The sequence below is a fragment of the Lycorma delicatula genome, chromosome 12 (genome assembly GCF_047948215.1).
Source record: "Lycorma delicatula isolate Av1 chromosome 12, ASM4794821v1, whole genome shotgun sequence".
Taxonomy (NCBI): Eukaryota; Metazoa; Arthropoda; class Insecta; order Hemiptera; family Fulgoridae; genus Lycorma; species Lycorma delicatula.
Window position 1 is genome coordinate 50,904,310 of NC_134466.1, and position 1,150,350 is coordinate 52,054,659.

General features: G+C 31.9%; 6 protein-coding genes across 11 annotated transcripts; all 6 read left to right on the top strand.

Moving 5' to 3' along the window:
- Positions 1-401: 401 nt before the first annotated feature.
- 5-HT2B (5-hydroxytryptamine receptor 2B) lies at positions 402-672,410 on the top strand. Its single transcript, XM_075379373.1, has 7 exons — positions 402-470; positions 209,627-209,856; positions 489,140-489,372; positions 511,362-511,566; positions 600,048-600,324; positions 645,258-645,816; positions 670,781-672,410. Exons 2-7 carry the CDS (start codon positions 209,661-209,663, stop codon positions 671,657-671,659), a joined length of 2,349 nt encoding a protein of 782 aa, XP_075235488.1. The 5' UTR covers positions 402-470; positions 209,627-209,660; the 3' UTR covers positions 671,660-672,410.
- Positions 672,411-1,016,664: 344,254 nt separating this feature from the next.
- On the top strand, positions 1,016,665-1,051,653 carry LOC142332760 (cytochrome P450 4c3-like). The gene is made up of 4 exons (XM_075379374.1): positions 1,016,665-1,016,846; positions 1,030,066-1,030,345; positions 1,049,334-1,049,486; positions 1,051,588-1,051,653. The coding sequence occupies exons 1-4, from the start codon at positions 1,016,665-1,016,667 to the stop codon at positions 1,051,651-1,051,653; spliced, it is 681 nt and encodes a 226-aa protein (XP_075235489.1).
- LOC142333172 (cytochrome P450 4C1-like) lies at positions 1,049,441-1,064,799 on the top strand. The gene is made up of 5 exons (XM_075380116.1): positions 1,049,441-1,049,486; positions 1,053,435-1,053,612; positions 1,057,961-1,058,130; positions 1,060,837-1,061,023; positions 1,064,474-1,064,799. Exons 2-5 carry the CDS (start codon positions 1,053,450-1,053,452, stop codon positions 1,064,797-1,064,799), a joined length of 846 nt encoding a protein of 281 aa, XP_075236231.1. The 5' UTR covers positions 1,049,441-1,049,486; positions 1,053,435-1,053,449.
- A 5,380-nt stretch (positions 1,064,800-1,070,179) lies between these two features.
- On the top strand, positions 1,070,180-1,090,741 carry LOC142333183 (uncharacterized). 3 transcript variants are annotated; one of them, XM_075380139.1, is made up of 5 exons: positions 1,070,180-1,070,282; positions 1,073,011-1,073,257; positions 1,080,435-1,080,710; positions 1,085,619-1,085,956; positions 1,090,451-1,090,741. In XM_075380139.1, exons 2-5 carry the CDS (start codon positions 1,073,081-1,073,083, stop codon positions 1,090,506-1,090,508), a joined length of 849 nt encoding a protein of 282 aa, XP_075236254.1. In that variant the 5' UTR covers positions 1,070,180-1,070,282; positions 1,073,011-1,073,080; the 3' UTR covers positions 1,090,509-1,090,741. The 3 variants fall into 3 exon arrangements, with proteins under 3 accessions (XP_075236254.1, XP_075236253.1, XP_075236255.1); XM_075380138.1 differs by having other exon boundaries at positions 1,070,197-1,070,354; XM_075380140.1 differs by lacking the exons at positions 1,070,180-1,070,282; positions 1,073,011-1,073,257 and adding an exon at positions 1,072,862-1,072,976.
- A 16,031-nt stretch (positions 1,090,742-1,106,772) lies between these two features.
- LOC142333200 (uncharacterized) lies at positions 1,106,773-1,118,610 on the top strand. Of its 4 annotated transcripts, none has more exons than XM_075380173.1 (5): positions 1,106,773-1,106,866; positions 1,108,472-1,108,625; positions 1,109,163-1,109,432; positions 1,113,862-1,114,199; positions 1,118,340-1,118,610. In XM_075380173.1, exons 2-5 carry the CDS (start codon positions 1,108,557-1,108,559, stop codon positions 1,118,395-1,118,397), a joined length of 735 nt encoding a protein of 244 aa, XP_075236288.1. In that variant the 5' UTR covers positions 1,106,773-1,106,866; positions 1,108,472-1,108,556; the 3' UTR covers positions 1,118,398-1,118,610. The 4 variants fall into 4 exon arrangements, with proteins under 4 accessions (XP_075236288.1, XP_075236289.1, XP_075236287.1 ...); XM_075380172.1 differs by lacking the exon at positions 1,106,773-1,106,866 and adding an exon at positions 1,106,912-1,107,097; XM_075380174.1 differs by lacking the exon at positions 1,108,472-1,108,625 and having other exon boundaries at positions 1,106,779-1,106,866.
- An 878-nt stretch (positions 1,118,611-1,119,488) lies between these two features.
- Positions 1,119,489-1,130,966, top strand: LOC142333202 (uncharacterized). The gene is made up of 4 exons (XM_075380178.1): positions 1,119,489-1,119,647; positions 1,122,838-1,123,113; positions 1,129,373-1,129,710; positions 1,130,694-1,130,966. The coding sequence occupies exons 1-4, from the start codon at positions 1,119,633-1,119,635 to the stop codon at positions 1,130,749-1,130,751; spliced, it is 687 nt and encodes a 228-aa protein (XP_075236293.1). The 5' UTR covers positions 1,119,489-1,119,632; the 3' UTR covers positions 1,130,752-1,130,966.
- Positions 1,130,967-1,150,350: the final 19,384 nt, after the last annotated feature.

The window sequence follows — 1,150,350 nt, forward strand, 5'->3', positions numbered from 1 at the left end:
TCTTCTAGCGTTATCAATAAATAAAATCTATGCTTTATAATAGGGAAACTTCAACAAAGTTATAAGAGAATTTTTTTTTAATATTAAAGTTTTAAGGAAAATTAAATTCAATAATAGATAGAAAAATTAAATTAATAAATTAATTATTAAATATAGATTTTAATAAAATATTAAACTGATAAATTACAGACTACCCACGTACTTCATTTTAAACCAATGTTTATTTTTATTTAATGCGATGTGAGCATGAATACATGAATATATTTGTGTAATAACAATAATATCTGTATATGTTAGTCAATTATGTTTACTATTTGCTATTTAGCATTCGTTAATAATAAATATATTATCTGTGGTTTAACACCCATGTTATTATTATAACACGCAGTAGTATTAACTAACATAACGAGTCGTAAATAAGTGTACGTGTCGGTAGAAATCTTCGACTTCAGTTTTCTCACTTCTTTATGGTAGAATTTTTATTTATATTCATACATTTTAAGATTAAATCTAATAATAATTTTATATAATAAGTATAAATATAAGAAAAAAATATGATGTGGACACCATATGAATTCCTTGTACGCCTATTAAATAACATATACACATTTTTAAAAATGAAAAGTACATAAAATTTTATTTCATTTATAACTTCTGATATTTATCCATTTTTTAAAATATTTTTATTATTGAATTAGTATTTATCGTACAAATTTTTTTACAATCAGAAGTTAATAATTATTAATAAATCAATATATTTAAATTAAAAACGAAAAAAGTTAAAAAAAGGGGATGAAGTCGGATTTAAACCAATGTGTTATCCCTTTGTAAGATCCAGATATTTCATTAATTAAACTTTTATTTGGCTATAACTCTGGAACCGATGAAAATACGTGCCGCTTATGATATATCGTTGAAAAGCTCTCAATGATGGCTTATTAATGCAATTAAGAAAAAGTCTAAAATCCAAAAAAATTAGATTTTGGGCTTTTTTTGGACACTTTTGTTTCAGTTAATTGCAATCAAAAGGGGCGGTGTTCAATTAGATGTTATAACAGTCCTAAATCCAAACTTTCAACATCCAACAACTAATTGTTTTTGAGTTATACGAGATACATACGTACAGACGTTACACCGAAACTAGTGAAGATGGATTCAGAGATTGTAAAAATGAATATTTCCGTTGAAATCTGTAAAACGAAATTTTTCACGATCATAGTATTTCTTTTATTTCATACAAGGAAGTAAAAAGTTAATTTAATCTTGAATTAATATTTATTAAAAAATTAAAATATATTATTTATTTAGTCACAAATAATAATAAAAAAAAATCATAAATAAAATACTGTTTTATAATATTGCTGTTGTTTTAACATGTAATTTTATCAATAACTATATAAAAAAAAACTGGAAAAGTCATGATTACCAAAATACGATTTAAGTATAAAAATCCCCAAATCTTGAATAATATATTTTTTGATTTTAGTAAAATTTAAACTTATTATCTTAGAAAAACGACGAAAGCATAAATAAAAATTTGAACATAATAATACTACAACAAATGAACACCCATACCCATACATAAAAATTCGACATTCTACAGAGTGGTACACGAAATGTTTGAACATTTGGTTTTATTAAAAAATATTTATTTGAATCACAACACATTTATTATTTATTTATTTTAACTTATTTTTATTTATTTATTTATTTATTTTAACTTTTATTTTTATTTATTTTTAACACATTTATTTATTTATTTTATTTACTTAAAGATTTACAAAAATTAAAGATTTAGTTATTGATCGGTATAAATTCCTTGCTAGCTAAGCCTACTGATTTGAAATCTTTGAATAAAAAATGAGTATTATTCAACATGACTCTTTTTCTAGAATTACATTTTCAATGAACTGTATATGATATGTTTATATTCGTATTTTATCAATATCTATAGAAAATATAAATCTGTTCAGTATATAATTGTATCTCAACTTGTATAGTGTTATGTTTTATAAAAATAGACGTAAACAGACAAGGTAATTTTTTATAAAAAAAAATCAAAATAAATAGAATTGTAGAAACGAGATTATTTTATTAAAACAAAGTAAAGTACAGGGAAACGAAAAGAGAAAGATTTTTAGAAGAGAATAAAAGGGAAGAGAGACTGTGTAAAAAGAGGACCTGTTAAATTACAAGAGTAATGGAGAATGTGACGTCATCAAAGAACTTTTTGAAAGCTCTTTTTACTTGGAAACCATTTGAGTGAAGCTTACTAACACATTACTGCTAGTACTTCTTTCATATAATCTTTTCTTTTTGATTTCTTATTTTATTTTTATACTCTTTCTTAACATAACATTAATGGCTTAATACATTTTATCTAAAAAAAATAATAATAAACAAAACTTAAACGTAGAGTTTAGCGTTTTCTACCACAAATTTTTCTTACTTCTTCCTTCCACAATAATAGTTTTCATTAAAAAAAAGGATGAAAACTGTCTAAAAGCTCTTAAATTCTCACTAAAACAAGAGAAAAGGGTAAATTAAGAAAAGAAAAACCCTCAAAATTCTAAAATAAAATTAATAACATCTTAGTATGGCTATTTCCGTAGTCCTTAATAGCACCTGGTAAATCAACTAAACATTTATCTCATATCAAGAACTTATCTTTTTGATCCAAATTGTTATTTTTGGATCGACGTACTTTAAAACCAAATCCAATTTCATTCAAGTTTCATTCAATTAGCTATAAAATTCTTTGCTGAAGACATTCGGGTCCAGCAGATGGCTGGATCAGGACGTTCTGATGACTCATTGAGGATCCTCGAGGTTTGTGAGGTGGGCGCGCGATTCACGGGAGGTATGCGTAGGGTGCATAATCGGATCTAGACTAGGTGATAGTGAAAGGAAGGGTAGCCCTCTTGGGGAGTGTTACCATGGCAACCGGGAGGGATGTCGTGATGTCTCAATGATCCAAGAAGGACCCCGTCGGGAGATCAGCATCAAGCTGCACTAAGGGGGGCTAGTCTTCAGCCACGTCACTTGAGACCGACCGAAGTAACGTCTTCTAGGTGGTTACCGGTTGATCTAAAGTGGTTAAAAAAAGAAGAAAAAAAATTAGCTATAAAATACATCTTATTTCGTATATTCTTAATTTTTAACTGTTTCGTATATTCCAATCTTTGTGTACTTTTATAATTTCTATACTCAACAGAAGTGAATTCATCAATCTAAATTTTTAATAAACTATCAATCAGTCTTTTATTTTGCCGTCTAGCGCTATAGCATTAGAAGGAAACGTATTGTAATCGGCCAAGTTTGAGCATATGCGGTTTTCACCGGATCTTCCAAGTTTTGACATCTAAGAAACCCAAAAAACCGGTTGGAAATTTTCTGGATGTTCGTGTGTATTTTCGGTGTCACACTCTAAATCACCTTATATCTCTAGAACTACCGAGCCGATTTTGATCAAACTTGATCAGATTACTTCTATATATGGGGCATTGATTTCATTAAATTTTCAACCTAAAAGGTCAAGGGGGTGAGGCTGTAGAGCAAGGTAACCCTCCGTATCACGAGATTCCCCCTTATTAAGGTCTTATTTTGCCGTCACATTTATTAACAATTAAAAAATAATATTTCCAAAAAAGGTTTTTTGTCAAATTACACCCACTCTAAATATAGTAATGGCTAAGTGGGTATAATTCACCATTAGTACCCCATCTCACCACAAGGAGCGCTAGTGTATCACTGACGTACATCTCCTGTATTTGTCTGATCTGTTGAAACGTCCCAGGTGAGCGGTAGAATTAAATAAATGAATAATATTTAAAGTGTAAAAAACTGATGTGGACACCACATGATTTCCTTGTATATTGTTAGCAGCTCCATCAATATAAAAATGAGCTTCGTCTGAAAACAAAGTGTTGAACAGAACACCATATTTCCGTTCCAACCACTGTGCAAACTCCAATCTTTTTTGCTTCTTAGGTTTTGTTGAATTTTGCAGGACAGTCAATTTGTATTGAAACAGCTTGAGATCAGTGCGTAATATTCTTTATACAGTACGACGAGATATTTCCATTCCTATGATACTTCCATAAGCTCACCTTGTAGACTTTCCCGGACTACGTTGCATATCAACTTGAATTACTTCTATATATCTTTGTGTTTTTATTTTGATCTTACCATACGCTGTAGGTGTTTTCATTTTAAGATGAATATTAATTGTTTTAAAAGATGGTTTTCTTTGTAATTAATTCTTAATTGTGAATTTTTAACATCTAGTTTTTTGTTTTAAAAGACATAAATCGTATTCGGGCGATGATAACGCCGAAGCGTTTTTCGCCCAGGAAAAAAAATCGATATTTTCCGGTGAACGAACGGGAACTGCTTTAAGTCGTTTCTGTTCTTTTATGCTGTCTTTTTACTCAAATTTACAGGATAAACGGAGAATTGTGTTAAAATGAGCTCGAAATTTTCGGTGAGTTATTGTAACATTTTTTAATTTAGCATAAAGAAGCATAACTTTAGCACGCTGTGAATTAGACAAACGTTCGTGAGCGGCCATAGCTCAACAACAACTGTTGTGTAGCGGAATCAGAAGGGAGTACAAAGACCAGGCGACATCTAACAGTACTTTCAAGAAATAGGGATTATGCTTGCGCAATATGAAACACCAGATAAAAGATATTTATTTATTATCGAATTTATAATTGTGTTAACTTATCGTATAATTTTTGGAAATTGGAAGTATTAGAAATAATAGAAGTTTTTCCAGAACAATTACGTTTTTTTTATATTAAATTAAATCTCAAAATTTCCATTTTATCATAAAATTTGTTATTTGAAATTTGAATTAAAATGTTGACTAATTTTATTTTATATCAAGTAAATTTTTTAGAAGTTGTTAGAGAGAAACAAAAAAATTTCAAGATTATATTTATATGCCTTTTTCTCTTATTTTTTGTTATAACATCTATTCTCTAACCTTCTCTTGAAATATTCCGTTGGTTTTAATTATAACTTTTTTCTGCACCATCAAATTTTGAAGTCCTACATACCTTGTTTTACAGCGCTTTGTCAAAGTTTTTATCTATTGTCACACAATTAAAATATTTAAAAAATATATCATTATAATTACTAAATTTGTTTTTGATATTATCAAAAATTCTTTATGCGTAAAAGCTCCTCTCATTTACTCCAATTTGCCTTTGATATCGTCTTTATTTCATCTCTTTGTAGTTCTACTAATTAACAAAATTCTTTAACCTCTTTGTTTATAATATTTATTTTATATTAATATTTATCTTCATTTATGTAAACCTTTGTTTTATTCTTATTTATTATAAAATTAAATTTATTTTCTAACAACGAATTTGAACCGGTATCACGTCAAACTAATTTATAATTTTAGTTTAAAAAAAATGATATATCAAGGAATCTTAACATTTTTATTTATTTTTTGATTTGGATTGTTATTCTAGTCTAAGAAAGTGATTTTAAATAATCACAAATGATTTTTTTTATATAAATAAAAAAAAAACACAAACAAATATATACACGTGTATATATATTACACATGTGTATAAGAAAAAGCAAATTACTATTTATTGTACTTAACTTATTTTTTTTATTTTTATTTAAAAACATAATTGAATTTGAATATACAAAGTGTCCCACGAAGGAACGGTGAAACTTTCAGGAAAATTTCTATAGAAAATAATGAAAAATGTTCACATAAACATACGTCTGGAAAAGCTTTGTTTTCGAGTTACGGTTAGCGAAAGATTTCGTCCGGAATGGAGTTCTAATAAAAAGAAGCCCTACTGTAATTTTTGGAAACTAAATCAAGGAGTAAATTTGATGGTTTTTTTTTTTTATATAATTTGAGCTGGGAAATAGGATAAATACGTCCTAGAACTGTAACTCCATTAATTTTTAAGATATCCGACATAAAACACAAACTTTTGTGTAGAAAAACAAGTTAATTTTTAGGTTTGTAGTACAATGGTTTTGTTAAATGACTAATAAATGCGGAAGATTTAGTATCAAAACGCGTACAAAATTTAATTCTGAGAAAACTAAAGTAAATACCAGACATGTTTTTAAAGTAATTACCGTTTTGAAATCTGCCGCTGCTACGCTGCGGTCGGAATTCCACACATGCGAATTATGTACCCGCATCTATTAGCAAGCTACAGATGCCATTACGGAAATATTCAACTGTATTTACGTTTGTTTGTAAGTATTTAAAATGCCTCCGCTGATCGAGAATCCCGCCTACTGTGAAATACGTGGTGCGATTCGTTTTCTTAGTGCTAAAGGCGTGAAAGCGGTTGAAATTCATCGTTAGATTAGTGAAGTGTATGGAGAAAAATTTATCAGCGATGGAATGGTACGAAAATGAGTTAGAACTTTTAAATATGTCCGCCAGAACATGAGGAAAGAAAAATGGACAATCTTCCGTTATTACTGAAGATTTGGTGCAGAAAGTTGACGAAAAAGTGAGAAAGAACAGACGCTTTACGATTCTTCGGTATCAGAAGATTATCTTCAAGTTTCAAGAAGTGTTGTCTATGAAATTGTGACCGAACGCTTTAATTATCGACGATGAAGGTGTCAAAAGCGACCGTGTTGCGGTGGTTATTAAGTCAGGCGGTAGATTTCTATTCAAAAGTGGTTGCACGATACGACAAGTGCCTTAATATTGGTGGCAATAATGTAGAAAAGTAGATTAAAGTACAGGCTTTCATGTAAAAATTAAATTGTTTAGAATAGTGTACTTGTTTTTTTTTTTAATTTCAAAACGGTATTTACTTTAAAAACATGCCTCGTACAACCAATAGAACGTAAATAAAAACTTTTAAAAAACGGTTGTTTATTGAAGCAAAACAGATGAAAAATAGACAGAAAATAGTATTATTCTTTCTGTATCTAATAAATATTATTCTTAATATAACAAAACAAGAAAATAAAATAAAAGAAATGATTAATTGTAACAGATTAACAAACCTCAGTTTCAGTAACTGTTCGAAATTCCCTCCTTTGCAATGTACACAGGACTCTGCCCGACGTAAAATATTTCCGGTGGCTTTTCGTATCATCTCAGGATCGTACCGTGTAAATTCAGTAGCATTTCATATTTTAATGAGTAACTCTTCTTTAGTATTAACTTTTTGTTGATATATATATATGGTTTTCTATTTTTCGGCCGATTTTCATCTATAGGCCGAATTACAGGACTGGACTTTGCGGCCACCTGCAGATACGAAATTCTTAACGATTATGGAAATGGATTAATACCGCCTTTAGAGCTGGCGATGTGGCGGCCACGGTCAAAGTTATTTGCAGGTGTAACGGAGACCTTTCGTCGTCCACATGCCCCCCGCGATGGCAAGCATGTAGTTAAGGTGCCCATGTTCGGAGCATGGGAGCCCTGAAAGCTTTGGTGTGTAAGGGCCTGGAGTCAGTGCAGAGACTGCGCATCCGCTCTCTGCCAGGACATATGCCGGTTCCACCGGAGTACCGGAACGGACCTCCAGGGTTGGTAGCCCTGGAGTGGGGGTGTACCCCGGCGGCTAGCCTTACTACAGCAGGGATGAACTGTTCATGCAAACTGAACAACCAAACGTGGCAGAGGGTTCACGCAAATACCCTCGTTTAGAACCGGCCGTTTCGCCTGAGGAAAAACGGAGAAAGAGCGCGGAAGGCGCTCGTAAAATTGAAGTTGAGGCTAGGAAAAGCTTGCAAAAAGCTTTCTTCAAAAGCAACGTTCCAAAGCCAAAATACTTAGTTGTTACAAAAGAAGACGGTAATTTATCGAAGGTGAGTCCATTCCTCATCGCTTGAGAAATAACAAAATGTGCTGGAGGCCCTGTTAAGGAAATTAGGAAAACTTTCACAGGACTTCATGTAGAGACTGTAAATGATATACAGTCACAGAAGATCCTAGGTTTTAAAAAAATTGGAGAACTAACTGTACGTGTTGATCCCCACGGCAAGCTCAACACCTCAAGGGGTGTTGTGGTCTGTCGGGATCTTCTTAACTGTACGGAGCAGGAAATTGTAGAAGAATTAGCGCCCCAAGGAGTATTAGAATGTCGGAGGTTGAACATGAAAAGGAATGCGGAAGTCTTACCTTCAGCATCCCATGTTCTTACATTTAACCGGCCTACTTTGCCGGAGAAGATAAGAGCGGGCATACATCGGTTGGATGTGCGGGCATTTGTCCCGCAACCAATGCGATGCTTTAAATGCCAACGCTTTGGACACACTGCTGTTAGGTGTGAGAGGCCGCAAATATGCGTGTGCGGTGATGAATTTCATGAAGGAGAGTCGTGTAAGGAGCCTCCTACCTGTATAAACTGCAGAGGACAGCATTCCTGTAGATCCAGGAACTGTCCTGTTTACAAAGACGAAGTAGCTGTGCAGGAAGTAAAAACCCTGCAAAAAGTCAGCTACTTTGAAGCAAAAAAAATCGTAAACGCCCGCAAAGCTAGAGCAACAACAACCTATGCTCAGGCTGCGGCTGCTGTTCCTGCTCCTGCTCCAGTTGCTGTTGATGAGAGTGCAATCATCAACAAACTCGCACCTACCTTGGCTGGCTTAATTGAGAGAATAATTGAAAACAAAATGAAGCCTCTCAGCACTAAAGAACCTGTTAAGCCAAGAATAATTATACAGCCTCCTGAAGACACATCTCCAAAGCAGAAAGTCGCTCCAATACATAAGAAATCAGACACTAAACCTGAAATTCAAGTCCATCTTAGTGAGATTTTAGTCGATGAAAAGAAAGTGACAGCTACAGAGTCTGTTATGGAGGCTCCCAAGCCTCCTGTAACTGAAGTGGCCTCTAAGCCTCAGAGGCCACAAACAATTTCACAGGGGGGACGAGTGTCCCCCCCCTCCACAGGCGGTGACCGGTGCGACCCCCGTGTCTGGGGTCGGTCAAGTTGCCGCCCCACAATCGGCGCCTGTAACCGCTGCCGATCCATGCCCGTCGTCGTCGACGGCTTCGGTGGTCTCCGATACGGAGACCGGAAGCTTTACAGGTGACCTCCAGATACATGAATGGGGCATTCGTGGCAACCTGCCTATATTGCTCAGCAACTATATGAATGACCGTACTTTCCAAGTACGAGTCAGTAGCGAATATTCATCTGTAAGAAATTTGGAAAATGGCGTACCACAAGGTTCGCCGTTGAGCGGTACCTTGTTTACAATCGCCATTAATAAATTGATATTAGTCATTCCAGCAGAAATCAGCAAAAGCGTCTATGTTGATTATCTGGCAATTGTGTATGCCAGCAACAAGACTGCTATGGTGAGGTACAAATTGCAACGAGCGATCAATGCTCTAAATGAAGTTGCAAAGAATAACGGATTCCAATTCTCACCAGAAAAAACGTGCTGTGTATACTTTTGTAGGAAGAGAATTCCTCATCAAAGTCCTGCGTTGACAATTGATGATAATCCAATACAATATAAAGACAATGTAAGATATTTAGGATTAGTATTGGATAAATCCTTTACATGGGGATTACATATACAGGACTTGAGTGATAGATGCAAAAGAGCCCTAAACATTATAAAATGTTTATCGAACTTAAATTGGGGCTCAGACAAAGAGACATTATTGAGATTGTATAAAGCATTGGTTCAATCTAAACTAGACTACAGATGTATCGTATATTCATCCGCTAGAAAGTCGCATTTAAAAAAGTTAGACGTAGTTCATAATAGCGGAATAAGATATGCAACAGGCGCTTTCCGCACAAGTCCGGCGGCTAGTCTGATGTCTGAAGCCGGAATAATGCCACTACATTATAGAAGAGAGATCCTCTTGTTAAGATATGCAGCAAATGTATGGGCTTTCCCTGCTCATATAAATAATAAATTGTTTACGAATCATCCCATGGCTGCATTATACGAATGTCGTGCTACCTATTCCAGACCAGCCGGAATTAGGTACCACGAATTAAGAAGAAAATATAAAATTGCTATACCAGAGACTCTAGCAATTTCTACTAGAGAAATACCGCCATGGCTCTTGCCAGCGGTTAATACAAGTTTGGATCTGTCTCAAGGAGAAATAAAAAAGAAACCAGCAGTGATCATCCAGCAGGAATTTTTGGCAACCGTCAGTAGTTACGAAGAACATATTATAATTTATACTGACGGTTCTAAAACCGAACATGGTGTTGGATGCTCAATATATGTAAATGAAGAAGCCCACTTTTGGAAACTGCCAGATGTGGCCAGTGTCTACACGGCAGAACTCACTGCAATTCGGCAGGCTCTTCGCTACACTGAACACTATTGCGAAGAGAGAGTGCTAATATGTTCCGATTCATTAAGTGCACTTGTCGCAATTCGGAACAAGAACATTAAGGATGTCCTAATTGCAAACATCCTGTCCATTTTATACGTTCTAAAAAAACGAGGACAGCGATGCGTATTTGTATGGACTCCGGGGCATGCTGGTATTACAGGTAATGAAATCGCAGACGAAGCTGCCAGAAAGGAAACAGTCTGCGATGATTTGGATGCATTTCCTGTAAGAGTGGCAGATGTTAAAAACCGTCTAACAAACATAGTAAGAAACAAGTGGAACGCTGAATGGAGGAGTTTAAATACAAAATTAAACTCAGTAAAAACTTCTCCTTATAAATGGAAAAGCGACTTTAAGTTGACTCGCCGTGAACAAGTAGCGGTGACCAGACTTAGAATCGGTCACACGCGATTAACAAATTTGTATATGTTAACCGGCGAAGTGAGACCAATGTGCGGTGTTTGTAATAAAACAATCACAATCAAGCATCTAGTAGAAGAGTGTACTATATATGAGGACCTCAGAAAGAGGTTCCGTCTTACAAATAATATTAGTGCTGATCTGGATAATGGAAATGAAGAAAATATAGTTGCATGTCTACACGCCAGTGGACTTCTTAAAAGTCTATAAAATGAAAGTTTAAAGCTGTGGTAAAAGATACTCTAAGCGGTAGTATATATATATATATATATATATATATATATATATATATATATATATAAGAAAGAAAGAAATGGTATTGATAAGTTTAATTTTAATTTCATGGTCTTTTGAGAACCTTATCTCAAATTTTAATATCGGGGCCCTTTACACCCCGTAAGTGTTTGTGATTGTCCTTGTCTTTTATGTCTTAAATGTTTTGTGTAGTTTGTGCTTTTAAATAAAATGTAAGGGCCCTTTACACGCTTACATATGACGATCCAGATGGTGATAGTAATTTCTTTTAAAGATTGTGACGAGGGCTAATGACCTTAGCAGTCGATGCCCGTAAAATTCCATATAAAAAAAAAAAAAAAAAAATAATAATAATAATACTGGTTCCAGTACGTAGGATATTGATTGTCTGCTACAATCATTGAGGGGTATACAGCGTTGAAATGTACAATAGGTATGCATAATAGCGAATGGAGAGAGGGTTTAAGTGTTAAAGGGGTAACATAAGGGAGGGAATGAGAAAGGGCGCGTTAGAGAGATTCATGGTGTAAATGGCATTAATAGTCAGATAACAAGTTCATTGGAGAAGGGATAGATTAGGTAACAAATAGAAATAGGATTGAGGATTAAATTGATAGAAGGCGATAGGATTTGATACCCACTAAATCTGTTGGAAGTTAGCAAGTAATTCTAGGATACGTTTGTAGTATGTACAAAGTAGGAATGGGGGAAATTATAATTCTGTTTCTGTCTAATTCTCTCTCTTTTCATCAGTCGTCTGGTCATCTACTACTTTTGTTTCACTAAGTATTGACAATGAAAATAGTCACCCCCCATACATACACACACTTACACACACACACACACACACACACACACACACACACACACACACACACACACACACACACACACACACACACACACACACACACACACACACACACACACACACACAGACTTAGGCACATGCGCGCGCGTTGAATCATTGTATTATTTTTATTTTCTTATAATAAGTGAATAATTTTCCTAATTGTTTTCATATAACTGAAGAAGCTGAAGTTTGTTCTTAATTTTCCAAGCTGTAACGGGAGAAGTTGTTTTATTAAAATCGAATCTTTGGCTTTAAAAAAAATCAAATTTTTGCTTTAAATATACTAGTTCAATTTAAATTTGAATAAAATAAAATATTTGTCATTTATTTCCATCGTAAAAGGTTCACCGTAAAATGCGTTCGATATAAAATACAACACATTAAGTTACGAACAATTATTTTATGTAATAGATGAAAATTGAAGCTATCTTTGTAAAAAATTTATTAATAAATATATTAAAAATTATTCTAAATTTACAAATTTTAAAACAGTTTTTCCAGTCTGTTATTCTGTATGCATTGACTAGGGTAGAACATTTGATAGCATTTTCAATACTTTGTCCAGTGCAGATATAACCCGGTGGGTATAGGAATGGTCTTTCTGAGACTGTACAAGACTACACTACATTTACACTCATACGTATCATTCTCATGCATCCTCTGAAGTAATAGCTGACGGTGATTCCCGGAGGATAAATAAGAAAAAAAAGATATCATTTCAACCGTTCAAAAAACAAAATTTTCTGTAATATAAATAAAACTATTTTTAACAAAATGATACTGATATCAAAAAGGTAAGACATTACATTTGCAAGTGAAAGAAGTTTCACATGTTTAGGATAATTGGCGCAAAATTACGGCAGTTATCGTGTCCACAAGAAAATGAAATATATATAAATATATATATAAATGTATATATAAACTTTTGAGCGGTGGTTTTGGGGTCTGGGAAGTGTGAAACGTGAAGTTAAATCGAAATATTCCGGAAGTCGAATCATGGTATCCATTACAACAGTTAGCTTTCTTATGAAATCTACCTAAAATATTTTTAAGATAAATTTTAATTATTAATTAAAAAAAAACAGTTTTTAAAAACTTATAATTAAAATTTATCTTAAAAATATTTTAGGTAGAATTCATAAAAAATTTGATTTAAAATTAGGTAGATTAATTTTTAATTAGGCAGATTTCATTTAAAATTAGGGTTCAAGTACAGAGATAGAAGAACATTTGCTAACATTTACAGGAAAACCAAACAGCAACAGTAATAATTGAAGAACATAAGAAAGAAGACGTAATAAGAAAGGGAATCCGACAAGGATGTTCCCTATCCCCGTTACTTTTTAATCTTTACATAGAACTAGCAGTTAATGATGTTAAAGAACAATTAAGATTCGTAGTAACAGTACAAGGTGAAAAGATAAAGATGCTACGATTTGCTGATGATATAGTAATTCTAGCTGAGAGTAAAAAGGATTTAGAAGAAACAATGTACGGCATGGATAAAGTCCTACGCAAGAACTACCGCATGAAAATAAACAAGAACAAAACGAAAGTAATGAAATGTAGTAGAAATAACAAAGATGGACCACTGAATGTGAAAATAGGAGGAGAAAAGATTATGGAGGTAGAAGAATTTTGTTATTTGGGAAGTAGAATTACTAAAGATGGACGAAGCAGGAGCGATATAAAATACCGAATAGCACAGGCGAAACGAGCCTTCAGTCAGAAATATAATAAGTTTACATCAAAAATTAATTTAAACGCCAGGAAAAGATTTTTGAAAGTATATGTTTGGAGTGTCGCTTTATATGGAAGTGAAACTTGGACGATCGGAGTACCTGAGAAGAAAAGCTTTTGAAATGTGGTGCTATAAGAGAATGTTAAATCAGACGGGTGGATAAAGTGAAAAATAAAGAGGTGTTGCGGCAAATAGATGAAGAAAGAAGCATTTGGAAAAATATAGCTAAAAGAAGAGACAGACTTATAGGACACATATTAAGACATCCTGGAAAAGTCGCTTTAATGCTGGAGGGACAGGTAGAAGGAAATAATTTTGTAGGCATGCAACGTTTGGAATATGTAAAACAAATTGTTAGGGATGTAAGATGTAGGGGGTATATCGAAATGAAACGACTAGCAGTAGATAGGGAATCTTGGAGAGCTGCATCAAACCAGTCAAATGACTGAAGACAAAAAAAAAAATTAATTTTTAATCATTTCTATGGTAATTTTGTGTCGGAATGCTGATACAACCACGTTTTATGCCCAAGAAAAAAAATTTTTTTAATTTTTATGTTATCTTTGTGTTCTATATTAATAAAATAAAAGAGCTTTTGCTTCAATGGTTTTTCTTGTTTCAGTATCCATTATCTTGATTTGTTTTGGTTTTACTACTCATTCGTATGATCTACATAACCAGCTATTTGAAAACTTGAAGAATAAACTTATTTTAAATAGATAGCAATTTACATAATTGAAATCTCAGGGATATATAATATTTTTATGATTAAAATACTCGTATTTATCAGCGCGCTATACTCTAAAAAAAAAAAAAACATTTTGCATTCTTCTTCTTTGTAACATCGCTCAGTATAAATTTCAAAAGGAGATATCGTTCCGTTTTTCGATAATATCTTCTTTTTTTTAATAATTTATCTAATCGAGTTTTTTTGTATCAAGCATTTGTCAAACGGTAAAACTATTTTGTGATCGGTGTTTAACACAACTAATATGACTGCTAATGTGCAGCACTTGCTCAATTCTTTTTATGATTTTATCAACCTATGTCACTGACCGAAGGCATCATCTATATGGAAATTTCTAGATTGAAAACGGTTGAACCAGCTTTGTATTTCGCGAACTGATACCGCATCATGTTAATAAATAAACAGAATTCTTTTTTAGCAGCCTGAGTCGAATTCCTCCTTCTTTTTCTAATAAAATTTAAAAATGTATTTCAATTAATATTTTCTTTATTTTCACTCAAGACGAAATAACCTTTTTATTTTTTATTTATTTTTTTGTTAAAGAGGTGGGGAATCCCATTTACGGAAGCCTAAGCGGGCTCGCTAACAGGGGTGCTGCAAGATGTTATTAATATGTTTATGTAAACCTGCGCACTACCGACTAAACCACCATCCCTGACTACTACCCTTCCTGGAACCGCTAATGAAGCATTCCTTCTAGAAGGGGGGTTACATACCCACTCATACACTTATACGTCATAGTGCAATTGCATCATAATAGGAATAACAACAATATTACACACATCAATCAATCATATTTACACATCAATCACAGCAAATCAACAGCAAACAAGATACATCACCATGTTTGCTGTAACTGATGTGTTTTTGTTGGTATTCCTAACCTTTAAATTGATTAATTGATATAATCATAACCTTTCTATAAATACTCAGTGATATATCACGTTTTAAAGTGTCAGATTTGATTAATATTATTAGAATTAACCAATTCAAAAGCCATCACAGAAAATTCGAATAAACCTTATCTAGAAAGAGATTATTATAATTTTAGATCAAATCAAATTTTTTTTATAATTATAAAATATTGTTAATTATAATATATATATTTTTTCATTAACATACAAATGACAGTTTAGAGTTCTCCTTCACGAGTGAGAGACAGTATATCTTGTTTTTATCCGGCAAATTCTAAAAATTTCGAACTTCGTTCATATTTAATATTTTTTTATTAATTAAAGATTTATGTAAATCTAATATATATAGACCTGTATTTATTAAAAGAATAGATAAACTAACAAAATAGTTAATGTAAAAAAATAAAAAAAACATTTTGCATTCTTCTTCTTTGTAACATCGCTCAGTATACATTTCAAAAGGAGATATCGTTCCGTTTTTCGATAATATCTTCTTTTTTTTAATAATTTATCTATTGTGCATGAATTTCAGTAAAAAAAACTCGAAATCAATAAAAATGAAGCAAAAAAACAGTAATTAGTAGTAGTAATTTTGGTGAGAAATATTTTTTTGTTGAAAATTTGATTGAAGTTTCGGTTTTCGGTAATTAGTGATATCTGGTAATGGAGAAGAATATCGGATGATATGTTTTGTTAATTGACAAATTGTCAATTAACATATCGATGTACGTGAATATAATTGAAACTGAATTTAAATTAAAACTGGAAATTTATTAAAAATAATTTTATATTCAATCTAATTATAACTTTTTATCCAATTACACTAGGCTGAAAAAAAAAAAATAAATTAAATGACTATTATTTCAATATTAAAAAAAAATATTAATATTTTATGTAATAAAATCATCAATTTACTTTCTTATAGTAATAAAATTAGTGTACAGTGGAACCCTCAAATAACCATATCGTTTATAACGAGATGTTCGATGTAACGAGCAACATTCCGGGATTTGTTTGGTTTTCTATCTTATTAATGATAAATTAACTTGCATTTAGAGATGTATCGACGCATCATAAACTTGGTTATTACCAGAATTTTAATTTTTTTAAATACTGTAATTCAAAAACTTAAATAACCAAATAATCTCAACGCAAAGGAAATTCCATTTATACGTAAAGGAGGTAACGTTTTATCTTAGGAACGTTCAGGTCGAGTTTAAAGGGTGAACCGCTTAAAGTTTGAAGGGTGAAGGGAATTTGAAGGATCAAAACCACCCAAATAGGTTCATCGAATTCTATAGCACATTTTAAACGATTTAAGTGAAAATCTGAAGAGGGGCGTGGTTAAAGATTAAATTTTACCTGTCCTAAAGGTAAAATTTACCCCTACTGGTAAATTCAAAGGTCATAATTTTCAGTTTAAAAATACAGTACTGCACCGTAGAATCAGTTAAACAAACAACAGTATTGCGTTTACGTGATCGATCGAATACCCATTAGCCAAATACAGAAGTAATACTGTAGCCGCGTCAGTGAATGCCTTTTCATTTTAGTGTTTCTTTCTAAAAAAAAATTTTAAAAATTAAAAAAAATGTACTCTTCTAATTCCACTCCAAATGACAGTTTTAGACGCTATCATATTTATGACGCGAGCTAGGTGAAACGTAACTATAATTCGAAACAGTTTTAAAAAATCAGTCCACGCCATTATATATTTCGACGGAAGATTACCATGATGAAGACTGCTCTCAGAATGGATTCAAACTTTTAACTCGGCAAAAAATCAGCTTTTCAAGAATACTCAATAGATGACTACTCAGCAGCCGATGATGACGTACATACTACAGAAATTCCGACTGATGAAGACATTATTACGTAGGTAATTCATAATCGTGCAGGTGATAGCGAAGCTGAAACTAAAACCGAAGATGAATCTACTACTCTTCCAGTCGTATCAATGATTGACGCCAAAGATTTTTTAAAAAATTAACGGAATTTAGTGAGACTAATAATGTAAGCGATGAATTTCTGGAGTACTTGAATAAATTACAAAGCTGTTTTGATGATTACAGGTATAAGATTATTAAAGAAACAAAAATAAACGATTATTTAAGGCTAATTAGTTTATATGAGCAATTAAATTTTGATGTATTTTGTTAGAATGAAAAAGAAAAAATTAGAATGATTTTTTAGATTTAATAAATACAGTTTGTACGTAAAAATGTGACATAGAAATTTTTATGTGGTGGTTATTTGTTACTTTCCCCGATGATTTTGGTAAGTTTTACCGCACAGTTATTACCATTTTTTTTTTTTTTTTTGGTAATTCATTGAACGATAACAATTTTGGTTAAAATCAAAACGTATTAGCGTCTAAAAATTGTATTACACCTAAATTTTATTTGTTTGTCTATAATAGCTCTAAATTACTGCTATGTTGTGACGTCAGAGGGTAGCGGTAGAATTAAATAAATGAATAATGTTTAAAGTGTAAAAAAGTAACTCGGTCTACCTGGATCTTGAATTCGATCGCACGGTCGACTTGATATCTGGTGCGTTAAGCCTCGCGGCTACACCAGTCTGCCGACCGAACAAACAAAATTTGTTTTATGCAAGTTGTGAAATTACATTAGTTTAGATAGTGCCGACGGTCACAGCTAGTACCGTCCCACCCAAGCGAATTAAATACGGTATGCTTCAGTTAGATTCATTGATTTGAATAAAAGGAAAAGTAATATATTTAAAAAATTATAGATATTTTAAATTGCGTGGGTAAACCGTGCATCAGAACAACTGTGTTGTCAGCTTTTTTCTTTTTTTTTTTAGATGTTAATATGATGAAAAAAGTTGATATATTTTAAGTCAACTGGAAACAAATAAAAGTTTCAGCGAATTAGATTTTTATTTGAAACAATAAAGATAATATCAAATAAAATTTCAATTGACAAAAAAATAAATGATTGAGGGAAAAAGTTTCTTCCTATTTTAATGAAAAGTAAAACAAGAATTTTTTATATTTTATATGAAGTTTATTAAACCAAATATATTTAATTTTAATCGATCAACTTATATCATTTTCGAGGTAAACATCATAATCTCGTTACTGTAAACCTTCTATATTTTCTTAACGAAAAACTGTTGTGATAAGTGATTATCACAGATCTCTTTTCAAGTCAAATTTATACCGTTAAAGGAGTTCTACAAAGATCGAAACCACTAATAATATAGTCTGATGATGTAATATCAGAGCTATATGATAAATGCACCAAAATTTCCTATCCAAGCTGTTTCAAAGGGTCACCAAAGATATGTCGTGATGGAAGACGAAAGGAAAAAGTGTCATCTTATCAATCAATTCTCGTTTCTTTATCTCGATCTGTTAGTGAACCCTTTCCAGTTATTAACAGTAGAGAATTGAATCAAAATATATAAGCAGCAGTTTATAAAAAAACAATTCCTATCTAATCCAAACGCCCCCCTACACACACACACACACACACGCGCGTGCGTGCGCGCACATCCAACAACCCACATTCACCCACAACACACACACACACACACACACACACACACACACACACACACACACACACAGAGAGAGAGAGAGAGAGAGAGAGAGAGAGAGAGAGAGAGAGAGAGAGAGAGAGAGAGAGAGAGAGAGATTATTTTTCTTGGTTTCAATCCAATTTTTCATAATGCAAAATTCTTGGCCAATTCTTGGCTTTTCATCAGGTGAAGCAGAGTTTCAATTTGCTTTTCCGTACGTTATTATAGTACGATTTTTTCCGTATGTTAACGTCTTATGTAATGAATTTTTTATTGTACATAATGAGGTGAGATGTAGCGGCATCACGACGACGGTAGAAAGCAAAAAAAATGTTAAGCGGGACTCTGCGATGGAGCAAAGTGGGAGTAGGAAGTCTGTCCGCCTTTCCATGGTAGACCAGACCGGAGTCCGTAAATTAACCAAGTCTGGAGTATGAACTGAAAGTCTGAGTTCTCTAAGGGAACTAGACCAAATTTCGTTGTTGCGAACAACATTTTCGGTGATATGTTGTTTTTCAATTTGTCTCGAATCTATGAGACATTTACAAGAAAGTGGTTCAATAAAAGTAGAACTAGGCGCGGGGTTCGTGCTTTCGAGAACTCGATTAGCTAGTTCAGAGGGATACGATGTAGGACATTCAAAATGTCCGGACAAGTCCTACAGCGAAGGCAAAAACTGAGTTTAAAAATCACCGATGAAATGTCTACCGAAGCATTTATATCGGTGGCATCCCAGAGGCCTGGCTTATTACTGTGAGATTTAAAAAGTTAGAGACGACTCCCGATAAAGCCCATCAGAGCCATGACGGTTGGGGGCGGGGGTGGTGACCGGAAGCGTCACAAGGCGGGTGTCTTCACCTACGAGGTTGGGATGTACGTAATGAGCCGTTTCAAATAGGATTCTATCTTTTTCTGTTTTGTTAACGAATGGCAGATGGAATTTCGATGCATTAAATATTTTACTGTTAAATCGTAGCACCCTGAATCGAGTTTTTTTGTATCAAGCATTTGTCAAACGGTAAAACTATTTTGTGATCGGTGTTTAACACAACTAATATGACTGCTAATGTGCAGCACTTGCTCAATTCTTTTTATGATTTCATCAACCTATGTCACTGACCGAAGGCATCATCTATATGGAAATTTCTAGATTGAAAACGGTTGAACCAGCTTTGTATTTCGCGAACTGATACCGCATCATGTTAATAAATAAACAGAATTCTTTTTTAGCAGCCTGAGTCGAATTCCTCCTTCTTTTTCTAATAAAATTTAAAAATGTATTTCAATTAATATTTTCTTTATTTTCACTCAAGACGAAATAACCTATTTATTTTTTATTTATTTTTTTGTTAAAGAGGTGGGGAATCCCATTTACGGAAGCCTAAGCGGGCTCGGTAACAGGGGTGCTGCAAGATGTTATTAATATGTTTATGTAAACCTGCGCACTACCGACTAAACCACCATCCCTGACTACTATCCTTCCTGGAACCGCTAATGAAGCATTCCTTCTAGAAGGGGGGTTACATACCCACTCATACACTTATACGTCATAGTGCAATTGCATCATAATAGGAATAACAACAATATTACACACATCAATCAATCATATTTACACATCAATCACAGCAAATCAACAGCAAACAAGATACATCACCATGTTTGCTGTAACTGATGTGTTTTTGTTGGTATTCCTAACCTTTAAATTGATTAATTGATATAATCATAACCTTTCTATAAATACTCAGTGATATATCACGTTTTAAAGTGTCAGATTTGATTAATATTATTAGAATTAACCAATTCAAAAGCCATCACAGAAAATTCGAATAAACCTTATCTAGAAAGAGAATATTATAATTTTAGATCAAATCAAATTTTTTTTATAATTATAAAATATTGTTAATTATAATATATATATTTTTTCATTAACATAAAAATGACAGTTTAGAGTTCTCCTTCACGAGTGAGAGACAGTATATCTTGTTTTTATCCGGCAAATTCTAAAAATTTCGAACCTCGTTCATATTTAATATTTTTTTATTAATTAAAGATTTATGTAAATCTAATATATATAGACCTGTATTTATTAAAAGAATAGATAAACTAACAAAATAGTTAATGAAAAAAATAAAAAAAATAAAAATTTCATAGTGTAAAATTGAAGTCGGTATTTTACAATTTTAATAATATGAATAATGCTAAAATTTTTTACTGAATTTATTGGATAAAACAACCATGAAAAATATCAAAATATTATTAAGTAAAAAAATAAATAAATTATACGTTATTTACAGATAAATAAATTTTCCAATAGTAAAATGTAATAAAATAGAATTTTTTATCAGGTAAGCGTGAAAAATATTATATATTATGAAGGAGGGTTTATAGGGGGGAGTGGGAGAAACTAGACGCATGCGTTTTAATCTATATTATACGACGCCTGACTAAAGCTTACGCCAGTAGCGAACAAACGTATATTCATACCTGTTGTCATTTTTATTCGCGGCATCATGACTACGTATTCCTTGATAATTCATAAAATATCATTATTTATTATGTAAATATGTATATATAATAATAATATATCGGTATATTCAAGATAATTTTGGAAATAATAACATAAAAACAAGTAAGTTTTATATATAAAATCTTTTAATATTTTATAAAATAAACGAAAAATTGTTAATAACAAAACAAAAAAAAACACAAAAAATTCCTGGAAAATGTTTATTTGAATTACTAACTAGTACGGATGATTGGAAGTCGTATAAACAATAAAAGATGGTTAAAAAAAAGGTATATTTAGTAAGAATTTTTTAAAAATACGACGTTTTATTTAAATATGTAAAATATAATTTAATTCGGTTGTAATATAACGTATTTTTATCATTTTATATTTATACTTTTAGCAATTAAAAAAAAAAAATAATTAAAATTTCAAATTATAATTGCTTTAAAGATTATTAAGAAATTTAGACTCGGAATATAATTAAAGGTTATTTTTTTAGAAAATATTCTGTATATCCATCCTTTGAATTTTAATCGTAATTAAAGGTTAATTGTATGCTACATAATTTTTTATTTATTTATTTTAGTTTTTGAAAAATTAAACTTATAATAATAAATATTTTAAATCGTTTTATGAAAAAAAAACTGTTTACAAGAAATTAATGCTGAGCTAAGTAGCTGAGAGTATAGTATCTCAACATTTCGTGTGTAGGACCCGGGTTTGAATCCCGATCAAGCGTAGAATCTTTTTATACGTTATTAATTTTCAACGTTCTAAAAATGTTAGCTGTTGATGCCCGCTCTTTTATAACGAAAAAATAAAAAACGATTTTTTAAATGGTTCGTTTCTAAAAAGAAAAAAATTACTTTCCTAGCGAAAAAATTTTGATCTAAATTGATAAAAATATATTCATTTATCTTTCCCTGTCCAAATATATATATATATAAATATGTATGTAGTAGGCGAATTTAAAAAATCAGACTTTTACAATGCGTCTGACTAATTGAAAAATTACCGGCTAATTGGAAATTGTAAATATAATCTAATTTTAACCTATGCTCGCTTCACTAGCTGTCAGGGTTAGTGAGCGAAGATAGGGTAGGTTAAGTTAATATATATATATATATATATATATATATATATATATATATATATATAATTATTTATTTATATATCATCATAAAGTTTATATACGAATATACAAGTTCTATATGAAGGTGATAGTAATCATAACTGTACTAATAATGTATATTCTTACCGATAAGTTTAAAGTTAAATAATTTGCTTAATAATAATGGTAAAAGATTAAGAATAATCTTATTTTATTCCGCAAACACTTTTCTATTAATCTATAAATATTTATTTTTTAACCACTAAGTTACTTTTTTTTAATCAATTAATCATTAATTTAACATACTAATACATCTGTATAAAATACGCAATAAAAAGAAAAAAAAAGCTGACCTCCTGGCTGAGTAGGTAGCGCCTCGGCGTTTCGTGTGGAGGTTAAGGATTTGATTCCCGGTCAGGCATGGTATTTTTCCATACGCTACTCATTTTCTACCGGACTAATGACGAGAGCTGTTAATTCCCGCCTCTTTCATAAAAAAATATAATAATTTAAAAATATATTCCCTATTTAATAATTAATTTCTCATTTTCACATAATCATTACCAAATTTGGGGGTATTTTGACAAAAGATTAACTAGTTATCACTCATTTTATTTAGAAATTTATATGTTTAAACGATTAAAAAAAATTTTTAAATAAAAAATAAAAATTTATATTTGTAAATAATAAATATGTGCTGAAATATTTCCTATAAGTATAGACGATGTATATTAATTATGATAAAAAAAATAATTAGTTGGAAATTTTTCTTTCAAACTATTGCTATTATTTCACAATAGGAATTTGTAATATCATTTTTAATATGTAATCATTAAGATATATATATATATATATATATACTACTATCCCGGGGGATATAGCTAGAATTGGTATATTAATGGGGGAAGTATGATCATGTTAAAAATGAGATATCGGGGTTTTTTTTCAAATCTGACCTGTACTTGGTTTCCGAGGGCAATAATGTAGGACATTCAAGATATCCGTATGAGGCCTGCAGCAAAGGCAAAAGCTGAGTTAAAAATCTACTGAGTTAAAATCTAAGCCGAGGTAAAATATCTACCGAGACATTTACATCGGTGGCATTCCAACTGAGGCCTGACTTATTACTGTGAGGTGTAATCAGTTAATGATCTATAAGACGACTCCCGTTAAAGCCCATCATGGGCATTGAACGGGGGGGGGGATGGGGCGACCGGAATCGTCACAAGGTGGGCGTCTTCCCCTACGGGGGCTAGGATGTACTTGGTTTCCGGAAGCGTCAAAAGGCGGGTGTCTTCTACGGGGTTGAAATGTACTTGGTTTCATAACTCTGAATCCCACTGACCGGTTTTATTTAAAATTTTTTAAACAGGTATTTCGAGAAAACAGAACCTATTAAAGTTTTGCAAAGAATTGGAAAAAGGGGTGAAGGTATTTTGGTTGAAATATAAAATCTTTACTGGGGCACTTTTAGAAATAAGTTTTTCTTACAAAAGTTGAAGTTTTTTTTATCGAGATCACAAATTGCCATAAAGTTTATTTAATATTCACCCCCTCCCCAAAAAAATCATTTTATATATTTTATTTTTTTTAGTTGTATCTTGCTTCAGAAAAGGAATTAATGAGAGTCTGTATATCTATATTTACTGCATCTGTATGCCTTCTAACCATTATAAAATTTTATATCCATCCTACATTAATAGTCTGTGGTAACAAACGATGTTGCTAATTTAAAAAAAAAAAAAAAAAATTAATTCATTTTAAATTTAAATCAATCTGACAAGTTACTTATTGTACTTAAAATGTAAAAATCTTAATTTATTTATAGCTGTTACTCTTTAGTATTTCTTGGAAAAAATTAGCCAAAAATTTTCACTCCCTTCCAAGAAAATTACTTTTTATTTTAATTTTATGAATAATTATGGCTAATCTTTAAAAAAAATTGTAAAAAATTGTTCTAAGATTTATTAACATTAATATAGGAATTATTTTCAAAAAAAATAATTTTGCCTGAATGCTTCCTCTTGAGTATGGGAGACTCCAAAATGAAAAGATTTTTTCAGTTTTCAAGAATACAAAACAATATTCCCAGTGCTCAAATTTCATTTACTATTTATCATATTTATTTATTCAGCGTATGACACCAAAACACAACACCAATTACAGTCAAAATTAGAAACAAAGATTTAACAAACTAATATATGCTACTGATTCTGGAGTCGCCATCAGGAAATCTTCAGGATTCCCTTCATAAGCTGTCCTAGGGCAAACTTCTGTGATGTGTCTGACAGTTTGATTTTCACCACACTCACAAAGGGGTGTCGGTGTTTTATCCCAATTATACAGGAAATTGGCGCACAGCAGCTATCATGCTGAGTCCGTATTTATCATAGAATTATAAATAAATATTTTTACAAAAAAAAATTGGAATAAAATATGTTGTGGACGACACATGACTTCCTTGTTTGCGTATTAAATTACATATACACATTTTTTTAAATGAAAAGGACATAAAATTCTATTTCATTAATAACTTCTGATATTTTTTCATTTATATATTTTTTTATTGTTATTATTGGATATTATTTATCGTAAAATATTTTTTTTACAATGAGAGGTTAATAATTGTTAATAAATCAATATATTAAAATTAAAAATAAAAAGTTAAAAAAAGGAGATCGGATTTGAACTGATGTAACTTCCCCTTGTAAGATCAAAATATTCATTAATTAAAATTTTATTTGGCTATAACTTTGGAATCAATGAAAATAATTATAACTTATGAAATATCGTTGAAAATATCTCAAAATGGGTTTATTACTGCAGTTAAAAAAGTCACTTTTTCGACCCTTTTGGTTCAGTCTATTGCAATCAAACGAGGAGGTGCGCAACTAGATGTTACAACAGTCCTAAATCCAAAATTTCAACTTCCTACGGATAATCGGTTTTGAGTTATGCGATATACATACGTCATGCCGAAACTAGTCAAATTGGATTCAGGGATGGTGAAAATGGATATTTCCGTTGAAATCTGAAAACCGAAATTTTTCGCGATCACAATACTTCCTTTACTTCGTACATGGAAGTAAAAATAGTATTCATAATTACGGTTTTTTTTTTTCAATAAAAAGGAATTATTTTATCATAAAGATACAAATAGACCTTAAAGTGATTGATTAGATAAAACAAACATTGCAAATCTGCGCAATTCATTACCGGCTTTTTTTTTCTAATAATACGTAGAAATGTTGGGTTCACCGAGTCGGTCTTTTCATATTTATACTTTCTTGAACGAAGTATTGTGATCGTGAAAAATTTCGGTTTTCAGATTTCAACGGAAATATCCATTTTGACCATCCCTGAATCCATTTTGACTAGTTTCGGTGTGAAGTCTGTGCTTACGTATGTATGTAGGAATGTATCTCGCATAACTCAAAAACGATTAGCCGTAGCAAGTTGAAATTTTGGATTTAAGACTTGTATATCATCTAGTTGTGCACCTCTCCTTATGATTGTAATCGACTGAACCAAAAGTGTCAAAAAAATGCCCAAAACATTTGGATTTTGGATTTTTTCTTAACTGGAGTAATAAGCCTTCATTGAGAGATTTTCAACGATATGTCATAAGTGGTACTTAATTTCATTAGTTCCAGAGTTATAGCCAAATGAAATTTTAATCAATGAAATATTTGGATCCTATAAGGGAAAGGAATTTTTTAATTTAAATGTATTGATTTATTAATAATTGTTAACCCGTGATTGTAAAAAAAATTATAATAAATAATTATTCATTATTAAAAAAAAAAAATCCCACGTTATTAGTGAAATGAAATTTTATGTACTTTAAAAAAAATGTGTATTTATACGTAATTTAATAGGCCTTATTATTATTATTATTTTTATGTAATAGACTTGGTGTGAAACATCTGATTATTTAATATTAATTGAAAATTATAATTTAGAATTATATTATTTTTGAATTTTCGAGTTTAATTTTATTTTGTTATTCCGGAATTTCTGTTTTTATTTTATCAATATTAAAGTTAACTACAGAGTGACTTAGAAATAGACCTTCACAAGAACAATATATATACACTGAGGCTTACACGCCCGATCTTTAATAAAGTGTAAAAAATTCTAATCTTTTTGTTCGTTACTCATTTGATATTGTCGGACAATATTCTCTCTAATTCGGAGTTGATTATCATTTCGTTTATTTGTTTTTTGTTACCAATCAATTCAATTTGTTTACCAATCAATTTATTTAGTCGCTTTTTGCTTTGATATGATTCTTCTGATCTTAATTTGTGTACATCTTCTCTAGTTTTTAAATTTTCTCTTTCTTTATATTCATCATCCTCTCTTAATCTATTTATTCTTTCTTTGGTGTTAACGTTTTTTTCCTCTTTATATTTATTATCTTCTCTTAATTTTTTTATTATTTCTTTGGCTTTTAACATTTTCTTTTTCTTCATATTCATGTTTTTGTCGTTTTTTTAGATATATTTCTTGATGTTATCTTTCTTTATCCTGTATGATTGTTTATTTTTCATTTTTGATTATTCACTAAGTAATCCAATAATAAAAACTGAATATTTTACACCGTAATATTTTATTTTAAGGTCGAAATTAATATTTATAACCAGTATACAGGAGTTCACCAAACGGAATAGTTTAATTAACTTTTATTTATACGACACACTAGAAATTTAAAACTTGATAATCAGCAACTCACGAAGATACCAATAATACTGATCTAGTAATACGAGTACTAAAGGGAATTTTCCTCTATCCTAATATTTCATGTAAGATTGTTAAATTAATAATCGTATAAATATTTGATATTAATAAAAACTAATATTTCACCAATTGTGTAACTGTCCACTTTATTAAAGAATGGAGGATCATATCATACTTTCAAATAAAATAAGTATAAATGAAGTGCTGCAGAAATGTGTGGATGTAATTTAAAAGGCGTACAAGGAAATCATGTGTTATTCAAATCAGATTTTTAATTTAAACATTATAAAAGTTAAAATGGTAATAGCTAATTAAATATATTTAAATTAATAAGAGAAATAATTAAATCAATTTAATTAAATGTTTTTTGCTCAGAATTTTAATTCGATAATTATTTAATTCTTATGAATGTATGTTTTAAATACATATTTAATACTCTAAACGTGTTTATTTAATATAATTCAAACCAAAACATAATTTAAAAAAAGCTAAATCTAAAGGGATTTTAATTTTTTTAATGCATAAGAAAAATCCTTTTTTATTCCCATATTTTTATTGAATAATAATAATAACAAAATGTTGTATTAAATCCATAAGAAAAAACTGCGTTATAATCTGGGTGACAAATCATTATTTAGATTTCGAAAAAAATGGAGAAATTTCCTTTATCCTCTGTACTCTTCAAGAAACTTCCTTCAAATTTAAAACCAAAGCCGATATATTTGTTTGTGTAAAAAAATTTTTAAATTAATATTTTTTTTTGCTGGCGAATATAACTAGAATAACTATATTAAAGGGAAAGTGTGGTGATCATAAATCATAAGTGTGGATTTTTATAAATCTTTACGTTCTAGGGCGAAATAGTTCATCTAGACAAAAAAAAACAAACATATATATGCGTGTGTGTTGAACTGCGTTTGGATATGTCTCAGGATTTATTTTTCTTCAAATTTAGTTAAAATATTTCTAATATGGAGCATTGATCAAATTAATTTTCAAAATTCGTCAATGGGATTAGCGGAAAAATCAATTTCGATTTTCTTATTTTATTAACTCTTAAATTTATTATTACACTTAAGGATTATTTTCTTAAAAATTAATTTTTTACCCGAGTGCTTCCTCTTGAGTATGGAAGCTCCCAAAATGGAAAAGAAAATTTTTTCATTTTTCAAGAACACAAAACAATAGTTTCAACATCCAAATTTCATTAAGTTCTTCACAAGTATAGAAATAATTAACCCCAATCTCTTAAAATTGAAATATATGTTTTTTGTTCTATTTTCCTTCATTTTGAATATCTTTCAACAATTTAAGAAAAAAATTACAATTTAAGAATAAGGTACAATTTAAGTATAAAGTTTATACTTTATACATAGCAAGGGCGTTTCCGTCGCCGTAGACCAACACAAAAAATGCTCCTCCCCAAGCTTCAAAAATACTTTAAAATTAAAAAAAAAAACAGAAAAATAAAAGAACCATGTTACCAGAAAAATCATATATAATTGAATCAAGACAATAATACCAATTCATATTACGCATAATTGTTTTATTGAAAAAAAAATTAATTTTTAAGGAGCTAACGTCAACGAACTTACAAATTAAAATTATTACCTACTATTTTCAGAGATAATTTAAATATATTTTTAAAACAATAAATGAAACTACTAATAAATAGTAAACAATATTACTTTGTAGATTTAAACAATAAAAATATATTTTTTGGGTTGTTTTTTATTTTTTTGCGCTCTATTTTGCCACCGTAGGGAATTGCCTACCTTGCTTATCACCGAGGGCCTGTCCTGTACATAGATGTATCAAGAAATATCTAAAATTTTTTAAAATTATAGACCCCGGACCTAAAAGCAGTAATTTTTTTTGAAAATTATTATTTTTTTTATTTTAACATTATTGAAGGAGATGTTACATTTAGAGAAAAATTTTAGTTAAACAAAGTTGTTAAGTTTAACCTATGAATGAATATTTAAAAAAAAAAAATTTTAATTTATTTCTCACTTCTAGACAATATATACTCTGTTTTTTAGTTTGTTTTTTAGCTCAGCTCTCTTAATTTTTATTGTTAATAGCCAGGAAAAATCATAAAAAACCTTGTAAGATTTTTTTTAACAAACACTTCGTCACTACACATCTTAAAAAAAATTCACCTTTCCTGATAAATTCTAATTAAATCACATTTTCTTGATATAATTCGCCTGTACGTTTTAATTTTTTTTCATAAATATTATTATTTGTTATTTAAATCAAAAGATTTATTTCTCTTAGTTAAATTTTTACTCGATATTATTGACTATGCTTAATAGTAACGCAAGAACAGTATAGAAAAACTGCATTAAATGAAATAGTTGAATCACCCTTAGAAACAATAAAAACATGATATTAACCCTACGTTATAAATTCAAGATAACATTAAAAGCAAAAAAATAAGCTAATCGGAACGACAAGAAACTTCTTTATTTGGAAAAGAAAATCGGCATAGATGTATCATTTCATTTCAAGAAACAGTCAAAATAAGTTACCTTCATTTCCAGTGCACGATTTTTTAAACGAATTTTTAATGCAGAGGTAAAAGGTTTATTTCTAATCCTATAGATTGATTTAAAAGTTAACGGATTATCTATAATGTGGAAGCATAAGCTGGTTATTATATATAGATGTAAAAAACAGCTTACCAAATTCCAGTTTAATTTCCTCGAGCGCTTTCGGCTATTCTGCCATCTTCAGGAGAAATATAATTATGATTAAAATTATAAAACTACCGTAATTGAATTATATGTGTAACAATTGATCGTCATTTTATTATTTGTCAAAAATTAAAGCTTAAGTCAATTGAGAAACTATACAGAAGTAGTCACACAGACATAAACTTTAATTTTTGACGAATTTTAACAAAATGATGATCAATTGTTATATATATAATTCAACCACGGTAGTTTAATAATCTTAATCATAATTATATTCCTCTTGAAGATGACAGAATAGCCGAAAGCGCTCGAGAAAATTAAACTGGAATTTGGTAAGTTGTTTTTTAAAACTATATATAATAGTTATTATAACAAACGGTGCAATGTTCGAAAAAATAAATTTGCATAAGCTGGTTTTCAAAAAATGAGTCGAATCCTTTATAAAACAGTATATTTGTTATTCGTATAAAGATTTGGTAAAATGTAAAATAAGAAAAAGATTTTTCAGTAAGAAAAAAATACAAATTTCGAGAGACTTTCAATGATATTTCATAAGCGGTACTTATTTTCATTGGTTCCAAAGATATAGCCAAATAACATTTTATTTAATTAAATATTTTGATCTTACAAGGGGAAGGTACATCAGTTCAAATCCGACTTTATCTCCTTTTTTTTTAACTTTTTATTTTTAATTTAAATATATTGATTTATTATTGTAAAAAATATTTTACGATAAATAATAATCCAATAATAACAATAAAAAGATATATATATATATATATATATATATATATATATATTTATATAAAAATATCACACACACACACACACACACACACGTCGTTAAAACAGAAAACACCTAGAAAAATTTATACGAAGGTAGAAGATTTTTGGAAGTAGATAAAAAAAATTGTTTATTTGAAACGGTTATTAAATCAGATTACATTTTATCTGCCCAAATTAATTCTTTATTATTTATTATACGTTCAAGTGTACTCTTCAACAAATGGACCTGAATTCTTTTTTTGTCTTCTGGTTGTTAAATATTTACAAAATATTTAAATAAAAAAATATTTTCCATTGATAAACGGATTTAAAGGTATTTTAAATATTTTTTCTTTATTATAATATAGTATAGGATTTCTAAAGCTTATTGATATATAATTTCATCTAAAACTGATATTTCAAACTTATTTGTGCTAAGATATTTTCTTTAAAATCTTATTTACAGAATAAAAAAACATACGTTTCTCCTAACTCTAGGGCCTTATTTAATATTCTGTAGCAGATCATTCGTTTCATTTCTCTGAATTCCATTTCTTATTTATATCAAGATGTAATTTTTGTCGAATTTGTATTTCAAACGTTTTATTTTTGTATTAATAGAATATTTAGATTTATCCATAATTTGAACATAAATATAAACTAAAATTAACCGCTTTAAAAAAAAAATCTTATAACTAAAACGTAAAAATTTATAATTTTCAAACTTTTATTTAAATTTCAACTTTTTGAGATAGGAACTAAATTAATTTATTAATAATTTGTAAATAATTTAATTGGTAATAATTTAAAATTTGGATCCAACTCACAATACATAAAAATTTAGCTTTGAATTTAAAAAACTCTTGCACATTTCCGCGTAAGAAGACCGAATTAAAAATACACCGATCAAAATAAGTCATTTACAGGGCGAAAAAATTTTTACGTGGACTTTTATAAGTGGAAAGGATAAAGGGGCTTATAATAAAGGTAAAAAAATAAATACCTTAACCGGGTTATGAAGGGTTGATTTGGATGGTGAATATTGCGTGCGATTTCCGGCGAAAGTTGACGTCAAAAAAATTTGTGGTTATTTAAGACACAGAAAGGTATATTTTCACTATGTTTCTTCAAAATTAAATTATTTTTGCCGATATGAAAAAGAAAGATTTTTCTCGGAAATTTTGAAGTTATGTTAAAAAGTGATCTCTATAAAAGTTGTAGATTTTTGCATGATGTACAACTTTTGTATTGGAAAATATTTTTTCCAACCCTCCAATCCTTCAAATCCCCTCTCCACCACCACCGCTCACGCATTTATTTTTTTTTGCGTTTATTATAAGCCCCTTTATCATTTCCACTTATAAAAGTACAGGTAACAATTTTTTTTTCTCTAAGTGTAATCTGGTTGTACTACTATTACTTATTCTAATCTAAAATCTTACAAAGAAAACGAATTAAGAACTAAATAAAATGAAATAAAATAAAATAATACGAAAATATAAATAATATTAACAAAATAATTTTAATAGTCTATACCAGGGGTCGGCCACATGCGGCTCTTTGGATGTGAAGCTGCGGCTCTTTAGTTCCATACTCAAATATTATTTATTTTATAAAAAAAAAAAAAAACATTTAAAAATCGTTCTGAATCGATTTTCAAATGAGAGGACTTTAATCGAGAGGATTAGGCACCGATTCTATCGCTTTGCCCCTTGTACTCGCTTTTCATCGCACCCCTCCCCCGTGCCACGCGTCGTCACTGTCGTCAGTCCGTCACAAGCTCTCGAATGACGCCGTCGTCGGTGTTTCTATGTAGGTTTTAATTCGCTTTCGACGCAAGACAATTTGGCGTCTTTGCCAGTGCTTTGGCTGTGACGTATAGTCTGTTGTTTCAAGTAAAAGAGTTAGAAGCAAATTATCTTCTCAAAGTTATGTATGTACATATATAAAATAATAATAAAAAAACCGAAGTAAAGATAGGTAACATAATAAGTATTATATTTTTAAAATACATATTATACATATTTTTTTTCCAAATAAGATACCTAACTACTTTTTTGAAGTCGATAAGAATTGTCAAAAAAGAAACAAAGTACTACTGTTGGATATTACCGCGAAAGTGTTTTTATTAAAATATACATTCAATAAATTACCTATTTTATTATTTATTTTATAGCTTTTATTATTTAAAAATTAGAGTTAAAATAATAATTATAAGTGTAAGCACCTATAAATTGTTATTTAATAAACCTATTTTCGAAAAAAATTGTGACTAAAAACTTTGAAATAAAATTTGGTGGCTCTTAAAAAACTTTGAAATTTTGTAATTTGTAATTTTTGACTCTTCTGACTCAAAAGGTTGCCGACCCCTGGTAACAAGAAGTTAATAATTCCGATACCACCACAATTTCGCATTGATTTTCAGAGTTTACCGCATTACATATCTTCAATTAACCAGTAAACCCTACAATAAAGCATTAAGTTTTAAAACATTCACCACTGCGATTCGCTACGTAAGATCATATGAAAAATACACAACATTTAGATAAAAAACATATGCCCAGTCATCATGATCTTCAAAGTATTCAACCTGAATACGCCAAATAATATCGGCAACAATAGATACCGGAGATAATTAAACGTCAACTTTTCAACTAGCAGCATCTTAACAAACCACACGCTTCTAACTTGCCGCGTTAAAATTATTTCGAGCTTCAAGTGATTGAGCGTAACTCAAAAACGACTCGATAAATCTTCACATGAACAACTTCAGATTACTACAGCAAATATAATATTAATGCATATATTTGTGTATAAAATTTTTATTAATTTACTATTATTAACTATTATTAATAATTTTTATAAAATTTAGTGGAGGTTAGAAAAACAGGCAAAAAATAACAGCTTGCATTACGATGCGCAATCATACTGCCGGCTTAATTGTCTGGAATAACTCGGTTGGTTGTCAACGAATTTTGACGAATGAGGCATCATTTTTTTCAAAATAAAGTGCTTAATAAATTTTATAAAAGTAAAAATTTGATAACACAAATAATTACAAAGATACTGGAGATAAAAAAATTAAGATATCCGCCATTTTGGAATTTTTGAAGGTGATGTTGAATAAGCCACTAATCTTAGATTTTCCAAATTTAATTAAAATAGGTTTACCTGTTCCTGAGAAATATATTTTTAATGAAAATTACAAAATCGTGTCAAGGAGGAAAACAAAAGCAAACTAGGACTTATATCGTAATTTTTTTTTACAATCAGAGGTTAATAATTATTATTAAATCAATATATTTAAATTAAAAAAAAAAAAATGAGATGATGTCTGATTCGAATCGATGTGTTTTCCCCTCCTAAGAGCCAACCATTTCATTAATTAAAATTTCATTTGGCTATAACTCTGGAACCAATAAAAATAATTACCTCTCAATGAGGGCTTATTACTGCAGTTATGAAAAATTCCAAAATCCAAATTATTTTGGAGTTTGGGATTTTTTGAATACTTTTGGTTGTCAATTGCAATAAAAAGGGGAGGTGCAAAACTAGATGTTACAACAGTCCTAAATCCAGAATTTCAACATCCTACGGCTAATCATTTTTGAGTTATACGAGATACATAGGTACGTACAGACGTCAAAATGGATATTTCTGTTGAAATCTGAAAACCGAAATTTTTCGCGATCACAATACTTATAATAATAACAATAATAATCTTTATTCCACAAAATAAACAGTTTATAAATGAAAATAAAATTATTTACAGTTATAAATTCTTAATACATAAGCTTACTAGACATACAACCAAACAATATAAAATAATAAAAGTAAACAATTATCACATAATCTTGTGGAACTAGGTACCCCCTGTAGTAATAACTGTATTGGGGGTTACCATTCATTTATATTTTTAAATGAGCAAAATAATAAACTAAATATTTATTGAATAATGGTAAAGTGTAGATTTCCAAGTGGATTTAAAAAATAATTTCACGATACAAGTCTTGCAGTACTAAAAATTCAGCTAATCACAAGATTACATATATTTTTTTTTTTACATACAGATTAAATAAGTCAGAACCATAAATACAATACAAGAATACAGTAATAAAATTGAAAATGAAATTAATCCTAGATAAAACTTTGAAAGAAAAATAATGATAAAAATAAAAATTTTAGTCATCGATTCTCTCCAGAATCACAGACCAATCAATAAAAAAAAAAACTCTCTACATCTTCAAGTGACAACAACCACTCATAAATTGATAGAAAACCTTTTATAGTCTTCTGTGGATTTTTATACAGTTTAAAGGTGGGAAGAGAAAATGTTATCGATCAAACAATTAACCATCATAAGTATTTTTTTTTATTTCAAGTTTGATATTTCAAGATTTTTTTCGTTTCAAGTTCTCCGAGTCCAAACATATTTTAGTTATAAAATTATAATATATATCAATGCAGATATACGAATATCATTTAAATGAGAATAAATATGTATGTATCTAGTTTTTATGTTACTTCACACCTCATCATGAAATTTAATGTGATTTTTTAAAAATTTTTTAAGACAATTCAGTGAAAAAATAAAAAAATGGATGAGAGAGAAGGAGATATTAAACTGATGATACATATATTGAATTCTTTGACAGTTTTACATGTACGTGTTTTTTACTGTGATAAAAAAAACGATTGTTATAAACGCTACGAAAAACTATTACAGACAATAACGTTACTAAATATATTGCCGTAATGTTTAATTTCGCATGAGTGCACGCTAGGACATAATGGAGGGATTTATTCGTCGGTTTTGCATTCCAAAGTGTAGATCGCTCTTCCTGCTACCATCTCATTCATCTATGGTTGCAGACGTCTATTGTTGTAACCGATGGTGGTCGGTTGAAGTAGATGTTTCCATTGCCAAGCCGCCAACAAGTGGTCTCGCTTCCACTCTTGATTCGACATAATCTAAACGTTATCTATCGTTTTCAGTCCGTCTTATAGTTATTCACCTTTACAATTTATTCTATTTATAAGCTTGGAGTTTCTCAGTGAGACTGCTGATCTATTTCTATACAGCATTGTATCTTTATTAATTTTGTTAGTTTTCGATAAAATTTATCTTTTGTCTTTTTAATACTTTATTTTTAAAAGGAACACGAAGAATCTTTTTTTGGAAAAAGAATATCTGAAAATACAAAAACTGTAAGTAAGGGATCTTTCAAATTGAGCGAAAAAATTGACAGATTGTGGTGATGTTGATTTTTTTTCAACTTACCAAGCATCATTTGTTTTTAGTAGTTTATATGACAAATCATCATCGAACGCTGTACGCCTCAACAACGATTAACGATCATAGAAATTTATTATCGAAATATGGAAACGGTTGTCATCGTGCACTTTGCGATATATATGCTGTCCATAACCGGCCAAACAAAAGCACAATTCATCATTTGGTTAAAAAAATTCGAAAATAATTTTCTCTTTTGAAACACCAATTCACGAAAGAAATGCAAGGAGTTAAGAGAATATTACTGTAAGTACAAGTATTCGTGAAAACCGAAATTCATCGGTTTCATATCGTTAACGTTAGATCTTTCTTCAACAAAAATATGACAAATTTTTGTTCTATACCCATGTAAAATTCAACTAACTGAAAAATTAAAGCCACGGGACCATTTTTCGAATAGACGGTTTGCTGATTGGACTCCAGAGAAGCTTGAAGTGGATCTAAATTTTCATCACAGTCATCTTTCCTGATGATGGTCAATTTTGGCTTGATGGATTTGTTAAAAAGTAAAATTCTCGTATAGATGATTCCAGTAAACAAATGATTCAAAAGGGGCCATTAAATTTAACAAAATAAATAATCACTATTTAGTGTCGCTTATGAGCTGCTGATGTCATTGGGCCATATTTTTCGAAAATGTGCAAGGAGGTAATGTTACAATAAATGGTGAACGCTATGGTGCGTTGGAAAATTTGGAAAATTTTTACTTGAATGGGATATGATTTGAACAGGATGGTGCCACATGCCACACAACTGCTGATACAGTTCAGTTATTGTGTCAAAAGTTTGGTGATTTCATAATTTCACGAAATGGTAACATCAATTGGACACCAATATCGTGTAATCTGACTACCTTAGACTTTTTTCTCTTGGGTTATGTTAAGTCACAAGTCTATAGCAACAAATCACGTACGATTGATGATTTGAAAGCAAATATTCGACGCGTTATTAGTGGAATTCAAGCTGATTTGTGCGAAAGAGACACAGAATATTTTGTAGATAGACTTGGACATGTCAAGCAAAGCCGTTGAGGTTATATGAATGAACATATTGTAATTTTATAAGCTACGAAAAAAAAAATCAAAAACAATTTTTATTTTTATTTATTACGATGTCGTTAACTAATTTTGTACCGTTATATATCTGGCTAAACTTTCACAATCAATTACGATTACAATTTTCTTAAAGTATTTTATTTTATCTTTCTCTCGATTAATTCAGTTTCGTGTAAAACTCAATTTATAAGATTCAGGACGAAGTAAGCAAGATCTACTGCTCAAAGAGCTAATAAAAAAACATGTTTAAATTTTATAAATACCTTAGCAGCCTTTTTTATGAAATCCAGATTTATGAATTATTATAAAATAAAGAGGTCAGGGAACGAACGATCAAAGTCAAAGAATACAAATTTTTAAACGGAGAGTAATTTGAAAATTTCCGATTCTATAAATTTTTTATCACGTAACTTAAACAGTTTACGAATTCTATTCTTTAATCTTCATGTAATTACAAACAAATTCAAGTAATTTCGTTTTGTTTTATATATATCTTTTGCATGATGATTACGCCAAATAGCTTGAAGCTTGTCCGTGCGATATGAAAATGGAATTTTATAGCACATGAAAAATACCATACCTGGCCGAGATTCAAACCCGGGACCTCCGAATGAAATGCCGAAATGCTATCATTCCGCCACCGAGGTCAGTATATTAATATAATTAATAAACTACAATTTATTAAGCTAAACCATTATCATGTGAATAAAACTAAGATTTGATCTTGTTCGAAATTCCCCCCCCCCAAAAAAAAACACTTAATTTTTTAACCAATCGGCCAAAAATCGATGTATTTTTAATATTTAATAAGAATTAGGCGGGAATTTATATGTTTCAAAATAAATAATCAATATTGGTAGTTTTTCGTTTCTCCCCCCTGCAAGTTTTTCACCTGGAGATAACTGAAAATTAAAGAAATATTGATATTAAAAATAACCAGGTTGAAGAAATAACCAAATATAACCATTTATATTTATTTATTTTATAAAACAATCTAACCAAACAACCTACGCTCGCTAACCTTCCTAATTAACAGTAATGTTTTGAATATTTAAATAATAAATTCAATAATTATTGTTGCACTTATTTATTTATTTATTTTTTTGAAAAAGCCATGCCTGACCGGGACTCGAATCCGGGAACTCCGGATGAAATGGCGAGACGCTAACACTCGCGACAAGGAGGCCGGAAATTATTTATTATTTAAATAATCAAAACATGATTATTAATTATTCGAGTTTAGCAAGCGAAGCGAGCGTAGGTTAAGTTTGGTTAGATTAATCAATTTTTAATTAATTCAGTAATTATTACAATTTTCTTTATTTTTATTCTTCTCCCCCAGGCCGGATCCCGCAGTTAAGTATTACACAGCCTAGGGGCGTGTCCTTTACTCTAACAGGAATCCACGTCTCGGCCCGCCGGTTGGATCTCACTTTGCGTCCTCCTCAAACCTCCAGAGTAGGATCCACCAAGTCCGGCTATGCCATTCCTGGGTCCCCACTCCGGAAGCTGAGACTCGGTCTTTATGCCAATGCCTCTAACAGGGACACCCCGAGTGGGGCATTCCCGCCGGGATTCGGTCTTTTTCGCTCGGGGGTGCGAGTTCCCATGCCTCATCGCTACCGCTCACTGGTGCAAGCACGTGCGAACGGCAGCTACGAAGAGGGCTGCCGTTAATAATAAAATTATTTATTATTTAAATAATCAAAACATTACTGTAAATTTGTCGAGTTTAGCGATCGAAGTGAGCGTAGGTTACGTTTGGTTGATTATATTTATAATTATAAGCAATAACGCTTATATCTTTAATATGTCAAATATGTTAATTGGAGAATGAATAAAATGACCGGTATAAAACAAAATATTAGTGTGTTATTTCTCCAACCGGGTTATAGTAATATCAATATTTCCTGCTATTTTTAAACATGCATATTCCCACCTAATTCTTATTGGATATTAAAAATACATCGAATTTTGGCCCATTGGTTAAAAAATGAATTGTTTATTTTTTTGGGAGGGGGCAATTCCGAGAAAGATCCCTAAGATTTCATATTATGAAAGCCAAATAAATTTTGTTTTTTAACAGTGATAAAAAAAAATAATTTTTAATCGAAGTAAGCAGAATATTACCAAATTAAAATTTCAGCCAATGAAAGCAAAAATTCAAAATATTATGTTAAAGTTTTGATCACAACTTTTAATAATCATCGATTATACAAACTGGTGTGTAATATTTATGAAAAAGGGGAATTTCCGTCAGACTTCAAAAAAAGTGTTATAGTAATGATACCAAATAAACCAGGGGCAGATAAATATGAAGAATACAGAAGAATTAGTTTAACTAGTTATGCATCAAAAATCTTAACTAGAATTCTATACAGAAGAATTGAGAGGAGAGTGGAGGAAGTGTTAGGAGAAGACCAATTTGGTTTCAGGAAAAGTATAGGGACAAGGGAAGCAATTTTAGGTCTCAGATTAATAGTAGAAGGAAGATTAAAGAAAAGCAAACCAACATACTTGGCATTTATAGACCCAGAAAAGGCATTCGATAACATAGTTCAAATACAGAGATAGAAGAACAATTGCTAACATTTACAGGAACCAAACAGCAACAGTAACAATTGAAGAACATAAGAAAGAAGCCGTAATAAGAAAGGGAGTCCGACAAGGATGTTCCCTATCTCCGTTACTTTTTAATCTTTACATGGAACTAGCAGTTAATGATGTTAAAGAACAATTTAGATTCGGAGTAACAGTACAAGGTGAAAAGATAAAGATGCTACGATTTGCTATATAGTAATTTTGCTATGATATAGTAATTCTAGCCGAGAGTAAAAAGGATTTAGAAGAAACAATGAACGGCATAGATGAAGTCCTACGCAAGAACTATCGCATGAAAATAAACAAGGACAAAACAAAAGTAATGAAATGTAGTAGAAATAACAAAGATGGACCACTGAATGTGAAAATAGGAGGAGAAAAGATTATGGAGGTAGAAGAATTTTGTTATTTGGAAAGTAGAATTACTAAAGATGGACGAAGCAGGAGCGATATAAAATGCCGAATAGCACAAGCTAAACGAGCCTTTAGTAAGAAATATAATTTGTTTACGTCAAAAATTAATTTAAATGTCAGGAAAAGATTTTTGAAAGTGTATGTTTGGAGTGTCGCTTTATATGGAAGTGAAACTTGGACAATCGGAGTATCTGAGAAGAAAAGATTTGAAGCTTTTGAAATGCGGTGCTATAGGAAAATGTTAAAAATCAGCTGGGTGGATAAAGTGACAAATGAAGAGGTATTGCGGCAAATAGATGAAGAAAGAAGCATTTGGAAAAATATAGTTAAAAGACGAGACAGAATTATAAGCCACATACTAAGGCATCCTGGAATAGTCGCTTTAATATTGGAAGGACAGGTAGAAGGGAAAAATTGTGTAGGCAGGCCACGTTTGGAATATGTAAAACAAATTGTTAGGGATGTAGGATGTAAAGGGTATACTGATATGAAACGACTAGCACTAGATAGGGAATCTTGGAGAACTGCATCAAACCAGTCAAATGACCGAAGACAAAAAAAAAAAAAAAATAATCATCTTCTACATCTAATGCAATATCAACTAATACGGAATTGGCTGTAAAAGAAATCTTACTTCGAAGGATAACAAAATCTCTTCAAATGTTGAATAACACCATATTTTTCTGCTGACATTGGTATTCGATCAGCATAGAAGAAGGCGGTATTAAATTTAGAGCAAGAGATATAGCTGGCCGTATTTTTAAGCCTTTTTTCACTTTTACTTCTTCGATAGTTTTGTAAAAAAAGAACCATTTTACGGTTTTATGTGGTTTCACAACTTTATATTTATCTTCAACTCCAATATTAGTCTAGTATAGTCTCAAATTTCTTTTTAAAAATTTGGTTCAAGAATTCTGACCAGTTATTGAAAATATCTTTCTTGCAGCTAAATAACGGTGATTTGTTTTAGGTATGCGCTAAAACTTGAATGAAAACAGTTGTATAGTCAGTGATTTAGTCATACATTTTATTTATGACGAGATTCATTTGCTGCTTACTAAAGGACTGATCCTTACTTTAATATTCGTAATGATTTCTTCAATATGCTATTTTAATCATAATTATAGGGACATGAAACTTAGGAATATTTTTCATATTTTCATAAAAAAATGTTTAATCACCCTTTTCAACTGTTAGTTTCAATCTATGTTATCTTCGTGTATTATGATTTGTTTTTAAGTTTAGTTATAAACCTTTCTTTTCTTTCTTTTTCTTGTTTAGTCTCCGATAATTACTTTTCAGATAATACTTTAGAGGATGATATGTATGAGTGTATATGAAGTGTAGTGTTGTACAGTCTCAGTTCGACCATTCCTGAGATGTGTGGTTAATTGAAACCCAACCACCAAAGAACACCGGTATCCACGATCTAGCATTCAAATCCGTGTAAAAATAACTCACTTTACTAGGACGTGAACGCTGGAACTCTCGATTTCCAAATCAGCTGATTTGGGAAGACGCGTTCACCACTAGACCAACCCGGTGGGCTTTAGTTATAAACCTGTAAAAGTTAAATCCAACTATAAGTAACTACTAAAATTTTGATTGTACAATTTTAAGATATCGATCGTATCTTGCAATTCTACATTTAATTTGTGATTTTATAGTATGTAATTCTTCAGGTGTAAGATTTAACTTGGACTAGATAAGCTAACTGTTGTTTTTATAATGGCTCCTTCAAAGAGTCAGATACTACTTGCGATACATTAGTCTTCTGCTTCAGGTATTCTTCAAATCTGTCATTCTACATTTAATTGATCAGAGTAATATAGTTTTAAAGGCCCCCTCAATTCATCTCCATCACTTAGGAGTATACTCTATTATTTGTTTCGGTAATATTTCATTCTGGATTCGATAAACATGTTATTTCACATGATAAGTCTTAATTTTTTCGTTTGAATTATACATTTCTTAACTGCCCATTATTTTTTAACCCGCCTAACTTCAATAAGCATAAGATTGAAGGCAGGAATTTATTTCTGTTGCTTGAAATCTGCTTCTATCTTTGGCAGTTAGTGTAAAGTATGGTTTTCATAAATTTTAGCCGAAACGGTCATTGTTTTACACAATTTTAACATATCATATTCTTCCTTAAAATCATCTAACATTTATCATAAAATGGGAAAAGAACATTGGAATGCAAAAGACTGATTTTTTCCCCTGAAATCTGAAAAAAATATTTATCTAAGATTTCCTGTAATAAAAATGATGCTTTTTCATTGTCTGCTAAATCACTTGGTCATCACCATAAATTAAATTTTATATAAAACATTAACACCTTTAATATTATCTAAACTTTTAAGCTTCTTTTCACTCCTTTTTTTGTAAAATAGTTTTTCAACCATTTTTTTCAGAATTAAATTTTTTACAATTTTTAAGTTTTAAAACATTAACATTAAACAAAGTTATTGTACATAAAACATAAAAACAGGTTTTTTTTTACAATTTATTACCCCAGATTTCTGAAAAACTCTGCATATACGGTCCTAGGATCTATTTTATTCGATTTTTCAGATCAAGAACCTTAAGAAATCACTAAATAGGAGGAGAAAAGATTATGGAGGTAGAAGAATTTTGTTATTTGGGAAGTAGAATTACTAAAGATGGACGAAGCAGGAGCGATATAAAATGCCGAATAGCACAAGCTAAACGAGCCTTCAGTAAGAAATATAAGCTGTTTACATCAAAAATTAATTTAAATGTCAGGAAAAGATTTTTGAAAGTGTATGTTTGGAGTGTCGCTTTATATGGAAGTGAAACTTGGACGATCGGAGTATCTGAGAAGAAAAGGTTAGAAGCTTTTGAAATGTGGTGCTATAGGAGAATGTTAAAAATCAGATGGGTGGATAAAGTGACAAATGAGGAGGTATTGCGGCAAATAGATGAAGAAAGAACCATCTGGAAAAATATAGTTAAAAGAAGAGACAGACTTATAGGCCACATACTAAGGCATCCTGGAATAGTCGCTTTAATTTTGGAAGGACAGGTAGAAGGGAAAAATTGTGTAGGCAGGCCACGTTTGGAATATGTAAAACAAATTGTTAGGGATGTAGGATGTAGAGGGTATACTGAAATGAAACGACTAGCACTAGATAGGGAATCTTGGAGAGCTGCATCAAACCAGTCAAGTGACTGAAGACAAAAAAAAAAAAAAAAAAAAAAGAAATCACTAAGTTTGCCTCTTAATTAACACCATAAAAATTTCAGTACGACCTCATTTTACCGGGAGATGAAATCTGAGCGAAATCTTTCACTAGCAGTAACTCGCAAACGAAGCATTTTAGAACATATTTTTATATCAACTTTATTCATTATTTTCACGAGTAGAATAGGTTAGTTATTATAGTCTCGGGAGAACTTATGCATATATTATATATAAAACTATATACAGAGTGTGTTTAAAAGATAAGATCAAACCCTACGAAGTGATCCTACAAAACATACTGAAGAAAAAATGACCAGTGTACACAGGCTCAAAAATGCATATTTTTCTGTCTGTCCACCATTTTATGTTTTTTTTAAGAAAAAAATTATTTTTCAAGAACGGTTGGAGATTTTTTTGGACATTTTTTAATATGAAAAAAAAATCACTTTCGGCACGCCGGAAGGCGGAGGTAAATTTCATCGGTGCAAAGTTGGGAGTAAAAAAGATTTTCACATTAAAGTTAACAAAAACTTCAAATTTACTTAATACGACAATGGTCGCATGTGATAAAAGTTTCAAATGTTTAGCATACAAGACCTATCTTACAATTCCAGCAGTAATGGTTGGTCATATCAAAAATTATTACAGACAAATGTTTTAGGTAATGTTTAGAGGACTAAAGAACACTTTAAACCGATTCGATAATGTGCCTATTAAGGGAGGTGTGATTTTTTTTTTTGTCTTCGAAACCCCATTTTTTCCACCCCTGTCGATATCAAAAAACGTTACTTACATAAGGTACTTACATAAAGGTTACTTACAAAAGACTTTTATTAAAAAAATTGTAGGAACTTTAAACGAATTCTATACTTTAATTAATAAGAAAGTTATAGAAATATTTTGTTTTTTCGAATAAATCCCCCCTTCCTTTACCTCTCCCAAGGTCCGATTTTGGCTGTTAACGAACTCAACCGAGAGTTTGGGACGAGTTATTTTCAAGAAACAATTTGAAAGTGATTGACACAAAATTACGGCAGTTATCATGTCCACAAGAAAGTGAAATATATATAAATGTATATAGTGTATAGTGTATGTATGTAGTATATATATATATATATATATATATATATATACATATAAACTTTTGAGCTGAAGGTGGTTTTGGGGTCTGGGGGATGTGAAACGCGAAGATATGTCGAAATGTCCCAGAATTCGAATCATGGTACCCATTACAATAGGTAGCTTTCTTATAAAATCTACTCACTGACGATACTCTTCGTTGATAAAAATCAAAATGGCGGTCGTTTCAATTTTTCAATTTTAAATATCTTATGAATTATTAGATTTATCAAAATGTGTTGTATTATAAAAATTATGAAGCATCTTTCTGTGAACAAAATGACACCCCAATTGTAAAAATCCGACGACAAAAAACATACCTATTTTGTCCACGAGCTTCCAAAGTTGTACTTTGGTATTACACAATTCTTCAAGGCGTGAGATACTACTTGCACTATCTTACTTTATTGCCAGTTTTATACTGACTCTTTCAAGGCGTAGATATTAATTATAGAACACTATCTTATTCTTTGTTTTATACCTAATCTTTCAAGATACAACTTGTAATATATTAATAAATCTATTATTATTTTTTTTTTTAAATAAAAAAAATCTTTAATAATTATAAAAATTCCAATAGTCATGAAAAAAAAATTTGGTATAAGCCCAAACATCAGTCTATTACTATTTAATCCTCCTTCATGGCAAGCTCTCCTTTTTTTAACCTAGAACATTCTGGATTCAAACATCGATACTTTCGGAAATTACAATCTTCAGAATTAATATCACCCATCAAAAACAATAATAAATGAATCTAATATAATAAACAGAACATATGTAGTAAAGACTTAGTAGCGTACAACTGCGTTTTATGTACAATATTCAGTTGAGAGTAACTAAAAGATATTGATAGGTTCATTGACATCTGTTATTAAAATATTGACATCTGTTTAATAAAAAATTTATAATTTTAACTACAATCATTATGTCCATCTAATAATTTATACAGGTCAGTGTAGTATACAGGAGTGATATACATTTCACATCTTATTTTTGATTTTTTATGGACTGTGATCGTTCTTCTTACACTCAAAATATAATGAAGTAATAATAAAAAAAATTCTTTCGGCACGTCGGAAGGCGGAGGTAGATTTCACCGGTGATAAGTAGGGGATAAAAAAGATTAAAAAGGGGATAAAACGACAAGCCCAATTTTCTTATAATTGCAGCAACATATTGGTTATCCCTTGCCGTAAGGGTTAGTCATATTAAAGATTGTTTTCAGATAAAAGTTTTAGGTAAAGTTTAGAGGACTAACGACCACTTTGAACCGATTTGATACTGTGCCTATTAAGGGAGATATGATTTTTTTTTGTCTTTGAAACCCCATTTTTTCCACCCTCCCTGGGCCAATGGTTGGTGATATCAAGAAGCTTTACTTACATAAGTTTTAGGCCCTTATCCAAAGAATACCAGGAACAAACGAATTCGATGTTTAACTTAATAAGAAAGTTATAGCGATATATTTTTTTATTTTTTTTTTGCTTTGGTCATTCCTTACCGTAACGGTTGATCATGTCAAAAATTGTCACTGACAAAAGTTTTAGGTAATGTTTAGAGGACTAACAACCACATTAAACCGATTCCATACTGTGCCTATTAAGTACTTAATAAAGAAATATTCACTTCATGGCTTTCAAGAATAAATAAATAAACAATAGAAATAAATAAATGATCAATAAAAATTAATAAATAAGAATAAACACTTATAAGTAAGCTCAACAAATGCCAATAGTGAAACGATAGACACATAATGTAGGTAATAACAAGAACAATGTAACAACTAACAATTAACAAAAGAGTAGAGAAGTAAACAAAAATCATAGTAATAATAATATATCGATTATAATAATTGCAATCTGTTATCCAGTATTCCATTGGTCTAGCACGTGGAGACTTTTCATCCTCTGGGTATCCTCGTTGTTATCAAGTAGATTGATTGCTAGGTAGATGACGTGATTTTCTAAACAGTTGGTATTTAATACTGTACTGTTTTACAAGCTCACGAAGTTCTAGTTATTCGTACACCTCAATATTCCGTGTGAACCATAGTGCATACGCTATATTTCTGGTTATCTTGTTTTGGAAACGTTGTATGACGTCCAAGTTACTTATTGGCTTCAATCTGAACACAAATATAGATTGTTTAAAAGAAAACTTTGTATTTAAAAATTTAATTAGACTGTGAGGTGTGAGTTAATAAGCAAATGCAGCTCCCTATATTTCGCGTTCAATTGTTTTGTTTTTCTCCTTCACGTGATATTTCCTGGTCAAATCCCGATCTAGGTGTAATCCAAGGTACAGAACATGCTCTGATTCCAGAGACAAGACACTGTCCAGGTTCATACACGGACAGTCACCTCTTCGAATGTAATTTATTCTGATTAAACTCCATTTCTTTAGCCATGTACAAAATGGCTAAAATTTTAAAACCGAATTAAAAAAAATAATTAAAATCATAAAATTATACTTTTTAAAACACGATTTATATTTTTACCCCAAATTCAAAACAACTAACGGTAATACATACTAATCTTTAATTTGGGAATGATTTCAAAAAGTTTAAATTTAATGAGGACGAAAAAATATATCCTAATTTTTTTCTCCGTTAGTTTCTTTATACATTTTCAAGGGTAACTCTTCATCAAAGGGATGGTTTTCATAATTTTTTCTTCAAAAGAAGTTCGTTAATTATATCTGTTAAAAATAATTTTATAAAAAGGATTTTTTAAACGAAAAATTCCAAAGTTCTCTCAGACTAATAAATTGATTTTTTAAAAAATTGTATTTATAGCTTATTATTGAGTTCTTACACTGAAATAATGATATAATTTTCTGCCATTTTGATACACAAAATATTTTAACATTAAGATTTATCAGTAGGAAAAGTCAGGAAAAAATAATATAAAGAAAAACATGTTTATTTAAATAACACTATTAAAATTCCTTAAACACTGTTAGTGTTAATATTATTCATTATAACTAATACTATGCAAAATAGTACCCGAGAAAATGAACTATTTATTTAGATTAGGATAATGCAATAGATCTGTTTACGTTTTTCTACAGAAGCATAGTCATCATATAAAGAGTGGTACTGTCACTTTTACTTTACGTATACGATGACACTATGTATTAGCCATTACTACATACAACAAATTAAAGTTAATTGCGATAAACCAAAAATTTTTCACGTAAAATTCATTGATTTTTTTAAATATTTATTACTACATTAAAGAAAACACTTAGCTCAGGACCGGTAAAAGTTTACGTTGTTTGTATACAATCCTTCCTTTTTTTTTATTAAGAGGCAGATTTCTCGTATAATGCTTTGCTGGAGACTTTTATTTTCTTACCGATTCAATTCTTTAAAAACACTCAAATATTTTTTGTTTTATTATAACGACTTATTATAACTTTTTTCTATTATAACGACACAGCAACTTTACAATCTATTCAGCAAGATAATTGAACAATAAGTAAATAAGATCTACATTTGAACTAACATTAAGTAGTCGCAGACCCAGTGGCTGGTGACTTAACGATAACAACGAAATGAAGTAGAAGAGCTTTCGATACAGCTAGATAATAAAGTTACCTAATTGAAACGATAAGGCAAACCAAGAATATGGTTCCTCAGCAATCTTGAAAAATCATTGATTCAAACGATCCAAACTTGATCGGGTGCCGATCAAAACGTGTTTGATGTCGTAGGCTGACCAGAGAGATTTCCTGCCAAACGGCTCGCAACTTAAGATCATTGTAAATAAGGCTATTGTTTGTGTACCAAGATATGTTTAGCATTTTCCGCAGTGTTTTTTTTTTTTTTTTGGTAGGGTTCAAGTATGCCAATACTGGTGTTACACGTTGTACCCCAAAATTCAAGCTCGTAAGTCCAAAAAGGCTTCAAAACGGATTTATAAATCAATAATTTACTTTCTGCTGAAATCCGAGATGTCCTCCCAGCCAGAACATATGTTTATACTTCAGATCCAACTGTTTCCGCTTAGAAATGATATCTTTCGCCCAAGTAAGTCGTCGATTAAGATGAAAACCCAAATATTTACAGTCTTGAGATCTCGGAATCGGAATATTGAAGATAAAAACAGGAGGACAGTGTTCCTTACGAAGGGTGAACGTGACGTGCTTTGATTTTGAGTACTGAAATATGAAACAAAAGAATTAAAAGTGAAATAACTTTACAAATAAAACTGGGATAAAAGAATGACAGGAACAAAAAACATATAACTTTTATGCCTTTTTATTTTCAAATAATAATAAATTAAAAACATTGACAGTATATTAATCTTTCAGTATTAAAAAATATTTTTAATCACGTTACATTATTTTTATAAATTTTTTCATACAAGTTTTTCGTTGCCTTTTATTAGTCATCAATTAATTATGATTAATAATCAAAGAAATTGTAATGTGTTTATAATGTTTTCCTATTAAATTAATAATGCTATTTATGAATAGTGCTTTTTACAACATCTAAAAATCGTTATTTTATTTAGTAGTTGTGAATTAAATGAAAATTAAAAAATCCTAAAAGGTGTGAATAAATAACTAAATAAAAACGGTTTTACTTACGTTTTTATAATTTTTATTTCCAATCAAGCATTGTTCTACAGAACAAAAAAAAAGTGTCATAAAAAACTATTATTAAATTTGTGACGAATATGAAACTGTATGAAAATAAATCTATATTCAATCATATAAATAACGTTTTAAATATGAATAAACGAAAAATGACAGTTTATTGAATAAATCATAATATTGAAAAGATATTTATGAGTGAAAGAATTTTCAAACTGTCAATGAAGAAAATCTCTGTTCTATCTTATTTTTATTCTTCCAATAAAGTTTTTGGTGGATATGCTTGACGTGTAACCAATTGATTCTTATGAATAGGAAATCTGGAGTAAATTATTTTTTATATTATCTGTTACAAAAATTTAGTTAAAAATTATTTTCGATCATTTCTTTTTAATATTTTGAATTTATTTAAGAAAAGTTGGCAAAGTGTTGCATGAATTTTCCGGTTACGCCGGTCAAGTCATACGATACCGTACGCAACTTTAATTACATTATATTATTATTTTTATATACAGTAATTATTAATATAGTAATAATTATTATTTTTCTTAAAATAGGACTAAAGATCGCGTTTGGGAAAACGAAAAATTTGATTAATAATCGAATGCCCGAATTTCTTTAGTACAAATAATAAAAAAAAGAGAGAAAGTGGATAATTTCAAATATCTTGAAGAATGGATCAGTTGGAATTGTTTAGATAAAAAAGCGTTAACAGTTAGAGCTAATAAAGTGGAATTAGTTTTCCAGCTAAAGAAAAACACATATAACCAACACAGTCTTTGTCATGGAACTCAAAATTTCGACACTATAAAATCGTGGTAAAGCCGGAAAAACTATATGCGGAAAAATCGATACGACTGCGCAAGAAATGTCTATTAAAAAAATCTAGAAAAAAGGAAAGGAAAATTATAAGAAAAATCTTAGTTCCTAAATTTCAAAATAATTAGGTAAAATTAATTCCAAGTAACAAACTTATTATTAAAATTAAAAAACTGTCAGGCACGGATAAGGAAAATACGAATTGCATTTTACTCCCATTTATTTAGAATGAATGATAATAGATAGACTAAACAAAATTTTGATTTCTTCCAAAGTAAAAATTCTGACGTGTATATCACATGACTTTCTTGTACGCCTATTAAGTAAGTTACATATACACATTTTTTGCTGCACTTCCTTTAAACTTATTTCATTTGAAAGTGAGATACGGACCTCTCCAATTCTTTAATAAATTGGACAGTTACAAAATTGCATTTTGGTGAACACCACATTGCATCACATTTTTTTATGGTGTCCGTATGAGTTTATATATTAATTTTATATAACTATCTGAATTAGACACAACAATGTGTGTAACTGATACATGTGTGTGCAAACTGATACACTTGAGCCTGCGCAAATCTTCATGGTGTGTTACATAGGCGCGCGCAACTTCCGTAACTTGCTGAAAATACACTCTGATAATTTTCTTCTAAAGCGCCAAAAGAAGTATAACTTTAAAAAGAATTCTAAAAGTTTTACCGACTTTTGCAAGAAAATTGGTATTACTTTCGGTCGCATGGTGTGAGAGGATTGTAAATGAATTTTATTTACGTTTTTAGGTATCAGAAGTACAAAAATATCATTCATTAAAATTGAGGAGGCTCCTTTTATATATATATATAAGGCCTATATAAATATAAAACTCACCAGGTTGGTCTACTGGTAAACGCGTCTTCACAAATCAGCTGATTTGGAAGTCGAGAGTTCTAGCATTCAAGTCTTAGTAAAGGCAGTTACTTTTATACGTATTTGAATACAGATCGTGGACACCGGTGTTCTTTGGTGGATGGGTTTCAATTAACCACACATCTCAGGAACAGTTGACTGAGACTGTACACGATTATACTTCATTTACACTCATACATATCCTCATTCATCCTCTGAAGTAATATCTGAAGATAATTCCCGGAGGCTAAACAAGAAAAGAAAGACAGAAAGACCTAAGTACAAAATTTTTGTTTCGAAAATCTCCAAAAATACTAGATCAATTTCTTTGAAATTTAAATATCTGATGTTATTCATTTAAAACTTTGATGAAGTTTGGTTGAGTCGTTCTTTAGTTATGCTCAATTTAAGGTCGACAACAAACAACATTGAGCTTATGTTGACTTTGTGTTGGTGTATTTTTCTTACGCGCTAGTGCTGTGTGTCACAGTGGTGAGTGAGTTGAAACTTAATGCTTTTGTGTAGGGTACTGGTTAATCGAACATATGTAGTGTGTTATACTTTGCGTTTTTGTGTATCAGTGCGTTTTTGATTGCGAGATATTGAGGGCGTCGAAAACGAAGTGTTGTTGTTCTTGTTCCTTTAGTTTTACTACAGTAACGTTAGGAAAATATTTTTATGAATTTTTAAAAAAGTTTTTTCATAAAATAAAAAGAAATATATGTATATATTTTCTTTTTATTATAACGACACAGCGACTTTACAATCTGTTTACAGAACAATAAGTAAATAGGATGTATTTGAATTAAATATTGAGTTACCACTGACCCAGCAGCTTGTGACTTAATGGAATAGAAGGGCACTCCGTACGGCCAGACCATAAAGTCACCTAATTGATGCGATAAATTAAACCAAGAATATTGTTCCTCTTGAAAAATCATTGATCGTATTATCTAACAAATTGACCGCCAAGTAATTCAGGTCTCGATCCAAACGATTTTGATACCGTAGGTTGATTAGTGAGATTTCCTGCCGAACGGTTCGCAACTTAAGGCTATGTATAAGGCTATTACTTATGTACCAGGGTATGTTGAGCATTTTCCGCAGTGATTTTGTTTGGAATCAGTATGGTTCCAAACAAAAACACGATACTGGAGTTGCACGCTGTAAGCCCGTACGTCCATACAGCCTTCAAAACGGATTTATAAATCAATAATTTACTTCCGTTGAAATCCGAGATGTCCTACCAGCCAGTACATGTATTTAAACTTGAGATCCAACTGTTTCCGCTTAGAAATGATATGTTTCACCCAAGAAAGTCGTCGATCAAGATGAAAACCCAAATATTTATAGTCTTGAAATCTCGGAATCGGAACATTGAAGATAGAAACAGGAGGACAGTGTTCCTTACGAAAGGTGAACGTGATGTGCTTTGATTTTGTTTCGTTTATTTTTATTTTCCAACATATAAGCCACGATTCGAGGAGAGTCTTGAATAAAACGAAATGCAGTTGTCAGATTTAAAAAAAAAAGAAGAAAAATACATTAAATTTTATTTCGCTCGTCCATTTTTAAATTTTGTCGTTAGAAAAAATTACAGTATAACATTTAATATTTTATTTTATTTTTTAATTATTTTTCTTTATATATATTTTTAAAAATATAAATACGTTTTTTTCAAATATAAAGGTTTTTTCTTATACAATACAGTCAGCTTTACCCGATAATAAAAGAATGAAGAAAACAGAGAATTATTCATTTACGGAATATTGATTACATCACCACTTTGTTGTCTGCCGCTCAATATCACATGTATAAACGGAAAAAATAAACGTCAAATGTAATTTATTACAAATATATGTACTTAAATACTTTATAAAAATAAGAGTGTAATGTTTTATACAAAGAAATTCTACGGTTATAATTGATTTTTCAAAATTTAACATGAACAGTAACGCTATCTATCGGTCTTGATTTTGTTTTCTATTCAAAATTATTTTGAAATCGTAGGATAAAACACAAACACATATTTTTTACAGTAAAAACTTAAACTTTATCGTGAATACTTAAATAAGATACCTAAATAAGGTACTTTCTAGGAAGAATGTATTTTTATTGTCCATATCGAAAAAGTTGTGGGTGTTCTCTTAACTACAACTTCTCTTGGGACGATCAAATTGATTTCTTCGGCAACAAAATTATACCGAACTTTCTTTTGAAGCATCATAATAAAACATTTAACTTGTCATCATTATTAAATATTTATTACTGCTATTTACGTTCCCGGATAATATTCCTTAAGGATAATATTTATTTCTTGGTGTTAGTACATCTAAAAATGTCAGAATGAGTTTTCAACATACAACAACTATAAGATCATTGATCAACACCCATCGGTATGAATTATGTAGACTTAATATTATAAATTAACTTAATATCTATGAATATGCAACCTTTGCATTAAAATAAAGTACCTTTGCTTAAAAAAGTACTCAATTATTCTTCAAAAGGAAGGTAATAATACTCACTTTTATCAAATCAGACAACACAACTTTTTTTCTTTTCTTTTTCTTGATTAGCCTCCGGGAATTAACGTTCAGGTATTACTTAAGAGCATGATGTATATTAGTGGTCTCAGTTCGACCATTTCTGAGATGTGTGGTTAATTGAAATTCGACCACCAATTAACGCCGTATCTACGATCTAGTATTCAAATCCTTATAAAAATAACTGACTTTACTAGGACTTGAACGGTGGAACTAGAAAACATAACTGTTTTCATGTACCTTAACGCAATACTTTCAGCGTACGATAAATGCATCTTATTGTGCTTCCGTTACAGTTTTCAACAAGAGACAAATATTAAAAAATCTCTTTCGGCACGGTGGAGGTAAATTTCACCAGTGCTAAGTAGGGGATAAAAAATATTTCCACTTTAAAGTTAAGAAAAACCTCAATTTTACCCAATACGACAATGGTTGCATGTGAAATAAGTTACACATGTTTAGCATACGACAAGTTCCATCTTCTTACAATTTCAGCAATATTTTTCTCATCCCTTGCCGTAAGGGTTGGTTATATTATAATATATAAGGGTAGGTTTTTCAGAAAAAAGTTTTAGGTAATATTTAGAGGACTAACGACCACCTTAAACCGATTCGATAGTGTGCCTATTAAGGGAGGTATGATCCTTTTTTGTCTCTAAACCCCCATTTTTTCTCTACCTCCTGGGCCAATGGTTGATGATATCAAAAGAGTTTAGTTAAAAACGTTTTAGGCCCTTATCCGAAGAATAATAGGAACTTTAAACGAACTCGATATTTTACGTAATATGGAAGTTATAGCGATATTTTGTTGTTTTTTTTTTCGAAAAAGTCCCCCATTTCCACCCCCATGGTCCGATTTTGGTCGTTAACGAACTCGAATGAGTTATTTTTAAGGAAAAATTTGAAAGTTATTGGCGGAAAATTACGGCAGTTATCGTATGTACAAGAATGTGATGTGTGTATGTATATATATATATATTTTTTTTTTTTTGTCTTCAGTCATTTGACTGGTTTGATGCAGCTCTCCAAGATTCCCTATCTAGTGCTAGTCGTTTGATTTCAGTATACATCCTACATCCTACATCCCTTACAATTTGATTTACATATTCCAAACGTGGCCTGCCTACACAATTTTTCCCTTCTACCTGTCCTTCCAAAATTAAAGCGACTATTCCAGGATGCCTTAGTATGTGGCCTATAAGTCTGTCTCTTCTTTTAACTATATTTTTCCAAATGCTTCTTTCTTTATCTATTTGCCGCAATACCTCCTCATTTGTCACTTTATCCACCCATCTGATTTTTAACATTCTCCTATAGCACCGCATTTCAAAAGCTTCTAACCTTTTCTTCTCAGATACTCCGATCGTCCAAGTTTCACTTCCATATAAAGCGAAACTCCAAACATACACTTTCAAAAATCTTTTCCTGACATTTAAATTAATTTTTGATGTAAACAAATTATATTTCTTACTGAAGGCTCGTTTAGCTTGTGCTATTTGGCATTTTATATCGCTCCTACTTCGTCCATCTTTAGTAATTCTACTTCCCAAATAACAAAATTCTCCTACCTCCGTAATCTTTTCTCCTCCTATTTTCACATTCAGTGGTCCATCTTTGTTATTTCTACTACATTTCATTACTTTTGTTTTGTTCTTGTTTATTTTCATGCGATAGTTCTTACGTAGGACTTCATCTATGCCGTTCATTGATTCTTCTAAACCCTTTTTATTCTCGGCTAGAATTACTATATCATCAGCAAATCGTAGCATCTTTATCTTTTCACCTTGTACTGTTACTCCGAATCTATATATATATATATATATAAACTTTTGAGCTGACGGTGGTTTTGGAGTCTGGAGGGTGTGAAACGCGAAGATATATCGAAATTTTCCGGAAGTCGAATCATGTTACCCATTAAAAAGGTAGGTTTCTTATGAAATTTACCTAAAAACACAACTGCTGAAAAAAACACTGCTGACAAATATTGCTTTTTTCTGCTTTGTTTCCATTGCGATATTGTATTATACTAGCAAATACTGCGTTTGAATTTTGAAAATCGGGTGATTGTTTGCAGAGGTATAAGAGCACTCCATAGGACCTCCCAAAACAGCGCCTCAGGGGTAACCGTTTGTTAAAAGTTGATGGTGATGATTGGTCTAGCTTCCACGAGAATGGTAATAACCTCATCATTCTAGCCTCACATGCAGTCCGCACGGGAAGCTTATTATTTTTAAACAGACATTTTTAATAAACTGAAATTGTTTTAATTTATTTAGTATTATTATATTTTACGTAAATTTAATTCTATTATTTTTGTAATATTATTCATTTTATTGATTCGAATCATTCATTTCAAAATCAGCTCACACAGTGATAGAAGCGCATAGATCATTAATTCAATTCATTAAAGTTTGTGCTTCTATCAGCAAATCTCTACTACTCCATATGTGTACATATTTTATATTGCCTATGACATTCCCGATAACATTCCAACGTTAACGTTAAACTAGTCAAGAGGCTAAAGCTGCGTCCGGGAAAGTCCTACAACTGTAGATTGTTTCTGAAATACGACTTACACACACAGCTTAATTTAAAATATTTATCAATTTATTTAAATATAATATTTTTTTGTTTATTTAATTCAATGATTCTAACTAAAGGGCGCGCGCATACCGTATTTAATTCGCGCGGGTTTGGCGATACTAGCGACCACGGTCGGAACTAACTAAACTAATGTAATTTCACAACTTACATAGAAAAATTTTCGCGTACTTATGTAGCCGCGGGGCTTAACGCACAGATATCTAGTCGACGGGGCGAGTTCGAGACCCAGCCAGACCGAGTTACTATTTTGAACATTAAATATTATTCATTTACTTAAGTCTACCGCTCACCTGTGACGTCACAACATATCAGTAATTTAGAGCATTTTTTGGCGTGCGTTTGCGATTTTAGAAAACTTTTTTTGCAAATATTGTAATTTTTTAATTATTAACAAATATGCCTAAGAAAAGTATGATCATAATTAGGCGAAATCTCCAGATACTGAAAATCTCCAGATCTTGCTTTACAGTCTCACCTTCTTGACCTTTTAAAGTTGAAACTTTAATTGCTTCAATGCCTCATATATAGAAGTAATCTGACCACGTTTGATCAAAATCGGTCCAATAGTTCTGGAGATATAAGGTGATTTAAGGGTCAATATCGAATACACACACGTATATATGAACATTAACATCCGGAAAATTGCCGTCCGGTTTTTTGGGTTTCTTAGGTGTTAAAAATGCAGATCCGGTGAAAACTGCTTATGCTCAAATTGAATCGATTATAATACTTTCCCTTTTAGAGGTATAGTTCTGCTATAGTACTATATAGACGGGAAAGTAATAGACGAAAGAGAAATTCAATAATTTTCTATAAAATAATATTTCTACTTGTCAACAATTTTTAATGTAAGTATCCGAGCGCTTTCGGAGTCACTTCCCCATCATCAGGGTTTATTTGAAATTATTAATTTAATTTTTTATGTATAATTATAATTAAATTGAAGTTAAAATTGTTACATTCATTCGATCGTCAATTAATAAAATAATTATACGTTAATAAAATTGTAACGTCATGTCCGTTACATATTTACGACTATTAGTCGATAACAGTAGATAATAATTTCAAATCTTACGGACATGACGTTACAATTTTATTAACGTATAACTTATTTTATTAATTGATAATCGACTCTTACGAAAGTAACCATTTTAACTTCAATTTAATTATAAATTTTTTTTTTTTTTTTTTGTCTTCAGTCATTTGACTGGTTTGATGCAGCTCTCCAAGATTCCCTATCTAGTGCTAGTCGTTTCATTTCAGTATACCCTCTACATCCTACATCCCCAACAATTTGTTTTACATACTCCAAACGTGGCCTGCCTACACAATTTTTCCCTTCTACCTGTCCTTCCAATATTAAAGCGACTATTCCAGGATGCCTTAGTATGTGGCCTATAAGTCTGTCTCTTCTTTTAACTATATTTTTCCAAATGCTACTTTCTTCATCTATTTGCCGCAATACCTCTTCTAATTATAAATATACATAAAAAATTATATTCATGAATATTAAATTAATAACTTCAAATAATACCTGATGATGGAGAAGTGATTCGAAAGCGCTCGAATACTTAAATTAAAAATTGTTGTTAAGGAGTAATATTATTTTATATAAAATATATTAATACCAACGGTGCCAAATGCTTAGAAAATTAAATTCAATAATTGCAAATCATTATTTGTATATAATATTTGTTCGTTTATTTAATTCAATGATTCTAACTAAAGTGCGCGCGCATACCGTATTTAATTCGCGCGCGCTTCCCCCCAACATTGGAGACGATTAATCAAATTCACCGGATACACTGATGGTGAAAGATTAATAAAAATATTTTTATAAAAAAATTGAACAAAGGGCAAACCATCTGATCATTTATTTGTGTCGTTACACGTTCACACATGCAGTTAACACTTTCTGTATATCCTTACTGGTCCTTTCATATCATAGAATGCTGAAAATTTGATTCAATTTTTACTATAATTGCGGTGAATTTTATTAATTACTTTCAATGTTGGAAAATAATATATATAATTTGTATATTTAACGTTAATTAGACGACGACTTTAGCGAGCGAAGCGAACGTAGATTATGTTGAGGTTAAATTTAAATTTCCTTTTTTACGATAGTTTTACGTAATCTATTTACCTGAGAGATTGGTATTAGATGATTTTAAAAAAAAATTGTAGTTATCGTTTCACCTCTCACTAGAACTTATTTGTGTTTGTCATGATATACCGGCAAAGGTCCTAATAAGCGAATATTTTTCGGTCTTTCACCGACGTATTTGATATGTGACGACATTCACCGAAGAATATTGACATTTAACAGATATCGATTTTTCACGGTAACACACACACACACACACACACACATATATATATATATATATATATATATATATATATATATATATATATATTTATTTTTGTTTTGTTTAATCTCCAGGACCACCGTTATGTATTGTTTTAGAGGATGAGAATAATCATTTGTAGCGTGTGAAAATGCCATATCTGACCGGGATTCGAATCCGGGACCTCTGGATGAGGTCACGGGTTCGAATCCGGCCCCATATATATATATATATATATATATATATATATATATAAAACATATATATTACATAATATTAAGTTTTAAATTTACCAACTTTATCTTAATACTTTTACAAAGGTTTAAATAAAAATAAAGGTCAAAATATTTTTATTATTATTTATCTTTACTTATATGTAATGTCTGGAGACGGTAAAGATCCCACATACAATAGCTACAGTTTAACCTATGAGTATTGTTCTCTTTTAATTGTTATTTTATCTTTGTTTTGTCTTGTCTCCTTTGTGCAACAGAATCCACTTTGAAAAAAAACGATTATTTGAATGGACTGTACTGTAGTACACGTGTTTGTTTGTGGACATATGTTTTAGTCATATTTACAAATTCTACCACTCATAATACAAAAGTTCAGAATATATGTATATATTGTAAACTGTAAGAACTTACATAAAACGAAAAAGATAAAAAAAAACTAGACAGGACACAGATAGAATACAAAAAGAAGGTGCACGAATTGTTTGTATGTACTATAGTAATAATAGTACGTTGGTTTTTTTTTACTTTATTTTTAAATTTGGTTTTGCCAACGCCCTTATTTCCTTCGTACTCTTTTCAAAGGTAACGTGTAATGGAAAAGATGCGGTCTGTAAAAAAAAGACAAATAGGAACGAGAATCCGACAGAGGAATATATATATATATTTCTGTTGTCGTGACAGTACGTATACGTTTTGGGAAAAAAAAACAAACGTGCGCTCCTGCGCTTGTGTATGGGTTAGCCGGGAAGAATTCAATGTACCGTATATTTTATAAATGAATATACTGGAACCTTTTCGTAGAACATGTTTGTAATTGCAATCTCCCGTTGATTAAGATATGTGGTACATCGCTTTTATACAATAGCATTTTTTGTTTCATTTATTTTTCACAGTTTTATTTAACAGTTATTTATCAACCTTCCCATTTTATTTATTATTGATCACGAATAAAATTTATTGACATATTTTTTTGTATATAATCCTTGTCTCCTGAAACCTTAACAGCAGATATAAATATGAATTCATCGTTTACGTAGTAGTAGTTTATCTCAGTAGTTAAGACTTGAGGCATTCTGTAACTCCAACGTGCAAGTGTAATTATTGGTTTAATCCTAATAAAATGTAACGTAAGCTATCATTTTTTTGCCGCGGCGTCATACCGATGATAAGCAAATGAAAATTTTGTTGAATATTTGTTACTGATAACATAATTTAAAGATCTATTAATCGGTTCAGTGAAAGAAAATATTTCAGTATATGTTATCTTGTTACTTTGTATTGTTCGACACAGTTTTATAGTTCATTTTTATATCAATTTTATTCAGCTTATTGTTATTAATTTTAAATTACCCTTTGTTTTTATGCCAATCGGGTTTCAATTATGAATGATTTTGTCGTGAAACATAAACCGGGAAAGCCCTTAAATAGCTCCGAAAAAACAGCAAGGTTTATACAAAAGTAAAGCATGAAACTGCTGTCAGACATTGCTCGGAAAGCAAGCAGTGAAACAGACGTTAGCAAAAGAACAATTTTTTTATACAATAAAAAAAAAAGAAAAAAAAAAGGTAAACATGTTACTCCTAAAAAGATTCAAAAGCATGTGAAAACAATTGAAAAAAAGTTGGACGAATTTACTACTAAACCCCATATAACAAAAAAAGGTTTATTCGTTTTATTTCAATATCGAGTCATCAGCATATGCTTCTGTGTCGGTGCTGGTGATGACGGGGCAGCCACCTCTTCAGCAGTTGGCAGAGGCTCGAGTGTTGGGCCACCGGGGAGTACATGCGGCCCTGTTCCGAGATTGGCAAACTGGTGGGATGCGTCCACCAAGGGCAGGTGAACGCACCGCATTATCACGGATATAAAGCCGTGGGTCAGTCGGAGGTTTGTTGAGCTGAACTATGGGCTCACGCAATTTCTGACAGGCCATGGGGTCTTCCGCTCTTACCTGTGTGGTAGGAGGAGGGCGAATGACCCCTACTACCCTAACTGCGGCGACCCGGATACCCCAGAACACGTGGTGTTCTGGTGCCCGCAGTGGGATGATTACCGGCAAGCCTGCTTGGCGATTACCGGACCGCTCAACTTCGAGAACATCTTCGCCACCATGTTGTGGAGCCTCAAGAGCTTTATTATTGCAGGGTTCGTGGCGAGGGTTTTTCAGAAGAAGGATCAGAGGAGTCGGGGATGAGGGACAGCCATCGACGAAGCTGCCGTTCGCACGTGATTGCACAAGTGGGCGGTAGCGATGTGGCACGGAGACTCTCGCACCCCCGAGCAAAAAAGACCGTGTCCCGAAGGGGATGACTCAATCGAGGTGTCCCAGTTAGAGACATTGGCATAAAGACCGAGTCCCGGCTGCCGGAGTGGGGACCCAGGGACGGCATAGCCGCGGCTGGTGGGTCTGGGGGTTTGAGGCGGGTGCAAAGTGAGATCTTGTAACGCTGAAGATCACTTGTAACGCTGCCACCGTTGCTGCTACTTCTAGCGCCACGTATATATTACCATTCTTGTTTATTATAGTCAGTTGTATACTGATCATACTTCAGTGCAATATAGAATCGTTCTAGCAATATCATTTTTCTAAAATGCCTTATTCGACCAAGGTAAGGGTTATTTTAGTGAAAACTTATGTGTGTTTTGATTCCTTGTAACAAACCTACATATATATATATATATATATATATATATATATATATATATATATATATATATTTTAAGTCAAATATTCCTGGAAAAATTTCCATATATCAATATCCCAACAAAGAGTTGCATACACATCCTGATCCCCGTAGGGGAAGATACCTGCCTTGTGACGATCCCGGTTGCCACACCACCCCTTTCGTTTCTAGCCCTGATTGGGTTTACCGGAGGTCATCTTTTAGACGATCTAACTTGATAGAACAACACAGTCATCAGTTTGGCCTCTGTCAGGAAGCCACCGATGGAAATCTCTCGGCAGACATTCCATCAGTGTATTTACATAACCTTCTATCGCCTTCGTATTGCTTCTTCCAACCACAAGAACCTACCATAACTTACAACCCTAAATTATAAAATTAACCGATTCCTGGAAGCGCGATCTCCGCGTCTTCCTCTAACAGCAGCGGTTTCACACAAAAGCTCTGTTTATATCCAACTTCAATTAGACTATGCACTCAGATCATTAACTGATTGAGTCTTTAAACACCAAAAATACTATTCTCATTCCGACAAAACTCAAAATTGTCACGTAACAATGACAATTTTGTCTTAAAATTTAATTTACTCAATTTCCTCTTGATTTACTTAAAAATCAAGAAAAAAATTCACAAATTTAATAAGCCTCTAATGAAAACATACCCTATCTCTCTCTGTTCGGGTCTGCTTTTGGGAGCGAGGTCAATACCTACACCCTTCCACATCGTTAGTAGTTGAGGGTTGAACTATCAAATTAATAAATTCATGGAAGCGTGATTCTAGCGCTTTCCTTTAACACCGAAGGTTTCACACAAATCTCTTCTTTCCTATATCTAACTTGAATTAGACTATGCATTGAGATATTTACTTGAAGGAGTCTAAAATACCGAAAATATTATCCTCATACCAACAAAACAAATATTGATCACAACAACGACAAATTTGGCTTACAATTCAATTTATTCAAAATCCTCTTGAGTAGCATACACAGTTTGGTTAAAACGAAATAGCGTAAACCGAGTCAGTTTCAAAAGCGAAACGAAATAGGTAAATCCACTATTAAAAGAAGAATTTCTGCCGGTCCCAAAAAATCTATATTTAAGTTATTACAACAGGGTGATATCTTACAGTAAGATACTTCTTATGATTTAAACTTAAAACCATATCGTGTAATTACCTCGCGATGGGGGAAGAAAAGGGAAAAGGGATGGAAAAGGAGAAAATGGGAAATGGGAAAGGGAATATGGTAAAAAGGAAAATAGGGAAAAGGAAAAGGATAAATTTTGTGAAGTTCCGTAATGTTCATTTTGTTAATGTTTTACAAAACTTTCAATCGTGTTCATTTAATCTATATATATACTCAAATCTAGGAATAGCGAATCAATGTCGGGTCTGCTAGTTGAAAATAAAAATGTGAGCACATACAACAAACAAACCAACCCACCTTACGTTTTTTTTTGGAAAAGATAAACAGAAAATAGTTTTCTAATGAAATTTTTTAATTGTTCATGTACCAGTCAAACACCCAGTTTTGTTAGAACTATACTTAAAAATTATTTTAACAGTTTTCTTTATTAAAATATGACGTATTGATTTTGGCTAAAGTAAAAAGAAATTCAAACAAAATTTTATTCGTAATAAAAAATAAATCAAGGTTTTATCTTATTAAAAATTAAAAAAAAAAAAAAAAACAAATGCCCTATTAGCTTTATCGGAAAATATTTAAATTGTTATTTCTGCTAAGAGAATTATAAAAAGAAAATATTATTTTAATTCAAAATAAAGAAATTTTTAAAAATACCTACATAATTTTTTAAAAATTTCGATACATTAGTTTTATAATTGTCATTTTTAAGCATTAGAAGGCAACGTTTTCATTTTAACATTCCTCTTCCATAATACAGGCAACCAATCAATCTCTCATTCTCCTCCCATAACTACTCTTTCAACTCGGTTCTCCTTAATACTTTATTTTTTCTTTACTATTTTGATAGATACAATAAATGAATTTTAGAATAAAATAAAAAAAGAAAGAATTACGAATCAAATATCATTAATACTTAGTAAAGTTCATGCCAGTTTTTTTTAAAATTATTTTTTATGAATCTCTGTCAAATAGTTATTCATAAAGATATTTTATACATGGATTCACATATTATCACGCATGAACAATCTATAAAAAGCTTTTTTTAAATCAATTTCAGTATATGCTAATAAGCTTTCATAAACAAATACTATGGGAGGATTCGTATGCACGTCTCCCATATGCATACATAAACATAATTCTAACATAAAAAATTGGTTTCTGAATAAAATAATTCAAATAAGTACATAATTTTTTCTCTCTTTTCAATAGACGATTGTACTAATCGACAACGAACATAAAGGACTTGAATTTTCATTCAATTGTCAGTCACGGAGTTGAAAATGTAACTTTCTGAAAAAAAATTATACATATATTTGAAAGCAGAAATGTATTTTTGATTTAAAATATTTGCTTAAACGAGTAAAAGAATGTATAAGTTTTATTTTAATAAAAAAACATTATCAGCAAATAATGAATAATATTTTGTAAATATGTAGTACTTATTTGTACCTAAAAAAAAATATTTTGAACATTATTAAAAAAAAATGCTGGCATAACTTTGCATAAAAACTTTCCCGGTTACGCCAGACAAGTTATGCAATTTACTTTAAATTCTATTTGTTTCCTTATGATAAAATAATTAATTTTTATTGAAAAACTATAATAAAAATTATGACTTGATTTTTAATATTTTCTTTTTATAAAAAATATTATTTCTAATTTTATGATATATAAGGTAAATAAATAAATACAAAAAATAAGATTATTTCTATACTTGTGAAGGACTTAATGAAAATTGTTCAACTTTTATTAAAGTTGAACAACTTTCAGTCCTTCCTCAACCCTACTGTCTTGTCTTATGGAATTATCTTGAGGGATGTTTCTCTAAGATAAGATGTAACGATGAGTTATCGAAATTCTTTGAGATTAGATCGGGAGTCCCTCAGGGCTCTGTACTAGGTCCTGTGTTATATTCCATACTCACAGCGGACCTCAGCCCTGAAAGACTGCATTGTCGCCACATTTGTCGATGACACTGCTATCCTTGCCGTTAACAAAGAACTTGGCCTAGCCTCGCGGGAGCTACAAATGGCATTAGACTTTGCGCATGGCAGACAAATGGAGAATTAAAGTTATCACGATAGATAAAAGCACGTCACATTCGCCATGCGAAAGGGTGACTGTCCCATTGTATACGTGGATGGTGTCTTGATCCCACAAGCAGAGACTGTGCGGTACCTACTTCACCTCAATCGACGTTTGACCTGGAAGCGTCATATAAGAATGAAAAGAAAAAATTAAACGCGATGTGTAGGGAACTGGATTGGTTGCTATGGAGAAAATCACGCCTCACGTTATCCAATACTGATTTACTGGGTTTTTCTACGATCAATATGGTGTAATAGTGTGAAGTTGTGGGGAACAGTATGCATTAGTAACATAGATATTATACAACGCTTCCAAAATAAAGTAACGAATGCAGTTGCATTCTAGTAATTACATCATTCTAGTTTTCTTTAATTATTTTTTATTTCTATTTACATTACTGCCGATAAAGGTGTGGTATGGATTTTGGGTGTATGCATGTTTGTTCAACCGTAGCAGCTCAACGGCTGAACCTACTTAGATATATGACCGCGCTTTGGAATCATTGCTTTACCGGGATCGTCATAGGCTATATAAATATGTGTGTGTATGTATGTTTATATATATATATGTATAATTGTATAATACTATATACAATATTGTCACAGGCACGATCTTTATTTATTCTGTATTAAAGTGTAATGTTAGTCAGCAACTTTTTTTTTCGGCAGTCGTGTTTTCTAATTTTTAATATTTATCTCTTGTTTTTAATGTCTATTTTACAATCCGTTCAACTAGTGAACATTGGGCCTTCCTTGGTCCAATGAGTGAAGATAATATGTACGACGTAAGTAAGATGTAGTCTTAGTGCATTACATTGAGGTGTAGCCTTAATTATTAAATTAAATCTATTATAATTTAATAAGTATTGTATATTTCATGATAGTATATAACTGGCAGACCCGGCAATGCTTTGCTTTGCTAGATTTGAGTGTATATAAATAAATTAGATGAGCACAATTGAAAGGTTGACAAAACATTAAAAAACTGAACATTAGGGAACTTCAAAAAATTTAACCTTTCATTTTATAAAAGTCATGATGTAACTAAATCCAACTGGCAAAACAACAGCACAATCTGTCGGATTTAATTCAAACTATTCTCTAAACACAGTAGTCGGTGGAAAATAACTTTTTAACGAAAAGAGATATGGCTTTAAAATCATCACAATTAATACTGAACATTAAGAAACTTACAAAACATTACGGAATTTCACAAAATTTAACCTTTCATTTTATAAAGTCAGAATATAAAATAATCCAGTTGTTAAAACAGCACTACCTATCGGACTTAATTCAAATTATTTTCTGAACCAGTCGGTTAAAAATACTCCAAACTTTCTTTCTACTGATCAGTTCGAGGATTTCAATTACTTTAAACCTTCCCCGGGCAACGCGGACCATTTTCAAAAATCCGGGCGTAAATCGGTCCAGTAGATTTTTAGTCTATAGCGGACACACATACGAACATTATCTTTTATGTAGAGAAGAAGAAAGCTGTTTGTATATTTGTTTCGTAAATATCTCGACACCGGCGCCACCTAGCAGGTACAGATTTTGCAAAAGTTTTTCTCTTCATGTAACTAATATATATTCCGAATATGAGCTAAATCGGACCATATATACAATTTTTCGAAATATCTCGATCCCCAGCGTCACCTAGCGGGTCCAAACTAATTCAGAAACCTTCGTGGGCGTGCTCAAAACTCACCTAAGTTTCATACTAGACAAACGAAAGACATTTATTTTTATATACGAGATATATTGATAATATACAACGTACAATAATTTTTCAAAGATTACTAGAGATACAGACCGGGCCCTATCAAACACAATTTTTCATGTTAAAAATCATCATATTTGCCCCTTAATTGACGTTCCAAGAATTTAAATATTACTTCATTTTTACGGCAGAAATCAAAGCAAAATTATTTGCAAGTTGTAACTCGATAACAAAGCGTTTTTGAACTCATATTTGTTTTATATTTTTATTTTATTTTTACGGCTAATGCAGCAGTACTAAAGAAAAAGTTCAGTTATCGATTTCAAAAAATCACTTGAAAAAAAAAATTAACCTTAAAGAGACATTTTAGAAAAAGATTTTTAACCAAAAAAACACAAAAGATCCTAACTTTTATATTAAGATAAAAAAAAAACAATTTTTTAACGTTATCCCTAAGCTTAAAATAATCGCTTTTATAAGTGAATTTTATATGTAAGAATATATGTTGGCCTGTTTAAAACTTAATAACTCCGGACTCCGTACATCAAATTTTTTCAAATTGTTAGGAAGTTGACGTTCTCAAGGGCATTTCTTATAGTGAATTTTTTGAAAAAAATAGAAAAAGGGATGGGTGTGTTTTGGGTGGAATAAAATTTAAAAATTTTATTCGAGAATTTTATCAAAAAATATTTCTTACAAAAGTTGAAGCCTTTTTTCCGGATTGCCCATTTTTAAAAAAAAATTATTCATCCCATCCACAAAAAAACTTGATTCTTTTTTCTCTTTTATCTATTTCTTGCTTCAGAAAAGTAGTTAATCGATTTTTATGTGAATAGATAAATTCACTTAAAAATCGATTAATGGGATTTCAAAAGAATACAAAAAAGTTTCCTCCATTCTTTTAGTCTTATCTTATTATTCTTAGTCTGTGTAGGATCCAAAATTTGGTTTTAGATTTTTTTTTTTAATTTAAAAGCTCAATGTATAATACCCATTTCGTATAAATTTAAAAGTATTATTAAAAAGCAAATGTGAATTTTAGTATAAAGTATCTCATTAACCCCAATATTTACAACAAAAAATTGGTAAAAAATTTTCATTCCCTTTCTAAAATCTCACATTAGAATCTACTTAAAATTATAAATATATCTTTTGATTTTTCTACTATTTCTGAACAATTTCTTTTAAACTTAATAAGACTACTATACTACTAGGAGCTACTTTTTTAAGATTTATTTTTCCTAATTCTTTCCCCTGGAGTAAGGAAGCCACCAAAATAAACAAACTTATTTGTAATTTCAAATTGTCAACGGCTAAAGCTTATTTTTGTAAGCATAAAAGTCATAAAAAGCATTTTTTAATGCAGGAGCACAATTAAAAAAAAAATAAAAAATTTATTTCGGGGATTTCGATTTTAATCTATTTAATACTAATTTTAAAGCAAATTAGAGTCATTAAAATAGTGCCCTTTAATTAGAAGCCCTCAATTTTATAAAAACTGGGAAAGTCATGCAATACTTTGCCAGCTTCAAGTAGAACGCGTCTCCGAATTCTTTACGTTATTTAGTGAGACATATCGAGTATACATTGTCTCCGAATGGCCTCGATCGGCACGTGGCACTTACTAACCTTATGGTACTTATGGTATCCCGAGAAGAGCTGTTGTCATCGAATGGCTTCGACGTTTCGTAATTCATAACCTTGTGGTGGCACTGAAAAGGGCCGTGTTTTGCGTTAGCTGTGAGAAGAACTGTTGGATACGGAAGCTGGTCTCCGGCAAAGTCGGGGAGTTGCGGCTCGTCCATTGAAGTCAGGCCGGGCTTTCCCTCAGCGGTTGTTGGGTCCTCACTACAGCGTGCAGTGGAGAATCCCAGAGCCCCGCAGTGTTGGGTCAGCGTCGGTTGTCCTTCGCCGGCGCGGCCGAGACGGTTCTTCCCGAGCGATCCCACGCTGGGCCGGCTACTGCTGCTGAGTCCGCCGGCCAGGGCGATTGAAGCCGACGAGCAGGAGCAGGAAGGCAGCGTCCGCGTCCAGCGGCTCCCTCGGCGGGCCGGCCAGGCCTGTTGCTCTGGCGGCGATGTTGTCATCTGTCGGGAGGTCCCACGTTGAGCCGGCCAGGGAACTTCTTCTGTCTTTTTCCATCTTCTTCTTGTTGATCTTCTCCAGGTGGTAGTCGACGATTAATTGAAAATTCACTCTCGTGCACGTTCTTTTGTTGGAGCCTGTGCGTGGTGGGGCCGCAGCGCCGCTATGGTGGGAGAACTGCGCGGTCATCTGCGCGGCGATAGTGATGCTTGTATCAGCGCGTCCGTATACTGTGCGGCAGCTCACATCTGAGTTGCTATACCGTGTTCGGTTGCCGATATTAAATTAGGAATATATGTGGTAACTACATTAATAAAATCATAAATGAATATTTTTCGGTTGGATATTTAATAAAAACAGAAACAAAAAATATTCAGTTCACAAAGCATCACTACGTGGATGGTAAAAATAGATAAAAATACACAGATAAAATGCTTAGATCAAAAATATTCTATTTTTATTAATCTTCAAGTATGCCAACCATTATAAAATTTCAAAATATTACATACACAAAAAAACACAAACCAATGACACGACATTTCGCTTCAAATGTGAAACTCTAGCAAGTGAAACTACAAAACATAACATACATATTTATATGATCCATACTACTGGACCGATCAATACACACTGATTCAATGGCTTACTAGCCATTGATTTAATAGGAGAAGTGATTGATAAGTACTCTTATCAATCACTTCTCCTATTATTCAGATAAACTGGAAAATTTGATAGCAATTAATACTATAACCATATAGCTAAATAGCCATTCCTTTATAAACCAATAGTTACGTAGTGCTTTTTACCACTTTCATCTTGTGATTCTGTATATATATATATATATATATATATATATATGTAAAAGATATCTGATCAATTTTCCAATAGCTTAAAAAAGCTTTTGGTCTTATAAATTTAACTCTTGCGCTAAATTCATTTCATGACATGCCTCAATGTCAGAAGAACAGTCTAAACCGTTTTAGATAAAAATAAAACATTTTTTTGAAATTTTGAAATTAAAAAATAAATCAATTTCATTACATTACAATAATTTCGTGTTTAGAATATATTCGTAATTCATTTTTTTTGTCTTTAATATTAATTATTATAAAATACTACAAATTTTTACGTTTTTCCAAATGACAAAAAAGGAATTTATTTTTTACTTGTGCTCTTATTTTATAAATAAAAATGCAAGTAAGTAGTTAATTATTTATTTAAATTATGTGAAATAGGTCGAGAGGTCGATTAAACCACCAAAGTGGTGGAAACTAATATCAGTAACCCCGTTATTAGTGCTTCAATCAGTATTCATTTCTGTTCTTGATGCTCATTTATAAATAATTTATCTAAATTTTGCTAATATTGTAGCAGAATTATGTTTATTACAAAGTAATAATGAACAATAAAGATGTAGATAAAAGGTTTATGTTGTATCAGTAAAATTTAACTACTTCAGCATTACTAAGCAGGAATTAATTTTTTTCCGCAAGTAGTGAGTTAATAAATAATAATAAAAAAAAATTATAATAAATAATATTAAAAAAATACGGGAAATATATTTTTATATTTAACTGAGTAATCTTTATGAATTTTAATTTCATTTTAATACAAGTGTTTCAATTAAAATTTTACTAATTTAAAACTAATTTTTCATGAATAAAATAGGTTAATATTTAAATATAATTCATTTTTTACATTATATTTTTCATTACACAATACGAATAATCACAAAAATATATATATGTAAACGTCATGATAACGAAGAAAATTTTTTTATAAAATTATATTTACAGTATTTATAATCGGTTTCTTAGAATAGATATCAAAAGTAAATTTCATGAAAATAATAAAGTTATATAAGGATTTCCTTGAAATACCTTGTGTTTCAAAATGAGTATAGGGGTTTTAAAGTTATTTAATGTTTATTAAGTTTTACGTACACTGATAAATTATACCTGAAATGAAAGAGCAATTCAAACAGTTTTTCCTGCAACTGTTTAACGTGAGCACCATTCATTATTCGGCACATATTCAGCCGATAGGAGAGTTTATCCTATACTTTAATCAGCAAGTCTAGAATAATTGATGCGACATCCCCATCCCGTAGGGGGAAGACACCAGCCTTGTGACGCTTACGGTCGGCACACCACCTCCCCCCGTTCAAAGCCCTGATGGGCATTAACGGGAGTCGTCTTTCGCCCTCTAACTTTTTACATCTCATAGTAATAAGCCAGGCCACGTTGGGATGCCACCGATGTAAATGCCTCGGTAGACAGTAACATCGGTGATTTTTTAATTCAGCTTTTGCCTTCGCTGTAAGCCTCGTCCGGACATCTTGAATGCATTACGTCATTGCCCTCTGAACAAGCTAACCGAGCTCGCGGAAGCACGAATTCCGCGTCTAACTTTTATTGAGCCAATTTCTAGTAAATGTCTCGAAATTCGAGGCAAATTAACAACAACATACCACTAAAAATGTTGTTCACAACAACGAAATTTAGTTCATACCCCTTCTTTCTTTCCTGTTCAACCTCCGGTAATTACCGTTTAGATAATTCTTCAGAGGATGAATGAGGATGATATGTATGAGTGTAAATGAAGTGTAGTTTTGTACATTCTCAGTTCGACCATTCCTGAGATGTATGGTTAATTATTGAAACCCAACCACCAAAGAACACCGGTATCCACGATCTAATATTCAAATCCGTGTAAAAATAACTTGCTTTACTAGGACTTGAACGCTGGAACTCTCGACTTCCAATTCAACTAATTTGGGAAGACGCGTTCACCACTAGAACAACCCGGTGGGTTAGTTCATACCTCTGACTTTAGGTTAATTTACGGAACCCACCGGGTTGGTCTAGTGGTTAACGCGTCTTCCCAAATCAGCTGATTTGGAAGTCGAGAGTTACAGCGTTCAAGTCCTAGTAAAGCCAGATATTTTTACATGGATTTGAATACTAGATCGTGGATACCGGTGTTCTTTGGTGGTTGGGTTTAAATTAACCACACATCTCAGGTACGGTCGAACTGAGAATGTACAAGACTACACTTCATTTACACTCATACATATCATCCTCATTCATCCTCTGAAGAATTATCTAAACGGTAGTTACCGGAGGCTAAATAGGAAAAAGAAAGAAAGGTTAATTTATGGACTCCGGTCTGGTCTAAAAGAGAGAGACGGACAGACCTCCTTCTCCCACTCAGCTCCATCGTAGAGTCCCGCGTGACATTTACTTTCTTCAACCATCGTCGAGATGACGCTACACCTCGCGGCTGCATTGGATCCATGCCCTTAATCGATGCGACATACATACTCAGAGATTGTCTTCAGACATACTCAGCCGTCCTGTACTCTTCCTTTTACAAAAACAGCCATTGGTTTCGAATAGCTTAAACCATCTACGAATGTTATTATCACTCGGGGAATCACAACAAAGTGCATGTTGGTAATTACAGATTCACACTTTGCAAACTGCAAAAACACAGAACGCTTTCTGTTTGGTGGGTCGCCATCTTTGCTACTAGCGCTTTCAAGTGGAAGGTACAGGAAACAGTTTATGAGCTTGCACATAACTAAAACTGTTTAGAGTTGTTCTTTCATTCCACATATAATTAATCAATGTACGTGAAACTTGAGAAATATTACGTAGCTTAAAATACCGATATTCATTTTGAAACACACGTACATTCTAGACATCAACAGTAAATCAAAGCTGGTATAAACACTGATCATGATTAATAAGTAATGAATTAGAAATCATAATAATGTCTACTACTACGAATAAAACCACAACATAAAAAGAATAATAGTAACATAGAGACAAATAACAGTAGAAACATAAATGATCATAAACAAGAAGAGAAGCCTGGTTCTTAGGTTCCTAAGTTCAATACGTATACCTGTTTTAATCGCCTTATATATTCCCCATTGTTTAAGATGTTAGCTGGATAATTTACATGGTCATTAAAATTTACTTTGTACTTAGTTGCAAATCGATCGACTTCCTCTCGAACACGTGGTAACCCTAAGTACTCGTGAATTTTATTATTCCGTATGAACCATGGGGTTGTGTGATGCATTTCAGAAATTTATTCTGGAAACACTGAATAATCGCTATATTATTGGTACTCTCCGTACCCGAGTTGGATTCCGTAAGAAAAAATATTAAGAATTATTAAAAATTCAATGATATCGTTTCATTTAACAGTTATAATAAACTTTATAATTTTGTTAATTTATTATGAAACTAGAACATAATGAGAGAAAAAATTTCTTATTATGATTCTCTCGATTTGCTTTAAATACACATATATTTTTATATTATCATTAAAAGGAGAAAAATTGGGTTATTGAATCATTGGAAGGTGAGGTTTAATTAACATTGTATCGGAAGGAACAAAGAAAAGAGATACACAAATTAAAATAGTAAATGATATGTATACTAGTAAAAGAAATAATAATTAAGAACCAGAGCAATGATGAGAAAGGAATGGAGAAGATACAATTAATATGCCTCGGTTCTACCTAAGGACAGAAAGCAGAACCCATCGGGTTGGTTTAGTGGTGAACGCGTCTTCCCAAATCAGCTGATTTGGAAGTCGACAGTTCCAGCATTCAAGTCCTACTAAAGTCAATTATTTTTACACGAATTTGAATACTAGATCGTGGATACCGGTGTTCTTTGGTGGTTGGGTTTCAATTAACCACACATCTCAAGAATAGTCGAACTGTACAAGATTACACTTCACACTCATATATATCATCCTCTGAAGTAATATCTGAACGGTAATACCCGGAGGCTAAACAGGAAGAAAGAAAAGTAGGATTCCTGTTATTTATATAGTTAATTATTTTATTATTCGTTGTATATGCAGATTTAATTCAAAAGATTTAAATATTTTATTAAATTTTTTGTACGTAACTTACAGTATATTCAGTTTTAGCATATTTGTATCAGTTATTATTATTTGTTAGTTTTATATTATCATTTATATAAATTTTATTTTTTATTTTAATATATAATTTGTTTAAAAGATAATATAAAACTAACAAATAATAATAACGGATACAAATATGCTAAAACTGAATATAATATAAATTACAAAAAAATCAATGAAATATTTAAATCTTTTGAATTAAAAACTACATATATAACGAATAATATAACATTTAACTATATAAATAACAGAGATCCTACTAGAATAATAAAACAACAATAAATTTAATTTAGATAAACAGGGTATCTGCACATACTGTAATTTGCACATAGTATATATGTGCAAATTTGTGATTTGGAATATATCGGGATGACAAAAGCGCTAGGACATAATAATAAAAATAGTTGGTAAGTGGAAATTATTATATAATTAATTTATATCAATAACAACGGGCCTGATTAATAATAAAATAAATATATTATTTATATTACTTTTTCAATCAAATTCAAAAATATTAATTTCTTATAATTTTCCCTGGAATGTTTTTGATAAATGTTTTTGTTAAATTGGATGGATCATCAGAGAGTAAATAAACAAAAAAAAATATTTTTATAAAGAAGAAAAAATAACATATATAAATAAAACGAATATATTACAAAAAACACATATATTATTTCTAACGAATAACCTACATTTGCATGAATGCTTACTGGGATAAAATTGGGTTTTTTCCTGTGAAAAATTTTTTACGGTAGTAGTAAGGGTTGTATAATAACTAGACGTAAGGGATTTCTATGGAAGCAATAAATTCTGATTTTCTGTGCTCATTAGATTAGTATCTTTTCACATCCTGGTCTACATTTGACGTCATCTAAAAACTTTTCTGCAGTAAAGATTTAACTTACCTGCGATCTCATTTTAATGTATGTATACACCCACTCAAACACTCCCTCGGCTACGAGCGTGCCCACGCGCGCGCGCACACAATATTTTTTTTTTTTTTTTTTTACACACAGAGAAGTAGTTAGTTGCTAAGTGTATCGTTCACATAAGATATTGTAAAAATTTATACAAAACTGAAATTTAATTGTTATACATTTTTTATTATTTTACTTCCGATTAAAGATAAATAGATATTTGTATGACAGCTATTCCTAACGAGGCTTTGGGTTCTTTAGAAAGAATACAAAATAATTATTTCTTTTAACCATCGAAGAGGGTTAAATTAAAAAAGAGGGTTGAAGGATGACAATACTTTAAATTCCTGTAAAATTAATATTGGTATATATTTTTCCCTTAAATTTTAGGTAAATGGTAAGAAAGATTTTTCCATACTCATTTCTAAAAGTATTAATACCGATTTATTTAAATTTGTTGAAACCTTTATCTTGAAGTTAAGATTTAACACTGAAATTTATCAGAAACATTTACTCTATAAATATTTAGGGTAATATTTACTCTAACTTTAGAAATGTTCTTTAAAAAAATCCCTGAAAGGCTAAAATAATGGGGTAGAACTACATTTATTAGTCAGTATAATATATTTTTAACTTGTAATCAAAATTTGATAATTAATGCGGTTTTTCAAAAATAATAATATAACAATTTTTAAAACCTTGCTTTATATTTTTTAGTCACACTTAATCAAATTATTATTATACTTTGTATGAGTTTAATTAGTAGGTTAATTTGGATTTCAAAAGATAACATCATATATTGAAATTTCTAATACATTTATAAAATATCAAACAAATTTTCAATTTAACATATTTTTTTTTTTTGAGGTCAGAGGGGACCACTTTAGTTAACTGTGTTTCGTTTTTTCTTTTTCTTTTTCTTTTTCTCTTGATTCCTTCCCAATATTTCTTCATTCTGTCAGATCTTGCTTTTTTGAGTTCTTCTGAACAAACCCTTGTTGTTGTTTTCTTTTCTTTAATTTTAAATTGGGAGGTTGCTTCTTTTAGTATTTTTTTATTGTCAGTTTTGTTTCGTAAATCTTTTATTGTGATTTTTAGTTCTAGTATATCTTGTTTAGTTTCGGTTATCCAGATAGGTGTTTTGGACATTTTCCAGTATTTCTCGACCAGCTTCCCGACGAGCCTATTCGGTTCTGTCTTTATTATGTGTCTAGAGAAGGAGATTCTTTTCTTTCTAAAGTAGTCTAGAGGTGGTTCTACGTCTTTATGTACCTCTTGGTTTGCTATGAGTCTCTATTCTCCCCCATCAGTAAGTCGTCTTTTATTTTTGCATGTTCTTAGAATTCTTCTTTCTATTCTTTGCATCTCTGCCGAGTAGGAAACGTTGGATTTTAGTTTGAAGAGTGTTTCGCTTCCATATGATATTATAGGTCTGATTACAGTTTTGTAATGTCCGAGTTTTTGGTATTTATTGAGATGCATCTTTTATTATATGTTGTTTTGGTAGTATTTTGTGCATAATTGAGCTTTTGTGATCTTTCTTTCCAGTTTACTTTTCCTTTGAGGTCGTGTGTGATATTTTCTCCTAAATATTTAAACCGTTCAACTAGCTCGACTTTATGTCCGTTTATGATTACGTGGTTCAATACCAGGGGATTTATGGCCATTATTCTAGCCTTTTCATATGATATTCTTAGGCCTATTTTTCCTGCTACTTCTTCCAATGAAGTTACTTGGATTCTAGCTTCTGCGATGTTATATGCTAGAAACGCTATGTCATCTGCAAATCCTAGACAGTTTACTTTGATATGATTTACATGTTTCCTTGCTTCAATTGTTACGTGTGGCGGGTCTTTTTTGTACCACTCTCTCATTACATATTCTAGGGCACAGTTGAAGAGCAGTCGGGATAGTCCATCTCCTTGTCTTAAACCTGTTTTGATTAGGATTGGTTCTGATATTTCTCCTCTGAATTTTATTTTGGAGTATTCTTCAGTTAACGTTAGTTCTATCATTTTTACTAGTTTCGGGTGTAATCCTAGATTTCTTTTTCAGCATTGATGGTCTATGAATACAATTAAACATTTACTCTACAAAGTAATGAAATAATGAAGTTTTTGCACAGTGAAAATTTTATTTAATTTATTTAATTAACTATCAAAATTTTTGACAACAATTTTTATGAGTTGTTATAAAAGATCCCTCATTCGATTTTTTTTTTTTCAGACGGCAATCGGATTTGTCATCTGAGACCCCAAAAACCCCGCATAGCAATTTTGCAGATTTTGTAATTTTTTACTCCCGCACATTTAATTTACCCCCGTACGGGAGGATGTTTGCAAAAGTAATGGTGGAATATTGTATTGTCACCCGACCTTAGTAACTGTGCAAAATTTCATCAATCAGCAATGTCAGGAAGTATGTTAAATTAAGGATGCAAGTATGAGGAAAAACATAAAAAAAAAACATTCTGAGTTAAAGAAAAGCAAGTAAAAATACATCTTTTATTTAAACTATATCTTAAAAAGGGAAGGATGATTTTTATAATTTTTATATACCGGGCTAAAGGTATCCAAAAGTAATGGCCTATATATAGAAAATCAGTCGGCGTAATATCTTAAACGTAGGTTCAATTGGCAGGAGATATTTTCAAGATTTGGTCTGTGTACTCTCAAGGTCATCGGAATACGCATGCGTAGGCAAGTCAGCTCACAAAGCAATTGTAGTCAGTACGAGTTAGTCGAGATATAGACCCAACATAAGGTTCAAAGCGTGATTTAGTTAGCGGAATATCAATCAGTTATACGACTTCAACGACTTGTACGAACAGAATAGAATATCGATCCTCCAACATCCAAGTCTATTAGTATGTGGGATTCAACTTTAAGAGAAATTGGAAGCTTGGTTTCAATTTAGTCACAAACTAAAAATCATCCAAAAGTTTCAGTTAGTGATGAAACTGTGTGGATCGTGTACGCGATGCATTCACTCCCAGTCCTGGAAAATCAATTAAGCGAGATAGTTACGAACTGTAAATTCTTCGTTCCACTGTTCACGACATTGTTCATAGGTGGCTCTATTGTGAGCGTACAAGTTACAACTCCATCAGATTAAATCAAATGATCGCCGCTTGCGATATCAGTATACTTCAAAGGTAATACACCGTGTCTAAAACAATCTAATTTTTTTCATACGTTATTTAGTGATGAGGCAACCTTTCATACGTACGGGAAAATTATCATACACAATTGTCAAAATTTGAAGTTCTGAAAACCTCCGTATAGTAATCTAAAATGAAAGGGACACACCGAAAGTCAATTTTAGGTTTAGTCTGTACAAAAATGAAGTTTGAACAGTACACACTACCTCTACGTGCTTGTGAACTTTGTTCCTCAGATTCCTGCAGGTTTCAGTTCCCAACAAGATTGTATTCCACCATACTTTTCTCGGATGTTGGATCAAACGAGGAGGTCCAACTGCGTCGTCACCTTTATCTCCAGATATCACTCCCTTGGATTTTTCATTTGCGGATTTATTAAAAGTTGTGTGTACAAAAGAAAAGTTCGAGATTTAAAACGGAGAATTATTTATTGAAGTATTTTGTTTAATAACACCGCAGATGCTGCTAAGCATCTAGATTATCGTCTAAACATCTTCCGACCTACAAAAGATGCACACATTGAACTTGACTAAACTACATTAATGAGTTGCTATGTTTATTAAAAGAAAATAAAAATTAAATGATATTAACTGGTTCTATTAATATAAGCTATTACTTTTGGATAGCTTTAGCTCGGACATCTTAAATTTTACGAAGAAATTATGATAAAATTAGAATTCGATTTTGACGGTAATAAGAAAAAACAAAAATACTTAGAATCTTTTAATCGTCTCTGAACTGGATTATGGAAGTTAAAACAAGATTTACACATTTTTTGATTCTTGTAAATTTATTTATTTAGCGTATGGCACGAAGACACAACACCAATTACAGTCAAAAATTACAAAAAAAAAAACATCTAAATATTAATATAAGCTATTGATTCTGGAGTCGCCATCAGGAAATCTTCAGGAGTCCCGTCATAAGCTGTTCTAGGGCAAACTTCTGTGATGTGTTTAACAGTTTGATTATTTTAACCACACTCGCAAAGGGGTGTCGCTGTTTTACCCCATTTATACAAGAAATAGGCGCACCTACCGTGCTGAGTTCTTATTCTGTTTAACATTGACCATGTCTTAACGTAGCAAGTTAAAATCTGGCGGCTTTTTATTAATACATGGAATTTGGTTATTCTGCTTTGTGGCCCATTCTTGATGCCAGGCGTCAGTTAGGTTAAATCCTTCCTGCGTGGCAGCAATTGCTGTTTTGATAGGTGGCTTTCTAGATCGAAGGCGACCACGATTGGCATCCTCAATGTCCTCATGTATTGGTAGGTTTCGATTGTCCATAATTCTTGTAAATAAGTTAAAACAAAAACTTAAAGTTGGGCACAGAAAATAACAAAGAAGTTTTGTGAAATTTGTTTCAGTTTATCGTTATACTATTCTTAAAATGGTACAACTAAATGAACCATCGGTATTAAAAATAAAAACAATATAATAACTATTCAATTGTAATATATTTATTTATTTCGAATTTGGCACATATACAAGTTAATATATTGTTATTGATATCGCATCTACTTTAAAAATTCAAAATTAAAAGAAATATTTTTTTTACTCTTTAATATGATATATTTTAAGTTGGTCTATTTCATTAGTTTTTAAAAATTTACTTTTTATTCTCGTAGAAAAATTGTAAAAATATCAAATTTTAATCGATTGATCGATTCAATACATTTAAGATTAATTAAATTAATGAATATGCATAATGTGAGCGGTGTATTAAGAACTGTTAACCATTAAGAGGAATAATTAAAAGATTATAGATTTAAATGAGAGAATTTACTGATATTTGTCAGTAGAACATATATGAATTTAATGGTTCGGTTGGCAACGCTCAATTCATACGGGATTTAATAATTAATTCTGTGAACTTCCCATATAAATATATATATATATATATATATATATATATATATATATATATATATATATATATATATATCTAACTTAATCATAATTGAAGATAACTACATAAATTTATAAACTCAATTAATTTAATAACCTTGAAATTTAATACAATTCAATATAGACAACTCACAAATATACATGAGCACTTGCGTTTACATCTCCTTTCCCAGATTTTCCACATTATCGTACATAATTTCCGGATACTACTGACTTTGTTTAAAATAAATTAAATAATTATTTCATATAACACCTTTCCTTTCCTTTTTTTTTTTTTTGTAAACTCAGTTAAGTACTTTTTGTAGAGGTATCTATTTATTCCAAACGATTTATATAGAATGTGTATATATATAGAATGTTTCTAAAATGGTGAGCTGGCTATATTTTTAGGATTCTACTTGAAAAACTAAAAAAATATTCTTAAGAAAAATGGCAATTTCTCCTTCGTTCTCTTCCTGTCCGCCATTTTGGTAAGCGTCATAGTAATAAAGTTAGAAAAAATCAGGACTTAAATACCTTCGCAAATTAAAAAATGGCAGCCATGTTTATTTTTCAATCCGTTATATCTCTGTAAATATTAGTTATAAAATTTACGTTATTTTCTAAAATATTAAGCCTTTTATTTTGAACAAAATGACATTTTATTTTTTTAAATCGGTTAACAAATAGACGAGTTATGGTAGAAAATTGATGTTGTAATTTTGGTCTGTTTTCATGTCCTCCAGTTTAGGTTAAATTCGATTAAATATTAATTGTTTTTATTTCTTGTTAATTCTAAAATTGTAAATTAATATCAAATTAAGTAATAAAACAATTGATATTAATTTTTCACTTTTGAATAATTTTACACAGCGACTATTACTGTTGATCATGTTAACAATGTAAAAATAAAGCTTCTTTCAAAAGGAATGGTGTTCAAAACTATCAATCTGGAGCGAGAAGAATCCTCATGGTATCTTCCAAAGTAGCTATCAACAAAGATTATTTCTGAACATATGGGCAGGTACTTTTTTTTAATGACTATGTTTTGGGCCCTGTCATTCTACCAAATCGTTTAAATAGAGAAACGATTTTGTAGAATTCAGTTACTCATTTAACTGAAAATCTTACACATTTTTTTGAAAGAACTACCTCTACAATTAAGAGGAAATATATGGATACATCACGATGGAGTTCCAGCACATTTCAGTCAGTTGATGTCAGATTTCCTGCATGAAACTTTTCATGAAAAATGGATAGACCGCGGAAGGCCAATACCCGGTTCTGTCCGATCATTTGACTTAAACCCTCTTGACTTCTACCTGCGGTGCCATTTGAAACATATTATTATTTATTCAACTCAATATTGAGGATCTTCAACAAAGGATCCAAAATGAATATTAAGAAATTAGGAATACTCCCGGAATTTTTGAACGGTTAAGACAATCTCTCAGAAAAAGACTGGAGACTTGTGTATTTTCTAATGGTGGACACTTTGAACATCTCTGATAACTTTTAACAATTAACTGTTTAAGTACACCTAATGTTCTACAATAATTAACGTAAGATTATCACGGGTAGTTGTTTTATTTTTTTAATTATTAGTTCTATCATTGTGAAAAAATTATTACTTTAATACTAATTTAAAATATTATAATTAACAAGAAATAAAACCAATTAATATTTAATCGAATTTAACGTAAAGTGGAGGACATGAAAACAGACACAAAATTACATCAATTTTCTGCCATAACTCGACTATTTATGAACCGATTAAAAAAAAAGTCATTTTGTTCAAAATAAAAGGCTTAATAATTTAGAAAATAACATAAATTTTGATAAAACCAATATTTACGGAGATATAACGGATTGAAAAATAAACACGGCCGCCATGTTTTAATTTGCAAATGTATTTCATTCCTGATTTTTTTGTAATTTTAAAAGTTTATTACCAAGACGCTTATCAAATATTAATATGATTCGTCTATTCGAACAGGTGATATACATTTTTATATAAAAATAACAAAACGGCTGACAGGTGGAGAACGAAGGAGAAATTGCCGTTTTTCCTAAGGATATTTTTTGTTTAGTTTTACAAGTAGAATCCGAAAAAGTATATCCAGCCCACCATTTTAGAAACACCGGTACATATACGTTTGTCAAACATGCTGTCCCGTATGTCGGATAATAATTTATTTTTTATAGTTATAAGCAACCAAATTCACATTTGTATAAAGTAAGATAGAACTCATATTCAAGTCGAGTGTCAAAAATCCTCTTTTTTCACTCAAAAAGGTCTTTTGGGACCACTCAGGTCCATCATCAGTCAATAAGACACCGCTATAGTAAATAAGGCTGTAGTTTATTCACGTAATAATGAAGTATTATTGGATAATCAACTGAAGTATATAAAAAATATAGTTTTGCAGAATTGCTATAATGAATCTTTCATTAATCAATTTTTACAGGTGGTATTTATATAATAAATCTGATAACTAGGACACTACCCTTGTTCCATTGAATCGTTCTAAAAGTCGTAATAGGAAATATATTTTATATAGTTATATAAACCAACACACACATAAAATAGCGAACGTTTATGATAAAGAGAAGTATGCGATCACATATAAACCTGTAAAAAATATTTAGTGGAAGTTCATTAACTATGATAAAACCTGACCACTGAAAATTTAACTTGAGTGACATATATAATATTAACTGCACAGACTGTGACGTCATATATACATAAATATATAGGAAAGACTGATAAATCATTAAAGGTGAGCTTCTCAGAACGTTTAAGAATAATAATAAATCTTTTTCAAATTTGGCGGATCACTTGATCGCGAATGGGTATAAGATTACAAGCTTGGTAAATAATCTTAGTCTATATTGTAACTTTAAAGATAATCTGAAATATTTAAAAAGATATTACATTTATAGATATAGGAATTTCAATTTAGTGAACCACCTGATGATCTATTTAAGTTGGCATTGACATCTACTCGTTGAAATCTGTTTCAACATCTGGTTGATAGTTTTAATTGTTCTTAGCCTTGGTTACCAAATATTGCGTTATTTTATTGATTATAGTCTCCTATGATGATGATGATAGACTCGAGTGGTCCGAAAAGGCCTTTTTGAGTAAAGAAGAGGGACTTTTGACACTCGAATGTGAGTTTTATTACATTATAAATAAGATCTTTCTTTTATTACTGAAATTTGAAGCAAAACATTTATTAGAAAAAGGATTATTTATTCTACATTACCGTTCTGTTAAAATGAACTTTTTTTCATATAAAAATAACAATTTTTTAAAAATAAAATCGAGTGAAAACTTTTTTTTTTGTCTTCAGTCATTTGACTGGTTTGATGCAGCTCTCCAAGATTCCCTATCTAGTGCTAGTCGTTTCATTTCAGTATACCCTCCACATCCTACATCCCTAACAATTTGTTTTACATATTCCAAACGTGGCCTGCCTACACAATTTTTCCCTTCTACCTGTCCTTCCAATATCAAAGCGACTATTCCAGGATGCCTTAGTATGTGGCCTATAAGTCTGTCTCTTCTTTTAACTATATTTTTCCAAATGCTTCTTTCTTCATCTATTTGCCGCAATACCTCTTCATTTGTCACTTTATCCACCCATCTAATTTTTAACATTCTCCTATAGCACCGCATTTCAAAAGCTTCTAACCTTTTCTTCTCAGATACTCCGATCGTCCAAGTTTCACTTCCATATAAAGCGACACTCCAAACATACACTTTCAAAAATCTTTTCCTGACATTTAAATTAATTTAAATGTGAGGAAAATAAAATTTAAAAGTGAAAATAAAAATAAAGAATCGTAAAGTGAAATTTTAGGTTACAATTTTAATAGTTTCTTATCATATCGATGTTTCAGTATTTAATCTGAAAGTAAATAAAATTAAAACGATGTAATGAGAAAGAGATGAAAGAGTAAAATAAAGCAAAAGTGGGAAAATCTTGTTTAGCTACTAAAATTACTCAAGGTGGATTAAGTAATGCAGATTTAAAAAGCAGATTCGTACAAAGTCGGAGATCTTTCATGCAAAAAGATCTGGTAGTGTCATGCATAGTTGTAAGAATTAAAAAGTTAAATATACTTGTGTTATATAGCATTTTATAGTAGTGAAATGCAACCAATAGGAAAGATAGAAAATAATACAAGCTTTAAAACTGAGGTTACAGTAGAATGTTGAAAATTAGATGGTGGTCGATAAAAATCAAACTGAAGAGATCTTAAAATGAAAAAAGGTACGAGAATTTTAAAAAGAGAAGGTTTGTGGTTCATTTATGATTTATTAATTTGTTAATACAGGGATGGGTAAAAAATAAAAGTTCCAAACTGATAAATATTGAAATATATAATCAGATATTTAAGAATATGCGATTTTAAGGTTGAAAGATTAATACCGAAAAAAGAAGGAATAGACTGAGTCACATCAAAGCAGTTAAATAAGTAATGATTAAAAAAAATACTGTTATCAATGAAATGTCTAGTAAAAATTTCCCGAACGAACATTTTTATTATAAATATTATTTCTAAATTATTAACTTATTTCAAACTTATTATCTCTAACTTCTACTTACGCTAAGTTAATATAATTTATTTATCTCGTAAGGCGGTTTAATAGCATATATATTTTTTTTTAAATTATTAAAAAGTTAGTTTTTCCGTCATTTTAGGATTGATATTTATATATTTTATACATTCTAGTAACCGTAACATCTACCCTCCGGGTTGGAGTAATGGTGAACGCATCTTCTTAAATCAGATGATCTGGAAGTTGAGAGTTCCAGCGTTCAAGTCCTAGTAAAGTCAGTTATTTTTACACGGATTTGAATACTAGATCGTGGGTACCAGTGGTCTTTAGTGGTTGGGTTTCAATTAACCACACATCTCAGGAATGGTCGAACTGAGGCTGTACAAGACTTATAATTCATACATAGCACCCTCTGAAGTAACAGTAACGGTATATCTGAATGATAATTCCCGGAAACTAAACAGGAGAAAGAAAAAGTAAATATAACATTAATGCATTTGAACCAACTTGATGGTTTAATACCGTTATTGCTTATCGATTATAAAATTTTTATTTTGGCGGCCATTTTGAGGTGAACTTAACGGCCGACTGCAACCATTCGTGTAGTTATATAAACTTTTAACGATGCTGAAATCAAAATAAAAATCCAAGATAAAAAGTGTTCACACGTATGAATTCAGTATGAATGTATGTACGAACATTCGTTCGTTGAAGAAAAATCAATCTTTCTGTTTATAATATTTTTTTCCTTAGTTGTTACAAATCACCATAAACTACTTGTAGATACTCTTGTGCTATTTCACTGTCTCAAATTTGGCCAGTAAAGATCTCTCTGAACTTTTCGGGAAATTGTTTCAACTCTTTATCTTTAAACTTTAATCTTTAACTTTTACTTATTTTTTTGTTTAATACCAGATTTCGTTAATTAATAAAACATAACTATGAAAAAAAACTGTTTAATGATTTGATAAAAAAGTAACTACTAATAAAATTTGTTAAATTATCTCCCGCTTTTTTTTCTTTTTTTAATAGAAGAAGGTGCTGCTTCTATACATTTCAAATTTAAAATCCTAAATCGTTTTTCATTTTTTAGGATGGGTAGGAGTAAAAAAAGAATTTTAAAAATCGTTTCCAACATACTACTCATATTAATAGTGTTCCAGTGTCGTTTTTATTAAATTACATCTCAGCTAAAATAGCAGTTATTAGTCTTTAGGGAGTCATCCCAATCTTTTGTCCAGGTTTTAACGTGTTTTTTTTTTTGGGCGGGAATAGGAATTAGAAAGATTAACACAGACGGCCGCGTGACACATTTATGAGCCACAATTGACTGGATGTATGGGATATATGAACTGTCATGCTTGAAGTTAATTAGTTATTTCCACGAAGTTTTCTACGAATTAGGAAAATTTTAATCAACTACATATATCGTTCCGATACCGGAGAATCAAGAATATACCTGTTTTTATTAATTTTCATTCATTCATTGATTTATTTATACTTTCATGACGTAAAAAAATTCTTTTTCCTGTTATATGTATTTATTTCCATTATTATTTTGATTTTTACCATTAATTTGAATTATTTTACAATCATGAAAAAAAAATTAGTTTTTCTCTAAATAATTACTTTAGTTCAATTATGAAACATTAAGTATGAAAACATTAAGCCTATAAAAGGAACGTTGATAGGCTGTCGTCTATTCAGCGGCGAATTGCGGTATACAGGAATGTTTCCCGTAATGCTGCTGAAGTGATTTCGGGTATCCTTCCTGTTCTGCTGAGGGCTGAAATGCTGCGGGAGGTGGGATTTTACCTCTCCCAGCTGCTAACCGGGCATGGGAATTTTTAGGGGTACCTGTGCCGGTTTGGTAAACGCGCTACCTCTGCTTGTAGATACTGCGAGTCACAGGACAGATCGGAACACACCATATACCACTGTTGTAGGTGGGACGGTGTTCGACAGAAACTGGGTTTGACCTGGCTTACTCCAGAGAGGACTATGGGTTATACGCTTTCCAGCAGGCAGGCCTGGGGAAATGTGGAGAAGCTAGCTACTAGAATAATGAAGACAAACGACCCGTGACTGTTGGCACCTCGATCGTGTGTAACCGTGCGTGTGTTTAGTTAGGAAGGGCAGCCTCGATCTGGAGAGGACGGTTCGCCGAGGTGGGCCGTTCCAGTTTAAGAAATTAAAATTCAAGTGATTTCTCGCTACTAAAGAAAAATCTGGCGCGTCATCCTGCTGGGAAATCATTTTCAATCAACTTTGTAAAGGTATATCCTCCAAAAGAACCGGTAAATTATTTTTCAAGAAATGAACATATGCATCTTCCTAAGGTTTTCATTGAAAACCAGTGGTCCCAGAATTTTTTTCATATATATTTGACCATACCATACCTTAATGTGAAATATATGTTGGAAACTAGTTTCCACAGAACCATGTTGGTTTTCTTCGTTCTATAAATGACTAATTTTAGAACTGAAGACTCTGTTTCTCGTAAAAGTGGCTTCATCAGTAAATAAAATTGAATTTACCTTATCAATGTTGTCTAAGAGCCAATGATAGAAGTTTAACCACTGGAGGGTAATCTCGTGGCCACAAATGTTAAACCTTCTGCTGGCGGTAAGGATAAGGGTTTTCTTCGTAGGATGCGCCACACTTTGTTTTTTGCCAAACCAGTACGACATGAAATTCGGCTTGTACTAGAGCCAAGGCTACGATGAATCACGCAATGTTCATCATTAACACGATGATTTGCTTGGCGTTCACCAGAAAACGAACACATTCGAAAAGACCCATTCGTTCGTGAACGCTGATACACCAAAGAATTCTTTAGAAAGAATATTTATATGGTACAGAAAGAATAATATGATTTTCTTTCTATTTTTCGTCTGTATGGCTTCAATAAAAACCGATTTTTAAAAGTTTTTATTTACTTTTTGGCTGTGTCTACATTAGTTTTCTCAGAATTTAATTCTTTACAAGTTTTGTTATTAAATCCGCATTTATCAATCGTTTGATAAAGCTATTGTACGGCAAACCTAAAAAAAACTTGTTTTTTGTCACCGAATTTTGTGTTTTAAGTCGGATATCTTAAAAAATTCTATAGTTATAGTTCTGGGATCTATTTTATCGCATTTCCCAGCTCAAATTACATAAGAAACAACCAACTTTACTTCTTAATTTGGATCCTAAATATTACAGTAGGGCTTCTTTTTATTAAAAGAGCTGGAATCCGGACGAAATTTTCGCTAGCCGTAACTCGAAAACAAAGCATTTCCGGACATATCTTTATATATATTTCTTGTGTGCGTGTGTATGTCACTGAACTCCTCCTAAACGGCTGGACCGATTTTGATGAAATTTTGTGTGTGTGTTCAAGGGGATTCGAGAATGGTTTAGATTCACAATTTGGTCCACTGGAAACTGTTTTTTTTTAATTAATTATTTATTTATAAGTAGTTGTTGATTTTGGGATGGCTAAGGTTCACAGCTGGATCTGGTAGGCAGCGCTGCGATCGCGTTTTAGAATTTTTTAAAATTTTTGGCATATCAGTCAGACTCAGTAGTTGGTGCTGGAATCAGATTCTAGGAAATATTTTTATTTTGTTGCTTTTTCTCATATCAGTTGCTTGCGTCGTAGCTTAGTGTTGTTATTACATTAAAATTCGTATTTTTAACGGACTACTGTGTTTAGAGAGTAGTTTGAATTAAATCCGATAGGTAATGCTGTTCTGACAATTGGATTTATTTACATTCTGACTTTTATAAAGTGAAAGGTTAAATTTTATGAAGTTCTGTAATGTTTTGTAAGTTTCTTAATGTTCAGTATTAATTGTAATGATTTTGCAGTCACAACTCTCTTCGTTAAAAAATTATTTTTCACCGAATATTGTGATTAGAGAGTGGTGTGAATTAAATTCGTTAGGTAGTGCTGTTGTTTTGCCATTTGGATTTATTTACATTCTGTGAAAGGTTAAATTTTGTGAAGTTCCTAATGTTCAGTTTTTTAAGGCTTTATGAAACTTTCAACTGTGTTCATTTAATCTGTATGTATACTCAAATCTAGCGATAGCGAAGCATTGCCGAGTCTGCTAGAATTGCGCGCTTATTGAGAATATTTTATTATATTTATTGAAATAAAGTTTTAAAGTGTAATTAAAAAATATACATCATGCAAATTTGTAAGGTGCAGTATTGAAGTGAGTATTTTACATGATTTTTCATGAATTTTAATGATGTATAAACGTGCATTCAATAACAATCAACTTAACCTACAAATTTAAATTGTCAGTTCTCATTTGATTCTATGCAACTTATGAATATTGAACGGCTCTGAAAATAAAAATGTAAGTTCGTATAATAAATTATAACATTTATAAAATTAAAATAAAAGTTACTTATAATAATTATAGTTTAAAGTATATTTTAAAAATTCAAATTATAATTTTTGTAGCCGATTAATTTTTATAAAAAATTTTCTAAAATTGTTTTTAATTTACAATTTTCTAAAAATTTGGTAAAATAGATGTTAAAATAAAGAATGAGAAAAATGATAAAAATTTCTACTGAAATTTTAACTACTTCGCTTTTTTACAGTGCTTTAATTTTTATATTAATTGATTAATTAAGCATGATTATAGAACCTCAAAATTATTAAACAAAAAAAAAAAAAAAAAAATAGGAGGTACTTTTTTAAAATGATCTTAAGTGAAAATTATCAGTAATGTGGATGAACATTTATTAATTACACATTTCGATTTTTTAATTCAATTGTCATCAGACATCTCAATATTTAGTGAAAATAAATATTAACCATACTGCACATAATTAATCGATAAACCCATTAAAATAATACAACAATCTCAAACTTATAATATTCATATTAATGAAATTTAGTTTACATTCCTGCTAATTTTAACTTAAATAAGTTACTTATATTTATGTGTTGTGCATTTATTACAGAACAATGCCACGTCAGGACAACGTCTGTCGGGTCCGCTAGTTTTTATATGAATTTTTTTTCCATTATTTTCACCAATAGAACATGTCCTGAAAGTTTCTAAGTTTCTTCGTGAGACAATCTGTATAATGTACATACTGGTACACACATTTAAAGTGAAAAATTATGGTTTTGTTATTTTTTATACCAAAAAATTTTATCCATTATATTATTTTCTGTTGTAAGAGTGATGTGTACTACCGGATAATAAGCCGGCAAAGGAAATATCATAAGGAAAATATCATCTATGCAATGAAAAGTGAAAAAAAACCTTAGTACAATAGAGTATAAATGAATAAAATTTCAGTGATACCAACATAGATATAGTATTAAAAAAAAAAACTCCTAAAATGAAATTGATTTTTCAATACAACAGTTAAAGAAAAAAAAGTAATAATAGCATTTGTATCACTGTCATATTTTTTATTAATACTATTGTCACATTGACAGTAATACGAATGAAATTGTAAAGCCACCATACTACAGTTCAACGTCATGCTGCGTCAATAGTAACGTTTCTTTTTGTACGATATATTTTTATTTGATAATTTTATTTTTAAATCAGTCTTTTCTTAATGAAAGAATCGTTTTTAGTATTAACAAATTTATTAGAGAAAATTAAACTAATTCAGATATTGCATTGTTACCTGTCAATTTTTCTGAATTACTTCTAGATATTTCTATTTTATTTACCTTAATAATTTGTGTTCAAAAATCTTCAATTAATTTTTTTTTTATATCGGTTATAAATTTGGTTTTCTCAAAGGATATTTGCAAACCAGTTTTTCCTTCTATTTATTTTAGAAACTTTAATTATTTCGTTTCTATTTTTACATTTTCTGAAAAAATCGTAAAATCATCTACAAAGAAAACAAATTGATCCCTAGAATTTAGCCTTTATATTTCAATTTAATATTTTTGTTTATTGGTTTTTTTGTTTTTTTTTCTAATAATAAATTAAATTAAAATAATAATAAATAAAATTATTGCCCTGAGGTAGATAATCCCCACGTCCGGAACACAACATCTATGTTCCACGTCCAGGGCGGCAACAGCTGTACCTTTGTACATCACATATAGCTGGCTAACGGGGTTCCGAGTAAATTCCTCGGTTATGCCTTGTTAAGTTTGACCTGGTTCCAACTTCAGGTCACTAAACGGACTGGATTTTTGGCTACCTGCAGGAAATGGAGTAACAAACGATTTTGGAAATGGATTCATACCACTCTTAGAGCTGGCGATGTGGCGGCCAGGGTCAATGTTATTGCAGGTGTAACGGAGACCCTTCCGTTGTCCACATGCCCCCTGCGATGGCAAGCATGTAGCAATGGTGCCCATGTATGTCGGTGCATGGGAGCTCTGAAAGCTTCGGTGAGTAGGAGCCTGGAGTCAGTGCAGAGACTGCGCATCCGCTCTCTGCCAGGACATATGCCGGTTCCACCGGAGTACCGGATAGGACCTCCAAGGTTAGTAGCCCTGGAGTGGGGGTGTACCCCGGCGGCTAGCCTTGCTACAGAAGGGATCCACTGTTCATGAATATTGAACATTCAAACGTGGCAGAGGGTGCACGTAAACACCCTCGTTTAGAAACCTCCGATTCGCCGCAAGCGAAGAGGAAAAAAAGTAAAGAATCTGATAGTATAAAGAAAGATGCTGATAGGATTAGTAAAGAATTAAAGAAAAGTCTTTTTGGCTATAGCGCACCAAAGCCAAGATTTTTAATTATTACAAGGGAGAATGGAAACTTTCAAAAAGTTAGTCCATTCCTTATCGCAAGAGAAGTTACAAATTGTGCTGGTGGTCCTGTCAAGGATATTTGTAAAACTTTTAATGGATTGCATGTCGAAACCATCAACGACATGCAAAGCCAGAAAGTTTTGGCGTTGAAGAAGATCGGTGAATTTGCGGTTTCTGTCCAACCGCATAGCACACTGAACTCATCCAGAGGAGTTGTTGTTTGTCGCGATCTTCTTAATTGTACAGAAGAAGAAATTGTTCAAGAAATGTCGAGTCAGGGAGTAACTCAATGTCGCAGACTTACTATGAGAAGAAATGGTGAGATTCTTCCTTCGGCCTCGCATGTTTTGACATTTAATAGGCCGAATCTTCCTGAAAAGGTACGAGCTGGCATCCATCGGCTTGATGTACGAGCTTTCATCCCGCAGCCGATGAGATGTTTTAAGTGTCAACGATTCGGACACACAGCCGCAAGATGTGAAGCGCAGGAAATATGTATATGTGGAGAGAAAACACATGAGGGTTACCCATGTAAAGACCCTCCAACCTGCGTTAACTGTAAAGGGCATCACAATTGTCGTTCAAGAAACTGCCCTATATATAAATTAGAAACAGCAATTCAGGAAGTTAAAACGCTTCAGAAGGTAAGCTATCCTGAAGCAAAGAAGATTGTTAATAAGCGTACACCACGACCATCGAGTTCTTATGCAGAAGCAGCGGCTGCCCCTTCCACATCTAAAATTAATGTGGAGCAGTTGCTTAACACGATGGCACCAAGTCTTGCGACGATGATTGAAAGAATCATTGATTCAAAGATTGAGTCGACTCATCAGAGAAAACAAAGTAAAGATGAGAAGGCTCATCCCCGGACTGACGCCGTTGACATGAGAGACACACCAGCGCCGTTTAAAAAACCAGCTAAATCTGCGATTGTAAAGTCACCAACTTGTGTAAGAATTAAAAATCTTGATTTATCTGACAAAAAGAAACAGATCGCTCCGTCGTGTAGTCACAAATCCAAAGAAATTGTGACAAGAAAACCTGAATCTGCGGAAACAGAGGTGCAAGTTATTATAGAAAAAGTACCAGGCGCAGATGAAATAAAACCTGTACCAATAGAGCCTCCCAAAGCACAAAGACCAGCTTCGGTGAGAGCATCTATTTCAGCCGGACCCAGTACTGCAGTAGAGATAGGGTCCGGCTCTTCCGCCGCGGAGACATCATCGCACATTAATTTAGATTCTTTAGCAAAGATGCTAACAGCGCCGGCGAAAGTTTCATCAACTGACGTCAGCCGAAGAACGTCACTGGAAATAGAGGAAGACGATGCCATGTCTGAGGCCTCAGATACGCTGTCATCAGAGGTTGAGGCCGTCAGAAGAATGGAGAAACGTAAAAAAGGATGGCCGAAAGGAAAGCCTAGAAAGTAATTTTATTGGATCAGAAGTTATAAGAAAAGTAAAATTTTGATCATTTTTTGACACATGAAAATGTGAAATTTTGAACCCTTTTTTTTTATTTTTTTTTGAAGTGGGATGGGGCTAATGACCAAAGTAGTCGATGCCCCTAAAAACCTCAAAAAAAAAAATAAATAAAAAAAATAAAATTATTACCATTTTTAATAAATCCATCCTAATACATTTCTAAAAATTTTTTTTTTATTTTTAACAAACAAATAACCAGGTTTAAGCAAAATATTTTCCCATTATTTACATTTTGATTTTATTGACTTTTCAAAGAAAAAAAAAAAACGGTATTACTTTTGGTTACATGTTGGAAGTAGAAAGTTAAAAAGAATTTTCTTTATGTTTTGAGGCATGAGGAGTAGGAATATACCATTCACTTAAATTGGGCTTTTATTATATAAATTTTATACAAAAAAAATAGATAATTATACACAAAAGTTTTATACATAGGTATAAAATTTTGTGGCTCAAAAATCGCCAAAAATGCTACGTGGATCAATTTTATTGAAACTAGATGCTATAGTATTGTTTCTGAAATTTTGGATGTGAAAATTTGATGAAGATTGTTTGAATTATTCCTGAGATACGCTCAATTTAAGTTCGATAACAGTCAATGGAGTGTCGCTTTATATGGAAGTGAAACTTAGACAATCGGAGTATCTGAGAAGAAAAGATTAGAAGCTATTGAAATGCGGTGCTATAGGAGAATGTTAAAAATCAGACGGGTGGATAAAGTGACAAATGAAGAGGTATTGCGGCAAATAGATGAAGAAAGAAGGATTTGGAAAAATATAGTTAAAAGAAGAGACAGATTTATAGGCCACATACTAAGGCATCTTGGAATAGTCGCTTTAATATTGCAGGTAGAAGGAAAAAATTGTGTAGGCAGGCCACGTTTGGAATATGTAAAACAAATTGTTAGGGATGTAGGATGAAGAGGGTATACTGAAATGAAACGACTACCACTAGATAGGGAATCTTGGAGAGCTGCATCAAACCAGTGAAATGACTGAAGACAAAAAAAAAAAAACAGACAACATAACTGCAATTTGAGGTTATGTTGACTGCATAATACGCGGTATTCGTGCTATTACTATTTTTTACACGCGCTTATGCAGTGAGTCATATTGGTGAGCTAATTGAAGATTGATGCTTGTGTGTAAGGTTTACAAGTTAATTGAACAAATGTAGTGCGTTGTAATTTGAAAATATGCGTTTATGACTGTAAAATAGTGAGGGCATTGGAAACGAAAAATCTATCTTGCGCAGAACTGTACTATGATTTTTTAATCTTCTGTCTCATAATTAGATAAAGAAGTAATTTTTTTAGGAAAGATTATCATTTTTTTAAAATACGCCAATATTTTTAACATAAAATACAATAAATTAAATGGAAAAAGTTTGTCCATACCTACAAAATTCTCATGTAAAAATGTTAATTATTTTTAAATAAAAATCTTGCTTTCTTTGCCACACGCCGAAAACTTTATTGGTATTTTATAGGTATTCTTTTCCATTTATTTATTCTATTTTTTTATAGGTATATTTTTTCCAGTTAGCTTCAAAAGTATAAAATACTATCAGGTATCTTTTTTCATTAGCCAGTCGATAAGAATAAAATAAATTACACGTATAATCTATGCAAGTGTCTTTTAAGATAATATTTTCAATTATGATTTCATAATTACTTTTTGATTTTACTACTTTATTTTTTATCTTGTCTGTTGCAAATAGTAAATACATTTTTTTTACTGATTCTTTATTAAAGTTTCAAATAAATGTATGTTTTATTTCAACTGATTCTATTATTATTATTATTGTTGTATATTCTATTATTTATACCCGCCGTAGCAATTTATTTTTCCCTGAATTGCACGCTATCTGCATTTGATTACACTTAGAATTATTTTTAACTCCCTTTGATGTTGTTGGTTATTTGTTATAACAAATACGCCAATTATTTTCACATGCCTAAAACTTCATCTGTATTCTTGACTTCTGATCATATCACAAGACTTGTAAATGATTTGTGGTCAGCTTATTAATTCAGTCGGTTTAATAACTATATTTTTGACAGCATAAAAAGGAAAACGTAAAAATCGAATTTTGAACTAATGTTTTACTTTCCCAGGAAATATAGCTCGAATACGTATATTAAAAAAGAAAGTATGATAACCATGTCAAAAAAGGGATATTGGGTTTTTTTGCAAATCTTTACGTTATAGGATCCATCTAGTTAACTAGATAAAAAAAAAATCTGATGCGGACAACACATGACTTCGTTGTAATCCTATTAAATTACATATACACATTTCTTTAAAATGAAAAATACATACAATTTTATTTCACTAATAACTTAAATATATTCAATATATTTTTTTTTTATTGTTATTATTGAATTATCATTTATTTTAAGACTTTTTTTTACAATCAAATATTAATAATCATTAATAAATCAATATAATTAAATTAAAAAAGGAAATGAAGTCGAATTTGAACCGATGTGCCTTCCCCTTGAAAGATCCAAATATTTTGAAAATTAAAATTTTATTTGGCTGGAACCAATGAAAACAATTATCACTTATAGTATATGGTTGAAATGAGGGCTTATTACTGTAGTTAGGAAAAATTCCAAAATCCAAATATTTTTGTATTTTGGGCTTTTTTGGATACTCTTGTTTCAGTCAATTGCAATAAAAAGAGGAGTGAACAACTAATGTTATAACAGTTCTAAATCCAAAATTTTAACATTCTACGGCTAATCGTTTTTGAGTTATGCTAAATACATACGTACAGACGTCACGTCGAAACTAGTCAAAATGGATTCAGGGATGGTCAAGATGGAAATTTCCATTGAAATATGAAAACCGAAATTTTTCGCAATTACAATACTTCCTTAACTTTGTACAAGGAAGTAAAAAGGAATCAATTTTAATTATTTTATAGGAATCCCTTTAATTGAATGTCGACCATAGTTTCAGGAGGGAAAATAAAAAACAACTAATTCTTCATTATAAATAGAGTACAGAGCACGTTCTGAAATGTATGAATATAAAAAATACTTGTATTAATTGAGGTAAAGAGCGTATGTGTATGTGTGTGTGTGTGTGTGTGTGTGTGTGTGTGTGTGTGTGTGTGTGTGTGTGTTTGTGTGTTTTTAACACTGAAATATATATGAAAATAATCCGATAGAAGCTTAGTAAATTTTATTGAAACCAAATCCCTTTATATCATCACTTTGCAGTCAATATCATCGTGTTAGATTATACGTAATTCTAAAGCTACAGTAAATATAAAAATTTTTAATTTTTTTTTTTAATCGGTAGAAATATATACAAATTTTTTAATAATTTATTGTTTAAATCTGATACATGGAAAAAAATAAATGAAAAGGGAGATAGAGTTAAGGGAATAAACCAATATAATTAGAAGAGAATATATAATCATTATTTATAACAGATAATACATCCATTAATCCGAGCCCATTTTACTTGAATACTAGATGTAAGGAATGTTATATTTACGTTTTTAGTAATTTTTTATTACAATTCTGTTCAAGGATTCTTTTTTATCGATAAAATAAAATAATAGGATAACATAGATAGAAAATTATGAATTGTGTAGTACAATTGGGACAGGAAATCCTGACGTTTTTGATTGGATATTGCGTGCGAGACGAATGGGCTGGAGAAGGAAGATAATGGGCACTTTACTCCTAACCATTTCAGTTACCATGGAGATATGAAGCGCTAAGCATCGAGATTTTGCTGTGGAAATGTTTTTCAAAAACAATAATTATGCATTTAATCATAATTTTATCATTTATACAACAATGATTACATCTTTGAAAAAACAATGACCCTCTGCGTGTGCTCACGTAGAGAAGATTTCGTCGATATTTCGATGCTGGCCGCATCGGTCTACTGCCTTCTAGTAAAATGATTATGTTGTGGATGGAAAATTTCAGAAGAATATAATCATAATTAAAAAGAAAACCATCGGGAAGACCGAGATCGATATGAAAACCGGAAAATATTGAACACATTAAGCAACCGATTGAAGCTAGCTCCCGATCAAACTGCCAGAAAATACTGCATTCTGACTTAAATCTTTATCCTATAGATTGATGGTTGTTCAAGAATTGACCCTTTGTAATCGGAGAGTTTTCGCAGAGTCTATGTTAGAAAAATGATAGAAAACACAGTTATCCTCTTGATTGATGAAGCCCATTTCCACTTGTCGGATGTGTTAATAATCTGGACATATAGTATAGATCCGATACAAATCCAAGAAAGTTTAACGCTTGTTAAAAAGATATTTCTAGAACGTTCAATCTCAGTACTTAGAGATAGCACCTGATAATACCCCAGTTCATTCTATCTTTCAACGTGTGACTTCTTTTTATAGGGTTATTTAAAATCCACCGGAAAACAACGTTCACCACCTAAAGTAAAGTTAATGTTTCTCAACACAAGATGGGCATTGGGATGCACGATGTGAAATGTGATGAGAAGTTTCTTCGACTGAAACCAGCAGTTATACGGACCAAATTGGATGACATTTGCAAACTTTCCGCACTTAATGTTACTATAAATAAAAAAATCCCTTTCGACACACCGGTGATAAGTAGGGGATAAACAAGATTTTCACCTTAAAGTTAAGAAAAACTTCAAATTTACTCAATACGACGATGGTTGCATGTGAAAAAAAGTTTCACATGTTTAGCATACGATAAGCCCATATTTTAAAACTACAAAAAACTTTGGTCATCCCTTGCCGTAAAGGTTAATCATATCAAAAATTGTTTCAAACAAAGGTTTTAGGTAATGTTTAGAGGACTAACGACCACTTTAAACCGATTCGATGCGTGCCTATTAAGGGAGGTATGATTTTGTCTTTGAAATCCTATTTTTTCAACTCGCTGGGCCAATGGTTGGTGATATCAAAAAACTTTACTTATATAAATTTTAGGCTCTTATCCAAAAAATAGTTTGAAGTTTAAACGAATTCGATATTTTACTTAATAAGAAAGTTATAGCGATATTTTGGTTTTTTTTTCGAAAAAGTCCCACGCTCATTTTCACCCCTATGGTCCAATTTTTCCCATTAACAAACTCGAAGGAGATGTTGGGTCGTTATATTTTATGTAACAATTTTAAAGTGATTGGCACAAAATTACGGCAGTTATCTTGTGACGACCACAAGAAAGTAAAATATATATAAAATGTTGAACTGATGGTGGTTTTGGGGGTCTGGAGAATGTGAAACGCAAAGATATGTTGAAATATTCTGGAAGGCAATACCCATTAAAATAGGTAGCTTTCTTAATGAAATCTACCTAAATAGAAAATACTTATTTTAATTTTAAATAAAAAATGCATAATTTTTATATTGGAAAACATCTATCTACAAACAGAATAAATTATTAAAAAGATAAATATATAAGACGATAGGAGGAACCAAACGACAAGCCCAAAAAAACTTGATTCAGCAAATAGAAGAAAGTTCCAAGAAAACTAATTTCCGAGACTATTATAAAATTTTTGGTTAGGTTCTTCAAAGATATGAACCACCCACCCTTATGCTGAGAGGAAAAAAAGGAAATATGGCCCACACCAATAAAGAAAATGCTGAAATTTTGGCAGAAACCTTCAATAGACTCCTCAACTGTGACGACCCCCCAGAGCTTTTTGAGATTGACACTGAAACTCCAGTTAAAACTTCACCAGTAAATATCAACCCGCCAACAATTCAAGAAGTTCTTGCAGCCTTAAATGAAATAAAAAACTACAAAGCAAGCGGAGAAGACCAGCTTTTCGCAGAACTCTGGAAACACTCATCAGTTTATTCAGTCAAAACTTCCCTACATCTATGCCTCGTGAAAATATGGAACGAAGAAAAACTTCCAGAACACTGGACCACAGCCCTCATCCATCCATTACATAAAAAAGGGGATAAAACTAATCCGGAAAACTACAGAGGCATATCTCTCCTGGATTGCACATACAAAATCCTGTCGAGAATCATATACAACCGATGCAAAGACCAACTTGAACTGGAACTTGGGGAATACCAAGGGGGATTTAGGCCATGGAGAGGTTGCCCGGAGCAAATAATATCCCTAAAACTTATGATGGACTTATATAAAAGACGGAAAAAACAACTAATAATCACCTTCGTCGACTTTAAAAGGGCCTATGATTGTATACACCGACCATCCATGCTGAATATTCTGAGAAACCTGGGCCTTCACCCTAAACTCGTAAACATGATAAAATTAACTTTAACCAATACCCAGTCCAGAGTGAAATTCAGAGGTGAACTCTCTCAACCCTTCTACATAAAAACTGGATTGAGGCAAGGAGACGACCTCTCACCACTCCTTTTTAACTGCGCCCTCGAATTTGTCATGAGAAAATGGTATGAAATAAATCCCAAAAATATAAAAATGGGTACTAAGAAAAACTCCATCGCACTAAATTGCCTAGGATTTGCAGATGACCTCGCTCTTTTAGCAAATAATATTCAAGAAGCTAAAACACAAATCATGAGCCTTCAAAACCTAGCACAAAAGATAGGGCTTCATATCTCTTTCGAAAAAACTGAACTAATGGCCATAGATCCTTTGGTAATAGAGCACATTACGGTAAACAATCAGAAAATTAAAATAGTAAAACAATTTAAATATCTAGGGGAAATAATAACTTATAATTTAAATGAAAAAGTGACATGGCAAAACAGGACAAATAAAATGATTAAATCCCAAAAATTAACTTGGTCAACATATAACAAAAAATGCCTTTCTGCTAAAACAAAACTTAAACATTATAAAACTGTAGTACAGCCAGAAGTCACATACGGAAGCGAGACCCTTTTCAAAATCACTCAGAAAAACCGAATTGAAAAAATTCTGAAAATAGAGAGGAGAATTGACAGAACGTGTATCAATAAAAAACACCAAAAAGAAGGCCAATGGTGGATTGTGCCAAATGAGGTGGTGTATCGAGAAATAGAGCCTGTTACTGATATTATGCGGAAAAAAAGAATCTCTTTCTTCGGTCATCTCATAAGGACACCGGAAACAAGACTGTCAAGAAATATCATTGAAAAGCTCTGGTTCCAAAAGCTAGAAGTAGGATGGATCAAAGAAATTAGAGAAGATATGAAAGAATTGGGAATTTCCCTGACTGACATACAGAATAAAACTGGAAAAATTACAAAGCTAAAAGATAAAAGCATTAGATTTAAACAAAAGACAGACAAACGACAAAATACAACGAAGAGGGTGTTTACGGATGAAGAAAAGAAAGCAAGATCTGAACGGATGAAGAAATACTGGGCAGCTCGAAAGAGTAAAATAACACGCTTTTCTCAGAAAAGATCCAAATAAAATTGACTTAAGTGGTCCCATGTTGGCCGTAAAAGCATAATAATAATAATAATAATAATAATAATAATAATAAGACGATAGTTTAATTGCATTATTTAAATTTTACTGTTTGTTAAAAAAAATATTATAAGAAGAAACTCATCGGTTAGAAGTAGTTTTGAAAAATTAAACTGAGAAATTTTTATTCCGTAGGTTGGCAGTATTAACTGAAATTCGTTTATTGGATTTTAAATATTTTAATAATAACAACTATTAAACATTTTAATTTATCAATTATATTTTCTAATACGAAAAATATAGAGATATGCAAAAAGGTTATTGAAGTAAAATGTAAAATATATTATGATCAAATAACCGTTTGTAAACATTTTGCAAAACCTCTGGAAGGTTTAGATTATCGAATATAATAAATTATACTTTTTTTTTGTTGAATTTAATGGCATCAGCTGCTACGGATATTAGCCATGTACCCTCATATATCTAACACGACATGCGTGACCGAAAGGCGATGGAGGTACCTAGCCACAGACAGCAGTAACCACCAACGTATTAATTATTCTTAAGGGCATAGAAACATAATAACTACAAAGTATTTTCAATTATTTACTATTCTTCTTTCATATGTTAACTTATTCTTTTATAACACATTCTAAAAGTTTTAACCGTTTTAATTTTTTAAATTATTATTTTAATTGTAGATGACGCATGTATCGGAAACGCGTTTTTAATATTTAAGTTAAAAATGTAATCATTCTTCCAGATGTTTAAATCTAAACATTAAAATTATAAACATGTTTTAATTTAAAAAGATAGTAATGAAACCGAAAGGAAATCTAAAACTTCAGGAAAAATATTTTGAAACCTTTGTCAATTATCCAGCATCCGAATAAATTACGTATTTTAATAACAGATATGTTATTTTTAGTTTAAATTTGAGGAAGTTGAAAAAAGGATCCCGTCTTCGAAATCATCAAACCGGGACGGAGTGTAAGAGATGCCGGCCTCCGTGGCCCGAGTGGTAGCGTCTCGGCCTTCCGTCCCGGATGTCCCGGATTCGAATCCCGGTCAGATATGGCATTTTCACACACGTTAAAAATCACTTATCTCATCCTCTCAAATAATACCTAATGATGGTTCCGGAGGTTAAAAAAGAGAAAGGAATGTAAGAGTTGATCAAATTAATAAAAATAATAAAAAAAAGGGAGACGACAGCAGTAGCGGAGATGCTCGAATTCGTCCAGGAAAATTTTTTCAAAAAATTGGAAATTTTATTCTATTTTAAAATAATAAAAAATCCCTGAAGACTGAAAATATGCGCTAATTCACCATTTACATATATAAGGAGACAGAGTTAATCAAAACAATTACAAAGGAATTTCATTTTTTCACTACAAAGTTACAAAATTTTATTAAATAGAATTCAACCAATTTTTGAAAAAAAAATAGATGAATAAGGACCTGGGTACTTATTACGCCAAGATAGGCGTTTCGGCATAGTTTTAGCATAGATATTCGCTGTTAGGGTGAGATGGATGTGAGGAGAATTCTGTGATGTAGCTGCGGTGTGGGAGGGTCTAGGCATTGACCACGCTCCCGAAAGGGTACCAGAATAGACAGAAAGATAGGGTATGTTTCCATTAGATGATTATTAAATTTGTGAATCTGTTTCTTGATTTTTAAGTAAATCAAGAGGAATTTGAGTAAATTGAATTGTATCACAAAATCGTCGTTGTTGCGATCAACGCGTCAGGGGTTTATTAAAGCGCAAGCTGAGTTCACTAAGGGAACTAGGACTAAATTTCGTTGTTGCGATCAACATGTTTGGTGGTATGTTGTGTTTATTTTGCCTCGAATTACAAAACATTCACGAAACTGGTTCATAATAAGTAGAACTAGGCGCGGGGTTCGCGTTTCCGCGAGCTCGGTTAGCTAGTTTAGAGGGAGACGATATAGGACAGAGAGTTATTAAATCACCTTTGCAAATGTCTACTGAGGCATTTGCAACGGTGGTATCCCAACGAGGCCAAGCTTATTACTATGAGATGTAAAAAGCCAGAGAGACGACTCCCGTTAAAGCCCAACAGGGCAAGGAACGAGGAGGGTGGTGTGACGACCGGAACGTCACTAGATATCTTCTCCTACGGGATTGGAATGTTGCGATCAACGCTTGTTATTTTGGTATGAGGATAGTATTTCTGGTGTTTTAAAACTCAATCAATTAATGATCTCAGTGCATAGTCTAATTGAAATTAGATATAGGAAGAGTTTTTGTGTGAAACCTTCGGTGTAAGATATGCGCGGGGATCACGCTTCCACGAATCGGTTAATTTTCTAATTTAGAGTTGTAAATTACGGTAGGTTCTCGTAGTTGGAAGAGGCCATACAAAGGCGATAGTAGTAGGTTGTGCAAATACACTGATGGAAATATCTGTCAAGATAAATATATATTTTTTCTTTCCCTACATCTCCGAGCCGGGCATCCAATTAAGTATACTCTTCTCGGGGACGTGTCCTTTCCGGATCTTTTAATTGCCTGCCTCTAATCTCCAGCGTAAGAACCAGGCCCGGCTATGCCGTTCCCAGCTCCCCCGCCGGAGACCGGGTCTCGGTCTTTCCTTTTGCCAGCCTCATACCGACGGCGCAAGAACCGAAGCCGCCAAAGCGTATCCGGGAACCCACATCGCCGGCCGGGTCTCGATCTTTTCATTCATTCACACCTAAAGGACCCCAGGAGTCCCCGCTCCATCACGGGAACCCACACACCAGGGCATGGGAGCCCTCAGGAACGGGGCTATCCGCCTAGCCCTACTATAAACTACAATCCTCAGTATCCCAGTCGTCTTGCCTCATCTTCTTTTATTCTGAGAACTGCTCTTGCAAATATTGCAAAATTATTCCAGTTTCCAGACATAACCAAGAGCCACTCCTAGAGCTGCTCCGGTCGGGTATGCATCAATCCTGCATTTTACGATGCTCCTTCCACCATCTGCACACAAAAATATTGTGGTCTGCATCGTCAACCGCATCGCAGTAACAACTGATTGGTGACTCTCTCCTGCCAAAACTATGCAGGTATTGTTCAAAAGCATCATGTCCCGACATGAGTTGCGTTGTGTGGTAATCTAATTCGCCATGACAGCGATCTAGCCAAGCATCCAGGTCCGGGATAATTCTTCTGTCAAGATATTTACATCGGTGTCATCCTGACAGAGGCCAAACTAATGACTATGTTGTGTTATCAATTTTAAAGGGTATAAAAGACGATCTCCGGTAAAGACCATCGGTGCTAGGAACGAAGAAGGTGGTATGGTGATCGGGAACGTCACAAGATGGGTACCTCCCACAACGGGATCAGCATGTAATTCATTCACAATGTCACGATAGTCGTCGAATTTATGATTTTCTAAAAGATTTTTCACAACACTTTTAAGTGATCTCCAAGCTAAATTTTCTACTCGGCTAATAGTTTTTCGAATTGTCCATTTCTATGAAAGTTCTTATTTGGGGATCTATAAAAATCCCTTCCTTGATTTTAACGTCGCTAACAAGAAAAAATTGTTTGTTCAAATAATGAAATCTAGCATAATTTTTATCTAACCGTTAATTTAGTATTAACGTAACTGAAATATATTTATAAAAATCTTTAAATTTATTTATTTAATAGATTAAATGTTTTATTTTTAATTATAATTACCGCAAACCTTTTCCAAACAAACAGCTCTTGAATCCGTTGAAAGCAATGCATTAATAAATTAGTTACGCTAATAACGGTAAATGTAAACGATAGATTTTAGAAAGCGGTAACATATTTAATTATTTAAATAATTAAAAAAAAGAAAAAAACACAAGAAAACTGATTAAATATTGAATGATTGTCATTTATAAACTTGGTTATAATGTGGTGGATTGTATTAAAAAATATCAGTAAGTATTGTTGTACAATATATACATATATATCGATAAAGGAATACTGATCGATTATGAATTGGTTAACACAAAGCAGTTTTACAGTAATAATACAGTCTACTCAGCGGTATGAATAAAATCAGAACCAATAATAATTCATTCATTGACAGCAGGAAATTAAAATTATTTTTTTTCTGTTTGTTCCATTATATGTATATAATTTCAGAAAGTTAATAATATTTAATATTATATGTATTTTACTGTATTGTAAAATTTATTAGATAATTTTTAAATTACCGTAGAGTTTAAAAATCATCTTCCGATTAATATTAAATGAACAGTACTTGATTATTTACGTTTACAAAAGTAACAAAATGTTAAATAATTAATTGTTAATTATCGAATTTATCGATAAGTTATTAAACTACTTACTAACTGAATGCTGATTTTGAAATAAAAAAACTAAAAATTACTATTTTTATTATTAAAGATGCTTATTTTGATAGTTTTCATGCATATTTCAAGCGTTTTGTATTGCATATCATCCGATCTGTATACATTACACTCGTTTTTGGTCAGTCGTGTAAAAAAAAAAAAAAATAAACGATTCTCCCAAAGTTTTATTTTATCTCTAATAATTTCCTTATATTTTTAAATAAAAATTCTATTATGAGTTTGTTTTTTCTAAGTTTTAAATAATGATTTTTACATTTTGACTGTGGGAATGGTTGAATTGTAGATTTCTATGCAAATGTTTTATAATATTTCAGCAATGTTTTTGCTAGTTTGTAAAATTTATTATTCTTTTTTTTTTTAATAGAATATATAATCCTTTTTTTCTCATATACCTTTTTCTTAAAGGAAAAAAAGATTAATAATGTTTTCTAATGGAATCGATGATAAGCTCTTCATGAAGAAAAAATATAAGAATAATAATCTTCTTAATGTTTTCTTTCAAGTATAAGAAAGTTTTTTCTTTTATAAATATAAAAAATACAATAAAACAAGCAGAACGCTTAATTGCATCATTACACGTGAAAAGTTACTTTAAAAGTACGTACAAACAAATGTAATTTTTATTATATGAAGTTAGAAAATAAAGAAGTTAGTTTATTTTAACTTTAACGGTTAAGTAGTCTAGATAGCCTTTATTTATTATATTTTTATAAATTCACTGTTGTAAACTAAAATTTCCTTATTATTTGTTATATACTAAAAGTTATTGGTTTTTTCCCTTTTTCTTTAACAAAGCATGGAATCTTATGACAATATTGAATAATTATGAATGCGTTATTATTGTGCAGGTCGTAAGTTTAAATATAAGACATATTAAAGAAAATTTATTATTTTTTGTTTAACTTAACAAAAGAAAAGTCAAATTATAAGTTAGTAAGTTATTTTTTTTCTTAATTTAAATTATTACTTGATAAAATACTTTTTTTTAAAAATTAATTCCTGTAATTAATTTAAATATATTTAAAATAAAAAATCGAACAGTTTTTTTGTTTAATTTAATAAAATTTTATTAATTAATTATTTGAAAAGGACGAAATAATTCTCGATTTTTAATGTACATATTTGATCGTTATTATTATTTTATTTTCCTGTTTATATAGCACTATATCAGTAGAAGGGAAACTATTATAATCGGTCCAATTTGGGGATATGCTTTTTTCACCCGATCTTGATGTTTTGACTTCTAAGGAACCCAAAAAAAAAAACCGAAACATAAAACTCGTTTTGAATCAAAATATTTTGGTGATTTATTAATTTTCCTATTATGGCGACATATGTTCCTAAAGCTATAACGGAAAGGCCTGTTGGCCTGTATTATAATTCTTGACACCGTTGACCGATTTTCTTCAAACTTTGTAAGCAGATATTTTACCTTTAAAGAAAATATTAAATTTTTGTAAATATTGGAAAAAGGAGTGGGAGTGTTTTGGTCCAAATGAAATTTCAAATCTTTATTGGGAGTACTTAAGGTAAGATTTTCTTAGAAAAGTTGATGTTATATTATCGATATCATAAATTATAAAAAAAAATTATTAAATATTCACCACTCCCCAAAAAAATTATATATATATATTTAAATATATCTTGTTCCAGAAAAGGATTTAACGGGATTATTTTGCATTTATATTTTCTACTTCAATAGCCCTTGAAACCAATATAAAAATTTATTGCCCATCTCTCTTCAATAGTCTGTGGTAACAAAAAATATTTTTTTAATTTAAAAAAAAATTGATTTAAGTTTATTTTAAATTTAAATCCATCAAGCAAGTTACCCATTGCATTTAAAATGTAAAAATCTTTGATAGCTCTTACTTTTTAATATTTCTTGGAAAAAATGTCACTTGCAAAAAAATTACAACTTTATTTATTTAGAATTACTGCTGAATCTTAGTATTTTTTAAACAATTTAAAAAAATAGTACTTTCCCGTTTAAATAGTGCTGCAGCTCTAGAAAGGAAAGTACTGTAATCGGCCCAATTTGGGCATACGCAGTTTTCATCAGTTTTTGACGCTATGATACCTAAAGAACTCAAAAAACCGGATGGAAATTTTCCGGATGTTAATGTTCGTATGTACGAGTGTTCGTTGTTGGTCTCTAAATTACCTAATATCTCCAGAACTACTGAACCGATTTTGACCAAACTTGGTCAGGTTATTTTTATATATGAAATACCATTAAATTTTCAACTAAAAAGGTCAAGTGGATGAGTTTGTAGAACGATATCACCCTCAGTATTTCGAGATTTTCCTAATTAAGAACATATTTTTCTTGGGAAGATTTGTTAACGATTAAAAAATAACAATATTTACATAAAAAAATTTTTGACAAAATCGTAAATCCGCCCAGAAAAGTCGTCTGCTATGTTGTGACATCACAAGTGAGCGATAGAATTATATAAATGAATAATATTTGAAGTTTAAAAAAGCACCTCGATTTGGCTGGGTTTCGAACTCGATCGTTTGGTCGACTCGGTACCTGGTGCGTTAACTCTCACGTCTACACCAGTCTGCTGACTTTAAAAACGAAATTTGTTCGACGCCGCTAGTACAGCCACAACCGCGCGAAATAACATAGTTAATGTAATACATAGTTAAAAAAAAAATCATTTATTGCTTCATTAATTCTATATGAACATTGATACAAGTAAACAAACACATACACATTCTGATTTTATATACGCGTAATTAACTGTTATAGTCTATATTAATCGTTATATGTTTTAAAATATATAAACAAAATATATTTTACTCTTGATTTAAGAGGTTGGTTGAGAACTAAAATTTAAATTCAAAACATTTGAATAAATTCTATTAATATAATTGATCGGTACTATGAAAAATAATAAAACAAATTATTTACTAATAAAAAAATTTCTACATAAAAATTAAAACAAAACAAGTGTGTGTGTGTGTGCGCGCGCGCGCGTGCGTGCGAGCGCCACGCGTGTTTATATATATGTGTAATATATACACTGATATATTGAATTTCATGAAATTACAGTTAATATACGGCCCTTGATTAAATTAAATGAAATTAATAGAGGATTTATTTTAAGCTTCTATGCATATACCCTCTTTGAACTAAACCCTTAGGTTTATTAAATTGATACAAGCTTTAGATTAATTAGGCAGTCAGAAGTGCAATAGAGAGAGAGAGAGAGAGAGAGAGAGAGAGATTTGCTTTATTCTGTTATAATTAATTGAATAGGAAGTTTTAAGTTAATAAAATATAATTTTAACAAGATATATGCATAGTTTATTATTTGTTTCAGTGATTGAAATAAATTAAGTTAAAAAAAAATCCTATCATTTTTACTCGTGGTTAATAATAATAAAAATCTTTATTAATAAATTATATTCTTTATAAAAAAAATTATGTATATTTAAAAAAAAAAAAATAAAATAGCGCAGTTTGTTGAAATTTCACAGAGCATGTGGGAACAATTCGAAGCCAAGGTCAAAGAGTTTTGAAGCATCCCGAGAAGTGTGTTTATTATCGTGTTGGAAAAACTGTATTTTTGATCAGATGAAAATGATTAGTCTCAATAACACCCTTTAATCTCTCCCGTAATAAATGTAATACTCTTTTTTAATTGGTCCTGTCTTTTTCCAGGTAGTCTATGAGCACCACACCACAAGAATCCCAATAAAACTGTAACCATGACTTTTCCTACTGATGGAACAGTTATCGTTTTCTTTCGCGCTCTTTAACTTACTCTCAGCACTGTTCGGTCTCTGGCGTATAACGGTGAAACCATATTTCATTTACAGTCTAAAACGACGAAGAAACACAGCGCAATCCCGTTTAAATTTCTATAAATATCCTTGAAACTTATTCAATCTAATACTTTTTTAATAGACTGTTAAATGCGCCTCATATAGATTAAACCTTTTTCATATATAAAAATATTTGAGCCAAATTTGAAGAGAATCGGTTTGGTCAATCCTGAGATATTACAACAAAAGCAGTGCGCACACATACAGACGCACATACCATAACATAAAGATTTTTTTTTGGTCTAGATGAGCTAGTCGAACTCTAAAATGAAAAGATTTGTAAAAAAGCGATACAATATTTCCACATCCTTTCGTTCTATGGAACATTGCAATCACAGGAGCAATTGTAATATTCATAAGCGAATCTAACTAATATTTCTACCGATCGTGTCATCATCGAATTTAATCAAAACTGAATCCTTTCCAAAAATTGTACTCTCCGGAGCATTGGGCCAATTAAAAATCTTAATGATTCCCTTAACAATTTAGATTCGGAGTAACAGTACAAGGTGAAAAGATAAAGATGCTACGATTTGCTGATGATATAGTGATTCTAGCCGAGAGTAAAAAGGATTTAGAAGAAACAATGAACGGCATAGATGAAGTCCTACGCAAGAACTATCGCATGAAAATAAACAAGAACAAAACAAAAGTAATGAAATGTAGTAGAAATAACAAAGATGGACCACTGAATGTGAAAATAGGAGGAGAAAAGATTATGGAGATAGAAGAATTTTGTTATTTGGGAAGTAGAATTACTAAAGATGGACGAAGCAGGAGCGATATAAAATGCCGAATAGCACAAGCTAAACGAGCCTTCAGTAAGAAATATAATTTGTTTACATCAAAAATGAATTTAAATGTCAGGAAAAGATTATTGAAAGTGTATGTTTGGAGTGTCGCTTTATATGGAAATGAAACTTGGACGATCGGAGTATCTGAGAAGAAAAGATTAGAAGCTTTTGAAATGCGGTGCTATAGGAGAATGTTAAAAATCAGATGGGTGGATAAAGTGACAAATGAAGAGGTATTGCGGCAAATAGATGAAGAAAGTAGCATTTGGAAAAATATAGTTAAAAGAAGAGACAGACTTATAGGCCACATACTAAGGCATCCTGGAATAGTCGCTTAAATATTGGAAGGACAGGTAGAAGGGAAAAATTGTGTAGGCAGGCCACGTTTGGAGTATGTAAAACAAATTGTTGGGGATGTAGGATGTAGAGGGTATACTGAAATGAAACGACTAGCACTAGATAGGGAATCTTGGAGAGCTGCATCAAATCAGTCAAATGACTGAAGACAAAAAAAAAAAAAAAAATGATTCCCTTAGCTCCATTATCTAACCCATGGGAACTGATATATTACGTTTCAACACGACGCGAGACAATCCAGCCAGTTTTATCGAATGTAAGAGCCCACCACAATTATTAACATCTACTGGAATCATAGCTAGCTGGTGATCTTTTCTCATACATGACTATTTCGCACCAAATTGTTTGTAATGATATTTCTCTTTTATCACATTAAGGATTCAATCAAGTTAATGTGAATTCATCAAATCATAGATTATTAACTGACCTAAAAAGGAGGAGTTTATTAATTCGAACTGTATAAAAATATTTTTTTTTGTATGTTTGTCGTACTTTTGATCAAAAAAGGTCTGATTTTGAAAATTCTTTTTTTAAACGATAGATGATTCGCTTGTGATGATCTCGTTTTATTTCTTAATTATATTAGACCGATGGAAAAATATATTGGGCAAAAAACGATCCCATTTTGTTTCAAGAGAATATATATTTTTTTTATCTTACGAGCAGTCTGTTTTGTAGGCCTGTCCATATTTCAGCTTCGATCGAAAAACAAAAAATAATAAATTAACAATTTTTTAAAAAAAATTGAACCAATTTGGAAAAAAGGTCAATTTTTTGTTCTTTTATTCTGTTTCCTTTTGAAACATTTATGCCGAAAATATTGGTAACAACATATACCGCAGATAAAGAAACAGTTCAACTGACAGCATCATTACAAACAACACTTCTAACTTCCCCCACTCAAAGTTTTTCGACATTTGGCGTAACTCAAGAACGACTCAACCAATCTTCAATGATCTTCAATCATTTGAGATACACTACACATCTAAATTTCAGTAAAATTGATGTAGTAGTATTGGAGGTTTTTAAACCACAAAATTTGATACATAGGCCTACAAATAAATAAATCTATATATATATATATATATATATATATATATATTAGCATCCCCGTTGCGGCTTCGCCCGCGCTATATGGTTACTTATTTCGCGCTCGGTCAATTTATTTTTTTCATTTTATATGTTTTAGTTAAGTAACCTGAGGCAGGTGTAGCCAGAAGCGTCACACATACTGTAACAGAGACGTATTTGTTGGCCACCGTGGCGTACACCGTCGCACCCCCAAAAAAATCAAATTCAAAAAACACCCGAAAATAGGTTTTTGATATTTATTTGAAGAGTATTTGCAAGCTGAAATCTAGTAAATATACCATTTAATATAGTCGGAAGTGAGGAAAATTTACAATCATTGTTCAATATGTTTTACCTTTAGATCGAATTTCAAAAATTCTAGAAATTTTTTTTAGATATCCCCATGAGGATTACACACACCAAAAATCTAATTTTTACCTTCATTTGTTACCGAGAAATTAAAATAGTAAAATAGAGAAATAGTAAATTTTATTGTTACTACATTTTAACCCTTTAAACTTGGAATTTCAATAAAGCTTTCCTTAGGGTGTTTTCACACCATAAGAAGAACATGTATAGAAATTTATCTTCAGTAGTTTTTGCTGGGCGTTGATTATGAATCGCTCACGACGTGTTCTTTTGTATATATAAAGTCTTCAAGTCCTAGTAAAGGCAGTTAGTTTCTTTTTATACGAATTTGAATACTTGATCGTGGATACTGGGGTTATTTGGTAGTTGAGTTTCAATTAACTACACATCTCAGGAATGGTCGACTGAGACTGTACAAGACTACAATTCATTTACCCTCATATATATTCATCTTCATTCATCCTTTGATGTAAAAACCTGAACGGTAATTCCCGGAGGCTAAACAGGAAAAAGAAAAACATATATATATATATATATATATATTCAGAAAGCTATATATATATATATATATATATATATATATATATATATATAGCTAGCCTACGTGGCGCGAATAGTAGCGTCTTGGCCTTTCAAACGGTGGTCACGGGTTCGAATCCCGGTCAGGCATGGCATTTTTACACGCTAAAAAAATTGTCATTCATCTCATTCTCTAAAGTAATATCAAACGACGGTCCCGGAGGTTAAAAAAGAAAAATATATATAAATAGCTGACCCGACATTACTTCGCTATTGCTAGATTTGTGTGTGTGTGTGTGTGTGTGTGTGTGTGTGTGTGTGTGTGTGTGTGTGTGTGTGTGTGTGTGTGTGTGTGTGTGTTGTGTGTATACATAGATTAAGTGAACACAACTGAAAGTTTGGTAAAACATTTTAAAACTGAACAGTACGGAACTTCTGAAAATTTAACCTTTCACTTAATAAAAAAGTCAGAATGTAAATAAATCCAATTGTCAAAACAACTGCACTACCTATCGGATTTAATTAAAACTACTCTCTAAACACAGTAGTCGGTTCAAAATACCCCTAACTTTCTTTCTACTGGTCAGATCGTGGATTTAAATAACTTTAAACCATCTCCGGACAACGCAGACGGTGCAAAAAATCGCGCATAAATTGGTCCAGTAATTTTTTCGTTTATAGTGGACACACATATGAACATTGCCTTATATATATATATAGATTATATAAGGAAACTCCAGTTTAAGTAATTGAATTAAAGTATTTCTCATACCACAAAATGTAATGAAAATTTATTATTACCCCCACACCACTTCAACCATGCGGCCAAAAATAAAACCGTATTTTTGTTCGAAAAGTCAGTAAAAAAAAAAAAAAAACATATTTGTTCCTGTTAAATTAGATTACAGAACTATTTTCTTGTACCTCAGCACAATATTTTTTTTATTTATAAGAAAGGAGTCATTATTTTTAATGAATTACTAAGCCATTTAAAATATATTTTCACCTTTTATGAAAAAATCTATCTTTTATTTAAATATTTATTTAAAAACTGATTTAAAGAAAACTTTAAATATTTTAATGTAAAGAAACCATATTACTCTGTACATGAATTTTCAAGTAATTATTAAAGAAAAAAATTGTAAAATAAAAAAACCTTCATCTCCGTTTAATGTATACATAAATAAGTGCTCATTTAATTTTCATTAACAAACTTGTGAATATTGATTTACTTTATTTAGTTAGCATTTTCCTTCATTTAGTTTAATTGCCATTCTCTTTATTTATATTTAAAATTATCAATACGAACAACGTATTTTTAATTTTACAATTAATTATAAATTTCGTGACAGTTTTCTAATGATAATTTTTTTACGTTACACTGATCTATCTAGGCATATGCTTGGCATGGATTATCATAGCTATTCATGATGACGTAACTACATAATGAGTTATTAAGGAACGATTAGAATAAAATATCGTATATGTAAGACACGTACCCACTTAGGGATAAAAAAAATTTAATTGCAATTTATTAACAAAATAACCATAGAAGATTGAAAGGTAACGGGTGATCGTAAAGTTGCGCAACCCAAATGATAAAATATTTTTTAGAAAGAATTTTTTTTAATTTACAAAATAGTAATTAACATTTACAAAAGTATTACTTAAAAGTTTATAGTAAGTGCTGGAAATATCAACTATGATTTACAATGCATGCATAAACGCGTTTTCTTACATTGTGTGCGACCTTTTTCAGTGTAGCAGCAGTTATATTTGATATATAGTCCTCAATATTTTGTTTAAGTTCATAAATTGTACGCGGGTTGTTGGATTACACATTATCTTTCCAATATCTTTCCACTAATAATAATCGGGAGGACCCTGTGAACTAGGAGGGCATAAACCACGAGAAGTTATCCAGTCGTTGAAGTAATCGTGAAGAAATTGCATACTACTGTTTGCCATGTGTGCCAGTTGTTCCGTCTTGTTGTAGCCAGTAATCACGTTCATCAGCATAGAGTAAAGCTACAAACTGCATGATTATTTCTTGATACCGTTAAACTGTGATGGTCTCCGAAAAAAAAAGCCCGACAATTCTCTGACGGGATACAACACGCCACACTCCAATTTTTTGCGAATGTAATGGCTGTTCGTGGAACCTTATAGGGACATCTTGTTACGAGCCCAGCGTCTTCTATTATTAGCGGTTGTCGGTGGTTACAGGACTATCTCGCGAGAGGCAGTAACTGTGATCGCTGGCATCAAACCAGCGGACATTTCGGCTACAGAGCGTAGCCAGCGGTACATCTCAAAGAAGGTAGGTCTTCTTACTACCGGGCGTATGCGAGAAATTGAAGACCAAGGTTTTGACGCTTGGCAAGTTAGGTGGGCCGACTCTTTCACGGGTCGATATACGCATGGTATTTTTCCACATGTTAGGGATTTGCGAGCTATTAGTTGGGTTTCCCCCAATCGATACATAACTCAATTTCTTTCGGGACATGGTGCCTTTAGGAATAGTTTGGCTAGGTTCAGGTTGGTTGATTCCGGGTTATGCCCGGAATGCGGAGTCGAGGACACAGTGGACCATGTCCTGTATACATGTCCCCGGTACGAAGCTGAACGTACCAGAGTTGGTAGGGAACTTGAGAGAGTGCACTCCTTTTTGGATCTGCGAGTCAACTGGAGGACTCGCAGTGAATGGACAATAGTGGCTAGCTTCCTGAAATCCCTTGCCCAGGGCAGGGCGGCAGAAGGGATTTAGGTTTGAAGCCCGGGTGGATAGGTTCCGTCTGGACAGTTTTGATTGACCGAAGGTAGGCGCTTAGGCAGCGTGCCTCGGTTAGATGTATTGGTGGTATGATATTAAATACGCTGTCGGCGGAGTTGCGGCCGTAGTCGGCGGGCGGGACTATTCTTGCCCGGTGGGTGCGGTCGCGCTCCGACGAGGGCACAAATGAGCTAACGACACTGTCGGCGGGGCCTCTCTGGGTACTGCTTTGGTGGTATGTGGGGGAGTCTTGGCGGCAGTTTGCGAAAGATGGTGAATGTCACGCGGGACTCCGTGATGGCGCTGTGCGGGGGTAGGCGTTAATTCTCCTCTCCCGGGCAGACCGGAGCGGAGTCAGATAGGAACTCATTTAGAGTATTAAGCGGGGTTCTTAAGGGAACTAGGTCTAAATTTCGATGTACAAACTTTAGTGGGAAGTTTATTAAAGAGGTTGTTAGTGCGGATCTGAGACATTCAGAAAGTGGCTCTTTATAGTAGGATCTAGGCGCGGGGTTTTCTTTCCGCGGTTAGGTTTCCTAGCTTAGTTCTTGAGGGCGACGTGGTAGCTGCAGGTGTCCGTTGTCTTCATTTTGAAGGCATAAACACGTAAATCTATCTCGGGGTGAATCTTTACCGCTGTAGATGTCCTTCGGGGCATCTGCATCGGTGGCATCTCTGCGGGGCCTGGACTGAAAGCTGTGTGGCACAATCAGTTTGAGGGCGAGAAGATGTCCTCCGTTAAAGCCACTACTGGCTAGGAACGGAGGGGGTGGTGTAGCGACCGGACACGCTACGAGGTGGGATCTTCTCCCCTCGGGGGGGAATCGAGATGTTCGTGGAACCTTCACGCGGGACTCCGCGATGGAGCTGAGTGGGAGTTGGCGTTCATTCTCCTCTCCCCGGTAGACCGTAATGGAGTCTGTTAGTTTGCACTCATGTTGAGTTAATTTAGCAGGGTTCTTTAAGGGAACTAGGATCAAATTTCGCTGTGGTTAACACTTTTAGTGGGAAAGTTGTTGTAGTGGTTAGTCTGCCTCCAATCCGAGACATTCAAAGAAATTGGCTCATTAATGGTTAGAACTAGGCGCGGGGTCTTCATTCCGCGGTTAGGCTTCTAGCTTAGTTCCTGAAAGCGACGTGGTAGCTGCAGGTGTCCGTTGTCTTCTTCTGAAGGCATAAACTTAAAAACTAACTCGGGGTGAACTTTACCGATTCAGATGTCCCTCGAGGCATCTGCATCGGTGGTATCTCTGGGGGGCCTGAACTGAACGCTGTGGTGTGCAATCAGTTTGAGGGCGAGAAGATGTCCTCCTTTAAAGCCACTACTGGCTAGGAACGGAGGGGGTGGTGTAGCGACCGGACACGCTACGAGGCGGGATCTTCTCCCCTCGTGGGGGAATCCGAGATGCTCGTGAAACACATATGGTTTCTTTGAAGACCATATTATATAATTTTGACTGTTAACATATCCGCTAAGATGAAACCAAGTTTCATCGCTGAAAAAAGCTTGTCTAGAACAGATATGTCATTTCGAATTAAACTTCTAAACCACCGACAATACTGCATTCGTTTCTCTTTATTGGTTCTCGAAGCCGATGACTACGTTAATCCGGTACAGATGTAATTTTAGAATTTTAGTAACCTTATGAACAGTTCCGTAAGATAGCCAAATCTGGTTAGAAATTTACGAAGAGATTTTTTTTGGAGAACAAAGAAGCGTTTCAATTATCGTCTGAAGACTGTCGTCAGTTACCCACCGGGTTGGTCTAGTGATGAACGCGTCTACCCAATTCAGCTGATTTGGAAGTCGAGAGTTCCAGCATTCAAGTCCTAGAAAAGCCAGTTTTTTTATACCGATTTGAATACTAGATCGTGGATACCGGTGTTCTTTGGTGGTTGGGTTTCAATTAACCACACATCTCAGGAATGATCGAACTGAGACTGTACAAGACTACACTTCATTTACACTCATACATATCATCCTCATTCATTCTCTGAAGTATTATCTAAACAGTAGTTACCGGAGGCTAAACAGGAAAAAGAAAGACTGTCGTCAGTTAAAACACTAGGACGGCAGGTACGCTTACGGTCATGTACACTACCTGTATACCGAAAACGATTAAATAAACGATATATAAACGATATAACCAGAAGTTATAGCATCTGGAAAAGCATTTAAAAAATCTTTTTGACACTTCGCGTACGATTTAGATTCGCAGTAACTCACAACAATAAAGACACGTTGTTTCTCCGTAAAAGACATTGCTGCTCGGACTAAACAAACTGCTTGGTACCACGGCCCACTGTTTCCCCGAGGGATAATCTAGCAGTGTTACTACATACTATTCTGTCACACAAAAAATTATCCTAAAGTAATGTCATTTCTATAAAGTAGAAATATTTGGGATGGTCAAAATGGATATTTCTATTGAAATCTGAAAACCGAATTTTTTCGCGATCACAATCCTTCCTTTACTTCATACAAGGAAGTAAAAAAAGTTGATTATTTGTATATGCGATATAGGTAACAAATTTTTTTTAATGAAATTTTCTTTAAAACTTGTTCGAAGAAATCGAAATTGGGTTTTCGCAATATCCAGCTACTTCCTTGACGAATTTTGAAGAAAAAAAATTAATATCAATGCCCCATATATATTTAGTTTGCTTGGCATTTCTCCCGCCACTCCCCCCCCCCACCATTCAGTCGCCCTGAAACATATGACCGAATGTCTGTGCCACAAACGGCTACAGAGCCTCGAAACATATTAGGGACCAGCGTCCTAAATAGCTCCTAGAGCTTACCTAACAGCTTAAGCGGACTAAACGCGGTGCCATACTTCACCGGCTTGAAGGGTCCCATCCGCTCACTTATCATATATTTATTAAAATGGGTAGGCACAGCCCTTCAATTACTAAAAATATATATGGAATCCATAAATTAAGATTTACTTCGTCTGGACAGCAATTCGCTGCCACGCCTAGGTCGCTGAATGCCAGAAAGTACCTGTCCATCATATTAAAGCGGTAGGAGCCATAATTGGCTCTTAGTTTATCATATGTATCTCTAGGTTAGCTTCACACAGTAGTTTGGTAGGAGTGTTTTTCTTTAGGTAAACTACTGATGTCGGTTGAACAAAATAACCGCATCAAGGAACTCCCACATGGTCCGACAATGCGGCTCTCGACAGATTAACTCGCCGCTGTGAGTGGCCAATTTTCCCCTTGACCTCTAAGTTCCAGGGTGGCCCGGTCTTTAGACCCCCCAAGAGCAGCGGAGTCAAACATCAGGTATTCATTTGACTGGACCTCTCCATAGACGCACAGCTTATCAGCTACCAGGCAGAACCGAAACAGATACTGGTTTAAATTAACAAGGTTGGTGAGTACCTGGGCACCCGTTCCTCTTAAAAACGAAGTCGAGGCATATCATCGCCTCAGATCCCGTATAAACATGTACAGGGATCTTCCCTTAGTCGTGGTGTCCCATTCCAACTGCCATGCTTCCATCGCGAGGTTCTGCAGCCTCTCCGCAGACGGAAGAAGGGTAACTGAACGAAATTAAGATCCGGTGCATTGTGATCACCGTTCCGTTCCGGTACTGGACCGGCCCGAAACCACATCCCAAATACCTCGGCCTCCCGGCCTCTTCATAATCTACATATGGCTGCCCGAACTTAAATATGGCTGCGGGCACCCGTTGCCCTTAAATACCCCATGCATAGAAATATTTGAGCCAAATTTGAATTAAATCGGTTAGGTCAAACATGAGGTATAAAGTCAAAAGCAGTGCGGTACATATACTTATACATATACATACATATGCTTTTTTGGTCTAAATGAAATGGTTGGACCATAAGATGTAAAGATTTAACAAAAAAAAAAAACTGAAACCTCTTTTTAGACATGATCACCATACTTCCCCCTTTTTTTCCGTAGGAAGTGGAAAAATTTGCCTGAATCAAACGCCCAGCAGCCTGCACATACTGGGTGTGTGGGGTTCACCACCTATGCGGTGGGACCCACTAAAAACCAATTCCCTCACGCAAGGTGGTGATTGAATTGAATACAGAAATAACATCAGCACCACCCGCGTCACAGGCATATCAATATTTCTCATATCATATAAATATGAGAATATATATAGATACATAGATATATATGAGATATATATCAATATTTATATAACACATTCAGACACTATTTACAATTAATAATATATAGAACTCAGAATTAATAATATATAGAGCTCAGAATATATACACTATAGCTATGCCGGCCTCAGACAACAGGAACGCGGAACAGGAAAGCTTTAATACAACTATTCTAGCTATAATCACCGGGTAGGTAAATAGTGGTTGCATTAGTTCAGATAAGTCGAAGGAAGTATTTATAGTAAGAATTTCAGATAAACTAGTAATCATGTGAACGTTTAAATCGTATGTGTCGATTGAATAAACGACTTCTATCTTATTTATATCTTTTAATCTTTCCAAGTAGAGGTGTTTTAATGTGTAGGCCAAGATAACAGATTTTATTGATTTAAAGATTAGGAGTATCGCCAAGAAAAATTTCAGACCGTTTACTAATGTAATTTGGTTGGTCTTTGTAACGTTAATTTTATTGTGTATTTAAACTATTGTATATTTAAAACCTGAAGAAAAGTTGTCAGATGAATCGGTGGAATTTAGAGAAGCTTGCGGAAGAGAAGGTAAAGAAGATTTTCGAGGAGGACATCGCAAGAGGTCTGAGTAAAAAAGATAAGGTAGAAAATGTAGAAGAAGAATGGGAGAATGTTAAAAAGGAAATTCTTAAATCAGCAGAAGCAAACTTAGGCGGAATAAAGAGAACTGGTAGAAAACCTTGGGTTTCAGACGATATATTGCAGCTGATGGATGAACGTAGAAAATATAAGAATGCTAATGATGAAGAAAGTAAAAGGAACTATCGGCAATTAAGAAATGCTATAAATAGGAAGTGCAAACTGGCGAAAGAAGAGTGGATTAAAGAAAAGTGTTCAGAAGTGGAAAGAGAAATGAACATTTGTAAAATAGACGGATCATACAGAAAAGTTAAGGAAAATTTTGGGGTACATAAATTAAAATCTAATAATCTGTTAAACAAAGATGGTACACCAATATATAATACGAAAGGTAAAGTCGATAGATGGGTGGAATATATTGAAGAGTTATACGGAGGAAATGAATTAGAAAATGGTTTTATAGAGGAAGAAGAGGAAGTTGAGGAGGATGAAATGGGAGAAACAATACTGAGATCTGAATTTAAGAGAGCATTAAAAGATTTAAATGGCAGAAAGGCTCCTGGAATAGACGGAATACCTGTAGAATTACTGCGCAGTGCAGGTGAGGAAGCGATTGATAGATTATACAAACTGGTGTGTAATATTTATGAAAAAGGGGAATTTCCGTCAGACTTCAAAAAAAGTGTTATAGTTATGATACCAAAGAAAGCAGGGGCAGATAAATGTGAAGAATATAGAACAATTAGTTTAACTAGTCATGCATCAAAAATCTTAACTAGAATTTTATACAGAAGAATTGAGAGGAGAGTGGAAGAAGTGTTAGGAGAAGACCAATTTGGTTTCAGGAAAAGTATAGGGACAAGGGAAGCAATTTTAGGCCTCAGATTAATAGTAGAAGGAAGATTAAAGAAAAACAAACCAACATACTTGGCGTTTATAGACCTAGAAAAGGCTTTTGATAACGTAGACTGGAATAAAATGTTCAGCATTTAAAAAAAAATAGGGTTCAAATACAGAGATAGAAGAACAATTGCTAACATGTACAGGAACCAAACAGCAACAATAACAATTGAAGAACATAAGAAAGAAGCCCTAATAAGAAAGGGAGTCCGACAAGGATGTTCCCTATCTCCGTTACTTTTTAATCTTTACCTGGAAGTAGCAGTTAATGATGTTAAAGAACAATTTAGATTCGGAGTAACAGTACAAGGTGAAAAGATAAAGATGCTACGATTTGTTGATGATATAGTAATTCTAGCCGAGAGTAAAAAGGATTTAGAAGAAACAATGAACGGCATAGATGAAGTCCTACGCAAGAACTATCGCATGCAAATAAACAAGAACAAAACAAAAGTAATGAAATGTAGTAGAAATAACAAAGATGGACCACTGAATGTGAAAATAGGAGGAGAAAAGATTATGGAGGTAGAAGAATTTTGTTATTTGGGAAGTAAAATTACTAAAGATGGACGAAGCAGGAGCGATATAAAATGCCGAATAGCACAAGCTAAACGAGCCTTCAGTAAGAAATATAATTTGTTTACATCAAAAATTAATTAAAATCTCAGGAAAAGATTTTTGAAAGTGTATGTTTGGAGTGTCGCTTTATATGGAAGTGAAACTTGGACAGTCGGAGTATCTGAGAAGAAAAGATTAGAAGCTTTTGAAATGCGGTGCTATAGGAGAATGTTAAAAATCAGATGGGTGGATAAAGTGACAAATGAAGAGGTATTGCGGCAAATAGATGAAGAAAGAAGCATTTTGAAAAATATAGTTAAAAGAAGAGACAGACTTATAGGCCACATACTAAGGCATCCTGGAATAGTCGCTTTAATATTGGAAGGGCAGGTAGAAGGGAAAAATTGTGTAGGCAGGCCACGTTTGGAGTATGTAAAACAAATTGTTGGGGATGTAGGATGTAGAGGGTATACTGAAATGAAACGACTAGCATTAGATAGGGAATCTTGGAGAGCTGCATCAAACCAGTCAAATGACTGAAGACAAAAAAAAAAAATTTAAACTAAAACTGTAGCTAATTCATATAAACTAAACTATCTAGGCGAAATTAAGCGAATTTTAAGCAGCAGATAAAACTGAAATTCCATCTGCGTAAATTGTTAAGAAAGGGGATTCGCTATCTCCGGGCATGTTAAAAGTATACAGTTATAAAGTAGCGGAATCGTGATGGCACCTTGAAGTATACTTACTGGAATGAGAACAGTACCTCCTGTAAACTGGGGGTGGTGACAGTGGGGAAATGAGGAATTAAGTAACATAGAGAGAATGGAAAAGACCAAGGCTCATAAAGCTGTAGTACCAAAAAAAAAAAAAAATAAAAATAGACATGTAGCGCCATAATGTACACAAGCTATGTATGTATAAGGAAAAATAATGAAACTGGTATGTGTATACATTTATAATTCTTGTATAATAAAAAAAAAAAATGGAGTAAATAATAAATCGATTCTATTTATAATATCGAATGAGAATTTATTAATGTCTATAGTGTAAATTGTAATAGTATCAAACTAATCGATATTTAAAGTTATGTGGAAAACAGTAGTAAAGCTTGCCTTCTCATAATCTATTAACTAAACGAGTAAAGTAAAATTTAAAGCCTGATGTATTTAATTAAATAATGAAATAAACATTAAAATTATACAATAATTAAATTCGAATAACGGTCTGGTAATGTATTACAATAACAAATAGATTATCACCACGTTTATCCGTATTCCATTCTTATTTGATTGTAAATTAATAATGGATTATATTTAACAGATTTACGTCAATACAATCTTATTATTTATGTTTGATTATCTACAAATTTAATTAAGAATAATAAAATTAGCATTAATAAATATTATATTACATTATCTTATCATAATTTAAATAAAGAAAGAAAAGTAAATATCTGTTTTTAGGTAGATTTCATAAGAAAGCTATCTATTGTAACGGGTACCATGGATTTGACTTCCGGAAAATTTTGACATATCTTCGCGTTTCACATCCCCCAGACCCCAAAACCACCGTTAGATCAAAAGTTTGTATATATATATAAATTTTAATTTCTCGTAGACACAACCGCCGTAATTTTGCGCCAGTGACTTTCAAATTGTTTCCTAAATATAACTCAATCCAAGATCTCCGTCGAGTACGTTAACGGCCTAAATCGGACCATGTGGGTGTAAACGGGGTGGCTTTTTCGAAAAAAAAAACAACAAAATATTGCTATAACGTTCTTATTAAGTAAAATATCGAATTTGTTTAAAGTTCTTACTATTTGTTAGATAAGGGCCTAAAACTTATGTCAGTAATGTTTTTGATATAACCAACCATTGACTCAGGGGGTGAAAAAAAAGGGGTTTCGAAAACAAAAAAAACATACCTAATGATACCGGTTCTTTAGTGGTTGGGTTTCAATTAACCACACATCTCAGGAATGGTCGACCCCTAATACTTAATTTACATTCATATATATCATCCTCATTTATCCTCTGAAGTAATACCTGACGATGGTTCTGGAGGCTAAACAGAAAACGAGAAAGAGAGGGACGACTATAGCAGCTGTACGTCAGTGCTATACTAGAGCTCCTAGTGGTGAGATTGGGTACTAATGACGCACTACACCTACTTAGTCACTAGTTTATTTAAAACATTTTTTGGGGAGATGTGCGATTTTGAAAAAAAAAACTTTTTTGAAATATTATTTTTTTATTGTTTTCAAATGTGCCTAAGAGAAATAAGTCCTTAATTAGGCAAAATCTCGAGTTACTGAGAGTGACTTTGCTCTACAGTCTTACCCCGTTGACCTTTTTAGTTGAAAATTTAATGGCATCAATGCCCCATATATAGAAGTAATCTGCCCAAGTTTGATCAAAATCGGTCAAGTAGTTCTGGAGATATAAGGTGTGAAACACTGAAACACACACACACACACACACACACACACACGCGCGCGCACATGCGAAAATTTCCATCTAGTTTTTATGTTTTGGGGGTTCCTTAGGTGTCAAAACGTCAATATCCGGTGAAAACCGCGTATGCCCGAGAATTTGACCGATTACAATATTTTCCCTTCTAAAGCTATAGCAGCGCTAGACGGGAAAGTAAAAAAAATAAATTACTGAAAATTAAAAAATTATTATTAATTAATTTGAAAGTAGGGTAAATAAACAACAATCTTACCTGCTGCATGTAATATTTGAAAGTGGAAGATAATTAAACACTTAAAAACTAACACGATTTAGTAAAATATCTGATAATTTTTTTTTTTTTTGTCTTCAGTCATTTGACTGGTTTGATGCAGCTCTCCAAGATTCCCTATCTAGTGCTAGTCGTTTCATTTCAGTATACCCTCTACATCCTACATCCCCAACAATTTGTTTTACATACTCCAAACGTGGCCTGCCTATACAATTTTTCCCTTCTACCTGTCCTTCCAATATTAAAGCGACTATTCCAGGATGCCGATAATTTAGTAAAATAAAATATCTGATAAATTAAAAAATAAAATTAATTTTCCAGGATTTATTGTATTTTTTTTTTTTTTATCTCCAGATCCACAGTTAAATATTGCTTCAGAGAATGAGAGATATGAATTATTTGTAGTGTGCTTGAAAATGCTACTATGCCTGACCGGGATTCGAACCCGGGGACCTCCTGGTGAAAGGCCAAGACGCTACCAAACGCGCCACGGAGGCCAACAGGATTTATTATATTAGTTAAATCTACTTTTATTAGTTGAATTTAACTGGCAAATTACAAATGTGCTATTAGTTTTTTTCTTATTTAATACGATTTACATAGTTTTTTAGATTAAAATCTGAATAAAATACTGACTTGCAAACATCATACAAGTATGAAAATCGCTTCTTATTATAAAACAATAATTGTAGTACCTGATTTTTTGTTCTTTTTTTAAAATTTGTTTACAATTTTTATTGTAACCTCATTTAAATAACAAATTACAAATTTTAAATTAAATTTTCTTATAATAGATATTATCAACGTTTTGAAACTTTGTGCAATTAAACTGAAATGTGAGACTACTGGAACGAAATCTACTTGAAGTTGTATTATTCTGAAATGATCCATTGCTATATTAATTTATGAATACCAACCTAAATTATATCCTCTTCAGCACCGAATTATCAGTTTGTGTTAGATAACTATATCAGATACTGATAAACACTGATATGATAGCAACATAGTTAAGTGGAATATTTGTTAATTAAGTAATTATTAATTCTAGGTATAATGAAATAGAAAAAAAATCCCTTTTGGCACCCCGGAAGGCAGAGGTAGATTTCACCGGTGCTAAGTAGGGGATAAAAAGATTTCCACCTTAAAATTAAAAAATTCTTAAAATTGATTCAATACGACAATGGTTGCATGTGAAAAAAATTTATTAGCATACGATAAACCCATCTTCTTACAATTCCAGCAACATTTTAGTCATCCCTTACCGTAAGGGTTGATTATATCAAAAATTGTTTCAGACAAATGTTTTAGGTAATGTTTAGAGGACTAACGACCAATTTAAACCGATTCGATTCTGTGCCTATTAAGGGATGTATGATTCTTTTTTGTCTTCGAAATCCCATTTTTTCAACCCTCTGACCCTAAAACGTAAAGATTTGTTAAAAAAAATACTTGACATGATCACCATACTTTCACTTTAATAGCTATTCTAGATATATTCACCGGGAAAGTAAAAGTGATTAATCTAACAGATAAATATTAAAAATTAAAAACTCGAATCCCAAAAAATATCATTCCACATTAATACAGAACAGATCGTGCGGGTGTATGGAGTAATTGTATATATAATTATTTTTTCAAATATTTTATATTTATTTAAATATATCCTATAATTTTACAACAATCCCGGTAACGTAGGATTCCAACATGGGATCATACAACTAAATCGGTTCAGCCGTTGAGCTGTTACGGTGTAACAAACTTACATACACCCAAAATACACTCCTTTTTCGGTAGTCGTGTAAAGATTTATTTTTAAATTCTGTATTTGAATTAAAATTTATTTTATACAACTTCTTCTTAAAGGTACATAAAATTAATTTCCTTTCCAACTTTATATTCCCCATACAAATTTAATCTTTATAATGCAAAACTGGAATTTTGACCCCCCTCTCTGCAACTTTGTGTTCGCCTGTGGTGAAATGAACTACAATTTGAACCGAATGAAATATAACTTATATTTTTATTAATATTGCAGTCAGACGATTTAAAAAATGAACGTAAACAGTAAGATAATCGATATGGATGAAAGAAACTGAAGAAGAGTTTGGGGAGGGAATTGAAAGAAAACGTGAGCGGATTGGTATTCTATTATAAAATAAATCGTATTATAAACAGCTACACATGTTATATTAATATTATTTAGTAATTAAATAAACAAAATAATTTGAATAAAATAAAGTAATTAATTAAAGATTCATTAAAAAAAAAATATTCCTAATAAATTAGTCTAATCTGTACTTTGAAAAAATAAATATTAACACAGGAGAAAAATAAATATATTAATTATATTTGCAAATACGCTATTTATTCACAATTAAACTGGTATTGTGCAGATTATTCTTTGTTTACATTTCATTAAAACACATCGGTACGTTAAATGATACAAAATAAACAAAATTAACTGATAAATTATAAAATTAAAATGTTAGAAACAAGTTTTAAAAATCATAATGTACTTCGTACAAAAATTAAATAAAACTTAATTTTAAAAGGAAAATTGTATGATTATTCTTTTACGTTATTCGTTTAACTGATTCTACATTCTTCATTCCTTTTTATTCTTCTATTCTTTGCCCTTCTTATTTTCTGATCAACCTTTCACATTCTAAATCCTTGGTGTTTGTTTCGTATTTTATTATATAAAAGGACAACATGTTTTAAAAATAGTCTTTATTTTCTGGCAAATATACCTGGAATATTAAAGTGAAAATATGGTGATCATATCAAAATTGGGATATCAGATTTTTTGGATATCTTTACGTTTTACGATCCAACTAGTTCATCTTTTTTTTTTTTGTCTTCAGTCATTTGACTGGTTTGATGCAGGTCTCCAAGATTCCCTATCTAGTGCTAGTCGTTTCATTTCAGTATACCCTCTACATCCTACATCCCCAACAATTTGTTTTACATACTCCAAACGTGGCCTGCCTACACAATTTTTCCCTTCTACCTGTCCTTCCAATATTAAAGCGACTATTCCAGGATGCCTTAGTATGTGGTCTGTCTCTTCTTTTAACTATATTTTTCCAAATGCTTCTTTCTTCATCTATTTGGCGCAATACCACTTCATTTGTCACTTTATCCACCCATCTGATTTTTAACATTCTCCTATAGCACCGCATTTCAAAAGCTTCTAATCTTTTCTTCTCAGATACTCCGATTGTCCAAGTTTCACTTCCATATAAAGCGACACTACAAACATACACTTTCAAAAATCTTTTCCTGACATTTAAATTAATTTTTGATGTAAACAAATTATATTTCTTACTGAAGGCTCGTTTCGCTTGTGCTATTCGGCATTTTATATGGCTCCTGCTTCGTTCATCTTTAGTAGTTCTACTTCCAAAATAACAAAATTATTCTACCTCCGTAATCTTTTCTCCTCCTATTTTCATATTCAGTGGTCCATCTTTGTTATTTCTACTACATTTCATTACTTTTGTTTTGTTCTTGTTTATTTTCACGCGATAGTTCTTGCGTAGGACTTCATCTATGCCGTTCATTGTTTCTTCTAAATCCCTTTTACTGTCGGCTAGAATTACTATATCATCAGCAAATCTTAGCATCTTTATCTTTTCACCTTGTACTGTTACTCCGAATCTAAATTGTTCTTTAACATCATTAACTGCTAGTTCCATGTAAAGATTAAAAAGTAACGGAGATAGGGAACATCCTTGTCGGACTCCCTTTCTTATTACGGCTTCTTTCTTATGTTCTTCAGTTGTTACTGTTGCTGTTTGGTTCCTGTACATGTTAGCAATTGTTCTTCTATCTCTGTATTTGAACCCTAATTTTTTTTTTAAATGCTGAACATTTTATTCCAGTCTACGTTATCGAAAGCCTTTTCTAGGTCTATAAACGCCAAGTATGTTGGTTTATTATCTTCCTTCTACTATTAATCTGAGGCCTAAAATTGCTTCCCTTGTCCCTATACTTTTCCTGAAACCAAATTGGTCTTCTCCTAACACTTCTTCCACTCTCCTCTCAATTCTTCTGTATAAAATTCTAGTTAAGATTTTTGATGCATGACTAGTTAAACTAATTGTTCTGTATTTTTCACATTTATCTGCCCCTGCTTTCTTTGGTATCATAACTATAACACTTTTTTTGAAGTCTGATGGAAATTCCCCATTTTCATAAATATTACACACCAGTTTGTATAATCTATCAATCGCTTCCTCACCTGGAGTGCGCAGTAATTCTACAGGTATTCCGTCTATTCCAGGAGCCTTTCTGCCATTTAAATCTTTTAATGCTCTCTTAAATTCAGATCTCAGTATTGTTTCTCCCATTTCATCCTCCTCAACTTCCTCTTCTTCCTCTATAACACCCTGAACACACTAGTTCACCTAGACCAAAAAAAAAAACAAGAACAAACCCTATGTATGTACGTATGAACTCTAATTGTGTCGGACTGCTTTTATTCTTATATCTCAGGATTGATAATTTCTTAGGTCGAGACGCTATTTCTAAGAAATTAATTTTTATGTTAAAAATACAAAATGGTGGATATCCGGTAAAGTAAGCGTTCCGGACATATATTTGGTTAAGTCTTTTTTTATTTCGATGTGGGGGACCATCCCTTGGATTTTTGAAACGGTTTTTAAAAACACTTTATATACTCATGTGTGAATATATATATATATATATATATATATATATATATATATATATATATTATATATGTACATAGCGAAACAAATTTTGTGGATTAAAAATTATTTACAGCCAAATAATAGTGTCAAATACGTTGAAGAATGGATCGGTTGGAATTTTTTTTTGATAAAAAAGCGTTAACAGTTAGAGCTAATAAAATGGAATTAGCTTTATAGCTAACGAAAAACACATATAACATGCAGTATTTATCATGGAACTCAAAATTTTGACATCATAAAACTGTTGTAAAGTCGGAAGTACTTTACGCGGCAGAAATCCTAAGACTGTGTTTTTACTAGAAAATTTATAAAAAAAGAAAGAAAATAAGAAAAGTTTTAGGCCCTAAATTTCAAAATAATCAAGTAAATTTAATTCAAAATATAAACTTTATACTAAAATTGAGAAACTGTCAGATACAAATAAGGAAATGACGAATCGCATTTTACTCCCATTTATTTAGAATGAATAACCGTAGATTGACTAAACAATTTTTGATTTCTTCCAAAGTAAAAAAAAAAACTAAAGGAAAATGGTTCCCACAAGCCCAAGAAGATCTTACAGAACTAAAAATAGCTGAAGAAATTATAAGAAAAAAAGAAATTTTAAACAGAATATTAAAAGATGTATATAAAACGTTCTAAGAAGCGTCAAAACGCAAGAAGAACAGAGCTGAAATTTGTGAAGAACGAAGCAATGAGATATCAGAAAGAATTAAGAGATGGGCAGATAAAAGAAACAATCGCAAATAAATAAATGATTTAATGTGTTCCAAGATGAACTATTGGGAGGAAAAAAGTGAAAAAAAATTATTATAATAATAGTATTATTAAAAATTTGTATAGAATAATTATAATAAATTTCTAAATTAATTTCTTATTTGCGGTAAGGGAAATTTCTTATTTCAAACAATAAGGGAAATAAAGCTCGACTGGAGGGATAGAAGATTAATTCTGAATGTGTATAAAATGCAGAAAAAGGGAGATTGAAATCAACGACTTAAAGAAAGAGGCCAAAATAAAAAGGGGGAATCAGGCAAGGTTGCCTACTGTCACTGTTTCTGTTTAATTTGTTTATTGAAAAAGCTACTGTAAAAATGAAAGAAAAAACAAAAGGAATTAGAATTAATGGAAAATGCATACATTGTATCCGCTTTGCAGGTAATATTGTGTTACTGGTGGAATCAGCAAGAGGAATGGAGATTATGTTAGAAACATTATCTAAAGTACTAACAAAACTTAAACTGAAAATTAATAAGAAGACAAAGATTATGATTCTAGGAAGGTACAAAGGTTGATATTAAATTAGACGGTGCGGTTGTAGAGAAGATTGACAATTTTTGTTATTTGGGAAGCACCGTCAATAGCGATAATAAATGTGCCACAGAAGTAAAAAGATGAATAGCGCTGGAAAAACGAGCTTTCCAGGATAAAAAGAATATACTAACTGATAATCGTATGAGTATGCAAATAAGGAGACAGTTCGCTAAAACTTATGTCTGGAGTGTTCTAACTTATGGGTGTGAAACATGGACGCTTGGGAAAGCAGGAAGAAAAAGACTGGAAGTAATGGAAATGTGGATTTGGAGGAGAATAACAAGAACAAACTGGGTGGATAGGAAAAGAAATGATCACGTATTAGCAGAAGTGAGTGAGAGGAGGTCCTTTCTAAATGTTATACGAAATAGAAGAGCGAAATTGATAGGACATGTCATATGACATGACCGGTTCTAGAAATATACAGAGTGATTCACAGAACCGGATGTTTTTCAAATAATCATAAAAAATTGAATATTTACTTTAAAAACGTTTTATTGGTACTGAAACACTTGTTAAATCAAAGCATTTGTTACTTACTCATGAACGAAAAATTATGTCCAGCAAGTGATGTCCATTTTGGCCAATACATTGTTGTAGCCTTTCACGGTAACTGGCCTCAATTCTTTGCAGCATGTCTACATCAATCTGGGTGACGTGATGACGAATTGCGATCTTTAGGTCCTCCAATGTACGCGGTTTATTGCCGTACACACGCGATTTCAGAAACCCCCATAGAAAAAAATCACAACTACTCAAGTCGGGGGACCGAGGGGACCAAGGAATGTCGCCGAATCTGGAAACTATCCGTCCCGGAAACAAGTTACGGAGAACAGCCATCGTTGCCCTCGCTGTGTGCGCTGTAGCTCCATCTGCTGGAATAACACATTTTGAAAATCGATTCCCCGGTTTCGTAACTCAGGGATGAAAAACGTATTCAACATCGCGATGTAACGATCAGCTGTTACAGTTACGGCAGCGTCATTTTCTTAAAAAAAATATGGTCAAATAACACCGACCTTTCCCATTGAACACTAGACAGTCACCTTTGGGCTGTGAAGTGGTCTCTCGTGAAGCTGATGTGGGTTTCTTTCTGCCCAATACCGGCAATTCTGTTTGTTGACGAAGCCATTCAGATAGAAATGGGCTTCGTCACTCATTAACAATAACAAATTTTCATTTTCTTCAAAAATGGTAAGCATTAGTCGACAAAATTGTAATCGCTGGGTGAAATCTTGCTCGTTTAACTGCCGCACGACGGCTATCTTGTAAGGATGGAAATGCAGGTCTGTATGCAGAATTCGTCTTACCGTACTTGTGCTCATTTGAAGCGCTGCTGAATGCCTCTGAATAGAGCGGCGTGGGCTTCTGACAACGGCTTCCCTTACTCGTTCGATGTTCTCCGGAGTGCTAGCAGTTCGTCGGGGACCCGGTGGTTTTTTCTTCAATATTGAACCGCTTGTTTGAAGGTTGTTTACCCGTCGCAATATTGTGTTACGAGAAGGGACACTTGCATTACGGTGGATATTAAACTGACGGCGGAAATCTCGCTGAACAGCAGTTACGGATTCGTCATTTCGCACAAAACTGTCATACGCGTACAGGCGTTGGTCTAGCGTCCACGGCTCCATCTCAACGACTAAAATGTAAATGCTACGAACAAAGGAAATGTCAGACACCAGCCACATGCCCCTCCCACCACGAACGCCCGAGTACAACCCACTTCAAAAACATCCGGTTCCCGTGAATGATCCTGTATTTTAAAGTAAGGCTTTGGGTAAAAAAACCTAGAGGTAGACAGAGAGCAACCATCATCAATAATGTTTACCTTGGTTCATATAACGACTTGACGATAGAAGCGGAGATGAGAGTGGCATGGTTAAATCGACAAGGCCTAGCCTTTAGTGAATGATAATGATTTGCGGTAAAATTTTATATGTTAAAAAAAAAACTTTATCAATCTTTTTTCTTGAAAATTAAATCAAAAAATTGGGTGTAAACCTATATTCGAGGTCGACGTATATTCGAACAAATACGATACCTACATAACATAAAATATCTGAATTTACTTTCACATTCAGTTAATTTTAAAAATGATTATTGATAACTAAATATAAGATTATTTTATAGCAGATAATGTGTAGTGTGTTCAAAAAAAAAATTGTTTTCCTAATGAAGTAGATTTAAAATAAATTTGTTATAGCGTGTAAAAATTATTACAACTACGTGATAAATATTATTTTATTGAAGGACGAGTTTCAACAATGAATTGACGACTGCTTAAAAATAAGTATTAAAAAATTGACTCAAGAGTATAGCTGGTTAAAAAAAAAAAATAATTGTTTTGTGAAATAACACAAGTTTTATTGTTACTCTGTGTAGAAATATTATTTTGCTGAAGTAGAGCTATTAGACAAAATTGACGGCTACCGCTGTGATGTGCTTTTGCTGACTATACTAAATTGTTTATTATTAATGTGACGAAATAACATGGTATGTGACATATAATTGCTGTTTGCGGATTCTATCATCCATCCGACGTGTTAACAGTCAGGGAGCCAATTTCCCCTAACTCTATATCCTACGCTATTCATCGTAATTTCCAACAACATTTCAGTTTAGCGGTATAGCGGTGAAGGGATCTAGGTCGTTTAACGGCAAACCATACTTAATAATCCTTTACTTGTCATTACCTCCTGCCGTTAACCTACCGTTAACTTTCCCATTACTACTATTGTGATACGTGTAGGAAAAATCCTTGTACCGTTTACGTCATCATCATTATATGTATAAATATTTATGTTTTTGTATGATTGTTTAAACGATATCATTTATAAAATTGTAGAATACTCTTTTTTCTTGATTTTTATTAATAATTTATATAAAATAAAAATAAATTAAGCCCTTGAATGTTATCTATGTTCTCCCATTAAACATATATTAACTAATACAAATCGAATTTTTAAAACAAAATTTTATCATATTAATTTTATCTTAACCATGAATCACGAAGTTCGTTAAGGTTTCCCCGGTAAGATTCCGCCGAACTGGACGGCACGGGAAAATCAACGAACTACGTTTACATTTCTAAACATGACCTAACCTAAAAGTGAAATAAAAACGGGGGAAAAATAAAAAAAATATGATGTAAACATTATATTTCAGTTCAATTAGATTCGTAATAAAGAATACTATCAAAAAATACGTCGAATTTTGTTAGACAACTTTCTTTTCTTCCATCTGATAAACCGTAGGACTCGATTATGTTACTTATTCACTTTTTAAAAGTGACTTTACGAATCACGCCGCTAGGTAGCAGTACTTGATAGTACTATATAGCGTACAAAAACTTGATAATGTTCTTGAAATAATAAAATTTAAAAGAAAATATTCTACAGCTTTTATTAATAGTAAATGCTCTTACGTAAATGAAAGTATTGAAGATGAAATATTTTTTTTAATTCCCATCACTTCATTAAAAACATTTAAAGTAATTCATTTTTAACACGAACAGGAGGAAAGAGTTTTAAATGTGGCGACAAAATTTGTTACATAAAATACAAAATAAAGTCGATTGCTAAAATTTTTATTCTACAATTAGAACTATTTAGAACAACAATTAGAATTATTTAGAACTATTTGAACTAATTGATGGAGAAATAAAAATAAAGTTCATTTAATAATAATATAAAAAAATTATATATAAAATATTACAATAAAATAAATATATAAAATAAGATCTGAAACTCTTAGAAATTACTGGCAAAAAAGAAAATCTGAAAAACTACAAATCAGCAAGAAAAGAAAGAACTTGCCAAAAAAATGAACTAAAGTGATCCATTATGGTCTTAAAAGTATAAAAAAAAAAAAAAGTGTTCATACGATAAAAAACGAGGGTTACACTTACAAAGTAATAAGTGCAATATATTACATCAAGGTTTCATGAAGGTCATTATCCTAGTTTTATTAAAAAAGAAAAAAATATGGTGCGAAGTGATATACTACCAACAAAAAAATTGGCCGAGATTTTAAAAAAATGTATATTTGTTTGTTCTAGAAAGGTAATAAATCCATAAGATAACAATCAGCAATTCACAAAAAAATAAAATAATAATCTAACAAAGGCATTTATATCCAAATAAATTACAATAAAATTGTAAACTGTACGGTAAGAAGTTGGCAGATATCATTTCTTTGCCGGCCTCCGTGGCGCGAGTGGTAGCGTCTTAGCTTTTCATCCGGAGGTCCCGGGTTCATATCCCGGTCAGGCATGGTATTTTCACACACGCTACAAATCATTCATCTCATCCTCTGAAGAATGCCTAACGGTGGATGTGGAGTTAAAAAAAAACAAAAAAAAACGATATCATTTCTTTAACTGTTATCTATTCTTTTTTTAAGATATCATATCACAAAAAAAATATATCATTTCTTCCGCTCAAAAAACAAAAATTTCTTTTTTTTTGAGGATTTTGATGTCACGTTTTTAGTGGTGAACGCGTCTTCCCAAATCAACTGATTTGGAAGTCGAGAGTTCCAGCGTTCAAGTCCTAGTAAAGCCAGCTATTTTTACACGGACTTCAATACTAGATCGTGGATACCGGTGTTCTTTGGTAGTTGGGTTTTCAATTCACCACACATCTCAGAAATGGTCGAACTGAGAATGTACAAGACTACACTTCATTCACACTCATACATATCATCCTCATTCATCCTCTGAAGTATTATCTAAACGGAAGTTACCGGAGGCTAAACAGGAAAAAGAAAAAAAGCAAAGGTCACATTGGACTACTTTATTCAACTCTGGTTCATATTTTATTTTTATTTTTTTTCTTGATTGATTAGATCCCGGAGCTAAAATATAGAAAGGTTTTTAAAATTTTGTTTTTCTTATTTTAGCCTTTACTGAAGGGGGAGGGGGCTGTTAGATTTACAGAAAACATTACTGGAGCCAGTTTGTTAAATTTAACGCTCATATGAATATTTAATAAAACAAATATTTCTGAAAATTTATTTCCCAATTTTAAAAAATTAATATATTTTTTTCTTTGTAACTCTTTTAATTTTTATTACTAACTAACAGACCCGACAATGCTTAGCTATTGCTAGATTTAAGTATATATATATACTATATATATATATATATATATATATATATATATATATTATAGATTAAATGAGTACAACTGAAGGTTTAATAAAACATTAAAAAACTGAACATTACGAGACTTTACAAAATTTAACCTTTCACTTTTCCCTTTTAGCCTTTCTCTCTTTTCATTTTCCCGTTTTCCCAATTTCATTTTTACCACATTCCATTTCCCATTCTCCCATTCCCACATATCCCCCTTACTTTTCATTCCGCCATTTCTCTTCCTTTTTCATTTTTATCTTTCCCGTTTCCATTTCCCCGTTTTTCCCTTGTTTCTTTTTTCTATTTTTCCCTTCTTCCCTTTTACCTTTTTTGATTTTCCCTTTTCCGATTTTTCCCTTTCTCCTTTTTTCACCGCGCGTAAATCAGTCCAGTAGTTTTTTAGTCTATAGCAAACACACGTATCGGAAACACTGAAATGAAATCGTAAAATATTTAGTATAGCGTGTGTTGCTTTTACGTCTAACAGATAGCGCTGGTTTTCAAAAAAAGCTGTTTTTACCTATCACAAGTTTGACATCTTAGGTATATAAAAACACATGCGTATTCGAATGCAACGTTGTGTCAATATTTCAAACAATCGGTGAAGAACTTTCGGAGATTTATGATTTTTAACAAACGAGAATTTACATATTTATTTATATAGATAGCTGGTAAGTCGGCGTCTTTACTTTCAGATTTATTAACTTTCATTTTTTTTGAAAAATAATCTTTAATAATTGATTTTGTTTTTAAATATATTTCAATACTGAAATGATTCTTATTTTGTTTTAAATTTATAATAAAATATTTTTTTGGATCTTTTTTAAGTCAAATCTGCTGTACTTTTCTTCAATTTCAGTTGTTAATGTTACTTATATAAATTTCGAAGAATTAAATTTCATTCTGATAATCAAATTTTATTTGTTTACTTGCGACATAACGAACTTATTGTAAGTCAAACCTATAGAACTGTGTTTTTAGATACAATTTTTAGTGTTTCGCAATACTTTTCTCCAAAATTAACATATCTGGATACGATCTGGATCATTTTTATTCAGTTTCTCAGGTGGAAAAGCAATAAATTTATCCTTAGTTAAATCCCTGGAATTTTAATATGGCTTCATTTAACTTTAAAATCAGAAATCAGGTCTAAATTTTTCGCCAATTATAATTCGATAACTAAGCATTTTCCGACCCATATTTACATGAAGGTTTTTCTTTAATTTTACTTGAAGAACTTGCTCTTTCCGTTTCTTTGTGAGATATTCCGTAAATAAAACTTTTTAAAATTTTTTACTTTATTTTTAATCTCAAACAATGGGCGCACGCTTATCGTGCGGTAAAAGAGGCTTATTTGCGGCCTCTTTTCATTAATCGTATTATTTTGAATGTCTGTTTTATGAAGAGTGTGGTTCGTGATGAGTAACAAAATGAACGGAATGCAACCATCAGTAATAAAACTTTGTCCAGTTAATACCACTGCATCATCCTGGAGCTCTTCATGTAGGCAAATAACAGTTTGCGTATTATTTGTTGTTTGCCAATAGGGCACACTAAACTTGCTCATGGATATCTCATGACTCAGACTGACGCACCCGTTTGTGTTCGCTGCGACTACCAAGTAACGGTACACTACATTCTAGTGGATTGTGTCTATTATACAGCATTTTGTTTCGAAAATTTAATTTGTGGATAATATCAGAGATATTTAAGGGAACGCTATGACTATGTTATCGAATATTTTTCGATCTCTTAAGACCGTACATCTGAATTCAAAAATCTGATTATTCATACAATCTTTTTCATCTGTTTATGCCATTTGTCGTATACCAGGTCGTATTTTTGTTTTGTTAAGTTAAATTTTAATTATTATATTTAATTATGGTTTTATTTTGTTTTTATCATAGGACATAGGCATTTTTAATCTATACTGTGTTTATATATATACATATCAGTTTTGTTTAATGTTTAGGTTAATCTTTTAAATTTAATTTTTTATTATATTAATATTGTGTTTGGGCGTTGATGACGACATTCGTTTTGTATCCAGAGAGAAAAAAATTAATTTTAATCTTCTCTTTAGAGGAATTGCGTTTTATTATCACAAAGCAAAAATTGTTATTATTAAAAAAAAAACCTTTGCTTCTATCAAAAAAAACCAAATTGTTGTATTATCTTTCTTAACTTTCTGTTCCTTTTTAGCATTTTGAAATTTCTTTTTCATTCTTATTTTTTGTAGTTCAGCTTATCACGCTCCTTTCATACTTCTTTTTTTTTATTTTTTACTTTTCTTAGATAGTAGTTTTTATTTCAGGAGAAATTCCAGTGTTTATCACTGAAAAAGTAGTTTACATACTTACAAATACTATTCTCTCTAAATTCTTACCCTAAATTTCTGTAGTTATTTCTTTTTAGTAAAAAAATTGTTTTTTTTATGATTCCGAAATATCCCGTATTTCGAAATTACTATTTTTGTTATACACATGCTAAATTAAATCTCAAAGAAAAACTATTACTCCTTCGATTAAAATATCATATGAATCCTAGGGTGCAAAATAGAAGGGTGCAAAAATAAGTCTTGGACCCTTCATATCTATTATAATTCTTGTACAAATTTACTAAGCAGTTGGCTAAAAGAAAAGCTGTGAAATATATCTTTTGCTGTTACTATAATATGGAAAGTGCTTAAGGAATACTCGGCAGACTATTATATCCTTATCATAAAAATCAGAGGAATCGCAAATAAATTCGACAAATCTGTTGCATATTCTAACCAGCCTTCCTTCAGTCATGAGACCTTCTCCACACAGTGAGGCGTTACCTGTTGCAGTTCCGCAGAAACTTGGAGTTTAAAAGAAAATGTTGACGATAAAGAGCGGTAAGATGACTTAGAAAGTAATGAAAGAGAAGATGACCAGATTTCTAAGGAGGGAGAACTGAACCTTAGAAAATAACTCAAGCACAGTGTAATTATGGAATCTGTGAGATTAATTTGTCTTAACTGAAACTGGAGTTAATAAAATATTACGTAGCAAAAATTTCAGCATCAGTTTTCCTTAAAAAAATAATAAAGTGTTCTGTAATGATGTAAATTCTTAATTGGATTTAGTAGGACAGCATTAAAATCTTATGAAATGGATATTTTTTTATAGATTTCTCTAAAAAAGAATTCGAAAGAAGTTCTCTACAATGGAAATGAGAAATCAATCAATTCCTCTTGATTTTACAGCACAAATGAAGGGAGGCGTATGATAAAATGAAGTTTTTACAAAAGTATGAAAAGTATATTCTTGATACATATGTAGAAACGTGAAGATGATTTTTATTAGAACTGCAGCTCAGATATATTAAGAACTGTTGTGTTTAATGAGAATGAAAAGTAGAAACAGCAAAAACTACTACATTAAAAAACAGTGACTGAAGAATGAAGCACTCACAGACGATCAGAAAAATGTTATTATAATACTATATACAAAATTGTCGCCTGCACGCTCTTTAATTATCCTATGTTAAAAAACAATGTTTTTTTTTTTTGGTAGTGTTGTTTTTTTAATTTTTAATATTTATCTCCTGTTTCGTACTTTTCGGGGATCTTTTTCGGATTTCTCCCTCCCACCTAAAAAAACACTTAATTTTTAACCAATCGATGTATTTTTAATATCCAATAAGATTTAGATGGGAATAATCATGATTAAAAATTAAAAAATAAAAATTGGTTGTTTTTCGTTTCTCCCCCACCAATACGTTTGCAAGTTTTTCACTTGGAGATAACTGAAAATAGCAAGAAATATTAATATTAACAATAACAAGGTTAGAGAAATAACTCCATAACCAGATAAAACCATTTATATTTATTATTTTATAATATATTTTTCCTGTTTAGCCTCCGGGAATTACCGTTCAAATATTACTTCAGAGGATGATATGTATGAGCATAAATGAAGTGTAGGCATGCTTCAAAGGATGAAATGAATGATTTTTAGCGTATGTGAAAATGACACGTCTGATCGGGATTCGAACCCAGGACCTCCGGATGAAAAGCCGAAACGCTACCACTCGCGCCACGGAAGCCGGTTCGAGGATTACACTTTTTTTTTCTGTTTCCTGTTTAGCTTCCGGTAATTATTGTTCAGATAATACTTCAGAGGATGAATGAGGATAAATATGTATGAGTGTAAGTGAAGTGTAGTCTTGTACAGTCTTAGTTCGACCATTCCTGAAATGTGTGGTTAATTGAAACCCAACCACCAAAGAACACTGGTATCTACGATTTAACATTCAAATTTGTATAAAAATAACTGACTTTACTAGGACTTGAACTCTCGACTTCCAAATCAACTGTTTTCAGAAGACGCGTTCACCACTAGACCAACCCGGTGGGTTTATAAATATAATCTTTTTTTTTTTTTTTTTTTTTCTCTCTCTCAGCTCCCCTGGGCCGGACCGACTTGTTGGTATTACGCCGCCCAGGGGAGTGTCTTTAAACTCAAATAGGCCTCCCCACCTACCGGCTATATACCGGCAAGGCAGGTCGGCCTACCGGTTAGCTCTTTTTGAGAGTTCTTTATCAATACTGGCCCCTTGGGGACCCAAAAGGGCAATACTAATACACCACGCCAGACCCAGTTCGCCGCGACGCGGTACCGGGTCCCTTCAGTATTCAGTGTGCTCTTGCCTGACTGTTACCCGTGGAGTCCTTGGTGGCTCATCAGTGCCAACACACCGCAGCATGCTGGACCTCACCAGCAAGGCTGTCCACCCAGTCCTATTCTAGCCAACACCTTGTCTTCTCTCATCGGAGTATTTATAATATATATAATATATATATTTATAATATACTCTGGTCTCTTTTCATTACGCATAAATCTTTCGCCTTTTATAAATATAATCTGACCAAACTTAACCTACGCTCGCATCGCTCGCTAACCTTACTAATTAACAGTAATGTTTTGTATATTTTAATAATAAATTATTATTATTATTATTTTTAGTAATTATTGAAATTATCTATTATTTAAATAATCAAAACATTACTGTTAATTAGTAAAGTTAGCGAGCGAAGCGAACGTAGGTTATGTTTGGTTAGATTATATTTATAATTATAAGCAATAATGCTTATAATTTTATTACGTAAAATATGTTAATATGTAGAATGTTTAAAATGACCGGTATAAAACAGCATTTTAGCGTGTTATTGGGTTATTTCTCCAACCTGGTTATTGCTAATATCAATATTTCCTGCTATTTTGAAACATGCATATTCCCACCTAATTTTTATTTAATATTAAAAATACATCGATTTTTAAGACATTGATTAAAAAATTAAGTGTTTTTTTGGGGGGGGGGAATTCCGAAAAAGATTTCTTTTTATATATTGAATAACTGTAATAAAATTAAATTGTTTAATTAAATAGAAAATCGTTTTCAAAATGAAATAAGATCGACCACCAACATAGCTGTTATTACAAAGTGAATTACTAAGGATCTAAATAATTACAGAAGATATAAAATGCTAATACTACAGGCTTCTAATACAATAAATAAATTATAATAAAAAATGTCATATATATTATTTAAAAAAACAATATATTTCAATTATAGTTATCCATTATCTCATCTAACAAAACAAACATAAATAATTTAGTAATATGGTTGTAGGGTTTTTACAAATTATCTACTATTGTACATGTTAATACTGTATATATATATATATATATATATATATATATATATATATATATATATATATATATATATATAAGCTATTTGTAGTGTTGAATCATACATTATAAATTAACTGTTCAATAGAGAGTAGAGTCCATGTGTATAACTATAACAGTAATAGAACAACATTTGCAAGGAAGTTAACACGTATAATTACAGCATTGTTTAACAGTTACCGACCGGCCAACCTGTTTCGTAAATTCTATTCTATAAATCGAGTGAAATCCGTCTATGAATTTATGCATTGGTGTGTAGGGTCGTACAATATAAACAAATGATAATGCAGACTATTTGTCTGGATGTAACTGCAGACTATGTGTCTGAATGAATAAAATTTATTCGACAAGTTTATATACAATTATTGAAAGAGATAAAAGAGAAAGACTAAGCTGGTTGTAAATTTAAGCAAAATAATGTTTATAAAAGTAAATTTAATTACTATAAAATATTGTAGATGATAGAGTCCATTAAAATAAAACCAAAATTTGAAGATGTAGATGTAGTTTGTAAGAAGAATGTTGAGGCTAACAATTTGGTGAAGAACAGAAAGGAATGGAAAAATTGATGAAACTCGTCCAATGACAGGATAAAAGAATAATTAAGAATGTTGGCTTCACCCGGTAGGTATGAGCCACCCTTAAATTTATTGCAGCCAAAAAACAAACTTTAAATAGATTTATCGTTCTATAGGCTGCTTAATAAACAATTATCCTTGACAAATCTCTTTCTTAAATATAACACAGATTTTTTTAAACTATTTATAATAATAATTATTATTTTTAAAATCTATCAATGAATTATAAAATACAAATTGAAATGAGTTTAGAAAACGATTTGTACAGAATATTTCTAAAGGATCTTGCAATCCTACTCTACTAAAGGGGATTTGTATGTGTGTGCGTCCACCCCTTTTTTTTGTTTAACCTCCAAAACCGCCTTTACGTATTGCTACAGAAGATGAGATGAATGATTTGTAGCGTGTGTAAAAATGCCATGTCTGACAAGGATTCGAACCCGGGACCTCCGAGTTCCCCTTAGCTGAGAATATGCTTACATTATCGTACATACTGCCCGTCAAAACATCATATAATTTGTTTTTTTTTAATTCTTTATAAACAATAAGTAAGAAGAAACAACACCAACAAATAAGGGCAAAAAGAAAGAACGTGCTTTTATGACTGAAGGTCAAAAAATCATAAGATTTATTCTGAACTGATTGAACTTAGACGTGTTTGTTAGAGCTCTTTGTTTTCGTATCTTATTGAGTTTCATTTTTTTACGTTTCGCCGTTTATTTGGCTTATTAATTTTTTCGTTCGTTGTTTTTTGTTACTGTTAGTTTCGTTAACTTTTTATGTGTTAATTCGTTCGTCTAAGTAAGTGCCGCATTGGTTAGCTCGCCTCTCGGGCTAATTTTATTATTAGTGAACTTCTTTGCCGTTAGTTTTCGTTTTAATTGACGTTAATTAGTTTTTTGTTTGTGTTTATTGCGTTTTCGTTACTTATTGTATTACTTAAATCTGTTTATTTTTGATTTTAGTATTAGCTGCCTATGGTTGTAAAGGGCTGTTTACTTGGCGACCGCAGCTGATTGATTTATTTACATTGGTTGTTTAAATTCGAACTATAGAATTTACTTGGTCGAATTTTCGGACTTAGAAATATCTTGTTGAATTTACTCAATCTATTTTTATAATTTTGCACCTGCACGGATTTCCTTCGTGCAGATGGATGTGTCTGAGCATCACCAGAAACGAGCCGAAGCCCTGTACTCGGAATTAAGTGACGACGATGATGCCATCAGCGAGTGTGATGTTGATCTTCTCCCTCTCCCTAAGGTTTCTGCCTGCGAGGAGGTGGAGTCTTTACCGGTAGGAAAAACATATAAGAGGCGGTTGCGGCTCTCCCCTACTAATGGAGGAACAAAAAATCCCTCTAGCGGCAGCTAAAGGGATTCCCTCTAGCTGCCGCTAGAGAGATTTTTTGTTGAGATTCTGATGAGTCGACTCCGATGGAGGTGGAAGCAAAGGCGGTCTCTGCAGAAGTGGATCAATTGGCTAGAGTGGTTAAGAGGGAAAAGTGTCTTGCCTTCTTCGATGCGTTAAAGAGATGAGCGACCCGGTCAGCAAGTATACAAACACTAAGACTGAGATAAAAGAAAGCTCATGGAATATGAACGGATTGGCTGGAATGGTGGAAATGTTCCGTGACGTTCTGGAGGGTCAGCCTGCTGCTGTTACGCAAGTATCTGCGAATACTGTTGATATGGTGGAGGAAGCCACCCAAATATATTTTGTAATTTTTGATGTGGCTACGCAGACGGGCAGTGGTGTCCAGCCTTGTATTGAGGTGCGGCAGGCCCTTGATATTGAGATGGAAGATGTGCCCCGATTGAACATCCAGCGGTAGCCCAAGGAGGTATTTACGTCCACTACTGTGATTGAGGATGCCATTGGTATCGACGGTTATTAATGTGATTCGTCTATCCATCCATACTTGAGATATACATTTTTATATAAAAAAAAAATGGCGGACAGTAGGAGAACGAAGGAGAAATTGAATTTTTCCTAACGATATTTTTTGTTTAGTTTTACAAATAGAATCCGAAAAAGTATAACCAGCCTACCATTTTAGAAACACTCTGTATATCCTACCCTACTAAAGGCAATTTGTATGTGTGTCATATCTGTGTGTGCATCCCCCTTAGGTGAGAATATGCATATATGATTGAACATACTGCCCGTCAAAAAATCATACGATTTTTTTTCTTAAATGTTCATAAACAATAAATAACAAGAATAATTATAAAATAAATTAATAAATTTTACTACCGTAATTCATTCATTTAGTATCGTAGCTGATCTTTAAACACAACAATTTTCGATAATAATAAATTGATACTGAAAATACTATCGATTATCCATTTAGAATCAATTTATTTGAGAAATTTTGGATTGTCTAGACTGATAAGTGGAACGGTGATTTTTGTTTATTAAAGAGAAGAGTTCAAAAGTGCAAGCAGATATTTTGTTTTGAAGATATTTAGGTTTCAGAAAGCGCGATGATGATAATCCACCCTAAAACTTATTTCGTAATGAGGAAGGGACAGAACGATGACATACCCTTTTTTCCCTTTTCCTTGATCAATTTTCATCATTAAAAAAAAATACATTTTTACACAAGAGATAATCAATTTTGGACACCTAATAATAGCATTCCGAGACGCCGCCCGCCAGGGAAACCCACCCGGAAAGCCTAGCTGTAGAGTATTATTTCCCTGTAGCTAGTATTTCAATAAGTGATTGAAGGCTCTGAAAATACTAACCTACTGTGGAATAGGACATATAGGAATTTGCAGATAGCTATAAATTGCATCAATCAGATTTGTATGTAAAAATAAAACGCTTTTACAACAATTATATATGTTACCGTGAAAGACCGAAACTAAAGATTGGCAATATTCTACGATGAATGTCACACATAGTAAATACATCGGTGAAATATTATTCATTCGGACCTTCACCGGTATGAATCGATAAACACAGATAAGCTCTGGTAAAGGTCGAAACGATAACTAGAAATTAAAGAAAAAGTCACCTAATAACAATCTCTAAGGTTTACATAGATCTCTAAGGTTTAAAATTGATACCCTCGTAAATAAAGTAAGTTTAAATTTAAGCAAAACATAACCTACGCTCGTCCTCGCTAATTAACGTTAAACATTCAAATTACATATGTTATTCTCCAACACTTATTTTTTTTGTTATTTTATCGGAAAAGGTTATGAAACGATGAAAGTTTTCTTTTTTCTTTTAAAAGGAAAATCCACAGTAGTAAAAAAATCGGGTTTGAGAAAAAACCGAACCAGAGTATAACTACAGTTTCACTCCAGTGTGCGAACTATTTTTGTTACTTGTTTTGAAAGATCATTTTGTATTTTTAAGGGTGAGGTCAATATATTACCAATTAACGAGTTTAGTTTACCAAATTTAATGTACGCTACAACGCAAATCAGCTGATTTTGAAGTCTAGAGTTCCAACATTCAAATCCTGTAAAGGTTTTATACGGTTTTATACTTTTACACGGATTTAAATACTAGATCGCGGAAACCAGTGTTCTTTGGTGTAGTTGGGTTTCAGTTAACAACACATCTCAGAAATATTCGACCTGAGACTGTACAATACATAGACCTGAGGCTTGAGACTGCACCTGGTACAAGACCTGAGACTTCACGTACACTTATACATATCATCCTCATACATCCTCTGAAGTAATACCTGACGGTGGTTCCCAAAAACTAAACAGGGGAAAAAATATATATGCTACAACAAAAATGTATTACCATCCGAGAGAAGATATCGATAAAAAAAAAAACAAAACAAAAAAAACTTGCCTACAACTGAAATCAAGAAAAATGTACCAGTTTATTTATAACCAAAAAAAATTACAATGAAATTATAACCCGCACGATAAGAGTCTCGCAGATATCATTTCTTCCGTTCAGAAACAAAAATTTCTGTAATATAAATAAAACTGCTTTTAACAAAACGATACTGATATTAAAAAAAATCCCTTTCGACACTCCGGAAGGCGGATGTAGATTTTACCGGTGCTAAGTAAGAAATAAAAAAAGATTTCCATCTTAAAATTAAGAAAAACTTCAAATTTACTCAATACGACAATGGTTGCATGTGAAAAAAATTTCACATGTTTAGCATACGACAAACCCATCTTCTTACAATACCAGAAAAAGTTTAATCATCCCTTGTCGTAAGGGTTGGTCATAACAAAAATTGTTCCAAACAAAGGTTTCAGGTAATGTTTAGAGGACTAACAACGACCACTATAAAACAATTCAATACTGTGACTATTAAGTAAGGTATATTTTTTGCCTTCAAAAACCCTCTTTTTCCGCCCTCTAGGCCAATAGTTGGTGATATCAAAAAACTTTACTGACAGAAGTTTTAGGCCCTTAACCAAAAGAATAGTAGAACCTTTAAACAAATAAGATTTTTTAGTTAATAAGAAAGTTATAGCGATATTTTTTATTTCGAAAAAGTCCCCCATTTCCATTCCCATAGTCCGATTTTGGCGGTTAACGAAATCGATCGACATTTTCGGACGAGTTATTTTTAAGGAACAATTTGAAAGTAATTGGCGCAATATTACGGCAGTTATCGTGTCCACAAGAAAGTGAAATGTACATATATATATATATATATAAACTATTGAGCTGACGGTGGTTTTGGGGTCTGGGGAATATGAAACGCGAAGATATGTCAACATTTTCCGGAAATAGAATCACGGTACCAATTACAATAGGTAGCTTTCTTATGAAATCTACTTAAAATATTAGACTGTCCAAAAATGTAATGAAATAAAATATTTTGTAATTTGGTGGGGGGGGGGGGGTTACCCATTTACAACCCCTTAAAATTGGATAATTCATTCGGTTTAAGAAATAGATAATTTACGTAAAAATAAAAATAATTTATTTTTAATTATTAAAGATCTTTTACTGATTGGAATAAAAGTTCATTTAAACATGACCTCGTATATATTATAGAAAACATTGCACCTTTAATTATTAAATATCACCTCATTATTTTCAAATCATTTAAATATAAAGTGATGCGTTGATATTAAAGTGTAAGCTTCCCTATCCTACTCATATTGTTTTGTAATATAATATTAAATTTAAACTCGTTTTTCATATTATAATTTATTATAAGCGTGTCATTTTACACGTGTATTATACTTTTTTATTAATTTTCTTTTTATAAGATAGATATTTTTAATTCTATTTCGTTATATTTAATGAAATGTTTTATCTCTTTAATTTTTAAATAACAAATGTATTAATATTTTTTTATTATTTTAGACCCGAACACTCGTTTATAATTCTATTTTGTAATATGTCTACATTAGTATATAAACAACAAATATATATATATATATATATATATATATATATATACTTTATTATAAGTTTAAATAATTTAGATCAATAATTTAACATTAATTCGTTTAATATCATAATATGATTGAGATAGAACAATATATTCTTAAATAATTGGCTTCAAGAATTAGAAGCGACTGTGGGTTTTAAAAAACTATTTACGTAAGAAAGGAGAAATCCATATAATATTACCATTGAACAGTAAGGAAGTTCCTAAAAATCAAACAAATATTTTTATTTAAAATTTGGGAATTTTGATGGTTAAATATTATTTTTGTATTCATGGATCGACCGACGTAACTGAAAAAATAATGCAATACTTTTCGAACTTTTTTTTGCAATTAATTGCTCTAAATTTTTTAATTTTTATTTTTGAAACCTTTTATGTTGTTATCTCTTATATAAAAGAGAACGTCCTGACCGATTCACTGACTCATAATCAACGTACAACCAAAACTATTATAGGTAGAGACTTGAAATTTTCAGGGTACCTTCGTATCTTGAAGTAGGCGTGCACTAAGAAAGGATTTTGCGACATTTTGATTTTAAGGGGTTCAAATCGATAAAAAACTAAATTTCGTGTTAACAGCGCTATCTGTTGGTCGTAAAAGCAACATACGCTATACTAAATATTTTACGATTCCATTTAAATTTTTCCGATATGTGTGTATGCTATAAATTAAAAAAACTACTAGACCGATTTACGCGCGAGGAAGAAGGGAGAAAGGAAAAAAATGGGAAAAGGGAAATAGGAAAAAATCGAAATAGGTAAAGGGAAAAAGGGGAATATGGAAAAAAAGGGAAAATGGGGAAATGGAAAAACGGGAAAAGTAAATGGAAAGTGAAAAGAGGAAAGAGTAAGGGGTGATGGGGAAGAGGAAGGGGAAAGGGAAGTAAGAAAAAAGAAACGGGAGAAGGAAAGGGAAACGGGTGAAAACGGGAAGGGAGAGCGAAGCGAGCCATGACCCTCTGATCGTGACGGGAAGCGCAAGTAACCATAGAGCCTGGGTGAAGCCGCGATGGGGATGCTAAATTTGGTATAATAATAAATTTTTTATTTATCTTTATTGGACTTTTATATTAAACTATTTTAATTCATTCATAAAATGGATTGGTCTAACTAATATCGTTCAATTTTCTTATCTTCCTTTTTTGTTTTCCTTTATTTAAGTTTTGAGCAACAATTCATTGTTTATCGTATATTCATTCAGTATTTTTCATAAAAATTGTTATTTACCGTTTTATCAGGATTTAATGAAAATCTAAATATAATATTGTCGATTAAATATTTTTTATTTATAAAAAAATTATATATCCTCCTCTATGAATCATGAGACCTTGCCGTTGGTGAGGGGGCTTGAGTGCTCAGGGATACAGAGTAGCTGGACCGAAGGTGCAACCATATCGGAGAGTTATCTGTTGAGAGCCAGACTAAGGAATGATTCCTGAAAGAGGGCAGCAGCTCTTTCAGTAGTTGTTAGGGGCGTGAGTCAGGACGACTTAAACGGCCGTATCAACATCACTCAGTCCTCTGAGTACTGCGCAGCTGAAAGCAATGGAAAACTACAGCTGCTTTTTTTCCAAGAAAATGTGGCTCTCTGCATTTTCACATAGAAATAATGGAGGCGCCTTCCTTGGTAAAATATTCCGGAGGTAAAATAGTCCCCCGTTCGGATCTCCGGGTGGGGACTACTAAGGAAGGGGTCACCAGAAAAGTAAAAAATAACATTCTACGAGTCGAAGCGTGGAATGTTAGAAGCTTAAAAAAGGTTGGTAGGCTAGAGAATTTAAAAAGGGAAATGGATAGGGTAAACGTGGATATAGTAGGAATTAGTGAGGTTCGGTGGGAAGAGGAAGGCGACTTTTGGTCGGGTGACTTTAGAGTAATTAACTCAGCGTCAAATAATGGGCAGGCAGGAGTAGGTTTCGTGATGAACAAGAAAATAGGGAGGAGAGTGGAGTATTTCAAGACGCATAGCGATAGAGTCATTGTAATAAGGATAAATTCAAAACCTAAACCGACAACGATTGTTAACGTCTATATGCCTACAAGCGCCCATGATGATGATGAGGTAGAATGTGTATACGAAGAGATTGATGAAGCAATTAAACACATAAAAGGAGATGAAAATTTAATAATAGTTGGAGATTGGAATGCAAGCATTGGAAAAGGCAAGGAAGGAAATATAGTGGGTGAATACGGGCTGGGCAAAAGGAATGAAAGAGGGGACCGATTTATAGAGTTTTGCACGAAGTATAATTTAGTAATTGCCAACACCCAATTTAAAAATCATAATAGAAGAATATACACTTGGAAAAAGCCAGGCGATACTGCAAGGTATCAGATAGATTATATCATGGTTAAGCAAAGATTTAGAAATCAACTCGCGGACTGCAAAACTTACCCTGGAGCAGACATTGATAGCGACCATAATTTGGTGATAATGAAATGTAGATTGGGGTTTAAAAACCTGAAGAAAAGGTGTCAGATGAATCGGTGGAATTTAGAGAAGCTTGAGGAAGAGGAGGTAAAGCAGATTTTTGAGGAGGACATCGCTAGAGGTCTGACTAAAAAAGATAAGATAGAAAATGTAGAAGAAGAATGGGAGAATGTTAAAAAGGAAATTCTTAAATCAGCAGAAGCGAACTTAGGCGGAATAAAGAGAACTGGTAGAAAACCTTGGGTTTCAGACGATATATTGCAGCTGATGGATGAACGTAGAAAATATAAGAATGCTAGTGATGAAGAAAGTAAAAGGAACTATCGGCAATTAAGAAATGCTATAAACAGGAAGTGCAAACTGGCGAAAGAAGAGTGGATTAAAGAAAAGTGTTCAGAAGTGGAAAGAGAAATGAACATTGGTAAAATAGACGGAGCATACAGGAAAGTTAAGGAAAATTTTGGGGTACATAAATTAAAATCTAATAATGTGTTAAACAAAGATGGTACACCTATATATAATACGAAAGGTAAAGTCGATAGATGGGTGGAATATATTGAAGAGTTATACGGAGGAAATGAATTAGAAAATGGTTTTATAGAGGAAGTTGAGGAGGATGAAATGGGAGAAACAATACTCAGATCTGAATTTAAGAGAGCATTAAAAGATTTAAATGGCAGAAAGGCTCCTGAAATAGACGGAATACCTGTAGAATTACTGTGCAGTGCAGGGGAGGAGGCGATTGATAGATTATACAAACTGGTGTGTAATATTTATGAAAAAGGGGAATTTCCGTCACACTTCAAAAAAAGTGTTATAGTAATGATACCAAAGAAATCAGGGGCAGATAAATGTGAAGAATACAGAACAATTAGTTTAACTAGTCATGCATCAAAAATCTTAACTAGAATTCTATACAGAAGAATTGAGAGGAGAGTGGAGGAAGTGTTAGGGGAAGACCAATTTGGTTTCAGGAAAAGTATAGGGACAAGGGAAGCAATTTTAGGCCTCAGATTAATAGTAGAAGGAAGATTAAAGAAAAACAAACCAACATACTTGGCGTTTATAGACCTAGAAAAGGCATTCGATAACGTAGACTGGAATAAAATGTTCAGCATTTTAAAAAAATTAGGGTTCAAATACAGAGATAGAAGAACAATTGCTAACATGTACAGGAACCAAACAGCAACAGTAGCAATTCAAGAACATAAGAAAGAAGCCATAATAAGAAAGGGAGTCCGACAAGGATGTTCTCTATCTCCGTTACTTTTTAATCTTTACTTGGAACTAGCAGTTAATGATGTTAAAGAACAATTTAGATTCGGAGTAACAGTACAAGGTGAAAAGATAAAGATGCTACGATTTGCTGATGATATAGTAATTCTAGCCGAGAGTAAAAAGGATTTAGAAGAAACAATGAACGGCATAGATGAAGTCCTACGCAAGAACTATCGCATGAAAATAAACAAGAACAAAACAAAAGTAATGAAATGTAGTAGAAATAACAAAGATGGACCACTGAATGTGAAAATAGGAGGAGAAAAGATTATGGAGGTAGAAGAATTTTGTTATTTGGGAAGTAGAATTACTAAAGATGGACGAAGCAGGAGCGATATAAAATGCCGAATAGCACAAGCTAAACGAGCCTTCAGTAAGAAATATAAGTTGTTTACATCAAAAATTAATTTAAATGTCAGGAAAAGATTTTTGAAAGTGTATGTTTGGAGTGTCGCTTTATATGGAAGTGAAACTTGGACAATCGGAGTATCTGAGAAGAAAAGGTTAGAAGCTTTTGAAATGTGGTGCTATAGGAGAATGTTAAAAATCAGATGGGTGGATAAAGTGACAAATGAAGAGGTATTGCGGCAAATAGATGAAGAAAGAAGCATTTGGAAAAATATAGTTAAAAGAAGAGACAGACTTATAGGCCACATACTAAGGCATCCTGGAATAGTCGCTTTAATTTTGGAAGGACAGGTAGAAGGGAAAAATTGTGTAGGCAGGCCACGTTTGGAATATGTAAAACAAATTGTTAGGGATGTAGGATGTAGAGGGTATACTGAAATGAAACGACTAGCACTAGATAGGGAATCTTGGAGAGCTGCATCAAACCAGTCAAATGACTGAAGACAAAAAAAAAAAAAAAAAAAGGTTTGCTATTAAAAAAGCATTGCGAGTGAAGCTACATGTATATTGTGGACGAAGACGTGACGGGGTATGCTAGTATTTATATAACTTTATCAATTAGAATTAATTAATTCATATATTAATAGAACAATAATTATTTCCATTAAATGATAATATAAATATTAATAATCTTTATAAAAATATAAATTTATTATTATTATTAAACGATTAGTTTATGTATTATTCCACTTAAATTCCTAATTTTGAAAAAAATATTGAAAAGTACACACTCAAACATGCAACGGAGAATGAATTTTTTTCAATCATGATAACCATTAAAGTACCAAATAAATATACTGAGGAGATAATTTTCTTTAGTTTTATGACTTTCCCCTATTTGGTTGGGGGTGGGGGGAGGGGAAATAAAATAATTTTATTCGTGTGCGTAAGTGTAAGTATTTATGTAAAAAGATAAAAAAATAATCGAGAGAACTCGTAAAAGAAAGAAAAAAAAAGTAGGATAAACAGAAACACAAGGAAAATAATGAAAAAACGTAAGAGAGGAAAAAATATACAAAGGGATAGGCTGCACGTTAGCGAAAGGGTTAAGAGTAATGCGCGTCACTTGATGGGAACTCCACAAATCAGGCTTACCACTTTGAAGGACTAAACTCTGTCAAAAGTTCAGCTAATAAAGCAACGTCTGACCTGTACTGTACCCAGTAAAACGAACAACATCAACAACGGGCCTCCGCTCACTCTACCTAGTATTTTGTACAGCACACATTGTACATAGTAACCTGTACAACACAACAGAAGAGAAGAGACAACCTAACCTAATCCTTAACGATAGGTTTATCGATTTAGAAGTGTCTGACAAAGAGGAATGACTCTGCATCTACCGAGCCTATATAACAACGAACAAAACTATACATTGATAGATGAGCAAACAACTGAACTAATGATGATAATTCTGATAACGGTTATATGGATAAATAAAGCCTGTATGCGGGTCCTTATTTCCTTTTTATAAAATAGTCTAAAAATATAAGTCGATAAGATAAAATTAATGCTGTAATTTTTTTTTAACCTCCGGGATCACCGTTAGGTGTTGGTTCAGAGGATGAGATGAGTGATTAACGTGTATGAAAATTCCATGCCTGACCGGGATTCGAACCCGGGACCTCCGGATGAAAGGCCGAGAAACTACCACTCGCGCCACGGAGGCAGGGCCAATGGTGTAATTATTAAAATGATTTTATTTAACCTAAATAATGATCTTAAAAAAAAAAACAGATAAATAACCAAAATAAAATTAATTTATTCATATTTACAAAGTATTTAACTTTTCCCGTTTCAGATAATGTTGAATGAATTGTGTTATTAACGAAAACTGGAAAAATATATTTATTAAAAAGAAAGGGAGAAATTTTTAATCCGACAACTCATTAACTTTTTTATTAAAGGTAAATAAATCACAGTCTAACTAAATGCTTGTAACTGGGATAATAAAAATTACCTATAGGGGAGGAGTGTTTCGAACCACGCACTCTCCATATAAAAGACTGATGTACTACCGACTCTTCCATGGAGGTTGGCATTTATCAATATATACATATATTTTTAAAATTTTTCGTAAAAATTATAAAATATTGTAAACGTTGAGAAACATTCAAAAAAAAAAAATTATATTGGGATTATTATAATGTTATTCTTTTCAAAAAATAATTAAAGAATAAAGGCTATAAAAAAATTAAGATTTTTACATTTTAAAAGCAACGGAAAACTTATTGAGATGTAAAAAAATCTAATGTGGACACCATAACCTCCTTTTACGCCTATTAAATTATATATACAATTTTTTTAAAATGAAAAGTACATAAAATATTATTTCATTAACGTTTGATATTTTTTCACATTTTTTTTTATTGTTATTATTGAATTAGTATTTATTGTAAAATTAGTTTGCTATCAGAAGTTAAAAATGATTAATAAATTAATATATTTAAATTTAAAAAAAATTAAAACAACGAGATGAAGTAGGATTTGAAGCAATGTACCTTCCAATTGTAATATTTCATTATTAAAAATTTTATTTGGCTATAACAATGGAATAAATGAAAATAAGTACCACTCATGTATCGTTGAAAATCTTTTAATCAGGGCTTATTACTGCAGTTAAGAAAAAGTCCAAAATTAGGATTTTGGACTTTTTTAGATACTTTTGGTCCAGTCGAATGCAATCAAAAGGGGAGGTGCAAAACTAGGTGTTACAACAGTCCTAAATCCAAAATTTCAACATCCTACGGCTAATCGTTTGTGAGTTATACGACAAATGTACATACGTACAGACGTCACGCCGAAGCTAGTCGAAATGGATTCAGCGATGGTCAAAATGGATATTTCTGTTAAAATCTGAAAACCGAAATTTTTCGCGATTACAATACTTCCTTTATTTCGTACAAGAAAGTAAAAATTACTGTCTATATTGAAAAAAGGAAAGACTAAATCTTAAAATCACCATATAATATTTTGGAGCTATTTCACAGTAGGCACCTAAAACGTCCACACAAACAGAAAGAAAAAAAATCACAAGTGTTCGAAATGACCTCTATTTGGGATAATACATGATACAATACGCCTTTGCATTGACTGGCTTACTCGTTCAAAATTCTCAGGTTGATTCCTCCTTATGACGTTATCTGATTCCGTAATTCTTTGTCGAAGAGTCATCATCATTAATAAAAACCTTTTTGACTGTTCTGGTTTTTTAATAAAATTTATCGTTTTTGGTAATTTGGATTTATTTACACATTTTAAATAGCCATAATTTTGAAAAAAATATTATTAGTTAAGGTTGATTATTTTTCAAACAAGAGATCTTTATCTTAGTTAGTACCAGGCTAAATTTCAACGTAATTAGTCAAACCATTCTGGAGATAATAATTATTTAGTGAAAAAAACAAAATCGCTAGATGGAAAACAAAACATTTCCTGTTCCATGTTTACAGGAACATTTTTCTTTATTTTAATATAAGAAAACCACTGCAGAAGTTTGGCGGCCTATTTTAGAAACACTCTGTATATATATATATATATATGTATATGTTAATTATACGAAGAAAAGCCTCTGACTATAAGATGTATAAAATAACGAGGTATTGATCTGATCTCATATAGAATTGATACGCAGGTGTATAAATGATAAATGTAAAATGTGTGTACTCGTACATCTATATTAGGTGTGTGTGTGTGAGCGCGCGCGCGTTTGTTTGTGCACGAGTATAATTTTAGTGGTTGTAATAATGGTTGAATCGCTGCAGAATGGAATTTCATTGTTTATAAATTCATTACCATTTTCTATACGAACATACAGAAGAGAATATGATATCTTTTACCTCCTGCAGCGCTTCAGTACATACAAAATTAATAATAATTAATTTTAATTAAATTGAAATACTGAATCTACTACATTAATAATGTAATAATAATAATAACCACCGGTTTGGTCTAGTGGTGAACTCGTCATCGCAAATCAGCTGATTTCGAAATCGAGAGTTCTAAGGTTGAAATCCTAGTAAAGCCAGTTTTACGTTTATACGGAATTGAATACAAGATCGTGGATACCGGTGTTCTTTGGTGATTGGGTTTCAATTAACCACACATCTCAGCAATGGTGTACTAGTGAATACACAAGACTAAAACACTTCATTCATACGTATCATCCTCTGAAGTAATACTTTACGGTGGTTCCGGACGCTGAACAGAAAAAGAAAGAAAGATAATAATAATAAATGAATACAAAAAATTTGATAGAAACTCATATGTTCTTATTTAGCCAGTAAACACCCAAACATCTTTAAAACTCTTAAAATAGATTAATAGCCATTAATAATCTTTTGAGATAAGGAAACATATTTTTAAAATGGAAAAATTAAATGATTTTTTATTTTATATAATAAAAAAAAAACTATGCTCTATTTTATAGAATATCTTGTTAGTTGATAATGACGTCAATGATGATGATAAATAAAAAAACTATACTAACGTTATAAACATAAATTAATTCATTATACGAGTGTTGTATAATTTTTATAATTTACTACGAACAAATTATAACAATTTTTACCTAACTGTCGGATACCATTGAAGTTACCAGGGTCATAAGAAAATTCTCGGCCTGACACACAGACGGCGCAAACATGACTGAATAACCATGGTATTTGTTAAGGTCGTTTAAATGGTGTGCTGCAAAGTTTCAAACGCGTGCGTTAAGTTGCTAGTTTTTGGTGATTGAGTAAAGCACTAAGATTTTGATATTTATTGAAAAAACTTACCGGGTTGGCCTAGTGGTGAACGCGTCTTCCCAAATCTGCTGATTTGGAAGTCAAGAGTTCCAGCGTTCAAATTTTACTAAAGTCAGTTATTTTACACAGATTTTAATACAAGACGTGGATACCGATGTTCTTTGGTGGTTGGGTTTCAATTAACCACACATTTAAGGAATGGTCGAACTGAGACTGCACAAGACTCCATTTCATTTACACTCATACATATCATCCTCTGAAGTATTATCTAATAGGTAATTACCGGAGGCTAAACAGGAAAAAGAAAGAAAAAAAGAATGATATTTATTGAAAAAAAAAAAAATGGTTACAGATGTACTTCGAGTTATTATATCGTATTTTGTTTTAAAAGGTATAATCCTGAAGGATATATAAAAAGACTCAGATTCTCCGTTAAAGCATTCTTCCTCCTCGTTTTTGACAATAAGAAAGTGGGCTGCTGAATTTAAACGTAGTTGAACATCCATTAAAGATGATTAACGCTTGGGACACTCAGGAAACCGCTACGACTGACGAAATCGTCACAGAGATAATCCACAACGTCGTATTAAATGATTGTTGACAAAATGTATGCGAGCTTGCTGGCATCGCAAAGTTATTACGATTTACAGATGTTTTGTGTATGAAAAAGCCATTCGAGTGAAAACATCTCAAAAGTGTTTAGGCTTATTTAAACTGATTTCAATGGGTTTCTTCGATGTGTTTTAAGTATATGAAATATGGATTCACCATTACACGCCAGAGACCAAACAGCAGTCCGATCAGCGGGTGGAAGCGTGTGAAAGTGTACCAAAAAAAACAAAAATTGTTACATTATTAGGTAAAGTCATAGCTACCGTTTTTTTTTTTTGTTGAGCTTTTTCTCGTGGCGTGGTGATGATAGAGTATCTGGAAAAAGGCAGGACCATAATTTTCTAGTAATAAAACTTTATTACCGAAACTGAAGATTGCTGTTCAGCTAAACCTACACTACTGGACAAAACGAAGATGCTATTTTACAACAATAATATGCCTACACACGTCTTCGATTGTTTCTTGAACTGGATTGTTCAAATAGGCCGTATTCACCGGATTTGGCTCCCAGAAAGCGTTACTTTTTTTCCCAAACCTGGTTCAATGAACGAAGATTTACTTCAAATGTTGACGCTAAAGTTAATACAATCACTTATTTTGCATAGTTGAAAAAATCGCAATATACTGGCAGTATTAAAAATCTGTAAAGTCCTTGGTTTAATCGTATCGAATTAGTAGGATGAAAAATAAAAAAATAAATTTTTGAAAATCTAGTGTTCTCTTCGTCAAACTGAAAATTTTCCAAATGAGCCTCTTAAAAAGATATCTTACGAAGAAACTTCCGAATATATTCAAATGATGAAGATAAAGAAAAGTTTCATATAAATATAAGTTTGAAAAGGTTATTTTTCGAGTTAAAGATATCTTAAGATATGTTTCTATTTCAGAGATAAATGAAAATATACTAAAATTTTTTAGGTATAAATTTTGAAAATGGTCTAGTGGTGAACGTGTCTTCCCAAATCAGCTATTTTAATGTCGAGAGTTCCAGCGTTCAAGTCCTAGTAAAGACAGTTACTTGTATACGGATTTGAATACTAGATCGTGGATACCGGTGTTCTTTGGTGGTTGGGTTCAATTAACCACACATCTCAGGAATTGTCGAACTGAGACTGTACAGGACTGCACTTCATTTACACTCATATTGATTCATCCTCTGAAGTAATATCTGAACGGTAATTCCCGGAGGCTAAACAGGAAAAAGAAAAAAGGTATAAATTTTGAGCTAAAATTAATTGATTGGTTTTTTAACCCGAAAAAAAGTATGGATTCAAAATACATAATTTCGGTAGATTTCAAGAATACTGTTATAAAATATTGGAATCGAAAAAAATTAATTTTTTAATTTATTTTGATAACTAATCGCGGGAATATTAGGAAGTATCGACAAGAATCATGTAAAAGTTGATGCATTATCATTATCGTTTTTCACTGGTGCTGACATCTATTAAAATTTACAGAATTATTTAAGTACACCTCATAATTACAAGTTTGTAATATAAAGATGCATCCTAAATTACCGTTTAATAAATTTAAATGATCCCAACTATACGAATAGCAAAACTTTTTTAATCTCCGTGGCAGAGTGGTAGCGTCACGGCCTTTCATCCAAGGTGCCGGGTTCGAATCCCGATCAGGCATGGCGTTTTCATACGCTAAAAAATTTCATTTCCATATCCCATGGACAAGATTTAAAGATTATGTGGTGATATCATCAAGCAAAGGAAAATAAACTGTCTAAGATCGTCCACTTTAAATAACAAGAATAGATTTCTTTTTCATCGATATATATATAACTACTTTAGTATTTACTAAATTTTAATACTATTTATAACCCTACATTTTAGTACTACTACAATGAAGGCTAATTTTAAAATGTCTAAATTTAACTATTAATACCTTCAGACTATTTTTGAAGTAATAAATGAATCATTTTCGTTGAATGCCATCAAATACTTAATATATATACATATCCAAACCCACACCCACACACAAAGATAGGTCAACAGTGACGTATTTTAACTTTCTCACAGTTAGATCCCCAAGAAAAACTTTCAAAGACATATTATCATTTAATATTATTTGCTTTAGAATATCATATATATATGCTGAACAGCTTATACAGTAATTATAATCCTTCGATAAAAAAGCTACACAAAAATATAAACAGAAGAAAACAAAAATAAATAAAAGCCATATAAAATATTAAAATAGCTACTAAAAAGGGATTCTAAAACTATACACATTTATTTTAATAAAAATTCTGTTTGTTCAGGAGTAATTGCTTTGTTGCAAAAATTTTTGAAATAGCTGTCATTGTTTTGTAATTGTAATTTGAAGTTTTTTTTACATAAAAATGTTATTTTCGTCCATTTTACTTACAGTGAGCACATCGGTGATAAGGATGAAAAGGAGGCCTATCCTGCATACCGAACGAACAGTTTGGGTATCTTATCAGGACTGGATCGAGAAGCAACTGATTGTCCCATTTCCACTCGATACCTCTGAGAATAACGTCTATGCGACATACTTTCTAACGTCGATCATGCAGGAAGGTGTGTAGCGATTTACTCCCGTTGACCAAAGACAATATCTATACGAGAGAAGTTATAGATCTAATTGGCTCAAAACGGCGTCTCAGATGAAATTATTAGCGATTCAGGAGGCCAGAAGTAAGAAAACTTATAAATAGGGCAAATGACATTACATTTTGTCTGCTATGGCAGAAAAAATGGAGGATTAAATTTAATCAGTATAAATCAAAGGATGTCACATTCGCCATGTGAAAGGGTGACTGTTCCAGTGTGTACTTGGATGGTGTCTTGGTCCTACAAAAAGAGTGTGCAGTACATAGGATTAACCTAAATCGGCGTTTAAAATGGAAGTGTCACGTGAGGATGAAAAGAAAACAACTATAGTTGTTTTAAGTATAGGAAACTGCGTTGGCTGCTACTGAGAAAATCACGCTTCCCGTTATCCAATAAAGTACTGATTTATAAGGTTTTACGACCTATCTAAACTTATGGTGTGGAGTTGTGGGGAACAGCAAGTAATAGTAACATATATATCATACAACGTTTCCAGAACAAAGTAACGAGTGCAATTGCAGAAGGACCATCGTTCTCACTGAGTGATGAAATTTACAAATATCTAGAGCTTCCGATGTTTTCTAAGGTTGTGAACCAGCGCAGTGTTAAGTACCAGCAACGACTTGAAAATCACGTCAACGACTTAACAATCAATCTCTGCGTGATAACAGCAGGGACTTCCAAAGATTGAAACGTCTCCATGTACCTGAATTAAGGGCTACTACGTGAGAGTTTGATAAATAACAACGTCATATCTAGTGATATTAATTATATTTTTTATTTATTAATATTTTTTTTTTGTGGACTATGAAGTGTTGGCAGAAATATTTTTTCTAATGAACTTTAAGATTACTGATAACTATTATTATGATTTACTTACTATGGCAGTTCCTTAAGAACCCCGTATCATGTACTTCTTTTCAAACGACTTACTTAAGATTCCAGTTAAGGAGTCGATTGTAAATATACTGGTTGTTGAACAAAAAAAAAAAAAAAAAATTCTTTTCATTGCACATTAAAATGATATATCACATCCCTAACCTTTCCATTTAAAAATTTAAAAAAATTGTTTTCTCATGAAGCTATCTGGGTGCAAATAGTGTGATGGATCACCGAAAAAAATTTCTCATTTCAAGTTAGGAACGTACAAAATTAAATTTTTTAAGCTTTAACTGTTGAAAATTTATTTAATGGTCTCTATAAGTGGGTTACTTGGATGTATGTAAATATATATACATATACGAGGGCTATTCAAAAAGTAAGGAACATTTCCACCTGACGCCGCCAGGCGCACGCCAATCGCGTATATATTGGTGTGCTCGTGCTCGGCACCTCAGTCAGCGTCCAGCCGTGACAACGGGAACATCTCCGCACTGCCCGTTTTTTTTTTATATACAAATTTGAAATGTGTGCTGCAATCGAAAATCCCGCCAGTTGTGAGGTGAGGTCTGTGATTCGTTTTTTGTTGGCAAAAAACTTAAAACCAATAGAAATTCATCGGGAACTGTGTAAAGTGTACGGGAACAACGTAACAAGTGAAGGTTCTGTCAGGAAGTGGTGCATTTAGTTTAAAAATGGCCGAACAAACGTTCACGATAAAAGAAAAGAGTGGACGTCCAAGCATTGTGACTGACGATCTGGTCTCCAAAGTTGACGAAAAGATTCGTGAAAACCGCCGTTTCACAATAACTGAGCTTTCTCTATGTTTCCCACAAGTTTCACGGACTTTATTGTTTGAAATTGTTTCACAGAAGCTAGGCTATCACACATTTTGTGCAAGATGGGTGCGTCACTGAGTGGTTGAGATCACAGGCGGCAGAATTCTATGACACAGGAATTTCTAAGCTTGTCCACCGCTATATAAGTGCCTGAATTTGTATGGTGATTATGTTGAAAAGTAGTATTTTAGTCCCTCTTTCACATGTATATAATAAAAAGTTTTTCTTGTACTTGGTTTTTTAAAATTCCAAAACGTTCCTTACTTTCTAAATAGCCCTCGTACATTATAGTCGACTTTAGTAATGCGACTTTAATACATTATTTTCAATGGGTTGTTAATAATGAGTATCAAAATTTGAATCTGAAAACAATAAAATATTATTATTTTCCGGTCAAAAATATAGTATAGGGGAAAATATAGTGATCACATCAACAAAGAGGTATAAGAATTTAAAAAAAATTTTTACGTTTTAGGGTTCAATTAATTCATCTACAATAAAAAAAAAAAAAATGTTACTATGTGTGTCGCACTGCTTTTGGTCGTGTATCTCCGGATTGACCGAATTAATTTTCATAAAATATTTATTTATATGGGGCATTGATCATATTAACATTTTTTCAAAATTCGTTAAGGGAGTAGGGTCTTATCGTGAAAACAAATTTCTATTTTCTTCAAAAGCACTTTAGAAAACACCTTACTTTGGAAAATTTGTTACTTACACTATATATATAATCCATTTTTTTAAAAGATAAACTCACATCTCTTAAAACTGAAATATTTGTATTTTTGTTCTTTTGCTCTATCGCCCTTCAGGTAAATATAATTCAAAATTTTGCGAAAATTTGTATTTCATATATAGAGGTATTTCAAATAATAGACCCCGGGCCTAAAATAAAGTAAAAAAATTTACATTGAAAAAGCTGTACAAAGTAAGTGAATGATTTGACTGGCGTATCCCAGAAAGTAATGTTTCTTTTCTTTTTACTTTTGAAGGCGCTATTTTTAAAAGTTGGCTTTACATACATTTTTAAAATTATCTATTTCATAAAAACTTTAAAAGATATTGTTTAAAACTGTTTTCTATTTATTACACGATTGCTGAGCAATGAGTATACTGTATTTAGGGTGTATGAATATATGTTTGTTTGTTTTACCGTAGCAGCTCAACGGCTGAACCGATTTAGATGTATGATCCTGTGTTGGACTCCTTACGTTATCGGGAGTGTCATAGGCTATATAATAAATATATATATATATATATAATATATATATATATATATAATATATATATATATATATATATATATATATATATATATATATATATATATATATATATATATATATATATATATATATACAGTTTCATAATGTTCTTAGGAGTTACAAAAATTCAGTACAAAAAAAGTATTTCCCTTGCCTAAATGAAAGTTGTACGAGGTGATGCAGGGACTCAAACAGTTTTTGTTAAAATCTATAAATGTTCAATATGTGCTCCTCTGTTGACACGGCACACATCAACACGAAAGTCTAGCTCTTGCCAAACTCGTTCAAACATGCCATTTTCGATAGAGTTGATCGCATTGATTATGCGATCTTTTAGCTCAGCGATATCGTGCGGCATCGGTGGAATAAACACCTTATCTTTCACGTAACCCCAGAGAAAGAAATCACATGGCATGAGGTCTGGTGATCTTGGTGGCCACAGCATAATGTGTTGGTCTTCTTCAGACGCACGCTTATTCAGCGCCGAGATAATGTTGTGTTAAGGTACTGTCGAATCCCGTTATTAAAACGGGCAGGACAACCATCTTGCTGAAAAATGAAGTCGTTGAGTAGCTGAGGCATAAGCCATAATTGTAACTTATCCAGGTATATCATGCCGGTTACTGTCGTTTCCATAAAAAAGAACAGCCCATACACTGCCTCACGAGAGATCGCACAAAAAACTACTTTCGGAGAATCCCGAATGTGTTCCACATAAGCGTGTTGGTTTTCAGTTCCCCAAACTTGCACGTTATGACGGCTTACTTTGCCGCTAATATGGAAAGTAGCTTCATTGAAAATTATCTTGTTTACAAAACCTTCATCTAACAACATCTTTTCCTGTAACTGTAAACAAAAATCGAGCCTATGTGTTTTATCTCCATCAGAAAGACGCCGGATTAATTGAAGGTGGTACGGTTTGCATAATAAACGTTTACGGAGAACTCTCCACACTGTTTTTTTTCGGAATTCCTAATTCTCTGCCTGCAGCCCCAGTCGATTTTGACAGGCTGCAAATGAAACTTGCACGCACACGTTCGATATTGACTTCTGAGGTTGATCGACGACTAGTTGATTTTCGTTTATGCAAGCAACCGGTTTCACTGAATTGTTTATACCGTGTACGGATTGAATTGTCACTTGGTGGCTCCTTATGAAATTTCAACCGAAACGCACGTTGCACAGAAATTACTGACTTTGACAAGTGAAATTCTAACATACAAAACGACTTCTCTATTCCCGTGGCAGCCATTTTCTCTACTATCGACGCCTAGCGAGCAAATGGTTTACTAGCTGCCTGGTATATGTGGGAAAAAACTATTTGAAGTACTCAAATTAGTGGAGTTTTGCCGATTGAAGCATAAACAAATTTAATGAATTGAACAAATGAAGCGTGAACTGTAAGCCTTTTTCAGTGTGTTAGCTAGGTTTCAATTGAATGATTCAAATCAATCGAATGAATAATACTACAAACAATATGAAATTAAATTTACGTTAAATAAAATAAAGAAATATAAAATAAAAAATCTATTTAATAATAATGGGCTTCCCTTGGAAACTGCGTGGGAGGCCAGAGTGGGATGTGATGCCAGCACCTCGTACGAGGCTAGACCAATCATCACCATCAACAGGTACCAAACAGGATGCTCCTGGGGCCCTGTTTTTAGAGGTGCAATGGAGCTCTTTAATATAGAATAATTACTATTCACAGCCGCCGGATGCAATTAAATATTTTCGTTGAGGACAAAATTTTCTTATCGATGTAAGTCCTGGTGAGAACTTAATTAGAAAACTTTAAATGCATGCTTCTTCTACACATGAAAAATATATTTAAAAAAAAACTAAAACTGTCTGAAAGTTGATCGGTCACCCATTATTTCATTTAATTAAATACTGCATAACGATTTTAGTATTTTATTTCCATACTTTGTTCTCTTTTTTTTAGTTTGTTTTATTGTCGTTTTTTCGGTTCAATTTTTTAATTTTTTTGTCAGTCGGGTTTTTTAATTATTATAATTGTTTTTATTGTCTTTATCTTTATTCGTATTCTATTAATATATTTATATCTTGTATATTACTAAAAAATTATTTATTTATATATTAATAGTGATAAGCTCAATTACAAATGCTGTTATTTTATTTTTTTGACAAGATGAATTTTATAGGTGAAAAATACCATGCCTAATCGGGATTAGAATCCAGAATCTTTCGACTGATTAATAGAGGTACTACTTCTCTGCCCCGGAAATTATTATTATTACTCTAATAAATAATAATAACAATAATATTAATAATAAAAATAATAATAATAATATTTTAAATATAAATGTTTAATTAAAAAAAAGATACATACAAAGATCGATTATATTGTTATTTAATGAAATAGTCTGAATTTATTTTTTTTGCTCTCTTTTGATTTTGTGTTAGATAGTATTAGAGTTGTATAAGGAATCGCTCTAAGTGCAATATAAACATTAGGCCCTGTTTGCTAACATTATGGAATAAAAAAAACAAAAAAAAGGTATCTGTTTATTGACAGAACAGTTAAGTTTTTCTGATAATACAAAAAAAACCGTAGAAAGGATTAAAATCCTTTTAACGCGCGCGCGCTCACACACACACACTAGGAGTTAACATAATGTATGTGTTAGTATTGGAAAATCACAAAAAATAGTTCTTATAAACTTATCTCTGAATATACTGAGTTTTCCGTTTGCTCTTTGTAAAAATTTATCATTAAAAAAAAATTGATTGACATATTTAATGAAATTTTTATTTATTTAATTATATTCTTTATTAAATAAATGTAATAAAATTTGTATGTTCAAATTTTAAAGCGGCAGCCATATCAAATTTAATATTTCTGTATATATAAGTTTTTTAAATTATATTTCTAAGAGTATAACGTAAAAAAATAATCCAACATTTTATTGCGAATAAAATGACAGTATATTTGTTTAAATATGACTTTAAAGAAACGACTGCAATCAGAAATCATAAAAAAATAATTTATTTCACTTTTTTGTTTCCTTTAAAACGAACGAAATTAATTTCATATGTTTTCATTATGTAAACACAGAATTTTGTTTCACAAAGAAACGGAAACAATTTCTAGACAAGTTCTAAAAGGAAAATAAACAAAGAAAACTTCATATAAACATGGAACCAGAACCGCTTCTTTTTTTAAATTATAATACGCTAAAAATTTCAATCTGATTTCTGCTCTTATTGTGCAATTTTTGAAACTTAAATTAAGGAGTTATTTGCCAACATGAGAAACAGAAAATCAATTCTTTTAAAATAAGTAAAAAAAAAAAAAAAAAAAAATGTGTTAAAATCTCCCTCAATCTCTTTGGAAATTTTTTCTTGGCGGTGTTTGACGTCTAGGCCTTGTTGACACATAAACAAGATCAGATGATGCTAGCGTAATGATGCACTAAGCGTAATTTCTTCAGCAACCAATTACTGATCCAGTTTACATGGCACGATAAATGTCAGATCTAACTACGATAGAGATTTCCTTCTCTCGAAGGTCCTCACCGTTAACATACCTGAATTCTCGGTGATTAAAACTGCCTTTTCCAGGAGATCCCTTCTGGGATTCCTGTTGCTTACACAGAACTCCGGAGACTTAGCAATAAAGTCTTCGAAGATAATCACCATTCTAACCGTTGCCTGCGAGTCTCGACAAACAACTTGTTGGCAAACTCACCTAATATATCCAAGGCGGTGTTAGAATAATGGTAGCTACCGAGGATAACGTTCCCCCTACGTCCATCTCCCATCTCTAGTTGCCCATCTCCCGCCTGCGGAAGAGACTGAAGAGCCTCGCGATGGAAGCATGGCAGCTGGAATGGGACACCACGACTAAGGGAAGATCCCTATACAAGTTTATACGGGATCTGGGGGAATGGTATGCCTCGAGATCGTTTTTATGGTCAAAGGCTGCCCAGGTGCTCACCAACTATGTTAATTTGAACCAATATCTGTTTCTGTTCCGCCTGGCGGCTGATGAGTTGTGCGTCTGCGGGGAGGTCCAGTCAAATAAACACCTGACGTTTGATGCTCTGCTCTTGGGGAAAGGGCAGAGACCGGGCCACTCTGGAACTTAGAGGTGAAGGGGAAAATTGGCCACTCACAAGCGGCGAGTCAATGTGGCGAGAGCCGCATTGTCGGACCGTGTGGGAGTTCCTTGATGCGGTTGCTACGTTCGACCGACATCAGTAGTTTATTTAAGGGAAAGACTCCTACCGCACTGCTGTCGGAAGCTAACCTAAAAATATATGGCTGACTATCAGCCAAGTAAAGATCCAAGCGCTTTAATATGGTGGACAGATACTTGCTGGCATTCGGCGACCTAGGCGTGACAGCGAATTGCTGTCTGCACGAAATAAATTTTAATTTATGGATGTCATATAATTTTCAGTAGTTGACGAGGTGCGGCTACCCATTTTAGTAAATATATGACAAATGAGCGGTTGGGACTTGTAAGCCGGTGGTGTGTGGTACCGCGCTTAGCCCGCTCACGCTGTTAGGTAAGCTCTAGGAGCTATTTAGGACGCCGGTCGCTAAACTGTTTCGAGGCTCAGTAGCCGTTTGTGGCACAGACATTCGGATTTATGCTTTAGGGCGACCAAATGGGTTTGTTGCGGGAGAAATTCCAAGCAAACCAATCCTACGTAAAAAAATATCCCCTACGTCCACCCAGACAAACTCTTCACCCCTTCCATTGTCCACCACCGGTACACCTGTCCCCGGAAGAACAACTGCTACGTCTTAAGGTGAATCAGTAAACCCTCGTGTCACCCCTGACTGCTGCTTTATTTGGCTCGGCGATAACCATAATATCTGCTTCCCTTCCAGCTGCAACTACCCAGCAATCTTCTATTGCAATTAATTTGCAAGACCCTCATTGTGGGGTAATTTCAGGTTTGACGGAGATTAACTTCAGTGACTCTAACTCTTCAATTGCCTTTGAATCACCCTCTATTATCGTCTGATTATCTGTCCCGGCAATTATATCCTTAATATGCACTACAGTCGTCCTGTCTGCCTTGCTTTTAAGACTCACTCTATATTTTCCATCCTATCTTTTAATATTGATTAAATGCTGGCTTCAGCAGTTTTGTCCTCCCCTTTAATTCTTATCTTAACCTTCTCCTTCTCGCTTTTCTTCAAAGACAGAACAAGTAGGCGATTGTTCTTAAAGCCTTCCCTGGGAAAAAACAAATCCTGAAAATTTGAACACAATCAGCAATCGGTTGGTTCTCGTGGGATGACCTGATACCCCATCATAACGCTCCCCCCCCCCCCGAAAGGGAACTACGGCTTCAATCTATGGCACAAAATCTTCCCTGGAATAACATGAATGTATCCTAAAAATTTTAAAGTAATCGGTTGGTTGGTTCTCATTTGATGTTCTGATATCCTTCTCATAGTATTAAAATTAATTCAATAAAAGTCAACCAAATAACCAGTAAATAACAGCTGGTGTAGCAATTATTGCTATATCAATTTTTAGTGTTTTACAACAATTTTATCAGAAATTATTGGAGTCAAATTCTGAGACCTGTTTTATTAATTTTTTTCTTAAATCAAAAACTACATAGAACTAAAAAATTTTCCCGTATAGAATTTTAATATACATTTCTTATACCCATGGAGTTTAAAATCATGGTAACATTTTTTACAACGTGTAACTGGGAAACGAAGCGTTTCCAGACCCATGTTTATAATATTTTTTTAAATTTATTTCCAATTGTAGAAGGTATTTTATTGTGAGACGTTTTTATCTAAAAAAAATTATTCTAATTTTTTTTTCCGTTATGAAAATAAATATTTGACATTAAATATTTTCCCAAAATTTTTAAACAAATTACTGATTTTAGGAAAAATATTAAAGATTAAATTACTCAAAAATAGTTCACTGACTTTTCGTCATAGTATAATGGAAAAAAAAACGCACACGCAAAGAGTGTAAACATATTTAAATAGGTAAAGTTCTTTACATCAGTAAATCGTTACTTTTGTGGGCGTTCAATAAGAAAATGAGTTAGAAGCAATTCAAAATCTCAGATGTTTTAACAAATAAATTAAAGAAAGTGCTACTCTATATATTTAAATATAATAGCTGCAGGGCGTGCCTACGCAGCTAGCCCTGCGGGTAGATTCCCTGGTGGGCGGCGTATCGGAATGCTATTATTAGGTGTCCAAAACTGATTACTTCTTGTTTAAAATTTTTTTTTTGGAGGAAGAATATTGATGAAGGAAACCCGAAAAAAGGGTTCGGCATACTTCAGTTAAGCACCTTCCTCGTTAGAAAATGAGTTTTAGGGTGGATTACATCATAGTATAATGGAAAAAAAAAACACACACACAAAGAGAGTAAACATATTTAAATAGGTAAAGTTCTTTACATCAGTAAATCGTATTACTTTTGTGGGCGTTCAATAAGAAAATGAGTTAGAAGCAATTCAAAATCTCAGATGTTTTAACAAATAAATTAAAGAAAGTGCTACTCTATATATTTAAATATAATAGCTGCAGGGCGTGCCTACGCAGCTAGCCCTGCGGGTAGATTCCCTGGTGGGCGGCGTATCGGAATGCTATTATTAGGTGTCCAAAACTGATTACTTCTTGTTTAAAAATTTTGTTTTGGAAGATGAATATTGATGAAGGAAACCCGAAAAAAGGGTTCGGCATACTTCAGTTAAGCACCTTCCTCGTTAGAAAATGAGTTTTAGGGTGGATTACAATCATCGCGCTTTCTAAAACCAAAATAACTTCAAAACAGAATATCAGCTTTCACTTTTAAACTCTTATCATCAATAAACAAAAATACTGTTCCACTTATCAATCTCGACAATCCAAAATTTCTCGAAAAACAAATTTTTCACTCGTTTATCTGTATGCTCTGGAGAAAATCTCATTTTCACGCCATTCCATGCTTTTAGTTTTGATAACGCAACATACAACTTATCTATGATCAAAAACTTCTCTTCTCAAATCAATACCAATTGGTTCAAAAATTTGACAAGTAACGCAAAACAACATTTTTCACTCATTTATCTCGAAACAAATTACCGTAATATGAAACTAACCTTCCGACAAAATATCACTAAATGGATAATCGATAGTATTTTCAGTATCGATTTATTTTTATCGAAAATGATTGTTTTAAGATCTGATGCGATACTGAATGAATAAATTACGGTTGTAAAATTTATTAATTTATTTTATAATTATTATTACTCTTGTTATTTATTGTTTATAAAAATTTAAGAAAAAAAAAATCACATGATTTTTTGACAGGCAGTATATTGATCAGATAAGCATGTTCTCACCTAAGGGGGACGCACATACAGACAGACACACATACAAATGCCCTTTAGTAGGTAGGATATACAAGTGTTTCTAAAATGGTGGGCTGGTTATACTTTTTCGGATTCTACTTGTAAAACTAAAAAAAAAATTTCTTAGGAATAATCCTAGGAATATCCTAGGATTTAATCTTGGCATTTATCCTTCGTTCTACCACTGTCCGCCATTTTGTTATTTTTATATAAAAATTTATATCTCAAGTTCGGATATACGAATTACATTAATATTTTGTAAGCGTCTTGGTAATAAAGTTTTAAAATTAGCAAAAAATAAGAAAAATACCTTCGCAAATTACAAAATAGCAAATAATAAATTACAAAGTAAATTACACGTTTACTTTTCAATCGGTTATATCTCTGTAAATATTAGTTTTATCAAAATTTATGTTTGCTAAAATATTAAGCCTTTTATTTTGAACAAAATGACATTTTATTATTTTAAATCTGTTAAAAAATAGCCGAGTTATGGCAGAAAATTGATTTAATATTGAGTCAGTTTTCATGTCCACCACTTCACGTTCAATTCGATTAAATATTGATTTTATTTCTTTTAATTCTAGTATTGTAGATTAGTTTCAAATTAAGTAATAATTTTCTCACAATAAGATTTAATAAATAAATAATAATAAAACAATTGATATTAATTTTTGACTTTTAATTTTACTCAGCGACTAATTAGTGTTGATCATGTTAACAATGTAAAAATAAAGCTTCTTTCAACAGGAATGGTTTTCAAAACTATCACAACCAGCGTTTCTGGAGCGACAAGAACCCTCATGGTACCTTCCAAAGTAGGCATCAACAAAGATTTTTCCTAAATATATGAGTATTTAGTGACTATTTTTTGTGGGTCATTCTACCAAATCGTTTAAATGGAGAAAATTATGTTGCTCATTTAACCAAAAATCTTCCATATTTTTTGTAAGATCTACCTCTACAATTAAGAGGAAATTACATCATGATGGAGTTCCAGCACATTTCAGTCAGTCGATATCAGATTTCCTGCATGAAACTTCTCATGAAAAATGGATAGACCGCGGAGGGCCAGTACCCTAGCCTATCCGATCACCTGACTTAAACCGTATTGATTTCTACCTGTGGGGCCATTTGAAACATATTATTATTTATTCAACTCAATATTGAGGATCTTCAACAAAGGATCCAAAATGAATATTAAGAAATTAGGAATACTCCCGGAATTTTTGAACGGTTAAGACAATCTCTCAGAAAAAGACTGGAGACTTGTGTATTTTCTAATGGTGGACACTTTGAACATCTCTGATAACTTTTAACAATTAACTGTTTAAGTACACCTAATGTTCTACAATAATTAACGTAAGATTATTACAGGTAATTGTTTCATTTTTTTAATTATTAGGTCAATTATAGTGAAAAAATTATTACTTAATTTGATACTAATTTACAATACTACAATTAGCAATAAATAAAAAAATTAATATTTCATCGAATTTAACACAAAGTGAAGGACATGAAAAGAGATACAAAATTACATCAATTTTCTGCTATAACTCGGCTATTTTTTAACAGATTTAAAAAAATAAAATGTCATTTTGTTCAAAATAAAAGGCTTAATATTTTAGCCAATAACATAAATTTTGATAAACTAATATTTACCGAGATATAACCGATTGAAAAATAAACATGGCCGCCACTTTGTAATTTGCAAAGGTATTTAAATCCTGATTTTTTGACAATTTTAAAACTTTATTATCAAGACGCTTACAAAATATTAATGTGCTTCGTCTATCCTAACTTGAGATATAAATTTTTATATAAAAATAACTAAATGGCGGACAGTGGGAGAACGAAGAAGAAATAGCATTTTTCCTAAATATAGTTTTTGTTTAATTTTACAAGTAGAATCCGAAAAATCCTGCCCATCATTTTACAAACACTCCGTATATATTAAAAATAATAATAATAATTTTTTGTACTAACTTCCTTTGCCTTTTCCTCTATTTAAGTACAGTAGCAAAAATCTCCGCTTATTAGAAACTTTTTTTGTAAGGATTTATTTAACCTGTTAAGATTATACAGATGTAAATTTATATTTACCATTTCATTTAATGATAAAAAATGAATTATTCGGCTGTTATTGGAGAGTTGTAAACTTCTTGCCACGCATTTAATTGCCTGGCGAAATGCATTAAACCGATTACCGGTTCTCTAACTGATGTTGAAGATTTAAAGATTAAGTAATATTTATTTTCACAAACAAATATTTGAATAAAATGATTAAAAAGTTTGTGCCTGGCACCTTTTCTTACGATTAAATTAGAACTAAGTGTTAAACGTCGTATTATTTAAATTATGAACTGATCGAATAGAATACTGACATGAATGAATACGCTCCGCTATTTAGAACGAATAAATTATTAAAGAATACATGTAAAACAATTCATTATTAACTGAGAAAGAAGAAAATTACTTGGTAACAGGACTCTACAAAAATAAAGAAGTTAAACCCATATAATGTCTCTACAAATGTTTTGGTAGATAATTATCGTTAATGTTATTGATAAATTAAATATATATATTTATATATTACTTTCCCGGCGAATATATTTAGAATAGTTATATTAAAGGAGGAAAGTATGGTGATCATATCAAAAATGAGGATTTTTCAAATCTTTACGTTTTAGGGTCCAACTAGTTTATCTAAACAAAGAAAAAAAAATGTATGTACGTATTGTAACAGGACTAGTAAAACAGATCAGAATGACGGATTTTTTCCAGTTAAAAAAAAGAAAGAAAAAAATAATAATGAAAAGAAGATTCCAGAACGAACTAAATGGAATTCTTTTCTCAAAATAACAAGTAATTTAACAACCAGTTCTTTGTAAGACAGAAAATGGCATCTACTAAAGCTGTTGTTTGACCATAAGGATTACCATAAGGAATAAGAATTTATAGAAAAACGTAAGGGTACAGAAAATGAAAATTATTACGCTTTAACAATTAAAAGGATGAGACGGTTACTGGTTCTACAGACCAGGGGATAAAAATACTATCAGGGATCAGCGGATAACAGTCTTTTTTTTCTTTTTTTTTTTCCCTACTCTCCCCGACCTCCCCGGCGAACCTGCGGAACCATTCCCAGTTCTCATTGTTGTACCCCAACCAGTTTATGAGATTTTCTGGTGTAAGACCATTAATTACTATTTGACCTCTGTTAACGGCCCATCTTGGACATATGAACAACGTATGTTCGGCATCGTCGTTCTCTGGACAATAGATGCACTGCGGGGTGGCTCTCTTCCCGATCCTATACAAATATTGACCGAAAGAGCCGTGCCCCGTCAGTAATTGTGTCATGTAAAAATTGACATCTCCGAGTCTATTGTTATTCCTGGTTTTAATATTAGGGATTAGGCGTCTGGTCCATTCTCCCACTCTGGACCCTGCCCACTCTTCTTGCCATTCTTGTTCTATAATCCCTTCCATCTCTTCTTTCGACATACCGCTGTGTCTGAGGGTTCTGGCTTTTATCTGAAGGTCTATGGGTAGGACCCCGGTCAGTACGCACAGCGCGTAATACGATACCGTACAGTAACTAGCAGCTACACGCAGCAATGCCAGTCTATGGACACTTCTCAACTTCTTTTTATTTCGCTGTATGTTCATTGCCGCCCTCCATATGGGAGCCGCGTACAGTACCGCCGAAGTGATAGCCGCGGTTATCAATCTTCGAATAACCATTTTAGGTGTGCCGTGGTTTTGAAATAATCATCTTAATCCCTTTACAGCAGGAGTAACTCTCCCACAAATCATATCAATATGCTTGCTGAACCTTAAACTTTTGTCCAGAAGTACCCCCAAGTATTTTGTTTCTTTTACTTCATCAATTCTCTGTCCTCTGATATTTAGATTCACACTTCTTAATGGTGTTCTACCCGAGAGGACCAGGCAACAGGATTTATTAGGAGCTATTTCTAATTTGTTATCCTCCATCCATTCATCTATTGTTCTAAGCGCTTGGTTTGCCTTGTTCTCCAGTTCATTAATATCTCTGTCTTCTACTAATATTGCGATATCATCCGCGTATCCTACTATCGATACCCCTTCGGGGTAGTTCAGCCTGAAGATTTTATCATAGAAAACATTCCATAAGGTTGGGCCAAGGACAGATCCCTGCGGCACCCCTCCGAATACCTGAAATCTGGCTTTCCTTTCTAGGGTTTTGACCTCTATGAACCTATTTTGCAGATATTGATCTATCTGATTTACTAAGTATTTACTTATTTGCATGGCTTGAAGCGCCTCAATGATGGCTGTCCAGGGGACCGTACCAAATGCGTTTTTAACATCAAGCATTATGATCATGGGGATTTTTCTAGTCCTCCATGTACCGCTTCTGCAATTTAATGCCCAGTTTTTTACCTTCTCGACTGCGGTCACCGTGGACCGTCCCTTTCTAAATCCGTATTGTTCCGGATGTAGAGATTGTTTTTCCTCTATTTCCTCTCCAAGTCTATTTTCTATTTTCTATTTTCAACCTTTCAACTACTTTTCCCATATTATTTATGAGCGAAATCGGTCTATATGCTGGGTTCTCTTGAATTTGTCCTGCCTTTGGGAGGAAGACTGTTCTTGCTTCCTTCCAGCATTCAGGGAAGCTTCTATTTTGTAGGCCGTAGCTGGCTACATCGACTATTTCCCAAGGTACGATCCTAGCTATTATCTTAATGATGGCCGCTGGGATGCCATCTGGGCCGGGGCTTTTCTTATTTTTTAATTTATTTATAGCTTCCATGACCTCTTTTTGTGTAAATCTTCCTCCCTGGCATTCTATCACCTCTCTATTATATTGCTCCTCCGTTCTGGGGAATAACTTTCTGATCTGCAACGCAGCCGTTTCTTCATGCAGTGTCGGAGCTTGTCTCCCAAGCCGCTTGGTTACTATTTTGAAAGCCTTTCCCCACGGATCAGCATTCAACTCCTCGCATAGTTCTAACCATTTCCTTCTTTTGGCCTGCTTTATGAGGAAGTTAAGCGTCTTTCTCGCTTGCCTATATTGCTCTGTCGCAATGTTACATCCTATTTCCGAACCAACTCTAGCTCGCAACCTCTGGGCCGTCCTCTTGTGTCTTTGCATAATTCTACGCTGTTCCTCTATCTCCCTGGACCACCAGTAGACCATATTATGTTTAATATTATTTCTCCTCGGTATGTTCGCCATCTCTTCTTTAACTATATTTTGGAATATTTCAGGTGTTATCTGAGTACTATTTCTAATTCTATTTGCCGCATTATTAGCCACTCTATATATATCTGTTGATCAGACAGTAGCGGATAACAGTCTGTAGTTCTGCAAGGTCGTGTTCGACGTACTCGTGAAAAAAGCGATAACAGTGTAGTTTCGTAAGCCCGGTTGCGGTGACGGCGATATCACTAAGCGTGTGGTAACAACGAGTAAGAGTACGTCACGGGTAATCCAGTGTAGACAGTGGATGAATGCAGGAAGTTGTTCGGTGAATTGTTGGTAAACAGTAGTGAATGAAAGTGACAGGATTATTCTCAGTCATAAAGTGTAAGGGTAGTTCTATTTTAGAAAGTGGTGAACGCGTCTTCCCAAATCAGCTGATTTGGAAGTTGAGAGTTCCAGCGTTCAAGTCCTAGTAAAGCAAGTTATTTTTACACGGATTTGAATATTAGATCGTAAATACCGGTGTTCTTTGTTGGTTGGGTTTCAATTAACCGTACATCTCAGGAATGGTCAAACTGGAAATGTACAAGACTACATTTCATTTACACTCATACATATCATCCTCTGAAGTATTATCTGAACGATAGTTACCGGAGGATAAACAGGAAAAAGAAAGGGAGTAAAAGTAATAATATTTGCAAAATTGAGTTATATGAACTTTAGACTTTTCTAGTGTTATTTTTTTGTTAATGCAATATTAGGTTCTAGCGGTCGTTATAACAAATTTAGTAAAGTGGTCTGTACTATTGTTTTATTCTTTAACTTTCATTAAATAAATCTTGTCCTTTTTGTATGTTATACGTATTGTAATTATTATTACTTTTCTTATTTACTTAGTTTATATGTCTTTAAGGTAACAAATTATATTTTTAAGAAATTCTTTTATGTGTTACTCTTAATATATTGGTGTAACCGTGAACGCGAAAATATGTATGTGTGTCGCACTGCTTTTGGCCTTATATCTAAGGATTGACCAAACCGATTTTCTTCAAATTTGGGTCAAATATTTATATACATATATGAGTCATTAATCACATTTTCTTTTTTTCAAAATTCGTTTAAAAAGTCGGGGATATCGCGAAAAACCGCATTTCAATTTTCTTCACACGCATTTTAGAGAAAAATTTATTAAAGCAAATTTATTACCTTCAATGCGTAAATAAAAAATCGAAAATAGTTTTTTCAAAAAATCAATCCCCGCCTTCTAAAATCGAAATATTTTTTTTTGTTTTACCCTTCTCACGTCGGTTTAAATATTTACTTGAATATTTTTTGAAAGTTTGTACTTCATATAGAAAGCTATTAAGAAATGTCTGTAGTTATTTTCAAATTATAGGATACCGGAACTAAAATGCAGGCATTTATTTATTAGAAATTTTTTTTATTTTTATTTTAGGCTTTATTGAAGAGTGTGTTAGAAATAGAGAAAACTTTATTTAAGCAAACATTACTTTAACCTACGTATGAATACTTTAGGAATCTTTTTTTTTTATTTTTTCCCCCACCTATAAAAAAATTTGTTCTCCTTTTCGGGCTCTCTTTTAATTTTTATTATTACTTTTTTTAAAAAATTTTTCTTCATCACTTAAAGGGCTATTAAAATTAAAGTAGCTTTGACACCTATAATGTACTCCGAATTCATAAAAGAAAAAAAAAAAATTAATTTTTTTATTTTTCATTATTTTTAACAATTCTCTTTATTTTTTTTTAATATACAAATTTATCTCAAATTTCCTCACCATAGTAAGAAAGTCTCTAGAAATCAAAAACTTATTTATTCGAAATTTGGAAATTCTGATGTTTAAATCTTATTTTGGTAACCACTTTGTGGCAGAGTGGTAGCGTCTCGGCCTTTCATCAGGAGGTTTCTGGGTTCGAATCCCTGTCAGGTATGAGATTTTTCACACGTTACAAAATTCATTTATCATTCACCTAGTAACTGTAAGAGAGCGTAAGCCTGTTGTTGTTATGATCAATAAAAAAAGTCTCCTTAATACTTGGGCTCCAATTTTTTAAAAATTGGGAATTTTTTTTAGCTTTTTCGATTTCAACGTTTATAAAATATTAGTGTTATTAAAAGAACCTTTTTAAGCCAAAATTTTGCATTTTTTAGCCAAAATTTTGGAAGAGTTTACGACTATTTTATTTTATAACATCTTAAAACTTTATACGTTTTTATTTTTTTATATCCTTGTTTTTATTTTTATTTTATTACTTTTTCAAACATTTAAAATTTTTTTACGAACTTATAATATTAGTTTTCGACCGGCGTAGCCGGGAAAGTCATCCAATACTTTGCCAAATTTTTTATCTACATTAAGTTTTTGTTTTTCACCTATCTCTTATTTAATAAATAAACTTTAGTAAAGATCAACTGTTATCCAGAAAAGAAGTCACTAAATTATTCCTTTTAACATTAAAAAAAAAAAATCATAAGTAATTTTATAATAGATGCACTTTTTTAAATCTTACATTATGTAAAAAAAAAAAATAAAAAAAAAATAATATTTACTATTAATATATTTATTAAAATTAAATAAATTTTTAAAATCTTAAACTTAGGATGAAAACTTGGTAAAAGTTAAAAAAAGTATAAGAAAGTTTGCACGAGCGTAAAGTATACTTTGCTATGTTGCACAAGTTTTATTGCCACCTTAGGCAGTCTGTTACTGAAGTGCCTTGATATGGATCATTTTATATGCCTTATATATTACGTCATGTTGGGTTATATTGCGTGTAGTTTATATTTAAAGTGAGTCGATAAAAAATATTAAAATAAAAATTTTTATAAAACAGCTTTTTTTTATTAAAAAAAGAGAAGTTATTAAAAAATGATTATTAATAAAATTTCTAAATATCCATAAAAATATTCTTATTAAGTCAAAATGAGCAAATATTGCTTTACTAAAACATTTTCTACATTTTGTAGGCCTATTACTCGAAAACTATTATTCCTAGAACGATAAAATATAAATTAAAAATATATACACATGCAGAATAAAATGATAATGAAAAATATTTTCAAATACAGAACAACGGAAACCGATCTGCACATAGTAATTAGCTGCTTACTTCCCTAAGGTAGTAGAAATTTTATACCGCTGCCAAATTGATTCTCATATAGTAAAAAATAATAAATACTACTTTTTTTTTTAATATAAAACCATTTTGTAAATTTTTATTTTTTGTATGATGGTAGATTTAATTTTTGTTAAATAAGATTAAAAAATATATAATAATGTTTTTTTAGTTATTCCTTCTCTTCCCCTCGATAATCCCCTATTCTGTCCATTTGGACAGAAGAAAATGAGGAAATGTGAAAACACAACAGAACAGCAAATATGATGTACCGTGAAACAACAAAATCATTATCGTACGAAACACTTAAAATAATTTTATTAAAAAATGAGGAAATTTTTTCCTTTACTACGTACAAGGAAGTAAAAACAACTGTATGTAAGTGCGAATGTATGTATATTTATTTATCACACTGCTTTTGGCCTTATATCTCAGAATTAACCAAATCGATTTTGTTAAAATTTGGCTCAAATGTTTTCATATATGGTGCATCGAATACATTTTTTTAAACGCGAAAAAAAACAATTTCGATTTTTATTAGAAGCACTTAAGAAAAATCTTTTTTGCAAATTTATTATCAACATTGAATGTATAAATAATCCCAAAAAGGTTTTACAAAAAAAAAAAAATCATCCTTTCTTATAACTGAAATATATGTTTTTTCTCTATCATATTCGGTTTTAATATTTTTTTTTATTTTTTAGTATTTCATACATAATATTTAGGCGATCAAAAAATGTCTACCATTTTCCAAAATTATAAACCACGAAAAATGAAAATAGACGTTTTTTTTAATTTTTACTTTTTGTTTTATCCTTTAATGGAAAAGGAATTAGATTTAGAGAAATCTTTACTTACGCAAGTTTATTAAGCTTAATCTATATATTTTTATTTATTATTCTTTTTATTTTTCTGACGTATACGTTGCAATCTGTTCAACTAGTGAACCATAAGCATTATTGTTCATTAATAATCTCATTAGACCATGGGTCTCAAATGAGATGAGAATGATATGTGAGACATGTAAATGAGATGTAGTCTTGTACAGAGTTAGGCCGATCATTCCTCGCAAATCAGCTAATTTGGAAGCCAAGAGTTCCAGCGTTTGAGTCTTAGTACAGGCAATTATTTTTATACAGATTTGAATACCAGATCGTGGATATTGGTGTTCTTTGGGGGTTGGTTTCAATTAACCACACATCTCAGGAATGGTCGAACTGAGACTCTACCAGACTACACTTCACATACACTCATACATATCATTCTCATTCATCCTCTAAAGTAATACCTGACGGTAATTCCAAGAGGCTAAACAGGAAAAAGGAAGGCCGATCAATCCTGAGTTATGTAGTTGATTGAACCCCAACCACCAAAGCACTCTGGCACCATTTTCTAGTATTCAAATCCGTATAAAAACAACTAACTTTTATTAGGACTTGAACCTCAGGACCTTTGACGTCGAAAAGAAGCTTTTAAATAACGAGGAGTAACCTTTAGACTAACCCTGTGGACTAATCCATATATCAATATTTTTAAATTGATTCCTCCCCTCTAAAAATTTTGTTTTATGGCTCAAAATCTTTAATTAAAAAAAAAATAAATAAAATTCTTCATATGTTTAAAAAGGTTTTCTTTGTCACTTTAAGGGCAATTAAAATTTAAATAGTTTCGGCCCCTATATTATACCTCAAACTCAAATTTAGAAGTAATTTTTTTTCCATTACTATCATAGAAGTTAAACTTTATTTTTCAATACTTTAAATAGTTATTTTTTACACAACTGCTAAAAAAAAGGAGTGTTATGTATTTAGGGGTATGTATGTATGTTTTTTCCACTACAGCAGCTTACCGGCTGAACCGATTTAGATTTATGACCCGGCATCGGAATCCTTAAGTTATCGTGAGTGTCATAGGCTATATATATATATATTATATATATGTTTAATAATTTAAAAATTAAAAAAAAAATTATACTAGGTAAAAATACTACTAAATACAAAAATTGTCACCCGGATTGTCTTTAATTATCTTGTATTTGTAATTATCCTATATTAAATATGTTTGTCATCCGCACGCCTAGGCGTCCATTTGAAAATTAAATTAAATTTTCAAAAATTGAGCAGAGGTTTCCGATTTCCACAGATAGGTGGCGAATTTTTTTTCTGGCAATCGTGTTTTTTAATTCTCAACAGATTAAAAATTGTTTAAATTTATTTATTTTTTGTTAAAGATTATTTATTTTTTTTATAAAAAAAAGCACTTAGATTAATATTAGAAGGAAGATTAAAGAAAAACAAACCAACATACTTGGCATTTATAGACTTAGAAAGGCCTAGATAACGTAGACTGAAATAAAATGTTCAACATTTAAAAAAAAAAAATTAGGTTTCAAATACAACGATAAAAGAACAATTGCTAACATTTACAGGAACAGCAGTACTAATTAAAAAACATTAAAAGAAGCCGTAATAAGAAAGGGAGTCCGATAAGGATGGTCCTTATCCCCGTTACTTTTTAATCTTTACACAGAACTAGCAGTTAATGATGTTAAAGAACAATTTAGATCAGGAGTAACAGTACAAGGTGAAAAGATAAAGATGCTACGATTTGCGGACGATATAGTAATTTTAGCTGAGAGTAAAAAGGATTTAGAAAAACCAATGAATGGCATGGATGAAATCCTACACATAAACTACCGCATCAAAATAAACAAGAACAAAAAAAATGTAATGAAATGTAGAAATAACGAAGATGAACCCACTGAATTTAAAAATAGGAGGAGAAAAGATTACGGAGATAGAAGAATTTTTTTATATGGGAAGTAGAATTATTAAAGTTGGACGAAGCAGTAACAATAAAAATGCCGAATAGCACATACGAAACGAGCCTTCAGTCAGAAATATAATTTGTTTAGATCAAAAATTAATTTAAACGTCAGGAAAAGATTTTTGAAAGTATATGTTTGGAGCGTAGCTTTTTATGGAAGTGAAACTTGGACGATCGGAGTACCTGAGAAGGAAAGATTAGAAGCTTTTGAAATGCGGTGCTACAGGAAAACGTTAAAAATCATACGGGTAGATAAAGTGACAAATGAAGAGGTGTTGCGGCAAATAGATGAATTAGTTTAAAGAAGAGACAGGCCACATATTATGGCAACCTGGAATAGTCGCTTTAATATTGGAGGAGCAGGTAGAAAGAAAAAATTGTAGAGGCAGGCAAAGTTTGGAATATGTAAAATAAATTGTTAGGGATGTACGATGTAGGGGGTATACCGAAATTAAACGACTTGCACTAGATAGATTGATTATCTTTAAGAGCTGTATCAAAATTGTCAAATGACAAGACAAAAAAAAAAAAAAATAAAAATTTACTAAATTTTCCCCAAAGAGTATGAGAGCTCGAAATTCAATTTTTTTTCTTTGATATTTGAAAACTTGATGCTTAAATCTTACTTGGATAATCATTATAATTAATAAAAAAGTCCTATTGGTACGGGTTGCTAAAGTCTTACTAATCTTCTATTAGTATTATTTGTCTGGTCTGTTAATCACTTAATTTATTTTTATTTTTTTAATTTCTGGTTAATAGGATTATAATATTTATGATGTATAACTTTCCTAATAAATCTTTTTGTTTGTTAACGTTTTCCGGAATGGAATTAAATTGAATAATTTTCAAATGCAGTTAAAACATGTACATGGGCCTATAAAATTGAGTTTAGTATATACAACAATATACCGGTACTTACAATAGTATATTACATAAAATATACAATTTTAACTTCAGTCTACGAGGTTAAATTCCTTATACATGAAATCTACAGAGACATTATGAAATCCTTTAGGAATCGTGAACATAGTGTTTCTGAAATACATTTCTCTCTGGAGAGATAGAATTAAGGAAGAACAGAATATTAGGGAGAAATAGAAGAGGATGGAGACAGATGAAAAGGGAAAAGGAAGTTACGGCGGGTTAAATCGTAGAAGGTGAATTGGACGGAATTGTCCAATTTTAATACCAAGTAAAATCTGGCTAGAAGTGAAATTCTATTATTATTACTACTACTATTACTATTATTAATACTATTATAACACGTTATTATTATTATTGTTTGGAACAGAAATTGTTTTCACAGTATTATGAACTTCATTGTACAAAGCAAATAATATATGTATCCAAGCCACCCAAGGACGGGGTACGATTTAAATGTAAATCCTTAAACCGCGATAAATTAATACCCATCCACTTACCACCCTAATAAATACCAATAGAAAACCTTATAACCCATGTGCGACATAATTTATTTAAATTAATAAAAATAACATGACGTAAATTGCAATTAATAAATTTTATTATCTGCATAAAAAAATGATAAGTTTTTACTTCTATATATATATATATATGTAAGACTTCTACCTCTTGCTATTGGAAGCTACCCTCGCGAAATAGCTGGCCATCGGTCAAGTAGCCCTATAACATTGTGGACAGCATGCTGGCAATCAGCGACGTAGGAGTAGCAGAAAATTACCGTCCTTGAAGGAATAAATTTTAATTTATTGACAAGTCATATATTTTAGTATGTAGACGAGGTGCGCCTACCCATTTTAGTAATATATGACAAGCGAGTGGTATAGGGCACCACGCTTTTCCGCTCACGCAGTTAGGTAAGCTCTAGGAGCTAATTAGGATATTGGTCGCTAAAGAGTTTTGAGGTACAGCTGAATAATAATCCCTAGGCCCTGATAGTGGCGGCGCAGAATCAGGAATTGGGAACAAAAAATTACAAGAAACGAATCGTGAAAACAAGAAAGGATGATCGTACAGGGCCTTTCCCAATACATTCGACCATGTCATATCGGAATACCCGCAACTGGCAAAATTTGCATACCTGCAAAGGCACCATAGAATTTGTGACTTCGTCCACTAAACCGTTTATAGAGAATTGAGGATTCTTCAAAACGCAGAAAAATGGTAACAGTATAAACCGCAGCCTGGGGTCTCAAACAGTAGATTAACGATTACGTGCGATATACCAGTTCACACCGACCGACAAATAAATGCGAATAGGCCTGACGTTATACTAAAAGATCATGTTGTAAGAACAGCGCTGCTAGTAGATTTTTCGGTACCAAACGACGTGAATATTATACAAAAGAATGCGGAGAAGAAACTGAAGCATCAAAATTTAAAGATGTGGAATATGAAGTCCCAGGTACTTCCGATAATCTTTGGGGGCTTTGTATCCATCCCTATGGATCACCTACAGAAAATTGATGATATAAAAGACATAGTGCTCAATGGCACGACAGAGATCCTGAGAAGAGCGCTGGATTAGGAAAATTCGTTACTAGTATCTGGGGTCCTGCGCACTTATTTAAAGTGCGCATAAGGTCACGGGAAGCTTGAGATGGTTACCAAACGGTGTCACAACGCGAATTGATTACGTGTGTCATTGTAGTATTACTTATGAACCTTGTTATTCTTATTGCTTTTGTTTTATATATATATATATATTATTATTATTTATTTTTCTTTGTGATTATCACTGTGTGTTGATGGGTGAATGTGTTTAATGGCATGCGTGTGTAGAATGATAGATTAATTTGTGGATATTCGGACCCCAGACAGGGAGATGTTAGCGGCTGTCTCCTCAAGCGTGCTAGTTGAGTGTCGGCGGACGACCGAGGGTGGACCTCGCCAACTGGCGTTTACGCCCACCGGACTCGTTCGAGTCCGTAGTGATAATAATAATAATATAAGTCGGCAGTTAATAAAATGGTACACATCTAATAAAAGAGATACTTAACTGATAACGAAGATTAAAATATTTTTACTTTCTTTTACGAAGTATAGGAAGTATTGTGATCGCGAAAAATTTTAGTTTTCCAGATTTCAACGGAAATATCTATTTTGACCATCTCTGAATCCATTTTGAAAAGTTTTGGCGTGTACGTATGTATCTCGCATACTCAAAAACGATTATCCGTAGGATGTTAAAATTTTGGATTTAGGACTGTTGTAATATGTAGTTGTGTACCTCCCCTTTTAATTGCAATCGACTGAACCAAAAGTGTCCAAAAAGAACAAAATCCAAAACCATTTGAATTTTTTACTTTTTCTCAACTGTAGTAACAAGTCCTCGTTGAGAGCTTTTCAACGATATGTCATAAGTGGTATTTATTTTTATTGGTTCTAAAGTTATAGCCAAATTAAATTTTAATTAATGAAATATTTGTATCTTACAAGGGTGATGCACATCGGTTCGAATCAGATTTCATCTTTTTTTTTTTAACTTTTTTTTCTTAATTTAAATATATTAATTTCTTAATTTGATTAAAATTTTTTTTTTTTTAACCTCTGGATCCACCGATAGGTATTCTTTAAAGGATCTGATGAATTATTTGTAACGTGTCTGAAAATGCCATGCCTGACCGGGATTCGAACCCCGGACCTTCGAATGAAAGGCCGAGACGCTACCACTCGCGCCACGGAGGCCGGCTATTAACTTCTGATAGTAAAAAAAAAAACTTTATGATAAATAATTCAATAAAAAATAAATAAATAAATAAAAAAATACGAAGAAATATCACAAGTTATTAATGAAATAAAGTGTTATGAACTTTTCATTAAAAAAAAAAAAAGTGTATATGTAATTTAACAGGCGTACAAGGATGTTATGTAGTGTCCACATCAGATTTTTTAAAAATATTTCTTAGCGGGTGCCATGAACTTTAGTTCATTAAATTCTTTTTGGGGTATTCAGAGCTTTTTATTGAAGGATAAATGAATGAATAAATTAATAATAAAAAAAAGATACTCTTAGTGAAATGAGAATAAAATGCAAGACCCTTACTAGGAATCAGCCCACTATTATTGTAAACTATCATGTATCTAACAAGCTAATCCCCCGGTTCAGATTGTTTTTTATTACAAAAAGAATTAATTTTTATTAACTCATATTTTTTGTTTATCATAAATAAAAATTTAATTAGGAAATTAATTTCTAAATGAAAACTGATGAAAAAATAAACTAATGATTTAGTTTATAAATCAAGTGATCAAGTTTTTTTTTAAATTTAAATATTGTATTACAAAAAAAAAGAAAAGTTCTACAAATTCAGTGACTTGTGGTCTATTTTTCTTGTTGTTATAACAGGAAATATCTAATATACGGTACATGTGTTGGTTCGTTGGTTCTACATCACGTACGAAATCCCTTTGGAATCGTGTTGGATGAACAAATGAAATGGAGTTGTGGAGATGGGGAGGTTTTATTTTGGTTGGCAAAAGCAACAGGTTTCGCAAAAAAAAAATGTTTAGCTAATCGATTAACTTTTCTTTTACATAGGTTACTTGTTTATGTATTATAAACTTGAAATATTTGTGCTTTATAAATATGCTTGAATCAGCAATGAGAGCGAAATTATTTATTTACTACTATTTAAATCATGGAATTTCATTTTTATCTTTAAATATGTTTTTTTCTTATATAATATTTAAGAGTACTTTACTAGACTGATTATATCATTGCTTGAAGATCTTTGCCGAATTATGAGGTGGAATAGTAGTGTCTTGTCTTTCATCTCGGGGTCCCGGGTTCGAGTCCTGGTCCAGTATGCCATTTTTTTATATGCTACAAGATTTAATTTTCTTATTCCATGTATAAGCTTTTTCACATATTTGTGATAAATTAATCAATTATTTCATCAATTAAAAAAGAATAATTTAATAACTTTTTTTTGTCTTCAGTCATTTGACTGGTTTGATGCAGCTCTCCAAGATTCCCTATCTAGTCCTAGTCGCTTCATTTCGGTATAATAATAATAACTTTTATAATAATAATAGTAATAAATAAAAAAATGAAGTTATTATATTATCCCACCTCACCCGATTACTTTTCTAATAACATTCACAATTTCATTTCATTACGTTATATTAAAAAAATAAATAAAATTGAAGAAAAAATGAAGCTTTTATTTGTTACTATTTTTTAATTTAATTGTATTTTAATCCCTTGTAAACGTGAAAACTAATTTTTAATTTTTAGTTAAGTCTGTACCTAATTTGTGGCAGATTGATGTCAATTCTGACTCTGACGCAGGATTTGGTTACAGAGTCTATATACATGACAAAAAGGTGACTCAAATGTAGCAGTTCATATGCTTCGTTACTGTAATATTTCTCTATTTCTGGGTTATCAACAAGTGTCAACTATTCCTGTATTTGCTTAAAATTGAATTGCGGGAAGGAAGTTCGCTAAGTTTTCCCAAAAATGTAGTTACTGTGACTGAATATACATACTGGTTGATTAAAACGTATCTTCAAATTTTAAAATACTTATAAATTATTTATTTACGCTAATTTTTGTCTCAAATTCTTTTTTGTTTCATTTCTTTTGCATGAGAATGTATAAGAACTATTGCCAAGTACTCTCCACAGAATACTGCGACATTCGAATGGAGTTTGGAGTGAATATGCTGACTTGATGAGTAGATCGATGAAATATCTTTAAAAATATCCTCTGGAGTAATGAAGCGGCATTTCATATCAGTGGGTTTGCAAACCGTCACTATTAGGCAGGAAAGGATCCTCTTGTTATATCTGAAAAAAGTGAAAAATCTGTCCAAAGTAACGGTATGGATGGGATGATTTCAAACGGATTCTGGATTCATTCATTTTCTACGTTGCCATGAATGCTTAAAGGAACCTTACTGTGCTGTAAGATGAAATCTGGCCAATTATCAGTGTTTAGGATAATGTTAAAGATTTAATTTTCATGCAAGATGGCACCCCTCCACATTCGGTTTGTGACGTTAATGAAAGTCTGAATGCTCACTTTCCCCGAAGACAGACGGGTCGTCGTGATCAATATGGGTGGTCAGTCAAGAGTCCTGACAACACTCTGTGACTTTTTTTGGGGTTAATTAAAGGAGAAAGAATACTCTACCAAACCAAAGGCTTTAGAAAGTTTTCCATTGCACAAAAGTTCCTGGTGAAATCGGTTGTTGGGATTCCTGGACGGTTAGAGAAGCTACTATCAAAATTTTGTGCCTATATCAAATTTTAAATAGAATTTTATGCTAAACGTATCCATTTCTTGTAAAAAAAAATTGTAATTAATAAAGTATTTGGAAATGGGGAGCAATTTTTCAAACACCTATATATATATATGTAATGTCTCTTTCACTCATTCATACATAGATAGGGGAAACGCTGTACATTATAGAGCTGTAGAAAGTAACGATTTCGCATGCGTAACGATTTGTAAATGTTATATTCGGTTGAGATGTAAGGGCAGTTTGCCGTTATGACTACTATCAGTGCCGATGAGGTAGCTACGTGCTTTCCTAGTAAAACATTACAAAATACGGAAACAGACAAGAACTCCCAATATTTCTAAAAAGGAAATTTGAACACACACCAAATTGATGTACAACTTAGTAGATGATGAGATCGTATGTAAGAGGAAAAGGAAAATTATAATTTTTAATTATGATGGACGAATAGCTTCCTAATTATACATAGTGATTAAGAAGGAAAGTGAAATACTCGTAATTTGTGAATTAATTCTAGAGCTTGAATTAAAAAAAAAGTTCATACAAACATATTTACGAAAAAGTATTTTTATAGTTATGCTAGCAAAACGTTTTGTCCGAATTTCATACCCCTGAAATTTTTGAGGGATTACCTTGATGGTTTCTTATGTTTATTGACATGAAAAATTTAATAAAACAGGTCCCCGAACTGCATTTCCCGTAATTATCATGATATCAAACGAATTCGGTGATGAGAAACATTTTTTAGGTTTTAAGTACAATAAATTTGTTAAATGACGAATAAATGGGTAAATTTTATTATAAAAACCTGTAGATAATTTAATTCTGAGAAATAAATGTAATAAGGTTTATGAAAAAAAATAAATTAACATTTATTATTAACAAAGTAGAACAAAAGTTAACAAGAACTTATGAATTTGTAAATATTAAAAACAGCTGTTTTTAGTACAATAAATTTAGAAATTAGAAAAATTAAAATACGTTTTACTTGCTTAAAAAAAAAATACTCACTTTGGGTTTTACTTTTTAATTTACAATTAATGTTGGAAAATTTCACCACGACATCGATGCACTTTTCAACCCGTTTCTTACATTTTCTGTTCCCAACCTTATAACTTCGCCTTCTTTGATAGATCAGTAAGAATAAAAATGCAAGCGATCAATTCCATTACGTATGTCTACATTCTGCTTGTATACTTTGCATTTCATTAATTATACAGTAATCTAAGAAAGTAAGGTCTGATTTAGATGAATAATTTATCGGCCTTTTACATCCAGTAGAGTTAGCAGTAAAGTTGTCTAAGAATTGTGTTATTTCATTCGTGAAATGTGTGCTTTATCAAGTTGAAAATACATTTCAATTCGTTTCGCCAGACTTACAAACACTGTAAGAAATTCATTGCTAATAACTTATTCCCTGTGACACGTTGTTCTAGTACGAAAGGTCCTATTAATTGGTTTCAATCGTGCTACACCAAACTTTCGCCGAAAATTGTTACAGGAAATTTGATTTAACTACAGTATGTGGGTTCCTCTTCAGACAACCGAAATAAATTCTGTTTGTTGTTTATGCCATTTTCAGGTAAAGTTTTGTCCGAACTGAATACAAACTCAGCATGGTAGGTGCGCCTATTTCCTGTATAAATGGGGTAGAAGTTTGTCCTAGTACAGCTTATGAAGGGACTCCTAAAGATTTCCTGATGGCGACTCCAGAATCAGTAGCTTATATTAGTTTGTTAGATGTTTGTTTGTAATTTTTGACTGTAACTGGTGTTGTATCTTGTATGTCTTGGTGTCAAACGCTAAGTAAATAAATCCATCGAAGAAAATGCAGTCGTCTGGCACGGTCACCAAGCTGTTGGTGTTGAAATTCTTGAACATGTTAAGGACGCGGTTCTTGAGTATGTAATGTTCTCAAAGATGTAGTACAAGGAATATTGAATCGTGTAGCAATTATTCTCGTCGTAGGACTACGCTGTAGCACCTGAAGAATGTATTTTTTCTTTCATCATCATGTACCATTTGGCGTTCAGATGATGCAAAAGCAATGGGAAGTGTAGATCTCACGAAAATTATTAAAAATTTTACAAATACTTAACGGTTTCGTGCTCCTTCTCCAGGATAACTTTACCCCACCGGGTTGGTCTAGTGGTGAACGCGTCTTCCCAAATCAGCTAATTTGGTAAGTCGAGAGTTACAGCGTTCAAGCTTAGTTATTTTTACACGGATTTGAATACTAGATCGTGGATACCGGTGTTCTTTGGTGGTTGGGTTTCAATTAACCACACATCTCAGGAATGGTCGAACTGAGACTGTACAAGACTATACTTCATTTACACTCATACATATCATCCTCTGAAGTATTATCTGAAAGGTAATTTCCGGAAGCTAAACAGTAAAACGAAAGGATAACTTTGCTGGTATATTCCACCCCAGATGGAGGACTTGCATCGATAAAGGCGTACACAAAAATAAATCAGTATTTTCTGCATGAGTGAAGAGATGCGGGGTTATTTAAAACAAATAATTCATTCCACTTTTTTAAATTCAGATTCCAATGCAAAAATGTAGGTGCAGAGCAAAACAAACACAACAATACTAATCTGATTGAAAAATTAATTAAAATACAATCAGTATTATATGAAAAACAGCTAAATAGTGTAGCGTTTATTATTAACACATAACCATAATTTTATGAGAACAATGAGTATTTAAATAAATTTCGAAAAATACAGTTAGTCTTGCCAACCTAATTTTTCAAAGGTCTAAATTTATTGTACTAAAAACAGATGATATTAGTGTTTACAAATTCATAATACTTTTCTGTTTTGTTTATAATAATAAAAGAATTCAACTTTTATTTTTCATAAACTTTATTACATGAATTTTCTAAGAATTAAATTCTCTATATGATAATAAACTTTACACATTTATCAGTCGTTTTATTAGTCATAACAAAGTTACTGAACTTCAATATTAAAAAAAAAAATGTGTTTTTCGTCCAAGAAGTTTTATTTTTAATGTTGAATATCATGAAAACTACGAAAGATACATTTCTGGGACTTATTTTATTCAATTTTTCAGGTCAATAAACATAAGATACCATCAAGGTTATCCCTTAAAAATTTCAGTGTGATCTCATTTCACCGCGGGAAATGAAACCCGATCGAAAAATTTCATCAGTTGTTACTCGAAAACAAAGCAATTTTGGATATATGCTTGTTTGAACTTTTTTCCTTATTTCAATCTCTAGAATCAGTTCAAAAATTATTTTCCATTCCTCCTGAATAATTCTGTATATTTAATTAGCCTAGAAATCACAATGAAGTAATCTGGTTATACTAATTATTTTTTTTTTTTTTAATTTTCTTCACCAATCTTGAAAGATTTCTTAAAACGATTTCTTGATTATCCGTCGTATTCATGTATGAGATTAAAAATAAAATGTTTATAATAATGAAAACCTATATATTTTTAATATATATATATTTTAATATATTTAACAGGGTTAATTTTTTTATTTTTATTTAACGGGCTTATTAAACAATGATCTACTATAAAAAAATTTGGAAAATCATTTTAACCGATATGATAAACAAATACCATAGTCGATTTTATGAAATTAAACTTACGTCAAATCTTCTAGGACGCAAACAGGATTGAGATTTTAGCTACTTTATATGTTTTTATTTATTTTTTAATGTTTAATTTAACGCCTCCTATATATATTCATAAGCGTCTTAAAAGGTTTTCATAAATAAATCCAACATTTGATATAATAATTTTAAAACTAAAAGGTAAAACAATGTTTCATTTAACAAAAGGAAAAGTATTTTCACCCGAAGAAAATGGAAATTGATAATGTAATATGATTATACATGAGAAACTGTTCGAAGAACACTGTAAATGAGAGAATGGTTGTGAGAGAAATGTTTTAAAGGAACCCCTCTTTAGAATCGCATCTCCTCATCCAGCACAGCTAGCAAACCCCGATAACGTGCTAACCGCGTATAAAGATCCAATTTCGAACACGTCTCTCGGTATATATAGAAAGAGAGAGAGAGCAAGTGAGAGAGGAGTAAAGGAGGATGGAAAAGGTTCGAATCCTGGTGGTGGGTTCAGCCGAGTGTAAGGTGATAGAGACAACCAGGGTTTCGTACCCAAACCTTTATCCCAACTAACTCCTTTAATTTTCCGGTCAAATCCGAATTCGTTCTTCTATATCCTTATGAGTTTATATCTTTTTTTATTTTATTTTTTAACTCACATCCTCACACACGCGCGCACTAGCTCATATATATATATATATATATATATATATATATATATATATATATCAAAAATACTCTTCATAAATTTATTTCTTTACTTGAGAGAAAAAAACCAATTAAAACATACAAATACAGTAATTTACGTTATTATTTTTGCTATGAGCAATTATATAAAATTAGAAAGGGCCTACTTAAACTAAAAATATTTTTTTGTAAAACCGTTGGTACTATTTATTTAAAAATATTTTTTTCCCATGGTCCTTTGAGCTAGGTTTATTTTTTGTTATAATAATATTCTTCTCTAGAAAAATTAACGTGTTTGTCGGAGAAGTGATGATAAAGTGGTAGAGTGGTATGAGAAGTGGTAAAGTAATTTTAACTCTAAATGATTCCTCCACGCGGCAGTAATGATGTTTTTTAATTCTAATTAATAATGCATTTTGGCTTGGTGATCCATGGATATAATTAACTTGATAACGGGAACAAGGAATGTAGATATCTACTGGATCCGAATAAAAAAAACTACACCAGATATCAGAATACCAAATGAATTGAATCGAGCAGTTTAAGTAACAAGTATTTAAAAAAGAAAAATCAGATGTGGACACCACATGACTTCCTTATACGCCTATTGAATTACATATACACATTTTTTCTGCACATCATTTAAATTTATTTCATTTGAAAATGAGATACGAACCTCTGGTTCTTTAATAAAGTGGACAGTTACACAATTGCTGAAACTAGAGAACGTGTACACAAATTAAGATCAGAAAAATTATATCAAACTCATTCAAATTATATAAAAAATTATTCAACTCCGACTTAGGTAGAATATTGTCCGACAACATCAGATGAATAAAGAACTAAAAATTAAGAATTTTTTGCAATTTATTAAAGATCGGGCATGTATGCCTCAGTGTATATGTTGTTCTTGTGATGGTCAGTTTTTCAGTCACACTGTATGTAAATGAAATTATACATACATTCCAGAATAATTAAATAAAATTAAACTAGAAAATCCAAAAATAATAAGATTTTAAATTATAATTTTCAATTAATATTAAATAATCAGATGTTTCACCATATCTATTACATATTCAGATATGTAATTTCGCCTTATAATTACATATACTCATTTTTAAAAGCACATAAAATTTTATTTCACTAATAACTTCTGATCTTTTCATTTTTTGTTATTATTGAATTATTAGTTATTGTAAAAATGTTTTTTACAATCACGGATTAATAATAATTAATAAATCAATATATTTAAATTAAAAAAAAAAGTTAAAAAAAGGTAATGAAGTCTGATTTGAGCCGACGTGCCTTCCCTTGTAAGATTCAAATATTTCATTAATTAAAATTTTATTTGGCTGTAACTCTGGAACCAATGAAAATAAGTACAACTTTTGATATATTTTTTAAAAGGTCTTAATGAAGGCTTTATTACTGCAGTTAAGAAAAAGTTCAAAATCCAAATTTTTTTGAATTTTGTGCTTTATTATACACTTTTAGTTCAGTCAATTGCAATCAAACGTGGAGGTACACAACTAGATGTTACACACTCCTAAATCCAAAATTTCAATATCCTACGGCTAATCGTTATTGAGTTATGGGAGATACGTACGTAAGTACGTACAGACGTCACGCCGAAACTAGTCAAAATGGATTCAGGGATGATTAAAATTGATATTTCCATTGAAATCTAAAAACTAAAATTTTTCGCGATTACTATATTTCTTTTTCTTCGTACATGGAAGTAAAAAATCAAATATTATTCTGTCTTTGCGGTAATGGTAATTTATAATTATTAAATTAGAAAGAAGATAAAAGGTAGAACACGTATTTGTGTATAATGTAAAAAAGATGTTTTAACAAAACCTAATTAAATATATAAAAACGTTTAATAAATTTTATTGTTATTGCTTTTAATAAATAATTAATTGTTTTGCTGTATAATTAAAGTAATATTGTTGGAATTAAAAATTTAATAAGAGGAATAAAATGAAATAAATAATTTGAGTGATGTACATATAACAAAGTGAAACAAAATTCCACGAGTAATATAGCATAATGAAAATAACAACAGTAAAACTAAAACTCTATTTTCAGATGTATAATGTCTTTTTGATGCATTTATCTGTATAAATGGCTCCCCCTTTCCATAACCGCAAACTACTTCGTTCTCTCTCTTACTATTCTAGCCCCCTAAGCTACTCATCCGTTCTATTTGACTTCTATCCATCCAATCGATTACGAAACTCGTCGGTTAAATCCATTAAAACACCCACAATTCATTGTCATTAATTCTGCGTTTAGAGGTTGACGTAATAATCTCAGTAATATTTAATGGCGTCCTTCCTACAAACTATATTACTACATTTCGTGTAATATTTAAAAAAAATATAAGTGTTATTAAATTGAATGAAGAAACACCGCTCAAAAACCGTTTACAAATTATTTTATTTAAAATTTTCTTCTTCTTCTTCTTCTTTGATTCCTGAACGAACGTATGGATAGGGTGAGTTCTTGGAGCGAGTACGTTGTTGTGGGTGCTGCTAGAAAACGAGCATTGTGTACGAAATTTTTTCATTGTTTCCGGTCGGTAGCTGCGGCTTTTGCGTCAGCTACATTTAGTCTCTGGTCTTTAAGGTCGTCCTCAATTTGCTTGACCAAATGTTTGTCATGTTTTCTTTAGTGCAGTTCGTTGGATCTACCACTGTGCAGGTCGTTGTCTCTGTAGCAGACTGTGTAGAAGTCTGTATTAATGCATTCGACATACGAGGTGCGACAATAAAGTAATGAGACTGATTTTTCTTTGCAAGATGTGGCAACCCTGCAGCTTGCGTAGGCACACCATCTTTGACCTTGGTTTATAAGCTACTTCTAGTCCAAGCGGCACATTGATGCAACTGCTAAGTCGTGAGTTAAGCTGTAATAAGTGAACACGTGTTTGTGTCTCTCGTCACAGAATGAAACCGCAAAATATTGCGCAACGGTATGCCATTTCTTTTTGCATTAAATCGGGTGAAAACGCGACGACAACTTATGGTAAGCTTCAGAAGGCTTTTGGAGAGGAGGTTATGTCAAGAGCTCAAGTTTTTCAGTGGCATAAAATTTTTAGTGCAGGCAGAACGAATGTTGAAGATGAAGACCGCAGTGGACGACCATCAACCTCACGGACAGATTTCACGGGTGCGTGAAATCGTACGATCTGAAAATGATTTCAGAAGAACTCAACATCAATCGAGACGGTTCGTCTAATATCAACTGAAGATCTTGGTATGAGAAAGATTTGTTTAAAAATCTCACACAACAACAGCGAGAAACACGGAAAAATGTGGCAGCCGATCTGTTACAGCAAACGGAAAACAATCCAGATTTGTTGAGCCGTGTTATCACTGGTGATGAAGGTTGGTTTTTCAATACGATCCAGAGACAAAACGCCAAAGTTCGCAATGGTGCTCAAAGGGATCACCCAGACCAAAAAAAGCTCGCATGTCAAAGTCAAAAGTGAAATGCATGCTTGTGTGCTTCCTCGATTCCAAGGAAATTGTTCCAAGCGGGTGCCTCCTGGACAAAGAGTTTACCAATATTTCTACAAAGAAATTTTAGAAAGACTTCGTAAACGAGTTCTTCGTGTCCGTGCCAACATTGCCGATAATTGGATTCTGCATCACGATAATGCGCCATCCCATACTGCTCTGTCAGTACAGCAATTTTTAACCTCAAAACAAATTTCAGTACTACCACAACCACCTTATTCACCAGATATCGCTCCGTGCGACTTTTTTCTATTTTCAAGAGTCAAAATGGCGGTCAGAGGAAACCATATTCAAACAACACAAGATGTCCAAAAAGCTGTGACGGGTGTCTTGGAGGATATTATAGAAGATGAGTTGCAGAAATGTTACCATCAATGTCAGAAGCGCTGGAATAAGTGTGTGCAATCAGAGGATAACTACTTTGAAGGAAACAACACTAAACATGACTAAAACGGTAAGCAACATTTTTTTTTCACATCAGTCTCATTACTTTATTGTCGCATCTTGTACGTGCCCAAACCACCGCAGCCTGTGCTTTTGTATTTCCAGTTCAATTGTAAGTTGTTCATTACATCTGAGCCTGATTGTGTGATTTCGCAGACGATCACACAGTGATGGATATAGTATTCGTTGTAGGCATCGCATTTGGAACACTTTTAATTTCTTTAGATCTTCTTTCAGTAGTCCAGGTTTCTGATCCATATGGCAAGACTAGTAATATGAGTGTATGGAACAGTCGCATCTTTATGTTCAAGGTTATATTTGGTTTTCTCCATACGCACCAGTTCAATGGTTGGAAGGCAGCAGTTGCCTGGCCAATCCTGTCTCGGATTTCCGTGGATGATGAAATCTTCCTTTCTTGATTAATGACTCAAGGTATTTGAAACTGTCAACCTGTATTCCGGCCAGGTAAACAAACAGCAGATGGTGAGCCATCAGTCGTTAAAACCTTGGTTTTTTCAGCATTTTTTCAGACCGTATGGCTGTGATAGACTTGAAATATCGTACAGGATGACTGTCGCCTCGACATAATCATTCGCAAATATAGAGCTTCTTTCTTTTCCTGTTTAGCCTCCGGTAACTACCGTTTTTAGATAATTCTTCAGAGGATGAATGAGGATGATATGTATGAATGTAAATGAAGTGTAGTCTTGTACATTCTCAGTTCGACCATTTCTGAGATGTGTGGTTAATTGAAACCCAACCACCAAAGAACACCGGTATCCACGATCTAGTATTCAAATCCGTGTAAAAATATCTGGCTTTACTAGGACTTGAACGCTGTAACTCTCGACTTCCAAATCAGCTGATTTGGGAAGACGCGTTAACCACTAGACCAATCCGGTGGGTTCGCAAATATAGAGCTATCATCGGCAAACATTAAGGACTGTCACTTAGCCGTTTTCGACGATGGATACCGTGCCGGCCATTGAAGGCTTTCCGAATAATTGGATAATAACAGTATTAAATAGCAAGGGTGAGATGAAACAGCCTTGCCTTCCACCGGTTTGTACTGGAAATTCATCAGACAGTTCATTACGGATACCTATACGGCTGCTATAGCCGTTGTACGTTTCTGTGAGTAGCTGGATGGTTTTGGTAGGCATAAGTTCAGTCTTGAGTTCCGCCCATAGTGCTGGCCGATGGACGCTATCAAATGCCGCCTTAAAATCTATGAACAAAATGACTGTTCGTTTCCCGCAGCGTATTCGCTCTTCCAACATTTATCTGTGAGTGAAAATCTTACCGCAACAGCCTCTATTTGGGCGAAAGCCGGCCTGTTCTTTTTTAGACAGTTGCTCCCGATGTTTCTGCAGTCCAGTTTGGTTGATTCCTATACTGTTTCCAGTTATCGATAGGAGGCTTGTGTCAAGGTAGTTTTTGCATTTGTGATTGTCACCCTTTTTAGTATCAGTATAACAATCGCTTACTTTTCTATGCTGTCGGAATTTTCTCCGTACTTCATATTAGTTGTAGTAGTGTATGCAATTGACAAAGTTATCGCCACCTGCGTTTAGCGCTTCAGCTGGTATTCCATCAATCCCACACGCTTTCTTGTTTTTGAGTTGTTTTATCACCGTTTTCATTTCATATACTGTTGATATAGTATCAGTGGCTTGGTTTTCCAGCAGTACCAAGGTGTGCGGGTTTCCTAGCGAGACAGGCCGCGGTCTATGGCTGTATAGGTCTTGGAAAAATTCTTTTCATCTGTGTAGCCGTTCCGTAGGAGATCGAACAAAGATTCTATCAGCTTTCTGAATATTCTCATTCAATCTCTTAAATTTTCCACTAAATATTGTGTAGAGGGTCCGGTATTCATGTTTTTGTGCAGATTTTTCCTTTTTGTTTTTATTAAAATTATAGAAATCGCCGAAATTAAGGTGTTTTGTTTCTTTGGACAAATATATATATATATATATATATATATATATATATATATATATATTTTACATATAAGATAACTAAATAATATATATATATATATAAAAGAAAAGGGTATGAATACTTAAGAGTATTAAATTACAACGTCTTTTTTTTAAAACTAAACCATCCCATATTTTTGATTAAAAATTTAGTTGATTTCATAAATCAAAACAAAAATTTATTGAAAAAAATATAATTCAGTGGTTAAATGCTGCCATAATTGCGTAAGGGGAGAAAAACTAAGCTTTGAACATTTCTTCTGGTACATATTAAAAGTGTAACAATAAATAGATTTGTTGTTTAATTTTTGTTTTCATTAATATTCTTTTTATTAATGATAAGGGAAACTGATTTTGATGCCTGTCTGATATAATTCAGTTTTAATGTTTAGCTTTGTTTTTCTTGTATCGTATAAAAATTTCTATTTTCCTAAGAAGAATATTATATAATAATAATAATAATAATCTTTATTTATTAAAATAAACAGATTACAAATGAAAATAGAATTATTTACAGTTATAAATTCTTAATACATAAGCTTACTAGACATACAACCAAACAATATAAAATTTTTATCTGGCCACGGTGTATTTTGGGTGTACTTAGATGTCAGAAGGAGAGCTGAAGAACCCCTTTTTCCTCTCTTGCGGAGAGCTAGATACACCGGAACACGTAGTGTTTGACTGCCGGAGGTGGGCTACTGAACGTCGCAACTGTGAATTTGTGACCGGGCCCCTTACAATCCCCTTCCTTACAAATTTAAGACAATCATAGACTGTATATTATCAGGGGAAAGAGGTTTCTTGCGATAACTGATTTTGTGACACGGATACTCCAGCACAAAGCCAAGGTTGATGGGGTGGCGAGGAGTTGAGGGACAGCCACCTGCGGAGATGCCGTTCGTCTGTGCTTGCATGGATGGGCGTGAGTGATGAGGCACTGGGGACTCTCTCATCCCTTCGCGAAAATGGCTGAGACTCGGTTTGAGTGCCCTGCACAGGGTACTTTCGCTAGAGGCAATGGCATCAAGACCGAGTCCCGGCTTCTGGGGTGGGGTCCAGGAACGACATAGTCGGGCTTGGATACCCCGCCCTAGGGGTTAGAGGCAGGCAATGAAAAGATCTCTAACCGGTGGGCTGACCTGTCGCAGTTGACTTATGACTGGCAGACGGGGAGGCCCGTTTGCGTAGACAACCCCCTGGATTGTACTTTGCTTTGCTGTGAATCCGGCCCAGGGGGTAAGGTGAGAAAAAAAAAAAATAAAATAGAAGTGAAATAATAAAAGTAAACAATTATTATATAATCTTGTGGAACTAGATACCCCCTATAATAATATCTCTACTGGAGGTTACCATCCAATTATTTTCAATGAGTAAAATAATAAACTAATCATTTATTGAATAATGGTCAAGTGTGAATTTGCAAGTGGATTTAAAAAGCAATTACACGATACAAGTCTTGCACTAATAAAATTTTAGCTAGTCAAAAGATTATACAAACATATCTACAGAATAAACTTAAAACCGTAAATACAATACAAGAATAGAGTGAGAAAATTGAAAATGAAATTAATCCTAGATAAAATTGAAAGAAAAAATAATTATAAAAGTAAAAGTAATACAAATAAATAAAAATATGAAACTTTTAGAGTCATCGATTCCACCCAGAATCACAGGTCAATTAATTAATAAAAAAACTTTCCACATCATCAATTGATAACAGCTTATTATAAATTGATAATGAAAACCTTTTAGAGTCTTCTGTGGACTTAAATTCCCTTGGTAAGTGATTAAATATTTTTGGATCTAAGTATGAATAAAAACGTTTAAATAATTCAATTCTTCGTCTAAAAGGAACTACTCTACCCGCTTGTCGCAAAAGCCTCGTATCCAAAATACTATGGATCCTATTCTGTTTACAGCCTTCATAATACGTGATTAATATTCTATAGAAATACATATGACGTAGTGGTAAAATCTTAAGGCCACTGAATAATGGGAAGGATTCATATCATCTACTTTTACCCAATATTATACGTACTACATGCTTCTGAGCAATATGAACAGATCTAAAATATTACAATCTGTCTTAAAATTATGAATTTCGATGAAAAACTAAACGTTTTCAGATACGTTTATAAGAATATTTTTTTTAAATTTCTTAATAAAATCACTTCCGAATACTATACAGTTTATGTTATTTTTATACCAAATATTTTTATTTATTTATCTTTTTAACCAATATTATCAATAAGGAAAACAGGTTACAGTTTTCTTGTAAGAAGGAATTTAAAAATAAATTATTTACGTTGTTGCAACATATCTTCTAGACGTTTAATTAAAATAAACATTATGCAAACATCAATACCAAGAGTGTACATAATAATGCTTCAATGGAAGAGATCAAAGCTAAGACCTTTGAGCTTTGGACAACAAATATATATATATATATATATATATATATATATATATATATATATCTGTGCGCGCGCGTGTATACCTCCCTTTACTAAATGGTGAATGTGGGAACGGTAGGATTAGGCTGCTTGTTAATAACACCGCTTAGTGTTCTCTATCATTGGCTATTGGTTTAGTACTGTATATAATGCAATTTGATAAATTAGGTCTGATATGAGATTTTAAAAGTGGTTTCTTGTGGTAATTGATAAACTATAACAATTTTTGATGTTACGTTTAAAAAATACTTTAAATAATAATGGGAAACCAAAGAAATAGGCGATTTTTAAATATATAATAATATTTTTTCTCATTTATACATCTAAAAATCTAATGTGGGCACCACATGACTTCCTTGTACGCCTATTAAATCACATATACACATTTTTTGCTGCACTTCATTTAAACTTATTTCATTTTAAAGTGAGGTACGGTCGTCCAATTCTTTAATAAAGCGCACAGTTACACAATTGCTAAAATATTAGTTTTTATTAATATCAAATATTTAAACAATTATTAATTCAACAATCTTAACTGAAATTTTAGGTTAGACTAAAAATATCTTTATAACTTTAAATAAATATATGTCTTATATCAATCTAATACTATGTTTTTTAAATTATTATGATGTAACCGTCAACAAAACGAAAACAAAAACGAATGTTGGGAGATGTTTCACCAAATCTGATGTGGACACCACATGACTTCCTTGTTCGCCTATTAAATTACATATATACATTTTTTAACATGAAAAGTATACAAAACTCTATTTAATTAATAACTTCTGATATTTTATTATTATTCAATATTATTTATTGTAAAAAAAAATTACAATCAGAGGTTAATTATTATTGATAAATCAATATATCTAAAATAAAAAAAAATTAAAAAAGAGATGAAATAATCGATGTGAGTCCCCTTTACAAGATCATAACATTTCATTAATTAAAATTTCATTTGAATATAACTCTGGAACCAATGAAAATAAGTACCACTTATATCGTTGAAAAGCTCTCGTTGAGGGCTTTTTACTGCAGTTAAGAAAAAATGAAAAATCCAATTTTTTTAATTTTGGTCTGTTTAGGACAATTTTGGTTCACTCGATTGCAATCAAAAGAGGAGTGCACAACTAGATATTACAAAAGTACTAAATCCAAAATTTCAATATCCTACGGCTAATCATTTTTTAATTATGCGATATACGTACGTACGTATGTTCAGACGTCACGCCGAAACTAGTCAAAATGGATTCAGGATTATCAAAATAGATATTTCTGTTGAAATCTGAAAACCGAAATTTTTCGCAATTACAATACTTCCTTTAATTCGTACAAGGAAGTAAAAATAGGAGTTTAATAAAAATAAAAATAGGCAGTTTATTTTATATTATTTAATTCTACCTTAAAACTGTAAGTTCTATAATTCTATTCACACATTCTTCAATTATGTTTTTATTGATTCTACTTACAGGTTGTGAAACGCCAGACAAAAAAAAAATGCAAGAAAAAAGTTTTTTTTCTATTACTTACACATTTAAATGTGAATTGCCTAAAGCATATTAATCGAAAAGAATCTGAAAAATTTGTCGAATGTTCTTTTGATTAAAATTTGAAATTAAAAAGTAATTATCTCAACCCATCAACTGTTTGTGAGTGTTTAAATATTTTTTTCCCCAATTAAATCTGTAAAATTAGGTTTCTGTCTATCCATTAACGGGCGTGGGTTTCAAAATTTCGCCGCCAGTTGGAGCTATGTCCTTACGCTCATCCGTGCGTATTATGTCTTATGCTCGCTAATATGTACTAATATAGAAATAACATAAGTAAAAATATAAAAATGTAAGTAACAAGAAATAAATATTAAAAATTAAGAAACACAAAAATCAAAAAAAGGTTGCTTTTATATATACACACACATTTGTATAACCTATGACACTGCCGGTAATGTAAGGTTTCCAACCTTAAATACATTTAAACCATACATCTAAATCAGTTCTGTTGTTTAGTTGCTACGGTGAAACAAAAGTACATATATACATACACCTTAAAACAAGAACAATCGTGCACCACGATCGAAGATCATTTATATCGGTATAAATATAATTATTATTATTATAATTTGCTTAATTACATCTTTTTTGTCATCACTTTTGATGTATTGATATAGTTTTATCTAAGAACATGCTTTCACATTAATTTCTAGTAACAGATGTAGCTTTATAAACAGTACATTCGTATGCTACGCAGCGTTTAATAAAATCCATTACTAAGTATGTCAGTTAATTTTGGTACTGGTTTGGTTGCTTCGAGATTTTTTATTATACCTCATTTGAATTTTGAAATCGAAAGACCAGCAGCGAAGATATAATAATTAATCTACATTTCTGAATAATCGTGATTTGTTAGGTGGAGAGTGTATCTGATGTACGTAAAGATTTACCTTCAACCTACTAACAAAAACCCCGTTTGAATTTTGAAAATCGGACGGTTGATTGCAGATATATTCTAAGAGCACCCGATTGCACTATCAAAACAGCGCCCCAGAGGCATCCCGTTTTTTACCAGTTGATGATTATGATTGGTCTTGCCGTACACGAGATGCTCATATACCTCACCACTCTAGCCTCACAAGCAGTCTCCACAGGAAGCCCATTACTATTAAACAATTTTTAAATTTAATTAATATTATTTTTGTAATATTGTTCGTTCGATTGATTCGAATCATTTAGTTCAATCCCAACTTACACAGTGATATTAGCTCACAGTTCACAGTACGTTAAATTTTGTGCTTTAACCGGCAAATCTTCTATGTTACGGTAAAACCCCATATACCGGGAAATCTTAAGTTTTACCGGTAAATTCTAACATTTACCAAGTCACTTGGTAAAAGTTCGAAAAAATCTTGAAAATACATTTATTTTCGACTTTCACCAAATAGTTTTGGTCATTATTGACATTTACCATAGACTGTTGGTAAAAGTTGATAATTCTCTAATGAAATCACTCAAAAGTATGAATTTAAAAATGCTCTTCTCAATTTCGGAATTTCAGTGCACTGCGGGTGAAAAATGAAACAGGTTTTTTTCAAAAGACTACAAAAAACGTTACTTTGCTATGTAATACTAAGACATTTCAAAAACTTTACAAGTAATTAATTCATATACACTAATATTCAGGAATGAATAATTTTCAGCAAACTTCTACAATGGTAAATAGCAATATGTCCTTTGTTATAATTAAATGAATCCTTTCGAGACTACAAATTACAAAAAAAATCTAACTAAAAATAATTCCCATCTCAAGTACTAGATAATAAGTCGTGAGATAAGTGAAGAATAAATATGAAATAATGATTTTGAGAGTAAATCCTTTTCAAAGGATAAAGACTGTAGAATACAATTACCATTAAGAATAATCGATTAACTTCTTTGTGTAAAAATTATTCTTAATAATATTAAATAAAATTCAATCGCATTTTCTTAGCAGCATGTTTTTTTTAATAATGGTGTTTTGTAAAAAGAAAGACGAATTTTACGATAAACAGAAAACTGGAACGCTATATTTAAAAAAAAATTTTTTATATTTTTCCTTAAGTTTTAGAATGATTTGAATGAACAAAATGATTATATTTAATGAAAATCGTTCAGTTGGGATTCAAAACTTTTTTCCGCAGCAAAAATTGAAAATAAATTTGGTTAAAAAACATCCGGGTGTTAGACCCAGACTGTGTATTTAAGAGTTAACTATTAATTGATTATTCTCACGTTTGAAAATGATTAATTTTAATGCAATTTTTGAAAATCCCGAAATTGAGAAGAGCATTTTTAAATTCATGCTCCTATTTAGAAGTGATTTAGTTACAGAATTGTCAACATTTACTAACAGAATATGGTAGTTGTTAACAATGACCAAAACGATTTGGTAAAAGTCCGAATTAAATGTGTTTTCAAGATTTTTTTCGGACTTCTACCAAGTGACTTGGTAAATGTTAGAATTTAACGGTAAAACTTAAGATTAACCGGTATTCGGGGTTTTACCGCAACATATATACATATATATATATTCTATGATACTCTCGGTAATGTAAGGATTCTACCGCGGGGTCATATATTTAAATCGGTTCCGGAAATTCAGCTGCTACGGAGGAACAAACATACATACATCCAAAAAAACATTACACTTCTTTTTTGGTAATCGTGTAAAAATAACACACCTGGTCATTTATCTGCAAAATTTTAATAAAATATTCGATTATAATAATAACGATGTTTTTATTTGTAAACCGTTATTTATTGTAAAAAAATATAAAATTTAATAAAACAAAACGATCCGATTATTTTTAATTTTTTTATAACCTAACCTTACCATTTCTACACCACCGTTCATTATGACGATAATTTCTCGTTATTTCGATAATTTTTACTTAATCTTTTCGTACAAGCGAGAATTTGTGGATTTCTATTGGTTGTTATGACTTACCGTATACGCCGTTTTCTTAACACATCTGAAGACGTTCTGCTAGAACGCAACAAACAGCATTAACATGCGACCTACACTGAATCTCTCCAAACGTCACAAGTATTTAAAATAGAAGATCAATTTTATATTTTAATGAGCACAATTTTTAATTATAATACTTTTTATGGGAAAGAACATTACATAGGCATGAGACTTGTTATTCGTGGATATGTCTGGCATCCAATAACCAAAAAGGTACTTGCTTGGTTAAACCGATCTATTTAAAAAAAAACCTTCCCAGTAAATTATTAAAAATAAAGTTAATAGATTTTTTTTAGAGGCATAATATTTTTCTGGTTTAATCTATATAAATAAAAATGTAAATGTTCGTTTGTTCAAAATCGTAAATCTCCGAAAGTTCTTCACTGACTGCTTTGAAATATCGACACAACGTTAAATTCGAATACGCGCGTTTTTCTATACTTAAGATATCACACCTGCGACAGTTAAAAACATTCTTTTTTTTACAACAGCGATATCTATTGTACGTAAAAGTAACACACGCTATATTAAATATTTTCCGATTCCATTTCAATGTTTCGGATATGCTATAGACTAAAAAACTACTGGACCGATTTACGTGCGGGGAAAAAATGAGAAAGGGAAAAATCGAAAAAGGTAAAAGAGAAAAAGGGAAGAAGGGGAAAATGAGAAAACGAGAATGGAAAGGGGAAAGGATAAAGAAGAAAGGGAAAGCGGTAAAGAGGAAGGGGAAAAGGAAGCAAATGGAAGAGAAACAGGGAAGGAAAGAAAATATGGAGGAGAAGAGGAAATGGGGGAAAATTAATGGGAATATGGTAAAAGTGAAAATGGGAAAAGGAAGGTTAAATTTTATGAAGTTCCGTAATGTTCATTTTGTTAATGTTTTATCAAAATTTCAATTGCGTTCATTTAATCTGTATATATATATATACTCAAATCTAGTAATAGCGAAGAAGCATTGCCGGGTCTGCTAGTTTTTAATAATAATAGTAATTAAAAAGAAAGTTTAACTTTTGGATCTCTGAATAGCTTTCATGTAAATAAGATTAAAATAATTTTCATTAAATTATTTTGAATTATTTATTCTGCAGTTATTTTATTGGTTTACTATCTTCACTTAATTAATTTTATTTTTCATATGTTCATATTTTAGATTATGAAAATGACTTACACCACATGTATTTTTTTGTAACAATTGATTGTGTATTTAGATATCCTGTTCTGATCAAAGTTTTACAACGGTTTCCCCTTGATACATAGGAAAGTTTTTACGTATTCTCCTGGTAGATGGTTTAGGATTAAATCTGTCAAAACATTCCTGCTTTTAAAATGTAATATATAACTGAGTATTATTAGGAAGGTTATGATTATATATATTTTTACCAGGAGAATTCGAATAAACTTTTTTATCAACAAAAACCTAATTTTTGAAAGGTCTAAATTTAATACAATAGAAACAAATGTTATTACAAATTCATAACATTTTTCTTGTTAATTTTTTTATAATAAAAGTTGATTTCTTTTTGTTTTTCATACACTTTATTCCAATAGTTTTTCAGAATTAAATTCTCTACAAGTTTTATATAAAATTTACGTATTTACGTCATTTAACAAAGTTGTTATACTTCAAAACTAAAAAAATATGTTTTTCAGCACCGAATTTTTCTGTTTTCCGATGAATATTATGAAAAACTACTGGAGATGCAGTTTGAGGACATATTTTATTCCATTTTTTAGGCAAAAAGATAAGATAACATCAAGTTACCCATCATATAATGCCTTACAAATTTTGTATAATCTCATTTCATCGTGGGGAACTAAAATCCGGTCGAAATTTTTCACTAGCTGTAATTCGAAACAAAGCGTTTTCGGACATGTTTGTATGAACTTATTTCCTTATTTAAAGCTCTAGAATCAAGGTCCCAAATTATTTCCCTTTCCTGCTGAATCACACTATATAGTAATAAGCATTTTTGTCGTTAGATTTTTACCATTCCGAGCTAGAACTGCAATGTCTAGTTAGAACAGCAACGGTAAAAGAAACCTTTTTTTAGAAAAAAAACCTACCCTGTAGCAATATGGATCTAAACTTATACAAAAGATTGGTAAAATGCTATGATTGGAGTATATTACGGTAATGAAACATGGACACTGAGGAAGAAACGGAAAAAAATAAGATCTAGGCTCTTTAGATGTGGGTCTGCAGGAGGATGAAGATAGAATGGTTGAACACAATAAGTAACGTGGAAGAATTAAGAAAAATAAATGGACATAGTACAATATTGGTGACTATCAGAAGGAGAGAAACCTTGATCAGGCATATATAACTAGGGCAGGAAGAATAATACCGTAATTTAACTTTTCGTTGAAACTGGAGAAAGAAGTGGAAGGAAGAAGCTGAAGTTAATAAATGACATAAAGGATAGTGAAGGTAATTGTTAGACGAAAAGAAAAATACGGGACAAAATCAGATAGACAAAACAGTGGTGCCAGGAACCTACCAACAGGCAGAATATCACATGAAGATGATGAGGACTGTGTATTGATGTATTTTTCATACGCATGAAACACATCAAATTTAACTTGATGGAGAATAGTGCGGGCGTCGAAAACTAAAATTCGGTCTTCTAACGCAGAAATGCGCAAGCGTTTGGTGCTGATTTAAAACAAAATTCTTCATTTTTTGCAAGTTTTAAAAATTCTGGATTTCATTTGTATTTAAACAATGAAAAAATTTCATATTTATTGATGATAGTACTTTTAAATAAAATTATTACAACCATTATTTGAAACTTATAGGTAACAAACTTTCGCACCTAGAAGTCGTCTGGTAGGCCGATGTTGGAATTTTTTTTTCATTTAATGGCATATTTTGTTTTTAATAAGTTTCAAAATTGTTACCTTTCTATTTACTTTCTGTGGACATTATTCATAACAATTTACTTAGAATAAAATTCTCTACAAGTTTTGTTTGAAAACTTTATGATTATTAATCATTTAACAAAGTTATTTTATGCCAATCTAAAATAGTGTGTTTTTTAAACTCCAATCTTTTGTCTTTTAGCACAAACTTCTCGAAAACTATTAAAAATTCAATTTTGGGACCAATTTTTTTCAATTTTTTTGTTATGTTTCATATAAAACCACTAAATTTTGCCCTTAGTTTGGGTTCCAAAAATTAGTGTCTGGCTTAATTTTACCGAAGGGTATTGTTAATTTTTACCAAATTGTGTTGATATTTAATTGTGGAAGAAATCAGGGGGAAATCTTTCACCAGTCGACACTTACTGACGAAGCGTTTCGCAAACATTTGTTTATATGATTTTTCTTTTTATTTTCAGCAGTAGAACATATCCTGAAAGTTTATTACATTTTTCGTGAATCATTCTGTATATATGTAAATGTATACACAAGTTAAAAAAAAGCTAGTAAAGTATTGCATGACGCTCCCGGTTATTAAGGTACTAATGTAGTAGGCGATCTACCGCTGTAGTTGTTAGATAGCGTCACAGAAACGCTATATTAAAATAAATAAATCTATAAATAATCTAACGAAACTTAATCTACGCGCTTTCATCGCTCGTTAACCTTGACTTGCGAGCGTAATTTTGGTTAGATTTATAATTTTATTTACTTATCACCCTCGACGGAACGGAGACGGTATATGCGTACGGGGTAGGGAGTTTTGTGTGCGCGCGTGTGTCTGTTAGAATTTTCCTCAAAACCTACTGGACCGATTTCGATGCGGTTTTTTTCATTACGTAGGTATCACTTCAGAGCAGGTCCTTAGATTAGTTTTACGGTTATAAGACACCAGGGAGCGCTGCAGTAGATGTGTTTCACTAAAACGGTTGGCCGACTTTGATGCGGTTTTGCATTACATCGGTATAATCTCAGAGCAGGATCTTAGATTACTTTTATTTTAAGTCGCCATGGGACAATGCAGTAGATATGTTTCTTCTAAACGGCTTCGTGAGTTTTTAAAAATTTTTAATTTTATCACTTGCTTTCTTATTTCAATATAACGTTTCAATATAACGTTTTAGTGGCGCCAACTAAGAATTATTTACAGCGGTAGATGGCCTACTACATTAATACCATAATTAAATTAAAATCGTTAGAGCCAAAAAACAGAAACACAATATATTTTTTTAGAACTGGGAATAAATTTTAGTAAACATTTTCTAAAAATTAAGGTAAATGTTAACAAATTTAAAATTGTTGTTATTAGGATAATAATTACTATTAACGTTTTTTAGTAGTAATATAGAAGAAAACGATATTACAACAGTATTGGAATATACAAAATAAAACGTAAAAAATGCAATGTAACATACATAGGACAAACGGGAAGAAAATTACAATTAAGATATAAGGAACGTATGAGATCTTTTAAAATTCAAAAACAAGATTCTAATTATGTAACGTAATTAATAAAAAAAGGACATATCCCCAATGAAAATAAAAGATTCACTGAAATTAATTAAAAAAATTGTTAAAGGATGAAGGATGAACATTTTAGAAAATTTAGACATCTTTAAATTAAAAAAAGTAACAATAAAACAATCATAAATGAACAGATCAACAATCAAGCGGATGACCTTTTCAAGAAATTCAGTTTATTGAAAACAGGATATAGATAAATAAAATTAAAAAATAAGCATAACTGTTAATTCGATAACATAGATTCATTCTATTCGATAACGTAGACTGGAATAAAATGTTCAGCATTTAAAAAAAAAATTAGGGTTCAAATACAGAGATAGAGGAACAATTGCTAACATGTACAGGAACCAAACAACAACAGTAACAACTGAAGAACATAAGAAAGAAGCCGTAATAAGAAAGGAAATGGAGTCCGACAAGGATGTTCCCTATCTCCGTTACTTTTTAATCTTTACATGGAACTAGCAGTTAATGATGTTAAAGAACAATTTAGATTCGGAGTAACAGTACAAGGTGAAAAGATAAAGATGCTACGATTTGCTGATGATATAGTAATTCTAGCCGACAGTAAAAAGGATTTAGAAGAAACAATGAACGGCATAGATGAAATCCTACGCAAGAACTATCGCATGAAAATAAACAAGAACAAAACAAAAGTAATGAAATGTAGTAGAAATAACAAAGATGGACCACTGAATGTGAAAATAGGAGGAAAAAAGATTATGGAGGTAGAAGAATTTTGTTATTTGGGAGGTAGAATTACTAAAGATGGACGAAGCAGGAGCGATATAAAATGCCGAATAGCACAAGCTAAACGAGCCTTCAGTAAGAAATATAATTTGTTTACATCAAAAATTAATTTAAATGTCAGGAAAAGATTTTTGAAAATGTATGTTTGGAGTGTGGCTTTATATGGAAGTGAAACTTGGACGATCGGAGTATCTGAGAAGAAGAGATTACAAGCTTTTGAAATGTGGTTCTACAGGAGAATGTTAAAAATCAGATGGGTAGATAAAGTGACAAATGAAGAGGTATTGCGGCAAACAGATGAAGAAAGAAGCATTTGGAAAAATATAGTTAAAAGAAGAGACAGACTTATAGGCCACATACTAAGGCATCCTGGAATAGTCGCTTTAATATTGGAAGGACAGGTAGAAGGGAAAAATTGTGTAGGCAGGCCACGTTTGGAATATGTAAAACAGATTGTTAGCGATGTAGGATGTAGAGGGTATACTGAAATGAAACGACTAGCACTAGATAGGGAATCTTGGAGAGCTGCATCAAACCAGTCAAATGACTGAAGACAAAAAAAACAAATAAACAAGAAGAAGACCAGATAAGGAATGACGTCAAATAAATGGAGGGTCGTTGACTAAATGCTATACAAAAATTAACAGAAATTTAAAAGTACCAGTACAATACGTTTTGATAATGGAATTGTTCCGAAACACGTTAACATATAAGAAAAGAATGAAGCTATGAAAGGTAAACATACTACACATAGAAATTTAACAAATTTTCTTAAGTAAAGTTTTTCTCTTAACTAACCCCCTTCAAGAAAGGCTCAAATAAAAAAAGTTTCCAAAAAATCTTTTCTGCAATTTAGGTCCTGGGTTTAAAATTTAAAAATTGTAGACATTCTTGATAGTTTTTTGCAAAAAAAAAATTTATATATTTTTAAACCGAAGTGGATAGAGCAAAAGAACAAAAAACTACACATTTAAATTTTAAGAGGTCGGCGTTGATTTTTTGAAAAAAACAAATTTTGCATTTTTTAGATTTAATTTACTAAACATTTGTATAAATTAAATTGTATTTACAATACAATTGTATAAATTAAATTTCCATTTACCAACAATTTAAAAAGTGTAAATCCTAGTACTGTTGGAGCTGTGTACTCCATCTTCAGGGATGATATTTTAAATTCAAATCAATAATCGTTTTTAAATTAAACTGTTATGTGTATAATATTCGGTCGTCAAGAATAAAATTAATTCGTACGTCAATAAGACAGTAATATCATGTTTGTAAGATGTTAGCAACTTTTAATAGCATATATATATATATATATATAGTATAATAAAAATAATCGCAAACATCTTTCAAACATAACATTACTGTCTTATTGACGTACGAATAAATTTTATTCTTGACGACCGACTATTATACACATAACAGTTTAATTTAAAAACGATTATTGATTTGAATTTAAAATATCATCCCTGAAGATGGAGTACACAGCTATTTTATTTTAAATACTAAGATATGTATGCATGTACCTACTGAAATTAACATGAAGTGGGGCTACGATTGCAAAATTTTGAAAAGATTGACACCCAAATCCCCTCCACCACCAAATTGGCCCATATTTGACTGATCTGAAAGTACTAGAATTTACACTTTTTAACTGGTTGGTAAGTGGAAATTTAATTTATACATTTACATTTTTTATTTATTCGTTGAATGTAACAAATTTGTTTTTAATAAAGTTTTCTCCTCTGAAGAAAATCGAAATTGAATTTTTAGCGATATTCCTTCACCACTTCAACGAATTTTGAAAAAAAAAGATCAATGCCTCCGTATATAAAAATATTTGAGCTGAGAAATATGTTGAAGAAAGTCCGTTACAAATGCAGTGCGACACATATGTATTTGTATACATACATACATATGATTTTTTGGTCTAGTTGAACTATTTGGACCCTAAAATGTAAAGATTTGTAAAAAAAACTTGAATCAGATTTTTGACACGAACACCATACTTTCGCCTTTAGTAGATCTCTCTTAGATATATTTGCCAGTAAAGTAAATACAATCAAACTTTTAGAGATTACTCTGTGTGGTTTAGTGTTACAATTTTATCCTCACTATAATTGCAGGAGGGAAAATTGTTTGGAGGTGTGCTGATTATTTGGATCTGCTTTTTAACTCATCAGTAGAATCAATCCTTTTGAACAGGATTATCAAATTGTTCGTCTTAAACGTAAGAATTTCACTGGATACACACCATTAAAATTTTAAAGAAAAAACAGACTTAACTGTCATTTTCCATTATTTTTTCAGAATGTATTAATAGGTTTAAATAATAAATATATTAAATTAATTTTTTTTTTATGTTTCAGATTTACATACTCAGTAGTCTACCAAGAAACGAAAATGGCAAAACTATGGGCAGTACTAGCCAGCGTGTTAGTTCTAGGTACTGCAGCCGGAAATATACTGGTGTGTTTAGCCATAGCGTGGGAACGAAGGTTACAAAATGTAACTAATTATTTCTTGATGTCACTGGCAATAACGGATTTAATGGTCGCGATATTAGTTATGCCTGTCGGAATACTTACACTAGTTACTGGTAAGTAATAATTTATTTTATTTCATTTATTTGATTTTCTTTCAACGACCAACGAGAGTGCAGTCTGAAGAGGGAGTTTGCCAGTTCTATGTGATACAAAAGAAAAGGATAGGAACAGAAACCAGCCTTGTCAACCTTTTGAGAAAATTCCAAAAATGTTTTTATACAATAAAATAATTTGGAAATTTACCTTACCATTTCATCATAGTCATGTAACAAAATAAAAAAAATATATATTTATATATAATGAAAAAATTTCAACAGATAGGTACCATAACGATTCTAGGTGATCTGATATTAAACATTTATGACCTGATTTCAAACAAGAAATTTTCCATGATAATTAAAAGAGTAAAGAGTGAAGTGGTTTCCTGTGTCTTTCACAGAGTCGAATACATATTTCCCTATCAATATGCCAAGTGATTCAAAACGCAGTTGATATATAGATCGATAAGTAATACTTCATTTTTTTAAACCCCCCCACGATTAGATTGGAACTCATATTTTATTTTAGTATGCAACTCTTATATTTTTATAAATTATATTTGAGAGATATGACCTTTTTATAAAACGTTAATTTCAGATAATCTCAATACGTGAGCTGAAAATGTGCCACTCGCCGATTGCTGTGTCTAATGTACTAGTCACTGTGTTCTAATCTGTTTATATACAAATGTGTCATGTTATGAGTGAACGGATAATGTCATTTGGTTAGAAACGAACCCCGCAGCGGACAGTTCGATTGACAACAGAAGTAAAATGTCAGCTCACTTAGTACCATAACTGAACAGGCTCTATTTTAGGGTAGATTTTATAAGAAAGCTACCTATTGTAATGGGTACCATGATTCGACTTCCGGAAAATTTCGACGTATCTTCGTGTTTCACATCCCCCAGAACCCAAAACCACCGTCAGTTCAAAACTTTATATATTTCACTTTCTTCTGAACACGATAACTGCCGTTAATTTTGCGCCAATCACTTTCAAATTGATACATAAAATATAACGACCCAAAATCTCGGTTGAGTTTGTTAATGGGCAAAATCGGACCATGGGGGTGGAAATTGGGAGGCTTTTTCAAAAAAAACAAAATATCACTATAACTTTTTTAATCAATAATATATCGAATTTGTTTAAATTTCCTACTATTCTTTGGATAAGGGCCTACAACTTATTTGAGTAAAATTTTTTGGTATCACCAAGGCCCAGGGATGGAAAAAATTGGAAAATCCTTTTATAAAAGTTATACTTTTCTTTTTTCACATTTTTAAAATAAATTTTTATTATCCTGACATCATATCTCTAGAGCTTCCGAGTAAGTACAGTTTGGTAATCAGTCAAATATGGGCCAATTTGGTGGTAGAGGGGATTTGGGTGTCAATCTTTTCAAAATTTTGCAATCATAGCCCCACTTCATGTTAATTTTTGTAGGTACATGCATACATATCTTAGTATTTAAAAAAAAAAAAAATTGCCGCAAATTTACCCCTACCCCAAAAATAAAAAAAAGCTATTTTTTTATTCATTTCATATTTTTTAACCGAATGTTTTTATCGTCTTCCTAGATATAGTAGTAGTGCAAGCAACCCAAACGATCGATGAAGTTAAAAACAAAGCAAACGCTTCATTAGAGACAGTTGGTAGATGGCTCATTGATAGGGTATTGCAGCTTTCGATTGAAAAATGTAAATACATTAAATTCACTGGAAAACGTGTATTGGAGCCAGTAGATATACGAATTGGAGACTATAATATTGAGGAAGTAACAGTATTAAAATATCTCGGAATCATCTTACAGAAAAACTGCAGATTTACTGAGCAGGTACTAAGTGTCTGTCAGAGTGCGGAGAAACTGACTAAATTTGGCCTCATTTTTTTTATTGAAACTACAACCATTAAAATAAAATATAAAAAACAGGGGTATTACCCTGTATATATGCCAACGATTCTTAAATTTCTTTAATAGTACTTAAGTAAATATAATATATTAAGATTGATGGAAAAAATTAAAATTAAAAAAAAAAAAAAGAAGAAATTTCGTTACAAATTAAAAGCCAGCCAGTTAGTACAGTGATAAACATTGTGATTACAGATTACCTGGTTTCGTAATCGATACTTATTTAAAAAAATTAATTAATGCAATTAAATTATATGCTTTTTTAAAAACTTGTTAGGAGATAAAATTAAAACCACATTCGATTTTATATCGTAATTATTAAAGAACGAATTACGTTTTGGATTTGTCCACAAAAATATAAAGTGAAATAATATAAGGTATATGGGGGGGGGGGGGGTAATTAAACTAATTGGTTTGTCTGGCATTTCTCCCACCACCATTCCATTCGGTCGCTCTAAAGCATAATACCGAATGTCCGTACTACAAGCGGCTATTGTTCGTCAAAACGGTTTAGCAACCAATATCGTAATTAGCTCCTAGAGCTTACCTAACTGCGTGAGAGGAGTAAACGTGGTGTCCTAGACCACTCGCTTGCGTGTCCCACCACTCACTTGTCATATATTATTAAAATGGGTAAGCGCACCCCGTCTACACACTAAAATATATTACTTGTCAATAAATTAAAATTTATTCCGTCAAGGACAGCAATTTTCTGCCACTCCTAGGTCGCTGAATGCCAGCAAGTACGTGTCTACCATATTATACCGCTTGGAGCTATATTTGACCGTTGGCCAGCCATTTTTCGATGGTTGTTTCGTACAGCAAATGGTAGGAGTCTTATATCCCTTGAACTACTTATGCCGGTTGAACAAAGCAACGGCATCAAGGAAATCCCACACGGTCCGATAATGCGGCTCACGCCACATTGACTCTCTACTTATGAGTGGCCAATTTTCCCCTTAACCTCCAAGTTCCTGGGTGGCCTGAGTTCTCCCCCCCCCCCCCCAGAGCTGGGCAGTTGAACATCTAATGTTTGTACGACTGGACCTCCCCGCAGACGCACAGCTCATCTGATACCAACTAAAACCGAAATAAATATTGGATTAAATTCGTGTGGTTGGAAAGCGCTTGGACTTCCGTTGCCCTTAAAAATGAACTAGAGGCGAACCATCCACCCAAGTCCTGTAAAAATCTATATAACGACCTAGCCTTAGTCTTGGCGTGCCATTCTTGCTACTGTGCTTGTATGGCGAGGCTGTAAAGCCTCCTCCGCAAGCGGGAGATGGGCAACTGTTCGAAATTTAGAACCGGTGCGAGAGTAATAATTGGTTTGCTTGGCATTTCTGCCGCCACCACCCCATTCGGTTGCCCTAAAGCATAAGACCGAATATCTGTGTCACAAACGGCTACTGAGCCTGGAAACGGTTTAGCGACTACTGTCTTAACAAGCTGCTAGAGCTAACCTAAAAGCGTGAGCGGAATAAGCGTGGTACCATACACCACTCGCTTGCGTATTCCACCGCCCACTTGTCATACATCACTAAAATGGGTAAGCGCACCCCCTTTTTTTTTGTCTCAGTCATTTGACTGGTTTGATGCAGCTCTCCAAGATTCCCTATCTAGTGCTAGTCGTTTCATTTCAGTATACCTTCTACATCCTACATCCCTAACAATTTCTTTTACATATTCCAAACGTGGCCTGCCTACACAATTTTTCCCTTCTACCTGTCCTTCCAGTATTAAAGCGACTATTCCAGGATGCCTTAGTATGTGGCCTATAAGTCTGTATCTTCTTTTAACAATATTTTTCCAAATACTTCTTTCTTCATCTATTTGCCGCAATACCTCTTCATTTGTCACTTTATCCACCCGTCTGATTTTTAACATTCTCCTATAGCACCACATTTCAAAAGCTTCTAATCTTTTCTTCTCAGATACTCCGATTGTCCAAGTTTCACTTCCATATAAAGCGACACTCCAAACATACACTTTCAAAAATCTTTTCCTGACATTTAAATTAATTTTTGATGTAAACAAATTATATTTCTTACTGAAGGCTCATTTAGCTTGTGCTATTCGGCATTTTATATCGCTCCTGCTTCGTCCATCTTTAGTAGTTCTACTTCCCAAATAACAAAATTGTTTTACCTCCATAATCTTTTCTCCTCCTATTTTCACATTCAGCGGTCCATCTTTGTTATTTCTACTACATTTCATTACTTTTGTTTTGTTCTTGTTTATTTTCATGCGATAGTTCTTGCGTAGGACTTCATCTATGCCTTTCATTGTTTCTTTTAAATCCTTTTTACGCTCGGCTAGAATTACTATATCATCAGCAAATCGTAGCATCTTTATCTTTTCACCTTGTACTGTTACTCCGAATCTAAATTGTTCTTTAACATCATTAACTGCTAGTTCCATGTAAAGATTAAAAAGTAACGGAGATTGGGAACATCCTTGTCGGACTCCCTTTCTTATTACGGCTTCTTTCTTATGTTCTTCAATTGTTACTGTTGCTGTTTGGTTCCTGTACATGTTAGCAATTGTTCTTCTATCTCTGTATTTGAACCCTAATTTTTTAAAAATGCTGAACATTTTATTCCAGTCTACGTTATCGAATGCCTTTTCTAGGTCTATAAACGCCAAGTATGTTGGTTTGTTTTTCTTTAATCTTCCTTCTACTGTTAATCTGAGGCCTAAAATTGCTTCCCTTATCCCTATACTTTTCCACCAAGCAAATTGGTCTTCTCCTAACACTTCCTCCACTCTCCTCTCAATTCTTCTGTATAGAATTCTAGTTAAGATTTTTGATGCATGACTAGTTAAACTAATTGTTATGTATTCTTCACATTTATCTGCACCTGCTTTCTTTGGTATCATTACTATAACACTTTTTTTGAAGTCTGACGGAAATTTCTCTTTTTCATAAATATTACACACCAGTTTGTATAATCTATCAATCGCTTCCTCACCTGCACTGCGTAGTAATTCTACAGGTATTCCGTCTGTTCCAGGAGCCTTTCTGCCATTTAAACCTTTTAATGCTCTCTTAAATTCAGATCTCAGTATTGTTTCTCCCACTTCATCCTCCTCAACTTCCTCTTCTTCCTCTATAGCACCATTTTCTAATTCATTTCCTCCGTATAACTCTTCAATATATTCCACCCATCTATCGACTTTACCTTTCGTATTATATATTGGTGTACCATCTTTGTTTAACACATTATTAGATTTTAATTTATGTACCCCAAAATTTTCCTTAACTTTCCTGTATGCTCCGTCTATTTTACAAATGTTCATTTCTCTTTCCACTTCTGAACACTTTACTTTAATCCACTCTTCTTTCGCCAGTTTGCAGTTCCTGTTTATAGCATTTCTTAACTACCGATAGTTCCTTTTACTTTCTTCATCACTATCATTCTTGTATTTTCTACGTTCATCCATCAGCTGCAATATATGGTCTGAAACCCAATGTTTTCTACCAGTTCTCTTTATTCCGCCAAAGTTTGCTTCTGCTGATTTAAGAATTTCCTTTTTAACATTCTCCCATTCTTCTTCTACATTTTCTACCTTATCTTTTTTTCTCAGACCTCTTGCAATGTCCTCCTCAAAAATCTGCTTTACCTCCTCTTCCTCAAGCTTCTCTAAATTCCACCGATTCATCTGACACCTTTTCTTCAGGTTTTTAAACCCCAATCTACATTTCATTATCACCAAATTATGGTCGCTATCAATGTCTGCTCCAGGGTAAGTTTTGCAGTAAACGAGTTGATTTCTAAATCTTTGCTTAACCGTGATATAATCTATCTGATACCTTGCAATACCGCCTGGCTTTTTCCAAGTGTATATTCTTCTATTATGGTTTTTAAGTTGGGTGTTGGCAATTACTAAATTATACTTCGTGCAAAACTCTATAAGTCGGTCCTTTCTTTTATTCCTTTTGCCCAGCCCGTATTCACCCACTATATTTCCTTCCTTGCCTTTTCCAATGCTTGCATTCCAATCTCCAACTATTATTAAATTTTCATCTCCTTTTACGTGTTTAATTGCTTCATCAATCTCTCCGTATACACACTCTACCTCATTATCATCATGGGCGCTTGTAGGCATATAGACGTTAACAATCGTTGTCGGTTTAGGTTTTGATTTTATCCTTATTACAATGATTCTATCGCTATGCGTCTTGAAATACTCCACTCTTCTCCCTATCTTCTTGTTCATCACGAAACCTACTCCTGCCTGCCCATTGTTTGACGCTGAATTAATTACTCTAAAGTCACCTGACCAAAAGTCGCCTTCCTCTTCCCACCGAACCTTACTAATTCCTACTATATCCACATTCACCCTATCCATTTCCCTTTTTAAATTTTCTAGCCTACCAACCTTATTTAAGCTTCTAACATTCCACGCTCCGACTCGTAGAATGTTATTTTTTAATTTTCTGGTGACCCCTTCCTTAGTAGTCCCCACCCGAAGATCCGAACGGGGGACTATTTTACCTCCGGAATATTTTACCAAGGAAGGCGCCTCCATTATTGTATACGTGAAAATGCAGAGAGCCACATTTTCTTGGAAAAAAAAAACAGCTGTAGTTTTCCATTGCTTTCAGCTGCGCAGTACTCAGAGGACTGAGTGATGGTCAACAGATACCTCTCCGATATGGTTGCACCTTCGGTCCAGCTACTCGGTATTCCTGAGCACTCAAGCCCCCTCACCAACGTCAAGGTCTCATGATTCATAAAGGAGGAAGCGCACCCCGTCAACTACTAAAACATATATGACTATCAATAATTAATTTATCTCGTCAAAGACAGAAATTCGCTGTCACGCCTAGGCCGCTGAATCCGGGCTAACTAATATATTAATATTAATATGATAATATATACATCATAAAAGGGGAGGTTTTTTAGCGGTGAAAGCCCCGCACTGCCGTCAGTGCGGGTCTGACGGCGGCTGGAAGAACTTTATCTTCACCGTACAGAAACCAAAAGAAAAAAAAATATATATATAAGGACACACACACACACACAGAGAGAGAGAGAGAGAGAGAGAGAGAGAGAGAGAGAGAGAGAGAGAGAGAGAGAGAGAGAGAGAGGAGAGACACACACACACACACATGTATGTGTTTTAATATAGAGTTCATTTAAATTTAAAGTAAATGTAAACAAAAATGATTTGCTTTCATGGATTATAAGTGTGTTTTTTAAAAATATCATACAGTATGAGACACCTGTTGAATGACGTTTCGAGATAAACGTAATTTTTTATTATTATTAAAAACAAATAAATAAAATGAAGTTTTTCTATAACCTATTATGTATTTATTTAAAAATATTTAAGTAATCTATTTATATGGTGTAATCTAAACCCACGGGGTGTGAAATAAATAGATCACTTTACTGTTAAACCGTTGTTAAATGGTACTTTAGTTATTTGTTTTGTTATTTACTTTCAATTAATTTAAGTGGTAAGTGTTACAAATACAGTTAATGAAAATAAAATTCCAAATAACATTTACAATAAATAGATTAAATTTATTTAGCAAATGAATTCATTTTTTACATAAACTAAATAAGTTTAAACTGTTTATTATTATTTACTAGTTCTCAGTATAAATGATTTGATTAAATTTTTATAATTAAAAAATGTTTATTCATTTATCATGATAAAATTCCTTTTTTTTAACCACTTGAGAGCAACCGGTAACCGCCTAGATGACGTTACTTCGGTCGGTGCCAAGTGACGTGCTGAAGACTAGCCCCCCCCCCCTTAGTGCAGCTTGAAGCTGATCTCCCGACAGGGTCTCTCTTGGATCATTGATACATCACGACATCCCTCCCGGTTGCCATGGTGACTCTCCCCAAGAGGGCTACCCTTCCCTTTCGTATCACCTAGTCTGGGTTCCCAGTACCCCACGCACACACCCCCTGAATCGCGCGCCCACTTCACAAACCTCGAGAATCTTCAGTGCGTCATCAGAACGTCCTGATCCAGCCGTCTGCTGAATCCGAACATGTCCACGATTCGACCCCTGGCGACAGAATCTTTTTCGCCAGTTCTTCCTGAAAATATTTTTTTTTTTTTGCAAATTAGCTTGATTATTTACTACGTTTCTTCATGGTAATGTTAAAAAAAATAAGAATTATTTTAAAATTAATTCATAAGGGAGTGTTACAAAGAAGATTTATAGTTCCGCTACTGTTTTCCATACGCATATGAGATATTCAATAATATATAATATAGCAAACCAACTTTCTGTGATCATACGAACATAAAAATCACCTTGTTTCCGTTATAGTTGAAAAAAATTGACCCTATGTAAGTTACTTTCAGATTCTGAATCATGAAAGTACGGTATTATTTTCGGTCACGTGATGAGAGTGGGTGAGAGATGAAAGTGAATTCTTCATTTAAATTGCGTTTCCTTATATACATATATATATATATATATATATATATAGGCCTATGTACGAATATTTTGTGGCTCAAAAATCTCCAAAATTAATGAATAAATTTCCTTGAAATTTAAATATTCTGTAGAAATCTTCTTTCTTTTTCTGTTTAACCTCCGGGAATTACCGTTCAGGTATTATTTGAGAGGATAAGTGAGGATATGTATGACTGTAAAGAAGTGTAGTCTTGTACAATCTAAGTTCGACCATTTCTGAGATGTGTGGTTAATTGAAACCCAACCACCAAAGAACACCGGTATCTAGTATTCAAATCCATATATAAGTCTTTACTAGGACTTGAACGCTGGAAATCTTGACTTTCAAATCAGCTTATTTTGGAAGACGGGTTCATCAGTAGACCAACTCGGTGGGTTATGCTGTAGAAGTCTATCTGAAGCTGTTCATGTGTAAGTTTTATAAAGATTGGTTGAGTTACGCTCAAAGTCGAATACTTTGAGCGAAAAAAATTCGAAGAAATGATGGAATTACTTTCGGTCAAATGGTGGGATTGGCGAGTGAAATGAATTTTTTACACTTTGAGGTATGAAGAAGAGTAAAAAATAATATTCATGTAAATTGAAGTTTCCTTATATTTATGGAGCGATTCTAAAATGGTGGGCTGGCTGTACTTTTTCGGATTTTACTTGTAAAACTAAACAATATATATCCATAAATAAAATAAATAATATCCATAAATAAAATGTCATAAAATAATATTAGGAAATATGGCGATTTCTCCTTCTTACTTCGACAGTCAGCCATTTTGTTATTTTTATTTAAAAATTTGTACCTCAAGTTCGGATAAACGAATCATATTAATATTTTTGTAAGCGTCTTGTTTTAGTGTTTTAAAATTGTCAAAAATCAGGCCTTAAATACCTTCGCAAATTATAAACTCTCGGCCATGTTTATTTCTCAATCTGTTATATCTCCGTAAATATTAGTTTTATCAAAATTTATGATATTTTCTAAAATATTAAGGTTTTTATTTTGAACAAAATTAGATTTCATTTTTTAAAATCGGTTTATAAATAGCAGAATTATGGCAGAAAATTGAAATTGTAATTTTGTGTCTGTTTTCATATTCTCCATTTTACTTTTAATTCGATTAAATATTATTTTTATTTATTGTTAATTCTACTATTGTAAATTAGTATAAAATTAAGTAATAATTTTTTCACAGACACCATGCCGAAACTAGTCAAAATAGATTCAGGGATGGTCAAAGTGGATATTTCCGTTAAAATTTGAAAAATGATTTTTTGCGATTACAAACTTCCTTTACTTCGTACAAGAAAGTAAAAAAAAAAAAATAAATAAATAGTAGTTTATTATGATAATATTTATAACATCTTATTTAATTTATTTACATATAACACAAATATTTGAAATTATTTTTCAAGTTTGTTTTTATTTGATTATTCATATGAAGGTTTAACCTTCAGTTAGTTGGTAGCAAGTAACACTTCTTGGTGTCGTGTTTTCATATTTTATCTGGACAATTCTGAACGAGTGGTTATCTTCAATTCTAAAGCTTCTCCATTCACTCATGCCTCAAACGATAACTTGACATCGTTTAATGTGTTACTTTTTCAATATTCTATATAAATTAAATAATTTTATATAATCGTTAAATATAATCTTGTACGCCTCTGCGATGTAGAGGTAGTTCGACATAAATGTTTAAACTTTTAACGTAAACGTGTTATTTATTTATTTAATATTATTTACTTAAGATCTCTGTGAACTTTTAACTAACTTAACGTATAAGATTATCAAATTATATCTTAAAAGCTCGTTTTATAAAATACTATGAGTTAGATGAAAAATCTGCTCCTTCTCGGACAAACAAGTTTGACTGTTGCGGTTTCTCTGTGATATTTGAATGAAGAAATAAATTTACCGGTCTTTATTACGTGAGATTATTTTTGGAGTACTGTGTGTGCAGTGAAAATAGTCTAGCGGTCATGTTTTAATACGTAATTCATTTATTATTCACGTTTCAGTCTGGCGTTTATTGTCTAATTATTATTTATGATCCCTTAGTTTTATTTAAGTCGCTAATAACTGTTATAGTTGATGCCATTATAGACATACGATGGAAAAAAAATTTGATCAAAGAAAATGTTACAGCATTTTTGATTATAGATCGAATGAGATGAGAAGTTATACTGTTCAATTTATTAAAAGACTACGTCTAGTAAATTCAATTAAATTACAAATACCGAAATACCTTTAGTAAATAAGGGTTAAAGAAATTAGAGATTTTCATCAACTTGGTTTTCAAGATTTCAAGCACTGTTTGATAATATGTTTAGAAAAATGATTCAATCTTTTTTTGAATCACGAACACAGTGTTGTACAAACATACATAAAAATGTATCAGATTGGGAAACGCTTTACCCTATCTTACTCGACGGTTTAAAAATGAAAGAAACAGAATTGAATAATAAAGCATAACGAACGATAAAATATTTTTCTTGACTCGTGAATTCGCTTTAGCTTATTTTTTTATTCTTTTTTCAACATAGTTATTTTGTATTGTTTATGTTTATTGATGTAACAAAACCAACAAACATTTATAACAAACAAAACCAATTATTTCTTATAAAAGATTTATTTTTCCATTTCTTAATTTACTGTTTGATTTTTTTAGGTCGCGTTATATCTTTGCTGTTGATTTTGAAATTAAAACATGCTTCATAATGGAAAATCAAAATCTATTTTTTATTAAACTGTGTAATATCAATTCATTATTCAAATTTAAAAAAAATAATAAATAAAAAATAAGGGTGAGAAAAAAATTGATTATGAGTTTTTTATTAACTGAGGGGTTCAAGGTCAAGATATCAAGCACAGTTTAATAATATATTTATGAAAATCAATTTTTTTTTATCACGAACACAGTGCAGCAAAAAAATACATAGAGATGTATCAGATTGGAAAACGCTTTACCGTATCTTCGTCAACAGTTTAAAAAATGAAAGAAATATTAGAATATATGAAGAAGTATTGAAACGTGTAAAAAATTTCTTGAAATATTGTTTTATTAATCGTATAGAATGATAAATATTCTTATCTTATTTTCCTTGCGGAATTTATATTTTCTACATTTTACTAGTGATCCACTAAATTTCATAACATATTAGGAATCATTTTTAATTTTTTCGGGGATTATAGCTAGAATAATTATATTAAAGGGGAAAGTATAATGATCATATAAAAAATTGGGTATCGGGTTATTTGGAAATCTTTACGTCTTAGTAACTAGATCATCTACCAAACTAAAAAAAACAAAAAACACATGTGTATGTATGTGTGTCGCAGTAATTTTGGTCTTATATCTCAGGATTGACCAAACCTTTAATTTGACTAAAATATTTCTATATATGGGGAACTGATCATATTAATATTGTTTAAAAATTCATTAAGGAGTAGAGGATATAGCGAAAAAATCATTTTCGATTTTAAAATAGTATTCATTTACAACGCCTCAAATATATTATTATGTCTTTATTATATTATATTCTCATGTATTTTTTTATTTTATATTTAAAAAATTTCTTTTGTTTTATAATTACTTGATTTTTATTATATTTTGTAATATAATATAATACAAAATTTAATTTTTATAACATTTTATTTATTTATTGGTCGCTAATTTAAATAAGCAGTAAAGTTGATAGATGATTCATGATACTAATACATTTTTAAAAGGAAGCAATAAACGTTTAAAATGTTAGTTAAAGTATTGTAACAGGACTAGTACAACGGACCAGGATAACGGATTTCTTCCAATTGAGAAGAAAGAAAAAGAAAATAATAATGAAAAGAGGAATTCAGAAAGAACTAAAAGGGATTCTTTATCAGACTAACAGGTCTGTTGAACAATCTATTCTTTGTAATACTGACAATGGCATCTCCAAAGCTGTTGTTCGACCAGAAGGGTTACCGGATCGGAATAAGAATGTATGTAAAAACATAATGGCGCGGTCGATGAAAATTATTACCTTTAACAATTAAAGGGATGAGGCGGGTACTGGTTCTGCAGGCCAGGAGATTTAAATACTTACATGTACCAGCGGACAAAGTCAGTAGTTCGGCAAGGCCGTGTTCGGTCTATTTGTGATAACAAGCCCGAGATCGACGCGGTTGCGTGGACGGCGAGATCAGTAAGCATGTGAGCAGTAAGCACGTAGTTGATTATCCGCAATTTATATATTATACCGAATCGCTGTATTTCTTCTCAAACATACGGTAAACCCAGATATTCATGGATTTAATTGTTCCTTAAGAACCAAGACGATTCTGTTAAGCTCATCAGTAATTTTTTTTGGAATGGCTGTATAATCTCAACGTTGACGCTACTTGCTGTACCCCAAAGCTGGATCTTCCGGTTTCAGAAACGTCGTATACAATATGTTTTTGTTAGTGAAAACTGTGACCTCATGCTCAGCAATCAGTACATTTCCTTACACTTAATAATATTAGTTTTTTATTTTCTCTTGAACATAGACTTTTCAGTCAGACGAAGATCAAAATGAAGACCAAGGTACACTTTAATCACGTGGATTGAGAACGCCGTCTAAATAAACCGGTGGGCCGTCTTCTTTCCTCACTGAGAATCTCATATGACTCGATTTCATGATTAACCCTAATCTTACATCTTGATAGCCATTCGTTAATTTGATTCAATTCAGTTTGTAGTTTACCTCCTCTGGAGTCATCGTTCATCCGGGCTTGCCTGGATGGGCGACGATGATGAGACACGAAGACTTAGTTACCTTCAAGCTCTCGTCGTCAGGGGGGAGTTTAAGACCGTAGTCCCGGTGGGGGTTCCCCATTAAAGGCGAGACACTTGAAGACCGAATTTCCGGTGGGGATCCCCTTGGGGATTCCTCATTAGAGGCAAGGCACAGGCAGACCGGATTTTCGATGAGGGGAACCTTCCGAGGTCTCCTTATTTGAGGCACGGCATAGAAGACCAAGTCCCGGCTATATGGGTGGGGCCCTGGCAACGGCATAGTCGGGCCCGGGGTTGCCGTCTGGATGGCTTGAGGCGGTGGCACCTCCCAGTGCTGAGTTTATACTTGATTGTGGTCCGGGGGAAAAAATAATGTAATTTACTTGAAGCTAGAGTTGGGACAACATTGACAGTAGGAATAGCTGTGTAATTGGCAAATGAAGCGATAGTGACATAATGCTTAGTCGGAAGGTCCGCTAACTTACCGATCTTTGTTATTATTGACTTTTTTGAAATAGTCTTGGGAAATTATTTTTGTTGTATATACCGAATATTTATAGTATGTCAGAAATATAAATCTGTTATAAACTTAAAAACGCAACTTAAAAAAACAAAAACAATGTGAGTAAATATTTATGTATAAAATTAATATTTTAAAACAAATTTTTCAGTTTAAATTTAATGATTTTAATGAATATCTTACTTTATTTTAAATAATTAAAAAAAGGGATTTTATTTCGATCTATATCTATTTTTTTCTTCATTTTGTTCAGACCCGATTTCCCGAAAAAACCAGTTTCGGTAGTATTCTAATTTTTTAGAAAGTTTTTCCAGTGGTCTTATACGTATTAACTTTTTTTCATGAAATGGATAGAGGTGTTGATGTTTTTCTTATCTTGGAGACAAAGTTTCTACGGTGATCCCGTTATTTGTTTTGTTTACAGAAATTATATAGGAAAAAAATCATCTACATATACATTTCAAGAATATTTACACGCTCTTCAAATTGAAATTTTGATTTCCTCAACCTTATTATTTGATTCTGGGAAGTTACTTAGATAGTCGCTTCTCGAAGATTAGGTATAACCAAGATCTATCTGACTTATTCTTTAAAAATTCCTCAGGAGTGCCGCAGGGCTCGATATGGGAACCGGTTTTATTCCTAGTATACACTGCTGGACTCCGTTGTCAAGGATCTGTTCCAATTACTTCGTATGCGGATGATATGGCGGTCTTAACGGTTGACGATGACCGGATTGTAGCCTTGGAGAAGCTTCAGTCCGCGATTGTTGCAATCAGTACGTGGCTGGAAAAATGGAAGATTAAAGTTAATCCTATGAAATCTACCTACGTTACCTTTACGATTAAGAGAGGAGACTGCCCTCCAGTTTACTCGGATAACGTTGAAATTCCTCATATAACTAGTGAGAAATACCTTGGCTTACATCAAGATCGACTTATGACGTGAAGAGGTCATGTACTGGAGAAGATAAACAGATTGACCAAAAATTCAAGCGAATGTATTGGCTAATGGGTAGGGGTCCTCAGTTGCCTTTCTCTAACAAGGTTCTTCTATATAAGACATTCTTGAAACCGATATGAACGTATGGGATTCAGCTCTGGGGAATTACTAGTGACAGCAACATTAAAGTGATCCAAAGGTAATAGAACAAAATATTGAGGAAAGTGACCCAACCGCCTTCATTCATCAGGAATTCTGAAATAAATGAATGTCTGAGTATTCCGTATGTTTGATATGAGATTCACCGTTTTAATTCTAAATACATGGTTAGGCTAAAGAAACATGTAAATTTTCTTGGTTTGAACATGCAAGATAACGATGATAACATTGGACGATTTAAAAGGGTTCATATAATGTACCTTAGTTATAGTCGTTCTTTTTTTTTTTTTTGGTCTTCAGTCATTTGATTGGTTTGATGCAGCTCTCCAAGATTCCCTATCTAGTGCTAGTCGTTTCAGTTCAGTATACCTCCTACATCCTACATCCCTAACAATTTATTTTACATATTCCAAACGTGGCCTGCCTACACAATTTTTTCCTTCTACCTGTCCTTCCAATATTAAAGCGACTATTCAAAGATGTCTTAGTATGTGGGCTATAAGTCTGTCTCTTCTTTTAACTATATTTTTCCAAATGCTTCTTTCTTCATCTATTTTCCGCAATACCTCTTCATTATCCACCCGTCTGATTTTTAACATTCTCCTATAGCCCACATTTCAAAAGCTTCTAATCTTTTCTTCTCAGATACTCCGATCGTCCATGTTTCACTTCCATATAAAGCGACACTCCAAACATACACTTTCAAAAATCTTTTCCTGTCATTTAAATTAATTTTTGATGTAAACTTATTATATTTCTGACTGAAGGATCGTTTCGCTTGTGCTATTCGGCATTTTATATCGCTCCTGCTTCGTCCATCTTTAGTAATTCTACTTCCAAAATAACAAAATTATTCTACCTCCATAATCTTTTCTCCTATTTTCACATTCAGTGGTCCATCTTTGTTATTTCTAATAGTCGTTCAAGATACACTATTTTCATGTTATTTTTTCCGGTACTATTACTTGTTACTATTTTTGTTTATTATTGTTTTAATGCTATTTAACGCTGCTTTCATTCGTTCGTCTTTATACCTGTGTTTATTTATTTTCTATTTGATAAAAAACATCGCGTGTGAGCTGAATGTGTTAGAAACAAGTGGTTCATAGACTGGATAAGTTATAGGACCCAGTGTTTATGGTTTAATGAATGTTTACTGGACCTTAGTTGTGTTTTTTTAACGATGAACGTTTCTGTTATTAATTTTTTACTGTTTTTTTTTGTGGGGCGATTATCATTGAAAAACCTTTCTCACGTGATGTTTTAACATATTATTTATTTATTGTTTCATCAATAGAAATCGATTGTAAATTTTTGTTCTATAGCAAAAATAATTATTTAAGATGTTTCAGGAAGAAAGGAAAATGAATTAGCTATAACATTTCTTGATAAATTAATAAATTATCTTTACATTTTGTGTATATAAATAATTTTGGTCGCTAATATTATTGTTATGTATATAAATACAGTCTACAAACAATCGTTTGTAAATAATAAATGTGTAAATAACGAGAAGTCGATATTGGACATTATTTTAGTTACAATAAACCTATCATTAGTATAACGGAAAGTAGTCGAATGGAAACAAAAAAAGAAATGATCAGATAAATAAAAGAGAATGAAAGAAAAAATTGTATTTACTTTCATAATTTACAGTAACATATATTTAACAAAATTGTCGATGAAGAAATTTCGTCTAAATAATATTTTTGTAGAACGCAAAGATAATATGAAAAGGAAATACTATTTTAACAATTTAAACATTTACTTTAAATCTTACAAGATTTTGTTACATATGAGGTCTATAAATGGTACACCCAATGAAAAATTACGTCGCTCATCTACCAACAAAGTTTTTGAATAATAAAAATTACTATGAAATACTGAAATAAAATTCAATTTACACTAAAAAAAACTGGCAAAGTATTATATGACTTTCAAGTTTACATAATCAAATCATGTAATAATTATTTTATTGCAAAAGCTTTCCGGTTAAAAAGTTTTATTAACTCAATTGTTAAGAAGCATTACTCTGATGTTTTTAATGAAATATCATCATCTTACTACGAGCCAATTATACAACTTTTATGAAAAATAGATTTTTTATCTATAGAAATTATTTAATGATCTAAATTAGATTTCGTTCTTAATCATAGAAAATTGAATCAAAAATAAAAATAATTATAGAAATATTTCTTTAAATATTAACTAATTACGAAACTAGTTATATTTTTTAATTTATACAAATATTTGTTTAAAATATTGAAAAAAATAAAAAGATAATTTTAAATAAATTCAAATGTGATTTGTTAAGAAGTGGGATGAAGATTTTTTACCAATAATTATTGTAAATCTAGTACACATTCGGCGATAATAAAATATCAGTATTTTCACATTTAAACTGTAATGGAGTGTTTAAATTTTTAATAAATTCAAAAAAAAGATTTTTCGTTGCTATAGACTATAGTAACAGAACGGGGGAAAATCTTTTATATTTATTTTAAGCCCCATTGATGTAGAAAAATTTATGTAAAATTAACTCTTTCTCTTTTAAATAAAATTAAAATTTTTAAATGTTATTTTTGAGAAAATAACTTCATCCCTTTTTCTAATCTCCAAGATTAAACAGCTCCAGATTTTTTTGGTTACCGGAGTCCAGACTTACCGGAGCTTCAAACAGGTCAATGTACGTGCATAAAAATCTACTTATAATAATGGCTTTTTTTGGGTTTAGGGATAATGCTAAAATTTTTTTTTCAATTCTAATATAAAATTTAGGGTAATGTTTTTTGGTAAAAAGAGGTTTTGCTAAAATTCCCCCTTGAAGCACAATTTAAAAAAAAGGAGTGATTAATAAATCTAATAAAAGTATAATTTTCTCTGAAATCTCTTTCCTCGGACCGGCCAAATATGGTCCAAATCCCATATGTTTTCAATTGAAAATAAATCAGTAACGATGAGAGTTATTTGATCGATTACATTTTTTTCTATAGGGATCCCATTTTAATACAAGATATATGTATTATTTTTATCCGACAACGAATTCTACAGGATGAATTCAGTAAAATACGAAACACTATAAGAATACGTTTTTTTCTGTTAAGCCTCCAGTAATTACCGTTCAGATAATACTTCAGAGGATGAATGAGGATGATATGTATGAGTGTAGTCTTGTAGAGTCTCAGTTCGACTCCTGAGATGTGTGGTTAATTGAAATCCAACCACCAAAGAATACCGGTATCCACGATCTAGTATTCAAATCCGTATAAAAGTAATTGCCTTTTCTAGGACTTGAACGCTTGAACTCTCGACTTCCAAATCAGCTGATTTGGGAAGACGCGTTAACCACTAGACCAAACAGGTTGGTTACTTTTAAAAATAACTTGCAAATAAACATTCTTCTTCTTCTTCTTCTTAAAGTGGTATCTCCTTTCAGGAGGTTTGTAATCATTATCGATATTTTGACTTATGAGTAGGCAGCTCGAAACAGTTCAGTGGACGTTGTGTCGAACCATTCCGTCAGTTTGCGCAATCATGAAATTCTGCGACACTCAACGTTACGTCTACCCACATTGTCTTCCCCTACTTGATCAACTGGAACAACTCGAACTTCTCTCCCCTCGTTATGTGATATAAATACTGTAATTTCCCTGTTTGTACTGTAGACGTAATCTCGAATTGTTTATTCATACGTACCTTGATGTTTGACACCTTATCCTTCCAAGATATCCTTAGCATATAGCACCGCATTTCAAAGGCCGCCAACTTTTTCATGTATAGTTTTTTCAGTGTCCATGCCTCCGTTCCATGTAGCAGCACAGGAAACACATACCATTTTACCATTCTAGCCCGCAGATATAATCAGATCTGCCGATCACATAAGAAAGTAAGCGTTTTGAGAAACGCGTTTCTAGCCATTTAATTTCCAGAGTATGGTCCATGCTGTTGGTTATCCAAGTTCTAAGATGTTTGTACTTTGTTGTTCTTTCAATTATCGCATTGTCGATGTATAACTCTGGGCCCGCTATTTGTGATTTAGTTATCACCATGAACTTCGTCTTCTAGAGATTCATTCTAAGGTTGTACTTTATACTAACATCTTTAATCTTTTGAACTGCTCTCTGTAGATCAGTCAAAGTTTCCGTTATGACGACAGTGTCGTCCGCGTACCTCAGATTACTAATTGGCCGACCATTGACTGTAACGACAGCTATATTTTCATTTAGAACCTCCTTGAACATCGCTTTGGATTACAGATTATACAGCATGGGGGACAAAGTATATAAGTGGTTTGCAAAAAAACATTAGCTCAACATAAATATGTTAAGGCATACAGTTGCATGTAAAAAACATTGTTTTATATTGAAATATAAAAGAAACTTCATGTAATAAGAAAATGATCGAATGAAAAAAGTTTTACAGAATGCGTTAAGATTTTATTTTTTTGCATAGAGTCGAAGATGTACGCGGAGTTAATAAAATTATCTTATAATGAAATAAAAATGAAACTATGTTGAAGGAAAATTATCGAATGAAAATTTAAGCTTGACAGAATCTGTTCTGATTTCATTTTTTTTTGCATAAACTTGAAAATGGAACTGTCCATAGAGTTCCATGTAGATAAAGTCATACCTGCTGCTACAGAATCTTTTTGTAAAAAAAAAAAAAATGATCACTAATTTTGAAAACAAATTTCTATTTTGAAAAATCGTGGTTGTATGCATGAAAAGTATTCGATATAAATGTTAAATGAATCATGAAAAATACTTAACGGAATGTGTTTTATATATATATATATATACATATTCATATACTATCTATATTAGTTTCAATAAAATTTAGAAGTACGTGTTAAAATTTGACGAAAATTGGTTGAGTCGTTCCTAAAAAATACTATAATATTATTATTAATATATATATATATATATATATATATTTCTCTTTTGAAAGCAATTCTTTTAATAACCATACTCCTGTGTACTAATAGAAATTAATTTATATTTAATAGATCAACCCTAAGTATAGAACAATAGAAATAAGAAGACTTAACTTATTTCATTACGTAACAGAAGCGCTTTCGCGAATTTGATTCATTGATCAATGAATCATGATGCATCATCAATGATGATGCGAATCAAATTCGCGAAAACGCTTCTGTTATGTAATGAAATAAGGTAAGTCATTCTATTTCAATTGTTCTGTATTTAAGGTTAATCTATATATATATAAAATATTAAACCAACCTCCGTGACTGAGGAGGTAGCACCTCAGCATTTCGTGCGGGAAGTCCCACATTCGAATCCCGATCAGGAATGGCATTTTTTCATACGCTACCGATTTCCACCGGGTTAATAGTAGTTAATGGGGGGAAAACAGATTTTTGAAGAAAATTAGTAGAGTTTAGAGAAGTACATGAGGTTACAGATTACGGTAAGTATAACTTCTTTATATGCGACTGGACAAAATAGCAGCCGTTCAAAGATGATGAAAATTTTGTCCAGTCGCATATAAAAAAGTTATACTTATCGTAATCTGTTACCCCATGTACTTCCCTAAATTCTACTAATTTTTTAGCAAAAAAATTCCTATGGACTGAATTATAATGACCATAGCTGTTAATAATGTTCTCTCATTCATAAAAACAGAAAAAATATGCATCTCTATTAAAACTCCATTTCTTACAAAATAAAGGATGAAAGTATTAGTATAAAAATAAGCTTGAACCGTTTTTAAATATCATCAATGCAGTAAAAAAAAAAATCAATTATTTCGACTAGAGTTTTAGTAGAACACACGTATAAAAAAATTTACACTTTATAGAATTAATTTCAGTAGCCAAGTGTGAATACAATTTAATCAAATATTATTGATGTATATATTAAAAGCAGAATTAAATAATACGACATATTTTAAGGAAATCAATCTTAAAATTAATTTGTAAAATGCTATAGGAGGTGGTTTTGAACAATCAATACAGATAATTTTATTATCTTTTTTCGCCTTAGCAATTCTTTAAGATTTTCTGAATCAAGAACTCCTGAGTTTCTCTCTCTCTTTTTTCATCTAAAATCCTTTTCAGCAATAACTGATTTCTTTTATTAATCGAATAATCCTGGTTTCTCTCATTTCATTCTTCATTGAACTTATTGTACTGTGAAATATATATATAGTACATGGCCTTTGTAATATGACTGTAACATTTTGATAACGGAATTGAATAATAATATTATTTTATTTGTTTACTAAATTGTACAATATTGGGTCCCGCTAAGACATAAGTCTTATCAGCAGATTCCCTTATTAACATAATTTGAATTCAAATTAGTCACACATCATACAGTACAATACAAAAAGTATGATGAAAAATATAGATAATATTTAAAATGTAATCAAATACTTAATTAAGGTGGCGTCAAAAAGAATGACAAAAATAAGTAAAAATTAAAGTAAATACAGATTATTTAAAAAAAAGTAATTCATTAAAAAATTATAAATGTAAATCAATAAATTATTAGCCGACCTCCGTGGCGCGAGTGGTAGCGTCTCGGCCTTTCGCCCGGAGGTCCTGGGTTCGAATCCCAATCAGGCATGGCATTTTTCACACTCGCTAAAAACACTCAACTCATTCTCTGCGGAAAGAATTGCTTGACTGCAGACCCGAAAGTTAAAGAAAAAAAAAAGAAAATAAATAAATAAATGCATATATACATCTAAGTTAGTTGTACTTACAGATTACTGAAAACATTTTATAATTTAAAAAATACTAGCAGACCCGGCAATGCTTCGCTGTTGATATATATATATATATATATATATATATATATATAGAAAGAGAGAGAAAGAGTGGGAGAGAGAGAGTTTATATGAACACAATTGAAAATTTCATAAAAAATTAGTAAAGTTTGTGAAACTTCACAAATTTTACCTTTCACTTATTCTCCTTCCCCTTTTCAACTTCTCCCTTTCACCCTTCTCCTTCACTCCTCTCCCAGTTTCCTTTTTACCCTTTCCCGTTTTCCCCTTTTCTCTTACCACCTTTTCCCCCTTTCCCGTTTTCCATTTTCCCGCGCGTAAATCGGTCCATTAGTTTTTTGGTCTTTAGCGGACACACAAACGAACATGCCTTTTATATATAAAGAATATAAAAGTCTGTTTGTATATTTGTTTGTTTTTTTCGTAAATATCTCGACACCGGTCTCACCTAGCGGGTATAGTTTTTGCAAAATTATTTCTTTTCACGTAACTAATATTCATATTCTGAACAAAATCGGTCCATTAATATATTTTTTCTAAATATCTCAATCCCAGCGCCATCTAGCGGTTTCAATTTTTGCAGAGATAATTCTTTCCATGTAAGTAACATGTATTCTGAATATGAAGCAAATCGGACCATAAATACAATTTTTCGAAATATCTCGACGTCAGTGCCACCTAGCGGATCCAAACTAATTCAGAAACCTTCCTTGGCATGCGTCCAACCATTCCACTAAGTTTCATCGCTATCGGATGAACGGTTTAAGAAAGCATAAGAGACATACAGACAGACAAACATTCATTTTTATATATAAAGATAAACAATAATTAATGAATAGTTCATAATACATGTTCTATATAGTATATAAAAATGAATGTTTGTTTGCCCCGTACACGTTCTTATAATATTCATCCGATTGCGATGAAACTGGTTAGTTATGCGCACGCCCACGAATGTTTCTGGATTAGTTTGGACCGGCTAGGTGGCGTTGGAGTCAAATCAGTTGATTTGGGATCGAGAGTTCCAGCTTTCCAGCGTTCAAGTCCTAATAAAGGCAGTTGCTTATATATGGATTTGAATGCTAGATCGTGGATACTGCAGTCAAGCAATTCTTTCCGCAGAGGATGAGACAAGTGTTTTGTAGCGTGTGTGAAAAATGCCATACCTGACCGGGATTCGAACCCAGGACCTCCGGGTGAAAGGCCGAGACGCTACCACTCGCGCCACCGAGACCGGCTTCCATAGAACTACTAATTACTATCATAAAAAAAGACTTATTAATGTTAAAGGATGGTAGTTAAGAAAAAATATAATTAATTAATAAAATATAATGATTCAATTAAAATCTTTCAATCAACCGATTACTGCGTTATGACAATAAAGTCTACTTGTACGAAATACATATCACTTATAATAAAAACACTTGATGCTGCTTTTATGTGGTCAAAAATTCTTTTTTTTTTTATTTATAGCACTATATTGAATAATTAACAATAATAAGAACAATCTTGACGTTACTTTTCTTATGGTAAACCTTATACCATTTCGAGGGAGATATTCTCACTTGTGTTCTATCCGAATCTGCAATATTAATGACGGCGTTATTACAAGTGTTTAGTACATATTATACACTTATCAGGGATTTCAAAGAATATTTAATAAAATATCACTCATTCTAAAATGAATTTAACAGAATTAAATTAAGTTCGACAAGGAAATTTAATTAATTAGCGAAATTTAAAATTATATAAAAAACGTGAGTCAGTACAAGAAAAATGAATATTTTTCTTAGAACACGGGACATTACTTACTGATGATGACTATTTAGACACCACTTCCGCTATATCTGTATTGTTTATTTTTTCATAGTGTACTCAAAAAAAACACTGTTTCCAAAAAAAAAATAGGCATTGAATAAAATGTGAAATCAAGAAGTATCTAATGCGTAGCCCCTATTAGGTAAAATGGAAATGGATGTGACATCAAGAGTACAAAGGCTACCACGTTTTAGGTTAATAGTAACTGTGGACTTTCTTTTTAGTCCTCTTCTTTGACTTTTAAACATTTTGAAATGGAAATTACAAATACGGCAATAAGACTAATAACAGGAAATCTTACTAAAAAACTTAATAATAATCGGAAAATCGGGTTTGACCGTAGTTACTTCACAAATGCACAAAAAAATGATGAAGTGAAAATAGGTTGATTTAAAACAGTATGTTGTTTCGCAAGTTTAATAACTGTAAGAAAAAAAAAAGAATATTTTTCTATAAGACTATTTATTTAGTGAAAGTTGTTACGGTGCAATAAATGGAGATAGAAGTATACTGTTAACCCATTTTTGATAATTTTAATTTGTAATTTGAGAGGTTCAAATAATTTTAATGATTAAAAATGTTTTTTCTTAAGTTCAAGAGGTGAAAATCTATGGTCATTTCCAATAAATTATTAGTTTCTATGGCGACTATAATAAACATAAAGACATTTATAATAAAATCATTTATAGGACAATCCATTTCCACCACTACTGACACTTAAATTATATAAATTCTGTCAATATTAATCAAACAAAATCTTTTATGTAATAAATAAATAATTACATTTTATTTAATATAAAAAAAATCTGATGTGTACACTACATGACTTCCTTGTACACGTATTAAATTACATTACACATTTAAAAAAATGAAAAGTACATAACATTTTATTTCATTAATAACTTGATATTTTTTTCGTTTTTTTTCTGTTATTATTGAATTATTATTTATTGTAAAACCTTTTATACAATCAGAGATTAATTATTATTAATAAATCAATATATCTAATTTAAAAAAAAAATGGAGATGAAGTCGAATTCGAACCGATGTGCCTACCCCTTGCAAGATTAAAATATTTCATTAATTAAACTTTTATTTGGCTATTACTCTGGAATCAATGAAAACAAGTAATACTTATGATATATAGTTAAAAAGCTGTCAATGAGGAACTGCAGTTAAGAAAAAGTCTAAAATGTAGATTTTTTTTTGGATTTTGGACTTTTTTGGACACTTTTGGAGCAGTATATTGGAATAAAAAGGGAAGGTGTACAACTAGATGTTACAACAATCCTAAATCGAAAATTTCAACATCCTACGGTTAATCGTTTTTGAGTTATGAGAGATACATACGTCAGGCCGAAACTAGTCAAAATGGATTCAGAAATGGTCAAAATGGATATTTCCGTTGAACTCTGATAACCGAAATTTTTCACGATCACAAAACTTTCTTTTCTTCTTACAAGGAAGTAAAGATAAAATATAATTTGAAAAATTCTAACTCAAAAATAATGCTTTAATATACACTTTCAATAAAATGACACATTAAGAAGTATCCAGTAAGGTTTACAATAGTTGAAGACAATTTTCGTGTTGCATAACTTTCAATAATTAATCTTTAAGCCCCAAAAATTTATTTAAAATAAAAAGTTTTTAAGTAAAAAAGACCTAAATTTTCTGCGTCACGTATATTAACATAAAATGTACTCAAATCATAAACCTCTTTTAAATTGTTTATTTATTTATTTTTTTAGTAATTTTATTCATTTAGCATTTTAACATATTTATTTATGATTATTTCATTTATTTATCTTTTTCAAATTACTAATATGGAAGCTAAAAATTTAAATGATATTACGCTACTAAAAAACTGGACCGTTTGTATTTTTTATTTACTAATTATGTAATTTGTAAAGCAACCCTGATCAAGGCTTTACGCGGGTTTTCTTGATAATATACAGGCAAGTGCTAGGTCAGTTCCTTTTTTTATATCCTAGGAGTAGGGTATCTACACATTACTGAGGTAATTTATATAATGTATTATTATGTACCGATCAGAATAAAGTATTTATTTATAGAAGGACTAATACAGATCTGAATCAGGAAATATTTGTATATCAGGAAGCAACGATAAGTTCGGTGGGCGTAGAGAAGAGGGGCGTGAAAGAAGGCTTATATCGATAGGTGTGGAAAATTAAAAGGATATACAAGTTACAAATAAAAAACGGGAAATTTTATAATGCGTAGTGGCAACCATGTATAGTTGGCAGTCCTGCTTTATGTAAAGGGCAACCACTTGGTCATCATAGAGCAGTGAATTGATCTACAGCGTGGCTTTCGAAATAAAAATGTATTTTGCGAAAGTTGGATTGCGTTCTCATCCAATGGAAGGGTTTTAACGGTAGGGACCCGGCGGAAAGATGTGCAAATAAACCTATCTTCCGTCTCGCGTTCCCTTTCAGCCTAGAGTGGGCTGAAATCCTTTGTTTAAGGGGTCGTCCTCTCTTAATGAAAGGACTACGGAGGCGATTATGGGGCCTGCACTTGTTACATTTAATTTAATTTGATTTAAGAAAATGAGTTTCTTTCCAAATTTTAATTTAAGTTAGTCAAGTTCAATGTGTGCAACTTTTGTAACTCGACAGACGTCTAGACAGTAATCTAACTCTTCCTAGGTATTTAGGAGCATCTTAGGAGTTATTAAATCAACAGCTTCGAAAATTTTCTATTTTAAATCTTCGAAACCTCGAACTTTTCTTTGGTACACACAACTTTTAACTAATCCTCAACCATAGACACCGAATTGCTGCCTAGACGAAATAAATTTTATTATGGATGTCATATATATTTTTAATAGTTGACGGGATACGCTTACCCATTTTAGTAAATATATACAAGTGAGCGGTTGGAACACGTAATCCGGTGGTGTATGGCACCGCGCATAGTCCGCTCACGCTGTTAGATAAGCTCTAGGAGCTATGTTAGATATTGGTCGTTAAACTGTTCGAGGCTTAACCGACCGGGTTGGTTTAGTGGTGAATACGTCTTCCCCAATTAGCTGATTTGGAAGTCGAGAGTTCCAGCGTTCAAGTCCTTGTAAAGTCAGTTATTTTTACTCGGATTTGAATACTAGATCGTGGATACCGGTGTTCTTTGGTGGTTGGGATTCAATTAACCACAAATCTCAGGAATGGTCAAACTGAGACTGTACAAGACTACACTTCATTTACACTAACACATCTTCTTCATTCATTCTCTGAAGTATTATCTGAACGGTAATTACCGGAGCCTAAAAAGGAAAAAGAAAGAAACTGTTCAAGGATTAGTTGCCGTTTGTGGCATAGACATTCGGTTTTATGCTTTAGTGTGACCCAATGGATTGGTGGCAGAAGAAATGCCAAGCAAACCAAAATAATCCTCAACCAAAAAGTCCAAAGATGTGATATCTGGAGATTGATATGGCCATGCAGTTGGACATCCTCCTCTGATGTATCACCCGGGGAAAGTTTCATTCAAGAACAAGGTAACATCAGGTAGAGCATCATCTTGTTGGAAACTGAAGCCTGTAGAGTACTCAAACATGTCGAGGTAGGCGTGTACCGTCACTTTGGGTTCCACGAAAAAAAACCAACTTTGATGCCATTTCTGTGCAGCCTTAACAATATATAGGGTTTTGGTGTTTCCCTTTCATTTTCAATTATCATATGGGGGTTTACAGTACCTCAAATTAGTCAATTGTGTCTGTTAACTTTCCTGCACTATGTAAGGTTGCCTCATCAGACTAAATAACAACGTACAAGATAATTCAAATTTTTTTCAACAAGGTACATTACCTCTGCAGCAAACTGTAATTGTAAGCGGTGATCATTTGGTTTAATGTGAGGAAGGAGTTGTAACGTGCATGCTCACAAACGGAGCACCTTATCAACAATGTCGTGAACACTGGAAAGTAAAATGTGTAGTTTGTAACTAACGCGCCTAACTGATTTTCCAGAACTGGAAGTGAATGCATCGCGTACAAAATTCACATTGTCGTCACTTACTAAAACTCTTGGATGATTTTCAAACTCGTGAAACCAAGCTTCCAGTCTTTTTTTAAATTTGTATCTCATTGACAAATAAACTTGGATGTAGGAGATTCAATATTTCTTTCAATTAATATTCGCAGTTGAAAACGCGCAAATGATTGAAACTTCACTAACCAAAGCACGAACTGAACCTTTTGTTGTGAGGTCTACATCTCGACTGATTGAATCTGTTGCATTTGCTAGGAGTGAATATCGTAGTATTTTCAATGAAAGATCATCACATAATAACATTTGCCGGTAGATCAAATAACTTAAAGAAACTGGCAACTTAATTACGTGACTACTGAAGTAGTTACGTTCAGATCGACTATCAGTACCTGACGGTACCATTTAAGGCGTGGAAACAAAGTATTTTCGTAGCCTGAAGATATTCTGAAAAATACTGAGGAAATATTCTGGCAAATATTCTATATTATTACTAGGAGATTGTAAGAGAAAAAGAATAGTGAATTTTATATCGGTGACTGGTATAGTTAATATCAGTTTGTATAAAAAAAAAGTTTTGAAATTTTTTTAATCTAAATTTTTTAAAGAAAAAATCCCTTTCGGCACGTCGGAAGGCGGAGGTAGATTTTACCGGTGCTAAGTAGGGGATAAAAAAAAATTTCCATCTTACAGTTAAGAAAAACTACAAATTTACTCAACACAACAATGGTTGCATGTGAAAAAAAGCTGTACCCCTTGTGGTAACCCCTTGTGGTAAGGGTTGGTCATATCAAAAATTGTTTCAAGAGAAATATTTTACGTAATGTTTTACAGGAATAACTCCCACTTTAAACGGATTCGATATTGTGCCTATTAAGTGAGGTATGATGCTTTTTTGTCTTCATAATCCTTATTTTTCCAACCCCTTGGCCAGTGGCTGGTGATATCAAAAAACTTTACTTGTATAAGTTTTAGGTCCTTTTCCAAAGAATAATAGGAACTTTAAGCAAATTCGATATTTTACTTAATAAGAAAGTTATAGTGATATTTTCTTTTTCGAAAAAGCTCCCCATTTCCACCCCCATGGTCCGATTTTGCCCATTAACGAACTCGGCCGAGATTTTGGGTCGTTATTTTATATTTATCAATTTGAAAGTAATTTATGCAGAATTACGGCTGTTATCGTGTCCACAAGAAAGTGAAACATATGTGTGTGTGTATATATATATAAACGTTTGAACTGTGGTTTTGGGGTCAGGGGGATGTGAAACACGCAAAGATATGTCGAAATTTTCCGGAAGAAGAATCATTGTACTATTACAATCGGTAGGTTTTTTACGAAATTTACCTAAAAATAAACCTAATGTTTATATTGTTTATATTTATAGATCGACTGCGTCGAGTAGAAACTATTTCATTAAAACGTCGGTTTAGCCGTTTTTTATTTACAAGTGTTTACATATAAATGAATATATAACCTATACGTCATTCCAACATATATATTTCTTACAAACATAGTTTGATAATTATTCGATTTGTCCAAAAAAAAGGGTTAACTAAAATATATTCCCGGAATATTATAAAAATTTTGAAAATTAAAAAGGAATTATTACGTATACAATAAACAATCAAAATATATAACAATAGCAAAACGTAAAGCTTGTAATAACATATTACTTATATATATATATATATATATATATATATATACGATTAAAAAGATCGTTTAAATTTATATGATTGATTGTGTGGCAGAGAGACTGCAGAGATAGAAAACATCTGATTTGTGCCTCGTTGTGCCGTTAGAGCGCAGCACCAGCTGCATTCATATAAATTATTTATTATTCTGGGTCATAATTCAAACACGTCATGTACGTATATAACAATAAAGTGATAGGCTATATATAATACGTTACAATAACGTATTCTATAAATAAATAAATCTTCAAAAGTGTTGAAATTCATCAGTGATGTTTACCAGCTTGTAACCAAAAATTTATTACGTAGAGTTAAATAAATTCTTCAGTGAAATATCTATTCGATCGCACACCTCCAAATAATAAGTAATTTTATCAATAATAAATCAAAAAATTTCATACCAGGTAAAAATTGTAAATATTTAAATCACTTATAGATTCTAATAACTAAAATTTGATCGGTTTTATTTATAATTTAATACGTCACTTCATTCTGATTTATTATTTTTTTTTTAATTAAAAAAAAAACTAGAGAAAAGCAAATTTTTTTTGATTACGTTGAATTCGTAAATTACAAAATAAAGTTCTGGTAACTGCAAAAAGAAAATCTGATATGGACACTACATGACTTCTTTTTGTCCACCTATTAAATTACATGTACACTTTTTTTTTCTCAATAAAAATTATAATTACAATCGGCTTTCCTGCAAAGCCATAAGTAAGTTTCCTAACAAAATCACGTGATAAGGGGGTCCTTAAGGAACCCCTAAAATAAGTAATGAACAATAAATAGTTGCAAGTAAACTTGAAGTCCAATATGAAATTTCAAGCTCAGTCATAAATCACAAAACATTAATTTCAGCACCATATAGTCCACAAAACAAAGATTAATAACAAATAAAAAAAGAAAGAAAAAGAAGTAACAAGAAATTAGATACGACACCACTAAACTTGACGGTGTTATATTCCAAACTCTTACGCGGATTGTAACTCGAGTACATGGGCTCGTTTCAACCGTCGGACGTCTCTGCTGTTATCGAGTAGATTAATTACAAAGTGGTTTACATGGTTCTCAAGCCTCTGCAGGTATTTGACACTGTGTTGCTGTGCAATCTCACGAACCGACAGCAGATAATCGTGAATCTCATCATTCCGCGTGAACCATGACGCTTCGGCAATCACCCTCGCTATTCTGTTCTGGAATCGTTGTATAATTTTATCATTACTAGTATTAGCCGTTCCCCACAATTCTACACCGTACGTCCAGATTGGGCGCAGGATAGCTTTATAAATTAAGATCTTGTTGGATAACGTGAGGCTTGAGTTCCTTCGTAGCAGCTAATGAACTTCCTTGTACCTTGCGTTCAGCTGTGTCCTCTTCATAATCATGTGACACTTCTAGGTCAAACACCGATCCAGGTAAAGCTCCAGGTATCGCATGTTTTTAAAATGAAAAGTAGATAAAATTTTATTTCATTAATCACTTCTGATTTTTTTTTTTTTGTTTATTATTGAATTAATATTCATGGTAATTTTTTTTTTTACAATCAGAGGTTAATGATTAGTAATAAATCAATATATTTCAATTAAAAAAAAAAAAAAAAAAAAAAAAAAAAAAAAAAAAAAAAAAAAGGTGAGTGATTCGAACCGATGTGCCTTCCCCTAAGATCACATATTTCATTAATTAAAATACTATTTGGTTATAACTCTAGAACCAATGAAAATAAGTACGACTTATGATATATCGTTGAAAATTTCTCTCGATGATGGCTTATTACTGCAGTTAAGAAATAGTCCAAAATCCAAATTTCATTGAATTTTTGGCCTTTTTTGAACATGTTTGGTTCAGTCGATTGCAATTAAAAGGGGAAGTACACAACTAGATGTTACAACAGTCCTAAATCCAAAATTTCAATATCGACTAATCGTTTTTTGTTATGCAAGATATATACGTACGTACAGACGTCACGCCAAAACTACTGAAAATGGATTCAGGAGAAGTTAAAATGGATATTCCCGTTGAAATCTGAAAACCGAGATTTTTCGCGATTACAGTACTTCTTTTATTTCGAACAAAGAAATAAAAACACGTAAATTTAATTTTTACTCCATTGAAATTTCAAAAATTCCTTTTTTACACCGTAATCAGAACATGTATATAAATATTTTTTGGTAGTGTTCTTGGATGTTAATTATCAATTAAGTAACCCTTAAAGACGTACTTAGTCGCTTTCCCGTCGCGATTTCGCCCGCGCTACATGGTTACCTGTGTTTCACGTCGCGGTCAGAAGCTCGACGGGGGTAGCTCGCTTTGCTCGCTCTTCCCGTCTAATCACAGAGCTCTACACCTTGGACCCCGTTGTGTTCATTAAATTCATGCTCGTAAGAATAATAATGATAAATAAAAATTATAAAAATAACTAATACAAGTTATTAAAATTAACAGTTTCAGAAAGAAATAGAGTTTTTATAGATATATACAAAAAGAGAGAAAAAAAAAAGTGAAAATTAATTTATAGTTATTATGATTACTGATTCACATAAATACACATGAATATTTGTGTTTAGATACACACTCGTTAATTAGATGGAAAAGATTTCAATCACCGACATTTGGTCTATTAACAACTAACAAGACAAGATTAGTGTAAATAAGCTTTAGTAATATATAACGTCTGGCCAAGTACGATGTCTGAAGGGAGGTTTAGGATTGCAAACCGTGTGGAATACCTGTCAATGAGTGTGTACATCTAAACTAGCTAACATACGTCAAATTGAACAGGATAGACAAGGTACTCACAACAACAAGCACAAATTCTCTCTATTGTATCTCTCTTCGGTAACAAGGTTTCCGATGCAACGAAGCCTTAATTAGCCTACATTTCTGACCTACATCGTATATTTGAAATTCATATACAACGTAAAAATTTATTTTATACTTATTTCGAAATCCCTAATTACGGTTTTGAATAACCATTTGTGTATTTACGTATATTGCCAACTATTAAATTAAATGTATTCAGACGGATAATAAAATAAATAAATAGTAATTTAAGATAATACATTTGATTAGACATAATAATTTATTATGCTACAAAAATTTTAATGAGATTAAATTGTAATCAGTTCATAATTTTGTGTTTTTAATAATTAAAATTTAATTTTAAATTGCCTTTTTTTAAATTTGTTTAAGTACAGTGGCTGAATTATAAAACTATAGGAGTTAGGCTTGACATTTTTTACACGTTACAAAATAATTTTATCCTAAACATTGCAAAAAAATAATTGATTGTAATAAGTATATTAATGAACGATAGGAAATTATAACTAAGAAAGTTAATAATTATTAACAAAGAGACTAAATCGTATATATAAAAGTGAATGTTTGTCTCTTATGCCTTCCTAAACCGTTGATCCGATAGCAATGAAACTTTGGGGAATAGTTGGACGCATGCCAGGGAAGGTTTCTGAATTAGTTTGCACCCGCTAGGTGGCGCTGACGTCGACATATTTCGAAAAATTGTATTTATGGTTCGATTTGCCTCATATTCAGAATACATGTTACTTACATGGAAAGAATCATCTCTGCAAAAAATTAACCCGCTAGATGACGCTGGGGTTGAGATAGTTAGAAAAAATATATTAATGGACCGATTTGGTTCATATTCAGAATATGAATAACTGAAAAGAAATAATTTTGCAAAAACTATACCGGCTAGATGCACCGTGTCGAAATATTTACGAAAAAACAAACAGAATTTTTTATTATATATATATATATATATATATATATAAAAGGCATGTTCGTATGTTTGTCTACTAAAGACTAAAAAACTAATGGACCGATTTACGCGCCGGCAAAAGGGAAAGAGTGGAAAATGGAAAACGGGGAAAAGGGGAAAACGGGAAAGGGTAAAAAGGAAAGAGGGATGAGGGTGAAGGGTGAAAGGGAGAAGTTGGAAAGTGAAAAGGGGAAGGAGAATATGTGAAAGGTAAAATTTGTGACGTTTAGTTTTTTAACTTTTTTATCAAATTTTCAATTGTGTTCATTTAAACTCTCTCCCTCTCCCCCTTTATCACTCTCTATCACTCAATCTCTCTCTCTCTCTCTCTCTCTCTCTATATATATATATATATATATATATAAATGAATGTTTATATGTTTTTTTCCCGTGTGCGTTTCTATACCATTTATCAGATTGCGATAAAACTTTGATGAGTTGTGCGCACACCCGCGAAGGTTCCTGGATTAATTTAGACCCACTAGGTGCACTGGGGTCGAGATATTTCGAAAAATTGTATTTACGGTCCGATTTGGCTCAAATTCATAATATATATTAAATTACGTTAAAAGAGAAACTTTGCAAAAACTATAGTCAATAGGTGGCGCCCTCATCGAGATATTTACGAAACATATATATAAAAGGTAATTTTTATATGTGTGTCCGCTGTAGAATAAAAACTTTGGACTGATTTACGCGTGGGATTTTACAAAATGGTCTGCATTATCCAGAAAAAGTTTAAATCAATTGAAGTCCTCCATCTGACCAGTAGAAAGAAAGTTAGGAGTATTTTGAATCGACTACTGTGTTTAGAGAGTAGTTTGTATTAAATCCGATAGGTAGTGCTGTTTTGACAATTGGATTTATTTACAGTTTGACTTTTATAAATTGAAAGGTTAAATTCTGTGAAGTTCCGTAATGTTTAGTTTTTTAATGTTTTATCAAACTTTCAATTGTGTTTATTTAATCTATATATATATATACTCAAATCTAACAATAGCGAAGCATTGCCGGATCTGCTAATAATTTACAAAAATAAATCGCAAAACAGTTTCTTAAAAATTATGTTAAAAATAATATAAGTAATCTAATTTATTTCCTTGTTCTAAATTATTTTAAAGAAAAGTATTTCGTTAAAAAGTGACGTAACATTTTCTCTACTGATGAACGTAGTATGATATGCAATGTTGACATTATAGTTTGTTACTTACCATGAAGGAAACTAATTTTAATGAGATTCAATTGTAATCAGTTCGTACTTTTTTTTTTTAAGTAACTAATTTAAGTTTTAAATTGTCTTTTTACTTCTTCGTATGAAGTAAAGGAAGTATTGTGATCGCGAAAAATTTCGGTATTCAGATTTCAACGGAAATATCCATTTTGACCATCCCTGAATCCATTTTGACTAGTTTTTGCCGATGAAATCAACGCGCAAACGTTCGTCACAGTTAGGCGTTCCAAAAACGACAATGCGTGACCATATAAGATAGGACTAGAAAATATAATCTTTTCATTCAGCCACAATCAATGAAATGAGTGGCAATGACCTTCATAGACGTGTTTATGGATGACAGTAATTGCTTGAAGACTTTCCGGAAGTAAATTATAAAAATAACGTTATGTTTTTAGACGAGTGGGCATTTGTACCAGAAATTTTTTTCTGGGTGAAAGATAATCCTCCGTTTTTGAGAAAATTGATTACTATACACCTCATGTTATGTTTTGGGCTGGAATGACAGCTGAAAATCTCCTTGGTCCATATTTTTTTGATGGTGCAGTTAACCAACACAGTTATCTGAGAATGATCAATGAGTGGTTGCTTCCAGAATTAACAGCAAAAGGGATCGCTGACATCATTACGATTCAGCAAGACGGTGATCCAACGCATTTTGCTTTGAATGTCCACAAATGTATCAATGAAATTTTCCTTGATCAATGAAATCGCTGATCAGACGTGGGAAGGGATCAGACGTGGGTCAGAAGAGTTACCGGCTCCATTGCCTTGGCCATCAAGAGAACTTAACCTCAACCATCACATCTGACAAAGCACTCCGGGGTTTTGTAAAAAAAGAGATCTGAAAATGTAGGTAGGTCAAAAACAAGAAATTTCAAGACGCTGTTTGGTCAGAATTTAAAATGATCGCCCCGGATATGCTATTGGGGATGAACAACTAGACATGGTATACAGTTGGGCTTTGAACATGTTGAAACCCATACAGTCATTTTAGATCCATAGAAGGTAAGCTGCATATATCCTAATAATTTTATAACTACCGTAAAGGGACTTCCCGCCCCTAAATAATTCAAATAAATTAAAAAAATGTCGACCCCCCACCTCTTAAAATAGAAATATATGTTTTATAATATTTTTTTCTTTCTCTCTTCAGTTTAAATACTTTTCAAAAAGTTTCTTGAAAGTTTATACTTCATATATAGAGCTATAAACAAATGACTACAATTTTTTTAAAATTATAAACCCCGGACCCAGAATGCAGAAAAGTGTTTTTTTTTTAAATCTTCTTTTTAGTTATTCAGTCTACTGAAGAAGGTATTAGATTTAGAGAAAACTTTACTTAAGCAAGTTTGTTAAGCGTAACCTATATATATATATATGAATATTTTTAGAAATTTTTTCGTAAAATTTATTCCTTACTTCTAAAAAAATATAAATTCTGTTTTTTTTTTTTTGTTTTTTTGTTTGTTTTTTTGCTCTAACTCTTTTAATTTTTATTATTCAACATTTTTTTTAATCTTAATCACTTAAAGGGATATTAAAATTAGAGTAGCTTTGGTATCTATGTTATATTTCTGATCCGAAATGAGAAGCAATTTTTTAAATTAATTACTTAATAGGCGTAGCCTAAAAATTATGCAATACCTTACCACCTTTTCCCCGTGTAAGAACTAATCTTTTTACAGTTCTTCCATTTTCCAATTACTGAAGCCGTATTAAATAAAATGTTGCTAGTTTTTAATTTTTAGATTTAAAAAAAAAATCTAAATTTACAAAACAGAAAAAAAAAATATTATCTGGTGGTTTAAAACCTTATTTATCAAATAAAAATTTGTTATATAACAGATTAAATTCATTTTGATTTTAGATTTTTATGAAAAAAATTTGATTATACACATTTCTACTCTATAATTATATTTTAGACTTTTTTCTTTGCACTTCAGTTTATATAAATTTTTTTAATATATTTTCCTTACCTTGATTTTTATTTATTAAATATTTTTTCATAACTAATTCGAATAAATGTACCGTTTAAACGAGGTTTGGTTAAATTAAATTATAAATCCAATATTTTTATAGAAACAGAAGTAACAATATAAAACAGTGGAAGAGTTCAAGATTAAATTACTATAACCTAGTCTAACTTCATAAAATAAATTTAATTTTATCGTCAAGTTAGCGACTGAATTTTAAATTAATTGAATTTCCAGTTCAGTATTTTCACTAAATCATAATTTTATATTTAAATCAATAACACGATACAGAGTAACAAAACTAGAATATATATTCTATTACGTTAAAAACGTACGTCTTCCTAAAACAAAATTGGTATAAGTTAAAATATTATTTTATGTACATCATATGGATTACGAAGAGAAAATATGACTGCTGAAGGAGGCGGACACAATTTACCTATTAGGATTAAAGCACAATATCTTTAAAAAAGCGATCAAATAATTTTGAACGATCATTAAAATAAAGTTCAAAAAAGGAAATTTTTAGACTTAAGCACCTGATTTTTCGTAGCATACAAAATAAAATTTAATAACATTAATCCATTAATAAAATTTTATAGATAGTTTTTAAGATTTTCATTGTTTAATATTAGCGTTTTTAAGAAATGTAAAGTAAAAGTAATTATTATTTTTCAGCAGTTTGCTGTTAAAGGATTATATGGGATGTCAATGAAAACAAACGAGAATTCATTGAAATCTTAAAAGCCTTTCACAGCAACGTAAAGTCAATATTTGTTATGCCACCTAACGATAAAAATCACAAAAACTTTACTACAGCATTCCAAACGCGTGTTTATCTAATTTTAAAAGAAAAAAAAACAACATCGTAGGATTTCACCATCGCAAGTCAGCTGATTTCTTTTGATTTTTTTTCTACTGTCATCCAGTGCCCAAGGTGCGAGGAAGACATGATGACGATACGGACGCGGTTGGGATAATATAGTTGAGATAATGCTTCGTGGTGAGCGGAAATGGTCTATAGTCAGCGAGGTAATAGGGATATTATCCGAAAGAAGACCCTAGAAGAAATGGAAGGTGGATGAGAGGTGTTAACGTTAGGGTAAGGAAAACAGCCCCGTTCAGGAGGGGTGGATCCGGCGTCCACCTTCAATGATTGAACGGGGACTCCTGGTCCTTAGGTGGCGGAAAAGAAAGACCGAGATCCGGTCTAGGGCCCCGGTAAGGGACCCTGGATTAGAGGGTCGCTTATTAAAAGACCGAGACCCAGCCACTGGGGGGATGCTGTCGGAACAGCACAGCCGGGTCTGGCATGGCCTCCCAGGGGAGTAGAGGCAACTAGCACCCTCAAGTCTGTGTTATACGGGATCGTGGATCGGGTCTTGAGGGGAAGGGAGAAAAAAGTCAGCTGATTTCGAAGTCGAGAATTCTAAGGTTCAAATCCTATTAATAGCAGTTTTATACGGATTTGAATACTAGATCGTGGATACCGGTATTCTTTGCCGGTTGAGTTTCAATTAACCACACGTCTCAGGAAGAGACTGTACAAGACTACACTTCATTCACATTCATCCTCTGAAGCATTACTTTATGGTGGTTCCGGAATCTAAACTGAAAGAAAAAAGGTCCCCGACGTAACTGTGAAAAGAGCTTACAAAGAGTCTATGAACGAAGAGGAAAAGTCGACCGAAAATATTTTGAAATAAATTTAAAAAGATGTTTTACTATATAATTTGATTTGGTTAATTTGGATTACAATTTCTGATTAATTAAATTAAAAATTCGTTACGAATAATACCTGAAACGTCTATGTAGATAAGATAATTTTTAATTAAAAAAGTTTTCCACTTCAGTAATTTACAAGTAGAAAAAGCTAGCAACAGACTCTTTTGCAAAATAAAAACGATTGATCAAAATCGGTTCATTTAGTGAAGAGGTTAAATACAAGGTATATCAAAAGTATTCGCCTTGGGTCTTAAAAACAAAAATATTTAACCTATTCAGTCTTGTTCTATGACTTGTCCTCTTCAAAGTGATGACCCTTCTGACATATTATACTTATCTTAGAAATGTTTTCATCGTTAGAAGTCACTTTTAGTGAGCACCATATTGTTTGATTTCTTATTGTTTCTTATTTGACTTCAAATCTCTTTCCTTTAAGCGCAAATTTAAATTTAAGAAAGAGCCAAAAAAACGAAGGAATCATATTTTGGTGAGTAAGAAGCCTGCTGAAGTCATTTGATCCCATGTTTTGCCAAGGATCTCTGTTTAAGTTGTAATGCATGAGCTGGAACGTTGACGTAATGAAATCTCCAATCACCATTTCTCCAAAGCTTGTGTTCTCTTGCGTTGTACAGCATATCCTAGACGACGAAGAATAGTTATGTAATAGCCTTTATTGACCGTTGGTCTTTCAGGAGCAATCTCGTGAGGAACCATATTATGATAAAAAAAAACTGTCAGTATGAACTTCACGCGGCCTCGTGATCACCTAGCTTTCCATTTGGATGAAGAACTTTGAGTTTTCCAACGAAATATCTATGTTTTTGTGTCAGAGTTATAGCCACAGATACACGTTTCGTTTCATAGGATCACTATTAGCACATTACCACATATTTAACAAGTAATCGGTTTTCCATTTATGCATAAGTGAAAAGTTTTGGAAAAATTTCCTGCTAAGCACCGCATCCCAGGATTTTCCGTTAAAAAAATTTTACTGACCCATTTGAAATTCCTTCATCATCTTCAGGCTCTCTAATTGTTATTCGACATCATTCACCATCCATCCAAACCTTCAACCGGCAACCGGTAACAACCTACCGGTAACAACGTTACAGGTTGCCACACCTGCCCCTCAGTTCCAAGCTCTGACCTGAGGTCGTCTTAAGACCCTCCAACTGATTACATCTCACAGTCATCGGCCAGGCCTCGGTCGGGATGCCGCCGGTGTAAATACCTCAGCAGACATTTGGATCAGTAAAATACAAATCAAATTTTGCCTTCATATAGGCCTCAAACGGACAGTCTCACATCCAACCTAACATGATTCCCTCAAACTAACTAACAGAGACCGCGGAAGCGCGGACCCCGCGCCTAGTCTAAATTTGACAACACCGTTCGTGACTGCGGATGCCTCAGAAAATCATCACCATTCGTCGAACACGCTAGATTTTTTCGGTACTTTTACTAGTGGAAAGTTTGTTAGAGCTTTCTTCACTTCTAAAAGACATTCGGTCATGGTGAAAACGGCGATACATTCGTATAAAACGCAGAGTTTGATCGCCAAAAGCTATTTAAATCTTCATTATCGTCTCTACTTCCGTGTTACCAAGTTTCTGATAAAATTTAATTGAAATTCTTTGCTTTATCTATTCAGTAATTTTAAACTGCAACAAAAACAAAACGATAAACTAACACCTTTTACTTTCACTGCTACTAAATAGCGACTGGTTGCAATAGCAGCTAAACAATGAATAGTACGCAATCAATACGACTCAAGGTCGCATTCCATGACGGTCTCCCTTTCACTCTACATCTGGTTCTGCAATAAAAAATTAAGTCGGGTATTTTTGATCTCTTCTCTTGCATATTTTTTTTTTTAGAGAAAAAAATATTTTATAAATTTTATTTTATACTTTCCACTGTTTGTCTTCTTCTACAGATTGTACATTTATTAACTAAACTTGATTGTCTTTGTTATATAGCCGACTAACACAGTTCAACTCTTCACAAGATTAAATTTTCATTCTTTTCCTAACATTTTAAGACCTCTTAATTTAGAAATTTATAAGGGTACTTAATTCTGTAATATTAAATTTTCACTTCAAAAATCTTCTTTCTGTTCTTCTTCTTGTCTGTTTCACTACCGTAATGTGCTACTTAAAATAAATATTTTTTAAATACGTATACCTTTCTAATTTTTAAATTTATATTTGATATTATCAGATCTCTTTTTCTACATAAACGTTCTCCTTACTCCTCTCTGCTTTTGATGTTTGCATTACTTCGTGCACACTTTACAACAAAAATCTCCCGTTTCTGGTTCATAGTCACCCTTTCATATTATCCTCCTTTTGTCATATTTTTTTTAGTTTCTTTTTAATCTTATTTATTTTATAGCAGAATAACTCACACCAATAATTCCGTATCATTCAGTATTTGTTATAATTCACATTTTATCTCTAGCAAAAGAAATAATTTCATCAAGACACTTGAAAATTTCTACTTTTTAAAACGTTTCGATGAAAAATACGATATTACTTTCGATCGTATGGTGGGACTGGATGAAATTGATTTTTTTTTACGTTTTCAGGTAAAGGAATACGAAAATACCATTCAAATAATTGAGGTTTCCATATACAGAATGTCCCACGAAAAAAGAGAAAAATTTCAGAAACATAATCTGGAAACCCTTTGTTTTTGAGTAAGGCTAGCGAAATATTTCGCCCAGATATCAGTTCTTCTAATAATAAACTGAATACGTATTGTAAACTTTGGGAGCCAAATTAAAGAGTAAAGTTGATGGTTTCTTATGTAATTCGAGTTGAAAAATAGGATAAAACAGGTTCCAGAACTGTAACATCAGTAGTTTTTTAAATATCCGACGTAAAAACGGGTGTTCAACAGAAAATGAACACAAAGGAAATGATCCTTCCATTCGTAAATGCGGATATACCGAAGTATATTAAAAAAAAATGCAATAAAATCAATGTTTATTAGGTACAGAAAGAATAATATGATTTTCTTTCTATTTTTTGTCTGTTTTGCTTCAATAAAAAACAGATTTTTAAACTTATTTACTTATTATTGGCTGTATTTACATTAATTTTCTTACAAATAAAATTCTCTACAAGTTTTGTTCTGCATTTATTTAACAAACTTGTTTTTCGACACAGAATTTTGTGTTTTATGTCGGATATCTTAAAAACTACTGGAGTTACAGTTCTGGGATTTGTTTTAACCTATTTCCCACCTCAACTTAAACCCCTAACTCTAATCCTTAATTTGGATCCCAAAAAATACAGTAGGAATCCATTTTATTAGAAAAGCTAAAATCCAGGTGAAATATTACGCTAGTCGTAATTCGAAAAAAAATATTACGCTAATCTTTTCCAAATCTTTGTTTATTTTGAACTTTTTTCATTATTTTCACCAATAGAACATGTCCTGAAAGTTTCTACATTTCTTCGTAGACACTATGCATATATATTTAATTATTTATAGACTTATGTATAAATGATTGTGGCTCAAAAATCTACTAGGTCAATTATATTGAATTTTAGATATGCTTAGTTGTGTATTTGATATTGTGCATGTGCAAAGTTAATAAAAATTGATTGAGTCGTTCAGGAGTTACGCTCAATTAAATGTCGAAAAAATTAGATCTGGGCAGTTATAAGCGTTTTTATTAAAGTGCTGCAAGTTGGAGTACGGGAAACAAAATAAAATAACGAAAAATCAGTCTTCTTGCGTAGAACTGCGCAATTTTTTTTTTCTTTTTGAGTGGTTAATTTACTTTTTTCTATAATTTCTGTATCAGTTCTTTCAAGTACAAATTTAAAAGAAATTGGAAGACTACATGTTTATCTCTTTTCCTTGTGATTTAAATCTAACCTTTCTTTAATCTCTACTTTTATAACCGATATGTGATTGTTATACAAATTATATCTTTTCTCTCTCTACATTTATGTCAGAATTTTCTTAAAATTTTATACATTTTATTCCTTTCTCTAGATTATTAAATGCTTTATCTAAATCTACACTTGCTATATAGATTGGTTTATTCTTTTACGGCTACCTTAAGAAATTAATTTGCGGGACGGAATGAGATTCATACTCTATATTCTTTTTGAAATGGAATACAAATTTTCCCCTGTAAAAATATTTAATTAAAGGCACCAAATTGATGATGGACTAGTTTTTTTTTTTGCTTCTTTGACGTGATTATAATTAACTATTGTAAATATAATTAAATTAAATGATTTTTTTTCTTTTTATTTATTAACATTTTAGCATGACAATTTTATCTACCTCTGGATTAAATTACTGATCTTTTTTTTAAAGAATAATTTACCAGTAAACCCAAAATTACCGATGTAAATTGACTGGCCGAGTGTTATAAAAAAAAATTAAAAAAAGCTTACTTCGGTCTCATCGTATATCATCCGGGCTGTCAACTATATAACGTTATCATTAAGTGCGACCAACGTCTTTCTTTTTTATAACCGCGAGGCCATTTAGTTTATACTGCGTAACTCAATTTATTTATTGAAATATAATTATTAAAAATTTTTCTAAGTTTTTAAATTTTATCTATTAAATAAAATAATTTATTCGATATTAAGAATCGGATCCAGAGATGTTTCTTTTAAATTTCAATTGATTTTGATCGAATAGAAAATTGAAATTTTTACAAAATGACATTATCTTTATTGTTAAATATCTTGAAATTATTTTATTGGAACGGAACGGAACGCAAGAATGGCGGGAGTTTCAATATTTCTCCCTATAGATCGCAGAGCCTGGACAATGTCCTTTGCTGGTGAATCTTTCTATTTTCGGGTGGGTTTCATGGATTATTTAGTAGCGGTTATAAATTTTTAATTTTATTTATGGACGGATTTGATCATTTGCGTTCCAATCAATATGGACCAGCGTTAAATTTATTTACTGGGTCTGACCGTGGGAGACTAAGATTTTGAGCCAAGTACTTACGGCGTGATTTCCCTTCAGTCCGTCGGTACTAACACCTTATATGCTAGCAGGAATACGCCTGCTGGGGGCCTAGTTATTTAGAGGGAGCAATACGCCCCCTTCTCCAGAGGGAGTTGCATATGCTGACTGAATTAAATTGTAGTCTTTTCGTGGGACGGTGTATGGTGTTGTCTAGCTTTTTATAGTTTTAACAAAATTTAATTGTGAAAACGGTCACTTTCGCGCGGTTTTCATTTAAAGGTTACGCGATATAAAGGCTCCTAAGCCTGGTTTGTCATTCTTTGACTCCCGTACCGCCTCATCACGGTTGTTCGTCCAATATGGCATGAGGCCGTTTTCTTATACCCTGTGGAGTAAGGTCCTCTCGGCAGCTGTCCTGTCGTGTTCGGACACGGCCGCTCTCCGAACAGTCTGAGAGCCTGCGCCACCTCCACCTGGAATGCGGTGTGTAGTCCTGCATTGTGGCGAAGAGTGACGTTTCTGACGAACCACGGTGCTCCAAATATCAACGCAACGCTATGTTTTGGACGGATTCTAATTTCTTTTGAAGCGTGGAATTCAACAAAGCTCCCCATGTCGGGTAAGCATAAGTTAGAATCGGCAGGACGTATAGCCGAAAAAATGAGCAATTTGGTCGCCAGTGGATATGGGCTGGCACTGTTCAGTACTGGGTATAGTGAGGCCCTGACAGCCTTTGCCCTTTGGGTCACATATTTAACATGTTCTCCTAAGGTAAGCCGTTTATCCAGGACTACTCCCAGGTACTTGATTGTTTTCCTAAAGGGGATTTTCTCTCCTGAGATTTCCAGCTGCCTGGCTGGAGCACGTATCTTGTATGTAAACATCACTGCTACCGATTTTTCACCGTTGATCTTGATTCTCCACATATCGAGCCACGGCTCTACTAGATCCAATTGCCTTTGGAGTCTCTCGATCGCGTAATCTACACATCTCGATTCATAATAATATGTCGTGACATCTGCGTATAGAGCTGTTTTCACTCCTTCCGACAGAGGCATATCGTTGACTTAGGCCGTGTACAAGAACAGCGAAAGCACTGCTCCTTGAGGGACTCCAGCAGCTATTTCTCTGGTAGAGGAGATTGTTCCTCCTATGCGTAAATTATTTTAATGGTATTATTAACAACGATATTTATAACTATAATACTTCTTTGTTCTATTAATTAATTTATGGCTGATTTAATAAAAAAAAATTCCAATGATTTTATTTGATTCTTTCCGACAAATATTGAAACATAACCGAGGATTAGAATACCTGTTTATGATATTACTAATATAACATTATAATTATGTAACGATATGAATAAAATATTTATTTATTAATTATTAGTCTATCTAGATAAAAACATGTATGATAACTCACGAACTAAATTCACTATATACATAATATTAACGGGAGATAATGTTTATGGTAAATACTTTTGTTAACAAAAATAATGAAATTATTTTGTGTTTGGTTGATAGGTTTAAATTAATTAAGATTGCCTCTTTGTTTGTTTAAAAGCTTCATTGAAGCTTAAATTTGAACGTTCTCTCTGTACCCTTTTGTGTTACTCGTCTTGTTTTTGTTACGATTTATTTTGAAAACGCTTAAATTGGTATTTGTCACTTTATACTCAACTATTGTATGACATTTCAAATTGTTATCTAAATTATCAGTTGCTATTGTAACAAAACATAATTGTTGTTACCGGCTTACATAAAAAATAATTCACTGAAAATCTGACCTAATTTTGAATGTAAATACGTTAGAATACTTTATTTTTATGTTTAATTGCCGGAGGTAGCATAAGTTAAATATTTTAACGGATACTTCTTAATCAACCGTTTAATTAATATTAACAATCAGATGTGGGCACCATATGACTTCCATGTACGCCTAATAAATTACATATACCCATTTTTTTTTTTAAATGAAAAGTACATGAAATTTTATTTCATTAATAACTTTTGATATTTTTTCATATTATTTATTTATTTTATTGATATTATGGAATTATTATTTATTGTAATTTTTTTTTTATCAGAGGTTAATAAATATTAATAAATCAAATATTTAAATTAAAAAAAAAAATCAGATTAAGACTGATTCGAACCGATATGCCTTCCTCTTGTAAGATCCAAGTATTTCATTAATAAAAATTCTATTTGTCTATAACTGTGGACCAAATGAAAATAAGTACCACTTATGATATATCGTTGAAATTGTCTCAATGAAGGCTTATTACTGTAGTTAAGAAAAAGTCAAAAATCCAATTTTTTTGGATTTTGGGCTTTTTTGGACACTTTTGGTTCAGTCGATTGCAATGAAAAGGGGAGACGCATAACTAAATATTACAACAGTCCTAAATCCAAAATTTCAACATCCTACGGCAAATCGTTTTTTAATTATACGAGATACATACGTACATACGTACGTTCAGAAGTCACGCCGAAACTAGTCAAAATGGATTTATAGATGGTCATATTTCAATTCTAGAATCACTTTTAGGATTATTTTCCTTTCCTTTTGAATCCCGCGACTATATACATATTTTTTATAACTATGACATTCCTGCTAACATAAGGATTCCAATGCGAGGTCATATATCTAAATCGGTTCAGCGTTGAGCTTGCATATACTCTAAATACATTACACTACTTTTTGGGCAGTCGTGTAAAAAAAAAAAAAAAAAAAAAAAAAAAAACAAAAAAAAACACGAAACTATACAAAGAAATGTAAAACAAAGAATAGTTTTATTATTTTTTAATTTTACTTTTTTTAAAAGTTTATTTTTGAATCAGATACCACTATTCAAGAATAATGTAGCCATTGCTTCGTTTAAATCTGAAATTACAGTAGAAATAGTTTTAAAAGAAAAAGATTTTCTTCTTTTTTATCAAAGTTATCAATTTTAAATCTAGAGATACATACATTTTAGGAAAGATAAAATGTATTTCGTTTAGGTTATGTAATTTTAATTTTGAAAATAAACAAAAATAGAATATATTTTCAAAATCTTTAAATAATCAATGTTCTTTATAAATTGAAAAATTTCTGAATTTTAATTTAAGAAAATAAAAATAAATTATTTTTTTAAATATTTAATATATGTGAATAAATTTTATTATTAAATTATTTATTAACATTCCCATATACCGTTAACCCTTTTCTTACCGTTCTTAGAATGTTAAAAACTCCAATTTATTATTTAAGAATATAAAGCTTTTAAAATTTCCATTTATGAAATAATTGTAAGAAAAATTTCATACAAAAAAATAAAACATAGTATAGAATTTTTAAACAAGTTATTTAAAAAGCAAACGCAGAAAGCGACATTTTAGTTTTGTCTGAAGTTAAAATGTGAAAGGAAAACGATGTAATGAGGAGTTGATAGAATGGGTTGTGGGATAGATGAAGAGAAGAAATGGAATTGAACTAAAAGGGGAAAAGGAAGCATTTAAAAGGAAATGTAAAAGGAAAGTAGATATAAGATTATGATAAAATACATCAATAGAGAAACACTGAATTCAGGTTTTACTTCCGTTAAAATTTTCAATAGAAAAAAATATTCTTATAAATTAAAAAAAAAAAAAACGTAAAAACTGTCATATTCTATTTTTTTATTTATTTATTATTCGGAATTGTTATATTTTTTATTCAATCACATCAAATTTATTACAAGAAACTTCTACGGTTTGAAATCATATTTATTTAAACAAATATAAATAGAATAAAATTAAAAAAAAAAAAAAAAACATTTTCAAGGTATATTAAATCTCGACTTTAAATGTGGAGCAACATTTACTTCGTTGAGTTAATTTATTATAGTTTATAATTATATTTTTTATTTTGCATCGATTTCTTTAAATTGAAATTTATATAATTGAAAGAAATACAGTATTCAAAAAGTGACAATCTTATGGAAAAATGAGTATAAGTTACAATATTTGTTGAAAGCGGTTTCTATTATGCGATTCACAAAATTGAATACGACATTACATGCTCTTAAACACATGTTGTAATGTTTGTTGGGGAATTGCAGCGATACATTTCAATTTAGATCTCCAATTCGGAAGCGGTGTGTGGATGAGTTTTGTAAGCAGCACCCTTAAAGTATTTCTACAAGAAAAAGTCAGGAGGGGATAAATTAGGAGACCGAGGGGTCCACAACACCTTAAAAATTACTTGTTCATGAAGACACTGATTCAAGACAGAAGTAATAATGTTATTGGCCGTATGAGCCTTAGTTCACGTGGCTGAAACCACGTGTACACAAGTATTGTGTTTAAAAATTGTTACATCATCTGTATGTAGCGTTCACTGTTCGTTATGCCATGAAATTAACTGCGTTATAAAGATTCGCCTACGTGAAATTACACATCAAATTGCAGAGGGGACTCGTGCGGCTGATTTGAATTTCCGTACACCAAAGGCATGAATTCTTTCCATTCACGTATTCATAAAGGTGGAACCATGCGTCGTCTTACTAAAATCAATCATCTTCCCCACCAGGCGTTACAGATGACATGAAACGCTGGCAGAAAGTTACACGCTTTCCAGTGACTGCAGGTAACAAATTGTGAAAATCACGAATTCTTTAAGGATATAATTTAATCAATTGCGCAATGCCATTACCGGTAGAGAGACCGGACTGGCTAGATAAGGGTCGCATATACTTCCTGGGATTAACGGAGTATGCAGCACGCACGTCGATTTATTTTTCTGGTGTTAGAAATTTTGGTCGACCACTTCTGGCTGCATCTGCCACATTACCTGTTTCTTAGAACTTGTCATACAGGTGCTTGACGGAGGAATTTTGGTGCATCCACACTACTTTTTTGTGAAGGCGTTCAGTGTCTGGGTATAACTGGGATATCTAATGTACTGGAAGACTTATAACATTCTCTTGTGTAACTCATTTTTCCTCAATTAAACCAGCGACAAAAGAAGGAAAAATTCTCCATAAGGTTGCGTCATTGTTTGAACACATTGTATTATTTTCAATAAATATTTTTTTTGCCATTTTTATTTATTATACTATTTACAATTTACCACTGGTATAATTTATTGGAAAGTCAACAAACACAATTTTCGTATTATGAATTTAACGAATGGAAAATTACATTACAAAAGAGTATTTTGTAATGTAAGGACTAGTAAGGATTCTAGTAAATCCTAATAAGGATTTTGTAATGTATGAAACCACCAATACGTATGTTTGTACGCTTGCCTGTTTTTTTGATATGTCCAGATTTTTTTTTGTGATTACTATACCTTAGGGCTGACCTTTAATATAAATACAGCCCCAAAAAAGATTCAAGAGGAATTACTCACTCCTGCACTTCTTCTGCCACCATCATCTGGATAATCTTAACCAATATCGTGGAAAACGCGTGCCACGATAGTTCTACGTGCACGGTTCTTGCAGTATAGACCTTATGATATCCTCTGGTATAAGTACATCGAATTTTCTCCACCATGCTTCCCTATCCTCTCTCTCTCTTTTCCTGTTTAGCCTCCGGTAACTACCGTTTAGATAATTCTTCAGAGGATGAATGAGGAGGATGATATGTATGAGTGTAAATGAAGTGTGTAGTCTTGTACATTCTCAGTTCGACCATTCCTGAGATGTGTGGTTAATTGAAACCCAACCACCAAAGAACACCGGTATCCACGATCTAGTATTCAAATCCATGTAAAAAACAACTGGCTTTACTAAGACTTGAACGCTGTAACTCTCGACTTTCCAAATCAGCTGATTTGGGAAGACGCGTTAACCACTAGACCAACCCGATGGGTTATGCTTCCCTATCCTGCAGGAACCGATCGCACACGAACATCATGTAATCTGTGGTATCCTTCTTCCTGCAATAATCACACTCCGCGGACATATCAACATCCACGTGAACATATATGTCTTAATGGACCTGTGAAAAGTAAGAAACTGGTTTAGTTCGTATCCCAATTCCGATATTTCCAAACTGAATGGACCGATTTGGATGAAATTTGCCAGGAGGATGATTTCAGTATATTCAGTACTGATGCCATCTAATTTTGTTCAAAATCGGTGGTCAACGGGACGAATAAGGGGCATTATGAGTCCCATATCTCAAACTTTTATTCGGTGCATATAAATTTTTCAACCACATAGGTCTCTAAGATAATTTATGATGGTGTTTGGTCTTATACAATTCTCCACAAAGGGGTAATGAAAAAAACTGATTTTTTCTTTTTCATCGTTTCTGGTCTCAAAGTCACATTCTTTTATTAATTAGATGATTCCATTACATTAGTATTGGTGTTGTATTTGAGCGAGTGTATTCTTTAGTGGTAGGAAAATAAGCCATTTTCTTTTTGCTTTTTTAATCTGTTATCCTTTGCTTCACATATTTAGAATGGATTAAAAGATTCATGAAATTTTGAAATTTCAGATTCATCACATTCATGTCCATCCTAAATTCCGTTCATTGATACCATTTAATTATGATTTAAAAAACAGTCAATGGGTGGGGAAGTACGACCACCATGGCTCTCGTATCTCGTAATTTTATTCAGAGAATTAAATGATCTTTTTTTTACAAAATTTTTCATTTCAATATTTAAATAATTTAATTTTTTTCGTAAGCAGTAGTCTGTCAATAGTAAATCCCTTGGTAACCAACGGAAGCCAGGAAAATTATGCAATTCTTTCTCAGGTTTTAACGTTTACTCATTTAGTTTAAAAACTTTATCGTTATTTCATGATAACTCTACAATTTTTTTAGTTATAAAACTATAACTAAATTTTCTTGATCGTGTACATTCAGTATAAACAATGTTATTTAAGTAGAGATTAAGTAATCATAAAGGCATAGATTAAAATCAAAATAATGTACTTGTTTCAGTTGACAAAGTTTGTTATCTTATGACATGAACTCTACTGCAGTAATCCGGTTCATTGTTATTTCCTATTAATACGTATATATCACACCCGCATGCACATGTACTAAGAGACATATTCAGAATATGTTAAGTAGAGATAACATGGTCTAGTAAACATACATATATACATGTTCTCTCCCTTTTCATTAGAAAGACAATTTTGCTACGTCTTTTAGGACAGGAAGTCTCAAAACTTATACAATCTATAGTAAATGATGATTAAATTATTAGAAGTAGGATTATGCAATTATTATTATATATAACTTTAATATATATATATATATATATATCAATCCATACAGAATAGTAATACAAATTGCTTTGTTCTGAATACGAACCTACCTCCAATGAACTTAAATGATTTTAATAGAACGAAAAACTTGTCTACGAGTAATTACCAGGATTAAAAAATTAACTCCTTTCTACGACTTAGCATCAGACTTTCAGAAGCTGTGATTTCCTTTTTCTCACATAGAGGCTATATTTACTTCACATGGAGAGTTTTTTTATCGGTAATTTTATGATTAGTTTTCTTTATGCAACGATCGTTGTATACGTAAAACGTTTCGTGTACAGTACAACTACAGAAGAGTGAAAAAAAACCGCGTCCATTCACAATTGTAGTAATGTTTCGTGTTATTCAGTATTGTAGGCATGGTAATTATTTTATAGGGAGAATGTTTGGTATAACAGAGTCTCGCATTCGTGAGTGGCGAAAGAAAGAAAATTAATTTCTCGTAAAAAACGAGAAAACATTTTCTCGTTTTGGCGAAATAATTAGAAATAGAAAAAAGCTTCTGTGTAAACGGAGCCTTCATCTTCCCTCTGCGAGTGGTCCAGAACTCTGCAGGTCGCCAGATGATCTGCATCCATAATTTCGTGGCCGCAGAGTTGACATGCTGGAGAGACAGAACCCGTATCCTATGTAGGTTCGAGGCCAGATAGTCTTGTCCGATTTTTAATCTAAATGCAACAACGCTGACTGTTTGAGGGAGGCTATAACTTATAGGGGCCATGTCTGACAAGGCTCTCTCCCATTTCTCCCTTATGTATGTACGTTTAAGATTCTCACTTTCTCTGTGTCACTGTGTGTATGTATGTAGCTTTTTTATAGCAAATTTATTCATTTCCTCCGTAAAATTCGGTAAATTGAAATATCGATACAATATTTCTCTTTCTTATTTTTAATAAATTTCTGAAACTGTTTCTACCTTATTTTTTTTTTACGTTAAAGTATATGCGTGAGTGCATACATGTCTGGTTTTATGACCTGCAAGTGTATGTGAGTGTGTGTGAATAAAATTTCATCTTTTTTGCATTACAGAAATATTAATGATTATTTAAAAATTTTATTTCAATTTGTTCCTTTTTTTCTCCTCCATTTCTTCTTGTTTTACAGTAACAATTTTATCATTTTTTTAAATTTATTAATATTCTTGTTCTTAATTTTATTTCTTTCCGATATCAAAATAATAAAATAATATTTATTTAAATTTTATTTTATTATTATTTTATATATACGCGTACATGGTGGAATTTATCTTTTGAATATTTTTTTGTTTTTTAGCTCAATTATTCCTAGTTTTTCTGAGCTTAGTTGGAAGGGATTTGGCTGGATATTATAGTTAAATCCCCTTTCTTGCTTTAAGTTACTGCAGGATAACTACAACATGTATGTAATTGGATGCTTACCGTCCAAATTATAATGTTTTTTTTTTATCTCTGTGTCCAAAGTTATTTAAATCTATTCATACGGAACGGTTGTATCGACACTATTTAATATTTGTAGATGAACGTTTCCGTTATTCTAATCTAACCTCGATATTAATTGTACATTTAAAATTCTTTTCGATTCTAATTGTTTTTTTCTTTGTTGCCTTCTTACTTTAAATACGTTTAGCTTGTTTTCAATTACAAAATAATTTCGGATATAATGCGAAATTATTTATAAAATTTACTGTACACAGTTTTTGACATGTTTTTCAACAAGAGTTTTTTCTCGACTCATTCAAAATTTCTTTATTTTGTACATTACCTAAACTTTTTTTTTATTTCCTGTCATTACAATTTTCTTTCTAAAGGCTGTTCAAAAGTAGTTTTTCGGTCTCAATTATACACAAACATAAAATCACATATAATTTCATAAAGTTTGTTAGCTACCTTATATAATCTGATACTGTAAGGTTACGATACGTTAGAAACAGTTTATTACATAAGACTGTTTTTACTTCCTTGTACGAAGTAAAGGAAATATTGTGATCGCGAAAAATTTCGGTTTTCATATTTCAACGGAAATATCCATTTTGACTAATTTCGGCGTGACGTCTGTACGTATGTATCTCACATAACTCACAAACAATTAGTCGTAGGATGTTGATAATTTGAATTTAGGACTGTTGTATGATCTAATTGTACATCTCAATTTTTGACTGAAATCGACTGAACCAAAAGTTTCCAGAAAAGCCCAAAATTAAAAAAAAAAAAATTGAATTTTGGACTTTTTCTTAATGTCAGTAATAAGCCATCATTGAGTGCTTTTCAACGATATATCATAAGCGGTACTTATTTTCATTGTTTTCAGAGTTATAGCCAAATAAAATTTTAATTAATGAAATATTTGATCTCAGGGTTGGCATGTTCGAATCAGACTTCATTTTCTTTTTTGTTTTAACTTTTTTTTTTTAAATTTAAATATATTGATTTATTAATAATTATTAATCACTCATTGTAAAAAAAGAAGCTTTACGACGAATAATAGTTCAATAACAAAAAAAATAAAACGTCATTTTTAATGAAATATTATTTTATGTACTTTTCATTAAAAAAAAAAAAAAAATGTGTAAATGTAATTTAATAGGCGTAAAAGGAAGACATATGTTGTCCACATCAGATTTTTTATTTTGTTTTTACTTCTTTACTGTCATGTTCTACATTTTAATAGTGGCAGAAAATAATTATTTAGATGTATTTGACAATAATTATTATATAATGTATAAAATACCGAAAAAGTTTCTTTAAATATTAAAACCAAAGAAAAATAGAGAAACCCCCTCCCCCAAAGAAAACAACATAATTTCAGTTTTATGAGATGGTGATTGATTTTTTTGAAAAATCATTTTTTGGGGATTATTTATATATACAATGTAGTTAACAAATTTGGCAAAGATTTTTCTAAAGCGCTTCTGAAGAAATTCGTAACTGTTTTTTTGCGATATCCCTCACCTCTGAACGAATTTTGAAAAAAAAATAACTAAAATGTTCAATACCCCAATAGAAATATTTGAACCTAAAATATAAAGCCAAAAGTAGCGTGATAGTCATACATATGCACATACATATACTTTTTTTGTGCAAAAACCCATGATTAGTTGGATCCAAAAACGAAAAGATTTTCAAAAACTCGATACAGTAGGTTTGATGTAATTACCATACTTTCCCTTTTAATGTGGGAATCTAAAAAGTGTAAATTAATAATTACAATATTACAGGTTGTAAAAGTGACAGGTCTTTCATAAATATAGTTTGAACACTCTCAGAAAAATAATGCGATTTTAAATGTTGGCAGCACAAAATATAGATTTCTGCATAAAGAAATCTTGACCTTAATCTGAGCTCTCTCTCTCTCTCTCTCATTTTCTGTTAAGCCTCCGGAACCATCGTAAGGTAGTAATTTAGAGGATTAATGTAAATAAAGTGTAGTCTTATACAGTATCAGGTAGACCATTCCTAAAATGTGTGGTTAATTGAAACCCAGCCACCAAAGATTCAAAATATACGGAGGTGTACCACAAGGCTCAGTATTAGGGCCATTATTGTGGATATTAGCTTTCGATGGGGTTCTGGAACTACAGTTGCCTGAGAGGGTGGAGAAGATTGTCTATGCGGACGATCTATCGATCTTGGTGCGTGGAAGAAGTGAAGAGGAAATTCAGGACGACGCAATCGCTCATTGGCTAGGATTAATAACCGGATGAGTGCACGAGGACTAAATCTAGTACCCACGAAATGTAGATACATTGGCGTGACCGGCAAACGAAAAACCCGACCAATAAATTTAGTGGTAAGTGGGGAACTAATTCCTGAAACAAACTCCTTAAAATATTTAGGACTGTTTTTAGATAAAAGTGGAAAATTTACTGACCACATCATCAATAGCTGTAAGAAGGCAGAAAGAACGGTTAAAGCACTTAACACAATACTATCTTCAAAAAGCGCTCCAAGGGCATCTAAGAGAAAGCTAGTAGTATCAACGGTGACCTCCTCTAGTTTATACGAAGCATCAGTGTGGGGGAAAGCCTTACGAGTCCAAAGGAACCTATCACGTGTGAATACCGTGCACAGAAGAGCACTGATAGGAGTAGTTTCTGCCTACCAGAAGGTTTCGTACGAATTCTTGCGTTCTTGCCTCGGTCACGCCAATCTAGTTGCAAGCGAATGAAAGAGTAGACATAGCACAAAGCCTGAGTAAGCAAGCTGCCAGGGCAAGATTGATTACCGAATGGAAGAACAGGTTGAGAACCAGAGGGGTGGCACAGTAGAATAAGAGAAACATACATGATTTAGAAGCGTGGAACGGAAGGAAATTTGGAGATGTTACACATCTTTTGTTTACACAGAACTATTACACAACACAGATTTAAACGATACACGGTAATTTTCAGGATTACCGACATAAAATTGGTAAACGAGAGTCATCGACATGTATGTTTTGTGTGGAACACACAGTTTTCAGATGTCGACATACCAGTGTACACCAGACAACCTGGTGGACTTCATGTTAAGCAGTGAAGATGAAATGGAGGAGAGTAGATGCATACGCTAACGAAGTGCTAATAAGTAAGGATCAAGAGGAGCGGCGTCTGGGCTATTAGCGTAGGGTAGGGAGGACAGTCTCAGAGGCGAGGGCTGGCACACCTAGGTGTGACAGTACTAATGAACCATTGGGGACTCCAGGGAATAGTAGGCTGAACACTAAAAGATAAGACCTGGTGCCGTGTTTGGTAGAATTGTCCGGACACGACGTCAGTAAAGCGCACAAAAGAATCCTCAAAAGAGCTAATCGGTGAGCCGACCTACCATGCCGGATATACAGCCGTTAGGTGGAAAGGCTCATTTGAGTAACAAACAATCCTTCAGGTGGAGTTATTATACCTACCACTTTGGTCCGACAGGGACGAGTAGAGGAGAAAAAAAAAACACCAAAGAACACCGGTATCCACAATCTAGTATTCAAATCCGTATAAAAGTCTTTACTAGGATTTGAACCTTAGAACTCTCGGCTTTGAAATAAGTTGATTAGCGATGACGAGCTCGCCATTAGACCAACCCGGTGGGTTGACCTTAATATTAGCTAACGATATATTTGTTACGGACTTTGTGTTGATTGTTAGTCACATTTTATTTGTTGTACTTATAACTGGATTAAACTTTTTTCAGGCTTTTATTGCACTGTTAGGTGATATCATTGGATACCTCTCTTTCACGTCTTTATTGCTTTATATGATTTACAGTTTCGTTATTTGGAAAACTGATTGTAAATAAAACAGTATAAAAAAAAAGAAATTATATTGTACTATATGAGGAAATTTGATTCATGTATATGTTGCGGAAATAAATTTATTTTCATATAAACCTATTGAGATAAATTTATGCAGTATAAAATTTCCATTAAAATAAGAAAAATATTCCATTGGTAAATATTTATATTATGTATCATCCTTTTTTTTGCATGTTATAAAAATAATAGATGTCCTATTTAATATAAAATGCGCTGGGAAAGAAATCTAGTCAAAATAAACAAGAAAGTAAAATATATTGAAATATAAGAATGGATGCTAGATAATTTTTATTGCATATGCTTTTTTTTTAATATAAAAAAAAGAAATAAAATTTTTTACTGAAACCAAAAACAAGAGGAAAAAGAAAGGATACATAATTTCATGTAAGCAATTTATTTTATATTTGATGTTATATATTTCAATGCCTTACAATATGTTCTATTATTATTATATTATTACAAAACGCAAATGTGTACAAAGGGAAGAATACAATGTTTGTATTCATATTTGCTACACTGTAATAAAAACAGACTTAACGTCTGAATATTTACGATTTTTTTGTCATGATTATTCAACCTATTTTTCACAATACAGATACAGCTTATCTGAAAAGTTTCGAGCATAACATAGAAAGACGAATTTTTTCTGTCATAGTTTTATTTTTCAAAAATTCTCCTTTCAAGTCAATACCCTTTTTCCAGTGATGCTTTAATCTCTTTAACCCTTCCAAATAGTTGCTGGCATCTTTCTCCGCAAAATAAGGCGTTAACGAATGAGATAACCTTCACGTTCCATGAAAATATCTTTCCTCCAAGCGAAACTTTAAGGTTAGGAAAAAGTCGCTTGGGACTAAATTTGGTGACTACGGTGAACGGTCAACCAATTTAAAGTGAAATTTTTGAAGTTCAGCCATAGCGACCGTCGAAGTATGAGCAGGGGCATTGTACTGATGGCAAAGCGCTTTCTTCTTCCTCAAATATGGTAGTTTTTTTTTGCAATTTCTGCCTTCAGCATGTCAAGTAATGATGCGTAATAATCCCTTTATTTTTTTACCTTTTCAAAGATAACTGATAAACAAAATTCCTTTACTATCCCAAAAAAACAGTCGTCATCTTCCCGGCCGATGAAACCGTCTTTGCCTTTTTCGGAGCAGGTTCACCTTTTGCAGTTTGCTGTTTTTTTGTTTTTTTTTTTGTGGGCGAAAAACGCCTGGGCGTTATCATCGCCCGGTAGCTATTAGTAAAAGGGTAAAATAACCCCGAAATAATAAACTATACAAGGCGCAAACGTAATACCAATCATATAATAAAAATTTACTAAAACAAGTTAAGAAGGCAAAATAAAACTCAAAACTAATACTACAGACAAAGTTAAAATATAATAGTTAAAATAATAGATTAAAGAAAGTATATAAAACTTACCTAACTCCGATGGGTTGAGCAAAAATCCCCTCTCCGGACAGTAACATTAAATACATAGAACCAAAAATCAAATTTTTCAATTTGATTTTTAAAGGTTATATGAAATAAACTTTATACTAAACTATAAACTTTATACTTAAGCTTAAACTTACTTTAACTTAAACTTTATACTAAACTATACTAAACTTTATACTTAAACTTTATTATATGAAATAAACTGTCCTTACAGAAAAACATACGTGAGCATATTAAATCTTTTGCAGTAACCCGGTGCTATGAAAAAAGAGAAACACCCTATCACCCTATAACACCCTATAAAAAGAGAAAAATCCCGCTATCGTCGCACAAGATATCACGGATGTTTCCGGGTATATTAAACTGACGACGCAACGCCGCATAACATATGCAGTCCACGAGAATGTCTACTGTTTTGACTGAAAAGGTAGCTTTCTTATGAAATCTACCTAAAAGCAAATGGTTTTGAAGAAATTAAAAATCGAACCTAACGGAATAAATGATTTTTCCAAAATTTTTTATTCCATTACTTAATTTTCTTTTTTAAATAACTTATTTTTAATCTTTAAATGTCTGTTACTCAAAAACTGTTATACTTTAAAACATGAAAATTCGACAAATATTTTCTAGAAATAAATAAAATTTTAATTTTTACTATTATAATTATTATAAATGGTCACTGGGGCGTAATTATGTACGATAAACTAGAAATAAAAGTTTTCTGTTAAACGATAGCTCTGTTCTTCCAGTCTTTTCATTAAAAAGGTTTTTTCAATGACGCAAGTGGAATACATATCTTTTCCCTCAGTCGACAAATGCGTACTAGAGAAATTTTTGTAATATTATAATCCCATTACGTAAAAGGGAAAACTAAAATAAAATAACTAAATAATTGTAAATACGCATCGAAATAAATTTATGGAAATTAAAGTGTTAGGAAACAGAATAGCAAAGAATGTTGAAGGCATCAAAGTAATATATTAAAAGCCAATAAATGTTTTTGAATTTAAAAAATTTAATAATTAGTTATTTTATATATATAATAAATTACATAAATCAATATAATAATTAAACATATACTTATGTGTGTATTATTGTTTCCAATTATGATAAAAATATTAGTATATATACCACGAAATTAGATGTTGCGTTTTATATTATATAATGAGATGTAGGTTGTAAGTCTACGCAAGAGAATATTTTACAACACTGCAACTTATACTACATGAAATATATGTGTATGTGAATTTACAGGAACCACCATTTATCATAATCAGCTTCTGTGACGTCATCAGTCTCGTAACCAAACCAACCGACAACAAAGTACGGTGGAGAAGGTTTTGGAGGTTTGAAGGAAGACTTGTTTCCAACATCTCCTTCGCATTACCCATCATTCATCTCTCCTTTAACCCCTCCCCGCCCTTTATCCTTCATATCCCATCCTATCAAATCCTTATATTCTTGTTTCTTATAACCTAAATTTCCCCATGTACCCTACCCTTTCTTCCTATTTCTAACCGCCTCCCGTTATTGTACACAAACCACCCGTTATTTCTTTGTGAAATCATATCCCCTCTTTATACACCTTTTTATATTTTGACCTTCTTTTTGATCGTTGTTGCTGTAGATACAAGTTCTTTTGTCATAAATTCCTTCTATATATATTTATAATATATATTAAAATAACTATTGAAAATATATATTTATTCGTACGCCCGCGCTTGCACATTATACTAATAAACTCATTATTAAATAAAAGCTTTGACCGAGTGTTCAATTTTTTCAAGAGGAATAATAAATTCTAAATATTTATTAGTTGAAAACATAAATTTTTTTTATCATTTATTAAGCGGTATTAAGTGGTATTAAGTGGTAAAAAGAGAATGGATTTCTCTTTTCATTTATCTTTTCCACCGGGTGGTTATAAACTTATTATAAATTAAAATTTTCTATTTATTGATATATATAATTTAAGCAAAATTAATTACGTTATTTTATTTATGAATAGTTATATTTTCTCATTTAAAAAATTTATACACACTTTTCGAAGAAAAGTACGATAAGCATGATAGGAGTGGAAGGTGAAAATGGATTTCCTTAATTTTCTCAGGTACGAGAAGTATGAAAATACAATTTACTTAAATTTAGGATTCCTTTTTTTTCTTTTTCCTTTACTCCCCTGGGCCGGACATACAATCAAGTAAAGCTCAGCCCAGGAGAGCGTCTTTCAACTCCTTACCTACCAGCAGTATGACCGGCACGGGTGTTCAGCCCCTCCCCCACCATCGGTGGATCCTTTTTATCGCCTGTTTCTAATCTCCGAGAAGAAGTGTACCGGACCCGACTACGTCGTTCCCGGGCTCCTACCCGGAGACCGGGTCTCGGTCTATACTTTTTAATACCTCACGCCTCTAACTACTGAGCAGGGAGAACCGGGCTTGACCAAGCCGTCTCAAGCCCCCAACCCAACAGCCGGGTCTGGGTCTTTTATTTTGCCCCATCCCAGCCTAAGGATCCCGGAGTCCCCGATCGATCATCGTAACCGACACACCTCGGCATGCCGGCCCTCACGATCGAGGCTATGCGCCCTTCCCTAACGCTTCTAGGATTCCGTATATGTATGTATATACACATACAGTATATGTATGTATATACTTATAGACCTATGTATCAATTTTTGTGGCTCAAATATCTTCAAAACCATTTGATCAATTTCATTAAAATATAGATGTGTTGTAATACTGTATCTGAAGTTGAGCATGTGAAAATTTGATAAAGATTTGTTTAGTCGTTCTTGATTTAGGCTCAATTTAAGGTCGAAGAAATTTGAGCGGGGCAAGTTAGAAACGTGGTTCGTTATGATGCTTCAACTTGGAACATTGACGTTTCTTTATCTGCAGTATCTATTGTTAGTAATATTAAACCTAATTAAAAATAATATATTTAAACCACTTTAAATTAACGAAAAATCGGCCTTCTTAAAGTTTTCTAAGAGTTTTTTTTATTTTTTTATTTTGTAATAAAATACTTTACTTAAAAGAAGAACAATTTGAGAATAAAAAAAAAAATAAATAATTTATTAGATTATTTTTTCCGTTCACTTTTGTAACCATAAGTCATTGGAAGTATTTCGGGAAATACCAATGTTTTTCAGGGAAAAGACGTAATCCTGGATGTTCGTATTGTAATATGGATGATGATGTGACCCATATTTTTTTGAGTACCGAAGGTGGGAGAGGTTTCGACCGATTATCGAGGGTCTTGACTTACTGGAAGCAGTCGTTCGATTACGCTGCAGAGCGAGCGCGGGTGGAGAAAATATCAGGAATGTTTTAGGAAAATTCTTTAGAAAAAGTTCTTGGAGGAGTGAATAGTAGTTGGGTGATGGTGAGGGGATAGCCCGTGCATGGAGATGGTGGGGGCCTTCGGGTTACCACCACTGATGAAATGTTTCGGACTTCTCAATCCACCTGCTCCCTAGATTTTCGATACGCACGTTGTTTGGCATCACCTGTTGGTATGATGGTGCGGTAGAGCGGCCGTCTTCTACATCTGTCAGAGTGCGCTGTATGTAAAGAGCAGAGGATATAGATCCTTTCCAGCAGGATGATCAAGTATACATGGGGATGGTCGGAAAGGGACAGCTTGTATTCGGAGGTGGCAGGGGTCCTCTGGTCGCTGTCATTGTTGAGATATGTGAGACTCCTGACCCGGTTTTCAGGTGACCCGTGTGGTGAACAACGCGTCCCCGGTTAATATTATCGGGGCGGTTACTGGGACGTGTTGTTTCATAGGGGGATTTTTTTTTAGTGCATCCAAATCTCTGACGGGAACCTCACACACCCTGTAGTGCAGGCTGTTGGGCGCAGATTTTTCCTCTTCCTGCGAAAAAAGTCATTGGAAGTAATTTTCGTTTTTTAACTAGAATTATCTTATTATCTGGACAAAAGAATTTATTAAAAATACAATTTGAAACTAGTTGATGTATTATCTAACGAACCGCAGGAATCAATACCACAATTAATTCTATTCTTAATATACTGATATACCGGCTGAAATGTAATGCACATTGAATCGTAACGGGAGAAGAGAATGTCACCCAAAGCGACATTCTTCTAGTTTCATTTCCCTACTACTAATATTCCAAAACTAGTTGACTTCCGAAACGTTATTGTGTCAGGAGAACTGATTTCTTTTTCATTATTGTAATGGAAGACAAAACTTAGGAGCATCATTGTAACCCAAAAGAGAAAGAAATAACTGCAGAGCACGGAATTCTGGGCACTAAAGTTAAAAAGAACAAGAAAATTTCAAAATATTATTTTCTGGAAGAAACATTTTCGTAACAATGTTCTGGGATTCTAAATATGTTTACCTGACTGACTGTATGGAAGCTGAATCAACTGTAATTCTGTGCGATACATGGAGACGTTAAAAGACTTAGAAGACGTGTGAGTCATATTCGACATAACTCTATAAACGTAATAACGCTCAGTTACATATATATTGAGGCTCTTGTGAAGTTTAAATTTGAACTTATTCCAAACTTTTCATACCGACTAGATTTGGCATCCTACGATTTTCGCTTTTCTCCGCACTTAAAAATGGATATTAATTACGTTCATTTCACCACGGATGATGTACTTAAGGAAATAATGAGATCGTGGAATACCGCCAACGTTCTTCACACACGGAATGAGCAACTGGTTCAATATTGAGAAAAATGTTTAACTGTAAATGGTGACTACGTAAAAAAATAATCAATTTTTATAGCAAATAAAATGTACTTTTATGCCATAATTGTATATTTGAATATCTCTTTTCATTTGAGAGTTATCAGCGACTGTAAATTTCATTTCATCTACCTCTCGTTTATTACTATGCATGTACATTCAGATGTAAGTTATAGATATGAATTACTAACAGTTATACAAAGATGAAATAAAATGAATACAATCTAACGCTAATATAAATAATGTAATAGGACCACTATAACGGAACAGGATAACGGATATTTTCCAATTAAGAAGAAAGAAATAGAAAATAAGAATACAGATGGAACTAAAAGGGATTCGGATTTTTTTCTTCAAAAGAGTGACCTTCAAAAAAGTTTCAAGGACATATATGTGACCGCAATTCCAATGTAGCATTTTCTGGTATTTTCATAAGTGGGGTCAAAAACAGATCATTCTATTTACAAAAATCGTGTTAAATTTTAAATAAGGTAAATACCAAATTCAAGGTCAAATTCAAAATCACCATGAGATGCCCCCTCCAATTTGAATAACTTCTGTTTAGGTAATTTTTACTTCCTTATACGAAGTAAAGGAAATGGGTGTGATCGCGAAAAATTTCGGTTTTCAGATTTCAACAGAAATATCCTTTTTGATCATCCCTGAATCCAATTTCAAAGTTTCGGTGTGACGTCTTTACGTACGTACGTATATACGTATGTATCTTGCATAACTCAAAAAACGATTAGGATGTTAATATTTGGATTTAGGACTGTTGTAACATCTATTTGTGCACCTCCCATTTTTATTTCAATCGACTGGACCAAAAGTGTCCAAAAAAGCCCAAAATCCAAAACATCTAGATTCTGGACTTTTTCTTAACTGTAGTAATAAGCCCTCATTGAGAACTTTTTAACGATATTTCATAAGTAGTAGTTATTTTCATTTATTCCAGAGTTATAGCCAAATAAAATTTTAATTAATGAAATATTTGGGTCTTACAAGGGGAAGGAAGGTTGACTTTGACTTCTTTTTTTTAACGTTTTTTTTTAAATTTAAATATATTGATTTATTAATAATTATTAACTTCTGATTGTAAAACAAATATATTACAATAAATAATAATTCAATAATAACAATAAAAAAGTATCAGAAGTTATTAATGAAATAAAATTTTATGTATTTAAAAAAATGCGTATATGTAATTTAATAGGCGTACAAGGAAGCCATGTATTACGCGCTGTGCGTACTGACCGGGGTCCTACCCATAGACCTTCAGATAAAAGCCAGAACCCTCAGACACAGCGGTATGTCGAAAGAAGAGATGGAAGGGATTATAGAACAAGAATGGCAAGAAGAGTGGGCAGGGTCCAGAGTGGGAGAATGGACCAGACGCCTAATCACTAATATTAAAACCTGGAATAACAATAGACTCGGAGATGTCAATTTTTACATGACACAGTTACTGTCGGGGCACGGCTCTTTCGGTCAGTATCTGTATAGGATCGGGAAGAGAGCCACCCCGCAGTGTATCTATTGTCCAGAGAACGACGATGCCGAACATACGTTGTTCGTATGTCCAAGATGGGCCGTTAACAGAGGTCAAATAGTAATTAATGGTCTTACACCAGAAAATCTCATAAACCGGTTGGGGTACAACAATGAGAACTGGGAATGGTTCCGCAGGTTCGCCGGGGAGGTCCTGCGGGCCAAAGAGGATGAAGACAGAAGAATGGGAGTATAAACAGTAGGGTAGGGCGGACAGTCACTCCATGGTGGAGTGACTGTCCACCATGGTGGACGCCTTGGTGTGCGGGTACCTGAGAAGGGGGTGAACTCCAGGGGAGTTTGAGTTTGGGTTAAAATAAAAGACCAAATCCCGGTCGGCGGGGTCGTGCCTGCGGGAGCCTAGGCTCTTTGTGGGGTCGGCGCTGTCGATTAGAGGCCAAAGGCGTAAAGACAGAGTCCCGGTTCCCTGCTGAGGCGCTGGGGGACGGCATAGCCGGACCTTGGCTCTAAAGCGGGGGATTAGAAGCAGGCAATGTAAAACAAAAGATCCGAGACCGGGGAGGCCTACCTGCCGTGCCGGACGTACAGCCGGCGGGTGGGGGACGCCTCCTTTGAGAGTAAAAGGACACTCTCCCCGACTGAGTATACTTAATTGGATATCCGGTCGGGGAGAGTAGGGGGAAAAAAAAAGGATTAAATGTATGAATGTGAGTGAAGTATAGTCTTGTACAGTTTCATTTCGACCATGATTGAGATGTGAGGTTAATTGAAATTCAACCACCAAAAAACACCGGTATCCACGATTCAAATCCGTATAAATGTAACTGCCTTTATTAGGACTTCAACGCTGGAACTCTCATCTTCTAAATGAGATGATTTGGGAAGTAAACTGCCTAATATTTGCAAACTATATACTATCCGAAAATCTAACAACTAACGATACTTTCCGGAAATCTAAGAAACACGGTAACACAAATTAATATTTTAAAAGTAATAACTAGTAAAACGGGTTTAAGAATTTCTGTAGAAAAATCTAAATTCATTTCCAATATTAATATAACACCAGGAGTTTTGTTAACAAATATTGGTTACAAAGAAAAGGTTAAAAAATTTTAAATATCTAGGACATACAACCCAAGAAATTGGATTAGAAAAATGCGACATTGATAATAGGGTTTCATAAAATGAAGAAACCGTTTGGTCTAAAATATCTATTAAAAATAATGCAAAAATAACGCATTACAACACTATAATTACAGCAGAATGTTTATAAGTTTGTGAATGACTATAGATTGATTATAAATTAGAATTGTTAAAGAAAATTATAAGGGAAATAACAGCACCACTAAAAACCAATGAAGTCTAAAAAATAAGAAGTAATGATGAAGTATATGAAAAGGTAGAAAAAAGATTGGAAACAATGAGAAAAAAGAATGATTTTCTTTGGGAATTTACACAGAATAAATGACAACAGGTTAACAAAAGCAATTTTTAAATACCTTTTGGAAAAGAAGTTAACAAGCAGAATCCAAGAAATCAAAAAAGATCTAAAAAAAACAACCTAAAAAGGGGATGAAATAACTGAAAAAGATGTGTTTCGTAGGAAAATGTGAAAAATAGAAGAATTCCAAGAAAGATAAAGGAAACTGGAACAAAGTAGTTCGAGAAAAGTAAAAAAAAAAAACGCATAAAAAAAGATGAAAGAACAATAGAAGATAAGGAAACGAACAAAGAAGAAGGAAATGACATTGTTACATAGTACTTAGGCGGCCATAAGGAAAGAAGAAAATAAAAAATCGTTCAAATTTTATTGTGTTTTTTCTTGATCAGTATCTTATTTTACAATTTGATTGGTTTTATTTTAAAATTAAATTACTTTCAAACGAATGATTAAATAAAATTCGTTTTAATTGATATCTTATTGCAATTAAAATAACAATATAAACAGCAAATCTCATTTTACTTAAATTTTTATTCAGAATTTAAATTCTTCTTTTAAATACTTTTTATCTTTTATTTCTTTTTTAATTATTATCTTTTTATCTCTTCCTCGCTCACTCTCTCTCTCTCTCTTTCTATATATATATATATAATTACTAATTAAAAAAAAGCGAACAGAAAAAACCGTGCACTTGCCTTATTCTGGATTTTTTTTTTAAATTCTTGCTAAGGATGTTACTGTCGCTGCTTTATATCTGTTTTATTACTAATTAATTTTTTTTTCGATAGGAACTCTTTTCGATCAATTAAATTTAATTTACGCCTATTACAATTAAAATATTATTTAATTAATAACTTCTGATATTTTTAATATTTAAAAAAATAAAAAATAGTATTTTTTATTATTTAATTTCTTATTTTTATTATTTTTGAAATATTTATTTTTTTAGAATCACAGGTTAATAATTAATTATTAATAAATAAATATATTTAAATTAAAAAAAAGTTTAAAAAAAGGAGATGAAGTCTGATTCGAACCGATGTACCTTCTCCTTGTAAGATCCAAATATTTCATTAATAAAAATTTCATTTGGCTATAACTCTGGAACCAATGAAAGTAAGTACCACATAATATATCATTGAAATGCTCTCAATGAAGGCTTATTACTGCAGTTAAGAAGAAGTCCAAAATTTAGATTGTTTTAGATTTTGGGCTTTTTTGGATACTTTTGGTTCAGTCGATATCAATCAAAGGGGAGGTGCACAACTAGATATTACTACAGTCCTAAATCTAAAATTTTAACATCCTACGGCTAATCGTTTTTGAGGTATGTGAGATACATACGTACGTATAAACGTAACGTTTAACTAGTCAAAATAGATACTTCCGTTGAAATCTGAAAACAGAAATTTTTCCCGATCAATTTCCTTAACTTTTTACAAGAGAGTAAAAAAGAAAAAACGCAAACAAATAAATGATCTAACGTGTTCCAAGGTGAACTACTCGGGGAAAAATAATAAAATCGTTATAAGTTAAAGATTGCTTTGTTGAACTTTGTATGCCTCACAATTATATGAATTCAAAATAAAATGTTTAGTTATAAAAAATGTTTAATATTTGACGGAAAAGAGGAAAAATACCAGTTAAATTTGTTTAAACAATTTTTCTACTGTGTTAAATTTTATTTAACATAAAATATATAAGTCCGACGTTTGAACTTTTTGATGTTGATGTTTTACGTAACTTTATTCATACCGTAATTTACGTAAGAGACGTGCGGAAGAGAAAATGGCCGCATGAAGAGTAAAGTGGAGTGGTCCACCTAAAGTTTAATTTCTTGTGACTCACTTGTCAAAATAGATTATCCTTTTACACCATAAATATTATATACTCGGGTGAGCAACTTAAAATATAACCGCTACAGAATAAACACCGTTTTGTGAAATATAATATTTTACGAATGAAAAAATAAATTAAATTGAATACTGTATTTACATTAGGAAAAATTTACATATTTTTACAAAAGATATTCGAATGAGCGCTCTCCTCAGCAATGTACTGTTGTGCTCGAATATGAAAAATTTTATCATCGAATTTTTTTGTTGAATTGAACTGAAATTCTCCAGTTCGTCGATAGTATGGGGATTTCATTTATAAACTTCAAATAGCCCTGAAGGAAAAACTAGAAGTATTAACTAGTTTGGGGAACGCAGAATCCACACCTCTGTGGTTACAGTTCGTTCTTGTGTAAAATTCGCATAAATGTCGATTCATAAATGTCGACAGTTCGCTTCTTCTTTTTGACAAAAAAAAAACCATTCAACATTAAACATAACGGACAGGTTTAAGAATCATACGAATGATGATTTAAAGCGATGAAGATTGCTGGAAAGTATGATCAGGATAGTATTCATTCCTGTTCGGATGATATTTATTCTTCAAACACTAAATATCTGCGTAAATCGACCGTTTAAAACCAAACTCTCGAAGAACGACTCAAATAGACTCACGATCTTCTTTGATATTATTTACGAGTGGGTTATTGCAGCTCGGTCAGATATCCCGGATTACTTGCTAAAAATTCTTTCAAGAAATTTTCTATTTGCATTTTAAACGCACTAAATGGAAGTGAGGGACGATTATTTGTGGTTGATTTATTACTAAATGATTAAAACTCTTTAGATGACGGAAACTCGAAAACTGATGACAGTAATTAAGGTAAATATCTACTATAATTTCTATTCTTTTAACTGAATATTTACAGGATAGACTGATTTATTGAGTTATGTAAATAACAATTACTATTATACGTTCATCCTGACCCCGTAGGAGAAGACAGCTTCCGCCACCCCCTCCGTTCAGAGCTCTTATGGGCTTTACCGGAGGTCATCTTCGAAACCTCGGCTTTTGACATATTCCAGTCCGCCTCGGCCAGGATACCACGAGTGACATTCCCATCGGTGTACTACTAATTAATGAACTCAAAACAAAACACATCTCACAGAGTCTTAATCAAGACTGAAAATACCTAACCAACAAAGGAATTGAACTACCTATTCGTAGAAGATAAAAGTGAGTTCAGCACACAACACAAAACATAAAAATATTACACGGAACAATAACAAAACAAAACAAAGACAAGAAGAACAACAAAGACGTAATTTATAAAACAAAATATCAACAAAAATAGAATAAAAGAGAAATTCAAACAGAGCTCTAGATCCCCTCAGCAATCCTTTCCTTTGCTAAGTACACTATAAAACTCTCTACTACTGCCCAATTCGGTCCGACTCCTCCAGTTTACACGGAGATGGAACACCGACCCAGTAAGACCATGCTGACACAGATGGTTTCCATACGCATTAACTCGTACTTCGAGGACTCATAAAGAACATGGTGTCGTCCAGTTCTCCACACTGAGGACACATCCCAGAATCTACAATCATCTACGTTGATTTTGCTAATAAAATATTGAAAAAAAACTGTTACGCAAACACTGTTACGCACTGTTACTGTTTTAAAAAAAAAAAAACTGCGCAAGAAGACCAACTTTTCGTTTTCCACGTCGTCACTATTTTTTAGTAGAAACGCACTGATTTTCAGAGTACAACGGATTACATACGTTCGATTAATTAGTAGATCCTACACACTAGCATCAACTTTCAATCCACTCACCACTCTGACTCACTGCATAAACGGGTATGAAAAATACACACTGAAGAGTCAGCATAACCTCAAATTAAGTTATATTGTCTGTTGTCAACCTTAAATTGGTATAACTCAAGAACGACTCAACAAATCTTCATCATATTTTCATATTTACAACTTCTGATACATTACTATAGCAGATCTAAATTTCAATAAAATTGATTTACTAATTTTAAATTAGTGGTATTTTCGAACATCTCATACCTCAAAAGGTAATGAAAATTCATTTTCACCCCCTAATCACAACGCGCGACCGAACGTAATATCGTACTTTTCTTCGAAAAGTCAGAAAAAATGAATTAATCTCATTTTTTAAGTCCGAAAAGACTTGATAGAAACATATATTTCCGGAATGAAAATTCAGTAGTAGCAGAAAAAATTGAAGGTTTTCAAGCCAAAATCAACAAAACCAAAAGTTAAGATCTAATGGTCGAAAAAATAAAGAAACAAAATAATGAAAGAATATTGGCAAAGAATAGCGGATTAAAGTGAATAAAGGTGTAACACAGTCCACAGTGGTCAAATCGAAATAATAAAGTTGACAATTTGTAGGACATTCCCATCATGCGGTTAAAGCCGCTTTCTGGGAAAGTCGTGCACGTTTCTGATGCACGTCTCACACACCACACACAAACAACTTAATTAAAAATAATCATTTTATATAAATATAATATTTTTTTGTTTCTCTAATTCAATGATTGTAACTAAAGAGCGCGCGCATACCGTATTTAATTCGCGCGGGTATGGCGGTAGTAGCGGCAACGGTCGTCATTAACTAATGTAATTTTAAAACTTACAAAGAATAAATTTTGCTTTTGATCGTTGTGGCCGCAAGGCTTAATGCACAAAGTTCCAAATCAATCGGGTGATCGAGTTCGATACCTAGCCAGACGAGTTACTATTTTATACTTTAAATATTATTTAATTTACCACTCATCTGTGACGTCACAACATAGCATAAGACTACACCCGCTGTGAGTCAGTGCTACACTAGCGTTCCTTCTGGTGACAACGGGAACTATTGACGCAATATACTCACTTAGCTACCAGTTTACAGCATTTTTTTGAGGAGGGGGTCATTTTGAAAAAAATTGTTTTTAAAAATTAAAATTTTAAATAAATGTGCCTAAAAAAAAAGGACCTTAATTAGGTGAAATCTCGAAATACTGAAGGTTACCTTGCTTTAGAGTCTCACCCCCTTAACCTTTTAAGTTGAAAATTTAACGGTATCAATGCTCCATATATAGATGTAATCATACCAAGTTTGGTTAAAATTGGTCTACTAATTCTGGAGATAAAAGGTGATTTAAAGGCCAACACTGAAAAAATGTACATACAAACATTATAATCCGAAAAATCTTCATCCGGGTTTTTGATTTTTTGGGTTCCTTAGGTATCAAAACGTCAGGATCCGGTGAAAACCGCATTTGGCCGAATTGGACCGATTATAATACTTTCCCTTCTAAAATTATAACTCTGCTGTAGCGCAAGACGGGAAATTAGAATCTACGGTATAATGTAGTGTATTTAGTTTTGGTGAATCATTTTAATTAATTGTTTATTCGTGAAAAAAAAAACAAGTATTATAAAAAAGTTAAACGGTACTGTAATAGTCAAAAATTATTTGATTATATGTAAATATTCTATGCTTTCAGAAATTTCGACAACGAAATTAATTTTCTTCAAAACTGTTAGGCGTGAATGAAAGAGCACAGAGGAAGGTATAGTGAAGGGGGGAAGGTTAGAGAGGAATGAGAGAAACCGAAATTAAATTCTTTCCCTTCTTTTAAAAATAATAAAATAAGACTAACATAGGTATAATATTACACAAAACAACGTTTAAGAAATTCCTTAAAGAATAAACGTTAAGAATAAGCCATTGTATTTGGTCGTTATTAACTGTTCTCAGTTTATACAAAAACTTAATGAATTTCCATTAAAAAAAAACATAATTAATAAATTAATTTAGATATCTGATATTTTTAACTGACTTCAGAAAACAGGTTATATATTCGACCCGTATATATATATACATTTCTTTTATGTTTGTTGACAGATAACGTTTTTCTATTAATCTAATCAAGATAAATCTTGTTGGAATCGACGCAGCTACTTTTCGCGGTGGTATCATGATATCAGACACAAAAAATCGGTCTGAAAATTAACAAAAAATTTTTTTTAAGGCGTGTAAGTAGGGATAGTAGGAATCCTATATTCTATATGTATGCGTCTCATTTCTGCACAAGATATGTAGCATCATTAATAAAATCATCAAAATTTGTCAATTTTAATTTCTTTACAATTCCCATACCACCAACTCCGTAGGGGGAAGACCTTGTGACGTTACCGGTCGCCACACCATCCCCTTCGTTCAAAGCCCTAAGGGGCTTTACCGGAGGTCGTCTTTAGACCCTCTAACTGATTACATCTCACAGTTATCAACCAGGCCTCGGTCGGAATGCCAACGATGTAAATGTCTCGGCAGACATTTGCATCAGTAAAATACAGATCAAATTTCACCTTCACGTAGGGCTCAAACGGATATCTTCACATCCAACCTAACATGATTCCCTCAAACTAACTGACTGAAACCGTGGAGGCGCGAAACACGCGCTTAGTAAAGATTTGACAACACCATTTGTGACTGTGAATGCCTCAGAAAACGAACGAGTTTAAAGTTAAATCAGTGCTACACTCATACCAATCAAAATTATCTTTTACGCAACATAGAAATTCACACCTACACCCAATTAAGTCGACCAATTTAAGCTACTTAACAAGGGGAACGCAACCTCAATCCAGTCCGTGCAAAGCCGGGGACAAACCCGGAACCCCCACCCATCATGGTGTCTCGCTTGTCATTACCAAGTCACGATCACCACCGCCACCGGCGTAGGGAAGCCACGCCTCCATAGCACAGGTTAATATACCCCGGCAGCGCGACCACCCCCCACTAGCGGAAGCCCCAAAGCGAATCACAAACATTACCAATATAACCGTGGTACGATGCCAATGCGTCTACCTCCAACCCGATGCCTAAGCCACCTCTAGCCACCCGGGATCCTACCACGATCGAGTACCTCGAGTAAACTCCCTCTGTAGATCTACACACCGCAAGGGTGCAAAGAAAACCAGCCACTATAGACCACTCCTCGTGGATCATCCAGTTAATACAGAGATCCAGAAAAGAATCTATTCTCTCAAGTTCCCTAACAGCTCGTGAACGTTCGACAGTCAACTAAACCATCAGAAATTGATATATTAATTATGCCTTAACATAACTCTTCTGCCAATTGTACATTATGCAGCAGGCCATCACAGTTATTGAAGTCTACCGGAATAATATTAACGGAGGGAGTTTTTCCATCTGTTTCAGCTTCTCGGGATTCATCAATAGCTTTAATAATATTATAAACTTTAATAGTTTATGATATCGTTTCAGTCATATTACGATTATATTCAGTAACTAAAATTAATAGTTAGGGATATTGTTACAGCATTTCCACCAATAAATTCGTCTGTTAAATGTATCCTCCTTTCGCAAAGCATTTCCAATCGGCCAGTTGTAATTTCGCCAAAACATAAGTTATTTATTAATCGAAAAACTTAATGTCATCTTTTTGTCTCATGTTTAATGTTAGCTCACAAGATGAAAACTTATACCACAAATTTATTTCTGCTTTACACCAAAGAGGTTGAAAAAAACACCAAATAGAGGCAGCTGCCTTATATTACCAAAAGTACATTAATTCTTCTGAATAACTTATCGTTATTAATCAGACAAAGAAAATTATGATATAATTATTTAAAAAAAAAAAAAATTGGGACAAACATCAAAATGCGCTAAAAGTAAGAAATAATTTCATCCAAATAATTATTTCCTTAAGACACTTTTTTAAACTGGCGCCAAAATACATGATCATACTTATGTGGTACTTGAATGGACCTATATAAAAGGACGTAATAATCACAAACAGAAATGCGATCAGAGTACATAAACATGAATTCTACTGTTTTAATATCGGCTTTGGTTTTTATGTAGCATACAAAAATAGTATTGTAGAAGAAATTTATATTATTTAAAAATTAATTTTGTAGAAGCAGAAGCCGATCCAAAAAGTTTCTAACGAATTAATTAAGCATTGGGACGAAATTATTTTTTACTTTTTAGAGCATTTTGATGTCGGTTCCGTGTTTTTTTAAAAATAATTATTTTTAGTATAATAAAGTTTATGTAATTTAGGGTTATATACAGAATTCAACATTCTAATTAAATAAAAAAAAGAAGTATTGAATCATAACTTACCGTTTAAAGGTCACAAAAATAAATGATCTTCATATTGGTGAATTTTCTCCCCACACTCGCAGATTGATAGTAGGCTGAATATAAAGTTAAAAGAAATATACATATACTAGGGGACCCGACAGACGTTGTCCTGATGTGGCATTGTTCTGTAATAAATGCACAACACATAAATAGAAGTAACTTATTTAAGTTAAAATTAGCAGGAATTTGGAAGAAATTTTATTAATATGACTATTATCAGTTTGTGATGGTTGTATTATTGTAATGGGTTTATTGATTAATTATGTTAATATTTATTTATTGATTAACCATACTACGTTAATATTTATTTTCACTAAATATTGAGATGTATGACGAAAATTGAATTAAAAAATCGAAACGTCGTAAAATTAATAATTAGTGTAATTAATAAATTTTCATCCACGTTACTTCTAATTTTTTCGTAAGATCATTTTAATAAAGTACCTTCTGCATTTTTTTTAATTTAATAATTTTGAAGTTTCATAACCATGTGGTAGCTTAATTAATCAATTAATAAAAAAATTAAAGCACTGTAAAAAAAGCAACGTAATTAAAATTTTAATAGAAATTTTTATCATTTTTCTCATTCTTTGTTTTAACATCTATTTTACCAAATTTTAGATAATTGTAAATTAAAAACCATTTTAGAAAATTTTTATAAAATTAATCAGCTACAAAAATTATAACTTCAATTTTTTAAATATACTTTAAACTATATTTATTTTACTAACTGACATTTTTATTTTCAAAGAGCCGTTCAATACTTCATAAGTTGCATAGAATCAAATGAGAATTTGTAGGTTATGTTGATTGTTATTGAATGCACAATGAATGATGTGTATACATCATTAAAATTCATGAAAAATCATGTAAAATACTCACTTCAATACTGTATCTTACAAATTTGCCCAATGTATATTTTTTAATTATACTTTAAAACGTTATTTCAATAAATAATAATATAATATTCTCAATAAGCGCGCAATTCTAGCACGCTCGGCAATGATTAGCTATTGCTAGATTTGAGTATACATACAGATTAAATGAACACAATTGAAAGTTTCATAAAACCTTAAAAATAACTGAACATTAGGAACTTCACAAAATTTAACCTTTCACAAAATGTCAATAAATCCAAATGGCAAAACAACAGCACTACCTATCGGATTTAATTCACACCACTCTCTAATCACAGTATTCGGTGAAAAATAATTTTTTAACGAAAGGGTTGTGGCTGCAAAATCATTACAATTAATACTGAACATTAAGAAACCTCCAAAAAATTACCGAACTTCATAAAATTTAACCTTTCACTTTATAAAAGTCAGAATGTAAATAAATCCAATTGTCAGAACAGCACTACCTATCAGATTTAATTCAAATTACTCTCTAAACACAGTAGACCGTTAAAAATACGAATTTTAATGTAATAACAACATTAAGCTACGACGCAAGTAACTGATATGCGAAAAAGCAACAAAATAAATAATTTCCTAGAATCCGATCGCAGCACCAACTGGTGCTGCCACCAGTTGTTATACCACCAACCGGTTCTGACTGATGTGCCAAAAATATAAAAAAAAAAAAAAATCTAAAACGCGATCGTAGCGCTGCCTACCGGATCCAATTGTGAACCTTACCAATCCCAAGTTCAACATCAACACATAAATAAATAAATTAATTAAAAAAAAAAAAAACATTTTCTATCGGATCAAATTCTGAATCTAAACCATTCTCGAATCAACTTAATCACACACACACAAAATTTCATCAAAGTCAGTCCAGCCGTTTAGGAGGAGTTCACTTTCATACACACGCACAGAAGATATATGTATATATATATATACACACACACACACACACACAGAGAGTGAGAGAGAGAGAGAGAGAGAGAGAGAGAGAGAGAGAGAGAGAGAGAGAGAGAGAGAGCAAAATAAATAAAACTTGTAGACTTTGATTCTGAGTAAAATTGTATGAATAAGGCCCAGAGAAACTAAATACAAATTTAAATACTTTGATATGTTTTGTTTTTAGTTAACAGAAATATTTAGGTTTGCATTGGGTTTTTGTGGACTTTATTGAAAACATTTTACTCAAAATCAAATTTTTTATTAAGGATTGTTAAAAACGTTTATGTTTTTACTTCCTTGTACGAAGTAAAGGAAGTATTGTGATCGCCAAAAATTTCGGTCCTCAGATATCAACGGAAAAATCCATTTTTTCCATAATTTTTTTTTATAGGGATATAGGAAGAACAGAAGACTTCGCACAGCGACACTTTTTGTTGAAAAGGACTACCATCCGACTACTGGTTCCTTTATATCCCCCCAGTTTGGGATAATTCAATAAATAATATATTTTTTTTTGCTAAGAAAAAAATAAATTTTAAGATAGATTTTTCTATGTTCTAAATTCTCCAGGTGGTCGAAAAGGAATTTTTTAAATTATTTCAACATAGATTACGCTAAGCGTATAATTTCCAATGCTTTAATGTTGAAGAAAGATCAATTTATCTGAGTTTTATTAAAATTTCTATCCATTAATTTTAATGAAATTTTGGGAATAATTTACTAATGCCCGATAAAATTAAGGATTGCAATTGAAAAATAAAACTTGTAAAACAAATTTTGATGACAATTATGTTTGGTATTAATCCAAAAACCGTATTTATATGGTTTTTTTTAAGTACTGGTACCTTTTCAAGTTTTATGTCAAAATGCTTTTTCTGTTTTTATCTTGTCCCACAGCTTCTTTAAGTTTTCAAATTTATTCTTAGCAAAGTTAAGCTTTATTGTAATAGCACAAGTAATATTACGTGTATGTTTGAATGTAGAATAATCCTTCATTAAAGCTAGCTAGGATGTCTTTTACGCTTGCGTCTATGTGTGTTTGTATGTCAGTTTAAATTCGTATTTGCCATGATGAAACTGTATTTAAAACACCTTGCTTTAAGTCAAGAGGAAAAAAGCGTTATCATCTTCACGTATATTTCTCGTTTTCTAAAGCAAAGTAGATTCTCTGTTTGTTTATTTTTTAATGTAATACTTAAATAATTTCAGACTGTATCGTTTTGTTTAAAAAAAAGCAAAACGTTCATTTGAGATGGATTTATTTAAGTTTTAAATTTCTTACATTTATTTTTATATATGAAATATTACTATATTTTTACGTCACATTTTTTTTTAATGTACATTTAAAAACGAAATCCTCTAAAAAAAAGCTTTTTATAAACAAAAATTTTTAGTATTTAATGTAATAATTTTGAATTTGAAGACAGAAATTATTATTACACTTGAAAATTTAACAGATTTTCTTCTGAAAATAAATTTAAAAAAATATTTATAAAGAAATAAAAAATATAATAGTAAATTACTGTTTTAATTAATAATTAATTAATTAATAAAAATTTTATTCATTTTTACTTTCTTGTACGAAGTAAAGGATTGTGATCGCAATGTCTAAGTTGTTAACATTTATTTTTTTTTATTTTTAAAAGTAAATTTTCGAATTGTTTGTTCTTTGTTACGTTTAATTATAGTTATTATTGGTTATACTTTTTTTATTTTTCCTGGTAATTTCCGGTAATCAGCTTTCAGATAATACTTCAGAGGATGAATGAGGGTGATATGTATGAGTGTAAATGAAGTGTAGTCTTTTACAGTCTCAGTTCGACCATTCCTGAGATGTGTGGTTAATTGAAACCCAACCACCGAAGAACACCGATATCCACGAACTAGTATTGAGATTCCAAATATATGCTTACACTCATTTGTGTGGTGGATTGGGTACATACAACTTGAAGTATTATTATTGTTAACATCACACATATTCATAATTTATAATTTTCTTTGTTGTAATTTCTAAGAAATTATAGATACAACCAAGGTTATAAGTCTTGAAGGTTCAAGCCAGCCGTCCCTAACACGGGAAACAGATGCGGATCAACTGCCGCCCGATCCGGGAACAAACGCGTATGGATCTTTGATTTCTGTGGTGGTTCCCGGGTAGGGTTCCTACCTACCATGCATATCTACAGAGCTTTTTCCTATCCACAACCTGGGGATGCGCCTAGAAGAACATATGACCTCCTTTAGAATTTAATTTTTATTACATAAAATACATGTTTAATTAATTTTTTTTTGGAAAACATAGTTAAACTTACAAAACATGCTCTAAATTATAATCGATATTTATCGTTTGATAAGTTTCTATTCCTTTGATTACAAAGGGAAGGGATGGTATAACTTTTATCGAAATCTGAGTAATTGTAAAAAAATAAAATATATAAACAAAATAAGTAAAATCGTGATAAAAATAACAATAATATTATTTGTAAAGATTTTAAAATAGAGATTTTGTTAAAGTGTTCATTATTGTTAAAAAAAAAAAAAAAATATGTGTACGTTATAATAATGGTACGTGAAATAAAATAGATCGAAAATTAATTATAGCGTGACAAACATCATCAATTTTACTGTATGCGATTCTATAGAATATGCAACGTTAATAAATATATAAAATAATCAAAATAAATATTAAAACTTTTTAGAAAGACATGGCAGAGAATACGGGGGAGAGTGAGTACAAATAAAAAAATTAAGAATGGAAAAATCAGTTGATAGGGTGAGTTTCCTGGTAAATAAACATAAAATAAGAAGGCTTAGATTAGTAAAAGAAAACTAAACGATAAGAATGGAAATACATAAAAAAAGGAAGTTAAACAATTTCTAAGGATTTGAAAAAAGAAAGTTAAGCTATTCAATGATTTCTTTTATTTGTACTTTTTAAATGTACTTCAAAAATTTTAATTAAAAATTTCCTCAAATAAATGAAATGTTATTGTGGAAAAAACTAACTTTTTAAAATGTGTACACAAAGTAAAAATTATATTTTAAAATTAATCATCATAAGTGAAAATGTTAATAATAAAATTACCCTTTTAGAATTTAAAATACCAAATTCAAATTTAAAGGGAACTCTAATTCAAACTATTAAATTGTGTAACAATTAACGTATGAATAAATAAAGGACATTTATTTGAATTTAATTTTTTTGCAAGGTCCCGAGTTACTATATCTTCTCGGCATTGAGAAACTGAAGGTGGATTTTCAAAACTAGTTTCTTAAACGATTATAAGATTTTCTCTTATAGTTGTTTCATTTACACTATTATTCTCACTTGCTTTATTTTAACTCCAATTTTTTTAACTTCAATTTTTTTTTTTTCATATTTGGCCTCAAATATTGCATCCTAAATTTAACATACTTCCTGAAATTGCCTATTGATGAAATTTTGCACAGTTTCTAAGATCAGGTGAAAACACAATATTCCACAATTACTTTTGCAAACATCCTCCAATACGGGGTAAATTAAGGATGCGGCTGTAAAAAATTGCAAAATCTCCAAACGGCTATGCGGGATTTTAAATCCAAATTAATCTACTAATTAAACTCATGCAATGTATGATAATAATTTCATTAAAGTATGACTAACAAGTATAAAGCAAATTTCTAAATATCTTTAAAACCTTTTGTAATATTATTTATTTATTTCCCTAATGTATGTAGCATTCTGTTCAACTAGTGAACAGCAAGCAACCTCCAAAGCCCGATGAAATTATTTTGATACATGACATGTAAACGAAATGTAGACTTGTGCAGATTCAGGCCAAGCATTCCTAAGTCGTGTGGTTAGTTGAACCCAAAGTCACCAAAGTGGCGAGGGTTTTTCAGGAGAAGGATCGGGGAGCTCGGGTATAAGGGACAGCTCTCTGCGAAGCTCCCGTTCGCACTGCTTACACGAGTGGGCAGTAACGATGAGACACGGGACTCTCGCACCCCCGAGCGAAAAAGACCGAGTCCCGGCGGGGATGCCCCACTCGTGGTGTCCCGTTAGAGGCACTGGCATAAAGATCGAGCCCGGCTTCCGAAGTGGGGACCCAGGGACGGCATAGTCGGGCCTGGTGGAACCTACTCTGGGAGTTTGAGGCGGGCGCCTCAAAGTGAGATCCGACGGACGGGAGGCTCGTTAGAGTAAAGGACACTACCCCTCTTTTTTTGTCCTGTTTAGCCTCCGGTAATTACCATTCAGATAATACTTCAGAGGATGAATGAGGATGATATGTATGAGTGTAACTGAAGTGTACTCTTGTACAGTCTCAGTTTGACCATTCCAGAGATGTGTGGTTAATTGAAACCCAACCACAAAAGAACACCGGCATCCACGATCTAGTATTCAAATCCGTGTAAAAATTACTGACTTTACTAGGACTTCAACGCAGGAACTCTCGTCTTCCAAATCAGCTGATTTGGGAAGACGCGTTCACTAGACCAACCCGGTGGGTTAAAGGACACTACCCCGCCCTGTGAAATACTTAACTGCAGGACTCGGCTCGGAGAAGAAGAAGAAAATGACAAAAAAACTAACCAAAGTACCCACCGGATTGTTCTAGTGGTAAACGCGTCTTCCCAAATCAGCTGATTTCGAAGTCGAGAGTTTCAGCGTTCAAGTCCTAGTAAAGGAAAATACTTTTTACGGATTTGAATGCTAGATAGGTGTTCTTTGGTGGTTGGGTTTCAATCAACCACACATCTCAGGAACGGTACAAAACTGCGCTTAATTTACACTAATATATATCATCCTCATTTATCCTCTGAAGTAATACCTGAACAGTAATTCCCGAAAGCTGAACAGGAAAAAAAAGAAAGAAACTAACCAAAGTACACCGGTGTCCACTGTTTAGTACTCAAGTACATAAAAAGCAACTAAATGCTACTAGGATTACTCAGAACCTTCAACTTCGAAAATCATCTGTTAAACAACTGATTTAAATCGCGATCTGTAAGTTAATAAATACACCGGTTCAGTTGGCTATGTATTATTTATTTTGTAACATTTTGTTTCTTTAAACTATTATTTAAATATAAAAAAGTTAATTTATAAGAGAATTGTTTAAAAAGAGCTAAAAAGGCAGTTAAAACATAATTTAAAATATTTATCATTTTATTTAAATATATTTTCGTTTAGTTAAATCAATGATTCTAACTAAAGCCGGCGCGCATACCGTATTTAATTCGCGCGGGTTTGGCGCTATTATCGTCGATTGTCGGCACTAACGAGACTAATATAATTTCACAACGTACACACAACAATTTCATTTGTACGGTCTCCAAGCTGGTGTAGCCTAGAGGCTTAACGCACCAGTTGATCGAGTAATCGAGTTCGAGACCCAGCCAGATCGAGTTACTTTGACACTTTAAATATTTATTTAATTCTACCGCTCACTTGTGATGTCATAACAAAGCAGACGACTACAAAGAATTTTTTTTTTGTTGTAATAATTGTTTTTTTTTAATTGCTAACAAATGTACCTAAATAGATATGTCCTTAATTAGGCGAAAGATTGAGATACTCAGAGTGACCTTCCTGTTCAGCCTCACCCCCTTGACCTTTTAAATTGAAAATGTAATGGCATCAATGCCATATGTAGAAGTAATCTGACCAAGTATGATAAAAATCGGTTCAGTAATTCTGTAGATATATAGTGATTTAGAGAACAACATCGAACACACATAGACACATGCATACAAACATAAACATCCCGAAAATTTCCTTCCGGGATCCTTAGGTGTCAAAACGTCAAGATTCGGTGAAAACCGCATATACCCAAATTGAACTGATTACAATACTTTCCGTTCTAGATCTACAGCTTTGTTATAGTGCTATCTAGACGAGAAAATCAGAATAACTTTTATGAAAATAATAGAAAAAAATTCTTTCTCATTTTTGGTCTGGAATATAATATAGGTGACAAAGCTGCTTAAATTTTAATAGCCTTTTAAGTAGTGAAGAAAAAAAAAATTTTTTTTTTTAGTGGTGGAAAATAAATTTTAAGAATTTTTTTTAAAAGAATATTTATATATAGGTTAGGTTAAATTTGTTAGTGTAATTTTTTTTTTTTAATTTTAACATCTTCAATAAAAGTTAAAATAAGGAAAAGAAAATTTCAAAAAGCCTTTCTGAAAATTTAGGTCCGGGGTTTAAAAAATTTAAATCCTAAAGAGGAAAGAAAAGGATAACAGAAAATTGGGGGGCAGACTAAAGTATTGGTAGGAGTCATAGGGGGAGGACCTGCTGAGTTGCCATTCGTCCGTGCTTGCACGAATGGACGGCAATGAGGTGGCACGGAGACGCCTAAACCCGGGTGAAAAAAAAAATTGGAGAAAAGACCGAGTCCGGCAAATGGGGTGGAAGATTAAAATAAGAAAATCCAGAACCGGCGGGCCATACCTGACCTAATCTCGGCAAGCGGGGAGACCCGTTAGAGTCGTAAGAATACGACCCTGTACTGAGTCATGCTTAACTGCAGATCCAGTTTAGAGGTGTAGGGGGAAAACAATGAAAACAAGGTCCGAGGTCTATTTTTTTATAAAATTGTAGACATTTCTTGATGACTATATATATGAAATATAAACTTTCAAAAAATTTTTGAATAATATTTAAACCGAAGGGAGTTATAGCAAAAAAAAAAAAGAATATATATATATATTTTAATTCTAAAGGTGGGGTTTATTTAATTTTTGTTATTATTTACTCGTATATATGCATTATAAATAAACAAAATTTCTTAATTAAGTTTTCTATAAAATGTTTCTGAAGAAACCCGAAATTGGTTTTATTATGTTACCTCCCACCCCATTAACTAATTATGAAATAAACTAATATTTATATAGAAATATTTGGGAAAAAATCTAAGAAAATCGGTTTGGACAATCTTGAGATATAAAGCCAAAAGCAGTCCGTACATACGTACGCACAGTCGCACATATCATACAAATATATGTTTTGTTTTTATCTCGATGAACTAGTTTAACCGTAAAAAGTAAAAATTTGTGAAAAATCCCCGATACCCAATTTTTGACATGATTACCATACTCCCTTTTAATATTTTAGTTATATTCACCGGGAAAGTAAATATTCAAATGGGTAGCATATTAATGCAAGTATTTTTTATAACCACTAAATATGCAAAAACAGTTTTAAGTTACTGCTTTAGGATATTCGCCTTCTTCTTTATTATGACTACGTATGAAAAAATATTATATTTATATTTATGAAAAAATCATTTTTACTATAAAATTATAAAAAAATGTTTTACTAATCTAAGTCAAAATGGAAAATTTAGGTTACATAGTTCCTATTAACTATTTAATCTTCCAACTTGGGCTGGCCTTCATACCTTTTATGAACTTCTTTTTTATATCTACAAGATTTAAATATATATATTTTTAATTAAAATCTTTAGCTTTAAATTTTTTAATTCATAATTGTATTTTTTAGTAGAAATTTTTTTCTGTTATAAGATCATTAACGTAAACTGGCTTTAACATAAAATTCTCTTTAAAATATTTATTTCTATTACTTATGAACGTTCAGTCATTCCAACTTTTTTTCTAATAATAAAATTTTTCCAATAACAGAATTTTTTTTAGACTTATTCCATTTATATAAGACAGCATAAGAATCAGGTCAGTCCGAGATGGAAGTTTAAATACATAAAATAAATTGAAATACGGGTAGTAAATACTGTATTTAAGATTTCATTTCTTTTTTTTTCTCCCTGGATTATTTAAACGATATTATTTCGTACCATTTTTACTTTCCCGTATACCACTATAGCAGAGCTATGGCTATAGAAAAGGAAGTATTGTAATCGGTCCAATTTAGGCATACGAGGTTTTCACCAGACCTTGACGTTTTGATATCTAAGGAACCCCAAAAAACTCGAATGGAAATTTTCCGGATGTTAATATTCGTATGCAAAAGTGTTCGGTGTTGGCTTTTAAATCTTATATCCATAACTCCCGGACAGAGGTTTACCAAACTTGGTCAGATTGCTTCTATATTTGGGGTGTTGATAGCATTAATTTTTCAGCTTAAAAGGTCAAGGTAATGAGACTGTAGAGCAAGGTCACTCTAGTATCTCGAAGTTTCGCCTAATTAAGTTATATTTTTCTTAGGCACATTTAACGATTAAAAATAACAATACTGGAAAAAAATGTTGTGGAAAAAAAAATGCCCTAACTAGTGGCTTAGTCGGCATACTGCGACAATAGTACTCCTTGTAACCATAGTGTAGTACTGAGCGCTAGTGTAGTACTGACGTAAAGCTGTTGTAGTCGCCGCTATGTTGTGACGTTACAGGTGAGCGGTAGAATTAAAAGAATGAATCATATTTAAAGTGTAAAAAATAACTTATCTGCGTGGGTCTCGAACTCGATCGTGTAATTGACTCGGTACCTGATGCATTAAGCCTTACGGCTAGACTTGTTTGCCGACCTTACAAGCAAAACTTTGTTCTAAATAAATTGCAAAATTACATTAGTTTAGTTAGTGCCGACCGTTGCCGTTACTACCGCCACATCCGCGAGAATTAAATACGGTATGCGCGCGCGCTTTAGTTTTTTGTATTTTACCTGTTTGCCTCCGGGAATCATCGTCAGGTATTACTTCAGAGGATATGTATGAGTATAAGTGAAGTATAGTCTTGTACAGTCTCAGGTCGACCATTTCTGAGATGTGTGATTAATTGAAACCCAACTACCATACAACACCGGTATATCCACGATCTAGTATTCAAATCCGTATAAAAGTAACCTTTACTAGGATTTGAACGCTGGTACTTTCGACTTTGAAATCAGGTGATTTACGAAGTCTCGTTCACCACTAGACCAATCTAGTGGTTGTGCACGCTTTAGCTAGAATCATTGAATTAAACCACTGATCTCTATAACCATTGTACGCTTGTGCGATTGTAATCACGATGGTAGGAATGTTTATTTTATTCAAGTTTATCCCTACTCTTACACTTACTTCTGCGCATGCGCCGTTTCAGTTTATTTAGTTCTACTGGTTTTACCACTCATTTAGTGGCGTTAGTTTATGCTTCAAATTTTACCAATTCCGATACATGGGATCCCCTATCCACTTATATAGAGAACAGTGCATTAAGCAAAAAAAAAGATAAATATTTTAAATTAAGTTGTTTTTGTATGTATATTCAGCCGTGCCTCATAAATAACTACCTATGTTGTCAACTTCATTTATTTGTACTTTATTTTTTTAAAAATAAACACAATTATATTCTTTATTTAGCGATTAATATTTTTATATCAATTTTACCCTCAATTTTTGTATTTATATGTCCAAAAATAATCATTAAATTTTAGATTTTATTTAAATATAATTTTTCATATTATTTTTTTGAAATCTTATTTCAATAACTTAAAAAAAATTAAGGTTTTGTAACCAATAAAAGGTTAAATTATAATTTATAATTGCTGTAAAAGAACAATAACATTGTTTTAACATTTTTTAAATCTTTTTATTTATTAATAACCAGTTAGAATGAAAATAGAATAAAATTGATTTGTAAGATATTTTTATTTAACCTTGGTTTATATTATCTCAAAAAATCTTTCGTTAAATTACAAACTATTTCAATTAAAATGCACTTATTCAAATATTTATTGCCTACTACACGAATACTATGAAAAATCAATTCGTAGAAAAAAAAATTAATGAATAAATAAAATTCAGATATTAAGGGAAATATACCAAGCAGTTATTTAGTACATGTTTTCAGCATGTTGTGTGTGTGTGTGTGTGTGTGTGTGTGTGTGTGTGTGTGGGCGCACACACACACACACACACACACACACACAAACAATTTTTTTCCTTTTTGAGAGTGCAAGAAGATATGAAAGATAGCATTAATCCAATTTATCAAAGCGGGGTTGTATAAGTATTAAACATGATCAACAGAAGAGACTAAAAGGGACTATAGCAATAATCTCGCTTTTCTCTTTGATGTAAATTTCCAACAGTTTGCTCATGTACATTAAATATGAAAGACTAGATTAGGCAATAAAAGGAATGGTAGTAGAAGGAGAGAGAAACGTGGAGGAAAGATAATGAATAACTGGGTTATAGTAGCGTAAATTCTATGAATGGAACACTTGCTTCTCGATAGCGTCTTAATTGTAGTTAAAAAAAACTTCTCTTTAAATTTTAAAATGATAAAAAATAAAAGTAATAACAAAAATCATAAGAAGAAAATAAAAATTGCTGTTAAATAATATAATTTGTTTTTATTTATTGAAGTTAAATAAAAATTGTATATGCCTAGAAAAAAAAAAATTTTTACCAAATCAGGATATTAAAGAAAAGTTGTATAAAAAATGTTCTTCAAACCCGGACCGATTTCGGAGATATTATTATTTTGCATACGAAATTCCTAACGTTATCCCAGTATAATTTAAGCTAAAAATTTTTCTTAAATGTATTTTATTTGGGACAATATTTACAGATTACTGTATTTTGTCAGTAAAGTACAGTAGAAAAAAATTCAAGAAAATTATGTGGAAATCATATATGAATTATTAAGTAAAACAATTATACATGTCCTCTTTCTAGACTGTATTATCTCATATTTAGTAAGTAACAGTCTACGGCAGCAACATTTCATTCGTTTTTCGTAATTTTATCAATGTGTAAAGCTGAGCCGTTCTAGCAAGGTGCTTTCTTCTTACAGTAACAGGCTGAAGCCATTTATCGGAGTGAAGGCTACTGATTGCTCAGTTTTCAATAATAATTCGAAGTATAAATGAAAGTTAAAATCATTAGCTACATTACAATGATCGTATTAACCCACCGGGTTGGTCAAGTAGTGAACGCTTCTTCGCAAATCAGCTGATTTCTAAGTCAAGAGTTCCAACGTTCAAATCCTAGTAAAGGCAGTTACTTTTATACGGATTTGAATAACAGATTGTAGATACCCGTGTTCTTTGGTGGTTGGGTTTTAATTAACCACATATCTCAGGAATGGTCGACCTGAGACTGTACAAGACTACTCTTCACTTACACTCATACGTATCATCCTCATTTATTCTCTGAAGTAATACCTGACGGTGACTTTCGGAGGCTACACAGGAAAAAGAATCTAGTACAATGATTGTACTATCTGTTCATTCTTAGAAGGAGATATGAAATAAATAAACTGCGAGTGTGGTAGCGCGGGTATATTCAACACCCTTGTACACGCCGAGCTGTTGTAGCTACCGGATGTTTATATAACAAAAAACATAGTTATTTATCACTGACTTCAAAATAATAGTATAAATTCTTTTATTCCAAACTAGATATTTTTAATTTTTTTTAAATTGTAGTTCTGTGTTTCAGTACTTTTTTTGGTACGCGTGACTGTTTGTATATTCGGTTATTGTGAGATTTGATAGTGTGATTACTCTGTATGTGTGTGTATTCGAATAGTTTATGGCTGATAATTCAGGAACATATTTTAATAAGCACAGAAAAGGGAAACGTTTGCGTAGTGAAGAAAAACGAATAGTTTCAAACGTAATCAATCAACTGCTGGAGAAAAATCCTACGTTGGTTAAAAAGTTAGTAGGACTTATTTCTGACCCACCGGACTGGTCTAATGGTGGACACGTCTTCGCAAATCAGCTGATTTGAAAGTCGAAAGTTCCAGCGTTCAAGTCCTAGTAAAGGCGATTACTTTTATACGGGTCTGAATACTAGATCGTGGATACCGGTGTTCTTTAGCGGTTGGGTTTCAATTAATCACACACAACGGTCGAACTGAGACTGTACAAGACTCAAGACTCATTTACATTCATACATATCAATTTTATTCATCCTCTGAAATAATACCTGAACGGTAATTTCTCGGAGACTAAACAGGAAAAAGATAGAAAAGGACTTAATTCTGAATTAACTGGTGTATCGATTAGTAGTATTAATAGATTACGGACTGAAATAAATAGAAAAGGAAAGGTAGCAGAAACTCTTGTTAAAAATAATAAACGTGGAAAACCTGTGTTAGGAAAATGGGATGAATTTGACATAAATGTAAATAAGATTGACTGTACATAATTCCTTTTTTTGAAATGAAATACCAACCTTAAAAAAATTGCTGGCTGTGATAAACTGTTACACTGTTTACCAAAGACTGGTGGCAATAGTTTATACAAATTACTGTTGTCGATGGTTTTTAAAATTATTAAAAGAAATAATAAGAGTGTACTTGTTGATCAAGAAGAGACATAATTTTGATTGGTATGAGTGTAGCACTGATTTAACTTTAAACTCATTAATTTTCTGAGGAATTCACAGTCACGAACGGTGATGTCAAATCTGTACTAGGTGCGGGGTTTGCGCTTCTGTGGTTTCGGTCAGTTAGTTTGAGGGAATCATGTTAGGTTGGATGAGAAGACGTCCGTTTGATGCATACGTAAAGGCGGAATTTGATATGTATTTTACGATGCAAATGGCTGCCGAGGGATTTACATCGGTAGCATCCCGACCGAGGCCTGGCTGATGATTGTTAGACGTAATCAGTTAGAGGATGTAATCTAAAGACGACCTCCGGTAAAGTCCCTCAGGGCTCGAAACGGAGGGGACGGTGTGGCGACCGGTAACGTCACTAGGTCTTCCCCCTACGGGGTTGGGATAACTGCTATGAAGGGCCAAACGTTAAATAAATGTTCATCAAATCGTAATATTTTTCAAAATTAAATGGATCTCGTATCTTAATATTTTACATATTCTTACGTTATTCTCCGGCATTGTAAAATTTAATAAAAAATTATTTACTAGACACGCATTTAATTTTAAGTTTACCCTTTAATATATATTTGGATTTGAATGAAAAGAGATAAATTAACGTTACAATTTACCTGTATGGAAATTTTATAAGGCTTAAATATTTACTGTAGTATTTCACACAAATTTATTTCATACTATAACCTAGAAAATACCATCAACTCGTTATCACATTTATTTTGAATTTAAAACCATAATAATTACAATATGATTTGTGGATTTTAATATAAATTTATGAAGTAGTGTTTATTTAAAACAAATTTATATAAGCATTAAATATGAAGTAATAACATTATTCTGTATTAATAATAATAACAAAAATAATTTGTATGCTTGTCATTAAATGCACACAGAGGTGGTCGCTTAAATCACCGCGATGTGACAAGTTTTTGAAAGAAATCAATACTCTTTATACTTTGTGATGCGTTCAGTCATTAAAATATTAAAATTTCTGTTCTAAAAATCTTAAAGTAGAACATAAACGGAAAATGAATGCTATATTTCATCAGTATTTACTTATTAAAATAAAGAGAAATGCAATTAACATTATTTATTATTAAATGCACTAACAATAGAAATTGATATTTAATATAAATTTTTAACTGTGACAAAATATAAACAATAAACAGTTATTGCTATATAAAACTTACCTAATTCCGATAGGTTGTGCAAAAGGCTCCCTTCTCGGATAATAAAATTAGAGACATAGAACCAAAAAATCAAAATTGAAAGTAAAGGGAAAAAATTATCAAAAACTCTTCTAGCATAAAAATATATATGATAATATTAAAATTTTTGCAGTAACCTGGTACGATGCAAAAACAGAAACATCCGGTTCAAAATTTCGTTATTATTGTACAAGATACCATGTATGTTTCTGGGTAGATTAAATTTACGACGCAACGCCGCATAACATTTTCAGTCTATGAGAATATAGTGCACAGTCATGGGGCAGTTGCATTGTGTGCATAGGGGTGCGTGTCCTCCCGACATTAGGTACTCGTGTGTGATCCTCGTATGTCCTATCCGTAATTGGCAGAGAACTACTTCCTCACGACGACGTTTTCTACAAGAGGAGTCCCATGGCAACACTGAATCTTTAATCTGTCGGAGTTCATTATCAACGGAGAAAAAAAAAATTAAAACAAGAAAGGAGATGAAATCTGATTCGAACCGATGTGCCTTCCCCTAAGATTCAAATATTTGATTAATTAAACTCTTATTTGGTTAAAACTCTGGAACCAATGAAAATAAGTACCACGTATGATATATCGTTGAAAAGCTCTCAATGAGGGCTTATTATACTGCAGTTAAGAAAAAGTTTGAAATCAAAACATTTGAGATTTTGAGCTTTTTTGGACACTTTTGATTCAGTCGATTGCAATCAAAAGGGAAGATGTATAGATGTTACAACAGTCTTAAATCCAAAATTTAAACACTCTACGGCTAATCTTTTTTGAGTTATACGTGATACATACCTAAGTACAAAAGTCGCACCGAAACTAATTAAAACGGATTCAGGGATGGTCAAAATGGATATTTCCGTTGAAATCTGGAAATCGACATTTTTCGTGATCACAATACTTCCTTTAATTCGTACAAGGAAGTAAAAAGGAGACCAAGGAAGTTAACCTAAAAATTTGGATACGATACAATCCAGCCTGTTTTAGATAACTGATGATGTTTTAGATAACTCTACTCCAAGTTCATCATCTTTTCAGAAGCTTTCCTTTTCTAATAGTGTTTATGAAACTAAAGGTTATAGCTATTTTGATATCAGTGCTAAATTAAGTATCAAACATTTTTGCTAATGGAGGAAGAACATCCTGAAGACCCTGTTTAAGGTCCTTGATTATACTAAATTTTTAGTAATATCTTTAACATCCGTCTACCAAAAATTAACATTTTTATATGTCCAATTTTTTCAGGAACTAATGACCCCAGACTTCAACATTTTTCCTTCTAAGTCACCATACAGCCAAGCCCGGCCTGTATGGTGGGTGATCAAACACTTCCCAAAGTAAACGCTGCAGGTGCTTTTTTGTTACAGCTGCAGTGTGCGGGCGACGATTGTCATGGAGAAAGACAATGCCTGATGACAACATTCCTCTCCGCTTATTCTTATTCACCCACCATACAGCCCGGAATTGGCTCTATCCGATTTTCACCTCTTTGCTCACATTAAACGCTGGCTAGGATGACAACATTTTGGCACAGACATCGAGCTACAGACCAGCGTAGAAACATGTCTGAAAACACAGGCGGCTCCGTTCTATGACGAGGGTATTGGAAAAATGGTACCGCACTAATACAAATGTCTAAATCGGAGTGGCGACTATGTAGAGAAATACCGTAACTATGTAAGTACTTGTTACAAACAAAAAACCTTTTATTCTCACTGTGGTTTTAATTTCATGAAGGATCGGGCCTTGAAAAAAAATAACCCACGTACTCTCACCTTATGATTGGTTAAAAAAAAGAATACGATTGGTTGAAATTTTGTGCCCGATAATGATAAAAATTAAACTCACCTTATGATTGGTTAAAAAACAACGAATACGATTGGTTGGAGTTTTTTGCCCGATAATGATAAGAATTACTCTCACCTTATGATTGGTTAAAAAAAAAAGAATACGATTGGTTGAAATTTTGTGCTCGATAATGATAAAAATTAAACTCACCTTATGATTGGTTAAAAAACAACGAATACGATTGGTTGGAGTTTTTTGCCCGATAATGATAAGAATTACTCCCACCTTATGATTGGTTAAAAAAAAAAAGAATACGATTGGTTGGAGTTTTTTGCCCGATAATGATAAGAATTACTCTCACCTTATGATTGGTTAAAATAAAAAGAATATGATTAATATCATGGGTTGGGATTTCGTGGCTGATAATGATAAGAATTACTCTCACCTTATGATTGGTTAAAAAAAGGAATACAATCGGGTGGAATTTTTCCTGCAGCGTTTTCGTTGGGAAGTGTTTGATCACCCACTATTGATTGATTAATAAATCAATATATTTAAAAAAAAGTTAAAAAATTATACGTATATGAAGTTGGATTCGAACCTATGTGACTACGTTTTCGGATCCAACACGTTATATATAAACTAATATAAAATACTGATACGGACACTGAAAAAAATGTGATACAATGTGGTGTCAACCACAATGTAATTGTGTAACTGCCCACTTTATTAAAGAATTGGAGGATCGTATCTCATTTTCAAATAAAATAAGTTTAAATGAAGTGCAACAAAAAATGGATATATGCAATTTAATAGGTGTACGCTGGAAATCGAGAGTTCCAGCGTTCAAGTCCTAGTAAAGCCAGTTATTTTTACACGGATTTGAATACTAGATCGTGGATACCGGTGTTCTTTGGTAGTTCGGTTTCAATTAACCACACCTAAGGAATGGTCGAACTGAGAATGTACAAGACTACTCTTCATTTACACTCATACATATCATCCTCTGAAGAATTATCTAAACGGTAGTTACCGGAGACTAAACAGGAAAAGAGAGAGGTGTACAAGGAAGTCATGCGGTGTTCACACCAGATTTTTATTATTAATAGCCGGGAAAGACATGCAATAATTTGTCAGCGTTTTTTAATGTAATTAATTCCTTATGTATACTGACATATTTTTAACAATAAAAATTAACTAAAAATTATAATTTTAGATTAATTTTTTTGATCTTTTGGTAGCTCTTAGATATTTTATATAAAACCTCCAGACATTTGAAAGAAACTTTTTTTATTTTCGGTCAACGACATAAAATCAAACACACTGAAATTAAGTTTATTATTTATGATCTGGTTGTCCGATAGCATTTACAGACAAATTTAATTATTTTCTTTACTCTAAGATTTAAAGATTATCATTTTTTTAGAATGTTTGAATCCTTTTCTGCGACTGTAAAAATAGAACCCCATTACTGTATCCGAAAATAAGAACACGTCATCATCATATGATACTATTTTATAGTTTTCAGCACTTATATTAAAGAAGTAATTAACATGTAGTAGAAATAACATGGGAGAAAGATTTAAATATATAATATCTGCTCCTACATTAAAACCGAAATGTTATTCGTATTTATTTTATTTAGAGGAAAAAATACCAGATAAGACTGGATACACGATTTAACCACTTGTTGCTATTCAAATGTACTGTGTGGTTTAAAGCTTTTTACTACTCCAGATTAACAAACAGTATATATGTATCAAATTGATATATACGTTTGAAAATGTAGACTAATAAAACTTCCACTGTAAAATAAAAAAAAAAAACTTTTTTTACCCTTTTATACGTACCTTTTTCGTATAGTTAAAAAAATAAAAATAAAAATAACCCCTTTCTAAAACTGTCTTCTGCAATGTACCAGGAAATCATCATGTAGGTGGCTTCCTTTTGAATATTTTATTTTATTTTTTAAAAATAACTCCATTTTATTTATATAATATTTTCCACTTAAACAATATTTTCCACTCAATAATCTTTAATAGTAATGTTCGATCGTTTTCGAATTATTAATCCATCCTCAGGAACAATGTTGTGTTACACATTATAATTATTTACTGCTCATATCATTAATTATACTAAATTGAATTTTATAAAAATATAAATATAACAATTGTCAAAAGGTAAAATAAAATTAATGTTCTCCATTATATCAGTATGAAGATCTCAATTGTTATCTATAACAATATCGACATGGCGGATAATGTTAACTATATTTTACTTTTGACGATAAATTTTATATTTATATTTTTAGAAAACCCAATTTAGTGTAATTAATGATATGTGAAGTAAATGATTATAATGTATAACATAACTTTGTTCCTGAGGATGGATTAATAATCCGAAAACGCTAGAACATTAATATTAAAGATTGTTGCTAAGTGGAAACTATTATGTAAATAATTTATATATTAATACCAACGGGCCATGCTTAATAAAATTAACTCCATTTTGTTTCAAATATATTTCTCTTTATTTAAATTAAAATTTTATATTCATTATTAGAATAAATGGTTAAACGGTTAACTTTTTGCAAATCAGTTGTTTAACAGGAGATTCTAGAAATCGAAGTTTTTAAGATTCGAATCCTAGTAAATGCTAATTTCTTTATTACGGATTTGAATACTAGACATTGGATGCCGGTGTACTTAAGTGGTTGGAGTTCAATTAACCACACGTCTCAGAAATGATTGGCCTCATTATGGACAACACTACACCTCATTTACTCGTTCATTCACTGATCCGAACTCATTGGGCCGTAGAAGGTTGCTTGTTGTTTATTGGTTGAACTGATTGTAACGTATATAAATTAGGAAAAAAAAATATTAGAATAAAAAAATAAAAATATATTTATAAATTCATGAGAAATAAAATTCTTTTCAATTATTTAAAGAAAAATGAATTATATTATTCTTGAAAATGATAGAGATAAAATTATTTATTTAACTTTTTAATGTGTTTTTCTATCTCTAAGTCAGTTTTTATTTAATTTAAATATTTTATGTTTTATTTATATTTGATTAAGATATTAAACAAATATAAATGAATTAAAAAAAAAATCTGATTTTAACACCACATGACTTCCTAGTACGCCTATTAAATTACATATACACATTTCTTTTAAAATGAAAAGTACAATATTTTTTCATATATATATATTTTTTTTTTTATTGTTGTTGGATTATTATTTATCGTAATTTTTTTTACAATCATAGAGAGGTTAATAATTACTAATAAATCAATATATTTAAATAAAAAAAAAAAAAAAAATTGAGAAAACCCTTTTTAAGTTCCATATATTTTATTAACTAAAATTTTATTTGGCTATAAGTGTTGAACCAATGAAAATAAGTACCACTTATGATATATCGTTGAAAAGCTCTCAATGAGGGCTTATTACTACAGTTATTAGTCCAAAAAAGTCCAAAATCCAAAATTTTTATTTTGGGCTTTTTTTGACGCTTTGGTTGAGTCGATTGCAATCAAAAGGGAAGGTGCACAACTAGTTGTTACAACAGTCCTAAATCCAAAATTTCAACATTCTACGGCAAATCGTTTTTGAATTATGCAACATACATATATATATATATATACATACATATGTACGTACAAGCGTCATGCCGAACTCGTCAAAACGGATCCGGGGATGGTAAAAATGGATATTTTCGTTGAAATTTGAAAACCAAATTTTTTCACAATCACAATATTTCCTTTACTTCGTACAAGGAAGTAAAAACGTATAACATGAAGTCGTCAGTAAAAAATTTAAAAAGTAAAAAATTATTTTTTAATCCAAATATATAAAAAATGAATTAAAAGAAAATATGTTAATAAATTACCAATACAACATTAATTAATAATAATATAATTAGTATGTCTTTTTGGAATACAATTATGTTTTAATTTTTACGTTTTACCATAAGTTTTTTAATTCATTTTTTTAATTATTTCTACAAATACAGATTAAATTAGCCGGCTACGACTCGCTTCACTGACTAATAGAACCCCTTCCCGGTTATCCAGGGGGAGAGTCTTTGGCTAGACGGGAAAGGGTTTGGACTCCTACTGTTCGTTATTCTTATGTTTGCGAAAATAATAATGATAAATAAAAATTAAAGTCTGTCCAAATTATAAAAAAAACTATAAGTGTATTGTAATTTCTTTAGATAACAGTTTGCTCAGCACAGGGCTCGAAACTTTGAGATGCGGATTTCAGAATAGTTGGCTCAGAAATTAAAAAAAATATTAGTTGTGATTGGTTTGCCCGTCCTTCGTACGGGTAATTTTTTTTTTGCTCGGTTCTTAGCGTTACCTGACAAACACAGTAGGAGGTTCCAGTTAAACTTCGTTTTTCTTTTTTTCTGTCAACAACAGGAGGTAGGTACAGCAACCAGTCGCGTCAAAGAAACAGTAACAGTGATAGCGACTGTTTAGTTGAGCCGCTACGCCGTACACCGTTATATTTAAAGTTACATTTCTCGTTAACCGAAAGAGACATCCCAACCCCCAACCCAATGAAAGGTACACAACGACATATTACATGTTTTTGAGTTATGCGAGATATATACGTTCGTACAGACGTCACGCCAAAACTAGTCAAAATGGATTCAGAGATGTTCAAAACTGATATTTCCGTTGAAATCTGAAAATCGCGATCACAATAATCTCTTTACTTTGTACAAGGAAGTAAAAGGGGTCTATAAAATAACTGTTTTAAGATGGGGCAGCAGGTTAGCGCTTTTTTTTTTCTATATGAAATATAGACAATTCGAGGGTCTCTCAGATAAATTATATTAAAACGTTAACAGCTCGAAAGTACTATTTTCTAGAGCTCCGTAGATGAAATAAGTTTTAGGTTTAATGATTAAACGAAGAAGAGTTTAATCTGGAGTAGTTATTAGGAGATACACGATTCCTATTAACATTAATAATTAATTTTAATGCTTTGTTTGGAAGCTTTCATAATTTTATTTATAAAGATAAAACAAAGTGAATTTCTTTAGATTGAGTTGGTATTTTATAATTTTATTTCTGATATATTAAATATTTTAATTGTAAAAAATCATTTGAAACAAAGAGCTTGAATAATAATTCATGGATTTGGATTCATTAACGAGAATAAATTTCAGTATATACATTTAAACGCTTCAGATATACATTCAGAAAGAACTTTACTTTTCTAATAATTGTTTTTTGTTCAATCCCTCGGGATTTTGAAGAGTGGAGTAGATTGTTTTATCACTTCCCAGCATCCATAAAGAATAATCGTTGTGGATGTGAAGATAAGAAATTCTAAATAATTTTGAACGTATTCATTAGCAAAGTTTCGTAACTTAACCGATGCTTTAACTTTGATAATATCAGTATAATTTAATAAGCACGTACAAATTTTATATGTTCTTTCAATGAACATTTCAACTAACATATTTCTTTATCGTGAAAATCCAAATTATTTGCAAATAATAATAAAATATTAATAGTAATTTTCATGTTTTGTAAATACATAAAATTAACATCCCCACGGCGCGGCTTCACCAGCACTATATGATTTCTTGGGTTCGTGGTCATTTTTTATTTTATTTTATGTTTTTTAGTCAAGTAACCGGTGGCAGGTACAGCCAGTCGTTTCGCACATACAGTAACAGTGGCAACGACTGTGTTGGTTGAGCCACCGTGCCATATAAGGTTGCACCCCTTAAAAAATCGAAATTCAAAAAATATCTGAAAATAGATTTTAGGTATTTATTTGAAGAATATTTGTTAGCCTAAATTTAATGAATATCTCCTTTAATTTAGTACGAAACGGGGAAAATTTAGAATCATTATTAAAAATATACCTTTCTTTTATCCTTTCAAGGTCAAATTTTGTAAAATTTATAAATTGGTTTTTACATATTCAGATGAAGATTACGCACATAAAAAAATCAAGTCGATATCTTCATTTGTTACCAAGAAATTAAAAAAATAATAATAAATTTCTTTGCTATTCCATTTTAACCCTTTAAACACGGAATTTAAAAAAATCCTTAATTAATGTGCACTTACACCATAAGAAGAACATGTATACAAATTTTCATAAGTTTATCTTCAGTAGTTTTCGCTGGGCGTTGATGAATCAATCATTCAGTCAGGACAAGTTGCTGTATAGGTACAGATAGATTAAACGGTGCCCTAACACTAATTCTCCGAATTTCTCAATTAATTACTTATAATTTTTCCTTAGGAATTTTAAATCAAAAATTATTTTGCGGGTATATATATATATATATATATATATATATATATATATATATATATATATATATTGGCGTGTGGTATTCCGCCCGGCTCGATCAGGATATTGAGAGGTTATTGACAATTTATAATGTTCATATAATTATAATTTATTGGTTTAAAATGTTAAAATTACAATAATGATAATAATAATTATAAGTGACAATAATAAAACAGATAATGAACACCAATATTAAAATAGTAATTACTACCACAATAATAGGATAATAGTAGTAAAGAATAATTACATAACATAATTAAAACAGTAAGCAAGACATAAAAACAGAGAAAAATACATAACGTAATTAACAAAGAATAAAAATCAAATATTATACATCAAATAGTCATAGCAATGTGAATAGTAAGTAATAAATATAGAATACACATAAGACAAAGTTCAAAATAAATAATCGTTCGGAATTTATCCCAGGTATATAAACAGAGAACAAGTATTCAGACCCATTAACAAAAGAAACCGCATTAAACCTTAACCACTAGTCTAACAAAAAATTAGTTTAACAAACAATTTTATAAAATTCACTTGCAAATCCCTTTTTTTGTCTGTGTTTACAGTTTATTACTTAACTCTACTGCATCATTTCCTTCACTTACACTTATAATTTTACTGTAACTTACCGATAGTACTTTCTTGGTCTACTAAATTATTCATAACTTCACCTTAATCGCATCGAACTGGATGCTCTCCTTACTGGAGTAATGTCTTGCAGATTCACCACTGTGACTCTCAACCATCAACATAACGTGTCACTGGACTGGTTTGCAGAACTTCCCGCCGATCCGAACTCTCCTTGCTAAACTGCCCTTGCGGAACCGACGCTGTAACGCCTCGCAGACTGGTTCGTAGAACTCTCTGCCGAACTCACACAACTCCACACAATTCGCAGCCTCTCCTCGCTGAACTTCTCGAAGAACTGCCCTTGCAGGACCGACGTCGTAACGCCTCACAGACTGGTTTGCGGAACTCCGGCGAACTGATTTTTATCGGAACGGAACGCAAGGATGTCGGAGGGTGCAATACCCTCCTATTTTCCGCAGTATACGGACTTTCGTCCTTTGCTGCTGGGTGATTCTATTTTACTGACGGTTATTAATAGTGGCTGACCTTTATTCGTTTGGTGAAGTTTGGATTGCGTTCCGATCCAATGGATGGTTTGTCGGTAGGGGTCCGGCGGAACGATTTGCTAATAAGCTTATCTTCAGTGACGCGCTCCTTTTTAGCCAAGAATTGGCTGAAATCCTTCGTTTAAGGGGGCGTCCTCTCATAAGGAAAGGACGTCGGAGGCGATTTTTGGACCTACACTTAATTATTTACTTAATTCAATTCAATTTGACTTGGTTTGAATTAAGGAAATGTGGTTGGATGGATTGCTCTGGGGCGTTGCGCCTCAGAGCTATCTCAGTCAGTAGAAGTGTGGTTTACGGTTTACTATTCTGAGCGCGATATACCTCTATTACGTATTAGATGTCTGCCCGCCGTAAGGGCAGGCAGGAGAGATATACATAACGCAGGTTGTTTTTCGTGCGCCCGTGCGCCGGGGTGGTGACAATTTTGAATAAGCCGCCCCCCTATTATACATAAATTTGGACTTGATGCAGGTGCTGGTCTAGCCCTTCAAAATATAATGGTCCTGATTTTTATCTCGTCTTTCAGAGCAATTTATACTGCTAGCCTATTTACCTGTCGGACCGGACCCAAGTCGAAGTGTGAGAAGAGTTGACCGAGGCTTAGTTCTCATAAATTCCAAGCCTGGTCTCTTCTCACCGTACAAAAGGTATTCATTGTGTGTTAAGGGATAGTATAAAAAAAGATAATTGTAAAACGGACCTATTCTTTACAAAAATGGTTCTCCTTCTTGTCCCATTCTGGATTCTTTCCAATTATTACATTTTCTATTACTTTTATAATAATTGGTTCCGCTGCCTCTGCCTTCGTAGACGGAAGGACCTGCTTGGTTTGATTAGTTGCACGAACAAACAGCTACTCCACTAACTCTGCTTCTGAATCAAAATCCGAATTCTTTGGGCTCTGAGCTACCTATCTCCTTTCTCTTTAAACTCTCTTTTTTAGCTTCTCTCTTTCGCGCTCTCTCTCTCTCAGAATGCTCTCCTGCCGTGGCAAGCAACACCAGCAAATGTCCAAAAGTATAAATCTGATGATAAATACATCATTTTGCAGAAAGGATTAAATGGAAACCACGATTTTTTATTAAAAAATAATTTTTTTTTCTAAATTATTATTTTAATACTCTGTATTTTTACGGTAAAAACATCATTTGATGAAAGAGTTCAAATCGGACCAAACGTTTTACTGAAAATTTTGATTCTTTCGCAATTGTACTATAAACATAGCATAAAATTAAGTTATTAATATTTTAAACTAAACGACGGATTTGAAAAATAAAATCTATCAGAACAAAGCCAGGAAAGTTATGCAACCATCAGCTAATTTTTTTTAAATTTTTTATTAAATCCACTAATTACCCTGAATCTAATCTTTTTGAGTGTATTTAGGAGTTTATTCAGTAAGTATCTAACATAGTTCTTTCTTTATACTTATGTACTTTCTATTTTCTTTATATTCTTTTATAAAGAAGCAAGAAGTAATAAAACAGTTCCCTTACTTTATTAAAAGAGTTATATCTTTTCATTTCGTTAGTTTTTTTTTTCTATCAACTAATACTTTTTTCATCATAATTTAAAATCATAAAAAATACTGCTATAAGTTCTAAACTTCTTATTTTATATTCCAATTTACGATATTAAAAAAATTAAATATTTATATATTTATTTTAATATTCCAGTTTATGATATTAAAAAAATTAAATATTTATAAAATTTATGAAAATGGTTTTAATATGTGTCTGGGGGAGGAAATAATATAAGAAATGTGAACAAAACATTTCCCCCCTTTTTGTGATTATAGATTGACATAATAAATTACTTTTAACACACACACACACACACACACACACACACACACACACACACACACACACACACACACACACACACACACACACACACACACACACACACACACACACACACACACACACACACACACACACACACACACACACACACACACACACACACACACACACACACACACACACATACACAGAGAGAGAGAGAGAGAGAGAGAGAGAGAGAGAGAGAGAGAGAGAGAGAGAGAGAGAGAGAGAGAGAGAGAGAGAGAGAGAGAGAGAGAGAGAGAGAGAGAGAGAGAGTGTGTGAGTGAGAGAGAGACCGCTCTTTCATAACAAAAAAATTCTTGAATATATAATACCTATATATATATATATATATATAATACCTATAATAAGTCTTGAAAAAATACTTGAATATATAATATAGATTTTACAATTAAATATTCTAAAGTTTCAATGAAATACAATTAAAAAAAAGCTAGCAAAAAATTGCAAGAGTTTGCAGGCTACGCCGGTCAAAAAAGTAGTACTGTAAAATCGTAAAAAAACTAAAGTATTGTTAAAACAAAGTTGAAAACTCTCTGAAATTATAAAATAAAAAGCTATAAAGTCATTATATATTCTTATACAATTTTTCCGTATTAAAAATGCTATTTTATACTCACCAAAAGTTTTTAGTGCAGAAACGACAAAAATAAATAATAAGGGGTTATTGCTCCTACTCTTTTATTGGGTTAAAATACGATAAAATACCGTGAAAAGTGTTTTAACTTCTAGAAGGACATTCAATTGTCTGAAAAAATTTACCTAGTATTTGAAGAAAATTTTGAGATACAAGACCTGTAAGAACCATATCTATCTGTTCCCTTGACCAATTGAAAAAAATTTAATGACATCAGTACTCTGAATACAGAAACTATCGTGAAAAATTTCATCTATGTTCCATCTAGTATGGACACATTAAGCAAAAAGTATACCGAGATACATAGGTATGTAATTACATATTATAATTTTTCAATTCTAAAAATTGGGCATTTTGTTAGAGAGAGTCATAAAATGCCAAGAACAGCAAAAACCCAGGCATTCAAAACTTATCCGATTAGCAAAAAGAGTTACTCCTTTATACAAAATACTTTATCAAATAAAGCATAAACTCATAGTCGGGAAGATAAAATAATTAATTTTTAAATGAAATTAATTTAAACTCATTCTTATTATACAGGAAAATATTAACGTATTGTGAATCAATAGAAATAATCTCATTGTCTGCCAATAGATTATAATAAGAGCATAATATTGACTGAAACGGTAAATACTTCTCAATGGATTTAATATTTGAAATGGAACTTTTAATTAAATTTCATTTAGACAAATCATTCCTTTACTTACAACAAAGACAAGATTTTGATCTTATTTCATTTTATTCATCTTTATAATTTATCACAAACGTTAAAAAGTTCTGCATGCTAGAAGATAAAGAAATGTTTTCCAAGAAAGTACTTCAAAATTTCTGCAGAAGAAAAATCAAAGTAGTAACCCAAAATTTAATTTTATAAGCAATTAAATGTAGAATACAAATAAAATGCTCAATATAAAAAAAACAACTGTGTAGTAATGTAGGGAAAAAGATGTATATAAATATGAAATAACTTTTTTTTTTTTTTATGGAGGTGGAAATACATTTACGCATGGCGTGCTGGACTCCCTCTGGTGGTCTCATCAAGTCGCCAGTAGACTACCGGCTAAAACCATTCCATTTCTACTATGACTCGTTTCGGTACCGTTTTACACATTACTTCAGGACGAGTCCTCCAATGCTAGCCTGAGAAGGCCGCTACCTGGTTTGCAACTAGCTCAGGACTATCACTCTTCTTGGACCTGAGAATGCCCCGGACGAATCAGGTCACACTTTCCCAGCCGCTCAGGTTATCGTAACCACGTTATAGAGGCTCAGTGCTCCAACATCCGCCTCTAGTGTCCCTCGATCTGCCGCCCACCGACCACATTTGAAAAAAGGTATTCCAGGAATCAGATGGGTAGATAAAGTGATAAATGAAGAAGTGTTGAGGCAAACTGATGAACAAAAGAAGCGTTTGGAAAAATATAGTTAAAAGAAGAGACAGACTTATAGGCTTCATATTAAGGCATCCTGGAATAGTCGCTTTAATATTGGAAGGACAGGTAGAAGGGAAAAATTGTGCAGGCAGGTAACGTTTGGAATATATAAAAAAAATTGTTAGGGATCTAGGATGTAGTGGGTATGATGTAAATGAAACGACTAGCACTAGATAGGGAATGTTGGAGAGAGCTGCATAAAACAGTCAAATGACTGAAGACAAAAAAAATTAAAGATCTTAAAACAGAATTGTATATAATTATTTTATTAAAAAAAAAAAAAAAAAAAAAAAAACAAGAAAGAAAATTTATATTTATTTTTCTCCTTAAAAAAAGAATCAACCGGCATAATGAAGGGGTTACTTAAATAAAAACTAAAAAAAAGCAAGCAGACAAGATATATAAGTGCTGTCACCCTTCTTGGTTGAAAATGAATCCTTTTTTTTATTTTAAACGACAAATGAATCTTAAAAAAATTTTTTTGATCCTTTACTCTTTTAAAAATAATTTCAGAATATAACGATGAACATAAATCTATTTATGTCGGCAAATTAAGCTACGCATTAATATGAACATAACTTATAATTTTACTAATTAAAACACTTAAGTATTACGCAACAAATAGTTATTTCTTATAACCTGAGATACAAAAAAGTTTAATTGTTCATGCTTTGTGTTTAAACTAAGCATAACGATCCATATTTAATATTTTATTTTATTTTTATTATAATTTATTCTATTAATTCATCATGGTATTTAATTTTTAATTCCAGGGAATAAGTTCATAAATATTTCTTCATTAAAATTGCTCTTACCAAGGAATTTCTTTTTTTTTCTCAGTTTTTATTTTTAATTAGAAACTTTATTTTTACTTTCCCGTCTAGATAGCATTATAGCAGAGCTACAACTCTACAAATGGAAAGAATTATAATCAGCACGTTTTGAGTATAAGCGATTTTCATCAGATCTTGACGTTTTGACAACTAAGAAATCCAAAAAAATAGGATGGAAATTATCCGGATGTTAATGTTCGTATATACGTACGTGTGTTCGGTGTTTCCCTCTAGATTATCTTATATCTCCAGAACTACTGGACCGATTTTGACCAGATTATTTCTATATATAAAGCATTGATACCATTAAATTTTTATCTTAAAAGGTCAAGGAGATGAGGCAGTAGAGCAAGATCACCTTAGGTATATCGAAATTTCACATAATTAAGGTTATATTTTTCTAGGACACATTTGTTAACGATTAAAATATAACGATATTTACGAAAAAACATTTTTTTAATTTTTATAAACCCTGACTCCACCTCGAAAAAAAATCTTTTGTTGTCGTTGTGACATCACAGGTGAGTTGTAGAATTAAATAAATGAATAATATTTAACGTGTAAAAAAGTAACTAGGTTTGGTTGGGTCTCGAAATCGATAGCAATTTTGACTCCGTACCTGGTGCGTTAAGCTTTACGGTTACGCCAGTCTGCCGACCGTACAAACGAAATTTGTTCTATGTAAATTGTGAAATTATATTAGTTTAGTTAGTGCCAACCGTCGCCGCTAGTACCGCCACACCTGTGCGAATTAAATAAGTATTAAATAACGAATTAAATACGGTATCCGCGCACGCTTTAGTTAGAAACAAGGAATTAATTAAATGAAAAAAATATTATATTTAATTAAAATGATTAATATTTAAATTAAGTTGTGTGTATAAGCCGTGAATGAGAAACAACCCATAGTTATACGACTTTCCTGGAATGCGGCTTTAACCGCGTGACGGGAAAGTCCTACAGCTATATTGGCAGATTTATTAAATTTAGTTTATTAAAATATATTTTAATCATTCTTCACGTTTAGTTTCACAAATCATATTTCAAGTACATACATTATAAAAATTCAATTATGCTTGTATTTACAATTTTTTATTTATTGTTACAATTAAATGTTTTGTTAAAGTTAATTAAGGCGTTATGCTGCACTAATAAGTCATAAATTGAATAAAATAAAAGTATTATTTCTATTTTTGTTGTTGTAATTAAGATTAATCCTCTCAGGATAATTAATTATAAACGTATCTAACGTAAACATTTGGTGGAATACAAATATTAGGGGATATTCATGTTATTCCGGAAGGTCTGACAATATAAACTTATTATTGAATTATTTGTTTTGAGAGCATTCTATATGACGTCAGAACCCTGAGTGTATATAACTCCCGGTAGTTCCAGAAAAAAAAAACTTAATCGTTCCAGAAAAAGCTGGAGGCCATACAGAACATCTTGTTGAGGACGATTTTTGAAACACTGTGGTTCGTCAGAAACGTCACACTTCGCTACGATGCAGGCATAAAAACCGTACCGGAAGTGGGTGTAGCACAGGTACGCAAACTCATTGGAAGAGCCTTCGTGTCCATGCATCGGCATCTCAGGGACATCTGCTGAGAGAATCCTATACAGCAGGGTATAAGAAACAGGCTTCACGCCGTGTTAAACGAACCACCGTGAATGACGACTCGTAAAGTCAAGTAATGATAAACAAAGAAGGGATTTTCTATATCGGGTAATCCGACCGGAAAAAATCGTTAGAAAGTAACATTTTGTACTTTTTATATAAAAAGAATTCTTTTTTGTAAATTCTAGCTTCTAATATAAGTATGGGTATACTTGTAACGCCAAAAGACAATAATGATTAGCTATGTTAACATTGGAAGTGCGTTTTTTTTTTTTATTAAAAATATTTTGACCTTAAACTTAACGTGGCACTAAAAAACAAAAAAATCAACGAGCTGCGTAAAAAACTGATAAACGTCGAAGAACGAAAAGTACTAAGGTAAGTTCGTAGTGGGTGTTCCAGTTTTCCCTCTAGATTCGAGTTTTATAACGGTTAACCAAAACATTTGACGTGGCCCTGAAAGAGTTTTCAAAATATTACGCTTGAAAAATTTCAAAATCACTCTTATTTTATTTCGCATTTTAGAATTCTATACGTGCGAGTAAATACGACTGAGAACCGCTGATAATTCCGACGTTTACACCCGAAGAATGTTATAAATAGCATTTATTATTTTGAGAATTACAATTATGTCACTACCAGAACATATACGACTTCCTCCAGCGAAGGAAGTGGATTGCATCCTTCATCAACTAGGGCTCCCAAGAGGCGTATTCCTCCTGGACCGAAAGGCTTTAGCACCGAAAGAACTTTAGGGAACGGACTGAAGGGTAATCTCGCCGGGAGAACAAAGTACACACGCGGCTTGTCACCCAACGTCAGTCTCAGTAAATACTCAACCGGTCTATAGGATCGAAACGCAACAATTAATTCCCTCAATAAATAAACCAAAATATATCGGGTTAATTGCCATTAAACAATTAACCCGATAAAATAAAGACACAGTAGCAAAGAACTTTGGTTTAGGTTCTGCGATTACTAGAGAGATACATTCCCGTAAATTTTCCGCTATCTTTGCGTTTCCCTTCCGAACAAGACTCATTCTTGCCTTCTCTCTTTTTCTTTTTCCTATTTAGCATCCGGTAATTACCGTTTAGATATTACTTCAGAGGATGATATGTATGAATGTAAATGGAGTGTAGTCTTGTACAGTCTCAGTTCGACCATTCCTGAGATGTGTGGTTAATTGAAACCCAACCACTGAAGAGGGCTGGCATGACCAGATGTGCTAGTATCTATGATCCTCCAGGGTCTCCAGGGGATGGTAGGCACAGTAAAAGAGAAAAGACCCGGCGCTATGTTTTGGGCAGATATGTCCGGACACGGCGTTAAGAATAAATGGCACAATAAAGACTCCTCAAAAGAGATGACCGGTGAACCGACCGACCTACCATGCCGGATATACAGCCGGTTGGTGGGAAGGCTCGTTAGAGTAACCAGACACTCCTCTGGGTGGAGTTATACCCAACAGTCCGGATCGACCTAGAGGAGTAGAGGAAAAAACCACCAAAGAACACCGGTATCCACGATCTAGTATTCAAGTCCGTGTAAAAATAACTGGCTTTACTAGGACTTGAACGCTGGAATTCTCAACTTCCAAATCAGCTGATTTGGGAAGACGCGTTCACCACTAGACCAACCCGGTGGGTTAAACTATCATTACATAGGGTTCTTGGCTTCTAGCTGTAGACTACTCTCCTCTTATTCTATCTTAGTCAATCAGTAATACAGTCGTGGTCATCAAGGACAGGAAACAGCGAAGATATCCAAGGCCGTCCAAAGAACGTCCACCTGCAAAACTCCATCATCGTTACTGATAGAATTCCGCGGCTGTCAGGAAGAAGAAGACTCCAGTCTGACACGACTTTGATCAGTATGAATAATAATCTTTTATTAATTATTATCGATACGTTCATTTCTGAAATATAATTTGAAAACTAATATTATCACGACTCAAGAACCGTTCAACCACCAGAGGCTATCAGCCACTTCTTATTCTTTCTTTTCTTTTTCTTTTGTTATGACCGCCTAAGGACGACGTAACAATTTAATTCCCTTTTACTATGCTGTTTCTTTCTTCCAGTACTCTTTCATCTTCTAGCTACGTGTTTTTTTCCTTTCCAAGGACCACTTTATTCCAGTTTCACATTTTTTAAGAAACATTTTTTCTGGTATTTCATTCTCTTTTATATTGTTTTTTTAGATCTTTTTTGTTTTATATGATCCAACTTCTTGTTAACTCCTTTTCCAAAAGGTATTTGAAAATGTATTTCTTTAACCTATTGTCATTCATTCTGTTTAAGTTCCCGAAGAAAATCAATCATCTTTTTCTCATTGTTTTCAACATTTTTTCTACGTTTGTACATACTTCATCATTACTTTTTATTTTCTAGTATTCAACGGTTTTTAATGGAGCAAATATTTTCCTAATAATTCTTCTTTCTAACAATTCTAATTTATAATTAAGTGATAAGTATTTATTTCCAAGTATATAAATAATTTGTTTTAATTATTGTATTATATTGCATTATTTTTTCATTTTATTTCTTTTCTTTGTACAAAGTAATTAAGGAAGAAGTATTGCGATCGCGAAAAATTTCGGTTTTTAGATTTCAACGGAAATATGCATTTTGACCATCCCTGAATCCATTTTTACTAGTTTCCGTGTGACGTCTGTACGTTCGTATGTACTTCCCATAACTCAAAAACGAATTGCCGTAGGATGATGAAAATTTGGATTTAGGCTGTTGTAACATCTAGTTGTGCACCTCACCTTTTGATTGCAATCGATTGGACAAAAAAAAGCCCAAAAAAAAAAAAAAAGATTTTTACTTTAACTGCAGTAATAAGCCCTCATTGAGAGCTTTTCAACGATATATCATACAGTACTTATGTTCTTTGGTTACAGAATTATAGCCAAATAAAATTTTAATTAATGAATTATTTGGATCTTACAAGGAGAAAGCACAACGGTTCGAATCAGATTTCATATACATATATTTTTTTAATTTCTTTTTTTTAATTTAGATATATTGATTTATTAATAATTTATTAACCTCTGATTGTAAAAAAAAAATACAATAAATAATAATTCAATAATACCGATAAAAAAAAATTTGAAAAAATCAGAAGTTATTAGAGAAATAAAATTTTATGTACTTTTTATTTTAATTCAAAAATATTTACAGAGGTTAATAATTATTAATAAATCAATACATTTAAATTTAAAAACAAAAAATAAAAATATAAGTATATGAAGTTGAATTCGAACCGATGGGGCATGCTTACGGATCCGACACTTTCTCACACCACACAACTACTTCAGCAATGTAAAACAAAATTAATATATAAACTAATATAAAATGCTGATACGGACGTCACAAAAAAATATGATGCATATAGTGTCCATCACAATGCAATTGTGTGTCCATTTTATTAAAGAATTGGAGGATCGTATCTCACTTCAAATGAAATGAAGTGCTCCAAAAAATGTGTATATGAAATTTAATAGGCGTACAAGGAAGTCATATGGTGGCTAAATCAGATTTTTTTTTAATAGATATTCTTAGTTAGACCATACACTGTTTGCATTCTATAAAATCTTACATCTATGACGGATTTCTTTAATTCATTTTCTTTGATTAACTGTATTAGATATTTTCTTTGTCTTTTATTAATGCATCTTTTTTTTTTTCATTTTATTTCCTTTTAATGTTTAACTTCGTTTATTTATAATTTCTTTACCGTTATTTTTTTATTTACATGTTTTATTATTTTATCAATATATTTTACTATCAATTTCTAAATTCAACAATTTTTTTTTAAAGGTAATAATTTTAACTCTTTAATTTTAACTTTTATTTATTATTTATTTTAATTGATTCAATAAACTTGTAGAATTTTATATTATCAGAATAGCAATTTCTTTTCTAATTAAAAAATTCATCTTTAATACAAATAATATTATTATTCTAATATTAATCATATTTTTATAAATTAAAATTAACAATAATATTTAATACAATTATATATATCCTCGTGTATATATATATATTTTTTTTATTCATAAAAATTATTAAACGATATTGATATAGAAGGTATAATAATGAAATTCTGACCTAAATTTTAGATTTCACCATAAATTTAATATAAGTCTCTTTCTAAAAGAAACGAGAAAAACGGTTCGCTAGGGAAAACATTTCTCATTTCCCCTGTAGTCTAACACATTTATCCACACTACCATATCCTATCGTATAGCTAAGGTGGATTCAAGCCAATGTCATTTACATAGCTTCCGCATACGCTGTTCATACTGTTTATATATAGATATATGTATGCACACTTTTATTGGTAAAATGTTATAACGTATCAGATATCTATCGTAAGCTGTCTGAAAAATAATTCAATAAAATTGGTTTTAAAAAAAATTTTTTTTTTTACTTAATTTCAAAGAGGAAGTTCATTATAACTTATTACAATAGAAACTAAAATATAATATGTACTATATGAAGATATAATAACTGATATAATATAATACAATACTCTGATGCCGATAGGAAATTACTTCTTTGTATAATAACACATAATTTATATTTGAAAGAATGAAACAAAAGTAGTTCTACATTTAATTAAACGTAAATTTCCGTTATGAACGAATATAATTTTAAGATATATTTTCAAAATTATTCTAAATTTTACTTTCTCGGTGATTATAAAAAAGGAAATCATTTAACAAAAATGGAGTATTGAGCTTTTATCAAATCATTACGTTTTATTAAGTATGCATCTGCATTCATATGTATTCGTGTCGCACTACATTTTGGCCTTATATTTAAGAATGGACCTAACCGATTTTCTTTATATTTGGCTCAAATATTTCTAAATATAATGCACTGATCATATTACTGTTTTTTACAAATTCGTTAGGGGATGGGGATATAGCGAAAACCCTGATTTTCTTCAGACGCATTTCAGAGAACAGTTTATTAAATCATATTTTTTACTTACATTGCATTTATATATAATTCAACTCACACCTCTTAAAACTGAAATATATATTATTTGGATCTTTTTCTTTATCTCCTTTCGATTAAAATATTTTCCAAAATTTTTGAAGGTTTATACTTCACATATAGAGGTGCCAAGAAATATCTACAATTTTTTCTGTAAATTCTAGACCCCCGGGGACCTAAAATACAGAATAGTTTTTGAAAATTTATTTTTTCATATTTTATCGCCATTGAAAGGGTTGTTATATTAGGATACGAGTTTACTTAAACAAATATGTTAAGCTTAACCTATATATGAATATTTTTAGAAAAAAACTTTCTTAAAATTTATTTCCCACCTCTAAAAAATATAATATTTTATTGTTTATGGCTCTTAACTCTTTTAATTTTTATTTAATAGGCGTACAAGGATAAATAAAGGCGTACAATTATTTAATAGGCGTACAAGGATAAATAAAGTTCTATTTTTTTTAACACTTAAAGGGTTTCTCTTTTTCTTTTTTCCTGTTTGGCCTCCGGTAACTACCGTTTAGATAATTCTTCAGAGGATGAATGAGGATGATATGTATGAGTGTAAATGAAGTTTAGTTTTGTACATTCTCAGTTCGACCATTCTTGAGATGTGTGGTTAATTGAAACTCAATCACCAAAGAACACCGGTATCCACGATCTAGTATTCAAGTCCGTGTAAAAATAACTGGCTTTATTAGGACTTGAACGCTGTAACTCTCGGCTTCCAAATCAGCTGATTTGGGAAGACGCGTTCACCACTAGACCAACCCGGTGGGTTAACACTGAAAGGGTTAAATTATTGAAGTATCACTGGCACTTTTATTAAACACGGAGCCCTAAATCAGAAGCAATTTTTACTTCCTTGTACGAAGTAAAGGAAGTAGTGTGATTTTCAGATTTCAACGGAAATATCCATTTTGACCGTCCCTGAATCAATTTTCATTAGTTTCGGTGTGACGTCTGTACGTAAGTATGTATGTATCTCTCATAAATCAAAAACGATTAGCTTCAGGATGTTGAAATTTTGGATTTAGGACTGTTCTAACATCTAGTTGTGCATCTCCCCTTTTGATTGCAATCGACTGAACCAAAAGTGCCCAAAAAAGCCCAAAATCCAAAAAATTTAATTTTGAACTTTTTCTTAAATGCAGAAATAAGCCCCGATTGAGAGCTTTTCAAAGATATATCATAAGTGGTACGATTTTTTGGTTCCAGAGTTATAACCAAATAGAATTTTAGTTAAGGAAATATTTTGATCTTACAAGGGGAACACACATCAGTTCTAATCCGACTTCTTTTCCTTTTTTTTTAATTTAAATTTATTGAATTAATAATAATTATTAACCTGTGCTTGTAAAAAAAATTACAATAAATAATAATTCAATGACAATTAAAAAAAAAAAATATTGAAAAATATCTGAAGCAAAAATAAAATTTTATGTACTTTTAATTTAAAAAAAAATGTGTAAATTGTAAAATGTGTAAATAGGCGTACAAGGAAGCCATGTGTCGTCCACATTAGATTATTTTTCAATATTTTCATAAAGGTTATATTTATTGTTTTTCAATACTTTTAAACAATTCCCTTTTAATTTTTTTTTTTGTTAGGGATGAGTTTTTATATATAAATTTTTCCTAAATTATCACCATAGAGTTAGGAAGCCCGTAAAGTTAAAAAATATTTTAATCAAAATTTAGAAATTTTTAAAAATTATTTTCTTAATATGACTTGATCGCCGTAGGAATGTTATACAATTGTATAAATTAAAATTTCGGTTACATCAATTTTCAAATATATTTCCAAGTACTTTTGGAGTTGCTACTCCATCAAGGAATCTAATAAGATGTTAATTCAAAATTCATACGTCATATGTATAATTATATTTAAATTATAATGTTACGTTCATAATAGTAGGTCATCAATAAATAAAAACTAATTTATACTTCTAGAATAGTCGTAAACATCTTACGAACATGATGGTACAGTCTTATTGACGTATAAATTACTTTTTACTTTTTTTAGTTAACTACAGTTAAGAAAAAGTCCGAAATCCAATGTTTTTGGATATTGGGATTTTTTGTAGACACTTTTGGTTCAGTCGATAGTAATCAAAGCGGGAGGTGCACTACTAGATGTTACGAAAGTCCTAAATCTAAAATTTCAACATTCTACAGTTAGTTTTTGAGCTATGCGAGAAACATTCGTAGGTAAAGACGTCACGCCGAAACTAGTCAAAATGGATTCAGCGATGGTCAAAATAGATATTCCCGTTGAAATCTGAAAACCGAAATTTTTCGCGATTAAAATTATTACAAGGAAGTAAAAAAATTTTAAGTTACGGGTTACGGAAGGTGTCAAAAAAAAAAATTAAGATTATTATAGAGGTAGTGTTGCCGCCTCGCTATCATGTTGTCATACTTGTCAAAGGGGGCGCTAGCAATGCCCTTCAAATCTAATTGCGAGTTTTTTATCACGATTATTTATTTGTATTATTCAGAATACCTTTATTTATTATTATTTATTTTTTTAATGTGTTTTTTTATTTATTTGCTTTTTTTCATAATAGTAACCTCTCTCTCTTTTTCCTGTTTAGCCTCCGGTAACTACCGTTACTTACTTTAATTACGTCATAATACTTTAGAGGATGATATTGTAATGAGCGTAAATGAAGTGTAGTCTTGTACATTCTCAGTTCGACTATTCCTGAGATGTGTGGTTAATTGAAACCCAACCACCAAAGAACACCGGTATCCATGATCTAGTATTCAAATCCGTGTAAAAACATAATAGTAACCTGAATCAATTCAAATTAAACTCTTCGTTAGAGCTAACAAATAAACCTATTATAACAGGCGAATAAACTGATTAGAAAAGGTTGTTTAAAGGTCAGTACTGTACTAATTTACTGTTAATCTCAACAATATTGACTTTGTTAAAATAACAATATTTCCTGAAACAATGTAACTAATTAATCAGGAAATTATATTGTATATTACATTGTTAGGAATTACAATACTAGGTGAAATAATGTTTTAATTAAATACAGTTAATGTTATAATTAAATACAGTAAATAAAACAAACTAGATTTTACTAATAAAAAAAATCATTTTAATTATATTTACAATATGGTTTTTTATAGTAATAATAATAACGTTTGTTTTAAAAAGTAAAAAGCATTAAAAGTCAAAAAAAGTTAAGAATATATTTTAATATTTGTGAAATTAACCGTTAATAATAAGACTTCAAGCCGACTTAGAAAAGAGAATAATATTAAAAAAAATTGATGTGGACACCATATAACGTCCTTGTACGCCAATTAAATTACATATACAAATTTTTTGCTGCACTTCACTTAAACTTACTTCATTAAAAAGTGAGATTCGATCCTCCAATTCTTTAATAAAGTGAACGGTTACACAATTGCATTGTGGTGAACACCACATTGCATCACATTTTTGTGGCGTCCGTATCGGCATTTTGTATTAGTTTATATATTAATTTTGTTAAGTCATTCTAGTACTTATGTAGTGTAAGTTGAGAACGTGTCGAATGCATAACCATGAACATATCCAATCGAATACGGGTTCAAACACAAATATTTTTTTAAATACTTAAATATTGATTTATTAATAATTATTAACTTGTGTTAACATTTTGAATTACAATGAAAAGTAAATAAAATTTTATTTCACTAATAACTTCTGATTTTTTTTTCATACTTAATTATTGTTATTATTGAATTATTATTTATTGTAATTTTTTTTACAATCAGAGGTTTATTAATAAATCAATGTATTAAAATTAAAAAAAAATATATATATATGTTTATATGAAGTTGAATTCGAACCGATGTGTTTATTTGGATATTACAAGAGAAAGGCACATCGGTTCGAATCCTACTTCATATAAATATATACATATTTTTTTTTAATTTTAATACATTGATTTTAAATTGACACTTTGATTAATACATTGACTTCAAATACATTTTTCTAATTTTTTTTTTATTAAATATATTGATTTTGATTTATTAATAATTATTAACCTCTAAATTTTTTAAATTAAAATGATAAGTACTAAAATTTTATTTCACAAATAACTTTTGTTTTTTTTTTATATTGTTATTATTAAATTATTATTTATTGAAAATTTTAATTTACATTGTGAGTTTAATAATTATTAATAAATCAATATATTTAAATTTAAAAAAAAACTAAAAAAAAAAAATATATGTATATGAAGTCGGATTCGAACCGATGTTCCTTCCCCTTATAATATCCAAATATTTTATTAATTAAAATTTTATTTGACTATATCTCTGGAACCAATGAAAATAAGTACAACTTATGGTATATCATTTGAAAGCTCTCAATGAGGGCTTATTATTGCAATTGAGAAAAAGTTCAAAATTAGGATTTTTTTTTATTTTGGGCTTTTTTGAACACTTTTTGTCCACACTATTGCACTTATTGCAATTAAAAGGGAAGGTGCAGAACTAGATGTTACAGCAGTCCTAAATCAAAAACTTCAACATTCTACTGCTAATCGTTTTTGAGTTATGCGAGATACATACGTCTGTATGTATGTACGTACTTACATAAAGACGTCACGCCGAAACTAGTCAAAATGGATATTTCCGTTGAAATATGAAAACCGACATTTTCCGCGATTACAATACTTTCTTTACTCCGTACAAGGAAGTAAAATTTAAAAAAAATGTTATTATTTTAATTCTATTTCCCTTTTTATCTAATTTTTGGAGAAAAGAACGGTATTAATTTTGGTAGCATAGCGGGAGAGGGAAATGAAAATGAGATTTTTTTACATTTGGAGGCATGACGAATACGAAAATACCATTCACTCAAAATGTAGTTTTACATATATATATATATGTGTGTGTGTTACGGTAAAACCCCGAATACTGGTAAATCTTAAGTTTTACCGGTAAATTCTAACATTTATCAAGTTACTTGGTAAAAGTCCGAAAAAATCTTGAAAACACATTTAATTCGGACTTTTACAAAATCGTTTTGATCATTGTTGATAATTACCATAATTTGTTGGTAAAAGTTGAAAATTCTGTAACGAAATCACTTCTAAACAGGAAAGAACGTGAATTTAAAAATGCTCTTCTTAATTTTGGGATTTCAGTTCAAAAATTGCATTAAAATTAATCATTTTCAAACGTGAGAATAATCAATAAATAACTAACTCTTAAATACACAGTCAGGGTCTAACACCCGGATTGATTTTAAACCAAATTTATTATCAATTTTTGCTCCGGGAAAAAAGTTTTGAATCCTAACTGAACGTTTTCCATTAAATACAGTCATTTTGTTCGTTTAAACCATTCTAAAACTTAAGGAAAGGTATAAAAAGCTAAATAATATAACTAAAAATTCTGTTTTTTAAAATATAGCCTTCCAGTTTTCTGTTTATCGAAAAATTTGTCTTTCCTTTTACAAGATACCATGATTAAAAAAACATGCTGTTAAGAAAATGTAATTGAATTTTATTTAATATTATTAAGAATGATTTTTACACAAAAAAGTTAATTTTTGTAATCTTTTGAAAAAACCTGTTTCATTTTTCACCTGCAGTGCACTGAAATTCCGAAATTGGAAAGAGCATTTTTATATTCTTACTTTTGAGTGATTTCATTACAGAAATGTCAACTTTTACCAACATTCTATGGCAAATGTAAATAATGACCAAAACTATTTGGTAAAAGTCCGAAATAAATGTGTTTTCAAGAATTTTTCGGACTTTTACAAAGTGACTTGGTAAATGTTTGAATTTACCGGTAAAACTTAAGATTTACCGGTATTCCGGGTTTTAACATATATATAACATAACATATATATATATAATATTTATAGGCACATGTATGAAATTTTACGGCTCGATAAGCTCCCCAAAACTACTAAATCAATTTCACTAAAATTTAGGTATGCTATAATAATTTATTTGTAGTTGTGGATGTCAAAATTTGATTAAGATTGGTTGAATCGTTCTTTAAAAGATCGAAAAAATTTGAGCGGCCATCTTAGAAGCGTGATTTGTTATGTTGCTGCAAGTTGGAACGTTGTCGTTTCTTTATCTAGGGTATCTACTGTAAACCCACCGGGCTAGTATAGTGGTGAACGCGTCTTCCCAAATCAGCTGATTTCGAGGTCGAAAGTTCCAACATTCAAATAGTAAAGGGAGTTACTTTGATACGGATCTGAATACTAAATCGTGGATACCGGTGTTTTTTGGTGGTTTGGTTTCAATTATCCATACATCACAGGAACAGTCGAACTGAGACTGTACAAGACTACACTTCATTTACACTCATACATATCATTCTCATTCATTCTCTGAAAAATTATCTAAACGGTAGTTACCGGAGGCTAAACAGGAAAAAAGAAGTGGTATCTACTGTTAAAAATATTGTTCGGTGTATTTAGGTAGCGTTAGCTACTTTGAGGGTCATGACGACTGGGTTTATGTTTTTTATCTAAGGATTATATTATCTGTATAGTGAAGTATTTTTTATTCGTGCTTTTCCGGTGAGTCATAGGGGTGATCGAGATGAAACTTGGTGATCGAGATGAAACATGTGTTAACGGACTGCACTGGTTAATGGAACGTGTGTAGTGCGTTTACTCTGAAAATCAGTGTGTTTCTCACCGCGAAATGGTGAAGGTGCTGGAATTATTAACTAATTACTGATTATCTAATTAAAAGTATGTTAAAATTATTTATATTTGTGTGCAGTTTTATTTTATTTTAATTCGCTTCTTGACTGTTTAGTTATTTCTGTTTCTTAATCTCTTTTCTTTGTAAAATTTTAGATTATAGAGTTATTTTATCAAAAGGAAACAAAATAAAATAATTAATATTCCGTCTTCTTTTATAGCACAACGCAACAGATTTTTGAATTAGCATTTTAAATTATTTTATATAACTTTATCAAAAATATGAACAAAAATATAAAAAAATTTTTTTTTTATTTTGAATTTTTGATGAAATTACAAATTCCACAGCTTTTCGTTTTCATTCTACGGGATTATTTTTCATAATCTCGAGGGGTTTTTTTATAGCTCTATCCGTTTTTTTTAATTAATTTATTTATTCCAGTAATAACAGATTACAAACCTAATTACACTTACTTAATGATTAATCAGATTTTTTTAACGAGTAAAAAAATGTCATGCATGATAGAATTTTAATCCCGAACCTTCCATATAACAAACATTGACGTTACCTTCTATTTCAGAGGTCAGTAAAGTGTTAATGTTAGCGCATAAAATAAAAATAAAAGTAAAAAAGCCGGCAGAATTGCATAATTTCCTCGGCGAAGCCGGGAATGGGTGACCATGTATAGCCATACTCACTTTAAAATTGAAACAAAATTAAACTGAATCATTAATCCACATTCAGAAATCATCGTAGAAATGTTTATAAAAATCTGTTAGTCTAGTCTTCTTCTCTGAAGATATCAAGAAGATATTTTTTTTATGTCTTCAGTCATTTGACTGGTTTGATGCAGCTCTCCAAGATTCCCTATCTAGTGCTAGTCATTTCATTTCAGTATACCGTGTACATCCTACATCCCTAACAATTTTTTTCACGTATTCCAAACGTAGCCTGGCTACACAATTTTTCCCTTCTACCTGTCCTTCCAATATTAAAGCGACTATTCCAGGTTGCCTTAGTATGTGGCCTATAAGTCTGTCTCTTCTTTTAACTATATTTTTCCAAATGTTTCTTTCTTCATCTATTTACCGCAATACCTCTTCATTTGTCACTTTAGCCACCCGTCTGATTTTTAACATTCTCCTATAGCACCGCATTTCAAAAGCTTCTATTCTTTTCTTCTCAGATACTCCGATCATCCAAGTTTCACTTCCATATAAAGCGACACTTCAAACATATACTTTCAAAAATCTTTTCCTGACATTTAAATTAATTTTTGAAGTAAACAAATTATATTTCTTATTGAAGGCTCGTTTCGCTTGTGCTATTCGGCATTTTATATCGCTCCTGCTTCGTCCATCTTTAGTAATTCTACTTCCCAAATAACAAAATTCTTCTACCTCCTTAATCTTTTCTCCTATTTTCACATTCAGTGGTCCATCTTTGTTATTTCTACTACATTTCATTACATTTGTTTTGCTCTTGTTTATTTTCATGCGATAGTTCTTGCGTAGGACTTCATCTATGCCGTTCATTGTTTCTTCTAAATCCTTTTTAGTCTCGGCTAAAATTACTATATCATCATCAAATCCGTAGCATCTTTATCTTTTCACCTTGTACTGTTACTTCGAATCTAAATTGTTCTTTAACATCATTAACTGCTAGTTCCATGTAAAGATTAAAAAGTAACGGAGATAGGGAACATCCTTGTCGGACTCCCTTTCTTATTACGGCTTCTTTCTTATGTTCTTCAATTGTTACTGTTGCTGTTCGGTTCCTGTACATGTTAGCAATTGTTCTTCTATCTCTGTATTTGAACCCTAATTTTTTTAAAATGTTGAACATTTTATTCCAGTCTACGTTATCGAAAGCCTTTTCTAGGTCTATAAACGCGAAGTATGTTGGTTTGTTTTTCTTTAATCTTCCTTCTACTATTAATCTGAGGCCTAAAATTGCTTCCCTTGTCCCTATACTTTTCCTGAAACCAAATTGGTCTTCTCCTAACACTTCTTCCACTCTCCTCTCAATTCTTCTGTATAGAATTCTAGTTAAGATTTTTGATGCACGACTAGTTAAACTAATTGTTCTGTATTCTTCACATTTATCTGCCCCTGCTTTCTTTGGTATCATGACTATAACACTTTTTTTGAATTCTGACGGAAATTCCCCTTTTTCATAAATATTACACACCAGTTTGTATAATCTCTCAATCGCTTCCTCACCTGCACTGCGCAGTAATTCTACAGGTATTCCGTCTATTCCAGGAGCCTTTCTGCCATTTAAATCTTTTAATGCTCTCTTAAATTCAGATCTCAGTAGAAGATAAAGATCTCAAGAAGATAAACTTTCGATAAAAGCAAAAAAAAAAAAAAAATGGTTTATTATTTCCCACCCATGAATGAAATCGCCAAAATATTTATGGCATACAAAAATAATGGAATCAACTAATTAACATAAGAATGTAATTTTGAGTTAAAAAACGTCAAAAAACAAAAAAAAGAGTTTCCGTCCCCCTTAAAAGGAGTTGAAACTCTTAAATAAAAACAAATAAAATCAGAAAGCCTTTTAGCTACCTAAAGGACATTGAATTATTTGGGAAAATTCACTCACCTATGCTTTGAGTAAAATGTTTAATCCATGAAGCCATGAGCCCGAAACTAATGATTATTTCTGTTTCTCCAGTCTGGAGTTATCAGATAAAAAACCCCCCGACATACATAAATACGTAAGTTCGAATATACACTCTAATGGAATTTTTCAATAATAAAATTATGTTTTTTTGATAGAGATGGGTCATGAAACGTTAATTAAAAAAATTCCGACAAGCAAAATTTGACCCGACTAGCATAATTTCTTTTATATAGCTACAACGAGCAAAGCAATTATAAAATAAACGTACTAAAGAAGCCGCAACGAATTTCTGAACTTCTTTTTTGCGTCGTAATCACGTCAATAACATAAAAAAAATTGTTTTTAACAATTTTTAGTCATTTAACAAAGCTACTGTACCAAAAACCTAAAAATAACTTCTTTTTTGACACTGAATTTTGTGTTTTACGTCGAATATCTTAAAAACTACTGGAGTTAAAGAGTTCATAGTTCAAAATTCTAATTCCCATCTTAAATTATATAAGAATTCACCAACGTTACTCCTTATTTTGGGTTCCTAAAAATTACAGTAAGTCATAATTTTATTAAAAGAACTGAAATCTGGGCGAAATCTTTCGCTAGCCGTAACTCAAAAACAATGCGTTTCCAGATCTATGTTTATGTGCAATTTTTTTTCATTATTTTCAGCAGTAGAACATGTCCTGATAATTTATCTGTTCCTTCGTGGGAAATTCTTTATATAAGGTACATTACCGAATTTCAAGTTTTTATGTTGACAAAGTTCAGATGTATAGGAAATAACTGTAATTCTTTAATCTTATCATTTGATTATTCAATAAAGTATTCATTAAACATTCTCTGGTTTTGAATCCCTGTTAGATATAAATTTTTTCTTATACAGAGTGATTCAAAGAAACGGGAAATTTAAAAAATTAAATAACGTTAATGAAAAATATTTTTTAGAAAATGAATTTTATTTCATGTGATGTTGCCATTTTAGGATACATACATTTTAGTTTATTTTTTAAAGATGACATCTTCCAGGTGACCTCCTCTTCTACGTAAACATTCACGAAGTCTCTTCGTTAAATTTTTCACGGTTTGACGTAACATCTCAACTGGAATTTCCGCAATTGCTTCTCGGATCTTTGCCTTCAGTTCTTCCGTTGTAGCAGGTCTACTGTGGAACAGTTTGCTTTTAAGGTGACCCCACAAAAAGTAATCGCAAGCCGAGAGATCAGGCGATCTGGGAGGCCATCTAATGTCACCATTGAGTGAAATGACACGTTGTCCAAACAATCGGCGTACAGCTGCCATCGATATTCGTGCAGTTTGAGACGTTGCTCCGTCTTGTTGAAACCAGGCTGCGTTAAGAATCGGTGGAAATCTCTTTTGTTGTTCCACAACAAAGGTTTCAAGCACGGCTACGTAACGAGCCGACGTCGCTGTAATCGCAAGACCGTTGTCATCCTCAAAAAAATAAGGGCCTATAACACCGTAAGATGACATAGCACAATACACGGTCACTTTCTGGCTGTGTAACGGACGCTGGGGTAGCTGCGTAGGATTTTCTTCTGCCCGGTATCTGATATTTTCCTTGTTAACAAATCCACTGAGGTGGAAATGCACTTCGTCTGACATCCACAGTTCGTGAACAAACTCTTCATTATCGTTTATCTTCTGAAGCATTACATTACAGAATTGTGCTCGCACAACTGCATCGTTCGGTTTCAGTTCCTGAACGATCTGCAAATTGTACGGATGGAATTGCAAGTCCTTCGCTAACATACTTCGAACACTTGAACTTGCAATTGTAAAGATGCTGAGAGACGACGGATCGACCGATGTGGACTTCGTGTGACAGCATCTTGTAAAGCTTGAACATTCTGTGGTGTACGGACGGTTCGCTCACGGCCTGGAGATTTCTTTTTCATTGCCGAACCAATTTCCTCAAAATTAGATATCCATGTTTTAATTGCATGTGCTGATGAAACCCGGCCGTGCTGTCCCAGATTAAAATGTCGGAGAAATTCTCTACGTCCTCCTTCCACACTGTCATTGTTTTTATAAAACGCCTTGATAGCAAATGCACGTTGCGCACCACTCCAAGGATCCATGACAACTAAATGGCAGGTTAGGTTACAGAGGCGGCGCCACTTATCAAGTGATAATCCCCCACGGCTACCAACATAACTTTCAAAATTTCCCGTTTCTTTGAATCACCCTGTACTACCACATTTCTATTTTATATCCTATACACACAAGGTGAATTAATCACCTATAATAAAAAAATTGCCTTTACCAAAAAAAACCTGAAATTGTTTTCCGGAAGGTTCTAGATTCGAATACCAGTTGGCCATTGAAATTTTTTCCATGTTACTTAAAGAAAGCTGTTACTTACCGTCAATCTATTGTTTATTTAATAAATAAATTACACTTAAACTAAATTACAGTCGAGTTACTGAAAAATAGCTTTGATTGAAGTTTAAATATTTTTAATATTTGAATGATGAGATTGTTTCTTGAAAAATATTTTCAAAAATTTTACATATCGATGAGGAATAAATAAGTAGGGAAAAAATTCTAAAAATTCATTCTACGGATTTTCAAATATTCACTTTAACGGAATTCGGAAATACAAATATTACTAAATTTTGTTTACCGTCTCCTACTCAATTGAAAAATTTATCAAATCACAATAATATTAATAAAAACAATTCGATTAAAATTCATATATTTTCAAAATTAATCGTATCAAAAAGGCAATAAAAAGATAAGAAAAGAATCTAATTGGAAACTTTTCATTAATATACGATAAATCTTCCCTACTCACGTATAATCCTACCTTGTTAACGGTTAAAACAAAAAATAAATAAATATTATCAATGTCCCAAACAAATAAATCGTCATCCTGTCATTAATTGCAACCATTCCCGCGATAAATTTGAGGGAAATAGACAATACTCATACATGCATATATTAAACTCCGGCGAATACAGCTAGAATAACTATATAAAAGGGGGAAAGTAGAATGATCATGCCAAAAATTGGTATCAAGTTTTTAGCAAATCTTTACGTTGTAGGGTCAACTTGATCATCTAGACCATTGATTCCCAAAGTGGTCCAGGTGGACCCCCGGGGGTCCACAGGAGACTCGACGGGGATCTACGTTGGCGTGACAAAAAAATGGGCGTTCACAATTCGTAAGCGGGGGTCCACGAAAATTCATCTGGTTTCGATAGTGAAGAACTAAAATGTTGGCTTGACTTTGCGTATCAATCTAGGCAGATAATGTTTTGAGAAGCTAAGCGACTGTTATTTGTAAAAACTTGCATATTCCATATTCAGTACAACGAACGTGTCGAGACTTTCAAACCGCCGCCGCCGCCGTCCGCAACGCTTGTTCAGACGTGCAAAGGGACGAAATACGACTTGTGGTGTGTGTGCTAGCAATCTTGCATGAACTTGCTTGATTCTTCACTAATATAAATACGATTGCCAAGGATAAACGTTACTCATTTGTTTCCAGAATTTCGAAAAGAAAAGTAAAGTGAATAGATGTTAGTAAAGTAATGATGTTGGTAAAGATAAAAGTAAACTGAAGCCAAATATTGATAATTTGCTGTCAATCCATCAAGTACATCCCTCCCATTAAAATTGTAACTATTTTGTGATTGTCATTGTAGAAGTTACATTACGTTATTAATGTTAATTTTAATTATATTACGACAATTTTATTATATTACATTGCAATACGATAACAATAATAATTACTAGTGTAATGATTACATATTTGAATAAATGCAACACAAAAAAACATACTATTTTTCTTTTGCTTTTTACCACTCTGAATGAGAGGTTTTCTAAATAAAATAAGTGAGAATCGATTACTTTCTTGTGCTGTGAGTAGATGTCAAAAATGTAAAGTTGGATGGATTTTTTTTGATCGGCCAACTTTACTTTTTGACATCCACTCACAGCACAGTCGATCAAAAATTAACCGATCAATTCTCACTTATTTTTCGGAAGCTGTTAGTTCGTGGAACTCAGCCGTAACGCAAATTTTCATAGTTAGATCTAATCTTCACATTTTCCGTCGACTGGAATTATGGTAGAAATGTAGCTGCGGGGGGGGTCCACCGGAACCAGCAAAATTTTGAAAGTGGTTTATGAGAAAAATAAGTTTGGGAACCTCTGATCTAGACTAAAAATTTTAGCTTTGATTTATTTAATTTAAAACTAATTAGTTCTATGACTGCCTTATAACCGATTAGCAATGATGTTTTTTCTTTTTCATTGTAATAAAGAATAAAAAAAAAAAGTACAAAAGATAATGAAGTTTTTAATGCATGTACTTGACATATCTTTTTGAAAATACCAAGTTCGAAGATTAGATATTATTTTAAAAAAAATAAATATATAAATCAAATAAAAATTACTTAAAAAAAAGGAATTATAACCCAAATCACTTTTCTAAGAGCAAATTAAGTTTAATGGGGTGTCCCATTAAAAGAAATAAAACTAAGGAATTATTTCTTGGGCTAAAAAAGTACCATGATGACTTAATATAATAGATTGTAAAATAAAATAAAATGAAACATGGGATTTACGCTTAGCTTAAGATAAAGTATGAATAACTTTATGCTTAAGATTGATTGTAATGTATTAAGTTATAAAAAGTACTAGCTGCTTCTTAGTACTTAGTATTAATTAAGTTTTTTAATTAGTAAAATTTATAAATTAAATCTACGTGAATTTGTAACATAATTTCCTCGCATAAATTGATTTACGTATGTCGTTACATGTTGAAATTATTTTTAAAAAGAAAAGGTTTAATAAATTCTTTTTTTTTAAGATACATTTCTGATTAAAAATAAAAGAAAATAATTCTCAACCGTGAAGGGTGACAGCACTTATGTATCTTCTCTGCCTTTTTTAGTTAATTAACCCCGTTTTTATGCCAATTCATTTTCTTTTCTTTCCTTTATTTAATAAAATAATTATAAAAAGAAATTTTTTCAAAATATTTAATATAAAATTGTATAGAATTTATATATGAAACTGAACAATCATTAATCGGGTAGTAATTATCTGTTTTAATCCGGGATCACTCGCTCGTTAGATAAAATCTAACATTTTGGAAACTTTCTTTCATAATAATTTATTACATAAAGTATGAACTTGAAACTTCGTCATAGCCTCGGCAGGACATTTTTACTCAAGTGTTGATGTTGGACATTGAGATGTGGGACCTTTGGGTGGGGTCCCGAAGGTCATGAGTGGGGTGTGCATGAGTTGGAATCTAACGCGCGAGTGATCGCGTCAGTCTAGTTTTTAGAAAATATCTAACGCGTGAATGATTACGTCCAAGTTTTCTGATGACTTTTATAATTTGTGAAATAGTTTTATTGAGTATTTATTATTTATTTATTTTTTATTCATTTTATTTTACTGAATATTTTGGAATCTAATGGTTCAGTTTTCAAGTAAGGATGGATAATTGAACAGGATAATGACTTTCGTATTCTGGTGTGGCTGGAAGAGGACGAACCCATACAAATTGAGACTGATGATAAAGCAGAAGTTGCTGTTGAGTTACAAGCACAGGTTTTTCTGACACGGATGATGCTGACCCCGAACATCAGGAAGAAAACACAGATTCAGAACAGTCAGATGAAGAAAATAATCTGCAACTAGGCTACGTCTTGTCACATCAACAAACAGCAGGTGCACGCTCAAATCAAGAGCGAGTAGTGGGGCCTTCGGTCCAATCTACCACGGTAAGGCCAATCTACCATAAGTAATTGGTAGGCGTACAATCCAGTATCGTCACGACCTAGCCGAATTGCTGGAGAAAATATAATTATTAAATTTCCAGCGTAAAAAATGTACCGAAAGGAAAAGATACAATTATGGATTGCTGGGGTTTTTATTTTCCAATTGATATAACTGAAGATATTGTTAGCTGTACGAACCAAAAGTTGTTGCTAATGAACCACTCATGAACACGTGGTATCAGGGATGTACCGTAAAACGATAAAACTGAATTGAAATCTTTATTGGGCGTTCTTTATTTAGCTGGTGTTAAAAAAGCTAGTCGTCTAAACGTTGACGAGTTATAGGAGCAACGATGGAACATGTCCAGAAATTTTTCGGTTGTACTGTCAAAGAGACGATTTCAAACATTTGTTTGATGAAAAAAAAAAAAACAACCTAGAGTTGCTAGAAAACTTATTGATAACTTAGCCCTAATTAGGCTGCTTTTTGAACAGTTTATTAAAAAATATGAAGAAGGTTTTTCAATAAGTGAATATGTCACTATCGACGAAATACTAAATTCATAATATGTTGCAATATTGATTCAGTCAGTATACTAAATATTTAAATATACAATAATTATATATTTTATTTTGTTTCTTTTTCTCTTCAGTCAGTTGACTGGTTTGATGCAGCTCTCCAAGATTCCTTATCTAGTGCTAGTCATCTCATTTCGGTTTACCCCCTACATCCTTTCCTTTCTTTTTCCTGTTTAGCCTCCGGTAACTACCGTTTAGATAATACTTCAGAGGATGAATGAGGATGATATGTATGAGTGTAAATGAAGTGTAGTCTTGTACATTCTCAGTTCGACCATTGCTGAGATGTGTGGTTAATTGAAACCCAACCACCAAAGAACACCGGTATCCGCGATGTAGTATTCAAATCCGTGTAAAAATAACTAACTTTACTAGGACATCCTACATCCCTAACAATTAGTTTCCTTCCTGCACATTTTTTTCCTTCACCTGACCCTCTAATATTATTTTATTATAGTATTATAGTTATAGGTTTTAGATGCCATAAAATGTGAGTAATATTTTTTTTTCAAGATTATAAAAACATAATTACGTTATTTTGAAATGTTCTTTGAAGTTTCAAATTTTGTAAATTTTTTAGCATGCTATTTCATTTATATTTATAAATATAAGTATTGCAAGGTATAGCCAATTTTTGAAACGATAAAAAATTTGTTGCCTTTATAAATTGTGTTTTGAGAAAAAATCTAGTTTTATTCAGGTATACACCAATGTTAGATAAAATGTAACGCGCGAGTAACCACGTGATTTTCAGACAAACGAATGATTTCGGGGTTAAATATGGAAACACAACTTAATAAGACAGGATGTTTATTCATTCACTTATTTAATTAAATAATACATTTATTACATCAAATTATCATTTATGTGCTATTAGTAAATGGGGAAAAAAAGATAATTTAGCTTACGAAAAGCACAATGATATTACAATTAAAATAAAATAAATCAACAAAAAGTATATAAAAATCCTTTGGGGTTCTCTAGAGGAGCCAAAATCACGTTACAATATACGAGGTGCTACCCAAAAGTTCGGGGAATTTGAATTCCGCGCGCGAAACATTGCTGGTACGACCTGCTGCCGCTAGATGTGGCTAACAGTACTCTTTGTGAATCAGTGTTCCAACAGCTGTGACGGTGAGAGGCTGCATTGTTGACTTTCGTGCGGTTGTGTAACGTTGTGTTTTATTGCATCAGCGAAGTTCTAAATGGCAGATTTTAAACAGCAAAGAACCTGCATAAAATTTTGCTTCATGCTTAAACAAACTGGTGCAGAAACCCATCGCATGCTTCTGGAAGCATTTGGTGACAATGCTATGAGTAAAAGTAAAACTTTTTTGTGGTACAAACGATTCAAAGATGGACGAACGACAGTCGATGACGATGAGTGTTCAGGAAGACCATCAACAAGCGCAACACCGGAAAACATCGCGAAAGTGCGAGAGGCTATTGTTGCAGATCGTAGAAAAACAATCCATGATGTTTGTGCAATCGTACAAATGTTATATGGGTCCGTACAAAGCATCTTGTCGGACAATTTGAACACGAGACGTATTGCTGCAAAACTCGTACCGAGACTGTTGAACAGCGACACAGCGACCAGAAACATATTCGCGTAGCTGTCTGTAGTGAATTGAAAAATTCAGCAAGAGGACCCTAACTTCATCTCCAACATCATAACCGGTGATGAGACATGGGTGTACGGGTATGACCCTGAAACTAAGCAGCAGTGGTCGCAGTGGTAGTCGCCAAGTTCACCGTGACCAAAAAATCACGCCAAGTTCGCAGCAACGTGAAATCCATGATGATTGTTTTTTCGACATCAAAGGCATTATCCATAAGGAATTTGCACCTCTTGGTCAAACTGTCAATGGGATGTTTTATTGTGAAGTTTTGAAGCGGTTACGTGAAAGCATTAGGCGCAAACGTTCAGATTTGTGGGGTAACAACAGCTGGGTTCTGCACCATGACAACGCGCCCGCGCCCATATCGCTAGCCGTTCGGAATTTCTTGGCTTCCACAAAGATGGTAGTGATTTCCCATCCACCCTATTCGCCTGACCTTGCCGCGTGTGAATTTTTTTCTTTCCGAAAATAAAATTTCAATTGAAAGGCCGTCGTTTTAACACAATTGAGGAGATTCAGGAAAAAACGCAGAACGTGCTTCGAACACTTACACCTGCAGACTTCCAGGGATGAATGGAATCATGGGAAAAACGCTGGGATCACTGTATCAACAATTCCCAAGGGGATTACTTTGAAGGAGACAGTGGAAATTATAAGTTACGGTAAGCTATTTTATTTTTATGGTAAAATTCCCCGAATATTTGGGTAGCACCTCCTATATATATTTGTTTTTTTTCGTAAAATAAAATTATAATTTAAATAATATTAATAATAATAGTAATATTTATTTCATTAATAATAATAATGCTAGTAAATAAAGTTCTATAAATACAATATTTAATAGTCAATAATAGAGACATCAACAAGCTCTCCATTATGCTTCACTTCACCAGTTACCTTTAGCATACTTCTACTATCCCATACTCCTTAATATTCCGTCACCTAACTGAACCCCATTCCTCCTTAATTCATGTCTCCTTCCCTTCAGTATAACGTAATAACCCAACATACTGAATCTAATAACACTCCTAGTGTTTAATGTTAGTTTAACAATATAGATATTACATACTGAAACGTATATATATATATATATAGAGAGAGAGAGAGAGAGAGAGAGAGAGAGAGAGATTGAGAGAGCGAGAGAGATTGGACCTTAACGTATCGGAGAACACTGTATCTTTTAACTAGCCCTTCAGCACTTTAGCTTTAATACCAATCTTATCCAAAGACATTAAATGTTAATTTAATGACCTAACAGTGCAGTAGTCAGCTATACATTATTTCCGCTTTTGTTGCATACTAAAACAAAAATTTAAAAAAAAATTGAATAAGAAATTAGACTATTTATTTACTATGTAGCATAGTAATATAAGGGGATAAAAACAAAATTAGATGAAAATTATAAATATTTTCGTTATTTTAACATTATAATTAAGAATTCCTTTTTTAAAGATCCTTTACCGTTAACAATACAATTTTTTAGTGAAATCATATGAAATTAAATTTTAAGGATATTTTTGAATGAAATTATGAATAATGTAAAATATACTAAGGAATTTATAAATATATTTATATGATGTCGAAAACTATTTTTAAAAAAAGAAGAAAAATTCATAACTTTCCCGGCTATCTCGGTCAAGTTATGGAATTTATTTTTATAAAAACTTTTATCTACATACTTTTATAATAAAATAATTCCTTTTTATTGAAAAAATATTTTTTTCACATTTTTATATAAAAATATTTATTTATTATGTTGATGATACGTAGTTAAACAATACGAACAAAAAAAATTATTTTTAATCTTGTGGAGGAGTTAATGAAAGTTGAAGGATGTAACTATTTTTTGTGGATTTTGAAGAACAAAACAAATTTTGTTTTTCATTTTGTGAATTCCCATACTGAAGGGGGTAAGTATTCATGTAAAATTAATCTTTATGAATATAATTCCTAAGATGTGAAATAATTTAAAAAAATAACTCGTTAAAATTAAAAAAAAAAAAAATAAGTACAGCTATAATCTGCATAAATAAAAGATAATCTTCGTTTTGTGTATGCTCTAGAACTCAAAAACTACTTAACCGATATCACTAAAAATTTTACAATCTATTGTTATTTCTGCCGGGAGGGTTTACATTTCATTAGTTCCATAATTTAATATTTTAATTAAATAACTGTCTGAGGAAGTCGATATTGACATAGAAAACGATCGATATAGATTATGACAATAATAATAGACGATATCTCTCGATATATACAATAATAAATTTAGTAAAGAAGTTTTCAGGTTATTTATTTGCGTTTCCTTATTGTTATTTACTTCCTTGCATGAAATAAAGAAAGTATTATAATCGCGAAAAATTTAATTATTCAGATTTCAAAGGAAATATCCATTTTGACTAGTTTCGGCGTGACGTCTGTACGTATTTATCTCCCACAACTCAAAAACGATTACCCGTAAGATGCTGAAATTTTGTGGTTAGGACTGTTGTAACATCTAGTTGTGCACCTCCCTTTTTGATTGTAATCGAAAAACAAAAATTGTGAAAAAAAACCGTATTTTTCTTAACTGCAGTAATAAACTCTGAGAGCTTTTCAGCGATATACATACAGATGGTACTTTTAATTAATGAAATATTTGGATCTTACAAAGGAAAGGCATATCGGTTCAAATCAGATTTCATCTCTTTTTTATTATTAACCTTTTTTTTAGTTTATTTTTAATTTTTTTTTTTTAATTTCAATATATCGATTTATTAATAATTAATAACTCCTGATTGTAGAAAAAAATTTACAATAATTAATAATTCAATAATAAATATAAAAAAAAAGTATGTTAACAAATCATAAGTTATAAGTGAAATAAAATTTTATGTACTTTTAAAAATGTGTATATGTTATTTAATAGGCGTTATTACATATGTGTATATGTAATAGATTTGGTGAAACAACTGATTATTTAATATTAATTGAAAATGATAATTTATAATCGTATTATTTTTGGATTTTCTAGTTTAATTTCTGTTTAATTTTATTTAATTATTCTGGAATTTCTGTTTAATTTTATCAACATTAAAATTAACTACAGAGTGACTAAAAATAGACCAATACAACTTATACATTGATCGGGCATACATGCCTGATCTTTAATAAATTACAAAAATTTCTTATTTTTTAGTTCGGACAATATTCTTCCTAAGTCGAAGTTGATCATCATTTCGTTTATTTGTTTTTTATTGTCAATCATTTAATCGCTCTTTGGTTATATATATATATAATCCTTCTGATTTTAATTTGTGTGCACGTTCTCTAGTTTTCGAATTTTTTCTGTAGTTTTCCATTGCTTTCAACTACGCAGTACTCAGAAGATTGAATGATTTGATATGACCGTTTATGTCCTCCTGACCTACGCCCTTAACAACTACTGAAAGGGTGCATCAGCTCTTTCAGGAGCTGAAAGAGCTGCTGCACTCTTTCAGGAATCATTCCTTAGTCTGGCTCTCAACAGATACCTCTCCGTTATGGTTGCATCTTCGATCCAGTTGTATCACTGAGCACTCAAGCCTCCTTATCATCAGCAAGGTCTCATGATTCATAGAGAGAACCAATGAAAATAAGTACCAGTTATGATATATCGCTGAAAAGATCTCAATGAGGGCTTATTACTGCAGTTAAGAAAAAGTCAAAAATCCATTTTTTTGTACAATTAGTTAGATGTATGTACTTACGTACAGACGTCATGCCGAAACTAGTCAAAATGGATTCATGGATGGAGAAAATGGATATTTCCGTTGAAATCCGAAAACCGAAAATTTTTGCAATCACAATTCCTCCTTTACTTCGTACAAGAAATTTAAAAGTGAGTTCATTGATTGATTCGAAAGAACGGGTTAACGTAAAGATTTATTTTTAATGAACTATGTGTCTGCAAATGGGATAGTCGGCTTCATGTGGAGGAAGAACAATTCAACCAATCAACCGCTGTTAAATATTCCATGACTTTTGATCAGAAATAAAAAAACAAAAACTTTCAGAATAGATCAATTTTGTATGATAGATTTTCTTTTATACAATTTACCTTATTATAGTTTATGCGGACAAAAAATCCAGCATATTTATTTAAAATTATTAATTATATACGTTTGATTTTAAAGAAAATATTTAATATTATTTTTGTATCAATGTAAGTTAATTACCTCCAAATTTTTAGTTTTCTTTCATTTTAGAATATTTTTCAATTGTTTTATGTTTTTTGTTATTTGATTGAAAAAGAGCTGAACAAATCTAAAAAAAAAAAAATCAACAATACTTCTTCGTCTATACGATATCAGACTTTAGAGTATGTATTCTATATTAAAAATTTATAAGAATCTTTTTTTTCTCTCCAAGTGAGAAATTGTTTCTCGTGGTTTACATAATTCTTTTATTTCGGTTCTTTCAATAGAAAAAAAAAATTGAAAACCTATACAGTTCACAAATAATCTTTTCTACATACTCGTAGAACAAAATTATTTGAAAATTTAAATATATATATAATGATTCAGGAGGATAGGGCAACACTTTGACAACTCATTCTAGAGGCTAAAAATAAGAAAAAAGTTCATATAAACATAGGTCCGAAAACGCTTCCTTAGCGAGTTATACAGGGTGAAAGGTTTAGCCCGAATTTCAGTTCCTCCGGATAAATTAGGGCTTTCTGAAATTCTGGGAAGGCCAATTAAGGGGCAAATTCAATTGTTTCTTATGGTTTTTGAACTGGGAAATCGAAAAAAAGTAGGTCCTAGAACTGTATCTCTCTCAGTTTCTATGATATCTAATGTTAAACCCCAAAAATAGGATAAAAAACACATTTTTTTACGTTTGACGTACAATAACGTTGTTAAATTGACAATAAATCATACATTTTTTAAACATAAATTGTAGAGAATTTAATTATAAGAAGATTGATGTAAATAATGTCAACAGAAAACAAATAAAATTTTAAACATATCGACTCTTATAATAACAAAACCGACGAAAACTTAGAAGAAAATGTTACAAAAAAAGAAAACAGATGTGTCTAGTAAGTACCATAATTTTAGACCTACGGAAAACAAGTTGGCAACACTGATTTTTTCATCACAATTTGTTTAAATACTACTCATTCCTGTCAGTTAATTATGGTAATGTGTTAAATAACCTTTCCCCGATCAATCGTGTTTGCAGTATTACGTAGAATTCTTATCGTAAAAATTTCAGAAAACTGTTAAGAAGTGTAATTTTGTATTCATTTTACAGTGCATAAAAATCAAGTCTGTTAAAAGAAGTGAAATTCTGTTTAGTAATACTACTTGTAAGCAGCATTTTATCATTAACATAAAAAAAACAGTAAGTATTCTTTCTTCCTCCAGTTATTTTCTATTGTACATAACGAAAAAGTTTTTTTAATCTGTTAAAAATTAATCTGTTGTGTTGTTAATAAAAGTCGACATGTTTAAAATTTTATTTGTTTTCTGTTGACATTATTTAAATCAATCTTCTTATAATTAAATTCTCTAAAATTTATGTTTAAAAATGTATGATTTATGCCAATTTAACAACGTTATTGTACGTCGAACGCAAAAAAATGTGTTTTTTGACGTTTTACATTGGATATCTTAAAAACTAAGAGAGATACAGTTCTGCGACCAATTTTCTTCGATTTCTCAGCTCAAAACCCATAAGAAACAATTGAATTTGCCCTTAATTGACCTTCCCAGAGTTTCAGAAAGCCATAATTTACCCGGAGGAACTGATACTCGGGCGAAATGTTTCACCCTGTATAACTCGCTAACGAAGCGTTTTCGGTCCTATGTTTGTATTAACTTTTTTCTAATTTTTAGCCTGTAGAATGAGTTGTCAAAGTATTGTCCTATCCTCCTGAATCACTCTGTATATATTATTTTAAAATATTTGTCTTTCCCTTTAAGTAGAAATTTTATTATTAGGAGTTAATGGTTTTATTTCAAAATTTTAGTCCGTAAATAGAAAATTCACTGCCTTTGTAAATGTAACGGAAGCAATGATAAATTTACAGTAAATAAACTGCTGTCAGTACATTACAACAGCTGAATCAGACATACTGTAATTGTTTAGGTTACGATGTTACCAAAGAACAAAATCAAAGAGCTAACAAACGCTCAGCGCAATATCTCTAGCAATTTGTTATATAAAACGAACAAAATTACCCCCACCGCAACCAATTCCATTGTGTAATTATCATTCTATCTGTCACTTTTCATATATAAATGTTATGTATTATAGGAGTAATAATATGTAGATCATTTCGAATTTCTTGAGCGGGAATAGATCTAACAACTTATTTTAGGGAACAAATTCTTTTCGTTTCATATGGTCTAAGCTACATCTTGTGCTAGAATCATTAACTAGAAATATTATTTTCTAATACTTCTCATGTTAACGAAATAAGATAAGAATTATGAAGGCAATTTAAAACTTTTTACTGCTCTTACGAAGTATTATTCACAAGCCCCTAATGTTGTAACTATGTCCGTTTTATTACCTAGGCATCATTGTCGGAATGTAGACATGTGTGACAAGTTTACTAAAATATCTCGTTATGTTGTCCTTTACTGATTTCGGTGTATATGCTTTTTGCAATTTTCGAGAACTGTAATAAACAACCAGAAATATTGACATAAACCGATAATCAATGTACAGATGATACATTGGAGTTGAACCCGGAGCACAAGGATTAATTTTTAGTAATAATTGTATCAACCAAACTACCTACTATTCTTCTTTTAAGATATTTCTTTAGTAAAATAGAAAAATATTTTAAAATGAAAATTGAACTTATTAATTAACTAAAATGAAAAATATTTCTGCTTATGATTTATTAAAAACAAATGTACTATAGAAAAAAAAAATTAATTTTGAGACTGACAATTGATAAATAAAATTTAACTCGATTATTTTGTTATATTAAAAAAAAAAAACTTTACCGACGTAAAGTAAAAAAATAACCGAAATACAAAAACATCAGTGTGTATTATAACGGTATAAAAATTTAACAAGCGATAAGAAAATATTTCTTCAAACTATGTTAAACACCTAATCTCTCTAAGATCTTGAGAAGCTCTTCCTCGGACGAATCAGACCTATTTTAGTAGAAGAAGGTGTTATTCTCGACCACTAATTTGATTTCCAGAATGGGCATTCCAGCATTGAACAAATTCATAGAATTGTTGAGCTCATTACCTCTTTAGAAAGGAAGGAATATTTCTCGGCAGTATTTTTGGATATCAAACAGGCTTTCGATAAGGTACGGTTACCTGGTCTGTTTTACAAGCTTAAAATGAGCCTATCACAACCATATTATATGGTATTACACAACTACCTTGATGGACAGTTCTCACAGATTAAATATGGACGAGAGTTATCAGGCTTTTTAATACGAAATCGGGGGGGGGGGGATGGTTCCGCAGGGTTCAGTCTTGGGCTCAGTTTTGTATTCAATCTACTCTGTCTTGTTTCGAGTTCATTAAATAGTAGTACATCCATGAGAATGTTACTCGTTGCATTCGCTTCGGTGGCATCTGGCGGAGACGTACTGGAATATGTCAAAAGCCGAAGTTTCGAAGATGACCTCCGGTAAACCCCATAAGGGCTTTGAACGGATTGTGTGGCGGAGGGTGTCTTCCCCTACGGGGTCAGGATTATCTTGTTATGTGTTGAACTCACTTTTACCTTCTACAAGTAGATAGTTCATTTTCTTTGTTTAGTTAGGTTCTTTCAGTCTTACTTAAGACTCGGTAAGATGTGCTTTGTTTTGAGTTCATTAAACAGTAGAATTGGAATGTCACTCGTGGATTCACATCGGTGGGATCCTGGCCGAGTCCGCCTCGGCCAGGATATTAAAAGAGTATATTAAAAGCCGAGATGTTGAAGATGACCTCCAGTAAAACCCATAAGAGCTAGGAATGGAGGGTCTTTTCCCCTACGGGGGTCAGGATGATCTTCTAGCACGGAAAATACCATTCTTGAGTCCTTTGCTGAAACACGGTGATTATAACGACTGACGTTAACCCTAAAAGTAGAGTTGGAGAAACTGCAATCGGAATTAGACCTTCCCAATGAATGGTCAGTCAAATGGAAGGTTATGTTAATACTACAAAGTCGAGTCATCTGACGTTAGCGATGAGGAGAGAAATTTCCTAACGAATCTGCCAAGATGGAAGTTTACATCCTTCATTCGAACAACGTACGATATCTAGAACTTCATATGGACCGTCACCAGTCATGAAAAAATCATGTGAGAAAAGAGAAAACAATTAAATATTAGACGGTTGTATTGGTTATTAGGAGGAAGGTTCGTGTTATAGTTAAATAACAAATTGTTGTACAAGGCGTTTGTAAAGCCAAAATGGACCTACGGCTTATAAGTTTGGGGTACGACAAGCAGTAGCAGTATCGATATCATTCAAAGTTTCCAGAACAAAGTGCTGAGGAACATTTCGGAGCCGCCATTGTTTGCGAAGTAAAAGGGATCCACAATTGGCTAGGGATGCCATCTTTTTTTTAAATTTTTTTATTTAACCACTTCAGAGCATCCGGTAACCGCCTAGAAGACGTTACTTCGGTCGGTCCCAAGTGACGTGACTGAAGACTAGTCCCCCCTTAGTGCAGCTTGAAGCTGATCTCCCGACGGGGTTCCTCTTGGATCATTGAGAAATCACGACTTACCTCCAGGTTGCCATGGTGACTCTCCCCAAGAGGACTACTCTTCCCTATCCTATCACCTAGTTTGGATCCGAGGATCCGAGTATGCAGTCCACGCATACCCTTGAATCGCGCGCCCACCTCACAAACCTCGAGGGTCCTCAATGCGTCATCAGAACGTCCTGATCCATCCATCTGCTGGACCCAAACGCCCTCAGCAAAGAGGTTGCTTCCCTGGCCCTGCACGTGTCCACGATTCGAACCCCTGGCGATAGAATCTGGTATGCCATTTATTCGTGAAGAAATTCACGGGTTAAGTTCAAAGTATTCAGTAAGTTTAACGCGCACGATAATGATCTGCTGTTAACCTTTTAGATAATAGTGAAAATGTGAGATGACTGAAGAGGGTGCATGTATTGAATCTAAAGGCTGTTGTACGTTGAATATCATCTTTTCCTGGATGAAAGAAATTTTGCTGATACTATTTTTCAATTATTTTAATTTGGTAATATGAATTCTTTTGTTTTGTTGTTACAAATATAAAGTATGAATTGTTTTTAAAGTTTTGTGGTTTCGAATTTGTTTATTAAATGTGAACAGTGTTAATTTGTTATATGTTTTCTTTGTTTGTCATATATGACTTGTCAAATTTTTAATTTTTAAACTCAATTCATTGTTTTATTTTGTTAACCATTTAATTCTATTGTGCTCTGTATCTCTCTATGTCTCTATGTTATTTACAATTAACTTTTTTTGTTAACAGTTAATTGTCGAATTGTGAATGTTGTTGTTCATATCCATAAAACTTTATTTATATTGCAGCGTATATTTATTTACTTATTTTTTTGTGAAAATTATGTATTACGATTTGAGATTATATTTATGCAAGTATTATTTTTTATGAGTAAAATTATATTTTTTAATGACACAGAAAATAGCACAGGTAGATTCTTGATTTTGCATAAGTAATTTTAAATTTACCAAAAACAAAAGTTTTGATAAAATACACTATTATAAAATAAAACTATTTGTATCATATTTTCACATCATAAGCCGCTGATAACTCTCGTGCCTATTCAAAACTAATCAAAATACATTCGATGAACTTTGCTTTATATGACAACGAATACTTCAATACTTTTTAAACTGTATAAAACAAAAATATTTAATTTAATTTAGGTGTTATTTTTTCAATCATTTATTCACAGTATTTAATGTCGTCTAACGATCGTTTGACTCGGTTCAAATTTGTTTGAATGAGTAAAAAAGTTGTTTTTTATTCATGCCAAAGAAGTATTACTTCTTACGTTCGTACATAAGTACATACGAGCGTTTTTTTGTGTTATACAATAATTTTCACAAAAATTACTAGAGATACCGTCCTAGGACCTGAATTATATAATTTTTTCTGATCAAAAACCAAACCATCAAATGAACTCATCAGATTTATTTCATAATTTAAATTTCAGTAAGATTTCATTTTACGTTTGAAATAGAATTAAAGGAATCACAAACTATAATTCGAAAATTAAATTGGACCTCTGTTTATATGAACTTCTTTATTTTGTCTTTTAAAACATGTCCTAAATTGTTTCTGTTTTTGTGAGACGTTGTAAACGTAACATTTTGTTATTAAACTTTTTTTAAAACAAAATTAAGATGGATTAAAACAAAGAAATTCGAACTTTTATTTAAAAAAAATAAAATAAAACGTAATAAGAATAATTTTTTAATATCGAGGGACATTTTTATAAAAGTTTGTAGTTAACATTTTTAAGAAAAATTAACGGTAGTTTTCCAGTTTAATTAATCCTAAAAAAGTTGAACCAGAATAAAAGAATTTCTAATTTAGTTCGAATTGACTCGATTATAAGAAATCTGATGTGAATACCACATGACTTCCATATACGCTTATTAAATTACACATACACATTTTTTGCTGCACTTCAATTAATCTTATTTCAGTTGAAAATGACATACGATCCTTCAATTTTTTTAATAAAGGGGACAGTTACACAATGGCAAAATATTAGGTATTAACATCAAATATTTATACAATTATTAATTCAACAATCTTAACTGAAATTTTAGGTTAGAGTAAGTCTCTTTATTACTCTTTAAATAAATGTATGTCTTATATCTATCTAATATTATGTTGTTTTGTTTTTAAATTATTATGATGTAACTATCAACAAAATGAAAACGAAAACGAATAATCAGATATTTCATCAAATCTGATGTGGACACCACATAACTTGTACGCCTATTAAATTACATATATACATTTTTTTTTTAAATGAAATGCACATAAGATTTTATTTCATTAATAACTCTTAATGGAATCTAGCAGTTAATGATGTTAAAGAACAATTTAGATTCGGAGTAACAGTACAAGGTGAAAAGATAAAGATGCTACGATTTTCTGATGATGTAGTAATTCTAGCCGGGAGTAAAAAGGATTTAGAAGAAACAATGAACGGCATAGATGAAGTCCTACGCAAGAACTATCGTGTGAAAATAAACAAGAACAAAACAAAAGTAATGAAATGTAGTAGAAATAACAAAGATGGACCACTGAATGTGAAAATAGAAGGAGAAAAGATTATGGAGGTAGAAGAATTTTGTTACTTGGGAAGTAGAATTACTAAAGATGGACGAAGCAGGAGCGATATAAAATGCCGAATAGCACAAGCTAAACGAGCCTTCAGTAAGAAATATAATTTGTTTACATCAAAAATTAATTTAAATGTCAGGAAAAGATTTTTGAAAGTATATGTTTGGAATGTCGCTTTATATGGAAGTGAAACTTGGACAATCGGAGTACCTGAGAAGAAAAGAATAGAAGCTTTTGAAATGTGGTGCTATAGAAGAATGTTAAAAATCAGATGGGTGGATAAAGTGACAAATGAAGAGGTATTGCGGCAAATAGATGAAGAAAGAAACATTTGGAAAAATATAGTTAAAAGAAGAGACAGACTTATAGGCCACATACTAAGGCATCCTGGAATAGTCGCTTTAATATTAGAAGGACAGGTAGAAGGAAAAAAATTATGTAGGCAGGCCACGTTTGGAATATGTAAAACAAATTGTTAGGGATGTAGGATGTAGAGGGTATACTGAAATCAAACGACTAGCACTAGATAGGGAATCTTGGAGAGCTGCATCAAATGACTGAAGACAAAAAAAAAAAAAAAAAAAAAAACTCCTCATATTTTTTATTTTTATTGAATTATTATTTATTGTAAAAGTTTTTTACAATCAGAGGTTAATAATTATTAATAAATCCATGTATTTAAAATAAAAAAAAAAAAGGAAATGAAGTCTGACTCGAACCGATGTGCCATTTCCTTATAAGATCCAAATATTTAATTAATTAAAATTTCATTTGGTTATAACATTGTAATCAATGAAAATAAGTACCACTTATGATACAACGTTGAAAATGTCATAATGAGGGCTTATTATTAAGAAAAAGTCCAAAATCCAATTTTTTGGATTTTGAGCTTTTTTGGTTACTTTCGGTTCAACCGATTGCAATCAAAAAGGGAGGTGCACAACTAGATGTTACAACTGTCCTAAATCCAAAATTTCAACATCCTATGGCTAATCGTTTTTGAGTTATGCGAGATACATACGAACGTACATACATATATAGGTATGTGCAGACGTCACGGCGTTACTAGTCAAAATGGATTCAGGGATGTTCAAAGTAGATATTTCCGTTGAAATCTGAAAACTGAAATTTTTTGCTATCACAATAATTACTTTACTTTGTACAAGAAAGTAAAAATTGAACATTTATTTACACAAAAATTAAAAAAAAAAAATCGAAATAGGCAATTAAAAAAAAAAAAACATTTTAATTTATGTTTGAGCAAAGGATAAATAATTAAGCTACCTTGAAAGGGTACCTATAAAACGTCAAAAAAGTATAAAAACACAATTTTTTAAAAAAGTTTACCATTTATAAGCAGATTAAGATATGTTATTAAGCTATTGATTGCTAACAGTTAGAAATGTTTTTATAATTTGATTTGCCGATTAATTTTGGAACAGCAGGTAAATGGCAGTATTGGGATAATACAGAAATGAAAATGAAGAGATGAGACAACTAAAGTTAATGACGGTAGAGTGAAATGTAATATAGGTTATTGTATTCCGTGGTTTACTGTTGCGGTGGTAGGTTAACCTACCTCTGTCTCTCTCACTGTCTCTCATTCTCTCTCCCTTTGTGTGTATGTATGTGTGTGTGTGTGTGTGTGTGTGTGTGTGTGTGTGTGTATGTGTGTAATCATGATTCCAACGTTAGATATAAATCAAAAGTTTTGATCATTGTTTTATGCTGCACTGTTCTGTATTTTGTTGAATTGTTGCTGCTAGTGTAGAATATACACACACACACACATATATATATATATATATATATATATATATATATATATATATACTCGTTCTATTCTGGTTGGTGTAAACGAGAAGAGAAATGCAGACTGCAATAGATACAGTCATTCAACTCGTTGAGTTGAATTTCCACTCATTAATCCACAGTTGGTTGTGAAATATCCATCACCAAAATCCACAATAATAATCCACAATCCCAGCAATCTTTCTAACCCAACTCTTTTCATTAAAAAAAAAAAAATAATAATAATAAAAAATAAAAATGTGAATGAATATGCAGGAAACTGGTACATCAATTATTTGCATTTGTTTCGTTTGTGTTCTTGTTTTTTTGTCTTATAAACGTTTTTTGTTGGTAATATCTATTTTTTTTTTCTTTTTTGTTCAAAATGAATCTGTTTCTTTTTTCTGATTTTTTATTTTTATTTTTATAAGCGTAATAACAAAAACCATGTATTTGTTTTCCATACATGTATTTTAATTCTTCATTCTTTATACCTAAATCTGTAAACGGAATGATTAAGATCGTGAATGATTTGAAACGTGATTAAAATAATTATAATTAAACAATATGATACCGTTAAAGCTTTATACGAATATAAATAAGAGATTGTGTACGTGTGTATGTATGTATGTGTGCACGAAAGCGCGCGCGTGTGAACTTTTGTTTTAGGCATTGTTCGCTTAAAATTAAAAAAAATAATGGGCAATCTAAATAATTTTATAAACTTAACTCAAAGTACTGATCCTTTTGTGTACGAAACAACGTTAGCGTTTTCTGGCAAAAGTCGAGGAAGACCGGCATGTAAACAGTCTTCACATCATCAATGATCTAAAAATCCAACACCAAATAGTATTAAACCGTTCAGAGAAAGCTGGCTATAAAAAGTAAGCCCGATGTTGGCTGCCACATGAGCTTACTCAAAAAAATTTAATCGATCGAATTTCTATCTGCGAATCTTTGTTACGTTTTGAAACGTGACAAAACCAAGAAATTTGTGAAACGGTTGATCACGAATGATTAAAACCGCATAACTTACGAGACGAATGTGCGGAAAAGATCGTAGTCGAAGCGAGAAGTCTGTACACCCAGGATTGTAATGCTGTGCGTTTGGTTGGACTGGATGGTCTTCGTGCATCATGATCCGCTATTGCCAGGCAGAAGGATAGACACAGACCTGCAGTGTTAACAATTACCACGACTGCACTTAGTAGGTCCAAAGTAACGGCCTGAACTTTTCAACAGAAAGTTTGTGGCATACCACACTGATAACGCCAGACCCTATATATCTTTAAAACGATCCGTCAGAAATTGAAAGAACTTTACTGGAAGGTTTTAATGAATCCACCGTAGAGCTCGAATCTAGCACTTTTAGACTACCTTTGTTTCGGTTTCTGTGGAACTCCCTGAACGGTGGTAGTTTCAAAGAAGGCCTGCGAAAAACCGCTTGTCACAATTTTCGACCAGTAACCACAGAAGTTCTATAAACATTGGATTATGTGTAACCGGAAAAATGACAGAAGGTCATCGAAAAAATAGTGTATGAGCGGTCTCATAATATTATTTTCCAATAACAATAATTGTTTTCTCAATTTTGGCCACCAAAGGCTCAATACTGTTTAGATTATGACAACCTCATATTTATCCATATCACTCTATTTTGTGTGACGAAACAAATTTTAAATACACATCCTGTTGATATTTTATAATAATTTTCATGTACGTTAGTATTTTTATTCATTGAATTAATCACGTACCGTAAGGATTAGCGCGAGGTTCTAACGAGTGAAATTTAGAGAACAATAATTAAATGTTATTACATTCCGGGGAATATAGCTAGAACAGTTATATTAAAGAGGAAAGTATGATAATCAGTTGGAATGTTAAAAATGAGGTATCAGGGTTATTTGCAAATCTTTTATATTTTGGGGTCCATCTAGACTAAAAAACAACATATATATGTATGTATGTGTGTCGCATTACTTTTGACCTTATATCCTCAAGACTGACCGAACTGATTTTCTTAAAATTTGGCTGAAATATCTCCATACATGGGGGCATTGAGATAATTTTAAAAAAAAGATTCGTTAAGGGGTTGGGGATATCACGAAAAAACCAATTTCGATTTTCTTCAGAATCATTTTAGAGAAAGCAAATCGATTTTTTTCAAATTTGGATTTTATATATCTAATCATGAGGCATTGAGCGGATAATTTTTTTTTTAATACGTTAAGGGGTTGGGGTAAATCGCGAAAAAACCAATTTCGATTTTTTTCAGAGCCATTTTAGAGAAATCTTTTAAATATAAATAATACAAAAAAATGTTGAACAAATTAAACCGATCTCTTAAAATGAAATATTCTCAGCTATTTGTAAACCGATTTAAAAAAAATAAAATCTCGCTGTTCAAAATAACAGGCTTAATATTTTAGCAAATAATATAAATTTTGATAAAACTAATATTTATGGAGATATAGCATATTGAAAAATAAACAGGGCCACCATTTTGTAATTTTCCAAGTTATTTAAGTCCTGATTTTTTGGTAATTTTAATACTTTATTACCAAAACGCTTACCAAATATTAATGTGATTCATCTCTCCGCGAACTTGAGATATAAATCTTTATATAAAAACTAGTAGACCCGGCAATACTTCGCTATTGCTAGATTTGAGTATATAGTTTGATAAAACATTAACAAAATGAATATTAGGGAACTTCACAAATTTTAATCTTTCCTTTTTATCCTTTCCTTTTTTCCATTTTCATTTTTACCATATTCCCTTTCCCCCATTTCCACCTGTCCCTTTTTCCTCTACTCCTCTTTCCCTAATTTCCCTCTTCCCGCTCACCCCTTTTCCATTCCCTTTTTACCATTTTCCCCTTCTTCTCTATGTCCCTTTACAGATTTTTCCTTTTACCCCGCGCGTAAATAGGTTCAGTAGTTTTTTAGTTTAAAGCGGACACAGATATCGGAAACATTGAAATTGAATCGTAAAATATTTAGTACGGCGTGTGTTGCTTTTACGTCCAACAGATAGGTTTTTAAAAAAATGCATGTTTTTACTTGTCACAGGTGTGACATATTAGGTATATAAATAGTAGATATATAAAAACACGCGCGTATTCGAATGCAACGTTGTGTCAAAATTTCAAAGCAATCGGTGAAGAACTTTCGGAGATTTACGATTTTGAACAAACGAACATTTACATTTTTATTTATATAGCTAATAAAATGGCGGACAGTAGGAGAACGAAGGAGAAATTGCCATTTTTCCTGGGGATATTTTTTGTTTAGTTTTACAAGTAGAATCCGAAAAAGTATAGCCATTCCACCATTTTAGAGACGCGCGTGCATGCACCCACCCCAAACACACACACACACATATATATATATATATACATAGAACCTTAGGTATGCCTATTGACCAACTGACATAAATTACAGAAATTCGCATGAGTGATTACAAATTAAATAATAAATTTAAACAGCATTTAATTTAATGGTACTTTAATTAAATTAAGTCAAATTTTCATTAAATTTTCATAAAAGGAATCATAATAACAATTTGATATAAATAAATCCTTTATTACGCATTTATCTACCTTTTTAATTAACTTAAGTAGAAAAATAATGTATTCATTAATAATTTATTAATTTTGTTAAAATATTCCATTTATTAATGAAATTAGACGGTAGTACTTAACATGATTTTTAAAAAATTTTGTTAAGTTGTTTAACCAACATTTGTAAAAAAATGTTCGTTATTACTTCCGATCGCAAAACGGGAAAAATTGGGGTGTATATGAATTTTCTTTACATTTTGAGGAGTACAAAAATACCTTTCACTTAAATTCGGGTTTCCTTATATTAATGATATATAAATAAAAGACCTAAGTATAAAATGTTGTCGGTCGAAAATCTCCAAAACTACTTTGAAATTCGGATATGAAGACTGGTCGAGTCGTTCTTGAGTTACGCTTAATTTAAGGTCGACAAACTCTGATCGGGGCAAGTTAGAAACGTGGTTCATTACGATACTTAAAATTGGAACGTTGACATTTCCAAAGGTTTTTTTTTTTTGTTAATTTTAGTTTAGAATGACTTGATACTTTTACAAAAGGAAATAAAATAAAATAATGAAAAGTCGATGTTCTTGTGCAGAACTGCGCAAGTTATTTTTAATGAATTTCTTATTTAAAAACAAATATCTCACGTTTTCTTTCATCATTATACACTAGTAAATTCTCTTGAACATTAGTACTTTGGTAAAAGGAGAACTCACCTATTTTATAATGAATTTAAAATACTGAGCTGTATATACAAAATTATTTAATAAAATTAAAAGTAAAGAGAAGTACAACATTTTGAAATATATCTGTACGGAAAGTTCTCGGCCTGACAAAAAAATACATAAATTTTTTCAGAAATCTTATTTTTTTATTTTTCAACGTTCACCTTACAAGTCGATGATACATTTAGACCAAAGTATTTCTAATTTTTTAAAACTCTCAGTAAATTGCGATTAATCGAATTCTGCAAAATAAGCGATTGTATTACTTTTGACTTCATGATTTAAAGTGAATCTTCGTTTTACAAGCCATTTCTTCAGTTTTGGAAATAGGATTTAATTCTTAGAAGTCAAATTCGATGAATACGGCACATGGGAAAAGAATCACACACATCTACGGCACATCTACGAAGAATAGATCATAGAGTTTTAGAGTAACAACACAAATGTGTATGCAGGCTTATTATAGCAGTGTAAGACTTCCTCTTGTTTCAGATGTAGTAGTTTAGTGTACATAGTACTCTATAATCGGTTCAGTAGTTTTTATTTGGCCACGGCATGTTTCGGGTGTACTTACATGCCAGAAGGAGAGCTGACAATCCCTTTTGCCTCTCTTGCGGAGAGATCGATACACCGGAACACGTTGTGTTCGACTGCCGGACATAGACTACTGAACGTCGCACATGTGAGTGAGTGACTGGCTCCTTTACAGTTAACACAATCATAGACTGTATGTTATCAGGGGCAGAGAGATTTCGTACGGTAACTGACTTTGTGACCCGAATACTCCAGCACAAGCCAGGAATGATGGGGCGGCGAGGGGTTGAGGAACAGCCCCCTGCGGAGCTGTCGTTCGTCTGTGCTTGCACGGATGGGCGGCAGTGATGAGGCACTGGGACTCTCTCATCTCTTCGCGAAAATGATCGAGACTCGGTGTGAGTGCCCTGCACAGGATGCTCTCACTAGAGGCAATGGCATTAAGACCGAATCTCGGCTTCTTGATTAGGGTCCAGGAACGACATAGTCGGGCTTGGATTCTCCACCCTAGAGGTTAGAGGCAGGCAATGAAAAGATGTAATCGGCGGGCTGACTTGTCGGATTATGACCGGCAGACGGGGAGACCCGTTTGAGTAGACAACCTGCTGGGCTGTGCTTTGCTTTGTTGTGGATCCTGTCTGGGGGGGTAGGGTAAAAAAAATCGGTTCAGTAGTGAATCGTAATACTCCCCGGTGATGGTTCAACTATACATTTTTTTAAAGAAGGAAAGCAGCCTTCAGTTAAGTTGAAATTTAATATTCTTACACTGTATATCATCACAATAAAAATTTCATAGGTAATTGTGAGCCTGAACGTCCTCAACCTTAATCTTTTTGAAATTGAAGTATGTTGAAAAATATGATATATAATTAATAAAAATACAAGTTTCAAAAGTCGGAAGAATGAAATTACCTCATTATTCTTCCTCAGAATCTGTAATGGCAGTAGCGTTGTTATCAGCTGTTTTGAGCAACTCCATCATATAGTCAGGATACAATGAAGCTGTCTACTGGCCACCTTAATAGGTCAAATATATATATATATATATATATATATATATATATTTAACGTTAATTAGACGAAGTTAGCAAGCGTAGGTTATGTTCGGTTAGGTTATATTGATATAGTGTGCGATACGTCATTACACGGAATCAATATAATCTAATCAAACATAACCTACGCTCGCTTCACTAGCTAACCTCGTGATTTTAGCTCGAAAATAGGATAAAACAGATCCCAGACTTTAATTCCAGTAGTTTTTAAGATATCTGTCGTAAAACACAAAATTCGGTGTTGAAAAACAACTTTTTTTTAGGTTTGTAGTACAAAAGCTTTGTTAAATGATTTATAAATGCTAAAGAATTAGTAAAAAAACTCGTACAGAATTTTAAGTCCGAGAAAATTAACGTAAATACAGACAATAAAAAATAAATAAAAACCTTTAAAATTCGGTTTTTTTATTGATGCAAAACAGATGAAATCTTTCGCTAGTCTAAACTCGAAAGCGTTTCCAGACCTATGTTTATATAAACTTTTTTTCATTATTTTCATCAGTAGATGTCCTAAAAGTTTCTCCGTTTCTTTGTGGGACACCCTATAATACTGACCAGTTATAATTTTATATTTCTCCTGAATGTAAATGTAGATTATGCCAAAAGCATTCAAAAAGACATGGACATCAACTGCTGGTAGAACGGTTCTTTGCTTCTATTTCTACGACTAGAACCCATTATTTTGACTATTTGTTGGTAGACTATTTAAGTTGATTTTGATGTATCCAAAATTCAATTCACCCTCCTCTGCTGGCGCCAGAATTATTATAGAGTCGGGTGTCCAGGACGTCCGATGAAGAATGTTACTATCGATGTTGGAGTATGGGGCGCCGGGCTGGGACCTACGGCGGTCCTGACAGATGAGGGCAATGTATCAATTGTGGGGCTGAGGAGCGTCTCCGTAAGGATTGTCCAACGGAGGCTAAGTATTCGTACTGGAATGCCCCTAGGCACGCTTTGCGGGCCGTGGCTGCAGGGCCGGCGCCCGGAAAAAATCCTGTCGTGTTCATTCTGGAAATGATTTTAGGGTTGGGACAACCCCGTCCAGGAGGGGTGGACCGTTTAGGTGTCTCACCCTCGATGATTGGGCAGGGACTCCCTTTTGGCTTCGGATTTTGGGGGGTAATCCTGGTGGGGGATCCCTCCGAGGGTTCCTCACTAGTGGCAAGGCGTAAAGATCGGAGTCCCGGTGAAGGGATCCTCTCGGGGTCCCCTCACTAGAGGCATGGCATATCACCAAAAGACCGAGTCCCGGCTGCCTGCGGAGAACGTTAGTTCCCGACGAGGCAGTATGATGCAAAAGGCACTCCCTGGAGATATGTTAAGGCTTAATTGTGTGTCCGGCTTCGGGGGGAGGGAATATGAAATGATGCACTTAAAAAAAAAAAATTCATCGACTGTTACGTAACGGTACAAAAGTTCTTCCCGATTACGTTGGGACAGCCCCAAACCTGTTTAGAAATTTTTACTGATTTTATCAATTATGAGTAATTTCGGCACCTATCTAACGAAAACTTTTCGCTGATTTAAATTATCGTATAATTTATGATCCATCTGTTTATTAGAGAAAACTATTATCTTAATGATCTTAAGCAATTTAACACCTTACATCCTCCACCATACATGGATTCTCATACAGAAATTCAATAATCTTTGCATTTAAAAGCTCAAAAGACCGTCTGAAACGTTAAGAGTCGATTTATCTAACGAAAACTTTTCGCTGATTTAAATTATCGTATAATTTATGATCCATCTGTTTATTAGAGAAAACTATTATCTTAATGATCTTAAGCAATTTAACACCTTACATCCTCCACCATACATGGATTCTCATACAGAAATTCAATAATCTTTGCATTTAAAAGCTCAAAAGACCGTCTGAAACGTTAAGAGTCGATTTGTATTCATATGACTTCTCCAAAAATAACTAAACCACTTGTAAACTGTTCTAATAATCGATGGATCTGTCTTATTATAATGTTTGATCGGACTGGGTTTAGTTTCCAATGCGGTTTTGCTTTTCAAAAATTAATATTTGATCATCACTTGAATTCTATTTCGTTTATTTTTCATTAATTACAATTCTTAATCAACTCACGATTGTCAAAAACAGAATTACGAATTAATCTGATTAAAATTTGGTATATATTCCTACCGGAGATATAGTAAATTAAGAATGATATCAATAATACACTACGAACGCCATCTCTTGACTTTGCACGGTTTTATCAACACCCCGAATATATAAAAAAATAAGAGAATAATTAATAATAATAATAATAAAATTAACAAATAAACAAATAAACAGTATCTTCGAAAAATTATAAAACGAACATTTTTAATAATAAATTATAAAATAACAGTGAAAAATAAAAGAAGAATACAAAGAAGAACAGTGAAGAATAATAGTGAAAAATAGACATAAAAAATAACTGAGCCGAATAAACTTTCTATTCAAAAGGGTAAATTTTGCTTAACAAAATCTCAACCATTGAAACCATCAACTCAGATTACCTACCAGTTCATAGAGAGGTATGTTTATCATCTACAGTCATCGATATGAAAATTAAAACATAAAAACAAAACACAAAACATTTTCCTAATGAAATGGGAGTTCATTAGGAAAATATAAAATGTGAATAAAAACAAAGTAGCAAGTAAAAAAAAAAATAATAATAGTAATATTGTGTATTTTATTGTAATTTCTTAAGTTATTGTCGCGTGTTTGCGGCTCGATCAGGATATTGAAAGATTGCTAATTGAAAATGTCAATCAATATAAAATATTTACAATTTATTGGTTTAAAAACGTAAGTAAAACAAGATAAATCAATAATAATGTCATTAGTAATAATAATAGTAAACGACAATCATAAAACAAATAAAAAAAGTGTAGCAATCACAACTACAGTAATAATCAGAATAATAATAATTATAATAATAATAACAGATAATAAAAAAACATCTCACAATAATATTTAGAATAATTATAATAATGGCAACAGTAAACAATAATAACATAGGTGTCAATAACAACAGAGCCGTGGGCGGGAGGGATTTTAGTGAACTGGGATTCTGGCTCACCCAATTCTTTACCGGGTACGGGATCTTCCGCTCCTACCGACACGGAAGGAGAAGAGCGGAGGATCCTCTGTGCCCACACTGCCAAGAACTGGACACTCCTGAACGTGTAATTTTTCAGTATTGGTGGTGAGAGGAGGAACGTCGTCACTGTTGTAGTCACGGAGCAGATTATTCCGGAAACTTTGAAACAGTCGCAGGATTCGTGGCAGGGGTCCTGCAAACCAAAGTTCAGGAAGGGAGGAACTAATGGATGCTTCCAGATGGATCTTCTAGAGAGTACCATAATACAAAGTCCTCAGACTGAGGCGGAAGAACATGACCGGATGGTGGAAGACAGCACTCTACGGAGCCGTCGTTTTTGTGCGTGCTTGCGTGGATGGGCGTCGGTGATGAAGCACGGAGACTCTGGATCCCTCTGGACCAAAGACACCTCCCAGGGACGTGCAATACTCAATTGTGAACCCGACCCCGGGAAGTGTGGATCGGTGAGAATGAGGTTTGGTCGGTAGGACGCAGGCACGCATACGCTCACTTAATAACATCTAGCGGAAATAATAAATAGAGATAAATATAAAGTAATAATAATAAAACAGAATTTAAAGTACTCTTCAGGATTTATTCACAGGTAGTTAAGGATAATGAAAGCAGAATTCACTCCCATTGACAAAAGACAGCATGACCGCTAATCTTAACACTTTTAACCACTAGTCTTGTATTAACAACAGATAAGAAAAATTCTTAAAATTATAATTATAATTATAAAATTCTTTCACTGCAAATACCTTTGCTGTTCACAAATAAAACTACCCTAACAGTTTATGAATGAAATTTAGTACATTATCACTTTCACTTGTAATCTTACAGTAACTCATCGAACCATTTCTTGTTTTCGTGTACCGGGATTAATTGTGACATCACCTTAACTGTATCAAACCTCCACTTGAAATTCGCTTCTTCACTGACCTCCTCGCAGAATACACATCTCGCAGACTCTCTTCACGGAACTGATTATTAAGTGGTTTTCCCCGACGTATTTATATTCCTAATCTCTTTACTTGCCGGACCCAACTCGAAGCGTAGAACGATCAACCGAGCCCTTTTGTTTCTATGCATTCCTAACTTTGATCCGGTAACTCTTCTCACGGAATGAACATCTGTTTAGTGTTTCAGTGGGGAATATTATAAAAGATGATTGTTAAACGGACGTTAATTTTATTAAAAGGGTTCCTTTTAGCCCCTTTCTGGATTCCTCCCATTATTATATTTTCTACTACTTTCTTCTTAATTGGCAGGAATCCGTTATTCAGGCCCACTATACCGGTCTTGTTACAGTATTTTAAAATACTGAATATATAATTCCGGATAAACAGGCGATAAAATACTCGTTTTGCGTAATTTCCCATAATTCCTACATATTTCTATCAAATAAATTGCAACTCACAAAAATTAATGCCGAAATAGAACAACGTATAAAATTCAAATTTTTTCATGAAATGGTTTGTAAAGTGAAACTTGACAAAGATATGGTTTTTATTTTATCGAAAATGTGTTAAAGTATAAGTATAATGTGAGGAAATAAACAAAAAATAATTTTACCTTGTAAGTACACATGCCATAAAATAAATAACAAATAAAAGAAAATTAAAAAAAATGAGAAAAATATGTTATAATTTCAACTTTAATTGTATACCCATCAATCTTAGGTTATATTACATCTAACGCCAATTGCGTTTCCTTGCAAGTTTTATTATTATTATTCCTTTTCTACTACTAGTAATAAAACCATTTCAAAAGGTAAGAAAAAAAAAGAACGATCCGTTTTCGTTCGTGTATTATTTCTCCTTACACTTTTACCATCTATCTATCTCTTTATAAATTTTTTCCTTTTTCCTTATTTTCACTTTCTTATAGCCATACCTCCATCAAAGTCAACCATACTCACAAAATTCAATCATCCTGTCACTTTGTGTTTGTATACAGAGCTCCGTCCCGAAATAAGTAAATAAATAAAAAAATACAAAAAACTTCTTTACCTTCAATTCATATATAAATAAATAAAATATAAGGACTATAATAAATATATAACTTAATACATAAACGGAATTTAGTTTTATTTAATATAGATGTTTAAACCTGCAGCCCTCACTTTTAAATACAATTAAAAAAATTCTGTATTTTATATACTGTAATCGTAATGATTTATGAAACACGAGGGAAGAGTCATTCATGAAAATTAAATAGCAATTATTAGAAATAATAAGCATCTCATACCAAGGCTTACTTAGCCAAGGAAAATAAAGGGGTTGAAATGATTTCCTCGTCGTTTTCCTTGTCGTTTAAATCAGCATGCCAAACCTCCTTATATGACGGTGACCTTTGCATGTGATGCCTTCATAATAAAAAGTGGACTCCATTACTCCTGGAGAAAATAATTATTTTTTATGTCTTATTCTTGTAACTTACAACAGACGGGTAATGTAAAGCAACAAATTAAGTGACTCTCTTCTATTATAAAACTCTCTCCCTCTCTCTCTAAATGTATGTATATTTTTTAAGCAAGAAAATTCCCAAATTTGGAATAAAAAATTCTTAATTTTAGTGGGTTTCTTACTGTTTTAGAAAAATTTGGAAAAAATGTTTTATAAATAAGTTATCCCTAAAAAATAAATTTAAAAATGAATTGTTCAAAAATCTGTTTAATATAAGGTGTAACTGTTATAAAACTAATGAATTAAATTGCTTCTCATCTTGAGCCTGGAATATCCAGGCGCCAAACCTACTTCAATTTTAATAGCACTTTAAGTGATGTAGAAAAAAAGAGTTAGAGCTAAATATATATTTTCGCCGAATGACTTCGACGGCACGTGGCACTTACTAACCTTATGGTGGCCCTGAAAAGAGCCGTTTTTGTCGTAGATTGGCTTCGACAGCTCGTTGTAATTTTTAACCTTATGATAGCCCTGAGAAGGGCTGTTGCCGTCGAATGGCTTATGAATACAACAAGCCATAACAAGGTTATGAAATACGGTTCGTATTTCATAACCTTGTGGTGGCATGAAAAGGGCCTTTTTTTGCGTTATTTCTGAGAAAAGCTGTTGGGTTCGGAAGCTGGCCTCCGGCGAAGTCGGGGAGTTGCAGCTCGTCCATCGAAGTCCGACCGGGCTTTCCCTTAGCGGCAGTTGGGCCCCACTTCAGCATGGCACTGGTGGCCCCCAGAACCTTGCAGTGTCGGGTCGGCGTCGGTCGTCCTTCGCCGGTGCGGCCGAGGCGGTTTTCCCCGAGCGATCCCACGCTGGGCCGGCACCTGCTGCTGAGTCCGCCGGCCAGTGCGATTAAAGCCCGGCGAACTGGAGCTGGAGTGGGAAGTTAGCGTCCGCGTCCAGCGGCTCCCTCGGCGGGCCGGCCAGGCCTGGTGCTCCGGCGGGAATGTTGGCAACCGCCGAGAGGTCTCACGTTGAGCCGGCCAGGGAACTTCTTCTGTCTTCTTTCTCTTTATTCTTCTTCTTCTTGATCTTCTCCAATTGGTGGTCGACGATGAATTGCATTCACTCTCGTGGTGCACGCTCTTTTATTGGAGCCGGAGAGTGGTGGACTGCAGCGCCGCTATGGTGGGAGAACTGCGCGGCGGATATATATAGGGATTAAGGCCTATATATATAAGACCTTAGGCCTAAATTTGCTTAGGTAAAATTTTCAAAAAATCTGACACGTTTAATGTGGGCTAAAATAAGAAAAAGAAAATTATAAAAAAACCTTTATGCATTTTACGTCCGGTAAAAATTATATAATAAAAAAATTGTAGACGTTTCTTTGTAACGTTATATATGAAGTATAAACTTTCAAAAAGTTTTGAAAAATATTTAAACCACCGGTAGACAGAGCAAAAGAACAAAAAGCGTAAATTTTAATTTTAATAGGTGGTTGATTTTTTGAAAAACATATTTTTGGCTTTTTATATATCATTATTAGTAACAGATTAGTTTAATAAAATTTTCTCTGTGAAGAAAATCGAAATTTGTTTTTTCGCGATATCCCCACCGCCTTAATGAATTTAATAATTTTTGCATATGATCAAAGTGCCCATATATAGAAATAATTAGGTAAGATATGAACAAAATCGGTAATTCAATCTTGAGTTATAAGGCCAAAAGCAGAGTGATTTACAGTCGTACGCACATACATCCATATATACATACATAAGTATTTACTTCCTTATACGAAATAAAGATTGTTATCTCGAAAAATTTCGGCTTTCAGATTTCAACGGAAATATCCATTTTGACCATACCTGAATCCATTTTGACTATTTTCGGCGGGACGTCTGTATCTCGCATAACTCAAAAACGATTAAAATTTTGGATGTTGAAATTTTGGATTTAGGACTGTTGTAACATCTATTTGTGCCCCTCCTCTTTTGACTGCAATCGACTGGGCCAAAAAAGCCCAAAATTCAAAATTTTGGATTTTTTACTTTTTTCAACGGCAGAAATAAGTCCTCATTGAAAGCTCTTCAAATAATTTCATGGTTCCAGAGTTATAGCCAAATAAAATTTTAATTAATGAAATATTTGGATCTTATGGGAAGGCACATCGGTTCAAATCAGACTTCACCTCCTTTTTATTATAATTTAAATGTATTGATTTATTAATCAATTTCATCATTTTTGAAGTTGAGGAGGATGAAATGGGAGAAACAATACTGAGATATGAATTTAAGAGAGCATTAAAAGATTTAAATGGCAGAAAGGCTCCTGGAATAGACGGAATACTTGTAGAATTACTGCGTAGTGCAGGTGAGGAAGCGATTGATAGATTATACAAACTGGTGTGTAATATTTATGAAAAAGGGGAATTTCCGTCAGACTTCAAAAAAAGTGTTATAGTCATGATACCAAAGAAAGCAGGGGCAGATAAATGTGAAGAATACAGAACAAATAGTTTAACTAGTCATGCATCAAAAATCTTAACTAGAATTCTATACAGAACAATTGAGAGGAGAGTGGAGGAAGTGTTAGGAGAAGACCAATTTGGTTTCAGGAAAGGTATAGGGACAAGGGAAGCAATTTTAGGCCTCAGATTAAAAGTTGAAGGAAGATTAAAGAAAAACAAACAAACATACGTTTATAGAACTAGAAAAGCATTCGATAACGTAGACTGGAATAAAATGTTCTGCATTTTAAAATTCAAATACAGAGATGGAAGAATAATTGCTAACACGTACAGGAAAAAACAGCAACAGTAATAATTGAAGAACATAACAAAGAAGCCGTAATAAGAAAGGGAGTCCGACAAGGATGTTCCCTATCTCCGTTACTTTTTAATCTTTACATAGAACTAGCAGTTAATGATGTTAAAGAACAATTTAGATTCGGAGTAACAGTACAAGGTGAAAAGATAAAGATGCTACGATTTGCTGATGATATAGTAATTCTAGCAGAGAGTAAAAAGGATTGAAACAATGAACGGGATAGATGAAGTCCTACGCAAGAACTATCGCATGAAAATAAACAAGAACAAAACAAAAGTAATGAAATGTAGTAGAAATAACAAAGATGGACCACTGAATGTGAAAATAGGAGGAGAAAAGATTATGGAGGTAGAAGAATTTCGTTATTTGGGAAGTAGAATTACTAAAGATGGACGAAGCAGGAGCGATATAAAATGCCGAATAGCACAAGCGAAACGAGCCTTCAATAAGAAATATAATTTGTTTACTTCAAAAATTAATTTAAATGTCAGGAAAAGATTTTTGAAAGTATATGTTTGGAGTGTCGCTCTATATGGAAGTGAAACTTGGACGATCGGAGTATCTGAGAAGAAAAGATTAGAAGCTTTTGAAATGCGGTGCTATAGGAGAATGTTAAAAATCAGATGGTTGGATAAAGTGACAAATGAAGAGATATTGCGGCAAATAGATGAAGAAATAAGCATTTGGAAAAATACAGTTAAAAGAAGAGACAGACTTATAGGCCACATACTAAGGCTCCTGGAATAGTCGCTTTAATATTGGAAGGACAGGTAGAAGGAAAAAATTGTGTAGGCAGGCCACGTTTGGAATATGTAAAACAAATTGTTGGGGATGTAAGATGTAGAGGGTATACTGAAATGAAACAGACTAGCACTAGATAGGGAATCTTGGAGAGCTGCATCAAACCAGTCAATTGACTGAAGACAAAAAAATAAAAAATAACCTCTGATTGGAAAAAAAATTACAGTAAATAATAAATCAAAAACAATAAAAAAAAAAACAAAAAGGAAAAAAAACAAAAAAGTTATTAGTTAAAAAAAAACTTTAACGTACTTTTCATTTAAAAAAAAATGTGTATATGTAATTTAAGAGGCGTACAAGGAAATCATGTGGTGTCCACATACATTTTTTTGAACTAGATTAACTAGTTGGGTTCTATAACGTAGATTTACAAAAACCTCGGTACTCCGTTTTTGATATGATCACCATGCTTTCCCCTTTAATATATCTATTTCAGTTTTATTCACCGAGAAAGCAAAAATTGAGTACCGCATTTTAGTGACGAATCTTGAAATAAAATACTCTCCACCATATTTTCTACGTTAAAGTAACGCATTGTCATAATGAGAATTTCTTCCTTTTATTTAAAGTCTGTGAATATTTCTTTTTACTCAAAACTTTTTATTAAAATTTTAAAAAAATTTAAAAATGTTTAAAACTGACGAGAGAATTTTATTTGACTGAGATCTATCATATATTAGTTTATAATCCATAAATAAAAAAAAATAAAAAAAATCATTAACTATTCTAAAATTTATTTTACAGTGGTTTTACTGAAACAAATTTTGAATTTTTATAAACAGCGTCACGTAGATTATTGCAATAACTGAATTTATAAAATCTCTGGATTTGTCAATATTATCAAAAGAGGTCCGCGTGCTGTCATGATAATAATAATAAATAATAATAATACCGACGACGTAAATACGCTCTAAATTAATTTGTTTTTATCAGTTGGTTCTTTTATATATTTTAATTTAAAAGTGTTTGTAAATCATGTTGGTTTTTAATTTATCTCATTTTCTTTTCATTTAATTATTGTACAATTATTTTAAATTCATTATTGGTTACAAATTAAATAATGAAATAAATAAATTAACTATCTCAAATAAAGTATATAATATATGGGTTTATAACTAGATTAAACATTTTCAATATTTTAATATATTTTTAAATTATAATAATCAAATAGAAATATTAATGGTAGAATTTAAATAATTCTATCAGTATTATAATATAAAATCAATATATCTATAAAAAATGATCATCCCAGAATTTCTGGATGAGGAGGAAATTCGGAAACCTGTCTTATGAGTTGACACAGTTTTTGAGTGGCCATGACTGCTTAAGGGCATATTTTCATAGGATTGGGAAGAGGGCTTCTCCCCAATGCCAGTATTTTGGGGTTGTTGACTCCCCAGAACATGTGCTATAGTGTGGGCGGTAGCATAATCTAAGGCACTCAGTAGTGGATGAGTTTGGGAAGTTAAGGGTCGGGAATGTAGTCCCTAAGATGCTTGCCTCAACCCATCGGGTTGGTCTAGTGGTGAACGCATCTTCCCAAATCAGCTAATTTGGAAGTCGAGTGTTCCAGCGATCAAGTCCTAGTAAAGTCACACGAATTTGAATACTAGATCGTGGATACCGGTATTTTTTGGTGGTTGGGTTTCAATTAACCACACATCTCAGTAACGGTCGAACTGAGACTCTACAAGACTACACTTCATTTACACTCGTACATATCATTCTCATTTATCCTCTGAAGTAATATCTGAACGGTAATTCCCGGAGGCTAAATAGGAAAATAAAGGTCCAATACATAATCCCGTTTTAATCCTCTTACATCTTCACCATTGTCTAAGAGGTTAACAGTTAGATAGTTTACACTGAATGTATTTAACATTATTTCTTGTGTATGTATTTTTAATTCCTTGTACGAAGTAAAAGAAGTAATATGATCGTGAAAATTTCGCTTTCCAGAATTCAACAGAAATATCCATTCTTAGCATCCCAGAATCCATTTTGACCAGTTTCGGCGTGACGTCTGTACGCACGTACGTACGCATAACTCAAAAACGATTAGCCGTAGGATGTTGTAATTTTGGATTTAGGACTGTTGTATTATCTAGTTGTGCTTCTCCCGTTGTGAACCAAAAGTGTAAAAAAGTCCAAAATCCAACTTTGTTTTAGATTTTGGTTGTTTTCTTAACTGCAGTAATACGCCCTCAATGAGAGATTTTTAACGATGTATCATAAGCGTTACTTATTTTCATTGGTTCCAGAGTTATAGAAAAATAAAATTTTAATTAATGAATTATTTGGATCTTACAGGGAAAGGCACATCAGTTCGAATCGGACTTCATCTCCTTTTTTTTAACACTTTTTTTAAACTTAAATATATTGATTTATTAATAGTTATTAACCTCTGATTGTATAAAAGGTTTTACGATAAATAATAATTCAATAACGATAAAAAAAATATATAAAAAAATATTAGAAGTTATTAATGAAATAAAATTTTATGTACTTTTCATTTAAAAAAAATGTATATTATGTAATTTAATAGGCGTACAAGGAAGTCTCATGTAGTGTCCACATCAGATTTTTATCTTATAATTTGTTTAAGTCGACAAGGCGAAGTTCATATTCATGCAAGATTGCAGCACTGTAGACAGAGATGGAGATATAACACAACAGTACAGTCTGGGCTAAGTCCTACTAAACAAAGTGACATGCTTGTCAATCTGTTATAAACCAGAAATTTTGTCCAATTAAAAGAGTGTACGGTATTTTTTGGAACCTGTAATTTCTTTCTGATTACGGTAATAGTAATAACACAATTTAAAATATTGATTTGCATTACTGTATTTATAAATGAAATAAATTTAACCTTCAATTAATTACAATAATTTAATTAAGTAAACGTTTTTACTGAAACAGTGTCATAGTTCACAGCATTACATTCAAAGCTGAGAGTAATACTTTGGACATGTAAGTCTACAGAATCCTAATAAGTTGGGTATAGCTACTGAATAAAAAATTAAATAATATTTTTGTATTAATTTACTAAATAATTAAACGATCAGTAATACTTAACACAGTCCTTAACAGGTTTTTTCTGCAGTTTCTGTAGAATTATTTTCTGTAATAGGTCAACAACCCTCGACTTTCGAAACGACGCGCTTGACTTCGAAGAGGTTTTTCGTATTCATTTAACACGACTGCTTTTAAGTAACAACTGCTGCAATTTCTAATGAAAAGAACAGAGAATATTTATTTTTATTAGTAATAACATGTCTACAAATTAAGCAATCCTTATAACTACATCTTATTTTAAATTTTTAACCCATAATTCTAGGACTCACGCATCTCTATTCGGCATAATATAATTACTTAAAACAAAACAATTGTGTAAAAAATTTATACTTTATTTTTTTGTATATCCTTTTTTTAGTACGATATATTTTCATCATCCTTGTGTTTTAAAGTACATTAACTAAGAAAACAATTTCTTTTATCATAAAATAACAGGGAAAAAGAAATATGCATTATTTATACAAAAATAACGATAATTCAGTAGAAGAAAAACTGATGTTTTATTATCAAACATTGAAACTAAAATGATATCACTTAATTAATTAATATGAAATTAATATACAAATAAAGCATAATAAATAACTTAATTTTATGTAATACCATTATGATATGAGTTACGTCCATACACAGAAACAATAATGTTTAAAACACCAAATTGATCTCCCGGCAAAAATCGCAATTACGGTACCAACGTGTATTGAAGGCGAGTCAGCAGTGCGCTGTGGCTCCCTTTCAGTGCTCTTAACATCACTCAGTGACTTCTACTCAACCCACTGGGTTGGTCTAATGGTGAACGCGTCTTCGCAAATCAGCTGATTTCGAAGTCGAGTGTTCCAACGTTCAAATCTTAGTAAAGGCAGTTACTTTTATACGGATTTGAATAATAGATCGTGAATACCGATGTTATTTGGTGGTTAGGTTTCAATTAATTACACACATATCAGAAATGGTCGACCTGAGACTGTACAAAACTACAATTTACTAACACTGAGTATGAATCCTCATTCATACTCTGAAGTAATACTTGACGGTGATTCCCGGAGACTAAACTAGAAAAATTGACCTCCTCATACCAGCAAGCAAAGTAATGTATTCCAAAAGTTACATCCATTAATTTGCAATGACTTGCACCGCATTCAATTAAGACGTTACTATTATCGTAAAGAAATATGTTCTGATAACTTGTTATTCTAAATAAAATTATTTATGCCTAATATTTTGTTCAAGATGTATATGAAACATTTTATTTCTTTCCTGAAAGTATATGATTTTCAAGTATGTTAAACTGAGATTTTACTATAAATAAACAGAAACAATGAAGTAATACAAAGGAATATGTTTGAGTTGTTTATTATGTTATGATTTTCTTTGACTTAACTAGTTATGTACGAAAATTATTTTTGAATAGCAGGTACGCATTCCTTTTTTAGCAACCGGTAGCAAGTGTTCCGAATGCCGGGTTATAGGAGTGACATAGAGGAGACAAGTAGAGGGAAGACCAGCCTTTAGATTTTACATACACTATAGTACCACTGGAACGTGACTGTACACAGCAGTAGTTCGTAAACTCTCTAAATATGTACCTAGCCTTGTCGACTAGTATAATATATTATATTCCGGTCAGAATAAAAATTTATTTAATAGTAGATGAAATAAAATGCAGTGAGAAATATTAAATTTACGTATTAGTCCTGTGTACGATTAATTTTTTCCTATTAAAATATGAAGGTTACATTTCTGCGATCGTAAAACAGAATGTTTTTTTTTTTTTAGAATCCTAATGTTTAAAAGATTTTTCAGCACATTACGAGCTACGAGATAAAATATAAAAGTACAGTTGCGGTATACGTATACGTGTCTGTCATTAATCAATGAAAAGAATAATAAACCGGATTTATTGCAACATAGAAGCTATAAAATATTTATAAATTAATAAAATATGTTGTGTTTTGTATTTCAATGTTTTTTCTTCTCGACACTTTAATCTTTATATCTTGATTACGTAATGTCATCTAACGGTGAGTACGTCAAACATTAACTCCGACATTCCCCTACCGTATTACATCACATCCTGATATCGGACCCTTCTCATTCCCTTACAACAAATATCACTACTCTTACAGTTGCTTTTAAATTTCTATACGGGTCTCTTTTTAGAGTATTATGGTGCTCAGGTGTGCCTTAGTAAATCCGTGACGAGGTTGACGAGATCCAACTGATTATAATTCAGCAGAAGTTATCCGTTTCCTTATCCTTACTCTTCTATCAGTCTTTCTACTACACTTTTACCCGGTCTTCTTTACTTATCCTTCTTTTATCTTCTCTCATCATTTTTATATTTTATTCTGCTCCATAAGTAACAACACTTCTGAATCAAAATTTTTCCGGAAAATCTTTTATCCATCATCTCATTTAAAATACAGTAAATTAGAAATATCTTTGTCATCGTCATCGTTAAGGTTTTGTTTAGATTTATGTAAATTATATATCATACCTTGTGCTTCGCTCATACGCGTGGGCATATCTTATTAATGAAAATGTTTAAATAATTTTTCGCATATTCTCTGAATATATCATTAATTTAAAAATTCAATTAAATTAATTATAATAAATAAATACAAATAAGAATATTAACTTTAATCTAATTTATTTAAGTTTATTTTCCTCTTGATTGGAAAGAATTAAATATATTAAAAAGACATAGTTTACTTAAAAAAATATTATGTTTATTAATCTCTTGGGTTAACCAATCAACTATACAAACTTATAAATTAATATGTAACATTTCACTTTCAATTTAAATTTTCAAAGTGAATTCAATAGAAAATTCTCTTACATATTACGTAAGAAAATTTTGTATGGTGTGTGTATGAATGTGTATTGTCACTTGAGGAAGATTAGCGAATTCTAAGAGAAACGCAGAAAATTAAATTTAGAAGTTGATTGGTTTCAAGAAATTAATAAATGCGGATTGGGCTTCTCAAAGGAGCTGGCAAAGCTGAGATGCAAGATCGGATGTTCCAAGCTTGGGAGGCTCGTTGGGATCGTTCCTTCACCGGATGGTGGACTAACCGCCTGACTGCGCAGGTGAAGCCACCTGTCTGGCCACGGCGTGTTCCGGGTATATTTGAATAGACGACAGCGGGTTGATGACCTCTTTTGTTTATCCTGCGGGTAGCTCGATACTCCGGAGCATACCGTATTTGCCTGTCGGACCTGGGACAGGGAGCGCTTCCAATCTGAGTTGATTACTGGGCCGCTTACGGTGGAGAGTATCGTGAGCAATTTGGCGAATCTAATTTGGCGTATCTAATTTTATCGAGTCCTGCAACAGAAGGCTAGGGCTACTGGGACAACGAGAAGAAGAGGGATAACTCCCTGCTGAGCTGCTATTCGTTTGTGCATGCTCAGATGGGTGGCAGTGTTGAGGCACGGATATTATCTCTTCCTCTAGTAATAAAGACCGTAGTCCGGCGAAAATGCTGTTTTGGGCGTTCTCGTTTGAGGCAAACAAGGCATAAAGACCAAGTCCCGACTCCTAGGGTGGGGGAACAGGAAGATATAGTCGAGCCTAGTAACCCTACTCTGGGAGTTAGAGGCAGGCATTAATAGTTAAGATCCAGACGGTTTATTACATTAAAAGGACACTCCCCTGGATTGTGTTATGTTTCACTGTGGAATCCAATTCGGGGAGAGGGGGGAAAAAAGAAGAGATTAATAAAGATAGTATTTTTAAGTAAAACATGTCTTGTTATATATATATATATATAAAACAAATGTAGTGGAAAGCTTTTATAATTTTGAAACAATGTCAGATGGAAATTTAAAACATGTTCAAAAGAGGTTTTATGGGTAAATTAATTTAAATTTTGGATATAATAGTGTAATTTTTCCCTCTTTAAGAATGCAACTCAAAATATTTATATGGCAACCTATTTTAAATCTCTCCACAAGTCGTAGAAAATGATTTAAAAAATAATATTTTACGATATTCCAATTCAAAGATTCTTCAAATTTTTAAAGTTTAAAATTTGTGATGAAGTCATGAAGGAAAATACAAAAAAAAAATAATAATAAAAATTAAAAGAGTTAGATTAAAAAAAAAAAAAACAACAAAAAACAAAATATAATTATTAAAAGTGGGGAATAAATTTTATAAAAAACTATTCAAAAAATATCGTATTTGTGTAGGTTAAGCTTAATAAATTTGCTTAACTTAAATTTTCTCTAAATCCAATTACCCCCTCAATAAAAACTAAAAAAGGAAAAACAAAATTTTCAAAAAGAATTTTCTGCATTTTAGGTTCACAGCCTATTGTTAAAAAAAATTCTTCCGCAGTTCTGCGCAAGAAGACCTTTCGTTAATTTTGTAGCTTTTTACCTTTTCGAAAATCCCGGCTAAAAATAATTATTTTATAGTGTGTTTCGTATGTACAGTTTATTTGTCAATTAATATTTAATCTTATTTCTTTCATTTACGTATTTACTTTTTTCATGTATATGTTTTCTGCGTTGTATACTGATGATGATTATTTAACAATTGAAATAACCATCCAGGTTTTTTTATAAAAAAAAAATATATATTTAAAACTATGCTAGTCCGTTAGCGGCGGAAATTTTTATGAATGATTACGAAAACAAACTTTGGGCTCATTTTTCTTAAAATATACCAAATTTTGGTACAGATACGTGGATGATATTTTTGTTTGTTTTACTGGTAGTTTGAGAAAACCAGGAATATTCCTAAATTTTCTCATTAAATGGGAATATTCTTTATATCGGAAAAAAGTAATTTTATCGTCTTTTTAGATTTAAATATTACAAAAATTAATAACAAAACAGATTTTAGTATACATAACAAACCCTCACACACTGATACTGTCATTCGTAATAAATCATTATATCCATTTGCACATAATTTAACGACTTTCAACAGTTATATTCATAGGTTCTTAAATATTCCGATGTCAGACGATAATTTTGAGAAAGATATAATATTTTTAGACAAATAGCTGTAAATAATGGATATCAAACGAGTCTTAATTGATCAACTGCTTCAGAATTAATTATATCAAATGAAAATTAGAAAAGTTTTTATTCTTCAAATAATTTACTCGTACAAAAGGAATATTATACACTTACTTGTAAACCTTAAGAGAAAATAAGTAAATATTTCAAAAACAGAAATTTTGATAATGCTTTTAAATCTTATTATAATTCACTAGGTAAATTCGTTAAGAATAATGAAAATAAAATTGTTAAAAATCAAGAGTTTACAAACTTAAACGTGGTTCTTGTGATATGCTTATATTGGACAGACAGGTAGATCTTTTGAAAAAATATCTCCGTTGCAGAGTGGTAGCGTCTCGATATTTTATCCTAAGTTTGACCGGGTTTGAATCCCCGTCAAACATGGTATTTTTCATACGCTACTCATTTTCCACCGGATTAATGATCAAAACTGTTAATTCCCGCTCTTTCATAAAAAAAAGAAAGAATTTAAAAATATATTCCCTATCTAATAATTAATATTTTTATTAATAATTAATAAATTAATATAGATATTTTTTAATATTACACAGAATATATTTAAATAGTTTGTTGGAAGAGATATGCAGTCGTCTAGTAACGAGTGTTCGTTCTCATATCAGTGCGCTTAGAATTTCAATCAAATCTGTAACTAAAATTAATCTCGAATTTCATTACATAGAAACTCGTCGCATAATTACATTTTTCCCTACACCCATTAAAAATGAGTGCGTACATGTTACATCGTTTTACCTCGTTTCTTATAAGTTAATTTTAACAATTTGCACTTAGGAATAACTTAATTTTTTATGTGGCTGCTTAAATTACTATGTAATATCATATAGCAGAGTAATATAAAATTTGATAGATATTTATAAAATTTTCATATTTCTAACGATAAAAATTAAATCTTATTGGTTGTTCTATTTCCTACATCCAAACAGGAATATATTTTTTATCTTTTTCAAAAAAGAAACCATTACACGTACTTTTCAGCAATAAAAATACTCCCACAAAGAAATACAGTAGTACAGATATGTAGAGAACTTATCTTTGTGTGAGATAGCGTGTATAATTAATTTTAAGATAAAATACTGTAATATACTAGTAATTATAATTTACATTTGAATATGAATACAATAAAAAAATTATACTTCACCGTGAAAAAAGCATTATTCCACAAAAATATATAGAAAATCAAATATTACTACCTCAAATCATTCTATTTTATAGAGAGTTAACGCCTGCTTTTACAAGTATCTTTCAGAGGGTATTCAACACATATGTAAAGTAAATCCTGACGAATAGAATACTATAAAATATAGTACACCCAAATAGGTTTAACAATACTCGAAGGCGCACGCTTATACGCAAAATAAATATTGCCGCGTATTCCGCGGCTCGATCTGGATATTGAGAGACAGACAATTTAGTATGTTTATATAATTTCAGTTTACTGGTTTAATATGTTCATAATTACAAGATAAAATCAATATTAACAAACACAAATATTAATATAGTAATAACAACTACAATAATAATCAGGATAATAGTATTAATAGTAGTAGTAAACGATAATATTACACGTCAGTAACAACAAATCAAAGAATTAATAAATAATGTAATGCATAACATAATCAAAACAATAAACATAATATAAAAATAGAGCATAATACTTAACGTAATCAACAAAGATTAACAATCATAATATTATTCATGAAATAGTCATTAATGTCAATAGCAAATAATAAATATAAATTACATATAAGACGGAGTTTATAATAATTGTTTTGGATTTATTCTAGGTAGATAATTTTTTTTTTTTTTTTGTCTTCAGTCATTTGACTGGTTTGATGCAGCTCTCCAAGATTCCCTATCTAGTGCTAGTCGTTTCATTTCAGTATACCCTCTACATCCTACATTCCCAACAATTTGTTTTACATATTTCAAAAGTGGCCTGCCTACACAATTTTTTCCTTCTACCTGTCCTTCCAATATTAAAGCGACTAATCCAGGATGCCTTAGTATGTGGCCTATAAGTCTGTCTCTTCTTTTAACTATATTTTTCCAAATGCTTCTTTCTTCATCTATTTGCCGCAATACCTCTTCATTTGTCACTTTATCCACTCATCTGATTTTTAACATTCTCCTATAGCACCACATTTCAAAAGCTTCTAATCTTTTCTTCTCAGATACTCCGATTGTCCAAGTTTCACTTCCATATAAAGCGACACTCCAAACATACACTTTCAAAAATCTTTTCCTGACATTTAAATTAATTTTTGATGTAAACAAATTATATTTCTTACTGAAGGCTCGTTTAGCTTGTGCTATTCGGCATTTTATATCGCTCCTGCTTCGTCCATCTTTAGTAATTTTACTTCCCAAATAACAAAATTCTTCTACCTCCATAATCTTTTCTCCTCCTATTTTCACATTCAGTGGTCCATCTTTGTTATTTCTACTACATTTCATTACTTTTGTTTTGTTCTTGTTTATTTTCATGCGATAGTTTTTGCGTAGGACTTCATCTATGCCGTTCATTGTTTCTTCTAAATCCTTTTTACTCTCGGCTAGAATTACTATATCATCAGCAAATCGTAGCATCTTTATCTTTTCACCTTGTACTGTTACTCCGAATCTAAATTGTTCTTTAACATCATTAACTGCTAGTTCCATGTAAAGATTAAAAAGTAACGGCGATAGGGAACATCCTTGTCGGACTCCCTTTCTCATTACGCCTTCTTTCTTGTGTTCTTCAATTGTTATTGTTGCTGTTTGGTTCCTGTACATGTCAGCAATTGTTCTTCTATCTCTGTATTTGAACCCTAATTTTTTAAAAATGCTGAACATTTTATTCCAGTCTACGTTATCGAAAGCCTTTTCTAGGTCTATAAACGCCAAGTATGTGGGTTTGTTTTTCTTTAATCTTCCTTCTACTATTAATCTGAGGCCTAAAATTGCTTCCCTTGTCCCTATACTTTTCCTGAAACCAAATTGGTCTTCTCCTAACACCTCTTCCACTCTCCTCTCAATTCTTCTGTATAAAATTCTAGTTAAGATTTTTGATGCATGACTAGTTAAACTAATTGTTCTGTATTCTTCACATTTATCTGCCTCTGCTTTCTTTGGTATCATAACTATAACACTTTTTTTGAAGTCTGATGGAAATTCCCCATTTTCATAAATATTACACACCAGTTTGTATAATCTATCAATCGCTTCCTCACCTGCACTGCGCAGTAATTCTACAGGTATTCCGTCTATTCCAGGAGCCTTTCTGCCATTTAAATCTTTTAATGGTCTCTTAAATTCAGATCTCAGTATTGTTTCTCCCATTTCATCCTCCTCAACTTCCTCTTCTTCCTCTATTACACCATTTTCTAATTCATTTCCTCCGCATAACTCTTCAATATATTCCACCCATCTATCGACTTTACCTATCGTATTATATATTGGTGTACCATCTTTGTTTAACACATTATTAGATTTTAATTTATGTACCCCAAAATTTTCCTTAACTTTCCTGTATGCTCCGTTTATTTTACCAATGGTAGATAAATAGAAGACCAGAAGTTAGACCCATTATCAAAAGAAAGTGCTAGTCTTAAATCGTATTAACTATTGGTCTTATATTAACAAACAATAAAGTTCACTTGAAAAATACCTTTGCTGTCTCCCCTAACAGTTTATGAATGAAATTTACTGCAGTATTTCTTTCACTTATAATCTTTACTGAAACTCACCGATAGTATTTACTGTTTATTGGAATTCCCCGTGGCGTCACCTTAATCGCATCGAATTTAATTCACACTGGAAATTCGCTCCTTTACCTGTCCTCCCCGTAGAATGCGCTCTCAGACTGACTCGCATTCTTGACTGGCAACTCTCCTCGCTGAACTGACGTCGTAACGTCGTCTCGTTTTGATGAACACCTCGCAGAACTGACGTCGTAGCGACTCGCTAGGCTGATTCCCCCCGTACTCTTTTTGTAGCTGGTCTTTCAGAGATATTTATACTTCTAGCCTTTTTAATTGCCAGACCGTACCCAACTTGAAGCGTGAAAACAATCGACTGAGGCTTTTGACCCGTGAATTCCAAACCTGGTCTCTTTTTACTGTACAACATGTGTTCATTGTCTAACAGCGGGCAGTATAACAAAAGGCGAAACGGACTTGTAGTTTTTTAAAGTAGGTTTCTTTAATTATCCCTCCTGGATTCCTCCAATTATTATATTTTCTACTTCTTTCATAATAATTTGTAGTATCGGTTACTCAGATTCGCTATACCCGTCTTGTTACAATATAAATAAATATTCTGAGGAAATAACTTATACGTTAAAACAATTAATAATATTGGGTGAATATCTTATAAATGAATGAAAAATCTGGTGTAGACACCACATTACTTCCTTGTAAGCCTGTTAAATTACATATACCCATTTTTGGATGCACTTCATTTAACCTTATTTCATTTAAAAGTAAGATACGATCCTCCAATCCTTTAATAAAGAGGATAGTTACACAATTGTATTGTGGTGGACACCACATGCATCACATTTTTTGTGGTGTCCGTATCAGCATTATAGATTAGTTTATATTAATTTTATTTCACATAGCTCAAGTAGTAATGTGGTTAAGTAAGAACGTGTTGGATCTGTAATCACACACACATCAACTTGAATCCGAGTTCATATACATACATTTTTTAAACTTTTTTTTAAATTTAAATATATTGATTTATTAATAATTATTAACCTATGTAAAATTTTTTGAATTAAAATTAAAAGTAAAAAAAATAGTATTTCACTAATAATCTCTGAGTATTTTATCATATAATATTTAATTTTTATTGAATTATTATTTATTGCTTTTACAGTCGGAGGTTGATAATTATTAATAAATCAATATATTTCAATAAAAAAAAGTTAAAAAACAATATATGTGTATGAAGTCGGATTTGAACCGATGTGCCTACCCCTTGTAAGATCAAAATATTTCATTAATTAAAATCTATTTGGCTAAAACTTTGGAACCAATGAAAATAAGTACCACACGATATATCGTTAAAAACCTCTCAATGAGGGTTTATTACTGCAGTTAAGAAAAAGTTCAAAATCCTAATTTTTTTTGGATTTTGAGCTTTTTTGGACACTTCGATTGCAATCAAAACGAGAGGTCCACATTTAGATGTTGTTGTAAAATCATGGTTTTAGGACTGTTGTAGTCCTAAATCCAAAATTTCAACATTCTACAGCTAATCGTTTTTGAGTTATGCGAGATACATAATGTCTGTACGTACGGACATCATACCGAAACTGGTCAAAATGGATTCAGGGATGGTCAAAATGGATATTTCCGTTGAAATCTGAAAACCGAAATTTTTCGCGATCACAATACTTCCTTTACTACAAAGAAATAAAAATTAAATTGTTATTTATATAAACTTTTATTCTGTATTTACATAGGAAAAGTAATTTAACAATAATTTTTACAATAGATGTTCGAAGTTAACACCCTGCGGAGCTTTGCAGTATTGTACTCGAGTGATGATTATATAGAAAGTCAGATGATGCAAAACATTGTTTTCAGAACCGTCTATTAACATAATTTAGTAAACGAGCAATAGTAATGATGAGTTAAATTTAGAATTTAATTTTCTATACGAATTGCAAACAAGTCAATTAAAAACCAAAAAATCAAAAATTGATAAAAAGATATTTCCGACTGAAGCAAAGCTTTACTAATTTTTAAATTTTAATTTTTTTGTGCGGCTGTATGGAGTTTCAGATAGTTGGTTATATAGAATTTTTTTTGTAAATATTATTATCTTTTAATTGTTAATAAATATGCCTAAGAAAATCTCGAGATTTGTTAGTTGAAATCTCGAGATCATAATCTTGCTGTTCAGCAAGGTCCTCCTTGACTTTTTAAGTTGAAAATTTAATAGCATCAGTACCCCATATATATATATATATATATATATATATATATATATATATATATATATATATATATATATATAAAAGTAATTTCAATCAGTTTGGTTAAAATCGGTCCAGTAGTTCCGGAGATAATGGAGTGCAAGACCGAACACACATACGTACATATGAAAATCCAGAAAATTTCCATCCAGTATTTTTAATTTTTATGTTCCTTAGGTGTCAAAATATTAGAATTCCTGAAAACTTCATGTGCCCAAATCGGACCGATTACAATACTTTCCCTTCTAAAACTATAGCGCCAGAGGGGAAAGTAAAAATGATATGAAATGGATATTCAAAACTTTTAAAAATACTGGCAAAAGTGTTTGGATTTTATGAAAACTACCTTAAGAAGATTTAACACTCATTTTATCGACTTTCACTCATTTTGTAAGTAAACTATTTCTGCAGTCATACTCTCATTTACATTTCACGCTCATAGATTATCAGTTATTTGGTTTGGATAGTTTTGACAACATTACGGTTATAGAATAAACTCCAAAAAAATTTATTATTTTTTAAAGATTTGACAATTTTTAGATTTGTTTTTTAGGTGAAGGTTCTGAATTTAGGGTTTGATTAAGAGTAGGTTTGAAAATTTCTTTCGTTTTAAAAAATAATCATCAATTTCTTTTGTAATTTTCTATATAATTAAATCATCTTTTTATATATTTTATTGTTATATGTACCAAAAATCAAGGTAATAAATTGAAAAAGCTAATAAAACTAGAAAAATGGGTTACATCTGGATCAAGAGTAATTCTATAAAAAAAGTTGTAGTAAAAAAGTTTTAATTACAAAAACAGATATGATATTTTTTATAATATTAACAAAAGACTTATCCAATTATTTTTTAAATTAATAAATCAACCACCTCAAAAATAAAACCTTCGTTATTTACTTACAAAAGATAAAAGAAAAACCTATTAAAAGTATTACAAACAATTTATAAATAACAAGCTATTAAAAGCAAAATAAAATATATAACAATTTTATCTATTAATCTATAATAGTAATTATAAGCAAGGGTAGGTATACTAGTACCAGCAAATGATAATAGGGGTCAATTTTTTTTTAGTTTATAATCGAAAAGAGTGAAGGTAATGGAAGATAATTCATTTTATTCTAAAGGAAAAGGACCTGCGTGAGAATGAAAGAGTTATTGGATAGCGGTTAGGGAAGTTGGAAGCCAGAGAAGAGAATTCATCGTTTGTTTTGTTGGGAAGATGAAGATGGGTTTAAAAAGTAAAGAAAAAAGTGAGTTAATTAAAGTCTGAAAAAGTTAATGGAGAACTTCCTTTCTACACTCGCTGGGATAGAAACCTTTTAAATATATATATATATATATATATATATATATATATATATATATAGTCTATATAAAAGAAGAGAGATGAAGAGAGAAGGACAAAAGAGAGAGAGTAAAACCTCTCCCACTGTTTTACAGTAAAGGGAAAATTTATAGGGTAACACGAGGACGTGCGATGACGAGATGAGTGTACCCTGTTCTATAACAGCTAACAGAAAACGCGTAGACAAGGTTTAAAGGAAATGTCACCTTCGGGCCTTTATAATCTCTTTGAAGTGGCGCACCACTTATACTGATGTGAATACTAAAATGGGTAGTCCGATGACATTACACTAAAGTTATAAGAATCTTCTCTCGATCCTTTTCCATCCTTTTCTACTACTTGCTATATAATACCTTTACAAGGACGAATATATTGTTATAAAATAGAAATGAACGTTTTTGTAATTCGTTTCAAATTAAACGTCCCTTTAATTGATTCCATTAATTTTCTTATCTTATAATTTGAATTTAAGTTTTTTTTTTACAGCGTTTTAAAAATATATAGAAGTTTAATTAAATTATTTCTCACAATAAAATCCAATTATTTTACTACAATACTTCTTTTGCCTTATCCTACTTTACCAGAAGGAAAGTACTGTAGAAAACAAGTACTACAGTTGACGAATTTTGAATGTAATGAATAAAGAAGAATGTCTTCAAAATTAATTTCGATTTCCATGGTAACGTGCTTTTAAACTGTATCACTTAAAAATACGTAATCGTTCTTCTTGAACAAGTATTGAAAGATTACGAGATTTGAATAAAAATAAATGGAATCAACAACACATTTAATCTATAAAATCTGAAGTTAGATATTTGAAAATGATTTTATATACTTTTTTTTTTGTCTTCAGACATTGGCGGAGCTCTCCAAGATTCCCTATCTAGTGCTAGTCGTTTCATTTCAGTATACCCTCTACATCCTACATCCCTAACAATTTGTTTTACATATTTCAAACGTGGCCTGCCTACACAATTTTTTCCTTCTACCTGTCCTTCCAATATTAAAGCGACTATTCCAGGATGCCTTAGTATGTGGCCTATAAGTCTGTCTCTTCTTTTAACTATATTTTTCCAAATGCTTCTTTCTTCATCTATTTGTCGCAATACCTCTTCATTTGTCACTTTATCCACCCGTCTGATTTTTAACATTCTCCTATAGCACCGCATTTCAAAAGCTTCTAATCTTTTCTTCTCAGATACTCCGATCGTCCAAGTTTCACTTCCATATAAAGCTACACACCAAACATATACTTTCAAAAATCTTTTCCTGACATTTAAATTAATTTTTGATGTAAACAAATTATATTTCTTAACTGAAGGCTCGTTTAGCTTGTGCTATTCGGCATTTTATATCGCTCCTGCTTCGTCCATCTTTAGTAATTCTACTTCCCAAATAACAAAATTCTTCTACCTCCATAATCTTTTCTCCTCCTATTTTCACATTCAGTGGTCCATTTTTGTTATTTCTACTACATTTCATTACATTTTATATACAAATGAAAATAATTATATATCTTCAGCTTATTTATGAATAGATTGTGAAAAATATTACGTTAACCGTTTAACTTTTTTTTTGTCTTTAGTCGTTTGACTGGTTTGATGCAGCTCTCCAAGATTCCCTATCTGGTGCTAGTCGTTTCATTATTATCGTTTAAATGTTGGAGCTTTAATGTATTTAATAGGATTTTTAAATTTAAATATCATCGGTTTCGGTCGGATTCATTCGGATATTAACAGTATACTCGGTTCTTTTCGTATGCATTCGGTTGCTGACGATTCAGCGGCTCCTTACACGTCACTCGGCTTCATTCGGATACACTCGGATCCTGGACGTAGCAGCAGCTCCAGCAACATTATTAAAGCAAGTCCACCATTCATTATTTATTTATTATTTATTATTATTATTTATTTTTATTTATTTATTATTTATTTATTCATTATTTTAGTGTCATTCATTATTTATTCATCAGTCGTCACTCTTGTTCAGTTCCAGTCGCCTACAAATGGCAATCAAATTATTCTTGTACAATCGCATTCAGTAATAGTTCCAAAACATAATTCAATTATAATAAACATTTAATAATATATTATTAATTAATTTAACACTTTCAGCGCCAAACCTATAATGCAAGTTTTTGTCTCCAATCCAGCTGTGTATTTAGGAATTATCTCTGCCGGATTGATGTGTATCAATTTGATAGATTCCTAAATTTCCCCATGGGCCATGTGTATTAAATTGATACACAGGTATTGTTTAAGTTGGGATAGATCTGTATCGATGTAGCGTCGATTGAATTCAGCAGAACAACAATTATTTGTTGTTCTGTACAGCAGGAAAATTTATATACCATTAGGTCATAAATTTTGTATTGGTAGCCCTGGCAGTCAGCTGATTTTTAGAGGGAAAAATTTTAAAGATTTTAGCTACTTATCTTATTTTTGAATCGGTTATTAAAACGCAAGATTTGCAGCTGTGCGAAAATGCGTCAGTTGACCATAAAACAACTGGATAAAAGAGAAAGATGTGTGACGTGTTATGCTGCTTTAACCAAAGAGTTTGATCGAAAGCTTTCTGTCCAGAAGACACCTCAAGTTCAACTTAAATGTTCAGTGTGTGAAGAAACGTTTATTTGCATGGAGTGCTTTATTAAATCCCATACTACAGCCAAAAGGTAATTGTACCAGTTCAATCAGTGAACAGTTTGTTAGACGTTTCATACTATTGTAAGGATGTATTACACATATCAAAAATATTGCTATTAAAATTACTTAATATTATTCTTAATGATGTTTTAGTAGTTGTACATGAATTCATTAGTGTATCATAAATAAAATAATAACGAATTTATTAGTTTGGTTGTTACAATGGAAACAGCTGTTTTTGCATTGTAATTTCGACTAAATATTTTCCAAATCTTTTCTCGTGGACCATGTGTATATAATTGATACACACTATAAAACTTGACTGAAATGAGTATCTTGTGTATTAGGAGTACTACTAACCTTAAATAAAAATACTGATTTTTTTTTCAGAAAAATCATCTGGGCTAAGGTGAAAATTATATCAAATTACAGCTGGTCCAGTAGGGGCATTCATGTATGTATCAATTTGATATAAATGGTCCGTACAGAAATATCACTATGTATCAAAATGATACACACGGCGCTGAAAGTGGTAATATTACAAGTATATTAAACATTCAATTTATACATACAAAAGTATATTCAAATATAATAAAGAATTGGTAATAACATCAACTTATGACTTTAATTATTTAAGAATCAGCGCCGAACTTCATCTGTTCGCACAACCACTATTTATTACATATTGAAGCAATTACAATTTTCTATTAAATCTGTGATATTTGAAAGCAGTTAAGATTTTCCTAAATTAAATAATTAAAGTGGAGAGTGGATGAAGTGTTAGGAGAAGACCAATTTGGCTTCAGGAAACGTATAGGGACAAGGGAAGCAATTTTAGGCCTCAGATTAATAGTAGAAGGAAGATTAAAGAAAAACAAACCAACATACTTGGCGTTTATAGACCTAGAAAAGCCATTCGATAATGTAGACTGGAATAAAATGTTCAGCATTTAAAAAAAATTAGGGTTCAAATACAGAGATAGAAGAACAATTGCTAACATGTACAGGAACCAAACAGCAACAGTAATAATTGAAGATTATAAGAAAGAAACCGTAATAAAAAGGGAGTCCGACAAGGATGTTCCCTATCTCCGTTACTTTTTAATCTTTACAGGGAACTAGCAGTTAATGATGTTAAAGAACAATTTAGATTCGGAGTAACAGTACAAGGTGAAAAGATAAAGATGCTACGATTTGCTGATGATTTAGTAATTCTAGACGAGAGTAAAAAGGATTTAGAAGAAACAATGAACGGCATAGATGAAGTCCTACGCAAGAACTATCGCATGAAAATAAACAAGAACAAAACAAAAGTAATGAAATGTAGTAGAAATAACAAAGATGGACCGCTGAATGTGAAAATAGGAGGAGAAAAGATAATGGAGGTAGAAGAATTTTGTTATTTGGGAAGTAGAATTACTAAAGATGGACGAAGCAGGAGCGATATAAAATGCCGAATAGCACAAGCGAAACGAGCCTTTAGTAAGAAATATAATTTGTTTCATCAAAAATTAACTTAAATGTCAGGAAAAGATTTTTGAAAGTGTATGTCTGGAGTGTCGCTTTATATGGAAGTGAAACTTGGACAATCGGAGTATCTGAGAAGAAAAGATTAGAAGCTTTTGAAATGCAGTGCTATAGGAGAATGTTAAAAATCAGATGGGTGGACAAAGTGACAAATGAAGAGGTATTGCGACAAATAGATGAAGAAAGAAGCATTTGGAAAAATATAGTGAAAAGAAGAGACAGACTTATAGGCCACATACTAAGGCATCCTGGAATAGTCGCTTTGATATTGGAAGGACAGGTAGAAGGAAAAAATTGTGTAGGCAGGCCACGTTTGGAATATGTAAAACAAATTGTTAGGGATGTAGGATGTAGAGGGTATACTGAAATGAAATGACTAGCACTAGATAGGGAATCTTGGAGAGCTGCATCAAACAGTCAAATGACTGAAGACAAAAAAAAAAAATAATTTAAAATAAAATCTAGTCTAATTTTATTTATTTCATTAATGATAAACCTGTATAGAAAGCTATTTAATTAACGACTACATATATTGCTGATATATTTATGTTTCAAATATTTCTCATAATGGTAAAAAAAAAAAAAAATCATTTCAGTCTACCAATTGTTGAGTTTAAACAAAAATCAACAAAAATTTTCCAACATACAGACAAATTAATTTATTTATAAAAAAATTGCCGGAAATTATAACATTTATAAATTCTATATTAGGACCTTTTAAATTACAAAGATATATTTACTATTCTAACCCGCTTAGATTTCGTGTGTTTATTTCCAGATTTGTTAAAATAGGTAGTTTATGTGTGTTTGTGGTTGTGTTGCAAATTTTTTTTTGTACAAATCGTATTTCGTATCTAATATGATACTCGGTAAAGTAAACTGTGGTACGCTTGGTTAGTTTACTTGTTAGTACTGTATATTGTGGTTTGTAAAGTGTAAATTCTTGGTTAAAGTTGCGTGTTTGTTAAATTTGTGGTTGCGTGACTTATGAGAACATACATAAATTATCTCAAGTCTCAGGCATCCACCGTGTCGTCACTTTCTTCTCTTTTTACACCTTAAATATTGGGCTGTTAGCTTGTTTTTGTTATATTTAAAATATCTACCGTTCAAGGTAACTCAGGCTTTTATTTAACACGTTACAAATAAAAAAAAAAATTTGTGTACTTTTAATTTTTCCTGTTTCTTTTTTTTTCTTTTTTCATAAAACAATAATTATTTCTTCACAAAATGACTTATCATTTACTTAACGATTTTAACAAATGATTGAAAAAGAGTAATCATTACAATATATCGACGCTCAAATTCCAAAATACGGTAAAAATTAAATTAAAAATATATTTAAATTTCCTCAACTACAAAATATGATTTTTTTAAAAATTAATAAATGTTCATGTAAAAGAGAAAGTTATGTTAAAAAATCACAAATTAAGAAACGGTTAAAAACGTTTTAGATTCTGGGACTTTTCAAGGTAAAATTATTCGTTAGTACGCTAAATTCATGAAAATTATTTAGTTACAGTTGCCATAAACATTTTAAAAAATCATGCGCAATGAAACATAAACCATGTAAACATTTACACGACAGGCCATAGTCCTGCCTTTTTTCTAGTTCCCATAATAAAGGATGGGGCATGAGTTGGTTTGTTTGTTGTTTAATTTAGCTCCTATTAGCGCAGAGCGGAACAATGGTGGTGCGCCGGTGGCTGAGCGCAGCACACGAATGATTCATTCGTTGAAAGATTCATATTTGTTGATATGAACAATTTATCTAAAATTATACAGTGTCCCATATAAAACGCAACCCATCAATCACTCATCCATGAAATTTCAAAAGCCTAGCTTACTCATACATCTGAACATCGCGGCGACGCAGTAGAACACTACCGATAGTAACAACAGTGCAATCATAACGTTCAGTGTATTGCTAGAGACAAGATGGTGTTTTCGCTAGATGAACGTGTTTTCATTGTTGAGTCGTACTTCAGTAGGAAATCAGTTGTTGCAGTGCAAAGATTTGTTTCGCCATAAAACCCAGCTAAACCAGTCCTAACAAAACATCACTATTAAGGTTAGTCGCAAAATTTAGAAAGACCGGTTCTGTTAATAACAAGGAACACAAAAGATCTGCGTCAGTGTTGAATACAGATACAGTCACTGAAATCAAAGACCGATTACTCGCCTCGCCAAATGAATCGAACAGATATTTGTCTGCTGAAATTAATTTGTCTAAATCAACTGTTCATCGGACGACCAAACAATTACAATTACACGTTATCGCATTCAAACGGTTCATCGACTTCTTGAGCCCGACAAAGAAAAACGGCTACAATATTGTAAATGTTCCGTCGATTTCTGCGTGAGGGAATTAATGTTACGGATTCGTTATTTTTCACAGATGAAGCACGGTTTCATTTGGACGGCTACGTAAACAGCCAAAACAGTAGAATTTGGAGTGCTGAAAATCCCCACGTTTATCACGAAAAACAATTACACCCGCAGAAGTCGGGCGTGTGGTGCGCGATATCGCGGAAGAAAATAATCGGTCCTATTTTTTTCGAGTACACCATTAATGCAGAACGATATCAGGATATTTTATTTCAGTTCATCCCACTCTTGGAAGAGAAAGACAGACACTGCCGGCTACAACATAGTGGTCGAGATCGCAGTACGCAGGTTCAACTTCTGATTTCGTTGAGGAATTCTTTGGTAATCGTGTTATCGGTCGAGGCTTGTGGCCACCAAGATCTCCAGATTTGACTGCGGCGGATTTTTTTCTATGGGATTACCTCAAAGAAAGCCTACAGCAACAAACCACGAATACTTGAACAATTGAAAGTCAATATTGAACAAGCTGTATTAAATATCCAGCCACAAACTTTGAAAAAAGTTGCAAGAAACGCTGTAAAAAGAATTGAAGCTTGTATTCAAGAAGATGGCGGCCACTTCCAACATTTACTCTAAATGTAAGGTAATGGATGGTAATAATAAAAATTACATTTACATTTACACATGCCTTTTTATTATTTCAATACCTACCAACGTAAGGTTGGGTTGCGTTTTATATGGAACACTCTGTATTTGTATTTTTGGGATAATAAATAATTAAAAAAATGTTGAAACTAAAATTACGATTTTTTTTTTAAACGAAATTGCTCTAAAAAGTATAAAAGAATTTTTCAATGATAATAAGATAAACAAAATAATTTTCAACATTTGTAAAAAGAAAACCATTATGCGCTTATAAAATATTACTTTTTCTAATATTAATTTATATTAACATTTTTGCTTTTATGGATTCTCACAGAACACCTATTCGAATTCTTCAGTAATCGTTTGTGTACGCTTCAAAAACTCAAAATGTTCTGCACCGATTGAGCTGAAATTTTAGCACGATATATAACCCGCATCAAAGATTGTTTTTATCTATTTTTCGCATCTCTCACATACCCGCGACCGCGAAAAAATAGTTTTTTAAACGGTCAGCTGTGTACCAGTGACCGCGCCTTCTGCCGGAAGCGAGGGAAACACTCGCCATATTAGCTAACGACAACCGCAGTCACATATGAAACAATACCTGTTCCCAATTACATTGTCTATTAACAAAAAAAAAAAAAACGTATCCACTTGCATCTAATTCAGACTATTTTACAATCTGAATTAAATATTCACTTTAATCGAAGTACTTTTGAGTGTTCGTGTCGTGATTGAGCTGCGCCTTTCACCAAATCGTAAATAGAGGTTATGTTTATATGAGAGATGGTCAGAAAAAATATTAATTTTTTATAATTATTATTTAACTATTTCATTTAAATAATATTTTACGTATTTATTTAAATACATGTATTTAGTTAATATTATTAATTTTTAGCCACTTTTCAATAGTGTCTGTGTCTCATTGTTGAGCTGCAGCTATGAGAACCATGATAGGTGAAAAAAGTTTAAATAAATTTTTTTGGACTTTTCAAAATGAAAATATTTCGTTGTTAAACTTTTTGTCCTTTCTGTCATGGTTTTCAACCAACAGCTGTGAGAGCCATAAGAGGTTATAATCTTATCCCTTCCTTCTATTCCAGTGAAAACCGAAATAATACCTCGCAGAAACTCGAATTTGGGCCGTCGCACTGGCCACACAGAAGGATCAAGAAGACGGCTTTCGAATATGACTGAGGAAGAGCGGGCATCCGTACGAGAGAGGAACAGACTAAGCACCATCCAGATACGTAACGTGGAACCAACAGAAAGACGAGCAGCCAGGCTTGAGGATGCACGATTGCGAGCACGTCAGTCGGGTTCTGCTGCAACAGATTTGGTTCGTTCTCAACGGAATGAACGCGACAGAGTGAGGATAGCTGTAACACGAACCCAAAGAACAGCTGATCTGAATCTGCAATACAATCGTCTTGCGTTCCGGTACAATCCAGCTGTTGATTATAGTTCAAGTCGGCATGTTGTCATTGGCCAGATGAGTCATGTCTGTACTTACTGACAGGCTCTAAAGTTTGATAATGAAACGAAAGGGATGTGTTGCGCCGGCGGAAAAATCAAATTGCCTCAACTTGATGCACTACCAGAACCATTGAAAACTCTACTTGCTGGATCTCCCCGCTGTGCCACAGCGAAGTATGGCAGGGTACAGCTAGCATTTTATAAACGCACAATGGTTTTCTTTTTACAAATGTTGAAAATTACTTTATCTGTAATCAAATGCTCGTAATTTCTCTAACTGAGATATTATTTTCTACTTTTTCGAGCAATTTTGTTTTAAAAGAAAAACATTGTTTTAAAAATGTTTTATAAAATTTATTTATTTTTACTTTATAGCCTCCCGCTCGCACTAAAAATATCAAAATTAAAAAAAAAAAAAAAAACAAAATTCATTTACTTATGTAAATATATATTTACTATATTTTCGTCGTAAAAAAATCAGATAACTTACAGTAACAAATCAGTAACGATAGGTTATAATAAAACAGGCCTCCGTGGTGCGAATGGTAGCGTCTCAGCCTTTCATCCGGAGGTCCCGGGTTCGAATCCCGGTCAGACATGGCATTTTCACATGCTAAAAATCATACATCTAACCCTCTGAAGCAATACCTAACGTGGTCCACGAAGTTATTAAAAAAAAAAGAGAAGAAAGGTTGTAATAATAAATTAATTTTGTATCGTGAAAAAATCGTTTTTTTGTCCATATGCAAACAAGAAATATGTTTTCAAATGTTATTCATATTGGATTTAGAACGATATTAAATATGCTATATTCTATTGTCATCAGAACAAAAGCTGTGTGTAACATTTCAGCTTGATTAGATAACGGGAAGTGTGTCAAATTTCATTTACTAAATTCGACCTAATTTTGCACCATTGAAAAAAGGATTACATTGGGGTTAGAGTTGTTTTAAAAAACCACAGTTCAATAAACAGCTAAAAATGTTCAGGATTTTGAAGCTTTTCGTTGTAAAGGTTTTTGCTGTTGTTAGTACCCTAAATTGATGAATGTTATTTAGTTACAATTGGCAAAAACACTTAACAAAATTACGTGTAATGAAACATAAAACTTGTAACATTTTCGCGGCAGGTGATAGGCCTCCTTTTTCCCAGTCTATATAAACGTATATTTTTCCCCGAACAGGCCTGCGATGACCACGAAAATATTTCAATTCATTCTGTTCTGATTTTTCCTCTTTCACTTTTCGAATTCTTTCACTATGCTGTGTTTTTAGTTCTTCTGTCTAGCACATGCGCTCTCCTTCCTTTTTTAAATTCACAAGAACTCTGCGGATATTTTCTGTGATTTTTTTTCTGTCTTAATAATATTTTATTTCTATATTTACTTAGGTTTTCCTTTACTTGTTTTATATATGGAAGCGGAGTTTTAATTTCCAAACTTTATCAACAATTTTTGTTCAATCTATTTTTGTTTTTCTTATTTTTTCTGTTTAGCCTCCGGTAATTACTTTTCATATAATACTTCAGAGGATGATATGTATGAGTGTAAATGAAGTGTAGTCTTGTACAGTCTCAGTTCGACCATTCCTGAGATGTGTGGTAATTGAAACCCAACCATCAAAGAACCCCTCAGACACAGCGGTATGTCGAAAGAAGAGATGGAAGGGATTATAGAACAAGAATGGCAAGAAGAGTGGGCAGGGTCCAGAGTGGGAGAATGGACCAGACGCCTAATCACTAATATTAAAACCTGGAATAACAATAGACTCGGAGATGTCAATTTTTACATGACAAAGTTACTGTCGGGGCACGGCTCTTTCGGTCAGTGTCTGTATAGGATCGGGAAGAGAGCCACCCCGCAGTGTATCTATTGTCCAGAGAACGACGATGCCGAACATACGTTGTTCATATGTCCAAGATGGGCCGTTAACAGAGGTCAAATAGTAATTAATGGTCTTACACCAGAAAATCTCATAAACCGGTTGGGGTACAACAATGAGAACTGGGAATGGTTCCGCAGGTTCGCCGGGGAGGTCCTGCGGGCCAAAGAGGATGAAGACAGAAGAATGGGAGTATAAACAGTAGGGTAGGGCGGGCAGTCACTCCATGGAGGGCCTGTACGCCTTGGTGTGCGGGTACCTGAGAAGGGGGTGAACTCCAGAGGAGTTTGAGTTTGGGTTAAAATAAAAGACCAAGTCCCGGTCGGCGGGGTCGTCCCTGCGGGAGCCTAGGCTCTTTGTGGGGTTGGCGCTGTCGATTAGAGGCCAAAGGCGTAAAGACCGAGTCCCGGTTCCCTGCTGAGGCGCTGGGGGACGGCATAGCCGGACCTTGGCTCTAAAGCGGGGGATTAGAGGCAGGCAATGTAAAACAAAAGATCCGAGACCGGGGAGGCCAACCTGCCGTGCCGGACGTATAGCCGGCGGTTGGGGGACGCCTCCTTTGAGAGTAAAAGTACACTCTCCCCGACTGAGTATACTTAATTGGATATCCGGTCGGGGAGAGTAGGGGGAAAAAAAAAAAAAAACCATCAAAGAACATCGGTATCCACAATCTATTATTCAAATCCGTGAAAAAATAACTGACTTTACTAGGACCTGAACGCTTGGACTCTCGACTTCCAAATCAGCTCATTTGGGAAGAAGCGTTCACCACTAGACCAACCGAGTGGGCTCGTACTATCTATAGGGTATCTATCTACAGGGTATACTGAAATGAAATGACTAGCACTAGTTAGGGAATCTTGGAGAGCTGCATCAAACCATTCAAATGACTGAAGACAAAAAAAAAAAGAAGATATTTGGTGATTGATAAGATAATATAGATCGCTGTTGAAGCAAGATTTGTGCGCATTTTTTTACTAAGAGATCGGCCTGTTCATTTCCATATATAGATTGTACCACGAATTTCTCTCGGAACTTTCATAAACTAATCTAGTTGTTAAAATAATGGAAAACATTCATATAAACATATATCCTAAATTGCTTCGTTTGCGAATTACGGCTAGTAAAATATTCGCTCGGATTTTCAGCTACCCCGGTGAAATGAGGTCGTACTGAAATTATTAGGAAGTTAATTAGAAGCCAGAATTAATGAGTTATCATGGGTTTTGACCTGAAAAACCAAATAAAAGAAATCCCAGGATCGTCTTTGGAGTAGTTTTTGAGAAATCTGGGGTGAAGACCAATAAATTGAGGTCAAAGCCCTGATTTTTTATGTTTGACATAAAATAAATTTTTAAATGGGTAATTAACAAAAAAAAAACCTTTAAAAAAATTGTAGAGAATTTAATTTTGAACAAAATAATGTAATAAATTGGATAAAACAAAGAAAAGTTAAAAAAATTTAACTCCCATGCAATGAAATCCACTAAAAGAAAAAAAAAACACCTTTCCTGTAAAACTTGTGACTGTCCAATCAAGGTTCATATATGTAAGATCTTTAAATATGTTGGATGTTTGAAAGATATGATACCCAGAATAACAGTTTTTGATTCGGAAAGGAAGACAGCCTTACCAAAGGCTGGTGTATTCGTAAAAATATTTGTCAGAGGGCATCATTATCGATCGCAACCTCCCCATCAAAATTTGAATGGTATTTACTAATTGAATAGTAAAAAATGAATCCACAGTATAGTCCGGTACCAGTATTACTTTCCCGGTCAGGACATGAACCTTCACTGTATACCCATACCATTCATTTTTGGGGTACAATGTTTCCACGAAATAATAAAATTATACTGATCGTGGCGGAGTGGTAGCGTCACGGTCTTTTATCCAGAGATTCCAGGTTCAAATCCCGATCAGAAATGGCATTTTTCGGACGGAAAAAATTAATTTATCATCTAGTAATTATAATAGGGCGTGCGGTCGTAAGCCTAATGTTACTACGTAAATAAATAAAATATCTCAGATTCGTACGGGAAGTTAAACCTAGGAATCGTATAGGAAAGTTAAACAGACACGTGTAGTGATAAGGGAGGTGGCCTTATTGCTGTGGGCGTTTGTAGTCCATCCACATACAAGAGTGGTTGAATTGGGGCGCTCCGATGACTCATTAAGGACCCTCAAGATATGTCAAGTGGGCGCGCGATTCGGAAGGGGTATGCGTGGGGTGCATACCCGTACTCTGATTAGGATTAAGGGACGGGAAGGGTAGCCCTTCAGAAAAGAGGTATCGGGACAAATGGATACAGTTGTCATGATGTCTCAATGAACCAGGAGAGATCAATGAACCAGGGAAGGGCAGCGGTTTTAGCTGTATGCATTAGGATGGGTTATTTATTCTACAGCCGCGTCACTCAGGGTCGACCGTGCTCTTGTGTGGCTAAAAAAGAACAAAAAAAAAGTAATAGGAATATTTAAAAACTTTTGCTACTCCAATAATCAATATATCAACCGGTCGATGGATTACATTTTAGATTATGTTATACCCTTTTTACACGTTGGTAATTTATTTATGAGTAATTATTAAAGTAAATTATAAAATCAGAACAATAAATTTAAAAAAAATGAAAGAACGTATTGCTACATGGACGGGAGTACATGGACGACAAAAACCTACATAGCTTCTGTTGAAAAATGAATTTTATTGGTTTTTCTTTTATCTCCTTTTTTTTTGTTACTTTATTTTCTGAAATAGACGAGTTGGTTGTGTGTATCTATCTGCTGGTCCGTCTGGTTGTCGTTGTTGGACATAAATGTTATAAGGCCATCATTAATTCTATCTTGACAGTTCTTTTCAAATCCACAGCTAGTTAGTTCACTGTTGTATTTATAATGTAATGGATGAGCTACGTAGCAGCTATAGGATATTACAAAAAATCCTTTATTCCAATGATTTTATTATCATTATTATTATTATTACAAATAAGTAATAAAATGTAAGCTTGCATATTATTCTATTAGGTATTCATTAAATAAATAAATTGCAGAGTTAGTATATAAAATCTAATAAAATAAAACATGGCATTAAAAAAAAAGATAATAAAATTAAATACGCATTCGATTATTAAAACAGGTGTTATCAATAGAACTGATAAACAATGCTAATAATAGTATGTATGAATAAACTAATAAATCAGATTTTTTTAAAATTTATTTATTTAAAAACATTTCTACTACAAATTGGCAATCTGTTTGCGCTAAAAAATTCTGAATTTTTAACACTATATCCTAATAATGCGACTGTACTTATTTTAAGTTGTACTACAAAACTACAACTTACACTTTGAAACTAATCCACAAACGACGTAATCACCGGATTTGGCCCTAAAGGATTATTTCCTCTTCTCAAAGCTGATGCAGTGGCTAATTGGTTATTTATTTTTTTATTATTATTATTTATATATAAAATAAGATTTTATATATATTTTATTTTAGAAATTTTGTTTAATATCTGGCTTTCCTATTTTCTTTGTATTTTCTAATGATGACTGTTTAGCAGGTCAAGTTTTATTTTGATTTATTATTTCTAAACGACAAGAGCGTTTTTGGGCCTTTTCTGTTTTTTTCCATACAATGGTTTTTTTACGTTACGTATTACGTATTTAGTAATTGTTCATGTTTATCCACCAATTGGCTATGCATAAAATTATCTGGTTGCTTAGTACAACATTGCACAATACAGGGTTATCGTAAAAGAATGGTGCGGTTTCAGTAATTCATAGGAAGATTGTAGGGAAATTTCTAGATGTTATATTGGTATCCCTGAAAGCCTGCAACCCAAAAGTTTGTTTATCAGCAGTTGTAACCACAACGTCAGTTCTTGTATTGTTATTGCGATGAGTTTAGTGAGTTACTATGTTCTCGGATAAAGATAAAGCAAAGTGTGTTTTCTTGATGGCTGAATTAATCCGTAATTTTAGTTCAACGTGCGTTTCGACGTGAATTCGGAAGAGATCCACCGCACAAAAATAACATAACACGTTGGTTCAAACAATTCGAAGAAATTGGATCGGTTAAGATACAGAAATCCACCGGCAGACCAAGTATACCAGACGAAACGGTTGATCTAATTAGACAATCGGCAATTAGAAGTCCTGGGAAGTCCATCCCCCGTCGAAGCGTCGAATTAGGTATTCCAAAATCAACAGTTCACAAAGTTTTACATAAAAAACTGAAATTACACGCTTATAAAATCCAGATACTGCAGGAATTGAAACCCGATGATGGTGTAAAACGTTACAATTTCGCTGTTGAAATGTCGGACAGAATAAGTGAAAACAAATCATTTTTAGACGATATAATTTTTACAGACGAAGCTACATTCCATGTGAATGGATGTGTTAACAGACACAATTCACGAATATGGGGCACTGAAAACCCACACGCAATTATTGAGAAACAACGGGATTCGCCTAAAGTAAATATTTGGTGTGGTGTGATGAAAAATCGTGTAATAGGGCCTTTCTTTTTTGCTGAAAAAATAATTAATGGAGTTGTGTGACTTGACATGTTAACCAATTATTGCTTTGCTCAGCCGGATGAACTCGAAAACACTCATCGACTTCATTTCCAACAAGATGGTGTGCTCCCCGCACTTCAATGAATTGGTCACGGATGCTTTGAACGAAAAATTTGGAGATCGATGGATAGGCCGGCAAGGACCCATAATTTGGCCTCCGAGGAGTCCAGACCTGACACCTTGCGATTTTTTCTTGTGGGGGTACATCAAAAGCGTTGTTTATACACAAAAATTGGCGACCTAAATCACTTAAAAACAGGATTAATGACTCAATGACAACCATTAACGAAGAAATGTTATCAATGTTTGGAGAGAAGTAGAGTATTTGGACATTTGTCGAGCGACTACGGGCGCACATATTGAAATTTATTAATTATGTAAAAAAATGTTTGAGACGATAAATTTGAAAAATAAAAAAAACATAAAATGTAAGTAATTCTGTTTTAATTTAAACCATGTTCATAACCGCACCATTCTTTCATGATAACCCTGTATTATTAGATATTGGTGTCTCTGTCTAATCATGACGTTGCGTTCCCCTTGTTAGGTGACCTAAATTGATCGACTTAATTGCGTGTAGCTCTGAATTTCTATGTCGCGTAAGATATAATTCTGATTAGTATCAGTGTAGCGCTGATCTAACTTTAAACTCGTTTTCTGAGGTATTCACTGTCACGAACGGTGCTGTCAAATCTGGACTAGGTGTGGGGTTCTGCTTCCGCCGTTTCGGTCAGATAGTTAGAGGGAATTATGTTTGGTTAGATGTCCGTTTGAGGCCTATGTGAACGTGAAATTTGATTTGTATTTTACTGATGCAAATGTCTACCGAGGCATTTACATCGGTGGCATACCGACCGAAACCTGGCTGATGACTGTGAGATGTAATCAGTTAGAGGGTCTAAAGACGACCTCCGGTAAAGACCCTCAGGGCTTGGAACGTAACTGGTGGTGTGGCGACCGGTAACGTCACAAGATGGGTGTGTTATCCCTACGAGGTTGGGATGTCTGTATTCAGTCTATAGTTATTGCGCTGTAAAGATGTTTCGTTTAGTTAGAGAAATTGATTCAAAGAAGAAAGGCGTTGAATTTTTGCAACTGAAAGAGATTGTTCATAACCCTCGGCATTGCAATAGCGGGCATGAAATGATATTAAATTTTTCTAATTAAAATGATATATGGAAGTGTAGTAATCTTCAATTTTTAATTAATTTGGTGAAGAATGATCGACAAACAGTTAATAGTCCTTTTCATATTATTACAACGCGTCACAGGGAGAAATTAACTGGAATTTTTGAACGATGAATTTCTTGAAGTGTTTTAAAATTTTTCGTTAGCGAAACGAATGTAATATGAAACTGATGGAATAACAATACATTTCAAGAATGTAGAAAGTCAATTCTTAAGTGAAAAATTTATTTATAAATGGTTTGGACGTAGAAGGCCGGTTAATTGACCACCGAAACTTACTCCCTTAGATTATGGAAATGGATGAAATCCAAGGTATTCAAGCAAAAAATAGACACACCTGGTCTCTCGCATTCTTAATGCTATTGCCCTCATCAAGGAACGCAAAGACATCATTAGGTTGGCGATAGAAAATGTAAGGAAACCTATAACGAAAAGTCCATTAATGTCAATGGTGGAATTTTTTTAACATTTATTGCAAATTAAAGTAGTATAAACAGTAGTGAATATTTTTTTTTATTGTAACTTAAAAGTATTTTAATTTTTCAAAGGTCCAATTTATTTGCCGGCCTCCGTGGCGCGAGTGGTAGCTTCTCGGCCTTTCATCTGGAGGTCCCGGGTTCGAATCCCGGTCAGACATAGCTTTCACACGCTACTTGTCATTCATCTCATTCTCTGAAGCAATACCTAACGGTGGTCTCGAAGGTTAAAAAAAAATTTATTTACTAAAAACATCTGTTTTTATATTTTACAAATTCATAATATTTTTCTGTTTTCTAATGTTTTGCTTTCGTTAAATAATTAATGTTGAATTTTTTATAGATAATTTATTACAGAATTAATTTCTCTATAAGATTTCATAATAAAATAAACGCATTATTAAAACTACGAAAGTTTTAGTTTTGGGACTGTTTAATTCGATTTTTCAGATTAAAACATCTGATGTGGACACCACATGACTTCCTTATATGCGTGTTTAATTACATATACACATTTTTTTAAACTGAAAAGTACAAAAAATTTTATTTCATTATTAATTTCTGATATATTTTCATATATATATTTTTTTTAATTTTTATTGTAGAATTATGTATCGTAAATTTTTTTTTACAGATATCACTAATTATTAATAAATCAGTGTATTTAAATTAAGAAAAAAAAGTTAAACAAAAGGAGATGAAGTCTGATTCGAACCGACGTGTGTTCCCCTTGTAAGATCCAAAAATTTCATTAATTAAAATTTTATTTTGCCATAACTCTGGAACCGATAAAAAAAGTTCCACTTATGATATATCGTTGAAAAGCTTTCCAAATTATCCATATTTTTTTGGATTTTGGGCTTTTTTTGACATTTTTGGTTTAGTCGATTACAATAAAAGGGCAGGTGCACAACTAGATGTTACAGCAGTATTAAATCCAAAATTTCAACATACTACGGTTAAAAGTTTTTGAGTTATGTATTTTTTCCGATCACAATAGTACCCCTTTACTTCGTACAAGGAAGTAAAAATAAGAAAACATCTAGTTTATTCTTTATATAAGGCCTTAAAAATTACCTCATTTCATTTGGGGATGGTGACTGAAATTGGGGCAAACATTTTCGCTAATAGTAACGCGATGACAAAGCGTTTTCAGACGTATTTTTTATAGATTTATTTCCTTATATTAAGCTCTAGAATCAGTTCCCAAATTATTTCCCTTTCCTCCTGATTCACTCTGATGTATACAACATATTCATTTCATTACTATCATTTACAAAAGGTGTTTTACAAAACATAAACTTTGACATAGTTGAAATATATTTATTTTCTAGCCAGCTAAAATGTTTTGCTTGATGATACCTTTACGTAAGCTTGAAGCTTCTGCATGGGATATGGAAATGGAATTTTTTAGCGTATGTAAAATGATATGCCAGACCGGGATTCGAACCCAGGACCTCTGAATGAAAGGCCGAGACGCTACCACTCCATCACAGAGATCGGCCATTACACGGCTTCACCTTCCTTTGTACTTCATGTAATTAGGTATCTACCTATTCTAATGTTACCCAGTTACCGTTAACCCATCCTGTTCTAGGTCTTCCTTTTAATTTTCTTCCTTCATTATCAGGTTGATGGAGTTAAAACATTATAAGTTTTTTAAAAAAAATTAAGTTTGTTGTATTTTTTTTTTAAACTCCGATAGTTATTATGGAAAAGTTTGTTTTCTTCTAATATATTAATGTTTAATATGTTATTTTTTGTAACATGATCATGATCTCCAAAATCATCAGTTACGATTAATAGATTGAACTTTTCATCTCATATTACTAAAAAATGTTGTTTAAAGCTAGCAAAGTCACAAGTTTCACTTTCATAAATAATCATAATTAGGCAATTTATCCGGTAGACGCTAAAAAAACAAATAAATTAATAAAACATATATATATAGTGTCCCATAAATAATGCATCTTTTGAAATGGCTGCCATTTCTGTTATAGTAAGTTGGCAGCACTGAACGTTAAACGATTTTCAACTGTTGCCTTTGTTGTTAATAGTGAAGTAGTGCCGAATAGCGCATGATCGTGATCTGTCTTCTGTGGGGGTATGAATGAAGCGCTTCACGACGGAACAGCGTAACTTATTACAAATGTGATGAATGTTGTGCAGAGACTGTTCGCAAGCTCCATGGAATGTCTGGTCAACGTAATGCACCGAATACATCGACTGTGATGAGACTGATTGTTAAATTTGAGAAAACCGGTATTCGGTTATGAATATTAAACCCTCTGGGCGTTCTCTTGATAGTCGTTATGCAGAAAACATCGCCATCGTGAGTGATAATGTTGCTGTAAGTCCGATGAATTCTATTCGCCGACGTTCACAACATTTGAATATTTCCAGAACCGGCATGCAACGAATTCTGAAAGATGATCTGCATCTTTGGGCCTACAAAATCCAACTGATAAAAACTGAAGTCAAACGATCATGAAAAGCGCCAAGCATTTACAGATTGGGTGCTTGCGAAACTAAGAGTGGACAACAATTTCATCAAGAAAGTAATGTTCAGTGATGAGGCACACTTTCTGTTAAACGGCTTCGTGAACAAACAGAATTGCAGGATTTGGGGCTCTAAAAAACCCTCGAGTAATTATAGAGAAGTCATTCATCAACAACAAATGACTGTGTGGTGTGGCATTTGGACTGAAAGCGTAATTAGGCCGTATTTCTTCGAATATGGCTCCGAAAACGCATTAACAGTGAACGGCGAACGCTACCGCAATATTTTAAGTGAGTTTTTGTGGTCTGAACTGGATTGTATGATTGGTGAAGAAGTATGGTTTCAAAAAGACGGCGCAACCAGTGACATATCAATTGCAACAATGGACTTGTTACGAGAGAGGTTCCTTTGCCGAGTGATTTCTCACAACGGTGACGGGAATTGCTCCCTTGTGATTTGACACTATGTGATTTCTTTTTGTGGTGATATTTGAAATCTCGTTTCTACGCCAACAAATCACAATCACTTCCAGAACTCAAGGTCGAGATTCAGCGTGTAATTTCAGAACTATAGGTGCAAGTATATCGAAAAATTATAGAAAATTTCATCCAAAGAACGAGAGTGTACTTGCAGAGACGTGGACGGCATTTGAATAATAATATGCATTCAAAAGTTGCGTTATTTATGGGACATCCTTACACACATTTTTTAATTAATAACCTCGTCATTAATATAAAATAGATAATTAAAGGGCAGCTTATTGTTTAGTTTAATACTTAGATTGTTGAACAAGTGTACAAAGAACTATCCAATTTAGTCTCAGTGAATTTCATCTACGGAAATATTAACAAGAAATTTTTAAAAGTATCATCTATCTTTCATTTAAGTATTTCTTTCATTCTTTAATTAATATCTCTCTTGTGAAAGTCGAGATTATTCTTTTGGAGGTAAGAATTAATTATTAATTTACCATATTAACACTAATTGGAAGATATTAATACGGGATAGATTTTGTAACGTATGAAAAACAAAAATTATATGACCGGAATTCGAACCCCTTTCCAGATCAAAGCTTAGGTACTATCAATTAGCGACAGAGGTCAACAAATTGTTAGTTTAAATCCATTTATTCAATTTATATATAATTTTTATCGAATTTTTATGAGAAAATGAATTTTTTTTTATAATTCTATTAAAGAACTAATAGTCTTAATTTAATGGAACATCTGAAATAATCTACTAAAGCTTCGGTGTTTCTTGATAAATCTTTTTTTCTTTCCTAGTATTTACTAACGTAAAGAAAATATCAGGATAAATCGTATTAGTTTTAAAACAGATTTACTTTTCCCTAGAAGTTGATACGTTCTAAATGTAATTCTACTTCTGAGTAATTTAAAATCTAATTTACAGGTCTTTAAAGATGTCTTATTTCTCTATAATTTGTACAATTATAAAAGCTTCCCTTTTCTATACTAGTTTATACAAATCGTCTTTCATTTTGAGTCCAAGTGTAAAATCACAGTAAAACAAATAGTACGTGTAATATCAACCAGTTCTTTTTGTTTTTTTTTACATTACATTATGTTCGAAAAACAATATAATTCATATGGTCTCCATGGCTATGTCTATCAAAAACAGTTTGCGTGACTCTTTCGCACAAATCAGCATGAATTTCACGAATAAAGTTACGAATATATCTACTTTCAAGTCATCAATCGTTCGCGGTTTGTTTCTGTAGACTTGTGACTTAATTTACCTCATAAAAAAAGTCTAAGCGTGTCAAACCTCACGAACTTGGTGATCAATTGACATTACCATTTCGTGAAATTATCGAATCGCCAACTTTTGACAAAATAACTGAAAGGTTTCAGCAGCTGTGTGGCTTGCGGTTAATTTCTGTTAAAACCACATCTCATTCAAATCAAGATTTTCCAAATTTTCCAAAAAAAAATCACGAATCATAGCTCGATAGTGTTCATCATTTACTTTAATGCGTAAAAAGAGTTTGAAAGAGGTAATTTCGACCTGGAAAATATTGCTGCAGTACGAAAAATACTTGAGACAGTCAGTCCTGATACTTACCACAAATAGAGGTGTTCTTGAGTATTAATGGAGTTCGTGTTATTATGCGAAATCAACTTCAAACTTTTAACCTCTTGATGCCGCATAACTTGACCGAAGATCGGAAAGCTGTCGGGTTTCATGGGACCGTGAATTGCTGAAAAGGTTTTAAATAGGAAGTTTCCCTATGTGAACAGTATTGAGACAGATGACAAAATTTGGCTGTAATATAACGACGTCCCGACCATGGCTCAGAACAAAGTGTTGTGTTCTAAAATGAGAAGACCCCAAGGCTGTTCGAAAACCCAGATTAATGAAAAAGAAAATTCGTATTTTTTAATGCGAGAGGATTTTAAGAACGAGTTGTGTTGGAAGGTCAGATGACAGTTACAGGGAAGTAGTATACCGAAGAATGCCTACCTAAAGTTGTCGAAGGTCTCAAGAAGCTGTATCCAAACTCAAGGATGGAGACAAGGATGGTTTTCTTCAACAGGATAACACTCTTTCCGTTTTAAAATCTGCTTTGAGTATTTGTCCAGTACTGGAATGAACGAATAGAGCACCCTCCTAAAAACCTAACTTTACTGCATGTGAGTTGCGCCGTTCCCCTAAGTGAAGAAGAGACTAAAAGGTAGACATTTTTCGAACGATGATAACCTCCTAATGGTTTGGGATGATGAATATGCCCAGATCTACGACGAACCCACCAGGTTGAACCAGTCTAATGGTGAACTCGTCATCGCGAATCAGCTGATTTGGAGGTCGAGAGTTCTGAGGTTCAAATCCTAGTAAAGGCAGTAATTTTATACGGATTTGAATACTAGATCGTGGATACCGGTGTTCTTTGGTGGTTGGCTTTCAATTAACCACACATCTCAGAAACGGTCGACCTGAGACTGTAAAAGACTACACTTTATTTACATTCATACAAATCATCATCTGAAGTAATACCTAACGGTGTTTCCGAAGCCTAATCAGAAATAGAGATCTCCGTCGAAACATGGCAGGGTTTCATGAAAACTATTTTCTAAGGATGGAAAATTGTGTCTTGTATGGCGGAAATTATTCTGAAAATTTAAAAAATATAAAGTTGTATAACAAAACTTTTCTAGTGCAATTTGTATATATATAAGTGTGTGCGCGTGCGCGCATGTATGTGTCTATATATAAAAAACAAAGCTATAATTTATTTTTTTTTTATTTTCCTAATGTATGTTGCAATATTTTCAACTAGTGAACAATAAGTAACTCCCCGCCCTCAAAGGCCCAGTGGGATGAGGATGATACATAAATGAGATGTAGTCTTGTACAAATTTAGGCCGACCAATTTTGAGACGAGTCTGGTTAATTAAACCCCAACCCCTAAAGTATTCTGGTGTCCATTGTCCAGTACTCAAATCCCCGTATAACTGCAACTAAATTTTACTTGAATTTAAACCTCAGAACTTTCGTGTATGAAAATCAGCTGTTAAGTGATTGCGATAACGCGTTTACCACTATAATTTAATATTATTACTGATATTTTATTAAAATTTTAACAAATATTAAAAAAAATTATTTATCAAAAAGGATCTTAGCATAATTTAGATTAAAAGTGATCGAATCCAGAATTACCATAAAAAGCAGAATTTAAATTAAAATAAAATTGTAAATATCAATGATAATTTAACTATCTAAAAAGTTTTTTAATATGTCAAAAAAATAAAAATAAATTTACAAAACCAATCAATTGATAACTATTAAACTTGGTAACACTGAATACTAAAATAGAAAAAAATTAAATTGAAATGAATAATAAATAAGATTTGAATAATAAAAAAACAAAATACGAGTTCAACGGTGGGAATATAATTTCAATCATAGAATGACGAAGACGAAATGCGAAATATGGGAGTTAAGTTAAAAGGAAAAGAAAAAAGTATGAAGGAAAGACGGGTAACGGATATGAAGAGAAGTAGAGTGGTGGTAGAAACTTCAGTTCTAAATCTATTTTCGGGTCATATCCGTTTTTGACGGTTGATAAATGGGCTACAGATCTAAATGGTACTTGAAAACGATTTACTAACATTTTATCAGTTTCCGTATGAAATTCAATAAGCAAACCCGCCCTATTTTATGATTAAAATTTAAGTGCAGGTGTTTCCTGTAATTTATATTAATAATAATAAAATAAATAACACAAGATAACTTATGAACTAATTGTGTAAGAAAAGTAAATGATGAAAAAATATTAAATATATTGTGTTTTTGTATTCATTGTTGTAAATTAAATGAAAATAATAAAAATGGCTTAATAAATTACGTCGTTCATAAATAAAATATTTTAAGTATTTAAAAATCGTTTAAATAACCTTAATTACAAATATAGATCAATTCTAAATTAAACAATTAATATTATTAAAATAACAATTACAAAACTTTACACGGAAAATCTTAGCGTTTCTACATTATATTACGTATAAACTCTCACTCATTTATTCGTTTCTTCATAATTTCGTGGTAGACTACCGTGGAACATCATTTATTACAAGAAATTAAAAAAATAAAATAAATGTACAAAACTGCCATTTTTACTTTCCCGTCTAGCGATATAGCTTTAGAAGAGAAAGTATTCTAACCGGTCAAATTTGGGCATATGCGGGTTTCACCGGATTTTTACATTTTGGCATCTAAGGAACCCAAAAATCGGATGGAAATTTTCCGGATATTCATATATACATAAGTATGTTTGGTCTTGCACTCATATAACCAGAACTGCTTGACAGATTTTGACCAAACATGATCATATTACTTCTACATACGGGGCCCATTGGTGCCATTAAATTTTCAACTTAAAAATTCAATAGGGGTGAAGTTGTATTCTAGAGATTTTGCCTAATTATTTAGGCATATATGCTTAACAATTAAAAAAAAAATTTTTAAAAAAAGATTAAATAATCGCACTCGCATCACAAAAGATACAAATAAACTAGCGGCTAAGTGGGTATACTACAGGGTGTCCCATATAAAACGCAACCCATCAATCACTCATCCATGATATTTCAAAAGTCAAGCTTACTCCCCTACTCGTTACTGAAATGTACTCGTCCAATATCTGAACATCGCGGCGACGCAGTAGAACACTACCGATACTAACAACAATGCAATCATAACGTTCAGTGTATTGCTAGAGACAAGATGGTGTTTTCGCTAGAATAACGTGATTTCATTTTCGAATCGTACTTCAGTACGAAATCAGTGGCTGCAGTGCAAGATTTGTATCGCCATAAGTACCGAAATAAACCAGCACCTAACAAAACATCAGTATTAAGGTTAGTCGCAAAATTTAGAGAGACCGGTTCAGTTAATAGCAAGGAACACAAAAAATCTGCGTCAGTGTTGAATACAGATACAGTCACTGAAATCAAAGACTGATTACTCGCCTCGCCAAATAAATCGATCAGACGTTTGTCTGCTGAAATTAATTTGTCTAAATCAGTTGTTCATCGGGCGACCAAACGATTACAATTACACGTTATCGCATTCAAACGGTTCATCGACTTCTTGAGCCCGACAAAGAAAAACGGCTACAATATTGTCAACGGTTCCGTCGATTTCTGCGTGAGGGAATTAATGTTATGGATTCGTTATTTTTCACAGATGTAGCACGGTTTCATTTGGACGGCTACGTAAACAGCCACAACAGTAGAATTTGGAGCGCTGAAAATCCCCACGTTTATCACGAAAAACAATTACACCCGCAGAAGTTGGGCGTGTGGTGCGCGATATCGCGGAAGAAAATAATCGGTCCTATTTTTTTCGAGTACACCATTAATGCAGAACGATATCAGGATATTTTATTTCAGTTCATCCCACTCTTGGAAGAGAAAGACAGACACTGTTGGCTACAACATGACGGTGCGACATCGCACTACGCAGGTTCAACTTCTGATTTCGTCGAGGAATTCTTTGGTAATCGTGTTATCGGTCGAGGCTTGTGGCCACCAAAATCTCCAGATTTGACTGGGCGGATTTTTTTCTACGGGGTTATCTCAAAGAAAAAGGCCGGCAGCAACAAACCACGAATACTTGAACGATTGAAAGTCAATATTGAACAAGCTGTATTAAATATCCAGCCACAAACTTTGAAAAAAGTTGCAAGAAACGCTGTAAAAAGAATTGAAGCTTGTATTCAAGAAGATGGCGGCCACTTCCAACATTTACTCTAAATGTAAGGTAATGGATGGTAATAATAAAAATTACATTTACACATGCCTTTTTATTATTTCAATACTTACCAATATAAGGTTGAGTTGCGTTTTATATGGGACTTCCTGCTACCTCAATAGTACTCCCTCTCACCAATAGGAGCTCTAGTGTATCACGTACAGCTATTTATATTCGTCTGCAATGTTGTGACGTGACAGGTGAGCGGTAGAACGAAATAAAAGAATAATATTAAAAGTGTAAAAAAATATTTTAAGTGGCTGTTTATATCGCTAATGAAATACGGTATATGCGCGCGCGCCGTAGTTAGAATAATTTAATTAAATAAAAAAAAGAAATATTTAAATAAAATGATAGATATTTTAAATTAAGTTTTGTGTGTTTATATGTATGTAAACCGTGCACCAGAAAAAAAGTCGTGGAACGGAGAAATCCTACAACTGTATTGTCATAGCTTTTTTTATTTACAATAACGTAATTTACCATCTTAAATATACAAATAAGGAAAGAATTTCTAAATATTTATTATAAATTCCATAACATACAACAACAAATTTAAACAGAACTTTTTATAAATATTCTGCAAAATTTTACATAATATAAACTTTATATCGAAATAAGTAATTATTGCAGGATTTTAATACAGTGAAAATATAAATTTAATCCATTTTATATGAAAAAAAATGAAACATACATATATACAGAATGTACATGAAGTTTTCCTGGGACTTTCTTAACCTATCTACTCCTGAAAATAACAGAAAAAGTTCATATAAACATATGTTTTAAAATGCTTCGATTGCGAGTTACGAATATTGAAAGATTTCGCTCGGATTTCAGTTACCCCGGTGAAATGAAGTCGTACTGAAATTTTTAGGACATTAATTAAGGGGAAGGTTTAATGATTTCTTATGGTTTTTGGCTTGAAAGATAAATAGATAATTTTTTATATTTCTGTAAATATTCGTAACTCGTTTTGCAGAAACTTCAATCAAATTATTTATTTCAATTGGTCGATTGGTTGGATGGTCGATGTATAACATTATACAAAAATATTTACCTCCGTAATTCTCTATTGCGGTTAATCGTTTTTACACTGTATTTAAATTATTAACTTTATAATTTTGATTTTATACCGAAAACGAACCGCTGATGTATGTTAATAAAAACCAATATTCATTGAAAAATGAATATCTGAGATATAATACCATTTCACATTGCTTTTGATTATCTTTTCTTGTGACGTCAGAGTTATTTATTGATTTTTTCGATAGCAAAATTTATCCAATTTTATTATTTTTATTTAAAAAAAACATTATAGCTTTAAAGCTAAGCTGCAAGAAAAAAAATTGTAATCAGTCTAAGAATGGGGTAAGGTGTTTTTTCATCTCTTGCCGTTTCATAATCCGGGATCCCAAAAAACAAAAACAAAATTGGGGTGAGGATAATGTTCGTACGTAAGTTCATAAGTACAGGTGTATATCTCAAGCTTATTATCAATATATAATCTCATATTCCTCCTCTATGAATCATGAGACCTTGCCGTTGGTGAGGGGGCTTGAGTGCTCAGGGATACAGAGTAGCTGGACCGAAGGTGCAACCATATCGGAGAGGTATCTGTTGAGAGCCAGACTAAGGAATGATTCCTGAAAGAGGGCAGCAGCTCTTTCAGTAGTTGTTAGGGGCGTGAGTCAGGACGACTTAAACGGCCGTATCAACATCACTCAGTCCTCTGAGTACTGCGCAGCTGAAAGCAATGGAAAACTACAGCTGCTTTTTTTTTCCAAGAAAATGTGGCTCTGCATTTTCACATATACAATAATGGAGGCGCCTTCCTTGGTAAAATATTCCGGAGGTAAAATAGTCCCCCGTTCGGATCTCCGGGTGGGGACTACTAAGGAAGGGGTCACCAGAAAATTAAAAAATAACATTCTACGAGTCGGAGCGTGGAATGTTAGAAGCTTAAAAAAGGTTGGTAGGCTAGAGAATTTAAAAAGGGAAATGGATAGGGTAAACGTGGATATGTAAAACAAATTGTTAGGGATGTAGGATGTAGAGGGTATACTGAAATGAAACGACTAGCACTAGATAGGGAATCTTGGAGAGCTGCATCAAACCAGTCAAGTGACTGAAGACAAAAAAAAAAAAAAAATCTCATATTGATAATAAATAGAATCGAATTTCAAAAAAATAAATTGTCATTGAAGTAAAAGCACTTTTACGTTAGTACTGTATGTAAAGCGAAAACCTATTATGAAGATATCATTAGGTGTGAAAAAAGTCGTCTAAAAAAAAAAAAAATTGTTAAATTTAATTAAAATAAATGTGATTAATCGAGCGAATCGATTACGAAAACTAAAATAGGAAACGCTCTTAATTCAAACTTTATCACTGATCTGTTTAAATCATCTCGATAAATATACTCCTAAAATCTACCTCATAGATGAATAAATATAATGAATGGTAAAACTTTTATTTAATCAGTAGTCAGGAATGTTAAACGATTATTTGTTGAAAAACAAAATAATCGTAGTAATATTTATCTACTAAAATTACACGGTGGAGAAACTCTCATTTTTTCCGAGTATCAGAATTTAATTACTTAATAAATAAATAGAAGGAAAAAAGTTTTAATTAAAAAAAAAAAAAAATCGTGTAAATATTAATTCAAATTTTATTTGTTATATATAACTCTTATTTTCCTTGATATTTAACTAATAATATTCATTTACGGAGTTTAAATTAAACGTAAATAAACACAAATTATTTGATTTAATTTTCATAGATTGAAATTTCTCGCTAAAACATACGATCAAACAGTAAAAAAATGATTACAACAAACACTACTTTGTTTGCCAGCAACAAGTTATTTTTGTAACTGACAAATAAAAATATCCCGTCATACCGGACTAGGCGTACAATACCTGGGAACAGATTTTTCATTTCAAAATTATTCCGACTTCGCCGTAAAATATTTACGGTACAAACAATGAGTTTAAATTTTATTTTTATAATAAAATAATTTCATTTTTTTATAAAACAATAACTAAAATTTACTAATACGGTGAGAAAACTTTTAGTAAAAAAATTTTGAATGTTCTAAATAAGACGAAATGTCGTAAAATATAAAATTAAAACTTTTCACTTATATAAAAATACACAAGTAAATTTTAACTTCCTTATAGGAAGTAAAGGAAGTACAATGATCATGAAAAATTTCGGTTTTCAGATTTCAACGGAAATATCCATTTTAACCATCCCTGAATCCATTTTGACTAGTTTCGGCGTGATGTCTGTAAGTACGTATTTGTGTATGTATCTCGCATAAGTCAGAAAAGATTAGCCGTAAGATGTTGAAATTTTGGATTTAGGACTGTTGTAACATCTAGTTACGCACAACCCCTTTTGACTGAAATCAACTTGACAAAAAATGCCCAAAATACAAAAATATTTGGATTTTGGACTTTTACTTAACTGCAGTATTAAGCCCTCATTGTGAACTTTTCAACGATATATCATTAGGGGTACTTATTTCCATTGGTTTCAGAGTTAGAGCCAAATGAAATTTTAATTAATGAAATATTTGGTCTTACAATGGGAAACACATCAGTTCGACTTCATTTCTTTTTTTTTTAACTTTTTTTTTTAATTTAAATATATTGATTTATTAATATTTATTAACTTCACGATAAAAAAAAAATATTATAAATAAAAATAGAAAAAAAAAGAAAATTAAAAAATATCAAAAGTTATTAATGAAATAAAATTTTATGTGCTTTTCATTAAAAAAAAACAAAAAAACAAAATGTGTATATGTAATTTAATAGGCGTACAAGGACGTCATGTACTGTCCACATCAGATTTTTTTAAATAAAAAAAGGGATGGACAAAATGCATATTTCCGTTGAAATCTGAAAATCGAAATTTTTCCCAATCATAATATTTCCTTTACTTCTTACAAGGAAGCAAAAATAACTTAAGAAAAAAATCGCATTTTTAGGATTTTTAGGAATATACGAGGAAAATTTTAATTATAAATACAATATACGGATAGCGCTTGCTGCAAAAAAAAAATCAATCATCTACCAAAAAAAAAATGTGAAAAATATAACCTCCTTGACATATGTAAACGATTTAGATAAATGTAAAACAAAATTTAAAATACAAATTATTTTCAAAATTCTCGGTATATATATATATATAAAAACTACTAGCAAACCCGGCAATGCAAAGATTTGAGTATACGATTATATATAGATTAAATGAACACAATTGAAAGTTTGATAAAACATTAGCAGAATGAACATTAAAGTAATCCAACAAAATTTAACCTTTACCTTTTACCCTTTTCCGTTTCCTTTTCCCCCTTTTCTCATTTTATTTTTACCATATTCCCTCCCTCTTTCCCCCATTTCCCCATTTTCCTCTCCCTCTTCCTTTCATCACCATTTCTCTTTCCCTTGTTTCCCTTCTCCCCTATCCATTTCCTTTCCCCCGTTTTCCCTTTTTCAATTTTTCCCTTTCTCCCCGCGCGTAAATCGGTCCAGTAGTTTTTAGTCTATAGCGGACACACATATCGGAAACACTGAAACAAAACCGTAAAATATTTAGAATAATGTGTATTACTTTTACATCCAACAGATAGCGCTGTTTAAAAAAAACATGTTTTTATCTGTCACAGGCGTAACATCTTTCATAGGTATATAAATACTAAGTGTATAAAAATACGCGCGTATTTGAATGCAACGTTGAGTCAAAATTTCAAAGCAATCGGCGAAGAACTTTCAGAAATTAAAAATTTTGAACAAACAAACATTTACATTTTTATTCATTGTAGATGAGCGTACTGTAATTAATTCAGTGCTACAGTTTGGTCAATACAGGACTCACTAATTGGTTTTTAGATTTCTCGCCGTGGATTTGCTCTGGAAATATATTATCAGAATTACAAACATAAATTACCATCAAAATGTTACCAAATTTCATCGATTCAAATCGATATGAAAAAAATATTAAAAAATTATTTGTGTTTTTTATGTCTCTTAAAATATTAAAATTAAAAAAAACCCGAAAAAGATTTTTATACATTTATTTGAACCGGCCTCCGTGGCGCGAGTGGTAGCGTCTCGGCATTTCACCCGGAGGTCCCGGGTTCGAATCCCGGTCAGGCATGGCATTTTCACACACGCTACAAATCATTCATCTCATCCTTTGAAGTAATGCTTAACTGCGGACCCGGAGGTTAAACAAAAACAAAAAAATATATATTTATCTGAAGAGTATTTGCAAGTCCAAATCGATTAAATAACTCATTTAGTACAGTCGGAATGAAGAATAGTTTCAACCATTGTTAGAAATTTTTTTCACCTTTCTTCACCACATTCAAGGTCGAAATATAAAAAAAATCTACAAACTAGATATTAGATATTAACATGAAGATTGACCCTTTAAACTCGGAATTCCATTAGTCTAGGAACTGGTTTATAGATATTCACATGAAGATTACATACATAAAAATCAAGTTGATATCTACATTTCATACAGAGAAATTAAAAAAAAATATTAAATTTCATTTTAACACTTAACGGTTGAATTTCAAAAATCTTTTCTTAGTGTACGTTTACACCATAAAAAAGAATGTAAATAAAAATGTTTAATAATTCTATGTTCAGTATTTTTTGCTGGGCGTTCATTATTAATCAATCACTAAATGTTATTTGATATATATAAATATAGTGTTAACATTTACTTACAAAGTGTGGTTTAGTAAGAGATTTAAAATATTTTTACGCTAAAAATTTCAGTTATTCAAGCTAATTTCTAATCCAGTAATAAAGGTATCTAAAATTAAATTTATTTGATACATATGAATATAAAAACAACTCAGGAACATTCCTATTTATTTAATAAAGTTGTTGGCTGATTCTGACAACATATTCTAAAATTGATTGTATGAATGACAAGACAACATTTTTATTTTTCTCGATAATGTAATCCAACATGCACAATTTCATTTATTCAAAGCAAATTGTTTAGTTTTTTAAATATGTTTTATTTCTATCAAGTCGTGTAAAAAGATTTATTTCAACAGAAAAATGTTCAATAACATAGATTAATATTTTTAAAATGTCATATATTTTGAAATGTAATTACGTTACGCAAATAAACACTGAAAATAAATTCAAAATTAATTAAATGTATTGATAAATATTTTGTGTGTATACGTGTATTTCAAATAAATGTATTAATATTAATTTCTTTTATTTATATTATTGTCTATTTATTTAGTAATAAAGTATATTATATAATTATATCCATATTTCAATGAACCATACGTACCCATATTTGACCGATGAAAACTATGAATTTATTAGTAAATATTTTCCTCTGATTTTAACCATTCCCAACACACACACACACACACACACACACACACACACACACACACACACACACACACACACACACACACACACACACACACACACACAGACACAGACACACACACACACACCCACCCACCCACCCCCCCCCCCCACACACACACACACACGCGCGCGCGCGCGCGCGCGCGCACGCGCAGACACGCACACACATACACCAGGTGTCTTACACCACTCGTCTACTCCTTCTAAAATTGAAGGAAGTGATTTTTCTGGAAAATGCAAAATACGAAGTCACCAAATCGTCTACCTTTTGGCACATTGCCAACTTCCGGTTTCGATCGAAAGGGAACTAACTAGACCGAAACTTCATTTTTTAAAATGGGAAACACTTGTTTTCATCGAGAATTGGATTGCAGGGACAAAGATAAGTGAATTTTCTCCTGAACATTTTTCCCCATAAAGTACCATCTTTAACCTCTAAATGACCTCCGAACTTTGCGTAGTCCTGAATTCCTTTCAAAAGATCTTTTAAGTACAAAAAAATTTATTTTTACAAAACAAATAAAAATTTACAATAGTAATAGGTGGTTTACTAAAAATTTATAAAATAAACCCCTCCTCTATGAATCATGAGACCTTGCCGTCGAAGAGGTATCTGTTGAGACCCAGACTAAGAAATGATTCCTGAAAGAGGGCAGCAGCTCTTTCAGTAGTTGTTAGGGGCGTGAGTCACAATGACTTAAACGGCCATATCAACATCACTCGGTCCTCTGAGTACTGCGCAGCTGAAAGCAATGGAAAACTACAGCTGCTTTTTTTCCAAGAAAATGTGGCTCTCTGCATTTTCATATAACAATGATGGAAACGACTAGCACTAGATAGGGAATCTTGGAAAGCTGCATCAAACCAGTCAAATGACTGAAGACAAAAAAAAAAAATAGTAAACCATCTATGTTTTCGCATTTTGTGATATTATCAGATTCCGGTTCTAACCGGAAGTGGGTAACAAAGACCGGATCTTCGTTTTTTTAAACTGGACATACATTTTTAACACGGATTTGCATTATAGGAACAAAAGTACGTAAGTTTATTGTAACATTTTTCTCAAAAATGCTTTCTTTGTTCCTAAAATGACCTTTAAATTCTATGTGGTCCTAAATTCTTTCAAAAACTTTTCAACTCCTCGGTAAGAAAAAAAAAAGAAGTACATCCTATCGAATGGTGAGCTCATTAATTTCCGGTCTCAAACGGAACAAGGTTATTTTTATAGGATCTCTTCTTTTTTTTTGTAGAACCAAGTACTTATTATTACAAAACCGGAAGCTAGGTGACCTTGGTCTACAGCCTCACCCCTTTGACCTTTTAAGTTGAAAATTTAATGGTATCAATGACCCATAGTAATCTAACCAAGTTTTGTCAAAATCTGTCAAGTAGTTCTGGAGATAGAAGGTGATTTAGAGGCCACTCGTCTACTCCTTCTAAAATTGAAGGAAGTAATTTTTCTGGAAAATGCAAAATACAAAATCACCAAGTCGTAGGCGCTCTACCTTTTGGTCACATTGCCAACTTCCGGTTTCGATCAGAAGGGGACTAACTAGAGTATGTCCCTATTTTAAAAATATTTAAAACATATTTAATTTTTTTTCTGAATGAGATAATAGAAATTAAAACAAATGGCTTCCATCAGAAGGACCAAGATATTGATACAAATTGGAATATTAAAAATTTTAAAGTTACTGACTCATTTTATTCTATCTTTCCCCCACTCTTTCTCTCTTAAAGAGAGAAAGAGTGTATAAAGTTGTTATATCTTTGGCGAAGAGTATAATTTTTATAATTTGTTTCATAATAACATACAAGTATATACTAACATTAATATCCAGAAAATTTCCATTCGTTTTTTGGAATTCCTTAGATGTCAAAACGTCAAGATCCGTTAAAATCCGCATATGACCGAAATGGAACAATTACAAAACTTAGCTCTGCTATAGCGCTACTTTCTAGACGGTAAAGTAATACATGATATTTGGGTGCCACATGATTTAGCATTCAAAAATGGATCATATATGATAATAATTTATAGAAAAGATAGTGGTCGAAGCAAGATGAAGCTCCACAAAATATAATAAGACCAGGATTGACTTCCAGTTCCACCGGGTTGATCTAATGGTGAACGCATCTTCGCAAATCAGCTGATTTCGAAGTCGAGAGTTCCAAGTTCAAATCCTGGTAAAGGCACTTATTTTTAAACGAATTTAAATACTAGATCGTGGATACCGGTGTTCTAGGGTGGTTGGGTTTCAATTAAACACACGTCTCAGGAATGGTCGAACTGAGACTGTACAAGACTACACTTCACTTACACTCATATATATCACGCTTATTCATCCTCTGAAGTAATAATACCCTACTGTGATTCCCAGAGACTAAACAGAGGAAAAAAAGGATTGACTTCAAAGGAAAGTTATGCAAGGAGTATCAGGATGGGTAAGAATTTACATTACATTCGTAAATCGCTAATGACTTAATATTTAAAAAAAAAATGACTTAATATTTAAATATTTAAAAAAAAATATTGAATATATTTTTAACAATTAAAAAGTTCAATAATTATGACTGCAATTTTTTTTTGTGTTTCATTAAAAATTTATTAATTTATTTTCTCTTTATAACACTTTTTTTGAAAAATGTTTTTCATATTTATTAATTGCAACGTTGACGTTGGATAGGTAAAAATAATGTTTATATGTAATTTGATACTTTTGAAGCACTGATTACGAGTTAGATCAAACTACGGTTTTTTTTTTAAATTCAGACAAAAAACTGAAAGTTCTTAAATATAGAATACAGGCTTTTATTATTACGTTAAAACTAAATGAAAAATCACATAAAAGAGAGAAAAAGTGTAAAAAAAAAAATAACGAATTTAGAATCCAGAGAATACAGTTTCAGAAAGAGTAATCTGTCAATGCCTTTGGTTTCTGAAATTAATCCCTTTTCATAACACATGATTAATCATTTAAAGAATCTATGAAAGTAATACGAGTTTAAACAAAAAAAAAAACGAGAGCGGCAATGTAGAGAACGAAAAGCAGCACGTAAATAGATATATGTGTTTAGGTGAAAGTCATAATTCAGTATAAGTCAGCTAACAAATTAAAATAAATAAAACAAGTGAAATAGATAAACCTAAATATGAAAAACTAATGGTCTGTACAGTTAACTTGATTTGACGTTACTTTCGCATGATATAATTTTTGCAAAGAAGAGTTGTTATATAAATTTATACAATATATTTAAAACATATTTAATTTTTTTCTGTATGAGATAATAGAAATTAAAACAAATTCCTTCCATCAGAAGGACCAAGATATTGATACAAATTGAAATATTAAAAATTTTAAAGTTACTGACTCATTTTATTCTATCTTTCTCCCACTCTTTCACTCTCTCTTTCTTTCTCATATTAAAGTTGTTATATCTTTGGCGAAGAGTATAATTTTTATAATTTGTTTCAAAATAACTTTAAAAAAACAGAGTCATTTATATTATTCTACAATAATTTTTTTAACTTATTTCTTGTTTGCCTTGAAATTTTAAATGTGTGTCTCTCTCTCTCTCTCTCTCTCTCTCTATATATATATATATATATATATATATATATATATATATACATATTGTCGCCGAATGGCTTCGACGGCACGTGCCACTTACTAACCTTATGGTAGTCCTGAAAAGAGCCGTTTTTGTCATCGATTGGCTTCGAGAGCTCGTTGTAATAACTAACCTAATGGTAGCCCCGAGAAGAACTTTTGTCTTTTCGACGGTTAGTAATTCATAACCTTGTGGTGGTTGACGATGAATTGAAAATTCACTCTCGTGCACGCTCTTTTACTGGAGCCTGGGAATGGTGGAGCCGCAGTGCCGCTATGATGGAAGAACTGCGCGGTCATCTGCACGCCGGTAGTAATGATTGTATAAGCGCGTCCGTATACTGTGCGCCACTCAGATCTGAGTTGCTATACCGTGTTCGGCCACCGATATTAAATTAGGCATATATGAGGTAACAATATATATATATATATATATAGCAAGATTTGAAAGACGTACCTAGATATTTATTTATTAAAAGTATAATCATTTGATATCAACAGATAAATTCAAAACTGCCTACATGAATTTACCATTAAAAACCGAAATTAGACAATGAATTCAACGATGAATGACGACAAATACCAAATACATCGGTGAATGACCGAAATATTTGTTTATATTATTATACATTCGGACCTTTGCCGGTATATATCGACGAAAAAAGATAAGCTCTGGTGGGGGTCAAAACGATAACTAGAAATTAAAAATAAATCACCCAATACCAATCTCTAAGGTATAAAACACGAGAAACTTTTTTACGAGAAACTCTAGTAAAAAAGGAAGTTTAAATTTAAGCCAAACATAGCCTATACTCGTTCGTTTACCTCGTCTAATAACATTAAATAGATAAATTATATGTTATTCTAAAACAATGGAGGCGATTAATCAAATTCACCGCATTCACCATGCACTGATGGTGAAAGTTAAATAAAAATATTTGACTATTTTATAAATAAAAACTATCTGACTATTTAATTGTTATTATAAATCCACACAGTTAACATATTCTGTACATCCGGAGTGGCTCTTTAAATTTATAAAATGTTGAAAATTAGATTAAATGTTTTTATAAATTCGGTAAATTTGATCAATCGCCTTCAATGTTGAAGAATCACAAAGTTCGTTAGAATTTCTCCGGTAAGAGTTCGCAGAACTGGACGGCACGGTGAAATCAACGAACTATGTTTACAGTTCCAAACATGATCTAACCTAAACGTGAAATGATAATGAGAAAAACAAAAATCATGAAAACGTTATATTACAGTTCAATTCGACTCGTAATGAAGAATAATATATAAAAAAAAAAAAAACAGTTCGAATTTTTTTTCTTCTATTTGATGAACCTCGGGACTCGAATATCTCACTTTTCCTCAAAAAGGTGGGTTTACAAATCGCGCCGCTAGGTAGCAGTACTTGATAGTATTAGGTACCATACAAAAACATGATAATGTACTTGAAATAATAAAATTTAAAAGAAAATATACTACAGCTAGTTTTAATAGTAAATGCTCTTATGTAAATTAAAGTACTGAAGATGAAACAATTATTTTAATTCCCATAACTTCATTAAAAAAAATAAAAGTATTAGTTTACAAGAGATTAAATTAGCTGCTAATCAAAACATAAAAACACGAACAATAGGAAAGTGTTGCAAATATAGCAACAATGATTTGTTACATAAAACAGAAATAAATTTGATCGGTAAACTTTTTATTCTACAATTAACACTATTTGAACCAATCGATAGAAAAAAAAAGTAATAATTTAATAATAATATAAAAATTGTGTCCACGGATACGATAAAAATTGAGGGATATACTTACAAAGTAATAAGTGCAATATTACATACTGATCTTCGATTCGTGAAGGTCATTGTGCTAATTTTGTTAAAAACGGGAAAATATGGTATAAAGTGAATGATATGACTATCAACAAAAAATTTGGCCGAGAAATTAAAAAAAAAAAGTTTATTTATTTGTTCTAGAAAGGCAATAAATTTTTATAATAAATCCATAAGATAACAATTAATAATTAAAAAAAAAAAAGAAGAATAATCTAACAAAATGCAGTAATATCCAAAAAAAATTACAATGAAATTGTAAACCGTACGGTATCGTAGATATCATTTCATCAGTTATAATTTCTGGCAAAGGGTGAAGGAGAAAGATCCGGAACCGGCGGGCCAACCTATTATGCCGGACTTACAGCCGGTGGGAGAGGAGGCCCGTTAAGAGTCGCAGGGACACCACCTGGGATTGAGTATTAGTTGCTTGGATGCGGATCCGTACCAGGGGGCAAAAGGAAGGAGAAAAAAAATAAATAAATAAATAATTTCTTAACCCACCGGGTTGGTCTAGTAGTGAACGCGTCTTCGCAAATCAGATGATTTAAAAGTCGAGAGTTCCAACGTTCAAATCCTAGTACAGGAAGTTACTTTTATACGGATTTGCATACAAGATCGTGGATAACGGTGTTCTTTAGTGGTTGGGTTTCAATTAACCACACATCTCAGGAATGGTCGAACTGAGACTGTACAAGACTACTACACTTCATTTATACTCATACATATTATCCTCATTCATCCTCTGAAGTAATACTTGACGGTGATTCCCGAAGAGTAAACAGGAAAAAAATAATTTCTTCCGCTGAAAAAACAAAGATTTCTGTAACATAAAAAAAACTATTTTTAACAAAACGATAGTGATATCAAAAAAGGTAAGACACTATTTCTTTTATCAAAATCTGTTATTACTTTAGAATTTTGTTTAAAAAAAATATATTTTAATAGACAATAGATACATACAATAATAGATAATAAACTATGTTTAAGCGTTCCATATAATAATCAAAAAATAGAAATATAACCATATATCCCATGTATTATTCAAAGGCCGCCGGGTTTTGACTTGCCACGTAAGACATGGTCAACGCTAAACAGAATACGAACTCAGCATGATAGGTGCGCCTATTTCCTGTATAAATAGGGTAGAACACCGAAGCCCCTTTGTAAGTGTGGTAAAATTCAAACTGTTCACAGTAGTGAACAGACACATCACAGTAGTTTTCCCTAAGACATCATCTGAAGGGAATCCTGAAGATTTCCTGATCAGTAGCTAATATTAATTTGTTAAATCTTTGTTTGTAATTTTGACTATTATTGGTGTTATTTTTTAGTGCCTTACGCTAAATAAATAAATAAATAGAAATATTTGTTACAAAACTCTTACCGGCTCGATTTAATTTATTAAACAACGAATAATCATAAGAATTGTATTATATCTGTAAACGTGATGTGTATTACATATAAACGAAATCAGGCCGTTAAATTTTGTAACAAATTTCTGTATTTTTTGCTTATTATATGGAACGGTTGAACATTGTTTTTTATCTATTATTTTATATCTGTTGTCTGTTACATATATTAAACAAGTATGTTTTTTTATGAAAAATTCCAAATTAATAACAGATTTGATAATAGGAATGTAGTATGTTACCTTTTTTGATATCAGTATAGTTTTTTAAAAACAGTTTTATTTATATTACAGAAATTTTTGTTTTTTGAGCGAAAAAAAATGATATCTGCGAGTCTCTTACCGAACGGTTTACAATTTCATTATAAATGTTTGATAACATATATAATTTTTAAATTTAACTTTAATTTTATTAGACGAGGTTAGCGAGCGTAGGTTATGTTTGGTTTAAATTTAAACCAGAAACTTCTTTGTTTTTTTTACGAGGGTTTCTCGTAATCTATTTACCTTAGATTGGTATTGGGTGATTTTTTTAAAATTTCTAGTTATAGTTTCGACTCCCACTAGAGCTTATCTGTGTTTGTCAACATATATCGGCGAAGGTCTGAATAAGAAAATATTTCCGTTTTTCACCGACGTATTTGGTATGTGTCGACATTCACTAGAGAATATCGATATTTGCCAGATATCGGTCTTTCATGGTAACATATAAATTAAAGCAAATTTTAGGAATGATTTTAAATATACCTATAATGAATTAAAAAAGAAATCTGATTTAGACTTCAAAAGGAGTTTTTTTTTTTAACAATGATATTAATTATTAGTTAAGAATATACTATAAATTTTTGGTTAGCCATTAAGATCACTAATGAAAGAAATAATGAAAGGAGAATGTAAAACTTTAATGTTCGGTACGCACAGTGCGGTCAAGGTAACTGTATTAATTAATTGAAGAGGAGATTTGTTACGGTTACGAGCGTATTAGAAGGGAAAGAATATTTTCTCTCTATTTTATAATTATCATAAATATCATTATATAAAAAGATCGACAACGAAGTAAAGTAGATAACGTTATTAAATATTAATAATAAAAAATTTTTTCTTCGCACCTTTTGTTGTTCAGAAGATGCTTATATAATATTTTAATTACAACTTTCTGGGGTAAAAATTAAGTTCTGAGAAAACCGTCTTGAATACTAGTAGGATCCTAGTGTATGAAGGTAAAATTTATTTATCCAGTAATGATTCAGATACACCGATCTTTTTTTCCTTTCATATATATATATATATACACACACATAAAAATGGAAAATTGATATTATACGTTGGCAAAAGGATCGATTTGAATGAGTTTTCTTTTACTTAATTCGTTGAGGAAAGTTCTTCTGAAGGCTAGAGAGTATTTTTTCATCCAAATATATTGAGAGAACATTTTTTTAAAGGAATATTACATAATTTACGTAAAAGTTATGAAGATATTTTGTCCTTGTGTGTGCTTATTTCATTATTGGATTTTGTGTCATAGTATTTTTACCAAAGCATTATTCTCGGAAACCAATTTTTATTGATCCAATAAAATTTTATTTTAAATGAAAATAATATTAAAAACTGAAATAAAATTAACAAAAAATTAAAAAACAATTTTAAGTTTTGATGTTTTGGATTTTGAGTTATTTAAGATTGGTGGTTAAGGTTTCGTTTTAATTTGAGGTGGGCTTCTAAAGATATAAATTTAAGTAAGAACTGAAAAATAATAATTTCAAATATTATAATAGGATGTCTGATTATGAAAGTTATTATGTACAAAAACTGGCAAAGTATTGCATTAGTTTCTCAAGTACACTGGTCAAATCATACAAAATCTTGCAGAACATTCTGATTTTGCAATTCAAATATTAAGGGTCTGGATTTAATTTAAAGAATTTAATTTAAAAAAGAACAGTTTAAAAATATTGAAAAAATAAAGTATATACCTTTTCTGAAAGTAATTAAAGAGTTTTCTTGTTATTTTGGGCCTGGAATATAATATAGGTGCCAAAACTACTATATTATTTTTTTATTTATATAAATAATAAAATAATAATTTTATCTTAAATCTCCGAAAGTTCTTAACCGATTTCTTTGAAATTTTGACACAACGTTACATTCGAATAGGTGTGTGTTTTTATATAACTAAGATGTCACATCTCTGACAGGTAAAAACATGCTTTTTTTAAAAGACAGCGCTATCTGTTGGACGTAAAGGCAACACATGCCATACTACATATTTAACGATTCCATTTCAATGTTTCCGATATGTGTGTCCGCTGTATACTAAAATACTACTGGACCGATTTACGCGCGAGGAAAAATGGAAAATCTGTAAAGGGAAATGGGAAAATCGGTAAAGAGAAAAATTTTAAAGGTGAAAGGGAAGAATGAAAAAAGGGAAGAAAGGGAAAATGGAAAAAAGAAAAAAAAAGAAAATGGGGAAAACGAAAAACGGGAAAAGGAAATGGAAAAGGGAAAGGAGAAAATAGAAAAGGGAGGAAATAGGAAAGGGAAATAAGGGAAAGAGAAATGGGGAAGGGAAAACTGTAAAATGAAAACGGGAAAAGGAAATGGTGAAAGGAGAGGGAAAAGGAGGAAAGGGAGAAAAGGAAGAAAAGGGAAAAGGAAAAGGATAAATTTTGTGAAGTTCCGTAATGTTCATTCTTTTAATGTTTTATCAAACTTTCAATTGGGTTCATTTAATCTATATGGGTGTCCCATATAAAACGCAACCCATCAATCACTCATCCATGAAAATTCAAAAGTCAAGCTTACTCTCCTACTCGTTACTGAAATGGACTCGTCCAACATCTGAACATCGCGGCGACGCAGTAGAACACTACCGATAGTAACAACAATGCAATCATAACGTTCAGTGTTTTGCTAGAAAAAAGATGGTGTTTTCGCTAGATGAACGTGTTTTCATTGTTGAGTCGTACTTTAGTACGAAATCAGTGGTTGCAGTGCAAAGATTTGTTTCGCCATAAGAACCCAGCTAAAACAGTCCTAACAAAATATCCCTATTAAGGTTAGTTGCAAAATTTAGAGAGACCGGTTCTGTTAATAACAAGGAACACAAAAGATCTGCGTCGGTGATGAATACAGATACAGTCACTGAAATCAAAGACCGATTACTCGCCTCGCCAAATAAATCGATCAGACGTTTGGCTGCTGAAATTAATTTGTCTAAATCAAGTGATCATCGGACGACCAAACAATTACAATTACACGTTATCGCATTCAAAAGGTTCATCGACTTCTTGAGCCCGACAAAGAAAAACGGCTACAATATTGTCAACGGTTCCGTCGATTTCTGCGCGACGGAATTATCGTCATGGATTGGTTATTTTTCACAGATGGAGCACAGTTTCATTTGGATGGCTACGTAAACAGCCAAATCAAGTAGAATTTGGAGCGCTGAAAATCCCCACGTTTATCTCGAAAAAACAATTATACCCGCAGAAGTTGGGCGTGTGGTGCGCGATATCGCGGAAGAAAATAATCGGTCCTATTTTTTTCGAGAATACCATTAGTGCAGAACGATATCAGGATATTGTATTTCAATTCATCGAACTCTTGGAAGAGGAAGACAGACACTGCTGGCTACAACGTGAGGGTGCGACATCGCACTACGCAGGTTCAACTTCTGATTTCGTTGAGGAATTCTTTGGTAATCGTGTTATCGGTCGAGGCTTGTGGTCACGAAGATCTCCAGATTTGGCTGCAGCGGATTTTTTTCTACGGGGTTACCTCAAAGAAAAAGCCTACAGCAACAAACCACGAACACTTGAACGATTGAAAGTAAATATTGAACAAGCTGTATTAAATATCCAGCCAGAAACTTTGAAAAAAAGTTGCAAGAAACGCTGTAAAAAGAATTGAAGCTTGTATTCAAGAAGATGGCGGCTACTTCCAACATTTACTCTAAATATAAGGTAATGGATGGTAATAATAAAAATTACGTTTACATTTACACATGCCTTTTTATTATTTCAATACCTACCAATATAAGGTTGGGTTGCGTTTTATATGGGACACTCTGTATATACATATATGTAATCAAATCTACAACAGAGAAGTACTGCTGAGTCTGCAAGTATTTTAATAAATAACGATTTTTTTTCTTGCTATAAAACAATCATAATAAATAAAATTAAAAAAAAAAAAAAAAAACAAAAACCAAAATTTTTAGATTTTTTAGAGATTTATAATGGATTTTAAGAAAAAGCTTTATATGTATGAATGCAAATGAAGTGTAATCTTGTACAGTCTTAGTTCGACCATCGCTGAAATGTGTGGTTAATTGAAACCCAACTACTTAGGAACACCAGTATCCACAGTCTAATATTCTCTCATTTTAATATAATAATATATAATTACTTTACAGTCTTTTCTTTCTTTTTCCTGTTTAGCAACTGGTAATTACCTTTCAGATAATAATTGAGAGGATGAATGAGGATGATCCTTATGAATGTAAATGAAGTGTAATCTTTCACAGTCTCAGGTGGACCATTCCTTAGACGTATGGTTAATTGAAACCCAACCACCAACGAACACCGGTATTCACGATCCAGTATTCAAATCTGTGTAAAAGTAACTTCCTACACTACGATTTGAGACTTACAACTTCGAAATCAGCTGATTTGCGATGACGAGTTCACTACTAGACCAACCCGGTTGGTTACAGTTTAGTATTTAAATCCATATAAAAATTGCTGCCTTTACTATGACTAACCTTAGAAGTCTTGACTTCGAAAATCGGCTGATTTTGCGATGATGACATATATATACGTATGGGTTTTTGGTCTAGTGAACTAGTTGTACCCTAAAAAGTAATGATTTGCCAAAAAACCCGTTATCCTAATTTTGAAGGGAAAGTTAAACATAAAAAAAGCCTGTTTTATTATGTTAATATTTTGCAGTAATGTTAACGAAATTTGGTCAAAGATATTTCATTTAATTTTTAAACATACTTTATATTAAGTATGGAAAAATAATTTTATTTAACGATGAGGTATTATATTTAATCTGATTGATTTAAAAAAAAAAAAAAAACTTAAATATAGTTCAAAGGAAATAATTCTGTAATACTGATTTATTTTTAATTATTAAATTAAAAATTTTAACAGTTATTTAATTATAAAAAAACATATTTTAATTATAAAACATGAAAATAAACGGATTAATAAACTTCAAAATATATTGTTATATTATAAAACATGGCTTTAATTTATATTTTAATCTATCTGACTATTTATATTTAATTTATCTGACTTGTATTAATAATTCTGCAGGAATGAATTAATTTCATGATTTTTTTTTCGTAAGTCTTATTTAAATTTCATTATATAATATTTATTTTTATATTCATTGTTCGAAATAATATATATATATTTTTTTTTATTTGAATTACTATGAAAATAAAACGATGTACTTTAATAAAGTTCTTCGATTATTTTTTTTATGATTCTTTTAAAACTTAAAACCTAACAATCATACCGGTTGTCTGAAAATTATCTGAACAACTTTGATATCTTATTGTAAAAAAAAGTTGTCGTCCTAGTAAAATAATTAATGAATAGTTATACACTCTTTTTAACAGATAACTCATAAAGCTTTCCTCTGTAAATATTAGATAGCGTTGTGACTACGTCAGTAACCGCATAGATCAGCCGCCATGAATCTACAGATGAAAGCACAATGCGTAATTGGTTCATTTATAAAAAATCAAACACACAAATTCGATGTCATTCTAGAACTCTGTGTTACGTAGAGCCATACTCTAACACAAATATTCGTTTATTGTATTATACATTTAAAGAAACTGGTAAAATTGAACATAAGAAGGATGCAGGCAGATGTAGAACGATGAAAAAAAGGAGATCATTCCTCAATTTTTGTTCGTAGCCCCGGAAAATTAACTCGGAGTGCAGCGCGCGAATAAAAATCTTCCGCGATTAACTGTTCTCGATATTTTGAAGACACTATGAAAATGGTGTCCTTATAAATTACAAATATTGCAACAAATTACACTACAAAATCATAATACTGCTAGAAAGGAATATTCTAACCGTCCGTCTTGGTCTAGTGGTGAACACGTCTTCCCAAATCAGCTGATTTGGAAATCGAGAATTCCAGCGTTCAAGTCCTAATAAAAGCAATTATTTTTACATAGATTTGAATACTAGATCGTGAATACCGGTGTTCTTTTGGTGGTTGGGTTTCAATTAATCACACATCTCAGGAATAGTCGAACTGATACCGTACTTCATTTACACTCATACATATCATCCTCATTCAAAAAGGTAATTACCGGAGGCAAAAACAGGAAAAAGAAAGAAGGAAAGGAGTATTCTGTAAACATGATGATTTTTATCTAAAAAAAAAGTTAGTTTTTCAGATGAGGCTACATTTCACGTGTCTGGAAAGGTGAATGCTGAGAACGTTCAAATTAATGGGGATGACAGAACATGTTACATTTGATTGTATTAGAGATAGCCCAAATATTAATATTTTGTGAGGACTGCTTCTCGATCATGTAACTGGACTTTTTGAAGTGAAACGTCTTTAAAATCATACCAAAACATACGGGTACCAGAACAGAAATTTGTAGCGTAACGAAAAGGTCTATCTCATTATGCCTTAATAACTCCCTAAATATTAGTCTCAGAAACGTAAATGCAATGTCATTTTATAAGTAACGTGGTCACCTCGCCGATACGGCTTTCAGTTTGCGTCACTGTCGAGCGGGATAGTAGGGAGGAGGCACAGGACTGATCGGCCAAAACTGGCGCTCTCGCTCATTTCCAATCGGTGTAGCTCACGACTTAGACGTGATAGCGCAGTGATTCGGGTTTTTGTGTTTAGAATTTGTCGAGATAGATCGATTTAAGTAATAATAACGATATTTAAGTGTAAAAAATTAAAGTAAACGTGTAAAAAAAGATAAAATTTAATATATCCGCCTCATCCCGCGCAAAAGCCACCCGGAAATATAAATTACGTATATGGTTGGAAAGGGGAGGTTATGATACACGCACAGATATTTCGAAGTTCGGTGCCGAGCAAGCGAGATTGTTTCGGGAGCGCCGCAAAGCTGGCACGGCGCGCTCAGTAAACGATGCCGCCGGCGCGAGCACCTCTACCGCTGCTTTTTTGTCTTATGTCTCTTACTTTTCATATTACACACCGATGTTGAACAAAATTGTCGTCAAATATTCGTCGAAATAAATATCATGTACCATTTTTATGTTAAAATTAAATTTACGCAGTCGATGTCTCGTTTTTATTTCAATCCGATACTAAAAGTAATTCGCTGAAGTACAGACCGACCAATTTATCTGTAGAGTTGTGCAAAATGAAGGAACTAAATTTTTCCATTGGAAACTTTAAGTTTTTTCAAATAAAAATACGATGGTGGCTCTCCCACCATCATCAAAGAGATGATGGTCGATCTGTAGCTCGGAGGGACTTCATCTAAGGTCTGTAACTTTTCAATCAAATAACGAGACTCAATCATCAATGAATTTAAAAGGTTTTTTCTTCTCCCTACTCATTTCTGGATGGTATGTATAATCTCCTTAGTTTGCAATAGCAGACAACTTATTCAAGTTTTTTAAATCTTATTTTCTTGTATATTTAAACCATGCTATTATTAAAATCATAACGATTGATATTGTAAATTAGTAAAAGTAGTACTCATATATTAAATGAAACGAGATAGTTACTGGAATGTTGTAGTATTTAAAAATATTTGTGCAGTGGTATTTAAAAATTAAATAAATAATAAAAACGTATTGAAAATTTCAGTTGTACGTGTACCTTAACAGATTACAGATATCAGATTGGCCACGGCGATTTTAGAGCTTTGCTGCACAGATTCCGCCTACGTGCAGACCCTAGGTGTGCCTACTGTGGGGAAGTAGATACCCCAGAGCACACCTTCTTCGACTATTGAAAGTGGATGCCGCAACGGAGAGACCTCGGGGTCCTCCAACTGACACCGGTCAATATGCTGTAGTATATGCTCAGGGGAGATAGAGAATGGCTTGCAGTAGCAGAACTAGCCACAAAGATTCTGCGAGCGAAGCGGAGGGTGGACAGCTGAACAGATAATGAGAAGAAACGGGATGCAACCATGTGTAGGGTCCCACGGCTGATTCAACTCAAATGAGGAGGCGAGACTCCCCGATAATAACATGCGGACCGTCCAGTAGAACACAAAAGACCAGCGAAAACACAGAAGGTGAGGTGTAGAATATCGGACTGGAGAGCGACGGGAGGATAGACAGCCCTTTGCAGATCTGGCGTTGGTTCGTGCTTGCATGGATGCTTGCAATGAGCTTAAAGGCATCTCCTGGGGCTGACTAATTCCTAAATGCGGCTTCCGGTCTCGGGGGGAGGGGCTGGTGAGGTGGAGGTTTAGTCGGTAGGGCGCAGGCTACATACTGCGTAACATCTGCGGAACCTGTTAGCGAGCCCGATAGTTTGTCCGTAAATTGGATTACTTCCCTAACCAGAGGAAAAAAAAAATGAAAAAATCCTGAAAAAAATCAAAATCCTATTTGAAAAATAAATTTGAATGTGTGTGTGCTTGTGTGTTTGTATTTTTTGTAATTCCTTGTTTAATGTTATTCTATTTATATCGTTTTGTTGATCTTTTAAATAAATTTAACTTCATAGCGTGAATACAGTTAAAAAGCTACATTAAAGCGGAAAGTATGGCGATGTAAAAAATAGGGTATCGAGGTTTTTTCAAAACATTACGTTTTAGGGTCCACTAGTACATTTAGACCAAAAAACATATGTAGATGCGTGTGTGTGTCACACTGCTTTTGGCCTTATCTCATAATTGACCGAATCGTTTTTCTTCACATTTGGCTCAAATATTTCTATATATTGATCATATTAATTTTTTTTTCAAAATTCGTTAAATGGTAGGGCTATCGCCCAAAAACCAAATTCGATTTTATTCAGACGCATTTTAAAGAAAACTATATTAAAACAAATTTGGCACCTTCAATGCATAATAAACAAGCCACAAAATAAAAGATTAAAAAAAATCACCTCTTTAAATTGAAATATATGATTTTTACTTTTCCGTCTAGATACGTTATAGCAGAGCTATTGTTCTAGAAGGGAAAGTACTGTAATCGGTCCAATTCGGCCAAACGCGGTTTTCATCGGCTCTGAACGTTTTCACAACTAAGGAACCCAAAAAACCGGAAGGAAATTTTCCGGATGTTAATGTTCGTATGAATGTATATTTGCTCGATGTTGATCTCTAAATTACCTTATATCTCCAGAACTATTGGACCAATTTTCACCAAACATGGCCAGATTACGTCTTTATAAGGGATATTTACGCTATTAAATTTTCAACTTAAAAGGTCAAGGGAATGAGGCTGTAGAGCAAGGTCAGATTTCACATAATAAGGTCATATTTTTCTTATGCACATTTGTTAAAAATTAGAAAATAACAATATATGCGAAAAACATTTTTTGTACTCCTAAAAATCGTAAAAAATGATATCGTACTCCTACTCCAAAAAATGCTGTAGTATTCGTTTGCTATTTTGTGACGTCACAGGTGAACGATAGAAAAAAATTAAATTAAATAAAAAAATATTTGAAGTGTAAGAAAGTAATTCGGTCTGGCCGGGTTTCGAATTTGATCGTCTCAGTACCTGTTGCGCTAAACGTCGCGGTTACATCAGTCAAGCGAAATTTCTCCTGAGTAAGTTGAGAAATTACATTAGTTTAGTTAGTGCTGACCGTCGCCGTTAGTACCGCCACACCAGCACGAATTTAATTCTGTATGCGTGCGTGATTTACTTAGAATCATTGAATTAAATAAACGAAAAAAATATTATATTTAAATAAAATGATAAATATTTTAAATTAAGTTATGTGTATAAGCCGCGCATCAAAAACAACCCAAAGTTGTAGGACTTTTGTTCTTTCGCTCTATCTCCCTACGAATAAAATATTTTTCTTTAAAATTCTTTGAAATGTTATTTCATTTCATATAAATAAATGTTTACAATTTTCTTAAATTATAAACCCCGGAGCTAAAAGCAGAAAAGTTCCTTTGAAAATTTTTCCTTTTGTTATTTTAACTTTTATTGCAGGAGATGTTGGATTTAAAGACAACTTTAGTTATCTAAATTTTGTTAAGCTATCTATGAATATTTAAAAAAAAACTTTTCTAAATATTTAGCTTCGCCTTAAAAAATTCTAGACTCTGTTTTTCGTTAATTTTTTTTGTTTTTTTTTTTTGTATTTTTCTTATCACTTAAAAGTCCTTTAAAATTAATGTATCTTTGGCATACATATTATATTCCAGACCTAATAACATTAACATTAAAACAATAACATTATTTACATAATAGTTATTCTTTAATTTTTCAATATTTTTAAATAATTCCCATTTAAATTAATTAATTTTATTATCCCTTAATATATACGCAATATTGTAAAAAAACTCATCAAATATTCACCTCCTTCCTAAAAAATTGCATTTGAATTTATTTAAATTAGCAAACCCGGCAATGCTTTGCTATTGCTAGATTTGAGCATATATATATATATATGAGATTAATTCAACACAAAAAAGTTTAATAAAATATTAGCAGAATGAACATTACGGAACTTCACAAAATTTAACCGTTCCCTTTTACCCTTTCCCGTTCCCTTTTTCCCCTTTTCCCATTTTCATTTTACCATATTCCCTTCCTATTTCCCCCATTTTTCCTTTCCCAATTTTCCTTACTCAACCCTTTCATCACCATTTATCTTTCCCTTGTTTCCCTTCTCCCTTCCTCTTTTCCCCTTTCCATTTCCTTTTTCGATTTTTCCCTTTCTTCCAGCGCGTAAATCGGTCCACACATATTGGAAACACTGAAATGGAATCGTAAAATATTTAATATAACGTACGTTGCTTTAATGTCCAACAGATAGCTCTGTTTTTCAAAAAAGCATCTTTTTAGCTGTCACAGGTGTGAAATCTTTTAGGTATATAAATAGTAGATATATAAAACACGCGCGTATTCAAATGCAAGGTTGTGTCAAAATTTTAAAGCTATCGGTGCAGAACTTTCGGAGATTTAAGATTTTGAACAAACAAACATTTACATATTTATTTATATAGATTACGAATGTATATTTTAATTTTAGCAATATTTCTTTATGACGTTTAATTTCAGTATATTTTTTAACTCTTATTTTGAAATTGGAAAAGTATAGGTACAAGGGAAGCAATTTTAGGCCTCAGATTAATAGTAGAAGGAAGATTAAGGAAAAACAAACCAACATACTTGGCATTTATAGACTAAGAAAAAGCATTCGATAATGCCTGGAATAAAATGTTCAGCATTTAAAAAAAATAGGGTTCAAATACAGAGATAGAAGAACAATTGCTAACGTGTACAGGAAACAAACAGCAACAGTAATAATAAGAACATAAGAAAGAAGCCGTAATAAGAAAGGGAGTCCGACAAGGATGTTCCCTATCTCCGTTACTTTTTAATCTTTACATGGAACTAGCAGTTAATGATGTTAAAGAACAATTTAGATTCGGAGTAACAGTACAAGGTGAAAAGATAAAGATGCTACGATTTACTGATGATATAGTAATTCTAGCCGAGAGTAAAAAGGATTTACAAGAAACAATGAACGGCATAGATGAAGTCCTACGCAAGAACTATCGCATGAAAATAAACAAGAACAAAACAAAAGTAATGAAATGTAGTAGAAATAACAAAGATGGACCACTGAATGTGAAAATAGGAGGAAAAAAGATTATGGAGGTAGAAGAATTTTGTTATTTGGGAAGTATAATTACTAAAGATGGACGAAGCAGGAGCGATATAAAATGCCGAATAGCACAAGCTAAACGAGCCTTCAGTAAGAAATATGATTTGTTTACATCAAAAATTAATTTAAATGTCAGGAAAAGATTTTTGAAAGTATATGTTTGGAATGTCGCTTTATATGGAAGTGAAACTTGGACGATCGAAGTACCTGAGGAGAAAGGATTAGAAGCTTTTGAAATGCGGTGCTATAGGAGAATGTTAAAAATCAGACGGGTGGATAAAGTGACAAATGAAGAGGTATTGCGGCAAATAGATGAAGAAAGAAGCAGTTGGAAAAATATAGTTAAAAGAAGAGACAGACTTATAGGCCACATACTAAGGCATCCTGGAATAGTCGCTTTAATATTGGAAAGACAGGTAGAAGGAAAAAATTGTGAGGCAGGCCACGTTTGGAAGATGTAAAACAAATTGTTAGGGATGTAGGATGTAGGGGATATACCGAATGAAACGACCAGCACTAGTTAGGGAATCTTGGAGAATCATCAAACCAGTCAAATGACTGAAAACAAAAAACAAAATTTGAAATTAAATTTATTATGTAGATTGTTTCGAATTAAATTCAATATCTTCGGTAACTGAATGATTCCGTCACTAATATTCCTCTAAAAGGTTCTTGGTTCGAATTCTTCCGAGGTGGAGCAATTTAATACTCATAAGAGGATTCCTAGTATATGCTCCCATGTATAAAATTCAAGCTTATCTGATAAATTATTTATCTTGAAAAGATTTCAAAAATTTACATGTAAATAACTTAAGTTTTCCTTCAGAATTTTAACAAATTTTTTATTTATTAAAGTAAGATCACTTGGATCTACGAGATTTATTTATTAACACAAACGTAAACAAAGATTTAGAAATAATATATTAAAAATAATTTCGTGAAAGAACTGTTATAATACATCTGGTACGGAAGTTAGCTTAGGACGAAAAACACAGTTGTTGAACTCTTCCTGAGAACGTGTAGGATAACAGATATTCGGTAAACAAAGAAGGTACCTCTCTCACGAACGAACGAACAAACAAACAAACTAACAGGCACATGTACGAGAGTAGAGATTTGGAAAGGACGTTCAAAATCTAACACTCTTACCAGTTTAATTCTCTCACACTCAATGAATACGCTCTCTCTTTCTGTGTACCTACACGAAATACACAATTTCCTCGATTCACACACATACACACTTTATCCACAGACATGGAATTTCTGTTACACCTACACACTTAAATAAATATGGAACGATGAATATTTCCATCTTGTTCAAAATGAAAGACATGGACAGAATTCAAATCCACAAATGTACATTAAATCAAACCGTAGTAATATTGTCTTTCTCTAGTACCTCTAATACTACTTCATCACCATACGTAATTTTGTTACCAACAAACAGAATTCGCTTAGTAGAAACAAATAAAACCTTTTCTTCATCGTCTTGATATATCTAAACCACCGACCTTACAATAAAACGTCTAAACCAGTTTGGATGTATGTAAATTAAAGAACCAACTGTTATATACTTTGTATATATATATATATATATATATATAAAATGTAAATAACTTCACACGTAACGTAAAATGAGTTTAAAATAAACAAAACTGTGAAACATTAACATTTATTGTTATAATCAAATAATATCACCAATGTATAATGTAAATAATTATATTTTAGAGGAAATGAACATGCATTCAAAGTGCTTTTCTCTCGCTGTATATTTTTGTAATAAGATTTAAAGCCGAATAAATTAAAATACTGTGGAAATTAATTTTAACATTTAAAAAAAAATAATTTAACATTTCTAATACTTATTTATGTAGATTTCAAAATTATAATTATGCTCAAAATTGTTTATAAAATTTTTACTTAAAATCTATATGACTAGATGCCCATTTTGATAGTTAAATAATCATTTTTATTAAAACCTTACGAATTATACACAAAAATAAAAATAAAAAAAGCTAGTAAAGTAATAACTTAAAATATAAGTATAACTATTCCAAAATTTCGAATAAACAAAATTTGATTTTAGAGGGCTTTCTTAGTCTGAGGAGAAAATTTAGGAAGTTTTTTTTTAAAAGACTATTTAAAAAATATTGAAAAAATCTAATATGACTTATTGATTTGCATAATTTCCGCCACCACACCATTCGGTCGCTCTAAAGCATAAGACTGAATGTCTGTGCAACAAACGGCTACTGAGCCTCGAATCAGTTTAGCGACCAGTGTCCTAACTAGCTTCTAGATCTAACCTAATTGCGTGAGCGAACTAAGCATGGTGCCACAGCACCACATTGCCACAGCAGTGAGGTAGGTATCTTTCCCTTAAATAAACTACTGATGTCAGTTGACAAAAGCAACGGCATCAAGGAACACCCACACGGACCGACAATGCGGTTCACGCCACATTGACTCGCCGCTTATGAGTGGCCAAATTTCCGTTTGACCTCTAAGTTCCAGGGTGGCCTGAGTTCTATGAATATGACTTACGAATGTAATGAGATAAATTGCTTCTGATTTTCTGTTCGAATTATAATATAGGAATTATAATATTTTTTCTAGGTAGAGAATAAATTTAAAGAAATGTTTTTCTAAACATATTCATACATTGATTAAATTTAATACGGCAACGTGTTAAATACAAAGGAGACTTTATTTTTTAAAAAGTTTCAATTTGGTATTATAATAGTCATGCATACATCATTTTCAACGTAGTCTTCTGCTTTAGATATACATTTTTCCCAGCGGATTGGGAAGCTTTTGATCTCGGCATGGTAAAATGAAGAGGGTTGTATCAGGAGCCAATTGTGCACATAGGCCTCCACCGACGCATCGGCTTGGAATCGTTTTCCTCCTAGTGCTTTTGTAAACAGCCCAAAGAGATGAAAATCGCAGGGCGATAGGTCACAGCTATAGGGAGGATGATCAAGTGGAGTCCATTTCACGTCATATACGAGGTGCGACAATAAAGTAATAAGACTGATTTTTCTTTGCAAGTTGTGGCAACACTGCAACTTGCGTAGGCACACCATCTTTGACCTTGGTCTATAAGCTACTTCTAGTCCAAGCGACACATTGATGCAACTGCTCAGTCGTGAGTTGTGCTGTAATACGTGAACACGTGTTTGTGTCTTTCGTCACAGAAATGAAACCGCAAAATATTGCGCAACGGTATGCCATTTCTTTTTGCATTAAATCGGGTGAAAACGCGACGACAACTTATGGTAAGCTTCAGAAGGCTTTTGGAGAGGAGGTTATGTAAAGAGCTCAAGTTTTTCGGTGGCATAAAATTTTTAGTGAAGGCAGAACGAATGTTGAAGATGAAGACCGCAGTGGACGACCATCAACCTCACGGACAGATGTCAACTTGAACAGGGTGCGTAAAATCGTACGATCTGATCGAAGATTATCCGTGAAAATGATTGCAGAAAAACTCAACATCGATCGAGAAACGGTCTAATATTAACCGATATCGTTAATTAATTTTAACTGAAGATCTTGATATGAGAAAGATTTCTACAAAAATGGTCCCCAAAAATCTCACACAACAATAGCGAGAAACACGGTAAAATGTGGCAGCTGATCTGTTAGAGCAGACGGAAATCAATCCAGATTTGTTGAGCCGTGTTATCATTAGTGATGAAGGTTGGTTTTTTCAATATGATCCAGAGACAAAACGCCAAATTTCGCAATGGTGCTCAAAGGGATCACCCAGACCAAAAAAAGCTCGCATGTCAAAGCCAAAAGTGAAATGCATGCTTGTGTGCTTTTTCGATTCCAAGGGAATTATTCATAAAGAGTGGGTGCCTCCTGGACAAACAGTTAACCTATATTTCTACAAAGAAATTTTAGAAAGACTTCGTAAACGAGTTTTTCGTGTCCGTGCCAACATTGCTGATAATTGGATTCTGCATCACGATAATGCGCCATTCCATACTGCTCTGTCAGTACAGAAATTTTTAACCTCAAAAAAAAATTTCAGTACTACCAAAGCCACCTTATTCACCAGATATCGCTCCGTGGGACTTTTTTCTATTTCCAAGAATCAAAATGGCGGTCAAGGGACACCATTTTCAAACAACATAAGATGTCCAAAAAGCTGTGACGAGGGTCTTGGAGGATTTTACAGAAGATGAGTTTCAGAAATGTTACCATCAATGGCGGAAGCGCTGGAATAATTGTGTGCAATCAGAGGGGAACTACTTTGAAGGAGACAACACTAAACATGACTAAAACGGTAAGCAACATTTTTTTCACGTCCGTCTTATTACTTTATTGTCGCACCTCGTAATTTTCCGCAAGTTGGAGCTGTAGTATAGGGTCGAACCTTTTCATGGAGGAAAATAATGTCGCGAATAGGTTTGCCACATCTTTTGGGACGAAAAACAACGTTTATCTATTCAGAAGCTCAAAGTAATAAGCTGCATTTATTGTGCGACGCTCATGCAAAACATCAATATGAAAAATGTCTCGCCAGTAGAATAAAACAGCTGCAAGCACTTTGCTAACTGACAGCCAAGTCTTGGCTTTCGTACCCCTCCCATTTCCAAGCCACACCATGCTGGCTTGTTTGGATTTGGGCGTGAAATGAAGGACTCAAGTTTCGTCGCAGGTGAGGATTCGATTCAAAAATGCATTCCTTTCTTCTGAATGCTCCTTCCTGACAGATCTGCAAAAGTCTCAACTTGCGTTTTGCTGTTAAAAGACGAGGGACACATTTACGGAACCCTAAGTATTTTGTCATGATTGTTTGAGAGCCTCGATAACGTACTCTAACCTGCGATGCAATTTCGCAATGGATACTATTGGGAGGAAACTGATGTTGTAATTTTGTTTTATAATTATTTTTTTTTTTTTTTTTTTTTTTTTGTCTTCAGTCATTTGACTGGTTTGATGCAGCTCTCCAAGATTCCCTATCTAGTGCTAGTCGTTTCATTTCAGTATACCCTCTACATCCTACATCCCCAACAATTTGTTTTACATACTCCAAACGTGGCCTGCCTACACAATTTTTCCCTTCTACCTGTCCTTCCAATATTAAAGCGACTATTCCAGGATGCCTTAGTATGTGGCCTATAAGTCTGTCTCTTCTTTTAACTATATTCTTCCAAATGCTTCTTTCTTCATCTATTTGCCGCAATACCTTTTCATTTGTCACTTTATCCACCCATCTGATTTTTAACATTCTCCTATAGCACCACATTTCAAAAGCTTCTAATCTTTTCTTCTCAGATACTCCGATCGTCCAAGTTTCACTTTCATATAAAGCGACACTCCAAACATACACTTTCAAAAATCTTTTCCTGACATTTAAATTAATTTTTGATGTAAACAAATTATATTTCTTACTGAAGGCTCGTTTAGCTTGTGCTATTCGGCATTTTATATCGCTCCTGCTTCGTCCATCTTTAGTAATTTTACTTCCCAAATAACAAAATTCTTCTACCTCCATAATCTTTTCTCCTCCTATTTTCACATTCAGCGGTCCATCTTTGTTATTTCTACTACATTTCATTACTTTTGTTTTGTTCTTGTTTATTTTCATGCGATAGTTCTTGCGTAGGACTTCATCTATGCCGTTCATTGTTTCTTCTAAATCCTTTTTACTCTCTGCTAGAATTACTATATCATCAGCAAATCGTAGCATCTTTATCTTTTCACCTTGTACTGTTACTCCGAATCTAAATTGTTCTTTAACATCATTAACTGCTAGTTCCATGTAAAGATTAAAAAGTAACGGAGATAGGGAACATCCTTGTCGGACTCCCTTTCTTATTAGGGCTTCTTTCTTATGTTCTTCAATTGTTATTGTTGCTGTTTGGTTCCTGTACATGTTAGCAATTGTTCTTCTATCTCTGTATTTGAACCCTAATTTTTTTAAAATGCTGAACATTTTATTCCAATCTACGTTATCGAAAGCCTTTTCTAGGTCTATAAACGCCAAGTATGTTGGTTTGTTTTTCTTTAATCTTCCTTCTACTATTAATCTGAGGCCTAAAATTGCTTCCCTTGTCCCTATACTTTTCCTGAAACCAAATTGGTCTTCTCCTAACACTTCTTCCACTCTCCTCTCAATTCTTCTGTATAAAATTGTAGTTAAGATTTTTGATGCATGACTAGTTAAACTAATTGTTCTGTATTCTTCACATTTATCTGCCCCTGCTTTCTTTGGTATCATAACTATAACTTTTATAATTATCAGGTCTATTATTGTGAGAAAATTATGACTTAATCTGATACTAATTTACAATACTAGAATTAACAATAAATAAAAACCTTTAATTTTTTAATCCAACTGAACGTAAAGTGGATGACATGAAAACAGAAACAAAATTACATCAAGTTTCTGCCATAACTCGGCTATTTGTTAACCGATTTAAAAAAATAAAATGTAATTTTGTTAAAAATAAAAAAGGATTTATATTTTAGCAAGTAACATAAATTTTGATAAAACTAATATTTATGGAGATATAACGGATTGAGAAATAAACATGGCCGCCATTTTGTAATTCGCGACGGTATTTAATTCCTGATTATTTTCTAATTTAAAAACTTTATTACCAAGACGCTTACCAAATATTAATGTGATTCCTCTATCCGAACTTGAGATATAAATTTTAAGAATATGGTGGACAGGGGGAGAACGAAGGAGAAATCGCCATTTTTCCTAAGGATATTTTTTCTTTAGTTTTATAAGTAGAATCCGAAAAAATATAGCTAGCCCACCATTTTAGAAACATCCTGCATTGTAGATAACAAATTTGTTTCAATAAAGGTTTCTCTAAAATGCCTGTGAAAAAATTTTAATTAAGTTTTTTCATAATATCTTTCCACTCTTAACGAATTTTGAAAAAAAAATTAACATGATCATTGCCACATATATAGTAATATTTGAATTAGATTTGGTGAAAACTGGTTCGTTCAATCCTGAGATCTAAGGCTAAAAGCAGTGCAACAAATATAGTACATACTTATGTACATACATTCACACATATCGTGTTGTTTTTGGTCTAGTTGAATTACGAGTAGTTAGAACCAAATGTAAACATATATATTTCCCTTCATATAGCTATTTCAACTACATTCTGCTAATTTTTTAACCAATAAAATTAAATACAATTTTATTTTTATATTAAATAAATAAACCGCTTACCAACAATTATATATGTAATACGTCCAAGCGCTTTCAAAAAGTAATTTCCATCATCAGGAACACAATTAGTTATTATGTATGTAATAATAAACAAAATTTCACATATTAATTATATAAAAATATTTTTGTGTATTTAACAATTGATAGTCATATAAGTCAACGTAGTACGTCATAGTGGTCTTTTCCGTATAGTGGCCTCAATATTGAGACCACTGACCGTACTATGTTGACATAATTTTACATATATGACTATCAGTTGTTATATACACAAAAATATTTTTATATAATTAATATGTGAAATTTTGTTTATTATTACATACATAATAACTAATTGTGTTCCTGATGATGGAAATTACTTTTTGAAAGCGCTTGGACGTATAACATATATAATTGTTTGTAAGCGTTTTAAATATTTATTATAATTCTATAACATACCATTTTAAACAAAACCGATCTGAATTTTATTTTTGCTTAAGTAAAATACGTCATATGTGAAATTTTATAAATTACGCTCACAATATGAAAACATATTATTATATTTTACATGGTTTTTAGTATTCTATCTTCTGGATTAGTTATTTTGTTCCATATTCAATTTCCGGCAAGGATTTGGTAGTTTTACATCCATTATTTTTATCCATTCATCCATATACCTTTTTCTCATTAAAATACACTTGCAGAATGTCCGAGTTGTAGTAGGAAAATAAAATAAATATTTTTCAAGTGAGGTTTCAAACTACTCTTTTCAAATTATTTTTCATTCTTTTCCAATTATTTAATAGAAAAAAGCAGTTCGATTGAATCAAATCAGTATGTATATTTTAGTTAAATATTAGTGAGTGAACAGTAAACATTGACTATATATATATATATATATACTAAAAAAATATATATATATATTTTTACTGTATATATAGTTTTTTTTTTTTTGTCTTCAGTCATTTGACTGGTTTGATGCAGCTCTCCAAGATTCCCTATCTAGTGCTAGTCGTTTCGTATCAGTATACCCTCTACATCCTACATCCCTAACAATTTGTTTTACATACTCCAAACGTGGCCTGCCTACACAATTTTTCCCTTCTACCTGTCCTTCCAATATTAAAGCGACTATTCCAGGATGCCTTAGTATGTGGCCTATAAGTCTGTCTCTTCTTTTAACTATATTTTTCCAAATGCTTCTTTCTTCATCTATTTGCCGCAATACCTCTTCATTTGTCACTTTATCCACCCATCTGATTTTTAACATTCTCCTATAGCACCACATTTCAAAAGCTTCTAATCTTTTCTTCTCAGATACTCCGATCGTCCAAGTTTCACTTCCATATAAAGCGACACTCCAAACATACACTTTCAAAAATCTTTTCCTGACATTTAAATTAATTTTTGATGTAAACAAATTATATTTCTTACTGAAGGCTCGTTTAGCTTGTGCTATTCGGCATTTTATATCGCTCCTGCTTCGTCCATCTTTAGTAATTTTACTTCCCAAATAACAAAATTCTTCTACCTCCATAATCTTTTCTCCTCCTATTTTCACATTCAGCGGTCCATCTTTGTTATTTCTACTACATTTCATTACTTTTGTTTTGTTCTTGTTTATTTTCATGCGATAGTTCTTGCGTAGGACTTCATCTATGCCGTTCATTGTTTCTTCTAAATCCTTTTTACTCTCGGCTAGAATTACTATATCATCAGCAAATCGTAGCATCTTTATCTTTTCACCTTGTACTGTTACTCCGAATCTAAATTGTTCTTTAACATCATTAACTGCTAGTTCCATGTAAAGATTAAAAAGTAACGGAGATAGGGAACATCCTTGTCGGACTCCCTTTCTTATTAGGGCTTCTTTCTTATGTTCTTCAATTGTTATTGTTGCTGTTTGGTTCCTGTACATGTTAGCAATTGTTCTAGATCTTTGTATTTGAACCCTAATTTTTTTTAAATGCTGAACATTTTATTCCAGTCTACGTTATCGAAAGCCTTTTCTAGGTCTATAAACGCCAAGTATGTTGGTTTGTTTTTCTTTAAGCTTCCTTCTACTATTAATCTGAGGCCTAAAATTGCTTCCCTTGTCCCTATACTTTTCCTAAAACCAAATTGGTCTTCTCCTAACACTTCTTCCACTCTCCTCTCAATTATATATATAGTATTATTATATTATTATATATATAGTATATATATATATTTTTTTTTTTTTGTTCACCTCATTTTTTGTTTCCTTTTCGCCACCAGGAAACAGAACAAACATCTAAGCATAACTCAACTCTGCGGGATGTTGGGGGGGGGGGGGTCTTCGCGTCAAACTACCACGGCAGAACAAAAGGTTTCGCCCAGGTAGTCGGAACTCTACACGGATTTGAATACTAGATCGTGGATACCATTCTTATTTGGTGGTTGGTGGCTAAAATATTCGTTTTTATTAACATTAAATATTTATACAATTATTTATTCATCAATCTTACGTGAAATATTAGGATAGAATAAGTCTCTTTATTAGTTTTTAAATAAATATATGTCTTATATCTATCTACCTGTTATATGTTTTTAAATTATTATGATGAGACCATCAACAAAATGAAAATACAAACGAATAATTAGATGTTTCACCAAATCTGATGTGGACACCGCATGACTTCCTTGTACGCTTACTAAATTACATATACAGATTTTTTTTTTTTAATGAAAAGTACATAAAATTTTATTCATTACTAACTTCTGATTTTTTAATATTTTTTTATTTTTATTGTTATTATTGAATTATTACTTATTGTAAAAACATTTTTGCAATCAAAGGTTAATAATTATTAATTAATCAATATATTTAAATTAAAAAAAAAGTAGATGAAGTCTGATTCGAACCGATGTGCTTTCCCATTGTAAGATCAAAATATTTCATTAATTAAAATTTCATTTAGCTATAACTCTGGAATCAATGAAAATAAGTACCACTTATATCGTTAAAAAAGCTTTCAACGATGGCTTATTACAGTTAAAAAATAGTGCAAAATCCCAATTTGTTTGGATTTTGGGTTTTTTTGGACACTTTTGGTTCAGTCGATTGCAATCAAAAGGGGTAGTGTAGAACTAGATATTACAACAGTCCTAAATCTAAATTCTAACTTCCTACGGTTAATCGTTTTTGAGTTATGCGAGATACGTACAGAATTCACGCCGAAACTAGTCAAAATGGATTCAGGGATGGTCAAATTGGATATTTCCACTGAAATTTGAAAACCGAAATTTTATACAATCACAATACTTCCTTTACTTCGTACAAGGAAGTAAAAATTAACTGGGAAAAAACTTACATTCCTCTTATATTATTTTATTCCTTTTCTTATTATTATTATTCCTTATCTTTATCTATTCCTTATATTAAAAGGGTTTTAAATCATATGCTCATTTAATTCTTTCTTTTTTTTTTTAAATTTCTACATAAATAAATTTGAAACAATTTTTCCAGGAAGTTTGTTTTTTACCTTGAAAAATGAAAAATTCATCTATATACTGGTATAACTTTTATTTTAACATCTATTATCTAAAACGTGCTAACCTGAAAAATTTTAAGTTATGAATATTGGAAGGACAGGTAGAAGGAAAAAATTGTGTAGGCAGGCCACGTTTGGAATATGTAAAACAAATTGTTAGGGATGTAGGATGTAGAGGGTATACTGAAATGAAACGTCTAGCACTAGATAGGGAATCTTGGAGAGCTGCATCAAACCTGTCAAATGACTGAACACAAAAAAAATGAATATTAATATTTAAATGAAATATTTAAAAAAAAATAAAAAAACAAGATTATTTGATATATAAAACGGGAAATTTCTTCCTTATCTTTCACGGAAAGTTTATTTAAATTTACTTTCTTCAGTTTAATTTTTTATTTTCGGTTCTGTACTCGTTCCTAACTGCAGACCCCCCCCCCCCCCCACCAAAACCGGCAAAAGAGGATATCACAGTTCCATAAATTGCTGATGACACGGTAATCCTGGCAATGGGTGCTGACCCTATCCTATAATTAAACTGTAAACTGTATTGGATTGCCGCTAATTAACGAGTGGCTAGCTAGATAAACATTACATGGAGGTTAATCCGGCTAAGTCTACGCATGGTTGTGATGAGAGGGTTAACTGTTTGCAAGCTCATCTAAATGGTGTTTACATCTTTATCGCCGTCTGACATGGAGGATTCATATTGTAGTCACCAAAACGAGGTTTTACATATCGCATCCTCACAAACGTGGTTCCTCCAGGGGAAAATCTTATCAATTACACTTCATCTTACAGTAATTTTACAAATTTATATACAAAACCCACACTAGTTAACTTCAGCTTTCCAGCCTTATTTTGTTAGGCTGGAAAGCCGAAAAATCATCATTTTCGCAGAATATTCCTTTCCTTCTTTCTTTTTCCTGTTTAGCCTCCGGTAATTACCTTTCAGATAATACTTCAGAGGATGATATGTATGAGTGTAAATGAAGTGTAGTAGTATTGTACATTCTCAGTTCGACCATTCCTGAGATCTTTGGTTAATTGAAACCCGACCACCAAAGAACATCGGTATCCACGATCTAGTATTCAAATCCGTGTAAAAATAACTGAATTTACTAGGACTTGAACGCTGGAACTCTCGACTTCCAAATCAGCTGATTTAGGAAGACGCGTTCACCACTAGACCAACCCGGTGGGTTAAACTATCATTACATAACAAACAATTTCTTTACTCAGCGGTCCTGAAACAGATTAGGACATACAAAATCCAACTAAGAGGCACGACGAATCAGAGTACCATCGAAGTCGAACAGCAATTCCGGAACAAACTATTGAGAAATATTACAGAAGCACGTGGTTTGTGAAAACACACTTGAAACACATAATTATCTGGAATTGCCAACCGTTCGAGAGGAGGTGGAAAAAACAGAATGAAACTGAACAAACATGTGAACTGGTTTGTGGTTAATTTCCTAGATAACTGCGAGGACGTAAGACGCCTATAGAGACTGCATATACGTATTAGATCAGTAAGTTCTCCAAGATTTTAGGTAAATCAGATTCCCTAAGGTGTTTCGCGTCGTAAAAATTTCGCCACTTACTTTTGTTGGTCCTTTGATTTGTTTCATTGTTTCTTTTCTGATTGATAAGACAATTTTTTTGTGTTTTCTTTACTTTTTATGTTCTGAACTTGATCAGTGTTCCTTGAACTCATATTTCTGTGTACTTGTTTATTTTTATTATATATTTATGTAAAGTATGTGTACAAATGCATATACGAGTATGTATGTATACATACCCTCGTATACGTATGTAAACATATATACGAGTATTTCTTTGAAAGGTTTCAATGGAAACCCCTCTGTACATTATACTTTTCTTGTAATCAAATAGTTTCGATAAATTGGAACCGATTTTAGATTAAACTGCAGCAAAAGAAAAAAGAAAAAACCAACAAGTTTTAGTAAGATAGTATTTAAGAGAAAATAAGCAATAAAAGAACTAAAATTAAAACAATTTTTACAGAAAATATATATAATTTTGAAATTTTATCTTAGGTTTCCCTTTTGGGAGGCTATTACATTTCGTACGCAGAATAACTAAGGTTAATTAACCTTATTTAAATATTAAATCCAAAAAATATGTGTATCTGTTTTCATATTTATAAACTGATATTCGATCAAAAATCTAAACTCTTTAAAATATTTAATTAATTTTTTATCTCTGTATTAATAATAAGTCCATTATTTGGAAACCAGTAAGGATTAAAGTTTTCATTTTTCTAGTAAAAATATTTTGAGTCGCTGAAAGAATTAATTTTTGTAGCAGATTATAAAATTGCAAATACTGCTTAATACAATACAGAATTTATATACCCTTCAAATAAAAATAATTTTATTTTGATTTTCATTTATCAAAATCTGATACAGTAGTCTCTCGCTAATCCTAGTGAATGTGAACCGTAGGCCTTTCAGATTACAGAAAAATTCGTATTATTTGAAATATAAAAAATAAAATTATCAAACGTCCAATATTAGAGGCGGATTTAATTAACTATAGTAAATCATATTTTTTATAAGTTTGACGATAGTAAGTAGTATGACATTACACAAACAAAATTATGAACTTTAGTTCCTTTTTAAGTTTAAGAAAAATTTCGTTCCTTTTTAATTATAACTATTTTTTTATGGAAAAAAAAATTTTTATTGTAAAATGATTTTATATTTTACGAAATAAAATGTCACTTCAGAGCGCTGTTCATCATAGCGTTGTGCGTTGAAAAAATCCTTTCCGGCACCCAGGAAGGCGGAAGTAGATTTCACCGGTGCTAACTAGGGTGTAAAAAGATTTTCCACCTTAAAGTTAACAAAAATATTCAAATTTACTCAATATAACAATGGTTGCATGTGAAAGAAGTTTCACACGTTAAGCATACGACAAACTCCACCGGGTTGGTCTAGTGGTGAACGACTCTCGACTTCCAAAATCAGCTGATTTGGGAAGTCGAGAGTTCCAGCGTTCAAGTCCTAGTAAAGTCAGTTATTTTTTCACGGATTTGAGTAATAGATCGTGGATACCGGTGTTCTTTGGTGGTTGGGTTTCAATTAACCACACATCTCAGGTATGGTCGAACTGAGAATGTACAAGACTACACTTCATTCACACTCATACATACCATCCTCATTAATCCTCTGAAGTATTATCTAAACGGTAGTTACCGCAGGCTAAACAGGAAAAAAAAAGCATACGACAAACCCAATCTTCTTACAATTCCACCAACATTTTGGTCATCCATTGTCGTAACGGTTAATCATGTCAAAAATTGTTTCAGACAAAAGTTTTAGGTAATGTTTAGAGGACAAATGATAATTTTAAATCGATTCGTAAAAGAAGGTTTTTCATACTAATCAGCTGAGATCTTTAAACATAAGTGAAATTTAAACGTACAGACGGAACACCTTAAAAACCTCTGTTTATCATAGATGAACTGGCTAGAAATAAGACATTTTATCTTACCAGGTGCCATTGTCAATAAAAAGAAATAATAAACTAGGTTAAAAAACAGAAAAGGCAAGAAAATGTCAAAAAAGGGAATAAGTTACGTTTTAACAACTAAGGATGTCACAACACGGTGTAAATTAAAACCTATTATAACTAAAACTTAAAAATAAGATTTTTGTTGTTTTTGAAACAAATGTTTATACTGAGCATTATTTGTGGTTTAACATGCATAAAACATTAAAACGAGGTGTCCTTTATTCTGAAGTACTAACCTCAATAATTATTAATATTATTTAGTGAAATGATGTGTAAAACGCATGTAATATATTTCTATCTTTATAAATTTTATCAGTGTTAAATGATATAAAATTATTTTATAGGTAGAAATTACGGTTCGAGTTACTGTATATAGTCAAGTTAAAATTATTATAAAAAGTACACGGTGTAAACATAAAAATCATTTTAAATTAGCAGAGTTTGACAACACGAGCATTTCATAAAAGAACAGCAGATTTCAAAAGTTCATATTGCAAAATAGTTGCTAAGATAAGATAAGCAGAATTACAAACAAAGTTCAAGAGAAAATATAATACAGAAATATGCTCTCAAAATATAAACTTCTAGTAGTTTAAAAATTATAACGCTGTTCTTATCAGTAAAAAAAAAAAAGAAGATATATATATATATATATATATATATATATACTATACGAAATTTAACTGTTGAATAATTTTAAATACTTATCAAGATAGAGAATGCAGATGACAGAAGAATTCGAGATAGAATCTTCTTGGAATAATACTGTGGCTTTACCGTTCATATAAAATCAATTAACAAACCGAACTAGTATAAACCAGATATAAACAGAAAACTAAATGAAATCTAACAACTTTAAGGTTATAACAATAGCATTGCGAACTTTTAATTGTAACTAGCTTATATATAAAACCACAAAAATATAAAAAACACAAGCCTGAAACTCAAATTTCTCGAGATCACGTGGTACAGAAGTCATGTAAAAATTTACTAAATAAACCACAAAAAAACTACAGAGCTAATAAACTAACCCACCGGGTTGGTCTAGTGATGAACACGTCTTCCAAAATCAGCTGATTTGGAAGTCGATAGTTCCAGCGTTCAAGTCCTAGTAAAGTCAGTTGTTTTTACACGGATTTGAATACTACATTTTGGATACCGGTGTTCTTTGGTGATTGGATTTCAATTAACCACACATCTCAGGAATGGTCGAAATGAGACTGTACAAGACTACAACTTTATTTACACACATACATATCATCCTCTGAAGTATTATCTGAAAGGTAGTTACTGGGGGCTAGAAAAAGGGGGAGGGAAGAGCTAATAAACTAGTGCCCTCTTCCAAACAACGCCATACTGATATTAATAATAATAATAATAATAATAATATTTTTTTAAATTTATTGAGTTGTATCGCAGTCATGATAAAATTTGCTCTAAGCTACAATAAGCTTTTTTGAGAAATTTCATAGAAAACTTTTTCCCGGACACTTACTCTCCAATGACCTTACGGGATCCTTCATGAACTCATCCTTCGTTGTACATCTAAGTCCTTGACAAGAATATGAGTCCTCCTGCCACACATCCCAGTTAATGCCGCAGTGGTGCCTTCGACCTTCTCCAACGTATCTGCTGAGTTCTGTAACACCAATGTCAGCACGTTATTAATAAGCACTTATAATTATAATATCAATTATTAATCAGCACTTATTAATTATAATATTGTATATTATAATATTATTAATAGTTTTTACATAATTTATAATTAGAATGAAATTTATAACATATGTTATAAAAATTACGTCTTTACAAAGAAAATTATTTCAATTTTAATGTCTAAAATGAACATGAATACAATAAACTAATTTCACATACAAATCAAAACTCTATATTCTGACAGATGGAACAAAGATTTTAGTGAAATTTTAGGCTAATGCCAGAAAATGATGTTTCAGTTCATTCTTTGATCTAGAAATATCATTTATAGATCTCAAATGAATGGGAAGTTGATTAAAATAAGAAAGAACGAAAAACTTAAGCGTTAACTTCCCATAACTAGTGAAATATCGCGGGACGTTAAACAATATATTTGTTCCTCTTAATTCATAATTTTTTATCTTATATTCTTTATAAAGGTCTAAAAGATAGCTTTTCAAAATTACAATATATATCAACAAATTATTTAACTTCATAATTCCCGCACTAGACATGTCAGAATGTCCAAAAAAAAATTAAAAATTCTAATTAAATGGTTTTCGACCGGATTTAAAAGATACTGTGGTGTAAAACCATAAAATGTAAGACCATATCTCATAATTGATTCGACTAATGTAAAATACAGAATAATAATAATAAAAACAAATAGAATAAAATATAAACAACAAATGTAGGCTATGTATGCAATGCAATGAAACAATAGACCATATAATCACTGATTTTACGATTCTAGTTCCGATGGAGTACACCAGGAGGCTCAACAACGTGGCAAAAATTGTACACATAGAACTCTGCCGTAGATATAACTTAAGAGTTTCAAAAAGGGCCCTACTATACTTATGAGCCAACCTCCTTTTTGGAGAACAACAACGCAAAAATTTTCTAGAACCAGGAAATTATAACAGCAAAACTCATCAACTGTAATAAGCCACATGTAGTTGTAGTTGATGAAATGGAAATGTAACTTACCTAATAGACGTAGCAATCTCATCAAGTAACAATCTCAATATTAAACAGAATGAGAAGCTGCAGAAATATACAGATCTTGCTTTTGAAATTAAAGAAATGTGGAATCAAAAAGAAGTTTATATAATCCAGATAATTATATCTGCGGAGGGAATAATACCATCTACTTAGCACGACAGTCTTGAAAAAATGCAGATTCAGTGGAAGACACACGCGCTAATACAAAGGAGCGTTATAATTGACACCTGCCATATTGTCCGAAAGGCACTTAGTCAACAATAGCAAGCCTAATCTCGTTGGTATGATTACTCGAGTTTAAGGAATATCATCGGCAAAAGTAAAAGCTTTGAAAGTGTGGGATAATAATAATAAAGTAATAATAATAACAAATATTAAAACAAAAACATATTTTTATTGAAAAAAATATTTTTAATCCATAAAGGATTAAAATAAAAAATAAAAAACAGGTTTAAAAAAAAAAAGAAAAAAAAAGTGGATTACCTAGTAAACATAAATAAAAGATAAAATTGTTTTCAACAAAGTATTTATGAAGTTTTATAGACGATAACTTTGTTCTCAACAAAAACAAATTATCTTCTAGCTTCTGATATTAATTTCTTAACTTTCTTAACTTCTGATATTTTTTCGTTTTTATTGTTATTATTGAAATATTATTTATCGTAATTGTTTTTATAATCACTGGTTAATAAACTATTAATAAATCAATGTATTTAAATTAAAAAAAAAAAAAAGGTAAAAAAAAAGGAGATGAAATCTGATTCGAACCGATGTGCCTTCCCTTGTAAGATCCAAATATTTCATTAATTAAAATTTTATATGGCTATAACTGTAGAACCAATGAAAATAAATTAAAACCACTTATCGTTGAAAAGCTCTCAATGAGGGCTTATTACTGCAGTTAAGAAAAAGTACAAAATCCAACGTTTTTGGATTTTTTCCAAGGTCAAATCGTCTTCGCAAAACAGCTGATTTGAGAAGTCGATGTTTCTGGAGTTCAGATCATAGTAAAGATAAGTTACTTTTGTATGTATATGAATGCCAGACGGTAGATAACGTGTACTTTGATGGTTGGGGTTCAATTAATTACACATTTCAGGAATGACCCGACCTGATTCTGTAAATACTAGACCATGGAATTGTTGTTTATTGTTCATTAGTTCAATTGAATGAACAAAATACATGTTAGGAATAGAATAAAAGAATATATCAAAATACTGGCACAATCAATTTTGGAAATTAATATTACCTACCATTTCTTCCTCCAAACTCACCGCTGAGTCATCAAACAATAAGCGACCATTTAATTATTTAACTGACTGGAACGACTAATGAAAGTTTTTATGAAGCAAAGAAAAATCTACTGATATCAAACCTACATTTAAAAATTAAAGATAAATTCATAAAAACTATTTATAAACATTTTAATTGTTTATTAAAGTAAAACATTTTTGTAGATTTTCAAAGATTATATTAAAATATAAAACATCAGTTGAGATGATACGAAATTAAGTAATTATAAGTAAAATTAAAACTTAGATATTTTAGTAAAAACGTTTTTAACAATCAGAAGGTTGATGAAAGGTATTTTAATAATATAACCATCATGGTTGTAGTTAAAACAGAGGGGAAGAGCTATGCGGATCTCCTCCGTTCCGTAAAGGATGCGGTGTCACCAGGGGAGACAGACGTTCTATCCACAAAGCGGAGTCAGGGAGAGGACTTGGATGTCTGGGTACGTGCTGACGTTGGTGTTACAGAACTCAGCAGATACATTGGAGAAGGTCGAAGGCACCACTGCGGCATTAACTGGGATGTGTGGCAGCAGGACTCATATTCTTGTCAAGGACTTAGATGTACAACGAAGGATGAGTTCATGAAGGATTCCGTAAGGTCATTGGAGAGTAAGTGTCCGTGGAAATTCTGTATATGCGGCCGGCCTACGGGTCAACACAGGTGGTAACTTTGGCCATGCCACCTCTTTTTGCCGAAAAACTACTATCGACGGGCGTATTCGCATTGGCTAGTTAGTCTTCCGGGTGTTTCGACGTGCCTCAGATGACCTTTGATTTCGGTTTTTGGGGTATAGGGCATAGGGCCAAGTTTTTTCTTGGCCCAAAACGAAGTGGTCATTGTTTTACCTGGGGTATGGCCAGCCACATAAGGAGGGATTGCAAACAGGAATCCCGTTGTATGTCATGTAGATCGCACGGACATGCACCCGGGGGTCTAGGATATAAGGTGGCCCCGCTTGCACCATCCCCATGAATATGTGCAAGGGAATATATTGAAGCGCTGGAGATACCAGCGCCTGTGGTATCTGCAAGGGATAGTCTCATCCGGGAGGGGTGGGAGGCTTCGGCGTCTCATCTTCGGTGATCGGGTGGGGACTCTCTTGTAGTACAATTGAAGGGAAAGTAAGACCATAGTCCCGGTGGGGGATCTCTTTGGGGTTCCTCATTAGAGGCGAGAGGTTAAGACCGGAATCCCGGTAAGGGTAAACCCTTTGGGATCCCCTCATTTGAGGCATGGCAAGCAAGAAAGACCGAGTCCCAGCTGCCTGGACGAGGCCTTGTGCCCTTCCAAAGTAGTTTAAGGCGATGGCAGCCCTTGAGCTTGGTCCCCTCTGAGCTTATGCTTAGTAACGGATCCGGCTCCAAGGGGTGGGCAAATCGAAGGAGAATCAAAAAATGTTATATAACCATAGTTTTTTTAGTGTAAAAACAGTAAAGGAAGACAATGAATAAAATATATGAAACAGATATTTGAAAATTACAATGGAAGAAGTTGTAAAGGCTATGAGAATTTTACAGAATAAAATGGAATGGTGAAAATCATCAGATCAATAAAATGACTGAAGAAAAATAATTGTCATAAGAATAACAAAAGCAAAAATTTCAAATAAACAAAAGAAAAAATTTCATATGAAAAAAATCAATATTTAAAAAAAAATAGACCAAAAAACATAATAAAAGAGAGGATAAACAACATGATACATCATTTATTATGTCCAAAGTTTGTCAACAAATAATTAAATTAAAAAACTTTTAAGCTACCTATCCGAGAGAATAATACACGTTGTCACTTTAGTTTAACTTAAGTTTAACTCCAAACAATACAGTGATAAAATAGTAAACCGGAAGACAAGTTTAACCAAACTTAGGAACGATCACAAAACCATCCCCGCCAATCATCCCTTGGATATATATAAGACGAACAAAATAAAACTTTTAACATTTACAAATTACGATCACTTTTCGGAAAAAGTTTTTTATATATATATATAAAACTAGAGAGAGAGAGAGAGAGAGAGAGAGAGAATCCAGGGATAAAAATGTACAGGGAGATCTCTAGGAAGTAAATTTTGTATCTCTTGTAAATGAAAAGAATGGAGTTTATCTTTTTTAAGTATTCGTCATACATTACTTTGTGTTAAAACAATGTGGTAGAAAATTCTTCTAATAGATGAAATTAATTTTTAATTAAATTAATTATAAATATTTATTTTATTTTCCTAATGTATACTTCACAATCTGTTCAACCACTGAAAAAAATAAGAAACCACCCTCGACCCAATGAGATGAATATAATATATATGACATGTAAATGAGGAACTAAAGACTAAAATAGATTATAGTCATGTACAGACTCAGGCTGACCATTTCTGAGTCGAGTGGTTAATTAAACCTCAACCACCAAAGTATACTATCAATTCTAGTACTCAGATCCGTAAAAAAGCAATTAACTTTTAATAGGATTTGAAACTCAGAACCTCCAACTTCGAAAATCAGCTATTAAAAAACTGATTCGTTACAATTTATTAACTTTACTTTCTGATAGCTGATTTACTAAACAAGCCTACCGGGCTGGTCTAGAAAACACTAGGAAAAAAATTAGTTTTAAATATCTCTAATAAATTGTACTTTATTATTAGATTATTCATTTCTTTTTTTAAATTTTGATTGATTATTTTTCTAAATTGTTTAATCCTTTTATTTTTAATATTGAACAAATTTTTATTTTAATACCTAATAAACATCTGACAAAATTTGTTATGTTTTGTTTTTAACAAACTTCGAAGCTCATACGTTTATATTTAGTTTCTATCTGAGTTTGAACATATTATTTTACTGAGAATAAAATTCTCTAAAAGTTTAATTAAAGCTTTTGTGTGTTTATCACCTTTCTTTTTTTTGTTGGTTTGTTTTACCCCCGGGTCTGCAGTCAAGCAATTCATTCCGCTGAGGATGAGATGAATGTTTTGTAGCGTGTGTGAAAAATGTCATGCCTGACCGGGATTCGAACCCAGGACCTCCCGGATAAAAGGCCGAGACGCTACCACTCGCATCACGGAGGTGGGCATTACTACATTACTACATTATTACGCATTTAATGCAACGATAATTTACGGGAAACATATAATAATGTGTTTTTCGACCCGAAGTTTTTGTCTTTTACTCGAAATTTCTCAAAGATTATTAGAAATATAGTTCTGGGACTTATTATTTCTTTTTTTTTTAATTTTTCAGATCAGAATTCATATAAAAACAACTAAATTTACTGTTTAGTTTGAGCCCCATGAATTACAGCTTGGACTAATTTTACCAAAGACGCAGAAATTAGGGCGAAATACTTCGCCAGCCAACACTCGCTAACGAAGCATTTCTGGACCTATGTTTTTGTGAACTTTCTTTTTTATTTTCAACAGTAGAACACGTCCTGAATGTTACATTTTTCAGTAATATCTGTCTCTCTCTCTCTCTCTCTCTCTCTCTATTTGTATATATATATATATATATATATATATATGTATGTATGTATGTGTGTGTGTGTGTGTGTGTGTATGCAGAGTGTATCACGAAGTTCCACCGGGACTTTCATAACCTATTCTACTCGTAAAAGTAATGGAAAAAGTTCATATAAACAAATGTCCTAAAATGTTTCTTTGCGAGTTACGACTGAGAAAAATATCACCCGGATTTCAGCTACCCTGGTAAAATGAGGTCGTACTGAAATTTTTAGGACGTTAATTAAGGGCACAACAAGTAGTTTCTTACAGTTTTTAACCCGAAATATTAAATAAAGTAGGTCCCAGAACCTACTGTCCTCAACTAATACTATTTAATCATTCTGTAAAGTACATTAAAGCTGGATTTACACATGTAGTACTGTATTCGAACTGTACTACTACCGTATCGTTACCGTTTCAAATGAAAATTGATTTAACTCATTTGTGATCCTTAGATAGAATGTTTTCAATTAACACATGTAGGACCGTACGCATACCGTGTTCAGACTGTACGCTCTTCGACTCCTTACGAAGAGGATTTATCAAGGGCATAATAGAAGAAAGCCCGTCGATTAAACATTTTCATGCCAGATTTGTAACATTTCCGTTAATAATGCTTGCATTAGGGCCTCTTTTTATCGTATTAATTTGCCATGGGACCTTTCCTGTTCCTTAAAATTAATCACTAAATTTTCTACGAACTTCCATTGATTCTTTGGCCTCCAACATTTGGATTGGAAGTAGGTCAAATTCGGAAACCTCTAACGAAAATTCAAAATTGTATTCGTGAAGAAAATAATATAAAACCCATGCAGCGAGTGTAAAAATTTATGTATTATGCAGCCTTTTACAGACAAATTCACATATTTGGCACTCTTTTGCGAGCGTCATTAATGATTCTTTAACGGGATTCTCTAATCTTTTACAATAGTCTGATTCACTGTACACGTTTTCCGATTACAAAACCAAATATCCTTTATATGTGATCGACTGCTCCCGTCAAAATGAATCCGTAAAGATTGGTGAAATTGATCTGAAAATTAAAGTTGAAGCAGAAGAGAATTTTAAACCAAATACAGTAGCGTATTGTTTATTAATTTACGATAATGTAATCGCGTATTCTCCGCTGACGGGTAAAGTGATAAAGCAAGAATAAATGGATATTTTTTTTTTAGTTTTTTTTTTTTTACACGCATAGATTATTTGTTTTGTATTTATTACTTTTTCAGTATATATATTTAGAAATTGAAGTTTTTAAAATTAAGAAATTGAAAAATTTCGTTGATTTTCCTAAATATGCTACCGAACAAAGCGCCGGTTTAGATTTAGTTTCAACAATCGATACGATTTTAAAACCGGTTGAAATAAAAATAATCGCAACCTGCATTGCTATATCGCTGCCTAAAAATTATGATGCGCAAATAAGACCTAGATAGGGTATGGTGATGAGCTATGGCATTACAATTGTGAATTCACCAGGCACGGTCGACGCTGATTACCGAGGTGAAATTAAGTCGGTCTTATTAATTTGGGTGTTAAAGATTTTACAGTGCAGAGGGGGATGAGAATCGCACAAATCATAATATCGAAATACAAACGCATATCGAGGACGGAAAGTGAAACACTAGATGAAACTGAACGTAATGATAAGGGTTAATCTGTTAATGACCTACGTACAGTTAAATTTATCATCAAGGCCGTGCTGTTAGATAATTTTTATTTTATTTAACGTAACAACGAATATAAGGTGTATTTATGTAAAAAGATAAATATATTATATTTTTTTGTTTATACAAATGTTGTTCAGTAAATATACAATAATGAATCATTAATGAGAAAATGGTGCTTGCGAAAGAGTGGGTAATATGCGAATTTTGCCTGTAAAATGCTGCATAATATGTAAATTTTTCTATAGAACAAAGTGGGCGTGGTTTAAGTCACGTGATCAGAATGCTGCTCTCTAATTGGTTGCTGTGCTCAAACAAACCATCTGTAACTACTCCAATAATAGTTAAAATTGTCTGAAATTTTCGGTATAAATTATAAACCAAATAGATTTTTCTTTTTTGTTTTCTTCCGTTGTTCTTCTTGTACAATCTCATACAAGCAGTAGGGAATAATTAATTCTCTTTGTCTCGATCCATGACACTATGTTTCCCTCTAGGAACGAGCGAGTACTAATGAGCTAAAAGTAAATCAAGATGGAAGGAATATGCGAACAGTGTTTCAACAACAGTAATCGGAGTACGGTACGTGCAGAGTACATTATATGTAAATTGAGACGGTCGAAGAGAATTACGATACGGTAGCGGTACAGTAGGCGCACAGTACTACACGTGTAAATCCACCTTAAGTATATATCGGGTACTGTGAACTGTGCTGTCGTTAACGAAGGTTTTCTGTGAATTTTAATTTGAACGTAGCCGGTTTGCCGTTCAAATAACATCTTATCTGGCAGCTTTAGATTTTCACGTGTGGAGTTGGATGAAAAATATTTTACACAAAATAAAAATATATTCTCGTAGGGAATTAATTTTCCACATCATGGATGGGATTGGGCATCTTAAGGACGGCCCTGAGAAATAAAAAGAGTAACAAAAGCAGTACAGAAACGTGCCAAGAAAGTGTTGAAAATGATAGACTTATTTTTGAACATTTGTTATAAATTGGTACGTATAATGTACTTTGATCTAGTGTACTGTTTTTTTTTTTAAATCAAATTTCTCTAACTTTTCTTTATTTTATTCAACTTACCTTAAGTGATTTTGTTCAGAATTAAATTGTCTCTAATTATGTTTAAATGTTGTGTATGCTCATTATCCATTTAACAAAGTTATTGCCCGTCAAACATAAAAAGGAGGGTTTTATACTTCAATTTATTGGTTTTCACCCCAGATTTCTTAAAACCTACCACAGATACGGTTATGGGACCAATTTTATTAGATTTTTTAAAGAAAAAATCATAAAAATTACTAATGCTGCCTCTTAATTAACGTTCTAAAAATTTCAGTACGACCTCATTTAATAGGGGTAGCTGAAGTCCGAGCGAAATCTTTCAGCAGCCTTAACTCGAAAACGAAACAGTTAAAGACATATGTATATGTGAACTTTTTCCAATATTTTCATCAGTAGAACAGGTTATGAAAGTCCCGGGAGAACTTTGTGATATAATCTGTATAGTTATGTGCAATTTTTAGGTAGATTTCATAAGAAATATTGTAATGATTCGATTTCCGGAAAATGTCGATATATCTTCGCGTTTCACATCCCCCAGATCCCAAAACCACTATCAGCTCAAAAGTTTATATATAATATATATATATATGTAACAAAAATTGTTCCCTAAAACTAACTCGTCCCAATATCTCGGTCGATTTCGTTAACGGCCAAAATTGGACAATGGTGATGGAAATGGAGGGGGGCTTTTTGGAAAAAAAATATCGCCATAACTTTCTTATTAAGTAAAATATGGAATTAGTTTAACGTTCCTACTTTTCTTTGGATAAGAGCCTAAAATTTATCTAAGTAATGTTTTTTGATATCACCAACTACTAGTCCAGGGATGGAAAAAATGGTGTTTTGAAGACAAAAAAAATCATACTTCACTTAATAGGCACAGTATCGAATCGGTTTAAAGTATCCGTTAGTTCTCTAAACATTACCTAAAAATTTTACCAGAAATAATTTTTGATATGACCAACCCTTACGGCAAGAGATGACCAAAAATTTGATGGAATTGTAAGAAGATTGGGCTTGTCGTATGCTAAACATGTGACTTTTTTCACACTTAACCATTGTCGTATTAAGTAAATTTGAAGTTTATCTTAACTTTTAAGGTGGTAATATTTTTTACCCTAGCACCGTTGAAATCCAAAAGATTCCCAAAAGAATTTTTTTTAAATTATTAATCCGGACTTAATAATGTTGAAAGATTTTTTAAATATTTTCTTTTCTTGTTTTAGTTTTTATTGAAGGGGGTGTTAGATACAGAGAAAACTTTATTAAAGCAGAATTCGTAACCTATAATTTATAAACAGATAATCCATATAATTTCTTCAAAAATCAACCACCTTCCTCTAAAATTAAAATATTCGATTTTTGCTTTTGCTCTATCTCCCTTCGATTTAAATATTTTTTCTAACGTTTATACTTCATATATACAGCAATCAAGAAATGTCTGCAATTTTTTTAAAATTATAGACCCCGGATCAAAAATGCAGCCATTTTGAAAATTTTCCTGTTTTTATTTTACCCCTTTTAAAGGGTAAAGTTAGAGAAAACTTTACTTAAGCAAATTTGTTTTAAGTTAACCTGTGTATGAATATTTATAAAATTTATTTGTTAAATTTATTCCCCACCATTAAAAAATATATATTCTGATTTTTTTTTCTCTAAACATTTTTTAATTCTTATTACTAATTTTTTTTTGCATTTTTCTTCATTATTTAAAGGGCTATTAAAATAAATAGCTTTGACACGTACGTTATATTTTACACCCAAAATGTAAAGCTATCTTTTTCAAAACTTTCATAAAATTTGAACGTCAATTTTTCTATATTTTTAACCATTTCTCTTTTATAATAGTTTTTTTTTGTTATTGATAACTCTTAATGATTAGATTTTCCCAACTGGGTAAGGAATCCCCTAAAATTAAAAATTTTATTCGAATTGTTAATATTAATGCTTAAATCTTATTTCGGTAACCATGATTTGATCGGTATAGCTGAAGAAAAAATAAATAAAATTATATAAGTGCGTATGTGGCGCGCGCGTACTTATTTATGTAGTACCTTCATATAAAAAGACATCTAAAATTGTTATTTATTTTTTTTTTTTTTGGTCGATTGTGGGCGAAAAACGCTTGAGCGTTATCATCGCTCGGTAGTTATTATTAAAAGTGCAATATAACTCCGAAATAAGAAGTTATACAAGATGTAAATGTAATATTAATCATATAATAAAAATTTACTAAAACAAGCCAAGAAGGCAAAAGAAAACCCAAAACTAATATTACAGACAAAGTCTATAAAACATTAAAGATAAAATAATAGAATAAAGAAACTATAAAAACTTACCTAACTCTGATGGGTTGTGCAAAACTCCCCCCCCCCTGGATAGTAAAATTAAACTAAAAAATCAAATCGAAAATAAAACTCTCCTATTAATATAAGTATATTAAATATACTTATATTTAATATAAGTATATTAAATCCTTTGCAGTAACTCAGTACTATGCAAAAAGAGAAACAATCGCTCCAAAACCCTGCCATCATTGCCCAAGACATCACGAATGCTGCTGGGTATATTAAACTGACGACGCAATGCCGCATAACATACACAGTCCACGAGAATGTAGTGCACAGTCATGCGGCAGTTGCATCGTGTGCATAGGGGTGGGTCTCCTCCTGACATTAGATATTCGTGTGTGATCCTCGTATGCGCCAACCGTAACCGGCAGAGGACCACTTCCTCACGACGAGAGTTCCTACAAGAGGAGCCCCACGGCAACACTGAGTCATTAATCCGTCGAAGTTTACTATCGACGACAGCCGTCCAGCCACTTTGCCACTTAGCTCGCACTGATTGTTTTATATGATTATTAAAATCAAAGGCAGTAACTCGGGAGGTGAAAAAATTGTTATACAAGAAATAGTAACAAAAGGCTGATCTCTAGTCTCGCATAAAATTGACTAATCATTAAACTGGAAAGTACATCAGCATAAAAGTGTTTTTAATAAATTCAAATTCTGAATCATGAATATGTTGAAAATTATTATTTGATTACAAACAGAATAAATAGGGAGGAGGAATTTTCACTTTCAATATATATATATATATATATATTCATACATACGCGTGCGCGCGCACCACAGATATACACATATACGCAGAGCGAGGGCGTGCGTTGTTTGTGTATACGGATAGACCATGTCAAAAGGTTATAACATCAATTTTGCTACCAATAAGCTTCCATAAAGCAGTCATCCCAACCTCCTGTACCCTTTTCATACCACTTTTTAGTCCTTCACCGCTGTATTATTCCTCTCTCTAACTGAACAGACTGAATACATCCATTTATACACGTTACAGGCTACTCTTGTCGTTTTGACTATTTTACAAATATAATTTGTAAAACATACGTTACACGATCATCACAACCCAACCTCATTCGATCTCTTTTTCCAGTTATATAAATACAGCGTGCATGTGTATGTGTGTGTGTGTGTGTGTGTGTGTATATATATATATTATTCTATCAATATATGTATTTTACTAAAGTGAATAAACATGGCCTATATAAAATGTGTAACTGAAAATTTTTAAAAGTTAACGCATCACTAAGCATTTCGTTCGTATACAATTTTTAATCCGCCTTATTTAAACTTTCAGTCGAATAAATATAATATACAAACAAACGTAAAAAAAAAAACTAACGAAAAAAATGTCTGCAATTGGTCAATTAGAAAACCAATCATTGACTTACCTTGACTTTTTCATATAATTTTCATTGATTAAAACTTGAACAATGTTCTGATTTTTCGATAAAAAAATGTATAAACATTTGATTAACAACTTTTATGAAGTATTTAATTGATATTTTAAATATAAACTCTATTTAGTATTCAGATTAATCATAAATAAAGGAAGAAAATAACTATTACCTGTATAATTCGGTTATAAGAAAAAGTATACAGTTACAAAGAAATATTAGTATAAAATCAAACTTTTTTTTTAACCTCCGGGACCACCTTTATGTACTACTTTACAGGATAAGATGAATGACAATTTTCGTAGCGTGTGAAAATTCCATGTCTGACCGGGATTCGAATCCGGGTCTAATATACGAAAGGCCCAAACGCTACCGCTCGCGCCACGGAGATCGGCAAAAAAGTTTCTTAATTAAAATTAATTTTAACCATGATTTTTTTTTTACCTAAAAAAGTTAAAAAAAAATTCTTGAATTAATTATTTCATTTTTTTAAAAAGATTATTTTCAACGTTATCATGTTTTCATTTAGTAAAATATAAATAAATCAAATGTTAAAAATCATTGTCAATAATATTTGATATCGTTCTACGAATATTTATTTTTTTCATTACTAGTTTCACTTAAAAAATGTATGAGTTAACTTAAAGCATTTTAAATTTAAAGATTTTTAATCTTTACATGGAACTAGTAGTTAATGATGTTAAAGAACAATTTAGATTCGGAGTAACAGTACAAGGTGAAAAGATAAAGATGCCACGATTTGCTGATGATATAGTAATTCTAGCCGAGAGTAAAAAGGATTTAGAAGAAACAAGGAACGGCATAGATGAAGTCCTACGCAAGAACTATAGCGTGAAAATAAATAAGAACAAAACAAAAGTAATGAAATGTAGTAGAAATAACAAAGATGAATGCTGAAAATAATAAGCTGAATGTGAAAATAGGAGGAGAAAAGATTATGGAGGTAGAAGAATTTTGTTATTTGGGAAGTAGAATTACTAAAGATGGACGAAGCAGGAGCGATATTAAAAATGCCGAATAGCACAAGCGAAACGAGCCTTCGGTCAGAAATATAATTTGTTTACATCAAAAATTAATTTAAACGTCAGGAAAAGATTTTTGAAAGTATATGTTTGGAGTGTCGCTTTATATGGAAGTGAAACTTGGACAATCGGAGTATCTGAGAAGAAAAGATTAGAAGCTTTTGAAATGCGGTGCTATAGGAGAATGTTAAAAATCAGATGGGTGGATAAAGTGACAAATGAAGAGGTATTGCGACAAATAGATGAAGAAAGAAGCATTTTGGAAAAAAAATATAGTTAAAAGAAGAGACAGGCTTATAGGCCACATACTAAGGCATCCTGCAATAGTCGTTTTAATATTGGAAAGACAGGTAGAAGGGAAAAATTGTGTAGGCAGGCCACGTTTGGAATATGTAAAACAAATTGTTAGGGATGTAGGATGTAGGGGGTATACTGAAATGAAACGACTAGCCACTAGATAGGGAATCTTGGAGAGCTGCATCAAACCAGTCAAATATTTGAAGACAAAAAAAAAAAAAAAAAAAAATTAAAGCAAACTAATAATGAAAGAAGCAAATATTCTCCAATATGGCAATTTTATAAACGATGCATAAAAATGAGGAAATGATTTCTTCTTAATATTTCAAAGATCTGTTTAACGGTTTTAATAAAGTTTAACGGTTACGGAGCAGACAAGGCAGACAGATTGTACAAGGCCTACTGAACATCCAAGGATGACGCAAAATAGAACCGCTTCTTTTCTAAAACGCTTAAATGATGACATTGACAGCCCTGTGCGTTTGTTTAATGATAATATGTCCCCTTCTGAATCCAAATTGATCATACGGATAACTTTTCCTGCTTCATAGTTAACCACAGTCTTCGAAGAAACAGTTTCTCGATAGTGTTGCTAAAAAAACCTGTTGGTCTGTAGGAAGACAAGTCGAACAGTTTTACCTGGGATTATAGAGTCATCACTATTTGAGACACCTTCCACTCTGATGGGAAGTACGGTGTTCGAAGAATGCCATTGAAAACGCGTGTAACGAATCTGTTGTTATGTTCTTAACGGGTACTAAATTCGGTATGAATTATAGTTATTTTTTTTAAAGATACGTTATAAAATAAATTAAAAAAAAGTAATAATAAAACTGGTATAAAGTCTGATAAATTTTATCCTAATACTAGATATATTAAACGGATACTAAACACCTAAAAATAATATTTTTGAAAGCCTATTTAATTTTAACTTTTTAGTCGGTTACATTAAAAATAATCATTAATACCAATGAAAATTTAAAAAATCGAAGTACTATAATTTAATTTATAATAGCTTATGTTAAGCTGGTTTAATTATTATTATTATTATTATTTATTTATTTTGAATCTGTTATTCGATACGGCTTGACAACATGGGGATCAGCCGCAGACTATCTCATAAATAAAATAAATTTAATACAAAATAGGGTCCTCAAAGATATTGCTCTTTATGATTCTGATAACAATTATGACACTAATTTAAATAATCTTACAAGGTTTCTGTCAGTTAGAGGTCTATTTAAATTCTTAATTATTTTTAAGAACTTTTACAACAGTGAATATAGGGTAAATATAGAAAGTGGATACAATTTGAGAGCAATGAGCTTTATCACAGATAGATATAATAATACTTACGGTAAACGATTAAAGAAGTACGTTGTTCCTGCGTTACTTAATTCTTTACCGAATCACCTCAATAATGTAAAAATAAAAAAAAATGATTTAAAAAAACTTCTCATTGAGTGGGCATTAATTATAACGTAATAGGTACTAACAGGATTCATGTTGGATTTATACTGGCAGTCCAGACAATTATAACATGATTATAGTTATTATTTTAATGTTGATAATTATTGTAAATCAATAAATAATGTATTGTTGAATGGTTAAAGCTTAGTTATTTATTTTCTTATGTAATTGTTGCAACAAGATATTAATTGTGTAATTCGTTGTTGTAATTAAGTATAGTTTTGTTTCCTGAATATAATTTTAGTTACTAAATCTAATACATTACAATTATTAAAGAAATAATTTGTTCATTAGTTTTTAAATATTTAGTCTAATTTTGTAAAATTAATTTTTATAATTGTACTACTATTATAAGTATTATAAAACTAATAATATCTTTAGTTGTTACATAAAATTGGTTATTACATTAACCACTTAATAATGTAATAATACTCTTTAGTATATCTGTCGACAGACTTAGGTCTGACGGATGACCATGTAAGTTTTAAATTGTAAATAAATAATAAATAAATAAATAAATTTATGTAATTTTTAAATGTATTTCAATTTACATTTCTTAGTTTTATTTTTACTTCAAATTGAATTGGATTTAATATTCATTCGAAAGAAACCCATATGGGAGAAATAAGAAAGAGCTGGCAAAGTGTTACATGATTTTCTTGGCTACAATAGTCATATTTTATTATATAAATTTGCAAAAAAGTAAAATTTCAAAATAAAAAGAATCAAAAATTAAAAATAAAAATAAAAAAATAGTAAAATAAAAATCCGTAAGTTTTAAATAAATAAATTTTTATATAATTTATTCAACCCGGCTGGGTCGAAAGATATGCTACACCCGCTAGAAAACACTTTTCGGGTACAGGAGTATCTCTTGTGTGTACTAAGAGAATACATAAGGGAACGGTACATGGCATGCAAAACGGAAAAATGTGAAGACAAAAAAATGATTACACCCGGAGCATTTCAGTGATCCATACCTCTGGAATATAGTTTATGATGGTCTCGTTTGGGAGGAGATTCGGGAGGAGATGCCCGAAGGGATATTGCTGGTTGGGTACGCCGATGATATCGCAGCATTGGTAGTCGACCGCATGACGGAGCATGTTCAGATGCGGCTAAACCAGACGATGCGCAGAGTAGACTCATGAATGGAGAAACATGGGTTATAGCGCTTAACCGCTAAGTCGAAGATAGTATTGCTAAAAAGAAAGGAGATTGACACGATCATCCCCATGAAAGTACAAGGCGAAGAAATTTAAACAAAACCGTTAGTAAAATACTAAGGAGTGACGCTAGAGGGGGGGCTCACGTTTTGAAATCATGTTAGGCTGGCGGAGGACAGAGTATCGATGAGGGTGCTGAACATCAGGAGACCTGGGCTTGCCAAGGCTTCTTATGACTACTGCCTAGTCCATCATTCTGTACAAGGCAGAGATACGGAGAAACGCGATGAATATCATAAAAAACAAAAAAGAACAACCGAAGTTCAAAGAACAGGAGCACCAAGGGTTACCTGTGCATACCGCACAGTCTCGGAAACAGCGATACCTGTGATAACTGGAGCAATTCCAATCAACCTTCTAGCAAAAGAAAGAAGGCAGAAGCATCTTCCCAAGCAGAAACTAGGAGGTCAAAGCAGAATCCCAGATAATAACCTTGGATCGCTGGCAGCAGAGATGGGAAGAGGACGGAAAGGGCGGATGGACAGCGTGACTAGTAAAGAAAGTCAAGCAGTGGGTTGAGCAGACAACGGGAAAAGGTAGACATACCCAATTTCTGTCAAACCACGACTATTTCCGCACCTATCTACACAAAATGGGGAAATAACGATAGCCGCGCTGCAAATTCTGCGGAGACGAGATAGATGATGAAAAAATCATTCTTCACGTGTAGCCGATGGCAGGACGAATGACGGGATCTTAAAAACACGATAGGAAGCTTCACCACCGGTAACTAATTCGAGAAAATGCTAAATAACAGAGAAAACTGGACTGCAGTTGCAAGCTACATACACTTTTTTCTTCAAACGATGAAGGTGGATAGATGCTTGGAAGACTGAGAGGAGCAAGGCCAAAGCATCATAAGACAAACTCTTTGTAGTTTGTCTTATGAGGCATGACAGATAGAAGGAGGCCCGTATCAAGGGTAAAGTCTTAGCGGCCCTAGCTTGAAGTTTTTATGCGAGAGCGGATACCAAGCCGGGTGTTCCCCGGAGTTCTATTTAAAAAATAATAATATATTACAATACTTTCTTTACTTCTTACAACGAAGTAAAAAATAAGAAAAAAATAAAGGTAAAAACTACACATGGTATCTAAACAAAATGCAACGAATTTGGTTCAATTTCCATTACCCAACATGATAATAGCTTCAAATACCTCTTAAAACAATATCGGAAAATAATACCTATGGGGAAAATCAGCGTGTTTCATAGTCATTTCTATTGATTATACAATATTGTTATTAAGATATAAATTATTATTACATGTCCTGTAAAGAACACAATGATTTATATTTTAAGTACTGTTTACCTTTCTTAGCTTCATTCTTTTATTATATGTTGACGCGTATCGGAATAATTTCATTATCCGAACTAATTGTACTGGTACATTTAGATTTCTGTTGGTCTTTATAAAACATTTAATCAACGCTCCTCTCTTTGTTTGACATTATGCCTTGTCCAGGCATACACTATGTCCAGGGGGTGCCATCGCCTCAAACTACTTCGGCAGGAACTAAAGTTCCCTCCCACGTGGCTGGGACTCCGTTCTTGACGTCACGCCTCTAATGGGGAACTCAAGAAGGGATCCACACCGGGACTACGGTCTTACTTTACACCACGTCATGAAGTTCCAAAGGGAGTCCCCGTCCAATCTTCAAATGTAGGACACCTGAGCTTCTCACCCCTCCTGGATGAGGCTGTTCCAACCTTAGGTCGTTCCCAAAAGCAAAGGCGGACGGGTCTCATTTCTTGCTACTGGTCCTACAGCCACGGCCCCAACTAAATGCCCTCGAACTTTACATAAGGAGCATTTAGCCTCAGTTTGACAGTCTTTCCGAAAATGCTCCTCAGCCCCACTATTAAAGCAATGACCCCTTTTGTCAGGACCGCTGCAGGACCCACAGGGATCCCCCACCGGGACTACAGTCTTACTTTACATTCCGTCATGAAGTTCCAAAGGGAGTCCTTGTCCAATCATCAAAAGTAGGACACCTGAGCGTCCCATCCCTCCTGGACGAGGCTATTCCAACCTTTATTTTATCTCTTAGCTTTATTTATCTATTTCCTGTTTTCAATAAATTGAGGTTTTTCTAAAGGTACATCCGCTTGATTTTTTATCTGCTCATTTATTATCGTTTTATTGTTAATTTTTAATTTGAAAAATTTCTAAATTTTCTAAAATGTTCATTCTTCTTTCTTTGTTTAAATTGTGAATCAATTTCATTGATTCTTTCATTTTCATCGGAGTGTGTCTTTCTTGTATTTTTCGTTATATTGGGTTGTCACTGAAATTGGTATTGAGTAAACGTTATATAAAGACTAACAGAAAATTAAAAACCCACCGGGTTGATTTAGTGGTGAACGCGTCTTCCCTAATCAGCTGGTTTGGAAATCCTAGTAAAGGCAGACCTTTATATGGATTTGAATAATAGACCGTGGATACCAGTATTCTTTGGTGGTTAGGCTTCAATTAACCACACATCTCAGGAATGGTCGAACTGAAACTGTACAAGACTACACTTCATTTATACTCATCATACATATAATCCTCTGAAGTAATACCTGGACGGAAATTCACGGAAACTAAACAAAAAAAAAAATTAAATATCATTACATTTAGTTTTGACAATGGAGTTATTCCAAAACGCGTAATAAAAGAATGAAGATAAGAAAGGTAAACAGTACTCAACATAAAGATTATACAACACGTCAGTGATTATAAGGCACGAAAAATATGTCGAAAAACCGATACAAATTTAAAGTTTACATAAATATTATTTCATGAAATAAAAATATTATATTTTCATCATTTTATTGTATCCTTTGAAGTATTTAATTTCATTTTTATTCCATTTTTAATAAAATAGTTTACGTAATAACATGTTATTACATAGATTATATAATAATAATTTCGTTAAGCATGGCCCGTTTGTATAAGTAAATAATTAAAGTTAATATAAAAAAAAAAACAGGTTATCAACAATTGAATTCGAAGCGGATTGAAGCGCTTTCGGAATTTACTTCCATCTTCAGAACTCTAATATTTGTCCAATTTGTAATATTAATTAAAACTTTACGTGTAAATTATAAAAATTCTTGTTATTTGTTTCAGTCAGTAGATAAAATTTAATATTATGCTTAAACAGTTGATCGTCATATGTTATAAAATATTTTTTTATAATTTACATATGAAGTTTTAATTAATATTACAAAGAGGACGAATATGAAAGTTCCTGAAGATGGAATTTAATCCGAAAGCGCTTGAACTCTTCGAATTCAATTGTTCGTAAGCGGTTTTTTGTATATTAACTTTAATTATGTAATAATAATAAATTAATTGATAAAAATTCAAAATTATAGGAAACAAGGTGTAAAATTCATTCGTTTTTTGAGTTGATACCACCAAAAAATTTTTCATGTTTTATTTAATGTACAGCAAAATATAAATAATATTTTCTCTATACATGGATAAATTTATTTGGTTTAAGAAGTCATATTAAAGTTAAACTAAATTGTATAAAGTATAGTATTCTAAGGATACGTAGAGAGAGAGATTCAGGTACATACATATATATGAATATATATATATATATATGTTCATTGACAATCAAAGTACGTAATGGGTTGATGTGATTAACATCAAGCCTTGCTGCTTTTAACTTTACTCAACCGTGAAGATGAGGTAATTATTGCAGCTGGATCGGTAGGGTGGTCCATTAACCCATACACTAAACGATTTGAACGCGATTGAAAGTACTCTTTTGATCAAAAAGAGTTTACTGTTCCAGTTAACGTTTTTTTATCCTCTGCATATAAAAAGTTACATTGAACCTTAAATTTCACTCCTGTCGATTAATTTAAGATGTGATAATACTAATGTAAATTTACTCAGCCAAAATAAGCGTTCGCACACACACAAAAAGTAAACCGCATAAATAATTAAAAGAAAGTACAATAAAAATATCAAGTTGAAATACTAATAAAGGTAGTTGCTTTTATTCCGATTGGAATTCTATATCGAGGTACCGGAGTTCTTTGGTGGATGGGTTTAAATTACCAACACGTCTCCAGAATGATCGGTCTCTCACTCTCTCTTTTTCTATTTAGCCTCTGGAACCACCGTAAGGTATTACTTCAGAGGTTGATATATATGAACGTGAATGAAGTGCAGTCTTGTGCAGTCTCAGATCGACCACTCCTGACAATGTTTGATTACTACCGCTGTCACTAGACAAGCTCTGGCGCAAGCGGGTATTTTGGAAAGTAGTATTAATTTTCTAGACCAGTAGTGTTTTTGGTGTGGACCGAGAAATCCGGCTTGGCGTCTTTTCCTTTACGGACAATATAAAAATGGACATAATTCATAGTTATAATTTATTAATTTTCTCTTTTAATTGGTATGCTTTTTGTTTAACAGTGTATTGTTGTTTTAAATTAAATAACTATGATTCACGTATACAGTGATCATTTATCACTACCTACATAGTCCTTTCTTTCTTTTCCTGTTTAGCCTCCGGTAATTACCTTTCAGATAATACTTCAGAAGATGATATATACGAGTGTAAATGAAGTGTAGTCTTATACTGTCTCATTTCGACCATTCCTGACACGTCTGGTTACTTGAAACCCAACCACCAAAGAACACCGGTACCTACAATCTAGTATTCAAATCCGTATACAAATAACTACCTTTACTAGGGTTTGAACCGTAGAACACTCGATTTCGAAATCAGCTAATTTTTGATGACGGAATGGTCGACCTGAGTTAGTTCTAGATTACACATTTACCGGTACAGTTACATTACACAGGTAAGTTCCTGTTTTCTTTCATTGTTGATGCGACTATAAATAAAAGTACAAAAACAATGTTTTACTATATGATCAACGTCTTACTTTTATTACAAAAATAAAAAATGAATTTGTTAACATAGATTAAAATAGACAATTTTTACAATAAGCAACATATATTTAAATTCTAAATTATCAATAAACTTCAGAAATCCGTGCTGTATTTAAATTTTCATCCCTTAAATAAACATAAAATATTAACGAAATATAAATAAATACTAAAGTAATCGTTTATTCGCGTAAATTTTTAGATAAATCTAAAAAAAAACTAAACTTTTAATTTTCAAAGTATAAAATTTTATTACGAGAGAAAAAATATTGATTAAAAAATTAATTTCAATCTAACGAAAAATTAATTATATAACTTTAATTCTTCACACTTTTTTTTATCATAAGTTTTAAGGATTTTTACTTCCTTGTACGAAGTAAAGGAAGTATTATGATAGCGAAGAATTAAGGTTTCTCGATTTCAACAGAAATATCCATTTTGACCATCCCTGAATCCATTTTGACTAGTTTCAGCGTGATGTCTGTACGTTCGTATGTATGTGTCTTGCATAACTCAAAAATGATTGACTGTTGTAACATCTAGTATTATTCTTCTTCTTTTTATTGCAATCGACTGGATCAAAAGTGTCGAAAAAAGCACAAAATCAAAATTATTTTGATTTTGGACTTTTTCTTACCTACACAAAAGTCCTTATTGAGAGCTTTTCAACGATATTTTAACGATTAGTGGTACTTATTTTCATTGGTTTCAGAGTTATAGCCAAATAAAATTTTAATTAATGAAAATATGGATCTTACAAGGGAAAGGCACATCGGTTCGAGTCACATTTCATCTCCTTTTTTTTAATTTAAATATATTAATTTATTAAAAAATTATTAACCTCTGATTATAAAATAAAAATACGATTTTTTTTTGTTTTCAGTCATTTGACTGGTTTGATGCAGCTCTCCAAGATTCCCTATGTAGTGCTAGTCGTTTTATTTCAGTATACCCTCTACATCTTCCATCCCTAACAATTTGTTTTACATATTCCAAACGTGGCCTGCCTACACAATTTTTCCCTTCTACCTGTCCTTCCAATATTAAAGCGACTATTCCAGGATGCTTTAGTATGTGGCCTATAAGTCTGTCTCTTCTTTTAACTATATTTTTCCAAACGCTTCTTTCTTCATCTATTTGCCGCAATACCTCTTCATTTGTCACTTTATCCACCTATCTGATTTTTAACATTCTCCTATAACACCGCATTTCAAAAGCTTCTAATCTTTTCTTCTCAGATACTCCGATCGTCCAAGTTTCACATCCATATAAAGCGACACTCCAAACATACACTTTCAAAAAACCTTTCCTGACATTTAAATTCATTTTTGATGTAAACAAATTATATTTTTTACTGAAGGCTCGTTTAGCTTGTGCTATTCGGCATTTTATATCGCTCCTGCTTCGTCCATCTTTAGTAATTCTATTTCCCAAATAACAAAATTCTTCTACCTCCATAATCTTTTTCCTCCTATTTTCACATTCAGCGGTCCATCTTTGTTATTTCTACTACATTTCATTACTTTTGTTTTGTTCTTGTTTATTTTCATGCGATAGTTCTTGTGTAGGACTTCATCTATGCCGTTCGTTGTTTCTTCTTAATCCTTTTTACTCTCGGATAGAATTACTATATCATCAGCAAATCGTAGGATCTTTATTATTTCACCTTGTACTGTTACTCTGAATCCAAAAATACGATAAATAATAATAAAAAATAAAAAAAATATGAAAAATTATCAGAAGTTATTAATGAAATAAAATTTTTAGTATTTTTCATTAAAAAAAAAAAAAGTGTACATATAGTTTAGTAGGCGTACAAGGAACTCATGTGGTGTCCAAATCAGATTTTTCGAGAAAAATAAATAAACAAAACTTTTTTAAACATTAAGTATCCATAAACGTTTACGGTTTTAATCCATTATGAAAAATAAGTGAATAATTATACTTTCGCGGCTACGCCGATCAATTTATACAGTACTTTACACATCTTGTCATTTTTTATATATGTTTATAATGAGCCAAATTACTCTGTTGTTTTTTTTTTTTGTTAGATTTTGCTACGTATACCAAATTACAATTATCTTATCTTTATCAATCAATTTATAAATTTGTTCTCTTTTGACAGGTTAAATTTATTTATAGGTTTTCCGAAAATAGAGTCAAATTTACTATAGTTAACCAAGGTAACATCAAAATTATAATCTTTTAAATATTCTTTACTATCTTGGTGTTACACTGAGGATTTTTTTTATCTGATTCTTCTGCTTTTTGTTCTGAAGTAAAGTTGTTTTATATCATTTTTAAAATTTTTGGAGAGTTATTCTTTTGTTTATAAATGAATCTCTTTGGTAAAATTATTTAATTCAATTGAGTGATTTAGACTCTATCCTTCAAACATTATCCTATTGCTCTTTGTAAACCATCACATTAAGGGCTGCCGTTTTAAGTGACAAAAAATATTTTTTAATTAATTCTCATCTCTAACCTTCTTTTTTTTTGTTATGCTGTTTTATCAGTTTCCCAAGTAACAAAACTATAAAAGTAATTGGTATATAGCAACATGACGTGAAAAAGAGGTATGTAGTGATATCTCCCAAGGCAATACAATTAAAGTATGAACAAAGTATAAACCGATTAAAAGTTCAACCAATAAAATATAATTAATAACCCACACAAACTCCATAACAAAGTAGATATAAATCAACAAATAATGAAACAAAGCAAAAAGGATAAATGGTCAACACAACAGTTAAATTGTTAGTAAAACAAAGAGAGTAAAATATTCATTAAACAACAATCTCAAGAATCAATATATGCAATCTTTTCAGTTATCTCATAATTTCAAACGGTGAATTTTTTCACCGGTTGGAATAGATGGCACCCTAGGTAATTGTAGATTTTATTCATTTCAAACCACGGCGCCTCCGATACGTTCTTCCACACTTTGTTCTGGAACCTTTGGATGATGTCGATATTGTTATTACATTCCGTACCCCAAACCTCTATCCTGTATTGTCTTGGAATGCCCATCTCCCGCTTGCGGAAGAGGCTGCACAGCCTCGTGATGGATGCATGATAGCTGGAAAGATATACCAAGACTAAGGGAAGATCATTGTATAAATTTATACAGGATCTGGGGAGATGGTATGCCTCGAACTCGTTTTAAGGGCAGCGGGTGCCCAGTGCTCACCAACCACGTTAATTTAAACCAATATCTGTTTCGGTTTCGCTTGGTAGCTGATGAGCTGTGCGTCTGCGGGGAGGTCCAGTCAAATGAGCATCTGATGTTTGACTGCCTTGCTCTTGGGGGATCCAGAGACCGGGCCACCCTGGAACTTACAAGTCAAGGGGAAAATTGGCTACTCACAAGTCAATGTAGCGAGAGCCGCATTGTCGGACCACGTGTGAGTTCCATGATGCGGTTGCTTCGTTCAATCGACATCAGTAGTTTACTTAAGGTAAAAGACTCCAACCGCACTGCTGTGGGAAGCTAACCTAGAGATATATATGGCTGACCACCAGCCAATTAAGACTCCAACCGCTTTAATATGATTGACAGGTACTTGCTGGCATTCAGCGTCCTGTCGTGAATTATCATGCAGCGAATTACTGTCTAGGCGAAATAAATTTTAATTTACGGATGTCATACATTTTTAGTAGTTGACGGGATGCGCCTACCCATTTTAGCAAATATGTGACAAGTGAGCGATTGGGATATGTAATCCAATGGTGTATGGTACCGTGCTTAGTCCGCCCATGCTGTTTGGTAAGCTCCAAGAGTTATTTAAGATACCGGTCGCTAAACTGTTCGAGGCTTAATTGCCGTTTATGGCACAGACATATGATTTACGGCGACTTGATGGAGTGGTGGCGGGAGAAATGCCAAACAAACCAATCCCGTGTTGGCTTTAAAAACGCCTATACAACAACAGTTTGTTATTTAACTACAACAAGGATCTCCTTCCTAATAACCAATTCAAATGCCTAAACTTGATATTTAATCGCTTTTTCTTTTCCCTCACGTGATTTTTTTTTTCATATTAGACGGCGAACTAGATGAATTCCTAGTTTCATTTGTAATTTACCTATGGAAAAAAGTGAATAAAAAAATGTTTTCTTTAATTCAGGTAAGATTTCTTCGTACCGATCAGTATAAAAATCTATCCAGTTTAATGGTTCAAAGAAATCAACGGTTTTTGACATCCAGAAAGTATCCCAAAAGTAAATAACGTAATATTAAAAAATTATTCTGTTTTAACAATTTATATGATACAGAATGAAATTAATATGGCCTTGAAATATTGTCATATGTAAAAGGTATATATTTAAGTTTTACTTAGCTTACAGATCTACTGAAATATGGAAATCAAATATCCGATTTGAACATTTTCTATTATACATGAATCATATATGAACAAGGAAATAATTGTAAATTTTATTTAATTTTGTTTTTAAATTTTATTTTAATTACTGATATGCAAACATAATAAGGCAAGTTTAAACTTAATTTGTCTGTGTTTATTTTATTAATTTGAACATTGCGTTTTTATCCTGCGTTTGTTTGTTTTATCTTTTCTACCTGTTGCCAGTATTATTCTGTTTTGTCGATATTGTACGATATAAATTAAACCTAACCAGAGCAAGAGTTGATGTTCGCTTATATATATATATAATGTGTGTGTGTGTGTGTGTGTGTGTGTACAAAACAAGAGAACCAGAATAATAAGAGAAACTTTAAGCGTAAAGCGTCCAGAAGACCAAACAAAACACTTCATAATGTACTAAACCGATAACTTTAGTCGTTCTTCGACATAATGTGGGTTGGTAAATTCTGTCGGATACAGCTAGGATATTAACTAGTTTCGATTAATCATTATTTGGTGTGTAGAAGCGTTAGGAATAAGGAGGGTTACGAATGGAGTATAGCGTAGCCATAAAACCCGAGTTCCACGCTATTCCCTAAGGGTTACTTAATCCGTTTCCTCTAACATCTGACTCCCCTCTCTCTTCTGACTTTCACCCATTACTACGAACACCAACTTATTTCTACAGAAAGTTCGATAGCGAACTAACGATGAACGCGAATTCAGTAAAACCTACATCATTCTCCATCCCACGGTCAATATATCTATAAAACACTTGTTTTAAGTTCAACGTACACGTTAAAACGTTGAGATAATTTATGGATTAATAAAGATAATTGGCCTTTAGGAAATAGAATAAATAAAATAAGGTATCTATCACACATATACTAACAATAACCAAAGCTGAATGGTTATTAAAATGAAGTTAGTAAAAAAATGAATAAGAACAACTAATAAAAATAATATAAAATGTAGATGCACCTTCGATTATTATAAAATATTATCGATAAAAATACATGTATCTGAAGACAAAACTTAAAGAGTAATTAAATTAATGAAAAAAAAAGCTGGCATTAATGAAAAAAAAAGTATTGCATTACTTTCCCGGCCATTAATAATCAAAATTAAAAGAATGGAAGGGAAAATAAAAAAAAAGGGTATATATGTTTCAAGTGGGAAATAGATTTAGAGAACCGTTTTTCACAAGATATTCATGTAACAAATTTATATGCTTAACAAAGTTGTTAAAATATATTGTGCTCTAAATCTAATTATCACCTTCAGGAAAGGCTAAATAAGAAAAAGAATTTTCAAAAAAAGCTTTTCCAATTTTCAAGGTCCGGGGATCATAATTTTTTAGTATTTTCGATAGCTTTTTGTTTTCTTTTTGTCTACAGTCATTTGAATGGTTTGATGCAGCTCTCCAAGATTCGCTATATATTGCTAGTCGTTTCATTTCGGTATACCCCCCTACATCCTACATCCCTAACAATTTGTTTTACATACTCCAAACGTTGCCTGCCTGCACAATTTTTTCCTTCTATCAAATATACATCCAATATTAAAGCGACTGTTTCAGGATGCTTTAATATGTGGCCTATAAATCTGTCTCTTCTTTTAACTATATTTTTCCAAATGCTTCTTTCTTCATCGATTTGCTGCAACACCTCTTCATTTGTCACTTTATCCATCCATCTGATTTTTAACATTTTCCTACAGCACCACATTTCTAATATTTTCTTCCCCACCGGGTTGGTCTAGTGGTGAACGCGTCTTCCCAAATCAGCAGCTGATTTGGAAGTCGAGAGTTCCAGCGTTCAAGTCCTAGTAAATCCAGTTATTTTTACTCGGATTTGAATACTAGATCGTGGATACCGGTGTTCTTTGGTGGTTGGGTTTCAATTAACCACACATCTCAGGAATGGTCGAACTGAGAATGTACAAGACTACACTTCATTTACACTCATACATATCATCTTCATTCATCCTCTGAAGTATTATCTGAACGGTAGTTACCGGAGGCTAAACAGGAAAAGAAAGAAAAGTATGGTGTATAAAACCCAAAAAAAATATTTTTTAAATTAAAAAAAAATCGAGAAAAAGAACATACATTTTAGTTTTAAGAGGTAGAAGATGATTTTTTTTGAAAAAAAATTATTTGGATTATTTATATACTCATTTTAGATAACAAATTCGCTTTAATAAAGTTTCCTCCAAAATACCTCTGAATATCCCCAACCTCTTAAAGAATTTCAAAAAAAAATACTATGATCATTGCGCCATATATATAAAAATATATGAGTCTAATTTGAAGAAAAATTGGTTTGTGTAATGGTGTGATAAAATGCCATAACTAATGTGACACACATACTTACATATGTATATGTGTGAATATACATTACATATATGCTTTTGTTCTAGATTAACTAATTGGACGCTAAAACGGAAATATTTGCAAAAAACCCGACGTCCCGATTTTGATGTAATCATCATACTTTCCTCATTAATATAACTATTCTAACTACATTTGCCAGGAAGGTAAAAAGTTTAATTTAAAATACATTGCGCATTTCAAGTATTAAAAATGATCAACAATAGATCTGAAAAGGATACATAATTGAAGATAAAATCTAAAAAAATAATTAAACCTATCGGAATGTTTTGGATCCAGTTCTGGAATACGACTAGTAACAACAGTATTGAGATAATTCAAAGATTCCAAAATAATTTGGTGAGAATCAAACAGAGGCGCCGTGGTTTTTTTAAAATTTTTTTTTACACATCTGTAGTTCCCCCCCCCCCCCGGCGCCAGAGCTGGATACACACAATTAAGCGTAAACTCAGCTCCGGGGAATGCCTTCACCTCAAACTACCTCGGAAGGACACGGCCCCGCCCAGGCAGCCTGAAATCCCAAAAGGGAACCCCCTCCCCAACCGGACTCCAGTCTTGACGCCTTGCCACTAGTGGGGAACCCCCCACCGGGACTACGGTCTTACATTCATCCCAATGGCGTCTCCACCCGATCATTGAAGGTGGAAGATCGAAGCCTCCCACCCCTTTCGGATGGAACCACTCCCACGGTTTGTTAGGGATAGAGAAATACACGAATTCATGACTATCTAGGATTACATTCTGTTTATGAAGAGATCCAAAAATTTAGTTCGCGGAATTACAGAAGTTAGACAAAAGTGTAAATTATCTGACAGTAAATCTATCCGGCAACAGCGATATCAGGAGACTAAAACGTTTCCATGTGCTGGAACCTGGGAAAATAACCAGAGGAGTGACCGAGAGAAAGAACCTATAAGTAGGAACACGGGGATGATTCTGTCACTGTGTAGTGAACGTCACTTTGAAAGTCTACGAATTAAAGCTGCTTCTATATACCGAAAAATATTTGTTTTATTTTATAGTGTTGTTTTTACGTATTGGTAGTAATCACATTGTTTTTATTTTTATTCTTTTCTTCCTGTGCTATTTTAAGTATTGAAATTTACTTGAACCACTTATATAAGTGCTTATTCTATACGAGTATATGAAGTGTTGAACCTTTGCATGCTTTGTTATGCTTTGAGGGGTTTCGTCGAGGACCTCACTTCATTTGATTATCGTGACACAAATTTATTTATTGTCCCCTATGAGGTACCGATTGTAAATGCTAACAAAAAAAAAAAATTTTGGAAAAAAATAACAACATACATTTAATAAATAAGAAACATTACAGAAATTGTGTATACATGTTTGTAAAAAAAACTAAAAAAAAACTATACTTTTCGACTTGATTCGAGAGGAATTAACTACAACGTAAGTAGGGCATAATAAGCTAACCTTAATGTTACGTTAATTTACACCAGGGTCGTTCTCGTCCTGACATAAAGATGATGAAATTATGACCACATTACATTTATATTTATCAATTATAATTCTTTAAATAGCGTGCTACGAAGTTACAAATGTGTACTTTTAGTTGTTAGTTTGTGACGATCGAGTAAAACAAAACAAGTTTCGACATTTTCTGAAAAATAAATAAAGTTGAAGTTCGATTTGTTATGTAATTCTTTATTCTAAAAGGTTTAAAGTGGAAGAATATATAAAATGATTTAGATTCTATTTTTGGATTCTGCCACCTTTGTTTATGTGGGTGAAAACAAGGAATCATAAATATCTATTTCTAATAAAACTTTCCTCATGAAACTAAAAGTATAATTTCGACAAATTATAAAAAAAGTTCGAAAAAGCTTTAAGATAAATGAACTTGAATTAAAGCTAGAATGCTTAAGAGACGATATTCAGATGTTATCCATATTATTTTGATTCTTTAAAATTTATTTTCTACTTTTTGTATATGTACGCCGTACTGTGTACAGGTTCCTTGTCATCTCTGCAGATTTCGGTTGGCGTCACTGTATTGTTCTGCTATGTAACCTGTTATTGAATAAATAAGTAAAAAATAAAAAAAATAAAATAAAAACCCAACAGAAAGAAATAAATACAAAATATGAAAAGATTACTAGAGTAAAAATATCTACGAGAAAACTGTGTCGAACAAAGACTATAACGAAACCAGAGCAGTTAAAATGGAAAGAATTAACATTTCAACTGATAAAGGATGTATTCATTAATACGATGTTTATGAAAATAAAAATTGTACAAGCGGCCGCAGCGCAAAGAATCATTGCGCTGCGACAATCCTTGGTGACAAAGCAGCGATTCGGTTTATTCTACTATCCTTTAGCATAACATTTGCTTCATTAACAAAAACGAATGAGGCTGATGTATCGTGGTGTTAGTATAGGATCGCAGAACACAATTTTTTTAAATTTTAACCACCTCAATGTATAGTTAATATTGTGATTATTACATTTTAAAATTTAATTTTTAGATATATATATATATATATATATATATATAGCTCTCCCACGGAAAGACTGTCAGGATACGTTCCACTGGTGAAAATAATAGAAAAATTGATGAAATTGATGTAATTATAGGTTAGGAAACTCATTGTTTTCAAGTTAACGCTAGCGAAATATTTCATCCGGATTTTAGCTCTTCTAATAAAAACAAGCCCTATTGTAATTTTTTGAACTTAAATTAAGGAATAAAGTTCTTTTCCTATTTATCCTCCGGAACCACCGTAAGGTATTTCTTCAGATGAACGAAGATGATATGTATGAATATAAATGAAGTGTAGTCTTGTACAGTCTCAGGTCGACCATTCCTGAGTTGTGTGGTTAATTGAAACCCAACCACCAAAAAAACACCAATATCCACGATCTAGTATTCAAATCCGTATAAAAGTTAGATACCTTAGAACTCTCAACTTCAAAATCAGCTGATTTTCGATGACTAGTTGGTTTGCTTGGCATTTCTCCCGCCACCACCCCATTCGGTCGCCCAAAAACAAAAGACCGAATGTCTGTGCCACAAATGGCTATTGAGCCTCGAAACATATTAGCCACCGGTGTTCTAAATAGATCCTAAAGCTTACCTAACAGCGTGAGCGGACTAAGCGCGGTGCCATACATTCGTTTTATTTGTCCCAACCGTTCGCAGGTTAGATTCCAACAGCAGTACGGTAGGAGTCTTCCCTTAGGTAAACTACTGATGTCGGCTGAACAAAGCCACCGCGTCAAGTAACTTCCACACGGTCTGTCAATGCGGCTCTCGTCACATTGACTCGCCGCTTGTGAGTGGCCAATTTTCCCCTTGACCTCTAAGTTCCGGGGTGGCCTTCTTGGCTTCCCCAAGAGCAGGCCAGTCAAACATCAGGTGTTCATTTAACTGAATCTCCTCGCAAACGCACAGCTGCCAGGCGGAACTAAAACAGATATTGTTTCATATTAACATGGTTGGTGAGCACCCGGGCACCCGTTGCCCTTAAAAAAGAACTCGAGGCATACCATCCCCCCCAGATTCCATATAAATTTGTACAGGGATCTTACCTTAGTCGTGGTGTCCCATTCCAGCTGCCATGCTTCCATTGTGAGGCTCTGCAACCTCTTCCACAGACGGGAGATGGGCAACTGAATGAAATTTAGATCCGATGCATTGTGATCATCGTCCCGCTCCAGTATTGGCCCGGCTCGAAACCGCATCCCAAATACCTCGGCCTCCCGGCCTCTTCGCAATCTCTACATGGTTGTCCGAACTTTCACCACAAAATTGATTGGGAGAACCTTTCCAATTAAGGTGGAGCCTCGTAGGAGCTTGTTTTAAAAACACCAGTGCATACAATTAAGGCTCTGCGCTATTTTTGGTTCTAAATTTTTTTACGACAATCAGATAGTGAATACTAAAACTTTATGTTATGTCATCAAGTAAGAATTTTCCTGTTATTTTCGTTTTTTTTTTACCTAGCGTCCTATTATTTTATTACTTTTCTCAAACTCGACTCTTTTCCTGAATAACCAGTGGCATCTTTAAGCGCTAACATTATATTCTTCACTGTCGACAGTTGTTTACAAATTTCATGAAATTAGTTTATAGTATGTCTCACTACACACTTGAATGTTTGTAAGAAAGGTGACTCATTTCTTGAATTATAATTCTTGGCTTCACCATGTTTATTTTCACCATAAATAAAATCACGATGGATTATAACTATGTTTATATTTGTCAGACAATTATAATGTTAATTAATTTGTAATTTACCGTTTGTCTGTTGAGTAATTATAATACTTGTTGAAATAAGCTTACATTTTTATACCATTTAAAAATATATCATAATATTTCCTTTTTAAGGCAAAATAGTTAATTTTTTGTAATGTATTAACAGGAGAATTATAAAATATTTAAAACCAATTCATACTATCAACTAGAAACGTAAAATAATAGGTTGTATTTAAAACATAGAAATTTACTTCTGCGCGATAAAACTTTCAGTTTGGATAACAGTCACCGTACTAGCTACCGTAGTCCGAGCTTCAAGACTCATTGCGACAGCTGTAAATTACAATAAAATTATCAGATTGGAGTTTTTATTCTTAAATAAAAAACAAACAAAAAAAAACAAAAAAATTGGGAAAAGATATAAATAAAAATTTTTCTACATAAAATGGAGAAGAAGGATATCCAAAAAAGATAATTTTTGGAAAATGAAAACCTATCGGATACGATTAGAAAAGAAAAATAATGTTTTATAGACATTTAATCCGGATGCATGAGAACAGATTAACTAAGAAAATAAACGTTTCAACTCTAATCCCAAAATATAAGGATAAAAGAAGTTAAAAAAGACAAGTTAAATAAGTATTAAAAAAAGAAAGACATTACGCTAAGAAAAATATTTAGAGAAAAGATTAAGAGATTTAAAAGTTTCCAGAAAGTACAAAAGAAGATGACCAAGAAGAAACTTGGTCAGAAGAAAGAAAAAAAAAATTAGTTGAAAGAATTCTTTAGAAAGAACAAAGTAAAGAGAAAAAAAATGATTTCTAGATTTTTAAGACGGTAAAAATCGACCCCGATAACAAAATAATTTGTTATTATTGCTTTATTTTATTTGTTTTCTTTTTAATTTATATCCCGTTATGATTTGTAGCGAAGTCGGTATCCCATCAAATGAGTTTAGTATTTTAAAACAAATTCTACTTAGGAAAATACGAGTATAAGAAAATAGTTAACGATGTTCTTTCAATCATTTGTTAAAACCGATAATTTATTACAAATATGGAAGTTGGAAATCAGGAATATATTTTACTAATTAGTTGGAAAAAACATTAATAATGAATGAATAGTTTTACCATGAGAATTATCTGAACAAATTTGATATTGAGTAAATAATTTATTTATTAAGATAAAAAAGCGGGTTGTATGAATTTAAAAACGTTAAAATTGAATTTTTTTATACCTGTAATCGAAAACATTTAATACGTGCACCAATTCGCAAAATATCCAACCGGTAATCAATTTCATATCCTATTTTTTGTAACATATCCACATCTATGAGTTCCAATGCGTTAACAAATAAAGGTTATCAATATTCATTACACGAGTTTTTTTTATATCCTTGATGAAATCCTACATGAAAAAATTACATGGAGTTATATCCGACGATCGCGGTGGCGATTAGTCCATAATGTCTAATCCAGCGGTTTGGAAATATATTTTAGAAGAATTCACGTACTAATAAACCCCATTGTAGAGGTTTCTATCCTGTTGGAATATGATTTCGGATTAAGGGTAAACTTTTCAAGCTGAGGGTAAACAAACCCTTCTAACAAGTCCAAATAGAAATTCGCGTTAACTGCCGTTTCCGCAAAGAAAAAAGGTTCAATCAGACAATCGTGAAATAGTCCGCACCAAATATTAATTTTTGGGTTATCTTTAATACGGTATAGTATAACATATGAGTTCTCTGATCCCCATATTCAAACGTTCTGAGTGTTTACTTTTGCAAACACAAGAAATGTAGCCTCGTCTGAGAATATAACTTTTTTTATAATTCTTTTAATCATTTCTCCAGCAAATTCCTATTTATTAATGTGATTTTGTGGTGTTGTAATGTGCTGCCATATTTGTAATTTACAAGAACGTAATTTTAATCGTTTCTTAAAAACATCGTGAATGGTAGGTAGCAGAAGATTTACCTCGAACGGTGCACTTTGTGTTGACTTCCCAGGACTGCGAATAAAAAATTAACAAATGATCTTAATTTTTTTCATCTGATGTTCTAGGTCTGTCTGCACCCTTATTTTCAACACTGCCTATTTCTTTATATTTATCAAATCATGAACTAATACTTGTTTGACAGCGTGGCTCTCAGTTATATAGAATTCTAAAATTTCTTTGAACTTGTTTGTCTGATTTTGTTTCAATAAATTACTTTACTATTATGCTTTCATATGTAGATTCATGACGGGCATGGATCCCATGCAGCCGTAAGGTTTAGCGGCATCTCGACGATGGTAGTAGGTGAAGTAAATGTCACACGGGACTCTGCGATGGAGCTAAGTGGGAGTAGGAGGTCTGTCCGCCTCACCCTTGTAGACCAAACCGCAGTCCGCAAATTAAACAAGTCCAGGGGTATGAAATGAAATTGAGTTCACTAAGGGAACTAGGTTCGTTGTTGCGAACAACATTTTTGATGGTATGTTCTTTTTCAATTTGCTTCGAATCTATGAGACATTTACAAGAAAGTAGAACTAGGCACGGGGTTCGTACTTCCACCAACTCGGTTAGCTAGTTCAGAGGGTAACGATGTAGGATATTCAAAATGTCCGGACGAAACGTACAGAGAAGGCAAAAGCTGAGTTTAAAAATCAATGTCTACCGAGGCATTTACATCGGTAGCATTCCAACGAGGCCTGGCTTGTTACTGTGAGATGTAAAAGGACGAAAGACGACTTCCGTTAAAGCCCACATCAGGGCTAGGAACTGAGGGAAGGTGTGGCGAACGGAAGCGTCACAAGGCGGGTGTCTTCCACGACGAGGCTGAGATATGGATTCATGGCACGTTAATAGAGCAACTACTTTTTTCTAATAAGATAACAAAATTGTTCAGATAATTTTCGGACACCGATATTATAATGCATCGTTTCTTTGATCAAGTTGTTACTGATATTTTATATTGCGTATAATATTTTAAAGTATGACATTAAATATGCTCTCCTGAATAAATAAATATACATATTTATACCAATGTCATTCGAAGTTTATGGCCTGATAAAAAGATGGCGTAAATATAAGTAGGACCAAATGACTACGATATTTGTCAAGCGTGAACTTTTAGATGGCGTCACTGCGAAAGTTTCAGATGTTTACGCGATTGAGTAAAGAAAACAGGTTTTGACAATGCCATATTAAATAATTGCTGAGTGAAATTATTTGAGGTTTCTGATAATGTAAATATCTAGGTAGAGTACGACCATTATATTTTACACAAAGTTTTGGGTATGAAAATGTTTTCCCCTAGATTGATCCTACATTTTTTAACAATCGATCTGAAAACCTCTCGAGGTTATTTAAACGTGATTCCGATGAACGTCATCAACATTTTATAACAGTATATGAAATATGGATTCATCAAAGCGTTCCAGAACTGAAACAGTGGGTGTTATCATGTAAAAATGGGCCAAAAAAGTGAAAACGATTCAATTAGTAGAAAATCATTTTTGAATATTGTTTTGCCAATTCTTCTAGTGCGATTTCATAGAATACCTGGAAAATGGCAGGATCATCACCGAGGTGTATTACTCTTCAATACTGGACCGACTAAAGTGTTTTATCCGGTTCCTCTCTGGAGGTACAAAAGAGCGTTCTCTGCACATACGCCTTGGGTTATTGGTGTAAACGCCATGATTTATGCTTCGAAGTGCTTTCATGTGTGCCTTATTAACCGGATTTGGTTACCGGTGAATTCTTTCTCTTTCTTAACCTGAAGAAATGGCTCGCTGGACAAAGATTTACTTCAAATGATAAGGGCAAAGCTGAGATAACCGATTATTATGTAGAGGTATGCAAATAGCATTACACTGAAGGTTTGAAAACTTGGAAAATCGTAAGTCTAAATATATGTTGAATTACAAAATTAAAAATAAAGTAAACATTTCTGAAAGCTCTTGTGTTTCTTTGTCAGGCCGAGAACTTACCGAACTTTATTAATACTGCGTTTTTAATAATACTTTTAATTCCGTTTTATAATTAATCTGTTTTTAAATCATTTTATATTGTTTTAAGTAATTGGAAAATAACTTTTAAAACAATATAATGAAATTTAATAATTAGAATAATCTAATTTATGAAATTTTAGCTTACTCGTAGCTTCTAAGAACTGAAATATTTCCAGTTCACATTTAGTATTATAGCTTATCAGTATTATAAGCTATAATACAGTATTAGTAGCTTATCTATTCATAAGTTAGCGATAACTTTTCTGAAAATTAGGATAGAAGAAAACCAAAGAGAGCAGAGTTCTTGCGTATCCTATATTTATAGTACAATGGCAATTCTACGACCATGACTTTTTCTTCCGAAAATACTTTCCAAATGATCAAAGGATTCGAATCTTTTTATTTTTATTGTTTCCTATTGACGTCACATAGACTCTTTTATATTTATTAAAATGTTTTTATACGTCAAGATTTTCTGGCACATTTATTTTTTTATTATTTTGTACGGAATTTAAAAAGGTTTTTTTGTATTTAATTAATTTAAAATACATTTCGATAGAATTAAAAATATGAATGACAATGTTAATCCTTTACACCGATCTTCGCAGCGGAATGATTGCATCTATAGTTTTCAGTCTGAGGTTCTGAATTCAAATCCCGGTGAAACATGGCATATTATTATTATACGCTAAACAAAAAAAAATAAATTTATCATTATCATCCATCGACGGCTATTACAGACTGTTATTCAATCTAAATTGGATATTTATTGAGTTAATTGAGGTGTTGGCCTTTCTAACCATCAAATCCTTAATAAAATCATTCACCGCAATTATTCATTTTTCTAGAGGGAAACACAGATTGTAGATATTAATCGTGTTAGAAAAATAAAATAATGAATAAATAATTCCATGCAAATGGACATTTGTTAATTATGCATTACTGAAAATTGTCAGGATGATTTTATCATTTAAAAACAATACAAGATTATTAAATAAAAAAACAATTGAGGTTGGAAAAAACATAAAATATTTAAAACGAATTTATTAGATTTTCGATAAAAATACAGATTTTTAAAACTATACTCAGTAAAAATTAAAAAAAAAAGATAAATTTGTTCTAAATCAGTAAAATATATCGAAAAATATAAAAAATACGGGTTATTAAAATTAAAAGCAAAAATTAAGCGGTTATAAGCCAAGAAAAATTGCTAACATTTACAGGAACCAAAAAGCAACTGTAATAATTGAAGAACATAAGAAAGAAGCCGTTAGAAGAAAGGGAATCCGACAAGGAAGATGCTACAATTTGCTGATGATACCGTAATTCTAGCCGAGAGTAAAAAAGATTTAGAAGGAACAATCAACGACATGGATGAAGTCCTACGCGAACACTACCGCATGAAATTAAACAAGAACAACACGTAATGAAATGTAGTATAAATAACCAAAATGGACCACTTAATGTAAAAATAGGAAGAGAAAAGATTATGGACGCAGAAGAATTTTGCTATTTGGGAAATAGAATTACTAAAGATGGACGAAGCAGGAGCGATATAAAATGCCGAATAGCACAGGCGATACGAGCCTTCAGTCAGAAATATAATTTGTTTACAACAAAAATTAATTTAAACGTCAGGAAAAGATTTTTGAAAGTATTTGTTTGGACCGTAGCTTTATATGGAAGTGAAATTAGGACGATCGGAGTAACTGAGAAGAAAAGATTAGAAGCTTTTAAAATGTGGTGCTACAGAAGAATGTTAAAAATCAGATGGGTGGATAAAGTGACAAATGAAGAGGTGTTGCGGCAAATCGATGAAGAAAGAAGCATTTCGGAAAATATAGTTAAAAGAAGAGACAGAGTTATAGTCCACATAATAAGTCATCCTGGAATAGTCGCTTTAATATTGGAGGAACAGGTAGAAGGAAAAAACTGTGTAGGCCGGCCACGTTTGGAATATGTAAAACAAATTGTTAGGGATGTAGGATGTAGAGGGTATACTGAAATGAAACGACTAGCACTAGATAGGGAATCTTGGAGAGCTGCATCAAACCAGTCAAATCACTGAAGATAAAAAAAAGCAAAAATTAACACATAAATTTATAATTGAAATATTATTTAATGAACTATTAATTTTATTAGTAAAATTAAATTTTTTTAGTTATATTAGGTTTAGGTATTAAATTATTGAATGACTAGCCCCCCTCCCGTCATAACTTCGTCCGCGCTCTATGGTTACTTGCGTTTCCCGTAGCGGTCAATCATTTTACTTTATGTATTTTTTAGTCGAGTAACCGGAGGCAGGTGCAGCCAATCACACATACACAGTGGCGGTGTTGATTGAGCCATAACGCCTCCCGTTAAAGCCCATCAGGACTAGGAACGTAGGGGTAGTGTGGCGACCGGAATCATCACAAGGCGGGTGTTTCCCTTACGGCGGTTGGGATGATTGCCGTATACCTTCGAAGTGCTTAAAACCAATCGGAATTTTAAAAAAACCTGAAAATGATTTGTAATGTTTATCTGATGAGTATTTGCAAGCCCAAACCTACTGAATATCTTGTTTAGTATAGTCGGTGATTGGGAAAATTTACAATCATTGTTTCAAAGTTTTTTACCTTTCTTCACCTCCTTTCAAGGTCGAAATTCCAAAACAACTAGAAATTGGTTTATTCATATGAAGATTACACTCACCAAAAATCAGGTTGATTTCTTCATTTTTTACTGAAATGTTAAAAAAATAGCATGGATTAAAAAAAATTAAAAATCCATTTTAACCCTTGAAACTCGGAATTTCAAAAAATCTGGAAATGGGTTTTTACATATTCACATGAAGAATACACACCCAAAAGAATCAAGCTATATCTACGATATCGAGAAATTAAAAAAAAGTAAGTTTCATTTTTACTCTATTACATCTTTTTAAACTAGGAATTTAAAAAAAAAATCCTTTTTGGTGTGCAGTTACACCTTAAGAAAAACATGTATACAAATTTTCATCAATTTATCTTCAGTACGTAATCCTTATCGATGATTATGAATCACTTACGAAATGTTATCTTCAGTTTCAGTAAGACCTCCATTGAAAATATTTCTACAGAAAAAGATCTCGGGAGTAGCTCGCTGTAAGAAAAGAGCATGTGAATTTAGCGACTCGCCACCTAACGGCCCGAATGAGAAGTGTTTCACCGTAATGCATTATTTATTATTTACACGTTTTAATAAATAATTTTTCATTTTTACATAACATTTCCGAACAACCGTTAGATGGAGAGTGTACGTGATGATGCAAAGGTTAGTCTCCAACCTATTGACAAATACCCCGTTTGAATTTTGAAAAACGACTGTTTGCAGCGTTATTATAAGAGCACCACATTGCACCACCCAAAACAGCGCCCACGGACACCGCGTTTGTTACGAGTAGATGGTGATGGGCTGTACTTCCACGAGGTGGTCGTCCTTAACCACTCTAGCCTCACACGCAGTTGCTACGAGAAGACCATTATTGCAACAAAATTAAAAAAAAATGTATATTATATTATTTTATTTAAAATTAAAATTTAATTTAAATTCTATTTGAATTTTGTAGCGTGAGGAAATGCCATGCCTGACCAGGATTTGAACCCGGAACCTCAGGATGAAATACGGAGACGCTACCATTCGCCCCACGGAGGTCGGAATGTGTTTATATTTATATAAGGTCATCGAAAAAGGTTGCAGCAATAAAAACATAATAATAACGACCTACGTAATTGAAGTAAAGTAATAATTGGAACTGCAAAGTAATCGGGATATTATCAGGTTTTTATAGACGTGACTGGCCGCGTGAACTTGAGCCAATGCGCACAACGACGCAACACCTCTGAGCCTCAGTCATTGCAATAACGACGGTTTAGAAAAAGAAGAGTGCGTTTTGTGGTTACCGGAGTATAAGTCTAACCTACCGGATTGGTCTAGTAGTCAACGCGACTTTCCAAATCAGCTGATTTAGAAGTCGAGAGTTCCAGCGTTCAAGTCCTAGTAAAGGCAGTTACTTTTATACGGATTTGAATACTAGATCGTGGATATCGATGTTCCTTGGTGGTTGGATTTCAATTAACCACACATCTCAGAAATGGTCGAACTGAGACTGTACAAGACTCTACACTTCATTTACACTCATACATTTCATTCTCTGAAGTATTACCTGAGAGGTAATTACCGGAGGCTAAACAGGAAATGAAAAAAAGGAGTATAAGTCAATTATAACTGTTCAACTAACTTATCGGCGTGTTTTTGGCAATGATCTCTCTTATTCAAACAGCATTAAACGGTGGTACGAGTTGTTTAAGGAATCTGGGAACTTACAAAAGTGAAAAAGTCCCCGGGACGACCCAAACCGAATGGCGAAGCAGTTGAGCATATACCCATAGTTGTTTAAAAAGCCCTAAAAAATCTAACTGATTAAGAAAGTAACGTTGCTGACATGTTTCAACAAGATGCTGCACCTCCATAATTTGACAGAGGCGGACGGCCGACCGAATTCATTTTAAAACATTCTAAGGTATGTAAAACAAACTTTTGAGTTTGTGAATTAAAAAAAAATATTCGTTTTATTATAATTATTAGTTTCTGAAATATGATTTTTTAAATTCCTGAGCCTTTTTTGATGACCCTAATTAATATTGATTTTACATACATCTATTTATTGTCTTATAATCTGATTTCATATTTATAATTTATCTTATATTGACGTGATCTATATAATTATATGTAACGATCAAAATAAAAATTTATTTATAATCATTGACATTAACTGTTAAATTACGAGGGTTATGTTTTTCAAGGTCCGATCGGTCACGAAATTAAAAACAAAGTGAAAATAAAAATTTTTTTATTTGTAACAAGTACTTACATAGTTACGCTATTTCTCTACGTAGTCGCCACTCCGATGTAGACATTTGTCGTAGCGTGGTACCAACTTTCCAATACCCTCATCATAGAACGGAGCCGCCTGTGTTTACAGCCATGTTTCTACGCTGTTTTGCAGCTCGATGTATGTGCCAAAATGTTATTCTCCTAGCCAGCGTTTCATGTGATGAAAGAGGTGAAAACCGGATGAAGCCATGTCCGGGCTGTATGGTGGATGATCAAACACTTCCCAACAAAAACGCTACAGGAGCTTCTTTGTTACAGCTGTAGTGTGCGGCCGATGATTGCCATGGAGAATGTTGGTACCCACGCTACGACAAATGTCTAAATCGGAGTGGCGACTATGTATGAGAAACAGGGAAACTATGTAAGTACTTGTTACAAATAAAAGTGTTTTTATTTACACCGTGGTTTTAATTTCATGACCGATCGGACCACGAAAAATATAACCACCGTACTCTCACCTTATGATTGTTTAAAAAGCAAAGTATTCAATTAATTGGAATTTCGGAACCGATAATAACAAAAAATAATGATTAAAAAATAAAGAAATACGATTGGTTGAAATTTTGTGTCTGATACTGATAAGAATAACTCTCACCTTATGATTGGTTAAACATCAAAGAATACGATTGGTTGGAATTTTGTGTCTGATACTGATAAGAATAACTCTCACCTTATGATTGGTTAAAAATCAAAGAATACGATTGGTTGGAATTTCGTGGCTGATATTGATAAGAATTACACTCACCTTATGATTGGTTAAAAAACAAACAATACGATTGGTTGGAATTTTGTGTCTAATAATGATAAGAATTAATCTTACCTTATGATTGGTTAAAAAACAAAGAATACGATTGGTTGGAATTTTGTGTCCGATAATGATAAGAATTACTCTCACCTTATGATTGGTTAAAAAACAAAGAATACGATTGGTTGGAATTTTGTGTCTGATAATGATAAGAATTACTCTCACCTTATGATTGGTTAAAAAACAAAGAATACGATTGGTTGGAATTTTGTGTCTGATAATGATAAGAATTACTCTCACCTTATGATTGGGTAAAATAAACAATACGATTGGGTGGACCTTTGTGCCCGATAATGATAAGAATTATGAAGGTTTTTTTTTCAAGGTCCGATCGGTCACGAAATTCAAACCCAGTGAATATAATTTTTTTTTTTTGTAACAAATACTTACACAGTTACGCTATTTCTCTACATAGTCGCCACTCCGATTTAGACATTTGTCGTAGCGTGGTACCAACTTTCCAATACCCTTGTCATACAGCGGGGCCGCCTGTGTTTTCAGCCATATTTCTACGCTGTTCAGCAGCTCGATGTCTATGCTAAATATTGTCCTCCTAGCCAGCGTTTCATGTGAGCAAAGAAGTGAAAATCGGATGGAGCCAATTTCGGGCCTTTTCTAAATGCCTACAAATAAAAGTTTTTTTATTTTCACCTTGAAAAAAAACCCTAACATCATTAATATCTGTATTGATAAATGCATTCAAACCATTTACTTTGATTAGATATTTATTTTGGAGAAGTTTTTTTTGAGGTTTTAGAAAAACTCCTTTGTACTTGATGCTTTTTAAATTTTTCTTGATTAATTCCAAATTTTTTTAAAATAATAATTTCTATTCCTGATTTTTTTAATTCTTTTTTTCTAGAAAATATAGATAAGTTTTTTTTGGAATTCTATCATCAGTGATCCTTAAAATTTGGGTTATGTAAGCCAATCTTTCTTGGAGCATTATTTCTGCCTGTTATTCCTATAAATTATTGATGAAAGTATTTTGTAGATATAGAGTTGTTAAGCGTATACATCTTTATAGGAAAAAATATTTTTCTTAAAAGTTTTTTTACTTTTAAATCTCTTTTAAAATCTATTTCAATTTTGATCACCGTCATTCTGCAGCGCACAACGTTTCTGGATGAATTCAAATACCTTAATTTTGCGTTTACAAAGATTTTTTATAAAAGTAAAAGTATGACTACTCGTAAGCAAGAGATAAAAATAAATAAAACTGGTGTATTTTCATTATTTTTTTTACTTTATTAACATTTGATTAATAATTATAAACGCCATGGTCCAATTAATTATGAAACTTTCACAATATTTCGCGGCGCCCTTGTGAAGAAGATGCGGCTCCCCGGGGCGATGCGGCGCACAGCTTGGGAATCACTGCTCTATACCAAAATATTACTGGCTTATCGATCGTTTAAGAGGAAGAGAGAATTCAGAGCCCTTACTTCGTATCGCTAAAGAATGAGAAGTTTTTACTTTTTTTTTGGATAGCCTATCTTAGAATATTTTTTATGTATTATTTTAATAAAATCACAAATAATAAAATGTGAATATAAACTGTTTGAGTGTGTATATAAATGTGCTAAACTGTTTATTTTTCTTTGTTACAGGTTTCTTTCCACTGGCGCCAGTATACTGTTTAGCTTGGATCTGTTTAGATGTATTATTCTGCACAGCATCGATAATGCATTTATGTACTATATCAGTCGATCGGTATCTCAGTTTACGATATCCAATGAAATTTGGTAGAAATAAAACAAGAAAAAGAGTTACATTGAAAATAATATTTGTTTGGTTATTGTCAATTGCTATGAGCTTACCACTTTGTCTCATGTATTCTAAGGTAGGTAAAATAAAATATGTTTTTATTATTATAATTATTGAAAAAAATGTTTATAAATGTATATTTATTAAATTGGAAAAATATTTAATTATTATTAACTACGGTCTAATTTTTTCTCATATTAATAATAGTATAAGAAACAGAGATTTTAAATTTTTTAAGTAACATAAGATTATTAAGAAAAAACAAATTTGAAGAACAAAATCCCTTCAAAAATGACGTAGGACGATACATTGCTATTGATTATCTCATTTTTTCAGATCATCGGTTAATTATAAAACAACAAAAAATCTATCTTTTGAAAAAAACGGATATGCGACAATAATCAAGAATGAAATAACTTCTTTTTTTTAAAATCAGATATGGATAATTTTTTTTTGTCTTCAGTCATTTGACTGGTTTGATGCTCTCCAAGATTTCCTATCTAGTGCTAGTCGTTTCATTTCGGTATACCCCCTACATCCTACATCCTCCATATGGAGAAAAAAAACAATTAAATATCAAGTAGAAAGAAAGAGTAAGAATGTAAGAATGTAGAATGAAAGAGCTAAGAAAAAATAAACCAAAGAAACATGGTGAACAAATTTAATCGGCCATTATCACACATAAAACATGTATAACAAAAATCTATCTTTGTAAACGCAAAATTAATGGGTTTGTATTCATTCAAAAACGTTGTATGGTACGGGACTGATGATGATCAAAATTGAAATGGATTTTAAAAGAGATATAAAAGTAAAAAAATAAAGTTTTAAGAAAAATATTATTTCCTGTAAAGGTCCATACGCTTAACAACTTTACCTCTACAAAATACATTTATCATAAATTTAATAGAATATCAAAAATAATTCTTGAGAGAAGATTGGCTTACATAACCCATATTTTAAGGATGACTGATGATAGAATTCCCAAGAAAACTCTGCTATTTTTTCTAGAAAAAATTAAACTCGTATTTTTTGATAAAGTTAAGAAAGAGTTAAAAAATCAGGAATAGAAATTCTGGATTTAAAAAAAATTTGAAATTAATCAAGAAATATTTTAAAACATCTCAGTTCACAGGATTTTTTGTAAAACCCTAAACAAACCTTCTCCAAAATGAATATATAATCAAAGTAAACGGTTCTGATTAATGCTGATTAATGATGATGTAATTAAACAATTAATGGAAATATATAAATTTTTATTTTGATCGTTACATAAAATTATATATATCACGTCAATGTAAGATGAATTATAAATATGAAACCAGATTATAAGACAATAAATAGATGTATGTGAATTCAATATTAATTAGGGTCATCGAAAATGGTTGCAGGAATTTAAAAAATCATATCTCAGAAAACTTATAGATATAATAAAACGAGTATTTTTTTTAATTCACCAACTCAAAAAGTTTTTTTTTATACGTTAGAATTGTTAAATATGAGCTGCATTGGTCGCTCAGCAAATATCAAGCCGATAATCGACTTCTGCCAATCCATTGGATGGATCATCGCAGGCGTAACTGTGGCAAAAACAGCGGTGAATTTTTCTTATATATTGTACATCTCTCACTATTCACTGTAGACAATATTTTTAACGGATCCCCATAGAAAAAATCTAGGGGTGTCAAATCTAGACTTCTCCAAGCTCGAAGCACAGGATCGACCCTACCAACGATTAGGGAGTTTTTCATGGAGAGCACGTCGAACGCCTTAGCTAAAGTGTGGGAGCAAAATACCTTCTTGAAACATTACAGGAATGTTACTTACTTTCTTGTTCAATTAGATTTTTTAAGGATTTTTAAACAACTATGGCGTGTACGCTCAACAGCTTCGCCACTCGTTTTGGGTCGTCCGGGGGAATTTTACACTTTCACGTTCCAGATTCCTTAAACAAGTCATACCAGCGTCTAACGCTGTTTTCATGAGAGAGATTATTGCCAAAAAAATGCCGGAAAGTTTGTTGAACAGAATTTATACTCCACTAACCACAAAACGCACTGTTCTTTTTTCTGAACTATCGCCATTGCATTGTAGCTCAGAGGCGTTGTGCCGTTGTGCACATTGGCTCAGGGTCATGAGATCGGTCAAGTCTAAAAAAAACTTCATGATATTCGAATTATAATACTTTATCTCAATTATGTAGTGAGATATGATTTATTTTTTTATTGCTGCAACCTTTTTCGATGAACTTATTTAAATATAAACACATGCCGACCTCCGTGGGGCAAGTGGTAGCGTTTCCGATTTTCATTCCGAGGTTCCGAGATCGAATCCTGGTCAGGGATGTCATTTTCACACGGTACAAAATTGCCATTTCATCTTATCCTCTGAATTAATATGTAACGGTGATCCCGGAGGCTAAAAAGAAAATAAGAAACACACACACACACACACACACACACACACACACACACACATATATATATATATATATAAAACATAAAATAATGTGAAGCTAAACCTCTAAAAATTACTACAAAATAATTCACAGTTCAGAAGACAGTTAAAAATAAATAATTTTTAGCCCATACTTATGTTCATGTTAAACGGGGCGCAGATAAATATTCTTTTTTTAATTAGTATTATTTACAAATTTATTAAAAAAGTAATTTTCTTTCCGTGAAAGAAAATATTTTACTTACTTTTAAATAAACGAACATAAAGTCAAGCTAGTTGAACGGTTTAAATATTCAGAAGAAAATATTACACACGACCTCAAAGAACAAATAAACTGAAAACAAAGATCAAAAAACCTCAATTATGCACAAAATACCACAAAAACAACATATAATAAAAGATGCATAAATACTAAACTAAGACATAACAAAACTGTAATCAGACCTATAATATCATATGGAAGCGAAACACTCTTCAAACTAAAATCCAACAATTTCTACTCGGCAGAGATGCAAAGAATAGAAAGAAGAATTCTAAGAACTTGCATAAATAAAAAGACGACTTACTGATTGGTGAGAATGGAGACTCATACCAAACCAAGAGGTACATAAAGACGTAAAACCAGCTCTAGACTACTTTAGAAAGAAAATAATCTCCTTTTTTGCACTCATAATACGAACAGAATCGAACAGGCTCGTCAAGAAACCGGTCGAGAAATACTAGAAAATGTCCAAAACACCGACCTGGATAATCGAATTTAAACAAGAAATGCAAGATCTAGAAATCACAATAGAAGATTTACGAAACAAAACCGACAATATAAAAATACTAAAAGGAGCAAACTCCAGATTTAAAATTAAAGAAAAGAAAACGACAATAAGGATTTGTTCAGAAGAATTCAAAAAAGCAAGATCTGACAGAATGAAGAAGTATTGGGAAGCAATCAAGAAAAAAAATAATAAAACGAAAAGACGAAATGGAGTTGAATAAAGAGGTCATTACTATGACCTCAAAATCCTTAAAATAAAAAAAAATATAAATTGGTGGAAAGGTTTTTCAAATGGTCTGGTAATTTATTGAAAATAGCACGAGAAGTATAAATAAGGTTCTTTCTCATAAGCCGAAGTATTGTGTCGAGTTAAAACGAAAACAGTTATGTTGTCTGGTTGGTAAAAATGGATATTGTATTTTTTGTTTTAAAGTAAGTGACCATTCATTTTAGTAAATACAAATATTTCAAGCTCATAAATATAAAATAAAAGGATAAGTTACCGTATTCAGTTTTCTAATCGTAAGTATGCACGATTCATATTTATGGGAGCTGGATAACAATTTGATTTCTCATTTTTAAATTGCGTATTTTAAAAACAGCTTCTGATATTATACAAAAATATGTGTTCGCATAATAAATATTTAATAACGATGATAAGCATTTTCTAAGGCGCTTATGAGCTAAACAGTACGGCTTGATTTTATTACAAATGAAATATGTTTGATCATCTCACGAGAACTTGTTATCTAATGGGTTGTTGCCCATCAAGCAAAATCCTATTAATGTGCGAATTCCCATTAATAATGACGATAATCATTAAGAGGAATTCTCACCTTTTCGCATTTTTAATGATGATGGTAGTCATCATTAATGGGAATTCTATTCGAGCGATCCATAATTCAAAATCTACCTGAGAAGCAAAATGGAACAACGGTTTTATTCTTATTTAATGTTAGATGATTACAATCCGTTCACTGAGTAATTTCTAAACTGTTATCGTATCGTGGACACCGGTGTTCTTTGGTGGTTTAGTTTCAATTAACCACACATCTCAGGAACGGTCGAACTGAGACTGTACAAGACTATACTTCATTTACACTCATACATATCATCCTCTGAAGTATTATCTGAACGATAATTACCGGAGGCTAAACAGGAAAAAGAAAAGAACTGCTATAATTCTTAATTCCTTTTCAATAATTATCTTCTGATATAGATACAGTTACGTCGTCTGCAACATAGTTACAATGAGTGGCTCAAGATTTTGAGGTAGGTGACAGATAAACTATAAAAAGAAACAAGGACTGAAAATACTTCCCTGAGGCACTCCGCGTTCTACATTTTGAAGCCAGGATCTAAATTTTACCTAAGTATTCTTGTTAAAATATGAAATTTTAACTACTTACTTACGGTTAACTTAAACCAAACGTAAGACCTGAGTAAGGACAGAAGGCCTGCGTAAGCAAGACACCAGAGCAAGATTGATCACCCATTGAAAGAAAAGATTGATGAAGAGGGGTGGCACAGTGGACCAAGAGGAACATACATAATTTAGAAGCGTGGAACGGAAGGAAATTTGGAGATGTGAACTGTTACACAGCACAGATTTTAACGGGACATGGTAATTTTCGGGATTACCTAGTAAACGAGAGTCATCGACATGCATGTTTTGTGAGAAGGAAGACTCTGTGGAACACACAGTCTTAAGATGTCGACGATGGGACACACTGCGGAATAGGGCGTAATAGGGATTTCATGTAAAACATCCCAACCTCTTAGGGGAAGATATCCGCCTAGTGACGTTCCGGTCGCCACACCTCCTAGCCCTGTTGGGCTTTAACGGGAGTCGTCTATCGCCCTCTGCCGATTTACATCTCATAGTAATAAGCCTGGCCTAATTGTGATGCCACCGATGTAAATGCCTCGGTAGGCATTTGCATCGGTATTAACTCAACTTTTACCTTCACTGCAGGCCTCGTCCGGACATCTTGAATGTCCTACATCGTGTCCTTTAGAACTAGCTAACCGAGCTTGCGGAAGCGCCTACCCCGCGCCTACTACTACTTATTATGAGCAAATTTCGTGAATGTATCGTAATTCAAGGCAAATTAAACACAACATACCATCAAAGATTAGTGTTATCGACCCATCAGCCTCTTGCCGGTTTTCGGCAAGTTACTTGAAAGGCTGGTTGTGGAACGGCTCGAAGAAAGCATCGATATGAGCCGTATTCTAAATCGAGGCCAGTATGGCTTCATGAAAGGGGTTGGCACCCGAGGATTGCATCTTAAATGCTCTTACCGAGGTGGAAAGCGCCGACTGCAAATATGTTTTGGCTATTTTTATTGATATAGAGGCAGCATTTCCTTCCTTGTGTTGGAGTTCTGTCCTCTATGCTTTGGAACGCCGCAATGTTCCCGAAGCCACACAGGCCGTGGTAAGAGACTATTTGTCTAACCGAACGGCTCTGTTTAAAGATGCGCACCTAGTTGTGGAAAAGTCCGTCACCAGGGGAAGCCCGCAGGGTTCCGTTCTCGGCCCCCTGCTGTGGAACCTAGTGTTTGACGGATTTCTGGGATTGACTTTCCCAGAAGGAGTCACGGCCCAGGCTTTCGCCGATGACTGTCTCCTTTTAGTTCGTGGAGATTCACGACCACAGCTAGAAAGCAGAGCGCAGGCGGCATTGTCAACCGCCGAAGGCTGGATGGACATGCAAAATTTAAAAATTTCTGTGCCCAAAACGAAGTTTATGCTTCTAAAGAGCGCAGACAAATTATCATGCAGTCGAAACCCCCACATTAAATATAAAGGCTGTGTAATCAGCCGAGTAAGGGTTCATAAGTACCTAGGTGTTTTGTTTGATGATAAGTTGCTTTTTAGTAACCATATTAAGCAAGTTGCGGCGGACGCTGTCTCTGTGATGCGCACAAACTTAGAAGGATTGCTCGGAAAGACTACGGGCTGTCGGACCGCCAAATGTACTTGGTGTACCGAGGCGTCTTCGAAAGTATGATCGCATACGCGGCGCCGGTTTGGGCGCATAGGTTGGATAGGAATAGAGCACTACTTCAAAATTTAAGGAGTGCCCAGCGCAGAGCCATGATAGTATGCACTGGTGTATTTAAAACAACCTCCTACGAGGCTACTACTGTATTGGGAAAGGCTCTCCCAATCGATTTAGTGGTGAAAATTCGGGCAGCCATGTGGAAGTTGCGAAGAGGTCGGGAGGCCGAGGCATTTGGAATGCCGTTTCGAGCCGGGCCAGAACCGGAGCGGAACGGTGATCGCAATGTACCGGAGCAAAATTTCGTCCAGTTGCCCATCTCCCGTCTGCGGAAAAGGCTACAAAGCCTCGCGATGGAGGCATGGCAGCTTGAATGGCACACCACTACTAAGGGTAGATCCTTGTATAATTTTATACAGGATTTGGGGGGATGGTATGCCTCGAGTTCCTTTTTAAGGGTGTCGGGTGCCCAGGTGCTCACCAACCATGTGAATTCCAACCAATATCTGTTTCGGTTTCGCCTGGTGGCTGATGATTTGTGTGTCTGCGGGGAGGTCCAGTCGAATATACATATGATGTACGACTGCCCGGCCCTTGGGGGGGCCAGAGACCGAGCCATCCTGGAACTTAGAGGTCAGGGGGAAACCTGGCCGCTCACAAGCGGCGAGGCAGTGTGGCGAGAGCCGCACTGTCGGACCGTGTGGGAGTTCCTCGATGAGGTTGCTATGTTCAACCGTCATCGGTAAATGTAAGGGATTAAATGTAAATGCAATTGGACTCCTACAGCTCTGCTGCTGGAAACCAACCTTGATAATAGGGCTGGCCATCAGCCAAATCAGCTCCAAGCGTTGTTAAATGGTGGACAGGTACTAGCTGGCATACAGCGACCGAGGCGTGGCAGCCAAAATTGCTGTCTTTTTCATTTTTATTGACGTATAGTTATAAGTTGCTACAAGGGGTGAGCCTCCCCGATCTAGTTTTATGTTTGACAAGTGAGCGATTGGGACACTTCAGCGGGTGCTGTATGGCGCCCTGCTTGATTCGCTCACGCACGTTAGGTAGCTCACTAGGAGCTTTTAGGATTTGGGTCGCTAAACCGTTCTGAGGCTCAGTAGCCGTTCTTGGCACTGAACATCTGGTCTATGCTCTAGGGCGACCGAATGGGGTGGTGGTGGGAGAAATGCCAGTTAACCAAATACCATCAAAGATGTTGATCGCAACAACGAAATTTAGTTCTAGTTCCCTTACTGAACTCAACTTTAGTTCAAATCCCAGACTTAGGTTAAATAATGGACTCCAGTCTGGTCCACTAGGGAGAGGCGGACAGACCTTCTACTCCCACTCCTTCATGTTAAACAGTGAAAATCAATGGAGCAGAGTAGATGCATACGCTAAGGAAGTGCTAAAAAGTAGGGATCGAGAGGAGTGGTGCCTGGGCTATTAGCGTAGTGTAGGAAGGACAGCCCCAGTGGCGAGGGCTGGCACGCCTAGGTGTGACAGTACCAATGAACATCTGGAGACTCCAGGGGATAGTAGGCTGGACACTCATACCAGAATAACAGACAGTTTCCCTTAATGTTACAATGTAAATTTACGAGTTATTTCTACGTCTCAGTTTACAACTTGTTTCTCTCTCTCTCTCTCTGTATGTTTTCTTGTTTTGTTGAAAATGTTTTTAATTTATTATTTTATTCCTTGTAATTTTAGCTTCATAATTATAAATATTGGTTATTTTGTAATTTAATACATCAATAAACACAGATTTCAATCAAGAATGTTATAAATAATTTTATAATAGAAGAATACAGGATATCAATGATAAAAATAGTTGAACTTTATTGTTAAATTAAAAAAAGATATTTGGTTTCAATTACAGGCGAACTTAGCATCTCTCAATACAATAAAAATTCCTTAACATATTACTTGAATAGCCTGTAAAGCAACAGTGTTGAATAAAACTAATTGTTTTAAATTAAATTGTCAGTGATAGGAAACGCACTTCTTTATAGCAAAAAGAATGTCAAGATGTTTTTTTTTTTTTAATCTGAGTTAAAGAAGGATGGAATTTTAGGAAGGAAATCCGTTGAAGAAATCGCTTTTAAGTGTAATTTTGAACGAAATGAGATATGCGGCCTTATTGAAACTGTAGACAGGAGAATTTTTGACAACAAAAGAAATGACGATAGGTGTAAATAAGAGAATAGTAAGTTTTTTAGGGAGTTTTACTTTAGAACTACAAGATTTAGAACTTTTACGAACACCTCTCCAAAATGGAGACATTAATTTTTACAGTATTCATCAGTGTTTAAGATTTGTTTTTATAATTTTTTTTTTAATTTTGAGATTCTTTTCTCGCTTTTGGTAATTTTTTTTTTCTTTTCTACGTTTTCGAAAATATAAAAATTATTTACTTAGTCTGTTATTGCTCATTAAAAACAGATGTTCGTAAAATATTAATTATTTTTAGTTTCCCGTCTAGATACCGCTGTAACAGAGCTTTAACTCTAGAAGGGAAATTACTGTAATCGGTCTAATTTGGGCATGAGCAGTTTTCAGCGGATCTTGTAGTTATGAGGAACCAAAAAAACCGGATGTTAATGTTCGTAGGTACGTATATGTATTCGGTATTGCCCTAACCTAATATCTCTAGAACTATTTGACCGATTTTGACCAAATTTGGTCGATTAATTCTATATATAAGGCATTAATTTCTGACTGAATATTTCTGACTTCTAGTAATTAAGGAAATAAATAATTTAATAACAGATGAATTATCAAAAATAATAAAACGATTTATAAAAATATATTTATTATTAACATAAAGCCTACAACGGTAAATCAAACGTTCAAAGTACCATAATTTTTTTAAGTTATAAACATAATTCAATAATGTAAAGTGAAGCAAAGTTCAAACGGAAAACCGGTGTCACAGAGGAGGCTAGATTTACATTCGTGAGTATAGAATTTAGGTTGTCATTGGTAATACAAAGTCGGATTCAAGTGACAATTCAAAGGACATTTAAATTGTGTAAGTATGAAGCAAATGCACGCACGTTTACACTTTAAAGAGAAGTAATTTAACACGATAATCATTTTCTACTGCGAAATAAAATAAAAATTTACGTTTAACATGTGATAATTCTTTATATAAATTACTAATTTGATCGTTATTTTCTGAAATACAATTAGTGTTAGAAGAAGCAATGAAATTAATTTGAATTCTGATGTAATTTTAGAATGGTACAGAGCTAAGTAAGAATTACTTTGAATAATGTCTTTTAAGTTCTTATTAGGATAAAATAATTACTAATTATTATTACGTACTTTAAATACGATTTTAATAAGTAGGTAACGTGTTTATTTCTATACATACCATTGCTTAATTAATGAATAATTAAAGGCAACATTTTGTTTAAACAATAAAAGCCCCTCCCTATTGTTAAAAATATAGTTGAAAGCGAAAGAATTTGATTACAAACTAATTATCTGTTATATTATTTCTCTTAATTGTTAAATAGTTTTTAATTAGAGCAGAATATAACTGACCCGGTTAATATAATTAGAATTAAAGGAGAAATTATGTTGATCATGTAAAAAATAGGGTATCGGGTATTTTGCAAATCTTTACGATTTAGGGTCTAAATAGTTTTATTTTTTTTATTTTTTTGTCTTCAGTCATTTGACTGGTTTGATGCAGCTCTCCAAGATTCCCTATCTAGTGCTAGTCGTTTCATTTCAGTATACCCTCTACATCCTACATCCCTAACAATTTGTTTTACATATTCCAAACGTGGCCTGCCTACACAATTTTTCCCTTCTACCTGTCCTTCCAAAATTAAAGCGACTATTCCAGGATGCCTTAGTATGTGGCCTATAAGTCTGTCTCTTCTTTTAACTATATTTTTCCAAATGCTTCTTTCTTCATCTATTTGCCGCAATACCTCCTCATTTGTCACTTTATCCACCCGTCTGATTTTTAACATTCTCCTATAGCACCACATTTCAAAAGCTTCTAACCTTTTCTTCTCAGATACTCCGATTGTCCAAGTTTCACTTCCATATAAAGCGACACTCCAAACATACACTTTCAAAAATCTTTTCCTCACATTTAAATTAATTTTTGATGTAAACAACTTATATTTCTTACTGAAGGCTCGTTTAGCTTGTGCTATTCGGCATTTTATATCGCTCCTGCTTCGTCCATCTTTAGTAATTCTACTTCCCAAATAACAAAATTCTTCTACCTCCATAATCTTTTCTCCTCCTATTTTCACATTCAGCGGTCCATCTTTGTTATTTCTACTACATTTCATTACTTTTGTTTTGTTCTTGTTTATTTTCATGCGATAGTTCTTGCGTAGGACTTCATCTATGCCGTTCATTGTTTCTTCTAAATCCTTTTTATTCTCGGCTAGAATTACTATATCATCAGCAAATCGTAGCATCTTTATCTTTTCACCTTGTACTGTTACTCCGAATCTAAATTGTTCTTTAACATCATTAACTGCTAGTTCCATGTAAAGATTAAAAAGTAACGGAGATAGGGAACATCCTTGTCGGACTACCTTTCTTATTACGGCTTCTTTCTTATGTTCTTCAATTGTTACTGTTGCTGTTTGGTTCCTGTACATGTTAGCAATTGTTCTTCTATCTCTGTATTTGAACCCTAATTTTTTTAAAATGCTGAACATTTTATTCCAGTCTACGTTATCGAATGCCTTTTCTAGGTCTATAAACGCCAAGTATGTTGGTTTGTTTTTCTTTAATCTTCCTTCTACTATTAATTTGAGGCCTAAAATTGCTTCCCTTGTCCCTATACTTTTCCTGAAACCAAATTGGTCTTCTCCTAACACTTCTTCCACTCTCAATAGTTTATCAAAACCAAAAAACTAATTTATCTACGCGTGGGTATGTAGAAAAGGGTCCATTGCTTTTCCCTTTATATCTCTTTATATCTTTATTTACCGAACCGATTTTCTTCAAATTTACCTCAAATATTTCTAACCCACCGGGTTGGTCTAGTGATGAACGCGTCTTCCCAAATAGGCTGATTTCGATGTCGAGAGTTCCAGCGTTCAAGTCCTAGCAAAGGCGAATTTATACGGATTTGAATACTAGATCGTGGATACCGGTTGTTCTTTGGTGGTTGGGTTTCAATTAGCCACACATCTCAGGAATGATCGAACTGAGTCTGTATAAAAAAACTACACTTCATATAGACTCATACATATAATACTCATTCATCCTCTGAAGTATTACCTCAACGGTAATTCCCGAAGGCTAAAGAGGAAAAAGAAAGTTCAAATACTTCTTTATATGAATGTGGCATTGATCGTATTAATATTTTCAAAATTCGTTATTGTGGTGAGGAGGGGATATTGCAAAAACACTAATTTCGATTTTCTTGAGGGGGAGAAAACTGTATTAAAGAAAATTTTTTACCAACAACGCATATATAAATAATAATACAGATTTTGCTGGTTTTTTTTCAGAAAATCAACACCTATACCTAAAAATTGAAGTATGTGTTTTTTGTTCGTTTTCTCTATCTCCCTTAGGTTTAAATAGTTTTCAAAACTGTTTTGGTATTTTCTACATAATATGTAGAACTATTAATAAATATTTACCAATTTATTAAATTATGAACCTAAAATGCAGAATTTTTTTTGTTGAAATTTAGTTACTTATATTAACCACTATTGAAGAGGGTGTTAAATTTAAAGACAAATTCACTTACGCAAATTTGTTAAACTTAACCTATATAAGAATATTTTTAGAAAAACGTACTACCTAAAAAAAAACAGTAGGTTGTCTAAAAAATATTATTGATTCTTTGGTGACCAAAATTGAGAATACATTTATTTGTTATTGAAAAGTAACATTATGAGATAAGCACCATTATTTTTTTTTATGACCTGCCATTTTTCTGGCAACACCATAATCACGTTGCTATAGAATTTCTGTGGTTTCTGGTCAAAACATTTTCACACGTGTTAACACAGAGCTCTTTTGAACCTAACTTACCACCGTTCAGGAAGTTCTGTAGAGACTGAAACTGATGATAGTCTAACGGTGCCAGGTCCTGGGGAAAACCATGGATACCGGTGTTGTTTGGTGATTCGGTTTCAATTAATCACACGTCTCAGGAATGGTCGAACTGAGACTGTACAAGACTACACTTCATTTACACTCATACATATCATCCTCTGAAGTATTATCTGAAAGGTAATTACCGGAGGCTAAACAGGAAAAAGAAGAAGAAAAAATTCGCTAATGACTCTAATTGTTAATGAAACTGTAAATAAAATCATTAAAAAAATATTGTTAATAATTTTAGAAATAATTAATTTTTAATAGCTTATAATAAAGCAAAAAAAAATTATATATATATATATATATACATATTTCAATTTCTTGTAAACATTTTTGATGAATATTTTTTCTGTTTAGCGAAAAATGAGTCCACGGGAATTAAAACCTCCCAGTCAAGTTCTCTCAATTTCTGAAGTATATGCGGTCCAGTGTTGTCAGCGCTGTACACGACACCTTTTCTGTTGACCAATTCAAGCTGTTTTTTTTTAATTTCCGGGTGCAATCGCGCTAATTGTCCACAGTACGTGGTCTGAGTCTATCGATCTACCTGGCGGCAGCACTTGTGAGCAGAATATTCTTCCGATTCCTCCAAACTAACAGTATAACCTTCCTGGGTCCCATTGTGCCTTTGCCACACACCGTAGAGCTTCTTTTTACTTCGACTACGAGGAGTAAAGGCTATCAAAAAATTAAGACACATTAAATGCAATGCTTTTTATTGAGAAATGAATTTAAAACTATAAAAGGCAATTTAAGTAAATTTATTGACTCATAAATAAAAGGCAATATTCGTATTGTGTGTGCCCTAACAAACTCAAATTACTTAACTGATTTCGCTGAAAATTTCACAATTTATTATTATTTGTCCTGGGAATGTTTACATGTAATTAGTTCCATATTATTATAATAATTTGGTATTTAATGACATAATAACTCTTTAAGGAAATCGATATTGATAAAGAAAACTATCGATATAGACAATGAACATCGATATAGACGATATTTCTCGATATATACTACATTGAATTTATTAAAAGAATTTTAAGGTTATTTATTTTTATTTATACCTTTTTTTTATGATTTAATTCATAAACTCAAATGTAGCAATAGGGAAGCATTGCCGGGTCTACTAGTTTAATATACATTTTAAAACTTTATTAAAAATTTAAAAATACTTTTTATCACCACAGCCGATTGGAATTGGATACGCAACGATTTTTTTATGATGGGTAGAAGTCGTATTGATGTAGAAAATATATATGCATAAAAAAGTCCCATTAATTTCTTTTCCGAAGTAAAATTAGCTAAAAATATACACAATAATTGAAGATATTTATTAATTAGATATAATAAATAATTAAAAATAAAACTGTATGAAGTAATTTTCTAAGGAGGGGATAAATATTAAATAAATTGATTTTTTAATTTTTAATCTCGAATAAAAAAATTGCTACTTTTGTCAGAAAATGTTTATTACGGTTATGTTTATTAAATTGTTCAAGTAAAAATTTGAAAATTTCGAACTCTTTGAAAATTCTCTTTTTCATATTTTTTTTTTTTGTAAAAGTGCTTCCTCCAGTAGGTACTACCTATCTACAATATTTTTAAAAATTGAATCAACGTGATCTATAATTATAAGAACAAATAAGGTCCCTTTAAAAAATAAAGGAAACGAAGTCTGATTCGAACCGACGTGCCTTCTCCTTGTAAGATCCAAGTATTTAATTAATTAAAATTTTATTTGGTTATATAACTCTGGAACCAGTGAAAATAAGTAAAACTTATGATATATCGTTGAAAAGCTCTCAATAAGAACTTATTACTGCAGTTAAGAAAAGGTCCAAAATCCATTATTTATTTTATTTTGGACTTTTCTTTTGGACTTTTTTGGTCCAGTCGATTGCAATCAAAAAAGGAGGTGCACAACTAGATGTTACAACAGTCCTAAATCAAAAATTTCATCATCCTATTGTTAATCGTTTTTGAGTTATGCGAGATACATACGCGTATACGTACGTACAAACGTCACGCCGAAACTAGTCAAAATGGATATTTCCGTTGAAATCTAAAAACTGAAATCTTTCGCGATCAAAATACTTCCTTTACTTTGTACAAATAAGTAAAAAAAGTATAATTTTTTTTTACCGATCTACAAAATAACCCGTTTATAGCTGTTTAGCAGCATATATTGCTATAGCTAGAAAAGTAAAATATAAGAAAATAGAAATAAGACATATATGTTACGCGCGCGAATTGCATATCAACGGAATTTTCTAGAATTTACCTTTCAATCTATTACACGTCCAAACGTCAAGATATATAAAAATGTAGAAGGGTTAATATTATAAAATCCTCAATAACACTTTACCTTTGTTACATTAATTTGTTACTCTAATATTGATAAAATGAAAAGTTAAAGTTTTTTTTTTTTTTGTGTGTGTGTGTGTGTGTGTGTGTGTGTGTGTGTGTGTCTGTCTGTTGTGTGTGTGTGTGTGTGTGTGTGTGTGTGTGTGTGTGTGTGTGTGTGTGTGTGTGTGTGTGTGTGTGTGTGTGTGTGTGTGTGTGTGTGTGTGTGTGTGTGTGTGTGTGTGTGTGTGTGTGTGTGGAGTGTTTTGTATACTATAACTCAAACTAACGAACAGTATTCAAAGTACCAGATTGATACTAACAAATCATTTACAAATTTCAGATAAATTAAACGCTCAAGAAATAATTTTCAATTGTTTTAAATAAAAAAATAATCAACACCATACAAATTTTGTTACGAATAATTACATAAAATAAAAGAATAATTAAACGTGACAAAAGTTTCGGATGGAAACTTAAGATAACCGAAGATAACCATTTTAGAGAAAACTATTATAAGATATTGAGAGAGAAGTTTTGTGTGTGTGTTTGAGTAAGAAGGCGTTCCTGACCCGTTAGTAACCTCCATAAACGTTTACTAAAGTTTAAACTGCTGTAAAGTTTAAAACTTATACTAAAACAACTTAAATGGATGCTTTCTGATCTCAATTTAAAACTTTAAGATTTTATCCTGTACTTTTTCCTTTTAAAATATTTCCACCGAGTAAATTTCTCTTATTAAAAAACCAAAGTAATTAATATGAAAATTTTCTTCCTTTAAGACATTTTTAGCAGAAATTCATTAACTGTTATTTAATATTTAAAACATACGCGTTCTGAATTTAGGTAAATACTGATTGTCCATTTATTCTTCTTTTTTGTTTTAAGATTAAAACTTTTTAGATTCTATACCATATTGAATAGGCATCAATTATTAATGATTCTTAATGTTTATTATATTAAAACAAATTTTTACACGTTAAACAGGTTTTAAAAGGTTTTTTAAAATGTTAAATCATAATAAATAGGAATACTCAAAATTTAAATAAGTTAATACAATTAAAAAATATAAAAAAATGGACTATTATCCCCTAATTATTTTATTTTCTAAAAAATCTTACTTAATCTAATTTTAAAAAAAATCTTACTAGTTCATCTAGACAACCCACCGGGTTGGTCTAGTGGTGAACGCGTCTTCCCAAATCAGCTGATTTGGAAGTCGAGAGTTCCAGCGTTCAAGTCCTAGTAAAGCCAGCTATTTTTACACGGACTTGAATACTAGATCGTGGATACCGGTGTTCTTTGGTGGTTGGGTTTCAATTAACCACACATCTCAGGTATGGTCGAACTGAGAATGTACAAGACTACAGTACTTCATTCACACTCATACATATCATCCTCATTCATCCTCTGAAGTATTATTTAAACGGTAGTTACCGGAGGCTAAACAGGAAAAAGAAAGAAAGTTCATCTAGACAAAAAAAAAAAAAAACATTTATCTATGGTGATCAAAGATAATGTCCAATACTAAAAGGTCCATTCTACGAAAAGGTCCTTCGCATGTTAAAGTCCATCTTTCTAAATGGTCCTATCACAAAGGATATCCACTTATAAAATGTCGAAATTTCCTATAATGCCAAATGTCAAAAATATAGAATGTTCAGGATGGCATTTAATAATGTCCGGTAACCAGATTGTCCTAAAATACCAATAATTTTCTAGTGAAATTTATGAAATAATACACCAATATAGTATATTGGCGATCTAATCGACTAAATCCGTTTTAAATGCCTAGACATTACTACTGAATACCAAATTATGATAATATGAATTTATTTTATAATTCGTCATCATTCTACTGAATTAGATCGCTATAAAGTTTGAAGTGATAAGAGATTACCCTTAAATAGCGGGGATCAACTATAATAGGGTCAACCAATACGACCACTTTGTTGGTTTAAGAGGTATCTATTGCGTTACCGTTGTTTTATATTGTTATGTCCAGCCAACACTTTTAAAACTAATGTTTCTGTTTCATACTGTTATCGCTGGAGGTATTCAATAAAGCACTCGTAATATATTAAGTTATGGTTCTTGAATAACTGGTTGGCCTAAAGTAAATGGTATCGGAGGACGGACCCGGTTTTATTAGTAGGATACAAGGCGAGTGAGAGCATATCGTTGTGTAATTGATGTTAAAATTTTTCTTTATTGACTTGCGAATCTTCTTTTTTTTAGCCACTACAGCAAGTTATTCACTAGGATCTGCGTTTGCGCACCTTCTCTGTTTAAAACTTCTCGAACACCTGAAGTTGAGTGGGTGCAAATGATTTTCAGTTCCATCTCAGATTACTCGTATGTTATCTAAGTCCCCATTTGTTGTGCACGTAGCATTGCACGCCTTCCAATCAAAGCAACTCCAACACATAGATGTACCACTGGAATTTTTTAAATTGGTAACGATATAGATTGTCCAAATATGGTAGCACTGATTTATGTTTTTGTGTTAAAATAATCTGCAACTTAATTGGAAAACCGAGAGAGAATGGAACATTGTTGCCGGGTTCCTTAGACTTTTATCCCTGGGAAGGGTGACTGAGGAGGTGTGATGCTGTTATAGATGTATATATAGAATAACAACCCGTGTGTTTAGGGACCCGCCTGGACGCTTACTTCACTAAGACATACGTTTTGGAATCGAGCCCCAATTAGCTTAGGTATTTGCCATTAGGATGATATGGATATGTGGAGAACTTTGTGATGAGGGTGCGGTGTGTAAGGATGGAATTGACCTTGCTCACGAAAGCAGAGAAATAAGATATTATGTTTTCATTAGATGCTTATTAAATCTTTGAATTTGTTTCTTCATTTTTAAGTAAATGAGGAGGACTTTGAGTAAATTGCATTGAAGAACAAAATTGTCGTTGCGATCAACAGGGTCGTTTTGACGAGGGCAGTTAATGAATGACCAAGCAACGCCGTCGACGGGATGGTGATTGCAATGCCGAGGGCATGGATTCCCATGTAGTCGTGAGGTGTAGCGCCATCTCGACTATGATGGTTAATGTGATAAAGTAAATGTCACGCGGGACTCTACGATGTGGCTGAGAGAGAGTAGGAGGTCTCTCCTCCTCTCCCTGGTAGACCAGACCGAAGTCCGTAGTTGTAATCAAGTCAGGGAGAGGGTTTGAACTACAAAGTTGAGTTCACTAAGGGAAATAGGAATCAATTTAGTTGTTACGAACATTTCTTGTGATATGTTATTTATTGAATTGCCTCGAATACTATGAGATATTTACTCACAATAGTAGCTCAATTAAAGTGTAGAGCTAGGCGCGGGTTTCGTGGTTCCACGAACTTGGTTAGCTAGTTTAGAGGGCAACGAAGTAGGACAGTCAAGATGTCCGAAAGAAGCCTACAGCGAAGGCGAAGCTGAGTCAAATTTCACTAATATAAATGAGACATTTACATCGGTGGCATCCCAACGAGGCCTGGCTAATTACTATGACATGTAATCAGTTAGAGGGTCAAAAGACTACTTCTGTTAAAGCCAATCAGGCTTTATTTATCAATCAAGTATTTATCTGAATCCATAGTCTAATTAAGTGTGATATAAGTGTGTGCTAAGTTAGAGGTAGGAAGAGTTTTTTTGTGAAACCTTCGGTGTTACAGGAAGGTGCAGGGATCGCGAATCCACAAATCGGTTAATTTGATAGTTGAGGGTAATAAATTATGGTAGGTGATCGTGGTTAGATAAGACCATACGAAAATGATAGAAGGTTGTGTAAATACATCGATGGAAATGTCTGCCAAGGTATTTGCGTCGGTGGTATCCTAACACAAGCCGAACTGACGTCTGTGTTGTGTTACCAACTTCAGAGGGTCTAAAAGACGACCTCCGATAAAGCTTATTAGGGCTATGGACGGAAGGGGTGATTTGGCGACTAGAATCTTGACAAGGCGGGTGTCTACCCCTACGGGGGTCAGGATGGTAAAATAATTAAAGTCAATTATTATTAATACTAATTACTACTAATACTAATAACTAATTATTAGCGTCTCGATGTATACGACTGTATCATAAAATTTACTAAAACTTGACACGACCATGACAAAATTAATAATTTACCGTTAACAATAGGAAATATAATGATTTTTATTACACTCGACCTAGCACTCCATGTAAAGGATAATTATTGAATATTTTGGCTAAATGGGCTAATTTTAACACTTCGATCATTTGTCATTGGACACTTCTAAGGAGTGAACTTTTCTCTCTGAACTTACTCGAAAGGACAAAGTGTGTTTCAGAACTTTGAAATGGACCTTTACTGTAAATAGACTACTTATATTGAATCAAATCTCTGGCAAGCATATATATGTTGTGTCGCACTGATTTTTGGCTTTATATCTTAGAAGTAACCAAATTTATTTTCTTCAAATTTGGCTCAAATATTTTATATGTATAGGGCATTGATCTTCTAAATTTTTTTTTTGAAAATTCGTTTATGGGTGAGGGAATATCACAAAAAGCCATTTTCGACTCCCTTCACAGGTATTTTAGAGAAAATATTGAAACTAATCTTTTGTCTATAATGCACATATAAATAATAACTCTTTTTCAAAAAAAATTATCCTCCATCTCTTTAAATTGAAACACATGTTGTTTTGTTCTTTTGCTCTATCTTCCTTTAACTATTTTTTAAAAATGATTTGAATGTTTATTTTTCATATATATAGAACTACGAAATGACTACAATTTTTTTTTTTTAATTTTACATCCCGGCGTAAAAAGTTGGAAAGCTTTTTTTAAAAATTTCTTTCTCTTATTTTAACCTTTCATGAAGGGGGAAATTAGATTTACAGAAAACTCTACTTAAGAAAGTCTGTCAAGCTTAACTTACATATGAATATTTTTAGAAAACGTTTTCTAATAATTTTTTCCTATCTCTAAAAAATATATGTTCCTTTTTAATATTTTTTTGGCTTCTTTCTGAACTCACTGAAATTATTTTAATCATAAATGTTAACAGAACAAGATCAATAAAGAAATTCTTTAAAGTATATAAATAGAAATTCTACTGGTAGAAAAATTCATATGACAATTTGAAATCTATCTGTGATATTATTAAATTATAATATACAATTCAGTATTCCTTCAAACATGAAAACTGTATGACCGAGTAAAATTTTTTGTGTTGTAAGATTTGGGAATTTTTTTCTGGATTGGACTAATTTGATCATAAGTGTAAATTTTTTAACATGTAGTATAGTTAAATTCTGTAATTAAAATAGGTTATTCACTGAACAATAATAATTATTAACTGATCTGACTACTCGAAGTTTCCATAAAAAAAAAAGCTGACGACATAGTTGTAAGACTTTCCCGTCACGCGGATTTTTTCCTGATGCACGGCTTGCACACAACTTAATTTAAAATATTTATCTATTTATTTAAATACAATATTTTTTTTGTTTATTTAATTCAATGATTCGAACTAAAGCCCGTGCACATACCGTATTTCATTCGCGCGAGTATGGCGGTACTAGCGGCCACTTGAAATAAATTTTTACAATTTTAATATTATTTAATTCTACCGCTCACTTGTGACATCACACAATAGCAGACAACTGCAGCAGTAGTTCGGCCGCTAAGTGGGATGTGGGGTGTGTTAAGGGGGATGGCGGCTGTATAAAGACCCCACTTTGATGAGGAATAAATTTTTGGATCCAACGAGATGCTAATAGAAAAAACTGCAACGAAAAATACCCACTTTACTGCCTTCTAGTCTGGGGAATGAACTGAAAATTTGAATTCACTATGGAAACTAGGAATAAATTTCGTTGTTGCGATCAACATTTTTGGTGGTATGTTATTATACAATTGCCTCGAATTTATGAGACATTTACGCACGCACTGGCTCTTTAAAACGTAGAACTAGGCGCGGGGTTCGTGCTTTTGCGAACACGGTTAGCTAGTTCACAAAATGCAACGGTGTAGGAAATTCAAGATATCCGGACGAGGCCTACAGCGAACGCAAAAGCTGAGTTTGAAAATCACCGATGCAAATGTATACGGAGGCATTTACATCGGTGGTATCCCAACGAGGCCTGGCTTATTACTATAAAAAGTTATGGCTTATTACTGTAAAAAGTTAGAGGGCGAAAGACTTCTGTTAAAGCCCACATCAGGGCTATGAACAAGGGGGGGGGGGGCGGCGAGACCGGAAGTATCACAAGGCGGTGGTACTACCTTCTAACAGAGAGCAACGAAGTAGGACAGTCAAGATGTCCAAAATAAGCCTACACAGAAGGCGAAGGCTGAGTCACTGATGTACATTTCTACCTAGGTATTTACATCGGTTGCATCCCAACGAGGCCAGGCGTATTACTGTGAGATGTAAAAGGTTAGAGGGTCAAAAGACGACCTCTGTTAAAACCCATCCTGGCTAGAAACATGGGGGAGGGTGTTGTGGCGACAGGAATCGTCACAAGGTGTGTGTCATCCCCTACGGGGGGATGGGATATACTGCCTCCTACAACGTTTTAAAATTGTTACTATATTTTAGAGTGGGGGTAAAATTTAGAAAAAAAATATTTTACAGAAAGTTTTTTTATAATTGTTCATAAAAATATTTTTTTAAAAAAATGCAACGAAAATCATCTTTTGTACTGCCTTCTATCACTCTTCAAAATTAAAACCATTTTTAAGAGAGGGGTGAAATTTAGAAAATAGTTTTTTTTTTATATAAGTTGTTTACTTAATTATGCAAAATCTGGAAACGATTTCGTTTTTTCCCCTTGTAATCCCTACCCCCTGACCTTTTGAATTGAGAATTTAATAGCGTTAATGCCCCAACTATAAAAATATTATAATAAAGTATATTGAAAATCGATTAAACAGTTCTGAAAATATAAGGCGATTTATACACCAACATACATACATGGGTATGCAAGCACAATTTGTCGTGGAAATTTCGATATTATTTTTCGATTTTCTGGGATCCTTAGGGGTCAATTAGTCAAGATTCGGTTAAAACCGGATTTGCCCAATTTTGACCGGTCTCCATAGTTTCTCTTCTACATAGCTGTTAGCTGTTATATAGACGGGAAAGTAATATGAATCTTTTACTACATAAGCAAGTATGTTTAAATTTATAATCATAATATGCTTATGATATAATATGAAAATTAATATTCAGCTTTATCAGGTATATGAATGGCAAATTTCGATCGCAGTTGAATTTAATCGTTAATCTAAACTAAGGAATAACATGTGTATTATCTTAAGATACAGATCTCAGTTTAAAATATGTAATTTAAATTGTATTATTTATGTTTATACATAATTATTTTTTTAATATTTTTTTTTGTTTTCTTATTTTGTTTTCAGGATTATGATTCCGTACTAGTAAAAGGCGTCTGTCAAATACCAGATCCTTTATATAAACTAATAGGGAGTATAGTAAGTTTTTATATACCGTTGGTTGTAATGTTGATTACTTATGCATTAACCGTACGATTATTAGCTGTTCAACAGCAGAATGTAGTTGACAACCCATCAGGGGGCTGGTTAGGAGTTGCATCATTGAATTCAGGTACGAAAACACAGTTTAATAATCGATTAATTTAATAATAGGATAATAGTATATTATATAATTATTATTATTATTTGAAGAATAATATTTCATCAGTTGAATGACCTCATACTGTCAACTTTCTATATCAACTTATTAATAAATCAAGGTTCTTACACCGATATTTTATCGCGTATCATTTTACTCGTTAAGTCATTAATGACGTAAAAATGTAATGTAGTTGTACCGGTAAATGTTTACTCTTAAACATACTCAGGCCGACCATTCCTGAGACGTATGGTTAATTAAAACCTGTTGAACCACCAATCTTGATGTACTGGTGTACTTATTCAACATATATATCGCTGGTTCATCTTTTAATAAAAAAAAATAAAACAATTTTAATGGTCCAACCAAATTACATTTACAGAAAAAAAATTGTTACCTAGACTTTTATAAGTGGAAATGGTAAAGCGGCTTATAATAAACATAAAAAAAATGCGTGAACGGAGATGGTGGAGAGTTGATTTGGTGGTTGGGGAGTTGAAAAAAGAATTTTTCCAATACGAAAGTTGTAAATCATGCAAAAATCTACAACTTTTGTAGAGGTCACTTTCTAACATAACCTCAAAATTTCGAGAAAATCTTTTATTTCGTTTTTTTATTTTTCATTTACGCAAAAATAATTTAATTTTGACGAAACTTGATGAAAATATACTTTTCTGTGTTTTAAACAACCACAAATATTTTTTAACGTCAAGTTTCGCGGGAAATCGCAATAATACAATTTTTCACCCTTTTTCAATCCCCCAAATCAACCAGTCACGGTTACGCATATATTTTTTTACGTTTATTATACGCCCCGTTATCTTTTTTTTTTTTTTTTTTTAACTGAATTTTTACGGGCATCGACTGCTAAGGTCGTTAGCCCTCGTCACATTCTTTAAAAAGAAATTATTATCTCCATTAGGATCGTCATATGTAAGGGTGTAAAGGGCCCTTACATTTTATTTAAAAACACAAACTTCACAATAAACATTAAAACATGAAAGACAAGGACAATAACAAACACTTACGGGGTGTAAAGGGCCCCAATATTAAAATTTGAGATAGGTTCTCAAAAGACCATGAACTTAAAATTAAATTAATCAATACCATATCTTTCTTTCTTCTACGAAGTCTCATTTATAGTTTGCTTAAGCACCCTCGGGGCGACCAGAACCGCCGTTGAGCAGTATATCAGTCGTGCCAGGGTGCCGTGGCAGTTGAATCCTTCTTATATCAGGCCATAGGCATGCACGGCGCACACCCATAGCCTCGCGCCCTCAATCCACCCTTGAGGGTCCCCCATGCCATCATCGGACACACGCCGACTCACTGCTCTTGAATGCAGGTGAGCCAAAATGGCCTAGGCAAGAGGGCTACCTTCCGTCACTATACGTGCCACGCTTCGAGACTCCCTTATATGTATATATAAAACTACCGCTTAGAGTATCTTTTACCACAGCTTTAAACTTCCATTTTATAGACTTTTAAGAAGTCCACTGGCGTGTAAAAATGCAACTATATTTTCTTCATTTCCATTATCCAGATCAGCACTAATTGTAAGACGGAACCTCTTTCTGAGTTCCTCATATATGGTACACTCTTCTATTAGATGCTTGATTGTCAGTGTTTTATTACAAACACCGCACATTGGTCTCACTTCGCCGGTTAACAAATATAAATTTGTTAATCGCGTGTGACCGATTCTAAGTCTGGTCACCGCTACTTGTTCACGGCGAGTCAACTTAAAATCGCTTTTCCATTTATAAGGAGAAGTTTTAACCGAGTTTAATTTTGTATTTAAACTCCTCCATTCAGCGTTCCACTTGTTTCTTACTATGTTGGTTAGACGGTTTTTAACATCTGCCACTCTTACAGGAAATGCATCCAAGTCATCGCAGACTGTTGCCTTTCTGGCAGCTTCGTCTGCGATTTCATTACCTATAATACCAGCATGCCCTGGAGTCCATACAAATACGCATCGCTGTCCTCGTTGTTTTAGTACGTATAAAATGGACAGGATGTTTGCAATTAGGACATCCTTAATGTTCTTGTTCCGAATTGCGACGAGTGCACTTAATGAATCGGAACATATTAGCACTCTCTCTTCGCAATAGTGTTCAGTGTAGCGAAGAGATTGCTCGATCGGTCTATTAGCAATATTATATCCTTTAATCTATATTAATGTTATTTACATGTCTTTATATGAAAGTTATAACGTTCCTTTCAGTACAGTTTTGGTATTGGGTATAATACTAGAATTAGAATAATATTACAATAAATAATTATCCGCTGGCAATTAGGCCAGTTAAATAGTAAACAAATTTAACATATATTTACATAAAGAAGAAGACGATACCGTTAATATATTTGATTACAATAAATAATGAGGAGTAAAACAAATGAGACTGAACCTATTGCCAGTCAAAAATCAAATAATGATTTTTCCCTCTTTGATATTACAATGAAAATACTACAAGTTATAATATGACAAGAACATCAACAATTTTGATTTGTAGTCCCGATAAGTTTTAATAATACAATTGTTAATACATATATTGTACAATATAGACAATAGAAAATTAAAATAATACAATGATCAATACTGGTGTATGATAACAGAATAGCAAACAGTTTTTAATTATGCATGGCAATATCAAATTAACAACATAAATGTAATATAATCGAATCATGCAGTTGTATATAAATAAATATTATAAACTATTGTCATATGTTACAAAAAAATAAAAAAGTTATAATGTGCATATAGCTATAATAGAACAATATAATTAAATGGTTTAATCTATGTTTAGATTAAATTGTATTCACATTGAATTCTCATAACAGAATAATTATGTAATACATAATGCTCATATAATATGTATATATATATATATATATATATATATAAGTTTTATATATGCTTTACGAGCCATATTTTCTTTGTATTATTTATAAGCGACTATATAACTTGATTTATGTATTTCTTATAGATAAAATCTAGGGTAGGCTATACCTTACAGATCAATTGTACATAGGATCATGTATATCTAGGATTACTTCTAGAATGTTGTTGGTGAATCCAACATCAAGATGTATCCAATGACCAGGGCAATCGTGATGCCATTGTTAGAATATGTGTACAATTGTACCTAGATTCATGTAGATCTAGAATTTCTTCAAGAATATTGTTTGTGAATCCAACGTCAAGATGTATCCAATGACAATGATCAGAGCAATCGTGATGCAATCGATAAAATGTGTATAAACTTCATATCATATTAGATGATAAACAAAATAATTCTTGAAAAATCTATTCCACAAGCAATCAATAAATAAACAATCTTGGTACCTCAATGCATCTCAACAAAGTATCTAATAATGTATATATACGAGTATGTGTTGTATATATGTGTATGTACATATATACTTGTCTTTATTGATTTCACTAGAAAAATACATTACAAAAAACAGAATAACATTTAACATACAATTTGACAATAGTCATCGTCCTTGGACCGTCTGAGGGGTTCACAGTAAACATTAATAAAAATATCGCTACACTAATATTATAATAAAAAATAAATACAAAACTGAATTAAAAGTAAAAATACATTAATATATATATATATATATATATATATGTCAGTTACAATGAAATTTAATAAGAAAAACACTAAAACGAAAAGAAATATAGAAATTAAAATTCCTGAATCAAACGGAAACGATAAGCCCAACAATATTTTATGTATTATTTTAGTTATTACCATTTAAATAGTCATTTAATTCACAAAAACTTAAAGTACTTTTCTTGAATACTTCAATCTAAATTCTTTTAATATTGGACACGCTTCAATAAAATGGAAGACATTTTCCTCTTCACCGTTATTACATAATGAACACAATTTATAATTGCTGGTGAACGAATATTTATTCAGATCTCGCTTTGAAAAACCAATTAATTAAAGTTGACTTTATATCGCTAAATAGGTAATTGTTATTGAAGCTCAGTTATTGTATAGGACAAATCGTTTACTCCCGAATAACATTTCTGAATACCAATATTATTCAATCTTACTTTTAACTGCATTCAAAATGTCGTCCACTTTCAAATTTTCAATCATAAAAGAAGTATCAGGAACATCGTAATTTTACGAAAAATTTCCCATTTGTTATGCAAATAAATGTTTCTATTAAATTATTCTGTAAATAAAATTTTAGGGTATCTCGTTGGCGATAAATGAATACATCTTTTAATAAACACTAAGTGTAGTTTTGATGTATACAAAAATATAGGCTGTAATTTAGTTTCAAGATATAAACTATATTCAGGAAAGATAATTAGGTAGACCTAGTTACACCCCCTGAATACAGTTATCTCCTTAGAGAGATAGATTTCGGCTTGGCGTCCTCAGCTACACTCTCAACTGACAAGTCGAAGTCCCTATCTGCCCACCACGCGCATCAACGTGCAGAATGGTGTATGTAGTCTACGGAGTCTAACATAATTTAGCTTACGCTGAAGAAAATGAAATCGGTCATTGCGGAATAATTTTTATATTAAAGTAAAAGTATTAAAAAAGACTTCCACCTAAAACTTAAGAAAAAATTTCAAATTTACTCAATACGACAATGGTTGCATGTGAAAAAACGTTTCACATGCTTAGCATACGAAACGTCCATATTCTTACAATTCCAGAAAAATTTTGATCATCCCTTTCCGTAAGCGTTGGTCATATCAAAAATTGTTACAGACATAAATTTTAGGTAATGCTTAGAGAATTAACGACCACTTTAAACCGATTCGACACTGTGCCTATAAAGGAAGGTATGACCTTTTTAGTCTTCGAAACCAATTTCCCCCCCTGGGCCAATGATTGGTGATATAAAAAAACTTTACTTAGATAAGTTTTGGCGCTTATCCAAAGAACAGTAGGAATTTTAAACGAATCCGATATTTTACTTCATAAGAAAGTTACAGCGATATTTTGTTTTTTTTTCGAAATAGCCCTCCCATTTCCACCCTTATGGTTCGATTATTGCTATTAACGAACTCGACCGAGATTTTCGATGGTTATATTTTATGTATAAATTTGAAAGTGATTGGCGGAAAAATTACGGCAAATATCGTGTCCACAAGAAAGTTTATATATACAATTTTGAGCTGACGTTGGTTTTGGGATCTGGGGGATGTAAAACTCGAAGATATGTTGAAATTTTTCGGAAGTCGAATCATGGTACCCATTACAATAGATAGCTTACTTATGAAATCTACCTAAAAGAAATGTTTAAAAATATTTTTATTAGATCATTGTGTTTACTTAATGAATCTCTGTGGCGGAATGAGGTAGCGTTTTGGCCTTTAATCCGGAGGTCAGGGATTTGAATCCCGGTCAGGCATTTTTCATACGCAACAAATTTCCAATTTCATATTTTCACGTATAAGCTTTTACGGTCAATTAATTAATCAGTCAAATAAAAAAAAAAAAAAAGGATAAAACTAATATGAGAGATGATTTTATACAAAAATATATTTAGATTCGAACAATAAGAAAGGTACTAATGTAATAATATCTTTACTCTCCCAAATTTAAAAAATAAGTTTTTGATAGATTTAAAAAAAAATGAATAGTCAAAATATATATTAAAACAACCAGGATTACTTATGTTCGTTGTATAAAAATTTTGGGGCCTTCAAATAAGAAAGCAAAAGAAAAAATATTACAATATGTCGAATCAAATTAACCATGCAAATAAATGTTCAGGAAGACAAATATGACGACAGAAGACAATAAAAAATTTAACACAAAAGAAAAAAGAATTGAAGAAGTAAAACATGGCGGCTATTTCAATAATACATTAAGTTCTTAAGTGAAAAATAAGTAAAAAAATGAATATCATTGGCTAAGGTAAGGTTTAAATACAATAATTATTATGTAAGAACATGGGGTTAAACAATAAAAAATACTTTGAGAAGTATTAGGAAGGATTTTATTTCCGCAAGGAAGTGAAATATTGACAATAAATAAAAGAGAAAAATAATGGGTGGAGACATTTGAAATGTGATCGTGGAGAAGATCGGAGAGGAATAAACGTTCATGATGAGTAATGATGAGCTTTAACGAAAATAGAAGTTAAATAAAAACAATTAGTTATACGAAAGCTGACTGGCTGGGACATATCACTAAAGGAAAAAGGATTTATTTAAACCCTGATAGAAGGAACAATGGAAGGTGTACAATAGCTGGAAAAGTATTACATGAATTTTCCGGCTCTATTACGGTCAAATCATGAAACACTTATATAAAAAATTGGGGGCCCCCAAATCAAGGGAACTAAATTCATGACTGTAACATGCTTTAAAATTAGTATTTAATAAAACAAAATCGAAATCCCAAAAAAGGTTTTTAACTTTTTTTTAAAATTGGGGCTCCGCATTAAAAAATGCTTTTCTGTGACTTCGATACTGTAAATATTGATAATTCGCTGTTGTAAAAAAAAAGATTTTGTATGAGAGCTTCCATATTTCGGAGAGAATAATTGGGTAAAATTAATGTTAAAAAATTATGAAAATTTTTAACATAATTTTACAATTTTTGTTACCCAATTTCCCTCCTTTTCATTAGGAGCACCTAATGAAAACTGCAGGGAGGTTGAAAGCGAGAAACAACATTATACATAAACTCTGTGAACAACGTGGGGAGGATCGGCTTCCACTTTGCGCACATCGGCTCTGACCTGGTCTTCTCGGCTGCAGAATATTGTGTGCCAGTGTGGCTTAACAGCCCTTATGTTCATAGAATTGATGCTCAACTTAATAACATTATGAGAATGATTGCCGGAGTTATCAGGCGGAGTTATCATTGCCGGAGTTATCATATTCCCGTGGAATGGCTCCCGGTATTGAGCCACATATCACCCCCCAAAACCTGCGCCGTATGAACGCTCTTGTAGGAGAGTACAAGAAGATTATGGATAATCGAAACCTACCAATCAATACACGAGGACATTGAGGATGCCATTCGTGGTCGCCTTCGATCTAGAAAGCCACCTATCAAAACAGCAATTGCTGCCACAGAGGACGGATTAACCTAACGGTCCATTCTTGACGCCTGCGTCAAGAATGGGCCGCAAACCGGAATTACCAAATCCCATGTATTACTCAAAGGCCGCCGGGTTTTGACTTGCCACGTAAGACATGGTCAACGCTAAACAGAATACGAACTCAGCATGGTAGGTGCGCCTACAACGACGCCCCTTTGTGACTGTGGTGAAAATCAAACTGTTAAACACATCACCGAAGTTTGCCCTAGGACAGCTTATGAAGGGAATCCTGAAGATTTCCTGATGGCAACTCCAGAATCTTTAGCTTATATTAATTTGTTAAATGTTTGTTTATAATTTTTTACTGCAATTGGTGTTGTGTTTTGGTGCCTTACGCTAAATAAATAAATGAATAAATGTTAAAAAAAGTAGCCTGAAAGTGGCAATACTAAATTAAAAACCAAAATTGTTCGAAAACATTGAAAAATAGAAAAAAAGCAGTAATTGTAAAAATAAATTCTACCTTGATTTATTGTAAACCTTTCTTTTTTACTTCCTTGTACGAAATAAAGGCAGTATTGTGATCGCGGAAAATTTCAGTTTTCATATTTCAACGGACATATCCATTTTGAACATCCCTGAATCCATTTAAATTAGTTTCGGCGTGACGTCTATACGTACATTTGTACGTATCTCGCATAACTCATTATGCGTATGATGATTAGCGATGGCGACGATTAGCCGTATGATGTTGAAATTTTGGATTTAGGGCTGTGATAACATCTAGTTGTACATCTCCCTTTTTTGATTGTAATCGACTGGAACAAAGTGTCCGAAAAGGTCAAAATCCAAAAAAAGAATTGGATTTTGAACTTTTTCTCAACTGCAGTAATAAGCCCTCATTAAGAGCTTTTTAACGATATGTCATAAATGGTACTTATTTTCATTGGTTCCAAAGTTATACCCAAATAAAATGTTATTAATGAAATATTTGGATGTTACATGCAGAAGTCATATCGGTTCGAATAGGACTTCCTATTTTTTTTTTTTTAAGTTATTTTTTAACTTGTTTTTCAGTTTAAATATATTGATTTATTAATAATTATTAATACGTGATTGTAAGAAAATGTTACAATAAATAATAATTCAATAATAGTAATAATATTAAAAAAAAATCAAAGTTATTAATGAAATAAAATTTTATATACTTTTAAAAATGTGTATAATTTAATAGGCATTATTACACATTCTTTGTGGTACTACAGTGACCGATGTCGAAAAAAATAGTTCATTAATAAAAAAGAAGAAAAAAAAAGTAACTTGCTGACCTAGAATCAGCACAAAGACCCAAATTGGAATTTTAAATAAGATAGCTGTGAAAAAAAACCTACAAATTTCAATATAGAAAACTAAAATTATGATAATATTAAAAACCTGCCGAAATCCGATCGAACAGAAATAGGCCAAATTGAGCCGGTTTATTAAGAATTCAAATATTTGCAAGAAATAATCCAGAAGAATGGCCTTGACAAATCGGCGATTAAAAACAGAATCTTTAAATTCAAAATTACACACGGAATTATAAAAAAAATACTTATAGTAAAAAATTACTTTTCAAAAATCTAAAAATCAGGCATTACAATGCGTTTGTAAAACCATAATTTCTTTACACCTGTGAATGTCTACACTTAAATTTAAAAACGAAACACTTAAAAAAAATAAAAAGTTGAATAATTCGGAAAATTCTAGATCCAGTTTATGAAAACGGTTATTATAGAAAATACGGTTGGTAAGAAATCTAATAAAAACAACGATAAAATAAAAATTATTTTTCTTTGGACAACTTTTAAGAATGAATAATAATGTTTTACAAAAGAAATAGTTAATTATTTTTATGAATGGAAAAGTAAAGTTAATCAGACGAGAGAGGTAAAAATCGATCTAAAAAACTAAAATTCTCGTAAAATAAAATATTGAGACAGAAAAATTTATAAAGAGAAAATTGAATCGATACAGAGTTTCCAAGAAAAGGAAAGGTAAAAATAAAATATTTATTTATATTTAATAATATTTAATAATATATTAATAATATTAATATATAATATATTAATATATTAATATATTAATATATTAATATATAATATTAATAATATATTAATATATTAATATATATAATATATATTATAATATTATAATATATATTATATATTATTATTATTATATATATATTATTATATAATAATATATAATAATATATATATTTAATAATAATAATAATATTTATTTAATAATATTTATAAAATATTTATTTTAAAAAGTTGAATAATTCGGAAAATTCTAGATCCAGTTTATGAAAACGGTTATTATAGAAAATACGGTTGGTAAGAAATCTAATAAAAACAACGATAAAATAAAAATTATTTTTCTTTGGACAACTTTTAAGAATGAATAATAATGTTTTACAAAAGAAATAGTTAATTATTTTTATGAATGGAAAAGTAAAGTTAATCAGACGAGAGAGGTAAAAATCGATCTAAAAATCTAAAATTCTCGTAAAATAAAATATCAAGACAGAAAAATTTATAAAGAGAAAATTGAATCGATACAGAGTTTCCAAGAAAAGGAAAGGTAAAAAGACAACGGTGTTCATAAATGATCGAAAGAAAGAAGAGCATTGATCAAAGAATGAGAGAATATTGGTCAAAGAGAAAACTGCAAAGTAGGTGAAGATTGAAACATGATTTTTCAGATGCCAAAATCGAAAAGAAAAAAGTAATTTATGTATTGAAATAGAGTTTAAAATATTATTTAAAAAAAAAGTGACGTTATTTTAGAATATAGATCATCAATATAAAATATTAGAACCAATGAGAAGACCTCCTTTGTTAATAATTATTTTCAGTGTTACTGAAAAGAACATCGATTAGATAAGTAGCTTTATTGTTATAAACAACAGCAGTTGAGGTTTATCATACAAAAAAAAGGATTTTAAAAATTAATGCTTTGTTATAGTAATTAAACTAATGAGGCTTCAAAGTTAATTTCTTAATTTTCTTTGTATCGATACAAAGGAAGCAACAACCAATGATTCTAATTTCCGCATAGATTAAAGCCTACAGCCTTTATCTATGCGGGAGTAATATTATTCTTTTTTTTTTTAAATGCTCGATCTCTAATGTGAAAAGAAAAAAGTGAAGAAACGCCCCCTCCCACCAAAGTAACTTTAGTATAAAAAATTGAACCCCTTAGCGAACAAGGGCAGGCCTTACAGTGGAGTTTATTGATGCAGGATGGTGGAGGTTCAATTTTGCTTTATATTGTCATATTTGGATAAAAAAATCATAAACGAAAGTACGCTTAAATAGTAGTAACTGAAGAACGAGCACTTTATTTCAAAATTAGATTTATTAGAATCTTAGATAAAAGTATATTATTTAAATTTTTGGTGCTCCACAGCGTTTACATAAAAAAGATTTAATCTAATCAGTTTTTCTGTGTAAAAGAAACTACAACTCAGCTTATCAACAAAGATTAAAGAGAAGAAAAATAATTTTCTGATTGTATAAAGAAAAGTAAAAAATCAAATAAGGTAGAGAAAGAAGGAAACAAGTTCAACATCTAAGTTTATTTAGTAATTTTCACTAGATCATTAGTACAAAAGAAAAAGGACTATATAATAAGAGAATAAAACCTTTAAAAACAGGATAAAAATAGTCAAAAACAAAAGCACCAAAAAAAGAACACAGAATAGTTCTATTATATTAAAGCAATTACAATTTAAAGAAGCATCTAAAAAGATATAAACAAGGGGTGATTTTAATTTAGAGTAAAATCAAACCTTTGTAAAAAAAAAGAGCAACCACAAACTAAAGAAAACTAGTTAAGTGTAACTAACTGAGAAGTTCAAGAAAGTAAAAACAACTTAAACCGACGAAGAAATTTAACAAGTAAAAGTGTAATAAAACTAAGAAAAGAAAAGGAAAATTAAGACAAATTAAGAAGTGTGCACAAAAACACCAAACAGAACACAATATCAAAAAGTTCTTTCATAAAAAATCAAACAATTATCTAAGATATAAACATCTAGAATATAAAGAAGAAGAGATTTTAATTTAGAGTGAAAATACCTTTGTAAAAAAAGACAATCACAAGTAACTAAAGAAAGTTCGTCAAGAATAAAAAACAAAGAAGAAAAAAATATTAATAATTAAACAAAGTTGAAGGTAATTTAAATAAAAGAAAAAAAAAACAGAAATGGTAGAACTATATAGTTGAGGGGGTTGATTAAGTGGGGTGGGGAAGTGGGACCTTATCCTGATTATTTTCTTGCGTTTTTTGTGGAAATCTATAAAACTGAAATTTCGTGTAAAAATAATTTAAGAAAATATAAAACATATATATATGGGGAACGGAACGCAAGAATGGCGGGAGTTTCAATATTTCTCCCTACAGATCGCAGAGCCTGGACAATGTCCCTTGCTTCTGTATCTTTCTATTATCCGGCGGATTTCATCGGTTATTTAGTGGCGGTTATAAATTTTCAGTTTTATTTATGGACGGATTTGGTAATTTGCGTTTCTATCCGTTTGGACCATGGTGTAATTTATTTACTGGTTCTGACCATGATAGTCTAAGCTTTTGAGCCTAGTAATACCGGCGTGATTCCCCTTCAGTCCATCCGCCGTTCTCCGGAGGGAGTAGCATATGCTGACTAAATAAAATTATGGTATCTTCGTGGGACGGTGTGGGGTGATGTCTAGCTTTTTATAGTTTTATCAAAATTTAATTGCGAAAACGGTCACTTTCGCGGCCGGAATTTTTGTGCGGTTTCCATTTATAGGTTACGCAATATAGAGGCTCCTAAGCCTGATTTCTCATATTTTGACTCTCGTACCGCCTCTTCACGGTGGTTCGTTTAATACGATATGAGGCCGATTTCTTATACCCTGTGGAGAGTATGGTCCTCTCGGCAGATGTCCCGAAGATGGCCGTGTTTGGACACGGCCACTCTCCAGAACAGTCTGCGTGCCTGCGCCACTCCCAACTTGGATACGATGTGTACTCCCGCATCATAGCCAAGAGTGACGTTTCTGACGAATATATATATATATATGTTTTAATTCCTATGTATAAATTTTTTTTTCTAATTTAAAAAAAATAAACTTTTGGTTAAATTTCTAGAATCGAGTTTTCCTTGTACGAAGTAAAGGAAATACTGTGAAACCCGCCCGGTAATAGAAAAATACAGTAGCAAGGGACATTGTCCAGGCTCTGCGATCTGTATGGATTCATATTGAAACTCCCGTCATTCTTGCGTTCCGTTCCTTTATGTTAAAGAAAAGAAGTATGGGGATCGTGTCATAAATGGGGTGTATCACTACTTTTGGCCTTTGACCTGATCAATTTTTTTCAAATTTAGCATAAGTATTTCTATATATAAGGCAACAATATTAATTTTTTTCAGAATTCGTTAAAGGGATGTGGAATATCGTGAAAACACCAATTTCGATGTTCTTCAGATGTATTTTAATGAAAGCTTTATTAAAGTAAATTTGTTACCTAAAATGCATTGGTTTTCTTGGCATTCCTCCCGACACCACCCCATTTGGTCGCCGTATAACATAAAACCGAATGTCTGTACCACAAACGGCTACTGAGCCTCGAAACAGTTTGGCGACCAATGTCCTAAATAGCTCCTACCGCTTACCTAATAGCGTGAACGGAATAAGCGTGGTGACATAACCACCGGCTTACGTGTCCCAACCGCTCACTTGTCATATATTTTCTAAAATGGGTAGACACCCCCCGTCAAGACATCCATAAATTAAAATTTACTTCGTCTAGACAGCAATTCGCTGCCAGGCCTAGGTAATGGAATGCTAGAAAGTACTTGTCCACCATATTAAAGCGCTTGAAGCCTTAATTGGCTGGTGGTAAGCCATAAAACTATAATGCATACATAAATAAACAAAAAAATTCTGATGTGGGCATCGCATCACTTCCTTGTACGCCTATTAAATTGCATATACACATTTTTTGCTGTACTTCATTTAAACTTATTTCATTTGAAAATGAGATACGATCCTCCAATTCTTTAATAAAGTGGACAGTTACACAATTGCATTGTGGTAGAAACCACATTGCATCAGATTTTTTTCTGGTGTTTGTACCAGCAGTTTATGTTAATATATATTTTAATTTTGTTTCACGTCGCTCAGGTGGTGTAAGTGACTCATCGGTTCGAATCCGACTTCATATACATGTATATTTTTAACTTTTTTTTTTTAAATTAATATATACTGAATTGTTAATAATTATTAACCTCTGTAAAAAATTCTGAATTAAAATTAAAAGTAAATAAAATTTTATTTGACTAAACTTCTGATTTTTTCATATTTTATCTTATTATTGAATTTTTATTTATTGTAAAAATGTTTTTACAATTAGAGGTTAATAATTATTAATAAATCAACATTATAAATAAAAAAAATAAAAATAAAAAAACATATATATGAAGTCGAAATCGAACCGATGGCTTTGCCTTCTAAGATCCAAATATTTCATTATTTAAAATTCTATTTGGCTATAACTCGAATCAATGAAAATAAGTACCACTTATATCTTTGAATAGCTCTGAATGACAGCTTATCTGCAGTTAACAAAAAGTCCAAAATCCAATTTTTGGGGATTTTGGGTTTTTTTGGACATTTTTGGTTCAGTCGACTGCAATCAAAACAGGAGGTGCACAGCTAGATGTTAAAACAGTCCTAAATCCAAAATTTCAACATTCTACGGCTAATCGTTTTTAAAAAACAATTGGGTTATTTAGTGGCGGTTGTAAATTTTAAGTTTTATTTATGGACGAAATTGGTGATTTACGTTCCTATCCGTATGGACCAGCGTGAAATTTATTTACTGGGTCTGACCGTGGGAGACTAAGATTTTGAGCCTCGTACACCCGGCGTGATTACCCTTCAGTCCGTCCGCTTAAGTCTTTTCGGTACTGGCAACTTATGGGCTAGCAGGAATACCCCTACAGGGGCCGTAATTATTTGGAGGGAGCAACGTGCCCCCTTTTAACGTAACTAGCTATATAACATATATATGTATAATAAAAATAGGATTAACGTTATTACATCGCACGTAGTTAAACAGATAGATAAAGATAATGTAACGAAAAAAAAATTCCTGATTTTAACATTCGAATCATACGGTTGTCCAATTTGGTTATAAATGAAAAAATATAAAAATTATTTTGACATTTAAAAATCTAAAGGTCATGAATAAATAATAAATAAATAAACCACTGTTTTACCAATAAATTTTTACATACCAGCATATTACCACAGCTATTTGCCGAATTGAAAATGGAATCTAAGAAATGTTATATATCTCTTATCCAAGCAAAATAAGTGACCTAAAAAAACCAACAAATTCTTTTAAAAATGTTGGGTTAATAAAATAAATTCTTTGAATGTCAACAAAAGTGGGTTCCATTACGTAGATATATACAACTATGTGTGAATATTTCTAAGCTTAATGTACGATTTCATTTTTCAATCATTTTGAATTTTTATTAAATATACGTCACGTATTTATTTAAATAATAATAAAAAAACAAATTATTAAGATGAATATAGCTTAGACTTTCAGCTTTATTTTTCTTATCGAAAATAATAAAAATTATATTTCAATTTCTGGAAAGAATGGGAGCAAAAATTCGATACTAACCGAATCGGACAGTAAAATTATAATTTTTTTTTTTTTTTTTAATAGAGAATACTCCCAAAACTATATTGGATAATGGTTAACACAAAAAAATAGAATCTATGGTGAGAACTGTACATCCGTTATTAATGGAATCCCTTCTCATATATCGACCTAGATCCTATCAGTGACGTAATTTCATCGATTCCTGTTTTTTTACGAGTAACAAGGCATACAAGAGACATAAAAGTAAAAATTATTTAAATGCTCAGTGAAATGTCTAAAAAAATAGAATGATTCCTTTGCTGGTAATTATTATTTTTTATTTTTTATTTTCTAACGGGTGTTTCAAAAAGGATGGAACCCCTTTGTTTAACGATGTGAATTAATTACAAAAATATTAATAAAATACTGTTTTTAATACACATAACAACTTTACAGTACATGTTCAAAATGATTTTTTGTGATCTCGATGCAGGTCGTACACATTTCGTAACATTTGCAGCCACTTTTCGTAATGTTTGAAATCTCACTTTCAGTGTTAACCTTCAATACGTCAAATATATTAGGATTATTTTCAAAAAAAAAACCTTTTTAAATACCCCCAAAGGAAAAACTCTACTGATGTAAGATCACAGTCCTTGAGGTCACAATCCTTTTTAAATGAAACGATGATCAAAAAATTCCCGCAACATATCCATCATTTCATTAGGAGTATCCTGCTAGAACCAACATTCTTATTCGTGTAAATCTAACATGGCATTAAACTGTTCGATTAACTTGCGATAAACCACACCGTTTACAGATTTGTCAAAAAATAAATCCCCTATTAAACGACGCCTGAAGATCGCATACCAAACACCAATTTTATGTTGCATAATATAGTCATTCATGAAATGCTTGAGCATTTTCAGGGCTTCATATTCGGCAGTTTTGGCTGTTATTATAGCCATCCGAGTGAGACCGTGCTTCGTATCTGAAACGAACACGATCCGAAATTTCAATACCGTTGTCATCAACAAGAGAACGAAACCAACGACAATATTGTGAACATTTCTCGTGGTTACTTCTTTCAGTTCTTGAACAACACCGATGCACAAACGTACGATTGTAATTTTTTAGTATCCCTGAAAGCTGTAGATAGTGAAAGCCCAGGCTGTGAAGATAACTTTCTGAGCGATTTTCTGGGTGAGCGAGTCAAACGTTCTTTCATTCCTCAGAACTTCTAGTGTTAAAAATGATGATCGACCTGTGTTTTCCGATGCCAGTGTCACGAAATTTATTAATCCAACGCGATATTGTTGACTTATTAGGATCTAAAGAACTGGGAAATTTTATCCGAAACCCGTTTTTCACTTGTTCGTAACATTTATACGCGCAATAAAATCTCAATAATAAACACATGTTCATCTTTGGAAAACGACATAGTTAACAAAATAGAAACTAATTTATACTGGTATAAATAATAATACTAGTGTAAAAGAAGGACATTTCAACTGTTATAAACTGCTAAACTTGAGTATAATGTTGCCAACTGACATAAAGGGAGAAAAAATATACCTATGCGTCACCTTCTTAATTTTAGGGTTGCTTTCTTTTAGAAATATTCGTTATAAATTGGGATAAACGCTGAAACAGTTTTCATTCAGATAAAAACTCATTTATAAAAAAACATAATTAAAAATTAAATTTTTAACAAGTTTTTTTAAAAAAATTATTCTAATTGAAAAGTAATTTTGTTAAGAAAATTACTTCTAAAAAAATTTCTATTTATGCATGACTAAAAATAAAAACGTGGGGTGCACGGTAACTATGAAGTTCCGCGCCCCACGCTATTATTGTTAATGATGCATAAATATAATTTTTTTTAAACTAATTTATTAACAGCAATTTTCTCATAAAGAAATTTCGTTTTACTGTAATATGAATTGTCTTATTTTACTCTTTACCCTGTTTAGCCTCCGGTAATTACCTTTCAGATGCTTCATAGGATGATATGTATGAGTGTAAATAAAGTGTAGTCTTGTACAGTCTCAGCTCGACCATTCCTGAGATGTGTAGTTAATTGAAACCCAACCACCAAAGAATACCGGTATCCACGATCTAGTATTCAAATCCGTGTATAAATAACTGGCTTTACTAGAACCTGAACGCTGGAACTCTCGACTTCCAAATCAGCTGATTTGGAAAGACGCGTTCACCACTAGACCAACCCGGTGGGTTATCCTGTTTATTTATTGTTTACTGTTTGTTTACCCTGCCACCCCAGAAACGGATCAGAAATTAAATATAACTTTAGCTCCGAGAATTGCCATCGCGTCAAAATACCTCAGCAGAACTAAAGGTCCCATTCAGGGAGCCGGGACCCGTCTTTTCATTATTCGTTATACCTCAAATGAGAGGACCCCGAAGGGATCCCCCACCGGGACTACGGTCTTTACGCCTTGCCTCTAGCGGAGAACCCCCATAGTGACTACGGTCTTACATTCCCTCCGCCTTACCTCTAATGTGGAAATCCAGAAGGGATCCCCCACCGGAAATACAGTCTGATTTATCCTCCCCATGGCTCCGCCACGAATCCCCGTCCAATCATTGGAGATGAAACGTCAGAGCGTCCCACTGCTTCTCGACAAGACTATCCCGCGTCGGAGCCACCATAATTATACGCTCCGCAGCGAGTACATCTCACTTCCGGTGTATATTTCAGCAACCTCAGCCCCCGCCCCCCAAAGCGTAGCCAGAGGTTTTGCAGGAAGTGCTGCGGGTTTCCTTCTGGCAATTCATTTTGACATGGCCAACCTCCTCGCAGTTAAAACACTGGCCTGTCTTGCCACTATACAGCTTCTTCCGGTGCCTCGTATCCCAACAGCGGTGGCATCGCTCTGCCAGCGACTATCGCATTACTCTGCAGGTCTCCATCCAATTCGCACCCGGCTGTCCTGCCGCAATTTATCCGCCAGGGTGAATGGCAGAGCTAGCGTCACTACCTGAGTGGTCCCGTAAGTAGATCTGAATGAAATCACATCAATCGTAACAGAGTCACTGGTAACATGACAAAGGTATTTCATGAATTCTTCTTTTGTGGTTAAAGCATGCACATACTTAATAAGGACATGGATCCGCCTAACTCTCTACACCGATGTAACACCTTCTCTGCAATCTCCCTACAGAGCCGCTCAGCATCGTCCCCGTCGGCCCGTACTTTAAGGAGAAAGTTATTCCCCTGACTCTCGGGGACCGAGAGAACACCAGACTTTTATTATTTTTTTTATTTTATCCATTTTAGAAATATTATTTAAACAAATTAAATACTCTTAAGTTATAAAATCTCTTCATAAAGTTTTAATTTTATCACTTTTTTAAATTTAGGTACTTTTTCGTCTTAATTTCACGTGCGCGCGCGCGCACGCAGACACACAAAGTCAATGTTAAATAGAAATAAATTACTAATAAAAAGATATACTGTTTTACATTTATCCCAATATAAAAATATTTTTTTAATGACATGGAACTTTTTTCGATCTCATTTAAAAAGCTTAATTCAAATTACATGAGTATATTTTGTTCGGTTTTCTTTTGCCATGATATTAAATTCCTAGTCGGTGAAAATGATTTGAGGCTTATCAAGTTATTAGGAACAGAACCAGATATAAAATCGACATGTACCTGATATATTCATTTCACCTAGTAATTAATAACAATGACATTTTCGAAGAAAAAAGAAGTTTCGCGTAAAGAGTAATCATTATCTCGGGTTTGAATTTAATTATGAAAATAATTAATTATTTTATGTACAGCTGTCTGATCGTTAAAATTTTAAATTCATTAAAAGATTAGTCTGCTCGGGTATATAGTCTCTGTTTATTTAGTACAGCTCGTACTATATATTTCTGAATTTTACATATTTTATGCAAGTGTGAGCAGAATGTACCGACACAAACGATCGCACCATAACTTAACCCTTAACTGGTCGCGTCGGGTCTATACGACACTATTTCATATTTAAAGTTTAGTATTTGCCGCAATGATATTAAGTTGCCAAGCCTGCTAATCTCCTATCGTAATCCGTTCTATCAGTCAGTATCCAGTTTCCCTTAGTTTGTGTAATATAAGTAACATAAATAAGCTATTTTATCCGACGCTACTAGTTGTGTTTAAAAATTTAGGTCACAGATTAGTAGAAAATTTACTTGTTAAAAGTATCTCACTCCGGGTAACCCAAAAAAACTAAAACAAAATAAAAATATATTATGTAAAACACGACATTACTGTAGTTAATGTTAAACATCCACAGGAGCGAGATGTGGAAGTTAGAAGGAAACGTAAACGCTGTCACCTCTGTCTGAGCACCAAACATAATAAATATAACATTGTTTGTGTGAAATATAGGCACCGTATTTTTAAAAATCACAATTCTTTTTTTGTAAAGATTGTGATTAATGTTAGTGCTGGATATAAAGAAGTTCTAACTGAAATAATAAATTAAAAAAGAAAAAAAAATGTTTACAAATATACTGTTTAAGACATCAATTTGACACCTAGGCAAATTGTGCATTGTTTACTTGTAGATGTTTCTTCTTAGTTCAAATATTTTTATTTGAAAACATATTTACAGACTTGTTGTAAATTTGGCTCCAATAATCAATCGGGAATAATTATATTTTTACGTCAGCAAAGTTCAACTAAACTACAATCTTTATTTTTTACGAGGTTTTGTCATTTCTGTTTTTCTTTGATTATTTTGTTTTAAACAACGAGATATTTATTTTTATTTGAATAAAAAATAGTTACTTTTTCGAATATAAGTTTTCATTTCTTTTTAATTCGAATAATGTATTATTAATATAATTTACGAATGATCGGGTCATAGTGACCCGACGCGACTAGTAATGTTATAAAAAAGAGCGTGTCCAGTTAGTGTTAATAATGATTAAATACACGGATAATAAATAGTTTTAATAATTTTTTCGTTATTCATTAATTACTTTCACGGAAATTATAGCTATATTAAGAATTCCTTTAATGTGTGGTGGAATGAAAATTGTGGTGAAATGTCAAAAACGTAGTATCAGGTTTTTTGAAAATCTTTTCGTTTTAAAGTCAAACTAGATCATCTACATAGAAAAAAAAAAAACAAAAAAAACGTGTTCTCGTATGTATGTATGTACACATGTGTCGCATCCTTTTGGCCTTAATCTTAGGATAGACTGAACCAATTTTCTTAAAATTTAACTCAAATATTTCTATGTATGGGGCACTGATCATAATTATTATTATTTTTTTCAAAATGGGTTCAGCGGATGAGAAGATATCACCAAAACAACTATTTCGATTTTATTCATAGGCATTGCATAGAAAACTTAAGGCAAATTTTTTTACATATAATGCATTTACAAATAATTAAAAAAATTGTTTTTTTACAGAGAAAATTAACTCCATTTCTTAAAATAGAAATGTTTGTTCTTGTTCTTCTGCACTATCACCTGTTAGTTTAAATATTTTTCAAAAACTTTTGAAGTTTACACTTCATATATAGATCTATCAAGAAACGTCTACATTTTAAAAAAAATTATAGATACTAAACGAAGAAAATCTTTTTTGAAAACTGTATTATCCTTATTTTAGCCTTTATTTAAAAGAGTGTTAGATTTAGAGAAAAGTTTACGTTTTCAAATTTTTTAAGCTAACATGAATATTTTTTTCCCCTGCGCCGCGGAACCAGACCTTCAATTAAGCATGAACACGGTTCCGGGAGGTTCCTTCGTCTCAAGCCGCCAGATGAGGGAAACGCCAAGCTCGAGTATGCTGTTCCCGGCCACCATCACCCAGCAACTGGGGCTCGGTCCTTTGTGGTTCGCCTCTAACGGGGACACCCCCAAAGGGATGGCCCCGCCGGGATTCAGTTTTTTAGCTTAGGGACTTGAGAGTACCCACTCGTGCAAGCACGTGTGAACAGCAACTTTGTAAGGAGCTGTCCGTCACCCCCTCGCTTCCCGATATTTCATGAAGTATTCCCGACACAAAACCCGTCTTAATGTTGAAATCAACCGGACTGTGTAATATCCTTCCAACGATGGTCCGCACTTCGAGATGTTCAGTTACGGCAACACAATCGCGGCGTTCCATGTCCCATCGTGGGCAATGGAATATCACGTGTGTCTAACACCAGACAATAGGAGAAGAAAGGGTCTTCAGCTCTTCTTCGTCCACACAGATATGAACGAAAGACTCCATGGCCGGTCAGGAATTGTGTCAACCGGAATCCCAGTTCGCCAAACTTCCTGCCGGGCCACGGCTCAATGTGCGTGATCAAACGATGGATCCACCTCCCCTTTTCGTGAACGCATCCCATCTAGCTTCCCAATCCCTGTAGACGGTTGCGTTGGCATCGTCCTTAGACATATTCTGATAAACTTTATCACCTTTATTTATAATAATGTAACATTATATATATATATATATATATATATATATATATATATATAAAATTTGTGAAGTTCAGTTTTTTAATTTTTTTATCAAATTTTCAATTGTGTTAACTAACTCTCTCTCTCTCCCACTCAATCTCTCTCTCTCTCTCTCTCTCTCTCTCTCTCTATATATATATATATATATATATATATAATTTAACAACGTGATTGTACGTCAAACGTAAAAAAAAATGTGTTTTTTGACCCTATTGTTGGCGTTTAACATGGGATATCTTAGAAACTACGAGAGATACAGTTCTGGAACCTATTTTTTTCGATTTCCCAGCTCAATAGAACCCCCCACCCATAAGAAACAATTGAATTTGCCCGTTAATTGACCTTCCTAGAATTTCAGAAAGTCTTAATTTACCCGGAGGAACTGAAACTCGGGCGAAATCTTTCACCCTGAATAACTCGCTAACGAAGCGTTTTCGGACCTATGTTTATATGAATTTTTTTCTTATTTTTAGCCTCTAGAATGAGTTGTCAAAGTATTGCTTTATCCTCCTGAATTACTCTGTATGTAAAAATGCCTGTTAAATTACATACACACATTTTTAAATGCAGATAATATTCTATTTCACTAACTTTGATTATTTTTCTTTTTTTTTTTTTATTGCCATTACTGAATTATTAATTATTGTAATTTTTGTTACTTTCACGGGTTAATAATTGTCAATAAATTAATATATTTAAATTTAAAAAAAAAAAAAGTTAAAAAATAAAGAGTTGAAATGTGATTTGAACCGCTGTGTCTTTCCCATCTGAGATTCAAATATTTTATTTATTAAAATTCATCTGGCAATAACTGTTGAACCAAAGTAAAATAATTACCACTTATGATATATCGTTGAAAAGCTCTCAATAAGGGCTTATTATAACAGATATGAAAATGTCAAAATTCTTTTGGATTTTGGGCTTTTTTGGACACTTTCGTTCCAGTTGATTGCAATCAAAATTGTGAGGTGCACAACTACATGTTACAACAATCCTAAATCTAAAATTTCAACATCCTAAGGCTAATCGTTTTTGAGTTATTCCAGATACATAACTACGTACAGACGTCACGCCTAAACTAATCAAAATGGGTTCAGGAATGTTGAAAATGGATATTTCGGTTGAAATCTGGATACCGAATTTTTTTGCGATCATCCCTTCACTTGGAACAAGGGAGTAAAAAAATAATTATTTTTTTTTTGGTTTACCCTATATATATTTAACTTTAATTAAATGATATCATTCGTTTTTATGCGACGTGTACTTAAATTACCAATTCCCTTTGGAATTTTTCTCTAAATAAACATAATTTAGTGAATTTTCTATATCTGTACGATATTAACAATGGATTTAAAAATCTTGATGTATAAAGAAGTTTTTTACATTTCAACTGATAACTACATTGAGCATTCTATATATTTTCTAATGTATTCCAACCATATTGGCTTAATATCAGTAAAAAATACAATTTAATTATTACTGTATTAATTTTCTGTTATCCTTTAATATTTCATGTCGTTTTAAAATTTTGCAAGAAAAATGATGAAAACCTAAAGAAAAAAAATTTCCCTCCGCCTTCCTGCACACCGGAAGGCGGAGGTAGATTTCACCGGTACTAAGTAGATGATAAAAAAGATTTCTACCTTAAAGTTAAGAAAAACTTCAAATTTACTCAGTACGACAATGGTTGCATGTTAAAAAAAAAATTTACATGCATACCCATATTCTTACAATTCCAGCAACATTTTGGTCATCCCTTGCCGTAAGGGTTGATCATATAAAAAATTTTTTCAGACAAAAGTTTTAGATAATATTTAAAGGAATAAACCGATTCTATATTGATTATAGGGGGTATGAACCCCCATTTTTTCCACCCGCTGGGCCAATGGTTGGTGATATCAAAAAACTGTACTTAAAACGTTTTAGACCCTTATCCAAAAAAACAGTAGGAACTTTAATCGAATTCGATATTTTATTTAATAAGAAGGTTACAGCAATAATTTGTTTTTTCAAAAATCTCCCTATTTCCACCCCCATGGTCTGATTTTGGTCGTTAACGAACTCGACCGAGATTTTGGGACGAGTTATTCTTAAGGAACAATTTCAAAGTGATTGGCGCAAAATTACGGCAGTTATTGGATATATATGAACATCTGAACTAACGATGGTTTTAGCGTCTAGGGGATGTGAAAAGCGAAGATATGTCGAAATTTCTCGGAAGTCAAATCATGGTACCCATTACAATAGGCAGCTTTCTTATGAAATCTACCTAAATGCCCTTTTTTAAGTTGATATTGAAACAATACCAAAAAAAGATACTTGTTATCTAAAAAATAGGTACTAAAGATGTTCTTTATTAATTACCGTATAATAATATATATTTTTTTAATATACCGACTGAGTTTGGATATGTGGCTATTGGCGTACAATATTCTTCCATATATGGACCATATTTTTATGGCATATTATTTGAGTTAGAAATAATTATTAAATAAATATAAAAAAATAGTATGTTCGTTTTCATTAGATGAAAATGAAATCGTATACTGTAATAAAATCATTCTTCTATAAAATTAATAAATCTAGAAAGAAATCATATTTCAAAAAAAAAAAAAATTAAGAAAGAAAAAACCGAGAGAACAATAGCAGCCACTTTATAATATTATATTTTGTAATTACTATTGTGTACTGTTGCTCATAAAATGAATACGCTGGCTATCACTTTCTTACAAAGTGTTATTTTATATAGTTTCTCTCGGGAAAAACTACATTTTTGTTTAAAAATGTCACTTCATCTGAATCATACTTCTTATTGTTCCATTTATAAATTATTACCGAGATTATTTTTTCTTTTGAAAAAAATTCCTACATCTGTATAACTGTTGTTACAAAAACGTCTAAACTACGCAAGAAAAATGAAATTAGATTGCTTGTTATATATAAGTAATTGTGCAATGTTTTATAGTGTTTGCTCGTCTCGTACGAGCGTAACGAGTTTCGTTAAAAAGTAGTAAATATATATTTCTTTCCTTTATTTGTCCTTTAGTTTTCTTTTTAAGAAAATTTAAGCATATAAAAAACGATAATTTACATGATAGGATTGTTATTCTTTACTTAGTTAACTTAATCAATTTTAACGAATAACTTTTATTACAGTAATAAAGGAAATTATAGTGAAAATATGTTGTTTAATATACGAATTTTAGGTTAAATGTTCCTGGTTAAGGCTCCTGGAATAGACGGAATACCTGTAGAATTACTGCGCAGTGCAGTAATTCGCAGTAATTTGCAGTAATAAAGCGATTGATAGATTATACAAACTGGTGTGTAATATTTATGAAAATGGGGAATTTCCATCAGACTTCAAAAAAAGTGTTATAGTTATGATACCAAAGAAAGCAGGGGCACATAAATGTGAAGAATACAGAACAAACTAGTCATGCTATTTAACTAGTCATGCATCAAAAATCTTAACTAGAATTTTATACAGAAGAATTGAGAGGAGAGTGGAAAAAGTGTTAGGAGAAGACCAATTTGGTTTCAGGAAAAGTATAGGGACAAGGGATGCAATTTTAGGCCTCAGATTAATAGTAGAAGGAAGATTAAAGAAAAACAAACCAACATACTTGGCGTTTATAGACCTAGAAAAGGCTTTCGATAACGTACACTGGAATAAAATGTTCAGCATTTAAAAAAAATTGGGGTTCAAATACAGAGATAGAAGAACAATTGCTAACATGTACAGGAACCAAACAGCAACAGTAACAATTGAAGAACATAAGAAAGAAGCCGTAATAAGAAAGGGAGTCCGACAAGGATGTTCCCTATCTCCGTTACTTTTTAATCTTTACATGGAACTAGCAGTTAATGATGTTAAAGAACAATTTAGATTCGTAGTAACAGTACAAGGTGAAAAGATAAAGATGCTACGATTTGCTGATGATATAGTAATTCTAGCCGAGAGTAAAAAGGATGTAGAAGAAACAATGAACGGCATAGATGAAGTCCTACGCAAAAACTATCGCATGAAAATAAACAAGAACAAAACAAAAGTAATGAAATGTAGTAGAAATAACAAAGATGGACCACTGAATGTGAAAATAGGAGGAGAAAAGATTATGGAGGTAGAAGAATTTTGTTATTTGGGAAGTAATATTACTAAAGATGGTGGAAGCAGGAGCGATATAAAATGCCGAATAGCACAAGCTAAACGAGCCTTCAGTAAGAAATATAATTTGTTTACATCAAAAATGAATTTAAATGTCAGGAAAAGATTTTTGAAAGTGTATGTTTGAAGTGTCGCTTTATATGGAAGTGAAACTTGGACGATCGGAGTATCTGAGAAGAAAAGATTAGAAGCTTTTGAAATGTGGTGCTATAGGAGAATGTTAAAAATCAGGTGGGTGGATAAAGTGACAAATGAAGAGGTATTGCGGCAAATAGATGAAGAAAGAAGCATTTGGAAAAATATAGTTAAAAGAAGAGACAGACTTATAGGCCACATACTAAGGCATCCTGGAATAGTCGCTTTAATATTGGAAGGACAGGTAGAAGGGAAAAATTGTGTAGGCAGGCCACGTTTGGAGTATGTAAAACAAATTTTTGGGGATGTAGGATGTAGAGGGTATACTGAAATGAAACGACTAGCACTAGATAGGGAATCTTGGAGAGCTGCATCAAACCAGTCAAATGACTGAAGAAAAAAAAAAAAAAAAAAAAAGTTTAAATGTGTAAAAATATTACAAAGCAAAGACTACTAAGTAATTATCCCTAATATTATATATATATATATTACTTTCCTTGCGTATATAACTAGAATCGGTATACTAATGGGGGCTGGCCTCCGTGGCGCCAATGGTAGCGTCTCGGCCTTTCATCCAGAGGTCCCGGGATCGAATCTCGGGGTCAGGCATGGCATTTTAACACACACTACTAATCATTAATCTCATCCTCTGAAGCAATATCTAACGTTGGTTTTGGCGGTTAAAAAAAACCGGTATACTAAAGAGGAAAATATGGTGATCATAATAAAAATGGGGTTTTGGATTTTTTGTAAATCATTATGTGTTAGGGTTTAACTAGTTCATTTAAATCAAAATATATAAATGTACGTATGTGTCGCATTGTTTTGAAGATATATATCTTCAGGATTGATGAAACCGATTTTTGTTCAAATTTGATTTACATATTTCACTAATGGGTCATTGATCATACAATTTTTTTTTCAAAATTCGTTCAGTGGATGGGAGATTGAAAAAAAACAAATTTTAGTTTTATAAGAGGCATTTCAGAGAAAAGATTATTACCTAATAATGTGAATAATATTAATGTAATAATAATAACACATTACTTAATAATGTAAATAATTTACAAAAACATTTTTTCAAAAAATCAACCCCCACCTCTTAAAATTGAAATATATGTTCTTTTTTCCTTTGTTCAATTTCCTTTCGGTGTATATATTTTTCAAAAGATTTTTACAGTTTATATTTCATATAGATAACAAGAAATGTCAGCAATATTTTAAAATTATAAACCCGGACGACAAAACATTTTTTGAAAATTATATATATTTTTTTTTAACTTAGGTTCTATTGAAATGGGTGTTAGATTTAGGCAAAATTTTACGTAAGCAAATTTTCTACTTTTAATCTATATATATATTTATTTATTTAACCTATGACACCAAGACACAACACCGATGCCCCTTTGCTAGTGTGATCAAAATCAAACTGTTACACACTCACAGAAATTTGCCCTAGGACAGTTTATGAAGGGACTCCTGAAGATTTCCTGACGGCGACTCCAGAATCAGTAGCTTACATTAATTTGTTTGTAATTTTTGACTGTAATTTGTGTTGCTTCTTGGTGCCAAACGCCAAATATATATATATATATATTAATATTTTTATAAAATATTTTCTTAACATTTATTCCCCACCTCTAAAAAACATATTTTTGGCTCAAATTTTAAATTAATCACTGCGTTTGTCATGCAAAACTTTGACTAATTATGCTGATATTATATTATGAAAATATGTTTTTATGAAACTCAAATTAATAATAATAATGATTGTATTTCCAATTAAATTAAATAATACAAACTCTTCTGTAATATAATCCTAATTAATTTACATTTCTTAATAATACAGTTTACACAATATTCCAAATTCTAGTAAATTAGGTATCTCTAGAACAGTATTCTTAACCTTTTTAAGAGACCCGCACCCCTTTGAGTCTAAAAAAGGTCTCCGCACCCCATTGAAAAATACATTTCGATTTTTAGGTTTAGAAAAACACGTTTTTTGTGAAATTTATTGTTTATTTTTCAGGTAGAGAGTAAGGGAGGGGATGCAGCCAAATCTACCTAACCGTTTTTAAACAAAAAACAATTGGTTGATGTCATCGAAAATTCAAATACATACTTTTCAAATATCGCAAAAATAATATATGTATATTGTTAGAGTATGGATTTAGAAGAAACAATGAACGGCATAGATGAAGTCCTACGCAAGAACTATCGCATGAAAATAAACAAGAACAAAACAAAAGTAATGAAATGTAGTAGAAATAACAAAGATGGACCACTGAATGTGAAAATAGGAGGAGAAAAGATTATGGAGGTAGAAGAATTTTGTTATTTGGGAAGTAGAATTACTAAAGATGGACGAAGCAGGAGCGATATAAAATGCCGAATAGCACAAGCGAAACGAGCCTTCAGTAAGAAATATAATTTGTTTACATCAATAATTAATTTAAAGTTCAGGAAAAGATTTTTGAAAGTGTATGTTTGAAGTGTCGCTTTTTATGGAGTGAAACTTGGACGATCGGAGTATCTGAGAAGAAAAGAATAGAAGCTTTTGAAATGTGGTGCTATAGGAGAATGTTAAAAATCAGATGGGTGGATAAAGTGACAAATGAAGAGGTATTGCGGCAAATAGATGAAGAAAGAAGCATTTGGAAAAATATAGTTAAAAGAAGAGACAGACTTATAGGCCACATACTAAGGCATCCTGGAATAGTCGCTTTAATATTGGAAGGACAGGTAGAAGGGAAAAATTGTGTAGGCAGGCCATATTTGGAGTATGTAAAACAAATTGTTGGGGATGTAGGATGTAGAGGGTATACTGAAATGAAACGACTAGCACTAGATAGGGAATCTTGGAGAGCTGCATCAAACCAGTCAAATGACTGAAGACAAAAAAAAAAAATTGTTAGAGGCTTCTCCCGCACCCCCAGTTAAGAATCACTGCTCTAGAGGCTAGCCTATTTCAAATTATCATCAATATAATTAATTAATATAATAAGAGAAAAACTAAAACATCTGTTTAATATTAAATCAAAAGACAAGACAAGTGGTATTCACCATAAACTTATCGCGTAATGCATTTTCGATTGAAGAAACCTAGAATTCCATTCAATAGGCATATTGATCCGTAAAACTATTCAAATATAGAAGACAAAATATCATACCATCACATCAGTTGTACGAATATATCATACACTGAACAACATGAAAAGCCAGAGTAATTAATATATATTCATCAAGTAACTCAGGTAATCTTGTAATAAGTCATAAAACATTAACCCTCATAAACATGGCAATTGGTCATTCGTCAAGAAGAAACGATCTGGATCAACCATCTCGAATATCTTAATCAAAAGGGATCTTTTTCTCTCAGAATCAGTTATAGCACCCGTGATATCAGATATTAAGTTATAATTGTTAAGAGCCATATAATCATACCATCTTTTGAAATGAAAACTTTTTAGAAAGGGAATAATAATTTTTTTCCTTATTTCTACCAGACTGTACGACATGATCTCTGTCAATATATTCTATTCTTAAATAGAAGTTAACCATTAATCTAAAGATTAATAAGAATTTTCTTATATGTAATCCTTTTAATTTCCTAAAAATAGGTAACGACGAATTTAACCTAGACTTATTAGCAATCAACCTCACAATATGTTTATTGATAATCGATTATTACGTACTTCTACAAGATGGTACTGCGTAATTGATTCTGCATTACACAAGACAAAAGTCCATTTACATTATCTAATTTGGGCACATTTTTTTTAAATAATAAAATTTTCTTACACAAAAATCAATAAGATTTCTAATATGATGAACATGACTCTTCTATGACAATTGCCTATCTAAGATCATTCCAAGATATTTAACACGATCAAAGTTAATGATAGATACACAGTTACACAAGTTTCCATTCATACAATTTACATTATGATATTTTAAACTATCAGTTACATTATCTCTAAATCTTAAACAAAATTCGTTTTTTGAAAATTTAAAGTAAATCTATTCAACGTAAGCAAAGTTCTTACGTGTCTGAAATCACTGACAATATTAGTAGTATGTAATTACTACTGTATTCTAATTGATTGATAGCAGATCGCCATATTATTTGCAAAGGCAACAACTTCACCTTTAAACTTTCCATTACAAAAATCGTTCAAATATGTAAGAAATAGGATGTGATCAATCCCAGATCCTTGTGGAACTCCATAAGACAATTTACCTGGCCTTTCTCTTTTCTGTTTAGCCTCCGGTAACTACCGTTTAGATAATTCTTCAGAGGATGAATGAGGATGATATGTATGAGTGTAAATGAAGTGTAGTCTTGTACATTCTCAGTTCGACCATTCCTGAGATGTGTGGTTGATTGAAACCCAACTACCAAAGAACACCGGTATCCACGATCTAGTATTCAAATCCATGTAAAAATAACATGGAATTGAATACTAGATGGATTTGAATTTACCTGGCCTAGTTAGTACATTACCAACTCTGGGTGACTGAATTCTATTCTGTAAAAATATTGAGAACCATTTATTAACAATCCCTTTAATACCAATTTTAAATAGTAAAACTAAATGCTTCATCATATCAAAAGCCTTTTACATTTCTAAAAATAAACTTATTACTTTTTCATTGTTGTTAATACTTTTGTTTATATCAGGTAGTAATCTAGTGATTACTTTTTACGACCTAAGACCTTTGAAAAAACCGTACTGATTTTGATTAAAAATTCTGTTTGATTAAATAGAAGTCGCATCTTATTTTTACTATTTTCTCGAGTACTTTAAAAATTGGCGAAATTGGTCTGTAGTTAAATCAATTCACGATCACCCTATTTTTGGAATCGGTACAACCAATGATTGTTTTAAAACAGTGGGGAAAATACTCATTTCAAATGACAAAGTTAATTAAAGATTAATTTATCCGAAATCACACATGAAATTTCTTTTAAAATTTTATTACATATACCGTCAAACCCAACAGAATATTTATCTGCCATTGATAGTATTATTTTATATACATCAAAATAATTAATGGGTTTGAGAAAAAGAGATTTTATAAAGCTTGATTTTCTAAAGTTTTCATTTAATAGAAAAAGACAGTGAATTAACTGTCATTTGTATTTCATCCTTTAATTTTCTTGTTCCTTCTAAAAAAAAAATTTTATTAAAAGAATTTGCAATATTAATATCAAGCTCACAATTTTTCTCCCCCACGTTCCAATTATTTTATTAATTTTTTCAGATTCAGCTGAACTGCTAATAAAATTATTAACAGTTTTCCATTGCAATTTAATATTATTTCTCCGCATTAAAAATTAATAATACCCATTAAATTAATACCTCTTCTTGGTATTACGAAAATCATTACTTCTATATCTAATATAATTTTTTTCTTCATTTAGTATTATGAGATTGTCTACACGTTTTCTCATATAATTTATTCCGCTTCCAAATCGTATTTATTAACATCTCAGCCATGGTAAAACGCTTAACTATGCTGGTAATTTTTTTAACAATTTTTGACTACAATTCTTAATACGTTCATTTACTTTACCTACAAAAATTGAAAAGCTTCGTCAAAATTTTTAATATCATATAGATTTTCGCAATATAACAGTGAAAGGACGGCATCTTTTAATTTTTTTTAATAAAACTTTAAAGTCTGTTGCAATATTTCCTTAGTTTTTTTTTTTTTAATAACATCTAACAGATTAGTTAGTAACTCGCATAGCGAATGAACGGTATTAAAATCCTGAACTGTAGAATTGCAATAAAAGAGAAAAAAATATTAACCTAACAAAATAATTTTTTTTTGAATTTATTAAGAGGTACGATCATAAATTTTTAGAACAGTAAACAATAATAGATTCATTCTTTTAACTGAATTTAAGAAAATAAACTTGGTTTATAAAAATACAAAAGATAAATAAAAAAACGTTTGTAATTTTTCACTATACGGTACAAAGAAAGGGATGGGCTTTTTTTGCTTATGTTCTCTCCGTTGTGACGTCATAATGATGGGATGTCGAGTTTATAGGGGGTCAGGAAGATATACAGGCGAGATACATCAAATTTTTCTCATCTTGTTTATGTAGCAAACAAATTTATAAAACATTCTTCTCATATTTTAAACAAAATAACAAGTAATAAATTTGTATATATTACAAATTGCAATATATTTTGCGCCAGTAATTTTTCAAACAGAAAGCATTTTATCGTTGTAAATTTTGAAAACATATCCTGACCGGTAAAATTACAATCGATCGAATAATATCATTATAAATTATTATTATTAAATTTTAATTTTCAATTCGTGATTATTATTATTTTTATATCACCTGGTCTCAGGTTCGATTCCCGGGAAGGATATAGAGTATTTCTTATCAATCGTTTCATCAATCTGATATTTTTCATTAAAATATGTGCAGAAACATATCGGAGGTAATAAAAATAATATAAAGCACGTAAGAAGTTATACTTCTTTGGAGTGAATAAAAAAAGAATTTTTTTAAGCATTCAAACAAATTTGAACTGAGTCAAACGATCGATAGAGAAAATCAAATACCATGAATAAAAGTTTGAATAAACAACAATTAAATAATATTTATTTTATACAGTTTAAAAAATATTGAAGTATTCGTTGTCATATAAAACAAATTTCATCGAATAGCTAGCCTCATTGAGAGCTTTTCAACGATATATCGTAAGTAGTACTTATTTTCAATGGTTCCAGAGTTATAGCCAAATAAAATTTTAATTAATGAAATATTTGGATCGTACTAGGGGAAGGCACATCGGTTCGATTTCGACTTCATTTCTTATTATTTTTTTTTAACTTTTTTATTTTAATAATAAACCTGTGATTGTAAAAAATAATTACAATAAATAGTAATTCAATAATAACAATAAAAAATAAAAATAAAAAAATCGAAAAAGTCAGAAGTTATTAGTGAAATAAAATCTTATGTACTTTTAAAAATGTGTATATGTAGTTTAACAGGCGTACAAAGAAGTCATTTGGTGTCCACATCAGATGATTAATTTTTTTTCCGATCTATTTCGCCCTAGACGGCAATGTAAAAAAAAAAACTGATTATCATCGATAAAAAAGTAAAAATTATATCTTGATTTATGTTTTCTTTTTTTTATATTTGCATAATATTTATGCAAATTATGTTAGAGATTTTATTAAATACATACATTAGATAATAATAAATTATTTTTAAAAATAACAAAATTAATGTTATTATATTAATAATAAAACTTTTATTTCTATTTAAGTTTATTATCTTTTTAAAAAAAAAAAAAAAAAATTAAAAGCTCTTTTAGATTAAAAGGATGCATATGATATTAATGAATACCAAAAGTTTGATCCTTATTCAAACAGTTTATTTCACCAGCATAAAGCGCACATTCTAGACGGATTATTTTCTGAGCCGTTATATTTGAGTCCCGCCCCCCCCCCCCCCAAACCGCGATCGCGAATAGGTATCACCAATTTGTAAGTTCCCTATTACCTTTCCTTTCAAGAAAGAAGAAAGAGGGAACGAACCCAACAGCCATCAGCCCAGCAGTCACAAGCCCAGCAGTCACCTGCCCAGCAGCCACTGACAGCACGGAAGAAGGAAGAAACCTGCACTTTCCCCGGTGCAGCCCTTCGGGGCCTCGGGAATTTTAAGGTTAACGATATGCAACTTCGGTTACTACCAATTCTCGGAAAGTGCAGGCCAAAGAAGAATGAAGAGGTCTTCGGAAGAAGAAGAGAGAGAAGAAGAAGATGAAGAAGAAGGAAGACCCTCTACTCGTCCCAACATCACGGACTGGAGTCCGGAACAGAGCCCAGCAGAGATGCGTCCTGAAAGGCAGCCATAACAGAAGTGGATGAAGAACTTCTACACAACCTCTCCTTTAAAACTTACAAGCTAATTCAAATAAACCAGCAATTGCGATTCCTCCGGAGTAGGGGTCGCATTGCTCCCTCCTGATAGTTAGTGCCCCGTTGTGGCGTATTCCTGCTAGCCTATGAAGCGTTAGCACCGAAAGGACTTCAGTGGACGGTCTGAAGGGGAATTACGTCGGGAGGACAGGTTGCATAAGCCTAGCCTTCCGCGGTCGGCCCATAAAATGGGTTCGATAACGCTGGTTTAACAACGGATTGGAATGCAATTAAATCCGTCCTTAAAATACTAAATAATAATAAAAAAATGAAAAATTAGACCCGCCATTTAAAATAAACCTTTTAAAAACACGCCCGATTAGAATCATCCAGCAGCAAGAGACTCTGTCCAGGTTCTGCTATTTGTAGGGAGAAATAAACTCCCGCCAATTTTGCATTCTATTCCATTCCTATTTGAGTCCTAATCATAATCTCGGAGGTATAAGCTGTATGACCATATATTATTCAAAGTTCAGAATAATGCAAGCTGTATCTAATGATTACAATTGATAGAAATCTATGATAATATCAAATATAATTTAAATACTTAATTGCAATAATATGAAAAGTAAGGATATGAAGCTATGTGTAAAATACAGAATAAATCACGAAATTAGTGTTTCTTACTTGCGGAAAAAACATAAGTTACTAGGTTTAGAAGACGAAATAAAACTCTTTCGACTATTTTACTATGACATATTCACTGTGCGTTTATACTGATGTCAGATGAACCAGAATTAATTCATTTAAAAATAAGGTTTCCTAAACTGAATGATGGTAAGCTAAAGGAGAGAGTATATTTATCAGTCCGCAAATCAACAAAGCTTAAGGACTTAACTTTTGTTGAACTCCTTGAAAGACGTTGTTGGTGATTTATTAGGCAAACTAAAAGATGGAAACTTTGTTTTTTTGGTTGATAAGCTGTTATAAAATTAAAAAAGTTAGGATGTCATTGAAAATTCATTTTCTACCTTGATTTTTTCCGAAAATTTGGGCAATGTCGACCACAATTTAATTCAGTCAGTATATGCGACTCCCTCCGGAGAAGGGGGCGCATTTCTTCCTCTAAACAACTGGAGCCCCGGTAAGCGTATTTCTGCTAGCCCATAAAATGCTAGTACCTAAAGGACTTCAGCGGACGGACTTAAAGGGAATAACGCTGGGAGAGTACGAAGCTCAAAAGCTTAGTCTCCCACGGTCAGATCCAGTAAATAAATTTCACGCTGGTCCATACGGATTGGAAGGCAAATTACCAAATCCGTCCATAAATAAAACTTAAAATTTATAACCGCCAATAAATAACCCATGAAAACCACCCGATAGTAGAATGATACAGCAACAAAAGACTCCAGGCTCTGCGATCTGTAGGGAGAAATATTAAAACTCCCGCTATTCTTGCGTTCCGTTCCATTAGTGATAATTATTTGTATAAGTAAACTACAGATTAATCTCGCTAATATTAGATAAAAAAGTATCGGCAATTAATTTAGGATTACTGTGTTTTTACTGTTATTTAATGAAGTGTCAAATTTTTATTTACACTAATATACAAACTTTCATTCACGTAATTATAATTAATTAAGCATTGTAAACACGATTTTATTTTATATATTTCTTTTATAGTTCATAAAAATAACATTAGAATTATTAGATTTTCTTTATATATAAAAAAAAATCTATACAAGAAAGAAAAATAATTGGAAGGATTTGAACTTCCCAATCCATTTGAAAGAGGATTTTCATTCAATCAATCCTTTGGTTATCTTTATTTATTTTTTATTGTTATTTTCATTTCCTTTGTAGTTAAAAATAAATGTAATAAGATAAAAAAAAAATGTGAATAAATGACAAATTTATGTTCAAAGAAATAAACAATATAAATCTTTTTTAATTTAATTAGATCAAAATGATCCTAAATCGTGGTATATAATCTTCAACCTGGAATCCTTTTTAAATAAATTCCATTATCTTAGATATTTTTTAATAAAAAATTATTAAAATTATCATAAAAGTGTATCGGTTGATTACTTTAAATGATATGTTTATTTGATTTTTGATTCGTTCTTCTTAGATCTTAATTAATTTATTAATTAACTAAAAACGACGCACGATTTTTTTAAAATTATGAATATTTTAATTTTGATGTATTTAATTGAATTTTTAATATATAAATTTAATAAAAAGACGGAACGAAAAAACGAATAACTAAATAGGATAAGCTCAGTTGAATTCCTTTGCTTTTATTTTTAGCGTAAATTATTATCGGTTGATTGTATTTTTTATTCAGTTTTATGGTAAGTTTTTGGTATCATTCATAAGTAAATTGATAAACAATGATGAGTTCTTGTAACAATGAATAAATATCAAACATTAAAAAAAATTGCCAAAAAAAAGCATTGCTAACAAACATTGATTTTTAATACAGAATAATTATTAATATAGGATAATTATTCTAACAGCGTGCCGGTGACAATTATGTATACAGTATAATTTTTTTTAATTTATCTAAACATATATATATATATATATATATATATATATATATATATATATATATTGTCGCTGAATTGCTTCGACGGCCCAAGGCACCTTAAAATCATACGGTAGCCCGGAATAGGGCTATTTGAGGTCTTTAGAGTGATGGCCCTGAAAAGGGCCGTTTCTGTGTTTTTCGAGGTAGCAGTGAGAATAGCTATTAGGTCTGGAAGCTAGTCTCCGGCGATATCGGCTCGTTTTTAGTCGGGGAATTGCAGCTCATCCGTTGAAATCGGACCGAGCGTCCTCTCAGCGGTAGTTGGGTCACCACTACAGAGTGGCAATGGTGGCCCCAAGAGTCCCGCAGTGTCAGGTCGGCGTCGGTCGTCTTATACCGGCGCGACCGAGACGGTTCTTCCCCAGCGATCCACGTTAATGATCCCGCCGGCCAGGGCGCTTGAAGCCTGGTAAGCTCGGACGGAAAGGTAGCGTTCGGGCCCAGCGGCTTCCTCGGCGGGCCGGCCAGGGGACTTCTTTTTTCTTCTATCTTCTTCTCCAGTGGCGGTCGGCGATGATTCACTCTCGATCTGTAATTCAGGCTCTTTTTATAGGCGCCTGCGAGTATGAAGTTAGAGCGCCGATATGATGACAGTTGCGCGATCAGCCAGTTGGTGGCGCGTAGGTATATTGTACTCCCGCTGACATCTGAACGGACGTATATGCTCGACATGTATGTGGCGACGATATATTTATATACCCTATGACACTCCCACACTTTAATGTGGGACAGTTAGTATTCAGAGACCCCACTGTATTTAAAAAAAAACTTTCATCGAAGGACAAAACTTTCGTATCGATGCAAGACTAAGTGAGAATTTACTTAATCATTGGACAACCTTTTTTTTTTCCTCTCAGCTTCCCTGGGCCGGACCGGACTTGTTGGTATTACGCCGCCCAGGGGAGTGTCTTTAAACTCAAATAGGCCTCCCCACCTACCGGCTATATACCGGCATGGCAGGTCGGCCTACCGGTTAGCTCTTTTTGAGAGTTCTTTATTAATATTGCCCTTTTGTACATCACGCCACACCCAGCGCGCCGCGACGCGGCGATGGGTCCCTTCGGTACTCAGTGTGCTGTTACCCATGGAGTCCTTGGTGGCTGATCAATGCCAACACACCGCAGCATGCTGGACCTCATCAGCAAGGCTGTCCACCCAGTCCTATTCTAGCCAACACCTTGTCTTCTCTCATCGGAGTATTTCTGTAGTAAGACTTGTCTAACAAAACTAGCAAAATTATTCCAGTTTAACTCGCTTCTTAGCATGTATTCAATTTTTGTCTCTGGAGTTATACCTGTGAGTGCCTTACTATGTCTAAGTGTGTCCCACCTATTGCACTCAAAAAAGGTGTGCTCAGCATCATCTATCTCGTTGCAGTAGTTGCAAATGGCTCTTCTCTTTGCCTATTTTGTGCAGGTAGTTATTGAAGGAACCATGTCCTGTAAAAAACTGCTATAGCTGATGATCAATCTCACCAAATCTTCTCGACAACCATGATGTTGAGGATGAGAGTTCTCGTCCATCGACCACACCTTCCTGCGACCATCTTTCCTGCCAGATATTATAAACAGCATCCCTGACCTCTTGTTCTGGCTTGCCTTGTGCCCTCTTCACCCTCTTTTTTGCGATTAGGTCAATAGGAGGTGCATCCGATAACACGCACAGGGCGGCATAGGGCACTGTCCTGTATGCGGACATAACACCTAAGAGCACATACCTGTGCGCCTTCGCTAGTCTCTCCTTGTTGCGCCTGATGGCGATACAGCGCCACCAGGCCGGAACGGCATACATAAGCGAAGACAACACGACGGTGGTCGCCAGTAAACGGCGCTTTGAGGCTCTAGGGGCATTCTGCGATGACATAATGATGTTTAGACTTTTTATCATCCTTTCTGCCTTGTTGCATACATTGACTATGTGCTCGGTGTATCTACCTTTTTTTCTGGAGGATAACTTCAGAATTGGACAACCTTAAACGCTCGTTATTTCTACAGTATGAAAAATATATTTAAATTTCTGAAAATTGATTGATCATCCATTATTTTATTTAATTAAATTTTACTTTCACATTAATTTCTAGTAACAGATGCAGCTTTGTAAAAGGTACATTCGTATGCTGCTCAGCGTTACAAAAGTCCACTTCTAAGTATATCAGTTAATTTTCGTTCTGGTTTGGCTCCATCGTGATTTTGTATTACATTATCAAATACCCCATTTGAATTTTGAAAATCGGAAAATTGGTTGCGTAGATAACATCCGTGATCTCTTTGGTCGAGAGTATACCTGAAGCATTACATCACCTGATACACCTGATGTTATAAAAGCACCCCGTTACGCCACCAAAAACAGCACTAAACGGGGACCTCGTTTTGTTAGAAGATGATGGTGATGATTGGTCTAGCCTCAAACGCAGTCCCCACGGGAAGCCCCATTATTATTAAACAGAATTTTTTTTTTGAATATATTTAACTTAAATTTAATTTTATTATTTTTTTAATATTATTCAGTCGATTGATTCGAATCATTCAATTCAAACCCAGATCACACAGTGACAGAAACTAACAGTTTACATCTTATTAATTCAATTCATTAAAGTTTTGCTTCATATATATATATATATATATATATATACAGTGTTTGTAAAAAGGTGAGCTGGCTATATTTTTTTTGGATTCTACTAGTAAAACTAAACAAAAAATATCCTTAGGAAAAATGGCAATTTCTCCTTCGATCTTTCCCTGTCCGCCATTTTGTTATTGGTAAAAAATCAGCATTTAAATACCTTCGCAAATTACAAAATGGCGGTCATGTCAATTTTTTAATCAGACTTTTTTAATCATGGCGGTCATGTCTATTTTTTTGGATTTAGATTTTTATGACCTAAACTGAGCAAAGGAAAAAGTTGAAATTTAAAGAATCGCGAATGTGTAAATTGTTACTTTCTATGAGGATATTTACCGAAGTTTTTTTTACTCTATCTTGTGCTTTTTATTTTATATATATATATATTTTTTTTTTCACTCTTATTTAAACACCGTTAATGCAACCAGTCCGGTAATAAAGCATCACTCGGTCACCTCAGGGTGTCGTAGCACCAATCTGACTCCCTGTCTAGCTCCCTGCAGAGGCATCTCACCGTGATCTCCCTAGTGTCATCAGGACACGCCGACTTTCTCTTCTGAACAGCCACAGCCATCCCTCAGCGAGAGCTGCCCTTCCCGTTTCTAACCTACGAAGCACTAGCTGGAGTCTTTTTCTAATCAGGAAGCGTCTTCTTTCAGATCTATTTATTTTAATTACAAAATTTTTAGTGTAAAAAAGTTTAATTCTACGCCAACTCTGTGGCTGAGTAGGAAGCGTCTCAGCATTTCATGCGGAGGTCCCGGGGTTTGAATCTCGGTCAGACATGGCATTTTTTCATAAGCTGCCAATTTTCATCGGGCTCATGACTATAGCTACTGATGAACTTTCTTTCATACAAAAAAAAGGTTTGATTTTGTTTAAAAGATAATTAATTATGAGTTACTCACACTAATGTATTACATATTTTTTGATTTTAGCAAAGTTTTAATAAATATTTTATTGAGCTATGAAATGTACATATTACATCAATATAATAATCTACATATTATATCAATAAATCAAACGGAATAACCCAGAAGAAATCTACAGGATAACATTATTTCTTTTTGAAAACTTAAGAATGGACAACATATTTTGCACATACCAAAAATATAATTGTACATCAGTTCATGATTCGTTGAACTCCTACATAATTTAATCGGTGGAGTTTGATTTGTTAAAGGGATACGTAAGATAAACTCCAACCGACATTTTTTCCCCTAATGTATGTTGAAATCTGTTGAAAACTACCGAACAATAAGCAACCTCCCCCCCAAGGTCCAATGAGAAGAAGATGAGATGTAAATGAGGGGTAGTCTTGTACAGACTCAGACCAACCATTCCTGAGTCCTGAGACGCGTGGTTAATTGAACCCCAACCAAGAAGTTACACCGATATCCACCGTCTAGTATTCGAATTCGTATAAAAACAACTAACATTTACTATAATAATTTGAACCCCAGAAACTTCGACTTCGCTTTAAAGAACTGCTTTGCGATGACGAGTTAACCACTAGACTAGCCCGTTTGGCTAATCAAGGTTTGACCAATCTTTCATAAGTTAGACAATAATTAACTTTGATTGGTAGACAGGAAATAACTGTTGATTTTTGACTTACACTAACGAAAAATTCGCAACTTCCTCCCATGATCCAACGAAACGAAGACGTTATGTATGAGATGTAAATGAGGGATAATCTTGAGGGGTAATTATTATTTTAGTAAATATATATGTATATTTGAAGTAATAATAATCGGGTAAGTGTTACTTTCATCTATTCTCTATTTTATAAAATTTCCCTTCCTATAAAACAATAATTTTTCCTTAAACCTTCAAACTATGAAAATTAAAATAAATAGAAATGTATACGATTTTCAATGAAACGTTTTGAACCCATCTAAAGGAAAAAGATTTTCTTTATTTACTCATTTTATATGTATACTAGCAGACCCGGCAATACTTCGCTATTGCTATATATATATATATATATATATATATATATATACAGAGAGAGAGAGAGAGAGAGAGAGAGATTTAGTGGGAGAGAGAGAGTTTAAATGAACGCAAGTGAAAATATGATAAAAAAATTAAAAAACTGAACTTCACAAATATTACCTTTCACTTATTCTCCTTCCCCATTTCCCTTTCCAACTTTTCCCTTCCACCCCTCTCCAAGTTTCCTTTATACCCTTCCCGTTTTCCCCTTTTCCCCGTTTTCCATTCTCCCCTTTTCTCTTTTGCCCACGCGTAAAACGGTCCATTAGTTTTTTGGTCTTTAGCGGACACACATACGAACATGTCTTTTATATATATATATATATATATATGTATATATGGAATAAAAAAGCCTGTTTGTATATTTGTTTGTTTGTTTCGTAAATATCTCGACACCGGCCCCACCTAGCGGGTATAGTTTTTTGCAAAAATATTTCTTTTCGCGTAACTAATATTCACATTCTGAATATGAACCAAATCGGTCCATAAATATAATTTTTCTAAATATCTCAACCCCAGCGCCATCTAGCGGGTTCATTTTTGCAGAGATAATTCTTTCCATGTAAGTAACATATATTCTGAATTTGAGGCAAATCGGACCATAAATAAAATTTTTGGAAATATCTCGACCACATCCCAGCGCCACCTACCGTGTCCAAAATACCCTCCCTGGCATGCGTCCAACCATTCCCCAAAGTTTTATCGCTTTCCGATGAACGGTTTAGGAAGGCATGAGAGACATACAGACAGACAAACATTCATTTTTATATATATATAGATTAAAAAAAACGTTTTTCGATTAGGTTTTAGTTTAGATTTCTCAGGAATTAAAAAAAAAATAAAATATAATTTTCGTATAATTTTTTTTTAATGGAATTATAATGAAGGATTATGATTTACACAAGATCAACTGAATTTTTATCTACCGGGATGATCACCCGATTGTTCAGCTTTTATTTAATAAAAAAAAATCGATATTATTATCGATAAAATCATTATAGGTATATTATTATCCAGAAAATCGGTATTATTATCAATTTTGTTTTGTTTAATAACTTATTTTCAAGTATAAATAAGAAATAATAATATTAAGTTTTAAAAAACGAAAAAAGGAAACATATTTTCAAATTGTTGTGTAAAATGAAGTAAAATTATGTAACCATTTTTTATCTTAAATTAGATTACGCATGAAAAAATAATTTTTTACGGAAAATAATCTGCCAATTCTACAGTAACTCTACATGTATATTTGTAAAGTTGAATGTGTAATTTTGCAGCAGTGGTTCTTGGGATAAAATACCTCATCTCAGCACAAATGTAACTTTAATATAAATAAAGTAAGATCATAAGAGAAAAGACCGACTCACTGGTTGACTGAGAACGTAGAATCTCAGCTAAATTAGAAGTTGAGAGTTAAGAGTTGTACAATACTACCTTCAGTTGGAATTTTCTTCTAAAAAGTAGAAATAAGACTAACAGAGACGACAGTAAAGTTAAAATTGCGGCAGAGGTAAATATACTACGAATTCTAATTTCGAGTAGTTACAATTTTATTTATTTTGTTGTTAAAAATGTTTATATTTCTTCAATTGAAATCTATCCTTCTCAAAAATTATGTTGTTTTCTCGTAGTAAATTATTGCGTGACTTTTTTACGTAACGTCAGTAATTGTTTCTGTAATGGTTAATTAGGGTTTAAAGAAAAATACGTTACATCCATTTGTAATAATCAAACGGAAGTAATTTTCTGGTAATTTTCAAGTTGCTGGAAAGAAACTAACTGTTATCATTATGAAATAAAATTGTTGATCAAGAAAGTTATCCTTAAACTTATCTGAACATATGGGATCCAGTTCTGAGGGGTCGGCGTATAACAGCAATTTTATAATAATTCGAAGATTCCAAAATAGTTTGGTGAGGACCATAACCAAAGGCGCCGTGGTTTGTACAGAGTAAAGAAAATTTTGCTTATCTAGGATTATCTTCTGTTTACGAAGAGATTCAAAAAAATAAATTCCTGTACAGAGGTTAGACAAACATGTAAATTATCTGGCAGCAAATCTATTGAACAACGATGACATCAGGCAACTAAAACGTTTTCATATGCTGAATCTTTTCTTTTTTTCCTGTTTAGCCTCCGGTAATTACCTTTCAGATAATACTTGAGAGGATGATATGTATGAGTGTAAATGAATTGTAGTCTTGTACAGTTCGACCATTCCTGAGATGTGTGGTTAATTGAAACAAAACCACCAAAGAACACCGGTATCCACGATCTAGTATTCAAATCCGTGCAAAAATCACTGGCTTTACTAGGACTTGAACGCTGGAACTCTCGAATTCCAAATCAGCTGATTCGGTAAGACGTTCATCACTAGTCCAACCCGGTGGGTTATATGCTGGATCTAGGAGATGTAAATAGAGGAATAAACCGGAGGAGGAATCTACGAGTGGGAATACAGAATCAGTCTGTCACTGTATACTGAACGTCTATTTGATAATCTACGAATTACACCTATTTCTATTTACCAACGAATATTTGTTTTATCTATAGTATTATTTTCAGTCCAAAAAGTCCAAAAAATCTATTTTTGTCCAAAAGATGTTTGTGTTTGTGTATACGCATGTACGTATGTATTTATATTGGCTAGTATTTGATCTTTTAACTCTAGATCCAACTGACCGATTTTCTTCAAACTTTGTGGACAGGTACTATCTTTACTGGGATTTACTTGGCATTTCTACTGCCACCACCCGATTTGGTCGCTCTAAAGCATAAGACCGAATGTCTGTGCCACAAATGGCTACTGAACCTCGAAACAGTTTACCGACCAGTGTCCTAACTAGCTCCTAGAACTTAACTAAAAGCGTGAGCGGAATAAGCGTGGTAATAAACACCACTCGTTTGCGTGTCCCACCGCCCACTTGTCATATATCACTAAAATGGGTAGGCGAACCCCGTCAACTAATAAAACATATATGACCATCAATAGTTAAATTTATCTCCCCAAAGACAGCAATTCGCTGCCACGCCTAGGCCGCTGAATGCCAGCAAGTACCTGCCTACCATTAAAGCACTTGAAGCCTTAATCTAGCTGGTAGCCAGCCACATATTTCGATTAGCTTCTTACAGCAGTGTGGTAGACGTCTTTTCCCGTAGGCAAACTATTGATGTCGGTTGAACGAAACAACCGCATCAAGGAACTACCACACGGTCCGACAATGTGGCTCTCGCCACACTGACTCGCCGCTTGTGAGTGACCAATTTTCCCCTTGACTTTTAAGTTCCAGGATGGCCTGAGCGGAACTGAAACAAATATTGGTTTAAATTTACATGGTTGGAGAACACTCGGGCTCCCGTTGCCCTTAAAAACGAAGGAGAGGCATACAATTCCCCCAGATCCTGTATAAATTTATACAAGGATGTAGCGTGCCTTTTTGCTTCCAATGAACCTTTATGGGGAGGAAAATATTTATTAAATTTTCCAAAAATTAGAAAATGAAATGGGGTGTTTTGGCTAAAATAAAATTTAAATGTTTACTTGGGCATTTCAGCAGAATATTTTCTTACAAAAGTTGAAGTTTTTATTATCGAGATCACAAATTATAGAAAAAAAAATTAATATTCACCCCTTCCCAAAAAATTCACTTTATATATTTTTCTTTTTAACTATATCTTACTTCACAAAGAGAATTAATGATTTTTTTTCACAGTTATATTTTCTATATCAATAGGCCTTCAAATGACAAAAACATTTTGCCTATCCCACTCCAAAGATGTGGAGACAAAAAATTACTTTTTTTTTTAATTTAAAAAAAAGAATTCTTTTAAATTTAAATCCATCTGACAAGTTACCCGTTGCATTTAAAATTCAAAAATCTTAGTATTTTGATAGGAAAGAGTAATTTATCAAGCACTGAGCACAACTAGTTGACATATCAACAAAATTCATTCTGTATTCATATGCTGTACGTTTAGTTATTGTATATGTCTGGTAAAGAGCAAAAACAAAAGACAATAATCCCACAGCTGAACTTTCATTACGTCCTCCCCATGTATAGAAATGATCTTTTTTTACGTATTTATTTATCTATGCATCGTAAAATTAGTTTTTAATATAAAAACATAATTTTGATGGTTTTCCAATGAAAAGAAAATAATGTACCATAAAGATAAAAATACAGCTTAAAGTGAATCAAATTTAAAGTTTCCTTTTTAAATTTAAATTTTGGTAATAATTATTTCGTAAAATAAAATGTATCGCTATATACATCGATATTATTATTTATTAGGCCTTAATCAGCATCATTTTTTTTTCAAAATTAAACATTAATTTAAAACTAATATTTATTAAAAAAAAAAAAAAAAAACAGAAATTTTGTTTAAATTTAAAATTCCGCATTTTATTTTCAGTTACCAGTGAAAATTTATAAATTGCATTAATTTTTAAAAAAATATTTTGTAAAATTGTTGTTTATCGACAAAAAATGATTACGGGAAATTGAGGTAATCTTTTTTAAACACCCACTACCGTCAAAATAATTACTAAAACGACGTAAAATCTGATAAGAATAAAAGTTGATATTTAATATCTGTCAATATTTATTTATTGTAACATATTAAAAAGAATACATTCCTATTTTTATTAATGTTATTTTTTTTATACATTACAGAAGTCACGAATTGTATTTTTTTAATTGGTATTTATACAATATAGAAAATTTTAGAAAATATCCCTTTATTGTTGCAATCTGTCTGTTACAAGGAACGTCCGATCGAGAAGGCCTATACCACCTTCTTTTCGAGATATTATTATTATTATTATATTTAGGTAAATTATATAAGTAATTTTTCATGATTTCAAAACAGAATAGTTTGGAGAAGCATTTATTGAATCAAAATTCAATTAAAAGAAATGTTTAATTATAAATCTCAGCATAATGCAGAATTACTGGTTACAAATTATATTCAAGATATTAATTGTATACAAGTTAAATTTTTAAAACACTACTTAATTTACGGATGAATACATCTAACCACCGTGTTCGACCAGAGTTAGCGGATATATGGAATGTGAAGTAATAAAGTGGTCTGGTAAAGTGGTTTTTAAAAACAAAAAAAATGCTTGATCCCGTATTCAAAAGATCTACTTAAAGATATTAATTAATAGGGATAATATTTTTAAAAATACGGGGTAAATAAAATGAAATACCTCGATTAAAGAAGGTGCGTTTAAATATTCTTATTAATTTAGAAACTTAATTCAGGTGAATACAGAAATACTTCAAGTACTGAAAATGTGTAGATTAAAAGGTTTAAAATGTTAAAAATAAATATATTGTACGGTCTATGTTTAGTAATAACAGCTATTAATTACAGAGTAAATCAGATGAAGGTAAGGCATCATCTTACTCGCTAAATGAGGCTGACAAATGAGGTTTTTATTTTTATAAAGAGGCAAGTAAATTGAAAGAAATAATATTTAATATTACAATTAAATTTCAGATTAAGTTTTGAATTATGTAATTTTTATGATTGATGCTGCTTTTCTGTAAAAAAAACATTTTTACTTTCAAGCCTAGATAGCGCTATAGCTCTAGAACGGAAAGTATTGTAAACGGTCTAATTTGGGTAAATGAGATTTTTTCCGGACTTTGATATTTTGAAAGCTAAGGAACCAAAAAAAAAAAGCCGGATGGAATTTTTCCGGATATTAATGATCGCATGTACGTGTGTCCGCGTGCGGTCGTGTTTATGTGTTCGGTGGCCTCTAAATCGCTTTATATCTCTAGAACTACGGCACCGATTTCGGCAAAACTTAATCAGATTAATTTTATATATGAGGCATTAATGCCATTAGATTTTCAATTTAAAAGGTTAACGGGATGGAGCTATAGAGTAAGGTCACCCTCAATATCTCGAGATTTCGCCTAATTAAGGTCTTATTTTTCTTAGGTACATTTTTTAATAAATAAAAAATAATATTTCAAAGTACAGGAACCAAACAGCAACAGTAGCAATTGAAGAACATAAGAAAGAAGCCATAATAAGAAAGGGAGTCCGACAAGGATGTTCTCTATCTCCGTTACTTTTTAATCTTTACATGGAACTAGCAGTTAATGATGTTAAAGAACAATTTAGATTCGGAGTAACAGTACAAGGTGAAAAGATAAAGATGCTACGATTTGCTGATGATATAGTAATTCTAGCCGAGAATAAAAAGGATTTAGAAGAAACAATGAACGGCATAGATGAAGTCCTACGCAAGAACTATCGCATGAAAATAAACAAGAACAAAACAAAAGTAATGAAATGTAGTAGAAATAACAAAGATGGACCACTGAATGTGAAAATAGGAGGAGAAAAGATTATGGAGGTAGAAGAATTTTGTTATTTGGGAAGTAGAATTACTAAAGATGGACGAAGCAGGAGCGATATAAAATGCCGAATAGCACAAGCTAAACGAGCCTTCAGTAAGAAATATAAGTTGTTTACATCAAAAATTAATTTAAATGTGAGGAAAAGATTTTTGAAAGTGTATGTTTGGAGTGTCGCTTTATATGGAAGTGAAACTTGGACAATCGGAGTATCTGAGAAGAAACGGTTAGAAGCTTTTGAAATGTGGTGCTATAGGAGAATGTTAAAAATCAGATGGGTGGATAAAGTGACAAATGAAGAGGTATTGCGGCAAATAGATGAAGAAAGAAGCATTTGGAAAAATATAGTTAAAAGAAGAGACAGACTTATAGGCCACATACTAAGGCATCCTGGAATAGTCGCTTTAATATTGGAAGGACAGGTAGAAGGGAAAAATTGTGTAGGCAGGCCATATTTGGAGTATGTAAAACAAATTGTTGGGGATGTAGGATGTAGAGGGTATACTGAAATGAAACGACTAGCACTAGATAGGGAATCTTGGAGAGCTGCATCAAACCAGTCAAATGACTGAAGACAAAAAAAAAACGTTTTGCAAAATCGCACCGCACTCCAAAAAATGCTCTACTACTGCTATGTTGTGACGTCACATGTGAGCGTTACAATTAAATAAATTAATAATATTTAAAGTGTAAAAATGTAATTCGACGTAGTTGAGTCTCGAACTCGATCGCCCGGTTGAATAGGTGGTACCTGGTGCGATAAGCCTCGCGGCTACACCACTGTGCCAACCGTACAACCGAAATTTGATCTATGTAAGTTGTGAAATTACTTTAGTTTAGTTAGTGCCAAACGTTGCCGCTAGTATCGCCACATCCGTGCGAATTTAATACGGTATGCGTGCGCTATAGTTAAAATCACGGGATTAAATAAACGAAAAATATTATATTTAAATAATATGATAAATATTTTAAATTAAGTTGTGTGTGTAAGCCGTGCATCAGAAACAACCCACAGTTGTAGGACGATAAACACAGTTGTTTATTTACGACGATAAGAAATACATAAATGTATGTTTATGTTTGTTTTATTAGAAATTATTTAGTAATCCTTTAAAGTTAATACTGGTTTGTAAAAGTACATTCTGTACCTATAAAATAACACGTTCTGACTGATTCAAAATCAACTCCCAGCTTAAACTACTGAAGATAAATTGATGAAAATTGTATATACTGGTTTTCTTAAAGTGTAAGTGCACACTAAAAAAGGATTTTTTGAAATTTCGAGTTTAAAGGGTTAAGATAGAGTAACAATGAAATTTACTATATTTTGAATATTTCGGTGAAAATGAAAATATCAAATTGATTTTTGTTATGTATGTAATCTTCATGTTTATATCTAAAAAACAATTTACAGATTTTTCAAAATTCCAACTTGAAAAACGTGAAGAAATGTAAACAAATTTTGAAGAAAGATTTAATATTTTCCGTATTTCCAACTACACTAAACGTGATATTCAATTGAGCTGGGTTTGTAAATACGCTTCAGATAGATAACTAAAAACAATTTTTGCTTTTTTTTTGGATTTGGATTTTTTAAGGGGTGCGACGGTGTAGGCGTGGCTGTTCTACTAACAAATTCACTGCCACTGTGATTGTACGTGCAACGGACATGCCTCCGATTATTTGATTAAAAAAAAAAATAATAAAATAATTAAAAATAAATAGAAACGAAGTACGGTCACTTCTTAGTGGTGTTTGTCGCGTAACGCTAAGAACCGTGAAAAATTAATTTTCAGGCCCGTTCTACGTTACCCACCGTGTTGGTCTAGAGGTGAACGAGTCTTCCCAAATCAGCTGATTTGGAAGTCGAGAGTTCCAGCGTTTAAGTCCTAGTAAAACCAGTTATTTTTACAGGGATTTTAATACTAGATCGTGGATACCGGTGTTCTTTGGTGGTTGGGTTTCAATTAACCGCACATCTCAGGAATGGTCGAACTGACAATGTACAAGACTACATTTCATTTACACTCATACATATCATCCTCATTCATCCTCTGAAGTATTATCTGAACGGTAGTTACCACAGGCTAAACAGGAAAAAGAAAGAAAAGACCCATTCTATGAAGGATGGGTAATTTTTAAGATGGAGGACCCGTCCTCCATCTTAAATATTTTAGATGGGGGATTTTGAAACCCTCCTTCTTCATATTACTCAAAGCTTCGGGTCTTCTACTACCCAAACTGTTACTCTGAAAAAATTAAAAATACACTGATAATTTTTATAAATTGAACAGGCTTTAATTTTTGTATTCTCACAAACATGAGTTTAATCAGCACACGGGGTTTGGGGGAAGAGCCCCCTGACTAGATGGGAGGCGAGCAAAGCGAACCCTGACCGGGTAGCGCGTGCCCACACACACACACACACACACAGAGAGAGAGAGAGAGATTGAGTGATTGAATGAGAGAACGAGACACACACACACACACAGAGAGAGAGAGAGAGATTGAGTGATTGAATGAGAGAACGACACACACACACACACACACACACACACACACACACACACATACACACACACAGAGAGAGAGAGAGAGAGAGAGAGTGAGAGAGGACAGACAGAGAGAGAGAGTATTTCTGAACAATAACAACACAAACACCGGTGAAATTAATTTTTGAAATGCTAGACAGTAAACTTGATTGATCAGCTGTTAAATAATTTTTATCGTTTGTATTTAAATTGCTCTGTTTAAGATTGTATCACTTTTCCGATCGAGTTACTGTATTTTGTTTCTAATTAAAGTTTAACTTCTCAAATTGGTATTTAATTTTAAACGATGCTATTTTCATCAATTTTCTCGGAATTAAAAAATCTCTACCTATCTTACATTCCCAATATTTTAATTACTTTTCTCATAAATTAAAACCGATTAGAAATTTTTATTAATTTAATGGTAAATTAACAATGTTATTTTATTCTAAACCTAAAAAAGTATATTTTCCGACAAAATATTTTCGTGTTTTAATTTTATTTTTCTTAAAAATTAAGTAACATAAAGGTCTGGAAATACTTTTATTCAATTTTTTAGATCAAAAACCATAAGACAGCACCAAATTTACCCTTCGATTAGTTCCCCATGAATTTTTGTACGATTTCATTTCACTCAGGGAACAGAAAACTGAGCTAAATATTTCGCAAGCCGAAACTCGATTACGAATCGTTTTCTTATTTATGTTAATATAAACGTTTTTCCTTAGTTTTGGTAATAAATCATCTCCCGAGAGACTGCTGCGCAATTTGCAATTCGTTATATATATATATATATATTAAAACTATAAATATATAAATATATATAAATATATAAATATATATAAATCACTGTTCTGGCTGACTCATCAGAAAATGAGATATTAAATTTCCTGTACCTAGATAGGTTAATGTTGGAGGTAATATTATTTTTTTACGTAGGCAACCAGTAATGAAGGATTTTGGTAAACTCAGTTTATAAGAGATGATGTCAGTTAATTCGAAAACTTCGGTTGATTTGAGTTCGGATTTACAGTACAGAAAAATTTTGTAAAAAAAATTGTAATAATATAAATAAAAAGCTCAGAAAGAAAATTCTTATGACTCCAAAATTTGTTCGTCCTTCAGTTGCAGACAACGGTCGATTTTTACCTCTCGTAAATAAATCGTTGATAAAAATCGATTTCGTTAATTCATTAAAACCCACCGTTTTAGTCTAATGGTGAACGCGTCTTCCCAAATCAGCTGATCTGGAAGTTCCAGCGTTGAAGTCCTAGTAATATCAGTTATTTTTATACGAATTTGAATACTAAATCGTGTATACAGGTGTTCTTTGGTGGTTGGTTTCAATTAACTACACATCTCAGGAATGGTCGTACTGAGACTATACAAGACTACACTTCATTTACACTCATACATATCATCCTCTTAAGTAATACCTGAACGGTAATTCCCGAAGGTGAAACAGGAAAAAGAAAAGACAAGTTAATTCATAAGAACCATTTCCAGTACCCGTTATTTATTTAAATAACCCGTTAAAGTGTTCGATCAGTTTTCTTATTTTTGTCTCTGATCCACAAACTTAATCCAATTCACGCCAGGATTAACCTTTTTATTTTATTTTTTTTTAAAACCCTACTGTACTGAATCCGAAAGTAACCATCTCATCGTATACATTTTTATTAAACGAAATACATTTGCTTGTCTTCACCCTTTCATAATTATTGGAGGTTTAAAAACAAACGCAGATACGCTACACACATGATGAACAAATGAATACTAACTGAAATTATCGATTATGTAACTTGTTACTGGATATAAACAGTATTGTAACATGTTTTAAAAGATAGGTTTCACGTTTTTCCTTGATCTTTATCGACACAGCACGGGAACAAACAAAGTAACTTGTTATAACGTATAAAAATTGTTTTAAAACAAAACATTGATAAATAAAGTATAGAGATCGAACTACAAAATTTCAGTGGTTAAAAATAAAAGTATAAAGAAAAAAAATTACATTATTTAATCATTTTTTTTTTCTTTTTAAGCACAAAATTCTTTCGCTATATTTTAAAATAATTGTTAATTAAATTCATAAAACAAATCGAAAACTCCTTTTCATAAAAATAAAACGTATTTTAAATACCCACTACGATGCTGTTTCAATATATAAAGTTATATATATTATTTATTGATATTAAAAAAGTTTATCATTCTTTAAAAACTTCTCACAGTCCTACCTAAAAAAAAAATAAATAAAAATTAAAGAGTGCTTTTCAATAAAAGTTAAATATGAATTTTTATTGATTATTCTTTACATCATCCTTTAGTTATTATTTTTTTTAATGTTTGTCTTATTTTTTTCAAATTATTAGTAGGTTCATTCACGGGAACCGGATGTTTTTAAAATTATCATAAAAAATTGAATATTTACTTTAAAAAAGTTTTATTGGTACTGAAACACTTGTTAAATCAAAGCATTTGTTACTTTCTCATGAACAAAAAATTATGTCCGGCAAGTGATGTCCATTTTGGGCAATACATTGTTGTAGCCTTTCACGGTAACTGGTTTCAATTCTTTGAAGCATGTCTACATCAATCTGGGTGACGTGATGACGAATTGAGATCTTTAGGTCCTCCAACGTACGCGGTTTATTGTCGTACACACGCGATTTCAGAAACCCCCGCAGAAAAAAAATCTTAACTACTCAAGTCGGGTGACCGAGGGGGCCAAGGAATGTCGCCGAATCTGGAAACGATCCGTCCCGGAAACAAGTTACGGAGAACAACCATCGTTGCTCTCGCTGTGTGCGCTGTAGCTCCATCCTGCTGGAATAACACATCTTGAAAATCGATTCCCCGGTTTCGTAACTCAGGGATGAAAAACGTATTCAACATCGCGATGTAACGATCAGCTGTTACAGTTACGGCAGCGTCATTTTCTTCAAAAAAATATGGTCCAATAACACCGACCTTTCTTATTGCACACCAGACAGTCACCTTTGGGCTATGAAGTGGTCTCTCGTGAAGCTGATGTGGGTTTCTTTTTGCCTAATACCGGCAATTCCGTTTGTTGACGAAGCCATTCAGATGAAAATGGGCTTCGTCACTCGTTAACAACAACAAATTTTCATTTTCTTCAAAAACGGTAAGCATTTGTCGACAAAATTGTAATCGCTGCGTGAAATCTTGCTCGTTTAACTGCTGCACGACGGCTATCTTGTAAGGATGGAAATGCAGGTCTGTATGCAGAATTCGTCTTACCGTACTTGTGCTCATTTGAAGCGCTGCTGAATGCCTCTGACTAGAGCGGCGTGGGTTTCTCACAATGGCTTCCCTTACTCGTTCGATGTTCTCCGGAGTGCTAGCAGTTCGTCGGACACCAGGTGGTTTTTTCTGCCATATTGAACCGTTTGTTCGAAGGTTGTTTACCTGTCGCAATATTGTGTTACGAGAAGGGACACTTGCATTACGATGGATATTAAACTGACGGCGGAAATCTCGTTGAACAGCAGTTACGGATTCGTCATTTCGCACAAAACTGTCATACGCGTACAGACGTTGGTCTAGCGTCCACGGCTCCATCTGAGATGGAGCCGTGGACGCTAGTTCCACATATATTATTCAAAGATTAGATAAACCCATAAAAAACTGTTGGAAGAGTTCAAGAAAATGAATATTTTTAAACTTTGATCGGCACCCCCACCCCGATTATATTTTTTATAAAAAAATGGTAACATAAACATGCATGCACATACGAATTTTAATATAAAATGAGGTTATATTTGCAAAATTTTGAGAAAATTTACCCCAAAATTTTATTAATAAATTACCTCATATAAACGAGTCTGTAAAAAATTTTGCACTTGTTGGTTATTTGATTTGTTTCACTGATTTATTTTTTCATTAGTTATTCTTTGTCTGGTTGAAAAGACTATTTTTTGACATTTTCTTTGCTTTTTATGTTCTGAACCCAGGACTTTAATCAATGTTCTTTGGACTCATCTTTATGTACTTATTTAAGTTTAGTATATATCTATGTGTACTGTGTACTGTGTATATATGTATATATATATATATATATATATATATATATATACTTTTGCTTACACATATGTACATATACCGTTCTTTGAGGGATTTCATGTAAATTTTGTTTTAGGTATTCAAATTTATTACGGTTCTAGTAAATAAGAACTGATTATAAATTAAAAAAAATAAGAAATGCGTTTTAAAATTTGTGATAAAATTTCAAGATGAAACACCAAACTAAGTTCTACAAAATAGTATTTATTCCTACTTTAATGCATGGTAGTAAGGCGTAGATGAATAGAGAGAAATGTGAAAGAGCTAAACAGACAGCGGAAATGAAATTCTTCCGATCGGTAAAAGGATGAATTCGATTAAGAAACTAATATATTTGGGTAGAGGTGTAGATATTTCCCTTTCATGAAATAATTAAGGAATATAGACTTTAGTTGAGTGAATATCTAAATAGGACGGCGGGAGAACGTTTAACGGCCCAAGCCGGAAAATAAAGACACAACGGAAGGGGAGATATCGGAAGGCTAAAGAAGAGATGTATGCCGAAACAGACATACAGGCGTACGAATACTGCTGAATTCGTAAAAGCAGGAGAAAAAAAGGTGCGTGCGCGTGTGTGTGAGATCTAACCTTACACAAACGAAAGCACCGATTGTGCTTTTTTTATTTTTCACAAGGATTTTTTCTTGTTAATTCATAATCAGTTTGTTGATAATTTCTACAGAGAATATTTTTAAGAAAATTTCAGTTTATATATAATAAATTTTGAAATAGTTTTAATTGCCTTGCCAACATCATCATCGCTCTGTTGTGGATTATTATAACTTATTAATAAATATAACATGTCGCATTGATATCCAAAGGATTTTCACACGATATTTCAAGAAAATTAGTTTAACAATGTAATATAAAAAAATATATATATAAAATAAATAAAAAAGTAAAACATTTTGCATTCTAGTGAACTGAAGTTCCAAAGAAGACAGTTTAGTTGCCTCAGTTTTCATTTCATTTTTGTCAATATTTAAGATCTCATTTTACATTTCTAACTACATAGAATTTATCCATTTTAGCAGATTTTTTTTAGGCGAATTCATATTTTAAATAAAAATAAAGATTGTAAAATACTAGCCGCTCAGCCAGGTCTCGCTTCGCTCGGCGCTTTCGTTTTCCAGGTTTCTGAAGTTCTTTTTTCAACTGGAAAATTTTTGACGTTATCAACTTTACTCCAAGTTAAGAGCTTAATGTTTTTATAAAAGCTTTCATGCAATTTAGATACGTTATCTGATAACAGAAAATCCAGTTTTTTTAATTTACTTACATGGGGGCTGCGACCCCAAACCCCTCTCAAAAAATAACTCCCATATAACAACTGTGAAAACATTTTCGGTAGATAATTTGGAAAAAACAACGTGTATTAATAAAATTGCCCATTACTCTAATTGATAGAAAAGCTAAAATATCCGGAAAAACAAAGTATTGGAGATAAATTTAAGAAGACCTGAAATGAGAACTTGAGTAGAGAAAATGTCTTAATTTGGATAATTGTGTAGAAATTGAATACTGCATAAAACTATTTATTAAACTTTTCAAGCATACGAAAAAATAAATGCAAAAATGTCAAAATTGTAAAAAATTAACTTTTACACGTATAACTCGATAACGCCAAATCGTTAAGTGTCGTCAAAATTGGAACTCGAATCCGCATCGAATTGAAAAAACAAACTAAAATCACATGAAATTTAACTTTTAAAGCGTGCGAAAAATGAATCCAATGTTGTCAAAATGGAAAAAAAGTAACTTTACCGCCGGTAACTCGCAACCGTTATGTCGGAGGTCAAAAAAAATTAGCCTATGTTCACCGCAGGGCTTCAAAGTGTAGGTGTGCAAAATTTTAGACAAATCTGTTCGGTAGATCTCGAGTTAAGTTGGAATAGACAGATAAACAAACATTGATTTATATATATATATATATATATATAAGATGTAATTAAAAATTAAAATAATATAATAAAAATGAAAAAAAAAATGTTTTTGTTAAATTTAATATTTTTTGTCAATGTATAAATTAAGGATTAATAATTTCTTTGTAGTTTTAAATTTTGAGTCAACTTGTACACGTATAAAATTTAAACTTGAATTTAAAACTTATTATTTTCATTGCGTTTTAAAAGTTAATGTTTGTCCTAGTTCGTTACTCTTAAAAATGACAAAATTTATGGATTTTGTTAATTATTTTGTATATATATATATATATACACACACACACACACACAGTCTTACAGAATACTCTTTCTCTATATTCTGTAAATTCAGTACAAGGAATTTTTTTAACGAAATATTATATATAATGATATACAGCCAGATGTTATTCTCATATTCAAAGGATTTCCTTAAAATATTTAAAAAAATTAAAGAAACTTGGGTTTAAAAAGTATTAAATCTTCCCGCACGTCAGACTACACTGGGGAGCAGTTTTTTTTTACGTCGTTTCTGGTCATATCTTTCTTCTTATTTTTATCAAGAGCCTGACATTTCTCGTCTTTATGGTTTAAAAAGCGTTTCTCTACAAACCGCCGGTTTTTTTTTAATTATATTTTTCCGGAATTTTAAAAATTATTATTTTTTTTAGATTTTCCAACGTAAAAAATAAAAATACAAGTAATAAAATTAATAATAAATTGTCATTATTCTAATTGGTAATTTGATCGAATAATGGCGCCACCATTTTTTCCCTTCAAATCAGTGACTGCTTCAAAATAATTTCTTTATAAATTTTTAATTAGGTACTGCTACATTATTTCAACTTAAAGATCGTGGAAAATTTACTTACGGACTGCTACATTGCAATTATTGGCGGCTAGGTGTTCCTTATTGTAGCCCACCCAGTGTTGGTCTAGTGGTGAACGCGTCTTCCCAAATCAGCTGATTTGGAAGTCGAGATTTTCAGCGTTCAAGTCCTAGTAAAGCCAGTTATTTTTACACGGATTTGAATACTAGATCGTGGATACCGGTGTTCTTTGGTGGTTGTGTTTCAATTAACCACACATCTCAGGAATGGTCGAACTGAGACAGTACAAAACTACACTTCATTTACACTCATATATATCATCCTCTAAAGTAATATCTGAACGGTAATTCCCGGATGCTAAACAGGAAAAAGAAAGAATATTCATTTGAGGGGTGTTTCTGATTGCGATATGTTTTATAAATAATTAAAGTTGAACTTCTCAAATTTGTGTTTAATTTTAATTGGCATTATTTACATCACTTTCCTCAGAATTAAATTCTCTAAAAAGTTAAATAGAAATTTTTATTTGTTAATTGGTAAATTAACAAAGTTATTTTATTCAAAACCTAAAAAAGTGTATCTTTTCCGATAAAAAGGTTTTCATGTTTTATTCCGTTTTTAAGATCACAAAGAATTGAAAAATTTATCCCTCGATTTGTACTCCAATAATATTAGTACGGTTTAATGTTACAGAGGGAGTAGAAAGCACAGCTAAATGTTTCACAAGCCAAAACTCGCTAACGAACCGTTTTCTGACTTACGTTTATTTTAATTATTTTTGGCTACAGAATTATCTTCGGAGAGACTCCCGTACAATTTCTAATCACTCTGTATATAGTGGGACATTATTTTTTAAACTATGACCCACACACGTAGAGTATTTCCAAGCAATAAAAGCATAAACACCGCTCAAATGAATTTTCAAATGTTAGGTACTAAACTTAATTGTTGATCAGTTGTTATTGCCAACCTATGAAAAAATAAAAATTTTTAATAAATTTCAGAGGATGTCTTTCAAATTTATTTTCATAATTTTATCGTTAGTATATAAATTTCCCAATTTAACATTGTATCGATTTTCCGATCAACTTACTCTATTTTGTTTCTAATTAAAGTTTAACTCAAAATTGTGTTTGATTTTAATCCACGCTATTTACATCAATTTTCTCATAATTAAATTCTCTACCTATCAAAATTCTCTATTAAATTCTCAATCTATTAATTAGTTTTCCCTTAAATTAATGTTATTTAATCCCTTAAATTTTTATTTATTTATTGTTAAATTAACAAATTTATTTTATTCCAAACTTAAAATTTTTTTTCCAACAAAACCTTTCCGTGTTTTACCCAATTTTTCTTAAAATTTAAGTAAAATAGATATCTGGGACCACTTTCATTCATTTTCTTAGATTAAAAATTATAAGAAAACACCAAATTTTTCCCTGAATTTCCATGTAGAATTTTATTACTGTTTAATTTCGCAGAGGAAGCAAAAACCAGGACTAAATATTTCGCGAGCTATTTAACTTTACAGAAAATTTAATTCTCAGAAAATTAATGTAATGTCTATTAAAATTAAACGCAAAATTCAGAAATTCAATTTTAAATAAAAACAAAACGCACAAATTGGATTGAAACTCAATGAAAAATTACGTAATTTCAATATATCCCATTCTCAAAATAACAAGCAATTTTATTTCATTAATATTATAAAAAGTTGTATTTTATTTTATCGAATATTAGAAAAAAATTTTTTTTTTATATATTTTTTTTAGAACCACTTGTTTGTAAAAAAAATTTACTCACACAATAAGGAAGCCCCCAAAATCCAAATTTTTTTATTTGAAATTTAGAATTTTTTATGCTTACATCTTATTTTGGTAAATATAATCAATAAAAAGGGCCCCATTGATACGGGACACAAAATTTGAAAAAAATCGGATTTTTTTTGTATTTACGCGTATTTAAATATTAATTGTAAAAATAAATAAATATAAGTTTCTTAATGATTTAATTGCAAAGACTTTCAAGAGAAAGATTTTGCAATGAAAATGCTGTTCAACGTATTATATGGTATCCACTTTATTTATATATATATATATATATATATATATATGTGTGTGTGTGTGTGTCTTAAAATTTTTCTAACGTAGAATTTTTTTAAAAACAAAATTTATAAAATCAATAAAAGAAGTAGAAAGAGGAATTAATATATTATGGATAGACGAAGTAATGATATAAAAATACAAAAAAAAACAAAAAAAAAATAAGTAAAATATATTTGATTACATATAAAAAATTATTTTATACAAAAGTTTTTATTTAACTAATATTAATATTAACATTAATAAAAAAGAAAACAAATTAGAAAAACCCTCTAAAAAGTAAAAAATAAGAATTAAATCAAATTGAGAATTTTAAACAAAAAAATATAATATATTAACAAATATAAAAATGCACTGAAAAGTAAAAAATAAATTATATAAATATCTAATAAATAACCAATAAATAAATGTAATAATTATTAAATTTTAAAATTAAAAGTAATGAAAATATTTAGTTAAATAAAAGCGTGGCGCAGTTTTTATAATTTATTTAAAACAACACAACATTTATTTTTACAAAAATTAATCTTAATTTTAATTTTCAATAACGACGCGAGGAGGCGGAAAGGTGTGCAGGAATCTATCCAGTTGAGACTGACTAGCTACAAGTAACAATCTAGGAAAATGCACCCACTCGCTTTCTTTGTATGTGTTCTCACATACAAAGAAAGTTCAAGTTCATCTTCGAATTCTGTCTGTAATCTAAGCCAAATTGAACGCACTCTTTCCGCTAAAAGTTACATTTTAATTAATTATGAATTTTTATTTAACGAATTCATAATTACGATTACAATTATAATAATGATAATAATAATTAATAATTTTTCAGATTACCGTCAAAATTTAATAACTTTGTTGCAAGATTTCTAAATTTAATTTTTATTTTTAATCTTATTAACCCTTAAAGGTCATCTCGGTGCAAATTTGAACCATCAAAGAATTAAAACTTGAGTTATTTTATTACAGATAAATAAAGTATATACAGAGACTAAACAACCTCATTAAACAAAAATATATTTTAAAATACAGCAAATGTCAAAAATACTTATTCGAAAACATTGTTATAAAAACTGCGTCACGCTTTTATTTAACTAAATATTTTCATTACTTTTAATTTAAAAATTTAATAATTATTACATTTATTTATTGGTTATTTATTTGATATTTATATAATTTATTTTTTTACTTTTCAGTGCATTTTTATATTTGTTAATAAATTATATTTTTTTGTTTAAAATTCTCAATTTGATTTAATTCTTATTTTTTACTTTTTAGACGGTTTTACTAGATTGTTTCCTTTTTGTATTAATTTTAATATTAATATTAGTTAAATGAAAGCTTTTTTAAAAAAATAATTTTTTATATGCAATCAAATATATTTTTGTATTTTGTTTTACGACAAAAAAAAAGTAAAAATATTTATTTTTACACATCGAAGTTACATACGTGTACCAAATTTCAATCATTTTCATACGATCGTTCATGAGAAATGAACATTTTCAACTAAATGCATGAATTTAGCGCAGGGGTAACGCGTGGTGGCGTGGGGGTGGGTCATATCAAATTCCGACACCGTAGTGCTGTATTGTCATCGAAGTTACATACGTGTACCAAATTTCATTGATTTTCATACGATAGATCAAAAGATATAGCAGTTGCAAGATTTGATTATTCTTAAAGCAAGTTAAATAAAAGTTTTTAAAAAACATATTAATTTAAGAAGAATTTGCTTTAAAAAAAAGTATGTAAAAAAAAAAAAAGGTTTACAGATATTTACAAGTTATAGAAGTGAATACTGATTAACGTGAATGATAAAATTATATAATTTTGTTAAATTTAATATTATAATAGAATTTTTTACCAACCAATAAAGTTTAAAATGTATTGGTTTAATGAGAATTTAAAATGAAAGAGAAAGATGTACTATAACAGAAAATTCGTAAAATGGAAGAGACAAAAATACCACAACGTAGCAGATATTCAATGAATTCTTGTAAATTCCGTAAAGCTTTCAAAGAGAAAAATTAATGAACGGTTAGTTTATATAATATGAACCAACATTCCGCTACTAAGGACGCGTAAACAATCTTACATATAAATTTGTTCATTATTTCATAACATAAAAGAGGGAGAATATTAATTTGTTGCTTTATATTACAGTAAACCTCGATTAACCGTTACATCTAAACTACAAACAATTTTACAAAATCCATTGTTCTGGAATAGAGATTATCTTAAAATTCTCAAAACAGCGTACACTTAAACGATCGACTTAGACATTTTGATAAAATAAAGTTATATATTTGTATTTGAAATACTATACTGCAATTTTGCAATACTATACTGTAATAAAAGTAATTATATATTATTTCAGATTAAGACTTAGACTGGCTAACAAACCACTTTGCTTGCGTACTTCTTGTAAATAGATACTGCCGCGTATTCACGATTCGACCAGCACATTGAGAAATTAATTAACTAAAAGTTTCTTATAAATAAAATTTATTACTCTAATAATTAATAATAATAATAATAATACGTATATATAACATATAAAACAGTAATTCAAATAAAAAAGACAAAATTTTTTTTAAAGACAGTTAAATTACATTAACCATAAAACAGTCAAATTTATTGAAAACATTTTAATAACCGCTTTAACTTAATATTGCGTTTACAAGATAACACTAAAAAAAAGTCTAAAGTTCGTACAAATTTTACTGATTATAAAAAAGTACCCTAAACTTTACGAATGAAAATAATTCTGTCACTTTCACTACTTTCTTTATCCTGTTTAGCCTCCGGTAACTACCGTTTAGATAATTCTTGAGAGGATGAATGAGGATGATATGTATGAGTGTAAATGAAGTGTAGTCTTGTACATTCTCAGTTCGACCATTCCTGAGATGTGTGGTTAATTGAAACCCAACCACCAAAGAACACCGGTATCCACGATCTAGTATTCAAATCCTTTTAAAAATATCTGGCTTTACTAGGACTTGAACGCTGTAACTCTCGACTTTCAAATCAGCTGATTTGGGAAGACGCGTTAACCACTAGACCAACCCGGTGGGTTGTCATTTTCGCTACTGTTTCTCAATAATTCAACTTCTTGTATTCCATCCACTATCCACATTGTAATATTTGTAATCTACTCTTCGCTCATTGTTACCACACGCTTACTGATATCGCTTGTTATCACAACTGCGCCGAACACGACGCCCTCGCAGAACTACTGACTTTGTTCGCTGACCCATGGCAGTATTTATATCCTCTGGCCTAGAGAACGTCTCTTTAATTGTCCGCGCCTATACATTTTTCTATAAATTCTTATTCAAGTCTGGTAAACCTTCTAGTCAAATAAGAGTTTTTGGAGGTGCCATTGTCTGTAATACAAAGAACAGACTATTAAACGTACCCGTTATTCTACGAAAAGAAGACCTAATAGTTCATTTTAGAGTCTTCTTTTCATTATTATATCCTCGTTCTTCTTAAATGGAAGAAAACCGTTATTCTGTCCCGTTATACTGGTCCTGTTACAATACTTTAATATGTAATATCGTGGGGTGATATATGTTTTTTTGTATGTAAGACTGACGAAAGGTAATTGTGGATATTTTCATTCCCTGATGATGCTGATATATTGATGCAGCGAAACATGTCAGAAATTCGTTTGATAAATGTTTTACAGTAAAACGATAATTAAAATTATACTTGTGTTTTTAGTAAAAAATAAAAAAAAATAATTAATTTTTTATAATTGATTTATTTCTAAATTTTATATTTTATTTTTTGGATTTAAAATTATTATACAATATTCAATATTCACATTTCTATCTGTTTTTTATTTAATGAAAGTCAAATTTTTTAATTTATTCTTAATGTTCAGTTGATATTATTTGTTTAGATTTTATTAAAATTAAATTTTATATTAATATTGTTTTAAAACTTTATATTTTTACCAGTAACCGCAATTTATTGAAGTTATTGTAGGTGAGAACTAAAACAACCATGTTAAGAAACATGAAAAATTTTTTTCGTGTTTCTTTCTGCTTGTACTGCCTCATTGAAGCACTTTAGTCAATTTGTATCCGGTATTTTTTTTTTGAAAATCGCATTATTTGGAATTTCCCAGTAATTTTTCATTTGTTATGATCTTTCTATTCTTCCCAAGTAACCATAGAGCACGGGTGAAGCCGCGTTGGGGATGCTAGATTTGGGATTGTAATAAATTTTTTGTTTATATTTATCGGATGGACTTTTTATATTGAAATATTTTAATTAATTCATAAAATGAATTGGTCTAACAAATATTGTTCAATTTTCTTATCTTTCTTTTTTTTGTTTTCCTTTATTCAAGTTTTGGGCAACAATTCATTGTTTATCGTATATTCCTTGAGTATTTTCCTTAAAAATTTTTATTTACCGTTTTATCAGGATTTAATGAAAATCTAAATATAATATTGTCGATTAAATATTTTTTTATTTATAAAAAAATAAGTTTTCTATTAAAAAAGCATTGCAAGTGAATCTATATTGTGAGCGGCGGGGTACGCTAGATAAATATAATATTTTTAAAACTTTGAATAAATTTAATAGTCAAAAGTAATAAGACTCAATTAATAGAAAGTCAGACTGCAATTATAATTATTCCCAATGAAAAATATTGAAATTAATTAATACAGTACTTAATTAGCTATAATTTATTTCATAGTTATTCTGATGTAAATAATGTTGAATATATTTTTACATAAATAATGTTGAATTACAAAGCCATAATATTGGAAATGAAATTCTCTTCTGATGCAGTTTAATTAAATTCGCACTCTGTTACAGATTCAGTTTCGTTAAATGTATTAATTAAAAATGAGTTTAATGGCTCTAGTACGTTGTTGTACTGGTTTGTTCCCTTTTATAATTACTTTTAGAAGTCACAAAAAGAACCTGTTTGATCTTGTTGGATCATACATTTTATGTGTTTGGCTTGGCTGTGAATTTTTTTTTTTTTTTTTTTAAGATAGTATACTAAAATTTCTGCTCGTTTAATACTAAAAAGGTTGGCAAAATTGAAAAAAAGCGATTGTAAAACTTTTCTAGTTATGCCAGTTAACTGAAACATAAGTTTAATAATTAAACTGTGTCTTTGCAGTTAGAAGTTAAATTGGCTGTCTTTGCCAGTCAGATTCTGCCAATAATTTTTAAAATATCTTTTTTCAATTCTTCAAAGTTTTTTCAATTTAATTATTTTAAGCTATATAAAAATAATTCCTTTTTATTGGTAAACAATGACTAACATTTTTAATTCTTTTTTTTCTCGTATTTGAAATCGCGAAAGATTTTTTTATTTCGAGGGTTCTCATATTCAAGAGAAACATTCGGTTAAAATGATTTTTTTTAGAAATTAATTCCTAAGTGATGATGATGATAAATTAAAAAAAAAGATCCGTTTTAAATTGTTTTAAAAATACAAAGATCAGCCAAAATTCTAAATAAACAAAATTTTAATTTTCAAGGAAGAGATTAAAACATTTTGGAAAATCTTTTGGTACTATTACGTTTTACCTCCCCGCTAACTTGTTTCACATAAAAATTACTAAACATAGCATATTTTATAATAATTGATGAATAAGACATTAAAGAAAACACACATTATACTGCTTTATACCAGTCGTTTCAAAGATATTAATATATTAATAAAGGTTAACGAACGTAGCAAGCGTAGGTTAATTTCAAATGAAGCAATAACCTGTTGGAAAATGTACCTGAGAGAGTTTTGTGTACGGATCATTTATTTAAAAAGGTGGTCCAGAAATGACGGTTGAAATAGACGACTCCTTATTTTCGAAAAGACAGTACAATAGAGGCAGAATTCTTCCAAATCAGTGGATATTTGGAAGTATTTTATAAGAAATTATAAATATAATCTAATCAAACTTAACCTACGCTCGCTTCGCTCGTTAACCTTGAGTAATTAACTGTAATATTTTGATTTAAACAATAAATTTAGTAATTATTGCAATTATTTATTATTTAAATAATGAAGGTATTATGTTAATTAATCAAGGTTAACGAGCGAAGCGAGCACAGATTAAATTCGGTTAGATTATGTTTTTATATCATACATATTATCCTCTGAAGTAATACCTGAACGATAAATCTCGGAGGCTAAACAGGAAAAAAGAAAGAGAAATATTTATATTATAAACAATAATGCTTATATTTTTAAAATGTAAAATATGTTAATATGGAGAATGCTTAAAATGGCCGGTATAAAACAAAATTACAGTGGTTTTTACTGGGATTTTTTATTGAGTTATAAAGGTTTACTATGGTGTATTTCTGTAATATTTTGTTCATTTATTATTATGAAGTAATTTTTATGTGAAAAAATGCGAAATAGTCGTGGGGGGGGCGTAAAACAAAAAGTAGAAATCTGTTTTTCAAGAAATATTAAAAAGTAAGGGGTATAAAAAAAATCAAAATTTCTTTATTTTAAACGAAATGCGTGATTTAGGAGATGAATTTAAATTAAATATAAATTTAAAAATTAGAAAAAAAAATATTTTTTTTTTACCTCTGAATATAACGGGGAAAATGTTTTTATCAAGGTTTAAAACCAACTGACGTAGAAAATATAGATCTAAAAAACCCTTTTGTGAAGCAAAATACGGTTAGTAAAAGAGAAAATATATAAAATAGTTTTTGGGAAGGGATTGTTGAATACAAAATAAAACTTTTTGATAATATTTGATCTCGTTGAAAATTTTTTAAAATGCCTCAGTAAAGATTTTAAATTGTATTTTGACCAAAAAACCCCCAATTCTTTTATAATTTTTTTGGAAAACTTAATTTATTTTTTCCCCCTAAAGGTAGTACCTGCCTACCAAGTTTGATGAAAACTGGTTTACAAGATACTGAATTATATGACCAAATACAACATACATAGGTAGTACACGCCAAAGTATACAGTACTGTTATTCTGTATTATTTTTATTCTTATTTCTGGAATTCGGTACGGAAATCCATCTATATCTTTAAACAATCACCGAAGCAACATATTGCTGATGTTCATTTTCAAGGACATTTTCGTTGAAGACTTCGTTTAGGCGACTCCAAAACCTGATCGAGGACACGTCCATAATTCTCTTTGGGGACACAGTTACTGGTCTGACCCCGTAGGGGAAGACACCCTCCGCCACCCACTCCGTTCCGAGCCCTTATGGGCTTTACCGGAGGTCATCTTCGAAACCTCGGCTTTTGATATATTCCAGTCCGCCTCGGCCAGGATGCCACCGATGGGAATATCACTCGTGGCATTCGCTTCGATGTACTACGAATTAATGAACTCGAAACAGAATACATCTCGCAGTCTTATGCAAAACTTAAAATACCTAACTAACAAAGGAACTGAACTACCTACCCTTAGAAGGTAAAAATGAGTTCAACACACAACACGAAACATAAAAATATCACATGGAATAACAACAACTCAGTAACATTGAAACAAATCAAAACAAGGACAAGAACAACAAAAACATAATTTATAAAACAAAACATAAACGAAAATAGAATAAACGAGAAATGGAAGCAGAGCTCTAGATCCTCTCAGCAATACAGTTACTGGTCCAGACCTTCTCTTCTGATGACACAATGCATTACTAATACGACAAAATTTCGAAACGATAGAAAGGATAACTGTGTTGCTTGGTGCCACCTAATTAAATTGTTTCACCACTAACTTCAAACTCGGCCTGCTTTGATTGCCATTTCCGTACGAGCGAAAATAATACTGTGCAATGAAAACCTTTTCCTCTGTAGTGAGAATAATTTTCAACTACAACTTACAGCACAACGTTCTTTGCATTACTAACAACAACTCCTTTTCTTTTTTTCCTGTTTAGTCTCCGGTAACTACCGTTTAGATAATTCTTCAGAGGATGAATGAGGATGATATATATGAGTGTAAATGAAGTTTAGTCTTGTAGATTCTCAGTTCGACCGTTCCTGAGATGTGTGGTTAATTGAAACCCAACCACCAAAGAACACCGGTATCCACGATCTAGTATTCAAGTCCGTGTAAAAATAACTGGCTTTACTAGGACTTGAACGCTGTAACTCTCGACTTCCAAATCAGCTGATTTGGGAAGACGCGTTAATCACTAGACCAACCCGGTGGGTTGCATTACTAACAACTCATGTTGATATAACAATACGCCGATGACCGGACATGCGTATGAGAACTGCGCAAAATCCAGTACTGTATATTTTGACGCATACCGTACATAATCACAACAACCGTTTGAAAAAAATAGATTTTTTGGACCTGGAAACATTGGAAAAAATAAGTTTTCGCAGATTATTTATAATTTACTTAAATATATCTTTTTATTAAAAATAAAAAAAAAAAATGTTTCCTTAAGGCACAAAATTTAAAGATCTATTTTTTAGATTTTTTTTCCGTTATAGCTATAGCTGATACAGCAGCATATATCGATATATTCGGGAAATTAAAAAGCTGCTATAACAGGTATAAGCAACTAAATTTAGACTTAACAGTAATTAACCGACCGGGTTGGTCTAGTGGTGAACGCGTCTTCCCAAATCAGCTGATTTAGAAGTCAAGAGTTCCATCGTTCAAGCCCAAGTAAAGTCAGTTATTTTTACACGGATTTGAATACTAGATCGTGGATACCGGTGTTCTTTGGTGGTTGGGTTTCAATTAACCACACATCTCAGGAACGGTCGAACTGAGACTGTACAAGACTACACTTCATTTACACTCATACATATATATCATCCTCTGAATTATTATCTGAAAGGTAATTACCGGTGGCTAAACAGGAAAAAGAAAGAAAAGACTTAAAAGTAATTATATATTATTATATTATAAGCTTATTTCTATTTCAGTGCTTAATTTAATAATAACAATACCATATTTCATTTGAATAAATTCATTTAATAACTTATTTTGTCGAATAATCTTTGATTATAATATGAATATTATGTGTAAATTGAACTACTAGTAAATGGGTCAACAATCAAGTCGAATTCAATTAAGTGGTAAACAATTACCAGGAGTGTACTTAGCGATTCGCGGGTGGCTTAGCGTTGTATATCGCCTATTTCTCAGTTCTTATTAAAAAATCAAATTGTTGGTAGATGAATTAAAATCGCTTTATAATATAAAAATAAGTAATAAAAGAAAATTAAAAGAGTTTTACTATTTGCCAGAACACTAGAATATAAACTAAAGTTAAATTGTTTTAATTTAAAATGATTTTAATAGAATCTTGGAAATAGCAAAGTTAACTTTGGAGCCCATTTATAAAGGTTAAGTTAATTTAGTATAAGAAGGAAGTGTGATAAGGGTAAAAACAATAAAGATACCCTAAAAGTAAGATATATGAAACAGATAGAATGTAGGATGCAGTAAATATCATTAAACAGAAGTGTAGTACAAGACAAAAAGGAGTGTAGAATGAAAAATAAAGATTTATTTAATTTTTCTAGTTAGTCTGATAACGATATGAGATGTTTCTTCTGTAATATTAACTGTTTGTAACTTTCTCTTTTTTAATATTATTTGTTTCTTAATACTATAAATAAAAAATGAGGCGGAATTCAGTTTCATATTCCAGTGATTTCGTTTATTATAAATAAATAGACTTAATTTTTATCATTTAGAATTGAAAATTATTTATCTCCGTATTCCAGATATTTAACTTGTATATTCTTTACACAGGTTTTTTTTTTCTTTCAAACGAGCAGTATATTTTTTAAAGCCAATGTAAATACATAAAATAAAACAGAAAACACTGAAAAAGATTAACGAAAAATAAATAAATAAAATTTATTTAGAAAGAGAAAAAAATATAAAATAAATTTTTTAATTCATCTCTATTTTTTTATTTTTATTCTGCAACTACATTAGTATTTCGTACGTTTTGTAAATACTTCATTACGGCTGATTTAGAAAAATAAACCAAAAAAGTTAAATATAAACATATATATATATATATATATACAGAATGTTTCTAAATTTGTGAGCAAGCTATACTTTTGTAAAACTAAACAAAAAATAATTTTGTTATTTGGGAAGTAGAATTACTAATGATAGACGAAGCAGGAGCGATATAAAATGCCGAATAGTATAGGCGAAACGAACCTTCAGTCAGAAATATAATTTGTTTACATCAAAAATTAATTTAAATGTCAGGAAAAAGATTTTTGAAAGTATATGTTTGGAGTGTCGCTTTTTATGGAAGTGAAACTTGACGATCGGAGGCTGAGAAGAAAAGATTAGAAGCTTTTGAAATGTGATGCTACAGGAGAATGTTAAAAATCAGATGGGTGGATAAAGTGATAAATGAAAAGGTATTGCGGCAAATAGATGAAGAAAGAAGCATTTGGAAAAATATATATTTAAAAGAAGAGACAGACTTATAGGTCACATATTAAGGCATCCTGGAATAGTCGCTTTAATATTGGAAGGAAAGGTAGAAGAGAAAGATTGTTTAGGCAGGCCACGTTTGTAATATGTAAAACAAATTGTTAAATATGTTAAATATTGTTGAAAATAAATGACAAACACGATTTTTTCAGAATATACAGAGCGTTTCATAATGTTCATCGGAGTTTCGAAAATTCATTAACAAAAAAGTATTTCACTTTTAAGAATAAAACAAGTACTGTACGAAAGAGTACTTCAAATAGTCTTTTTCCACATATACTAGGCAGTTAGTAAACCATTCGCTAGGCGTCGACAGGAGAGAAAATGGCTGCCACGGGAAGCGAGAAGTCGTTACGTGTGTTAGAATTTCACTTGTCAAAGTCAGTAATTTCTGTGCAACGTTCGTTTCGGTTGAAATTTCATAAGGAGCCACCAAGCGACAATTCAATTCGTGCACAGTATAAATAATTTAGTGAAACTGGTTGCTTGTGCAAGCAAAAATAAACTGGTCGTCCATCAACCTCAGAAGTCAATGTCGAACGTGTGCGTGCAAGTTTCATTCGCAGCCCGTCAAAATCGACTGCGGCTGCAAGCAGAGAATTAGGAATTCCGAAAACAAAAGTGTTGAGAGTTCTCCGTAAACGTTTATTAGGCAAACCGTACCATCTTCAATTAATCCAGCGTCTTTCTGTTGGAGATAAAATACATAGGCTCGATTTTTGTTTACAGTTACAGGAAAAGATGTTGTTAGATGAAGGTTTTGTAAAAAAGATAATTTTAACATGAAAACCCACACGCTTACGTGGAACACATTCGGGTTTCTCCGAAAGTAAACGTTTTTTGTGCGATCTCTCGTGAGGCAGTTCTTTTTTATGGAAACGACAGTAACCGACATGATACACCTGGATATGTTACAATTATGGCTTATGCCTCGGCTACTCAACGACTTCATTTTGCAGCAAGATGGTTGTCCTGCCCATTTTCATAAAGAGGTCCGATAATACCTTAACACAACATTACCTCGGCGCTGGATAGGACGTGCGTCTAAAGAAGACCAAAACATTATGCTGTGGCCACCAAGATCACCAGACCTCACGTCATGTGATTTCTTACTCTGGGAATACGTGAATGATAAGGTGTTTATCCCACCAATGCCACACGATATCGGTGATCTAAAGGATCGCATAATCAATGCGATCAACTCTATCGAAAATGACATATTAGAACGAGTTTGGCAAGAGCTAGACTTTCGTGTTGATGTGTGCCGTGTCACCAGAGGAGCACAAATTGAACATTTATAGATTTTAACAAAAACTGTTTGAGTTTTTGTTAACGCCCTGTATATAAATGTATATACAAACTTTTGAACTGACATTGGTTTTGGGGTTTGGGGAATATGAAACGAGAAGTCGAATCATTCGTTCAAAAAAATATGAAATAAACTGTTTTGTATTTTGAAGGGTTTTACCCATTTACAACCCTTTAAAATGTGATAATTCATTCGCTTTAAAAATAGATATTTTATCACAATTGTACCTGTTACAATAGCTTTCTTATGAAATCTACCGAAAAAAATGTTCATTTTCATGGTTATTTAATATTATGCTATTGTGATACAGTATTACAGTAAACGACTAATGTATATGCATGGATTTTGATATGTAAATGTGAATGAGTGTTCGCGCTTATATGGTAAAATTTTCTGAATGTTTATGCATTAGAAACGTTGAATAAACATTATAGGTCACCTCGTTGTAAATTACATTCAAACTGATCGAAAAAAAAAATAAATAAATGTTATTTCTTTTGTTTGAAAAGAAAAAATTATAATAAAACTATTTCATCACAAATTTCTAATTTTTCGTAGAAAATTATATTACATCAAATAAATAAAAAAAAATTATTTTTAGTCTTTAACATAATATATATATATATATATATATATATATATATATATATATATATATATATATACATAAAATTGAATTGAAAGTCAATTTATAGTTTATTTATATACTTGATTAAAAGAACGAATCATTACATTCTAAAGTTTACAATAATCAACAAGATAAAGACCGTTCATTCGTTGAAGTCATCATCGTAATTGTTTTTAAACAAGCATAGATCAAGAATACGGTAACATTGATTACAATTTACGTATAAAATAATTAATAATAGAATACAAAAAGCCAGCAATGTATATTATGACATTTCCGACTAGTCCAATCAAATCATGATCACTAACCTACGATTTAGGTATCAATATACCAAAATTTTGAATAAAGAGTTACGATTTTTGGAGCTTCCTTACTCTGTGGAGAAAATATAGAAAAGATTTATTTACAAAGAAATGACGTCTAACAAAAGATTAATTTAAAAGAGAACTGATTAAAAAAAAAAAATAGTATAATAAAAAAGTATAATTTTTATAAAAATAATAAGAAAACAAATTGCCTCTCCTTTTTGGTCCGGAATATAATATAGGAGTAAGAGTAAAAGCCAAAAAACAAAACATTATATTAAATTTTTTTAAGAGATGGGGAAAAATTTCATGAAAAGTTTTTCTAAAAATATTCATATATAGGTGAACCAATCAACAAATTTTCTTAAATAGGCTTTTCTCTCAATTTTATTATCCCGTTCAACAAAGACTAAAATTAAGTATAAAATATAAACTTCCGAAAATTAAAAAAAAATGAAAATAAATAGAGGAAAAAAACAAAAAAAAATATATATTTCAATTTTAAGATGTGGAAGTTGATTTTGGAAGTAGATTTTTCTGAATTATTTATATTTATATTGTAAGAAAAAATTTCTTTAATAAACTTTTCTCTAAACTGCCACTATCGTGAAAATAGTTTTGCCATATTCCCAACCCGGTTAATAAATTTGGAAAAAAGTTAATATGATCAATACTCAAAGTATGGAAATATTAGAGCTTCTCTTTTTTCCTGTTTAGCCTCCGATAATTACTTTTCAGAGGATGATATGTATGAGTGTAAATGAAGTGTAGTCTTGTACAGTCTCAGTTCGACCATTCCTGAGATGTGTGGTTGATAGAAACCCAACCACCAAAGAACACCGGTAACCACGATCTAAAATTCAAGCTAATTTAGAAAAAAGAAACAGTTCCGTTAATACTAAGATATAAGGACAAAAGCAGTACAATACAGGGTTATCATAAAAGAATGGTGCGGTTTCAGTAATTCATAGGAAGATTGTAGGGAAATTTCTAGGTATTTTATTGGTATCCCTGAAAGCCTCCAACCCAAAAGTTTGTTTATCAGCAGTTTTAACCACAACGTCAGTTCTTGTATTGTTGTTGCGGTGAGTTTACTAAGTTACTATGTTCTCAGACAAAGCAAAGTGTGTTTTATTGATGGCTGAATTAATCCGTAATTTTAGTTCAATTTGCGTTTCGACGTGAATTTGGAAGAGATCCACCGCACAAAAATAACATAACACGTCGACTCAAACGATTCGAAGAAACCGGATCGGTTAAGAAACAGATATCAACCGACAGACCAAGTGTACCAGACGAAACGGTTGAACTAATTAGACGATCGGTAATTAGAAGTCCTGGGAAGTCCATTCCCCGTCGAAGCGTCGAATTAGGTATTCCAAAATCAACAGTTCACAAAGTTTTACATAAACAACTGAAATTACACGCTTATAAATTCCAGAAACTGCAGGAATTAAAACCCGATGATAGTGTAAAACGTTACGGTTTCTCTGTTGAAATGGAAAGAATAAGTGAAAACGAATCATTTTTAGAAGTTATAATTTTTACAGACGAAGCTACATTCCATATTAATAGATGTGTTAACAGACACGATTCACGAATATGGGGCTCTGAAAACCCACACGCAATTATTGAGAAACAACGCGATTCGCCTGAAGTTAATGTTTGGTGTGGTGCGATGAAAAATCGTGTAATAGGGCCTTTCTTCTTTGCTGAAATAACAATTAATGGAGTTGTGTATATTGACATTTTAACCGATTATTGCTTTCCACAGCCGGATGAACTCGAAAACATTCATCGACTTTATTTCCAACAAGATGGTGCTCCCCCGCACTTCAATGCATTGGTCACGGATGCTTTGAACGAAATATTTAGAGATCGATGGATAGGCCGGCAAGGACCCGTAATTTGGCCTCCAAGGAGTCCAGACCTGACACGTTGCAATTTTTTCTTGTGGGGGTACATTAAAAGCGTTGTTTATACACAGTTATTTCGCGACCTAAACCGCTTAAAAAGCAGGATTAATGAAGCAATGACAACCATTAACGAAGAAATGTTAACCAATGTTTGTAGAGAAGTTGAGTATCGTTTGGACATTTGTCGAGCGAATGAGGGCGCACATATTGAAATTTATTAATTGTGTAAAAAAATGTTTGAGACGACAAATTTGAAAAATAAAAAACATAAACTCTAAGTAATTCTGTTTTAATTTAAACCATGTTCAAAACCGCACCATTCTTTCATGATAAACCTGTACATATACGTACATATATTTACATTATTTACTTTTTTGGTGTATATGAATAATTAGAACGTAAACCTGATGATATGCAAACAATCCGATGTCGCATTATAGTTTTCCCTTTAATATAGCGCTATTCGTCGGGAAATTAAAATAATTATACCGAAGTATAAAGTAATTTTCAAACGTTTCCGTTTAGGAAAGAGAATTCATCAGATGCTTTTCCTGTAAGAGAGATTTTTAAAGATATCTTATTTCAAAAGCTGGACGGGTACCGTGGCAAGAACATAGTTTTTTAAAAGTCAATAAGCAACTGTAAATAAATTACTTCATGAAATAATAAAAAAAATTTGTATCGGTCTAAATTAGCTACTGGAAAAGATAGAACATCGGTTCATTTCCTTAGCTAATCTAATTCAACATTTTCCATTCACGACAGAATTTCCTAAATCATAAATTGCAGGATGTCGCCGCATTTTTTTAATCGACTCTTCATCGTTTATATTTACTAATGCAATTTTGAATAGAGTAAATATAGGGATGTTAATTTCTTTTCTTTTTTTTTTTTTTTTTGTCTTCAGTCATTTGACTGGTTTGATGCAGCTCTCCAAGATTCCCTATCTAGTGCTAGTCGTTTCATTTCAGTATACCCTCTACATCCTACATCCCTAACAATTTGTTTTACATATTCCAAACGTGGCCTGCCTACACAATTTTTCCCTTCTACCTGTCCTTCCAAAATTAAAGCGACTATTCCAGGATGCCTTAGTATGTGGCCTATAAGTCTGTCTCTTCTTTTAACTATATTTTTCCAAATGCTTCTTTCTTCATCTATTTGCCGCAATACCTCTTCATTTGTCACTTTATCCACGCATCTGATTTTTAACATTCTCCTATAGCACCGCATTTCAAAAGCTTCTAATCTTTTCTTCTCAGATACTCCGATTGTCCAAGTTTCACTTCCATATAAAGCGACACTCCAAACATACACTTTCAAAAATCTTTTCCTGACATTTAAATTAATTTTTGATGTAAACAACTTATATTTCTTACTGAAGGCTCGTTTAGCTTGTGCTATTCGGCATTTTATATCGCTCCTGCTTCGTCCATCTTTAGTAATTCTACTTCCCAAATAACAAAATTCTTCTACCTCCATAATCTTTTCTCCTCCTATTTTCACATTCAGTGGTCCATCTTTGTTATTTCTACTACATTTCATTACTTTTGTTTTGTTCTTGTTTATTTTCATGCGATAGTTCTTGCGTAGGACTTCATCTATGCCGTTCATTGTTTCTAAATGTTAATAAAATATAAAATTATTTATGAATGTAAAAATAATTCAAAAACAAGAATAATACTAGCACACAGAACTACGGAAGCGAAAACCGAAAATTATCGTTGGCATCTAATTTTATTTTCACTATCTGCACACGTTCATTGCCCAGAGTAGCACCGAGCGATACTGAAACGGATCAGTTCAAATTTTACGATTGTAAAACTAGACAACATTTTTTGTCACTAGAAATTCTTATTTTCCTGTTTAGCCTCCAATAATTATCTTTCAGATAATACTTCAGAGGATGATATGTATGAGAGTAAATGAAGTGTAGTCTTGTACAGTCTCAGTTCGACCATTCCTGAGATGTGTGGTTGATTGAAACCCAACCACCAAAGAACACCGGTATTCACAATCTAGTATTCAAATCCGTGTAAAAATAACTGACTTCATTAGGACTTCAACGCTGGAACTCTCGACATCCAAATCAGCTGATTTGTCACTAGAACTAGTGGGTTTTAATCGCACTATGAGAAGCGCAACTAGAATCGAATCAATGCTCTATCCAGGATCTGGTATAAAATTAGGAAAAGATCAGTTGATCCGACTTACATTTTTATATCTAAAAAAAAAAATCTTCCTCATTTAAACTAACTTTTCAGTACAAACGTAATCAAAAGTAAACTTACATAATTTGGAACTGATAAATGGAAAAAGGAGTAATGAATGATTTATTTATATAAACTTAGAGTTTATCCAGTTTTGGTGCATATTTTTAATCTATGTTACGGAATATTTCCGACGTTAGCGAACGGAACTTGATGATTTTTTTTTAATGGATAAGTTATACTTTCGGAATGGTCTAATATAAATTTTAACCAAATCTGATGATAATCTTAGGAAAAATATCAAAAAACCGAACGGCTCTACACACTTAGTCGCTGACCGCTCGCACCAGTACCGTTTCGCTCTGTTCCTTGTATGAATAAAATATTAATAATAGACTATATTAACGTTGTTTAGTCTCCGTGGAAATATTCATGGCATTTTTTTCACTATATTTCATTAAATGATCATATTTTTCTTGGCAACTCTTCGTTAAATGTCGATGTCTCATTTGAGCAGCGCGTTTAGTAGGTTTACCCATATTTTAATTATATAATAATAATATATATATATATATATATATATATATATATATATATATATATATATATTAAATATAATACATATGATATATTATAGTTATAATATAATATAGATAGGTGCTAGATATCACTATAGTTTGTGAAAGAAAATAATTTATAAAAAAATTATAATAAGAGAAAGTTACAAATAATTATATTTTTATTTATTAACTGAAGAAAAAATATTTACAAAAAAATAACTATTTTTGAAGTTGGTGCCAGCCAACACAAGTTACAACAAGAAAATAGTTATCTATATAACACAAATCCTACTTCAATACAAAATTGGTAGTAGAAGTTTTACTACAATAAAATGAGATCTACAAAAAATGCGACATATAAAACAATACAAAAAATAAAATGCGACATACCAAAATATGATATAAGAATACTTTATAAATGCTTAGGTATATATATATAATCACTAATCTACAAATGCCTTAGGGAACTCAATATGGTATGGTTGTGACACGCTCTCTCTAATATGCTCTTGAAATCCCATTTTACACGTAGGAATCCCGTTTAGCCATCTAGCGGTCGGTTGAAGTACTAACTTTATTTTTAATTTGTGTTGGCTGGAATCCACTTCAAAAATAGTTATTTGCTGTAAATACTTTCGTTTTAGTTAATAAACAAAAATATAATTATTTGTAACTTTTTAATACTGTTACTAGCTGCAAGGCATGCCTCTGGCACGCCTCTGCAACTAGGCCCTCCAGGTGGTTGCCCTGGCGAGCGGCGTTTGGGAATGCTATTAATAAGTGTCCAACATTGATGAACTCCTCATTAGGAAATAAGTTAATCTAGATGGCCGCGAGCGGTAGCGTCTTGGCCTTTCATCCGGAGATCCCAGGTATGAATCCCGATCAGGCATGGCGTTTTCACAAGCTACAAAAATTGTCATTCGTCCCATCTTTTTAAGTAATACCTAACCGTGATCCCGGAAGTTAAAAGAAAAAAAGAAGTTAATCTAAATAGATAATCGATAGTATTTTCACTATCGATTTATTGTATCGAAAATAGTTGTGCCTAAGATCTGCTATTATATTGAATGAATGACTTACAGTAGTATAATTTATTTTATAATTTTTATTACTGTTATTTATTGTTTATAAACATTAAAGAAAAAAATCTAATGATTTTTTGACAGGAAGTATGTTCAATCATGTAAGCACGTTCTTTCGTTTTGCTCTTATTTGTTGGGGTTGCTTCTTCTTACTTATTGTTTATAAATATTTAAAAAAAAAAAAATCATATGATTTTTGACGGGCATTATGTTCGATCACGTAAGCATGTTCGCAGCTAAAGGAGTCTTGGACACAGATTAGACACACATACAATGCCCTTTAGTCGGGTAAGATTTTTGGAAGCTAGCTTTTATTTTGATTTAATTTAATTATTAAAGTACATTTAGATTTTTTTTTTTAATTATTAAAGTCTATTTTTTACGTATATTTAGATGTACATAAAAAATGTGAGAATATACGACCACAGTATGAGTAAAATACATATTCTAAAATAAAAATAATCAATGAAAATAATAGTTAACAAACTTTATAGGAAAATCAAGATTAATTAACAAGATTAAAGGAGATTTAAAAATAAAAAATAAAACTTCATCAAATAACCGATTAAAATAAAATAAAAACGTTTTTAACTACCTACGAATGATATTCTAAGATTAAAAGAAAAATTAACATTTTGTCTCATAAAACCAAGACTTTAATTTAAATTAAACCCACGCAAAATATTTCAGTATTACAATATATATATATTTAAATAAGACTCACTCTCCTTTTAAAATTAAATCTTATTAAGTTCATTTCCTTTTATCGCATAAAGTATATTAAAAAAGTAATATCTTATCCATTACTTAACTCTCTATCGATTAGTGAATTATTAACATTTTTTAATTCATTTTTTCTGTAAATCTACGACATCAGAACAAGTTGTAATAAAATATATAAATTTCAAAAAAATAATGTACTTATATTTCTGCAAATTATCGAAGGTAATAGAAGTAAATTATTTTTATTTTTTTTACTAACACCACCTTATTCTATATAACAAAACTGTATTAGAAAAATTGATTACATTTAACTCAAACTGAACGATTTTTTTTTAATAAATAACACAAAGTTAAAACAATGATATAATAAACCGACTTGTTTTGTTTAATACTTGGTGAGCAACTTAAACTGAAATCGGCCGATTCATACTGCAGATAGTTGATTGAGGTAACCTATAACGCTGTAACTGCTAGCGCCACTATTGGTTGTATACTTTACCAATATCATTTATTGTTTACAGTTGTAAACTTTTCATGCTTCAGGTATTTTTTTTTTGTCTTCAATCATTTGACTGGTTTGATGCAGCTCTCCAAGTTTCCCTACCTAGTGCTAGTAGTTTCATTTCAGTATACCCTCTACATCCTACATCCCTAACAATATGTTTTACATATTCCAAACGTGGCCTGCCTACACAATTTTTCCCTTCTGCCTGTCCTTCCAATATTAAAGCGACTATTCCAGGATGCTTTAGTATGTGGCCTATAAGTATGTCTCTTCTTTTAACTATATTTTTCCAAATTCTTCTTTCTTCATCTATTTGCCGCAATACCTCACTTTATCCACCCATCTGATTTTTAACATTCTCCTATAGCACCACATTTCAAAAGCTTCTAATCTTTTCTTCTCAGATACTCCGATCGTCCAAGTTTCACTTCCATATAAAGCGACACTCCAAACATACACTTTCAAAAATCTTTTCCTGACATTTAAATTCATTTTTGATGTAAACAAATTATATTTCTTACTGAAGGCTCGTTTAGCTTGTGCTATTCGGCATTTTATATCGCTCCTGCTTCGTCCATCTTTAGTAATTCTACTTTCCAAATAACAAAATTCTTCTACCTCCATAATCTTTTCTGCTCCTATTTTCACATTCAGTGGTCCATCTTTGTTATTTCTACTACATTTCATTACTTTTGTTTTGTTCTTGTTTATTTTCATGCGATAGTTCTTGCGTAGGACTTCATCTATGCCGTTCATTGTTTCTTCTAAATCCTTTTTACTCTCGGCTAGAATTACTATATCATCAGCAAATCGTAGCATCTTTATCTTTTCACCTTGTATTGTTACTCCGAATCTAAATTGTTCTATAACATCATTAACTGCTAGTTCCATTTAAAGATTAAAAAGTAACGGAGATAGGGAACATCCTTGTCGGACTCCCTTTCTTATTACGGCTTCTTTCTTATGTTCTTCAATTGTTACTGTTGCTGTTTGGTTCCTGTACATGTTAGCAATTGTTCTTCTATCTCTGTATTTGAACCCTAGTTTTTTTAAAATGCTGAACATTTTATTCCAGTCTACGTTATCGAATGACTTTTCTTGGTCTATAAACGCCAAGTATGTTGGTTTGTTTTTCTTTAATCTTCCTTCTACTATTAATCTTAGGCCTAAAATTGCTTCCCTTGTCCCTATACTTTTCCTGAAATCAAATTGGTCTTCTCCTAACACTTCCTCCACTCTCCTCTCAATTCTTCTGTATAGAATTCTAGTTAAGATTTTTGATGCATGACTAGTTAAACTAATTGTTCTGTATTCTTCACATTTATCTGCCCCTGCTTTCTTTGGTATCATTACTATAACACTTTTTTTAAAGTCTGACGGAAATTCCCCTTTTTCATAAATATTACACACCAGTTTGTATAATCTATCAATCGCTTCCTCACCTGCACTGCGCCGTAATTCTACAGGTATTCCGTCTATACCAGGAGCCTTTCTGCCATTTAAATCTTTTAATGCTAGCAATGGTTTATTCCATCGATCGAGGAAAGGATTTCTATAATTGAAGCTTATGTTCCATTCCGAATCTTTGCAAGGAACGCGTCAAATATTTGCGGAATAATTTCCAATTGGCATTACGCAAGCAGAGTAGTAAAAACGATTTAATTTAAAAAATGATCAAGTAGTTGGGTCGGTTCCAAACGAAAAACGTAATAGGAAAATCACAAATTCAAATAAAAATTTTTCCCAGTCCGAAATCTACATGTAAATTATCAAAACAAACTGATGTTAAATACTGATCTTATATTTTTATGATTTTTATACTCTTCAAAAGTATCATACTCTTATCATGTGATACTTACGTGATCAGAGTATCATTAAAAAAAAATGATATACTTATAATTATGATACTTTGATCACGTGAGTGTCATACACATGTTATTACCTCCTCGTAAATATTGTTGATGAACAGATAGACCCGATGCTGTATTTCATGTGAGAAATTCGAAATATAATTTCATTTTTTTGGGTATATTAATTTGAAAACCTGGTACCGGATGACTGAAAATAGTCATCTCATATTCGGCGTTCAATTCATGATGATAAAATGGGTGTATAGTATTGCTGTTTCTATTAATTTTATAGCAGAACTAATAACATTTTGGCCGGAATGTCAATTCAGAAGGGTAATTTTTGAAAAAAATATTCTTGAAAAAATCTCCTAATAACCTATGAAAAAACACAGTAAATGCCAGACATAAAGGAATATTTCAGAAATTTAGTAACAATAAATGATTAATTCTTATTCATTCAAGATGTAAACAGAAAGAACTGAAAAAACACACTAAATATGAGAAAATAATAATTATTTTTTCTTTTTCAGCAAAATGTTGACGAAGTCGGCATTAAAATAAAATAAAAATATCAAAACCCGAGCCTTGTTTACTTTGAAAAAATAAAAATATTTCGATTTTTTTTTTTTTTTGTTACAAATTTAAAACCTTTTTTTAATTTAAATTTAATAATTTTTCACTTTTTGCCTTTTAAATTATTGAAAAATATAAGTATTTTTTTTTTAATATATTTTTAAAACTAAAGCAGAAAGTAACGTTTTAAAATTTATCCTTTAATTTATTATTTAGAGTTATTACTTTGTTGGACGAGGGAAATCGTTGCCGGTTCATTGCCTCTTGTTTCACCAGGTTATATCAAAACAGCAAACTTTTCCCTTCCACCAGCTTGAGTAGTATTTCTAAAAATAATAATTTATTATGAAAAAAAACTTCCTCTTTTTTTAATATAATTCATTCATAAATAACAATAATAATAATAATATAGAATTATAATAAAATAAACGTAGTCAAAATCGAAATAAAAAAATAAAAAAAATTAATGTATTATAAAGGATTCACATTCAAGTAACACTACCAATTTTTTGACGGAGATCTAGGTCCATCTGCGTGGTTAGCATCGAGAATTCAACGAAAAAAGGCTTTTAACACACAGTTGCAGGCGTTACCGTAATATTCCTAAAACAGTGAGTTTTTTTCTGATCCACGGCTTTCACATGCATACACACCCAACTTAATTTAAAATATTTATCATTTTTTTTAAATAATAGCAGACCAGGCAATGCTTCGCTATTGCTATATCTGAGTATATATATATATATATAGATTGAAAGTTTGATAAAACATTAAAAACTGAACAATACTGATCTTCATAAAATTTAATCTTTCACTTTTTCCCCTTCTCCCTTTCTCGTTTTTCCCCTGTTCCATGTCCCTTTATCTCCTTTTCCATTTTTCCTCCCTTTTACCCATCCCATTTCCCCCTTTTCCCTTTTTCTATTATCCCTGTTTCCAGTTTCCCATTTTCCCGCGCGTAAATCGGTCAAGTAGTTTTTTTCTAAAGCGAACATAAAAAACATTTCCTTTTTATATACATAGAAGAAGAAAGACAGTTTATATATTTGTTTCGTAATTACCTCAACACCAGTGACACCTAGCGAGTCCATTTTCGCAAAAATATTTCTTTACGCGTAATTAATATAAATTCTGAATATGAGCCAAATCGGACAATAAATACAATTTTTCGAAATATCTCGACGCCAGCGCCACCTAGCGGGTCCAAACTAATTCAGAAACCTTCCCTGGCATGCGTCCAACAACTCACCAAAGCTTCCTCGCAATCGAATGAACGGTTTAGGAAGGTATAAGAGACATACAGACAGACAAACATTCATTTTTATATATATTGATAATATTTTTTCGTTTATTAGATTCATTGAATTTTAACTAAAGATCGCACTCACAACGTATTTAATTCGCGAGGGTGTGATAGTACTACTGGGGACGGTCAGTATTAACAAAAATAATGTAATTTTACAACATTCATAGAACAAATTTCGCTTGTACGGTCGACAGACTGATGTAGCCGCGAGGCTTAACACATCAGGTACCGAGTCGACCGGGCGATTGAGTTCGAGACCCCGCCAGACAGAGTTACTTTTATACATTATAAATATTATTAATCTATTTAATTCTACTGCTAACCTGTGACCTCACAACGTAGTAGAAGTTTAGAACAGTTTTTGTGGTGGGAGTACGATATTTCAAAAAGATTTTTAGCAAATTGTTATTTTTAATTATTACCAAATGTGCCTAAGAAAAATATGATCTAAATTAGGCGAAACCTCGAGATACTGACGGTGACCTTGCTCTACAGCCTCACCCCTTGACCTATTAAGTTGAAAATTTAATGGTATCAATGCCCCATATATAAAAGAAATCTGACCAGATTTGGTCAAAATCGGTCCAGTAGTTCTGAAGATATATGGCGATTTAGAGGCCAATACCAAACACACACACCGGAAAATTTCCATCCGGTTTTTTGGGTTCCATAGTTGTCAAAACGTTAAGATCCGGTGAAAACAGCATATTCCCAAATTGGACTGATTACAATATAGCCCTTCTATAGCTATAGCGCTATCTATACGGGAAAGTAAAAGTTAAAACAGTTCATTATTTGTAATTCATAGACCAAAGATAGACTACGCGAAAAATTTTGACTTTCCCTAATTAGAAATTAAATTTCACTACCCTCTGTCCTCTAAATTTTAGTACGTCCCGGATATAACTAACAAATTTACTCAAATCCTCTTAAGTTACAATACAAATGATATCCTGCTTTTTCTAAATCATGAAAATATTTTTCGGTTGCTCTCAGTGGTAATCCCAACTGTCATACCATTACTTTTGATTTTTTAAAATTAACTTTTATATTCCATCTGCCAAAATATTTCTAAAATTTGTTAATCATAATTTGAAACGTTTTTGGTACTAATACAAAGAGAAAAAGACGCCTGCCTAAATTATTAATCAATCATTAATGAATGGGATTATTTTCTTTATTTTAATTTGTTTTCTTTTCATAAATATTTTTGTTTATATTGTTATCGCGAAAAATTTCAATTATCAGATTTCAAAGGAAATATTCATTTTGACCATCCCTAAATCCATTTATATTTGTTCCCACGTGACGTATATACGTATGTATCTCGTATAACTCAAAAACGATTAGCCGTAAGATGTACAAATTTTGGATTTAAGACTGTTATAATATCTAGTTGTGGATCTCCCCTTTTGATTGCAATCTACTGAACCAAAAGTGTCCGAAGAAGCCCAAAATCCAAAATATTTGTATTTTTTACATTTTTTTAACTGTAATAAGTCCTCATTGAGAGTTTATCAATGATATATCATAAGAAGTACTTCTTTTCATTCGTTCCAGAGTTATAACCAAATAAAATTTTAATTAATGACATTGAATCTTACAAGGGGAAGGCACATCGGTTCCAATCCGATTTCTACTTTTTTTTTTTTTTTTTTAAATATATTGATTTATTGATTAACCTCTGATTGTAAAAAAAATGTTTACAATAAATAATAATTCAGTAATAACAATAAATATGAAAAAATATCAGAAGTTATTAATGAAGTAAAATTTTATGTATTTTTCATTTTAAAAAAATGTGTTCATGTAATTTAATAGGCGTACAAGGAAGTCATGTGGTGTCCAAATCAGATTTTTTTCTAGAAAAATACAATACGTAGGAAACTTTACACATAAATCATTTTTGTAAATATTTGTATGCACTTTCTCCAGAAATATTTTGTTTTTTAATTACTGTCCCTCCCCACGTAAGTGAAAAATTTATTTGGTTGTATAATCTTTCAATTTCCTAAATTCTTTACCTGTATGCCTTCTACTTTAAAGTTACATTACAAGATAGATTTAAATATAAGAAATAAAACCGGTGTCTAAACTAAAAGATTGAACTAGAAATCGAACAAACTAAAAGAACTTTAAATTTGGGAGCCAAGTATCAAGGGGTATTTTTATTAATTATGATGATAACCAAAATAAGATTTAAGCATCAAAATTCCAAAATTTCGAATAAAAATGTTAGATTTAGGGGCTTCCTAACTATGTAGCGAAAATTTAGGAAAAATTTATTTACGATGATGTACCAGTTCATCGACGTATTATGTATGGTAGACAATAAAATTTCGTACATCAGAAGCCAATAAAGTGAATAGTGAGGTTATTCCTTGCGATCGTCGACCGGACTATGGAAATAAGATATATATAACATGTAAAACCGGCTGTATGTTCGCTACAATCAAAAAACAAATCCAAAATACAACCCTTTATGAAAAAAATTCATTGGATCTGAGTTCTGAGATTCCAAACCCGAGTATATGAATGTCTGGATACCTAGTCGATTGTAAATTTTATGCGAAATAGAGAAGCTAAATCACCTTAGGGAATGTTTGCGCAGTGTTTAACAATCAACAAGTAATTATACAATACGATAATGTTCGGCTATATACATAGTGTTTAATTGCCGTAGCTCTTGCGAAGGTGAAATTTAAGCTATTTCAAATTTTCTATACTTATCAGATTTGGCGCCCTGCGATTTTCGCTTCTGTCCACAATTAAAGAGGAACATTAAACCGCACCATTATCATAAAATAATGGTGAGGTTTTGAACATGGTTTAAATTAAAACAGAGTTACTTCCAGTTAATGTATTTTATTTTTCAAATTTTTTGTCTCAAACATTTTTTACATAATTAATAAATTTCAATATGTGCGCCCTCAGTCGCTCTACAAATGTCCAAACGATACTCAACTTCTCTCCAAACATTGGTTAACATTTCTTCGTTAATGGTTGTCATTGCTTCATTAATCCTGTTTTTGAAGTGGTTTAGGTCGCGAATTTTTTGTGTATAAACAACGCTTTTGATGTACCACCACAAGAAAAAGTCGCAAGGTGTCAGGTCTGGACTCCTTGGAGGCCAAAGTACGGGTCCTTGTTGGTCTATCCATCGATCTCAAAATTTTTCGTTCACACCGTCCGTGACCAATGCATTGAAGTGCGGGGGAGCTTGAATGAATGCATTCAAGCTTGAGTGCGGGGGGAATGAATGTTTTCCAGTTCATCCGGCTGAGGAAAGGAATAATTGGTTAACATGTCAAGATACACAACTCCATTAATTGTTTTTTTCAGCAAAGAAGAAAGGCCCTATTACACGATTTTTCATCACACCACACCAAACATTAACTTCAGGCGAATCGCGTTGTTTCTCAATAATTGCGTGTGGGTTTTTAAAGCCCCACATTCGTGAATTGTGTCTGTTAACACAGCCATTCACATGGAATGTAGCGTCGTCTGTAAAAATTATATCTTCTAAAAATGATCCGTTTTCACTTATTCTGTCCATTTCAACAGCGAAATCGTAACGTTTTACACCATCATCGGGTTTTAATTCCTGCAGTATCTGGATTTTATAAGCGTGTAATTTCAGTTTTTATGTAAAACTTTGTGAACTGTTGATTTTGGAATACCTAATTCGACGCTTCGACGGGAATGGACTTCCCAGGACTTCTAATTGCTGATCGTCTAATTAGTTCAACCGTTTCGTCTGGTACACTTGGTCTGCCGGTTGATTTCTGTTTCTTAACCGATCCAGTTTCTTCGAATCGTTTGAACCGACGTGTTATGTTATTTTTGTGCGGTGGATCTCTTCCGAATTCACGTCGAAACGCACGTTGAACTAAAATTACGGATTAATTCAGCCATCAATAAAACACACTTTTCTTTGTCCGAGAACATAGTAACTCACTAAACTCACCGCAACAACAATACAAGAACTGACGTTGTGGTTACAACTGCTGACAAACAAACTTTTGGGTTGGAGGCTTTCAGGGATACCAATAAAACACCTAGAAATTTCCCTACAATCTTCCTATGAATTACTGAAACCACACCATTCTTTTATTATAATCCTGTACATCAAGAAAAGCCCACCTAGCATTTTCTGATGACGGGATGAGAAAGCTGGTTCACTGATGGGAGAAATGTGTGGCTAAAAATGGTGTTTATGTGGGAAAATAAATTAAAATTTTTGTAGCAAATAAAATGTACTTTTATGCATATTTATTTCATTTGCCAGGTACAAGGTAATATGTCATTGAAATGTATAGCGATTTTTAAGAAATTTTTGTATTTTATAATAACATCTGTTATTTTAGTTACGACGGGAGAGATAGAGAAAGTACCAATGCCAAATCACTAATCCCTTCTCTCATGACACCTACCATAGTGGTACTATTTAGCGGTTACGTGCTAGATATATAATTCCTTAGCTTATAGTTCATATTTAAGCTTAACGTTATCTCTGTTGGAAACCGTTTTTTACCTACCTTACATTATCTGGCCTTTCTTAGTACGTTATTTAATATTTAACCTTACAATGATTTTCTATAAATAATTTTTTTTTCAATTTTCCTGGCTACATTAATTTTAAAATAAATTTTAAATATCTGATGTGACCATCACATGACGCCTATTAAATTATATACACAATTTTTTTTTTTTTTTAATGAAAAGTACATAACATTTTATTTCATTAAAAACTTTTGATATTTTTTTTTAATTGTTATTATTGGATTATTATTTATTGTGATTTTTTTTTTTTACAATCAGAGGTTAATAACTATTAATAAATGAATACATTTAAATTAAAAGTAAAGAGTTAAAAAAACAGATGAACTGGACTTTTAATCGATGTGTCTTCCCCTTGTAAGTTCAAATATTTCATTAATTAAAATTTTATTAGACTTTGATTCTGTAGCCAATGAAAATAAGTACCACTTATTATATATCGTTGAAAAGCTCTCAATGAAGGATTATTACTAAAGTTAAGAAAAAGTTCAAAATCCAAATTGTTTTGGATTTTGAGCTTTTTGGATACTTTTTCCACAGTCGATTGCAATCAAAAGAGGAGAAACAAAAGTATATGTTACAGCAGTCCTAAATCCAAAATTTTAACATTCTATGACTAAAATCGTTTTTGAGTTATGTGAGATACATACGTACATACGTCACGCCGAAACTAGTCTAAATGGGTTTAGGAATGGTCACAATGGTAATTTCCGTAGAAATCTGAAAAATGAAATTTTTCGCGATCACAATACTTCCTTTATTTCATACAAGGAAGTAAAAAAAAAAAAAAAACAAAATAATTATTTCAAATACGATAACATGGAGGTATTGTCCAAGTATTTTCTCGATAGTCATCACGCTTATTTCCAAAGAAACAGTGATCCAACTTTCGCTACTCAATTATAACCGACAACACCTTTTGTATTTAATTATCACTTTATTAAGTTAATCTCTTTAAATTAGTTAAATTTCTTAAATTCAATAATAAATAAGGAACCTCTCCTGTTCAAAAAAATGCTAGTAAAAATTACGTACATATTTTTACTCGAAATTAAAAAAAAAAGCAAAATTGTAGATCTTCCATAAATAGACACAATTTTAACAAGACACTATTTAACAATAGAAGGGGAAGCATATTTTTTATTTGAAACTAGCAGACCCGGTAATGCTTCGGTATTGCTAGATTTGAGTATATAAATATATTAAATGAATATAATTGAAAGTTTGATAAAACAAAATTAACATTACGGAACTTCACAAAATTTAACCTTTCCCTTTTACCCTTTTTTCCTCTTCTCCTTTCCTTTCTCCCCTTTTCCTTTTTCCTCTTTTCCCCATTTTCCTTCTTCCCATTTTAATTTTTATCATATTCCTTTCCCCTTTCTCTTTTCCTTTTCCTTTTTTTTCGTTTCCATTTTCTTTTTCGTTTTTCCTTTTTCCCATTTCATTTTTTTCCACTTTCCCCTTCTTCCGTTTTTACCTTCTTCCCTTTTCACTATTCCGATTTTTCCCTTTTTCCCTGCGCGTAAATCGGTCCAGTAATTTTTGCTTCTATAGCGGACACACATATCGGAAACATTTAAATGGAATCGTAAAATATTTAGTATAGCACGTGTTGTTTTTACGTACAACAGATATCGCTGTTTTTCAAAAAGAGCATGTTTTTACCTGTCAGAGGTATGACATCTTAGGTATATAAAAACACGCGCTTATTTGAATGCAACGGTGTCAAAATTTCAAAGCAATCGGTGAAGAACTTTCCGAGGTTTAGGATTTTGAATAAACGAACATTTTTATTTATATAGATTCTTAAAATTATAAGTCATATTAACAGTCAAAAATCCAACTACCCAATGAAGTTATCAATTTTTATTTTCAACTTAATTTTTTTTAAACATTTTTCTGTTTACGATTTTTAACCTTACTTTTAAAAATGCTTAAATAAAAAATATTGAATATTGATTTAAATGTAAATTAAATTTACATTTATGTTTTTTTCCAGGAATGGAACGAAAAAGTACTTGGAAAAGATTATTAGCCCGTACACCTCCGCCATCGACAACTCCACCACTTGGAGCACACCATTCTTCAACTGATACAGAGATGTCAACATTGGATAATCATGAATTATGGTTACCAGATACTGAACCTGCACCATCAACGTTATCTGCGCTTCATCATTTTGGGGCAGAAATGCTAAGATTATCAAGAGGTTTAGAGACTCTTCCGCAGCAACATCAACAACAACTACAAAGAAGTCAAAGAGCACCCAGAAATAAGTAAGTTCTCACTAATAATGTAATATTTTATTAAATTAGAAAACAAGTTAATGCTTCATCAAGCATTAGTAAATATTCTCCTTAAAATTTAAATGTAGATGGCCATTTCGTTACTAAACAATCATCATCAGTGGAAATTATGTAAAACTTATATATAAAAAGATAATATGTCACAAAAAGATAAAAAAACGAAAATAATATTAATTGGAAACCAGACAATACTTAGGAATACAAGTATTTTTAACCGGGATCGAAACATAAAAACGAAAAAAGATTTTAAAAAATCCCTTTCGGCACATCGAAAGGCGAAGGTTGATTTCCCCGGCGCTAAGTAGGGAATAAAAGCGGGTTCAGCAGTGGCCGCATGGACCAGAAGAATTATCCCGGACCTGGATGCTTGGCTAGATCGCTCTCATGGCGGATTAGATTACCACACAACGCAACTCATGTCGGGACATGGTGCGTTTGAACAATACCTGCACAGGTTTGGCAGGAGAGTCACCAATCTGTTGTTACTGCGATGCGGTTGACGATGCTGAACACACTATTTTTGTGTGCAGACGATGGGAGGAGCATCGTATAAATGCAGGACTGATGCATACCCGACCGGAGCAGCTCTCGGAGTGGCTCTTGGCTATGTCCGGAAACTGAAATAATTTTGCAATATTTGCAAGAGCAGTTCTCAGAATAAAAGAAGATGAGGCACGACGACTGGGATACTGAGGGTTGTAGTTTATAGTAGGGCTGGGCGGACAGACCCGTTGCTGAGGGCTCACATGCCCTGGTGTGTGGGTTCCCGTGATGGAACGGGGACTCCTGGGGTCGTTAGGTGTGAATGAATGAAAGGACCGAGACCGGGCCGGCGGTGTGGGTTCCCAGATACGCTTTGGCGGCTTCGGCTCCTGCGCCGTCGGTTTGAGGCTGGCAAAACGAAAGACCGATACCCGGTCTCTGCCGATGGGTGGAGGGGAAACGACATAGCCGTTCCTGGTTCTTCCGTTGGAGATTAGAGGCAGGCAATTAAAAGATCCGGAAAGGACACGTCCCCGAGTCGAGTATACTTAATTGGATGTCCGGCTCGGGGATGTAGGGGAAAAAAAAGTAGGGAATAAAAAATATTTCCATCTTAAAGTTAAGAAAACTTCAAATTTACTCAATACTATACTGGTTGCATGTGAAAAAAAGATTTTACATGCTTAGCATACGACAAGCCCCTTCTGTTTAAATTCCAACAATATTTTAGTCATCCCTTGCCGTAAGGGTTGGGCATTTCAAAAATTGTTTCATACGTTTTAGGAATGATTAGAGGACTAACGACCATTTTAAAGCGATTCGATACTGTGCCTACTAAGAGAGGTATGATTTTTATTTTGTCTTCAAAATCCCATTTTTCCATCCCCTGGGTCAATGGTTGTTGATATCAAAAATCTTTACTTATATAAATTTTAGACCCTTATTCGAGTAGTAGTAGGAACTTTAAATGAATTCGATATTTTAATTAATATGAAAATTATAGCGATATTTTGTTTTTTCGAAAAAGCCCCGATTTCCAACCCGATGGTCCGATTTTGGTCGTTAACGAACTCGACCGAAATTTTTGGACGAGTAATTTTTACAATTTGAAAGTGATTGGCGCAAAATTACGGCAGTTATCGTGTTCAAAAGAAATATATATATATATATATTTATAAACGTTTGAGCTGACATTGGTTTTGGGATCTGTGGGATGAGAAACGCGAAGATATGTCGAAACTATCCGCAAGTCGAATCATGGTACCCATTACAATAGATACATAATATTATGAAATCTACCTAAAAATATATATACAAATAACTGTTAGGCAATTACAAAAGCAAGAGCGGAAGTAAATTTAATGCAAAAACAGTAAACCCATTTAAACCGCCGATTTAGACTCCCTATTACGAGTTAATTCTTCAAAGACAAGATTCATGTTGTTTATTTTCAGTGTTTGGAATTTTTGATAATATAAAAACACAAGCATGTCATGTTTCGCTTAGCACGCTCTTTCCGTCTAGCCAGGAACCCTGACGCTTTCGTAATCTTCATGGTTGTGAGAATATTAAATATTTTTTAAAAAAATTACAGAAAAAATTATTTTCTCTAATTAATAGTAGTTAATTATATTATTAATAATATAATGAATTTTACTTCATTATATTTCTGTTGTTATGGCGACATAAATGAAATAAAATAAATTTTAAAAAATAATAAAAACGGACTTAAACAAATAATAGTATTAAAAGGTTACAAATAATTATATTTCTATTTACTAACTAAAGTAAAAATATTTATAACAATAACTATTTTTGATGTCGGTGCCAGCCAACAAAAATTAAACATAAAATTATTATCTCAACCGACCGCTATGCGGCTAAACGGGATTCCCACATGTAAAATGCTAAGATAATATAAGAGAAAGCATCTCACGATCAGACCTCATCTTGAGTTCGCTTAGGCATACACGTGGTGATAATATATATACATCTATAAAAATATTCTAATATCATATTTTTTACGTCGCATTTTTATGTTGTACTATATTTTTGTATATCCCATTTTATTGCAGTAATACAGAAGTATTAGAAGATACAAAATAGATGCAGAAGTATCTATGTAATAGAAATTACAAATTTTACAATGTTTGTAATAGTATTTGTATTTTATGTATATATCATAGAATTTTTTTTTGGGGTAACTTGTGTCGGTTGGCAGCGACATCAGAAATAATTATTTGTTATATCAGTTAATAGTTAAAAATATAATTATCTGTAACATTTTAGTAGTATTACTTCTTGAAGTCTCTTCATTTATTTATTTTTTGTGGCTAATGTTTTATGTAAAAAAAAAATGGTTTTATTTTCTATGATTTCATTTCTAATTCCTTTCTCAAAGTAAAGGAAGTATTGTAATCGCCAAAAATCATGGTTTTCAGATTTCAACGGAAATTACCATTTTCATCATCCCTGAATCCATTTTGACTAATTTCGGCGCGACATCTGTACTTACATACGTAAGTACAGATGTCGCATAACTGAAAAACGATTAGCCGTAGAATGTTAAAATTTTAGGACTGTTGTAACATCTAATTGTGCACCTCCCCTTTTGATTGCAATCGACCGGCCCAAAAATTGTGTACAGTCAGGCCTTTAACTAAAGCGGAGTTTATATTTTGAAACATTTGTATTTTGGATTTTTTCTTAACTGCAATAATAAGCCCTGGTTGAGAGTTTTTCAACGATATATCATAAGTGATACTACTTATTTTCGTTTGTTTCAGAGTTGTAGCACATATAATTTTAATTAATGAAATATTTAGTTCTTACAAGGGGAAGGCGCATCGGTTCAAATCTCACTACTTTTTTAACTATTTTGTTTTTAATTTAAATATATTGATTTATTAATAATTATTAACTTCTGATTGTAAAAATATTTAAAAAATAAATAATAATTCAATAATAACAATACAAAAAAAATCAGAAGTTATTAGTAAAATAAAATTTAACGTACTTTTCTTTGTAATTAAAAACATTTTACATGAGATTTTTACAATTATTAATAAATCAATAGATATAAATAAAAAAAAAAGTTAAAAAAATATGTGAATATGAAATCGGGTTCGAACTGATATGCATGGTTACGGATCTGAAACTTTCTCACTTACACCACATACCTATGCGAGCGACTTGAAATAAAATTAATATAAAATCCTAAGGAAATTTTTAGCGGCTAAATCGTGTATATGTCATTTAATAGGTGTACAAAGAATTCACGTAGTGTCCACATCAGATTTTATTAAAAATTTTTTATTCCTTTTTATCGTTTGAAATTTACTGGACTGTTATTAAAATGTCCTCTACAATAAAGGGATTCATACATTTATATGTTATATGGAGAGCGGAGAAGAAAAGCTGACTATACAATTGTGCGATATGTAATTCTTCTCTATCAAACTGCGATGAAGTGGAGATTTACACGATGATACTCGAGAATAAAAGAAAGATAAAAATATAAATTTCTATGTTTCTATTACATACCGACCACTTAGATGCGGGAAATTACGTTCCACCTAGTTTTTACTAATTTTACTTAATGTAATATTTAAATCTAACTTATCGGGTTGGTCTAGTGGTGAACGCGTCTTTCCAAATCAGTTGATTTGGAAGTCGAGATTTCCAGCGTTCAAGTCCTAGTAAAGTCAGTTATTTTTACACGGATTTGAATAATAGATCGTGGATACCGGTGTTCTTTGGTGGTTGGGTTTCAATTAACCACACATCACAGGAGTGGTCGAACTGAAGCAGTACACTTCATTTACATTCATACATATCATCCTCATTTATCCTTTGAAGTATTAACTGAACGGTAATTAACAGAGGCTAAACAGGAAACAGAAAGAAAGAATATTCAAAATCTGTTGTATATACCACATGACTTCCTTGTACGCCTATTAAATTGCATATACACATTTTTTGCTGTACTTCATTTAAACTTATTTCATTTGAAAATGAGATAAGATTCTCCAATTCTTTAATAAAGTGGACAGTTACACAATTGCATTGTGGTGGAAACCACATTGCATCAGATTTTTTTCTGGTGTCCGTATCAGCAGTTTATGTTAGTTTATATATTAATTTTGTTTCAAATCGATCAAGTAGTTATGTGATTGATGTAAATGAGAAAGTGTGCGATCTATAACCATAGACACATCGGTTAATATCCGGCTTTCTATACGCGTACTTTTTAACTTTTTTTTTTAATTTAAATATATTGATTTGTTAATAATTATTAACTTCTGTAAAAAATTCGGAATTAAAATGAAAAGTAAATAAAATTTTATTCCATTTATAACTTCTCATTTTTTCATTTTTTTATTTTTTATTGAACTATTATTTATTGTAATAATGTTTTTACAATCAGAGGTTAAAATTTAATAATTCAATATATTTAAATTAAAAAAAAAAAAACAAGTTAAAAAAACATGCATATGGATTCGAACCGATGTGCCTTCGCATTCTAAGATCCAAATATTTCATTAATTAAAATTCTATTCAGCTATAACCCTACAACAAATGAAAATAAGAATAAGAGCTTATTACTACAGTTAAGAGAAAGTCCAAAATCAAAATATTTGGAATTTTGGATACTTTTGGTCTAGTCGATTGTTATCAAAACAGGATGTACACAACTAGATTTTACAACAGTTTTAAATACAAAATTTCAACATTCTACGACTAATCGTTTATGAGTTATGCTAGATAAATAAGTACGCACGTACAGACGTCACGGAGAAACTAGTCAAAATGGTTTCAGGGATGGTCAAAATGGATATTTCTGTTGAAAACTGAAAACCGAAATTTTTCGGGATTACAATAATTCCTTTACTTCGTACAAGGAAGTAAAAATTAGGAAAAACTCAATTATAAAAATTTAACCAATAAAAGTATTTTAAGTTATAAAAAAAAAAATGATATACATAGCAATTAAAACATATATTTTTTATATTTTCTTAAATTATTTTTACACGAAATTTCAGTTTTATAAATTTCCACAAAAAAAGCAAGAAAATAATCAGGATAAGGCCCACTTCCCCACCACACTTAATCAACCCCCTCAACTATGATTATGGTTCTACTATTTCTGTTTTTTTTTTTTTTTTTTTTTTTTTTTTTTTATTTAAATTACCTTAAACTTTGTTTAATTATTAATATTTTTTTCTTCATTGTTTTTTACACTTAACGAACTTTCTTTAGTTAATTGTGGTTTTCCTTTTTACAAAGATATTTTCACTAATATAAACAAGTTTCTCCTTGTTTATACTTTAGATGTTTAGAAGTTTATATCATAGATTAATTGTTTGAATCCTACTAGATTTTTTTTATGAAAGAACTCTTTGATATTGTTTTTCTGTTTATTACAACTTATTAAATTTCATCGTCGGTTTAAGTTGTGTACTTTCTTGGACTTCTCCGTTATTTACACTTAAATAGTTTTCTTTGGTTTGTGGTTGCTCTTTTTTACAAAGATTTGATTTTACTCTAAATTAAAATCTCCCCTTATTTATATCCTTTTAGATGTTTCTTTAAATCCAATAAGCTTTAATAAAATAAAACTCTTCGGTATTCCTTTTTTGGTGCTTTTGTTTTTGAATTAAACTTTTTTATCCTTGTTTATAACGGGTTTATTCTTTTATTATATAGTCCTTTTTTCTTTTGTACTGGTGATCTAGTGAAAATCACTAAAAACACTTATATGTTGAACTTGTTTCCTTCTCTCTCTACCTTATTTGATTTTTTACTTTTCTTTATACAATCAGAAAATTATTTTTCATCTTTCTAATCTCTCTTGATATGCTGAGTTGTTGTAGTTTCTCTTACACAGAAAAACTGATAAGAAACCTTTTCAGATCATTTAGCCTTGGAAATGTGTTATGTACGGCGTCAGTTTAAAACGTTGTTACAAAATCATTTTATATGGCATCAAAGTCGGTTATTTTGTTTTATATTCACAAAGGAATCAGTTTTATTACACAATTTGAATGACGTTTATATGACGTAAAATGTTCTATTTAGACTAGAAAGAATATGACTATTTTTTTCTCAGAAATGTGCGTGTGTTGTGTGTTTTGTGTGACTTGTGTATTATAATTGCTATGACGATACGGATTTATTTATTATTTAAAAAATAGCTTATCTTTTAGCAACACATCGATGTATTGAAACACATAATAAATTATGAAATACGGTACACACAAAAAAAGAAGGAATTTGTGGTCATAAATACGTCACTTTTACTTGAGGTCTATAAATATCTTTTCTGACAAATAATATCGGTAAACATGTAACACATAACGAATCGTAATGAATAACAGTATACAGTAAAAATTGTTTTTTATCAATCTGAATACCTTTTTCAGTGGTGGGGATTTTTATAAAACGTACTTTTCTGAATATACTTTCACTTATTCTAACATATGTAACTAATCTGTGACTTATGACCCGGGTTTTTCATCATATTTTGCCCAATTTTCAACCGATTTGCTTGAAAGTATTAATTTTAAAATCAGCAAACTATGTTTCATCAACACAAAACAAAAAAAAATAAAATTTCGCTAATAAAAAACGCGGTAGAAATGTGCAAAAACTCTACAATTAAATAATCGTAATTTTTGTACTGTTTCAATTTTATTTTTTGTTACAGTCATAAATAATATCCAATCGTTACGTTTTTCTTTTGTCAGAATCTGTTAAATCTCTTTAATATACTGTAATTTTTTGAAATTTTTTTCACAAAAGGGTAGCATAAGACTATGAAGGGAGGCAATAAGATACCAACATATTTTCGCGGAGCGCTAACCAAGCGCGGATCATTTGATGGGAAAAGGTTTAAATCTTTTTATGTAAGCGCTCTGGTACAGCAAAACTTTAAATAATAAACATTTATCTGAAATTTTAATAAATCTAATTTTGAAATAAAGTGATCATTTTTAGTTACTATTTAAGCATTGTTAAAATTAATTTTACTTTCGTTTATGATTTTTTTATCTAAATACGAGTATATAAAGCAAAGTTGAACCTCCAACATCCTGGAAAAGGCATCAATAAACTATACTGTATGCCGACTGCCTACCCTTGTTAGCTAAGGGGTTCAATTAATAAATTTAACCCCTTTGCGGGGATAGCCAAGAGGTTCCTTTTTATTAATAAACTATTTTTTTCAATACCGAACACTGTAGTGCAACAAAGAGTAGTTAATCTCTGGCTAGGTTTTTAGCTTTCCTTTATTCTTTCACTTTGCCGCTTCCTTCTTTCTTCTGATCACTTTTAATTTATTATGCATTTTCTTCTCCATCTGGACCCATTTTAAGATTTTTTCCTAAGCACCCTTCTATATCTTTTAAATCCGTCACGTTTATGTTTCCTACCCTTAGGTCTTTAAATTGCTTAAACTATTTAACGTTCGTCTTGTCATTATTACACTTGTCAAAAATTCTCTTTGCAAACCTATTTGAAATTCATTTTAGTCAGATATCCGTAAAGCGCCAGTCTTCGCTTGCGTATTGCTTTCGTGATTCTACGAAACTCCCGGTAAACTCCTTCGTTCTTCCTTAATCTTCAATCATCCTTATGTTTTTTGGACCCTAGGATTTTCCTTAATATCCATATTTTAACAGGTTCAAATTTATCGCCTTTGAATAGATCTACGCATTCTGCCGCGTATAAAACATCTGATCGGATTACCGTTGTGTAGTGCCTGATCTTCCCCATCCTTGAGATCTGTTTCTTATTGTACACGTCCTTCGTTAGGCCATGGGATTTTAGAAACTTATTGATCCTGTCAATGTTTGCTTCCTTGTCCATTCCGTTTGGTTGGATAACTTCACACAAATACCTAAATTTGCTAGTCTTCTTAGTTCTTCCAAGCTCTATCCGTAATAATTTGGTGCGTTAGTAATATTATCCATTCTGTTCATTCTCTGGAAAATTGTAAACCTGCCTCTTTGCCCATTAAGTGTAAACATTCAGTTGTTGTTCTGAAGTTTCTATATCTTCTATAAAGAGGGCGAGATCATCTCAAAGGTGAGACAATCAGATTTTCCCTCGCGTATTCCAATTTTGCTTACTTCTGGCCTTTTCTTGGCAAGCTTTCCTCTATTGTCTTATGATCTTTTCCAAGACTACAATAAAGAGAGAAGATAGTCCATCCTCCAGCCTTTCTTTTTCCTGTTTAGCCTCCGGTAACTACCGTTTTAGATAACTCTTCAGAGGATGAATGAAGATGATATGTATGAGTGTAAATGAAGTGTAGTCTTGTACATTCTCAGTTCAACCATTCCTGAGTTGTGTGGTTAATTGAAACCCAACCACCAAAGAACACCGGTATCCACGATCTAGTATTCAAATCCGTGTAAAAATAACTGGCTTTACTAGGCCTTGAACGCTGTAACTCTCGACTTCCAAATCAGCTGATTTGGGAAGACGCGTTAACCACTAGACCAACCCGGTGGGTCCATCCTCCAGCCTGTAATCTTGATTCCATACGGTTGACATCTTTCTCCTTCAAATTTGAGCTCGGGTTTTGTGTCTGAGAAAGTCTGCTTGATGAGTTTTATTAGTTTTAGGTCTGTCCCAAATTCTATAAAAACGTTAAACCTTTTTCATTCAATTGAATCATAAACCTTTTTAAGATGATTTGGTATATATATATTCAAAAACATACTCTACAAACTACGTTTGAAAATTTTACATTTGAAGATTTCAAAATGGCGGCCATTTAGATTTTTAAATCATCAACAGCTCCGTAAATATTTATTTTAACGAATTCTATTTCATTAGATATAATGTTAACCCTTTTAATGTAAATAAAATGACATCATATTTGTTCAAATCAGTTGATAAATAGCTGAAATATTACTGAAATTGTTAAAGCAAGTTAAACATTAATTAATTCAGACTGTGAGGGAAGGTCAGAATATTCTTATGATCCAAAAAAAATTCAGTCTGTTAAATAATAATTCTGTGAATTGAAATGATTAATTCTGACAATTTTCCCCCTGTTCCATTATTATTATTTATTTTTTTCAATTAGGGAAGGAAGTGTGAACAAAGACTTTACAAAACTATATAGAAAATGCTCCATATAAGAAAAAAATATTTAACCTGAGTAACCTTAACATTTTTTCCTCTAATTTGTACGTGATAATCTGTTCAACTAGAAAACAATAAGCAATTTAAGCACCCCCCTCTACCCGGCCCTATGAGTTGAGGATGAAATATTAAACATGTAAATAAGGGTATTCTTATACAGACTCGGGCTGACCATTCCTGAGATCTCTGATTAATTGAACCCCAACCGAAAAACTACAATATCCACTGCCTAATTTTCAAATCCATATAAACGTAACTAAAAAATTACTAGGATTTTAACCTCAGAATCTTAGACTTCGAAAATCAGCTGTTAAGCAACTGATTTGAGAAGAGTTAACCCCTAGACTAGCTCGGTGGGCTATTAATATTCAAAGTATTTGATGGGAAGCTTTAAGAAAATTAACCGAAATTTCTCATAACGAATGAGTGTAAAACCTAGCTTTAAAATGGATTTAAGAAGTTGTTTTGACATTATATTTTATAGGAATGTATATTTATAGATTCATATGTAACACCACATGATAATATTACTTTAGTCGCTAATGACTATAATTATTGATGCAACTGTAAATAAAAGCAATAAAGAAAATTTTATGTAATATATAAGTAAATTATATCAATAATTTTTTAGATACGTATAAAAAAATATAAAATTAAAGTACAAATTAGAAAAATTCTTTTAACAAATCATATTCAATAAATGTATAATGACTACTTCCGGTTTAAATGATGCGCAATAATAATAATATTATTCTCAGTTAGCGAGTGTGGCCTACTTTTATGTTTACTTTATTGGTCTTCAAAGATGTAACGGAAGATTTAATCAATTTTTGCAGCAGATCCATCTGTTTCCCTTTATTCCACAAATAAAAAAATATTATTTTTTGTAGACTGCGATCTCTTTAATTATTTAATCAATATTAAATCTTGCTTTATAACGAAAATTACTACGTTTAAAATTTGCATACTTTACAAATTGTTTATTACATCTTCGTTAAAGGATAACAATGCTTATTAATCCACATAAAATAGTTCTACTCGTCATTATTATTCATCCCGTTAAAACTCTTAAGAATCTGTTTACTGCTTTCAATTGGAACAGCCTCAAAATATTTGTTTACATCGACAATCGTCGCCAAACACTTTTTTATTTTTTTTAACCTCCGAGACCACCGTTAGGTATTATTACAGAGGATGAGATGAATTCTAATTTTTGTAGCGTGTGAAAATGCCATACCTGACCGGATTCGAATCCGGGACCTCCGGACGAAAGGCCGAGACGCTACCACTCGCGTCATGGAAGACGGCATAGTTGATATAATGTACTTTACTTTTTACTAACGGCAGTTAATCACACATAGTTATAAGTTTTTTTAGAAGAGTATTTCTATAGTTTCCTTCAATTTAACCACTACTTATATTAATGATAAAAAAATATTACTTAGTAAAAATGAGAGCCAAAAAGGGAAATAAATAATTGAAAAAGTAGAACGTATTCCTAGTATAAATAATTAGACCAACAACGAACTAGGTTGTTGAATAAGGTTGACTAAAACATAAGATTAACCTTCATAAAACAGAGAATGATGCGTGAATTTAGACCTTTTTTTGATCGTACGATGATTTATAATATGTCGTTTGTTAACTTAAAACTGAGCTCATTTAACGCCAAAATAAACGAACTAAACTATTCGAATTATCTGTAAGATTCTGATGATGTAAAAAACAAAAAAGAAATAAATCAGTTTTTTCTTGTACCGTTTAAATATTTTAGCAGGGTGTCCCTTATAAAACGCAACCCATCAATCACTCATCATGAAACTTCAAAACTCAAGCTTACTCCCCTACTCGTTACTGAAATGGACTCGACCAACATTCGAACATCGCGGTGATGCAGTAGAACACTACCTATAGTAACAACAATGCAATCATAACGTTCAGTGTATTGCTAGAGACAAGATAGTGTTTTCGCTAGATGAACGTGTTTTCATTGTCGAGTCGTACATCAGTACGAAATCAGTGGTTGCAGTGCAAGATTTGTTTCGCCATAAGTACCCAGATAAACCAGCTCCTAACAAAACATCAGTGTTAAGGTTAGTTGCAAAATTTAGAGAGACCGGTTCTGTTAATAACAAGGAAAAAAAAGATCTGCATCAGTATTGAATTCAGATACAGTCACTGAAATCAAAGACCGATTACTCGATTCGCCAAATAAATCGATCATACGTTTGTATACTGAAATTAATTTGTCTAAATCAACTGTTCATCGGGCGACCAAATAATTAAAATTACGACCTTATCGCATTCAAACGGTTCAACAACTTCTTGAGCCCGAAAAAGAAAAACGGCTACAATATTGTCAACGGTTCCGTCGATTTCTGCGTGAGGAAATTAATGTTATGGATTCGTTATTTTTTACAGATGAAGCACGGTTTCATTTAGATGGCTACGTAAACAGCCAAAACAGTAGAATTTGGAGCGCTGAAAATCCCCACGTTTATCACGAAAAACAATTACACCCGCAGAAGTCGGGCGTGTGGTGCGCTATATCGCGGAAGAAAATAATCGGTCCTATTTTTTTCGAGTACATCATTAATGCAGAACGATATCAGGATATTTAATTTCAGTTCATCGCACTCTTAGAAGAGGAAGACAGACATTGCTGTGCGTAGTGCGACATCGCACTACGCAGGTTCAACTTCTGGTTTCGTTGAGGAATTCTTTGGTAATCGTGTTATCGGTCGAGGCTTGTGGCCACTAAGATCTCCAGATCTGACTGCGGCGGATTTTTTTCTACGAGGTTACCTCAAAGAGAAAGCCTACAGCAACAAACCACGAACACTTAAACAATTGAAAGTCAATATCGAACAAGTTGTATTAAATATCCAGCCACAAACTTTGAAAAAAGTTGCAAGAAACGCTGTAAAAAGAATTGAAGCTTGTATTCAAGAAGATGGCGGCCACTTCCAACATTTACTCCAAACGTAAGGTAATGGATGGTAATAATAAAAATTACATTTACATTTACACATGCCTTTTTATTATTTTAATACCTACCAATATAAGGTTGGGTTGCGTTTTATATGGGACACCCTATAATAATGATATGTCTTACATATTTTATCGAATTAAATAAAAATGTAAATTAAATTAACTATAAATACACGAAGAACTTTTATTTTTAATGAAATACGCCATGAAATGCCAGGTTCAGGATTCACAGTTAGAATATTAAAAAAAAGTATAAAACTATAATAGGGTGTACTTTTTATATAAAAATATTATGAGCCTTTTTTAAAAATGAATGAAACACGCAAATCTAAAGAAATACGTTTTCTTCACAAAAGTATAAAAACAGATTACACGAAATATAAAAAAAAAAAAAAACAAGCAAATCCGAATAAAAACACCATAATTCCACTAAATAATTATTTAACCATTTATTTCATAATTTATTCTATACTGGTGAACAAAAAATAATTATTAGATTTTAGAAAAAATTAACAGATAAACTTACGTAACTAAAATTCTATTGTCAGTTTTATTTTTATACATCATAAAACAAAATGCTATATGAAGAGGCAGAAAAGATTCTATATAAACCAACTGCAATGAATGAAAAAGAATTAACAGTTCCACATTATATTTGTCGTGTTATTTTTTGCCAATTCGTTCATTGAAAAGAGTAAATAAAAAGGGGAAAAATCTATAGGAGCAATGAAAATTGGCACAGATATTCCTTTTTACTTTATTTTTTTTCAGGAATCAATAAATTCACATTATAAATTACGCTCCAGTAAATTTAATGTAAATGAAAGTCAGGGAAATTCATCGTTTTTTTTTTTTAAATATTTCCAAGTATATAAAAAATATACGAGATATTTTTAATCAAATAAACTGATGTAATAAATAGTACCGAAGTTAAAACCTATTTTAATACCTTTACAACCACTAATCATAATACATAAAAACAAAAAATGAACTGCATCACCTCGATTAAAATATGAACTGTTCAACATATTAATAATGTTCTACGAAGTTATATTAAAATATTGTAAAAATAAAAATAGAATTTTGTAAATGGACATTTCAAATATGAAAAGTTCTGATATTTAAAAAAATAATTCATTCATAAAATTATGTTCTTGATGTGAAACGTGTTAAAAACCACACTATAACATTCGAACAGAACAAAAATGTATAGCATAACGAAAAGGTAAATACGATGTTCATTTTATAATTCACATGGTCAGCTCGCCGATAAGACTTTGAGTTTGCGTCACTGATGAGTGGGTTGGCGGGGAGGGAACAGCTAAGATCAGCCAAAAGTGGCGCTCTCGCACATTTTCATTCAGTGTAGCTCACGACATAGACGTGATAGCGCGATGATTCGCGTGCTTACGTTTAGAGTTAGTCGAGATAGATCGATTTAAGTAATTATATATACATTATATGACAGATTTAGATGTAACTTATTTATTTTATTATTATATTCGAAGCTGCATTTGTTTCACGTTATTAAGATTGATCGGTATATGCATGTACAATACTTATATTTAAAGTATTATATTTAAGTATTTATTTAGATTGCTATTTTTACGTCACATTTTAAATAGCATTGATTTAACCTGTAAGATACCTTTTATTGAACTTAGTTTAATAAAATTTTTAAAGTCATTGATTTTACTGTAACAACATTTTACAAGAGAGAAAAATTACTTAAATAACAGCTTAAATGAAAATACTTTAACAATAACATTATAAAGAAGAAATATATATATATATATTATAAAACAACTGCTGAACTAAACTTGATTTTTGTTTTTTTGTCTTCAGACAATTGACTGGTTTAATGCAGCTTTCCAAGATTCCCTACCTAATGCTAGTCGTTTCATTTCAGTATACTCCCTACTTCCCTAACAATTTCTTTTACATAATCCAAACGTTGCCTGACTGCACAATTTTTCCCTTCTACCTGTCCTTTCAATATTAAAGCGACTATTCCATGATGCCTTATTATGTGGCCTATAAGTCTGACCCTTCTTTTAACTACATTTTTCCAAATGCTTCTTTCTTCGTCGATTTGCCGCAACACCACTTCATTTGTCACTTTATCCACCCATCTGATTTTTAAAATTTTCCTACAGCACCACATTTCAAATCTTTTATTTTCTCAGGTATTCCTGAAGGAAGTTTTACTTCCATATAAAGCTTCACTCCAAACATATATTTTAAAAATATTTTCCTGACGTTTAAATTAATTTTTGATTTAAATAAGTTATATTTCTGACTGAAGGCTCGTTTCGCCTGTGCTATTCGGCATTTTATATCGCTCCTGTTCCGTCCATCTTTTGTAAGTTTTTCTTTCTTTTTCCTGTTTAGCCTCCAGTAATTACCTTTCAAATAATACTTGATAGGATGAATGAGAATGATACGTATGAGTGTAAATGAAGTGTAGTCTTTTGTTCAGTCTCAGTTCGACCGTTCCTGAGATGTGTGGTTAATCGAAACCCAACCACCAAAGAACACCGGTATGCATGATCTAGTATTAAAATCCGTTTAAAAATAACTGCCTTACTAGGACTAGAACACTTGAACTCTCGATTTCCAAATCAGCTGTATTGAGAAGACGCGTCCACCACTAGACCAACCCGGTGGGTAATCTTCAGTAATTCTACTTCCCAAATAACAAAATTCTTCTACCTCCGTATTCTTTCTTTTCCTATTTTTACATTCAGTGGTTTATCTTCGTTATTTCTACTACATTTCATTACTTTCGATTTGTTCTTTGTTCTTGTTTTTGTTAACTTGATTATCATATTTATAAACGTGACCTAAATAAGACGAAAAGAGTTACGTTGTTTGTTTATAAATAATAAAGAGGAGCTGAAACTGAACAAGCCTCAACCCGCGCAAAAGCCAGCCGGAAATATAGATTACGTATATCGTTAAAAAGGGGAGGTTATGAGCCACGCACGTACCACAATGATCGGTGCCAAACGAGCGTGACTGTTTCGGATACTTCGCAAACTGGCACGGCGCGCGCCTACGGCGCGAGCACCTCTACCGTTGCTTATTATGTCTTATATATCTTACTTTTCATGTCACATACCAATGTTGAACAAAATTGTCGTCGACTATTAATCGAAATAAATATCATGTACCATTTTTTGTTAAAATTAAATTTAGTACGCAATGAATGTCTCGTTTTTATTTCAATTCAATACACTAAAATACGCTGACGTACAGATCGACCAATTTATCTGAAAAATTGGCCAAATAAAGGAACTAAAATTTTCCATTGACGAATATCAGTTTTGTTAAAAAAATACGATGGAAGCTCTCTCATTTAACTCTACAGATAAGTTGGTCGGTCTGTAGCTCCGAAGAACTTTATCCACGATCTGTAACGCTTCACGTTAAAAATGGGATCCCGACACAGCCTCAACTGATTTTTTAACCTTCAAAAAAGGAGGTTATATAATCGACCCGCATATTTTTTTTTTTTTTGTTCTCGCATAACTTTTTTTTATTAATCTGATTTAAATAAATCTTGTTACAATTGACGCAGCTGCTTTTCGCGATGATACCATGATGTTGAAAAATGTTTTAGACACAACTTCAAAGAAGTACTTTATACTTTCGATGTCTGCTTTTCTTAATATTTTGTTCGCGCATAAATTTTTATCTATTAATTCCGTTAAAATAAATGTTATTGCATTCGATGCAGGTACTTTTCACAGCAGTACTATGATGTTGAAAGAATTTTTTAGACAAAAAATCTATTTGAAAATTGATAAAAAAAAAGGATTTTTGCCGACCGACGGATAGGTAGGGACAGTGGAAATCCTAATATTCTATATATACGCGTCACGTTAGATGATGTTATATGGTCTTCTGTAGGACAGGTAATGTGAGTTTCTGCACAAGATATGTAGCAACGTTAATAAAATCGAGATATCTCGTCTTAAACCTTTCAGATCCAATATATATTATACATAATTTACAGCATCGTTATGGAGAGAGGGAATCTCTAATAATTTTATGTACGTACTTCACATTACATGGTCTTAATAACGGTTCCAGATTTTTTTTTTTTTTTTAATAATTATCTATTTAACATAGTTACTATGAAAAATAAATTAACCAGTAACAAACTGAACAGCATTTACGGCATGAATTTCTCGTTTCTTAATAATGATAATTTTAAAAGAGTTAGAGCCTAAAAACAATATATATATATATATATATATATATATATATATATATATATATATATTTGAGAAGTGGCGAAAAAGTTTTAAGAAATATTTCTCTAGAAATATAATACATAGGTTGAACTTAAAAAAAAACGTACTATGTAAAGTTTTAATTAAATTTAATACCCACTTCAATAAATGCTAAAGTAAGAAAATGTTAAAAAAAAACTTTTCCGCATTTTAAGCCCTGAGTTATAATTTAAAAAAAATTGTAGATATTCTTTGCTACTCTATATATATATATATATATATGATGCAGAAAATTCTAAAAATAATATATATTTCCATCTTAAAAAATGTTTTTTTTTTTTTTTTGAAAAAACAAAATTGGATTATATATACATTGAAGGTAACAAATTTGGCCCTAAAAAACTCTAAAATTCCTTTAAAGAAAATCGAAATTGTTTTTTTCCCGATATCCCCCACCGCCTTAAATAATATTTAAAAGAAATTAAAATTATAAATAAATAGAAATATTTGGGCCAAATTTCGATCAATCCAGTGATATAAGGCCAAAAGCTGTGGGACACACACGCACATATGCTTTTTAGTCTATATGAAATAGCTGGACCCTAAAATATAATAAAGATTTGCAAAAACCAGATACCTTTTCAGGTAGATTTCATAAGAAAGCTACCTACTGTAATGGATACCATGATTTGACTTCTACAAAATTTCGACATATCTTCGCGTTTTACATCCACCAGACCCCCAAAATCACCGTCAGTCCAAAGGTTTATATATCCATTTATAGGTACCATTATATAACCCACCAAGTTGGTCTAGTGGTTAACGCGTCTTCCCAAATTAGCTGATTTGGAAGTCGAGAGTTACAGCGTTTAAGTCCTAGTAAAGCCAGTTATTTTTACATGGATTTGAATACTAGATCGTGGATACCGGTGTTCTTTGGTGGTTGGGTTTCAATTAACCACACATTTCAGGAATGGTCGAACTGAGAATGTACAAGACTACACTTCATTTACACTCATACATATCATCCTCATTCATCCTCTGAAGAATTATCTAAACGGTAGTTACCGGAGGCTAAACAGGAAAAAGAAAAGGTACCATTATATATTTCAATTCCTTGTGGACACGATAACTGCCTTAATTTTGCACCAATCACTTTTAAATTGATACATAAAATATAACGACCCAATATCTCGGTTGCGTTTGTTAATGGGCAAAATCGGACCATGGTGGTAAAAATGGAGGGTGGCTTTTTCGAAAAAAATATATCGCTATAACTTTCTTATTAAGTAAAACATCGAATTCTTTTAATAGTCCTACTATTTTTTGGATAAGAGCCTAAAACTTAACTCAGTAAAGTTTTTTGATATCACCAACCATTGGCCGAGGGGGTGGAAAAAATGGGGTTTCGAAGACAAAAGAAAATCATACATTCATAGGCACAGTATCGAATCAGTTTTAAGTGGTCGTTAGTCCTCTAATTTTTAGGTAAAGAAAAAAGTTTTAGGTAATGTATTACCTAAAACTTTTTTCTGAAACTATTTTTGATATGACCAACCCTTACGGCAAGGGGTGACGAATATGTTGCTGGAATTGTAAGAAGATGGGGCTCGTTGTATGCTATACATTTAAAACCTATTTTCACATGTAACCATTGTCATATTGATTAAATTTGAAGTTTTTCTTAACTTTGAGGTGGAAATCTTTTTTATACTCTACTTAGCAGCGGTAAAATCTACCTTTTTCTTCTTCCGGCGTGTGCCGAAAATGTTTTTTTTCTAATTTAATCACCAAATTTTAGCACATTGTATTTTTTATTTACATTCGCCGAGAAGGTAAAATTATTAAATTTTTAAATATAAAAGTAGATTTTATTTTATAAAAAATATAATAATTGGTATCTTATATATACACATACACACGCACGCGTATTGTATGTTATTAAAATTATTTATTTAACCTAAATTTAATTCTATTATCTTTGTAATATTATTCATTTAATTGATTAGATTAATTTAGTTTAAATCCAGTTTACAAAAGGATAGAAGCTCACAGTTCACAGTTCATTAATTAAAATTCAATTCATTAATGATTGTAACTTCAACCGGCAAATCTCCACTGCTACATATATATATACATAGTCTATGACACTCCCGGGGTAACGTAAGGATTCCAACGCGGGGTCACACATCTAAATCGGTTCAGCCGTTGAGCTGCTACGGTGGAACAAAGATACATAAACCCTAAATACATTACACTCCCTTTTGGACAATCATGTTATAAATAAAAATGTATTACAAAATTTATTATTTCGGTAATTGTTAACAATGTCTCCTCCTTTCAATTCTTGAAAGGAGGAGAATATCACGAAGAATTTCTTCCTGATATATATATATATATATATATATATATATATATATATATATATATATATATATATAAAATGTAACGGATTTTGACTTCCGTTGAGTGTCCCAAAGATTTTTATAGTACTTACGTATTAACGCCACCGGAGCTACAGCTTTATTTAAAAACAAAGTAGTGAGTCGGATTTCGGTGGAAAATGGGCCGATATAGAATTTAACATATATTCAAAACAGTCTCTTTATTAATTTTAATAAATAAATATAAATATTTATTTATTTTATAAATATAATTTAACCAAACTTAACCTACGCTCGCTTTGCTTGCTAACCTTGACTAATTAACAGAAGTGTTTTGATTATTTAAATAATAAATAATTGCAATAATTACTGAATTTATTAAATAAATACTCAAAAAATTAGTGTTAATTAGTCAAGGTTAGCGAGCGAAGCGAGCGTAGGTTAAGTTTGGTTAAATTATATTTATAAAATAAATAAATATAAATAACCATTTATTAAAATTAATAAAGAGACTAGACTGTTCATTTTCCACCGAAATCCGACTGACTACTTTGTTTTTAAGTAAAGCTGTAGCTGCGGTGGCGTTAATACGTAAGTACCATTTTTATTTTAATATTTATTATTATTTTTGCTAATTTCTTCTGTTATTTTAATTGTAAAATTATTATGTCTTTAATAATTTCATTAATCATATTTTTCTACATCAATAGCGCAGAAATGAAAGTTTGGATACAATTTTATTATTTAATTCGACAATTAAGTGTGTAAAACTCGTCAAGTTGTTTTTTGATCTTTAAATTAGATAACTGCAATGAATTTTTATGGTTGACCACAGTGATAATGGCAATAAAATTTTATCCTTAAATATTTTTAAATAAAATTTTCTTTTATAATTAATTATTCTCTTTCTTTATAAGAAAAGAAAGAAAACAGATTTAACCGACATAATAAAGTGAATACTTAACTAAAAAAGTTAATTCTGTTGAGAAGACGCATATGTTCTGTCATCCAACATTATTGAAAATTATCATTTTATTAAAAAATAAATAACTTAAAAAAAAAGATTTATTGAATCTTTATAATTTAAAAATAATGTCATCATCCTGACCAATAAGGGGAAGACATTCACCTTGTAACGATCCCGGCCGCCACACCACTCCCTAGGTACCTAGCACCGATGAGTTTAATTAAAGATCGATTTTAGACCCTCTGACAAAACACCACATTGATCTCTGTCAGGATTCCATCGATACAATTATCTCGGAAGAAATTTCTATCACAGTATTTATAGAACTTTCTAAGCCATCTTTCGTACGGGTTCCTCCAACCTACCATAACTTACAACCCTCAAATTAACCGATTCACGGAACCGTGAGTAAAATCAAATATTTCTTTTTAGCCGGTTATGTTTAAATCTAAATTATACTGTGTTATGTAAGTATTAAAAGAATAAAAATGGGTCAACTGAATGAGAACGATTCAATTTAACTAAGGGATTACAACAACGAGTTTTTACAATCGTAAAAATATCTATGGACTCCAGTAAAATTGAAAGAGCAGGTTGGTGAAAGCAGCTTGCTGTAGGATGAATATTCAAAAGGTATCTATAGCCGAATATTTACCTAAGGATATCTTAGGAAAAGGATTAAAGAACAATGAAATATCAAAAAAAATATCATAGTCTAATAAAAAAAAAAAAAACTGAAAATAATAAACTTGTAATGGAAAAATTATACGTAGCGATTTAAAAACGGGAAAGAATATATGATAACAAATATAGAAAGAAATAAAACGAAAAATCAATAAAACAATTTAAAAATAAGAATGAAATTGTAAAAAAAAAGTTTTAAATGAGGTAAAGTTACTGAATAAAGTAAATGTATCTATCTATAGAAAAGAATTTTCTCTCATTCACCTTAACTTTATTTCACCATCAACGTGAACACTGATATGGTTACAGAAGGAAGAGGAAATAAATGGAAAAAAATGGTAAGAAAATTGAATAAATATAATTGAAACAAAAAAGAACATTTTCTAAAAAAAAATTTGCCAATTGTTAAAAACGGTAGGAGTAATACATACTTTAAATTATATATGAAAGGAAATTCAATCGAAATTAATCAAAATTTGATAAAAGAAATATAAATTACTATAAAATAAATTACACAATTCCGTCGACCTGTTTGAAAGAGTGATATCGTCGTTGTTTTAATCTGAAATTTTTAGGTTTAAATCCCGGTCAGGGTTGGCTTTATAAGTTATAAAATTCAGTTTTCATTAAATGACCATAACTGGGCGAAAGGCAGTTTTTTTTTTTTTTTGTTTTTTTTTTGTCTTCAGTCATTTGACTGGTTTGATGCAGCTCTCCAAGATTCCCTATCTAGTGCTAGTCGTTTCATTTCAGTATACCCTCTACATCCTACATCCCCAACAATTTGTTTTACATACTCCAAACGTGGCCTGCCTACACAATTTTTCCCTTCTACCTGTCCTTCCAATATTAAAGCGACTATTCCAGGATGCCTTAGTATGTGGCCTATAAGTCTGTCTCTTCTTTTAACTATATTTTTCCAAATGCTACTTTGTTCATCTATTTGCCGCAATACCTCTTCGTTTGTCACTTTATCCACCCATCTGATTTTTAACATTCTCCTATAGCACCACATTTCAAAAGCTTCTAATCTTTTCTTCTCAGATACTCCGATTGTCCAAGTTTCACTTCCATATAAGGCAGTAAGGCAGTTATTTTGTTATTTAAAGAGTAAATAAATTAGGCAACGAAATGTTTTGATTTGAGAAGAAAGGTATTTACTCTCTTTCTACATAAAATTATTACCGTCCTGTCTCTTAGCTACAGAAGGAATGATCAAAAAATCAAAACATTTTTTTTTTTTATTTCTCGACGTTTCACGACCCAGAGACCCCAAACAAACAAAACTTCGGGAGTAATATTCTTATACACGTATGAGAACATGTATAAAGATTATTAATTAATGATTGGATAAATAGATTTTAATGAATTTAGTACACAGACTATTTTATGTGAGAAAATTTGTTGTGTTAAGAGTTCGGGGTCAATGTCTCCAAAGGGGTGGGGTAGATAGTTTTTGTTTGCGGTTAATTTTCTCAAAATTTTGCTAATATAACCTCAATTTATATTAAGCTCAGTATATGCGTAAATGCTTATCGTACCATTTAAAAAAAAAATTTGGGATTCGTCCCTTCTGTTGAGTCTAAAACCTAAAAAATATTCATTAAGCTGACTGTAAACCCAAGAGTGATTCATCCGTCGGGTGGATAAATAAAATAAATGCATAACTGCTCAAAATCTGTTATAATAATAATAATAATAATACAAAACTTATTATAATTAACACACAAGTACATATAAGAACATAAAATCCGAACGCCTGTCGTTCGGGCAGCGAACTGCCGCCAGCACATCCCGCAGCAGAGAGCAGTACTAGCCAACCAAGCGGCCAAACCCGGAACCAGCAGGACACGAACCACTGCAGTAGAAACACGCTGAACACCTTCCCTCAAAATCAAAAAAATTACATTTTTATTTATTTCATATTTTTAACCGATTTTTTTATGTCTTCCTACACAAAAAAGTAGTGCGAACGACCAAAAAAAAAAAAAAAACTTTAGGGCTAATATTGTGAGAAGGGGAACCAAGTTTAAAAATATCGATTTTTGGAATTTTATTAAACTTTTTTTTGGTTTATTTAAACTTTTAATGATAAATACAATAAAACTTCATCATAATTTACCTCCCAACTTCAAAAAAGGAATCTTAGATCATTTTTAATTGGATGTACGTCATATTTTTAGTTAAATTTTTATTTTTTTATTTATTTATCATAATAAAATTAAAAAATCAAAAGATTTTCTTGGGAAGTGATTTTGGAAATGGGTAGGCAAAAATTTCTGATGTGGACACGACATGACTTCCTTGTACGCCTACTAAATGTCATATACTCATTTTTAAAAGAGTACACACATACATAAGTGCGTACTTATGAAAAATAAGTACGCACATGATTAAAAGTACATAAAATTTTATTTCATTAATAATTTAAAAAAAAAATAAATAAATAAAAAAGGAAATTAAGTCTGATTCGAACCGATGTGCCTTTACCTTCTAAGGCGCAAATATTTCATTAATTAAAATTTTATGTAGCTATAACTCTGGAACTAATGAACATAAGTACCACTTATGATAAATCGTTGAAAAGCTCTCAATGAGGGCTTATTACTGCAATTAAGAAAAACCAAAAGAACCAAAATTGTGTTGTGTTAACACTTTGGTTCATTCGATTGCAATGAAAGAAGGTGGATAAATAGATGTTAAAACAGTCCTAAATCCAAAATTTCAACATCCTACAGCTAATAATTTTTGATTTATGCGAGATACATACGTACGTACATACAGACGTCATGCTGAAATTAGTCAAAATGGATTCAGGGATGGTCAAAATTAATATTTCTGTTAAAATCTGAAAACTGAATTTTTTCACTATCACAATACCTCCATTAATTCGTACAAGGAAGTAAAAAGAGTAAAATATATATATTTTTATTTTTATTTTTTAAACTTTTTTCATGCATCGTTATTTTCCCACAACATAAGAATGGATAAATAACCAATTCCAGGAAAGTACGACAACCTTGGTGTCAGATTTTTTTCTTATACTATGATCGATGAATTACCTTCGCCTTTACGAATTCAGAAGGAGAAAATACTGAGACTGGCTTCCAACAATTTATCACCTCCGAGCTTCAGTAAACTTGTATCGATACATTGATGTTTGTAGGCTGTTTTTCCTTCGTCATAAGAAATTTAAGGTTCTACAAGTATATACTCATTAACTAACTGTGGCAGAATAATTCAAGAGAATATTATTTAATTCTTACACGGGAGTAGCTACCGAATCTATAAATAATATGACCGATAATAAAACGTTAGATATATATCTCGGTTCCTTGGTACGAGATAGGAATTAAACTAGGAAAGAACTCAAATACAGGATTATTCACAGGAACCGGATGTTTTTGAAGTGGGTTGTACTCGGGCGTTCGTGGTGGAAGGGGCACGTGGCTAGTGTCTGACGTTTCCTTTGTTCATAACATTTACATTTTAGTCGTCGAGATGGAGCCGTGGACGCTAGACCAACGCCTGTACGCGTATGACAGTTTTGTGCGAAATGACGAATCCGTAACTGCTGTTCAGCGAGATTTCCGCCGTCAGTTTAACATCCATCGTAATGCAAGTGTTCCTTCTCGTAACACAATATTGCGACGGGTAAACAACCTTCGAACAAGCGGTTCAATATTGAAGAACAAACCACCGATTCCCTGACGAACTGCTAGCACTCCGGAGAACATCGAACGAGTAAGGGATGCCATTGTCAGAAACCCACGCCGCTCTAGTCAGAGGAATTCAGCAGCGCTTCAAATGAGCACAAGTACGGTAAGACGAATTCTGCATACAGACCTGCATTTCCATCCTTACAAGATAGCCGTCGTGCAGCAGTTAAACGAGCAAGATTTCACGCAGTGATTACAATTTTGTCGACAAATGCTAACTTTTTCTGAAGAAAGAGAAAATTTTTTATCGTTAATGAGTGACGAAGCCCATTTTCATCTGAATGGCTTCGTCAACAAACGGAATTGCCGGTATCGGGCAGAAAGAAACCCACATCAGCTTCACGAGAGACCACTTCATAGCCCAAAGGTGACTGTCTGGTGTGCAATAGGAAAGGTCGGTGTTATTTGACCATATTTTTTTTAAGAAAATGACGCTGCCGTAACTGTAACAGCTGATCGTTACATCGCGATGTTGAATACGTTTTTCATCCCTGAGTTACGAAACCGGGGAATCGATTTTCAAAATGTGTTATTCCAGCAGGATGAAGCTACAGCGCACACAGCGAGGGCAACGATGGCTGTTCTCCGTAACTTGTTTCCGGGACGGATAGTTTCCAGATTCAGCGACATTCCTTGGCCCCCTCGGTCCTCCGACTTGAATAGTTGTGATTTTTTTCTGTGGGGGTTTCTGAAATCGCGTGTGTACGGCAATAAACCGTGTACATTGTAGGACATAAAGATCGCAATTTGTCATCACGTCACCCGATTGATGTAGATATGCTGCAAAGAATTGAGGCCAGTTCCCGTGAAAGGCTACAACTATGTATTGCCCAAAATGGACATCACTTGCCGGACATAATTTTTGTTCATGAGTAAGTAACAAATGCTTTGATTTAACAAGTGTTTCAGTACCGATAAAACTTTTTTAAAGTAAATATTAAATTTTTTATGATTGTTTTAAAAACATCCGGTTTCCGTGAATGACCGTGTTTTATTTTCTGTAAAGGATGATTTTATGCACTCACATTAAGGCAGATGAGTTCAACTGTAGGAGGAGGGTCATATGCGTTAAAGGAAGGAAAGTTATAGTTTTTAAACTGAAATGAAAAGCTTCTTTATTTTGGTCAGAAGACTACGTAAAAATTACTATTAGGGCTTTGAGAATAATGAGATTTGGTGGCCGATATTCAATACCAAATTGTGATTTACCGTGTACGACCTGACCATCAATCGTATTTCTGTTAACAGATGAGAAACTTTTCAAAGAAATTTTTATAAGATTGACCGGCCAAATAGAGAAATATTTAGCATACTTTTAGATCATTTGGTCTCAGGTTCGATTACCGAGACCTCTGGAAGTTTTTCATTTATTTCATTCATCATCTCGTCTTTCTCGTTAAAATACGTGGAACTGCATCTCCGAGTTATAAAAAGAAAAAAGTAGTTATTTAAAAAAAAAAACAGAATATATCTGAAGTTTTATAAAATTTAATTTATTATTTTATTCACGAACGCTGTTGATATAAATTAACTACGAAAATATAAATAATCTCCCGTAAAAGGAATCAGAGTTTTCATTGTTCATCTAAAAATAAGTTTCTTAAGTTGAAACTTAAAAAGCTTTGATTTAAATGTAACGTCTTCATTGTATTTCATTTACAAAAGATAATTTAAGAACAAGAATTAAAGATTGTAAATTTTTAAGAGGTTCATCAGTTTAATTTTTGAAAACATTTTGTTTCGTATTTACTTCTTTGTAATCGAGTTTATTTCTGTGAGATGTTCAGTGTATATAAAGATATAGTATTTAAAAAATAAATAATAATAATCTTAACACAAAGTATAATCTATAATTACATGCGCATTTCGATTTTTTAACAATCATCATTATCTCTTATAAGAAAAAATCTATATACGGTATTTAACTTGTAATAAAAATTACTTATTACATCGGAAAAAAGTTTACAAATCGTTTATTAACAAAAAGCTTTTATTTTGTATGTTGGAAATGAAATGTAATTTAATTATTCCCCGTTTTTGAACTGTAATGTCAGTACATTACAAAAATTCCTTCTAAACTCGAGTTTTTAAAATGTGTATTTAAAAAAAATTGGCAAGTATTGCATATCTTTCCCAATGATAATAAGAATTAAAAAAATCCCCCCCCCCCAAAAAAAAAAACAGAATAAATAAGTTTTTGGAGTTTGAGAATATATATTTTTTTTTTCAAAAAATATTCATATATGATTACCAAAAAAAAATGAATAAAAATACCAGAACACAAGAAAAGTAAACATTTAAAAACAGCATGAATCAATAAATGAATAAAACAAAGAGAAAGAGTAAAAAATATAAATCCTGTCAAAGTAGAAAAGGGAATAATCCTCCTCAAGTCATTTTCTAAACAAGCAGTTTGTTTTTAAACTTAAACAAATTTGCTTAAGTAAAGTCCCTTAATTTTAACATCCTCTTCAGTACAGGTTAAAATAAGAAAAAACATTTTTCCAAAAAATTTTCTGCATTTTAGGTCGGGGTCTCTAATTTTAAAAAGTTGTAGATATTTCTTGACAACCCTCTATATAAACTAAATATTTGAAAAAAAAAATTAAACCGAAGAAAGATAAGGAACATATTTCATTTTTAAGAGATAGAGGTTGATTTAAAATATATATATATATATATTAATAATAGTCTAAAAAGTACTGATCGTTTTCCTAACGAGACAGCGTTAGCTCTCAAATCTCAGGGTATAGGATCGCAATTATTCAGGCTGAACATCATTTAACAACTGGCATTTGAAGCTAGTATAAGTGCAAAACGTGTTAGAATTCTTATACTCAGACGTGAGTTATTGCAGCGTGAAGATGAATGAACTTTCCGCAAAGCTGCGCTACAGTTTATAATTTTATTTCGATAAAGGAGAAATACTGCACAGACGGGAAGAAATTTGTGAACAAGCAACGTTGTCAAAAGCATCAGCTAAAAAACTGTTCAGCCGCTTTCTTTCTGAAAATTTCAATATCCAAGATGTTTCTCGCAGTGGAGGACCAATAACAGAAAACGTGATTGATATTCTGGGAAAGCGTTTTAGACATAAGACTGCTTACATGTCTTTTGGAAGACCGACATGTAAGCAGTCATGATATCGCCAATGACCTAAAAATCCGTCACCAAACTGTGTTAAACCATTTGGAGAATGCTAGCTACAAAAAGAAGCTCGACGTTTGGTTGCTACATGATCTGTCTAAGAAAACTTTAGTCCATCGAATTTCTATTTGCGAATCTCTACTGAAACGGAACGAGCCAGCCTTGGTGGCGCGAGTGGTAGCGTCTCAGCCTTTCATGAAACGGAAGGAAATCGAGCCATTACTGAAGCTCGATTGATGAAAAATGGATAACTCATGACAACAGTTTGGGGAAAAAATCGCGGTTGAAGCGCGGAGAAGCTCTAAAGTCTGTGGTAAAGCCCACACTGACGCACAGGAAGGTTACGCTGAGACTGGAAGGGCATCGTGCATCACAAGCTGCTGCCATTAGGCAAAACGATAGACTCAGACCTGTACAGTTGACAATTAGCGCGATTGCACCTAGCAATTCAAAAGAAACGGCCTAAAATAGTAAATAGAAAGGGTGTGGTGTACCACGCTAACAACGATAGACCGTATACATCTTTAACGACCCGCCAGAAATTGAGAAAACTTGACTGGGAGGTTTTAAATTCACCCCCCGTGGACTTGGAACCACCAATCTATTAATGATTTGGTCTCTGTAGAAATGATGTGAACTAACTTCACATCCTGAATGATGTGAAGTTAGTTTCAAAAGGGGCACGTCAAAACCGTATTTCATGATTTTTTTCACCAGAACCCACAGAAGTTCTACAGCGACTAAATAATGATGTTGCCGGGAAAATGGCAGAAGGTCTTTGGAAAAAATGGTGCGTATTTAGATATATAGACATAGTATTTATTTAGACAACCTGATACGATGAATGTCTCCGCATATAAAAATATCTGAACGAAATTTGAAGAATATTGATTCGGTCAATTTTGAGATAAAAGGCCAAAAACAATGCGATATACTCGTACATACATGTTTTTTTTTTGGTCTAGATGAACTAGTTGATCCTAAGACGAAAATTTTTGCGAAGAATCCGATATCCTATTTACGACATAATCACCAAACTTTCCCATTTAATATGGAAATTTTAGCTTTATTCGCCGAAAAGTAATAAAAATGAGATATCGTTAAAATAACATGCTATATATTTTACCTAACGGAGAATAATTTTGCATTACTATTAATTACAGAGATATTAATGGTTAAAAACGGTATTGGTCGCCATTTTTATATTTTTTGAAACAGAGATTTATCAATTTTGTTTAAATCTGAATATCGAATTCTAGTAAAATATTCTATTTTATTAATGAATTATAAATTTCTTTTTTTAAAAGCAAATTAAGAAAGTGGAGTTTCTGAAGAGAAAAAAACATTAAATTTTAACGTTTTGAATTACTTTTTGAAATTAGGCAGTATATTCATAATATATTAAGCGTGTATTAATTTATATATATATGTAAATAAATAACTATTAATTACTACAGTATATTAAACAATTAATATATCACGACGTAAAATAACGAGTTATAAAAGAGAAATAACAAATGAGAAACAGAAAAGAAAAAGAAGAAAAATTGTCTACGAAAGTAGAATTATTAATTATTTTAACTCGAGCATAAAAAAATGAAGCAGTAATTTTTAAAACAAAAGACTTAGAAGAAGATGAAAAAAAAGAAAAAAAAGGAAAAAAGAGAGAAATTAAATGAAAGGAAATGTAAGATAATTAGGAACACGAAAGAATATTAAATGCAGACGCCTCTATCAAAGATCTGACAGCGAATACCTCTTCAACATTTAACTGACAAACCCATCCCTTGTTTTTGGTGTACAACGCCTCCTTACTCGCCAATTATAGTTTTTTCCTTTGCTTTTCATCAAAATATTTTGAACTCCATTCTTAAATATATATATATATATATATATATATATATATATATATATATATATATATATATAAAGGTATAACTTCTTCCCTCTAATAGAAACAAATATTAAAAAAATAATTAATATCTATATAGATATGTATAAATTTATATATATAGGGTAAAATTAACGGCTTATTGTTTTTTGACGTGAAGACCTCAAATAAATCTAATCCCAGAACTGTATCTCCCGTAGTTTTCATGATATCCAAAGTAGAATAGAAAAAATCTGATGTGGACACTATATGATTTCCTTTTACGCCTATTAAATTACATATATATATATATATATTTGTTATTATTATTTTATTATTTATTGTAAAACTGTTTTTACAATCAGAGTTTAATAATTATTAATAAATCGTTACGTTTAAATTTAAAAAAAAAGTTAAAAAAAGAAAATGAAATCGGATTCGAACCGATGTGCCTTCCTTTTGTAGGACCCAAATATTTCATTAATTAAAATTTTATTGGGCTACAACTCTGGAATCAATGAAATAAATACCACTTATCGTTGAAAAGATCTCAATATCTCATCACTGCAGTTAAGAAAGAGTCCAAAATCCAAATTTTTTTGTATTTAGGTCTTTTTTTGTACAATTTTGGTCCAGTAGATTGTAATAAAAAAAAAGTGCACAACTAGATGTTATAACAGTCCTAAATCCAAAATTTTAACACTCTACGGCTAATCGTTTTTGAGTTTTCCGAGATAGATACGTAAGTTTAGACGTCACACCGACACTAGTCAAAACGGATTCAGGGATTGTCAAAATGGATATTTCCGTTGAAATCTGAAAACTAAAATTTTTCACGATTTCAATACTTTCTTGTGAAAATGGATGAGGAAAAACAAGTTATTTTAGGTTTCAAGTAAGATAACATTGTTAAACGAGTAATAAATATGTATGTATTATTACCAGAACTCGTAGAAAATCTATTTCTTGAAAAAATATGATGTAATGAAGATTATGAAAAACAAAAAATTAACTTTAATTATTAAAAACAAAACTTAAAAGAAAAACATTATGAATATGTAATTACTAAAACCAGGTGATTTTAGTACAATAAATTTTATTTTTTAAAAATTAGGTTGGTATCTTTTTTTTAACCTCCGGAACCATCGTTAGGTATTACTTCAGAAGATGAGATGGATGATTTGTAGCGTGTGAAAATACCATGCCTGACCGGGATTAGAACCCGGGACCTCCGGATGAAAGGTCGAGACGCTACCAGTCGCGCCACAGTGGCCGGCGTTGTCATAAAGTTGTGGTTAGCTGTTAATAATAAACTTTGGGCAGTTTAGTAGTTTTTGACGTAATTTTGATTGTGCTTAATTATTTTTGAGAATCAAGTTATGTAAGTGTACCTAGACTTCCTTTTTCTGTTTAGCGGAAAAATATCGTAATACCTTACGGAACAACCGTAAGGTATTACTTCAGAGGATGATATGCATGAATATAAATGAAGTGCAGTCTTGTGCAATCTCAAGTAGACCACTCCTGAGATTTGTGGTTAATTAAAACCCAGCCAGCAAAGTACACCGCCTTTACTCTAAGCTGTACCTACATTTTACCAAGTTAATCTCGATTTAAAAAAGTGAAATTCTGTTTTGAAAAATGCTACGTTTCTTCACTCTTGCGGAATATGCTAATGTGATTTTTGAGTACGGCTTTTGTGATCGAAGAGTTCTAGCAGCGGTAGAAATATACCGACTTAGGTATTCTGGACGGGTAATTCCGAACCGTAAAATATTTTATAAAATTTTTAAAAATCTCGTAAGAATCGTGCACTTCCAAAATCTCATGTTTCTTCTGAACGTCAACCGGTACATGGTGATGAAAAGGAAAATATTCTTTAGGTAGTACAGCTTAGTCCTACAACGAGCACGCGAAGAATTTCTACGTGATTCCACAATCTAGAAAGTACAGTATGGAGGACATTACATTCTCACGGACTGCGTTCTTACCATGTTTAGAAACTTCAACACCTCCATCTTCGTAATTAGGCCAGACGTCTGCAGTTTTGTCAGTGGGTTAAAAATTAATTCCTTTTATGCCATTTTCGGACGAAGCTAATTATACCCTAATGGAATTAACAACACACGGAATTCACATCGGTGATCCGAAGAAATCCAACATAAAGTAGATCAAATCAAATTTCCACCAACAATTTTCCGTGAAAATTTAGTGTAGAATGATCGTCAGCCAGTTAATAGGCTCTTTCATACTAGAAAAACGTATCAGAGGTAGTAATTTTTTTATATTTTTAATGAATTTCTTACAGTGCTTGAAAATGTAACAATGGCGAAACGAACTTAAATGTATTATCAACTTGATGGCGTAACATGAATGAAGTAAGACAATTTTTAGATGAAAAATTTACCGGTATTTGGGCTGCACGTAGAGGGCCGATAAATTGGCCACATAGATCACCGGACCTTACTCCCATAGATTACTGTTTATGGATATGAATGAAATGCGAGTTATAAAAGCAAAAATTGGAAAAAAGTGATAACTACTCGCTTGCATTCTCAATGGTGTGCGCTCATCAAGGAATGCGAAGACATGCGCCATAAGTTTGCAACAGAAAATGCAAGGAAAAAAGTTGAAAGGTGCGTCGATGTCCATGGTGGGATTTTCAAACATGAATATAAATTAATACAGTGTAAACCACAGGCAGTATTTTTCTTTAAAAAAATAAAAATCTTTTATTTCTAAAATTTCTAAATTCATTGTACTAAAAAACAGCTGTTTTAATATTTATAAATTCATAACACCTTTCTGTCAGGTTGTGTTTTTAACAAAAAAAAAAAATCCCTTTCGGCAAGCCGGAAGGCGGAGGTAAATTTCACAGGTGTAAGTAGGGGATAAAAAAGATCTCCACCTTAAAGTTATGAAAAACTTAAAATTTACTCAATACGACAATGGCTGCATGTAAAAAATGTTTCACATGTTTAGCATACGACAATCTCCATTTCACAATTTCAGCAACATATTGGTCATCCTTGGCCGTAAGGGTTGGTTATATCAAAAATTATTTCAGACAAAAGTTTTAGGTAATGTTTAGAGGACTAAACGACCACTTTAAACCGATTCGATACTGTGCCTATTAAGGGAGGTATGATTTTTGTAGTCTTCAATATCCTATTTTTTCCACCCTCTGGGCCAATGGTTGGTACTCTCAAAAAACCTTACTTACATAATTTTAGGGCCTTATCCAAAGAATAGTAGAAACATTAAACGAATTCGATATTTTACTTAATAAGAAAATTATAGCAAAAATTTGTTTTTTCGAAAAAACAATTTCCCCCATGGTCCGATTTTGGCCGTTAACGAACTCGACGTAGATTTTGGGATGAGTTATTTTTAAGGAACAATTTGAAAGTGATGGCGCAAAATTACGGCAGTTATCGTGTCGACAACAAAGGGAAATATATATGTAAACTTTTGAACTGACGGTGGTTTTGGGGGATGTGAAACGGAAAGGTACGTCAAATTTTCCAAAAGTCGAATCATGGTACCCATTACAAAAGGTAGCTTTTTATTAAATCTGCCTAAAAATCTGACAACACAGTTGTAGGACTTTCCCGTCACGCGGCTTTTTTCTGATGCACGGATTACACACACATACACACACAATTAAATTTAAAATATTTATCATTTTATTAAATATAATATTTTTTGTTTATTTTATCTAATGCGGGAGCGCATACCGTATTTCATTTTCGGAAGCGTAATGGTGCTAGTGGCCAATTTATGCACTTGTTTACACATTCAATATTATTCATTTATTTAATTCTGCCAATCACCTGTGACGTCACAACACAGCAATAGATTGCAGCAGGAATGCTACTAATGATACAGTAAACCTACTTAGCCACCAGTTTATTTACAGCATTTTTTTGGGTGGGTACTATTTTGTAACAGTTCTTTGGAAATACTATTTTTTAATTGATAACAAATGTGCCTAAGAAAAATAAGACCTTAATAGGCGAAATCTCGAGATACTGAGAGTGGACCTTGACCTAGAACCCCACCCTCTTGACCTTTTAAGTCTAATGTTGCCTGTATAATCTTCGCTTTATTTTGTCAATGTAACCAAATGTCATTTATAATTCGGATCAAAAATTGTTTTTAATAATAAAAGTATTTTGTCTGAAATCTATTACAACTTATATGTAAAAAATGTAAGGTGTGTAAATCGCTAAATACTACGGAAATTGATTTTTTAACATTCATTAGAACCAGTCCTTGTGTTTTTGTACAATTTATAAATAAACGCATGTAAATCGAAACAAATGAATTATTTACATATGTTTTGCTTGAAAAATGAAAATAATAAATTGTTTCATCCCATTATTATTATTATTATATACAGAGTAATTCTTGGAAAGTTCTAAAGCTTGAAATAAGGAAAACAGTTGACACAAACATATTTCCGAAAACACTTTGTTATCAAATTAGCGAAAAATTTCCTCTAGATTCAGTTCTCCCGGTAAAATGAGGTCATACTTTTTCTTTCTTTTTCCTGTTTAGCCTCCGGTAATTACCTTTCAGATAATACTACAGAGGATGTGATATGTATGAGTGTAAATGAAGTGTAGTCTTGTACAGTCTCAGTTCAACCATTCCTGAGATGTGTGGTTAATTGAAACCCAACCACCAAGGAACACCGGTATCCATGATCTAGTATTCAAATCCGTGTAAAAGTAACTGTCTTTAACAAGGACTTGAACGCTGGAACTCTCGACTTCCAAATCAGCTGATTTGGGAAGACACGTTCACCACTAGACCAACCCGGTGAGTTAAATGAGGTTATACTAAACTTTTTAAGGCAAACTTGTTGGTTTTTAAGTTTATTTTACCCACCGGGTTGGTCTAGTGGTGAACGCGTCTTCCCAAATCAGCTGATTTGGAAGTCGAGATTCCCAGCGTTCAAGTCCTAGTAAAGCCAGCTATTTTTACACGGATTTGAATACTAGATCGTGGATACCGGTGCTCTTTGGTGGTTGGGTTTCAATTAACCACACGTCTCAGGTATGGTCGAACTAAGAATGTACAAGACTACACTTCATTCACACTCATACATATCATCCTCATTCATCCTCTGAAGAATTATCTAAAAAATGGTAGTTACCGTAGGCTAAACAGGAAAAATGAAAAGTTTATTTTACTTGAATAATCAAGTAAAATAAGTCCCATATCTGTATCTTTCGTAATTTAAGTGATATCCAGCATAAAACAGAAAAATTCAGTTACGAAATACACTTTTTTTTGAAGTTTGAATTACAAAAACATTTTTAAATGCAATAATTCTATATCTTAATTAGTAGAGAATTTAATTCTGAGAAGATTGATGTAATAGAGTTTATGAAAACAAAAAAAAATTCATATTCAACGACCCTGTCTTCTGCTATCTATAGCTTAAGGAAAAGTATTGTAATCGATCCAATTTGGGCATATGCGATTTTCACTAGATGTTGACGTTTTGACATCTAAAAAACTCAAAAAACCGGATGTGGAAATTTTCCGGATGTTAATGTTCGTATGTACATGTGTATGTTCGGTGTCAGATCCTGAATCACCTTATATCCCCAGAAAAACTAGACCTAATTTGACCGAACTTGGTCAGATTACTTCATTAATGGGACATTGATTTCATTAAATAGTTTAATAGTAATGTGATTCGTATATCCGAACTTGAGATATAAATTTTTATATAAAAATAACAAAATGGGGGACAGGAGGAGAACGAAGGAGAAATCGCCATTTTTCCTAAGGATATTTTTTGTTTACTTTTACAAGTAGAATCCGTAAAAATATATCCTGCCCCCCATTTTAGAAACACTCTGCGTTTATAAAGTGTGGAAAAAAGCAAAATACGAAGTGCGACAATAAAGTAATGAGACTGATTTTTCATTGCAAGATGTGGCAACCCTGCAGCTTGCGTAGACACACCATCTTTGACCTTGGTCTATAAGCTACTTCTAGTCCAAGCGGCACATTGATGCAACTGCTAAGTCGTGAGTTGTGCTGTAATAAGTGAACACGTGTTTGTGTCTCTCGTCACAGAAATGAAACCGCAAAATGTTGCGCAATGTTATGCCATTTCTTTTTGCGTTAAATCGGGTGAAAACGCGACGACAACTTACGGTAACCTTCAGAAGGCTTTTGGAGAGGAAGTTATGTCAAGAGCTCAAGTTTTTCGGTGGCATAAAATTTTTAGTGAAGGCAGAACGAATGTTGAAGATGAAGACCGCAGTGGACGACCATCAACCTCACGGACAAATGTCAACTTGACCAGGGTGCGTGAAATCGTACGATCTGATAGAATATTATCCGTGAAAATGATTGCAGAAGAACACAACATCGATCGAGAAACGGTTCGTCTAATATTAACTGAAGATCTTGGTATGAGAAAGATTTGTGCAAAAATGGTCCCCAAAAATCTAACACAACAACAGCGAGAAACACGGAAAAATGTGGCAGCCGATCTGTTATAGCAAACGGAAAACAATCCAGATTTGTTGAGCCGTGTTATCACTGGTGATGATGGTTGGTTTTTCAATACGATCCAGAGACAAAACGCCAAAGTTCGCAATGGTGCTCAAAGGGATCACCCAGACCAAAAAAAGCTCGCATGTCAAAGTCAAAAGTGAAATGCATGCTTGTGTGCTTCCTCGATTCCAAGGAAATTGTTCCAAGCGGGTGCCTCCTGGACAAAGAGTTAACCAATATTTCTACAAAGAAATTTTAGAAAGACTTCGTAAACGAGTTCTTCGTGTCCGTGCCAACATTGCCGATAATTGGATACTGCATCACGATAATGCGCCATCCCAACTGCTCTGTCAGTACAGCAATTTTTAACCTCAAAACAAATTTCAGTACTACCACAGCCACCTTATTCACCAGATATCGCTCCGTGCGACTTTTTTCTATTTCCAACAGTCAAAATGGCGGTCAAGGGACACCATTTTCAAACAACACAAGATGTCCAAAAAGCTGTGACGAGGGTCTTGGAGGATATTACAGAAGATGAGTTCCAGAAATGTTACCATCAATGGCAGAAGCGCTGGAATAAGTGTGTGCAATCAGAGGGGAACTACTTTGAAGGAGACAACACTTAACATGTGTAAAACGGTAAGCAACATTTTTTTTCACATCAGTCTTATTACTTTATTGTCGCACTTCGTATATAGGAATAAATAATAATATGATTTATGTAGATTTTTTTTTTATTGCATAAATAATAACCTTTGTAATTAAAAATAATTATTATATACTAAAGAAGAAATCTAATATTTGCTCATTTTAAAAATCCTTTTTATAATCAGTGTTGACTGAAGTGGTAAAGAAAAAAAAGAGGTGTTTCGTAGATTACATAATAGATTTTTAATTCGACAGGTAACTGGCTTTCAACAGGAGTCGTTGAATATCACTAAAAAAAAAAAAAAAAAAAAAAAAAAAAAAAAAATCATAGTCGTACGGAATAAAGGGTTTGGGAAAAATTCAATTAATTCCTTTTGCTTTTCCTTCAGTCCATTGAAAGAACAGAAGAAGAGAGAGGTGAAGACGGACGGTCCTTTTCAAGCTCGATCAATTAAGTAGAATAATTTAGTCTAACTCGGATTCAATTCATATATAATTTATGAATTATTTATTAATTGAATCTTTGTAAAGCGTTTAATAATTTATTAAAATGTCACGCTTAGTTAACTTCCCTCAGTTATCAGCTAAGTAAAAAGATTTAAATAATATATTATAATATTAATGAATTATCTGACGAAACGATTACCCAAAAACATTATTTATATAAAAGTATTAAATTACTTCAAAATTTTATTTTAGTTTCTTTGAATATCGAAAAAGAACTATCGCAATCAGACAATCAGTAAAATATTTGAGATTGAGAAACATATTCGAATAAATAAAGAAAATGTATTTTCTCAGTTTTCATAAATCGAGAACCGTTGAACCAAATATAAGAAATATGATAAAATATCTTTAAAATGGTTAAAAAGTGGAGGTAATTTTTCAAAACCGGACAAGAATATTAGTGTAGTATGCATCAAGAAACAAAAAGTTTTGTTTGTATATATCAAAAGCGGGAAAGAAGAAATACGGACAGGTATTGTTAATTAGTTACCGTTTATGGCTAGTAAAGGTTTTGTACTACTAAATACTTCTATTCGGATTTGAATACTATGTCGGGGATACCGGTGTTCTTTGGTGGTTGGGATTCAAATTAAACACACTTCTCAGTAGCAGTCGACCTGAGACTGTACAAGACTATACTACATTTACACTCATCCCATCCTTATTCAGCCTCTAAAGTGTAATATCTGACGGTGGTTCCGGAGGTTAAACAGAAAAAATGAGAGTTACCGTTTAGGGATTTACCGTTAATGCTACGTTTTCTCTAATTAGTTGTGTTTGATTACGTCTTTTTTTTATTTTTCCTGTTTAGCCTCCGGTAACTACCGTTTTTTAGATAATTCTTCAGAAGATGAATAAGGATGATTATGTATCAGTGTAAATGAAGTGTATAGTCTTGTACATTCTCAGTTCGACCGTTCCTGAGATGTGCGGTTAATTGAAAACCAACCACCAAAGAACACCGGTATCCACGATTTAGTATTCAAATCCGTGTAAAAATAACTGACTCTACTAGGACTTGAACGCTGGAACTCTCGACTTCCAAATCAGCTGATTTGGGAATACGCGTTAACCACTAGACCAACCCGGTGGGTTGTTTGATTACGCCTGGATTATCCTAAAATTCTCCTATCTCAATAAATGGGTTGCACAGCTAATATTGCCTGGAAGAATGAGTTATGAACCACAAAGTAAATTATCTATTGCAACTTAATTTATTTACTGATTCTGTGCAGCAGCACTGATCCCGTACTTATGATTTAATATTTAATTTAGAATTTAAAAATATATTTTCGAGATGTTAAAAAGTTATTTAGAGAAATATTTCAAAAGGAACGGGAACGGTAACAATTCCGATTATTGTTATCATTGAACCGTAATAAAATAAAACTTGGAAATTTTTCAAAGCGACTTATATAGGAAACGGTGATACCATTAAATTTCGTACTAGATTATCGATTAAGTGGGTAGATATGAAAATAACTCTAATCCTATCAGTAAAATTACTCGCAGGGTAAGCTATTTATTGCAAAAAAAAAAAATATTGAACTGAAATGACAATGATGAACGAACAATTTTTTTTTCTTATAATTTCGTTAAGTATTATTTTTAATGGAAGTTATTAAAACCAAATCACGAATTATGTTACTTGGTAATAATAATAATAACAATAGAGATTATTTCATTTCCATAAAAGGTAAGCAAATTTTTATCGTTATTTTTATCGAAATAAAATTGCATCGGTTAATAGGAAATTAAGTGAAAAATAAAATAAGTCAACCATATTTCTTTTTAATACGAATTATTAAGTTTCAAACTTATAAAAAAAGAATAATTATTGCTAACAGGCAGAGAATTATCCAGAAGACAAGAAAGAGAGAGAGAGTGAGAGAGTGTGAGAAAGAGAGAAAATTGAAAAAAATTTGAAGAAACAACAAAGAAATTCTTTCTAGAAAAGTGTAAAAGATGCAGAAAATAGAAATCACTACGCTTGAACGAACAAAAGAGTAGGTCTCTACTGATACTACAAAGCCCTAGGCTAGGCTTGAAAATATAAATACTGCCGAGGACCATTGAATTAAACTTTGGTACAGCTTGTCTAGGGTCTTTACCGGGCCTTTTTTTTAAAGAGGTGGGGAATCCCATTTACAGACGCCTAAACATTTTCGGGCTCGCTAACACGTGCCGCAAGATGTTATTAATATGCGTGTTTAGACCTGCGCACTACCGACTAAACCGCCACCCCTGGCTACCACCCTTCTAAGAACCGCTAGCGAAGCATTCCTTCTGGAAGGGGATGCTCACTCACACACTCATACGTCTTAGTGTAGTCGCATCATAATAGGAATATCAACAAAAACACATCAGTCACAGCAAACAAGATACATCAAGGTACAGAAAACAGATTATGAAACTACGTACAAAGAAAAAAGTCGCACAATGTATACAAAATACAAGAGAAGAAACACTCAAGAAACAAGTCTCACAACAATATAGACATCATTTAAAAAAATCATCAAAACCAATACAGCAAGAACATAAAAATACGACTGAAAAGAGATATTCATTAATATTACACGAACACTGCAACAACACAACATTAAAAATGCATAAATCGGACAGCAGTATAAATCTGCAGCCAAACGGCAAAACCGCACGGAATGCAGTAAATACAAAATATTACATACTACATACGATGTATCGATGTATACGATGTATCGTATATTCATCCGCTAGAAAGTCGCACTTAAGAAAGTTAGACGTAGTTCATAATAGCGGAATAAGATATGCAACAGGTGCTTTCCGCACAAGTCCGGCGGCTAGTCTGATGTCTGAAGCCGGAATAATGCCACTACATTATAGAAGAGAGATCCTCTTGTTAAGATATGCAGCAAATATATGGGCTTTCCCTGCTCATATAAATAATAAATTGTTTACGATTCATCCCATGGCTGCATTATACGAACGTCGTGCTACCTATTCCAGACCAGCCGGAATTAGGTACCACGAATTTAGAAGAAAATATGAAATTGCTATACCAGAGACTCTAGCAATTTCTACTAGAGAAATACCGCCATGGCTCTTGCCAGCGGTAAATACAAGTTTGGATCTCTCTCAAGGAGAAATAAAAAAGAAACCAGCAGTGATCATCCAGCAGGAATTTTTGGCAACCGTCAGTAATTACGAAGAACATATTAGAATTTATACTGACGGTTCTAAAACCGAACATGGTGTTGGATGCTCGATATATGTAAATGAAGAAGCCCACTTTTGGAGACTGCCAGATGTGGCCAGTGTCTACCCGGCAGAACTCACTGCAATTCAGCAAGCTCTTCGCTACACTGAACACTATTGCGAAGAGAGAGTGCTAATATGTTCCGATTCATTAAGTGCACTCGTTGCAATTCGGAACAAGAACATTAAGGATGTCCTAATTGCAAACATCCTGTCCATTTTATACGTACTAAAACAACGAGGACAGCGATGCGTATTTGTATGGACTCCGGGGCATGCTGGTATTACAGGTAATGAAATCGCAGACGAAGCTGCCAGAAAGGCAACAGTCTGCGATGATTTGGATGCATTTCCTGTAAGAGTGGCAGATGTTAAAAACCGTCTAACAAACATAGTAAGAAACAAGTGGAACGCTGAATGGAGGAGTTTAAATACAAAATTAAACTCGGTTAAAACTTCTCCTTATAAATGGAAAAGCGACTTTAAGTTGACTCGCCGTGAACAAGTAGCGGTGACCAGACTTAGAATCGGTAACACGCGATTAACAAATTTATATTTGTTAACCGGCGAAGTGAGACCAATGTGCGGTGTTTGTAATAAAACACTGACAATCAAGCATCTAATAGTAGAGTGTACCATATATGAGGACCTCAGAAAGAGGTTCCGTCTTACAAATAATATTAGTGCTGATCTGGATAATGGAAATGAAGAAAATATAGTTGCATTTTTACACGCCAGTGGACTTCTTAAAAGTCTATAAAATGGAAGTTTAAAGCTGTGGTAAAAGATACTCTAAGCGGTAGTTTTATGTATACATATAAGGGAGTCTCGAAGCGTGGCACGTATAGTGACGGGAGGTAGCCCTCTTGCCTAGGCCATTTTGGCTCACCTGCATTCAAGAGCAGTGAGTCGGGGTGTGTCCGATGATGGCATGGGGGACCCTCAAGGGTGGATTGAGGGCGCGAGGCTATGGGTGTACGCTGTGCATGCCTATGGCCTGATATAAGAAGGATTCAACTGCCACGGCACCCTGGCACGACTGATATACTGCTCAACGGCGGTTCTGGTCGCCCCGAGGGTGCTTAAACAAACTATAAATGAGACTACGTAGAAGAAAGAAAGAAAGAAAGATATGGTATTGATAAGATTAATTTTAATTTTAATTTCATGGTCTTTTGAGAACCTATCTCAAATTTTAATATTGGGGCCCTTTACACCCCGTAAGTGTTTGTGATTGTCCTTGTCTTTCATGTTTTAATGTTTATTGTGAAGTTTGTGTTTTTAAATAAAATGTAAGGGCCCTTTACACCCTTACATATGACGATCCTGATGGAGATAATAATTTCTTTTAAAGAATGTGACGAGGGCTAATGACCTTAGCAGTCGATGCCCGTAAAAATTCAGTTAAAAAAAAAAAAAAAAAAAAAAAAAAAAAATTACGTACTACAATAAGGCCGCAAGAAACAGGCAATTAGCCCAAGATCAGAAAGATATCATAAAGACATAATAAACATCAAAAGTAAAATCCACAAATATATACGTAAGAAAAGAAAAAAACATTACATCATAATATCAGTACAGCAAACTTACATCATAAACTAATCAGGCACACATACATACCCCTCTTACTTACTACCTGCAGACGCCATCAGACACGGGAGCGGAGTGTCCGCAGCTTCTTCACATCAAGTGCGACACCATTTAACGGGCCCAAGACAAGATTTAAATTTGGAGCCCCATTTATACACTTTGCGGACAATATCAAACAAACATTGAAAAGTACGTGGAAAATTGATTGCCATATCAATTACAAAAAGATTGCCATATCATATTTTTACTTCCTTGTACGAAGTAAAACAAGTACTGTGATCGCTAAAAATTTCGGTTTTTCTAATTTCAATGGAAATTTCTATTTTGACTATCCCTGAATCCAGTTTCGGCGTGATATCTGTTCGTACGTAAGTATTTATCTCGCATAACTCAAAAACGATTAGGAATAGGATGTTGAAATTTTGGATTTAGGACTGTTGTAACAAGTTATGCACCTCCCCTTTTGATTTTAATCGACTGAACAAAAAGTGTCCAAAAAAAGCCCAAAATCCACTTTTTTGTTAATCTCGTTAATAAGTCCTCATTGAGACGTTTTCAACGATATATAGCAAAATAAAATAAAATAAAATAAATATGAAAATAGCAAAATAAAATTTTAATTAATAAAATATTTGGATCTTACAAGGGGAAGGTACATCGATTCGAATCGGATTTCATCTCCTTGCTTTTTAACTGTTTTTTTTTTTTTTTTTTAATTTAAATACATTTTTTATTAATAATTATTAACTTCTGATTATAAAAAAAGTTTTACGATAAATAATAATTAAATAACAATAAAAAAAAAAAAATATATATATATATATATATAAAAAATATCAAAAGTAATTGATGAAATAAAATTTTGTGTACTTTTCAACTAAAAAAAAAAAAAAGTTTGATGTAATTTAATTGGGGTATAAGAAATTTATTTGGTGTCCACATCACATTATTTTATTTGTTTTTGGATTTTTTAATTTGTAAAGGTTTTTTATCAGTATTTTTACTCATTTCTGAGTATCGCGACCCCATGGATCAATGGTTTTCAGCTCGTCTCAAAGCCTGTGGGAGAGATAAACCGGTGAGTTTATCTCTTGATTTGGTCTATCCATCTGCTTTTTTATCCTTCCCCGTGCCTTATTGCTCTCGATCTTTCTATCTATAATTGCTTATTCAAGGTTCTATCCGTTTTCACAATATGTCTAAAGAACTGAAGGATTTTCTGATTAAAGGTATTACTTATTTTTCTTTTACTACACTATGGTAGTACATCCACGACCACCTTCCCTTGGACAGGCTTTTGGAACTAATTCGATTTTATTATATTCCTAGTTATTATGATGAAATTTATTTGCATTATTTAAAAATAATAACATATTATATTAATAAGATAAAAAAATCAGTTTTTTTAATTTTTTAAAAATTACTATGATATATTTTTTCCTGTTTTGAAGTCGTGCCCCTCCAAATTACGGGTCCTTCAAGATTTTTCTTATTTTTCAATTGGTTAATCCGGCACTGCATTACAGTGTACGATAAAAAAAAGTACGTTTTGCGATAAACGCGATCAAATCGTGCAAGGGCATTCGGAGTAACTGTGTAGTAACAACAAGCAAAGTGTATTTAATTTTTGGACAGATGTTAACTGTGTTGTTTGGCGAGTTTTTTGTAAACAGGGGACAAAGTGACATTATTTATTTATAAAACTGTAAACGAATTTCTTTTTGTAAATATATAAAATGTGAATAACTTTTGTTTTATTCTCTTATTACTTTTGTTTTAATCTGTATTTGCTATTGTAAGGTGTATCATCAAGTCGGAATTGAATTTTAATAATTATAATTGTCCTATTTTGTATATTATATGCTACTAGCAGACCCGGCAATGGTTCGTTATTGCTCTATATATATATATATATATATACAGAGAGAGAGTTTAAACGAACGCAATTGAAAATTTGATAAAAAAATTAAAAAACTGAACTTCACAAATATTACCTTTCACTTATTCTCCTTCCCGTTTTCCCTTTCCAACTTCTCCCAGTTTCCTTTTTACCCTTACCCCTTTTTTCCTTTTGCCCGCGTGTAAATCGGTCCGTCCATTAGTTTTTTGGTCTTTAGCGGACTCACATACGAACATGGCTTTTATATATATATATATATATATATATATATATATATATATATATATTTGTTTGTTTGTTTCGTAAATATCTCGACACCGGCTCCACCTAGCAGGTATAGGTTTTGCAAAAATATTTCTTTCCATGTTAAGTAACATGTATTCTGAATATGAGGCAAATCGGACCACAAATACATTTTTTCGAAATATCTCGACGCCAGCGCCACCTAGCGGGTCCAAACTAATTCAGAAACCTTCCCTGGCATGCGTCCAACCGTTCTCCAAAATTTCATCGCTATCGGATGAACGGTTTAGGAAGGCATAAGAGACGTACAGACAAACATTCATTTTTATATATGTATATATAGATTTAACAATAAATAAATTGTATTTTTTTAAATTTTTATGTGTTATTTCAAAATATCTTTATCGAATTGCGAACGCGCGAAAATATACAGATTATATACATATTGTATAGTACAAACTTATTTTTATTACTTTTTATTATGCATTCAGTCCTAATATAAGAAATGTATGTATGTATGCATGTGCGTACGTGTGCGCGCGCGCAGTATTAAAAGTAAAATTAAAAAAACAAAAAAATAAATAAAATTTGTATTACATCATTTTTATTTCTATTTACAGGTACGATGAATCAAGTAAAGAAAATATGAAAATAAATTTACGAAATGAATTAGAATTACCACATAATAATAACAATGGTAGTAAAAATACGTTACCAAGAAATTTTAAATTGATGGAAGGAACACGCGATAAATTATATAGAAGTAATGCTATTAGGAGAAGAAGACGTGCATCAACAATACATGTATCAAGTCCACGAAGGTCGATATCAAAAAGAACATTGGAGTCAAGAAAAAGAGTAGTTAGTTATCACGGTTCATCCACCAATAAATGGACTACAAGCGATTCATCGTCCAATGAAGAACAATCTAGTGATAAAATTAAAGGTAATCAACTAAAAAGCGATGATAATAACGAATCTGTTAATAAAGATGTTGACGTCATCAACAAACAACAAAACCCTGATGAAATACAATATCAGTTATTAAATGGCGAAACGAATTCGTTAAATTCGCCGACAAACGAGAAAACATTGACTGATCAAGATACGAATAATTTAACGTTATTACCGCCTCCATGCAGATGTCCATATTTTGGTGAAGCTGAAAGTAGTAAAAAGGTAAGACAAATATGATTTTCTCTTTTAATTATTTAATGAAAACGTCTCAATTATCATGTTCTACAAAGTAGTTATTTTTTCTTGTATTTAAACATAAATTACTTTTAAAATAATTGGGTTGGTAGCTGTACCAAGACAATCCCATAGAAAAAGATCATATGCGCGTACAAATGAATGAATGGGCAGAATTTAGTGCAATGGACGTACTTTTCTTTTCTTTTTCCCGTTTAGCCTCCGGGAATTACCATTCAGGTATAACTTCAGAGAATGATATGTACGAGTGTAAATGAAGTGTAGTCTTGTACATTGTCAGTTCGACCATTCCTAAAATGTCTGGTTAATTGAAACCAAAGAATACCAGTATACAAGATCTAGTATTAAAATCCGTATAAATGTCTTTAACAAGGACTTGAACGCTGGAACTCTCGACTTCCAAATCAGCTGATTTGGGAAGACGCGTTCACCACTAGATCTACTCGGTGGGTTGTAAACGTAATTACATCTCGCGGCACTCTACCGACACGACATGGGTTTTTTTTTTTTTTTTTTGAGTTCATCAGTTTTTATCCCCCCCAGACCCGGACCCAATCATAAAAACAGCTCCACAGGGGTGCCATCGCTCAAACTGCCTAGTCAATAACTGACATTCCCCCCAGACAGTCGGGACTCCGTCTTTAATTATTTGCCATGCCTTTAATGAAGGGTCCTTCTTAGAGATCCCCGCACCGGGTCTCCGGTCTTGACGCCACGCCTTAAATGAGAAACCCCAAAGGGATGCCCCACCGGGACAACGGTTTTACTTTGCCCCCATCATCGAAGTATTTTTACGTTGTGTATAAAATATCTTAAGTTCAGCCTCGGTTATTTTAGGGTTTTATTTTTCCCAAGAATATTGCTAGAATAGCTAAATTAAACGGGAAAGTATGGTGATCCTTTCAGAAATTGGGATAAAATTTTACGTTCTACGGTACAGCTAATTCATCTAGATTATAGAACATAAATACATGCTTATATATGTATGAAAATCTATGTGTGGCACTGTTCTTGGCCTTTTACTTCAGGATTGACGAAATTCATTTTCTTCAAATTTGGCCGATATATTTCTTGGAATATTTCTGGAATCTTGCACTGATATCGATTTTGTGATGCTCTATGAAATTCAGCTTGATTGCTTTGATACGTAACTGTAGCTACATATATATACATATGTGTATGTGTATATATGTAATACTAGTATTTCCCCCTCTTGGCTTTGCCTGCGAAAATTTTCATGAGGAATAACATAAACTGACCGAGTTGAACAATTAATTGACTCATCAACACTATCCTTTATTTATCCGGGTTTTTTTTTGTTTGTAAAAATTCCTTTTCGGCACGCCAGAAGGCGGAGGTAGATTTCACCGGTGCTATGTAGAGGATAGAAATGATTTCCACCTTAAAGTTAAGAAAGATTTCATGTTTTGCATACGACAAGTCCCATCATCTGACAATTCCAGCAACATTTTGGTCATCCCTTGCCATAAATGTTGGTCATATCAAAAATTGTTTCAGACAAAAGTTTTAGGTAACTTTTAGAGGAATAACGAACACTTTAAATTCAATACTGTGTCTATTAAGGTAGGTATGGTTTTTTTTTGTCCTCGAAACCCCACTTTTTACACCCCCTGGACCAATGGTTAGTTATATAAAAAAAAATTTACTTAGATACGTTTTTGACCCTTATCCAGAGAATAGTAAGAACTTTAAAGGAATTCGATATTTTATTTAATAAGAAAGTTGTAGCAATACTTCTTTTTTTTTTGCTTTGGTGATCCCTTGCTGTAAGGACTGCTTATATAAAAATTTGGTTCAGACAAAAGTTTTAGGTAATGTTTAAAGGACCATCGATCACTTTAAACCGATTTTATACTGTGCCTATTAAGGAAGGAATGGTTATTTTTTTTTCAAAATTCCATTTTCCCCCCTGGGTCAATGATTGGTTATATCAAAAAACTTTACATAAATAAGTTTTTGACACTTAGAATGTTAGGAACTTTAAATCAATTCGATATTTTACTTAATGAGAAGGTATACCGATATTTTTTTATTTTTTTTTTCGAAAAATCTCCTTTATTTCCATTCCAAAGGTCTGATTTTGACCGTTAACGAAGTAGACCGAGATTTTCGGACGAGTTATTTTTAAGGAACAATTTGAAAGTAATTAGCCCAATATTGCTGTAGCTATTTCTTAACTTATGAGTAGAGAATGGTTGTGGGATCTTGGGGATGTGAAATGCGAAGATATGTCGACATTTTGCGGAAGTCGAATCATGGTACCATTACAATAGGTAGCTTTCTTATGAAATCTACCTAAAAAAGGCTATTTGATATTTACATACCATTCATTTTTTTTAGATAATTACATGAAGAACTAGTTTACTGAAAATCATGCAGGTTTCTCAGTTTGTTCCACAGAAATTCGCAAAAAGGCGAAATTCATTTTTACCTCCTTTCACCCCTTTAGAAACTGACTTTCGTAAAACCCAAAAATTGGGTTTTAAATACTTATTTCAGGAATATTCACGAACTAAAATCCACTAAATAAATCATTAATTTAAAAAAATATGATCGTTTAAAATTTCCTCCTACTTTTGAATTGTTTAGATGCAAGATATGGAAAATCGCAAAAATTGGTTTTTAAAAAATTTGTGTAAAATATATTTTAAAACAATAATGAAGTCGATATCTCATTTAGAAATTGATAAAAGCGCAAACTGTCATTTCACCCCCATAGAAATAGAATTTCACAAAATCTTTTCTTGGTTCACTCTTACCATACAAAACGAATACACCCTTAATAGTTTCGGCTGGACATTAATTAGCGAATGAGTACAATGTACAATGACAATCAGGATATCTTCGTTACAGTAATATGTATATATATATATATATATATATATATATTTATATATGGATGTATTTCGATTATCATTATTGCCTTATTTATATTATTACTGGACATGACAACCTCCGTAAATAAGTGTTGTAGCAAACCTAAGTTTCAGATAAGACATTCGCGCTATTTCATACACTAAAAAATTTGTTTAGTTTTTAAAAAAAAGTAGAATCACCGTAATTGGGCGTAAGGCACTTATAACCTGTGATTTCCGAATATAAAAAAGTATCCACCAACTGTTTACTCCTGTTTAAATAAATTGATATATTTTTTTAATCTTCAGCCATCTGACTGGTTTGATGTAGCTCTCCAAGATTTCCTATCTAGTGCTAGTGGTTTCATTTCCGTATACCTCCTACAACCAACATTCTTAAAATTTGTTTTAAATATTCCAAACGTTGCCTGCCTGCACAATTTTTCCTTCAACCTGTCCATTCAATATTAAAGCGACTATTCCACGATGCCTTAATATGTGGCCTATAAGTCTGTCTCTTCTTTTAACTATATTTTTCCAAATGCTCCTTTCTTCATCTATTTGCCGCAATACCTCTTCATTTGTCACTTTATCCACCCATCTGATTTTAACATTCTCCTATAGCACCGCATTTCAAAAGCTTCTAATCTTTTCTTCTCACATACTCCGATCGTCCAAATTTCACTTCCATGTAAAGGTATGCTCCAGACGTATCAAAAATGTTTTCCTGACGTATAAATTGATTTTTCATGCAAACAGATTATATTCCTGAATCAAGGCTCGTTTCGCTTGTGCTATTCGGCATTTTATATCGCTCCTGCTTCGTCCATCTTTAATAATTCTACTTCTCAAATAACAAAATTCTTCTACCTCCATAATCTTTTCTTCTCCTATTTTCACATTCAGTGGTCCATCTTTGTTATTTCTACTACATTTCATTACTTTCGTTTTGTTCTAGTTTATTCTCATGCGGTAGTTCTTGCGTAGGACTTCACCCATGCCGTTCATTGTTTCTTCTAAATCTATTTTACTCTCAGCTAAATTACTATATCATCAGCAAATCGTAGCATCTTTATCTTTTCATCTTGTACTGTTACTCCGGATCTAAATTGTTCATTAACATCATTAACTGCTAGTTCTATGTAAAGACTAAAAAGTAACGGGGATAGGGAACATCCTTGTCGGACTCCCTTTCTTATTACGGCTTCTTTCTAATGTTCTTCAATTATTATTCTTGCTGTTTGGTTCCTGGAAATGTTAGCAATCGTTCTTCTATCTATGTATTTGAACACTAATATTTTGAAAATGCTGAACATTTTATTCCGGTCTACGTTATCGAATGCCTTTTCTAGGTCTATAAATGCAAACAAAAACAAACCAACTATGTTGGTTTGTTTTTCTTTAATCTTCCTTCTACTATTAATCTGAGCGTTAAACCTGCTTCTCTTGACCTTATACTTGAAACCAAACTGGTCTTCTCCTAACACTTCTTCCACTCACCTCTCAATTCTTCTGTACAGAATTCTAGTTAAGATTTTTGATGCGTGGCTAGTTAAGCTAATTGTTCTGTATTCTTTTCATTTATCTGCTTCTGCTTTCTTTGGTATCATGACTATAACACTCTTTTTGAAATCTCACGGAACTTCCTTTTTTCGTAAATATTACATACCAGTTTGTTTAAACTATCAATCGCTTCCTCACTCCACTGCGCAGTAACTCTATAGGTATTCCGTCTATTCCAGGAGCCTTTCTGCTATTCAAATCTTATTAACGCATATCAAATTCATATAAAAATAACGTAAAATAGAATAGATTTTAATTTGGGATATATTATTATTACTAATATTTAAAATATTATCGTAGTTTAAAATTCAAATATTTTACTTTTTAAATCGGGTAAAAGATTCTGAATATGGTGACGTAAAACTTCATAGCTTGAATCCGTTTTCACGTTGGTTGTAATAATAATTGGTTCCGTTGGAAAAGGAGCACTGATAATACTTGTTTACACATTTCCTACCTCAAATTAGCTTTATACACAATTATTTGTACAGGAAAATCATCTCATTTGTGTACGGAAATTACAAGTCTAACTGATTTCGTTATCAGTTAGACTTTATCGAATTTGTAAACAATTTAGATATATTCATTAATAAAAATGAATTTTGGATTACTTTCATTAAATACCGTACAGGTTAACTAAGTTGACATCTATTTTTGGCAGAGATTACTTCGATTAAAAAGGTGTTTTTGTACCGTTTTTAAAAGATTTGTCGATATTAAATAATTTGATATTATCCCATTAACTCGTAGTACTTTGTCCAATTAACCCAGAGTAGCACTTTCTGTATGCTATTATGAACGCATAATTCCTAAATTTATCACAGGATTTCTACATATCTTTGATTTTTTTTTTTTTTTAAAAGGCCGAAACTTGGGATGTTGTTGACGGAATGGAACGCAAGGATAGCGGGAGTTTGTTTTCTCCCTACTAATTGCAGAACCTAGACAAATGTCTCTTGCTGCTGTGTCTTTCTATTTTATCTGGCGGGTTATCACCTGTTTTGTGGCGGTTGTAGATTTGACGTAAAATAATTTTGGATAAGTACGATGTAAATGCTATCGTATCGTATCCTTTCTTTTTTCTGTTTAGTTTTGAACCTTCCATATTCCAGAATATCATCATCCTTTCCTGCAGACATCTAAGTTTTCAACTTTTTTACTGTAAATAAAAGTTTAATTAATGAAATAGTTACATTGAGAAGGCACATCGGTTCAAATCAGCCATCATCTCTTTTTTTTCCAATTTAAATATTTTTATTTATTAATAATTATTAACCTTTGATTTTAAAAAAATTACGGTAAATAATAATTCAGTAACAATAAAAAAAAGTAATTGAAAAAATATCAAAAGTTATTAATGGAATAAAATTTTATGAACTTTTCATTTTTTAAAAATGTGTATATGTAATTTAATAGGAGTACAAGGAAGTCATGTGGTGTCCATATCAGATTTTTATTAATAATAAAAGTTTAAATAAACAAAAAAATGTTTAAAATGGAATTTTTAAACATTGATCGCTTCCCTCCCCCCTAAAATAATGCCCGCAAGACTTTTTTTTAATCGCATGCAATACTAGTACGTCTAGAAATACAGAAAAAAAATCCTATTAAAAAATATGGAAAAACAAAAAAGTAGTTTTTTTTTTATTTTTTAGGAAGGGAAATTTTGATGAAAATTTAAAAAAAAAATTGTAAGATAAGCATACACGCGAGTGCTGAGTTTAATATAACGTTAGCGTATGTTTGAAAAATTTTTAGAAAGTTCATCCGTAACATTTACCAACGTATTGTCCCCATACACACCAGTCTATACGAAATTTCATCCTAATCGGTTTATCCAATCAAAGGTCTCTCCTCAATTTTATATTTTTTGAGGTCCCTGAGTCATGAAAAGTTTTGATCAATTAAAAAAACCATACCCCATATTTTGACTGATTACAATACTCTCCTTGTTCCACAGCTACGAAGCTAGGAAGGTAAAAGTAAATTTTATTTTGCAACCTTAAGGATAAAAAATGATAAACAGAAATAATCAACCGATCGAGTCAACTTATTTATAATTGCTAGTACTTCCCTCATTAAACAAACTGATTCCATGATTTTGATGTCATTCTGGTTTAATGTCCATACATCAGTAATACAGGGTGTACCATATAAAACGCAACCCATCAATCACTCATCCCTGAAATTTCAAAAGTCAAGCTTACTCCATTACTGGTTACTAAAATGGACTCGTCCAACATCTGAACACCACGGCGACGCAGTAGAACACTACCGATAGTAACAACAATGCGATCATAACGTTCAGTGTATTGCTAGAGACAAGATGGTGTTTTCACTAGATGAACGTGTTTTCATTGTTGAGTAGTACTTCAGTTCTAAATCAGTAGTTGCAGTGCAACATTTGTTTCGCCATAAGTACAAAGATAAAATATCTCCTAACAAAACATCAGTATTAAGGTTAGTCGCAAAATTTAGAGGGACTGTTAATAACAAGGAACACAAAAGATCTGCGTCGGTGTTGAATACAGATACAGTCACTGAAATCAAAGACCGATTACTCGCCTCGCCAAATAAATCGATCAGACGTTTGTCTGCTGAAATTAATTTTTCTAAATCAACTGTTCATCGGGCGACCAAACGATTACAATTACGACCTTATCGCATTCAAACGGTTCATCGACTGCTTGAGCCCGAAAAAGAAAAACGGCTAAAATATTGTCAACGGTTCCGTCGATTTCTGCGTGAGGAAATTAATGTTATGGATTCGTTATTTTTCACAGATGAAGCACGGTTTCATTTAGATGGCTACGTAAACAGCCAAAACAGTAGAATTTGGAGTGCTGAAAATCCCCACGTTTATCACGAAAAACAATTACACCCGCAGAAGTTGGGCGTGTGGTGCGCGATATCGCGGAAGAAAATAATCGGTCCTATTTTTTTCGAGTACATCATTAATGCAGAATGATATCAGGATATTATATTTCAGTTCATCGCACTCTTAGAAGAGGAAGTCAGACACTGCCGGCTACAACATGACGGTTTGACATCGCATTACGCAGGTTCAACTTCTGATTTCGTCGAGGAATTCTTTGGTAATCGTGTTATCGGTCGAGGCTTGTGGCCACCAAGATCTCCAGATTTGACTGCGGAGGATTTTTTTCTACAGGGTTACCTCAAAGGAAAAGCCTACAGCAACAAACCACGAACACTTGAACGATTGTAAGTCAATATTGAACAAGCTGTATTAAATATCCAGCCAAAAACTTTGAAAAAAGTTGGAAGAAACGCTGTAAAAAGAATTGAAGCTTGTATTCAAGAAGATGGCGGCCACTTCCAACATTTACTCTAAATGTAAGGTAATGGATGGTAATAATAAAAATTACATTTACATTTACACATGCCTTTTTATTATTTCAATACCTACCAATATATGGTTGGGTTGCGTTTTATTTGGGACACCCATAAATTTAGATAAAAATAAAACATAAAGCAAAATACGAACCCGATTTATACACGCTCACGAAGGTGATTTTTTAACAGTCAAATGTGCTGTTAATTCTAAATTATTTTTTTTACAACTGTCTACCATATTTTTAACTTAAAAAAATATATATATAATTATTTTCTACAATTTTAAGCATTTGTATGTCGTAGAGAAAAATATTTAATCTATTCAAAGAAAACATTATTAATTAATTTTGATATAAATACTTTAAGTTGAAAAATTATTAGCGGTTTCCAATTAGTACTTAAAGTGAGCTTGAGGCTTTCAAAACTTTTTTTTTTTTGATTTTTTAATCTAGAAACTTGTGAATACTGGTTGAAATTCAGCTTTAGATCGATTAGCATTAAGAAATCGATCCATTAGTATTTGCGTGAATTGGTAACAAACAACAAACAGAATTTCAGCTTTGTGGGAAAAGAAAGAGAAATTGGCTGGGCGCGGATGCGGGGAGGAAAGCATGGAATGCAAAGATATTACTAACATTGATCGAGTGAGACCGGCAATGAGGTATGAAATGGGTGAGGAGATAGCAGATGAAAGGTGACAAACTCAGAACAGGGTAAAGAACAAAACAATTGAACAGCAAATTTCAATTTTGATTAATAATAACTTCGCAAGTAAGAACGCTATCGGAGCCGGGAAAATTACATCTGATTGCAAATTTTATCTGCTTTCAGAAAATCTCTCTACTTTGATCGATTTTTCCATAGTTCTTGAGATATTCGCGAAAAATCTAAAATCTCAGGTTTAAAATCTTGTTAAAGGGGATGTAAGAGAGAATGCGCTAATTTTTTCATAATGCAATATAGATAACAATTTTCCTCTTCTTTGGAACTGTTAAGTGTACAAAATTTAATCAAGATTGAAAAAACAATTTTAGAACTATATAAAAGAAAATGTGACACACAAATGCTTTTTTTTTATATACAGAGATCCTGGAGTGACGAGAAATAATTTAAGAATTGATTCTAGAACTTGAAATAAGGAAACTAAGCTCATACACGCCGAAAACAATTTATCGAGTTACAGCTAGCGAAAAATTTCGACCGGATTTCAAATTCCCGATGGAATGAGATTGTACTGAAATTTTTAAGGAGTTACATAAGGGAATGACAGTGGTGGAATTTTACAACGTTTTTTAGATTTAATTTTCTAAGCGTTTGGCACCGTTGGTATTATTAATACAAGTATATAAAATTCCACTTAACAATTTTCAAATATATTTCCGTGCATTTTCGGAGTTGGTACTCCATCATCAGGGTTTTCTTATAAGATGTAAATTCAAAATTCATGTCATATGTATAATTATACTTAAATTAAAATTGATACGTTCATAATTAGAGACCGGATTACACGCAACATAAAAAGCTTGAAATATGCATGAAAAATGCTTAAAATATGCATGAAAAGTGCCAAAATATGCAACTTTAAATAATAAAAAAATATCAATATTTAGTTTTTTTTATTTAAAAATCAGTATACAGTAAGTTAAATAGCTGAATAACATATCGATAAATTCGATAATTAACAATTATTTAACATTTTGTTACATTTGTGAACATAAACAATCAGACGTACTATTCTGCGGCTGCTAAGTGCGCTCTAAGAGCCGTGCAGCAAATAGGTTTGGCCGGCTACAACGTAAGATTTCATTTATTAATAAGGTAGCCAACTGAAAAATATTGTAAATGTACCGAAAATTTGCATCATCACTATATTTTAAGGAAAATATGCAATAACCGGTGAGAATAGGCTTAATATGCAAATGCATATAATTCTCTATTCTGAATAGTCTCTATTCTTAATAGTAGGTCGTCAAGAAATAAAAAACAATTTATACATCAATAAGACTGAAACATAATGTTCGTAAGATGTTTACGACTATTATGTTATATGAATAAATGTTATAAAAAAAATTACAAAAATATATTTGATTACATATAAAAAATTATTTTTTTAAAAAAGCTTTTATTTACTAATATTAATATTAACATTAATAAAAAAAGGAAACAAATTAAAAAAACCCTCTAAAAAGTAAAAAATAAGAATTAATCAAATTGAGAATTTTAAACAAAAAAATATAATACACTAACAAATATAAAAAAAGCACTGAAAAGTAAAGAATAAATTATATAAATATCTAATAAATAAAAAATAAATAAATATAATAATTAAATTTTAAAATTAAAATTAATGAAAATATTTAGTTAAATAAAAGCGTGGCGCAGTTTTTATCATTTTTACGTACTATTATCTCGCGTAATTCAAAAACGATTAGCCGTAGGATAATGAAATTTTGGATTTAGTACTGTTGTAACATCTAATTGTGCACCTCCCATTTTGATTGCAAACGACTGAACCAGAAGTTCAGATTACCGTCAAAATGTAATAACTTTGTGCAAGATTTCTAAATTTAATTTTTATTTTTAATCTTATTAACCTTTAAAGGTCATCTCGGTGCAAATTTGAACCATCAAAGAATTAAAATTTGAGTTATTTTATTACAGATAAATAAAGTATATACATATACTAAACAACCTCATTAAACAAAAAATATATTTTAAAATACAGCAAATGTCTATAAATACTTATTCGAAAAGATTGTTATAAAAACTGCGCCACGCTTTTATTTTACTAAATATTTTCATTACTTTTAATTTTAAAAATTTAATAATTATTAATTTACTTATTGGTTATTTATTAGATATTTATATAATTTAGTTTTTATTTTTCAGAGGGTTTTTCTAATTTGTTTCCTTTTTTTATTAATGTTAATATTAGTTAAATAAAAGCTTTTTTAAAAAATAATTTTTTATATGTAATCAAATATATTTTTGTAATTTTTTTTTGTTTTTTTGTATTTTTTAAGAGTAAAAAAAAGTAAAAATATTTATTTCTACACATCGAAGTTACATACGTGTGTCATTTTCATACGATAGTTCAAGAGAAATGAAAATTTTCAACTAAATGCATGAGTTTAGCGTAGGTGTTGAGCGTGGTGGCGTGGGGGTGGGTCATATCAAATTCCGACACCGTAGTGCTGTATTGTCATCGAAGTTACATACGTGTACCAAATTTCATTGATTTTCATACGATAGATCAAAATATATAGCAGTTGCAAGATTTGATTATAACTAAAGCAAGTTAAATAAAATCTTTTAATGAATAAAAATGTTATATGACTTTTATATTACATTTTTCATTTTAAATTAACATCTTATAAGAAATCTTTGATGAAGTAGCAACTCCGAAGTTCTTGGAAATATATTTGAAAATTTTTGGTATGTGGGACTTTACACAAGTTACAACACTTTTTTGCAAATTAATACAGTATAAACCACAATGAGTATTTTTCTTTAACTAAATTAAAGTACTTTATTTTTTCATAGATCTAAATTTACTGTACTAAAATTTACTAAACTATTTTTAATTTTCATAAATTCATAACATCTTTCTGTTAAGTCTTGTTTTAAATAATAAAAGTTGATATCTTTTCTTTTTTTCAGTCTTTATTACATCAATTTTTTCTAAATTAAATTCTCAGCAAATTTTTGTTGTAAAATTTACGCATTTATTAATCATTTAACAAAGTTATTGTACGTAAAACCTAAAAAAACGTGTTTTTCGTCACCGAATACTTTTATTAAACGTTGGATTTCATGAAACCTACGAGAGAGAAAATTCTGTGATTTGTTTTATTCGATTTTTCACGTCGAAAAACATAAGAAACCATCAATTTTACCTCTTATATAACGCCTTAAAAATTTCCGTATGATTTCATTTCAGCGAGGCAGCTGACATTCAGGAGAAACTTTTCGCTAGCCGTAACTCGATAACAAAGCATTTTTGGTCTTTTTTGTTGACAACTTTTTCCTTATTTTTATGCTCTAGAATCAGTTCCCAAATATTTTCAGGAGGATTCAGGAGGATGCAAACCATTTGCATCCCCCTGAATCATTCTCTACATAGAAAGAAGATAGAATAATTTATTTAGCAATAAAAAATAAATTCACTGATTGAATGATTGAGAAAATAAAATTTATCACGTAAAATAATTATTTAGAAATAAATGTATAAATATACACAAAATGTTTCAAAAGGAAAGAATTTTCAAAAAAAATGTTCTACAACTGAAAATCTAGAAATGAAGTTAATATAAACATGGTTCCGAAAATGTATTTTTCGAATTACATTTTGCGAAAAATTGCGCCCCGACTTCTATTCCAACATTAAATTGAAATCATACATCTAATTTTTAAATTTAAATTCAGAGGTAAATTTAAGAGTTTTATATGGCTTTTGAAAAAAAAATCTTAATTAGAATTCTGAATAGAAAAATTGAGAGGAGAGTGGAAAAAGTGTTAGGAAAAGACCAATTTGGTTTCAGGAAAAGTACAGGAATAAGGGAAGCAATTTCAGCGGTTAGATTAATAGTAGAAGGAAGAATAAAGAAAAAACCAACATAGTTGTCTTTTATAGACCTAGAAAAGTCATTCGATAACATAGACTGGAATAAAATGTTCAGCATTTTAAAAAAAATAGAGTTCAAATACAGAGATAGAAGAACGATTGCTAACATTTACAGGAACCAGACAACAACAGTAATAATGGAAGAATATAAGAAAGAAACAGTAATAAAAAAGGGAGTTCGACAAGGATATTCCCTTCTCCCGTTACTTTTTAGTCTTTACATAGAACAAGCGGTTAATGATGTTAAAGAACAATTTAGATCCAGAGTAACAGTACAAGGTGAAAATATAAAGATGCCACGATTTGCTGATGATGTAGTAATTCTAGCTGAGAGTAAAAAGGATTTAGAAGAAATATTGTACGGCGTGGATGAAGTCCTACGCAAGAACTACCGCATGAAAATAAACAAGAACAAAACGAAAGTAATGAAACGTAGTAGAAATAACGAAGATTAACCACTGAATGTAAAACTAGGAAGAGAAAAGATTACGGAGGTAGAAGAATTTCGTTATTTAGGAAGTAGAATTACTATAGATGGATGAAACAAGAGCGATATAAAATACCGAACAGCAAAGACAAAAGAGCTTTCAGTCAGAAATATGATTTACTTACATCAAATATTAACTCCAAGAAAACATTTTTGAAAGTAAGTGTTTGGAGCGTAGCTTTATATGGAAATGAAAATTGGACGATCGGAGTAGAAGAAAGAAGCATTTGGAAAAATAAAAGAAGAGACAGACTTATTATTATTTAGGCCATTATCTTAAAGCATCCTGGAATAGTAGCTTTGATAATGGAGGGACAGGTAGTTGGGAAAAATTGTGCAGGCAGGCATCATTTAGAATATGAAAAACAAATTTTCAGGGATATAGGATGTAGGAGGTGTACCGAAATCAAATGACTGGCACTAGATAGGGAATCTTGGAAAGCTACATCTAACCAGTCAAACGACTAAGAGAAAAAAAATGTTTCGCTGTATTCGATAGGAAATTAAAAAAAATCTTAACGCTATTTAACTTGGTACTCGATTGGTCGTTATGAATAAAATAACTGTCCACAAAAAATCAATTTTACCGGTTAATAATTTAAATTTTTGACATAACAGGTTGCAAATCGATATTAAAAAAAAATAATAAATCTACAGTTAATAAGGCTTATTACAAACAATAACTAATTTTACAACAAAAGAGTATTATTTATTCCCTTATGGAAAATAATATAATAACAATATTCAATTAAAATTAAAACTAAACGAGATAAAATATTAAATAGCCTACTTAATAAAAAGGGACCTTTTGTGGTTAGCCACAGGTGTTTATACGTGGAACTGAACGGTTTACCGTACAGAATATTTTACAAAATGGCTCTAACCGGATGACAGACGACATTTTAGGTTTATGTACATCTGGGTAAAATAAAACTAGGGCGATACCGTTCTACTAATTTATAATAGATTCCAAGAGAAATTTTCTAGTTTATTATGGCTTTACAAAAGGGTTTATAAAATGGAATAATTTATGAAGTTTACAAATAAAATTTTCCGAAATACATAATTATTTATGCAGAGTATTTAATTACGTATATAACATCGTATTTCTCTTAATAAATAACATATTCGGCAATAAATGTACGATATAAAAATTCGTTTAATATTATTTTTTCTCGTTCGACTGGTTTAATACATTTAATATCCTTTTATCATCTGTGCCAATGTTTTAGCCTAAAACTTTCCTTGAAATCTTGTATTTTTGACTATCATAGATTTTATTTTTTGTTTTCCTTTACTCATTTTAATTTTACTTTTTTCTACAACCAAAATTGTTCTGAGAGGAACTGATGATGGTCTGGATTGTGTAGTGATTACGAAAGAGAAAAAAAAATCACATTAATACTATTTAAAATTTGTTAAATACATAATTAAACCAGAAACTTGTCAGAACAAAAATCTGTTTAATATTTTAAGTTAAAAAATATTATTTAGAAATGACGTCTTTCACAACAAACGTTCACAACACAATCACTCTTCGTCTCTGATACTACTTAAAATCCTTTCTTTTTTTTCACAATTATTACGACAAATCACACAGTTTGGAAACAATGCAAATAATACGTTAAAGTCTATACAATAAAACTAAAATTAAAACAAAACATTTCTGAATACTTTCATAGAACGATGTACTAAACAACAAAGACAAGACAAAAATGCAAGCGATACTTTCGATTCCACAACGATCAGCTGTTAATGGATGCTCTTTCATAACAAAAGAAAAAAACTAAAATCTGAACAAAAATAAACCCCCAATTCTTTTAACATACGGGCTACCAACTTTGTTTTTTAATATTTTATTATAACCTCCCACTTCACTAATTCTGCGTAAAACCGTTGGTACTTTTTCGTTTCTCCCCCCACACCAAAAAAAAAGGTTTGCAAGTTTTTCATCTAGAAATTACTCAAGGTAGCGGTCATTTTATACCGATCAAGTAGTTTGCAAAAACATTGTTCACCCCATTGATTCCATTTCATTAAATTTTATTTTTGCCAGACGGAAGTTTGTGCGTATGGTGCATGCATATGTATTTTGTCTTATAACTCTGAACTCCGGTAAATTATTTTCTTCAAACTTGGTTGATAAGTTCGTACCTTTAAGGGGAAAGAATGTATTCATTTTTTACAAAAATTAGGAAAAAGGGTTCGGGTGTTTTGGCCGAAATAGAATATCAAATTTTTACTGAGGCACTTAAACAAAGAACTTTCTTATTTTAGTTGAAATTTATTTCATCCAGATCATAAATTACCAAAAATGTTTATTAGATAATCAACCTCTCCCTACAAAGTGACTTCATATACTTTCTTTTTTTAGCTATATCTCGCATTAAAAAAGGAGTTAGTTGGAATTTTTTTTATCTGTACTTTCTACATGAGTAGCTGTTGAAACTATTATAAAAATCGTTGGTCGATCCTACTCCAATGTGTTAACAAAAATATTTATTTTTAATTAGAAAAAATTTTTTTAAATCTATTTAACATTTAAAATCCTCTCTTAAACCTATTAAATTTAAAGTACCGCGTGATTCAAAAAGGTCTTTACAACTTTAAAAGCATATAAAAATATACGGAGATAACTTACAAATTCGATTCAGATGTCATTTTATAGAAAAATACATCACATTTGTCATCCCATTCCCGTAGGGGGAAGACACCCACCTTTTGACGTTACCGGTCGCCACACTACCCCCTTCGTCCCAAGCCCTGAGGGTCTTTACCGGAGGTCGTCTGTAGACCCTTAACTGATTACATCTCACAGTCATCAGCCAGGTCTCGGTCGGGATGCCGCTGACATCAGGTTTGACACCTAACATTCAATTTGGTTCGGTATGGCGTCCATTTTGTAATGCGACATACATCCCACCGGTCGATTTCATTGTAGACAGTAGCCGATAATTCGTGAGTTACCGCTGTAGCTGCTGTTCGAAGTCTTAGGTCAGCAAGATTGGTAGGCGAAGGTGATACATAAACCCGATCTTTAATGAAACCCCCACAAGAAAAAATCTAGCTGGGTCAAATCTGGAGAGCGAGGTGTATGAAATTCTATTTTCACGACCAATCCACCTACCTGGGAATCGAGTAATCAAGAAAATCTCAGATTTGTATACGGTAGTGAGGTGGTGCCCCGTCTTGCTGATACTAAAGGCGCCCATCTTGGTAATCGATTGTCTAAGTGGGGAATTAGACAATTTTGAAGCACGACCAAATAAGATGGTGCGGTGAGGCCGTGGACACTCCGCTCCCAGTGCCTGAGGCCATTGCTCATTTTTAATGATTATGGCTGACGGTCGTGTGGGTAAGTGATAAGTTGGTAAGTAGTTGAGTTGAGTTTTGTGTGTGTGTGTGTGTGAGTGTGAGTGTGTTTGCGCGTGCGTGTGTGTTAGATGGCGGGTGTATGCTTTGTGTACTCTGGGTGAGATTGTGGAAATTTAATTAACTTTTGTGGATAAGTTATGTCTTGTGGCCATGTCTTCATGATTGTTGTGCGCTTGTCTTGTGTCGGCTTGATTTTATGAATGTATAAATGTGTGTGGTACGTCTTAGTACCAGTTAGGTGTTCTATTTTTTCTGAATGTTTTCCTCTTTTGGTAGTTTTGGTGTGCAGTGTGTGCGTGTAGGGGTCTGGTATGAATAATGTTTGCTTGTGGAGACCAAATGTATGTGTGGGCGCTTACTCCCCTCTTGAGGTAATGCTTCATTAGCAGTTTTCCAGTAGGTGGGGTCGCCACGGGTGGAGGTTTAGTCGGTAGTGCGCAGGAATATATACGTATTTTCTGTAACAGCCAGTCCGACATTGCTTCAGTACCCGTAAATGGGGTTCCTCCATCTCAAAAAAAATATAAGATACCATTTACGGTTGCCTCCTTGAAGAAGAACGAGCCGTTCTGTCTGGAAGAAGAACAACCTGTCTCAACGAAGGTTTGAGCAAAGAGTAATTGTTATGCCTACTAAGATGCTCCTTACCGTACTCTTTACGAAAATTATGTTGAACTGCAAATCGTGAAACTAAAACAAAAACCCAAAGCGAGCACGTTCCGTACCAGTAATTGTATACATTTTTATCAACACTGGTGGCCAAACTCGGTAGTAATGACTAAATGAGTCAAAACCTGATGTGTTTTTCTATGAAATGAGACCTGAACCGAATCTGTAAATTATCACAATATATTTTTATATGCTTTTAAAATTCTGAAATCCTTTTTGAATCACCCGGTATAATTAATATATGTATTTCATAGCTCTTAAATTTTAGTATTTCTTGAAAGAAAAGTTACTCTAAAATTTCCACCCGTTTCACATTTCAAGAGATTTTATCATAAAATTATGAAATAAATATTTTTAGATAAAAAATATGAAAAAAATATTTTAATTTTTGTTATAATTTTCCATTAAAAATAAATTATTTTATCAGAAAGACAAAAATAGAGTTCAAATGTTTGAACTAAAAACTGAATATTCAAAAGTGAATTGCAGTTCATTGCGGGTTTCGTTTTAAAAACATAATCTTTAAAGTTTGCATAAAAATAAGTTATATTTTATGCAAAATGAGTTTAAATGAGCAATAAAGCGCTTTTGAGTATACGTTTATAGAAAGATTTTTCAATAATTAAATATTTTACCGTGAAATTATAAAGCAGAATTTGGCTAAATAGACCTAAATAGACCGTATAGTTTTGAAAATTTCTACATTTGTTAATAGGTATATAATAAAGAAGGGGTAAAAGGAAGGGCTAAAATGACAGATGACTTGTAGAATATTCTCGCATATAATCCTTGGTTTCATGTGCAAATAATTCGATAGAAAATTGTATGATTTATACTTCCTTTGCTGTCAGTTATTTATTTATGTTTTAAGTTGTCACGTAGAAGTTAGCTCACACTATTTGTTATTGAATTCATTCAATATTCCTTATTCTCAAACACAAATCCAGTCTTTCTGCGTGCTTCTAAACCCTCGCACCACTATTACACTCGTAAATTTTTTCCTTAATATTATAAAGCACAGTAAATTTACCTCACTTATATTCGTTTCAAAGAAAAATACAAATCTCAAGAAAATAATTTTTTGAAGGACGTAATTTGTATTCAAAATTAATTTGAAAATTTTTCAGTTCTTATAAAAGTATTCATAAAAGCAAACAAAGGCTTTGTTTTCTTTCTCGGCTAATAATCGGCTAATAACGATAATTGAAAAGATTAGAGCCAAATAACAAAAAAAAAAAAAAAAAATATTTTTTAGAACTGGTGAATAAGGTTTATACACAGGTTAAGCTTAACGAATTTACTTAAGTAAAGTTTTCTCTAAATACTTTAAATCCTCGTCAACAAAGAAAAAGAATGTTTTCAAAAAACTTGGTTTTCATCTCCTTTTTTTAACTTTGTTTTCTTAATTAAATATATTGATTTATTAATAATTATTAACCTCTGATTGTAAAAATATTTTACGATAAATAACAATTCAACTTTGACAATAAAAAAAAAATATATGAAAAAATATAAGTTGTTAATGAAATGGTATTTTTCATTTTTTTTTTTAAAAATGTGTATATGTAATTTTTAGGCGTACAAGGAAGTCACTTGGTGTCCAAATCACAAGCAATGATTGTGGAATTAGTTGGACCCTAAAAAGTAAAGAATTGTAAAATAAATAACCTATAAATTATTTTTGACATGACATACTTTATTATTTTTTCTTGTTAAAGAAGAATCAATTTATTATTTCTAATATAAATTAAAACTACATAGCAATTCAATATCTCCCATTTACATTAAGTTTTATTCAGTTAATAATCAATTACATTTTTCATAAAGAATTCGTTTTATCGTTCATCTTCTTTTACAAATACATCACAAAATTGTACATTAGAGAATTTTCTCTGAGAATCTTTTAATAATATAACATTTTTTATGTACAAGAGAAAGTTATTAAGATGGGAGCCCACGGTCTGACCTCACTCGTCACAACCCACCTTCCTTTTTCCTGTTTAGCCTCCGGTAATTACCGTTCAGATAATGCTTCGACCGTTTCTAAGATCTGTGGTTAATTGAAACCCAACCACCAAATAACACCGGTATCCACGATCTAGTATTCAAATTCGTGTAAAAATAATTGACTTTACTAGGACTTGAACGCTGGAACACTCGACTTTCAAATCAGCTGATTTGGGAAGACGTGTTCATCACTAGACCAACCCATATCCTTATGGTTTAACCACGTTTATTATTATTCTTAATATTTTAAGCCGATATTTTTATACAAATACTTCTTTTTTTTGTAATTCAGTTTCTTTCTCTCAAGTCTTATTTTCTTTATTTAGTTTCGTATTTTTCCTTCTTTTCTTGACTTTTAGTTAACAGTAGTTAAGATGTTTATGTTGGTAAAATTCCTATATCTTCAAGAATTTTATGTTTTATTCGTTTTTTTATTCTTTTTACAATTATACCTATTTAATTTTTAGTCTACTTTTTTTAATAGACAGCAGAGATTGAATAAATTATACCCGTAATTCAAATAGAAACGAATTAAAATTAAATAACGTATATTTTGTTGGTGATTAAAAAATGTGAAATATAAACAATCATCTTCCAAATATATATATATATATATATATAAATTATTTATAATATATATTTTAATTATTTCATATGGATTATTGTACGAATGATTTTAAGCGTTTTAAACGCTTAATTTACCAAAATTCATTACTAGAATTAAAATATGTATGAAAGTAATCTAATGGGGAAAGGTTTGAGGTCATGTTCGGCTTGAGGTCATAAATATATATTATTATTTATGGGTCATAATTATATATAATGACCTTATTTGCCTTATTTGAGGTCATAAATATATATCTGGAAAACGCTTCGTTTTTCAAGTTTAACTTCCGAAAAATTTCTCTCTGATTTCAGCTCTAAAATCTTCTCAGAGTTTTATGCTCTAGAAACGTTTTTTTTTTTTTTAAAGCTTTATTTGTTTTCTGGCAAGTTTACAAATCTATCGTACCCCAAATCCAGAAGAATATGCGTTTTCCGATACCAATTTTTTATCTTTTACAATAAATATTAGAGAAGAATTCTTGGACCTGTTTTATTAAACTTTTCTAGTAAAGAAAAAAACCATTAATTTTATCACTTAATTAAATTCCAAAATTTCATGTATGGCTTCGATTAAATTTTGGAACAGAAGGTTCCGGATTCGAAACCGGAACCTTATCGTTTGAATATTTCAATGCCAGACTATCGATACCATTCTTTGGTAGATAGGTTTAAATTAATTATACATCTCAAAATTGGTCGATCTGAGCCTGTTCCAAGTTACATGTTTACCGGTACATTTGCACTTACATTGTACTACTTCTGTAGCTACGTCAGGCCTGGCAAGTCGGTAGCGGTAATTATACACACACACGCGCGCACCCACACACACACCCACACTACCACCATCACCACCACACAGCCAGACCTGGCAGTATCTGGAAAACTAGATGGAGAAAACAATAAACAAAGAATTTCTCATACACAAAAAAATATATTTACATTCTACTAAAAAAAAATATTTTTAATAAAAATGACAAAGATGTATAATTTTCATAAGCTCGTTTTTTTCTATATAAGGTACATGTTCTTTTTTTTCTTTTATATAAGGTAACGATTTAATAAAAAAAAAAAAAACATTATTTAGACATTATTTAGTATTAAATATTATTTCAGTTCGATACCCTTTTGATAAAATCCATGCTTTAAAGGTTTAATGAACGTATAAACAAAGTTTAATAACATTGATCTAGGTAATTTGCGAGACACAAATTGTAATATAAATGAAACTAAAATGATTTCAACGACGGGTACAGAACTAACGTATTAGGAAAGGATTACGTAAATCAAAAGCGTTCATTAGTTCCGACCATAGTTAATGACTGTACAGTAAGTTAACCATACTATATATTTTACGTTAGTAAATTTGTGTTTAACCATAATTATATATCAAAAGCCGTTTCAAATATTAACTAAGCAGTTACATTAATTTTCCTATAGAAGTTTTGTTAAAATAAAGTTTAAACAAATATAGGAAAGGTAATAAAAGTTGTCCTTAAAATTAACAAAATATTTTTTAACTTTGAAAATTTAGTACTACTGCTTTTATACACTATAATTTTGCCTTTAAACTGCTTCGGAGTAAAAATAAAAAGATAAAGTAAAATAAAACTACAATTCACAATTCGGAATATGTTTCATACAATGCGCCGCATCGCCCAATACATAAACATAAACTTGTCAACCGAGGAAAACATAAAATAAGTACAAGTTAATGACTGCTTATCTAAACTTATGAACAATACATTCCGTAATATTTTTTTTTAATTTATTACTTTTCCGCCTAGCACGACAACAGAGTTGTAGAAGGGAAAGTATTGTAATCGGTCAAATTTAGGCATATACGGTTTTCACTCGATCATTACGTTTTGACACCGAAAAACCCCAAAAACTCGTACGGATAATTTCCGGAAATTTGTATATACGTTTGTGTTTGGTGTCAAACTATAAATTATTTTATATCTTCAGAACTACTGGACCGATTTTGACCAAACTTGGTCAGATACATGGGGCACATTGATGCCAATAAATTTGCAACTTAAATGGTCAAGGAAGTGATGACGTTGTAAAGCAGTTCACCCTCAGTATCTCAAGATTTTGCGTAATTTAATTTATTTTTCTTAGGCAAATTTGTTAACAATTAAAAATAATTTTTCCAAATTTTATTTACAAAATCGCATTCCTCACCCCAAAAAAATGCTCTAAATAAACTAGTGGCTAAATAGGTATACTATGTCATTAGTACCTCCGCTCACCACAAGAAGCGCTAGTAGTCGTCCCTCTCAGCTGCTGTAGTCGTCTCTCTCTCACAGTTTTACTGTCTAGCCTCCGGAACCACCGTATTACTTGAGAGGATGATATGTATGAATTTAAATAAAGTATAGTCTTGTACAGTCTCAGGTCGACCAGGGATGTATAATTAATTGAAACCCAACCACCAAAGAACACCCACCGGGTTGATATAGTGATGAACGCGTCTTTGCAAATCAGCTGATTTCGAAGTCGAGAGTTCCAACGTTGAAATCCTAGAAAATGCATTTACTTTTATACGGATTTGAATATTAATTAGATCGTCCTGGGCCGGCGTTCTTTGATGGTTGGGTTTCAATTAATCACACATCTCAGAAATGGTCGACCTGAGACTGTATAAGAATACACTTCACTTACACGCATACATATCATCCTCATTTATCCTCTGAAGTAACCTTTTTTTTCTTCTTTTTCCTGTTTAGCCTCCGGTAACTACCGTTTAGATAATACTTCAGAGGATGAATGATGATGATATGTATGAGTGTGAATGAAGTGTAGTCTTGTACATTCTCAGTTCGACCGTACCTGAGATGTGTGGTTAATTGAAACCCAACCACCAAAGAACACCGGTATCTACGATCTAGTATTCAAGTTCGTGTAAAAATAGCTGGCTTTACTAGGACATGAACGCTGGAACTCTCGACTTCCAAATCAGCTGATTTTGTTCTGAAGTAATACCTGACGGTGATTCCCGGAGGCTAAAACAGGTGAAAAAACACAAAAGAACACCGGAATCCGCGATTTAGTATTCAAATACGTATAAAAGTAATTGCTTGAAGTCGTTTGCTATGTTGTAACGTCACAGATGAGCAGTAGAATTAAGTAAAAAAATAATATTTAAAGTATAAAAAAAGTATTTAATGTGCCCGCTAGTACGAAACCCGCGCGAATGAAATATGGTATGCGCGCGCGCTTTAGTTAGAATAATTGAATTAAATAAAGAAAAAATATTACGTATATTTTAAATTGTGTGTGTAAGCCGTGCATCAGAAAAAAACTGCGCGGCGGGAAAATCCTACAATGTGTTGTCAGCTTTTTTTAATTATCAGCGAGTTGACTTGACTGTGAAATTATTTTTCATTCCTTTCTGTTTTGCATAAATCTTTTAATATTTACTAACCTCTATATTTTTATCTGTTTTACACTAAATGAGACACTACCTACCCCGACAGACAAAACACAATTGTATCATGTAACATTTTATGAATGAAATGAAAATATGAAAACGTAAATTTACATTAACAATAGTTTACATATTCACCATATTACTACAAAAGATTTCCCAGTGAGCACAATCGTGCTTAGCTACACATTTGTGCTCATATTGAAAGTAAAACGTAAAACGTTGTTATCAAATCCTATGATTTCTTGTTAAATGTTTGTCAACAGTTCATTGATTGAGGGGATTTAATTTATAAACTCTATCTTTCAAATAGCCCCAAAGGAAAAAATCAAAACTGGACGAATCTGGAGGAAACGATTAGCAACATCTGATCGTTCGTTCTATAAAAGCCACATGAACGCGTACTGAAGAATCGTTTTTAATACGACACGTTCTTCTATCTATACTGTTTTTCACGGTTTGTTAATTGAGCATAGAATTCTTCGAAAATTGTATCGTACATTTCTTTATTAGAAGTTTGGTGAAAAAATACTGGCCTCACTACACGAGAAACAAGACACCATATACCGATTTCCTCATAAAGTGAATTATCAGGACTTTCAGTCATCCGATATCTGGTTATGCGGATTAACATACCCTGATAAATCGAATCACAAGCCTCGTCTGATATGAAACATACCATCCGGTCTACTGTCTATCAGCAATGTTTTTTTTTAGAAGCCAATAGAAATAATAAAGTATTCTCGTGTTTTTGTGTTCTCAAACGTTGTTACGAGATACAGTTTCAAATTTAAATCAAGAAGAATTTACAACAAAATAGTATATTTTCCACCTCTTTATTGTGATAATTCACGTATAAATTTTATCAAACTTTACAGAAATGTTTCTTTGAATAACGGTTAGAGTTTCTGGAGTCCTAACGAAATATCGCCTATTTCGTTATGCGTTTGAAACCGTTATAGTTGTAGGTCATTTGTTAACCGAATCGTATTTACTATTCTTTCTGGTATACTGGAATTTGGGAAATTTTCCGCTTATATTTAACGCGTTTTATTTACTTAAAAACTTTTCTCCTTTTACATTCATATATCTCTTAATCTCGAATTTTATGTACCCAACTACTTTTTATCATCCTTAGTGACAAACAATGTACTTGTATTTCAAAATTTATTTTTCTATCTCTTTTTCTCCCTAACAATATTCAAATAAAATTATTATTTTTTTTAGGAAATATAATCATTACAAACTTTACACAAGATAAAAAAAAAAATTTATAAAGCATAGACTAATGAGCACAATAGCCAAGGGAGTAGGTTATACCAGTGGTTTACAAACTTTTCCGAGTCACGAAGCCCTTTTTCAATTAAAATTTTCCATGTCGTCCTACCCAAAGTAAAAGTATGATTACTCGTAAGTAAGAGATAAAAATAAATAAAACTCGTGTATCTTCGTTATTTTTTATCTTTATTAATTTTAAATTAATAATTATAAATGTCTTAGTTTAATTAATTATGAAGCTTTTACAATATTTCGCGGCGGCCCTGTGAAGAGGCCGCGGCTCCCCGGGGCGCTGTGGTGCACAGTTTGGGAATCAGTAGCTTATACAATTAAACTACACGATTATACTAAATATTGCATTGGACAAACTGGGTGCTTATTTAACTTTAGTTGCAAATAATAAATAAAAGTATTAAAAAAAAAACGATGTTATCAAATTTCAAATAAAATATTATAAATAATCATATCCACCAATTTATCTACCGTTTGATAATGCATTACTTGTAATAAGTTGAGTAATATATAAATACAGTTAATACAATTTTAGATTATTAATTAAAAATGATGATTTAAATCGGAATTATAATAATGCAATAGTATTACATAAGAATATAAGTAATTTGTAACATCTGGTATAGTAATTTTTTTTTTTTGTTTTACAGGTGTCACAAAACAGACAAAACGATGTTGTTATGATAATAAAAACATCGCCAAACGAATCTCCGACAGAAAAACCGATATCTAACCAAACAAAGTTTGAAATAAAACATGGTACCGGAGGCGATAAAAATTTACTTAAATCAAATAACGTAATAAGAACATCATCATCGTCGTTTCGATTATCAAAATCATCAGGATGCTCACCAAAATACAACACGCGTGTATTATCCCCATCGGCACTACATAACCGCGGTGAAGGTAATGTATCGACGGTTGTTACATGGGAATCACCGGCACCATCTAGATTACATCGACGCGGTTCAAGTTTCGGCTCGACAACAAGAACGATGATTTTGTCTAGCAATGTGACACGAAAACCGACACCTATTTTACGTAGATCAGCAACATTAAAGGTACATAATCAAAAGCTATGTCTAGATAATACATCGTTTTCTACATCTCGTGATGATCCTTTAAGATATTCAACATCCACATTGAATTCTTCAAGAAATGCAACGGTACGAAGTCATCACAGCCGTAATTCTAGCGTAATATCACGAACATCGTCCAGACACGGTCGTATAATTAGGTTAGAACAGAAAGCAACAAAAGTATTAGGTGTTGTATTTTTTACGTTTGTAGTATTATGGGCACCGTTTTTTGTATTAAATTTATTGCCATCAATTTGTAAAGAATGTGAAGAGAATATAAGTAAAGGAGTATTCGATTTAGTTACGTGGTTAGGTTACGCTAGTTCTATGGTCAATCCCATATTTTATACTATATTTAATAAAGTATTTAGACAAGCGTTTAAAAAAGTGTTATTATGCAAGTATCATAGAAAAAATAGCTGGAAACCGTCAAAAAATAGTAAAGTATAAATAATGTTTAAATTATGTAACCGATGAATGATGATTATTATTATGAAAATATTAAGACCATTCGAGTACTATATTAATTAAACAATACACCTCCTAAACGAGCCACTCCTCTTTTTTTAGAAGTGGAGGGGATAAAGTCAAATCAACTTATTCCAATTTGCTCGTGGCTAACGAGTAGGCGGTTACTAGCTAGAGTGGGGGAAGCAATTTAGCCAATCCTATAGCAGCATTCCGGTACGGTTATACATTCTGCGAATCGTACGCTACAGTACTTATCAAAATAGGAAAAAATCTTGTTTTTAAAGATATATATTACAACAACCGATAGACATGATATAAACCTTTTAAACATTTTTTTCGATCGTATTAAACCTTTTTATTTTCCTCGTTACTTTTTTGACTAATTAATTTCAAGAAAAATTGAAATAATGATGGTAAATTTAATAAATTCCTCTCTTTATCCCGGTAATTAGATTTTCACCTTCTATAAGTTCTTTTAACAAATTACATTAAAAAATTTGTATTGAAATATATTTAATACCAGAAACCTTTACCTGCGGTTTAATTTTCGTTCAAAATTTTCAAACGCCGAACAGCTGTTGAAATAAGTATAAGGACCAAATATTTCGTTCCATTTTTACGCGAAACAACTGCGCTCTTGGCAAAAACAACCAACGTTGACATAGAAATCGTTTATACGTTAACCATTATTTTTCCATCCCCTTATTAATTTAATTTATGAAACTGTATACCTAGCATAAATGCATTAAAATTGTATTAAAGTAATAAAAAAACCAAAAAAAATAAAATTTTATTTAAATATATTTTAAAATATATAAATTTCTGAAAAAAATTATGGAAAGATGAAATTATAAAAGAGGTTTTCTTGAAATAAAATATTCGTGGCAAAACCAGACAGATTTTCCAATGAAGAAACTGTCTAATGTATTGTATAATTTAATCGGCGTAGCTGGAAATGTCAAAGCAATACTTTTTCAGCTTTTTTTTTTAAGATTTCAACAAAAAAAAGAATGTTATAACTTAAAAAATATTACTTTGAATTAAAGCTTACTACATTTTCTTTTTTTTTTTTGCTTTTTTCCCCTCTTCTGATAATTTTAAAAGAAATGATAAGAGTATAAAATGAAATTGTTAAATTTTAATAAAATTTATATGTTGGAAGTCAGTAGTTTTTACACGTCTGCCCAAAAAGTAGTATAATGTATTTAGGGTATATGTTTCTTCCACGGAGTATATTTCGCCAAAATATATGTTTAAAGATTTATAAAACTCTGAAATAAAATTTCTTTAGTAGTCTATTGTTTGTTTATTCACAAAGATATCGAACGTGTGTTTCAAAATGAATATCGGGGTTTTAAAGTTATGCAATATTTATTAAGTTTTACTTACATTGATAAATTATACCTTAATGAAAGAGTATAACTTAAACAGCTTTCCTATAAAGTTACAATGTGAGCAACATTCGTGACGCGTACTCAACCAGCCGATAGATGAGTTTATCCCTTACTTTAATCAGGAAGTCTGGAGTAATTGATGCGAAAGCTGCTTCAATCTGTGTATCAATTTGGGTAGGTCAGCTGGTAATAGTGTCACATACACTTGATCCTTTAAAAATCCCCAGAGAGTAAAATCGCACGTATCGGGCGAACGTAGAGGCACCGGCAAACAAGCCCTGTCGTCTGGTCCCAAGTAACCAATCCAGTGGTCGGGGAGTATTCAATTCAACCAATCACGTACAGCGTTGTGCCAATGAGCAGGCGCACCATGTTGCCGAATAAAATTCTGTGGTTCGTATTGCAGTTAAGGAAATAGCTAAGTAGTTATAGCATATCAAGATATTTATTCCAGACATACTTTCTGTCCTGTTTAGCCTCCAGTAATTACCTTTCAGATAATATATCAGAGGATGATATGTATGAGTGTAAATTAAGTGTAGTCTTGTACGGTCTCAGTTCGACCGTTCCTGAGATGTGTGGTTAATTGAAACCCAACTAACAAATAACACCGGTATCCACGATCTAGTATTCAAATCCGTGTAAAAATAACAGACTTTACTAGGACTTGAACGCTGGAACTCTCGACTTCCAAATCAGCTGATTTGGAGAGACGCATTCACCACTAGATCAACCCGGTGGTTTATTCCAGACATACTATCTTCCGCAAAGGTGAATGGCCAATAAACTGCCGTCGGGATCAGCAAAAAAAAAATCCAGTTTTGGGTAGTCTCGTTCACACTGCAATATTTCTTAAGGATTTCCTGATCCTCAGATACACAAATTATGAGTGTTTAATTTTCTATTAACATGAAATGTTGATTCGTCACTGAACGTGATACAATGAAGAAAATCTTCATTGTCACGGTTTATCATTTCATTTGCGAAGGTAGCATGCAAACAATAATCGGTTGGTTATTTAGGTTGTACACGGCTAAAACTGTTTAAGTTGCTTTATCTTTTTATTGCGCGTGAAACTTGAAACAGCTTTAAAATCCCGATATTCATTTTAAATCACTCGGTATGACAATACCGTGTTGATGACATACATCATTTAGAAGTTTAGTTCACCATCAAACCACTAGAACTAGACAAAAATGATACAGTTATAAATATTATATATCTATATTTTCAACTAATGAATAGTTATTGAAAACCATATGTGTTTATATATGTGTGTGATCTCTTTTTATCTCGAATTCTGATTTTGATTTCGGATTCGAATTAATTATCGTTAGAGAATTAGAAAAGTACAATAACGGCTTCGATTCGACCAAATTAAAATTTTGTAATAATCATTAAGCTGTAACGGTGTAAGCTATCAAGTTTGTTTAAACGTACTTATGTAAGGTTTACTAAAGTGTACGAAAATATATAAATATTAATTCTGTAAATCTAAGACCCCAAAATAGCATACCCCAAAAAAGTAACTTTTTAATAATTGTAAAAAAATATGTATCATAAAATTGCCAAAATATGAAATAAATAAATTATATAAGCTTATGAAGCGTTAAAGATAATAATTTTGTTAGAAATGAATTAATAATTGAGAGAACAGTAATAATAATAATGTTCATTCGTGAAAGTCTTACTATGCTTTTCTTTGATAACTGATTTTTAATATTAACTATATTTTTATAAATAACTTATACATAACAAGTATTTTATTATAGATACGAATTGTGAATTAAAAAAAAAATCATAAATAAATAAGACATTTTAGAGGGATTTGCGATGTATTAAATACGAGTATATACTCTCTGTTTGCAAAAAAATTTCTGTTATTACTTTATTAAGAAAAAATAATTGTAGTTAAATATAGTTTCAAAGCATGGAAGAGTAAATATTTCATAATATAGTACCGTTAACTTTTTTATTCAAACAACGGAAAATAATAGAAGAAATAGAAATATAATTTGAAAATTAAGAAGAATTCAAAATACTCTTGGGCAACAAAGAACAAACATAGGGTCAGTGCGTGGTTTTATATATATATACATATATACTAGTGGCCCCTTGCTACTCCGCAGCGTTATTATTACAATTTAATGTTAAATATTTAAAAAATTCGGTTTCAAACCTAGTGAACCCGTGCTCCTCCACAGCGTTATTACTGCAAATTAATGTTATATATTTACAAAAATTCGGCTAAAAACCTATTTCATTTACAACATACCTCACCCCTGCCCCCTTTATTTTTTATTTTTCCTTTCTTTTCAAAGATAAATTGCGGCCGTCAGGCCGTCCAGACGTTCTACTGAACGGATTTTTTTTATTCTGTTCGGATTGCCCCGTAGATACGTCATCAAGCATCGAAAAAACCTTCAGAGTGATTTTCCTAAACATCGGAAAGTTTCTCAATTAAGTAATAAATGAGGATTTTATTTTTTTAAGAATTCTCAGAGGAGACTCAAGTTTTGATTTCGATGATGCTTAATGACATATCTGTGGATCATTGCAAGCAGAATAAAAAAAAAAAACAGTCCGATACGTACCCACACGGACTGGAAATAACTTTTCAGCCAAAATGTTTTTATTATATATATTCTTAAAACGTTAATAGCTTAATTCATCATACAAAAACTCCTTTGCTTTCTGTGATGAAGTGTTGTCTTTGATAATCAGCTATCAAGTTACGGGTTCAAATCTCAGGTTTGCCATTTTTCTCACTGCTAAGAAATTCATTTGTCATTATCATAATTATTAAAGTAAACTTAATGAGTAAATCACCCAAAAAAGTAAAAAAAAGTGTTGAATTCTTTAATTTTCGAATTTTTAATTAGCTACGAATTAAATATATAAATATAAACTATTAACTGAACATTAAATTTGACGACCACTTTAAATACTTGAATTTTTAAAAAAATTGAATGATTTTAAGTCGAATTTATTGTTTTTAACAAAGGTAATTTTATAAAAACATTTTTTAATTTAATATTTATTTAAATATCAGATATACCAATAAAAACCAAGTATCTGAATTAAAAGATTCCTTTAAAAGCAAAGAGCTTGAGAGAAACAAAATCCTAAATCAATGTTCGATTAACGAGAGAAATTAATTTTGGAAAATTACGGATAGAAATAGCTAATCAGTTAAAATACTCGTTTTTTCCCTTGTTACTATGGATTTCTTTGAATATAATTCTTTTTCTCTCCAAATTTTCAAGTTTTTTTTTCCTTTTAAGTTCTGCAAAAGTATAATTTAAATATCAAACAATTATCAATATTTCCCGGCGAATATAGCTAAAATAGCTATATTAAAGGGGAAAATATGGTTAAAATTGAAGTATCATGTTTCTTTTTACACATGTTTAATTTTATCGTCCAAATAGTTATCATATTATTTTTTTTTTAATTCGTTTAGTGAGGGATGGGGGGGGGGGATATCGCGAAAAAATCAATTTTTTGAAAATTTTTACATTCTTATTTTAGCATTTACTGAGCTGTATGATTTAGAGAAAATTTACTTAAAAAAATCTTTTAGTAGCCCAACCAAATTACATAAACAGAATAAAAATATCAGCCCGATACGTCCCCACACGGACTTGAAATAAGTTTTCAGCCCAATTTTGTTATTATATACTCGTAAAATTTTAATAGCTGGATTCATAACAGAAAAACTCCGTTGTTTTCTGTGATGAAATATTATGTCTTTGATTATTTTCATCCATCAATTTACGGGATTGAAATTTCAGATTTGCCATTTTTCTCACTACTAAGAAATGTATTTGTCATTATCATAATTATAAAGTAAACTAACGAGTAAAATCACCTAAAAAAAGTAAAAAAAAAAAATGTGTTGAATTCTTTAATTTACGAATTTTTAATTATTTAAAAAAGTTTTTAATTTTTTCTTTTAATTTTTAATTATTCTTAGAAAAAAAATTGTCACCTGGACTTTTATAAATTGAAATAGTAAAGGGCCATATAATAAACGTAAAAAAAAAATTCGTCAGCGGTGATGGTGGAGGTTTGATTTGGGGGGGTTGTAAAGGGGTAAAAAATGATATTATTACGATTTCCGTCGATCTAAAAATCAGCCCTCCACCACTACCGTTCACCCATTTATTTTTTTTACGTTTATTATAAGTCCTTTTACCATTTCCACTTATAAAAACCCACGTAACAATTTTTCCCCCTCTAAATGAATTATTTCGATCGGTCTTTACTTTATCTATATGAATATTTTTAAAAACTGTTTTCTTTTCATTTATTCCCCACCTCTAAAGCAACATATATGTCGCTATATCTGAAAAAGTAAAAATCATGTATGCATACGATTCTAGGGTTAAAAGAAGAGTATACGGTTAACTCACTTGCATAATCGACTTGAATATAGTCGACTCAGCTACACAGAAATATTATAATGATTGCATTGTATTCCTTGTTTTTACGTTTCGACTGTACTAAATTTATGACAATGCCTATAAATGACTATATATCTGTGAAAATGACGAATTTTTCAAAGTTTTTACGTAATTTTTTTCGTGATAAATAATAACTTCGGATAACTAAAAGTAATTCAATCATCTAACACAGATTACTTTGGTTCTTTCTTTTTCCTGTTTAGCCTCCGGTAACTACCGTTTTTAGATAATACTTCAGAGGATGAATGAGGATGATATGTATGAGTGTAAATGAAGTGTAGTCTTGTACATTCTTAGTTGGACCAATCCTGAGATGTGTGGTTAATTGAAACCCAACCAACAAAGAACACCGGTATCCACGATCTAGCATTCAAATCCGTGTAAAAATAACTGGCTTTACTAGGACTTCAACGCTGGAACTCTCGGCTTCGAAATCAGCTGATTTGGGAAGACGCGTTCACCACTAGACCAACCCGGTGGGTTAGATTACCTTAGTTCACGTTCAGTAGTAGTTACTTTATATCATTTCTCTGCATTTATTTTTATATATTTATCAAAGGTCTATGTTGAGAAAATATTAATTTATTATAGAACAGTTAATAGGGTATATTTTAACAATTTACGTTGTTTTTTTTTTACAAATTAAAAAGTAAACAAAATCAAGTATTTTGGTTTAGTTTTTTATTAAAGGTTTTGAACATCAGTATTAAAAATGAAATGTAACCAACCGGGTTGTTCTAGTTGTAAACTGGACAATGTTATAAATCATCTGATTTCGAAGTTGAAGTTCTCAGGTTCAAATCCTAATAAACGTAGTTGCTTTTTAAACGACTTCTCAAAAAGAAATACAATGTATTTAGGATGTATGTATGTATGTTTTATCCACCGTAGCAGCTCAACGACTGAACCAATTTAGATATATGGCCCGCGTTGGATTCACTGTCTTGCGTTTGAATCTTTTACGGGAGTGTCATATGCAATATAATATGTAAATTTATATATACGTAGTGGTGGAGAGTTTTTCCGGGGAGTGTTGTAGGCTGTATAATTATATAAATGTAATTATATATGATATATATATATATATATATAGAGTAGTGCAAATTTGCTGGTCGAAGAGCAAACCTTAATGAATTAAATTAATGAACTGTAACTGAAAGCCTCTATCACTATGTTAGCTGGATTTGAACTGAATTATTCAACTCAATAGAATGAATAGTATTACAAAAATAATATAATTAAATTTACGTTAAATAAAATAAAATAATATTAAACGAATTTAAAAAAATTTCTGTTTAATAAAGATTTTTGTTTAATAATAATAATGGGATTCCTATGGGGGATTGCGAGCGGGGCTGGACCATTCATTACCATCAACTGATGAGCCCCTGAAACGCTGTTTTGGAAGGTGCAATGGGGAGCTCTTAAAATACCTGTGAAAACAATTGTCAGATTTTCAAACTTCAAACGGGATATTTAATATTAAGTTGAAGGTTAACTATTGCATGCATTACGTACACTCGCGGACCCACCGGGATTGTTTTGTGGTTATCGCGACTTCCCTAATCAGCTGATTTAAAAGTCGAGAGTTGCACCTTCAAGTTCTAGTAAAGTCGGATCTTTTTATACGGATTTGAATACTAGGTCTTGGATACCGTGTTCTTTGGTGATTGGGTTTCCATTAATCAGACATCTCAGGAATGGTCGAACTGATAATGTACAAGACTACACTTCATTTACACTCATACATATCATCCTCTGAAGGAATATCTGAACGGTAATTCCCGGAGGCTAAAACAGGAAAAAGAAGGTACACTCTCGAACTAACTGATCATGGGTTTTTGGGTTATGAATCTTCGCAATAAATCTTCATTTTTCAAAATTCAAACGCGATATTTGCTAACGTAATACAAAATCACGACGGAATCAAATCAAAAAAAAAGTAACAATATTTGTCAACAATGTTTTTTTTTCGGCAATCGTGTTTTCTGATTTTCAATATTTATTTCTTGTATTCGGATTTGAATACTAGATCGTGGATAACGACGTTTTTTGACGATTAACTTTTAATTAACCACACGTCTCACGAATTGTCGGCCTTTCTTTATTTCTTTTTCCTGTTTAGTCTCCGGTAATTACCTTTCAGGTAATACTTCAGTGAATGAAATGTATGAGTGTAAATGAAGTGTAGAATCTTGTACAGTCTTAGTTCGACCATTCCTGAGATGTATGGTTAATTGAAACCCAACCATCAAAGAACTCCGGTATCCACGATCTAGTACTCAAATCCGTATAAAATTAACTGCCTTTACTAGAACTTGAACGCTGGAACTCTCGACTTCCAAATCTGCTGATCTGGGAAGACCACCACTAGACCAACCCGGTCGGTTCACGTATGGTCGGCCTGTGTTGGTTTATGATTATATATTTACTGGTACAGTTATATTACAATGATAAATCAATAATGACGTTAATTGTAGACCTGACTATAAATAAATAAAAAAAAAGAATGAAATAAAATATTATTAACAACAAAAAATATTTTTAATTAAAATTGGAGTGCTAAAATTTTTTCCTCCACAATTATGAAAGGAGTTAATTAATTTGAAACTTATCGTAAAAAAAAAAAACTTAGTATATAAAATTGAGAACAAAAACATTCTAGAGTAGTTTGCATAAATAAACTAAACATAGAATTTAAAAGTGTACACCAACATACCGTATTAAACAAAGTAAACAAAAACATTCTCGTTTCTCCACAACATTCATGGGTCAACAGGAACCACAACTTCCTTCTGGTATAAACTTTAATAATGAATTAAAATTCTAACTGTCACATTTTATTTATAATATGCGACATATTTTATAAAACCTCACATATATATAATTTTTTTTTTGTAAAATATACAATAAAGTTTATAAAATTTAATATTTAAACTTTTATTTTTATTTTTTTAGAAAATTCAACATCCTGTAGATGGTAACATATAATTTTTTTTGTCCATTAAAGAAGACTGCTAGTGACATATATATATATATTTTTAAAAAGGAATTTACTTCCCGAGTCCCAGTAATATAATAATAAACTATAGTCATTAAAAGAGGTAGTAAAACTAAAAATTAAAGAAAAAATTAAGTATATAATCCTCAAATATGAGTTCTTCTTCAAAGTAACATCAACATATGAGTAAATAGGAGTGCCTTAATATTTACAAAAATTTGTTTCCTTAACTTTTTATTTATTTATAAATGAAATCAATTTATTAATATTTTTAGATTTGATATGCACATAACTTATAAAGAGAATGTAATTAGTCGGTCAGGATCTTCCCCCTGGACTCCCGCTGTGTTCATCATCCTCATATGATTTTTGAGAATAACACTGAAAAATACCAAAGCCTGAAAAGCTCTCTTTCCTCCAACTTTTCCCTCGTTGTTGATGTAGAAGTTCTGAAACATCCCTACTGTAGTCGAAGCAACAGCTCGAGGAATGGTCGAGGTGTTGCTCGACCATTCCTCGGTCAGCGGTTTCGGGCGTAGCGGTCTCGGTCAGCAGCTGACAGAAAATCATGCACATCATTTGTTTCAGAAGACCGAGATATTCTCGTTTTTTTGGCAGACTTTGAATAAGAAAAATTACTTCCTCTTTCTTGAAGTTATTTTTTTTTTAACTTTTGATAATCCAAGTTCGATGCCAAAAAAACAAACAAGATACATAAAAGTTCGCTAAATGTCCTAATTTAAGCTAATTACAATGATAATAATAATAATTATTATAATTAAAAGTAATAAATTGATAAAATATTGAATATTTTAGAGATATTCATTACAGACAAAAAAAACCAGTTATTTCTGTTGAATGACTTACACACACTTAACATACAACATAATTTAAAATATTTATAATTTTATTTAAAGATAATTTTTTCGTTTATTTAATTCAATGATTCTAACTAAAGCGCGCGCGCATACCGTATTTAATTCGCGCGGTTGTTGCAGTACTAGCGGCGACAGTCGGAAATAACAAAACTAATGTAATTTCACAACTTACATACAACAAATTTCGCTAGTACAGTCTGCAGATTGGTGTAGCCTCGACGCTTAACGCACCAGGTACCGAGTCAAACAGGCGATCGAGTTTAAGACCCAGCCAGACTGAGTTTTAAACATTATTCATTTATTTAATTCTACCGTTCACCTATGACGTCACAACATAGCAGGAGAATACAAAAACATTTTTTGAGGTGGGATTGCGATGTTACAAGAACGTTTTTTTGGCACATATTGTTATTTTTCAACTGCTAACAAATGTGCCTAAGAAAAATATAACCTTAATTACGCGAAATCTCAAGATGCTAAGGGTGACCTTGCTCTACAGCCTCATTTCCTTGACCATTTAGTTGAAAGTTCTATGGCATCAATACCTCATATATAGAAGTAATCTGATAAAGTTTGTTAAAAATCAGTCAAATAGTGCTGGAGATAAAAGGTTATTCAAAGGACAATACCGGACACGTACGTATATACGAATATTAATATCCGGAAAATTTCCATCCAGGATTTTTTGGGTTCTTTAGGTGTCAAAACGTCAAGATCCGGTGAAAACGGCATATCCCCAAACTGGACCGTTTACAATACTTTCCCTTCTATAGACGAGAAAGTAATAATCATTTTCTTTAAGGAATATCCTTAATATGTTAACCGTCATTAAGTATATCAGGAATATTCTAATTGTAGATAAATGACAAAGGTATAAATCTGCAAAGAGTTATTAAAATCTGTCCGGTAGTTTTTGCACGACACACGCAAAGGGATGGCCCTAGTTATCTCTTTATTTTACATATATATATATAATTTTGGAATTGGGGAAAAAGTTTCTTCGTATTCTCCCAGTAAATTGCTTTAGGATTGCATAACTGCTAGTATTAATCAAATTTGTTGACCGGCCCGATTTCATTTATATATAATACACATCACATTTACAGAAACAATACAATTCTTACGATTATTCGTAGTTTAATAAATGAAATCGGGCCGGTAAGAGTTTTATTTAATATGAATTTTTTTAAAAATAAAATTCTAAATTAATAACATATTTTGATAACACAAATGTAGTATCTTATCTTTTTTGATATCTGTATCGTTTTGTTAAAAACAATTTTATTTAAATTACATAAATTTTTGTTTTTTGAGCGGATGAATCATTTCTTTTCATTTTCCTGTTTAGCCTCAGGTAATTACCTTTCAGATAATACTTCAGAGGATGAGATGATATGTATGAGTGTAAATGAAATGTAGTCTTGTACATTCTCAGTTCGACTACTCCTGAATTATGTGGTTAATTGAAACCCAACCACCGAAGAACACCGCCGATATCCACGATCTAGTATTTAAATCCGTGTAAAAATAACCGACTTTACTAGGACTTGAACGTTGGAACTCTCGACTTCGAAATTAGTTAATTTGGGAAAACGCGTTCACCACTAGACCAACCCGATGGGTTGGAAAAAATGACTCTGCGAGATTCTTACCGTACCGTTAACAATTTCATTGTAAATTTTCTTTTTTCTTATGGAATTGTTGATAAGAAAAAAGAATACAACGTTTTCTTTTCTTTTTTTTCTCTCTTTCTTTACACATACTCCCCATACATAAGGAAATAACTTCTAAATAAAGATAATTTAATTTAAACTTGAAACTCCAAAAGTTTCAAGTTGTTCTTCCATTACGATGTCGTTGACCGTACTAAACAGTAATTTCTTCTTCGCCGACTAAAAATAAGTCTTCTTCATTCTATATAATTTTTTATGGTTCATAAAATTTATAAAAAAACATTTTTTAAAACAATCGTTTTAAAAGATAATATTTTTAAAGAATACAAGTAGGTCATTAAACCAGACGGCTTAGCGTCTCGGCCTTTTATCCGAAGGGTCCCGGGTTCGACTCTCGGTCAGGCATGGCATTTTCACACACGTTACAAGAAATTCATCTCATCCTCTGAAGCAATACCTAACGGTGGTCCCGGAGGTTAAAAATACAACAAAAAAAAGGTCATAAAACCAATAAAGTACTAACAGGAAGTGAATTTTATAAATTAATTTTTTAAATAGCTTTTATCATACTTTACCGTTGATCTTTGTTTTTTTTTTTAAAACCATTCGTAGCCTCATAATTTACTTATAAATTACAAACAAATAAAATACCTTTCATTTTAAAAAGGTCATTTCCATTAAACTATAAATTCTTATGTTAAATATTTAAGAAAGTCGTATGATATTTAAAAAAAATTACTAAATAATCTAAAAAGTTTCATCCTAATAGGAAAACATAATTATTTAAAAAGATTTATTTTTTCAGAAAAATTTTGTATTTTAATTATTTAAATACTCCATTTTCAATCGGATCCGTTTTGTTAAAAATATTTCTTTGTATTAAAAATTTACTAAAATTATGTTTTTAATACACGTTTGTTTCAATATATACATTCTGACGAAGCAAAGATTTCTGAGAAATCGATGAACTTAGAGCAAAAAGTAATAAAGTGGTAAGTAAACGGAAAAATCAATTTTTATTATTAATTTAAAACACGGATGATAGACATGACAAAAGTTAATAGTCATGCAATATTTTACCAGTTTTTTCTTTGACTAAGCAATTTAAAACAAATTAATAAAATAATTCTTAACTAATTTTACATTATAATATCCTTCGTAAAAATATTCCTTTTAATTACATCAGTAGAAGGTGAAAAACAAACTATAAAATGTAGAAAAAGATAAATTCTGGTTTATTTGATTAGTTTAAATTTTCTTTAAATATTTATATATTTCTCTTTTCTCGTCTATATTTAACTACAGACATCTTTTCCTACATCTGAGTATTTCAAAAAAAAAAAACAAAAAAAACAAATGGATATGATATATATTTTACAGTAGTATGAAAAAGAATATATTTTTGCAAAACCATTAACATAATTATTCCCTAGTGACATAACCGCCTCAACTCTAAAAGATTTTTTCTATTTTACACGATACGAATGAAATATGAAAGAATGAAACGAAACCTTTGAAGTCAAAATACGGTATGAAAAAAAAACTTTTATATTTCTTTGATATTCCTTTAGAGACTCAAATTTATTATTTCTATTATTATAACCACTCCCTCTTAATGTATTATCCGAAATCAAAATTTAAATGAGTAAACGTACTTTTGATTTAGACAGACTAAAGAATCTTTCCTTTTTTTTAAATTTTACTATTCTTCTATAAAATAGCTTTTACTATTTTTTACCTTTATAAATAGAATTTTCTTCTATCTTAAATTATTTAGAACACTTAGTTTTTTCATTAAAAATTTTAACATTTTAGAAGAAACATTAAATATGTGGAGCGATAGCGACTCGGCATTACATCCGGATTTCCCGGGTTCGAATCCCAGTTAGGCATGACATTTTTCGAACGCTACAAAAATTCCATTTCCATCTCCCACGCACAAGCTTTAAGTTTAAGTCGCGAGATTATCAAGCAGAAAAAATTATATATATGTATATGTTCGTGTCCCAGGAAGAAACGGAGAAACTTTCAGGACTTCTACTGGTGAAAATAATGAAAAATGTTTATTTAAACGCAGGACTGAAAACGTTTTGTTTTTGAGTTACGGCTAGCGAAATATTTCGCCCGGATTTTAGTTTTTCTAATAAAAAGAATCCCTACTGTAATTTTTTGAATCCAAATTAAGGAGTAAAGTTGATGGTTTCTTACGAAACATAAACTGGTAAATAGGATAAAATAAGTTTCAGAAATCCACCGGGTTGGTCTTGTGGTGAACGCGTCTTCCCAAATCAGCTGATTTGGAAGTCGAGAGTTCTTACGTTCAAGTCCTAGTAAAATCAGTTATTTTTACACGGATTTGAATACTAGATCGTGGATACGGTGTTCTTTGGTGGTTGGGTTTCAATTAACCACACATCTCAGGAATGGTTGAACTGAGACTGTACAAGACTAACACTTTATTTACACTCATACATATCATCCTCATTCATCCTCTGAAGTATTATCTGAAAGGTAATTACCGGAGGCTAAACAGGAAAAAGAAAGGTTTCAGAACTCCACCCGATATAAAATATTTCCAATGACTTTCCGTATCATCTCAGGCCCGTTTCATATAATGAATAACTCTTCATCAGTATTAACCTTTTGTCAGCGTACTATCGTTTTCACACAACCCGAAACGAAATAATCTAGTGGCATTACAATAGGAGATAGTGGGAACCGGTCGATTGATACACCACGTCCAATCCAATTTAGAATTCAAGTAATTTCTAGCTAATATGAAAAATGTAGTGCATCATCGTGCTGGAAAATCATTTGCACAATCTACTTTGTAAAGGTATATCCTCCAAAAGAGCAGGCAAATAATTTTTCATAAAATGAACTTTTGTATCACCCGTAAAGTTATCATTGAAAACAAACGGTCCCAGAGTTTTGTCATAAATAATGCCACACCAAACATTATAGTGAAATTTATGTTGGAAACTAGTTTCTACAGTATCAAATGGATTATCTTCGGTCCATAAATTATTATTTTAGAATTTAAAACTCCGTTTCTCGTAAAAGAGGCCTTTATTATTAGATTTACCTTATTGGCGTTAGAAAGAGATGATAGAAGTTTAACCGCTGAGGGGTAATCTGTTGGCGGAAAATTTTGAACCTTCTGCAGGCGGAAAGGATAAAGATTTTTTTTCCGTAGGATGCACCAAATTTTGATTTTTGATAAACCGGTGCCTGTTAGTACAATTCGCCTTGCCTGGGCTACGATGAATATCGTACCATGTTCATCATTAACACGATAATTTATTTGGCGTTCAACAGAAAAAGAACACGTTGAAAAAGACTCTTCGTTCGTAAATGCTGAAACACCGAAGAATGTTTAAAATAATATATATTAGCTACAGAAAAAATAATAAGATTTTCCATTTATTTATCGTCTGTTTCAATAAAAAACCAATTTTTAAAAGTTTTTATTTACTTTTTATTGGCTGTATTTACACATTAATTTCCTTAAAATTAAATTCACTATAAGTTTTCTTACTAAATTTTCCGCATTTATTAACCAATTAGCAAAGCTACTGTGCTACAAAACAAAAAAAAACGTTTTTGTTCTATACCGAATTTTGTGTTTTAAGTATTATATACATAAATTAGTATTCAAATCCGAATAAAAACAACTATATTAGGATTTGAACCTGAGATTTTCTACTTCGAAATCAGCTGATTTACGACGAGTTTACCACTAGACCAATCCGGTACAACATATTAAATTTATTTATTATTGACTTTGATGGATGATATTAATTCTAAAATTTGTAATTTGCTTTAGGGTTTGTGGTATATTTAGTTTATTTTTGGGTTACACGTGGAATAGTATTTAAAGTATATAATTATACTAGACAAAATTTCCTTCAGTTTAGTTCAATACCCGTTAAAATAAATTTTTCAACGAGGTTGATATTAATTTGCTTGTAATAATATTTATGAATATTATTTTTTATCAGTAACCAGTTATCTAACAATATTTACTGAAAATTTTAACTATTATAAATTAAAATATAAAAAAATATCTATTCACTACAATAACATATTCAAATCCGCATTTAAATAAAAATACAACGATTTAACTAACAATATTTGTTAGTTGTTTCGTCATAACTCTTAAAAAACGCAAATAAAAGTGTCTTAACTTATTTAAATTTAATATATATATAGATATACAGGGTGATTCAGGAGGATAGGGCAATACTTTGACAACTCATTCTAGAGGCTAAAAATAAGAAAAAAGTTCATATAAACATAGATCCGAAAACGCTTCGTTAGCGAGTTATACAAGGTGAAAGATTTCGCCCGAGTTTCAGTTCCTCTGGGTAAATTACGGCTTTCTGAAATTCTGGGAAGGTCAATTAAGGGGCAAATTCAATTGTTTCTTATAGTTTTTCAGCTGGGAAATCGAAAAAAATAGGTCCTAGAACTGTATCTCTCCTAGTTTGTAAGATATCCAATGTAAAACGCCAAAAAAAGTGTTAAAAAACATATTTTTTTAATATGTTTAAAAAATGTATAATTTATTGCCAATTTAACAACGTTATTGTACATCAAACGTAAAAAAATGTGTTTTTTGATCCTATTTTTGGCATTTTACATGGGATATCTTAGAAACTAAGAGAGATACAGTTCTGGGACCCATTTTTTCGATTTCCCAACTCAAAAACCATAAGAAACAATTGAATTTGCCCCTTAATTGACCTTCCCAGAATTTCAGAAAGCCTTAATTTACCCGGAGGAATTGAAATTGGGGCGAAATCGTTCAGTCTGTATAACTCGCTAACGAAGCATTTTTGGACCTATGTTTATATGAACTTTGTTCTTATTTTTAGCCTCTAGAATGAGTTGTCAAATTATTGCCCTATCCTCCTGAATCACCTGTGTGTGTATATATATATATATATTTTGTAAAATATAATAGCGCGTGTTTTTTTCTTTTTCTGTTTATTTCTTTTTTTATTTATTTCTGTTTATTTTTATTTTTCTGTGTGTTTCTTTTTCGTAAGGTAGTTTGAATCCCGGCCAGGCATGAAACTTTCACACACGCTACAAATCATTCATCTCATCATCTGAAGTAATACTTAACGGTGATTCCGGAGGTTAAATAAACGCTTTATTAATACTTTTATTCATACTCGCATCAAAAAACATTAGCAACTTATCAGTGTAATGTAATTGGTAAATTTATAGTGTTGAACAAAATCAGGTCGACTGCTCCTGAGATGTGTTGTTAATTAGCCTACCGAGCTGGTCTAGTGGTGAACTCATCATCGTAAATCAGCTGATTTTCGAAGTCGAAAATTCCAAGGTTTAAATCCTAGTAAAGATAGATACTTTTATACGGACTTGAATACTAGATCGTAGATACTGGTGTTCTTTGGTGGTTGGTTTTAAATAATCACACATCTCAGAAACAGTCGATCTGAGACTGAACAAGATTACACTTCATTTACATTCTCTCATATCATCCTCTGAAGTAATACCTTGCGGTAGTTCTGGAGGCTAAAAAAATGGAATTTTAAGCTTAATATTTGTATGGATATTTTTAGAAAAACGTTTTTTTTTTAATTTATTCCCTTCCTTCAGAAAAATATAAATATACTAGAGGACCCGACAGACGTTGTCCTGACATGTCATTGTTCTGTAATAAATGCAAAACACATAAATATAAGTAACTTATTTAAGTTAAAATTAGCAGGAATGTGAACTAAATTTCATTAATATGACTAATGAATAATGAATAATTATCAGTTTGTGATGGTTGTATTATTGTAATGGGTTTATTGATTAATTAAGTTAATATTTATTTATTGATTAACCATACTACGTTATTATTTATTTTCACTAAATATTGAGATGTATGACGAAAATTGAATTAAAAAATCGAAACGTCGTAAAATTAATAATTAGTGTAATTAAGAAATTTTCATTCACATTACTTCCAATTTTCACTTAAGATCATTTTAAAAAAGTACCTTCTGCATTTTTTTAAAATTTATTAATTTTGAAGTTTCATAACCATGCGATAGCTTAATTAATCAATTAATAAAAAAATTAAAGCACTGTAAAAAAAGCAACGTAGTTAAAATTTTAGTAGAAATTTTTATCATTTTTCTCATTCTTTATTTTAACATCTATTTTACCAAATTTTAGATAATTGTAAATTAAAAACGATTTTGGAAATTTTTTTATAAAATTAATCAGCTACAAAAATTATAACTTCAATTTTTTAAATATACTTTAAACTATATTTATTTTACAAACTGACATTTTTAGAATAGAAAGTAAATAAATTAAAGCAAACTTTAAAACTTATGAGATTGTAATAACAAATTTTAAAATAGGAAACTTATATGCAAGTTAATTAAACAAATAAATATTTTATCAAAGGAGTGTTATCAAGACGTTATAAATAATTTTTGTTGTACAAGAAAAAAGTGTACAAATACCTTAAATACGAGGTCTGTTCAAAAAATACTTAAAATAGGTACGTACGTACCTATTTTAATATTTTAACCTTTACATACCTAGAAGTTACTTGTCTCGATCCCTTTCGAAGTACTCTCCTCCACGAAGCACACACTTATCCCAACGGTGTTTCCACTTTGGAAACAGTCCTAGAACGCTTCTTTTGTGATGTTCTTCAGTTCCTTCGTTGCATTTGCCTCAATCTCGGGAATCGTATCAAATATTTTTCCTTTCAAAGGTGTTTTGTGTTTGGGGAAGAAGAAGAAGTCACAAGGAGCGAGGTCAGATGAGTAGGATGGGTGGGGAAGAACAGTGATCGAGTGTTTGGCCAAAAACTCATGAGTTCTGAAGGCTAGAGCGTTGTCGTGATGAAAAAACCAGTCACTCCTCTCGTAAAATGATCTCCAAAATCTCGTAACAAGACCCAACTAATATCCCACACCCTTCAGCAAGCTCTCTGATGGTCAGACGTTGATTTGCCCGAACCAGGGTGTTGATTTTGTGTACGTGTGAGTCATCAGTTGACGTGGAAGGACGTCTAGGATGCTCACCGTCTTCAATCGACTGACGACCATCTTTATAACGTCCATGCCACTTAAAACATGTCGCACGCTTCGTAGCAACGAAGCCGGAAGCCGTCTTTAACATATCAAAAGTCTCACTCGCAGATTTTCCGAACACAAAATTTCACAGCAATTCTTTGCTCGTTCAAGTCACTCGTTATAAAATCTGTCAAAAGAAAAAACACACTTCACAAACAACCGCGTAGCTAAGCGACCATTGATGATATCTGCAATCAAAAACTGCGTTGTAATCAGCTGATCTGTACGAACATGGCGACGCCAAGCGGATTTGACTGGAACCAGCTGGACCCGAGCAATTCAAACAGTCTACGTATTTCTTGGAAAGACCTCGTATAGAAAAGCAGTATTAATGTTTTAATAAAACTCTTTCTTTTTAAATTAATTGTTAAAAAAAAAAAAAACTCAACCAACGGTATTTTTTTTTTAAATCTATTGAAAATAATAAGAAACGTCTTGTAAAAATTCTGCAGACCTAATGGTAAATTACTTACAGTAAGTAATTAAAATATTATTACCTTAGAATCATATTTTTATAATATAATTCTCTAAAAATTATAAAATAAACTGGTGTATTATCCACTCTTATAATATATTCAAATCCGCGTTAAAAAAGTACAGACGATTTAACTGTTAGAATCCTTGATTTTAAACTCAATATTAAAAATGTAGAACTTATCAAATATACTGATGATAAAATCAATACGAATATCTATTAACATATTCTTTTTGTAAAATGGATGAACAAAAAATCGCAAACGGAAATATTTATCGAAAACATCAATGCTTGTTTTATATGTATATATATAGAAGCCTAGATATGCATATAAGTTTGATGAAAAAGTAAAAAAAAAATGAAAAGAAATAAAAACGAATGTAAATTGAAAAAACAAAACACACACACACACACATACACGCACAAAAAAAAACTGAAGGGTTTCCTACACCTACTCTTTACAGAAAAAAAAAATTATTACAAATGATCAAACAATATATATATTATTCATTTATTTTTTTTAACATAAAAAAAAAATAATTAAATTATCACTGAATTAGAAAAAAAAAATAACTTTCAATTTTGTACGGCATCATTTCTTAATAAATATGAATAAATTCAAAAGGTGATTACTTAAGTGTTTTCTCGGCTACCAATTCAATCTTTTAAATATATAACAATTATTTCAATTTTTTTTTTTTTTTTTTAGTACTTGTTAACTGCTATATTTTATTATAGAGTACATTTTCTATTAATCACAAAATGTCCCAAAAGAGGATGAAAAAGTTTTAATAAGAAATATCTATAATTGTAAAAAAACTTTTTTCATTAATTTTGCTCACTTTACCAACTTCTCAGTCCGGAAAAATTGCTTAACCAATATTTATTACGCCAAACTTATAGGTATATTCCAATAAAAAAAAAAAAAATTATAAATTTAAATTAACAAACATAAAATTTGGAAATAATATGGCTCACAATATGGCACACAACATGACTTCCTTATACGCCTATTAAATTAGGTATACAATTTTTTTTAAACTGAAAAGTATATAAAATTTTATTTCATTGATAATATTTTTTTTTATTGTTATTATTGAATTATTATTTATTGTAAAACTTTTTTTATTATAAGAGGTTAGTAATTATTAATAAATTAATATATTTAAAAAAAAAAAATTAAGATGACATGAAGTCGGACTTGAACCGATGTGCCTTCCCCTTGTAAGATCCAAATATTTCATTAATTAAAATTTTATTTATCTATAACTCTAGAATCAATTAAAATAAGTACCACTTATGATATATCGTTGAAAGGCTCTCAATGAGGGCTCATTACTGCAGATAACAAAAAGTTCAAAATCAAAAAAAATTTGGATTTTAGACCCTTTTGGTCAAGTCGATTGCAATAAAAAGGGGAGGTGCACAACTAAATGCTACAACAGTCTTAAATCTAAAGTTTCAACATCATACGGTTAATCGTTTTTGGGCTATGCGAGATACATACGTACAGACGTCACGCCAAAACTACTCAAAATTGATTCAGCGATGGTCAAAATGGATATTTGCGTAGAAATTTGAAAACCAAAATTTTTCGCGATCACAATATTTCCTTTACTTTGTAGAAGGAATTAAAAATCAAATTAAAGTAAATATGCACTCGTGTGAATATATAAAACCTAAAATATTGTGATGTGATGATCACAATGTCGTACATCGGGCAAATAGGACGTAGCTTAAAATAATACTTAAAATCTAACTGTAGCAACATAGTCGAAATTTTCCAATCATTTGATAGACATAAATCACAAATCTGTTACCATTGACAGTAAAAAGTTATTTTACAACACAAAAAAATTATCACAAATCTGTTACCATTGACAGTAAAAAGTTATTTTACAACACAAAAAAATTATCTTAAATTTTCACACACAATTGAACATTATGAAATACTAGTATATAAATATAAAAAATGATGTTTAAATGAACAAAAATAGTTAAAATAAAAGGCACTTTTCGACCTCATTTTAAATTTGTATCAACCTAATATATTTTTAATTTGTAACCATACGTAATATTAAAAAACTTATCAAAATTTTATAAACTTGCTTTATACTTTTTAGTGATATTTTAATCAAACTATTATCATTCACTGCACGAGTTTAATTAGTAGGTTAATTTGGATTTCAAAAGATAACTTCATGTATTGGAATTTCTAATATATTTATAAAATATCAAACAAATTTTAATCAAACGTTTACTGTATAAAGTAATGAAATAGTGACGTTTTTGTTTCATTTACTTAATTAAATTATTAATTAAGGAGCTGTGCCTCAACATACTGCCCGCCAATAATCATCGCTCTCTCTCTCTCTCTCAATCACTCACTCTCTCTCCCTCTCTCTTTCTCTCTCTCTCTCTCTCTCTCTCTGTGTGTGTGTGTGTGTGTGTGTGTGTGTGCATATATCGATTAAATGAAGACAATTGAAAGTACATTAACAAAATGTATATCACGGAACTTCACAAAATTTAACCTTCCCCTTTTACCCTCTTTCTTTACCTCTTTTCCATTCCCCCTCACCATTTTCTCGTTCCCTTTCCTTCTCCCATTTCTTTTTCCTTATTCTCCTTTCCCATTTTCCTTTTCTTTTTTCTCCTTTACCTTTTCCATTTACTTTTCCCTTTTTTTTTTCCATTTTATCCTTCTACCCCTTTTACCTGTTTCAATTTTTCCCTTTCTCTCTTTTTCCCCACACGTAAATCGGTCCAGTAGTTTTTTAGTCTACAGCGGATACACAGACCGGAAACACAGAAATAGAATCGCCAAATATTTAGTATAGCGAGTGTTGCTTTTACCTCCAACAGATAGCGCTGTTTTTTAAAAAAAGTATGTTTTTACCCGACATCTTAGGTGTATAAATAGCAGGTATATAAAAACACGCACGTATTCGAATGAAACGTGTCAAAATTTCAAAGTAATTGGTGAAGAAATTTCGGAGATTTAACATTTTGAACAAACGAACATTTACATATATGTGTATACGGCTGTCGGAATTGTCATCCGCGACCCAAAAAACCCCGCATAGAGTATTCAATTTTTACACCTGCACTCTTAATTTACCCCGAACGGGGGGGATGTTTGCAAAAGTAATCGTGAAATATTGTGTTGTCACCCGACCTTAGTAACTGTGCAAACGTTCATCGACCGGTAATGTTAGGAAGTATGTTAAATTAAGGATGCAAGATTTGCGGACAAACATGAAAAAAAACATTACGAATTAAAGAAAAGCAGCAAAAATAAAGTTACTTTTATTAGGATTTGAAAACTAGATCGCGGATACCGGTGTTCCTTAGTGGTTGGATTTCAATTAACCGCACATCTCATAAAAGGTCGACCTCAGACTGTACAACACTACACTTCATTTGCATTCATGCATAACATTCTCTGAAGTAATACCTTACTGTGATTCCACAGAATAAACAAAAAAAAAAACGAAGTAAAAGTTAAAAAGATAAAATACTGATACTGATCACTAAAGAAGTCCCGTTTGAGTGACTGAAACTTTATAAGTTTGGAAAATAAAGTATTTATTAAATTTCTTTCGCGCAGTCGTTATAAAAAAAAAATATACTAGAAGAAAAAACCAAAATAAAATAGGTAAGCGATACACATAACCTCTCAAAATAAACAAAATATTTTCAGGCAGTGTTTGAAATGAAAGGAATCAGCTCAGAGTACTACATCCGGAATCAGTGATACAACATAACTAACAAAAAATTACCTCTTTTTCACATTTGCACATCCCAACCCCGTAGGTGGAATATACCTACCTTGTGACGTTACCGGTCGTCACACCATCTCCTCCGTTCCTAGCCCTGAGGGGCTTTACCGGAGGTCGTCTTTAGACCCTCCAACTGATTACATTTCACAGTTTTCAGCCAGGCCTCGATCGGATTGCCACCGATGTAAATGCCTCGGCAGACACTTGCATCAGTAAAATACAAATTAAATTTTGCCTTCACGTAGGCCTCAAACTTACATCTTCATATCCAACTTAACATGATTCCCTCTAACTAACTAACCGAAAAAGCGGACCCCGCGTCTAGACCAAATTATACAGCACCGTTTGTGACTGTGAATTCCTCAGAAAACGAACGAGTTGAAAGTTAAATCAGTGCTACACTCATCATACATGATTCAAAGTTATGTTTTACCCAACATAGAAATTTGACATTAATTTGCACAAGACAAGCAAAACGTTTTGCTTATGTGGATGTAAACCAAAGAAAGTAATAAAATTTAAAAACATTACGAAAATAACCGCTTTAATTGTTTTTTTTTTTTTTTTTTTTTTTTTTTTTTAATATTACTACAAGTATTTTTTCGTAGAAAATTATTATGAAAACATGTATTTTTAAAATAAAGAAATATTTTTCAGAAACATAAATTCATATTAAAAAAGAAAAAACACATAAAATGTGAAATATTTTTTTATTTATGTTTATAAAATAGATTTGGTTTTATTTTAATACCCGGAATCACTTGCCGAAATTAATTAATTCGTTTCAATCGTCATATTTAGTTATATAAAGTAAGACGAAGTATTTTAATGACATATCTTAAAAGGTTTGTACCTCTATATAACAAACTGCTTTTACGTATTAAATGAAATTGAGAAATTGGAAGAGGACTGCTCGTTTCATATGCAAAATATAACCTACTTATGCAGATTTTCAAAACTGAATCTTCCTCATTAATTGTTATGGCCACGTATAAATTATAAGTTTAAAGCGAAAATGCTGCGGTATGAGCTGATAAATCTAACCTGAATTAAAATTAAACGAAATGAGATGAAATTTTATTTAATACAACTTCTACCTTCTTTACTCGTTTATTTCATTTCTAAATATTCTTAATTTAAATTTCTAATTCCGGTATATTTATTAAAGAAATGAAAATTTTAGAATAACCCCAAAATGTAACAAAACATTGTAGACGTATTAATTTTAAAATAACAGATTGAAATCCTCTTACATATATTAAAGTTTTTGTTACTTTCTTAAATGTCTCCTTTGTAAAAGCAATTCTAATACTATTTCGGATATGTATATAATAGCAGAAAATATTATTTCAAAAACTGCAAAATATGTTGTTTGAGCAAACAATTTATAAAGGATATAAATCCGACACGTTTTACGAATTTTCTCCAGTAAATTAATTTTTACTCCTATTTATTAGTCATATATATATATATATATATATATATAATTACAAAGTGGTAAACAGTAAAGATTAATTGGGAAGTTATCGAAAAATGTTTGAATTATACCTGGATAAATTTATGTAGCGATAATGATAAAATAATGGTAATCTGTTTGATAATATCATTACAATAAAATTAATTTGCGTTTTCAGGACTTATATATATATATATATATATATATATATAATAGTTAAAAGAAAAGACAGACTTATAAGCCACATATTAAGGCATCCTGGAATAGTCGCTTTAATATTGGAAGGACAGGTTGAAGGGAAAAATTGTGTAGGCAGGCAACGTTTAGAATATGTAAAACAAATTGTTAGGGATGTAAGATGTAGGAGGTATACCGAAATGAAACTACTAGCACTAGATAGGGCATCTTGGAGAGCTGCATCAAACCAGTCAAATGGCTGAAGACATAAAAAAAATATATATAAGTCAAGGTTGGATAAATTTATTTCGTTTGATTAATTCAGGCTTGTGTCCAGGTGATGATGTACTCCATGTCTAATATATCTGCCCCAGGTACGAAGCTCAACGTACCAAAGTAGCTAGTTTGTGAGAATCAATCCTTGTTTTGATCTGCAAGTTAATTGGAAAACCGAGAAAGAATGTAACATAACTGCTGGCTTTCTTAGATTTTTAGCACTGCTTAGGAGATCTGATTGGTTAACTGGCATTTCTCCCGCCACCACCCCATTCGGTCACCCTAGAGCATAGACTAAATGTCAGTGCCAAGGCTACTGTGCCTTTAAAACAGTTTAGCGACCTCGTTACCTAAAAGCTCCTAGTGAGTTACCTAAAAGCTCCAACGTGAGCGGATTAAGCAGGGTGCTATTCACCACCCGCTAATGTGTCCCAACCGCTTACTTGTCAAACTAAATCTAGATCGGGGTGGCGCATCCCTTGTTACTAATTACTAAAAGTCATTAAAGTTATTAAAATAAAAAAACAGCAATTTAGGCTGTCACGCCTCGGTCGCTGTATGCCAGCTAGTGCCTGTCCACCATTTAAAGCGCTTGGAGCTTGTATCTGGCTGGTGGCCAGCCATTATCTCAGGAAAAACTTCGCACCGCGGCGCTATAGGAATCAGTATAGTCCAGATTAATTAACAAAACTCTAGCGATGACGGTTGAACTTCGCAACCTCATCGAGGAACTCCCACACGGTCCGACAATGCGGCTCTCGCCACACTGACTCGCCGTTTATAAGCGGCCAGTTTTCCTCCTGACCTCTAAGTTCCAGGGGGGCCCGGTCTCTGGCCCCCCCAAGAGCAGGGGGATCGAACATCATATGCTCGTTCGACTATACCCCCCCGCAGACACACAACTCATAAGCCGCTAGGCGAAACCGAAACAGATATTGCTTCAAATCCACATGGTTGGTGAGCACTTGGGCACCCCCTGCCCTTAAAAATGAATTGGAGGCATACCATCCCCCCAGATTCTGTATAAACCTAAACAAGGATCTTCCCTTAGTCTTGGTGTGCCATTCAAGTTGCCATGCCTCCATCGCGAGGCTCCATAGCCTCTTCCGCAGGCGGGAAATGATGGGCAACTGAACGAAATTTAGATCCGGTCCATTGTGATCGCCGTTCCGCTCCGGTTCTAGCCCTGCTCGAAACCGCATTCCAAATGCCTCGGTTTCCCGACCTCTTCGCAACTTCCACAAGGCTACTCGAACTTTCACCACTAAATCGATTGGGAAAGCCTTTCCCAATACGGTGGTAGCCTCGTAGGAGGTTGTTTTAAAAACACCAGTGCATACTATCAAGGCTCTGCGCTGGAGAGTCTGATGTTGAGGTCTGATGCTGTTATATATGTATAAATAGAATAGCAACCCGGATGGTTAGGGGCCCACCTGGTTGCTTACTTCACCAATATAAGCGGTTTCGCAGTGTAGTTAACCGAGATATTAGCTATTAGGATTAAAATGGATATATGGAGAACTCTGTGATGGAACTGCGGTGTGAGAGGGTTGACCTCGCTCTCGAAAGCGGAACAGAGGTGAGAGAAGTCGGGTATATTTTCATTAGAGGCTCTTTAAATTTGTGAACATGTTTCTTGATTTTATAGTAAATCAAATTTATTTCGTAAATTATAATTTCTAAAGAAAACATCCCTACAGAAATGTAAATCAAACATAACAAATTTTAAATAGCATAGTTATTAATCGCACTGTAAAAAAATTCCTTTCGGCTCGCCGGAAAGGGGAGGTAGATTTCTCCGGTGCTAAGTAGGATGGGTGAATAATAAGATTTTTACCTAAAAACTTCAAATTTACTCAACAGGAATACGGTTGCATGTGAAAAAAGTTTCACATGTTAGCATACGACAAGCCCCATCTTCTTACAATTCCAGCAATATTTTGGTCATACCTTGCCGTAAGGGCTGGTCATTTCAAAAATTGTTTCATACGTTTTATGAATGTTTAGAGGACTAACGATTACTTTAAACCGATCCGATACTGTGCCTATTAAGGGAGGTATGATTTTTTTTGTCTTCAAAACACCATTTTTTCCACCCCCTGGGCCAATGGTTAGTGATATCATAAGTCTTTACGTAGATAGGTTTTAGGCCCTTATCCAAAGAATAGCAGGAACTTTAAACGAATTCTATGTTTTACTTAAGAAAGTTATAGCGATATATTTTTTTCGAAATGTCCCCCCATTTCCACCCCCAAGATCCGACTTTGGCCGTTAACGAATATATATAACCTTTAGAGCTGGTGATGGTTTTGTGGTCTGGGGGATGTGAAACGCAAAGATATGTCGAAATTTTCCGGAAGTCGAATCATGGTATCTATTACAATAAGTAGCTTTCTTATGAAATCTACCTAAAAAGCTAGCAACGAATTGAATAACTTTCCCAGCTACGTAATCATCAAACAGTACATCGTAATAGATTTTAAAGTTATCGAATTAAAAAATAATAATTAATTAATGAAAAAAATTTTTGAAGTCCAGATGCTTATCAAACAAAATAAAACAATAAGCAAAATTTTTAATATTAGCTTCATACACTCAAAAAATACTTTTTCCACCCGAAATTTTTTAAAAATTTCGGGCTCATACATCAGAAGACTATTCTAATGATTAAAAATATTCACTAAAATTGATTTTAAATAAATTAAAAATTAAAAAAATATATATTTATCGAATTTTTTTTTATATTTGGGAGTTCCCCCAAAAGTTAAAGGGTTATTTTAGTAACTTTATTGTTTAACAAAATACATTTGAGCATTAAAAATCTGAAATTAAAATCTTTTTCTTATTTTGGAGGACTCGTAGGAAGCACTCGGGTAAAATTAATTTTTAAGAAGATAATTCCTAAGTGATCATAATAAATTTAAAAAATTAATTTTTGTTAGCCGTTTAAAAAAAAGCTTACTACACAGTTGTAGTACTTTCCAGTCACTCGGCTTTTTTATGTACGGTTCACACACACACACACGGAGAGAGAGAGAGAGCCAAGAGTACAGCAATTCTTGTGGGAGGGGGGCGATATTGAAAAAAGATTTTGCAAATATTTTTTGTTAATTAACAAATGTGCCTAAGAAAAACCACCTTAATTAGATGAAATCTCGAGATGCTGAGGGTGACCTTGTTCTACAGCTTCATCTCCTTGACCTTTTAAGTTAAAATTTTAACGGCATCAATGTCCATATACAGAAGTAATATGACCAAGTTTGGTCAAAATCGGTTCAGTATTTCCGGAGGTATAAGGTTATTTAGAGGTTAACACCGAACATATGTACATATGAACATTAACTTCCAGAAAATTTCCTTCCGATTTTTTGGATTCCTTTGGTGTCAAAACGTCAAGATAAGGCGAAAACCGCATATATTGAAACTGGACTGATATTAGAATATTTTCCCTTCTACAGACTGGAAAGTAATACAAACAGGTAGCTATAATTGTAAATAAACAAAGTTGTAATTTTCTGGGAAGGGGTAAAGGTTTTTGGTTAATATTTTTTCAAGTAATACTAGAATCTTTTAAAGAGTAAGAGGCAAAAATATATTTTCACATTTTTAATGTAATGGGTAACTTTAGAGATGAATTTTAATTAAAAATGAATTTTTTTTTTAAATTTTATAGAGAAAAAAAATTACACAGCACTAGTGTGAGATGGGCAAAACCGTTTTTTTAGCGATTTTTACCTGCTATTAATGTAAAAAATATAGATGCAAAAATTCCCATTAACTTCTTTTCTGAAGCAAGTTAGATAAAAAATAAAAATATATAAATTCATTTTTTGGAGAGAAACAAAACTATTTGATGATAATTTGTGATCTTTATAAAAAAAAACTACAGCTTTTTTAAAAACATTTTTTGCACAAGCGCCACAGTAACGATTTGAAATTTTATTTCGGCTAATACATACCCATTTCATTTTCCAATTTTTTTCAAAATTTTAATACAATTTTTCCTCCGAAGGAAGTATCTGTCTACCAAGTTTGAAAAAAATCGATCAAGCTGATCTATACACAGGCATTTCAACAAATGTCCATCTCACAAAAATTAATTTTTTTAGACTTGGAAACATTATAATAATAATCTATTTTCTCTGATTATTTACAATATATTTAAATTTATTCATTTATTTTTAATATGTCTCAAGGCACAAAATTCAAAAAAATATCAATTTTTTTAAAATTTGATTTACATATCTATACATTCCCGTTATAACTATAGCTCCCAATTTGAGAACTCTTGCTAAAACTAAATGAGGAATAAATCACGAAAAAGGTATAAATACAAGAAGTATGGTGGGGGTTTTAAACCGTTGTTGTTATTATTAGCACTATCTGGGGCGCAATTGACCGGTTTTAAAAGCGAATCAGGTATCGGCATCAGACATCAGGAACGCGTCTTCCCAAATCAACCGATTTGGAAGTCGACAGTTCCAGCGTTCAAGTCCTAGTAAAGCCAGTTATTTTTACACGGATTTGAATACTAGATCGTGGATACCGGTTTTCTTTGGTGGTTGGGGTTCAATTAACCATAAATCTCAGGAACGGTCGAACTGAGACTGTACAAGACTACACTTCATTTACACTCATACATATCATCCTCCGAACTCAACGGTAATTACCGGAGGCTAAACAGGAAAGAGAAAGGTATCGGCGGACAGAATTGACCGATTCGTATTTTGTTATTTACCCTCACTGGTCTTTAGAAAATTTACCGAAAACTTTTATTGATTTTTGCAAGAATTCAATTATTTTGAAGTTTATTCCATGGATAGAAATTGACAATTTTATTACTTTTATCTGTAATTATTTCTCTGTAAAAAGTAAATCGGTATTGTGATCGCGAAAAATTTAGATGTTCAGATTTCAACGGAAATATCCATTTTGACCATCCCTGAATCCATTTTGACTAGTTTTGGTGGGACGACTGTACTTACGTACATATATAAAACGAAAAGTATCCAAAAAAGCCTAAAATCTCCCCAAAAAAATGGATTTTGCATTTTTTCTTAACTGTAGTAATACGCCCTCACTGAGAACTTTTCAATGATATATTATAAGTGGTACTTATTTTTATTGGTTCCAGAGTTATAACTAATAAAAATTTAATTAATTAAATTTTTGGATCGTACAAGGGGAAGACACACCGATTCGAATCCAACTTCATTTCCTTTTTTTCATTTAAATATATTGATTTATTAATAATTATTAACACGAGATTGTAACAAAAACTTTTACAATAAATAATAATTCAATAATAACAATTAAAAAAAATAAAAATAAAAATAATCAAAAGTTAATAGTGAAATAAAAAATTATGTACTTTTAAAAATGTGTACATGTAATTTAATTGGCGTACAAGGAAGTCATATGGGATCCACATCAGATTTTTATTTTATTTTACTTAATATGGTTTGTGAAAGTAGTTTTCAGCCGACTAGTCTCTGGGTGTTAGGCGATAAAAAGTTCTATGAAAAATAAGTACTTTTCTGTTGTATGAATTACGTCGTCACATATTAATTACTTCAGTCAGAATGAATGTTAAAAAATAATAGAGATCAGGATAAAAAAATTAAAATGTATTAAATTTTCAAAAACGCTATTACGGTTATGTTTTTTATTTTCTTATTTAGAATCAAAATTAACGAAACTTTCGTGCAATAATTAATATAATTAGTTATTAAAAATTATTAATATTTAATCAAATTTATCATAAAAAATTAGTACAGAACGGAGGAGAATAAAATATAGCATCATACCAGTCAAATTATTGATAAAAAAAAGAAAAAAAAAGTTAACAATAACAGTGGAATTAAAATATTACAAAAATATATTTTCTACGTGCAATATTCTCTCATTAAAATTGGTTAATTGTCATTGGTTGTGAGCAATGATAAATCCAGCAGTGAATGCAGGAAAGATAAAGCTAATCATGGGCTTATAAAGATATAATCACGTGTAATATATATATATATATATAAATGGATTCCTGAGTGTAAATTTAAAAATTCTAAAAGTAATTCTATTTGAGTGTGAATTCTCTCATCATTCACACACAAATACAAATGTATACAGTATAATTAATAAATTGAAACGTTACACCTTCGTCAAAAGGTATAGTAGTTGACCGATACGATGTCCTGAAAGTTACAGCGTTCAATCTGGAACGGTATTACAATTTAAGTTGTTTAGGAGTTTCCATACTTTTCAGTCACACACACACACACACACACACACACACACACACACACACACACACACACACACACACACACAGAGAGAGAGAGAGAGAGAGAGAGAGAGAGAGAGAGAGAGATAATAAATTAAAGCTTTGATGTATCCTGAAGAGTAAATGATTTTGTAATCTTAAAAAGAAATAGATATTACAGATTCTCAAAATTACAAATACACCACCATTCCGCCGATATCGGTGACAGAGTTGTAGCGTCTCGGCCTTTCATCCGGAGGTCCCCGGTTTGAATCCCGGTCAAGCATGGCAGTTATCATGCGCTACAAAATTCCATTTCCATATCCCATGCACAAGCCTCAAACTTATGTAGCGATATCAAGAAAAAAAAATTATCAAATTACGTAAAATTCTCTGCACATAAATATGACCTGCGTCAAAAATACAGGTTATTAATTAATTACGACAATTCTGATAATTTAAATTTGTATTAAAATATCTATAACTTATCGTCACTAAGCCAATTGTTTAACAGCACAAATAGTACACCTATCAAAAGGTGAGATGAAACCAAGTTGAGGAAAACACAAATAAAAATTTCTTTCTTTTTGTAGCGCATGACAAATACCATGCTTGACCGGGATTCAAACCGGGGACCTCCGGATGAAAGACCGAGACGCTACCATTCCGTCACCGATATCAGTGGAATGGTGGTATATTTGTAATTTTGAGAATCTGTAATTTCTATTTCTTTTTATGATTACAAAATTATTTACTCTTCAGGATATAACAAAGCTTTAATTTATTATCTCTCTCTCTCTCTCTCTCTCTCTCTCTCTCTCTGTGTGTGTGTGTGTGTGTGTGTGTTCTTTTTTCCTGTTTAACCTCCGGTAATTACCGTTCAGATAATACTTCAGAGGATGAATGAGGATGATATGTATGAGTGTAAATGAAGCGTACCACCAAATAATACCGGTATCCACGATCTAGTATTCAAATCCGTATAAAAATAACTGACTTTACTAGGACTTAAACGCTGGAACTCTAGAGTTCCAAATCATCTGATTTGGTAAGACGCGTTCACCAGTAGACCAACCCGGTGGGTTCTTCCATCCATCCTAGATAACCGCAAGCACAAAAGATTGAGCGAATCCATAAAGATGTTTGTTAAAAATTATTGATGATAAAAATAATATTTTTAAATTTATAACTGTTTAGTAATAAACAAAGAAAAAAAGTATAAATATAATGACCGAATGGAACAAAACAAAATATTAGTTTGAATTAGTTTTTCTACGTGGCGGAGTGACTCGGCCTTTAATCCGGAGGTTCCGGGTTCGAATCCCGGTCCGACAAGGCATTTTTCATGAACTAGAAAATTTCCCATTTTCATAGTCCCATGTAGAAAGCTTCTGAGGTGAATTAATTTATCCAGAAAAAAGTATTACATAAAATTCGGTAATTATAAACGATTATGGACCAGATATTCAAATTAATTTGTAACTCATGTTATAATTTTTTAGGAATTATATATATGTACATCTCATGTCATTTTGAAGTAGAGAACAAATTATAATACACGTTTTTATGTTTTCATCTGACGTTAGTGTGTTAATTTATTTACAAAAAGAAAAAATATATAAGATAGACTGACAACAAAATGATGATGATGATGACAGTTAAAACAGACAATATATAACTCAATAGGTCGGCGGCATATTACTACTGTATCGGTAGACAAAAGGAGTATGTGGCCAACGGTTGGTTACAATAGAAAAAATCAAAGACTGCAGTTGTTAATCTTTCTGTCGTACATGCATGTGGCTGTGTGTGAACTGAATAAGTTAGCGGGTCTCTTTTACTGCAATATAGATGTATTTTATATACGTTAAATCTTTTATTTTATATTTCATTATGTGGGCATTGTGTTGGAAATAACAACGCACTCGCGCGCGCGCGCACACACACACACACACACAAATATTCTTAGTTTTATTTTTATTATATAATTTACCATCAAAATAAATAGTGTTGTCCACTTTTTTATTGTTTTTCAATAGAAATACGTCGGTTCTGCATTTTCAATGAAGTAATTTTTTTGTTGAAATTAACTATTCGACGTTACCATGATCTGATTTAAAATTAATTTATAAATAAAATAAAGCAATAATTATCCTTTAAAAATTGGCAACAGCATATTTATTCTTTAAATGCAAACAAACGATCAAATAGCAACATTTTGATTTGTTTTTTATTTTATGATGAAATAATGTAGAAACAAAAAATACTAATCTTCACTGGGATTCGAACCTCATATGAAAAACACGCGTTACAGTGATCGGTAGAGTGAAATAATATGAATTTTTGAAATTAGTGAGACGTCATTTAATAAAATACTATCTCTGCCCTTCACAGCCAGGCATCGGATCGCTCTGCTCTTTGGGGCGTAAAAGGAGATACATTTTTTTGAAAATTGATTTATTTTAATCGTGTAAAAATACATAAATTTAAGTTATAAAATTCACTAAAATTTAAAAATAACTGTTTACCACACAACCCGTGAGGTACAGCCAAATGTGCGTGTTTTTATAATCTTGAAAGTTTTTTCAAGACACGATACATTTTTGCGTGCCACACATTAACTGCGTATTACGAAAAATTACTGTACTTAAAAAAATGTTACTATTTGTTTTTTCGGTACTTTAATTATACATTTCGATTTCTTATTTCTATTTCAAAATTTTAACGTTAGCCCTCCGCAGCTAGGCACTCCGGGCGGGGTGCCATGACGGACGGCGTCTCGGAATGGGATTATTAGGTGTCTAAAATTGATTACCTCTTATATAAAAAAATTATTTTTTGAATGATGAAAATTGATATAGAAAGTTAAATTAGAAATTTAACTCTAGAAATTAATACTAACGAATCGGGATTTTCCGCTAGTGATCGGTACATTTCGATGCTAAGCTAAGGGGGACGCACACATACACAGAAAAACACAAATACAAATGCTCTTTAGTAGGGTAGGATTTTGATAACAGATTACTACCATTTAAGGTCTATTCAATCACAACGGTTCCTCACAATGACGTTCCCGCGACAGTTATAATTTGATCAGCTACTCGTACACATCAGTATATCTGCCGTGAAGTATTGAACAGGATGACCCACCGAAAACATTTTTGATGAGACAGTGTCCTGGGCAACAGTTAGACAACAATGAATGACAAGCACAAATGTAATTATTATTGTCTATGTCACGTCAAAATAGTAGTTGAGAATGTTTTGATTCAAAAATTCAGAATTCATAACCGCCGAATTCAATCAAAACCAGAGAATGCGGGCAATGTAATTTTGGCAATTTGTGTTATATATAATTTTATAAAAAAACGGTATAGTGGAATTACGGACAAGTCACGACCCAATAAAAATTAAGTAAAATATTTTCCGTTGAAAGGGGGAAATTTATCACGTGATTTTTTCATGTAAGAAAGATATTTACTCCAGAAGTTGGACGTGTAACACGGCAAGAACACACAGTTTAGAAATTAGTTATTTATAAGCGACTGTAAATAAATTACTTGGTAAAATAATTTTACGAACCTGTATCGATCTAAATTAATTAAAATCAGAAATAATACATGTGTTTAACAGCATCAAATTTAGTCGTTAATGAGACATCTATGTATTTTCCGCCGCTCTAGTTCAATCAATCGTGCATCATTTACTTAAATTAATGGTATTTTAATGTAGTAACGTAATAAAGTAATAATTGTAGACAATAATAATAAAACGCTTAAAAAATATTAAATTAGTTAAGAAAAGATATACAATTTTAGAATAATTACAACGCTACCACACAGTTTTACGGTAATGAAAACTGAAAAATATCATTAGCGCCAAATTTTACTTTCACACTGACACATTCAGTTCGTTGAATAGCACCGTACGATATTGTCACAGACCAGTTTGAACATGTCGATTATAAAACAAGATAACGGTATTTTTTGTTGTTGGCATTGGTGGAATTTCACTGGGAACAAGTGACTTTTATTTCTAAATAGATCATTAAAGTAGTAAATAAAAAATCTGATGTGACACCATATGATTTCCTTTTACCTACTAAATTATATATAAACATTTTTTTCTGCACTTCATTTAAACATATTTCATTTGAAAATGAGATACGATCCATCAATTCTTTAATAAAGTTGACAGTTACACAATTCCTGAAATATTATTTTTTATTAATATCAAATATTTATACAATTATTAACTCAAAAATCTTACATGAAATATTAGGATAGAGTAAAAGTCTGTTTATTACTCGTATTACTAGATCAGTATTATTCGTATCTCCGTGAGTTGCTGATTAACAAAAGTTTTATATTTTTGGTGTGTCGTATAAACAAAAGTTAATAATTAAACTATTTCGTTTAGTTAATTCATGTATACTGGTTCCAAATGTTAATTTCGACCTTACAGTGTAAAATATTCAGTTTTTACTTAATGGATTATTTGGTGAATAATCAAAAATGGAAAAGAAACAATCATACAAGAAAATGAAAGATAACATGAAGAAATATATCTCAAAAATGACAAGATGAACATGAAAGGGAAGAAAATGTTAAGAATAAGGAAAGAATAAAAAGATTAAGGGAGGATGATGAATATAAAGAGAGAGAAAATTTGAAAACTACAGAACGGGTACACAAATTAATATCAGATGAATTAAACCAAAGAGCGATTCAATTATTGACAAAAAAATATAAATAAACGAAATGATGATCAACTCCGACTTAGGTAGAATATTGTCCGACAATATCAGAGGAGTAATGAAGTAAAAGATACGAATTTTTTGCAATTTATTAAAATCGGGCATGCATGGTTTAGTGAATATGTTGTGAGGGTATATTTGTCAGTCATTCTGTAGTTAACTTAATTGTAGATAAAATTTAACAGAAGTTCCAGAATAAATAAATAAAATTTAAGTAGAAAATCCAAAAATAATGCGATTATAAATTGTAATTTTCAATATAAAATAATCAGATATTTCACCAACTCTATTACATACACACGTATGTATTAATACCTATTAAATTACATATACATATTCTTAAAAGTATTAAAATTTTATTTCACTAATAACTGCGGATTTTTTTAAAATTTTTATTGAACAATTATTTATTGTACATTTTTTTTAGAATCACGGGTTAATAATTAATAAATCAATATATTTAAATTAAAAAAGATAAATAAAAAAAGTTAAAAAAAAAAATATGAAGTCTAATTCCAGCCGATATGCCTTCCCTTTATGATCCAAATATTTAATTAATTAAAATTTTCATTTTAATTTCGATTGAAATAAAAATAGAAGCACACAACTAAATGTTACAACAGTGCTAAATCGAAAATTTCAACATACTACGGCTAATCGTTTTTTAGTTATGAGAGTTACGCACAAACATACGTACGTACAGACGTCACACCGAAGGTAACTAGTCAAAGTGGACTCAGGAATGATCAAAATGTATATTTCCGTTGAAATATGAAAACTTAAATGTTTCGCGATCATAATACTACCTTTACTTCGTACAAGGAAGTAAAAAAAAGTGAAAAAAAAAAGAAAAAAGGAGATGAATTCTGAAGACCGAAATTTTTCGCGATCACAATACTCCGTACAAGGAGTGAAAAAATATATAATTCCTATATTTACAATGGCTTAGAAAAAAGCGAGTAAAAATATATATTTATTTTTTCTTCCGAAATACTTGCAGAATTGAAATAAAAAATTTCAAAAGTTTTCAGGGAAAATTAAGAGAAAAAGTTTCCTAAAAAAAGGGAGAAGTGAAGTTATTCAATGATAAACGGAATGAAAGAATATTAGCAGAAGAAAAATTTTTTTTTACTGTGCTCGCTCATATAATTATTTCTAGTATTGTTAATAAGAAGTATGGTAGCAGTTAAAAACAAGAAAAAGAACATTAATATATATATATATATATATATATATATTAGTTTTCAAGGACAAGAGAATAAAATAAACATAACAACAACCCCACTGTATGTCTAACTGATATTCGTACGTGATGGTAATGGAAGGAGGAGTGAACATTAACAAAAAATGGTTAGCAACCATATTACATACTGTTTTTTTTTTTACATCTACAATAGTGCAATCTAGTGAGACAAAATACAACTATATTAGTTCATTCCTCGGTTTCATAAAAGTAACATCACAACTCATTTACATCGTGTAATATTTTTTTCTTTATTTAGAGCGAGTCAAAAACACGGAAACTCCTCAACAACTTTAAAACTGATCCAGATATTATACTGTAACTCAGATTAAGGTATCTGCCAATTACTTTACCTTTTGACGAGAAATAAATTTTCAATCCCTTCCAGGGGTTGTATTTCAAATATTTTAAATGTGATAGATAATTTTAAAGGTTTCTTTAAGACAAGAAAAATGATATAAAGAAAATGTTCTTACAATGTCTGTACCCAAAATGACGACGGAATAAAATTTGGATTTTAAAAATTCTAAATTTAGCAAGTACGAATAATAAAATTAAATAAAAATATATTAAAATTAAATTAAATTTAATTAAAAGTTAAATTTAAATTTTAAAAAATTAAAACAATCGTTTTACACTAACAGTCGTTTTTGTTACAATTTAATTAGTAAATAAATAAAAATTGATTACCTAATCATGCTGATCAGCTGATCTCTTACCATTGTTACAAAAATGAAGCTTACTCATACATATTTTGAATATAAATTATGACGCGTAACTTTTATAGTTTAAAATTAAAAATAAATGCTAAAACATTGCACGTATGTACTTTCTCACATTGATTCATAGATAAATGTGACGTAATGTAGGTTTTATTAGGTTGTATAGATTAGAAGATATGTATTTTAATAGTATTCATAATTAAAAATTCACACCTAAACGCTAATATACACTGTGTATGCTCATTTTTACAATTGCAATTGCTTTACCGATCAGTAATAGAGGACCCCGGTTCGAAACTCAGAACAAGTAATTTTTGCATACATAAACATACGTTATTTCATTTTTTTATTTTTTTCTATTATTGCAACGTTTTATGTAAAAATAATAATTTTTACCCTTCTGATCTGAAAACTGCATAATTACACCAATGTTCACAAGAGGTCATAAAATTTTGAATAAATTTTAATTAACAGTTTCTTTGTAAACGGTACCTACCATGTACGAGAAAAATGTAAACAAATCAAACTTATAAGTTTTTTTGTATGTTTTAAAATGATCTCCTTTTGTAATGTCGATATGTCCATATGTATAATGTCGATTTCCGTAGCGGAGTGGTAGTGTCTTGGCTTTCATCCGGAGGTTATCGGGTTCGAATCCCGATTAGACATGGCATTTTTCATACGATAAAAAATTCCACTTCCATAACCTACGTACAAATTTTTTCATGCTTATGTGGTGTAATCATCAAGCAAAAAAAAAGGAAAAAATTATTTATTTAATCTTTTTAATGAAATAATCCCCTGAAACGAAAATCAAGAAAAACCGGTTTCACCAGCGGTAGAGTGGGACCCCACTATATTTCTCTGAGGTAGCAATTTTGCCAAATTAAATCATCTTATAAGAATATATATGTACAAAATTACAGGAAATCAACATTTTTTTTTTTAAATTGATTTTTTTTGTACTTTTGAGAAGTAAAATTCTCTAAAATATAATCGGCTCTTATCGGTCCTTTATTTAGGCTGGGGTTCTACCGAAATATCGCCTATGTCCAAAAAGTCGTCGATTGACAGACTAGATGAGGACGCAAAGTCAAAATCTCTGTCCCCCCCACCGAAGTTTATTGAACCGAAAAAAAAATCGATGTGTTGGTCGATTTTTCGCACATTTGCAATTGTTTTGCGATACACACACTATTTGCACAGGTTAGTACAACTCTTAAAGAAAATTTTAAGCCTCAGATGGGCAACGTAGGTGCATTACAGTATGAGTTATTTGAATTTTAAGAAAACGTATTTTTTTCGAAAATCTCGGTTTTTGCAAAAATGTTTAATATTTTTTAAAAATAAAAAAAGTTACTTATTCTACTTGCTAAGGAAGTTTAGTCAAAATTTTTTTTTTCATTTTAAAGATATTAATAATTGAAGAAACATTATTTTTTGCGTTTTTTTTTTTGCAATAACTAATTTATTAGTTGATCAATTGACATTGCGTAGGGCTTACAATTTTTGTTTCAAAAAGTTCTACAATATTTGTTTAAAATATTTTTTTGTAAACTGTCTAGTTTTGTTTTAAAACGAAAAAAATTTTTTTCGCCCACTTTGGATACCATTTTGAAAATTATGTAGAAAACTGAAAGTATTTCATTCAATTCTACGAAGTTTTTCCTATTTTTTACATGTCTTACCTAACGGAAGTTAATTTTTGTAAAAAAAAACAAAAAAAAACGGGGTATTTTCGATAATTTGATTTGCCTACCAGAGCAAGATGGCAGTACAACCGTCGTGATGTCTGTTAGATTAGGTTAAAACATTGATTTAAACAACGATTGTACGTGGAGAGCAGTTAACCCGCCATTTTATAAGAACTATATATACTTCACGAATAAAAAACAGGAGAATAAACTGCTGTAGAAAATGTAGCAATACACTTGCATATAAAATTTTATCAAAATCTGTTTAGGTTTCAGCCTTAATTTCAACTCATACACGGACCATAAATATGTACAGAGATAAGTTATATAAACAAAACTGCGAAAAACCATTCTTGTACTCACAGATATTAAAACAGATTTTTCATTGAAAAACTCAAAACTGAATTATTGGGCGATTGACCCAATCATAAAACTTAACATATAATTCTAAGCAACACTGTCGAACGCTGTTGATACACAAAAGAAAAAGAAATTTATATAATTACAAATTAAAAAAAAATTAAATTCGGTCAACAAAACAAAATTCTTGTAACTTATGATCTACATTCGTCTTAATGAAACTATCACTACATCTAAAAAACTAATATTTAAATATTAAAGAAATTATGATAATAACTCAATTACCGATTAATTACATAGTTAATTTCATTTTAAAAAATTATTTCATCCGAGCATAAAATTTCCTAAAACTTATTCAGTTGTAACAGTTTTATACGAACTCTACTATTACTGCTAAACACTGAATATATTTAATACACTAAACAACATAAAGTACAACCGATTAAGGAATATAACACACCTATTCGGACAGGTCGATGTAAACTACTGGTTAAGAATCGAACGCGAAACGACGCTAACGAGCATGCGCAGGCTGAGTCGACTACTGACCTTGACTAGTTTATAATTAATACGCAGTAACAGACAGTATGTGATGATGACTCATGTACACCAAATCTCTACAAGACAACGACTAAATACTTAATGTTATATTGTTAAAGTTAATTTAGTGCTACAGTTGTAAAATATTAAAAATTCAACGTATATAACATCTCTCTCTAAATACACCATCTTTTTTTATTTGTCTTTTTTTTTATCGTTGATTTTTTTTTTTTTTTTTTTTTTTTTTTTTTTTTTTTTTTAAAGAACCGCATTAAGATCCCTTATTCCAGCGTTTTCTTTATATTTCTGATTTTTAATTCTTTCTTTCACGATATTTTATGATTTTTCATTACTTTCTTTTACTTTAATTTTCCCGAATTCTTAATTACAAACAATTTTTTTTTCTAAAATAATTCTAAAAATTCATCATTCGGAAATTCTTCCAGTTTTTTTTTCTGTTTCCTACGAACCAGTTTGGTTTAGCCGTTTTTGTTGCTTAAGAATAAAAAAAAATTAATTGATATACTACTTATTCTTAAAAATGAACTTTGCATTTTAAAATTTTGTAAAATATTTCCGTGTTTTACTTTCCTGGCGAATATAATTAGACAAGAAGTATTAAAGTATATGGTGATCATGACAAAAATTGGGTATCGCGTTTGTCAAATCTTTATGTTTTAGATTTAGATTTCTTTAAAGGTACTTTAGAAAATACTTTACTTCTCAACTTTGTTTCCTACATTTCGTATACAACTAAACCAAAAAAAAAAGTATTAAAAAAAATTATCCCTCACCTCTTAAATTTAAAATATACGTTTTTTTGTACTTTTGCATTATCTCCTTTTAATAATTTATTTTCCTAATGTGTATATCGCAATCTGTTCAACTAATGAACAATATGCAACCTCCTACGGTCCAATGAGTGAGGATGATATGTATGACGTGTAAATCTTGTACAGACTCAGACCGACTATTCATGAGAAGTGTGGTTAATTGGATCCCAACCACCAAAGTACACCGGCATCCACTGTCTATTATTCAAATTCATACAAATGAAAGTAACTTTTACTAGGATTTGAACCTCAAAATCTTCGACTTCAAAAAGTTATAATATTTAAAAATATTTTGATATTGTTTTTTGTCATTCATTTTCAGTCATTTGACTGGTTTGATGTAGCTCTCCAAGATTTCCTATCTACTGCTAGTCGTTTCATTTCGGTATACCCCTACATCCTACATCCCTAACAATTTGTTTTACATATTCCAAACGTTGCCTGCCTACAAAACGTTTTCCTTCTACCTGTCCCTCCAATATTAAAGCGACTATTCCAGGATGCCTTAATGTGGCCTATAAGTCTGTCTCTTCTTTTAGCTATATTTTTCCAAATGCTTCTTTCTTCATCTATTTGCCGCAACACCTTTTCATTTATCACTTTATCCACCCATCTGATTTTTAACATTCTCCTATAGCACCACATTTCAAAAGCTTCTAATCTTCTAATCTTTTCTTCTCAGATACTCCGATCGTCCAAGTTTCACTTCCATATATAGCTATGTTCCACACATATACATTAAAATATAATTCCTGGCGTTGAAATTAATGTTTGAAGTATACAAATTATATTTCTGAATGAAGGCTCATTTCGCCTGTGCTATTCGGCATTTTATATCGCTCCTGCTTCGTCCATCTTTAGTAATTCTACTTCCCAAATAACAAAATTCTTCTACCTCCATAATCTTTTCTCCTCCTATTTTCACATTCAGTGGTCCATCTTTGTTATTTCTACTACATTTCATCACTTTCGTTTTGTTCTTGTTTATTTTCATGCGGTTGTTCTTGCGTAGAACTTCATGATATTTGATATTTTATACATCATCATGTATCGGGCTATCGACAAAAAATTTTACTTTTTCAGGTAGATTTCATAAGAAAGCTGCCTGTTGTAATGACTTACAATAGAAACTATTCGACTTCCGGAAAATTTCGACATATCTACGCGTCACATTCACCAGACCCCAAAACCACCGTCACTTCCACCGTCAAAACCACCGTCACGTGTGTATATATATATATATATATATATACACACTTCTTGTGGACACGATAACTGCCGTAATTTTGCGCCAATCACGTTCAAATTGATACATAAAATATAACGATCCAAAATCTCGGTCGAGTTTGTTAATGGGCAAAATCGGACTACGGGGGTGGAAATGGAAGGGCTTTTTCAAAAAAAAAAATAAATAAAAAAAAAATAAAAATATCGCTATAAATTTCTTATTAAGTAAAATATCGAATTCGTTTAAAGTTCCTACTATTCTTTGGATAAGAGCCTAAAACTTATTTTTGTAAAGTTTTTTGATATCATCAACCATTGTCCCAGGTGGTGGAAAAAATGGGGTTTCGAAGAAAAAAAAAATCATACCTCCCATAATAGGCACAGTATCGAATCGTGACCGTTAGGCCTCTAAACAAAACTTTTGTCTGAAATAATTTTTGATATGACCAACCCTTACGGTAAGGGATGACCAAAAGTTTGATGGAAGTGTAAGAATATGGGGCTTGTCGTATGCTAAACATTTGAAACATTTTTCACATGCAACCATTGTCGTATTTGGTAAATTTGAAGTTTTTCTTAACTTTAAGATGGAAATCTTTTTCATCACCTAATTAGCACCGGTGAAATCTACCTCCGTCTTCCGAGATTACGAAAGGGATTTTTTTTAATTATAGAACCCAGACCTAAAATATAAAAAAGTTTTTTGAAATTTTTATTTGTTTTATATTACCCTTTTAGTTTAAACCAGAAGCTCTTTACAATAAATCCAATACAGTAAATTCTGATAACCATTTTCATTCATTTATAGCACTGTAAGTGTAAAATCAAAATGAATTTCAATATATATTCATGCAAAAAAAAAGGCTATCCGGTTTCTAAATGGAGCATAAAATTACGACCATTACTGGAAAGTGCAATTACTCTACATAAAAGCGCGCCAATTTCTCTAGAATATCGTATGCTTAAAAGTCTAACCTCCTCAGTATAACAAACAGCTGTACAGCAAGCATTAAAAACCGTTGTAGCAGGCAGATTTATATTTTTTATTTTTTAATGTACCATACCATACGGCATCTAGTCAAAATTTAGCATTTCACAATTTTTCGCTTAAATATATTTCTAAATTTATATCGGATGTTAAATTACACCAAAACATTTAAATTTGTTAACGCAGTATATTTCTAAAAACTTCTACATTTTTCCGCTTTTCTGGAAATCATTATTTTTTTATTTTTCTTAGTTAAATCTTAAACCAAATCAACACTGGTTCCACATTCCAATATAATTTTAATTTCTTGATGAAAATGAATATAAAATCATAAAATACCATTGTAAAATCAATTAGTAAAAAATCTGATGTGGACACCACATGACTTCCTTGTATACGTATTAAATTTCATATACCAATTTTTTATTTTTTTATTATTTATCGTAATTTTTTTTTTACAATCAGAGGTTAATAATTATCAATAAAACAATACATTTAAATTAAAAAAAAAAGGAGATAAAGACTGATTCGAACCGATGTGCCTTTGTAAGATCAAAATATTTCATTAAATAAAATTGTACCTTGGTATAACTAGAACTAATGAAAATAAGTACCACTTATGATATATCGTTGAAAAGCTTTCAATGAGAGCTTATTATTGTTGTTAAGAAAAAGTAAAAAATCCAAATCTTTTGGATTTTTGGCTGTTTTGGACAGTTTTGGTTCAGTCGATTGCAATCAAAATGGGAGGTTCACAACTATATAGATGTATATACGTACATACGTCATTCCGAAACTATTAAAAAAGGATTCAGGGATGGTCAAAATGGATATTTCCTTTGAAATCGAAAGTTTTCGCGATCACAATGCTTCCTTTACTTCGTAAAAGAATGTAAAAATCAACAAAGTAACATAATTTTAAATAAAAATACTACCGTAGTTGGTAAAAAAAAATTTATTACAATTAAAAATCTTTACAATTAGATTGAGAATTTGGAAATAAAAATCGCTCAAATTTTTAAGACTCTAATCATAAAATTCTGCTTTTATTACAACTGCAAAGACCCCGCGTCATGTATAACTCAAAAATATCTACCAATCTTTTCAATTTTTTTATTTTTTGTTTTACGGATATTATCTATATTATTTCACGACATGTGGAGCGATTAATTCCAATAGGGGGCGGTTACTCTCCGGCGCGTAACCAGACATATAAGTGCAATGAACCACACGAAACTGAAAGGGAAGAATCTATTTTTCAATCCACTGTTCCTCCTCAGGACCTGGGCTGTATCATTAAGTCTTGAATGTCCCTTACTCTTAAATTCCCTGGCGCATTCTTTAAATCTTTTTCCTGATCATTAGAGATCATTCCATGGACCCTGATAACTATCGGCACTATCTTTTTATTCATACCTCACATCCTGCTGATCTCTTGATAATTTAATTTTTTCTCGTCAATTTTTTGTGTGATATTTCCACAAAGACGTTCGCAAGAAATATTTATGAACACCGCATTTCGATCTTCGTGGTCCTTCTGTACTATATTGGGTCTTATTCCTTGAATTTCACTAAAGAAGTCCTACCGATTTGTACTACTGGCATATGACAGACAATCGAATACCAGTTGTTTACTATTATCCGCTGCGGTATATCCTGATACATTTGTCCGGATTCAGCGATATATGAAGTTCCCTATAAATGGCCCAGCGACCGTTCACTGGGCTACGCGACGAGTTCACCACTAGACCAACCGTGGTTGGTCTAGTGGTGAACTCGTGATGGTGGTTTCTTCAAATGTCCTTTACGAAGACACGATAATGTGCGAATCTTATCGACACCAGGTGCCTCCACTTTAATAGTATACTGTCCATAAAGATTTTCCCACGCCATTCTTTTCTCAATGTTTCTTGGGAAATTCTCTTCACGACAGTGTTCATCAAGGCGTCTCCCGGTTGCCTTTTATTTTCATCTCCCGGTGGTCCTGTACATTTTTGTGCAATTCTGAGAGCTTTAGATAGGATTTCCGCATACCTTGGTTGTCATTCCATACATATAACTTGTCTCTTGAGCCTATAGTTCTGAGTTTTCAATAGAAATTGCACTAGATGCAACGATTGAATTTCTACATGCCACGGAAATTTGTCGCAATTCTCTTCCTCCCTTCTTTCCATGAGACCTACAGTTTACTCACATCTGTTTGCGGATTCACCGTTCCATTCATTGTGAGTAATCTCTCCTCGGCTTCTGTCCCTCCCACAATGCCGAAGCTACATTCTAGCATGGGTACCATGTCTCCAATCGTCATTATTATCATTATTGTTATTATTATTATTATTATTATCATTATTATTGCTGTAAATACTATCAACAGTTAACCCGACTATTCAGTATTGCAACCATTCGTATTTGTCCTTTTTATACGGAGTTCCACTAAAGGAAAACTGTATACAACACAGAGAGCAAGTTGTTACGATTCGATATTGTGGTTAATAAAGATAAAGGCAGAGAATTGGCTGTGGTGTGACGGTTGAAAGGCCAAGTAGGTTGGTTGTCTAATAATAACTATAATTAAGAAAGGATATAACAATTCTGAACAGACATTCAATTATCCGACTTAAATGGCAACGCGTAATATGGCAGTTAAATTTTATTGAAATCACAATTCTGGTATTATTTATTAATTAAAATACATTATTGTCTTTATAAAAAGATATTTAACACTTAGTGTTATATATATATTATTACGCTATTTTAAAATTATTATTATTTAAATAATATGATTATATAGCTAATTATTTATTTAAATTATAAAAGTTTTGTAGAAATTCATCTATTTTAAGCGATTATTACAATAATAATTATACAAATGCGTTTATAGAAATTACATTTATAAAACTTAATCCGCATTTTAATATTTAATAATCATCATCAGTACACATAAAAGAGTTAGTTATTCATTATAAAAGTAACTTTTTTTGGAATTGAAATTTGGAAAATTGATAGTTTTATCTGGCGTATCCTGATAAATTGAATAAAACCGGTTACAGAATTGTATCTTTAGTATTTTTTTTAGGAAATTATCTTAAAAAAATTGACTTTAAAAAACACATTTATAAATTTTTACTTACCATAATTTCATTAAATTAAAATTGACAGCAAACGAATAAAATTTTACGAAAAAATGCGTAGAGAATTTAATTCAGAAAATATCGATCTAACATGAAGTGTTTAATAAATTGAATTTTATAAAAAAAATAAATAAATAAATAAAAATAAAAAATATAAAACCATTGAAATGTGCCAAAAAGTATCGTATTATAATTTAAAACCAGAAGAAAAATCATTCAGTAAAGCCAGATATTTTTACACAGATTTGAATACTAGATCGTGGATACCGGTGTTCTTTGGTGGTTGGGTTTCAATTAACCACACATCTCAGGAATGGTTGAACTGAGAATGTACAAGACTACACTTCATTTACACTCATACATATCATCCTCATTCATCCTCTGAAGAATTATCTAAACGGTAGTTACCGGAGGCTAAACAGGAAAAAGAAAGAAAAGAAGAAAAATCATTGTAATAATGGGAAAAAATTAAAAACAAAATCAGTTATTAAAAATAAATTAAAAGATTTATTAAGACGGTAATTTCTGTTTTTTTTTTTTTTTTTTAATATATTTATAATATATGTCATATATTTAAACCCTTCTTTTCGTTTACTTACATAGATTTTCACAAAATTTACTGCAAAATGTTACACAATTTAAGAAATTTATTGTACACTAAATCTAAAAAAAATTGTGTTTTTCGAGACACCAGTTTCTTATGTTTTACAATATCGTTCTTAAAAATTAGTTTATACAGTTATGAAAACGTTTATATTCTATTTTTAAGGTCAAGAAACATACGAACATTTTAAATCTACTTTTTACTTATATCACACCCATTTTTTTTCTCTTTTTTTTTCTATCCTGTCGAATATAGTTAATTAACTATGTGATAGATAAAGAAAGTATGGTATTATGTAAAAAATGGTTTATCGAGTATTTTTTTGCAAATCATTACGTTTGACGGTCCAACTAATTCATCTGGACTAAAAGCAAATGTGTATATATATATATATATGTGCACATATATGTATTGCACTGTTTTTGACGTTATATCTCAGGATTTACATTATAAGTTACAATTTTTTTTTTATTTCGCTTACAGTGTAGGAGAATATCATGAAAAAACGCAAATTCAATTTTTCTTCACAGCAGTTTTAGAGAAAACTTTATTAATGAAAATTTATTACCTAAATCCATACAAAAGTAATCCTAATTTTTTTGTTTTAAATCAATTCCAACCTGAAAATTGAAATATATGTTTTTTTGTACTTTCTCGCTATCTCCTTTCGTTTTATGTATTTCTTGAAATTTATATTTCATGTATAGAGCTATCATCCTGACCCTCGTAGGGGAAAACATCCTACGCCACCACCACCTTTCTGAGCCCTTATGGGCTTTACCGGAGGTCATCTTCGAAACCTCGGCTTTTGATATATTCCAGTCCGCCTCGGCCAGGATGCCTCCGATGCTAATGCCCCGACTGACATTCCCATTGGTGTACTATTATTTAATGAATCCAAAACAAAAGTCATCTCACAGAGTCTTACGCAAGGCTGAAAACACCTAACTATCAAAGGAATTGAACTACCTACCCGTAGAAGGTGAAAGTGAGTTCAACACACAACACGAAACAATAACAAAACAAAGAACAAGAACAACAACAAAGACATAATTTATAAAACAAAACATAACAAAAATAGAATAAAGAAGAAATCCAAGCAGAGCTCTAGATCCCCTCAGCAATCCTTTACTTTGCTAAATACAGTACAAAACTGTCCACTATTGCCCGTTCTGCCTGGCTCCTCCAGTTTACACGGAGATCCAACGCCGACCCGATAAGATCAAGCCGATGGATGGTCTCCGTAAGCATTAAGTCGTACTTCGAGCACTCATAAAGAACATCGTCCAATTTTTCACACCCCAGAATCTACCAGGCCGAATTTCTGCAGTCTGTCCCTAAAAGCACCATGGCCGGAAAGAAATTGCGTCACATATTTATTAGGGTGCACACATGAGGCGTCCCGCAAACCAACAACATTTGAAGAGCGTTATACATGAGTATAACGCTCACCATCTGTCTCATCCCATCTGGCCTGCCACAATGCATTGTCATGTTCAATTTCTTGAACTTTATCCGAAGTCAACTCACCGGACTTCTTAGCAACATACCAAAGAGCTATCAACAAGTGTCAAATAACAATTTTTGAAATTATAAACCCCAGACCTAAAATTAAGTAAAGTTTTTTGTAAATTTTAATTTTCTTATTTAAGCCATTATTGAAGCGGGTGTTAAATTTAGAAAAAAAAATTTACTTCAAAAATATTTTTAAGCTTAACCTATTATTATTATTATGCTTTTACGGCCAACATGGGACCACTTAAGTCAATTTTAGTTTGATCTTTTCTGAGAAAAGCGTGTTATTTTACTCTTCCGAACTGCCCAGTATTTATTCATCCGTTCAGATCTTGTTTTCTTTTCTTCATCTGTTCGTTGTATTTTGTGGTTTGGCTGTCTTTTGTTTAAATCTAATGTTTTTGTCTTTCAGCTTTGTAATTTTACCAGTTTTATTCTGTAGGTCAGTCAGGAAAATTCCCAATTCTTTCATATCTTCTCTAATTTCTTTGATCCATCCTACTTCTAATTTTTGGAGCCAGAGCTTTTCAATGATATTTCTTGACAGTCTTGTTTCCGGTGTTCTTATGAGATGACCAAAGAAAGAGATTCTTTTTTACCGCATAGTATCAGTAACAGGCTCTATTTCTCGATACAACACCTCATTTGCCACAATCCACCATCGGCCTTCGTTTTGGTGTTTTTTATTGAGACAATTCTCCTCTCTATTTTCAGAATTTATCAATTCGGTTTTTCTGAGTGATTTTGAAAAGGGTCTCGCTTCCGTAGGTGACTTCTGGCTGAACTACAGTTTTATAATGTTTAAATTTTGTTTTAGTCGAAAGGCATTTTTTGTTATATATTGACCAAGTTAATTTTTGGGATTTAATCGTTTTATTTGTCCTGTTTTTCCATGTCACTTTTTCATTTAAATTATAAGTTATTATTTCCCCATGATATTTAAATTGTTTTACTATTTTAATTTTCTGATTGTTTACCCGTAATGTGCTCTATTATTATAGGATCTATGGCCATTAGTTCAGTTTTTTCGAAAGAGATATGAAGCCCCTACCTTTTGTGCTTAACCTATATATTAATATTTTTAGAAAAGTTCTTCTTATTTATTCCCCACCTCTAAAAATATATATATTTGCTTTGTTTTTGGCTCCTATCTCTTTTATTTTTATTATTAAAAAAATAATTGTATTTTTCTTTATCACTTATAGAGCTATTAAAATTAAAGAATCTTTGGTACCTATATTATATTCCGGACCCAAAATGAGAAGCAATTTTTTTTCTTTATTATCATAAAATATACTTTATTTTTTTCTATATTCTTAATTTATTTTTTTAATTTTATTTTACCTTCTAGCGCTGTAGCAGAGCTATAGTTATAGAAGGGAAACTATTTTAATCGTTCGAAGTTGGGCATATGCGATTTTCATCGGATCATTACGTTTTGACAACTAAGGAACCAAAAAAAAACGGATGCAAATTTTCCGGATTTTCGTATGTACTTATACGTGTTTGGCATTTCATTCCTTATATCTCCAGAACTACAGAACCGATTTTCACCAAACTTGGTCAGATTACTTCTATATATGGGGCATTGATGCCAATAAATTTTCAACTTAAAAAGTCAAGGCGGTGAGGCTGTAGAGCAAGGTCATCCTCAGTATCTTGAAATTTTCGCAATTAAGTTCTTATTTTTCTTACGCACATTTAAGAATCAAAAATTATAATATTTCCACAAAAACGTTTCTTCAAAATCCCACCCCCACCCCAAAAAATGTTCTAAATAGTGGATATACTGCGTGAATAGTACTCCCTGTTTTCACAAGGAGCGCTAGTGTAACATCGACGTGCTAAATTAATTTGTGTGTATGCGTGTACAAGCCGCGTTTCGGGAATGTCCTACAACTGTTTTGTCAGATTTTTTTTTTGTTGTTTATAAATAAATTTTTCTTAAAAATGTCCTCTCAGAGTAAGGAAGTTCGTAAAGTCCAAAATGGTTTCATTCGAAATTTGGGAATTTTGATGCTTGAATCTTATCTTTGCAATCAACGTCATCCAATACTTATCCAGTTGTTATATATTATTATTACACGGGCTTGTTCCTGGAGATATTAACATGTTAGGGTTTTAGAGCGCCATATGCGTAAAACATCGGTTGCTAACTCGAGTTGACGGAGTTCACGGCGACTAACCCACCGGGGGTTGGTCTAGTGGTGAACGCGTCTTCCTAAATCAGCTGATTTGGAAGTCGAGAGTTCCAGCGTTGAAATCCCTAGTAAAGGCAGTTATTTTTATACAGATTTGAATTCTAGATCGTGGATACCGGTGTTCTTTGGTGGTTGGGTTTCAATTAACTACACATCTCAAGAATATTAGAATAGAGACTGTATAATACTACACTTCATTTACACTCATACATATCCTCTGAAGCAACACCCGAATGGTGATTCCCGGAGGCTAAACAGGAGAAAGTAAGTTCACGCCGACTCATCTATAATAAGATGTATACAGTTTGCCAAAGAACTGACGTATAGCGTTGATTTCTTTTTTAATCGGATGTCTATTTTCAACAAAGAATTAATGATAACTATAAACTCATTTTAATCTCGATGATGTTATTATTATATTATTTGTTAAATTTACGTAATATCCCGGGATTCGAACCAGGGACCTTCGGATAAAAGGCTGAGATTTTACCACTCGCGGCTAGCCGAAGCTAGCCGTAACACTATTGAGTAGTAAGAGAATGTAAGCATATTAAGGCTTGAGCTGTTTACTCGCATAGAACTTCCCATCACTATTGTGTTGTATCCCTCTGTTAGTTGTTTGTCTGTCTGTGAGTCATACCTCTGGGATGAGATGGCAGGATGTATGGGTGTATGGGAGCCCTGAAATAAAAAAAACAAAACAATTATTATTATTACATAGGCTAATCCATCAGAAACAAATATTTATATTTCAACAACGTGCGTCTAACTGAAAGTAAAATACGTTTATTTATACGTTATTTAATTTACAGTGAGAATAAAGTAAAGTTAAGGAAAAGTATTAAACATACGCTTAACAATTTGTACCTTTTTTTGAATCCACTAAAATTAAAAACAAATACGGCAATTTATTTATATGTTCGTATAGCCAAAATCGTTAAATTTTATTTGTTCTTGCATAATAAATATAGACAACAAATATATTCCCCAAGCGGCAGCAGTAAAAGTAAACAAACTAAAATAAACAAGAGTAACATAGAGAAAGCGCTAGGGTGAATATTGTTTGTAAGTAATCAACGATTACAAGTACAACGACATACCTATATCAAAAGAGCTCAACTGCTATAGCTCACCGCTTACCGCATGTACGTTCTGTTCCCTTGCCGTCCACCCGAATTAAGTTAAAACCTTCTCAAAAGTAAAACAAATTCACATGTTCCCATTCCAACATCTGGAAATAATATTCATCAAAAATGTTTACAAGAAATTGAAATATGTATATATATATATATATATATATATATATATATATATATATATATAATTTTTTTTTTTTTTGCTTTATTATAAGCTATTAAAAATTAACTATTTCTAAAATTATTAACAATATTTTTTTAATGATTTTATTTACAGTTTCATTAACAATTAGAGTCATTAGCGAATTTTTTCTTCTTCTTTTTCCTGTTTAGCGTCCGGTAATTACCTTTCAGATAATACTTCAAAGGATGATATGTATGAGTGTAAATGAAGTGTAGTCTTGACAGTCTCAGTTCGACCATTCCTGAGATGTGTGGTTAATTGAAACCCAACCACCAAAGAGCACCGGTATTCACGATCTAGTATTTAAATCCGTGTAAAAATAACTTACTTCACTAGGACTTGAACGCTGGAACTTTCGACTTCCAAATCACTTAATTTGAGAAGACAATTCCATAAATATAATCTAACCAAACTTAAACTACGCTCACTTCGCTCGCTAATCTCGACTACAGTAATGTGTTAATTATTTAAATAATAATAATTGCAATAAATACAGAATTTATTATTTAAATACTCAAAACATTACTGTTAATTAGTTAAGGTCACTCGGTTTGGGTCGTCCGGGGGACTTTTTCACTTTTTTGAGTTCCCAGATTCCTTATACAACTCGTACCACCGTTTAATGTTGTTTGAATGAGGGAGATCATTGCAAAAAACACGCCGGAAAGAGTTAGTTTTAACTGTTGAACAGTTATAATTGACTTATACTCCTTTTTTCATTTCCTGTTTAGCCTCCGGGAATTACCATTCAGGTATTAGAGGATGAATGAGGATGATGTGTAAATGAAGTGTAGTCTTGTAAATTCTCAGTTCGAACATTCCTGAGATGTGTGGTTAATTGAAACCCAACCACCAAACAACACCGGTATCCACGATCTAGTATTCAAATCCGTGACTTTACTAGGACTTGAACGCTGGAACTCTCGACTTCCAAATCAGCTGATTTGGGAGTCGAGAGTTCCACTCGACCAATCCGATAGGTAGATTCATTAGCGACTAAAGTAACATTACATCATCATAAATAACAAAAATAAACGATAAAGAAACAGGAATAATAAATAGACAAGTAACAACAATAAATACAAACTAAAATACATAAATCAAACAAATTCACTGAATTGTATTCTTCATTCCACTCTAGGAGAGGAACCGCAACAGACGTTGTATACCTTCTTTCCGGTTTGGTAGAAATTTTATCGTCTAAGTTTAGTCGGATGGTTCCAAATATTGGGCAATCAAAGAGCAGATGGTACACGGACCATTTGACCTTGCAAGCCTCACAGATCTTCTGAGGAGAGCCAAATAGATGAGCGTGGGTAAGCCTGGTGTGTCCAATCCTTAGCGGAGTTAAGATCCTTGGTCTCTTCTGTTGTTCGAAGAAAGAGATTTCTCGATCACATTCTCCCGGATGTTATGTAGTGCCGTGGAAGCCAAAACTATATTTTTATAGAGTAATAATTTTAAATTTTTTTGTTGAAACCTTTGTAGAAATTAATTGTTTTTATCCAATAAAAAAAGAGATAACAATTAAATTGTTATATTTTCCTGGTAGTAATGGTTATTTATTCTTATATAGTGGAAAAATACATCAAAATTTTTTTTTTTAAATGTGTATTTTTCTAATTTCTATCTACTCCTCACCACCAAAATCATTTTCCAAGAAAAGATTTTTTGATTTGTCTACATTTAAAAAAAACTCTAGTGAATAATTACAATCAATAAATAGTTGATGTTTAAAAGTTAACAAATCTGAAAATTTTGTGCTGGGGGTGAATTATGATGAAATTTAACGTATTATTATTATTATTATTATTATTATTATTATTAAAAATTTAAATAAACTAAAAAGATTTAAAAATACAAACAAATTAATATTTTTAAACTTTGATCAGTTTCCCTGCCCCAATATTGCTCTCAAATAATTTTTAAGCATTTTTTTTTTTTTTTTTTTTTTTTTTTTTTTTTTTTTTTTTATTAAAGGAAATGAGGAATCCCATTTACGGCCGCCTAAGTAGTGTCGGGCTCGCTCACAGGTACCGCAAGATGTTATTTATATGCGTACGTAAACCTGCGCACTACTGACTAAACTACCACTCTTCCTGGAACCGCTAGTGAAGCATTCCTTCTGTAAGGGGGATTACATGCCCACTCACACACTCATACGTCACAGTTCAATCGCATCACAATAGGAATATCAGCAAAAACACATCAGTCACAGCACATTAATAACAAAGATACATCACCATATAGAAAACAGATTATAAAAATACATATAAAGAAAAATGTTACACCAAACAAACTGCAGGATGCAAAAAAATAACAACATATCATACAACATATACAAATACAAGAGAAGACTCACAACAATATAGACATCATATAAAAAAATCATCAAAACCAATACATGAAGTATATAAAAAATACTACTAACATTTTTTTTAAAAAGAGGTGGAGGAACCCCATTTATGGGCGCCTGGGCAGTGTCGGACTCGTCAACAAATTCCGCAAGATGTTATGATGTTATTAAATGCGTATGTGTTCCTACGCACTACCGACTAAACTAACACCCCTGGCTACCCACCCTTCCTGGTACAGCTGGTGTACATTATTTCAGGAAGGGGGAAATACTCCCTCAAACACATTCAGATACCACAGTCAACAGACACGGACCTCACACCCAAAAGATACCTAACATCAAACTATATCTCACTACACATTCCACAACATCCAATCTTCATTCAGAAAACATACCTCACGCCGCACACTCCACACATCACATCAAAGCCAGCCTCATCCAATCACATACACAAACACCTCATAGACAATCAAACACTCTAGTATACTTAACTCACGGGTCACTATTGTACGCGGGAGCGGGGTTCCCACGACCTCATCGCACCCAGGCGATCACCACGCGTATGGGGAACCGCCTAGGCTCTCAGCCGCGTGCCTGTCACGCGATATAAACCGACATAAAAAAATCGGTTAAAAAATATGCAATTAAAAAAAAAATATTTTTTTATTTTCGTGAAAAGGGGAAAATTTGGGAGCAGTTTTTTTTTTTTTAATGGTAGATTGTATTGAGCTTAATATAAAGTGAGGCTTTTTTTTTACAAAATTTTGAGAAAATTGACTCCAAAGAAACTAACTACCCTACCATCCGGAAAAATTCATCCTTAACTTTTACCAACAAATTGCTCTATATACACGAATCTCTATGCCAAATTTCATCAAAATCGGTTTCTCCAGAGAACAGTTATTTAGCTTCAAACAGGCCAACTCACGTACACAGTATGTACGTACGTTTGATCGTTACCCCCACTTTTGTTTTGTTTTTTGGTGTTCCTGGGTCATGAAAAGTCGAGAAACGCAAAAAGCCCGTATCCCATTTTTTTACTGATTACCATACTTTCCTTCTTGCAGTATACTGTTGCGTTATGATGACAGGAAAGTAAAAATCGGGTTTAAAAATATATTAAAATAACGCAATTTGACTTTAACATCATCAATTAAAAAAATAAATAATTATTAAAATATTTTATATTCTTTCTGTTATATGACTAACGACAAAATGAAGAAATATTATTTAAAATATATAATACTTTGACAGAATTTCTTTCAATAAAAAATAAAGAATTTCAATACATTTTCTATAAGTGAAAATAAGGAAAAAGTTCATATAAAGTTGGGTTCGAAAACTCTTGGTTGTCAAACCATTTATTTTGATATTATTGAAATTTATATTAAAAAAGTTTTATTTCTTTCTTGTCAATTTAACAGAGTAATTCCTCGCGAAACTAAAAAATTGTTGATTTGAATGTTATTTTTTGTTCTTCCTAGTATTGTCACTCTAGCATTTATAGTTGATTTCAGGAACATTCCAGGAATACTAAAAGCAGTATTGAGAATAGAGTACTACAAAAGGTGACATCTACAAATATTAAAGTGGCAATGTTAGGAAGAGTAGAAAATAGCACTAAAATCAATTAGCCGAAATATAAAATGTCACAATACTGAAAAAAGATTGTTTTCACGAGACTAATCTTTTACTTTCCCGTTTAGATAGAGCTATAGCAAAGTTATAATTCTAGAAGGGAAAGTATTGTAATCGGTCCAATTTGGGCGTATGCGGTTTTCACCTGACCTTGTGGTTTTGACACCTAAGGAATCCAAAGAACTGGATGGAAATTTTCCGGATATTAATGCTCGTATATACATGCGTATATTCGGTATTGACCTCTAAATAACTTTATATCTCCAGAACTACTGGACCGATTTTAACCAGACAGATTACTACTATATATGGGGCATTGATGCCATTAAATTTTCAACTTAAAAGGTCAAGTGGGGTGAGGCTGTTCAGCAAGTCCACCCTCATTATCACGAGATTTCGCTTAATTAAGGTCATATTTTTCTTAGGAATATTTGTTAACAATAGAAGAATAAGAATATTTGCAAAATCGCAACCCGCCCCAAAAAATGCTCTAAACTAATGCTATGTTGTGACGTCACAGGTATAATTAAATAAATGAATAATATTTAAAGTGTAAAAAAGTAAGTCGGTCTGACTGAGTCTCCAACTCGATCGGCCGGTTGACTCGGTACCTGATGCGTTAAGCCTCGCGGCTACACCAGTCTTCCGATAGTACAAGCGTAATTGTTTCTATGAAAGTTGTTAAATTACACTAGTTTAGTTAGTGCCGACCATCATCGCTAGTACCGCCACACCCGCGCGAATTAAATACGGTATGTGCGTGCGCTTTAGTTAGAATCATTGAATTAAATAAATGAAAAAAATATTATATTTAAATAAAATAATAAATATTTTTAAGTTGAGTGTGTAAACCGTGCATCAGAGACAACTGTGTTGTCACCTTTTTTTATATTATATAATTAGTTTCTTAAATTTAAGAATAGATATAGTTTATCGCACTAGTTTTATTCAATACTTCATATGAAACCATCAAATTTACTCTTTACTATATGATCCAAGAGTTTCAGTATGGTTTCCTTTTATTCTTTGAACAGAAATCAGAACGAAACTTCTCCCAAGAGATAATTTTAAAACGAAGATTTCTCATTTTATGATATAAATTCATGATTATATGAACTTTTTCTATATCTTCATTTATCATGTCCTAAAATTATTTTTGTTCTTTGACGATACTCTCATTATAAACACATACAAACTATAAACTAATTTTTATACATTTTTTTTTTTTTTTTTTACTTTTAAGACCATAATGGATCACTTTAGTTCATTTTTTTTTTGCAAATTCTTTCTTTTCTTGCTGATTTGTTGTTTTTAAGCTTTTCTTTTTTGCCAGTATATTCTAAGGGTTTCAGATCTTCTTGCCCTTTCTTGTTCAGAGTACACCCGCCTTATTGTTTTCTTGGGTTTCGATAGGAATGTTGTTTCTTTATTTTTTTATTTCTTATAGTTTTCGGTTTTCGTTTTTAGGTTTTCACGGGTTATGTCTTTCTGTACTTCGTATAACCAGTTCGGTCTGCTTTTCTTGTTCCAGAAAAGTTCGATTATCCGTCTGATAAGTCTTGTCTCTTCCATTCTGAAAATATGTCCTAAAAAGGAAATTAATTCTCTTCTTTCTAATTTATTAGTTATCGGGATGATCGTTTTGTAAATCTCTTCGTTTGGAATAATTCTCCAAATCCCGTCTTTTTTAATGTTTTTCCCGATGCATCGTCGTAGAATCTGTCTTTCAATCTTTTCCAGTTTGTCGGTAAACCTTGTCTGGTACGCTCCAAATATGGTTTCGCATTCGTAAAGTATTTCTGGTCGGATAACTGAGTTATAATGTCTTATTTTTGTGTTTATGGACATGCATTTTTTGTTATAGATGTTTTGTGTTTTTATTGTGGCTTTGATGAGTTTATTTATTCTTTCATTCCAGTTTGGATTTTCTTGGAGGTTGTGCGTGATGTTTTCCCCCAAATATTTAAAGTTTTCTACTAGTTCTATGTCATTATTGTTTATTTTTACTTTGCTTATGCGTAGTGGGTCTCTCGCCATAATTTTGGTTTTTTCGTATGAAATTTTTAGACCAATTTTTCCTGCAATCTCTTCCAATGTTGACAGTTGTATCTGGCCTCTTCTATATTTTGGGATAGTAGGGTTAAATCGTCCGCAAAGCATAGGCAATTTACTGAGATATATTTTCCTATTTTAACGTTATCTTTATTTAATTTTTTCCAATCCCGTATTATAAATTCAAGAAAATATTATAAATTCCGTATTTTATTTTAAAGAATTTAAAAACATTTTAATTAATTACTAGTGGGATAGGACTCGCTTCGCTCGTACTTTCTGACTAGCCATTGGACCCCGCTCGTTATCCTCATGGTTATGAGAATAATACTTTTGATAAATAATAATTTATTAAAGTATACAGACTTTACAAAAACCTGCAAAAGAAGCTAAATTACAAAAGACAGTATTATTAAACTAAAGATTTTTTTATGAGGAAAACTTCAACCCTAAGGGGACTACGGATTCGATCAAACATAAAAAATTCCCTGGGATAACATATGAACGTATCCTGAAAATTTAAAAGCAATCGGTTGGTTAGTTTCACGTGATTCTCTTGCAAACGGACAGACGGAACCCGCCATAAACTTACGGTTATATATTAGATTTAAATAATTTACTTTTTATATTATTAACGGCAACTTTAAATTTGCACTCATTTCGCACTTTAGAAGATCATCTTCAGTGTAAAACAATACTACTAATTAATTGTGGTAGCATTTTAGCCTTTCTTACGAAAGATCTCGGGTTTGAATCTCAGTCAGATATGAAATTTTTTATAAGCTACAAAATTTCCACGCGTGAACTTCGAGCTTATGTGATTAGTTATTTATCAAAATAAATCGATTTCAAGTTAAATGAAAAATATTAAAAAGAACTTGCATATTAAATAAACGTTTTTATCTCTTCTTTCAAGCGCTATAACAGGCTTTTCATCCGGAGGTCGTGCCGAAAGTGACTTTTTTTTTTAATTATCAAAAACGACAGTATTTGTTTTTAATTTTTACTCTTTTTTTTTTAATTCAGTGTTACTCGATTAAAAAAAATCTTTATTACGATTTAATTTTTAAATAAGTTTTTTTTTTGATTAGTTTGAATTTGGCTGAAGACCAAGTGACAAAATATTAATTTCTCTTTATTCTCAGGGTTTTCTTTCCTGGAATTCCAAGTTCATTATTTCGTTTTGATTTTATTTTTTTCTTCTTACAAGATATTGCCAGTTTATTTTTACGACTTCTCTTGGAAACCCTAGAAATCTTGAACCAGTTTTCTAAAAGTTGTTCAATTTTGAATTTTTCTTTAGTTCTTGAGATGTAATTATTTTTCTTTGGTCTTTTTGATACCGTGAGGTCTATTAATTTGTAATGTTTATTTCGTTGTGTACGTGGTTGAAGATATATTTTGTAAGCCTTTTATCATTCGTTGAAATAAGGTGGCTGAAGAGTATGCCAAATTTCTCTAATAGTATCTGATATTTTCCCAGTTCTATTGTATCTATAAATATATCAGATAGATAAAATATAAATCAGTAAAGATAGATGTCTGAATTCGTATTCGTTTTCATATATTTTTATTATTACTAGAATTTTGCTCAAAAATTTTCTTACTTTTAATATTGCATTTATTTCACTTGATTTCAAATTTGTTTCAGACTTTTCATTACTTAAAAAAATTTAATTACATTTATATATATATATATATATATAATTATATAATTATTACTTTCCAGGCAAATACAGCTAGATTAAAGAGGGAAGTATTTTCGAAATCGAAAGTTCTAAGCCCCAATTCTTAGTAAAGGCAGTTACTTTTATATACAGATTTGAATACAAGATCGTGGATACCGGTGTTCTTTGGTGGTTGGGTTTCAATTAATCACATATCTCAGGAATGGTCGAACTGAGATTGTACAAGACTACACTTAATTTACATATCATCTTCTAAAGTAATACCTTACGGAGGTTCCAAAGGCTAAACAGAAAAAAGGGAAAAGCGTGGAAAGTATCTCAAAAATGCAATATTTGGTTTTTCTGAAAATATTTACGTTTAGTGTTCAATTAGACCAAAAAAAGGCATGAATGTATGTTTTAAAAAAGCAGTGTGTACTGATACCTCAGGACCAAACCGATTTTCTAGAGATTTGGCTCAATTATTTGTATATATGAGGCATTGATCATATTAATTCAAAATAAATAAATAAATTGATTATATTAATAAATATATATATATATATTAATTCATATTAATAAATATATAAATTGATATATTAATTAATTTCAAAATTCGTTAAGGAAGTGATGGAATATCGCGAAAAAACTTAATCGATTTTCTTCAGAGGCATTTTAGAGAATTAAAAGAAAATATTTTTCAAAAAATTTGCCTTCATCTCTTAAATTTGAAATATATTTTTGTTTTTTTCTCTATCAACCTTCGGTTAAAATATTTTTCAAACTTTTTTTGAAAGTTTATTCTCCATATATCTACTCGTAGATATATAGATATTTCTTGATACGAGAAAGAACTCGTATCAAGAAATATCTACAATTTTCTTTTTTTTTGTAATTATTGACCCGGGGACCTAAATTACATAATTTTTTTTTCCAGAATTATATTTTTCTTATTTCAATTTGTATTGATGGGGATGTTAAATTTAGAGAAAACGTTTTTTTTAAGTAAATCTTTTAAGTTTCACCTTTATATGACTATTTTTTTTTTAATTTTTCTTAAAATTTATTTCCTATTTCAAAAAAAAAATATTTTTTTTTTGCTTAAATTATTTTAATTTTTATTATTAATAACCGGAAAAGCTATACAATTGTTTGCCATTTATTTCTTAGCTTTGATAATGATTATTTAAAAATTAGAATGAGCATTTAGATTTGAATTTTAAATAACATTTTTTAAAGGAATTTTAAATTTATTTTAATAACCGTTTGGTACAGCTTTTGATTTGTAAAATCAAAAGAGTTTATTAATTTTGATTAAAAATGAAGAGTTCGACCAAAAAAAAAATCAAATTGTTTTGTAATAACTCATTTTTTTGAAAAAAAAAAAATATATATATATTGGACATCAATTTAATCCTACGATATTTGTTCATTCGTTCAATCAACGTGTTTTTACATTTATATATTTTTTTTTATTATTTGTTTGACAAATTCTATGAATATTTCTCTATACCTGAATAAACTAATCTTTTTAATCTCAAAATATATATGTATATATTTTATTGCAATTTAAAATGTCCAATTAATTACTTTGTTTTATTGTCAAATAAATGTTTCAAACGAATTACAATCCAGTTAATGAATACAGCAAATTGAGATATGATAATTATTCTAAATATACTGTACAGAAATATATACATAACGATAAATAAACATAACAAAAAATATGTAAATCTGTGAATAAAATAATAATATATCGAGAAGTGGGAGTACAGGATTGGTTAAATGAAGGGGGAGATACCATATAGATGAATGAATGATGAATGAAATAAGAGAAGCCGTAAACATCGTATTGAACAGTTCAATCATGTTCTACATCACTGCATCAGTTATTGATTGAATGAATAGCATATATCCCTGAGGCACACCTATTGAGCGAATGTGTTAAAGTGAGAAAAAATGACTATAACTCCTTTTTGAATCAATTTAATTTATTCTAAGTAACCTAGATATTTGAAGAATGAATTTTATTTTACTTGCTTTTGTGCCGATCGATCTAAATATAAAATATATAATAAAAATAAATTAAAGGGAAAAGTAAATGAATATAAAAAGTAGTTAAAATTATAATAGCTTTCAGTTAATGGAAAATAAAAAAAATTTCATATGTTTCTTTATATAAAATTTAAAAGAAACTCTTTAAAACTTTCTTTAATATCCAACTTCTATTCTTTTATTAAAAAGAGTTTCATCGGTTACATATTAATTCTTTTTTTAAAGGTTATACAAATGAAAAATCGGTTTAATAATAATTCTCCCACGGGGTTTTTCAGGTTTTTTTTTGTACGTAAAAATTCGATAAAAATGTTACATACATTTCTATAAATTAAAACGATAGCTTATATGATTAATATCTTGAATCTTGAAAAAATTAGTTTTTTTTTATATTTAACGTTCGTTTTTAAAATTTAGATTAGAAGGATAAAATTTGACAGTATTTTTACGGCCAAATATCCTTCTTAATGCTGACTACAACTAACAGCAATATGATGTAGGATTTAACAACGTGTGAAAAATAGGATGAATCTTGAACCATCAAGTTAAAGATCTCTTACTATTCAACCATAGAGATCTTTAAAGTAAAGCCTTTTTTAATAATATAATTCCTTTATATATATATATTCATTCGTATTTCTATTTTTATAAATTTATAATTAAAAAAATAACATCTTATCTGTTCAAATATAATTTAATAGAGTCGAAGTGAATTACAGCTGAAATAACTATGGCATTAAGTCCTGATAACTCAGATATTCGCTGTTAGGATGAGAATGGATATAATGGAGTTACAAGTATAGCACGGTGTAGGCAATGACCTCGTTCCCGAAAACGGACCCGAACAGATAGAATTAGGGTATATTTTCATTAAAGGCTTATTAAATTTGTGTCTTGAGTTTTAAGTAAAACAATGAATAAATTGAATTGTAGGACAAAATTGTCGTTCTTGAGATCAACAATTGTTTTGTTGATATGAAAATAGTATTTTTAGTGTTTAAAGACTCGATCAAGTAATGAACTGAGTGTAATTATAGTTACAAAAGAGAAGAGTTTTGTGTGAAATCTTTGGTGTTAGATAAAGGCGCAGAGATTGCACTTACGTGAAACGGTTAATTTGATAATTGAGGGTTGTAAGTTATGATAAGTGGTCGTCGTTGGAAAAAGCTGCACGAAAGCGATAGTTAGTTGCAGTGGCTAAAATTAGTGGGGGTACTGCTCCAGAAAATGTTTTTATGGACGTTTTCAAGGTCATGGTTAAAGTTTCTGTAAAATAAAAAAACAGAAAAAAAATTAATCAAATAGAATAGCTGGAAGCAGGATAATAAACTAATTCTGCACTTTATCACATTCAAGAATATGGTATTCGGTTTAACCGAATAAATAATAAAATATCAAACAGATAACATTTCATAGTATTACTAGCGTAGCCCGTCGCGACTACGCCCACAATATAGATGTAGATTCACTCGGAATGCTTTTTTAATAGCAAATTTATTTTTTTATAAATAAAAAATATTTAATCGACAATATTATATTTAGATTTTTATTAAATCCTGATAAAACGGTAAATTAAAATGTTTATGATAAATACGATAAACAATGAATTGCTGCCCAAAACTTAAATAAAGGAAAACAAAAAAAGGAAGATAAGAAAATTGAACAATATTTGTTAGACCAATCTATTTTATGAATGAATTAAAATAGTTCAATATAAAAGGTAAACAAAAAATTTATTACAATCCCAAATCTAGTAATCCCATCGCGGCTTCGACCGTGCTCTATGGTTACTTGTGCTTCTCATCTCGATCAGAGGGTGATGGTTCGCTTCGCTATCCCTTCCCGTTTTCTCCCGTTTTCTTTTCCCTTCCATTTCCTTTTCCCCGTTTTTTTTCCATTTTCCCCTTCTTCCCCGCGCGTATATCGGTCTAGTAGTTTTTAGTTTACAACGGACACACATATCGGAAACATTGCAATGGAATCGTAAAATATTTAGTATAGTGTGTGTTGTTTTTACGTCCAACAGATAGCGCTGTTAACACGAAATTTAGTTTTTTATCGATTTGAACCCCTTAAAAACAAAATTTTGCAAAATCCTTCGTTAGTGCACGCCTACTTAAAGATACGAAGGTACCCTGAAAATTTCAAGTCTCTAATTACATTAGCTTTTGTTGCACGTTGATTATCAGTGAATCAGTCAGGACATTCTCTTTTATATAAGAGATTAGATAATAACTTAATAAAATATACGCTTAAAAACACTGTAGTCCAATGACTTTTAATTTAAATTTCTACGTACACAGAAACAAATAGTTTTTATAATTACATTCTCTTTCGCCCTTCCACGGTGTTTTTGAACAGATTTGGCAATCAAGGAGTCCTTCCTTTCCGCCATCTTCTGATCGCTACTGAAAAAACAACTAAACCGCTTTCATATTCCTTCCACCGACTAAACTAAGAAAGGGAACGAACAAGGAACGTTCCATACACACGCGGAGTAAAAAAAAAAACTACCTTCCACCAACACACCAGGGTTGGCACTGCGAGAGCGACAGTTCTTTATCTCCCTCGCAGCCTCGCGTGCAGCTTCCTATGTGCTCATGCGCACAACAACCAAACACCACGCTACTGGAACTGTGAAGTGCACAGTTCCATACAAAAATTTTTGTAACTTTTACATAAACTGGTGAATGGCTACTGACATTAAGCTTAAGGATTATATATTGTACAATTATAAAGAGAGAATTAAAGAAAAAAGGACTCATTATATTAAATTTTATCGATAATATCAAGTTGTAGTAGGGGGTGATGCAGTTACACAGTGCCTCTACGCGAGCCGCCACTGGTAAGTTGTGTATATACGGCGATGAATATGTCTCCCGATACATTTACATCGGTGGCGTCATGACGAAGGCCAAACTGATAACTGTGTTGTTTTATCAGTTTAGAGGTTCTAAAAGATGAGCTTTGGTTAAGCCCATCAAGCTAAGATGGTGGGGGTGGTGTGGTGATCGGGATCGGTACAAGGAAGGTGTCTTTCCCTAAGGAGGTCAGGATGAAGTAATTAGTATACACCACTGATCAAATGCTAAAAAATATCTGTGCTCGATTATTTTCTCTTCCACTAAAATCATTTACTTTTCAGGTGAAAATAGTTAAAATAACTAAATTAAAGAGGAATGTATGGTGTTCATGTAAAATATGCGTGTTAGGTTTTTTCATATCTGTATGGTTTAAGATTGAACTAATCCATCTACAAAAAAAATTAGGTATATCTCGTAGCTTTGGCCTTATACCTCAGGATTCGATTAATCGAATCGATTTTTTTCAAATTTTGCTTAAATATTTCTATGTATGGGATGTAGATCATATTAATTTTTTCTTTCAAAATTTGTTTACTGGGTCCAGGGGATATCGCAAAAAAGCAAACTTCGATTTTCTTCAGAGGTATATTAGAGAAAAATTTATTAAATCAAATTTGTTAACTACAGTGCATGTATAGATAATCCAATTTTTTTTTCATAAAACCTCACCTCTTAAAATTGAAATATGTTTTTTGTCATATTTCTTTTTTGTTCTGCGATGTCTCAGAACACTATATCTCCCTACCGTTTAAATATTTTTCAAAAATCTTTTGAAATTGTATACTTCATATAAAGAGATATCAAGAAAATTAAAAAAAAATTAAATTTTAAATCCTATACTTGAAATGCAGAAATGTTTTTTTAAAATTTTTATGATTTTATTTTAGCAAGGATTATATGCAGGGAAAACTTTACTTAAGCCAATTTGTTAAGCTTAATATATGTATGAATATTTTTAGAAAATTTTTACTTCAAATTTATTTCTCTCCTCTTAAAAACAGATGTTCTGTTTTGCTTTTTCGTTTTAACTCTTTTAATTTTTATTATTGATAATTCTTATTATCCCTTAAAAGGCTATTAAAATTAAAGTATGCTCCTATATTATATTTTGGATCCTAAATGAGAAGTCATTTAGGATCATTTTTTTTTTGGGCGAAAAATGCCTGGGCGTTATCATCGCCCGGAATTTTTATAAGAAAAGGGTAAAATAACTCCAAAATAATAAAGTTTATAAGGTGTAAATATATTATTAATCATATAATAAAAATTTATTAAAACAAGCCAAGAAGGCAAAATAAAACTCAAGACCAGAGACGAAGTCGATAAAATATAAAAGTTAAAATAATCGAATAAAAAAACTGTATAAAAAACTGATGAAAACTATAAAAAAACTGTTTTTTTTTTTTAATTTTATTAAGAAACTGATGTGTACACCAAATGACATTCTTGTATGCCTATTAAATTACATATACATTTTTGCTGCACTTCATTTAAACTTGTTTCATTTGAAAGTGAGATACGATCCTCTATTTCTTTAATAAAAGTGGGCAATTACACATTTGCTAAAATATTAGTTTTTATTAACATCAAACATTTATACAATTAATTCAACAATCTTACCTGAAATATTAACTTAGAGTAAAATTCCCTTGATTACTCTTTAAATAAATTGTTTACCAAATAATCCAATAATAAAAAATGATTATTCTACAGCGTAAGGTCAAAATTAGGCGGGCTATTGATATGCTGAGAGGTGGCCCAGCGAAAGACAGTGGATATAGTTTTTTTTTTGTTTTTTGTTCCTCTACATCCCTGGGCCGGACATCCAATTAAGTATACTCGGCCCAGAGACGTGTCTTTTGACTCTAAGGCGGTCTTCTCGCCCACAGGTCAACCGCCCCGGTACTAGATCTTTTCTTGCCTGCCTCTAATTCCCGCCGACGAGGGCAAAGCCCGGCTATGCCGTTCCCCACCCCCGCCGACAGAAACCGGGTCTCGGTCTTTATGCCATTTGCCTCAAACCGGCGCGACCAGCACAAGGAGCGCGCGCACCCCCAAAACCAGCCACGCCGGCCGGGTCTATGTCTTTTAATTTTATCCCCACGAAATCTCCCCGGAGTCCCCGTCCCCTCACCGAAACCTGCACGCCAGGGCATACAGGCTCTCAGAGACGGGGCTGTCCACCTATCCCTATTAACGATTGAACCTAACGATTTCTTCGTCGCGCTTCCTCTTCCTTAGTGCGAAGAACCGTACCGGCGAAATTGTTAAAAACGTTCCAGTTCTGCTCCCTCCTTAGCGACCACTCTACTATGTTATTCGCGTTCAGGTTATTGACTGCTATGAATTGTCTATATTGTGCCCATCTTCGGCATTCGAACATCGTATGCTCTGCGTCGTCCACCTCCTGGCAGTAGTCGCAGTTGGGTGTGTCTCTCTTGCCGAATCTTTTTAAATAGTAACCAAAACATCCATGACCCGACATCATCTGTGTTATGTAAAAGTTCACCTCGCCATGTTGGCGATCCAGCCATTCGTCCAAATCACTTATTAACCTTCTGGTCCAGGCCGCAGTGTTAGTCTTTGCCCATACTTCCTTCCATCACTGTCGGGTCATCGCCTCGGTCTCAGCTCTACTACACCCTTCCGCTCTCGCTTTCCTGCTCTTGATCTGAAGTATAGATACTCTTGATCTGGATATAGTTATAGTATCAGAACCCAACGAGGCGTCGGTGGGGGGGAACTCGGTGGATGGTGTACCGTACATCCAAGGGTGTCATTGGTCTTCCCTCATCCAGTGTACCACTTGTCAGCTGTGGAGAAGGAAGCGGCTTTGCTTGGGCTGATCTCATTAGCTTGGTGTTGTTCAGCTGCTCCCAACACCGGGACTGACGACTTTGTAGAATTTCTGGATAATTTGGGGGAAGAAGTCGCGAGGTGTAGAGGTCGACGTGTGCTAGTAGCGGGGAACTTTAACGCAAACTCTCCCGAATTCGCCGGAACAACAACGACGATACGAGGACTTCACGTGAGTGAGCAGAGGTGAAGTTTAATTATTATTAACTTTTATTTATACGACACACCAGAAATCTTGTGCATACTTCGCACAAGTGAAAAAAATGTTCAAAATCACTTTAAATTGAATACAATTCAAAAACGTATTTTATTTTTCTGTCAAATAATTAAATAAAATGATTTTTTTAAAAATAAATATACAATTTTTATAATAATTTGCTAAGAAAATCTAAAAATAATATGATTCTAAGTTATAATTTTCAATTAAAACTACATAATCAGATATTTCACCAATTATTGTTTTTACTTTATTTTACTCCAAATTTGATTTCACTAATAATTTTTTTTCATTTTTTTTTATTATCAGTGAATTATTATTTATTAAAAACTTTTTTTTACAATCACGGGTTAATAATTAATTATTAAATCAATATATTAAAATTAAAAAAAAGATAAGTTAAAAAAATCAAGAGGAGATGAAGTCTGATATGAACCGATATGCCTTCCCTTTAAGATGCAAATATTTCATTAATTAAAATTTTAATTTTAATTTCGATTGCAATCAAAAAGGGAAGTGGACAGCTAGGTGTTACAACAATGATAAATCCAAAATTTCAACATCCTATAACTTATCGTTTTTGAGTTAAACGGGAACAGACGTCACGCCGAAACTAGTAAAACTGGATTTAGGGATGGTCAAAATGGATATTTACGTTGAAATCTGAAAACAGAAATTTTTCACAATCACAATATCTCCTTTACTTCGTACAAGGAAATAAAAGGAACTCGACTTCTAAATCAGCTGATTTGCGATGAGTTCACCATTAGACCAATCGGTGGGCTCCATTGTTGCTGTTGCCGCATGACATAAGGCTCTCGTTAAAACCACGAATTTCTTTGATTTTTCTTTCTTTTTTGGACACTTTTGTTTCAGTCGATTGCAATCAAAATGGGAGGTGGACAACTAGATATTACAACAGTACTAAATCCAAAATTTCAACATCCTACGGCTAATCGTTTTTAAGTTATGCGAGATACGTGCATACGTACGTACTTACAGACGTCACGCCGAAACAAGTCAAAATGAATTCAGGGATGGTCAAAATAGATATTTCCGTTGAAATATGAAAACCGAAATGTTTCGCGATCACAATACTTCCTTTAATTCTTACAAGGAAGTAAAAAGAATATTTATTTATTTATTCAATACTCTTAAACTATCCTATTTAATTTTAATTGTCATGTGTCATTGCTTAGAAAAAAAAATTTATCATATAGTAAAGAGGTTCCTAAAATCAAAAGTTTTTTACGAAATTTCATAATTTTAATACTTAAATCCTATTATAATAATCATGACTTAACCTGGGAAAATCATGCAATATTTTGCCAGATTTTTTCAGGTTTAATCTAAATAACAATAAATAATTATATGACTAATATTAATCTAAAGTAAAAGTAACGTACTATGCTAAAGGATTACTAAAATCAAATTTAAAACAGTAAAGTTCAAAAGAAACGTTTATATAAATTTAAAGCTGAATTTCTTTGTTAAAATTAAATAAATATAAACAACAATTTTAATTTTTTTTTTTTTTTTTTGTCTTCAGTCATTTGACTGATTTGATGCAGCTCTCCAAGATTCCCTATCTAGTGCTAGTCGTTTCATTTCAGTATACCCTCTACATCCTACATCCCTAACAATTCATTTTACATATTCCATATTGTGTAGGCCTGCCTACACAATTTTTCTCTTCTACCTGTCCTTCCAATATTAAAGCGACTATTCCAGGATGCCTTAGTATGTGGCCTATAAGTCTGTCTCTTCTTTTAACTATATTTTTCCAAATGCTTCTTTCTTCATCTATTTGCCGCAATACCTCACTTTATCCTACCATCTGATTTTGAACATTCTCCTATAGCACCACATTTCAAAAGCTTCTAATCTTTTCTTCTCAGATACTCCGATTGTCCAAGTTTCACTTCCATATAAAGCGACACTCCAAACATACACTTTCAAAAATCTTTTCCATCTTTTAATTTATTTGTAATAATTATTGTTTGTTTTTATTTATATTCTTCTATTTATTTTAATCTTTGTTTTTGATTATTGTACTTATATACATTCCTTTTTATATACTGATAATGATTGCTTAATAATCGAAATGCGGATAATTTTGAAGATGTTTTTATTTTATTTAATAAAAACTTTTGTTGAACAGATTTTAATTAAACTTTGTATGTTGATATAAACCTTGTAGAAATAGAATCCTAATGATTTTCAAGCGAATCCGTTTACAAAAAAAAAAGAGACAAAAAAATTGAATCTTTGATACGTTTTCAAGATTAAATAAAACCTAAAATCCGTCCTTCTTATGCACTTACTGCTGAAGTTTTTTCAAAATTAATCCGATAATTTTTCAGTGTATATACAGAGTATCAGACCAAGAAATAGAGAGAATTCTAGAACGTGTTCTCTAAGTAAAAAAAATCAAATAAGAATGAGTTTGAAAACGTTTGGATTTCAAGTTACAGCTTGCAAAATACTTTAACCTGATTCTATTACCAGGGGAAAAAATATGTAAAACATAAAATTAAGGGGTAAAATCATACGAAACCATCAAATTTCGTACGGGTTTTTTCTGAAAATTATATAAAACAGGTCAAAAAACTTATAATCTTTTTGAAAATTTAAAAAAAAAAAAAGATTGAGCACCAAAATAAAATTTTTTAGGGTTTTGGAAATAGGTTTAGAACGTGGTTGGACGTATCGTTTTGTTTTTAGTAAGAGTCAAACTTTCTTAAACTTTACCCAATGTTTAATCGATTTTATTTATATACTCTCAGTTTAACAGAGTTATTGTATGTCAAACATACATTGTATGTACGTTACGTTATACAAACATTTAATGTTAAACATACTTGTCAAACATACTATCACATAAAGTACGACAAACATACATCTCAATTATCTGAATGTTGTAACGTCTAAGTTTAATTTGAAAGTCAAATTAATGTCGAACACACATTATATGTTAAATTTTTTTATTTTATAATTTTTTTAACTCGCTAGAGATAAAAATTTGTAATCTACTTTATTCAATTTTTCAGGATGAAAACAATTAAATTTACCCTTAAATTGAAATAAATCAACCCCTTGGAATTTAAGTTTCAAAAATTTCAGTGTGGTCTTATACTACTTTAGAGGGGATATCAGGAAGAAATATTTTTCAAATTTTCTTTTGTCTTATTTGACTGATTTGATGCAGCTCTCCAAGATTTCCTATCTAGTTCTAGTTGTTTAATTTCAAAATACCCCCTACATCCTACATCTCTAACAATTTTTTTTGCATATTCCAAAGCCTGCCTGCACAATTGTTTCTTTCTACCTGTCCATCCAATATTAAAGCGACCATTCCAGGATGCCTTAATATGTAGCCTCTCTTCTTTTAACTATATTTTTCCAAATGCTTCTTTCTTCATCGATTTGCCGCAACACCTCTTCATTTGTCACTTTACCCACCCGTCTGATTTTTAACATTCTCCTGTAGCACCACATTTCAAAAGCTTCTAATCTTTTTTTTTTTTCAGGTACTCCTATCGTCCAAGTTTCATTTCCATATAAAGCTACGCTCCAAACATAAACTTTCAAAAATCTTTTCCTGACGTTTAAATTAATTTTTGATGTAAGAAAATTATACTTCTGACTGAAAGCACGTTTTCAAATTACGGCACGGAAATTCTTGGTTTTCAGACTCATGTTTAAATAAGCATATTTTTACTTCCTTGTACGAAGTAAAGTAAGTATTGTGATCGCGAAAAATTTTGGTTTACAGATTTCAACGAAAATATTCGTTTTGAACATCCCTGAATCCATTTTGACTAGTTTCGGCGTGATGTCTGTACGTACGTATGTACGTATATATCTAGTATAACTCAAAAACGATTAGCCGTAGGATGTTGAAATTGGATTTAGGACTTTTGTAACATCAAGTTGTGCACTTTCTCCATTGATTGCAATCGATTGAACCAAAAGTGTTCAAAATAGAAAGAAAAATCAAAGAAATTTGGATTATGAAGTTTTTCTTAAGTGCACTAAGAAGTCCTCATTGAGAGCTATTCAACGATGTCATACGTGATACTTATTTTCAATGGTTCCAGAATTATAGCCAAATAAAACTTTAATTAATGAAATACTTGTATGTTACTAGAGGAAGGAATATCGGTTCGAATTAGACTTCATCTCCTTTTTCTTAACTCTTTCATTAATTTAAATACATTTACCTACATAAATAAAAATGTAAATATTCGTTTGTTCAAAATCCTAAATCTCCAAAAGTTCTTCACCGATTGCTTTGAAATTTTTACACAACTTTACATTCGAATACACGCGTGTTTTTAATCTACCAACTATTTATATACCTAAGATTTCACACCTGTGACCGGTAAAAACATGTTTTTTTTTTTAAACAGCGCTATCTGTTGTTCGTAAAAGCAACACACGCTATACTAAATATTTTACGATTCCATTTCAATGTTTCCGATATGTGTGTCCACTATAGACTAAAAAACTACCGGACCGATTTTCCCGGCGGGGAAAATGGAGAAATTGGAAAAGGGAAATGGGGAAAATTGGAAAAGAGAAAAAAATCGAAAAAGGTAAAAGGGAGGAAGGTTAAAAGGGAAGAAGGAGAAAATAGAAAATAGAAGAAAGGGGAAAACGGGGGAAAGTAAATGGAAAGGGGAGAAAAAAAACGGGAAAGGAGAAAAAGAAAATGGGAAAGGGGAATAATGGAAAAGGGGAAGAAAGTGGGAGGATATGGAAAAGGGAAGTAAAATGGGGAAATGGCCAAGGGGAGTGGGTAGAAGGGACATGGTAAAAACTAAAATGGGCTAAATGGAAATTGGGGAAGTGAAATGGAGAAAGGAAAGGGGGAATTAATAGAGAGAAGGGGGAAATGGAGAAAGGGTAAAAGGAGAAATGGGAAAGGTTTAATTTGTGAAGCTCCGTATTTTTCATTTTGTTAATGTTTTATCAAACTCTCAATTGTGTTTATTTAATCTACGTATAATCTCGTATGTATATATATATATATATATATATATAATCATATCTAGGAATAGCGAAGCATTGCCATTGCCGGGTCTGCTAGTTTATTAATAATTATTAACCTCTCACTGTAAAAAAAAATGTTTACTATGAATGATAATTCAATAACAAAAAAAAAAAAAAAAAAAAAAAAATATGAGAGGTTTTTAATGAAATATAATTTTATGTACTGTTTAGTTGAAAAGAAATTGTAAATTTAATTTAATAGTCATACAAGGAAGTCATGTGTTGTCCACATCAGATTTTTTTTAGTTTTCATTTGTAGAACATGCCTTGGATTTCTTTTGTTTTTTTTCTTGTAATACTTATATATACCGAGGGGATTAACAAATTATGGTAATTTTAAGAAAATTATAAATAAAATTGATAAAAATTTCAATTGATATTTAATATGAAATACAATCATCGGTTACTGATACATTCTAAACCGGTGTACAAAGAAATACAACACATATAATGTTGAAGGGTTATTATATAAAGCGATTATATTACTTTTTTCTAACAGACGGTAGAATTTCCATCATTTTTAATAATGGAAAAATGTTTTTTTCTACAAAGTTTTTTTCTATTCTTTATTAAATTTAAATCCAGAAACTATGTGTGCAGTAATCTTTTTTAAACAAATATTTAACTGTAAAAAACTAAATTATTTCTTGTTTTACAAAGAGAATAAACAATTTTTTTTAATGCTGCTGTAATGAAACAATCTAGGAAAAAAAATTAAATGACAGTTCAAACTCTGTTCTTGGATTATACCTAATAATTAAAAAAAAAAAAAAAATTGTATATACAATCATACTAAAATGGCGGGCTGGTTATACTTTTTCGGATTCTACTTGTAAAACTAAACAAAAAATATCCTAAGAAAAAATGGTAATTTCTCCTTCGTTCTCCCACTGTCCGTCATTTTGTTATTTTTATACAAAAATTTATATTTCAAGTTTGGATAGACGAATCATATTAATTTGGTAAGCGTATTGGTAATAAAGTTATAAAATTAGAAAAAATCAGGACTTAAATACCTTCGCGAATTATAAAATGGCGGCCATGTTCATTTTTCAATCCGTTATATCTTCATAAAAATTATTTTTATCAAAATTTATGTTATTAGCTAAAATATTAACCCTTTTATTTTGAACAAAACGACTTTTTATTTTTGAAAATTCGGTTAACAAATAGCCGAATTATGGCAGAAAATTGATTTTGTAATTTTGTGTTTGTTTTCATGTCCACTTTATGTTCAATTCGATTAAATATTAATTATTTTTACTTATTGTTACTTCTAATATTATAAATTAATATAAAATTAAGTAATAATTTTCTCGCAATAAGATTTACTATTAAATAATAATAAAACAATAGATATTAATTTTTCACTTCTGAATAATTTTACATAGCGACTATTACTGTATATCATGTTAGTAATGTAAAAATGAAGCGTCCTTCAACATGATTGGTGTTCAAAACTACCAAACCCAGCGTTTCTGAAGCGACAAGAATCTCCTTATGATACGTTCCAAAGTAGCCATCAACAAAGATTTTCCTTGAACAAATGGGCAGGTATTTTTAATGATTATCTTTTGGGTCCTGCCATTCTACCAAATCTTTTAAATGGAGAAAATTATAGTGTTCATTTAACCGAAAATCTTCCAAGATCTACCTCTACAATAAAGAGGATTCATCCAAAATGAATTTCAAGAAGTCTTCCGGGAGTATCCCTAACTCCCGTAAGATAATCTCTCAGAAAAAGACTGGAGACGTGTAATTTCTAATGTTGGACATTTTGAACATCTCTGATAGCTTTTAACAATTGTTAACTGTTTAATTAACCTAATGTTCTACAATCATTAACGTAGGATTATCATAGGTAGTTGTTTTATTATTTTTAATTATTAGATCTATTATTGTGAAAAAATTATTGCTTAATTTGATACTAATTTACAACACTACAATTAACAATAAATAAAAACAATTATTAATATTTAATCGAATTGAACGTAAAGTGGAGGACAAGAAAACAGTCACAAAATTATAACATCAATTTTCTGCAATAACTCGGCTATTTATTAACCGATTTAAAAAAAAAGTCATTTTTTTAAATAAAAGGCTTAATACTTTAGCAGAAACATCAATTTTGATAGAACTAATATTTATGAAAATATAAGGGATTGAAAAATAAACATGGCCGCCATTTTATAATTCGCGAAGGTATTTAAGTCCTGAGTTTTTGATAATTTTAAAATTTTATTACCATGACGCTTATCAAATATTAATGTGATTCGTGTGTATGCGAACTTCTGATATAAATTTTTATATAAGAATAACAAAATGGCGGATAGCGGAGAACATAGGATAAATTGCCACTTTTCCTAACCATATTTTTTGTTTAGTTTTACAAGGAAAATCTGAAAAAGTATAGCCAGCTCACCATTTAACAAACATACAGTGTATATAAAATTTCTTAATGTAATTATGAAACATAGGTGTAGCATTACTGAGACAAAAAAGATTAAACTTTTTTGAACGATTTACTGTAATTTTTATATATATTTGGGAGTATATATGAAAATTTCAAGGTGTATATATGTACACCTTGTGTGTGTGTGTATATATATATATATATATATATATATATAAATGTTTACAAGTTAAATATAAATATATACACTTATAATAAAAGAAAAAAATTAACCACAATATTTTTTTCTCATTAACCGGTGATTAAAAATTAAAGCAGACAATAAAATAGGGCAAACAGAAAAAAGTTAATAAAGTTTTTTTTGTAATTTCCTTTATTGGAAGTAACAAAATTGATTAATATCCTGTGAAATGAAAGTCTCTTGCAATTCTCAATGGGGCTGTTTTAACCATGTCCATGATCAATAAAACGTTGTATCCGAGTTAATATACTTCATACAAGTAAAAAAACAAATAAGCAATAAAATGAACTCTATATAAACTCTCCCACAAGACACAAACACGCACGCATACACAATGGATGTATCAATGCTTAAATAGTATTTTTAGTCTCGATTTTTAATGATTTTGAAAGGTTATTTTTTCAACGACGATAACCCAAATTAAATTGGAATAGAGAACTACTTAAAATAATTAAATTGTAAAACAAAATTATTCTCAAAAACCGTTAACGAAAATTTTAGTTTCTCTGCGTTCTTTTGCGAGGCCTACGCAATTTACTCCACCTTGAGAGTTATCGAGACCCTAGTGACGACAACTGTCTTTCTTTCTTTTCCTGTTTAGCCTCCGGTAACTACCGTTTAGATAATACTTCAGAGGATGAATGAGGATGATATGTATGAGTGTAAATGAAGTGTAGTCTTGTACATTCTCAGTTCGACCATTCCTGAGATGTGTGGTTAATTGAAACCCAACCACCAAAGAACACCGGTATCCACGATCTAGTATTCAAATCCGTATAAAAATAACTGGCTTTACTAGGACTTGAACGCTGGAACTCTCGACTTCCAAATCAGCTGATTTGGAAAGACGCGTTCACCACTAGACCAACCCGGTGGGTCAACGACAACTGTCTGGTAATTACCAACTATATGAGTGTACTAGAATGCTTGACTGCAGAAGATCCTAATCCATTGTCCAAATAATTTATGATATCCTCTCACGAATAAATAAGACTGTGGTATGGGTATGAGTCCCTGACCATTTCGGAATCTTCGGGAGCGAACGGGCTGATTGCCAAAAAAGCGGCAATAAATGGCATCCGTGTAGATTTATTTATTTATTTAGCATATGCTAAATATATATATATATATATATATATATATATATTTATATATATTTAGCACCAAAACAGAACACCAATTACAGTCAAAAATTACAAAGAAAGATTTAATAAATTAATATATGCTACTGATTTTGGAGTCTCCATCAGGATATTTTCAGGATTCCCTTCATAAGCTGTCCTAGAGCAAACTTCTGTGATTTATTTAACAGTTTGATTTTCACCACGCACGCAAAGGAGCGTCGGTGTTTTACCCCATTTATACAGGAAATAGGTGCACCTATCATGCTGAGTTCGTATTCTCTTTAGCGTTGACCATGTCTTACGTGGCAATTAAAAACCCGGCGGCCTTTGAGTAATACATGGGATTTGGTTATTCTGCTTTGTGGTCCATTCTCGACGCGTGTAGAATTAACTTGTGAGAGCGAGTTCATGAAAGTAGTTCATGCGAAACTATATTCTCAGTGAAATAAGTTGTAGTTGCTAAGTCCTTCTATGGCCTTAAATAGCATCCAGGAGAACGTGTTCGAGAAAACTTTTATCCCAAGCAAGCAGAAGAGACCAAGTGATCCTTACTCGACTGAGGATTGGACATAAACAATTACAGTTTTGTAGTATGAAATAAACTTTAAATTTTTTTAAACAAGAGATGAACTTAAACCAGTTACATATTTTACATTTTGTCCGATAACATTTTGGCATATATCTGGACTTTTCATGATGCTGTGCTCAAAAAACTTCTTCCTCTTATCAGCAAAAACAAGGGCAATTTCAGGTGATAATCATTAATGAAAATTTACCATTCAAAGAAATGAACAAACCTGGAAGCAAATGGTAATCTGATGATGCAAGATAAGGATTATACGGGGGATAAGACATCATTTCCTAACCAATCTTCAAGTATTCTCCAAGAGTTACCAAAGATGTATGAAACCTTATACTATCTTGGTAAAGCACAATTCCTTTGCGTTTTGCCAATTTTGGCCATTTTCCTGTGATTGAATTCTCAAGTTTCATTAGTTGTTGAAAATAATCTGAATTGATCTTTGGTTCTTCGAAAGCAACACCTTTTTCATGTCACAAAATTGATAGCATGAGCTTTTTTTGATGAAATTCAGACCTTATACTATCTTGGTAAAACACAATTTCTTTGCGTTTTGCCAATTTTGGGCATTTTCCTTTGATTGAATTCTCCAGTTTCATTAGTTGTTGAAAATAATATGAATTGATCTTTGGTTCTTCGAAAGCAACACCTTTTTCATCTCACAAAATTGAGCTTTTTTGATGAAATTCAGTTTTCGATGTGGCTTATCCTGGTTAATTACATTTGAAAATAATCGTTTTCGATTTATATTACTGACGATGGTCTACTTTTTATCACCAGTGATGATTTGTTTCAAAAAAGTGTCGACTTTTTTGGATTTTGGGATGTATATCGCAAATATTGATTCGTTGTTTTAACTGGAATATATTTCAATTCATGTGGAACTGAAATATTGAGCTTAATAAGTCCAAGACATTTGATGTGATTTTTAATTATTGTCGTGTATTATTGTCGTGTATGATACATTTAACCTCTCTGCAAACTTTCGCACAGTTGTATAACGATCCGATTGATTTATGGTTTGTTCTTCACTTATGGACTTTGATTTGTTCTTCATTACCTCAGTTGGTTGACCAGAATTTTGATCAGTTACGAGTAAAAAATCTACCGGACGGAATTTTTTTAATCGATTCTGAACATTTGTTCTGTTAGGCAATCAACATCTAACAGAACTTATGGCTTGGATTTGGTCTTCATTAACTTCAGTTGGATGTCCAGAATTTTGGTTAATTTGAGTGAAAAATCTCCAGGACGGAATTTTTTAATTCAATTCTGACACGTTTGTTCTTTTGAGCAATCAACACCATCAATTTTAAATATGTCTATGTAAAGACTCACCAGCTTTATTCGGTTTACGAAAAAAAAAAAAACTAAAAATGCCAAAAACGTTCGTTTTGTACTCCATGTTAAAATTGACCATAAAAACAGGTGCAAATAAAATTACGCGCAATTTACTTCTAAAGTATGATAAAAGTGACTTCTATCAAATATAAAAAGAAAAACATCATAACATTGGAGTGGTCCTTCAAAACAAAACATAAATCTTAAAAAGATAAATTTAAGGAAAAAGAAATTACTTTTTTGTCAACCCAAGGTCTTTCTTTTTCCTGTTTAGCCTCCGGTAACTACCGTTTAGACAATACTTCAGAGGATGAATGAGGATGATTTGTATGAGTGTGAATGAAATGTAAGTCTTGTACATTCTCAGTTCGACCATACCTGAGATGTGTGGTTAATTGAAACCCAACCACCAAAGAACACCGGTATCCATGATCTAGTATTCAAATCCGTGTAAAAATAACTGGCTTTACTAGGACGTGAACGCTGGAACTCTCGACTTCCAAATCAGCTGATTTGGAAAGACGCGTTCACTACTAGACCCACCCAGTGGGTTCTTTGTCAACCCAATCTATAAATAAGTTAAAGTTAACACTTTCATATGTATGTATCATCTTGTATGTATATATATATACTAGCATTCCCGTGGTGGCTTTTCCCGCATTATATGGTTACTTCCGTTTCCTGTCGCGGTTAATGTTTTTTATTTTATGATTTTTAGTGAAATAATTTGAGACAGGTGCAGGCAGTCGCTTTTCACATACAGTAACAGAAACAATGGCTGTATTGATCCACCGGGTTGGTCTAGTGGTGAACGCGTCTTCACAAAACAGCTGATTTGGAAGTCGAGAGTTACAGCGTTGAAGTCCTAGTAAAGGCAGTTACTTTTATACGGATTTGAATACAAAATCGTGGATACCGGTGTTCTTTGGTGGTTGGGTTTCAACTGAGCGCACATCTCAGGAATGGTCAAACTGAGAATGTACAAGACTATACTTCATTTACACTCATAAATATTATTCTCATTCATACTCTGAAGTAATACCTGAACGGTAATTCCCGGAGGCTAAACTGGAAATAGAAAAGAAACTGGCTGCGATGACACGCTGAACATCGTCGCATTCCTTAAAAATTTGTAAAAAAACCGTAAATGGTTTTTTGATATTTATTTAAAGATAAGATAAAGATTTTTAAATCCAGATATACTGAATATCTAGGTTAATATATCGAAACTTGGAGAAATTTGCAATCATTGTTCAAAATATTTTTATCTTTCTTCACCCATTTCAATATCAAATTTCGAAAAAATCTTTTAAATATTCGTATGAAGATTACACCCACCAAAAATCAAGTTGATATCTTTATTTGTTATAAAGAAATTAAAAATAAAGAAAATTAATACTCCCGTTTTAACCCTTTAAAATCTGAATTTCAAAAACAATCTTGTTAACATTGACTTGCAGAAATCATGTGTAAGAAGAAACATGAAAAACATGTGATGAACATGTTAAAGAACAACATATGTAAAAATTATTGTCAGTTTATCTTAAAGTAGCTTTTGCTGGGCATTGATGAATCACTCACGACTTATATATATATATATATATGTATATATATATATATATATATATATATATATAATAATAATAATAATAAAAATAAAAATAAAAGAAAAAAACAATATATATTATGTTATAAATATTAATAAATAATATATATTATAATATTATTATTAATTTATTAATATCATATTATATTATTACATATTTTTTTGTTTGTTTGGTTGTTGACCTAACAAATTGCATTGGAAAATTTTCTATTTATTTGGATAATTTTCTAACTTATTTAGTTTATATATATATATTTTAAATGATTAAATAAACTTTCTACAAAAAAAAAGTTAGAAAAACTAAATCCACACAATATATTTTATGCAAACTTAAAAAAACCTGAATCAGAATTTTAAAATAGTAACGGAATAGTAACGGAGGATTATTTAAGATTAGTATCCTAGAAACCACGACGTTATTTCATAATATAGAATTGCGAACAGTTGCTAAGGACATTTCAAATAAAGTAATACCTCTTTATTTTCATAGCAGACGTTTTCCAAGTAAAGCGGAAACATGGAATTTGTAAATAGCTGATAAAAGTTTTTCAAGTAAGCTTATAGAAAAATGAAATTAATTAAATACCTAATCGGTTATTTTCGATTTTAATTATTAATTAATTAATTTAATTTTAATTATTTTAAAATTCTTTTTTAATTTTTTTTTTCAATCGATCTCAACTACTTAAAAATAAATTATATCTTATTTGTTCTATCTCTTTCCGGTTTTATGAAACCCGAAATTATTTTTTTTAATTTTTGGTATTTTGTAGTTACATATAAAGGTTTATTGAAAAATATCTAAAAGTTTCCAAAATTATAAACCCCGAACCATAAATATACAAAAGTTTTTTTTTTTTTGAAAAATGTGTACGTTCTTGTTTAAAGCTTTAACTGAAGTTAAATTTCGAAAATACAGGGTCATTCACGGGAACCGGATGTTTCTAAAATAATCATAAAAAATTGAATATTTACTTTAAAAAAGTTTTATTGGTACTGAAACACTTGTTAAATCAAAGCATTTGTTACTTATTCATGAACGAAAAATTATGTCCGGCAAGCGATGTCCATTTTGGGCAATACATTGTTGTAGCCTTTCACGACAACTGGCCTCAATTCTTTGCAGCATGTCTACATCAATCTGGGTGACGTGATGACGAATTGCGATCTGTAGGTCCTACAATGTACGCGGTTAATTGCCGTACACACGCGATTTCGGAAACCCCCACAGAAAAAAATCACAACTACTCAAGTCGGGGGACCGAGGGGGCCAAGGAATGTCGCCGAATTTGGAAACGATCCGTCCCGGAAACAAGTTACGGAGAACAGCCATCGTTGCCCTCGCTGTGTGCGCTGTAGCTCCATCCTGCTGCAATAACACATTTTGAAAATTGATTCCCCGGTTTCGTAACTCATAATTCAGGGATGAAAATCGTATTCAACATCGCGATGTAACGATCAGCTGTTACAGTTACAGCTGCGTCATTTTCTTCAAAAAAATATGGTCAAATAACACCGACCTTTCCTATTGCACACCAGACAGTCACCTTTGGGTTATGAAGTGGTCTCTCGTGAAGCTGATGTGGGTTTCTTTCTGCCCGATACCGGCAGTTCTGTTTGTTGACGAAGCCATTCAGATGAAAATGGGCTTCGTCACTCATTAACAATAACAAATTTTCATTTTCTTCAAAAACGGTAAGCATTTGTCGACAAATTTGTAATCGTTGCGTGAAATCTTGCTCGTTTAACTGCTGCACGACGCTATCTTGTAAGGATGGAAATGCAGGTCTGTATGCAGAATTCGTCTTACCGTACTTGTGCTCATTTGAAGCGCTGGTGAATGCCTCTTTATTAAAAGGCATTCAGCCTCTTTTGTCAGAAGCCCACGCCGCTCTATTGAGCGGCGTGGGCTTCTGACAATGGCTTCCCTTACTCGTTCGATATTCTCCGGAGTGCTAGCAGTTCGTCGGGGACACGGTGGTTTTTTCTTCAATATTGAACCGCTTGTTCGAAGGTTGTTTACCCATCGCAATATTGTGTTACGAGAAGGGACATTTCGCACAAGACTGTCATACGCGTACAGGCGTTGGTCTAGCATCCACGGCTCCATCTCAACGACTAAAATGTAAATGCTGTGAACAAAGGAAACGTCAGACACTAGCCACGTGCCCCTCCCACCACGAACGCCCGAGTACAACATTCTTCAAAAACATCCGGTTCCCGTGAATGACCCTGTACTTTTCTTAAGAAAATTTTTTAAGCTTATTTCCTATACATGAATATTTTTAAAAAAGTTTTTTTTTTTATTTATCCTCATCTTTAAAAAATATAATATTCTGGTTTTTTTTTTTAGTTTTTTTTTTCTGTAGCTCTTTCAATACGACGTTCGCTGATAAATTTTTCACATACGTGCATGCCAGTACATGCGTAAGATGGGAATGAAAGAGATATTGAAATGAAATAAAATGTTAAAAGTACAATATCTTAGCAGTATATATTTTTCAATATAATCTCCGTTTACACTGATACACTTTTCCCAACGTTTAACAAGTTTTTTTAATCCGTCACTGAAAAATTGTGGTGGACTTTCTCGGATTCAAGTGGCCACTTTATACCGTTTTAATCAATAATATTATATTCAGTTTTTCATTAAATCCTGATAAAACAGTAAATAAATTTTTGTTATGAAAAATACTGAAGTGTATACGGTAAACAATGAATTGTTGCCTAATTTTTAATTTTAATTAAATTTATTTAATCCTCTTCCTCTTCCCCCGTTTCCCTTTCCCCTTCCCTCTTTTATTTTTTCCCTTTTCTCTTTCCATTTTCTTGTCCCCGTTTTCCCATTTTTTTCCATTTTACCCTTCTTCCCTTTTTTCCCTATTTCCATTTTACGATTTTTCCCTTTTTCCCTTCTTCCTCGCGCGTAAATCGGTCCAGTAGTTTTTTAATCTACAGTTTATACACATATCGGAAAAATTGCAATGGAATCGTAAAATATTTAGTATAGTGTATGTTGCTTTTACGTCCAACAGATAGCACTGTTAACACGAAATTTAGTTTTTTATCGATTTGAACCCCTTGAAATCAAAATTTTGCAATATCCATTCTTAAACCACGGCTACTTAAAGATACGAAGGTACCCCGAAAATTTCAAGTCTCTACCTATAATAGTTTTGGTTGTACGTTGATTATGAGTCAATGAATTGGTCAGGACATTCTCTTTTATATAAGAAATAAATGGTATACACATAAAAAAACGTGAAGTATTATACAAATTCCGTTACAGATACCAGATACAGGTAAATAAGATTTTATTGTTGACTAGTGTTACAGCAAACAACATACAATGTATTTTTACACACACACATTTCATATATATATATATATATATATATATATATATATTAACTCGGAGATTAAATATTAATGAGAGATAATCTATTCGAAATTTTTAAAAATAAAATACAAAATAAATATATTATTTTATTTTTAAAAATTATTTTTATGCTTTTAAACTATAAAGAATAACAATTAAACTATTTAAGAAGATTTTTACAAGTAGTTTGAATTTTGTTAAGCAAAAATATGTGGTAAATTGTCAAACCATTGTTCGTATTATTGTTACTATTACATGTTATTAGTGTGTTATTATTTCAATGTTATTGTAACAACATATAAATAAATATATATTCATATTTAATGTAAAAAATAAATAATGTATATGTTGAAAAAATATAACTGTGAAAAACAATATATGAATGTTAACGTAGATTAAATATTCTGAAATTTTTGTATTGGAAATGTGTAAAAACTATTCCCCATTTATAATTGTATTTTATTCCAAATGTAATTAAAAATGTTAACCTTATATACGTTATATATATTGTTGTAATTTTATGTTTAATATATTGACAGTAATAATCAGTATGAATTTTTTTTTTTGGGATTTTTTTTTAATATTAATTAGTTTTCTACTAATGTACCTTTTATCATAATAATAATAGAGTATTTTTACACAATTTCCTGTAATACGAGGGAGTGGCTAAATTGTAATGCACAGTCGCTCATAACTTGCAAATGAAAAGAAAGTAAAATTAAATTAATATGACATAAAAGTAAAATTTATTTGCTACAGAAACTTACATCTATATTTCCATATTGTCACCATTTACATTTCTCTCAAAGATGAACCAGTTTTCTCATTCTGTCAACAAAGCATTCTGGTAGTTTTCTTTGAACCACCACCTCACTGCATCCTTCAGTTCATTTTATGTGCTGAAATAACAACCCCTTAATATTTTCCTCTTTAATTGCAGAAAAAATCACATGGCATTAAAATCTGGTGAATATTGAGGGCATGAAATAGGTTCAAATTTCCACCCCATTAAAGCCTTGACGTTTGAGTTTGATTTTTATATAAAATTGCATTTTTGAATAATTAATGAATTGTTGAATACGACACACACGTCTCCTAAGATTTTTTTACATTTCTTCGTACCGCATGTAATGTAAACGTATTTTGAATTCCTGAACAATTCTAACGGATTTTTTTTTTGCAGAGGTATGTACTTTAAAATTTTTTGATCGTGGTGAACCATAATATCAGTATACCATCCTCTACTGTTTTTCTAAGGGTACTAATGGTCATCCGAATTTTGTTTCCCGTTACAATAGAAAAAGAAAATCATTTCCCTCGACTCCATATGTTTTCAGAAGCTGTTAAAAAAATAATTCTTTTTAGTACAAAGAAAAAGCAGTCGTGCAATAATATGTGGTACTCGTTATTTTAATTTACCTATCTGGGTGGTAATGTGTTGTGTGATGCGACTCATTTTAAATACATTCACCTACCTCCTTTTGGTGTTTCTTATAAGTCACAGAAACCGGTAGAGATTCTTCCTCAATACTCGCTTTACCGGCTTCTGATGGGTAAAATATTATTTTCCGCCTATTACGATCAACATTATTATAAATGGCTTTTAGACAACGATAAATGTCCCTTGCGTTCATTTTTTCGCTGTTAAAAATTCAGTTACTGCATTTTATTTTAAACCCGTTGATATAGGAGCCAGGCCGAATGAGCAATAGTTGAGAGTATTCTAGTATACTTGGCAAAGGAAAGGATTGATGAGAGGATTTAGAGCTCTGCTTGGATTTCTCTTGTATTCTGTTTTGTTTTATTATGTTTTTGTTGTTGTTCTTGTCCTTTGTTCTGTTTCAATGTACTGTGTTGTTATTGTTCCATGTAATATTTTTATGTTTCGTGTTGTGTATTGAACTCACTTCTACTTTCTACGGGCAGGTAGTTCAATTCCTTTGTTTATAATGTCCTTTCAGTCTTGCTTAAGACTCGGTGAGATGTGTTTTGTTTTGAGTTTATTAATTAGTAGTACACCGATAGTGACATCCTGGCCGAGACGGACTGTCAAAAGCCAGGGTTTTGAAGATGACCTCCGGTAAAGCCCAGAAGGACGGAACGGAGGGGGTAGCGGAGGGTGTCTTCCCCTACGGGATCAGGATAGGAGACATACTGCACTCCATTACAGTGGTGACTGAAAAAAATGAGAAAACGTGAATCAAGAAACCTTGGAATGTTAATAATGTGGGAATGAATCTACAAGATAGTATCACCAGTCGCTTGGGCGATATTTTGTTCTCCCTTTACGAACAAGTGTACATTACATTTTAGTCACCCCTCGTACTTTTTGTCTATACATGATCGATGGAATACATTGGAGCTTCTTAGACTGTTTTTTAAACGTCATCATTATTTTATAGCAAAATATCCCTTCGGTGATAATAGACAATTATAATGGTGATACAGGAGGACCTTCCACTTTTAATAATAAGTAACCAGACAGTTATTTTTTATTAATAAAACATATTAATCACTTAAGTGTATCACTTTTAGTACTTTCTATGGTTAATTATTTTCTTCAGGTATCACTGAAATAAAATATTTTTAATAATATTAAAGAGAACATTAAATATATTACTTTTTTAATTATGATAAATTTTTATTTACTCGGAAGAGACGATTTAATTTAAATATTTAGATTTTTAATTATTTTACAATGCTCATTTTAAAGATGATGATACATTTAAATTTATTTATTTATACTTAGAAAATTATGAAAAAAATTATTACTTTCATACAATTAAAACCCATTTGTTTAATATATTTTTACGCTTTCTTTTAAGAAATCTATTTTCTTAAATAAAAACAAAATCCCCAAAATGTTTATTAGTGTATAATGTATGGCATAATAAAAACTAAGACTAATGTGTAATTATTTATATAATATGAAAATATTACATTGAAAAAATAACGATTTTACAATGTAAATATATATATAAAATATAATAATTATTGTAATTATGACAAATCATCGCGGCTGTGATAATTTATGTTACTTCTACCATTTAATTGTATAATAAATAAATGTTGGTATTTTGATTAATATATTATTTTATTCATATAAGAAAATAAAAATATGATAAAATATAAATTAAAAACTACTTACATTATCTATTTATTTAAAAAACAAAAAAAAAAATTATAGTACCGGATGAGCAATTGATATTCAAATTGAGCCCACTTGAACTGCAGTTAATTTAAACGTTGATACTTCAATACAGTATAGATTTGCTTTGCATTTATGTTTCTCCAATTCTGGATTCTTTTAAGAAACTCATCAAATATTCATGTAAAAACTTCCGAAGGCACATATTCCAGCAAAGAGCAACATTTTGACCCCCATAGTTGAAGAGACACCTACCTTGTGACGATTCCGATCACCGCATCACCCCCTCCGTTCGTAGCCCTGATGGGTTTTACCGGAGGTCAAATTTTTAAATTCTCTAAACCCGATAACACATCAAATTCATTATTCTGGCCTCTGTCATGATGCCACTGATGCAAATCCCTTGGTAGATATTTTTATCAGTGTTTATACACAAATTACTACTGCTTTCGTATGGCTTTTTCCAACCTCGACCACCTATCATAACTTATAACCTTCCTGAAATTAACAGATTCCTGAATCCCCGCGCCGTCCTCTCACACTAAAATGTCCACACAAAAACATTTCCCATATCTAATTTCGATTAAACTATAAACTCAGATCATACTTGATTGAGTCTTTAAACATCAAAATTACTATTCCAATTTAAAAAAAAAACAAGTTTGATCGTGACAACGACAATTATGTCTTAAAAATCAATTTACTTACAAGTCCTCTTAATTTACTCAAAAATCAAGAAACAAATTATAAAATATGTCCCGAAAACATGGTCTAATTTCGGGAGCGAGGTCAATGGTTATAACCTCTCATACCGCAGCTCCATTACAGTGTTTTCAACTTATCCTAACAACGAATATCTTAGATAACAGAAGCTCGATGCCAAAACGCCTATCTTGGCGAAGTAAGCATCTAGGCAGACCCTTACTTACCCAGATTGCTATTCTATATATATTTCGTAGGCGAATTGAAAAAAATCAGGCTTATTCCAATGCTCCTGACTAATTGGAAAATGAAATATAATATATTTGTATTATTGCTTATAAATATAACGTAACTAAACTTAAACTGAGCTCGCTTCGCTCGTTAGTTAGGTTAGCGAAGCAAGCGTATTTTAAGTTTGATTAGATTATATTTATACTTTCCAATGAGCCGGGCGCATTGCAACAAGCCTGATTTTTCAATTCGCTTACGACGTATACATTTATGAAATAATCAGACCTTCTCAGCCATTCTCCACAGGGCTAAGAATCTCAGGAAGCCAGCAACTATGTTCTTTTCGATTTCTAGTTAACTTGCACGTATAAACCAGAATTGAGCCTTGCAAACTACTTTGGCACATGCAGCTTCGTTCTAGTAGTAGACATATAAGATATGGCGCACATCATCGATAGCTCTACACTCTAGTAAAGAGTAGCGTACGATTCGATTAAAAAACAGCGTATAACGAGGTGTACGCGAAACCAAATAGCTGATCTTTTGTTAGGAATAGGCCACAGCCGATCGAAATTCATAAAACATTCCTGCCGGTCGAAAAAATCTTTATATAAGTTACCACGACAAAGAAATTTAAAATACATATATTCCTTTTTGATTTAAATTTGAAACAAGATCGTGTAACAATTTAAGTTAACAAACAAACCAAATTATGTTAATTAATGCGACTTTACAGTAACATTATCGATGGATAAATAGATCTGATGCTGTTCATCATGTCAGAAGAGTTTCATTTATCTCGGCACTAACTAATTGGATGACTGAAAATCCTCACCGAATATTTAAGCGTTCATTTAACGTTGAGAAAATCGGTGTATTGTGTTCTGTTTATGGTAATCGTGTAGTAGGACTAATATTTTTTAACCGGACTGTCGATAAAAAATACTGAAGAATTTTTTAAGAACTCTACGTTCGTTTGCTTCTTTCAATAACAGAGTTCAACGTGTCACACATTAAACCACTCACTAGCACGCGTTCGTGCGTACAACTGTCTGTAAAGGACAGTAGCCTCCGCGTTCCTCAGATATATCTCATTCATTCATATCGTTCTGCCATTAGTGAAGGTCCTGTCACGGCTATTACGGACTCGCTAACATTAACGGGCAGAGTGTCAGGCTCACTAACAGGTTACGCAAGATGTTACTAAGAGTGCGTATGTATGCCTGCGCCCTACCGATGAAACCTCCTACCTCACCGGACTCCCCTCCCGGGGCCGGACACGCAATTAAACATTACTCAGTCCTGGGAAGTGCCTTGAGCTCGGGGGATCAACAGTCCCCGTGCATCATCGCAGTCACCCATCCACACAAGCGCGAACGCGCGACGACTCTGCAGGAGGCTGTCCTTCATCCCCTCGCTCACCCGTGTTTACTTTATCCGTCTTCGCCGATTTTCATCTTTCCAACCTCTATCTTGATCCACACCATGTAATAAACTCTTACTAGATCCTCTTCAGCTAAAAGCCTCCTATCCATTACTCGATATCCTTATCCCGTAGATCATTACTCTTAACATTAAGACTGGCCTTTACACTCCGGGCCTCCAGTAAGGTGTCCCTAGTTCCAACAATCAAGGCACCTCCTGGTTTCACAGGACTATCTGTCCTGCCCTCACACTCCGCTTCCCTGTATCAATGCCCCAATATCTACAACTGTTCTGTTCACCCATGAGCTCCACTCTGCTGCAATGCTGGTCGATCTTTACATGTGCTTTATCGGCCAGGCGCTTTGCCTCTTGCTGTGCAAGTCAGAATTAGGCTAAAAAAGTGTTCCCGTACGCCGGCCGCAGGGGGGAGGCCCGCGGATAGGAATGTTGGAACCCATCTTCTTCCTTATGGCCTGCTCCCCTTCCTTTCGGGTCGATCCTTGACATACAGAGATGGTAATCTCCACCATACTGCTCACCACCTTGTTCTATCATTTGCTAACCTCTTTACATCAACATATTTTTCCTTTTCCGTAATCCCATCTATCATTTGAAATCTATTCCTTCCTCTTCCTTTCCTTCCATCACCAAGTCTTCTATAACATCTACTAATAAATATCTTCTTCTCATAAAATATCCCAGCTTGTATCTTTTCCAGCATTCAATCACATTTAGCACTTTCCTTGTTCTCCTCGATTTGTCTTAATACTTCATTTGTTACATGGTTTTGAAATCTGAAATTTATAATTCTGCCCTACACCCAAATCTCAAAAGCCTCATTTCGCTTTCTGTCTGCTTTTCTCATCGTCCACGTTTCAGCTCCATAGAATATCACACTCCAAATAAAACATATCGAAATATAGATCGTTTTAAGGTAAGAACATTTACTAAATTTCTTTTTTTTTGTTTAATATTTAAAAAGTTTTTTAAACCATTTTTTATTAACACCCTGTTATACATGTAAAATGCTAAATTTCAGATAAACCTGGAAACGTTTCTTATAATTTGGAGAAAATATTCAACTATTTAAGAGGCACAAACGGTTGAGCATTGCTAAATCCATAAATTATATCTAAAAAAATATTTCATTGAATTCTCTTTTCATTTTTTCTTGATAATAGGTATACAAAGTGTTCTAAAATATATGCAACCTGAATTTTGATAATACACGTATGCAATTTTCCACAAAAATAAAATCTGATCGAACAAACTTTTTAATTAATTTTACCATGTGTATTATTTAATAAATTAAAATGACAATTCTACATAGGAAGATGTTACCCAATTTATCTATTTGTGTTTACGATTGTGAAAGAAAGTGTATTTTCTTTCTCTGTATATATTTTATCTTTTTAAATAGCCATCCAGGTAATTTGATTTGATTTGCATGGCATTTCTCCCATCTCCACCCCATCTGGTCGCCCTATAGCATAAGACCGAATGTCTGTGCCACAAACGGCTACTGAGCGTCGAACCAGTTTAGCGACCAGTGTCCTAACTAGCTCCTAGAGCTAACCTAATTGCGTGAGCGAACTAAGCATGGTGCCACACACCACTTGCTTCGTGTCCCACCGCTCACTTGTCATATATTCTAAAATGGGTAGGCGCACCCCGTCAATTACTAATCTTTCAAGCCATCCAGGTAAAATGAAGTCTGTATTTATAATAATTAAAATGTACTATCGTAATTGTGTTTATTATTTATTTATAGATAATTAATTCACAATATAATCAGTGTGTAATACAAGTTGTATGATGATACAGTTTACCAACCCACGCATTACGGTTGGAATATGAAATTTTTATGTTGTAGGAAAAACAAACCTTACCGGGTTTCGAATCCTGAACCTTTCGGATATAAATACTAATGAGATGATGCCATCCGCCACTGTATAACTCTAATACGCTACAAAAATGGGTAAAAAACAAATGGAAACCGATGAAATGTTTAACAAATATTTTATGGTGTAATTTTTAATTTTTTCATTGATATGTAATTAATACGTTACGGGATTCAGAATATTAGTTTCAATTGATTTTATATAACTGAAACTAATATCTGCATGCATGAAAATAACTGTTTACGGTAGGATAGCGAGGACAATATTTTAAGGGATTGCTGAATGAGCACGTAAACTGAATGAACACCAAATTCATGGATATATGAGATATCCATGAATTTGGTGCTTAAAAATGATTTTAGTATTGATTGTGTACACTTATAAAATTTATCTTATAAAAAAACTTTTGATATTTTTTCTATTTTTTTTTTTTAAAGTAAAAAATAGATTTTTTAATTATTTCATTATATTTTTAATTTGTCTTGTGTATCATTTATGATGGTTAATATTGGACTCACTAAAAACTATAGCCTGAAAAAATTTCACTTAATGTTTGTTTTTCATTTGTTTGAAAGATTTATGTTTAAAATAAATGTTTATATTATAAACTTTCTTGGAAACGGTATACTTGATACAAGATACATACTTTCTTATCGTCGGAGAAAGGGAAAGCTCTTTCAGCCGTGACTTCCGGACAGACGGCAGTGCGAATCCCACTAAAACCCCTTCATCTGGAACAAACATGCTTCAATACCCATCTTTCGGCATTACACCGGGGTATACTGTACTTTTCGGAGCTTTAATGAATAGTTCAGAGAATTCTGGACATCTCAGTAGTAGCGGCGACCTCTACGGGCCATTCCAACCCCGTAGGGGAAGACACCCGGCTTTTGACGCTTCCAGTCGCCACACCACGACCCCTGTCCCTAGATCTGAAAGGTTTTAACGGGAGTCGTCTTTCGCCCTCTAACTTTTTACATCTTCCAGTAATAATCCAGGCCTCGTTGGGATACCACCGATGTAAATGCCTCCGTATACATTTGCATCGGTGATTTTTAAACTCAGCTTTTGCCTTCGCTGGAGGCCTCGTCCGGACATCTTGAATTTCCTACATCGTTGCCCTCTGAACTAGTTAACCGAGTTCGCGGAAGCATGAACCCCGCGCCTAGTTCTCCTTTAATTGAGCCACTTTTTTGTAAATGTCTCTTAGATTCGGGGCAAATTGAAAAACAACATCCAAAAATGTTGTTGGAAACAACGAAATTTATTCCTAGTTCCCTCCGTGAACTCAACTTCATTTCATACCCCTGACTTGATTAATTTATGGACTCCGGTCTGGTCTACAAGGAAGAGGTGGATAGACCTCCTACTCCCATTCAGCTCCATCGCAGAGTCCCGCGTGACATTTACTTGCTTTCTACCTTCGTCGAGATGCTGCTATACCTTACGGCTGCATGGGAATCCATGCTCTCGGCAGTGCAGTAGCCATCCCGCCGACAGACCCCTAGGGGTCACCGGCTACGTCCTTGCCCAGGCTTTCATTTTAACGATATTATGACGTATCATTAAAATGATATTAGTGCATTACAAGTTAATTCAGCTGCTACGTGATGCTACACAAAATTACAATATTGCTAACTGAAAAGTATATTAACTGAAATTTTATTCAATTAATGGTACAAAGATACGTCACCAAATCATCCTTATTTTCAGCCTCCCAAAGTTTTCCTTTTTCTAGAGAGTTTTCGATGTCCTAGATTAAAACATTTAGAGCTTTCACTTTCAGCTTGAATATTGTTTTTTTTTAATGTTGGTCGTTGGTTTAATACCTTCTTTTTATCTTCAGATAAAATAATCTGGGGCTGTAAAAATACGGCCATCAAGTAGATTTCCTTGAAATTATCCTTTCGCCAAAAGTCTCTATTAAGAGTGTATACTGAGTCTGGCTCTGAGCGCAGTAGCTACATCTTGTTGGAACCACGTCACTTGATTGTTAGCAAAGGCACGTCCCGGAAAGGTTTAAACCATATACCGGTATCGCTCAGCAGTTAAATCTGATATAAAAATAATTCTTCGAAAATGTACCCAATAATCCTTTGAAATCTAAATACCGCGTCAGAGTGTTTATTTAACCTGACGTAATTCTTTTTGGTGAATAACCTTTGGAATTCTAGATCCCCATATTTGGAAATTTTATTTGTTAACAAACCTATTCAGATGAAAATTGGGTTCATTGCTCATTATCAAATTATAGATGAAATTTATGTTTTCTCGTTCCAATACTTCAAAATGTACGGTATAATTTAGGCGTTGTTCAAGGACTCTTGGCTTCAATTCTTGGACAAGTTGAATTTCGTACGGGAACAGTCATAACTCCTTTACTAGTATTCGTTAGAATGATCTCCGAATTGCTTTCTTTAACTGAAGAAAATCTCTTCTGGTTGATGTTTCCGAGTATTCAACAATCTTCCGTACACGTTGAATGTACTCTTCACTTCGGGCTGTACGAGGTCTTCTAAATTTTGGCATATCCTTTATTGAACCTTGCCGTTGAAAACGTTTTACTAAGTGCCTAATCATGTAAACGAAGTGTGAATTCCGTGTATTGAAATGGCGACAATAATTTCGTTCAGTCTGTAACATTAATTTTCCAGATTCCTTTATAAAGCCTGAAAAAAAAACATTAATAAAGCCACTTAAAATTAACAATTTATGAATTTCCAGATTGCTCGGCTTCTATTGTGCTTCTTTTTTTAATTGAAAATTTAAAATTTTAATTTTCCAAATCGTTTCATAATATTTAGCATTATTATATAAAAACCATCACAGTAATTTTAAAATATATATATATATATATATATATATATAATTTTTTTTTAGTTTTAGCGGATTTACATTTTACAATTATTTTTAAAAAAATATTAACAAGAGGGATTACGTATTAATTAATAAAGTTAGGAACTGCAAAAATTCGATTTAAAAAAAATCATCAAACTGATTTAAAAAGAAATGCTTCGTTAGTTTATAAATGCACATACATAAATCCGCATTGATTGATTCTGTGGCACTCCAAATAAAATTACGGATATCATCTTCCACTTATCGTTATCTTGTTAGAGATATGTCCCTTGAAAATATTTCAAGTTAAAACTTTTAAGATGCTGACATCTTCCATTTTCTTTTAAATCACCTGTAATTTTTATTCTCTCCCAAATACTCTTATCCGGATCATCTACGAAGGTTTTTTTTGTCTTCAGTCATTTGACTGGTTTGATGCAGCTCTCCAAGATTCCCTATCTAGTGCTAGTCGTTTCATTTCAGTATACCCTCTACATCCTACATCCCTAAAAATTTGTTTTACATATACCAAACGTTATCTGCCTGCACAATTTTTCCCTTCTACCAGTCCCTCCAATTTTAAAGCGACTATTCCAGGATGCCTTAAAATGTGGTCTGTCTTCTTTTAACTATAATTTTCCAAATGCTTCTTTCCTCATTAATTTCCCGCAATACCACTTCATTTGTCATTTTATCCACCAATCTGATTTTTAACATTATTCTGTAGCACCGCATTTCTAAAGCTTCTAATCTTTTTATCTCCATTCCTATTGTCCAAGTTTCACTTCCGTATAAAGCTACGCTCCAAACAAATAAAAATAATGTTTTCCTGACGTTTAAATTAATTTTGATGTAAACAAATTATATTTCTGACTGAAGGCTCGTTTCGCCTGTGCTATTCAGTATTTATATCGCTCCTCCTTCGTCCATCTTTAGTAATTCTACTTCCCAAATAACAAAATTCTTCTACCTTCATAATCTTTTCTCTTCCTATTTTTATATTCAATGGTCCATCTCCATTTCTATTACATTTCATTACTTTCGTTTTGTTCTTGTTTATTTTCATGCTGTAGTTCTTGCATAGGACTTCATCCATGCCGTTAATTGTTCCTTCTAAATCTTTTATACTCTCCACTAGAATTAGTTGAGAGTTTTTTACTTTCAACTAGAATATTTTTCTTTAATATCATTAACTGTTAGTTCTATGTAAAGATTAAAAAGTAACAGGGATAGGGAATATCCTTGTCGGACTCCCTTTTTTTTTACGGCTTCTTTCTTTTGTTATTCAATTCTTCAATTATAGACCTATATATATATATATAATTAAAAATTATTATATTATTTTAAAATCACGTTTATACAACGTCCTTTATGATTTTGGCTAAAACAGTATGATAATTTAATTTGTATGTGAATACAAAGCAGTCCCTAATTGTAAAAATGTTTTAAAAATACTGGATGTTTGTTCCTCATTTAATATTACTGTAAATCCTAATGTTACTTAATATAAAGATTATTAATTTAACTGATATAGTGTAATATATCGGTAATATATTTATCGGTATAATATATTTTGTAACCTTTATTATCATATCTATATGTATGTATGTATATATGTATAAAGAATTATTAATGAAAAAAAATATATATATATATATATGGATAATTATTAATGATCTATGTAGACTGAATAATATAAAATAAATTGAATGAAATAACTCTGAAAGTACATCTTATGAAACATTTACATAATTTAAAAATAAAGAAATAAAAATGAGCATTTCGATTGTCAAAAAAAAATTATTTATATTTATAAGAGAATTTATAAAATTATTATTACTAAACTTAAAAAAGTAATTGTTTTCTTGGAAGAAACACAAGATATATATGTATGATTGGTAAGTGCAGTTTAACAGATTAGCTGTATTGTAAATAACTTCATGTTTCTTTTTACTTGGACTGTTTATATCAAAGTAATATAATTAAAAATTATAAATGAGTGATTTAGTGTGCAATCTCTTACTTTCTTTTCCTGTTTAACCTCCGGTAATTACCTTTCAGATAATACTTTAGAGGATGATATGTATGAGTGTAAATGAATTGTAATCTTGTACAGTCTCAGTTCGACCATTCCTGAGATGTGTGGTTGATTGAAACCCAACCACTAAAGAACACCGGTATCCACGATCTATTGTTCTAATTTGTGTAAAAATAACTGACTTTACTAGGACTTGAACGTTGGAATTATCGACTTCCAAATCAGCTGATTTGGGAAGACGCATTCACCACTAGACCAATCCATGGGTTAATGTGCAATCTCTACTATTAAAAATATTGAGGGTGTGTGTGGGTATGTATAACGTTAATACAGAATACAATCAGGTACTATAGAGAGGAGCAAAAATGATTTGCTTATACCAGTTACCACTTTCCACCGAACTTCATAGTTTTCGAAATAATCAGTCAAATTTAAAAAATATATACATATATATATATATATATATAGTGCTTATTTTGAGTTTATTTGAATTGCTTAATAAATGTTATTCCAAATAATTTGATTCAATTCAATTTAATTTTATATATATATAACCTGAGAAACAAAGTTATAACACTTTTCTGCCATTGGGTATTTATTCTTGGCCCACCGGACTGGTCTAATGGTTAACTCGTCATTGCAAATCAGCTGATTTCGAAGTCCAGAGTTCTACTATTCAAATCCTAATAAAGGCAGTTACGTTTTTACGGATTTGAATACTAAATCGTGGATACCGGTGTTCTTTGATAGTTGGGTTTCAATTAACTACACATCTCAGGAGTAGTCGAACTGAGTTTGTTCAAGTCTACAAATTTACCGGTTCAGTTACTTACACTGGTAAGTCGCTAATGACTTTAATTTTGTTTATGCGATTATAAATAAAAGTATTAAAAAAGTATATATATAATTGAAATATTAAGATAACAAATATTATAATTTATCAACAAAAACAATCTGATTTTTTAGATTTCAAATTTTATATATATATATATATAAATAAATACTGTCGATGATCGTTTAACTTACGAAATGCTTATTAATTTTTTTTTATTTTTACTTTAAATTAAAGGTTATTGTGTGTTATTTTATTCAAGTAAGCTAATTAGTGTTACCCATTTTGTGTTGTAAAATAAATTAATGAAATATATAAATTTGTAATATTTTTATACGTATGTTGTAAAGTAAGAGGTAATGACTGTAATTTACTAAGTAATATATCATGTTATAGAATTATATTAACAATAAACGATTTGTATACGTTCAATGTTGTTAAATGTTAAAAAAAAAATGTGTATTTTAACATACTCCGTATTGTCCGCGGGGAACGAGAGTAGCCCTGAGTCTTCCTTACTTTTGGAGTAACTATTTTTAACAGTGCTACAGTCGCTAACCTATGAGCATAAGAATACTGTATTTTTATCCTGCTTATATATATTATTATTTTCCTAGTGTAACACTACAAACGCTGTATTCTAGATTGTAAGGTTGTTATGTTAATATATTTTAAAAACTTCTTGTAATAAAACACAACTTATGTTTAATTTTTAAATCTAATAATTACCATCGAAACCTTAATGCCAAATTTTTTAACAAAAAAATGTTTAATTCTTCTTTCTTTTCCTGTTTAGCCTCCGGGAATTACCGTTCAGATATTACTTCAGAGGATGATATGTATGAGTGTAAATGAAGTGTCTTCTACAAATCAAAAGTGTGAAATGTCTTGTACAAAGTGTCTTGTGTAAATGAAGTGTCATTCCTGAGATATGTGGTTAATTGAAATCCAACCACCAAAGAACACGATAGTATTCAAATCCACGATGTAGTATTTAAATCCGTATAAAAGTATTATTTTACCGTACTTTACTAGGACTTGAACACTGGAACTCTCGACTTCCAAATCAGCTGATTTGGAAGACGCGTTCACCAGTAAACCAACCCGGTGGGTTTCTATAAAATTCTAACTAATGATTTATGCACATTAGTTAAAACCTAAAAACGTCTGTTTAATATCTGATAGTCAAGTAGAATAATAATTAATACAGTGGAACGCCGATTATCCGGATTTGTACTTAACAAGCCAAATTTAATTAATCAGAAATCCGGATAATTGGAAAATTACAAACAGATTTATCATATATTCTGGATTTATCATTATAATATTTAATGGGTATAACTCCTAATAAAAAGGCCAAAATATAAAATAAAATAAATGTATTTCAATAAAATTTAAAAGATTCTCAGAACATCTGAACAATTTAATAACAAAAAAAAAACAAAAAAAACAGCAATACTTTCCCAAAAAATCCAATGACTTGAAATTCTCTAATAAAAGAATCAGAATTTTTAAAAAATATTTGAAAGAAATTAAAACTAACTACATTATTGTTTAATAAAAAATATAATTTATAAGTTTATTAAAAAAACCTAATGAAGAGAAATTGTGTTATAAAAATATTATTTTTTTAAAAACACAAAAATCTAAAATAAATTACCACTTTTAACATAATAAAACTTAGTAATAGTAAATAATCAAAACATATCTTTACAAAACATATCAAACATATCTTTAAACGGGATTACAGATTATTATTTCATAAAAAATAATCTATAATCACGTTTTCGGTTTAATATTGATTTTCCATTATAAGATACAAGATCACATATTAGTTATAAACAAAGAAACTTTGTAGAATCACATTCTTTCTGTAGCTACAATAAATCCGTTGTGATACACAAATATTCATTAGCTTTATCATATAATATCCTAGGATGGAAGTAAATAGATCCTATAGTACGTGCTCGACCAATTAATTTGCTTCCAGCAAGAAGTTAATTTTATAATTACTTTAACACCGGCCTAAATTTATATGTTTTTTGTAATTGGTCGAATTACAAAAAATTATATTAAAATGATCCAATAAAAATAGAGATCGATAAAAATACAATTGTTATTGAAGCAAAGTTATTTGATTAATATCGTAGATTTTTTTTTATGTATGTATACATATCTTTTCAACCGCCGGGTGTAAGTAATCTATTTAGTTTAATATCCAAAAACTCGCCGTCCCACTGCATTATATATTCATTATTTTCACAGTATTACATATCTCCGTAAGGATTATCATAATTTAGTGTTATTTTCTGTCCTTCCTAGCATGTCACTCTAAGATTCGAAGTTGACGAGTTTCGGAGTACCTCCATTCTCAAAATGGATCAATAAATACTGAGTCTTCCTGAGTTGGGATCGTCGAATGAATAGCGATTTTAAACTCCTCCCATTCACCATCTCTACTGTCATAGCCTTTTCTGATTTAATCCTCCCGCTCTAACGGTTATACAGTTTTTTGAAACTGTATTATTAATAGATAAGATAATTAATGAACAAATAAATATTTAATCCGATGTAATATTTTTAAATTTTAAATTATTACTATGAAGATCAGAGAATTAATTTCAAGAAATTGTATAACCGATTGGGTGGGAGGAACAATATAGAAGAAGCTACAACAGTAGGATAGAGGATTGGGAGGAGCTTAACATCGCTATTTATTCGACGATCTCAACTCAGGAAAACTTACTACTAAAAGTGGTTTTGAGAATGAAGGTACTCCAAAAAACATCAACTATGTTTATATAAAAAATATTTTTATTATAATAGTTTTTATTATGTTTTTAAAACAATATGAAAACATTCCATATAACAGTATTTAAATTAATAATAGTAATAACAATAATAGATGATGTGATAATTTCCTTGCAGTTCTATTTTCTAATATTAGATTTTTACAGTAATAAAATATGCAAGTTTCAGCCTGCAACCACTTACAATACAGCACAAACGAGTTCAGTTGGCAGCGGATGGTTCAGGGCTACTCTCGTGCCTCTTACTTAATAATAAATGTAATATTATTAATTGAAATAAATGTTATAATATATTTATATAATATTATATCTATATAATATAATGTTTGTAACAATGTATTAAGATATCTAAACGTATTGTTTGATGTCAGCAATAAATAAATAAAAAAAAGTATTGTTTATTTTTTCTTTATTTATTAATGGTAATTAAACCTGACTTAAACCATGTCTATATTTGTACATTTATGAACTTCAAATAATTATGCACTATCTATACCGATAAGTTTAACGCTTAATAATAACAGCAAAAAAAGAAGAAAGTTCACACGTAATTTTATTTTATTACTAATTACTTCTTGTTAATACAATCAGTTTTATTTCACTAAATTTCCTTTAAAATCACGTAATTTTACTTTTTAATTCTTTCCAGATTAATATAGCTAGTATATATATATATATATATATATACAGATGGTGATTCAGAGGATAGGGCAATACTTTGACAACTCATTCTACAGGCTAAAAATAAGAAAAAAGTTCATATAAACAAAGGTCCGAAAACGCTTCGTTAGCGAGTTATACAAGGTGAAAGATTTCGCTCGGGTTTCAGTTCCTCCGGGTAAACTAAGGCTTTCTGAAATTCTGGGAAGGTCAATTAAGGGTCAAATTCAGTTGTTTCTTATGGTTTTTGAGCTGGGAATCGAAAAAAAGTCCCAGAACTGTAACTCTCTTAGTTTCTAAGATATCTAGTGTAAAACGCCAAAAAAAGGGTTAAAAACATATTTTTTTACGTTTGACGTACAATAACGTTGTTAAATTGGCAATAAATCATACATTTTTTAAACGTAAATTGTGGAAAATTTAATTATAAGAAGATTGATGTAAATAATGTCAACAAAAAATAATTAAAATTTTAAACATGTCGACTTTTATTAACAACAAAGCCGACGAAAACTGAGAAGAAAATGTTACAAAAAAAGAAATGTGACATGTGTAGCAGCTCCATGAAGTTGGTAATACATTTCAATTCGTTTTGCTAAGGAGATATTTTCCAGCAATATAATAAATTCATTACGTAAAAATTCCAGATAATTTCTCCCTGTGACACGATGTTGTAATATGAAAGTACCAATTAATTGGTCGTCTATGATACCACACCAAACATTCACTGAAAATCGTTGCTGGAAATTTTTTTCCACTGTAGCATGCGGGTGTTCTTCAGACCACCGATGCGCATTCTGTGTGTTGTATATTCCGTTACGAGTAAAAGTAGCTTCATCCGAAAATAGTATAAATGGAATTAAATGTTGATTCCTATTAACACGTTGACAAAACTGCAGCCGGCTGGCGTAGTCACCAGGCTGGAGATGTTGCACTTTCTGAATATGAAAAGGATGCGGTCCATTATTATTTAATGTCCTCCATACTCTACTTTGTGAAATATCGAGCCGTGTTGCAATTAATCGTGTGCTCGTTGCCGGACTACGTTGAACCATCTGCTGAATGTTTTCACCTTCATCGGCATGATTTGCTTGTTGTTCAGATGAAATATGAGCGCTGGGAAGTGTACCATTCTCACGAAGATTATTAAAAATTCGAATAGATACTTTAACGACCAGGATACCTATGCCGATATTTCGTAACCGCAGCCGCAGTACTTCCATTGCAAAATCCATAGATGAAATTCACGTCGTCATATTCGGCATTACTGAAGATACACGCAATTTTTCAAAACAAAACTAAACAGAATTTCACTTTTTTTAACAGACTTGATTTTTATGCACTGTAAAATGAATACAAAATTACTCTTATCAGTTTTCTGACATTTTTACGAAAAGAATTCGACGAAATACTGCAAAAACGACTGATCAGCGAAAGGTTATTTAACACATTACCACAATTAACTGACAATAATGAGTAGTATTTAAGAAATTGTGATGAAAACAATCAGTGTTGCCAACTTGTTTTCCGTAGGTCTAAAATTATTGTACCTACTAGACACATCTGTTTTCTTTTTTTGTAACATTTTCTTCTAAGTTTTCGTCAGTTTTATTTTTAATAAGAGTCGACATGTTTAAAATTGTATTTATTTTCTGTTGACATTATTTACATCAATCTTCTTATAATTAAATTCTTTACAATTTACGTTTAAAAAATGTATGATTTATTGCCAATTTAACAACGTTATTGTACGTCAAACGTAAAAAAATATGTTTTTTGATCCTTTTTTGGCGTTTTACACTAGATATCTTAGAAACTAAGAGGGATAAAGTTCTGGGACGTATTTTTTTTCGACTTCCCAGCTCAAAAACCATAAGAAACAACTGAATTTGCCCCTTAATTGACCTTCCCAGAATTTCAGAAAGCCTTAATTTACCCGGAGGAACTGAAACTCGGGCGAAATCTTTCACTCTGTATAACTCGCTAACGAAGCGTTTTCGGACCTATGTTTATATGAACTTTTTTCTTATTTTTAGCCTGTAGAATGAGTTGTCAAAGTATTGTCTTATCCTCCTAAATCATTATAAGTATATAAGCTCTGAGAAACCAAGTCAATTGGACCGTCTGCAGAAGGTCAGGAAAGTTCTAGGTTTAGTGCAAAATCTCTGCAACAAGAAATCCCTCTCACACCAAACAAAAATCCGGCATTACAACACAGTTATTAAACCCACAGCATTATATGCCAGTGAAACATCGATCTTAAATAGGAAACCCGAAATAGAAGAAATAAAGAAACAGGAAAGGAAGATTATAAGGAGAATATTAGGACCGAGACAAACTGAAGAAGGATACAGATTACAACCGAACGTAATTTTTGAAACATACTCTAATATTGAGACTGACATAAGGAAAAGACGAATGAAATTCTTTGGACACCTTCGCGTACTTAAAATCATTAGAAGTTGCAATCCCCTGGCTCGCAGAAACATGAAAAGATTTAGAACACGTCGGAGGGGATCATAGACAGAAACACGTACATAAACAAAATAGATAGACGGGAATTTAAACCAGAAGCGCCGAAGCCTAAATAACATGGTCTGAAGAACGGAAGAAGGCCTTTCCGAAAGAATGAAAGAATTTTGGAGGGAAACAAGAATGCCAAGCGAAAGAAATATGAATCATGAATGTTTAACGTCTTCCATTGGGAAGTTCTCGACTCAACTTATAATAATAATTATTATTTATATATATTTAAGAATAAAACGTTTTCACCACAAAAAAGACCGTAAGTATATACGAGTATATATTAGAATTGCAAAAAAAAGTTTTTTTTTAACGTTATCTTTAAACCCAAAATAACTGCTTTTATATGAATTTTTATTTATATACGAATATCTGTATGTTGGAGTGTTTGTCATTTAATTACTCTGATCCTAAAACTCCGAACTCCACGTAAACCATTTTATTCAAACATGGTACGAAAATCTTGTTCTCAGGGGAATTTATTGTAGTAATTTTTTTGGCAAAAATTGAAAAAAGGGGTGGGGTGTTATGGACAAAATAATTTTACTTGAGCATTTTATCAAAAGGTTTTTCTTATACAATTTGAAACCTTTTTCATCAGATAATAAACTGCCCAATGGTTTTTTTTTTTTAATATTCATACCCACCCCAAGGCAAACTTGAAAATTTTGTTTGGTTACTGATTGTTTCAAAAAAAGAGTTTAATGAGAAAATTTTACATGAATATTTTTTACATAAATGGACCTTTAAATGACTATAAAAATATATCCCCCCATTCCAATCCTGTAGTCTTTGGCAACGAAAATCTTTCTTTTGAAAAGTTCAGTGCATCATACCAATCGCATTTAAAATGTGGAAATATTGAAATTTCATTGTCCCCAAACGTCTAGTATATTACAAAAAAAAAGTTAACAAAAAAATCACCCGGTTCAAAAAAATCACATTTATTTAAAATTGTGACACTATTTTTTTTATTTTATTCAATATTTCTGAACAATTTTTTTTTTTTTATATTTTGATTGCCATTTCCGGGCTACTTTTTTAAACATTAATTCATCTAATTATCAAGCCTAACATTATTGATTTCGAATTTTCAATGCCTAAACTTATTTTTGAAGCATAGAAGTCACAAGAAAGTCCCCTTTATTTCGAAGGACCCATAATTTAAAAAAAAAAAAAGTTTTGGAATTTCTATTTTAATACTAAGTATAAATCATATTACAATCATTAAAACTGTCCCCTTAATTCAGGGACCACGATTTAAAAAAAAAAAACCAATGAAATGTGTTTTCAATTTATTATTTTATTTTAGAAAGATTTCGCAATGAATTCGCGTTTTATGACTTCACCGGCGTAGCTGAAAAAGTCATGCAATACTTTTCCATATTTTTTTAAGATTATTAACTATTTATTTTATTAAAAATACGTTTACAGGCTCATAAAAAGCTTTTCATTTGAAAAAAAACTTTTATAAGAAAAAAGCAAACATTTTATGTTTGTTAATGTGAAGAGAAATATAATTTTGTTTTCTAAAATATTAATCGACTTTTAATATTACAGAGTTCAATTTGAATCAATCTGTAAAATTTTTTTTATCTTCAGTCATATGACTGGCTAGACGCAGCTCTCCAAGATTTTCTATCTAATGCCAGTCGTTTCATTTCGGTATATGCCCTACATCCTACATCCCTAAAAATTTGTTTTAGATATCTCAAACATTGCCTGCCGGCACAATTTTCTCCTTCTACCTGTCCCTCCAATAAGAAAGCGACTATCCAGGATGCCTTATTATGTGGCCTATAAGTCTGTCTCTTCTTTTAACTATATTTTCCGAAATGCTTCTTTCATCTACGATTTGCCGCAACACCTCTTCATTTGTCACTTTATCCACTCATCTGATTTTTAATATTCTCCAGAAGCACCACATTTCTAAAGCTTCTAATCTTTTCTTCTCAGATACTCCGATTGTCCAAGTTTCACTTCCATATAAAGCTACGCTCTAAACATATACTTTCAAATATCTTTTCCTGATGTTTAAATTAATTTTTGATGTAAACAAATTATATTTATGACTGAAGGCTCGTTTCGCCTGTGCTATTCGGTATTTTATATTGCTTTTTATATCTGTAAAATACGAATCCATTATTTCTGAATGGCGTCTACATCCCTCATACGGATTGGGTGCGGTACCTTGGCTCATACTTGGATCTTCATGGAAGGGCGACGTGGAAAAAATAGAGGAAGCAATTTAAAAGTAAGTATAGGGAATTGAACTGGTTGCTGGACAGAAACTCAGAATTATCGTTATCAAATAAACTGTTGATATATACAGTTATCATTAAATCTATCTGGACGTATAGGATTCATTTCTGGGGGTCGATGATAACAACAATATTGAACTAGTTCAAAGATTCCAAAATAAATTGGTGAGAGATCTTTTCTACGTTTACGAAGAGGTCCAAAAATTTAGCTCGTGGAATAGAGAGAGATTAGACAAACATGTAAATTATCTGGCAGTAAATCTATTGAACTACAGCGAAGACATTAGCCTACTAAAACATTTCCATGTTCTGGACTTGGGAGATGTAACCGGAGGAGTGATAGGGAGGAGGAACCTAGAACTGGAAACACAGGATTTTTCGTTACTGTGTAGTGAACGTCAGTTTGATAGTCTATAAATTACACCTGTTTCTATTACTGACGAATATTTGTTTTATATATAATGTTGTTTTCATACATTTGTATTTATGACATAGTTTTTATTTTTATTATTTTTTACTTGTGATTTATTTCTAGTGCTTTGTTAAGTATTGAACTTTACTTCGACAACTTATATAAGTGCTTTTTCTATATATGAATTGTTGAACATTTGTATACTTAAAAGAGGAATTTCGTCGGGGACCTGTAATCAAGTGAGATGAATCAAATTTACTTATGTTCCCCTTTGAGGTATCGATAGTAAATATAACAGACAAACAAAACAAAAAATTATTAGTTCATAACGTTTGAAATATTTACATCCTTAGTTTCAAACTACACTTCTGTAAAACAATTTCTTTGTTTTTTAAGTCGATTCATATTGATATTATTAATATCGTATGTAAACGATATTTTATTCGGCGAAATACTTGTGTAATTTGAGAGATGACTTTTCCTTGTTACTTTATCGTCAAAAAAGAAATCATACAAAATATGTTTTATACCATTAAAATCAACAGCCTTTTATGAGTAAATTTTATAAAGTAACACTCGCGTGTCATTTTCATTTTTACATTTATTAGCGTAAAAATAGAAAAATACAATTTTTTAGAAGATTTTTGGATTTGAATTCTAGATCATAGATACTGGTGTTCTTTGGTTGTTGGGTTTCAATTAACCACACAACTCAGGAATGGTCGAACTGAGACTGTATAAGGCTACCCTTCATTTACACTCATACATATCATCTTCATTCATCCTCTGAAGTAATACCTGAACGATAATTCCCGGAGATTAAACAGGGGAAAAAGAATTTAATTATATATATATATATATATTTACGAGGTGCGACAATAAAGTAATGAGACTGATGTGAAAAAAATGTTGCTTACCATTTTAGTCATGTTTAGTGTTGTCTCCTTCAAAGTAGTTCCCCTCTGATTGCACACAATTATTCCAGCGCTTCTGCCATTGATGGTAACATTTCTGGAACTCATCTTCTGTAATATCCTCCAAGACCCTCGTCACAGCTTTTTGGACATCTTGTGTTGTTTGAAAATGGTGTCCCTTGACCGCCATTTTGACTCTTGGAAATATAAAATAGTTGTACGGAGCGATATCTGGTGAATAAGGTGGCTGTGGTAGTACTGAAATTTGTTTTGAGGTTAAAAATTGCTGTACTGACAGAACAGTATGGGATGGCGCATTATCGTGATGCAGAATCCAATTATCAGCAATGTTGCCACGGACACGAAGAACTCGTTTACGAAGTCTTTCTAAAATTTCTTTGTAGAAATATTGGTTAACTGTTTGTCCAGGAGGCACCCACTCTTTATGAACAATTCCCTTGGAATCGAAGAAGCACACAAGCATGCGTTTCACTTTTGACTTTGACACGCGAGCTTTTTTTGGTCTTTGTGATCCCTTTGAGCACCATTGCAAACTTTGGCGTTTTGTCTCTGGATCGTATTGAAAAAATCAACCTTCATCACCAATGATAACACGGCTCAACAAATCTGGATTGATTTCAGTTTGCTCTAACAGATCGGCTGCCACATTTTTCCGTATTTGTCGCTGTTGTGTGAGATTTTTGGGGATCATTTTTGCACAAATCTTTCTCATACCAAGATCTTCAGTTAATATTAGACGAACCGTTTCTCGATCGATGTCGAGTTCTTCTGCAATCATTTTCACGGATTATCTTCGATCAGATCGTACGATTTCACGCACCCTGGTCAAGTTGACATCTGTCCGTGAGGTTGATGGTCGTCCACTGCGGTTTTCATCTTCAACATTCGTTCTGCCTTCACTAAAAATTTTATGCCACCGAAAATCTTGAGCTCTTGACATAACCTCCTCTCCAAAAGCCTTCTGAAGCTTACCATAAGTTGTCGTTGCGTTTTCACCCAATTTAATGCAAAAAGAAATGGCATGCCGTTGCGCAATATTTTGCGGTTTCATTTCTGTGACGAGAGACACAAACACGTGTTCACTTATTACAGCACAACTCACGACTGAGCAGTTGCATCAATGTGCCGCTTGGACTAGAAGTAGCTTATAGACCAAGATCAAAGATGGTATGCCTACGCAAGCTGCAGGGTTGCCACATCTTGCAAAGAAAAATCAGTCTCATTACTTTATTGTTGCACCTCGTATATATATATATATATATATATATATATATATATATATATATATATAATCTGACAAACAAAGTTGTAACACTTTCCTGGCATTGGGCATTTATTCTTGGCCCACCGGGCTGGTGTAATAGTTAAATCATAATCGCAAATCAGCTAATTTCGAAGTCGAAGTTCTCAGGTTCAAATCCTAATAAAAGTGGTTACTTTTATTCGGATTTAAATACTAGGTCGTGGATACCGATGTTCTTTGGTGGCTGGGTTTCAATTAACTACACATCTCGGAGTAGTCGAACTGAATTTGTTCAAGACTACAAATTTACCGGTAAAGATAACATTACACTGATAAGTCGCTAATGACTTGAATTGTGGATGCGACTATAAATAAAAGTAATAAAAAAAAAGTGAATTAAAATAAAAAGTAATTTTTCCAATAAATTCTCTTCAATGAATCACGAAATAGACTGAAATACAACTGTAATAAATTGATCCTATGCAATTACCTGTCAAATGAATGTAACCTCTAGTTCTAGACACTAAGGGGTCTATTTAAATGTCTATGTAGATGATTGGTTTTATGAGTTAAAATTCACAAAATATACGGCAATAAATTAAACAAAATTTAATTAGTTTGAAAGCCACTATAGCATATTATATCAACAAAGGTAACAACATATAGATACAATTAAATTAGAAAAAATATATGTAGAGTATATATTTTTCTAATTATAAATTGGAATTCTGAATTTAAACGGTTAAAACATTGTAAAAATATTTTAAAAGTTAAACAAATTAATCGAAATTACTCTAGTGAAGTTCATTTTAATACGATGGTCAATTGAAGATAAAAAAAAATTATCATACGAATACTCAAGAACTGGGTGTATGAAAAGTAGAACGCAAAAATTTAATAAAACCTGTCTATAAAAACTTCCACATTATACATAATTTTTACAAAATTATTTTAAACTCTAGCTGAAAAAAAATATGATAAAATATAACATAAATACATTTTTCAGTTTTTCTTTTGATTTCGTCTTATAAAAATCGACGCTAAATAAAAAAAAAACAAACAATAATTTACTAACTTAAAAAATAAAAAACTAAAGAAGAATTGAAAAAGTATTACACGTATATTTATCTTTAATATAACATTTTTTTAGATAGTTTCATTTAATATATATTTTGTCTTTTATTTGAAATTTTGATGGGCTAACAAAATTGGTACTTATGTTATAAAAAACCTCTTAAAAGAAACGTAAAAGAAAAAAATCTAAGTATAAAAAAAAATAAAGAGAAATGTAAAGAAAAGACAAAATAAACTGATACAGAGAGTAAAGTAACGCTCTCCGATATGTATTTGTTTTCTTGAACTTCCATGTGAAAATATGTTGAATGGCTCACTGACATCATGCTATATATATTATTCTCCTATAATCCAGTAAAACATGAGGACGAGAAAAATATCTTATAACCGTCTGTTCAGATAATTTAATTTTTATTAAAAACAATTTTCCTCTTATATTTGTTTTACAAATAACGAATTCATCAAAAGAATTCCTGGCCAAAAGAAGAAATTCTATATAAATGGGTCATTTATCATATTAATTTTTTTTTTTAATTCGTTAAGGGAGTGTGGATATCGTGAAAATCACGAATTTCTTTGAGTTATATTAGAGAAAACTTTATTTAAGCAGATTTATTTACCTGCAGTGAAAACTAAATAAATTCTTTTTTTTTTTGGATCAATTCTCTCTTTATTAAAATTGAAATGTTTTTTGTTATTTTACTCGTATCTCCCTTTGGTTCAAATACTTATATTTTTTGAAAGTCTAAGCTTTATATAAAAAGCTAGAAAAGGCATCTAAAATAGGTATTCGATAACGTAGAATGGAATAAAATGTTCAGCATTTAAAAAAAATTAGGGTTCAAATACAGAGATAGAAGAACGATTGCTAACATGTACAGGAACCAAACAGCAACAGTAACAATTGAAGAACATAAGAAAGAAACCGTAATAAGAAAGGGAGTCCGACAAGGATGTTCCCTATCTCCGTTACTTTTTAATCTTTACATGGAACTAGCAGTTAATGATGTTAAAGAACGATTTAGATTCGGAGTAACAGTACAACGTGAAAAGATAAAGATGCTACGATTTGCTGATGATATAGTAATTCTAGTTGAGTGTAAAAAAGATTTAGAAGAGATAATGAACGGTATGGTTGAAGTCCTACGCAAGAACTACCGCATGAAAATAAACAAGAACAAAACGAAAGTAATGAAATGTAGTAGAAATAACGAAGATGAACCACTTAATGTAAAAATATGAAGAGAAAAAATTATGGAGGTAGAAGAATATTGTTATTTGGGAAGTAGAATTACTAAAGATGGACGAAGCAGGAGCGATATAAAATGTCGAATAACACAGGCGAAACGAGCCTTCAGTCAGAAGTATAATTTGTTTACATCAAAAATTAATTTAAACGTCAGGAAAAGATTTTTGAAAGTATATGTTTGGAGCGTAACTTTATATGGAAGTGAAACTTGGACGATCGGAGTACCTGAGAATAAAAGATAAGAAGCTTTTGAAATGCTGTAGTATAGGAGAATGTTAAAAATCAGATGGGTGGATAAAGTGACAAATGAAGAGATGTTGTGGCATATCGATGAAGAAAGGAGCATTTGGAAAAATATAGTTAAAAGATGAGACAGATTTATAAGCCACATATTAAGGCATCCTGGAATAATCGATTTAATATTGGAGGGATAGGTAGAAGGGAAACATTTTGCAGGCAGACAACGTTTAAAATGATTAATTATTATCATTATTATAATTGTAATCGTAATTATGAATTCAATAATAAAAATTCTTAATTATTTAAAATGAAACTTTTAGCGGAAACAGTGCGTTCAATTTGGCTTAGATTACAAGCAGAATTTGAAGAACTATGTGAGAACACGTACAAAGAAAGCGAGTGGGTGTATTTTCCTAGGTAGTTACTTGTAGCTAGTCAGTCTCAACTGAACAGGTTCAGTAACTGTCCAGAAAGAACAGGTCCAGTAGACCTTTCCGCCTCATCGCGTCATTATTGAAAATGAAAATTAAGATTAATTGTTGTAAAAATTAATGTTGTGTTGTTTTAAATAAATTATAAAAACTGCGTCATCATGCTTTTATTTAACTAAATATTTTCATTACTTTTAATTTTAAAATTTAATAGTTATTACATTTATTTTTTTGGTTATATATTAGATATTTATATAATTTATTTTTTACTATTCAGTGCATTTTTATATTTGTTAATATATTATATTTTGTTGTTTAAAATTTTCAATTTGATTTAATTCTTATTTTTTACTTTTTAGAGGGGTTTTCTAGTTTGTTTCCTTTCTTTATTAATGTTAGTTAAATAAAAGGTTTTTAAAAAATAATTTTTTTTTATATGTATCAAATATATTTTATTAATTTTTTTTGTTTTTTTTTTAATTCAAACGTATAGATTTATTAATAATTATTAATCTGTGATTTTTAAAAAAAATTACAATAAATAATAATTCAATAATGACAAAAAAAAGAAAAAATATCAGAAATTATTAATGAAATAAAATTTTATGGACTTTTCATTTCACAAAAATGTGATATATAATTTAATAGCATTATTTTAATACATTACAATCGTTTTAATAAAACGAATTAAACAAAACCATTTCTATTAATAGCAAAACAAAGAATTATGTATCATAAAGAATACCCTTATATTTTATTTATCAATCGTGATGTAAAGGACAATACGAAACATTTTCTAATTGTTTTCTGAAGTGGTTGCAAATGAATACAAGAATGGACAATGAATTCAGTATTCTCTTGTTGAATTACGTATGCTCAACTTACGGATAGTTGAAATTAATGTATAATAAATTTCCGAGAAATTATTAGATAGCTTTTTATTTATGAACGATTCACTTATGTAGTGTGTATATATTCTCTACAATAATTTCGTTTTTTTGTAAGGGGTATTTTTTTTTTTAAATGCATTTTAAGTTCACCCAGACACAATTAATTGATAGGGCTTTTCATTGTTCACATTTTAATTTTTGAAAGTAAGAATTCCAGATGTTTTTACTTTCCTGCTCTTTAGTTATAAACAGAAAGAAATTGGGAAGATTTGTAAAAAAAAAATTTATTTTGTGTCTTAAGAAAACATTTTTTTTTTGTCTTCAGTCATTTGACTGGTTTGATGTAGCTCTCCAAGATTCCCTATCTAGTGCTAGTCGTTTCATTTCAGTATACCCTCTACATCCTACGTCCCTAACAATTCGTTTTACATATTCCAAACGTGGCCTGCCTACACAATTCTTCCGTTGTACCTGTCCTTCCAATATTAAAGCCACTATTCCAGGATGCCTTAGTATGTGGCCTATAAGTCTGTCTCTTCTTTTAACTATATTTTTCCAAATGCTTCTTTCTTCATCTATTTGCCGCAATACCTCTTCATTTGTCACTTTATCCACCCATCTGATTTAACATTCTCCTATAGCACCGCATTTCAAAAGCTTCTAATCTTTTCTTCTCAGATACTCCGATCGTCCAAGTTTCACTTCCATATAAAGAGACACTCCAAACATACACTTTCAAAAATCTTTTCCTGACATTTAAATTAATTTTTGATGTAAACAAATTATATTTCTTACTGAAGGCCCGTTTCGCTTGTGCTATTCGGTATTTTATATCGCTCCTGCTTCGTCCATCTTTAGTAATTCTACTTCCCAAATAACAAAATTCATCTATCTCCATAATCTTTTCTCCTCCTATTTTCACATTCAGTGGTCCATCTTTGTTATTTCTACTACATTTCATTACTTTAAGAAAACATTAGAAAAAAATAAATTTAAATATATTGCAAATTATCTGCGAAAACATTTTTTATTTCAAAAGCTTCCAAGTCTACAATATATTTTTATCAAGAATGACAATTTTGTTATATACGTAGGTTGCCCGCACATTATATGGTCTTGTAACTCTGGGTTTCGTTGATCGATTTTATAGAACTTTACAGAAATGGGTAGAAATTAAATCTTTGCGTGAGAGGGGATGGATGAATGTATTAATTTTTGTTCAAAAACTGGAAAAAGGGGTGGGAGTACTTCGGCCGAAATAAAAATTTAAATCTTTACTGAGGCATTAAAATCAGATGGGTGGATAAAGTGACAAATGAAGAGGTGTTGCGGCAAATTAATGAAGAAAAAAGCATTTGGTAAAATATAGTTAAAAGAAGAGACAGACTTATAGGCCACATATTAAGGAATCCTAGAATAGTCGCTTTAATATTACAGGGACAGGTAGAAGGAAACAATTGTGCAGGCAGCAACGTTTGTAATATGTATAACAAATTGTTAGGGATGTAGGATATAGGGGGTATACCAAAATGAAACGACTAGCACTAGATAGGGAATCTTGGAGAGCTGCATCAAACCATTCAAATGACTGAAGACAAAAAAAAAATTGAAAAATATTTCTTCCTGATTTCCCCTCTAAAGTAATATAAGACCACACTGAAATTCTTGAAACTTAAATTCCAAGAGGTTGATTTATTTCAATTTAAGTGTAAATTTAATTATTTTCATCCTGAAAAATTGAACAAAGTAGATTACAAATTCTTATCGCAAGCGAGTTAAAAAAAAATTATAAAATATAAAAATTAAACATATAATGTGCGTTCGACATTAATTTGACTTTCAAATTAAACTTAGACGTAACAACTTTCCGATAATTTAGATGTATGTTTGACGTATTTTATATGTTTGACATTAAATGTTTGTATAACGTAACGTACATACAATGTATGTTTGACATACAATAACTTTGTTAAAGTGAAAGAATATAAATAAAATCGATTGAACATTGGGTGAAGTTTAAGAAAGTTTGACTCTTACTTAAAACAAAACGAAACGAAACGTCCAACCGCGTTCTAAACGAGTATTTAAAAACCTAAAAAGTTTATTTTGACGCCTCAATTTTTTTTTTTAATTTTCACCTGTTTTTATACTATTTTCAGAATAAAACCCGCATGAATTTGACGGTTTTGTATGATTTTACCCCTTAATTTTAAGTTTCACATATTTTACTTCAATTTTTTCCCCTGGTTATAGAATCAGGTTAAAGTATTTTGCAAGCTGTAACTTGAAATCCAATCGTTTTCAGAGTCATTCTCAATTGATTTTTTTTTAATTTTTACTTATAGAACACGTTCTAGAATTCTCTCTGTTTCTTGGTCAGTTACTCTGTATATATATTGAAAAGTTATCCGATTAATTTTGAAAAAACTCTTCAGCAGTAAGTGCATTAAAAAGGACGGGTTTGTGGTTTTATTTTAACCACATATTAAAGCATCCTGGAATAGTCGCTTTAATACTGTAAGGATAGGTAGAAGGAAAATATTATTAAGGCAGGCAACGTTTGGAATATGTAAAACAAATTGTTAGGGATGTAGGATGTAGGGGGTATACCGAAATGAAACGATTAGCACTAGATAGGTAATCTTGGAGAGCTGCATCAAACCAGTCAAATGACTGAAGACAAAAAAAAAATTTGGGCACTTTCGAAAAAAATTTGTCATTAAATTTGAAGTATCTTTTTACCGATATCACAAATTAACAAAACTTTTTATTTAATATTTACTCCTCTCCAAAACATGGATTTATATATTTTATATTTTTTAGCTTGCTTCAGTAAAGGAGTTAATGAGATTTTTTTTTCTATATTTTTTAATCGATAGACCTTCAAATTACTAAACAGAGTTTTACCCATCCCACTCCAATAGTGTGTGATAAAAAAAATATTTGTTTAATTTTTAAAACAATTATTTTAAATTTAAATCCACTCTAAATTATAATTGCATCTCTGTATTTTTTTTAACAATTTTAAAAACTTCATTTTTAAATTTATCATCACCACTTAGGGATTAGTTTCCTAAAAATTAATTTTAGCCGAAGTATTCCCTTTCAGTACGGGAACCCCCAAATTAAAAAACTTTTTTTCGCGATATCAAATTTTTAACTATCTAAACATACCTCGTTAAACAATATTCACTAAAATAAAATTACCCCTTCCATGACGGAAAACTTTCAACATTTTTTTAAAAATCGGAAAAAAATAAGTTTAAATTTTGATTTTAATTTATTTAAAATCAATTTTAGCTCATACTTTAATCATCAAAAAAACCCGCCAGGTTATTTTATTGGATACATTCGTCATCTCGAAATCAGTTGATTTTTGAAGTCGAGTTCTAAATTTCGAGTCCTTCTATAGGAAATTACTTTTATATGAATTTGAATGCTAGACTATGGATACCGGTGTTCTTTGTTGGTTGGGTTTCAATTAACCACACATCTCAGTAGTGGGTCAATTTGAATCTGTTCAAGGCTATATCTTTACCGGTACCAGACTTGGCAGTAGCTGGAAAATTGGGTGGAGAAATATATATATATATATATATATATATATATATATATATGTCGGAGAATAAAGTACAGTGGAGTATCTTCCGACAAAACGATGAGAATATTCTTTAGAATATCTGTATTTTTAGTAGTTTTAAGAAATGTACTATTACTTGTAATATTTTGTAGAATAAGGTTTAAATTGTTTTATTGCGGTAGGCTTAGGCCCAGGTAGGCACATGGTTGTCAACGTAGTCGGGATCCCAGGACGATAGGGGTATCATAAAATTAATAAGGAAAGGGAAATATGCAGTAGGCATATTATTTGAGAATATTGAGAAAAGTCAGTCTTGCTTTGGAACCCAGATCGAACAGACGTCCTGGTGATCGCGAATTCGTTATTTCCCTGAGCCTCGGTCTATCGCAAGTTGTTTTAATATTATTTGAATTCTAAATTGAATTGATCTTATATTGTAATTCGTGTGCTACTGAGTTATTGATAAGTGATAATTATCATTTGTAATTATTTCATTGTACGAGTTATCTACTCATTTTTATTAATTGAACTTTATTGTAATCTTATATATTCTCCACTTGTAATGGTGGGAATGAGTGAAGCACAAGGCGTTGAATCCGTGACAAATCTCCTCGCCTCTCCGACATATATATATATATACTAGGCGGCCCGTCTAGCCAAAACCTGGATCCTTAGGGTCCAGGCCGGCCTAGGCGAATCCCGAAGCCAACTTAGAGGCTTCTCGGGATAACTAGGGCTTATCTCAAGGCCGCAAAGCTTGCTTTGGTCCCCATTCCCGTTTCGCAGCGGGACGGGGCCTTGGGACACCCGCAGAACTCGCTTCGGTCACTATTCTCGTCTACCCAGAGGGCTTCACCCCCTGGACCCCCTCGCTATTCGTTATCCTCATGAAAAATACTGATAAATGTAAGAATAATATTGATAAATAACAGTTAAAGTACACAGGCTTTATAGAAACTTGAAAAAGAAACTAAATTACTAAAGACAGAATAATAGCAGCTTTTTTCCATCTACTCCCCCGGGCCGGACATACAGTTAAGTAAAACTCAGCCCAGGGGTGTATCCTTTACTCTAAGGGGCCTTCCCACCTACCGGCATGTCAGGTCAAACCCCCCCCCCCTCGTTCTTTACATTCTTTATTGCCCACTCTAATGGGAGTATTCCATTACTGAATTCCTCCCCCCAAAGGTATCCGGTCTTTTCGTTTGCATCCCTTAACCTAATCTCCCTTGGAGTCCTTAATCGATCATCGGAACCGGCACACCTCGGCATACCGGCTTTCCTAGGTGGGGCTGTCCACCCAACTCTACACTAAAACCCTCTTCTTCTACCTTCCGTATCTTTGCATCGAACCACTTCTCTCGAGTATTCCTCCACTTTTCTCCAGTTACTTTGCAAATCTGGATCCTCGGGATCCAGATTTGCAATACCAGCCCGACTACGTTGTTCAATCCGTTCCTCACACTTTACGAGGGTGTGCTCAACAGAATAATAGTAGCTATGGTAACTTAAATGTACATACCTTTGACGACGAAAATTTCATAATATTTCTTTACTACGGTGGCAGAAATATGATAATAAAGTAAAAGGATTAGGCTATTTTTTCCTTAATAAATATCTTTAATTCACAACTTCACCCTCCTTGGGGGCGAAAAAATAATGAATATTTTAACCTTCAAGAAGGCTAGGTAGGGCCTTAGTCTATGGCTTAAAACCTTCCACAATATAATACGAATGTATCCTGAAAATTTGAAAGCAATCGATCGGTTGGTTCTTCGAGATATTTTGAGATGAAATATATCGAAAAACCTTCTCAGTTATGGCAAGAAACATGGGTAATAATTTGGTTGCGATTGATCGAATGGTTTTTTGTTCATCCCGAACAAACAAACCCCTCTTTTTTATATAATAGTATAAATATATTTTAACCATTAAATACACCGCTCTGATAACATTAGCATCAAATTTCCAAAAAAATGTAAAACAATTTTCGATTTGCGGTGGTTTAGTATACTAACATTAAATTTAATTATTTATTTAGCGTATAGTACTAAGACATAACACCAATTACAGTCAAAGATTACAAACACCTAACAAATTGATATAAGCTATTGATTCTAGAGTCGCCATCAGGAAATCTTCATACGCTGTCCTAGGGCAAACTTCTGAGACATTTTTAAAAGTTTGATTTTTACCACACTCGCAAAGGGGCGACGGTGTTTTACCCCATTTATACAGGAAATAGGCGCACCTACCATACTGAGTCCGTATTCTGTTTAACGTTGACCATGTGGCAATTTAAAACCCGGCGGCTTTTGAGTATTACATTGAATTTGATTATTCTGTTTTGTGATACATTTTTGACGCCAGGCGTCAGTTCCGTTGAATCCTTCTTCTGTGGCAGGATTTGATTTGATAGACGGTTTTCTATATCGAAGGCGAGTAACATTAAAAATTTTGGTTATTGATTTATTTTGTAGAGCATCTTGGCTTAAAAAAGTTAAATTAAAATATCTAAATATAATCAAAATTGATTTCCATCGCTGTTTTTTTTTTTTTTTTTTTTTTGTTAATCTTTAAAACAATTCATTAAAGAGATATTTATTACTTGGAAAATGACCTAGAAAAGCACAAATGGTTCATAAAACAATTAATTTTAGCTTTTTACATCAGTAAATTTCTGCTACAGTAAAAATTACAAAATATGATATACTAAAAAAAAATATTTCAATACATATTTTAATTACTAAATTAAAATTGCTCAGAGTAGTGGAAAATTGAATGCAAAATATAATAATACCCTTAAGATATTATTAATATTAATCAGGATATAAAGGATAAACATCAAACTAATCGTCAAAGATATAACTAATAATTAATTTGTTTTAAAATCATCTTTTTGCATACAGGACAAATAATTTCAGTACAAAGCAATAAATAATTAACTATCAAGGTATGGTAGATCTATTTAATATATGTTAGAGTGGGTACGTGTGCAAGACAGAGAGATTGATTGCTTTAATTAGCTGTGTGACAAAAAGTTACTGCTCACTATTAGTTCTCTTTTCCTCCCCTTTACAAGCTCTCTTTCACCCCATCTTTTTTTTTACATCTACGTAATTAGTTTATTACTTGTACAAATATACAACTCTAATTAAAAACAAAGCGAAACGATACATTTTAAGTAACTTTTACAGGTTAAAAAAATAAATATCTATAAAAGTAACATAATGGTAGTTAGGGTTTAAGTAGAAATAATTAAGTTTTTCTACTGAATATACTCGATGGGCTAAAATTCAGTTTTCTCTGCACAGGTATTAAAATTCTATAAAAACTTGTAAGAGGTAGAAATTTTGGTTTCGAAATTAGGAAATCTAGTAGTTACACATTTAATTTTTTATATGTATTGAAAATAGTGAAATTTGAAAACAATGGAACGCTGATTAACCGAACGCCGATATTCAGGATATCAAATTATTGGAGCTTTTACATCCGCACTAGTCAATTTGAATACTAGATCGTGGATACCGGTGTTCTTTGGTGGTTGGGTTTCAATTAACCACACATCTCAGGAATGGTCGAACTGAGAATGTACAAGACTACACTTCATTTACACTCAAACATATCATCCTCATTCATCCTCTGAAGAATTATCTAAACGGTAGTTACCGGAGGCTAAACAGGAAAAAGAAAAAAGCCTAAAAAGGTTCTTGAGGCATGCAATGAGTGCTTAAAGCACGATACTAATCGCAAAGAGTACAGAAAGAAAAATACAAACACAACCCATTAATGTAAGTAGAGGAATTTTTCAAGGGGATACCATAAGCCCACTCTAGTTCTGTATGGCTGTTAACCCGCTTTCAATCATGCTAAAAAGGAATTAAACTACGGTTACAATATAAAATCGCGAGCAGGAGATTACAAACTATAACACCTGTTCTATATGGACGACTTAACGATTTATGGAGGGACTAAACATCAACTACGGGAACTGCTCAAACTTGTCGAAAAGTGCAGCGAAGACATTAAAATGGAGCTACGAATAAGTAATGCAAGATAAACTCCACTGTGAAAGGAAAGTTCCACCAGGCAAAAAATTATGACCTACAGACCCAAGATAGCATAGAAGCAATGAAAGAAGAGGCCTAGACCAATGTATAAGTACCTAGAATGCAACGAGATAATAAAATTGGAGCACAAAGCCATTAAAGAAAAATTTAAGAAAACGTTCGAAAAGAGATTAAAATTAATTTTAAGATTTTAACTTAATGGGGGAAATAAAGTAAACGCAGTGAACACATATGCAGTACCAGTACTCACGTATGCATTAGGTATAATAAAGTACAATGAAAGAGTTAGACGAGTTGAACAGACTCACTAAAAAAATATTCTACCAAGGCAAGTCCCACCGCATCCACTTCTCAAAGGAGAGATTCACCCACCGAAAAAGGAAGGTGTTAGAGCAGTACTCGATATTAAAAATTTATCCTACAAACAGAACGAAAACTTAGGGGATTACTTCCATAACAAGCAACACCCCTGCTATCAAGCCATCATAGCGGCAGACCAAAACTATACGCCATTAAATCTAGCCAATAGACTATCAACGTAGAACACATTAAAGAGAGCAATGCAGATAAGATTCTAGATTGGGGAAGGAAAGAGCTGCATGGTAGATATAGGCACCACCTAAACCAGGAAAAAGTCGACAAACCAGCTTCAAATACTTGACTTGTACAAGGAAAGTTACATTCCGAGACGGAGGGATTTATACGTAGTATACAGGATGAAGTAGTAGCAGCAAGAAATTTTAAGAAATTTATTCTTAAAGTAAATATCAACTGATGTAGCTTATGTATGCAATACAATGAAACATAGAACATATAATCACGGGCTGTCCGATTCTAGCTCCGACAGAGTACACCAGGAGGCACAAAACTTGGGGAAAATCGTACACATAGAACTCTGCAACAGATACAAGTTAGAGTCTCAAAATAAGCCATATTGTACTTACGAGACAGCCTCCTTATTGGAGAACAACAATGTAAAAATTCTCTGGAACCAAGAAATTGTAACAGTAAAACCCATCAACTGTAATAAGACATATATAGTAATAGTTGACAAAATAGAAAAAGTAACTAACCTAATAGACGTAGCAATCCCATCAAGTAACAATCTCAATATTAAACAAAATGAGAAGCTGCAGAAATGTACAGATCTTACTTTTGAAATTAAGGAAATATGGAATCAAAAAAGGTTTATATAATCTCAATCATTATATCTGCGTAAGGAATAACTTCTACTTTGCACAACAGTCTTGAAAAACTGAACATCCAGTGGAAGACCCATGCGCTAATGCAAAGGAGCGTAACACCTACCATGTTGCCAAGAAGACACTTAGTCAACAATAGCAAGCTTAATCTCGTTGGTATAAATTATTCCGAGTTTCGAGAATTTCAACGGAAAAAGGATGAAAATGTGGAATAATAAAATTTTCTCACCAAATTAAAATAACATTTTCTCAGTTTTATTAAAATAACAGCAAAGTTTATCAATATTATCTGATTTTTTTTTTCTTAAGTGAGTAAAACAAGACGAAAATATTTTACTAAAAATTTAATTATTTAAAAAAAGAGAGAAACATGAATATTTTAATATTAAATGTAAAAAGAAATTTTATTATATCTGAATTTTAATAATAACTTGGAAAAGTAAAATAGTTCGTTATCTTTTCTACTTGTATTAAATATAAAACTAGAAGAGAAAGGAATATTATCTTAACCACGTTGATATGTATACAAGTAACAGCTACCTTGACTTTACAGAATTTAGTTCAAAAGTATTTCGTTAAAAGCATCGTAACTTTGTATATATATATAGTCTAGGCAACCAGTTATATAGATATGAGTATTACAATTTTCAAAGCAGTCTTTTAATGTATGTCATATCTCATCTGAATGTCAACTTCACTTTGTCACTTTTATCAAGTATATTATATTTACGATATTTCTAATGTAAAAAGATGATAACTGTTACTGAAACATTAAAAGAAATGTTTATGTTACAAATATTATACAAAAAAATTGGGTATAAGAGATATAAATGGCATTATCAGTGAATCAATTATTACGTATTCTTAATTATTCTTTTATTTTTAACTATAATCAAAAAATATTTTTTTAATACACACGGTAAAATAAATACGATACTTTTTTTTGTCTTCAGTCATTTAACTGGTTTGATGCAGCTCTCCAAGATTCCCTATCTAGTGCTAGTCGTTTTATTTCGGTATACTTCCTACTTCCTACATCCCTAAAAATTTGTTTTATATATTCCAAACGTTGCTTGCCTGCACAATTTTCTTTATTTTCACTTACAAAATAGATCCTAAATTTTATCTAAATTATGCAATTAAAACGTAAAATCAGGATGGTCGGATTATAATATTTAATTTATAAAATAATGGTTTTTGTAAAAGTTTGCTATCATTAATATGCAATTTAAAAATAATAATAATAAAAGTAATATATTAATAAAACACTACAATACAAATGTAATAATTAATAATTCCAGTAAAAATTATAATTGTATCAATAAATTAAAATACAGAGTGTCTCATATAAAACGCAACCCAGCCTTATATTGGTAGGTTTTGAAATAATAAAAAGGCATGTGTAAATGTAAATGTAATTTTTATTATAACCATCCATTACCTTACATTTCGAGTAAATGTTGGAAGTGGCCGCCATCTTCTTGAATACAAGCTTCGATTCTTTTTACAGCGTTTCTTGCAACTTTTTTCAAAGTTTGTGGCTGGATATTTAATACAGCATGTTCAATATTGACTTTCAATCTTCCAAGTGTTCGTGATTTGTCGCTGTAGGCTTTTTCTTTAAGGTAACGACGTAGAAAAAAATCCGCCGCAGTCAAATCTGCAGATCTTGGTGGCCACAAGCCTCGACCGATAACACGATTACCAAAGAATTCCTCGAAGAAATCAGAAGTTGAACCTGCGTAATGTGATGTCGCACCGTCATGTTGTACCCAGCAGCGTCGGTCTTCCTCTTCCAAGATTGTGATGAACTGAAATAAAATATCCTGATATCGTTCTGTATTAATGGTGTACTCGAAAAAAATCCCCAGGTTTAGGGGATTTTCAGCGCTCCAAATTCTACTGTTTTGGCTGTTTACGTAACCATCCAAATGAAACCGTGCTTTATCTGTGAAAAATAACGAATCCATAACATTAATTCCCTCACGCAGAAATCGACCGAACTGTTGACAATATTGTAGCCGTTTTTCTTTGTCGGGCTCAAGAAGTTGCTGAACCGTTTGAATGCGATAAGGTCATAATTGTAATCGTTTGGTCGCTCGATGAACAGTTGATTAAACAAATTAATTTCAGCAGACAAACGTCTGATCGATTTATTTGGCGAGGCGAGTAATCGGTCTTTGATTTCAGTGACTGTATCTGTATTCAACACTGATGCAGATCTTTTGTGTTCCTTGTTATTAACAGAACCGGTCTCTCTAAATTTTACGACTGACCTTAATACTGATGTTTTGTTAGGAGCTGGTTTATCTGTGTACTTATGGCGAAACAAATCTTGCACTGCAACCACTGATTTCGTACTGAAGTACGGGTCAACAATGAAAACACGTTCATCTTGCGAAAACACCATCTTGTCTCTAGTAATACACTGAACGTTATGATCGCATTGTTGTTACTATCGGTAGTGTTCTACTGCGTCGCCGCGATGTTAAGTTGTTGGACGAGTCCATTTCAGTAACGAGTAGGGGAGTAAGCTTGACTTTCGAAATTTCATGTTTTAGTGATTGATGGGTTGCGTTTTATATGGGACAACCTGCATATAGATAACCAGTGAAAAATATTTAATATTAAAGAGTATAATTTATAAAAGAGTAATACGATTTTCTTTTTTTAATAATAATATATTAAAAATAATAATTAATTTTGTGATTAATAAAAAAGTTAACCAAAAATAGTAATAAACTTTTAAAATTTACGGGATAAAAATTATACTCAAATCTAGAAAATTATTTATTAAAATTTTGCAAAAAGAAGAAATACCGGAAATTTTCCGATCTGCATTAATCCAACCACTTCATAAAAAGTGTGACAGAACTGATGTAAATAATTGTAGAAGTCTCATTAATTCTATTTAAAAAATTCTTTCAAAATTATTAGAATTGAAGATTTTAAGAACAAACACGAGTTTCTGATGCAGCAATTTGGGAACCTCATAGATCTGCTAGCAAAGGTAATCACTAAAATCTGCTAATGGCGAGAGTCTGCGGATTGCAATGTGAAAATTAAATGACATTTTGAACAAAAAGTTGAATTAGAGGAGTTGATCCTAACTGAACGGCTCCATGTTGTGCTTATCTCTGAACGCATCTTACTTAATGCATTTAATTCAGTATTCGCGGCTATTCCAAATAATTGACCAACCACCCAAACGGCAGGACGCAGGGAGGGACTGCGCTGCTAATTAGAAATGCGATCAAGCAAATTAACTCCCGCGTTTTGGGACCTATTCCATCCGTGGAATTCGTAGTCCAGTGATTTGGATCTGAGTATTTTCGTCTCTTGGTTGCCGTTTTATTTCAAGGAGTGACTGAAATGCAAAGCAGATTGGGGTTCTAATCTAATAACTATCCGTGATGGAATATTACCTCTCAACAATTTCTCTGGCTAGGAACCGACCTAATGGCCAACGGGTGTAACAATGCTTCTTTATTCTTGGATTCTTTGTTAGCTCGGGAGTTGGTACTATAAATATTGACATCAAAAATAACCCTACCTCTATTTTCATTCATTCTGCAGTAGTACTGATTCTGAGCACAATGGTCGTAACAGGAAATCCCTTCTCATCCACAATAGTAGGACTGACTGGTATTCTTCTAGAATCTGGATTGATGAGAGACTACTAGTGGATGCCTCTTTAAAATGTACAGATGAATCGACGACGCAACGTTACGATTGATATCTTCCATGGCACTCAACGCTGGTGGAAATGGATGAAAGGAGAGAAGGAAGAAATTACTCCAAGAAGGTGATGGAATTCATTGTGGATAAAAAAAGAATTCGGAGAAGATGGCAGTACTACAGGAATCCTGAGAACAGAACTGCTCTTAACGGATCTGCCCGCAAATTTAAAAGGATGTTGAAGGGTTCTCCTCCCTTAGTGGAGATAGACGTTCATTTTGAAGAGCTAAAAGGAGTTTAAAAAGGTCACCAGTGCACCTATAATGGGCTTGCAGCGACAGCCAAAAGGCGGAGTTGTTTACCGCATACCTATGCAATGTATTCAAGCCAAACGATTCGGAAGATGTTGATGAAGAGATCTTTGAGTTTCTGGATAACCTGCTTTCTCTAAGCGTCTCGTTGAGACCCATTACGGATCGAGAATCTGGTAGACTGAAGTGCTCGAGGAAGACCCGAGGATTTAGTTTGATGACTCGTACAATGTTGTGTATGTTACCGACGATGGTAGTGCGTTATATAACCCACTTGCCAAGGTGATATTTCGGGCCGCATGGTTCCCCTCAGAATGGAAGGTACCGCAGGTTACTATGGTTTTGAAGCCGAATAATCTGCAAATGATGTGACTTCATACTTACCTATATAAGCTTTCTTTTCATCCTTTCAAGGATCTTTGAAAATCTGTTCCTTCAAAGATTATGGTCAATCTTAGAGAAGGGTAAAGTTGTCCCTGATCACCAATTTGGCTTACGAGGAGGCCATTGTCCATCTAGCAGGCTCACAGATTTTTTTGTATTATTAGTAGGTGTCTAGAAAGAAATAGTGTTCGGTAGCCTTCCTAGATGTTCAAAAATCATTCGAAAAAGTTTAGCTTCCCGGTGTCTTTTCAAATTGAACTCAAGCCTACTTCAACCGATCTACCTTGTGTTCCGTAGTTACCCAGAATGGCGGTTTTCTCAAGTCTAATATAACTAGGAATTGTCTGTCTGCATAAGCAGGCAATGAACATCTGATATGCAGAGTTTTTTTTTAGGTCCCATTCTCTTCTATATTTCAGTATATTCTATATTTTTCTAGAAATATATATTTTTATATATTCTTTTCTATATTTGATGTTCACCATCTTTTGCATCTTAAATTTTTAAAATCATAGTATTGTCGCAAAAAATGTTTGTTGATAGCTTAAATTTTTTTTTATTTATGGCAATTTTTTGTGTAGTTTGTAACCGCTACATTTCTAACAGGGTGTCTCATATATTACGTAAAATCTTCTTGCAAAAAAAAATGCCTATCTGAAATAGAATATGAATTTTTATTTAACAACCCGGTTAAAATTCATTGAATGATTTTAAAAAAACCCAGAATTGACAAAGATTTTTAAGTATATGTCGTATACTTTTATAGTATTAAGTTGCCGCAAATATGTTAAAAGCGCAAAAAAAGTAAAATATATTTATTTTTTATTATTTTAAAATGTGAAACTGCGATGGTACATTGGGAGGTGGAAGGGATGCCTCCAACCCAAAGATTTTATACATTACGATACAGAACACTTATGTACGTCGAGTAACATAATACTACTATAAAACATCTTTACATTTTTGAAAATAAAAATATACCTATAAGCATATTTCTTTTTGTTGTTTTCCTCTCCCGTTAAAATGATGAAAGTTTTTATGAAAAATATATCCAATAAAGGTCGGTATTATACTTGTGGAAAGATAAAATAGAACCTGTTTAGCGTAAATGAAATGAATAAAGAAAAACGCCGTAGCTCAGAATAACAGCTTTTCTCAAGATGATGTACCATATAAATAAATGAACAAACGTTTTTAAACGAGCAGTTATAAACCTTATTTTCCCTCGTAAATGAAAAATAAAATAAAGGAATAAAAGTTCAACATTTTTATTCTATAAAGATTGATTCATGAAAAATGGGACAATTTGTCTCCGACCTTAATTTTCTAGAGCTAAAAGTAAATTCATGTTTTTTATACAATCTAAAAAATCTATCCATCTTATTATATCATCGACGTCATTATAAAAATAATGTATAACAAAATAAAATCCATCGAATATTAAATAAATTGTTATATTAAACAAAATACCATAAGTAAACATCAAATAAATCTGACATTAATATAACCACCGATCATAATACGAAATTAATTCACAAACAAAAATAAATAAACTCGAATACGATAAGCAATTGATTTATTATTTTTAATTATCTAGCTGAAATATTTTACATTTTACTCAAATACAGCACAATGAGAAAAAAATAAAATATTTTACTGACATTTAAATCAATTTATTCCAAAATCTTACCTATATCCGATATTAATCAAGACTCTCACTTGCGAATCGAGTGAATTTTTGCCAAAAAAAACGAGGATGAAAAAAAATTAGAAGTAAAGATGCCTTTTTCTTTTCATAAAATATATTTTCACTATTAAATAAATATTCATTAATTGATAAATTTGACATGTTTTTACTTCCTCATAAGAAATAAAGGAAGAATTGTAATCGCGAAAAATTTCGGCGTTCCGATTTCAACGAAAATATTCATTTTGACCATCCTGAATCTATTTTGACTAGTTTCAGCGTGACGTCTGTATATAAATACGTATGAAGTATTTTGCATAACTCAAAAACGATTAGCCGTAGAATGATGAAATTTTGGATTTAGGACTGTTGTAACATCTAATTGTGTATTTCTCCTTTTTATTTAAAGGACTGGACCAAAAAAGTCTGAAATCCAAAAAATTTGAATTTTGGACTTTTTCTTAATTTCACTAATAAGCCCTCATTGATAGATTTTCAACGATATTTCATAATTAGTACTTATTTTCATTGGTTCCAGAGTTATAACCAAATGAAATTTTAATAAATCAAATGTTTGGATCTTACAAAGGAAAGGCACATCGGTTCGAATCCGACTTCATTTCCTTTTTTTTTAAATTTAAATATATTGATTTATTAATTATTAACCTCTGATTATAGAACATATATTTCTATAAATTAAAATATTTAAAATATAAGACAGCTGAATATTTGAAATTCAATAATTTATATAGATAATGAACAACGACATCTTCCAACAATAATAGTTAACGGAAATGTTACACTACAAGGAAATATCAATTTCCGATTGACAACATGACTTTATAAATGGCAGAAAACAAATATTACTACTACTCCATCTTTAATTGACTAGATGTCATTAGAAATGATTTTATAAACAATCATACTGCGTGTCCTTAAATGAGACTTACACTTAATTTATTTAAACAAGTAAAACAGTTCTTGTATTAAATTTTAAAACTAATTAATACCATTACTTTATTTCATTATGCTAAACAGAAGTAATATTATATCTGAAATAAAAATCACATCTTATATTATTTTAAATTTTGTAATAATTTTTTTTAGATTCGTTTTTCCAGAAAATTAAAAAAAAATTAATTGAAAGAAAAGACATAGTTATTAAAAGGATATTATTTATTCACTATATCGGAATAGATCGGAGTATCTATAGTATTCACTATAAATCGAAGTACTTGAGAAGAAAAGATTGAAGTTTTTGAAATGCGGTGCTATAGGAGAATTTTAAAAATCAGATGGGTGGATAAAGTGACAACTGAAGAGGTATTGCGGCAAATAGATGAAGAAAGAAGCATTTGGAAAAATATAGTTAAAAGGAGAGACAGAATTAGAGGCCGCATATTAAGGCATCCTCGAATAGTCACTTTAATGTTGAAAAGGGGTAGAAGGAAAAAATTGTGCAGGCAGGGAACGTTTGGAATATGTATAACAAATTGTTAGGGTTGTAGGATATAATGAAACGACTACGATAGGGAATCTTGGAAAGCTGCATCAAACCAGTCAAATGACTGAAGACAAAAAATTATTCACTGTTGGATTTATTTATGTATCAACCATAGTAATTCTAGCTGAGAGTAAAAAGGATTTAGAAGAAACAATGAATGGCATGGATGAAGTCCTACGCAAGAACTACCGCATGAAAATAAACAAGAACAAAACGAAAGTAATGAAATGTAGTAGAAATAACAAAGATGGACCACTGAATGTGAAAATAGGAGGAGAAAAGATTATAGAGGTAGAAGAATTTTGTTATTTGGGAAGTAGAATTACTAAAGATGGACGAAGCAGGAGCGATATAAAATGCAGAATAGCACAGGCGAAACGAGCCTTCAGTCAGAAATATAATTTGTTTACATCAAAAATTAATTAAATGTCAGGAAAAGATTTTTGAAAGTGTATGTTTGGAGTGTCGCTTTATATGGAAGTGAAACTTGGACGATCGGAGTATCTGGGAAGAAAAGATTAAAACTTTTGAAATGTGGTGCTATAATGTTAAAAATCAGCTGGGTGGATAAAGTGACAAACGAAGAGGTGTTGCGGCAAATCGATGAAGAAAGAAGCATTTGGAAAAATATAGTTAAAAGAAGAGACAGACTTATAGGCCACCTACTAAGGCATCCTGGAATAGTCTCGTTAATATTGGAGGGACAGGTAGAAGGAAAAAATTGTGTAGGTAGGCCACGTTTGGATTATGTAAAACAAATTGTTCGGGATGTAAAATGTAGGGGATATACCGAAATGAAACGACTAGCACTAGATAGGGAATCTTGGAAAGCTGCATCAAACCAGCCAAATGACTGAAGACAAAAATATATATATATATATATATATATCAAGCCTACTTTCTGTAATTTTGTGAGGATCTCTTTAAAATGTATTCTTTATTATTCATATTTAATTTATACAAATTGGTATTTACAACTATCCACCTTACTTAAAAACATAAAACAACATAATTTTTTTAGATTACTTTCCAAAAACCTTTTTCAAAAAAATTATTTGAAATCTAAATGGCTATTTTAGTTATTAAGTAATCTTTATCAACGCGGAAAATGGTAATAAAAAAAAAATTAAACCAAAAAAATTACATTGGTTTCGAAAACTTGCTGAACAGAATATTTCAAAATTATGTAGTGCATTCTGTTCTTTCGGCGTTAGGTTGGTTGTCCTGCGGGATTGTTTGGCGTTGTTCAAAAATAAACTAAGACGTCAGTTGTTGATAGATTGAACGTGCTTCGATTAGTTTCGTTTATCGGAAACAATAGTTAAACATAATGGTTTTTTTGTAGAAGAACAGATCTTTCCCGTTGAACACGTCTTTTGTGAAGGTGACAAATACACTGATTTAGTGAATCATGTTTTCTGTAAATTTTTCAAATACTTTGTTTCTCATCGCAATGAATTTCGAAATGTTATCGAAAAAATTCGGACAACTATCTATTGATGACGGTGATCAAAGTGGAAAACCAAATAAACTAAACGAAAAGAAGCTGTTTCATATTTCGAATGCTATAGTCCATCAAAATCAATACACACATTAGCATAGTAACAAGATATCGGACTTGCTATCGTACATAAAGCTGTAAGAAAAAAACTGAAAGTTTTCCCTTACAAAGTAATGTGTTTTCAAGAACTGCAACTTACAAATTGTGCCAAAAGACTAAATTATTGTCAAATGTTTAAACGTTTTATTGACCAAATTAACGTAAAAGTCTTCGACATTAAGTTTTTTTACAAATGAAGCGGTGATTACATTTGGGAGGGTATATTAATTTACAAAATACATTAATGTGATCGACAACTAATCCCCATGAATTATACGAACAATCTTTACACGAACCAAAATTGGAGTCTGGGTCAGCGTGAATAGAACGCGCATTACGGGTCCAATCTTCTTTGAAAATACAGGTGGTAACAGTGATCGTCATTGTTCGTTTTTAACAAACTTTATTAGCCAGCTAACAGTAGTGGAAATCAATCACCGTTGGTACCAGAAAGATGGCGCAACAGCACACACAGCTAACATTAACAGGTAAATTACTTTTTTACGAATGTCTTGGGTGAACAAATTATTTCGAGGGGCTTGCGGCCTGCATGATCAATCGATTTGACTCCATCAGAATGCTTTCTACTGGTGGCAGCGAAACAAGCAGTTTATGGCAAAAGATCACGCACGATTGATGAACTAAAAATCGAAATAATCGGCAAGATATTCCAGTATGTCTACCGATTAGAGTGTTCGAAAACAAATTGAAACGTGTGCAGTGTTGGATTAATGTTGGAGAAGACCAATTTCAACACCTTTTATAAATGATTCTAATTATTGTAATATCCGTTTCTATAAAATAATGAATTGAAAATACAAAGTAATAATTATGAAAGTCTTGTTATTACATATCCATAATTCTACCGCCCATAAACTTTCCGATCGTGTTGTATTAAACAATTTTGACAACTGTATAGTTTTTTCAAATAATAATCATCCAATCAAATATTTTTTAGGTCATATATTAAATCCCATTTAACGATTTATTAAATCCGTAAATATAAAAATTCTGAGAATGTATTTTACTACAATGAATATATAAGTCTCTTTACTGCGTGCGTCGAGAGAACGAATTTAAAACTGATTTTTAAAAAAATATATATTTCATAGAAATAAATTAAGTAATTTATTAATGAAATATTACGAACGTTCTACTGTTAGAAATAATTGTTGCTATCACAGAAAAAGACCCTACCAATTTAATAATTAGATATCTGAATATACGAGAAATATCTCTAAAATAAAGACTGCTGGGAAATATCTCACCTTAAGGTTGGCGAACCTGTGTCGTTCATGGGCACGCTAGTAATGTACACACTAACCCACCGGGTTGGTCTAGTGGTAAACGCTTTTTCCTAAATCAGCTGATTTGGAAGTCGAGAGCTCTAGCGTTCAAATCCTAGTAAAGCCAGCTATTTGTACACAGATTTGAATACTAGATCGTGAATACCGGTGTTCTTTGGTGGTTGGGTTTCAATTAATCACACATCTCAGGAATGGTCGAACTGAGAATGTACAAGACTACACTTCATTTACACTCATACATATCATCCTCTGAAGTATTATCTAAACGGTAGTTACCGGAGGCTAAACAGGAAAAAGAAAAGTAATGTACATACCGAATTGTTGTTTGTAAAATGTCGTATTGTAGTATTTTTGATTACGTATGAATTATTAGGTTATAAAACAAATAGGAAAATAGATATTGCCTCCGGCAGTGAAACACGTGGAGTCATACGTTTTTTAAAACGTCATAAAGTTAAGCCGGCTAAAATTCAGAGGCAGACGATTTCTGAGTACAGTGATAATGTAGTGAATGAAAGAAACGTCCGAAAATGGTGTGAAAGGTTTAGAAATAACAGAATTAATGTGCATGGTGAAGAACGTTAGGGAAGGCCCTCGATAATAGGCCTATTCTCGTAAATAGGCTTTCCAATTCAGATTACATTGTTACGGTAGTAACCGGCTATTTGATAATATTGTATATAACCTGAATAAGAAAGCCGATAAAAATTAAACCAAGTAAGAAGACTTTTCGATTCCGTATCGCAGATTACAGTAATCATCTGACGCCCTCGCCGGTTACTACGGTAACAATTTAATCTAAATAGGAAAGCCGATAAATATTAAAACAATGAACAAGACTTGTCCTATTCCGTATGTCAGATTACAGTTATCAATTTAGCCCAAACCGGTTACTACAGTAACAATATCATCTGAATAGGAAAGCCGATAAAAAAAAACTATGGACAACACATTCCTCCTTCCGTATCTTAGAGTACTGTTATCATTAAACGCCCTCGCCGGTTACTACGGTAAAGATATAATCTGCATAGGAAAGCTGATAAAAAAGCAGATAACATCGATAGTTTTTAAATAAAACTCTGGACTTATTCCTTTTTTATCTCAGGTGCTTAATATTTATCAAATATATAAAAAAAAATTAAAATGAAACAATTAATACCCACGACTCAAAAAGGATTTCAGAACTTTAAAACATTTAAAAATTAATTATAGTATTTTACAGATTCGGTTGAGGTAAATAATAGGGAAATATTCTTCTCAGAAGAACTGCAGCAAATCATGTTAGAAATCGCGGAAAACTGGACGGCTGTAGCCAGGTTTTTAGGAAGATCATGGTGGAGCTGTACGTCTGGATGGAGTCTAGCAAATATAGAAGAAGAGGTCATCGGAGTGTGCGGGGGAGGACAGGCATGGGGCTGAGAGCCTAGGGAGTTCCCCGTATGTATGGAGCTCGCCTGGGTGCGATGAGGTCGTGGGCGATTCGCTTCCGCGTGCCATTGTAACCCGTGAGATACGTTTACTTGTGTTCGATTTTCTGTCTGGTATTTGCTTATGTGATGTGGCTGCCTTTGATGTGATGTGACAAGTGTGCGGTATGAGGTAAATTTTCTGAGTGATGACTGTATGTTGTAGAGTGTGTGGTGAGATTTAGTCTGATATTTGGTATCTTGTGTGTGTAAGGTCCGTGTCTGTTGACTCTGGTTTCTGAATGTGTGTGAAAGCGTATTCCCTCCTTCCTGAAATAATGCACACCAGCTGTACCACGAAGGGTGGGTAGCCAGAGGTGGAGGTTTAGTCGGTAGTGCGCAGGAACACATACGTCTTCAATAACATCTTGCAAAACCTGTTAACGAGCCCGAAACTGCTCAGATGCCTGTAAATGGGGTTCCTCCACTTCTTTAAAATAGAAAACAAAAGATTCGGTTGAGGTGTCATTTCATAACAATACACATCAAGATTTGATTCAATAGTTAATTAGTACTGAATTCGGCCACCAGCGCTGTCACCAATCTTGTTAGAAAAGGATACATTTATGGGACGTGCTCGCTGTATGTTTTGTTTCCACAAATTGCAGTCAGCAACAGTATTCAATGTAACTTTGTAGAGAGTATTATAGGGAGTTTCCTAGTAGGCATACAATTTACTCTTAGCACCAAACCTTCGGTTGTTCTGTTAAACATACTAAATCTCAAGGACGCCCACGCATTCCTGATGTTGCTGTGGAACAACTCAGAGAAATCTTTGCACGTTGTTTGAAGAAATCAATTCGACGTGCGTCACGTGAAACCTGCATTCCACAAACGACTATTTGGCGCGTATTAAGTAAACGATTGGACTTAAAGCAAACTACTTTTTACTATTGGACTTACAAACTTACAAAATGGTATAAACTTATAAATTCAAAACTGACTTATAACTTTAATACTAGTAACCTTAGTAAACTTATAAATGATCAAAATGACCACTATTAACATCAATGCACCAACGGTAACGGTTTGATCACACCTCAAAGATAGGTTAGGTTTAAAGAAAACACCTCAAAGGTAGAAGAAGTAAATGGGTGTTTTGTTTTTTTTTTAACCTCCGGGACCACCGGTGGCAGGTATTGCTTAAGAGGATGAGATGAATGATTTATAGCGTATGTGAAAATGCCATGCCTAACCGGGATTCGAACCCAGGAACGATGAAAGGCCGAGACGCTACCACTATAAATAAATGGGTGATAGGTCTAAATATCGAACCGGGAACTCTGAAGGAATTCCTCTTCGTCCTAGCCATCCCTCAGGAAATACGTCAAGAAATTCTATATCATATAATATAAGTATTTCCTTACTACTTTTCATTACTTCATTTAAGTATTTTTTTTTTTTTTTTTTTTTTTTTTTTTTTTTTTTACCATTGAATGACGTAGAACAATATAAAATCGATTTTCGGATAAATGATTTTATTTATACATGTATATATATTCTTTTTTTTTAAGCAATATACATAGCTACTAGTTGAAATATAACAACTGAAGTATATGATATGTGAATCGAGAGGAAAAAATCTTTAAGAGAAGAAATTTCAGTCTTAAGATGTTGACGGTTACAGTAACTTTGTTTGTTCACATGTAAAAAAAAAAGAAGAAAGCATATCGATATTTAAGCTGTCTGCCACCGTTGCCATTGTGAGAAAATCCTCTATCCAATCAAAATTCTTTACTTTAGCGCACTCTGGAACAAAATATTTACACTATCGTTGTTTGTTGGCGCACACTAAGTAACGGATTAGATTAGAATATGGCACGAACGACCGTGATTGGTGGTTGCTGGTGACGTTATTATTAGATTCAGAATACATTTTAAAGCATTTCATTCTTTTTCCTCTTCTATAAATAAAAAAAAAAAAAAAAACATAAAAAACATATTTATAATGAAAATAAGAAATATAACAGTGTTATTTTTTACATTATATTTATAAAATGTAAAAACCTGTAAGTTTTCCATATTATGTTAAAATCTAAAAAAATAGTTTTATGTAATACCAAAATGTACGGCAATCTCTCAGGAGGTGATTATATAAAAATAAGAAAAAACTTTCATATAAACGTAGATCAGAAAACGATTCGTTAACGTGTTTCGGCTCGTGAAATATTTAGCCTTAAATTCTGCTTTCTCTGTGAAATTAAACGGAACTAAAATTCTTCGGTTACAAATAGTGGAATAAATTTGGTGCTTCCTTATGATTTTTGATCTAAGAAATTGAATAAAAATGAAACCTAGAACTCGTTTTTTGTTAGGTTTAAAGAAAAACGGGGTAAAAGAAGAAAACGTTTTTGCCCACTCCATTCGCGTGATCAAGAATTATTACCACCTGTCTTTGATAAACGGATGAAATTCTACCGATGATTAATTTTAAAAAATGTAAACCATCCCGATTTCTTTACTAATATTTTAAATGCTGATTAATGCCTTTTTACAAGAAATAGCATTGTAAATTTTTTTAATTCTTTTTTAGATTTGGAATAAAATAACTTTGTTGATTTACCGATAAACAAATAAAAATTTCTAGTTAACTTTGTAGAGAATTTAATTCTGTGAAGATTGATGTAAATAACGTCTATTAAAATTAAACACAAATTTGAGAAGTTAAACATTAATTAAAACCAAAACTAACTGGGTCGGAAAATTTATACGATATTAAACAGAACAATTTACATACAAATGGAAAAAATTTATAAAAAGAAACATTAAAAACATCCTTCAAAAGCGTTAAAAAATTTTATTTTTTCATAGGTTGGCTGATAAATAACTAAGCTAATAACCAATAAAGCTAAGCTGATAAACAACAATTAAGCTGAAAAACAATTAATTTTAGCGTCTAGCTTTTGAATATTCATTTGAACGGTGTTTGTTCTATCGTTGTTCATTCAGTCATTCATAATGAGTAATACTACAAATATTTTTTTCATTTGGAGAGTTGACCTACATGTTGTTAATTTTTGCTAAAATAAATAAAAATGGATTGGTTGCTGTGCATGAATACCAGGAAAATTATCCTGCTCAAAAGATACCGGATCGTAAAACATTTGAGGCTTTGAAGCGGCAATGTTGGCCTGGAAAGTAATGCAAGAGCTGTACGCCTGTGAGGAAACGAAGAAGATTGGGAGGATAGGCTCTCACCTGAACGCCTAGGGGCCCCCCGTACGTGTGGGGGTCGCCTGGGCGTGATGAGGTCAAGGGCACTCCTTTTATGCGTTTGATAGTGGCCTATTTTTTTCTCTTTTTTTTTCCCTACTCTCCCCGACCGGATATCCATTTAAGTATACTCAGCCGGAGAGAGTGTCCTTTTACTCTAAGGGAGCGTCCCCCGCCAACCGGTTGTACACCCGGCACGGCAGGTTAGCTCCCCGGTCTCGGATCTTTAATTTTATTTTATTCGCCTGCCTCTAATCCCCTGCCTCGGAGACGGGGTATGGCTACGCCACTCCCCATCCACTCAGCAGGGAACCGGGTCTCGGTCATTATGCCTTTGCCTCTAATCAGCGGCACCGGCCCCACTAAGCGCCGAGGCACCCGCAGGAGCGGCACCGCCAACCGGGACTCGGTCTTTTATTTGTCCCACGCTCCCCATTGATAGTGGCCTGTGGTAAATATGTTGTACGTCAGTAACTGTTTATGAGTGAATGTGTGTGTGTTTTTGTTGAAGAATGTGTCTATGATATGACTGTGTCTCTCTCTCTATCTCTGTGTGTGTGTGTGTGCAGGTGTGTGTTGTTTTTGTTGAAGAATGTGTCTATGATATGACTGTGTGTGTGTGTGTGTGTGTGTGTGTGTGTGTGTGTGTGTGTGTGTGTGTGTGTGTGTGTATGCATTGTATACGATTGGTATCTTGCTGTTGAATTTTAAAGTAAATTTTGACGAATGTGTTTTGTTGTTAAGAGGATGGATATGTAGTTTATGATTGCTATTATGTTGTGTTACGTGTGTTCTGCGCTTCTGCCTTATGCGATATTGTACGTGTGTGTGTAACTTTCTGCGTGGTGTTTGATTGTGTGTGTGGGCGTATTACCTCCTTCTAGATAAAATGGGCACCACCAGTTGTACTAGGAAGGAGGTAGCCAGGATTGGAGGTTTAGTCGGTAGTGCGCAGGAATATATACGCACCTAATATCATCTTGCGGAACTTGTTAACGAGTCCGACACTGCTTCGGTGCCCGTAAATGGGGGTTCTCCACTTCTTTAACAACTCCTACCTCAAGCACCAGAAGGTTTATATTATTATAATTTTAATTAAAAATATATAATTATTAAAAAAAAAAAAACGAATAAAAATGTTTTTCTTTCATTTTTTGCAATCAAGTGTTTGGCGAACTTTAAGGGAGTAATAATTATACTCATTCCATATACGTGATCAAGAGTTATTACCACCTGATTTTTGATAATGGATATAATTCTGTCGCCGGTTACTAGAAAATGTGAACATCATCCTCATTTCCTAACTGATATTTTAATTAAATATCATCCTGTGTTACGAGAAATTGCATTGTAAATTATCGAAACATTCACACTTGGGCAAAAGAAAATCCCCATGAGACTGTTATAAGTCATTGCCAACGCACTTTTTCGTTTAATATGTGGTGTGTCCTTCTTGGTGATAATCTCATAGGGCCTTTTTTCTTACCGCCAAGACTCAATGATGGCGCACCTGCTTATTACTGTCTTTGTAATGTGATGAATCATTTAAATAACGCATTTAATAAGCAATAGCTACCAGTAAAATAGCCACCTAGATCTGCCGATCTCACTACAGCGAACGTTTTCGTTTGGGGTTGGATGAAGTCGTTAGTTTATTCCACTTTTATTGTCACACAAGAAGAATTGAGACATCGTATAATAGAAGCTGGAGCTGCAATTAGGAATAATAATGATGGTATTAGACGTGCCCAGTTAGCAGAGATTCACCGAGCTGAAAAGAATGATGACCATATTGAGCAACTGCTTTGAAAAATGCAGGGAAATTTCTAAAGTCAAGCTTACTCCCTTACTCGTTACTGAAATGGACTCGTCCAACATCGCGACGACGCAGTAGAACACTACCGATAGTAACAACAATGCGATCATAACGTTCAGTGTATTGCTAGAGACAAGATGATGTTTTCGCTAGATGAACGTGTTTTCATCGTTGAGTCGTACTTCAGTACAAAATCAGTGGTTGCAGTGCAAGATTTGTTTCGCCATAAGTACCCGGATTAACTAGCTCCTAACAAAACATCAGTATTAAGGTCAGTTGCAAAATTTAGAAAGACCGGTTCTGTTAATAACAAGGAACACAAAGGATCTGCGTCAGTGTTGAATACAGATACAGTCACTGAAATCAAAGACCGATTACTCGCCTCGCCAAATAAATCGATCAGACGTTTGTATGCTGAAATTAATTTATCTAAATCAACTGTTCATCGGGCGACCAAACAATTACAATTACTACCTTATCGCATTCAAACGATTCATCGACTTCTTGAGCCCGACAAAGAAAAACGGCTACAATATTATCAACGGTTCCGTCGATTTCTGCGTGAGTGAATTAATGTTATGGATTTGTTATTTTTCACAGATGATGCACGGTTTCATTTGGATGGCTAGGTAAACAGCCAAAACAGTAGAATTTGGAGTACTGAAAATCCCCACGTTTAACAAATTAACAATTACACCCGCAGAAGTTGGGCGTGTGGTGCGCAATATCGTGGAAGAAAATAATCGAGTACACCATTATTGCAAAACGATATTAGGATATTTTATTTCAGTTCATTGCACTCTTGGAAAAGGAAGACAGACACTGCTGGCTACAACATGACGGTGCGACATCGTACTACGCAGGTTCAACTTCTGATTTCGTCGAGGAATTCTTTGGTAATCGTGTTATCGGTCGAGGCTTGTGGCCACCAAGATCTCCAGATTTGACTGCGGCGGATTTTTTTCTACGGGGTTACCTCAAAGAAAAAGCCTACAGCGACAAATCACGAACAATTGAACAATTAAAAGTCAATATTGAACAAGCTGTATTAAATATCCAACCAAAAACTTTGAAAAAAGTTGCAAGAAACGCTGTAAAAAGAATTGAAGCTTGTATTCAAGAAGATGGCGGCCACTTTCAACATTTACTCTAAATGTAAGGTAATGGATGGTAATAATAAAAATTACGTTTACACATGCCTTTATATTATTTCAATACCTACCAATATAAGGTTGGGTTGCGTTTTATATGGAACACTCTGTATTTGCAACTCTACCCATAACCAAACATTAATATTTAATAATTTTTAGAAAAATTAAAAAATATTTGATTTAATTTTTTAAATCTTTTTTTTATTAATTTTTTTCTGTCACTGATAAGTTTTTTAATTGTTTTCATTTGTATTATGTTGTTCAAACATTGATAAAAATCGTTTAATTAAAATCATATCACTTTTCCGATCCATTTCTGTATTTTGTTTTAATTAATTTAACTTTTAAAATGTGTGTGTAATCTTAATAGGCATTACTTACATAAATTTCTTTGAATTAAGGAAATTCAGCATTAAAATGAAATTCTTGAAAAGATTTCATTAAGTTTAGCACCTTATAATTTATTAATCAGATGACTGTGACGCTGTAATAAATATTTTAACATAAAAATATTAGCACAGAATACATAAAATGGAGGAACGAAGAATAACGTCATCAAATCAACGAGAAAAAATTGATATCTCTTTTGAAACTTGAAATGTATAAGTCTGTACCTAAAAAGCAACTTGACCTGCCTGACGTCAGTGAATGATTCATCAACGCTTACCAAATATTAGTGAAGATAAATTGATGAAAATTTGTATACAACTTTTTCTTACGCTATAAGTGCACAGTAAGAAAGGATTTTTTTTTTGTTGATATTTCAAGTTTTTAAAGGGTTAAAATGGTGCAACAATGAAATTTACTTTTTTCAGATTTCTCGGTAATAAATGAATATACGAAATTGATTCTTGGTATGTGTAATCTTCATGTGAATATCCAAAAATCAATTTCTAGGTTTTTGAAATTCCAAGTTTAAAATGAATTTTTGAAGCCCAACTATTGTTTGAATTTCTTTGAAAAAATGAAATATGAACTTGATTTTTGGTATGTGTGATCTTCGTGTGAATATCTAAGTGTTTTTTTTCAAATTTGACCTTGAAAAGAGTGAAGATACGTAAAAGAATTTTGAAAAATGACTTCAAATTTTCCAGATTTCCAACTATATTAACAAGATATTCAATCGATTTGGGCTTACAATACTCTTCAGATAAATATCTAAAAAACATTTTAGAGATTTTTTTATTTCGATTTTTTATGGGGTGCGACGGAATACGCGGTGGCAATTTTCGAGGTTTTATCTATTCAGAATTTCTAGAAGGACGCGACTGTTATGGCGTAGCAACTCAATCAACACAACCACTGCCACTATTAATATTATAAGTACCGACTTATCGAATGACCTGCCTCCGTTTACTTGGTTAAAAGACATAAAATTAAAAAAAATTGACCGCGACGGGAAACCCTATAGCGCGGGCGAAGCCGTAATGGGGATGGCTAATATATATATATTCTAATCTTTTTTTATATGTACTTATCAATTTATATAATGAAAATCAATTATATTTTATTTGAATTATTATAAATGATTTGAGTATATATATATATATATATATTTTTTTTTTTTTTTTTTGCTTTTCGAGCTATTTTTGAAGTATCCCCATTCTTAAAATTATTTTTAGCACGAAGTAATTTTGCAAATGGAGGTACTCTGAAACGTGTCAACTACGAATGGTAGAATGACAATGCTAGGAAAATACTAATCAAGTTCATCAATATGTACTTAAACACCAGTATAAATTACATTATAAATTAATTAATATTTATCATATTTGTTAATGAATTAATTGTTAACAAATTTTAAATAGTTCGTCTCACCACAATCTATAATAAATTAGAACTTAACAACAGAATAGTGGTTAAAATACAGAAACAATATTGATTAAGATAAAATATAACTCCCGTTTTGTGTGAAATATTTCGAAACAATTTTTACGAGAAAGTAAACGTTAACCCTTTGCACTATCACGAACAATCTTCTTATTTGATCATGAGAAAACGCAACAATCAGTAAAAGAAAAAACTACATGTACAATGTACGGATTAATTCAATGAAGGGGGAAGAATGTAACACTTATTTAAGAACTATAAAAGAAAACCGAACTTAAATAAAAATGGACAAAGGACTTAGTTAGATAAAAAAGTACTACAGCAAAGAGTCCAGAACATAATAATAAATAAATTTTCACGAAAAGAAAGGTACAATAGATAAATTTGGGTTTTTCAAGTATGTACGCATAAAAAAAACTGGAAAATTATTGCATATCTTTCCCAGCTACGCCAGTCAAATCATATAATGGAAATTTTTTCTTGCATCTTTTAAAACATTTAATGTTAAATATAAAATAAAAAATTTATACTTAAACAGAAATAAAATATACAAAGAGTTAAGCAATATTTTTAAGAGGTGATTCCTAATTACAAAAAATGAATTTAAAAGAGAATTGTTTAAAAATATTGAATAAAGTATAACATTTAAAATTAATAAAAATAATTTGTTCCGATTTTGGATTTGGAGTGTCAAAGCTAGTTTAATATTAACAGCCATTAAAAAAAAAAATTTTTTTTTTCTTCTCCTTTTCCCCCGGGCCGGATCCTGCAGTTAAATATTACACAGCCCAGGGAAGTGTCCTTTACTCTAACGGGCCTCCACGTCTCGGCCCACCGGTGGGATCTCACTTTGCGCCCGCTTCAAACCCCCAGAGAAGAATCCACCAGGCCCGGCTATGCCGACCCAGGGTCCTCAGTCCGGGAGCCGTGCTCGGTCTTTATACCAATGCCTCTAACGGGGACACCACCAGTAGAGCATTCCCGCCGGGACTCGGTATTTTCGCTCGGAGGTGCGAAAGTCCCCGTGACTCATCGCTACCACCCACTCGTGCCCCTGTAACAAAGAAAAAACAAGAATGCACGGTTTACACATTATGCACACAACTTAATTTAAAATATTTATCATTTTATTTAAATTTTATATGTTTCTTTATTTAATTCAGTGCTTCTAACTAAAGCGCGCGCACATACCGTATTTCATTCGTGCGGGTGTGGCGATACAACTGACCGCTTTAAATACGTTTTTACACCTTAAATATTATTCATTTAACTCTACCGCTCACCTGTGATGTCATAACACAGGAGACGATTACATAATTTGTACGTTAGTGCTACACTAGCGCTCCTTTTGATGAGTGAGGGTACTATTGACAAAGTATACCCTCTTAGAAACTATATTATTTAGAACATTATTTGGGGTGGGGGTGCGATTTTGCTAAAGGCTTTTTGCAAATATTATTTTTTTAATTCTTAACAAATGTAACTAAGAAAAATATGACCTTAATTAGGCAAAATCACGAGATACTAAGGCTGACCTTACTCTACAATCTCACCCCCTTAACCGCCTTACCAGGAGGTGTGTCCATCTGCCTTTTGTGCTGCCGTCCCACCGTTCTTGTCACTTTTTCTCCATCTCCTCCGTCAGTGTTCGTCTCCATCTTCTTCTGTCTGCGGAAGGGAAGGGAAAGCAAAAATCAAGATCTGACAGAATGAAAAAGTACTGGGAAGCAATCAAGAAAAAAAAGAAAAAGAAAAGACGAACCAGAGTTGACCAAAGTTGTCCACTGTAACCTCAAAATCCTCAACAAAAAAATCACAATAATAAAAAATACAGTATAGAAAATATAGATTTTAAAAAATGATCAAATAATTATTCTCTTTTTTAAATTGCACCTCAAAGAAATTTTAGAAAAATGTTTTCAACAAAGTAGAAGATCGTAGCGTTTTATATTACAGTTGAAAAAAATAAATTTTAACGTTATCTATAAGCTTCTAAAATAACAGTTAATTGAATATTTATGTACGAATGTATACAGGTAAGCATATTGGCCTGCATGTTTGAAGCTTAATAAATCCGAATAACTATATCAGTTTTCTTAAAAATTTAGTAGAACAATACCGACCTCAGAGGGATTTATAATATTAGATTTTTACAAAATTGGATAAAGGGGTGAGAGTTTTAATAGAGAATATTTTTCAAAAATTTTCTTACAAAACTTGAAGCTCTTTTTATCAGAATAACGAATTGCCCAAATTTACTTTTTTCATATTCAGCCTCACCACCAAAAAATGACTTATTTAGCTTCAGAAAACGAGTTAATTTTTACATGAATATTTTCTAAATCAATTGGCCCTAAAACACTATAAAAACGAATCCCTTATTCCATTTCGATAGTTTATGGCAATGAAAAATCGTTTTTTTGAATTTTTTAAAAGTTTGAAAACTCAACGTTTACCACCCATTGCGTTTAAAACGTAAAAATATTTGTTATTTCATTATCTCTAAATGTCTAATACATTTTTTTAAATATTGGAAAAAAATACTTTTTACCCCTTTCTAAAAAAAAATCATACTTGAATTTGTTTAAAATTATGGAATTTATTATTTTTTTTAAAAATATTTTTGAGTAATTTTTTTTAACATTAATTTTACCGAATTACTCCTTTTGGAGTAAAGGTACCCCAAAAATCAATTATTTAAAAAAAAATTATATATTTATGCCTAAACTTATTTCTATAAGTATAAAAATCACAAAAATCCTTCTTTAATCCGGGGGTCCCCCAATTTAATAAAAGAAATCTGGTGGGGCAGTGTCGGGGCGCACGGCCGTTGGTTTAACATGAAACGTTACACACCTTGAATGAATTCCTTCGAGTTACAGACTGACCAAGAGTTAAATGGGAGAGCCGTCGTATAGATTTAAATAAAAAGAAAAGATTAACCAGAGTTGACTAAATTGGTCTACTGTGACCTCAAAAAAAAAAAATGATTACATTATCTTTTATGTTTAAAGTTGTAGGCAAATTTCTTGATCCCCAGGTTGAGAAACTTTACTTTAGAGATACCTAATTTCCAAAAATGTGGAGTACTGTCTAAAGTGTATGAAGAAATGTAAATTAATCGTATTTTTGATTGTAAGGTAGAATAATAATTAAAAGTTTGTAATATTTGATTTAATTAGAAAAAAATTATTATTACGTAATAAATAATTCTTTTAAACTTAATCTTGTTTTCCAATTTCACGAAACTAGTGTTTGACAGTAATGCGCGAAGAAAGACAGAATGCTATTTATAACTTGAAAACTATCTCAGAGACCAAAATTAGGTTTAATTCTATTCGTAATTACTAATAGACAGACTGCAGATTATGGATGACATCACGATTAAGTCATGTCACAAGGTTAGGAGATACTGCTAGTTCAATTACGAGTTTGGCAGCGACTGTTAGGCGAAATTTCTCCTCCATCATTACTGTCTTTGAAATAATACCCGCAATTTTGAAACTGAAAATTTAATGAAAAATCGTTATACACAAATATTTTTCTACTTAATATCAAGGAAGCATACTGTAAAATCTCATAATAATTTGAACAGTTTGATCATTAACACACAAAGAGACGAAAAATAAAAATAAATGATTCTCTTAATCAATAGGTAAAGCTAAAAGTTAAAGCTACTAAGTCAGTTTTCATTTATTCTACAGATTCTAAGATCGACGGACTTTTTCGGTTAAAAAATATATAAAAATAAATTCTTCATTTTTCCAACCGTCTTGAATAAATTTTTAACTAAACTGAGAAACAACATTATACATAAGCTATGTAGAACAACGTGGGTAGCATCGGCTTCCACTTTGCGCACATCGGCTCTGAACCGGTCTTCTCGACTGCTGAATATTATGTGTCAGTGTATCTTATTCTATGTTCATAGAATTGATGCTCAACTTAATAACACTACGAGAATGATTGCCGGGGTTATCAGATCTACTCCTGTGGAATGGCTCCCAGTTTTGAGCCACATACCACCCTCAAATCTGCGCCGTATGAACGCTCTTATAAGAGTACAAGAAGATTATTGGACAATCGAAACCAACCAATACGTGAGGACATTGAGGATGCCAATCGTGGTCGCCTTCGATCTAGGAAGTTATCTATCAAAACAGCAATTGCTGCCACACAGGAAGGATTTAACATAACTGACGCCTGGCGTCAAGAATAAACTACAAAGCAGAATAACAAAATCCCATGTATTACTCAAAAGCCGCCGGGTTTTGACTTGCCACTTAAGACATGGTCAACGCTAAATAAAATACGAACTCAGCATGGTAGGTGCGTATAAATGGGTTAAAACAATGACGCCCCTTTGTGAGTGTGGTGAAAATCAAACTGTTAAACACATCACAGAATATTGCCCTAGGATAGCTTATGAAGGGACTCCTGAAAATTTCCTGATGGCGGCTCCAGAATCTTTAGCTTATATTAAATTGTTAAATGTTTCTTTATAATTTTTTACTGTAACTGGTGTTGTGTTTTGGTGCCATACGCTAAATAAATTAACAAAACTTTTACGAAAGTGACATTTTTAATACTGTTTTTGTCTTCAGTCATTTGACTGGTTAGATATAGCTCTCCAAGATTCCCTATCTAGTGCCAGTCGTTTCATTTCGGTATCCCTAACAACATCTTACATCCCTAACAATTTTTTTTACGTATTCCAAACGTTGTCAGCCACCACAATTTTTCCCATCTATCTGTCCCTCCAATATCAAAACGACTATTCCAGGATGTCTTAATATGTGGCCTATAACTCTTGCCTCTTCTTTTAACTATATTTTTCAAAATGCTTCTTTCTTCATTAATTTACCGTAACACCTATTAATTTGTCATTTTATCCACCCATCTGATTTTTAACATTCTCCTGGAGCATCACATTTCAAAAGATTCTAATCTTTTCTTCTCAGATGTTCCGATCGTCCAAGTTTCATTTCCATATAAAGCTATGCTCCAAATATATACTTTCAAAAATATTTTCGTGACGATTAAATTAATTTTTTATGTAAGCAAATTTCATTTATGATTGAAAGCTCGTTTCGTTTGCGCTATTCGACATTTTATATCGCTTTTGCTTCGTCCATCTTTACTAATTCTACTTCCCAAATAAAAAAATTCTTCTACCTCCATAATCTTTTCTCTTTCTATTTTTATATTCAGTGGTTCATCTTCGTTATTTCTGCTACATTTCATTACTTTCGTCTTGTTCTTGTTTATTTTCATGTGGTAGTTCTTTTGTAGGACATCATCCATGCCATTCATTGTTTCTTCTAAATCTTTTTTACTCTCAGGTAGAATTACTATATCATCAGAAAATCGTAGCATCTTTAATTTTTCACCTTATACTGTTACTCCGGATCAAAATTTTTCTTTAACATCAATAACTGCTACGTAAAGATTAAAAGGTAAATAGGATAGGGAATATTCTTGTCGGACTCCCGTTTTTATTATGGTTTCTTTCTAATGATCTTCGATTATCACTGTTGCAGTTCAGTTCCTGTAAATGTTAACAATTGTTCTTCTATTTCTATAATTGAACCCTAAACTTTTTAAAATGTTGAACATTTTTTCAATGTACTTTTTGTTTATTTAACAACCATTTTCACCTTTAATGATTTTCACTGTTGGTGTCGAACTTAGTCAACAGATTTAGAATAGCTTTTATACGGCGCCATAATCCTATATAGTAACGACACCGTGCTATATAAGATTAGAATTCTTTACACCTAATTGACACGGATTTAATGCTTTTAAAATCAAGTAAACCCACACGGTTTAATCTCTTCTTTTTTACATGGGTCTTCTATTCTATAGGTAAGTACATTCAATTCTTTTTTTTATTCTATTATTATTATTTTATTTTGTGATAAATTTGTTTTCAAGTTCATTTTATTCTGAGATATAATTATTTCCCTTGTATGAAATGCTTTTTTTTCTTTTTTGTAATTTTTATTCGCCAAAAATGTAAAACCAGTCCGTTTTCGTAGCAATTTATTCAGATTATTAAGTTAAATTTGTTTATCTGAATAAGCAGGATTTAATTTTTAAACACACGATAGTTTTATTTTATGACAATTCGTATATATATATATATATATATATATATATTTCACATTCTACACTGAATTTACCAAAAATATCGCGTGATCTAGGAAACAGAATTAACATTTGTGAATCAGTTTATTTAGTATATTTTGGTTTTCAGTATAGCTAAAAAAATTACTGATTAGGTAACTCTTAATATTGTTCAATATGTATCGATACTCGACATACGACAACAAACTTTAAAATCCTTTACCATCATCGACAACCGTTCGACGTTCCTAAATGTTAGTAAAATATATAAGATATTAATGGAATTTTTTGGATACCTAACCCTTCTAGTACACGAGTATCGATTTCTAATTTACGTAACACGGAAATTATTTTTTAATCTAAATAAAAAATAATTTTACTCGCTTCATAAAAAGGAACCTGTTACAACATATATGCCTAATTTAATATCGGCGGAATGGAAATCTATAGCGGACACATATATCGGAAATACTGAAATGGATTTTTACGATTCCATTTCAGTGTTTCCGATATGTGTGTCCGCTATAGATTCAAAAACTACTGGACCGATTTAGGCGCAAGGAAAAAGGGAGAAAGGGAAAAATCGAAAAAGGAAAGAAGGTAAAAAAGAGAAAAGAAAAAAAAAATTGGTAAAATTGCATCCCCACCCCAAAAAATTCAGCAAATAAACTTGTGGCTAACTGGGTACAGTGTGTAATTAGTACCCCCTCTCACCACAACGAGCACTAGTGAAGTACTGACGAATCGCTGTTTTAGCCGTCTTTCTTTCTTTTTCTGTTTACCCACCGGCACCAGCTGTGTTGTAATCACAAGTGAGCGGTAGAATAAAATAAATTAATAATATTTAAGGGGTAAAGAAGTATTTTAAGTGACCGCTAGTACCGCCACACCCTAACCCATCGGGTTCGTCAAGAGGTGAACTTGTCACGGAATCAGCTGATTTCAAAGTCGAGAGTTCTAAGGTTCAAATCCTGAAGCCAGTAACTTTTATACGGATTTGAATACTTGATCTTGGACACCGGTGTTCTTTCGTGGTTGGATTCAATTTACCACACATCTCAGGAACGGTCAACCTAAGACTCTACAACATTACACTTCATTTACATTCATACACATCATCCTAATTCATCCTTTGAAGTAATACCTGAACGATAATTCCCGGAGGCTAAACAGGAAAAAAAACTATTTTTATAATTTCTCGGGTTTAAACATGAGCATTACAATTAACAGAAAATACAATTAACTTCATATACATCTTAAACAAGATGTATATGATCATATGAATCATTTTATTTGTAATAATAAATTACCAGAATATATTTCGTTACTATAATAGTGACGTCATAATTAGATACGGTGCAAATAATTGAAAATTAATTAACGTGACGTTTGGATTCACTACTTTAGCTGCTGATGTGAGAAGTCGCCGAGTGATGTTAAGAACGGAGAGGATGCCGTAGTGTACTACAGATCTGCCTTTAGATATTACATACACTATAGTATATATATATACATCATGAGAAATCCTCATAAGTAATGAGGATGTAGTTTAGTAGAGGCTAAACAGAAAAAAGAGAGGTCAGTAATCTATCTGACTTTATCTGATTCTAAGCAGTTCCCTTAGCACTGTAGCAATTATTTTATTTCAATAGCAAAAAATGTGTTAAGTCGAATGATTCACTGAGATCGCAAAAAAAAATCGGAAATAGGTTTACCTATAGGTTGTTTAAAATATTTGAAAAAACTGTAAATTGGTTCCATCAATATGCATAGTTTTTCTTAAAATCATGCTGAAAATTTGTCAGCAGGTTATGCTTTACAAAAAAAAATTTAAAGTTTATTTTTCCTAATTTTTGTAAATATTTCAGAAATTTCAGACAATAACAAAATTAATCTATAATTTTTTTAATTAAACTAAATATTCTTAAGGAGCTACAATCTTAAGAGACCTGAGATAGACTCCACCGATGGAAATTTTATTAATTTAATTTGAAAGAGGGGGTAATAAAATTATCTACAATTTTTTTTAAATATTGGCAATTATTTTATCAATACCGAATGACATAATTAAAATATAAGTTTAAACTTCCAACGTATCAACGAGAAATAAAAATACTGATTACCAACAAAAATACTATTTAAGGAGAATGGTTTCATTTGAAAAGGATCAATAGTATTGTTGTTTGAAGTACCTTAAAAGAATTTATTAAATTCCTTCGCTACAGGAATAGAGGATGAGATAACAGTAGTCGAGTCTTTTTGTATTTTCCTTTTGTACGGGTTCATTTTACCCTTAGGACAATAATCAGAATGAGATGAAATATTTTGCTAGCTGTAACTTGAAAAAAAATAATAAGTCCCTTTTACGGACATATGTTTATAAGAACGTAACTTATGAATCAAAAGCTACTCCTAACGTAGTAAAATGAAATTTTAAATACGTATATATGGTTTAATTGAAGAAAATTTTATATTTTTAATTCTGTTAAAAGGGAAATTTTAATTTTAATTCGATAATATTAACTATGTATATAAATATAGCGAAAATTCAGTAATTATTTAGTTTCCTTTTTATGTAAATCTGGGTAAAATAAAATATTATATGAGTGCTTGTAAAGTCACACAACCCAATTTTTTCTGCTTTGTAGGAATGACAGTTAAATTTGTAAAAGATATTTTAATTAGGATAATTTTTTTATGGAAGAACAGTGTATGGTAGCACTGCTAGATCACGCCTCCAAGCAACAGTGGGCGTGGCAGCAAGCAATTTAGTCCGAGGAGCAATGTCTTTTATACAAGAGCATCGCGTCTTTATTATTGTGAGTTACTGCGAATCGAATCTTATACGAAGTCTCAAAAAGATTTTTTAAATGCTTTCCCATGTGCCAAACAAATCCAGCTGAACGATATCAAGAAATAATCATGCAGTTTTGTAGTTTTGCTACATGCCGATGAACGTGAGTGCTGGCTACAACAAGACGGAACAACTGCACACACGGCAAACAGTAGTTAGCAGTTTCTTCGATGACCAGATAATTTTACGTGGTCTGTGGGCTTTTTGAAAGAAAATGTATATTCAAACAACCCGCATATAATTAATGAATTTAAAAAAAAATATTGACGATTGTATATCTAATATCACTGCTTCTGCACTGAAAAAGATCGCATATGATGTAAGGAAACGAGTTCATGCATGTATTGAAAATTGTGATGAACCACTTATTTAAACTTGTAATACTTTTGTAAATGATAATATTATTTTGTAAATTAATAAAAAACATCTGATGTGGCCAACACATTACTTCCTTGTATGCTTATTAAATTACATTTACACATTTTTTTAAAATGAAAAGTACATAAAATTTTATTTGTTTAAAAACTTTTGATACTTTTTCATATTCTTTTTTTTTTTTTGTTATTAGTGAATTTTTTTTTTTATAATGACAGGTTAATAATTATTAATAAATCAATACATTTAAAATAAACAAAAGTTAAAAAAGGAATGATGTCGGATTCAAACTGATGTGCCTTCCCCTAAGATCCAATTATTTCATTAATTAAACTTTTATTTAGCTATAACTTTGGAACCAATAAAAATAAGTACCACTTATGATATACATCGTTGAAAAGCTCTCAATAAGGGCTTATTAGTACAGTTAAAAAAAAGTCCAAAATCCAATTTTTTTTATTTGGGCTTTTTTAGACACTTTTCGTTAAGTCAATTGCAATCAAATAAGTAAGCGCACAATTAGATGTTACAGCAGTGCTAAATCCAACATTTCAAGATCCTACGGCTAATCGTTTTTCAGTTATGCGAGGTAAATACATACGTACAGATTTCACGCCGAAAACTAGTCAAAATGGATTTTGGGATGGTCAAAATGGATATTTCCGTTGAAATCTGGTAATCGAAATTTTTCGCGATCACAATACTTCCTTTACTTCGTACAAGGAAGGAAAAATTAATAAAAAGGCTTTCTAAAAAACAATTTGTTGTAATTTGGGTTGAGCGTCTTTAGGATCACCCGGTACATCATGTCTTAAAAAAAAAGTTTTATTAAAAAAAGATATCAGAAATATACAAAAGAAAAAGACAGAGTTTTTAAATAAATAAAAGAAAAGAGTATATTATTGCAAAGGAAAACAGAAAATATCAAGAATATATATTTACAATAATTTATATTTACATTTAATTAATCCTTTACTGATATCGTGATTTTATTAAACAATTTTCTTTTATTTAACTTTATACTTAATATTAAAAGAACATTACGTCTTCCAAGTACAAAACCAGATACTAATTAGATGTAAAAGCCACATTTTCTAACTTGAATTTCAGTACTAACAAATTATAAATACTTTTATATATATATATAATTAAATTAAATAGGTAATATTTCATTCATTAAGTGTAAAGTAAAGCAGACTTGAAGCGTTTACAACTTTAATTTAACCAAACATTCCTATACCGTAACTTAAACGATCCTTCAGTAAACCAAATATCTACTGTAATAATTATCAAATTTAAACTTTCAACATGTTTCTGTTTAATTAAATAAATTTTAATTCGAGAAGTTAACAATTAAAACTAAATTAATGTTTAATTCGATTCAATAAAGTTTATTTTAATAAAAACAGAAAAAAAATCATTTGACAAATACCAAACTAATATAGTAAATATTGCTTAAAACCTTTTTCTTTTATAATTCTGTCTAAGTCATAATAAATCTGTATTACATTACATAAATAATTTAATAAATTTTTGTAAAAGAATATTATTTTTATACGTTCAACAGATTGTATCTTTTCCTTTTTTACCTGGCTATATCAGTCAACTTATGCAATTTATTTTTGAAAAAAAGTGTAAAAATTTTAAAACACTTAACTATTTCTCTATTTTAATATACCTCATAAAATAATTAAAAAATGTACAATTTGTCAGTTTCAGTTAGTTCCACATCGATATAATACAAAAAAAAAAGACACCAAAAATACATCCCTTTCGGCACTCCGGAAAGCACAGGTAGATTTCATCAATGCTTAGGGGGATAAAAAAGATTTATATCTTAAAGTTAAGAAAAAAATCAAATTTTCTAAATCCGACAATGATTGCATGTGAAAAAAGTTTCGCACGTTTAGCATACGAGAAGCCCCGTCTTCTTACACTTCCAGTAATATTTTGGCCATCCTTTAACCAATGGGTTAGTCATATCAAAAATTGTATTTTAGGTAATGTTGAGAGGACTAATTACCACTTTAAATCGATTCGATACTTATCTATTAAGGGAGGTATATTTTTTTCTTAGAAACCCAATTTTTTCCACCTATGGGCCAATCGTCGGTGATATCAAAAAACCTTACTTAGATAAGTTTTAGGCCCTTACCCAAAGAATAGTAGGAACTTTAAACGAATTCGTTATTATCGGAAAGTTATAGCGATATTTTGTTTTTACTGGGTTTTTGTTCTGGTCATCCCTTGCCGTAAGGGTTGGTCATATCAAAATATGTTTTAGACAGAAATTTTCGGTAACGTTATCAGGACTAATTACCACTTAAATCTATTCGATGCTTTGTCTATTAAGGAAGGTATTACCTTTTTGTCTTCAAAACAACATTTTTTTCACTACTGAGCTAATGGTTGGTGATATCAGAAGAATTTACTTAGATACGTTTTAGGTCTTTATCCGAAGAATAGTAGAACTTTAAACGAGTTATAATTAGAGTTAAACGAGATATTTTACTTAATAAGAATGTTATAACGATAATTTTTTTTTTTTTTTTTTAAAACCACCGCATTATCAGCCCCATGGCCCAAGTTCATTAACGAACTCGACCAAAATTTTGGGTCGTTATATTTTATGTATCAATTTGAAAGCGATGCCCAAAATTACTAATTATATATATATATATAAACTTTAGAACTGACGGTGGTTTTGGGGTCTGGGAGATGTGAAACGCGAAGATATGTCGAAATTTTCCTGAAGTTGAATCATGGTACCCATTACAATAGGTAGCTTTCTTAGGAAATCTACCTAAAAAACTGCTGTAGAACTTTTTCTTCACGCGGTTTTTATCTGAAGCACGATTACACACACACACACACACACACACACACACACACACACACACACACACACACACACACACACACACACACACACACACACACACACACACACACACACACACACACACACACACACACACACACACACACACACACACACACACACACACACACACACACACACACACACACACACACACACACACACACAAACATATATATATATACACGCAATTTAATTAATGATATTTATAGTTATATTTAAATATAATATTTCTTGTTTACTTATTTCAATAATTCTAATTAAAACGCCCGCGCATACTATATTTGATTCGCTCTAGCGGGGACTTAAATAAATATTATTTATGTATTTATTCTATCTCTCACCTGTGACGTCACAACATATCAGATGACTACAACAGCTATACGTCAGTGCTACATTAGCGCTCCTTGTGGTGAGAGGGTGTACTATTGACGCACTACACCCACTTATCTGCTACTTTATTTAGATCATTTTTGGTGGCGAGGATACGATTTTGCTAATTTTTTTTTTGCAAAATTATTATTTTTTAATTAACAAATGTGTTTAAGAAAAATAAGACCTTAATTAGGCGAAATCTCGAGATACTGAGGGTGACCTTGCTGTACAGTCTCATCCCCGTGACCTTGTAATTTGAAAATTTAATGGTATCGATGCCCCATGTGTAGAAGTAATCTGACCAGCTATGATCAAAATCAGTTCAGTAGTTCTAGAGATATAACGAGGGCAAGACCGAAAACGCGCGCGCGCACGCAAGTACATATGAATATCCGGTTTTTTGGTTTCCTTAGGTGTCAAAATGTCATGATCTGGTGCAAACCGTATATGCCCAAATTGGACAGATTACAATACTTTCTCTTCTAATGCTGTAGCTCTGAAATATCGCTAAATGGAGATCGCTAAAGAGGGTCTTTCACCGGGACTCCGGCCTTTACGCCTTGCCTTTAACGAGGATCTCCCGGAAGGATCCCCCACCGGGACTACAGTCTTACTTTACCCCCAAAATCTGAAGTCACAAGGGATTCCCGGTCAAATCATCTAGGGTGGAACACCTAAGCAGCCCACCCCTCCTGGATGGGAGTGTCCCAACCCTAAATTCATGCCGGAATGTTTACCACAGTTCAAACATCACCAACCTCACTACTACATAAATCATTAAAAAAAACGTATAAATAAATTACGTAAAACTTCTTTTACTGAATTTAATGTCGTACATTTCGAGAGGTATCGTCTATATTGATTTTCATTATCTATATCGTTCCTTTCTGTGTCAATATCGACTTCCTCGGATAGGTATTATGTGATTAAATATTACGGAATGAAGAAGCCCACTTTTGGAGACTGCCAGATGTGGCCAGTGTCTACACGGCAGAACTCACTGCAATTCAGCAAGCTCTTCGCTACACTGAACACTATTGCGAAGAGAGAGTGCTAATATGTTCCGATTCATTAAGTGCACTCGTCACAATTCGGAACAAGAACATTAAGGATGTCCTAATTGCAAACATCCTGTCCATTTTATACGTACTAAAACAACGAGGACAGCGATGCGTATTTGTATGGACTCCAGGGCATGCTGGTATTATAGGTAATGAAATCGCAGACGAAGCTGCCAGAAAGGCAACAGTCTGCGATGACTTGGATGCATTTCCTGTAAGAGTGGCAGATGTTAAAAACCGTCTAACAAACATAGTAAGAAACAAGTGGAACGCTGAATGGAGGAGTTTAAATACAAAATTAAACTCGGTTAAAACTTCTCCTTACAAATGGAAAAGCGACTTTAAGTTGACTCGCCGTGAACAAGTAGCGGTGACCAGACTTAGAATCGGTCACACGCGATTAACAAATTTATATTTGTTAACCGGCGAAGTGAGACCAATGTGCGGTGTCTGTAATAAAACACTGACAATGAAGCATCTAATAGAAGAGTGTACCATATATGAGGACCTCAGAAAGAGGTTCCGTCTTACAAATAATATTAGTGCTGATCTGGATAATGGAAATGAAGAAAATATAGTTGCATTTTTACACGCCAATGGACTTCTTAAAAGTCTATAAAATGGAAGTTTAAAGCTGTGGTAAAAGATACTCTAAGCGGTAGTTTTATATATACATATAAGGGAGTCTCGAAGCGTGGCACGTATAGTGACGGGAGGTAGCCCTCTTGCCTAGGCCATTTTGGCTCACCTGCATTCAAGAGCAGTGAGTCGGGGTGTGTCCGATGATGGCATGGGGGACCCTCAAGGGTGGATTGAGGGCGCGAGGCTATGGGTGTACGCCGTGCATGCCTATGGCCTGATATAAGAAGGATTCAACTGCCACGGCACCCTGGCACGACTGATATACTGCTCAACGGCGGTTCTGGTCGCCCCGAGGGTGCTTAAACAAACTATAAATGAGACTTCGTAGAAGAAAGAAAGAAAGATATGGTATTGATAAGTTTAATTTTAATTTTAATTTCATGGTCTTGTGAGAACCTATCTCAAATTTTAATATTGGGGCCCTTTGCACCCCGTAAGTGTTTGTGATTGATTTATGTTTTAATGTTTATTGTGAAGTTTGTGTTTTTAAATAAAATGTAAGAGCCCTTTACACCCTTACATATGACGATCCTGATGGAGATAATAATTTCTTTTAAAGAATGTGACGAGGGCTAATGACCTTAGCCCTTAAAAATTCAGTTAAAAAAAAAAAAAAAAAAAAAATATTACGGAACTAATAACATGTAAACATTCCTGAATAAGAATCAATTATGAAATTTTCATAAAATCGGTTAAGTAGTTTTTGAGTTATTAGGATATACACAAAACGAAGATTCTCTTTTATTTATATAAATTATGTACCTAAAAAAGAAAATTGGTTTGTTACCTCGGAACAAACGAAAGCCTAATATAGGATGTAAGAAGAAAACAAAGACGAAAGAAACGCAAGTTTTAGAAAATTTAAGTGACTTAAATATCATTTGACTCGGTAAAACCTAACATAAATTGCCTAATTAAAAAAAATAAAAAAATCATCAATAAATTAGTAGTAGCCTACATATAACTTTAAATTCTTATGTGAAACCAGTTTTAGATAGATTTCATAAGAAAGCTACCTATTGCAATGGGTACCTTGATTAGACTTCCGGAAAATTTCGACATATCTTCGCGTTTCACATCTCCCAGACCCCAAAACCAACGTCAAAAGTTTCAAAAGTTTATACATATATATATATATATATATATATATTTCACTTTTTTGTAAACACAATAACTGCTGTATCACTTTCAAATTGATACATAAAATATAACGATCCAAAATCTCGGTCGAGTTCGTTAATGAGCAAAATCGGACCATGGGGGTGGAAATGAAAGGACTTTTCGAAAAAAAAATCGCTGTAACTTTCCTATTAAGTAAAACATCGAATTCGTTTAAAGTTCCTACTATTCTTTGAATAAGGGTCTAAAAGTTATGTAAGTAAAGTTTTTGGATATCACCATCCATTGACCCAGGGGATGGAAAAAATGGGGTTTCGAAGACAAAAAATCATTCCTCCATAGGCACAATATCGAATCGGTTTAAAGTGATCATTAGTCCTCTAAACATTACCTAAAACTTTTGTCTGAAACAACTTTTGATATGACCAACCCTTACGGCAAAGGATGTCGAAAATATTGTTGGAATTATAAGAAGATGGGGCTTGTCGTATGCTAAACATGTGAAATTTTTTTTCACATTGTCGTATTGAGTAAATTTGAAGTTTTTCTTAACTTTTAAGGTAGAAATCTTTTTTATCCCCTTATTACCGGTGAAATCTACCTCCGCCTTCCAGCGTGCCGAAAGGAATTTTTTATTTTAAGGTACTTTTAATTTGACATTACAAAAAGGCGACCGTGTATTTTCACTATCAATAATAAAATTAGCAATAAGTGGAATTTTACTGCATTATAAGTAAAATTTTATACTTTACATAGAAATTTTCAAAAATAGTATTTTGAATAAGATCAAATTGTTTAAACCTATGAATATTTTCCGTGTCCCAATCTACAAACCTGATTAATTTATAGATAATATGATGATTTTATAATAACAACACATAAGAACATTAATGAATAATCTAGCTGGGTTGTACCAAAATCATGCAACTGGGAATCGAACCCGGGTCTTCCAATTTAATATACAAGCGTAATACGTCACTGCGTTGTAAAAGCGGTTAAATACGTACAAAATAAAATATTGATGAAGTCATTAAAGTATTATACATGCATAAACTAATTAAAAAATGAATATACTATCTAAATGTATTACCCTCCTTTGACATGTCTGGTAAAAAAAAAATAAATAAATAAAATAACTTAAAAGAAACCTTTCCCTTGCTTACATAGAATTTAATATACTAAACGAAAAGGATATGAAAGACTACTCCCTTGTGGGACTATCTATCAATGACACAAAGGGAAAAAGTGACCGGAGAAAGCCACTCTTGAAAAAAAAAGTTACTTTTTCATGACTTCAGCTTAAGTGGATTTGGGAGCCTTTACAAGGAAAAAAAAAAAAGAATGCATCAGTCGTTTCATTTCTTTGGTTCCCATACTGGAACATTTAGTAATGTACAATACATATGAATAAATAAAAGAAAAAACAAAAACTATCAGAACATGTTTGTGTGTGTACAGTAAAACCTGGCTGACCGGACATAAAAGATACAGAGGATATTCGATATTATAAAAGTTTAGATTAAATTAAAATCATTTATAGAAAAGAAAACATTTAAGAAATAAGGATAGAAAATAAATTACAATAATCTCAAATTTATTTTAAAACCGTAAGAGAAAATGAGGTACTTAATTCAATTAATATATTTTCCTTTTTTAATATACAAAAATTGTACTCTTTACCAAATAGATTTGGTGATTACTTTTTAATTTTGTAGGGAAAATTTATTGTCATAAGTTTTTCAAAATAATGTAAATAGAATATTTTTAAAACAAACTTTAAACAACAATTCGACAATATCTTTTACTGACTTTTCGAGGAAAAGTACGATATTCGGTCGCATGATATGAGGGGGTAAAAATTACAGACTATTTTGTAGCATAATAAACGTCGAAATCAAATAATTTTTCAGTACAGGAAATAAATTTGAAGATATCCCAGTTGAAAAATTTTGTTGTCTGTTCATAAAACATTTGACAACAGATACGTTGACATTTTCATTAAATCTACTTGCATTATTCCCTCAAAAATTCTTTAATTTCAGAAAAAGTCAGATGGTGTTAAATTAGAATAGTACGTAGAAATGTCCATTACCTAACATGAAGTCTTTTTAATGATTCTGTGTTTTTACCAATGAATAATAAAAGGGTAAATTATTTAGCGAGTGCTTTTGAATTATCTTCCTTTGTATTTGTCCTTGTTTTTTTCAACCCTTCTTCTGTTTTGTCAAATATTTACATTAATAGGAATTTTAAATTGTTTGGTAATGACATTTGTGGGGTTCAAATATTTTATCATTATTCAAATTTGTTTCTTCCTTTGTTAAATACTTTTTTTTTGGTTCAAATAGGTTTTTTTAGACCACGAGATTCAATTAATTCATTTTGGAAAGTACTTTGTTCTTCTACATTTCTATCTTAACTTCCTGTGTTTTTTTTACTTTCTTGAGTCCAAGTTTTTCGGTTCGATATTTTGTCTCCTGAAAACATGCTATTTTTTGTTCCTCAGAGATAATCGTTGTTTGATGTCGTCATCAGTAATTCAAAGTTCGTTTAAATCTTTTGTTATTTCTTGAAATTATATATTGTTTTTTTTTTTTCTGTAACAGAGATGTGTGAAAATCTTGTTTGTGATTATGTTTGGGTCAATTCTTTGTACATTTATGGTTAATTGAATTAATTTTCTAATTTGTTATCGACCCCAAATTCTGCAAGGATATAGAAAAGTGAATTTCTATCAATGAAATTATATGTTTTTTTGAAATCAAAAAACGTAGTAACATATTTCTTAGCTCTTAATTGTATTTTCTTCGGTGCAAGATCGTCCTTTTGTAGATCTACTTTAGTATTCAAATCAAATTGTTTCTCGGCTCTGATCGTTAGTACTTTAGGCAGAATTTTGAAGGTTACTGATAGGAGTGAAATTCTCTGTAATTATTTATATCTGCCTTGCCTCCTTTCTTATGAATGAAAAAGCGCAGTTCATTCTGTTAGGATTTGTTTGGTTTTCCAGTTGTTTTCAATGATTTCAGTTAGTTGGGATAATGTTTTGGGACAACTATGTTTTCATATTTCAGGTATTATTGAGTCTTTTCCCCGAAACGTTATAATTTTTCAGGGATTTCATGATTTCTTGGATTTCCTCCTTAGCCAGTAGTTGCAAATCAGAAGTTTCTTTATTTTGTATTTTAAATAGTATTCTTTTTGCTGATTCTTCACAGTTTAGAAGATTTTTTAAATATTTTGAGAGAATTTGACAATTTGAGGAACTTTTATTTATCTATTTTTTTTAATTGAGGTGGGGAAATCCTATTAAGGACACTCGGACACAGCGTGTCAGACTCGCAACAGGTTCCCCTTGATGTTACTTAGTTTGTATCTGCGAATACCGAGTAAACTACCAACCCGTCTCATTCTCCTTCCCGAAATTGTCACAAGGCATTACTTTTGGAGTGGAGCGACTTTATCTTTGTTATGTGTGACTACCTAACGACTACCATCATTAGAGATGTCATCACCGGAACTGCCTGCTTCATCATTTCAAGACGTTAACAATGACCCGGGGTGTTCTAGGAGCTCGGCAAGCTTCCTGTCCCCAGAACTTAGTGCCACGTCATCAACGTCTCTCTTCCTTTCCTAGTTCTTTCTTGAGTTTGTAGATTCGACTCTTCGATATTCTCAGGTGGGAACAACCTATCTATTTTCAGAATGGCCACCAGTGTCGTTAAATAATCTACAAAATTTCCCTCGTTCAACAATATATTCTCTACACACTTCAATTAACTATCGATGAACTTTAATAGGACAAATGTTTCCTAATTTTAGAAAAACAATCACCGGTCGAATATAATAATTGGTAATAATGATTAATGAAATGTAATAAATAAATAATGATATATTCGAGAGCTTTGAATAATAGTTGACAGCGTCACAGTCTAATTAAGTTACGTTTTCGAATAGGTTACATTCCAGAAAATCAAACTGGATTGTTAATAATACTGAAACGACTCGTATCTTTAAAAATTATTCTCGTGTTTAAAACAAGCTTATTTCAATTAATATTTAATAAAAAAATATTATATTTACTTCTTCAGAATGCATTTAAGCAAAAAACGTCAAGTAATTAATGATAAACAGACGGCCTCCGTGGCGCAAATGTAGCTTCTCACCCTTTCATCCGGAGGTCCCGGGTTCGAATTCCCGTCATGCATGGAATTTTGTCAGACAGGCATGGTAAGGGATCGCTTTGACGTGAAGAAGCCGCGGGCACTTCGATCTCGTATCTGATGGCGTCTGCAGGTAGTAAGTATAACCCACCGGGTTTGTCTAGTGGTTGACGTGTCTTAACAAATCAGCTGATTTGGAAGTCGAGAGTTCCAGCGTTTAAGTCCTAGTAAAGCCAGTTATTTTTACACGGATTTGAATACTAGATCGTGGATACAGGTGTTCTTTGGTGGTTGGGTTTCAATTAACCACACATCTCAGGAATGGTCGAACTGAGAATGTACAAGACTACACTTCATTTACACTCATACATATCATCCTCACTCATCCTCTGAAGTATTATCTAAACGGTAGTTACCGGAGGCTAAACAGGAAAAAGAAAGGAAAAAGGTAGTAAGTATAAGGGGCATGCCTGGTTAGTTCATGATGTATGTTTGCTTTTTTTTTTTTTTTGTCTTCAGCCATTTGACTGGTTTGATGCAGCTCTCCAAGATTCCCTATATAGTGCTAGTCGTTTCATTTTAGTATACCCTCTACATCCTACATCCCTAACAATTTGTTTTACATATTCCAAATGTGGCCTGCCTAGACAATTTTTTCCTTCTACCTGTCCTTCCAATATTAAAGCGACTATTCCAGGATGCCTTAGTATGTGGCCTATAAGTCTGTCTCTTCTTTTAACTATATTTTTCCAAAAGCTTCTTTCTTCATCTATTTGCCGCAATACCTCTTCATTTGTCACTTTATCCACCCATCTGATTTTTAACATTCTCCTATAGCACCACATTTCAAAAGCTTCTAATCTTTTCTTGTATGTTGCTGTACTCCCTATTTCTTGGTACCTTTTTGTAGCATGTAGTATTCTGTATTTACCGCATTCCGTGAGGATTAGCTATTTGGCTGCAGATTTTTACTGCTGTCCGATGAATGCATTTTTAGTGTTGTGTTATTGCAGTGTTCGTGTAATATTAATGAATGTCTCTTTTCAGGCGTATTTTTATGTTCTTGCTGTTTTGCTTTTGATGTTTTTTTTTTATTTTTATATACGATGTTTATATTGTTGTGAGACTTGTTGTTTTCTTCAGTTTTTCTTCTATTGTATTTGTATGTATTGTGTGACATTTTTCTTTGCATTTAGTTTCATAATATGTCTTGTTTCTTGATGTATCTTGTTTGCTGTGACCTATATGTTTGGTTGATATTCCTATTACGATGCGATTGCACTATGATGTATGAGTGTGTGTGGGCATGTAACCTTCTCTTCCAAAAGGAATGCTTCGCTAGCGGTTCCAGGAAGAGTGGTAGCCACAGATGGCGGTTTAGTCGGTAGTGCGCAGGTTTACATACGCATATTAATAACATCTTGCGGCACCTGATAGCAAACCCAACACTGCTTAGGCGCCCGTAAATGGGATTCCCCACCTCTTTAACAAAAAAAAGCACGGCATTTTTACACGATACAAAAATTGTCATTCATCTTATCCTCTGACGTAATACTTAACGGTGGTCCTGGAGGTTAAAAAATTATCAAAGAATACTTTAATATTTTAAACAGAATTACTTATTTTTAATAATTTATATTTTATAGATGAATTTTCTAAAAATATTTCAAGGAGATAAGAATAGAAATAGTTTGTTGTTTTAATTTTTTTTAGCGTTTCTTTTTGGTTAATTAATAAAAACTCGATACTAGAAGGAATTGCTGATTAATCTAGCTGTTGTAGTACTTTCTTTCTTTTTCCTGTTTAGCCTCCGGTAACTACCGTTTAGATAATTCTTGAGAGGATGAATGAGGATGATATGTATGAGTTGTAAATGAAGTGTAGTCTTATACATTCTCAGTTCGACCATTCCTGAGATGTGTGGTTAATTGAAACCCAACCCGGTATCCACGATCTAGTATTCAAATCCATATAAAAATATCTGGCTTTACTAGGACTTGAACGCTGTAACTCTCGACTTCCAAATCAGCTGATTTGGGAAGACGCGTTAACCACTAGACCAACCCGGTGGGTTAGCTGTTGTAGTACTAAAAATAGATAAATTTACGTAATGTTGCATAAAATATTTTCGAAATATTTTCCATCACAAGAACATTATAAAATTTATTAAGGAAAATCGACAAGATAGAGTAAAATAAATGTTGAAAAAAATTAAATAATATAGAGGAAAAAGTATAAGTTTTAAGTAAATTAAATAATAGTAAAATAAAGGGAATGATAAAACTGCAAGAAAGAAAAGTATATTACTAGGATACGGTATAAACTACCCGCGATACTTAGTAACTTATATATAGAAGAAGCAGTGAAGGAAATATCAGATAATGAAGTAAAAATAAACAACTCTAAGAAGTATTTACTTTCTTAAGATTTGTTGACAATATTTTTTTTCTTTGTTGAAAAAAAAATGAGTTTGTAATTTTACTGAATAGAAATTCAGTACTATAAGATAAGTTTAATTTTAAATTAATGAAAAGTTACAAAAGAATGATAAAATAAATATAATAAAAACATTGAAGATCTAAAGATATAAAAGATAAAAATTTAAAAAGATGGTAAGAATAAATAAAGAAAAAATAAAGAAAAATAAAAATAATATAAAAAATGAGAAATTTCATGCGTAAAGAAAGAGATTAAATAAAGGTTCAAACACAACAAATAAACGTTCGAAAAAAAATGAAGTTTTCGTTTTTAATTTTAATAATTAGTTGATCTAACTACTTTATTAGATCGTATCATCAAGATATGTTTACTTTACCTGAAACCTTACTTTGTTCATTCCATTCTCATTCAGAGCTAATCTTTTTAAGATCTGATAGCTACTATATATCCTTTAAGATGGTCTAAATTTTTTTCTGTCGTCTCTTTTTTTTGCATCTTACGCCGATTGTTCTGTATAATTAATCCTTCTCCCATCATGATATGCACCAGCCAGTTAAATCTACTTTAATAATTTGTTCTAATTAAGTTTGTATTTTTGTTTATTATCTTAATTAAATTTTCATTTTTTAGTTTTTCAGTCCATTTAATCTCCTTTTATGGTATTTCAGGGGTCTCCAGTTTTTTTCCCTTTTGACGTGACAACGTCTTATAAATCGATGAACGCCGGCAGCACGCACGAAAAATTGTCCCGTTCCGCCTGAGCCGAGCCAAGCCGAACCGTTGTGCAATGTAATTAGTATACTATCATGTCAAGAAGGTTTTGGCGGGCTTTTCAAAAACAGCAATTTCATGAATTTGATTTATGATTTCAATTTCATCGTTTTAAATTGACACTTTATCAACATTGATTTGATTAAAGTTCATTTCTATAACAAATTGTTATTTCTATAATTAATTATTCATGATTATATTTAAACAAATTATTTAAGTTTAACTTGCAAAAACTATAAATAATATTTAAAAATTGAATATTAATGTTTTTTAACCAGAATTTCGATTTACTTAACACGAGTTTTAAAAATATTTAGAAGTTTTAATGACAAGTTGATCCGCCTAACAGTCGTGCAATGGAATATACTATCATGTCAAGCAGGTTTTGGCGGGATTTTCAAAAACAGCAATTTCATGAATTTGATTTATGATTTCAATTTCATCGTTTTAAATTGACACTTTATCAACATTGATTTGATTAAAGTTTATTTCTATAACAAATTGTTCATAATTATTTTTGAACAAATCATTCAATTTAAACTTTCAAAAATTATTATTATTATTAAATGAAATGAAAAATGGAATATTAACGTGTTTCTTTAGCTAATTAAACAATCACTTCGATTCAATTTATTTATTTAAACAAGTAATTTTTTAAAACATCCAAATCATGGATGAATTTAATTAATTGGTATTTTCATCTAGCCCAACACCAGTTTCTCAAAAAATATGTGTTTACTATATAAGGATAACAAGTTTTTTTTTTGCGACATTACAATCAAAGATCGACAAATATCATTGTCGGTCTTTGCAAGATGTCACGCTCAAATCTCGTGCGAATCGTAGTTCCACACAAACCAATTTTTTTTTTTAATGTGCATATTCACATTTACACAAATTATTCCCCCCCCCCCAAAAAAAATAATAATAATCTTTATTCCACAAAATAAACAGAAGTGAAAAAAAAATTATTTACAGTTATAAATTCTTAATACATAAGCTGTGGTAGACATACAACCAAACAATATAAAATAATAAAAGTAAACTATTATTACATAATCTTGTGGAACTAGGTACCCCCTTTAGTAACGACTGTATTGGAGGTTACCATCCATTATTTTTCAATGTGCAAAATAACAAACTAACCATTTATTGAATAATGATCAAGCTTGGATTTCCAAGTGGATATAAAAAATAATTACACGATACAAGTCTTGCAGTACTAAAATTTCAGCTAGTCACAAGATTATATACACATACATACAGATTAAATAAATCAAAACCATAAATACAATACAAGAATACAGTGATAAAATTGAAAATGAAATTAATTCTAAAAAATTGAAAGAAAAATAATGATAACAAAAATAAAAATTTTAGTCATCGATTCCACCCACAATCACAGGGAAATCAATTTTAAAAATATATATAACCCTACCTTATTTCATAATAACTGATTCTGAGCAGTTAAATACTGCATTAGCCGTTTTCATTCTAATTTTTTTCCCAATTTTTCTACCTTCGGTTACCAAACAGGGGTCCAACGGACGTTGGGCCTTGGAAATGTAACCAGAGAAGTTATCGGGAAAAGGAACGCAGCAGTGGGAACAAGGATGAGTCTGTTATTGAATAGTGAACGTCTCTTTGATAATCTACGAATTACATCTATTTGTATTTACCGACGAATATTTTTTTTATCTATAAAGATATTTTCTTATATTAGTATTGGTGATTTTTTATTTTTATTCTTTTCTACCTGTGATTTACTTCTATTGCTATGTTAAATATTGAATCTTTTTTCTTCTTGTTTTGTTTTCCGGAGGAGGAGGAAAAGGCTCTGCCAGCCGCCGCCAGGCCCGCTCTGACGGCAAGGACGGGGCTCTCACCCGCTAAAAAATATCTTCCTCTAGTCGCGCAGGGGACAGACCTAATCCAAATGGACAGATGGTATCCAACTTCTTTATGACTGGGAATTGGCACAGCGCTGTAAGCGCCACAGGTCTTTCCCTCAAATACGGAGTTGAATCGTTTACTGGAGTACTATATCCAAGCATGTCGGGAAGCCGGACAGCGGATATGGATATGGCTACAGACGAACCTCCCGCCAAGTTAGCCAAGGTAGAGACTGCGCACATCCAGGCGGCCGGGGCGACCGACTTCGTACACCGCCCCGTATCCAACTTCAACTTTGGTGGTGCACCCTGCGCAATCACCAGGGCGCTCTTTTCACCGAAATAGAGTAGCCAGAGCTACGTCCCCAGGGGATCATCGGCGAACGACGATTCCGAGGAGTCCCCGCCGCCCACCCACTAAGGCTGGCCGCCCATATCCATCCGACATCGGTCTATTCGCCTCAAGTCAACTGCAGTCTTCCAGTCTGCTTGCCCCTCTCCACTGCTACCTTGTTTTTAATTATGGGTGACACTGCAGTCGTCACTCTCGTCCAAGCATCTCTGTCACCCAACATTACCCTTATTACATTATCCACGTTTACTGCGCCGTGGCTTATCATGGCAGCCCTGAAATCTCTCCACCTCGTGCATGAAAATACTACGTGTTCTGCAGTATCCTGCCCCCCACAATCATAGCAGCATCTCGTGGTACTCCTACTCATACGGTACAGGTAATTTTGAAATCACCCGTGCCCTGATAGAAACTGGGTGAGCTCGTAATTGGTATTACCGTGCTTCCGCTCTACCCACCTCTTGACGTCATTGATGAGCCGGTGGGCCCACCGTCCAGTCTCCCCCGTATTCCACCTGTCGTTCCAAGCTTTGAACATCTCATCGACAGCCACTTTCCTCTAAATCCCCGAAGCAATATAATGTTTCATCCTGGCCTGAAGATCAATCGGTGGCACACCAGCTATGACTGACGCCGCTTCTGTACCTATCTTGCGGTACCCTGCGATAACCCGCAGATTGGGCCGTCCTTGTTGGCTCAACAACCTCTTTCTGTTGCGTGCCCTACCAAGAACACCAACCCAAACAGACGCCCCATAGTGTACTACTGAAGAGTGTACACTGGACAGTAGGTATTGAACATTATTTGGACCGTGCTTTCTCTATGTGTGAGGTGTTGAACCTTTGCACGCTTTTATGAGGGGTTTCGTCGGGGTCCTCTCTTCATATGTTTATCATGAATTAAATTTATTTGTAATCCTCTATGAAATACTGATTGTAAATGCCAACAGTTTAAGAAAGTATGTACGAGTGTAAATGTAATATAAATAATATTAAATATACTAGTAGTATCATTTGCAGTAACGCATTTAAAACAATTATTTGATAACCGTACATCCATAGATACCAATGTCAACATGCGTAGGAATGGTAATTAAATTAAAAAAAAAAAAATCGAACTGTTTCGTTTAATAATAAAAGTTGTAATATATGCGGCAATTTGTATTACAGTTGTGTAATCTACACACCAAAATTCGATGAAAACTAATTTCATTTGTCCTGAATAAATTTTTATATTTTATTATAAAATAATAATAATAATAATAATAAGTAAATCAACCTTTATGAAATTTAATTAAATATCAAAATATCATGAATACCTATTCGTATACTGTATTTAAATTAGTTAAAGCAACATTTTAAAATAAATTGAAATTGTACAGTAAAGTTTGACTACCCTCTCCAACTGTATTAAAAAAAAATCCACAATTTATAATTAAATAAAATATTTGTAATCCACAAATAAAAATAATAATAAAATAACAATAATATCAGACTGCACAACATCAACTGTTTGTTGTACTAATAATTTTAATTAACCAAACGTAATACGAATATAGATGAAAAAAAAAAAAAAAACAGGAAAAATTAAATACATATAGCTTAACTCAATTTACTAAAAACTCTTTACAATATTTTATCTTTAAGAATCTCCTGCAGTTTTCATCTTATTTCCCGTGGGAAATCACAACATACAAGTATATAGAGAACTTACTATTTTTCTTTGAAATAATAGTTAATTCTATACAAATACTCGTATATACTAGCTGACAAGAGACGCCACCCACTGAACCCAGGTCGACCCAAATAAATCCCGGAGCCGACCCAGGTGCTCCATGATACTGAGCTGATTCCAGGGCCTTCCGGGACTATGAAACTCGCCACAGAGCTAGCATCGCTCGCCATTGTCTTTTTGGACCCCGCATAGCCCTTCTCGCAGAGCTCGGCATACCGATCTAAAATCCCGCAGTGTTATCCTCATGGTTGTGAGAATAATACTGTTAAATAACAATTAAAGTATTTAGTCTTTATAGAAACCTGCAAAAGAAACTAAATTACAAAATAAAACAAAATAGTAGTAACTTTTTTCTTTTTCCTGTTTAGCCTCCGAGAATTACCGTTCTGGTACTGTCCCTACTATCCCATTTACACAAAAAACAGCAGTACTTTGTGTAACCAAGCTGCAGACCAAGAATAAGTGCAATTACCTTCAAATCACCACAAATATTCCATTCATACACTGGATATTGAAGCTTTTCCAATATAAATTTAAAGTTTTCATATGTTTCTTTCATACTAGCAGAGTTAGCCGCAGATACTATGGGAATTTGTTGCCATTATGCAGAAGCACAACTTTTAAACTAACTCTAGAGTAATCGGTGAACAAGTGCCATTCTATTGGTTTATGTTCATTACAAAGTGTCTCCATAAGAAAAGAAATGTCATTATAAAACACTAAGCCATTTTCTTCAGAAAAATAGTCTTTAAATTCAGAATAACGATTACGATAAGTACATATCTTTGTATTCTCTTGAAGAAGATTCCATCCTTTTAGCTGGGAAGCAAGCATTTCAGTCTGTTTTTTGGATAATTTTAAATCACGTATGAGATCGTTAAGATTTTCTTGAGTCAGTAAATGAGGCTCAGATGAACTGCTTTGTTCAAAAATTGTATCACCAGAATCTGTTTCTTTTTCTTCCTTACTTATGAGTATGAGTGTAAATGAAATTTAGTCTTGTACAGTCTCTCTTCGATCATTCCTGAGATGTGTGGTTAATTGAAAACCCAACCACCAAAGAACACCGGTATCCACGATCTAGTATTCAAATCCGTATAAAAGTAACTGTCTTTACTAGGACTTGAACGCTGGAACTCTCGACTTCCAAATCAGCTGATTTGTGAAAACGCGTTCACCACTAGACCAACCCGATTTGTTAAATAGTAGTAACTATGATTAGTAAAGTACACACAACTTTCATTTTCCTAATACGTACGTTGCAATCTGTTCAATTAGCGAAAAATAAGCAACCCCCTGTAGCCTAATGAAATGATGATATCTATGACATGTAAAAGAAGCGTAATCTTGAACAGACTCAGGCTGACCATTCCTGTGATGTGTATTCTAACAACCAAAGCATATCGGTAATCACCATCTAGTATTGAAATCCATACAAAATCAAATTATCTTTACTAGGATTTGAACCTCTGAACCCTCAACTTCGAATATCAGCTGGTAAACGACTGATCTGCGTCGACGAATTAACCACTAGACCAGCCAGGTGGGGGCTACACACCTTTGACGACGAAAAATTTGTGACTTACTTCTGTTGCCATAGTAACGTAAATATAATAATGAAGTAAAAGAATTAATCTTTATTTTTCTTCAATGAAATCTTTAATTCACAACTTTATAAGGTTAGTGTACGTGCGCGTACTAATCGATAAGATGCTTATCTTACCATTTAAAAAAAAATAATTTGTCTTTAAATTCTCTCATTCCCCAAAAAAATAAAAAAACGGTTATTTTGTTATTTATTCCTTATTTTATAACTGAACTTTTGTCATGTTTTCCTAAGCATAGTAGTTATACAATTGGCTCAAAAATGTACTGTAGGGAAAATATTGGTTGTTGGGTGTGGAAGAGCAACCAAAATTTTAAAATATCGATTTTTAGAACTTTTTAAAACTATTTCTAGTTTATTAAAATAAAATTTACATCGTAATTCACGTTCACCCCCCTTCCCCCAAAAAAATATATTTTAAGTAACATTTTATTTGTTATACAAGTTTCAGATTAATTTTGTTTTTTACTTTCTTCCTTTCAACGTACTAAACGTAAACAAATAAAAAGTATTTCTTGGGAAGTGATTTTGGTGTGAGGGAGCAAAAAAAGTAAAAACACATCAATTTTTTTAAGTTTTTTAAATGCATTTAAAAAATATTTTAGAATATATTATTTTTCAACTATATAAGAATAAATAACCAACGTCAAGAAAGTATATAACTTATTTATCAGTTTTTTTTGTTGTATTTATTTATTTACGGTTGATGAAATTACACAGAAGCTTTGAAAGGTTGTATGTGGAATAGGGAAATGGAATTTTGTAGCGTATGAAAAATTCCATGCCTGGCCGGGATTCGAACCCGGGACCTGCAAATGAAAGGCCGAGATGTTAACACTCTGCCACGGAAATTTACCTAAAAATTTCAGTTTTGATTATTATTTTGTTAATAATCACCGTTCATGTCACCATTCCCAATTATTTAATCGAAAAGATTTTTTTTATTTTCTTGTACGAAGTAAAGGAAGTATTGTGATCGCGAAAAGTTTCGGTTTTCAGATTTCAGCGTAAATATCCATTTTGACCATCCATGAATCCATTTGGCTAGTTTTAGCGTGACGTATATACGTATGTATCTCGCATACTCAAAAACGATTAGCATGTTGAAATTTTGGATTTAGGACTGTTGTAACATCTAGTTGTGCACCTGCCCTTTTGATTGCAATCGACTGAACGAAAAGTGTCCAAAAAAGCCCAAAATCCAAAAAAAATTTGATTTTGGACTTTTTCTTAACTGCAGTAATAAATCTTCATTGAGAACTTTTCAACGATATATCATAAGTGATACTTATTTTCATTGGTTACAGAGTTATGGAAAAATAAATTTTTTTTTTAATGATTAATTTTGATCTTACAAGGGGAAGGTAAATAAGTTCGAATCAGACTTCATCTCTTTTTTTTTAACTTATTTTTTTTTTAATTTAAATATATTGATTGATTAATAATTATTATTAAGATCATTGTAAACAAATTTTTACGATAAATAATTCAATAATAACAATTTAAAAAAATATGAGAAAATATCAGAAGTTATTACTGAAATAAAACTTTATGTACTTTTCATTTTAAAAAAATGTGTATTTATAATTTAATAAGTGTACAAGGAATTCATGTGGTGTCCACATAAGTTTTTTAAAATAACTGAACAATTTTACAATAGAACACAAAAGTTGTATAAATCATTGCAATAATGGAAAATAGAACCTTATTAAGACTTTTTTTTATATTCAGAAAACAATAAAAAAATTTTATAATAACACTAGTATAAACATCGTACATGTTTTTGTTTTTTTAGAAAAAAGTAGATCACTTTTCAAAATATTCTTCAAAATCTATTATCAACAGGCATTTAACGAACTTTTAAGAGTGCACAACGCTATTACGATACTGTTGGCAATCGAATAAATACTTTTATACAGATTGAAAAAAATTCTTCTTGTTTTTCAATCGAAATTGAACTTATAAATGTGTACATATCTATTCGGATTTAAGTTTCTTTAATTTTTAAATACTCTTTACATATTTATATTTTATTATTATCGTTTAAATGTTGGATCTTTAATGTATTTAATAGGATTTTTAAATTTAATTGGCTTCGGTTGGATTCATTCGGTTATTTACATACAGTACACTCGGCTCCTTTCGTATTAATTCGGCAGCTGACGATTCAGCGGCTACTTACACGTCACTCGGCTTCATTCGGATGCACTCGACTCCTGACGAAGCAACGGCTCCAGCAAAATTATTTAAGCAAGCCATCGTCATTATCGTTATTCATTAATCAGTCTTCAGTCGTCACTCTTATTCAGTTCCAGTCGCCTACAAATGGCAATCGCGATATTCTTGTACAATCGCATTCAGTAACAGTTCCAGTTCATAATTCAATTATAATAAACATTTAAGAATATATTAATAATTCATTTCATATTTCAAGTATATTAAACATTCAATTAGTACATACAAAAGTATATTCAAATATAATAAAGAATAAATAATAACATCAACTTATGAATAATTATTTAAGAATCAGCGCCAAATTTCATCTGCTCGTTCAATATCTTTCCAATAATTTTGTAATAAAATGTTTATTACTAATAAATTAAAAAAAAAAAAATAGACATTAATCACTTTGAAAATTGAGTTATACAAGGTCCGGCATATAAATCTGACGATTTGGTAGTAATTGTTATGTTGGTACCACTGTCAATGAGAAGGCGGGAGTGTTGTACATCGACAGGTCTATTCATGCTATTTCAATAGCCTGTATGTCGTGGTCGGGTGAACAACGAGCGTTTGTGATCGAAGCCTACTTTAAAAATAATGACTCGGTTATTGTAACACAGCGTTTATTTCGCAGACATTTCAATTTAAATCGACACGCTTCTGTTTTTCTGTTATTCCTAGTAGGAATACGATATTGTTATGAGTGAAGAATTTTAGGAACACATCGTCTGCTTTAAAAATGAAACTAACAGGCCGAAAACGGTCTGTGAGAATGCATGAAAACATTAACGCTGTAAGGTTAGCTGTAACGCGGTCTCCACGACGTTCAGCAGCGAGACATGCTGCTACGCTAGCTATTTCTGATCGAAGTGTACGACGAATTCTTAATGCCGACCTGAAATTCCATCCGTGTAAGATGATGTTAGTACAGCGACTTAATGCAAATAATTTGGCGTCTCGCAAAGTAGCTTGCGCGGTCATCCTCAAAAATGTCCACCAGGATGCCGTTATTCTTTTAACTGACGAGGTGCATTTTCATCTGTCAGGATTTGTGAATAAACAAAATTACCGGTATTGGGCTTCGCATAATCCACGGAAAATTCTTGAAAAACCACTTCACAGTCAATATGTTACAGTATGGTGTGCGGTTTCAAAGTTCGGCATCATTGGCCCGTATTTTTTTGCGGAGTTAAATCGCATAGTAACAGTTACATCTCATCGATACGTAAACATGTAGAATGAATTTCTGCGACCGAAACTAAATGACTTTCAAGTACATGAAATTTGGTTTCAACAGGATGGTGCCGCCGCCCATACGGCGAGAATTGCAATGGATGTTCTGCGAGAAACCTTTCCTGGACGTTTGAATTCCCGATTTGGCGACATTCCTTGGGCAGCGCGTTCACCTGATCTGGCTGTTTGTGATTTTTTTCTGAGGGGGTATTTCAAACAAGTCTTCAGTAGTCGACGACAGTCAATTGCAGAACTCAAGGAGGCCATTCAACGAGAAATTGAAGCGGTTCCACAAGTGATGATTGAGCGAACAATGTCAAATTTTAGAATGAGGTTAAGCGAGTGTGTGAGGAATAATGGAAAACATTTGGACGACATAATATTCAAATAAAAAAAATCTATGTAAGTAATTCACTATAAACTGCAAAAATTGATCTTAATTTGATATATTAAATGTTTTAATAGTACGAAACACAGTTTAATTATTATCCCTCAAAAATCGCCAGGTTTATATTTCGGACCCTGTACAAAGAAATTGGATTAATAAAATTAAAATTTATTATTTTTATAATAACAGAAGTGTAACCTCCTGGACCATCGTTAGGTATTGCTTCAGAGGATGAGATAGAAGATAATTTCTGTAGTGTGTGAAAATGTCATGCCTGACCGGAATTCGAATCCGGAACCTCCGGGAGAAAGGTTGAGACACTATCACTCGTGCCATTATTTTTATAATTAGAATTGTAGGTATGGACATGTTGGTAAAAGGGATAAGGAATTTGTGGGTAAGAAAATGGAAGTCATACGGTTAAATGTAATTAATTTTGGAAAAAAGATAGTAAATAATTTGAAAGAGAAGATAATCCAGGAATCCAAAATCTCGGAATAAAGAAAATTAATCTGGATAATAATTAAAAATGTAAACAATGACCTCCTTACTTTTGTAAAACTTGGAATACAACGAAAATAGCAAAGAAGTAAATTAAATTTTAAATTCAAAAACATGCATGGAAAATTTTTTTCATTCTGAATCTCATATAAAAGAGAATGTCCTGGCAGATTCATTGACTCATAATCAACATACAACCAAAACTATTATAGGTAGAGACTTGAAATTTTTAGGGTACCTTCGTATCTTTAAGTAGGCGTGGACTAAGAATGGATATTGCAAAATTTTGATTTCAAGGGTTCAAATCGATAAAAAACTAAATTTCGCGTTAACAGCGCTATCTGTTGGATGTAAAAGCAACATACGCTATACTTAATATTTTACGATTCCATTGCAATTTTTCCGAAATTTGTGTCCACTGTAGACTAAAAAACTACTGGACCGATTTACGCGCGGAGAAGAAGAGAGAAAGGGAAAAATCGGAAAAGGGAAATAGGGAAAAATTGAAAAAGGTAAAAGGGAAGAAAGGGAAAATGGAAAAAAGAAAAAACGGGAAAAGGAAATGGAAAGGGAAAAAAGAAAAAAGAAGGGGGAAATAGAAATGGGAAAAGGGGAAGGGGATTAAGTAAATTTAAGTAAAAATTAAATAAAATAATATTAAATTAAATTTAAATGGAATTAAAAAATTAGAATATGTAAAGCAAATAACTGAAGATGTCAGATGCATAAAAAATGGTTGAGATTAAAAGGATAGGTAAAGCAAGGAAATGAAGTAATTCATTACATCTGTCAAATAAGTAATATTAATACATCGTGTGCGCGCGCAGAGCGACAGAATGAGTGTATGAGTACTCCAGAAGAATGTCGTTAAATTTTACAGCTGTATTTCTCTGTTTAAAATAAAAATAAATCTTCATAATAAAGAGAAAAGTGTCCGGAAAAGGCTTTGTTTTTAAATTAGGAAAAACAAAGAATTTTACCATTATTTCTGCTTAGCAGTAAAACGACCCTATACCGAAATTCATCGAAAACCGGGGAAGAAGGGAGAAAGGAAAAATCGGAAAAGGTAAATAGGTGAAATCGAAAACGGTAAAAGGGAAGAAGGGGAAAATGGAAAAAATAAAAAGGGGGAAAACGGGGAAAAGGAAATGGGCGATGAGGATGGGGAAAGGGATGTAAGGGAAGAGAAATGGAAGAAGGAAAGGGAAACGGGAAGGGAGAGCGAATCGAACATGACCCTCTGATCGTGATGGGAAGCGCAAGTAACCATAGAGCACGGGCGAAGCCATGATGGGGATGCTAGATTTCGGATTGTAATAAACTTTTTTTTTATCTTTATTGGAGTTTTATATTGAACTATTTTAATTCATTCATAAAATGGATTGATCTAACAAATATCGTTCAATTTTCTTATCTTCCTTTTTTTGTTTTCCTTTATTTAAGTTTTGGATTGTTTATCGTATATTCCTTTGGTATTTTTTTGATAAAAATTTTTGTTTACCTTTTTATCAGGATTTAATAAAAATCTAAATATAATATTGTTGATTAAATATTTTTTATTTATAAAAAAATAAGTTTGCTATTTAAAAAGCATTGCGAGTGAAACTACATCTATAATGTGGGCGAAATCGCGACGCGGTTCGCTAGTTTATTTAAATAAAATTAATTATATCAAATATATTGTAATCCGATATACCGTTAACTAACCATTGTTGGATACCATTAAATTAATTGCAGTGTTAAAATTAGTTTATCGATAACACAGTTAAGTTTAAATCGAATTCAAAGTAAGCATCTCTAACTAACTGGACTTTGGTAATTAGGGTCCCACAATATAGCAGAAATAAATGCTGATCGGATATAACGATAATTTTGCCGAAAGTAATTAACTAAAATAGTAGTTTTATGAAAAGTGTTTATTTCGTATTTAATTTACAAGATAGTATAAGAAGAGGTTTGCAGAATTTTATAATAATAAGTTAATTATAACAAAATTTCGATGCAATCAATACATTAAAATATAATAAAAATACATTCGATTTTGAATAATGGGACAATTTCTGGATCGCAACCATATGCCTTTTTTAAGCGATGTTAATGAAAAGTGAAAAGATTTAACAAATACGGTAGTTGCATAAAAATTATTAACGACGATTATCGTCTTAATATTCGGAATTTTATTTCTAATACAGTATGAAAGTTTTTACAAAAACACATTATTAAATTAAAAAATCTGATGTGAACACCACATGACTTCATTTTACGCCTTTTAAATTACATATACACATTTCTAAAAAAAGTATATAAAATTTTATTTCGCTAATAATTTCAGATTTTTTCATTTTTTTTTTTTTTTTTGTTATTATTGTTTAATTATTTATTTTAAAACTTTTTTTTACAATCAGAAGTTAATAATTATTAATAAATCAATATATTTAAATTAAAAAAAAAAGGAAATGAAGTCGGATTCGAATCGATGTGCCTTCCCCTTGTAAGTTCCAAATATTTCATTAATTAAAATTTCATTTGGCTATAACTCTGGAACCAATGAAAATAAGTATCACTTATGACATAATTTGAAAAGCTCCCACTGAGGATTTATTACTGCAGTTAAGAAAAAGCCAAAAATCCAATTTTTTTGAATTTTGGGTTTTGTTACGTTTTCACTCCCTCTTGCCGACTGGTGCTGAAATCTAGCGGTGGCTAGGGTGCTCACGACAAACTATGGACGCTTGACCATCACGCCACTCTACGTCACAAGCTGCTCCCTCGAGCACTGTACGTAGCGTCTTCTAATCAGTCTACACTCATACTTGACCGAAGGCGGTCGCGTCCAGTTGGGACTCTCTCAATTATTGTTCGGATGAACATTACTTTAAGTTTTATTTAGTTTATGTTTGCTATTTTTAACGTTAAGTTATAAGTTACAAGTTTTATGTTACAAAATTATTTTAAACCGCCAAGACGGCGTACAATTAAACAATCCTTCAATAATCAAAAAGGTGTTGTCTTCATTCATCACCTATGAACATATACAGTCCACTCTCGCTCTAAAATCTACCGCAACGCTGTTGACCAAGGGCGTTCCGTTGACTTCGCAACAGGGTTTTATGGACACTTTTGGTCCAGTCGATTGCAATCAAATAGGGAGATTCACAAATAGATGTTACAGTAGTCCTAAATCCAAAATTTCAACATTCTAAGGCTAATCGTTTTTGAGTTTTGTGAGATACTACCTACGTTATGCGAGATAGACGTCACGCCGAAACTAGTCAAAATGGATATTGATAATGGTATGATAAATTGTTTAAAACGGTAACAGAAGTACAGGATCATTCACGGGAACCGGATGTTTTTGAAGTGGGTTGTACTCAGGCGTTCGTGGTGGGAGGGGCATGTGGCTGGTGTCTGATAGCATTCCGTTGTTCATAGCATTTACATTTTAGTCGTTGAGATGGATCCGTGTACGCTAGACCAACGCCTGTACGCGTATGACAGTTTTGTGCGAAATGACGAATCCGTAACTGCTGTTCAGTGAGATTTCCGCCGTCAGTTTAATATCCATCGTAATGCAAGCGTCCCTTCTCGTAACACAATATTGCGACGGGTAAACAACCTTCGAACAAGCGGTTCAATATTGAAGAAAAAACCACCGGGTCCCCGACGAACTGCTAGCACTCCGGAGAACATCGAACGAGTAAGGGAAGCCATTGTCAGAAGCCCACGCCGCTCTATTCAGAGGCATTCAGCAGCGCTTCAAATGAGCACAAGTACGGTAAGACGAATTCTGCATGCAGACCTGCATTTCCATCCTTACAAGATAGCCGTCGTGCGGCAGTTAAACGTGCAAGATTTCACGCAGCGATTACAATTTTGTCGACAAATGCTTACCATTTTTAAAGAAAATGAAAATTTGTTATTGTTAATAAGTTACGAAGCCCATTTTCATCTGAATGGCTTCGTCAACAAACAGAATTGCCGGTATTGGGCAGAAAGAAACCCACATCAGCTTCACGAGAGACCACTTCATAACCCAACTGTCTGGTGTGCAATAGGAAAGGTCGGTGTTATTTGACCATATTTTTTTGAAGAAAATGACGCTGCCGTAACTTTAACAGCTGATCGTTACATCGCGATGTTGAATACGATTTTCATCCCTGAATTATGAAACCGGGGAATCGATTTTCAAAATGTGTTATTGCAGCAGGATGGAGCTACAGCGCACACAGCGAGGGCAACGATGGCTGTTCTTCGTAACTTGTTTCCGGGACGGATCGTTTCCAGATTCGGCGACATTCCTTGGCCCCCCTCGGTCCCCCGACTTGAGTCTGGTGTGCAATAGGAAAATGACGCTGCCGTAACTGTAACAGCTGATCGTTACATTGTGTTATCGTGTCCGCAAGAAAGTGAAATATGTATGTATAAATATATACATATGTAAATGTATGTATAAACCTTTGAACTGAAAGTGCTGTTGGGGGTCTGACGAATGTGAAACGCGAAGATGTCGAAATTTTCCGGAAGTCGAGTCATGGTACCCATTACAATAGCTCTCTTATGAAATCTACCTAAAAAGCGAGGATTTTTTGTGGTGCACGACTTACACACACAACTTAATTTAAAATATTTATAATTTCATTTAAATATAATATTTTTTGTACAGCTGTACGTCAGTGTTACTTTAGCGCTCCTTGTGGTAACAGAGGGTACTATTGTCGCAGTATACCAACTTAGCCACAAGTTTAGAACATTTTTTGTGATTGTAATTGAAAAATCTTTTTTTGAAAATTGTTTAATTGTTAAAAATATGCCTAAGAAAATTAAACCCTTAATCAGGCAAAATCTCGAGATACTGAGGGTGACCTTGCTCTATAGCGTCACCCCCCTGACATTTTAAGTTGAAAATTTAATGGCATTAATGCCCCATATACACAAATAATCTGACCAACTATGATAAAAATCAGTTCAGTAGCTCTGGAGATATAAGACACCGAACACATACACGTACATACGAACATCCGGAAAATTTCTATCAGGTTTTTTGGGTCTTTAGGGTTCCGGTGAAAACCGCATATGCCCAAATTGGACCGATTACAATAGTTTATCTTATAAACTTATAGTTCTATTAGAGCGCTAGACGGGAAAGTAAAATAACAAATAAGAGAAATTAAATACTATAATGTAAAAACAAATCCGCTGTACAAGTAAATAAATGTTAGACTTTATTTTAATATCCCACTGGTTTGAATGATTAAATCTTATATTTATAAAAATGAATGTTTGTTTTATTTATCTCGTATGCGTTTCTATACCATTCATCCGATTGCGATGAAACTTTCGTGAATTGTGTGCACGCCCGCGAAGTTTGTTGAATTAGTTTGGACCCGCTATGTGGCGCTGAGGTTGAGATACTTAGAAAAATTGTATTTATGAACCGATTTGGCTCATATTTTGAATATATACGTATTAGCTACGTGAAAAGAAATATTTTTGTAAAAAAGGGAAGAAGGAAAAAGGAAAAATTGAAGTGATGAAGAGGGAAGTGGGAATAGGGAGAGGGTAAAAGGGAAGGGTTAAATTTTGTGAAGTTCCATAATGTTCAGTTTTTTAATGTTTTATCAAACTTTCAATTGTGTTCATTTAATCTATATATACTCAAATCTAACAATAGCGAAGCATTATCGGTTCAGCTAGTATTTAATAAATTCTATTAACAGATTGAAATAATTTTGTATTTTTAATAAATAAATATGAAATATAAAACTAAAATTCAAAACTTTTCCTTCAGAATTATTTGATTGTGTTAATAATACAATTCATAAATCGTGAAGCCTTATATATAACGTACAAAATAAGACCGAAGATTTATTAAATCTTACTGAATTCATAATTATATCTTTCATTAAAAATAACTTCTTAGATTATTAAACCATTGAATTAATCATAATATGTTTAATTATATTAGTAATAAAGTTAATTACGGTATGTTCATCTGGGTAATTTTATAATTGGATTTATTTTAAATAATAGAAATTGAAGAAGTCTCTTTGTAACAGAATAAATCATAATTATAAAACTTGTTAAGTACCTTTACTTTTCAGTATTATCGTACATCCAGTAAATTACTTATATAATGTACTGTAGCAATTTATTTACCTCGTTTTCTAAATACTCTGTAAAGTATCTTATTCAGACAAAGAAATAAAACAAGAGAGTTTATAGTCTTTTTCTCTCCTTCTAATTTCGCAGTGCGCATCATATGCGCTTTCACAAAATATAAGATGAATTAAATAATTACTGCATCGGCCCAAGTATCTTTTCACAAAATGATTCCTTACTTTGAATTTAATTTTACACGAACAATCTTGTAATTTAAATAATATTATTTAGGTAGAATTACAACATAAATAACAGTAACTTAATTTAGGTAATTATCTATTAATCTGAAAGATTATACCTAATTTAAATTACCGTAAAAGTTTTATACTGTAGTTTAATAAAATTTTAATTTAATTATTTTTCTTCTTATCCCTGAAACTTTTAATTAAAATAAATGTTAATTAATTAAATGAAAAAATAAAACAACAATAAATCATTTCGTACCATTACTAGATGAATATATAAAATAAAAAATATATATATTTTTTTTAAATTAGTTTATACAATTTATAAATCAGTCGAAAAGTTTTTCGCTTGACACAGAGATGGCCCAAGTATGATCTAATAACTATAATATTTGTCAAGTATGATACTTCACATGGAATGTTGCCAAGTTACAGACGCGGGCGTTTAGTTTTTTTTTCTGAAAATCGATGAAAAAAAAAGTTTTGACATTATTATAAAAATGGATAAAAACGAAGTTTGAGCTATATAACGTACTTTATTTCAAAAGGTTTAACTTCGACCGAAGTACAACAAGATATTGAAAATTAAAAAACAGAACTGTCAAAAAAACATTGCTCTTTCACATAGGATAATTAAAGAGCGTGAAAGTGACAATTTTGTATGTAGCATAATATATTTTTTTTTATTTTTTAAATCTATTCAAACATATATATATAGTAGTGGTGAAAGTTCGGACAGCCATGTGGAAATTGCGAAGAGGCCGGGAGACCGAGGAATTTGGGATGGGGTTTCGAGACGAGCCAGTACTGGAACGGAACGGTGATCACAATGCACCGGATCTAAATTTCATTCAATTGCCCATCTTCCGGCTACGGAAGAGGCTGCAGAGTCTCGCAATGGAAGCTTGGCAGCTGGAATGGAACACCACAACTAAGGGAAGATCCTTGTATAAGTTTATACAGGATTTGGGGGGATGATATGCCTCGAGCTCATTTTTGAGGGCAACGGGTTCTCTGGTGCTCACCAATCACGCTAACTTGAACCAGTATCTGTTTCGGTTCCGCCTGGCAGCTGATGAACTGGGCGTCTTTGGAGGAGGGGGGTACAGACAAATGAATACCTGGTGTTTGACTGCCCTGCTCTTGGGGAGGCCAGAGACCGGGACACCCTGGAACTTAGAGGTCAAGCCGAAAATTAGCCACTCACAAGCGGCGAGTCAATGTGACGAGATCCGCACTGTCGAACCGTGTGGGAGTTCCCAGCAGCGGTTGCTTTGTTCAATCGGCATCCGTAGTTTACTTAACAGAAAGACTCTTATCGCATTGCCGCGGGAAGATAACTCTGAGTATGGTTGACTACCAAACAATTATTATGGCTCCAATCGCTATAAAATAGTGGACAGATACTTCCTGGTGTTCAAAGACCTAGGCGTGGCAGCGAATTGCTGTCTAGACGAAGTAAATTTTAATTTATGGATGTCATATATGTTTTTAGTAGTTGACGGGGTGCGCCTAACCATTTTAGTAAATATATGACAAGTGAGCGGTTGGAACACGTAAGCCGGTGGTGTATGGCACCGCGCTTAGTCCACTCACGCTGTTAGGTAAGCTCTAGGAACTATTTAGGACACTGGGCGCTAAACTGTTTGAGGCTCAGTAGCCATTTGTGGCACAGACATTCGGTCTTATGCTTTAGGGTGACCAAGTGGGTTGGTGGCGGGAGAAACGCCAAGCAAACCAAAAAAAAAATATATATATATATATATATTTATATAGTTTCTGGCAGTTCCGGTAACGTAAGGATTCCAACGCGTGGTCATACATCTCAATCGAATCAACCGTTGAGATGCTACGGTGGAGCATACATACACCCTAAATACATTACACTCCTTTTTTGGACAGTCGTATAAAAAGAGTCAGGTTCTACTTTAAAGGATTCTTTCATTTTATTTTCGACGGTTGTTGAATTGAAATGTGGTCATGATGATGAAGACTTGAAAAGCCCAAAAAATCGCTAAGACAAATATTGTTCTTTTTGTAAATTGCTGACAAATATTACTTTTTTTGTTCTGGTTTGATTCCGTCAAAATTCTGTATTATACTACAGATACCCCGATTAAATTTTGGCTTTTTTGTACACTTTTGGTGCTGTCGATTGCAATAAAAGGTGGAGTTGTATAACTAGATGTTACTACAGTCCTAAATCCAAAATTTCAGAATACTAAGACTAATCGTTTTTGAGTTATGAAAGATACATGCGTGCATAAGTACATACGTAAGTACGTACAGACGTCACGTCGAAACTAGTCAAAATGGATTTACTGATGGTCAAAATGAATATTTCCGTTGAAACCTGGAAACCGAAATTTTTCGCGATCATAATACTTCCTTTACTTCGTAAAAGAAAGTAAAAAGTAGTACAAGGAAGTGATATGGTGTCCACATCAGATTTTTATATATAGAATTAAAATAGATTTAAATAGTAAAGAGATTGTGAGGTCTGAACTCTGGTAAACATTCCGGGGGTTATAAGAAGAAAGAAAGGAAAACAGTAGTGAATTAATATTTTATATTTTATTGTTTTCGTAATATTGTCCGTTTCTTTATTTTCGTAAGTTAAAAAAATGTAATAAAACGTAAATAATAATATTAATATAAAAGAAAAAAATTTATAATTTAAAAATAACCATGGTTCGAAAACGATAAAATATTGTTCGACACACAATTCGAGCCAAGAGAATGAGAGAATACAGAAGAAATGAAACTTAGGAAGAAATAGCACAAAGAAATGAACGAAGTAGATTACGTACGTCAAATATAAAAAAAAAGTTATATATATATATATATATATATAATAGAGCACATTATGGTAAACAATCAGAAAATTAAAATAGTAAAACAATTTAAATATCTAGGAGAAATAATAACTTATAATTTAAATGAAAAAGTGATATGGCAAAACAGGACAAATAAAGCGATTAAATCCCAAAAATTAACTTGGTAAACATATAACAAAAAATGCCTTTCTGCTAAAACAAAACTTAAACATTATAAAACTGTAGTTCAGCCAGAAGTCACCTACGGAAGCGAGACCCTTTTCAAAATCACTCAGAAAAACCGAATCGATAAAATTCTGAAAATAGAGAGGAGAATTGTTTCAATAAAAAACACCAAAAAGAAGGCCGATGGTGGATTGTGCCAAATGAGGTGGTGTATCGAGAAATAGAGCCTGTTACTGATACTATGCGGAAAAAAGAATCTCTTTCTTTGGTCATCTCATAAGGACACCGGAAACAAAACTGTCAAGAAATATCATTGAAAAGCTAAAGCTCTGTTTCCAAAAGCTAGAAGTAGGATGGATCAAAGAAATTAGAGAAGATATGAAAGAGAATTGGGAATTTTCCTGACTGACCTACAGAATAAAACTGGAAAAATTACAACGCTAAAAGACAAAAGCATTAGATTTAAACAAAAGACAAACGACAAAATACAACGAAGAGGGTGTTTACGGATGAAGAAAAGAAAGCAAGATCTGAACGGATGATGAAATACTGGGCAGCTCGGGAGAGTAAAATAACACGCTTTTCTCAGAAAAGATCCAACTGAAATTGACTTAATGGTCCCATGTTGGCCGTAAAAGCATAATAATAATATATATAAACAAAGGGAGACACACACACACACACACACACCGACACAAATCGTCTCCATATACACCTGTAATAATTAAATTAACAAATTATGTTAAAAATTGAGATTAATAAATTGAGTTTAAATAATCTACATAATTAAAAAAATTATTTATGTTTAGTTTATTTGAAGTCAATTTTATTTTTTTCAGTAATGCTTTTCTTATACAGATTTATTTTTATATTATTTTTCTTATACAATTACAAATGGTTGATGGTAATTAATATAAAAAGAGATGCGGATTTTATTAGATGCGGAACAAAACTAATTAACTAATGGGATTAGAAAAAAAAGAGCTGACAACACAGTTGTTTTTAATACAGAGCTGACACAAGCATACACACAAAACTTAATTAAAAAAAAATATTTATAATTTTATTTAAATATAATTTTTTTTTTATTAAATTCAGTTATTCTAACTAAAGAGCGCGCGTACCGTGTTTCATTCGCGCGATTGTGGCGGTACTAGCGGCGACGGTCAGCACTAACTAAACTAATGGAATGTTATAACTTAGATAAAATAACTTTCACTTGTACGGTCGGCAAACTAGTGTAGCCGCGAGGCTTAACCCACCTTTAATTATATTCATTTAATTAATTCTACCGCTCACCTGTGACGTCTCAACATAACAGCAGTTTAAGTATTTATGGAAGTTAGGGGTGTGATTTTTGGAGTTAGGGGTATGACCTTAATTAGGGGAAATCTCGAGATACTGAGGATGACCTTGAAGTACAACCTCGCCGTCTGGACCTTTTAAGTTGAAAATTTAACGGCATCAATACTCCATACATAGAAGTAATCTGACCAAGTTTGGTCAAAATCGGTCCAGTAATTCTGAAGAGGTGATTTAGAAGCCAACATCGAAAACACACATGCACATAAGAACATTAACATTCCGAAAATTTCAATCTAGTTTTTCGGGTTCCTTTGGTGTCAAAACATCAAAATCCGGTGAAAACCGCATATTCCTAAAATGGACCGGTTATAATAATTTCCCTTCTAGAGTTATCTTGACGGGGAAAGTAAAAAGATGTGATCTATTTTTAGATTCCATAAAAACAGTTAACTAATGTAATTAAGAAAAAAATCTTTAATATCTTTAACTATATAATTGGAAGAGTAGAATATTTATGCTTATAAATTTTTTTTTTGTTAAAGAAAAAGATTTCAATTTAATTTATATGAGTGAAAATTATAATGTGGATCATCAAAAAACTTCTCAAAATGAATAAAACAATCACTGAAATTAATCCAATTGGTAACGATTATTCTACAAGATGAAAAATATTTGATTTATAGTGATTTACGTATTTTTAATTAATATTGTTTATTATTTTATTTTATATATGTTTACGTACATAAAATAAATGTATATTAATTGCATGTACATTATTTTACGTACATTAATTACAGTCAAAATAAAACAAGTGCTTGCGCTTACACACACATACACAAACTATAGTTCAACTACAGCATCAACCAACGTAACGAAATATTCAGTGTGTTGTTAAGTAGATAGAAAGGCAAGAGTAGTATTAGAAGATATTGCAAGTCGCTTACCAGCCTTAATCAGCGTTCGAAGCTCACCAGTTTGTAAGAGAAAACATTAAGTCTCAGTGATTTAAAGCGCTGCAGGTTACCTCTTCCTAGTCCAACTGGCTTCGTTCACATCACATTAAAAATTCACCAGAACTTTCACTTAAATAAAAGTGGATGACGTAGAAAGATAAAACAAAATATATATTTAAAATATAATATAACAAGTAAGAATAATAAATAATATTACTTTTAAGAATAGGTTTTGTTTATTATCTATATAAAAAAAAATTAAGTAGAAAACGTAATTTAATTTATTTGAAATATATTTAAATTTAAAATCCAGTTTATGTCTCGGGTTTCATCCGGAGGTCCCGGGTTCGAATCCCGGTAAGGCACGACATTTTTCATAGGCTACATTTCCATATCCCACGCACAAGCTTCAAGCTTATGTGGTGGTATTATCAAGCAAAAAATAAAATGTATAATTCATTTAAAGTTCTGAAAAGTATTTCAAATAAAAACTATTTTTAATTTAGTTACCGTAAATATATTTTTAATTTTATTTTTATTCTTGTCTTAAATGTTTTATTAAAATATATTCCAGATAGCTGTATATATAACTGTAGATATTAAAGATAAAACCGGAAACTCATAATCTCAAATTATTTTTATCTACGTTTAACTTCACCTCTTTTCTTGAACTTTTAAAAATTATAATATTGTGTTTATTTAATATTAAAGAGTTAAATATTTTATTAATATTAAAATTTTTATAAGATAATAATTATTATAATATTTTCTGCTAAGAACACTATGAATTTTTATGTTGAATACTGTTTACTTTCTTAGCTTCACTCTTTTTCTTTATGAAAAGAATCAAGCTAAGAAAGGTTAACATTATACAACATAAAAGATTAAAAATATTATATTATTTTTTATATATAGTATGTACGAAATACACAAAATTGGCTAAGTGCATAATGAAAAGTATGGTTTGAAATATTATTCTGTCTCACCCTACATATATGAGAAATAGATAAGTTGACCTACATACCACGATACCAGCATAGAGCAGAGAATTTTAAGGTACAGAATAGAACAAAAGCTATAGCCAGATGCTCTAGAATTTAGCATATTTGCTGCGATTCCGGTTATTATAATGTAATTTAAAAATGTTTCTGTTGAACGTACGCAATGACTTAATTACTCTTCAATAATATTTTTTAGTATTACAACGATGATGTACAAGTATACTATGAAAAATATGCATAATAATTACACACGTAATATATATATGTCGAAATTAGCTGTGTGCGAAATGAAAAATATGCCTTCAAATATTATACTATCGCACCCCATAAATATGAGAAATACATCAAATTACTATGTAAATTATTCGTACACATAAATGTACACAAATAATTACACATACACCGAACAATATTTATAAATGTATTAAATGTAAAACAAAACACAGCGAAGTACAGAAGCAACGCACTACTGATTGTTTCTTTCTCGTTCGGACAAACTCGGTTCTTTCGAGTTTACCCGAATGAGCGTATCACAACAAAGCCTTATGATATATTCAACAAAGTCTCACATTGATTTACTATCCAGCTGACTGTTCTCCCTCGCTCGGCTAAACTCGGCTCACTCGAGTTTACACGAATAAGAGTTCAACTTCAACGTCTGACGAATCAGACTTTTTCAATACCCATCTAAAATTGCGTGAAGGGCCTAACGAAGTTTTCACTTCAAAAAAAAAATTGAATTTTCAAAAAGGTGTACATAAAAATGTACTCAATTTTCATTAACACCTTTTGAATTAAAAAATATCTTATAATTATTTTTTTATATTTATTACCTTATTCTATTTTTAAAAATAAATATGTAAACTAATCACACCTATTTTTTATTATAACATATAAGGTCTGTAAATAAAGTAATGAAACTGGTTCAGAAAAACTTTTTATTTACAATTCAATTATACATGGACTCTGTCACCTTCAAAACAGTTCTTTTGGGAAGCCATGCAACGCTTCAAACGGTTTTCCCACTCTTAATAGCAGTGTTGGAACTCAGAAACCGGAATATTCTTCAGATGGTCGGTTACATTTTTTTTTTATTGTTTTCTTCTGTTCCAAAATGGTGTCCTTTGAGATGTTTTTTTAAAGTCGGGAACAGGAAAAAATCGCAAAGACTCAATTCAGATGAATAAGGAGGTTGAGGAACTACAGGAATGTTTTTCTTTGCCAAAAACTCATTAATTGTGAATCCAGTGTGACAAGATGCATTGTCATGATGTAACATCCATTTTTGTCTTTAATGGCTGGTCTCACGCGGGCAACTCTTTTCTGCATTGTTTCAAGAATTTCTCGGTAAACATATTGATTTACAGTCTGTCTTGTAGACAAAAACTCCAAAACTCTCTGATTCGCTCAACATTGTCGTCATTTTTTGACGTTAACGTTCTTCCAGAGCGTGGATCGTCCGCAACTGATTCCCGGCCATCAGAAAATGGTTTAAACTACCAAAAAACTTGGGCTCATAACAGAACATCTCTATACACCCTTTTCTGGAAAAGTTTCCAGAACTTCCAGTTTTGGAAAAGTTTCAGGAGCATTCTCACCGAGTTTAACAGAGAAATTGATTGCACAGTGTCGCTCATAATTAATATCACTTATTTTTATAACGCACAACAAAAACTCGTTTTACGAAAAGTATGTTTACATCTTACGTGGCAAAAATAGACTAAAAATATTATTTCCTAATATAAATCAGCTGTTCATATAACCATATTTATCGTAGTAATTTTACAGTGTTGCCACTTTTGCTGCCAAAAAAAAACTAGTCTCATTATTTTATTTACAGACCTCGTATATAATTGTGATGCTGAAAAATTTTTTAAATGGTTTCCCTTGATCCATCCAGGTCAAATCTCGGAGCAGTTCCATTTTTTAATCAGTGAAATAACATATTCCAGATGTGATCTACATAATATATTATTTTCTACCGATCAGAACAAAATATTAATCTATTTATATATCTTATTACAATTAATATTTTTACAGACTTTTTGAAGAAAAAAAGTACGGTAATACTTTCGGTCGCATGTTTGGAATGGGAGAGAAAATAACATTTCCATACGTTCTGAGGTATAAGGAGAACGAAAATAACATTGACTCAAATTGGAGTTTTAATATATATGTGTATGTATAAGCTTATAAATAAAATTTTGTGGCTCAAAAATCTGAAAAATTAGTTGATCAATTTCAATGAAATTTATATATGGTATAGTTGTGTATCTGAAGTTATGCATGTGAAAATACGATGAAAATTAATTAAGTGATTCTAGAGTTATGCTCAATTTAATGTCGAAAGGATTTGAGAGGAGCAACTTAGAAGTAAAATTCGTTAAAATCTTGCAAGTTGGAACGCTAGCGTTATTATTCAGTGTATTCAGGTAGTGTACTTACTTTAAGGGTCACGACAATCTGTTTATCTAAGGGTTATGTTGACTTTGCAATTGTGTATTATTATTCCTATGCGCGCGAGTGAGTTTAAACTTGATGTTTGTGTGTAGAGCTACTGGTTAATGGGAACTTTAAGACGGTTTTCTTGAGCAGAACTGCCGGAGAATTATTTTAAATATCTTCGGTGTAGATTTCACTAAAATTCGTTAACTATAGTCGTTAGTTATGAGTTGTTAGTTATGTTGTTACCTTCTGTGCTATTTGATTTTCATAAAAATTGAATAACTTCATTGTCTCATAAGTTTTTTTCACTATAATTTTGTCATCATAATTATACATTTATCTAGAAATATTATACAAAATAGATGCTAAGATTCATGCATTCATAACTGATTAATGCAAGTTAAATTCCAAGGCTCAAAAATTGAAATTTTTCATAGAAGAATAAAAACCTTCAATGAATTTAAATTTAAGCTTATTTTTCTAAAAAAATAAATACATTTTTTTATAACATCTTCCCATTTTTTAAGAAAAAAAATGTAATTTGATAACATTTTTAATTAAAAATAAAATAAAATTACGAATGTTTTAATTGTCATACGATTTTAGACTACGTACTAAGTACTTTATAGATAACCAATAAATAATATTATAGAGAAAAAACATAATCTATTTATTATTTATTTTTCAGTAACGAAATAGAAATTACTGTTTCAACTGATAAAACTGCTTCCAACAAAAAAAACCGCAAGTAAATCCCTTCTCCTTTTCTTAACTTACATTACATGTAAGATAGATCCCTTCTCCTTATGCATTACACGTAATTAAGTCATATTCCAAAATGTTACTTTTTTCCAATTTTCATAACATTAGGAAATCTGTTTTTTTTTTAATTTTGGTTGAAGATTGACATTTTAATTTTCAAATGGAACAAGTCGAAATTCTTTATTTTTTAACAAATGATCATCGGAAATATTTTCAAAAAGATATGCTTACTCTCCTCTGAAAAAAAAAAATTGTTTTTCTTTGCAACCGTAACTGTTAGTTCAATATTAATATGGATAACTAACGGACAAATATATATTTTTTTTTTAACTGTAGACCTTATTTATTATGATCATTCTGATCCATTTCTTTAAGCAGGCTGTAATTTAATAAAAAATGTATTTATTGCTCTAAAAACACAATTCCAGAAATTATAACATTTCACAAAAAAAAAATGTTACTTTTCCACATTTCAATTACATCCCACATTTTTCTATTTTGAAGGCACCTAAAAACGGACCCTTCAAAATATAGAAAAAAATTTGATTTGGACAACACTTGACTTAATTGTACGTCTATTAAATTACATTTACACATTTTTTTTAAAATGAAATGTACGTAAAATTTTATTTCATTGAAAATTTCTGATATTTTTTCATATATATATATATATATATATATATATATATATATATATTTATATATTTTTTTGTTATTATTGATCGTAAAAATATTTTTACAATGAGAGGTTAATGGTTATTAGTAAATGGATATTTCCGTTGAAATCTGGAAACCGAAATTTTCCGCGATCACAATACTTTCTTTACTTCGTACAAGGAAGTAAAAAGAATTCCCTAAATGTTTGGTATAAGTGATTCATGAACATTTATTATTTTTAAATCTTAAGGATGAGGTATTTACTCATTTAATTCCACACTGTTGTTATAAAATAAATTACAAACGATAATTTTAGTTAGTCATGTGAGATAACTGCAGGAAAAGCCGTTAAATTCATAATACTAGAGTTCTCGAAATATTTTCTCTATATCTTCTCCTCTCTATGAGAAGAGAGTGGAAGAAGTGTTAGGAGAAGACCAATTTGGTTTCAGGAAAAGTATAGGGACAAGGGAAGAAATTTTAGGCCTCAGATTAATAGTAGAAGGAAGATTAAAGATAAACAAACCAACATACTTGGCGTTTATAGACCTAGAAAAGGCATTCGATAACGTAGACTGGAATAAAATGTTCAGCATTTAAAAAAAATTAGGTTTAAATACAGAGATAGAAGAACAATTGCTAACATGTACAGGAACCAAATAGCAACAGAAATAAATGAAGAACATAAGAAAGAAATCGTAATAAGAAAGGGAGTCCGACAAGGATGTTCCCTATCCCCGTTACTTTTTAATCTTTACATGGAACTAGCAGTTAATGATGTTAAAGAACAATTTAGATTCAGAGTAACAGTACAAGGTGAAAAGATAAAGATGCTACGATTTGCTGATGATATAGTAATTCTAGCCGAGAGTAAAAAGGATTTAGAAGAAACAATGAACGGCATAGATGAAGTCCTACGTAAGAACTATCGCAAGAAAATAAACAAGAATAAATATTTAAAGTAATGAAATGTATTAGAAATAACAAAGATGGACCACTGAATGTGAAAGTAGGAGGAGAAAAGATTATGGAGGTAGAAGAATTTGGGAAGTAGAATTACTAAAGATGGACGAAGCAGGAGCGATATAAAATGCAATAGCACAAGCGAAACGAGCCTTCAGTCAGAAATATAATTTGTTTACATCAAACATTAATTTAAATGTCAGGAAAAAATTTTTGAAAATATATGTTTGGAGTGTCGCTTTATATGGAAGTGAAGCTTGGACATTCGGAGTATCTGAGAATAAAAGATTAGAAGCTTTTGAAATGAGGTGCTGTAGGAGAATGTTAAAAATCAGATGGGTTGATGAAGTGACAAATGAAGAGGTATTGTAGCAAATAGATGAAGAAAGAATCATTTGGAAAAATATAGTTAAAATAAGAGACAGAGTTATAGTCCACATAATAAGGCATCCTGGAATAGTCGCTTTAATATTGGAAGGACAGGTAGAAGGAAAAAATTGTGTAAGCAGGCCACGTTTGGAATATGTAAAACAAATTGTTAGGGATGTAGGATGTAGGGAGTATACTGAAATGAAACGACTAGCACTAGATAGGGAATCTTGGAGAGCTGCATCAAACCAGTCAAATGACTGAAGACAAAAAAAAAAAAAAATTTCTTTTCATCGACTATGTGAATCTTTGCTTGAATTACTTCGAAAGGATTATTGGATGATCAGTAACAAAATTATGATGGTAATACATGCCTTATCAGTTCATATAACGAAATTTGTATTAATTTCAAAACAAATCACTAATTACTTGTACAGTTCCAACGTTTATCATAATGAAAAGAGTAAAATATTGATCGTCCATACATCATAAATTCTTCAGCAGTTTTTCACCCTCCTGCTGAGTGTATTTTATTTTCAATTGATGTCCTACATGTCGATTTTTGAGAGCAAACTAATTGCATTTTCTACATTAAAAACTATTCGTGATCACCGCAACGCATATCATTATTTTAAAATTTTGTATTTAGTTTTTGAAAAGTGGTGTAAAATGTTAAAGAAACTTATAATTAAATTAAATAGTGAATTTAAAATTTCAAAATTCATTATGAATTCTTACGTCGCATCGAAAAATATCGTCGAACAAAAAATTGAGAAAACACCGTAATACGGCAAATAAAACAAAACTGGCAAAGTATTTCATGACTTTCTTTGCTACGCCGGTGTAGTCATAAATACTCGACTTCGCACAGCTTTCTTATTTATCTATTTTTTATATATTTAATTTAACTGATTTTTTTCATTCCAATCATTAAAGGTCTTATTTTTATTATTTTCATTAGAAACATTTAAATAAATGGAACAAAAACTATTTTCCGCATTTTTAAAAATGTTGTGGTCCTAGTACCAATGGGGCTTTTTCATTGATAATAATTATTACAAAAAAAAAAGATTTGAACATCAAAATGTTGAAATTTCAACTAAAATAATTTTCATTTTGGGAGGTCCCTTACTCTGTGAAGAAAATTTAGTAAAATTGTTTTCATGAAGAAATAATCATTAACAAAAATAAATTTTTAATCTTGGGTAGATCTGCGCAAGAAGATCGATATTTCGTTAATTTAATTTGGTTTTGATAAGTATTTTTTTTTTCTTTAGTTTAATACTGCTAACAATAGATAACTGAAAGTAAAGAAACGTAAACGCTAAAACTTACAGCATCACAAACCACAGTTTTAATTTCTCCCCCTCAAATTGTTTCGCCCTTAAATTAAACGTAATTCATGAATTAATAAACTAACTTACATTACTACAGCATATATAAATGTTAATTAAATTGGTATATAGAGTTATGGAAATTGTCGAGCTGAAACATTTTATACGTAGGCATATAAAAAAATGTAAAAAATCTGATGTGGCCACCACATGAAATCCATGTACGACTATCAAATTACATACACACATTTAAAAAAAAAAATGAAAAGTACATCAAAGTTTATTTCACTAATAACTTACTGAATTCTAATTTCACGTAAACTTTTTTCGCCATCAGAGGTAAATAATTATTAATAAATCAAACATGAACTTTATTTATACAATTAACATTATTACAATTAGTATACATTAACACTAAATAATTAACTTTTAACATCATTTTGCGTATATGTTAATGATCAATTAAATAAGACAAATATAAAGAGGAAGAAAACGTTAAGACCAAGTAAACAATAAAAAGATTAAAAGAGGATGATGAATATAAAGAGAGAAAAAATTTGAAAACTAGAGAACGTATACACAAATTAAGAACAGAAGAATTACACCAAACCAAAGAGCGATTAAATGATTGGCAACAAAAAACAAACAAATGAAATAATGATAAACTCCGGCGTAGAGAGACTATTGTCTGACAATATCAGAGGAGTAATGAACTAAAAGGTAAAACTTTTCTGCAATTTATTAAAGATCGGGCAATGTATATGTTGTTCTTGTGAGGGTCTATTTTTCAGTCACTTTGTAATTAACTTTAATGTAGATAAAATTAAACAGAAATTCCAGAAAATTAAACTAAAATTCCAAAAATAATACGATTCTAAATTATATTTTTTAATTAATATTAAATAATTGATATTTCCCCAAATATATTACATATACACATGTGTAATGCCTATTAAATTACATTTACACATTTTTAAAAGTACATAAAATTTTATTACACTAATAATTTTATCACGGGTTAAAAATTATTAAATCTATATATTTAAATAAATAAAAAATTTTTAAATGTTTAAAAGTTAAAAAAAAAGATGAAGTCTGTTTCGAACCGATGTGCTTTAAGATCAAAATATTTTATTAATTAAAATTTTAATTTCGATTGCAATCAAAAAGGGAAGTGCACAACTAGATACAATAATGTATCTAAAATTTTAACATCCTACGGCTATTTGTTTTTGAGTTATGAAAGATACACAGGCACATACATACTTACAGAAAAAGAAAAGTATCCCACGTCGCCTTATTTCTTCCCCAGCTACGTTCCTATCTCAGGAATAAGCCTCTTTGTCGCGCCCCAATTGTAGCGGCGTTCCACTTCTCTTGCCATTCTTGTGGCAAGAGAAAAGTGGCATCTTCCCTGTTCATGCCCTCATAGATCGGTTTCATTCGGGTAGTCCGTAACTGAATCGGCGGTAACCCAGCCAGAACTCCCGCCACATTCGCGGAAACCGTTCGGTACGCAGCTACGATCCTTAAACTCATTCGTCTCTCCAGTGATGTCATGATCTTCACATTCCTCATGCTATTTAGTGCCCAAAACCAGGCAGGAACTGCATACAATACTATAGAAGTCGCTGCTATCATTAATAGCTTTCTTTTAGCTGCTCTAGGTCCCATTTGGCGCCCATTAGAGCGTTCACGGCCTTCTTCATTTACTACATACTTCATTGAGGTGTCTGTTGTGTAGTCCATTTTGATAGTATCATATTCCGAGATATTTCACAAAGGGCATTTTCTAATCTATCGACCGTAATTCGAATTTTTCTGATCTTACGTCTATCTGCCACAACTTTTTTTCTTTTTCCCGTTTAGCCACCGGTAATTACCGTTCAGATATCAGAGGATGATATGAACGTAAATGAAGTGTAGTAGTGTTGTACAGACTCAGTTCGACCGTTCCTGAGATGTGTGGTTAATTGAAACCCGACCACCAAAGAACAACCCACCCGGGTTGGTCTAGTGGTGAACGCGTCCTCCTAAATCAGCTGATTTGGAGGTCGAGAGTTCCAGCATTCAAATCCTAGAGTAAAGTAAGTTATTTTTACACCGATTTGAATATACTAGATCGTGGATACCGGTGTTCTTTGGTGGTTGGGTTTCAATTAACCACACATCTCAGGAATGGTCGAACTGAGACTGTACAAGACTACTACACTTCATTTATACTCATACATATCATCCTCTGAAGTATTATCTGAACGGTAATTATCGGAGGCTAAACAGGAAAAGAAAGAAAGACCACCAAAGAACACCGGTATCCACGATCTAGTATTCAAATCCGTGTAAAAATAAGTGACTTTACTAGGACTTGAACGTTGGAACTCTCGACTTCCAAATCAACTGATTTGGGAAGACGCGCTCACCATTAGACCAACCCGGTGGGTTTCGGCCTGCCACAACTACTGCCTCTCTTATAGCCCTATTCCACCTTTCCTCCACCTACGACCTTTCCTCACCAACAAGCATTACCAAATCGTCGGCGTATGCACCGAGTTTCACCCTCTCCGGAAAAATATTAACTAGTTAAAATCCTATTTTAGATTTCGAAATTTTAAACTTTTAAATTTTAAAACACAAAATTGCATCAGGTTTCACTCCTCCCCTTGCTTCTCCATCACCTATTCTTCTTCTTCTTCTTCTTCTTCATTAACCTCACAAAATCACAATTAGTGAAATCATAGAGGGACCTATTTAACAACAACGTAAATTTTATGAATAGCATTGTATGTAAAGTATTCACTCGTATCGGTTCGATTTTATAATAGAGATGACAACACGAATTTCAGATCAGTTTGGTTCCTTTATATTCATAAGTTGAGAAATATATTTAGTAAGTGCGCGTGTATTGTGTGTCTATGAGATAAAATACATACATTAACCGTATACAAACCAGGCATAAAGTTACTGAAAGACATGTATGTATGTACCGAAGTTAGGAGAAGGGTATTAGTGTGTTGAACGAGAGAATAGAATTTCATAGTAATCACTTCGTTAACGTAGAATGAAATATTCAAGCGTATATCCGTAGTGAGGAAAATTTTAACCCGTAATTGTACTAAATGAAATAAATTATATAACTTTCACATTATGTCAACTAACTAAAATTTTGACATTATCATTTTGGAAAAGGCAAGAATTTAATTTCATAATATCCAGCAAAATAATTAAATTAATTTAACAACACTCATGTTGCATAATATTGTGTAATTATCCAGTGAAAATAATCGAAATATAAATTAGTCAAGTTAATCATAGTAATTAAAATGTAATAAATTATTTTGATGTAATTAGTGTTATCTACTTTAATAGAACTATTAGTTATTTAACTACAATATGCTAATGTGTATATTTGTATTACATCATTTTCAAGGTTATTCAACCTGAGGTAGAAGGAGTTAATGAGTCAAAATTATGAACTCATCCCCAATTTCTAGAATCTTTTAGGTAGATTTCATAAAAAAATTATTTATTGTAATGGGTACCATGATTCGACTTCCGGAAAATTTCGAAATATCTTCGCGTTTCACATCCTCCCAGACCCCAAAACCACCGTCAGTTCAAAAGTTTATATATATATATATCTATATATCTATATATATAAAAATGTTCAAATTTTAGCACGATATATAACCCGCATCAAAGATTTGTTATCATCTATTTTTAATAAATCTATCTATTTTTAATTTGGAATGTAAACAAAGGAAAACCGATCAGATCAATACAAGATGGCCGCTGTCAAACACAACGACCAAATTTCTTTGAATTATATTTAACAGATAAAATATCTGTATTTTATTTTTTAAAAAACACTATAAAAAAAAGCACGATATATAACCCGCATCAAAGATTGTTTTCATTTATTTTTAATAAATTAATCTATCTATTTTTAATTTGTACAATTTTAATTTGGAAATGTAAAAAAGGAAAACCAATCAGATCAATGCAAGATGGCCGCTGTCAAACACAACGACCAGTCACAAAGAGCCCGTATGGCCGTTGCCAATGTAAACAAAATCACAACTGATTAAGTAACAAATTTCTTTGAATTATATTTAACAGCTAAAACATCTGTATTTTATTAAAAAAAAAAAAAAAAAAAAAAAAAAAAAAACAGAAACAAAAAGAAAAGCCACCAAGAAGGATGACTTACAGTAAATAAATTAAAACACCCAACTTTCTTATAGCCCAGATAGACTTAAGACTATACAAACCAAAAAAGTCGAAATAACCAAATACACAGAAAATAATATCCCTACATAATGACCAAAAAATCCTTTGTTAGTTTATTTTTTTTACATATATATGACCAAAGAATCGTTTTTTGTCATTTAGCGTTCTTTTCTATGTAAAAGCAAAGAACAAAATTCACAAATAGTAACACTGAAACTACACAACTAAGTATTCGTTTTTTTTTTTGTTTTTTCTAACCTCCGAAACCACCGTTATGTATTGCTTCAGATGATGATATGAATGATTTATAGCGTATGAAAATGCCATGCCTGACCGGGATTCCAACTCGGAACCACCGGATTAAAGTCCGAGACCTTACCGCACCAGTAAATGTATCCATTTGTAACAACAGTAATGAGAGAAATGTTGGCGAAATTCGGTACTAATGAACAATGTTAATCAAAACTTAATGTATTTAGCTATGAAATTAGACCTCAACCGAATCTGTAAGTTATCTCAATAAATGCTTTTAAAGTGGTAAAGTCCTTTTCGAATCACCCGGTATTTTACAAAATAGAAGAATTCATTCATTATGAATCTTTTATTTATTTGATACCCAAGTCACCAACTTAAATATTAAAATAAAAATAATGTAAATATTTAAGTTTCGTTCATATATATTTTCCTCGGCTCAAAAAGTACAAAATTTGATTTTTATCTATGATAATAATAATTAATACATTATAATCTTTAAATTGTAATGCTTTTTCTACGAAAAGATCAGCTGGACAGAAAGATTTCGGAATGAAGAGGTGCTTCGTAGAGTGGTAGAAGAGAGGGCGATTACTGAAATAATAAAAATAAGAAAATGCAGTTGGTTGGGACATTGGCTGTGACTGCCTGTTGGTGACGGCATTGGAAGGATTTGTAACGGGGAGGAAAGCAAGAGGTCGGACGAATGAAAATGATAACACAATATATAAAAAGGGAAGGGAGTTTCTATAAAATGAAACGGATGGCACAGAATAGAGCAGAATGGAGGGCGGCCATGTGAAAACCTGCCTTTGGACAGAACACTTATTACTTATTACTTTTGTAGGTATACTGTTGTTACAAATCCAATAGTTGTTACCGGAAAATTTCTATTAAAATTTTGACATCATATTAATAACGAAACAAGTTGAAAACTGCGGAAAAAAATATGTACTATACGTTTATGCGATATAAACCGACACGCTTCCGCGTTTTTATTAAAAAAATTCTTATGTAATGTGGAAAAACAAACGTAGTTTTTCAAAGTTAAAGTTATGAACTTTCAAATGTGATTTGCAGAATCTCGAAATGTCAACTCTTTAATATGAATTCTCAGGATCATAATAAAACACTAAATATTATTTTTGTAATTTTTAAACGCGGTTTATGGCGAAACAACGCATTTTTTGGAAAGCACGTCAAGAACAGTTAAAATTATCCAAATTAAATAAAAAGTGGTTTGGAATAGAATACAAGATTATTTTATGAAATTGTTATAAATAGATATCCCTGATTATTTCGTGAAAACCATTGTCTACGATGTATTGATAACATATTCAATTAAAAACGTGTAGAAACTGGTTCATTATTTTGACCCATTAACCGCTCGCCACATATGGTCATTGCACCATGTTCATCTCCATTCTGCTCTATTCCCACCTAAATTCTTAAGATCATGAAAGCAATAATTTTATTTTTTTTTAAATCCTCTATAACTTTTTTTTTCGGTTTTTTCTGCACTTTCGACATATCCTTTTATCACTATATTTATCAATACTCCTTCACCAATGGTATTTCGTATTCAGTTAGGGTTCATATTGTAATTGTTTTTGATTATTTTCATTCACCCTGCTCATTATTTTTTTTCTATCCATTTATTCTTCTGCAATCACATCCATCACAGGTTTCAAAAATCTTCAGGATTTCATTTTTACTATTCTTTAGCGTTCATGTTTTATTTTTTTTTGTCTTCTGTCATTTGACTGGTTTGATGCAGCTCTCCAAGATTCCCTATCTAGCGCCAGTCGTTTCATTTCAGTATATCATCCCCTACATCCTACATCCCTAACAATTTGTTTTACATATTCCAAACGTGGCCTGCCTACAAAATTTTTTCCTTCTACCTGTCCTTCCAATATTAAAGCGACTATTCCAGGATGCCTTAGTATGTGGCCTATAAGTCTGTCTCTTCTTTTAAATATATTTTTCCAAATGCTTCTTTCTTCATCTATTTGCCGCAATACCTCTTCATTTGTCACTTCATCCACCCATTTGATTTTTAACATTCTCCTATAGCACCGCATTTCAAAAGCTTCTAATCTTTTATTCTCAGATAATCCGATCGTCCAAGTTTCACTTCCATATAAAGCGACACTCCAAACATATATTTACAAAACTTTTTTCCTGACATTTAAATTAATTTTTGATGTAAACAAATTATATTTCTTACTGAAGGCTCGTTTAGCTTGTGCTATTCGGCATTTTATATCGCTCCTGCTTCGTCCATCTTTAGTAATTCTACTTCTCAAATAACAAAATTCTTCTACCTCCATAATCTTTTCTCCTCCTATTTTAACATTCAGTGGTCCATCTTTGTTATTTCTAATACATTTCAATATTTTTGTTTTGTATTTGTTTATTTTCATGCGATAGTTCTTGCGTAGGACTTCATCTATGCCGTTCATTATTTTTTCTAAATCCTTTTTACTCTCGGCTAGAATTACTATATCATCAGCAAATCGTAGCATCTTCATCTTTTCACCTTGTACTGTTACTCCGAATCTAAATTGTTCTTTAACATCATTAACTGCTAGTTCCATGTAAAGATTAAAAAGTAACGGGGATAGGGAACATCCTTGTCGGACTCCCTTTCTTATTACGATTTCTTTCTTATGTTATTCATTTATTTCTGTTGCTATTTGGTTCCTGTACATGTTAGCAATTGTTCTTCTATCTCTGTATTTGAACCCTAATTTTTTTAAAATGCTAAACATTTTATTCCAGTCTACGTTATCGAATGCCTTTTCTAGGTCTATAAACGCCAAGTATGTTGGTTTGTTTTTCTTTAATCTTCCTTCTGCTATTAATCTGAGGCCTAAAATTTCTTCCCTTGTCCCTATACTTTTCCTGAAACCTGGTCTTCTCCTAACACTTCTTCCACTCTCCTCTCAATTCTTCTGTATAGAATTCTAATTATAGATATCTAGTTCTAGATGTTTCATATCTAAACAGAAGTACGTTTTAAACATAGTGTTGCGTGTTCGCAGTTCGACAAACATATTTAGAATTAGCACACGCAAACATTTTTTATAAATACAATTTACGTATTACTATGAACAAAATTTACAATATACAAAATAATAACTCAAATTAAAAACAGAATTAATTTAATAAAAATTAAATTATAAATATCAAATACAATTCCTATTTATTAAAACCTTTATAAAAGGTAATAAAACTAATAATGTATTAACAAAAATATAACGATCTAAAGATCTAATATTCATACGATTAACATTTATTGTTTACAAAAGAACTACTCTACACTTTATGAATGGATAATATAATGTCATTTCTCTTATGTTCACAGGTAAATTATCGAACAGCTTCTTGTTTTCGACTACTGTCCCAAATGAAATACTCGTGACGTACTTTTCAATCGTTTGTTACCGAACACTTTGATCGCTATTACCACAAACTGAACTGAATTTGAACTTTTAATTGTCCTCCGCTGGTCCCTAGCAGTATTTATATCTCCTAGCCTGAAGAACCATTACCCAACTCGTCCTTTTGATTGTTCAAGCGTAATAATAATTACAGTCCACACCTTCTACGGTTTTCTATAAGTCCTTTTCTAGAAAAAAATCCTTTGGTCATTTCTTCTAAATTCTTCTTTCATCATTTCCTTTTATTTGGATTACTTTCTATTGCCATCGAAACCCCATTTCTCCTACCTCCCTGGACCAATGGTTAGCGATATCAAAAACCTTTACTTAGATAAGTTTAAGACTCTTATCCAAAGAATAGTACGAACTTGAAACGAATTCGACGATATTTTACTTAATAGGAAAGTTATAACGATATTTTGTTTTTTTCAAAAATCCTCCCCTCCATTTCCACCCTAATGGTTCAATTTTGCCCATTAACGAAGTGGATCGAGATTTTGGGTCGTTATATTTTATGTGTAAATTTGAAAGTGATTAGCGCAAAATTACGGCAGTTATCGTGTTCACAATTAAGTGAAATATATATTATATATATATATAAATGTATACATAAACTTTTGGACTGACGGTGGTTTTGGGGTCTGGAGGATGTGAAACGCGAAGATATGTCGAAATTCTACCTAAGTCTAATCATGGTACCCACTACAATAGGCAGCTTTCTTATGAAATGTACCTAAAAACTTCAATCTTCGAAGTAGTGATTAAGAAAAAAATCGATTTTGGCATTAAAAATATTATTTTTGCTTATTTTATTGTTTTATATGGATAAAATGTTATTTTATATAAGTAATAATTTAAAAAAAGAATCGAATTTTTTAAAAGAATACAAGGTACCAGGTGTCCTTAAAATATTTTAAACTTATATTAATGTTAAAACCGTATAAATAATTAACGTATCGAATTTGGGACCTCTTTTTTTATTGAAGTCAATTTAAAAAAGATAAAACAGTTTTAAAAATGGGGTAATAAAAAATAAACGAAATATTTTTTTAAATACTTGTTTACATTTCTACTTTTTGAAGTTAAATTAAGTCTTTTATTTAAGTCAAATTTACATTAAGAATTTAAAAGTGCTAAATAAATGTTAATATATTTGTATTTAATTTTATCAAAAAAATTCAATTTTTTTTTTAATATTATTTACTCCATCTCTGGGTATTCAAAACGAAAATATAATTTTTTAATAGCTAAACGGTACAATTAATATAAAGTAATTTTTTGCTAAACTTTTGATAAAAATGTTCAAATAAAATAGCTTTTAATCTAAGTTGATTTGTAAATCATCAAGAAAAAAAATAAAAAAGTAATCGATTCAAATTGAATAACGTTATAATTCTATTCAATCAACAATTATCATTAATAAAAATAAGCATAAAAACTTAAAATTTTTAAATTATGAAAACCGTAAAAAAATTTATGTGACAGAGAAATAATTCATTGTTAAAAGCCAAATCTGGTTAATATAACGAAGAATGATGAAATGTGTAGAGAGAAATAATTTTAACAGGGAGTGTAGAAGTAAAGATTGAGTGGGTAGGAGAGTTTATAGAAGTGACGCATGCGTAGTAGAAATTATAGGACCTCGTTTTGTTCTAGCTAGATCGACGGCTTAATTCCTTCCTACAGCGTTCACACATTAACGCTTCCTTTACTACATACATCTATCAAATACAATGCTCTAACAACGTTTTAAACTGCTATACGTAGAAACATCCACATACGCCCTCAACACACACACACACTTACATATAAAGAGCGAGAGAGAATGTGAGAAGAGGGGACCAGTATCACACATACGCGCACAATCCTTGTTCAATCCTTTGCTGATAATTGATGGAAGTTGCTTCATCCTAACTACTGTACTTGTCGTACAACTGCACTTACTCAAACTCAGCTACACGCCTTCGTAAAGAAAATTATGAATTTCACCAGGAAAAAATTGAATTATTTTCTTAAATGGAATGATGATAGAATTTATTTACTTATACTACAATAAAAAACCAATTTACTAGTTGTTAAGTAATTTAATAATATTAATAATTACTTCATAAAGACATAAAATACGTGCGAATAAAATTTATTCTATAATTGATTAAATACAAAATATATTAAAGGATACGTAATTTAAGAAAATTTTTTTTTTTAATTTAATCTTAATAATTACTAGATTAAAAATAACTAGAATTCATTTCGGTTAGTACGATTAACCCACCTAGTGGTCTAGTGGTGAACGCGTCTTCGCAAATCAGCTGATTTCGAAATCGAAAGTTCCAACGTTCAAATCCTAGTAAAGGCAGTTACTTTTATACGGATTTGAATACTAGATCATGGTTACCGGTGTTCTCTGGTAGTTAGGTTTCAATTAACTACACATCTCATAAATAGTTGACCTGAACTGTAAAAGACTACACTTCATTTACACTCATACATATCATCCTCATTCTTCCTCTGAAGTAATACCTGACGATGATTTCCGGAGGCTAAACAAAGAAAGAAAAGGGTAGGTAGAGTACGCTTTACTTCTCGACGGTGTCGCATGATTTCATTCTTCACAATAAGAGTTTCAAGTCGCTGCATCACTTAGTATCCTTCAAAGTGGAGAATTAGGGCGTTTTTTTTTTGGAAAATGGAAGAACTAGAAATTCGTGCAGTGATTAAATAAACTTTTTTGAAAGGCTTAAATGTAAAGAAGATTAAAAAAGATTGATGCAACACTGGAACAATTTTCTCCATCAAATACAACAATTAAACGCTGGGTCGTAACGTTTAAAATGGATCAAATTCTCACTAGTAATGAACTTAAACAGAACAATTGAGACCTTCATACTGACCTGACGGTTAATATTGACATTATTTTACCTTTTGCGATCAATTGTTATATTTATAATTTTTTCTTTTTTTTTAAATTCAAGTTAGTCTAATTAATGATATGTGAAGTAAATAATTATAATTATAACACATCGATGTTCCTGAAGATGGATTACTAATTCGAAAGCGCTCGAACATACTTTTAAAGATTGTTAGTAAGTGGAAACTATTAAATAAACTTAGTGAAGGTCCTTTTGAAGCGACTACGTCAGAAATGATAGAAAAAGTGCATAAAATCGTTTTGGAAAATCGACGAGTGACAGTGAACGAGTCAGCAGAATCTGTAGGCATGATAATAGATCTTTGAGTATTAACAAGCTATGGGTTCCACGTTTGCCACGCCCGTCCAAAAAAAGTGCCGTAAAAACATTTCAAGCGATTGTCTCAACCTTTTTTTTGGCATAATCAAGAGGAATGTTTACTTCAATTTGTAACAATTGATGAGACTTGGGCTCATCACTACACTTCCGAGACAAAAAAGCAGTCAAAAAAATGGGTTGAAAATGGTCAACCTGTTTCAAAAAAAGTTAAATTGATTTTATCCTTTAACAAAGTTATGGAAACTGTTTTTTTTTGGGGGGGGGGGGATGAACGTGAAATAATTTTCAGTGATTCCCTTAAAAAGGATCTAATATTCCAGCACCTCAGCCATAAAATTAAGGAAAAACGAACGAATTTTGAAAAAAAAAGTGCTTTTCCATCAAGACAATGCTCTAACTCACACTACACTCATTGCAGCTCACAATTCAGTCATTCCAATGGCAAAAATCAACAACGAATTACAGTTCGAATCACTCCAACACTCTCCATATTCAGCTGACCTTTTTCCCAGTGACAATCACTTTTTTCCTAATTTAAAAAAATGGCTTGGAAGGAAGAGATTTTTGAAAAATAATCAAGTTATTATCGCCCTAGATGGTTATTTTAAGAAGTTTGATAAATCGACGTAAAAAACTGGCATAAGCGCTCTTGCGGAACTCTGGGCTAAGTGTATAAATCTTAATGGTGATTGTGTTGAAAAATAAATCAAAATGTAACGAGAAAAATTTTGTTTTCTTATCAAAGCCCGGAACTTTTCACCATACTGTCGTATATAATGTAATAAATTAATATTTAATTAACTTAATTTGTTGTACGAAATCTGTAAGATGTGTACTAAAGACTTTTATTGAGACTACAAGCAATTAAGACAAATATATGCCTTACCAGATCGAAGTTTTCATTTCAAAAATCCCGGTAAAGTACTGCATAATTTTGCCTGGCTCACCATTGACAAACTTTTATTTCAAATAAATCCTTGGGTTTTTAAATATTTATCACTTTATTACTTAAAATTGATTATAAAATACAAAATGGTAAACGATTTTGGAAATCGATTTTAGATTACTTTATAGACAAAAACTTTAGAAATACATTTTTAAAGGCTTTATTCAAAGTTTTAAGGATATTTCATTAGGTGGTAGAGGGTGTCGTTGATACAGACACCCTTAATAACCACCGATAGACTCTTATAATTAACCGTACTAACAATAATTTTAGTGTAATTCACATCTTTAAAGACAAATTAAAAATTTTATGTACTTTAAATTAAATTTAAAACATTTTACACAGGTTAATAATTATTAATAAATCAATATATTTAAAATAAAAAATAGTTAAAAAAAAATTTATGAGTATGAAGTTGGATTCGAACTGATGTGTCTACGGTTACGGACCCGACACGTTCTCACTTACACCACATAACTACTTGAACTATATAATTCTGATACCACAAAAAAATGTGTTGCAATGTGCAATCCACCACAATTCAATTGTGTACTGTCCACCTTATTTAAGAATTGGAGGATCGTATCTCACTTTCAAATGAAATAAATTTAAATGAAGTGCAGCAAAAAAAAATGTGTATATGTAATTTAATTGGGGTACAAGGAAGTCATTTGGTGTCCAAATCAGATTTTTTTCATGATTATATTTATGGATTGTTCAACTGGATTGTTTATAAAACCAAAAGAATTTCTAATAGTATGTTTCGGTTGATTTGAATGTTGTTTGATCTTTTTATTTTTTCTTTAATATTTTTTATTACTGGTAAATTGTTAAAGAACAATTTAGATTCGGTGTAACAGTACAAGGTGAAAAGATAAAGATGCTACGATTTGCTGATGATATAGTAATTCTAGCCAAGGGTAAAAAGGATTTAGAAGAAACAATGAACGGCATAGATGAAGTCCTACGCAAGAACTACCGCTTGAAAATAAACAAAACAAAAGTAATGAAATATAGTAGAAATAACAAAGATGGACCACTGAATGTGAAAATAGGAGGAGAAATAATCTTTTCTCCTCCATTTGAATGGTTTGATGCAGCTCTCCAAGATTCCTTATCTAGTGATAGTCGTTTCATTTCGGTGAACCCCCTACATCCTACATCCCTAATAATTTGTTATACATATTACATACGTTGCTGCCTGCACAATTGTTTCCTTCTACCTGTCCCTGTAATATTAAAGCGACTATTCCAAGATTCCTTAATATGTGGCCTATAAGTCTGTCTCTTCTTTTAACTATATTTTACCAAATGCTTTTTTCTTCATTAATTTGCCGCAACACCTCTTCATTTGTCACTTTATCCACCCATCTGATTTTAATGCCAAGTAAAGATTTAAATGTTTATTTCGGCCGAAGTACTCCCACCCCTTTTTCCAGTTTTTGACCAAAAATTAATACATTCTTCCATCCCCTCTCACGCAAAGATTTAATTTCTACCCATTTCTGTAAAGTTCTGTAAAATCGATCAACGAAACCCAGAGTTACAAGACCATAAATATGCGGGCAACAGAAGTATATACACAAAATTGTCATTCTTGATAAAAATATATTGTAGACTTGGAAGCTATTGAAATAAAAAATGTTTTCGCAGATAATTTGCAATATATTTCAATTTATTTTTTTTAATGTTTTCTTAAAGTAATGAAATATAGTAGAATTACTAAAGATGGACGAAGAAGGAGCGATATAAAATGCCGAATAGCACAAGCGAAACGAGCCTTCAGTCAGAAATATAATTTGTTTACATCAAAAATTAATTTAAATGTCAGGAAAAGATTTTTGAAAGTGTATGTTTGGAGTGTCGCTTTATATGGAAGTGAAACTTGGACGATCGGAGTATCTGAGAAGAAAAGATTAGAAGCTTTTGAAATGCGGTGCTATAGGAGAATGTTAAAAATCAGATGGGTGGGTAAAGTGATAACTGAAGAGGTATTGCGGAAAATAGATGAAGAAAGAAGCATTTGGAAAAAATATAGTTAAAAGAAGAGACAGACTTATAGGCCACATACTAAGGCATCCTGGAATAGTCGGTTTAATATTGGAAGGACAGGTAGAAGGGAAAAATTGTGTAGGCAGGCCACGTTTGGAATATGTAAAACAAATTGTTAGGGATGTAGGATGTAGAGGGTATACTGAAATGAAACGACTAGCACTAGATAGGGAATCTTGGAGAGCTGTATCAAACCAGTCAAATGACTGAAGAAAAAAAAAATTACTGGTCAGTTTATTTTTTAATTTAATTTATGTTTTATTTTATTTAATTTTTCTTGTTTTAATGAAGCAGATAACAAATTTATTAAAAATGGAAATGGTACAGTTTTTTCTGTATTTTACTGATTGCAATCTTGTGTGGAGATATTTTGGGATTTTATTTTTGTAGTGTACGAGTATGTTGTTTTTTGTAAAAAAAAAATAGTAAATATATCCCGTTGAAAAAAAATCATCAGTAAAAATGGAATCATTAAAAAAGAAATAACAAATCATCAATGAGTCTTTATTATTTTAAGCCAATACATATATTGAAAGAATAAATATAAGTAAATTAGTTTTATTAAAAAAATATAATGAACTGAAAAATATCGTATTACTACTGGTAAAATAATCTACCAGCTTGTTTTTTTTTTTTTTCATATGTACTAGAAAAGTTTTGTAAATTTTTTTAATAGAAATTAATATATTATTTTTAAAAGTCCATAAGCTTAGTAATTAAAAATATTTATTGATTTAATATAATATATATATATATATATATATATATATATATGAAAGGCATACGTACAAATTGTGGCTTGAAAATCTTCAAAACTACTGGATTAATTATACTGAAAATTGAAATTTAGATGTGCTGTAGTTAAGAGTGAATCTGAAATTGTACGAGTGAAAATTTGATGAAGATTAGTTGAGTCGTTCCTTTCTCTTTTTCTATCTTTTTACTTCCTTGTACGAAGTAAAGGAAGTATTTTGATCGCGAAATAATTTCGGTTTCCAGATTACAACGGAAATATCCATCTTGACCATCCCTAAATTCATTTTGACTAGTTTCGGCGTGATGTCTGTACGTACGTACGTATCTAGCATAACTCAAAGACGATTAACCCTAGAATGTTGAAATTTTGAATTTATGATTGTTGTAATATCTAGTTGTTCACTTCCCCTTTTGACTGCAATCACTGTATCAAAAGTGTCCAAGAAATCCCAAAATCCCAAAAATTAGAATTTTGGATTTTTTCTTAACTGCAGCAATAAGCTCTCATTGAGAACTTTTCAACAATATATCATGAGTGGTACTTAGTTTCCCAGAGTTATAGTCAGATGAAATTTTAGTTAATGAAATATTTGGATCTTACAAGGGGATGGCACATCGGTTCGAATCCGAATTCATGTCCTTTTTTAACTTTTTTTTTTAAATTAAATATATTGATTTATTAATAATTATTAACCTCTGATTGTAAACAAATTTTTACAATGAATAATAATTACAATAAATAAATAAAAAATATTAAAAAATATTAGAGGTTATTAATGAAATAAAATTTTATGTATTATTATTTAAAAAAAACGTGTACCTGTAATTTAACAGGCGTACAATAAAGTCATGTGGTATCCACATCAGATTTTTTATTTCATTAGCATCGACGGAAATAAAATATGCCACCTAGCTATCGAAATTGGAATTTCTGGGCACGATTTTTGAAATTTGCATTGGATTCTCAAATGAGCATATTTTGAACGCGGATTACAAACATTGCTCTATAATATAGGACAATTAAAGAGCGTGCGGATGACAATTTTTACTTCCTTATACGAAAGTAAAGAAAGTATTATGATCGCGAGAAATTTCGGATTTCATATTTCAACGGAAATATCCATTTTGACCATCCCAGAATCCATTTTGACCAATTTTGGTGTGACGTCTGTACGTACGTATGTATGTATGTGTGTACGTACTTTCGTATGTATCTCGCATACCTCAAAATTGATTAGCCATAGAATGTTGAAATTTTGGATTTATGATTGTTGTAACATCTAGTTGTGCACCTTCTCTTTTGATTCCAATCGAATAGACCAAAAGTCTCCAAAAAAGCCCAAAATCTAAATGGATTTTGGAAATTTTCTTAACTGCAGTAATCAGCTCTCATTGAGAGCTTTTCAACGATATATCAAAGCGGTACTTATTTTCATTGGTTCCAGAGTTATATCCTAATAAAATTTTTATTAATGAAATATTTGGATCTTACAAGGGAAGGCATATCAGTTCGAATCAGAATTCATCTCCTTTCTTTTAATTTATTTTTTTTTAATTTAAATATATTAATTTATTAATAATTATTAACTCGTGATTATAAAAGAGGTTTTACAATAAATTCAATAAAAACAATAAAATAAAATATGAAAAAAGTTGTTAGTGAAGCTGTTAGTGAAGTAAAATTTTATGTACTTTTAAAAATATGTATGTGTAATTTAATAGGCATTATTACATATGTTGACATGTAATAGATTTGGTGAAACATTTGATTATTTAATATTAACTGAAAATTATAATTTATAATCGTATTGTTTTTGAATTTCTAGTTTAATTCCTAATTTATTTCATTTAATTATTTTGAAATTTCTGTTTAATTTTACACGATAAGTTTGAAATTAACATTTATAACCAGTACACAGGATTTCACTAAACGGAATAGTTTAATTATTATAAACTTCTATTTATACGACCTCCAGAAATCTATAAATTCTGTTAATCAGCAACTCACAAAGATACGAATAATACTGATATATTAATACGAGAAATAAGGGTACTTTTACTCTATCCTGATATTTCATATAATATTGTTGTATTAATAATTTTATAAATATTTGATATTAATAAAAACTAATATTTCAGCAATTGTGTAACTGTCCACTTTATTAAAGAATTGGAGGGTCGTATCTCACTATCAAATGAAATAACTTTAAATAAAGTTAAGAAAAAAAATGTGTATATGTACAAGGAAATCATATGGTGTCCACATCGGATTTTTTATATAGTATAATTTTTTTTAAAAATATTTTAAACTGATTTGAATATATATACATAACCTATGACACTCTCAGTAATGTAAGGATTTCAACTCGGGGTCATATATCTAAATCGGTTCAGTTATTGAGCTGCAACAGTGGAATAAAAACACATACATACACCCTAAATAAATTACATTTATTTTTGGTAGTAGTGTAATAAGCCCTTTAAGTTAAAATACATATCTAACATTTAATCTATTCTTGCCCATTTAAAACGATTGTTACTTGTTCTTCCAAACCATTTTCCCAGACCAGTAAAACTCAATATTCCCCAGGATTATAAATTATTCACCGTTTTCATTCTCCCGTATGTAGAAGAGAGAAAATTCGTTTATCTATTTCCCTTGATGGTACACCACACAATCCAAGCATTTCACCTCTAGCTTTAAACAATGTGTTAATACAATATTCTCATTTTTTTTTTCGATAATTTATTCCATTACTCCGATATATAAACTTCATTTAAATATACTAGTATGTCATAAAACTGTAATTGACTTACTATTTACATTTATGCACCTTTAATTTCTTCCATAATTTTTTTCAAAACCTGATTTTAACGTGTTTATTAAATACGAGTTTAGTGGCCGCCGATTATTTAGATTAACCTTTCCAAATCCGAATTCGAATGGCAGGAAAATTAAATAAGGTTTATTATACGTACCGGACATATAATTGTCATTTTTAATAGTTTACACTTAATAAATAGACACAATTTAAAAAATTCTTGCGCTATTCTGCACAAGAAGACCAACTTTTCATTATTTGTATATTTTCTTTCGCAAGAAGTACATGAAACATACTAAATTAAATAACAACTAAAAGAAACGTATGTATTTTTTTTTAAATTTAATATTAAAATATATCTGTTAATAAGAAAATTAAGTTATTATAACGGTAATTTGATGAAATAATTAAAAAAAAATCCCTTTCGGCACGCCGGAAGGCGGAGGTAGCTTTCGCTGGTGCTAAGTAGGAGATAAATAAGATTTCCACCTTAATGTTATGAAGAACTTCAAATTTACTCAATGCGACAATGGTTGCATGTGTAAAAAAGTCACATGTTTAGCACACGACAAGCTGCATCTTGTTACAATTCCAGCAATATTTTGGTTATCACTTGCCGTAAGGGTTACAAATTGGGTTACCCTTGGGTAACAGTGGTAAAATTGTTACAGACTAAAGTTTTAGTTAATGTTTAAAGGACTAACAATCACTTTAAACCGATTTGATACTGTGCCTATTAAGGGAGGTATGATTTTTTGGTCTTTGAAACCCCATTTTTTCCACCTTGTAGGCCAGTGGTTGGTAATATCAAAAAAATTTACTTAGATAAGTTTTAGATCCTTATCCAAATAATTGTAGGAATTTTAACCAAATTTGATATTTTACATAGGAAAGTTATAGTGATATTTTGTTTTTTTTCGAAAAAGTCCCCCCATTATCCGATTTTTCTCAATAACGAACTTGACCGAGATTTTTTATCGTTATATTTTATGTATAAAATACGGCAGTTATCGTGTCTACAAGAAAGTGAAATATATATATATATATATAAACTTCTGAACTGACGGTGGTGTGAAACGCGAAAATATGTCGAAATTTTCCGGAAGTTGAATCATAGTACCCATTACAATAGGTAGCTTTCTTATGAAATCTACCTAATACCGAGTAGAATATACAAACACGCATCAAGTTTGAACTCACTCACTGCATAAGCATGTATGAAAAATACACCAAAGTCAACGTAACGTCAAATTGAGGTTATTTTGTCTGTTATCTACTTTAAATTGACAGTAACTGAAGAAATATTGATCTAATCTTTACCAAATTTATACATGCGAAATTCCAGATATACTACTGTAGCATCTTTAAATTTCAATGAAATTGATGAAGTAGTTTTGAAGATTTTCAAGCCACAAATTTTATACGTAAGCGGGTCCAAATTTCGTTCAGTTGCCCATTTCCCGCCTGCGGAAGAGGCTATGGAGCCTCGCGATGGATGCATGGCAGCATGAATGGCACACCACGAATAAGAGAAGATCCCTGTATAGATTTATACAGGATCTGGGGGGATGGTATGCCTCGAATTCATTTTTAAGGGCGTCGGGTGCCCAAGTGCTCACCAACCATGTGAATTTGATCCAATATCTGTTTAGGTTTCGCCTAGCGGCTGATGAGTTGTGTGTCTGCGGGGAGGTCCAGTTGAACGAACATCATATGTTCGACTGCCATGCTCTTGGGGGGCCAGAGACGGGGCTACCCTGGAACTGGCCGCTCATAAACGGCGAGTCGATGTGGCGAGAGCCGCATTGTCGGACCGTGGGGGGGTTCCCCGATGAGGTTGCGATGTTCAACCGTCATCGTTAGATTTTAAATTTAAATGGGATTTATTGATTCCTTTAGCGGAGCTGTGGGAAGTCCTTATCCGAAATAATGGCTGGCCACCAGCCAGTAAAAGCTCCAAGCGCTTTAAATGGTGGAAAGGCACTAGCTGGCAGACAGCGACCGAGGCGTGGTGGCCTAAATTGCCGTCTTTTTAACTTGTAACTTTTTTAGTTTTAATTTGTAACAAGGGGTGCGCCCCCCAATCTAGTTTTAATGTGACAAGTGAGCGGTAGGGACACATAAGCGGGTGCTGTACGGCACCCAGCTTAACCGCTCACACAAGATAGGAGCTCACTAAGAGCATTAGGAATAACGAGGTGGCAAATTTGTTTTGAGGCACAGTAGCCGTTTTTTGGCACGGAACATTTGGTCTATGCTCTAGGGCGACAGGCAGCCATAGCAGAAGCGGACGAAGAGCTTCTACACCACCTCTCCTTTAAAACTTACAAGTAGAGTAAAACAAACCAGCAATTGCGACTCCTCCGGAGTAGGGGTCGCATTGCTCCCTCCTTATAGTTAGTGCCCCGTTGTGGCGTATTCCTGCTAGCCTATTAAGCGTTAGCACCGAAAGGACTTCAGTAGACGGTCTGAAGGGGAATTGCGTCGAGAGGACAGGCTTCATAAGGCTAGCCTTCCGCGGTCGGCCCATAAAATGGGTTCGATAACGCTGGTTCAACAACGGATTAGAATGCAATTAAATCCGTCTTAAATTAACTAAATAAAAATTACCAAAACTTGAAAAAAATTAGACCCGCTATTTAAAATTAACCCTTTTAAAAAACAAGCCCGATTAGAATGATCCAGCAGCAAGGGACTCTGTCCAGGTTCTGCGATAAAGTAGGGAGTAATAAACTCCCGCCAATTTTGCATTCCATTCCATTCCATCTAGGGCAGCCGAATGGGGTGGTGGCGGGAGAGATGCCAGCTAACCAAATACGTAAGCATATGCGATATACGAATAAGGAAATTATATTTTAAATGAATGTTACTTTTGTATTCCTCTACTGTAAAACGTAAAAAGATTCATTTTCATCCCCCAATCAAACCATGTGCCCGAAATTAATACAAAAAAAATTAATAATAAATAAAAGTGTATTTCAGTAAATGTAAAAGTATAAAAAAATACATATCAATATAAATATGAAATTTATTTAATTCGAATAAAATGTAATGATACGTTATATACAAATATGTCTTAAGAAATTTTTTTGAAAGTATATTTATAAAATTTGACACGCGTACACTGTAACTAGATATTTCTTACTAGCCCACCTGGTTTGTCTATTGGTGAACGCGTCTTCCTAAATCAGCTGATTTGGAAGTCGAGAGTTCCAGCGTTCAAGTCCTAGTAATTAGTTTTACACGGATTTGAATGCTATATCGTGTATGCTGGTGTTCTTTGGTGGTTGGGTTTCAATTAACCACAATCTCAGGAATGGTCAAACTGATACTCTACAAGACTACACTTCATTTACACTCATACATATCATCCTCTGAAGTTATCTGAAAAGTAATTACCAGAGGCTAAACAGGAAAAAGAAAGCTATTTTCTTACTAATATTTATTTCTCTTTACTCCTCTAATTTACAATTTCTTTCATCAGTAAGTTATTATTTGTTTAAAATTGTAATATTGTGTCTCACGAGGATTCTGCTAAACTTCATAAGCGTATTTCTCTTATTAAAATAATGAAAACAACTTCATTCATTATAAACATGGGTTCGAAAACCCATGTTTAGCTTTATTAACGAGTTACAGCTAGTGAAAAATTTCGCCCCAATATTTGCTCCTCCGCTGAAATGAACATTTACTAAAATCTTGGGAAGGTAAATTAAGAGGCAAATCACTACAGGTTTCTTATATTTTTTGACCTGAGAAATTTTTAAAAAATCTTTGAATTGTATCACCATTATTTTTTACAAAATAAGGTGTAACAAACAAAAAAATTGAGTCGAAAAACAGTTTTTTTAGTTTTCACTTAAAATAACTTTATTAAACTCCCAATAAAAAATAAAACATATTATTTTAATTGGTAGAGAATTTAATTCTGAGAAAATTGATGTAAATTATCTACTAATAACATCCCACAACAACAATTTAGTTGTAATTTCATGTGAAACAGTAATATAAATAATACGGTAACTCATATTTGTCTGCCTTAACTATTATCATGTTATTTCTTAATTATTAGTAAATTAATTACTACCTAGGGGCGCTGTAATGCTTACAATATTATATGTGTTTAATCTCCCAGAGGGTAAGCTCTACAAACAGAATTTTCAAACATTGTAGTGGTTATAATTCAGAATCTTGCTTCAGTGTATTGTTTTTGGTTATTAAGATGTTAATTTTCAGTATAAAATTTACTTTAATTTGTGAAGTGTGCATTTGTGATTTATGAGAATTGAATTAGCCCATTTTCATTGATTTTAAATGCTATTGATAATAATTAGTAAGTTATTTGTTCTATATCAAAAGAAATATGCCGTATAAGTTTACAAATCAGGAATACGCCGACATTCATTTCATCTATGGTTTTTATAACGGCAATGCTTCTTCTAACCGTAGAAGAATATCATCGAAGATTTCATCGAAATCGAAACAATCCTAACCGGGAAGTATTTGAAGATACTCACCGGCACCTAAGGAAAAACGGAACATTTAATGTAATATCTGAACGGGAAAAAAATGTGAATGAACAGACTTTACGTGCGATAAAACCATGTTCAACTACAAAGTTCATCTCAGGAATGGTCGACCTGTGACTATATAAGACTATACTTCATTTACATTCTTACATATCATCCTCATTCATCCTCTGAACTAATATCTTACGGTGATTCCGGAGGCTAAACAGAAAAAGAAAGAAATTCAACTACGAGTACTTGTAGATTATCTGCACGTTTGAAGATTCCACGCAAAAGTATATAGTGGACTTTACACAATGAAGGTTTCTCCACATCATTCTTAACCAGTACAATATCTTGAAGAAGGTGATTACAATTTGCGGCTGAATTATTATCAATAGTTATTACAGAATAACTTGCTTCCATCGCTGATATTATTTACAGAAGAAGCAACATTTACGAGAGATATGATAAAAAATACTCGAAACAAATGGAAACATGACAATCCTCGTGAAACCATTGAAACTAATTTCCAGCACAGTTTTTAATTAAATATCTGATAGGGAATAATAGGATGTAAGATCATTTCTTATCGGACCTTATATTTTCAACGGTAGGCTCACAAGAGGAGAAGGAATCGAATCGATAACTAGAAATGAAAAAAAAATCACCCAATACCAGTCTCTAAGGTAGATTACGAGAAACCGTAAAAAAAAGAAGTTTAAATTTAAGCGAAACATAAACTAAGGTCGCTTTGCTTGCTAACCTCGTCTAATTAACGTTAATATACAAATTATATATATATATATATATATATATATATATATATAATTTTCCAACATTAGAGACGATTAACCAAATTCACCGAATTTATAAAAAAAAAAAAAATTAATGAAATTTTCAACATTTTATAAATTAATAGTGCCAGTCAGGATATACAGAATATTTCAAATGCATGGATGAACGATATCGATTCAAATAAATGGTCAGATAAGTTCATGGCTTAAATTTAAACTTCCGGTTTTTACAAGGGTTTCTCGCTATCTATTTATCTTAGAGATTGGTATCGGGTGATTTATTTTTTCTTTATCTATAGTTATGGTTTCGACCCCCACCAGAGCTTATCAGTGTTTGTCGACATACCGGTGGAGGTCAGAATAAGCAAATATTTCGGTCTTTCACAGATGCATTTGGTATATGTCGATAATCATCGGAGAATACTGACATTTCCTAATTTCGGCCTTTCACGATAACATATATATAAAAGTTAAAAAGGAACGAAAAAATTCACTCTTTTCTGAATCAGAGGAAGCTTCTCCTATATCTTCTACTGTTATTCTTTCAAAAGCTACCTGATTTGTTAGGTAAATGATTTCAAATTTTTATATTGTATTCTAATTTTGTTTTCACTGACTTAGTTTTACTTACTCGGCGAATACAGCTATAGCAAGATTACAGGGTTCTAATCATATCAAAAACGGAGTATCGGGTTTTTTGCAAATCTCTACGTTTTAGAGCTCAACTAATACATCTAGAACAAAACAATAGGTTGTATAATATATATATATATATATATATATATGTGTGTGTGTGTACGTATGTTTACTGTATATGTGTTGCACTGTTTTTGGCCTTATATCTCAGGACTGATCAAACCGATTTTATTATAATATTTCTATATATATGAAACACTGATCATATTATTTTTTTTTTAAATTCGTTAACGGCGTGGGAGATATACCGAAAAAAATAATTTCGATTTTCTTCAGAGGAATTTTAAAGAAAACTTTATTAATGCAATTTTGTTATCTAAAATTTATAACATAAATAATCCAAAATAAGATTTTTTTCAAAAAAATTGATCCCTACCTCTTAAGTTGAAATAAATGTGTTTTTATTTTGTTGTTTTGTTATATCTCCCTTCGGAATAAATATTTAAAAAAAATCGTTTGATGTTTATACTTAATATATTGAGCTATCAAGAAATATGTACAATTTTTTTTTTAAATATAGACCCCGAACCTAAAATGCAGAAAGGAGTAGTATGGAAACCTGAGGTTCAATCGCTATTTTACTGTCTATGAAAGTAATGATTCTTTGGCGATTGTACCCAGGTCATGTTTTCCAGAATGAACATGTGTTTCAAGTTATATTTTCACGCTGAAATAGTGGATTTACTACAAAATACGTAGTAAAACACGGTTTAAAATGCCTCCAAAATTACAACAAACAACCAACAACCAAATGGGGATTGAACCTCAGGGTCTCTTTTCACGGGTTTATTCGAATACATTAAAGAACGGCTACTTTCAATGATGAATGTGTGTTCACGTTAAATTTACATGTTAAAACAGTTGATTTATTGAAAAAATTATCGTAAAACATATGCTTGATAACGTCCTGGAGATACCGCGTATAGTATACAGCTGTGATGACGTCATGGGGAATAATCCCGTTTCTTATAACTGATGTTAGTTGACTTTACTGAAAAATTCATAGTAAAACATATGTTTTAACTGCAAACAGCATGATTAATTTTAAATTTATCATGATGATGATGATTTAGGTCATCATTACTTTCAGCGATATATGTGTTATATCATTGATCATTATTTAATATATAAAATGATCATTATTTACGGTTCAAACAACAAAATTATTGTTGTTTTTTATAATCTCATAGCTATTCAGATAATGATGTAAATTTATAATGATGTTCTGCATCGATCAGTCATCATTACTTTCAGCGAAAGAAGGTGTTCTGGATTTTTAATTTTTTATAGTTGTGATAGCTAATTATTGACACCTGATGTTATTTTATTTATATTTTACACAAGAAACGGGATTTCTCAGACATATCTTTCATTAAATAAAAAAAAGGCCGTATCTCGAAAAAGGTGCGTTCTAGGCCAATTCTGATGTGATTTCAAAAGGCTTAAATAAAAGTTATTTTTCTATCCCCCGGAACGATAGGTCCTAGTCTCATGCATCTAGATCCAACCGTTCTCGAGATACTAGCGCTAGCGAAATTCGCATATGTCAGTTCACCTCAAACCCACTTTTCACTATCAATTTTTCAATAAATCTACTCCTTCATCTTGTAAATTTAAGAAAAACAATGATGAAGTTTTGGATCAATCGGTCATCATTACTTTCAGCGAAAACGGGGTTTAGCATAATTTTTCAATAATTCTTTTATTGTATATATTCCTTCAGATTTGCAAGACTAAAATAAACCCGCAAAATACGGTAAATTTATCGATCAAACAGCTTCTACATCACAATTCATAGTTTGTTATAATTGTATTTTATAGTATTAACAAATTATAGATTGTCTATGACGTCAGGGAATTGCCTATAGCGGCTGTTAATTATTTTCATAAATAGTTTTTTTCTTATATTCGCATCAACAATTATAGTCATTAGCGACTACAGTAACAGTATCATGTAGTATTATATAAAACAACAATAATCATAAAGAACAAAAACAAACAATAAGGTTGTTTTTTTTTAATATATTGGTTTACGTAGATATTACAATAGCATTAATCTTTAATCTCTACTTAATGTAAATTACATTTTTTTACGCATGCGCAGTAGCATATTAATCGATGTGTGTTTGTTTGTAGAACAAATAAAAGATCTATTCATATGGTATTTCACCGATTTTATAACAAAATTATAAATAATATTTTTCTTTTGATATAGAAACTTTTGACAAGTCATTTATATGACTTTTATATATATATATATATATATATATATATATATATATATATAGAGAGAGAGAGAGAGAGAGAGAGAGAGAGAGAGAGAGAGTATGTGATTGTTCTTTTAAAGTAATACGTACACAGTCAACTAAAAATAAATAAGATAAAGACAAAAGAATAATCCAAGAAGAGGAAAATAAAAGTAAAAAAATAATAAAGAAGATAGAGAAGTACACAATCAAGGAAAACGTTCGCAAGTTCTGACCAAATACTACTATGTAGACCACTACGTGTTTATTCTTCTACAACAATATATATAACTTTTCTCCAGACTTTGTTTTCCTTCGTTTTTTTGTTTTTTTTTTACTTTATTTCCTTTCTTCTTATAGAACTGATTAAAAATATTTGAAATGTTTCTCTCTGCTTTTTACATTATTTTTGTTTTTATTACTATTCTTAATATGTTTGTTGCAATATGTTATTAAACAATTGAACAATAAGCAATCACCCCTCCCATGAACAATAAAATCAGGTAGCTTGTAAATGAGATGTAGTTACTTATACAGACTCCGGCTGACCATTCCTCAGACGTGTGGTTAATTGAATCCCAACCACCAAAGTGAACTAGTATCCACTGTCTAGTATTCAAATTAAAGCAACTAATTTTCACTAGGATTTGAACCTTTGTCTACGAAAATCAGTTGTTTACTACTAGACCAGTCCGGTCTATTTATTCATACTTTTAAAAATCGTGTTGTTTTACACTAAAATGCGAATACAGATTCTTGTTTTTCTTCTTTTCATTATCCTAACGTTTTAACTTCATACAAACAAGAAAAATCGCCCCCTACACGCACACGCACGCAGGATATTTATAAAATGGTGGGCTGGCTATACTTTTTCGGATTCTACTTGTAAAACTAAACAAAAAATATCCTCTTAGGAAAAATTGCAATTTCTCCTTCGTTCTCCCCCTGTCTACCGTTATGTTATTTTTATATAAAAATGTATATCTCAAGTTCGGATACAGAATCCTATTAATATTTGGTAAGCGTCTTCGTAAAGAAAGTTTTAAAATTATTAAAAAAAAACCGGACCATACCGTTGCAAATTACAAAGTAACGGCCATATTTATTTTTCACTCCGTTATATCTCCATAAATATAAATTTTATCATAATTTATATTATTTCTAAAATATTAAGCCTTTTATTTTCAACAAAATGACATTTTATTTTTGAAAAACGGTTAACAAATAGTCGAGTTACCGCAGAAAATTTGTTCCGAATATCTGGTGGCCCTATTAACCAGTATTCACTAAATATATATATATATATATATACTAGCAGACTCAGCAATGCTTCGCTATTGCTCTATATATATATATATATATATATATATATATATATATATATAGAGAGAGAGAGAGAGAGAGAGAGAGAGAGAGAGAGCGAGAGAGAGAGAGAGAGAGTTTAAATGAACACAATTGAAAATTGGATAAAAAAATTAAAAAACTGAACTTTACAAATTCCTTCTCCCTCCCCCTCTCCCAGTTTCCTTTTTACCCTTTCCCGTTTTCCCCTTTTCTTTTTCCACCTGTTCTTTTTCCTCCTTTTCTTTTTCCACCTTTTCTTTTTCCACCTTTTCCCCGTTTTCAGTTTCCCCCTTTTTCCCTTTTGCCCGCGCGTAAATCGGTCCATTAGTTTTTTGGTCTTTAGCGGACACACATACGAAATTCCTTTTATATATACAGACTGATTCATGAAGACAGGGCAATACTTTGACAACTCATTCTAGAGGCTAAAAATAAGAAAAAATTACATATAAACATACGTCCGAAAACGCTTCGTTGTTTCTTATTTTTAGCCTCTAGAATGAGTTGTCAAAGTATTGCCCTATCCTCCTGAATCACTCTGTATGTGTGTATATATATATATATATATATAGAATAAAAACGTCTGTTTGTATATTTGTTTGTTTCGTAAATATCTCGACACCGGTCCCACGTAGCGGGTATAGTTTTTGCAAAAATATTTCTTTTTACATAACCAATATTCATATTCTGAATATGAACCAAATCGGTCCTTAGATATAATTTTTCTAAATATCTCAACCCCAGCGCCATCTAGCGGGTTCATTTTTTCCAGAGATAATTATTTCTATGTAAGTAACATGTATTCTGAATATGAGGCAAATCGGACCATAAATACAATTTTTCGAAATATTTCGACGCTAGCGCTACCTAGCGGGTCCAAACTAATTCAGAAACCTTCCCTGGCATGCGTCCAACCATTACCCAAAGTTTCATCGCTATCGGATGAACGGTTTAGGAAGGCATAAGAGACATACAGACAGACAAACATTCATCTTTATATATATACGAGTAGATATACAAATAGATGTTGGTATGCAGTATATTTATATAAAGTTAAGTTGTATAATTTCCTAATTTATTAGAAAAACGAAAATAACTTTCGTTCTATTAGGTGGAAAAAATATTGTAATGTTTAGAAAATAGAAAAAAAAAACAGCTTGTATTATTTAACATCAACTAAACGACTGACTACGGAATTTTTTTTTGTCTTTTTAAAAGAAACTAAAATAATTTTCATCTAATATATTTTTCTATTTCCTTATCCTGAAACACTGTTTTGAAGTTAAAATAAAAATGGTAACTTACAATTAAACGCAGTTTAATACTACGCAGTAAACTAAAGTAGAATTAAAAGTACTTCAATGTCTGCTCGGGTTACAGAACTTTCTCCTCTAAGGCGACGTTATAGCCATTACGCCGCCGATAGACTTGCTGACTCGGTTCAGGGACAACTGTTGTTCTTCTAGTCAGATGACAGTCAGCATGGGATGAATCCGACAAGGGAAGATGGACATATAGGATAATTATATTTGTCGAGCTGTCGGTTAGTAGGGGATTTAGAGAGTGACTATTTCCTTACTCTGTTCCTGCCAGGTCATAACTGCTTCAGTTCATAACCTTGCACCAAGGAACGCAGCGAAGACGACTTGTGCCCGTATTGTGGCGCCTTTGATGATTTAGAGCACGTTATTTTTGTGTGCGATCGGTGGACGAATCCAAGAGCGCTGTGTACGGTGGTAACTAGTCCGATAGACACGAACAACGTAATCGATGTGATGTTCGCAAGTACCAAGAAGTGGGATGCGGTCTTCCAGGTGGTAAGCAGTACCACTGATGGGAAGGGGGCTGGGTCAGCCTGCGCGGAAGGGGAGCGTCTATCTGTGTCAGTAACATTAGAATAGGCCAGAGTAGTTTATGTTAACCCACCGGGTTGGTCTTGTGGTGAACGCACCTTCCCAAATCAGCTGATTTGGAAGTCGAGAGTTACAGCGTTCAAGTCCTAGTAAAGCCAGTTATTTTTACACGGATTTGAATACTAGATCGTGGATACCGGTGTTCTTTGGTGGTTGGGTTTCAATTAACCACACATCTCAGGAACGGTCGAACTGAGAATGTACAAGACTGCACTTCATTTACACTCATAGATATCATCCTCATTCATCCTCTGAAGAATTATGTAAACGGTAGTTACGGGAGGCTAAACAGGAAAAAGAAAGAAAGAGTAGTTTATGTTAGTCCAGGCTGAGTTACGTCTGGAAGCGGATTTATGTGTTCCGTCGATACCCTGGGGACGTTGAGTTCCCTTCCGTCCCTTTTCTGATAGGCGATCCTGAGATTCCCACCGCTGACTGTGTTGCACTTAGGGCGGATCGGTGGAAACCAGACACTACATCTGCGGGGGCGGATGGTGTGTCTGTTGAGATTTCTCTTTCGCCGACGTAAAAAAGTAAAGAAAAGAAGAAAGTAAATTCGCGTAATACGAGTATTATATTGGTTTACACTCTCTTATTACAAATTATCAGATATACTTATCCGAATATCTAAGTAAAATTTATTGATATTAACTAAAGAAAATAAAAAAAAATGAATAAATTTTAAGTGTAAATATAATAAATAAAATCGAAATTTAAAAAAAACGAAAGAGTACTATAATTTTCGAGATTGTGCTCTTTAGAGACTTTAATATAATAAAATCTGATGTGGACAACACGTAACTTCCTTGTACGCCGTTTTTTAAAATGAAAATAACATAAAATTTTATTTCATTACAAACTTTTGATGTTTTTTCATTTATATATATATTTTATGTTATTGAATTATTATTCATCGTAATTATTTTTCGGTGAGAGGTTAACAGTTATATTATTACTGCAGTTAAGGAAAAAGTCCAAATTCCATAATTTTTTTGGATTTTCGGCTTTTTTGGATAATTTTGGTTCAGTCGATTGCAATCAAAAGTGGAAGTGCACAACTAGATGTTACAACAGTCCTAAATCCAAAATTTCAACATTCTACGACTAATCGTTTTTGAGTTATGCGAGCTACATACGTACGTACATATAGACATCACGCCGAAATTAGTCAAAATGGATATTTCGTTGAAACCTAGAAACCGAAATTTTTCACGATCACAATACTTCCTTTACTTCGTACAAGGAAGTAAAAATAGTTATAAAATTTTTAACAGTTACTAACTTTATTATTATTAATATATCTAAAAAGTTACTACTAAATCAAAATCGGTTTTAAATAACAAATTTAGTAAACGATTTAAAAAAAATACTTAAATATTGATTAATTGTGAGGTATGAACTTGAGCATATTGTATTTTTTTATTTATTTTGTAGGTAAAGCCAAAATTTAATATAGGCTTAGATAAATACCTTAATATAAAATCTGATTTTGTCCATGTTTAATGATTATATATAAGTCATTCACGGGAACCGGATGTTTTTAAAGTGGGTTGTACTCGGGCGTTCGTGGTGGGAGGGACACGTGGCTGGTGTCTGACATTTCCTTTGTTCATACCATTTACATTTTAGTCGTTGAGATGGAGCCGTGGACGCTAGACCAACGCCTGTACGCGTATGACAGTTTTGTGCGAAATGACGAATCCGTAACTGCTGTGCAGCGAGATTTCCGCCGTCAGTTTAATATCCATCGTAATGCAAGTGTCCCTTCTCGTAACACAATATTGCGACAAGTAAACAACCTTCGAACAAGCGGTTCAATATTGCAGAAAAAACCACCGGATCCCCGACGAACTGCTAGCACTCCGGAGAACATCGAACAAGTAAGGGAAGCCATTGTCAGAAGCCCACGCCGCTCTATTCAGAGGCATTCAGCAGCGCTTCAAATGAGCACAATTACGGTAAGACGAATTCTGCATACAGACCTGCATTTCCGTCCTTACAAGATAGCCGTCGTGCAGCAGTTAAACGAGCAAGATTTCACGCAGCGATTACAATTTTGTCGACAAATGCTTACAGTTTTTGAAGAAAATGAAAATTTGTTATCGTTAATGAGTGACGAAGCCCATTTTCATCTGAATGGCTTCGTCAACAAACAGAATTGCCGGTATTGGGCAGAAAGAAACCCACATCAGCTTCACGAGAGACCACTTCATAGCCCAAAGGTGACTGTCTGGTGCGCAATAGGAAAGGTCGGTGTTATTGGACCATATTTTTTTGAAGAAAATGAAGCTGCCGTAACTGTAACAGCTGATCTTTACATCGAGATGTTGAATACGTTTTGCATCCCTGAGTTACGAAACCGGGGAATCGATTTTCAAAATGTGTTATTCCAGCAGGATGGAGCTACAGCACACACAGCGAGAGCAACAATGGCTGTTCTCCGTAACTTGTTTCCGGGACGGATCGTTTCCAGACTCGGCGACATTCCTTGGCCCCCTCGGTCCCCCGACTTGAGTAGTTGTGATTTTTTTCTGTGGGGGTTTCTGAAATCGCGTGAAATAAACCGTGTACATTGGAGGACCTTAAGATCGCAATTCGTCATCACTTCACCATTGATGTAGACATCCTGCAAAGAATTGAGGCCAGTTACCGTGAAAGGCTACAACAATGTATTGCCCAAAATGGACATCGCTTGCCGGACATAATTTTTCGTTCATGAGTAAGTAACAAATGCTTTGATTTAACAAGTGTTTCAGTACGAATAAAATTTTTTTAAAGTAAATATTCAATTTTTTATGATTATTTTAAAAACATCCGGTTTCCGTGAATGACCCTGTACTACCTTTAACAGAAAGATTAAAAAAATCCGATGTAATATTCGGGAAGATGTTGGTCTTTGTTTTGATAAATATCTCCTGACTCCCTGAAAAAATAAAATTTAGCTTAAATATTACTATATATGACCCATTAAATTTTGAAATTAATCAAAGGGGAAGAGGTATTTACTCCAATTTTAGAATTAAAATTTTTAGTGGGGATATCGTAGGAGACTAAAATTCAGCACAGTATATTAATTAATATTTTATGCGTTATTTATAGTAATGAAATTTTAAATCGATCGACTTTTCAAGAGAGGTCTAGCTCCACCTTTAAGTCCGATGATTCATGTATAGAAATATTAGAACCAAATTTTTGTTTTTCAGGACGTCCGGAGATATATATCAAAACAACAACTATCCATTCTTTCCGAATTTAGAGCTTCTTAGAATACTTGGATCAAAAATTAACAGATATAATTTTTTAAAGAAATTAGTTAATATCACATTTTTTCAACCAATCACTAGACTTTAAAGAGTTTTTAACAATTTATTACTCCTTTATAAATTTGTTTTTATTCCCATTCATGAAAAAAATTTTAAATAAAAAGCTACATCATATTTAATGTAAAAGTGGGAAACAAGAAAAAAGTTGTTAAATTCCTATGTGGCGACAATGACAGAAAAAAGTTTAATTTAAAAAAAAAATATTTAATATTAAATGAATTGTAGTGATTTCCCTTAGTAATTTTATATACATCAGGTAGATAATATTAGTTATATAATTCTCCAAATAAATTTGTAACGTAAATGTAATAATTATTTAAATATAGTTTTAAAATTAAACGTTCTAAAACAAAACATTAGAGAAATTATATTTAAAAAGTTAACTGTATAAGCGTAAAAATACGAGTATATAAACGAATATAAAAATATAACTAATAAAAAATAAATAAATAGTGGTTTAAGCGTAAGATTACACTGGGAGATCGCATAACTCAAAGAGAATTCCCTGTAAAATACGCCCTTCAGTTTATGTGATAAAAAATGCAGTCTATAAAACCAATAAATTCAACGACTATCTCTCTACTCGTAAATATAATACACGTAACACCAAATGATATTTCACAAACTTTAAAACTCATCTAGTAAAAACGAAATTTTAATAAATGTAAATTTTTCGTAACTTATCGGAGTTTTAGAATTAAATTTTTTTAGTTACAAAACCGGAAAAAAGGATAGAAAAAAATCGGGTAGGACGGTGTTGGGGTGCACAGCCTTTGGTTTAACCTGAAACGTTACAGACCTTGGATGAAGTTTTTCGGACCTACAGACCGACCAACTTATATGATAAGTTAAAGAAAGCCAACATCGTATTTTTTGAACAAAACTGAAGTCTCCAATGGAAAATTTTAGTTCCTTCATTTGGCCAACTGTACAGATAAATTGGTCGGTCTATATGTCAGCGAATCACATTTAGTGTAATGGATTTAAATAAAAACGAGACATCGACTCCGTACTAAATTAAATTTTAACATAAAAATGGTACATGATATTTATTTCAACTGATATTCGGCGACAATTTTGTTCAACTGGTCTGTGATATGAGAAGTAAAGATTGGTATGATGGCATTTCTCCCGCCACCACCCCATTCGGTCGCCAAATAACATAAGACCGATTGTCTGTGCCACAAACGGCTAACGACCAGTGACCTAACTAGCTCCTAGAGCTTCTTAAAAGCGTGAGCGGAATAAGAGTGGTATCATACACCACTCGCTTGCGTGTTCCACAGCCCACTTGTCATATATCACTAAAATGGGTAGGCGCACCCTGTCAACTACTAAAACATATATGACTATCAATAATTACATTTATCTCGTCAGAGAGCAATTTGCTTCCACGCCTAGGCCGCTGAATGCCAGTGAGCACCTGTCCACCATTAAAGCGCTTGGAGCCTTAATGTGGCTGGTAGCCAGCCATATCTCTCGGTTAGCTTCCTACAGCAACACGGTAGGTGTCTTTTCCCTTAGGTAAATTACTGATGTCGGTTGAACAAAGCAACCGCATCAAGGAACTCCCATACGGTCCGACAATGCGGCTCTCGCTACAATGACTCGCCGCTTGTGAGTAGCCAATTTTCCCCTCGACCTCTAAGTTCTAGGATAGCCTGAATTCTGGCTTCCCGAAGAGCTGGGCAGTCAACATCATGTGTTCGTTCGACTGGACCTCCCCGCAGAACCGAAACAAATATTGGTTTAAACTTACATTGTTGGTGTGCCTGGAGATCATGCAGGGGCTGTACACACCATATGGCTTAGATCCGGCCCCTGCATGATAAGAGGGGAGGTTTTTTTAGCGGGTGAGAGCCCCGCACTGCCGTCAGTGGGGGCCTGAATGCGGCTGGTAGAGCTTTTTCCTCCTCCTACGGAAACAAACAAAAAAAAAATGTTAAAGTTTCATTACAATTTTAAAACGAGTAAGTTTCGCTAACTAGTTAATGAAACGTTATCAGACCTATGCTTATGTTAACCTTTTTTCTTTATTTTTACACATAGAATGAGCTGCCAAATTGTCTGCATATCCTGGTAAATCACTCTGTACCTGAAATAAAATTTTAATCCAGTAATCGCTTTTATTAAATACACGACTTTTAAAAATATTGAAAAATATAACACTTTTTAATTTATGAGGAAAGTAATTTATCGATTAAATAAAATTAATTACAAGATACATCGATTCTACGTAAACGATAAGCGAGAGCAATATTTCAATAAATTAACAAATGAAGTGGGTTTATTTATTCATTGACTTGAATTAACGTTAAATAGAAGAAATAATTACTTTGGAGAACCAATATATAACAGTCAGTTTTACTTACAGACTTACAGATCAATTAAATTTATATATATATGCTAAATTTATATAGATAGAAACATGAGGTTTACAAAATTACAAGATAATAACTGCCACCATTTCATGAAATAAACCACAACCTTTTATACAGAACTAAATAGATTAAATCAAATAAAGATTAGATTAATTATACTACACTTGTCGATATAAATAACCTTTCTTTTTCCTTTTTAGCCTCCAGTAATTACCTTTCAGATAATACTTCAGAGGATGATTTGTATGAATGAAAATGAAATGTAGTCTTGTACAGTTTCAGTTCAACCAATCCTGAGATGTGTGGTTAATTGAAACCCAACCACCAAAGAACACCGGTATCCACGATTTAGTATTCAAATCCGTGTAAAAATAACTGACTTTACTAGGACTAAAATATAATTAATGATGTAAACCTAATCTGAATTCTAAAATAAAAAAAAGTACAGTTATCTACATAAATAAAAATGTAAATAATACATAATGTAATACGGAAAGGGAATATGGTAAAAAGGGGAAAAGGAAAAGGGGAAAAAGGAAAGGGAAAAGGGTAAAAGGGAAAGGTTAAATTTTGTGAAGTTCCGTATGTTCATTTTTTTAATGTATTATAAAACTTTTAAATGTGATCATTTAATCTGTATATATACTCAAATCTAGCAATAGCGAAGCATTACCGGATTTACTAGTAAATTAATTTAAAAAAACCGTTGTAGATCAACTGACATGAAACAAAAATTATACCTGAAGACATATCCGTATTCCATATATAAAAATGTTATATCGAAAAATTTGAAATAAAAAAAAAATGCTATCATAAGCATATTGTTTCTTGGCATTTCTCCCGCTACTACCCCATTCGGTCGCCCTAAAGCATAAGACCGAATGTCTGTGCCCCAAACGGTTATTGAGCCACGAAACAATTTAGCGACCAGTGTCCTAAATAGCTCCTAGAGCTTACCAAACAGCGTCAGCGGATCATGATGCTATATCAAACAGGATGATCGGATGTGCCGATATCATCAAGCAAAAAGTAAAATGTATAATTCAATTAAAGTTCTGAAAAGCATTTCAAATAAAAACTATTTTTTATTTTGTTACCATAAATATATTTTAAATTTTATTTTTATTCTTGTCTTAAATGTTTAATTTTTTATTTGATGAAAATTGATTTTTTTTTGTTTTTTTTTTAGGGGTTTGGTTTGCATTTCATAAGGGGTTTGGTTTGGTGGCATTTCTCCCACCACCACCCCATTCGGTCGCCTTAAAGCATAAGACCGAATGTCTGTGCCACCAACAGCTACTGTGCCACGAAACGGTTTAACGACCAGTGTCCTAACTAGCTCCTAGATCTAAACTAAAAACGTATAAGAAACCAGATTATAACATTTAAATTAGGAAAAATAAACATATATTTTAATCAAGAAAACATATCAGTTTAAAAGAATCATTAGCAAGATTATTATTAAAAAAATAGCTGACAACAGAGTTATTTATGATGCACGGCTTACACACACACAACTTAAGTTTTAGAATATTAATCATTTTACTTAAAATATTTTTTCGTTTATTTAATTCAATTCTAACTAACCGTATTTAATTCACATGGGTGTAGCGGTACAAGCGGCGACAGTAGCACTAACTAAACTAAACTAATATAATTTCGCTTGTACAATTGGCAGACTGGAAAAGCCTAGAGACTTAACGCACAGGTTCCAAATCTGACGGGCGATCAAATTTGGGACTCAGCCAGAGCGAGTTAGTTTTTTATTCTTTAAATATTATTTATTTATATAATTCTACCGCTAACCTGTGACGTCACAACATAGCAGTAGTTTAGAGCATTTTTTAGGGTGGTATGCGATTTTGTAAAAATGTTTTTTTTTGCAAATATTATTGTTTAATTGTTAACAAATTTGTCTAAGAAAAATAAGACCTTAATTAGGCGAAATCACGTGGTATTAGGGTTACTTTGCTCTACAGCCTCACCCCCTTGACCTTTTAAATTGAAATTTTAATGGCATCAATGCCTTATATATTGTTGGTTAGCTGGCATCTCTCCCGCCACCACCCCATTTGGTCGCCCTAGAGCATAGAGCAAATGTCCGTGCCAAAAAACGGCTACTGTACCTCAGAAACAGATTTGCGACCTCGTATCGTAAATGCTCCTAATGAGCTCCTAACTAGCGTGAGCGGTTAAGCAGGGTGCCGTACAGCACCCGCTTAAGTGTCCCTGCCACTTACTTGTCCACATTAAAACTAAATCGGGGAATGCCTTATATATACGAGATTTAATCTGGCCAAGTTTGGTAAAAATCGGTCCAGTAGTTCTGGATATATAAGGTAATTTAGAGGACATCAGCGAACCCGCACACGAACATCCGGAAAATTTCCACTTACGATGTATTTATGAATGATTGTACTTAACAATCCGAAATAAAAATGTAATCATTTTCACAAAACAGTTTTTCGATAAGCATTCTTGTATTTTTTATTGGAGTGCATTAAAATCACACAATAATAACTATAAAAATATTCAGACTTCAGAAGTGGTCCGACCGAGATCAGAGGATAATGATTGGACAAGAATGATTCAACCAATTTACATCAAATTTTAACAAGCATATCTAAATTTGAACGAAACTGATGTAGTAGTTTGTTGATTTTTGAGCCTCAAAATTTTATATATAGGCATATATATATATATATAAAACATATACCGTGAACTATTTTTCATGATCTATTTAATATTTATATTGAACACTGTTCACGCATACAACACGCTTTTTCAAAACAGAAATTTTATTCCGAAATTATTTTCAAAATAAGTGATCATTCATTTTTTTTTACAAAAAACTATTATTTTTGATTAAGTATGACTTTATGGTCCACACTACTTTTTGGATTAAAATTTCATTCGATCATTTTTATTAATTCTACATGGAACTCTATGGACAATTCCGTCTTCAACTCTACGCAGAGAATGAAATCAAAACAAATAATATCAAGTTTAAACCTTTATTCGATCATTTTCCTTCTACATGAAGTCCTTTTACATTTCAATATAAAACATTTTTTTTTTTACATACTACTCTATACGTAAACATAGTTATGTTGAGCTAATGTTTTTTTGTAAATCATTTATATATTAGATATCAACGAAAGAGATGTAATGAACAAAATGTATCATAATTTATTTTTAATAGTATTATTAATAGATACTGAATTCATCCTGCAGAATTCATTGTAGGAAATAATACACCTCATATTAAAATAGGATCAATATAAAAATCGACCAAGTAACTCACATCGTTGAACGATTTATTTTCAATCGCGAAACACGGGACTTTGATGACCATACTTGACTTGACCGGTCCGCCGAAAGGGATCCAATTATGAGGGTTTTCTTTAATGAATTACTAAAATGAAAAATAATAGTGAAAATTAGTAATTCATTTAACTGTTTGAATTTCATACATAATCGGATTAGATGAGTTCTCTCATCTACCGCTTCAGTACCGTTTTACTTCCTTGTACGCAGTAAAAGAAGTATTGTGATCGAGAAAATTTTGATTTTCAGATTTTAACGGAAATTTCCATTTTGACCATTTCTGAATACATTTTGACTAGTTTCGGCGTGACGTCTGTACATAAATACGTACGTATGTATTGTACATACACAACTTGAGTTATGTATCGTAGATACATATCTGCGAATTATGTATCTCGCATATTTGTATTTGTATTTTAAGTACGAATGTATCTCGCATAACTCAAAAACAATTAATTGTAGGATGTTGAAATTTTGGATTTTGGACTATTCTAACATCTAGTTGTGCACCTTCCCTTTTGACTGCAATCGAGTGGACCAAAAATGTCAAAAAAGTCCCAAAATCCAAAAAACTTTGAATTTGGACTTTTACTACGTCTGTACGTACGTACTTTCGTATGTATCTCGCATACCTCAAAATTGATTAGCCATAGAATGTTGAAATTTTGGATTTAAGACCGTTGTAACATCTAGTTGTGCACCTTCTCTTTTAATTCCAATCGAATAGAACAAAAGTCTCCAAAAAAGCCCAAAATCTAAATGGATTTTGGAAATTTTCTTAACTATAATAATAAGCCCTCATTGAGAGCTTTTCAACGATATATCATAAGTGGTACTTATTTTCATTGGTTCCAGAGTTATAGCCAAATAAAATTTTAATTAATGAAATATATGGATCTTACAAGGGGAAGGCACATCAGTTCAAATCCAACTTCAGCTTCTTCTTTTTTTTAACTTTTTTTAAAATTTAAATATTGATTTAGTAATAATTATTAACCTTTGATTGTAAAAAAAAAAATTTACAATAAATAATAATTTAATAATGACAATAAAAAAAGAAAAAAATATCAGAAGTTATTAATGAAATAAAATTTTATGTATTTTTCAATTTAAAAATATATATATTTATATATGTAAATTAATAGCCGTACAAGGAAGTCATGTGGTGTCCACATCAGATTTTTTAACTCGAAAAGATTAAGGCTCTATATTAAAAATGTACACACGAAAAAAATTCTTTTTACTCAGATAATTTAGGTTGCTTGGCATCCTGTGCGTTTCAAATTGAAGTGGAGCTATCTGAATTTAAAGAAAGGACAAATATTGGTTCAAACGAGTATAAAAAAATTTTCATGCAATCTGAAGTTAGCAAAAATGGCAAAATCGTTGTCAGCTCGAATAGTTTGAATCTGATTTTTCCCCGCATATAAAAGTCACATTTCTAAATGAAAATATAAAATATATAGAAGAATTCTAAAGACACTATAATTCAAAAGCTTTACATATCCAAGCAGCACAATTATTTCAAAATAAGAGTATAACTTACCCTGAAATTTCTCTGACATGTTTTGATTTTATTTTTTGCATGGAGCTGAAGATAGAATTGTTCATAAGAGTTTTATTTAGAATTAATAAAAATGTCTTATATTGTTAAATTAACTGGCAACACTTTACATTAAAAAAGTATATTATAATACGATCAAAATATTTTTATATTAATATTTTACAGGAAAAAGGAAATTCCTGCTTCAAAATATTGTAACAAAAATGTTTGTAGATTACGTCAAAAGGAAATTAATTAATTAATATCAACACTTAATAAAATCTGTATCATTTTTCCAAGAAAATATTTTGAAAGTAATAGAAATTTAGGATTAAAAAAGATGCAGTATTTTTTCACAATAAAATGAAAACGTTGCAAAATATATAATCCTTGAATTATGATTAAATTTTTAACAAAAAATTACAATAATAAAAAAAATTAAACTTATTAAATCGGGGATGTATTTATTATCTATATATATAAAAGGTAATGTTCATGTGTGTGTCCGAAATAAACTAAAAAACTAATGGATCAATTTATGCGCGGTTTTATGCAAAATGATCCCTTAAATACAGGATAAAATAACAAAAAAAGAAAATTTTCAACACCAAATTTTTTTCTGAATTTTATATCCAGAGCCTATAATTTAAAAAAAAAATTATGAAAATTTCTTGATGGCTATATATATGAAGTATATAAACTTTCAAAATAGCTTTGAAAATTTTTAAATGAAAGGGAATACAACAAAAAAATCTGATGTGGACACCACATTACTTCCTTGTACACTTACATAAACACATTTTTTTTTTTTAATTAAAAGTACATAAAATATTATTTCATTAATAATTCTGATATTTTTTCATTTTTTTTTATTTTTATTACTGAATATTTATCGTAATATTTTTTTTTTTTTACAATGAAAGGCTAATCATTATTCATAAATCAATATATTTAAATTAGAAAAAAATTACAAAAAAAAGGAGATAAAGTCTAATACGAACCGATGTGCCTTTGTCAGATCAAAATATTTAACTAATTAATATTTTATTTGGCTATAACTCTGGAACCAATGAAAATAAGTACCACTTATAATACATTGTTGAAAATCTCACAATGAGGGCTTATTATTGCAGTTAAGGAAAATCCAAATATTTTTTGATTTTGGTCTTTTTTGGACACTTTTAGTTCAGACGATTGTAATCAAAAGGGGAGGTTACAACCAGATATTACATCAATCCTAAATCCAAAATTTCAACATCCTACAGGTAATCTTTTTTGAGTTATGCGAGATGCATACGTACGTTCGTACATACATAACATACATACATACGTACAGACGTCATGCCGAAACTAGTCAAAATGGATTCAGGGATAGTCAAAATGAATATTTCCATTGAAATCTGAAAACCGAAATTTTTCGCGATCACAATATTTCCTTTATTTCTGCATGGCTTTACTTCTATGTTTACTCCTCTATGGCTAGCTACCAGCCAGATTAAGGCTCCAAGCGCTTTAATGCTGGACAGGTACTTGCTGGCATTCAGCAGCCTAGGCGTGCCAGGACTTGCTGTCTTTGAAAAGATAAATTAATTATTGATAGTCATATATGTTTTAGTAGTTGACGGGATGCGCCTACCCATTTTAGTGATATGTGACAAGTGAGCCGTGGGACACGCAAGCGAATGGTGGATGGTACCACGCTTATTCCGTTCACGCTTTTAGGTTAGCTCTAGGAGCTAGTTAGGACACTGGTATCTTAAACTGTTTCGTGGCACTTTATCTGTTTGTGGCACAGACATTCGGTCTTATGTTTTTGGGCGACCTAATGTGGTGGTGGAGGGAGAAATTCCAACCATACCAAACTTCCTTTACCTCGTACAAGTAAAAAAAAGAAGATATATGATTTTATGATTTGTTTTATTGAAAAGTCTTTCTTTAATAAATTTTCCTCTAAAATATCTATAAAAAAATCAGAATTAGTTTTCTCGCTTTATCCCCACCCCCTAAACGAATTCTCAAAAAAAAAAATGATCAATACCTCATATATAGAAATATTTAAGCCTAATTTGAAAAAATCGGTTGGGTAAATCCTGACATTTAAGACCAAAAGCAGTTCGATATACATATTTACATACGTACGCACATACAGATGTTTTTGATCGAGATAAACTAGATAAAGATCCTACAACATAAAGATTTGAAAAAAAAACCGTTACTTTATTTTTTTATATGATCACAAGTAAAGAAATCCAAGTAAAGTCACAAATATTAAAATCAGATTAAAACAGTAGTCACAAAATAAGAAAGACACCAAATTCTCTATAAAGATTCAGATTGCCGAATCAGTCAACCACCAGCTTCAACATATGTCAAATTCCATTATAGATTCTTAAATTTCTCCTTCAATGTACTCGTAGTTATTTCAGCTATATTCTCCGAAAAAGTATTATCCGTGATATGGATCTAAATTTGATATTTAGATAAGCAAAATTTAAACAATCGATTAGATGTTTAAAAATAAATGTAAGTTTACAAGAAATTCTCAAGGGTTTAGATCATAATATAAAAATCTAGACTCAGGTAAGAACATTAAATGGTTGAACAAAGTGAGTTGAGGGTGTTAACCGCCCAGGGAGGGAGCCTTCTTGCCGAGGATGTCTTGGCCTGACCACACGCAAGAGTGACTAGGTCGGATTATTCTGATGAAAAATGAAGGACCCTAAAGGTTTGAGGGGCGAGCGTGCGAGGGTCGGAGAGGGTACCCATGGGGGCATACTCGGACCCCGACTATGAATAGTGACGGGGAGGTTGGCTATCCTGGGGAGGATCATCACGGCATCAAGAAGCGGAGGTCGTGATGCTATTGTGAACCAGAAGGAACTCCGATTGGAATGTCTAATGGACATTGCTGAAGGATGGTTAGACATAGGAAGGTTAAACATAGCCGCGGTCACATTAGGTCAACCGAGGCAACGTCTTTTAGGTGGTTACCGGATGGCCTAGTGTGGTTAAAAAAGGTTAAAAAAAAAAAGGTTGTTAATCGCATGAACTTTTGTCATCGAAATACTAAATAGCTAAATACATCTTAAATTCAGATATAAAGTAATTAATTTGACATTTATCAACATAATGTTAAATAAATATTATAAAAAACGTTTTCCTGGAATAAATTATTGAAAAAAATTTCACCACCCTACTCGGTCGGCCTAAAGCATAAGACCGAACGTCTGTGTCAGAAACGGCTACTGAGCCTCGAAACAGTTTAGCGACCAGTGTCCTAAATAGCTCCAAAAGCTTACCTAACAGCGTGAGCGGACTAAACGTGGTGCCATACACCACCGGCTTACGTGTCCCAACCGCTCACTTGTCATATATTTACTAAAATGGGTAGGCGCACCCCGTCAACTACTAAAAATATATATGACATCCATAAATTAAAATTTACTTTGTCAAGACAGGAATTCGCTGCCACGCCTAGGTCGCTCAATGCCAGCAAAAGTACCTGTGCAACATATTAAAGCGCTTGGAGCCCTAATTAGCTGGTGCTCAGCCATATATCTTAAAGTTAGCTTCCCACAGCAGTGCGTAAGGAGTCTTCCCTTAAGTAAACTACTGATGTCTGTTGAACTCAGCAACCGCATCAAGGAACTCCCACACGGTTCAACAATGCGGCTCTCGCCACATTGACTCGCCGCTTGAGCGGCTAATTTTCCCCTTGACCTCTAAGTTCCAGGGTGGCCCGGTCTCTGGCTCCCCCAAGAGCAGGGCAGTCAAACATCAGGTGTTCATTTGACTGGACCTCCTCGCAGACGCACAGCTCATCAGCTGCCAGGCGGAAACGAAATAGATATTGGTTCAAATTAACATGGTTGGTGAGTACCTGGGCACCCGTTGCTTTTAAAAACCAACTCGAGGCATACCATTCTCCCAGATCCCGTATAAACTTAATCGTGGTATCCCATTCCAGCTGCCATGCTTCCATCGCGAGGCTCTGCAGCCTCTTTCGCAAGCGGGAGATGGGCAACTGAACAAAATTTAGATCCGGTGCATTGTGATCACCGTTCCGTTTCAGTACTGACCCGGCCCGAAATCACATCCCAAATACCTCGGCCTCCCGGCCTCTTCACAATCTCCACACGGCTGCTTGAACTTCACCACTAAATCGATTGGGAGAGCCTTTTCCAATGCGGTGGTAGCCTCATAGGAGGTTGTCTTAAAAATACCAGTGCATACAATCAAGGCTGTGGGCTGGGCAGTCCTTAAATTCTGAACAAGTGCTTTATTCATATCCAACCTATGCGCCCAAACGGGCACCGCGTTAAGAGATTATGCTTTTGAAAACATAAAAAAATATACGATAATTTTTTTATAAGATTATTTCCATTAAAAATCTTTGTTCTTTAACCTAGAATTTTGTTTTATAATAGCAAAAGCGATTTAATGTGCAAATTGAATAAAATCAACAGTGTGGTTTTAATTTTTCACGGTTATAATACTTTATGTTTTGTATAAAGCGTATAAGGGAAGGTAAAAATAAAAACAGAAGATGAAAAAACATTTACATTGAATTTATAGATTAAGTTTGGAAAAATGGTTACGTGATATACATATATTTGATGGGATAAGAGAGAAATAATGTTAATAGTAATTTAAGATAAAGTAGGAAGAGATAAAAAAAAGAGAAATAACCTAATAGTAAAGGAAAGAAGAGAGGGGTAAAATTTATGATAACTACAAAGAGTGAAGAGAAAGAGTGGTAAGTTAAGTACATATATGTATGATGAAAGAGACGCGAATGGGGCCATTACGCACATAATATACGACTTGAGTCTAACATCATATTACTGTAACAGACATCTTAATGACTACATTTTTATAACAATGAAAAAAAGGTGAAAATGTATGTGTTATGAGCAAATATGTAGGTGGTAGCTCCATTTCTTAGGAGACCGTAATGTTTTACTTCGAATAATAGAATAAAACGGTATGAAAACATAATTATTCTATTGATAAAAGTTACGTAAAAATATAAAACTTTTAAATTTATAAAATTTTTATTATTTAACAAAATAAATGCGTTTCATTCCATTTACAATCTCACACATTTCATACAGCTATATTGATGAATTATAAGAAAAAATCCCATTAGGCCGAGGTAGAATTCACCGGTGCTAAGTAGTGGATAAAAATGATTTCCAAATTAAGAAAAAGTTCAAATTTACTCAATAAGGCAATGATTGCATGTGAAAAAAAAGTTTCACATGTATAGGATATGACAAGCCTATCTTCTTAAAATTCCAGCAACATTTTGGTCATCCCTTGCCATAAGGGTTGATCATATAAATAAATTGCTTAAGATAAAATTTTAGGTAATGCCGATTCGATGCTGTAAAGGGAAAAAAGTTTTTTTGTTGTTTTCAAAACCCCATTTTTCCATCCCCCGGGCCAATGGTTGGTGATAACAAAAGACTTAACATAAATAAGTTTTAGGCTGTTATCCAAAAAATAGAAGGAACTTTAAACGAATTCGATATTTTACTTAATAAGAACGTTATAATGTTTTTCGAAAAAGCCCCTCCCCAATGGTCCGATTTTGCCCATTAACGAACTAGGCTGAGATTATGGGTCGTTATATATTAGGTATCAATTTAAAAGTGGTTGGCAGAAAATTACGGCAGTTATCGTGTCCACAAGAAAGTGAAATATATATATATATGTTACGGTAAAACCCTGAATACTGGTAAATCTTAAGTTTTACCGGTAAATTCTAACATTTACCAAGTTACTTGGTAAAGTCCGAAAAAATCTTGAAAATACATTTAATTCGGACTTTTACCAAATAGTTATGGTCATTGTTGACAAGAGATAAAAATATGTATTGTATTACTAGACTGTAATAATCCAATACTAAAAGAAAATTTGGTGTGGACATTACATGACTTCCTTGTACGCCTATTAAATTACATACACACATTTTTAAAAGTACATAAAATTTTATTTCAATAATAACGTTGATTTTTTCGTATTTTTTTTTTTTTTTTTATTGTTACCGGATTATTATTTACTATAAAACTTTTTTTTACAATCAGAGGTTAATAATTAATTATTAATAAATTATATAAGTTTAAAAAAAAACTAAAAAAAAGGAAATGAAGTTGGATTCGAACTTATGTACCTTCACCTACTAAGAAATAAATATTTCATTAATTAAAATTTCATTTGGATAGCCAAATGAAATTTTAACTCTTGAACCAATAACTACCACTTATGATATATCGTTGAAAAGATCTTAGTGAGAGCTTATTATTGCAGTTTAGAAAACGTAAAAAATCCACATTTTTTTAATTTTTGGACACTTTTGTTTCAGTTGATTGCAATCAAAAAGGGAAGTGTACAACTATATGTCTAAATAGTATATAAAAGCGAAATAGCCGAAACAATACATAAAACAGGAATAAACCCGTGAAAAGAGACGTGGAGGTTGAATAGCCAATTTCTTTGTTGTAATTTTGGGGGCATCTCAAAACCGTGTTTTACTACGTATTTTGTAGTAAATTCACCCTTTCAGCGAAAAATTTAACTACAAACAGGGTATAATCGTGAAAAACACACGTTAAAATTGGTTCTAGGGGTCAAAGGTTAAAGTGGCTATTAAATGTAAACATTATATGCTACTGTTATTCGAAACGATTGCGATCCCATACAAGTTTTCACTTCGGCCGTGCGGTCTTAGGCACACTTTTTTTTTTGATTACGATACAAAGAAAGTTTTTACCCTAACCAAAATAAAATCCGTTTGAAACTTACCGTATATTATAATTTATTTTAATTAAACAATAAATAACTCGAATAATAATATTATCAAAGGGAAAATCCTCTCAGTAGTCTCCTTTACACCCAGAATTGTGTATTATACTTTTTATAAGTACGTACGTCGAAATTATATGAACACAGTTAGATATTACAAACATATACCTCTTGTTAAATTATGAAAGAAATTAAATATGAAACAAGAATAAAAAAATTAAACAGAATAAAAAAAAATGTAATAGTAAACTGTTCACAAAACGAAGCTGTTCATCGTTTATTATTTTTTTATCGTATAACAAAAAGCAAAAAAAGAAAAATGGAGAAGGTTTTAGAAAACGAAAGAGATAGATGTACAGTGTTTATATATGGAAAAAAAAATGAGAAAGAAAAAAAAGAAACAAGAATTGAAAAAAGTGAGAAGAAAAATTGGTAGGAAAGGATTTGAAAGGTGGATAGATGAAGAGGGGATTACACTAGACTACGGTGGAGGACAGTATAATGTACTATAACAGTAATGAGCTGCAAAAACGGAAACGTAAAAATAGAGGTAATTAATCATTCAACTAAGGGAGGACCTGCTGTCTATTTTAAAGTACTGCTTTCCAGTAGCGCACACCGTCTCTATAACAACAGACATTTTATTACTAATGAAACAAAATTATTGATTATTACAGAATTTATATGTAAATATTACTGGAATTATTCTATATACCTGTGGTTACATTCCGTGCAAACGAAATATGTTAATACTGCATTTACTCTTCAAATATGATTATGCATTCTACATCACATAAAATTATTATTAATATTTAAAAATACTGCTTAAATTTTATACAGCAACCTCGCGATCGCTACTTCATCTGATATATTGCATATTAAAAAAAATCTGATGTAGACACCACATGACTTCCTTGTTCGACTATCAAATTATATATACGCATTTTTTGCTTAACTTTATTTAAACTTATATCATTTGAAAGTGAGATACGATCCTCCAATTCTATAATAAAGTTGATGAGATGAAGTCTTCATCCCGAACAGTATGGCTTCCGTAAGGGATTTTCTACACTCAATGCAATAAATAGAGTGACGAACCGGGCTACAGAAACCAGAAGAGGAACCTGGAGAACACGGAAACTGCCCTTAATGATACAACTGGACATAAAGAATGCCTTTGGGTCAGTACCGTGGCCAGCAATTATCGACGCACTAAAAATTATGAATATTAGTGGTTACTTAATTAACCAAATTAATCAGTAACTTCATGAAAGATATATAGAGGTAAAAACAGTAGAAGGCACGTCGACCTTTCAAATATTTGGAGGAGTTCCACAGGGGTCTATACTCGGACCCCTCCTCTGGAATATATTCTACGACCAAGTGTTTAGGCTTTACTATCCTGAAGGAGTATTTGTGGTTGGTTACGCCGACGATATAGCCGTCTTGGTAAAAGACAGAGATATAGCGAATCTTGAAAACAAAGCCAATCGGGCTTTGAGCTTGATAGACGAGTGGTCGGATAGGAACCGATTACAAATATCACCAGCTAAATCCAATTGTATATTATTCTCCGGCAGAAGAAAAATAAGGCGCATCAATATAGAGATACGAGGAGAACGTATCATAGAAGTAAACAACGCAAAATTTAAGGAGTGATATTGGACAAAAGTCTCAAATTTGGGGCCCACATGGAAATGATTTGCAAAAGGGTAGCCCCTTTTATAAAAGCATTGCGGAGTCTATTTAGCAATCATAATGCACCTAGATTGGCGGCCAGGAGACTGATAGCAGCAGCCACGACCGAACACGCAAAAGCACAAATCTAAGTTGAGAAGCGTACACAGGTTATCAATATTACGAGTAGCAGCGGGTTATTGCACAGTATCATATGATGTATTATGCGTAATGACTGAGGTGCCACCTATTGAATTGCAGGTCAAGGGACGTAAGTTGAGATCTGTAGGAATGTCAAGAAATGAAGTGGAAGCTACTATAGTGAGTGACTGGCAAGACATATGGACTGGTTCGCAGGTTGGGGAATGGACCAGACGGTTAATTCGAAATATAGAAGACTGGATAGGTAAGAAACGAGGAAACCTAGATTTTTATGTAACGCAAATGATGACCGGACATGGCTCATTTGGACAATACCTGAACAGAATCGGGAAAAAGTCAACACCACAGTGTGCGTATTGTCAAGAAGTAGAGAACGCAGAACATACGGTCTTAAGCTGTCGTAGATGGGAACGTAATAGGAACGAAATAACAGCAAATAATATAACACCAGAAAATTTGATTAGCTGAATGTTACTCAACGAGACAAATTGGGATTGGTTTGTTAAGTTCGCAGGAGAGGTACTCAGAAGAAAAGAAGAGGAAGCGAGAAGACAGGGGCTGTAACTACAGAATAGGGAAGGGAGGACAGTCCCTCCTCGGAGGGCCCGTATGCCTAGGTATGCGGGTTCCGGTGATGTGGAGGTAACTCTTGGGGAGATAAAGGGGAAAGAGAAAAGACCGAGTCCCGGCCGGTGGTGTGGGTTCTGGGGGTGCTTCTGTGCTTTCTGGGGCCCGCACCGCTGGTTTGAGGCGTGGCATCAAGACTGAGACCCGGTCCCCCGCGGAGGGGGTGAAGGACGGCATAGCCGGACCTTGTCTCCGAAGCGGGGGATTAGAGGCAGGCAATTAAAAAAGTAAAGATCCGAGACCGGGGAGGCTAACCTGCCGTGCCGGGTGTACAACCGGTAGGTGGGGGACGCCTCCTTAGAGTAAATGGACACGTCCCTGGCCGGGTATGCTTAAGTGGATGTCCGGCCCAGGGATTTAGGGCGAAAAAAAATTCTATAATATAGTGGACAGTTACGAAACTGCATTGTGGTGGACACCACATGGATCACATTTTTTTTGTATCAGCATTTTATATTAATTTATATATTTTGTTTCAGCTCGCTCAATTAGTTATATGGTGTAAAGAGAACGTGTCTGATACATAACCATGCATACGTCGGTTCGAATGCGCCTTTATACACATCTCGTATTTTTTTTTTTTTAATTTAAATATATTAATTTATAAATACTTTATTAACCTCTGTAATAATTTTTGAATTAAAATTAAAAGTACATAAAATTTTATTTCACTCGTAACGTTTGTTTTTTTCATATTTTTTTTTTTATTGTTAATGAATTATTATTTATTGTAATTTTTTTTTACAATCAGAAGTTAATAATTATTAATAAATCAATATAGTTAAATTAACAAAAAAAAAGGAGATGAAATGGGATTCGAACCGATGTCTTTCCCTTGTAAGAACCAAATAATTCATTAATTAAAATTTTATTTTGCTATAACCCTGAAACCAATGAAACTAAGTATTGTTTATGATATATCGTTGAGAACTTATTACTGCAAAAGTCCAATTTTTTTTTTTGATTTTGAGCTTTTTTGGACACTTTTGGTCCAGTCGATTGCAATCAAAAGGGGAGGTGCACAACTAGAGCTTATAATAGCCCTAAATCCATAATTTCAACATCCTTAAAAATTTAATGGCATCAATGCCCCATATGTAGAAGTAATCTGATCAAATTTAGCCAAAGTCAGTCCAGTATAAGGCGATTTAGAAGGCAGAACCGGAACACACACACATACATGTATATGCGAACATTGCAATCTGGAAAATTTTCATTCGGTTTATCGATGTTTGAGTTTTAGGTGTAAAAACCTCAAAATCCGATGTAAACCGCATATGATCAAATTTGGTCCGATTACAATACTTTCAGATAGATACAGGTATAGATGTATAGATGAGATATATCTATATCTCATAGATATATGCAGATATCTACTCTATATATATATTTACCTATATTTAGAGATGCAAATAGAGCTACATAAACAGGAAAAATAAAAGAGGAAAAGAAAATATTTTAATACGATTACTAAAATTTCACTCGTAAATACTGGTTTTATACTATAAATTTCGGGAAAGAAAAAATACGCGTCAACTGAGAACATTATTTTAAAAGTTAAAAAAAATGAAATAACAGGATTACAAAAATATTAATTCTTATTTTTATTTGCAATATTGTGCTGAGGGTTAAGTTTATATATATATATATATATAATATATATATATATATATAGAGAGAGAGAGAGAGAGATACTTGATCCGACGGATTCAATTAATTATACAAAAATTTGATGGGACATTTACTATGTTATATTTTCATATAGTTTTATTAAAAGTTAACAATCTATCACCTTTGACATTTAGTTTGGAAGTAAAATTCCTGTCATATTCTTGTCTTGTAAGTACTACTAACACCCATGCAAACTGTTCTTTGTTAAAGTAAAAGCTTAAATAATATTTTAAAGCCTTCGGCAATTAGATGTTATCCCGTCTTTGCGTCATACCTTACCCCTACACCCCCCCCCCCTTTGCCATTATCATAGTTCAAAGCTTAATAACAGCTGTTTTGTTACAAAAGATATTTACATTACTCTTTGTCAATTCAGGTGATAAAATTCACAAATTCTTTAAACAATTTCGAAGTCATCAAGTAGTTTTTTCTTAATATCTTGTATTTAAAATTTTTTTAAACATTTTTTTTTTTAATTAAGCCTAAATTTTTATATTTCATAGAAACAAAATAACACAACTTATCATAAAAACTGATAACATATAAAATATAATGCCTTGTTTGCTTCTCCTTTGAACTGTTTTTATAAAAGCAGAACATACTTCGCCAGTCCCATAAATTTTCAAAATAATTTTTAAAGCTTATTTATATTTATTCTAATAAATATAATAATTCATTTGGTGTATTGTCCTTTATTTTCGTACAAGGAAGTATTGTAATTGGGAAAAAGTTTGGTTTTCAGATTTCAACGGAAATATCCATATTGACTATCCGTGAATCCACTTTTACTAGTTTCGGAGTTACGTCTGCACACATACGTATATGGGTCTCGCATAAATCAAAAACGATTAGCCGTAGAATGTTAAAATTTTGAATTTAGAACTGCTGTAACATCTAATTGTGCACCTTCCCTTTTGATTGAAATCGACTAGACCATAAGTGTCCAAAAAATCCCAAAATCCATAAGATTTAAATTTTGGACTTTTTTTTTAGCTGCAGTAATAAGTCGTAATTGTGAGCTTTTCAACGGTATATCATAAATGGTACTTATGTTCATTGGTTACAGAGTTACAGCCAAACGAATTTTTAATTAATGAAATATTTTTATCTTACTAGGGGGAACATCGGTTCGAATTCGACTTCATTTCCTTTTTTTTTTAATTTAAATATTTTGATTTATTAATAATTATTAACCTATGACCGTAAAATAAGTTTTACAATAAATAATTCAATAATAACAAAAAAAAATATGAAAAATATCAGAAGTTACCAGTGAAATAAAATTTAAAAACTCTTAAAAATGTGTATATGTAATTTTATAAGCGTACAAGGAAGTCATGTGGTACCCACATCAGATTTTAAACTTTTAGTCGTGAATGTATACTAAAGGGAAAGTGTCTTAATCGATTCCAAAAAATGGAACTCTTTTTTAATCGATTTCAATTAAAATCGAGTTTATCAATTCGACAATATTTTTTTTAATTTAAGTATATCTCCAACGTTAGTAAAACGATTTTAATAAATTTTTTTTAAAAGAAAGAGTATACTTTCGGAATGGTCCTCTATCTTTTTTAACCAAATCCTATGATAATCTGAGGAAAAATATCAAAACACCGAACGGCTCTACACCTTTCACCGCTGACCACATGCACAGTACAGAAGGAGGAGGTACGACAAAATAATTTATAAAAAATAATTAAAAAATCGACTTCACAAAATAATAGTACTAAAAAGTTATTTATTAACTAAAGTAAAATTATTTACAACAAATAAATATTCCTGCAAAATTAAACAACTATTAATTAACTATCCAGTCGGGTCGGCTGATTACGATCAAATACAAATGAAAATCCCCCATTTTTCTCTCTTAAAAATAACAACTAGCTTAACTGTCATTGTAGAGTACTACTAAAAAAAAAAAAAAAAAATTCTTAAAACGATGGAATACTATGACCGAAAACGAATTACAACCGGACAAAAAGTTGACGTCAAAATATTCTGACATAGGCCCTAATCATGCACATCGGTCATGTCGGAATATTTCGTCAAGAACTGGTAAGGCATTAAATAAAAGATATCTATATAACACTAAAGTACCACTAGTTACCACTAAAAATTCTGAAATATGTTTTTTTCTTTTTTTGCTGAATTTCTTTATTTACTTACAATCAGCTTCTACAGTGAAGTTATAAGCAAGTCGTATGACTGACCACCACGTGAAAGAGAACCAGCCAATGATAATCCTCGAGTAATATAAAAACAATAGCATAACATAACAAACACTATTGTTAACATAAATAATATAACATTTGATAGTGTCTTTGAATGTTCAGTCAACATAATATAATGTTGACTGGACATTCAACATGTTAAGTCTAATGAGGAGCGACTTACACATATATCGAAACATTTAATTTAATTTAAAATAATTTAAAAATAAAAATAAAAACCGACTTCAAAAATTAATAGTGCTAAAATGTTACAAATAATTATATTTTTATAAAAGTACCTAAAACAAATAGCTATTCTTGAAGTCGGTGCCAGCCAAAACAAATTGAACATAAATTTACGAAAAGGTAATTAATCAACCGACCTATGTGCGGCTAAACGGGATTCCCACATGTAAAATGCGAAGAGAAAGCATCTCACGATCACACCGCATCTTGAGTTCGCTTAGGCAAACACATGGTGATAATATATCTACCTAAGCACCTATGAAGTATTCTTATATCATATTTTTGCGTGTCACATTTTGTTGTTTTATATATCTTTGTAGATCTAATTTTAGAGCAGTAAAACTTCTATTACCAATTTTGTATTGTTTGAAGTAGGATATGTATTGTGTAATCAGGAGTCAGCAACGCGGCACCCGCGGGTGCCATGGCGCCCGCGGGTGACACTGCATGCCGATACATTATTGGGCTTAGTAGGTGTGTAATATAATGAGGTTGTGTAAAAATCTCATCGAGGGCGCCATGGCACCCGCGGGTGCCGCGTTGCTGACTCCTGATTACACAATACATATCCTACTTCAAACAATGCAAAATTGGTAATAGAAGTTTTACTGCTCTAAAATTAGATCTACAAAGATATTATAAAACAACAAAATGTGACACGCAAAAAATTGTAATCACGATCATACACTGACACACTTGCTACTTTGTGGGAATATTCTCGCTTCTGATAAATTTGGTAGTAGGGTGTCCCGTATAAAACGCAACCCATCAATCACTCATCCATGAAATTTCAAAAGTCAAGCTTACTACCTTATTCGTTACTGAAATGGACTCGTCCAACATCTGATCATCGCGGCGACGCAGTTTAACACTACCGATAGTAACAACAATACAATCATAACGTTCAGTGTATTGCTAGAGACAAGATGGTGTTTTCGCTAGATGAACGTGTTTTCATTGTTGAGTCGTACTTCAGCACGAAATCAGTGGTTGCAGTGCAAGTTTAGTTTCGCCATAAATACCCATATAAATCAGCTCCTAACAAAACATCAGTATTAAGGTTAGTTTCAAAATTTAGAGAGACCGGTTCTGTTAATAACAAGGAACACAAAAGATCTGCGTCGGTGTTGAATACAGATACAGTCGCTGAAATCAAACAACGATTACTCGCCTCGCAAAATAAATCGATCAGACGTTTGTCTGCTGAAATAAATTTGTCTAAATCAACTGTTCATCGGGTGACCAAACGATTACAATTACGACCTTATCGCATTCAAACGGTTCATCGACTTCTTGAGCCCGACAAAGAAAAACGGCTACAATATTGTCAACGGTTCCGTCGATTTCTGCGTGAGGGAATTAATATTACGGATTAGTTATTTTTCACAGATGTAGCACGGTTTCATTTGGACGGCTACGTAAACAGCCACAACAGTAGAATTTGGAGCGCTGAAAATCCCCACGTTTATCACAAAAACAATTACACCCGCAGAAGTTGGGCGTGTGGTGCGCGATATCGCGGAATAAAATAATCAGTCTTATTTTTTTCGAGTACACCATTAATGCAGAACGATATCAGGATATTATATTTCAGTTCATCGCACTCTTAGAAGAGGAAAACAGACCCTGCTGGCTACAACATGACGGTGCCACTTCGCACTACGCAGGTTCAACTTCTGATTTCGTCGAGGAATTCTTTGGTAATCGTGTTATCGGTCTAGGCTTGTGGTCACCAAGATCTCCAGATTTGACTGCGGCGGATTTTTTTCTACGGGGTTACCTCAAAGAAAAAGCCTACAGCAACAAACCACGAACACTTGAACGATTGAAAGTCAACATTGAACAAGCTGTATTAAATATCCAGCCAGAAACTTTTAAAAAAGTTGCAAGAAATGCTGTAAAAAGAATTGAAGCTTGTATTCTAGAAGATGGCGGCCACTTCCAACATTTACTCTAAGTGTAAGGTAATGGATGGTAATAAAAAAAATTACATTTACATTTACACATGCCTTTTTATTATTTCAATACCTACCAATATAAGGTTGGGTTGCGTTTTATATGGGACACCCTATGCTACCGTATTTTGAGTGTAAACGGATTTTATAAATAACCCATCATGAATAATTGTAAAGGAAAAAGAATTTATTGTTTTAATGCTGACTGGTAAGAACAAATTTGTTTTATTGACTTTAAAGACAAATGTATCTGCTTATTAATAATAGTGTGGCGCCCCCAATAACTATGGAAATTAATTTGCGCCGTTACTGACAAAAGGTTGCCCACCTCTGATGTAGATGATACGTTTTTTTATGTTTAACTTGTGTTGGCCGGCATCGACTTCAAGAATATTTATTTGTTGTAAATAATTTTGCTTTAGTTAATAAACAAAAATATAATTATTTGTACCATTTTGGTACTATTATTTTTTGAAGTAAGTTTTTATTTTTATTTTTTTAAATATTTTATTTAAAATTATGCATCAAGGGAATATTTTAGGAAAAAAAAAAAGTTTTTCACCAAGTATAAGAACCTACATTTTTATAAAAAGATAAAAAAAAAGAAAAAGATTTAATGTTATCTCTAAACTCAAAATAACCGTTTTTATAAGTGAACTGTAATGTACGTGTATATGTTGACGTGTTTGTAGTTTAACTCTGTAAACTAATTTTACTTAGTTTATTCTGTAAACTAATTTTCTTCAAACTTGATAAGAAGATGCCATCCTCAGAGGAATTTGTGTTAAATTTTTGCAAAAATCGGAAAAGGATGGGTTTGTTTTGGCCAAAATAAAATTTAAAAATTTTACTTTTTTAAATATCCATAAGACAAAAAACCTAAAAAAAAAGATACAAAGTTTTTTTAGACTTTTTTACCTATCTATAAAGTTTCTCGTTATAGATGTAGCAGCATATATCACTATATTTCGAAAAGTAAAATACTTGTTAATAGTATACATATATATATTTTAATTAAACAAAAAGTTTCTACCGTCATTAGAAATATTTTTTCCATGTCAAACTTCCTCAAAAATAAAAACAATGAATTATATTTAAAAAAATTGAATTTAAAGTTTTTTCAAGCAAGTGTGAGCCATAAAAAAATTATTTCAGGTGAGTGAAATAGAATTTTTCTTATCTTATAATTGAGAAAACGTTATTATTTATTACGCAGTTTGTGAATAGGGAACATTAAATCTACTCATGGACACCTCATGACTCAGACTGATGCACCTGTTTGTGTTTGCTGTAACTGCCAACTAATGGTACCCCACATCCTCGTAGACTGTGTCTACTATACGGTATTGCGTCAGAGAAATAAATTAGATCTAACATCGGATATATTCTAGGAATCAATATGACGATTTAATCGAATGTGTTGCTTAAGGCCGTATAACAACTATTTAATAATTAATTTAATATATAATTATTGTAACATATATTTTACTATTTTATAATGTTTTACGTTTTTAATATTTTTGCCTGTGATACTGTACATTTTGATTATTACTTTTAATTGTTTTACATTACGGGTATTTAGTTTATATCTTCGTCAAACTTACTTTTGGTAAGTTGTACCAATTTGTTTATATTAAAAGCATCGCATCCGGGTGTTAATAACGAACTTTCGTTAAGCGTTCTAAAACACACAGAAGAATAATTTTTGTAATTATAAGATCCCCATTAATGTTTCATGCACTAAATCTATCTTTTTTTGACGTGAAACGTCTTTAAGATCACACCGAAACATACGGGTACCAGAACAGAAATTTGTAGCGTAACGAAAAGGTCTATATCATTCTGCCTCAATAACTCCGTAACTATTAAGAGATTTAAATGCGGTGTTATTTTATAACTTACACGGTCAGCTCGCCGATACCATTTTGAGTTCGCGTTACTGGTGGGGAGGGGGCACAGCGCAGATCGGCCAAAACAGGCGCTCTCACTCATTTACATTTATTATATCTTACGATCTCTCACTTTGTGTGAGAGAGCATATTTGTGTATGAACTGTCGCCGAACGGCTTCGACGGCACCTAATTCATAACCTTTCGGTGGCCCTGAAAAGGCCGTTTTTTAGCGTTAGCTCTGAAAAGAGCTGTCGGATCCGGAAGTTGGTCTCCAGCGAAGTCGGGGAGTTGCGGCTCGTCCATTGAAGTCTGACCGGGCTTTCCCTCAGCGGCAGTTGGGTCCCCGCGACAGCGTGGCAGTGGTGGCCCCCAGAGCATCGCAGTGTTGGGTCGGCGTCGGTCGTCCTTCGAGGCGGTTCTCCCCGAGCGATTCCACGCTGAGCCCGGCGAGCTGAAGCTGGAGCGAGAAGGCAGCGTCCGCGTCCAGCGGCTCCCTCGGCGGGCCGGCTAGGCCTGTTGCTCCGGCGGGGATGTTCCCACCGCCGGGAGGTCCCACATTGAGCCGGCCAGGGGACTTCTTCTTCTTCCAACTTCTTCTTCAGGTGGTTGTCGACGATGAATTGAATTCATTCTCGTGCACGCTCTTTTATTGGAGCCTGAGAGTGGTGGGGTTGCAGCTCCGCTATGGTGGGAGAACTGAGCGGTGGGAGTGATGCTTGTATCAGCGCGTCCGTATACTGTGTGTCTTGCTCACATCGTGCTACCGTTATCGCCCGCCGATATTAAATTAGGCATATATGTGGTAACAGAACTAAGATCCTATGGCGAGGAACTGTATACTACGCGCCGCGCAACCCGCTGATATTAATGGTAATGAGTATACGTTTTACCATGAAATTGTGTTTTTGGTGGTTGTGATAAAATTAATGTGAGAATGCAAAGTAGTTTTTTTTTTATGCTGATATTTATTAAAGGTGTTGACAACGATTAGGGTATATAAGTTAATCAAGTCTGTACAATTACAATTAATATGAAATAAATTTTTATACGCTTCTAACTTATCTGTAAATAATCAACATGATTAATATAATTTTAAATATCTGTAAACGGAAATAAGGATTTAGGAAGACCTCAAAAGAATGTGTAGAAAAAGAAAAAATGTGACGAAGTAGTTGTAAAAGTGGGCTGGGAATAAATATGAGGGTTAGGTTGTTAAGGAAGGGAAAAATTATTATTATTATTTGAGCCGTGAAAAAGAAACAAAATAATAGGATGAATGGAGGGAAAAATTTTGATTTCTTTTAGTATAAAAATAACTAATTATTACAAAACACAGTGAAATAAAGGAGCTGTGTTTTATTTGGTTAAAACCTTACATTTATTCCCACCATCCAATACTTTTGATTTTTTTTCACAATTGCAAAAGAGAATAAAAAAAATGCATAAACAAGCAGAAAAGAAACAAATAAACATTTATAATAAGTAATGTGGGTAAAAATCGATTAAAACTTCTTTTTTTTTTTAATGGTGTATGTCTACAACACAACAAATTTATAAAGCTTACCACGAATGGCTGATACATCAACCGAGAAACCCAAACAACTCAGCCGTATATAAATTAGTACAATAACATTAAACCAGCGGTGAGAGATAAAAGGTTTGGGGGTGTACGAATATTGTTCGTTTTTGTTTTCGCAACTAAAATAACTTTAACAAGAGTCAACTCCCGTGAATAATTTCCATGCAATGTTACTCATTATTTGTTACCGATAATACCACAATAAAATTAAAAAATAAGTAAATAAAAATAATAAAAAAACAATTTTAAAATAATAAAACATTCTTATTACATTAAAATCTTTATTTCTTTTGTTTTCACCTATTGGAACATCAATTTATAAAAATAAAAAAAAGATGATGGTATATTTCCATGAATATATATATATATATATGATGGTATATTTTCCATGATGATGAAATATTTATTTTCAATTCAAAAATGGCAAGGAAGAAAGGGATGGATGAATCGATGAGAAACTACCAATATTTCATAATAAAGGGCGTAAAAGCATTCCAATTTCAAGGTTTGACACAGTACACATCCTATGCAAGCAGAGTTAGAAAATAAACAGATCTTGTTAACTAATCACATATTCGTAATGCAATCTGTATAATTTGAGTATACGTGTCTATATAAAGCGAATCAAAATGTGATGTATCAAAGATCACACGCCATATTAGGTAAGCTTTAAGCAGAATTGAAATCGTAATAGGCAAAAGGATATACAGAGTGTCCCATATAAAACGCAACCCAACCTTATATTGTTAGGTATTGAAATAATAAAAAGGCGTGTGTAAATGTATATGTAATTTATATTATTACCATCCATTACCTTACATTTAGAGTAAATGTTGGAATGGCCGCCATCTTCTTGAATACAACCTTCAATTCTTTTTACAGCGTTTCTTGCAACTTTTTTCAAAGTTTGTGGCCGGATATTTAATACAGCTTGTTCAATATTGACTTTCAATTGTTCAAGTGTTCGTAGTTTGTTGCTGTAGGCTTTTTCTTTGAGGTAACCCCGTAGAAAAAAATCCGCCGCAGTCAAATCTGGAGATCTTGGTGGCCACAAGCCTCGACCGATAACACGATTACCAAAGAATTCCTCGACGAAATCAGAAGTTGAACCTGCGTAATGCGATATCGCACCGTCATGTTGTAGCCGGCAGTATAAGAAGAATCGACAAGATAGCTTAAAATGTGAAAAAATATTTAGCTACAACAGTTTTACTAGGAACAGTAATAGTGAATATTTTGCGTTACAGTTAGATCAAAGGCATGATATATCAAATACCGCTAATCTGGTAAAGTTTTGGGCAATATAGTCACGAAAACAAAGTTTGTGAATACATTTTCTTCTGTGAATCAAAAGTACAAAAATTAATTTCCTAACTACAAGTTTATTTTTTTTCTTTGAATTACAAAAAAAAAAAAAATCGTTATTATTCAAAAATACGAAGTATCTTAACAAGAAATGATAAAAAATAGTACGAAATATGCATGAGTTAAAAAAAAAAAAATAATAAAAAAATAAAATAAAAAAGGGCTCTGCCCTTTTAATCCTGTATGTTTATAAATAGAGACCATATTATATGCATTTGCATATTAACCCATTCTCACCGGTGATATTGCATATTTTCCTTAAAATCTAATGATGATGCATATTTTCGCTATATTTACAATATTTTTCGTTAGGTACCTAGTAAATAAATAAAATATTACGTTGCGCGTTGTATCCGGCCAACCCTATTAGCCGAACGGCTCTTAAAGCGCACTTAGCAGCCGCGCGTATAGACGCGCGCTGCTGTTATCCTACCAAAACAATAGTGTTTGGTACGATAATATTATTATCAGACCAAGTAAAACACAGACTCACGTGAGACAAGGACGGACGATATCGTCCTGCATCGAGCACACCTACTGCAGCACTCATCCCGCTAGACAATTAAATTTTGCCAGAAACAATAAATGCTAACATAGCACACAAATTAAAATACTGCCCGGTTACCTCAATGGATGTGGAACGATCCTTTTCCACTTATAAAAATATTTTAAGTGATCTAAAACACTACCGAACATTTGGAAAAGCGCCTGATTGTTTACGTTTATATAAATGACAAAATAAATCATTTTTAATTATAGAATTTATCGATCGATATGTTATTCAACTACTTACTAATTGTTTGCTGATTTTTAAATAAAAAAACTAAAACTTACTATTCTTTTTATTATTTAAATTTGCATATTTTGACACTTATCGTGCATATTTTAAACATTTTTCATGCATATTTCAAGCTTTTTATGTTGCATATAATCCGGTCTCTATTCATAAAGTTCATGCTTGTGAGAATAATAATGATAAATAAAAATTAAAGCCTGTTCAATTAAAAAAAAATTATCAGTGCATTATAATTTCTTCAGAGCAACAGTTTCGTTAGTTCAGAACCCAAAACTTTGAGCAATCTGATGAATGCGGATTTCAAAATAGTCGGTCTCCAACTTACAAATAGTAGTTATAATTTGGTTACCCTACGAAACGACCGTAATTCGCTTCTTTTTTTTTTTTTTTTAATTTTATGTTTTCCAATGAAGTAATCGGATATAGGAGCAGCCAGTCCTATACTGTATGTGCGTTGCACATACAGTAACAGTGGCAGTAATTGTGTAGGTTGGGCTACCATATAGTACATTGTCGCACCCTTAAATAAAATCGAAATTCAAAAAACCCGAAATTGGATTTTAGATATTGATCTGAAAAGATTTTAGTGACAAGCCCAAATCGAATGAATATATCCTTTAGGAAATATGAAACTTTGCAATCTTTGTTCAAAATGGTTTTATCTTTCTTCACTTCTTTCAAATCGAATTTCAAAAAATCATTTAAATAAAGATTACACAAACCAAAAATCAAGTTGATATTTTTATTTATTACACAGAAATTCAAACAATAGTCGGGTTTGAAAAAAAATTTCATTTTAATCCTTTGAACTCGGAATTACAAGAAAAAAATTAGAAATCGGTTCTAAGTCTTTCATTTAGACAAAAAACATAAGTGTATGTGTGTCGCACTGATTTTTGGCCTTTTATCTCAGAAATGACTGAAATGATTCTTCAAATTTGTTTCAAATATTTCTATAAATGCATCTTGATCTATTATTTTTTTCAAAATTCGTTCAGGAACGATACTGCAAAAAAAAAAAAACAATTTCGATTTGTTTTAAATTTTCTTAAAATTTATTCCGCTCTTCTAAATAGTATATATTCTGTTTTTTTGGCTCAACTCTGTAAATTTTTATTATTAAATCTCATTGTTGTATTTTTCTTTAAAACTTAATAGGCTTTAAAGTTAAAATAGTTTAGACACCTATATTGTACTCTGTATCCAAAATGAGGAACAATTTTTCTCATTACTTTCATAAATGCTATACTTTATTTTAACTTTCCCGTTCAATGCTATAGTTCTAGAAGGAAAAGTATTGTAATCGGTCCGATTTGGCGTATGCGGTTTTCACCGGATATTGACTTTTAAGAAACCTAAAGAATCCAAAACACCAAAAAACCGGATGCAAATTTTCCGGATTTTAATGTTCGTATGTACGTGTTTGTGTTCCGTGCTGGCCTCTAAATCATTATATCTCTTCACAAGTACAATACTATTGTGATCAAACTTGGCCAGATTATTTATACAGAGTGATTTTTTAGTCCTGTTACCCAATTGTTAATGTCTGATAACTTTTTTCTAAGAAAGGGAAATTTTGTTTTGTGACACGAAGTTGGTAGCGCTACTCAACCGGTATAGATACGGAAGTGTGAGTTGATTCTCCTTGAGATGAGTAAACCTTTGTGGTCGTGATACGAACAAAATGTCTTTTACCATACAACAACGAGTTTACATTCTTGAACAATATTTTGCAACGAAATCGTACGCGAGTGTAAAAGAATCATTTCAAATTAAATTTGTCGGTGTTCCTCCGCCAGAAAAAATTTCAATTTCTAGGCTAACAAACCGATTTCGAGAGACAGGTAGTGTTTGCGACAGAAAACGTAGCGGTCGACCAACTCGCTTGGCAGATGACGTTTTAGAGAATGTGAAAACTAGATTGCTCAATTCTCCACGGATAAGTTTACGAAAACTTTCCACGCAAGTCGGTTTGTCATATTTTAGTGTTCAGAAAGCCGCCAAAAAATTGAAATTGTATCCGTACGCGTACGATTAGTCCAAGAGCTTCAGCCACCAGATTTAAACAAGCGATTGCAATATTGCCGTCGGTTTAGGTCTCTCGTAAACGATAACGGAATCGAATTTTTAAACACAGTGTTCTTTAGTGATGAAGCTTGGATCCATCTCGACGGTTATGTGAACAGTCAAAACTGTCGAATTTGGGCGGTAGAAAATCCTAACGCTTTACAAGACAAATTTTTGCATCCTGAAAAAATTGATGTGTGGTGTGCGATATCTCGTCATCGTATAGTCGGATCCATATTCTTTGAACAGACAGTAAATGGTGAAGTATACAGGAATATTGTGCGCCAATTTGTGTCCCTCCTGGAACGGTATTGCTGTTTTCAGCAAGACGGCGCTACATGCCACACATCTCGAGAAACCGTAGATTTTCTGCAAGAGTTCTTTGATGATCGAATAATAAGCAAGGCTTATGGCCTCCAAGGTCCCCAGTCTTTACATCTCATGACTACCTTTTGTGGGGCTATATTAAGTCCAAGGCCTTCAAAAACAATCCTCACACTATTGATGAACTTAAAGTCAATATTACAGACTTAATCACGAATATTTCCGATGCAACTCTTAAAAAGGTTTCTGCTAATATGCTGAAAAGAGTCCGTGCGTGTACAACCGCAAGGGGTGAGCATTTTGAGCATATTATTTAACAATTACGTAAGTAATAGCTTTTTATTAAATCTCTTTTATAAGTACAAATACATTTTTTTATTCCACCTAAATTTCCCTTATATATTATATTATATTTAAAATTGGGTAACAGGACTAAAACATCACTCTGTATATGTGGGGCACTAATGGCATTAAATTTTCAACTTAAAAGATCAAAGGGGTAAGGATGTAGAGCAACGTCAGATTTTACATAATTAAGGTCATATTTTTCTTAAGCGCATTTGTTAACAATTAACAAATAGCATTTGCAAAATCGCACTCCCACTCCAAAAAAATGATCTGAACTAGTGGTTATGTGGGCATACTGCATCAATAGTACCTCTGTCACCACAAGAAGCGCAGTGTCTCAGCCCGCCATCATGGAATTTCCCTTTTCCCTCGTCCACTTGGCCCGGGAAATTTGAAATTCCACAAAGTTACTAACCGAATTATTTGTTAAATTTAAATATTATTATTTATTTTATCTAATTTAGTTAATATTTCAAAGGTTGGTAGCACTGACATATAGCTGTTGTAGTGATATGCTTTGTTGTGACGTCACAGTTGTGTACCCCCTGTCCCTACAAGGAGAGCAGTGTCTCAGTCCGCCATCATGGAATTTCGCTTTTCCCTCGTCCTCTTAGCCTGGGAAATTTGAAATTACACAAAGCTGCCAACCAAATCATTTCATATATATATAAATATTAATTATTTATTTTATTTAATTTAGTTAATATTTCAAAAGTTGGTAGCACTGACGTACAACTGGTGTAATCGTCTGCTTTGTTGTGACGTCACAGATGAGCGGTAAAATTAAATAAATGAATAATATTTAATGTGTTAAATAGTAACTCGGTCTGGCTGAGTCTCGAACTCGATCACCCGGTAGACTCGGTACCTAGTGCGTTAAGCCGCGTGTCTACACCAGTCTGCCGATCGTACAAGCAAAATTTGTTCTATGTAAGTTGTGAAATTACATTAGTTTATTTATTGCCGACCGTCGCTACTAGTATCACCAAACCCGCGCGAATTTTGTTAAATTCGCGCGGGTTTGGTGATACTAGTATCCGCGTGCGTTTTAGTTATAATCATTGAATTAAATAAACAAAAAAAAAGTTATATATATAAATAAAATGATAAATATTTTATATTAAGTTCTGTGTGTGTAAGGTGTCCATCATAAATAACCCACAATTTTAGGACTTTCCCGGAACGCGGCTTTAGCCTCCTGACCAGTCCAACAATTGTGCTGTCTGCTTTTTTTCAATACTTTTAAGAAATTCTCTTTGAAATTAATTTTTATTCTGTTAGGAATTTTATTCTTTATAAATAATTTTTTTTCTAAATTTTCCTCAAAGAGTAAGGAAAATCATAAAATCAACAAAAAAAATTGATTCAAAATTTAGGAATTTTGATGCTTAAATTTTATTTTGGTACTTATGACTTGACCGGCGTAAAAGTCTTAAGTCTTAAGTCTTAAAAGTCATATAAAAATACACTGCCAGGTTTTTTTTATATAATTTACAAATTATGGATGAATTTTAGTAAAAATGTTAATGAAAAAAATTAAGTAAATAAAATGTAAAATAGTTTTTTTTTACGAAATAAATATAATCATACATGCTCTTTTTTTAGTAATTAATAATACCTGTTTTTCCGAGAAATGCTAGTTAGTTATAATCTTTATAAATAGTTATCTATCTATTAATAAAATTAATTTGTATTTTAAATTCTTATATCTGTTAATGCAAAAAAATGATTATTAAATTATTTATCTAAAAATAAGAAAAATTTCACAGTAAAATCAATTATAAATTGCAAAAAGTAATTTTATAAAAGAACTAGATTTTATCCAATAAAATAAAAGACAGGTTATCCTTGCAGAGATTGCTAACCTTACATATGCAGGTAATTTATTATATGATGCAAGGGGTCAATGTAGCTCATAAAGGTTACATCACATAAATTGATATTGTTATACAGTGATTAACATTCCGTTTTAATTACTTACAGTTAAATAATAATAATTTTTTTCTATTTATTTATTTGTTTTTTATGCAATAAGACAGGTACATAAAACCTTTGTATATTACACAGCAGTACATAAAAATGTATACAATAGTTATAAAAACGTTACAATAATTATAAGTTAAGAATTTAGACATAAATTTAAAATATGAACAATTCGGAATAAAATTTTTTATATTACATTTTCAGATTAATATAACAGTAAAAATTGAAGAACATAGGAAAGAAACCGTAATAAGAAAGGGAGTCCGACAAGGATGTAAATGGATGGATGAATGGTTTTCAAAGCATGACGTACCTCATAAAAATTTACTTAAATAAATAAAAATAGATTAATTTTAAAAATTAAAGGGTTAATGACCCCTCCCACACCCATCTCTTCAGAATACTGAACAGTTAAGCTATAAGAATGCATAGCATAAGCCAAAATACTGAATATATTATATTATTATTAAAAACAAAAAAAAAAAACACGTTTTATATCAAAAAGCATGATAATTAGCAGTTCAACCACAAGGACAACGATTAGGATTGGGGGAAATAAGGTTGAGCAAGTGGCATCCTTCAAGTACCTAGCATGCATCATTAAGGAAGATATGAAGTGTGATCAGGAAGTTAAAGTACGAATTGCTAGAGCAAAGGAAACATTCGTCAAAATGAGTAGAGTGCTATGTAGCAAACTAGATCTGCGACTAAGGAAAAAACTTGCGAAATGTTTTGCGTGGAATATGGCGCTTTACGGGGGCCGTAGGAAGGGAGAGGAGAAAAGATTGGAGGCCTTTGAAATGTGGATTTGGAGGAGAATGGAAAAGATCAGCTGGACGGAGAGAGTTCGGAATGAGGAGATGCTTCGTAGAGAAGGAGGTCTACATAAAGGATTATTGAAATTATAAAAAGAAAGACATGCAGTTGGTTGGGACAATGGCTGAGACGTGACTGCCTGTTGGTGATGGCATTGGAAGGATTTGTAACGGGGAGGAAAGCAAAAGGGCGGAGACGAATGAAAATGATAGACAATAAAAAACGGGAAGAGGTTACTATAGAATGAAACGGATGGCACAGAATCGAGCCGAATGGAGGGCGACCATATAAAAGCCTGCCTGTGGGCAGAACACTTATTATTATTATAACTCTTATTATTTTATTGAATCACATTTTCGCAATAATTCAACTTTTTACAGATTTTGATTTTCGATTTACGAAAAATGTTGACGCAATAACAAAAATGAAGGTTATTTTCGTATTTAGCGGTAAAAAAATACATCAGAATCAATCATCAAACACAGGGTGTCCCATATAAAACACAACCCATCAATCACTCATCCATGAAATTTCAAAAGTCAAGCTTACTCCCCTGCTCGTTACTGAAATGGACTCGTCCAACATCTGAACATCGCGACGACGCAGTAGAACACTACCGATAGTAACAACAATGCAATCATAACGTTCAGTGTATTGCTAGAGAAAAGATGGTGTTTTCGCTAGATGAACGTGTTTTCATTGTTGAGTCGTACTTCAGTACGAAATTAATGGTTGCAGTGCAAGATTTGTTTCGCAATAAGTACCCAGATAAACAAAGTTTATCTGGAGTTTTGCTCCTAACAAAACATCAGTATTAAGATTAGTTGCAAAATTTAGAGAGACCGGTTCTGTTAATAAAAAGGAACACAAAAGATCTGCCTCGGTGTTGAATACAGATACAGTCACTGAAATCAAAGACCGATTATTCGCCTCGCCAAATAAATCGAACAGACGTTTGTCTGCTGAAATTAATTTGACTAAATCAACTGTTCATCGGGCGACCAAACGATTACAATTACGACCCTATCGCATTCAAACGGTTCATCGACTTCTTGAGCCCGACAAAGAAAAACGGCTACAATATTGTCAACGGTTCCGTCGATTTCTGCGCAAGGGAATTAACGTTATGGATTCGTTATTTTTCACAGGTGAAGCACGGTTTCATTTGGATGGCTACGTAAACAACCAAAAGAGTAGAATTTGGAGCGCTGAAAATCCCCACGTGTATCACGAAAAACAATTACACCCGCAGAAGTCAGGCGTGTGGTGCGCGATATCGCGGAAGAAAATAATCGGTCCAATTTTTTTCGAGCACACCATTCATGCAGAACGATATCAGGATATTTTATGTCAGTTCATCGCACTCTTGGAAGAGGTACACAGACACTACCGCCTACAACATGACGGTGCGACATCGCACTACGCAGGTTCAACTTCTGATTTCGTTGAGGAAGTCTTTGGTAATCGTGTTATCGGTCGAGGCTTGTGGCCACCAAGATCTCCAGATTTGACTGCGGCGGATTTTTTTCTACGGGGTTACCTCAAAGAAAAAGCCTACAGCAACAAACCACAAACACTTGAACGATTGAAAGTCAACATTGAACAAGCTGTATTAAATATCCAGCCACAAACTTTGAAAAAAGTTGCAAGAAACGCTGTAAAAAGAATTCAAACTTGTATTCTAGAAGATGGCGGCCACTTCCAACATTTACTCTAAGTGTAAGGTAATGGATGGTAATAATCAAAATTAGATTTACATTTACACATGCCTTTTTATTATTTCAATACCTACCAAGATAAGGTTGGGTTGCGTTTTATATGGGACACCCTGCATTAAAAAAACATAATCATCACTGGCTTGTGCCAATTAATGATTTTGTACACTATTGTATTTATTTTTATGATTAGGTTTGAACTGCTATAGTAGATACACTTTGTAACAACCTTTATCGTTTGAATACGTAAAGTTAATAAGTGTAATGTAAATATTAAAAAAAAAACAAAATCTCATTGTTGTTTGCTTCCGGTAAACATTACCAATGTAGCTTAGTACTTAGTAAATTAAAATTGTAACATTTCCTTGTAATATACGAATATACAGCTTTTAAAAAAAATAAAAAATAAATCAATATTCAGTTGTTCTTAATCAACCAACAAATTTATTAAATTCAGTGTAAGAGATAGTATAATGTGTCACGATTTACAAAGCAGTTTATTTAAAATTAGATAAAATTTTGATTTTTGCTTGTGTATTTTTTTATAACCGATGATATAATTAACTATTGATGAGTATTTTAATATTATTAATTAAATAATATGGTAATTCTGCTTACCATTTACTTAATTACATATATAAAATATTATTACACATCGTTATTTCATATTTATCTTCTTTTTTTTTTATAAACCGATTTACTAGTAATTTATTTACTTATTTTGAACCTACCCGGTTAGGGATTCGAATCCTGAACATACCGGGTGAGAAATAAAGGCGCACAAAAATTACTATAGACTGCAAACTTACTTAATCTTTCTTTATTTTTTATACTCTTTATACTCTCACTCTGAAAAAATTTTTCCTACGGTTTCCCTTGGTAGTTCCAGGAAACTGTTGAATCAATTCCATTTTATTAACCATGTTAGTAGTTCATCTACAATGAACTCATCTATAGTATATAATATTCATGATTTTTATAAAATAATTTTTTTGTTTACTTTTTTACATAAAAAACTAAAAAAGCTGGCTTCCCAGCTACTGTCAAGTTAAATAATACCTTAGTATTTTTATTGATTATGATGATTAACGAAATAAAATTTAAGCATCAAAAGTTGCAAATTTCGAATAAAAAGATGTTGATTTAAATGAGCCCTAAAAAAAACAAATATGTATATTTAATATATATATATAGTAGCCTTTATATGTAGCCTTTGCTATTGCTAGTTTTGAGTCTATATATGTAGATTAAATGAACATAAATGAAAATTTGATAAAACATTAAAAAAGTAAACATTACGGGACAAAATTTAATCTTTCCTTTTTTCCCCTCTTTCCTCTTCCAATCACCACCCCAACCTCTTTTTCACTCTTCATCCCTTTTTCGCAAATAAATTTCTTTTCAAGTAACTAATATAATTATGAATATGAGCTAAATCGGTCCAAGAAAAGAATTTTTCTAAATATCTCAACCCCAGCCCCACCTAATGGGTCCATTTTTTGCAAGAATATTTCTTTTCACGGAACTAATATATAAATATATTATATTCTGAATATGAGTAAAATCGGGCCATTAATACAATTATTCGAAATATTTCATTCCCAGCGCCACCTAGCGAATCCATTTTTTTTTTTTTTTGTAAATATATATTTATTTTCATGTAACTAATACAGTGTCATTCACGGGAACCGGATGTTTTTAAAATAATCATAAAAAAATTGAATATTTACTTTAAAAAAGTTTCATTGGTACTGAAACACTTGTTAAATCAAAGCATTTGTTACTTACTAATGAACGAAAAATTATGTCCGGCAAGTGATGTCCATTTTGGGCAATACATTTGTTGTAGCCTTTCCAATGTACGCGGTTTATTGCCGTACACACGCGATTTCAGAAACCCCCACTGAAAAAAATCGTCGGGGGACCGAGGGGGTCAAGGAATGTCGCCGAATCTGGAAACGATCCGTCCCGGAAACAAGTTACGGATAACAGCCATCGTTGCCCTCGCTGTGTACGCTGTAGCTCCATCCTGCTGGAATAGCACATTTTGAAAATCGATTCCCCGGTTTCGTAACTCAGGGATGAAAAACGTATTCAACATCGCAATGTAACGATCAGCTGTTACAGTTACGGCAGCGTCATTTTCTTCAAAAAAATATGATCCAATAACACCGACCTTTCCTATTGCACTTTGGACTATGAAGTGGTCTCTCGTGAAGCTGACGTGGGTTTCTTTCTGCCCAATAGCGGCAATTCTGTTTGTTGACGAAGCCATTCAGATGAAAATGGGCTTCGTCACTCATTAACGATAACAAATTTTCATTTTCTTCAAAAACTGTAAGCATTTGTCGACAAAATTGTAATCGCTGCGTGAAATCTTGCTCGTTTAACTGCTGCACGACGGCTCTTGTAAGGATGGTAATGCAGGTCTGTATGCAGAACTCGTCTTACCGTACTTGTGCTCATTTGAAGCGCTGCTGAATGCCTCTGAATAGAGCGGCGTGGGCTTCTGACAACGGCTTCCCTTACTCGTTCGATGTTCTCCGGAGTGCTAGCAGTTCGTCGGGGATGCGGTGGTTTTTTCTTCAATATTGAACCGCTTGTTCGAAGGTTGTTTACTTGTCGCAATATTGTGTTACGAGACGGGACGCTTGCATTACGATGGATATTAAACTGACGGCGGATATCTCGCTGAACAGCAGTTACGGATTCGTCATTTCGCACAAAACTGTCATACGCGTACAGGCGTTGGTCTAGCGTCCACGGCTCCATCTCAACGACTAAAATGTAAATGCTATGAACAAAGGAAACGTCAGACACCAGCCACGTGCCCCTCCCACCATGAACGCCCGAGTACAACCCACTTCAAAAACATCCGGTTCCCGTGAATGATCCTGTATAAACTCTGAATATGTACCAAATCGGACCATAAATACAATTTCTTTTAAATCTCGACCCCCAGCGTCATCTAGCGGGTCCAAACTAATTCAGAAACCTTCAGTTGTGCGCATAACAACTCACGAAAGTTAGTTTCGCAATCGGATGAATTGTATAGGAACGCATACAGGACAAATCAACATTTATATATATATATATATATATATATACAAGATATTAAAACAAAATTGCTTAAAAATATTGAAAAAATAAAGTGTAACTTTTATGAAAGGAATGAAAACTCTGTTTCTTTCCTTTTGGGTACGGAATATATAATATAGGCGTCAAAGCTATTTCAATCTTTAATGATGAATAAGAATGCAAGTAAAAATGAATGAGTTAAAGCAAAAAAAATATATATAAATATATATTTTAGAGACGGAGAATAAATTTTCAGAGAGAATTTTCTAAAAACTGTTCATACATAGATAAAGCTTAAAAAATTTGCTTAAGTAAAGTTTCCTCAAATTCTAACAACCCGTTAAATGCAGGCTAAAATAAGAAAAAGAAAATTCTCAAAAACATTTTTCTGCTTTTTAGGTTCGGGGTCTATGTTTAAAAAAATTGTAAACAGTTCTTGATAGTTCTATATACGAAGTATAACCTTTAAAAAAAAAATTTTGAAAAATATATAACCGAAGGGAATAGAACTAAAGAACAAAAAACATATATTTTAATTTTACGAGGTAGAGGTTGATTTATAAAAAAGTTTTTTCTGATTATTTAAACTCGTATATGCAATGTAGATAGAAAATTTGTTTTTAATAAATTATTTTTAAAAATACCTCTGAAGAAAATTGAAATTGTTTTTTTCGCGATATCCCCCATTCCCTAAATGAATTCTGAAAAAAGAGGTTCACGATCAATGCCCCATATATAGAAATACTTGAGATAAATTAGAAGAAACCCGGTTAAATCAATTCTGAGATATATGGTCCAGTGCGATACGTACATTTTTTTTATCTTAACTAGTTGGACCCACCGGGTTGGTCTAGTGGTGAACGCGTCTTCCCAAATCAGCTGATTTGGAAGTCGAGAGTTCCAGCATTCAAGTCCTAGTAAACTCAGTTACTTTTATACAGATTTGAATACTAGATCGTGAATACCGGTGTTCTTTGGTGGATGGGTTTCAATTAACCACACATCTCAGGAATGGTCGAACTGAGACTGTACAAGACACTTCATTTACACTCATACATATCATCCTCTGAAGGAATATCTGAACTGTAATTACCGGAGGCTAAACAGGAAAAATAAAAAAACAAGTTGGACCCAAAAACGTAGATTGCAAAATAAAAAGTCATACCTCATATCTGATATGTTTTCATACTTTCCTCGTGCGTTCACGAGATGCCCGACGGTATAATTGGAAGGGGTGTTTAGAAATCTTTGCATTACAACCTCAACCTTCTCTTCACTAATGATCGCCCTGTAACGGAAGGTCGACTACACTTCCACTTTCCTTAAACTTCGCATACCGCCAACGATACTATTGCTACCAAATTCTGGTCATCCTCCTTCTAAAATTTCGCTCCATAGTAATCGGTGATTTCGACTCGAATACCACAACACATATTGCGCTTTCTCCTGGATTGATACAATTTTATAAAAAAATGATCAAATTGCCCTCTACTCTGTCTCTACCTGCAACAAACCAATACAAAAAAACTTGATTTTTTTGCCACAAACCGCACAGCTATAACTGTAATAGTTTTATTTGTAATAAATTCTTGTAATCATAAAAAGAGTTTATAGACATTCTACTTTAACCGAAGGAAGTTAGAGCAAAAAAACATATATTTTAATTTTAAAAGAGTTGATTTTTCGAAAATAAAAAATTATTTAGATTATTTATGCGTTGAAGGTAAACGATTTGCTTTGAGTTTTTTACTGAAATACCACTAAAGAAAATCGAAACTGTTTTTTTCGCTATATTACTCCCCTTAACGAATTTTGAAAAAAAATATTATGTTCATTGCCCTATATGTAGAAATATTAAGCTAAATTTGATGAAAATCAGTTTGGTCAATCCTGAGATATTAACTCATAAGCAGTGCGTGGCGTATACGTAATATACATACGATCGCACATACATATATTTGTTTTTATTTAATAAACAAGTTGGACCTAAAAACGTAAAGATTGCAAAAAACTCATATCTGATATGTTACCGTACTTTGCCCTTTAATTCACAAGGAAGAATAAAATATATATACATATAAACTCTATAAACAGTTGGTGAAAGATGATTATTAGAACCTCTACTTGAATAAAATAAAAAGAGAATGGATAAAAAATGTATTACATTTCTATTAAATTATTTATTATATAAATTGTATGATTACATTACATTTAGATCAGTAAGTATAAAAAAATCTAATACAAGCACTAGTTTCTTTACATATAGTATATATAACTGTGTTATATTACAAAATGACCTTTCTAAGCAATATAATATTACGTAATATAATGTAAAACAACTTTAATTGAATAGTTGACTGAAATATAATTCCTTTTTAGATTATTTAACCGGTAAAGAAAGGATAGTATAATAGAACATGATAGCAATATTAACTTCTCCTATTATAAAATAAGGAAAAATCCTTTAAATATATTTATTTATAAATTTTAATAAACGACAGTAATTAAATTTAACCTCCACTTTCACATATGTTTATAATATTTCCAGGAATAACTTTAAGTTATACAATTTTTTTAATTAATACCCAGAGACTGGCCGGCCTCCGTGGAGCAAGTGTTAGCGTCTCACCCAGAGGCTTTCACCCAGAGGTCCCGGGTTCGAATCCCGGTCAGGCATGGCATTTTCACACACGCTACAAATCATTCATCTCATCCTCTGAAGTAATGCTTAACTGTGGACTCGGAGGTTAAACAAAAAATAAAAAGTGTTAGCGTCACGGCCTTTGATCCGGAGGTCCCGGGTTCGAATCCCGGTCAGACATGACATTTTCACACACGCTACTACAAATCATTCGTCTCATCCTCTGAAGAATGCCTAACGGTGGATACGGAGGTAAAAGAAATAATAATACCCAGGGACTGACTGAAAGAAAAAAGTACTGCAATTTTTGAAAAGGGAATGATTTCTGAATCAATCGACTGTATAAATAAATCTTAATCACACAGTGTTCAACTTAAAAGAGGCCCCATCATTTATTTAGTCAGAAATAATAGTTTAACGGCAAAAACATAATGATTTTTTTAAGGAAAGTTGTTGAAAATTATTTCCATTTATTTCTACGGTCTAGTCAATACATTTGACTATGTTCCTGGTTACTCTTGCTATCTCTCTCTTTTTCCTGTTTAGCCTCCGGTAACTACCGTTTAGATAATTCTTCAGAGGATGATATGTATGAGTGTAGTCTTGTACATTCTCAGTTCGACCATTCCTGAGATGTGTGGTTAATTGAAACCCAACCACCAAAGAACACCGGTATCCACGATCTAGTATTCAAGTCCGTGTAAAAATAACTGGCTTTACTAGGACTTGAACGCTGGAACTCTCGGCTTCCAAATCAGCTGATTTGGGAAGACGCGTTCACCATTTACTCTTGCTATCTATACCTAAAATGCTCGATACCCAAAATAAATGCCAATGCTCAACACAGACTGTCAATACCCAAATGTGCAGACAATAAACAGTCTTCCCTATTCCAGCTCCTATCATATCAACATCATCCACTTTATTTTACCTATCTCATACCAATGTAAGAATTTTTTTTAAAATACGCATTTAGTATAAACCGCTGAAAGATGAGGCCTCTTTTAAGTTGAATAATCCGTATTTTGTGTTTAATAAAAATTTTATTTTATAAAGATTTAATTACTTTATTTTCTTTTAATGTGAATTTTTTAACTATAATAAATAATGTATTAGAAGTTAAAAAGATTTGTGTTACAAAAGAGGTAGCTGCCGAGAAAGCTATGTGAGCCCATAATCATCAGTGTTCATTGCCGTATCTACTTTTCTCATCTTTTTTTTTTTTTACATTACATCATTGGTTTATCAACCTCCCGGAGTTGGATTCGCAATTAAGTATTTACTCAGCTCTCCAGGGGGTGCCGTCGCCTCAAACTACCTCGTCGGGAAGCTCCAGGACCCGGTCTTTTAATTGTACACCATGCCTCTAATGAGAGGACCCCAATGTTGAAGACACAAAGGAGTCACCGTCCAATCAACGAGGGTGGGACAACTAAGCGGCCCACTTTTCCTGGACGGGGCTCTCCCAACCTTAGGCTCTCCACAAGCAAAGGCGACAGGAGACAGGCAAAAAATTGAATACTGCAGTAATTTCTACAGAAAATAACATGTAATATGATGCAGTTACTTAATATATTAAGTTTTTTATTAATCTTTTAAGTGATATATGAACTACAAAAATAAAGGTTACAGTAAACCACATAAAAGAGTAGTAGTATATTTTACTAACAAAGATATGATTTCACCAACTGCCCCTAGGAAAATCTTCACAACCAGTTGAAATCGTACTTACTAAAAACTGTTCAAGATTATGAGAAATAAGCATTAGCATATATTATACATGAACGTAATACAGCAGTTGTTGCGGTATATAGATTTTAAAACTACATAAAATATATGTATTTTGCGCCGATCGCAAATTAAAATGCATAACGCTGATCTTCCAAGCATACTACTTTAAATCTTAAAAAATAACATTACGTAGTAACGAAGAAGACCTACCTAATAGCTATCAAAAGAAGTTCTATAATTATTAAAAAGACGTAAAACCTCTTCCACTTCTTCTTCTAGCAAACGTTGTTTCTTTGCAACCCGATAAATCTTCGTTTTTGCTACAGGTAACCATCTGGGTTTTCTCCTCCAACGAACAAATTGTAAACAAACTTGATTCAACGACGAAGTCGGTAAAAAGCGAGGGTAAACGCATTTTTGATGTCACAGAATATATCCCCTGGGATCTTAACAAAGAATTCATAATAATACTTAGAAAAAACGTATAGACCTACAGGAAACACCAACACACTACCACTACGACATAACCTCAACAAATCTGAACGCCTTTACAACTTAATATAGCCACTGCCACCGATAACTTTGTTTGACTTTTTAAATCGTACATTATAAAATAAAAATTTCAGTAAAACGAAATCAGTATTTCATTATAAGATCTGCATTTCTTAATAAGATATGCGAAGTTACGCTGTACGATTTGAAAAAAGTCTGTACTTTGACGTAATTGTAATGTTATCGTTCTTTTATTTTACTGAGATTCGCTAAGAATATTTATGCTGAGAAAACTGTATGATACATTGTAACTATAGATATGTTGGAATGAATAATAAAAATTTATATTTCTTTTGTGTTATGAGCTTACTTGTCAAAATATACGTACCGTAAACGTTTTTGAAATTATAAACTATTGCTTATAATAAACTGATTTGATTATGCCCTTGTTGTCATACAAACTATTTTATTTAAATTTCGGAATTCATTCCCCTGTTAAGAAATTTCCTCCTCATAGAGGAAATGAATCAGTTCTGTTTTCTATTTTCTCTACTGTACAGAATTTTTTACAGAAAAATCTACGACCAGACTTGTGCGTCGAGACGAACTTGTTACGTGAAACACCTATTAAAAAAAAAGAATGCGAAAAGTATTTATGTTTAATACAATATTAATTTAATATTTATGTTTAAAATTCAATATTTATGTTTTGTGGCAGTGCGCCCAAGAAGTCTATTAGAACCAAAAAATGGTTGATCAAGCTTTGTGTTTCAACTAAACATTTAACAAGTTTACTTGCTTATTTTTTTTCAAATACAATAGTCTGATGTGGTAGTATGTCTATTATATGGTTAATCTCAAATTACCGAAAAAATTCTGAATTATTTTATTGCTCTTAATTCTGTCAATTTTAAAATTAAAATAATAATTTCACGCAATTAAAATCAAAACTTAGGCTATGGCACTTTTACTCCGCATAAGATACATGTGACAATAAAATAGACATTATTATGAAGTACGAAGGGGTTATGCTGTTGAAATTAATTTCTTTGCTAACTTGTAAGAATCAAATGAATAATTGTACAATTTTATAAATATAAGATTATTGAAGAATATAATCAAATATAAATCGTCAATGATTTTTAGACTTTTTTTACAAAATTGCTGACTAAGTAAATTTAAATTAAAGCACGACAAGAATTCTGATAACGGCTTATTCGATAATATCAGTGTAGCGAGAAAATCGAAACATTAAAGGTAAATGATTACTTTTTTATACCATAACCAATAAGAAAATTTTAATTTTATTTTACTTTCCCGTCTAGAAGCGCTATAGTACAGCTATAGCTCTAGGAAGGAAAGTATTGTAATTGGTTCAATTTGGGCATATGCGGTTTTCACCGAATCTTGCCCTTTTGACATCTAAGGAATCCAAAAAACCGAATGGAAAATTTCCGGAAGTTAATGTTCGTATGTACGTGTATGTGTTTAGATATTGGCCTCTAAATCACCTTATATCTCCAGAACTACGGGAACGATTTTTAACAAACTTGGTCAGATTACTTCTACACATGGGCCATTTATGCCATTAAATTTTTAACTTAAAAGATCAAGGCGGTAAGAATAAAGCAAGATCAATCAGTATCTCGAGATTTCACCAAATTAAGGTCATATTTTTCTGAGGCACATTTGTTTGTTAAAAATTAAAAATTAACGATACATGCAAAAAGAATTTTTGAAAAATCGCACTCCTACCGCAAAAAATGCTGTTCAAATCGTCCCCTATGTTGTGATCTCACAGATGAACGGTAGAATTAAATAAATTAATAATATTTAAAGTGTAAAAAAATTATTCGGTCCGGGCGGGTCTCGAACGCGAACACCCGGCACCTCGGTAACTACTGCATTAACCTCTCAGCCACACCAACCAGTCGATTTAACAGCAAAATTTATTCTATGTAAACTTGTGAAATTATGTTAGTTTAGCCGACCGTCGCCGTTATTATTAAATACCGCCATATCCATGCAAAATAAATATGATATGCGCGCGCTTTAATTAGAATCATTGAATCAAATAAACGAAAAAATATATGTATTAATTAATTATTACTAATTGTTAATTATTTTATTATTATTTTAATTTTATTTATTATTATTAATTGTATTAATTATTATTAAGGTTCAAATATCTATTTTATTATAAATAAAACTATAAATATTTTAAATTGTGTGTAAGCCGTGCATCAAAAACAACAGTTTTCAGCTTTTTTTAAATAAAGCATACTGTCCTAAGAGTAAACATTTACCTTGCTCGCATTTAAAACTGTGATTTAAAGGTGCAAATGTATAAATCTTCCTGCGTCTATATAGTTTAAGTTAAATCTTATTCTTGCTGTTACTTTACGTAAATTGCAAAATATACAGAGTGTTTCACGAGGAATCGGCAATAACTTACAGGAGATATTCCGCTTATAAGAATAATGAAAAACGTTCATATAAAAATAGGTCTGGAAACGCCTCGTTTTTAGGCCTGAGATTTCACCTGGATCTCAGCTCCCCCAGTGAAATGAGGTCGTACTGAAATTTTTTGGGCATTAATATAGAGGTAAAATTAATGGTTTTCTACGGTTTCTGACCTTCAAAATTCAATAAAATAGGTCCCACAACTGTTTCTTCTTTAGTTTTTAAGATATCTGACTTAAAACCTAAAATTATGGGTCCAAAAAACAGCATTTTAATGTTTACCTTAAAATAAATTTGTTAAATAACTAATAAATGCATAAATATTTTCTACAAAACTTATAGAGAATTTAATTCTTAAAAAAGAGATGTAATCAATATCTATAAACACTGAACACAATGTTTTCAAATTCGTTTTTATTGAAAACCAAACACAACTAAACAGTTATGAAAACTAAACAGTACAAACGAAAATTTAAATTATAGACCCATTTCTTTCAAAATAATTATAACCAAATTTCATTTAAATATTCCACAGTATTTTTCATTATATTATTTAATTTGATAAAATTACAGAATGTATTACATTAATTGCTTAAAATTCACCTCCATTATGAATATCTGAATAACTCTGTATTCTGTTTCAACTATGAATACATCTATAACTTCTGTTTCAGCATGGAGCAGTACTTGTTCAACTTCAGAACTCTTATTGAAAGAAAATTATAAAAAAAATCCCGGACTTTATAATGAAATTAAAAAAACAAAGGAAGTTAGCGATTAGAATTAAAAATTTCAAAGAAATTTTTGCTGGCTTAATAAAAAATGCAGAAGTAAAACTTTTTTAACTGTTAATTACACTGAAATGACAGTCCTGAGGGTGGGCCTGTTTTCTTGGTAGAAAATCAGCACAGTTGTAAGTTGGTGGAGCAGTATGCAAGTGGAAAACTCATTTACCAGTGTGTACCCCTGCTGACCATCATCATAAGCCATCGGATCACCACAACGTGTAATATCTGTGTATATAATATTCCTTTTTTTTAACACTTTATTTCATATCTTTTATACTTTTTCAACTACACAAATGACCTCTTAGTCGTTCATATCCTGTGATTTCATTCGTTTTCAAGTTAGATTTAGATTACCAAAACAATGATATTGAGAGTTACCAAAATTATGATAATGGATTTTATGAGACGGGGCTCATATTTTTCTGCTGGTCCTGCAGCCCCGATCTCCAAGTGAATGCCCGCAAATGTTGCATAGCGAGAACATTTACATTCCGTTTGGCAGCCTTCCAAAGGTATCCCTCAGCTCTACATCTCAATTCTCTCCCGAGGGGAGAAGATTCCGTCACGTAGCATGTCTGGTCTCTACACCACTCCCTCTGACCATAGCCATGAGTGGCTTAATCGGAGGACTCCTTAGCTCCACAATTAAAACAATGCCCCCTTTTGTCGGGGCCGCTGCTGAATCCTACCCAATATCCTATGCCCCAGCACCGATGGCAACGTTCCTTGGCGTACATCCTCGAAACCCAACAAGATACCCATCCTTCACGAAGTCGGCCAACCTTTAGTTGTCCCTCAGCCAGCAGTGACGTAACTTCTTATTTAACATAAATAAATGTATTCAATTGTTGTTCCTCTTTATCTAAATGTAAACAAGTTTATTTATATTATATTACTGCTTAGTTACCAGCTGAGATTTATATATTTTGTCTAACTGTATTATTGTAATTGTTTAAGTTATTCTTTATTCATTCAACACACAGACGTGAACTCGATACATTAACCATCATTAACAGATAAACTGCGTATTCAACATTACAGTGTAATAAAGGATAAATTAATACGATTAAATTGAGTAATTAATTAAAGTCCGTGAATCAGCGACGTAATGTTTAACTGATGTAACAAGAGGTTGTTGACCCACCGGGTTGGTCTAGTGGTTAACGCGTCTTCCCAAATCAGCTTATTTGGAAAGTCGAGAGTTACAGCGTTCAAGTCCTAGTAAAGCCGGTTATTTTTACACGGATTTGAATACTAGATCGTGGATACCGGTGTTCTTTGGTGGTCGGGTTTCAATTAACCACACATCTCAGGAATGGTCGAACTGATAATGTACAAGACTACACTTCATTTACTCTCATATATATCATCCTCATTCATCTTCTGAAGAATTATCTAAACGGTAGTAACCGGAGGCTAAACAGGAAAAAGAAAAAAAAAACAGAAAAAAAAACAAGAGGTTGTTGATTGACAACAGAGGCGTGCCTAAGGCACGCCCTGCAGCTAGTTATAATAAGAGTAAGAGAATATTTTTTCATAAACATCAATAATTTAAAATTTCTGATATTAAATTTAAACATCTACACTTAAAGTGATAGATTAGCCCAGCAAGGTTAATTTCATTATAGTCTACATTTTACAGCAGAAACAAAGTTAAAATTAAGTCAAAGAAGCGAAATATTAGAGTTTAAAATAATACTTTTTCATTCTTAAGTTAAAATCTATTAAAAAAATGTGGTACCGTTTTCAACAGCTTAAAAATTTAACCAAGAACTGAAAAAGCCTATTTTGAAATTTTTAGTTCATCTTCTTTTAAACTTATTTTTTTTGTTTTTTGTTTTTTTTCATTTTAAATGTTCTAGTTTTATTTTTAAATAAACTGCGAGTAGTTCTGGAAACAAAAGTAGCCCAAATGAAAAATTACGTTCGCAAATACAAAAAATCTGATGTTGACAACACATGACTTTCTAGTACGCTTATTAAATTACATATACACATTTTTTTAAAACTAAAAGTACATAAAGTTTTATTTCTCTAATAACTTTGATCTTTTTTCATATATATATATATATATATATATATATATATATATATATATATATATATTTTATTGTTATTATTGAATTGTTATTTATTGTAAATTATTAATAAATCGATATGTTTAAATTAAAAAAAAAAAAAGGTTAAAAAATTTATGTATATGAAGTCTGATTCGAACCGAAGTGCATTTCCCTTCTAAGATCCAAATATTTCAATAATTAAAATTTCATCTGGCTATAACTCTGAAACCAACGAATATTCTTAAGTACCGCTTAACATATATCGTTGAAAAGCTCTCAATAAGGGCTTATTATCGCAGTTAAGATTCCAAAATCCAGATTTTTTTGGATTTTCAAATTTTTTTGACACTTGGTTCAGTCGATTCCAATAAAAAAAAAGGGAAGATTCACAACTAAATGTTACAACAGTTCTAAATCCAAAATTTCAACATCCTACGGCTAATCGTTTTTGAATTATGCGAGATGCACACGTACTTACAGACGTCACGCCGAAACTAGTGAAAATGGATTCAGGGATGGTCAAAATGAATATTTCAGTTGAAATTTGAAAACCGACATTTTTCGCGATCATAAAAGATTAAGTATTGCGTGCCTTTCTCGGCTATTAATAATACAAATTAAAAATAAAAGCACAAATATCTTTTAGAGATAGGGAATAAAGTTTAAAAAAATATTTTCTAAAAGTATTCAAATATAAGGTAAGTTTAATAAATTTGCTTAAGTAATGTTTTCTCTAAATTTAACACCTCCTTCAATAGAGGCTAAAACAAGAAAAAAAAAAAAGTTTTCAATAATTAATTATAATTCAATAATTATTTATAATTTAGGAAACTTTTAGACGTTTTTTGATAGCCTCATTATAAATAAACGATGTATAAACTTTCAAAAATTATATAAAAATATTTAAACCGAAGGAAGGTAAAGCAAAAAACAAAAAATTTTATTTAATTTTTAAAAAAGGGGGTTAATTTTTTTAAAGAAAATAAATCTTTGGATTATTTGTATAATATTCATTTTAGATATTCTTTAATAAAGTTTTCTCTAAAATTCCTCTGAAGAAAATCAAAATTGTTTTTTTTTGCGATATCTCAACGAATTTTGAAAACAAAAAAATAATATGATTAATGCCCCATATAAAGAAATAATTGAGCCAAATACTAAGAAAATCGGTTATATAAGCTCTTAGATAAAATGCCAAAATCAATAGAACTCACACATATGCACATACATTCTTCTGGTCCAGATGAACCAGTTAGAGCCCAAAATGTAAAGATATGCAAAACACCGACACACCATTCTTGACACGATCATCACACTTTCTCCCTTAATATAATAATTCTAGCTATATATGCAAGGAAATTAATTAATACTGAACTGAAAGTAAAGAACAGGGAAAGAATTAAACCAAACAAGAATTAGTTAATAATTATTTTAAATGTAGGTATGAAATGGTATTTGTTGACCAGTTGTATACGTTGATGTTTTGTGAATGCAGCTGTGTATGTGATATGCCTGTCAAAAAGGTATAATAACGATGGTAAACCGGTTACCTTATACGGGATGAAGAAAACCTTATAAATAAAACTAGAAAAAAACGTCGTATTTTAAGGCAAAAATAAAATATGTAATATTTTTAAATGAAGTTTATTAAACCAAACATGAGCCGTTTTGATCGACCACCGTTTGCCATTTTTCAGATATAATCATAATCCCGTCACTATATAAGTTCTGAAAAGATTATCTCGATCACTTGAGGTAATCTTTCTGGGCTAGAAGTTAGAATTAATAGTTTATCAGGACGATACTAGTTCAAGGTAAACAATTCTTTCCAATCCCACCACATACACAGCATTACCTTTCTTGAAGAAATCAGAACCACCCGTTTGCGAAGGTTCACCTCATTTCGATCACAATCACATTTTCATCGCTTTTAATGAGCCGTTTCAAAAGTGATTCTATTTTCTTCCGTTCTAGCAACGATTCACACATGGAAATTTGATACGTTAAATTTTTAATTGTTAAATTGTATGTCCCCCCCCCCGTCCACCCCTTAAACAACTGGCGGAGATGCGAGTGAATATAGCACGTGGACAACCTTCTAAAGAAGCATATGAAGAGATGCTGCGTAATTGGCAACATCGTTGGGATGTAGCCAACACGGGACGATGGACACATCGTTTGATACCTTTGATCCGACCATGGATAGAAAGGAAGTTCGGGGACATAAATTACTGGATAACGCAATTTTTTTACAGGGCATGGGTCGTTCAGGTCCTATTTATGTGCAAGACTAAGGGTAGATAACAACAACTGTCCTTACTGTGGGGCATATGATTCCCCTGAACATGTAGTATTTGAATGTAACCGTTGGACTGAAAGCAGGCAATCCTGTGTAAGACGTATAGGGCCATTATCTACGGAGAATGTGGTGGATAAAATACTTAACGAGGATAACTTTAATGTGATCTCGTCGTTTATAACCGCAGTTATAAAGAAGAAAGATGAGGAAGCTCATCAAGAAGAAACCCCTCGCTGATGACGGCTTGTCGTAGGTGGAATTTCCGTTTGTCAATATTTGAGAGAATGGACAATATTGAGATATAGCTTTGAGTGTGGTTTACACACCAAAAAAAAAAAAATTATAAAATATGTATAAAAATGTATTAATATACTGAAAACTTACAAGAGGAAATTGTTTGCTGTTGAGGGGAAGCTGATGATGGAGCTCTGGTTTGTAGGTTTTATCGGATAAGTGGTGAAGGAGCTTATAGATTCTTAAACTTTGTGTTTCTTATATTATAAGTTTATAAAAATTTGTTAAAAGATACTGAAAACTGTCATAAGGTAACTGTTTGTTGTTGACGGGTAATTTAAGGTGGTGCTCTTGCTCGATTGTGATGACGGACAGCCGAAGGTGGAGCTCAGGCTCGTTCGTGCTTGCGTGGATGGGCAGAGAGGTGAAGAAACCTGAGGACTCCGTGGCTTAAGTTTTAAACTAATTGGTTGGGTTGGTATGATATCATATAAAAAAAAAGAGAGAGATTAAAGAATAGGGGTGACTGTTGCTGAGAGAACAAGGGTGGTGGACTCTCAGTAATCAGTGTATGATGAATATCTATAAAAGAAATAAAAGAGCTAACCGGTGAACTGACCTGCCGTTCCGGACATACAGCCGGCGGGCGGGGAGGCGAGCTAGAGTAAAGGACACTCCTCTGGCGCGAGTCAAACTTGATTGTAGATCCGTTCCAGAGAAGTAGGTGGGAATATAAAGAAAAAAAAAAAAAAAAAAAATTGTATGTCCCCCAAACATCCATGATTTTGTACCTAGCCTTCTTCAAATAATATAAAACTGTTTTTTGGTCTATATTTAGATCGTTATTGTGCATATCTTCCTCAAATTTTTCTCTGATTTCATCCACTTTTCCAGTAATCAACAAACCAGGGTGAGGTACACTATTGAAATCAATATTTCCAGGTTATAAACGCTTGAAACAAAATTTTTTCATACATACTGATACTGCATTATGTCTGTCTATAAACATCATAAAACTTTTACCAACTAGAGTCGGATTTGTCCAATTTTGTAATAAATATCAAAATTTATCATTTTTTGTTCTCATTTTCAAGATATAACAATTGTTTTTTTTTGTTTTTTTTTACCTCCGGATGTATCGTTAGGCATTAGGATGAAGATGAATGATTTGTAGCGTGTGTGAAAATGCCATGCCTGACCGGGATTCAAACTTGGAACCTCCGGATGAAAGACCGAGTCGCTACCACTCCCGCCACGGAGGCCGGCCAATTAAAAATTTGGTGTGGACACCACATGACTTCCTTAATTTTTTGTAAAATGAAAAGTACATAAAATTTTATTTTGTAAATAACTTCTGATATTTTATCTTTTTTTTTTTTTTTTTACTGTTATTATTTATCGTACATTTTTTTCTACAATCAGAGATAATAGTATCAATATATTTAAATTTAAAAAAAAATTTAAAAAAGGAAATTAAATCTGATTCAAACTGATGTGCCTTTCCCTTGAAAGATCCAAACATTTCATTAATTAAAAATTTTATTTGGCCATAACTCTGGAACCAATGAAAATAAGAGCACTATGATATATCGTTGAAAAGTTCCTAATGAGGACTTATTACTGCAGTTATGAAAAATCCAAATTATTGTGGATTTTGGGCTTTTTTTGGACACTTTTGATTTAGTCAATTACAATTAAAAGAGGAAGTGAACAACTAGATGTTACAACAGTCCTAAATTTATAATTTCAACATTCTACCGCTAATCATTTTTGAGTTATGCGAGATACATACATACGTACAGACATCACGCCGAAACTAGTCAAAATGGATCTGGGATGGTCATAATGGATATTTCCGTTGAAATCTGAAAACCGAGATATTTCTCGATCACAATACTTCCTTTACTTCGTACAAGTAAAAAATGAACTAAATTATGATATGGTAAATAATTTATTGTATAATAAGAAGTCTGTCACTTTCTATGTAGTAATTACATATACATATTTTTAAAAATACACAAAATTTTACCTCACTAACAACTTCTTTTTATATTTTCTTTTATTATTATTATTATTGAATTTATTGTAAAAATCTTTTTACAATCACGGGTTAATAATTATTAATAAATCAATATATTTAAATTAAAAAAAAAGTAAATTAAAAGAAAGGAGATGAGTTCTGATTCGAACCGATGTGCCTTCCCTTGTAAGATCCAAATATTTCATTAATTAAAATTTTATTTGGAAACCAATGGAGCCAATGAAAATAAGTACCACTGATATATAGTTGAAAAGCTTTCATTGAGGGCTTATTACTGCAGTTAAAAAAAATTCAAAATCCAAATTTTTGGATTTTGGGCTTTTTGGACACTTTTGGTCCTGTCAATTACAATCAAAAAGAGAAAATGCACAACTAGATGTTACAACAGTCGTAAATCCAAAATTTCAACAACCTACCGATAATCGTTTTTGAGCTATGCGAGATATATTCATACGTACAGATGTCACGCCGAAACTGATCAAAATGGATTCAGGTATGGTCAAAATGGATATTTTCGTTGAAATCTGAAAACCGAAATTTTTCACGAGCCACAATACATCCTTTTCTTCGTACAAGGAAGTAATAAACCAAAACGATATTTTTTAAGAATTAACCTTCACCTCTTAAAATTGAAATATATGTTTTATTTTTGTTCTCTAGCTATGTCCATTTCGGTTGAAATATTTTAAAAAAGGTTTTACTTTTATACAGAATTCTCAAGAAATATCTATAATTTTTTTTTAATTATAGGTCCTGCACCAGATATACAGAAATGTTTTTTTTTTTTTTTTTTTGAGAATATTCATTTTCTTCTTTTATCCTTCAATGGTGGAGGTTAGATTTTCAGAAAACTTTACTTTCAAAAATTTATGAAGCTTACCTTTATATGAATATTTTTAGAACATTTGTTTTAAAAGATTTATTTCCCATCTTCAGAGTTATAGCCAAATCAAATTTTAAGTAATGAAATATTTGGATCTTACAAGGGAAAAGCACATCGGTTCGAATTAGACTTCTCTCCTTCTTTTTAACTTTTTTTTTTTAATTTAAATATATTGATTTATTAATAATTATTAACCTCTGATTGTAAAGAAATGTTTACAATAAATAATAATAATAATAATAATAGCAAAAAAAATATCAGAAGTTATTAATGAAATGAAATTTTATGTACTTTTCATTTAAAAAAAATGTGTATATGTAATTTAACAGGGTACAAGGAAGTCATGTAGTGTCTACATCAGATTTTTCATACGTGCATTGAAGGTAACAAATTTTCTTTAATAAAATTTTCTCTAAAATCAAAACTGGTTTAAATTCGCAATATCTCCCACATCCTTAACAAATTTAGAAAAAAATAATAATTTGATCAATGCCCTTTATATAGAAATATTTGTGCCAAATTTGAAGAAAATCGGTTTGGTAAATCCAAATAAATAAATCAAAAAGCAATCCGACACAAACTTAAGTACTTATGGACATAGATACATAAATGTTTTTTTACAACGTACATACATATATGTTTTGTTTTTTTGTATAGATGAACTAGTTGGACCCTAAAACGTAATGATTTTCAATAAATTTGATACCCCATTTTTTATATGTATCAGCGTACTTTCCCCTTTAATCGCAGCTTTATTCGCAGGAAGGGTCAAATTGTGATGTTCGTTTTGATGAGTTATAAAACTATAGGCCTAAAAACGTCTAAATTAGATGACAATTATTAGAAAAAATTACTATCAGATTGGCTGTTATTAAAACGTATTTTTTTTATGCTGACAAGTTGAATCGATTAAAAGTTTTTTTTTTTTTTTTTTTTTGAAAAATAAAATAAAATTGTGTAGGTTAACGGAAAAGGAGTAACGGAGAATAAAAAATTGGTGAAGATTTTTTATTTTTATAGTACATAAATTATGCCTCAAATTCGCCGGCAGATAGTGTTACTAGTGTACCCTCCATGGCGTTACGGTCGCCATGAAGGGCGACCGTATGTAGCTCTGAGGGGCTTTACCGGACCTCATCTTCAGTACTTCAGCAACAGACATTTTCCTGTCTCGATTGCCTCAGGATGCGAACGATGGGAATGACACAAATGACATTTTCATCGGTTTACTATACTAACCTAGTTATCCCTACAAAGTTTGAGGCATGTAGCCCCAAGATCTACACAGTTAATACTTGATAAAATCCGTTTTATATGGATTTGAATACTAAATCGTGGACACCGGTGTTGTTTGGTGGTTGGATTTCAATTAACAACACATCTCAGGAATGGTCAACCTGAGAGTTACAAGACTGGAATTCATTTACATTCATACATATCATCCTCATTCATCCTCTGAAGTAATACCTTACGGTAGTTTCAGAGGGTAAACAGAAAAAAAGAGTTCATACTTAAAGAAATAATGAAATGTTACGGGTGAATAGAATTTTTTTTTGAAATAAAAAATAAAATATAACCTTTTCTTAATGTTTTAACGTAAAATTTAAAACGTTTTTGTCAATATTTTTAATAAAAAATTTAAATAATAATAAATTCTAGGATTAATATCAAAGATTTCGTGGAAATCATAACGAAAATCATTTCGTTATTTTTTTTTTACGAATAATTTACACAGATCTTCTGTAATAAAAAATTTAAAAGGAAAGACGTTAAAAATAAATGATGTAAGAAAATGATAGAAAAAATATAAATTAATGAACACGCTCAATATATTTTTTCATTTATAAAAGTTTTATTTATTTTATTTAAATATTTTGTCATCAAACTTTGCACGTGAAATAAGTGAAAATCTAAAGAATTGAATCAAATTGAAAAGAAAGAAAATATTTACAAATAAATAAACAAACGGGATCTGAATTTAAATCTTTTTTCTGATATTTAAATTGTTAAAAATAAGAATTTATCTTTAAATTACAAATACGGTACCGAAAGAAATTCTACTTCAATGTATTTCTCTCCCTTTTCTGTTCTTTAAATAATAAAAAACTTTTAAACGAGTACCATATATATATACACATACAAACAGCAGTAGAAACAAATTTAAAACAAATTCTTTAAAGTTTTACATAAAAAAGTTTTGTTCTATTCAACCAACCACTCTTATTTCTGATCGTTCAAACAAAAGAAATAACAAATTATTGTAATATGAAAACAGGATAACTTTTCCCCATAATTTTCAAGTTATTTCTTATTTTTATATGATACTAAAATTTAACATTTTACATTTAAAATGGATGATTTTTTATACGCTTTACTCAAGTTTTTATTAAGACAATGAGGTTATAAAATAAAATAATAATACAAAAAATGAATATATTAACTATATAATTTTTTTTTTAATTTAAACAATTTTCGTGGACTGCCATCGATTTACGACAATTATTTTAATCAAAAAACTTAGTAATTATGAAATTTAAAAATCGGTTTACAGTCTAGCAGAAAATAAGTTTCATATTTCGTTGACAGAACCCATAAAAAATATAAATTCTCATTTATTGGTCCTTAGCTGTTTGTAATATTTATAATAGGTATTCTAAAAAGTGATGAATCTTTTGCGTATGAAATAGAGTTAGTGTATTCTGGGAGAAATCAAGGAAGACCGGCATGGAAGTAGACATGACTTCGCTAGTAACCTAAATATCCACACCAAAAAATATTAAACCAAAGTTTGGCGTTAAAAAAATCTCGACGTTATTCTGCCACATGATCTAACACAGAAATATTTATTCGATCGAATTTCTGTCTGAGAATCTCTATTGAAACGTAACGAAATCGAACCATTTCTGAAGCGGTTGATTACAAGTGATGAAAAGTGGATAACCTACAACCAACAATAAGCGAAAAAGATCGTGATCGAAGCGAGGAAAAAGTAAAGGATTATGTTGTGCATTTGATGGGAAGGACATCGAGCATCACAAGCTGCTACCGCCAGGTAGAACAATAAAATTAGATCTGTACTTTCGATAACTAGGGAAATTGTACGTAGAAATTCGAAAGAAACGGCCTGAAATGGTCAAAAGAAAGGGTGTCATTTACCTTGCTGACAATGACAGATCGCATACATCTTTAACGACCCGTTAGAAATTAAAAAAACTTGACTAGAAGCTGCCACCGTTATATTCTGGACCTGACACCGTCAGACTATCATCTGTTTCAGTCACTGTAGAACTCCTTTAATGGTGTTAAATTATTTTCAAAAGAGGCCTCTGAAAACAATTTTTTTACCATAGAAAATCTATAGCGACGAGATTATAGTGTTGCCGAAAAAATGGCAGGTCATAAAAAAAAAAAATGGTGCATATGTAGACTCATAACATTATTTTCCAATAAAAATAAATGTATTCTCAATTTTGGCTTCCAAAGGCTCAATACCTTTTAGATAACCTGATAACAACCTTCTTCAAACTAACAGAATATTCATTCCTGATCTTTTGTGCAGTTTAAATAAAAAAAATCGCTACAAAAAAAAAAAAATCTGATATGGACATATTAAATTACATATACACATTTTTTTTTTTTTTTTTTTTTTTTTTTTTTAATGAAACGTACATAAAATTTGATTTCATTAATAACTTCTGATATTATTTTATTATTTTTTTTATTGATATTGAATTATTATTTCTTGTACAGATTTTTTTTACAATCACAGGTTAATAAGTATTAATAAATCAATGTATTTCAATTTTTCTTTTCAAAAAAAGATGACTTATTCGAACTGATGTGCCTTCCCCTTGTAAGATCCAGATATTTCATTAACTAAATTATATTTGGCTACAACTCTGGAACGAATGAAAATGAGAACCGCTTACGATATATTTTTTTTTTTGTCTTCAGTCATTTGACTGGTTTGATGCAGCTCTCCAAGATTCCCTATCTAGTGCTAGTCGTTTCATTTCAGTATACCCTCTACATCCTACATCCCAACAATTTGTTTTACATACTCCAAACGTGGCCTGCCTACACAATTTTTCCCTTCTACCTGTCCTTCCAATATTAAAGCGACTATTCCAGGATGCCTTAATATGTGGCCTATAAGTCTGTCTCTTCTTTTAACTATATTTTTCCAAATGCTTCTTTCTTCATCTATTTGCCGCAATACCTCTTCATTTGTCACTTTATCCACCCATCTGATTTTTAACATTCTCCTATAGCACCACATTTCAAAAGCTTCTAATCTTTTCTTCTCAGATACTCCGATTGTCCAAGTTTCACTTCCATATAAAGTGACACTCCAAACATACACTTTCAAAAATCTTTTCCTGACATTTAAATTAATATATCGTTGAAAAATCTCTCAATAAGGGCTAATTACTGCAGTTAAGAAAAAGTCCCAAAATCCTACGTTTCTTGAATTTCGGTTTTTTTTTTAGATTTTTGGTCTACTCCAGGGGTCGCCAACCTGCGGCTCGCGAGCCACATGCGGTTGTTTGAATGTGAAGCTGCTGCTCTTTAGTTCCATACGCAAATATTATTTATTTTATAAAAATTTTAAAAAAACATTTAAAAATCGTTCTGAATCGATTAACGAGGATTAGACACCGATTCTATCGCTTTGCCACTTGTACTCGCTTTTCACCGCACCCTCCCCCGTGACACGCGTCGTCACTCTCGTAAGTCCGTCAGAAGCTCTCGAATGACGCCGTCGTCGGATGTTTCTATGTAGGTTGTAATTCGCTTTCGACGCAAGACAATTTGGCGTCTTTGCCAGTGCTTTGGCTGTGACGTATAGTTTGTTGTTTCAAGTAAATGAGTTAGAAGCGAATTATCTTCTCAAAGTTATGTATGTACATATATAAAATAATAATAATAAAAAAACCGAAGTAAAGATATGTAACATAATAAGTATTATATTTCTAAAATACATATTACACATATTTTTTTCCAAATAAGCTACCTAACTATTTTTTTGAAGTCGATAAGAATTGTCAAAAAAGAAACAAAGTACTACTGTTGTATATTACCCCGAAAGTGTTTTTATTAAAATATATATTTAATAAATTACCTATTTTATTATTTATCTATTTTATAGCTTTTATTATTTAAAAATTAGAGTTAAAATAATAATTATAAGTGTAAGTATAAATTGTTATTTAAAAATACCTATTTTCGAAAAAATTTTGTGGCTCTTTAAAAACTTTGAAATTTTGTAATTTTTGACTCTTGTGACTCAAAAGGTTGCCGACCCCTGATCTAGTCCATTACAATCAAAAGGGTAGGTGCTGTAACTAGATGTTACAGCAGTCCTAAATCCAAAATTTTAACATCCTACTGCTAATAGTTTTTGAATTATGCGAGATACATAAGTATAGATGTCACGCCCAAACCAGTAAAAATGGATTGAGGAATGGTCAAAATGGATATTTCCATTGAAATCTGAAAATTGAAATTTTTTTCGATCACATTTCCTTTACTTCGTACAAGGAAGTAAATATCATTCACTGGATAGACAATACCTATCGAAATTTCATCATCATTTGGTGTTCTGCCTGGTCTATTCGTTTCTGTCCCAAGCCTTCTCTTCGTTTACTTGTGGTTTCCGGTCTTCATTTTATTTATTAACTTCATCCTTCTGGATCGCTTCCTTTCTCTTCTACTGACACTTCTGACATAGACATCAAGATGCTACTTCCTCTAACCACATTTCCTAAACAGTTTCCTTTTCTTTTGTTTACTTCCTGCATAAGTGCTTTTTCTTCTTTAATCCTACCCAAATACTACTTCATTGCTGCACAGTTCATTACGATTTAAAAAAGAAATTACTTGTATACTAAATCGAGTTTATGGGTTTTAGTCACTGAAATATAGAAATACTGGAATGTGCATTTGCGTTAGAAATCCGTGCTAACAAAGATAGCTGGTTTAGAGGTATATCTCTCTTTGTCAACAGTCCGCTCAAAAAGTTTGTGACGATCTCTCTCATCACAAATCGCAAGTTATCTTTCATAATTCAAGTTATTGTAGAAAGTTTTTATAAAAACATTTATATGATAAAATGATTAACTCAACATTTATTTAATATTCATAAGCATTGAATTTTTTCTATTAATTAAATAGAATTATGAGATTTTATCACTTAATATTAACTACAATTAAGTTTTATGGAATCACTTTCAGAAGGGACGGTACGTTAGGTACAATGCGCATGCGCTGCACTGTGCGACAATGACAACTACACCTCTAAATCTATCTGTCTCACGTTCGTTTTCCGCTCACGTTGGACATAGGCAGTTCCCATTCCAGTATTTCTATATTTCAGTGGTTTTAGTACGATGCAGGCTCGCCAACTGTCAACTTTTGGCAACTTTAGGATTCCTGTCAGAAGACGTTGTGATGTTGAATTTTTTGGGCCACGGCAGCTGATAATTCTTTCAAATTCCTAAAACGAATTCCTCTGAGTAATTCTTTCAGCTTTGGAAAGAGATCGAAGTCGGGGGAATTCACATTTGGGCTGTACGGTGAACAGCGGTGGATGGCGTTTCCCATTCGTAATAAACGAAAATATCAACAGAAAATACGCAAATACTATCTGGGCTCGCATTGTCATCCGTAACTGATACATCAATGTCGGTTTTTGCTGGATGCAGTTTTCGAAATTCCGGTAGAAAAACCTTGATAAAATTTCTTTAGTAAATCAGTCATACTTACATCGGTTGTCTCTCTGTCCATAGCAACACCCTCTTATCGTAAGTGAAAATCATAATTTACTACATTTTTCATTGCATGCGACGACATTTGTTTGATCTCAGAATGTTGACTCTTCCAAACAGTGCGTTTTGACTTTAATCCAGGTTCAAAATCATTTATCCATATTTCATCAATAGCAATAATTCGATTCAAAAACTTCTTCCTTTTCATAACGTGTAAGCAGTTCTCAAGCAACTTCGAGACGCGTCGCATTTTTACTTATCATTCAGTTGGTGTGGTACACATCATCCTGAGCTTTTTTCGTGTAAATGTTCCGTTAAAGTGCGATTTATTGAAGTTTTTTGTAATCCGATTTCATTTTCGATTTCTCTCACTGTCATATGACGGTCTTCGTCGATTCCTGTGACATCAGTAACGATACTTATGTTATCTATACGGATTAGACGATCGATCAAAACGTAGCTCATCACTGTTCTTCTTTTGCCCTCTCTTAACTTTATACTCCAACCCTGTAAGGTTTTGCAATATTGCATCACCAAAATTATTGGTACAATATCGCCTCTTAAAGTTTCTATTTTTATGTATAAGTGTAAATTTGAAGTTTAATTTATGACCCGAGTTCTTTTCTACCTCGTCTTCCAACTATACTGTCATTATTAGGTACTTAATAAACCCCGAACAACTTTATGATCTGGTTTTTGATACTTCAGGCCACACACTGCCGGTTCCCGCAAGTCGTTCCTTGTCTTCGCTTTTGCGCGCATGCGTACAGTACTTTTGGACAACCCTCGTTAAATACCCACATACTTTTGATTTCAACTTTCCCAAAATTTTACACGAATAGTCTGTAATTTCTCTACAATTATATAATAGTATGTAATCAGGGTTCACTTCGTTCGTCCTTCCCGTCTAGCCAGGGGGCTACGCCTTCTGGATCCCGCTGTGTTCGTTACCTTTATGCTTGTGAGAATAATATTGATAAATAACACTTAAAACCTGAAAAGCTCTCTTTCCTCAAAGGTTTCGCTGGTTCTTGACATAGAATTTCGGATACGCTCCTGCTGTAGACAAATATTTCCCTTTTGGTTACACTTTCCATTACCTTATCTTGGAAAGAAATCCCCTTCTCAAGAAGGTGAAGAGTTGAAAATTAGTTATGTTATAAAACGACGTATAGTCTATTAATTTTATACCAAAAACGAAATCAAAAACGGTATTAGCTCGTCATCCAAAAGGAATAATTCACAACTTCACTCCGAAGAGTGGACTCGATCTATGGCTTCCCTAGTAAACATGAATGCATCTTGAAAATTTGAAAGCGGTCGGTCGGTTGTTTCTAGCGTGATACAAACGGACTGAACCGTCACAAACATTCGAATTTATTATATAATATTATTTGACTGTCATTTTATTAATGTTACACCATTTTTTAAATATATCTAAGTAGTCATATTTATGTATTTCCATATTATTTCTGCGTCCTAATAAGCAAGCGCCAAAGCAAAATCATCTTTTTTTTCTTCTTCTGAAAGAGGACGGTTCAGCACTGCCGAGGGGATGTCCTTTTGACTCTAATAAACCTCCCCACCTACCAACATACGTCCCAACAGTTCTGGATCTCTTTTTTCCTCACATTTTGCCTGCCTCTAACCAATGGGGCAGTGCTGGCCCGATCCAGCTATGCTGTTCCGGGGCCCCCGCCCCACGGCCGGGACTCGATCTTTAAAAAAAAAGAAAAAAGAAAAAAGCAAAATCATCTGCAAATACGGTAATGGATCCAGAAAAATTTTGCTGTAAAAGATCATTAATAAAAATGAAGAAAATACCTGTTGATAATATCGATACCTTTGGAACTTCTAAAATTAATTTTTATTATTACGTAATATTAAATTTTATTGTGTGAAAATTATTACTTAATTTGATACTTTTTTTCTCTTTGTTTAACTTCCGGGTCCGCAGTCAAGCAATTCTTTCCGCAGAGGATGAGATGTTCTGTAGCGTGTGTGAAAAAATCCCATGCCAGACCGGGTTACGAACCCAGGACCTCCGGGTGAAAGGCCGAGACGCTACCACTCGCTCCACGGAAGCCGGCACTTAATTTGATACTAATTTACAATAATATAATTCATAATAAATAAAACCAATTAATATTTAATCGAACTGAACATGATCGAATTGGAGGACATGAAAACAGACACAAAATTACGTCAATTTTCTGCCATCACTCTGCTATTTGTTAACCGATTTAAAAAAATAAAATGACTTTTTTTCAAAATAAAAGGCTTAAAATTTTATGAAACTAACATACATTTTGATAAGACTTATATTTATGGAGATATAACGAATTGAAATATATACATGCCCGCCATTTTGTAATTTTCGAAGGTACTGATTTTTTTCTAATTTTAAAAATTTATTACAAAGACGCTTAAAAAATTATAACGTGATTCCTCTAACTGAACTTGAGATATACATTTTGATATAAAAAAAAATGGCGGACAGTGGGAGAACGAAGGAGAAATCGTCATTTTCCTAATGAAATTTTTGTTTAGTTTTACAAGTAAATTCCGAAAAAGTACGTATAGCCAGCCCACCATTTTACAAACACTCTGGATATATATATATATATATATATATATATATCTATACAGATGATTATTGGCGGGCAGTATGTTGAGGCACAGCTCCTTAATTAATAATTTAATTAAGTAAATGAAACAAAAACGTCACTATTTCATTACTTTATACAGTAAACGTTTGATTAAAATTTGTTTGATATTTTATAAATATATTAGAAATTTCAATACATGATGATGTCTTTTGAAATCCAAATTAACCTACTAATTAAACTCATGCATTGTATGATAATAATTTGATTAAAGTATAAAGCAAGTTTTTAAAAATTTTGAAAAATATTTGTAATATTATTTATTAAGATGAGGGCCGACTATTTTTAAAACCCCATACTTCAAATCATTCAAAGTTTCGAGTTATGTGCTAATCAAACAGTTGTTCTGAATAAATTACAATACTCTGATAGTTTTTATAAATTGAACAGGCTTTAATTGTTTATCATTATAATTCTAACAAACATGAGGATAACGAATACTGTGGAGGTCTTGGAAACGAAGCGCCCTGACTAACTATGCTAAATAATATTATAAATTCAAGTATTTTTAATTTGTAAAAATTCTTTTGTAAAAATCTTTTTAACTAAAAAATTTATTTGGACTATATAATACAGTAGCCTAAAAATTTAATATTAAACTTTAAACAAGAATATAAATAGAGTTAATAAATAGTTAATAATAACAAAAAGCTTATCAATAAATAAATATTTTTCAAAGCGAAAGTAAAAACTTGAAAAACGAAATAGATTTGATTATTCCATCAAAATTAATCTAATAAGATCTCTTGAAAGTAACGATCCGTAGAAATATTACTATTATCAAAGATAGAATTATTTATTATCTAAACAATTAGCAACGATACAACTGAAAAGTACATTGCAATTTTCTTTTTTTGTTAAAATTAATCATCACAATAGCTCGAACCTTGTATGGGAATGAATGTAGCGAATGAAACAATTCCATACTTGAACGGGTTTCCAACCGGACCTTCCGGATAAAAGGCTTAAACGCTAAACCTCTAATTAACAGTAGTTAATTAATGTTGATTAATAATATCCGACCACCGCAGTGATATATTAATGTACCATAATTAATTTAATAATAATAAATCTGTTATTATTTTTTTGTCTGTCTAATAATATTTATTTGTATTAATAAAATAATCGAAAAATATTTGAAAGCAAGTAAATATTCGGTGTATGATAAACGTTGATTTAGCAATTCTTGAGATTTTTGTTAATATACAATAAAAGGTTTCCTCTTTATATAATAGAGAGATTGATATCGTACATATTAATTATTTTGTGTTAAAAGTTTTTTACTTTATGAGAGGGCAAATTTTAAACAATTGTACTTTTGTCAATGTAAATTTATTAAGTTCTGCTTTTTTATACCTCCTAGGCTTAAGTTTATAGTTTTCAATAGATCGTACTCAAACATGACTCCTAAATATTTCTGTACAAGAATTTAGGAGCCATTTGCAATTGTATTCAAATTAATATTCTTTTCAGATCCTGAAATTTAATTGAAATTGCTAAATTACAACCGATGGAAAATTATTTTAATTAATTGTAGATATATAATATTTTTTTATTTTCTTTACAAGGCTGTTAAAAAATTTGTTTTGTTTTTCCAAGTTTATACCGTTGTTTTATTGTTTATCTTCAATTCCTAAGCCACAGAGGACTCATATATGGCTTTGAAGTTTTTCTCTCTTTTATTTTTCTATCAGTTTAAATCCCCTGCCACAATATTTGTGTTTTAGGGGTTACCAAATTTCGATTTATTTTTAAATGTAAGTTTACTTTACTAAGTAAAAACATTTTATATATTTTTTATGTGTACGGAAAAATATTAATTTTGGTAAATAAATCCTTTAAAAATATATTTATCGATGAATTTAACTAGAATTGGTTATATTAAAGCGGAAAGTTTTGTGATCATTTCAAAAATAGGTTTTTGAATTTTTAGCAAATCGTTATGTTTTTGGGTGCGACTAGTTCATCTAGACCAAAAATATATATTTACGTCTCAATCCCATACCTTAGTACGTATATCTGTGCACTTCTTTTGGCTTTATATCTTTCGATTGACAAACCCGATTTTCTTCAAATTTTTGCCTCTTCTTAAGGGGGTTATTGGTTTGAATAGCATTTCTCCCGCCAGCACCCCATTCGGTCGCCCTAAAGCATAAGACCGAATGTTTGTGCACAAACGGCTACTGAGCCTAGAATCAGTTTAGCGACCAGTGTCCTAACTAGCTCCTAACGCTAACCTAATTGCGTGAGCGAACTAAGCGTGGTGCCACACACCATTTGCTTCGTGTCCCACCGCTCTCCTTAAGGGGATAGAGAATATCGCGAAAAACCAATAACGACTTTCTTCAGCGGTATTTTAGAAAAAACTTTACTTTGGCAAATTTGTCACCGATATTGTACATGTAAATAATCAAATAATTTTTTTTATATTTTTTAAATCAACTCCCTCATTTTAAAATTGAAATACATATTTTTTATTCTTTTGTTCTTGCTCCAATCAGTTTAAACACTCTTCAAAATTTTTTGAAAGTTTATACTTTCAAAAAAAATAATAACTCGTAGCTCGTATATCGAGCTATCAAGAATAGTCTACAATTTTTTTTAAATTATAGACCCCGAACCCAAAATGTAGAAAAATCTTTTGAAAATTTTCAGTTCCTTATTTTAGCCATTATTGAAGGAGTTATTAGAAAACTCTAAAGCAAATTTAGAGAAGAGAAAACTTTACTAAAGCAAATTTTTTAAGCTTAACTATATATAAATATTTTTAGAAAAATCTTTCTTAATTCCTCTCCTCTAAAAAAATATATTGTCGCGAGGTCGTAGTTCTACCAGGATAATGAGAGATTAACAAACTAAAAACGCCTTATAAATATAATTTATTACTCTAAAAACATAGAAAATAAAATAAATAATTATGATAATATTAGTATTAGAAACAACAACAAAAATAACATACAAAATAGTAATTCAAATAACAAGGTGTTTTTTTTAAAGACAGTTAAATTGAAAAAAAAATATAATGACTGCTAGAATATAATATTGCATTAACAACAAGATAAGACTAGAAAAGTCTAAATTCCATACAACTGAATTATCAGCAATTATAACTACTTTTACTACTTTCACTACTTTTACCAATAACTCACCAATAAACTTCCAGCATTCAACCACTGTCCACTATAAAATGTTCGTGACGAACTCTTCACTATTTGTTACCACGATTTACTGATATCACCGTCACCGCAACCGCGTCGAACTCAGGTTTGAAAAACTATCGCTTGTTATCACGACTAAACGAAACATGACCTCATAGAACTACTGACTCTCTCCGCTGGTTCCTGGCAGTATTTATATCCCATGGCCTGCAGGACCAGTACCCGCCTAATCCTTTAACTGTTGAAGCATAATAATTTTCATCGTCCGAGTCCTTACGTTATTTTTATAAATTGTTATTCCGGTCCGAAAACCGTTACTGGTTGAACAAAAGCTTTTGGAGGTGCCATTGTCTGTCAAAGAACAAATGGTTAAACGAACTTGTTAATCTGAGAAAATAAACCTTTTTGTTCCTTCTAGATTCTTCTTTTCATTATTTTCTTTCTTCTTAATTGGAAGAAATCCATTACATTGGTCCTGTTACAATATATTTTGCTTAGTTTATTTTTGCTCTAACTCTTATATTAATTTTTAATTATAGCTGGAAATTCATGCAATATTTTGCCAGCTTTTTTTTTTAGGTTGTAATTTTACTCTAAAAGGATTTAATAGATTATTATCTAAATTTCTGATTTTATTTATTAATTTGAATTATAAGTACCTTTTTATTCATACAGGTTTTATTATTTTAAATTCCATGGTTTCCCTTTATCCTTCCAGTCAGATTATAGAAAAAAATATATTTAATTATTTATTTTATTTCTTTGGATATCTGTTCTTTTAAAATAAATTAATTAATGTTTGTTTGAATAACAAATATTTGTTGTTAACTTATTTATGATCTGAATGCAGTATTTATTTATTCATATCTTTTAATAGATCCATTTATCGTATGTAGTTTATAACCCCGCTAAAAACACTACTCAATATTTCAATAAAATTATATTTATCATTAGAATTTTAAAATTTTTAAATAAAAAATAATTTTAAAAGAAATTAAAAAATCTGAAAATTAAATTTTTTTAACAAGTTATTTTCTAGAAAAATAATGATGTTATTCTAAATTTTGATAAACATCCTTTATAAGCATATTTACCATAGTTCACTAGTGGTTTTTATAGATTCATTAAAAAATTGTTTCGAAAGGTTTTCTAATTATAACTGTATAAATATTTTTCCCCAAATTTCTCCGGCTAACATAAATTGATTTCATACTCACCTCTAAAAATGACTATTTACGAGATATATTTATTCTTTTTATTTGTTATTTAACTGGAATTTTTTTTTTAATTAGATTTTAAACATGTATACCTATTCTATAACAATTAATTATTTATAAAACTGATTAAATAAATGTTGAAAAAAATTTTAGCTTTTTATTTTTGGCCTAAACAAAAAAAAAAGAAATAATAATAAAAATATTAATTTTAAATTAACTTTGTGATAATTGACAAATAATAAATAAATAAAACAATAAGTTTTATTGAAAAACAAACAGAACAAAAAAAAAATTTAATTATTCAATCAACACTGGCCAATAATGTATTGTCAGTAATAAATTATTAACCCTGCAGTCAATTAGTTTCATGTTCAGCTATTTTCAGTATTGCCTTATATCACTGATCAAATTACAGTCCTTCAACTTACAAATAATAAATCATAATTAAATACGACTAATTAACGTGGTATTATTGATTCAAAATGGCAGGCAATTTAAAATCTTTTAAAAAACAATAAATTTCAGTGTGAAATATGCCCATAAAAGAGTCTATGGATGTATATTTTTAAGACTGTTTAATTTTCTCACTTTAATACCCCCATTTTGCTTTAAAATAAGTCATTATCATACATTAAATATGTATATTATCATATAGCATTTTTTTTGTTTTCCGTACGGGGAAGACGGCAAGTGCGGGGTTCACCCGCTAAAAATCCACCCCTGTAGTCACGTAGGGGCAGACCTAATCCACATGATATGTACACAGGCCCTGAGCATATCACCCGGGCGCTCTTGTCACTGAATTAGAATAGCCAGAGCGACGTCCCTAGGGAATCATCGACGAACGACGATTCCGAGAAGCCCCGCTCACAACCGTCAGCCAGATACATATAGCCTACCCGGTTGGTCTAGTGGTTAACGCGTATTCCCAAATCAGCTGATTTGGAAGTCGAGAGTTACAGCGTTCAAGTCCTAGTAAAGCCAATTATTTTTAAACGAATTTAAATACTAGATCGTGGATACCGGTGTTCTTCGGTGGTTGGGTTTCAATTAACCACACATCTCAGGAACGGTCGAACTGAGAATGTACAAGACTACACTTCATTTACACTCATACATATCATCCTCATTCATCCTCTTAAGAATTATCTAAACGGTAGTTACGGAGGCTAAACAGGAAAAAGAAAGAAAGATACATATAACCTATTAAGCATTTTACTAACGAAATTCTTTTTTTTTGTTAATAAATAGTTTAATTCTATCATTCTTTAGTTTACAGAAAAAAATAATGAAACAATCAATGATAAAAATAATTCGGGTGAGAAAAACCGAACCGACAACTGTGGGTTGTTTCTGATGCACGGTTTACACACCCAACTTAATTTAAAATATTTATCATTTTATTTAAATATAACTTTTTTTTGTTTATTTAATTCAATGATTCTAACTAAATCGGACGCGCATACCGTATTAAATTCGTGCGGATTATTGGTACTAGTCGGCACTAAATAAACTAATATAATTTCACTACATGGAACAAATTTCGCTTGTACGGTACAAAGAATGATGTGGCCGCTAGGCTTAACGCACCAGGTCCTGAGACAACCGAACGATCGATTTCAAGACCCAGCACACCGTGTTATTTTCTTACACTTTAAATATTATTCATTTATTTAATTTTACTGCTCACCTATGACGTCACAACATAGCACTAATTTAGAGAATTTTTTGGGGTGGTAGTGCGATTTTGCAAAAACGTTCTTTACAAATATTATATTTTAATTTTTAACAAATGTGCCTAAAGGAAATATGACCTTAATTAGGCTAAATTTTCAGATACTGAGTGAGGGTAACCTTGCCCTACACAACCTTGACCTTTTAAGTTGAAAATTTAATTATATTAATGCCCCGTATATATCTAACCAAATTTGTTCAAAATCGGTCAAGCAGTTCTGGAGATTTAAAGGCCAAAATCGAACGCATACACTTACATAACAAACATTAAAATCTGGAAAATTTCCATCCAATTTTTTGGGTTCATTAGGTGTCAAAACGTTAAGATACGGTGAAAATCGCATACGCCCAAATTGGATCGATTACAATACTTTCCCTTCTATAGGTATAGCGCTATCTGTATGAGAAAGTAAAAGTATCATAAATAAATAAATATTTTGTTTTGTTGCGTACATAATATTACATTAATCATCAAGATCACTTGATGAATGGATAAATATGCACTTCACGAGTAAAAAAAGGAACTACCTTAGTATTTACCTGGATGAGACAAGGGAAATCAGAGCACCGTCACAGGATATATAATTAATTATAAGTTTAAATACATATATGATTAAAGTTCATATTAGTTATTTAAAATATAAACAATTTTAAGTAATGATAAACAATACCGAAAAGAAAATTATTAATGTATTAAATGGGCGAACGTGAAAGAAAACACAGAATTAAAAAAAAAATTAATTAATATTATTTAAAAATTTATCGATAGAATAATAATATTATTTATTGTAAAAGAAAATATTATAGTTCTATTTTAAAATAAATTGGTAAAAATATTTTTGAAATGGTTAGATAAATCATTAAAAATGCCAACGTAAACATGATAAGACACTTTCTCGTAAGCCAAAGAACTGTGTTGAATTTTACAAAAACAGTTCGGTTGTCTATTTGGGACCCTCAGGTATGAGAGGGGGACGCGGCGGTTTGCTGGCTGCGCGCATGGCGTAGCCGGCAACCTAGTGTAGGGACGGGAAGGGTAGCCTCTCAGTGGAGGGATGTAGTGGCGTCCAGAAGGAAGAGCTACTGCATCTTGTTGAAACTGAGAGGACCCCGATGGGACGCCACAGAAAAGGCAAAACAGGGGAGCAATCGACTGCCACGACACTCCGACATTCCTGCGCATAGCCTAACGGCGGAGGCCGGGGATGTTGGGGGTGTTTACAAGGTAAAAAAAAAACAAAAAAAAGTTCGGTTGTCTAACCCACCGGGTACGTCTAATGGTGAACGCGTCTTCCCAAAAGAGCTGATTTGGACGTCGAGAGTTCCAGCGTTCATGTCCTAGTAAAGTCAGTTATTTTTACACGGATTTGAATACTAGATCGTGGTTACCGGTGTTCTTTGATAGTTCGGTTTCAATTAACCACACATCTCAGGAATGGTCGAACTGAAACTGTACAAGACTGCACTCGTACATATCATCCTCATTCACCCTCTGAAGTAATATCTGAACAGTAATTCCTGGATGCTAAACAGGAAAAAGAAAGCAGAAGTTCGGTTGCCTATTTCGGTAAACGAGGATGCTATTCTAAGAATAAGTAACTATTAATTAATTTATTTTATTTTAGCTAATATAGCACATTTACAAATAAATACAAGGATAAATTAATATTTTTTATTTTCTACATATTGGCTAACGAATATATATTTTTTTTTGGTCTAGATGAACCAGTTGGAACCTAAAATACAAAGATTTAAAAAAAAAACCGTTACCTCAGTTTTGGCATGAATACCATATCTGTTCTAGCTGAATTCGGCGGGGCAATAAAAGGAATGGAATATCGCAGAGAGGAACTAGAGTCCACTGAGAAATAGGGTTTGGAGGATAAAAAGACCCAAAACAGATAAACATTAAGGTGCGGTAAATGATCGAAAAGGCTGTTGTAGAAATCCGTTAAAAATCATTCAGATAGGTTTACTGATTTAACCCACCGGGTTCGTCTAGTGGTGAACACGTCTTTCCAAATCAGCTGATTTGGAAGTCGACAGTTCCAGCGATCAAGTCCTAGTAAAGTCAGTTATTTTTACACGGATTTGAATACTAGATCGTCGATACCGGTGTTCTTTGGCGGTTGGGTTTCAATTAACCACACATCACAGGAGTGGACGAACTGAGACTGTACACTTCATGACACTCATACATATCATCCTCTGAAGTATTATTTATCTTAACGGTAGTTATCGGAGGCTAAACAGAAAAAAGTAAAGGTTCAATGATTTACTTATTGTTAGAAATAAAACTACAAACATATTCAAGGACATTCTGATTTATATATTTGTATGTATGTATATATATATATATATTTTTTTTTTTTGATCAAATACGATCAGGTAATGCTTTCACAGCTTTATGAATACAGATCACGTACAACACTAGCAACTAAAGTAATTCGTTTTCCTCTTGTAATTACAATGAACTGAATTATCTTTCATACAGAATAGTTTAAGAACGTAGAAAATAGAACAGTTTGTTATTCTATCACGTGGAATAGTTCACGAAAGACTAAAACTGAATTAAAAGTTAAAATATTTAACTAAATAAACTAATTGATTCTTTTTTTTTTTTATATTTCAGTAATATGTTTTATTAATTTTCTAACTTTTCCATTTTTAATATTTTAATTATTCGTTAAAGTAAAAATAAACCTAAATAAAAACAAATAAAAGAAACATTTGAAAAAATAAAAAAATAAATAAAACATCGTCAAAATTAAAAAATCTGATGTGGGCACTACATGACTACCTTATACTACTATTAAATTACATATATACCTTTTTTTTTTTCAAATGAAAAGTACGTAAAATTTTATTAAAATAAGATATAAAAGATTAAAACAAAACAAAAAGAAAATAATAATGGATAAGGAATTATTTAATAAAAAATAAATTAAATAAAATGAAGAAGGAAAGGGAATTTCTAAAAAAAACGAAAAATGAGTCATCAAAATCATTCAGTTTGGTGAAAAATAATGAACAACCACGTAAAGAAGAATAAATAGGATTGAACCAAGAATCTATTTAGGTAGATTTCATAAGAAAGTTATCAATTGTAATGGGTACCATGATTCGACTTCCGGAAAATTTGAACAAGTATTGAAAGATTGCAAGATTTGAATAAAAATAAATGCAATCAACTTGACAATTATTCTATAAAATCTGAAGATGATTTTATATACAAATGCAAATAATTATATATCGTTAGCTTATTTATTAATAGATGACGAAAAATATTCCGTTAACTGTTAAGTTAAAAAAATGTAATATATATCATTATTTTTATAATTTTTCACTCTTTTTTACATTTACAAAAATCACTTAATCGATTTTAAATTCTCTAGAATAGTTATATTAAAGATGAAATTATAGTGATCGAATCAAAAATGGGGTATCGGGAATTGTTTTTAGGTAGATTTCATAAGAAAGCTATCTATTGTAATGGTACTATGATTCGACTTCCGGAAAATTTCAACATATCTTCGCGTTTCACATCCTTAAGACCCCCAAACCACCGTCACTTCAAAATTTTATATATATATTTCAATTTCTTATGGACACAATAACTGCCGTAGTTTTTGCGACAATCACTTTCAGATTGATAGATAAAATATAACTACCCAAAATCTCAGTCGAGTTCGTTAGTGGGCAAAATCGGACCATGGGGTGGAAATGGGGGGCTTCTTTGAAAAAATAAAATATCGTAATAACTTTCTTATCACGAAAAATATAGAATTCGTTTGAAGTTCCTACTATTCTTTGGATAAGAACCTAAACGTATCTAAGTAAAGTTTTTGGATATCACCAACCATTGGCTCAAAGGGTGAAAAAAGTGGGGTTTTGAAGACAAAAAAAATCATACCTTCCTTAATAGGCACAGTATCAAATCGGTTAAAAGTGATCGTTAGTACTCTAAACTTTACCTAAAACTTTTATCTGAACGATTTTTGATATGACCAACCCTTACGGCAAGGGATGAGCAAAATGTTGCTGGAATTGTAATATGATGGGGCTTGTCGTATGCTAAACATATGAAGCAATTTTCACATGCAACTATTGTATTGAGTAAATTTGAAGTTTTTTTTAACTTTTAGGTGGGAATATTTTTTATCCTCTACTCTGTTCCGGTGAAATCTACCTCCGCCTCCCAACGTGCTGAAAGGGATTTTTTTAAAGTCAATTACAAACTATATTAATAAAATATAAAATTAAAAATTTACCACGAATTGAGGGATATTAAAGCCATGAGATGTATAATTACATTATCTAATTGAATATAATATTTATTTTCAACTATTTTAATAATATAAACTCCTATTATTGTTAATAACGAATGTAAAAGTTTTGAATAAATCATATTTTATAAATAATTTTAGAAGACATAACATTTTAAATTTAAAAAAAAAAATAGATTTTCTGAGAAACAAGCAGTAAAACAGTACGAAAAGTTTGTTGTAAGACCTTCAAACCACCAGGATATATAGAAATTTTAGGAAATTCCCTTGAGTAAAATGTACAGTAGAGCAAACAATTCACTGATGTTAGAAGCGAACTTAAGGAAAGTAACATCCCCCCTCTTTCCATCGCGTCGCCCTTTGGCACGGAAAACTTAACTTACTATCGATAAATATACACGTCTCTGAAAGTTCACGTGAATGCGCGTTTGTATATTAAAACAAGCACAAAAGTTTTCATGGATAATGAGGTGAAATGTGAGGTATGTACTGAATATTATTGTCAAGTCAGTGTCATATTGATAACATTTAAGTTCAAAACTGATATATCATATATTTTCTTACATATATTTATAAAATATTAAAATTTGACATGTCTGACAAAATTTAACGTCTTGTTGTCTTGTATATTAACTTCCCAAGAGAAAAAAAAATTGAATATTAGATAATCATAATGGACTCTTCACTTCGCATTTATTTGACAGAATTAATTCATTTAAACAAAAGAAAAAGTTTTTTTATTAATTTTCAATTTGGCCCACGTTTACTTATCTTTTTATTATTTATTGTTTATTTTAATTTTACGGCCTCATTCGGCCACTTTAGTTAGTCTGTGTCTGTCATCTTCTTTGATGAGTGCACTGTCCTGTTCTGTCGAATTTCCCATTATCTCTTCATTCGTTTTAATCTCTTCCTTCTTTCCTCATCCGTAAATACCCCATGAGTCTTTATTATGTGTCTGTCTGTACTTGGCCTAAATCTTATTTTCTTTTCCTGTATTTTCGTTGATGTTTTCTGTCTTGTTTTGTAAATCTTCCAGAGTGATTCTCACTTCCTCCATATCAATTCTTATTTCCTTAATTCATCCTACTTCTTTCTTCCAATTTCAAAGTTTCTCTACCCTTCTTTCATTTAATATATACATTTATTACTTTTCTTTATTTTTATATAAGCATGGACATATTTCAATATTTTTTTTTTTTTTTTGTACAGAAGGATCATTTGACGCCTTCTTTATAGGTTATAAATTACTTAAACAAATATTTACTTGGCTTATACAGAGTGTTTCTAAAATGGTCGGCTGATTATACTTTTTCGGATTCTACTTGTAAAACTAAATGAAAAATATCCTTAGGAAAAATGGAAATTTCTCCTTCGTTCTCCCACTGTCCACCATTTTTTTATTTTTATATAAAAATTTATATCTCAGGTTCGAATAGATAAATCACATTAATATTTGGTACGCGTCTTAATCAAAAATTTTTAAAAGTATCAAAAAATCAGAACTTAAATTCTTTTGCAAATTACAAAATGGTGGCCGTGGTTATTTTTCAATCCGTTACATCTCCGTAAATATTAGTTTTATAAAAATTTATATTTTTGCTAAAATATTAAGCCTTTTATTTTGAAAAATATGGCATTTCATTTTTTTAAATCGGTTAAAAAATAGCCGAGTTATGGCAGAAAATTGATGTAATTTTGTTTCTGTTTTCATATCCTCCGATTAAATAGTAATTTAATCGATTAAATATCGATTAAATTACTAATTTAATCGATTCGATTAAATTAGTAATTTTAATATTACTAATTAAACGAAGTTCGATTAAATAGTAATTTTTTTTATTTATTGTTAATTAGTATCAAATAAAGTAATAATTTTCTCACAGTAATAGAGCTAATAATTATAACACAAACACATAAACGCATACACACACATTTTCATTTCATGAAATTTGTTATTTTTTTACTTTCTTCTATTGTGATTGTGAGAAATTTCGGTTTTAAAATTTCAACGGAAATACCTATTTTGACCATCCCTTAATTTATTTTTCCTAGTTTCGGCGTGACATCTGTACGTACGTACATATCTCATATAACTCAAAAACGATTACCCGTAGGATGTTGAAAGTTTGGATGTAGGATTATTGTAACATCTAGTTGTGCATCTCCCCTTTTGATTGCAATCGACTGAATCAATAGTGTCTAAAAAAGCCCAAAATCCAAAAAAAATATAGATTTTGAACTTTTCTTTAACTGCAGTAATAAACTCTCATTGAGAGCTTTTCAACGATATATCATAAGTGGAACTTATTTTCATTGGTTCCAGTGTTATATCCAAATAAAACTTTAATTAATAAAATATTTGGATCTTACAAGAGGAAGGCACATCGGTGAAAATCCATCTTCACTTCCTTTTTGCTTTTAACTTTTTTTTTAATTTAAGTATATTGATTTATTAATAATTATTAACCTCTGATTGTAAAAAAAAGTTTTACAATAAATAATAATTCAATAATAACAATAAATAAAAAAAATATGAAGAAATATCAGAAGTTATTAATGAAATAAAATTTTATTTCATCAAAATAAATGGAAATTTATTTTCATGAAATATAATTTGTTAAAAATGGTTATTTTCCATTTTTTTTAAATGTGTATATGTAATTTGATAGGCGTACAAGAAGGAACTCATCTGGTGTCCATATCAGTTTATTTTTTTGCTGTTGCACCTTATTTACAATCGGTTTAAACCATAAATAAATCGATTGAAAATAAATTTGTTCATTATTAAATTTCACGTAAAATTGTATTGATAAATAGGATGAAACAAAAATTTTAATTAAAGAAGAAATTGATATGTCTATGATATGGAATATTAAAATTAACTGAACCGACCTCCGTGGCTGAGTAGGTAGTGTCTCATCACTTTGCGAGGAGATTCCGGATTCAAATCCCGATCAGGCATAACATTATATTATATGATACCAATTTCCACTGGGATGATGACCATATAGCTGTTGATACCCGTTCATTTATAAAAAAAGAAAAAATAAATTAATTGAGAATATTGAGTTAATTGAAATAAAAAAGTTAAATAGAGCAAATAAACAAAATAAATTAAATTTTAAAAATAAAAATGTATTAAATTGTGATATTGAAAGAAAAAAGACAAATTATATTAATTCTTCAATTTGAAATAAAAAGAAAAAATAGATTAATAAAAGTATAATAAGTTGTGACTTTGGTTGCTTAGTGGTTAGTTCTGCTTTTTTAATACTCTAGTGATAAGAGATAAGTACTATTTGCTGCTTAGTTCTTAATTATACTTTATTACTTTTATTGTTAAGTTTTTTAATTAATAAAATTGATAATATAAGTCTTTATGGAAGCGTACCTTAATTTGCTGTAATAAATTGATTTTTGATTTTAAGTAAATTATATGATATATGATGTCTTTATATCACTTATATGTCATATATAATTCGTTATTTTATATGAATTATATGTCTTTATATGATGAATTTTTTTTCTAATTTTGAAGGTTCAATAAAGCTTTTTTTTATGATGTATTTCTCATTTTAAAAGATAATTCTTAGCTATGAAGGGTGACAAGAACTTATATATCTTCTCTGCTTTTTTTACTAAGTAACCCCTTCATTATACCGAATTGATCATCTTTCATTTCTTTTATTTTGAAATAAGATATTTTATTTCTAAATATTTACATTATTTCAAACACAACTATACGGGAAGAGCTGTGTTTTTTATCATTATGGTTTTTAAAATACTGATAAATAACAATTAAAGCCAGAAAAACTCTGTTTTTTCCAACATTTCCCTCGTTTTTGACGTAGAACCTCTGATACGGTCCTGCTGTAATCGAAGCTACAGTTTATAAGTTTGGGCGTAACGCTATCAGTCAGCAGGTAACCAAGAATCACGCACTTCAGCTGTTTCATACGACCGAAATTCTCTCATTCTTTTAGCAGACTTTAATTAGTAAGAAAGATTATTTATCTTTCTTGAAGGCATATTTTTTTTAATTTCCGGCAACCCGATATCGTCAGAAAAAATAAACAAAATCGAAATTCATAAAAGTTCGTTAAATATGATAATTTAAGCTAATAATAACAATAATAATTTGTTTATTCGTTTTGTTTGTGCAACAGAACAGTTACACAAAACCTTTGTATGTTGCACAATATTACACAAAATCATATAGAACAATCACAATATTACAAGAATAGCTACAAGTCAACAACTCAATTAAAAACACAATATTTAAAATACAATAATAATAATAATTATATATGCCCTGAGGTAGATAATCCCCACGTCCGGAACACAACATCTATGTTCCACGTCCAGGGCGGCAACAGCTGTACTTCGTACATTACATATAGCTGGCTAACGGGGTCCTAGTAAATTCCTCGGTTATGCTTTTTTTAAGTTTGACCTGTTTCCAACCTCAGGTCACTAAACGGACTGGATTTTTCGGCTACCTGCAGGAAATGGAATAATAAACGATTTGGAAATGGACTCATACCACTCTTAGAGCTGGCGATGTGGCGGCCAGGGTCAATGTTATTGCAGGTGTAACGGAGACCCTTCCGTTGTCCACATGCCCCCTGCGATGGCAAGCATGTAGCAATGGTGCCCATGTATGTCGGTGCATGGGAGCTCTGAAAGCTTCGGTGAGTAGGAGCCTGGAGTCAGTGCAGAGACTGCGCATCCGCTCTCTGCCAGGACATACGCCGGTTCCACCGGAGTACCAGATCGGACCTCCAAGGTTAGTAGCCCTGGAGTGGGGGTGTAACCCGGCGGCTAGCCTTGCTACAGAAGGGATCAACCGTTCATGAATATTGAACAATCAAACGTGGCAGAGGGTGCACGTAAACACCCTCGTTTAGAATCCTCCGATTCGCCACAAGCGAAGATGAAAACGAGCAAAGAGTGTGACAAAATCAAGAATGATGCTGATAGAATCAGTAAAGATTTACGTAAAAGCTTATTTGGCTATAGTGTACCTAAGCCAAGAATTTTAATTATTATAAAGGAGAATGGAAACTTCCAAAAAGTTAGTCCATTCTTAATCGCAAAAGAAATTACAAATTGTGCTGGTGGTCCCGTTAAAGAAATACGAAAGACTTTTAATGGATTGCACGTCGAAACTATCAACGACGTGCAAAGCCAGAAAGTCCAGGCGTTGAAGAAGATCGGTGAATTTGCGGTCTCTGTCCAACCGCATAGCACACTGAACACATCCAGAGGAGTTGTTGTTTGTCGCGATCTTCTTAATTGTACAGAAGAAGAAATTGTACAAGAAATGTCGAGTCAGGGAGTGACTCAGTGTCGCAGACTAACCATGCGAAGAAATGGTGAAGTTGTTCCTTCGGCCTCGCATGTTTTAACATTTAATAGGCCGAATCTTCCTGAAAAGGTACGAGCTGGCATCCATCGGCTTGATGTACGAGCATTTATTCCGCAGCCGATGAGATGTTTTAAGTGTCAACGATTCGGACACACAGCAGCTAGATGTGAAGCGCAGGAAATATGTATATGTGGAGAAAAACACATGAGGGTGACCCATGTAAAGACCCTCCAACCTGCGTTAACTGTAAAGGGCATCACAATTGTCGTTCAAGAAACTGCCCTACCTATAAATTATAAACAGCGATTCAGGAAGTTAAAACCGCTTCAGAAGGTCAGTTATCCTGAAGAGAAGAAAATTGTTAATCAGCGTACACCACGACCATCAACTTCTTACGCAGAAGCAGCGGCTGCCCCTTCCACATCTAAAATTAACGTGGAGCAGCTGCTTAACACGATGGCTCCAAGTCTTGCGACGATGATTGAAAGAATCATTGATTCAAAGATTGAGTCGACTCATCGGATGGAACAAACTAAACATGAGAAGGCTCACTCTCCGTCTGACGCCGTTGACATGAGAGACGCACCAGCACAGTTTAAATCACCAGCTAAACCTGCGATTACTAAGCCACCAACTGAAGTAAGAATAAAAAATCTTGACTTATCTAGCAAAGAGAAACGGATCACTCCGTCGTCTAGTCACAAGCTTAAAGAAATTGTGACAAGAAAATCTGAATCTACAGAAATGGAGGTGCAAGTTATTATTGAGAAACCACCAGACGTAGAGAATATAAAACCTGTACCAATAGAGCCTCCAAAAGCGCAAAGATCAGCTTCGGTGAGAGCATCTATTTCAGCTGGACCCAGTACTGCAGTAGAGATAGAGTCCGGCTCATCCGCCGCGGAGACTTCATCGCTTATTAGTTTTGATTCCCTAGCAAAGATGCTAACAGCACCGACGAAACTTTCATCAACTGACGTCAGCCGCAGAACGTCACTGGCATCCGAAAGAGAGGAAGACGATGCCATGTCTGAGGCCTCAGATACGCTGTCATCAGAGGTTGAGGCCGTCAGAAGAATGGAAAAACGGTGCAAGAAAGGATGGCCGAAAGGAAAGCCTAGAAAGTAATATTCTGGATTCGAAGTTAGAAGAACGTACATATTTGAACATTTTTGATTCATAAGAATGTGAATAATTGAACCTTGGGGATGGGGCTAATAAGTGGGATGGGGCTAATGACCAAAGTAGTCGATGCCCCTAAAAACCTCAAAAAAAAAAAAAACAATTTTATATTCAAATACAAAAAAATAATAATTAGAACTTTAAATACGGTAATTATGGATTGATAATAAAAACACATAGATGAAAACATACAATATCAAAAACTCAATATTACTAATACATTTCAAACATAACAATAAGTTATAAGTAATAATCCTTTAAAAATAACAATAATTTTAAAATCATAAAAGTGAGCATTACTTCCAGGTTTATAATTTCGAAGTAAGTCAAAGAACCGGCTCAAGAATTTTTTAACTATATCTTCATGTGCGCCTCTACTGTTACACTAAGGGATAATAATCCATCGCCGCGTAACCCTCTCAAATTTTTATTATTATAATAATAATAAATTATTTAAAATTTTATAGATTTAAACTCAGAAAGTTTTTTCTTTTACCATGATAGAAATATAATGAAGTAAAAAGATTTTTTTTTTCTTTAATGAATATCTATAATATCTTAACCTCCATTAGGAATATCGTGATAATTCTAGTGAGAGATAATGACCAAGCCTCTAAGCTATAAATCTGCAAAGTTTTATTGAAATCTGTCCCACAGTTTTTGCGTAATACGCATCCAGGGAAAACCCTAGTTATCATTTTATTATACGTACGAGTATAGATAAAATTTTATAGACATTATATCATGCTGGACAAGAATAAACATGCAGTCCAGTTATCTGATTTAAAAATTGAAAAACAACATAATAAAATAAAAGGTTTATCTACTGAATTGAATAATAAAATGATCATATCCAAAGTTTCATTTGTGTAGTAGTATTAGTAAATGTACACTAAAGTTAATTTAACTTTATTCTTTTTTTTAATGGTTAAATGAAAGACATGATATTACAATTTTTTTTAACCTCCGGATCCACCGTTAGGCATTTTTCAGAGGATGAGATGAATGATTTGTAGCGTGTTTGAATGCCATGTTTGCCATGCATGATCGGGATTCGAACCCGGGACCTCCTGATGAAAGGTCGAGACGCTACCACTCGTGCCACGGAGGCCGGCAATAATAATATTACAATTAAAATAAGAAAAGTTAACTATAAAATAAAGATTTATTGTGGCTCTACCGGTGTCAAAATCAAGTTACAATATATAGATATACATTCTGATACATATTTTCACGAAAAAAATTCAATAACATCAATAGGAAAAATTGAGTAAAAAAATTATATACAGAGTGTTCCACGAAGAAACAGAGAAACTTTCAGGATATGTTCTACTGGTGAAAATAATGAGAAACTTTCATATAAACATAGTCCTGAAAACGCTTTGTTTTTGAGTTACGGCTAGCGAAAGATTTCGACCACATTTTAGAACTTCTAATAATAAAATCCCTACTGCAATTTTTGGGACTCAAGTTAAGAAATTAAATTGATGGTTTCTTATGTAATTTGTACTATAAAATAAGATAAAATAAGTCCCAGAACTTTAACTCCAACAGTTTTTAATATATTCGACGTAAAAAAACAAAATTCGGTCTCAAAAAACAATTTTTTTTTAGTGTTGTACTAAAATAGCTTTGTTAAATGACTGATAAAAGTGGAAGGTTTTTTTTTAAAACACTTATAGAGAATTTAATTTTGAGAAAATTGATATAAATACAGAAAATAAAAAGTAAATAGGAACTTTTAAAAAACTGTTTTTTATTGAAAGAAATTCATTTGATAATTAAATTTTTTTGTTACTAAATTTAGGGAAATTAAAAAATTCCTATAGATTGGGAAAATTCCTTAATTCTTTCATTACACAAAAAATTTGATAAAATCGATTTAAAAGGAATTTCACATTTTTTTGTCACTTACAAAACTTTATAAAAGCATTATTAAATGTAATTCAATAGAAAGAAAATTAAGGGATGTCAAAATGAATTTCGACCAGATAGAATTACATAGAACTTTTCAATAAAAAATTCATTTTAAAATATCAAAAAATTAATAATTATTTTTGTGGACAAAAAGGCATATAATTCAATACATAGAGAATTTCTTGTTAAAATACTGTAATATTCATAATTTAAGATGGATAATAAACAACAAAAAAAACAATAACAGAAACATATATTCAAAAGTTTAATTTTTAGGCAAAATTTTCAAACTTTGAAATAAAATCTGATGCAGACACCACATGATTTCCTTGTACGACTAATAAATTACACATACGCATTTTTTTTTTTTAAATGAAAAGCAAATAAAATTTTATAACTTCTGATATTTTTTTATTTTTATTTTTATTGGTAATGAATTATTATTTATTGTAAAAGTTTTTTTTTTACAATCAGAGGTTAATAATTATTTATAAATCAATATATTTAATTTTTAAAAAAGTTAAAAAAAAAGGAGATGATGTCGGATTTGAACCGATGTGCCATTCCCTTGTAAGATCAAAATATTTCATTAGTTATAATTTTATTTGGTTCTAACTCTGAAACCGAAAATAAGCACCACTTATGACATATCTTTGAAAATCTCTCAATGAGGGCTTATTACTGCAGTTAAGAAAAAATACAAAATCCAAATGTTTTGGATTTTTGGTTTTTTTGGACACTTTTGGTGCAGTCGATAGCAATGAAAAGAGAAGGAGCCCAACTAGATGTTACAACAGTCCTAAATCCAAAATTTCAACATCCTACGGGTAATTGTTTTTGAGTTATCAAGATACCCTACACACAGACGTTACGCCGAATGGATTCAGAAATAGTCAAAATAGATATTTCCGTTGAAATCTGAAAACCGAAATTTTTCCTTTACTTCGTACAAGGAAGTAAAAATTAATGTTTATTTTTTTTTTGCCCCGCATGCGTTTCTTCTATACCATTCATCCGATTCCGATGAAACTTTGGTGAGTTGTTATGCGCACGCACGCAAAAGTTTCTGAATTAGTTTGAACCCGCTAGGTGGCGCTGGGGTTGAGATATTTAGAATAATTGTATTTATGGATCGATTTGGCTCATATTCAGAATATATATTAATTACATGAAAAGAAAAATTTTTGCAAAAATATTTGCCTTTTATATATATATATAAAAGGCAAAGTTCGTTTGTGTGTCCGCTAAAGACTAAAAAACTACTAGACCAATTTACGCGCGGGGTTTTCCAAAATCGTCCGCGTTATCCGGAGATGATTTAAAGCTGCTTGATCTGATCAATAGAAAGAAAGCTAGTGGTATTTTGAACCGACTACTGTGGTTAGGAAGTAGTTTAAATTTAATCCGATAGGTAGTGCTGTTTTGACAGTTGGATTTATTTACATTCTGAATTTATAAAGTGAAAGGTTAAATTTCGTGAAATTTCATAATGTTATGTAAGTTTCTTAATGTTCATTATTATTTGTGATGATTTTGCAGTCATATCTCTTTCCGTTAAAAAGTTATTTTCCACCGACTACTGTGTTTATAGAGTGGTTTGATTTAAATCCGATAGGTAGTGCTGTTGTTTAGCCAATTGGATTTATTTACATTCTGACTTTTATAAAGTGAAAGGTTAAATTTTGTTAAAATTCGTAATGTTCAGTTTTTTTAATGTTTTATCAAACTTTCAATTGTGTTCATCTAATCTATATATATACCCAAATTTAGCAACAGCAAAACATTCCCGGGTCTGCTAGTAACAAATAAACGTAAAATATTACAATGTTGATTCCATAAACCGATTCTTGATTCTATTACACGAAGGAATTTATTCAACAAATTCATGTACTTTGGTTTGGGTTTTAGAAAACTATTCAATAATCCGGTTGATTCAATTATCCAGTGATTCTAATAGGCGGCATCTATCTTTTTCTGTTTAGCTTGCGGAACCACCGTAAGGTATTAGTTCAGAGCATGAATGAGGATGACATGTATGAATGTGAATGAAAGAATAACAAGTTTGTTGTCCGTTTTATTTTATCAATTTATAAAAAAGAAGCTATTAGATTTTATAATTTCCTGTTAAAACTCATCCAGTATATCACAGATATATAGATATATCACGAAGTTCTACTGAAACTTTCATAGCCTACTCTTGTAAAAATAATGAAAAAGTTCGTATAAACACATATCCTAAAATGATTCGTTTGCGAGTTACGGCTAGTGAAAGAATTCGATCGGATTTCAGCTACCCCGGTGAAATGAAATCGTAGTAAAAATTTTAGGACATTAATTAAGGAAATTTTTTATATTTTTGACCTGAAAAATCGAATAAAATAAGTCTCAGAATTGTATCTATTGTGGTTTTTGAAAACTCTGGCTTAAAAACAAACAAATTGGTATAAAAAAAACCCCTGATTTTTATGTTTAATATTATGAAAGTCTGGGGAGAACTTCGTGATAAACTGTATTCATATTTTTTTAAGAAATAAACAAAAACGAAAAAAGAAAAATATCTATAACATAGAAATCAGGCAAAAATTTATATTTTTTTTTTTTTAAAGTTATAAAACGGAGTAACATATTTTAGCAATGTATAAAACACAGACGTATATATTTATAAGCAAAGCCTATATGACTTATGTACGTAAGTTCATTTAATATGTATGAGCCAACTTCGGTTTTGTTTTCTGAGGCTACATGAAAAAGAATAGCGTCGATTTGAGAAAGAAAATATTTCATAAAAATCTCTTTTTTGCGAGGCCATTTGTCTCTCTTGAGAATTATTAAAGCCCTTATTATTATTTTGGAAGAATACTGTTATTACCAGTCTATTTATTTTTTTTTTTATATAACTATCTCTCTTGCACTCTCTTTCTCTCTCTCCCTTTCCCTTTGGGTGTATATATTATATTAGAAAGATTATGTTTTAATACGCGTATATCCTAAAAACAGCAGTTTTATCTGTTCTCAAAAAATATGATATTCCATTTCAATATTTTCGTCTATTTTAATAAAAAGATTGGTTATATATATTTCAATAAAGATTGGATTTTTTTTTTTACCACAGCACTAAATTTTTTGACTAAAAGTTTTAGTTTTTTAAATTTAATTTACAAATGGTTTGACTTTTCGGTCAAATATTTTGTTATAATAGATTGTAGAGAAAAAGGGTAATTTTTTTATTAAAACTTCTAGCGATTTCGACTATTGTTTGATAGCATGCTAACCCTTCTTAAGGTATGCATATTTGAAAATTTGTCTGCTTAAATTAATATAAAGCGAGGTTATTCTCTACTTTCTAAACGTCTCGAGTTTCAAAAAAAAAAATTATTTTATATCTAAATAATTAGGCCTTTCTATGATTCATTTTATATAAGAACTTTTACTGGAAGGTACAGAGGATAATTAAGCATGACAAATATGTATCTACGTGAGCGAGATCAGCTGGTTTCTAAGTCTTAATGTGGGTGTTACGAATTAATAACAGAAGAGAAGTAGATGTTCACATCGTAAGATAAAGTAATTCTGTTTGTTATTTTACTGGGTGATAAATTATAACTAATATATAGTACTCCTGTAATACGTTAACGTATTATTGGGGGCTAGAACAGAACAATACGTAGCTGAAATAATGTGTTTTAACTTTATATCCGGGTATAATTTATCCGGATTATATTTATTACTTAGAAAAATATCTCCAATTTAAAATTTATGAATGAAATTTATATTTAAAAAAATAAATAACCATTATATAAAATGTTACAGTTTAATATATAGACTATGCTAAAAATGAGGTTTTATAAAAATTCATGAATAATACATCCGAATTGCATGCAATTACTTTCCCGGAGAATATAGCTATATTAAAGGGGAAATTATAGAGATCATGTTAAAAATGGGGTATCAGTTTTTTTCCTCGTCTAGATAGCGCTATAGTTCTAGAAGGGAAAGTATTGTAATCGGTCCAATTTGGGCATATGCGGTTTTTACCCAATATTGTCGTTTTGACACCTAAGGAACACAAAAAACCGGATGGAAATTTTCCGGATTTTAATGTTAGTATGTACGCGTGTTGTTCGGTGTTTGCCTCTAAATCACCTTATGTCTACAGAAATACTGGAGTGATTTTGACCGAACTTGGTCATATATAGAAATATATGGGGCATTGATGTCATTAAATTTTCCCTTACTTAATGGTAAGTTAACAAACTAATTGATATTACATAGGTATCACTTACAAAAAAAAAAGTAGTGTAAATTATACTATAATAAAATCGGTTTTTTTTTGTATGTGACAACCAATCTATCAATTAAAAATCCAGTTGCATCTAGAATGGACGTATTTTATTACAAAATAGTTGGCTTTCAACCGATAAAAACGATTCCAAGTCGGTAATGTGCCATTCAACATATTATGTAAAATAAAAAAATAAGGAAGTTGTGTTTTTTTTTTCATTATTGTACAAAAAGGAAGGGGAAAATTGGAAAAGAACAGAAGTGAAAAGGAAAAAAAGAAATACAATAAAGAAACCGTAAGGCAATGTCCACTTAAACATATGAAACAAACAAATCATCAACACAGATATAAATGCAATGCATATTCTTGCACGCAGCTCATAAATCAATGCACGCAAGTTAGTTTATATTATTTACTCATCCTTTACCTTGTTTATAACTAAATTACAAAATAGTCGTTAAATAATTTGACCGCCATGTGACATTAGTTGCATGCAGTATATCTATAACAATGCGTAATAAGACATCAAAATTACTAAAATTATATCACAATTTCTATATAAATTCATACGTATACCATAATAAAGACTATAAAGAATTTATTGCACGACTGCTTATGTCATCTTTCTCCTTTGGCTTGGTAAGTAAATTCTCTAGTCTGTTCAAATACAGACTAGACTTTTATTTACTTATTTTATATATATATTATGTAATAAACAATATTCATTGAATATTCTACAATTAAATAATATTATATTAAGAATAGTTTAAAAAATATTAAATTAACAGCGAAATTATTAAATAATTATTATTAGTTGTTTATCTTGTCGATTAAAAGTTAAAATTGAGTAGTACTCAAAGTTCGAAGCCTCCACTTCTTCTTTTAACTACCATTTAAATTAAAAGAAAAATATCTTATGTGGACACCACATGACTTCCTTTAACACCTATTAAATTACACACACATACATTTTTTGATGCACTTCATTTGAAAGTAAGATAAATCAGTAAAGGCAGTAGTTACACATTTAATGGATTTGAATACTAGTTTGTGGATACCGGTGTACTTTGTTGGTTAGGTTACAATTAACTACACATCTCAGGAACATTCGAACTTTTTTCTTTTTCCTGTTTAGCCTCCAAAAATTACCGTTCAGGTATTACTTCAGAGGATGATCAGTCTAAATGAAGTGTAATATATATATTAGTAATATATTATATAATAAGTGTAATATATAAATATATATATATATTATACTTCATTTACACTATATGTATTACAATATATATATATATATATATATATATATATATATATATAGAGAGAGAGAGAGAGAGAGAGAGAGAGAGAGAGTTTAAATGAACATAATTGAAAATTTGATAAAAAAAATTAAAAAACTTAACTTCACAAATTTTACCTTTCACTTATTCTCCTTCCCCTGTTCCCTTTCCAACTTCTCCCTTTCGCCCTTCTCCCTCTTCCCTCTCACGGTTTCATGTTTACTCTTTCCCGTTTTTCCCTTTTCTCTTTCCACCTTTTCCCCTTTTCACCGTTTTCCATTTTCTTCTTTTTCCCTTTTGCCCGCGCGTAAATCGGTCCATTAATTTTTTGGTCTTTAGCGGACACACATACGAAGATGTCTTTTATATATACACACACACATATATATATATATAGAATAAAAAAGTCTGTTTGTATATTTGTTTGTTTGTTTGTTTGTTTGTTTCGTAAATATCTCGACACCGGCCCCATCTTGGGGGTATAGTTTTTGCTAAAATATTTCTTTTCACGTAACTAATATTCATATTTCAGAATATGAATATTAGTTACGTGAAAAGAAATATTTTTATGAACCAAATCGGTCCATAAATATAATTTTTCTAAATATCTCAATCCCAGCGCCATCTAGCGGGTTCATTTTTGCAGAGATAATTCTTTCCATGTAAGTAACATGTATTCTGAATATGAGGCAAATCGGATCATAACAACAATTTTTCGAAATATTTCGACGCTAGCGCTACCTAGCGGGTCCAAACTAATTCAGAAACCTTCCCTGGCATGCGTCTAACCATTACTCAAAGTTTCATCGCTATCGGATGAACGGTTTAGGAAGGCATAAGAGACATACAGACAGATAAACATTCATTTTTATATATATAGATAATGTTAATTTTAAGGAGGAGGTGAATATTAAATAAAAACTTTTGGTAATTTATGATCTTGATAAAACAACTTCGACTTCTGTAAGAAAAAGAATTTGCTGAAGTACCCCAGTTTAGATTATAAATTTTATTTCTACTAACCTCACATTTTTTCCAATCTTAGCAAAAATTTAATATATTCTTTCCCCCCGAAGGTAGTACTGCCTACAAAGTATGAAGAAAATCGGTTAACCAGGGGACCAATAAGAACAGGAAAAAAAAAAGATGATCTTCGCTGACAAATTTCAAAATGACGGTCGTTCAATTGTTTAATCTTAAATATCTTAGGAATTATTAGATTTATAAAATTGTGTTATAAAAAAATTTTTTTGTGAACAAACGACACCTTAGTCGTAAAAATCCGACGACATAAATATTTTCATTTTGTGCATTTCTTCATCATTTAAAAGGCTATTGAAATTAAGGTTGCTTGGTATCTATATCTTATCCCTAAACCAAAATAAGTAGCAAATTATTTCAATACTTTCATAAAATTTATACTTTATTTTTTTAATATTTTTAAATAATTCTCTTTTAAATTAATTTTTTTGTTAAGGATTATTTCTTTATAAATAATTCTTTTTATGTGATCCCCACAATAAGGAAGCCCTTAAAATCAAAAACCTTTTTATTCGAAATTAGGGAATTTTGATGACCGACGAAGTCGGGATATCATCAACTGGCATATCTTGTATACGTTTCCAGCTTTTTTACTATAAATCTTCTAACTATTTATCTTAAGTTTTTGCGTGAAAATAAATATATTACATAAGCTTAATTTTGTGATAAGGAGGGGGGAAACATAGTTTATGTACGTCATATAATTTTACCTTTAAAAAGTCTTCCGCTTAAGTTTCTGTTGAAAATAAATTTATGATTGGATTAGAGGATTTACCTTTTTAAAATAAACAATGAATTATCCAAATCGGTTCATTTGGTAAAAAGCAAGGTTTTAAGAGAGATCATCGGGTTGGTCCAGTGGTGAACGCGTCTTTCTGAATCAGTTGATTTGTAAGTCGAGAGTTTCAGCATTCAAGTCCTAGTAAAGTCAGTTATTTTTACACGGATTTGAATACTAGATCGTGGATACCGGTGTTCTTTGGTGGTTGGGTTTCAATTAACCACACATCTCAGGAATGGTCGAACTGTGAGACTGTACAAGACTACATTTCATTTACACTCATACATATCATCCTCTGAATTATTATCTGAAAGGTAATTACGGGGTCTAAACAGGAAAAATAAAAGAAAAAGACTTTAAGAGAAAATTTAAAAATATGAGTCTAATGAGGAAGCTTTCCTTTTTATTGAAATTAATAAATAATATCTTTCTTCTTATAAATCTTACATACAATAATTGCTGCTGTTCTACAGCTAAAAACACGTAATTAAAAAGTTTACTTTTGCACAGTTTTCATTAAACAAAAATTTAAATAAAGTAAAATTATTACTACAATAATAATTTTAAATAGCAAATACATAAAAATTCGTTTAATTATCTATTCTAATTAATATTTTCATTTTATAAACTTTGTAATTAAAATCATAAAAAGCTTAATTAACTGCTTTTATATTAAAAGAAAACTCTTTAATGATATTTTTTAAATTCTATTAAAAGTTTGATTCCAAATTATATTTTAAAATAAATCTAGGATGATCCACTTTTTTTAGTAACCCGACTGTACGCAAGAGTTTACGAAAACTAATCTAGATCGGTTAAAAGACATGTTAGTAGACTAAGTGAGCAAAAAGTTGGTTGGCTCCTGTCCTTGTCAACCGAAATGTCAGCTGGCTTAACAGTTATGGATGAGCGGGGTTTGTTGTGCTATCAAACCAGATGACATCTTCCGATTACTAATAACATGACAAATTTGTATATAAAATGCAAACATAACTACTTCAATTCAATGACTAGTACACTAAACAAAGGAGTTGGCGCGGGGCAAACTTTCAGCACATGTATTATATTGATGCTGGTTAAATTAAACGTAATTTAAAATTAAATTTAAATATCATAACTTAAGGTATTAATTATTTTAATACAATTTACTAACTATTTAATACCCAAAAGAGTAATAAAAAATAATATTGGACTTAATTTTTAAAAAATACTGTAAAAATCGAGTATACTTATTAATGTTTCTTATATACCTATCTATACTGTATAAGATATATATATATATATATATATATATATATATATATATATATATACACACATATGCATACATATCTAGTTCTTTGTAGGATTTCAATGTAAATTTTATTCTTAATCTAATCTAACTTCCCATCCAATATAGACTAAAACAAGAATTTAAAAATGTTCAAAACGTTCTTCTGTATTATGGTTCGGGGTTTATAATTTTCCAAAATTATAAACCCCGAAAATGATAACCCTTTATATGAAGTATAAAATAACATTTTTTTAATTTTATTTTTTTATTATTATTATTATATGAAAAAATCTGATGTAGACACCACACGACTTCTTTGTACGACTATTAAATTACATACACATTTTTAAAAGTACAACAAAAATTTATTTCGCCAATAACTTATGATTTTTTCATGTTTTTTATTATTAAATTATTTATTGTAAAAACAATTCTACGAGTCGGAGCGTGGAATGATAGAAGCTTAAATAAGGTTGGTAGGCTAGAAAATTTAAAAAGGGAAATGGATAGGGTGAATATGGATATAGTAGGAATTAGTGAGGTTCGGTGGGAAGAGGAAGGCGACTTTTGGGTAGGTAATTTTAGAGTAATTAACTCAGCGTCATATAATGAGCAGGCAGGAGTAGGTTTCGTGATGAACAAAAAGATAGGGAGGAGAGTGGAGTATTTCAAGACGCATAGCGATAGAATCATTGTAATAAGGATAAAATCAAAACCTAAACCGATTAACGATTGTTAATGTCTATATGCCTACAAGCGCCCATGATGATGATGAGGTAGAGTGTGTATTCGAAGAGATTGATGAAGCAATTAAACACGTAAAAGGAGATGAAAATTTAATAATAGTTGGAGATTGGAATGCAAGCATTGGAAAAGGCAAGGAAGGAAATATAGTGGGTGAATACGGGCTGGGCAAAAGGAATGAAAGAGGGGACCGACTTATAGACTTTTACACGAAGTATAATTTAGTAATTGCCAACACCCAATTTAAAAATCAAAATAGAAGAATATACACTTGGAAAAAGCCAGACGATACTGCAAGGTATCAGATAGATTATATCATTGTTAAGCAAAGATTTAGAAATCAACTCGTCGACTGCGAAACTTACCCTGGAGCAGACATTGATAGCGACCATAATTTGGTGATAATGAAATGTAGATTGGGGTTTAAAAACCTGAAGAAAAGGTGTCAGATGAATCGGTGGAATTTAGAAGAGCTTGAGGAAGAGGAGGTAAAGAAGATTTTTGAGGAGGACATCGCAAGAGGTCTGAGTAAAAAAGATAAGGTAGAGAATGTAGAAGAAGAATGGGAGAATGTTAAAAAGGAAATTCTTAAATCAGCAGAAGCGAACTTAGGCGGAATAAAGACAGCTGGTAGAAAACCTTGGGTTTCAGACGATATATTGCAGCTGATGGATGAACGTAGAAAATATAAGAATGCTAGTGATGAAGAAAGTAAAAGGAACTATCGGCAATTAAGAAATGCTATAAACAGGAAGTGCAAACTGGCGAAAGAAGAGTGGATTAAAGAAAAGTGTTCAGAAGTGGAAAGAGAAATGAACATTGGTAAAATAGACGGAGCATACAGGAAAGTTAAGGAAAATTTTGGGGTACATAAATTAAAATCGAATAATGTGTTAAACAAAGATGGTACACCAATATATAATACGAAAGGTAAAGTCGATAGATGGGTGGAATATAATCAGGGGCAGATAAATGTGAAGAATACAGAACAATTAGTTTAACTAGTCATGCATCAAAAATCTTAACTAGAATTCTACACAGAAGAATTGAGAGGAGAGTGGAGGAAGTGTTAGGAGAAGACCAATTTGGTTTCAGGAAAAGTATAGGGACAAGGGAAGCAATTTTAGGCATCAGATTAATAGTAGAAGGAAGATTAAAGAAAAACAAACCAACATACTTGGCGTTTATAGACCTAGAAAAGGCATTCGATAACGTAGACTGCAATAAAATGTTCAGCATTTTAAAAAAATTAGGGTTCAAATACAGAGATAGAAGAAAAATTGCTAACATGTACAGGAACCAAACAGCAACAGTAACAATTGAAGAACATAAGAAAGAAGCCGTAATAAGAAAGGGAGTCCGACAAGGATGTTCCCTATCTGCGTTACTTTTTAATCTTCACATGGAACTAGCAGTTAATGATGTTAAAGAACAATTTAGATTCGGAGTAACAGTACAAGGTGAAAAGATAAAGATGCTACGATTTACTGATGATATAGTAATTCTAGCCGAGAGTAAAAAGGATTTAGAAGAAACAATGAACGGCATAGATGAAGTCCTACGCAAGAACTATCGCATGAAAATAAACAAGAACTAAACAAAAGTAATGAAATGTAGTAGAAATAACAAAGATGGACCACTGAATGTGAAAATAGGAGGAGAAAAGATTATGGGGGTAGAAGAATTTTGTTATTTGGGAAGTAGAATTACTAAAGATGGACGAAGCAGGAGCGATATAAAATGCCGAATAGCACAAGCTAAACGAGCCTTCAGTAAGAAATATAATTTGTTTACATCAAAAATTAATTTAAATGTCAGGAAAAGATTTTTGAAAGTGTATGTTTGGAGTGTCGCTTTATATGGAAGTGAAACTTGGACGATCGGAGTATCTGAGAAGAAAAGATTAGAGCTTTTGAAATGCGGTGCTATAGGAGAATGTTAAAAATCAGACGGGTGGATAAAGTGACAAATGAAGAGGTATTGCGGCAAATAGATGAAGAAAGAAGCATTTGGAAAAATATAGTTAAAAGAAGAGACAGACTTATTGGCCACATACTAAGGCATCCTGGAATTGTCGCTTTAATATTGGAAGGACAGGTAGAAGGGAAAAAATTGTGTAGGCAGGCCACGTTTGGAATACGTAAAACAAATTGTTAGGGATGTAGGATGTAGAGGGTATACTGAAATGAAACGACTAGCACTAGATAGGGAATCTTGGAGAGCTGCATCAAACCAGTCAAATGACTGAAGACAAAAAAAAAAAACTGTAAAAACGTTTTTACAATCACAGGTTAAAAATTATTAATAAATCAATATATTTAAATTCAAAAAATAAAACTTAAAAAAAGGAAATGAAAATAATTTCGAATCGATGTGTCCCCTTATGATCCCCTTGTAAAATCAAAATATTTCATTAATTAAACTTTTATTTGGCTATAATTCAGGAACCAATGAAAATAAGAACTACTTATGGATTGTTGAAAAGCTCTCAATGAGGGCTTATTACTGCAGTTAAAAAAAGTCAAAAATCCAAATATTTTGGATTTTGGGCTTTTTTCGACACTTGTGATCCAGACGATCTGAATCAAAAGGGAAGGTGCACAACTAAATGCTAAAAATAATCCTAAATCCAAAATTTCAACATTCTACGACTAATCGTTCTAGAGCTATGCGAGATACGTAGATTGGTCAGATACGCCGAAACTAGTCAAAATGGATTCATGGATGATCAAAATGGATATTTCCGTTGAAATCTGAAAACCGAAATTTTTCGAGATCACAATACTTCCATTACTTTGTATAACGAAGTAAAAATTTAAAACTCTTATTTTTAAAAATTTAAAAGTACTACCCATATATAGACGACCCATATAATATTTGGGAAAAATTTGTAGAAAATAGGTTCAGTCTATCCTGAGATATAAGGTCAAAAGCAGTGCAAAACACACATATATTAACAAAACACTTCATACACAATTTTTGGGACATCATATTTTGTCATGCAAGTCTGTCACTAGGAGAGTCATGCACTATTTGTCCCTTACAACAGCCAGCAACTTTTTCTACTACTTTCACAGGATCTATAAAAAATATTACATTATAATTTTTTTATTACATACGAACTAAATAAAGTATTTTTATTTTTTATTAATAAAAATAATAACAATGGAACAAAATCTTCTTTAACAGTGTTTAATTCGTAAAACAGCAACGTCATATAATTTAAAGATTTAATTCTATTCAAATATATAATAAAAGTGCATGTGTAAAATTTCGGTTAAAAACTAAAAACAAATACAAGTTACATAAAGTAAAAAAAAAAAGTTAAAATTAAGTAAAGAAAACAAAAGCTTCAAAAAAGGCAAAGACGTGATAAAGAAGACCTGAAAAAACAAGTGGTACACGTTTACAAGATTTATAATGGGTGTTTGTTTTTGAGTGATGGAATTTTGAATTGAAATAAAACACATGAAAAGGTAAGTTTGAAAACAATTTTGTTTTTATCTCAAACATAATTTTTCACCATAATAATTATGAAGTACTCTACAAGTTTGGTGAAGAAAACATTGATTATTTGAATTATAAATGGTGTAATTATAAAAATATAAAATTTGTTGCGGCGTCATTTTTTCCATGATAATTTTCCAATGCTCATTATTACAAATATTCATGAAAAAAGGAGTGAACAGTAACACAGAAATGGGTGAACAACATGGTTATTACGAGGTGGGAAGGAGGGCTCCCACTTCTAAAAATTTACAATAATTCATAAATCAAGAAGTGAAAAGGAAACAGAAATGGGTGAATAACATGTTTATTCTGGGGTGGCGATAAAGTGAGGTGGGGAGGAGGGCCCCCGCCTCTAAAATTTTATAATAATTCATAAATCAAGAAGTGAAAAGGAAATAGAAAAGGATGAATAACATGGTTATTCTGGGGTGACGATAAAGAGAGGTTGGGAGGAGGGCCCCCGCCACTAAAATTTTATAATAATTCAAAATCAAGAAGTGAAAAGGAAACAGAAATGGATGAATAAGATGATTATTCTGGGGTGCTGATAAAGTGAGGTGGGGAGGAGGGCCCCCACCTCTAAAATTTTATAATAACTCAAAATCAAGAAGTGAAAAGGAAACAGATATGGATGAATAAGATGATTATTCTGGAGTGGTGATAAAGTGAGGTGGGGAGGTGGGCCCCTACCTCTAAAATTTTATAATAACTCAAAATCAAGAAGTGAAAAGGAAACAGAAATGGATGAATAAGATGATTATTCTGGGGTGGCGATAAAGTGAGGTGGGGAGGAGGGCCCCCACCTCTATAATTTTATAATAAATCAAAATCAAGAAGTGAAAAGGAAACAGATATGGGTGAATATGATGATTATTCTGGGGTGGTGATAAAGTGAGGTGGGGAGGAGGGCCCCCACCTCTAAAATTTTATAACTCTAAATCAAGAAGTGAAAAGGAAACAGATATGGATGAATAAGATGATTATTCTGGGGTGGAGATAAAGTGAGGTGGGGAGGTGGGCCCCCACCTCTAAAATTTTATAATAACTCAAAATCAAGAAGTGAAAAGGAAACAGATATGGATGAATAAGATGATTATTCTGGGGTGGCGATAAAGTGAGGTGGGGAGGAGGGCCCCCACCTCTAAAATTTTATAATAACTCTAAATCAAGAAGTGAAAAGGAAACAGATATGGATGAATAAGATGATTATTCTGGAGTGGGGATAAAGTGAGGTGGGGAGGAGGGCCCCCACCTCTAAAATTTTATAATAACTCAAAATCAAGAAGTGAAAAGGAAACAGATATGGATTAATAAGATGATTATTCTGGGGTGGCGATAAAGTGAGGTGGGGAGGAGGGCCCCCACCTCTAAAATTTTATAATAACTCAAAATCAAGAAGTGAAAAGGAAACAGATATGGATGAATAAGATGATTATTCTGGGGTGGTGATAAAGTGAGGTGGGGAGGAGGGCCCCCACTTCTAAAAATAAACATTAATTCAGAAACAAAAAAGTGAATAGTGAATCAGAATTGCAAGAACAATATGGTAATTATTGGGGTTTGTTAAAGTGTGGTGTGGTGGAAGGCCCCACCTTCAAAATTTAACTACAATTATTTAGAAATAAACAAGTTGCAAAACAGAAATGGAAGAACAATATCGTTATTGTTGATGGTGTGATAAAGTGTGGTGGGGTGGAGGGCCCCCACCTCAAAAAATACCTACAATTATTCAGAAATAAAGAAGTGAAGAGTAAAACAAAAACGGAAGAACAATATAGAACTAATATAAAAGCTTAGAGACTAAAACCCAAAGGAAAAAATTATTAAACGGAAAGAAACCAGTTAACACTAATAATGTAACAAGAAAAAGCTATTTAATAAATAAAAAATAAACAGAAATAAAACCATAATGATAGTGGAGGGCCACCGTGCCGAAAATTCAAGATCTTAATGAAATATTTTTTAATGAAAGTAACTAATCAAATTGCCATTTATTCGAAGCTGTGAGATTATTTGTATTGAATATATTTTACTTTTTAATAAAATGTTTAATATCTTCTTAATTATTGTACTAATTTTTTAAGTAAATTATTTTGAAAATCAGTTAATTTACTTTTATAAACCCAATGTATTTAATACAGAGAAAAATATTTATAGATGTTTGACTATTCTTAATTTTTTTTAAAAATCACCTTTTAAATGTTGAACCAAACGTTTAAACATCAGGGTTTAATTTCTTAAGATTTTTATTTTGTTGGTACGTCATTAATCTTCGAAAGGCTGATAGTTTTCAAACTAATTTTACTAAAATTTCACTTCCATATCTTGTTTTTAAATTCGTAAATAATGTTTCAGTTATTTTACATTACAAGTGTTTGGAGTCTCCCCGAGATCCGTTTTTAAGTACTACTTTTAAGTGAATTATACACTGTAGTTATAAACAAAATATTAACACGGAAACAAGACTAGTTGAAAAGGTTTGAATCAGTTAATTAGCAACACTTTAGAAAACATTTCTCTACTGTTCTAAGAAAACACTTTTTACTGTTCAAAAGAAAGGTTTTAAAACATAGAGAAACAAGAAATCAGACTTGTAAATTGTAAATACAAGAACTAAAGAAATAAAAAACCAAACAATAAATTAATGTAAAAATTTATTGCCTGTATTTCTTTATCAATATTGAAAAATTACTTTGATTCATTTAAATAATATATTTATTCCAAAAAAATCATTGACATCTATTATTTTTTAGGATTTTTTGTAAGTGTAACAGGGATGAAAGGTAGATATGAATGGGATTTCATGTTGGTCATTCATCTCGGTCTTAGTCTATAATTACTTAAATATAATAAATTAATAAATAATAATTGATCTTAATTTAAAATAATTTATATTATTATTATAATAATAATTATATTTTACATACGAGGTCTCTAAATAAAGTAATGAGACTGATTCAAAAAACTTTTTTAAACAATCCATTTATACATGGATTCTATCACCTTCGACATAGTTCCCATTGGTAGCGACGCAACGCTCAAACGGTTTTCCCCCTCTTCATAGCAATGTTGGAACTCAGAAACCGGAATGTCCTTCACTTGGTCGCATACATTTTTTCAAAAATTTTCTACTTTTCCAAAATTGTGTCCTTCAAGTCAGGTGATAAAGGTGGTTGAGGAATTACAGGAATGTTTTTCTCTGCCAAAAACTAATTACTTGAGACTGCAGTGTGTTAAGGTGTGCATTTTCTTGAGGCAGCATCCAGTTATCTTTGATGGTTGGTCTCACACGGGCAACTCTTTTCCGTAGTCTTTGAAGAATTTCTCGGTAAACATACTGATTTACAGTCTGTCCTGTAGGCTTCTTATGGACAATGACATTACTATCAAAGAAAGAAATTAGCGTGGTTTTGATTTGATCATTTTTGCTTTTTTGGGATGTGGTGAGTTTGAGGGTGCCACTCCTTCTTCTGGCGTTTTGATTTCTAGGTCGTACTCAAATATTCAAGATTCATCACCAGTAATAACATTTTTTTAGAAAATCAGGATCAGTTTCAATTCGCCCTAGAACATCGCGGCACACTTCTACTCTGTTGTTTTCTGCTCAACAGTGTGGTTTTTTGGGATCAATTTTGCCCAATTTTTTTTCATGTCGAATTCGTTGTCAAAATTTGATGGACTGTGGTACGGTTCAAATTCAATTGTCCTGTAACCATTCTGACAGTTAGTCGCCGGTCGTACCGTATCAAGTCTCGTGATTCGCTCAACATTGTCGTCACTTTCTGATGTTAACGGTTTTCCAGAGCGTGGATCATCAGCAACTGATTCCCGGCCATCTAAAAATGCTTTAAACCATCTAAAAACTTGGGCTCGTGACAGAGCGTCAACTTCATACACCCTTTTCATTTTTGAAAAAGTTTTAGTAGCATTCTCACCGATTTTAACACAACTTGATTGCACAATTAGTTTCACTCATTTTTTTTTTTTTTATTATTAAAATCAAAGGGAAACAAATATAGGGGTTGATTTTTTGAAATTTCATTTTGGATTATTTATATATAAATTTATTTAATTTATTAAATAAATTTTTCTGAAGAGAATCGAAATTGTTTTGTTTCGCGATATCCTCCACCCATGAACAAATTTTGAAAAAAAATAATATGAACAGTGCGCCATATATGAAAAAATTTTATCAAAATTTGAAGAAAATCGTTTCAGTAAATCCTGATATAAAGACCAAAAGCTTGGCGAAACAATATTTTGTATTTGCCTGGAGTATAATATAAGCAACTTTTTTTTACAATTCAATTTAGAATAGAAGAAATTCTAGTTCGTTTCTAGTTTCAAAACATTTAATTCATTTACATTGAAAATTATTGTCTAACTGAATTGATAATTTACTCATTTTATTAACTCAGTTAATGTGGCATACCTCTTATAAGATTATTTCTAAATTTGTCTTTACTCTCATCATTATATTAGTGAAATATATAATAAATAGAAGCCAAAAGCGAAACAGAAAATGTAGCATCTCTTTAAATATAATATGTTTATTATTATTATTATTATTAAGCTAGAATAATATTTTTTTTTTTTAGTAATGCATTAAAATATAAAATGAATGCTACAAATTAGACAACGAACTAGGTTGTTGTATGAAGTTGACTGTAGACTAAAAGATTGGATGAACATCCATAAAACAGAAAATGGTGGGTGAACTTAGCTCCTTCTTTGCATGTTTAGTAAACTAATCCCTTTCTTTTCCTGAATGAAAATTTACAGTACTTCTGTTTACATACAAATGAGCGCGTTTTTCGCTAAATAAATGAACAGGGCGGTACGAATTACCTTTTAAATTCTTGATGAAAAAAAAACAAATATCAGAAAAAACCGACTAAACCTCTTTTCACTTGTATCTTTCACTTTGTATATATATATGTATATATATATATGTATATATATGTATATATATATGTATATATATGTGTATATATATGTATGTATATATATGTGTATATATATTTATAAAAACAAGAACAAAACGAAAGTAATGAAATGTAGAAATAACGAAAATGTGTCTATAATATTTTTAAGATATTAAATAGTACACAAGAAGTAGAAAAGTAAATGTTTGTATAATTTAATAGAGAAGATTAAATGCATTAAAAGATTTAAATGGCAGAAAGGCTCCTGGAATAGACGGAATACCTGTAGAATTACTGCGCAGTGCAGGTGAGGAAGCGATTGATAGAATATACAAACTGGTGTGTAATATTTATGAAAAAGGGGAATTTCCGTCAGACTTCAAAAAAAGTGTTAATAGTCATGATACCAAAGAAAGCAGGGGCAGATAAATGTGAAGAATACAGAACAATTAGTTTAACTAGTCGTGCATCAAAAATCTTAACTAGAATTCTATACAGAAGAATTGAGAAGAGAGTGGAAGAAGTGTTAGGAGAAGACCAATTTGGTTTCAGGGAAAGTATAGGGACAAGGGAAGCAATTTTAGGCCTCAGATTAATAGTAGAAGGAAGATTAAAGAAAAACAAACCAACATACTTGGAGTTTATAGACCTAGAAAAGGCATTCGATAACGTAGACTGAAATAAAATTTTCAGCATTTAAAAAAAATTAGGGTTCAAATACAGAGAAAGAAGAACAATTGCTAACATGTACCGGAACCAAACAGCAACAGTAATAATTGAAGAACATAAGAAAGAAGCCGTAATAAGAAAGGGAGTCCGACAAGGATGTTCCCAATCTTCGTTACTTTTTAATCTTTACATGGAAGTAGCGGCTAATGATGTTAAAGAACAATTTAGATTCGGAGTAACAGTACAAGGTGAAAAGATAAAGATGCTACGATTTGCTGATGATATAGTAATTCTAGCCGAGAGTAAAAAGGATTTAGAAGAAACAATGAACGGCATAGATGAAGTCCTACGCAAGAACTATCGCATGAAAATAAACAAGAACAAAACAAAAGCAATGAAATGTAGTAGAAATAACAAAGATGGACCACTGAATGTGAAAAGATTATGGAGGTAGAAGAATTTTGTTATTTGGGAAGTAGAATTACTAAAGATGGACGAAGCAGGAGGATATAAAAAGCGGCATAGCACAGGCGAAACGAGCCTTCAGTCAGAAATATAATTAATTTACATCAAAAATTAATTTAAACTTCAGGAAAAGATTTATGAAAGTATATATTTGGAGCGTAGCTTTACAAGGAAGTGAAACTTGGATGATCGGAGTACCTGAGAAGAAAAGATTAGAAGCTTTTGAAATGTGGTGCTATAGGAGAAAGTTAAAAATCAGATAGGTGGATAAAGTGACAAGTGAAGAGGTGTTGCAGCAAATCGATGAAGAAAGAAGCATTTGGAAAACAAATTATTAAAAGAAGAGACAGACTTATAGGCCACATATTAAGACATCCTAGAATAGTCGCTTTATTATTAGAGGGTCAGGTAGAAGGAAAAAATTGTGCGGGCAGGCAACGTTTGGAATATTTAAAACAAATTGTTAGGGATGTAGGATGTAGGGGGTATACTAAAATTAAACGAATAGCACTAGATAGGGAATCTCGGAGAGCTGCATCCAGCCAAATGACTGAGGACAAAAAAGTATATATATACACACACACACATACAAGGTGATAAAGTAAGTATGGAAACGGCTTCATATTTCAAAATTAAGGGATACTAGGAGGTAGGGACAAATAAGGTCCTAAAAATTTACAAAATTCTTTATGGTATATTTGAAATTTTTGTTGCCATCTTGGATACGCCACATTGAATCATTAAAATTTTCTTTTTTTTTTAAATAGGAAAGCAGATAAAGTTTTACGAGAAAAACGATAATGAAAAACGTTTCTCGATATAGGCCTTCATTTTTTAGTTAAAACCAATTAATAACTTATAATCACATAAATTTTCGCATAAATATTAATTTATTATTTTCAATTAAATCTATATCAGATATATGTTAACAAGTAGCAATTTTTTTTAGCTTAAAATTTGTAAACCGTGGGTTAATGATTCCCATAGTTTTCTTCTGTTTTTTTTTTTTTTTTTGGTTTTTGAGTTTCGGATAGGGATAAATCTATCCAAAAAAATTTAAACACTGAGTAAACGTAATAGGGAAAAAATTAAACCTACATTCCTTTTTGGTAGAACTTTTTGTAATTTATACGCATATGATGCATATTAGCCAAAAAAAATTCAATTGATGAAAATTAGTAAATGGTAAATAATTTTCAAAAAAAAAACCTTTTTTTATTTACGTTGCCTGCCCACACAATTTTTTCCTTCTACCTGACCCTCTAATATTAAAGCGACTATTCTAGGATGTCTTAATATGTGGCCTATAAGTCTGTCTCTTCTTTTAATAATTTGTTTTCCAAATGCTTCTTTCTTCATCGATTTGCTGCAACACCTCTTCACTTGTCACTTTATTCACCTATCTGATTTTTAACTTTCTCCTATAGCACCACATTTCAAAAGCTTCTAATCTTTTCTTCTCAGGTACTCCGATCATCCAAGTTTCACTTCCTTGTAAAGCTACGCTCCAAATATATACTTTCATAAATCTTTTCCTGAAGTTTAAATTAATTTTTGATGTAAATTAATTATATTTCTGACTGAAGGCTCGTTTCGCCTGTGCTATGCCGCTTTTTATATCCTCCTGCTTCGTCCATCTTTAGTAATTCTACTTCCCAAATAACAAAATTCTTCTACCTCCATAATCTTTTCTCTTCTTATTTTTACGTTCAGTAGTCCATCTTCGTTATTTCTACATTTCATTACTTTCGTTTTGTTCTTGTTTTTATATATATATATATATATATATATATATATATATATATATACATATATATTGAAAGATACAGGTGAAAAGAGGTTTAGTCGGTGTTTTCTGATATTTGTTTTTTTTTTCATCAAGAATTTAAAAGGTAATTCGTACCGCCCTGTTCATTTATTTAGCGAAAAACGCGCTCATTTGTATGTAAACAGAAGTACTGTAAATTTTCATTCAGGAAAAGAAAGGGATTAGTTTCAAAAGAAAGGGAAAATTCAAATTGGGATTGTTTTTTCTATTTTTCTGGTACAGTTTTTCTTGATTTATTTACAATAAAGACGTTTTAGGAAGAGATTTTTGGTTGCAGAACTACAGAAAAAAAATTTTTAATTAATTTTCCTGGAAAATATTATTTTGTATGAATTTTGACTGAGTTTGTTTCCGGAAAATATATAGTTATAGAATAACTAGTTGTGAATATACATGAATAAACATTTTAAAACCTTTCATATAAATTTAAAAGCAAAGTTAAAGAACAGTTAAAATTCGAACAAGTTTTAATGATTTAAATGAATTTATCTAGACGTAATGTTATGCTATAAAACTAACTACCGATGCATTTAAAAAAAAAAAGGGGAACAACAAACAAAACATAAGAAATTTAAACAACATATATATATATATATATATATATATTCATTAAGTTGACTAAATTAAAATAACTTTAATTAAAATACAGAAATTCCATAAATATGTCCTAACACAATAAGTACAACACTTTCGATCCAACGCATTAGCTAATGCAATGCATTATTTTACAAAAACATAAAATACACGCGTAAGCGCACGGGATCACACACCCACACACACACACACACACACACACACACACACACACACAAAACAAATACAAACAGAATAAATTTCCATGTTTTCTCATTGCCTTCTGTCTGATATTTTGAACGTAGCACTTAATTTTAATATTGAAAAAAAACGAACTCAATTGAATCACAAAATAAGAGAGATTTTTAAGTTATTTCAATTTCTTTGAATACACCCAAGGCCATACATCAAAATTTCCATCTGAATTTTTTTTTCCCCTAACTTTTTTCTTATTAATTTAATACAACGATAACTCTCTTTAACTCTTTTTCACAAAAATTATTGTTGTAGAAGAGAATATACAGTTCAATTAAATAAAATCTCCTTTAATCAAATTTTCTAAACCTATTTTTACTGATGAATTAATTCACCGAAGAAACTTACTAAAAAACATTTTATATTATATATTTTTTATTAATGTAAAACTTCGTCTATTTTAAATTTTTAGGTAAATCGTACTTTAATTTATCTAAACGTTGCGTTAGGTCAACTTTACATTCCGTTTGATGACTGTCTACGGATCAACCTAGATGACGTTCTCATCCCGCATTCTGACCAAGTACGGTACCTCTGACTCCCTTAATTGTCGCTTGACACGGAAGAAACATATAAAATAAAAACAACTAAACAGCAGGTTTAAAACGAAAAAAAAAACAAAAAAGAAAACGGCTAAAAATCAGGTTTTAAAAGCTTTATTAGTTACTAAGCAGGAATTCATATTTGTCACTGTCCAACAAATGTTTAATACATAAGTCATTCTGAAACCCAGATGTATGGTATACAGTTACAGGGTACGGCGAGCAAGAGAAATGTTTAGATAATAAAAAGCTTTCAGAATAAATTGGTGAGAATCATTACCCAGACCCTGTGATTTGCACGGAATGAAAAAATATCTGGAATTATCTTATTTCAGTGAGGAACTCAAGCGATTCGGTTCACATTGCAAACAACAACTGGATAATCATGTGAACTATCTTGCAGTATCTCCTTGACAACAATGAGGATGTTCGGCGACTCAAACGCCTTCACGTACTGGACCTGGGAAATCCAGAGTGACTCTTGGGCTGGGATGACATCCCTTAAGTGAAGAACATCTTCTCTATCCCTGATGAGCCTAAATTCCTTTCGTAAGAAAATTATGTTACTGTTTTGTTTTTTTCTCCTTTAATACGGTTTGACTCTTTTTATGGATTTTATGAACTTTTGTGGTTTTTATGAAGGGAATATTTTCACGTGCTATTTATACAAATGAAATATTATTTATGTATTTATATTATATTACAATTATTGTCTCGTGTATGTTTTATTGAGGGGATTGATTGGAAAACCCCTCATCAAACGATTATTTATTTTATTTATTTAAGATTCCTTTTTGGAACCGGTTGTAAGTAAACAAATTGTGATAAAAAAACATCATCTAAAATATGATTATTTGATTAAATGAATTTTATTTGTAATTAAAGGGACTTTATTTCATAAGTTATATCTTTACAGTTAAATATGATGTTCAATTATTGGCTTTATAATAATTAATTTAACATCATTTTATATTAATCCCCAATCGATATTCTGTTAATATAAATAAATTTTTTATTTTGATCACATATATGTTACTGGCAAAGTGCAAACCCTAGTTATTGTATACAGTACCCAGGTATTAAATAAAATACCTGATATTTCTAAATAAAATATAATCTAAAATCGTTCGTAGGATAAATTTTGCAGATTCCCTAGGTATTTTACACAATTCCTGGATACTGTATGGAATGCCAACATATATTTAAGTAAAGCATAAATATTAAATAAATATTATTTTTATAAATAAAAAGAGATGTCTTATTTAAAGTGTATTATTAAATCGAATAAAATGTATTATTTGTTACATCCTCATCTCCGCAGAGAAAAACACCCGCCTTATGACAATTCCGGTCGCCAGATCGCTCCCTAAGTACCTAGCTCTGATGGGCTTAACCGGAGGTCGTCTTTTAGATCCTCTAAACTTGATATCGCAACACAGTCATCAGTTTGGACTCTGTCAGGATGCTACCAATGCAAATTCCTCGGTACACATTTGCAATAATATATTTACACAACCTATTATCACTTTCGTATAGCCTCTTCCAACCACGACCATCTACCATAACTTCAACTATCATATTAACCAATTCGCGGAAGCGCAATCCCAGCACCTTTCTCTAACACAAAAGCTCTTCCTGTACCTAACTTCAATTAGATTATACATTCAGATCATTACTTGTCTCAGTCGTTAAACACCAAAAATACTATCCCCAGACCAACAAAAAAAGCGTTGATCGCACAATTCAGTTTACTCAGAGTCCTCTTGATTTACTTAAAAATCAACAAATAGGTACACATATCTAATAAGCCTCTAATGAAAACATACCCTATGTCTATCTGCTCTTGACCGCTTTCGTGAACGAGGTCTCCACTTACCCTAATAGCAAATGTCTTAGCTAACCGGTACTCGATACCAAAATGCATATCTTGGCGAAATAAACACCCAGGCGGGCCTCTAGTCACACGGGTTTCTATTGTATTTATAGATCTATAACAGAATCAGACCTCATTAGCCATCCTTCGCAAAGCTAAGAATCTAAAGAATTCAGCAACTATGTTCCACTCCCTTTAGGTTTTCCAATTGCAGATCAAAACCAGAATTGATCCTCGCAAGCTCTCTTACTACTTTTTGTATGTTCAGCCTCGCATCTGGGGCAGACATATAAGACATGGCGCACATCATCAACCGCTCTACATTCCGGATACAAACCTGAATTAATCAAACCAAATGTTAGCAACCATTATTTGTTACATCCTGACCCCGTAGGGGAAGACTTCCTCCTCCACCCCCTCCGTTCTGAGCCCTTATGGACTTTACCGGAGGTCATCTTCGAAACCTCGGCTTTTCACATATTCCAGTACGCGTCGGCCAGAATGCCACCGATGCGAATGCCATGAGCGACATTCCCCATCAATGTGTACACTATTGTTACAGCAAGAAAACGAAAAATGCGTTTAGAATTAAATTTCATTTTATTCTTTACGCAGAAACATTTCATATTTTGTTATTTAATTTCGGCCACTTCTTATAATATGTGATGCAGCAGTCTACTTAGTAATTATTTTGGGATGTGCCTTCATAGTAATTATATTAGTTTTTTTTTTACGTTGCACCAACTTTTCATAACTTTTCATAACTATTTGCAATAACACGAAATTTTGACAATTAATCATAAAGACGTTCTTTCATAGAAATGCCACGGACAGAAACACCCTCTTCAGTAGTCAATCTTGACAAAGACTAAATAAAATAAAATCATACAATTTAGTGAAGAGGTCGCGACAAGTTCAAACTGAAAAAATAACGTATGTTTATGTACTGTACATGATTAGCTTTACGAATTTTAACAATATTTAAATATTTCACATTTTACGGCGTAATTTTGGGGATTATATACAATACCTATGTATTGTATGAAATAAGTAAATTTATAAATTGACGGTTACATATAAATTACGTCAGAAATTGGTAAATATACTACTCCACAGATAAAAAATAGGAACTTTCTCTACATTTGCCTGGATGGAACAAGAGAAACCGGAATGAAAACCTTGATCAAAGTAAGTAAAAAAAAATAAAATAACTAAAAAATAAATGACAATTCAGAAAGCATTATCGATAATTATTTGAACATATATTTACGTAAACGATGAACATTTTGCAAAAAATTCAGAGTATTCTTTATCTGTTATTCGGTATTATTCAAAATTTCATCAAAATAGAAACGATAATATCTCTAAAAAAGAAAATCGTTTAATTATATTTTAAATAAATTGATCGGAAAATTTCTTAAATGGAAAAATAGCAACCGAAAGTTGATATTATGATCCTTTCATGTAAAAATAAAAGTCCTGTATTGAGTTATACGAAAATAATTCTGTTGTTTTGTTCGATAAGTTGGTTATTGTTATTTTTAATAATAAATAACTTTTATCTTTATCTTTTTAGCAAAGTTTGCACATTCATAAGTATAAGCAAAAGGTAAAAATAACGTTTTAAATTTATTATATATCGATCTATAATATTAAAACTTACGGGGGCGTAACAATGATCTAATATCTCATTGTTTTAGCTTTATAACTCATCCTGACTTTTCCAGGAAGCTGCGAGGGATTAAATTTTAATTCAGACGGGAATGTAAATAAGGATTATAAATATTTAATAAAGACATGCTTAGCATTTTATGAAGGCGTATAAAGAGTTCATTGTAATACAAATACTTAAAAAAAAAAGTTGGCAAAGTATTACGTGATTTTCTCGGCTACGCCGATCAAGTCATGATTATAAAAAATGATTTGAGTTTAGGGATTTCCTGTTTAGGAAAATATTATAAAAATTTATCTTGTGCGATTCCTTACAAAAAAAATAATAATTTAGAAGACAATTTTTTTTAAATATTAAAAAATGAAGTATAAGTTTTATGAAATTAATAAAAAAAAAATTGGTTCTCATTTTGGACTAGGTATATAGAATAAAATTAAACATAATTTAATTTTAATTGACCTTTAAATGATGAAGAAAAGAATTTTTTTATATATAAAAAAAGTAGAATATATATATATATATATATATATATATTTTTTAGAAGTGGAGAATAAATTTTATGAATTTTTTTTTAAATATTCATATTTAGAGAGTTAGCTTAACAAATATGCTTAAGTAAAATTTTCTCTAAATCTAACATCCTCTTCAATGAAGCGTAAAATAAGAAAAAAAAAATTCAAAAAACATCTCTGCATTTTAGATCCAGCGGGTATGATTTTTTTTAAATGTAAATATTCCTTAATAGTTCTAAATATGAAGTATAAACTTCCAAACAATGATTGAAAAATATATAAACCGAAGGGTGTTAGAAAAAAAAACCAAAAAAAAATTTTTTTCAATTTTAAGAGGTGATATAGAAAATTTTTTACGTAAAAATCTCCCATGAACTCTTTTTTTTGAAGTAAGAAACAACTAAAAAAGAAAAAAATTTCTAGTCTTATTTTAGTGAATGGGTTGAATCTTGAAAAAAATAGGGCAATTTGGTGTCATGATAAAAAGGGCTTCAAATTTGGTAAGAAACATTTTTGATAAAATACTCCAGTCCAATTTTTAATTTATTCTTATTATTTTATTCCACCAACCCTTTTTTCAATTTTATCAAAAATGTAATATACGGTCCCTTGAGAACGTCACCCTTTCTACTAAGTTTGAAGAAAACTGATTTACGGTGCCCTAAGTAAATAAGTTTCAAACAGATCAGCGTATATACGTACATAAAATTTCACTTTTAAAAACGGTGAATTTAGGGTTAACGTGGGTAAAAAAACAGTTTGAGTTTAGGGTTAAAGTTAAAAAACTTTTTTTTACAATTCTAATATAAAAAGTTAGGATATTTCATTCTGAAAACCTCTTATTCTAAAATATCCCCTTGAGGCACAATTTAAGAAAAGAATAATTTTTATTTTTATCTTCATTGTACGGGTATTTGCTCTTAGGCAGGTCCCTTAAATCATGTCACTCTACATTCTCCTTTACTTTCGGCTAAATTTAAAAATTATGATAGCTCAAATTTCCTTTAAGATTATTTTTTACACTTTCCCGATATCCCTCATTTTTAATCTTCAACTGATCCTATTAGCACAGTTTTAAAATCAGTTTTTTTTATTTTTATTATATGTTCCAATTTTCCTATTGTGAATAGTTTCAATTAAGTTCCTATTCTCACCAATTCTCCTCAATGCTTTTTTATTACTTTCCCGCCTAGATAGCGCTATAGCAGAGCTGTAACTGTAGAAGGGAAAATATTGTAATCGGTCCAATTTGGGCATATGTGGTTTTCACCAGATATTGTGGTTTTGGCATCTAAGGAACCCAAAAAACCGGATGAAAATTTTCCGGACATTAATGTTCGTAGTACGTGTGTTCATGTTCGGTGTTGGCCTCTAAATCATTTTATATCTACAGAACTATTGGACCGATTTTGACCAAAGTTGGTCAGATTAATTGTATATATGGGGCACTGTTGCCATTAAATTTTCAACTTAAAAAGTCAAAAGTATAAGGCCGAGTGTTAGACAAGGTCACCCTCAGTGTCTTGAGATTTCACCAAAGTATCATATTTTTTTAGGCACGTTTGTTAACAATTAAAATATAACAATATTTGCAAAATAAAATTTTTTTGCAAAATCGCACCCCCACTCTAAAAAAATGCTATGTTGTGACGTCACAGGTGAGCGGTAGAATTAAATAAAGTAATAATATTTGAAATGTAAAAACTTAACATGGTCTCGAACTCGATAGCCCGGTTGCTTGGGTACCTGGTGCGCTGATGCGTTAAGCCTTGTGGCTACACCAGCTGCCGACCGTACAAGCGAATTTTGTTCTATGTAACTTGTGAAATTACATTATTTTAGTTAGTGCGACTGTTATATATTTAAATAAAATGATAAATATTTTAAATTAAGTTGTGTGTGTATTTGTGTGAAATTTCGTATTAGAAACTTAATATATTACAAGATGTTTCTTCAAGTCTCTCTCTTTTTTCCTGTTTAGCCTCCGGTAACTACCGTTTAGATAATTCTTCAGAGGATGAATGAGGATGATATGTATGAGTGTAAACGAAGTGTATTCTTGTACATTCTCAGTTCGACCATTCCTGAGATGTGAGGTTAATTGAAACACAACCACCAAAGAACACCGGTGTCCACGATCTAGTATTCAAATCCGTGTAAAAATAACTGGCTTTACTAGGACTTGAACGCTGTAACTCTCGACTTCCCAAATCAGCTGATTTGGGAAGACGCGTTAACCACTAGACCAACCCGATGGGTTTGTTTCAAGTCTAATTTTATCTTATCGCACAATAAATATTTCTTTCTGTTAGATGCTTTAATTTAATTGCTAGTCTTGCGTTTATTTAATTTTCACTTTTAGAATCTTCTGTTAACACGGAACCTTAATGTTTGTGTATTCTTTGATTTGTTCAATTCTTTATTCTTTTGTGCTGAAATTCATCAGTTTTACTTTTCTAACATTCATTTTTATTCTGTATTTTTTCGCAAGGTCTTCTTATTTTTTAAAAAAAAATTTTCATAATCTATGTTTCCCTTCATAAAAAAAATTATATTATCCTCGAGAATTGCTATTTATACAATTCAATTTTTCAATTCAATCAATGCAATTTGTTCTTCTTCTTCTTCCATTACTGATTCCTTCATATTTTTATAAAAACATTTTATATCATATCTACAACGTATATTGAAAACAAGGTCGATAAGAAGGGAGTATTATTCCTCTTTTGTAAAGCTTCTCAATTTAAATGTTTTCTAATTTAGATACACTTCTTTGATTAACTTTCCAATTTACATACTTCGTAAAATTTCTATTAGTATATTTAATGTTCCGTTTGAGACAGTCGAATGAGATAAACATTATTAATCTATTCGCCGTGGCGGAATGTCCTTCATCCGGAGGTCCCGAGTTCGAATACCTGTCAGGAATGGCATTTTTCATACGCTTCAAAATTTCATTTCCATATCTCTTTTTTTGCCTTGATATCAAGCCAATTAATTGTGTTACGAATTATTAGCTTTCGGAAAATGCACAGCACGAATACTGTAATGTATTGATAAGTATATATTAACCTTTACTGCTGTGTAATCATTTAAACCACACTCTTTGAAATCTTATATTCTTTAAAGATAAATAAATTCTTTCACAACGAATGATTTTCTCGTGATTTAAAAAAGGTATAATGTATTTTTTTTTATTTCAACTTAAAATTGTGTTTCATACCTGTTTTACTGTCCTGGCGAATACGGCTAGAATAGATCTATTAGAGAGAAAATTTTGGTGATCATATCAGAAATGGGGTTTCGGATTTAAAAATTTTTTTTTTATGGTTCAACTAGTTCAACCGACTGGGTTGGTCTACGCGTCTTTCCAAATCAGCTGATTTGGAAGTTTAGAGTTCCAGCATTCAAGTCCTAGTAAAGGCAGTTATTTTTATATGAATTTAAATATTAGATCGTGGATACCGGTGTTCTTTGGTGGTTGGGTTAACCACACATCTCAGGTATGGTCGAACTGAGAATGTACAAGACTACACTTCATTCACACTCATAAATATCATCCTCGTTCATCCTCTGAAGTAATAGCCGGATAATTACTATATAAGTAATAGCCTCCGGTAATTCCTGGAGGCTAAACAGGAAAAAGAAGGAGAACTTGTCAAACTAGTTCATTTAGATCAAAAGAAAGTATATGTGTGACACACTGCGTTTTACCTTATATATCAGGATTGACTGAACCGATTTTCTTCAAATTTGGCTGAAATACTTGTATAAATGAGGCATTTTAATGCCTCATTTATACAAATATTATTTGTCTCGTACACAATTTTTTTATTTCAAAATTTGTTAAGAAAATGTGGGACATCGCGAAAAACACAATTTCGATTTTCTTCAGTGACATTTTAGAAAAACTTTATTAAAACAAATTTGTTGCATACAATGAAAACATAAATAATTTTTTTTTTAAATAGACTCCCTCCTCTTAAAATTGAAATATATGGGTTTTTGTTCTTTTCCTCTATCTCCCTTTGGTTTAATGTTTCTCAAAAAAAATTTTGAAAATTTATATATAGAAATATTTACATTTTTTTAAGTTATAGACCCCGGATCTAAAATGCAGAAATGTTTTCTGAAAATTCTCTTTTTCTTATTTTAGTCTTTATCGAAGGGGATGTTTGATTTATAAAAAACTTTACTTTAGAAATTTTTGTGTAATGTATTTATGAATATTTTTTAGAAGAATATTTCTTAAAATTTATTCCCACCTTTAAAACATTTACATATTATGTACTTTGTTTTTTGGCTCTAAATCTTTCTCTTTTTGTTATTGATATCTGGGAAAGTTAAGCAATATTTTACTAACGTTTTTTTTAAAAATATTTTCTTTCTTTAAAACCGCACATAAAATAGTTTTAGATAAAGGTTTATTGCAATAAAAATCTTTTAATAAATCTGTTTGAATGTACGGAGTTCAAATTTTTGATAGGCAAAATAAAAAAGTAATTTAAAATCCATCCAAATTTTTAGACAACTGCCCAGAATGGAAGGTAATGGTATTTAGGGTGTATGTATGTTTGTTTCACCGTAGTAGCTTAACGGCTCAACCGATTTAGATGTATGACCTGGCGTTGGAATCATTACGTTACTGGGAGTATCATATATATATATATATATATATATATATATATATATATATATATATATATATACATTTTTTTAAAATAAATTTGAAAAAATTATACTATATACAAATACTGTGAACTGTCGCCGAATGGCTTCGACAGTACATGGCACTTACTACTTGGTAGCCCTGAAAAGAGCCGTTTTTGTCGTCGATTGGGTTCAACAGCTCGTTGTAATTATTAACCTTACGGTAGCCCCGAAAAGGGCTGTTGTTGTCGAATGACTTCTACGGCTCTTAATTCATTTGATGGCCCTGAAAAGAGCCGTTTTTTGTTTTTTTTAGCTCTGAGAAGAGCTGTTGGGTCTGGAAGCTGGTCGTTGGCGAAGTCAGGAAGTTGCGGCTCGTCCATTGAAGTCAAACTGGGCTTTTCCTCAGCGGTAGTTCGGTCCCCACTACAGCGTGGTAGTGGTGACTCCCAGAATGCCGCAGCTTCAGTCGTCCTTCGCCGGCGCGGCCAAGGTGGTTCTCCCCTAGTGAATCCACGCTGGACCGGCTACTGCTGCTGAGTCCGCCGGGCCATGGCGATTGAAGCCGGCGAGCTGGAGCGGGAAGGTAGCGTCCGCGTCCAGCGCTTCCCTCGGCGGGCCGGCTAGGCCTGCTGCTCCGGCGGAGATATTGGCATCCGCCGGGAGGTCCCACGTTGAGCCGGATAGAGAACTTCTTCTGTCTTCTTCCATCTTCTTCTTGATCTTCTCCAGGTTTTGGTCGACGTTGAATTGAAAATTCACTCTCGTGCACGCTTTTTTTATTGGAGCCTGAGAGCGGTGGGACCGCAGCGCCGCTATGGTGGGAGAACTGCGCGGTAGTATTGATGCTTGTATCAGCGCGTCCGTATACTTGCGCCAGCTCACATCTGAGTTGCTATACCATGTTCGTCCGCCGATATTAAATTAGGCATATATGTGGTAACAAAACACAACTGCTACCCGCATACTCTTTAATTATCCTACATTAGTAATTGTACTATATTAAAGAGCAATGTTTGTCACCCGTACGCCTAACGCGCTACGAATGCGCTTATTCCAAAATAATATGCGAATCTCAAAAACCGTGCTCAGAAATTTCCAATTTTGACCGCTAGGTGGCAAAATCTAATTTTTTTTTTTTAGTTTTTTTTGGCAGTCGTGTTTTTTTTATTTTTAACAGATTTAAAACTTGTTTCATGGAAATATCTCTATATGATAATTAATTTTTCATATTAAGTATGAAATTATACATTACGTTCTGATCTAAAAGTTTCTTAAACAATTACGTAAGATAATACCCTAAATTAAATTAAATTATTAATAATAAATAAATTTTTCTGACGTTATACAAATCCATACAATTTATCAAAATGTTATAAAAAATATGGAGTACATATCATTGCCAATATTTTTTTTAATTTTTAAATAACATTTTTATCATAATACATAACTTTTATTATGATTATAATTCAAGTATATAAAGCAATACGAAAAGACAATTTCAAATAAATGAGTAACAATAATAAAGCATAACGAATGGGTGTATAGATGGAAGTTTTACGATGTAGCAATTTAATGAATTCATAAACATGTGTCCACCATATAACAGTAACCTGTATAAAATTTTTAATGGGTTATAGGACGGTAAAAGAAAAAAAAATTAAATATAATATGCAACGTGCAGAACGGAAGTAGGTATAAAAATTAAATGATAATACACATTATTATTATTATTATTTATTTATTTTTTTTACAAACAACAATGATTGTAAAACTTACTAGATGTTTCATTATTTTTTAAACTATAAAAGAAATTCAATCACCCATTGTACAGCTGAACAATAGCAATAACAACTATAACAAAAAACCTCTTACCAACATTAAAAATAATAATGACGTAATCTGTTGCATAATCCAATTAAATATTAACTTTCACTAACCATATCTTTCTCTCTAGTTATTTTTATATAGAAGCCTAAAATTTTTAATAAAATTAAGATCTCTAGCTCCCAAATAATTTGATCTAATTTGGTGTTTTATTAAGGTCAGTATAGAAATATTGAGCTAAATCAAAAAAATTATTTTTTTTAGGACTGTACCAATTTTTCCGTTTCGAAAATATATCAAAAAACATTATATATTTTGTATTTTGTCAAATTTTTTGGACAAGATTTATATTCAAAATATAAATTGAACGAAAGACAAATATTAAAAATTAAAAAATACGACTGCCGAAAAAAACATTATTCTTTTTGTTTTGCTTTGATTCCACCATGATTTTGTATTATACAAACAAATATACCGTTTGACTTTTAAAAAATCGAACGATTGTTTGCAGAGATATGTAAGCGTATCTCATTGCACCTCCCAAAACAGCGTCGCCAAGGGACACCCTGTTAGTTACCGGTTGATGGTGATAATTGATGTGATTTCCTACGAGATGCTCGCATCATCTCACCATTCTAGCAGTCCCCACGGGAAGCCAGCTCATTTTATTTTATTTAACCTAATTCTATTACTTTTACGTAATTCTATATAAGTAATTCTATTACTTTTACAATAGATAATTCTATTAAATTAGCTATATTACTCTATTATATTAGCTTATTTAACTATTTCTTTTAAAATTCTATTTAATTCCCCTTTCCCCTTTTCCTTTCCCCATTTTAATTTTTACCATATTCCCTTCCATTTCCCGATTTCCTTTTATCTCCCTTTCCTTCCTCTTTCCCTTTTCCTAAAATATTATTCATTGGATTGATTCAAATCATTCAATTCAAACCCAGTTCACACAGTGATAGAGGCTCACAGTTCATAATTCCTTAATTCAATTCATTAAAGTTTATAGTACTTCAACCGGTATATCTCCACTACTACATATATATTTATGTGTGTGTATATGTATAAATATTTATATAGCTTATAACACGCTCGGTAAGGTAAGGATTCCAACGCGGTGACATATATGTAAATCGGTTCAGCCGTTCAACTGCTACAGTGGAACAAACATGCATACATGCATGCATGCATACACCTACACACATTACACTCCTTTTTGAGTAGTGTGTAAAACGAAAAAAGTTCATATAAACATACGTCTGGAAACGCTTTGTTTGTCAGTTACGGCTAGCGAAAGATTTGGCCCGGATTTTAGCCTACTGTAGTAGGCTAAAGCCCTACTGTAATTTTTAGGACCCAAATTAAGGAGTAAAGTTGGTCGTTTCTTATGTTTATACTTGTTGTTTACTTACCTTTGTTTATATGAAATTTTTTTATTATTGTTAGCAGTAGAACATGTTCTGAATGTTTCTTCGTGAGACAATTGTTTGAAAATATATATATATATATATATATATATATATATATATATATATATATAAAATAGAAGATCCGGCAATGCTTCGCTATTGCTAGATTTGAATATATACTCGTATATAGATTAAATGAAAAATTGAAAGTTTGATAAAACATTAACAAAATGAACATTACGGAACTTCACAAAATTTAACCTTACCTTTTTCCCTTTTACCCTTTCCCTTTCCACCACTTCCTTTCCCCCTTTTCCATTTCCCTCTTCCCCGTTTTACTTTTCACATTTTCATTTTACAACACTCCCTTCACTTTCCTCACGATCACCTTTACTTTCCTCCTTTCCCTTGCCTCTCCCATTTTACATTTTCTTTTCTCCTCCCTCTTCCCCCTTTCTTTTTTTCTCCTTTTCCCTTTCAATTTCCTTTTCCCTGTTTTCTCCTTTTTTTACTAGATGGCATTAAATACGAGTATATACCATTTAAAATTACTAAAATGTTTTTAGGTGATTAATTTTAAATTCTATCTCCAATAATTTTCATAGATTGAAATTTGTCGTTTAAATGTTAACTCAGCTATAAAAAAATCATACCTTTTTGCCAAAATAATTGTAAAAAATCAATCAAAACTTTTACAAAACCATTTTTCCAAAATAACCAGGAACATTTTAAATAAATATTTTACGTAACAATACATTATTAAGATCACATTACGAATGAATGGTTATGCTACGTCACATATAAAAAAAGGAAATTTCTCAGCATTTGTGTGGGTGGATCAAGGAAAACTACAGTAAAGCCTTTATCAGAGCAGCATCATTAAATACATAATTATTTATAACTAGCAGACCCGGGCAATGCTTCGCTGTTGCTCGATTTGAGTATACATATCGATTAAAATAACGCAATTGAAAGTTTGATAAACGATTAACAAAATGAACGTTACGGAACTTCACAAAATTTAACCTTTCCCTTTTACCTTTTCCCCCTTCTCTTCCCTTTCCTTTTCTCCATTTTCCCATTTTCATATTTACCATATTCCCTTTCCTCAATTTTCCTTTTCCTACCCCTTTCCATTTCCTTCCCCCATTTCTATTTCCTTTTCATCTTTCTCTTTCCCCATTTCCCTTTTTTTCCATTTTTACCTTCTTTCCCTTTTACCTTTTACCTTTTCCGATTTTTCCCTTTCTCGATTTCTCCTTTTCCCCTTTTCCTCCGCGCGTATATCGGTCCAGTAGTTTTTTAGTCTACAGCGGACACACATATCAAAAACACTGAAATGGAATCGTAAAATATTTAGTATAGAGTGTGTTGCTTTTACGTCCAACAGATAGCGCTGTTTTTAAAAAAATCATGTTTTTACCTGTCACAGGTGTGACATCTTAGATATATAAACACGTTCGTGTTCGAATACAACGTTGTGTCAAAATTTCAAAGCAATCGGTGAAGAAGTTTCTTTAAGATTTTGAACAAACGAAAATTTACATTTTTATTTATATAAATATATACTCACACGAGTATATGAAAATTACATTTAAGCTGGAAATAAATCCCCGATGTTAATTTGTAAAACAGATTATACCGGAATGCTTTTAAAGTCTCGCCTGAACTAGCCAGCTTGACACCGGAGACAATGGGAACTGGTATCAAGTACGGTAGCAAATATTCTCAAAACAAAGGAAATAAAAGAGAGAACTGGAATGCTGGCTGACTGAGCTGGGTACTTGGTAGGATTTCTACAGTGCCGCCAGCGGAATGATAGTTTCTGCGAAAAGTACTCTGAGAGAGGCAGAACAGTAAAACCGGATGACGAAGATGTGAAGGACAGCTTCCTGTTTTGCTGTCCGCTTGTCCGCGCATCGGCGATGGTGATGACGCACGGAGAGTCCGAAGGCTCACCGGAACCGTGATAATGCTTCAATGCCGGTCTGAACCCGGACGAGGGGCCAGGATGATATGTATGAATGTAAATGAAGTGTAGTATTGTACAGACTCGACCATTCCTGAAATATGTGATTAATTGAAACCCATCCACCAAAGAACACCGGTATTCACGATCTAGTATTCAAATCCGTATAAAAATAACTGTCTTTACTAGGATTTGAACCTTAAAATTCTCAACTTCGAAATCAGCTAATTCGCGATAACGAATCCATCACATAGACCAATCCGTAGATAATTATGATATAGCTAAACAAAAATAAAATTGTCAACAACCTCTCAATATTCTGATTGAGCCGCGTGGAACCACACCACGCGATCTAAGAATGTGATCTAAGTATAGAAAAGAGCCGGCCTCCGTGGCCCGGGTGGTAGCGTCTCGACCTTTCATCCGGAGGTCCCGGGTTCGAATCCCGGTCAGGCATGGCATTTTTCACACATCATTCACCTCATACTCTGAGGCAATGCCTATTGTGGTCCCGGAGGTTAAATAAAAAGAAAAAAGTATAGAAAAAAATCACTGTTTAAAGTAGTTAAATCTTTATACTTTACACAGTTTTTTTAGATATCACTGAAAGAAAAAAACGCCTTTTCCGTTGAAAATATCACCTGTGTTTCCATGATAACCTATTAAATATATTTTTTTTATAATTTTTTCTAAAAATAAAGTAACAATAATGGCTATACCATTAAAAAGAGTAGATTTCAGAGAATCGAATAGGCTAAAAGACCAAAACTGTAAAAAAAATTATTTTTGATAATAATTCTCCCCTTAAGGCAGATAACTTTAAAAAAAATACCGTAAATTTATATTTTTCACCGATCTACTTTCCCGTTATATCTAGAACTGTTATAGCCGGATTTTTAAATCATTCGAAATACATCAATTTCTTAAAGCCGTAAAAATATTTACGATTCGACCACCAACTTTTTTTTTAGATAATACGTATAACTTATTACAAGGTTGAAAACGGGAAATTTTTTTTTAAATTTTGAATAAATTATCAAGCGAAAACGTAAAACAACTTTTATAACTTATAAATAAATAATAAAAAACTAAAAAACTATTCAAAAAAACAAAACCATAATGAATCCTGGATAATAAATTAATGAAATAAATATCAATGGATTTTTATTACCAGAATAGACTTTCTATTTGTAATTTTGCACGTAAAATAATAATAAAAAGACTTCCTATTGTTCATAAAAAACACACACACACACATGCACATAGAAATTTCGTAACCCATTTAATAGTATTTTTATCATTCAATACTTCCTCTATTTATTATCATCACTCATTCACTTCACACTAATTCTTTATTTATATCCCGCAATACACAATTCTTTCATACGGGTAGTAAGGACTCATTCTCTTCCTCTCTCATTGCCATAGAAAGTGAAACCGAGTTAGATCTAACGCCAGCAAGGCTATTACTTACCTGTAAGAATCACATTCATTTCAGTATATCAATGTCACTTACTATTTCTAGTCAGCATTTACAGATTAAAGAATACTTCATCTTATTATAAGTAAAAACCAAACAGTACAAAATTTAAATTATATTAAAAATAGTAAATTTTTTTTTTTCTAATATGTAATACAGATTATAAAATTATTATTAATACAATTTTATGATTACAGATAAAATTGTGGTATATATATTTAAACAAAATAAATAAATAACAATGAATAAAATGCTATATTTAATAAACAGTAGTGTTTCAAATAATACAATAATTTTAATGTTAATTATTTTTTTATGGTGTTTATCTGTGTTAATTAAATGGGTAAATCAACGTCGACATTTTTTAAAATTAGCATCTTTATTACCTGGACCGCCGACAGTACCAATACTTGGTAATTTATTAATGATTGCAACTAGACCACAAGAAGTTATTGGAATAGTAAAGGAATGGAACTATACGTAAGTATAATTATTATTTTATTATTATTATTTAATTTAAAAATTAGTAAACTCAAATTGAATGTAAAAATTCTGATGTGGACACCACATGATTTCCTTGAACGTCTATTAAATTACATATATACTTTTTTTTTTTTTAAATGAAAAGTACATAAACAAATTTTATTTCATTAATAACTTCTGATATTTTTTCAATTTGTTTTTCTTATTCTTATTATTGAATTATTATTTATTGTATTTTTTTTTTACAATCAGAGATTAATAAATAAATATATTTAAATTTAAAAAAGAGAAGATGAAGTCGGATTTAAACCGATATGACTTCCCGTTGTAAGATCCAAATATTTCATTAATTAAAATTCTATTTGGCTATAACTCTGGTATTAAATAAAATTAATTACCATTTATGATATATCTGGAAAAGCTCTCAATGAGAGCTTTTCCAGACGGCAGTTAAAAAAAAAAATCCAAAATTCAAATCTTTTTGAATTTTGGGCTTTTTTGGTTCAGTCGATTCCAGTTAAATGGGGAGGTGCACAACTAGATGTTACAACGTCCTAAATTCAAAATTTTAACATCCTACAGTTAATCGTTGTTTCAGTTATGCGAGATATATACGTACGTACATCTGTCACGCCGAAACTAGTCAAAATTGATTCAGGAATGGTAAAAATGGATATTTCTGTTGAAATTTGAAAATCGTAATTTTTGGCGATCACAATACTTCCTTTACTTTGTACAAAGAAATAAAAAATAATCAATTTCTGTATATACTTTATCAAATATTAATGTAAAATTTATTTAATAAATGTTTGTTATAATTTAAAAAAAAAAAATATTAATAATTATAATATATTTTTGCATATATTTTTAATGTTGAAAAATAATTATTATAAAATTATTTATTAAAAAATTAAAAAAAAACTGATTATGTATATAAAATATAAATATAAATTTACAGATAAATTAAACTGAATTCTATTTATAATTAACTAATTAACATTAAAAGAAAAAAAGGATTCAAATTTTTCTTTAAATTTTTGTTCCAGCATGAAATTAATTTATTAAAACACAAAAAGAAAAAATCTGATGTGGACACCACATGACTTCCTTGTACGACTATTAAATTATATATACACATTTTTTGCTGCACTTTATTTAAACTTATTTCATTTGAAAGTGAGAAAATATCCACCAGTTCTTTAAAAAAATGGACAGATACACAATCTCATTGTGGTGGACACCACATTGCATCACTTTTTTTTGCGGTGTCCGTATCAGCATTTTATATTAGTTTATATATAATTTTGTTTCAAATCGCTGAAGTAGTTATATAGTGTAAATGAGATCGGTTTGAATCTGAATTCATATAAGTAAATTTTTTTTTATCATTTAATTATATTGATGTATTAATAATCATTAACGTCTATAAAAAATTTTTAATTATAATGAAAAGTACATAAAATTTAATTTCACTAGTAACTTGTGATTTTTATTCATGTTTCTTTTTTTTATTGTTATCATTGAGTTATTATTTATTGTATTTTTTTACAATCTGAGGTTTATATTTCAATTAAAAAAAAAGATTAAAAAATTTATGTATTTAAAGTCGGATTCGAACTGATGTGCCTTCCCCTTGTAAGATCCAAATATTTCATTAATTAAAATTTCATTTAGCTATAACTCTGGAATCAATAAAAATAAGTACCACTTATGATATATCATCGAAAAGCTCTCAATGAGAGCTTACTATTGCAGTTAAAGTCCAAAATCCAGTTTTGGGTTTTTTTGGACACTTTTCGGCTAGTCGGATGCGATCAAAAGGGGAGCTGCGCAACTAGATGTTACAACGGTCCTAAATGCAAAATTTCAACATTCTACGGCTAATCATATTTGAATTATGCGAGATACGTATGTATTTCGCATAATACGTTCAGACGTCACGCCGAAACTAGTCAAAATGGATTTAGGGATGGTCAAAATGGATATTTCCATTGAAATCTGTAAACGGAAATTTTTTACGATCATAATACTTCCTTTACCTAGTACAAGGAAGTATAAATGAAAAAAAAATAAAAATTGGAAAAGAATATTTTTTCGGTTATTAAAAATAAAAATTGGAAAAGTTTGTTTCAAAAAATAAAAAACAAAAAACAAAAAAATAGAATATACAATTTTTTTTTAGAGGTGGAGAATGAATTTTTAAAAATATTTTTTCTAAGAATATGTTATTCATAGCTTAAAAGTTTGCTTAAATAAAATTTTCTATAAATCTAACATACCGCTTCAATATAGGTTAAAAAAGAACATTTTCCAATAAAACGTTCTACATTTTAGGTTCGAGATCTTAATTTTTTTTTAAATTTAAAACATTTAAACCGAAGGGAAATAGAGGAAAATATATATATATATATTTCAATTTTAAAAAGTGGGGTTGATTTTTTTTTTAATTTTGAATTATTTAAATTTAAAATATTTAAACCGAAGGGAGATAGAGGAAAAAATATATATAATTTCAATTTTAAAAAGTGGAGTTGATTTTTTTTTTTAATTTTGAATTTTTATATACGCATTATAATAATAAATAAATTTTTCGGTAATTAAGGAGGGATATCACAGAAAAAATAATTTAGTTTTTGTCATTTTGTGAAAACTATTTTTATGCTAAACCTATGTATGAATACTTACATAGTAAGTATTTTTTTAGTTAATTTTTTTTTTTTTAATTTATTACTCGCCTCTAAAAAAATATATATTGTTTTTTTCCCTGTAATTCTTTTAATTTTTATAGTTAATAACCAGGAAAGTCGTGCAATACTTTGTCAGTTTTTTTATAATTTCGAGATAATAACCTTAAGAAAAAAATTTTTCTGGGTGGGAACAGCCGTTAATTGAAACCTAACGACCCTAATACATTGGTAAAATTCTCATCGATCTTTTTACAAAGAATTACATACATAAATTATTTTCACATTTAATTACGAAACTGTTTGTTATTACCTACCAAAGAAATGTATAAAGCTTTCGAAGAATAATAAATTTATACGTGAACGTAAGATAGCCAGTATCGAAAAATTTATCGATATATATACATACACAAAAGACTACCACATTAAATTTAAAAGTTGTCAGTCTCTAACATCTCTTTCATTTCCTATATGACAAAAAGGCATTAGAAACAGAAATGAAAACCATGTTAGATATCAATGTATATGAAGTTCTAGTAGCGTTTTCATACGTATTTATCCGATTAAACATCCATCAACTAGTTACTTTGTTGTATTTTATTCTCATGAGGGCGAAATCGATAAGTCACATACGAGTATACAATACACACACAATAGCATGTTATATCTCACACTTTATCTTTCCTCTACGGAGTTGTGTCTTGAGATAAGAAAAACTCTGATAAGTTATGCTTGAAAAATATTCTTTCGTTAAAAAAGAAATAAAATTCTTATAAATATAAATTTGAATATTTATTACAGTTTAGGAGCAAATTAGTTTCATCTTATTTTTTTAAAATGTGAAATTTGTTAAGATTAATTGATTACCAGTAGATAACAAGAGATAAATATTAAAAATTTAAAAACACGACAGCCAAAAAAAAAACATTGTTCTTTAATATAGGATAATTAAACAGCGTGCGGGTGACAATTCTGTATATAATACTTATATTTAATATAATTTTGTTTAAACACACACATACACGAGTATATACATATGTATATAGCCTATGACACTCCCGGTAACGTATGAATTCTAAGCGGGGTCATACATCTAAATCGGTTCAGCCGTTAAGTTGCTATGGTGGAACAAACAAACATACACCCTAAACAAGTTAAACTACTTTTTGGGCAGCCGATATGAATTTGATCACCAGTCTCAGACATGAGAGGAAGAATCACTGATGATGACTATTTTCATTATCCGCTCCTCTCTCATTTTCTAAACCAAATACTGAATTATTTTGAACATTTCATTTAAGTAATTTATTCAATAAATTAATGTCTAAAAACACCAAATAAAAAAAACTGACAAAGTATTGCATGATTTTCTCGGCTATGCCGGTCAAATCACGCAACACTACGTAAAACATAAAATTCGGTATCGAAAATCAAATGTTTTTAGGTTTGTAGTACAATAGCTTTGTTAAATGACTAATAAATGAGGAAGATTTAGTAAAAAAACTTGAAAGAAAATTTAAAATGTGAAAATTAATGTAAATACATCCAATAAAAAATAAACAACCAATGAAATTAAGTACAATTTATGATATATCTTGAAAAGCTCTCAATCAGGGCTTATTACGGCAGTTAAAAAAAATCAAAAATCCAAATTTCTGGAATTTTGGGCTTAATTGGTTCAGTCGATTCCAATTAAATGGGGAGGTGCACAACTAGATGTTACAACAGTCCTAAATTTAAAATTCAAAGCATTCTACAGTTAATCGTTGTTTCAGTTATGCGAGATATATACGTACGTACATCTGTCACGCCGAAACTAGTCAAAATTGATTCAGGAATGGTGAAAATGGATATCACTATACTTCCTTTACTTTGTACAAAGAAGTAAAAAATAATCAATCTCTGTATATACTTTATCAAATATTAAAGCAGAATTTGTTTAATAAATGTTTGTTACAGTTTAATAAAAAACAATTAATAATATATTTTTAATATTTAAAAATAATTTTTACAGAATTACTTATTATATATTTTTAAAAATTAAAACATTTATTTAAAAAATAACAATTGTGTTTTTATTGAAGTAAAACGGATCAAAAATAGACAAAAAATCGTATATTCTTTCTGTACCTAATTTTTATATATATATCCTTGTATATACGAATAAATAAGTACTAAATCTATTTATATTAAGTAAATAAGAAATTTTTACCAAAATTGAGAATAAAAATAAATTATTTATATTTTTAATATTCATAAGGATAACGCATTGGGCACAGACATCTCCCAATAAATTCCTTAAGTTTCTATCTTTTGCTTTACGCTTCGAAATCAGATCGGCTATAACAATCAAATCCTATCCCATCTCTTTCTCAACGTTTCTTTCTTTCTCCTCCCAAAAGGTACATGCCAATCAATCCTACATTACATCCCTAATTCTCCTTAATTTTCCAGCCCAACGAACTTCCTTAATTTAACTTTTTTATAACGTCAGTTAAAGCAGTCTTCTATCTAATAAACTCAGTGTTATTTTATCCTTTTATTTCACCTCCACTAGGCTTCTTTCCTTACCTCTTATTAGAGTTATTTTCACTCTTTAAATATTTACTTTTGTCATTGTCAAAGTTTCGGTTCTTTATATATGGCAAGAAATGGCACGCCTATCTGACACTCCTCCTTTCGTTTTAATATTACTGGTTTAACTCTTCATTATATACTACAATGCTCAGTATTTTTTCCATGAAACATATTTTTTCTTTCAAACTTCAAATTATTCCTACTTCAAAGATAAAGTAATTGATACATATCCAGATAAGTTTCTTCCTTAACCTTATTTAACTTTCTATTGTTCAATAACATTTCCGTTCTCTTAGCTTTCGTTCCACTAATAAAACTATTCAACCAAAAAAACTTTTTTTCGTCTATCTGGAATCGTGCATAGTGATTTTAACTAATTTTGAGATTATAGATTTTTTTAGAATAAAAGAGACTTCAATTAATTCTTTAAATGCTAGTCACAGACTAAGTTTCGATTAATAGTAAATTAAATTAACTTAGAATTATTTATGGTACCTTTATATTTAACAGGAATATTTGAGGTTTAATTTAATTGTTTAATTGTTTTGTAAAACGTATGAAGAAACACAGAATATGATTGATTACGTAAAATATAATTTAAAAAATATTACGTGTTACACACACGCGCACGTATACAAAAAACGCACTAGTGTGGAAAAATATTATTGAGGATCAATCATAGAAAATAGTGAAACAGTATTTCCCAAGAGGTTTTCAATGTAAGTTACGAAAAATATATAGAATATTTATACCAGCATGTCATGGTATGAAACGGATTATTCTTTACATTACGATAAATATTTCAAAACCTATGGATTTATCCATAGTTATTTTTAAATTATATAATCTGATACACACACACACACAATATATATATATATATATATATATATATATATGTTTTTTTTATTTAAAATCTTTCAAAAAAATAAATAAACAGCAAATATTTTCACTTACTAATCTTTAATTTGGCCTCTATTTCTAATTTTAAATGTGAAAAAGGATGGAAAAATTAATATTCTTTTTACTTCTTAGTAAAGTATTTTTAGAGAAACCGGTTTCTGTTTTTTAATTTTATTTCATTTCAAAAAAAAGGAAAACATTTTGTTTTCTACTTTAATGCATTGAATATTATGTTTAGTTACTCGGTAATAGTTACATAGCTTCTCTAGCTGCTGTAAGTATAAGGTAAAATAAAAGGCTCCGTAGTCGATCAGTGTTATTTTTACTTTCCCAGCTGTATATATATATATATATATATAAGATATAAAAGCTGAAAAAATATTACAAGATTTTCACAGAATTTTCATGACTTTATTGTACCTTGCGCAGCTTTTTCATTGCAAAACCTTTACAGAATTTGGAAGTTTTTTCAATTCAATCGTTAAAATTCGTATTTTTATTTTCATAATAAAATTTATAAGAAATGAAAAAAGCTTTCGAATTTTAAAAAATATTGAGACCCCCCGTACCAATGGGGATTTTTTATCATAAATAATAGTTATCAAAATAGGATTAAAGCATCAAAATTTTCAAATATAAAATTTAAATATTTGATTTTGGGGGCTCCTCTGTGAGAACAATTTAGTATATTTTAAGTAAATTTCATAAGAAAGCTACCTATTGTAATGGGTTCCATGATTCGACTTCCAAAAAATTTCGACATATCTTCGCGTTTCACATCCCCAAGACCCCAAAACCACCGTCAGTGCAAAATTTTATATATACAGAGTCATTCACGGGAACCGGATGTTTTTGAAGTGGGTTGTACTCGGGCGTTCGTGGTGGGAGGGGCACGTGGCTGGTGTCTGACGTTTCCTTTGTTCACAGCATTTACATTTTTGTCGTTGAGATGGAGCCGTGGATGCTAGACCAACGCCTGTACGCGTATGACAGTCTTGTGCGAAATGACGAATCCGTAACTGCTGTTCAGCGAGATTTCCACCGTCAGTTTAATATCCATCGTAATGCAAGTGTCCCTTCTCGTAACACAATATTGCGATGGGTAAACAACCTTCAAACAAGCGGTTCAATATTGAAGAAAAAACCACCGGGTCCTTGACGAACTGCTAGCACTCCGGAGAACATCGAACGAGTAAGGGAAGCCATTCTCAGAAGCCCACGCCGCTCTATTCAGAGGCATTCAGCAGCGCTTCAAATGAGCACAAGTACGGTAAGACGAATTCTGCATACAGACCTGCATTTCCATCCTTACAAGATAGCCGTCGTGCAGCAGTTATACGAGCAAGATTTCACGCAGCGATTACAATTTTGTCGACAAACGCTTACCGTTTTTGAAGAAAATGAAAATTTGTTATCGTTAATGAGTGACGCCCATTTTCATCTGAATGGCTTCGTCAACAAACAGAATTGCCGGTATTGGGCAGAAAGAAACCCACGTCAGATTCACGAGAGACCACTTCATAGTCCACAGGTGACTGTCTGGTGTGCAATAGGAAAGGTCGGTGTTATTTGACCATACTTTTTTGAAGAAAATGACGCTGCCGTAACTGTAACAGCTGATCGTTACATTGCGATGTTGAATACGTTTTTCATCCCTGAGTTACGAAACCGGGGAATTTCAAAATGTGTTATTCCAGCAGGATGGAGCTACAGCGCACACAGCGAGGGCAACGATGGCTGTTCTCCGTAACTTGTTTCCGGGACGGATCGTTTCCAGATTCGGCGACATTCCTTGGCCCCCTCGGCCCCCCGACTTGAGTAGTTGTGATTTTTTTCTGTGGGGGTTTCTGAAATCGCGTGAAATAAACCGCGTACATTGGAGGACCTAATGATCGCAATTCGTCATCACGTCACCCAGATTGATGTAGACATGCTGCAAAGAATTGAGGCCAGTTACCGTGAAAGGCTACAACAATGTATTGCCCAAAATGGACATCCCTTGCCGGACATAATTTTTCGTTCATGAGTAAGTAACAAATGCTTTGATTTAACAAGTGTTTCAGTACCAATAAAACTTTTAAAGTAAATATTCAATTTTTTATGATTATTTTAAAAACATCCGGTTCCCGTGAATTATTTATGTTTTGTTAACCGTAACACGAAAATAAAGGTTTTTGGAACTGTATTTATGAAATTTTTCTTTATTTTTACCATTATAAGATAACTTGAAATTATTTGTTTGTTTTTTTTAATATTGTGTATATTACAGTTATAAAATTAGAAGAAATATTAAAAGAAACATAGTGAGAAAAAAATATATAAATTAATAACAGAATATAATGTTTTAAACACAATTTTTATAAGAAAATTATTCAAGGATAGTAAAATATTTGTAATTCTGTTTAGTTGACGACCTTTAATTTTACTTGCTCTGTACTCGTAATAATGAATGAACGACCTAGAATTCAGTAAATTAAACAATTCATTTATATCATTCTTAGATCTCATGAATCGCATGTGTAAGCAAAGATTCATAAGCTCACGCAACGATATTATTACATCTATAAATATTATTAATTCAGGAAGTTATTTGGAGCAGAAATATTCACAATAAACCTTAAATTTTTGTTATTTGCCGTTTTTTTTTTTTTTATTTTAATTTAAATTCATAACTCGAAAAAAAATTCATTTATTTTGCTAAACTTCAGAATACTCATTTAAACCTATTGCATTTACCAAATAAATAATTTCTAAACAAAAATTTTCCAAAAATAGATTATACCAGACCGATTTCGACCAGTTTCAGTTTTCTGAACTACTGTATGTTAAATTAAGCTAAATGTTTTAAGTAACCCGATATAAGACAAATAATTACTGGCATCAACACAGATTTTCTTAAGAATAATTAAAAACGTAATTATTCCCATAAAAGGAAGTTTATTAAAAACTTCCCACACCAGGTTTACTAGGTAACATGATTTTCAACTTCTTTCTTGATTATGAGGAATCGAAAAGCTCACCAAATCATAAATATCTTATCTAGAAGTGACAATTTCAGTTAATGAATTAAACGATCTTATTGAACAAATGAATGTGATGAAATATAACAGAAAATGATTATTACTGATTCTTTTTGAATCTCAAATTCATTAAATCATAGGTGAAAGAATGATGAGGTTAAGAGCACATTGCACATTTAAACAATCTTAAATTTGACATTAGGTGATCCACAAAAATCTAACTTAGGACCAATTTTATTTTAGATTTACATCGATGAATTGAGGTGTAATTTAATAACTATAGTGCTACCAAAAATACAAATTATACATCAGTCAATCTTTCAAGTAAAATTTATATTTGTTCACTCTAAACTGCAAAATAGGTTTACACTCAGCTAGTCTCAACGTAGAAATGAATTAATATTAAAGATCAAAATAACAAGTATTATTGCATCTTAAAATACATATTTATAAAAATTATATAATAATAAAAAAAGTAACAAAATTAAACTATATATCAATAACAATACAGAAAAGTCTGATTTCTAGTAGTTTTTTCGATATATTATTTGTTATTGATTAAATATGTTGACAGATGATAAAGCAGAATTTTGTGTAGATCCTTTCAAGAAAAAGCATTTGGTTTGCTTGGCATTTCTCCCGCCACCACCCCATTTGGTCACCCTAAAGCATAAGACCGAATGTCTGTGCAACAAACGGCTACTGACCCTCGAAACAGTTTAGCGACCAGTGTCCTAAATAGCTCCGACAGCTTACCTAACACTGTGAGGGGACTAAGCGCGGTGCCATACTCCACCTGCTTACGTGTTCCAACCGCTCACTTGTTATATATTTACTAAAATGGGAAGACGCACCCCGTCAACTACTGAAAATATATATGTCATCCGTAAATTAAAATTTACTTCGCCTAGACAGCAATTCGCTGCCACGCCTAGATCGCTGAATGCCATCAAGTACCTGTCCACCATATTAAAGCGCTTGGAGCCTTAATTGGCTATATATATCCTAGGTTAGCTTTCCACAGCAGTGCGGTAGGAGTCTTTCCCTTAAGTAAACTACTGATGTCGGTTGAACAAAGCAACCGCATCAAGTAACTCCCACACGGTCCGACAATGCGGATCTCGCCACATTGACTCGCCACTTGTGAGTGATCAATTTTCCCCTTGACCTCTAAGTACCAGAGTGGTCCGGTCTCTGGACCCCCCCCCCCCGCAAGAGCAGGACAACCAAACATCAGATGTTCATTTGACTGGACCTCCCCGCAGACGCACAGCTCACCAGCTGCCAGGCGGAACCGAAACAGATATTGGTTCAAATTAACAGGATTGGTGACCACCTGGGCATCCGTTGCCCTTAATAACGAACTTGAGGCATATTATCGCCTCAGATTCCTTATAAACATGTACAGGAAATCTTCCCTTAGTTGTGGTGTCCCATTCCAGCTGCCATGCTTCCATCGCGAGATTCTGCTGCCTCTTCCGCAGACGGAAGATGGGTAACTGAACGAAATTAAGATGGCTTAGGGCACAAAAAATTGACCTTAGAGCTATCACATATGTGCTAGAAAGTTTCATGAGGGTTTTCGCTACCCCATATTCGGCAGTTACGGTTGTTCAACTTGCTACCGATGTGAAACATTGACTCATCACTAACAATTACATTATCTAAACATGTAACGATGTCTAATTCTATCCACCATTTCTACACAAAACTGTAGCCGAGTAACTTTGTCGTGGATCTCTAATATGTTAAACCATGGATAATGGAATTCCAGTCTCATGTGACGCACGTCGAGTTGATTTCTTCGGACTTCGTTCAAAGCTTTCTTTGGGTTATTCTACAGCAGCTCTAGGGACAAATGGGCGTCCTGGTGATTTTGTATGTTTAACAGAACAACCTGTCTCAACGAAGGTTTTGTTTCAAGAGTAAAATGTATGCTACTAGGTGCTTCCTACCATACTCTTCACGAAAATTACGTTGAATTGCAGTAGCTGACTGCTGATCGTGAAATCAAAACATACAGCGAGCATGTTTCGTAGCAGTAAATATTTTTTCCCTACTCTCCTGGGCCGGACACCCACCTTCTTACGTTACCGGTTGCCACACCGCCCCCTCCATTGAGAGGTATTGGAAGGCAGAAATAAATGTGGTTCTACATAGTTAAAAAAATCTGCATTATGGTGGGTTTTTGAATCTTTGTCCGCCATCTTGAATCAAACTTAATTTTTTTAAACAGGAAGGAAGACATATGACACATGATTTTAATTTAAAATTTCATAAGAAAAACAATGATGAAATCCATTTTTCTGTTAATGTCTTCGTTGTCGAGTTATAAGCATTCAAAATTATAATAACAGAAAAGTTGTTTATAATAACAATAAAACGATATAAAATTCGCTGCACGAACAATTTTATTGTATTTTACATTCATAATGCATTAAATAACGAACTTTTGAACATTTATTCTAGAATGGTATGCTTTCAAATTTATTTCATTAGTAATTTACGATCGAAAACATTTAATTAAATTTTTTAAATAAATATTGTAATATTTGAAGTAAATAATATCAGTTGATATAACCGTTTAATTTGTTGTTGTGTAGTTAATTATTAGTTATTATTATCAACATTATAGCATTGTTTAAAGTTTGCTATTGTACGCATTATAAATGTAAAATGAAATAAAATTGTTCATACAGCGCTTTTTAACTCGTTTTATTGTTAACATGATTTTTCCATCATTGTAACTTTGAATGCTTATAATTCGATAACGAAGGAATTAACTGAAAAACGGGCTTCACCATTCTTTTTTTTGTAAAATTTTAAATCGAAATCACATATCACACGTCTACCTTTCTATTTAAAAAAAGTTAAGGTTGATTCAATACGGCAAATCCAAGATGGCGGAAAAAACTTAAAATCCCATCATTATGCTGATTTTTTTTAACTGTGTAAAATCCCATTTATTTCTACCTCCAAATACCTCTCAGATATGCAGTATAAAACTGATTCCATACTTAAATGTCACCCGGTAAAATAATAATAACTGTTATGCCTAAAGGCAGGTATCCACATGGCTACCCTCCATTCTCCTCGATTCTGTGCCATCCGTTTCATTCTATAGTAACTTCTTCCCTTTTTAAATTGTCTATTATTTTCATTCGTCTCCAACCTCTTGCTTTCCTTCCTGTTACAAATCCTTCGAATGCCATCACCAACAAGCAGTCACGTCTCATCCAGTTTCCCAACCAACTGCATTTTCTTCTTTTTATTATTTCAATAATCCTCCTCTCTTCTCCTACTCTACAAAGCACCTTCTCATTCCGAACTCTCTCTGTCCAGCTGATCTTTTCCATTCTCCTCTAAACCCACATTTCAAAGGCCTCCAATCGCTCCCTCCAAATAAACAATGCCCCTTTGTGGCGTGATCCTGCTAGACAATAAAGCGTTAGGACCGAAAGGACTTCAGTGGACGGACTGAAGGGGAATCACGTCGGGAGCACGGGTTTTAAAGAGCCTAGCCTCCTGCGGACTGACCCAGAATTGGGTGTGATGACGCTGGACATGAACGGACACGAAACGCTATAAAAAATCCGTCCATAAAACTTAAAGAAACCATTAAAATCATACCCGACATTAAAATAAACCCATAAACACGCCCGTACGAATAATAGATAGATACAGCAGCAAGGGACATTCTCCAGGCTCTGCGTTTTCTAAGGAAGAAATGAAACCCGCCATCTTTGCGTTCCGTTCCGTTCCTCCAATCTTCTCTCCACTCCTTTCCTAATAGTCCATGTCTCCGGTATATGTTAGTAGTAATTACAGAAATTTGTTAGGTTTTTTTTTTTAAATAATAGGAACTCTTAAAGAAACTCAAAGATTCGATTTACCAAAAAAATGAAATAAAATATTTGAGAAATAGTTTAAAACAACAAATTAATGAATTACTTTATCACGTAATTTAATTATTTCAACTTATTTTTTCATCTTTTATAATATCTGTTTTTTTTTTTTTTGTGTGTTTTTTAGGTACAACAGAGGACCATTTCGAGTATGGTTATGTCACAAATTAGCTGTAATTTTATCAAAACCAAGTGATATCGAAGCAATATTAGGTAACGTAAAACAATTTTCAAAAAGTCAACAATATGACGTGCTTCGATCACTTATGGGTGACGGTTTATTTACATCAAAAAATCATAATTCGTGGAAATCAAATCGTAAACTTGTTACACCAGCATTTCATTTTACTATATTAAAAGGATTTCTATCGATATTTTATCAAGAAGCATCAATTCTTGCTGATAAGGTAACATATAATTTTACTTTAGAAAATGTTTACTTATTTTATTTATTTTTTATTTTTTTCCGATCGATCCTCCTAAAGATCAGGCATGCATAATCCTACCTTTTTTAATTTCCAAAATTCTTTCATTATTTCGTTTTTTCTACTTTTTTCTATCCATCCAGTGTGTTTCCTTTTCTATTTTTGTGGAAATTTAGATTTATCCGCTAGTTTCCTGAAGAATATTTTTCGAGAAGATTTTACTTTTACGTTCTCGTCTTTCCTTTTTCCTGTTTATCCTCTGGTAACTACCGTTCAGATAATACTTCAGAAGACGAATGAGGATGACATGTATGAGTGTAAATGAAGTGTAGTCTTGTACATTGTCAGTTCGACCATTCCTGAGATGTGTAGTTAATTTACGTTCCCGTCTAGATAGCGCTATAGATATAGAAGGGAAAGTATTACAATCGGTCCAGTTTGAACATAAGCGGTTTTCGTTCACATAAAACAAGTTGCAAAGTATCCTTTAAAGAAGATAATTCGAGGGTGCTTCAGCTACTTCGGACTTAAAACTTTTAATACCCATCACTGGGCTGATGAAAGTGAAATGTACATACTATTTTTGGAAATTAGGGCTCTACCAGAACTTTGGTTGGTGAACTCTGCTCACCAACCATGTTAATTTGAACCAATATCTGTTTCGGTTCCGCCTGGCAGCTGATGACCTGTGCGTCTGTGGGGAGGTCCAGTCAGATGAACACCTGATGTTTGACTGCCCTGCTCTTGGGGGGAGCCACCCTGGAACTTAGAAGTCAAGGGGAAACTGACCACTCACAAGCGGTGAGTCAATGTGGCGAGAGCCGCACTGTCGGACCGTGTGGGAGTTTCTTGATGGGGTTGCTATGTTCAACCGACATCAGTAGTTTACTTAAGGGAAGACTCCTACCGCACTGCTGTCAGAAGCTAACCTAGAAATATATGGCTGACCACAACTAATTAAGGCTCCAAGCATTTTAATATGGTGGACAGGTACTTGCTGGCATTCAGCGACCTAGCTGTGGCAGCAAATTACTGTCTAGACAAAGTAAATTTTAATTTATGGATGTCATATATATTTTTAGTAATTGACGGGATGCGCCTACTTATTTTAGTAAATATATGAGAAGTGAGTGTTTGAGACACATAAGCCGGTGGTGTATGGCACCGCGGTTAGTCTGCTTACGCTGTAGGAGCTACTTAGGACACTGGTCGCTAAACTGTTTGAAGGCTCAGTAGCCATTTGTGGCACAGACATTCAGTCTTATGATTTAGGGTGACCTAATGGTGGCGGGAGAAATGCCAAGCAAACCGAAACCAAATCTACCAGAACTTCAAAAACTTTACTTTAGATTTACTTGGAGTCAAAAACACTGTTTTTCAACAAGATTTGGCTCGCTGCCACTCAAAAAAAAAAGTTAAGTTTTCATATCTAAAAAAGAAATTCAGTGTTTAGACCAGCCTGTAAATTTACCAGACCTGAACCCGATTGAAAATTTGTGGGTAGTTATGAAGAAAAGACTGAAAAAAATTGACTGCACTAGCAAAGAGAAGATGATTTGTCCTGTAATAAAGGTGTGGTTTCACGATCAAGAAATATGTAAAAAATACTTATAGGTTCAATGCTTAAAAGAATTGAAATGGCTATTAAAAAGCGAGAAGGACATATTAAAAAATACTATGCAAAAAAATACCACAATAAATACTGAACATTCTTTATATGTAATAAATGTGATTATTTTTGAAAATATATTCTTGTTCTTATTAATTTGTACAAGACTGTGTAGCATTACATTCAAAGAAAGCAGCTTTGATGCTTCTTATAACTCAGGGTTTTTTCTAGTCTCATTCATGATAAATAATGAGATAAATAATAAAAGACAATAAATTATGTACCCCTATCAATTGTAAAACAATACTTTATATATTATATTATTTCACTCATCAAGGGATGTATTAAGGATTAATGTTTCAAACAGATTGTATTAAAGCTGTAATTATTTTTAATGACAGGAATTATCTGTGCTGAATTATTATATAAAATACAATAGGGTAAATCTTTATTAGAGTCCATGATTGGCACTAGAAAGCTCATGCGTTTTTTCATTATTGATCTAATAAACAAATGAATAAAAATGTTTATTGAAAATTTTTCTGTAAAATTAGAAAATTATTAATTTGTTATATCTAATCCTGTAGGAAGGTGTAATTAGATTATTTTTCTCCCGATTAAGAAATATAATTGAGATATATTTTACATTTTAATAACTGCTTACATATTATTCAAAGGATAATATAAATCATGATTACTTAGAATTAATTATATTAATTTCTAACATTTTTTTTATGCACACCAAAGAATTTTTATTTTTTAGTAAGTCTTTAACTTTTTAAAATACAAATTTATATTTTACATGCCATTTATGGTAATATGCATACAACAAACCCATAATGATTTTTTTTTTAATTTGATTACGTACTCACTGTCAAAAAAATACTGGGTACTGTGAAAAAAGTACGGGATTGTACTGGTAATTGTCATAAAATGCACAATTTTTATTTATTCATCAATATTTATTTTATCGCCTTCAAAGTAGGCCCCATTTGATGTAACACACATATGCCACCATTTTTTCTAGCCTTTGAAACACTTTTTATAGGCGCTTACCAGTATGGCCTTAAGCTTCTTTCATGAATTTTGCTTTGCTGATGAGACCCATGTCTCATCACCAGTTATGATGCGTTCCATGAATGTGGGATCAGAATTGGCGACATTCAGCATGTCTAAAGAGACTGGCTCACGGTATTGTTTTTGAAGAAAATTCAGCTCTTTTGGAACAAGATGTGCAGCGACGCATCTCATGCCCAAAATATCCACCAAAATCGAATGAACAGACCCGTGAGAGATGTTATCTATAATATTTATGAATGGATAGATGGATGAAAAATGAAGTAATAAAAATAGTAAAGAAGAATAGAACTTAAATGAAACCAGAATAGGAAAGCAAACTATTAGGACTTTCAGGAGAATAAAGGTTAATTAAAACAGTGTCAGAAAGAAAATCCAAAGAAGACAGGATGAATAAGAGTAAATATTGTGGATAATATGAAAGGAAATAATGCTAACAGCAACTCAAAAAATATACTAGAAGTAGATGGAAATGGAGTTGAACAAGAAGGGGCAACGGATTATTTCAAGGTAGATAACCAAATGATTGATATGATTGAATACCTGCTTTGTGACCTTTTGTAAGGAATTAGTAATCGAAAAGAACAGAATAATTTTTCTATTGATATGCAAACATTTTTTTTCTTGAGTCATCAGTCATTTGACTTGCTTAATACTATGCTACATCCCTTCCAATTCTGTGCTAATATTATAACCTGAATAGAAGCTCTACCTGAAGTAGAGCAATAAATATTGCTCTACTTCCTAGGACCTCATTTATTTGTTTTGCAAATTCCAATCTTTATCTTCCTATATAAAATTTACCATACAAACATCTTTCCAGTATCAAATTAACCAAACTTGAATGTCTTTCTAACAATTTTCTTCATCTGTTTATAAGATTCTACTGTACATTTCTCCATCCCTCTTATTTGTCTTAAGATACCTTCATTTTATACTTTATCAACCCACTGAATTTTCAACTTCCTTCATTAACATGATTTTAAAAAAGCCTCTTTTTTCACTTTTATTTTCTTCATCTTTCACTAGCACAAAATGTTTTGCTCCTTACAAATTTTAAAAAATATATATTTAATTTTTAAACATAATATGATATTATATGATATTACATGATATTATATTTAATAATATCAGACTTTTATTGCCATGAAAGATCTGTTTGGTTGTACCAGTCTGCTTTTGGCATCTATCATACTTATACAACCTCTTTAAAGCTGAATATTTCTCCTAGCAATAAATTCAAGTCATTCAGAATTTTTTGTAAGCTAATTTTGGTCTCTACCAAAAGAAGAAAATCATCAATGAATCTTAAAATTAACTTTTTCTTCTTTTATTTATTCAATTCTTAAATTTATTATTTTTTTGTATGAATTCTTAAATTCCTGTATTGTTTCTTCTATATGTACAAGTTTATAAGCACTGGATAAACATTCTTTTATCTCCTTTATCGTAAATCAAAGCTAACCTTTTTTCATCTTCTACACTTATTGATGCTATTTGATTCTTGTAAAGTCTTCTTTTCATATATTTCAGTTATATTTTTAAAAAATTTAATTTCTTTTAGATTCTACATAATCAAATACTACCTTCTACATATAGGTGTCATGCATTCTACAATTATTTAAGAGCCAAAACGCTTTACTGAGATTATTTTAGTATTTTTAATAAACAAATAAATTTATTTTAGTCATCTATAAATAAATTTATAATTTTAAAATTATTTATAGAGTAATAGATTTTATGAATAAACAAAAATAAATTAATCCAGCACATAAATTGATACCACCAGGATTCAAATACTCTTTCTCTCTCTCTAACTATCTATCTATATACCCCTCTACCTGTCAAAGAGATCTCTTTGAGAGATGTCATGCTCAGACAAAGCTGCACACATATATTTATATGTACTGAGATAGAATAACGTACTGTTTCGTACATTATATATAACAGTACAATAGAGACTATAACATGATATTTACTGTTAATATTCTGGCAAGGACGAATAAACGATATTGTTCCATTAATGTAATATAGATTATGGTATAATAATCAGTATATCCCAAACCAAATTACTGACAATATCTAATTAAAGATATGGGTTTACACAACTGTAATTATCAACAGTTAATTTCCATATTACATAAATACACCAAAATTAATATTTTATAAAAAATAAAAAATAACCTCCAAAGAAATAAGCAGCAAAATTTGTTTAAATATTTAGGCTTGTTTTCTAAATGTCTACATCAACCAACCACCCAGATATGTTTATAAATAAAAAAATATTTTAATCATTGTTTGTATGAGCATTACAGTACACTAATACAATAGATATATTTAAAAAAAAAAATTAACTTTTTAAATAATTATCTATACCAAATTTAATAAATACAACATTTTGAAAATTTAAATCATTATGTTTTTATTCGCTCATGAAACTATCTTCAGTGACTGATGCAGCGATTTAAAAATGAATGATTTTAGTTGATTTTAATGCTCACCTTTTTTTTAAGTTAGGCAGACATCAATTATGAATGTAGTTGACAAATGTGTTTGATTTGAATTACATATATATATATATATATATATATATATATACATTAAAATGTAGCACATTATTATTGTACATCTCTTTGTATTTACATACTTGACAAAGTTCAAGTAAATTCTTTTATCAATAAAATGATTGGAAAATGTTGACTCTATTGTATCTTGTTGACTATATATTGTATCTCTAAATGTTTCTTTGCATCTTTATTTAAAGCTGCATATCATTTGAGAAGTATAGAAAATTAAATTGAATAGGAAATTTCAATTAGAGACGTTTAGTTTATATATAAACTAAATGTAAAAATACGGTATTGATGTGATAACTATTTTTTTATTGTTTTTAAAGAGCTTGTTTGAATATGAAAAAGTACAAGCAATCTATTACCTATCTTTTATATTTGTTTAAATCACAATCACTTGTGAAATTGAAATAAACTGTCTGATATTTATTTCATGGAAATCAGTACAATTGTTCTGAAGGTAAAAATACTAACTTATCCAAGCTAATTTTAAGAGAATAGTCTCAGAAACATTGGATAATAGAACCTTGATTTTAAAATGAGAATACTTATGTATTGATATTTATGAATCAAAGTACTTATGAACAGTTATGGACAATATAAGAATAATCAATTTTAGTCTATGACACACAAAAATAAATAAATAAAATAACTGCCCGTGTAGATCATTTTTTGTAATTACTAGATGTACTATTTAACGAATAACAGAAAGGATTTAGTCCAGCAGTTTCCTGGAAGGATCGAGGAAAGATATACAGAAAGTTTGATCAGAAAAAATTTTATTAAATACAAAATAATTAATAGTTCTGTCCACATTAATAAATAAAAATAAGAATAATATGGACATAGCAATGTAAAGAAAATAAATAAAATCATTGGAGAAAAAATTAAAATTTTGAAGGTATTAATAAATATTTGGATGCAAATTTAAGTAGATGTAAGTAAATATTGATATGAAAAATTCAAATTTATGTAATTAGTATTATTTAAAAATTCACCTACTGAGTGATATTGTTCATATAAAAAGAAAATTTTAATTTTAAAAAAATTACTTGACAAATTTTGTTAGATTTCTGAATAATTTATTAAAAATAGAAACTGATAAATAAGACCCTTTCTTGTAGGTATAATGTATTATACTATATAACATCAAAATAATTTGATAGTCTAATTTAATACATGCACGTAAATATTGTTAGTTTCTTTTTTTAGATAGTATTATTTTTTTTTAAGGAAGGATTGGCTACATATATTGGCACCAAACAAATATTGGACAGCCAATTTTTGAATTCTGAAAACTTATTCCAACTTTTTTAAATAATCTCAAGAAGCAATACTATATCATACACAGGCATGTTAATCTTGATGATGATGGCAAATTTAGTTATAGACTAAGATGCTTCAGAGAGAAACAATATGGTTTGACCATGTTGCAAACGAAATCATATAATTGGCACTTGAAAATTTATCATCTGATGAGTAACCTAAAAATCTTATTTTATGATTCTAAATGTGATTCGTTTGAAAAAAGCAACTTAAAAACTAGTTGATTAATTCATCTTATATGGGAATGTGGAATAAAAATTATGTTGCATATGAAAAATACTAAGCCTGACTGGGATCTGAACCTAGGACATTCTCATAAAAACTGCAGACGCTAGCTCTCCACCATTCAGTTCAGCAACTATGAATCAGTTTAAAATTGAAACAGTTCTCCTTTGCCTTAAAATTGAAACCTCCGCTTTAAACTTCATCAAAATAACTTAACTTTCATCAATAAACTTAAGTTTTTTTTTTTAATTTTTACCATGTATCTAAATATTAAATAAAAATGATAAGAAATAGAACAGCAAAATTTTGATACATAGCTGTTAAATCAATTGGCATATATGACTAATTTGTTATAATATTTATTCAAAATTGAATAGGTTAACTAATTAAAGCAGACAGACTAAACCTTCATAATTTTAGTTACTTAAATATAAAGGGATATCAAGAGAACAAGACAAAGGAAAGGGAATGTGGAAAGGAATAAAAATGATGGGATATTCTGGAAAAGTAGATTTTTAAAATGTAAAATTAATTCTAACAAACATTACCTATTCAAAAAAACAAAGTACTTGAGTTCATAGATTATACATGCATATGAGGATTCTTTATAATTGACTAGAAAATCAAGAAGTGAAATATAACTTTACTCTCACAATTAATTAATGATATTTGATTGTACTGTAATCTACAATGACAATATCAAGTCTTGTACTTGAATAAACAGAAATAAACACATATATACATGCTTAAATATATATATGATGACATGCAACTAAAAAAAGCCAGTTCAAAAAAAATGACAGCTATTCTCACCAAGAAAAAACTTCCCTCGCCAGGCTTTCTTCATAAAACCAAGTATAATTTTGCTTATCAAAGAATGTTAATCTCATTGACATGTAAATGATACTCAATCCTACAAGGAATATCTTTACTCTGTTAACAATATCGAACATCATTACTCTTAGAAAATTAGTTTGATTGATATCTATTGTAAAGTGGGATTAGAAAACCTCTTTAGTATATAGTTAATATATTCAATGTATGTTGTTTGTTTATTTTACATATTTTATTTTTAGTGCGTTTATAATTTCATATTGTTCAAACATGTGTATCAGAGTGATATACATGGTCAGAGCTAGCCTTTCTATCCAGGAAATTGATACCAATTATATTTTAACAATAATGGCTTCCCAATAGGAGCCGTAACTCCTAACTGAGGAGGCCATCATTCTATTGTTTAGTTCACATATCCTGGCTTGAGAATCTACATGTAACAAGTTACTTACTCTCATTATATGAACAAGTGACAGCTAGTTACAGGACCCATATCAAGAAAACTGCTCTGGATATCAGATGACTTCCAAAATATCTTATATATTGATCAGTAAAATTGTACAAACATGTTGATTCTTAGTTATTATGTACATGTTAAAATGTTTGAATGGATGTCATCCTCTGAAGTAATACATTACAGTGGTTCCAGAGGCTAAACAGAAAAAGAAGAGAAGAGATGACTGGATGTCTTGTTTCTGTAAGATGATTTTCAAAAGATTATTCTGTTATTGTGTCAAGTGCATGAATATTTCTGTTTTTGTATTTAAGGGTGAATATACATCCAATCTAGCCAATGGAGAATTTAGTGTAATCACTAGAATTTAAATTAAATGTACCCGGATTCTTTAGTTATCAGAGCGTAATCTGTTATTTAAAAATACTTGTTTTGTCAAACTAAAAAATAATAATAGTAAATTCTTCAATTAGATTCACAAATTATTTGAATTTTATTTTATATTAACCATAACTTATATCTATTTCTATGTAATTTTTTTTAAGAAAAAACGTTTTCAAGAAAGAAAACTTTATACAATAAAATTGGTATATTATTAAAGAATCTCTGTATTTTAAATTTATTTTAATTTTTCTAATAAAGAAAAAAAATAAAATCAATAGTTATATGTTAACTTTTACAGTTTACTGAACTGTAAGAAATAATAAATTAAATGCAGAAAGAAAAACATATTGAGGCTAATATTAAATAAATGTACATAAGTAACAGAGGAATAAGCTTTTTTCTTTAAAGTTCTTCTTCCAGGAAAAATATTAATATTACTGCATAGAAAATTATTTACAATGAATACATTATTTGTAATATCTACTGAACAAAAGAATACACATATATATAAAAAAAAGGAAATAAAACAATCTTCTTTAAGCAAAAATATGTAAAACAAAGTAGTAATGGTAGTATAAAATTTTAATATAATTCAGCATCAATAAATTCAAAGAAAATAATAACAATAATTTTTTTTTTCTGGGTGGAGTGTTGAAATGCACTTACGTATGGAGTGTTGGGCTCCCTCTGGTGGTCTTATCAAACTACCACTAGTAAACTACTGGTTAAAACCACCCACCTTTCTATCAGGATTCTGCCTGGAACTGACCATTTTTAATGGACCGTAACACATTAAAAACTGGGTCACTTAGTAGAGCAGCTCTCCATGCCGTTATGAGAGAGACCTGTTATGCTCTCATGGCTTTGTCGGTGGCTCTTCATAACTGTTCAGCAAAGCTGAGTTTCCGGTCAATGATCATACCAAGGTTCTTCGTGGACGATTTGATCTCGTCAACCTCATCCCCGACACGCAAGGGGAGGAGGATGTCAATACAGTTCGTTAGAACCATGATCTCCTTCTTACTGAGGACTGGAGACAATCCTTGGTCATCCAGCCAACCGCTGACACTGTGCATCGCTCGGCTGAACCTTAGTTCGGCGTACCCCACGTCGTGGGCTACAAGTAGCGCAACGTCATCAGCATACTCAACCAAGGCCGAATCTTCCGGCATCTCCAGCCTCAGCAAGCCATTGTAGACAGCATTCCAAAGGTCGGGGGCAAGGATCAACACCTGCACCTCCCCAACGTGATGGTGGTTCTATGCCAGCCTGCCGCTGTCTTGTAGATGAGACTGCAGTTCCTTAGGTATGCATCCACCATTCTGAGGAGGTATCGAGAACACGTAGAATGAATTCTCCATATCCCAAAGCAAGTCGTTCCATTGTGAGAGTTGAACGCGTTTTTCACGTCCAACGAAACGAGAAGGACCACATGGCGCGAAAAATATTTGTGGCCTCTGCTCGCCGATGCACTGCCTCAACAACCTCGAACTGCATCCAGGGTCGACCGACCCTGCTGAAAACCGTACTGGTAGGATGATAGACCACCTCCTGATTCATCGCCGCAACCAATCTCTTACTTAATAGTTCTCTAAAACCACTTAATAAGACATTCTCAGCGCAACCCCATAATCTCTTGCGTCCATCAGTAAACGGGTCACTTCCAGTGCCTCGGCTTCCCGTGGGGGATAGAGGCGACACATGCAGAAGCGATCAGTCGCATGGTCTAAGGAACCACGGCTTCAGCGCCAATGGCCTCCCGGTGGTTATGTTCCTAGGGATTACCGCCCCTGAGGAGGTCTTTCCTGTGAATCTCTTTTCATCAATTTTATTGAAATCGTAATTTTTTCACCAGCCGTGGAGTCCCTGGGCGCTCCCGTGCACCATCTAGGACTCTAAACGAGATGCATTGGTGGTCTCTGACAGTGCAGGACTCTCCAGTCTTTGACGAGAATGACCAGCTCTTTGATGAGACGAGTGAAATAACGAGAATGGTCTTTGGATATCCTATCTGAAGACCGGGAACGTCATCATGTTCCCTACATTGAGGACTGCGAGTCCAGTATGTGCTGCCACATCCAGAATGTATTTCCCTCTTGAGTCATTATGCTCCATACCCCACTCCACAGCCTGAAGTTGAAGTAACCAGCTACCACCACCTCACCAGCAGCAGCAAGGACAACATCAGTGCGCTCAACAATCCACAAGCCAGATCCCATACCCATGGGACCTGAAACACTGAGGGACTTGTGCTCTAGACCTAATCTGGCAGTACCCCCAGCCAATCCTTTTCATAGACTGGCTGAGTAATCTGAAAGCAGCCTTCTTGCCAATCTCTATCATGACTACCTTCTGCTTCCTGACATTAGTATTTGTAATGCTAACCCTTCAGTTTCCTATATCTCCAAGATCTCTTCTTAGTACTGCTTCCACATCCTCCCTTCTTTGTCACACAGTTCAAATCTCAGATCTCGGATCTCCAGCGTCTCCTGTGGTTCCAGATTGCAGGCAACACCTTCTCTGAGTACAGCCTTTAGGACACACTGAATGTTCAATTGTCTTTGGTGCTGCTCCCAAACTCAATTAGAACGTCTCCTGCTCTGGCCTTTCTTATTCCACCTCACTCTCTTCCAGTTTCACCTCCTTCCAGATTGACTGAGGGTTTCAGCATAAGTTCTCCCCTCAATCTTTTTTATGAGGATCACTTTTTTAAGAATCTTCCTCTTTTTCTTGTTATTGCTGCTCTGGGTGCTGCCTCTGGGAGGTTTTTATTGCTCCTTTGCAGCCTCTTTATCTTCAGAGTTTTGCTCCTTCTTTTTGCTCTTCTTACTTTCCATGCATGTACATAATTCCACTTGTGGATCGTTTCGTCTTAAATGGGTGCCCAATTAATAATAATTATAATAGTAAAAACAACAACAATAATAATATACCATTATTAAACAGAAGAAAAATTAAATATATCACAAGACCTTCAGAAATGAGAAATATTTAATATTTGCAATAAAATCCTACTCCATAAAATTAGCATAATCATTAAATAAGAAAAGAAACAAAAAATAAATGATTGTAATTCTACAGATCATAATACAGATAAATATGAAATAATATATTTTTTAAATAATAAAACTAAAATTTTACATCAGATCCAACTCGAATTAGTTTTGTCGAATAAATATTTATGCAGGAAATAATAATATAGAAAATCAAAGTAAATATGTAACAAAATAAATAAAATTTTAAAAATAATATATTAAGTTGCAAATTTTATAGGTTTTTATACCTGTAACCATACAAGATTCACAGTCACACCAAAAAAGTTATTAATATTTTGATTTGCTATTTTAAAAAGTTTGTTTGTAAATAAAGAATTCAGAGTTCAAAATCTTACCTTGTATTGTACATATGATTTAATTAAATTTTTTTAAACTTTGTGATGTGTGTTATGTCTTTTAATAAGTGGGTTATTAAGTAGTATTAGGTATGTGCTAACTGTTAGTATGCAGTTATGATTATTATTAATAATAATTGTAACAAAAAAATAATAAATGAACATACTAAAATTTAATGAGTTGTACAAGACACCACTAAATTTTTTAAAACATTTTCTTTACTTATTCTTCTTTCATATACGATAAATAAATTATAACAAATTAAATTGCATAATTTTAACAAAAAAAAATTATATTACAAATCATAACATACAATTATGTTGACTCAAAATAGTTGAAAAACTTTCTCATACAGGTTGTGAAGCAAAGACAACAAATTAACATTGAAATTTAATAAAAGAAACCACAGACCAAAATTATTTAAAAAAAAAAAAAACAACTGTAAATAATTAAGTTTAATAGCATCCTGAAAAAACACTATTAAAAAATATAAATATTATATTTATATTTCTTAGTTTTTTATATTTCTTTATATTTATATTGTTATTTCTTTATACTTTATAAAAATAAACATTTCGGGATGCTATTAAGAAATAGCATCCTGAAAAAAAACACAAAACTCTTACTGTTACCTTAATACTCATCAACAGTATAAAAGCCACTGGTCCATTAACAACAGAGTAAGCTTTTCCAAAATCCTCTTACAGAAATGTCTGGTTGGATTCAGCAGCTACTTGCCATCTTGTCACAAATCTGTGTATATCCCTAATAACTACTCTTTTTAAATTCACAGTTTTTTTAACATCCTCTTTAAAAAAGGATGTTTTTAAACATTTTTTTTTTATTTTGAGATGAGATTCTTCTGAGGGTTCAATAGTAAACTTTTTACATACATCTTTAGTCATAATACTTTGTCTACATAGATAATTAAAAACTTTTCACTTTTATTCTCATCATTGTTTATTAACCTGGGTTTCAATTCCAGTCAATTTTTTTTTTTTTGGTTTATTCTGGGTGAAAAACACTTTTGTGTTTTCATCTCCTGGACACGTATTTGTTGTAATAAACAAACATATGTCACATTTTATGTCTCAATTAGAAAACTAAAATTTCAAATTGCTATATGGCAATTGGTATGAATAGCTGATACACATTACAGAAATTTAAATTATTGAGTATAAACAGGTGGTCCTAAGAAACCGTAAAACATAAAACAAAAATATTTCATTATCCGTAGAATAGTTTGAATGTTAGCCCCAGTTTAAATTTGCAATGCAGTGCTGCATAACAGATCAATCCACAAGAATGTGATCTTTCTCAGTCAGCTGTCATAGCGAGCACAAACTGGTGCATCCATTTGTTTCATCAGATATTCATGAGTGAGTCTAATGTAACCTATTCACAAACGGCAGATAATGACCTCTTCTCGACAGTTATTTCTGCATGAGAAGCTCCATGGTGAAACAGTGTTCTTAATTGAGTGAAGTGTATTTTTCATGGTAGCATTCCAGTCACTTTGCACCTCATCAGGAACCATCCTCTTCAGGCAACAGACAAGATCGTTAGCAGCAGTGGTGGTTCACGTATAGGCACTGTGGAACTGTAGCACCCCCTATTTCCACTTGATTTTATTGATAACATTTAATATAATAAGATCCTTTTTCTTTATATTTGTACAGTATATAATCCTTAAGCTTAATGTCAGTAGCCATCCCCCAGTTTACATAAAACATACAAAAATCTTGGTATGAAACTGTGCGCTTCATAGTTCCAGCAGTGTGGTGTTTGGCTATTGTGCACAGGCGCACATAGCTGTGCGCGAGGCTGTAAGGGAGAGAAAGCACTGTTACTCCTGCAGTTTCATCCCTGGCGTGCGTACTGGTGGAAGATAGTTTTTTTTTTACTCTGGGTGTGTTAAAAATGATAAAGTGTTAAAAATTGTGTACTATATTTTTGAATGTGATAAAGTGTAGAATTAGATTATTATCCTGCTTCCAGCTATTCTATTTGATTCTTTTTTTTAAAACAACAACAATGGATTTCATTTTTAAATGAGTAGATCAATCTTGAACTGTAACAATTTAGGTTAAAGTAAGTAAAAAATGTTTGATTTTGTTCTTTTAGGGTTTTATCAAGTTTTTCAATAAATTTTCGTTTTATACATGTTTGCTTCCATTTACACAATTTTAAAACAAAGCCTAAAACTTTTCTGGAGCAGCACCCTCGTTAATTTTAGATAAAAGCCGCCACTGGTTAGAAGCAATGACTAAGTATTTTACACTCACTATGAAATTCATCATTCATAAGAGGATGCAATAATGTTACTTAGTATTATTTTTTGTGGTATAATAATACAGAATGATCTGTTCTGATAAGCAGATTACTTTCAAATGAAAATTAAAAAAACAAAATAGAAAACTTAGGATGAAAAAAAATACATCCTGCATTTTAGAAAGCTTTGAAATATTTTAATGAAATTCAATGTGCATGTATACTCAAAATCTACAAAATAAGTAAGTTTGAAAATTCTACCTTTTGAAGATTCCAAAATGGCAGCCATTTGAATCTTTAAATATTAATAATTCCATAAATATTAGTTTTATTAGAAAATATGTTAAGCCTTTTATTGTAAAGACACCTCAATTGTTCAAATAGATTGATAAGCAGCTGAGATATGACAAAAATTGTTACAGTGGATCACAAAAATGATGCAATTTGATAATTGTGCTTGTTTTCACTTTTTTCACTAATTGAATTAAAAATAATTAATAATAACCCCTTATTAATGATTAAAATTGGAGCGGTTAATGATTAAAAAAGTTCCATAACCACCATTTTGGAATTTTCAAAAATTATATATGTTTACTGTATAAATATTTATACATGTTTTAAATATATTCATATGTTTTTATTTTTGTTTTTTTTTTATTATATATGTATTATGTTTTTACATTTATTATGTAGAAAATGCCATTGAGTAGATGTATCCAAAATTCATTAAAATATTGCAATCTGTTCTTAAGATATACAATTTTATTAAAAAAACACAAAATGGCAGACACAGGAAAATGAAGTTTGTTCACAGGAAAGTTTTTGTTTATTCTGATGCTCTGAATAAGTCCCTTAAGTTTGGCCAACACTCCCAGAAAAAAAAGGTTACTCTAAAAACTAATACTTTTAAAAGTAAATAGCTTAATAATATTCATGTTTGCAGTTATTAAAAAGATGTCAATTATAGAGTTTTTTAAACTCATACACAGAAAGATCCTTGAAAGAATATTTGATAATTGAGAAGAGTTGGGAGTGTGGAAAAAGTGGATTATAATTTTATAAATATTAAGAAAGCCTATAGTAACCTGTCTAGAAGAATTGTGAGGGCAGCATAAAAGAGGAAATGAAAATTGTGAAAGCACAATTAGAACCTCAAAAAGAATGACAGTTTTTTTTTGGTGGAAACTAGTTTAAAATCCCGTGCAGAACCTTTGTTATTTATCAGTGTTATGGATGAAATCCAAATGGAAAAGAATAAGAAATAATAAGACCAGTAAAAACAGAAACAGGAAAAAGAGGATATAGACAAAAATCACCTTACTGCTTGGGTAGAAGAAACAGGAAAGTAAATAACTATACAGAAAAGTAGAAAAGGTGACTGTTCTTCTTATGACTGTTCCTAAGATTAGTCTAAGAGTCATAATGGCCCCTCCTTATATAAATGCTTTTTGTGAAACCAAATCAACCTAATATGCCTTCTATCATATATTCTATTTTCCTGTGATCTACCCTGTTTTTTATGCATAATAAACTAGTGGTAAAATAGTACTCAAATTTATCTTAATCTACTTATAAATGGCAATAATTACATTTTTTTTAAAGGAAGAAGTTATTTCCCAGTTTCATAAATTTAGTTTACTAATAAATACAGTTTATTCAGTTTTATTTCTTTCGGACAGTGTAATAATTCAGGTGATATGTCACCCAATTTATGCAATAATTCTTGTTTAAATCCTTCAAAATACTATTGAATTGAATTTAAAATATAGTTATCTGTAAAGTAATCAATTTCTTTTGTCTCTTCTTGCACTTCATTAAATAAAAAAACTCTCCTACATACTTCTTCTATGTATTTTTACCATACATTTCTCTCTGTAACAAAGATTACCATCCACATCTTTGTTTAATTTTTCCAAATTCTTTTTTTTAATCTCTTTATGTATGTTACAATCTATCATTTTGTTACTTCAATAGATCTCTCTTTCAACCAGTTTTCATTGCTACATTTCTTGTTATTAATTTCATTTTTGTCCATTTTCATTATCCTAAGTCTTTTACTACTCTTAAATTTTACTTTACCTCTGCTTTAATTATTTTTTTTTTATTTGTTTTCAAATCTTCAGTTGCAGTAAATTCTGTGCCTGTTTATTTTAATCATTCTGGAGCAACTTATATACTCATATTTCAATTAATTACATGCAGTGCAATATTTCTTGTAATATTTAATAGGATTAAAAATAAAATAATCCATTTTCCGCATACAAGTGGGTACTATAATTTTCTGTTTAAGAAATAAAGTCCAGATGGACACCATTATTAAATTATATAACATATAACTGTCGCAATGCTCCTATATAGCAATGAACAACAATATCTGTGACAAGAAAGAATCAGATAGACATGAAGATGCTGTTTTTAAGAGTGAAGGAAGTTTCTTGAACAAATGAACGTAAAAATTAATTTATAAAAAGTAAGTTAAATGTGGATTCTATTAATTTTAAGATATGGGCTGGGTGGATGGTGTACCTAGAAAGAATTAATGATACCAGAATACCTAAGTAGACTCTGAATTATGTAAACACAAAAGAAGAAGAATTAAAAGCCCGTGGCTGAAATGTGATGTTTACAAAAATTAATCTTTCTCTATCTATTTCCCATCTCTTCCTTTTCATACTTTTTTCTTTTTTTAAAACTTCAGTATACATTACATCATTATTAAATTGTAGTCAGAATCAATGTCTGCTCCTGCGTATGTTTTAATTAACTATTGGGCTAATACAATAGTAAAGATTTTTGCTTATGATTGATTCATAGCTTAACAAGAAAGCATCCTATTATGAAGTCCCCTTATTTGCATTACCGGTTTTATTTTACATATTGTTATTTACATGAACGATCTAGACAAGGTATTTTAATTTTGGAAATAAAATGTGAGATTACATGACAAGTAAACAAAGAGGCCTCTCTGATTAATCCAAAATTCTTTTGTGAGGTATTTCTCAGTCAGGGACAAGTAAATTTATGATGAAAAGAGTCTACATTAAAAGATTTATGGGTAAAGAAAAAATTATTTTCATTCTTGTTTACTATGCAGTATATAAACAATTAAAAACATTTTATTATCTTTTTAATAAAGATGTTTTGCAGTATTTAACTTTAGATAAGATCGATCTTTGAGCATTACAATCTATTTGAAAATAATTAGTAACTGGAGATAAAATGTTAGAATTCTTTCCGTACTGACATTCCCCTTAATTGCTTTTAATGCAACTACTTGCAATATGTGATTTTTAAAAGAGTGAAGTTCCTTTTATATAAACATAATGATTTATAAAATATAATTTATAAAAGAAATTTATCATGCTATAAAGAAAAATTTTATTATTGCAACTAATAAAAGCTTTAGGTCCTATTTTAAAATTAAAATAATAATAATTGTTATACCATAATTACAGTACCTCTGATTTTGTTTATATATTTTTTTATATTTAATCATTCATTCCAGCAACTACAGGCTACACCCCCATTAACTTACCACACCACCATTTATTATTTTTTTTATTATAAACAAATTTTATATACAACAATAGTACTCCTTTCTAAGTTACAATAAATAAAAATTAAAATAGAAAATGAGATAATTGAATTTAGAAACTTCTTCATTTTACACTTGAATGCATAATGGAATTACATTTTGAACCGTTGTGTAAAATGTTTGAGATGTCTTGTTAGATGATAAATTTTCATAGAATGATTAAATTGATTTTGTTTAGTTCAATATTAAACCACTTGTTTTGTTTTGACGCATCTAACTCAATTCCTAAGCTAGTCATAAATAACTGTTATTCCCATACATATTTCTGTCTTAAATATAATATTATATTTACTTTAAAAAAATCAGAAGAAAAATGGGCAGTCATATCTTTTATGCCAGTAAAAAAATCATATAAACCACCTTTTACTAAATTAAAAATTTTAATATTTTCTTGCGCTTACATTTATGATTGTATCAATTTTTTTTTTTAAATATCACTCCTACAAAATATAATAATATTAACTTTTATCAAACCAGATAACAAAATTACTTTTAGTGATGCAGTGCAATACTTTGAGCCAATGAGAAAGGATTTAATTAATCTTAATTTCTACTTTTAATAAATCATTCTTCAACCTACAAAAGAACCTTCACATAATTTATTTAAAATTAAATTAAGATCCTTCCTCTGTAAAAAATAATATATATATATATATATATATATATATACACATTCCTAAAAAGTAATACTGATTAGATAAACTTGAACTTTCTGCTTTTTTAACAGACATTTACTTATTACAATATTAGAACGTATAACCTTCAAAATTGTTATTTTATATTGTATGTTTCAATTTTATTTATAAGTATTGCATAATTTCTTCAAAATTATTTTATGTAATTATTATTTTTATATATGAATAGATATATCCATATATGAATACATGGATTGTAAACACTTACTTTCTTCTCATTTATGATTCATGAAGTTCTTTTTAATGCTTAACTGATCATTGGTTTTTTCATTGTCACACTATTCTCTTCCAGTGAAATATTAAAGCAGCTGTTCTTTGTTATCAGTGGAATAATACATTTACACTGTTCTTAACATAATGTAAATAATATATAATTATTTTCTGATCAGAAAAACATATTTATTTACTTTGAAGTTTTAAAATTCAACTTAGCAAATTGGTACTAAATACAATTCATTTTTTAAATACGCTCATTATCGGTTTACTTTTTCAAAATCCTTTAAACTGGATTTAAGAATAATTAATTCTAATTTCACAGATCAATTCAAGAGTTGGTGAATGTACAGATGTATATCCATATGTAGCATTATGTACATTAGATGCAATTTGTAGAACAGCAATGGGTGTATCAGTAAAAGCTCAACATGGAAATGGAGGTGATTTTGTTAAAAATTTGGAAACTGTGTTCAAGGTAAATTTATATGCAATTTTATAATCGGTATAAATCTTAATAATAAGTTTGTCTTTGCATCAGTACTAGATTGAAATATATTTATTAATTGGACTTAATGGATTTAAATCCAGTTATTATATGTAGAATAAGAATGTAAAATCTGCAAGAGTAAAATCCTCATCCTATTTATCAATATGAATCAAAAAATTTTAATAGTTACGTATTTAAGAGAGAAATTTAAACTAAACTTCTCCATTATATTCCCCATTGGGCTACCCCAATACACATTCACCAGATCATGATAATACTCTCTCCATCTATCTTTATTATTATTCTTCTTCACCATATCTTTTCCATCCTTGTTTTTTATCAACGCTGCTATCTCATTTTTATTTTGCCTCTTCTTCACCAGGCCGTACAATTGTTTCTTTCTACTACCAACATTCTCTTCTAAATCATTTACAAACTCTCTCCAACACCTCTCCTTATCTTCCTTTATTATCCTTTTTCAATTCCTCTTTTCTTCTTGACACATTTTGTTTCTTTACGCTATCACATCACCTTTCATTCTAGAAACACCCTTTTCTTTTCCCTCTCTGTTTTGTATCTTACAAAACATCTCCATCTTTCCCTGTGCAATTTGTAATGTTCTGTAGCACAATTTGCCACATGGTATCTTTAAACTGTTTCTATTCCTTCTCCATTTCTCCTACCTTACTCCTTAGAATAATATGTTTTGTATTTTTCTTAAAATTACTCACAAACCCTCTTACTCTCACTTTCACTACCTGTGTTTAACATCAAATGCTTCTCCCAGGGCAGCCTCTATATCCATTAATTCTCTCTTTCATCCTATTTTATCAGGAATTAGTCAATTAATGACTTCCCAATGATCATCCCAACCATACCTTGTTTAATTTCACATTTGCTTTCTGAACCATGTCTTTTCTACAAGTTCGTTCCTTTGACAGTCATGTAACATATTTCCTTCCTCATTCCTTTTTCTCTAACCATATGAACCAACTAACTCCTCCATTCCTATCCTCTTCTTACCAATCTGTGCATTCATATTTCATGTAACTCATACCTTATTCTTTCTTATTAAACCTTCTACAACCTCCAGAAATTTTTCTTGATCATTCTCTTTATTTCCCTGTTGAGGACCATAGAGTTGGATAAATTCTCTAACCTCTCCTCTGATAGGAAAGCTTAATTTAATTATTCTATCATTTACATATTCCACATAGTCTGTTATACCACTCCTTTTATAGGATAATTCCTACTCCATTTTTACACTCTTTACCTCCATTCCACGCCAATTTATAGTATCCGCTTTTTTTTTATTCCCCATTCCATGCCATTTTGTCTCACTCAACCTAGGATATCCAAACCTCAAGTAATCACTATGTCTATTACTTCCTCTATCTTCTCAGTTAATGTCCCACATTTGTATTCCAATCTTTAACTCTTTACCTTTCCTGTGCTGTTTCCCATCTTTCATTTTTCCTAGTAACCTATTTCTCATAGCACCCCTGGAAGTCCAAGTACTACACATTGCCTCAGGGGAACGCCCTAACCATGGTTGTTTCCTAATCAAACTTTCCATAAGCTGTTCTTACAAAGAGGTCGCTTTGTTTCAAAGCCATTTTTAAGCTGCTGAAAGCTATTTTATGGCCCACAGCCGTTATTCTGCCGTCACACATGAGGGATGAGTCAAATTATTTACTGGTAGTTGATACTCACCATTTCACAAGACTGTTTTTGGCTTAGTTGCATTTTTTAAGTGCACTGTCCCTCTTTCTTGAAGTATCTCACCACACCACTTCAGACCTTGCTAATTATTCAGGCAGCTTTATTCAGGCCTTGCTGCCTGTTACTGCTTATTCGGGTTGCCCCTTAATCTCAGCAAACCATCATACTGATACCTGTTCCCTTAACCTGGAAATACAACCAATGCTCACAGCTAGGGATCCCAGTCCACAGGACAGGATTTACTCAATGAGTAATTTTAAAGATTAAATTTCGACATTAGAAGGATTAAATTTGTATTACTGCTGAGTGATTGGTACCACACCATTTGAATATAAAATTTACAAATAGTTCTATCAGTGACTGACAGTTAGCATTAGAAGAGGAAAATGCTTACAAGATGCAGGTGTCTTATAATGCACCTGTGGAAAAGTGAATACCAGACAATGGGGACTTGTAACTCACAAAAATTATATGCATAAAAAAAAATACTGCAGCCATGTTAATAATTACAAAGGTACTTTATAAAAATGATTGAATACCTTCCTTATTATTTACCACTGTGCTCCTAATATACAAATACAGAATCTAAATCAAAATTGTTCCTTAATCTTGAGATATATTCAAAACCATAATAACCTTAGACCAGACATCTCCAAGAATGTTCAAGATTGTTTCTAGGAGATCAAATATGGTATTTAAAGACTGTACATTTTTAGAGGTAAAAAGGTTGCTGCATATTATTAATTATACATCTCCTAACAACAAACGGAGTATTGATTGAATTATATGTCAAAATAGAGATGTTAAAATCAAAAGAGAGCATGTTAATAAAATCCATTATGTGCAAAGAGAATTGCAGAAGACTATTCTACAACACATATGTCTGAAAATATAAAAAGGATGTGAATTCAATGACTGATATCTTTTTATAACCTCAGTGAAACCAGAACAACTTCCAAACTGTACACATTCATCATCAGATACCTGCTGTTTCTAACAGTAATAAAGATTGATGGATGATTACATTTATGAAATTTACATTTGTCAATCCAGAGCAACCTGATTTGGAATGTTCTGCGTGTAGATTTAATCTTAATCACACTAGTGAGGATGAATATAAAAACTATAATCTTTATAAACATTTAATTATAAGGTTCAATTATCTTAACATCTGGCACTGTTAGTATTATACAATTTATATAAAAATAGAGAATCCACTTACCAACAATTGTGAGTATCAACTATCCAAGCACTTTTGGATTATTCCTCCATCATCAGGGATTACTGATAAATTATGAATTTTATAGTTGTGCATATAAATTTTTATAAATGTAATCAATACATAACAGTTGTAAACATCTTACTGACAAGATGTTTTCTTTTAACGTTGACTTATTTTAACTATTGACAATCAACTGTTATGAACATAATAATTTTAAATTTTATTTTAATTTTAATTCCCATTTATAAAAATGTTTAATTTTTATATAAATTTAATTATAACTATGTAGTTTGCTAAGCAAGATTTAATTTTTTTTCACAATGAGTTCAGGATATGTTATTACATAGGTTCTTTTTATAATTAAAATATGTTAATACAATCGCTTCATTTTCTCTGAAATTAGGTTTAAGAATGAATATGACACAACAATATAGAATATTGAGCTACCAATATATAAACAAATTTATTCTGCTGATATTTAGAGTATTCACATATCATTTCAGCTATTTGACAGTTTCACAAATTACAAGCATCAAGAAGTACTTTACTTCTTTTAAAGAATATAAGTTTTTTCATTAAGTGTAATTGTAAAATCTAATAAATAATATACATAGAAGTAATAAAAAACTATTCAATTTAAAAATATTTGATATCCTGAAAGTGGTGTATTAATGACAATAGCCTACTGGGTTATAGAGAAATTATTCCTGATCAACCAATCTAATTTTTCTTGTACGCTTGTAACCCATACTTCAGAAACCACCTATCTATTTTTTTCATTTCTAAATTAATTATCATCCATGTTCTACTACCATAAAGGATACACTTAAAAAATATTTTTAAGAAATTCTAAATCTAAATTTAATACTAGTAAAACGTCTATTTTTCTTGGAGGATCTTTCTTTTGCTAATCTACTTTTAATATCTCCCTTGTGTCATCTACTCTTAGTAATAATGTTAAAGAAATAGGTTTTAAAAACTTTTTGTTTAAGGTTTGGCAACAAAGAATGGTACAAATATGGTTACAAATACCAATATTATTTTCACTAAGTAATATAAAAAAAGTTCATGATGAAGCAGTTAAATCGACTCTACAGTTCACAGAAAAAGTTATAAAAGAAAAACATGAAGAATGGGAAATGAGCAAGGATGAGTATTATAAAAAATTAGGTAAGTAATGGTTTCTCCTTCATAATTTTATTGTCTAAAATTGTCAGAAGTAAAATTGAAAAACCTTTGTTAAAAACTGATCTGGAATTTTAAATTTTTAAATGTTACTGGAAAATTGACATTGCATGATGGGAGTATTTTATTGTATGAACAATCAGTTTCAATTATTTATAATTTTCAATTTATCCAGGATGAAGATTAGATAATATTTTGACAATATATAAATTGTAAACTTATACTATGGCAACATTATTAGCAAATTTTCACAAAATTATTAATTGATGAGATTTCTTAGAAATTACATCAACAACACAGTGTAAATCTAGACCTACTGTAAGCTCTTACCTGTGAAATTAGAAATAAAGTGTTGATATCATGGATTCTAAGATGATAATATGAATTTAAAATCAACACAAGAGTGATTAATGTGCTATTTTTATTGTAATAGAACCAAATATAGACACTGACAATAATGCTACATCAGATCTAGAATCGAAGTAGAGTTCTATGTAGAAAAACCTTTTGATTAAAACTAAATGTTTAATATTTAAAAAACTCAACAATTATATTATTTGTACAAACATTTACTGTATAGTGTATAATTTATTTTACACCGGGTTGGCCTAGTGGTGAACTCATCATCGCCAATCAACTGATTTCGAAGTTGAGAGTTCTTTTCTAGGTTCAAATCCTAGTAAAGGCAATTACTTTTATATAGATTTGAATACTAGATTGTAGATACTGGTATTTTTTGGTGGTTGGGTTTCAATTAACCACACATCAGCCTAAGACTGTACAAGACTACAATTCATTTACATAATCCTCATTCATCCTCTGAAGTAATACCGTACAGTGATTTCGAAGGCTAAACAGAAAAAAGAAAAAGAAAAAGGTGATTTATGAACAATGTAACAAACTATAAGGACATTTTCTACTAGTGAAAACAAAGAAGAATATTTATATAAACATGGGTCTAGAAATCCTTTGTTAACGAGGCTAAGATTTCGTCCTGATTTCTGCGCCTTTGGTAAAATTAAGCCAGACTGTATTCTTGGGACCCAAATTAAGGGATAAATTCAGTGATTTTATAGGAAATCTGACCTAAAAAATAGAAGAAAAACATAGGTCCCACAACTATATTTTTAGTAGTTTTTGCAAAATCTGGGATAAAAGACAATGATTTACTGAGAAAATTTTAAGTACCTACATATACACAGACAACACAGGTCATCAGAAAAAGAAATAAATAAGTTGGAACTGAGATAAAAGTAGATGAATTAGAATGTATTTTTTATGCTGAATCTTAAAATAAAATCAATTTTTTTCATCACCCTCAGATTTTTAGTTATAACCCATTAAATTATTGAGAAACTTCTTAAATAATAGAATACAAAAATAATAATAATTACAATTAAAATTCCTACTTTTATTTTGCAGGCATTTATGTTTATCTTAATTCCTTTTTTCTTATTTTCCTTTTGTCTTCAGTGAAGTCTTCTCTTTTTATCATTCAGCAGCAGTCACTCATTATAGATTCATCCCATCTGCCATGATAACGTTCCATCTGCAATATATCTTGGTGGAACCTTTCTCCTTGTTCGTCGCTGATGTCACACAAGTTTAAAGGAAAAAATCCAAATGAGAATGTAAAAAATGAATTTCAATGACATTCTGCAGCCTAAATTTTTGTAGTTCACTAAGAGTTCATTTATAAGCTGATCATGATTTTTTTGTTTTCAAGAAAATCAGTAACAACATTTTTGAATGATTTCTATGCTGCCAGTTCTTGAGGATTCAGTTTGTTGTTAAATATATTTTTACGAATTAATTTTCTTATTTGTGGCCCGATGAATATTTCCTTTTTTGATCTGGCTTCACTTAATTGTGAAAAAACCTCAGTTAAATGTTTAAAGTCACCTCCATCTTTATCTAATGTTTATACAAAGTTCATCAGGCCTTCTTTTATGTGTAGAGGTGGTAAAATAATACAATCTGTTTTGACAAGGGGAATATTGACAATATTTTCCATTCCTGGGATAAACTAATTTCTTTTTGGCCAGTCTTTAACTGCATAATGTTTATCTGTAGCCCAACTATTCCACACACATATATTTTGTAAAGCCGCTCTGGAGACCAAGAAGAAGCCCTATCACTTTCAGATCAGCAATGATTTGCCATGTTCATCATACTTAGTAGCTTTTAAAATTTTTGACATACTTCTCTATGTTTCTTTCATTCCTGCAGCATGTGCTACCGGTATAGAAGAAAACTTATTCAAGCTATGCAATAATAGTGCCCGTAAGCTTCTTTCTGATGAATCTATGCACAAACGCCAATCATGAACAACATATTCAATGTCCAATTCAGACATCTCCCTAACATCATGGCAGGAATAAATTAAGCTATCTCTTCTAAAGTATTTCAGTAAATTTTTGTTTCGATTTCTATATACTGAAATTTTAGTTTTGTTGTTTAATAAATTCCATTCTTTAGGAGATGAACTAGGAATTTTGTATGTTGTTTCAACAAATACAAGTCACGAATTAGGTCGCTCAGTTCTGCTTGTGTGATGAGGTGAGGTTGGGTATTTGATTCTTCTGGAATGTAATTAATATCTATTGAAGTAGAGGATTCATTGGTTGAGCCTTCTGGGAAATCAGAAATTTCTTTCCAAGAAGTTGGAGCAATCCGAATCAGTAAATCAACACCATGAAGTACTGATCTTATAGCTGAACGAACATTTGGGTATGCAATACTGCTTTTATTATTTGTTAAGCAAAAATAGCAGTCATCATAATTGTTAGTAAGCTGTCACCAAATCATAGGTATGCCAAAACGCAAATGCTCTTTTTTCCTTTTAACCACTGTGTTAGTTTAATGTAGCACTTGATACATGCTATATGTGGACCCCAGGATTTATCTCGGTCTCCCAAGGGACAGTCAATATAATGTCTGTAAACAGTTTTCAGCAGATTTGATAGTGGTTTTTATTAACTTTTGGTGGCGAATTCTCCGCAAAAGTAACAAAAAATATTTGGAGAATTTTTACAAAACCGATTTTTATTTATTGTAAAATTCAAAATGTTTTAATGAAAGAAAGTAAACTGAAATACTACAAAAATACTTAATTATAAAAATAATTAAGTTTTAATTTGTTAATACTTAATTACTCAAAATTCTTCATAAAATTGTTTCCCATGGAGTGCAATAAAACACAAACACACATACACACACACACACACACACACACACACACAACTTAACAAATCTTGATGTTCAATAAAATAATACCAAAATTTGTTCTGTCATAAAAATCTTTCACTACATCTATAGCATTACTTATAAACAATTTTGTAGATTGTTAGAAACAATCTTTGTAATATATATATGTATGATAAAACCACTACCACAATTAAAGAATACAGCTAGTCATACCAAGAGCTACAACATGAAGAAAATTTCATCATGTTGAATTGCTCATTATCTGACTCTCTGACTTTTCTATACATGTCTGGCTTGGCATGAAATGACAGCATTCAACTGTTATGTATCAAATACGGTTCTACAGCATGCATTGCAATATAAATCAGATGTGAGCAAACATACAGAGATTCTAACTTATTTGTATTGTTCGTTCCAAGAATAATGGAATAAATAAATTTAAGGTGTTTTGTAACTTAAGAATGTTACGTGATGGTTTGTTTCAAAATAGATATTCAGATTCAGCATACAAATTATTATATAGAACTCCCTGTTCAGTTCCAAATTTTATGTTGACCAGTGTAATTAATTTTTTTTTTTAAATTAAAGTATTATTAGCCTGTATGCAATTTTGTTGTTTATTTCTGTTTTCCATAAGAACTACAGGAAGTTTAAACAGATTTCTAGTTCTCTTGCATAAGTTTTTTATATGTTTCTTGTATAGGAGGCATTTTATCAAAAAATAAGATTTTACGAAGAAAACTTCAAGTAAATAAAATTTTCAAAATCTTATATGAGAGATGGTTTTTTTTCTCTTTTTTTATGATTGAACTTTCTTTCTTTGTATTAGACAAAAACTGACAACTGAAAAACACTGGAACAACTGTGAAAAACTTATCCAATAGATAATCTCAATAGAGATCTACAATTATGTAGAAACAAAATTTACATCTTATTATGTTTGAGGTCTTAACAATATATACTATCTTTCATCAGGAAAGAAGTAGACAAAGAAGACAATCGACCAAGGTACTGCTTATGTTCAGGATAATTTATTCAGGATTCTTCTTAACAATAAATTGTAAGCCTTTCATTAAAAGATATTTTAAAGATTTTAATTAAGTAAAACTTTCTTTATCGTTTACAGAAGATGGTGGTAAATTGGCATTCTTAGATTTGATGTTAGGTAATGGAATGACTGATAATGAATTGCGAGATGAAACAATGACTATTATAATTGGTGGCCAAGAAACTACAGCTACTGAATTGAGTTTTGCACTTTTATTAATCGCCATGCATCCAGATGTACAAGAATTGGTATGTATTATTTTAATAATTTAAATATAAACAGTTAAGAAATTGTATTTTAATTAAGACTGCTTTTGTCATTTATAGTGATAAAAATAATAATTTCTGTGGATCAATATGCTCAATTTTAAATCATCTAAATAAAAAGAAACACTATTTTCTTTTACATTTTAATTTTTTTATGTTTATTTTGAAATTATGCTTTTGATTATGGTGTAACCTCCAGAAAAAAATAAAGGCATCATTAGTGTTGAATTTTAACAACTTCATAGATATGATTTTTTTTTAAATTTTAATTAATGTAACAAAAATAAGTTGCAGAAAGCACTACATAGATTTATTTATCAATAACAAATTAATTGATTAATGATAATACAATTATAATATAATCAATGGTACAAAAAAACCAGGTTTATCCATCATATATACTGCAGGTAATATTTTTTCCAAGCAATATTTATGTTGTTCATACATTACATGTAGACTAAAAATAAAATAAAATAGAAATAACCCATAGCCTTACCAAACATTCCCTTAAGCCATTAAGAACATTCCTTTAAGCCAAGAAGAACAGAAATGGATCAATAAAAATATTAATAAGATTACCAACTTACAAATTCTGTAAATAAAGTAATGAGACTAGTTTTTTTGGCAGCCAAAGTAAACATACAATTATATGAACAGCTGATTTATATTCAGTATTAATATTTTTAGTCTATTGTTACCACATGAGAGTAAACAAACTTTTTGTGAAACAGGTTTCTGTTGTGCATTACAAAAATGAGTGATATTAATTATATACAATATTGTGCAATCAAGTTTTGTGTTAAACTCTGTGAGAACGCTACTGAAAATGGCGTATGGAGATGATGCTCTGTCATGAGCCCAATTTTCAACGTGGTTTAAAACGTGTGTTCAAATGGCCAGGAATCAGTTGCGAACGATCCACGCTCTGGAAGACCATTAATGTCAAAAAGTGATGACAATGTTGAACAAATCTTGATATGATATGGCTTGATAATCTTGACTTGATATGGTAAGACCAGCGATTAACTGTCAGCATAATTGCAGAACAATTGAATTTGAACTATACCACTGTCCATCAAATTTTTACAAATGAATTGGACATGAAAAAAGTTTGTGCAAAATTGGTCCCAAAAAACCTCAATGTTGAACAGAAAAACAACAATGTGGGAGTGTGCCGTGATCTTTTTGGATGAATTGAACTAATCCTGATTTTCTAAAACTAATGTTATTACTGAAGATGAATCTTGTATATTTGAGTACGACCCAGAAATAAAATGCCACAGCAAGGAGTGGCACACTTCAAACTCCCCACATCCTAAAAAAGCAAAACTGAGCAAATCAAAAATCAAAACCATGCTAATTTGTTTCTTTGACAGTAATGGCATTGTCCATAAGGAGTTTTTGCCTACAGGACAGACTGTAAATCAATATGTTTACTGAGAAATTCTTGAAAGACTGCGGAAAAAAGTTGCCTGCATGAGAACAGCTACCAAACTGGATGCTGCATCCCGACAATGAACCTTGTCACACTGCACTCACAATTAATAATTTTTTGGCAAAGAAAAACATTACTGTAGTTCCTCAACCACCTTATTCACCTGACTTGAGTCCCTGCGACTTAAAAAAAACACCAAAGGACACCATTTTCGAACAGTAGAAAACATTAAAAAAATGTAACTGAACATCTGAATGATATTCCAGTTTCTGAGTTCCATCACTGCTGTGAAGAATGGGGAAACCATTTGAAGCATTGCGTGGCTTCCCAAGGGAACTATTTCAAAGGTGTTAGAGTCGATGTATAATTGGACTGTAAATAAAAATTTTTCTGAACCATACTCATTAGTTTATTTATAAACCTCGTATATCTGCAACAACAAAAATAAAAAAAAATCCATTACTTCCCGATCATTAAAGTTAACACCAGAACCTGTTTCTAATTAACTACCCCAACTATCTATAAACCTGGAGAATTCTACAAAAAAGCATCAGTTTATTATATACCTCCTGACTACATTTCATCATTTGATGTACAAAAAGATGTAAAATTCTTTCTTGTTTTCCTAATACTAAATATTACCTATATTTCCGAAGATTCTCTCGCACGCTGATACAAGCATTATTTTCTCTGCAAATTCTCTTCTAGTGGTCAAATAAAAAATAACACAGTATGTACCCTCTCAGCCTACATGAAATATTATAAATAATTCTTATTTTTCCTAACCAGTGATTTTTCATGGGAACAAATGTGTTAAAAAATCCTCTATGACCATCTACTTTTTAAGTTATCTCTAAAATAATTAATGGAGTTATGTGACAGATAAACTTACTAACAAGTTTATTGTTTTACCTCTCCTGTCATGCATCTATAGTTTCATGTTATAATGTCCTAGCAACTATTCTATCATTCTACCTTTTCTTTGAAAATATACTTTCTTGAAGAGCCTTCTAATCAATCAGCGCACATCTTAATAAATCATTTAGTATTTTTCTAATCAATTTTTTCTTTATTTTTCTTTATTTATAAGAATCTTATGCAATAAGATTCTTTATGGGCAAAGGCTAATACGTAATTAGTATTAGCCTTTGCCCATTAAATAAAATTCTTCTATATCTAGTAAAATATTTAGTTAGGATTAATGACTAAATTATTAAAAACTTTTTAATTTTTCATTGTTCTTTTTTGAACAGGTTCATGAAGAGCTAGATTATATATTTGGTAATGATAAGTATACAGAACCAGGCCTATATGATCTTAATAAATTAGAATATTTAGAACGGGTTATAAAAGAGACTATGAGATTATTTCCAGCATTACCAGCTATTGGTAGACAATTAGAAGAGGACGTAAAAGTGGGCGATTTTGTAGTTCCTAAAGGTAAATTTTACTTTTTTTTATCATAGAATATTTAAATTAAAATAATAATAACAACAAAATCTAAGTTTTATTTAAGAATTAAAAAAATGAAATGGACTGGCATTGACTTTTTATAAACTAAATATACATATTCAAATAATAACTGAACTAACTTATAATTGATTAATTATTGTTATTAAAATAATTGCACAAGTTGTAACTCAACTTATGTAATTTACAGGCGTATAGCAAGTAAGCATGTTAGCTTAGGAACATGTAAGTTTCTTTGAGTGAGAATATTTTACATTAACTACCTACAGACAAATACTTCTTACAAATCAAACCTGACTCATATTTGAACAAAAAAAAAATAAATAAAAAAAAAAATAATAATAAAAATAAAATAAAAATTCTATAATTTAAAAACCATTCTCCTGATGACTTTTCTATTAGTAAAAATCCTGTTGCCTCCAACTTATTGATTCATATTTCGATCATATAAGTAGCATTTACATAATATTTCCATTTAAGAATGAAATGTAAATGAAACACCCAATGTTACTTGCTAGCTGTCTCATAATTATCATTACATCAAACCATTAATGCAAAAGCATACTGTATAACAGTTTACTGTAATTACCATAGAGTTAAATTTCATACAATTATCTGCATTAGAACAAGCAGTATTTTTACTTTCTATAATATTTTAAGGAGGAATTATACTTTCTATGGTATTTTTCTATAGAATGAGGAATTTGATAATGAAATCTAACAGTATATTCTTTAATAGGGATTATAAGGCAATACAACCTTTTATGAATAAAAATGTTAAGATTTTCATGAATCTTTCTTTCTATTATAAATAAAATATGTGACTGAAATAAATTTATACACAGTAAACTTCAATCAACAAGAAAACTAAGTTTTAAAAATACATTGAATTGCACGAGAATGACCATTAACTCCATTAACAAGTATTCAGTAGGGTACATTATGAATGAATGATCAAATAAAGTAATTTAAAAAATTTAATTAATTATGACAGTATAATTCATTTTATTAAAAAAGTCTCTTTAACTCACTTCTCCATACTATCATAATAATTTTTTTGCTCAGTTCATAATGGATGTTTTGTTTGGAGTTTACAAAAATGCAATGTTTAAATATGCTGAGTATTTCATCTTACTTTGTATAGATTATATACATTCATTCTGCCAGTTTTACACTTATCATATAAAATATTAATGTTTACTATTATAAAGTTGCGCTTTAAAAAAATACTGGCTCTCTTGAGCTGAAGTTAATAAAAGATTGAAACATATTAGAAAAAATCATTTTAATTTGCAATAAATAATACCATAAAATTTTACGCATCTTGTTATTTATTTGTAAAAGCCATGAAAGAGATTTTCTTGTTAAAGCCAGGAAAATTACACAACTTTGGCTACTGATGTCTTTGCTTTTGATAGACTACTTCATAGAAGGATGGTTAAATGGAACATTAAGATAAGTAAGCTAGTAAGTAAATTAATTAATTAGTAAATAAGATAAGTAAGGTAGTACAAAATTATAAATAAAAAAATAATTCTACTCTTCGAGTAAAATTCTTTGATACGAGACAGATGGTTACTTTATCTCCCCACTACCTTGAGCAATTGCTACCACAACTGAATAACATCAATGACATTCAGAAATCATCATTCAAAATTTCATAAATATAAATTAATCCAGTCTGAAGATATCAAGTAAAATGATAATTGACAAAAAAATTAGGCTTATCATTTCCCTGTGCAGCAAATTATATAAATCAAAACATAGTTACAATTATAACTTTGACACGACAGTATAACTTCTAATTGTATAATATAACATTACCTAAGATCTCTTTTTTATGGGTAGGGTTGAATTACAATGAAATTTTATTGTAATATTATTACTAAAAGTTTATTAATTAAAGTTTTAATAATATGAAAAGTTTAAACAAATCAAGAAACATTTTAAATTTCAGGAAATCAATATTTAAAAAATTTTATAGACTGCCCTGCCTCAAATATTGTCCTCAAAGTATTTTTTGGGTCACTTGCACTACTACTACTATGTCTAGGAAGTTGTTAAATAAATGTAAATAAAAAGATAGCTTTTTTTATTTTTTGGGAAGGAGGAATTTTGGGGCAAATTTTTTTAAAGAACGGTAAGATAAGCACGCACTACTGAGCTTAATATAAAGTGGGGTTATGTTTGCAAAATTTTGATACAATTGACCCTAAAAAAGTATTTATTCCCCTGCAGATATTGTCCCCAAAATTGTATCAACAAATTATCCCATATACACTAATCTCTGTACCAAATTTCATAAAAATCAGTTTATCCAGTCAAAAGTTATTGAGCTTCAAAAATGTTAACACGCTTACATATATACATTATCCCCCACATTTTTTTTTTTTTTTTTTTTTTCATTTTTTGGGTCATGAAATGTCAAGAGAAGCAGAAAAAACCTAATCCACATTTATTGACTGATTACTGTACTTTCCTTCTTGCAGCATATCTCCAGAGCTATGATCCCAATAAAGTGAAAATAATATACAAGTAATTCTATGATCCTTTAAAATTTACTCCTACTTATAAAAATCAAATTGAACTATTTTTTTGTTATAATTCTTCTTCTGCTTCCAAAATTATACCAGAAAATTACCCCATATACACGAATCTCTGAACCAAATTTTAACAAAATCGATTTATCCAGTAAAACGGTTATTAAACTTCTAACATGATCCATGCCTATGTATGGATATTTAAATCAATAAATACTTTTATTAATTCCTACCTTTCTATTACTGTTGGAATTTATGCATTTGAACTTTTCTCTTCAAATAATTGTATTTAAGATATATATATTTAGGAACATAAAAATAATAGTAGGATGAACTCGCTGGAGTATATGGATGAACTTTCATCCATATTCAAAATTAAAACGTATGAAATATTCATTTACTTCATTATTTCTTTTGCAATCTGTTTTTCCACTTTCTCTATGTTGAAAATCAAAAGGATAACAATTCTTTTGGGGAAATGTTTTTTTTTCCAATTGTTCATAAAAGAAATATATAGCTCTTAAAGGTTTCAATTATTAAGATTTTTGTAAATTTCACATTTTATAATTCATTAGCAGGTGAAATATGCATCAAATCTACATATCTCTTCTGGCCTTGAAACTTCAACAGCTACATTAAAATTTAGTTATAGAGCACATTTTCTATTTCTAGACAAAATATTTTTTTCTTTTATTTATTTACATTTTAATTTGATTCATAACTAATTAATATTTTTGTTAAGTATTCAAATTTTCAGCTTTGAAAGCTCTTAGTTAAAGATGTACAAAGGTGTAAAAAAAAGGTATTACAATTTGGTAAAAACCACTGTGTTCATATTAATAAAAACAATCCAAGTAATGTTTCATTCTTGTTGTTTCAGGTACTGATATAGGTATATTTATATATGAAACACATCGTGATCCAGATCACTGGAAAGATCCTGGTAAATTTAACCCGGATAATTTTCTTCCAGAAAATTGTCGAACAAGACATCCATATTCATATATGCCATTTTCAGCAGGTTTAAGAAATTGTATAGGACAAAAATATGGTATGTTACAAATGAAGACTGTTTTATCTACACTTTTGCGACGATATAATATACAACCAGGGCCTGAACATAGTACTGTAGATAAAATTGATGTAATAATGACAACCACATTAAAATCTAAGAAAGGATTTAATGTGATATTTAATCTAAGATAATCATATTATGGTATATAAATTTAATAATTAAATAATAATTTATACATTGTATTTATTTATTTATTTATTCTATAAGCATAATTTTATTGTAATAAAATTTTATTTCATTTTTACACTTTAATAAAACATTTTTTGAAAAAAAGAAAATCAATGAAATTATTTGTTTTTATTACCATAAACATGAAAAATACTAAATCCATCAAGATAGGTTCTAGCTTTAAACTCCTAAAATTCTGAACAAGATGTAATAGTCATTACACCACAACTGCAGTGAAGATCAACTTAAAAAAATTTTTATTAGTGAAGTGGACTTTGGTGGATTTATGGAAATGCAACAATTTCCCATTCAGTTTAGATGCGGAAAGCTCAGGGAAAAAGGTTCAGTGAAATATTTGGCACAACAAATTTGATCAAGTGAATATTGTTAATTTTGAATATTACTAAATTATTAAATCTCTGCCACATATATTCTTGTACAAATAAATTGTAGTTCTGATCAGTACACAAAAATCCATTATATAGATCAAATAAATATTAATTAAATTATAAATATAAAATTAAATTATCGGATAAAAAATAAATGTGTTTTAAGTCTATTAATTATTTAAATACAGACATGAAATAATGTTAAGGTAAATAAATATATTGATTATAAAAAATTACTATAAAATAATTCACAATCAGAAGCAGATATTAAAAGTTATTTTATACATTTATATACTTTTTGAACAGGTTGCACATATGGTTTGGTTTCTTTTTACTTCCTTGTACAAAGTAAAAGTATAGTGATTACAAAAAATTACGGTTTTCAGATTTCAACAGAAATATCCATTTTGATCATCTTTGAATCATTTTGACTAGCATTTTACTAGTATTTTAGTTATTTTGACTTTAGCATTTTCAGCTTGACATCTGTATGTACATACATATGTATATATGTACGTATGAATGTATCTCACATACTCAAAAATGATTAGTTGTAGTATGTTGAAATTTTATATTTAGGAATGTTGTAACATCTAGTTGTGCACCTCCACTTTTGATTACATTAGACTGAAACAAAAGTGTCCAATAAAGCCCGTAATCCAAAACAAATTTGAATTTTGGACTTTTTCTTAACTGCAGTAATAAGCCCTTATTAAGAGCTTTTCAATTATATATCATAAGTCCTACTTATTTTCAGTGATTCCAGAGTTATAGCCATAAAAATTCTTATTAACAAAATATTTGAATCTTACAAGGGAAGGGCACATCGGTTTAAATCAGACCATCTCTTTTTTTAATTTTTTTTTTTAATTTGTTTTGTAATTTAAATGTATTGTTTTAATAATTATTAACCTGGGATTGTAAAAAAGGTTTTACAGTAAATAATAATTCAATAATAATAATAAAAATAAAAAAAATTTGAAAAAATATCAGAAGTTATTAGTGAAATAAAATTGTATGTACTTTTAAAAATGTGTATATGTAATTTAATAGGCATTATTACATATGTGTATATGTAAATATTTGGTGAAACATCTGATTATTTAATATTTATTGAAAATCAATATTTAGAATCGTATTGTTTTTGGATTTTCTAGTTTAATTTTATTTAATTATTCTGAAATTTTTGTATAATTTTATCAGCATTAAATTTAACTACAGAGTGATTGAAAAATAGACCCTCAAAAAAACTATATATACTCTGAGGCATATGTGCCTGATCTTTAATAAATTGCAAAAAATTGTTATCTTTTAGTTTATCACTCCAATGACATGGCAATAAATGTGTAAATGTAATTTAATACATGTACCAGGAAGTCATCTGGTGTCCACATCAGATTTTTTAATAATTAGTTTTATTTAAAAATTCATTAACAGACTAATTTTGTTTCCATAAAAGAAAATCTTTTAATTTTACTTTAAATAAATCGATGGGAAAAGTTTTCAAATTACAATTTATTAAAAATGACAATGGATACATAATAAAGCCTTTTCTCAACAAAGCTCCAGCTCATGCATTACAACTTATACATAGATTCTTGGCAAATTACAGGATCAAATGACTTAAGCATGCTTCTTACTCATTAGACGTGGATTGCTGAAATTATTGGCTCTTTCCTTATATATTATTGGCTCTTAATTATTGGCTCTTCCTTATATTGGCTCTTATAATTCTGCTTAAAGGAAAGAGAATTGAAGACGGAGAAGAGATGTAAGAGGACTTATAAAAGTCTCAATAAAAATAACTTTGAAAGATACTTACAGTAATGAAAACATTGCTTGAATAATTGTCTCACATCAGAAGGGGCTCACTTTCAACGATCATTGATTTAAATAGGTAAAGTATTATTGTTCTTACGAGCCAAAGTCAGATATACTTTGAGCACAACTCATACTAATCACTTCAATAAATACTATATGAAACTGCTACTATTCTCAAGTTTTTTTTTATATGTTTATTGTAATTTGTTGCGACTTATGTTGGTTGTCGGCATACATCTAGACAGTAATTTTTCTTTTTTTTTAATCTTTGGGACTACCATTAGGTATTGCTTCAGAGAATGAGATGAATGATTTGTAGCATGTGTGAAAATGCCATGCCTGACCAGGATTTGAACCTGGGACCTCGGGATGAAAGGCCGAGACGCTACCACTTGTGCCACAGAGGCCAGCTAAGACAGTAATCTACCACACATGATAGAATGCATCATGTATAGTAGCTCCTCATTCAACAATTTCGGCAATTCTTGTTTTCAAATATTCATTATTGCTTAACACACACACTAAACATTGCTTATAATTCTAGAATTAAAAGTCTTAAGGTTCAATGATCATTATGGTCATTCCTCCCACCCATCCTACCCAGTACTTTGAAAATCTTTATCCAGAAACACATACATAATATTATTGTAGTGAGGAGGTACTCCTTGTTGATAAAATAACATTTCTGCCTATGATTTGGGATATTTCACATAATTAGAGCACAATTTTTATTCTAAACGTTATCTTTCTTTTCTATACTATTTGGAAAATTCTCCAAAACACAAATTATCTGCATCCTGTTCAATATGTGCATAAATATGTGCTGAAAATAGTTTTAAATAGCAACTTCTGAATTACTTTGTTGTAATTTTTTATATTTAATGTATTTACCTTAGCATTCACTGTTCATATTAAATAATTAGCAAGGACTTTAAACACATTCAAATTTTATCCTATTATTTAATTTTAAGAGTATAATTTATGTATTTTTATGTTCTGATCAGAATAAAATATTTATAGATTTATCTATTTAATTGTTCTTCAGTGTTCTATCCTTTCAGAAACACTTTAATCGAGGTACATTCATTAACGTGAAAAGCTCATACATTAAGTGCTAGTTTTCAAGATTTTGCTACTTGAAGCAAAAGGAAGGTGGTTATCAAACACAGGGTTCTTTAACATTTCATGTATCATAAGATGCGAATCACCTGTTACATTTAAATGGAAGAAATAAGGTCCCATACCGAACAAGAAGTCTAGCATTGCTAAGTTTTTCTTAATACATATATGTGAATTTTCATCAGATTGACAAACACAAGTAGTCATTGAACATCTGTACAAAATAAATAATAAATTCCTCACAAAATTCCACCCTTTGGTCAAAATAATTTTCACAAAGTGTATGAAGTAACTCAATTGGCTGATAAAACAACTTTAAATTGGTTTAAAACTTAAACTTTTGGAATTACATCATGAGTATTTCTAGCCAAATGAAAACCTTGCTTTTACCTTTGATAACTCTTTACTAACATCTCTGCAACAAATTGTTTACTGATGTGAAGTACATGTAATGCCTTCAGAATTTTCAAATTTTATCTTCAGCTTATACAAATGGTGACAGTTAAATGGTTAGAAGTAGAATGTTAGAAGATAGAATGTTTTGGAACCTTTTTCACCTTTCAGTCCCTGAAATGCTTTGAAGATATATGTATGTATGGAAGAAAAAAATGGAATTTTATATTTGGTTGACAGATTTCATTATTGTAATCGCTGCTGCCTCATACACATGCACAATTTAGTAATACATACTTCTACATTCCTTATTCCTTTACTGATGAAGAAAACACTGGAAAATAAAGGATAGAAAATTGAGAAAAAATTCAGCAGCTGTCCAACATGAAGAAAAAGAGACCTGCACTCTCCAGTATGATGCCCTTTTCAGGGTTTTGCAGGACTTGAGGTTGTAAATAATTACAACCAACAAACATGGAGACTAAGATTATAAAGAAGAATAAAGAAACAAAAGAAACAGGCAGCATGACAAAAACCAAGTTAGCACATCCTATACCACCAGAAGAAGGATTTACAAAACCCAGATTCCCCTTTCTTTCTTCATGTTAAAAACAAACAAGCAACTGCCTTCAGCCACCATATATGCAGCTCTCTACAAAGGGAGTGCATTACGTTCTCCACAAACTAGTGCTCCTCCAGGCATTTCTTGCTAGACAGAAAGGTACTTTTACAGAAAAATCTTCAGAGAACAGACTGAAGGGAAATTGTTTCAGAAGAAGCATTCAAAAATTTTGCAACTTCCAACAAATGACCCCAGTTAAAATTTATCATACTCACTGTTTAAAAAGGATTGGAACATAATCGCAGATCCTGTCAACTTAAAACCAACATAAACTTAATCTATACTCTTCACTAAAATTAAATATCTGCCATTTAATAAGAAAGATCCAACAGCAAGGGTAATGTGTAATTATCCCCATTTCTACTGAAAATATTTTTTTGAATGGAGGTTGGGGATGGCCGTTTTACCCTGTTCTGAACACTTTGTGGTCAATATCAAAACACTGATGATACTATGGATGTGGAGTTTTCACTGAAGTTTTCCAATTCAAATCTATATTGAAATCATGTGTAAGATGATTATTATCATGCCATTTAAAAAAGTGGTTGGATTCAAATGGTTCAATCCAATATTTAAAAAAAATTGCATTTAATATAGCAGATCCAAGATGGCCGATAATAATTTCAAATACAACTCAGAATACTTTCTTGGATACAATAATCAGCTACATTTATTCTGGTAATGTACTCACATTTTCTATAATTAAGCCATTTTCAGACATTGTATATAGACAAATTACTTCTATATTTTTGGGAAATTATTTTTTTTATAATTTTTGATGAAAGATTATTTTATTGATATTTTAGCTTAAAGAAACGTTAGAACAGAAGAATAAAAATCACTTTTATGCTGAAATAATACGTGATGTGAAATAATAGAAAAATATAAAAACGCTTGTAAAATGTTAATTAGTAGTACAATAGTAAATAAAACAACTTAAAAATATATTTATGTACGTGCATATCGTAAATGTTTTTGCATAAACAGGATAAAGAGAGTTAGAATCATTGAATTAAATAAACGAAAAAATATTATAAAAATATTATATTTAAGTAAAATGATAAATACTTTAAATTGAGTTATGTGCATATCTGATATATTTGTGAGTAAGCTGTGCATCAGAAACAGCCCACAGTTGTAGGACTTACCCTGTTGAAAGTTCTACAACTGCATTGTAAGCTTCTATGTATATATAGTTTTCTTTCTATTCTCCTCAAATTTTGTTGTTTGTTACGCTATTGGTTCAGGGTATTTATTTCATAAATTCTATACGAAACTTTTATAAATTGCATTTTTTCTTTAAAAGTGGTATAATCTTGAATGTAAATAGTTGTTTGTTCTTGTAAAAACTTCTTTGGTCTGAACGATTCGAGAATTTACATCGTTCTTTTACCTTCAATCATATCAGATAAGGCTCCTCAAACTAATATAAGTAAATTGCTTTATTTGGGTCAGTCGTTTTTGTTAGCAATTGGACCACTATTTCATGTGTCATTATCAAATAATCATTCATTTAATACTGGTGAATAATTTTATTCATGAAATTTTAAAGAATTGTCTAGATGTTCAAAACAGCAAAATTGAAGGAATTAATAAATTGTGTTTATGTGTGCGTTTGTGTATATATAAATGTGTGTAACATATATATATATATATATATAAACTTAACTTTATAATAACTTTTTTTTAATATATATTATATATATACATAAAACATTCCTGGAAAATGTATCTAGAATATTAAACAGAAAATTATGGTGATCATGTTAAAAATTGTTTTTTTTTTTTTTTTTGCAAGATCTGTATGTTTTAAGGTCCAGCTAGTTCATCTTTCATTTTCTTTTTTTCATTTTAGCCCCCAGAGCCATCGTAAGGTATTATTTCAAAGGATGAATGAGGATGATATGTATGAATGTAAATGAAGTGAACTGAAATCCAAACACTAAAGAATATCGATGCTGTAATATTCAAATCTACTAGATCATCATGACCAACCCAGGTGGATTGGTCTAATGGTGAACGCATCTTCCCAAATCAGCTGGTTTGGAAGTCAAGAGTTCCAGCGTTCAGGTCCTAGTAAAGCCAATTATTTTTACATGGATTTGAATACTAGATCGTGGATACCGGTGTTCTTTGGTGGTTGGGTTTCAATTAACCACACATCTCAGGAATGGTCGAACTGAGAATGGACAAGACTACACTTCATTTACACTCATACACATCATCCTCATTCATCCTCTGAAGTATTATCTGAACGGTAGTTACCGGAGGCTAAACAGATAAAAGAAAAAGAAAAGATCATCTAGATCATCTTTTTTGGTAGAAAAACATGTAAATGCATACGTATGTACATACATGTTATAATAGTAATATATTAGTTATATAATTATATAATAGTAATAGTAATATCGCACTGCTTTTGGCCTATCTCAGTACTGAACAAAATGATTTTCTTCAAATTTGGTTCATATATTTTTCTATATATGGCGCACTGATAATATTAATTTTTTTTTTTAATTTCTTAAGGTGAATCATCACATAAAAACCAATTTCAATCTTTTTCAGGGAATTTTTTTTCATCTATTCAAAGTTCATGAAAAATTTTATTAAAGAAATTTTGTTACGTACAATGCATATATAAATAAACCAAAAAAAAATAATTTTGAAAAATCACACCCCCTCAAATCAAAAGTGAAATTTATTCTTTTGTTCTTTTACACTATCTCCCTTAGATTCATTTTTTTAAAGAACTTTTTTTTAAATTATGGACCACGAATTTAAAATGCAGAAAAGGTTTTTTTTTAAATTTTCTTTTCTTATTTTAGTCTTTATTAAAGGGGGTATTAGATTAACAGAAAACTTTACTTAAGTACATTTGAGAAGCTTAACCTACATATGAATGAATGTTACATATAGTTAAAATTTTATTAAATAATTATATAAAGATAATAATTAATACAAGATATTAATAATTGTTACATATAACATTAATTACATATTATTAATAGTGTAAAAAAAAGCTGTGCAAGATATTGTATGACTTGACTGGTGAAGCAAACAGTCATGTAATAATTTATCTACTTAAATATATATATATTTGTATATGTGTGTGTGTGTGTGTGTGTGTTTGTGTGTGTGTGTTTGTGTGTGTGTGTATGTGTGTGTGTTTGTCTAGACCAAAAAAACATAATTGTGTAATTTTGTGTATATGTAATTATATGTATCACACTGCTTTTGGCCTTATATCTCAGGATTAGCCAAACTAATTTTCTACTGGCTCAAATATTTCTATATATGGTTCATTGATCATATTATTTTTTCAAAAATTCATTAAGGGAGGGTTTGTAGCTGGGAAAGTCAATATTTTACCAAATTATATAAATATATATTACATAAATATATTGATATAGCTGGTATATATATATATATATATATATATATATATATATATATATATATATATATGTGTGTGTGTGTGTGTGTGTGTGTGTGTGTGTATAAGAATGGTTCAGGATGAGTCATTTAAAAATATAAAACTTATTTGTTTTTTTTAAATAAGCTTTACAGTCATAAAATTTGAATATTATTTATTAACAACATTAAAGAACAACATGAATATGTTTACATGACAGAAAAGTAAAAATGATAAAACATAAACAAATCCCATTATGAAAATTATGTAAATTTTACATAAAACATTTATTTAATATTGCATATGCTATACCACAACTCATTCTCCAATTACAGCTGTTTAGAAAGATTTTACATACGGTGATAAAATATGTTTCTAAAACAGGTAATTATGTATACATATATATATTTTTTTTCAGATGAAAAACTTCTGACTTAAACAAGCCAACAAAGCACCGAGCCACTGCTGAGAACCGGTGGGCAAAACTGATGCGGATAATGTTTGACACCACTGGCCGGCCCAACAAAAAACCTCTCACTCCGTTTATCACGTCCGGGAGTCGGATTCACCTAAGAAGGGTCTGCGAATACTCGCGAACGAGTCTCCTCGTCAGACATGCTCTTGTTGGTCATGTTCCAGGAAACCAGCAGCAAAAGAATAGATTAGTAAGTGTACTATACACAATAGGCATGGGGCCTCATGGTGCCTTTCTTGACCCATCCGGGGGGGTCTGGTGTCCCAGGAGCGTCATTACTTACATCCACCCACGCTTGTGGATGGAAGACAGACAGACGACTGTTCCGCTGTCAGGTTGACCTCACACCCGAGTATGTAGGTCCCACGTCGCCGTTCTTCAATACCTGTATCTTCAAAAGTCTTCACAAATTCTTCATGATAATCAGGATCTTCTACGGAAGGTTCAGTCTTCTGTCCTCCTCAAACTTATTCCTGACGACATCAGTAACATAAGCTAAGATCGTTTTATAATCTCGTTCTAAACATAGCATTTTACTAATGATATTATCAACATCAAGCTGTCCGACCAAAAGGGTAACTGTTCTGCTACCTACCTCGAGTACTTAAACACAGCATGAGCTGGTGTATCTATGTTCTCGCCATACACACAGATGTTATCAATCGCTCTGTATCTACGGTGAAGGTAATCTCTAAATGACCCGTGACCAATCAGAACTCCAACAAACCAAACGTTTAGCTCCCCGAACACCCTCACGTACCAGTGTTGAAGATCCGGAACTAAGTAGAACGTCCAGCGACCAGTATCGGCTCGATCCCATCTCGTTTGCCACTCACTTAACATTTCTTGAGTAGCCTCACTCTTTCCATACAACTGTGGATGAAAACCCTTATTCTTTCCAACTGCTGCACTGGGGATATCCGCGCGATGAGCAATGCCGCTTCTGTGGAGACAGATCTATAGCCACATACAACTCTGCAGGCTATTCTTCTTTGCAGTCTCTCCAAGAGCCTCAAATTTCGCGCCACACCCAATTCACCCATATCGTACATTAAGACGGAATTCGGAACGTGCGCGTATGGCATGCGCTTTCATGTCCTTGATCTCGGTATGTTGGCCGGCAGTCTACTGAGGTTATTTATAGTACTTTGTGCTATAGTTCTTAGTGCATGTCTCTCTGATATGAATTGTGAACGAACGTCTTTTATCTATACAGATACCCAAGTATCTGGCATAAGGATTCTGTTGTATAATAACGTCATCATGTATCATTGTGATGACATTCATGCGTCTCCCGCCTGACATGACCACCATCTGAGTCTTGTTCAATGCCAGGGTGATGCCTTTGTCCGCCATCCATTCACTGATTGTGCCAATCGGATCGGCGATTAACACAGTTAAAGTTTCATCGCCAACAGTGCTAGATCGTCAGCAAATGCAATCAGTTCCACACCCTCCGGAAAGTCGATTCTTAACAATCCGTCCAAAAATATATTCCAAGGATGGGCCCCAGGACAGATCCGTAATGAACCCCACCCATAACATTAAAGGAGATGTTATCATCGCCTATAAAGTAGTCCATGAAAAGATCTTCCAGGTAACGTTGTATAATTATCCGTATTATTGTAATCTCGGTAGGGGGCTTCTCCTCTCCCCCTCCGTGACTGAAAAATAGCGTCCCATTTGACCACATTTAAAGTCATTACGAACGTCCAATAGAAGTACGACCGGAATCTGACGCGTCCTCCAAGTTCCGCGGGCCGCCTTGTCGACCAAACTCATTAGTTTATTAGCAGCATCGACAGTGGTGCTACCGATCCTGAACCCATACTGCCTATCATGTATCATGTATTCCGCACGTTCTCTCAATTTCCGCCTGCATCGTCCAGCAATCAACCATTCCAACAACTTGGTGAAGCCGTTGACCATGTTCAATGGTCTGTACGCCGGCATGGCATCACTCGTAGCAGGCTTCCTAATCAGGACGAACCTAGTCCTCTTCCATGCAGGCAGTATAAAATAATTTTTTTAAATATTTTTATAAAATGCCAGAAGCTCGGACGGTGCTATGTAAGCCATAATTCGGTTAATCTCTGTAGGAATAAGATCCTGACCCGGATCTGGACATTTATTTCATCCTGCCCTTATACTCCACCAGTTCCCTAAGAGTGAGTTCTAGGATGTTGTCAGCAACAATTTCGTCACGTACGACATCCTCGTAGTTGGGAAACAACTTTTCTACGTACTCTCTGACTTGCTCTTCTGTAAGGGCAGGAAATCTCCTACCAATTCGTCCCGTAACCACTCTATCCCCATTCCCATGGATGCTCATCGACGGACCGACACAGCTCTTTCAAGCTGTTCCTCTTTGCCGTAACTGTAACATTCTTGTATTGTCTTCTGAGCACATCGTAACGGAGTAAGATTTTTCTTTAACTCCGAATTGCTTCTGTTTCCCTGGCAGCCCAGGTTGCTGCTCTTAGCTGCTCGATCTCCTCTGTCTACCAGTAGGCAGAGGAAGTCGACCTAATTGTGGAGTCGACCGTCTTGGACACTCTACATTCATCACATTCTCGACAATAACATCTGTAAACTCCGAGGGGGATTCTACACCACAAAGCTTCTCAACGATTCTTCATGAGAAGCGCAGACATCCCACTCTTGAAACGAGTCGCCTTGGGTAGGGTTCAAGTTTTATAGCAAAATCAACCTCAAAGGATATCAATCTGTGATCAGAGAGACACCTGCTGCAGTATTGACCAGTCCCTGAAGACGTCCAGATGGTTTTCGGAGACCAAGGTGTGATCTATACACAATCCATGGCCTCCTCTCTCGTAGGTGTACTCATCGCTGTTTAAGCAGGCAAGTCCCAGCGCATTAGCCATCTCTGCGAGTATAACATTTCTGTGATTCCTTCTTTGTCCTGCCAATTCAGGCGATTTAGCATTAAAATCGCCGGTAACGTCCAACACCTTGCCATTTATGTGTCATTATCGAGTCCTGTAACGCTTCAATATACTCTTCTAATTCCACTAATGTAGTGTTAGACGAATGGTAACAAGAGTAAACCATCGTGCATCGAACTTCGGCACAAACATAACCCGATCCATTACCACTAGCCGTTAACAGCATATCAGGCCTTGGAAAGCAAATAGCCGTTGTCCTGTCGGTGCTCACCATCCCATGAGTTCCTGCAGTAGCAGCCTCATAAGGCTTAGACAGAAGAAGGCAGGGCAGGAGAAAAACACATGCAAAGGAGTCTCCTCCTCGCCACAAACTGGGCAAGAATCAAAGTAGTCAAGCCCAAATCTAAAAGGTAGGATCTGAATCCCCCATTGCCCACCAGGAACTGAGTCAAACAGTAACCAAGCGAGCTATGGGTTCGATCACACCATCTCCTGATATCTCTCACCAAACGGTGCATCTACCGTCATGGGATGGTGTCATCACCATCCCATCACCGCTGTCACGAATCCATAAGTTCGTCCATCAGCATTCTAGTCTGCCTCTTATTTTCAGCAGGTGGTATCGGCCCTAACTCCCGCGACCTCCTTCGGCGTTTTATTGCAAAATCAATCGGGAGGAGCCCATCCAGCACCTTTGGATCTGGAGAAGCTCCGACGCAACTTTGGTGACGGTTCGAAACGCAGACACCATTCAGAAGCAGTATCTCCTATGCAGCGCTTCTCGCACGACCCTATATATAGCGTACCTAGTGACTCCACCCCACACCTCTGTACCATATAAAAGTGTGGAGTAGGCCACTTCTAATAGTTGTTTCATCCTGTGCAATCTAGGGCCGTAGCGATTAGGTAATAGTCCAGTAACCAGGCTTCAGAACTTTGTCCGCCTTTTCACTAGCCTCACGTGCATGAACACCGAATCGTAACCGGGCGTCTATCCAGATACCGAGGTACTTTATTCCAGGTTTACAAGCAATTCTTCGACCCTCCAAATTTAGTATCAGAGTGGGTCTCGTTCTCGCAGCCGAAATTACAATTACTTCAGTTTTATGTGGAACCAGCCGAAGCCCTAAACCACACATTCAATCGTTTATTGTGCAATAGATCAAGATCATCAGCATAGCCGGCGAAACTTACCTTTGGGGAAGGAGCGATGGACGAAAAACTCCATCATAGGCCATGTTCCAATAGAGCTCCCCTATCCACAGCACGCACCATTTCTCCATTCTCATCCTGACAAAACAGACTGTGACCCATGAGGTAGGATGATATAATCCTTACAAGATAGCCAGGAAGACCTAGTGTCATCAATGACCACCTAATTGTCGATTGGGTGATGCAGGTAAAGGCGTTTTTCATATCAAATGTGACTAGCACACACATTTTACCAGACGTCCTATTCGGGCCACCTCGTATAATTCGCTCAACCGTTGCACAGACAGCGGATACTGCATTAAGGGCGGACTTATCCCCACGGAAACCATATTGGTTCGTGGAAAGTCCGCCCTTATCTTGGGTCTGACCAGTCTCGGCCGGATCATTCGTTCAAAAAGCTTTGCCAAAACGTCTATCATGACCAGCAGTCTGAAAGACGAAGGGAGGTCAGGGTCTCTCCCAGGCTTAGGTATCAGTACAAGCTTCTGTCTTTTCCACCGCTCCGGGAAACTACCCTACTTAAGGCAGGCGTTATAAACCTCTAATAGTGCCTCCAGCCCAGCTCGTGCCGCCTCTCTAACCACCAGACTCGGAAGGAGATCCGAAACAGGTGCCTTATCAGCGCGTATTCGCCACGCGGCGATATCAATCTTGTCTCTAGTGAACAATGGAGAGGTCACCACGTCGCCCCAATCAAGAAGCGGGAAGACATCCCGATGGGGGAAGAGGCCTTCTATAACATGTCTGACCTCTCTTGCATTTCTGGTAGTGAGCGTTCTACACTTCAGTACTATTTTAACTATAAGCGTATATGGTCTCCCGCAACGGTCAGCGTCCACCTCAGCCGCCGCCCTTTTCGAGTCTCGAATAAGTAGAGTTCGCTGTTTTCTATATTCTCTGTACCGGACAGTGTAGAGATCTTTCATAGAGTAGTAATACGCCCGCGACGCCAGTCTCCTAAAGCGATAACATTCTTTTCTCTTCATGGCCTCTTCCAACTATCTTTTGGGGAGTAGTCTGGAACAGACTTCTCGAAGGAAGTCCACAAGGTGAGTGGCCTTCTACTCCGCACAGGTGACCTCTGGAATGCCTCGAGCAGTATTTATTATTAAAGTCAAAATAAATTATTAATCACTGATAAGAAACAATTTAATTTAAATGTTCAAACAAAACAAGTTGTTTACGGCCAATGCAGTAAACAAATAAACATCTCTTTCTTATTAAAACTATACTATAGTAACATACTATATACAATAAAATATATAAAAAAAGATTGTATCCTATGTGTAACAGGTCCAATCGCAAAAATCACAGCAACATGTTATAGTCCATCATCCAAATAATCTTAATACGTAAAACAATCCTTTTTAACAAACATAAAACCGTATCACAAATTGTACTATTGCAGGGCAGAACAAAACACAACCTCAAGTCTTCAGTCAACCTCATGGTATATTATATGTTTTAAAAAAAGTTTGCATTGTAATTATTTTCATCTTATTTCTATCGTAAAAAGCATCATATTTATATATTTATATTTATCATATTTATTCTCCTTTTTCGATATTTCTGAATACTCAGCCCAGAGATAGGAAACTATGCCCAGTCATAGGAAATACAATCTGCAGCTTTGCAATATGGTGTGGTGCAATTTATAACCAATTACCTATCATAGTTGTCAAAATAGAATTGTTATTTTGTCCTCCACACCCATCACTTATAAGGCGAACAATGCCCTAGGGTTCAAGGTTAGTGGCATTCAAACAATCAAAAAGAAGGATGAGATGTCATCAGATCTTTTACTGTATTCATTTTCTGTCCAAACACAGGCTGTTGCATTTTATTTTGTAAGCTTAGATTTCGAGTTGAGTGTCCTTTAACGAAACAAACTTTGTTGAAATATAGCTGTCTACTGTAATAACTAGACTGGTCGGGTAGGTTGGGAAGAGGTTGATCTTTTTTACAGTCAAAGGAAAGGATAACAATCTTTTTGAAGATTAAAATTTCATAAATAAAATGAAAAACAAATATTTTAACTCACAACACTACTACCTGAACAACAGGCTTGCTGAAAACAGCTGATGTCATGTGATCAAAGTCGAAGCCTCTCATTGGTTGGCGAAGAGAACATAAGTTTTTCAGCCAGACATTAAGGAGAATGTGAGTTTTTTGACGGTAACCCAGATTTTATATTTATTATTAAATAGGATAGTGTTTGTTTTGCTTTATATTGACATTAAAGAAATGTAGATTTCAACATAGAATACAAGAATCCATTAAAATATAATTTTCAGAAAAGGATGAAGAATATGAGTTTTGCAGTTCGGCCCCTCAATTTTAAGCTGCAATAACAAAAAATGTTTTATAATTTTTCCTAGATGTTTGTGTATATATTTCACAGCGATACCTCAGAATTGGTTTGATCAGTCAAGTTGAAGTTCAAAACAAATGAACTGAGTGCTTGGTTGCCGGATTTTTTAACATGCATATAAGCCTGAAAGCAAACATTTATTTATTTACTTCATGCAATTTAGCAGCATAAATGATTCCTTTGCTTACATAATACTGATCTGTTAATATCTCAAGATAGAGCTTTTTACGTTATCTTACAATTCTATATATGTTTTCAATATTATATATTTGCCTTTATACCTATATTTTTATCAATTATTATTGAAAATCAGCTGATTTTGAAGTCGAGAGTTCTAAGGTTCAAATCTTAGTAAAGGCTGTTACTTTTACACAGATTTGAATACTAGATCGTGGATACCGGTGTTCTTTGGTGTTTTCAATCAACCCATCTCAGGAATGGTTGACCTGAGACTCTACAAGACTTCAATTCATTAACATATCATCCTCATTCAAGTAATAGTTTACAGTGGTTCCAGAGTCTAAACAGAAAAAGAGAAAGAGGTAAGGAATAATCACTGTCAACCAGTTAACTAAAAGAAAATAAAACTATAATTTTTAAAAGTTATCTGCTTTTACCTGATCGATCAGAACTAAACATCATATTAAAGCAGAAAGTAAAATTATGATATCAAACAAAGAGAAACAGCAGGTGAAGGATTCTTTTTCTGAGATCAGTAAAAAACGTTTCTCTCATTTCCCTGGCCAAAATTCCTGATGCAGAAACTTTAATACGTATTATAGCTATGGCTAAACTAAAACATTACTATAGACACTAGAAACACAATGTTTTCTTGTTTGGAAAATCTATACAATTAATTCTTTTGTTTTTTGCAACAGGGAAAATGGAGTACATACATTGTAACAATAATTTTATTCACTGAAGTATTGCCATTTAAAATGTGTGTGCAATACAGAAATGGAAAGAAAACAAGAAAATGGAGATCTCAAGGGTATACTGAAGAGGAAGATATTCAAATTTACAGCTACAAATTTTGTAGTATGTATAACAGGAAACCAATAGAAATATTTTGTTGTCATTTCTTTACTTCATGCGCTAAAAGAGCAGCTGAATATTTAAAGATTGTAGGAGAAAACAAAGAAGATATTAAATCGGTAATTAAAATTCTTTTGAATGTGTCAAGGGCAAAAAGGGGTTTTTTCATATTTTGTAAATTTTACAAAGACCTTTTTATATAAAATCTATAAAAATATATAAAAAAGTTAATTTTTAAAAATTAATTAATAAATAGTAACATGTTAATAGATAATATTAATAAAAATTACAAAACATTATAATTAGAAAACATTTATTTCAATTAAATCAAACACAAATAAGTATACTTTTGTTGTCGGTATAAAAATAATACGCAAAAAAGGGGTTAAATTGTAAACTTTACTCCTCTTTTTCTTCACAATTTATAAGAAATGATGCGACAAGTTAGTTTTAAACTTTAAAACTAAACAATATTTACATATTGTATTTTTAATAGCACTGAAAAATTACTATTAAGATAATTACATTATAACAATACATTTTTAGTAATATATTAAAATTAAAAAATTAATTTAAAAAATCTTAATCTTTTCCCATTTCCAATTACATCTTTGAGTGGTCTACAATAGTGTTTCTCAATCTTATTACGACCATGGTCTCCTTTTTATTAAAAAAACCTGATCGTGAACTCCCAAGTGAAACAACCCAAGATCATCGCATAAAAGAAAAATTACAAATTTAACTTTGATGTTTTGAACTGTAAATGGTGAAGTAAAAATAAAATATAAATAAATAATTGTGATATTTAAAGTAGTAGTTATTCAAATCATAACTTTAGTTTTAAAAGACTTTTTTTCAATGAGCTGGATGAACCTGATGGGATGATATGAGACTATTTAAGTTCGATTTTATGTTTGTGAGTAACAGTAGTAAGTCTTCACGAGCACTAATTTCCAGTTGATTTCTTTTTTTCATGATGAGGTTCGTAACTGCACTACATCTACATTCTACTAAATAGGAAGACAAAAAATAGAAAACATTCAACAGCTTCTGTACAGAGACCTAAATACAGAATATAAAATTGGTATCTGTTTTTGTAACCAGAATTTGTGGTAACCTTGTTCAAACATAAGTTTAAGCTCCTCATTCGTGGATAATTAAATAAATTGCTTCTGTATTAGTATGGATCATTTGGGTCAGTAGATCTACTTGCTAAAATTCCAGCACCCTACCAGGGATAACCAAGTGAAAAACATCTTCAAATCTTAGGCTGAGGTCAGAATGAAGAGCTGTTAAGTAAGAAAATCTTATCTCATTTTTTGCAATTTTGAAAGATTTGGAAACTGAAAGCGTTTTCCTCTTCCCAAACTTTGTTCGTATAGAAAAGGTTTTGCACAACCGAGATATTACACATTTAGTTTTGATTAAATTTAATTCATCACCTTGTAGCTTCAAATCGGTTCCATTAAATTTGGCAAAAAAGGTAGTCTTATAATCTATGTCATTTTTTTTAATTAATTAAATCGAACCACAGATCATTGTCTTTACTTTCCAGGAATTCCAACACTGAATCAAGACGTGCATAAAATCGATCCAAACATGCACTTTTAGATAACCAACGAACTCCCGTGTTAAGTAGTAAACGATTATAGTCTTCATCATCTACCAAGCAAAGCTGAGTAAATAATCTCTCATTTAAGGCATTCGAATTACTACCGGTCGAATTATACTACTACAGGTCGAATTACTACCAGAGTTAAGAGGCGAGGCTGGGACTGCACCGCTGTTTACCGATGCAGAACTGGAGGCCGCGATCACACGAATATCGGCGGCCAGGCGCCTGGCTCAGATCTACTGCCTAATATGGTTATCAAGGTGGCGGCACGAGCTGAATCAGAGGCGTTTTTGGAGATATACAACGCGTGTCTTAACGAGACAATTTTTCCTGGCAGATGGAAGCGACAGCGGCAGGTGCTAGTTCCTAAACCCGGGGAGGGATTTGGCACTTTCCTCCTCGTACCGACCGCTGGCGAGGATTGATGCGCTATCGAAAGTACTGGAAGGTATGCTTCAGCAAAGGATACTTGGTGTACTGTAAGAGTAGGGCGGGCTCTCCGCGAATCAGTATGGATTTCGCCGGGGAAGTCCGCCCTCGATTCTGTGGCTGCAGTCTGCGACTTGGCGGGAAGAGACTTGAGGAGAGGTAATGATAAGATCTGCGCCCAAGTAAAACTGGACGTACGAAACGCGTTTAATTGCATTTGCCACTCAACAATAATGGGAGCAATGGAGGACCTTCGTGTACCTTCTTACCTGCGACGGATGGTGGGAAATTACCTCATGTGACATCAGATGATCTTTAGACTGCATCATGGGTATGTTGAGAAGAACCTCGATAGAGGGGTGCCACAGGGGTTGGTCCTTGGACCGATCCTCTGGAATATGGCTTGCAATGCAGTGTTTCGGGTTGTTCTCCACAAACGGTTAAATTACTTGGGAACGCAGATGATATAGCGTTGCTAGTGGAGGCGGCAACAAGGTATGAGGCTGTAGGCAAAATAATTGGGTCGTATACAGGGATTAGTGAGTGGATGGCTGGGATAGGACTGGAGTTGGCTCCTGAAAAGACGGAGATGGCGGTCTCTGATGCCAACTTTACGTCTGATCCTTCATAGCAGAGAAATTGCGTCTCAGGTGGCCATAAAATGCTTGGGAATCTGGGTTGACTCCTGACTAAGATCTAGTACTCACCTACTCTGAGTTTGTGAGAAGGCGGAGAAAACGAGGAGGCTTATTGATAGCCTACTCCCGAATACAAAAAGGCCCTCCCAACATAGGAGACAATTGCTTACTAGTATGGTCTATTCAGCCCTGCTATATGGCGCCGAGTTGTGGGCGGGTGTTGTTAGATTTTGCAAGTACAGGTGTAAATTGGAATCCATCCATAGGAGGTGTTGCATCAGAGTAGCGGCCGCCTATAGGACGGTGTCAAGGGAGGCAGTTGAGGTGATTGTGGATTCCCGCTTGTAAACTTGATGATAATGCGGCGAAGCAGAACTAGGGAACTGAGAACAATCCCAATAGTGGAAAGGAAGCGATCGCACAAACATGGCAGAAGCATTGTGATTGGTCCACGAAGGTTAGGTGGACCCACCGCCTTACTGGGGACATCAGGGGGTGGTGCCGAAGGACCCAAGGCAGGCTGAGTTTTGAGTTAACGCAATTCCTGGCGGGTCATGGGGGATTCAGGTCTTATTTGTATAGATTCGGGCTTGATCAATCTGAAAATTTTCCAGATTGCGAGGTAGAAGAGACCCCCAACATGTTTTCTTTTTGTGTCCACGATTCGCCATAGAGCTTAGAGAGATGCTCGGCAACCTGAGACGTGAGCCCATGTTTCGCTCTGAAAATAGCCTACGAGCCCTATTACAAAGTGAGGCTCAGTGGAAGACTGTGGAAAGATTCGTCATGATGGTCATGAGGAAGCTCCAATTATATGAGGAGTCCCGCAGAGGAGAATGGCGCCGGAGGGCGCGGGAGCGGACAGGACCTCAGCTGATTACTTAGGGCCCCCCGTCAGTGTGGGGGTTGCCTGGGTGCGATGAGGCCGGTGACACTCTGCTCGTGCGTCTGACGGTGGCTACTGGAAAGTGGTAGATTTCTGTCTTGACTGCTTTGTGGGTGTATAACGCGTGGGTGTTGTGGATGTTAGTAGCTTGTCCTGTTTTCTGCAAGTTCTTGTGTATTGTTGTTGTCAGTGTATGTATTTGACGTGCTGTATGTGTTGGTTCCAGTAGTGTTGTTTGTGTGGTGTGTGATATTGTTGGATTATTATGACTGTGTGTGTGGGCGATTCCCCCTTCTTCTGATGAAATGTTTTTATAAGCAATCACAGGAAGGGGGAAACCTGGTTGGAGGTTTAGTCGTAGTGTGCAGGTTTACATACGCCCTTGGTTATAACTGGCAGAACAACGTGTTAGCAAGCCCAAAACTGCTTAGGCGCCAGTAAATGGGCTTCCTCCACCTCTTTAAAAAAAGGGTCTGCTTACTACCTTTAATACATAACAACTTCAAAACATTTAACTTGTTTACATCGGCAATCTGTGCCCAGCTCATGAGTTGATAATTTACTCCTTTTACTAAAGTCAGTTAATATGGAATTTCATAGAGTATTTATATCGTTTCCTTTACTTTCTCTCACCACTACTACATTAGTAATAATATGTAAAATAAAGATTCCTTACTAAAAATGAAGCTGAAACTGAAACTAAATAACAAAAAAATAACAGGTGTTTACAGTGTAAGAATTAGACTAACAACAAACTAGGTTTCTGTATGAGTCTGATTGTAGACTAACTGTATTAGTAGTAAGTATGTCCTTCACAAAAACATCATGAGTATTCAGAGCAAAGAGAAAGAAGGTGCATGGGTTTAGCTTCTTCTCTGCATGTCACTGGACCAACATGTTTCTTTGCTTGTATGAGGTTTTTACTATATATCTAGTTACCTGCAGACGAACTCTTCTTTCGATGCAATAAACAAATACGACAAAGTGGATTTTAATTAAGATTCTCATTATGCAAAAGAATAAAAAATCACTACAACTGTATACTAAAAAAACTGGATGTACCTACATTAAATAAAATAAAATAAGTAAACAAATAGATAACAAAAGGAGAAATTGTAATGTGAAATATTGACAAATCAACTGTACAAATGAAACACTAAAAAAGGAGTAATTCTATTATTATTTCTTTTGTATTTTTTACTTTTTTATTCTCTTTTATATACCTTATCTCTCAGTGCATGCAGATGAGTGATTAACCTTTCAACTGGTAATGTAGTTTACATTTTAAGTCACTTTCTTGTAAATAATTTTTGTTCTTAATCATTTGAATACATAAATACAAGTTAAATATGATTTTTTTTATATTACTGTTTTTTAGGAAATAAATGGTTATGTATAATTTTTAATGTGATATTTGTATTCTTTTATTTGCTAATTTTTTTTTTTTTTATCTTTATAGTATGCAGCTGAATGCAAGAAAACAAATTTGAATTGGAATGAATGCCTTGATATAATGTTTGATTTGGCTACAAAATGTTGGGATATGGCAAACGCAACATATCTTTTACAATTAATCAACGATAAGAAGTTGATAATGTCATTACCTAAATTAATTATTGAAGTGTCTTATACAAAAGTATTATACTTGAAGAATTTTGAACCAAAATTATGCATAGAAGACATTATGGGTAGCCTTACTGTTCGATATGCCTTTGAAAATAATTATTATAAGTGGTTCCAAAGTAATCCAACAGCAAAAGGTTGCGACTGCAAAAAAGTTATCACTTTATATTACAAGTAAGTTTAATGATTTTTATTAATATTTCCCACTGTTTAAATCCGTAATACAATGAGGTGAAATATTTAGGTAAACTAAATTACATTAAAATAAGCAGAACTCTCTTTTTCTGTTTAGCCTCTCGAACAACCGTAAGATATTACTTCAGAGGATGATATGTATGAATGTGTAAATGGAGTGTAGTCTTGTACAGTCTCAAGTCGACCATTCTTGAAATGTGTGATTAATTGAAACCCAACCACCAAAGAACACCGGTATCCACGATCAGATAATTCAAATCGATATAAAATTGCTTTTACAAGGATTTGAACCATAAGCAGAACTGAATAAAGCATAAATTACCGTTGGACTCTGAAGATAAATTTAGGAAATCATAACACATGTTGGTTACAGTAAATTTTGTTTCAATAGCTACCTTAACCGACATGAATAAATAAAAATCTAAGTTATCTATTACTGAAATATACTGAAAAACATTATTACGCTCCAAAAATAGCACACAAAGAATTTATCTAAAATCTAATACTAGATGCCCTTTTTTATTGTTAAACGATCAGTAAAAATTATGTATAAAAAAGATGTAAAAAGCTTGCAGTGAACTGCATAACACACTGTGGCGGCTCGCATATAGACACTTTCGAACTGCAGCAACCCCTATTTTCACATTATATTATCGATAACATTTAATATAACGAGTCCTTTTTTCTTTAATTCATGCTTTATACTTTCAAAATATATTATCCGTAAGCTTATTGTCAGTAGCCATCCTCCACTTTATGGAGGCACGCGCAAGTGGTAGCGTCTCGGCTTTTCATCCGGAGGTCCTTGGTTCAAATCCCGGTCAGGCATAGTACAGAGTGATTCAAAGAAACGGGAAATTTTGAAAGGTGTGTTGGTAGCCGTGGGAGATTGGTACCACTTGATAAGTGGCGCCAGCCTCTCTAACCTAACCTGCCATTTAGTTGTCATGGATCCTTGGAGTGGTGCGCAACGTGCAATTGCTATCAAAGCGTTATACAAATCAATGACAGTGTGGAGGGAGCGCGTAGAGAATTTCGCCGTCATTTTAATCTGAGACGGCACGACCGTGTTCCATTAGCACATGCAATTAAAACATGGATATCTAATTTTGAGGAAACCGGTTCGGCAATGAAAAAGAAACCTCCAGGCCGTGAGCGAACCGTCCGTACACCACAGAATGTTCAAGCTTTACAAGATGCTGTCACACGATGTCCACATCGGTCAATCCGTCGTCTCTCAGGAAATTCCATGAAGATGTTACGTCAAACCATGAACAATTTAACGAAGAGATTTCTTGAGTGTTTACGTAGAAGAGAAGGTCACCTGCAAGATGTCATCTTTAAAAAATAAACTAAAATGTATGTATCCTAAAATGGCAAAATTTGTACAATTACATTAAAAAAATTCATTTTCTAAGAAAAATTTTTCATTAACATTATTTAATTTTTTTAAATTTCCCGTTTCTTTTAATCAACCTGTATTTTAACACACGCTACAAATTATTTATCTCATCTTCTGAAGCAATACTTAACGGTGATTCCGGAGGATTAAAAAAAATTATTTAAAAGTTATCCAATGCAAGCCCACCGGGCTGGTCTAGTGGTTAACTTATTATGGCTAATCAGTTTTCAAAGTCGAGAGTTCTAAAGTTCAAATCGTAGTAAATGCAGTTACTTTTATACGGATTACTACGTCGTGAATACCGGTGTTCTTTGCTTGTTGGAATTCAATTAACCACACATCTCAGGAATGGTTGATCTGAGATTGCTCAACACTACATTTAATTAATATACATATCATATTGATTAGATATTCATACATATCATTCTGTAAATATATACATTACGTTGGTTACGGAGGCTAAAAAGGAAAAAGGTTATCCTTGTAAGATTTCAATAGTGAAACGCAAGTATTTCCCCTTTTTGATGAATAAATGCATACTAACAGCTTTTGGGTCACCAAAATCAATAAAAAAACTTAGGAGTGGCGCTCTATTGATTGAGGTGAATGATGATGAACAGAGCCGTAAACACGTAGCTGATAGGTACGCAGGAAAAGAGGAAGTAATAATGGAGCCAGATTACAAACTAAACTCCAGGAAAAGAGTGATCTTTAACCGTGACTTCGCCGCAGTGACGGCTCATAGCTAAAATTAGTGGGGGTGCTGCTCCACAAAATTATTTCCGTACTTTTTTAAGGCCACGGTTAAATTTTTCTGTAAAATAAAAGAACCGAAAAAAAAGTATCAGATAGAATAGCTGGAGGCAGAATAATAATCTAATTCTACACTTTATCACGTTCAGGAATGTGGTACACGGCTTTTAATACAGATTCAATACAGATAATATTTTTTTTAATATTATTAGATAATAACTTAATAAAATGTCCGCTTAAAAACACATGTGGAATAAAGAAAGAACTAACTCACCCTAGCACACCAGAGTCGGCAGTACGGGAGCGACAGTTCTCTCTCTCCCTCCAACATCGCGTGCAGCGTCCTGTGTGCGCATTGCGGAAAACAGTAAAATACCATCCCGCTGGAATTGTGAAGCGCACAGTGCCATACAAAGATTTTTGTATCTTCTTCATAAACTGGAAATGGCTACTGACATTAAGCTTAAGGTTTATATATTGTACAATTATAAAGAAAGAATTAAAGAAAGATGGACTCATTATATTAAACGTTATCGATAATATCAAGTGGAAATCGTGATTGCTGCAGTTCCACAGTGAACATACGTGAGCCGCCACATCTTCGATGATATTGAAATACCAGAAGAGCTCCCACCGCAACCCGTCAATTTTGCACAGATTATCGCGAGGAAGGAGAATGATATTGATATGCCAATATACTCGCTTATCTTAATCTTTTCTGCTCCAACTCTCCCTGACAGAATAAGAATTGGCTACCTTTCTGAACTTGTGCGACCACAAATACCTCACCTGCCGCTTTCAGTATTAGGGTTTAGGGCACAATAAAATTAGTTACACCACGGAGCACGTTTGTGTTCGTTGTAGTCTTACAGACCATGACGGTAGCGGATGTACAGAAGGTAAAAAATGTATTAAATTTAAATGTTCATATTCGGCGAGATCTCGAGAATGCCCTGTTTATAAAGAGGAACAAGCTACATTAAGGATTTGTACAGAACAGAAAGTGTATTTTCCTGTGGCTCGCAGGGAATATAAAAATCCTTCAACATTTGAAATCTTGTAACAACCGATGTTAGTTTTGTACAGGCTGTTTCTAACAATGCGCCAAAGAATCACAAGTACGCATCGTGCAAAGAACTAACAAAATTTGTGCAGGCTTTATCAGACCAGGTACCTCACTTCTGCTATTGCAGCGTTGAGTAAGAAACAGGATAGTTTTGGTAAACGGACCGAAAATGGTGTACCGAAATCAACTTCAGCTAGTATACCGCCAAATAAAACTCCAGCTACACTAACACTGCTGCAAATTACTAAGATCCCATTGAAGGGATCTACCGTAAGCCATAGCCAAGTACAGTATCTACGGTCTCCCAGGCATCTAAATTCCTAAGCCATCTCAAGGTCTCTTCGAGGATATGGTGGCGGATAAGTGCCAGACGAAGCTAAGCACTTCCTGAAAGTTTTAAACCCAAAAAACAAACACCGCATAGTATTCGACAAATACGTTGCACACAGAAATTTAATATATAACAAGAAAAACGTTTTTCTGTTGGCTAAAAATATCAATCAGTGGAATGTTTGCGGTATCCGTTCTCGCCGTGAGAATATTAAAATCCTACTAAAGAAAGAAAATCCTTCGAAATTGTCTCGGCAGGAGACTCACCTCCGTCCACAGGATGATGTGTCCTATCCCGGATACGTTTGCGAAAGATGTGACAACTACACTGAGGGCAGAGGTCGAGGTGTTCTTCACCTGGAAATGATAATTCAGATTCAGTATGTTATCTCACCTCCCAAATAGTACATTATGGCATCTTTTGTCTATTTACAATAAAATATTCCCTGAACAGCTGTTTCCAGATCCTTGGTCAGAAGCGTTGGTCATCCCCGAACTCAACATATAGGACATATAAGGATATAGGACATCCCCGTCCTATATCCTTGATTAATGTGCAAGGTTTTTTTTTAATTTAAGACAAATTAGTGCAAGTAAATTTCTTGTGTAATAAAAGCTCTTTTGTTTTTTTTTATTAAGGCACAAAAAAGTTGGCATACAACTAGATAATAAAATGTACTGCCAATAAAATGTACTGTTTCTAGTGTAAGCTGCCCTGTGTATACATTTTCTAGTGTATAACCGGTTTAGAGTCGTGTGTAAAACGACTTTACTGCATTTCTATAAGTCATTTTTAACAAAAATACATTGACCAGGAAATCGGACAAAGTAAAAAGGTTTTTTTATACTTAAATTAAATTTAAATTAATGTAAGTAAATTTCTTGTGTAATAAAAGCTCTTTTGTTGTTTTTTTTTATTAAGGTACAAGATAGAAAACATACCACTAGATACGAATATTTTCAGTCATGAATGCTTGTAATATTTGAATATTATACTGAATGCTGAAAAAAATAAAAAGTAATTATTATTATTACCTAACTTACTTGAGAGCTTAAATAAAAAAAAACACTATATGAGACGAAGGAATGAATAAACAATTATAATGGATATTGATAAAAGAAAAACATTTTAATATTAATAAATAATATTTAAATTCTTTATAAATTGTGTAAACATAATAAAATAAAAAAAATTTAAAAACTGATGAAATAATTTATGATCTCTTATTACCCTAATAAATAATACCCAGTTTCTTTTCTTTAAATCTTGAAAATGTTATTTTAACTAACTGCTATTTCTGACCGAAAAAAATAAAATAATGTTTGCAAAAATAAGGTTTTTTTTGCAAATTATTTGGATTATATAATGTCAGTAATTTTACTGAATACTGGTGACAGTTGTCTTAAATGGTAATTGCAATTTTTATTCACCCTACTTTTTAAATTACCAACTTTTGAAACAATAAATTGAACAAAAATTTATTAAATACAATTGTTTTTAATAACTTGCTTCAAAATATTTTCAGTTGGTGTTACACCCATCTTCAGAGAATGAGGCTGCTGTTCTCATCCAAGTATTAGGTAGTTACGCTCTGGTAGATTTATTGAAATAAGTAAACACGTATTTAGAGTGTGGTCGAAAGGTATGTCAGATTTGAAATGAATACTAGATTATAGATACCATTGTTCTTTGGTGTTTTCAATCAACCACATCTCAGGAATGGTTGCCCTGAGACTGTACAAGACTACAATTCATTTACATATCAACCTCATTCAAGTAATACTTTACAGTGGTTCCGAGTCTAAACAGAAAAAGAGAAAGAGGTAAGGAATAATCACTGTAAACCAGTTAACTATAAGAAAATAAAACTATAATGTTTAAAAGTTATCTGCTTTTACCTGATTAATCAGATCTAAACATCATATTAAAGCAAAAAGTAAAATTATGATATCAAAAGAAGATACAGCAGGTGAAGGATTCTTTTTCTGAGATTAGTAAAACACGTTTCTCCCATTTTCCTGCCCAAAATTCCTGATGTAGAAACTTTAATTCGTATTACAGCTTTGTCTAAACTAAAACATTACTATAGACACTAGCAACATAATGTTTTCTTTTTTTGAAAATATATATAATTGATTCTCTTGATTTTTGTAACAGGGAAAATGGAGTATATATATTGTAACAATAATTTTATTCACTGAAGTATTTCTTAAAATTATATGCAATAGAGAAAGAGAAAACAAAAAAAATGGAGATCTCTTGAGTAGTTAACAGACAAAGATATTGAAATTCACAGTTATAAATTTTGTGATATGTATGGAAAGAAACCAATACATATTTTTTGTTTTTGTTGCTTGCTTCATGAGCAAACAGAGTAGCCGAATACTTACAAAATGTTGGAGAAAATGAAGAATATATTGAATCAGTAATTAAAATTCTTTTGAATGTGTCAACGGCAAAACAGAGTTTTTTCATATTTTGTAAATTTTACAAAGACCTTTTTATATAAAATCTATAAAAATATATAAAAAAGTTATTTTTTTAAAATTAATTTAATAGTAACATGTTATAGATAATATTAATAAAAATTACAAAACATTATAATCAGAAAACATTTGAGTCCCAACAGAAACATCAAACTCAAATAAATATACTTCTGTTATGTTGGTATAAAAAGTATACGCAAAAAAGGGGTTAAATTGTGAACTTTACTCCGCTTTTTCTACACAGATTGTAAGAAATGAAGCAACATGTTAGTTTTAAAATTAAAAACTAAACAATATTTACATATTGTATTTTTAATAGCACTGAAAAATTACTATTAAAATGATTAAATTATATTTTTACTAATATATTAAAATTTTAAAAATCTTAAAAAAATATTTGTAAAAAATATATTATACTATAAAGACTAGTTTATTCTTTAAATGAAGCAATATGATTTTTAACAAATAACGATATTGTTACTAGTTAGTGAGTGTGGTTTACTTTGGTCTTTAGGAGATGTTTGTGCTTTTGGTGATTTAGGAAAATTTAATTGATTTTTGTAGAATTTAATTTTGACCAGATTATTCAATGAAGATAAATAAACCATTTTTATAGATTTTATTATCTTTTACTACTTCATAAAAAAGATGAGGGTTATAAAGAAGGTTTGTAACTTTAAATTTTGCATCATTTTCCCATTTCCAATTACATCTTCGGTGGTCTACAACAGTGTTTCTCAATCTTATTACGCCCATGTTCTCCTTTTTATTGAAAAAACCTGATCGTGAACTCGAAGTGAAACAACCCAAGATAATCTCATAAAAGAAAAATTACAAATTTAACTTTGATGTCTTGAACTGTAAATGGTGAAGTAAAAATAAAATACAAATAAATAATTGTGATATTTAAAGTAGTATTTATTCAAATCATATTTTTTTTTTTTTAAATACAAAAAGACATTTATTTCAATGAGCTGGATGAAACTGAAGGGATGATATGAGACTATGTTTGTTAGTAACAGTCATAAGTCTTCACGAGCACTAATTTCCAGTTGATTTCTTTTTTTCACGATGAGGTTGGTAACTGCACTACATCTGCATTCTACTAAATAGGAAGACAAAAATAGAAAACATTCAACACCTTCTGTACAGAGACCTAAATACAGAATATAAAATTGTTATCTGTTTTTATAACCAGAATTTGTGGTAACCTTGTTCAAATACAGGTTTAAGCCCCTCATTCGTGGATAATTAAATAAATTGTTTCTGTATTAGTATGGATCATCCGGGTTTGTGGGTCTACTTGCCAAATATCCAGCACCCTATCAGGGATAACCAAGTGAAAGACATCTTCAAATCTTTGGCTCAGGACAGAATGAAGAGCTATTAAGTGTAGATAAGTAAGAAAATCTTATCTCATTTTTTGCAATTTTGAAAGATTAGTCCCCACCTGTTCGGATCTCCGGGTGGGGACTACTAAGGAAGGGGTTCACCAGAAAAGTAAAAAATAACATTCTACGAGTTGGAGCGTGGAATGTTAGAAGTTTAAAAAAGGTTGGTAGGCTATAAAATTTAAAAAGGGAAATGGATAGGATAAATGTGGATGTAGTAGGAATTAGTGAGGTTCGGTGGGAAGAGGAAGGCGACTTTTGGTTAGGTGATTTTAGAATAATTAACTCAGCTTCAAATAATGGGCAGGCAGGAGTAGGTTTCATAATGAACAAGAACATAGGGAAGAGAGTAGAGTATTTCAAAATGCATAGCGATAGAATCATTGTAATAAGGATAAAATCAAAACCTAAACCAACAACAATTGTTAATATGCCTACAAGCGCCCATGATGATGATGAGGTAGATTGTGTATATGAAGAGATTGATGAAGCAATTAAACACGTAAAAGGAGATGAAAATTTAATAGTAGTTGGAGATTGGAATGCAAGCATTGGAAAAGTCAAGGAAGGAAATATAGTGGGTGAATACGGGCTAGGCAAAAGGAATGAAAGAGGGGACCGACTTATAGAATTTTGCACGAAGTATAATTTAGTAATTGCCAACAACCAATTTAAAAATCTAATAGAAGAATATACACTTGGAAAAAGCCAGGCGATATTGCAAGGTATCAGATAGATTATATCATGGTTAAGTAAGATTTAGAAATCAACTCTTTGACTGCAAAACTTACCCTGGAGCAGACATTTATAGCGACCATAATTTGGTGATAATGAAATGTAGATTGGGGTTTAAAAACCTGAAGAAAAGGTGTCAGATGAATCGGTGGAATTTAGAGAAGCTTGAGGAAGGGAGGTAAAGAAGATTTCTGAGGAGGACATCGCAAGAGGTCTGAGTAAAAAAGATAAGGTAGAAAATGTAGAAGAAGAATGGGAGAATGTTAAAAAGGAAATTCTTAAATCAGCAGAAGCGAACTTAGGCGGAATAAAGATAGCTTGTAGAAAACCTTGGGTTTCAGACGATATATTGCAGCTGATGGATGAACGTAGAAAATATAAGAATGCTAGTGATGAAGAAAGTAAAAGGAACTATCGGCAATTAAAAAATGCTATAAACAGGAAGTGCAAACTGGCGAAAGAAGAGTGGATTAAAGAAAAGTGTTCAGAAGTGGAAAGAGAAATGAACATTGGTAAAATAGACTGAGCATACAGGAAAATTAAGGAAAATTTTGGGGTACATAAATTAAAATCTAATAATGTGTTAAACAAAGATGGTACACCAATATATAATACGAAAGGTAAAATCGATAGATGGGTGGAATATATTGAAGAGTTGTACGGAGGAAATGAATTAGAAAATGGTGTTATAGAGGAAGTTGAGGAGGATGAAATTGGAGAAACAATACTGAGATCTGAATTTAAGAGAGCATTAAAAGATTTAAATGGCAGACAGGCTCCTGGAATAGACGGAATACCTGTAGAATTACTGCGCAGTGCAGGTGAGGAAGCGATTGATAGATTGTACAAACTGGTGTGTAATATTTATAAAAAAGGGGAATTTCCGTCAGACTTCAAAAAAAGTGTTATAGTCATGATACCAAAGAAAGCAGGGGCAGATAAATGTGAAGAATACACAACAATTAGTTTAACTAGTCGTGTATCAAAAATCTTAACTAGAATTCTATACAGAAGAATTGAGAGGAGAGTGGAAGAAGTGTTAGGAGAAGACCAATTTGGTTTCAGAAAAATTATAGGGACAAGGGAAGCAATTTTAGGCCTCAGATTAATAGTAGAAGGAAGAATAAGGAAAAACAAACCAACATACTTGGAGTTTATAGACCTAGAAAAGGCATTCGATAACGTAGACTGCAATACAATGTTCAGCATTTAAAAAAATTAGGGTTCAAATACAGAGATAGAAGAACAATTGCTAACATGTACAGGAACTAAACATGTACAGCAACAGTAATAATTAAAGAACATAAGAAAGAAGCCGTAATAAGAAAGGGAGTCCGACAAGGATGTTCCCTATCTCCGTTACTTTTTAATCTTTACATGGAACTAGCAGTTAATGATGTTAAACAATAATTTAGAACCGGAGTAACAGTACAAGGTGAAAAGATAAAGATGCTACGATTTGCTGATGATATAGTAATTCTAGCCGAGAGTAAAAAGGATTTAGAAGAAACAATGAACGGCATAGATGAAGTCCTACACAAGAACTATCGCATGAAAATAAACAAGAACAAAACAAAAGTAATGAAATGTATAGAAATAACAAAGATGGACCACTGAATGTGAAAATAGGAAGAGAAAAGATTATGGAGGTAGAAGAATTTTGTTATTTGGGAAGTAGAATTACTAAAGATGGATGAAGCAGGAGTGATATAAAATGCTGAATAGCACAAGCCAAACGAGCATTCAGTAAGAAATATAATTTGTTTACATCAAAAATTAATTTAAATGTCAGGAAAACATTTTTGAAAGTATATGTTTGGAGTGTCGCTTTATATGGAAGTGAAACTTGGACGATCGGAGTATGAAAAGATTAGAAGCTTTTGAAATGTGGTGCTATAGGAGAATGTTAAAAATCAGACGGGTGGATAAAGTGACAAATAAAGAGGTATTGCGGCAAATAGATGAAGAAAGAAGCATTTGGAAAAATATAGTTAAAAGAAGAGACAGATTATAGGCCACATACTAAGGCATCCTGGAATAGTCGCTTTAATATTGGAAGGACAGGTAGAAGGAAAAAATTGTGTAGGCAGGCAACGTTTGGAATATGTAAAACAAATTGTTAGGGATGTAGGATGTAGAGGGTATACTGAAATGAAACGAGTAGCACTAGATAGGGAATCTTGGAGAGCTGCATCAAACCAGTCAAATGACTGAAGACAAAAAAAAAGAAGAAATATTTGGAAACTGAAAGCATTTTCCTTTCCCCAAACTTTGTTCATATAGAAAAAGTTTTGCAACAAACTAGTTAGTAGTTTAATTATGAAACTAGGTACAAACTAGGTAGTTTAGTTTTGATTAAATTTATTGATCACCTTATAGCTTCAAATCAGTTTCGTTAAATTTCACAAACAAGGTGGTCTTATAAGTTATGTCATTTTTTTAAATTAATTAAATTGAGCCAAATTGAGACAAATCATTGTCTTTACTTTCCAGCAATTCCACCATTGAATCAAGACGTGCATAAAATCGTTCCAAACATGCACTTTTAGATAACCAACGAACTTTCGTATTAAACGATTATTGTCTTCATCATCTACCAAACAACACTGAGTAAATAATCTCTCATTTAAGGCATTCCTTTTGATTATATTAACTGCTCTAATGGCATAATCTAGTGAGCCATGCAAGCAGTCACTAAGATTTATGGCAACTAAATGTTATCGATGAATGACTCAATATACTGAAAATTCATTCGGTATAACTTGTTTTAAGTATACCAGAAAGCCTCGGTGTTGTACTATTACCAGAGCACAATCAGAAGCAAAGGAGAGGATATTAGTTAAGGTGTAGCTTTTACATAGAAAAATCTTTTGAATTCATTAAATATTGATTCACCTTTCATAGCAGTTTCCAAACATTTGTCAAATAACAATTCTTGGGAAATTTTTTTTTTTTACAAACCTCACACAAGCATCATTTCCTGGCAAAGTTGACTTCTCAAGCTCTATAGAGAATTCAGATGTTTCTAAGTACTCACATAAAGAATTTTCTAGTCGCTGAGCCATTTCATATTCTTTCTTTTTACTGTATTATTACTCAGTGGAATTCCTCTTATGATATCAAAAACTGGTTTGTGCAGAACAATGTGTATTACCTCACTAACAGCTGGTAGAAAAAGTTCTTCACCAATGGTGTGTGGCTTTCCAGACTCTGCAATCAGTAAAGAAATGTTGTAAGAACCACACAGTCTACTAAATCTCGTTTAGATGTTGTCACAATGACACTGTTAGATACACGATGACACTGTAAGATATAAGAAAAGAAAACAAGCTATTTATTTTCAAAAAACCATTATCTATTTATATTTTCTTTTATTATGAAAATGCAAATTTCCATTCCTGTTTAAACCAGCATAAACATATAGATAGATGGCTGCATTCGGCCTGACTCCCACCATGCAATGCTTGTGATTACTTGTATTTTATGAACCTATCTATAATACTTTACTCAGTATGTAAAAGTTGTTACCAATTTATTTTAATTTTCATAATAATGAAAATGGATTACAATTATTTTACTTTATATTAAATTTTTTGCAGACCCCTTGATGTTGTCAACATACCCTCAAATTAATTTTAATTTGCCACAGATCTCCTCCTCAACTGTTTCAAGGACCTCCAAAGGCATAGGAACCACTTTGGTAACCTACAGTCTACAATGGCAATTATTAGCCCACATAAATAAGAATTATGGTTGTCATTTGAATACATAAATACAAGTTAAATATGAATTTTTTTTTATATTAATGTTTTTTTAGGAAATAAATTTTATGTATAATTTTTAATGTAATATTTGTATTCTTTTATTTGCTAATTACTTTTTTTATCTTTATAGTATGCTGCCGTATCCAAAAAAACAAAGTTGAAATTAAATGAATGCCTAGATGTAATGTTTGATTTGACTACAAAATGATGGGATATGTCAAACGCAGCATTACTTCTTGGATTAATCAATGATAAGGAATTGATAATGTTATTACCTAAACTTATTATTAAAGTGTCTTATACAAAAGTATTATACATGAAAAATTTCAACCCACAATTATGCATGAAAGAGATTATGGATAGCCTTACTGTTAGGTATGCTTTTGAAAATTTTTATTATAATTGGTTAAAAAATAATCCAAAAGCAAATAGTTGCAAGTACAAAAAAGTTTTCACTTTATATCACAGGTAAGTTCAATGATTATTATTAATATTTCCCAGTATTTAAATCCGAAATACAATGAGGTGAAATAATTAGGTAAACTAAAGTTCATTAAAATAAGCAAAATTGAGTAAAGCATAAAATACCATTTGACTCTGGATATAAATTCTAAAAATTGAAATAACAGTTGGTTAAAGTGAATTTATTCAATAGGAATCTTAATTGACATGAACAAAATGACAAACTTATAAAGAAATAAGCTAACTGATTTTGAGATGTATTACAAGACAACATTATACTTCAAGAATAGTTCACAAGAAATTTATTTAAAATCTAATAATAAATTACATAAAGATTATACATAAATAAATATGTAAAAAATACAAGAATCTAACAGCATCAATTAAAGAAGAAGATTCAAAAATGGTTAGATCAGATTCAGAAAGTTTTGAGAAAAGGATGCAACCTGACCCTAATGCTTTTCAGTTGGTATACAGAAGCAATTTAAATTCAAAGAAATTAAAATCAGAATCAAAAGCAATGGATTTCTCATTACACAGCAATTCAGTTTGGAAATAAATAAAGGACAAAAATATCAGATTGTAACAGAAATGAGGATTGTAAGAAATTATAAAAAAAATAATATAAAAAAATTAAATTGTAAAATTACAACAAATAAATGAAATAATGTAAAAATCAAAAGCAGAATGGCTTAGGCAAGAAGCGCTTTCACCAAACAAAAACGTTTGCTACATAAATTTTTGAAAACATTATGTAGAGTGCATTTCTTTATAGTGAAATATGAATGAAAGGAAAAGTACAGGTCTTTGAAATTTAGTATTGCAGGAGGATCTTAAAAGTTAGGTCAGCCAATAAATTCTAGGGATTAAGGAAAATAAAAGAGGAAAAGAATTTTGAAAGATCTTGTGAAGTGACAAATTAGGTCTTTTAATAATGCATTATGACATCTATGTTTAATTAATTTGACAATATAGGGGCAAACAGAAAGTAAATTCTGTACCGGAAGACAATGATTTGAATATAATAAATAATTCAGTTCGGAAATATAAAATTCAGTTCGTAGGATGTATTAAGTACATTGAAGTTAAAATATTAGCATGGAACAGAAAGGAACTGAAAATAACATTTCAGTAACTTTATTTATTTGTGGAAAATTTTATTCAAGTAAGGAAAGCAATTTAAAAGAATAACATTTTAGAGTTCTATTCCGCACTATTACATGAAATAAATGTAAGCAAGGCTCCACTACTTTCTTTTCTTTTTTCCTGTTTAGCCTCTGGTAACTACCGTTTAGATAATACTTCAGAGGATGATGTGTATGAGTGTAAATGAAGTGCAGTCTTGTACATTCTCAGTTCGACCATTCCTGAGATGTGTGGTTAATTGAAACCCAACCACCAAAGAACATCGGTATCCACGATCTAAGGCTCCACTACTGAACAGTTTTAAGTGAACATTACTGCATTTCTATACATTATATTTTACAAAAAATACATTAACCAATAAATCAGATAAAAGAATAAATGGTTTTTTTTTTAATTTATAACAAATAAGTGTAAGTAAATTTATTGTGTAACACAACATTTTTTTTGTTGTTATTTTGGTACAAAAATGAAAACCTTCCAGCGACGAATATTTTAGATCATGAATGCAATAACATGGTAATACTTGAATATAATATTGAACTACCTGAAAAATAAAAAAATAAAAATTATTATTATTATTATTACCTAACTTCTTTGATCTTAAATAAAGAAAAGTATGCAAGATGATGGAATGAATAAAAAATTATAATGGATATTGATAAAAAAATCATGTTAAAATTAATTAATAATATTTAAATTAGTTATAAATTAAGTAAACACAGTAAATCCACTGATTTTATTTTTAAATTAAAAAAATTTTATTTTAAAAACTAATGAAACAATTTATGAGTACTCATTAACCTAACAAATAAGGACCAACTTCTGAGTTTAAATCTTGAAAACATTATTTAAACTAATTCTGTTTCTGTCTGAAATAATAATGAAAATTTTTGCAAGGTTTTTTTTTAAAACTGAATTATAGTTAAGAAAGATGTCAATAATTTTTGTGGATACTGATTGCAGTTGTGTTTAATGGTGATAACAACTTTTATCTATACTATATTTAAAATTACAAATTTTTCAAACAATAAATTGAACAAAAATCTATTAAATATGATTAAAAAATATAAAATATAAATTACATAAATAAAATATAAATAATTAATTAGAAAATAGCATACATTTTTAAAACTCTGACTGTAATGTGACATTTAGATCAAAATAAAACATAATTTGCACACAGAACATAATTACTGAACAAAAAAGTGCCCCTTATAATTAGCTCATTACATTTATAAAAGGCAGATATGAATATGAACTTAAACATTTATAGTATTCTACATTGTTCAAATAGGAGTAACTTCAAACTAAGATTCAATAAACAATTAAAAGCCCTCTATAGTAACATAAAGTCAACATTTATAAACCATCCTAGAGTACAAAAATAAGAAAACACCAGACAGATAACACTGACACTGTACATTTACACATAAAAGGATCACATATAATCAACATACCCTTACTTACTTTCTCCTTTTAGCCTCCGGCAATCACCGTTTAGGTGTTACTTCAGAGGATGAATGAGGATGACAAGTAAGAGTGTAAATGAAATGTAGTCTTACACAGTCTCAGTTTGACTATTCCTGAGATGTGTGGTTAATTGAAACCCAACCACCAAAAAACACAGGTATCCACAATCTAAAATTCAAATCCGTATAAAAATAACTGACTAGTACTTGAACTAACTAATACTAACTAGTACTTGAACGCTGGAACTCTCGACTTCCAAATCAGCTGATTTGGGAAGATGCATTCACCACTAGACCAACCCGGTGGGTATTCAACGTATCCAAACATTATGAAACTCACTTATATATAAATTGTATGCATATATATATATATATATATAAATTGAAGAGAAGAGAGATGGAAAGGAAAAGGTGAAGTTAATGATTTAGTATGTACCGTTCAGGAAATAAAAATTGGAAAACTTACATCTTACATTGCGATAATTGTAAACAAACAAATAATTAAGTGTGTAAAAAGGTGATTTTTACTCATAACAGGAAGATATTGGATCGCTGTCAAGATAGGATTGAATTAAAAAATTGTTTTGGTATGAGTGGGCACGTCAAAAGATAAACGCAAAGGTAAAGCTGTTGAAAATTAATTTATGAACAGATAGAAACAGTTATGAAATTGGTACGTAGGTAAAGATTGTTGTAAAATAATAATTTGAAATTGGAATGGTGTGATAATGGAAAGATGTGAAAGTCAAGTAGTCAGAAAGCATGGACTAAGCATACAGAGTAGAACCCACGTGATAATAATAATTATTAATATTATTATTATTTTCTGTTAAATCGCCAGTAAATTACATCTACAACAAAAATTGTAGAAAATTTAAAACTGTGACAAAAGTAAAGTAACAGTAAATAAGTAACATCAATGGAACATGAAGAACAGTTGAAGAATTTGTCTTTTATTACAAACACAATAGACCGAAACAGGGCAGAGAAAAATATATTTGTATGTATTGCATATATATATATATATATATATATATATATATAATATATTATCCAAAACTTTTTCTTTATTTTCATTTGTAAAACATTTCCTAAAATTTTTTGCTTATTATTCATAAGTTGAACAGATTGCTATGTACACATAAGGAATAAAGAATAAAAAATAATTTAACAGAATCATTTTACATTAGAAATCAGTTGAAAATTATTAGGTACATTTCATTAGAAAGCTACCTATTGCAATGGGTACCATGATTCGATTTCCGGAAAATTTTGACATATATTTGTGTTTCACATTCCCCAGATGCCAAAACCACCATCATCACAAAAGTTTATATATATATATTGTGTCAATCACTCAATATAATATTAAATATTTTGCGTCAATATATAATTTTAACTGCCATAATTTTGTGCCAATCACTTCCAAATTATTCCTTAAAAATAACTCGTCCCAAAATCTCGGTCAACTTCGTTAACGGCCAAAATCGGACCATGGAGGTGGAAATGATGGAGCTTTTTAAAAAAAAAATATTGCTATAACTTTCTTATTAATTAAAATATCGAATTCGTTTAATGTTCCTACTACTCTTTGGATAAGGGCCTAAAACTTATATAAATATTTTTTTTTTGATATCAGTAACCACTGGCCCAAGGGATTGAAAAAATTAAATTTTGAAGACAAAAATCATATCTCCCTTAATAGGCACTGTATCGAATCGATTTAAAGTGGTCGTTAGTCCTCTAAACATAACCTATTACTATTATGTGAAACAATTTTTGATATGACCAACCCTTACGGCAAGGGATGACCAAAATATTGCTGGAATTGCAAGATGGGACTTGTCGTATGCTAAACATGTCAAACTTTTTTTCACAAGCTACCATTGTCATATTGTGTAAATTTGAAGTTTTTCTTAACTTTAAGGAGGAAATCATTTTTATCCCCTATTTAGCACTGATGAAATCTACCTCTGCCTTCCAGCGTGCCGAAAGGGATTTTTTTTTTACTATTTTATAATTTACTTAACTGTTCATATATTACAGTATAGAAAAATTATTTTAATATTTGTGGAAAATTATTATTCTTCTTTTTAATAGTGATTAAAAATGTGATTAAAAGAAGATGGGTGGGAGTACAATAGATGCAGTTTGAATAATAAGTATTATAGATAAGAGGTATATAGAAAAAAGTTAAAGGAGAGAATGTTTTGTAATATGGAAAAGGCACTTTAATGTATCAGATGAGAGAAACTAATGGAAATTTTCAGATGCCAAAGAATAGACTGAAAGAAAATGAAGGAATCACCACAGAAGGAAGAATAATTCAACAGGAGAATATAAGGTACACAAATTGCATAATATTTTTAGGAGATGAAGGAAGGGTGATTAAAAGATGATTTTAAAATCTGAACACATTACGACAGAATGGTATAAAATTGAATGTTAAGAATACAAAAATACTGAGGATAAGCAATAATCCAAATACGGGCCTGTACAAAAAAGGAAGAATTGAAAAAATGAAACATTATATATGTTTAAGTACAATCTTAATAGAAGGTTATAAAATCTAAAAGGAAACAAAACAAGAACAACAAAAGCATTTAATAGCGGTTATTGTTTAGTAGGGAGTTATGCTAGAGGAAAACCTAAGTTATGCTTGCGAAATATTATGTTTGAAGTGTGCTTCTGTATGAATAGGAAACAAGGAAATTAAGAAAATGGGAAAAAGAAAGACTACAATTTTTTAAATGTATACACAAGCAGGCTGGAAAAGCTTAAATGGATACACAAAGTAAAAAGTGATGTTCGAAAGACAGCGAAGAAGAACAGAAGATAAATAAATACAAAAGAGCTGATTATTTAGGATACATCATGAGACCAGGACTAATATAAAACAGTGTCAGAAAGATCAGTAGAAGATGGGAAAAAGGCAGCCAGAAAAGTGAAAACATTAAACTTAATTTAAAAGGATTGCAACTTAAATACATTTAGTTAGAAATAAAAAAAAGATGAAGATGGATATGGTGCAGAGGGCCTTTCTTTTCTTTTTCCCGTTTAGCCTCCGGTAACTACCGTTTAGATAATTCTTCAAAGGATGAATGAGGATGATATGTATGAGTGTAAATGAAGTGTAGTCTTGTACATTCTCAGTTCGACCATACCTGAGATGTGTGGTTAATTGAAACCCAACCACCAAAGAACACCGGTATCCACGATCTAATCAGCTGATTTGGGAAGATGCGTTAACCACTAGACCAACCCAGTGGGTTATGGTGCAAAGGGCCACTTAAGATTATGATGACATTTTGATATTCTACTAAAAATGAGTTCATATAAACATGAATCTAGAAACTCTCAGTTTCCCTGTTTATATTTGGAAAACAAAACTGCATCGACAAATAAACATTATTCATTATTTTAATCAATGAATAAACCGTAGAATAAATCACCTGAAGCATGTTCTTTGTGCTTTAAAATTTTCATTAATGTTAAAAAAATTATTCATAAGTTATTACTGAATTCAATTTTAAGAAACAGAGTTGAAGAATTGAATGTGATAAGTAGGAAAATATTTTTTTACATTTGAATAAACCTATTTTTTTTCATATAAAATTATTGAAATTAATGTTAACTAACAGACTTTTGTCAGAAATTACATTAATACATTTTTATTGATCAGTTTCTTTCTTTCTTTTTCCTGTTTAGCCTCCAGTAATTACTTTATAGATAATACTTCAGAGAATGAATGAGTTTGATATGTATGAGTGTAAATGTAATGTAGTCTTGTAGAGTCTCAGTTCGACCATTCATGAGATGTGTGGTTAATTGAAACCCAACCACGAAAGAAAACCGGCAAAGAAAAATAACTGGCTTTACTAGGACTTGAATATTGATTATCATCTCCGGCGTTATTGTTAGAAGGACTTTGCCCAAACAGACGAACAGTTTTCTATTTTTTACCCATCGATGTTAAGATTAGATTTGTGGGGTATAAGAGGGCCGGATTTTCCGTTTTTACAAAAAAACAATAAAAAAATTTGTTTTTTCGTTCAAATCGTTTTATTGTTCCTCAAAATATTCGCTTTTAAAATTTATACATTTTTGCATGCGTTTGAACCAATTCCTGAAACATTTTTTCCATTCTGAAGTCGGTACCTCAAAAACATAGTTTTGGAACAGATTCTTGAGATGAAAAATCGCTGTCCACGCATTTTTTGTTTGAAATTCGGAAAGAAAAAGAATTCGTTAGGAGATAATTCAGGAGAATACGGGCAATGTAACATTAATTCATTGCTTTTCTCCGTCAAATAATAATCAATTGTTTGATGTTCTGTGTGAGAGCTGGCATTTTCATGAAGAATGATGCGACGTTTTCGGTTATTTTTCCTGATTTCATTGGTGACTTCTGGCAAAGAAATTGTTGTACATCATCATTCAGCATTAACGGTTCTTCGATCCTCTAAAGCATCCTAATAGATCCTCTAAAGGGGAGGTCCAGTCGAACGAACATATGATGTTCGACGCTCCAGCTCTTTTACGGTGGGGAGGGGGGGCAGAACTCAAGCCAGCTTGGAACTTAGAGGTCAAGGGGAAAATTGGCCACTCATAAGCGGCGAGTCAGTGTGGCGTGAGCCGCATTGTCGGACCGAGAGAATGTTCCTTGATGCAGTTGCTTTGTTCAACCGGCATCAGTAGTTTATTTAAGGGAAAGACTCCTACCTCGCTGCTGTACGAAGCTACCCGAGAGTTATGGCTCACCATCAGCCAATTAAAGCTCAAAGCGCTTTAATATTGGTGGACAGGTACTTGCTGGCATTCAGTGACCTAGGCGTGGCAGCGAATTGCTGTCTTGACGTGATAAATTGAATTATTGAATGTCATAGACGTTCGGTCTTATGCTTTAGGGCGACCGAATGGAATGGTGGCGGGAGGAATGCCATGCATATAAATTAAAAAATCCTCTAAAGCAGTGGTTGCTACATGTTCAATATAAAAGAGAAAAAAGCGATCATATTCTTGGAAGTGCATCGCGAACGAACCACTTTTGTTGGATTCTGTTCATCATGACCTGTTGATTGTTGTTTAATTTCAGGCTCGTACGAATATATCCAAGTTTAGTCTCCTGTTACGATGTTGGATACGGATTTTGCATATCCACGGTCGAATCTTTTGAGCACTTCCTTATACCGATTGATACAAGCCTGTTTTTTGAGTTTTGGTCAAATTATGCGGAATTATCGAGAAAAAATCTTTTTCACAGCTAAATGTTCATGCAAAATCGAATGTACAATGGTCTTCTATATGCCTAATGATGCCGCTATCAAATGGTATGACATGTCAATCTTCTTCAATTTATGTTACGCACATCATGGATGTTTTATTGAAAAACAACCAAATTTGATCAATCTTCACGAAATTCATCGCTGACGGAAGCACGATCACGACGTCCATCAATCTCTCTCTTACCCTGTCTTTCTCACTCACTGTATATATATATATATATATATATATATATATATATATGTGTGTGTGTGTGTGTGGGTTTGGGTGGGTTGTGGGTGTGGGTGGGTGGGCATTTTTAATTAGTGTTTATTTCCCTATATATTATAAAAATAACTTTTTTTAATAAGTTTATTTAAATTATTAATCATAACATTTCATTATTATTGTACTGGTAATGTTAAAGAATGATATGAATATATATATATATATATATTTACATTACCAAAGATTAAAAATGATAAAACATAAATAAATCTCATTATAAAAGTTATTTAAAGTTAATATAAAAAATGTTAAACTGCATTTGCAATACTGCAACTCATTCTCCAATTAAATCTACTTACAACGATTCTACGAATCAAATATGTTACAAAAACAGGTATATATTATACAGATATATATGTATATATTTATTGTTTTATGACTTTTCATATAAAAATTAACCGGCTTGTAAAACATACATTATATATTATAAATCTACGTATAATATTTTTATTTTTTCCATAAAATCATCACGGCCTGCTGAAAAACTTTTCAAACTAATTTATACAAATAACAAAATGTGTCTATAATATTTTTAATATATTAATAGTACATAAGAAGTAGAAAAGTAAGTGTTTGTAGTTTAATAGAGAAACTTTAATTAATAAATAAACATCAAACGTAATGTTTTGAATAAATATTATTGTATTATTCAAAGTTTTATTTGAAAAACACAGAGATTTATATGATTTTTTATTTTCATATGATTTCTGATGGAAAACCGAAACAAAGTACTTCATCAAAAACGATATAGATGTATGAAAAACTTTTAATTGCTGCAGGTAGATTCAAAATAAATTTTTGTGACAAAAGATTATATAAATAAATTTTAAATAGACTAAGAAAAACATTTGTTACTTCAACGATTCCAAGTTCAAAAAATTTACTTTCTTAGACTGACGTTCGTGTGTATATATGTATGTACGTAGTTACACATGTTTGCCTGTATTTTGTATATAACTCTGGACCCCGTTGACCGATTTTCTTCAAACTTGATGGACAGGTACTATCTTCGGGGGAAAGATTGTATTAAATTTTTGTAAAAATTGAAAAAAGAGAGCCAAAATTTCGGCTGAAATAATATGTAAATTTTTACTGGGGCACTTTAAAAAAAAAAGTTTTCTTAGAAAAATTGAAGTTTTTTTAACAATGTCAAAATTCACGAAACATCATCCATCTACAAAAAATTATTTTATATATATTTATTTTTTTAATTACATCTTACTTTAGAAAAGAAGTTTATGGGAGTATTTTGCATCAATATTTTCTACATCAGTAGACCTTAAACCGCTATAAAACGTTTATGACCGTCCTATTCCAATGGTCTGTTGTACCAAACAATTTGTTTTTTAATTTTTTAAAAATTTAAAGAAACTTTGAAGGAGAAAGTATAACTATGACAGCAAACAAACAGATACAGCAGAAGGAATGTTTCTTCGATTTTAGTAAACAATGTTTCTGTAATATTTTACGCCAAAAATCCTAATATATGAAATTTAATATAGAATATATCTTTACACAAACTAAAATACTATTATAGACCAGTGGCGGCTCGCGTGTAGGCACTGTGGAACTTCAGCACCGGCTATTTCCAATTCATATTATCGATAAAATTAATATATATCCTTTTTTCTTTAATTCTTTCTTTATACTTGTACAATATACAATCCTTAAGCTTCATGTCAGTAGCCACCCACAGTTTATGAAAAGATACAAAAATATTTGTTTGGAACTGTGAGCTTCACAGTTCCATCGGCGTGGTGTTTGGCTGTTGTGCGAATGCGCACATAGGAAGCTGCACGCGAAGCTGCAAAGGAGAGAGAGAGAGAGAGAGAGAGAGAACTGTCGCGCTCCGGGAGTGCCGACCTGGCGTGCTGGTGGAAGGTAGTTTTTTTTTACTTGGCGTGTGTATGTAACGTTATTCGTTCGTTCTCTTTTCTAGTTTATTCGGTGGAAGGAATATGAAAGCGGTTTAGTTGTTTTTTCATTAAAAAAAAAAAAAATGGCATTTTCATAAAAATCAGAAGATGGCGGAAAGCAAGGGCTCTTTGATTGCCAAATCTGTTCAAAAATACGCTGGAAGGGAGAGAGAAAAGGTAATTAGTAAAAAGTAATTATGTATTTGTTTTTGTGTGCATATAAAGTTAAATTAAGCCACCGTTGGACTATAGTGTTTTTAAGCGGACAATTTATTAAGTTTTTATCTAATAATACTAAAAAATATTATCTGCATTGATATTTTATTATTTATTCGGTTTGACCGAATACGACGGCTTTTAACCACAATGTGCTTAAAAATTGTGGACCACATTCTTTTGGTTAATGTAATTTTAAGTGTAGAATAGATTATTATTATCCTGCTTCCAGCTACTCTATTTGATTCATTTTGTTTTTCGTTTTTTTTTATTTTACAGAAAACCTTAAACACGGTTTTGAAAAGGCCCAGAAAATAATTTTCTAGAGCAGCACCCCCACTAATTTCAGCTACCAGCCGCCACTCCTACAAACACTAGCAACATAATATATATATATTTTTTTTTAGTATATATATATATATATATATATATATATATATATACGTATATAAAATTCAGTTTACAATTAATATTTTTGTAAAATGATTTTTGTTACAGAGAAAATGGATATTCATTGTAACACTTATTATATTCACTGAAGTATTGTCTCAAAAATGTATGCAATACAGAAAAGGAAATCCAATATCTCAATGGAGAACTAAAGGGTATTTTGTAGACAAAGATATTGAATTTCACAGTCAAAAATTTTGTAACAAGTATGAAACGAAATCAATATTTAAATTTCATTTACATTTGTTCTCTTCATGCAAAAAAAAAGCTGCCAAATACTTACAAATTGTTGGAGAAAACGTACAAGATATTGAATCGGTAATTAAAATTCTTTTCAATGTGTCAAGGGCGAAAAACGGTTTTTGTCATGTTTTTTAAATTTCACAAAAAACGTTTTTTAAAACATCTTTAAAAACCATCAAAAAATTATTTAAAAAAAATCAATTTAATAGTAACGTGTTAATAAATAATATATCTAAAAATTTAAAAAAACATTATCATTAGAAAATATTGCAATCCCAACAGAAACGTAAATCAAACTTAAAATAAATTACGTATAAATATATTTTTTTTAAGTTCATAAAAAATTTATATACAAAAAAGAGGATAAATTGTGAACGTAATATTTCTTTCCTCACCACAGATTATAAGAAATGAACCAATGTTAGTTTTAAAATTTAAAAAAATTAATTGAATTAGTAAGATGAAAAAGGAAAATTCATTCTCTCCGGGTATCATGCCAAAAATCCAGAAAATATTAAATACAGCCGCAAAGGATCGTTTTACATGAAAACTTACAATCGTCCCTTTGCAGGTCTAAGAGAACAGAATAGAAACTTTTACCTATAATTGGATGAAATATAGAATTTAAAATTAATTTATTTACCTAAAATCATATCTTTTCCCTTTTACTACTCGGTGGCAGTTAACTTCTTAATGAATTACGTTAACATCAAAAGCTTAAATTTTATCGGTATGATTTTCAAACTGAATAAAATTTAAAATTAAAATATGTATGTAAAAGATAATATATATATACATTTCAAAAAAATATATGCAAATAAAACTGTAAATGTTCGTTTGTTCAAAATCTTAAATCTCCGAAAGTTCTTGACCGATTGCTTTGGAATTTTGACAACGTTGCATTCGAGTACGCGCGTGTTTTTATATACCTACTATTTATAACCTAAGATGTCACACCTCTGACAGGTAAAGACATCCTTTTTTTAAAAAAACAACGCTATCTGGCGGACGTAAATGCAACACACGCTATATTAAATATTTTACGATTCCATTTCACTGTTTCCGATATTTGTGTCCGTTATATACTAAAAAACTACTGGACTGATTTAGGCGCGGGGAAAAAGAGAGAAAGGGAAAAATCGAAAAAGGGAAAGAGAAAAAAATCGGAAAAAAAGAAAAAAGGGGAAAACGGGTAAAAGTAAAAACGGGAAAAGGAAATAGAAAGGAAAAAGAAGAAAGGGTGGTTAAGAGGAAGGAGGAAAAGGAAATAAGAGAAAGAGCAATGAAAGAAAGGGAAGGGGGATGAAAGGGTGCAAAAGGGTAAAGGTAAGAGGGAAACGGAGGAGAGGGAAAGGGAATATGGTAAAATGAAAATGGGAAAAGTAAAATAGTGGAAGGGGAAAGGAAAAATGGGGACAAAAACCCCGCATAGCCGTTTTGCAGATTTTGCAATTTGTTACACCCGCACCTCTAATTTCCACACTTAATTTACGCCCTTCGAGGGGATATTTGAAAAAGCAATGGTTGAATAATGTATTGTCTCCGACGTTAATAACTGTCAAAATTTCATCAACCGGCAAAGTTAGGAAGTACGTTAAATTAAGGATAACTTCTTTGATCTTGTCAGTATATTAGTTGCGCTAATTTGAAACGTTATGCTTTTGTAGTTTTCTTGAAAAACTTAGGCATTCATTCTTTACGGTCAATAATATTAATATTTTCCACTGATATAATATAAAAAGTAGACTAAGTTTTTATGATGTCATTATATTGTAGGGGAGAATATGCCTGTCAAATAAGCGTACAATTCTTTCCACTGTCGCAAAATTACGGGAGCACGTAACAAGCTGTGACCATATACACGATAATATTGATGGATCACCTACGCTGACCTGTCATAGTCAGATATAACAAAAGTCATGAAAATGTATGATTTTTATTCTGGCCGGCGATCCTATCACTAAAAATATGGAGTACTTTTAGTTCAGGAGATATATACTCGTACTTGTTAATAAAATCATTAATGAAAGAACACACATCATTTGGGACCCTTGTTAACTCTTTCTCCATGATAAATTTAAAATACAGCTTTCCCATTAGTAAAACTTTAGATACAGGAGACGTAATGCCAACGTTTACTTTAATAAAACATCTCTTGAACTGGTATAAAAGGTTGAGTAAGACTATGTATAAAATCAAACACTATCTCAACCACGTAATGCTGATGTTTGCTTATTTCAATAATATATTGAAACTTTTCGTATAAATTCCTAGCTGTTCAGTTATGCACTAATAACTGAGCACTAGCAACTCGGTTTGCATTATCGTTAAGTGTAGTAGATTTTATTTGCATTCCTCAATTCTCATATTTGGAAGATAATCTACCCGAGGTCGTCCAAAGAGTTACTCGTAATTTTCTTTAAAAAATCATAAATAATATTTATACTTCGTAACATTATGTAAATCAGTGTGTTGAAGAAAAAAGAAACTATGCATTTTCTTAAAGATTAATCTAGATTCTAAAAATTTAACAGGCGTTATAGAATAGTGAGAAATCTTAGACAAAAAGATGATACATGTCGTATAATTTTTGAATAACGTGCATGGTTATCGTGCTTACCCGTTAAATCTATTGGAACTCGACCTTCATAAAGACGATTAGATATGCGAAAAACAGCTTTCCTTGAAACCACACGAAAACGTAAGAATGATTTACGGCATACGTCAATAGGAGATCCATTTCTTTCTATCAAACACATTATATAGGTATCACTTTAATTTTTTGGTCTACCATTATACAGATTTTGTATGATAGTTTCTTTTTCCAAATTACTAAATCTGTTAGTTCATTTTTTCTACATCCAAAATCACGAACAGTTTGCTTCTTTTCTACCGAGATACCTTCATCAGTAACAAAATTCATTACCTCTATCTCGAGCTGATGTCAATAAATCTAGAATTTTGTCACACACACTCCTTTTTCTTTTCATTTCATACAGTATTTATATTGTTTCTTTTACTATCACCGCTGCTACATTAATGAAAATATAAAATAAAAATACCTTACTAAAAATGAAGCCAAAAGCGAAACTGAAAAAAAAAATTAACTCTTGTTCACAGTGTAACAATTAGATTAACAACAAAGTAGGTTGTTGTAGAAGCCTGACTGACTAAACTGCATTGCATGTAACGATGATCTTCACGAAAATAGGATGAATATTCAGATCAAGGAGACGAAAGGAGCGTGGGTTTAGCTTCTTTGTTAGTTCACGGCACAAATACGTTTCTTTGCTTGAACAAGGTTTTTGAATGTCTACTTGCGACTGAACTCTTCTTCCGCTACAATACATGAATCCTCGTAATGCAAAAGAACAAAAAATCAGTAAAAATATGCAATAAAAAACCCATATATACCTACATAAAATACAATAAAAAAATCGGGTGAGTCTGTGTCGGGGCGCACAGCCGTTGGTTTAGCGTGAATCATTAAAGACCTTGAATGAAGTTCCTCCGAGCTACAGAACGAAAAACTCACCTATAGAGTTAAATGGGAGAGAAAACAACGTATTTTTTTAAACAAAACTGAATGTCCCCGACGGAAAATTTTAATTTCTTCATTTGGCCAACTCTAAAGATAAATTGGTCGATCTGTATGTCAGCGAATCACTTTTAGGCTATCGAATTGATATAAAAATGAGAATTCGACTGCGTACTAAATTTAATTTTATCATAAAACAGACATTAAATGGTACCTGATATGTACTTCGATTAATACTCGACGACAATTTTGTTCAACATTGGGCTGTGATAAAAGAAGAGACATAAGGCATAATAAGCAGCGGTAGAGGTGCTCGCGCAGCGGCGTCGTTCAATAATTATAATTTGCTTTCGTATTTTCTTTTAATTATTTTTCCTTAAGTGTCTGCTGATGACTGGTTAACCTTTAAAACGGCTGTGTAATTTTACATTTTATGCCACATCTTTGTAAATATTTTTTATCTTAATTGTTGTGACATAAAATCAAGTGCTGATTTATCTTCGATTTTGTAAATAGTCGTAAGGACCTATAATTTCGTATTATTTTTTATATTATTATTAACGAACTAATTGTTGTTTATTTCTTTAGACTGGCAAGATTTGCGAAACGTGTAACATGTCTCGACTTTTATTAGGATCTTAAACTTAACCTATCTAAAGTTTTGAACAATGTAACAAATCTTTACTAGTAAGAATTTATTATTAAGCGGGTTATAAAACATTAAAATAATATATTTTTCAATTTAAATAAATTACATGCAAGGTATAAATAATTTTGCTCACTTAATTATTTAGGCAACCAGTAATTCTTTTTAAGGTTCTTTAACTAAGCAATTAAACTGTATGACAATAATTATCTCGTACAGTAATCATTTACCTGCGTAAATATAAGATAGCTGTGATTTTTTTTTTATTATTGGTTTTAGAAAATAAATTTTATGTATAATTTTTGGTGTCATCTTTATAGTATGCTATTATGTGCCTCAAACAAGACTTGGATTGGAGTGAATGCCTTGATATAATGTCTGATTTGGCTAAAAAATGTTGGGATATGCTCAACGTAACATATCTTTTTCAATTAATCAACGATAAGAAGTTGATAATGTCATTACCTACAGTTACTATTGAAGTGTCTTATACAAAAGTATTATACATGAAAAATTTCGAACCAAAATTATGCATGAAAGACATTATGGGTAGCCTTACTGTTCGATATGCCTTTGAAAATAATTATTATAAGTGGTTCCAAAGTAATCCAACAGCAAAAGGTTGCGACTGCAAAAAAGTTATCACTTTATATTACAAGTAAGTTTAATGATTTTTATTAATATTTCCCACTGTTTAAATCCGTAATACAATGAGGTGAAATATTTAGGTAAACTAAAGTACATTAAAATAATCAGATCTCTCTTTTTCTGTTTAGCCTCTGGAACAACCGTAAGCTATTTCTTCAAAGGATGATATGTATGAATGTAAATGGAGTGTAGTCTTGTACAGTCTCAGGTCAACCATTCCTGAGATGTGTGATTAAGTGAAACCCAACCACCAAAGAACACCAGTATCCATGATCAGATTATTTAAATCGATATAAAACTGCTTTTACAAGGATTTGAACCATAAGCAGAACTGAATAAAGCATAAATTACCGTTGGACTCTGAAGATAAATTTAGGAAATCATAACACATGTTGGTTACAGTAAATTTTGTTTCAATAGCTACCTTAACCGACATGAATAAATAAAAATCTAAGTTATCTATTACTGAAATATACTGAAAAACATTATCACGCTCCAAAAATAGCACAGAAAGAATTTATCTAAAATCTAATACTAGATGCCTTTTTTATTGTTAAACGATAAGAAAAATTATGTATAAAAAAAGATGTAAAAAGCTCGCAGTGAACTGCATAACAGACCGTGGCAGCTCGCGTATAGACACTTCGAACTGCAGTACCACCTATTTTCACTTGATATTATCGATAACCTTCAATATAATGAGTCCTTTTTTCTTTAATTCTTTGGTTATACTTTTAAAATATATAATCCTTAAGCTTAGTGTCAGTAGTCATCCTCCAGTTTATGGAGACACGGGCAAGTGGTAGCGTCTCGGCATTTCATCCGGAAATCTCTGGTTCGAATCCCGGTCAGGCATCGCTTTTTCACACACGCTACAAATTATTCATCTCATCATCTGAAGCAATACTTAATCCCGGAGATTTAAAAAAATATAAAAAAGTTATCCCAGGCAAGCCCACCGGGCTGGTCTATTGGTTAACTTATTATGGCTAATCAGCTTTCAAAGTCGAGTTCTAAGTTCAAATCCTAGTAAATTCAGTTACTTTTATACGGATTTGAATACTAGATCGACGTTACCGGTGTTTTTGGTGGTTGGATATCAATTAACCACACATCTAAGGAATGGTTGATCTGAGACTGCTCAACACTACATTTAATTTACATTCATACATATCAAACTGTAAAGATATACCTTATGGTGGTTACGGAGGCTAAAAAGGAAAAAAGGTATCCTTGTAAGATTTCTAATAGTGAAACGCAAGGAAGTGAGTAAATTTTTCACTAAGTTTTTCCCCTTTTTGATGAATAAATGCATACTAACAGCGTTTGGCTCACCAAAATCAATAAAAAAAAACTTAGAAGTGGCGCTCTGTTGATTGAGGTGAATAATGATGAACAGAGCCGTAAACACGAAACTGATAGGTACGCAGGAAAAGAGAAAGTAATAATGGAGCCAGATTACAAGCTAAACTCCGAGAAAAGAGTGATCTTTAACCGTGACTTCGCCGCAGTGACGGCTCATAGCTAAAATTAGTGGGGGTGCTGCTCCACAAAATTATTTCCGGGCGTTTTTAAGGCCACGGTTAAATTTTTCTGTAAAATAAAAGAACCGAAAAAAAATGTATCAGATAGAATAGCTGGAGGCAGAATAATAATCTAATTCTACACTTTATCACGTTCAGGAATGTGGTACACGGCTTTTAATACAGATAATATTTTTTAATATTATTAGATAATAACTTAATAAAATGTCCGCTTAAAAACACATGTGGAGTAAAGAAAGAACTAACTCACACTAGCACACCAGAGTCGGCAGTACGGGAGCGACAGTTCTCTCTCTCCCTCCCAACCTCGCGTGCAGCTTCCTATGTGCGCATTGAGGAAAACAGTAAAATACCATCCCGCTGGAATTGTGAAGCGCACAGTGCCATACAAAGATTTTTGTATCTTCTTCATAAACTGGAAATGGCTACTGACATTAAGCTTAAGGTTTATATATTGTACAATTATAAAGAGAGAATTAAAGAAAGATGGACTTATTATATTAAACGTTATCGATAATATCAAGTGGAAATCGTGATTGCTGCAGTTCCACAGTGAACATACGCGAGCCGCCACATCTTGGCTGATATTGAAATACCAGAAGAGCTCCCACCGCAACCCGTCAATTTTGCACAGATTATCGCGAGGAAGGAGAATGATATTGATATGCCAATATACTCACTTATCTTAATTTTTTCTGCTCCAACTCTCCCTGACAGAATAAGAATTGTGGCTACCTTTCTGACCGTCTGCGACCACAAATACCTCACCCGCCGCTTTCAGTATTAGGGTTTAGGGCACAATAAAATTAGTTGCACCAAGAAGCACGTTTGTGCTCGTTGTAGCCTTACAGACCATGACGGTAGCGGATGTACAGAAGGTAAAAAATGTATTAAATTTAAATGTTCATATTCGGCGAGATCTCGAGAATGCCCTGTTTATAAAGAGGAACAAGCTACATTAAGGATTTGTACAGAACAGAAAGTGTATTTTCCTGTGGCTCGCAGGGAATATAAAAATCCTTCAACATTTGAAATCTTGTAACAACCGATGTTAGATTTGTACAGACTCTTTCTAACAATGCGCCAAAGAATCACAAGTACGCATCGTGCAAAGAACTAACAAAATTTGTGCAGGCTTTATCAGACCAGGTACCTCACTTCTGCTATTGCAGCGTTGAGTAAGAAACAGGATAGTTTTGGTAAACAGACCGAAAACGGTGTACCGAAATCAACTTCAGCTAGTATACCGCCAAATAAAACTCCAGCTACACTAACACTGCTGCAAATTACTAAGATCCCATTGAAGGGGTCTACCATAAGCCATCGCCAAGTACAGTATCTACGGTCTCCCAGGCATCTAAATTCCCAAGCCATCTCAAGGTCTCTTCGAGGATATGGTGGCGGATAAGTGCCTTCCTGAAAGTTTTAAACCCAAAAAACAAACACCGCATAGTATTCGACAAATACGTTGCACACAGAAATTTAATATATAACAAGAAAAACGTTTTTCTGTTGGCTAAAAATATCAATCAGTGGAATGTTTGCGGTATCCGTTCTCGCCGTGAGAATATTAAAATTCTACTAAAGAAAGAAAATCCTTCGAAATTGTCTCGGCAGGAGACTCACCTCCGTCCACAGGATGATGTGTCCTATCCCGGATACGTTTGCGAAAGATGTGACAACTACACTGAGGGCAGAGGTCGAGGTGTTCTTCACCTGGAAATGATAATTCAGATTCAGTATGTTATCTCACCTCCCAAATAGTACATTACGGCATCTTTTGTCTATTTACAATAAGATATTCTCTGAACAGCTGTTTCCAGATTCTTGGTCAGAAGCGTTGGTCATCCCCGAACTGAAACCTGGTTATGATAAATCAGGCCCTTCCAGCTATCGTCCTATATCCTTGATTGACATGCAATTTTATGGAACATATAATTAAACGTTGTCTAGTGTGGTAACTTGAGAGGAATGCCTTAATTGCCCCCGAACAATGTGGTTTCCGGTAAGGTAGATCGGCTATCGATCAAGTAGTGAGCCTGGAATCTAGTAATCAAAACTTTTTCCTACTTCAACAACGTCTGGTTGCGGTATTTTTGATATGTAAAAGGGATACGACACGGCTTGGTAAAGAAGAAACATAAATAAACTCTATGAAGGGGTATAGAAGGAAATCTTCTCGCAATCATCAGAGGTTTCTTCACCAGTCGGTCCTTTTGAGTTCGAGTTGTAACGATAATATCCCAAAGTTTCACAGTTGAAAATGGAATACGACAAGGATGTGTCCTACATGATACATTATCTGCCGTAACCATAAACACTATACTTAACTGTCTGCGAAACCCTTTATTTGCCATTTATTTGTCGATGCTTTCTTAGTTTGCGTAACATCTAGAACATTAGCTTCTAGTGAGAGGCTACCATGCAATAACCCGTTTAGAATTGTGTGTAAAACAACCTTACTGCACTTCTCTAAGTCATTTTTAACAAAAATATATTGACCAGGAAATCAGACAAAGTATAAAGAGGTTTTTTTTCAGTTTAAGACAAATTAGTGTAAGTAAATTTCTTGTGTAATAAAAGCTCTTTTGTTTTTTTTTATTAAGGTACAAAAAAGATGGCATACCACTAGATACGAATATTTTCAGTCGTGAATGCTTGTAATATTTGAATATTATACTGAATGCTGAAAAAAATAAAAAGGAATTATTATTACCTAACTTATTTGATCTTAAATAAATAAAAAATTATACAAGATGATGGAATGAATAAACAATTATAATGGATATTGATTAAAAAAACGTATTATGATTAATAAATAATATTTAAATTCTTTATAAATTGTGTAAACATAATAAAATAAAATTATTTTAAAAACTGATGAAATAATTTATGAGTACTCATTACCCTCATAAATAATACCCAATTTCTTCTCTTTAAAATGAAAATGTTATTTTAACTAACTTCTTTATTCATTTATTCAAAGTTTATGGAAAATTTTATTAAAGAAAATTTGTTATGTACAATGCATATATAAATAAACCAAAAAAGTGTTTTTTTGAAAAATCATTCCTCCCCAATCAATCAAAAGTGAAATTTATTTTTTTAATTCTTTTACACTATCTCCTTAAGTTTCATTTTTTCAAAGATTCTTTTTTTTAATTATGGACCACAAATTCTTTTCTTATTTTAGCCTTTATTAAATAAAGGTGATATTAGATTAAGAGAAAACTTTCCTTAAACACATAAATATTATATATAGTTAATATTTTATTAAATAATTAAATAAAAATAATAATTAATACAAGATATTAATAATTGTTACATATAAAAATAATTACATATGATTAATAGTGTAAAAAATAGCTGTGCAAGATATTGTATGACTTGACTAGCATAGCAGGTAGTCATATAATAATTTACCAACTTATTTATATATATAATTGTGTGTGTGTGTGTGTGTGTGTGTGTGTGTGTGTGTGTGTGTGCGTGTGTGTGTATATATATATATAATGTGTGTGTGTGTGTGTGTGTGTGTGTGTGTGTGTGTGTGTGTGTGTGTGTGTGTGTGTGTGTGTGTGTGTGTGTGTGTGTGTGTGTGTGTGTGTGTGTGTGTGTGTCACAGGACGGTTCAGATGATTCATTTAAAAATATAAAAATTAGCTGTTTTTTTAAATAAGTTATAAGTTACAGTTATAAAATTTTAATATTATTTATTAACAACATTAAAGAACAACATGAACATGTTTAGATGACAGAAAAATAAACATGATATAACATAAACAAATCTCATTATAAAAATTATTTAAATTTTATATCAAACAATATTGCATATGTTATACCACAACTCATTCTCTAATTACAGCTATTTAGAGAGATTTTACATACCGTGATAAAATATGTTTCTAAAACAGGTAATTATTATATACACATATATATATATTATTGTTTTTTCAGATGAAGTGAAGGAAAAACCTCCGATTTAAACAAACAGCAAAGCACCGAGCCAATGCTGGAAACCAGTGGGCAAAACTGATGTGGATGATGTTTGACACTGCTGGGCGGTGTGTGAGGATTGAACCTAACAAAAACCTCTCACTCTGATTATCACGTCCGGGTGCTGGATTCACTTAAGGAGGGCATGCGCATACTCCCGAACAAGTCTCCTCGTCAGACATGTTTTTGTTGGTCATGGTCCAGGAAACCAGGAGCAAACTAGATTAGTAAGTGTACTATACACAATAGGCATGGGGCCTCATGGTGCCTTTCTTGACCCATACGAGGGGGGTCTGGTGTCCCAGGAGCGTCATTACTTCCATCCACCCACGCTTGTGGATGGAAGACAGACAGACGACTGTTCCGCTGTCAGGGTGACCTCATACTCGAGTATATAGGTCCCACGTCGCCGTTCTTCAATACCTATATAATCAGAATCTTCTACAGAAGGTTCAGCCTTCTGTCCTCCTCAAAGTTATTCCTGACGACGTCAGTAACATAAGCTAAGATCATGTTATAATCTCGTTCCAAACATAGCATTTTACTAATGATATTATCAACATCAAGCTGTCCGACCAAAAGGGTAACTATATCAAGGATACTGCATCGAGGGCGGACTTATCCCCATGAAAACCGGAGAAGGAGATGCGAACCAGGGGTATTATCAGCAGGTATACATCACGTGGTGACATCAATCTTGTCTCTAGTGAACAATGGAGGGGTCTCTACATCGCTCCAGCCAAGAGGCAGGAAGACATCCCTATGACGGAAGAGGCCTTCTATAACGTGTCTGACATCTGTTGCATTTCTGGTAGTGAGCGTTCTACACTTCAGTACTCTTTTAACTATAAGCCTATATGGCCTCCCCCGATGGTCAGAGTCAACCTCAGCCGCCGCTCTTTTGAGTCTCGAATAAGTAGATTTAGCTGTTTCCTACATTCTTGTACCTGGCAGTGTAGACCTCTTTCAAATAGTAGTAATACGCCCGCGATCCCAGTCTCCTAAAGCGATGTCATTCCTCTCTCTTCTTGGCGATTTCAGGCATCCACCAATATACTGGTGGGTAGCCCATTCCACAGTATCTTTTGGGGAGTAGCCTGGAACAGTCCACAAGGTGAGTGGCCTTCTACTCTGCACAGGTGACCTCTGGAATGCCTCGAGCAGTATTTATTATTAAAGTCAAAATAAATTATTAATCACTGATAAGAAACAATTTAATTTAAATGTTCAAACAAAACAAGTTGTTTACTGCCAATCCAGTAAACAGATAAACATCTCGTTCTTATTAAAACTATACTATAGTATCATACTATATACAATAAAATAAATAAAAATAGATTGTATCATATCTGTAACAAGTCCAATCGCAAAAATCACAGCAACATGTTATAGTCCATCATCAAAGTAATCTTAATCCATAAAATAATCCATTATAACAACCATAAAACCGTATCACCAACTGTATTATCACAGGGCAGAACAAAACACAACTGACCTCAGTCTTCAGTCAGCCTCATACTATATATATTGTTTAAGAAAAGTTTGCATTGTAAAATTATTTTCATCTTATTTCTGTCGTAATAAGTATCATATTTATATATTTATATTTATCATATTTATTCTACATTTTCAATATTTCTAAACACTCGGCCCAGATATAGGAAGCTACGCCCAGTCATAGGAAATACAATCTGCAGCTCTGTAATATGGGATGGTGCATTTTATAACCAATAACCTATCACAGTTGTCAAAATAGAATTGTTATTTTGTCCTCCACCTCTCATCACTTATAAGGCGAACAATGCTCTAGGGTTCAAGGTTACTGGTATTCAAACAATCAAAAATAAGGATGAGATCTCATCAGATCTTTTACTGTATTCATTTTCTGTCTGAACACGGGCTGTTACATTTTCTTTTGTAATCTTAGATTTTGAATGACCTTTAACGAAACAAACGTTGTTCAAATATAGCTATAATAACTACTATACTCTATTAACTAGACTGGTCGGGTAGGTTGGGAAGAGGTTGATCTTTTTTACAGTCAAAGGAAAGGATTAAAATTTGTTTAAATAAAATGAAAAATAAATATTTTAAACTCGCAACACCACTGCCTTGAGCAACAGACTTGCTGAAAACAGCTGATGTCATGTGATCAAAGTCAAGGCCTCTCATTGGTTGGCGAAGAGAATATAACTTTTGCAGTCAGACATTAAGATGAATGTGAGTTTTGTGATGATAACTCAGATTTTACATTTATTTTTAAATAGGATAGTTTTTGTTTTGCTTTATATTGAAGTTAAAGAAATGTAGATTTCAACATAGAATACAAGAATCCATTGAAATATAATTTTCAGATAAGGGTGAAGAATATGAGTTTTTGCTGTTAGGCAAAATTTTAAGTTGCAATAATAAAAAATGTTTTATCATTTTTCCTAGATGTTTCTGTATATATTTCACAGCGATACCTCAGAATTGGTTTGATCAGTCAAGTTGGAGTTCAAAACAAATGAACTGAGTGCTTGGTTGCCGGCTTTTTTAACATGCATAAAAGCCTGAAAGCAAGCATTTATTTATTTACTTGATGCAATTTAGCAGCATAAATTTTACTTTACTTACATAAAACTCATTTGCTTATATTACAAGAAAGAGCATTTTACGTTATCCTACAATTCTATTTATATTTTCAATATAATATATACATGCCTTTATACCTATAGCTTTATCAATGATTATTGCAAATCAGCTGATTTTGAAGTCAAGAGTTCTAAGGTTCAAATCCTAGTAAAGGCAGTTACTTTTACACGGATTTTAATACTAGATCATGGATACCTGAGTTATCTGCTTTTACCTGATCAATCAGATTTAAACATCATATTAAAGCAGAAAATAAAATTATGATATCAAACAAGGAGATACAGCAGGTGAAGGATTGTTTTTCTGAGTTCAGTAAACATCGTTTCTCTCATTTTCCTGGCCAAAATTCCTGATGTAGAAACTTTAATACATATTACAGCTTTGGCTAAACTAATACATTACTATAGACTGTAGAAACAGAATGTTTTCTTGTTTGAAAATATATATAATTAATTCTCTTGTTTTTTATAACAGGGAAAATGGAGTATATACATTGTAACAATAATTTTATTCACTGAAGTACTGCCATTTGAAATATGTATGCAATACAGAAATGGAAAGAAAACAAGAAAATGGAGATCTAAAGGGTATTTAGATGACCAAGATATTGAAACTCACAGTTATAAATTTTGTGATAAGTATGGAAAGAAACCAATACATATTTTTTGTTTTCGTTTCTTTGCTTCATGTGCAAGAAGAGCAGCCGAATATTTACAAAATGTTGGAGAAAATAAACAAGATATTGAATCGGTAATTAAAATTCTTTTGAATGTGTCAAGGGCAAAAAGTGTTTATTTCATATTTTGTAAATTTCACAAAGACCTTTTTTATATGAAATCTTTAAAAAAGTATTAACAAGTTAATTTTTTTATATTAATTTAATAATAACATGTTAATAGATAATATTAATAAAAATTACAAAACATTATAATTAGAAAACATTTGAGTCCCAACAGACAGAAACATAAATCAAAACATTTGAGTCCCAACAGACAGAAACATAAATCAAACTCAAATAAATATACCTTTGTTATGTCGGTATAGCTTATAAGATGGGCATAGCTTATTTGACGGGTATATGTCAGTTATATGCAAAAAAGGGGTTAAATTGCGAACTTTACTCCTCTTTTTCTTCACAAATTATAAGAAATGATGAAACATGTTAATTTTAAAATTTAAAACTAAACAATGTTTACAAATTGTATTTTTAATAGCACTGAAATAGTACTATTAAAATAATTAAATTATAACAATACATTTTTAGTAATATATTACTAAAAATATACATTTTTTATATTACTAAAAATTTTTAGTAATATACATTTAAAAATGAATTTAATAAAATCTTAATCTTTTCCCATTTCCAATTACATCTTCGGTGGTCTACAACAGTGTTACTCAATCTTATTACACCCATAGTCTACTTGTTATTGAAAAAATCTGATCGTGAACTCGAAGTGAAACAACCCAAGATCATCGCATAAAAGAAAAATTACAAATTTAACTTTGATGTCTTCAACTGTAAATGGTGAAGTAAAAATAAAATACAAATATATAATTGTGATATTTAAAGTAGTATTTATTCAAATCATAGCTTTTGTCTTAAAAGACTCTTTTTTCAATGAGCTGGATGAACCTGATAGGATAAGATGAGACTATTTATGTTCGGCTTTATGTTTGTTAGTAACAGTCATAAGTCTTCACGAGCACTAATTTCCAGTTGACTTCTTTTTTTCACGAAGAAGTTTGGTAACTGCAATACATTCTACTAAATAGGAAGACAAAAAATAGAAAACATTCAACAGCTTCTGTACAGAGACACAAATACAGAATATAAAATTGGTATCTGTTTTTGTAACCATAATTTGTGGTAACCTTGTTCAAATATAGGTTTAAGCTCCTCATTCATGGATAATTAAATAAATTGCTTCTGTATTAGTATGGATCATCTGGGTTTGTGGGTCTACTTGCTAAAGATCCAGCACCCTACCAGAGATAACCAACTGAAAAACATCTTCAAATATTTGGCTGATGTAAGAATGAAGAGCTGTTAAGTGCAGATAAGTAAGAAAATCTTATCTCATATTTTGCAATTTTGAAAGATTTGGAAACTGAAAGCATTTTCCTCTCCCCAAACTTTGTTCGTATAGAAAATGTTTTGCATCAAAGGAGATATTACACAATTAGTTTTGATTAAATTTAATTGATCACCTTGTAGCTTCAAATCGGTTTTGTTAAATTTCGCAAATAAGGTGGTTTTATAGGCTGTCATTTTTTTTAATTAATTAAATTGAGCCACAAATCATTGTCTTTACTTTCCAGGAATTCCAACACTAAATCAAGACATGCATCAAATCGATCTAAACATGCACTTGTAGATAACCAACGAACTTCCATGTTAAGTAGTAAACGATAATAATCTTCATCATTTAACAAACAAATCTGAGTAAATAATCTCTCATTTAAGGCATTCCTTTTGATGATATTAACTGCTCTAATGGCATAATCTAGTGAGCCATGCAAGCAGTCACCAAGATTTATGGCAACCAAATGTTATCGATGAATGACTCAATGTACTGAAAATTCATTCGGTATAACTTGTTTTAAGTATACCAGAAAGCCTCGGTGTTGTACTATTACCAGAGCACAATCAGAAGCAAAGGAGAAGATATTAGTTAAGGTGTAGCTTTTACATAGAAAAATCTTTTGAATTCATTAAATATTGATTCACCTTTCATAGCAGTTTCCAAACATTTGTCAAATAACAATTCTTGGGAAATTTTTTTTTTTTACAAACCTCACACAAGCATCATTTCCTGGCAAAGTTGACTTCTCAAGCTGTATAGAGAATTCAGATGTTTCTAAGTACTCATAAAGAATTTTCTAGTCGCTGAGCCATTTCATATTCTTTCTTTTTACTGTATTATTACTCAGTGGAATTCCTCTTATGATATCAAAAACTGGTTTGTGCAGAACAATGTGTATTACCTCACTAACAGCTGGTAGAAAAAGTTCTTCACCAATGGTGTGTGGCTTTCCAGACTCTACAATCAGTAAAGAAATGTTGTAAGAACCACACAGTCTACATCATCTCGTTTAGATGTTGTCACAATGACACTGTTAGATACACGATGACACTGTAAGATATAAGTAAATAAAACAAGCTATTTCTTTTCAAAAAACCATTATCTATTTATATTTTCTTTTATTTTGAAAATACAAGTTTCCGTTCCTGTTTAAACCAACATAAACATATAGATAGATGGCTGCGTTCGGCTAGAACCACCATGCGATGCTTGTGATTACTTACATCTTATGTACCTACCTATAATACTTTACTCGGTATGTAAAAGTCATTATCAATTTATTTTAATTTTAACAATAATGAAAATGGATTACTATTATTTTACTTTATATTAAATTGTTTACATATTCCTTGATGTTGTCCATGTTCCCTCAAATTAATTTTAATTTGCCACAGACCCCCTCACCAGTTATAAGCACCTTCAAATGCATAGGAACCACTTTGGTAACCTACGGTCTACAGTGGCACTTATTAGCCCACATAAATAAGAATTCTGCTCGTCATGACTATTCATAACATTAAAATACATAAGGGTCTGTTTACTGAGTTGAGTAAGTGTACTCGTACCATACGGACGTGTTGTTGTGCTGCTCCGCGATTACAGTATTACTGACTGGTTTTCCGGCTTTTTACTTGGAGACGGACAAGAAGTATTGTTAGGTGAGTATTACACTGAATATAACTTGAAATTTTTACGATTTTTGGTTAACGGAAGGATTTTTTATTGCGATTTTTTATAATTCGACCTTATTGTCACAGGCAATAAGGATTATAGTGGAGCGTCTCTTTCATATACGTGATTATTCAGTTATCTCCAGCTGATAACAGCTAACATATCAGTGAGCGGTAATATAATTAATATAAATATTATTAACGGTAATAGATAACATCGATAAGTACCTGAGGTAAATTTTCCCTACTATATATATATATATATATATATTTTTTTTTTTTTTTGCCCGACTACTGATTTGGAGGAATCATCGGAATGTATGAATGATACCACTTTGGAGCTGACGAATTTGCGTGAGGGAAATATGGAGATACTCCTGGTGAAGAAACTGCTGAAGCGCATTTGGCAGAAGTACAACCTGAGGGGCTTCTCCCTAGACTAACTACGGACATCAGGGAGACAATCCTCTACGGAGGAAGAGGAGGCGCCTACAGAGATGGAGGACTTGGTCGGTAAATTAGAGCGCCTGACCAAGGGACTCCACAAAAATATAGATAAAAATGTCAAAAAAAAGATAAAAGAACTGGAGCTGGGAAGAGTGGATAACAGCGCTCCTGACCGTACGTTCAAGAGACAGACTGCGGAGGCAACCACTCAGACGTGGGTCGCTACCAACTGCCCAGTCATTTATGTTCTGGAGATAACAGTTACCCACTGCGCAAATGACCGATTTTATTAAGAAAAATTGGCCTCCGAGTACATTTCGTAACACTAAAACTGGTGCTCCGGATAGAAGAATGGGCGCACTAGATCTGTTGCCATACTGGATATGCACGCTGTGAAGGAAGGCAGGGCCTTGGACCCACTTGCAGCCGGGCACCCACAGGGTGGCCTGGGTTCTGCGCAAATCAGATATCAGAGCTGGAAGTGTTGTTTCGGCTACATTAGAGCTACGCATGACAAAATGAAGGAAATGTGACGACAGTCTCAAACATGTTTCATGTTGCCTGCGTTGATTCTGATGATCTTGTCTCTTGTGGACGTCTTTAACAGAGTCAGGATAAATAGTAACGGCTGCCTGGGACAAATACAAACGGATATATACGGGCGGAATACTGTATAAATACTGACTCCTTACGTGTGATATGTGGCTGGGACGGGGGGCTTTGTAAGGCCGAGGGTGCAAGGAGTTACCTACTACTCCGCCAACCTTTCGCCCAACATCAGCATGGAGTGTTATAAAGAGATTTCAACTACTATGGTGAGGGATATGTCTACACGTCGACCAGTGCTGGCGGCAGGCGATTTTAATGCCTGGTCGACCGCATGGGGATCTGCCAGAACAAACACAAGAGGTTCGGTGCTTATGGACATGCCTGCGGAACTGAATTTAGTAATGCTGGCGATGCATATACATTTCGGAGAGGGCCCTTGGGCTCTATAATCGACATGACTTTTGCCTCCCTGAGCTTACTGCCCGCATTACAGACTAGAAAGAGTGGGGATGCTACACGGCCAACGATCTTAAAGCGATCTTGATGACGATCGCTGGCACCGGAGCTGGTAGTGATGGACACCTATATTCACGGCCTGGAGCACCAGGGACGTCGACCCTGGTTTTTTTACCGAACGGCTTGATCTACGTGCAGTACGTCGGGTCTCCACCGTGGAGGGGAAGGCCAGATTTCTTGCCGATTGTCTTGAAGAAGCCTGCAAAGTTCTCCCGCATAGGGCCTCCCGTGGGGGAGACCCTATGCGGTTCTAATGAAGAAAGCAGTAAGATCTAGAGCTACAGTTATGAGGTGTCCGCAAGAAGTGCTGAACATAGTTGATGGACTCTTCCCCTCGGGGGATGAATACTCCCAGAGGTTAGAGGCGCGGCTGGGACTGAACCGTTGTTTAACGATGCAGAACTGGAGGTTGCGTTCATACGAATATTTTCGGCCAGGCGCCTGGCTCGGATCTCCTTTCTAATATGGTTATCAAGGTGGCGGCATGGGCTGAACCAGAGCCGTTTTTAGAGACATTACATAACGAGAAAATCTTTCCTTGCAAATGGAAGCGTCAGCGGGAGGCCTATTAGAGTTAAAAGACACTCCCCTGGGCGGCGAAATACTACCAAGTCGGTCCGGCTCAGGGGAGTTGAGAAAAGAAGAAAAAAAAAGGTATACATACGCCCTTGGTTATAACTGTCAGAACAACTGATAGCGAGCCCGGAACTGCTTAGGCGCCCGTAAATGGTGTTCCTCCGACTCTTTAAAAAAAAAAGGGTCTGCTTACTACCTTTTAACAGCTTCAAAACATTTAACTCATTTACATCGGCAATCTCTACCCAAACTCATGACTTGATAATTTACTCCTTTTAATAAATTCAGTTAATATGGAATTTCATAGAGTATTTATATCGCTTCCTTTACTTTCTCTCACCACTACTACATTAGTAATAATATGTAAAATAAAGATTCCTTACTAAAAATGAAGCTGAAACTGAAACTAAATAACAAAAAAATAACAGGTGTTTACAATGTAAGAATTAGACTAACAACAAACTAGGTTTCTGTATGAGCCTGACTGTAGACTAACTGTATTAGTAGTAAGTATGTCCTTCACAAAAACAGCATGAGTATTCAGAGCAAAGAGAAGGAAGGTGCATGGGTTTAGCTACTTCTCTGCATGTCACTGGGCCAACATGTTTCTTTGCTTCTACAAGGGTTTTACTATATATCTAGTTACCTGCAGACGAACTCTTCTTTCGATACAATAAACAAATACGACAAAGTGGATTTTAATTAAGATTCTCATTATGCAAAAGAATAAATAATCACTACAACTGTATACTAAAAAAACTGTATGTACCTACATTAAATATAATAAAATAAGTAAACAAATAGATAACAAAAGGAGAAATTGTAATGTGAAATATTGACAAATCAAATGTACAAATGAAACACTAAAAAAGGAGTAATTCTATTATTATTTCTTTCGTATTTTTTACTTTTTTATTCTCTTTTATATACCTTATCTCTCAGTGCATGCAGATGAGTGATTAACCTTTCAACTGGTAATGTAGTTTACATTTTAAGTCACTTTCTTGTAAATAATTTTTGTTCTTAATCATTTAAATACATAAATACAAGTTAAATATGATTTTTTTTTATATTACTGTTTTTTAGGAAATAAATTTTATGTATAATTTTTAATGTGATATTTGTATTCTTTTATTTGTTAATTATTTTTTTTTATCTTTATAGTATGCAGCTGTATGCAAGAAAACAAATTTGAAATGGAATGAATGCCTTGATATAATGTTTGATTTGGCTACAAAATGTTGGGATATGGCAAACGCAACATATCTTTTACAATTAATCAACGATAAGAAGTTGATAATGTCATTACCTAAATTAATTATTGAAGTGTCTTATACAAAAGTATTATACTTGAAGAATTTTGAACCAAAATTATGCATGAAAGAGATAATGGATAGCCTTACTGTTAGATTTGCTTTTGAACATTATTATTATAAGTGGTTCCAAAGTAATCCAACAGCGAAAGGTTGCGACTGCAAAAAAGTTATCACTTTATATTACGAGTACGTTTAATGATTTTTATTAATATTTCCCGCTGTTTAAATCCATAATACAATGAGGTGAAATATTTAGGTAAACTAAAGTACATTAAAATAAGCAGAACTCTCGTTTTCTGTTTAGCCTCTCGAACAACCGAAAGATATTACTTCAAAGGATGATATATATGAATGTAAATGGAGTATAGTCTTGTACAGTCTCAGGTCGACCATTCCTGAGATGTGTGGTTAATTAAAATCCAACCAACAAAGAACACCGGTATCCACGATCAGAGTATTCAAATCGATATAAAACTAACTGCCTTTACAAGGATTTGAACCATAAGCAGAACTGAATAAAGCATAAATTGCCGTTAGACTCTGAAGATAAATTTAGGAAATTACAGCACATGTTGGTTGCAGTAAATTTCTTTCAATAGCCACCTTAACCGACATGAATAAATAAAAACAAATAAAGAGCTAAGTTATCTGTTACTGAAATATATTGAAAAACAATATTACGCTCCAAAAATAGCACACAAAAAATTTATTTAAAATCTAATACTAGATGGCCTTTTTTATTGTTAAAAGATCAGTAAAAATTATGTATAAAAAATGATGTACACAGCTCGTACTGAATTGCATAACACACAGTGGCGGCTGGCGTATAGACACTTTCGAACTGCAGCACCCCCTATTTTCACTTGATATTAACGATAACCTTTAATATAATTAGTCTTTTTTCTGCCATTCTAGTGAGAAGCTGCTAATAAAATGTACTGTTTCTAGTGTAAGCTGCCCTGTGTATACATTTTCTAGTGTATAACCGGTTTAAAATCGTGTGTAAAACGACTTTACTGCATTTCTATAAGTCATTTTTAAAAAAAAAAAAATTGACCAGGAAATCGGACAAAGTAAAAAGGTTTTTTTATACTTAAATTAAATTTAAATTAATGTAAGTAAATTTCTTGTGTAATAAAAGCTCTTTTGTTGTTTTTTTTTTTATTAAGGTACAAGATAGAAAACATACCACTAGATACGAATATTTTCAGTCGTGAATGCTTGTAATATTTGAATATTATACTGAATGCTGAAAAAAATAAAAAGTAATTATTATTATTACCTAACTTATTTGATCTTAAATATAGAAAAAACTATAAGAGACGATGGAATGAATAAACAATTATAATGGATATTGATTAAAAAACATATTATAATTAATAAATATTATTTAAATTTTTTATAAATTGTATAAACATAATAAAAGAAAACTGATGAAATAATTTATGAGCACTCATTACCCTGATAAATAATACCGAATTTCTTTTCTTTAAATATTGAAAATGTTATTTTAACTGCTATTTCTGACCGAAAAAATTAAAAACATGTTTGCAAGTTTTTTTTTTGCAAATTATTTGGGTTATATAATGTCAGTAATTTTTCTGAATACTGATGACAGTTGTCTTCAATTGTAATTGCAGCTTTTATTCGCCTTACTTTTTAAATTACCAACTTTTGAAACAATGAGTTGAAAAAAACTTTATTAAATACAATTCTTTTTAATAACTTGCTTCAAAATATTTTATGTTGGCCTTACACCCATCTTCATAGAGAATGGAGCCGCTGTTCTCATCCAAGTATTAGGTAGTTACGCCATGGTAGATTTATTGAATTAAGTAAACAAGTATTTAGATTGTGGTCGAAAGGTACGTCAGATTTGAAATGTATATTTAGATTGTGGTCGAAAGGTACGTCAGATTTGAAATGTATATCTCCATTAATATAACAATGTACATCTTTCATTAAGGTCCGCTCCGTTTTTTGGATTTATAAAATATCAAATTGAAATTTGTAATATGTGTTTTAAAAGAGTTGGTTAATGTAGACTCGCATTGCTATAGAAATCACAGGGATTAATTATACAGCGTAGCGCACGAAATTATCCAACATTTGTTTTGGCAATAATTTTTGGTTAATAATTATTATGTTTTATATTGGTAGAAGTGACAGCAGTTCATGAATATTAGTTTCTTCTCTTTCCGATTGCGCTGTTTGTGTATCGTTTCAAGATGGCTGACAAAGGAAGGTTGACTGTTGAACAGCGCATAAAGACTGTGTAGTTTTTAATGAAACGAAAAGTGTGGTGCTTGCAGAAAGATGGTTTCGTGCACATATTCAAACCCTGTGTTCGCCCTCATTTAAAACGATCCGTTGGCTTTACAAAAAATTGAATACTGATGTTTCAGTATTTGAGAGTAAGCGCGAACGGTCTGCCGATGTTCGTTCTCCACAGAATGTCAAAGCTATCAGCGCAGCGTTGCTGACAAACCCGAGCAATCTACAAGAAAAGAGAAGCACAACTTGGAATTTCTAAGCGATCTGTGCAGCGAATTTTAGAAACCAATTTGCATTTGTATTCGTACAAAATAACAGTGTTGCCAAAACTAACGGTCGGCAACAAATATCAAAGCTGCGAATCAAGACTTATTGTTGAATAACTTTTTTTTTTCAAATAAGACACATTTACACCTAGACGGGATCGGTAATAAACAAAATGTGCGTTTTTGGGTTTCCAAAATCCATACCCGCTTCATGAAAAAGTGCATCACGCTCCAAGAATTACGGTACGGGCTGCTATCTCAAGTCACGGGGTAATAAGGCAATTTTTTAATTTAAACAGACAGTGAACTTTAAACATGCTGCATAATAATATTTTTCATCGCGTTCTTGCAAAAGGATCTCGCTTAACAAACGAGTGGTTCAGGCAGAATGGAACCAGACAACACATACCTAATGTTGTTTTAGAATTTATGCGTGAAAGTTTAAACAAAATGTCATATCAAACCTATTTATTAATCGTTTTGCGTGTGGAAAGAACTGACCCCCGAAAGTCCTGATTTGAATCAGTGTGATTATATTCTTTGGGTACAAGAACAAAGACTACTGTGTTTAGAGAATAGTTTGAATTAAATTCGATAAATAGTACTGTTGTGACAATTGGATACATTTACATTCTGACTAAGGTGAAAGGTTAAACTTTGTGAAGTTTCGTAATGTTTTGTAAGTTTCTTAATGTTCAGTATTAATTGTGGTGACTTTGCAGCCATATCTCTTTACGTTAAAAAGTTATTTTCCACCGAATATTGTGTTTAGAAAGTGGTTTGAATTAAATCCGATAGGTAGTGCTGTAGTTTTGCCAATTGTTTTTATTTACATTCTTCTATATATATAAAAATGTTAAGTTCGTTTGTGTACGCTTTAAAAACTCAAAATGTTCTGCACCAATTGAGCTCAAATTTTAACACGATGTATAAACCGCATCAAAGATTGTTTTCATCTATTTTTAATAAATCTATTTTTAATTTGTGAATGTAAACAAAGGAAAACCAATCAGATCAATACAAGATGGCCGCTGTCAAACACAACGACCAAATTTCTTTGAATTATATTTAACAGCTAAAACATCTGTATTTTATTTTTAAAAAAACACGATAAAAAAAAAATTTAGCACGATATATAACCCGCATCAAAGATTGTTTTCATTTATTTTTAATAAATCTATCTATTTAATTTGTACAGTTTTTTAATAAATAAGAGGCTAATAAATCAGATGGAAATGTAAACAAAGGAAAACCAATCAGATCAATGCAAGATGACCGCTGTCAAACACAACGACCAATCACAAAGAGCCCGTATGGCCGTTGCCAATGTAAACAAAATCACAACTGATTAAGCAACAAATTTCTTTGAATTATATTTAACAGCTAAAACATCTGTGTTTTATTTAAAAAAAACACCAAAACAAAAAGAAAAGCCACCAAGAAGGATGACTTACAGTAGATAAATTAAAACACAAACTTTCTTATAGCCCAGATAGACTTAAGACTATGCAAACAAAAAAAGTCGAAATAACCAAATACACAGAAAATAATATCCCTACATAATGACCAAAAAATCCTTTGTTAGGTTAAATATTCACTTTTGTCTGAATTTACAGAAGGCATTTACAACGAAGCATTGATAAATATTGAAGACAAGCGCTTAGCTAATGCAAATAAAGTTCTTAGTCAATTGGGAATACCAGCACCCACCCGAGCTGCGATTGCTTCATTTGATGTGGATTTACGCCGTGAACAGAGTTACAACATTAGTGATCTTCAGTCATATGTCCGATCAAACATTCCCAAATTAACGCGTGAACATAAAGGCAATTATGATCGCATAATGCAAATGATAAATGACGGAGTCGGAGGGACCTTCTTCTTGGATGCGCCAGGAGGAACTGGGAAAACATTCCTAATTAGATTGATTCTAGCAACGGTTCGATCAAAAAATGACATAGCCTTAGCTCTTGCTTCGTCTGGAATAGCTGCGACATTGTTACCAGGTGGAAGGACTGCGCATTCAGCTCTGAAGTTGCCATTAAACATGCAAATCATCGATACTCCCACGTGCAATATTTCCAACGCATCCTATATGGGGAAAAGTATTACAAAAATGTAAACTCATTGTTTGGGATGAATGCACGATGGCACATAAAAAATCGCTTAAAGCTCTTGATCGATCGTTACGAGATTTGCGTGGAAACGTTCAACCATTCGGGAATGCTTTGATATTGCTCGCAGGAGGTTTTGGGCAAACATTGCCTATAATTTCTCGATCGACACCAGCAGACGAAATAAATGCTTGCCTAAAATATTCAACATTGTGGCGACACGAACGTACATTGCAGTTGACTACGAATATGCGTGTCCAGTTGCAGAATGATCCATCAGCTGAGGTATTCTCACGACAGTTACTGGACATTGGAAACGGACAGCTGCCAGTCGATGAGACGTCTTGACGAATATCATTTCCTGATAATTTTTGTAATTTAGTAACATCGAAAGAAGAACTGATCGAAAAAGTATTTCCTGATATTCAAATTAATCATAGAAATCACGATCGGCTCAGTGAACGAGCTATCCTTGCCGCAAAGAATAAAGATGTCTATCGACTTAATAATGTTATTCAATCCAGCATTCAAAGTGAGGAAATAAGTCGATAGACACCGTTGTGGAAGCAGATGAAGTAGTTAATTATCCAACAGAATTTTTAAACTCACTTGATCTGCCAGGGATACCACCACACATATTAAAATATGAATAGGTGTGCCAATTATCCTGTTGCGGAATATTAATCAGCAAAACTCTGCAACGGCACGCGACTTGCAGTTAAGAAATTGATGAATAACGTAGTGGAAGCAACGATTTTAACGGGGCCTTTCAAAGGTGAAGATGTCCTCATTCCTCGAATACCCATGATCCCGACCGATACATCATTTTAATTTAAAAGATTGCAACTCCCAATTCGATTGGCATTTGCAATCACAATCAATAAAGCTCAAGGTCTTTAGAATTGTGTGGTTTAGATTTAGATGCGGACTGCTTCTCACATGGACAACTGTATGTGCGTTTTCCCGAGTCTGCAAACCAGATAGCCTTTATATCTACGCAGACAGTGGAAAAACAAAAAAATATTGTATATCCACAAGTATTGCAAAATTAAACTTCTATGAAACGTATGCTTTGTTTTGTTTCTCATTTTTCATCCATGCAACCACAATGTGCCACAGCGAAGCGTGATGGGTACAGCTAGGTATTTTTATAAAGTAAAAGGTTAAATTTTATGAAATTCTGTAATGTTCAGATTTTTTTATCAAATTTTAAATTGCGTTCATCTAATCTATATATGTATTGTTTCTTGCGTTGCCCGTTGTGGTCAATTTTTTTTCTTTATTTTATATTTTTTAGTCAAGTAACTGGATGCAGATGCAAACGTCGCGACACACATAAAGTGACAGTGGCTATGTTGGTTGAGACCGGCGCGCTGTACCACTTGAAAAAATCGAAATTTAAAAAAAACTGAAAATTCTTCTTAGATATTTGTCTTTATAGTATTTGTAAGCCCAAATCTACAGAATCGTTTAGTATAGTCAAAAGTGGAGAAAATTCCCAATCATTTATCGAAAAATTTTTACATTTCTTCACCCCGTTTCAAGGTTGAATTTCGAAAAATTTTAGTTAAAAAATGTAATACTTCATATGCAGTACTGCAACTCATTCACCAATTAAACCTACTTACAACGATTCTACGTACGTAAATATGTTACAAAAAACAGGTAATGAAATATATATTTATTGTTTTATGATATTTCATATAAAAATTAACCTGCTTGCCAAACAATCATTATTTATTACTAATCTTCGTATAATATTTTCCATTTGTTCCATACGATCATCTTACGACTGCTGAAACACTTTTCAAACTTAAGTTATAGAAATAACAAAATGTGTCTATAATATTTTTAAGATATTAAATAGTAAACAAGAAGTAGAAAAGTAAATGTTTGTATAATTTAATAGAGAAGATTAAATGCATTAAAAGATTTAAATGGCAGAAAGGCTCCTGGAATAGACGGAATACCTGTAGAATTACTGCGCAGTGCAGGTGAGGAAGCGATTGATAGAATATACAAACTGGTGTGTAATATTTATGAAAAAGGGGAATTTCCGTCAGACTTAAAAAAAAGTGTTAATAGTCATGATACCAAAGAAAGCAGGGGCAGATAAATGTGAAGAATACAGAACAATTAGTTTAACTAGTCGTGCATCAAAAATCTTAACTAGAATTCTATACAGAAGAATTGAGAAGAGAGTGGAAGAAGTGTTACTTGGAATTTATAGACCTAGAAAAGGCACGATAACGTAGACTGAAATAAAATGTTCAGCATTTAAAAAAAATTAGGGTTCAAATACAGAGAAAGAAGAACAATTGCTAACATGTACAGGAACTAAACAGCAACAGTAATAATTGAAGAACATAAGAAAGAAGCCGTAATAAGAAAGGGAGTCCGACAAGGATGTTCCCTATCTCCGTTACTTTTTAATCTTTACATGGAACTAGCAGTTAGTGATGTTAAAGAACAATTTAGATTCGGAGTAACAGTACAAGGTGAAAAGATAAAGATGCTACGATTTGCTGATGATATAGTAATTCTAGCCGAGAGTAAAAAGGATTTAGAAGAAACAATGAACGGCATAGATGAAGTCCTACGCAAGAACTATCGCATGAAAATAAACAAGAACAAAACAAAAGTAATGAAATGTAGTAGAAATAACAAAGATGGACCGCTGAATGTGAAAATAGGAGGAGAAAAGATTATGGAGGTAGAAGAATTTTGTTATTTGGGAAGTAGAATTACTAAAGATGGACGAAGCAGGAGCGATATAAAATGCCGAGTAGCACAAGCGAAACGAGCCTTCAGTAAGAAATATAATTTGTTTACATCAAAATTTAATTTAAATCTCAGGAAAAGATTTTTGAAAGTATATGTTTGGAGTGTCGCTTTATATGGAAGTGAAACTTGGACGATCGGAGTATCTGAGAAGAAAAGATTAGAAGCTTTTGAAATGCGGTGCTATAGGAGAATGTTAAAAATCAGATGGGTGGATAAAGTGACAAATGAAGAGGTATTGCGGCAAATAGATGAAGAAAGAAACATTTGGAAAAATATAGTTAAAAGAAGAGACAAACTTATAGGCCACATAGTAAGGCATCCTGGAATAGTCGCTTTAATATTGGAAAGACAGGAAGAAGGGAAAAATGGTGTAGGCAGGCCACGTTTGGAATATGTAAAACAAATTGTTAGGGATGTAGGATGTAGAGGGTATACTGAAATGAAACGACTAGCACTAGATAGGGAATCTTGGAGAGCTGCATCAAACCAGTCAAATGACTGAAGACAAAAAAAAACAATAGAGGATTATCGCATTACTCAAAGTGTTATTTGAAACACAAAGCGATTTATATGAATTTTTATTTTCATACGATTGATGTTGAAAAACTGATGTGTGAAAGACAAATTGCTGCGGTAAATTTAAAAAGAAATTTTTGTAACAAAAGATTATTCAAATAAATTGTAAATAACCAAAGAAAAAGATATGTTACTTTAATGATTCAAAGTTCAAAAAATTTACTTTCTTAGACCGACGTTCGTACGTACAAATGTTAGTCTGTATTTTGTCTATAACTCTGGACCCCGTTGACCGATTTTCTTCAAACTTTGTAGACAGATGCTATTTTTGGGAGAAAGATTGTATTCAATTTTTGTAAAAATTGGAAAAAAGGGGGGGGGGGAATTTTCGGTGGAAACATATATAAATTTTTAGTGAGGCGCTTTAGCAAAATCGTTTTCTTATAAAAACTGAAGTTTTTTTAAAAACGTCAAAAATCACGAAACGTTTTAATATTCATCCCTCTCCAAAGAATGATTTTTTATATTTTTATTTTCTTAATTATATCTTGCTTTACAAAAGAAGTTAATGGGGGAGTATTTTACATCCGCTATAGCTTGAACCGCTACAAAAGGTTATGACCATCCCAATCCAATGGTCTGTGGTATCAAACAATTTTTTTTTAATTTTTAAAAAAATTTAAATTCATCTCGCAAGTTACTAATGCATTAAAAATGTAAAAATCTTATCATATTGAAGGAGAAAGTATAACTACATCAAGTATAGATACAGCAGAAGGTTTTTTCGATTTCAGTAAACAATATTTCTGTAATAATTTACGCCGAAAATCCTGATATATTAAATTGTTACGCCGAATTAAAATACTATTATAGACTTGTGGAGGCTCGCGTGTAGGCACTGTGGAACTGCAGCACCCACTATTTCCACTTGATATTATCGATAACATTTAACATAATGAGTTCTTTTTTCTTTAATTCTTTCTTTATAATGTCAGTAGCCATATCCCAGGTTATGAAAAAAATACAAAAATATTTGCATGAAACTGTACGCTTCACCAGTTCAATCGGCATGCTGCTGTGCGCATGCGCACATAGGAAGCTAGACGCGAAGCTGCAAAAGAGAGAGTGTGAGAGTGAGAGTGAGTGAGTGAGAGTGAGTGAGTGAGTGAGAGTGAGTGAGTGAGTGAGAGTGAGTGTGTGAGAGTGTGAGAGTGAGAGTGAGTGAGTGAGAGTGAGTGTGTGAGAGTGAGTGTGTGAGAGTGAGAGTGAGAGAGTGAGAGAGAGAGAGAGAGAGAGAGAGAGAGAGTACTGTCGCTCCCGCAGTGCCGACTCTGTCGTGCTGGTGGAAGGTAGTTTTTCTTTACTCCGCGTGTGTATGAGACGTTCCTTGTTCTATCCCTTTCTAGTTTAGTCGGTAGAAGGAATATGAAAGCGGTTTAGTTGTTTTTTCAATAGTTCTTTTCATGGCAAACGCAAAACATCTTTTACAATTAATCAACAATAAGAATTTGATAATGTCATTACCCAAAGTTAGTTTTGATGTGTCTTACACAAAAGTATTATACATGAAGAATTTCGAACCAAAATTATGCATGAAAGACATTATGGGTAGCCTTACCGTTAGATATGACTTTGAAAATTACTAGGTACTTACGTATTAACGCCACCGCAGCTACAGCTTTATTTAAAATTGAGTAAAATGGTTATTTATATTTATTTATTTTATAAATATAATTTTACCAAACTTAACCTACGCTCGCTAGCCTTGACTAATTAACATCGTAATTTTTTGAGTATTTATTTAATAAATTCAGTAATTAATTTTTTGAGTATTTATTTAATATATTCAGTAATTATTGCAATAACAATAATTACTGAATTTATTAAATAAATACTCAAAAAATTACGGTGTTAATTAGTCAAGGTTAACGAGCGTAGGTTAAGTTTGGTTAAATTATATTTATAAAATAAATATATTAAAATTAATAAAGACTGTTTTGAATCTATGTTAAACTCTATATGGGCCCATCTTCCACCGAAATCCGATTGACTATGTTTTTAAATAAAGCTGTAGCTGCGGTGGCGTTAATACGTAAGTACAAATTATTATTATTATTATAACTGGTTCTAAAGTAATCAAACAGCAAAAGTCTACGACTACAAAAAAGTTATCACTTAACACGTAAGTCCAATGATTTTTATTAATATTTCCCAGTGTTTAAATCCGTAATACAATGAGGTGAAATATTTAGGTAAACTAAAGTTCATTAAAACAAGCAGAACTTTTTTTTTCTGTTTAGCATCTGGAACAAGAGCAAGATATTACTTCAGAGGATGATTATGTATGAATGTAAATGGAGTGCAGTCTCAGATCGACCATTCCTTAGATGTGTTGTTAATTAAAATTCAACCACCAAAGAACACCGGTATCCACGATCGAGTATTCAAATCGATATGAAACTAACTAACTGCCTTTACAAGGATTTGAACCATAAGCAAACCTGAATAAAGCATAAATTACAATTTGACTCTGAAGATAAATTTAGGAAATTACAGCACATGTTGGTTGCAGTAAATTTCTTTCAACAGCCACCTTAATCGACATGAATAAATAAAAACAAATAAAGAGCTAATTTATCTGTTACTGAAATATATTGAAAAGCAATATTACGCTCCAAAAATGGCACACAAAAAATTTATTTAAAATCTAATACTAGATGTCCTTTTTTATTGTTAAAAGATCAGAAAAGGTCACAATTACGTATAAAAAAGATATAAAAAGCTCGCAGGGAATTGTATAACACAGTGGCGGCTCGCGTATAGGCACTCCTCCATTTTATGAATAATATACAAAAAAATTTGTATGAAACAGTTCCACCAACATGATATTTGGCAAAAAAGATTCAGGATCATACGTTAACCACATATTACAATATAAAATTTTCTTCTCTTTTCATTTGTGGGATCAAAAATAGGTCATTCAATTAGAAAAAATCGCATTAACCTTGAAATGACGGTCAAGGTAAAAATCAAATTCAAGGTCACCAAGAGATTTTTCCCTCCAATCTGAGTAACTTATATTTAGATAACTTTTTTGTATTGTGCGTAGTTTACGAGAAAATTGCCTGGGACTATATAAACTATTTTTTTGGGGGATGAATATTAAAAAAAGTTTTTGATAATTAATGATTTTCATATATAACTTTACACTTTAATAAGAAAAATGTTTTTCAAAAATCCCTAAGTAATGATATCAAATTTTAATTCGGTCGAAACATCCTCCTTTTCCCAAAACTTCAGTACAATCTTTACCCACGACGGTAGTACTTTTCTACCAAGTTTTAAGAAAATCGGTCAACAGGATCCAGATTTATAAAAAGCAATACAGGCCAACATACGAAGTGTGTGAGAAAAGTAATGAGATTGGTAACACTGTGAGCGATCTGGCAACGCTGTCTTATTGGTCTGTGCTAGACCGGTTTGTTCATCCCTTCCACATGCTCAGTACGAGTTTCAACTCCGTTCAGCCAACACATTATTTTTGACAGTGCCATCAGTGAAGTTGTGTTACGAAAATGGAGCATCGCAATTTAGAGCGACGTTATGCAATCAAGTTTTGTGTTAAACTTGGGGAATCCGCGAGTGTGACCATTGAAAAGTTGAAGCATGCCTATGGGGATCATTGCTTATCAAGAGCACAAGTTTTCCGCTAGCACAAATCATTTTTTGGAAGGTCGAGAACACGTTGATGATCAACCTCGCTCAGGGAGACCTTCAACTTCAAAATATGACGAAAACGTTGAGCGTGCGAGGGTTCTTGTGAGATCAGACCGTTGTTTAACAATAGGGGTGATGAGTGAACAGTTAAATTTAAACACTTTCACCGTACATCAAATTTTGACAGACGATTTGGTCATGCGAAATCGGTGCCGAAAAACTTCACAACGGAACAGACTGACAATCGAAGGAACGTGAGCGTCGATCTTCTTGAGAGGATTGACAATGACCAAGAATTCTTCAATCGTGTGATCACAGGTGATGAATCCTGGATATTTGGGTACGATCCTGAAACAAAGCGGTAAAGCGAAGAGTGGCCTACTCCGTAATCTCCTCGACCGAAAAAAATGTCGAATGAGCAAATCAAAGAACAAAACAAACCATGCTGATATGCTTTTTTGATAGGGGTATGGTGCATAAAGAATTTGTTTCTCCAGGACAAACTGTCAACCAAGTGTTTTACAAAGGTGTCCTTGAAAGGCTCAAGAAGAGTGATTCGCGTGAGACCAGACATTGCAGACAAGTAGGATGCTTCATCATAACAATGCCCCTGTCACACGGCCATTTCCATCAGGGAATTTTTGACCTCAAATGATATTTCTACGGTTCTTCAACCCCCCTATTAATCTGATTTGAGTCCTATAGTCGGAAAGTAAATAACACAAATTAATTTTCGTGTTTCTAATATAAAACACAAAAATAGAAGTTATAATTGCCTGGCTAGCGGTCTATACGTGTGAAAAGAAACGAATGTACTACATAAACAAGGGATGGAGCTGCTTTTCAGGCTCCGAAGCAAGAGAGCTGCACTAGATATCCGGAGACATCCTGAATATCGTAAAAATAAAATCAAAACCATTGCAAACACCGTAGACAACTTCGATAAAAGATCGAAAAAACTTGCAAATGCAACAAAATAAATAAATATATTTCGTAGATCACGATATTATAAGATAAATTATAAATATAAAAACAAATTATAAGATGAAAAATAAAGTGATTAAAATTCATATTAATTATTAAAATAACACACAAAGTAATGAACGGTAAAAACGTTAAAAATGTACTTAACACAAAATAAATTACTTCAGAAGCCACCTTTAATAAATTGCCGAACCATTTGAAATCTCTTCCCATAATTTATAAAAAGTTGAATTAAAAGATTTTCTTCTACAGGAAAAATATTATTTTGTTTATATGATGTACTGTAGTAGAAAACGGTCTATCTTTTTCTTGAGAAAAACGCCATAATTGCCCCCGAACAACGTGGTTTCAGCCAAAGTACCCGTTTAGAATCTTATAAAACGAATTTACTGCATTTCCGTAAATTATTTTTACCAAAAATGCATTGACCAGGAAATCAGATAACGTTTTTTTTTTTTAATTTACGATAAATTAGTGTAAATAAATTTCTTGTGTAACACAACCATTTTTGTTTTTGTTATTAAGGTACATAAATGAAAACAAACCAATAGTGCTGGTTATTTTCGATCGTGAATGCTTGTAATATTTGAATATTATATTGAACGCTCAAAAAATAAAAAGGAATTATTATTACCTAACTTTTTTGATCTTAAATAAAAAAAAGTATACGAGATGATGGAATGAATAAACGATTATAATGGATATCAATAAAAAAAATTTAAGTTTGTTATAAATTGTGTAATCATAATAAAATAAAATTATTTTAAAAACTGATGATATAATTTATGAGCATTCATTAACCTGATAAATAATACCATATTTATTCTCTTTAAATCGTGATAACGTTATTTTAACTAACTGCTATTTCTGACCAAAAAAATTAAGAAAAATGTTTGCAAGGTTTTTGTTGCAAATTATTTGGATTATATGTCAGTAATTTTTCTGAATACTGATGACAGTTGTCTTTAATGGTAATTAAACTTTTGAAACAATAAATTGAACAAAAATTTATTTAATACAATTGTTTTTAATAACTTGCTTCAAAATATTTTCAGTTGCTCTTACACCAAACTTCAGAAAATGGGGCCACTGTTCTATTCAAAGTGTTAGGTAGGTTAATATAAAACTAAAATATTAAAAATGAAATAAAACTTAAAACTAATATCACAAAGGACGTATAACTAATATCACAGTCAGAATTTTAAAATAGGATAAAATTTATTTTAAAATAAATAAATAAAAAACACAATATAAAATTGAGAGGGGTGTAAAGGACTCCTTCTCGGATAAGAGAATAAAAAACAGACATAAAACAGACAATATAAACTTTACCAAAAACAAAATTATACACCACAATATCAAATTTTAGATACAAGACCAGCACAATGCAAAAACAGAAACATCCGGTCTAAAACTTTGTTGTCATTGCCCAAAAAATGACGTATATTTCTGGACAATTTAAATTTACTACACAAAGCCACGTAACGAATGCAATCCACAAGAATTGCCGGTCATGCAGCAATTGCATGGTGCGCTTACTGCTGACATCAGGTACTGCTGACATGTGTGTGGCCTAATCGCAATCGACAGAGGACCACTTCCTCATGACAAATTTTTCTGCATGAGTCCGAAGGCAACACAGAATCTTTAATGTGCCGCAGTTTGTTATCAATGGTGGCTGTCCAATCACCTTGCCACTTTGATCAAAGATACTGTTTTATATAATTAATAAAGTCTGAAGTAGCAATACAAGTGGTGAAGGGAGGCTGATCACAAGCCTCTTTAGCAGCAGAATCTGCAATTTCGTTACCTGGAATTTCCACGTGGCTAGGAATCCAACAGAAAGTCACTTCCGTGTTGTGATGATTCAACTCGGCTATTGTATTATAGATTTCCGTGACCAATGGATGTCTAGAGTAAAAATCTTGTAAAGCTTGGAGTGCACTACACGAGTCGCTACAAATAAGGATATGATGATATTTTGGGTTCAACGACATTCAATGCCTTATTAATAGCATACAATTCAGCAGTAAATATACCTGTAATATTAGGCAAACCAAACATATAGATTCTACTATTAAGAGTAAATGCGCTTCCAACGGTATTATTCTGTTTTGAACCATCTGTGTATACTATTGCGTCTGGGTTTATTTTGGAGAGAATATGGTGAAAACTTTGCTGAGAAAAACGATAGGTGGTGTTGATTGTTTGTTGTACGTGGTAAGATAAAAAATAAAATTTATAAGGTTGATTCTCCACGGAGGATATGAACAGCAAGTGATACGTTGGAAAAATAGAAGGTATATCCACGTTTAAATGGTATAGTAACCACCGAGTACGTACACCCATAGATGCAATATTACGTGGATGTCTTTGTATCTCTGTAAACTAGGATTTGCAACAACTGCAGTAAAAGCCAGGTGATTCGGTTGCCCTTTAACAAGGGCAAAGAAAGATGCTAAACGTTGGTCACGTCTATCCCAGAGATGGTTCACCGCACTCCACAAGTATGCTAGTGACAGGGCTTGATCTAAAAGCACCTGTAGCAAGACAGAGAAAAGCATGGTGTACAGCATCTAACATCTTCGGCACGTTATTACATGCTGAAGAGTAGAGTGATATAATAATAATCTAAGCGGGAATGAACTAAGAAATAATAGAATCGCAACATACAAGACCTGTCAGCTCCCCAGTTGGTGTTGCTAAGAACTCGCAGCATATCTAGTAGTTTGGAACATTTCATTTTTAATTGTTTGATATGATTGACGGTTAAAAAAAAGACGGTTGACAAAACCAGTAAGACGGTTGTCAAAAAGCAAACTTAAAAACTTAATACCATGAGAGATAGCAATTTCCTCTTCATTCAGAAAGATTTGTGGTATAAAAGGGCCCTGCAATCAAGAAAAGACTACACATTTTGTTTTTTCAGATGAAAAGGTGAAGCTGGTAACCTTAGACCAAGCTTCAAGACAAGATATTGTGTTCTGCAGTGAATATTGAACGGTACATGATATAGATGGAAAAATCATCAACAAACTAACATGAACAGGTGGTTGCACACATGCAGTAATACTGATGATGGCTACAGCGAACAAGGTGGTACTTTAATACACTTCCTTGAGGAACTCCATTCTCCAAAGTGATACTCTATAAGGATCTCCAATACGAACATGGAAAGATCAGTCATTTAGGAAACCCTTGATAAATGCAAGCATACAGCCCTTGACTCCCCATTCTTTAAGGGTATTAATAATACCATGTTTTAAGCCTTCTTGATATCAAAGAAAACAGCAACAAGGCGCTGGCGGAATAGGAAAGCGTTTTGGATGGCTGCTTCCAGTGACACTAAATGGCCAATGGAAGAATGTCCTTGGCGGACATAGCATTGTTCTAGAAAAAGAAGGCCATGGCTTTCTAGATACCACGTGAGCCTGTAGTTCACCATTCTTTCTATCACTTTACATAAAACACTTGTTAAAGAGAGGGCGGTAGCTTGAGGGGTTTGCTTTGTCTTTACCAGGTTTAAGTATTGGTTAGAATCCATTGTCATATGGATTCTGATCAGACCGAAGGGAACACTTGTGAGGAGAATAGTCTATTTATTATAAATACATAAAAGGTGTTGTAGCGCTGAATTAGGAAGGTGTGATAGCATACTGAGACGAATGTTGTCAGGTCCAGGCGAGGTGTCACATGAGTTCTAAGTGTGTGTGACAACTTGTTGAATGAAAATGAGGTGTTTAATTCATCAACCAAATCACCAATGTTTAATGATACTGCTTCCATCTGCAATTTGTACCTCTGAAATACATTATTGTATGATGAGGTACAGGACACCAAATGAAAATAATCTGCCAAAATATTTGCCACTGTAGTAAGTGATGTAAGTTCTTCTTCATAAATGAGTCCGAGAATGGAATGTTTTGATCCTTTTCCACACAACAGTCAACACTCTAACATCTTCAATGTGGGACCGAAGACCTCTAACGTTCCACTGAATAATGTTCATAGATATAGATAAATAAATTCAGTAAAGTAGAAATAATTAGTTGTACGTAATTTGGTTTTTCTTTTTTGTATTTTTGATTTTAAAGAACTCTAATGCCCTGGGATCGGGTGGTTCTTCAATCATATCCTCCAGTATATGAGGTGATCGTGGAGATTTAGTAGAATGGGATGCCGCAGATGACATCCCAGAGGGGGCGGTAACGTGGGTTCCCTTAACAGCGAACTTATTAGATGGCTTATCACCGCTAGCTGTGATTATCCCTGTCTGTACCGGTAAAACCTTGGGAACGGGAACTTTCATAGGGATCACACTTAGACTCACTAACTGCAACCAAAGAGTTTTTGTTCGTCTTTGTCAGCTCTGAAATAGTGGCTGTTAGTAAGGCAATTTGATTGGCTGATATTTCAATTTGTAGGAGCTTTTTGATTTCAGACAGCAAAAATTAAGTCTGGTTTGACCAGGTTTCTTGAGTTAATAGGTTTTTTATATTCTCTGCATGCCGCCGGAAAAGATAATTTCTGCTCGGTAGAGATTCTGAGAATTGCCTTTTCTTCCTTAAAAGTTGGGCAATCTCGTGAGCGAGCTGTATGCGAACCACTGCAATTAGCACATTTGTTATCTTCTTGGCAGTTAATATCATTATGTCCTTCTTTAGCACATCTACCACATACCTCTGTTTTTGAGCAAGATATTGTCGTGTGACCATACCCTTGGCATTTGAAACATCGTTGAGGGTTGGGAATGAAAGGCTGTACTCGAACTGAAAGACAACCAATTTTAATTTTTTCTGGCGAGATTGGAAGGTTGAACATCAGTATAAGAGAAGGTGTTGGTCCTTCCATATCGTTCTCCCTTTCTGCCTTTTCATTATACGCTTCACTTCTATAACATCTTGAGCACAAAGTTCATCAGCAATTTTGTTTATATCGATTTCCAGAAGGTTGCAGCAAAAAAATTACTTCCAGGCCGGTATTTAAGGTCTTGTGGCATGTCACATTTATGTTTATGCCGCCCATATTGCTTAGACGTAACAGGAAGCGACTCTGCTCATTATTAAATGTTTCTATCAGAATTGTTCCATCTCGGAATTGTTTTCTGATGTTCTTTGAAGAACCAATAGAATCGATGACACATTTGTTAATCAGGAAAGGTGAGACCTTTTCAAGGGAGCCACCCTCCTGATTATTCCGAACAACAAAATGAACATTCTTATATTTCACATTTCAATTCTCTTCTGTAGTAACATTATCCTCGTCAGAAAAAGCTGACTGAGGCCTTTTCACTACACTAAAATTGGTGGTGGTTTTTTCAGATGGACCACCAACCATTATAGAATTTATTGTTGGAACTGAGATTTTGGTCCCACGAATACCGGCAATATAACGGACCACTCCGGCAGAGCACATGCATACTGAAGCTAGAGCTAAATACACCTGGGTTTGCCCTGGTGCCCAGAGGACATCATTCAAAACTCACTACATAGAGCCATTCACCCATCGGCACGATAGTTCCCACCTTGGGTTACAGTTGCGTTTTGTAAGATGTTGCAACCACGGAGTGCAAATGTAAGAGAAAATTGTATTGGATGTTGTTGTGTAGTTGTGTAAGGGTACATGTTGTAATTTGTGTAGTGTGATTGGTGTAGTATATGATGTGTATAGTGTAAAATATTCTGCAGCTCGGTGTGTAGTGGGAAGAAAAGCTGCAGAGGCTAGGCCCGAGGGGACGCCAACCCCCAAAGTCTTAAAGAATAAGACTCCCCGTCGGGGAAGAGAATTCCTACTGCTAATTTGTAGAATTCCTACAAATAAAATTCATTATTTGTTGCTGAAGCAACAAATAAACAGCGATTGAATATCTGGTTAAATGTAACAGAATCAAGTATGCTGAAGTTCTCTCCATTTATCAAATTTCATCAAACCAATTTATCAGAGTATAGACAATCATGATAATATCCTGTGTAAAACAGCTTAACTACCTCAATCTACCCTAATGGGTAATTTATCAGTCACAATCTATCAATTTTCCTTATTCTTGATCCTAAGGTTTTCTATATACTTGACACTACAACCTGAACAGCCAGTGCATCCTTGGTATTTGGTACAGGAGGGGGCTTCCTACGGATCAACTCAGGACCTTCTTTTCCTATTCAGTAACCACAAAATAAGCTTTAAGCCTGAAATGATTATCAGGTAAAGATTAAACTTCTTTAATAATCCCCTTACATTAAAAAAAAAATTATTCAATCAAAAGAAATATAACACAAATTATAATTTCAAGCTCTTGGGACTCTGACTCTCTAACACACTAAAATTTCAGTGAACAAGATATCATAACACTTAAAATAGGGGAATACATGATATTTAATTAACATTAACTTAACTATCAGTGTTAATAAAACTTTTTAATTAATAAATCTTTTAAATGTATTAATACCCATTAAAGATTTTCTCGCTGGTAGTACCATTCGACTCAAAAGATTATTAAATATTAGCTGAGTTAAGGGTTGAGGAATTTAGTAGAGCTGTAACTAGTAAAGGAAAGTAGCAAAGGACCTGATGTCTCAGGATATTCATAATTTTTCTTAGCCTCTTTTGTGATGATCCCAGTACAATTATTTTTATAGCATTTTAAGTTTATATTTTGCATATCTTATTGGATAATATGAAATTAATAATTTATTTCTTTAAAAACAAAGTATTTTCTAAAACATACATAAGAATAGTAGCCTACACAAGAGTTGTATCATGCAAAAGAATAATTAAAAAAACATTTTTATACCCTTACATCATAAAAATTAATTTTAAAAATCATGGCCTGTAGGTATTGATATATAATTTATTTATATAATAGTTTCTACTTACCAACAATCTTTATTAGTATGTTAGGATTAGCAATCCATCCTCAGGAACACTCTGTGATGTGTTATAATTATAATTATTTACTTCACATGTCATTAATTACACTAATTGAATTTTAAAAACAAAAATTAAGAACATAACAATCGATCATCAAAAGTTAAAATAATGTCAACGTTATTCTTCATGTCAGTATGAAGGTCTGAATTGTTATCAGTACAACACATCAATGTTCTTGAGGATGGATTAAGTGAAAACTATTATATAAATAAATTATCTTAACAATTCTTCAGCTAAACAAATATCTTATTTTCAGAAAATAAAACAAAATGTCTTTTTTCAAATTTCTTTGGTAATTATCCAATTAGGAAAATTTTACGTACTTCATTTTAAAGTATTTCAGATTCAAAGAGATAAATCTAATTTCTAAACATTATTAAAATTTTGGTATATTATTCACTTACATTTTATACTATTTGATGAACTACAGGAAAATGAAATAAAAATATCATAAACTGAGTGATTCAGGTATTGTTAACGGCAGTTTCTGAATTCAATGTACTAGCAAAAATAATGAAAAAAGTTCATATAACACAGGCCAGAAATGCTCTATTAGCAAGTTACAGTTGGCAAAAGATTTTGTCCTGATTCCTAGGCAAATAGTGAAATGAACCATACTGAAATTCTAGGAATCCAAATTAAGGGGTAAACTTGATTCTTATGGTTTTTGACCTGACAAATTGAATAAAACATTTGTAACAAAAATGTTTTGTTAAATGACTAATAAATGTATAAAGTTTATTATAAAAACGTGGAGAAAAGCCCAATAAAAAACAAATACAAGTTCAAGAAATTTTATTTATTTACAAACACTTACCGTACAAAAACTTTTAAATGTTATAAACCACGGAAAATGAAGTTAACATATAATGTTAAAAAAATAAAAATGCAATTGGTATATGAATAAAGTTTACAGTAGATTTTCAAAATCTGTCCACTTTAATACATTTGGCTACATGCTTTCAGATTAATATCATTGCTCTCAATAATTCTGTACGACTTTCCTTAATTTGTATGGCAGCATCTAAAGTAATATGAGCAAATGAACATTGCTCTAATAATAATAATAATAATAATACCTTTCATTCAACTCCATACACAAAAATTTAATGGTGTTAGATCAAATGATTTTGATGGCCCACCGCAGCCAATCTATCACTTTATTCCAATATGCAGATATGGCATGTGAAAAGTGAAGAAGTGCACCATTCTGCTGAAAGTACATGCATCTTGATACTATTGGA

Coding starts and splice junctions, on each gene's coding strand:
- LOC142333200 (XM_075380173.1), top strand. CDS start 1,108,557: ATGGCGGAAAGCAAGGGCTCTTTGATTGCCAAATCTGTTCAAAAATAC. Junction 1,109,433..1,113,861: donor ACGTACAAGATATTGAATCG/GTAATTAAAATT, acceptor TCATCTTTATAG/TATGCTATTATGTGCCTCAA. Junction 1,114,200..1,118,339: donor GTTATCACTTTATATTACAA/GTAAGTTTAATG, acceptor TTTTTTATTAAG/GTACAAAAAAGATGGCATAC.
- LOC142332760 (XM_075379374.1), top strand. CDS start 1,016,665: ATGTTAATTATTTTTTTATGGTGTTTATCTGTGTTAATTAAATGGGTA. Junction 1,030,346..1,049,333: donor CATCAATTCTTGCTGATAAG/GTAACATATAAT, acceptor CTAATTTCACAG/ATCAATTCAAGAGTTGGTGA. Junction 1,049,487..1,051,587: donor ATTTGGAAACTGTGTTCAAG/GTAAATTTATAT, acceptor AGTGACTGACAG/TTAGCATTAGAAGAGGAAAA.
- 5-HT2B (XM_075379373.1), top strand. CDS start 209,661: ATGGCAAAACTATGGGCAGTACTAGCCAGCGTGTTAGTTCTAGGTACT. Junction 489,373..511,361: donor TTTGTCTCATGTATTCTAAG/GTAGGTAAAATA, acceptor TTTTGTTTTCAG/GATTATGATTCCGTACTAGT. Junction 511,567..600,047: donor AGTTGCATCATTGAATTCAG/GTACGAAAACAC, acceptor GTTTTTTTCCAG/GAATGGAACGAAAAAGTACT.
- LOC142333183 (XM_075380139.1), top strand. CDS start 1,073,081: ATGCGGATAATGTTTGACACCACTGGCCGGCCCAACAAAAAACCTCTC. Junction 1,073,258..1,080,434: donor AGCAGCAAAAGAATAGATTA/GTAAGTGTACTA, acceptor TTTTTGCAACAG/GGAAAATGGAGTACATACAT. Junction 1,085,957..1,090,450: donor GTTATCACTTTATATTACAA/GTAAGTTTAATG, acceptor TTTTTTATTAAG/GTACAAGATAGAAAACATAC.
- LOC142333172 (XM_075380116.1), top strand. CDS start 1,053,450: ATGGTACAAATATGGTTACAAATACCAATATTATTTTCACTAAGTAAT. Junction 1,053,613..1,057,960: donor TGAGTATTATAAAAAATTAG/GTAAGTAATGGT, acceptor TATCGTTTACAG/AAGATGGTGGTAAATTGGCA. Junction 1,058,131..1,060,836: donor ATCCAGATGTACAAGAATTG/GTATGTATTATT, acceptor TTTTTTGAACAG/GTTCATGAAGAGCTAGATTA.
- LOC142333202 (XM_075380178.1), top strand. Junction 1,123,114..1,129,372: donor ATAAACAAGATATTGAATCG/GTAATTAAAATT, acceptor TTATCTTTATAG/TATGCAGCTGTATGCAAGAA. Junction 1,129,711..1,130,693: donor GTTATCACTTTATATTACGA/GTACGTTTAATG, acceptor TTTTTTATTAAG/GTACAAGATAGAAAACATAC.